At 39.3% G+C, this 1,140,257-nt stretch overlaps 83 protein-coding genes, 9 long non-coding RNA genes and 7 other non-coding genes across 131 annotated transcripts; 55 read left to right on the forward strand and 44 right to left on the reverse strand.

Annotated features, from left to right (window-relative positions):
• Nucleotides 1–841: 841 nt before the first annotated feature.
• Nucleotides 842–21,821, forward strand: LOC135942939 (probable serine/threonine-protein kinase kinX). Of its 2 annotated transcripts, XM_065489296.1 has the most exons (10): nucleotides 842–974; nucleotides 13,204–13,387; nucleotides 15,211–15,294; nucleotides 15,440–15,525; nucleotides 17,236–17,438; nucleotides 18,796–19,212; nucleotides 19,503–19,805; nucleotides 20,421–20,524; nucleotides 20,586–20,647; nucleotides 20,711–21,821. In XM_065489296.1, the coding sequence occupies exons 2-9, from the start codon at nucleotides 13,215–13,217 to the stop codon at nucleotides 20,599–20,601; spliced, it is 1,386 nt and encodes a 461-aa protein (XP_065345368.1). In that variant the 5' UTR covers nucleotides 842–974; nucleotides 13,204–13,214; the 3' UTR covers nucleotides 20,602–20,647; nucleotides 20,711–21,821. The 2 variants fall into 2 exon arrangements, with proteins under 2 accessions (XP_065345368.1, XP_065345369.1); XM_065489297.1 differs by lacking the exons at nucleotides 20,586–20,647; nucleotides 20,711–21,821 and having other exon boundaries at nucleotides 20,421–20,528.
• Nucleotides 21,822–22,110: 289 nt separating this feature from the next.
• Nucleotides 22,111–24,344, forward strand: LOC135942616 (phospholipid scramblase 1-like). Its single transcript, XM_065488828.1, has 7 exons — nucleotides 22,111–22,326; nucleotides 22,441–22,566; nucleotides 22,626–22,742; nucleotides 23,033–23,250; nucleotides 23,630–23,797; nucleotides 23,856–24,002; nucleotides 24,059–24,344. Exons 1-7 carry the CDS (start codon nucleotides 22,230–22,232, stop codon nucleotides 24,122–24,124), a joined length of 939 nt encoding a protein of 312 aa, XP_065344900.1. The 5' UTR covers nucleotides 22,111–22,229; the 3' UTR covers nucleotides 24,125–24,344.
• A 1,494-nt stretch (nucleotides 24,345–25,838) lies between these two features.
• On the forward strand, nucleotides 25,839–28,086 carry SNRPG (small nuclear ribonucleoprotein G). Its single transcript, XM_065488599.1, has 4 exons — nucleotides 25,839–25,988; nucleotides 26,135–26,157; nucleotides 26,220–26,344; nucleotides 27,897–28,086. The coding sequence occupies exons 1-4, from the start codon at nucleotides 25,957–25,959 to the stop codon at nucleotides 27,945–27,947; spliced, it is 231 nt and encodes a 76-aa protein (XP_065344671.1). The 5' UTR covers nucleotides 25,839–25,956; the 3' UTR covers nucleotides 27,948–28,086.
• Nucleotides 28,087–28,454: 368 nt separating this feature from the next.
• LOC135943179 (peroxisomal ATPase PEX6-like) lies at nucleotides 28,455–34,111 on the forward strand. The gene is made up of 12 exons (XM_065489625.1): nucleotides 28,455–28,575; nucleotides 28,630–29,490; nucleotides 29,551–29,765; nucleotides 29,816–30,135; nucleotides 30,188–30,321; nucleotides 30,376–30,534; nucleotides 31,186–31,332; nucleotides 31,383–31,620; nucleotides 31,678–31,755; nucleotides 32,346–32,491; nucleotides 32,545–32,694; nucleotides 33,646–34,111. The coding sequence occupies exons 2-11, from the start codon at nucleotides 28,650–28,652 to the stop codon at nucleotides 32,676–32,678; spliced, it is 2,412 nt and encodes an 803-aa protein (XP_065345697.1). The 5' UTR covers nucleotides 28,455–28,575; nucleotides 28,630–28,649; the 3' UTR covers nucleotides 32,679–32,694; nucleotides 33,646–34,111.
• An 8-nt stretch (nucleotides 34,112–34,119) lies between these two features.
• Nucleotides 34,120–35,572, forward strand: LOC135943180 (uncharacterized). The gene is made up of 2 exons (XR_010575171.1): nucleotides 34,120–34,710; nucleotides 35,152–35,572. It is a non-coding gene; the product is annotated as an uncharacterized LOC135943180 (long non-coding RNA).
• Nucleotides 35,573–37,054: 1,482 nt separating this feature from the next.
• LOC135943565 (uncharacterized) lies at nucleotides 37,055–38,828 on the forward strand. Its single transcript, XM_065490161.1, has 2 exons — nucleotides 37,055–37,258; nucleotides 38,204–38,828. Exons 1-2 carry the CDS (start codon nucleotides 37,192–37,194, stop codon nucleotides 38,764–38,766), a joined length of 630 nt encoding a protein of 209 aa, XP_065346233.1. The 5' UTR covers nucleotides 37,055–37,191; the 3' UTR covers nucleotides 38,767–38,828.
• A 438-nt stretch (nucleotides 38,829–39,266) lies between these two features.
• Nucleotides 39,267–41,561, forward strand: LOC135943564 (ester hydrolase C11orf54 homolog). Its single transcript, XM_065490157.1, has 7 exons — nucleotides 39,267–39,509; nucleotides 39,803–39,901; nucleotides 39,956–40,134; nucleotides 40,201–40,368; nucleotides 40,925–41,021; nucleotides 41,093–41,259; nucleotides 41,323–41,561. Exons 1-7 carry the CDS (start codon nucleotides 39,431–39,433, stop codon nucleotides 41,494–41,496), a joined length of 963 nt encoding a protein of 320 aa, XP_065346229.1. The 5' UTR covers nucleotides 39,267–39,430; the 3' UTR covers nucleotides 41,497–41,561.
• Nucleotides 41,562–45,151: 3,590 nt separating this feature from the next.
• LOC135943658 (caspase-2-like) lies at nucleotides 45,152–47,840 on the forward strand. The gene is made up of 7 exons (XM_065490307.1): nucleotides 45,152–45,542; nucleotides 45,688–45,894; nucleotides 45,955–46,092; nucleotides 46,153–46,244; nucleotides 46,534–46,703; nucleotides 46,755–46,864; nucleotides 47,532–47,840. The coding sequence occupies exons 1-7, from the start codon at nucleotides 45,507–45,509 to the stop codon at nucleotides 47,715–47,717; spliced, it is 939 nt and encodes a 312-aa protein (XP_065346379.1). The 5' UTR covers nucleotides 45,152–45,506; the 3' UTR covers nucleotides 47,718–47,840.
• A 1,245-nt stretch (nucleotides 47,841–49,085) lies between these two features.
• On the forward strand, nucleotides 49,086–52,614 carry ash2 (Set1/Ash2 histone methyltransferase complex subunit ash2). The gene is made up of 10 exons (XM_065488304.1): nucleotides 49,086–49,243; nucleotides 49,371–49,499; nucleotides 49,557–49,735; nucleotides 49,794–49,966; nucleotides 50,243–50,441; nucleotides 50,500–50,843; nucleotides 51,519–51,635; nucleotides 51,692–51,871; nucleotides 51,926–52,198; nucleotides 52,363–52,614. Exons 2-10 carry the CDS (start codon nucleotides 49,372–49,374, stop codon nucleotides 52,465–52,467), a joined length of 1,698 nt encoding a protein of 565 aa, XP_065344376.1. The 5' UTR covers nucleotides 49,086–49,243; nucleotide 49,371; the 3' UTR covers nucleotides 52,468–52,614.
• Gyg (Glycogenin) lies at nucleotides 52,605–64,884 on the reverse strand. Of its 5 annotated transcripts, none has more exons than XM_065488305.1 (7): nucleotides 64,693–64,884; nucleotides 57,754–57,895; nucleotides 56,846–57,183; nucleotides 55,909–56,035; nucleotides 55,671–55,851; nucleotides 54,027–54,554; nucleotides 52,605–53,248 (listed from the first exon to the last, which is right to left on the reverse strand). In XM_065488305.1, the coding sequence occupies exons 1-7, from the start codon at nucleotides 64,697–64,699 to the stop codon at nucleotides 53,057–53,059; spliced, it is 1,515 nt and encodes a 504-aa protein (XP_065344377.1). In that variant the 5' UTR covers nucleotides 64,700–64,884; the 3' UTR covers nucleotides 52,605–53,056. The 5 variants fall into 5 exon arrangements, with proteins under 5 accessions (XP_065344377.1, XP_065344379.1, XP_065344378.1 ...); XM_065488307.1 differs by having other exon boundaries at nucleotides 54,027–54,086; nucleotides 64,693–64,878; XM_065488306.1 differs by lacking the exon at nucleotides 54,027–54,554 and adding an exon at nucleotides 55,476–55,571 and having other exon boundaries at nucleotides 64,693–64,878.
• A 6,651-nt stretch (nucleotides 64,885–71,535) lies between these two features.
• On the forward strand, nucleotides 71,536–74,481 carry LOC135943567 (prismalin-14-like). Of its 2 annotated transcripts, none has more exons than XM_065490162.1 (3): nucleotides 71,536–71,666; nucleotides 73,113–73,311; nucleotides 74,030–74,481. In XM_065490162.1, the coding sequence occupies exons 1-3, from the start codon at nucleotides 71,612–71,614 to the stop codon at nucleotides 74,307–74,309; spliced, it is 534 nt and encodes a 177-aa protein (XP_065346234.1). In that variant the 5' UTR covers nucleotides 71,536–71,611; the 3' UTR covers nucleotides 74,310–74,481. The 2 variants fall into 2 exon arrangements, with proteins under 2 accessions (XP_065346234.1, XP_065346235.1); XM_065490163.1 differs by having other exon boundaries at nucleotides 73,113–73,296.
• A 4,480-nt stretch (nucleotides 74,482–78,961) lies between these two features.
• On the forward strand, nucleotides 78,962–86,060 carry LOC135942697 (keratin, type I cytoskeletal 9-like). Its single transcript, XM_065488969.1, has 3 exons — nucleotides 78,962–79,123; nucleotides 79,622–79,954; nucleotides 85,626–86,060. Exons 1-3 carry the CDS (start codon nucleotides 79,054–79,056, stop codon nucleotides 85,907–85,909), a joined length of 687 nt encoding a protein of 228 aa, XP_065345041.1. The 5' UTR covers nucleotides 78,962–79,053; the 3' UTR covers nucleotides 85,910–86,060.
• LOC135944068 (ctenidin-3-like) lies at nucleotides 81,866–83,620 on the forward strand. Its single transcript, XM_065490763.1, has 2 exons — nucleotides 81,866–82,075; nucleotides 82,890–83,620. Exons 1-2 carry the CDS (start codon nucleotides 81,973–81,975, stop codon nucleotides 83,471–83,473), a joined length of 687 nt encoding a protein of 228 aa, XP_065346835.1. The 5' UTR covers nucleotides 81,866–81,972; the 3' UTR covers nucleotides 83,474–83,620.
• A 3,618-nt stretch (nucleotides 86,061–89,678) lies between the features above and the next one.
• LOC135943252 (uncharacterized) lies at nucleotides 89,679–90,913 on the forward strand. The gene is made up of 2 exons (XM_065489705.1): nucleotides 89,679–89,816; nucleotides 90,519–90,913. Exons 1-2 carry the CDS (start codon nucleotides 89,747–89,749, stop codon nucleotides 90,773–90,775), a joined length of 327 nt encoding a protein of 108 aa, XP_065345777.1. The 5' UTR covers nucleotides 89,679–89,746; the 3' UTR covers nucleotides 90,776–90,913.
• Nucleotides 90,914–93,011: 2,098 nt separating this feature from the next.
• LOC135943681 (WAG22 antigen-like) lies at nucleotides 93,012–93,930 on the forward strand. The gene is made up of 2 exons (XM_065490340.1): nucleotides 93,012–93,173; nucleotides 93,405–93,930. The coding sequence occupies exons 1-2, from the start codon at nucleotides 93,062–93,064 to the stop codon at nucleotides 93,875–93,877; spliced, it is 585 nt and encodes a 194-aa protein (XP_065346412.1). The 5' UTR covers nucleotides 93,012–93,061; the 3' UTR covers nucleotides 93,878–93,930.
• Nucleotides 93,931–94,725: 795 nt separating this feature from the next.
• On the reverse strand, nucleotides 94,726–97,310 carry LOC135942694 (PE-PGRS family protein PE_PGRS5-like). The gene is made up of 3 exons (XM_065488965.1): nucleotides 97,150–97,310; nucleotides 96,465–96,566; nucleotides 94,726–96,266 (listed from the first exon to the last, which is right to left on the reverse strand). The coding sequence occupies exons 1-3, from the start codon at nucleotides 97,229–97,231 to the stop codon at nucleotides 94,870–94,872; spliced, it is 1,581 nt and encodes a 526-aa protein (XP_065345037.1). The 5' UTR covers nucleotides 97,232–97,310; the 3' UTR covers nucleotides 94,726–94,869.
• A 355-nt stretch (nucleotides 97,311–97,665) lies between these two features.
• On the forward strand, nucleotides 97,666–101,534 carry LOC135942696 (holotricin-3-like). The gene is made up of 5 exons (XM_065488968.1): nucleotides 97,666–97,912; nucleotides 98,345–98,645; nucleotides 98,711–99,208; nucleotides 100,504–101,112; nucleotides 101,210–101,534. The coding sequence occupies exons 1-3, from the start codon at nucleotides 97,831–97,833 to the stop codon at nucleotides 98,718–98,720; spliced, it is 393 nt and encodes a 130-aa protein (XP_065345040.1). The 5' UTR covers nucleotides 97,666–97,830; the 3' UTR covers nucleotides 98,721–99,208; nucleotides 100,504–101,112; nucleotides 101,210–101,534.
• A 299-nt stretch (nucleotides 101,535–101,833) lies between these two features.
• On the forward strand, nucleotides 101,834–104,072 carry LOC135942695 (uncharacterized). The gene is made up of 2 exons (XM_065488967.1): nucleotides 101,834–101,987; nucleotides 103,552–104,072. Exons 1-2 carry the CDS (start codon nucleotides 101,909–101,911, stop codon nucleotides 103,977–103,979), a joined length of 507 nt encoding a protein of 168 aa, XP_065345039.1. The 5' UTR covers nucleotides 101,834–101,908; the 3' UTR covers nucleotides 103,980–104,072.
• Nucleotides 104,073–105,022: 950 nt separating this feature from the next.
• Nucleotides 105,023–106,774, forward strand: LOC135944115 (uncharacterized). Its single transcript, XM_065490859.1, has 3 exons — nucleotides 105,023–105,181; nucleotides 105,680–105,778; nucleotides 106,313–106,774. Exons 1-3 carry the CDS (start codon nucleotides 105,112–105,114, stop codon nucleotides 106,696–106,698), a joined length of 555 nt encoding a protein of 184 aa, XP_065346931.1. The 5' UTR covers nucleotides 105,023–105,111; the 3' UTR covers nucleotides 106,699–106,774.
• A 12,124-nt stretch (nucleotides 106,775–118,898) lies between these two features.
• LOC135943499 (uncharacterized) lies at nucleotides 118,899–120,863 on the forward strand. Its single transcript, XM_065490058.1, has 4 exons — nucleotides 118,899–119,064; nucleotides 119,786–120,050; nucleotides 120,221–120,472; nucleotides 120,532–120,863. The coding sequence occupies exons 1-4, from the start codon at nucleotides 118,983–118,985 to the stop codon at nucleotides 120,551–120,553; spliced, it is 621 nt and encodes a 206-aa protein (XP_065346130.1). The 5' UTR covers nucleotides 118,899–118,982; the 3' UTR covers nucleotides 120,554–120,863.
• Nucleotides 120,864–128,088: 7,225 nt separating this feature from the next.
• Nucleotides 128,089–130,434, reverse strand: LOC135942485 (uncharacterized). The gene has a single exon (XM_065488613.1). The coding sequence runs from the start codon at nucleotides 130,432–130,434 to the stop codon at nucleotides 128,089–128,091; it is 2,346 nt and encodes a 781-aa protein (XP_065344685.1).
• Nucleotides 130,435–133,376: 2,942 nt separating this feature from the next.
• LOC135943652 (uncharacterized) lies at nucleotides 133,377–136,546 on the forward strand. The gene is made up of 3 exons (XM_065490301.1): nucleotides 133,377–133,531; nucleotides 136,021–136,312; nucleotides 136,381–136,546. The coding sequence occupies exons 1-3, from the start codon at nucleotides 133,453–133,455 to the stop codon at nucleotides 136,391–136,393; spliced, it is 384 nt and encodes a 127-aa protein (XP_065346373.1). The 5' UTR covers nucleotides 133,377–133,452; the 3' UTR covers nucleotides 136,394–136,546.
• Nucleotides 136,547–136,794: 248 nt separating this feature from the next.
• Nucleotides 136,795–137,921, forward strand: LOC135942969 (uncharacterized). Its single transcript, XM_065489336.1, has 2 exons — nucleotides 136,795–136,831; nucleotides 137,315–137,921. Exon 2 carries the CDS (start codon nucleotides 137,334–137,336, stop codon nucleotides 137,826–137,828), a length of 495 nt encoding a protein of 164 aa, XP_065345408.1. The 5' UTR covers nucleotides 136,795–136,831; nucleotides 137,315–137,333; the 3' UTR covers nucleotides 137,829–137,921.
• A 4,038-nt stretch (nucleotides 137,922–141,959) lies between these two features.
• LOC135943458 (uncharacterized) lies at nucleotides 141,960–143,126 on the forward strand. The gene is made up of 2 exons (XM_065489992.1): nucleotides 141,960–142,025; nucleotides 142,527–143,126. The coding sequence occupies exon 2, from the start codon at nucleotides 142,542–142,544 to the stop codon at nucleotides 143,034–143,036; it is 495 nt and encodes a 164-aa protein (XP_065346064.1). The 5' UTR covers nucleotides 141,960–142,025; nucleotides 142,527–142,541; the 3' UTR covers nucleotides 143,037–143,126.
• A 4,209-nt stretch (nucleotides 143,127–147,335) lies between these two features.
• On the forward strand, nucleotides 147,336–149,515 carry LOC135943247 (uncharacterized). The gene is made up of 2 exons (XR_010575180.1): nucleotides 147,336–147,540; nucleotides 148,989–149,515. It is a non-coding gene; the product is annotated as an uncharacterized LOC135943247 (long non-coding RNA).
• Nucleotides 149,516–151,881: 2,366 nt separating this feature from the next.
• On the forward strand, nucleotides 151,882–153,901 carry LOC135944177 (uncharacterized). Of its 3 annotated transcripts, XM_065490964.1 has the most exons (4): nucleotides 151,886–152,042; nucleotides 152,226–152,279; nucleotides 152,364–153,125; nucleotides 153,314–153,901. In XM_065490964.1, exons 1-4 carry the CDS (start codon nucleotides 151,958–151,960, stop codon nucleotides 153,724–153,726), a joined length of 1,314 nt encoding a protein of 437 aa, XP_065347036.1. In that variant the 5' UTR covers nucleotides 151,886–151,957; the 3' UTR covers nucleotides 153,727–153,901. The 3 variants fall into 3 exon arrangements, with proteins under 3 accessions (XP_065347038.1, XP_065347036.1, XP_065347035.1); XM_065490966.1 differs by lacking the exon at nucleotides 152,226–152,279 and having other exon boundaries at nucleotides 151,882–152,042; nucleotides 153,314–153,667; XM_065490963.1 differs by having other exon boundaries at nucleotides 152,226–153,125.
• Nucleotides 153,902–154,860: 959 nt separating this feature from the next.
• LOC135942750 (50 kDa spicule matrix protein-like) lies at nucleotides 154,861–156,355 on the forward strand. The gene is made up of 3 exons (XM_065489031.1): nucleotides 154,861–154,902; nucleotides 154,962–155,103; nucleotides 155,250–156,355. Exons 2-3 carry the CDS (start codon nucleotides 154,995–154,997, stop codon nucleotides 156,131–156,133), a joined length of 993 nt encoding a protein of 330 aa, XP_065345103.1. The 5' UTR covers nucleotides 154,861–154,902; nucleotides 154,962–154,994; the 3' UTR covers nucleotides 156,134–156,355.
• A 2,789-nt stretch (nucleotides 156,356–159,144) lies between these two features.
• Nucleotides 159,145–162,357, forward strand: LOC135943281 (phospholipid scramblase 1-like). Its single transcript, XM_065489742.1, has 6 exons — nucleotides 159,145–159,508; nucleotides 160,096–160,402; nucleotides 160,466–160,579; nucleotides 160,823–161,040; nucleotides 161,468–161,632; nucleotides 162,004–162,357. The coding sequence occupies exons 3-6, from the start codon at nucleotides 160,480–160,482 to the stop codon at nucleotides 162,340–162,342; spliced, it is 822 nt and encodes a 273-aa protein (XP_065345814.1). The 5' UTR covers nucleotides 159,145–159,508; nucleotides 160,096–160,402; nucleotides 160,466–160,479; the 3' UTR covers nucleotides 162,343–162,357.
• Nucleotides 162,358–166,720: 4,363 nt separating this feature from the next.
• On the reverse strand, nucleotides 166,721–169,688 carry LOC135942488 (basic proline-rich protein-like). Its single transcript, XM_065488618.1, has 3 exons — nucleotides 169,637–169,688; nucleotides 168,720–169,182; nucleotides 166,721–168,107 (listed from the first exon to the last, which is right to left on the reverse strand). Exons 1-3 carry the CDS (start codon nucleotides 169,686–169,688, stop codon nucleotides 166,721–166,723), a joined length of 1,902 nt encoding a protein of 633 aa, XP_065344690.1.
• Nucleotides 169,689–171,100: 1,412 nt separating this feature from the next.
• On the forward strand, nucleotides 171,101–172,278 carry LOC135942633 (uncharacterized). The gene is made up of 3 exons (XR_010575114.1): nucleotides 171,101–171,157; nucleotides 171,217–171,353; nucleotides 171,508–172,278. It is a non-coding gene; the product is annotated as an uncharacterized LOC135942633 (long non-coding RNA).
• Nucleotides 172,279–173,566: 1,288 nt separating this feature from the next.
• LOC135944552 (uncharacterized) lies at nucleotides 173,567–175,140 on the reverse strand. Its single transcript, XM_065491580.1, has 3 exons — nucleotides 174,807–175,140; nucleotides 173,851–173,965; nucleotides 173,567–173,783 (listed from the first exon to the last, which is right to left on the reverse strand). Exons 1-3 carry the CDS (start codon nucleotides 175,065–175,067, stop codon nucleotides 173,689–173,691), a joined length of 471 nt encoding a protein of 156 aa, XP_065347652.1. The 5' UTR covers nucleotides 175,068–175,140; the 3' UTR covers nucleotides 173,567–173,688.
• A 1,868-nt stretch (nucleotides 175,141–177,008) lies between these two features.
• On the forward strand, nucleotides 177,009–178,762 carry LOC135943336 (uncharacterized). The gene is made up of 2 exons (XR_010575190.1): nucleotides 177,009–177,148; nucleotides 177,730–178,762. It is a non-coding gene; the product is annotated as an uncharacterized LOC135943336 (long non-coding RNA).
• Nucleotides 178,763–183,026: 4,264 nt separating this feature from the next.
• Nucleotides 183,027–191,843, forward strand: LOC135944232 (urease accessory protein UreE-like). The gene is made up of 2 exons (XM_065491045.1): nucleotides 183,027–183,374; nucleotides 191,565–191,843. Exons 1-2 carry the CDS (start codon nucleotides 183,263–183,265, stop codon nucleotides 191,750–191,752), a joined length of 300 nt encoding a protein of 99 aa, XP_065347117.1. The 5' UTR covers nucleotides 183,027–183,262; the 3' UTR covers nucleotides 191,753–191,843.
• Nucleotides 191,844–196,291: 4,448 nt separating this feature from the next.
• Nucleotides 196,292–197,377, forward strand: LOC135942653 (urease accessory protein UreE-like). The gene is made up of 2 exons (XM_065488903.1): nucleotides 196,292–196,573; nucleotides 197,147–197,377. Exons 1-2 carry the CDS (start codon nucleotides 196,462–196,464, stop codon nucleotides 197,323–197,325), a joined length of 291 nt encoding a protein of 96 aa, XP_065344975.1. The 5' UTR covers nucleotides 196,292–196,461; the 3' UTR covers nucleotides 197,326–197,377.
• Nucleotides 197,378–198,877: 1,500 nt separating this feature from the next.
• On the forward strand, nucleotides 198,878–200,104 carry LOC135942652 (urease accessory protein UreE-like). The gene is made up of 2 exons (XM_065488902.1): nucleotides 198,878–199,289; nucleotides 199,823–200,104. The coding sequence occupies exons 1-2, from the start codon at nucleotides 199,178–199,180 to the stop codon at nucleotides 200,008–200,010; spliced, it is 300 nt and encodes a 99-aa protein (XP_065344974.1). The 5' UTR covers nucleotides 198,878–199,177; the 3' UTR covers nucleotides 200,011–200,104.
• Nucleotides 200,105–203,592: 3,488 nt separating this feature from the next.
• On the forward strand, nucleotides 203,593–204,516 carry LOC135942869 (uncharacterized). Its single transcript, XM_065489208.1, has 2 exons — nucleotides 203,593–203,753; nucleotides 204,189–204,516. Exons 1-2 carry the CDS (start codon nucleotides 203,618–203,620, stop codon nucleotides 204,389–204,391), a joined length of 339 nt encoding a protein of 112 aa, XP_065345280.1. The 5' UTR covers nucleotides 203,593–203,617; the 3' UTR covers nucleotides 204,392–204,516.
• Nucleotides 204,517–205,671: 1,155 nt separating this feature from the next.
• LOC135943526 (uncharacterized) lies at nucleotides 205,672–206,576 on the forward strand. The gene is made up of 2 exons (XM_065490095.1): nucleotides 205,672–205,812; nucleotides 206,246–206,576. The coding sequence occupies exons 1-2, from the start codon at nucleotides 205,677–205,679 to the stop codon at nucleotides 206,440–206,442; spliced, it is 333 nt and encodes a 110-aa protein (XP_065346167.1). The 5' UTR covers nucleotides 205,672–205,676; the 3' UTR covers nucleotides 206,443–206,576.
• A 1,091-nt stretch (nucleotides 206,577–207,667) lies between these two features.
• On the forward strand, nucleotides 207,668–209,250 carry LOC135942453 (uncharacterized). Its single transcript, XM_065488571.1, has 2 exons — nucleotides 207,668–207,828; nucleotides 208,843–209,250. The coding sequence occupies exons 1-2, from the start codon at nucleotides 207,693–207,695 to the stop codon at nucleotides 209,058–209,060; spliced, it is 354 nt and encodes a 117-aa protein (XP_065344643.1). The 5' UTR covers nucleotides 207,668–207,692; the 3' UTR covers nucleotides 209,061–209,250.
• Nucleotides 209,251–209,515: 265 nt separating this feature from the next.
• On the forward strand, nucleotides 209,516–213,680 carry LOC135944188 (uncharacterized). The gene is made up of 3 exons (XM_065490980.1): nucleotides 209,516–209,689; nucleotides 210,793–212,135; nucleotides 213,180–213,680. Exons 2-3 carry the CDS (start codon nucleotides 212,000–212,002, stop codon nucleotides 213,524–213,526), a joined length of 483 nt encoding a protein of 160 aa, XP_065347052.1. The 5' UTR covers nucleotides 209,516–209,689; nucleotides 210,793–211,999; the 3' UTR covers nucleotides 213,527–213,680.
• Nucleotides 213,681–214,569: 889 nt separating this feature from the next.
• On the forward strand, nucleotides 214,570–215,397 carry LOC135943417 (uncharacterized). Its single transcript, XM_065489940.1, has 3 exons — nucleotides 214,570–214,731; nucleotides 214,936–215,197; nucleotides 215,267–215,397. The coding sequence occupies exons 1-3, from the start codon at nucleotides 214,656–214,658 to the stop codon at nucleotides 215,277–215,279; spliced, it is 351 nt and encodes a 116-aa protein (XP_065346012.1). The 5' UTR covers nucleotides 214,570–214,655; the 3' UTR covers nucleotides 215,280–215,397.
• Nucleotides 215,263–218,869, reverse strand: LOC135943416 (ADP/ATP translocase 1-like). 2 transcript variants are annotated; one of them, XM_065489938.1, is made up of 4 exons: nucleotides 218,713–218,869; nucleotides 217,687–217,992; nucleotides 216,552–216,911; nucleotides 215,263–216,214 (listed from the first exon to the last, which is right to left on the reverse strand). In XM_065489938.1, exons 2-4 carry the CDS (start codon nucleotides 217,981–217,983, stop codon nucleotides 215,945–215,947), a joined length of 927 nt encoding a protein of 308 aa, XP_065346010.1. In that variant the 5' UTR covers nucleotides 217,984–217,992; nucleotides 218,713–218,869; the 3' UTR covers nucleotides 215,263–215,944. The 2 variants fall into 2 exon arrangements, with proteins under 2 accessions (XP_065346010.1, XP_065346011.1); XM_065489939.1 differs by lacking the exon at nucleotides 218,713–218,869 and adding an exon at nucleotides 218,072–218,186.
• A 368-nt stretch (nucleotides 218,870–219,237) lies between these two features.
• Nucleotides 219,238–220,769, reverse strand: LOC135942668 (phospholipid scramblase 1-like). The gene is made up of 6 exons (XM_065488922.1): nucleotides 220,610–220,769; nucleotides 220,385–220,501; nucleotides 220,103–220,320; nucleotides 219,833–219,997; nucleotides 219,606–219,767; nucleotides 219,238–219,547 (listed from the first exon to the last, which is right to left on the reverse strand). The coding sequence occupies exons 1-6, from the start codon at nucleotides 220,647–220,649 to the stop codon at nucleotides 219,485–219,487; spliced, it is 765 nt and encodes a 254-aa protein (XP_065344994.1). The 5' UTR covers nucleotides 220,650–220,769; the 3' UTR covers nucleotides 219,238–219,484.
• A 3,067-nt stretch (nucleotides 220,770–223,836) lies between these two features.
• Nucleotides 223,837–228,111, reverse strand: scramb1 (scramblase 1). Of its 2 annotated transcripts, none has more exons than XM_065487368.1 (7): nucleotides 228,095–228,111; nucleotides 227,027–227,146; nucleotides 226,534–226,647; nucleotides 226,065–226,282; nucleotides 225,462–225,626; nucleotides 225,047–225,208; nucleotides 223,837–224,984 (listed from the first exon to the last, which is right to left on the reverse strand). In XM_065487368.1, exons 2-7 carry the CDS (start codon nucleotides 227,070–227,072, stop codon nucleotides 224,913–224,915), a joined length of 777 nt encoding a protein of 258 aa, XP_065343440.1. In that variant the 5' UTR covers nucleotides 227,073–227,146; nucleotides 228,095–228,111; the 3' UTR covers nucleotides 223,837–224,912. The 2 variants fall into 2 exon arrangements, with proteins under 2 accessions (XP_065343440.1, XP_065343441.1); XM_065487369.1 differs by having other exon boundaries at nucleotides 227,027–227,045; nucleotides 228,095–228,108.
• A 999-nt stretch (nucleotides 228,112–229,110) lies between these two features.
• On the forward strand, nucleotides 229,111–229,588 carry LOC135942493 (ras-related protein rapA-like). The gene is made up of 2 exons (XM_065488623.1): nucleotides 229,111–229,186; nucleotides 229,323–229,588. The coding sequence occupies exons 1-2, from the start codon at nucleotides 229,111–229,113 to the stop codon at nucleotides 229,586–229,588; spliced, it is 342 nt and encodes a 113-aa protein (XP_065344695.1).
• Nucleotides 229,589–230,550: 962 nt separating this feature from the next.
• LOC135941699 (phospholipid scramblase 1-like) lies at nucleotides 230,551–239,916 on the reverse strand. Of its 2 annotated transcripts, none has more exons than XM_065487367.1 (8): nucleotides 239,813–239,916; nucleotides 239,328–239,455; nucleotides 237,395–237,700; nucleotides 232,750–232,863; nucleotides 232,285–232,502; nucleotides 231,686–231,850; nucleotides 231,302–231,463; nucleotides 230,551–231,239 (listed from the first exon to the last, which is right to left on the reverse strand). In XM_065487367.1, exons 2-8 carry the CDS (start codon nucleotides 239,371–239,373, stop codon nucleotides 231,180–231,182), a joined length of 1,071 nt encoding a protein of 356 aa, XP_065343439.1. In that variant the 5' UTR covers nucleotides 239,374–239,455; nucleotides 239,813–239,916; the 3' UTR covers nucleotides 230,551–231,179. The 2 variants fall into 2 exon arrangements, with proteins under 2 accessions (XP_065343439.1, XP_065343438.1); XM_065487366.1 differs by having other exon boundaries at nucleotides 237,395–237,703.
• Nucleotides 232,927–234,261, reverse strand: LOC135941702 (uncharacterized). The gene is made up of 2 exons (XM_065487371.1): nucleotides 233,897–234,261; nucleotides 232,927–233,234 (listed from the first exon to the last, which is right to left on the reverse strand). The coding sequence occupies exons 1-2, from the start codon at nucleotides 234,034–234,036 to the stop codon at nucleotides 233,051–233,053; spliced, it is 324 nt and encodes a 107-aa protein (XP_065343443.1). The 5' UTR covers nucleotides 234,037–234,261; the 3' UTR covers nucleotides 232,927–233,050.
• Nucleotides 239,706–242,942, forward strand: Rap2l (Ras-associated protein 2-like). The gene is made up of 2 exons (XM_065487370.1): nucleotides 239,706–239,820; nucleotides 240,908–242,942. Exon 2 carries the CDS (start codon nucleotides 241,217–241,219, stop codon nucleotides 241,760–241,762), a length of 546 nt encoding a protein of 181 aa, XP_065343442.1. The 5' UTR covers nucleotides 239,706–239,820; nucleotides 240,908–241,216; the 3' UTR covers nucleotides 241,763–242,942.
• Nucleotides 242,943–297,699: 54,757 nt separating this feature from the next.
• On the forward strand, nucleotides 297,700–297,771 carry TRNAD-GUC (transfer RNA aspartic acid (anticodon GUC)). Its single transcript has one exon. It is a non-coding gene; the product is annotated as a tRNA-Asp (tRNA).
• A 554-nt stretch (nucleotides 297,772–298,325) lies between these two features.
• On the reverse strand, nucleotides 298,326–298,397 carry TRNAD-GUC (transfer RNA aspartic acid (anticodon GUC)). The gene has a single exon. It is a non-coding gene; the product is annotated as a tRNA-Asp (tRNA).
• Nucleotides 298,398–341,026: 42,629 nt separating this feature from the next.
• On the reverse strand, nucleotides 341,027–348,336 carry LOC135942273 (mutS protein homolog 4-like). Of its 2 annotated transcripts, none has more exons than XM_065488292.1 (20): nucleotides 348,197–348,336; nucleotides 347,946–348,075; nucleotides 347,349–347,538; nucleotides 347,168–347,295; nucleotides 346,967–347,115; nucleotides 346,729–346,919; nucleotides 346,030–346,151; nucleotides 345,744–345,970; nucleotides 345,486–345,686; nucleotides 345,214–345,400; nucleotides 345,018–345,160; nucleotides 344,858–344,961; nucleotides 344,538–344,757; nucleotides 344,381–344,482; nucleotides 344,213–344,326; nucleotides 343,950–344,158; nucleotides 343,684–343,906; nucleotides 342,647–343,375; nucleotides 342,357–342,428; nucleotides 341,027–341,849 (listed from the first exon to the last, which is right to left on the reverse strand). In XM_065488292.1, exons 2-20 carry the CDS (start codon nucleotides 348,025–348,027, stop codon nucleotides 341,139–341,141), a joined length of 4,104 nt encoding a protein of 1,367 aa, XP_065344364.1. In that variant the 5' UTR covers nucleotides 348,028–348,075; nucleotides 348,197–348,336; the 3' UTR covers nucleotides 341,027–341,138. The 2 variants fall into 2 exon arrangements, with proteins under 2 accessions (XP_065344364.1, XP_065344365.1); XM_065488293.1 differs by having other exon boundaries at nucleotides 348,142–348,233.
• LOC135942274 (sorting nexin-29) lies at nucleotides 348,312–354,168 on the forward strand. Its single transcript, XM_065488294.1, has 13 exons — nucleotides 348,312–348,398; nucleotides 348,497–348,546; nucleotides 348,605–349,008; nucleotides 349,058–349,300; nucleotides 350,425–350,550; nucleotides 350,619–350,799; nucleotides 350,851–351,007; nucleotides 351,499–351,622; nucleotides 351,678–351,873; nucleotides 351,931–352,117; nucleotides 352,832–353,233; nucleotides 353,346–353,485; nucleotides 353,538–354,168. The coding sequence occupies exons 3-13, from the start codon at nucleotides 348,681–348,683 to the stop codon at nucleotides 353,632–353,634; spliced, it is 2,181 nt and encodes a 726-aa protein (XP_065344366.1). The 5' UTR covers nucleotides 348,312–348,398; nucleotides 348,497–348,546; nucleotides 348,605–348,680; the 3' UTR covers nucleotides 353,635–354,168.
• Nucleotides 354,169–354,510: 342 nt separating this feature from the next.
• Nucleotides 354,511–462,148, reverse strand: bon (bonus). Of its 4 annotated transcripts, none has more exons than XM_065488668.1 (16): nucleotides 362,412–362,598; nucleotides 361,758–361,964; nucleotides 361,464–361,703; nucleotides 361,078–361,403; nucleotides 360,580–360,728; nucleotides 360,419–360,529; nucleotides 360,172–360,366; nucleotides 360,008–360,120; nucleotides 359,491–359,948; nucleotides 358,634–359,064; nucleotides 357,465–357,690; nucleotides 357,275–357,404; nucleotides 357,027–357,186; nucleotides 356,731–356,911; nucleotides 356,165–356,320; nucleotides 354,511–356,109 (listed from the first exon to the last, which is right to left on the reverse strand). In XM_065488668.1, the coding sequence occupies exons 2-16, from the start codon at nucleotides 361,960–361,962 to the stop codon at nucleotides 355,936–355,938; spliced, it is 3,255 nt and encodes a 1,084-aa protein (XP_065344740.1). In that variant the 5' UTR covers nucleotides 361,963–361,964; nucleotides 362,412–362,598; the 3' UTR covers nucleotides 354,511–355,935. The 4 variants fall into 4 exon arrangements, with proteins under 4 accessions (XP_065344740.1, XP_065344743.1, XP_065344741.1 ...); XM_065488671.1 differs by having other exon boundaries at nucleotides 358,634–359,013; nucleotides 362,412–362,597; XM_065488669.1 differs by having other exon boundaries at nucleotides 357,465–357,678; nucleotides 362,412–362,597.
• On the forward strand, nucleotides 362,835–368,721 carry LOC135942529 (suppressor of cytokine signaling 5-like). Its single transcript, XM_065488674.1, has 7 exons — nucleotides 362,835–363,030; nucleotides 364,051–364,200; nucleotides 364,474–364,873; nucleotides 365,507–365,690; nucleotides 365,755–365,933; nucleotides 365,995–366,150; nucleotides 366,722–368,721. The coding sequence occupies exons 2-7, from the start codon at nucleotides 364,073–364,075 to the stop codon at nucleotides 367,088–367,090; spliced, it is 1,416 nt and encodes a 471-aa protein (XP_065344746.1). The 5' UTR covers nucleotides 362,835–363,030; nucleotides 364,051–364,072; the 3' UTR covers nucleotides 367,091–368,721.
• Art3 (arginine methyltransferase 3) lies at nucleotides 369,248–372,177 on the reverse strand. Its single transcript, XM_065488673.1, has 9 exons — nucleotides 371,927–372,177; nucleotides 371,522–371,869; nucleotides 371,215–371,466; nucleotides 371,057–371,160; nucleotides 370,812–370,999; nucleotides 370,535–370,758; nucleotides 369,663–369,886; nucleotides 369,467–369,611; nucleotides 369,248–369,416 (listed from the first exon to the last, which is right to left on the reverse strand). Exons 1-9 carry the CDS (start codon nucleotides 371,943–371,945, stop codon nucleotides 369,304–369,306), a joined length of 1,617 nt encoding a protein of 538 aa, XP_065344745.1. The 5' UTR covers nucleotides 371,946–372,177; the 3' UTR covers nucleotides 369,248–369,303.
• On the forward strand, nucleotides 372,343–378,811 carry ZnT63C (zinc transporter 63C). The gene is made up of 11 exons (XM_065488675.1): nucleotides 372,343–372,540; nucleotides 373,246–373,434; nucleotides 374,118–374,242; nucleotides 374,299–374,396; nucleotides 374,452–374,621; nucleotides 375,035–375,241; nucleotides 375,297–375,409; nucleotides 375,461–375,563; nucleotides 375,622–375,732; nucleotides 376,286–376,436; nucleotides 378,375–378,811. The coding sequence occupies exons 2-11, from the start codon at nucleotides 373,258–373,260 to the stop codon at nucleotides 378,392–378,394; spliced, it is 1,275 nt and encodes a 424-aa protein (XP_065344747.1). The 5' UTR covers nucleotides 372,343–372,540; nucleotides 373,246–373,257; the 3' UTR covers nucleotides 378,395–378,811.
• On the reverse strand, nucleotides 377,799–379,732 carry LOC135942535 (lysoplasmalogenase TMEM86A). Of its 3 annotated transcripts, none has more exons than XM_065488686.1 (7): nucleotides 379,610–379,732; nucleotides 379,180–379,271; nucleotides 378,660–378,811; nucleotides 378,400–378,596; nucleotides 378,217–378,338; nucleotides 378,051–378,161; nucleotides 377,799–377,983 (listed from the first exon to the last, which is right to left on the reverse strand). In XM_065488686.1, exons 2-7 carry the CDS (start codon nucleotides 379,216–379,218, stop codon nucleotides 377,891–377,893), a joined length of 714 nt encoding a protein of 237 aa, XP_065344758.1. In that variant the 5' UTR covers nucleotides 379,219–379,271; nucleotides 379,610–379,732; the 3' UTR covers nucleotides 377,799–377,890. The 3 variants fall into 3 exon arrangements, with proteins under 3 accessions (XP_065344758.1, XP_065344759.1, XP_065344757.1); XM_065488687.1 differs by lacking the exon at nucleotides 379,610–379,732 and adding an exon at nucleotides 379,413–379,430; XM_065488685.1 differs by lacking the exon at nucleotides 379,610–379,732 and having other exon boundaries at nucleotides 379,180–379,355.
• TRNAN-GUU (transfer RNA asparagine (anticodon GUU)) lies at nucleotides 380,159–380,232 on the forward strand. The gene has a single exon. It is a non-coding gene; the product is annotated as a tRNA-Asn (tRNA).
• LOC135942537 (partner of xrn-2 protein 1) lies at nucleotides 380,265–382,282 on the reverse strand. Its single transcript, XM_065488688.1, has 3 exons — nucleotides 382,033–382,282; nucleotides 381,838–381,968; nucleotides 380,265–380,705 (listed from the first exon to the last, which is right to left on the reverse strand). The coding sequence occupies exons 1-3, from the start codon at nucleotides 382,197–382,199 to the stop codon at nucleotides 380,572–380,574; spliced, it is 432 nt and encodes a 143-aa protein (XP_065344760.1). The 5' UTR covers nucleotides 382,200–382,282; the 3' UTR covers nucleotides 380,265–380,571.
• On the reverse strand, nucleotides 383,139–387,751 carry LOC135942533 (uncharacterized). 2 transcript variants are annotated; one of them, XM_065488682.1, is made up of 3 exons: nucleotides 387,592–387,751; nucleotides 385,359–385,474; nucleotides 383,139–384,518 (listed from the first exon to the last, which is right to left on the reverse strand). In XM_065488682.1, the coding sequence occupies exons 2-3, from the start codon at nucleotides 385,465–385,467 to the stop codon at nucleotides 383,812–383,814; spliced, it is 816 nt and encodes a 271-aa protein (XP_065344754.1). In that variant the 5' UTR covers nucleotides 385,468–385,474; nucleotides 387,592–387,751; the 3' UTR covers nucleotides 383,139–383,811. The 2 variants fall into 2 exon arrangements, with proteins under 2 accessions (XP_065344754.1, XP_065344755.1); XM_065488683.1 differs by lacking the exon at nucleotides 385,359–385,474.
• Nucleotides 390,580–398,658, reverse strand: LOC135942731 (protein SPEC3-like). The gene is made up of 3 exons (XM_065489010.1): nucleotides 398,395–398,658; nucleotides 392,706–392,856; nucleotides 390,580–391,211 (listed from the first exon to the last, which is right to left on the reverse strand). The coding sequence occupies exons 1-3, from the start codon at nucleotides 398,539–398,541 to the stop codon at nucleotides 390,997–390,999; spliced, it is 513 nt and encodes a 170-aa protein (XP_065345082.1). The 5' UTR covers nucleotides 398,542–398,658; the 3' UTR covers nucleotides 390,580–390,996.
• On the reverse strand, nucleotides 399,216–401,531 carry LOC135942729 (galactose mutarotase-like). The gene is made up of 7 exons (XM_065489008.1): nucleotides 401,275–401,531; nucleotides 401,059–401,219; nucleotides 400,606–400,815; nucleotides 400,457–400,547; nucleotides 400,255–400,399; nucleotides 399,465–399,645; nucleotides 399,216–399,406 (listed from the first exon to the last, which is right to left on the reverse strand). The coding sequence occupies exons 1-7, from the start codon at nucleotides 401,489–401,491 to the stop codon at nucleotides 399,290–399,292; spliced, it is 1,122 nt and encodes a 373-aa protein (XP_065345080.1). The 5' UTR covers nucleotides 401,492–401,531; the 3' UTR covers nucleotides 399,216–399,289.
• LOC135942730 (galactose mutarotase-like) lies at nucleotides 401,670–403,806 on the reverse strand. Its single transcript, XM_065489009.1, has 7 exons — nucleotides 403,527–403,806; nucleotides 403,088–403,248; nucleotides 402,824–403,033; nucleotides 402,668–402,752; nucleotides 402,313–402,460; nucleotides 401,994–402,174; nucleotides 401,670–401,937 (listed from the first exon to the last, which is right to left on the reverse strand). Exons 1-7 carry the CDS (start codon nucleotides 403,741–403,743, stop codon nucleotides 401,830–401,832), a joined length of 1,110 nt encoding a protein of 369 aa, XP_065345081.1. The 5' UTR covers nucleotides 403,744–403,806; the 3' UTR covers nucleotides 401,670–401,829.
• On the reverse strand, nucleotides 404,001–405,711 carry LOC135942675 (zinc transporter ZIP2-like). The gene is made up of 5 exons (XM_065488932.1): nucleotides 405,526–405,711; nucleotides 405,109–405,462; nucleotides 404,689–405,032; nucleotides 404,400–404,632; nucleotides 404,001–404,340 (listed from the first exon to the last, which is right to left on the reverse strand). Exons 1-5 carry the CDS (start codon nucleotides 405,667–405,669, stop codon nucleotides 404,321–404,323), a joined length of 1,095 nt encoding a protein of 364 aa, XP_065345004.1. The 5' UTR covers nucleotides 405,670–405,711; the 3' UTR covers nucleotides 404,001–404,320.
• Nucleotides 406,092–407,319, reverse strand: LOC135942501 (nucleolar and coiled-body phosphoprotein 1-like). The gene is made up of 2 exons (XM_065488632.1): nucleotides 406,804–407,319; nucleotides 406,092–406,746 (listed from the first exon to the last, which is right to left on the reverse strand). The coding sequence occupies exons 1-2, from the start codon at nucleotides 407,235–407,237 to the stop codon at nucleotides 406,092–406,094; spliced, it is 1,089 nt and encodes a 362-aa protein (XP_065344704.1). The 5' UTR covers nucleotides 407,238–407,319.
• On the reverse strand, nucleotides 409,287–410,610 carry LOC135942503 (zinc transporter ZIP1-like). The gene is made up of 4 exons (XM_065488636.1): nucleotides 410,467–410,610; nucleotides 410,107–410,412; nucleotides 409,694–410,019; nucleotides 409,287–409,560 (listed from the first exon to the last, which is right to left on the reverse strand). The coding sequence occupies exons 1-4, from the start codon at nucleotides 410,608–410,610 to the stop codon at nucleotides 409,302–409,304; spliced, it is 1,035 nt and encodes a 344-aa protein (XP_065344708.1). The 3' UTR covers nucleotides 409,287–409,301.
• LOC135942532 (Krueppel-like factor 6) lies at nucleotides 460,558–571,830 on the forward strand. Of its 2 annotated transcripts, XM_065488680.1 has the most exons (8): nucleotides 460,558–460,879; nucleotides 489,776–489,857; nucleotides 505,057–505,245; nucleotides 515,296–515,515; nucleotides 540,970–541,029; nucleotides 566,216–566,324; nucleotides 569,130–569,371; nucleotides 569,965–571,830. In XM_065488680.1, exons 2-8 carry the CDS (start codon nucleotides 489,837–489,839, stop codon nucleotides 570,135–570,137), a joined length of 1,014 nt encoding a protein of 337 aa, XP_065344752.1. In that variant the 5' UTR covers nucleotides 460,558–460,879; nucleotides 489,776–489,836; the 3' UTR covers nucleotides 570,138–571,830. The 2 variants fall into 2 exon arrangements, with proteins under 2 accessions (XP_065344752.1, XP_065344753.1); XM_065488681.1 differs by lacking the exon at nucleotides 489,776–489,857 and having other exon boundaries at nucleotides 460,559–460,879.
• Nucleotides 571,549–574,320, reverse strand: LOC135942534 (protein obstructor-E-like). Its single transcript, XM_065488684.1, has 5 exons — nucleotides 574,170–574,320; nucleotides 573,092–573,292; nucleotides 572,501–572,695; nucleotides 571,929–572,139; nucleotides 571,549–571,875 (listed from the first exon to the last, which is right to left on the reverse strand). The coding sequence occupies exons 1-5, from the start codon at nucleotides 574,309–574,311 to the stop codon at nucleotides 571,869–571,871; spliced, it is 756 nt and encodes a 251-aa protein (XP_065344756.1). The 5' UTR covers nucleotides 574,312–574,320; the 3' UTR covers nucleotides 571,549–571,868.
• Nucleotides 574,321–578,176: 3,856 nt separating this feature from the next.
• On the forward strand, nucleotides 578,177–580,540 carry obst-B (obstructor-B). Its single transcript, XM_065490211.1, has 5 exons — nucleotides 578,177–578,334; nucleotides 578,718–579,017; nucleotides 579,122–579,322; nucleotides 579,415–579,610; nucleotides 580,170–580,540. Exons 1-5 carry the CDS (start codon nucleotides 578,307–578,309, stop codon nucleotides 580,336–580,338), a joined length of 894 nt encoding a protein of 297 aa, XP_065346283.1. The 5' UTR covers nucleotides 578,177–578,306; the 3' UTR covers nucleotides 580,339–580,540.
• A 1,314-nt stretch (nucleotides 580,541–581,854) lies between these two features.
• Nucleotides 581,855–584,286, forward strand: obst-A (obstructor-A). Of its 2 annotated transcripts, none has more exons than XM_065489806.1 (5): nucleotides 581,855–582,014; nucleotides 582,727–582,927; nucleotides 582,987–583,190; nucleotides 583,248–583,458; nucleotides 584,086–584,286. In XM_065489806.1, exons 1-5 carry the CDS (start codon nucleotides 581,969–581,971, stop codon nucleotides 584,192–584,194), a joined length of 771 nt encoding a protein of 256 aa, XP_065345878.1. In that variant the 5' UTR covers nucleotides 581,855–581,968; the 3' UTR covers nucleotides 584,195–584,286. The 2 variants fall into 2 exon arrangements, with proteins under 2 accessions (XP_065345878.1, XP_065345879.1); XM_065489807.1 differs by lacking the exon at nucleotides 584,086–584,286 and adding an exon at nucleotides 583,627–583,970.
• Nucleotides 584,287–586,419: 2,133 nt separating this feature from the next.
• On the forward strand, nucleotides 586,420–589,250 carry Peritrophin-A (Peritrophin A). The gene is made up of 5 exons (XM_065489447.1): nucleotides 586,420–586,579; nucleotides 588,067–588,276; nucleotides 588,385–588,576; nucleotides 588,745–588,949; nucleotides 589,012–589,250. The coding sequence occupies exons 1-5, from the start codon at nucleotides 586,534–586,536 to the stop codon at nucleotides 589,028–589,030; spliced, it is 672 nt and encodes a 223-aa protein (XP_065345519.1). The 5' UTR covers nucleotides 586,420–586,533; the 3' UTR covers nucleotides 589,031–589,250.
• On the reverse strand, nucleotides 589,105–591,986 carry Pbgs (Porphobilinogen synthase). The gene is made up of 8 exons (XM_065489445.1): nucleotides 591,765–591,986; nucleotides 591,555–591,702; nucleotides 591,389–591,487; nucleotides 591,175–591,336; nucleotides 590,928–591,119; nucleotides 589,678–589,794; nucleotides 589,522–589,621; nucleotides 589,105–589,383 (listed from the first exon to the last, which is right to left on the reverse strand). The coding sequence occupies exons 1-8, from the start codon at nucleotides 591,887–591,889 to the stop codon at nucleotides 589,322–589,324; spliced, it is 1,005 nt and encodes a 334-aa protein (XP_065345517.1). The 5' UTR covers nucleotides 591,890–591,986; the 3' UTR covers nucleotides 589,105–589,321.
• Nucleotides 591,987–594,532: 2,546 nt separating this feature from the next.
• SPR (Sex peptide receptor) lies at nucleotides 594,533–699,912 on the reverse strand. 3 transcript variants are annotated; one of them, XM_065488677.1, is made up of 5 exons: nucleotides 699,832–699,912; nucleotides 638,331–638,371; nucleotides 599,468–599,863; nucleotides 597,934–598,260; nucleotides 594,533–596,679 (listed from the first exon to the last, which is right to left on the reverse strand). In XM_065488677.1, the coding sequence occupies exons 3-5, from the start codon at nucleotides 599,815–599,817 to the stop codon at nucleotides 596,127–596,129; spliced, it is 1,230 nt and encodes a 409-aa protein (XP_065344749.1). In that variant the 5' UTR covers nucleotides 599,818–599,863; nucleotides 638,331–638,371; nucleotides 699,832–699,912; the 3' UTR covers nucleotides 594,533–596,126. The 3 variants fall into 3 exon arrangements, with proteins under 3 accessions (XP_065344749.1, XP_065344750.1, XP_065344748.1); XM_065488678.1 differs by lacking the exon at nucleotides 699,832–699,912 and adding an exon at nucleotides 665,104–665,122; XM_065488676.1 differs by lacking the exons at nucleotides 638,331–638,371; nucleotides 699,832–699,912 and adding an exon at nucleotides 625,281–625,417.
• A 10,528-nt stretch (nucleotides 699,913–710,440) lies between these two features.
• On the forward strand, nucleotides 710,441–715,412 carry LOC135942592 (uncharacterized). The gene is made up of 13 exons (XM_065488780.1): nucleotides 710,441–711,015; nucleotides 712,025–712,130; nucleotides 712,182–712,394; nucleotides 712,447–712,655; nucleotides 712,749–712,932; nucleotides 712,992–713,209; nucleotides 713,271–713,449; nucleotides 713,502–713,583; nucleotides 713,638–713,782; nucleotides 713,837–713,944; nucleotides 714,177–714,503; nucleotides 714,573–714,713; nucleotides 714,855–715,412. Exons 1-13 carry the CDS (start codon nucleotides 710,812–710,814, stop codon nucleotides 715,130–715,132), a joined length of 2,394 nt encoding a protein of 797 aa, XP_065344852.1. The 5' UTR covers nucleotides 710,441–710,811; the 3' UTR covers nucleotides 715,133–715,412.
• Nucleotides 715,413–715,541: 129 nt separating this feature from the next.
• Nucleotides 715,542–722,907, reverse strand: LOC135942593 (platelet glycoprotein 4-like). Its single transcript, XM_065488781.1, has 9 exons — nucleotides 722,694–722,907; nucleotides 719,025–719,116; nucleotides 718,183–718,343; nucleotides 717,949–718,090; nucleotides 717,684–717,887; nucleotides 717,241–717,625; nucleotides 717,064–717,182; nucleotides 716,295–716,420; nucleotides 715,542–716,230 (listed from the first exon to the last, which is right to left on the reverse strand). The coding sequence occupies exons 1-9, from the start codon at nucleotides 722,845–722,847 to the stop codon at nucleotides 716,018–716,020; spliced, it is 1,596 nt and encodes a 531-aa protein (XP_065344853.1). The 5' UTR covers nucleotides 722,848–722,907; the 3' UTR covers nucleotides 715,542–716,017.
• A 1,479-nt stretch (nucleotides 722,908–724,386) lies between these two features.
• On the reverse strand, nucleotides 724,387–733,295 carry LOC135943051 (anoctamin-4-like). Of its 3 annotated transcripts, none has more exons than XM_065489443.1 (20): nucleotides 733,063–733,295; nucleotides 731,962–732,084; nucleotides 731,725–731,900; nucleotides 731,384–731,560; nucleotides 731,220–731,318; nucleotides 731,131–731,160; nucleotides 730,910–731,079; nucleotides 730,680–730,785; nucleotides 730,243–730,353; nucleotides 729,979–730,184; nucleotides 727,787–727,953; nucleotides 727,514–727,731; nucleotides 727,291–727,455; nucleotides 727,092–727,235; nucleotides 726,865–727,034; nucleotides 726,669–726,808; nucleotides 725,982–726,187; nucleotides 725,815–725,920; nucleotides 725,584–725,765; nucleotides 724,387–724,813 (listed from the first exon to the last, which is right to left on the reverse strand). In XM_065489443.1, exons 1-20 carry the CDS (start codon nucleotides 733,097–733,099, stop codon nucleotides 724,559–724,561), a joined length of 2,988 nt encoding a protein of 995 aa, XP_065345515.1. In that variant the 5' UTR covers nucleotides 733,100–733,295; the 3' UTR covers nucleotides 724,387–724,558. The 3 variants fall into 3 exon arrangements, with proteins under 3 accessions (XP_065345515.1, XP_065345513.1, XP_065345514.1); XM_065489441.1 differs by having other exon boundaries at nucleotides 731,725–731,909; nucleotides 733,063–733,294; XM_065489442.1 differs by lacking the exon at nucleotides 733,063–733,295 and adding an exon at nucleotides 732,185–732,251 and having other exon boundaries at nucleotides 731,725–731,909.
• Nucleotides 733,296–735,876: 2,581 nt separating this feature from the next.
• On the reverse strand, nucleotides 735,877–738,402 carry LOC135943913 (fatty acyl-CoA reductase 1-like). The gene is made up of 7 exons (XM_065490582.1): nucleotides 737,978–738,402; nucleotides 737,522–737,916; nucleotides 737,328–737,437; nucleotides 737,082–737,268; nucleotides 736,671–736,919; nucleotides 736,357–736,614; nucleotides 735,877–736,094 (listed from the first exon to the last, which is right to left on the reverse strand). The coding sequence occupies exons 1-7, from the start codon at nucleotides 738,164–738,166 to the stop codon at nucleotides 735,968–735,970; spliced, it is 1,515 nt and encodes a 504-aa protein (XP_065346654.1). The 5' UTR covers nucleotides 738,167–738,402; the 3' UTR covers nucleotides 735,877–735,967.
• Nucleotides 738,403–739,321: 919 nt separating this feature from the next.
• On the reverse strand, nucleotides 739,322–743,035 carry Smyd3 (SET and MYND domain containing, class 3). 2 transcript variants are annotated; one of them, XM_065489016.1, is made up of 11 exons: nucleotides 742,900–743,035; nucleotides 742,617–742,762; nucleotides 742,483–742,550; nucleotides 742,308–742,411; nucleotides 742,177–742,246; nucleotides 741,994–742,121; nucleotides 741,593–741,769; nucleotides 741,355–741,537; nucleotides 741,187–741,304; nucleotides 740,882–741,044; nucleotides 739,322–739,952 (listed from the first exon to the last, which is right to left on the reverse strand). In XM_065489016.1, exons 2-11 carry the CDS (start codon nucleotides 742,736–742,738, stop codon nucleotides 739,757–739,759), a joined length of 1,329 nt encoding a protein of 442 aa, XP_065345088.1. In that variant the 5' UTR covers nucleotides 742,739–742,762; nucleotides 742,900–743,035; the 3' UTR covers nucleotides 739,322–739,756. The 2 variants fall into 2 exon arrangements, with proteins under 2 accessions (XP_065345088.1, XP_065345089.1); XM_065489017.1 differs by having other exon boundaries at nucleotides 742,617–742,740; nucleotides 742,900–743,031.
• Nucleotides 743,036–743,321: 286 nt separating this feature from the next.
• LOC135942738 (transmembrane protein 216-like) lies at nucleotides 743,322–744,055 on the forward strand. Its single transcript, XM_065489018.1, has 3 exons — nucleotides 743,322–743,492; nucleotides 743,589–743,660; nucleotides 743,730–744,055. Exons 1-3 carry the CDS (start codon nucleotides 743,469–743,471, stop codon nucleotides 744,021–744,023), a joined length of 390 nt encoding a protein of 129 aa, XP_065345090.1. The 5' UTR covers nucleotides 743,322–743,468; the 3' UTR covers nucleotides 744,024–744,055.
• Nucleotides 744,031–747,117, reverse strand: nclb (no child left behind). Its single transcript, XM_065489014.1, has 9 exons — nucleotides 746,962–747,117; nucleotides 746,794–746,855; nucleotides 746,628–746,725; nucleotides 746,387–746,566; nucleotides 745,900–745,992; nucleotides 745,504–745,849; nucleotides 744,624–744,732; nucleotides 744,245–744,569; nucleotides 744,031–744,182 (listed from the first exon to the last, which is right to left on the reverse strand). The coding sequence occupies exons 1-9, from the start codon at nucleotides 747,022–747,024 to the stop codon at nucleotides 744,085–744,087; spliced, it is 1,374 nt and encodes a 457-aa protein (XP_065345086.1). The 5' UTR covers nucleotides 747,025–747,117; the 3' UTR covers nucleotides 744,031–744,084.
• A 6,099-nt stretch (nucleotides 747,118–753,216) lies between these two features.
• LOC135944326 (uncharacterized) lies at nucleotides 753,217–754,693 on the forward strand. The gene is made up of 3 exons (XR_010575311.1): nucleotides 753,217–753,459; nucleotides 753,520–753,643; nucleotides 754,256–754,693. It is a non-coding gene; the product is annotated as an uncharacterized LOC135944326 (long non-coding RNA).
• Nucleotides 754,694–755,275: 582 nt separating this feature from the next.
• On the reverse strand, nucleotides 755,276–759,475 carry LOC135943531 (G2/mitotic-specific cyclin-B2-like). Its single transcript, XM_065490100.1, has 6 exons — nucleotides 759,286–759,475; nucleotides 757,870–758,060; nucleotides 757,429–757,816; nucleotides 756,721–756,900; nucleotides 755,867–756,412; nucleotides 755,276–755,734 (listed from the first exon to the last, which is right to left on the reverse strand). Exons 1-6 carry the CDS (start codon nucleotides 759,319–759,321, stop codon nucleotides 755,642–755,644), a joined length of 1,434 nt encoding a protein of 477 aa, XP_065346172.1. The 5' UTR covers nucleotides 759,322–759,475; the 3' UTR covers nucleotides 755,276–755,641.
• A 2,838-nt stretch (nucleotides 759,476–762,313) lies between these two features.
• On the reverse strand, nucleotides 762,314–799,827 carry LOC135941896 (inactive tyrosine-protein kinase 7-like). The gene is made up of 17 exons (XM_065487665.1): nucleotides 799,630–799,827; nucleotides 793,063–793,365; nucleotides 768,946–769,060; nucleotides 768,383–768,543; nucleotides 768,087–768,228; nucleotides 767,119–767,243; nucleotides 766,715–767,011; nucleotides 766,369–766,662; nucleotides 766,088–766,200; nucleotides 765,878–766,034; nucleotides 765,674–765,821; nucleotides 765,482–765,609; nucleotides 765,232–765,423; nucleotides 764,477–764,689; nucleotides 764,175–764,419; nucleotides 763,844–764,119; nucleotides 762,314–763,553 (listed from the first exon to the last, which is right to left on the reverse strand). Exons 1-17 carry the CDS (start codon nucleotides 799,676–799,678, stop codon nucleotides 763,239–763,241), a joined length of 3,273 nt encoding a protein of 1,090 aa, XP_065343737.1. The 5' UTR covers nucleotides 799,679–799,827; the 3' UTR covers nucleotides 762,314–763,238.
• Nucleotides 799,828–800,044: 217 nt separating this feature from the next.
• On the reverse strand, nucleotides 800,045–801,170 carry Trs20 (TRAPP subunit 20). Its single transcript, XM_065487667.1, has 3 exons — nucleotides 800,965–801,170; nucleotides 800,565–800,798; nucleotides 800,045–800,504 (listed from the first exon to the last, which is right to left on the reverse strand). The coding sequence occupies exons 1-3, from the start codon at nucleotides 801,052–801,054 to the stop codon at nucleotides 800,406–800,408; spliced, it is 423 nt and encodes a 140-aa protein (XP_065343739.1). The 5' UTR covers nucleotides 801,055–801,170; the 3' UTR covers nucleotides 800,045–800,405.
• Nucleotides 801,171–801,251: 81 nt separating this feature from the next.
• rdgBbeta lies at nucleotides 801,252–805,148 on the forward strand. Its single transcript, XM_065487666.1, has 7 exons — nucleotides 801,252–801,420; nucleotides 801,790–801,938; nucleotides 802,051–802,219; nucleotides 802,280–802,378; nucleotides 802,438–802,593; nucleotides 804,417–804,542; nucleotides 804,595–805,148. The coding sequence occupies exons 1-7, from the start codon at nucleotides 801,370–801,372 to the stop codon at nucleotides 804,754–804,756; spliced, it is 912 nt and encodes a 303-aa protein (XP_065343738.1). The 5' UTR covers nucleotides 801,252–801,369; the 3' UTR covers nucleotides 804,757–805,148.
• Nucleotides 804,288–804,359, reverse strand: TRNAP-UGG (transfer RNA proline (anticodon UGG)). The gene has a single exon. It is a non-coding gene; the product is annotated as a tRNA-Pro (tRNA).
• Nucleotides 805,149–806,342: 1,194 nt separating the features above from the next.
• Nucleotides 806,343–807,961, forward strand: LOC135943177 (uncharacterized). The gene has a single exon (XM_065489624.1). It carries the CDS (start codon nucleotides 806,426–806,428, stop codon nucleotides 806,804–806,806), a length of 381 nt encoding a protein of 126 aa, XP_065345696.1. The 5' UTR covers nucleotides 806,343–806,425; the 3' UTR covers nucleotides 806,807–807,961.
• A 23,346-nt stretch (nucleotides 807,962–831,307) lies between these two features.
• On the forward strand, nucleotides 831,308–832,409 carry LOC135942769 (uncharacterized). Its single transcript, XM_065489075.1, has 2 exons — nucleotides 831,308–831,688; nucleotides 831,819–832,409. The coding sequence occupies exons 1-2, from the start codon at nucleotides 831,342–831,344 to the stop codon at nucleotides 832,270–832,272; spliced, it is 801 nt and encodes a 266-aa protein (XP_065345147.1). The 5' UTR covers nucleotides 831,308–831,341; the 3' UTR covers nucleotides 832,273–832,409.
• A 357-nt stretch (nucleotides 832,410–832,766) lies between these two features.
• On the reverse strand, nucleotides 832,767–837,138 carry LOC135942768 (protein yellow-like). The gene is made up of 5 exons (XM_065489074.1): nucleotides 836,995–837,138; nucleotides 835,217–835,305; nucleotides 834,744–835,106; nucleotides 833,278–833,742; nucleotides 832,767–833,217 (listed from the first exon to the last, which is right to left on the reverse strand). Exons 1-5 carry the CDS (start codon nucleotides 837,104–837,106, stop codon nucleotides 832,834–832,836), a joined length of 1,413 nt encoding a protein of 470 aa, XP_065345146.1. The 5' UTR covers nucleotides 837,107–837,138; the 3' UTR covers nucleotides 832,767–832,833.
• Nucleotides 837,139–838,620: 1,482 nt separating this feature from the next.
• Nucleotides 838,621–849,649, reverse strand: sdk (sidekick cell adhesion molecule). The gene is made up of 29 exons (XM_065487622.1): nucleotides 849,384–849,649; nucleotides 848,995–849,104; nucleotides 848,840–848,935; nucleotides 848,599–848,775; nucleotides 848,326–848,542; nucleotides 847,849–848,270; nucleotides 846,888–847,166; nucleotides 846,179–846,298; nucleotides 845,964–846,122; nucleotides 845,779–845,905; nucleotides 845,432–845,727; nucleotides 845,192–845,380; nucleotides 844,837–845,142; nucleotides 844,652–844,783; nucleotides 844,403–844,591; nucleotides 843,939–844,345; nucleotides 843,622–843,876; nucleotides 843,342–843,567; nucleotides 843,136–843,287; nucleotides 842,933–843,083; nucleotides 842,058–842,848; nucleotides 841,406–841,645; nucleotides 840,990–841,350; nucleotides 840,528–840,809; nucleotides 840,308–840,465; nucleotides 840,085–840,244; nucleotides 839,900–840,028; nucleotides 839,675–839,841; nucleotides 838,621–839,435 (listed from the first exon to the last, which is right to left on the reverse strand). The coding sequence occupies exons 2-29, from the start codon at nucleotides 849,056–849,058 to the stop codon at nucleotides 839,130–839,132; spliced, it is 6,558 nt and encodes a 2,185-aa protein (XP_065343694.1). The 5' UTR covers nucleotides 849,059–849,104; nucleotides 849,384–849,649; the 3' UTR covers nucleotides 838,621–839,129.
• Nucleotides 849,650–850,763: 1,114 nt separating this feature from the next.
• Nucleotides 850,764–852,524, reverse strand: Ada2a (Transcriptional adapter 2A). Its single transcript, XM_065487359.1, has 4 exons — nucleotides 852,329–852,524; nucleotides 852,006–852,274; nucleotides 851,831–851,944; nucleotides 850,764–851,557 (listed from the first exon to the last, which is right to left on the reverse strand). Exons 1-4 carry the CDS (start codon nucleotides 852,336–852,338, stop codon nucleotides 850,781–850,783), a joined length of 1,170 nt encoding a protein of 389 aa, XP_065343431.1. The 5' UTR covers nucleotides 852,339–852,524; the 3' UTR covers nucleotides 850,764–850,780.
• A 223-nt stretch (nucleotides 852,525–852,747) lies between these two features.
• On the forward strand, nucleotides 852,748–887,413 carry KrT95D (phosphofurin acidic cluster sorting protein KrT95D). 6 transcript variants are annotated; one of them, XM_065487353.1, is made up of 19 exons: nucleotides 852,748–852,888; nucleotides 874,734–874,821; nucleotides 877,945–878,034; nucleotides 878,729–878,857; nucleotides 879,168–879,333; nucleotides 879,895–880,127; nucleotides 880,189–880,288; nucleotides 880,509–880,754; nucleotides 881,420–881,592; nucleotides 881,647–881,787; nucleotides 883,324–883,529; nucleotides 883,586–883,740; nucleotides 883,796–884,009; nucleotides 884,452–884,494; nucleotides 884,550–884,749; nucleotides 885,003–885,229; nucleotides 885,449–885,487; nucleotides 885,701–885,817; nucleotides 885,872–887,413. In XM_065487353.1, the coding sequence occupies exons 1-19, from the start codon at nucleotides 852,782–852,784 to the stop codon at nucleotides 885,991–885,993; spliced, it is 2,796 nt and encodes a 931-aa protein (XP_065343425.1). In that variant the 5' UTR covers nucleotides 852,748–852,781; the 3' UTR covers nucleotides 885,994–887,413. The 6 variants fall into 6 exon arrangements, with proteins under 6 accessions (XP_065343425.1, XP_065343430.1, XP_065343424.1 ...); XM_065487358.1 differs by having other exon boundaries at nucleotides 879,985–880,127; XM_065487352.1 differs by lacking the exon at nucleotides 852,748–852,888 and adding an exon at nucleotides 872,639–872,801.
• LOC135943592 (uncharacterized) lies at nucleotides 857,051–858,488 on the reverse strand. Of its 2 annotated transcripts, none has more exons than XM_065490221.1 (4): nucleotides 858,344–858,488; nucleotides 857,884–857,918; nucleotides 857,618–857,819; nucleotides 857,051–857,295 (listed from the first exon to the last, which is right to left on the reverse strand). In XM_065490221.1, exons 1-4 carry the CDS (start codon nucleotides 858,437–858,439, stop codon nucleotides 857,239–857,241), a joined length of 390 nt encoding a protein of 129 aa, XP_065346293.1. In that variant the 5' UTR covers nucleotides 858,440–858,488; the 3' UTR covers nucleotides 857,051–857,238. The 2 variants fall into 2 exon arrangements, with proteins under 2 accessions (XP_065346293.1, XP_065346292.1); XM_065490220.1 differs by having other exon boundaries at nucleotides 857,884–857,921.
• A 3,203-nt stretch (nucleotides 887,414–890,616) lies between the features above and the next one.
• LOC135942748 (uncharacterized) lies at nucleotides 890,617–940,691 on the forward strand. Its single transcript, XR_010575125.1, has 3 exons — nucleotides 890,617–890,848; nucleotides 929,962–930,181; nucleotides 939,906–940,691. It is a non-coding gene; the product is annotated as an uncharacterized LOC135942748 (long non-coding RNA).
• A 30,008-nt stretch (nucleotides 940,692–970,699) lies between these two features.
• On the reverse strand, nucleotides 970,700–994,348 carry LOC135944097 (uncharacterized). 2 transcript variants are annotated; one of them, XR_010575277.1, is made up of 4 exons: nucleotides 994,228–994,348; nucleotides 985,378–985,640; nucleotides 978,612–978,950; nucleotides 970,700–971,001 (listed from the first exon to the last, which is right to left on the reverse strand). It is a non-coding gene; the product is annotated as an uncharacterized LOC135944097 (long non-coding RNA). The 2 variants fall into 2 exon arrangements; XR_010575276.1 differs by lacking the exons at nucleotides 970,700–971,001; nucleotides 978,612–978,950 and adding an exon at nucleotides 979,361–981,576.
• Nucleotides 994,349–998,846: 4,498 nt separating this feature from the next.
• Nucleotides 998,847–1,109,824, reverse strand: LOC135942835 (uncharacterized). The gene is made up of 5 exons (XR_010575132.1): nucleotides 1,109,480–1,109,824; nucleotides 1,073,529–1,073,578; nucleotides 1,030,793–1,030,844; nucleotides 1,005,113–1,005,406; nucleotides 998,847–1,000,273 (listed from the first exon to the last, which is right to left on the reverse strand). It is a non-coding gene; the product is annotated as an uncharacterized LOC135942835 (long non-coding RNA).
• Nucleotides 1,016,344–1,017,137, reverse strand: LOC135942836 (uncharacterized). The gene is made up of 2 exons (XR_010575133.1): nucleotides 1,016,998–1,017,137; nucleotides 1,016,344–1,016,721 (listed from the first exon to the last, which is right to left on the reverse strand). It is a non-coding gene; the product is annotated as an uncharacterized LOC135942836 (long non-coding RNA).
• On the forward strand, nucleotides 1,020,436–1,020,508 carry TRNAA-AGC (transfer RNA alanine (anticodon AGC)). The gene has a single exon. It is a non-coding gene; the product is annotated as a tRNA-Ala (tRNA).
• TRNAA-AGC (transfer RNA alanine (anticodon AGC)) lies at nucleotides 1,023,562–1,023,634 on the reverse strand. Its single transcript has one exon. It is a non-coding gene; the product is annotated as a tRNA-Ala (tRNA).
• Nucleotides 1,026,148–1,026,220, reverse strand: TRNAA-AGC (transfer RNA alanine (anticodon AGC)). The gene has a single exon. It is a non-coding gene; the product is annotated as a tRNA-Ala (tRNA).
• Nucleotides 1,109,825–1,140,257: the final 30,433 nt, after the last annotated feature.

A 1,140,257-nucleotide genomic window follows, 5' to 3' on the forward strand; every position in this document is an offset into this window, starting at 1 on the left:
GAATGTGTTAATAATTTATAATTTTATTTATAAGGCTGTGAAAAACACCTCAAATTCGTCTGAAAACTAAGGCGGTTCAAAACTATTTTCCGCCTAACGAATTAAATAAAAAATAAAAATGCTGGGTGTTTCCTCGAGAGATTTGATTTTTCATATTTTTGCTAAGAAATATATTGATTTTTTATTAAGTATATGTAGTTTTAGGATAAAAATAACCAAGTTTGATGGAAAATGGAATCCATTTTCCCGGAAAATCAGGATGAAATCTTGAGAAATCATATTCTTGGTGCTTACAAAATTGTAAGTATATCTCGAATTCTAATGAACTCTGTGCCTAGACGCCTATTTAGACGGTCAACAACTCTGATTATATTTGCATTTTTTATTTGACCTCAGGGGTGACACAAAGCACGTACCGTGTGGGAGAGACACAGAGGAAAATTATTGAGCCGAACCAGACGCTTCTCTCGCCTTTGATAGTTAATTTTGAACATCATTGAGATATAATCCGCCACAAGTGGTCTGAATCCTTTTGGTCGGCGGAAAAGCTAAAAATTCTCTCTGTACATAAAAGGATTAATTATTTCATTTCATACGCACTTTGTAATTATTAAAAAAACCGGCTCGAGCCTTTTGAGTGGCGCGCAAAGCCAGACGCTATAGGAACAAAACAGGAATTAAGAATAATTTGCGCAAATTATTTCGCAGACAAACAGCTCGACGCGAATTGCACGCAATTTGGTGTGTCGAGGGCGGCGAAAGAGCGCCTTTTTGGTCGGCGGCAGCGCGGCGGCAGGGCGCAGGGTCCGTGCGTATCGATCTGTGGGCCCAGCAACGAGAGGGGCTGCAGCCCTCGGACTTAAAAGCCGCCGCAGCACCACCTACGCGCCACAAGTCGCGCGGACAGACAAGCGACCCGAACCCGCGTCGCAGCTGCCGAACCGACCGACATCACCTGCAAACGACACCTCGCGGTAAGCACCATTTACCTGCACACGTTGCAAAATGCACCAGAGCAGGCTAATTGCTGTCCGAAAGGCATTTTATGCACGCCTCCCTCGCTCCAGTGTGCGTGCCCAGGGATGATTAGTTAAATAAGCATGACGCAAACAAGGTGAACGAACAAGTTTTTTGCCGTCGGTTCGTGTTTGTTAAGGGAAAGGGTCGTTTCTCGGCCTTGATTGAAAAATTTCGACCTTGTGCCGCTAACAAGCACAAAAACTAGAAACATAAACCCCAGGGTGGATGTATTTTTAAAAACAACTGTTTCCCCGATTTCTTGAATTTTCAGGTCAGCGTAAAATAAGTAAGATGAATATTTTTAATTTTGTTACAAAAGCACATAGCCCACACACGGGATATGCTGAGCAGATCAGGTTCTAAAAAATATATTAAAACTAATTAAAAATAAATTAATTCAACAGAAATGATTTTTTTCATTTCTATATGTATTAATTGAGAAATAATTAAGATCTAGCCTCGTCCGCTCGGACGCAGCCTTCCTCTTGCTCCTTCGCAACAAACCTTCTTCAAGCTGCACTGATTTTTAGAGTTTGCCCCTAGAGAAATTCCCTGAATTTGACAGTGTTCTCTAATTAACTGTGAGAAAAAATCAAATCGACCAAATTTTAATAAGAGGCTTCCACTTTGGGTTATATTTTACAATCTAGAACGGCTTCTATTCAAATTGAATGCTCTCTGATTTTGCTCTGCTGCTATATCATATTTAATTACTGTGCAAACAAAATATCATCGCGTGCTTGCCCTTTTTTAAGAGAGTTAATGAGACAGTCAGTCGCGCATTATTCACAAAAACCGTGGGTGAAATTACAAACCTTAATGGACTGGACTTTGCGTCCTTTGAGATAGTTTGCGTCAGACATGAAATAATTAATTAGCACAAAAATTGTATACGTTCACTTTTCGTTTTTGCTAGAAAGCACGGATTCATTGCAGGGAAAAAAATATGGTAGATTTTACAAGGGCGCAGCTTTTATAGCTAAATTGTTAGGAGAAATGTTATCATAACGATCTTGTGCATTTCTACCTTATCTTTTATTTAAAAAAGAAACGAGGCCATTTCTTGATAGCGAAAAGCGGGATATAATTTTCAAAAATATTGCAATAATCAAGAATGTAATTTTTTTCCCCCCGATGACGCAGTCACACTGTTATCGAAGTTATCGGGTTCTGGGTCATTGATTAGGGTGTTATCTGATTATTACTCATCAGCTCATGAAGAGGAAGTGCACAGTTTCTAGAGCCCCTTTGCGATTGTAAAATATTTCTTCTCAAGCCCCAATATTTTAAGTTTTAATGGAATGCATTTTAACAATTTCCCGGTAGAGAAAAATTAATATACAAGAAAGTTGTGACACGTACGCCGCCATTCGGGATAATTGTAATATAGAAGTCCCGCAGGGTTTTAATTAACAATTCAGCATCGGCTCAAACAGCGGTGGTGTACTCGTGAATTTTCAAAAGTTCCGCATGACTGATAGCCCGAAATGAATTATGTATGTATTCTGCTGGAAAAGTCCCAGCGGGCCCGAAAGTTGTGATTAATAATTCAACTGTAGAGAGCGTGTCACGGTGATGGAAATGCTATTTTTTTTGGAAACAAGAGAGCCCGACCTTTGCCATTTGCGCAACATAATGAGAAACATTTGTTTCCTCATTTGCAGAATGATGTTATCATCGTACGGGTAGAAAAATAGCCTCCTTTCACAAGAAAATTGCTGATGAAAAACAGCTGCAAAAAGAAAAAAAAGGGCAAACAGCAATCAGTGTAGTAAAAAGTCCGCACTTTGACGAGAGAGTTAAATGCATCTACCGGCGAATGTTCTACTTCGTGTAATTAACATCCAAGTTTTTCCAGGAAAATTCGACTGAAATATATCTCCATTTTCAATGCTCCTTCTCTGGTAAAAGGTTCAATTCAGGGAGGATCAAATGATGTGCTTATTTGGTAGCATTGGATACCGAGAATTCTCGAAATCAATTGCAAACGGACTGAGCCAAATATATAAATAGAAATGCTGCAAAACGATAAAAGCTCTTATTCCAGGAATAAACTTTAGACTCATATGGCATATGTGTATATTTCAAGTTTTTGTGTTTAAATAGTGGATATTGATCATAACCGCATATTAACATTAATCGTGACGGTCTGTTATCAATGAGTCAGATATCTACAAAGCTGAGATTAAGTGATAATTTGATTTTTGTTATGTTATTTGGCTTTGTTAATATAATTGCGTATCTTGGAATGGTAAATAAACTGTATGTTTTGCTTTTCGTAACTTTAAGAAACACATAAGCCAATAAGTAACATATTTTCACCCTTTTAGGAGTTAATTGAAACACCCCCTTATAAAGATGAGCTTTTGCGTGTTTTATTCATCTGCAGAGAGAGCACTCCAGGGGCACCTGTCAAAAGTGCCAAGAGCTGGCAAGGGGGAGAACGAGAGAGGGAATCTTGACACTTAAGTGTATCAATTGATGGTACGATTTCTCAAGAAATAAAAACAATACGACCACAGAGGTGCTTTCTGCAGAAAAACGAGCCGACGAAGGCCGATGTAGTGAGCCCCGTTGCATCGCCATGGCAACAAACCAAACACCAACGGATTGGCCTGCAGGCTCGACTTGATCATTTCGCCATTCAGGGGCGAATAGATATAGGCCCCTCATTTAATCAAGTCGGAAAATTACATCACCGACGCCACCCTGATGGAAACACAATGCGTTTGTGCCAGATCAACAGATGGCTCGATTTAATGCGAATTAGTCTACTGCATGGCCAATCAATATCCGCGAATGGATGGTTCGTTCACCCTTCATCAGGGTCGGACTGGAAGATTGAAAAATTATTTTCTCCATTTTGCAGACTTAGCAAAAATCTGCACAAATTAAATCAGTTCTTGATTTTATTAGTTTCGTTAATCTAATCATCCCTTTCCAAAGCTCAAATAAAATATAAAAACCTTTGCATTCCCGAAACACCCAGAGATTTTCTCACTCTTGCCCCAAACGCAAATATATTTATAACAAAATTGAAAGTATCATTTTTAGCTCCTTATTCTTCATTTTCCCGACGAAAAAAACGAACTAGCTAACGAATTGATTAATTAATTAATTTGTCCAGTCCATCCCTAGCTCTAAATATGAATTCGGCGCACAATACAGCCCTGACGAGGGTCGAACAGACGCGACCCACGCCCGATCCGAACGCGTTGATTAATTAGCCGGGTTGATGAGCACACGACGAGCAGACAGTGACAGAGAGTGGGTTGATGCGTTTGACGTGCATGTGTTTAGTCTATTTCGATTGTTGCGTAGCTCCAGCGCGTAATTTGATTACTTGTGTGCGTTTATCACTCCAGCCGCGGGTCATGGGGTAGCATTTTGTAGTCCAATTAGTGATCCATATATAGGATAGCAACTATATATACAATGCTTGGCTTGATCGATTGAAACTATAGCTGTAATTGAAGGCCAATTTCGGTAGATTTTCTTTGTTTGCGCGGCAGCAGAGATATCGCCGTCTGTTTTAGAGACCTTTGAATACTAATAGATGTGTAAATAACATGTATGCAAAAAAGAGAGCTTTCAGAAAGCTCATTTTGATAGTAAAAAAATAAGGAGCGCTCCATGATTAAAAATGTAAACATGGCCTGGATTTAAATAGAGCAACGAGAAAAATTCCAGGAACAATTAAGCAGCTTAGCTTTTTTCATATTACGTTGCAGTTAATCATTCCAAGCAGGCAGAGTAATAATAAATTCCAAGGAAATAGGTCATTTAATGATGCCAGTGATGATAAAATAATTTTTTCTGCTTTTAACGAGCGCTACAAAAATGCACATATCCTAAATTCTGATTCGCTTAACTAACCTTATGATTTTTGGAAACATAAAACCGATTTCTAAAAGTGAACAATTCTGCTTCTTTTGGCACGAAATTATTTTTCCATTTCAGAATTAAATTGAGAGCAATTAAAAATACTCACGCAGGAATTTAATTGCGTTAGATGAGAGAATGGCTGGGATGGTCGAGACCCGTGGGGCTGGAACAGTGTACAATGTATTCACTTATAGCCAACTATCCTTAAATTTTTATACCCTCTAGTACAGTATAGAGCAAATATTGTATTTTTTACTCTTTGTTTCAATATTTTGTTTGATTAAAATCAATATATGTTACGATATTCTAAGAAATTAATCGAAAATTTGTTTTCTTAATAATTGTTCTCAGACTTTGACAAACAAACATGTATTCCTCGCGTCTATATAAGTTAAATTGTCATGTAATTATACAAAAATATACAAAGTTTTGAATTGTATCCCCCAATAATTATGAATATAATTTTTGTTTAATTTCCTTTATAAAAACACGCAAGCAAGCGTAGTGTACATAAAAATTATCTTATTGTAAAAGAATGAAAAACGTTCAAGAATAGATTCTATTCATGTTTTGTCGAGGGGAAATGTTAACCACCAAACCTGCAAAACTTGAGAATCCTCTTTATTTCCTTCCTAAAATAATGCGCTCAAGTTTCTTTTTATAGGCAACGATCGCATTAAAAATTCACACCCCTACTTTTCTCTCAGCAGCGGCTGGAAATTCCTCTCGAGGACGGAGGAAAGAAAGTTTGCCAAGTGCGTGGCGTGGCGACGACGCGGTTGCCTGCTAAAAATTTATGCCGCGCGCAAATAAAACTTTCCGGCCAAGCGCACGCATTGTTCTCCGGGTGGAGAGAGCGTGGGCCGTCGTCGCGGCGAATTCATCGTCGTCGGCGCTCCGAATTGCGGCACCTGCTTGGGACTGAGCCGTGCCCCAGTCTCTTAATTTGATTTCCAGGCAGCAATACGTGGGGTGGCTCAAGGCGAAATTCCGTGCTGCCCCGAGCATGCCATTAGCATCGTGCGGTTATTGCGGATTTCATCTCACGCTCGTGCTCGTCTTTGCTCACTTCTTTTCGCAATCGATAGCTGCACATGCCTTCGAGAATTCAGGCAGCCCACTCTGCCTCGCCTCGCCTCGCTTAATTGCAAAAGGGAAGCCTTTCGCGCGCTAAAAGCATCTAGCCACTAATGAAATCAACCGGAGCAACATTTCCATCTCAACGACGACTTCCGTTCCATTGTCTTCACTCTGGGGACGTGACAATCAGTCGAATTTACTCGAAACTTCTGACTTTTAAGAGAGCAACTTGTGGAATATTCGTAATTGAATTTTAGCCGTCAGTGAATTTTTTTTTTTAAGAAATCAGGAGCGAGGAACAGTTAAATAAATCAGATTTTGCTCAAACTCCTGGCTTTTGTCAGTGATTTATCACTTGATTTTTATTCTTTTCGTCGCGATCAATCCAACGGTGCGCAATTTATGGTCAAATGTCCCTATAAATTATGAAAAAATCACGTTTTGCAATATTGAGACAGTTGATGCTCACCGCTTGATTAAGATGCAAACTTTTAAGCCGGTATTTTATTAAAAGTTTAAACAGCAACCTGGGAAATTTTTAGCTCTTCGTAATTTTTCTTTCAAGGAGTAAATTGCCTCAAATTTTCTTTAAAGCTTTTCTTTAATGAAGTTGTATATTTATATATTAAGGGTGAGATTTTATCAGCTATAGTTTTAAGAAATGGCAAAAAAACTCACCAATTTGAGCAACTTAAATTTGAGTACTTACAATTAAAACTTCTTTAAGAGGGAACAGATTTATTAATTGTTTCAGGCATTTGACATTATTTTGAACTATTAATATTAAAAACGCTAGAGCTTTTTGAATAATGAAGAAATAGTTTCATTGAACAAAAAAGACGCAGTTATAAAATACGTAAAACGATTTGTCCCTCCAAGTATTAAAATTAAAAAAATTTGCAAGAAATCCAAATTATTGTGTTTATTGTCTAAAACTCACAGTCAATATAATTATAATAAATAAAGTTTGGGATTCTATCTGATTCGGACGGTGTATAATAATAACTTAAATAAATAGAAAATCATTTCATTTTTTGTATTCATTTAAAAATAATGAAATTCATAAAATTTTAAATTCAAATTTATTTATATTCTCCAGCTGAAATATTCGTTGCATTAAAAGGGGGGAAATTTGAAAATGTATAATATATGCTAGATCTTTACTTGTTGGAAGAGTAAAGGAGGACTTTTTTAAGCAACGAGCCTGAATTCCGTTCTATGAAACAACCAACTTTGAGTGCTGACACGTTAATGTAGTATATAATTAGGTTTTTGTTTGAAATTTCGCTCAAGGCAGCTCACAATTTCGATGTTGGGACCGCTCTAGTAAGAAAAAAATTCGTGCCGTACAGATTTTTTAAATTTTGCCTGAAAATGTTTAAGAATTTTGAACAAATTTAAATGAACGACATTTTTGCGATATTTAAATGTCGTAATCTCTCGTTTTATGATTTTTCCTGCACCCCTGCTGTAGCACGCAATATTCAGAAGTGGATTCCAAATAAACTCGCCCAATTTCCTCGGCACAAAAAGGCATTCATTTTCGTTCCACTTGAGAAACGATTGTGCTCAAGACTTCACCTCATTGTTACAGTCGAGTTGCCATTCTTCTCTTATTCCTTCGGCGCCTATATGTGTATTATATTCTTGTTCTTTCACGCAGAATGGACGAGCCCCTTTCACACGCCCCGGCACGTAGCACGTGATTTTCCATTCCGGCGACGCACTTTCGGCCTCTTTGTTCGCGACTCTCGGCGACAATTTCGCAACAAGCGCGAGCGCGCGCGTGTCGAGTCGAGCGTCAACCGTCTTTGCGAGCGACGAGGAACAAAAACTTGTGGCATGAATTCTTCGTCAGTGGAGCACTCGAGAATATTAACGCACAGAATGAATGGGCCGACGAGGAATTCGCTCATGAAGCAGAGTCGCCTGCCGCTCGGCGACGCAGGCAACGCGTCGCTCGAACGTGCCCGGCCCGTTGCATACGCTCGTCGACGAGGCCGGGTCTCGCTCTCTCGCTCTGTCACCGCTTTTATGAGCTAAAGTTTTTGCGTGGGAGATCGTTGAATCTGCTAGATTGGCATGGCAGAGAGAGCAGCCTCTCGTCTTGAGCGCTTGATTATTGACTGACTGACTGAGTGAGGGCTCGTTTCAAATCGACATCGCGTTTTTCTGCGCACTACTTCTTTCCTCCAGGAAAACTTCAGTAATTGCAATGAGAAGATCGATAGAAATGAGAATATTCTCCGATTGGGTGCCAGCGTTTTAAATATGGAATCGAAATTGGATTTCATCCAGTGCAGAGAGAGGTCTGGGAAATATGATTTTATCGGAAATTGCATATATCACTTGTTGCCACAGGCCATGAATAGTTCCAAATAATTTAAAGCAAAAAAGATGAGTATTTTCTAGGGCTATCAAGCCACTAATCTGACAAGGATTGATCCGAGGAAAATTATTTTTTCTTATTACCATCATGCAGAGAAAGGAAAACTTACCGTTATTTGCATTTTTCGAGTTTTGGACGTTCAAATCTTGAATTTTGAAAACTTTCAACGATTATTTACAGCTGTTAAGTATAATGGACAATCTTGAAAATTTTTAATTCAAGATTTTATAGTGGATTTTGACCGTTTTAAACGCTTGAAAGTATTTTATAAGCCGCTCTTCTGTTAGTTTAAGTAATTTTGCTGTTCAGTTCACAAATAACGTATATCTTAAAATAATTAATTTTAGCAGATTCGTGCGACGCGCAGATATGGCGTCCGGTGGAGTATGGCGCGAAAAAACGGTCACGTAAAAATTCGCGAAAAGAACCAAGTTTTCGTCAATATTGTGACATAATTTGCATTACTTGAACTAATTGTGTCTTTTGGGTCGTAAAAACAAACTCTTGACACTCGTACGAGAATCCAAAGAGAGCTTTTTGCTTCTCACATTCAGACGCCATCTTGGATCTGCGTAGTGGGAACCAATTTTATCGCACATCTGGCCCCCGTTGAAATTGAGAAAATAAATTAAATTATATTTGTGTGCACCACTTATATCAGACTTTAGTAATCCAATTTTTTTACCAAAAAATGTTAGTTTCGCACACATCAAAATACATATTATTTAGCGTAAAGGAGAAAACACATAAAAAACAGACAAAAACACACATATATTAAAATGAGCCATTAAGAAATTTGGGCAAATATAACAATACTTCCTGTAGAATAAATGTTTTATTACAAGCAACTTAACATTTTTTTTTAGAAAACTCTCAGAGTTTATTTCCTTCAAGTCAGAATGCACGGCGGCAATGGTATGTCGTGTGCGAGCTGCGAGTTTAGAGTGAGTGCAAAACTGCTATTGATTTACAAGAGCCGAGTGTGTCTGTCTGTGTGAGCGGTGATATTTCTAGTTTCAAGGCTGTCGACGACCAATTCGCAAGCCACCAACCCTTTTTTCCGCTCGCTTGCTTTCACGTTGATTGCATGCAAAACGTCAATGCCTTGGGCGAAAATAAACACGTCACTTATCAGCCGCGAAACACGCTCGGAATCGAGTAAAACATCCTGCGGAGACAGTCCTTTTTTGCAGGAAGTGCGTAGAGCGCGGAGGAGGACAGATTTACGAGGGCAGAGAGGGTAGCAATAATGCAAATCCTGCTACGTGCTGCTTTCCCGCACTGTCCGTCGGAATAAAAAACCACTATATGTGAACTGAAAAAAAGCCGAGAGTTGGCTCCGGGATTTTAGCGCGGGCGTGCCAAGGTTGCTAATTTGCTAAATGAGACGAGGAGGCCATGAATAAGCTTTAATTGTGCCTGCAATTGTGCGCTCTGCATTGTGCACTGTTCTATGGCTTGGATTCTTGGCAATAAACAGAATGGGGGCTTACTAACATTAATGCTTGGCAATTGCCTTCCTTAGAGGTATTCGGGATTAAAATTTTAGTAGTTCTTTGAGCTAATCCTTGATGAAATGAATTTTCTGGAGGTTGAAGTTAGCAGTAGGTACAAAAGTTGTCCTGATTTTTGTCGTTTTGGTTAAGTAATCCTGTTTTTGAGTGAATTTATGCACGCAATGAACTGAAATAAAATAATATTAAGAGAGGAGCCCTCTTTTCTAAGAAAACTTGAACGTTCAGTTTTGATCTGGAAATTTCTAAAATTTTTCCTCGGGGAATTTTGTTTTCGGAAGCACTAAAAAATTATATGCTATTTAATTAACGTTCTAGAATAAATTTTCAACACGCACATAGGTTTAACGATTTTAAACTCTGGCTAAACTTTATCTTTAAAGTGGAATGATACTGGGCAACAACTGAAAATTAGTTGAATTGTTGGTAGCCATAAGCAATTGATCGATAAACAATTTGTTCAACAATTTGCATTAAATAAAAAAGGACATTGCTACAATAAAAATTCAAATTTTGCCAAATTTCTCCAGAATTTATTGTGCTTGAACATATTTTCTTGGCATATTCCGATTCCTCTCGTCGAGATCTGTTCAATTGTGTATGCCACTTATTGGGGAAACTCTTGCTTTTGAAATTAAATCGGATTTCAAGTAAGGAGACAGCCATTACCATTTGAAAAACACGGTACCTTTCCAGCCAATTTTCTCGAAAAATTACAGTGCTTCCTAGGTCAATTTAGGCTTTAACTGAATCCTAAGGGGCGAGGTTATGCATTGGCAACAAGCATTTTCCAGGCTTTTGCAGTATCATTCCTCTTTTAAGTGAAATAATATATATCTCGCAATTTAGAAAAACAATTCATCTTAATTTACATTTAAAATTAGGAAAAAATTCAGTTTACAGCATAATTTTCGGCTCCAAAGTTTTTATTTTGGGCTTACAAAAATTTCAAATGGTTAGGCTTTATTTGCGTACTGAAAAATGCGGTTGAATGTGCCAAGAGGAGAATTCCCCTACTCAAAACTTACACGATTTCTAAGAGAGGAGTCGAAACCAAACAGAAAAAAGCATGTCCCAGGCAAAATAAATTTCAGAAGTCAATCCCAACAACAACAACTGATTCTATTGACATCTTGATAAAACCAACAATGCTCATCCTGTAGAGCTTCGACAGTTCAGAAGTTTCCTCTAGAAAAAAATCACGCCGCAAGGGATTCGGCCAAAACAGTGTTATTGATAAACACAAAAATCGCTGTCAATAAATTCATATGGTGCACATCCAAGCGAGCATCTGCCAGATTGATTTGTTTTTTTGCACGTGAGAAGGGCGCGTTCATGCATGCAGGGTGCTGCAAAATGCCAAGAAAGGAAAAAAAAAAGTTGGCACAATCACCGCGCACCATCGGATTGAGCTGTGTGACGCAAGTCGGCGCCCACACACACCGAAGGAAACAGAAGCAGCGCATGAAGGCGTAGTTTGTCGTTTGCAACATTTTTGCAGAGCGTCGTTTGATAAATTGCGGCAGATAGTAGCGCAAATCTTTTGCGTGTGTAGTGCGGACAAGTTGGCGCCAGTCTAGCTGGCACTGGATCAAAAAAGGCCCGCAGAGGGATGCTCTCTCTCTCTCTCTCTCTCTCTCTCTCTCTCTCTCTCTCTCTCTCTCTCTCTCTCTCTCCTCTCAGAATTATGTAATTGGATCTGGGGCCTAACTTAATATCGTGCTACGGCGACAATGAGACTTTCCTCCTCTGCTAAGTGTCAGAAATGGGCGCCGCAGAAAGACGCAGTTCTGTGTATTTTTCATCGATGACAATTAATTTGCATAATGGAAGCTCCAGCAGCAGCGTCTATAAAGGGAGATTGAGTTTTCTTAATATGCGCATCAAAAGGCAATTTCTTTGATGGAAGAGATTCTTTCAAAGAGAAATGGAGTGGAAAGTGACGTGTTAGGAACTGATTGCATAAATAAACTGAGAACCCCTTTGAGTAGTAAAGCGTGTAGTGCACATAAATGTGATTTAACGACTGACTGCGGCAAAATGTTGCCCGAGGGAGTCATTGGAAAATTATGAATGCTGCGATGCAGGCGCAAATATTTAGTATAAAAAGTTGTGCTATTCAACAGCGAGTCATTTCCGTGAGAGGTAATTTCTATCTATCAAAAGGATAGAAAAGTAATTTGTGTAAATTGAATGGCTTGATTTTCTGTAAAAAGCAAACAGAAAAGAGGCATAAAAACTTAATTATCCTCTTCAAAAGAAGATCTAAATCAAGGCAACTGCACTGTAGGAGTGATTTGGAAGTAAGCCTTTACTAACATAAGTACAGTTTTAGTTCAATTTAGGTTTTGTATCGATTGATGGGTGTTTGTTCAAGGCTCTGTACTCTGTAACTTTCATAAAATGCAACTGCGAAGAAAATAACTCCACATATTAAATAAATGATGAAATTTACTATAGTCAAAAATTTTTTGGGCAATTATTTCACACTTTCAAAATAAAAGGAAATAATTTAATAAATTTAATCTGTTATTTATGAAAAATATTGCGATCAATCAATCAGCTACGAAAAAATTGGAGCAATTAAATAACGAGTTTTGGAAAGTAAAAAAGGCACATTGATCTATTCCTTTAAAAAAAGACATCAGATTGCTTCTAAATTATTTTTAAGCATTTCTCATGCGGATTTCATTCGTTTGGAGTCACTGAACAGTGCTCAAATTGAAAAACAATCTCCAGAAATGATTAATCAAGCATCCTGCCCTTCACTTTTAGGTTTTACGAGGGTGTCGTCTCATTTCTTAAAGAATAACATCTCCCTCGGTTTGTTGTACAACATTTGTCCTTTTGTTGTTTTTAGTTGGATTGGCCCGTCATTCAGGGAACTAAAAGCAGCAACCAAACAAACAAGTTTTTTTGTGTGTGTGCTCTCGGCAGAAGGACTCGGGGCCAAGTTGCCGCGGCCAATTTGGAAGGGGCAGCGAGATATGAATCACGTACGCGCCGGCGAGGGAAGCATCAAGCGGTCCGTCTTTGAGAAATAATCGGCCGAGCGCATAAATCCCAGGACGCACACACAACCTGCAGAACTGACTACTCGACTTTTACGCTGACGCAAATCGATGCGCCGACTGAAATTGATTCGCGGCGCCGGCGACCGGGCGACGCCTGACGTGCCGGAAATTTCCTCGAATCCAACCACTCTCCGCGCTCTCGCGACGACTCCCTTTTTATTCATGAGCCCCATTGTTGTTGCTGTCCCCTGAGGCGAAAGAAATGGAATGAAATGTCTTTTTTCTTGTCTGTGTTGCGCAGAGCCAATAGCTATGCAGCGAGTTTTACTGCTGCTGCTGGCCGTCGCGACATGGGACGCCTGGGCCGCGTCCATCCCTTTCGACGAGGGATCTGACAGCCTGAGAGGAGCCCTCGAGGCTTTGGACCGCAGACAACGAGCCCTCCAGCAGAGGCCGCAATACGTGCAAAGACAGCATGCCAACAGGTATGTTGCATTTTTTTTGCATATCTTAGAAAAATCTTTTAGTTTTTTTAACTCTTTCATAAATCGTGTGCATTTTTTTACTAAAATTAATAGTTTTAAAGCATTTTAACAATCCCAAGCCATTAAATCCGTTAAAATGTATCGTTTTGACCTAAATTTTCAATTCCTCTTTCTCGAACCTATAATTTAACTCATTAAAAGTTTTGACCGAAACTAATTAGAACTCTCCAAAGCGTAACGAACGGGAGAAAAATCTGTAAATTAGCCGCAAAAGCTGATTTTACTGGAAAAATCATGCTTTTACCGGTTGGCAACGAGGCTCTACAAAATTTTTCCTTGAATTGAACAAGATCAATAACCTGTTAATGGAAAATTCAGCGGGGAAAATTAAGCTTTTAAAAGGGTTCTTCTTACCTTTAAAGAGCGTTTAAATTCCAATCATTTTTCTCAAAGCAATCTTATTACATTTACATTTTTTTTCTGCTGGATGACAAGTTTTGGTTTCTATACCCGAAGCCCCAGTTCAAGAGCGACTCATTTTTTCGCTTGTCAAATTACAATTTTATTAATAGCAAACCAACATCCCCTAATTTTCCTGCGGTGATAATTTTTATTTTTTTATTCAGCTAATTTAAATTTCTTAAAATATTACTGAAATAAATTTGTGTTCGTTTCTATAATTTCAAAGGCAAATTTACTCATTGTTTCCATTGTAGAGGGAGTAATTTCATTCCAGCCATAATGTTATGCAAGTCTAAAGTATACTTTAGCTGCTTGCTTCACTATTTTCAAGACGGACCTAATTTTGTTAAGGCGTGAAAGCTGAAATAACTTCCTGAACTATACGATAAAAAAAGTTCTCCCCATTACAAAATCAAAGGAAAACTTCTCGCAAATTGCCTGTTCTCCTATCACTTTTTGTTGGTTTTGCTGAAGATATTGCACAAATCAGAAATCTGTCAATTGCAACTTAGTCAGAATTAATCTAGCTGACTTATTATTTAAGATTTTACCTTTTATCTAGAATTACGTTGCAACCTTCGCGTACCCAGGCGTTCATTCGGGTCGCAGGACAGAACTCCCCTGACTTTCCAAAAATAAATTTAAGAAAGCAAAATAAAAAAGCTCACAATCAGTGAAATATTGTTTCTCTCCACTCACTCTGCCAAACTTGCGGGGTGTTAAGTCTGCGGACGTCTCCCAGTACACTATTGCACGTTGCTATCGCGTGGAGAAATAACTCTCGAGTGATCCAAGGGTTATTTCATTCATGGTTATATAGTGATGACGAGCGAAGGGTTTCGCCCGCCAGAAAACATGGCCGAGGGTATGTGAGTGACCAATAGTCTCACAACACTTTTACAAATGACAATGAAACGCAGGTGGTCGACGACGAACTGCTTTAGACTGGGAAATTGATTCGCCCCCCAGAAAGATTACTTTTGCTATTGAAATAATTCTGACACAAAGGGCGTTGAGGATTTCCGGGGAGATTACTTATTACTTTGTGCAGGTGAAAAATAAGTATTGTTAGAAATAGCGCTTTTGATCGAAATCCATTGTGGTATACTTATTGTTAATATGGAATATTATTGGAAATAAAGTGTTTGGAAATTTCCATTGGGGTTGCGGTGCCATAAAAGATTCACAAATCAAACCTCACATTCGCGCTCATTTTATCAGTTATACACAATGCAGTTTTGTATAATATAGTAAGCTGGAAATAAAAGTTACCAAAGTTCTTGGAGGACTTCTAATCAAAATAAAATTCGTGCATAAATCAGCCCATTCACTGGTCTAAGATCTAATCTCGTCCTGAATAGGCTCCCGCGGGATAAGAAGGACAACGACGGAGAAGACGACTCGGTGGAGCTCATCAACGACGACGGTCAGCCGGAGGACATCGGGTAAGCGCGTGCATGCTTTAATAGTATTATGGCCGGCCGCTTTGCATAATGGCCAGCAAGTCGCGTGGTGCGTCCATTAGCCGGGCCGTTGCAGAAAGTTGGTTCTATCGGTTTATGACCAGACCATTTATTTTCTGCTTTGTAGCTATGGTTACCAGCGCGAACGTCAACCGGGAAAGTTGTCGCCGGAGCAGCTGAAGCAGGCCATGTTGGCCGTGCTTGGAGATCAAGGTAGGCACTCTTACTCACTCACACACACGCACACATTCGACGAAGTATTATTTGGCCTCTCTGTGTTTGCCATTCCTCTCACACTCTCGGGGAGAAACTCTTCAGGCACTGCAAAAGCTTAGAAAGTAAAACAGATGATGGGAAATGGGAATCGTGAGCCTCATGTTACACCCACAAAAGGTGCTCGCACAAAAATGTTAACAAGTGTTCCAAACCAGATAGAAGTCTCATTCTCCCTCTTACGATCGATGTTATCAGAAGTTTTGCAAAATTTGTTGTGAAATAAGGGAGCATGCATGGTTCTTTTGAAAGCAGCGCACATAGCTTTGCTCTTTCTCTCAAGGCCTCGATAACGTGACGTGCGCGGGCACGTGTGCATGTTGAAAAACATTAGATGCAGTAAGTTTGATTACTTTGCATTCCGTAAACAACAGTTGCTTGAATTCCCGCGGATAAATTCTGCACAGCAGATAAGAAAGTTTCAAGTGAATAATTTCCCGTGTTTTTTTTTTTCGATGGTTTAGAGCCTTCCAATTTTCTTTTTGTTGCTTCTTTTGCATTTCAGAAATGAATAAAAATCTTTTTTATGTTAAACTCACTGGTTCAGCCCATCTCATTGTCAGAAGAACGTTTTATTGTTTGCGTGACTATGTAGTTTCTGCTTGTTTTTTTTGCTATATCATGCATTGACAAACGGAATGTGAATAAAGACCTAGAGAGACAGGCGGAGTAATTAAGTCGCCAAAACGTTTTTTGCTCCCATTAAAACCCCATGTTTAATTCCTCTGTTTAACGATCTACTTGCAGCAAAAGATTTTTTTCTATCAATTAATAAAAACGCAGAAAACCCATTAAAAGTCGATTAAAATCGCTTTAATTGCTAATAAAAATACGCAAATTGGAGGCAAAAGCCACGGTTTTTGCAGCTCCAATTCGCAATTAACTCATTTTAAATCCACTTTGAATACATATAAATGCTGGATATACCGATTCTTTAGCTGCAAGTAGACACTTAATTAATCATGCAGTGTCACGCGTGACGGCAGCAGAACAAAAAGCAATATACGAGTGGCATCGAACATTCATGGGTTCTTACTGGAGGAAATGCTTTCACCGACTCTTTTTATTCCGCTCGTCTCTACTGAAGGTCTCTCAATATGAATAAATTATTCACTCCCATTTCAATAGTGAGAACAGTAAACAAAATATTTTTTAGCGCATGATTGTAGTGAGTTTTTCTTCAAGAATGCTCACAATCAGTAGCTATACGGAACCTGAAATCAGGGCACCGACGCAAATTGCGATTTCTAGGAAATAAATATCAAAAGAAACGATCTGTGTTCTTGTTAGAGCTCCGCGTGTACTAATTGGAGAGCTGTCGGCAACATTTCCCATTAGCGTTCAGTCAAAGAAAACGGGAAAGAGTTGTTTTTGCTGGGGAGTGTAACAAAGCAGAAACGGAAAGCTCTCTCTCTCTCTCTCTCTCTCTCTCTCTCTCTCTCTCTCTCTCTCTCCATATTGTAGACACAACAGGGGGAAACAAACGAGACGTGTGTATGTGTGTGTGCCCTGTCAACAAGGTCTCCCGCGGCCGCGCGCGCCGCAAATTGAGAGGCGATATATCCCTTTGTCATTGCAGTGTGTGTTTTCCATTCCATTTGCTGTCCGTCCGTCCCGTCCGTGGTGTTTTCTCTAGAGAAATAATTGCAGACGACGAGCCGGACAACGAGGGCGAGGACTACAGTGACGATGAGGAAAAGCGCGGAGCGCCCGCCTCCATGTTCCGCGAACGCAACCAGCAAATCAAGCAGCACCACCGCAAACGAACCTCCGACTCGACGGCCGAGGAGGAGCGCAAGTACCGCCACCTGCTCGCCGCCCTCTGGGACAAGTACCAGGCCGAGGAGCAACAGGTAATGTTAAAATCACGCCCCGCCACGCCGGGACACTCGCGATTTTTCGCCGCCCCCGCCCCCGCCGCCGCAGACGCAAATGAGATTATGCAAATGCCGACGAGATGCGGGCGGCGGATACCGAGAAGTCGCGTTTGCAGCTGTCTCACCATTTGCATAATGGCTTTTGTGGCGGAAAACTTATATACGAATGCGCTCTGGGGTCGGGCAGACGGATGGCTGCGCACTTTTCAACTTGTAATTGGGTTCGGGCGTGAGTTTCATTGGAGCGCAAACAAAACCAAAATTGATTACGACGAAGGGTTGCTTGTTTCTCCAGACGCCGAGCAGATATTATGATTCACGCCCGAGAAACTTCTCCATGGCGTGAAAACTCGAGTTTGCAAACAACTTACTTGTAGTGAAGCTTTACAGAAAATTTGTGATAAAATCCTTTTTACCTTAACTTGAAATACTATCTAAAAGTTAGGAAAAGGCTCAATAATTCCCAGGTTATGCAATTTAAATTTTTTAGAAAATCGGCTCCCTACTGTAAAATCACGATTCATTTCACAATTTAGTGAATTTATCCTCCAAATTCGCGACGAGAGGGATCGAAATCAAGGGAAAATAAATCATGACGACATTTAATTTTTCGAGGAATTTGGAAAAATCTTAAATTTAACTGTTCTTCTGTCCTGACTTCATTATTGCACATAGATGAGGATAAATATTGCTAAATTTCCCACAGAATAGACTCAATAAACCACATGCTTAAGCCAAGAATGCAAATTTTTCAGATTCAATTTATTGAATCATTCCCTCCAACACAATTTAGCCTATATTAAATGTGTCAGCAACTTTTAAAATAGAAAAATGAGTACCATTTCAGTTTTTTCCATGTCATAATTAAATGCAACTCATTCGAGCGATGATAATGATAATAAAACGCTAAAGATAGGATTTTGTTTCTGCTCGCGGTGCAGATAAACACCCACAGTCAGCGCCAAGGCTGATATGGCGATGATTAATGGCTTTCATTATGGCACACACGCTATTGATTTTCGCGCTCGACTCTTTATTTGAGCAGCGGAAAAGTGCGGAGTAAGGCGTCGTAATCACCATTAACGCTGAAAGATTAATGGTCTTACAGGGAAATTTATTTTGCGGATGCGCAGTGACAATTTATTTATGGTGCAGCACTTCAAACTTCTGCAGACTAGAGACCAAGGCTATTTATTCCCTTCAAGCCTCGCCACGATGAATTTATTTGCTAATTTTATTATATCAACTAGGTCAGTTTAAAAATTGATTATATACAAGGAGATCTCTCTAAATAATTCAATTTCTAACTAACACAATTTTTTATGGCTCGCAGGAAGCAAAACGGCAGGGTGGAGACTACGGCTATGAAGGCTACGACTTTTACAACTCGCCCATGGCCTGGGGCTCAAGCCACTTTGACGGAGTGAAGCGCAACTACGGCTATAACGAAGGCTACGACATGTACAACTCGCCGATGGCATGGGGCGACGGCCACTTTGAGGGCTACAAGAAGCGCAGCGCCGAGGACGACCCCTGGTACCCTGCCTATAACCGGCTGCCCAACAAGCGGATCACCCTGAGGAAGCGTAGCTCAAGCCCACCATTGCACCAGGAAACCGACGAGAAGACCAAGGCCGAGTTGGCGGAGATTTTCGACAAGAAGCAGCCGTCCAACAGCGTCAACCACAAGCAGACGCCGGTGACCACTGTCAAGCCTGTGGCCAGCATCAGCACAGAAAAGCCGCAACAGGTGATTTTAAATTAAAATCTCGGAAAGGAAATCTCAATACGCATGAAATGGTATTTTATCGTAGTATTTTTATTCAAATTTAGTTGATTTTAAAATATGTTTTAGAAAATTTAGTCTTTTAATCTTCTAATCATTTTAAAATTTTAAAAAAGCTTGATGATCAGATTCACAGTTGCACAGCTTGTGTTTGAGTGGTATTTATTTATTAATTGAAAAGCCGAAGGCAAATAAAACTTTCGCATAAATAAAGTTTTTTCGATTTTAATATTTTTGTGTTTTTTACCAACCAGAAGGTGATCAAGAAGAAGTCTGTGGACTGGAGCCAGTACTTTGGCATGGACAAGCGAAGGAGTCTGGACGAGATGGACGACGACGAGAGGAAAATGATGGAGCGCTACTACCGCACCTTCGCCCTGGCCACCACCCTGAAGCGGAAGCGCAGCACCCCGATTACCGTGCAGAGCGGCGATCCCAAGCTGGACGACATGGAGCACAAACTGAGGGTCATGGAGGACCTCATCGTGGACGAGGCGGTCAAGTACACCGGCGCCCACCAGGGCACTGACGACCCCGTAGATGTGAAGAAAGTCAAGGTTTGAATTTTAGAATTTTTTTCCACGACGTCGGGATTAAAAAATCTTATGCGCGCAACATTTATTTATTTTTTAATTAATCATACCAATTGAAAATTTCACTTGAAAATATATAAATTATATTATATCAGCCGTTATTCAAATTGAAAATCAACAGAAAATAAAACAACCTCTTTTATTTATATAGAAATGCCAGTTGTTAGCAAACCAACATATTTATTTGAGAACAGCGGGGGCCAGATTCGTGCGACGCGCAGATATGGCATCCGTGGAGTATGGCGCGAAAAAACGGTCACGTGAAAATGCGCGAAAAGAACCAAGTTTTTGTCTATATTTTGACATAATTTGCATTACTTGTACTAATTGTGTCTTTTGGATCATGACACTCGTACGGGAATCCAAAGAGAGCTTTTTGTTTCCCACATTCGGACGCCATCTTGGATCTGCGCAGTGGGAACCAATTTTTTCGCACATCTGGACCCCGCTGTTTGAGAAATTTCGTTATTTTAAATTCTTATAATATCAGGTCCTGCGGGAACTGTTATTTGTTTTTTCACCCTCCAGCAAATTAAGTTTGCTCAGACTAAACTTTATAATTTGGCCTTTTGTTCTCAGGACCAAGTTTTAAAGCAATTAGCCGCAGCATACAGTTTGGAAAAAATGAGGCAGGGCCTTGCTGAGTTCCGCTCAAGTTTGAATGAGAATTCTGAGGAGAAAAGGTAAAAGTCATCGCTCAAAACTTTCCCAATTTAAATATTTATACAAATTCACAATTTACAGGTCCATTCGGAAGTAATTTATTAATTGGTGGGGATTTACGACGTTTAAACAACAAAATTTAAGTAAGTATGAGACCTTTTTTCGCAACATGCGAGCTTCAACGTAACAAAAAAAAAAAATGACAGATTGGATCAACTGCGGGCGCAGAGTTGCTGACGACGAGAGTTTTACAAGTGTCGCACACGCTGACGAGGTCGTCTTTCAAGTGCAACGCTAAAACCAACCCCCAGCGTGATTTTAGAGTGCAAGAGACGACCTCCTGAGAGATGCTCCACTTGTAAATTGGATTCTGACCGCGATATTTTGAAACTCTTCAACAGGCACACGTCTAAATTTTGAATAAAAGGTCATTGTGTCTTTAACCAAAGTGTACTGTTAAATTTAAACGGCTATAGCTCCCTTCTCTATAGGTGTTCCGATTCTCTATTCAAAACCATTCTATTAAAAAATGCATTCATGAAAAAGGAATAACTTGGTGTCTTTTGGTGAATGTGTACATATAACTTATGTGCTTTAACCAAAGTGTAATTCAGTGAATTAATTATAAATGGATTGTTATGCATGTGCTTTCGAGATTGTTCCTTCTCGCATTTGGTACTATATATAGAATATTCTACATCAGATACCCTTATTACATTGATATACGCTTGCGTTTTAAAGCAGAGATAACGATATAAAAATAGACAGCAATATACACAACTATTTTTGACGTATTTGGATTATTTAGTTTAACTTTAAGACATGATGGTCAACAATAATTGTATATTTTCGTAATTGGCGCATTTTGAGTGGCTGAACCATGAATCTGAATGTTAATTTCTAACCCTTTCAGCTCATTATAAAAGAATGTTGTGCGCGCAAATTCATAAAAAAAATACAGGAGAATGACATGAATCATGACAATAAAAGAGATGTTCAACACACAAAAGCGGTAGCTTACCAAGTGACATTTTGGTTAAATCCCGCACAGCTATTTCATTTGGAAATGATTTTGAAATAAATGTGCATGTTTATCCAAATCTGAGAATGAAATAAAGTTATTCGCCGTCGAAAATCTGTCAAGAGAGGAAAATAAAGAAACACACACACTCGCCCATGATAATGTTGAATCCCTTTAAAATTCTATATTTAATGTAATATTATAACGACGTACTCAAAATCTGTGTACAAGTGAAGCCTGATGAAGCAGAGCAACAATGGAAAAAGAATTAATAAAAATTTGATCTCATAAAAGAGCACCGAAATTTTTAATTAATATATCAACAAAAAATCCTTTGCTTTTGAAGTTTTAACCGATTTAAAATTTACCTGCTGCAAAAGAAATTCAGCATTGTTTGTAACTTAATTAGATATTTCGCAACAATTGCTGTAGAGAAAAAAAAGTCTTGGTAAAATAGTTTGTTTCTTATTGTGATAATCAGCTCTATATCAGAATTGAGATTAGTCAGGCGCGGAGACGATTGGCACACGCACAATAAAACAAAATCGAGTCGCGAGAGGCTTCGGTATCTTATCTCTATATAGCTTTTAGGTGATACCAGCTCACATCTTTCACTTATTGCAACAAACGAAAGAGGTGAACTGCTCCTCTGACAGGGATTCCGAGCTGAATTCGCTGCAAATTGACAGCACCAGGCCGGCGAGATGCCCCTTCCGGAGTTCAGCGGTAACATCAGTGACTTGGGGTATGAAGATCGCGCATTTTCCGTCAACGATTTGACGCCTCCGCCATCAGAAGCAGGTCAGTGAGCTGCTTATCTTGTCAAATATCTTTGTATATTTCTTCTCGCCCTAATAAAAACATGATTTCTATGTGATTAATATCTATATTCAAGCTTTGGAAAATGTCTTCTAGATTTAGTACGCGAGAGAAATGCTGAAATGAGTGGCCCCCCGATAACATTGCAGCCAAGGAGGAATTCGAGCGTCTCTGGCGACGACACAAGCGAGGGACACTCGAGATCGACTGGAGTAGCGACCAGTGAGCCAAATTCTAGGTGTACCGGGAGGAGCAGCGGAGTAAAATTAACTGTTTTACAGTTGAGGGCAATGCCTGGTCCATGTCCAACATTAGCAGATACGTCCCATTGCAGGGTTTGGACTTTCTGCTGCCTGTTGACTACGTCTTCATCCAGCAAACTATCGAATTACTCGACCGTATGATGATTTATTTTTATTTAAAAAATATTTTATTAGGCTGAGATCTTGAATTTAACTCTATTTCCCCTCAATAAGAAAAGATGCACACATAACGAATTTAATGCCTCACTTTCAATTAGATTAAAGCTATTTTTACACCACTTATCGCGCAAGTTTTTAACTGAAAAATCAGGACAAAATCTTAGCATTATTTTTTCCTCATTATGCACACAAATAGAAACAAATAGCAAGTAAATATGTTAAAATTAAATTAAATTTGTGTCTAATTAATTAAATTTGAATTTCAGTGCTATCATCAGTAGAGACTGAAAACAGATATTTAGTGAAAACTCGATCCGGCGAGACGATTTTCGTGGCGGCCGAGCAGTCGTCGCAGTCGCAGCGCCAATGTTGCGGCGCCTCCAGAGCGTTCAACATGCGCCTCTTCGACCTGAACAGACGGGAGGCTCTGTCCTTCCAAAGGTTCCTTGGCACTTCCTTGTGCTGCTTTCCCTGTTGCCTTCAGGTATTAAAAAAATTAATCAGTGATTGAACAGTTGATTCAAATTCTGTGCAAAATTAAATGTCATAATATTAGTTTTTGCAATGATTTTATTTTTAAAAAAATGTAAATTAAAGATGAATTGGATTTCTTCCAAGTAAGAATAATTGAGAAACCTTTGGTATGTTTGCGTCTGAAATATCCTATTAATTTAAAGTATTAAGCTGCTCTCTTTGAATAAAAATCACTTTCCAGCATCGTAACAGTAAAATTTAATAATTTTAATTTATATTTTATTATTTAAATTAATGCTGTTGATTGTCTAGATTCGTATGGAAAAATTATTAGCCAATTACGCCAATTAAGAAAAGTTAATTTATTTTTTTAACCTTTTTCATTTCAGCGTCTAGATATTTTCGTGCCAGGCGGCAGGATTGTCGGCCGCGTCCAGCAGGAGTGGACAATGATGATTCCCGAGTTCTTCATCCAGGATTTGAACGGACAGGTCGTGTACAGGCTTCAGGGTCCGAACGTCTGCGGCTGCTTTATGTTCAGAGACAGCGATTTCAAGGCAAATTAGAACCGCATTTCTATTTAAATTCTTATCAATTTTATTATTCTAATTTCAGATAATGACTAAAGACGGTTACACGCAAATTGGCACCATCTCGCACGGTTGGGATGACTTCTTGCACGCGTATACCCTGAGCATCACCTTTCCGCCAAACGCCACTGTCGAGCTGAAGGCGGTTTTAATCGGAGCTGCTTTTTTGCTTGTATGCATTTTGTTTTTGAAAGCAATAACGGCTCTAACATAATGATTCAATTTCAGCAATATCTCTACTTTTTGAGATCGAAAACGAAGAGCTGGATGAGATTCTGCCGTGTGAGATGCTGATAGATCAGTAAATTCAACATAGATTAATTTGATTGTTGTTTTGTTGTTAAATTAGAACTTATAAATCGATTCATCCCATACTTCTAACAAAAATTAGGATATACAAAAAACAATTTTTTGCAATAAATTTAGAATTTCAGGTTGTTAAGGATAAATTTAATTATTAAATTTGAGATGATATTTCGCAACTGGTGAATAAAAGAACTTTTCTCTAATTTATTTCAACGTCTTTTTGATAAATTGAACTTACTATTAATTAATGTAAGCTGTATTCTCACCTGCTGGGCTACATTTTACAAGATTTCGATATCAAATTAAGCTTAAGCTCTGGCAAGCCCGGTCAGCCGTTTTTCGCTCACAATCAGAGCCCTGTTTACGTGCACTCTTGAAACGCCAGTAAGGAAGTGTCCATTTCGCAGTGACCGTCAACACAACTCGCGAATTAATTGAAAACTCCTCTGTGATCCCTTACTCACGGAGCCGAGACAGGGGCAATTTTACTCACGAGTGCGACACCGGCCAATGGCCAAGCAAGATGCGCGTCTAAAAATAGACGAAATGCAGGTGCAGCAGGTGCAGGAGGGCAGGTGCAGGATTGCAGGTGCAGCAGCCTCTCTCGACGTCACAACAAATACAACAAATATAAATCAAAACAACTTTCGGCTCATATCAAAGCTTAATGTGACAGCTCAGTTAGGGGAGAGCAATCACAGACGAAATCACGCGGCAAAGAAATGGACAAAAAAACGTCAAAAAGCAGACAGATTTATTGGGCGCCGAGGCAACACTTCTTCGTCCTAGTCCCGGCAAAATTGCGCGACGTTCAACAAACACCCAAATTTTCATTGTCGAATTGATTGTTGACCTTTTCTTGCAACAAGGAAATTCGCGTTTGGTTGTTGAAAGTTACGCAATTTTGCCAGGACCAGGACGACTTGCACTTGCACGCAGGGTTCGCCCATTTTTCAATGTGCAAAAATGCACCACTGGTTTTTTGCACAAAAAATCAGCTGGAAAAACCCACCAGTTTTGAGTTTTTCCGGATTTGACCCGAAAATAGTCAGATTTTGCTCCGAAAAAGTCAGAAATGTTGGAAAATTACGTTGAGAGTTAAAATTTTCAGTCTCTTGGTAAAACCAGTGGCTTAATTTAATACTGATTTTTTAAAATCCCTAATTTTAGTCATCTATCATGATAATTTTTGCTCTCCCATAAGAAAGCATGTATTGTGTTTCGTAAAAATGCGCAAAATTGCAGAAAAGCACAAAAAAAACAGTTTTTTGCGTTTTATGCAATGCAGCGGGTTTTTCTGGAAAAATGCGGGTTTTTGCGAACCCTGCGTGCATGAGCGAGCCCTGGGAATAAAAGGGGGGCCCGGCCGGCGTGTCAAGATACTCTTGTTTTTCACCCGCTGCACGAGATGGCAGGTTGTTTCTCTCCATCGGCACCCCCGTGCTTGTAGATTATCCTGTCATTGCGAGAAACTGGACACCAATCATCCCTGACACTGTGTGAGCCCCAAAACCACTTTATTGATTAATAAAAAACGAAGGTAAGAAATTTGCGTAATTTGAGGCGTGTGTGATTCAAAATTACTAATACCAAAAATGTGCATGGTGTTCTCGACTAACGTGTCTTTGGCGCGTAAACCATTCAAAAATAGAGGGAGAGGTGCGCCGAGTCTGTCAATATCAAATGCGCATCGCGATGCGTATGATAGTTGTGCGTTTTGCGCTTGCTGCCGGCTTGTTTCTTGTTTATCGCTTGTTTATAACGTTTATAAGCAAATTCATCTCTGTGCACATCGATATTACTATAAATTTTAGTAAATCATGAGCAAGGCACATCCTCCCGAGCTTAAAAAGTAAGTAATCGAGATAGATAATCTGTTTAATTCAAATTCATAGTAGGAATGCGCGTTCATATTGTGTAAACTGAAGTGAACACGCTTAGAAGGTTACATTGTGAAACATTGGAAACTGGCTGATTAATGTTTCTAATTTGTTTCAGATTCATGGACAAGAAGCTTGCCCGTAAGCAACTTAAAGCATTAATTTCAAGTACGGGTGTTCTAACTAATTAACTCTCTTTGCAGTGAAGTTGAACGGAGGCCGCTATGTGACTGGAATCCTGAGAGGATTTGACCCGTTCATGAATCTGGTTGTCGATGAATCTATCGAGGAAACCAGAGAAGGACACAAGAAGAATATTGGCATGGTGGTAAGGAATCATTTGAAATTGTACTTGTATTTACACAATATGAAATTCGCCAAAGATAAAGAGAAAGGTGCACTACATACCACCACCTAGATATATAATGAAGATAGATACTCGTTTTAACCTTTTCTGTTTTGCATTATAATTTTTCAAACCGTTGGCAATGTGTTTAAGAAAAGTTTTACTGAAAAATTATTTTTGCCTTAACTTCAGATATAAAATTCTTAGGTTGCTGTCTAAATTAATGAAAAAATCGGCCGTAAAGTTAGCATGCTAATCAAGCAGCTAGCACTCTCTCCCTGTTGTAAAACCACGACTATCCCACAATTTTGAGAATATTTGAGGGTTCAAAATTGAGCAAAAAATTCGTTTTTTTCCATAAAATCCAGCAAAATCTTAAATTTAACTGTTCCGTTGTCATGATTTCACTCTTGCACATTTTAGATAAAAACTTGTTGAATTTCACAAAAATTAACTCTACAAAATACTTTGCAATTATTGGTAACAATGCAAAAAGGTTTAATTATTGTTGTACTATAAAGTTCTACTGAAATAAACAATTTTTGCCACTCGAGATATTGAGAAAATTTGGGTGTAGCGTAAATTATGATAAAATAACAAAAATAAATGTGTGTACCAAGAGATTTACATTTATTCTGCCTCTTTTTATCATTTCATTCATTGGGAAATTAATTTTTCTTCACCATAAAATGATAAAGAGAAAGGTGCACTACATACCACCACCTAGATATAATGTAGATGCTCGTTTTTAATCTCTTCTGTTTTGCATTATAATTTTTCAAACCGTTGGCAATGTGTTTAAGAAAGGTTTTACTGAAAAATTGTGAAAAATTATTTTTGCCTTAACTTCAGATATAAAATTCCTAGGTTGCTGTCTTAATTAATGAAAAAAATCGGAGCTAAAGTTAGCATGCTAATCAAGCAGCTAATACTCTTTCCCTGTTGTAAAACCACGATTATTCCACAATTTTGAGAATATTTGAGGGATCGAAATTGAGCATAAAAGTCTTTTTTCCATGAAATCAAGCAAAATCTTAAATTTAACTGTTCCGCGGTCATGATTTCATTCTTGCACATTTTAGAGAAAAACTTGTTGAATTTCACTAAAAATAAACTACAAAATACTTTGCAATTATTGATAACAATGCAAAAAGGTTTAATTATTGTTGTACTGTAAAGTTCTACTGAAATAAACAATTTTTGCCACTCGAGATATTGAGAAAATTTGGGTGTAGCGTAAATTATGATAAAATAACAAAAATAAATGTGTGTACCAAGAGATTTACTTTTTTTCTGCCTCTTTTTATCATTTTATTTGTTGAGAAATTAATTTTTGTTCACCATATTTGCCTGAAAAATTTCTAGAGTCTTCTAGGGATGAGTTAATTCCTTAAAAAATGTAATCAGATAATATTTATGACAGCTCTTACCATTGTAAATTAAATCTTTTCCTTTTCTGTTTGTTTTTGTCTTAACTATTGATCCAAATTCATTATTTTTCAACTGTTACTAAACTTTCCAAACATTTTTGCAGGTCATTCGAGGGAACAGCATCATTATGTTGGAGTCGCTAGATCGAATTTAGCAGCTCTTCAGCAACCTGCAAGTCACCATCATTTTTTTCTGTGAACGGATGAGAAAAACGCATTTCAACAATATCCTTTGATCGTGTCTCTTACTTCATATTATAAGCTAGGTTAATAAAGAAAATCACCAAAATGTAATCATGCATTTTAATCTTAAATTAAACCTGTTAATAATTTTATTAAGAAATAAACATTTTTGGGCAGAGGGAAAATCCAAAAAATTACATTAAATAAATTCTAGATCTGGGATGAATTATTTAAATTAAATTACAGTAACCAAATTCAGGCAGAAGATAATTAATTTTAATAGGTCAAATCATAAAAGCAATTAATATTTTTCTCCCTAAATAAAATGCTGCATATTTTTTCATCTCGATTCTGAATTCATCAGAAACTTAAAGATTCTGCATAATTGTAATGTGCCTCTGTTTCCTGGTTCAACTTAAGAGTCAAGTTTTCATTTTCATTGTTGATCACGTGACCTTGAAGCACAAGGCACACACGTTTGTTTACATCTGTTACGCCGGTCCGCCCCTGTCTAACTCTGCTCTCATCTCATCGCACCGCAAGATAAGAACATTGTACGACCAAGTCATGGACCATGATATTAACTTATTAAATCTGCAGGTATGCTGATTGAAATTAATAAATTTAAATTTTAAACCTTTGTTTCCCGAACAGGCGAATGAGCTTATTCCATCATGTTATCCAGTGGCAGATTGAAGAAAACTGTAATCTGTTTGCAAGTTTTGCGGTACATGGTTCGCATTGTCGGCCAAATCAGAATGAGTGCCCTGGAGAGACGCACTGAGGTTGTCCCTGTAGCCGTGCCGACGGAGGTCTTCAAGGATTACCTCGGTGACAATGAGCTGGACGAAAACCACAGTGTCATCGTGCATCCAGAAGTGGCACAAATTCTTCAAGTCAAAAGCCTCGACTGGATATGGATTCACTTTTCTGACGAGTTGAAGATTTTAGCTAAAATTGTCACCAGTGATTTTATCCTTCTGAATGATATGATTTTACCTGATGCCCTATTTTTCAACGGAACAGCCGGCTCGTGCGACAAAGACCAATTAGTTTTGTCTCCTTCACTGCTGGAGAAGCTACCGAAAGCCGTTACATTTGACGTCTCCATTCAGGCGTGTCCAACTGGCTGGGACGCTTCGGACATTGATGCTTTGCTGGCAGAATACTTCAAAATTCCAAGACCGATTTGCATTTTCGACGTCTTCTGCATCTCCGTGAAAAACTATGCTCCGGAAATGTTTTACTCCAAGCTAAACGTGGAATTGGACGCAGACTTTGTCTGGTTCAAAGTGGAGAGCGTAGCGACTGAATCTGGAACGAGTGTGGACAAGTGCAAAAGACTTTGCTTCGAGGCGTCAAGGCAGCAAACGATGGTTGCTCTCGTCCAGTCGACCGGTGGTGGCATTCCTGGCAAATTGGACTGCTTTCTTGGCCACAAGGAACAATATTTGGAACTGGAAAAGGCTGTCAAAGTTTATTTGGATTCAAAATACTATAAAGTTCTGCATCAAGGTTGGTGGTTTGTGATTAATACAAATTTTTGTGTAAATAATGCTCAAATTTGAATTACAGGAAGGGGCTTGCTTATTCATGGAAAGGCGGGCTGCGAGGAGCTCTACAGGGCTGTGGCCAAAAACCTGGGACTGACCTTGATAATTCAAAACTGCAGGGAGCTGAACATGCCGCCGGGCAGTGCTGGGCAAATCGAGGGAAAACTGAAGCAGCTCGTTGCCAAAGTCACTGCCAAAAATTCACCTACTAGTCTCATAGTTTTTGATAATATCGAGGTAAATCTTTCTAAGGATCCTCTTCAACTTGATATATTTGTCATTTTAAGGTCCTGGGGCATGACCACGAGAGTACCAATGTTGAAGCTGAGGACTTCAGACTAACCACCTGTTTGTCCACGATTTTGTCTTCCCTCCCAGCGGGCAAGTGTGCTGTTCTCGGTGTCACCTCGAGACCCAAGAGCATCAGCCCCTCAATCGGCAGGATGTGGCTCTTAGCCACCACCATACCCCTGCAGCACCCTTCTGACCCTGAGAATTGCCTTCGACAGTTACTGGCCAGATGTGGTTTTTACCAAAAGAATATTCCTATCGCCTTGCCGAAAATGGGATTGAGAGAAATGGCGTTTCTGACGAGGAAGCTTGTGGAGTGAGTCTTTGACAGCGGTGTAGTTTTAAAATTTTTAAAGAAAATCACTCAGGTCTCAGGTTGATCCACTTATTAAGGAATTCAATCAGCTGTCAAGCACTGACAACAGAAAGGAGCAGCTCAGTGAATTTTCAAGGGCAAAACTTGGCGCAGAGATTGAGAAAAAGCATTGGGTAGCATCTATAGGTAAAGAACTAAAAGCTAGCTATGTTGGTTACGGAAATTAATTATTTCCAACAGAAATGTTAAAAATCAGCTGCCAGGAGGTGGTTTCAAACATTCCGAAAGTGTACTGGGAGGACATTGGTGGCTTGGAAGAAGTGCGAAAAGAGGTTTTGCGCACTGTCTCCCTACCCATCAAATTTCCTTTTTTAAGGAAGTCCGGCCTCAAGCGCTCAGGTATTCAAAACTTGCTATTTATTAATTCTGATTGAATTCCCCCAAAATTAATATGAACAAACAAAAGCATCTGATAAAACTTATAAAACTGAATTTCCAGCATCTTGGCTGTGGGAAATTATCAGCTTTGCTTCCTAAATTTTTATACAGTTTTTATTTCAATTTCCAGATAATTTTTCAATCATTTGCACGTCTTTGCAAAATGGAAAATTTTACGTCTTGTTCGTTCTGCTAGTACTGTAAGAATTATATTAAAACAATCCAAATTAAAGAATCAGATTTATAATTATTTTAAAGCGTTTGAAATTCAGCCACAAAATTTGATCGCTTTTCGTTTTATTTTTGTTAATCTAATTTTCAATTTGAACGGAAAAAATAAGTTGCAAAATTTTATAGATATTTTTTTTTAAATTTAAGGTAGTTCTTAAAAATGACGAATATCTAAAAAAAATTAGTATTGAATTTTGACCCAGAAACCGTTTAAACCGTCTAAATTGTACGGAAAACAGCCTATAAAGTGGAATATATCCAGTAATAAAAAACAATATAAGTCACAGCCTTACCCTAATGATAAAAAGTTTGGTGGATACATTCAATTTTTCTTGGTGGCAGTCGAGGATTTGTAATTCAGTTTTAACTCTAATTTCACAGGTATTTTGCTTTATGGCCCGCCTGGCACTGGCAAAACTCTGGTGGCCAAGGCTGTAGCCACAGAATGCGGGCTGAGTTTTATTTCGGTGAAAGGCGCAGAGCTGCTGAGCATGTATGTAGGCCAAAGTGAAGAAAATGTCAGGGATGGTGAGTAACCCCGTTGCAATCCGGATAGTAATTCAGGTTATTCTTTTTAGTGTTTATGAGGGCGCGTCAGGTGGCACCGAGTGTGATATTTTTTGATGAGCTCGACGCTCTGGCACCGTCAAGAGGCCAGGGTGGAGACGGCGGTGGAAACGTGTCGGACAGAGTGGTTTCTCAGTTGATGGCGGAAATGGACGGAATCGAGCAAAACTTGAATACTGCGCCGGTTTTCGTAATGGCTGCCACCAACAGGGTGGATTTGGTCGAAACTGCTCTTTTGAGACCTGGAAGGCAAGGCGCTGAATATGATTATTTAATTGTATATATTTATTTTAATCTTAAATTTAGGTTTGATAAACTGATGTACGTGGGTCCCTGCAAAAACGATGAAGCCAAACTGGGCGTATTGCGAGCATTGACTCGAAAGTGAGTTTTAATTAAATCTTACAAGAGAACCGTGACTAGGGGAACGCATCTATTTGAAATGAGGTGTTTTTCGCTACAGTTTGATTTAGCGTTTGAAAAAGATGACATTTTCCAAAGAAATAGCTCCTGTTATTTATGGTTCAACAAATCCACATCTAAAGTCAAATTTTTAACAACTTACAAATTGCTTGACTTTGGAATCTACTCAGCGAGCCAAATCGTATGATATACTTTGGAAAATAGTTGATGTTTTTTTCCTAAAATTTCTGATTTTAAAGTTCTTTGAGAAAATCAAATGCAAAAATTGGACGGCCCGTAGAGATTTAATTTTTTTGAAGTTATAGCTGTCATAAAATCAAGCTTCATCTTGGATATTTCATTTTTATTTGTCCTGGTAAGTTAAATTATATTATTTTCCTGGACATTGGGCAGTGTAAAATATATTTTAAGCATTTGCATTAAATCTAAATTTTAGCAGCTTTCCAAATTTTATAAGATTTCTGATCTAGCACTCATTTTTGCACGTGAGAGCGAAATGTAGCCAGTGATCCCTTGTTAAATAAATTGACATGACTTTTGTTTCTACGCAGGTTTTCCTTCTGTGATAATGTGCAGCTTGAGGAAGTTATTGAAGAACTTCCAGACGCGCCACTAACTGGAGCCGACCTCTACGGATTGTGCGCTAGCGCATGGAAAAATGCGCTTCGCCAAAGAATTAATCAAATCCAAAACGAAGGTAGATATGTGATTATGATATGGGTAAATGGAGCTGACATGTTAATTTATCAGGAACGGATGATAAATCAACTGTGAGTGTGAGTCAAGAAAACTTCATAGAAGCAGCTCAGAATTTGCGAACTTCCGTTTCACCAGCAGAATTAGCAGCTTACGAGCAGGAAGCAAGAAAACAAAACATACAGTAGTGATGTTTTATTTCAAGTAAGGCCACCTTTCTAAATGATAAAACTGAATTTTAGCGTAAGCAATTAGTTGAAACAATTAAAAAAATGAAAGAGCAAAACTACTCAAATTTTGTCCTTTTATTACTTTAAAAATTTTTATGGCTAGTTTATTTTTAATAAAATTCAGAAAATGATTTCTCTGTTCTTGGCTTATAGTTTTCAAAATTACTGTATAAATTCTATTTTTTAACAAAATTTGATGGACAGCTAGCAATGATACATTTTTCATTTCTGACCATAGATGATATATTTGTTATTGTTTTCTTTCAAAAATAAATTTAAACAAACAGGTTCAATGACTTTTAAATCCAGCAGAAAAAAGGGAATTGCAAAATATCTAGTTTAACTTTTTACGTAATGAGTAGAACAATAGACTAGATTATGCTGGATTTCATTGAACAAAAAATGTGTTACATAATTTAAAAAAGTGTTATCAAACAATAGTCCATTGTCCTTACGTTTTCTGATAAGTGAACCAAAATTTGAGTAACACACGTCGTGGAATTAAAAGTTGCCTTGTCATGCTTGCCACATTTGGTGAAAAACGATTTATTTATCTTGTCTAACTGCTCATTCAAGTTTTTACTTAATTTTTCCTACTGCTGCTACTCAATATTTGCAAGCCAAAGTTTTTTAAAACGCATGAACAAAATTGCAAAAAATACCAAAGCTGGAACTGCTATATAGATGTGCAACTTTTTTACTAATTTATGCATGCATATAGATCCGATTGGACATCTAAATTGTCTTAACCAAAACAACTAGAAATTGACGTAAATTAGATAAACCGGATAAAACAAAATCCAAAATAGATCATCATCTGTTGTATTATTAATATACATAAACAAACAGAGTTTTTCTATTACCAATAATAATTTTAATTCAATTATTTGGTAAATAAATTGACATGAATTTTGTGTCTGCGCAGGTTTTCCTTTTTCGATAATGTGCAGCTTGAGAAAGAAAACTTGTGAGTCAAGAAAACATCATTGAAGCAGCTCAGAATTTGCATACTTGAGTTTCACCAGCAGAATTAGCAGTTTACTAGCAGCAAGCAAGAAAACAAAACATGCAGTAAAGATTTTTTATTTCAAGTAAATCTAAAAAAATGATAAAACTGAATTTTTTGCGTAAGAAATTAGTTGGAACATTTGAAAAACCTGTAATATCGAAATCATTCAAATTTTGTCCTTTTGTTACTTTGAAATCATTGTGACTAGTTTATTTTTAATCAAATTCAGAAAATGATTTCTCGGTGCTTGGCTTATAGTTTTCCAAATTACTCTATAAATTATATGTTAAAATTTTAATGGCCAGTTAGCAGTGATACATTTCTCATTTCTGACCAGAGTTGATATTTTTGTTAGTGTTTTCTTTATTACAAATAAATTAACAAAAAAAAATGCCTTGTGTAGATTCATTTAAAAAGATCATTCCCACGGATCTCTGTGCTGAAAAAAATATTAATAAAAGATAAGTCATAATAGATGAAGTAATAGTCGTGATGGAAGAATATGCTGGTTGTGGGCGCGTCCTTCACCCTCATCCACTTGGAAGAGAAACAATCATTTGGCACCGCACTCGCGATGACATTGAAACAAGTCGCCGCCGCGCGTGCACTTTTGAAAAGCCTCCTCTTCAGCAATCGCGTGCAACAAGCGAGCAAGCAAGCCGGCCCTCATGACAATTACTTATTCTCCACCGCCCGCATCTAGAGATATTCACGCAGATACGAGTCACCCTCTGGTTCCCACCCACCCCCATTGTGTCTGCGCCGCGCCGTCATGCCCTCTGCTCACCCCTCGCGCTTGGGGGGCGGCTATAAAACGCGACTTGTTGCGGCGCCAGGCTCATTTTCCCACTCCGTCCGACTCGGAGCGGACGGAGCGCTGAATCACGGTGCTTCCAACAGTCGATAGCTACCACCCTGGAGGGATGAACCTTCAGGGTGCAACCACTGGTCCTGAAAGCGTTTGGCTTGCAGAAACACAATGTAAGTTTTCTATTTTTTAAGTTTCCAAAAGCATTTTTTTAGCAAAATGTTTGGAGTTTACTAAGCACGCGCATATTTGAATATTTTTCTTTACAATGTTCTAAAATAAAATAAGCTTCAGCAGTATTTATTAAAGTTGTGTTTCTTTTTTTATTACTTTATGTATTCAATTCACAACACCTATTTAAAACAGCAAAATTTGAATTTCTTTAATTAATCAGGTATTTTTATTCTCTAAACAAGATAAAGTTATATTTTTAAAAAACTAAGAATTACATGAAAAACTTTGTACTTTTTCCATACTATATATCTATAAATTTAAATTTCAAATTCATCGTACTGTATTTTATTCATATAAAATACATTTTATTCAAATAAAATACGTTGCCATATCAACAGAATATACGCATGTGTTAAACTATTCTTTTCATCTTGTTCCAGAATTTTCTCGGCGAAAACCACAAAAATGAAGACCACTGCGGCTGAACGGCCTTCAGGACCCCATCATCACAATTTTGACAAAAGGAGTTTGTCTTTATTTCAATGTTGAGTTTTTGTATTTTATTTTTTTGATGTTTTAAAATTATTTTAATTTCTGTGCCTGTGTTACATATTATTTTATTTTTCTTTTTGTTTCTTTTTTGAGTTTTTGTAGAGTTTTGTTAGTTTGAACCATAACAATGTGTGCCCGTCTAAAAAATCCAAAAAAAGAGTGTAGAACTGTAAGAAATAATCAACGGATCAAGTTGTGACAAAAAAAAACATTGGTAATCCAGGAGTGCCTTAATCTCTCTGTAAGAGTACGCGCAAAGACGCGAAAGAAACAAAATGTCAAATAAAAGGAATGAATTTAATATGAGAAGCTCTGAATTTTATTGGTACTAATCACCTTTAAAAAAGTATTTAAATGAATTTATCAATATAAATATACAATAGAATATATTAAAAAGCAGCTGAATTTTCTGTTTCTTAATACTAACATGAATCGAGCCGAAAAAATATACATTAAAAATGATTCTGTCTGGTTTTAATGAATGTACAATAGTATTTATTATATGATTTGACTAAATTTTAGGTCTACTATCATGATAACAAAATATGGCTCTGCTGCTCCCTGCTCATATTAAAATACAAAAGGAATAAATGAATTTTAGATTATAGTATTTGTCCATATTGAAAATAAGGCAAATTTAGTGATAATTAGAGTGAATATCACAAATTTAAAACTTAAATACCTATCTGATTTTATGAGCTAAGCTCTGTTGCTATTTTAAATTGTTTTTAAGGAGCATAATATCTTCTGACAAGGAAAAAATCAAATACGAAATACGAAAACTCTGCCTGGCTGTGTATTATTTTAATTTTAGTAATCAAAATTAAATAAAATCGTCCTGGTCCGGGCAAAATTGCGCAACTTTCAACAACCAAACGCTAATTTCCTTGTTGCAAGAAAAGGGCAACAATCAATTCGACAATGAAAATTTGGGTGTTTGTTGAACGTTGCGCAATTTTGCCGGGACCAGGACGAAATATTAAATGCCGCGCGGACTAGGTATATGAGTATGGTGCTTATGAGAAATAGGATAACTGATTTGAACTCTTGAAATCGCCGAAATAAATAGTTTTCGTTAACTTGCGATAAATTTAAGTCTGCCCACAGTTATAACAGAGATATTACTGAAATACGATTTAAATAATCATAGAGAATTAATAAATGGGCTAACTCTCGGATCGGTTCTTTATTTTTCCAATTTGATTCAAAAGCCTAGATGAGCAATTCATGATGGTTTTAAAAAAATTCCAATTCCTATAAGCCTAAAAAGCAATCGCATTAAACACAATTGTATTGAAATACTATTCGTGTGGTCGATGCAGGTGGAAAATATGCAAATCGAGTTTCCAACAACAAAAACCTCGCTGGCCCACAGCACTATAGCGCTTCCTCTTTCAATCAGGGTGAGAATGCATAATTTAAACTGCGAAGCGGAAAAGCGAGCGGAAGCGCTTTCATGGGAACGAAGTCGAAAATCAGTACCCGCCGCCTGTTAAACGGCTAATAAGGGATGCACCGATGGGGGTGCTTGAGCGCTCATGCATAATTATACACAATTGCACGTGAAAAAAGCGTGTGCACCGCTCGGAACAGTCACTTCCTCTGATTTTGAAACGATTTCGCGTCGATAACACTGCGTTGCACGCACCTGACGCGTCTTATATGTTAAAAAAGACAAAAAGTAAGAGGTGCACGTTACTTTCGAAACAACCTTGTTTGGCGCATATAAACATGCGTGCTTGTTAATAATTAAACGCAACGGACGGATGAATGGTGTTGCATTGGCCAATATTCCGCCCGCATATCTTCATAATTTACAAGAGTGACAAAATTATGTGGAGCTAAAAACGAATGCATTCACTAACGAAATGTCAGTCTAGACCGACTTTTGACAACAGCAACACATATTGTACAAAAAGTCTGCAAAGATGAGACACCTTGGAGTTTTTGTAATAGTATTTGCATTATTTATCTCTTCGCCTGTGATGTCTCAGGGTAAGCACTATATCAATTTAATTTCCACTTTTATTTGGTTATAACTTAACACTTAACATAAGTGCTAATAATTATATTTTGTTTCTAATTGAAATTAAATTCAGCTTCTTAAGTGTTTAGCAAGCTGATTTTTTTTCGTTCTACCACTGCAAATTTTCCTTCATATTTTAACATTATTCGATTTAGTTGAGCATCTATAATACGTACTTTTTGCCATAATTGCAAAACCTGAATGTGAGTCCCATGCAGACCCCAGCAATAAGAAACTTCCTTTTTGCTCCACTTTTGTTACAGAAAAAAATTAAACTGGAATATTCCTAGTAAAGCGAGTACGATTGAAAAATGTATGAGAAAAAAGAGCAAAAAAATTAATGAGGAGTGAAAACAAATATTTACTACAACCTTTACTTTAAAGAGTTGATGATGTCTTTACAAAATTGAGCGGAGTTCAAGCTTTACAAAATATTTGAGACAATTAATCCTCTTTATCCTTGAGTTAAAAATTTTTTAGAAATTTCAGATAAAATTGTGCATGTTAATCTTAGCGGCGAGCGCACTCGCTGTCCCCTCATTTGAAAATCATAATTTTATTCGCCAGAAGGGAAACTGTGCTCATAAATTCGTGCATCATTTGATAGAATACGACGAGCGAGGGATCGAAATTCGAAATTAAAGTGAAAAATCATTGATGAAAAACACCGTTTAAAATTTCGATAAATTTGGCAAAATCTGATTATCTCGATCCTGATTTCCAAATTGGACTTATTAGAGATAAACTATATTAGCTAAATTTCACAAAACAGTAAACTCAAAATGAAATGCTTATTGTTGGCCTGTAAAAAGCTCTACTTTATAATGAAACAAAACGCATTCGCTATCGGATTTCTTCCCAAAAATACAATGACATATATAAATAACAATTAAACAAAAATGTGTAATTTTCAGGTAATAATACTAATATTGCCACAAACACAACATCAGTGGAAGCCAAGTCCCTTGAAGATAAGAAATCAGGCCTCGCCTTTCTGAGCCAGGTGTTGTCCCTGAAGTCGAACAACTCACAATCAGCGACGTCGGTGCTGAACGGCGCGGGCACCACCCTGTCGGCCGACGACGACCCCGACAAAATCGCGCCGTTCGACCTGCTGAGTGACGCGGAGAAGCGGTCGCAGTTCATCACCGAGCTGTCCACCCCTGGCTCGAGCGGCAGCTACGCGACCAGCAACTCGTACCAGCAGTACGGCAAAGTCATTACCTACGCCATCTCGCTGTCCTACGCGCCCCTGCAGCCCGCGACGAAGACGACGACGACCACCACCGCAAAACTCGAGGCCCCTCAGGAGCAGCCGCCGGAACAGGGGGATAAGGTGAAGAAGTGGGATCCGGCCAACCAGCACTGGGCCCCGCGGCCGAACGCCTGGAACGGACACTCGTACTATTACCCTTATTACTACATTCCAGGCAAACACTCTTTTTACTTTCCGCCCGTTGATGGGCACCGAAAATGACGGGACTGATTACTCAAATGTTCTGTCATTTTAATCAATAAAATTATCAATTTTATGCTACATTTATTTATTATCATTGCAGTTAACACGTTTATACATTAATTAAAAAATTAAGTTAACTTATAAAAAGTTATTAATTATATAAAACTGTTAAAATATATTTATTAAAAAAGCCTTAAAATTTAATTTTAATAAATTTTACTTTAATTTAATTTTTTAAACTTTATGTTGAGAGTTAACTAAAAACAATTTTGTCATATATATTAATAAAAATATTTCAAAACTTATTCAAAATTATAAATAAAATACCACCGTATGCTTCAGAATTGCTCGTCTATGACTTCAAATTCGTCAAGTTGATCTTTAGTTGCGTCGTAGCATTTTATATTTTATCGCGAGTGAGTTAAAAATCTCTTCTTCAATTTGCTCCAGAGGGAGCGCCTGAATGAAACCCACGTGATTTTGTTGTTACAAGCACGCCCTCTTTTACTGCCACAACTACTGCTGCTGTGTAGCTGCGCTTACCAGCACTTCGATTTTTTTTTCCTAATTTTTAATTGATTTAAGACCAAGTCATCGCCCATAAGCACTGATAAGAAATTGGTCGCACCTTGCAACGCCTTTATAAATAGCGTGTTGGCTGTAGTGTTCGGAGCAGACCGTCATGAGTGTTATTCCAGAGCAAAGCATTCCTGTGCAGAAAAAGGCCCTGCATGTGCCGCCACTGCTGGAGGTCCAGGATGGTAATTAAAGTTTAATAATTATTCTTCATAGAGCTCTGAATTAATTTGCATTTTTTAATCTGTCATGTCTGAAAGACAAAAAATTTAAATATCCTCCGCCAGTTTTCATATTGATATTTTAATTAAATTAATTTTTGCAACAAAGAAAATATAGGAATGAATATATTTATATTGGAATAAATTTTTTATGCAGTTTCCTTTGAAAAAATTAATTATTTGCTTGTTTTTTGGCATAATTAAAACAAATATCTGTATTTGATCCACCTAAAAATATTTTTTTCTACGTGGAACAGTTCTCCAAAGTGGACTGACGGCCCACTTTGCAGAGGTCCAGGTGAGGACCGTAAACTGCCCTGATTTGCGCCAGAAGCCTTTCGATCTTGCTTGCGAAGGTGATTTTTTTTTTTAAATCAATTAAGACCCAAACTCACTGAACAAAAAATCAGGCCTGGGAGGCAACGCGCGTCTTTTGGACGTCGGTGGCCCTCCGTACCTGCTTCCCTTGGTGCAGCGGGCCAAACTGTACGACATGACCTACTTTGGGTCTCTCTCTGAAATGCCAGGTCGCTCGTTTCTGATCGGAGCCGGCGCCGGGCCCTGGCCGCGCTACACCGTTAACTGCGAGGTAAAATCTCTCGTCGCGCTCTGTTTTAAATTTCTCTTGCATGAAAATGGATAAATAAATTTAAAGATGATCGCCAACTTGCTGGTCGAAAACAAAGTGGCAACCGTCAATAAAACTTGGACTGCTAGGGTCAACACCACGGATGGAAGTTGCATCGCAGAGCAAGTCCCGGCGGCTGAGTCCCGAAATGCTCTTTTGGGAAATTTCTATTGCTCTGAAGGAAATCCTGGGCAGGTATGATGATGATTTTTAAATCCAGCAGAAAAGAGGGAACCTCACGCGAAAAATCTAACTCAACTTTTTACGTAATAATAGTAAAACAATAGAGTAGATTGTGATGAATTTCATTGAACAAAAAACCGCGTTACGTAATTTAAAAAAGTGTTATCAAACAATAGTCCATTGTCCTTACGTTTCCTGATAAGTGAACCAAAATTTGAGTAACACGTAGAATTAAATTGCCTTGTCATGCTTGCCATGTATGGAGAAAAACGATTTATTTATCTTGTCAAACTCCTAATTCAAGTTTTAACTTCATTTTCCCCTACTGGAAGACTAATTTTTTAAAACGTACAAACAATCCTATGTCACATCTGAATTGTCTTAACCAAAACAACAACTACAAATTGACGTAAATGCGTAAATTAGATAAAACAAAATCCAAACTAAATCCGCGGTTTTCTTAAATATTTAAATAGACCGCGTTTTTCTATTGCTTCAATAAATATTTAAATTTAATTTAGATTTTTGGACATAACACACAATTTTTTAATCCCGAGAAAATCATTAGGTGATTGAAATCGACTGCAAAAACCGAATCGGCGCCATTGATTTTGCTGCCAGCATCCGCGATGTTTTGAAAAACAAGTATGGAGACCTGCCAGTCGGTAATATCCCCGTTTTTTATTTTATTTTCTTACCCTTATCAGCAACTGATCCGGCGCGCCATTCTCTATAGGCATGGGTGGAGTTTTTGTTCTACAGGCTGGAAAAGCAAAACAACACGTGATGCCAGACTTCTCGTCTACCCCTCTCGAAACCGACGAGGATGTGGACAATTGGCTCAAGTTTTACGACATGTCGGCGCCGTTGATCGCCGTTGGTACGCTAATGTCCACTGATCCGGTAATATAAATATTTTGACAGCGTAAACAAATGCAATAACTAATGTGCTCCTCGGGATAAAAGGGTTTGGACCTGCGCATCCAGCACTTCCACAGCTTCAGCGACCACGGCGAGGCAGGGCATTATCACATTGACACCGATCCGGTGAACGCTCATTATCTGGCCTATCTCGGACTGGCAGACTATATTTACCGACTGGACAGACCTCCCGTCACCCACCAAATCGGAAGGGACTGAAAATCAAAAAAATGCTTATAATATATCGTGCCATAAATAAATTGTTTTTCTATTTTCTCTATTAATTCGTGCGTTTTTATTCAACTTTATTCCCTCACCACCTTGTTCTGGCTATTTTATGTTTTTTCTTATGATGTACTCTATACATTTTATAATTTAAAAACTCCCCCAAGTTAAATAAAAGAGATAAAATGTTTTGTTTTGAGAAAAAAACATCATCGATAAAACGACAGGGAGCGTAGTAATCGACTTTAAACACCAGTAACACACACTATTCTGGTATTCTGTCAAGCTCGATTGCACGATATGAGGTAAGGATCCATACTCTCCTTACTCCTATAGCAGCCCAGCTTACAATTAGCTTTACTATGAGGCTCGGATTGTTGGGATTGTTAGGGATTATATTTATGTCATGAGTCACGCTTTTCTCATTCATTTCGACGTGTTTTACGCTTTGCTTTCTGCTTTGTCTTTGTGAAAGAGTTTAAGACTGACGACAGACACAACCGCGCTCACATTGAGGACGACACTAAGCGAGGAGGTCCTGGACAACCGTCGGGACACGCTTTGGAAGGACTTGGGCTTGGGCGGGTGTTTGAGCGTCATGAACTGCAAAAAATGCCAAACGCCTTCGATGACGAGAAATAATGCAGCTGACGATGAGATACAGGAAGACGTAGGAGAAGAGATCGAAGCAGCGATCGACAGTGGGATAGCCGCTGACAATGAGCCACAGGTGGTGCCCCGCATGACCCCCGAACAGGTCGCCTGCATCAACAATAATATGGATTCGTTAGTCAGGAAAACAACCAGCGTTAGATTGTTTCGGATTGCTAAGCTGATGCGCGAGAATGGAGTTGGAATTCAGGAGTACGAGCTGGTGAGTGAGTTTAACCCAGTGACCTTCCGGGTCAACTATGAGCAGTGTTGTTAATTAAGTATGTAGATATTTCTAATAATAGAGATCATCGATCACTCGTTTATTGATAAATTAATTTGGGAAGAAGGGTTGCCTTTCATTGCCTATGAGTTAGAAATGTTTGCCTTAAGAAATTTAAATCTGAAGCTTTCGCTTTTGAATTAGGTTTAAAATTAAAGGTTTTTCTTAAAAATAATTTTTGGATGGCAAATTAAAAACTTATATATTTAAATTCTTCCTGTTTCAAGCATGATATAAACTCTGCGAGTGTGCGAAATTTGTGATTTTAATTTTCAGTTATAAAGGATAATTATGCTCGTTAAACACATAAAAAGATTTGAAATTTCGTGCAAAAATCTGTGCTCCGAGATTTATCCAGCCGGTTTAATCCATGGTGGTTTAAAGTTTAAACCACTATTCAAGCCGGTTTTTTTCTGGCTTTTATAATTTTTTCACAGCTTGTTAAAAACCCACAAGTTATTTCAATAATTGTTTTTTATTTGCATTTTTTAATTATTTTTGCAGACCCTTTACTTCGATTCATTGCCCACTAACTTTCAATAAATCGTCTCAAAATATGCTGAACTTAAATAGAGTGGTAAAAATTTATGAAACCACCGTGGATTAAAACTCGGAACACGACACAATGCACATGTTTTTAACAACGCATTTCAAAAATTTCACCGACGCGCTGACCAATAGAATTAAAAGAAATGTAAACACTTTTTGCATGTATCATACATGTCCTTTAAATTACTATAAATTTTTTATGAATCATATATGATCTGTAAAACAATAGCTCGCTTTCAAAATTTCTCTGATTCCGTTCTGTAGGAAGGAGACACCGAAAAGGCCAAGGAGGACGCTCGCCAGTTCTACACTCAATTATTATATTTCGATCACCCAAACACTTTCGAGGAACTCAGCAAAGCCTGTCATGTTCTTAACTACCACAATCTTAACGAGTATTTCATTCCGCTTGTCCAGTCACGCCTACGCCCTAGTTTACGGTAATATATTATTAAATAAATCTTTTGTTTTCTAACTGCCCCACTTTTGATATAAATCCAGGAAGTTAATTTTATTAGCCTTGATCAATCAGCTTAGGCTCAACTTCGCAGCCAAGGAAATAGATCTATCAAGTTTTGAAAGATCTTTTATTTATGTTGTATTCTTTAGACTGTTTAGTCTCGATTAATAATTTTATTGCTTGTTTCAAAGTAATCTTTATTATGGTTCTGCAGAGCTATTTTTCCCAATACATTGCCATATATAGACAAAATAAATTAAATTTATTGTAAAAGAGAGGTAGTTCAATATTTCTTGAGGAAATGCATTGTTTTAAAAATTCTTTGAAGTTTTAAATCGTCATTTTAATCCATTACCTAAATAAACAATCATCTTCATTCGTGTTTCAGATCAGTTAGTGAGATTTCAGTGACTAATCAAATGCTTAATCCAAACGTTGATGAGACTGATGGTGAGGAAGTCTTTGAAACTGTAGGGATCGGAATGAATAAGCAACAGCGCAGTTTGATCATGACAAATTTAAAATATTTAGTTGACCATGTCTCTAATGCCGATCTTAGAGTCGTTGTATCCTCTATGAGTGACCTGATTCCTCCAGACCGACGCTTATATTTTGAAGTAAGTCCCAATTGCGCATTTAGTCAAGGGTTTTCCCAAACGTGTGGGGCTTTTTTAGCACTTGAAAAAGCGACCAGGTCGCTAAAACGTCTGCAATCAAAGACAAGCCAGACAAGGCCAATGTTAAAAGGCAATCACACACTTCAAAATGTTTGCCTGAGATGAAAAATATTTAAATAGTCTGTCTTGAAGTGACAATCATGACTGAGGCATATTTGTTCCATTGTTTGGCGATCTGAAAAGAAAAAGCTCGTTGGCCGAAAATTGTTCTAAAAGCGCTTGCTATTTATTCACTTGAAATTTTTGGACCAGGACGAGTTATTGTGATAAAAATAGAAATACATAAATATATATATATACTGGTTTGAGTTGCAAAAGTGTTGACTTCCTGTGTCTCGCCATCTAGTTAGTTAAGTTTTTCTTTAAAATATTAAGAACACACATGTGCAATTACGTTTGGATTCAAGATTCGTGCTCTTCAAGTAAAGCTGTACAGAAAATTTGTGCAAAGACCTTTCCTTGAAATGTCTAAAAACTAGGAAAAAAGCAAACAATCCCAGGTTGCCGTTTGAATTTTTGGGAAAATCAGCTCAAAAGTTTTCAAGCGGGGGCATCAACTGTCTCATTGTACAATCACGATTTGTGCCACAATTTTGGAAAAATGTACCCTCTAATTCGCACACCATTGGATGGATCACCACGAGAGGCATTATTATGCGAAATTAATTTAATATTTAGAGATATTTGGAAAATCTAAAATTTAAGTTAATCCTGATTTCATTATTGCCAATCATAGAAATTAACTGCTGTTAAATTTGACAAACAATAAACTCAATGAACCTACTCTTTCTTTTGTAAACAAGTCAAAATGATCTTCATTGTTAGCCTGTAAAGCTCTACTGTATTGAATTTTAACAATGATTTAACTAATCATTGTGGTGTGCACAGCTCAACAGCCAAACGCAATTTCCTTGTTGAAAGAAAAGGGTAAGGACCAATAAATTCAACAATGAAAATTGGGAGTTTATTGAGCTGTGCGCTATTTTTTCGGCACGTGGTGTCAATTTTATTTCCACTATGTCGTTACTACATACCCTATAAAAGAACGAAAACTAATATGATATTAATTTGATGAAAATTTCCAGCCTGCCCTAAATCGAATTATTATGTGTTTCAGAACACTCCCCTAACCAACTCTAAAATCGAGGAATTCTTTTCCTACATAACGCAGATACAGTGCAAGGACCCGTATATGCGCATGGCTGAAGCGTTCATGCGCAACGTGCACGTAACAAGTATCCTCAGTCAGTATAACCCTCGTCAAAACATCGCAATCCACAGGTATCTTTTATTTGTCCTTGGTTTCTGTTCAAAATAATCCAAAATTCCGTTTGGAACCATTAAAAGTGGTGCCAAATCAATAAGCGTGAAAGAAGCATATAGGATGGATTTAGATGCAAACAGGAAATTCAATTGGAAAGTGAGTGCATAATTTATGTTATTTATATTGTATTAACCCAAATGTAATTATCATTTTTGATCAATTAACGTCCAGTTCTTCATTTAAATGTAATTATTTATCTTATGAATTAATTTATATTTTTTCATTTGATTGATAATCACAGGAAGTCTACAAATGCCTTTCAAATCCAAAAGGGTCGGCACTTGTGCTGAACATCTATTCATACCCCCATCACAAACTTGATGAGAAGGAGCGCAAGGGTTCAGAGCACGACACGTCACACATGACTGAACTCTTAAACGAGCTAGGCTTTCAAGTTACCAATGTCCCCAAATATCCTGAGAGTCTTAAGGAGGAAATTACTGCGGAGGTGAAATCAATTTAATTCTCTATGATTCATTCAAATTAATTTGACTGTGGTCTGTTGCAGATGTTCAAGGGAGCCATCAGAAACTTTGCTCAGAGCATAGACCACTACCACGCTGATGTGTGTTTCATGGTGATCATGGCGCACGGCGAACAGTTGAAGAGCAGTGGAAACGCAATCTCGTGCTCGGACGGCAAGTCGGTGAGTTACGTTGTAATTTATTTAACATTTCATTTTAATAAATTCTTCCATTTTTGTCAGGTGCCTTTGACTTGGATCCACTCACAGTTTAGCTCAATGGAGTGTAAATATTTGATAGGCAAACCGAAAGTCTTCTTTTATCAGATCTGTCGGTAAGAACTTGAAAAAGTTGTTTGGTGATACAACTAAATAATTAACTCTAATCGTCAGTTACATGCAAACATACGGAAAGGTGGCGTGATTAAAAGGTGTGCAGTGATCTTTTCAATCAAAATGCACATCTCAGTTTTAGTTATTTTCACCAAGCAAAATTAGGAATATAGCACGCTGTTTGCATGCTTTTAGTTGAGCTGTAAAAATCTTTTCTAGTCACACCTGATTTTACTGTCTCAAGTAATTAGCTGTCATTGTTGGTAAATTTTAATCTGCGTTTCCTTGCAGGGGATCACATTCTCAGGACCCTCAGGTGGATCAGTATAATCTTGATGTGACTGCTGAAAGATCCAGCTCTACGTTGGATTGTACAGACCATGAAGATACAGCCTTCGAGTCTCCTAAAAATCTCGTAAGGATGCTGGATGACATGCTAGTTTGTCATGCTGCTCCTCAAGGTATTTAAAAAACGACTAATTTCATCAATTTCCTAAATATTTAAATTTCAGGATTTGAAGCTCTACGAGACAGAGAGGTCGGCTCTGTTTTCATCCAAACCATAATCGAGGTTTTTGTTGAGATGGCCCATGATACGCATGTCCAAAGGATGATGGTCGAGGTGAGCGTTACAAATAAATTACTAGCGAAGCATTAATCAAAGTCAAAATTAACCCTATTTGCAATTAATTTAGATTCATACACTATTTTTGAATGTTCCGAGAAAATTTTGGTTTGTTTAACATTTTAAATATTCAATGAATATTATTTGAAACGCTTTAGTAAATATTTATGTAGCATTGAAAGTTTAAGTTCATTTTTAATACTGAGCAATGTTTCGAAAATGTTTTTTTTAAGATAATACCAACATTTCGAGTTCATTTTAATGATAGTTTGCGAATATTCTTTTTTATTCTTCTTGCATCGCTGTTAAATTGCTGTAGCCTTTCAAACATTTTCCACGTTCAGCAATGAAGCGAATCTTGGTCTAATAGTTTAAATATTAATTTTACGATTTTAATTTTAAAAGCGCTAAAACTGATACTTACTTGACAAACGGAATTTACATAAAAGTTCATTTTAAACATCTGCTGGCAACTCCGGTGTATTAATAATTACACTCTTTTCTTGTTTGTTAAAAGTATTTCAAATGCTCCACATATTTTCATTTCATTGAAAACATTTTGTCATTTGTTTTACTTAATCTATTTTTCAATGAGTCGTATTTATGTAATGTGAAAAATTGAGTTGTTACTGCTCGTCACTAGTTCATTGAAATTTGTTTTTAGGTCGACCGACGTATTAAAAAGAAGAGCAATGCAACGTTCTCTCAAACGACCACATATGAATCCATTGGTTTCAACAAAGTACTATACCTCCATCCTCACCTGTACCGAAAGACTGAAGAAGAGCCAGAAGAAGGCGCATGTGGCGTCACAGAAAACGCTGGGACCTCTAATGGAGGAGACTGTTGATTTAAATCTCGGTTGCTAATTTATATTATTTATGATTTGCGCTAATTGTGTATGTAATTTTGACGACGTTCCTAAGGTGCTAAGGTTACATTCTCAAATTTTTGGTCTTTTAGCGTAGAAACTTGATTGATTCTCAATCTCAACTCTTCTGGGTCCAGTATGTATACATTGACTGCGATAGTTATTGTTTGTGTCAAACAAAGTAAACCTTTTGTCAATACAATGTCATGTAATCGAGAAACTAAGATAGTGAGCATTATTAGGTTTTCGAAAGAGAAAAAGTATTTTTGATATGCAATAGTCACGGACAATTCGTAACTGATGAGTGAGGTATAAAATAAGTTGTTTCTATGTATTTGCTCACCTCAATATCCAAGGAAGGCATTGTGGGATTTATAAGTATGTATTGTGTGCTCTCTGTTGTGAAGTCTCATCTGCTTTTTCATGATCTTTACGAAAAATCAAGTAGGAACCTCACTGTCAATTTTAATATTCTGATTGTTCATCTTATTAGGATAATATTGACTAAACTAAAGACAGTAATTTGATCACTTTGATCAAATGTCCTCAAAAACTTAATAGTAATTTAGTCATTAACGATAGTTAATATATAAGGTAATATTTTATGTGAAGCAAAGTCAATCATGTGTTTTATTTTGAAATCTGATCCTTGCTTTTTATAGACAGATCAGGCCAAGTCGTGTAACGGCAGATATGCATTAAATATTTTACGTTTAAAATGCACAAAATAATCAATAAGCACTGATTGAAACTCTTATCGTGAATTACTCACAATAAAAGCAAAAAAAAAGGAAATAAGAATAGTTGGCCGTCTGAATATGCATCTAGGCCCAGAGTTTATTATTAGAACTCGAGATACTCACAAATATTGTAAGTTCCAAGAAGATGATTTCCCAAGATTTCATCCTGATTTTCCGGGAAAATGGCCTTTAATTTTCCATCAAACTTGATTATTTTTACCCTTAACTATATATATACTCATTAGGAAAATACAAGTATTGAAAAATCGCAGACCATATCAAATATGATGGCGGTAACCAATAGCTGCTGAACAATGAAACACAAATTCGAGTGTTGCAAAAATCGCGTTTAATGCCCAAAATAAACAAATTTTGCGACCAATACACAGCATTATTTCTTAAGTTTGAATTTTCACAAACCTTAGAAAGAGAATAGAAAAAAATTGGGTAAGACTTAAGTCCTCCATTGATACTTCTTCCGGGATTTCCGTTCCCGCGACTGCATCAGAGCATGGAATTGCCGCCTATAATTCAAACCAGCCAGCCAATCAGACGTTGATCTCAATGACAGCCGGCACAGCCGCTCTCGTCCCTCTCGTCTCTCTTCTCTAAAACAATAACATCAACAACAGCTTCCCTTATTATTGCGAATCAAGTACAACTACAATCATACTTACTAGGGCTACCGGCCTATTCTAGCCGCAGTTTGTGTGAATACTAATTAATTAACCGTTTCGAATCGCAGTTTATTTCAACAGACAGCCAGTGAGTTACAAAATTTAAATCAAATCCTTTTTCGTCCAGTTCTAAAATCGCACTAAATTTTCATCTTTGTTTTTTGCCAAGAAGAACTTAATATTGTATCATAATTATTAAATGCCTACATTTACAGGATGAAGGCTGCAGTAGAACCAACCAAAGATCCAGAAATGGATGCTGCTTCCAAAGTGTTGACCTCCATAAACGAGCCAGCCCCAAACACCTTGAAGCCGACAGAGCAGCGAGAAGGAAACTGCTACTGGTCTCACGCTCATAAACAAATTAAGGCGTTTGTTTAACTTAAAATTTCTTCTTGCAGTGGCAAGGAACGCAATTTGAACATAGTTGAGCTGCTGTGCGCCTCATGCAGCCGCTGGTTCCACGAGTCGTGCATCGGCTACCAGCTCGGCAAACTGGTTCCCTTCATGATGAACTACGTTTTCTTCTGCAAAAACTGCTCTCAGACTGGCCTGGAGAGTTTCAAGAAAAACCAGGCTCGTAAGGATTCACGCTTGTGCACTGATTTTTGAGTCTACATAAATAAAAACCCTTTCAGCGTTCCCTCACATGTGCATCACCGCCATCGCCAACCTGATGCAGGCCAGTATTAAAGAGGGGATGCCCAGGACCATGTTTTCCAAGGACCTGGATATCATTCCCTTCATGGAGAGCCACTGGGAAGGCATGACCACCATGTCTAGGAGGGTCACCCAGTCCTGGCATGCAACGGTAATGCTTCTAGCGTTTCAATTAATTAATTATGACTATATTTTTTGGCTATGAAAGTTAAAAGGCCAACAATTACTTTGGAATTTTGAATAAAAATTGTGAATTGCTCACCTCTAGATTAGCATGCAAACTTGGGAGCCGAGGTTCTTAGAAATTAAAATAACCAAGGGAATTTTTCCTCTTTTTTAAATTGTGATTTAAGTAAAAGTATTTTTCACAGTTTCTGTTTTGTAAAGCTTTACGGTAACTTATTGATTTTTTATTCTCTGACCACAGATCCAAAGAACATTGGCAAAGGACATTGGCGTAATTTTCACAAATGAGGAATCACCCTCTCCAGGCGGCAATCCTGCCACTCTGGGCCACCCGCTGTTTGGTCTTCTCTTGCAGGACTTGACCACCATCAAGCCCAACTACGATGCCATGGTAAAGAGCGGAGCTCTGAAAATTACTAACACTGGAGTGCAGAAAGGAGGTATTATTTATTTATTTTCGTCAAAATATTCAGAATTTATACATTTTTCCTTTTAAAGGCAATCTGAAAGGCAGAGGAACGAAAAGAAAACTGGACACGGCCGGCCCAGGAAAGAGGAAGGGTGGAGACGGGTCAACGACCAAGCTGCCCTCGCATGGCTACCCTTTGGACCATCCCTGGAACAAGGACGGCTACAGGTACATCCTAGCCGAGCCAGACCCGCACGCTCCCTTCCGCCAGGAGTTTGACGAGAGCAGCGACTGGGCCGGCAAACCTATACCAGGCTGGTTGTACCGCACACTCAGTCCGTCCACTGTTCTGCTCGCCCTTCATGACCGGGCGCCGGTGCTGAGAATCTCTGAAGACAGACTCTCGGTCACTGGCGACAAAGGCTACTGCATGGTAAGAACACCAACAAATCTTAAATTCAGGAAATTTAGTAGATTCAATATTTTTTCCAAGCTCTAACTATGGAGTGAAATGGCAAAGCTTTAATTTTTTATGGCAAGAGCCATTTTCTGATATTATGGTACTTATAACCCAGTTGTTCAAAGCTGCCAATAGATGGAGGCAGCGGTTACTTTTGATTTTATAGCAATTCTGCTGCAATTTCAGACTCAATCCAGCTGCTGTACATTGTAAACGTAAATGTTTTCTTTTGACGTTCTGAACACAGAAATTTGTTCAAGCAATCGCCATAGAAAGTCGTCAGCAAAGATTATTTTATTTTATTTTTACGAATTTGCGAGCGGCTCATCTAGGATGTATTTTTATAATAAAAAAATCGTTTTTCGCATATCTACGGTGATTAACAGGACCGATTTTTGATTCAAACAAAGTCATTAAAATAAATTTAAGTGAAAGAATGCACAGTGACAGGATTGAGTCTTGAAATCGCAGCAGAAAGTGTCTTACAGTCAAAACTAACCGCTGGCACCATGCAGCTATCGGTGGCTACAAACACTAAGAGTTTACGCAACTGGTGAATTGATTGATTTGTAAATTTGTGTTTTTCTATCATCAGCACTCATTGCAATTAATCAACACTACTTAATAATGAAAATAATAAAATTTCAGGTTCGAGCGACTCACTCAGTATCTCGGGGCACCTGGTATTTTGAGGTGAAGGTCACAGAAATGCCTGAAGGCTCTGCTTGCCGCGTTGGTTGGGGACAGGAATATGCCAATTTACAGGTATTCTGAATATTATTCAAATGTTTATCCGTAACATAATATAAATAACTTGGCAGGCTCCACTTGGCTACGACAAATTCGGCTACTCTTGGCGGTCTCGCAAAGGAACCTCCTTCCACGAGAGTCGAGGTCTTCATTACGGCGAGCCTTTTGGCCTGGGAGACGTCTTGGGCTGTTTAATTATTATGCCTGAGACCGATGAAGGCGAACACTTGCCAAAAACCTACAAGGATCGAGTAATTACTTAACAATGATTTTGAAAACCGACATCAAAGCCTAATTTATTTCAGCCGCTGGTCAAGTTCAAGAGCCACCTGTACTACGAGGACAAAGACAAGGTGCCGGAGGCGATAAAGGCGCTGAAACCACTGTCAGGAAGCAAACTGGTTTTCTTCAAGAACGGCGTGTGCCAGGGCGTGGCGTACAAGGACGTCTACAAAGGAGCCTACTACCCCTGCATTTCGCTCTTCAGGAACATCATTGTGCAAGCAAACTTTGGTCCTGACTTCGCGTTCACTCCTAAAGACTTCAAGGATGGAACCAAGGAGCTCAAGTTTAGACCGGTATGTGCAAATTTGAAAAACGCATTTCATTAATTTTTTTGACACATTCCTCTAATATTAATAATTTTAAACAACTTGTTTTTTTAAAGCAAAACCAAGTGGCTCTGCTTTTTAGCATTGTTTATTTGGCACAAGCAGTGTGTTGACATGTTCCACTGTTTCAGATGTCTGACAAGGCTGAAGAGTCGATTATTGAGCAAACGACTGCAGATCTGCTGTACCTCACTGAGAACCAGGGGAAACTACGCCTTGACACGTACTACATGTAGCTAATGCATAACTAAATTCTAGGTGCCGCTAGAATTTAGGGTGGACTTGAGGCAGTGACACTTTGGTGAATTTTGATACAAAGTTATTGTCGTATGTATGTGCTTAGAAAGAATAGGATAAATTGAAATAAAATGCATTTGTAACAAGCAGGGCTTTTTATATATATTCTCTGATTTATCAACGTCTTGCAATTTCTGCCGGGACAACAATATTCATAATTTAACCTCAAAATTACTCTCGTTACTGAAAATATGGCACTAAACTGGCAATTTGATTTTTTTGTATCGTACAATTGCTGAATTGTTGCTCTAAATAATCTCAAAACTCAAAATTGTTATTGGAGACTAGAAATTACAGATGGCAACACATTAAAAACAACCATACACCAAAGGAGGGGGAGAGTTGGTTCGTAAGAAAATTAAAAGTAAAATAATTTGATGGAAAGAAAGTTACAAAACAACAGCGTTGGCATAATAGAAAAGCTTCCATCTTAGAAACGAATTATATTTCAGTAAAAATAAGAGTGTGTGCAGTGAAGCTTATTTTACAAGGACCGGGTCTCAGCAAGTGAATGCGGCCACTTGGTGGTTACTTATTGCTGGGGCCCTTGTTGACCGTATCCATGATTTTGCTCCAGATGTTCTCGAAGGCGTCGGCGCCCATGAAGTCCATCGAGCCCTGCTCCCACGCCGAGCGACGCAGGTGCTCCTGCAGCTCCATCGTGGCAGCTGGCGACGGCTCTCCCAGCTTCATTTGGGAGAAGGCGGATGCGAGACCGGCCTGAAAGATGCAGGGTGTTTAATAAATGATGAAGACATTTTTTATTACAGTTGCTTTTGATGACACGTTTTGACAGTAGCTTGGTTAAACATGAGAGACAGATTCAAATAAGAAATATGCTTGTTGGTAAGACTTGGGTGAAATTTAGTCGGCCAAAAATTGTAAAATTTGCCTGGAAATTTAAAAAAAAATAAATATTTAAATTAATTTAACTAATGAATCAAATAAAACAAAGGAAAATATTGTTTATACGCTACAAAAATATAATTTTTTCAGACCTTGACGCGATAATTATAATAATAATTTTGTTGTGGAATCAAAGCTCTCACAAATTCGACATTATGTATTTATATTAATTATTTTATTTTTATGAGATAATTTAATACAGAAAATTTAAATCACCAGTGCTTGAAAAATTAAAATCGACCAAATTTCCTCAAGTCTATTGTTGATTGTGGGTTGTGACCTGCAACGTAAGATGTGGATCTAAACAGACTTTACACTTTCAACATTTGCACCACCGATCAAAACCTGCCACCAAAAAGAGAAGCCCTTCAAGATAATATAATTATGTTCACTACTAGATATTTGTTACTACAAAGCCAAGCTCATAACTTTACACATAATACAACATTCAAAATACATGCTAATCAATTTCATGCTGAAAAATGAGTGTAAACACGTAATATATGAAATCGAATCCCTTCAACCACAAATTTTGATGATGGACCGGTGTGTACGTGTGTGCAACATAATTGATTGACTTGAGGTTACTCACTTCACTTGGCTCCTGTGAATTTTCAACAACAGGCTGATCGCTGTTTAATGACTGGCCAGGCTCAGGGTCAGTGGGAGTGTTAGAGGGAGTGTTAGGTGGATTTATCGTCTCGTCAGACTCGATTTTTTGGCTGTCGCTGCTGGACACGAGCAGGCAGGTGCTGCCCGACGTGTCCGGGGGCGGGCCTTTGGGGAGAATTATGTCCGGGGTGAGACTCTGCTCGCGGTCTGGCGCCGTGATCATGATCTGCGGCTGCGGGGGTGAGGCGGGAACCGGGGGTATCGGGGGTAACGGGGGTGCGGGCTCTGAGCGCTGCAGCGGGGGGTACTGCGTGTGCGGGGGGGCTTTGAAATCGTCGGGCGCGGGCAGTTGCGCGTCCGGCGGTTTTATAGGCTTTAAGCAGTGGACGCTGAAATGCCCAATGGAGTAAATGGGTGGGATTACAGGGGCCGAAGAGGAAGGTTCTGAAGAGGAAAGGTGAAACGAGTCAGCCGTGTAAGGTGCTAGATGAGGCAAGATCCTATGGCACTGCAGAAGATTTGCATTTCAGTCTATTTTATGTACACTACATTTGCGGGAAGTAACGGGAGTCGAGACGAGAGGACGTCAATAGAAATCTCAGTAAATTTCCGCGACCTTAGATTTTCCACAGGGACACATGCGTAATTTTGTCTAAGAATAATTTTTCCAATTTGAATGATCCAAAACCCAGATTTTCTCCTAATTCATAAAAAAACAGTAAATTTTATATAAGATTAAAATATATATTATCTGAAAAGGAATAAAATTGACGACAAAAGGATGAGGACACCGCCATTAAACGCACAACAATTACATGTAATGATGAATCTATATAAATGTTACAATTTGTTATAAATAAATTCAATCCTGAAAAAGCCGAATTACATTTAAGTTCTTCCTAAGAAGTTTCGTTATTTCTGGTGGTGTAGTTGAAACATCTGACTTAAGAAACACCTTCAAAATTTTTTTTCGAATAATAATGAAAATAAAATAACTTGTTTGATTTATTCCTAATTGTTTACCTTTTGTTAAATTTCCGTTTCATCAATCTAAACTAGCAACAATGAATCATTCCAATTAACATGAATTATTTTCAGACAAAGTATAGCGCAACCCTTGCAGTGAAGAAGGGATAGAGTCAAAAGTGCCAAAAGAGAAAACAGTGAGAGAGGAATTGTGAATTTGATTAGCAAGATTTTGTCTGTTCGAGCTTTTGGGGTGTTTCTGTTTTTGTATCGGAAGGTTAGGAAAGTACGGGGTCTCCCTATACTTTCCACAAAGTCGTCACATGCAAAAGTTAAAAAGTGTCAAACAACATGCCTAAAAAGTACAAGAAATTTTGGAGCTAAAGAACTTTCACTAAATTGTATCTACTTCTAATTATTTACACTCTACAGTGGATGCCGGAAATTCATCAAAAAGAATTACCTCACGTTTACTATCATTAGTAATTTTTACATCAGATGCACATTGATCTGGTAGTTTAGTCGTTTCATTAAGTAATAACTTTTCTCGGTCCAAAGCCTTTTGCGGCAGCGAGTAAAAAAAAATGGGAAAACCAGATTATTAGTGACATTTTGGGGTAAATACACGAGTCAGGGACAAGGAACGTGAACCACTCACCATGTCCGGCGAAAGGTGGGGGTGCACGTGAGCGCAGAAGAGGTCCCACCAGAATTGGAACAGGTACTTGAGGTGTCCTGCGGTGGGCGAAGGACGAACGGTCTTGGTCTCGCTGTCAAAGAACTGACTCCATGGTTTGTTTGGACCAATAAAGTGAGCAATTTTCACTCCTTCGCCAAACCTGCGATTAAATTTCGATTTAAAACGTGTGCACACCCCGATTTCTGGTTAAAATTACTGTTTGAAAGCAGGCAGATAGGAGTAATGTGAGGGTGAACACATGTTGTAGATGAATGGAAGGTGGCGGTTGATGTCCCTCGTTGCCCAGTCGTTGAAGTATGTGTTCAGGAGGCCTTGATCTCCACCTAAAATTTTAATACACATAGAATATAAAGTTCTATATTTTTCTGAGGTGCAATAATGTGCAGTAAGCGTCAAATGAGCATGAGTCATGCTGAGAGGCCACACTTAAAAACCGTCTAAGACCATCTAAAACCGTCAAAAATAGCTTTTAAGTCTCCTAATTCGGCAACAAAAAACCATCCAACGCCGTCATATTTGTTTTTATTCAATGATAGCGTCAGAGAGGCGACTGTTTTTCCGCAAACATAGCCGTCTTTTTTCACAGTCCTACAGATTTATATATAATTTTATCACTTGCTTACCTTCACCATTATTTTCTTCATGAATATGAAGCGATAATCAACAGTAAAATGTCCAGCGCAAATAACATTGAAATCAGTAATATATTTAATTAGGTTTGGCAGCAAAAATATTTAATTACAAAGATTGAGAGGGAAAAGGTGGCTGTGTAAAAGTGTTTGTAATACTTGGAGAAACATAATCAAGATCGATACATAAAGATTATTCAACTACGCTTCAAAATACTTTTGAATGAATTTTGTATAAAATTTTATAAAATAATTTGTCGAGTGTGCAGATATGTGGTTTTGATAACAAGTTCATATCTTAACCAGGAAAGTATTGATTGGAAGCCAGATTAGATTATATAGCGCTAAGACAACAATTTTTTTACTGCAATACTCTTAAAATCATTTTGTAAAATTTGCTTGTGATAAAATCTAAAAAAATAGCCGATTATTTTTTTGGTCTCTATCCAGAAATAATTTAACTCGGAAATCCGCTCGAAATCGAGCGCACAAATATCGACTCACCGTCAAAACTGCCTTTGGTGAGGGCGAGTGAAATAAGGGATTTGTATGTGTCCTCATTGGGCCTGAAGACGAACACCCCTGAGTTGAAGCAGTCCGGCCAGCCGGGATCGGGAGCGGCGGAAAACTCTTCTCTGTCGAAGAGCTCGTCACACGGCTGCAACACGAGCGTGTCTGCGTCGAGGAAGACGCACTTGTTGTAGTTTGTGAGGCGCCAGCAGTGCAGTTTGGTGAAGGTGATGCCTAGGTCGGGTCTAGAAAGCAGGGCCAGATTGACGGCGTCTTTCGAGTCCAACACGTCCACCAAGTGCACCTCGTCGAAGATAGCACGTAATTGATCCCTGCAGAGAGAATGCGTTGAATTAAAATTTCATAAATTTTAACTAGAGATTTTAAAAGACGAGACTTGACTTTTCGGACTTTCTTTCTAGGATGGATATTTTTGAAGCAGGACAAGCTCTTAAATCATTTTGGACGGGTCTCAAATGATCAAATTTAAAGTGGCAGCTAGTGGTGGCCAACAAACAACACGTGTCTCGGCCGGCTATAAAATTTAGACCTCTCTGTGAAATTTTTTAGCCTCGGGTTTGTTTGAAACATGTAGTAATTGAGCCAATGCGCTTCGCCTTGACCTAATAGTGTCTGAAATTACGGAAATTGCCAATTTCTTTTATTATTTTAACGACCTAAAGCCGTTGCAAATGGTTCCCTTTTTGCAAAAGAAAAGATAGTTTTATTAAAAATTGAAGTTTATTAATTTTTAAAGAGCAACTTCACGTTTAAATAAATTTTTATTAGTTGTAACTGAAAATCAGCATTGATATAAATATAATTGAACGGAAATTTCCAAGCCACACAAAGCAAGTGTTAAAAGCTTAATTAAAATAATTATTAATTGTAATTATACTCACTGCATAACCATAGTGACGCCACTCGTGACCATGACGACAAGCCGCCGGGTGGAGCCCACCCTCTTGAGCGAGTGTGCCAAAACGAGGGCGCCCAGGCTGTAGGAATCATTTGTGGCCAGCGTCACCCACGCTTGGCTGGACTCTGTGGACAGACGACGCAAGGGACGCATTAATATACGGGTGCACCTGCTGGAACGGCGAATTCCGGTGCAGTTTTCGCACTTTCAGCACCAGATTAGCACGGAATGAGATTTATCTATCGCTAATGGACTGTTAAAAACTGTTTATGAAAGAAATTCACCTCATTTTTTTCAAAATTGATTTACGCAGCTGTGAAGCATAAAATGTGTGTCAAGCGTCTGAAAATAGTTTTGCCACGACACTTTGTAAGAGGGTGAGAGCCAGTTTTGTGGCGCGAGTGGCTCTGGCCGCTCTTTAGCATTTCTTAAGGCCCAAAAGCGTGTGATATGTTAATTTCGGCCATCATGCTATTAATTTAGACACCGCTTGCAGATTGCATGGACAATTTTGGACGAATATAAAATATCTAAAATATTTTAAAATAATTGGATACATAAAATTAAAGGGTGGTTTCAGCAATATTTTCAATTATTGAAATAAATAAATTTCAGTAAATTTTTAGTGATGTCCCAATTTAAGAAACGACCTTTATTGTAGATCCCTGAAATTTTTGCGACCCTGATATTTTTTGTTTTTGAGATATTTCAGGATATGAAGTTAAAAAAGGGTCGTATTTCGAAATATAAAGCGAACGCGAGATCTCGGCTTCTGCTTGTCAGATATGTAAAATTTGCATGTCGTTTAACTCGTCTTGATGTCCCCTAACGAGCCATTGAAATTTCAGGGTGGTAACCCCTACCCCTTTTCATCCCTCATCCACTTCTCACCTTATAAGAATTTATTCATTTTCGTGCGCTAATTGTACAGAAACTGACCCTGTTAATTAAAATCATCTTACAAAAAATGGTTTTAAACACCCTCTCTCACCCCTTCACAAATTACTGAGCGTCAACAATACAGGAACGTCCCAACTCCCAATTGGTAATGTAGAGCAGCAGCGAGACGAGTGTGAGAGAAAGCTAAAATCATTTGTGTCCTGCCGCTCGAACAAGTTTTAAAATATGCACGAATTTCTCAATTTTAAATGTGATGATGAATCCATAATACTTGATAAACATGCGATATTTCAACGCTGTACCGAATATATACGCAAATAAAGTACAATTCCAATTCCAATTTGCCTTTCATTTGCTTTAATAAAAAATGAAGGGATTTATTTCTGGAATTTTACAAATTACGTGAAATCAAGTCTTCATTTCTTGAACAACAAAGAAATATTTTTGTTTTCCCTCAAAACTAAAGGATCAGCAAACCTCGTTCTCACTAATGAAGCGAATAGGAAGTAAAACGATCCGTTGTTTGGAGGGCGGGTTAAATTTACATTCCTTTTATCAAACAGCAACCAAACACTCGTCTGATTGACAAGGCTCGAAATAGTCCGGTGTTTATCAGCCCTTATGTGCTTTGGGGAAAGCGCAAAAGGCGCGGGTTGCAAAAAGCACGTGGGCCGCGCGTCGGCTGAGCAGGCTGCGAGGCAAAGGTGGCGAGCAGAAAGAGAGAGCGGCCCGAAATAGCCCATTTGCCTCGAGAGCCGTACGTTTGTGTGTCTCAAGCGCAGTGCGCGGCTGGCGCGAGCGTTAGACCGTGCCTGCCAATCTCACGTTACCACCGCGCGGCCAGGCCCCGCTGCATTTTTCCTCCATTGCCAGAGCCTCCACCGGCTTTTTATGTGCTTCATGCACTCATTGATGAGCACAAGGGCCCTGTGCCATGCATTGTTGCCTACGCGACCGATTTTGTGCTGCGCTTGCCTCTACTCAATACTTAATTCGATAATTCCTGTCATGTCACTTTCGTTCTCTCTTGTGCTGTTCATTTAAGCGGTAACTTCAAGCGCGCAACCCCTATAGGATTTTATTTGATGGGAAAAGATTTTTTTCTAATTAGATATAACAAAGAAATTAATGACGCTTTCAATTTGATTGGGATCAGCAAGGGAGGTCAATTTCTCTTTCAAACACAGCGTAATGTTTGTAATTGTTTTTGTTTGGTACAGCGGAGGCCAGATGTGCGATAAAATTGGTTCCCACTGCGCAGATCCAAGATGGCGTCTGAATGGGGGAAGCAAACAGCTCTCTTTGGATTCCCGTACGAGTGTCAAGTGTTTGTTTTTACGATCCAAAAGACACAATTAGTTAAGAGTAATGCAAATTATGTCACAATATTGACCAAATCTTTGTTCTTTTCGCGCATTTCCACGTGACCGTTTTTCGCGCCATAATCCACCGGACGCCATATCTGCGCGTCGCACAAATCTGGACCCCGCTGGTTTGGTATACAAAAAGCAAGAAAATGGCTGCGACAGTCGGATTTCCCTTTCGTTTTGAACACGGAATTTCAACGTTCTGGACCTTGTGCTTCCTCAAAAGATATCAAACCCGGAAATATGATTTGAATTTTTTGTGAGATAATTGAAACTTTTTCTCCAGAGAGAACCAAATGAAAGAAAATTTTGATCCGTGTGTTTTAAACATCATAGATAACGGATAACTTTGACCCCATTAGTATATAAAACGCTTTGTTTTAAAAAAAATACAACACCGTTGCACAATATTGGCGAGCGCCTGACAAACAGTGGCGCTACATATTGCATAAAAATTTTCGACTACGTTGCAAATCAGCAATGGGTCAATGCAAAACGGATTCCTCAACCCAGTTCGCGAGCAATGTGTCACTCACTCTGTCGATTGAAGTGACAAGAATGCAGCAGCAAATCTGAAAGAGGCAAAAACAAGTTTTGCCTGAGGCACGTGTGATGAGGCGTGGATTCGGGCTTTCCTTTTGAGTGTCTCTATTTCTCTCCTCACGTTTGCCGGTCAAATCCAATCAATCTAATGAATGGTCTATTGTTTTGGCGCTCACCCGCGTCATAAGCGATGAGACAATCGCGGCGGCGTCTAATTACGCGCACACCTGCTCCCTTGTTATGACGGCAGCGAACTACTCAACATCCCTTCTGTGAGGCTGATCGGGTCTTGTAGCGCTGCCAGAATGAATCGCTATAATTTATTTTCTCCGTCTGATTAATTATATTACAGCTATTATTTTGATTCCCTTGATCCTTCCAATGATACTGTTTGGCATCATTTGACTGTGAATAAATAAATATATTTACAATGCTTGGGTTTCATGTCAGTTGCCAATTTTCGAATTTCTTAAATTCTTTATATAATAATTCAGGTGCAGAGCAATTTTAAAAATTGTTGTATCAAATAAGTCAAACTACGGCTTTTTACTATTTTTGAGAATGTTTTCAAGTCAGTTCTGTCAATTATTCTGGCTCAAAGTTGAGCTATGCAAAATCACCAATACTGACTTGTGTGCAATCTGCGTCACCTCAAAAAAAAATTTCAAGCGGGGTATTATGCTAAAATTCTTATCAGCTTTCACCGCACAATGTGGTCGGATGCATACTGTATTTGTACAACGTATCACATAACATTCCCATCGTAGTAGAAGTATTGCTACAACTGGAGTGGAAAGAAATCAGAGTAAATAATACCAGTTTGATTCATATGATTCATATTATTGTTAAGCAAACTTTCCTAACGGAACCAATCACGCACATATTAAATCAATATTGTTTCAGTGGTCTAAAAGCATTAAAATTAAATTAAATTGAAGTATAAAATTAATTTAAACAATTGAATGTTTAGCGATGAATTTTTTTTAAATGTGGACGGTGGACAGTTAAAAAACATTGAATCCTTAATAAATATTGAGCAATATGGGTATTCTGTCTGGTCAAAGAAAATTTAACTTAGTTGGATATTGGCTGATATTTTGACACTCACTGAAAACGGAAATAAATCTAGTAAATATTCAAACCAGTCCGTTAACTCGCATTATGACGGCTTGGAGTGCCAAAGTCAAAGCAATTTGAGATAATTGAGCATATCGGAGATTGAATATTGGCTGCCCAATGTCACAGATGGCAAAAGGTAATTAATTGAGTGACTCAAAACGCTCAAATAATTAACAGCCTGGCAGGAAGAGCTATTATGCTGGTTTTCGCAACTTTCCAGCGCCTTTAGGGACGAATATCTGGAGTTTCAATAAAAAATCCTCGGTGCGAGGTGAAAAGATGGCCACATTGGGCCCAAACTCCTCTGTAACCACTCAGACCTCATTTTATCTCATGCTATGAGCTCTTAACCCAGAGGCCCTAAAAAGAAATGAATCATGAAAACGTCAGGTTAATTGAAATATGTATTTATTTACTTCTTACTTTTACAAAAATTATGCTCTTTGATTTTGCATATTTTGTTTCATTTAAAAAAGTTTTAATCAATAAGTAAAGGGAATTATAGTATTTAATTGAATTCATGATCTCATTTTCGTCGGGCTGGTGGCAACCCGCAGGCAAACGCGGCACTAGTTGCGAATTCCGCGACTCGCATACTTCTTCGGACCGATCGGGAAAGTGTGGCAGGGCGCTATTTCGGTCCGCCATCTATCCTGCGTTTAATCCCACCGGCGTGCTCTCCGCGTTAATCGGCGCCAAGCACACGCACACACAGACACGAAGAATCAGATCAAGCCACACTCGAGGCGAGTGTGTTATATTATAGTAAGTGGACACCACCCCCGGCTGAAGAGGAACGATTTGTCCCCGCTCGCGAGTGGCCTTCGTCAGCAGCACAAAGAAAGGATTATTTTATTTCTGCTCGGCTTGAATTGCAAGCAAGCCGGCTCTCGAGTATTTATAATAAATACGTTTTTGCACTTTTTGCTGAGTGCGTGTAAGTATAAATACGCGAGAATTTGCAATCGTGGCACAAGGTCTCAAGGGAAGAATTTTCTAAGCTTTCCCGAAAGAATGAATTGATTAAATTGTTGAATATTCTGAAAAGCATGAACGTAAAATAGCTTCTCGGGTAATTTAGAACACTTAATTGCATGGTAAATCAACATATTATAAGATGTATTTCATTTTTATTAATAAAGCTAGAGCAAATTCACCCAATTTGAATTTCAGTCAGGCGATTTGCACACAAAATGAATCATGAATTGAAAAACATAAAAAATGTAGACAAAAATTGAATTAAAAATATCAAACAATTTCTAGATGCGAAGTTTTTCATATTTTACATTATATTTAATCCATTAATAAGTTGGAAACAAACAGTAGATTATGAAAAAAATATAATTGCTACTTTAAAAATAGCTTAAGTAGCCAAGAACAAAATATGTGGAGGACAATTATTAACAAAAACGATAAAATTGCTAAATTTAATATTTTCATTCTTTGAGCAATAGAGTATATATTTTATCAGATTGATTATAGCAATTAATTTGAAAGAAACAAACCAATATGTGGAGTCGATTCATTCGATTGTTCATAAAGTGAAGGGTATAATGAGACTGTTTCATTTATAAAATTTTAATTTATTTATTATAAAATAGTTTACAAATATTAATTTCATCTGGTTCCACATGGAGTTTGTATTTCAACTTTCTTATATGTTCTCATTTATCATTACTATAATATGCCATGTGCCATTTTGTTATGTGATAGCGCGAAAGTCAGAGCAAGTGAATCGTCAACGACGTTGCAATTCAGCTCCATTAAAATTTGATGCTTATGATGCGGGATAAGGTTACGCGAATATGAATAAATGGGTCGAGTTAAATTTAAGAGGATTTGACACTGGCTGGGTCAGCAGGCCTTGAATGAGAGTTTGACCCACGTGTCGGAGAGGGAGGCGGGCCAGAGGTCGAATGATCGCACGCACAGATAAAAAAAATCAATAGTATACACGAGAGAGTTGAAATAATTGCAATGATTTGTTGACCGTTTGCGATTATAGTAGAGAACGTTTCCTGAATTAAGAAATCACGTCAAGAATAATTAAGCTCTAAATTTGAAGTAATTGGCCGCGACAGTTTCGTTATTTTTTTTATCAAGCCTTTGTCACGACCAAAACAAATAAACAAACAAACAAACGAGAGTAGAGCATCATCATTTTGCAGTTGGCAATCGGGAAGGGCGAACAACAAAGGAGCTGAGATGCGTGAACGCCGCGTGGAAAGGTCCAATTAAGTAGGTTATATCATATTTATCGCGCAGCACTCAGGAGATTGAAACCTGCGCTTCCTCCATCCTCCCACGCAATTGCATGTGCGGTGACTAAAGCGGCTCATCTCGCAATTCAAATTCATAGAAAATGCCAGAGCATCATGAGATCGAGTTGCACGCTCAAAGGGTGCACTCGGAGGAAAATCTTAACGTCAGAGTGTGCAGTGCAGTGCAGTGAGTAATCGGCTTGCACGAGACTTAAAATAATCCGACTTCAAAGCATATTATAAAAATTAAATAAATTTGTGCTGGTTTATAATTAAATAAATATATTCGTAAAAGTTACAAGAATTTTGCTCCCAGCTGTAAGAGGCGAAAATTGAAACATATGAAATTGGATCGTAGAAATCAGCTAAATGATCAATTAAACGGCGCCGTTTCCTACGCGAAACCGGTTGAAAAGAGCTCAAACTATTCAAGGCTAGCCGCGTAAGCACCAAATTCGACGATAAGCCGGCGCTAATTGGGCGGCAAACATGTTTCTCCAAGTTTGACCTTTGGCCGACCTTCAAGCGTTTGGGCAGAAACCTGAATGAAAAAGGGCGCAGGCAACGTCGGGCCCGGCGCCAAAGGTGCGGTGAGACCTCAGCGGAGGGCTCGTCGGCACGTTACAGGGTCGCGTGACGCTCAGGGGGGTGCAGGGGGTGGCGAACGCGCGCGTGCCAGGGTGCACGGAGGGCCTGACGAGGGAAGGCGCGACCCGCTGCGTGCACACTCACCTGCCATGGTGTGCACTAGGTTGGAGGCGTCGGACGCGAGATTCGAAGTGGTTCCAGCAGCAGCTTCCGCACAACTCGCACGCCGAATTCAAAGTCGTGCCCTTCACGTCATGATTTTTACATTTATATGTGGACACACGTCGCCGCCCGCCGAGTGCCGCAGTGTCCCGCAAGGCTCGCCAGAAGACACCAGCAGTCGGCCCCGCGGATCGATGAGCCCGCGACGCCAGCACCGCCTGCCCGCCGCGGAAAGCACTCCCGCCGATCTGCTGCTCCGACGCGCGAAACCAGAGCCGAGTATGCAACCTGCGTGACGCGCGTGTCGCCATTCTGCCTACTCTGCCTGCAAGTAGGCTGAGAATTGAAAAAAATGATAAAATGTCTGCCTGATGACTGATAAGAAAAAAATCTTTGTAGGAAATGACTTTCTTTGATGCAGAATATTTTCAAGTAATTTATGAAAGATACATCGATTTTCTTAACTGTTCTTAAAGTAATAACAACAAAAAGAGTTTTATTTTAAGTGTTACATTTCTTCGTGAAAAAGATGTTTGCAGTTTTTCGCAGCGAGGGCTAGATTCGTGCGACGCGCAGATATGGCGTCCGGTGGATTATGGCGCGAAAAAACGGTCTCGTGAAAATGCGCGAAAAGAACCATGTTTTGGTCAATATTGTGACTTAATTTGCATTACTTGTACTAATTGTGTCTTTTGGATCGTAAAAACAAACTCTCGACACGCGTATGGCAATCCAAAGAGAGCTTTTTGTCTCCCACATTCAGACGCCATCTTGGATCTGCGCAGTGCGAACCAATTTTATCGCATATCTGGCCTGATAAGAGAAAATCACTATCGGAAAGCACTTTCTTCGAAGCATAATATATTTTAATCCAAATATAAAATTCAAAAGATAATTAAAAAAGATACGTCGATTTGCTTAACTCTCTGTAAAGTAATATTATCAACAAGAAGAGTTTTATCAATAAGTGTTACATTTCTTCGTAAAATAGATATTTGCAGTTGTTCGTATATCCAGTCAGTTAAAATAATTCCTACGCTATTGTTAAGAGTCTGCGTGCGCTCACAGATGTATATATATTAAAAATAAAACCAATTAATAATTTCTTAAATTCGCATTGCATTTTAAATAAAAAAAATTTACAGCTTTAGCAAGGTAAAGGTGGTTTTATTGAACCAATTAATCAAACTCAAGGATTAGACCTTGCCCCAACGTTAGTAATTGTTCAAACTTTCAATTTGTAACAACATTGTCATCGCCTAATCCCGGGTTTGAACCATTAGAACTACAAAAACTACACAACGTTCGACTAGTCACACCCTCTCCTAGATAGCCGATGGGTTTAGTGGAGATCGATAGCTAAACCCCAAATTTTGGCTTTTTCTACATCCACAGTTAGAATTGTTATGAAATTTCTGATTGTGCCAATTAGATTTTTTATCCTTTTTGCTCTCTATAAAGGGTAAATGGTGGTAGTTTTTGGGGTAGATTTTTTATTGTTTTAAGAGATTTGTCTGAAAAAGCAAAGCGACGCGATTTTTAGCGATACTGCAATGCATGGGGTGGAAGAGGGATGGGGGTTGAGCACCCTCAAAATTCTTTGGCTATATAGGAAAGATCGAAACGAGTTCAACAGTGTGCAGTTTTTGCAATAATTCTTACTCTTAGAACCCGAGATTTGGTGATAACAATATTTGAAAAAATGGAACAATAATTAGAGTCTCTCGTATTTTGAAAAATTGAGCTGAAAATATGTTTCTGAGCGTTTATTTGATCTAAAAATGACATATTTTTATAGAGAAAATTATGCTTGAAGACAAGTTTTATTCCTAACTGAACAAATCAAATTATTTTAGATAGTTTTTAGCCACTTTTAGACGCTTGTGGAAGATTTAGACAATTTCATACGATTTCAAAAGTGCCTTAATAGACTTCAAATTTTCATAAAGATTTTAAGCCCATAAAATATATTCAACCGTAAAAACAGCCCAGAAATATCAATACCAGTCATGAGCCAATTTAAACTACACACAATACCGTAAATTTGTCTATCATAAAAAATAATCATTTTCGTTTGATATTTCAAGAATGTCTATTTTCTGCCAAATACACACAAGAGACATCAGTTCCGCAGTTTAAATTGCTGTATTATCAGCATGTGTTTAAAGAATTGATGAGCCTTTTGTTTATTTTAATAAAATACAAAGATTAATAGGGCTATTAATGAAAAAAAAGAGATTTTCTTTAGCTATTAATTAACTGAGAAAGTGAAGCCTCTAGCTTAGCCGTAATGTGGCAACAAACCAAGAATAAAATGCATCGCCGCCGTGTGAAGGACCGCCGTTGCCTCCTGTAAAAGTAAAAAGTTCAATCGCCAGACGTTTGTCCCGTGAAGCCGCTCATTGTTTGAAAGGTGCGAACCCAGCAAGGCAACAAGACAAGTAGTGAGACTCATATGGACTCGCCCCGACCCAAATACACGACCAGATTTCTATCACAGTAGATTTAATGCATGTACTTGAAACAAAACAAGCCATCGGTCAAGATACCTTTGGTATTGATCAGACAGTTAACTTGAGATAAAAAACAAAAAAAAAATATTTTTGGTAAATAATTTTTGCAGAAAAATCGTATCAATTAAACAGTGAAGAATTATACGTATTGTTCTAATTTAATTTAACAATGTATAATCATAATCAATGTGAGAAAGTAATTTCATAGTCTATTAGTGTCAGAAAATTCCTCATTATCTAATGTTTTCCTCCAGGAAACAATTTTCGCTCATCCCTGCCTACATTAGAGTTTGTCAACCATTCTAATGGACTATTAAATTAAAAAGAAAAATAATTAATTAAAATCAATTGAAATATTCATACAGAAAACAATTTCAATTTAACCGTGCATTTGTTTATGCTTCTGACAAGGTAAGACACTGATTGTGAGTGCACCACTTTTTGCAAGTCACGTGTGCAGTCGAAAACGGCTTAATTGCCTTGCTCCCAATAAAAAAAGGCAGACATGTGTAATGGCGCCGAATCTGTGAAGCGTCCGACAGAGTTGAAAAGAGGGAAAACATTAACTTCAGTTATACGCGGTGGCGTGCCTTTTACTTTTCTCATTCCTTCCTTTTTTGCGGTGCAAACACGCATTCCGCGTGAGCTGGCGGATTCGTAATGGCTCGTTTCGCGGTGGCATTGGCCAATTTCGCGTTGACATTGCACCCGTTCCGCTCAGTCACTTTCATTCCAGGTTGATTGTTTCATTCTGCCTTCACAGCATCACAGATCATCCAAGACAAGGTCGTAGTTCGGCCAACGAACAAGAGAAACATGAAACTCAAGCCTTGTTTCATTTCAATCTCCGCTGTGGTTTAAAATTCTCTTTTTTTTTGTGGCATGCATTAAAGACAGGTTTGCAGTGTGAGAGGAGCATCGTGGGCAGAAAAACATTTAGTGTTCGCGCCTAGGACTTGTTTCATTTGGATATCCAGGAAGGACTCGCTTAATCATAATTCGCAAGCCAGACGTCGTTTTTGGCATTTCAAGGCTGAATTTTAGAGCATCACTAAAAGCGTCATGCATATATTATTGCGCCTCTTCGTTTAATAACTGCGTATGCTCGCAAACCTGTCTCGTGCCATACTTTGTTTGCTATAAATATGTTGATTGTGTCATTTACATATTATTATTATGCATGATGCAATTTAATAAATATAAAATAACGAGCGTGATTGATTTGCATCTCTGTATGATTTTTATTTTAAAAGATAAAAAGGTATCTTATTCTGACCTAAAATATTTATCAAAATTTTGCATCTCATTTCCACGTTTTTAGTTCCTCTCGTCGATGCCTGGATCGGGAGACGAATTTCTCTTTTCTGCGAATTTCATCGTGGTTCTTAAAAGGCTAAACACATTTTTGATGCTTCCTGGATTAATTCTTACTTTTACGGATTCAGCTAAGGTCGATTAATAGGAAAGAGCAAAATAATATATTGTTCAAGAAAAAATGGTTCTCATAAATCGCAGCAAAAATACTTCTCCGCGCTGGATTTCCTCTTAAAAGTGATCTTTGGTGGGGGTGTAACTCACAGGAATTTTTAAAAGGTGCGTAATTCCCAAAATTCTTGAAAAGGAGGCTCCGGGCAGGTGCAAAAACAAAGTTTTTGCCAAGATTTTATGTTGAATTACGACAAGATTAGTGATTAATTGGTTTTTTAGCAACTAATCGAATATAATCAGTATAGAAAAAGTGTCAAAATGCTTATAAACACAATCGCACTCATTGGACAGTCAGAACAAAGTTTGTTGTTTAAATTTTCAGACTATTTTATTAACAATTACAATAACCATCCGCAAAAATTAAAATAAAAAAAAAACACAAAAATGGGATTTTGTGCTACTTAATTGATCCATTTAATATTTCACTTGTTTTGAATCTATTTATATCACATGAAAAACCTCTAACCTTTAAAATTCTATTACTGTAACATGTTTTGAAGTTGAATGACACAGCAAGAAGTCATTGTAACAATGAGTGCGTCTTACAAAAAATCGTGCGGTTGCAACTTTGATTCGTTCGAGACTTTCCCGCTTCTGCTGGCAATGTCCCAACGCATCAACAATATCAGCACGCGTCCGCTGCCTTTTGGCAAAAAAACCGCATTCACTCCCTGACGGGAATTCCCAAAAATTAAAAAATGATAATTTGATAATTATTATTCCATCTCCATTTCCAACGAATGAGAAACCTCGCTTTTTTTGTTTTTGTGTGCTCTACTGAACACAATTATAATACTTTCAATTTCGCACGCACACACGTGAATCGTGCCACATAATTTTTGAGTTTTCCATCCGTCGACGCAACTGACGTCACGGATTGGAAGCCAAGTTGAAGGTTGTCGCACGCGTGATTCACCGCCGTCGCCGCCGCCGCCGCCGCGTCTTCTTCTCGATCGTAATCTGCGCGTTTAGCATTGGCGACGGCTAATTAAACGACCTATGGACACAATTGCACAATGATCCGCGGTGTTTTACAGTCGATTCCGCGTTTCATCGTATTCCTGGTTTAGCTGCCCACGAATGGCCTCTAAATTTTTAATAATTGGCAATGCAGGGCGTCCGATTACTGCAACCCACGAACCAAATCGATGTGCTGCCGAGATTGTTGCTGCGGTTCCGGCAGTAATTTGTGCACTTCATGCTCGTATGTAGACCTACCAGTGTAATGTTCCAAGGCCTTTACAGGAAAGAGGAGCGTCTTCAATAAATTGCACGTTTTTCATCAGAAAGGGAAATTGCTGGGTAGAGATAAATGTTGCGGCATTGCCATTTATTAAACATTGGAAGGATGGAAACCAACTACTGCAAATCACTTGGAAAATTATTAAAAAAATAAATAAAGGAGGAATGATTTATACCATCGAATTACTTAACAAGGATGCAATAATTTTGTTTGTTCTTTTAAGCAGGAAATAAAATATATACCAGAATTTTACTTTGTTTTTGGATTGAGATTTTCTTACAACAAAATTATTTGAAATAATCAGAAGTACGTCTCTGTTCAAATGAAATCGAATAATTAATTATTTTTCATAAAAATTGCATCACCTGTTTAAGCCTGTAAAATTGACAATAATTTATTGATTCGTTTTATAAATTTCCCTCCTGTTTATTAAGAATTTTATAAATTTTTTTCCTACTCTCTTGGCGTGGAGCATATATCAGCATTCTAATAATTTTCCATCAAATAACCAATGCCACAGTTTTTATATTGGAGCATTCATATTACAACTTAAAACACAAATACCAATTGGCATAGCTTACGTAATTTCAGACGTCACAATTCGTAGAAGTCTGGATTTAATTGCACCTTGGTTTCGTTGCACGAAAAGAATCGACCTAATTGAATGTGCAAACCATTGAAATGAGGAAAATATGATCCATTACCAATCGCACGTGAGCCGAAAACTCGGTTCCAGAGCAAAATTTCTCCACAGTAACGCATGCAATTTCCCCTCAAATACATATATTATTTAATCGCATCAATTATAAGTGAATCAGTGCCCAACCTTCAGGTTTTCCAGGGTTCGTAAAGACCTTATTTTGTGGTCTATGGTCGCATTTTTTTCTAATGGAGCTTGGTTTTGAGTTTTGCGGATGGATGATGGTTTTTTAACGTGTCGAGGGAAAATAAAATATTGGCGGTTACTAATTGAGATAGTACTATTTGAATAAAGTTAACTTGCTAATTAGTTTCAGAAATGATCTTTATTACGGTTCTGCAGGGCTATTTTTACCCCATACATTGCGATATCCACAAAAATAAATTGAAATATGAACAAAATTGTTAAAATAAAGGTGATTTCGTTCGTTCAATTTCTCTTGAGGAAGTGTTCTTTTCGAAATTCTTTAAATTATGCACTTAAGTTTTCGTTCAGACACAGATTCAGAGGGAGATCATTCCGCTTTGAACTTGAAAACTAATAAGACAATTTTATACAATATGTTTGGCGGTTCTCTAAGTTTCTGATATTGCTTTAATTGGAGCGTTTAATGTTCCTACTTTAATTTGGAGTGAATTTTAATGCAAAGCGTCTTAATGGCACATCCTGTATTGAAAAACATACATCGGATTTCCCATTTATTTTAAAATTATTGCGTCAAAGATGTTTTGATCTCGCATTTCGCACCTCAGCCTTTCGTGATTCCCCAAAAGCTGGTGGGGCACTGGCCAGGACTCCCTCAGGGTCGGTGCGTAGCCCTCGCCGAGGGTGGGAGCGCTGCACCTTGTGTCCGGATCTGAAACACGTAACGCACCTGGGGATCCCCCACTACAGCTATAAAAGCACCTGATCTGCAGGCGGCGGGTGCACACGACTCAATCTCACCACCGCATCGAAATGAAGATCTTCTTCGCCGTTCTGGCCCTTGCGGCCGCCGCTGCTGCACAGTCAGGTAAATCTTCAATTTCATTAGACCACTAAATGAACATAAAAATAGGAATGTTCACTACATTTTTTGTGCTCCGTTATGTAAGAAAAAAATATTAAATTCACAAAATAGCTTTTTTATTCAAGATTTATCACATTTGAACTTTTTGTGTAGTTTAAAATTTCTATATTTTGAAAAGCCATCACAAAGTGTGCCAAACTGTGTTCTACTTATTTAAAAATTTATTTATTATTTATTTTTCATGTGCCTCCACGTGGATAATGGCAATCATAGTCTATTGTGTTGGCAATCACACGAGGAAACCATCGTTCCAAGTGTTAATGCTGTGCAAATTAGCTACCGATCCGTTAGGATTCAAGTTAAAGATCGCATTATTTGCGTCATGCAGACGGCAGTCACGTCCGTACGGTTTGCGCTCGCGTAAAAAATATTCAAACAAACAAGCCACTCTTGTGCGGCATACTCAGAAACAAAGCTCAAGGTCCTGCTGCAGCCGCTCGTGCGGCATGTGAGAGAGAGAGACCGGCTCTCGGTGATCTCCTCTGCAGACGATATATTTATATTAGCTCTCGCGTTAATTACCTCTGCAAAGAGAAACCTGTGGGCGTTCGTGGAAGAAATCCACTCCGTTTCGTAACCCTAGACCAAATCTAGTCAATAAACAAATAAAATAAAATGGCACGAAAATAGCTCGGGTTTCGTATAAACAAATCAGTTAGGAAGTCTTGCCTCAGGGGAAAATGCTACTTAAATAGATTATAACATAAAATGCAAATTTTATAAACAAGGCCCAATTTTGGTGCAATTAATCGTATTTTTGTTGTGAAACGTATGCAAATAATTTTTATTATTTCAACGTAAAATGAAATCACTTTTGTAACGAATGAAAGGAATAACAATAATTATTCCTGTGACGCACGGCTTCTGATCTAATTAAAAACGCTCGAGCTGAGAATTCGGTAGCACACAGTCAGGCGTGGGCACTTTCTCTCTCGTCGACTCGTCGACAGGGTCAAGTTCGCACGCAACATCCGGAGCGGTGCATACCTGTGTGTTTTTGTTACACCCGCTGAATCTGCAGACCTTCAAATTTTGTTTTCACATTTTTCTATTGTAACCAAGTCTATAATAACTATTAATTAAATTTGTTTTTAAGTGAAATTTTTAATTAGATCTTAGGCAATTTCGAATGCAACTAACAATAGGCAATTAGGTTTTAAATTGCTTTTGTTCAACCAGCGTTTAGTTTTTTATTTTTTATTTAGACGCTACAGTTGAATCATCAATGTTTTAATAATTGGTTTAATTGAGTGAAGAAACGTAGACAACTTGTCTGGCGTAGCTGTTGCGCAGGTTGCATAACTACTCTTTTTGGTCCCTATTTTCCAGTTCATTAATTCTTGGTTTAATCAGTCGGGTTATCTCTAATTTTGACTCTAATAATTGCAGTGGACACATACAGCCAGGCGGCTCTGGACGTGCAGAGCAATCAGGGCAACAGCGACCCCAACGACCACGGCCTTGCTCCTCCCCCGGCAGACCACGTTTCCCCCATCGCCCGCCACATCCTGCTCCCCAGCCCCCAGGAAGAGCTGGAACAACCTGAGCTCGTCAGGGAGAAGCGTCAGTTTGGGTACGGTCGTCGCGGGTCAGTAATTTTTCTCCATTCTTTAGCGGAATATCGATTCTTATAACTGGAGGAGTACTGGACAAAGTACGAAGGACACAAACAGCTCTGCATGAGGTTTGCTACACTGACAATGATGGTGATCGGGTTGGTGCTGCGCTCTTGGTCCAACGATGTGCATATTTATTAATAACTTTTAATAGATACTTACTAGTAATTTAAGTATGCAAAGTGATTTAAGCTGGTATAATTGAAGGTTTTGAGACCACTGAAATTATTTTATTAATTTCAATCGGTTCTGGTGGGTGCTGGGACAAGCGAAAAATTAGCCAAGATTAATTTCTAATCATAAATTAATGCCATAAATCAATGTAATGACTTAACATGCGTTTAGAATTTTAAAAGAAGCAAAAAAAAATCATTTTAATAATTCAGGATCTGTACAGTGGGATGTGAGGAGTACGTAGAGGTTCAATATTTTTTTTTATTTATTTAATACACGATCTTTTATATATTTGTAATTAAAATTTTCTTAAATGCATCATTTAAGGATAAGAGATTAACCATCCAGGTCATAAATGGCTTCAATTGGCAACGCAAGTTGCGCATCTGAATCTCTAAATTTACTTCATCATTTAGTTTACAAATCTTTTGTTAGTATGAAAACTTTGGACGGGCACAAAATATACATTTTAATAAAAGCATTTTTTGTAATAAAATTCATATTTAATTCCCACAGTTACGGACGTCATCGTGGATTCGGCGGTCGTCACGGCGGCTACGGCGGATATGGTGGCTACCCTGGCGGCTACGGCGGATACGGCGGCTACCCTGGCGGCTACGGCGGCTACCCTGGTGGCTATGGAGGCTACCCTGGTGGCGGCTTCGGCGGCAGCAGCTCCAACGCCAACGCGCAGTCGTCCAGCTTCTCCATCGGCGGCGGATTCGGACCCTTCCAGGGCTCCATCTCGAGCAGCCAGGCCAGCGCCAACTCTGGCTCCTTCGGCTTCGGCCGCTAACCCTGAGGAAGGTTAACTCGACCACTCGCCGAACACACATCCCGCACTGCCGGTGCATTTCTCTCGCCAACGATTGTTCACCTGAATATTCACATCGCATTTTTGTAAAATCGAAATCTCATCTCATCTACTTCTTAATAAAACGTGATTTTAAATTATTTAAAAATATAAATATGGCGCCTCTTCATTTTTCCACTTTATGTATTGTTTCGTCATCACTATATAGGTCAAAAGCTCCTGGTTATAGAAAATGCAATATTTATGCAACTTAAATTATGAATTCCACGAGCAAAACAAGCAAATTTCAAGTAAATATTTATATTATCTAAAAAATGTAATATTAAATTAAAAGAAAATTTGTAGACAGTTCATTTTTACCTTTATTTAATATATACTATCTAAAAATCAGGAAAAAGCCAAAAATTTCCCAGGATCGCCGTTTAAACCTTGTAGGGAAAATCGGCTCAAAGGTTTGCGTGCTAATCAATTGTCTCCCTACCACGATTTATTTCACTATTTAGGGAATTTTTCGTCAAAATTCGAGCACCGTTGGATAGATCATTGCGAGAGAAATCGAAATCAAGTGAAAAATCATTTAATTATTCTAGAAATTCGGCAACATCTGAAATTTAACTGTTCCTCATATTTGATTTCATTATTGCACATTCTTGAGATAAACTGTATCTAAATTTCAAATAAAATAGCACTCAATGGACTACTTGCTCATTTCAACCATGCAATTTTTTTAATTATCGGGCTAAATAGCTCTACTCAGCAAAAAATTGTATAATTAGTAAAATACAAAATACTTATAAAAATTAAATTAATTAATTTGTTGATCTTAAACATTGATATAATTAATAATTTACATAAAGGGTAATCATCTAACGCTATGATAATGTTCGGTTTGATATTATACCTCAATTTTTAGAGACTGATAGCAAATTTTGCAATAAATTATACAAATCTACTAAAGTTTGATAAATATGGGTGTTATAGAAAAATTGATTTGCGGAAGTTTTTATAAACATAACTATTTATTATACTTGTAATTTTTGAAATAGGTGACCACTCGAGGTTGTGTTCATAGTGGAAATAAATTAAACCAGGCTCCATCCTCGTACTATAATCGAGAAATTAAAACGACAATTTTGCAACGAGGATGAAGCCTGGTTTAATTTATTTCCATGATATATATACTTGTATTAGACTCTAAGAGTGGGCAACTTCCTATGAACGAGCTAGCTATACCTGTTATCGTTGTGGGCTGAACCAGTCTAAAAATAATTGCCGACATCGGCGTTAACCTTGAGCGAAATCGCGAAAGATGCGTTGCTAAATTAAACCTGGAGTTTCCTAGAGCAAAAAATTGCCCAGCAACAGCAAGCAGTCAATGCACTTAACAAGCCCAAGCCACAGAAAGATGCGTAGTTTTTACGATAAAAAATCGAGAACAAAAGGAATGTAAGCTGCACACAACCTTGAAAAAAGCCGTCTTATAAAATTCACCATAAAAATAGCATCCCCAAACCCTGCCTTTTAAAACAAGCGTTGAAAAAAAATTTTGATCCTCTGAAAAGACCACTTTTTGTTGGACCGTAATTCAATTTCCTTTTTACCTCCGAATAATTTACGCGCAGGTGAACGAACACGTTGGCATTGACTTTCGACTCGCACGAAAATAAATCAGCCCAATGGACCATTGAGGCAGTCGTGACACAGAGAATGTCAGGGCGAAAAGGGGGCTGCTTGAGGAAAACGACGAAAAAGGAACAAGGAAAGAGGAAATACTTTTTAAAATAATGTTCCGAGACGCGCAGATCCAAGGGTAAAGGTCGCGGATGCCGAGCGTCTTTCGATTAATGTGGGGCCGGCGAGTTGACCTTGTCCGCCACCACCAAAGAGGCTGTCTACCTTGTTGTGCTCCAGCGTCATCCTAATTTTAGCCACCTTGACCACAATTGGCTGCGAAACAACAAAAAGCTTATTTTTTGTCGAGCGTTGAAAATACTTTTGAGGAAAACGTGCATTATTTCGAAATTAAGTAAACAGATTGGCCAATTCATCTCAATGGGATTAATTTAAACAAATTGTGCCATTAGCACTGAATTTCTTGAATTCGTCCTGGTCCCGGCAAAATTGCGCAACGTTCAACAAACACACAAATTTTCATTGTCGAATTGATTGTTGACCTTTTCTTGCAACAAGGAAATTCGCGTTTGGTTGTTGAAAGTTACGCAATTTTGCCGGGACCAGGACGAATTACTAACTTTAAAATGAAGCACTAATCCAGTAATTTGATCGGAACAGAAAAATTGCAAATTATGTTCTAATTAGGTCATTAAAAAGTGTTGAAAAAACAGTTACGTAATTTAAATTTATTAAAATCGTCCTGGTCCCGGCAAAATTGCGTAACTTTCAACAACCAAACGCGAATTTCCTTGTTGCAACAAAAGGTCAACAATCGATTCGACATTGAAAATTTGGGTGTTTGTTGAACGTTGCGCAATTTTGCCGGGATCAGGACGAAATGTATGTATGTTCTAGAATTTAAGTTTTTTTATATGCAAGAGGGTCCCCAAATTAAAAGAAAACACTTTAAATGAAAATTATTCAAGCAACTACATATATAAAAAGCAATTTTTTAAACAATTAAAATTGTTATTAGAAGCGAAAATGTTCTGGATCCAACACAGATTATAAAATAAATTTCCAAAATAAAAACAAATATATTTTCCTTTTCACTTTTCTCGTTATGAAATAATTTTTAATAGAAAATCAGAATTTTGACTCATGTGCCGTGTCCTTGAGACGATTGCATCGCGCTGAACAAAAGAAAAATCATGATTATATATATGTGCTATTGACATTTGGCAGTTGGCATTCCCAAAGGCCACCGCAATTCACAGCCGCAGCTCCGAGTGCATAGAGGAACTGCGTGCAGACACCTGAACCTGACAAGGGCAAGGCATCGTAAAAAAGCAAACAACTCCCATGCGTCAGTGAAAGAGATGCTCCCAGGATATGTAGACTACACGCACGTCACGACAAGTGGGAATCAACAGCGGCTCGTTTCTGCGCAATACCATAAATTTGCACAAACATTAATTAGAAATAAGAGAAGCAGCGAGAAATGTTTTCAAAGAGGCCTACTTCAAAGGAAAAGGGCACTTTTGACGAGTTAAAAGCCAAGCCGCGATGTTTAAAGAGCTGAAAGTTTGAATGACTTGCAAAATGTGCGTGCTTCTTATTTGTCTACTATATTTAGGACTTACCGAACATTACGTGCTGAATTGTTTATCGTATAATTTATTCATTGATGCACATTATCGCTCTTTAAGAAATGAAGAATGGAGCAGCATTGCAAAAAGTCGAACGTGATCCTGAAACTGTAAAAGATAGACAGCGGTGCACCGTGCATCACCAACGCTCAAGAATAATTATTGTAATAACATACTTGTCTAAAATAGAGCTTTACAGACCAACAATTGAGAACGCTTTGCATTGTTGGCTTTAGCAAGATGTGGTTCATTGAGTTTATTGTTTGTGAAGTTCAGCAACAGTTTATCTCTAAAATCAAGACCGAGGAACAACTGAATTTCAGATTTTGCCAAATTTCTCGAAAAATTAAACGGTTTGTCTTTAATTTCTTCATAAAATTGTAACTATAGGACTCATTTCAATTTGTTTAATTTTAATACTAGTCTAATTAATGATTTTATTAAACGCATAATGCGTGCAACAATTTTAAATCTACACAATTTGTCAATTTTTACATATTTTTAAGCTTCCCTCAGAGTCAATTTTCTTGCCGTACACGTTTTAAAATGATATTTTTCATATGTCTCGCCACAGAAATTACATCTACAATCAATATTAGGTTCATAATGGAAAGTTGTATTATTACAGAAAGCAAAGAGATAGCCATGACAAACAAATCTTGTAAAAATATGTCTGTCGGGAAAATCTGAACCATGCTAGTTCTCATTAATCATCGTTTCAGTCTCAAAGAATTCGTCACAAATAAGCAGTCTATTTGTTTTCTTAGATTCACAACAATTTTTATACACATCAGTCCCTGGTAAATTAAATCTATTAGTTTAAACTACCTATTTTGCAGTTAACGTATGCAAAATGATCTCAAAATGAACCAAATTATTTTTAAAAATAAAACAAAAGCATTTTTTTAAAGAAACCTTATAATTAATTACACTTCTTGATGAGATGTCTTAAATAGTCTAATTATAATGACACAGTTAAAATGTTGTATTTATTATATTTATGTGCCAATGTCCCACAAACAAAGAAACGATCAAAGTGTGTAGCAAAAATCGCTGCCTCACAGACAAACGTGCAGGCCCGAAACAAAACACGCAAAAAACCGCAACCTCACGCATTTTCTCACTCTCTCGTGCACGCTTGACGCTGCTGTCTTTTGCACAAATCACCGAATAAAATTGCTCTTCCGCACGTTGCGGCAATTAGCGAAAGAAGAGCGGTTCCGGCGGCCAAACAGCCTTGCCCGCCGAAAAAAGTCACGACGCACGCTTATAGTTAATCCGTTGCGCTGCCTGACTGAGAGTGCTAATCACTCCCTCACCACGCACCGAACCGGGGCTTTCCTCGGAGAAGTGGGGTGTGCTGCTGGTCCACTCTCGTCGGAAGGATAACCTGGCCGCGCGCGAGTATAAAGACTCACCTGGCCGCTCAACCTGACATCATTGCAACAAACCACGGCAGCGACATGAAGGTGTTCCTTGCAGTCCTCTCCCTCGCCCTTGTGGCCTGTGCCCAGGAGTTCGACCAGCTTCCTGGTGAGCGTTCGTTCTATTTTCAATATTTGAGCTGGCTGAGAGTGTGATATTTTTTTAAATTTATAATTGAATTGGCTTGAAATTAGAATTAAATCTCTTATTCAGATTCAGGACATTGAATCTTGATAGAAATTGACGGATGTACAAACGGCTAGAGTAAATTTCCTTTTCCGTTGCTTGCAGTATATTTATTTGTGATTTCATTGTCATTTTTTTTATTATTTTTCAAAAAGCTCCACATTTTTTTTGTAACTATAGGACTCTAACCACATTAAAGAATTAAAATAGAACTGGTTATTTACACTTTGATTTAAAAATATAGCCAATTCAAAAATTTAATCACAAGACTAATCCACCATAGTCTCTTGTTTTATTTTTTTTTTTGATTTATTAACTTACAAAAACTCAGATTTACCGGCCTTTTGTTTCTGAGGGCTCCTAATTATCCCATTTTAAAATATTTTATTCTATTATTTGCTAATTTTGTGACTATTTCAGAGGGTCTGCCACTCGTGTACGCCCGCGTGGCCCGCTCTCCCCAATTCGGAGGCGGCTTTGGCGGTCCCGGCTTTGGCGGCGGAAGGCGTGGTGGTTTCGGCGGCAGGAGACCCGGTTTCGGCGGTGGCGGCTTCGGCGGCGGCGGCTTCGGCGGTTCGTCCTCAAACGCGAACGCCGCCTCGCAGAACTTCAACTCCGGCTTCGGAGGCTTCGGTGGCTCCGCCTCCAGCGCCAACGCTGCCTCTCAGTCCTTCAACGCCGGCGGTGGCCGCGGCGGTGCGTCCGGCTCTGCTGCCTCTGCCAGCGCCTCCAGCCAGAACTTCAACGCCGGCGGTCTCGGTGGCGGCTTCGGCGCCAGCGCCTCCAACGCCAACGCTGCTTCGCAGAACTTCAACTTCGGACGCCGCTAAGCGAACCAGACTGATTATCCATTCCAACTGATCTAAGCGAATTGTGTTCGCCGAGACGTGACTCATATTGTATGATTAGTCCCTTTTCCAGTACAAGCACGCACCCGTAACTTATGAATGTACCATCGTGAATATATGTGAGATCATTTAAATATAATGAATGCATGTTTTAAGTAAACTGCTATTGTCTTTTTATTCGCTTCCGGTCCCTTACTTGGAGCCACGAGTTTTCGAAATAATTAATTATGTAATTGAGGAAGTTGGATAAAACTGGTTTCCATAACACTGACCGCCGAAAAGTGAGATTTCATGTTCAATGCCACGAGAAAAACCTTGAGCCGGGCCAGTATATCTAACGTTGGGTCAAAGCATTCAATTCAAGTGAAAATTGTTAAATTTTGGCGGAAATTCGCAATCGAAATTGAGTTGTAGAGCTTTAAAAAATTATTTCACTTGATAGGTTACAAAAACAGTTGAAAATAAATTAATCTGAAACAGAAGAGGTTTCTTACAACAAGTATAAGAGGATTTATGCAACGAAACAATTAAATTAATTTGGATTGTCGAGTAAAATTAGCAGATTATATGACTGTTGTTGTTGTAATTTTCAGATTATTCTGAATTTCTTGAGAAATTAAAGATAATTATTAAATTATTAAATGCAGATTAAATGATACTGCAAAAGCCTGGAAAATGCTTGTTACCAAAATGCATAAACTCGTCCCTTAGGATTCAGTTAAAGCCTGAATTTACTTAAGAAGCAATGTAATTTTTTGAGAAAATTGGCTGGAAAGTTAGCTTTTCAAATGGTGAAGGCTGTCTCCTTACTTGAAATCCGATTTAATTTCAAAACCAAGAGTTTCCCCAATAAGTGGCATACACCGTTGGACAGATCTCGGCGAGAGGAATCGGAATATGCGAAGAAAATATGTTCAAGCACTGAAAATTTTGGAGAAAATTGGCAAAATTTGCATTTTTACTGTAGGAAGGTCCTTTTTTATTATTGAAAATTGTTGAAAAAATTGTTTATCGATCAATTGCTTATGGCATCCAACAATTCAAACAATTTTCAATTGTTGCCCAGTATCATTCCACTTTAAACGTTTTAATCATGATTTTGATCCCTCTCTCGTAGCGATCTATCCAGTGGTGTGCGAATTAAGAGCTAAATATTTAATTTCCCTTTAACCAAATAAACAATTATTTTCAGTTTAGAGGTAGTACTCTCAAAATTTCCACGGCAGACTGGTTAAAATTGAGCTCTTTCTTTTTGTTTAAATTATTATGTAATATTTTATTGTTATTTTTAAATTCTATTTTAATAATACTCAATAAAGAAAATTTAACTGTCTTTTAAAATTATACAAATTGTTTTAATATTAATTAAACTTACAGAACTATAAATTAATTTATAATTGTGTTGCTTATTAACAAATTATTACAATTTTTCATATTTTTATGACTTCAGCGTGGTGATGACGATGGGCCCTTTAAGGGACTCATTTCGCTGGAATTAGTTACAACGTTATACTCAGATACATTTTACTCGGCCAATGTATTTAATACTCTATATACATCAATAAATTTAAAACCCTCATTTTATTCTCTGGCGTTGATGGAAGAAAAAAAAATGATGTCCTGCTGATGATGTCGGGTGACGAAAATAAGGCTCATAAGTTTAGCAAAACAGTCTCGAATATTTGATTCTAGTTTTTTCTAGAAGAGTGAATAACCTCTTCACCTCATCCCTAAACCCAGGATGTTTTGCTGGAACAAGCCACAGCCTAAGAAAAATACAATCTCGCCACTTAAGATGCAGTCGCAGACCACTGGCGGTTTGGTTTCCGAAACGAAATATGCTATATAAATGGACCGGCTCCTCTTCATCTGTATGCTTGGAGCCAGCAGAGCCAGAGCACCACCGAAAGTATAAATCCAAGCATGAAGCTGTTCGTTGCCGCTGCCCTCTTGGCGCTCGTCGCCACCTGCGCTTTTGCTGAGGAGTTCGTCGATTACGAGGACGCAGTGGAAGTCGCAGATTTTGGTAAGATGCTGTTTTATATTTACTTAAAAATTATTTAAATTTAAAAGAATTATGAAGTTAGTTAAGGAACCTAAAAGAGTTGTATAACGTGACCCCTCTGTGCGCTAGCGAGCGGGGAGGAGGATCATTGTAACCGAGGCCGTCGTCTCTTGATTAAATAAATTGCTCAAAGTGTTCAGATTGTATTAATTGTTTGAGATCACCTGAAGACAATTAGTTGACTTAAAACAATTCATTTAAGTACGTAAGCCTCCATATTTGGACACTGTCCCGTCTAACAGAGACGGAGTTCGTTGGACCACGAGATCGAACGAGGCGAGTGACCGGCCGAAAGAGTTCAAGTTCAGTTTAATCGCGGGAACCAAAACAGAACAGGCGAGATCTGGTCGCTGGCTCTTCTAGCTGCGCCAGACAGTAACGCGAAACATATTTAACCAAAGTTCCCTAGACGCGCGTTACAAAGTCAAATTTAAGACCTTTTTTACTGAAACGAAGACTCTTAAATTTTCTAGACCCAAGCCAAAAGGGGGAAAAAGTACTTCATTAATTTTTTCCTTCAGTGTTGGAGGAGAATATAAAATGAAAAATTGAAGTTGCAGAAAAACAAATACGCATTAATTTACAAAAAATAGTATACAATAATTTAATCTTGCAAATTAAGAGAAAAATTTAAAAAATATGATTAGTCAGGCCATTGATGAATTATGCAAAATTGTGTAATTTAAAGCCTTGAGCAGACAGTCCACTTGATTGGGTTGATACTCTAATCAGGAATCAAAGTAAATTACGAACTAAAAAACTCCAATTGTTACAGACGGTGCTAGAGTAGTTCGGTCGCCACAGTGGGGCGGCGGCCGCCAGGGATTCAATAGAGAAGGCCAGCATGGAGGCAGGAACCCCCCCGGCGGGCAGCGGGAAGGCGGCTTTGGAGGTGGTTTCGGTGGCCACCATGGAGGCGGCTTTGGAGGTGGTGGTTTCGGTCGCCCCCAGATCAGCTCCAGCTCGTCGAACGCGAACGCCGCCTCTCAGAACTTCAACTCCGGCGGATTCGGCGGTGGCGGTCTCGGCGGTTCTGCCTCAAACGCCAACGCAGCCAGCAACAACTTCAACAGTGGCGGACGCCGTGGTGCGTCCGGCTCATCTTCCAACGCCGGTGCCGCCTCTCAGAACTTCAACGCCGGCGGATTCGGCGGTGGCGGTCTCAGCGGCTCTGCCTCTAACGCCAACGCGGCCAGCAACACCTTCAACAGTGGCGGACGCCGTGGTGCGTCCGGCTCGTCCTCCAACGCCGGTGCCGCCTCTCAGAACTTCAACGCTGGGGGTTTTGGAGGTCTGAACGGCGGAGCATCTGCTGCCAACGCCAATGCCGGCACCAGCAACGTTGGATTCGGACGTTAATTTCGTATATTGCCTTTTTCATTGCACTCGCAACTAACCATCCAGTCGATAACTTATTTATTTATTGTGTACCATCAAGTGATATTTATGTACAAACCGCATCTGTTACAACTTGAAATAAATATATTTAATTTGGCACAAAAAGAATGTTTCTCTTTTTCATAGTACATTTAAAATGATTTTCCACTCCGAGATTATTAAAAACACAATGATAATAAATGATACTTCGATAAACCATAGTGATACTCGCCATGAGAGAATAAACATAACCTATTTAGGGCCACAGCAATCTACTGATTGAATGGATGAAACACTTAAAAATACCTTTAAGTTAAAGTTCTAGACCTTAAAATCTGAAAATTGAGAGTATTTATCTTATAGGAATCTAACGATTTGCTCATATTATGAATTTTTTTAGATAATGCTGCGTGTTGAAGGACTGTTTTCATTTTATCGTTTAGGCTGTAGAGATTTTGCAGGCAGATATGAGACAATCTGGATATAACTGGTCTGTCATCAAATAGGCTGCACTGCACGCCCACTCTAGCAGACGATATTATTTCGTTTCCCTCTTGCAAAAGGAAACCTGCGATCTACTTTAATAAAATAGTCAACACTACAAGCGTGAGTCGAAAAAAATCGCACTTTGTTGAACTCTTTATAACCGGCGAGGCAAATGACACGGCGCCGCTGGCCAGCAAGACCGACCCTAGTAACAATTAAAATTTTATCAATATTTACAACAATACAATTTCATTGTTGCGAATATTGCTGAATATTCTACAAAAATGCAAGAAAAGAGCTGATGACTGTCCACCAGCAGTTTAGCCTTAACGACATGACTTTCTTTAGAAAATGCCTTGATGGAGAAGCTGACATGGACGCAATGGAGCGAATTATGGTGGGCAGGACATTGAGAAATGCGGACGGCGAGCACAGACTGATTCCTCCTCGAACGCGCACTGACCTTGGATTGAACTCGTTTTCTTTCCGAATCGCGCAGCAGTGGAACTCCCTCCCGTCCCAAATTAAATTGTGTCCAAGTTCCCAGTTTCCCAAGTATTGTAAATTGTATGTGATATCGAATGTGGTGTAGATTTAATGTAGCATAGGCTGTAGTGTGGCGAGTGTTTAAAGTAGTGGTAAATTTTGCTGCTATTTTATTCACGAGTTTCAGCGAGTTGTTCGCTAGCACTACAAATGCCTTTTTTCTCCTTTCGTGATTTTCTTGACTTAAAATGTTTGTAAAATAATATGACTTGTTTGGAGAAATAAAACGAATTGAATTGAATTTGCTACTAGGGGAGCTATAAACAAATTACGTTAATGCAGGATGATATTTTTGTATTCGAATCGTAAAAAATGGAGTTTTCGCGAAAATGTGGTGATGATGGGTGACGAATATAAGGCTCATAAGTTAAGCAAAACAATATCTACGATTTTGTGTCTAGTGTTTTCTAGAAAAGTGAATAACCTCTTATCCTCATCCCGAAACCACGGATGTTTTACTGGGATGAACCGCAGCCTCAGTTAGCGCTAACAAAAATACAATATCGCCACTTCAGATGCACTCGAAAACCACTGGCGGTTTGGTTTCCGAAGCGAACCCAGCTATATAAATGGGCCGGCTCCTCTTCATATCTATGCTTTTAGCCAGCAGAGCCAGAGCACCACCGAAAGTATAAATCCAAGCATGAAGCTGTTCGTTGCCGCTGGCCTCTTGGCGCTCGTCGCCACCTGCGCTTTTGCTGAGGAGTTCGTCGATTACGAGGACGCAGTGGAAGTCGCAGATTTTGGTAACATGCAGCTTTACATTTTATTTAAAATTATTTAAATTTAAAAGAGTTACGAGTTTGTTAAGGAACTTAAAAACACTCAAACTCAAGGCCATTATTCTGAAGCATTTTTTTATTGAAACGATGACCTTTAAATTTTCTAAAGAGCCAAAAGGGGCGAAAATTATTCATTTAAAGGTGTAAACTGCTTTGATTGAACGAATTTTTCTCAATTGTTGCAGACGGTGCAAGAGTAGCTCGGTCGCCACAGTGGGGCGGCGGCCGCCAGGGACTCTATGGAGGCAGGAATCCCGGCGGCCACCGGGGAAACGGCTTTGTAGGTGGTTTCGGCGGCCACCGGGGAGGCGGCTTTGGAGGTGGTGGTTTCGGTGGCCCCCAGTTCAGCTCCAGCTCGTCGAACGCGAACGCCGCCTCGCAGAACTTCAACTCCGGCTTCGGAGGCTTCGGTGGCTCCGCGTCAAACGCCAACGCGGCCAGCAACACCTTCAGCAGCGGCGGCCGCGGTGGCGGGTCCGGCTCATCCGCCAACGCCGGTGCCTCCAGCCAGAACTTCAACGCTGGCGGCTTCGGAGGCCTGAACGCCGGAGGATCTGCTGCCAACGCCAATGCCGGCACCAGCAACTTTGGATTCGGACGTTAATTTCGTATATTGCCTTTGTCATTGCCATCATTTCCATTCATTGAACTCACAACTAACCATGCAGTCAATAATTTATTTATTTATTGCGTACCATCAAGTGATATTTATGTACAAACCGCATCTGTTACAACATGAAATAAACATATTTAATTTGGCACGAAAAGAAAATTTCTCTTTTTCTTATTTCGGTTCAATTATTTTTAAGATCTACCGTTTCAAGATTATTAAAAACACAATAATAATAAATGAAACTTCAATTCAGCTGAATGGAATTCGCCATGAGAGAATAAACATAACCTATTTAGGGCCACATCAAGAATTATAATCCACTGATTACTGAAAATATCTTTATAAGTTAAGCTTCTAGACCTTAAAATCTCACGATTCAGAGTATTTATCTAATAGGATTCAAAAGATTTTCTCGGGACTTCTTATATTAATAATTTTAATAGAAAATGCAGCGTATTGAAGGACTGCAGCTTCTGGTGCAGGATGACATGGTTAGGAACATGTGGTTAGGAATGGAATTATATATTAAAAAATCAGTTGATGGGTGACGAAAAAAATGTTAATAAGTTTAGCAAAACAATATCGAATGTTTTGATCCTAGATTTTCTAGAAAAGTGAATAACCCCTTCACCTCATCCCAAAACCCAGGATGTTTTGCTAGGACGAACCGCAGCTACAGTTAACGCTAACAAAAATACAATCGCCACTTCAGATGCGCTCGCAGAACACTGGTGGTTTGGTTTCCGAAACAAATCAGGCTATATAAATGGGCCGGCTCTTCTTCATCTGTATATTTTGAGCCAGCAGAGCACCACCGAAAGTGTAAATCCAAGCATGAAGCTGTTCATTACCGCTGCCCTCTTGGCGCTCGTCACCACCTGCGCTTTTGCTGAGGAGTTTGTCGATTATGAGGGCGAAGTGGAAGTCGCAGATTTTGGTAAGATGCAGCTTTACATTTGTTTGAAAATGATTTAAATTTAAAAGAAATATGGGTTTGCTAAGAAACCTAAAAAAAATCAAATTAAAGACCATAATTCTGAGGCCTTTTTTATTGAAACGAAAACCCTTAAATTTTCTAGGTCCTAAAAGAACCCAAAGGGAAATAATTTTCTTTTAAAGGTGTAAACTGCTTTGATCGAGCGGTTTTTTCTCAAATTTAGCAACCAATTTGGTTTAGCTTGTGTAAACCCAGAAATTTTGCAGTTTGTTAAAGTAATTCATTAATTTTTTCCTTTAGTTTTGGAGAAGGACATAAAATGAAAAATCACGTTACAAAAAGACAAAAGACGCAATATTTTAAAAATAGCATGCAATAATTTTATCTTTCAAATTAAGAGCAAAATTTAAAATATATAAATAGCTCTAAATAGTAAGGCCATTGATTAATCATGCAGAAGTTATATCACTCAAAAACCTTGATGAAAATGCAGCTCTAGTCCTTTTGATTGGGTTGATACTCTGATCAGGAATCACAATAAAATACCCCAATTGTTGCAGACGGTGCTAGAGTAGCTCGGTCGCCACAGCAGTTCGGTGGCTTGGGCGGCGGCCGCCAGATCAGCTCAAGCTCGTCGAAAGTAAACGCTGGCTCTCAGAAACTCAACAGCGGCGGATTCGCCAATAACGCCGGCGGTTTCGGTGGCGGTCTCGGTTTCGGTTTCAGTGGCCCTGCTGCCAACGCCAATGCCGGCGCCAGCAGCTTTGGATTCGGACGTTAATTTCGTATTGCCATTGTCATTGCCATCATTTCCTTTCATTGCATTCACAACTAACCACCCTGTCAATAAGTGATATTTGTATGTAAAAACCGCATCAGTTACAACATGAAATAAATATGTTTAATTTGGCACGTAAATAAAATTTCTCTTTTTCATATTGCAATTCAGTAATTTTTATGATTTTCTATTCCAAGATTATTAAAAACACAATGATAATAAATGAAACTTCGATTCAGCTGAATGGTACTCGCCATGAGAGAATAAACATAATATATTTAGGGACACAGCAAGAACAATAATCCACTTATTGCATGGATAAAACACTTAAAAATAACTTATGATTGAGAGTATTTATCTTATAGGAATATAATGACTTGCTCTTATATAAGGATTTTATTAGATAATGCTGCGTGTTGAAAGACTGTGACTTCAGATAAACGACGACATCTGATAATGTGGCTGCATGTGTGTGTGGTTAGGAATGGAAGGAGATGGTGATGAGACTCGGCACGTTGTGATGCCGTGTGCTGTGTCGGACAGGACAGCGACGAACGCCAGACCAGGTACTTGCTCTCCCTACGAGAAGACGACAATAAATAAAAGATAGTTGTTTTCCCTCGCAAATTTGCACAGAAAATAAATAAATATATAGATATTAAAAAATCATGTTCATTTATTACTCGATATTTTCTACTTTTACTTTCTGTTGACCAGAAAATTTCTTTAAAGTGGAGAAAATTTTTATTTTATCGTATAGATTCAAATTGATTTTTTTTTGCTGATCACCAGAGCAACTATGCTCCCAACATTCAGAACACAACATAAAAAATAACATTTTTTTTATAACAGAGGGAAATATAAAATCAGTCAAGTATGCAGCAAAAAATATTTGGCTAACTTTTTGTGTGGATGCACTAGAGTTCTCGTTTAGGCTGTAGAGATATTGCAGACAGTTATGAGACAATCTGGATATAGCTTGTCTGTCATAAAATAGGCTGCACTGCAAGCCCACTCTAGCAGACGATAATATTTTGTTTGCCTCTTGCAAAAAACCTGCGCTCCTACATTGATAAAATAGTCCACACTACACGCGTAAGTACGCACTTTGTTGAACACTTTTAGCATTATTTGTTCCGGGTTAAGAACCGGCGTGGCAAATGACTCGGCGCCGCTGGCCAGTAATACCGACCCTAGAATCAATTAAAATTTTATCAATATTTACAACAATGCAGTTTCATTGTTTCATGTTTGTTTATTCTAACTTAAAACACATAATTACATTATGTGTTTGTCAAAATTATCACAAAAAAATGACTTGTGAAAAGAGATAAAAAAAGAGAAAGTGCACCACTTCTGTTGCGAATATTGCTGAATATTCTACAAAATATTTTGCTACTAGGGGAGCTGTAAACACATTACGTTTAATGCGGGATGATATTTTTGTATTCGTTTCTTAAAAAAATGAGTTTTCGCAAGAGGTGGTGTCTTTTTTAACCAGGGCAAACAGTTTAATGTCATAGAAAAGGAAAAATTGCTCTGCAAATAGCGGCAATATTTGCTGTCCTAAGTCACCCAACAGGAAAAATCCTTCGTAAATAAGCTGAAATCTTTAAAGACCATCTTTGACGAAGTTTCTGAGCCCACCAATCGATTCTTGAGGGTCAAATTAGGTAAAGTGGATATTTGTTCCGCCCCAAAAAATCCAGCGTGACGTGCGTAGCGCACAAGTAGAACGTTTTTTACGGCCATAGTATGCACCTTATATATGCGTAAACTGCGCATGCGTCAGAGCTGGCACACGCCTCTCCTCAGCCACACCAGCTCTGACGCTTGCGCAGTTCCCGCATATAGGTTCATATCGTTTCGGCGGTAAAAAGTTCTATTTGAAACACGCACGTCGCGCTGGACTTTCTTTCTAGGTTGCGCTGTCGTAATCCGCCCCCCGTTGCGCTGAGAGTGCTAATCACTCCCTCAACACGCATCAAACGGGGGCTTTCCTCGGAGAGGTGGGGTGTGCTTTTCCACCGGAAAGATAACCTGGCCGCGCGCAAGTATAAAGACTCACCTGGCCGCTCAACCTGAAGCCATTGCAACAAATCACGGCAGCGACATGAAGGTGTTCCTCGCAGTCCTCTCCCTCGCCCTTGTGGCCTGTGCCCAGGAGTTCGACCAGCTTCCTGGTGAGCGTTCGTTCTATTTTTTTTTTGCTCTTTTTATCCCTGTCCGTTAACCGGGAAGGGCGCGCACTGCACTAGCACGAATGCTGAAACCCGGGTCCTAATAACACCGCGAACGGATAACATGGGCGCACCAGGCCGCCAGCAGGGACCCAGCCCACTCAAGGGCCACATGCCTCCGCACCGTGGACATTTTTTGAAACGCTACACATTCGTCCCGTGAAGCCGAATCACGCATGCTGGAAAGGTGCAAACCAGCAAGTAGCGAGTCGCCTCCCAGCCCGTTGAGCAATTTGAGCATTTCGAGTCACTAAACTAACCACTTTTTGCCATCTCTGACATTGGGTAACCAGTATTAGATCTCCGAACAGCTCAAATACCTCCCATCGCTTTTTGACACTCCTGAGAGTGAATTAACAATGCGAGCCAACGAGCTGGTTACATTCTTTTTTAAAAATCTGCTCAATTGTTATGTAACTATAGGACTAACCATATAATAGAATGAAAATAGTTCTCGTTATTACCACTATGATTTCAAAATATATCCAGTTGAAAAATTTAAACATTGGGCATTACCACCATAGTCTTGTTTCATTTTTTTTAATATGAGCCTATAAAATCTCAGATTTACCGGCCTTTTGTTTCTGAGGCCTCCTAATTATCCCAGTATAAAATATTTTATTATATTATTTGCTAAAATTGCAGGCGGCGGAAGGCGTGTTGGTTTCGGCGGCGGCGGCTTCGGCGGTTCGTCCTCAAACGCGAACGCCGCCTCGCAGAACTTCAACTCCGGCGGTGGCTTCGGAGGCTTCGGTGGCTCCGCCTCCAGCGCCAACGCTGCCTCCCAGCCCTTCAACGCCGGCGGTGGCCGCGGCGGTGCGTCCGGCTCTGCTGCCTCTGCTAGCGCCTCCAACCAGAACTTCAACGCCGGCGGTCTCGGCGGCGGCTTCGGCGCCAGCTGATCTAAGCGAATTCTGTTCGCCGAGAAGTGACTCATATTATATGATTATTCCCTTTTCCAGTACAAGTATAAATTATTATAAAATTATATTTAATCATTTTTAATATAAAAATTTAACCGTTTGTTACAAGTTTAAAAATTGTTTCAATGTTTCTTCCACCTCCAGATTCTTGTCTCGACTTCCCTTGACCAGTTGAAGAGTTTAGGGGTGCTTAAGATTACCCTCCACCACTAATAAGTGCTACACTTTAACCCCCTGGAAAAAAGTAAATTGCTTTATAGCCTTGGATTTTTGTTTTAATTTTGAACTTAATTTAAAAAAATATATTTTTTGATCATTTTTAAAATAAGGGACGGGGTGGTAATTTAGAAGGGTTTTGGATGATTTAAACCATGTTTATGCCCAGAAGAAGCATGTTATTTTTTTATCGAAATTGTAGCAAATGGGGATGAAAGGGGATGAGGGTAATAACCCCCTAAACATTTTGGCAGGTTATTTGAGGCCAAGACGAGTCTAAGGGCGGGTAGTATTTGATTTTCTGATGGTTAAAACCTGAGATTTTTAAAGAACCTGGAAAATCGAAAATGTCATATTTTTATTTTAAAATTTGGAAGAGGATTTTCTCAAAACCAAAAATAACGCCACTCAGAAATGTTTAGCCTGGTTGTTTGTAAACCCTGATCGCGGGACGTAGAACGAGACCTTTTAGAGGAACTGATTGTGAGTTACTTGAGTGTCGCGCGGCCGGTCCGGTACCGGTCTGGCGGTCCACTTGGGCCGCGGCCTACCGTGGAATTGCTCCGGTGCGCCCGATGGGCTATCCGGCCCTATTCTGGTATAAAGGACGACATCTGATAATGTGACTGCATGTGTGTGTGGTTAGGAATGGAAGAGGAGATGGTGATGAGACTCGGCACGTGGTGATGACGTGTGTTGTGTCCGACTTCATCGGACAGTACAGAGACGAACGCCCGAGCAGGTACCAGCTCGCTCTCCTTAAGAGAAGACGAAAATAAAAAATATATTTGTTTTCCATCGCAAATTTGCACAGAAAGGAAATAAATATATAGAGATATTAAAAAATCATTCACTTTTATTATTCAATATTTTCTACTTTTACTATAGCTGTTGACCAGAAAATTTTTTGTTAATTCGAGAACGTTTTTATTTTACCATTTAAGCTGTAGAGATTTTGCAGGCAGATATGAAACAATCTGGATAAAGCTGGTCTGTCCTAAAATGGACTGCACTGCACGCCCACTCGAGCAGACGATAATATAGATTTGTTTGCCTCTCGCAAAAGGAAACCTGCTCTGCTTTGATAAAATAGTCCACTCCACACGCGTGAGTCGAAAGTATCGCAAGTTTGTTGAACTCTTTAGCATTATTTGTTTCGGGTGAAGAACCAGCGTGGCAAATGATTCGACGCGCCGCCGGCAAGCAATACCGAGCTGTAAACAAATTACTTTAATGCAGGATGCTATTTATGTATTCGTTTCGTTAAAAAAATTAGTTTTCGCGAGGCGGTGTCTTATTTAACCAGGGCAAACAGTCGTTTAAAGTCAATGTCATCGAAAAGGAAAAATTGCTTCGCAAATAGCGGCAATATTTGCTGTCCAAAGTCACCCAACAGGAAAAATCCTTCGTAAATAAGCTCAAAACCTTAATTATGGTTTAAATTTAATTGAGAGGGAGCCCCGTTGATAAATAATTGTAAACACAGCCTTTTATAGGCTTGATTTCGATGCGTCGCATTTAATTAGTAATTCAGCTTCCTAAAAGTATAAATTATGCAATTACGTCTTTACCACCACTTGAGTTTTGACGTGAGAAAAGCGAAGATCCTGTACAAGCCTTGCCAAAAGAAGTGAGAAATACACATCAGGGAGTTTTATGTTGGTAGATTTCCAATTTTTAGAGAGTTTAACATACTTTTTGATGAAAAACAAAATTAATTTTTTTGCGCATAAACTAACACAAGTTATTTGCAACAAAGGAGAATACTTATTTCAAAATACCCTTACACATTCAACAGTGATTATTCTGCACATTTTCTGCTTCTCTCTGGTCTTATTTCAACCCGTTTTTTGCCAAGCTCATGTGAATTATTTTTTTAGCAAGTCCTCTGATCTCACGTTCGCAAATAACTAGAAGGACGAGTCTTTGGGAGATGCGCGCGTCTCACTCAGGTCTCATCCAGGCCGACAGGCGATGTACCCACTCTGCAGGCGTGGCAGCTATATAAAAGCAAGAAGGCAAGGGGCTCGGATTCGCAACTCATCCACCATGGGCTTCGTCTCGGCAGCTGCTCTCGTTTTGGTCGTCGCGGTCGCGGCCAACGCGCAATACGCGGTGCCTGACCCCTACACTGGCCTGGTGTTCGTCTACCCTGGCCTAGGTAAGTTGTATGCTTCGTCATTAAAGCCACAATAACCAAAAATATGGATATTTAAAATGTTTTCCATTCAAAAAAATGTTTTTTATATGATCAGCATGCTTTGTAAATTAATTTTATTTAAATTATCCAGATGATTTCTCAAACAATAGATTAAACAAAAATTAAGAACTTAATTTGTGCTTTATTTTTAGCAGATTTAAATTAATAAAACCTATTTTTTGTTTTTTTTAGTGCCTGGCTACAATGCCCCCCTGATCCGACTTGAAAGGTCGCCTCAGAGATACCAGGGTGGCAACAGGCCGAACAACAGACCAGGCGGTAACAGGCCCGGAAACTTCCAAGGGGGTGGTGCCAACGGATTCAACCAGGGTGGTTTCAACCAGGGTGGATTCCCTGGGGGCGCTAACGGCTTCAACCAGGGTGGCTTCAACCCCGGCGCTGGATTCCCTGCTGCGGGTGGTGCCAGCGGCAGCTCCAGCTTCGCCTCCTCGTCTAGCCAGAGCTTCAACCAGGGTGGTCCGGGCGGCACCTCCGCCTCCGCCAGCAACTCAAACGCGGGCACCAGCTCGTTCGGCTCAGGTGCTGGTCTAATCGCCGGTGCAGGCAACGCCGGAGCCTCTGGCAGCGCCGGGGGCCTCGGTGGCATCGGGGGATCCAACAGCGCCGCCAACGCCGGAACCCAGACTGTGGCTGTCGGAAAATAAATTGAGGTGTGCTTGCGCGAAACGAAATGAGAAATAAATTATATTTTATTACATGTGCTGAATTTTTAATTGATCCCCATTCGAAAAAATAGGAAATTATTAAAGTGAATGGATCTAACCACCAATTAGACCAGAAATATATTTATTTCTCGCTATATGCAGCGTGGGTTTCCCTCGCTAATTTTTGCCGTTTGTTGTTGATCAGTCATGTAAACATCGCGGAAGAGCCGCGCGTTTCCCCAGCATTGTCAGCTCATTTCAAGGCCCGTGCGAATCTCGCATCGTTTGCTCGCCTGTTATTACGGCTGAGTTAATTGTCATAATGAAGATTCGATCGCGAGTCGCGCGGAGAGAGACGCTCGCGGCGCTCCTGCGGTCAATCACCGTGACGTCACGCCTCGCCTTGACCTTAGCAAAGGTGCCAGCGTCGACGGGAGGCTTCGCAACGTGAACAAGCTTGATTTTTCTTATTTTTCCCATTCGCTTTCTTCATATCGATACCGTATTGAACAATTACGTGATAACTGCATAGTAAAGAAACGCACGAGTGAAAATAATGTGCATGCACTTGGGGATTCCCTGTTGCCAGGTGGATTCGGTCTGCAGTCAGAGGCATAATTTATAATTTCATATTAAAGATCCATCCAGTTGGCCTTGAAAGATGGGATTTCTGTATCTCTATATACGCCTGGTGGAAAACCATTCTAGATGGTATCCATGCCGCTTATTTTTTGCTGGCGGGTTTAAGTCCTCGCAAAACATTTAATTTATTAATGTACAAGTGACGAGCTGGAGATGCTTGTAAATATTAATTTTCACATCCTGGATGGGACATTTAAAAGCACTGGTTTGTTTTTTTAACTTTTATTTTTAACATACATAATGATGGTGAGTCAAGTGTTGAAAAACAAGGTAAGAAAAAATGCACGGCATAGGAACTCGAAGAAGAGTTGTATATAAGTTAAATAAATGAACAACACGAAATTGACTTGTTATTTGGGGAAGGCGATCGAGTCTGCCTCGGTGGTGCCCCCGCTGGTAGAGGACAAAACGGTTCCAAACTTCTGGTTCCGATTGCCAATCAGGTCGTAGTCACCATAGTCAGTGAAGCCCGCGGGTCTCCTGTTATGTCCTCCGTTGAATCCACCGTGAGGGCCGCCGCGATGACCGCCTCCGTACGGTCCGCCATAGCCCCCACCTCCGTAGGGTCCACCTTGGAAGCCTCCGTAGGGGCCGGGCTGCCTGCCGTAGCCTCCGTGGTGTGGACGATTGTAGCCTCCTCCGCCACCGTGGTGCGGCCGACCATATCCGCCTCCGTACTGTCCAGGTCCCAGTCCGCCGCCAAACGAAGAGCTACCCGCGTTGGCTTGGGCATTGGAGGCACCGCCGCCGCCAAAGCCGCCTCCGAAGTTGCTGGAGCCGGCGTTGGCTTGGGCGTTGGAAGCTCCGACTCCAAAGCCCCCGGGGCCTCCTCCAAAGTTGCTGGTGCCTGAACTGGCTTGAGCATTTGACGCACCAGCGTTGAGGCCTCCAAATCCGCCCCCGAAGTTGCTGGAGCCGGCGTTGGCTTGGGCGTTAGATGCACCGCCTCCGATGCCTCCAAAGCCACCCCCGAAATTACTGGTTCCTGAAGATGCTTGAGCATTGGATGCTCCGGCCCCAAAGCCCCCAGGGCCTACTCCAAAGTTGCTGGAGCCCGCACTGGCCTGGGCGTTGGATGCTCCGACCCCGAAGCCCCCGGGGCCTCCTCCGAAGTTGCTGGTGCCTGAACTGGCCTGAGCATTCGACGCACCAGCGTTGAGGCCTCCAAATCCGCCTCCGAAGTTGCTGGAGCCCGCACTGGCCTGAGAGTTGGAAGCCCCGCCTCCGAAGCCCCCGTTGCCGCCTCCGAAATTACTGGTTCCCGAAGATGCTTGAGCGTTGGAGGCGCCACCTCCGAAGCCACCGAGTCCACCGAGTCCACCACCGAACGAGTTAGACCCTGCTGAAGCGCTGCTCGAGGCACCACCGCCTCCGAAGCCGCCTCCACCGGACGAGGAGGAGAACGCCAGGCTAAAGCTGGAGCCGCCTCCTCCACCTCCTCCGCCTCCTCCAAGCAGCGGCCCCACGATTCCGTTGCCGACGCCGTGGGCGATTTGGTGCAGGAGCCCCAAGCCACCGAACCGGTTGCCCAGGGTAGTGTTGGTCCCGTTCACGCCTCCGACAGGTGCGGAAGCATTCTGGGGGTTCGGGACTACGGCAGGAGCAGGAACCTTTCCACCCTGGACGCGGTTGTCGAGTGGCTTCGGGTTTTTGGTCGCTTGGGTCACGGGGGCGGCAGTGCTGGGGGCGGCAGTGGACGCTTGAATCGGTTTCGGGGCCGAGTCGGGGAAGGCGACGGCGTCAACATCTGCAAGAGCTTGAAATTATAATTTGCATTGGCATCAATGGGTTGTTTGCAATGACATTGTTGACTTTGATCGTTTTCGCTGACTCATTCATGAATCAAAAGGTCGCCGGGGAAATCCAACGATTGTACTCCAATCACGATCAAATGCAGCCAGAATAATAATCATTGGTTTACTGTTTTATTTTAAAATTAGCGCACCTGCTGCTTCGGTTGTTGTGGTTGTTCTGGCCGTCGTCGGTGGTCTGCGTGGTCCAGCAGGCTTTTTGGAAGCAGAGGTAACAGCTTCAGACAGGACGGCATCTTGAAATAAAATATAATTATATAACCATCAGCTTAAATACCTAGCAAAATTTATGTAAATTAATGATAGCTTTTAAAATTTGTTTGTTTAAATTGTTGATGCTAAATAAATGCCTATTTTACACTGTGTATCAAAGGAAAATACAAATAAAACCATCTAAAAATTTCAACAATAAGCAGAAAAATACATGACTTAATTAGAATGTTAGAAAATTTATTTTTAATCTGTTTTGCTTTCCATTGGATGTATTGTCATAGTGCGCGCCAGTGCAAAATCTTCATTATTTCTTTCACTAAATGCGCATTATTAATTAAAACCAGACTGGACTAATTAATTAAATGATTAATTGTTATCAGTAGCGAGAAACAACAGACAGAAACCTCAGCCAAACAAAATTTGCGGCACGCCAAAACCATGCTTCCTGCAGATTAGTGGCGAACAGGCAGTAAATACAAACACATCCTTTCCAAAAAAGTCACTGACATCTGCTCCGGTCAAGCCAGATTTCAACTCAGCAATTAATTTTGTTTGCTATTCGGTAAAAGCGTAATAAACTAATGTTTGGGAGAAAAAGAGACCTACCTTGGCCGAGTGCTGAGGTTGCGAGCGCAGCAAAGAGCAGTGCGCACAGAGAGCATCGTAAAATTCGTGTTGGCCGCCGCATTGTTGCGAGTGCGTCTGTGTGATGTACGCGAGACCGACAGCCAGCCGCGAGCTCTTGTTCAAGCGCGCACCTTCAGGGCCAATCAACTGTAGATGTCGCTCCGATAGACCATCGCGAGGTCACCTCGCCAAATTCTGCACGGGAAGACCCAGACACGATTAATTCATCTTAATTACATAACGAGCTGCGTAATTGGAGAGTTCGCTATATTCCAAGAAAAATTTAGGAAATTTTTATATTTATTTAGAAATGGATCAAAATGTGTGTCATACTTGAGATGAATTTAAATCTATTTAATTTATTTTAGGACCTTTCCAGTCCATCTGGAATAATAGCTTAAAAAATGTCTTAATTTAACAATAATTCTTGTTTGACCACATAAATCAATTAAATTAATTTTTGATTTATTGATGCCGTAGCTAGCAAGGACGTCGGGTTCTGACCTGAAGGGTTAGTTTTACGGTCCAAATGAGTGCAAAAAACCAGGTGAAAGGGGCAATTTGAAGGCTGTTCTCGATTTTCGGATAATCTGATCGCAAGCGAACTGTTATTTGCGTGTTGGCACTCAGCCCTGTCAGACCCTCCTGTCCAGAATCAATATGGCTCGGTTTTTTGTACCGTTTCTCGTCATCTGCGTGCTCATCGCTGCAGCTTCTGCCCAGCTGTATGCGCCGAGTGAAGGTAAAATTTTCAACTTTGGTTACAACTGGATATTTTATTCTTTGTGTTTATTAAACAATTAATTCAAATGCGTCACAAAATTCTGCAATTCATCCTGGCAGCGGAATATTGCGCAACTTTCAAGAACCAAACGCGAATTTCCTTGTTGCAAGAAAAGGGCAACATTAAATTTGACAGTGAAAATTTGGGTGTTTGTTGAACGATGTGCAATTTTACAGCGACCTCGAATTTAATTTTTAATTATTTTTCTTCTAGAAGCAATTTTTTTAATTTTCTCTCATTCTGGTTCATGTTAATTCATTGAAATTGTGTATAGGATTTTTCTGTCAATATGAGAATATTTTTCTCCATTAAGAAACGTGGCCCGTTTGGCAATTCATAGTCAATGTTAGTAATTTCATAATCACAAGGTAAAAAAAAAATAAATTTTAGACCAGTATGTACGTGAGCGTCGGTCACCACTGCTAAGCCTTTTCGGCGGTGGCGTGCACAAGGGAGGCGGCCACTACCAACAGCACGGCCACAGCTATAAAGAAACCTACGGCATAGGCCCCTTTTACGCCAGCTTCCAGCAATCGTCAATCAAAGGCCACGGGGCCCATTACGGCGGCGGATTCCACAAGGGACCTGCCCACCACGGCGGCTACCACGGCGGCTACGGAGGCGGCCACGGAGGCGGCTATGGAGGCGGCCACCACGGTGGCTATGGAGGCGGCTATGGAGGACTCTTCTCGTAATAAATCATGGCATTAAAATCGTCTTCCGCTCGCTAATGCAGTTTTCCCAATCTGATTTCAGATTCTTCTGATTCCGCGGCTCAACCTAAAACTCTCCGATTAATTTATTTTTAGTTTAATTTCAATTATTTGCTCAATAAAATTAATTTATACATATGTGTATTGAATGGAACCAATTTTACTCCTGCGCACACGCATATGAAAGCAAAAATCCAGAGCACGCCTGTCTCGTGTGAAGCAATAACCACTTTTCGGTCGGCCGATGCATTTCTCCACGCCAAGGTCCCCTGTGTGTTTTGGTGCCCTGGCACAATTATTAAGATTCTCTCGCAATAACTAGTATTGCCGAATATTTCAGTGGAGGGACCAGTGCGTAAAGCTGCATATTTATCGAAAAAGGGCAGCATTAGCCTACATCAGCCTACATCAGCCGTTTATTACTTTTGCGAGCGCCTGCTCAGCAGGACTGTTCCAAGAGCCATGACGAAGATTTTGCTTGGATTTGTTCTGCTTTGTGCGATCGTGGCAGCTGTAAATTCGCAGAAGGTTGAACAAGAAGGTAGGCTCTTTTTATCAGTCAAATTTTAATTATAAGGATTTAAGTGTTCTGGACTGTGATACATTTTAACAAACGCGGTTTAATAATTTTATCTATATCGTATTACGTTTCACAAAATACTTCAAAAATCTTTCAATTGGAATTATTATAATTAATAATTTAAAATTAGCAACTTTAAAATATACATAATTCTAAATTGTTTATTTCGATGTAATCCAAAATCGCACATGTACTCATTTTTTTTTTATTAATGGAATAAAAATTATTTTGAATTGAATTGAAACACACGTCCTGGTCGCGGTGAAATTGCGCATCGTTCAACAAAAACACTCTCATTTTCACTGTCGAATTGACTGTTGCCCTTTTTTGCAACAAGGTAATTCGCGTTTCGTAATATGAAAGTTGAGCAATTTTTCCGCTACTGTGACAGCGGCAATTGCCAGTAACATCCGGCAAAGGGTATAATTTTAGTTGTTGTTTCGCAATACTCGAATTGTATGTGCCAATGTGTCATTACGAGCTCTTACTGGCTAATCTATTTATAACTATATAAATAACGAAGATCATAAAATTCAATTAATGAGAACTGGCGTGGTCTAGATTTTCCCGACAGTCATATTTTTATATACTAGATTTGCTTGTCATGGCTATCACTTTGCTTTCTGTAACAATGCAACTTTCCATTATGAACGTAATATTGAATATTGACTGAAGATGTTATTTCTGTGGCGAGAAATTTAAAATTTATCAAATTCAAACGCGTATGGCAAGAAAAGTATCTCTGAGGGAAGCTTAAAAAATACGTACAACTTGATAAATTATATAGATATAACATTGTTGCCCGAAATGCGTTTATTAAAATTATTAATTAATAAAATTTAAGTTGTACATGTCATGACTAACAGTATTTAAATTTTAAAATAAAAATACCGACCTTATTTAATTAATTTAAATAAAAATGAATAATTTTATTTATTTTATAAATTTTAAAAATATTCAAAAATATAATTTAATTAAATATACTGGTTCTTTTATAAATAAACAATTAAAAATTAAAAATAACGTATATTTATGCTAAATAATTTTTGTGTAATTTATTCATTTTGCTGTTTGTAATAATAGAGCAATTTTAGAGTTTCGCAGGCTATATCGCAACACTTTTTTATTGCACTAGTTGGTCAAAATGATGTTCTATTTCAAATTGAAATGTTGGAAAAGCCACGATAAAGCAATATTAGAAAGAAATATTATACTTTTATCCTTAAGTAATTAGAAAAATAATAATTCTTTTCTAGAAGCTCAAGTGGTGCGAGGTCGTCGTGCTTCTGGCTCCTCTGGCTTCTTTTCTCAATTCAGAAAAATTGGCAGCCGCATTCGATCTTTTACCCGGCTCGGGACGCAGCTTTTCAGACCTCTCTTTTCTCTCGTCCCCAGAGGAGGCTCCGGAGGATTCCGGAAAAGGAGGCATGCAGTCATGACTGAGAAACTGTTCAAATGAACAACAAAATGATCTTGTTGTTACGATTTTATTTATGTGTATTAAATGTGTTACGAGTTTTTGATTAAAAAATTGTTTTATTTGAACCTGCGACTGTTACACAATTTTTTATATTATGCGGAAAAAAATAAATTATGTTGATTCTAACGATGCATGCGACCTACGTATAACTTTGAACCTTTTTCCTGTACTTTGTCAAGGGCAACGACTTTTTGACTCTTGGAAGGTTCATTTCTTTACAATGATCAAAATACCAAGTGGAGGGAAACACGGTTTTTATATATAATCCGCGGAAGATTCACGCACATTTTTAGAATCATCACTGCAATGGATCGTCTGCTTTTTGCCTTCCTGCTAATATCCGCCGTGGCAGCGATAGTCCACTCCCAAGAGACACTGAATCGAGGTAAGGAATTGGTTTTTTAATAAATCAATGCATTCTTGGATTTTAAAATTAAATTTAATCACTATATATATTCCCAAATCTTTCCTAATTATTTCAGATAATGAACTCGTAAGAGAACGCCGATTTGTGAACCCGTTTGCCAGGACGCAGCGGATTACGGGCAACACCCGCACCACCGGCCGCATCAACACGCAGACCTACGGGATCGGACCTTTGCGAGCCACTTTTCAGCAGGCCAACATCAGGTCCAGAGGATCTTTCACCGCAAGACAACCAGTTCGATCCAATAGAGGAGGATTATTTGGTGGACGTGGATGGGGAGGGTTCTTCTAGGTTTTTATTTTGTATATACTATATAAATTAAAAGGTATCTAGTCACAGCCTAAAATACTGTAAATAAAATCCACATTATGAAACTAAAAGTGAATTTTATATTTTATTTGCTTGTCACTTTCGTGTTGGTTATGCAAATTATCTCAACGTGCAGCTTTCTTCCCGAGTTTTTGTACCACCAAAAACTTTCCACGATCAACATAATTTGCCAATTCATCCGTAGATTTCTAATGATAGTGATTTGTGACAAAAACGGCTAATAGCTAACTTTCACGCATTGGAAGTTCCGAATCGCGGCCGCCCAAGCTCATGCGATTTTAATTATTAATGTGCTTTGGTGACGCTTATATTTCTTTTAAATGGAGCAATTTTTCTTAAACTCGTTCTCCCCTCCTTGTGGTTTGTGACGCATTTTGAGTGAGAAAGATGCTCCCGTTCAAATTCGCAGTCAGTCGAGGTCGCCATGTCTCAAGCGTTGTTTCTGCTCGTCCTTACAATTAGCGCCGCCTGCCTCGTCTCGGCGGCTCCCCTGACGCGCCCAGGTATTGAAACTCTTTTCTCTTTCTTCCTTAACGAGATAGGAAAACGGAAGAAGAAATTTATCACATGATTAATTATTTTTATTTTACAATTTTTAAATTATATAATTATGTAAGAAAAACTATAATATCGTCAATTTAAGATCTAAGATAAGCCATCTGAATGTTTATTGTACGATTACTATGATCACTAATTAATTACCATCAGCTTATTCAGCACAGTTAAACTTTCAGTTTGAAAAGTCTATAGGATTTACACATATGCATGTATATGGTAGTCGATTTGTAGGAACAACTTATACATCGTAAACCGATTTTGCTTTTGCATCATGATGGAAACTAAACGCGGCAATAAAATTTATATTTTTAACATAAATTATTACGTTGCTTAAAAAAATTAAACAAAATCAAAATTCATTTATTACAATTTAATGGTAAAATTTTTTAATATAAAAATATTTTTATTAAAGAAAATAAAATAAGTTTTAATTTAACAAACGTACCTATAAATATTTTATAACTATTTCTTCTTAATTATGCAGATTTACTATTTTACTTCTTGCGTTTTTAAACGTTGCATACCAATATTTTTGTCGTCTGTTTTGTAGTAAGGCTTTACAGAAAATTTGTGAAAAATCCTCTCTACCTGTGCTCAAAATACTATATAAAAATTTGGAAAAGGCTAAAAAAATTCCCTGGTTGCGCTGTTTATATTTTTGAGAAACCGGCTTAAAAGTTAGCAAGCTTATTAAACGGCGTGCATATATTATTGTCTCATTTTTGTAAAATTCCAAATTTATTTCACAGTTTATGCAATATTTTCTCGTTATTCGCACTCCATTGGATATAAATCTTAACGTGAGTGATCAAAATCAAGTGAAAAATAATCGGAAAACCATTCCGTTTTTCGAGAAATTAGGTGAAATCTGTAATTAAACTGTTCCTTGGTCATCATTTCATTAGGAAATGTTGCTAAATTTCACAATCGATGAACTATTACTCTTGCTATAGTCAACAATGCAACATTTTCTTAATTGTTGGCCTGTAAAGCTCCCTTTGTTTAATTGAAGAATCGGAATGATACTGCAAAAGCCAGGAAAATGCTTGTTGCCAACGCATAAACTCGTCCTTTAGGATTCAGTTAAAGCCTAAATTGACCTAAGAAGAACTGTATTTTTTTTAGAAAATTGGCTGGAAAGTTATCGTGCTTTTCAAATGGTAATGGCTGTCTCCTTACTTGAAATCCGATTTAATTTAAAAACCAAGAGTTTCCCAATAAGTGGCATACACCGTTGAACAGATCTCGACGAGAGGAATCGGAATATGCCAAGAAAACACGTTCAAGCACTGTAAATTTTGGAGGAAATTGGTAAATTTTGAATTTTTAATGTAGGAAGGTCCATTTTTTATTATTGCTAATTGTTGAACAAATTGTTTATGGCATCCAACAATTCAAATAATTTTTAATTGTTGCCCACTATCATTCCACTTTAAACTTGAGTCAGAGTCGTGGAGATGATAGTAAAGCAAAACAAAAAATAATCAACATTTTTTTTTATTTTGACAGGGGAAGATGAGCCATTGCTGAGGGTACGTCGTCAGTTCTACCCTGGCCGCCAGCAGTACAACCGTCCCGGCGGCAATAATTACAACCGACCGGGCGGCAGCAGACCCGGTGGTGGCAATTTCCAGCAGCCCGGCTTCCCGTCTGGAGGCGCCAGCGCCGCGAACGCTCAGGCGCAAGGCTTCCAGTCGGGCAATTTCGGGGCTAACCACGCCGGCACCATGACTCAAGGCTTCGCCTTTGGCCCGCAAGGCATCACGGGCTCGGCCGGACAGTCGTTTTCGCAAAACTACCAGCTGCCTGGAGGCATTTCGGCCAGCGTTTCCGGCTCGGGCACGTTCGGCGCCGGCCCCGGAGGAATCACTCAGGGCGGCGCCAACTCCGTAACAGTCACTGGACCAAATGGACAGAGAATTCCTGTCAGGGGATGAAATAACCCCAACTCGGTGCCTTTGCTTCCTTGTTATTTATGAAAATATATACACGTAGAAAAAGTCAATAAAATAATTAACTTGATTCTTGAATGTTGACGTTTTATTCGCTGTGATGTCTTCTTAAAATAGAAATACGTTCCTTTGAAGTAATTAAAAGCCTATTTACTTTTGTCAAGAAGACGAAGGTTTTGTATTAAACGATTTTTGCCAATATTGCCACCAAATCTTGGATTCTAATCGTCAGAATTGTAAAACCTTCATACCGTTTAGCTCGTCTCAACCTCCCCTGACCAGCTGAAGGGTTTAAGAAGAGTGTTTAAAAATGGTACAAAATTTAAATGCAATAAAATTCGTCTTTCTGCTATCAAGGATTTGATTTTTTCCTTTTCCACTCTCGATATAAGGTAAAGGGTGGTAGTTTGGATTAGATTTAAAATAATTGTGAGCCGTGACGAAGCGCTCGACGTGTGATGATTTTTGGCTCTGTGATATTGCGATACAAGGGGGGTTGGGGGTGTAACACCTTCAAAAACCATTCAGCTGGTTAGGGGAGATTAAGATGAGCATAACTGTGCATAGTCTTTGCAATTCTGAAGATTAGAACTAGAGATTTGGCGGTGTCAATGTTATGAAAAATCGAAAAATTCCTTATTTTCGTGTTTAAACCTTCGATCCCATTATCTTGATCTATTTGCCATTATGTTCTAAATCTTCAGGGCTTCAAATTTTACATATGTTAAAAAAATCAAACATAATATATTTTGAAAAAAAAAACTCACAAGGAACGTGATTTATAGTTAAAAATTAACTCTAATAAATGTTCTTAAAGACCCAAGGTCGGCGCAATGCGCCGGAAACGTCTCATCGCTTCTGAATGCGATATTTACAATTTTCGAGCAAGGTTGAATTTGAGGAACTTGCACGCATATCTACTTCCCATTTTTCGTGTGGTAACGCTCGGCTGACCCTGTGTCGAGACGAGTGGCGAAAAGTGGACTTCCCCGCCACAAACACAGCCTCTCTCTACTACCTGTAAATAATAAGACGCTCGCACTCAAGGAAGGATTCAAAGTTGCGGTCCGGAGTGTGCGAGACATTAGTCTGAGCTTGAACTTGCTCCTCGAGAAAAATGCATCTCTCCGCGCTGCTGCTGCTGGTTTGCGCCACCGCATTCGTCACTGCTGCACCAGTCGATCAAAGTGAGTAGAATATATCATACTAATTAGCTTAAAATACAAATAACTTTAGCATATCTTACGTAATATAGTAAAAGATTGAAATTTCGGTGTTTTTGCTTCTTTAAATATTTTAAAAACAGAATCAGAAACCTATTAACTTCGAGAAATAACAAGTTGGATAAAAGTTCATTTGGATAAGACAAATTAATCTTTAATTTTAAAATTAGAAATACTGACATTCGTTTGGAGATTTCACTAGCACGCAGTTTTTAAACTGAAACAAGTGGAATTCAAACAATTTTAAGGTTAAAATGGCAAATTGTAGAAATTAAATAAAACAGTTTTATTTTCCAAAACAAATATATTGAATAAAAATCAGACAAATCATACTTCCTGTTATATGTATTAGTGCCAATGCCAATGAAGACTAGAAATGTGTTAAAATGTAACGTTTCTTTGGCCCATAGAGAGATGCAATACATAATATTAATCCTTGTGTTTTCTATGATCTGTTGCCAGGTGTCGTAAGCGTCGCAAGTCAACCTGAGTTGAAACCTGAGCAGCTAACTGAAGATGGCGCCTCACTAGTCAGGGAAAAGCGCCAGTTTGGAGGTGGCGGTGAGTAAATTTAACAATGCCACACAGGTCTTATTTTAAGATCTAAAAAAGCGTTTTAATTATTAACACGTGTTTTTTTTTAATTGCCAACAAATATTTTTAATTGGTTTTCGAAACAAATGAGAGGTTTTATAAGAACAGAACTAGCAGGTAGATGCACTTAAATAAATTGATGCAGCTTCCTCATAATGCATTGTTTTTCAGAAATTCTTATTATTATTATTTATTATTATTATTTATTTTTAACCAATTAAAAAAAACACAAACAATTATTTGTAATGAGCTCATAAAGTAAAACATATATGTGAATAAAATTTAATGCTAATTGCATCAAGTGCAATAAGTAAAGCATAAATTAGGTAAGAGTAAAAAACAGTAGATAACTCCCCACCTCTTTGAAAAAAATCATGGGTTTCTCATCAAGGGTAAAATAATTGTTTCACTTGACATATAAAAAAAATAAATTTACGGCAATTAATTAACAACCCAGAAAAATTAATAAATAAAAAATACTGAAAATATTTTAAATAGCAGGAAGGAGAAACAACGGCTTCAGAGGCAGGCCAAACGGAGGAGGTTTTGGCGGCCCCGGATTCGGCGGCCCTGGATTCGGCGGTCCCGGCTTTGGAGCGCCCTCGTTCGGTTCGAGCGCCGCCAACGCCCAGGCACAGGCATTCAACGCAGGAAACTTCGGCGCCTCGCACGCCGGCACTCAGACGCAGGGCTTCCAGGTCGGTCCGAACGGCATCACGGGCGGCTTCGGCCAGTCGGTGGCGCAGAACTACGACATCGGCGGCTACAAGATCAACGTGGCCGCGTCCGACACGCTCAGCTTCAACAACAACCAAGCGTCGAGAGGAGGCAGCAACGCGGTCACCATCACTGGACCAAATGGCCAGAGGATTCCCTACAACGGATGAAATGTTTTCCTATCTAGCCACGACTGAAATGAGATTTATTAAATCACGTACAAATAAGTTATTTTTGTAATAATAAAAAAAATAAAGTGAAGCTCTTTACCAAGCTATTAATTTTCAGTTAAATATGGTTTGTCAATTTTATTCCGTATGAAATTTTGGTCGCTTTTTGCAATTCATTTACATGGTTAATATTTGTAGTAGAGCCTATTGGAATGTAAGGTTTTAGGCTCATTTAAGCAGCTGTACATTCAGAGCCGTTATATCGTTGTTTATTGTTCATACTTATCAAATTACAGTCAATTTAAAAACATTTCGTGACCAATGGCATAAAATGACAAGCAGTAACAAATGCATAATCGCCCGAAACAAAAAGTTTAATCCGTCGATGTCACGTGCTGTTATGTTAAATATTAATACGATCATTAAATATTTAATTTTAACACTGGGAAAGCCTAATTAAACTAGTCATTATTCTAGTAGTTTGGCTAAAATGTTATAAACCCTTCAACTGACATATTTTACTAGGGCACATGACAAGAAATCACTTTATCCTATATAGATAGGATAAAAAATTATATTTAATGGCTTTCACCAAATCCTTCAAGATGATTTTTGATTTTTTGTAATTGCAAAAAAAAGGAATTTCTTGGGTAACACACAATCAAACCTCTTAAAGATTTAGAAATATATTTTTTCACAGGAAAATTTATATCTTGAGGTCATCGCACACTAATAATTTCGCGATTATATTAATCTAATGTCAAACGCGGCGGGAAGGACTGTCCTAGAAACATTAAGATCTCGATATCTCGATAAGCGAGAATCAATCGGTTCTCGAGTGGCAATAGAACTCATGCCATATATAAAACGTTGGCACAAAACAGCCATTCTCATGATAAATTTCCTCCGTCACCGTGGTTCAAGGTAGATTTTGCAAACGAGCGAGATGAGCAGTAGTTTTATGGCACTTCCTGCGCGCCGATTTCTTATTCTATGCGGCAATATTAATTTTCGTGATGCATAAATTTAGCGTTTTACCGGCTCGTGCATGTTAATTACGGCAGGGGACGCTATATGCGTGAAAAAGCGCAAAGCCAAACCGCTCACACGCGCGCGCGCGCTTTTTATTTGACGGCTCAATTTTGAATTTTGGCTCGAAGCCAATGCGCTCTGAAGCGAGTTGGGAAATTCATTAACATGTCTAGAGGCTGCGATTTTTAGCACTTGCGCCTTGCTCTTGGCCTTATTATTTCCCATTCAAGGAACAGGATCTACAACTATTAACAAATGGATTATGATGACTGAAGGTCTCGTGCCTCATATATTGAAAATATTTTCTATTGCAACAGCAATAATGGCTCGTTGCTAATTTGTGGTGTGAAAATGCTTCATTTAATATGAAATGTTATTACCAGCTTAAAAATCTGCTCTTCGTGGTTATTTGTTGCAATAAATAAGGGCGAAAATTAGCCTTAATGTGCGCTGGTATAAAAATAAGGAAATAATGGCCAAATATAGGTTGCTAAATTTTAAAGTTGAATTATAAAATAAATTTGTGTACTATAGAGGGCAGAGAATAAACTGCAGAATATTCTGAATTATTTATAACGATGAATTATTGCACTCATTACTGTGCAACAGTTTGTGGTGTTTGTTATCTCTTTCTGCTTGGTCTGATAAAAATTGGTCCTCGTAATCAGGCGGTTTGAAATTAGAGATCGGGTGTGCGGCTCAAATTCTACCCATAAACGAAACATTTTGCGGTTCATGAGGAACGTGTCTCAATGTCATGTTGCATGAAATTACATCTGCCAAAATTTACCGGGAAGGGATAATCACAAATTTATTATTTAACCACAAACCGTAATGGCTGAGTAAGCGCAACATGAAGTGACGCAAATGTGCTAAATAATTTCTTTATTTTTAAGCTAATTTTAATAAATTTCAAAGAACGAAATTCTGTTTCTTATATACGAGAAGCAGAAGTTATAACCAGTGAAAGTGCTGCCATAGAATGCTATTATTTAGTTCAAATAAAATAACATTAAAAAAATTCTTGCCTGGATTAATTGTTGATGTTGGGTAATTCGCAATACCTGCTAAAGCATTCTGCTAAAAAAAAATTGGCTGTTCGTTTGAAGCAACCTACAGATTAAAAAAAACTCCTTTTTAGTTGAAGAGAAAACCTGGCGCTATAAATCACTCCAGACCTGAAAAGTTTTCATTTTATTTATAAAAAAAAAACTACAAGTAAATCTACTAATTGTCGTTGATATTTTAAATCTCTATAAGGGGTCCTTTACTGACCAACCATCGGTTTTTCTGGTTTTAAATCCCATTTGCCGTCATTCTAGCTTAAAAGGTCTCCAAAAATATTTTTATTCTAGAATAAACGTCACCAAAAGCTTGTGGAAATAATTATAATGAATGTTACATTTTGAAATTATTAATGTTTGTATATTCTTCTTTTATTTTTTGTTGATAGAAAAATACAAATAACATATAAAATAACTTTGTCAGAGGAAAAGAAAGTGATAATTAGGGCACCACTTCTAGTGAACACGTGTTTAAACTTAGCTAGGGGGAGTCAAGTAGAAATGGGCACATACTCTAGTTCCTTTTCTACGTTAAATCGGTCAATTTCTAGAGGCATGAGGTCTTTCAAGGTCAAGTTTGTTGCCAAAGCAACTGCACGATTAGTCAGAAATGGCCGATTTGAGAGAATTCTATTGGAGAGCAGATTGCAATCAGCACAAAGTTGGAGCGTGTGCGCAGCGAATTCATTGAATCGCGTTGAATGAAATGGTTTTCGCGAAAAGGCGGCGGCGGCCAAGCAGGTCTCGCGGCGGGTCGCGCGGCTGCCATTGTGCCATTTCATGGCGAGACCAAGGTGACGCCGCGAGGATGACCCGGCCGCGCTGTCTGCACTGCCAGCTAGCCAGCCAGCAGCGAAATTTGCACTCTTGCAAGCGACGAATCAATCACGGCTCGCGCACGGTAATTTATGGGCCATTCATTCAGAGCACACGCCTTTCGTTACATTTGCGTAACGCGTGCACAGCGAGCAGATCAATCGCGCCGACTCTCTGCACCGCGGCCAGTCTGTTGAAATGCATTCGAAAAAGACGCTATTCCTGGTAATAAAAGTGCCAAAAACTAGACAATAGGATGAGGAAATGGCAGCGTCTCATTCATTTTCTCCGCACGAAGAAGTGGCTAAAAATTTATGTTGTTAATTTCGGAAATTTTCATTACTTTGTTTACTTAATTAAAGATGGTAATTTTTACGATTAATTTATTAAACATCCGAAAACTACGAATATATACTAACATTAGAGACAATTAATTCTGTTTCAACATAAAAATGATGGGGTTGAAATGAAAAGGGGTTGATTCCTTTGACTGCTTCAGCTAACTAAGGGTGGTTGTGATGAGTCAAACGGTGTGTTATGTTTGTAAATCTGATGAGCTTATAGAAGCCGAGATTAGGTGAAAAATGCATTGTTCTTTTGGAGTCCGTAGTATTAAAATTAATACATGCTAAACAAATATAAAATTAGGTGCTATTAAACTTTTTAGTATTAAATTTATAAACAAACACATTTGAAGAGATTCTTAAATATTATTTTTATTAAAAAATGTATTATTATTTATTAAAATTTTATATTCAATTTTGTTTATTTTGTTATATTTATTTAATATTGAGACCTACAGCTCAATAAAATTATTTTTTAAAACAAAAGTTTATATATAAATAAATAAATATAAATATGGTGGTACCATTAAGAATGATTAGCAGTAATAAAGTATATTAGGTCGTTCGTTAATGTTAGGTATTCACATCTTATGATGCACTGGAGTTATTAAAAACGTCTAACACTCAACCCGGTTGTGTAGTGAGGTGCAAACCATATTTATTACAGTGAGAAATATAGTGCTTATTAGAGGAAAAAAGGGTAGAAGAATTGACACGCTTATAATGTTTCAACAATGTAGGGGAGGTTAGGAATAGTCTAGCTGTGTTTTGTGTTTTAAAATCTTACCATTAGAAGCTGAGATTTGGACGTAAGAACATTTTTCTGCAAAAACCTGAGAAAACGTAATTTTCTTTGTTTTTATTTTTAATTAAAAAATAATGTGAAGATATCACTCAAGATTTTGACTTTTGGTGCTCTAAAATGGCAATGTCAAGGCTCAAAAACTTGGCAACCTATTTATTCAAATTAACTTTAAATTTAAAAACCAACTTATGTGACCATCCGCTTGAAGTCAAAAGAAAAGTTGCTTGTATTGCTTAGACGAGTTCAAAGGTGTCGACATATTTGTTCTACAACTAATCTGAACAAATAGCGAAAATGGTTAATTTTGGGATTTCTCAATATCATGAAAAACTTAACTGTTTTCAGAGAAATTTGCTCTGCGTACGTGTGTTTAGATAAATAAAATTACAGAAGAAGCAAATAAATAGTTTTGCGTTAGCTAAACACCATTTTGATCGTGTTAGGTCAAACTGGATTTTATCTACGACAGTTCTGCTTAAAGCTGAAGTAATGCGATTCGTCACTGTTTCAAAAGTGGTGACAAGGTCTGTGCATGTCGGCCAGCTAGCAAAAGCACTTTTTTAATGGCTATTCATTCAGAGCACACTCTTGCGATACTTTTGCGTCACGTATATGCTCAGATCAATCGCACCGCTTTTGAATCGCTATCAAACGCATTGACAGGCTGAAATTAAAATGTGAATGGAATTAAAGAAAAAGGCTGTTAAATTGGCTCTTTTCGGACTGAGACTTGTTGATCAGTACTAATTTTTGTTAATGGATATTTTTTTTTAAATTTTCCGTTTGAAAACCAAATCAAAGATAGAGGTTTGAGATTCATGCCATAAGTGTTACCCAAGTTTCAAACAAAGTTAAAAACAAGAAAGAAAGAATCAAACATATATATAATTTTACTAAATTAAAATATTCGAAATGGACAGTTTTTGAAAGGAAAAATTGCATACCACGTTCTCGTACTGTACAACCTGAGTAAATCCACGCAGAGCTGAGTCATTTCGTAAATAATCTTTTTTGCCAGGACCAGCTTAAGGAATACTAACTGTTGAGTAAAATGTTAAATAAATTGCGGCATTTCACAATTATTATATCATGTTAAAGGTGGTTGCAACGCGTCATTAATGTAATTACAGTCAATTTGCACTTTGTAAGAAAAAAATAAAGAGATAAAACGTGTTCTTTATGTTTGAAACGTTCAGTTTGCCTCATCTCGCACGATTAGTCATTCATATCATGCTGAGGCATCTCACGCAAATAACGCGCAGCTCCGCGATTTATTTCGAGATATCTTTGACATCCGCGTGTGTGTATTACGCACGAGAAGGAGTTCCTCTCTCGTTTTATTCTCCCTTTGCTATTATTTATAGCTTTTTTAACCTGCAGTGTGCGCGCGTACATGGTTTTTCAACACCATCCGTGATCAGAATGACACATTTCTATATGAGCATTACCATTTTATGGCTTAAACCGTTCCAATTGCGCGAGGGAGAATAATTTTTTCATTAAGATTCAATCAGCGGGCTATTCCAGAGTGTGGTATTGATTTAAACACACTTTTAGAGTTTAATCGTTTAAATTAATTAATTAGATCGTTAAAAATAAACGCGTATCCTTATTCTGGTAGATAATCTGGAATTTGGGACCGGAAATTTGAAATTCTTCCATACACCTCGAGAACAATTGATCAATTAATCACTTCATCTCGAATGCATAATGAGCAGCAGCTCAGACTGGTGTCGCGGATTACAAAATTTTTCCAACGGCCGCGCGTGAGAAATGCGCACGAGAATCCTGTTCCTTTTGCGATTTATTTCCTCTTCAGAAATATTTATTTCTTTTTTAACCCGCTGCTGCCGAGTTCGCGCGCACATTGTATTTTTACGTGCGTGATCAGAATGATGTTTTCTCAGCAGATTAAGAGGAAAATTGCCACACAGTTTTATTGTGTTTTTTAGTGTGTCTTGCCTCGCGGCTCGCTCTTTTCTTCTTTCGCGCGCACATCACATTGCCTCTTGCATCTCAAACAATGCATTTGGAGCCTACTTAAATTTGGGGCGCGAACAATTAAAGGAAATGGCGTGATACGTGATCTTCAATAGTGTCTGCGCTATTTTTACCACACGGTTTAAGAAGGTTATTTTTAAACCGAGCATTGCAATTGAAACATATTTTATGAAGTAAATTTTACATTGTTTGAAATTTGTCAACATTTTATCCCTGCAAAGTGCAATAGTGAAATCGGAACCGAGGAATATAGTAAAATTTCAGATTTTGCCAAATTTCTTGAAAAATTAAATTATTTTTCGCTTGATTTCGATCCCTCTCTCGTCGCAATTATCCAATGACTAGCAAAGTTTGAGGAAATGTTTCATAAATTTTAAAATAAATCGAGATTCTGCAATAATGACAAGGAGATAGGTGATGCTCCCGTTTGATTAGCACGCAAACTTTTGAGTCGATTCCATCAATAATTTAGACAGAATATTTATTAAACGCCAACGGCGTACAACTATTTCCAGCATTTATATAAGGCTGCTTTTGTTAAATTCAAAGGTTTTAGAGGACAGTCATGGATTCTAAGCAGCGCGAGGAGCGCTATGAACTGCAGCTAATCGAGCTTCGAAATGAGCTTCGTTATGTGCGTGACAGACATGACGAACAAGAACGTTTTCCTTTTCATCAACATCAATAATTTAAACAGTGCAATCTGGGAAATTTTTCGGTATTTTCCTATTTTTTTAAATAGCATTTCAAGCAATGAGGTAAAATGGATTTTTCACAATTTTTTGTAAATAATATTTAATCTAAAAGGGCACGCTGGCTATGCCGAACATGGTCAAGGTATAACAAACTTGCAATATTTGTATATTCAAGATCTTCTGTTCTATCAGTAAAGTTTAGTTTAATTTAATTTAATTTCATGGTCGTGTTTTGCAAAAAAACACAATTTTTCTTTTCATAGCATTTGAAATCAATGAATAAATTTGTAAAATAATTTGCAAACTAATTTTAGATGATTCCAACCTGCCTAATTTTATTTTTAATATTATGAATGAAATATTTATTAGACACCACGGGTGTACAACAACAGACATATACAATAATTAAATCACAGGTTCATTGCTGGTTTTTGCTTTGGCGGCTTGGCACAGTGTCAAAGTGTTCTTGTCACATTCGAGGAAATGGTAGAAACTGATTGGCTTATCACAGAATTTGCACTCACAGTCCTCACTCGCGCAGGAGTTGTAGGTCAATTTTTTACAAATCAAATAGTAAAAACCGTGACAAGCGTGTCTCGTGAACATGTGTCTGTTATTAAAAAGGGCTCCCTTCCAATTTTGGTTGACCATGGCGGGGGTGACGAAAAACCCCGGGTCGATTTCGGAGGCCTTAAAGTCCTGGATAGCCATGAACTTTTTAAATGAGTCAGTCTCCGGCAGTTACAATCTTGTTATCAACTCTCTTACAAAAAATTCAGTGTCTGCTAATTTATATTTTTAATATTATTGTTGGGCTATTATGTTTCCTTTTAAGTCTTAATTTTTTCAATTTAAAATTCAATTTTTCATTCCTGTATAACTATTAATAGAGATATCTGCAATTAATGTTCTCTTAAAATGATATTTTACTTCTGCTTGTTTGATTGAAAAGCTCGAGTTGGATTTTTCCGCCTTGCAGCTTGATAATCTGAAATTATCTTGGGCTTTTCTAAGTAGAGACAAAATCGCCGCATTTGAAACAATTTTTCCTGTTCAAGGTTCCCACCGCTGATATAGCTGGTCACTGGTCTCAAATAATACGCGACGTGGCCAAAATAGATAAGGTCTTATATTTAGTATGAAAAACAACCCGAAAGTGTGTGTGATCGATGTGCGATTTGCGGATGGTGTTAGCGCCCCCACAATGTCAGCATACGTGGTCCGGGCGCGATTTCTGCGTAAACCGTGCGTGAGACGAGTCAGGGAGCCGGATCTGTACGCGAGTGCCAAGTGGGAAACATAACTGCAGAGTGTTCAGCGAACCCTGCAAATACTGAGAACTGATCCATAAGTGCGACACGATCAGATCGCAATCGCTGCTTTTTCGCTGCTTTATTTCGCGCAGTGATTGCTTTTGCATGTCGGGTCCTTGGTGGCAGGCACCTAGCTCCGGCTCTGACGAATCGCTTTCGTCGGCGCAGGTGATGCTTTATGCTAATGCGACGCTCCGGCGGTGGCGGTGGCGGCGCTCATCAACACGCAGCAACAGTGTCATCTTATCTGATGCATTATTCGCGGCCGGCCGTGCGCGCGATGCAGTAAAATTTATTGCACTTTTGCGTGTCAATCAAATGGCAGCCAAAGATAATTTGCTTCCGATACAAACTAATATAAAATCCAATCTGACTCATTGCCGAGAATGGACACGCGTGATTTATTATAGCTTGCGCGTGTAATTGATGCGTAATGCTGCATGTGCGCAATGAAATACGTGATCCACAAGCCTATTCGACGCCCAGACAATGAGCGGGTCGAGCAATTAGCACTTCTGATTGATAGATTTCATAGCACGGCCGATTCATACCAATGAGAAGTCGTTTAATTAATTTGCATACTAATCTGAATACAAAACAATTGCTACGTTGATCAAATCTTGGTCACATTCAAACAATGTCTTCGATTTAGTATTTTTTTCACAAATTGTTTTAATTTATTCTAGTGTTTGTCGTGCTGAAAAATAAGTAAAAATTTTGTGTTATTCTAAAGTATCAAGAGAAACCGTTTAAATCTTTTTAAATTACTTCAAAATTTAAAATCTTGATATATGACCCTTTTAAACACTCAAAGTTATTGAATAATTGATTAATGAAGCTAAAAAACATTTAGAACATCTGAAAATTACCTATGAATCATATCAAAATCATAAGAATTCAAGGAGAAAATTTCCTTGAGGATTAAATTGGACTTTGGCATCAATTAACACATCATTGTAATTTAAGATGATGTAAAAATCTGAACCGTTTTATTTTGTTGTAAAGTATATTCGGGTGGGCTAGTTTTTTAGGCCAATAAAATACTCAATGACTCACGACAAGATTAAAAATAAAAATAAATATTGAAAATTGAAACAAAAATAATTGCTGTGGTTTTTGGCGGTAAAAATATAACTGATTGTTTTTATGAAATAACTTTGTTTGTGATTTATGGTAGATCATGTGATTTAAAACAATAAACAAATATTTTTTCTGTCTAAAAATTGCGTAAGCAAAAATGGACTAATTAAAATGAATGAAATTATTTGCCCTCGGTAACTCTGGTGCATTACAGAAAAGTTAAATCATGCAGTCATCCATGATATTTATAGTTTTTCATATTTAATATTCAAACTAATTAATTTTGAAAAATAAATAATAATTTTTATTAAGGTCATATCATCTTAATTATTTTACTGACACTCCAATACAAATTAAATCGACTAAAATACGTCTGCAAATAAAATGATCAAAATAATAACACAATAACACCTTGATTTATTTTAAACTTTTGTTCACTCGTCAAGTTTTAAATCATTTTTTTCCTCATGTACTTCTGCGCCTCATTTGGAGGGTGACGGACGATCTGCACAAATTATTTATTCCATATGCTTCGTTTTGCTTATCTGCGAGATGATCTGGAGATGAGCAAATGTGCTGGGCTCACGTGACGCACGCAAATTCGCCCTCAGCCTTCGGACCAGGAGCACGTGCAAAATGCAAATGGGCGAAAAGAGAATTTTCGCGCGTCGCAGTGATTTGAACGCGCGGAATAATCATGCGCGCAGGGGGCGAGGGAGAGCACCAGGATCCAGCACATCTCGGAGGCAGCTCACGACGCGCTTGTGCAATTAGTAATCGTCTGCTGCCGATTTTGTATTTGTAATGTAGTCGTAAATGCAGGGCGGGGCCGATTCGGATCGATTTGGACGCGCTTCCCACGACACCGGGATGCGCGCTGAATAATTGGCTGTTAATGGATGCAGCCGCGGCTGCATCCCAATCGCACTACTGGCGCTGCATCTGCAGATGGATCGCTGCGATCGGCAGGCCTCACGATTGATTTGGTTTCGCGCAGCTGAATGCCAATCAAAGCAGCGAAGCCGGCCCTCAGCCTGCCACAGACTGGCTTCTCGGAAACGCAGCGACCCGAGTGCCAAAACCTTTGCCATCGGGTCACCTCGCAAGAAGAGACACTCCTTGCCAGATTCGATCAGGCTTCTGACTGAGTGCTGAGCAAACCCAATCGCCCCCGCACTGCACACTGCATATCGGTTTTATTTTTGCATTTTACCTCGCTTTCGGCACGGCGCAAGGGCAATCGGGTCAAGCGTTTGCATCTGTGTCACGTGATCAAATAAAATCGAAAATACGATAGAGCAAGTAGTTTTTTGTAGTTTTGATTTAAAACCAAATTAACAGATACTTGTTTATAATTTCAGAGCTGATTTTAAAAGTTTGAGGGGAGGAAACTAATTTTTAACTCTAAAAAAATAAAAGGAATTGCCACGGAGGAGATTGAAAATAATCAAATCTGACTAAGAACTTAAAAAAACATTTAAGTCGGGTTGAAGCAGCCAAACTCCATCTTAATATGTATATTTAAAACCAGACCGAATCGTCAAATAAATCTGAAGCATTTTTGTTTGTTTTAAATGATTTATTCTACTTCAAAATCATAGTTGAAAAATAGCAATTTAAAACGAGGCCTAATTTTGTATATTTCTTTTTGACAGCCTATAAATATTTAAACTGGCATGAATCCAGTTTATTCTAGTTAGCTATAAAATAAAAATAGTATGATGACTGAAAATCAGTTTGAAATAAATTAGAACTGAAGTGGCGGGGACCGCAACACGATAAATATTAAAGCTTGCTAAATAAGAAGATGATATTGAGATGTTTTGAATTTTTTCATCCAAATTGTTAGCAATTGCACAAATCAATAGAAATATAAATATTTTAAAATTTTAAGCAACACAATCAGGATTAGGATGCAGCAAAATATGCAAGGCTCATGCAACTTTTGAATATCAACGGCAGTTATTCCAGTTCCTGCAAAGTAAATACAGATTTTAAATTTTGAATAATATCCAATCACCATTTAGTGGCAAGAAGTGTCGAATGCAATGAATGTTTCAAGTCTCAACAAAAAATTATATTAAAAAGTTAATGTCTCTCCATCCGAATTGCAACAAAAAATGCAAAAAAGTAAGTTTTGAAATCAGCCTAGGTCAATACAGAAAAATCTAGATGCAATGGGAATTAAAGTTTCCATTTCAGTCAATTACCTCGGCGTACCTTCCAAGTTTCTAGTACTTGTTACAGCAATCGCATTTATAAAAGGCTTAAATTCTCCATTTTCACTACCTCTAAAATAAAATAATGACTCGATCTTCGATTAAAACAGCAACAAAACTATCGATTTTGTAGCCGTTTAGTCCCATCAAACTATCAACGATCTAAATAATTTATAAAACGCCAAATCACGTTTCTTTAAGGAAAATCTTGGCGTAGATAAAATAATGAAATCAAGATTTGTATACGAAAATATCCAAAATTCTACACTCTACCTGCTATGATTAACTCCGATCGGGCCAAAATTAATTCTAAGAAAATTGAAGAAGATTGAGGATGTGATTTCAGATTTCAGTTTCAACAAAACAAATTTTTTTCTAGTTTGAAATTCAATTCAATAGAAACCAAACTAGAAGGTAGGATTCGTGTCTGAAAGCAATGGTGCCTGTAAGTCTGAGCCAAATTCGCTTTGCACACGTGTGTCGAGTGACTGCCTTCGAGCGTGCCGTGGAAACATGGAGAACAAAAGCGCCGAACTTGAGCTGACCTCTGTGTGGATCAATGGCGGGCCGATGCAAAGTTTGAATGAGCGAACGAGAAAAGAAATAGGGTGCCGTTTGGTCACGCCGGCGATTTGCGCCTAATGGCCGCTCGTAACTCAGACTGAAATGCACTTTAATAATGCATTACTGTCGCCATGGCGAGCTCGGGGAGGTGCACGCGGTCGGTCAATTCAGTGTCGCCGGGATGCGGCTCGCATGCCAAATGAGGCGGCCGAGGTGGGGCCGCCGAGGCCGGCCTCTGCTCCACCGAGTATAAAAGCACTGGCCGCACTCCCTGAGGCATCATTCGCTTCAACCTCCTCCTACAACAACAACAACCACCACCACCACCACAACCCCAAAGCAACCAGCATCATGGTGTCCAAGACGATTCTGTTTGCCTTCGCTGCCTGCGCCTTCCTCGCCGCCCTGGCCCATGCGGCCCCTGCTGAAGATGGTGAGATCCACTGCCCGTCCCAATCCGAATCAAATTCAATTTTGACCCGAAATTTGTCTATTCTGGGCGCCTTGCAAACGCCCGACGCAGCCTGCGACTCACGCATGCCTATCCGGTTGCCTATACTAAAAGTTTCAAGTCCCTAAATTGTTCTAGTCCGGTTCCAAACAAGAAATTTTATTTTTAATTTTATCTGTTCATAAATACTCAAAAATTTGTTATTTATGTTTAACGATTTTATTTTATTAAGTTTAATCGTTTTTATCTGAGCAGTAAATCAAAATCTCCAGTGGCTTAATTGAATCATTTGCTTTTGTGGCCGTCGTAAACTTTTACGCGAGCCATTAAATAAAATCATAACTTTTGCCGCGGCAAAAGAGTGCGACGGCGTCTGCGGCCGGTCTCGTCCGCGACCCTGACCACTCTCAACGCCGCATCAGCTGCACTCTGTTGCTTTCCCGGTTGCGGCATAAATAAATCAATAGAAATTATCAGCATGCAGTCAATCAAACGTGTGCAGTCCGCCGTCAAATCTGTAGGGACGGCGCGTCGGCCGCGAAATTATGCAATCCGTCCGCTCGTTGGCCGCGTTCCAGCCTCTGCACGTGCTCTCCGCAGTCACGCCTACGCAAGGCTGGCCTCGGAATCTCAATGCGCGGCCAACCGGATTTCGGGCCGAGCCAAGCGCGCCACCCCCTCACCCTCTGATCGTGTTTTGCAGACTCCACCGTGTACCTGAGGGTGCCCCGCGCGGCCAACAGGCGCCAGCAAGTGGTGATGCGCGGCATGGTCGGCTACAGACGCAGGAACGGCTACCCGCAGACCTTCGCCCACGGCTACGCCGGCGCCCGCACCCAGGACGCGCCCACCTACGCCGCCCCTGAGGACGAGGAGCCCCAGGACGAGCAGCCCGAGGCCGTCGAGGCCGAGGAGGAGCCCGTGAACGACGCCGAGGACGAGCCCCTCCCCGCCCCTGTCGCGCCCAAGTGAGCCAGTTCGCTACTACTGCGCATGCGCGGTTTTTCGTATCAAACGACTGCGCATGTGCATCACACACAAAGCGTCGATTTAAATTTTAAACAGCGACGCGTGCATGTTTTTCAAAGCCAGTAGTGTTGACCAGTAGTTGACCGGACGCGTTGCATGCTAATCTCAGGAATTGCAGGAAGCCCACCCGCGCCCAGAAGGCCAAGCGTCCCGCCAAGAGGCCCACCACCACCGCCGCCCCCGTTGAGGAGGAGGAAGATGAGGAGGTGTCCGAGGAGGAGCCCCTGCCCAAGCCCGGAAAGAAGAACAACGGAGGCGCCACCGCCATCGCCACCGCCGTCAGCCGCGGCGCCGGAGCCTCTGCCCTGAGCAACGCCGTCGCCTACGGAGGCTCCTTCTCCGGTGGCACCTTCAGACACCGGTGAGAAGATTTTTTTTCTGCCTGCCGCCTCAATGAAAACTAATTATCTCGTTTTGCAGTTACCCCAAGAGCGCCCAGTAAGGCTGCTTCCTGCCCGCCCGCTGCCCCCACACGATGCCGACCCGGAAATGCACATTGGCCGCGAAATTGCAAGCCCCAACTCATTGATTTGCGCCCCGCAATCAATCAGCACTGCCAGTACATGCGACGCAAACGAAACATTCAAGCAATTTTTATTTATTAGACGAGCACATTGCCAATGAATATATAATTTTGTAGATTTTGTAGTTGAGCATATTTAAAACCCAAAAATATTTGTTCAAGTAGTTTGTACACCTATGTATGTAGAAGCAACACATATTTATGAATAAAAAAATGAAAATGAAACCAACATATCTTGCCTTTTATACACTTTCACACATTCCCCATCAATGTTTTTTCTCACTAAAATCAGTTGAAACCATCGTTTAAAACCAACTCAATCAATTTCCAATGCAATCGTTGGTGGAAAAACTGCTTGGAAAACAATCAATGATAACGTTATTGGAGTTTAATTTAAAAAAATATAAAAATGATCTAATTTTCTGTCAATTTTCCCATGCCTAAAATCAAGACCCTTGTCTAATTTTAATCAATCCAGTATTTTCCATGCATTGCAAAGGATACACAAGTGATTTGCTTCACTATATGCTTCGACGCGGTTATTTTAAAAGGTTCCGCTCTAGCACGTATGCAGAATTAATTTACTTTGCTTTTTATCTCAAGTATCAATTTAATCTTATTCTTTTTCTCAACGAAGTGGCAAAAAGCTTAAAAATGACTTACGATTAAACGTGTCTTTTACATCTTTAATGTCTATCTAGCCGCGGTAGCAGCAAAGAAACTGTTCATGAAAGACCGTCGTTGCAAAAATCTCCGCTTTGCGCAATTACAAAATCAATTAACCTTTTCATCAACACTTAACGTTCCAGCTTGCCTTATCCAATTTCTTATGACGTCAATTGAATTAATATAGGAATAATAAAATAATTCAGACATGCTCCCCCTTCAATCAATGCGGTTGCTATTTAATCTGACGTCCACGTGTTAGTGTAACCCTCTGGGCAGCACTATATGCGAACGTGTTTGACTTTCTTAAATATTAACGTGTTTCCCAATGCTCGTTTAAAATAATGACTTGCTTAATTGTTCCTGCATCTTTTTGATTGCCATTTGACAGCCAATAAAACGAAATTAGCGATAATGAATTGTAGAAAAGCTTATCTATTCTTTTTCTATCAATTCTTTAGAGAGAGCCCAAGCTGCTGTTGGCAATCAGTCAATCACCATAACAATTTAAACCAGTCAGCAATAAATTATTGTAATCCGATTTGTTCACCACGTACTCATGGTGATGAAACGTTGCTCTTCACAAGTAATAAAAATACAATCGAAATTAAATTTTCTCGATATTTTGAGCTTTATCAAGGTAAATTTTAATTACTTTTTGACAGGTCTTGCGGTTTGAGGTTGAAATCAATCATGATTTTTAATCAAGAGCTAAAATATTTACTTCTTTGGGTAATAAAAATTTCAAAAGTTAAACTTTTTGATCATGAGAGTAGAAAGAATGAGATTTAGCTCTTATAATTTCAGAAAAATCAAGTCTTTAATCGTTCTGCAAACACCTGTCACATCTATCTTCAGTCTTCATCATTTTCTGTACTATGCGGGCTATTAGCTCATAGTAGAACGTTTAGCAACCAGACATCTAGAGAGAATTAAAAAAAACGGCAGGTTGCTCAATATGGTTTAGTAAAAAAAAAGAATTTGACCCGTCGGGGAGCCGCGTTAGTAGAGACCGAATCGAAAGATTTTTTAAACAGCTCACGCAGTGAAGCATATAAAAAACGTGTTTTTATTAATATTCTGTAATATATTTTACTGGCTTTTAGAGACCAAAAAAGGTATATTTGCATAATTTATTCTTTATCCTGCCTGAAGAAATGTGGACCGCGGCATTTGTTATGCTGATTGCAAAAATTTGGCTCCCAGCTCACCCATTAATTTTTTTGACGCCGCTGCGTGAAAGAATAAATGGAATGACTCTCGAATTAAAACATAAATCTTAGATAATATAAGACATCATCATAATAGCTTGACTTTTCCTTCTGCAAACTTGTTGGGTATTAATTTATTGCCCTATAAATTACTACTTTCAAAATATTTTGGCAGATTGAATAAGTGTTAACTGATCTTGTTAATCTGTTTTTGATAGGACCAACGCCTTGATAATACCTTTTAAAAATTGTTAATTAATTTTACACAATGTTAAATTAAAAAAAAAACTTTAAGAAGAAAGGAACTTGATACAGTCTGTATCCATAGCCAGCGATGAGGGATTTTACGAATAAAATTAGGCATGTCAAGTGTCCATTTCCTCAATTAAAGAGGAATGATACTGCAAAAGCCTGGGAAATGCTTGTTGCCAATGCATAAACTCGTCTCTTAGGATTCAGTTAAAGCCTAAATTGACCTAAGAAGCACTGTAATTGTTTGAGAAAATTGGCTGGAAAGTTACCGTGCTTTTCAAATGGTAATGGCTGTCTCCTTACTTGAAACCCGATTTTATTTCAAAACCAAGAGTTTCCCCAATAAGTGGCAAACACCGTTGGACAGATCTCGACGAGAGGAATCGAAATATGCCAAGTAAATATGTTCAAGCACTGTAAATTTTGGAGAAAATTGGCAAAATTTGAATTTTTACTGTAGGAAGGTCTTTTTTTATTATTGCAAATTGTTGAACAAATTGTTTATCGATCAATTGTTTATGGCATCCAACAATTCAAATAATTTTCAATTGTTGCCCAGTATCATTCCACTTTAAAATGATGGACATCAACAATTAATAAATTGAAAAGCTGGATAATATAATGGAAATCGCTTTAGATTGTTAATATAATTTTACCAGGGGCCATTTCAAAAGGAAAGATATTGTCTAGGGTGTAGCATGTTGGATACACCGGTTATCGTTTGATCACCGAAATTAAGCAACATGCGCTTAGTCGGTAGATAGACGGGTGACCGCCTGGAAAGCCTCCCTGCTGACAATATAGCTCTAGGCAAACTCGCTACTTGCTGGTTTGGCTTCACGCGACGAATGTCTAGCGTTTCAAAAAGTGTTCGGTGCGGAGGCACGTGTCCCTTCAGTGCTGGGCTGGGTCCCTGTGCGGCGTGGTGCGCCCAATGTTATCCGTTCGCGGTGTTATTGGCACCCGGGTGCTAGCACAGTGCGCGCCCTTCCCGGTCCTCAAATTGGAATAGTTTGTAACAACTAGTTGTAGGTTCAGGGCAAAGAAAATAGCAGCTACACTTAAATTAAAAAATATTAATTTTTTCATTATTTCACTGGGCACCTATTGGGGGCAGATTCGAAGGTTAGATTATCTGGCCCTATTTGGGGATTGGGTATTGCGCGAGGCAATACGGGTCGTGGCCCTTAGGGGGAAAAGGTGAATTTACTTACTAATGATAATAGTAATTTCACAAGATTTATACAGCTGTACTTATCAATTGCGCAGAACGTCCTATAACTCAAGTTGTCCTCCGTCGAGGAAGTTGAAATAATGAAAAAATTAATATTTTTTAATTTAAGTGTAGCTGCTATTTTCTTTGCCCTGAACCTACAACTAGTTGTTACAAGTTCATAACATTTTGTGTAAAATTTAACGCGCTGAGGCAGATCAATTGTGTTTGTGTTTCCTATTCAACACAAACCCGATAAAATAGCTCTCGAATATCTCGCGTGTTAAGTCTAGTTTTAAATTTATTGCCAGGACCAATTTAAAAAAAACGAGTGACAATGAATACTGCCTAGACTGACGGGCGTACCGTGATGATTATCAGACTACGTTCTGTTTGATTCAAGCTAGAGATATATATGCCTGTCTGAAGGCCCGCATTGATAAAACCAAAATAAAATATAATAAATATTTTCCGATGACAGACAAGCTAGACAAGTCTTGAAAAATATTCAGCGAAGAAAAACAAGTAAGCAAAAATACGTCCCGACGACTAGAGGGATCAATTAATTTATTTGATGGTTTTACGCACCTTTAAACTCCTCGCCTTAGACCTCAGCCGCTTGAATAGAAATAAATAGTCACGCCTAATTAATAAACTTCAGCAAGAGCCATTAAATTCCATTTGACCAGCTCGTTTGGAGCCAGTAAGAAAAGTGATCAGAGTGTGTTTATTCGGCAATATCCAGGCAAGCTATCGCTTTAGGGACATACATAATGTCATAGATTGCTCCTCGGGATTTATTGAGTTAGCTTTCTCGATAGGCAATTTTGGGATGTTTTTAAAAAGCTTTTACAATCTGCTCATTCCATCAAGGAGCCGAGAAGTGTCGTTTTATCTCCGTGTGTACCGCGTGTGCCAAATGTGGAGGAGGCGGTTAGACCTGACACACACATTTTTCGAACCGGTCCTCGGGAATGACGTCAGTGATTTAGTCTGGTCTGGGTTCACAGGTCCTTTTGCCCGAGATAACGTTGAAGCAGCCTATTACTTTAACCGCAAATGGCCCTTTTTATGTCTCGTCGTGTTTTTATAGGCTAATGCGTGCGTCACACATGCCACTTACCGCTATTAACAAAATAACTGAGTCCTTACAGCTTCTGCACGAGACCGCAGTTGAATTGCAATTTATTTGCCAATAAAATGCTACGAATGCGATTGTACATACAAGCACGCGCTTTATTGTTGCTAAACAATTCAATTAAACGGCGTGACCAACACAAAGACTAATTTTTATGTTTTAAAATTTCAATTGCGAATTAACGAAAAATTATAAAAGATGAAACGTTAATTTAAAAGGCAAATAGTGTAAATTCTAATTACAAAATTAAATTTTCCCTGGCTTTTTTTCACTCATCTTGAAGACCACAGGTATTGCTGCCTGCTGAGAGAAGGAGATTTATTTGTTTGTCTTGGACTCTAGAATTTCTTGTAACATAAAATTTAACGTGCGGCGGGTCTAACGACGCAGCTCTTTCGAGATTCACACAAACTGCCGCTGTCAAAAGGAACAGCTTTCGTTCGTTCATCTAAATAGGAAGCACAGCAGTTCGTTATCTGGCTGTGTCCAGTTCAACGCTCCACGAATTCATATCCAAGGTCGTGAATTCATATGCACCGAAAGTGTAAGTTGATACAAACCAAAACTCGTTTCGTTCTTCATTTCTGTGTGTTGAGGCGTAAGATAAAATTTAAAATTCCAGCAAAGCTTGAATGGCTTATGGTTAAAATGGATCAAGATACAAAATTAATATTTAATTTGTTCACGCGAAAAATTCATTCCTTGATTGAATTTTTTTCAATTTTGACCAAATAGGTAAAATTAAATGACATACAATTTTCTGGCAAATTGCCGATCTAAAACAAGGAGAAAGTCGGACTGAAATGAAGCAAACGATATGGTTTTGACATGCAGTACTCATTAGCATTTAACACATTACAAGTTAACTAAAAAGCACTCACTAATCATCAGATTTCGCAAAGTTTTGCGTCATTGAATTCGAAGTATACATGTAATACATGTAACAGAAAAAAAATGTAAAGTGATATTTTTCAATTTAATGTACCGAACAAAAATGGATTGCACATGGTGAAAAAGATTTAATTTAATTTGTGCATCCAATTTGTGATTTTTAAATTTTTATCAGTTGGAATTAAAGGCGAGAGTGGGAAATTTTTAACATGGCAATATTTTCATAGGGCGTTTTCCCAATCCTACGCTTTGATTCAGATCATTAGATAATTAATCAGAAGTCCACGGCTCGCAATAAATGGAGCGGTCACGCCTTTGCGTGGCGTAAATAAATACGAGATTGTCAAGATTGTGTGTCATTTGATCACATTTAAACCAACCTTTGAAAAAGTAAATAAATAGTAGTTTTACAGGCTGTTCTTTTCTTTTAGAGAAAAATTAACTTCTCTTTTTAACCAGCATCTGCTGGCATAAAAAAATCATTGGATATCAGAGAAGCTCAGTGATTTTTGAGGGAGCAACGTTGTTTCCATTATTACACCGTCACAAACTCTTCAAGATCACCTGCGTCGATAATTTCCGTTGAAACTCAAATGATAACAATTTAACGTGTTGTGTAACTGTGTTTTAGTATAGGTCGTGTTCAACTCGACTATATTTTGATTTTCCAAAACGTTTCAGCAACTAAATCGCTTGTAAATGTTGCATTTCTTGATTTCCTTTATTGATTTTTATTCATAAATTAATTAAATTGCGTTGCTCAATGCATAATGATAGTTTGCATTGCACGCAGGATAAGTAATTATACTTAAGAATCGATCTGGCCCATACTTTCACGCGTTGAGTTTAATCATCATGTAAAAAAAGTGCATGACTTACTGGTATTTTAATGCGAAACGAGCAATTTTTGGCGTATGGACCAAGGGCTTTACGCTTGACTCGCAAGCAAGGATTTATTTCCCGGATTTATTCGGTGAGCCAAAGCATCAAAGCACTTAAACTTGCTTTACATGGTTTGCGCTTTTTCAGCAGCATTATAAATAAAAACTTATATGATGATTGTCAAGCGTTTCAACTAAAAATCTCAAGAGCGGGGCCGCAGGTTAAAGACCCGTCCGAGACCTGCCGATGAGGAGTCGTGATCGATGGTATTGTAAAAACAGAGGAATTTTTGTCCGTGAACATTCATTTCGCGTCGTGAAGCCGGAAAACCTAAAATTTTAATTCTTTAAGGGTGAAAAATCTAAAAATCAGATTCCAGAACGGTGGCTGTCCTTCGTTTGCGATGAAGTCGGTAAAACCCTTCAATTTCTACTTTAGGACAAATCGCAAACTATCGACTTCCCCATCTTATCCTCATGGAGAAAGTGCTAAAATCTTCCCCTAGGATATCTACGTGAATAACTTACGTTTTGAACAACAAAATATCAAAATAATACCAAACCATTGTTATAATTATACTCATTATTGATTACGACAAATAGGTAACTGCGTCATATACATACTTTATAAATTAAATAACAAAATCATTCAATGGCAATTCACTCTTTCTCTCCGCATTGAGTATTGAAAACGCAACAAATGCAAAATTAATTTAATGTGCCTCATCCTCGTGGGATACCTCCGTGGCCTTTTGTCCTTCACTTTTTAATGTTAATAAAAAGAACGGCAAACAGAATTATCAGATTAATATAATGAAAGTAAACACATAATTGCTGTTTTCACATGCAACAGAGTCAGAAAAATATATATATTATGTTTATAGGGAATTGAAGTCAAAAATGTAGACGCTGCTAACAGCTTATTGAAAAGGCGATCATAGAAAATTTATTCAAGAAGTTGAAATCAAACCCGTGTGTTTTGCGTTTTTAAATATTTTATTTGTTGAACTTAGGAGATGGAAAATCAACACTAACAAAATCTCTCTAGCTAAGGATAAAATTGATACGATTATTTTTTAATTAGTCCTTATTTTCACTAACATATTCGAACGGTTCTGGCGTGGGCACTTCTTCTTCAGACTCATCAGACTGTTGTTTATTCTTGGCAATTACACCATAGCGTCACAGACTCCATCGAGGAATTACTCCTCTCCTGCTGACTCTTCGCTTTCGGTTTCACTCCCTCCATCGGAGGAATAAAGTGTGTATTTCCCCAGAATAGGGTTGTTTGGGACAAACTCAACCTCGTGGGATTCCTCCTCGGACTTTGATTCTTCGCTTTCGGTTTCGCTCCCTTCGTCGGAGTCATAAAGTGTGTCTGTGTCTGTCCAAAGAGTTGGGTTGTTTGGGAAAAACTCAACCTCGTGGAATACCTCCTCAGCCTCTGATTCTTCGCTGTCGGTTTCACTTCCTTCATCGGAGTCATAAAGTGTGTCTGTCCACAGAGTTGGGTAGTTAGGAACCAACTCAACCTCGTGGAATACCTCCTCGGCCTTTGGTTCTTCGCTTTCGGTTTCACTCCCTTCATCGGAGTCATAAAGTGTATATTTCCACAGAGTTGGGTAGTTGGTGACCCCCTCATCCTCGTGGGATACCTCAGCGGCCTTTGGTCCTTCGCTTTCGGTTTCACTCCCTTCATCATCGGAGTCATAAAGTGTGTCTGTCCACAGAGTTGGGTAGTTTGGGACCAACTCAACCTCATGGGATACCTCAGCGGCCTTTGGTCCTACGCTGTCGGTTTCACTCCATTCATCGGAGTCAAAAAGTGTGTCTGTCAACAGAGTTGGGTAGTTATGGACCGACTCAACCTCGTGGGATACCTCCTCGGCCTTTGGTTCTTCACTTTCGGTTTCACTCCCTTCACCGGAGTCATAAAGTGTATATTTCCACATAGTTGGGTAGTTCGCGACCCCCTCATCCTCATCAGATACATCCTCAGCCTTTGGTTCTTCGCTTTCGGTTTCACTCCCTTCATCGGAGTCATAAAGTGTGTATTTCCACAGAATTGGGTTGTTTGGGAAAAACTCAACCTCATGGGATACTTCAGCGGCTTTTGGTCCTTCGCTGTCGGTTTCACTCCATTCATCGGAATCAAAAAGTGTGTCTGTCCACAGAGTTGGGTAGTTATGGACCAACTCAACCTCGTGAGATGCCTCCTCGGCCTTTGGTTCTTCGCTTTCGGTTTCACTCCCTTCATCGGAGTCATAAAGTGTGTATTTCCACAGAATTGGGTTGTTTGGGAAAAACTCAACCTCATGGGATACTTCAGCGGCTTTTGGTCCTTCGCTGTCGGTTTCACTCCATTCATCGGAATCAAAAAGTGTGTCTGTCCACAGAGTTGGGTAGTTATGGACCAACTCAACCTCGTGAGATGCCTCCTCGGCCTTTGGTTCTTCGCTTTCGGTTTCACTCCCTTCACCAGAGTCATAAAGTGTGTATTTCCACATAGTTGGGTAGTTGGCGACCCCCTCATCCTCGTCGGATACCTCCTCAGCCTCTGGTTCTTCGCTTTCGGTTTCACTCCCTTCACCAGAGTCATAAAGTGTGTATTTCCACATAGTTGGGTAGTTTGGGAAAAACTCAACCTTGTGGGATACCTCCTCGGCCTCTGATTCTTCGCTTTCGGTTTCACTCCCTATATCGGAGTCAAAAAGTGTGTCTGTCCACAGAGTTGGGTAGTTAGGAACCAACTCAACCTCGTGGGATACCTCCTCGGCCTTTGGTTCTTCACTTTCGGATTCACTCCCTTCACCGGAGTCATAAAGTGTATATTTCCACATAGTTGGAGAGTTGGCGACCCCCTCATCCTCGTCGGATACCTCCTCAGCCTCTGGTTCTTCGCTTTCGGTTTCACTCCCTTCACCAGAGTCATAAAGTGTGTATTTCCACATAGTTGGGTAGTTTGGGAAAAACTCAACCTTGTGGGATACCTCCTCGGCCTCTGGTTCTTCGCTTTCGGTTTCACTCCATTCATCGGAGTCAAAAAGTGTGTCTGTCCACAGAGTTGGGTTGTTTGGGACCAACTCAACCTCATGGGATACCTCCTCGGCCTTTGGTTCTTCGCTTTCGGCTTCACTCCATTCATCGGGGTCAAAACGTGTGTATTTCCACAGAATTGGGTAGTTTGAGACCCACACATCCTCGTCGGATACCTCCTCGGCCTTTGGTTCTTCGCTTTCGGCTTCTCTCCATTCATCGGGGTCCAATCGTGTGTATTTCCAGAGAGTTGGGTAGTTTGAGACCCACTCATCCTCGTCGGATACCTCCTGGACCTTTGGTTCTTCGGTTTCGGTTTCACTCCATTCATCGGGATCATAACGTGTGTATTTCCACAGAATTGGGTAGTTTTGCACCCAGACACCCTCGTGGGATACCTCCTCGCCATCTGATTCTTCGAGTTCGGGTTCACTCCATCGGTTGAAGTCAACGGGTGTGTTTTTTCTACAACAAGTTGAGTAGGTTGCGTTCCATACTCTCTTGGGAGACATTTCCTCAACTGCTGACTCTTCGATTTCGGCTTCACTCCTTTTGTCTGTGTTATCGGATGGAAATGCGAAATTCGACAAAGTTTGGTTTATGTGTTGAACGTTTAGGAAGTTCTAATATTGAACCACGGCTGTAGCTTTAATGGGCCACCATTCCCCTTCTGTGATGTTATTGTTATTTAATACAGAAAGTGATTAATATGCCATTATTGACAGCCTACTACAAACATGTTTTTGAAGTCTAGAAAGGCTAAAAAATGTAATTTGGTACTAATCTTTAATGTATTTGTTTTCAGTTACCTTCGACTTAGATTTACACATTTATTTGAAAAGCTAAATAAAAAAAAAATCGCTGAAAAAAACTTAAAATAATTATTTTCATTTTCATCAATATAATTGTTTCCCATGATCGTTTTTCCCATAAAGAATTGAGAGCAAAATGTCATTGAAATTGATCCACCGTGACCTATTAAGGAGGTTGATCGCCGCGAGAGAAGCAGTAAAATAAATAGTGCCCGCACACATGTTGTGTGTGTGTGTGTGTGTGTGTGAGCGCGTGTTATTCTTTCATCTATTTCTTATCGCACGGCGCGGTGGCTCTTGTTAGCACGCGCCCATAACATATTTATCGAAACTTGACTCTTTATATCGAAACTATTTTCAAATCAGCTACATGGATGTCATGGAATATTTTAGGCGGATTTTTACTAGACGTTGTGCTCTAAATTACTCTTTGAATTTAGTTCTTTAAGCCTTTCATGCATACTGGGCATAACGCTCTAAAGGTGCTAAATTTTTCGTTTGCAAACAGCCAATGCAACTCCTTATACTCTATTAGCTCTCCACATATAGGAAAAGTCAGCAAAAATCGTTACAGAATATGAACTTAAAACGGCTTTATTTTATCATTGAAATCATTTCCTATTATTAGTTAATCAAAAATTCGTGAATATCGCTCTTTTCTATCTTTGATAGACACTAATCAAGCCAGACAACCAAATTAGACCGAAAATATTCAACACAAATTCTCTATCTAGCTATTCTAGCTGTATTGAAGATGCGACCGTAACTTTACATTCAGATTATTTTGACACCAATTCAATAAAATTTTCAATTTCTACATTTTTAAGGCAAATAAAAGAAGCAAAAAATTGCTGGCTCAATTATTTTCAGCACAAAACAAAACAACATTATTTGCATAAATTTGCTATTTCACACAATTTATCATTCAATTCACCAGTTTGGAAGGACCATAGTAATCGACGCCGCAAACAGAGAGAGAGTCACCTCAAAAACCTTTTTTTGAAAAACCAAATTGCAGCATATCCAAAACATTGTTTACGACCGGGGACAAATGTAATGCTTTTTTATCTTAACTGTGTCTCCTCCAGTAAACCCATAATAACTCACGCGAGAGATTAATTTACACGGTTTTACAATCGCATACCACTGGAGAGGTTAACCGAAAATAAAATTAATATATTAAAACAGAGATGCGTCTGTGGTGAAAGAGAAAAAGTGCTAAGTGAGAGTTTGCTACTAAACATACAAAAGATTGAAAAATAGTCGTGGGTTATTGTTTAGTCTACTATGATTGATCGGGTGCTAAAGATTAAGAGATTGTTGGTTAATGAAATCAAACGAAACCACTCTCTGACAGCGCTCATTTATCTCAGAGCGGATAGTGCGGATACAGTATTCTAAGGCATTGGCATTACAATAGCCCAAGTCTTATCATGGAATCTGTTTTGGCTAACTGGCTCTATGAATTCTGTGATCGGATCGTTGCTTGCCATTCTATTGGCGTACGAGTAAATAATTCAGGTTTTGTGAATTTTGCAATTTCCGAAAAAATGCGGATTTTTGCGAATCCTTTAAATGTTAGGGCCGGGATAGTCATAGATTGTAGTTAATAAGCATGATATTTGTACAAAATCTTATTGCACGATATGAAATACAAATTAAATATGTATTGCAACACGTTGTCTTATTTGAATTGTTACATAACTAATTTACCTCTTTTTAAATTCAACAATGTATAAAATGTCCAAAGAGCAGCCAAGTTTAATTTAATTTCTTCACTTTCAGTAATTTAGCGCTAGATGCGTCACGTAAATCATTTTTGATCTAGAATTCCCACAGCGGTAGCATCCAAGGCCGTTCCATATGAAGTAGCACGCCTTACTTGAACACGAAAATCCGATCAAAATTCCCAGACGGCTAATGAGAACTCGTCTTGCTTGTTCGTATCTCCAAAAAATTCTTTTTTCTGCCGGCATCGGTGCGGCTTTTAAGACAATCGTTGTTTCGTGAACAAAAGTCGCATATAAATTAGTTTTCTTATATGAAAAACTACTTAGCAAAAAAGTTCCTGGATTGAAAATATCAGAGTTCAGTTAAATTAAATTAAAAAAAGAACTGCTCTTCAAGAAAAGTGATAAATTATTTGACACAATGATTGCTGTTTCTTTAAGTCATTTATTTTGCGTTTACATTTTTTTCTGATAATTTAAGTACGATTTATGGGGACTGCATTTGGCATATATCTATTTTTAAAGACTTTCCAGCGCCTGAAAAGGAAAAACCTCAATTAGATCTGTTTGCTAGCAAAAAAAGGATGACTCATGCTTTCAGCTATAATTACCGTCCGACAAATTACTCTGCACTCTTAGTTAGTCGTGAGAGTAAAAAATAATCAACAATGCCGCGAGAATATGGAGGAGCCGGGATTTCCGCGCAAGTCGACGGACGAGAGGCGCAGGTAAACCCCGCGGCTCCAAATTGCTTTTGATCTAGACATTCGCAACGCCCGCCAAGGCTTTTCCAAATGACGAAGCAGCACGCCGCCGAGGCAGTAAATTGAGGCTCTTTGTTGCACTTCTATCTCTCTTCTTATCCCTTCCTTTCGATCAACCATTCGCAGGATGATGAACCTTTTTTTCTCTGGCGGAAGTATTCGCATATAAATGCACATCTGCCTGCGTGCAGAAGCTGCAGTTCGCAACAGAGAGTGAAACAAAGATGAAGAAGTTCTTCGCGGTCGGTCTGCTCCTCTTCGGGCTGCTCTGCTCAGCGCTCGCTCTGCCACTCGACGTCGCAGGTTCGTGATTGATTTATTTTCACATTCAAAACGTACGCAGATAGAATCAAACTTTTATTTTTTAATTACGCCCCTGGCAAAAAGAAAACTCTGATTTATGGGACAAGAATTAATAGCGTGCTTTTTTATGACTTCGTGTTCTTTTTTTTCTCAGCAGCGCAAATTACTAAATTGCTTAATCTTTAATTATTGTAAGTTGTATGTTAACATTGCGTTCCTTGGACACGAGAAATAAAATAATACAACACAGCTTGCGAGCTTTTTATAAAGACCGAACAATAAGTCATGTAAATCAAGCAAGGGAAAACTGGATTTGCAAGAGAACTCTAGCGTATTATTTTTCTTCAGACTTCAGACCATTGTTCCTCCTTTCTATTTAGATGTTATTTTTTGATAAAATTATCACCTGTCTGTTGCAAGATCATTAATATCTTCAAAATAGCAATTTTTAAACGTCTTATATCAAAGAAATAATAAATTAGTGTAATTTGAGTTACAAATTGTTTTGATGCTTTTGTATATGTATACAGGCAGTTGGGAAATTCAAATGAGAGATCAAATGAACTGTGACATTATGATAGCGTTTAGAGCTACACATGTCCAACTCAATTAATTCATGATATTTATCAAACGTCGGGCAAAGGTGTGCTGTACTCCTCATTAAGAATTTCCACCACGGCTGAGAGAAATTACTATTCTGAAAAGTTAAACCATAAAAAACGAGAGCGTCTCGTCTGCTGACGAAATTCACGTGCCTCCGCCACACGAATTAAGAGTTTATAACTGACGAAAACAGGTTTTCCACCTACAGACGGTGTGGGGCAACGAAATCGAAAATATGTATGGCCATTTCTCCATCCGTGCCATCCAAAAGTTCAGCAGCTTTATGCCGTCACAATAAAAAGTATTTGGCCACCGGAGTTTTTGTCAGCACTCGCCACCGTGAGTGGTCATTATAGAGTCTCATTATTTCACAAAACACAATTGACAAATCAGCTTGCTTAGATATTTTTACAGCAGCAAGTAACTACTTTCATCTGCCTGACTTCGTTTGTTTATTACACAAATTGCTTATAAATAGAACTTGCGCAAAAATTTTCAGCTAAAAATAAATGACCCGCATTGGGGGGGATGGCGTTGAATCGCAGCAAAAGTATCTGGATTTCTTTTCTGATTTTCTGATAGATGTGTTTAAAGCAAATCTTTACAGAAAATTTGTGGATAATTCTTTTTTATCTTTGCTCGAATGCTCTTTAAAAATTGCGAAAAAAGCTAAAAATTTCCCAGCTTGCGGTTAATCTTTTTTATAAAATTGGCTCAAAATTTTGCATGCAAATCAAGAACTGTCTCCTTACTGTAAAATCACGATTTATTTCACAATTAAAGCAATATTTTCCTCAAAATATCGCGATGAGAGAAATAGAAATCAAGCGAAAAACCATAGACAAATCGTTTAATTATTTGAGAATTTTGACAAGATCCGAAATTAAACTGTTCCTCGGTCCTGATTTCATTATCGCACATTGTGGAGATTAACTATTGCTAAATTTCACAAACAATAAACTCAATTAAAATTTTTGACACAGTCAAAAATGCAAAATATTGACCTGTTTAGTTCTACTCTACAAAAATCATTATATACATGTATCTAAATTAATTAAAGTTTCAAATTAAATGATTTAACCGATTCACGCATTTATATTTTCTTTTGCCACAGCTGTGCTGTTAGAGAAACAACTTTTGCTCTGTGTTCAATTAAACCTTAAACAGCACGTTATAAAATATCTTAATTATCTCAGAGAGTTTAAAAATATGTACAATTTTTAAGAACAAGTAAAAATGAATTCAAAATATTTATTTTTTTTCGCCTAAACCAGATTTTAAAAATATTTTAGTCACTTTGATGATCCCTTTAGGATTTAACAAGCCAGAAACCGAATTATCGAAGCTATAGAGTGGCTTTAAATTCTGAATTTGTGATATTTTTATGGAACACAAGAAGCAAAATTAATATTTGATCTCGAGAAACAACTGGCAGGCTCTACTCTGCGTGGAAAATTGATTCTAAGCGCAGTGCAGAGAGTAAAATTAATAAGTTTTTTTCCTTAAATTAAGTCCAGCTTTTTGCCATTTAACTGTACACGGATTTAAACTGGTTTTAACTTAAAGATTTATGCCCATTAGACTTATCCATTACTATTATACGTATAGGAGATAAAAAGTGGACACAGTCATACATTTCGCAAAATACAAACTCAACGTATTTTTCATGTCAGCATACTTGTTCATGCAAATTAAAAAAAAACCAGCAGTGAAATGTATGATTATTTTATTGTCTCTTTGTTTGTCTGTTTTGATTTATCACAAAACGGCTTTCTACATATTAATATGAGATTATATTTTGTCGATAATCTGCTTCAGCCGTTCACCTTGAAAATGAACATGATAGAAATATTTTTCCAAAGTTTTTAATTGCATTTATTTTGCAGATGACGGCAGTGCAGGGGTGCCAGAGGTACCAAACGATGATGCCCTGGTGAGGTCGGTGCGCAGCCCCCACAGGTACGGCGGATACGGCGGCTACGGAGGTGGCTACCGCCCTTACGGAGGCTACGGAGGCGGCTACGGCAGGCCGTATGGAGGCTACGGTGGCGGCTACGGAAGGCCGTACGGAGGTGGTTTCGGAGGCAGCGGCAGCTACGCCAACGCGGGCAGTGGCTCGTTCGGCGGCGGCTTTGGAGGCAGCGCCAGCTACGCCAACGCAGGCAGTTTTAGCGGAGGGTAAGGCTCGATTGAAGTCATTCTTCTGTGTTTTTTTTCTCTCGCTGACCGGTTTGTTGTTTTTGCAGATTCTACGGCTAACGAGCTGATTTAGCCCGGCACCCTGCCTCTGCCCGACCTTGCTACTCTCTTCGGACCTGATTTTTAACATTTAAGGAGTGGATGACATCGAGTGAGATTTATACGCTAGCTACAACCGCTAATAAATATTACAAAAGCGCCGACTACCAAAAACCCGCATTGAATTTTATTTCTTCGCTTCCAATTACTTTCAATTTGTTTGATTTTTCTAGTAGAAAATTCAAATTAAAAGCCTGTGGTTTTCAATAACATAACAAGAAGGCACTATCTTATTAATTATTTTTATGGAAAATATGATGTAGCTTATTGACAACTTATTTTCTACGGATATTGGAGAAGATAAGATGCTTTCCTGTTTTTGTTTCTCTGAAATGATTTAAACCAAGCTTTCATCTCTTATTTTGCCAGTCAGAAGTTTGACTCAGGACAGGGCGTTAGGTTGGTAACAATTCTTGGGCTTATGAATATTTACGAAATGTATCAAGTGACATCATTTTTATGATTTCGCTTTAATTTTTTATATTCATATCACGCAGAAATATTTAATACAGACGTTTCCTTTTTTATTAACTAAATCTCTTGCAATTTGCAGAAAAATTAATATTTACAAGAGTCAAATTGTTTTCTAAATGAGCAATAAGGATAATCTACTGAGAGAATAGAAAATTATAATAATGGTTTTTGAAAGAAAATGTAGATAAAAAATAGATCTCAGCAGGATTGAAAGTAATATCAAAATAATTATAAGCCAAACTCTTGCCCCTTAATTTTGGATGGTTAATTTTTATATAAAGTATAGAAAACTGTCATGCCTAGAATCGCCCATTGTCATGTGTCATTTCCCAATCTCTCCATCTTGTCACTCTCCTCTATTCCTTATCTATTCATCTGTTTCGCTAATATTTCGTCCGGAATTTTTAGGAGGAGTGAAGGCAAAGAAATGTTGAAGATGAAGGTGATGCCGTTCGCGGCGATAATCCTTTTAATGATTATCCTCCGCACAAACTTTGTGCAAGCAGATGACATCGAAAACAAGGAGTGCTCCATCACTGAGGACGGCGACGGCAAGTCTTTCGTTTACTTGAGTTCAATCCTCCTGGCGGCCAAGTATCAGCGGTACAGCTCGCCCGATAAAGAGGCCAAGTGGAGAATTAAACCCGTGAAATTGGGAGGAAAAACCTATTACGAGCTGAGGAACGTCAAACGTGACGAATACCTGACGGGTCACAGTAACAAAGGAATCTACGGCTCAAAGAAGCCGTACAGCAAGTCGGACGACGAGTCCACCCTGTGGGAGATCAAACCTGCTGATACAGATTCTCCGGTAACCATCAAGAACTACAAACACGGATACATGGCCCTGCCGAAAGGAAGTGGCTCCTATATGCGCCTCACCTCAAGTTCTGTCAACAAGTGGAACCTCAAATGTAAATAATTTATTTTTCAATTACCTGCTTTCCTGCTGAAAAAAAAACATGAAACGATTTATTTTTATCGTTCCTGAATAAAACGCTTTGCAATGAAGAAAGGGCAAAAGTTTTATTTACCTTTCGTTTACCCACTAGAAGAAAATATTTAAAAATTATAAGGGTTTTGTTGATTCATTTTTGAGATAAAATATGTAGGAGAAATAAGTTAGTTAGGAGTGTATTTAATTCTAGCAGAAAGATCAAGATATGTTTCTCAACAGACACTTTTTTTTAAATGTTTTTAGTTACTTAGTTTTCCCTTTATTTGATCTGAGTAAATATTACTAACAGTTTTCCTGCTTCACCAATGTGTAAGTAAATCAACTTGACCTTTGACCTGCAAAAATAGTTGAAAAGGTACGTCTGAATCTGAATAAAAGTTTAAAATTTGGATGGTTCAAACAACTAACATTGCATAAAGTTTAAACTGAAACATTTTCCTAAATCCAAGTTACATTTTCTGATAAATTTCTACATGTAATCAACGGGAAAAAAACAAGTGTGCTGCTCAGACCGCAACGGAAACCGCAACTAATCAGATTGTTTAACTGAAAAAACTAATTAATTTTATATTTATACATCTGTGGAAACAAACTTAACTTGTAATTAAATTAACCTATAATTTGACAAGAAATTGTTTTGAAATATCCAGGCAAAAGGTTAAAAAATGGGGGTATACACAGCACGCAGTTATTTTTTTTATAAAATTTAAATTTCCTAGCTTTGCATAGACCATAAACCAAACAATGGACATAAATATAGCTCTAAAGATTTATATTTTGACACGGAAAATAGCGCACCTTTTGTATTGTACAGCGATTGTTTCGACCCCGCGGACCTCATCACTCTCCACAGCAGTGTTTTACCTCCAAAACAAAATTAATTAGAAGCAGAGAATTTTGAATCTGTGATCTTTGATTTTCCAGCTCAAAATGCCATTCATTGTAACAAAAAGACAGGAACATTATTTAATGAGCTTCAAAGAAACTTTTATTATTGGTTAAATTGGGAAGCATTGGGAAATAATTTATGAGTTCGTAAGAAATTTAATGACATCATGCCTCGCATGCTCAACGTCTGCTTGGCGGCACAGTATTGCATCGATAACTAGGCGTTGTGCAAACAACATACCTAAACATTCCGGTTATCCTTCAAATTTCGTATCACCTGAGCTTACAAAGTAATGATGTGTTTTTCATCGGCCCTAAAAATATCTCACTTTAACGTGGAATGCTTAAAGTGCGGAGAAAATACTATACAAAATTAAATTTAACGGTCACTGATTTAATCCTGAAACCAGTTTCAAACACACTCATAATTGCTCGAATCACAGGTAAATGCACACGGAATGCTGTGTTTAAAGATGTTAACTATGCTGGGACAAATTGTTTAGATAAAATAATTTGTGCACATCGATTTACTGGAAGGTACGATTATAAGTGAAAGTGCATATATTTTTAAGTCTTTCTAGGACATGAGCAATTTTTACCAATCGAGCCTCATTCACTGATAATTTATTCGAGGTCCCTTTCCCATAAAAATGTTTTTGATCGCAGCTATAGCCGCCAGAAAGGTTAAAAATTAAATTCCTTTCAATTTTGCGTGAAGTATGGAGCGGAATTTTTTCCTCCTAAAAATACAAAAGGGCCTACTGCTAAAAATTACATACATTGAATTTTATTTCATCGCTTCAAGCTATTTTCTATTTTTTAAGTAGAAAATTCGAATTAAGCCTTGGCATTTGGCTTCCTTTGCAGTTTTTAATAACATAACAAGAAGGCGTTATCTTTGTGTTAAAGATTGATATGAAAAATATGATATAGCTTATTGACAACTTATTTGCTACGGAAATTGGAGAAGATAAAATGCTTTTTTCTCTTATTTTGCCAGTGAGAAGTGAGACTCTGGACGTTGGGTTAGTAAAAATTATTTGGTTTATAAATATTAAGAAATAAATCAAATGACGATTCGCCTCTCATTTTTATGATTTCGTTTTAATTTTTTTATGTTCATATCTCAAGCAGAATATTTTATATAAACGGTTCCTTTTTTGATTATCTAAATATCTTGCAATTCATTAATCTGTTTCGCTAATATTTCGTCCGGATTTTTTAGAAGGAGTGGATGCAAAGAAATGTTGAAGATGAAGGTGATGCCGTTCGCGGCGATAATCCTTTTAATGGTTATCCTCCGCACAAACTTTGTGCAGGCAGATGGAATCGAAAACAACGAGTGTACCATCACTGAGGACGGCGACGGCAAGTCTTTCGTTTACTTGAGTTCGATCCTCCTGGCGGGCAAGTATCGGCGGTACAGCTCGCCCGATAAAGAGGCCAAGTGGAGAATTAAACCCGTGAAATTGGGAGGGAAAACCTATTACGAGCTGAAGAACGTCAAACGTAACGAATACCTGACGGGTCACAAGAACAAAGGAATCTACGGCTCAAAGAAGCCGTATAGAAAGTCCGACGACGAGTCCACCTTGTGGGAGATCGAACCCGCCGATGTAAATGTCTCGGTAACCATCAAGAACTACAAATACGGATACATGGCCCTGCCGAAAGGAAGTGGTTCCTATATGCGCCTCACCTCAAGTTCTGTCAACAAGTGGAACCTCAAATGTAATAATTTAGTTATAAATGGTTTAATTTCCCGCTGAAAGAAAAACGATTTATTTTTATCGTGTTTGAATAAAACGCTTAGCAATGAACAATGAGAAAAAGTTTTATTTACCTTTCCTTTACCCGCTAGAAGAAAATATTTTTTTTTTAAAAATAGGTTTTTTTCAATTAACTTTTGAGCTTAAAGAGGGGAATGATATTGTTTTGTGGTTTTAATTTTTATTTGCCAAGAAATAGGAGAGTGATGTTATAGGTGGATAGGGAGCTGGCCCCTTTTTTGTAATGGAAGGTACAAATATAGTTAAAGTACATACATTTTTTAGTATTTCTAGGACATGAGCAGTTTTGACTAATCAAGCCTCATTCACTGATTATTTATTCGACGTCCCTTTCCCATAAAAATATTTTTGATCACAGTTATAGCCGGCAGAAAGGTTAAAAATTAAATTCCTTTAAATTTTGCGTGAAGCATGAAGCGGGGTTTTTCCTCCTCCTCTCCAAAGAAGAATATTTTCGGCTTTTATTAAGATTTCGAACGACGATAATTCATCAGATAAATTTAAACCTGATGAGGTCTTATGGGCCGAAACACCTGCGAGGAATGTGTTTGATTTTTGTTTCTCCTTGAAATTCTTTCACAAACATCACATTCTATAGTGGACAGTATCAATTTGTTGAAAAAATCTTTAAATGAATCCAGGCTTTTTATTGTTATCGTCGCGATATAATTCCTTTTACAACGTTGCTGTCTGTTCAATGCATTGTTTACTTGTGTTGTTCGAGACATGAATACTAAAAAGCGCAATCTGTACCATTAAACTGCCCGCCGACTTTTTGCCAATGTTCAGGCTGGATTTTTCTTTTCGAAAATGTCATTAGCAAGATTTTATTTTGCAGATAGTGTCAGTGCAGGGGTTCCAGAGGTACCAAACGATGATACCCTGGTGAGGGCGGTGCGCAGCCCCTACAGGTACGGCGGATACGGAGGCTACGAAGGCGGCTACGGTAGGCCGTGCGGAGGGGCTTTCGGAGGCAACGGCAGCTACGCCAACGCGGGCAGTTTAAGCGGCGGGTAATGCTCGATTGACGTAATTCCCCAGTTTTTTCGCTGACCGGTTTGTTGTTTTTGCAGATTCTACGGCTAACGAGCTGATTTATCCCGGCATCCTGCCTCTGCCCGACCTTTCTACTCTCTTCGGACCTGATTTTCAACATTAAGGAGTCGATGACATCGAGTGAGATTCAAACGCTAATAAAAATTACAAAAGCGCTGACTACTAAAAACAACTAATTGAATTTTATTTCTTCGCTTCCAGTTATTTTCCATTTTTCAAGTAGAACATTCAAATTAAGCCTCGGCATTTGGTTTCCTTTGCAGTTTTTAATAAACATAACAAGAAGGCGTTATCTGTGTGTTAAAGATTGTTATGAAAAATATGATATAGCTTATTGACTACTTATTTGCTACGGAAATTGGAGAAGATAACATGCTTTTTTCTCTTATTTTGCCAGTGAGAAGTGAGACTCTGGACAGGGCGTTGGGTTAGTAAAAATTCTTTGGTTTATAAATATTTAAGAAATATATAAAGTGACGATTCGCCTCTAATTTATATGATTTCGTTTTAATTTTTTATGTTCATATCTCACGCAGAATATTTTATACAAACGGTTCCTTTTTTGATTATCTAAATCTCTTGCAATTTACTGAAACATTAATATTTACGAGTGTCAAATTATTTTCTAAATGAGCAATATAAGAATCATTTACTGATTGTGAGTGAATAGAAAATTATAATAATGGTTTTGAAAGAAAATGTAGATAAAAAATAGATACCATTAGGATCAGAAGTAATATCAAAATAATTATAAACTAGACTCTTGCCCCTTAATTTTGGATGGTTCATTTTTATTTCGTAAAAAAACTGTCATGCCTATAGAATCGCCCATTGTCATGCATCATTTCCCAATCTCTCCATCTTGTCACTCTCCTCAATTCCTAATCTATTCATCTGTTTCGCTAATATTTCGTCCGGAATTTTTAAGAGTGAAGGCAAAGAAATGTTGAAGATGAAGGTGATGCCGTTCGCAGCGATAATCCTTTTAATGGTTATCCTCCGCACAAATTTGGTGCAAGCAGACGGAATCGAAAACAAGGAGTGCTCCATCACTGAGGACGGCGACGGCAAGAATTTCGTTTACATGAATTGGCTCCTCCTGGCGGTCAAGTATCAGCGGTACAGCTCGCCCGATGACGAGGCCAAGTGGAGGGTGAAACCCGTGAATTTGGGAGGAAAAACCTACTACGAGCTGAGGAACGTCGAACGTGACAAATACATGACGGGTCACAAGAACAAAGCAGTTTACGGCTCAAATGAGCCGTACAGCAAGTCGGACGACGAGTCCACCCTGTGGGAGATCAATCCCGCCGATGAAAATGTCTCGGTAACCATCAAGAACTACAAACACGGATACTTGCGCCTGCCGAAAGGAAGTGGTTCGTATGTGCGCCTCACCTCAAGTTCTGGCAACAAGTGGAACTTCAAATGTGAATAATTTACTAATTTTCATTTACTTGCTTTCCTGCTGAAAAAAAATCATGAAACGATCTATTTTTATCGTGCCTGAATAAAACGCTTTGCAATGAAGAAAGAGCAAAAGTTTTATTTACCTTTCGTTTACCCACTACAAGAAAATATTTTAAAATTATAAGGTTTTTTAAGAAAATTTTTGAGCTTAAAGAGGGGAATTGTATTAGTTTTATTTGCCAAGTAATAAGAGAATGATGTTTAGGTGGGTAGGGAGCTGGCCCCCTTTTTTGTAAACGCCTATATAGTACCGAAATAGAGTGCCTCCAAGTCACCAGCTCGCGACTGTGCAACAAATTGGAATGTATTCAATTCTAGCAGAAAGTTCAAGATCTGTTACTCAACAGACACTTGAGTTTTAAAATGTTTTTAGTTAAATAGTTTTCCCTTTTTTTGATCTGAGGAAACATTACCAACAGTTTTCCTGCTTCACCAACGTGTAAGTAAATCAACTTGACCTTTGACCTGCAAAAATTAGTTGAATAGATTTAATCTTAATATTATTTTCAAATTTGGATGTTTCATACACCTAAACTGAAACATTTTCCTAAATCCAAGTTACATTTTCTGATAAAATTCTACAAGTAATGAACGGGAAAAAACAAGTGTGCTGCTCAGACCGCAACGGAAACAGCAACTAATTAGATTTATTTTTAATGAAAATACTAATTAATTTTATCTGCGAAAACAAACTTGAGTAACCTTGGCTTTTGTTTACTCTATAACTCGTATCTACATCCTCTTAGTCAGCGGAGGTCAGATTCCTGCGACGCGCAGTCATGGCGTCGGGTGGAGTATGGCGCGAAAAACGGTCACACATGAAAATACGCGAAAAGAAGCAAGTTTTCGTCAACATTGTGACATAATTTGCATTACTTGTACTAATTGTGTCTTTTGGATCGTAAAAACAAACTCTTGACACTCGTACGGCAATCCAAAGAGAGCTTTTTGTTTCCCACATTCAGACGCCATCTTGGATCTGCGCAGTGCGAACCAATTTTATCGCACATCTGGACCCCGCTGCTCTTAGTAAGGAATGCAATAAATAATTTGCTACACATAATTAAATTCCTGTTCTATGAACATAACTGATGCAATACATTGTTGAAAAACTACAACTACTCAGCGTTTTGTCATTTAATCTCACGTCACATCTATGCTACCTGCGTAGCACACGTGCAATGGAATTGCCTATAGTCCACATATTTCAGGCTCTGTACAGTACCTGTGTAGAGCAAGATGTAAGACAAAACAACAGGTAGGAAATAACTCAAAATTTGACAGACAGACACGATAGCAAGGGCGTAAAACCTCTCGAGTGCGCAGCTGACAAAGCATTTTTTCGTAGACAGCAATCGTGTTCCTTAAAGATTATCCGTCAACAAAACTAATGTATCGATTGGCGCCGACTTCTAGCGCTCGAAACGAGTTTGGCAGCCCGTGGCTGGTTTGGCCAACTGCAGAAAGCCCAGATTTTCCAAACTGGCCAACGAATGTTTCGACCTGTCAAGCCTCCTATATGTTCGCGCGCTGCACACAGAAGAATTGCGGAATTAATTAAACCCGTTTAATATGCCAAGATCAAGGCAACAAGAGAAATGCCAACTCGGCCCGACGTTATCTCGGCTGCGACCTGTGAAATTTGTTGTGCCTTTTTTATATATTAAGCTGATAAATATATTCTTTGACTACTTAAATCTAAACCATATTTCAATCCTACAAATAAATTGCAGTAGCGCCAGCGACTGAATTTTAAAGCAGTCCGCCCGGCCGTTTGGAATATTAATTATACTTTTAACTTTGAGCTAATGGTTTATTTTCTTTTATCAATATTTCTGTACATAATTTTTCAATTATAATTTGACAAGATATTTATTGGAAATATCCAGGCAAAAGATTAAAAAATAGGGTACAGTACGCAGATATTTTTTTTTTATCAAGTTTCAATTATAGAATTTCTTAGCTCTGCGAAGATTAAAGGATGGACATAGCTCACTAAAAATATTATGAGACGGGAAAATAGCGCACCGTTTGTATTGTACAGTGATTGTTTCGACCCCGCCTTTACTTCCAAAACAAAATTAATTAAAAGCAGAGAATTTCGAATCATCGATCGTTGATTGTCCAGCCTGCCACTTGCCCTCCTTTACAAAAATTTACACGCTCAAAATGTCATTCATTGTAACAAAAAGAAATTTTTTTATAAAAAAAGATTTATTTGGAAACTACAGACGTCCAGCCAATTCCGGAGAATTCACTGGCTGGTGCTTATTCTGCTGAACAAGGCATCTCAATTACAAGTACAATCTTCTAACTGGAAGGAAAATTTCCATGTACCCAAACCAAAATAGGTTTTTAGGCCCTGTAAATATAATAGCTTAGATTATTCATTAAAAATTTAAGAGTCCAGGAACATTATTTAATGAGCTAAAAAGAAAATTTTAGTATTGGTGAAATTGGAAAGCACCGGGAAATAATTTATGGGATCGTAAAAAATGGCATCATGCCTCGCATGCTCATCGTCAGTTTGGCGGCACAGTATTGCATCGATAACTAGGCGTTGTGCAAACACCACCTAAACATTCCGGTTATCCTTCAAATTTCGTATCACCTGAGCTTACAAAGTAATGATGTGTTTTTCATCGGCCCTAAAAATATCTCACTTTAACGTGGAATGCTTAAAGTGCAGAGAAAATACTATACAAAATTAAATTTAACGGTCACTAATTTAATCCTGAAACCAGTTTCAAACACATTCATAATTGCCCGAATCACAGGTAAATGCACACGGAATGCTGTGTTTAAAGATGTTAACTGTGCTGGGACAAATTGTTTCTAGATAAAAATCATTTGTGCACATCGATTTGCTGGAAGGTACGATCGTTGTGAAAGTGCATAAATATATAAATTTTTCAGTCTTTCTAGGACATGAGCAATTTTTACCAATCGAGCCTCATTCACTGATAATTTATTCGACGTCCCCTTCCCATAAAAAATGTTTTTGATCGCAGTTATAGCCGCCAGAAAGGTTAAAAAATTAAATTCCTTTAAATTTTGCGTGAAGCATGAAGCGTGGTTTTTCCTCCTCCTCTCCAAAGAAGAATATTTTCGGCTTTTATTAAGATTTCAAACGACGATAATTCATCCTGGTCCCTTGGGCCGAAACACCTGCGAGGAATGCGTGTGGTTTCTGTTTCTCCTTTAATTTCTTTCACAACCGTCCCATTCTATAGTGGACAGTACCAATTTGTAAAAAAAACTTGGTTTTGAATACATATAAAGGTTTTAGTTTGGAACTGAACGAATCCACGCTTTTTGTTGTTATCTTCGCGATATTTTTTCTTTTACAACGTTGCTGTCTGTTCAATGCATCGTTTACTTGTGTTGTTCGAGACATGAATACTAAAAAGCGCAATCTGCCCGCCGACTTTTTGCCAATGTTCAAGCTGGGTTTTGCTGTTCGAAAATGTCATTAGCAAGATTTTCCACTTTCAACTGCACAGTTGGGCTCTGGAGATGTGAAAGTGTTGCGACCGGGCCACTTGTTTCAGTTATGACGCGCACACTCGCTTTTCGAGAAATAAATAGCTTCACGCGTAATCGAATCGAGATTTAAATTGCAGATCAGGCGTGCATAAATTATTTCACCCACAGGTTGCTACTTAAACAAGGGGTAATTAAGTCAAATTTTTGCTTTAAGGTTTTTTCGTGAAAAAATAACAAAATAAAACGATTGCTTTGCGATACTTGGCGGTTAAAATAATTTCTTCCCTCTTAAGAACATCGGTTTGAATAACGTAATAAAACACAAATAATGACTTGTCGACAGGCGGGGAAAAAGTGGTAAGCATCAAGCCAATCGAAATGAGCCTTATAGTTAGTTTTGTATTTCTTCGGGGGATTTCCATACTTCAAATACATACGTTTGCGAATTTCATGATTCTTAAACAATTGGAAAAATTATTATTGTTTAGACACAAAATCAGGCAAATAGCCAAAATCCTTCGCAATATCTCAGAAGGACAATATTCGAATTTGGTATTTATATAAGCACAGAGTGTACCTCCATTTCTCTCGAACAGATATTCGCTCATTGAAATCCCCACAAGAGCGTTGGCAGCCAATACCGGCGTCCAGGAGTCGGTTTTGGCGAGAAAGTATTATGCAAGGCAATGCTATGCACATACTGACCGAACAGGAGGGGTTTTATATTATCCAAGCACTAAAATTGCTGGTGATTCTTGGTGAAATGGGGAATTGGGTTCTACTTATATAAACAAGTCAGGCAGCTTTGGAAAGAATTTCTTTACCTTACTCACGCGCTCTCGCGCGCACAAACTCACACACACACACGTCTGCTACTCAGGCTGGAGTCATGAGAGTCAAGCTTTCTTTTGCGGCGTTTCTTCTGCTTCTTCTCAAAGTGATGGCCATAAATCCTGAAAATCAGCGTGCCCATGCGCCCTTCGCAAGTAAGTCACTGAATCCATTCTTCCGATAACGCGAGCACCAATCATTTCTCTCTTTGAAGTATGTTCTCGAGAATTACGATCTTTTACCTAATCTCAACAATGGCTTTAGTGTCTGTGAAAACTTAAATTCGTCCTGGTCCCGGCAAAATTGCGTAACTTTCAACAACCAAACGCGAATTTCCTTGTTGCAAGAAAAGGTCAACAATCAATTCGACAATGAAAATTTGGGTGTTTGTTGAACGTTGCGCAATTTTACCGGGACCAGGACGAATTTAAGTATTTTACTTGGCTATGCAGTTCCTGCTTCAGGCTTTTATTTTACCATTTTGAATAAATAATAAAGTAGAGCTTTAACAGGCAAACAATTTAGGTTATTTTGCATTGCTTGATTCGTTTGTGAAATTTAGCAAGAGTTTATCTCTGCTATGTGCAATAATGATAATTAAATCAGGACCAAGAAAAAGTTAAATTTCAGTCTTTGCCAAATTTATTCAAATATGAAATGATTTTTCACTTGATTTCGATCTCTTTCGTCAAATTGTAAAATAAATCGTGGTTTTACAGTAGGGAGACACTGCTTGAATAGCATGCAAACTTGGGGACTGATGTTCTCAATAATTTAAACGGCAACCCAGCAAATTTTTAAACATAAAATAGCATTGCAATTAAAGATACAAACTTTTGTATTGCTTTACTCTGCATAAAGTTGTGGTAGCGACGATTGCCAGTAACTGCTCACAAAAAACACAAATTCGAAAGTGCTCCAAAAATTGCTTCACAAATGATAGAACAATTAAAAGTCAACCCTTTGTCAGAAGTTACAGGCAATCGCCACTGACACAGCGTAAATAGATTATTAAGTTATTATTTGTTATTGTGTCGACAATTTAGCTATTATTTGTTACGTGGAGCATACATTTTTAAAATTAAGCATCATTTTCAAGAAATCAAACAGCAGAAATAGACAGACGTGCGTATTTGTTGAATCCTACATAATAAATTTATGTAGTAAAATGTTAAACAATTCAAAAAATTAAAAAACGGGCATACAAAATGCATAACTATAAAAATACTGCAAACATTATTAGTTATTTCATTTTAACAGACGTCTTAATGCAGTGCTGAAAAATTTCGATTGAAACTTAAGGCGACTAAAGAATAATCAAGAATCACGAATAACATTAAAGCAGGATTATCTCATATGAAAAATCTCTAATTCCTGTAAAACTATAATTCTACTCTCTGTTAAAAAGCGGAACACCCGCCGTGTGGGGCCTGCCAAACGCGTGCTACGTCTGTCTGATTTACGATGCTGTCGTTTGCATGTAGTCATATATATCATCCCGAAACCTCTTGTAATTTTGTGTGAGAAATTTGAAACAAAAGCTTTACTCGAATTCCCAATGCTGTGTATTTTTTCCTAAATAGAAAATGTTAAATTGTTCCAGCTATCTCAAGAACTGCACGGGCCACCAAACAAAACGGAAGGATTTTCGGCTTGTGGGAAAAAATTCGGCCTGCCAGCTATTTTGGATTTTGGGGAACTTCAGGCTGGCCGAGTTTCACTAATCCAACCGCCGTACACAATCACTTCCACTTTGGACCCAACGGAAACAATGGAAACAACGGGAATAGTGGAAACGGGAATGGAAATCACGGAAATGGGAACCACGGAAACGGGAACCATGGAAATCACGGAAATGGAAACAACGGGTATTGGAACGGAAACTGGTACGGAAATTGTCCCAGCTGTTCAACTGGCAGGAAAGTCGCAGTGAAACACGCTAAGGCTTCCACCACTAAAAACTCAGGCCAAAAGACGAAGAGCAATTCGGCGCCAAAGAGGGGTGGATCGTGGTTCATTTTTTAAAACTCCACTACTTCAATATTATCTTGTTTTATGTGTGTGTTTTGTTATTGCAATATCTGTAATGGTATTGAGCTTTACTGTTAAATAAGTAATTAAATACTTGAATATATTGTTTCATTTCCTCACGAAATTCCACTTTTAATATGTAAAAGCTGTTAATTGTTAAAAACAGTGAATTAATTTTGGACTGTGATATTTCGCTGATCAATAATGGAATTAAAAACCATCAGGTCAATATGAAACCAAAATATGATAATCTTGAATTCTTTTTCTCACCTCCTTATCGAAATTTTAGCTGTCTTTCATTCTCACGTTAATGTTCGTTCGAGTCCGAGAGTGTTCTACTTTCCATCTAATATAAAATCCTGCTGTACATCGCAGCGGGGCACAAGCTTTCGGACCGTGAGGTGTTCATCATGATTATCGCATCCTCAGCTTTCGTTTTGCTCTCATTGCTAGCTACTCCTCAACTGATGCTGCAGCTTCCACCACGAGGAATCTACAGCCCTGTCGTAGGTCAGTAAATGTAATAAAACTTACGCATAACCATGCGCACGTGCCCAGCTGACAAATTAGAAATTCATTTGTGAGAGCTTAAATTTATGTGACTTTCATCATCAGCTCAGATTCAAGGCAATCAAGTGTGTGGACGGCGGTTCGCTATGAACAAAAAATCCTCTCTAGCCGTTCGGGCCACGTGCGGTAGATTTTTTTTCTAGAAAAAGGCGAGTCTATCGCCCTCACGAAAAGGGCAGAGCTCAGGCGTCAATCCAATGCGCTTGCTATAAAATATTTAAATCATTTCATGCTTTAACCGGTTTTTCCACTCTTCCGCAGCAAATAACAAACATGCAGCAAGAAGGCGTTCCTAAAGCAATATCTCACTGTAGATCAAAGGGACATAAATTCCGATCATTAATTAAATTTTTACAACGCATCAATCATTAGGATGTCATTAATATTACGTGGGAGGTGCTATTGAACTTTATATAAAATATTTTCATGTTGATCGTACCTAACATTGTATTTTATGTTAAGACTGCAAATTCGTGCAATAATGAGTACAGTATGCAATACGCATGATCGGTGTGCTCACCAAGTTGCCTACATTTTCATTCCATTAATAATATGAAGTTTGCAAAATTGCAATAAGGTGGTACAATTAATAAGTTTCTTGTAATTTATTCAGGAAATGCCAATACTGTACTTCACGACTACTTATTGAAAATTGTGGCCAATCAACCTTCTCTCAAAAAGAAAGAACAGATTACTCAACTTCCCAATAGTATTTAGATTTCCATATAATATGGTGTTCTTCCTCGAGTCAATCAAATTTTTGAAATAAATGTTATACCTCATTCTTAAGTAAAAGTGAATAGGAAGATCAATAACCAAAAGCAACGAAAAAATATATAGAAACGATCAAAAATTGTAAATTAAAATATTTTCTATTGTTTTTAGAGCCACTGAAAATTAAAAATAAACATGTCCAGCTCTAATGTGTTTTTTTTTTTATTTAAATATTTAATATTTTCGTTATCTTACTGTGTCAAATGATGAAATTTCAGGAACGGAATTTGTTCACCAAGTCAGCGCCGTAAACGTGCCTCTCGGAGCGCATCTCGAGAAAGGATTGCACTGGAATCTTCTGTTCAAACCGTATCAACGACCTGCACCACTCCCGCCTTACTCGCATCATCACGTGCAAAACCACTTCTGGATCGCATTTGGACCAAATGAAATGAATGGGAATAGTGGGAACAATAGACATTGAATAGAAAGGCCTATTTAATTATTTATTTAAAACTTGTTAGAGTTTAAATGTTTCAATATATAAATAGAGATACTTAAATTAAGTCAACTTCCAGAAAATTTGAGATAGCCAAAGGATCACAGGACTTTTAACTCCATTTGGAGGTTGCCCTAATTGTACTTTCAAAAAATATAAATTAAAAAACGATTAAAATGCCAGAATATGAAAGTTTCCTCTTTAGTGAGGAGAATAAAATAAATTATAAATAATGATGATATAAACGAACTTGTCTTAAACGTTAGAAATGCTTCCCTCTAGTGAAAATTTAAAGTTTTTAAAATTTTGTAGCATAATTATGCAATTTTTAGTGGAAAACATCAGGCAAGACTATTTGCGTGTGTTTTAAAATGTTTTGTCGGTGAGCATCACCCAATTTAACGTTTTTAAAAATTTCTTAAATACCAATTTCCAAAAATAAGTGGCTGATTTATTCAGATTATTTCATTTGAATGAAAAATTTAAGTCTCATAAACTTTTAACGAGTGGTGAAAAATCACAGCGATAAAATCAAATCAAAAAAGAATTTGGGAGGGAGTTGACTTTTGAAGAATGGGCGGAGGATCCTTTTCCTCGCGTATTTCTTTGGTTCCCCTCTTCTTTGCTTTTTTGTCCTCCCGAATTCTGCTTTGGAAGAAATGAACGAAGAGCAAGATATAAAAGCAGCTGCCTGTTTCACTTTCTATTTCTCTCGCTTCTGCCGATCTTTCGCTCTGAGTTCGCCACAGCGCGCCCCGATGATGGGGGTGGCGTTGAAAGCTCTCACTCTATCGCTCTTAGCGAGCATACTAGTATTCCACGTGCATGGCGAATCAAGTACACGTAAGTTACTCATTTATTTTTACTATATATCTAGTGCTCTAAATTTTTTCGTTACTTCCTACTTTGATATTCTGCTCAAAAGTTAAACATATTTTATTTAAATTCGTCTAAAACATGTATTTTTGTACCAACATGCAATTATTACCTTGCCAGAACTAAATAGAAACAAAAACATTCTTTCAGGGCACTCTGATGCCATTGATAATGGTGATCAAGAGGCATTGTCTAGATCTGCAGGTTGGTTCAAAAATGCATGGCCCAGCAATGAATACAATTACAAACGATTGACCGCTGATGAGCAAATTAACGACTTTCACGCAGAGCTAAATACCGCTCAGCAAGGCGGTGGAATGGGCTCAAGAATCAACCTCGGCACAGGAGGATCACATCGCAGGAGAGCTCGACAAGCAGATGGTGAAACCATTGAAATCGATCCTGACATATTCTCCGGAGTCTCTGCACTTGACACGAACCCTGGCAACACTGGCAAGGCAGGTGGCACCGGCAGGCAAGGCGGCGGCGGCGGCGGCGGCCCAGGTGGAGGCGGCGGCGGCCCAGGCGGCGGCGGCGGCCCAGGAGGCGGCGGTGGTGGCCCAGGAGGAGGCGGCGGCGGCCCAGGTGGAGGCGGCGGCGGCCCAGGAGGCGGTGGTGGCCCAGGAGGAGGCGGCGGCGGCCCGGGCGGCGGCGGTGGTGGCCCAGGCGGCGGCGGCGGCCCAGGTGGAGGCGGCGGTGGCCCAGGAGGAGGCGGCGGCGGCCCAGGCGGCGGTGGTGGCCCAGGAGGAGGTGGCGGCGGCCCAGGCGGCGGTGGCGGCCCAGGTGGAGGCGGCGGCGGCCCAGGTGGAGGCGGCGGCGGCCCAGGAGGCGGCGGCGGCGGTGGCCCAGGAGGCGGCGGCGGCGGCCCAGGTGGAGGCGGCGGCGGCCCAGGCGGCGGCGGTGGCGGCCCAGGTGGCGGCAGCCCAGGCGGAGGCGGCGGTGGCAGCCCAGGCGGCGGCGGCGGTGGTGGCGGCAGCCAAGGCTGCAATTGCAACAACGGCAATGGCAACAACTGGAACAATGGCAACAACTGCAACAACGGACACGGAGGTGAATAAGTCTGAAAACGCTTTTAAACAAGATGCTCATGTTGAATTGTTTGATGCTAAAATTGAAAATTAAATATATATTTCACTCCAAAAATTTATTTAAAGCAGCTGCTAAATTTAATTTATGGACCGTGCTATCATAGCCTCTTTCATTTTGAAAATTAAACTACTGCAATCTTAATATTCCAGGCAACGGATTCGGGAGACCCGGATTTGGAAGACCTGGATTCGGCAGGCCTAACTTCGGTGGATGGAGGCCAGGTGGCTGTGGCGGAAGACCTTCAAGGCCGCCATTTGGACGTCCCCCTGCTTGGGGTTGCAACAGAAATAACTTCTTTGGAGTTTCACCCTGCGGATATCCATCGCCTCCTCCGAGGGTGCAATGTAGTTTTATGAGCAATCCATTTGATGACCAATATAGCTATAATAACTGGGGCTCTTGGGGCTCGTCGGGTTCGTCGGGTTCGTGGAATAACTGGGGTGATTACGATGATTTTGGGGATTCCTGGAATAATAATGGCAACGATAATGACGATATTGGGGGGCTTCTTTGTGGCGGCGGGAAAGTTTTTTGCAATGGAAATTACTGTGGATGCGTTTGAAATGAAAAGGAGCAAGCTTATTATTTCTGAAATATTCATCGATTTATTGCTCAAGGCTGCTTCCGTTAAAGGAGTCGATTATTGTGTAATTGTTTGTAAGAATGTGCTGATATGAAGAATAAAAAGTGTAGAACGTTATAAAATAAAGTATTTTCCATTATGTATTCTCCCTTAAGTTATTTGTTTGATTTTGCAAAATAATTTACTTTCCTTACACAAAATAAAATGACAATTTACTAGACAATCAGATTTTAGCAAAAGAAATTAAAAATGAAAAGGCGGAATTTATTTAAAACTTGCGGAAATTTATCTCGAAAATTTTCAAATAATAACCAGAAAAATCACACAAAAAACAGCATTTTAAAAAGCAAAAAAATCCTACCTCCTGCGACGCATTTGCCATAAGGGCAAAAGAAAAATTCCGTGTCTCTTTTGTCCTTGAAATCGGACGTCAGGTCGTTCAACTTTTGACGACAACCCTGAACCAAGAGGCTTGTTTGCCGAAACCGCTCCCACCGGCGATCGTTTTTGAGTCGGATATTGATTGTGCCTGCCAGCTCACGGTCGCAAACTGGCCTTTCAAAGATGGGAATGCAACCAAGTCAGGAAACGCTTCCTAGGATTTACGAAATCTGAGAAAAGTTTGAATAAACTAAATGCATATTAAGGATTCGAGAGTCGAGAGCCGTATAAATTTATTTTCAGTGCACCAATCTGGACACAAAAAAGCAAAGCCACTTAAAATTTCAGTTTCAATTGCAGATTTAAAAAATTACTTCAAAATGTTAATAGATTAAAAAAGGAACAATATATTACAATTTTAATGACAGAAAGTATACATTGGGGCGAAAAAATTACTAGTAACACCATGTCGTGAGCCATTAAAGATATTCTATTCTATGAAGAAAACATATGAATTGGTGAGTGCTAAATTTCACATCAAATTAATTTTGGTAAAAAAAAAATACAGAACACCCACTTGCTGCCAGAGTCCGAGGGATTTTTTTACCATTTTTCCCTACTCCTTTCTACCACTCCTCTGTGAATATTCGCTAAAAGAAGGGAACCAGTGAGAATGGAAGTGGAAAAGAGGCGGCGAAAATCCCTTCTCGTTCTCCTTCTCACCAAAGCTCGTTTTATTCTTTGAGAAGCAGCTCCCAAGGGTTGACAACGATGGTAAGCTTATCATTTAACTTGGCACTGGATACTATTTTATTTTTTATGCAATATTCTAGGGCTCATAACAGCGCCAGAAAATCAATTTAGATATGGATTTGCCCATAATCGTAGCAGTTGCTCTTATTTTCAACACTGTCGTCTGCACTGACGTCAACAACGTCCATCAAAACAACAGCGTCGTCGAAGATGTTGTTACACGTGAGTATTTTGCAACATTGTTAACTCAGTTAAGAAAAAATTTGATACAAATAGCCGTTTTTTTCTCAATCTATTTGAAATGGCTTTGAATTATGTGATGAGAAAAAATATTTTTTCTGATGGTTACATTCTCTATTCTATTTCAGTCCCGTTTACTGAAAAACCAAGCCAGCAAAATGCGGGAATCAGGCATTACCTAAAGGCTGATTTCCCACCAAGAATTAGACCCTCAAATAGAGCTTCGCCATCAGAAAAGACACAAGCTGAAAAGTTTGCGGCAGAATTTCAACAATGGGCTGACTACAACTACAAAAGAAGACCCCCGTCAGGAAATGGTCCTTCACCTGGCGGTAATAACCCTGGAGGGGATAATAACCCAGGAGGGGGTAATAACCCAGGTGAGGGTGATACCCCAGGAGGGGGTAATATCCCTGGAGGGGGTTATAACCCTGGAGGAGGCAGTAATCCCGGAGGGGGTGGTTACCCTGGAGATGGCAACTATCCCAGAGGGGGTTATAACCCTGGGGGAGGCAATAATCCCGGAGGGGGTGGTTACCCTGGATGGGGCAATAACCCTGGAGGAGGCAATCCCCCTGGAGGGGGTGGTTACCCTGGATGGGGTAATTATCCCGGAGGGGGTTATAACCCTGGGGGAGGCAGTAATCCCGGAGGGGGTGGTCACCCTGGTTGGGGTAATAATCCTGGAGGGGGTGGTAACCCTGGAGGTGGTGGTCACCCTGGCTGGGGAAATAACCCTGGAGGATGTGGATGTTCTAGAAATGGGCCTGCATGTGAGTCTTGCAACAGCTGTTGTTCGTGCTGTAATTCGTGCAGCCAATGCTCTTCTGGTAGATGTCAGCCCCCACCTCCGCCTCCTTGTCAAATGAACAGAAATAATTATTACGGTCGTGATCTGCATTCAGGGTTTGAAGACTGGGGAAATCGATGGGCAGACAGAAATAACTGGAACTATCCACACTATGATAGCAATTATTACGGTCGTGGACTAGACTACGATTCATATTATTAGGCTCGCAAACTTTTAAAGGTGATATTTGTCGGGCATTGGAAATGCAAAATACTTACATGCTTATTTTTTTCCCAATTGTAAACCGGACCTAGATGTATCAAGAACCAATTGATAGGTGTGATTGTAGTTTATAATAAAAAAATTAAATATGTATTTGTTTTGTGTATTGCAAGGCTGTTGTACTGAATAAACGCGTCAATAAAATTACGTATTTTTTGTTCATTTCACCTTTTTCAATTTCTTCCCTCTTAGGAATATCGGTTTGAATAACGTAATAAATCACAAATAATGACTTGTCGATTGGCGGGGAAAAAGTGGCAAGCAACTCACATTGTCAGCAGGCCCGGATAGCCCATCGGGCGAATCGGGCAATGGCCCGGTGGGCAGCGGCCCAAGTGGGCCGCCGGGCCGGCCACCAGACCGGCCGCAGGACTGGCCGCCCGCCGACACTTGATTAACTCAATTCCTTAAAATAGCACGTCTCGTTGTGCGCCCCGCGATCTGGGTACACAAACACCCAGACTGAAAATTTCAGTGTTATTTTATATTTTGTTTTGAAAAATTCTTCCAAATTTTCAAAAAAAAAAAAATACCACACATTTTTGATTTTTCAGGTTCTTTGCAACTCTAAATCTCGGGTGCTAACCATCAGAAATGCATAAACTACCCACCGTTAGAGTTGACCCAACCTCCACTAACCAGCCAAAGTGTTTAGGGGGTAATAACCCTCATTCCCTTTTAACCCCATTGCTTTAATTTTGAAAAAAATATTTTAGCATGCTTCCTCTGGGCTTTAACATAGTTTAAATTACCCAACACTACTTCTTAACTACCACTACGTCCCTTATTTTAAAATTAATACAGACAAATATATTTTAAAAGTAAAAACACAAGTTAATACATTAGTTTTGTGTTTTTACTTTTTTTGAAGTTTTTTTTTGTATTACCACTTACAATTAGGGATGGAAGGAAAGCACCTCTAAGCCCATTAGCTGGTCAGGGGAGGTGGAGATTAGTCCAACGGTGTTAATATTAGCAATTTTAATGGTTAAAACCCGAGATTTCGAGTGTGCAAAATTCGGAAAGTCAAAAAATATAGTGATTTTTGTGTTGATCCAACAGTTTAAACTCCAAAATCTCGAGTTTTAACCATCACAATTGAAAAAATTTCCCACCGTTAGACTCGTCTCGACCTTCCCTAAGCAGCTAAAGTATTTACGGGGTGATTATGAGTCATATATTTTTGTCTAAGCCAACGTAACCAAAAAACGTCGAAACTTTGGCCAGTAAAATGTCTCATATTTCCATTGTAGATAGATGATATAACCATAAAGTACTATCAAGTAATAAAACTGATTTTTCTGATTTTGTATGGTTTGATGAATTAATATATGACTGTCACAGCTGTGAACAGTTTTAAATGTTTCCAAGAAATAAACATATTTGGCAATACTAGCCAAATTTTAATTAATTTTATTCAAACAATTCCTTTAAATAAAAATAATGTTTCTGCGCAGACATAAATTCACGAGTGTACGTGACTTTAAGCCCTTTCTCCATTTCTCTTCGATTAAAACAAACCTGCATGGCCGTGAGAATTTTTACCCATTTCTTTTATTGAGCAAATATAGTGGCTATTTCGGTGACAATGATATATTTCCTTGTTGCGGAGGAACTCACAACTGAAAATATTAATAACTCTTTGATTAATTAAAATAAATGGTTATTAATGATTTTCAAACAGTAACTGCAGTTACATGCAAATTAGAAAATGAAGCTGGCGTTGCCATAAATTCTAAATGGCTTAGACAGTGCGAGCTTCGAACAGTGTTTTAATTGAAAATAACTGTTAGAACGGTGTTCTGGTAAAATATATAATGCACGAAAATATAAAATCGCCCGTAATTTAGAATTATTAGAGACTTTGTTGAATACCTTTTCAAAAGTCATCCAACATTTAAATTAAAGTATAAAGCGTACATATCATAGATCATTGTTACAATTGATTAATAAATCTATTTAGGTATTAACACGATAATAAGTATTTACTGCCAGCTGACCATGCTCCAAAGTGAGCATTTTTTTGCAAACTAGTGAGTCACATAAGTAATTATTGTAACATAAGAATTGAAAACAAGCGACAGAATTGGTTTTTTGTGTCACCTATATTTACACTACTTTAAATTAAGTGTGAAAAACAAATAATGCTGGTTTCGTTTGACGTATTTGGTTCATGAAAGAATTAGAAGACTTCTAATACTTTTGTTTGAAAAGTGATAACCTATTCCACCGTGCTGATAGGCTGGCATTGGAGTAATTCCTTCTATTCCGTCTAGCAGGGAGGGATTGTTTGATTGGTCGGTTAATTGGCTTTATGACGATTACGACTGATGAATGGTGACAGAGAAGCTGCTTATTATATATTCATGGTTCACGGTCGCATTGTGGCTCCGCGCGCCACTGAAGTTGTTTTCTTTTATTGTTTTTTTCCTTTCTATGATATACTAGACACCTTGCGGCGTTGTGAGGACAGGCTCAAAACTGCTGACTGCACACACAAGTTGACAATTAACATCTTCTGCAAAAGGGAGGGAAATTTTCTTAGGTCCGTTTCAGTTCCTTTCCTTGTTCAAATTCTTAAAAAATTAATATTATTAAATATATATATATATATATATATATATATATATATAAAGTTTTTCGACGAACAACTACGTCTTTAAAAATCCATTTAAACAATATGCATCTTTTGCAAACGGGCTTCACCTTTCTCGTGAGCGCATGACGTCGTTACTAATCCGCAACAAACAAGTTTATTCACAACATGCAAATAGCGGGTTTGCACGCGTCCACTTTGCAATGAAAATGAAGAGTTATCTATCGCCGCAGGCAGTGTAACAACTTGCATCATTACCTTCCGCGGCCGCGTGTCACGTGTGAAACAATAACCCACACTCATAAGTGCACACGATCCTGGCGTCTTTCACCATATTAATTAGAATGACGCCCGATCGGCTGCATTATTATTATTATTTTCCCCGCACTCGACGGTTGTACGCTCACCTGGCTGGATGTGCTCTTTTATTAGCACTGATAACATTTTTGCCCGACTGCCGCTATTCTTCGGACCTTGGCTGCCATTATCTTTTCAATGGACTAATATTGACTTGATTGCCGGCGGACGCAGTCAATACCCGTGTAGTTTCTCTCGCGGAGAACCGCTCCGGCGTCCACGATGGACGGGTACCAAAGCGAGAGGCAGCCGCTGCTCGGCGGCCAAACCACCTTCCAGTACATGCGCCCCAGGGCCAGGCGAATGGTCATCAGACGCATGTGGTCCAGGGTATTGCTCGAACTGCGTGGCGGCTACTCCAGGTACAAGCATGTCCATCTAAAAAAAAACAAATTTGCTTTCTTCATTGGAGAAAAAACACTAAAATATTTTAGCTGAAATAATTTCTTTTTTATTTGTGACAAGGTTAAATTTTCCATATTTCTCGTAGCTTATCTCCTCGTTATCATAATTTTGACGTTTTCCAGTCTGTGTTTGATTTAACGGTTAGAATTTTGATCATTTTACTGAATCACAAAGGATTTACCTGCGCACAGAAAAATTTCCAATGAAAAAAAAACGATTGTTGGATTTAACTTGGTCTCTGAACAAAAATTTGGCTAATAATGATTAAAATGCCTGAGCTTTTTAGAACATTTATTTCTTGTCGTTCGCCTATGTAAAATCCTTAAAATTGATCTTACAAACATGTTTATCTCTGGATTGCTTTTGAAATTTGATCGATTTTTTATTCACTAGCAATATCAATTTCACCAAACAACAATTGATTACAATAATCATGGTCAATTCTTGATCTTCAAGGATAAAGATCTTAGGGATTACAGAGCTTTTCCAAGATTTCCTATGACAAAAGCAAATTTGAACCCTTCAATCGTCTCTTGTTTGTCAGGGTGAACCAACGTTATCTGCGGAAGGTGAATCGCCCGAAGGATTTTGCGCCGATGGAACGGAAGGACAGCATGTTGTGGGTGAAAATGCTGGCACAGTGCAGCAGTCCGTACATCACGGAAAGCCAGTTCATTCCCGACATGGCCATCAACGCCATCGAATCCGGCGGCCTTGCTGTTTTCTAAAAAGACTATATCATACCCCTTAAAGTTCCTGACTCTTCGTTCATAATTCTTTGAGACTCTCTGTACATATAAAAACTAGGTTATAAGTTGACGACTGATCTTTGTATTTGTGATATCGACTCAGTAAGTTTTCTGCTCGCGATATCGGCAAATGGTCTAAAAATAGAAAACTGGATCATGTTTCAGGTGGTGAAAATTGGATGCAAGCTCCCCAAGGCCCACCAAACTGCCCTCCGGGATTGGAATATCTGACCATGATTGACCAGCTCCTCGTTCACCAGAAAGTAGAGCTGCTTGAAGGTACGCTTTTAACACGATTCAAAAAAAGGAAACATTTAAAATTAAATGTAAATATCTTAACAATCTATCTCACAAGTCCCGTCAAAAGGACCCTCAAATTTTTAAAGCACATCAAGTGACCTTTATCACCATTGTAATCTTGGCTCCGCTAGGAATTGATATGGATGTATATGATAAATCAAGTTTTTCTATATTCAAGAATGAAGAGTTTCTATATCCAAAATAATTCTAAATTTCGTGTAGCTATGACCGGCTTTGAAACGGCAAACAAGTACTCGATCAAGAACAGCATGGGTCAGAAGGTCTACAGCGCCAAAGAGAGCAGCGGATGCCTTGTGAGGAACTGCTGCGGCCCCAACAGGCCCTTCGACATGAAAATATATGATAACTTTGGAAATATGGTCATTCATCTTCACCGTCCGTTCGCTTGCCAGAGCTGTTGTTGCCCATGCTGGTTACAGGTTCGGATTTTATTTAAAACCATTTTCCTTTTTTAAAAATGCAATTTATTACTCTTATGCGTTTGAAAGAAGTCTAAATTACCACCTCTAAAGAATGCCCATTTAAAATTTTTATTAAATGGTTAAGCATGAGAGAGATATATAATTTAATTTCTTAAAATTATGACAGAAATATAATTTTTAATTACAGAATGGAACGAAAATTTCCAAATAATGGTGTTCTTTGATCGACAGAATAATTTTAAGTTGAACTTAATCTTATAGCAGCATTGGAAATACTAGCCAATTTTTATATCAAAAGAGAAAATTAAGATTCATGCAAACTTAAAACCCTGATTATTAGCTAAATGATCATCAAAATTTGTTTTATTATTCATTTGATACTCTGGTCTTGTTCTTTTTGTTTTAAAAATGTCTTTCCTTGTAGAGCGTGGAAGTGACCGCACCTCCTGGAACCTTGGTCGGAACTGTGGAACAGAACTGGAGCATCTGGACTCCTCATTTCAGCATTAAGGATGCAGCTGGCAATGTTGTACTTAAGATCAAGGGCTCCTTCTGCACTTACAGCTTGTGCGGCGATGTCGAGTTTAAGGTATGTTTAAATTACGCCATTACGTTAAAAGAAAAAAAGGAATTTTGAACGTTTTTTCTCTAAAATAATACTGTCATCATTCTAATTAATGCAGCCTTTATGGCCAACATTCCTTAATATTTAATTATTCGAATAACATTAAAGCAGGATTATCTCATATGAAAAATCTCTGTGTCTGTAAAACTATAATCCTACTCTCTGTTAAAAAAACGAAACACCTGCCGTGTGGAGCCCGCCAAACGCGTGCTACGTCTCTCTGATTTACGATACTGTCATTGGCATGTAGCCATATATAATCCCGAAACCTCTTGTAATTTTGAAGCAAGCTTTACTCGATTTTTTCCTAAATAGAAAATGTTAAATTGCTTCAGCTATCTCAAGAACTGCAAGGGCCACCAAACAAAACGGAAGGATTTTCGGCTTGTGGGAAAAAATTCGGCCTGCCAGCTATTTTGGATTTTGGGGAACCTCAGGAATCGGCGGCTGGCAGAGTTTTAGCAATCCAAGCGCTGTACACAATCACTTCCACTTTGGACCCAACGGAAACAATGGAAACAACGGGAATAGTGGAAACGGGAATGGAAACCACGAAATGGGAACCATGGAAATCACGGAAATGGAAACAACGGGTATTGGAACGGAAACGGGTACGGAAGCGGAAATTGTCCCAGATGTTCAACTGGCAAGAATGTCCCAGTGAAACACGCTAAGGCTTCCACCACTAAAAACTCAGGCCAAAAGACGAATAGCAATTCGGCGCCAAAGAGGGGTGGATCGTGGTTCATTTTTTAAAACTCCCCCACTTTAATTATTATCATGTGTGTGTGTTTTGTTATCGCAATATCTGTAATGGTATTGAGCTTTACTGTTAAATAAGTAATTAAATACTTGAATATATTGTTTCTTTTCCTCACAAAATTCCACTTTTAAAATGTAAAGATTGCAAATTGTTAAAAACAAAGAATTAATATTTTGGTCCATGATATTTCACTGATCAGTAACGGGAGTAAAATGTTGGAAAAGTATCAGGTCAATATGAAAGCCAAATATAATGATCTTGAATTCTTTTTCTCTCCTCCCTATCGAAATTTTAGCGGTCTTTCATTCTGACGTTAATGATCGTGCAATTCCGAGTGTTCTACTTTCCATCTAATATAAATTCCTGCTGTACATCGCAGCGGGGCACAAGCTTTTGGACCGTGAGGTGTTCATCATGGTTATCGCATCCTCTGCTTTCGTTTTGCTCTTATTGCTTGCTGCATCTACTTCTCAACTGATGCTGCAGCTTCCACCACGAGGAATCTACAGCCCTGTCGTAGGTCAGTAAATGTAATAAAACTTACGCATAACCATGCGCACGCAGGGTTCGCCAATTTTGCAATGCGCAAAAATGCACCACTGTTGTTTTGCGCAAAAAACCGGCTGGAAAAACGCACCAGTCTTGGGTTTTTCCGCATTTTTCCGAATTTAACCCAAAAATAGTCAATTTTCGCTACAAAAGAGTCTGAAATTTTAGAAAATTACGTTGAGTGTTAAAATTTTCAGTGTTTTGGTGAAACCAGTGGCTCTAATACTGATTTTGGTGATTTTGAAAAATCCCTACTTTTGGTCATCCACTATGAGATTTTTTTATTTTCCAAAAGAATGCATGTGTTTCGGAAACATGCGCAAAATTGCAGAAAAACCCGCAAAAAACAGTTTTTTTTGCAATGCAGTGGGTTTTATCCGGTAAAATGCGGGTTTTTGCGAACCCTGTGCGCACGTGCCGAGCTGACAGATTAGAAATTCATTTGGGATGCTTGTGTGTGGCTTTCTTCGTCCGCTCAGGTTCAAGGCAATCAAGTGTGTGGACGGTGGTTCGTTTTATTAAAAATAATGTTTCTTCTCTAGCCGTTCGGGCCACGTGCTTTTCTTCCTAGAAAAAGGCGAGTCTATCGCCCTCATGAAAAGGGCAGAGCTCAGACATCAATCCAATGCGCTTGCTATAAAATATTTAAATCATTTTATGCTTTAACCGGTTCTTCCACTCTTCCGCAGCAAATAACAAACATGCAGCAAGAAGTCGTTCCCAAAAACAATAATAGATAAAAGGGACATAAATTCTAATCATTAATTAAATATTTGATAATACATCAATCATTAGGGTGTCATTAATTATTTCATGAGAGGTGCTATTGAACTTTATATATAGAAAATTTATTTACTTTATAAAACAAATACTGGACTTCACGACTACTCAAAGTAAATTGTGACCAATCAACCTTCTCTCAAAAAGAAAGAACAGATTACTCAACTTCCCGATAGTTTTTAGATGTTCTTAAAATGTGGTGTTCAATTTTTTTTAATAATTGTTACCTCATTCTTAAGTAAAAGTGAGTAGGAAGATCAATCACCATAAGCAATGGCAAAATAGATAGAAACGATTCATAATTGTAATTCAAAATAATTTCCATCGTTTTTAGAGCCACTGAAAATTAAAAATAAACATGTGCAGCTGTGTCGTGACATGACTCGGCCTGATTTGCCCCAACATGCGCCTGCAGATGCAGACCTAAGGCGCGGCGCGCGGCCGCCGGACGCTCCGGCCGCTACCCAAGAACCACACCGTTTTATGTATTAAATTGGTCTTTCTGTAACGGAAAGACGTGGCTCGGTAACAAGTAACCCCTCTCGCTGTCGTGAGCGTTGGAGGGGTATGCTCTGAAGGAGCAAATTTAATAATACATCAGGTGGGGAATACATTTGGCCGCTGCATTTCTTTATTTTTCCTTAAACGACAAGCAAGCACTGTTGAACTTAAAGTAACTTTGGCGCCCCAAACTGTATTTTTCCCATCACTGGCTGGCACGTGATACCCCAAGCGGTGTCACACCACCCCCCGAGCTTCGAGGCGGCTTTCGCCGGCTCGGACCGCAGACGTTTTCCTGGCCTCTGCCGAGCAGCATCTCTCCTGCGCCTCTGCCTACTAGTTGCCCCTCTTTTGCCTTGTCGGTCACAGTAAGAATTGATATTTTATTTTCAAAGTCTCGTCCACGTTAACTTATTAACTTCAGTAACGTAATTATTGCAAATTTCGCGATCGAAAGTCCTTTTCTCTCTTTTCTCTCTGTTAGAGTCACACTCTGAACAATAAATCAAACAACTTAATTTCTAAGCCCAATTCTCGGCTGTTTGTCTTTGTCTTGACCAGCAATATAATTAAAGGAACGATAAAGTAATTTGTTTATTTCATCATTAATTAAAGGCTCACTTAAGGAGCAGCCTTTTTCTGTCTTAAAGCTCATTAAATATTTTTTAAAGTGATATTACCGTGGCATGTTCTGATTATTCTCGGCTTGTGGCTTCGCGTGGCTCTCGACGTTGAATAATTAAGATTGGCTCCGGGAATTATCAATTGTTAACGAGGAAATCCTAGTTTGGGCCCTCATCCTAGCCGATGAAGGAATTAGAGCAAAATAGTAAGAATTAAATAATATCTGAGAAACGATTGATCATGAGAGACAGCCGCCGCGACTATGAGTTAAGAGGGATGGCTCGGCGGCAGCGAGAGGGCTCGGCGAGGCCAAAAAGTCGCTCCAGTTCTGCGGGCTGTAAGCTAAGGGGTTGGAGGGCACTAATCATGTATTTTTGGTATAGCTGTGTTGCAGATATTCGCAACAAGCTGTAATTTGTGTTTTTATTTAATTATTTAATATTTTCGTTATCTTACTGTATCAAATAATGAAGTTTCAGGAACAGAATTTGTTCATATAGTCAGCGCCGTAAACGTGCCGCTCATCTCCGCATCACGAGAAAGGATTGCTCTCTCACCTTCTGTTCAAACCGTATCATCAGCGACCGGCTTCACTCCAGCCTCATCCGGTGCACAACCACTTCTGGATTTGATCTGGACAAAATGAAATGAACGGGAAAAGTGGGGAAAAAAGGCTTATTTAATTATTTATTCAAAACTCGTTAGAGTTTAAAAGTTTCAATATAACAAATAGAGATGCTTAAATTAATTATGTAATTTGAAGTAAGTCAAATTCCAGAAAATTTGAGAGTTGGCCCAAATTGCTCTTTAAAAATATATTACCAAAAATCTGTTCCAAAGTAGAAGAGAATGCAAGAATGTGAAGTTTCCTATCTAGTGAGAAGAGTAAAATAAATAAATTATAGATGAAGATATAATCGGACTTGTCTTTATCGTTAGAAATGCTCTTGTAAAAATTTCAAGTTTGTAAATTTGCAGCATAATTAGGCAATTTTTAAGTGGAAAACAACAGGCAAGACTATTTGCGTGTGTTTTAAAATGTTTTGTCGGGAAGCGTCACCCAAATTAACGAAATTAAAAATACGAATTTCCAAAAATAATTGGCCGTTTTATTCAGATTATTTCATTTAAATCATATTTTTAGACTTATAAGCTTTTAAAGGATTGACGAAAAATCACAGCGAAAAAATCAAATCAAAAAAGTATTTGGGAGGGAGTTGACTTTTGGAGAATGGGCGGAGGATCCTTTTCCTCGCGTATTTCTTTGGTTCCCCTCTTCTCGGCTTTTTTGCTCTCCCGAATTCTGCTTTGGAAGAAAAGAACGAAGAGTAAGATATAAAAGCAGCTGCCTCATTCACTTTCTGTTTCTCTTGCTTCTGCCGGTCTTTCGCTCTGAGTTCGCCGTAGCGCACCCCAATGATGGGGTTGGCGTTAAAAGCTCTCACTCTATCGCTCTTAGCGAGCATACTAGTATTCCACGTGCATGGCGAATCAAGTACACGTAAGTTACTCATTTATTTTTACTATATATCTAGTGCTCTAAATTTTCTCGTTACTCCCTACTTTGATATTCTGCTCAAAAGCTAAACATATTTTATTTAAATTCGTCTACAACATGTATTTTTGTACCAACATGCAATTATTAATTTGACAGAACTAAATGGAAACCAACACGTTCTTTCAGGGCACTCTGATGCCATTGATAATGGTGATCAAGAGGCATTGTCTAGATCTGCAGGTTGGTTCAAAAATGAATGGCCCAGCAAAGAATACAATTACAAACGATTGACCGCTGATGAGCAAATTAACGACTTTCACGCAGAGCTAAATTCCGCTCAGCAAGGCGGTGGAATGAGCTCAAGAATCAACCTCGGCACAGGAGGATCACTTCGCAGAAGAGCTCGACAAGCCGATGGTGAAACCATTGAAACAGATCCTGACATATTCTCCGGAGTTTCTGCACTTGACACGAACCCTGGCAGCACTGGTAAGGCAGGTGGCACCGGCAGGCAAGGCGGCGGTGGTGGCGGCGGCGGCGGCGGCCCAGGAGGCGGTGGCGGTGGCCCAGGAGGCGGCGGCCCAGGAGGCGGTGGCGGTGGCCCAGGAGGCGGCGGCGGCGGTGGCGGTGGCCCAGGAGGCGGCGGCGGCGGCCCAGGAGGCGGTGGCGGTGGCCCAGGAGGCGGCGGCGGCGGTGGCGGTGGCCCAGGAGGCGGCGGCGGCCCAGGTGGAGGCGGCGGCGGCCCAGGAGGCGGTGGCGGTGGCCCAGGAGGCGGCGGCGGCGGCCCAGGAGGCGGCGGCCCAGGAGGCGGTGGCGGTGGCCCAGGAGGCGGCGGCGGCGGTGGCGGTGGCCCAGGAGGCGGCGGCGGTGGCCCAGGAGGCGGCGGCGGCGGCCCAGGAGGCGGCGGCCCAGGAGGCGGTGGCGGTGGCCCAGGAGGCGGCGGCGGCGGCCCAGGAGGCGGTGGCGGTGGCCCAGGAGGCGGCGGCGGCCCAGGTGGAGGCGGCGGCGGCCCAGGCGGCGGCGGTGGCGGCCCAGGAGGCGGCGGCGGCCCAGGAGGCGGCGGCGGTGGCCCAGGAGGCGGCGGCGGCGGCCCAGGAGGCGGTGGCGGTGGCCCAGGAGGCGGCGGCGGCGGTGGCGGTGGCCCAGGAGGCGGCGGCGGCGGCCCAGGAGGCGGTGGCGGTGGCCCAGGAGGCGGCGGCGGCGGTGGCGGTGGCCCAGGAGGCGGCGGCGGCGGCCCAGGAGGCGGCGGCCCAGGAGGCGGTGGCGGTGGCCCAGGAGGCGGCGGCGGCGGTGGCGGTGGCCCAGGAGGCGGCGGCGGCGGCCCAGGAGGCGGCGGCCCAGGAGGCGGTGGCGGTGGCCCAGGAGGCGGCGGCGGCGGTGGCGGTGGCCCAGGAGGCGGCGGCGGCCCAGGTGGAGGCGGCGGCGGCCCAGGAGGCGGTGGCCCCGGAGGCGGCGGCCCAGGAGGCGGCGGCCCAGGAGGCGGCGGCGGTGGCCCAGGAGGCGGCGGCGGTGGCCCAGGAGGCGGCGGCGGCCCAGGAGGCGGTGGCCCCGGAGGCGGCGGCCCAGGAGGCGGTGGCCCCGGAGGCGGCGGCGGTGGCCCAGGAGGCGGCGGCGGTGGCCCAGGAGGCGGCGGCGGTGGCCCAGGTGGAGGCGGCGGCGGTGGCCCAGGAGGCGGCGGCCCAGGAGGCGGCGGCCCAGGAGGCGGCGGCCCAGGAGGCGGTGGCCCCGGAGGCGGTGGCCCAGGAGGCGGCGGCGGCCCAGGAGGCGGCGGCGGCGGCCCAGGAGGCGGTGGCCCAGGAGGCGGTGGCCCCGGAGGCGGCGGCCCAGGAGGCGGCGGCCCAGGAGGCGGCGGCGGTGGCCCAGGAGGCGGCGGCGGCCCAGGAGGCGGCGGCCCAGGAGGCGGTGGCGCCGGAGGCGGTGGCCCAGGAGGCGGTGGCCCCGGAGGCGGCGGCCCAGGTGGAGGCGGCGGCGGTGGCCCCGGAGGCGGCGGCCCAGGAGGCGGCGGCCCAGGAGGCGGCGGCCCAGGAGGCGGCGGCCCCGGAGGCGGCGGCCCAGGAGGCGGCGGCCCAGGAGGCGGTGGCGCCGGAGGCGGTGGCCCAGGAGGCGGTGGCCCCGGAGGCGGCGGCCCAGGTGGAGGCGGCGGCGGTGGCCCCGGAGGCGGCGGCCCAGGAGGCGGCGGCCCAGGAGGCGGCGGCCCAGGAGGCGGCGGCCCCGGAGGCGGCGGCCCAGGTGGAGGCGGCGGCGGCCCAGGAGGCGGTGGCGGTGGCCCAGGAGGCGGTGGCCCAGGAGGCGGCGGCCCAGGAGGCGGCGGCCCAGGAAGCGGCGGCGGTGGCCCAGGAGGCGGCGGCGGCGGCGGCCCAGGTGGAGGCGGCGGCGGCCCAGGTGGAGGCGGCGGCGGTGGCCCAGGTGGAGGCGGCGGCCCAGGTGGAGGCGGCGGCGGTGGCCCAGGAGGCGGCGGCGGCGGTGGCCCAGGTGGAGGCGGCGGCGGCCCAGGTGGAGGCGGCGGCGGTGGCCCAGGAGGTGGTGGCCCCGGAGGCGGCGGCCCAGGTGGAGGCGGCGGCGGTGGCCCAGGAGGCGGCGGCCCAGGAGGTGGTGGCCCAGGAGGCGGCGGCGGCGGCCCCGGAGGTGGCGGCCCAGGAGGCGGCGGCGGTGGCCCAGGAGGCGGCGGCGGCCCAGGAGGCGGTGGCCCAGGAGGCGGCGGCCCAGGAGGCGGCGGCCCAGGAGGCGGTGGCCCAGGAGGCGGTGGCCCCGGAGGCGGCGGCCCAGGAGGCGGCGGCGGCCCAGGAGGCGGTGGCCCAGGAGGCGGTGGCCCCGGAGGCGGCGGCCCAGGTGGAGGCGGCGGCGGTGGCCCCGGAGGCGGCGGCCCAGGAGGCGGCGGCCCCGGAGGCGGCGGCGGTGGAGGTGGCGGAAGCCCAGGCGGCGGCGGCGGCGGTGGCAGCCAAGGCTGCAATTGCAACAACGGCAATTGGAACAACTGGAACAATGGCAACAACTGCAACAACGGACACGGAGGTGAATAAGTCTGAAAACGCTTTTAAACAAGATGCTCATGTTGAATTGTTTGATGCTAAAATTGAAAATTAAATATATATTTCACTCCAAAAATTTATTTAAAGCAGCTGCTAAATTTAATTTATGGACCGTGCTATCATAGCCTCTTTCATGTTGAAAATTAAACTACTGCAATCTTAATATTACAGGCAACGGATTCGGGAGACCCGGATTTGGAAGACCCGGATTCGGCAGGCCTAACTTCGGTGGATGGAGGCCAGGTGGCTGTGGCGGAAGACCTTCAAGGCCGCCATTTGGACGTCCCCCTGCTTGGGGTTGCAACAAAAATAACTTCTTTGGAGTTTCACCCTGCGGATATCCATCGCCTGCTCCGAGGGTGCAATGTAGTTTCATGAGCAATCCATTTGATGACCAATATAGCTATAATAACTGGGGCTCTTGGGGTTCGTCGGGTTCGTGGAATAACTGGGGTGATTACGATGATTTTGGGGATTCCTGGAATAATAATTTCAACGATAATGGTAACGATAGTGACGACATTGGGGGGCTTCTTTGTGGCGGGGGAAAAGTTTTTTGCAATAGAAATTACTGTGGATGCGTTTAAAGTGAAAAAGAGCACGTTTATTATTGCTGAAATATCGTTCAAGGCTGCTTCCGTTAAAGGAATCGATTGTTGTGTAATTGTTTGTAAGAATGTGCTGATATGAAAAATAAAAAGTGTAGACAATCTACCACATGTAGACAGTTACAAAACAAAGTATTTTCCATTATGTATTCTCCCTTAAGTTATTTGTTTGATTTTGCAAAACGATTTACTTTTCCTTACACAAAATTAAATGGCAATTTGCTAGATAATCAGATTTTTGCAAACAGAAAACTCCAAATAAAAATAACAGTTTAGAACTAAATCTTGATAATTTTTTCTTTGAAATGATATCAAATTTTAAAAAATGTATCTCGAAATTTTTCAAATAATAACCAGAAAAGTCACAAAAAACATTTTAATAAGCAAAAAATTCAACCTCCTGCGACGCACTTGCCATAGGGGCAAAAGGTGTGGCTTGGAAAATTTCGTGTCTCTCTTGTCCTTGAAATCGGACGTCAGGTCGTTCACCTTTTGACGACAGCCCTGAACCAAGAGGCTTGTTCGCCGAAACCGCTCCCACCGGCGATCGTTTTTGAGTCGGATATCGATTGTGCCTGCCAGCTCACGGTCTTTTGTTTGAATAAACTAATCGCATATTTAGGAGTCGAGAGCAGTATAAATTTATTTTCAGTGCACCAATCTGGACACAAATGATTTTGAGCTAAAAGAGCAAAGCCACTTAAAAATTTTAGTTTCAATTTTGCAGATGTAAATTTCAAAATGTTTAAAGATTAAAAAAGGAACACTATTTAACAATTTTAATGATTAAAAGTATTCATTGGAGGAGAAAAAATGCCTAGTAACACCATGTCCAAAGTCATTAAAGTTATTCTATTCTATAAAGAAAACACGCATGAATTGGTGATTGGTAAATTTCACATCAAAAAGATTTTGGTAAAAAAAAAATACAACACCCACTTGCTGCCAGAGTCCGAGGGATTTTTTCACCATTTTTCCCTACTCCTCTCTACCCCTCCTCTGTGAATATTCGCTAAAGAGAAGGGAAAAAGTGAGAATGGAGGTGGAAAATAGGCGGCGAAAATCCCTTCTCGTTCTTCATCTCACCAAAACTCGTTTTATTCTTTGAGAAGCAGCTCCAAAGAGTTAACGACGATGGTAAGCTTATCATTTAACTTGGCACTGGATACTATTTTCTTTTTTATGTGATAATCTAGGGCTCGTAACAGCGCCAGAAAATCAATTAAGATGGATTCGCGCATAGTCGTAGCAGTTGCTCTTATTTTAAACACTGTCGTTTGTGCTGACGTCAACAATGTCCATCAAAACAACAGCGTCGTCGAAGATGTTACACGTGAGTATTTTGTGACATAGTTATCTCAGTTAAGTTAAAAATTTGTTACAAATAGCCGTTTTTTCTCAATCTATTTAAAAATGGCTTCGAATTATGTGATGACCAAAATAAAATATTTTTTGTTCTGATGGTTAAATTCTTTATTCCATTTCAGGCCCGTTGACTGAAAAACTAAGCCAGCAAAATGCGGGAATCAGGCATTTCCTAAAGACTGATTTCCCACCAAGAATTGGACCTTTGCAATCAGAAAAGACACAAGCTGAAAATTTTGCGGCAGAATTTCAACAATGGTATGACTACCACTACGGAAATAGGCCTTCACCCGGTGGTAATCAACCTGGAGGAGGCAATCCCCCTGGAGGGGGTGGTCACCCAGGCTGGGGTAATAACCCTGGGGGAGGCAGTAATCCCGGAGGGGGTGGTCACCCTGGCTGGGGTAATAACCCTGGAGGAGGTGGATGTTCTAGAAATGGGCCTGCATGTGAGTCTTGCAACAGCTGTTGTTCGTGCTGTAATTCGTGCAGCCAATGCTCTTCTGGTAGATGTCAGCCCCCACCTCCGCCTCCTTGTCAAATGAACAGAAATAATTATTACGGTCGTGATCTGCATTCAGGGTTTGAAGACTGGGGAAATCGATGGGCAGATAGAAATAACTGGAACTATCCACACTATGATAGCAATTATTACGGTCGTGGACTAGACTACGATTCATATTATTAGGGTCGCAAATTTTTAAAGGTGATATTTGTCGGGCATTGGAAATGCAAAATACTTACATACTTATTTTTTCCCAATTGTAAACCGGACCTAGATGTATCAAGAACCAATTGATAGGTGTGATTGTAGTTTATAATAAAAAAAAACTATTGATGTATTGGTTTTATGCATTGCAAGGCTGTTGTACTGAATAAACGCGTCATTAAAATTACGTATTTTTTGTTCATTTCACCTTTCTCACTATATGATATACAGATTTCATTGGTACAAATTATAAATCATAAAAAGTATGTTAAAATGCCCTAGCAATAAATAATAAATAAGTTTTTTAGTTCTGTCTTCTCTATCTAATATTATTGTAAATTTAGATAAGAAATTCCGTAGTTATGTTTGAAGCTCATAGTTTTTACATAAAAAAATCAACCGTAGTGAATATGATTCCTGCAATTTCCGCACGTCTGAAAAAAGTGGCATTTATAAACAACCTCAGCTAAAGTGCTTTCTATTGGATTTTTATGTCAATCTGCATTAGCGAAACATGACCAGAGGAGAATTTACTCCAGTAATCAGAAGTATGCAACACGCGAGACTACTGTGCCCAGCAGGTTGCCTATAGCTCAATAAATTTATAATTTTCAGCTCCGTTAGCTGAGAAAGCCTTTAACATTTACTAAATGCTTAAAAAATAATCAAAACAAGTATTTTTTCAATATACAACCATTGTTAAGAGAATTAGGTTAAGTAAGCCTAAAATACGATGGATTTATGTTGCTAAAATCTAATTTTTTCTCTCGACATTCAATTTTTTATTCATGAAAAGTGCTTTTAATTTAAATTTCTGTTAAGTATTGATGTGATAAAAATTTAGGACTCTTAAATAATATATTTTTTAATTTTTTCTACTCAAGAAAAGTCTAAAAGAATAATTTCCGCTGGTACATATGCAACACCAATGCGTAAATGTTGTGCAGGTTGCATAAATATATGGTTTCATCATTTGGAGGTGCTAATTTAGCACCAAAATTGTGAATGACCACTTGAGCCAGCAAATTAATTTTTAAATAGCATGAATAAGCAATTAAGATTTTTATTACACAATATGGCTTCACCCAAAGACGAAAATCAAGAAAATAAAATAGGCAAAAATAGAATCAAACTAGCTCTTAGCTTTTTCTGCCCCTTCAGCAATCGTTCAGCAAGTTAACTCCACAAAGTATGCAGCATTCGAGAAGATAAATAAAATTTATATTTTTCTTTTCTAAATGGGATGCTTACAATTTTTGTCACTCTTTGAAAATAATTCAAAAAATTAAAGGAATGAATTCATGGCCTAGGGGGAAATTATTGTGAGAGGGAACTTTCACAGTGCGGGGTTTTCCTTTGTTACTCGTTTTCTCTTTCCGTTTGCACTCAAATCAGAAAAGTAGGATTTTTATGAAAAGTGCCTCTTAGAAAAAATAAAATCGCTCTAAAATCTATATTGAATTAATTATATTTTCCAAACATGCAAATATAATACAGAAAAGTAGTTTAAAAAGTATAAAAACAGAATAAGAATAATTTTAAGAATACTAATCAACGCTCAGTTTAAAAATTTTCGTCTTTTGTCTTAAAATAGCTACATTTGATCTAAAAATTCTTCATGAAGTCCCACTTTGTACTGCATCAATTTCATACAGGTACGGGCGTCTTCTGCGCTGTCATGTCCATCTCCTGTGAACAAAAAATGGATAATTTTTAATAAAAAAATTCAGAGGTTGTTTTATTTAGTCATTCGTACCGTCTTGGATGCTCTGATCGAGGAACCTTCTCGCCAACCACCACAGAGAATTTCTTTTGAAGGAATTTGAGTGTGGGAAAACGATGACTGTGTCGACAAGCTTGTCGTGGCTGAGCTGTAAATTAAATTCAAAAGATTAGATTAGATTTGAGGATGATTCGTGCTCATTTGATGGTCCCACAAAGATTGCAGGATCAGGAATAAATTCTTGATTATTAAAGGCCGACTTTGACGAAAATTTTGAGCACTTGAATCGATTCTTGAGGGTCGAATTAGGTAAATTTGATATTTTTTCAACGAAAAGTCCAGCGTGACGCGCGTAGCACACGTGGAACTTTTTTGCCGCCAAATAATATGATCCTTTTTGCGCGAACTACGCAAGCGTAAGAGAAAAAAATATCAAATTTACTTAATCCGACCCTCAAGAATCGATTCGTGTGCTCAAAATTTTCGTCAAAGTCGGTCTTTAAGGGCTCCAAAACCTAAAAGATCGCGCGGCTAATTTCCCAGTTGGGTAAGACCTTGGTGTTTGAAGCCACCAACAAATGGCGCCACCTTATACTTTCGATTATAAGTTACTTCCGCTGCGATTTCAGACTCAATCATGCCACTCTGCATTCTTCACTTAATATGGTTTCATTTGATGTTCTGAAAACCAAAATCGGTTGAGCCAATCACCGTGTAGAATCCTGAAAAGTATTTTTTTTAATAAAATCATTTCAGACATTTCTACGGTGAATGGCCGGATAGATTTTCGTTTTCAGCACGTATAAAGAAATCTTTCTAGAAGCAGGATGCACAGCAGCAGAATTAAGTCTTAAATCGCAGCGGAAGTGCCTTAAAATTAAATTTATGACGAAAGTACACGGTGGCGCCATCTGTTGGCGGCTTCAAACGTTAAGGTCTTACCCAACTGGTGAATTAGTTAGGAGCCCTTAATAATTAACATTTCTTACCTTTAGCGACTTTAAATCGTTGCCGATGCTGTGCCCAATCAAAATTGTGTCTTCTTTTATGAGCTCCAGCAAATCACTGTGAACCTCTCGCAAAGACTTGCTAGGTCCCTGTTCCATAATTTCCTCGTCGATTCCACTATGTTTGGTCACGTAATCGATGATCATGTCGTGCGGCTTGACGAGCGTCTCGTATTCGATGGAGTAGTCTTCTCGCACGACGGTTACCCGACAGCACTCGTACCCATTGACAGTTACGCACATCTCACAGTCTAGCGCGTACACTGCTTTATTCGTACCACTACTATCCGTAGTGGACACGAATTCACTCTTGTTGAAAAATTCTGGATTTTCAGAGACGTGAAAGTTGTGCGATGTGCACCAATCAAGCTCATCATAAGGCGGAGCCGGGTTCTCCACCCCGTGGCAGCAGGAGTAAAAATAGTCGTCATATTCTCTGGAGTAATAGAGTCTGCCTGAGTGAAATTTACACAGGTTTTTTTCTTCAAGGGGCTTTGGGTTGCCATCACTGTCCATTTCCACTTTGTATTTGCGCCCGCAGCGTTCGCATTTGCGGTCCTCCGCCTTGTTTGCAGCTCTTTCTTCATTTTTACGTCTGTCAAAACCGTTGGAGTGCTCGTCTACTTCCTCATGGCTTCGGATGTAGCTCTGGAGCTTGTCGTAAAGCGATTCTGAAACAAATTTGATAGTTTTTAATGTAAAAAAGATCAAAAAATTAAATAAAATATTAAAGAATAGCAAAAAGCAAGGAGATTGTTAAATAATAAGCCTCCAAAAATCAAGATTCTTACCCCTTGGCAGCGGGTTGGTCTCATCAATAGGAGCCATTTTAATTCTCGAGGACGTCTCAGCTAGAATAACTAGCCACTTGGAGCGACAGAACAAAAGTGACGAAAGTTTGGATTTTACCGTCGAATTTATACAATTTTGGATGATGTTTCGTAATTGTTTTTGTTTATATTACGTAATGCAAAGCATGTAAATATTTATTTAGAGAGCTGGCAAATCTGATTGGTCGCCGCGATGCTTTGCTACAAAACACGACTTGACGCATGCGTGGTTTGTTACGTCAGCTCAAAAACCATTTTCGGGAAGGGTTCCTTTCCTTGGACATGTTGCACAATATATTATTCACCTTACTTACGTAATTTTACCTGGCAAACTGTTGCTACATTATTGTTTTTTTTTTAAATACCATGTTGCTCAATACAGTATAATGAAATTTTTGAGCAACCATTATCACTTATTGTGCAAAAGATTTTCCTTGAAAAGATCAATCGATGGTTGTGTCATTATCAGTTTAAAAAAAACTCTAACACCTTTTATTGAGGTTGTTTTGCACACAGAACATCAAGAGTTATCCACTTATCCAGGTACTAGCCGCAAAAATATGAATCATTAAATTTATGCAATGTATCTAGTGTTACGGTTGCAAGTCAGTTCTTAAGTTGATATTTTGGATCTAAAGTTGCTTTTTCTAGATAAAATTACAGTCGAGAAATTAAACGACAATTTTGCGACGAGGATGAAGCCTGGTTTAATTTATTGCAATTTATTAAAATTACAGACATTTAAATCTTGAATTTTAAAAACTCTATTAAGCTAAGTAAATAATATTCTCTATTTTGTGATTTTGAGAAAGTCCAATTTTTATAGTTATATCTAATTCCTTGTACGTTTAAAACAGCTTCAGAAAATTTACTGTATATATTATTTAGTAATAAAGAAAACACCTTCAATTAATTGCACGGCGTAGTTCATCTTAAATTTTTGCCTAGAGCAATCCTTCGCAAAACGTTTCTAACTTTGCTAATATCTGCTCGTCGCAGTGCAGCTGTCAGCGCAGGAATTCACCTTGCATTTTTTGATTGCACTCAGTGTGTTTACATCCGCTTATGGTGAGATCCGAGGTTAACTTGCACTGCCATCAAAGTTGTTAAGTCGTGCGAACGTAAAACGCGCTCGCCATAACGCGCTCACCAATCGCGTTTAAGAGAAAGGGTGTCAAAACAAAAATTCAACCATTGCGGGTCAATACTTTCCTGAGGACAAGATTTTATAGCTTAGCAATTTATTTCGCATCTTCCGAAATTCCCCAGCAACTAGTCCAGAAAGAAAGCGGACTCTGGGGGGTATAAAAGGGGCTAAACGCAGAGCAGGAAGCACACTTCTCCCAACGAAGTCTCCCAAGTACGACATGAAGACCGCTATTTTCGCTTTTGCACTCTTTTTCGTGGTTCTGGCACACGCTCTGCCAGTTAAGGATGAGCAGCTCAACGACCAGCGGAGTGAGCTGACTGAGACTGAACACGTTTTACGACGAGGTAATGTGTGCTCCGAAATTTTATCTCGTTCATTTTATTATCATTCTTTGAGGTTCAAACTTTAAATAGCCAAATGGATCAGTTTAAAAACTTGAAAATCATATGATAATATTAAACTTTCAGTTTAGAATTGCTGGGTTTTTGAAAATTTAGAATTGAAATATTAGTTTAGAAAGTTAAAAAATCTTGACCAATATTTCCTTGAGGATAGTCGGTATTTGATTAAAAGTTTCATATTTATTTTTTGTTTCATTAAATTGATATTTATATGATGTTTTTTTATATTTTTAAGAGTTTTTTCCTGTACTGTAATATTAGTGAGTTACATCAAAATTCAAGTATTCATTCAAATCATAAAATTGGTAGTGCGAAGCACATTTTAGAAAGAGAATATTGTCTTGCATTGTTTCGACATCATTAATCAGTCCGGCTAAGATCACATATTAATTTTGGGCAGAATACTTTAGGTCAATTGAAGCAAAAAATACAAACATAATAATTCCTCTTCGATAAATTATTTCCAACAATAAAATTCGTACTCGTTCATCGGTTCTAATTTAATTGAAACAATATTTTCACAGATGCGACAGAAGGGAATTTAATGTTAAAAATTTCACGGACAGAGAGGGCTGCTGATCCCAACCGTGGTCACCATGGACACCATGGCCATCATGGCCATCACGGACACCATGGCCATCATGGTCACCATGGACACCATGGCCATCATGGACACCACGGACACCATGGCCATCATGGACACCACGGACACCATGGTCACCACGGACACCATCATGGATGAAAATTATCCTTATAGTATTATCCTTCAAGTTCCTCCTGTATAATAGTTTGTTTTGTAAGCAATCAATAAAATGTTGAATATAATTAAAACCAGGCTTCATCCTCGTTGTCAAATTAAAGAGAAATTCGTCTTCTTTATTTCTCGACCAGTTTCGACGTCACCAAGTACGTCCTAATCATGAGTTACAATTACAATCAAATAACAAACAATACAATAATGTCACATCTAAAATCATATAAATTCCATACAATTTTTAAAAAAACACCCACCTATTCATGAGGCACTTGAGGCAAGCTCCAAAGACCAAATGTAACAAATTCTAAGCCACCCCTTTGTTAAATAACACGCACATCTCACAGGTGGTAGGGAACCTTTTTGTTCCGTGAGCTAAATTTTCCCCTTTCAGCGCGTAAATTTTCTTTTTGGAGGCGGTTGCAATGGAATGCTCAGAAAACGTTATTAGTAACCCAAGCCACCTGCTTTGTGATGTGTGGAAAAATATTTTACGCGCTGAAAGGGGAAAATTTAGCTCACGGAACAAAAAGGTTCCCTACCACCTGTGAGATGTGCGTGTTATTTAACAAAGGGGTGGCTTAGAATTTGTTACATTTGGTCTTTGGAGCTTGCCTCAAGTGCCTCATGAATAGGTGGGTGTTTTTTTAAAAATTGTATGGAATTTATATGATTTTAGATGTGACATTATTGTATTGTTTGTTATTTGATTGTAATTGTAACTCATGATTAGGACGTACTTGGTGACGTCGAAACTGGTCGAGAAATAAAGAAGACGAATTTCTCTTTAATTTGACAACGAGGATGAAGCCTGGTTTTAATTATATTCAACATGAAAACAACCTCGAGTGGTCGCACTTTTCAAAAAATCAATAAAATGTTTATAATGAAAACATTACCATATTTCATTTCAAAAAGGCTGAAAATAGAATGTCATCAAAAATATTGAATTGATGTAATTTGCACACTAATGTACTAAAATTAAGCTGCCTTGTGTAGCAGAATAAGCACCAGCCGTTGATTCTCCGGAATTGGCTGGACTTCTGTAGTTTTCAAAATAAATATATTTCTTTAAAAAAGAATCTTTGATTTAAAAAGCTTCTTATCTCTATGAATACATAATGATCTATAGCTTCTAGCTTTTATTTTCATAAAATTTTATAAAAAAAATACCCTAATTTAGAAAAGTGTACAAAATCAGGAAAAATACCTTTAAGGAATATATGATTCAAACGTCTAAATAATTGACTTAAAGATAGTATTTGGAGGGAAACTGCGTCATATTTGCTTTTTTATAACTCAATCTGTAACATTCCCAAGGCTCTCTGTTCGTTGAAACTGACCTAACTTTTATTTTTCTTTCTCTCTCGTTGCTTGGAATGATAACGAACGCGACGAGCTCTATAATATTTTGCCGTTTATAAAAAACTCACCAGTTTAATAATGCAAATTAGGTAATTTTTATTCCTCTCTGATCGCAGAATTCTTTTCATTCCTGTTATGAGACTCTCGAGTGTTGTGCGAAAAAGATTTCTTAATTTTGAAATATTTCGAAAGAATATTAATCAAATTGTAATTATTATGAAGCACGATTTAATGGAACTCATTTCATCAATTCACTCGAATTGGCAAATAAAGATAATCTCTAGAATGTTGTGGCGGTGCCTTCTCTCCACTACTGTCCTAGTAACTATAGTTTATGTGCATTTTAACCTGTATCATCAGGTAGCAGTGCAAAAGGTGTGCGATAAGCAGTGCACCCTTACTGCACCCCCAATGCATCTTTAGCCTCGTACGACAGCATTCGCAACACAATATTCTCTCTCCGGCTCACAATCAGATGAGAATTCGTGCGAGAATATTCTTGAAACTTGCTTTGATCTCGAATTAATAATACCCGCACTACTTACGGGTTGAGAATTATCAAATTGCATAATTAATAATTGTACGTGTTCAAAATTGATATTTTCATTTTCACATTATTTATTGTTTGTGATTTAAGTTATTCGTGACATTTCACAGTCTTAACTTTACTACGTCCAACCACGAGACCTAAATAAAAGACGATTATTACACTACTAAAAGACGTATTTCTATCAGGGCTCCACGGACCCACAATGTGATTTTGAGAAAGTCCAAAAAATGTAATTCAAAAATTGATAGTTACCTGATTTCCTGTGCATTTAAGACAGTTTCTCAAAATTATCTCATATTATTATGAGATAAAGAAAACACATTTCATTTATTGTTTATGTAGCTGATCGTAAATTTTTGCTTAGAGTTATCCTTCGCAAACAGGTGCTAATTTTGCCAATATCTCAGCTGTCAGCGCGGGGATTCATCTTGCATTTGATTGCACTCAGTGTGTTTACGTCCGCTTGTGAGATCCGAGAATTATTTGCTCTGCTATCGAAGTGAGCGGAGAGTAGTCGGGCAGTGCGCATGCAAAACGTACTCGCAAACGCGTATAAGAGAAAGGGTGTCGCAGCAAAATTCAACCATTGCGCGTCAATATTTTCCTGCGGTCAAAACTATATAGCATTGCAATTTTTTTGGCACATTCCGAAATTCCTCAGCGAATAGTCCAGAAGTAAAGCGGATTATTCTTGTTGATTCTTGCCATGTCATATACATGAAGGATTCTGGGGGGTATAAAAAGGGCTAAACGCAAAGTAGGAATCACACTTCTCCCAACGAAGTCTCCCAAGTACAACATGAAGACCGCTATTTTGGCTTTTGTCCTCTTTTTCGTGGCTCTGGCACACGCTCTGCCAGTCCAGGATGAGCAGCTCGACGACCAGCTGACTGAGCTGACCGAGACTGAATACGTTTTACAGCAAGGTAATATGTGCTCCGAAATTTAATCTCGGTCATTGTGTCATCATTATTTGAGGTTGAAACTCACAATAACCGGGCCTACTAATCATAAAATTGTTTTAGGAAAATATCTTTGTCTTGATTCGTTAGGACATCATTAAACAATCGGCAGCATTATTTTGGGCCAAATATTTCAAGTCAATCAGAGCAAAGAATACAAAAATAATAATTCCTCTTCCATAAATTATTTCCACCAACAGAATTCTTACTCATTCATCAGTTCTAATCTAATTAAAACAATGTTTTCACAGCTGCAGATGGAATTTTGGTGCGGCAAGTGAGGGCTGCTGACCCCCAATACAGAGGTCATTATGGTAATTATGGTCACCACCACCACGGACACCATGGTCACTTCGGACACCATCATGGACACCATCATGGACACCACTACGGCCATTACCACGGATAAAAATTGTTCTTAGTTGTATCCTTGAAGTTCCTCGTGTAGAATATTTTGTATTGTAAGGAGTACATATGTTTATCAATAAAATTTTTAAGATGAAAATATCATATTTCATTTAAAAAGGGCTGAAAATAGAACATCGGTTTTTATTTAAAAATATTATTTTCTCTATTGTCGTTTCATAAAATTTTATCTAAAAATACCCAAAGAAAAATACAAAAAATTAGGGCATATTGCTTTAAGGAATGGTTCAAACGTCTAAATAATTGACTTAAAGATAGTATTTGGAGGGAAACTGCGTCATATTTGCTTTTTTTATAACTCAATCTGTAACATTCTCAAGGCTCTCTGTTCGTTGAAACTGACCTAACTTTTTTTTTCTTTCTCTCTCGTTGCTTGGAATGATAACGAACGCGAGCTCTATATTTTGCCGTTTATGAAAAACTCACCAGTTTAATAATGCTAATTAAGTAATATTTGTTCCTCTCTGATCGCAGAATTCTTTTCATTCCTGTTTTGAGACTAGAGTGTTGTACGAAAAAGATTTCTTAATTTTGAAATATTTCGAGAGAATATTAATCAAATTGTAATGTTAATTATTATGAAGCACGATTTAATGGAACTCATTTAATCAATTCACTCGAATTGTCAATTAAAGATATTCTCTAGAATGTTGTGGCGGTGCCTTCTCACCACTAGGGGAGGTTGAGACGAGCCAAACGGTATGCAATTTTTGCAATTCTGATGGCTCAAACCCGAGATTTGGTGATGCGTTTTATTTAATAAAAGAGGTTAGTTGCGACACAATTTATCAGAGTGCTTCTTGAATAATGCACGAGAACTTATTTCGATTTGTTGCATTTTTTTTGATAATTTATAGTCAACAGATGCCGCAACCTCAAATTACAATCGCTATTTTAATTTAAGGGACGAAAAAAGACGCGTTCCAGAGTCTCGTATTTTGTTCCAAGTTAAAAATCGACAGATTTCTTTCTTATATTGTTTTTTTAATTTATTAAATACCGCGGTCGTATTATGTAGTTAAATCAGTTGGCATTAGCTCGAAAAAAGTTCTGTGTCGTGGAAATCGGTTTATCAGCTTCGCTTTCTATTTTAATTTTGAAATTTGATCGATTGATTTGCTGGCTCTCGTGCACGCTGGCAGAGAAATGTGCCATTTCTCCGTTTCTGTTGCATGTATCAAGTCGAATCATTTTTTGAAATGAGCGGCATTCAGTCTCAAATTTAATGTCTGGAGTCGTTAAACCGGTTAGTTTTAGGTAAGGTCAGTAAACAAATAAAACCTCCTCCTGTAAAATCATGAAAAGTGCAGGTTTACTTTTTGCCCGCTGACGCAGAATGCATATTTACTTTTTTTCCGTACGCGTAACGACTTATACTACTAAAAGACGCATTTCTGTCACGGCTCCACGGACCCACAATGTGATTTTGAGAAAGTCCAAAATGTAGTTCAAAATAGATAGTTACCTGATTCCCTGTGCGTTTAAGACAGTTTCTCAAAATTATCTCATATTATTATGTAATGAAGAAAACACATTTAATTTATTGCACGATGTAGTTGATCGTAAATTTTTGCTTAGAGTTATCCTTCGCAAACAGGTGCCAATTTTGCCAATATCTGCTCGTCGCATCGCAGCTGTCACCTTGCATTTGATTGTACTGTGTGTTTACGTCCGCTTCTGAGATCCGATAATTATTTGCTCTGCCATCGAAGTGAGCGGAGAGTAGTCGGGCCGTGCGCACGCAAAACGCGCTCGCAAACGCGCTCGCAAACGCGCTCGCCAAACGCGTATAAGAGAAAGGATGTCGCAACGAAACTCCACCATTGCGCGTCAATATTTTCCTGCGGCCAAGACTATATAGCTTTTGCAATTTTTTTTTGCATCTTCCAAAATTCCCCAGCGACTAGACCAGTATATGAAAGCGGATTCTGGGGGGTATAAAAGGGGCTAAACGCAGATCAGGAATCACACTTCTCCCGACGAAGTCTCCCAAGTACAACATGAAGACCGCTATCTTGGCTCTTGTCCTCTTTACGGTGGCTCTGGCCCACGCTCTGCCAGTCCAGGATGAGCAGCTCGACGAGCAGCTGACTGACTACGTTTTACAGCAAGGTAATATGTGCTCCGAAATTTAATCTCGGTCATTGTGTCATCATTATTTGAGGTTGAAACTCACAATAACCGGGCCTACTTGATCATTTTAAAATATCGAACATCACTCGGGGGACATTAATCTTTCGGTTTTTAAAAAATTATATTTAAAATCTAATGGCCAAATGCCATTAATCAAAATTTTAGTTGAAAAGTAAGGAATGCCAGCTTATTTATTTAAATTCTAACCTTAAATAAGCAAAAGGTACGCAACTGAATTCTCATCCAGGATTTAAATCAAATCAAGTTCAAGGGTTCGCTGCGGCCATCCGATTCGTAAATCTAATTGACACGAAATTCAAATTTCCGGGTGAAACAAAGAAAATGAGACTAGCGACACTTCAAGAAAATGAAAAATATACTGCTGCCAGTTTATTACAAAAGACTAAATATTGTATGGTGATGTGTCATCTTTTGTCTTGGCAAGTATTAAAAAAAAAGGAAGAGGTTAGTAGGGGTTTAACAATCGTGGTGTGAAATTTTGCGCTATCAAAAACATTATTTCGTACTCATCACTGTAAGAAAGGTCGAGTTCCAATCACAAAACAATTGTAGTCGAAGTTCTCCTGTTGCTCACAATGTATAGTGGTCGCAGTGGCTGCACGGCGAGGACCGGGTAGATGGTCTTGGGTGGACTCAGGGTGTCGAGGGTCCAAACCCGCCGCCCGTACGACGCCCGGGAAGGCTTCGCAGGCCGTCGATTCAAACAGTACAGAACGGCCCCGCAGGGCACCTGAGGTTACAAGAAATTTGTCAGAAAGCGGCCAAAAATAAATCAAGTGCCCAGAAGTCACTTGGGAAAATAGGAAGCCCAAAGATTAAAACTGTAACTTACGTAGTAGTACAGCTTAACAGTTAAATCGGATCCGACTCAGAATAGAAGTCGCAAGTTGGCTGAATGCACACCATCTACACGATGTGTGCTTCGCCAGTCAAGGGGTTTGGGCTTCTGACAAATTTACTTGCAGGCGAATACATATGCACTCGCCCCCACTTAGTGCCTGCTCAGGGTATAGGTTCGTCTATTTTAAATATAGGCGAAGGTGCACTCTTACAGCGAAAATTCACAATACATTGGTTCGCGCGAAACTTATACAATTCAAATTTTGATAGCGCTTGTGTGTAGGGGACATAGTGGAAGGAATAGAGTAATAAAAAAATTAAAATAAATTATTCTCTTTTCGAATAATTACGTGTCTGATTTAATCTTAAGCCAATGAACTAAACAACGTTATACCTCCCCCCGTGCCTAAATTTTCCTTGGGAAACAGAACTGTTTTCCCATGGAAAATCAATTCACAGAAGGATGTTTTTTCAAATCCTTTGCATCAAAGTCACCAATAACATTCCCATTCTCACCAATCAAAGTGAACATGTGTTGAGATTTTTGATTTACGATTTCGAATGGACCGACAAATGTGGGCAACAATTTAGCTGACATTCCCTCTCCTTTTTTAGAAAGCACAAAATTCCTTTTCATGACAAGATCTCCAACTTAAAAATTGCATGGCCGGCGTCTCAAATTGTAATGGTGCGCATTTTTCCTGTTTGCTGCTTGCATATATTCTTGAACTATTTTATATATTTTGTTCAATTTGGGAAAACGCTTGGCATATTTCTCAACAGGGTCTGCTACATTTTTGTCATTACTATTATCACGCGGTGCGTCAAAATTGTATAAATTCGGTTGTCTTCCAAATGCTAAGAAAAAAGGCGAATATTTTGTCGTTTCATGTACACTAGAGTTAATGGCAAAAGCTATTTCTTGCAAGTATTTATCCCAGTCTTTCTGATTGTCGGACACAAAACTTCGCATTATTGTCTCAAATACTCGGTTAACTCGCTCAGCAGGATTAGCTTGTGGGTGATATCGCGGTGTGTACTGCAAGGAAATGTTAAATTTCTTGGCTAACTCTTTAAAATCTTTACTCTGGTAAATCTTTGCGTTATCTTGGATCATTAACTCTGGCACGCCGTAGAGTAAGAATGATTTTTCCAACGCGGCGCAAACGCTTTTTGCCGTCGCGTCTCGCAATGGTGTTAAAATAACCATTTTGGAGAAAAAATCTTGCTGTGTGAGGACGTATTTATGCCCATTCGAACTCCGCGGCAACTCCCCCACTATATCTGAAGAAAAAACCTGCCAGGGTTTCTCGACCTGATGAGAACTCATATATCCCGCCTGTGCGGACTGACTGGCTTTCTGCTCCAAACAAGTGTGGCAGTTTGTCACGAACTTCGCAATGTCACCACGCATTTTGGGCCAATAAAAATTTTCAGCAATTTTGTGAAACGTCTTAGTGAAGCCAAAATGACCTGCTTCAGGGCGTGCATGAAATCGGTTTAGTATTTCGGCTCTTTGTTCTTTGGGAATGACTTGTTTATAACACGACTCTTCCCAAGGGTTCCATGATTTTACTATTTTGAACAATTTACCATTCACTACTTTAAATAATGGGAATTTTTGGGGATTGGTTTGCACTTTTTGCAACAAGTGCAAATACCAATTATCCTTTACGCGCGCGTCGGATGCAATGAGGCACATTTTTACTGGCGCGGAAAATGAACGTGAAAGCAAATCTGGCACCACATTTAATTTTCCCGGTTTGTGGTAAACATCAAAATTGTATTTCTGCAATTTATAGACCCAGTTAGCTAATCTCCCTTTAGGATTTTTGAGGTCCTTAAGGAATTTCAGCGGCCTGTTGTCTGTAAAGAGCAAAAATTTATTATACGCCAGATAACCCTCCAACCGCTCGATCGCCCAAACTATCGCTAGCGCTTCTTTGTGTATTGTTGGATACTTCTGCTCGGCTTCAGTCAAAACACGACTAACATAAAACACTGGGTGTTCGCCATCCTCAAACAATTGAGTAAGAACGCCGCTAATGCCCACATCGGACGCATCAGTTGACAGAATAAATTGTCTCGTAAAATCTGGTAAACGCACAAACGGATCTTTAATCAGTGCCTGTCTAATTGATGTAAATGCGGCCTCTTGCTCGCATTTCCATTCAAAAGCATTTTTCTTTCGCGTAAGTCTTGTCAAAGGTTCAACAACGGTACTAAAATTATCGATCAAACGCCTATAATAGGAAATGGCACCAAGCAACATTTTAACCTCTTTAATATTTGCCGGCCTTTTAAGTTGCAAAATCGATTGAATTTTGTCCGGATCTGGATGTAACCCGTTTTCATCCAATAAATAACCTAACATCTTCATTGAACTACGTAGGAATTTACTTTTTCCCCAATTTGGAGTCATATTCGCTTCTCTAATCAAGCGGAAGAATTCTCGAAGCACCTCAAAATGTAACTCAAGCGTCGGCGTACCGAGAAACACATCGTCTATATATACCTTAAGATACTTTTTGATCCAAGAGTTCCCAATAATCTTGTCAAACACCCTCATGAAAGCTGGACCACTGTTGATAGCCCCAAATGGCACTACTTTAAACTGAAATTGGCCCTTCTGAGGAATGAAAAAGGCTGTTTTAGGTTTACTTTCATTATCAAGTGGTATTTGCCAATAGCTTTTCCGGAAATCAACCGAGCTAATGTATTTAAACTCGCCCAAGTGATCAAGAATTGTGGCCAAAATCGGTACTGCATACGCGTCAGGTGTTGTAACTTTATTCAGCTCCCGTAAATCTAATACAAATCTTGGTTCTGTTCCTTTCGCTTCATTCCGCACAAAAAATCCTGGAGCGTTCCAAGGGCTTTTAGCTTCCTCAATCACGTCCATTTCAAGCAACTCATCAACGGTTTTGTGCATTACCACGAGCTCTGGTGGAGCAATATAATATTGCTTGCATTTCACCGGTTTTGCGTCTCCCGTGTCGATGTGATGTTCGAATTGAACGCGTCCTAACTTAGTTGGAAAACTATCTCGCATTTCGGCAATAAATGTTTCTAATTCAGCTTTGTCGTGCTCACCTAACTTGTTACCATCCGCTAATACTGCTGCTGCTTTTGGCTGGTTACCTTTTTCACCCGCGCACGAAATATGCCAAGTGCCTTTCTTCACGTCAGGAATAAATCCGGTTTTTAGCCAAAAATCTAAGCCTAGAATTAAGGATTGTTCAATTTTAGGGACCACCAACGCCGAAATCAAAAAAGATTTATTGTCCAAAATGATGGGTAAATCTACGCTCCCTATCACTTCATTATACGAATTGTCGGCTAATTCAACTCGCCTAACACTCGTCTTGTCTATATGTAATCCTAACTGGTCGATGACCGGCATGCCCGGACCTCCGACAATGCACACAGATGCACCACAATCCAACAATGCAGTCAGTTGTTTATTTACTACACATACGTCTAAAAATAATCTGTCATCGTCCAAAAGTGACTGAAACTTTCGTTCATTCTCACTCGCGCGCAGTGAATTTTGTCGCAATTTATTCTTTATTGCCGCAATTTTCACGCGTATTGTCTCTGTCCGAAATCGATCTACATGGCACTTCCATTCCCGTCTTGTTTGACAGCGGGCCGCGGCGACGAAGTGCTCGTATCGGTCGGGCCCCTTGGCACGTTTTTTGCCATTTGACTGCATCTCTCATTCGTACACTTTGACTTAACCACACCTGACTTCCCACAAGAGTAACAAAATTTATTTGCTACGTTAGAAGGACAATAAACAAATCTATGTCCCGGTTTACGGCAATTCCAGCACACTCTGTCTGCACTCTCTGCAGTCGCATTTCGCACAAACAATGGATTTGGTTTTGCTAAACCCGGCACATAGTTCAATTTCTTGTCTTTCCCTTCAGTTTGTCGCGCCGCGCCTTCACTCGCAGAAGCCGCCTGCTGCTGCTTCTTTTCGCTCGCAATCGCGCACGCTTTCTTCTCGTTTGTCTTTTTCTCGTTCGCTCGCTTTTTCTCCTCGTATCTATACACTAATTTTGGCTCGACGGGATTTTCTGGAGTTTGCGGCTCCTTGTATGTCTGAATTCTACACTGGACCTTCTCCAGTTTCAGTCCCTCCCTGACTAAATCGTGCAATGAATGAATATCCTCGAGTGGCAATTTATCCAATGAAACTGGATTCAAACGCGCAATAATGAACTCGAGCTTCTCCGCGTCACTCGGCGGTTTCGCTAGCAGTGAAAAACTCTGCTTCATCTCAGCCACATAAATATTCAAACGTTCATCTACTCCCTGCGTTCGCAATCTAAGTTGATGCCACAATCGCTCGTCATAATTCGGAGGTTTAAAATTCTGCAAGAAATCCGGTACAAAATCAGCCCACGAACTCCAACACTCGCGGTTCGCCATGAACCAAGTTCTCGCTTGTCCCACGAACAAGTTGTGCGCGGCCAACCAAATCTCGCGATCAGTCAAATTACTCTCGCTCTTCTTCAACTCGAATTCGCGCAGAAACTCGGCGAAACTTAACTCAGATTTAGAATCTCCGTCAAATTTCAATTTCCAGTCCCGGACCGAAATAACTTTCCCTCGTTTCCGCGATTCTGTCAACGACTCCGTGATAGGCCACACCTTGGCCTGTCCATCGCTTGCCAAAATCGGAATTGGTTGTTTCGACTCTTCATCTACAATCATCGGCATGTACAAAAGTGACCCTGCGGTTAATTTTGCCCTGCCTTGAGGCGTCGAGTGCGCCGCAACCGCGTTCTCTTCACGCGCGTTGTTTGCATTGCCCTCGCTCTCTTCATCATCATCCGAGTCCCCGGCTCCCAAAATCTGAATCGACAAATTTAGTTGCTGTTCTTGGCGGTCGACAGGTCCAGCTGTCACTCCCGACCCACCCTGTTGCTTTTGCTCATCCACGTTACCTTTGCACACGCGCGCGTAAGCTCTCTCTAAATGCTGCCTCAAAAACTGGATATTTTGAGTTGTTTTAACCGCATCTTCAGGGGGAAATAGTCTGCAAAGTCGGTCGCGAAAAAATGCAATATGCGTTTTCACCTTCCGCATCTCCGTTTGATTTTGCCCTGAAGCAGCTGATCTCGCCCACGTTTTCACATTCTCTACACTAGTCGTCAGCCTCGCAAGCTCGTCGGTAATCTCGGCTACATCTGTAACTTTGATTTCCTCGATTTCACCCGCAAGAACTGCAGCGCGCGCGGTTTTCAATTCGTCTCTCAAAGTTTTCAGAGTTTTGTCTCCGATCTCAATACCACGGAACTCACATTCTAGCTTAACATAATCATCTGTCAAACGGTCAAACTCAATGTTCAGCCGTTCCATCTTGAACTCAAACTAAATCTTTAAATCAACAATCAAAATTAAATGAATGCACACACAAAATCTAAAAATCAATTCAAACTCTGCCTTAGAATTAAATTGAATAAACGACAACGAAATCGAAAATTACGATCTAGAGAGGAATTTACAATGGAAGTTCGCCCCTAATCTCGCATTCCACGACTCAACAAAATTCAACAAATTTCTCAACGCACTCGCAATTAATGTAATGCTACTAACGCAAGAAATTTACACAAAACTGCAACAGGATCGCAACGCAACAATTTGTAGTCAGCCAAAAATTTCAATAATGGGAATTGAAATGTCCAAGAAAATGCACTTTATAAATAGAAGAATTCAAATTACTTTAGGGAACCGAATGTCGCATTTGACAAATTCAAGGGATGCCATCTAATGGCCAAATGCCATTAATCAAAATTTTAGTTGAAAAGTAAGGAATGCCAGCTTATTTATTTAAATTCTAACCTTAAATAAGCAAAAGGTACGCAACTGAATTCTCATCCAGGATTTAAATCAAATCAAGTTCAAGGGTTCGCTGCGGCCATCCGATTCGTAAATCTAATTGACACGAAATTCAAATTTCCGGGTGAAACAAAGAAAATGAGACTAGCGACACTTCAAGAAAATGAAAAATATACTGCTGCCAGTTTATTACAAAAGACTAAATATTGTATGGTGATGTGTCATCTTTTGTCTTGGCAAGTATTAAAAAAAAAGGAAGAGGTTAGTAGGGGTTTAACAATCGTGGTGTGAAATTTTGCGCTATCAAAAACATTATTTCGTACTCATCACTGTAAGAAAGGTCGAGTTCCAATCACAAAACAATTGTAGTCGAAGTTCTCCTGTTGCTCACAATGTATAGTGGTCGCAGTGGCTGCACGGCGAGGACCGGGTAGATGGTCTTGGGTGGACTCAGGGTGTCGAGGGTCCAAACCCGCCGCCCGTACGACGCCCGGGAAGGCTTCGCAGGCCGTCGATTCAAACAGTACAGAACGGCCCCGCAGGGCACCTGAGGTTACAAGAAATTTGTCAGAAAGCGGCCAAAAATAAATCAAGTGCCCAGAAGTCACTTGGGAAAATAGGAAGCCCAAAGATTAAAACTGTAACTTACGTAGTAGTACAGCTTAACAGTTAAATCGGATCCGACTCAGAATAGAAGTCGCAAGTTGGCTGAATGCACACCATCTACACGATGTGTGCTTCGCCAGTCAAGGGGTTTGGGCTTCTGACAAATTTACTTGCAGGCGAATACATATGCACTCGCCCCCACTTAGTGCCTGCTCAGGGTATAGGTTCGTCTATTTTAAATATAGGCGAAGGTGCACTCTTACAGCGAAAATTCACAATACATTGGTTCGCGCGAAACTTATACAATTCAAATTTTGATAGCGCTTGTGTGTAGGGGACATAGTGGAAGGAATAGAGTAATAAAAAAATTAAAATAAATTATTCTCTTTTCGAATAATTACGTGTCTGATTTAATCTTAAGCCAATGAACTAAACAACGTTATAAAAATATTGTTTAGAAAATTAAAAATAAATCTCTACCAAGATTTCCTTGAAAACAGTGGGTTTGTTCATTAAGTTCATTTTTTTCCATTTAATCAATTTACATGTTGATTTATTTTTAAATTAGTCAAGGTCGAGATTTTTTGTTTTGCTGTTTTATAAGTGAGTCACATCAAAATTACAAGCTAGTGAAGCATTCATTCAAATCATAAAATTTTTTTAGGAAAATATCTTTGTCTTGATTCGTTAGGACATCATTAAACAATCGGCAGCATTATTTTGGGCCAAATATTTCAAGTCAATCAGAGCAATGAATACAAAAATAATAATTCCTCTTCCATCAATTATTTCCACCAGCAGAATTCTTACTCATTTATCAGTTCTAATCTAATTAAAACAATGTTTTCACAGCTGCGGATGGAATTTTGGTGCGGCAAGTGAGGGCTGCTGATCCCCAGTATGGCTTTGGCGGATACAGACCTCATTATGGTCACCATGGCCACCACGGACACCATGGTCACCACGGACACCATCATGGACACCATGGACACCATCATGGACACCACCATGGCCATCACCACGGACACCATTACGGATAAAAATTGTTCTTAGTTTTAGCCTTTAAGTTCCTCTTGTAGAATATTTTGTATTGTAAATATTTCTATCAATAAAATTTGTTAAATGAAAATATATATCACATTTCATTTCAAAAGGGCTGAAAATAGAACATCAGTTTTCATTCAAAAAGATTATTTTCTCTATTGTCGTTTCATAAAATGTTATCTAAAAATACCCAAAGAAAAATGCACAAAATCAGGACAAATGCTTTTAGGAATGATTCAAACGTCTTGATTATTGACTTAAAGATGGTATTTAATTATTTTAATTTGATTTCATTAATAGCAGGTCTACATTGGCATCGTAATTGCTCTGGATAGCCAAGATTGCTGGTTTTGTTCTACGATTTTCGCATGATTCTCATGCTATATATTTAAATTAAACAACATGCAAGAGCCATTCAGGGTAACAGTTCTCTCCTAATTAAATCTAAACTACGAAGACGTCACGGTTTCCTGGCCACTCGATTTGTCTCTAGTTCTTATTTATTAACGCAAATTCCGATTACAAAAATTAAATCTCTGCTAACGATAAATAAAATATAATTATTTACATCCGTATTTTTGAAGTCCTTTAGTTTCAACGTCCATTCGAATTAAAATATTTTGAAATTTCGTAATAAATATATACCTTAAGAGCTTACACTACTGCGAGACGCTTGAGTCTCGTGTCTCGTGAGAGACTAAATAAAAATACTGCTGTGCAAGTCGCGAGTTAATTTCTATCAGAGCGAAAACGTGAGCTGGCGGGCCTTTCCTTTAGATTTATTAATCACTATTTTGGGTCACAAGATTCAGTCTGCGAGGATCCCGATCGAACCGGTTATTCGAGTTTACGCTAAAGCGCCGCGGGCGAGCGGAATCCAAACATTGCAAGCCTGCTCTTTTTGTTTTGCTCAATTTTTTGCGATACAAACGCAATGCTCCTTTAAAGGCGCCCGTGTTGCGCTCAGTGACATAAACAAGCCGTTGTGATCAATGATTCTAGTCAATCAAAATTTTCACTTGGTCCGCTCACGTGCTCTCATGAATTGTTGGTGTAATGTTTTATAGGACAGGACAGTCCACATAGCAACAGAAAATTTTTACTTTGCTCTGCTTGCCCCAAAATCTCCTTGATTTTTTTTCTAGCATTGCTTTGCATTTTTGACCTTCTAATAAACCACCGCAAGTTCTGAACTTTTAATTTAGATGCAAATGATTTAAATATTGTATACGAATTAAAATTTTTAATGTGCATGTGTTATCAAAGCCACAATGATTACGAAGCATGAGTAGATGATAATCTTTCTACATCCTCTGGAGCTATCGATTAGAAATTTATTAAAAATTTTAGAATAAATTTATATTAATTGAGTTAAATAAATTAAAATTAACAGTTTTATTTAAAACAAATATATCTAATTGATATATTAAAATAAAGATGTAAATTAAATATGCTTTATTTTTTTAATGTATTTTATGTTGTATATATATTGCTCAAATTTGTTAGAAGTACTAATTTGCACATTAAATTAATATAGTAAAGTAAGTCTTAAAAGTTTTTTGTTTTATGATTATGTCCGTTTCTTTTTAAATAAAAAAATCAATTTGAAATTTGAAATCTTGTTATCTAATTATCTGATTGCAGCGATACGTTGAAAATAATAAGAGTTTAAAGATAATTTTTCTGAAGCCAGTTTTCTATCCATCTTAATCATCTCTTCTTCTTTTTAAGCGTCGTCCGTTTTTCTTTCATTCCAGAAACTGGTTTTGACCGCTAAAAATGCCTGATTTCAAAGGCAGTTAGGAAAAACCCAAGAAAGCGGATGCAAGGAGAATTTTGCCGACGAAACTCCACCATTGCGCGTCAATATTTTCCTGCGGCCAAGACTATATAGCTTTTGCAATTTTTTTTTGCATCTTCCAAAATTCCCCAGCGACCAGACCAGTATATGAAAGCGGATTCTGGGGGGTATAAAAGGGGCTAAACGCAGATCAGGAATCACACTTCTCCCAACGAAGTCTCCCAAGTACAACATGAAGACCGCTATTTTGGCTTTTGCACTCTTTTTCGTGGTTCTGGCACACGCTCTGCCGGTCCAGGATGAGCAGAGCGACGACCAGCGGATTGAGCTGACTGAGACTGAACACGTTTTACGGCGAGGTAATGTGTGCTCCAAAATTTTATCTCGTTCATTTTATCATCATTCTTTGAGGCTAAAACTTTAAATAGCCAAATGGATCAGTTTAAAAACTTAAACATCACTTGGGATGACTTTAAACTTCAGTTTAGAATTTGCTAGATTTTTGGAAATTTGGATTTGAAATATTAGTGTAGAAAATTAAAAAAATCTTGACCAATATTTCCTTGAGGATAGTCGGTATTTGATTAAAAGTTTCATATTTATTTTTTGTTTCATTAAATTGATATTTATATGATGTTTTTTATATTTTTAAGAGTTTTTTTTCCTGTACTGTAATATCAGTGAGTTACATAAAAATTGAAGTATTCATTCAAATCATAAAATTGGTAGTGCGAAGCACATTTTAGAAAGAGAATTTTGTCTTGCATTGTTTCGACATCATTAAACAGTCCGGCTAAGATCACATAATGATTTTGGGCAGAATACTTTAGGTCAATTGGAGCAAAAAATACAAACATAATAATTCGATAAATTATTTCCACCAATAAAATTCTTACTCGTTCATCAGTTCTAATTTAATTGAAACAATATTTTCACAGATGCGTCAGAAGGGAATTCAATGTTAAAAATTGCACGGTCAGAGAGGGCTGCTGATCCCAACCGTGGTCACCATGGACACCATGGCCACCACGGACACCATGGCCACCACGGACACCATGGCCATCATGGTCACCATGGACACCACGGCCATCATGGACACCACGGACACCATGGTCACCACGGACACCATCATGGATGAAAATTATCCTTATGGTATTATCCTTCAAGTTCCTCCTCTATAATAGTTTGTTTTGTAAGCAAAGCGTTTATCAATAAAATGTTTATAATGAAAACATTACCATATTTCATTTCAAAAAGGCTGAAAATAGAATGTCATCTTTGATTTAAAAAGCTTCTTATCTTTATGAATGCATAATGATCTATATATAGCTTCCAGCTTTTATAAAAAAAATACCCTAATCTAGAAAAGTGTACAAAATCAGGAAAAATACCTTTAAGGAATATGATTCAAACGTCTAAATAATTGACTTAAAGATAGTATTTGGAGGGAAACTGCGTCATATTTGCTTTTTTATAACTCAATCAGTAACATTCCCAAAGGCTCTCTGTTTGTTGAAACTGACCTAACTTTTATTTTTCTTTCTCTCTCGTTGCTTGGAATGATAACGAACGCGACGAGCTCTATAATATTTTGCCGTTTATAAAAAACTCACCAGTTTAATAATGCAAATTAGGTAATTCTGTTCCTCTCTGATCGCAGAATTCTTTTCATTCCTGTTATGAGACTCTCAAGTGTTGTACGAAAAGGATTTCTTAATTTTGAAATATTTCGAGAGAATATTAATCAAATTGTAATGTTAATTATTATTAAGCACGATTTAATGGAACTCATTTCATCAATTCACTCGAATTTGCAATTAAAGATATTCTCTATAATGTTGTGGCGGTGCCTTCTCTCCACTACTGTCCTAGTAACTATAGTTTGCATTTTAACCTGTATCATCAGGTAGCAGTGTAAAAGGTGTGCGATAAGCAGTGCACCCTTCCTGCACCCCCAATGCATCTTTAGCCTCGTGCGACAGCAGTCGCAACACAATATTCTATCTCCGGCACACAATCAGATGAGAATTCGTGCGAGAATATTCTTGAAACTTGCTTTGATCTCGAATTAATAATATCCGCACTACTTACGGGGTAAGAATTTATCAAATTGTATAATAATAATAATTGTACATGTTCAAATTTGATATTTTCATTTTCACATTTTTTATTGTTTGTGATTTGAGTTATTTGTGATATTTCTCAGTCTTAACTTTACTACGTCCAACTACGAGACCTAAATAAAAGACGATTATTACACTTACCACTAAAAGACGCATTTCTGTCACGGCTCCACGGACCCACAATGTGATTTTGAGAAAGTCCAAAAAATGTAGTTCAAAAATTGATAGTTTCCTGATTTCCTGTGCGTTTAAGACAGTTTCTCAAAATGATCTCATATCATTATGTAATAAAGAAAACACATTTCATTTATTGCACGATGTAGTTGATCGTAAATTTTTGCTTAGAGTTATCCTTCGCAAACAGGTGCCAATTTTGCCAATATCTGCTCGTCGCATCGCAGCTGTCACCTCGCATTTGATTGCACTCAGTGTGTTTACGTCCGCTTCTGAGAACCGAGAATTATTTGCTCTGCTATCGAAGTGAGCGGAGAGTAGTCGGGCAGTGCGCACGCAAAACGTACTCGCAAATGCGTATAAGAGAAAGGGTGTCGCAGCAAAATTCAACCATTGCGCGTCAATATTTTCCTGCGGGCAAAACTATACAGCTTTGCAATTTTTTTTTGCAAATTCCGAAATTCTTCAGCGAATAGTCCAGAAGTAAAGCGGATTATTCTTGTTTATTCTTGCCATGTCATATACATGAAGGATTCTGGGGGGTATAAAAAGGGCTAAACGGAAAGTAGGAATCACACTTCTTCGAACGAAGTCTCCCAAGTACGACATGAAGACCGCTATTTTGGCTTTTTTACTCTTTTTCGTGGCTCTGGCCCACGCTCTGCCAGTTCAGGATGAGCAGCTCGACGAGCAGCTGACTGACTACGTTTTACAGCAAGGTAATATATGTGCTCCGAAATTTTATCTCGGTCATTGTGTCATCATTATTTGAGGATGAAACTCACAATAACCGGGCCTACTTGATCATTTTAAAATATCGAATATCACTCGGGTGACATTAATCTTTCAGTTTAGAGTTTCCGGTTTAGGAAAATTTTGATTTAAAATAATCTTTAGAAAATTAAAAAAAATCTCTACCAAGATTTCCTTAAAAACCGTTAGTTTGTCCATGAAGTTCAATATTTTTTTCATTCAATCAATTTACATGGCGATTTATTTTTAAATTAGTCAAGGTCAAGATTTTTTGTTTCGCTGTTTTTAAGTGAGTCATATCAAAATTACAAGGAAGTGAAGCATTCATTCAAATCATAAAATTGATAGCGCAAAACACGTTTTAGGAAAAGATCTTTGTCTTGCATCGTTAGGACATCATTAAACAGTCGGCAGCATTTTGTGGGCAGATTATTTTAAGTCAAGTCAGAGCAATGAATACAAAAATAATAATTCCTCTTCAATAAATTATTTCCACCAACCGAATCGGTTCTAATTCAATTAAAACAATGTTTTCACAGCTGCGGATGGAATTTTGGTGCGGGAAGTGAGGGCTGCTGACTCCCAATTTGGCTTTGGCGGCTACAGACCTCATCATGGTCACCATGGCTACCACGGCCACCACGGATACCCTGGACACCATGGATACCATCAAGGCCACTATGGTCACCATGGCCATTACCACGGACACTACTACTGATAAAAATTGTTCTTAGTTGTATCCTTTAAGTTCCTCGTGTAGAATATTTTGTATTGTAAATGTCTATCAATAAAATTTTTTAAATGAAAATATATATCACATTTCATTTCAAAAGGGCTGAAAATAGAACATCGGATTTCATTCAAAAAAAATCTTTTCTCTATAGTCGTTTCATAAAATTTTATCTAAAAATGCCCAAAGAAAAATGTACAAAATCAGGGCAAATGCTTTTAGGAATGATTCAAACGTCTTAATTATTGACTTAAAGATGGTATTTAATTAATTTTAATTTGATTTCATTAATAGCTGGTCTACATTGGCATTGGCATCATAATTGCGCAGGATAGCCAAGATTGCTGGTTTTTTCGTATGATTCTCATACTATTATTTATATTAAACAACGTGCAAGAGCTATATTCAGGGCAACAGTTCTCTCGTAATTAAATCTACCAGCTTTTGCTATGATGGCGTCACGGTTTCCTGGCCACTCGCTTTGTCTAGTTCTTATTTATTAACGCGAAATCCGATTACCAAAACTAAATCTGTGCTAACCATATATATAATAATAAAATTATTTACATCCGTATTTTTGAAGTCCTTTAGTTTCAACGTCCATTCGAATTAAAATATTCCGAAATTTCGTAATAAATATATATCTTAAGAGCTTACACTACTGCGAGACGCTTGAGTCTCGTGTCTCGTGAGAGCCAAAATAAAAATACTGGTGTGCAAGTCGCGAGTTAATTTCTATCAGCGCGAAAACGTGAGCTGGCGGAATTTTCCTTTAGATTTTTATTAATTACTATTTTGGGTCACAAGATTCAGTCTTGCTCTAATATATAAATTTAGTATAGTGTAAGTTTGAATAAAAGTATATAGTACAAAACATGACACTTAATTTTTACTTCGTGATCCCTGATTTCTTTCTTGCTGCCGGACACAATCATATCTATTTATATGGATAAATTTAGCCGTGAAGACTCACATCAAGTACTGAATGTGTTTGTTACACACGCTTCGTTTGAAAAATTGTTTTCTTCTCTTATTCATGCGCCAGCTTAACTGGTTTTCAACTCAAAATTGCCAGATTCCATTGGTGCGTTAGGAAAACCCAAGACACAGTCAAAAGGGGAGTTTGATGGCGAAGCGTCAGTATATAAAAGAAGTTCGTTAGCATCGCAGGCTCAAAGTTCAAACTGTAATGCTAATTATTATGATGCATGATTTTATGGAGATCATTTTACCAATTCACAAATAAAGATATTCCCTATAACGTGATTTTGAGAAAGTCCAAATGTAGTTCAAAAATTGATATTTACCTAAATCCCTGTGTGTTTAAGACAGTTTCTTAATATTATATTATTATGTAATAAAGAAAACACATTTCATTTATTGCACGACGTAGTTGATCGTAAATTTTTGCTTCTTAGAGTTATCCTTCGCAAATAGGTGCTAATTTTGCTAATATCTGCTCGTCATAATACAGCTGTCAGCGCAGGGATTCACCTTGCATTTGATTGTACTGTGTGTTTACGTCCGCTTGTGAGATCCGAGAATTATTTGCTCTGCCATCGAAGTGAGCGGAGAGTAGTCGGGCCGTGCGCACGCAAAACGCGCTCGCAAACGCGCTCGCCAAACGCGTATAAGAGAAAGGGTGTCGCAACGAAACTCCACCATTGCGCGTCAATATTTTCCTGCGGCCAAGACTATATAGCTTTTGCAATTTTTTTTGCATCTTCCAAAATTCCCCAGCGACTAGACCAGTATATGAAAGCGGATTCTGGGGGGTATAAAAGGGGCTAAACGCAGATCAGGAATCACACTTCTCCCGACGAAGGCTGCCAAGTACAACATGAAGACCGCTATCTTGGCTCTTGTCCTCTTTACGGTGGCTCTGGCCCACGCTCTGCCAGTCCAGGATGAGCAGCTCGACGAGCAGCTGACTGACTACGTTTTACAGCAAGGTAATATATGTGCTCCGAAATTTAATCTCGGTCATTGTGTCATCATTATTTGAGGTTGAAACTCACAATAACCGGGCCTACTTGATCATTTTAAAATATCGAACATCACTCGGGTGACATTAATCTTTCGGCTTTTGAAAATTTTTATTTAAAATATTGTTTAGAAAATTAAAAAAAAAATCTCTTCCAAGATTTCCTTGAAAACAGTCGGTTTGTTCATTGAGCTCAATTTTTTTTACATTTAATCAATTTATTTTTGAATTAGTCAAGGTCAAGATTTTTTTGTTTTGCTGTTTTATAAGTGAGTCACATCAAAATTACAAGCTAGTGAAGCATTCATTCAAATCATAAAATTGTTTTAGGAAAATATCTTCGTTAGGACATCATTAAACAATCGGCAGCATTATTTTGGGCCAAATATTTCAAGTCAATCAGAGCAATGCATACAAAAATAATATTATTTCCTCTTCAATAAATTATTTCCACCAACCGAATCGGTTCTAAACTAATTTTCGAATTTTCTGTTTTCACAGCTGCGGATGGAATTTTGGTGCGGGAAGTGAGGGCTGCTGATCCCCAGTATGGCTTTGGCGGCTACAGACCGCATTATGGTCACCATGGCCACCACGGACACCATGGTCACCACGGACACCATCATGGACACCATGGACACCATCATGGACACCACCATGGCCATCACCACGGACACCATTACGGATAAAAATTGTTCTTAGTTTTATCCTTTAAGTTCCTCGTGTAGAATGTTTTGTATTGTAAATAATATGTCTATCAATAAAATTTTTTAAATGAAAATATATATCACATTTCATTTCAAAAGGGCTGAAAATAAAACACCGGTTTTCATTCAAAAAGATTCGTTTCTCTATTGTCGTTTCATAAAATTTTATCTAAAAATACCCAAAGAAAAATGCACAAAATCAGGACAAATGCTTTTAGGAATGATTCAAACGTCTTAATTATTATCTTAAAGATAGCATTTAATTAATTTTAATTAACAGCCGGTCTACATTGGCATCGTAATTGCTCAGGATAGCCAAGATTGCTGGTTTTGTTCTATGATTTTCGCATGATTCTCATGCTATATATTTAAATTAAACAACATGCATGAGCCATATTCAGGGCAACAGTTCTCGCCTAATTAAATCTTTACCAGCTTTTGCTATGATGGCGTCATGGTTTCCTGGCCACTCGATTTGCCTAGTTCTTATTTATTAAAGCGAATTCCGATTACAAAAATTACATCTCTGCTAACGATAAATAAAATATAATTATTTCTATCCGTGTTCTTGAAGTTCTTTAGTTTCAACGTCCATTCGAATTAAAATATTCCGAAATTTCGTAATAAATATACACCTTAAGAGCTTACACTACTGCGAGACGCTTGAGTCTCGTGTCTCGTGAGAGCCTAAATAAAAACACTGCTGTGCAAGTCGCGAGTTAATTTCTATCAGAGCGAAAACGTGAGCTGGCGGGCCTTTCCTTTAGATTTAATTAATCACTATTTTGGGTCACAAGATTCAGTCTGCGAGGATCCCGATCGAACCGGTTATTCGAGTTTACGCTAAAGCGCCGCGGGCGAGCGGAATCCAAACATTGCAAGACTGCTCTTTTTGTTTTGCTCAATTTTTTGCGATACAAACGCAATGCTCCTTTAAAGGCGCCCGTGTTGCGCTCAGTGACATAAACAAGCCGTTGTGATCAATGATTCTAGTCAATCAAAATTTTCACTAACTTGCTCCGCTCACGTGCTCTCATGAATTGTTGGTGTAATGTTTTATAGGACAGGACAGTCCGCATAGCAACAGAAAATTTTTACTTTGCTCTGCTTGCCCCAAAATCTCCTTGATTTTTTTTCTAGCATTGCTTTGCATTTTTGACCTTCTAATAAACCACCGCAAGTTCTGAACTTTTAATTTAATTGCAAATGATTTAAATATTGTATACGAATTAAAATTTTTAATGTGCATGTGTTATCAAAGCCACAATGAGTACGAAGCATGAGTAGATGATAATCTTTCTACATCCTCTGGAGCTATCGATTAGAAATTTATTAAAAAATTTAGAATAAATTTATATTAATTGAGTTAAATAAATTAAAATTAACAATTTTATTTAAAACAAATATATCTAATTGATATATTAAAATAAAGATGTAAATTAAGTATGCTTTATTTTTTTAATGTATTTTATGTTGTATATATATTGCTCAAATTTGTTAGAAGTACTAATTTGCACATTAAATTAATATAGTAAAATAAGTCTTAAAAGTTTTTTGTTTTATGATTATGTCCGTTTCTTTTTAAATAAAAAAATCAATTTGAAATCTTGTTATCTAATTATCTGATTGCAGCGATACGTTGAAAATAATAAGAGTTTAAAGATAATTTTTCTGAAGCCAATTTTCTATCCATCTTGATCATCTCTTCTTTTTAAGCGTCGTCCGTTTTTCTTTCATTCCAGAAACTGGTTTTGACCGCTAAAAATGCCTGATTTCAAAGGCAGTTAGGAAAAACCCAAGAAAGCGGACGCAAGGAGAATTTTGCCCAAGCTTCCATATACAGTGCAAAAGAGCGTGCGAGGGCACAGAGTTCAGATAATATGCGAAGCCAAACTGCGAATAATTACTGGGTATTCTCTCTTCACTTTTGCTGACGCATTCTGTGTTGTGCGTGTGTAGCCTCCCTTTTTTGGAACAAGTGTCAAAAATGGATTCGCAGATAGAATTAAAAATATCAAATTAATATTTTAATTTCTTAGTGCATGAAATTCAATTATTTCAACTGATTATGTACATGGCATTTTGCTGTGCATGAATATAAATTTGCTTAAATGCCGTATGTTGCATTTATTTTCAGCTGTGTATGCTCTTTTATCTGTTATAGTATTGAAGAATACAAGGCTAAATATAATCAAATTATTTTTAATTAAAATATAAACCAAAAGTATTTTAAAAAGCTGTTCTTTGCTTTAATAATTTCATTGCAGGGATTTTGCTTTGAATTCCGTTTTATTACCAGGTGACAACGACGAGTGTAACTTAAATTTCCTTTGGTCATTCTGTCATCAGGAGTTTGTAAAGCCAGATAATATTATCATTTTTAGTCACGCGCGCTGGCATCACTTTTATCAACCTGCTTCATCGGCCTTCAAGAGGTATTCTGGCTACCTGACTGAGCCAGAGGAGGCGCCCGCACTAAACATGTTTAGTTTTGGAGGTGGATTCTTTCTTCGCCTTATAAACACAGTGTGGACGACTTAATCAGCAGCATGTCACTCTAAAAGACATTCATGTTCATTATTGATATGAAAAACATATAGTTTATGTTGCTAATATGAAAAAAAATCTAGAACCAAAGAAATAATTTGCTCTCTATATATAGCTAATTACTTATTTAAGACAAACTTTTTCATTTATCATAACGAAAAACCTGAGTAATGAAATTTAAAGAGGAATGACACTGCAAAAGCCTGGAAAATGCTTGTTGCCAATACATAAAATCGTCCCTTAGGATTCAGTTAAAGCCTAAATTGACCTAAGAAACACTGTAATTTTTTTGAGAAAATTGGCTGGAAAGTTACCGTGCTTTTCAAATGGTAATGGCTGTCTCCTTACTTGAAATCCGATTTAATTTCAAAACCAAGAGTTTCCCAAATAAGTGGCATACACCGTTGGACAGATCTCGACGAGAGGAATCGGAATATGCCAAGAAAATATGTTCGAGCACTGTAAATTTTGGAGAAAATTGGCAAAATTTGAATTTTTACTGTAGGAGGGTCCTTTTTTATTAATGCAAATTGTTGAACAAATTGTTTATGGCATCCAACAATTCAAATAATTTTCAATTGTTGCCCACTATCATTTCACTTTTAAAAATTAAATCATTACTCTTATACGCTAGGTTTATGGTTTTTGATCTTATTCAACAATTAGGAAATTTTAAACATGTAATATGTAATAATAAAGGTGCTGGAGACTTTCAAAACCATGCTGTTCTGGTTGACAATCGTCATTATAACGAGTCGCACTCTGTGTGGTCCCTTTGATCTGCTCTTTATATGTTTTCTCAGAACATATTTCGCGTCTCAGTATAAATTTACATTTAAATCAAGCCTGCTTCCTATTTTTTGCGAGGATTCTTTTCTTAATTTCCTTGTTGTTCTTAAAATAGCAGCGCCTTGACATTACCGAATTCCATGGAATGCCTGGAAAGCCCCACGAACCAGACGCAGGGAGTCCCTTTGCCCAAGCGACACAAGCGGCAGTATAAAAGCGACAGGTCAGCACCGTGGACCAGTATAGTCCAAAGATGCGTTTCTCAGTTAGCACTGCTTTCGCGCTTGCATTCGTCGTGCTGGCCGGCACTCTCTGCGCCGTGTCCTGCCTCCCAGCTCCAGAACAAATCCAAGATGGACCAAACCCGCTTCTGGAAGAGACTGCATTTGGTAAGGATAAAAAGCTAGAATATTATTAATTAATTTAAGACTCCTTTAATACATGTAATTTTAATCAGTAACCTCTAAAAATTTGATTCCAAAAGGAATTATTTATGGCATAAAATATTATGTAAGCCAAATTCGCTATTTTGTTTCACGCAAAGAAAAAAATCTAATAAAATTCTGTAAGGGAGAAAAACGGCACAGGGCTCAATTAAGCCTGTCCAATTTTATTTTTTTCTTTGCGTTTTTCGCTCGTCTCCCTCGAACCTTTTTGTGCCAAACATATTTTTTATTATTTTTATTCTCATTTCTTCTCGAAGAATAAATTACTAATACATCGCTTTTTAAATTATAACTGTGTTTAGGGAGAAAAATGAAGATTTTTTTTCAAGCAAGAGACCAACAGACTTGTTACAGAGATTTAATTCCTTCCTTTTTTAGGAGACAATGCAATGCCTGCCGAAGAAGTTCCATCTGCAGGAGTGCGCCAAGCCAGAGCACCTACTTTCTTCCCGTCGGTGAACGTCTACCCTAGCTATCCCTCCTACTATCCCTATGGCTATTACGGCGGCAACCGCATCGTAATCCACAAGAGAATCGGCTACGGCTATGGTGGCTATGGCTATCCGCATTATTACTATTAACTGCGTGCATTGTCTACCGAAACGGACCGACAACATCACCATCATCATCATGAGCTGCCAATTTTCTAGAATCTGTACCAACATGTGAATATTTATTTGGAGTGTACAATAAACTTTCTATATATATATTATAAATGAAAATTATTTCTTTCGTGTTTTAATCCCTTTTCGTTTGGTTGAAACATTAATTAGAAAAATTTTAAGTGCAATTCAAAATCACTTCATGACTTTATTTACAGGCGTGTTTTATTCAATTTTTAGTCACTTATTTATTCAAGTTGAATAGTTGATATTGCAATTAAATAAATATCCTATACATAAATTGGACTTGTATCGTCAGATTTATAAATTTAAGAAAAAAACACACAAAATACATCGCCAAAGTGTCTGTTCTATATTTAAGAAGGTCACCTGGTGATGACAAATGAGCAAGTTTCTTCGAAAAAATGAACTAACGGAATTAATTGCTCTACTCTGCGCGGACTCCGAGTGCCTGTATATTTTCAAAGGAAAATTCATCGCGTTCTTCCATTCTAAACCACTCTGGTGATCTTGATCACTATAGGTTCAATTTATCGACTCTTGGACAGTTTGAAAATGAAAATTGTCATAATTACTGGAAGAACAAATCAATTAAATAAAAATCAATATGATGAAATAAATGATTGTATTTATTTTTACCTCTCAAGGATAGAGTAACATTTAAATTCAACTGCACGTAGATTTAAATAATCCTTTGTCCAGTGTCATTAAATGAGCATTAGTAAAGAGCAGTAGCATAAACATTTCAATTTTTCAACATTGACGACCCCTGACTTTCATTAACCAAACCACAAACCACTTAGAATTGATTTTTGATAGGTATTCTGGCACTTGTAAAACACACTTCAGTTAAGTTCCGAGAGCAATGAAGATAGAACATTGAAAAATTTCTCTAAACCAAATCAATTTTTATTTTAATGCTTTACGAAATCGATGTACTTACGCACTATGCAAACATTAGAAAATTAAAAATGTATTTTGAAATTGCTGATTTTACAAAAATGATGTCACGTTATATTTAAAAAATCGGCAACTCTTTAACAGGATCTCTATGGGATTCCCTTCCATTATCAAATCCGCATTTTTTAATCCATTTTCTTCTTTTCCTTCGGGTGCAAACTGGTTTTTGTTACTCGAATTCGGTATTTAGGAAAATCCCGAGAACAGACGCAGAGAGTCCTTTGCCCCAGCAACCATATAAAAGCCACTGGTCAGCACACTTGTTATGTCAGTACAGTCCAAGATGCGCTTCTCTGTTGTTTCTGGATTTACGCTCGCACTCATCCTGCTGGTTGGCGCTTTCTGCGCCGTGTCCAGCTTACCAGCTCCGGAAAAAGTCCAAGATGGACCTAATCAGCTTTTAGACGAGTCTGCTTTTGGTGAGAATCTTCAGTTTTTAATCTATTTTCGCAAACAGACCCCTAGCCCCTTTTTTGTAAAATTATTTTTCCATTTAATTTCCCATCTTTAACGAAGTTAATTTAGATTAGGAGACAATAGTTTAAATATCAGGGGACCTTTCTTTGCAAAATGTTACTCACCTCTAATTTAAAATTAAGTTGTAGCAGCTTTTCGTCAGTCAAAATCAAATCGATTGTTTATTAAAATCGAGGATCACTTCTCCTTTAATCAAACTATCAAGTCTCATTGTAAATTTAAAGAATAACTGAAAATTGTTATAAAAATGGCTACATTTTGTTTGGTAAAACGTTGCCAGTTCAAAATTTAAGTCTTATCAATCATATTTTAAATATTTGCTGCCTGGAAAACCCAAATAGCACTAGTTTTCATGATCTATAATTATCTTTTTAGGCGACGACACCGAGCCTGCTGAAAATGTCGCGCCGTCAGGAGTGCGCCAAGCCAGGGCTCCGACCTTCTTCCCAACAGTGCGTGTCTACCCCAGCTACCCCAGCTACTACCCCTATGGCTACTACGGCGGCAACCGCATCATTATCCACAAGAGATACGGCTACGGCTATGGTGGCTATCCGCATTATTATTATTAACTGTGGACTGTCATAGGATTCGCAGTTTTAACTCCAAAGTAATGTGCGGACAAATTGTTACCAGTGTCATTGTCATTGCATTCTATTGGGTTTTCGAGAGAATTTGTTGTCTATGTTTATTTATTTGGACTTCAATAAAAAATTTAAGTGTTTTAAATATTGAAATTATCAGTTTGTTTTCTTTACCTTCAAAGTTTAAGCTCCAATGAGGCCTGTTAATTAATTAAATCAATTTAAAAACAACCTTTCACTGATAGAAAGTGGTAAAAATAATTTAACTTGACTCTGAAATATAAAAATAATTTTTATAAATTCCTACTTACTATCATATCTAAAAAATATGATTTGACTCAACAAAATAAAACATTTCTGAATTTGAATCTTAATCCGCTGCTGCGTTCGCTGGTCTCGACGTCATCACCTCAAAAATGAACATAAAGCTTAAAGTGGGTCAAGATTAGGGGAGTCCCTTTTATCCTACTTCTTAAAAAGGCCTCTTGATCACCTTCAGTTCGCAACGCCCTGAGGACACCTGCCACTACTCCCGAATCCACAATAACACCATCCGCACAACATCATCCGCCACGACCTCTTCGTAATGACTGATTGCTCTCCAAAAGCTCTAAAAACAAGAGTTATATTTTTATTGCATTTAATAAAATTACCTGCTGTAGGAAATACTGAATGAATTTCTTCATGCTATAAACAACACCTACAAAATTGTTTTCCTGCAGAATGAAAAAATGCAAAACTAGCCACCACGAATCTGATCTCTACATGTTAATAAATCATACTACATATAAAAAAATCGATTTTTATATTTTACGTCTGCCTAATAAATGAGCAATAATTAAGCATGCTTCGTGTGTTGAAAATCGAAGTGCAAAAATACATATATTGCAACGAAAAATTAATCGTAGGTTGCGTAAACTACGCACATTTGAGCCGCTCCTCCTTCTAATTCCAGTTTTTTAATTTCCTCTTTTAGAATTTGGTCGCATAAACCTAGAGCACAGATTAAATTGGTATTTATGGATTTTTAACCGAAGGTCGCTCGTTTATTGCCGTACGTATTCGCGTGATTTTTTAATCTGTTTCTTCTCTCCAATGCAAAACTGGTTCTCATCTTGAAATTGCCAGATTCCTCTGACCTTTCGGAAAATCCCGAGAAGAAGAGATGCAGGGAGTCCTCTGCCCCGGCGACCATATAAAAGCGACCGGTAAGCACCGCGGATCAGTACCTCTCCAAGATGCGTTCCTCGGTCGTCTCTGGATTTTCGCTTGCCCTCTTCCTGCTGGTCGGCACTTTTTGCGCCGTGTCCAGCCTTCCGGCTCCAGAACAAATCCAAGATGGGCCGAATCCACTTTTGGACGAGAGTTTGTTCGGTGAGGATTGAATTTTTCATTCCTTTTGCTTTTTGGTCAACCTAGAAAATGTTGTCAACCTTTTGTCATCTTTTTTTCAATTTAGGTGTAGGAATTTAAAATCTTCCTTAGGAAATTTTCTAAGATTTTAAAGCTTTTGTTAATTTTAATTCTGGTGAGAAACTAAAATAAATAAAATATATGTGATTTTTTATGATATGTCAGAGCTGATGGGGTGCTGGATTTTTTTTTGTATCTTCTGTATGATGGAATTAATAGTAAAATTGTTAAGGTTTTTTTTCATTCGAAGAAAACCTTTCTGTTAATTAAATAATTGAATTTGTCCACTTCGCTAAAAAGTTTGAACTTTTTTTCGGATATTTTTCCGGATCCAAAGGCTTAAGTAAAATTACTTCAAAGTGATTGAAATTTTAGGTCTGCTATGGATTTGCTGTTTAATTGTTTTAAGAAATTCATAATTTTACACTTTTTTAAAGGCATCTTAGCAAAAAAATGGCATTGTAAAAAATGTGAACATCAACATGTTTCAGATGCACATCTGTTGTTAGAGCAACCTGCTCAGAAATTTTAGAAATTAATTAATTTTACTATTTGATAGTTTCCATATTTCATTAATTGTTTTTAACGTCACTTGCAACCAGGATTAGCCAATTTTGCAATGCGTAAAAATTAACAAAAACAGCTTAAAACCCCTACCAGTTTTCGGTTTTCCCGCATTATTCCGACTTTAACCCCGAAAAGGTCACATTTCGCGTTAAAAAATAACAAATTTTGAAAAATTCTGATCGATGGTGTTTAAATTTTCGGTCTTTTGGTGAAACCAGTGGCTTTTATACTGATTTTGTTGAAATCCCTTTTTTGTCATCCATCATGAGAATTTTTTAACTTCAATTAAAATGCACGTGTTTCGGAAAATGCGCAAAATTGCAAAAAAAAAACATTTTTTTCCAGAAAAATGCGGGTTTTGTGATCCCTGCCTGGAACATCCCTTATAAGTTCGTTTAATATTTCCAGGTGGCATGCCTGCTGAGGATGAACCGTCTGCAGGAGTGCGGCAAGCAAGGGCTCCGACGTTCTTCGGTCCATCGATCCGCGTCTACTCTGGTGGCTATGGCCATGGCTACCCTATCTATCGGCCATACGGATATTACGGCGGCGGCAGCCGCATCATAATCACCAAGAGGCTGGGTGGCTATGGTTACGGTGGCTACGGCGGCCACTACTATTACTAATTAATCAACCATTGAAATCGACCGTCAAGCTCATCGTCAGGTGTAGATGTTACTATCATTTTCAACAAACAATCAAGATAAAAAGCCATACTGCCCTTAACAAACCTGTCTGCTATTTATATTCACTTGCTTTATTTTATAAATCGTGTATAGAGCAAGTTTGAATAAAAGTATATAGTACAAACCATGACACTTTATTTTTACTTCGTGATCCCTCATTTCTTTCTTGCTGCTGGATATAAATGCTTTATATGGATAAATTTAACCGTAAAGACTCACATCAAGTACTGAATGTTTGTGTTTGCTGCGCACGCTTCGTTTGAAAAATTGTTTTCTTCTCTTATTCGTGCGCCAGCTTAACTGGTTTCCAACTCAAAATTGCCAGATTCCATTTGTGCATTAGGAAAACCCAAGACGCAGACAAATGGGGAGTTTAATGGCGAAGCGTCAGTATAAAAGAGGTTCGTTAGCATCGCAGGCTCAAAGTTGAAAGATGCGTTGCTTGCTAGGTGCACAGTATCCGCTGGCAATCCTTCTGCTGGCCAACGCCTTTAGCGCCGTGAGCTGCATTCCGCTTCCAGATCAAGTTCAAGACAACCCAGTCCATTCGCCGGACGAGACTAATTTGAGTGAGTGTTTTAAGCTATTTTACGCATTTTAATTTCTTAATAATCTCCTGTTTCCTAAACCAAAAGTAGACAGTTTCATCAAAATAGCAAGAAACGTTTTTCGTCTTATCAGCTCAATGATTGAATATCATCTTTTTCTTAAAAAATTGGGCAGAACAGCCCGTTGGCTCGCATTGTTAAGGCACTCTCAGGAGTGTCAAAGCAATGAGAGGTATTTGAGCAGTTCGGAGATCTAATACTGGCTACCCAATGTCAAGAAATGGCAAAAAAGTGGTTAGTTTAGTGACTCAAATTGCTCAAATTGCTCAACGGGCTGGGAGGCGCACCGGCGCCGACTCGCTACTTGCTGGTTTGCACCTTTCCAGCATGCGTGATTTGGCTTCACGGGACAAATGTCTAGCGTTTCAATGCAGTCCTCGGTGCGGAGGCAAGTGGCCCTTCAGTGGGCTGGGTCCCTGTGCGGCCTGGTGCGCCCATGTTATCCGTTCGCGGTGTTATTCGCACTCGGAATTCAGCATTCGTGCTAGTGCAGTGCGCGCCCTTCCCGGTCCTCCGGTCCTCGGACAGGGATAAAAAGAGCAAAAAAAAAACAGATTTTAAGGCATTTAAAAATTACGTGGCCGAAGCTCAGGTGTAGGATGGCGTGAGCGATTTTATTTTCTGTACAATTCATTCACTATATTCCCACCCATTCTTTAGTTTTAGTAACTTTTTTAGGATAATGCCATACATAATTAAATCTTTAAGCTGACCCGCATTTTATATGAATTATTTACAGATTTTCCTAATAATCAAAGTAAACGTACATAAACAAAGCCAATGATCTGCTAGGGGAAAGCCACTCTGCGTATTTTTCAAATCAGCTTAGCCTACTATAATAATTATTAGATGAAGATTATTTTGCTATCAGAGAAATAATCAAGATTTTTTCGCATAAATCCAGATGAACAAAATTTCTAGATTAATCATGGAAACAGCTTTTAAAATGGGGAAAACATTTTTGTTTTTATTTCTTGTATTTGATAATTCTTGTTTACTATTATAATTTGTAAAAATTTCTGTCTTTCGAAAGAGAGAAGATAAAATTTTGATTTAATTTTAAGGAGACGAAGTTATACCCGACATAGATGTGCCGTCCGGTGTTCGCCAAGCCAGGGCTCCGCTGTTCTTTCCATTGCCCGTTCGTGGCTACTCGAGCTTCTATCGGCCTCATGGATATTATGGCAACAACCGCTATGTGAGCTACCGGAGGCCAAACAGTGGTTCCATCCTGAGCATTTTCGGACTGCGCCTCTTCCCAGGTTCTGGATCGTCATCATCGAACCCGGACCCTCACCCTCATGTTACTGGCCCTCCCCACCCTCATGTAACTGGCCCTCCCCACATTCCACATATTCCACATCAACCCCCACCCCATCCACATGTGCAACACCGTGTGTAATTATAGGGTTAAGTCTTTTAACATAATTTGACTAAACATGATTTCGCAAACTTAAAATTTTAATCTTTTAAGCAGTTAAACTCATCAAAATCATTTACTAATTAGAATATATATACTTTGTACGTTTTTGTTAAATTAAAAATGATTCACGAGAAAATACGCAGCTGTCAATGGCTTATTATTTTTTTCTTAGATGAACCCTTTTCAGATATAATAAAGAGATATCATTCGCTCCAATCAGCTGCAATGGCACAGAAAGCTAGATATCAACAGTTATTTCAATGTACTTACTGTTGAATTATCATGCAATTATAAGGAACGCTACTGATTATATGTACTTCAGTGGGTATACGTACAGCACAATTCTGAATAATTATTTTTTCTTTCAACTGAAATATTTCCTGGCTGCCATTTTGGTCCTCCTGGTACAAAATTCCTGAACACGACCCGAAAAAATGAAAAAAGGATTGAGTTTTGGCAATATTTCATGGTTTGTCAGTCCAGATTTCATTATTGTGAAAATAAAATAAAACTGATTTTTCTAGACCTAATAAAAAGAAAATAACGATAAATTCAGAGGGAACTTCAGGGAGGTCATTGATTTTATTTTTCAAATTTTGGTTTTACTGTGAGCTGACGTGATTACAATAAAAAATGCTACAGTGTTTGTTTGTTTGTTGCGCACGCTTCTCGTTTTTAAACCTATTTGCTTCTCTTATTATTCGTGCGTAAGCTTAAGTGGTTTCCAACTAAAAATTGGGTGCGTTAGGAAAAACCCAAGACGCAGACAAAAGGGGTGCTTATTGGCGAAGCAAGCGTCCGATAAGTATAAAAGAAGTTCGTCTGTGCTGCAGGCTCAAAGTCGAAAGATGCTTTGCATGCTGGGTGCACAGTATCCGTTGGCAATCCTTCTGCTGGCCAACGCCTTTAGCGCCGTGAGCTGCATTCCGCTTCCAGAACAAGTTCAAGACAACCCAGTCCAGTTGCCAGACGAGACTAATTTGAGTGAGTGTTTTAGGCTATTTTACGCATTTTAATTTCTTAATCTCCTGTTTCCTGAACCTGAAAAGGAAAAATAGGCAGTTTCATCAAACAAGCCAGCACCGTGTTTCGTTTTATCTCAGCTCAATGATTGAATATCATCTTTTCTTTAAAAAAAAATTGGGTGGAACAGATTTTGAAGCATTTAAAATTATTCTTTATTTTCATCAAATGGGGGAAGCAATTGATAAATCGATTTTTGAGGTGTTAATGTTTTTGAAGGATAATGCCAATGCCACATTTAATTACAATTTAACGTTTGCCTGCATTTCAAATGAATTATTTTCTGATTTTCCTAATAATAAAAGTAACATACATAAAAGGTCAATGATCTGCTATGGAAAAGCCACTCTATTTAATTTTTAAATCAGCTTCATAAATCATTATTAGCAGACGATTATTTTACTATCAGGGAAAAAAATCTTGATTTTTTCGCATAAGTCCAGATAAGCAAAATTTCCAGGGTAACCATGGAAACAGCTTTTAAAATTGGAGAACACATTGTGAACGATAAGAGGAATGATACTGCAAAAGCCTGGAAAATGCTTGTTGCCAATACATAAAATCGTCCTTTAGGATTCAGTTAAAGCCTAAATTGACCTAAGAAACACTGGAAAGTTACCATGCTTTTCAAATGGTAATGGCTGTCTCCTTGCTTGAAATCCGATTTAATTTCAAAACCAAGAGTTTCCCCAATAAGTGGCATACACCGTTGAACAGATCTCGACGAGAGGAATCGGAATATGCCAAGAAAACATGTTCAAGCACTGTAAATTTTGGAGAAAATTGGCAAAATTTGAATTTTTACAGTAGGAAGGTCCTTTTTTATAATTGCAAATTGTTGAACAAATTGTTTATCGATCAATTGTTTATGGCATCCAACAATTCAAATAATTTTCTATTATTGCCATCATTATCATTCCACTTAAATAACTGATGTTTATTCTCACAACTAATCAAATTTTCATTGTTGCCCGCTGAAAGATGAAATTTCGATTTTCTTTCCAGGAGACAAAGCTACACCTGATGTTCATGTGTCGTCCTTTGTTCGCCAAGCCAGGGCTCCGCTGTTCTTTCCAACGTTTTTTCGAGGCTACCCGAGTTTCCAGCAGCCTTATGGATATCATGGCAACAACCGCTATGCGAGCTACGGTAGGCCAAACAGTGGTTCCATCCTGAACCTTTTCGGACTGCGCCTCTTCCCAGGTTCTGGATCGTCTTCGTCATCATCGATCCCGAACCCTCCTCACCATCATATTGACACTGGGCCTCCCCATATGCATCAAGAGCCCCACATTCCACACATTCCACATATTCCCAATCCACCCCCACCCCATCCACAACATCATCATTAAGTTTCTGCACAAAATGATCAAAGATTTTCACTGTATTCGACTTAGTTTCGTTAGAAAATTTATTTATCTTTAGCAGTGTTACTCATTAGAATAATTTATATTAATTTGAATATATTTTGTACGTTTTTTATTAAATCAAATGATTCACGAAAAATACCTTTTTTCTCATACAAACCCTTTTCAGATATAATAAAAAGAGATCGCATTCGCTTTAATCACATGAAATGACACAGAAAGCTAGATATCAACAGTTATTCCAATATAAAATCAACTTACTGTTTAATGATCTGAATGATCATGCAATTATAAGGAAGATCGCAAGCTAATAACTATACTTTAGTGGATATGAACAGCACAATTCTGAACAAATATTTTTCTCTTTTAATGGAAATATTCCTACAAAATTGAGAAAATAGTTGAGTTTTGGCAATATTTGATATTTTTTATTGTTTGTCAGTCCAAATTTCATTAGTGTTAAAAAATTATTAATTTGCACTATTTTGCTAGACCTAATAATAACTAGAAAATATTGATAAACTCAGAGGGAACTGCAGGGAAGTCATTTATTTCTTCCAGATGATTTATTAATGTTCCACTAACATTTGTATTATATTTTAATTGTATTGAAAAATAACCAAAAAGCCAACAAATTGAGAAGACAGGCTTAATTCCAATTAAACCTAATAAGATAATGGCAAGTCACTGAGACATTTAAGAGGTCGATTTCTCTGTTTGATTTGCAGTGGCACTCTTACACACCGCTAAATTCGCCTGCGCCAAAAAAAGAAAGCCCGATCATCAGCGAAGATTAGAAAACGGTAAATGAGCAAAAGTGAGCGCTGTTTGTGTGTGTGTATATATGTGCGTTGATTTGAGGGCAGCTAGACATATCATCTCTTATTCTTATCCCGCGGCAGGCGGGAGATCAACGCTCGCAAAAAGTTCGTCTATATAATCACCGCGAGATCGCAATAAGCGATTCCGAGACGCGAAACCTGCTGACGCAGGATGCGAGGAAAGCCGCCGGCCGAACCGGTTCCACGTGCGGCTCATCCAAACCAGCGCACTTCGCGTATAAAAGGTGCAGGCCGACAGCGGGCCACTGCATTCGCTCCTTGAGACTGCGAACATGAAGGTTGCCCTTTTCACCTGTGCCGTGCTGCTCCTGGTGGCTGCTGCCACTGCCTTCCCCTATGCCGTGATTGGTGAGTAAATTAAATCCTGCTTCAATTCACAAAAGAAATTTGCCAGAAAAGAGAAAATTCGGTCGTAACTCAACCTTTAAAACAGAATCTGTGATTTTAAATTAGATAGAAACTGATAAAAAAACATTTATTTTGAAAGTTTTGATTTTGATACACCTTTTCTCTCGATCGTGCACTAAAAAATATTATTTCTTTGGACTCCAGAGTACGAGGTTCCTGAGGAAAACGTCAGAGTGGTCAGGTCTCCGCAGTACGGCCGCCCTGGCTACGGACACGGAGGAGGAGGAGGATACCGCCCCCAGCACGGATACAGACCACAAGGCGGCGGATACTACCCTGGAGGCGGTTTCGGAGGCGGCGGATTCAGCGGCAGTGCCTCCAGTGCTAACGCCGCCAGCCAGAGTTTCGGCGGTGGTGGATTCGGCGGCAGTGCCTCCAGTGCCAACGCTGCCAGCCAGTCTTTCGGGTAAGAAATCTGAGATGGATTAAAATCTAAAACATCATTTTTATCGTGAATTCTCTCTTTCTGTCACAGATTTGGCGGCTAAAGCAGTGAGACTGATGTTCGAAAAAGAGAACGTGTAAAAGAAAAAGTACAAAAAACGTGAAAAAGATAATAGTTTGTAAGCTGACGTGATTACAATAAAAAATACTACATAAGAATAATCAATCGATTTTTACTTAACTCCAAATCTGAATATAATTTTAAATACATCAAAGTTATTTTTAGACATCAAATTTAGAGATTATTTTTCATCGTAAAGCTTGAAGTGTTTATAATTGAAGCGCACCCCAAAGTTAAGAATAATAACCTTGGGCAGTTGCCAAGCCAACATAAATCAGCATTCCTTGTATTTGCGCTCAAAGGAGTCATTAAAAAAATGAGCACTCTTGCGCTGAGAAAGCCGACATGGACGAGTATTTAAACATACGCCTGGAAACACACTTCTCTTTTTTAACAGACAGACGGAGAAGAGAAGAGATAAAATACGCCTGAAATTTCGACTTGTTTAAAAACCTGTTTCGTGAAGAGCAGAAATTTTATACAGCGTAAGGATATCCACCTTGCGGTAATTTTTTTGTAAACTTACATTGGGCTTAACTGCTTGTAACATTTTACTGATGTGAGGATCATAAATTATAGTTTTACTCACTGCAAAACGTGTTCTATACAAGTCACACAAACACGCAGATATTAACAAAAATAAAAATATCACTTTGAGTCCGTTTGAAAGAGAAGTTCGAAGAGCTTCTGAAACTCGTCGTAGAGGACGAGGACCAGGCTACTGCTGATGCCTCTGACGATGTTTGTAAACGCTCCTTTGAAAAAGGCGCAAATTCCTTCTTGGCGGATAATGCTGCCGACGCAGTGTAGACTGTTCGAGTACAACTTCTCGTCTTTCCTGCAGCCAGACTGCATCATCATTCTTCGCCGCACAGTGTCACACGGATAAGCGAGCAGACCAGCCAAGGTCGTGGTAACCTAAAGGTTGAGGAGGTTAGCATCCTTTACAATTAGATACACCACTACACCACCGGTTAAAATTTAAATGTCGGCAGATGCAGATTACTTTATTAAAAAATTTTAACTTTAATAATTTTTAGAAAATTCTCATTTGAATTGTTTGATGGATTTTAATTGTACAAATAAAGTGAGTAAAACCCAAAAATATTGCTAAGGGTTTAAATTTATACAACCCGCCAATTTTCTTATTTATTAAAAAGGTCTGTTTAGTTGGAAAAAAATGATCTTGGCGTCAATTTCAATTTTAGATTTGATGGAACCTAAATAAGTAAAAATATAGTAAGGATCTTTATACCTGAGCAACAATCCATTTTGTCACGAAATTTAAGTTGTCACTGCCGATCACTTCTTTCGCAATGTCATAAAATCCGAAATACGCGCCTCGATAAATGACAATGCCGATCAGAGACATCCAGAATCCTCGGTAGAGCCCGAAAAACCCGTCTGACTTGACGATTTTTTTGAAGCAGTCGAACAGACCGGTGAACTCGCGTTCGTCGTCGACTTTTCCGACGTCGGCGGCCAGTCGAGTCCTCGCGAAATCGAGAGGATAGACAACGCAAAGGGAGGTTGCCCCTGCTGCACTCCCTGAAGCAACGCTGCCGGCGAAATAAGTCCAGAAGTCTTTGCTCTTATCCACGCCTCGCAAAAAGAGCTGTGGAATAGAAGATCTAACTCATGAGATGACTAGAAATTAATTTAATTGTTATTTTTTGTAAATCAGTATCTTTGATTTAGACTATAACCAAAAGAGAGAGTGCGAAGGTGGAGCTGAATTTTTACTCTTTAATTGTTGATGCATGGCTTGAAATATTTTTTAATTCATACTCCTCATATTTATTTTGTAATCAAATTAATGCACGAATGCTTTTTATTTCCATTATCTGGAATTGATGATGTTAAAATTATTAAAAAAAAATTGGAAAGGTATTTGAATAGAAATAACCACAGTCAAATTTACAACAGTTGCAATTTAAAATTTTACAAATCAAAACTCTAAACTGCCGAATTAAATTTAACGTGAAATTCCTAAAAAAACATAAAAATATCATTTTCCACACAAATTAGATTTCTGTTTAATTTTGCAGCTGGAATAAAATAAGCACCTTTAAAAAATACTATACAAATTTAATCTTAGAGATAATTTTTCATAATACTAAGGAATTTAAATAAATATTAGTTTGCTCTTGGAAATTAAAGCCTCCAAAAACACAAGCATAATTTAATTGGAAATGAATATTTCCATCAGAATCGTTTCCTCATTTGATTTTGTACTGGAGTCACAACAGCACAATTAATTAACATCTTGAAATTCTGCGCAGTTGACTGAATTATAAAAAAGAGAACCTATGTAATCGCAGCCATCACTCTTCTCCGTTAAGCAACGCTCAACAAGGAAAAACTGCCGCGAAAATAGCGCTCGATTTCACCTCTTTGTATCTGTCCTTGAAGGCGAGGTTGATGGCCTGCGTGGGGAAGTACCGGACCACGTTGGCCAGGTTGCCCCTCCAGAAGCTGAGCAGGCCCTGCTCCTTGAGTACGCTGCGGACGCAGTCGACGATGCCGTCGTAACGCTTGTCGCTGTTTCGCATCTGCACCGAGCCGTCCTGCAGCTGCAGCAGCAACTTGACCCTTTCGATGGGGGCGGCCGCCGTCTTGGACACGGTGCCGGCCAGCCCGCCAAGCAGGAAGTCCTTCAGGAACAGAAGCACGCTGACCATCGCCATTTTCAAGATCTGCGTGTAATCATAAATCAATTAATATCATTGATGTCTTAAAGAGTTTATGGGCATTAAAAATTTATTTACGACTCACGAACAGTTTGTTTTGCTGAGGAAGATGTCCAAATTAATCTCAACCGTAAAATAAAATTAAAAACTGGTGATAAACATATGACAGAGCAATGAAATGAAAACAATTATCTCGTGGAAGTTTTAGTACTGAACGCAGCAGCTGTTTTGGCCCCTCAAGCCTCATCAGCAGTGCTTCACATAAAAAAAAACAAGTTTAGCACTGCAGGAAATTACTGAGGAATTTGCCTCGCCATCAGCTCTAAAAAAACGAATAACATCAAAATGAAAAAAAGACCAAAAATTAATTTTGCGGATGCCGTCACTCGCCCTGTCATTTATCTCTGTTCGAGATGTACAAAAAAATGAATTACATGTGACTGAGCAACGTGTTGATAATTATGTAGCCAATAAAATTTTCTAATATGGTAGTTAGATAGCAGCGCAGTCACGTGTTCGTATATTTTTGGGTGTTACATCTGCGGGAGCTGCTTTCTCGCAGCGTGGCCAAGCAAATTCAACGATTCCAAGACAATATATGGTGTTGATGAATTTTAATTACTTGTACTACTAAAATTTGATATTTAAATTTTCAAAGATTTTTAGGTCACCTGCAAATAATTAAACTTGATGCTAGTTGACTGATTACTAAACATATATACTCACTCAAAAATTGCAATGTACCGCAGCTGGGTTTGGAATCCTTTTCTTATAAGCACATGTGGCCGTGAGGGCTACTTTCGCATCTTCCTCTTCGTGTTGCGCGAATTCATCTGACGAACAACGTTCAGATGTGCCGCATTTTATTATTTCAATTATGCTACAGAGAGATGCTCCCTCCACATCCACAGCAGAAGACGAAAGATAACAACACGCACACTTTTCCTTATTGGGTTGATGCACCAGAGTGAGATAATTTATTGTTTGTAACGTCTGTAGCAGCCAGAAGCGATTTTTGTTGAGTGTACCATGATGTGATCACCCATCATTCTGACCTTTGGCGATCAAAGATCAACTCGCGTTTAGATTACCATCCAGGATTTAACCCTAATTAATTGTTTTTGTAGGTAAAGTTGGTTGTTCCCGAATTTAAATCCTCATCTAGCAAAAATTTCTTCGCTCATTAATTCGTGATAAATATCATCGTAAGAGATACCAGGCTGGGGTTCTTCAACAAGAAAAAATGTTGGGTTAGTGCTGTGTTGGTAGATTTATTTTAAGGATGACTTAGAATAATCAAATTCTTAACACTAAAGAAATATGAAAATTATATTATGTCTTTTGGAACATCTTCAAAGTGCTTTAAATTTTGAAATATTTAATACTAAAATATAACTTATAAAATTTATAAATTGTTTAAGAAGTGCACTCTAATATTGCAATTTTCCCAGCGTACATTTAATTTGGTTGTCATTTCATGATTTCAAAAATATTACAACTAAATCATTCCCAAACCGCTAGAATGATTATTATTCGCCTTACTCTCATAGAACATGAAGTCCTGAAAAAATCATTGTTTGTTTAATTTAGAACGCAAAATGAGATGCCGCACAGCTTACAATCAAGAAGCAGGCGCCGAGCAACACTGCCTTCGTCTTCACATCCAGGCCAATGGGGAAAGAAATGCCGAAAATATCAGCGTCAGTGAACGCTTCCCTGACAAATCCGGACCACTGCTTCGAGATCATGCCCATTTCACTTTTTCCGTCGGCAGACAGGACCTGATTAGGTAAGGGTTACCATCCGATAATAAGAATAAAGCGTGGCGAATAATTTAAATGCGCACCTTGAAATTGACGTCCCCGCCACAACTGCACGTGCAACAGGGTCCTTCGATTTTCAGGACCACTTCACCAGCAGCATCTTTAATGCTGAAGTGTGGTTTCCAGATGCTCCAGTTCTGCTCCACAGTTCCGATCAATGTCCCTGGAGGCGCAGTTACTTCCATGGTCTAAAATTTGAATTTGAAAATAACAGAGAGGGCAATGCGATAAATTTTAATAGGTTGAATTGCCATTGGCATTTAAATGATAGTTATAGGTATAAATTTAAAAACCTGCAAGCAGCAAGGGAAACAACAGCTCTGGCAAGCATACGGGCGGTGCAAGTGAATGACCATGTTTCCGACGTTGTCGTAGATTTTCATGTTAAAGGGCCGGAAGGAGCCGCAGCAGTTCCTCACACAGCAATTGCTACTTTCTTTGGCACTGTAGATATTCTGGCCCATGCTGTTCTTCACCAAATATTTATTGGCCGTTTCAAAACCAGTCAAAACTGTTCAGAATAGCAATTTGATAAAAAAAAATAATACTAATCTAGATAAAATTGTAACCCATACCTTCCAGTAGTTCTACTTTCTGGTGCACCAAGAGCTGATCGATCATGCTCAAGTATTCCAACCCCAGAGGGCAGTTTGATTGGCCTTGGGGGGCTTGCATCCAGTTCTCTGCTCCATCTGAAACACCATGTAATATCGTTTTTAAAATATATTTAAAGTAAAATTTAATCCAATCTTACTTATAATCAAGCTGTATTTCATAGGAATTCAATTTTTTATATCTACCTTTATTGGCAGTCGGCTGCTGGATGATCACTTGGTCCATCGGTGCGGCGAATCCCACTGAGGGCAAAATTATATTATGCTAAAGTAGAAGTTCGCTGCAGTGCTTCAATGAAAAAAATGGAGCCTTTTTTGTCTAGATGTAGTCGGTGTGGCTTTCTGAGATACAGTATTTTATTTGATCAGGATGACCCGGTACAGATTAGAAGATTTTACGACTTTTTGTATAATAAACACTACGATAAGATAGCAAATAATATAAAATGTGGTGAGGTACAAGTTTTTCCTCAAATCACACAATTAAATTTGCTTTTTCCTTGCAATTTATCTGCGTGGCTAATAAAAAATACTTATATTTGTGTAAAAGCTCGTCGCTTAAACTCACAAAGTAAACTTTTCTATATCCTGTTTTGACGACTCCTTAAATAATCAGTTGTTATATTTTTGAAGCCCTGCGGTGCCAAATGCGTGCCTTTTCAAATAAAAAATAATAAATAGAAAAAAATAGATTTGGCTTATAGAATTTTACCATTATTTCACTCTTGGAAGAAGAGAATTATTTTAATTTATCATCAGAGTCAGAACGAATAAAATCCGTGAAAAACTTATAACAATCGAATAACAATGAAATGAATAAACTTAAAATTTATAGTACGAAAACGTTTGTAATACAGCCAAATTATAATCTTAACACACTGAACTGGCTAATGATTTTTCCCTATGTTTCCAAAATATATTTTCTTTCTTTTATTGGACGAGGAGGTGATTCTTGGCTGGTATAGTTAATCTGCTGATACGGAATAAACAAATATTAAATCTTATAATTTGTGCTCACCTGCTGGTGGATGCGCTTTTTCATTAGACATTGGTGCTTTCTCAAAACTTTACGAACGCTCAGTGGTATTAGTTACTGACTCCTTATAGCAACTGAATCACAATATATAGGAAAAATATGGATATGTTTGCAGACTTCCGCTGGAATTGACTGGCCGGAAATACATTGTTTTTATTCCACACATGCGTGGATTAAATGGGAAAACCTTTGTTGGTCAGCATTTTTGTTGCCTCTAAAAAAGCAGATTTTAATAAATAATTTTTGTCAATATTTGACAGGAACCAGAGCTTTAAGGCCAACTGACAGCATCAACAGCTAAAAAGGAAGGCGAAACTACTAACAACTATCAAAATTTAATCATTCCTTCACTAATGAATTTTAGAGCATAAAAGGTTTTATATGTGCAACGTTCAGATGTGCCGCATTGATATTTAAATTATGCTACAGAGAGCTGCTCCCTCAACATTCTCAGCAGAGGAAGAAAAATAACAACTCGCACTTTTCCTTATTGGGTTGATGTATTAGAGCGAGATAATTTCTTCTTTGTAACGTCTAAGCAGGCAGCAGCGGTCTTTGTTGTGTGCATCAAGCATTATCTGACCATTCGCGGTCAACTCGGATTTCGAATACAGGCCAGGATTTAATTTCAAATAATTGTTTTCTAGTTTAAGTTGGTTTTCCCCGAATTTATATCATTGCATCCATTTATAATAAATGTGTGATGTGTGACACATAAAATCATCTTAGAAGTCACCGCAGGCTGGGGATTTTAAAGAAGAATTATAAGTATTTTTCACTTAGATGAAAATAAACAAGTTAATACAATCACACCTCTGATCGAGTTATTAGGCTGTTTTCGTAGGAATTCATTTTATTATCTACCTTTATTAATTGTTGTCGGCTGCTGGATGGTCACTTGGTCCATCGGTGAGGCGTATCCCACTGAAGGCAAAAGTACATGTAAAAGTAGAGGATTGGTGTTGAGCTTCAATAAAAATTTTAATTAATAATTTGCATAATCACACTAGCACCCTATTTTCAAAAGTAAATGAAGCTGTGGTACAACTCCTTAAAATCAATTATATTTTTTAAGCCCTGCGGTGTGTTTCTTTATGTCACATGCTTGTCTGTCATTTCAAAAATATAAAATAAATTGTAAATACGAATCCTTGGCGGGTATATGTTACCCTGCTGATACGAAATAAACAAACTTTTAAATTAATCTAATGATTTGTGCTCACCCGCTGGTGGATGCGCTGTTTCACAATAAGGCATTGGTGGTTTTTCTATACTTTCAAACGGCATCTCTTTCTGCTAGTTACTGACTTCCTTAGCAACTGAAGCTTGGCTTATATGTAGGAATTATCGATTTTCTCGCAGACTTCCACTGGAACTGACTGGACAGAAAACGATTGGTCTGATTGAACACATCGTTCTGTTTTTGAAGTGGATAGCGTTAATGGGAAAATTTGTGTTGTTCGGCATTTTAATTGCCTCAAAAAAAAAAAGGAAAGCATAATAGTAGCGATTTAACAACACAATCATAGCTTAAAAATACAGCACAAAAAATGTTTCCAATAATTTAAAGATCTAAGTTGTGGAAGAATAATATATTATTTAAACCCTAAAATATTTACACCATCACAGAAATTACGGAGATTGCGGACTTGCCTGCAGGTGGATGAGGTCTTTAGCTTGATGGGTATTTCATTATTTTCAAAAGGTAATTATTATCGTGCCACAGCAACTGATGCCCGAGAACCGAATGGTGTGCAGTGATTTCCTTGCCGAGACAGGACTGATCATGAGAATGATTCGTCGCGTTGCCTGCAACTTCAGGATTGTGATTTCTAGAGACGTAGATAAGGGTGAAAAGTGTATCAATCTGCTTTATCCTAATTTGAATGCAACAAATTTAATAATGCATTATTAGTATTGTTTTACTAATTGCGCCACATCATGAGGATTTTTGTCTCATTTTTATTTATTTTACGATTTTTTTAACCTCTGCCCAGCTCATCCCGTGGGCTATGAGCTCACCGGATCCATAAATAACACCGCTGAGCGAATTACATGAGGCCCGAGTGGCCGCAGAGGAGCTTGGGCCCATCCTTTGGTCTCCTCACACCGAGGTTTTTTTTATTAAAACGCCAGACATTTGTCCCGAAATAAGCCGCCGGAAAGGTGCGAAAACCAGCAAGGGGTGAACTGGCGCTGGTGCTTCTCCCAGCCCGATATGATCTATCTGAGCGTTTCGAGTCATGTTGACCAACCACCTTTTGCCATCTCTGACATAGGACAGCCAGTATTAGGTCCCCGAAATGCTCAAATACCTCCCATTGCTTCTTGATATTGCAGTAGTGGTGAGGGCGAATATTTCCATGAAAAGTATTGATTATGTTTTGAACTATATATTTTATTGAATAACATTTCGTATCGACTCATTGGACAAAATATGAACAGATTTGACGGTATTCCATAATCTGCGCGACAGCGACATTGTATATGTATAGCTCCCATGTTATAAAATTCGCAACATGCAATATAATCATAATTTTACACTAATATATTGTAAATTGTAATATCACGATGAATTGTGATCTTTTTAAGACACATATTTTTGTCAGTATTTGACAGGAATAGAGAGCTTGAACCAGAGCTTTAAGGCCATCTGACAGAGTGTTCATCTCTTGTCAGCATAAACTGCTGCAAACGATAGCGTAAACATCTAACAAATAAGATTTAATCATGCTCATGAACGAATTTTAGAGCATAAAAGGTGTTAACAAAAATAGACAAGAGAAAAATCGATTTTTATGTGTTGTTCAGTGAATAATATCAAACTTTTCATAGGAATTAGAAATATTCAAAACGTTAGACTTAGTTAGTATTTTTAGTGCAATTGTAATCTGTAAATCAGTGATTAATATTTTGCTTCCTAAAGAAATTTCAAAAAAATTGCCACTAGGAAGCAGTTTAAAAATTTTATAATTATCTGTGTACTTCACTCGGGTAAAAATTGACACTTAAAGCATTCCCACTCCGTCGCCCTAATTTGCAGTGGCGGATACAATTATTGTCCACCCCCCAGTTATATTTATTTAGCCACCACTTTGTTGCGCTCAATATGCGAGCAAAGAAGTGGATCATTCTATATTGTATAATAGAGCCGCCGAGTCTGCGAGACACGAGTTTCCCTAATAAATAACCTGAGTGCAATGAATGAGTTGTGTAATTAATGCCAAGATTGCCCCAAGTAAGTCATCTTAACATTAATTACCTAACGTAATTCTCCCTTGTACTCGCCCTTCTGACAAGACTACGCTGACAGCCCATTTGGTAAGAAGGGTTAGCCAGTGTCCGGCTTCAGGGCGACGCACAGCGGCCAGTTGAAGCTAGAATTTGCAAATAGCGGGGGCAACCGCGGGCTTTCCGGCGCCGACGGCCGTTGTGACACGGTTTGTTCCCAAATTAGTTAGTTCCATGTATCCCGAAACAGTCATGTAACACTTTTTTCCCCTTCTTCTCGAAGTACATCGCATCCTGAAAGAAATGATATCGGACTTTAGATTACGGAGTGCAAAATTTAATTGGTTAATTATTACAATCAAGAAGCAGGCGCCGAGCATCACTGCCTTCATCTTCACATCCAGATCCATGGGGAAAGAAATGCCGAAAATATCAGCGTCAGTGAAAGCTTCCCTGACGATTCCTGACCACTGCTTCGAGATCTTGCCCACTTCCCTTATTCCGTCGGCAGACAGGACCTAATGTGAAGTAGAAGGTTAGAAATAAAAATTTGAAGAGAGGAAACTTCATTTGGTGGAATTTTTTTAAAGATCTTACTTAATAGCCACCTCGTTTAGTAAAAAATTTACGTTATTCACAGCAACTTAACATTGGAAAACATTTAGAAACGATACCATCAACTATATTTAGAATAATGACAATATTCTATAAGAGATAATAAAACGACCCTCTTTTTTGTGCTTCCAACGTAGTGGCGTAATTTAAACATACCTTAAACTCGACATCGCCGCAAAAGCTGTAAGTGCAGAAGGGGCCCTTGATCTTAAGTACAACATTGCCAGCTGCATCCTTAATGCTGAAATGAGGAGTCCAGATGCTCCAGTCCTGTTCCACAGTTCCGACCAAGGTTCCAGGAGGTGCGGTCACTTCCATGGTCTAAATAGAAAGGCATTTTAAAATATTAAAAAAGGATATGACTGCATTATCAACTGAATAATAAAACAAATTTCGATGGTCATATAGCTGATAATCAGCTTTTTCAGTTTGCATGAATCTTAATTTTCCCTTTTGATTTGAAAATTGGCTAGCATTTCCAATGCTGCTATGAGATTAAGTTCAACTTAAAATCATCCTAGCGGTAATAAGAACACCATTATTTGGAAATTTTCGTTCCATCCTGTAATTAAAAATTGTATTTCTCAGTCATAGTTTTAAGAAATTAAATTATACCTCCCTCATGCTTAACCATTTATTAAAATTTTTAAATGAAAATTCTTTTGAGGTGGTAATTTAGACTTCTTTCACAATCATGAAAGTAATAAATTAATAAATTGCATTTTTAATAAGGAAAATGGTTTTAAATAAAATCCGAACCTGTAACCAGCATGGGCACCAACAGCTCTGGCAAGCGAACGGACGGTGGAGATGAATGACCATATTTCCAAAGTTATCATGGATTTTCATGTCGAAGGGCCTGTTGGGGCCGCAGCAGTTCCTCACGAGGCATCCGCTGCTCTCTTTGGCGCTGTAGATCTTCTGACCCATGCTGTTCTTGACCGAGTACTGGTTAGCCGTTTCAAAGGCAGTCATAGCTGCACGAAATGTACTATTTTTAGCATACAAAAACACTCCATTATTGAATACAGAAAAACTTTATATATCATAGACAACCATCTAAATTCCTAGTGGAGTTAAAATTACAATGGTGGTAAAGATCACTTGATATATGCTTTAAAAATTTAAGGGTTCTTTTGCCAGGACCTTTCAGATCGATTAAAATATTTGCAGTTCATTTTAGTGTGTGTTTTTTATGACTTTTTATTTTTTTTAAAAAAAATCGTACCTTCAAGTAGCTCTACTTTCTGGTGAACGAGGAGCTGGTCAATCATGGTCAGATATTCCAATCCAGGAGGGCAGTATGCTGGGCCTTGGGGGGCTTGCATCCAGTTTTCACCATCTGAAACATGATCCAGTTTTCTTTTTTTATGCCATTTGCCGATATCGTGAGTAGAAAACTTACACAAATACAAAGATCAGTCGTCAATTTAAGCTAAGTTTTTATGATGCAAGCAACCGGGCTTTTCAATAATTTTAAAATGATATTCAAGACATTTTCCCTGATGAAACTATTTTTTCATGCATCCTTTCTAGACAATGTAATTTAAAAAAAAATAGTTTTCCGGTTATGACAGATATTACTGGTACATACTCTATTACGGTTCATTTCAAAGGATTTCAATATTTAAGTGTGAATCGGTCTCATATATATATAATAAAAATGAGATATAGAGATAAAAGTCACGCTGCAGTCATATTAAGGAAATTTTAACACTTACCCGCTGGTGGATGCGGCGACTGGTTGGGTAACGGAGGGTATGACATGATAAGTACTTGTCTAGTTCACTTGCGTGTGACGTGGGCTGCAGTTATTGGTGTATGTCCCTCGTTATTCGACCCTTTAAGGAGAATAAAAATTTTAAGGTTGAGTACAGTCAACGTCACAGCCTTATAGTCAGGGCTGTGATTTTTTTTTAAGATACGGCTATATTTAGAAGGTTTTTCAGATAAATTTGGACTGTTTTAGCCGATTTTTTTCAATTAAGACGGTTCAAGACGATTTTGTTTATTCGTTATTTCCACTGCAAATACTATATTACCATATTAAAAATTCAATGGAAAATAACCATTTCTAATTTTTACTAGCCTTTTTCCACGGTGAGCCTGAGCGACGGCGAGAAAGGTGAGAAAATGGGATCGTAGCTCCAAATCTCGAATTCTAACATTCAGAATTTCAAAAACTACCCACCGTTGGACTCGTCTCAACCTGCCCTGACGAGCCGAAAGGGTGCTTACCCTATACCCCTAAGATGCTACATTTTTTTACTTTTTTCGCGGGGGTTGAAGTAAAGCAACTTAAGGGTGGAGGGTATAGGCACCCCTAAACCTTTCAGCTGGTCAGGGCAGGTTGAGACGAGTCCAACGGTGGGTGATTTTTGCAATTCTGAATGTTAGAACTCGAGATTTGGAGTTTCAAAAGTACGATTTTTGAAAAATTCCTATTTTCTCGCTTTTTTTCTGCGCGCGGCCGCTATTATTTAGAAAGGTTTGAGGCAAAAAATTTAAGCACGCCTCTGGAAAGCTCATTTAGTTTGCAAGAAAATCATATGCATAACATGTGGGGGTTGCAGATCCCCATATTTATTCGCAAAAAACACTAAATTACGTGATGAAAAAATGTAACTGATGATGACGAAAATTACGTATATGTCGCTTTCACAGAGCATACATACGCGTACAAAGAAAAAACAAATAGCGCGTGAGGGCGGTTTGTACTATTATTTAAAACAAGCGACCACGCCTGTTTTTTCTAACATTATTCTAACACAAAATACGACGTCACTCACCGGACCCAGCGTTCCACACTTCTATTTTTCCCCTTTGACACGCACATTTCGCAGCCAACTTGTTGGAGTAAATTTCACCAAAACAAAGCTTTGCTGGTGCGGCCTGCGGCGTGCGAACCGCGCTTGTTGGGCTTCTCAGCTCTTGTTAAAAATGTCATAATCCAATTATTGTTGCACCATCAGAGTTACAAATTAGCCGGAATTTTAAGCCTCTTAGAATTCGTGTGCTTTTAAAACAGCCCATTCCTCTTAAACATTTTTAGCTGTGGTTAAATTGAAGGCCCTGCGACTCAATTAGAACAATGTTTTTTATCATAATAGCCAAGATATGAATTTCTAAACGCTTAAAGAGACTTAAACCAGGTATTTTTTTTATTTTACTTTTCTAAGAATGGACCGGAATTGTATCGATTATTAAAATGACATACCGCCAGATATAAAATCAACGGGATGGCTGAGTGCACTGTAAAGAATTTTTTATATATTAATTTCTGGATGAATTGCTGAAAATTTTTAAGTAAACTTCCAGGTTTTTTCTTTTTAGATTTTTATTAGTAATTAAAAGTTTAAAATTTACTTTTTTTAACATTATATTTTAATATTAAATAGCTTTTGAAGTTAGAATTTTGTTATTTTTTATTTATTTAGTATAATTAATTAAGAACAATTTAAATTTTTATATTTAATTTTTAAATAGACATAATATTGTATAACATATTTTGAACAGCAAGTACAGTGAAAGTAAAAATACATTTTTAAATTTTGTTTTAACAAATCAATATAAATAAGGGACTCATTTATATGCGGATGTTGAACACAATGTTAGTTTAAAGCTGGACTGTGATTGTTATATCGTGATTTAAATAATTATGTAAAAAGTCAAAATTTGATTCATATATGCAAAAAATTCCTGCCTCTTAAATCTGTAAAGTGCTGTTAAAATGAAAAAAATTAAAACATGTTTCGTGGAATAAAAAACAAAGATATTTCCCTCTAATTTAAGATTAGATTTGGAGATGTCTGTCAAATTTCAGAGGCACTTCGCGTTGACTGGCTGTCCTGACGGTGCGGTTGGAACCGAAGCCGCGAGAGGTCTCGAGTCTTCGGAGCCGGCGGCTGCGGAGGCCCTAATACATTATTATTGTTTTTGGTGTCGTGCGCTTGGTCGGCTCAAGCGGGGTTGGCAAGAGCGCCTTGACCGTGCAGTTTGTCTCGGGCTGCTTCATAGAGAAGTACGACCCGACCATCGAGGACTTCTACCGCAAGGAGATCGAGGTGGACAGCTCGCCGTGCGTGCTCGAGATCCTGGACACGGCGGGCACCGAGCAGTTCGCCAGCATGCGCGACCTCTACATCAAGAACGGCCAAGGGATCCAAATAAATATAATATCGCTGAGCGCGGATTACACGAGGCCCGAGTGGCCACCTGCAGAGGAGCTTATTGGGCCCAATGTGGCCATCTTTTTGTCTCCTCGCGTAGAGGTCTTTTATTGAAACGCCAGACATTATTTGTTCCTAAAGCTGCTGGAAAGGTGCGAAACCAGCAAGTGGCGAATTGGCGCTGGTGCGTCTCTCCCAGCCCGCGATGAGCTATCTCTCAGCATTTCGAGTCACTTAACTAACTACCTTTTCCAATCTCTGAAATAGGGCAGCCAGTATTCAGGTCCCCGGAATGCTCAAATTTGCTTTGACACTCCTGAAAATGCCTTAACAATACATACGAGCCAACAGTAAAAACAATGCAAAAGAGTGCAAACTCACAAATAAACTTGGTCCCACCCAAATAAAAAATTTGTTATTTGGATATATTTGGATCTGGGAGGCGTGCGATAGCAAAAACACACTGATTTCAATATATTTCTGGTTCTCGCTCACCTTTCCTGCGCAGATGCGCGATTGCAACTCCACGTAACTGGGCTCCACCCTTGCAAACATTGTTTAGCCTGAAAAAAGCAGCTGCTTACCAGGACTGGTGCTTTCCTATTTAATTTAATAATTATAAATCTGATAATAAACATAAAACTTGATTTTTGAGCTATTGATGAACGCGTGACAGCTCTGTTTCGTAATCCATAAAACCTCAGACGGGGATATAAAAATATTATTGTAATGTTTTTAATAATCGTGACTTGGCAATATTCTAAAGATTTTAGCAAATTAATTATATCATTCTGAAATTTTTTATCGTATTCTAATGTAATTTATATTAATAGTATCATATTATAAATGCATAAAATACTTACGGAGTTGGCAATCCAGAAAATTTGGGAAAACGTTGAAAATCATACATGGTTAACCCGGTTGATTCTGCAAAGTGTTTATAAAGAATACCTAACAAAACTTGTTTTGTTTAATTGGACTAATAATTTCTACAGGAAAAACAGCTTTATTTTCATTTTTTTCTTGATATTGCAATGGTGGTGAGGGCGATTATTTCCATGAAAGGTAATATAAGATTATGTTTTGAACTATATATTTTATTGAATAATATTTCGTATCGACTCATTGGACAAAATATGAACAGATTTGATGGTATTCCATAATCTGTGCGCCAGCGACATTATATGTATAGCTCCCATGTTATAACATTCGCAACATGCAATATAATCATAATTTTACACTTAATATATTGTAATATTACGACGAAATTGTGTTCTTTTTAAGACACATATTGTTGTCAATATTTGACAGGAATAGAACTAGAACCAGAGCTTTAAGGCCAACTGACAGAGTGTGCATCTCTTGTCAGCATAAACTGCTGAAAACGACGATAGCCTAAACATATAACTAATAAAATGTAATCATTCTCTGAACGAATTTTAGAGTATAAAGAGTTTGAACAAAAATAAACAAGTGGAAAATCAATTTTTATGTGTTGTTCAGTAATTCATATCAAACTTTCCATAGGAATTAAAAATATTCAAAACGTTAGGGTTAGTTAATTTTTTTTGTGCGACTGTGATCTGTAAATTAGTGATTAATATTTATTTGCTTCATGAAGAAATTTAAAAAAAATTTGCCACTCTAGGAAGGAATTGAAAATGTTGTAAATATCTGTGTACTTCACTCGGATAAAAATGGACACTTAAAGCATTCCCACTCCGTCGCTCTCTTTGTTTCCCTTCTTCTCGAAGAACATCATATCCTGAAAGAAATGATGTCGGATTTTAGATTACGGAGTGCAAAATTCAATTAGTTAATTATTACAATCAAGAAGCAGGCGCCGAGCATCACTGCCTTCATCTTCACATCCAGATCCATGGGGAAAGAAATGCCAAAAACATCAGCGTCAGTGAACGCTTCCCTGGCAATTCCTGACCACTGCTTCGAGATCATGCCCACTTCCCTCTCTCCGTCGGCAGACAGGATCTAATTGGAAGCAGACATGGCTTAAAATAAATTTTTGAAGAGATAAAACTTTAATTTTTTATTTTTGATGATATTTATTTAGCCAACTCGTTTAATAATTAAATATTAAGGAATGTTGGCCATAAAGGCTGCATTAATTAGAATGATGACAGTATTATTTTAGAGAAAAAACGTTCAAAATTCCTTTTTTTCTTTCAACGTAATGGCGTAATTTAATCATACCTTAAACTCGACATCGCCGCACAAGCTGTAAGTGCAGAAGGGGCCCTTGATCTTAAGTACAACATTGCCAGCTGCATCCTTAATGCTGAAATGAGGAGTCCAGATGCTCCAGTTCTGTTCCACAGTTCCGACCAAGGTTCCAGGAGGTGCGGTCACTTCCACGCTCTACAAGGAAAGACATTTTTAAAATTTTTAAAACAAAAAGAACAAGACCAGAGTATCAACTGAATAATAAAACAAATTTTGATAATCATATAGCTAATAATCAGGGTTTTCAGTTTGCATGAATCTTAATTTTCCCTATTGATTTGAAAATTGGCTAGCATTTCCAATGCTACTATGAGATTAAGTTCAACTTAAAATCATCCTAGTGGTAAGAACACCATTATTTGGAAATTTTTGTTCCACCCTGTAATTAAAAATTATATTTCTCAGTCATAATTTTAAGAAATTAAATTATATCTCTCTCATGCTTAACCATTTAATACAATTTTTAAATAAGCATTCTTTTGAGTTGGTAATTTAGACTTTTTCAAAAGCATAACAGTAATAAATTGCATTTTTAAAAAAAAGAAAATGGTTTTAAATAAAATCCGAACCTGTAACCAGCATGGGCAACAACAGCTCTGGCAAGCGAACGGACGGTGAAGATGAATGACCATATTTCCAAAGTTATCATAGATTTTCATGTCGAAGGGCCTGTTGGGGCCGCAGCAGTTCCTCACGAGGCATCCGCTGCTCTCTTTGGCGCTGTAGACCTTCTGACCCATGCTGTTCTTGATCGAGTACTTGTTTGCCGTTTCAAAGCCGGTCATAGCTACACGAAATTTAGAATTATTTTGGATACATAAACTCTTCATTCTTGAATATAGAAAAACTTGATTTATCATTTATAGACATCCATATCAATTCCTAGCGGAGCCAAGATTACAATGGTGATAAAGGTCACTTGATATGCTTTACAAATTTGAGGGTCCTTTTGACGGGACTTGTGAGATAGATTATTAAGATATTTACATTTAATTTATAACTTTTTCTTCTTTTGAATCGTTTTAAAAGCGTACCTTCAAGCAGCTCTACTTTCTGGTGAACGAGGAGCTGGTCAATCATGGTCAGATATTCCAATCCCGGAGGGCAGTTTGGTGGGCCTTGGGGGGCTTGCATCCAGTTTTCACCACCTGAAACATGATCCAGTTTTATATTTTTAGACCATTTGCCGATATCGCGAGCAGAAAACTTACTGAGTCGATAATACAAATACAAAGATCAGTCGTCAACTTATAACCTAGTTTTTATATGTACAGAGAGTCTCAAAGTATTATGAACGAAGAGTCAGGAACTTTAAGGGGTATAATATAGTCTTTTTTAGAAAACGGCAAGGCCGCCGGATTCGATGGCTTTGATGGCCATGTCGTGAGTGAACTGGCTTTCCGTGGTGTACGGACTGCTGCACTGTGCCAGCATTTTCGCCCACAATATGCTGTCCTTCCGTTCTATGGGCGCAAAGTCCTTCGGGCGATTCACCTTCCGCAGATAACGTTGGTTCACCCTGACAAACAAGAAGAGACGATTGAAGGGTTCAAATTTGCTTATTTCATAGGAAATCTTGCAAAAGCTCTGTAATCCCTAAGATCTTTATCGTTGAAGATCAAGAATTGACCATGATTATTGTAACAGTCAATTGTTGTTTGGTGAAATTGATATATTGCTAGTGAATAGAAAATCGAACAAGCAAATCAACAATCTGGGTATATAAGATCAAATTTCAAAAACAATCCAGAGATAAACATGTTTTTAAGATTAATTTTTAGGATTTTACGGATTTTAGAGTGACTTGTTCTCACATAGGCGAACGACAAGAAATAACTGGAGTTCTAAAAAGCTCAGGCATTTTAGCCTAATCATTATTAGCCAAATTTTTTATTCAGAGACCAAGGTAAATCCAACAATCGGATCGTTTTTTTTTCATTAAAAATTTGTCTGTGCATATAATCCTTTGTGATTCAGTAAAATGATTAAAATTCTAACCGTTAAATCAAACACAGACTGGAAAACGTCAAAATTATGATAACGAGGAGATAAGCTACGAGAAACATGGAAAATTTAACCTTGTCACAAATAAAAAAGAAATTATTTCAGCTAAAATATTTTAGTGTTTTTTCTCCAATGAAGAAAGCAAATTTGTTTTCCTTTAGATGGACATGCTTGTACCTGGAGTAGCCGCCACGCAGTTCGAGCAATACCCTGGACCACATGCGTCTGATGACCATTCGCCTGGCTCTGGGGCGCATGTACTGGAAGGTGGTTTGGCCGCCGAGCAGCGGCTGCCTCTCGCTTTGGTACCCGTCCATCGTGGACGCCGGAGCGGTTCTCCGCGAGAGAAACTACACGGGTCTTGACTGCGTCCGCCGGCAATCAAGTCAATATTAGTCCATTGAAAAGATAATGGCAGCCAAGGTCCGAAGAATAGCGGCAGTCGGGCAAAAATGTTATCAGTGCTAATAAAGGAGCACATCCAGCCAGGTGAGCGTACAACCGTCGAGTGCGGGGAAAATAATAATAATGCTGCAGCCGATCGGGCGTCATTCTAATTAATATGGTGAAAGACGCCAGGATCGTGTGCACTTATGAGTGTGGGTTATTGTTTCACACGTGACACGCGGCCGCGGAAGGTAATGATGCAAGTTGTTACACTGCCTGCGGCGATAGATAACTCTTCATTTTCATTGCAAAGTGGACGCGTGCAAACCCGCTATTTGCATGTTGTGAATAAACTTGTTTGTTGCGGATTAGTAACGACGTCATGCGCTCACGAGAAAGGTGAAGCCCGTTTGCAAAAGATGCATATTATTTAAATGGATTTTTAAGACGTAGTTGTTCGTCGAAAAACTTTATATATCTATTTCTTGTTGATTAAGATGTTTGATTTGGTGCTTGACCATATCTTATCCAAGAATTAATTATTATTATTATTTCTCGAGTTGGAATAAACTTGCTGTCTGTATCTTGGAAAAGCTTTAATATTAATATTTGATCTGATATTATCGATTATTTGACAAATAGATAAGCGACTGAATGTAGCAATCAATGCTTTACGCGTAAATATTTAATCAAAAGAAAAAGGCTTACGATGCATACGCAGTAGCTACCTCTGGAGAAAATTTTCTGGCACCAGTTTAAAAAGGAAATGAAATGAAATTTACATACCCCTACCACGGAAAAGTGATTACAATTCAAGGTGCATGATCTGAGTGCCAACACACTCGACTGCTTCTCGTGTGCACACCCAGCATTGGATCTGCGTCGCAAGAAAATGCCACTATTCCGTTATAGAATTTGTGCCAATTCGTCCAAATATTAGATAACAATTAATTTAGGTCAATTAGTTCAAACAAAAACAGTTCATAAATTGCACATTTTCAAAAGTCGAAAAAATAAATTGTAAAAAGCCACGCGAACGATCGGTAACTGAATGTGCCTTCAAAATAGGGATCAGGAAATGACATCCCTATTGGCCTGATTGCTTGACTCAATTTTCGATGTTGCGTTTCAGCGTAGCAAACAATGGAAAATACAACAAGCAGTATACATCAATCAAAGTTAATGTTGACGTATCCAACTCGACTTATGCTGAATCCTAATAGCTATCTGAACGTTTTATGACGTCAGAATATCATTACTGGTCAGAGTGGTCTTTGTTTATAGCACTCTATTTTTAATACCGCAACCAATTTTGGCTTTTCCACATTTTTCTCTTCTCTAATATTAATTTTCTAAGATTTTGAACAAGGAAAGGAACTGAAACGGACCTATGAAAAACTTCATCCCTTTTGCAGAAGATGTTAATTGTCAACTTGATTGTGCAGTCAGCAGTTTTGAGCCTGTCCTCACAACGCCGCAAGGTGTCTAGTAAGTATATCATAGGAAGGAAAAAAACAATACAAGAAAACAACTTGAGTGACACGCGGAGCCACAATGCGACCGTGAACCATGAATATATAATAAGCAGCTTCTCTGGCACCATTCATCAGTCGGAATCGTCATAAAGCCAATTAACCGACCAATCAAACAATCCCTCCCTGCTAGACGGAATAGAAGGAATTACTGCTATGCCAGCCTATCAGCACGGTGGAATAGGTTATCACTTTTCAAACAAAAGTATTAGAAGTCTTCTAATTCTTTCATGAACCAAATACGTCAAACGAAACCAGCATTATTTGTTTTTCACACTTAATTTAAAGTAGTGTAAAAATACGTGACACAAAAAACCAATTCCGACGCTTGTTTTCAATTCTCATGTTACAATAATTATTACTTACGTGACTCACTCGTTTGCAAAAATGTGCTTACTTTGGAGCATGGTCAGCTGGCAGGAAATACTTGTAACCGTGTTAATAAGTTTATTTTTTGTAACAATGATTTATGACATGTATGCTCTGTACTTTAATTTAAATGTTGGATGACTTTTGAAACGGTATTCAACAAAGTCCTTTATAATCCCAGAATACGGATGATTTTACATTTTCAAGCATTATATTTTACCAGAACACCTTTCTAACAGTTATTTTGCCATTAAAACACTGTTCCAATCTCGCACTGTCTAAGCCATTTAGAATTTATGGCAACGTCAGCTTCATTTTCTAATTTGCGTGTAACTGCAGTTACTGCTAAGTTAATTTTGGCGGTCTTCAGATGATTTTCAACAATTAATTATATATTTTGAATGCAATCATTAATAACAATTTATTTTAATTAATCAAAGAGTTATTAAATATTTTCAGTTGTGAGTTCCTCCGTAGCAAGGAAATATATCATTGTCACTGAAATAGCTACTATATTTTCTCAGTAAAAGAAATGGGCAAAAATTTTCATGGCCATGCAGGTTTGTTTTAATCTAAGAGAAATGGAGAAAGGACTTACTTGTGGATTTATGTCTGCGCAGAAGCATTATTTTTGTTTAAAGGAATTGTTTGAATAAAATTAATTAAAATTTGGCAAGTATTGCCAAATATGTTTATTTCTTGGAAACATTTAAAACTGTTCACAGCTGTGACAGTCATATATTAATTCATCAAACCATACAAAATCAGAAAAAAACAGTTTTATTACTTGATAGTACTTTTATGGTTATATCTTCTATCTACATTTTACTGGCCAAAGTTTCGACGTTTTTTGGTTACGTTGGCTTAGACAAAAATATATGACCGCTCAAATTATTAAATTCAAAATATAACCAGGACAAGAATTTTGGTGATCATTTTTAATCATCATAAAAAATTTCATGACCAACTATTAAAGGGATTTAATTTCAATTTAGGTTTATTTTTTGAGTGAAAATACTCCTGTCTTTATATGATAGTTCACATTTCGGCCAAACCTGGTTTATAAATCAAACTGTTCCGAGTTGAACTATAAACATTCCTTCGATTTCTCCTTAACAAAAAGGTGAATCATCGTTGACATTCAGCTGTTGCCAAAACCAAAAGAAGGGAATGACTGGGGTCTGGTCCAGTGGCTGAAAGGTTAACAAGAACAGGGCCAAAGGGACAAGTCGGTTGGCTTGCTTGACACACATCAAAGGGGAGAGACTCATCGTTCAATCTTTGTAAAACTCTCTGTACAAATAGGTCGCGACCAAACAGTAAATAATGATAAAGGACACAACCCATATACCATATTTGAGGACAAACGAAGGAATTAGTGTACTACCTCCTGTGCCTATCGGCTGCTGGGTGACCACTTGGCCCATCGGCGGAGCAGGGTAGCCCCCACCCTGTGCCGGCGGAGGGTAGCCCCCCGGTTGACCTCCAGGCGGAGGGTAGCCCCCCGGTTGTCCTGCAGGCGGATAGCCAGGGTAGCCCTGCTGCTGAGGAGGAGGGTATCCTCCGGCCGAGGGTGGGTACCCCGGGGATGAGGCCGGCGGCGGGTAGGGCGCACTGTAGCCTCCTGGCGGCGGGTATGCACTCTCTCCTGGCTGCGGCATGTTGTAACCGGCGCTCGGCTGAGGCATGGACACTGCTGCAAGCGAAATTCGTATATAAGTATCGGGAGTTTGGGTTTATCGCCGAGATAAAAACTGACGCGCCTGGAAAGTCTGCTCTGACGCAGATAATATTAAAGTGCACACCGGCAGCTGCGTGACTTTGCGTTGCTTCGAGGAGTCAATCGATCTTTGCGTATTCTCTGGTGCGTCAGTGCGTCTTGTTCTCAATTTAGTGTACGATTAGATTTAGTACTGCTATTTTTGTTTCGATTACGATACGCAGTCACTCTTGAGGTTTGAGCCGATTATTTAGCTTTCGTTCAGTGCTGTCAATTATTTTTTCTGCACTTCTATTTCCAACAATATTAAAGGTATCATAATATTTAATACTTTTCATATAATACCGAGAGCGCTTTCGCATAACAACTATTTTTTTATTTCAATACTGATAACGAAAATGGGAAATATAGGCAACACTAAACTTATTCAATAAGTCTTTACTGGGTTTTCCATCTGTGTTCTTGTTTGTTTTAGCCTGGGTGTAGATAAGTTGAAGAAAAAACTGGCTGTACTTGTTGCAACAATCTCTGTGTTTGATATTTTAAATGATTAAAAATTATAATTAAAAAAAAATCTTAAGAGCCATTCAAGATAATTTCAATCGATGCCTTTGCATTTTTTACGTTTGATTCCTAAATCAATGAGCTGACGACGTGCTTAAGGAAAAAATAACATTTTTTTCTTGGAAAAGATTTAATAAAAAATGAATGGGTCATTTCACTTCTTAGAATTGCAGGATGGTAGGTTGTATATATTTAAAATCTACAACGTTTAATATCAGTGCTCCTCATTCAACACGATATCTCGAATTAAAAGAAACTTCATTCACGGAAATGTTGGAATAGATTGAAGTCACTGACAATGAGAGCAGTATTGAAATGTATCTCTTGAGACACAATAAGAATTGTTTTTATATATTTCTTAACCTCTGCTCAGCACTTGGTGTGGGCTATGAGCTCACCGGGTCCCATAATAACACCGCCGAGCGGATAACATTGGGCCTGACTGGCCGCAGAGGAGCTAGGTCTCAAATTGACTATTCTTTCGCCTCCCCGCACCGAGCTCTTTTCATTGAAACGCCGGACATTTGTCCCTTAAACCAGAGGAAAGGTGCGAAACCCGGCTAGTGGCATTTCGAGTCGCTAAATTAACCATCTCTGGAATTGGGCAGCCAGTTTCGCGAATTTCTCAAATATTTCATATTATTGCTTGACACTCCGAAGAGTTCCATAACAATGCGGGCTACCAAGCTCTTCAATATTTTTAAAATAATATTCGAGACATTTTCTCAGATGAAACTATGTTTTCATGCATCGCCTCTCTAGAAAACTTTTATAGAAAATTTTCACCATTGATATAATTAAAGCAAATAGAACTGAATTCTTTTAAATAATAAATTAAAAACAATATTTTTAGTTTTCCGGTTTTGACAGATTTTACTGGTATGTACTAATTCAGTTCATGACAAGGATTTCAATCTTTAAGTGTGAATCGGTCTCATATTAAATAAAAAATGAGAAACAGATAAAAGTCACGCTGCAGTCATATTAAAAGGAACGGTGAATTTTGAATACGCAAAGTAAAAATTTCAACACTTACCCGCTGGTGGATACGGCGACTGGTTAGGTAATGGAGGGTATGACATGTTAAATGTCTAGTTCACTTGCGTGTGACGTGGGCTGCAGTTAATGTTGTATTTTCCTCGTTGACTCACGCACTTGTCGGACCTTTAAGGAGAACAAAAATCGTTAGGTTTGAGTACAGTCAACGTCACAACCTTATAATAAATGCTTTCTAATTCGACCACCGCGATTTATTTTTCGACAGCGCACAGAAAAAATATGTTTTCACTTGAATTACCAACAAAGAGCAAACTTATGTACCGCGCCTTGTCTTCCTAACGAAAAAGCGATAAGGGGCAGCAAGACCTTTAACAATGTAGCAAAAATTCGCAATGGCGCTCAGACAGCTATTTGAGGCATTTTTTGTCGAGGCCCAAGGACGTACGGGTCTAATTTTGACAATCCTCAGTTGACACCGCGTTAGAGTGGATAGGAACAGTCAAGAGACACAATTCGTAATACCTGCTAATGTGAGTGCGGTTTGTACTATTAATTAAGAGCGACCACGCCTGTTTTTCTAATAATATTCTAACACAAAATACGACGTCACTTACCGGACCCAGCGTTCCACACTCTATTTTTTTCCTCTTGACACGCACACTTCGCAGCCAACTTGTTGGAGTAAATTTCACCAAAACAAAGCTATGCCGGTGCGGCGTGCGAACCGCGCTTGTTGGGCTTCTCAGCTCTTGTTAAAAATGTCACAATCCAATTATTGTTGCACCATCAGAGTTACAAATTGGCCGGAATTTTAAGCCTCTTAGAATTTGTGTGCTCTTAAAACAGCAAATTTCTCTTAAACATTATAAGCTGGTTTAATTCAAGGCCCTGCGACTCGATCAGACCAATAATTTTATCATAATAGCCAAGATGGGAATTTCCAAACCGTTAAAGAGACTTTTGCCAAGCTATTTTTTATTTCGTTTTTCTAAGAATGGACCGCAATTGTATCGAATGTTAAAATCACATGCCGCCAGATATAAAATCAACGGGATGGCTGAGTGCACTATACAGAATTTTTTGTACACGAATTTCTGGTTAAATTGTTGAAATTTTTTAAATAAACTTGAAAGTTTTGCTTTTTTCGATTCTTTTTAAAATTTACAAATTTAAAAGATAAATTAATTTTTTTTAATATTTTATTTTAATATTAAATAGCTTTTTAAGATAAAATTTTGTTACTTTTATTTTATTTAGTATATTTAATTAAAAACAATTTTAAATTAAAATATTTAATTTCTAAATAAATTTAATATTGTATGAAGTATTTTGAATAGCAAGCACAGTAGAAGTAAAAGTTAAAGTTTTAAATTTTGTTTAACAAATCAATATAAATTAGAGACATGATTTTGTGATATAAGGTAATTAAACACAATATTTGAAACTGGTCTATTGTTGTGATTTAAATAATGAAGTTAAAAACATTATCAGCCTCTTAATCTTAATCAATGTGGTGCTGCTGAAACGAAAAAATTTAAAATATGTTTCGAGGAATAAAAAACAAAGATATTTCCCTCTTATTTAAGATTAGATTTTGAGATTTCTGTCAAATTTCAGAGGCACTGCGCGTCGACTGGCTGTCCTGACGGCGCGGTTGGAACCGAAGCCGCGAGAGGTCTCGAGTCTTCGGAGCTGGCGGCTGCGGCGGCCCCAATTGTTTATGGTGTCGTGCGCTTGGTCGGCGGCCGTGTCAGTGTTGCAAGATGGCTGTCTGAGTGCGGACGGGAGACGATGCGCGCTAGTCTGCAGCACAAGTCCGTGTCAGTGCAGCTGCTGGCGTGATCGGACGGGACGGCTGGACAGTCGCGGATCTTGCGAGTGCCTTGTGGCCCGAGGAGGGCGGCCGGCGGCGGCCCCGCGTGCAAGATGCGCGAGTTTAAAGTGGTGGTGCTCGGCTCGGGCGGGGTTGGCAAGAGCGCCCTGACCGTGCAGTTTGTCTCGGGCTGCTTCATGGAGAAGTACGACCCGACCATCGAGGACTTCTACCGCAAGGAGATCGAGGTGGACAGCTCGCCGTGCGTGCTCGAGATCCTGGACACGGCGGGCACCGAGCAGTTCGCCAGCATGCGCGACCTCTACATCAAGAACGGCCAAGGCTTCGTGGTCGTGTACAGTCTGACCAACCACCAGACCTTCCAGGACATCAAGCCCATGAAGGAGCTGATCACCAGGGTGAAGAACTCGGAGCGCGTGCCCATCCTGCTGGTCGGCAACAAGCTCGACCTCGAGCACCAGCGCGAGGTGTCCACCATCGAGGGCATGGCCCTGGCGCAGAACTGGGGCTGTCCCTTCCTCGAAGCCAGTGCCAGACTGCGGACCAACGTGAACGAGGTGTTCGCCGAGGTCGTCCGCGAGATGAACTATAACCCCGAGAAAGAGAAGAAGTCGTACTGCTGCTGCACAGTGCTCTAGACGGCCGGACGGACGGCCGTGGACGGACGGAATACGTGTCTGTGCACTCCATGTGATATTTTTGCGACTAATTAGTGCAGGCCTGTGACAGAGGACCGCCCGTGCGTGCGTGCGTGAATGTTCCTTTCTACCAATCTTTCTTTCTTCCTTTATTTCCGTCAATTCCCTCGATTCCCTCATTTCTCTATATCTCTCGCGGTGAGTCGCCCACGGATTTCACTTTCTAAAGCCGCGACCTTATGTACTGGCTGGCTGACGTCACGCCAAATAACCCCGGGCCTTTTTCACTCGATCCTTGTCGTCGGCACCTGCGGCCACCCTGAGCCCCGAGCCCAAGGGTCGCTCCTCTCCGGCCTATTGTGGTCTCTGCGGGCGCGAGAAACAGTCAGTTCCCCTTTTATCTTATCGGCCAGACCGCAAGCAGGCACAAACAGAAAGTCGAACGGACTGATAATTTGTATGAATAACTCGAGCCCCCGGAAAATAATTGTATACTGCGCAGTTGTGTGTCGGAATCGGATTTAGCGAAAGCAGAGAGCTCTAAATTTTTGGAAAATTTGTAAATGGAGAGGAGATGCGTGTGTGACTGTGTCCCCTGTTCGATTCCACTGCTTGAGTAGTAATGTACTGTTGTAATCGCGAATTAAGTGAAAAAAAAGAGCAGAAACGAATTTTATATATCACAACACACACACACACACACACATACATTCACGAAAAACACAGACACACACACACACACAATAACTAGAAGTGCTAAACGATCATGTATTTTGCCATGTTGTAATGGTTAATGAATTCATTAATTATTATTATTATATCCGTGTATAGAGTCAAAAAAGAAAGAAACCACCAGCCAAGTGAGTGAATATATATTTATTGCTGTTCATTTTCTCAGTAAATGTCGGTTTGTGATGTCAGACAAGCAAATTCTTCTGTATTTTGCGCTCATTTAATATTCTCGGCTCTTGATGAAATGCATATCAAGCGAAAAATTCTCTATACTCGCTGTGTAGTTTTCGGAAGCGCGGAAATTCGGCGCCCTTTCAATTGGACTTTATCGAAATTCTATCATTTTTGGCATAAAAAGAGCAGTGCGAGTATGTTTTCATGTATAGTTTTTAATGTACAGATGATGAAAATGATGAATATGTTTTAATACATGGTTTATAAAAAATAATCAGCCGCCAAAGTTTCATTTGCAAAAAACAACTTTCCTTTTGTGATCGCTGATTCAGTGCAGATTATAGTTTCCTCGTGACTACGCTCGTTGGAATGCAGCAAATCGAGCGGGAAAAATGTGTCATTCGCCGGGAAAATGAGCAACTCGTCCGTCCATCGGTGGCTAAATCAATTACGGTCATTGAAAATTCTCATCAGGCGGCAGCACGCCAATATAATTGCTCTGCTCGGGGACGGAATCCAGTGATTTTTCACAGTCAATACCCCAGAATCCAATTAGCCCCCGACGAGTTGTGCATAATCGAGTGAATATGGGCGGAAGGAAGCTGGTCGCCATGAAATTACGCACGCAGAGAGAGAGAGCCCCCTCTCCTCGCCGGGTGGCATTCTTCAGGGGCTTCTGCGACGACGACAGGTGGCCTGGAAATTCAAGACGTCTGTCTTCTGCTCCCGGCACCCAGCAGAATTTTCAGTGGTCCTCGCCCATCAGCAAGGCTTTTAGGTTTTTATCAGAAGTAAGCAGCTTTTGTTTTCATATTTTCAATTTTTTTAATTTATAGTTGTCTCATTATCAGCAGAAAAACACCTATTTTTAAACGTTTCAATAATAACAAAAACAGTTTAATTGATTTTATGGTTTCTTTATCACTGGACTCACAAATTCAAACTTGGAACCATTTAGACTAGTTAATTTCAGCTCTCTTTTTTTCAATTTAAGGCTCAGATTGATGTTGCTAGCTTCCCAATTATGATAAAAGGTGTGGAATATTCCGTAGATTAAAGTAAACAAATCTAAATTCTTTGGTGAGGTAGGTCTTGCTGCATGTTTGGAAATTGAGGAATTTTTCCTATCTCATCTATTCTTGGACCTTGAGAGAAGAGAATATTCTTGTAGTTTATCTCAAATTTTTGTCTAAAAAGAATGTTCTTTGAATCCACGTTTTTACTGGTCACTAAGTAATATTTTGATCGCTTTTAGAACGAATAATTTAATTTTATGACTCTTCAAGGTTAATTTAACTGAAAACATTTTAATTCGCAATCCAGAACCTGCGTTCAGCATGAAAATCCTGTGTTTATAAATAAAAGCAGTATAGAAAAACTCGATCAAGGAAACGACTTGATTGGTATGAATCACCATATTTGTGTTTCCAATCGCCTTTTATAAGTCAGCGTATGTCTCATGTATATCCACTCCGTCTCCGTACTGATAAAAGCACTGCGCAAAAGGGGATACACACACACAGCAAGCTAAACTATAAGTCACGTATCCGCTGTTCTCTCTCTCTCCTCGAGCAGCAGATTTGCATCGGCGGGCCCAGCCAGCAGCATGATTGCGGGCTGTGTGTGTCATCGGCGATGAACGCGGCGGCTGCGAGTGAGTAACACGCCGATGGACGGGCGAGGGAGTGCCCTCGGCGAAGGTCTGGCGGCCGGAAAGATGACATCTGGCCCGCTGCATTGTCGCTAACATAGCATGTGTGGTGTGTCGGTCCTGCTGCTGCTCCTGCTGCTTCTGTTTTGCCACTTTTCGTCCCCCAAGATTGAGAGAAATGAATGGAGCAGACAGACACGCACGTCAAGGTGGAATTTTAACTGTTATGTTTCTGACGGTTCCGCCGGAGCTGCTCTTAATAGGCAGGATATGCTCGCGATTCGAGATCGTATTCCTGCCGGAAAAAGTGCTCTTTTAGAAGGGAAACAGGAGATTGTCTTCTTATTACAAACTGATTCAGTTTCTTTTCTACTGATATTTTGTGTTTGGTAATAAAGAGATCCAATGTATTTTTGGAGTCCATTTCTTAGATTTTGAAATTAAGTGTTTTATATCATATGAAGTTAAGACTAAGAATAAACAAAAAACAACATTATCTAGAAAGGAATTTGTCACCACACGTGAGCAGGGATAGGATAAGAACAAAATTAAGAACTTGCTGAGGCTCTTTTGGGCTTTGTAGCTCTTACTTGTTCATTCAATTATGAGACTTATGTATATATTTCTGAACTTTCAAGGTTACATTATTTTATCATGCATTGATGAGCTGACGTCAGTACTTATTAGTGCTGTGAAGTGTGAAGATCAAAGGTTTTGAAAATCACTATTTCTCTGAAAATCAATCTCTCTACCGCTTGCAGCGTCTTGTCAAAAAAGTCGAGCACCCTCAACCCTCACTTGGGTCATGGGTCATAAATGCACTTGGGTGCTATTGCTATTTCACAAACAACCAGATGTGCGCGTGAAATTCAGTTCTTTTTGTTAGAAATTTACAGGCGGTCCACTTTTGACTTTTTCCTTTAACAACACAAGAGAGCGTTGTCTCCCTTAAGGGATGCATTGGCACATCATACAGAAAGTGACCGTTTCTCACGAGCTGTCAAAGCTGTATTTATTTTTATATCCCTGGTCGCCAAGGATAATTTATCATTGCAAAAGTATTGAGTTTCGTTTATTATTTGGTTTCCTTCGATTTAGTTGTCTATTTTATTCCACTACTGATAGCGAAATTTATTTAATACTTACTGAAATAGCATAGTAGGTAAATTTCAAGAAAAAAAAATATTGCTGTCTATATGTGATGCCATGAACAATTTACGATTTTTCAAGCGATGAATGTATAAAACATATGTTAAATAACCCTTGATATGGACGTTAGGAATTTCAATGGTTGTATGACCAGCATGGCTAATTTTTTAAATATATTTATTTATTAATTATGTTATTAATTATAAAAAAAATCAAATTTGGTAGTATTAAATGCCGTTTCCTCAGGAAAGTAAAATGTTAGCGTGTCTAAAAACTCAAATTTGACAAGACCATGGGGAAGAGTCGTCTCTATGCTACATTTGGTAATTCATTAATTAGACGTCTGCAGCTAATTCTTAACGAAAACTCTAAAATTGTTTTTTGTCCTCGCTTTATTGATCCTCTCGTGAAGATTATTTCTTTTCTCAGATTTGACATTAAAAAATAAATGAAGAGACTAATCTAAAATATATCTTTTAAAAAAATGAACTGTTTAACTTTAACTCATGAAGATATAGAAATAAAATTGCTCTTTTAAAATTTGAGACGGTTTTCATTAGGAATCTCTCTAAGGAAAGATTACGAGTAAAACGCCGTAGAGAGTTTCTCATATAGACCGTTCTAAAAATCCTATCCTGTTTCCTTGAACAACAAACAACACGCGTAACCAAAATGAAAGACAAAACCGTGAAATTCGGAACACTTTCATATTTGAGAACAAAACCCGCGGAGAGAAAATCAGCAGTCAGAGCAGAGCAACTATATATATAATACAACTTCTGTTCGCTCTCCTTTTCAAAGTTTCTCTGCTCGCAGAATGATGAGATACAATAAAAACACCGCAAAATGCACCGCAACAACGCCATTAACCCTCAAACTTTGTGTGCAACGTCGGCATCGCGGCCTTTCGCCACCTTTTCGCAATTTCTTCTGCACTGCACAAAGAACTGCAGCCGAGAATTGAAACTCGTCGGCGTCTTGCCAGAGTTTTATGTATTCCGTCTGCTGTGCTGTACTGCTGCTTTGTGTCGCTCTCGCGCGTTACGTTATCTCTCTCTCTCTCAATTGTGTTAGCTGCTGCATACGCTAGGAGCTGCAGGGGGAGCAGAGGGTGCGGCCGCGTGCTCTGCATTTTGCACTTATCAGCACCCACTACTGCAATGAATCTGCCCGCAATGTAATGTGTGACTGACCAACTGCGAAATCAGGCCGGACATTGCAGTCGCGCGGTCAATAATGCCTCACATACTGTACAATTCGATTTATCGCTGAACATGTACTCGAAATAAGAGAAGAAGTCAAACTTTTTGCCTCATTTGAAATGGCTATAGTTGCATAGCTTGAGAACTTGTGCTTTTTTTTGCAACCACAAGGCCTTCACAAATCACATGATTTCAGGTTGTTGAAGAACTTCTAACGCTTGTGTTAAGTGCGCTTTCAACAAATTAACATTAATGACTGTAATTATTGCCATGTTTGGTCGTGCAAATTGTTGTTACCACGTAGTTTGATTTTTCTGTTCTTAAAGAGGAATGATACTGGTAAAGCCTGGAAAATGCTTGTTGCCAATGCATAAACTCGTCCCTTAGGATTAAGTTAAAGCCTAAATTGACCTAAGAAGCACTGTAATTTTTTGAGAAAATTGGCTGGAAAGTTAGCGTGCTTTTCAAATGGTAATGGCTGTCTCCTTACTTGAAATCCGATTTAATTTCAAAACCAAGATTCCCTAATAAGTGGCATACACCGTTGGACAGATCTCGACGAGAGGAATCGGAATATGACAAGAAAATATGTTCAAGCACTGTAATTTTTGGAGAAAATTGGCCAAATTTGAATTTTTATTGTAGGAAGGTCATTTTTTTATTGCTAATTGTTGAACAAATTGTTTAAGGCATCCAACAATTTAAATAATTTTCAATTGTTGCCCAGTATCATTCCACTTTAATGCTGTGTAAATTATTAGCAATGAAAGGTAATTTGTTGAAAGCAGCAGATGGATTGGATATATAAAAATCACATTTTTTCAGGTTTTAACACAAAAATATATAAATATTTCCGTAAAACTTGTGAAACCCTATGACGTAACACTTTTAGTGTTCGGATTGAACCTAATAAGAACAGTTATTTGAATCATTAACTTTCTGATGATGTTTAGTGTAAAAAATGAAGCAGGTTTTTTGTGCTTTAAAAATATAGATATAACCGCTGATTGATCAATAAAGCCTTAATTGTCCTCTAAAAGTTGCGTAACTTACTACGGCTAGATTTTAAAGTCATTTTTTGCGTCTTAAAAAATTAGCTTTTATTTTTCATTCGTAAACTATAAATAAAACAATGAAAAAGTTATCTTGGAGGACAAATCCGAGTCTCAAAACAATCTCTAGAGTGTTGCTGATTAGAAGGCAACAATGAGAAACCAAACTCAATACTTGTGGCAACCAGATGTCTAGAAAATAACACAACTTGGTAAGCCAGAAGAAAATCATTTATTTTGGAAATGTGAAAGACTGAGAAAAAAGGGTCAAACTACAATTTCTCAACGAGTATCCCTTAATAAAGATCTATTATATTTAGGACAGCGGGGCTTTAAACTTATTTGTATTGTTAACATGGAAATAAAGAAACTGTACATTTCAAAGAACTGAGTCGGACGCGCACATCTGGTTGATTGTATCATCGACAGTAACAAATTTAAACAATATCAGTCAACTTTCGCAAAAGTTTCTTCAAGGAGACCACAAAATTTGAATATTAATCTTGCATAAATAAAAACGATGAGATAACTGATGTCGTAAATTTCAATCAGGAACCCTGCATATGTTTACGACTGGCCTAAAATTTTACGAGCGTCCGTTTATAAAAATTTCACAATCTGGAAGAGAGTTTTAGCTTCCACGCTCGAACACTACTGGAAAGCAATATGGTTTCGTTTGAAGTGTCTGCGAAGACGCCCTATAGATTCGAATCTTTCATCTTTTCTCGCCGCAATATGTGCAGGCGGCGAGAAAACATTGTGATGTATAGTGCAAAGCACACACACAATGGAGAATTTATTGTTCGTCAGCAGCATAGTGGAGCGATGAAGTGACAAAATAAATTTAAAGAGCCAGTCAGTCGTACGGAAGCTGCTGGCTGGGTCGCTCAGGTCACAGATTTTATCCTTTGCTATATTTGTACGAACACAGCGAGCGGAGATCGGTGTGGTGCTATGGAACAATAAATAAACTCGTTTGACAATTTAATTGTTCCGCAGCCATGCAGCTTTCTCGGCCAGAGATGCGTCATTCCCTTTTTAGGGGAATCGAGATTTAATTTGTTACCTCTCAAGCTTCCCTAAATGCAAACTGCACTTTTGTCCATTTTCGATTTCGCCGGTGAGGCAAACGCGAATAAATCACGGGATTACGTTTCAGACTTAATTGTGTACGCGTTGAGAAAAGTGTGTCTAAGCCTACGCGCGCCGAAGCGGAGATTTATAACTCCAGTGAGTGTGCAATATGTAAATCCTGTGCGCACAATTAATTATCATTCTACACTGTGTGTGTGGGATAACAGATTGCTTTATGACATTTCAATTTCTCATTTTTACATGTTCGCGGACAGCTTGAAAACAAATTTGTTTGCAATTTGTTGCTTTTTATTAACTTCTGGTCGGAAATTTTGATGATACCGATGACGCTATGTGTTTTTATGTGGAGTTTCCGGACAAACAATTTTGAATGGGAAAAAATAGCTTATAGGTTGATTTATTTGGACATTGAAGCTAAATTAAATTTTCCCTGAATTTCTTATTGAGTCGCGGCGCTTATGAAACGTTTCTCTTTTCATTTAAATACTGTTTTTGCTCATTCTCACATTCAACGAAAACACATGTCATTATATAATTATTAAAAGCAAATTACTGAAACAAACAGAACCCTTTTAATATTATGTTTTTCATATATGTATAATTATTGCTAGTATTTTTTGTAAGGGATGTTAAAGCCTAGTGATAGATTGTGTCTTGAGTTAATTAAATAAAAAAATTACTGTCTAGGCACAACTTATTATTTTTTTATAACCTTTGATAATCAAATCAGTCGAAATATTTGTTCAAGTTTAAATTACGAGGTTTGATCAGGAAAATGCTGAGTTTTTGCAATGGTTTATTAACGAATTGGGAAAAACCAGATTAAGTTTTGATTGTTTAGAATGACTTCTAGATTTTAAAATTACTTTAAATTTACTGTCCACATTTTTTCAACACGATGAATGGAAGAAAAAATAAAAAAACTCTAGTTTAAATTTCAAAAGATCAATATAGTTTTTTTTCATTTTAATTTTAAATATCCCTGCTCCTTTTTACCGAGTTAAAAAATTCTACCTTTTGGATCTCTCCGTCCATAGCCGAGTTTTGTATACATAATGAGCCGACATTGTTCCCTGGCGTTGAAAAGATGAGGGAAATCCAAAACGTCAGTTACCAACGCTACGCGGCTCATCACTCGCACTTTTCCAAAGTCAAACAAAAGAGATTCAAATTGGCCTGGCGAGAGCAAAGTTTTGCAAATCAGAATAGCGGCGGAGAGGAGCACGCAGAGCCGGCTTTGCGCGAGAGCCTCTCTTTTCAACGCTCTGTGTGTGTGTGGAAATAATGACGCGTGAGCACATATACAAGAGAGCAATAATACAGCATCGCAGCATCATTAAAAAGAACTTTGCTCCAGCCGAGGAGACGAAGAAGAAGAAGAAGAAGAAAATGCCCAACTGGTGTTGTGTTGGTCGTATGCGCACACACGAGACTCGTTTCTGCCTCCACAGAAAGAGCAAAAGGAGGCAGCTGTCAATAAAAAAAAGTCAGGCAAGCTGCGTGCAAGCTGCAAAGAGATTTTCATAAATACGCGGAGATGGTCATTTGAGGTCGAATAGGCAGCTATTTTCCGACTCTGGGCTGAGAACGCACTCAAGAAAGCAAAACGATTGTGAGCGGGCAGATGGAAATAGCAGCCATTGACACGCTTTTGTGCTGGTTGCTCAATAGCGGATGGCAAAATCTTATATATATGTGCAGCCAGAAAAGTCAGGATGTCACGAATTTTGGATATTTTAATTCCATTTTCCTAAAGCAGCAATGGTTCAAAAATTGTCATTAAACGTTTGAAAAGTTTGATTCAGTCAGCAAGAGCTGAAGTAGTTCGGCAAAAATTTCTTTAATGTAGGAATGGCAGCGGAAATAAGTTTCAAAATGTTCAGGGATTTCAAAACGCTAAAGAGATACTAATTTCCTGTTTGAACAAAACAAATATTTCTGTGTCAAAAAAACTATAGCTTAAAAACCAACTTCCTGCCAAGAAATCAAAGGAAACCGGATCTCCCTAAGGCAATAACAAGCCAGTATAATATTACATCGACCGAAAAAAGGTGTTTAAAATAAATCATTAAAGCGTGTATGTCATTTTTTAGGTTGAATTCAGTCTTAAGCTAAAATATTTATAGACTTTTGTCATGTGATCACGAATTCAATTCAAAAAGAGGCAATATTCATACTATTCTAGTTAATTTTATCTCTATAAGTAGAAGTGTAAAATTAAACAGATTAATTTTCCCTCCACTGAGTGCAAGCAACAAATGAGAGCTGCCCGCACGCGGATTAAAACTCAAAGACATCATATATATTCTAGCCACCCTAATTAATCACTATAATAAACTAAATAAAAATTGTTGTATGACTTTCGCTATCATTTTCACGCGGAGCATCAAAATTGTACAAAGTCAGCGGCTGCCTTTCAAATGCTTAAAAAAAATTCCCGTGCACGCTGGATTTAATGGAAATTAGAAATAAATAAATGAATTACTTTTCTGTCTGAATAATTTACGCTTCCATTTCGTAAAAAGCCAATAAATCCCAGATTAAAATTGGAAAATGACGCTAATGCAATGATCAATACATATATAAAATTCATAAACAAGGCACCCTGTAGCAAGCGCCTTTCTTTCATCCGAGCATAAATTCCCTGTTTATCTGTGCGGAGGAAGGTAATTACAAGACAGCCGACGCAGATTGAAATAAATTATTTTTGTAATGAGGCTCTCTCGGTTTGTGACGCTAACTGAGCAGCCTTCGCGTTCGCGTTCATTAAGCTCGCTAGAGTTATCTCTCGCAGCAGATCGGATTTTAATTGAGCCGCGGACACAAATGCGCTGAATTGTAAATTGCGATTTGTTTGTCGTGCTCTGTGAAATGCAGGCCAGCACAATCGGACTCTGAATATGGATGCATGGCCATCAAATCGGCTCTGAAACGCAAACACATGAGAGCGGCGAATGTTGCGCATTAAAAGTTAATAACCAACATTAACGATCGCTGCCGATAAAGGTGCACCGAGCAGCCTTTGGCACATACACTCACGCAGACAACGAGTTGTAAAATCCGTGGGAAACCGAGTGCGCACGTGAAATTGAATCGTTTATTGTGTTTGCACCATTTTTGGGTCAAGGCTGCGCTCATCAGAGCTACTTGACTTATTGATGCGATTTGAAACAAAGTTGTTCATTGTTCGTCGCGATTGGTATCTTCAATACTTAAGTATTTATTTATTTTGAAGTTCTTGTGAGAGCTTAAAAAATATTGGTAAATAGATAAACGATATTTTTTCTCCTAATAAATATTTTTTTACTTTACTAGAGTTATATTTTCAATTCAGAAGCAAAATATTTCTCAATATTTTTGAAACTATTTTTTATTCAAAAAGTACAGATTTCTTCAAGAAAGTATTTTCTCTACTTAAGAATTGCTACCCAAGAAACGTTGAAACTAATATCTATAGAAAACCCTATAACACACATTCCCTTTAAATATATTTATCTGGATTGAAAGATGATTAATTAACCAAAAATAAACGCAATGGACTATACTACTTGCTTCATTCAACAATGCAAAATATTCTTAAATTTTGGCCTTTAAATTTAAAGCTCTACTTGTAGGGAACATTGGTTAAATGTATGTCACGTTTTGACACTGATTGGGGCATTTTAAAAGGCCAATTTAATGAAAATTAAAGCAAAAAAGGAGAGTAAATTTTTATGACCTTTTTCCGAAGCAAGGTTTTTTTTATTATTGTACATAAATTATAGAACAAATTGTTTATCGATCAACTGCTTATTGCACCCAACAATTGATCGATAAATAATTTGTTCAACAATAAAAAAGGACCTTCCTATAGTTAAAATTCAAATTTTGCAATTTTCTCCAAAATGTACAGTGCTTGAACATATTTTCTTGGCATATTCCGATTCCTCTCGTCAAGATCTGTCCAACGGTGTATGCCACTTATTGGGGAAACTCTTGGTTTTGAAATTAAATCGGATTTCAAGTAAGGAGACAGCCATTACCATTTTAAAAGCACGGTAACGTTTTCCAGCCAATTTTCTCAAAAAATTACAGTGCTTCTTAGGTAAATTTAGGCTTGAACTGAATCCTAAGGGATGAGTTTATGCATTGGCAACAAGCATTTTCCAGGCTCTTGCAGTATAATTCCTCTTTAAACAATAACAACAAACACACAGTTTAACAAAAGTCTCAAGCTAAATGATCCAAAAAATAGAAAACCGCTCTGGCATTTTTTGTTCAAAATCGTCCGTCCATAGGTGCGTGGCGACGGCGAGGGTGGAAGAAAGTTGATTACACGCATCAGTTTCACGAATTCCGTTGTTTGACGTCCCGCGGGGAGACAGCGCGGCGCATGGGAAAATCATTAGCGTGACAACAAAGAGAGGTTCAACGAAATTCCAAAATGAGTGACTGATCAGTCACATCAAAAGAATGCCTCTTTCACTCGCATCGCTCTCCAGCCAGCTGACTGACAAAGTGGAATTCAAACAGCGTAATTAAACCGCTACACACAGCGAGCGAGCGCGCGAGAGAGTGTGATATGTGTGCTGGAGGAGCGGCAATCCCATTTGTAAACATACATGCGTTTACAAAACTTCGTCACCGCACACTGCTAATGGAAATTCGCCAAGGCCATTTCAATTTGTTCTCTGCGAAATCCGACGAAAGACAACACGGGCAGAGTTACATTGAAGAGATGTTGCTTGTTTTATTTCAATCGCAAATATAAATAGACAATATAAGCAGGGAAGAATTCTTCAATTCAAGAATCGTACAAATTTGAATTCTAAAATAGTGGCTGCAAAGTTTCAGCGTCAAAATGAAATGTGATATTCCGTGAAAGCGAGAAGACTTTAGAGTAATTCTGTCAGTCTTTATGAGTATCCAGTTTTCATTCACGCCGCACGTGTCGTGTGTTAATTAGTGCATCTTTTAAGCAGTTCAAAAATCCGTCAGCCTGCTTTCAATTAAATTACCACGAATCACCAGTTTTTCATCTAGCGTCTCGTGGCAAAAAGCAGAAAGCTTTTCCTGCTCTCTTTCCTGCACCAAAGTTTCCGCCAGCAAGCAGAAGAGAGTGAGAGCGAAATGCAAGAGAGAGAGACGTCGGCGAATGAGAGAAAGAGACGTCGTGCCCGCCATGTACATAAGCGATCTCGTCTGCAAACAAAACCCTGTGGGGATAAATAATACACAGACACAGAGAGTGCAAGCAGAGAGGAAGGGTGCGAGTCGAGTGAGTGAGTACGAGAGAGAGAGAGAATGGCTGGCTGGCTGGATGTGGATGGGGAAATGGATTTGGTTTGATGATGATCAGTGCGATGATGACGTGATGCCGAGCGAGGGTGCGGCATAACCGCCGTCGCCGCCGTGCGTCCAGACCCACATGCGAAATCGACGACCGCCTCTCACTTACTCACCAGCTCGCTCTCCTCCGTGGGGCGAATTAGAAAAGGCATCCGTTCTAAGAGCATGAGGGTAACTAAGGGATGTGAAAAAAAAATAGATTTAAAGGAGGATTCTACCCACAATATTAATTTATAATGTGCACCAAAAATGTGTATTTATTTTTTGTTTTAGAAACATGATTATCTCAATTTAAAAAACGATAAATTAATAATTTAACATTTTTTATATTTCATTTTCATTTATTTCCACTGTGGAACATGCAATCACTATTATTTGTGGATTTATTTTTATAAATAATAACAGAATGGAGCCAGAAACGTTAATTTTAATTGTTAAAACTCAAGTATTTGCATGACAGTCACGAACAACTAATTAAAATATGTTGTTATATTATATCCTCTAATTTTTACATGATTATTTTTTCGTTATTATCAGAAAATAATATCTTAATTAGCCCGTCTGAAAAATTCATCAAAAAAGACGTGAGATATTGCACATGATTCTATTAGAATATTCACTGTCATAAGAGAAACAAAAATTATTTAAGTATATCAATAGCCATCTGATTCTAAATTAAAAAAATTGGCCGGCAAAATTCAAAATAACTTGTTTAATAAATATTTTATGTATTCATTTACATTCAAAATTCAGCTGGTATTATAATTTCTGAATAAAACGTTAAAAATTGCAGCCACCTGAATTGATAATTTCCCGAAACTTTTAATTTTTAATGCATCCTCTAAATAAATAAATAGCAAAGACACTTTTGTCACTAAATCTGTGCAAACCGATTTTTCACGCCCCTGAGGTGTGATATTCCGAGTGCCCTCTTAGCTTTTAATTAATTAATCAGCAACCCCGCAGTGCCCTTCTGTGTACTTTCTGCATTGCACAATCATGGCGTGTGTGTGCATTGTGCGTGTGCGTGTGTGTTCTCTTTCTCCAGTGGAGCGACTGTATTGTTCTGGGACGAGCTCACGACACGTATACATATTTGAAGAGAGGAGCTTTTTATTGATTTGGTCTGAGCCTGCATTATGGAAAAGTCCAATTAATAATTTATGGGGGCGATTTCCCTCTCCCTTTTAGCTCAGCACTTTCATTATTGCACTATGAAAGGCCGGAGATGAATTTTGGGATTGAGATTTCAAACGTCAGCAGAAATGCGTAGTCATGCTTGACAGATTACTTTAAACGAATCGTCATTCAAGGGAAAACGGAACGAAATCTGTTTCTGAGAAAATGCTAATCATTTTGCCTGGCAAGTATATGTATAGAAATGATGCAATTTTTACAGGAAAATTTGTTCTATTCGCGAATTAAATTATTCCTCCTCTACAAGTCATACATAATTGATGAAAAAAATTATTAATAAAATAAATCATTATAATTATGCCTTGAAAACTTGATGGAATAAATTAAATATCTCTGCTCATCAGCTCAGGACTTTATCATGATGAAAAAAATTGTAAAATGCTAATTTCTTGAGTATAATTCATCATCCATCATGTGTTCTGCAGCTATTATTTAAATATAAAATAATCAAATAACCACGAAGCTAATCGAATCAATTTATCATTATCCCGAAAAGTATCATGAAGCTGACGACTGACGACCAAAAAAATCAACTTGGCAGATTGGCAATCGTCCCAGAATTTTTAGCTCAACGTCCCATTGAAAGTCACGCACACACGTCACTTCCGAAGGAAAATTTCGCTGATAGGCTTACGCACTCTCGACGCAAAGCTGCTTACAAACTGGCACAAAAGACAAAATGAACCGTTTCCAAAGTGTTGGCGGAAGCATTGCAGCAATATTTGCTTTCATAAATAGTAATCAGCTCGACGCTCATGATTTGCAAGTAGCACTGAACAAAAGTCGAAAGAGGAGATTCACTCGGTGCAGCTGAACGGCGCTGCGCCTTGCGTAAATTAGCATAGGGATATCACACGCACGAGGCGCGAGTTATTGTTTCGGCGAAGCAGCCTTGGCGTACGGAGAAATACACGCACACTCACTCACTTACTTACTTACTCACTCGCACTCTCCATTCCGGCTGCAAAATAAATAGGAGAGCAATTCCCACGTGTACTCTCTGGTAGTCGTCTTTCGCCGGCGAGGCTTATACCAGTTGGCATGTGTGTTGCACGCCAAAAGCGAAATCAGACAGAGAAAATCAACAGTTTTTAACTGTTAAAACAATCAACAACCTATGTTTTGAAGAGTTTCTGGAGCCGGATCTTACACGAATTTTTAATGCTGTTTCAATGTTAATGTTACACTAACCTAATTTGTTGGATTGCAGATAAATTACACTTAAATATAGTTAAACAGGAATGATACTGCAAAAGCCTGGAAAATGCTTGTTGCCAATGCATAAACTCATCCCTTAGGATTCAGTTAAAGCCTAAATTGGCCTAAGAAGCGTTGTAATTTTTTGAGAAAATTGGCTTGAAAGTTAGCGTGCTTTTCAAATGGTAATGGCTGTCTCCTTTTACTTGAAATCCGATTTAATTTCAAAACCTAGAGTTTCCCCAATAAGTGGCATACACCGTTGGACAGATCTCGACGAGAGCAATCGGAATATGCCAAGAAAATATGTTAAAGCACTTTAAATTTTGAAGAAAATTGGTAAAATTTGAATTTTTATCGTAGGAAGGTCCTTTTTTATTATTGCAAATTGTTGAACAAATTGTTCATCGATCTTTTTTATGGCATCCAACAATTCAAATAATTTTCAATTGTTGCCCTGTATCATTCCACTTTAAATTGACAATTAATTAAGTTTCCTTTCATGCTTAAAAATCTTGAAAATTTTTATCTTTACGATCAAAATTAAATTTGGTGGGAAATATCAACACGATATTAAATTTATCTGCTTGTGAATTTTTTATTTTTCTCTTTTTGAAAACGAAATTTTATATTTTGAAAGACCCAAGCACGATTAATTTCTTGTTGAGCCACCCCTTTTCATTATTTTTTACCGATATGCTAGAGTAGCTGCGTATATAACAATGTAATGAATCACCTGGCTAAAAAACATCCAGGAAAACGGGAAATGCAGTAGTGCAGATGGTTGCTGTACGCAGTTCTCACTCCCCCTCCGAACACCTCATTATAATTATTACTGCCTTTGAGTTTTAACAAATGGCTTGCTACTGCTAATGTGTATTTATGCGGGAGTGAGTGTGCGAGAAGCCCCGTTTATCTCTTTCGGCTTGGCGCCATATACGTCTTAACTCTCGCAGAATGCATTAAGAGAGAAAATATAAGCTCTATAGTATGGAGAGGGCCTATCTCAAATAGTACTATTTGCGGCGCGCGCGAATTCTCCTGGGGAACTGTAATGAGGTCACCAAACAACTTTTGCATTAGCGCGTGCTAAGTGAATTTGCCATATTACATGTGTACTGACTGAGCCGCGCGCGGTGCATGCGGTCTTATTTTGAAGTTTTGCTGCTAAGCAGGATTGACTATTGGATATATATGAAGGGTTTCGTGGAATTTGATGGTTGGCTTGCTTCGCGGAATGTCCTCATGCAAGTTTTGACTCCTGTCCAAGTTTGATGATGTATGAATATTAAATAAGCGGAGAAAATCAAAGGAAATATTTTAAATTCCTTCTAATCAAGCTTTCAAATATTTATTTTAAATTCATCTCAGATTTACTAAAGGAAAATATCGATAAAATATTAAATATCATTAGGTTTAAATTACTGAAAATCAGTACAATTTTAAATCTTAATTTTGACATCACGTAATTTATAGTTAAAAAAAATTTAAAGCTCAATAAGGTGAACTTTTTTCGCAATTTATTAAAATGAACTCTTGAGATAGAGGTTGCAAATTATTGGAATTGTTGGATGCCATAAACAATTGATCGATAAACAGTTTGTTCAACAATTTGCAATAATAAACAGGACCTTCCTACAATAAAAATTCAAAATTTGCCAATTTTCTCCAAAATTTCCAGTGCTTGAACATATTTTCTTGGCATATTCCGATTCCTCTCGTCGAGATCTGTCCAATTGTGTATGCCACTTATTGGGGAAACTCTTGCTTTTGAAATTAAATCGGATTTCAAGTAAGGAGACAGCCATTACCATTTGAAAAGCCCGGTATCTTTCCAGCCAATTTTCTCAAAAAATTACAGTGCTTCTTAGGTCAATTTAGGCTTTAACTGAATCCTAAGGGACGAGTTTATGCATTGGCAACAAGCATTTTCCAGGCTTTTGCAGTATCATTCCTCTTTAAAGATTTATCTTTGCTCTCCTTGCTCCTAAATACGCAATTTATTCACTTATAGAACGTTATGATTGCGAAGACTATTGATTAACATTCAACATAACGAGTTTTCACCCTGAAGCGCCGAAACTACAATCAACTTGACGTGGACAGCCTGCCAATTCGGTTGCACACGTTGCCCAATTTGCGGCACCAGACCCTCCTCCGCCTCATCTTTTCTCCCTCACCGTCGTCGCGCCGCAAATCCCAAAGATAGTCCAGCCGGAACCAAGTTGATTTCGTTACATTTTCCGTCTGTTTGCGAGAATATCGATCGGCGGCCGTGAAACGAAAACGAGAGGGCATCGCGCCGTGCACTGACGCTCGGCGGGATAAACGCGGCCGAACGGTCCGTGCGCTTCTCCATTTACAACACACAACCTTATATATATAGGGTATAGGTACACGCATTCACACAAATGGGGTTGCTCACTTTAAACTGAGAAGGAAAAATAAACACGTAACTTCATTATTTTAAAACTACAAAAATACGTAATGAATAAAACATTTTTATTAGGATAAAATATTAAAAGCATTATATTTGTTTATCTTTTCTAATTATTACAGTTAGATAAACTGAGAAAAAACTTATTTGGAAAGGAATTTTAATTTTTTTTTTTAAATTTAATGCATTTATTTCCCAAGAGCCAAATTTTAGTTGATTACCGTAATTGGAACTAAAACGTGTTTTTTCAAGGTAACAAAAATTTGGTCTACGAAACATTAATTTAAAAAATTCATTTAAAGCAGATCACTTTTCTTTAAATCTTTTATTGAAATTTTAATTTCTTACCTTTTTTTACAAATTCCGATGGATTTTTTAAAATCTATAAAGTGGAATGATACTGGGCAACAATTGAAAATTATTTAAATTGTTGGATGCCTTAAACAATTGACCGATAAAAAATTTGTTCAACAATTTGCAATAATAAAAAAATGACCTTCCTACAATAAAAATTCAAATTTTTCCAATTTTCTCCAAAATTTACAGTGCTCGAACATATTTTCTTGGCATGTTCCGATTCCTCTCGTCGAGATCTGTCCAAAGGTGTTTGCCACTTTTTGGGGAAACTCTTGGTTTTGAAATTAAATCGGATTTCAGGTAAGGAGACAGCCATTACCATTTGAAAAGCACGCTAACTTTTCAGCCAATTTTCTCAAAAAATGACAGCGCTCCTTAGGTCAATTTAGGCTTTAACTGAATCCTAAGGGACGAGTTTATGCATTGGCAACAAGCATTTTCCAGGCTTTTCCAGTATCATTCCTCTTTAAGAATTAATAAACCAGAATTTTCTATGGAAATGTAGCAGTCACATCTGCACGACTTATAGATAAATTTTGATTGAAATAAATTATTCAACCCTGTGATCACTATCGGATCAGGGTGCCGCGCTAAACGCTGCGAGCATAGTGCAATATAACACAATAGTGCGGAGATTGGCCGGCGGGCGACAACAACAAGGCTGTCGGACACATTTCGAGAGGGAAATTAAATTAAAACGGACGCGCACACATCAGAGGCGAAAATAAAACGTGCGTTGACGGCGTATTGACTTTGATTTTGGCCCGCGCCGCGCTCTGGTGCGTGTTTGTCCTCCTATATGTAGTGTTTATATATTGATTCAGTTTGTGACAGGCTGGGGCACACCGCCGAGATAATGGACGAACAAAGCAACACACTGCCCGAAACTGATAAAGAGGAAAATTGTGACGTCTCACCAACCCAAATGTATATGGAAACAATGTTTTATTCGGCGGAGAAGGATTGTTATCGCGAGAACTTGTTGTTCTAATAGGCTCTCACTTTCGTTTCAGTTACGTAATTTAATATTTATGCTTCACTGTTTGCATAACGACATCGCTTAATAGTGTTTAGAGTCAATTGACACCCTCTAAAACGAATATGTGGACGTGTTTTGTAATAGGTACCAAATTGTCATTCTGAATTAAAATACAATGAAAATAATAACAGCTGAATTTGTAAATTAATTTTTATTTCCTCTCATAGACATACGTAGAGAAAAACCTGTGGATTTTGTTGAGATTATTATTAAGAACATTTTTAATTGTTGACTAGAGCAAAGAGTTCATCCCTATGGATTCAGTTAAAGCCTAAATTGACCTAAGAAGCACTGTAATTTTTTGAGAAAATTGGCTGGAAAGTTACCGTGCTTTTCAAATGGTAATGGCTGTTTGCTTACTTGAAATCCGATTTAATTTCAAAATCAAGAGTTTCCTCAGTAAGTGGCATAACACCGTTGGAATATATTGAAATATATTATTGAAAGCTTGATGAGAAGGAATGCTATAGTTTTTTCTTTGATTTTCTGATAAGATTTTAGAAATTTAAAAAGGTTTTTTATATCCATTAATAATTTCTGAAATCTTAAGCCAAAAATCAGAAAATCTCAACTTGTTCCTAATAAATTCAGCCCGGAACTAATATTCCTACCAGCATTTTTGCTTTTTTTTAACTGTTTTCCTGACCAAACCTCGGAGTTTTGTCTGCCCTTGAACATACCCGCAGCTGTTGAGGTTTAAAGATGTGGTTCTTGCAAACAACAAACATTTTAAGATAGTGGCATTTAACTTGAAAAGATTAACTCTCTAATAACGGAAGCAAAAAATTAATTTCTCTGCAAGGGCTTTCAATATTTTCCTGCATTATCTGGATAAAAAGGACTTCTTCTGTAATATCCTTAAAAGCAACACACAATCAAGTTTTCTTCCATTACTAAATATAGCAGTCGGAGGCCACTCGCTCCTTTTTGTAGGAAGCAATTTATCTACCTTGCTTATGGCACTCGCTTTTTGTCACCTCTTGAAGGGTGGAAATTAATTGGAAAAGTTCTTGCTTGTTGCACAAAGCAGCGAGCACGTGTTATTTGCGTTTTAGCCAGATATAAACGTGGCATTCACCCCCGCACACGGTTTTATCGATTGTTATGCACATAGACACACACGCGGAGGGATAGCGGTGCCTTAAAGGGCAAAATTGGCTCTTTCCTCCTGATAAGGATTTCCCACTTACGCTCGGCGGAAAGTCTCGGCGTCTCTTCCTTTTTGAGCGATAAAAAGCGCATAGTGCTGCCAGTCTCTTCTCTGCCTGACTCTACATTTGGGGTCTTTCCCTCTGTCACAGCAAGAAATAAATTGTTTTCTTTTTTTCTCCGGCTCGATATTTCCTCATTTCGGTACAACAATGATGGAAACTTTTCCTGGCGGCTTTTCCATTTTCGCTGAAAGGCATAAATATGGAGCAGTGGATGTTCAAGAAAAGCCGTCAAGTCAATATTGGTGATGAATTTTCCCGGAAAGGAAATGAGAGGACGTTGAAGAGTGGACTCTGGAATAATGCGAAAAGTTACTTTTGTTATTTTGAAGAAATGAAAATTATAAGAGAGCCAAATTTATTTATTTAATAACAATATCTCGGGAAAATTTGTTTGAAAGTTGATGATGATGTATGATTTAAGAGCATTCGATTTTAAAAACTAAATTTTCGCAATTAATAATAATGGCTATGTATAATTTAGTTGATTAGAAGGCAACAATGAGAAACCAAATTCAATACTTGTGCAACAATTATTGAACATCCGTGGCGACCAGATATCTATAAAATAACACAATTTTGTCAGCCAGAAGAAAGTCATTTATTTTGGAAATGTGAAAAACCGAGAAAAAAGGTCAAACAAAAATTTCTCAACGAGCATCCCTTAAAGAAAGATCTATTACATTTAGGACAGCGGGGCTTTACTCGTTTGTATTCTTAACATGGAAAAATGTGTATTTCAAAGAACCGAATTCGGCGCGCACATCTGGTTGTTCGTATAAACAACACTTACAAACTCCTCTCGTCAATCACGATCGCGCCATAATTTAAAAATTTAAAAAGCCCGTCAAATTTGGTCTCAGGGTTTCTTTGAAATCGTGTGAATATTTTAAGGAGGTTGTCGGTTTTAAAAAAAATTGAATTTAAAAAAAAACAAAATTTTTATAATTTTTTCAAATGTTGTGAGTGCCAAATTTTTAGTTCTAACCATCAGAAATGCATAAACTACACCCCATTCGACTTGGCTTGACTTTCCCTGGTGAGCTGAATGGTTTTTGGGGTGCTCACCCCAATCCCTATTCATCCCCCCGAGTAGAAAAGTGAGTATATAAAATCGTCGTAAATTTTTGTTCTTTTTTATGTTGTTGCTTGTTTATTCTCACCATAAAAAAGTACATGCATGTTAAAAAACAGTTTGTCAAAAATATAAAAATAATCTATTGAAACTTCTGTTTTGAACACAGGTAGAGGGTGGTAATGCCGGATGTTTGAAACATTTTTGAATGGATACATAAATAACACACATCATTATAGCTCCTGACTAAAAATAGGCTCCCATTTTTTATGAGAAAAAAATTTAAAAAAATTACAATTCGCTTTGAATAAAACTTCTGCTAGCATTGTAAGCCATTTCTTGCTGTAATTTTTATACTTCTTCTTAATTATATGACTTTGGCAAGAATAAATAACAATACCAATAATTAATTTGAGTTTTTTCATCTCTATCCCGACTCATTTGGAATGACGCAAGGCAAATTTGATGATTTGCAAGAACCACACGAACCTGGAAACGGTAAAGAAACACATCTGAGCCGCCAGCTCGTCTGCAGCGCAAGCAGGTAGGGAAACACCTCGCTAATGAGATGTGTATCGGCGCAGGATTAGCATCAGATGGTGCGAGAGATCAGATTACACCGCGGCTGCGGCCGTCTCGGCGAGAGAAAGAGCTCAGCGCACACTTTTCATTAAGTAGTTATGAGAGAGAATAATAAAGCTGCGCTCTCGCTGCGGCAACCCGAAACGAATAAATATGACACGCTTGCAGGCGATCCTTTTATGGAGCACCTGGCCGCTGCTGTGTGGAGGCGTAAGCGAGAGTGCATTGAGCAAACCTCGCTCTGCTCGCATTTGAATATATAAAATATATATATTTATTGGTTGGTTGGTTGGTCTCTCTAGCGCTGTTATGTCTCGAGCGCTCCTTTGCACGTATTTGCTGCCTTTACTGCCGGCCAGACTTCAGCAACTCTTACGCAAGCGATCACTCGCGCACTGCTCATTCTTCACCACGACGGGAAAGTTTGTATGGACGTCGAGTGTTATTGTTTTCGGCCCATTGAAATCGCCTCCCAGCGCTCAAGCAGACGTTCTGCGCGTTGCCCAACGCGTGCATTTTGTTGCACAATCAAAGAGTACCGTACAAATTTACATTACAGTTAAAAATGAATGTATTCAAAACTTTTGAGCAAAAAGACGACAAATTTGATACTTTTTCACCGCGATGAAAACAAAGGTCAAGTTTAATTTTTATTTGATTAATTTCAATTTACTTTGGCAGTATATATTCAGTATTCAGATATAGCTCAATAATTTAAATTACCTAGTGGCTCTATTCTCAGACCTATGGATACACGGCTGATTGTGAGTGAATTTTTGGAAAAAAAATAAGTTGCACGTTTTCGTTGCTTGCTGTTTTGGCCACGCAGGCCTACCCAGCAGTTCATACCTTAAAAACAAAGAAATAACTGCAGAGAATTTTGAATCAAGGGTCATTTTGCCTTCAGCAGCCAGTAAAGTGAGTTTGTGCCATGAATTATGTAGAGCTGCAGTTGACAACCGAAACTAGAGTAGACATAAAAAATACGACTTTCAACGTGGAATGACCGATGGTTAATTTTATAGGTCGTTGAAAGCGTAAAACTGCTCTATTTTTTTAAAAAAATAAAGGATGAAGCTTTGAATTTTTTAACTTGGAGTTATTCGCATTATAAGAATCTTGTGCATAAATATTTATTTCGGCCTTGGAATTTTTAAGAAAGATTTTGGTCACTTAATCCTCTTGGATCAGAAATTAGAACAGTTGGACGCTTCCGACGAAAATTGATACATAATGCGATGCAGCTAATACTATGGCTACGAATTTTGGTCCACTGCTTATGAGGTCTATGCTTTTTAATACAGGTACGTAATATCTATTTCTTCTTCTCTAATTCCAATAATCGCAACCAATCTTCTGTAACTTCCACGAAGAGTAGTGAATTTGCCAATGCGTTATCTTTCAGAATTCTTGGAAATTTCCTGTAATCTCAATTATTTTTTAAGAGATTATTAATAAAAATTACAGTCAGAATCATTACCAGGGATTAAAGGATACATTTATATTGTGATAAAAGTGGGAAATAGGTTTGACGTACTTAAATGACATTTTTGTAATTGAGATTACATAACAATTTTGCAATCGATAATATCTGTGCACGTTAATATATACATCATGTGAAATTAAAAACAACAAAAAGCAAACCAGTGATTAGTAGGGCTATGAATTTTAGACGATTGACCATTTTTTCTGACAGTTCTAAATCATAGCGGGACCATCAAATGAGAACGAATCATGCAATATTATGCTGTTTAAACCATACTTGAAATCGTCTAAAACCGACTATTTCGTGGTAAAAAATCTTGAAAAAGATATACTTTAACCAACGGTGGGTAGTTTTGCAATTCTAATGGTTAGAACCAAGGGTTTGGCAGTGACAATATTTGTAAAAACTAAATCTTACTAATTTTTGCCAACATTTCAATCACTAAATCTCGGATTCTAATTGTCAGAATTGCAAAAACCGCACACTGTTCGACTTGTCTTAACCTCCTCTAGATAGCAAGTGGAATTTGGGCTATATTTTTCACTTTAAGAGCGTTTTTAAGAGTGAATTAATTTGCTGAAAGTGCAATGTGGCGCGATTTTTTTTTTAAATTTCAAAATGCATAGGGTGAAAGAGGGATGAGGGTTGATCACCCTAAAAACATTTTGGCTGTCTAGTGAAGGTTAAGACGAGTTGAATGGTATGCAGTTTTTGCAATTCTGATGGTTAGAACCCGAGATTTGGAGTTGTACTTGAAAATTTCCTTTTTTTCTGTGTGCGGCGCTAATATTTAAAATGTTTGAGGTCAAATTTTTTTTACCAAAATGCCACGTGTCTTTTGCAAGGAAATCATATGCATAACATGTGGGGTTATAGATCAAATTCTGCCGTAAATCACGAAAATATAAATTATAATAAATAAATAAAATTCACAGCCCTAGTGATTAGTCGGTTATAGATTGCTTAAGGTCTTCTTATGTAATGCTCATGTCTCATTCTTAACTAAATATTTCTTTCCAGCCACATTCAGATTTTCTTTCTCGAACTATGCGTTTACATTCATTGCCAAGAATCTGCATAGTTTTCTTCGAACGTGCGCATAATATATGAAATGTATGCGCATAACAACAATTTCTATGAAACAGATAAATCAGCATTGGCAGTGCGTTCTGGTTCTTTAGGCGCCTCATAAATTGTCTTCTAATAGTTTAATTGCGGCACGAAGCCAACATGGACGGCGGATAAACAAGCAAATGAGACATCACGCCACGCCGCGATTGACACAAAAATCAGTTGCTTGGAATTATCCTATCCGGCACGGAATGCGCACTCTCGATCGCGTGCAAGACAATTAAAACAAGCATGCGTCGCTCTGAGACAATGGCTTGCACAACGACGACAAATAATCCCATTGACACCTGCGACGGCGAGACGAGCAGCAGAGCTCCTGTACATCGGCAGCACACGACCAGAAGAGGATTACCTCGGCGCGCCGCGAGAGTAGATCACGTCTCAACGCAGCCTCATTAGCAGCATCATTCAAATTAATTAAGCAAGCCGCGCGGGTGGGAGGACCTTGCAAAGGTCACAACAAACTAACACGCGTTAGCGTGGGCAAACACGATTGTTTTCCTCTTGCTTGCCATCTCAATTATTGTGCAAATTGGCGTTGTTCGACAAGGGTCGCTAATTTTAGACTGTTTAATTATTTGGAAAACATTAGCTGAAAAGAAAGGTAGGGAATTTGAGACTGTTTATTTCTCAGAAAAAAATACGACTGTTTTAGGCGGCATTATTTATTAATTGTTTATTCTCATCCAAGTCATAATAAAAGTATTATACAAAAAGTCAAAGTTAGAAATATATCGGTGGGTAAAAATGCAACAAAGCTAGCGGAAAACCGATTGAAGAGACGTAATCATTGCAATGCGCCCGTGAGAAAGTCATATTGGTATTGTGCCAAATTTCTCGAAAAATTCAACGGTTTGTCAATGATTTTTCGCTTGATTTTGATCCCTTTCGTTTCGATCTATCCAATTTTGATGAAAATCCCCTAAGAGTCGATTTTCACACAAATTTAAAAGGCAACTTGGGATATTTAAAGCTTTTTCCAAATTTTTAAACAATTTCAAGTTACGTTGAAAACAATTTTTCACAAATTTTCCGTAGTTAACTTTTACAGTCCTATATCCGTTTAACATCAATGAATGTTCAAATTCGTAAAATTATTTTATATTTGGCAGCTATAATATATTAAAAATGTTTAAGGCTCGGTTTGAGACTTTTTATGAGACGTGAACGAGCGCATTAACCACAAAAAGTGTTTTATAGGAATGTAAACAAACATCATTTCAGGATTTGATTGTTCGTGATTTTTTTTCTCTAACTAAAAATCTCCTTTATTGCAAAGCCACAACATTAATCATGTCTAAAATGAAAAACCCGGTCAAATTTTCGTCAGTGGGAATGCTCATTAGAGTAATTAGGCTTAAGGTTGGAATTTTGGGCAGAAATCGTGCAGATTTTATTGCAACGCCTGCAGGACGATTCCGTGTGGAGATCCTGGTTTCTGGTGGGCCCGTGAACTCACACACTCACTCACTCGGATCCTGCACGTGAACACAATATTATTTTTCCGTCTGTGTGTGTGTGTGTGCAAGAGAGTAAAAGCCCGTTTGTCATGGCCAGCTCTTTTGAAATGAAGATAAACGCGAATAAACCGCTCGCTCACCTTTTTTTTATTTGTCGCGGTTTATCTCGCCTCCAACGTGAAATATACAAGTACACTACTGCTGCTAGCGCTATCAAGCGCGTGTGCGGCTGTGCGCTGGAAATGAAGCTTGATTAGTGCGGTTCAGCCCAGCCCATGATCGTATCTAGAAACCTCTTTTAATTCGTTTCGTTCGTGGCGATGCTTTAATGCAGCATTTCAAATCATCGTGATTCGTTCCTAAGGCACAATATGAGGCCAGCATGAATAAAAAATGGATTTTTAATTGTGAGTGATGAGATTATTCCGCTTAAAATGATGGAGGTTTGCTCTGGAATGCGGGAACATTTATTATTTTAGTGAATTAATACTTATTGTAATTGAAATTAATTTTTTTCTTTTAATTTCTATCGATTTAAAAAATGATTTTTATGGTGTTGAAATTTTAGAGCGGTTCTGACAGTTTATATTGGCCTAATTTCAATTTTGCTAGCTCGAAAACTTTGTCAAACAAGTAGGTTTGACAGGTGATACATCACGAGCAAAAGGAAATTTATTGGATACATCCCTTAGCACCTCTGTGCTGTTTTCCCCGCTTTTATGACACATTTTGTAATGTCTAGCTCCCAAAAGGGACATCAACGAGAACAAAATGCGTTTCCTCACTACATTGAGCAGACGGCTCTAGCGATAAATCAGCAAAAAACACCCGAGAAGTGGCGGCGACCCATTTATTTCCCCGCAGCAGCGACCTGCATGAATATTGCACGCGTATTTCAGCAGCTCCAAGAGTGCTTTCATTACTCTCCGAGTGTGTTTTTTTTTTATTCCGCTGCTCTACTCGGCCAAGATGGAAAATGCAAATCGTTTCCACGGTGTTGCAATAACCCCAAGAAAGGACGAAGCCACTGCTGATGCTGTAAAAAGCGCGAAACCCGTGCAAATCCATTTTGTAGCGGGCGGGGCTATTATACGACCGCGCGGGGAAGTGAAAAACAGCTGCACCTTGCCATTCTGCCGTCGCGTTTGTTTCCTCTGAAATTAGTTTTTCCGCTGAATCAGCTGAGAGGGAAATCCTGTTCTGATATGAATTAATATCAATTGTACTGCGGTTTCAATTTTGATATGACGAGAGTTTTACTTGTGCTATAAATAAAATTTTAGGGAAGTGGAGTGTACGTAGACTTAGTTAAAAATAGCCATGAAACAATGGGAAATATCATTCATAGCGTTTAAACAAGTTAAATTAGTTTTATTCAGTTCCAAACATTCTCCATCAGATCAAAAAAGCAGCCATTGATTTTTTGCATAATTTTTGTGAAGCATTTAAACAAATTGGGGTAGTTTTAGGAATGATTAAACTGAAGCAAAATAAACCATCTACACTCTAAAGAAGTCCTAATCATCAAATTTTGTCCCTTCCATGTGCAAAAACCAAAAAAATACTCATACATTCTTTAATTATTAAGGATATGGCCAGTGGTCTGGGGTGGTAGGGGTGGAAATTTCATGCATCACCCTTTAACTAGTCTATTCAAGCTATGATCCTGAAAATTTGAACTTGAATATGTCTATAAATGTGGTCTCAAGGAGAGCAGGAATCAAACACAAAAAAGGTGTGTAAAATCATTGAGGTTACATGCCAATATTTAGCTAACATTCTATACTACTTGCAACCCTTAAGTTTCATCCTGATATGTCAACAGTTGTGCTCTCGGGAGCGAATGATGAGATCTCTGAAGTGTCCCACGTTATGCCTTGAGCAGAAAATAACCATTTTTCCCAGAAAAAGCAATTTTGGGTTTATTATAAGTTAGAAGGACCCAAAAGAAGCAAATATAATTTATATTACGATTTTTCGCGTTCATATTTGGAATGTTATACAGGTCCTTCGACGAACCCACCGCAATCCTCAAGGGTTAATTTTCTGTAGCATTGATGATAATTGATTGTGTTTCACATCCCCGCGTGTCGAGGTGAGCGCGCGAATCCTTACGACTTTTCGCCAGGCTGTTTTGACAGGCATAGCACTCGCTGCGAGTCGGCGGAGAGCGCGATGTATGAATAATCCCCTCGTTCTGCACATACACACTCTTTCGCTGGCACTTGAGACAAAATCGATTGCGCTCAACTCAACTCGGAAGCACACATTTGTATCGCCACTCGCCAGCGCCTGCAGACCACCACACACTCACACACTCTTTTCCTCCGTATAGCCACACTATATATTGCCTTTTCTCTCTCTCTCTCTCTCTCTCTCTCTCTCTCTCTCTCTTGCTCGGAAAATGTATATGCACTCGAGGAGCTCACACGAACGACTCTCAATTTGCAATTTATTATGCTGGATTGCTTTGTGCTGCTGCTGCATCAGCAGCAGCCAGCGCAAGCGGGCAATCAAGAGCAAATTGACCCTTGTAAACGGCTGCATGTCACGGTGGACTGCCCTGCTTGATTGTTGTATTCTCCGCCGCCACAGCGCTGAATTAATTCCGAGGGAGAAAATGAGACTAATCGGCTCGGTGATACTTGAGAGTGGTCTTCTTATACCTAAGTTAGATTTTGTACCTTGTTCGTGACATTGAGCCTGCTCTGGTTAAATCTAAAAAGGATGATTTTCCTTACAATCCACGCAATGCATTCCTGATTTTCAGCTATCAAGGGGAGGTTATGGAGAGTCAAATGGAGTGCAGTTTTTATAAATATTGTAAATATGATGATTAGAAGCTAAGGTTTGGTGAAAAACATGTTTCCTTTTGAAGCAGACCACCATAGTTTAAAAAACAATGTGAAAGCAGATTCAACAAGTCGCATTATTTGCCGAAATTCATTACCGCTCGACTCGTATTCATGTCCCATGATGTACTGAATAGTAGTTTCAGAGTGAAATTTTTTGAAATGGGGGCAAAAATTGAAAATATTTTTAAATTTTAGCTCAAAGGGCAGTCGTTATCAAGTTTTATTAATCTAGAGGAATCAAAAGGGGACCTATCTACGGTAGATATTTCATTTTGCTCCTTTTTACCATAAATTTTCGTGGCGGAATTGAATTCCTCTCTTTGAGATCTACAACCAACTTATTTTTGTATGAACCCTTTTGGGGAACTATTAATTTGTTGTGAAATACAATAAGATTTCATGTTAGGATGGAGATCTTGCTCACTTTTTGAAAAGCTTTGTTGTCTATTTTCCAAAAACTAATCACTTTTCTACCTGGGTAAAGTTCTGCTTTATCTCAATTCTCACGGATCATTCTGTAAATTTTTTCCATCTCATTTTGTCAGCATTCCTAGGCGCCTTTAAGTTTTTACAACTATTTTTTCTGGTACGCGTTTACGAAGCTATGGACTTTAAGAAGTACGAATCGTTTATTAAGATCAAGCAATTTAATCCTGTGTAAAATATCAAAAAATAATTTTGCTTAAAGCCATTCTTACTGCTCCAGACTTTCAAAACTTTACTCTTTCCTTTTTGTGTAGTATTTTTGTTAAAACATTTAATAATGAACCTTTTTAAGGGATGTTTTCTGAGAAACTCTGGTTTAACCCTTTCCCACGGTTTGTCACTTAAAAAAATTACTTTCTTCCAGCTGACCGCACTCTGGGCTATTTTAACGACATCTGTTCATCAATCATTGCAAAAATATTGAGTTTTGAACAGTTAAAATAGTGAGATTTGAAAAATTAATAAAAAAGGCCCTAAAATTGATTTTTTCTCTTTATTTTAGGAGCAAATTGTGAAAGTTTTATTTTTATGTTTAGAATTATTATTGTTGACCTTTAGAGACAAAGCGTTTATTCACGAAATAGAGAAATGTTCTATTTTGTGCAAAATTTATAATGACTTTAATTCGGAATTCTAGCAACAGCTAACGAAGTTCTTTATATTTTATTTAATCAGCTATATGATTAAGGGTGGTAAAATTTAGACAGTTGTCTGTTATAGTCAATATATTATTATCTTTAGCTTCCAATCGTTGCTTGACCAATTTTAACTCTTTTAAACCATTCTTCAACCGTCTAAAACCTTCCAAAATTGCCTAAAGTGTCAAAAACATAATCTAACAACAATCTAAAATCATACTAATCGCAGCGGGAGCCAGATTGGTGCGACGCGCAGATATGACGTCCAGTGGAGTATCACGTGAAAATGCGCTCAAAGAACCAAGTTTTGGTCAATATTTGTGACATAATTTACATTACTTGTACTACTTGTGTCTTTTGAATCGTAAAAACAAACTCTTGACACTCGTACGGCAATCCAAAGAGAGCTTTTTGCTTCCCACATTCACACGCCATCTTGGATCTGCGCAGTGCGAACCAATTTTATCGCACATCTGGCCCCCGCTGATTCTAGTAAAAAGAAATTTTAAAATTGTTTGACATTTATTATACAATCAAGTAAACCGGACAAACAATAATAAAAAACTTTCATCCGAGCGCACACGCTTTCATTTCATTCTCTATTTTCGTGGTAAAAACCAACTGCGGCGCCGCTTTTCCGACCAGCCAGTCAGAAATCCAATTTGGCGGGTGGAAATCCGGCAGCGACAGCGAGATGTTATAATTCGCGCTCCACGGGGCAATTACAAATGCTGGCTCTTCATATTCGGGAGCTGCCATTTGCCATAAATAATTAATCAATCCACCTGCTGGCTGCAAGGGAGAGCGACCCTACTGGCGAAATGTCACCCCCGAAAGGCTCCAACCCCCGTGAAGGAGTCATTAATCCGCGCGGCGTCACAGACGTGAGTGAGAGAGGCCAACAAACAAAAGTCAGCCGATTCCGTCCTGCAGACGAGGGGGTGGCCGACGCGAGTTTTGCAGGAAAGCAGGTGTCCCGCCGGGGAAAATGCGAAAATAACAACCGACATGCCCTGCATCCCGATGAGATTACGCCCGCCGCCTGCACTTTCGGAAAGCAGCCGCTGCTCAACCCTCTCTCTTTCCCTGCTCACAGCACACACACACACACTTGAGGTCAGCAACTTTCGAGACGCGTGCAAAAAACATCCCCTTTGAGACCACAATTGATTTTCCACTATACGTAGGAAAGGTGCACTCCTTTTAGAAAGAAGTTTGCAAATTAGACTTTTTCTTTGAACGCACGGCGCTTTCAATTTAATCTTTTCCTGAGCGAAAAATAATACGCTTTTTTGTGGAGCTTCTCATGTAAAAAACGCGATATTTTGTAGAAGATGTATATTTCAACATAAATTGGATCCCTTTACATCTTTCGTTATAAAGTTATAACATGTGTGTCACAGTTTTATCCTCAGAAAACGTGCAATTTATATCCTTCTAAAATTTCAACAGGATTTTATGTCTTTTTAAATCATCAAAATAAATTATTTTTTAACAGAAAGAAATCATTTCAAGAGATATTTAGCAACTATCAAAATTGAAATGAGTTTTTCAAACAAGGATAAATACGGTTTGAAGCAGGGCTGGGATTCTCCCGGAGAGTTCCCAAACTTGCGGTGCAGTGTTTTTTTTACCAGTTTCGTGCGGTTTATTGCCCTACTTAATGTAAAGAATTCGAAATAGACCAGTTTTACCATTAAAACTTATATTAAACGGTATCTGGAAATCTGTAGTTCACAGCGGTTAGTATTTTTAAATAATTTATTCGTAAATAATTAAATATAAAACAAATTTTATTAAAATTGCCTCATATGAAAGTTGGCAAGAGAGCTAAAGAGGCAGAATTCAATAGCTGCAAAATTTGTTTTCAAAAGCCCGAGAGAAACTAGCCGCAAAAAATCTGCAAATAAACGAAAAACCAATTTGTTCACATGCCCATCCCTGGTTTTAAGTATCAATAACGTAAGAAATGTTTAGAGAATGATAAAACAATTTTATTTAAGATATGGCAAAAGGTGACAAATCAAATATCTCGGTGCGTAATGGTGAAACGATTGGGCCCGAGCTTCTCTGCGGCCAATATTATCCGTTTGGTGGTGTTATTTGGACCCGGGGTGAGCTAATATATAGCCAACGGTAAGTGCAGAGATTTACAAAAAATACTGCTGCTATTGAGAGGCACTTTTTCTGCGCTACGTAGTCTCTTAAAAATTATTTTGCCTGAAGATTTATTACATTACAATTTAGTGAGTTCTGTGCAATTATCATTTCAGAAGCATCACGCAATCGATTTTCTATATAGTGCTAGAGAGTGATATCATTGTTCTTTCACTATAATCACATCCGCTAAAGACGCGGTGAAAGGAAAAGGAAGTAAAAAAATGCGACGCACGCGACCGCCTCGTCTTGGGTGAAATTTGGGTGTTTTTTGCTCTGGCCGATGTGCGACACGAGAGCGATAATTAATCAACCTTATCCGTTGCCACGTGTTTAATGGAGCATTTTAACAAAGCGATAGATCCGCGCCGAGTGACTGCTGAGCTCATGCTGTCTGCATGTGTGTGTTTTTCGTGCGCTCTCCTCGGTTCTGGATTAATTTATCACCGCGCACACCAAGAAAGGAGGAAGCCAGGCTAAAACCCGGAGCACCTTGCGACTCACGAAAGCTCCTGCATTGAACCGTAAAATAGTGAAAAGTCGCTCTTCACTCCATACAATTTTACAGTGCGGCGCGTTTCCCACAGTTTTTCGGTCATAATCACACTTGACATCGTTGCATTTTAAGAACTTTCATGAGAGATTTTTTTGACTCGTTGACAATAGTTCAAACCAAGAGATAAGTGAGTCCTCCATTTTGGAAATCGGTTCTCATGCATGGTTGTGGAATCGTCAATTGAAATATCAATATCGTGCACCGCGTTACAGGAAGACTAACTTGGTTAGATTCTATAATATATAGTGACCGAGTTTTAGCTGGAACTCTTGCATGAGATGCATTCTTTGAACTGGGATAATTTTAAAAAATGCGTTGAGTCTCTAAAGGTCAATCCCAAGGTCACCAAAAGAATCAACTGAACGAGATACCCTGAAAACATCAAGCTCTCGCGATACTTTTGACCAATCTAACCCATAAAAGGTTAAAAACAATTATTGCTATTGGTAATATTGGCTTTCGACATAAAAACAACAAAAGAAAACTAGTTTATGGGATTTCTATAAATTAAATCAAGCGGCCATAAAGCAATATAAAGCTGTCAAGTTTAACAAATCGGAACAGCTGCTGCCGTAGCAGCCGAAATCGAATCAGAAAGAAAATGAGTCGAGCACGAGAGACTGGCTCGCCCGAATTCAATTTGCAGCTAATGACGTGCTGCCGGCGCGCGAGTTGTTTACCGAGGAAAACGCCGATTTCTCTCTCACCGCGCGCCTTTCCCAAATTCTCGCCTAATCAATCATGCGAAGGTGCGCGCCAGGCTAATTAAAAGCTAATAAGCTCCGTTCCCAATCATCTGATCGGATCGAACGCCCGCGGCTATCGCCCCGCGTTTGGATCTGACTGAAACGCAGAGCAGACAACTAGAGATGTGATGAAAATTAACGAGAACACGCCGCACTGCTTATCACTTTGCAATTCACTTTCTCGTCGTGGCGGCGGCGGCGGTGGTGGCGTCGTTGCGAATTGCCTTAGGGTGCGAGGTCCTGGGCATTAAATATTTCGCACTTCTTTCTCATGATGATGATCATCATCATCTGCCCAAACTCAGTGGCGGCGCACTCGCTCCGAGGATCTCGCTTTTTCCCCTTGGATTATAATCTTGATGTCAACCTGAAACACGGCATATACATATTTTATAACTGAATTTAAACAAAAGCACCCTAAAAATCTACTGTGTTAATTATCCTTGCTTCTGAATTCATGTTAAATTATTTATAACTTTAAAGTGCGTTGGTTGAAAGGGGGCATAAATAATATTAAAAAATTATTAAAAGTATAGCTTAACAGAAAATTAGTGAAAAATAATTTTTACCTTTACTCAAAACTAGTTTCAAAATAAACTTTACTGTGTTTCAGCCACTCTGACCCATCATCCAAATTCAATTTTCTTTTAAATGTGTTTAATAATATGTTTTATCCATAATTCACTAGGATTGATTACGATTTCATGGCACATTCCGATTCCCCTCGTCAAGAATTATGCAAGAACCTTATTCCAGGGTAAATCTTTGATATGAAGTAAGGTTAAGATTTCCCAGATTTCCAAATAAAGAGTACAAAGAGATTTATGCATCAGCAACCGGGATTTCACGAGGGTTTCTAGCTCTTTGAGCTAAGCAGGTCATGCCGTCCTTGGCTTATCCCAAGTTACAAAATGATCCGAAAATTTCAAAACTGTATTGATTCATCAAAGAGTGTCTTAAAACTTTTTGCATTGATAAAGAAAAAAAAACAAAAAAAAAATGTTTTGTATATTTGTCTGTTGTGTTCTGAATGTGGGGAGGTGTGGAGCATAGTTGCTCTGCTGATCCGCAATAAAATCACTTTGAATCTAAAAAATTTGACTAACTAAAATCAAAACCATTTTTTAATCTTCAGAAAAGAGTGTCAAAACACCTTAATAGTGTCTGCAAATTTTATTTTCATGTATGAAACTTAAAAATGACAAAATAACCTGGGAATTCTGGGGAATCCTCTAAAAAATTAAACGTTTTTTAAGATTTTTCTCTAATTTCAATGGTATATTAAAATAATCAATTTTTTTCTTGCATTAAAATTCGCCTAGTGATCGTCTTCCGTCTGACCTATATATCAATATCGACGACTTTTTTTCGTAATTTTCCCTTCAATGTGAGGCGGCCTGCTACACGTCAGAGTCGATCCTCAATCCAACCACTTTATTAGCGTTCCACCTTCTTTCTCGCTGCTTCCGTGAGTGCATATATGCCAGCTTTTTACGGACAAGAGCGGCTAAAATACATACACATGGCATACAGAGAGCGAGCGGGACAGGAAGGCGGACCGCTCTTTTAAAAATACACAAGAGCCTCCGCTTCGCCGGTGGATGGGCTCATAATTTATTCGCGCGCTCTTTTTTCACCGCCGTGAATGCACGTGTATATGTATATTATCGTTCACACACACAGAGTGGACGCGCCCTTCCAGATTGTGCAGCCTGCTCGCGGGTCACCGGGTTAATTAATGTGCCGCCGAGGGAAACGCGCGGCTGTTTGCGTTGGCCAAGTCGTTTAATAATCGATATTTCATCCAGCCACCGTCGGTGCTGCTTGCTGCTGCTCGGCCCGAATCGCACGTAAATCATTGAGAGAGGTGCAGGAGAGAAATTCACGCGCAGCCAGATCGTGTCCTATCATCTGCTGCGGCGTGACAAATTTTTAGCCTTGTTTGGCTTGATTATAACTTTCCGATTTATTTTTATTTGGCCCAAATAAGTGCGAGTTTCTTTTTTTTCTTTAACAAGTTAAAATTAAATAGATATTGAGCTGTAACAAATTGTTTAAGTTAAACCTTTAAATAAAATTTGTGAACAAATTGGCAACTACTTGAAAAACTATCTAAAAATGAGGGAAAAGCCAAATTTCCAAGGTTGCCGTTTACATTTTTGAGAAAACTGGCTAACAAGCTACATAATATGCTGATCAAGCACTGTGTCCTTGTTGTAAAATTAGGATTTATTTGACTATAGAAGAAAATTTAGCTAATAATTCGCACAGAATTGGATAGATCGCGACGAGAGGGAACGAAACCAAGCGAAAAATCAATTAATGCATCGAGAAATTCAGCAAAATCTGAAATTTAACTTTTCCTTGGTCCTGATCTCATTGTTGCACGTCGTAAAGGTTTAACTGTTGCTAAATTTCACAAAAAATAGACTCAAATAAAGCACTTGCTCAAGTCAACAGTATAAGATAAACATGTTTGTCATGTTGTTTGCCTGTGAAGCTCTGCTTAAACATATTTTTTTCAAATTCTCTATGATATTTAAACTGTCAACAAATCTGTTTTATTTGATTTTGTACTTATTTTTAAATTTCTGCAATTAAAATGTTTCTATTTAATTTACTGTAAGTTTTGCTCAATTTTTAATATTTACAATCCGACGCGAATAAGTGAAATCTGTAAATTTGTAGGCCTTCATCAAATGACTAACAATATTATATAATAGGCAAAAAACGTTAGACATGCTAAAGGAATGTCTTGAATGATTCAGACCCAGACCAAAAATTAATCCTTTTGCTTCCCAGTTTCCAGTTTCACCGCATATCCGGCGAGACGGAAGAGACAACTGTTACAATAATACTTTATTCCTTCCTTTTAAGCAAACGACAATTGGAGACACGTATAAAAAATCCACCAGAGGACACAAGAAAGCAGGATATTTTTTTAAATATTTTAATTTGCTAACGGAGAAGAGAGGGAAATTTGTCTGGCCGGCGGGGCTGGCGCGAGAAAGAAGATCGATATCGAGTTACGAGTAGAAAGTGAGTGTGTTTGTATCACGCCGCGCGTCAGGAGATGTGTGTATGTGTGTGTGCGTTGGAACACACGTTATTATAGTTAGCATCGGACGCGTGTAATGCTAGGCTCTCGGCTGCTCAAATTACCCGGCCGCGTTTCAAACGCCGTGAATTTGATGAGTGTGAGAATTCGGCTGCCCCGTGTGCGGAGGCGTGCGTGATTTCGAATTCAAGAGCTTGTGAATGAAATCGTGCACCTTTGGAAATACACGAATATACACGCCACATCACACATGTGCATATTATTGTCCGTCTGTCTATCTGCCTTGTTAGCCGGATTGTTTGTTTTGGTTTCAAAGAGGTCCGAGATTTTGTTTCTGATTGCTGATGTTGGGTTCGTTACAAATTGGCAGGTGGCAAACAATGGAGAGAAGTAGTGTTTTTAAAAGGCTGTAAATTTAAATTAAGGAAAGTTGTTAGGGATTTTGCATTTCTCTTGATTGCAGGAAACTGCAAAATATTGAGCAAAATGATGCAGGAAAATGCAAAACATTGAGCAAAATAATTCAGGAAACTGCAAAATATTGAGCAAAATGATGCAGGAAAATAAAAAAATGAGAAAAATAATGCAGGAAATGCAAATTTGAGCCAAATAATGTGGGGAACAGCAAAATATTGAGCAAAATAATTCAGGAAAATGCAAATTTGAGCAAATTGATGCAGGAAACTGCAAAATATTGCGCAAAATGATGCAGGAAAATGCACAAATGAGAAAAATATTGCGGGAAAATAAAAAAATGAGAAAAATAATGCGGGAACCTGCAAAATATTGAGCAAAATAATGAAGTAAAATGCAAATTTGAGCAAATTGATGCAGGAAACTGCAAAATATTGGGCAAAATAATTCAGGAAAATGCAAAAATGAGAAAAATATTGCAGGAAAATAACAAAAAATGAGAAAAATAATGAAGTAAAATGCAAATTTGAGCAAATTGATGCAGGAAACTGCAAAATATTGGGCAAAATGATGCAGGAAAATGCACAAATGAGCAAAATAACGCAGTAAACTGGAAAATATTGAGCAAAATAATTAGGGAAAATGCAAATTTGAGCAAAATCATGCAGGAAACTGCAAATTTATGCAGGAAAATGCAAAAATGAGCAAAATAATATAGGAACATGCAAAATTAAGCGAAGAAAAAAAACTTTCACTGTTTTTTAATGACGCGCCGTTGGAATTTTAACCCCAACCCAACCACACGCTATGGGGGATAAAAAAGCGGTTTGGTACACAGCTGTAGAGGGAAATTATTCTCATTATTAGCATTGAAAGAATAGGCAAGACTCGAAAATTCAAAAACTCTATTTATTTATGTAAATAATTAAAGCGTTGCCTAGCACTCCAACCAATTTTTACTGTCAAGCGATATATTTTTATTTAGAAAGTTATAAATTTACCAAGTACTTTACGAACTAATTAATTAAATTATCATAAATACCGAGAGCAAGGTCAAGTACTCGCTAATGAAGGCAAAAAGTTTTAAACAATCGCAGGGATCTGGATGCAAACGTTTCCACCACAATATCAGATGTAAGTAATCTTTTTCAAATTTACTTCCAGATTAAGTAGCCGACATGATTTGGAGCCAAAAACATGTTGAAAGAAATATAATCGTAACTTTCAAACAACGAGGACAAGTGCGATTGTTTATGCTATAGCATTAAAAAAGGTTCACTGTATACACTTTATTAATTTTATTTAGTTCAGTTAACAATTTTGCCATTTTCCCAAGGCAGCAATAATTTCCAACTGGTTATTCCAGAGTATAGCAGTTGCAGAGATTCAGCAAGAAAAGGAATATGCAGAGCAAATTGCGTGCATGACGCTTTACGACAATAATAACTATGGCGCCCATAAAATTCCTTGTTATACCATCAAGGGTGATGCTCTCCAGCTCGGCGGGGGCAAAACGTCTGCGCCGAGTGTGAATTCCCAAGACAAACACGGGCTTGCAGCCAATTTTTCAGCCAAATAAAATAATGTTACACGCCGCGCGACTCTCGATTTGAATTTGTTCCGCGAAGCAGTAGCCCGCCGCTGTTTACAGTTTATTTCACGGTACATAATGCGTGCTTCTTGTACCCTTCGCCGCGAAAAAATATGCTTTCGAGGCGCCGCCGCCGCCGCCGCCACTATGCCACCGTGAAATATATTTCTGGCGTACTTTCCCCGCGGCTTGCGCCACTGCAATTGTAGCATGAAATGCCCCACGCGGCGACGATGCTCTGTGTGTTTTTCTCCATTTATAGTGTGTATACACTACAGTCACACTCCACGCTGCCAGCAATCTCATTTGGCTTGGGAAATTTTGGGAGTCGACAACTTAGTACTATTTTGACATCGACACCAACACCAGTCTATACTTTCTGATATCAATTACTCTATTTTGATCAAATTACACAAACTTGAATAACCTAAGAACTAATTTAATCGGAAAATATGACACAATATGTGGTAAGAAAAAAATAATTTTCAAAAGTACGTCGTAAATAGCAATTAAATAGTTGAAAAAATTAGCTCTGAAATTGAATTTCCTGTCTAAAATGTCGTTACGTAATAACAACTTTTTGGGCAAATTGCTATGGAAATTCCCGCGTCTGCCAACTTCATTTTTTCTTTCCCTTTTGCGAAATGCTCTACGCCGGCAGTGGCAGTGATGATTGGCAGTCAGCTGAAATTGTGCTAATTGACCAAAATAATGCAGGAAAATGCAAATTTGAGCAAAAAAAAGCAGTAAAATGCACATTTGAGCAAATTAATTAAGGAAAAAGCAAAATAATGAAGGAAACTGCACAATTTTGAGCAAAATAGTGCAGGAAAATGCAAAATTGATCAAAAAAATGTAGGAAACTGCAAAATATTGAGCAAAATAATTCGGGAAATTGCACATTTGAGCAAAATAGTTCAGGTAAAAGCAAAATAATGCGGGAAACTTCACAATATTGAGAAAAATAATTCAGGAAAGTGCAAAATGATGAGGGAAACTGTAAAATATTGAGCAAAATAATGAAGAAAAATGCAAATTTGAGCAAAATAATGCAGGAAAATGCAAAAATTATCAAAATAATGTTGAAAACTGCAAAATATTGAGCAAAATGATTCAGGAAATTGCAAAATAATGCAGGAAACTGCAAAATATTGAGCAAAATAATGCAGGAAAATGCACATTTGAGCGAAATAGTTCAGGAAAAAGCAAAATAATTCAGGAAACTGCAAAATATTGAATTATCTCGTTTAAAATTCCGTCACGTAATATAAACTTTTTGGTCAAATTGCTATGGAAATTCCCTCGTCTGCCAACTTCATTTTTTCTTTCCCTTTTGCGAAATGCTCAACGCCGGTAGTGGCAGTGATGATACAGTCAGCTGAAAATGTGCTGATCCAAACAGCAATTGAGAGAGGGAAGCGGCGCTCTGTTGAATTTCTCTGCGCGCACCGCTGTTGGATATTCATGAAGTTCCCACTGAGCCAAGCTGCGTTTGCCTCACTTTGCGAGGAGTTTGCGTTACGTTCCGCTGGAGACAGACTATAATATCAAATTTTGCGTGGAATCTGTGTTGGCTCACTCAGCTGTTTCTAATTCTGATAATTCCGCGTCGGAGAGAGATCAGACAGCTGAAGGGGAAACGATTGGTGAAATCAAATTATCGGCTTTTGGGTTTATGATGAAATGGCATTGCCTCCTTAGTGATTGTGAAATTCATAGAATCGAATATTTTCTTCAACACTAAATGTTTTGAAATAATGGAATTTATGAAAAACAATCTTAAGGGATTAATAAATCTTGAGCACGAATGCACCCTTTTTTCTGTGACCCTGTGGAGTTATTGATTTACTCGTATTTTGAATTTTCGTTGATATTTTTCTACTTGATTAATCTAGTCAGTCATCTTTTCCACAGGAAATTTAATTCACGTTTGGGATTCCAATGTGGAAAGTGTATCATTTTGTACAGGTCCTGTGTCAGCTGTTTTTTTTTTCTTTAATTCTATGCAATGAAGATGACTTTTAAGAGATCAATTTAGTTTTTATTTGTTTTTGAATATTTCTGGGCTTATTTTTTGGTCAGATGTGTGATGTATTTTCCAAGTAATGCACCTTATTTTTTCCGTGACCCTTGGGGCTACTGATTTATTCGCATTTTGATTTTTTTTTAATTCATTATCATGGATATTCATTGAAACTTTTTAAATCATTGTTTCCTCAGGGACTTTAATTCACGTTTGGGACCCAAGGCTCTGTTTTGGTTTTCTTCTTTAATTCTGCAATGAAGATGACTTTTAAGAGATCAATTTAGTTTTTATTTGTTTTTGAATATTTCTGGGCTTATTTTCTAGTCGGATGTGTGATGTATTTTCCAAGTAATACGGTAAAAAAGAAATAAATGTCTGCTAGATAAAATAAAGTAGGAAGATCCTTTTTGTCACGTGAGAGGATCCCGTCCCATGCCATAAAAGTTATTTTGGAAGCTGCCGCGAAAGTTTACTCTGCAAATACTCCGGCAGTCGCTTTGTTTATGCGTTTGCCAGAGGCGAAAGGATTATTGATCCCCGGCAGAGTGATAATAAAAAGGGATAAGCAGCAAAGCGAGGAATGAAGTGGTCGCTCGGCGGAATTGGCCCTGTTGACCCAGAACACTGCGAACACGCGGAGTGAGTGGATTTTGTGTAAAATAGGCGCCGGAGCTGCGTTTTTCCATCTGCCGCGCGGGATCGAACAAGAGTTTTTCGCATATATTCATTTGTGCGGCGGGCGGAGGGGCTGCTTTCATTTTCGCCAGCCCGACCGACGAGGCTCATGTGCTCTCTCCGTCCAGCTTTTCTATTTACTGCAGCAAACAAAGCTGCTCTGAAAATATCGGCCAGTGGCCAACGCTGCATGCACGCGTGTGTTGATGGTCTAATAATAAAAAGCGGCTTATTTCCGAACAACACGCCACGCGGATAATAACAAAATGATGCCGGCCCGCCCCGAGAACCAGAATTCTGCGCTTCTCTTTACTGCTCGGCTCCATTTACAGCGAATGAATATACTTTTCTCTCTTTTGCGGGAGGAACAATTTCGCAGCATTTTTATAAATAACCTGGCCCTTTCTTTAGTGTATAGAAAAATGGAGAGTAGCACTAAATTATAAATATATATTTTTTGTTCTCGTCCAGTTCCAAATTCATCCATTCAGTATTTTCATAACAAAGCATGTTGTGAACCGCATTTTGCTCTGCTCAGCCTGAATATTCCCCATTTTCTCGGCGATTTAATGAAAAGAAATGCAGCTCTAAACAAAGACAGAGAAAGAGAGAGGTGGGCGGTGGACTGACGACACAGCCACAACTCATCTTCCTGCATTAGCTAAAAGCATCGCGCAAATTATTGTCGTTTCTTCCTCTGTCGAGCGCCGCGAGCAGAAAATTTCTCATCATTTTACGTGAATTATAAAGTGAACGACCAACGGCGTGTTCTGAATAATTAGCGAATTGCGCCGGGATGAAAAATTATTAGTCCCACCGCTGCCAAGCAATCTCTCTCTCTCTCTCTCAGCACCCAGCAGAGATTATTCCCTTAATTGCAGCAGCCGCTTTTCTATTTGCAAGTTAAATTTACCTGCAACATCATCATATTCTTTGAACCCTTCATTTGCCGCTTTTTGCTTCGTCAGGTGCAGATTATTTCAAGATGAGAGATATGAAAAAAATGCAAATTAATTTTATATCGCTTCCCTAATGAACGGCATCGTTGAATTGTGCTATGGTTGTGGAATAGAGATTCATTTATTTCTCATTAGGCACCCAGAATACTTTAATTTTTAAATATTAATTGATGTTTTTGTTTTCGTGAAGGTTCATATATGTTTAGTTCCCGAATCTAATTATAATTCAATGCTCTCGCTCTCACGAACCCTGAAATATTCATTTTGATATGTTAAGCATTAATTTAAATCTTAAAATGAAACAAAAATCTTTTTAGAGCGCTTTTGAACGTGTGCGGGGAAAATCCTGTCACCAAAGCTTATGGGTTCCAACTGGCCTGGCCAATAAAATGCTCCTCGCAGCCTGTTGTATGAAACCAATATCATTTACAAAGGTACGTGCACCACTTTTTTCCTCCCTGCACCCGACTTCACGCAGCATCATCCGACGAGAGTGCAGCCCGAACAATGGTGTCGTACTCGTTTTTGTTTCTTTCCCCTGCGACGAGTGCTGCTATACATGAATATAAAGCTGATGTTTTTAAGCCGCGGGATAAACAAACCGTGTCCTGCTCGCGAAAAGTTTTTGGCGCACAATGTATAGAGATAATTTTCACTCTGCTGGTTACAGATATAGAATGTATTATAACATTGGTTCAAATTTACGATGTTTATGTATTAATGAGAACACTTAAATAATTTTCTACTGAAGGAAAGTTTTACAGAAATATTGTGAAAAATCCGATTTACTTTTGTTTATTTGAGAAAAGTTTCCATGTTCATCAAGTATTGGAAATCTTGATTTATTTCACAATTCAGGGAATTTTTCCAAAATTTGCACACCATACGATTGATCGTGACGAGTGGGATCCAAATCAAGCGATAAATCATATAAATTTTCGCATAATTTGGCAAAAAATGAAATTTAACTGTTCCTCGGACCTGATTTTAATTTTTAGAGAAAAACTGTTGCTAAATTTCTCAAACAAAACACTTAATGAGCTTCTTTCTCAAGCCAACAATGCAAACTTTTGGCCTGTAATGCTCTACTTTAAGACTCAATATGTAACTATCTCAATTTTACACTCTTAAAAAACTTCAATTTTGTAACTTGACGATGATAGCTTTGTTGGCACACTTATATACTTCCAAACAAAAACCTGTAAATATATACAATTCATCTCCATGATGAAACAATGAGAGTGCATTTCACAAGCGCAGAAAATCCACTCATTCATCGCGCGAGAGGAGAGACTGCTCAGCGAGTTTCATATATATAAAAATTCCAGAAATGCCTCGGTGCTAAAAGAAGGGGATAGCGTCGCGCACACGTCTGCGAAATATGAATGAACGGCGCCAAAAAACAAAGAGACTACATTCTGGCTAAACACACATTCTTTTTTCGAGGCTTCGCAGAGTCGATAACAAGACGTGCGAAGAGACCGCCGCCGATGCGCTGTTTTGCTGCCTACCTTCAGTGTGTCATTATCATTTTTGACGTCACCACTTAAATAGAGCACGAAAATAATACATATACTCAGAGAGCGGGAGAGAGAGAAGCTGCTTTTGCTTTTTTCTGTGTGTGATGTAAGTCGCACTTTTGTAGAAGATAAAACTCGCACAAATAACCGAGGAGGAGGCAGCCTGGGGCCTGCGCGACTAAATTTGGGTGCCCACCAGGATAAACGGCCTGCGCTGGCGAAATTCGCTCTCGGATGAAGTCATTATTTGAGATTTTGTCTGAAAAACATCAGGCGAACACACACAATGAAATAGGCGGTAAAAAATTTATTTTTATGTGTTTCTTTCAGCAGAGCAGGCCTTTCTGTTGTGTGTTCGTCACTTCTGAGAATATATCTCTCTTCAGAGGGTAATAATTTCGCTTGAATCTTCACAAAGGCCTATTCAGAATAACGCTGGATTCCGTGCAAATCTTGAAATCAGGGGCCCAAAAGAAATAATTCTCTGATTTTACTACCAAGTATAATGGATTGAATCTGTTCTAAGAAATTATCCAAATACCGAAATCTTTGAAATTAATTTAAATAAGAAGTAGAGAATTAACCACCAATTTATAGAGGTTTTCAGGCCAACAATAAAGAGAATTTTGCATTGTAGACTCACAACAAGAAGTTCATTGTTTGTGAAATTTAGCAACAATCAAATCAGGGCCAAGGGACAGTTTTATTATTATTATTTCAGACTTTGCCGAATTTCAAGAAATATTCAATGATTTTTATGCTTGATTTTGTTTGATCTTGTTAATCTGTACAACTGTTGCGAATTTTGAGGAAACGATTCTTAATTTTTAAAATAATTCGAGATTTGACAGTAAGGAGTCAATTCACCAGTTGGGTAAGCCCTTTGTGTTGGAAGCTTCAACAGATAGCGCCACCGTATATTTTCATAATAAATTAAATTTAAGACACTTTCACTGCGATTGCAGACTCATTCTAGCTACTGTGCATTCTTCACTTAATATTCTTTCTTTTGACGTGCTTAAATCCTAAAACAGTCCAGCCATTCGCCGTAGAATCGTCGGAAAAGTTTTTATCCGATTTTGGTTTTCAGCCAGTCAAAAGAAAGCATATTAATTGAATAACCCACAGTGGCAGGATTGAGCCTGAAATCGCAGCGGAAGTGCCTTAAAATTAAATTTATTTCAAAAGTATACGATGGCGCCATCTTTTGGCGGCTTCGAACACTAAGGGCTTACACAACTGGTGTATTGATGCTCGCCGCTTGATAAGAATGCAAATTTTTTAGCCAATTATCTCACAAATTTAAACGGAAACCTGGAATAGTTTGCTTTTCCTAGTTTTTATATATTTAATACAGCGCTTTACTTTAAAAGTCAAAACAGGATTATTCAAGCACGACAGTGACGTGTGTGGCCGAAGAGTTGTCGCGGGCATCGACTTTTGTTGGAAACCGCGCGGCCAGGTTATCAGTCGTGTGATAGATTATTAATTCGTGCTTTTAAGAATTGACTGAAAACATGCCAGGCTCGGATGCCTGCCTCGAGTCGATCGTAAACCGGGCTGACCTCCGCGGTGCGCACTCGCTGGGGTCACCGTCTGATGCCGACCTTGGCGGTCGCGCACGCCTCCCTCCTGACACTCCACTCGCGCTCCTTTTTCCTTGCTCCACAATTAATAATCGTTCACGGAGTAGCTGAGAGCAGTCAAGCGTAAGCCGGAATTAACGCGCAGCAGCTCGAATTAATCTACTTGTCAAAACTGTGTAGATCAATAATTGAGATCTAATCAATGAATATCAGGGATTTTCAGGGATTAGCTTATTAATTTTCTGGCTATGTAAAATAATAAAAAAACGCTGTGTTTGCATAATTATATGTGGGAGCAGAGCGACGAGACGGAATGTTGTGATCGCGGCGCGGCAAAGTGAGTTTGAGGAAGTGGAAGAGCCACGCGCTCAGGAAATTTGCACCAACGCAGCGAGAGCATTTTGATGTTGTTGTTTCGCAGCGCACACACACCGCTACCCGCAAAGACAATGCGTGGGCCGTTAGCTCTGAGAATAATGATGCATTAGCTTAACACCGCGCCGACGGACAAAAGAGGCGATGTGTGTGCTGTGCTGGCTGTGCGGTTTCGTGCGTGTGCTGCAATGCTTTTTATTATCTCCTCAATTGTCACGCGCTGACTTTAGCAATTTCCTTAAATTCTGCACCCAGCCAGACAGCTGCTGAATTAAGCTCCGAGTTCATAATATGAATTTATTTACTTCCTTCTTAAAGAGAAGCTTAATTAATTTACAGTAAATTTGCGAAAAATCCTTTTTATCTTTTACTTCAAAAAATCTAAAAACTAGGAGAGACCTAAAAAATCCCAGGTTGCCGTTTAAATTTTTGAGAAATAGGGGTTTTTCAACAAAATTGAATGTATCACGACGAGAGGGATCGAAATCATTGACAAATCATTTAACTTTCCGAGAAATATGGAAAAATATCGAATTTATTGTTCCTCGGTAAGTCAACAATTTAAAATATTTTTAATTGTTGGCTTGTAAAGCTCTGCTATAACGGAGCCGACTTAAGTTCAATTTTTCGGCTACATACCAAGACGAATCAGAAATCCTCCTAACGACCTTAATTTCACAATCATAACCATTTTTAGTAAAGAAAATAATATTTGAATTTGTCACAGAGCCCTTCAGTTTTTGCAAGAGAAATTGTGACACCCTTTAAGCAATAATTAATTAAAGAGGAATGACACTACAAAAGCCTGGAAAATGCTAGTTGCCAATGCATAACCTCGCACCTTAGGATTCAGTTAAAGCCTTAATTAACCTAAGATGCACTGTAATTTTTTTGAGAAAATTGGCTGGAAAGTTACTGTGCTTTTCAAATGGTAATGGCTGTCTCCTTACTTGAAATCCGATTTAATTTCAAAACCAAGAGTTTCCCCAATAAGTGGCATACTCCGTTGGACAGATCTCGACGAGAGGAATCGGAATATACCAGAAAAATATGTTCAAGCACAATAAATTTTGGAGAAAATTGGCAAAATTTGAATTTTTACTGTAGGAAGGTCCTTTTTTATTATTGCAAATTGTTAACAAATTGTTTATCGATCAATTGCTTATGGCATCCAACAATTCAAATAATTTCCAATTGTTGCCCTGTATCATTCCACTTTAATTTGTGTTTAAAATTGGCCAAAATGGTGCACAATTCAGGATTTCCATTAAATACGTATGTTTCCATTCTTAAAATTCTTAAAGATAAACTGATTTCTTCCTTTGGAATTCGTGGACGGAATGAAAGCACCTTGAAACGGTCCATATATCTTAACGTGTTATTGGCCATAAGCTATAAAATATTTTTATATAAAGATGGATCTGCGAACCAGTAAAATATGTCGATAGAGAAGGAAAGAACTCCGCCAGGGAAAACGATTATTCTTGTTTCACATAAACAAAACAAAAAATGATTGTCCCACGCACGACCTTTGGCGAAAGAGTGCGTGGTCGCGCAGAAAGCTGCGCGTTCGCCAGGGGCCGTCACAATAAATAAATCACGCGCGCCCGGTGTATCTGGCTGCCACTTTAGGAGCCAATAAACAACTCAAATTTTGCTCTTCGTTGAGAGACAGGCAGCGAGAGAGAAAAATGAAACGTTTTTAAACGATTCGTCGAGCTTTTGCGGCTCGCAGGAAGTAAAAAACCACACTTTGGCGTGAGCGCGCTGCAGAGGAAGCGCCGAGAGAAATTCTTTTCGGTGGCTTTTCTCTCATGCGCATTAAATTTCTCAGCGCAGCAGTGTGCTGTAATTTCTTCTTTATAATGTAATGACGACCTGCAATCTGCTGGCGGAAAAAAAGCTAAAAATTAACAACGCACGGTTGTGACGCAAGAAATTTCACCTTGGCATTAGTTTTATCTCGGCGAGGAAATCAGCCAAGTGGCCCATTTTGCGCGATTATCTGCGAACTGTTAGAATAATCCATGGCTTTATCAGACTCACCGTCTGCAAAATATTTTCTTGGCCTTTGAGAATCCATAAATTGAGAGATAAGAGATTGCTGGCGAGGGCGGATAGATTAACAAATTATCTTTGGATGATTCATGAGACTTAATGAAAAAAGTGGCTCGATTCTAGATTTCTAATTAGAGTGAAATAATTCTGTTAGAAGCCATCAACAGATGGCACCATCATCCATTGGCTATTTTATTGCAGTGACATTAATTTTGAACCAGACCCGAACGTAAAAGCGTCCATTTGACTGTAAGAAATTAATATCTGCTGAGCAGTTAGTTAAATGAAAATGTTTCCAGTTGAATTAAATGCAGGCTGTCTAATTCTTTCATTTTCACTGGCAAAGTTATGACCTTCTTGAGTGCATCTGCCAAGAATTTAAATGGAAATAAAGTAATTTTTAAAGTGCAGCAAGGCTGAGTCTTATGAAAAACAGTTTAAAATCTCTGTGTCATAATTAATGACATTTTTAACGATTATTTCTAAAAAAGTAGTTTACAAATAGCTTCGATTTAACGGTTACTCATCATGTCGACGCGCATATAATAACCATTTCACGGAAATAAAGTGTGCTGTAATTTGATTGCGCCACTCCTCGAGAGTGTGTGAAAATGGCCCATTATTGTGCACATGCACACTCCGTCTGCGCGCCTTTTACTCCCTTGCTCCGCTCGGCAAGTGATACCGGCGCGATAATTGAATCATCCGCCGCCGCCACAACACAAAGGAATCCAATTTTCCCAAAATTGTCTGCAGATAGGCTACCGTGTCTCGAAACGAACGGCGCATAGCCTCCTTTTTTTAATTTTGTGTGTAAAAATGCGAGAGCACTGCTACAATGCCGCGCTTTGTAGCGTTTTAATTCCGAGTCAGGTTGAGCAGGAATCTGACCTTTATTGCTGCTCACACACTTGAACGATAAAATCGGACAAATTTTCTGCAATTTACCTTGATTCAACTTTGGAGCGGAATATTTTTTATAAACTGACCTAACAAGGAGGAAATACCAACCGAATTTTGAGAGACAAAAGTGATGTTAAGCGAAAAATCAAAAAGTGCCTTATAAACAATTGAATCGAACTCTTATCGACCATATACTGCATTAATTTCATGATAATGTGTACACGACTGTATTAAATTATGCTGCCTTGTGCAGCTATGTATAAGCACCAGCCGTCAATTCTTCGGAATTGGCTGGACTTCCAAAGATTACAAATAAATATTCTTCTTTTAAAAAAATTAAAATATTTTGCATCTGCTATGGAAGCAAACCGGAGGATTGAAATGTGACAACTAACTAGGTAAATTCTATAACCCCATTTCTTCCTACTAATTTGCTTACAAATTTAAGTGTAAAAATGATAGACACTTGTACCCTGCATTTGCACACGTTTTGAGGGTTTTAATTGCTATTGCAAACAGGGTTCGCCAATTTTGCAATGCGCAAAAATGCGCCTCTGGTTTTTAGCGCAAAAAAACCAGCTGCAAATAACCACCAGTTTTGTTTTTTCCGCATTTTTCCGATATTAACCCAAAAAAGTCATATTTTGCGCCAAAAAAGACAGAAATTTTTGAAAATTACAGTGAGAGTCGAAATTTTGGAAAATTACGATGAGAGTCGAGAGTTTCGGTCTTTTGGTGAAACCAGTGGCTTAAATACTGATTTTTTTTTAAATTTCCTATTTTCGGTCATCCTTATGAGAGTTTTTTTATCCTCCATTTGAATGCATGTGTTTCGGGAAAAAACGCAAAATTACAGAAAAACCCGCGAAATTTTTTTGCAATTTAGTGGATTTTTCCGTAAAAATTCGGGTTGTTGCGAACCCTGATTAAAAATTAAATTTTCGACATTTCAAAAGAGAGAGAAAGAAAAATAACTAAAATTCCCTTGTCAATAGCAACAATACGGTTAATTTCTTGATGATTAAAATAATTAAGAAAATCAAGATGAAAATTAATAATGATGAAGCAGCAGAAATTTGGCCCCTTCAAAAGATTTCGGCTGTCTGTGTTTTGAGCTATGCGGAGAATAGGTTGATTTACTATCAAAGAATCGCTATTGTGAGCCGAAAATGAGCTCTAGCTGTTGTGAGAGTTAGTTGCAGCGTGTTGTGTACCAAGGCAATCAGCATGTCTCTCGCCTACTCGCGATACACACCTCACAGCAATTGTCTAGCAGGCCATGTAACAAATCTGTTCGTGCGCGCGCGATATGTTAAGTTTTATATACGGTTCTATGAGAGCTGCTGCGCTCGTACACATACACATTCTTCATTTCAGCTCAAAGAGAGAAACAACAAAGACACCCACGTCGGTGATAAAAGTAGTGATTCTCCGAGTGCATTTATCAAGTGGCTGGCTGGCAGCCGCGCGTTTCGAATTAGACACATCAGACGACGACGACGACGACGACGGGGCAATAGAATGTAGGTGCGAGATATTTCCCAAGAAGCACTCGAGATAAAACGAAAAGTCTCGTAAAGCCAGTTTTATTTGTTTGAATAGGCTATCTAGTGCTCTTTTGTGCGCTCCCACTGTTTCAAATAATCAAAAAGTATAAGAGATGTCGGCGCATCTGCCACATTCGCCGGAACAATGACCTGCCGAAAAGTAAAAGATGAAATTGATACACCGCCGTTTTGTTTATACATATTTTTCGTTTGTGCGGCAGTCTGCTGATATGATTGAAAAAATCATTTTGTTACTGCCTTGTTTGTTATCAACCTTTCTAATTTAGGCTCGTCTAAAGGTAATAATTAATGTTCATCATCATTTTCAGAGAAGTTTAACTTCAAATTTTGACGTTTCAAGAAAATGATAATTACATTGGAGGAAATTTGAGTACGTTTCTTTACATGAAACTTGACGGAAGTACTTCTTGTTGAAACACAAAAATTCATAGCACATAACCCACACGTCACAAATTTAACCATCAAAAATATCACTCATCCAAAATTATTTATTTTTGTTTCTAAGAACTCAACATAAAGGAGTCAGTGAAACCGAATTTGATTGCTATATTAACTATTTAAGTTTTTTTAAATATTTAAATTAATCAAAACACCGATAAATTTCAAAATTCGAATAAAAATATAATTTATTCAATTTCTACAAAAATATCAATAAATTTTTATGTATTTAATGGCATGGGGTGGAGAGTAAGCAACCCTTAAACCCTTCAGCTGATTAGGGGAGGTTATAACGAGTCTAATGGTGTGCAGTTTTTAACATTCTGATGGTTAGAACTCGAGATATAGAGTTAAAAATATTTACGAAATGCGGGAAAGTGAAAAATCGTGTTTTTTCGAGTTTTAAAGTGAAATTTGCAAAAACCATAACTAACGCCACTCTGAAACTTTCACACAAGTTCCCACCATGTCATGGAACAACTTTTAAGAAGTACATATATTTACAAAATTCCAAAAATTAATCCTGTGACCTTGACCTAGGACATGAAATTCGGTGTCAGTTCGATTGGGATTGGTGCGAGGAATCCAAAGCAAGTTTAATTTTTAAAATTTCCTCGGGGAGATGAGTTAATGAGGTCTCCAAGTTTTCCAAAGCTGTCCCGTGAAACCCAATCTGACAGTAAAGACTAATTTATATAAGTGTAAATTTCCCTGAGTTTGCTTGACCTCATGCCAAATTTTTCCTCCAAAATGACCCGTGACATTTCCTTATGCATTGCCTTGAACATAACAAAAGTATAGCTTGATGATAAATTTAATTTTCTACTGTTTTTAAATAAAATAAATGTTTATAACTTTGCTGACTCATAGTTTACGAGCATTATAGTTGTTATTTTTGTAGAGACTTATGGAAAACAAATAAAATAGTTTTTAATTAACTATAGCATACATAAAAAAGCTTTACAGCAATGCTTCTACGTCGTTGGACTCTTATAATTAATGAATTAACACCAAGAGGAAAACGAACATTGTGCAAAATTAAGTCTGCAAGTGCGTCATGTGTGTGAGCAAGTTTTTGGAATTTGTTTTTGACCGCGCGCGGCGGCCGCATGGGCAGAACCAGTTTGACGATATTACGTGTGTTAAATAAAATAAAATTTATCTGCTGCGGGGCTGGATGGCAGAGGTAGTGGATACCTGGTTATTTTCTCCGGTGTGGCACCTACACGCATAAAAAGAGCAGACGACATCAAGGTCGGGCTCACCTTTCCTGCACCGAATGAAATCCGAGCGAGTGGGAAAAATATATGTATTTCTTTTCTATACGGCACACACGCATTCGCGTCCAGGCTCAGAAAAGATCTTTGCACGCGAGAACGGCTTTGCTCCGCGGCTGCGGAAAAGTGGAAAATGAGAAAAGTGTAGAGCAGCCAGGAATATTATTTGCAAAGCGAGTGGGTGTTTGAGTTTCGGGCTGAGCAGAAACTTGCTTTAATTAAAAAATGTGTGTTGGCCGTGGAATTCATGAGGGATTCTGCGGCTTAACATTTTATCATTACACGGGGTTGCAGATTTGAAACTGGCCCAGTGCAGAATTTTGACAGAGTACGATTTGCGACTGGTTAAAGTCGGTTTTACTCAGTTTTCAACACGTTTGCAAATAAGGTAAAACTACCCCATGGCTTTTTATCATGAAGAGATGATAAGATAAATTTACTCAGAAAATAAAATGAAATTTCTGAGCTTAAAAAGCTTTATATAAAATTTGTGAATTTTACCTTTATGCTTGAAATACTATCTAAAAATGAGGAGGAAACTAAAATTTTCCCAGGTTAAATTGTTGAGAAAATTGGCTCAGAAGTTTGCTCCTCATTGGAAATCATTATTTTCACACCATTCGATAGATTGCGACTTAAAGTGGAATGATACTGGGCAACAATTGAAAATTATTTGAATTGTTGGATGCCATAAACAATTGATCGATTAACGATTTGTTCAACAATTTGCAATAATAAAAAACGGCCCTTCCTACAATGAAAATTCAAATTTTTCCAATTTTCTCCAAAATTTACTGCGCTTGAACATATTTTCTTGGCATATTCCGATTCCTCTCGTCGAGATCTGTCCAACGGTGTATGCCACTTATTGGAGAAACTCTTGGTTTTGAAATTAAATCGGATTTCAAGTAAGGAGACAGCCATTACCATTTGAACAGCACGGTAACTTTCCAGTCAATTTTCTCAAAAAATTACAGCGCTCCTTAGGTCAATTTAGGCTTTAACTGAATCCTAAGGGACGAGTTTATGCAATTGCAACAAGCATTTTCCAGGCTTTTCCAGTATCATTCCTCTTTAAGGGATCGAAATCCAACAACAACAAAATTGACAAACCGTTTAATTTTTGATAAAATTGGTTTAATTTAATTGTACCTTGGCCCTGATTTCATTATTACACATTGTAGAGATGAACTGTTGCTAAATTTCAAAAATAAAAAACTCAACGAACTACTTCCCTATAAACAACAATGCAAAATTTTCTTAATTTTTTGTCTGTTAAGCTCGACCTGCTTTAATTATTTATTCTATTTGGCGTAGGGGTACATATTCCAACAATATTTTAAATTAATTACCGTGCGAGTTATATTTATAAATATTAAATACGCGCAAGTAGGGGAGAGAGGGTATGTTTTTACTTTAAAATTTGTAATTTGATTATAATTGGCTTTCCCTCCTTCTTTTATGAGATTTATTAATAATTTGTATATTGCTTCCTCAGCAGACAGTATAATTAAAATAGAAATAGATTGTGAAACGTGAGCGATATTGCGTATTACATAATTCCAAGGCTTTGAGAAATTGCGTTTCTCAACCCGGTGCGTGCACACGCACACTGCGGGCAGATGAGAAGAAGCTCGAGTGGTGCGCAGAAAAACGGGGCAGAAAGATGAGATTCCTCGGAGGATGAAAGAGTGGGTTTGTGTCATTACCGCGCCTTGCGTATATATATATCATCATTCTTGTGTTTCGTGTCCTCTCTCTAATTCAACTTTTGCTGAAGAATTTCGCTATTTCTGAAACCCCTGTTTTTTATCTCGTGTCATACCTGAATTTTTTGACAGCGTGGGTGACGAGCCTATTGATTCGAGACGGCGCGGCAAAGAAAGGGAGAGCAGCAGGAAATTCATGCGAAACTCAAGCTCTGGTGCCGATCATCCCCCGCGGCCTCACCTCATCCTTTGACAGATTTGGTCGATATATACGTGAAGATGTTGCTTCGCATTTTATATTGCTCCTGCAAGTGGGCCTATTGAGGGAGCTGTTTTCAAGGTTGCATGGCTATCGCTTTTGAATAGTGTCGATCCATCTCATAGACTAAAAACCGCAGGGTTGATTATCATTTCAATGCAGTTCGGGCCATACAATCGCGCACTGGGACATGATAATTATTCTAAAAAGATGTTTTATTGTAATTTGAGACTGGCGGTACACAACGGCTCTTATTCCGTTGCTGTTTTCTTTTTAAAGAGGAATGATACTGCAAAAGCCTGGAAAATGCTTGTTGCTAATGCATAAACTCATCCCTTTGGATTCAGTTAAAGCCTAAATTGACCTAAGAAGCACAGTAATTTTTTGAGAAAATTGGCTGGAAATTTACCGTGCTTTTCAAATGGTAATGGCTTTCTCCTTACTTGAAATCCGATTTAATTTCAAAACCAAGAGTTTCCCCAATAAGTGGCACACGCCGTTGGACAGATCTCGACGAGAGGAATCGAAATATGCCAAGAAAATATGTTCAAGCATTGTAAATTTTGGAGCAAATCGGCAAAATTTGAATTTTTATTATAGAAGGTCATTTTTTATTATTGCATATTGTTGGACAAATTGTTCATCAATAAATTGTTTATGGCATCCAACAATTCAAATAATTTTCATTTGTTGTTCCTTCTTATCCAGAATGCGTCAATTGCCATATTTTCTATTAGGAATATGACAAAAAAATTAATTAATACATTAATTCATCGTTACCTTATTTTATCGTCTAGTTGACTTGGTTCCTTCTCGGTCTGCTAATTGCTAGTATATTGTGTTGTTGCTAAAAAGCCAGAATAAATCGTTGAACCATTAAATTTATTAAAAATTTGCTTGTTTTTCACCGAAGTATAGTTATTGCAGTAGTAAATCAAAAATAAAAAAGTTTCTACTCTTTACCTCCAGCAATTTTTATTTTCTGCTGGATGTAGCGTGTCGCGTGCTTTCCCACACGCTTGGAATCCTTGGAAATAGTTCACTACTTTGGACTAATCTACAATTTTTAAAGTGGACAAGTTTAAAGCGAATTTTTTGGCACTTAAGATGATTTAAGAGAAATCTCATGGTTTATTTATTCATATAAACTGTTTTTGAAAGTTGCTCATTTCGTAGAAAGAAAAGCTAAAATTACGTGGTGCCTTTGCCGCGTTTAAGTTAGCATTTCACGGCGCTTGTTGAATGCTAAAAACCGTAAAAACGACATTTAAAGCCGTTTAATATCGGCACTTGCATCATTCTCTCGAGATCAATTCACGTGATCCTCCAGTGTGCAGCTCACTCAGAATTGTTTTCGCGATCTGAAAGCGCAGATTCTTGCGCATTTGGCCTGTCTAACCCTTGAGTCACTCTCCAACTCTTTGCCCTCTCGCTAGTCTCGCGTCGCGCGCCGTGAAATACTGAAATAAATATATTCAAAATCAATGCGGCGAGAGGCAGACTCAACTCAACTCGCACGTCACGTGAGTCATGAAATCCAAGTTTGCTGTATGTGACACACACAAATCTCATCCAGACGGCGGGCGCAGCAGCAGCACCACTCTGGTTCTTTTCCTTTTTCGAGCCATATGCAAAAAGCTCCAATTAGCGAGTCGCAGATGAGAGTGAGTGAGTAATTAATGCGCCCGGCCGGCGATGTCATTATCTCTCGAGACGTTTTATCTCCATTAACACGATTGCTACAAGCCGGCCGCCGGGCCGATACAATTTATAATTTTCGCTTCGCAGACGCACTTTGCACAAGTGGGCGAACTACTCGAATGACTGTGTGCGAATTTCTCGATTGACAGCAATAATCATTCCTGCAGGCGTATCAGCCACTCGTCGATCGTTTTAATTGAGTCCCAAGTCAGCATCCAGCAGACAGTAAAAGCCTTCATTGCACTTCATGCTGATTGCCAGACGACGAAACTTTGCAGAATGTCATTAACTGAATTGTTTATTACGCTTTTAGCTTATAATTAAACTGTCTATTATTTATAGTTAAAGTAGAGCTTTACAGATCATAGCAAGTAAATCATTGAGTTTATTGTTTGAGAAATTTAGCAACAGTTTATCTGGACAATTTGCCATATATTCAAATCAGAACCGAGGAACAGTTTGTTGTTGTTATTATACATATTTCAGAATTCAACGAATTTCTCGAAATATTCAAGGATATTTTCGCTAGATTTCGATACCCTTTGTCGCGATATATCCAATGGTGTGCGAATTGTGAGGGAAAATTCCTTAAGTTATGAAATAAGTCATGATTTTACAGAAGGGAGACAGCGCTTGATTATCATACAAACGTTTTAGCCGATTTACTAAAAATTTAAACGTCAACCTTGAAAATATTTAGCTTTTTCCTGATTTTAAGATAGTAGAGATAGTATTTCAAGTAAAGATAAAAAGGTTTTTTCACTTTTATTCTTCAAGTATAGAATCAACGTACGTCACTTTCCTGCTTGAATCAACTTTGTTTCAAGTCCTCGGTAGTATAGTGGTCAGTATCCCCGCCTGTCACGCGGGAGACCGGGGTTCGATTCCCCGCCGGGGAGACTTTTTGTGTTTTTATTAATCTTAATAAGCAAATAGGCACAAATGGTTAATGAGAAACAGTTGGCATTAACAACCAAACAATTTTTTAAGCCTGAAAAATTCTTGTTATCAATTCATGAACTCATCCCTTGCTTAGGAATTAGTTAAAGCCAAAATTGACCTGACATTGAGAAGCGCTGTAAATTTTTGATAAAAGTGGCTGCCAAGTTAGCATTCTTTTCAAATGGTAATGGCTGTCTCCTTACTTGAAATCTGATTTTATTTCAAAACAAAGAGTTTCCCCAAAAAGTGTCATGGACTGTTGAATAGATCTTAACGAGAAGAATCAAAATCTGCCGAGAAAATGTGGTCAGGCACTTTAATTTTGAAGAAAATTAGAAAATTTTGAATTTTTATTGTTGCAAATTATAGAACAAATTGTTTCTCAATCAACTGCTTATTGCATTCAACAATAAAAATACCCATTATTGTTAAAACAATTGTTACCCCTTTATTAACCCACTTAAAATACATTTTAAAATAAAAAAACAGCAAAACTAAAATTTCAAAAAGTCTCCCCGGCGGGGAATCGAACCCCGGTCTCCCGCGTGACAGGCGGGGATACTGACCACTATACTACCGAGGACTTGATATGCGCCATGTTGGCTAACACACCAAGTTTGACATAACCGAGCATAGGCAACAAAAAGTGGTTTAATCTTATCTTTTTGATTAAAAATGAATGTGTTTGGGCATAGTTCCTATGCGACTCAACTTTCAGCGACTTTATCGCCTTTTTTCACTCTCCTGAGTTTCTTTTATTTATTTCATTTAATGCGATTAATATGAAATAAATATTTAATCAAATAACTCTTTAACGTGTGATTTATTTGAAATAGGATGAGAGCCTTACAAAACTGATCCAGACCCTCTCGTTGGCTTATTAATTCATTGGATGAAATGCGCTTTACCAACGCAGACAATTGAATATAATTATGTGAAATCGATACTCTGATTAGCGATGACAAATAATAATCAGTCACAAAGCAGCAAAATTGTCGGTTTCGTTCAACAATCCAGCATCAAATATAACAAGCGCAATCGAATCATAATTATGCGAGATAAATTGGATCGCTCAACATCAAAGCAATTATGTGTTTGCAAAATTATAGCTTTTGGGGTAGTGCGAAAACCCCTGACGGTTGTTGTCTCACGATGATTCAGGCTCTTCTTTTTTTGGTCCTATTTCAAATTATTATTAAGGGCTACCCTAAGAGGACGAATTGGGAGTAAAACCTAGTACATGCAGGTTTGAAGGAACCAACATTATAATCTCATCGTTTTTAGATTAGATGAATGGTCCTTGGCACGTCATATTCGTTATTAATACTTTAAAAGAATTGGACTCAATTAGTTCAATGACCAATGACAATTTAATCCCTTCCGTCCATTCGTATCATGCACATCAGAGGAAGAAAACTCACTGACCCACTACATCCGCGTGTCATTGTCGATTCCGATTACTATCAGCTCGGTCGAAATCCCGACTTCGATCTCCCAAAGTGAGAGGTAGAGGGAAACAATAAAATATAATACGCACCAGCACGCAGCGCTAATGGTAATCCCCAAATCCCAGCCAAACAGAACAAGTGAAATCGGCCTCCCACCCACGGAGCCTTCAAAAAGCCACCCTGGGGTTGTCAATTTTAGTCAATTCGGATAAGAGGATTCATCCCATTCATGATCAAATTCAAAAATTGTTTTACATATTAATTAAAAATCTAGCACAAAGAAATAAAAATAATTTCTGTTTGACTACTCAAAAAATTCGATTATTTTCTTGGATAAAATGACAGAAATACAAGTAATGAATGGGCCAGGAGATTGTAACATAATTTAGCAAGATGGACAAGCATACATTATCCTAAACGTTAAAATAGATTTTTGTGATAAATTTGAGATTTCCGTGATTTTAGTTGGAGAAAAAAATTAAAAATTAAACAAGGAAATCGATAACAGATTTTAAATTGATTGAATTCATCCGTTATAGTGTCGATAAATTGTTTAACTCAGTACGATTTCTCGTATGACTCATATCTTAAATTAGACTTAACAGGAAAAACAGTAAAAGTATTTTTTCTAAATTAAATAAAACTGGAATTTTGTGAAAATTACCAGCCATTCCTCCAAAATAACAGCGTCATTTTCACACCCCTATCCACCACGAGAACTATAGTAGTTGTAAATTATTCTCCCCCAGCACAGGCCTAGAATTTCCGACCCGTTTAGTCACCCCTCAAAGGGCAGAATGTGTATATTGGGAAATTGAAAAAGAAGAACGGCCCGGGCCAAACCACAGACCGATATGTAAGCTGGGACGCTATTAAACGGCCGCGATAATAGAGTGAAACGATCAATCTTGCGGCTGAATAGCGCCGATGATGATGAAACGTCTCATTTGTTTACAAAGTGGGAATAAATTCCACGGCGGCGGCGCGCAGCCGGAGAATATGTTATTTTGCCGGGTCAGGACGTCGACATGGAAGATGCATTCATTGCATGGTCCAGCAGCGCACAATACGTCCGTGATGATGCTCAAATATTATCCGCATCCAGTCCAACAATGCAAGGTGAATCAATGAAATCAATATAATTTTACACAATGCCCCAGCTAGCCAGCGCAGGGCCTGTTTCCGGACAAAAGCCTTTTCCTTTAGTGCTTTCACCCTTATATTAATTTAATAAAAAATCCTACAACCAGAGTGACCAGTCTGTTTAAATAATTTTAAATTTGTAGTGCCAATTTAAAGTGGAATGATACAGGGCAACAATTGAAAATTATTTGAATTGTTGGATGCCATACACAATTGATCGATAAACCATTTGTTCAACAATTTGCAATAATAAAAAAGGACCTTCCTACAGTAAAAATTCTAATTTTGCCAATTTTCTCCAAAATGTACAGTGCTTGAACATATTTTCTTGGCATATTCCGATTCCTCTCGTCGAGATCTGTCCAACGGTGTATGCCACTTATTGGGGAAACTCTTGGTTTTGAAATTAAATCGGATTTCAAGTAAGGAGACAGCCATTACCATTTGAAAAGCACGGTAGCTTTCCAGCCAATTTTCTCGAAAAATTACAGTGCTTCCTAGGTCAATTTAGGCTTTAACTGAATCCTAAGGGATGAGTTTATGCATTTTCCAGGCTTTTGCAGTATCATTCCTCTTTAATTAATTGAATAAACATTTTAATGTACTGTTCAAGAGATAATGAAAACGATGTTGATAAACGGATAATTAATTCTTGTTTGCCATGTCACGAAACTCACAAGAAGTGAGAGTTAAACTGGACAAATAAAATCAAGCGTCGAGCACACAGGCAGAGCTGCGCGAGAGTGATTTGAATTTTATTGCACCCGTTTGGCTGAGAAACGGCCAATTCAGATTCAGAAGCTCTTATATTCTCCGCTCGTTCTCCCGTCGGCAAAGTTTTACCCGCTCTGCTCTTTTACGACCCGCAGAGAAGCACACACACACACATATACAACTCAGCACTCGACAGTCATGCAAATAACAACGAAAGTTGAAATTTACAACGCGCCGCCGACCACAATCACGGTGTCCACGACTCATCTCCTCCAATCCCTTCGCTTCGACGAATGCATCTCGCTTCGAATTTCGATTTCAGCGGTCGTGATCTCAGTCAGTGCTGAGAGTTATGGCCATCGAGTGGAGATAGATGCGCGCCCTTTAGTTGAACGTAACACAACGTCATTCCCAATAAAATTGCGCCACATCCTCTTTGGTAATACATTTTTTTACCTTTAATAAGGGCTGATAAAAGTACATGCGTATGTTTTATACTGTTATCAGCACAGCAAACATTCCAGAAACATAAAAATCTCAGAAATAAGATTAGGCTTGTTTGTCTGTCTCAGGGCAAGCCGCTTTTCAGCTATAGAATCCTATTTGTAGCTTTTGTGCACATACTTCATAATATTCTAACACTTAAAATTAACCGATAAATGAAGAATAAGCTGCTAACATGATTATTATAATTTTTTTGGTCCTACACCTAAATTATGTTTTTACAATTTGTTTTAATTTCATGAGCCTCGGTGCTGCCCTTTTTGGCAGCACAGGGGCAAAACTGCCCTATTTTTAAACTATATATGATTTAAAATACTTAATAAATTGTGACAATGAATTGTGTATTTGAATTATTGGCGAGTTGGCGAAACGTAATTGTGTAAAATATTTCATTTTTTTTTATAATTCTGTCCACGCGGAGCCCGTCCGAGGCGTCATATCGAAAGCGCAAATTATTAAAAAATAATAATAATAAATGAAATATTTTACACAATTCCGTTTTGCCAACTCGCCAATAATTCAAATGCACAATTCACTGTCACAAAATTAAAAAAAATACCACTTTTAATTGCATTAATCCGATTACTTCAGTTCCTTCAGCGCAGACCCAAACGATTTTGGACTGTCTTATATAAAAATTGTGGACAAGTTTGGACGGCCTAGTTCCAAATAGTTCTACCAAATTCCCGATTTAAATTTTTAACTGTTTTGAAAGTGGTAAAATGAGTTTTTGATCGTTTTCATTTAATTACAGGAACATGAGCTACTCGAATCATTAACTTTCATTTTTTATAAATTAAAACAAACGCTAATTAGTTCAAGATTTACCAACAATTATTAAAAAATAACTCTTTCAAAATCTAAATAAAATTAAATCCCCCCTGCAGTTTCTTTACCTTTTCTCAATAATTATTAGTGGAAAAACTTGCAAGTCAACTTCCAATAAAAACTATTTTGGACATAATCCTAACATTTTTCAATAAAACCCACCACAAGCTTTTTACAAAATGAAGGACCTATAAACATTCCTTATTTCCTTCTACGAATATCTACAAACGGTACGTGTCTCTGGCTTGAAATTGGACCACGGCGGGTGGGTGGCCGCTGAAGAAAGAATAAAATAATGATTTTCTGTATCGCTTTTTCTGGCCGTCCACCTCTGATGCGCGGTTTCCAGCTTTTACCGTTTCGATTTTATTGCACAAGCGCGCGGAGCTGCTCTTGATTGAATCACGTAGAGCAGCCCTCTCCGCGTCTTACCGAGCAAATTATTTTTTGCAGCACGAAATCGCGCGGCTTTATCCGCAAAGTAGGGCTGATTAACCATCGTGAATTCGTTGCTCCTCTCTTCCGCTTCAATGATCGCATGTGTGAGTGAAAAAAAATGGAAAGATGGTAATTAAAATGATTATCTTTATATGGCTTTAATAGCACTGCTCACTAATTAGCAACAACTTTTACTTTCAGATTTAAGAAAAGGCACAGCATTGTAATATGGAACTCAAATTTTAAGTGGACCATGAAGATTAATGATAAGGTATAATATATATGCCAGATTTTAGCTGTTAGCAGGTCAGAAAAATCACTGGGCATGACTGTAAACACACGCAATATTCGAGTTTGCAGGTTTTTCCCTCAGGACTGATATGCAAAATATAGCATTTAAAGGGGAGCAATGTCCTCTAAAAGACTATTTCTCGTCTGCAGTAAAAGTGCAGCATGGTCACTTCGTTTTAAATTGGCCCTTTGAATGGAACCAACTGTAGTTTTCACGCTAATTGGATTGATTTCACAGAGTTTTGTGACAGAAATCCTATTCATTGCCGAGACTAACCAACTAACCAGCGATTCGATTCACTGTGGGGAATTCCAAGCAGAAATTTATTATCTTAACAACAAGCTTTCACCCCTTAAGAAATTATATGTTAGGGAGAATCGGATTAAAAGCGTAAATTTGGCTTAATTCGTTTCTCTAAAAATATTTCCTTACAAAATGCGGCTGAAATTATTATGAAGTAACAAAAGTAAAGAAACTACGATTGAATAAAGCGAACCTTTCAATTTTAACATTAAGCTTTTGTGTTTTAGATATCTTTGGAATGTTAATAAAGATAAAAAAAACGTTTTCTTTGAGTTTGTGTTAGAAATGACAACAAATTAAAATTTCCTCTTTTCCTAAGTAGCTCGTGTAGCATGATTTCAAAATTTATCCATCTCTAATTCCGACAAACAAACCCTAAAAAGATAAATTTCTTGACCTTTTACTTTTCAAAAAAGGCTTAGTACAAATTTAACGTTTGAGTGGTGCTCACTTTGGTCCCCAGCACCGGCATTGTCCATTTCTTGCCTGATTTAATATTCACTTTATGCGGAAAAGGAGGAGAAGAGTACTCTCTCCTTTCGCGCAAAGTGCTTTTTGAGCGTTTTTTCCCTGAAAGGCGTGTCGCCGCCACCCTATGCTCCCCCGACGCTCGCACGCACTCACCGAAAATTGAAATGAGTACATATATATACATGTGCGGTCCGCCAGTCAAGTACAATACTGTGCCGGAAGTGAGCTAATTAAAATTCACTGCGCGCCAGCATTCATCCAGGCGACTGACTCCGAAATAATGTATTCAATCAAATAACCTGCTGCGGCTTTTTCGGCGTAACCTTATCTTTACATATTTTCGGGGCGATCAGAGTGCAAGTGACGCATTATGAAACGACAAATCCAGCTCTCGCTCTCACATTGTGCATTACGCAAAAGACTTTCTTTATTTCTTTCAAAGTGGCGCGTTCCCACAACGCCGATGAGAGGGAATTGATGCACGAAGCATGGCAAAGAGTGCTCAACTTAATTGCACATCTTTGCGAAACTCTGCTTCCATGTTGATTGCAAATAATTACTTTTGGTCGTGTTATTAAATTTTACTTCATGAAATATTGGCCGAAAAAAATTACATCAGCTGATGGCCTGATGGGCTTTTCAAGTGGACACAATCACAATGGTATGAGTGTAAAAGATTTATTTATAATTTTGATAATTTTATTACTAATATGTACTGGATATTTAATAAAATAACCATATTATTAAACATTTAAATTATAAAAATTATAAATTAATCATAAATTAAAAAGTTATAAATAAATGTTTTAATCGGGGCAAGAAAAACTCATAAAATTAAAATCTAAGACTTAAAAAAATTTTTTGAACAAATTATTAGGATGACATATAAGTTTCTCTTTTATGTGTTCTTCCACAAATGTTAGAAAATTAAAATCAGTGCATTTTTAATTCATGTTTCTTGAACTCCTGTCTCGAAAAATCACTCTATTTCTAGAAAAGCTAAAATAGGAGGACTTAAATAGCCACGCAGTCTTTTAGTTATAGACAAAACTTAACCAATTAAAATAGTATTGACGATTCTGATAATTCCCCTATCTTTTTACATTGAACTAAAGTTGTTTACCTTTCTATTTTAAAGAAAGTCCAAGCTTGAGTGTCAACATATAACTTCCAAACTGTACGTGTTGTACAAAAATGTTACAAATGACAACTAGGATCACCTGGTGAGCGGAACAATTTAAAATTACAAGGAAATAATAACTACAACTTCTGTATCAATTAAAAATTTTTATAAATGATTGAATTGAATTGAACTCTCAACAAAAGGTAAAAAAGCATTGGACAAGATTGCTCAGTCAGGATAAAGCCGGAGTGATGTTGAGGATAAACTCAATCTGCCCCAACTTCAGTGTCTCCCAATTAACATTCTTTCAGCTAAGAATTGCTAGCAATTTGGCTTGTTTAATAATCAGCAATCAACAAAAAATCTAGTCAAAGTCGTGATTGACCATTTAAGCGCAGAAATTGAAGTCCCAACTCGGACGTTTTGTCCCGGCATTTGGCCTGACTCACTCACTCACTCGCCGCTCCGATGGAAATGGAAAAAATACAAAAATGTTCTGGCCTGCAGCGAAAAAGCAGCAACAGCACAAAAGAACAAACTATCTCGTGCGTAATGCGTATTTGAATAATTCACGCATTAGTCTCTCGGTGGCTTCACTGCGGCCGGCCAGACTCGCGCGCGCGCATGTTGTGAATTTTAATTCGTTTTAATTGATGCCCAGCACCGTACATGGCAATCAACAGCCGCAGCAATGATATTCGTCCCTCTCACGAGAGCGGATCAACAGCAGTCAGTCAGTCAGTGAGTCAGAGATAAATTATGTGTGTTGACCTTTGGAAAATAAATTTGCCTGTCTTTCTCCGCTACGGGCTGCGCGGCTGAGAGTGTATTCGAAATCGAAATTGCCGCGCATGCAAATCGGGCCAACCTGCTCTCTTCCAACGGCACATTACGTATTCCGTTTCTCGCCAAAAGTGGATTACCAGATGGATGAATTGGATGCGGAGAATTTTATATACAACCGCCGCCGCCGCCGCCGCGCACACACACACGTACAGTATTGAATTCGTCGAGCCGCCGGAGACATTAATCAAAAGCTCCATCCCGCCAATGGCCGACGTCACTTTTCCCTCCGACTGCCACACTCAGACTTTTATTGATTGCTCCTTTTGAATAAAAAGCACGATGATTTTTACAGCAGAGCTTTTTATTCGATGCATTTGGCTGAAAACTTTTCCTATACTAATTTTTCCCGTCCATTCGGCTCCCAGCGGAGCAGTCCATTCAGATTAAATCACTTCCCCGTGGATAAATTTCAAAGCTTTTTGTGAATGATGCGGAACTTGAGTAATGAGCACCGAAAACTTTTGAATTATTTTTATTATCGTCAATAGTCCAGAGGGAATTTCAGCAGTCTTTTTTTCCAAACAGAGTAAAAATAGAGACTATTTTAACCGAACTTCTTCCTTGTTTTAAATACAAGAGTTGAATCATTTAACTCCATTTGCTGCATGAGTTTTGATTAAAAGGAAAAAAAAGCAAAGGGCGCCAGTTGTAAATAAAAAATTGTTCCCGTCTAATCTGCCACCCGTCTTCACGCTAATTTGGCTTTTACAATCGCAAGGCCTGCAGTATAAATGACGTCACATCCTCCGGAGGGACGCAGCAAAGAAACTCGCGTTGGCATGTGTGTGTTGTTTTAGGCGTGATGGGGTGGAAGACGCCGCCGCGAGCAGCATATTGAGTGTGGCGAAGGTCGGCATCCTCTTCAGCAAAGCGCTCGAAATAACAACAAACAAACAAACACACAAACGAAAGCCCTCTAATGAGTGGAAGCAATGTCGCTTGCCTCGGAGCAGACTAAGAAAATTATTGACTCAACATTTGTTTAGTTTTCAAAATTAAGTTTAAAGTTCGTTAGTGGAAATTTTTGCCAGGCGTTTTAAAAAGTTTGAAAGAGACTAACGCAATTAAAATGTGAAAAACACTGATTAAAAATTTATTTTTTATTAGGGCTAGTTCCCAAGTGGGACAGGAAGCTCGTGAATTATGGTGGCAAGCAGTAGACGAAAGTTATAGTTCAGCAGAAAATCTTAGGAGAAATTTGGAAAAATTAACAGCTTGGCACAAAATTAATGATTTTTAAAAATTTAAATAATTTTAACTAACAAAAAGAAATGTGCTATGATTTTTAAGCCTCTTACGATACAAAAATATAAATAAAATAACTTCACTAAAAAGCAATTGACTTTATTGCTCGCATTAAAGAGGAATGATACTACAAAAGCCTGGCAAATGCTTGTTGCCAATGCATAAACTTGTCCCTTGGGATTCAGTTAAAGCCTAAATTGACCTAAGAAGCGCTGTAATTTTTTGAGAAAATTGGCTGGAAAGTTAGCGTGCTTTTCAAATGTTAATGGCTGTCTCCTTACTTGAAATCCGATTTAATTTCAAAACCAAGAATTTCCCCAACAAGTGGCATACACCGTTGGACAGATCTCGACGAGAGGAATCGAAATATGCCAAGAAAATATGTTCAAACACTGTACATTTTGGAGAAAATTGGCACAATTAGAATTTTTACTGTATGAAGGTCCATTTTTATTATTTCAAATTGTTGAACAAATTGTTTATCGATCAATTGTTTATGGCATCCAACAATTCAAATAATTTTCAATTGTTGCCCAGTATCATTCCACTTTAAATTACTGTCAGGTTAAGGAGAACTCAAAACATGCAACGAAGGTCATGAAGAAACCATCGCAGAGATTAAAGAAGAGACCAATTTCTAGATTATTGTCTTTCATGTTTAACTGCTATTCACTTTTCCAATCGCCAGGGAGTGTATCTAGATCTAGACATGCAAGATTTAACGTTTATTATATTAAGATCAGTTTTATTTTTTTAATACTAAATATTGTCATGAGTAATTTTTTATTGCATAATTCAAATTTATTGATTCAGGCTTCAATAATTAAAAGGGGATTTGAAATTTTCAATTGGAGAGCCTGCTAAAACTCCTTGGGATGAATCAGTCGAGTCCAGAAATACATTTTGCTTCATTATCTCGGTATAAGCGGCCGGCAGAGTCGCTGGCACGTCGCATACACACAATGTTTTAAAAAAAAGGCAAACGAACGGCGCGAAAAAAGCAGACACAAAGGTGCAATGCACCAGAACGCTGGCTGCCTGGATGACAATGAGTAATTGCTTGAGCGGATAGAGGCCTGCATATATACACTGACACTGCAGATATGTACACACATTGTACTATTTTGGAACATGTTGCAGAATGCGAGGCTTTTGAGTTCATCCAGGTGTGCGGCAGAGGCCTCGAAACGCGCGCAATTAGAGCATTAATTGCGCGCTCGCTCAGCGGCGGTGCGCCGAATAATCAAACAATATAAATTAATTGGAGCCCATCTGGCTCAGCAGCTCGCAATCCTCTGCAGTGGATCAGAACAAAAGTAAAAGCTTTCTCCTCCGCCTGATTGTTTTATTGCGTCGTGCGCCTCGGCGTTAACGGTTTTCATACAAAAACAAACACGGAAAAAATTAAATTCGTATTTATATATAAAAAAACCAGCGCGTAAACACTGGAAATTTTTGCGCACAAAATCGTCTCAATTATATTAGAGATTTCTTTCATGTCTTCTATAAATTTATTTGGGTCAGTGTAATTCATAATATTGATTCCGCTGATTCGAAAACTGTTAAAATTTGCCATCTTGTGTCATTCAAAATGACCATGAACATCAGAAAAGCGAGGCATTGTATTAAACATTGTTAAACAATTTCTTCCTATTTCCACCAAGACAAACTCAAATTCATTGTTTTTCACTGCGAAAATTCTTTCCTCTCTTTTTTTAACAATTTACATATAACCCATTTTCTCTTTAATTTGTCTATTTGTTCAAGTTAAGGAGATTTCCGAGTTTTCAATTTATTTTTCATGTGTCGAGACATCTGGCCAATGTTTTTCTTTTATGTAGTTCATCTTTTAATCTGATTTTTATTTTTAGTAAAATTATTGCTAACATACATGTCACTCGTGGAGGTTTTTCAGGAGGAATTTCAGCGTTCCACGTTCAACAAAGAAATTTATTTAAATAAAAGTTTATCGACTTGTTGCGTCGCATGGAAATCCCTCGATTGTTTTATTGAGCACCTGTCCTTCTGGTTATTTGTTGAAATGAGAACGATAAGCGCAAACTTGATCGTCCCACTGTGTGTTCTCCCTTCTCGACAAATAATGCGTGTATGTGTATACTTTTGCTTTCCAAGAGAGAAAGAAAGAAAGTCAACGGGATAAATATTGCGTACTCGCTCGCTCGGACAACAGATGCTGAGAGAGCATACCGGTCGGTATGCAAATTTTATGCCCAATCATTTTCCACTGGCGCCCAACCTTTTATGGCCGCGCCACCAGGCCTTATTATTATTGCATTAACTGTAGCCGGCATGCATGTGCCGGCCGCAGCCCTGAATTAGCTATTGACAACTCGAGTTAATGGACCGCGTCGAATTTGAATGGCTTTTCAACGGCGACCCTCGCAAAATTTCGGCGTTGGTCACGCGCGAGGCACCGATTTCAGCACCAAATCGGCAAGTGCCCAACGACCGACGCTATTAACGGCCAATCCGACAAATGGTGCTCGCACCAGGCTAAAAGGCCCACTTTGCCTGAATAATCGTCTCTAAATTGGAGCTGGGTAAATGGTTTTTTAAGCGTCAAATTTTAATTTTAAATATTTCTGGCCGAATGCATGGTTTTTTTCACTTTAAATTAAGAAAATAACATATAATTTAAAAATCCTGGCGATGATTTTCAATTCATTTTGAAGTTAAGAGTCACTGCGGCCTAAAATTGAAATTATCCTAGGTATCATGAGGATATTGCTCCAATTTTAGATTCCCATTTGTAATGCTGAGTGAATTTTGTGGATTAAAAAATCTGGTCGTTGTGAATATTGCAAGTTCAAATGCATGCTTCGCTTGGAAGCAGGTTTAACCCTGAAAGAGATTAGATAGAAAACTAATTTTACTTTGCAAATTAACTGCCAGTGGATTTTAACAATAAAAGTTGGGGAGATTTGTGAGTCGTTCTTCCCATTAAAGTGGAATGATTAAGGGCAACAATTTAAAATTATTTGAATTGTTGACTGCCATAAACAATTGATCGATAAACAATTTGTTCAACAATTTGAAATAATAAAAAAGGACCTTCCTACAATAAAAATTCAAATTTTGCCAATTTTCTCCAAAATTTGCAGTGCTTGAACATATTTTCTTGGCATATTTCGATTCCTCTCGTCGAGATCTGTCCAACGGTGTATGCCACTTATTGGGGAAACTCTTGCTTTTGAAATTAAATCGGATTTCAAGTAAGGAGACAGCCATTACCATTTAAAAATCACGGTAGCTCTCCGGCCAATTTTCTCAAAAAATTACAGTGCTTCATAGGTCAATTTAAGCCTAAATTGAATCCTAAGGGATGAGTTTATGCATTGGCAAAAAGCATTTTCCAGGCTTTTGCAGTATCATTCCTCTTTAAATCAAAATTAAAATCTGTTTCCTTCAATATTTTATATAATAAATAAATCAGCCTGATTTATTTTTGGAATGAAAATTTAGTAACAACAAGTTCACAAATTTTTTTCCCTTTTGACGTCTTAACATATTACGTTATAAAAGTTTCAAAGTAAAACAACTACAGAGTAAAAAATTTCCAGCGTTATTACTGCTCAACGGTATTCAATCAAATCGTCACACCAAAATAACTGGGAGTCTTGACAAAAAGTATATAATAAAAACGAACAAGAGTGCGAATTAAAACGGCCGGCTCGTAAAAAAAATTTACGGTCGTTCTCATAGTGTAGACTGCTTATTTTCCTCGGGGCGGAGTGGTGATGGTGAGTTCATTCTCTGCGGTACAAATTGGTGCGGCGAGTGCGTGCAGAGTCTGCGCTGCTGGACCGCCAGATGCCATATATTCACGGCCTTATAAATACCAAAAGTCTGCTCTCGTCATTCTCGGCTCTAATTCAGCGCAACTAGGCCGTCAGATTAAAAACGCGGGCAAAAAAAGCTCGGAGAAGCTGCCAGCAGAGTCGTCGCGACGCCGAACTAGAGTGAAAACGTCACACAGAACTGATTATGCAAGCGCACACAGAGAACAAAATTTATTCACGACGCAAAACACACGCTGCGAGAAGAACAAAAAAGGCGATACTTCCACCAAGAGTCAAGTGGTGCCACCAGATTATTTATTTTTTACGGTCTGCAGCGGATGCTGCACTCTTCTCCTTATTATCCACCCCCTTGAATCTCTTATTCTTGGGGGAAAATATAATATAAAATGGAGAGAGACAGCGTATTGCATTTTAGAGGCCATAACATCCAATATATGGCCTGTTCTAATACATTAACCCTGATCTTTGCGCAAGATCATAAAATTGGGGTGTCACCGCATTCTTGATTCTTGACACTTGCCACATTTTTTCATGCATTTAAAAAATATATTTGTGAGATAATCTACCTCTTGATTACACAAGAACAATAATTATCCAGCTGTTACAAAAGACTATGTATCATATAACAACATTTCCAAACATCAACATTTCAAAATTTGTTCACGTTGTTGTGTTGGCTCGCACTGTTAAGGCATTCTTAGGGGCGTCAAAGCAATTAATGGGAGATATTTAAGCAGTTCGGGGATCTAAATACTGGCTGCCCAATGTCAGGTGGTTAGTCAAGTGGCTCGAAATGCTCAAATAGCTCAATAGGCTGGTAGGAGGCGCCACTAGCTGGTTTTCGCACCTTTTCAGCGGCTTTTGGGACAAATGTCTGGCGTTTCAATAAAAGACTTTGGTGCGGGTATAGGCGGAAAGAAGGCCACATTGGACCCAAACTCTTCTGCGAACACTCGGGCCCCATGTTAGCAGCTCACCAGTGTTATTGGGACCCGGCGAGCTCAACAAGGCCCACGGCAAGTGCTGAGCAGAGGTTAAAAAATGACAATATTTCAAACACAATTAAAGTCTTTATAATTCGTATATTAGGACCATTAAATTTTTGTACAGCAAGAAAATATTGAATTTAGAGAGCCGTTGGAACTGAAGAAAGAGCCGTCCGTAGAACATTAGACATTAGACGTAATCTCCGTTGTGGCTCAGGCAATGATTAGAGAATTAGGGATACTTTTTGGTTTTCTTTTGTTGACTAAACAATCAAGTTATAGACTCAACAACAAGACCAACAGATGAGAATTGAACTTGTATATTTACCAGGCTTAATTAATGACGTCACTGACAATGAGTACATATCAACTGACACTGCTCTCTTCGTCTCGAAGTTTCCGAAATTTCCATCTACAATATTCGGTTTGAAGTAATTAATTTTTACTATATTATACTCTTAAAAACAAACACATTCTGACATCCTTATCCTTTTAAATTTTAACTTGGTTGTTTTTTTTATTTTAAATGCATTTTTAATTGAATATGCGAGTAAGTTAAAATAACTTCCACAGAAAAGTAAAATTCTCAGCAATTGTAAAATTTTCTCGTGGCTGGTTCAATTCAAACAGTAGAATTGCTATAATTTCCTCAATTGAATTGCATATGTTTAAAAGAGTACAATATATATATAGTTTAAAATATATAATCCGACCAACACGGTTAACTGCTTAAAGCTGGTTTTGTAGAAATATCATTACTTTGTAAGTCAAACAAAGAAATTTGAGTTCCCAGCTTGATTAAACTGGAATTTGAAGAATTTTTTCAAACTGTGGGAATGAAACTTGGTGGCTTCCACGTTCTCAAAGCTAAGAATAAAAATTCAATGCAGTAGTTCAAGACAAATTAAAATATTTAAGAGTAAATTGGGCAGGATTTTTGCTTAGCGCATGCGAACACGATGGACACATAGTTGAGGATCGATTCAAGAGGAAATGGAAATTTTATTCAGATCGGCAATTACTGATTTTTCACTGCATATAAATTTCGCAAATGACATTCAGCTCGTCACACAGCTGGGAATTAGAGCCGAGCAGATTGCGGGATAAAATAATATAAAAGCAGCAGTTGTCAGCCATGCCAATGATAAATGTATGTGCATGCTATCGTTATGGCGTTTTGTTGCGTCCTCGTCTCGTCGTTGCGTCGATATTCACGCTCGAATCGTTTTCGCTCGCGCAGTGGCATTTCTTTTTATTCCATTTTGGTGATATGAGACGCGGCATTGTGCGATTCGCGCGTATTTGCTTACACACAACATTCTTACAACAGCAAAAGACGAGCCCCGAGAAGCTGCCGCGAGTGACGTCACATGCGCGACACATCTCTCTCGCTCAAAGCCCGTGCAAACACATTCTCTCTCGTGTGGGTAAACACAAAACGCATTCGAGTGCGTATTATAAACTTATTTGCTCGAGCGCGATGTTTCTGCACACTTGAGTCACTTGCTTCAAAGCGACATTAGTAACATTACATTAAAATATTTAAGAAAATTACGAAATGTTAAAATAGCAGCTAATGAGCCAAATTAATTGGCTCATAAATAATTCACATTATAAATAAATGAATCCTGTACGTGCCACCGTGAATTCAATTTAATTGTTACTCTAATAATTTTTCCAGGAGAGCAGATTCAAATTTAAAATCGGCCCATTCTTTGGTTCTCATTCTTTGTTCAAAATTTAATTTTGGATAATAAAAATAAACCAATTTAAAGTGGAATAATACAGGGCAAGAATTGAGAATTATTTGAATTGTTGGATGCCATAAACAATTGATCGATAAACAATTTACAACAATAAAAAATGACCTTTTTACAGTAAAATTTAAAATGTTGCCAATTTTCTCCACAATTTACAGTGCTTGAACATATTTTCTTGGCATATTCCGATTCCTCTCGTCGAGGTCTGTCCAACGGTGTATGCCACTTATTGGGGACACTCTTGGTTTTGAAATACAATCGGATTTCAAGTAAGGAGACAGCCATTACCATTTGAAAAGCACGGTAACTTTCCAGACAATTTTCTCAAAAAATTACAGTGCTTCTTAGGTCAATTTAGGCTTTAACTGAATCCAACGGGACGAGTTTAAGCATTGGCAACAAGCATTTTCCAGGCTTTTGCAGTATCATTCCTCTTTACCCAAGAAATTGGAATAATGTTTGTCTGCATTCAAGTTTTCATTCATTAAAACAATTTGTTTTATTTCCCTTTAATCATTATTATTGTTGTTTATTCTTGCCAAAGTCCTATCCTTGGTGATTTTCAAGTGAAGTGTGAGATAAACAGCAATTTGCCTTAACGCGAAGAATCATTTTCATATTTCTCTTCTGATTTGCATGTTGTGATGCTTCTTCTCAGAATGAGACACATGTTGCTGTTTCTGCCCGACGCAATCCTCTCGTAGTGTGTCAAGTTTACTCATTTGTACATACACGTATACAACAAGAGATACTCGGTTGGCAGTGAAAGAAACACGATTATGCATGCGTTGTGCGAAAATAAAAGCTATTGATCGCGCGCGGTGTGCCTGTGAATGTTTTTCAGCCTCGAAGGAAATTGCGCCGAGCACGCAATGCATATTTGTTTTTTATTACTGCTCACTTTCATTTCTCCTTCAGAGTCGCTTCTATGCGCGAAACAGAGTGAGGGAGAGTCGGAATCATTTTACTCTTAATTGCATCCTGCACCGAAATATACCAAGTGAGTTCGTTAACGCGCGCAAACTCTTATGATAGCAAACAGGGACGGCGCGTTTATTATTCCCTTTTCGCAATTATCGCGCTGCTGCTGGAACTCATTTTTCGCCTCCATTCCTTCTCATCGGAGAGGAAGATAAAAATTTATTACGCAGCGGAAGTTTATTGGGTCGCTCGACTTTGCTCAAAGAGAATTTGTTTGAAAAAACGAACTGCGTCTTAAGTAAATTAAACAATAAAATATAATGAAAGATTGAATTGACGTGGAACTTGAAAAACGGGAAAAGAAAATAAGAAAGTCATATAATGTTTTCGATATTTTTTATTAATATTTTTAAAAGCCCTATTTTGAATCGTAAATCCCACGTAATTGAATTTCGCTATTTTTTTTAAATCCTCCTCGTGTGTTAAATTAAAATTCCATACGTATACGTAAATGAACAAAAAATCACGACGATTTAGAATATTCACTTTTAGACATAGAGGGGATGAAATTATGACCAATAGGAGTTCAGGGGTGAGGTGTGAATGTTCCAAAAATTATTTAGCTCATCAGGGGGAATCAAGCCAAGTTGAATAGTGTTCAGTTTTTTTAATTTCTGACTATTAGAACCAAAGATTTGGCGCTCAAAACATTTGCAAACATTAAAAAAAATGTTTTTCGAGATAAAAAATTGAATTTCTAGAAAATAAAGCCGAGAACACCACCTTAATATTTTTACACCAGTTAACACGTACCATATGGGACCACTTTTGAGGGGGGATTTCGACTTTTAAAATATGGCACTGGTTTTTCCAAATCCCATAAACAACCCTACAGCTTTTCAAAAATTGAATTTTAGATGAGACTTCCCAACAAGGCGAACAGAATGAAAAATTGCTAATTTTTAAATAATTCTTTTCGGACAAAATTAGCCTTTCCAGTTTATCGAATGAGAGGGAAGCCTTCATTGGCGCTGAGCAAAAACGCCGCCGTTGCTCGCCGGGTGAAACAGTAACAATAATATAATAAAAAGGGTAAATAAAGATCGAATAGGCGGTTGCTGTGTATTTTCTTATCCACGGCATGCGCGCGGATCGGATTATTTATATTCCAGTCGGGTCGTGCGGCCACTCTTGTCTATAAAATCTCTCTCATGCTCTCCCAGACGGACATTTTCGTCTCTCTTTCTCTCTGCCTTATAATCATCGGCCATCGCGTGAAGGTCGTGACTGAGAATGTGATTTGCATCCAGCAATTTCCTCCGCCTTGTCCTTCCTCCTGTGTGCTGCGATTGCTAATGAACCAGCAAGGCGGCGGCCGTTGCGCCGACAATCCAACGAAAAATCCAAATATTAAAATCGAATGAATAATTCTTGATTCCAAAAGCTGTTTGGAGTTTTGCTAATTAAGATTATTCGAATTAATAAAATGGACTGAACTTAAGGTATAATTTATTTTTAAATAAATCAAACAATTCTTCGTTGATGTTTTTTTAATTTACGATGCTGGTCTGCTTCCCTTACTCAACAATGTATTTAATTGTGATGGAATAATCACAAGGCAACATAAAGGTGCTATGCCAGAATTGGTAATACTACTTTTGTAATGTACGCTAATGCATATTTATGATTCTTCTTCTCATAATTACGTCAGATCAAATTGAATATATCATTAGAGTTTGCAAAACATTATTGACAACAATAATTGTTCTTGACTCAAATGAGAGTGCAGGGTTATATAAGACAAAATGTTATGAGTCGGAGAACAATATTGGCATGAGATCAAGTATCTCGTATTCCGCCTGTGGTGCAATTCCTCTCGCAGAAGCCCGATCGAGATGACAGCAAATTGTATATCCTAGAGGTCGCTATTGTTAATTAAAATTTAGAAAATTTGCTCAAGATTCGGTAGTTTGAAAATGTGTTCCAAAACATGATTGAACTTATTTGAAAATTTTGTGGTGATGTTTTTAGTTTTCGAGAAATTTACACTTCAAATCTTGAAAAACACAATTTTTCCGACTTTTTTCTTGTTTTGCAAATATTGCAAATTCCAAATCTCGGGTTCTAACCATCTGAATTGCAAAAACTACACACCGTTTCACTCGTCTCAACTTCCCCTGACTGGCTTAAGGGTTTAGGGGGTGATTTTCCCTAACAATTTTAATAACAAAATACTTCTAAGCACGCTTCCTTGGGTTTAAAAATATTCTAAATCTTCCAAAAATTCCTGTTTTACAAGATCAGCTACAGGATGAGGTTTTTCTATTAAAATATGTACAACTGTGCAGGCCATCCCTACAAACCCTTGTAAATATGTGCTGAATGCTTCTAAAATATGAGCATTTCGTTAAAACTTATGGTGGAACAGGCGACCGATTTGTTATGCAGAGAGGAAGAAGCAACTCCGCTAAGAATCACACCTAACCATATGTGTGCCGCAACGGGAAGGCACATAATAATAATGTGCGCACGTTTCCAAATGTTCATATTCATATGTATGTACGCTGGCTTCGATCATTAATATTCTTCCTGCCTGCAAATTCAGGCAGATTGGCTTGCGAATTCAATCACCGCATGTGGCCGAGGCAATCATTTCGCGTGAAATATGCTGCCGTCCTCCCACCATCAGGGGGTGTCATGCGCTAAACCAGCCACCCCCTCTGCAACCCCCGCGCCGACGGGCAGATTCGCTGGTGGTGTCCCGCATTTATGAAATATTGTCAGGGGTATACGCTCGTGCGGTGCTTGTTGAGAGTGAGCCCCCTTCACCTGGCCGCGCACGTTCGTCAGATTACGTTACCCGCGCGTGGGCATTGATTGAACTCTGACCTTCACGCCCAAACAGAACTTGTCCAACCTGTCCTCCTTCATTTGAAGGGATTGAAGGGAAATAGCTATTATTCTCATTAGAAGGTACTTTCTTCAAACAAAAATAAGAACTAAAATTGCTACTATGGGAACCAAACTTAAATTAATAAGGAGAAATCATTAATCCTGAAAAGTGAAATTAAAAATTTAACTGAGAACAACATAATTATAAAAAATGGTGTTTTTCGTGTTTTTTAAGATGTTGTTTTGGACTCTAAGTTGATAAACATAGTTTATTTAGTTCCTTAAACACGAAATACGCCAAAATTTGATGTTTTTCACAGATTTCGAGCATTAGCTTAATTTAATTTGCTCGAAACATGAAATTCTTGGTGTTGATTCATATATTTTTCGCGAGCAAATATTCAAATCTAGATTTATTTTTGTTACCGAAGGAAAAATTTTATCTAAATAGCCAGCGGGGTCCAGATTACTCCAGATTCATGCGACGCGCAAATATGGCGTCCGGTGGAGTATGGCGCGAAAAAACGGTCACGTAAAAACGCGAAAAGAACCAAGTTTTGGTAAATATTGCGACATAATTTGCATTACTTGTACTAATTGTGTCTTTTGGAGCGTAAAAACAAACTCTTGACACTCGTACGGCAATCCAAAGAGAGCTTTTTGTTTCCCACATCAGACGCCATCTTGGATCTGCGCAGTGCGAACCAATTTTATCGCACATCTGGACCCCGCTGTAAATATCGTGCTTTGAGGGACTCCGAATATATGTTGAATCGAATCTCTTCTCTCTGGAATTCCATCTGCTATTAATTTCGAGATGAGGCGGCAACAGGGTGCATCTCGCCGTCGGGCTATTAATTGGCAGCGAAAGCATTGCGTGCTCAAACGTGTTAGTCTGATTGAGTTGTGTGGTTTTGGCTGGTGGTTGGGACCGAATGCGATAATTTCCCGTGGCACGCACCGCCTTCATGCGCTTTGCCGCTGACTCTTGATTAGCCGCCCGTTCGTTCCATTCGCTCGCTCGACTGCCCAGCGGACGGCTTTGCTGAAAGGTGCAAATGCAATAAATTGCCAAAGCCCCTGCGATAACACGGGTAACTACTCTTGCCGTCGTTCTGCACACAGCACACCTGGGAGCAAGGCAAAACGTCGAAAAATATTTACGGTAGCCTCTTTGGGGCTTTTCGAAAGAAAAAGAGCTCTCCTGAGAAATTGTTATTTGTTGAAGAGCGCGTCACTTTCTCTTAAGTCAAAATAAATTAATGAATCAATCGAAAAATCATACAACATGCTTGTTTGGGAATTTAACGCAGCTTAACAAACTATTCTCTTGATTAATTTAATTGAAATATGTTCGTGTCACAATAATTAAACTTAAATAATACACCAGACGGCAGCGGGGTCCAGATGTGCGATAAAATTGGTTCGTACTGCGCAGATCCAAGATGGCGTCTGAATGTGGGAAGGAAAAAGATATCTTTGGATTGCCGTACGAGCGTTTGTTTTTACGGTCCAAAAGACACAATTAGTACAAGTAATGCAAATTATGTAACAATATTGATGAAAATTTGGTTCTTTTCGCGCATTTTCACGCGACTATTTTTTCGCGCCATACTCCACCGGACGCCATATCTGCGCGTCGCATGAATCTGGCCCCCGCTGCCAGACAGTGAGTTTTAAAAACTCAATTTCTAATGAAGAAGAGAGTTCAATTATTATATAAAAATTTAATATTTTTCTAACCTTCTGAATTCTACACTTTTTAACAGTAATAGGCTAGTAGAGGCAAACTCAAAATAAAATAAAAAAACAAGTAATTTTTATTTGAAATGCCTTTGATTTATAGAATATAGCTATAGATTATTTGTCTTGTTGCCCTGTAATCTCCACCAAAACATTGTTATAAAACCTCATTATTTTCCTGCGCAATCGTCGACACTCTTTCATAAAGAGAGTCTTTGATTTCGCAATTATGTGTTCACGAGATTAAAAGCAACTCTGCCGCACGTTTCATTCGCATTCGTCAAAAGCCTGATTCTCGCTTGATGTTGCCACTTGATTCTGTTGCTGCTGAGTATGGAAGTGTAATTACAAATCCCCGTAAATGGAAGACGGAAAGGATAAAATAGCTGGCTCGTCGCTTTTTTCCGCCTGCGAACAGCATTTTCATTCAAGCATTTTTTTGCGCTTCTGGTTCGTCTTTTATGTGCGGTCTGCTCTTCACATTCGCTCGTCGCCGTGCTGTGCTGTATATATGTATTTAGTCATTGAAAAGCATCGGCAACTCCAATTTAGATACAGCAGGAGGAGCGAGCGACTCTTCCTTTATGAACCGTCACGAAATAAATAATTGTATGTTCGGCGAGACCTTGATGAATTGGGGAAACTCCTTTTTGCACAGAGATGAAAGTGGAAGGTGAGTTCATAATTGGAATTGCAAACACTCAAATGTATGAGACCAATAAATCAAAATGCATTTTGTTAATTATTTTATTTCTTTTTGTATCGGTATTGATTAAAGAAAAAAAACTGTGAAGTTTCTGACTATCTTTCCGAGGAAACTCGACTTGTGAGTAGCGTTCATGGCTATGGACTTCTATAGTAGTTTTTTTATTAGGCAAACCAGTGGGGTCCAGATTCATGCGACGCGCAGATATGGCGTCCGGTGGAGAATGGCGCGAAAAAACGGTTATGTGAAAATGCGTGAAAAGAACCAAGTTTTCGTCAATATTGTGACATAATTTGCATTACTTATTCTAATTGTGTCTTTTGGATCGTAAAAACAAACTCTTGACACTCGTACGGCAATCCAAAGAGAGCTTTTTGCTTCCCACATTCAGACGCCATCTTGGATCTGCGCAATGCGAACTAATTTTATCGCGAATCTGGCCCCCGCTGAAGCAAAAAAAGTAAATCTCTTTTTCATGCTGGATTAAAACTATCCAACTCCTTACCAGAAGAACTGAAAGGGATCTTTATTACCAAATGTATGGAACATATTATGAAAACGACGTCCAATTATTACGTAAATTGTGAATTTTAACCATGTACTGTGTAATTTGAAATTTATAATATATATTAATAAAGATTGTACTAGTTTCTTAATTAACTTACAAAATACTTACAAGTTAAATCACGTGTGAAATTTTATTACATACCTAATACACACATCACCTAATAACAACGCAGCAAGTTTTTACTCTGCAAAAGTTGTACTTTAACTATTTTTGTAGAGAAACATAGAGCAATAACAAAAATTTTACATGCATTATAGATGAAAAGTGATTTATTTGCAACATACACCAAAATTAAACATTTTTTCTTCTAACACGTACTTGTCTTTAAAGATAAAATCTACAGTTATAAAATGCATTTAAGCTCATGAAAAGGAGCAAAAAGCGCAAGCACAGAGAAAAATTTCAATGAATAAACGTTTGTATTATAAATATCACGGCTAAATTTGTTGATAGCGGGTGTAAAGACTGCATTTTCACGGTTGAGAAATGCCAAGCTCCGTTTTTCTCTTTTGAGAAAATCTGCCTGTTGTGTACTAGAAATTCAGTGGAGCTATATAATGTTCTGCTATACTACTTCAAACTTGTGTGTATGGAAATTGCCCTTTGTTGTTTGTTCGTGTACGGGCAAGTTTGCAGAAATTATACCGTCGCTCATTACTCCAGCCAAGTTTCCTGCGCGCGGTTTATTTTTACGCGGTTATGGATTTTTTGTCACTTTATGCCCGCGACGGGAAAGGTTTATGGCTCTTACAAGCACAAAGTTCCGGAGCTGAGCATTACCATACCATTATTTCGACATTAAAGCGAGACTTGACGCCTTTGAAGAGCGAGAAAATTCAGTTATTAAAAGTTTTCTTTTTTTAGCACAAATTGTCTGTTTGGTAAGCGGAGGAAAATAACTTATGTTTTGAAAAAACATCCAATTTTGAGAATTTAATCTGTATAGAAATGAGTTATGTATATATTTAGCTCTGGACCGACTCCACAGAGATGTATTTATTTTTATTGCAGTCCTTGAGCTCAATTAAAGCAGCTTGAAATTAATTAACTCCTCCACACATCGCAAAAACAAACTTCAAAGAAAGCCTGAGGAAATCCGCATCGGCACCGAATGTCAATTTAGTTGCTCCTATCCTCGCTTTGATGGAGAATTCATTTTCAAGCGGCTCTTCAGAGCTGTTTCCCGCTGCAGAAGCTCCAAGAAGTCGTGATGAAGTCATCCTCTTGTGCATGGAGTGGTTCGATAGGAAATAAGGCTATTGTGAGCGCACGAGGCAGGAAAATAGGGCAGAGGAAGTGCAGATAGCGCCTTCGCTACCCGCGCCTCGCCATCGCCACGCCACCACCGGAATTTAACATATAACGAGAGTAACGAGATAAAAAATAATTCAAACAAAGAAGAGAAATAAATGATGGTATTACAATTCTCGCAACTTTTTCATCGCTGGAAATAATTACGCTGGCGCGACGGTACCAGAAGTAAATTATACGACCGCGTCGGAAGCAGTTTTTCCGACTGAATGTTGTGCACGCTCGTGAGCAAGTGGCTTTCATGCTCTTGATGACGAGTTATATATATTATTGTTTCTGTATTCCACTCGCGCTTGTCAAGAAGGAATTTTTCTCGGAGCGCAGACCAAGGAAAACGACGCTGAACCGCACATGGCTAACCACAATATGACTTCTTAAAAATCATTGCAATTAACAAGAGAAACACCAAGAAACACATCAAAAGGGGGAGCTAATACTTTTTCCCTTTTTTCTAGTTGCGAATCCTAATCAAATTAAAAACTGTTTTTTAACCAAATTCAACATTGAATACATGAGTTTTATTACTTTTATCGGTTTGATTGTAGATGATTGGTGTTTTTTTTAATAACTATCATATTTTACACCTCGATTAGAATTACAAATATCTTTACTTTTAACACGATTCTTTTTGAAACAGATGCTTTACGGAAGGTCTGGATATAGTGTCGCCATCACAATCGGTTGTTATTGTTTGTCATGTCAAGAAAAATTGTAAATTATACGTTTCCAATGTTCTGACCCTGGATACAAAATATCCCATTCGAGGGAGCAAAATGATGTCAAATTTCACAATTTGCAAATACCCTTAGTTATTTAAGCCACCATCAGATGGCGCTACCGCATTTTTCTGATTTTAAGGTTCTGCCGTTGTGACTCAAGACTGCATTCAGCCCTTAAAATTGTTCCTTTTGGTTCGCTGGAAACCAAAATCAGTTGAGCTAGTTGCCAAAGAAACGTAAAAACTATTTTTTTAAAACAAAATCTTTGCTGACGTTTGCGGTGATTTTCTGCTACTGATTTTTGTCTTCAGCACATCAAAACAAACAATTTTTGGGCAGAATGCAAATGCTCAGTAGCAGGATTGAGTCTTAAATCACGGTTTAAAATGCATTAAAATCAATAGTAACTGCTGTCGCCATCTATTGGCGGCTTTGAACACTAAAGGAGCTTCCGCAACTGATGGAATAATAACGCTAAAAAGAAAGAATTTTTTAACGGTATTTGAAAAATCATAATTTTCATACGTCTTTTAAGAATGTACGTTTAAAATTGCCTTTTACAAACGCGTTTTTCTGACATAAATTATTTATTTATTTAAAATTCTTTGATTATTATTTTTGCGCTCGTCTTTGAATGAAAGTACAAGTTTTGAGTGATGCAAATCTCAATTTAATAGTTTTATAATCACAATCTTGTTAATAATAATTATTGTAACTGTGAACAATGAGTCTCATTTGTTATATATGAGAATCAGTCCACGTTAAGTTCCAGTCCATGAATCTGACGAGCGTTCATTTTTTGTCATGTTTGAAGAAACTTGCATCCATCAGCAGAGCGCAATCAGTGCATAATTTAGCAAGCAGCACTCTCTGCGCTTATTGTTGGCAATCAGGAGTTCAGTGTTGCAGAAAATGGTGAAAAAAAACGTTCTGCTGTCCAAATAAGTGGTCAATTAGGCAAATAAACGTAGTCAGAGCGAGCCATTCGTCTTGCAGCGGCGGCGAATTCCTCGAACTTCTCCATCATGCAGACAAATTTAATGGCTGGTCGGATATGGGGACGGGTTTGTTGGGCAGAAAGGCAGCTGGCCATAAATTGGAGTAGCACCGTTTGTCCAACCGCCCGACCCAACTCACACACAACACATGATGAATCATTCTCTTTGATGGCCGACAACGTGTTATTATTTATTTGGTAAACGGATCGTTTGCAGCGCCAAGGCATTTCCTTCCCTTTCGCAGCTTTTATGGCCAACCGGCTCTTATTCAATTCAATTGGCACCGTTGCCTTTCTGGCACGAGAATCGGCGAATTTGGCCACCGCACTGTGCCAAGGATGAATTCTGCTTAATATTATACATGAACGTGTGGCAGCAGGGGATTTGTTTTTTCGTGTATTTTCTTGCCGTTCGCCTTTTCTTATCGTGGCAGATAGCCTTGCAAGCGGTAAAAATAAATAACAATAGTTCACGTATGGTGCCCGATTGTTTCGCGGCTTCAAAATGGCTTGTCGTGCTTATTTGGTATAACAGAAACTTGTTGATTAGATTAGATATATATATTTTATTCGGTTTTGTCACATTTTATGTACAAAGCGGACCTTTAATAAGCAAAAATTTACAAACTAAAATAGTGAATAAAAAATTCCTCCTGGTCGTAGAACTGCTTGCACCTGACCAGTTGTTTAATTTCAGATATAGAGACAAAGTTGTCTTCGAGCAATTTAAGTCTATATAACCGGAAGTGCGTTAAATAATCGGAGAATCATACACGCTGGACTTTTTCATACTTCCGCCTGGATCAATGTACAGGTCATTTTTAATTATATTACGATTTTTTGGTCAACATTACTTATTTTGGGGAATTTAATACGTGGATATTTTTCTAGTAATTCCATACATTCGAGAATATACAGGGAGTAAACAGTGAGAATTCCAAGTTCACTGAAAAACTTGCGACATGACTCGAGCGCGGTATTACTTTCCCTACTATTTCCCAAAATAAATATCGTTCTTACAACTCTTTTCTGATCAGTAAACATAGTTTTCACGTGGCATGACCTTCTCCAGATTACAATCAAATTCATAATATGACTCTGAGCATAAGAAAAATAATAATATATTTGTTTCATCTTACGTATTTTGACATTTTTCTGTGGAGCTTTGTAAAGAGATGCGTCACACGCCCTAACTTATTGGTAATTTTATTACTTTGTTCTTCCCAGCTCAATAAATTATCGCTAATACACACACCTAGCAATTTACTAGATTTATTTTATCAATAAATTTGTAGGGACTTTACATTTGATTAGTGGCCCGGAGGAACGAATTTGCATAATTTTGGTTTTGCTTTAAAAGTCAGGAAATTTGACTTAGCATATTCAATGATTTCTCATTCGTCTTTACTGCAGACGATCTGCTTCCGCGTTAGTTTGTCCGCAAATTTCGGCAGTCGAATCATCGGCGAAGAGAAAATTAGCGATGCAATTGCAATTCTAAAAGGAAATCTTTCACGTAGGTTGTAAAGCAGTTAGGACCGACGGTTGTACCTTGTGAGATTCCAATGCTGGATTTTTCTACATCCGGATATAATACAAATACTTTTTTATAAAGAGCTACAGGGTGTAAGTAATCTGTATGTGAACATTCCAAAAGAGTTGAGTGTGATCATGAACTTCATGAATTTAAATTTCCTTTTAGTTTTAAAAATATTTCATTACAAAATTTCCAGATCCACTCTGTACATGAAACCTAACAAATTAAAAAAATTATTGCATAACTGTTTTAAATTGTATACAATTTTGTTTCAACAAATCTCATTTTTCTTTTTTCATGACTTAAAATCCTTCAAATGGATAGATGCAAAGATTAACTGTATCATTAATTGAGTTGTATGCGTTAAGCTATATGAATTGTAAAAAGTATTTCTCTGATATTCAATTCTTAACAACGCGTCCTCATTAAATACAAATTTTTTTGATGATTTCACACCCGACATGGTTACAAATCTAGTTAAGAAATTTCTACTGATTCCATTTTTACTAACTAGCCGGCCTTTGCGTGCTCTTTTTTTTGTGTGTGCTCCGCAGCATTGTTGTGAAGAGGAAAATCTATATTAGGCGCATTTTGAAGAAGTAGGGCCAAGCAGCCAATTGACGTGACTCACAAAGCATGACCACAGAAGTAATCCACTTACGCCGACCGCGCCACGCTTAATTTCATATTTCACGCACAACACAGCTTTCCTGCGCGAAAACGCGGAATTCGCGTGAAATAGGCTGTGCAACGGGAACAAAGGCGCCACCCTATTCAATTCAATTCGTTTATATTCCTCCAAATAAGTCATAATATTTTACAAACATTTATAGTGGAATGATACAGGGCAGCAATTCAAAATTATTTGAATTGTTGACTGCCATAAGCAATTGATTGATAAAAAATTTGTTCAACAATTTGCAATAATAAAAAAAGGATTTTCCTACAGTAAAAATTCAAATTTTGCCAGTTTTCTCCAAAATTCACAGTGCTTGAACAAATTTTCTTGGCATATTTCGATTCCTCTCGTCGAGATCTGTTCAACGGTGTATGCCACTTATTGGGGAAACTCTTGGTTTTGAAATTAAATCGGATTTCAAGTAAGGAGACAGCCATTACCATTTGAAAAGCACGGCGACTTTCCAGCCAATTTTCTCAAAAAATTACAGCGCTCCTTAGGTCAATTTAGGCCTTAACTGAATCCTAAGGGATGAGTTTATGCATTGGCAACAAGCATTTTCCAGGCTTTTGCAGTATCATTCCTCTTTAAACAAATAAGTATTTTGAACAGGCTGCTTATTTTTACTGCTCATTTTTATATTATAAATGTTCCCGAAATTCCAGTGTAAAATTCCTGCGAAACGGAATGTATTCTAAACATTCAACCTGAGGTTCAAAACTCGGGGACTGGGTCGAAAGTTGAAAGCCGCGAGTTGAATATAATCGTGCGAATCCGGTATAGAAGAGCAATAAACGCACAGCCGGAAAGCAAAAAGCACTCTCAGCTCGAGGAGCGGTGCATAATTATAATTGCAAGACGGCCGAGTAATGCACGTACTATTCAGAGTCACAGTGGGAAGGAACGTGCACAAACGGATGCGGGTCAAGGTGAAAGAACTCGAGCGCGCGCGTCGCTGCACCTGCCGCGCGCGCTGCGAACTTTGTGACACGCCGCTCGCCTGGCGAAGAATTGAGAAGGAGCACGCACCGTGCGCCGCGAGCGAGCGAGCGAGCACCAGCACCCACGACAGCTGCCATAATTGTAATCTCTCTGCTCGGGCTCCTAGTTTCCCATGATTAAAACTTCATCGCTGGGGAATCTAAGTTTTTTGTTGCACTGCGCGCTGCTGGCACGTCGGATCTCATTACCCGTCTCGTACATTTGCTCTCTGTGCATCTTGTCATTTCCACGGGCGGCATTTTGCTTGGCAGTGGAAAATCCGCTTTCGATGATATAAAGCACCGGGCTGTCACTGCAAGTGACGCTTTGCATAAGCACGAGATAAAATATTATGCAAATATTATTAAACTGTTTTAATAATTCGAGTGTCGCTATTATTTCATGCTGAAAGTTTTGAAATGTAAAGGAAAAAATACTTTACAAGTAAATAAATATTTAGTTCTTAGGAAAATAGAAAAAGATGTTTATGAGAAGCTAACAGGGTTCCAAATTTTCCCCACCCGGATAAAACCCACCCGGGTTTTTTCAGGTTTAACCAGGCTAAAAAACCCAATAAAACCCACTATTTTACCCAAGGCTCCAATATTTTTAGTATCAAAAATAAAAAAATCCTGGAAAATAATAAAATTTCGTTTTTTGGCGTTTTTTAACGCTAAAAAGTAGTGCTGCGTTTTGAAAAATTGGCAAGTCTCGGGGCATGAGGATTAAATTTCTTCGTTTCTTGAAAAAAATGCAGTGAATAGCAAATTAAAAAAAACAGAAAACCCAAAAAAACATTATCCCCCAATAAAACCCAGGTGGGTCGGGCAAAATGTAAAAAACCCGGGTATTTCGGAACCCTGGAAGCTAATGGATAATTAATTGATTTATTGATGATTCATTTTGTTATTTTCAAGTTATAAACAATTTAAAAAAAACTCTTATGCCGCAGTTATGAATACTGAGCTTTTTGTTAGCTTTTAGATTGGCTACTCAGGAATTTTGACGTTCTGGTGCTTCAAAAACTCGCGTATTGCTCATTGAATATGCATAAGGGTGGGTGAAAGTGAGTATGAGAGTGCTGCTCAGTAAAAATGCTTAATTTTATTTATAAAATTTGAATATTCTGGATGAAATCTACCAGTCAGCATATCTGAAAATATTTGTGGCTGATTTTGAGGGGAACAATTTATGCAAACTCTTGAAATTGTATAAATCACTTTTATTTTCAGAAGATGAGAGGTCTCAGCCAGCCGCGTGCAGCCTCGCCATGAATTTGCCTAATCGGCTCCAGCAGTTCCAGCAACATAGTTGATAATTGTAGAAAAAAAATGGTTTCCAATAGAGGTCTTATTGTTAGACGCACTGTTTTGGACGGTGGCTGGCGGCTGGCAGATGGTGAGGCTGACAAAATGTTTTGAGTTAAGTTTGATAGTGCCGGAGCTCATTTATTTCTCCGACTTTTTGACCTGTGGCTGGCGCAGTTTAGCCAAATTTGCAGTGGCAGACGGCTGACGACTTAACACGTGACCCAAAATTAGCCGGCTGGCTGAGACCTCTAGTTTCCAGCCCTACGGCAAGCCACCACAGCTAGTTAAGGTAACTTGTGCCTCAAAATCATGTGGTGATATCTCTAATTATAAGTCGGAAAGTTTGATCGTGTAGGCACTCGTAAGAAAATAAATTGATCGAACTCTGTAGCAATGCAGCTCTTACGATATTTATATATATTTAGGTCTTACACTCTATCTTGATCAGCATTTTTCATGCCTCTCCAGTTGATTTGTGATGCTCACAGTTGCCAAATTTATCAAACGTATTATAATAAATGCGGGGTGATGAAAATCCTTGCCAACTGATTTTATAAATTGATTATCCAGGAGCCAATTTTAAAAGAAAATATATAATGCGATTGTAACCTCTCTTGAACCTTTTGCAACAAATATAAACAGGAATTCTAATAATAATAATGTCACGATACAAACCCAAAACCACAACTAATAATTTAGCATATAATTATGGGTTTTCCAGCACGTGTCTATCGCGGCTTTTTTGGAAAGTGTGAATACTCATTTCGAAAATCATTATAATTAATTACTACACACAGCAGATAGAAGAAGGCTGACCACCTAAATTGAAGCAGCGTCGTGTCTGCGTTTCCAACAGCGAATTCGGTCTCGGTGAAAACGGCGGTTTCCGTCTCTCCGTGACCTCTGCCCTTGTCCATCCCTTAATTGAGCATATCAGCGGCTGTAAAAGGAGTCTGCTGCCGCGGCGCGCGGTGCTGCGTGTTTCGGAAGTGAAAGCTGGCCGTTGTGTTGCTCTGCTCTCTGTGAATGAGCAGCTCCAGAGAGCAGGCTATTCATCAAAAAGCACTCTTCTTATAAATACGCGTTGGCCCCGGTCATTATACCGAGTGAGTGTATCGAGTTCGCCTCTCAGTCAGAGCCTTGTCCTTCACTGCACGCGAAATTCAATGCGCCGCGCCGCGCACACTGAGAGCAAATTGAATTTGCCCCCACAAGGTCAATGTCTCCTTAATTGTGTTAAGTGCGCCGCAATTGAGACCCGACGACTCCTTGTCCGTCTGTCTTTAATTGGACCAATGCAAACTGCATCGAATTTGCGTGTTTCTTAAACATTAAAATGACCACGGAAAAGGGGGTGGTGTGATGTTTTTATCATAAAAATTTTTCTGCTGAAAGGTTGGCTGGTTGTTAAGAAATTTGCTATCCATAAAAGGTACAATGTATTTTTGTCAATTGAAAAAAGTGTTTTTTTATTAATAATTCCTTTTATGGTTGTTAGAGAAATCAGGAAAAAAGATGTGCATAAATGTAGTCAAAGATTTTATCACTCAAGTGCTATACTTGAGCTGATAGAGAAGACGCTTTATCCGAATAAGATTTGGAAACTCAAGCTAAAACTTCAATTGAAATAAACTCAAGATATAACACCACGAATGGAGAGGAATGAATCGTGATGATTCGCTTCTAAAACGGCTGAACTTGTAGCATTTAAAAAATAGATTAACTTTAGCTTTTCATCTGTAAAATGACGAAAAAATTAGGTTTTGGTTGGTATTTTTTCAAAAGGTAGAATAAAAAATTGAAAAGAAAAAATCAAAATGCATAATTTTATAAAATAGAAATAAAAACAATTGAATGCAATATTTTGTAGTTTAATCATTTATTTTGAGATTAGCATTTAATTATTAATCAACAACTAATTTTGGCTTAAAAAATAATAGGTAATTTCGAGTGGTACGTGGATTCACAAAATGTATCCACTTTTTATTGTTTTAACTCATCTCAGTGATTAAAATTAAATTAAATTGTTTTCCAAGGTGTGAATGATTCAAAATATCTTTTGACGGTCAATTCACGCAGAGTAAAGGCATTCAATTATTTCCACGTGGTTTCATAAAATTCCCTGCGTGTGTATATTTTCTACTTTGCTATTTTCCATTTCAAGTTTTAAGTGCTTGATTTTCCCTAAAAATTTAAATGTGAGATGTGATGACCTTTTATTTACTGAAGAGACTAGTTACAATTTCCATGTTCAGTTTGTTCAATTTCAAAGCATTTCAGGAAAACATCCATAATCAGGAAAAAAAATTCTCGAAATGGGAATCACATATGGTGATACTTTGCCAACACGGAATCGAGCTGCTGCTGAAGATCGTTTCACTGCTTTTGCCGGCGAGAAGAGGTCAGATGGCAAGAACGTTTTCAACATAAAAGCCCTTTAATGGGTCAGGTTTTTCCCATGAGCACCGCACTTATCCTTTCAATAAGCAGCTGGTCTCATTGCATCCGAGATAAATTTTTTTTGAGCACTCTTTGCCGTGGATTAGATTAGTCTTCTCTATAGTACAAACGCCGTCCGCCGTGCACATACGAACGACTCCTTTGACCTATTTAGCATTGACATCCAAGCTGCAATTTCCATCCATCCGCTGCACTCTCGTTCCACATTTGCAACGTGGAAAGTGTGGCTCGGTGGCTCGGCTGCTCCCGATTGCGTTGTTTTTAATGCACGGCCACGTGGAAATGACGCTGCGGGAAAACTGCCGGTGCACTAATCAATGAGGACAGAATGAGGATCGCTGCTAATGCAATTAACCCGATGCAGATTGCCTGCGAGATGGGGTTTGCCTTCCATTTTGTTTCGATTAAAGGCTGAAACGACAGAGATCTATTTAGTTTTCATAAACTATGCATATTAACTTGGTCAACACGAAGAATAGTTTTAAAATTGTTTTATTTTTTGCAGTGCACCTGGTCCTGGTTCTGCCCGAACAGATCCGAAAAATACTGTGTTCAAAAACACAGACATGGAATTCTGTGACTGAGGATTTTTCCAGCGGGGTCCAGATTCATGCGACGCGCAGATATGGCGTCCGGTGGAGTATGGCGCAAAAAAACGGTCACGTGAAAATGCGCGAAAAGAAGCAAGTTTTGGTCAATATTGTGACGTATAATTTGCATTACTTGTACTAATTGTGTCTTTTGGATCGTAAAAACAAACTTTTGACGCTCGTACGGCAATCCAAAGATAGCTTTTTGTTTCCCAAATTCAGACGCCATCTTGGATCTGCGCAGTGCGAACCAATTTTATCGCACATCTGGCTCCCGCTGGATTTTTTATATTCTGTTCGCAGTAGAACTGGTTTTACAATTAATTATTGAACTGGACATACCTACTATATAAATATTTCTAATTATATTGCCCAGCCAGTTTGTCCGAACAATAAATTCAACATTCGTAAACATCGTTATGAGATCAGTCTAATTTTCCAAAAATCAAAATATGGTTCAGGAAAAACGTTGGGATTTTCCTTTTCTATATATAGAGAAAGCCATGATGAACTGCTGTACCTGCAGAAATCCCCCTCCGCTCACGTGTGCAATCTGCAGCAGAAAATATCTGTGTGCCGCATGGCTAATTTTCCGCGTCGACTGCCCGACCTGAATAGGTCAGTAGGACACAGCAGCAACGAAGGAGATGGAAGTTGCGCTGATGCGGATTGTGGATTTGCTTTCGCAGGATAGCTGTGAGCCTTTTCCGCGACAGCAACCCTCATCGCATTATTTCTACTCGTCGTAGCTCGCTTAATTAATTCCTTCTCAGCGCGAGTTTCCTGTACATTAAACTTATCTGAGCGAATTTCTCGGCGCCTCGCCGATTTTCGCAACATCAAATCATCCCCTGAATAAACTTGCTTGCTCATAATAGAAATTTCTAATTTGAAAGTTTCTTCCTTGAATGTTCTTAGTCCTCTCTGTCAGTCTGGCTGATTTTCGAAGCCCTAACTCTGATCCGAACCTTTCGACACGAAGACAAAATGTTCATTAAATCATTTTTGAAGCAAAGAGGAATGATGCTGCAAAAGCCTGGAAAATGCTTGTTGCCAATGCATAAACTCGTCCCTTAGAATTCAGTTAAAGCCTGAATTGACCTAAGAAGCACTGTAATTCTTTTGAGAAAATTGGCTGGAAAGTTACCGTGCTTTTCAAATGGTAATGGCTGTCTCCTTACTTGAAATCCGATTTAATTTCAAAACCAAGAGTTTCCCCAATAAGTGGCACACACCGTTGGACAGATCTCGACGAGAGGAATCGGAATATGCCAAGAAAATATATTCAAGCACTGTAAATGTTGGAGAAAACTGGCAAAATTTTAATATTTACTGTAGGAAGGTCCTTTTTTATTATTGCAAATTGTTGAACGAATTGTTTATCGATCAATTGTTGGGTGCAATATGCAGTTGATCGATAAACAATTTGTTATATAATTTACAATAATCAAAAAAGGACCTTGCTACAGAAAAAATTCAAATGTTTCAAAATTTCTCCAAAATTTCCAGTGCTTGACCACATTTTATTTGCAGACTTCGATTCCTCTCGTCAAGATCTATTCAACAGCGTTTAACACTTTTCTGGGAAACATTTCGTTTTGATATAAAATCAGATTTGAAATACCGAGACAGTCTTCACCATTTGGGTACCATATCCCAGCTAGCAAATTTTGTGTTCGTTTAATGTTAAAGAACATTCCACTGATGCTTTGTGGAACATTCAAGTGGAATGTTACTGGCACACGAAAATGAAACGCTTTTCAAATACTATATGAATTCAAGTTAAGCAATGATTTTGCGGTTGTAAATAATTTTTTAAGACTTGCAAAGTTGTTTATTCATTGGTATGATCTTAAATCTCAATTTTTCAAAAATTTCATCCAACAGATTTCAAGAAGATGGTTATCAAAAGCTTGGACATCATCTGAAAGAACCAAAAACTGAACCAACTCTCAGTTGAGGGTTTGCATGTGAGCCTTCAAGCTATGAAACTGTCTGAAGCAACCACCCCTCTAATTGACCTGACCACAGTAGGTCAGTCTTCTGGAACTGACACCTTTGGGCTTGAGCTTCCTCTAAAAGGCCCTGAAAATTTTTTTGAGATGGAGGAAAACTTGACGAAGAAAAATTACCATGATGAACTGGTAAACATCAAATTTACTCTGCCTTTCATAAACTTCGTAACACGGTATTAATTATTTGTTCATTAGATGATTGCCACAGTCAATTATATTAAAAAAGTGGGGTTAAAAGTCACTGGGACTATCCAAGCCAAAATCAAGAAGTGCATTGACTGTGTCATCATGCCCTGGTTTTTCTCATCAGACCTTGTGAAAGTCAGTAGCAAGGCTGGCCAAGGAAAGAAAAATGTGGTCAAAATTGCTGGTACCAATTTTGTTCGATTGATTGTTGGTACGGAGAAACCATTCCACAAATTTAATGCTGCTTTCATATAACGTTGTTATTTTATTTTTAGATTCAATCAATAGAGTTGCTGGTGAGTGCGTTGCCAATCAAGAAATTGTTGAATCATTGGTTGGGGATTATCTGCGAAGAGCTGGTAGCAAACTCCGTCAAGAAGAGAAACCGTAAGTACATGGGTTAAATAATTTTCTGATAAATGTAATTAATTTCTTCTACTAATTTCAAGTGGAAACGTGAATGAGAAACGCAAAGCAACATTTTCACCGCACAAGAAGTCTCCCTTAAAGATGTCTTCTCTGAAATCTCTCCTGAAAAGTCACCCCTGAAAAAGGCTACACCAGAAACTACTGCTTCATCCCAGGAACACAGGTATTAAAATTAAATATGTGTATTATTTATTAACTTATTATTTTAAGCTTGCAATCAAATCTAAATATGTGACCTTAGTGGTGGGCTTTTAAATTTTTTTTATTCTAACTTTTTAGGAAATAACGCACTATTTTGAATTAAGTTGACCTATATAGCAAAACTAATGTTAAGCTGTAAATCATTTAAGTAGTCTTAAATTATTTAATTTCAGTCCCATTGCCTCTTCTCGGACACTCCGGGAATCTTCTGTCCTTTCTTCGAAAGATGTCCAAATGAGAGACAGCTCTGAGGAAGAAGAGGCGGTGCTCTCCTGCTCTTCATTCAGCCCTAACCTATCAGATGAGGAAGTTTAAATCATAGTGAATCAAGCTTGCAGAAAAGTTTCGCTTGTGACCTTATTAAAGAATGTTCATCTGCCAAATATGCCCGTAAGTGACATTTTATGAGACCGCATTTTCTAGTAAATCTACAAGCATTTTCTGTTCAATTAATAGAAAAAAAATGCAAAAACCATAAATATTTCTCATTTTTTAAGTTTAAAGTAGAGTTCTTAAAGCCATGAATAGCAAGAATTGGCCTGATAGGCTTTTACGTTTTTTAATAAAATTATTCAGTGGCCCTTTTCAAATCCAAAACTCGTTATTGTAGTAGCAAATAATAGTTTCATCCCCATGTATTTGCAGAAATTGAATTTGAACGTGGGTTGTTTGTGTTATACATTTGATTTACTTTTTCTTCGGCTGAGATAAAAGATGAATAAGCCATTTTATGGTTTATATCGAAATTAACCTGCGGTTACTTGATTAAAAAATTGATTTGATTTATTTTTGACCAAATTATTAGCACACAATTTAAAAATATTCAACCTCTGTGGTATACTAATTTTATGTTAAAACAGTTCCTTATATTCAATATTTTACTGCTAAAATCTGCCTGTTTTGCTGATTAGGTTAAGTGACAAATAATCTACTTAATTGATGACAGGCTCGTTACGAAAGTTAATATTATTTTTACATCTGATCATGAGAAATGTTTTAGAGACGTACTTTCTTGATTCGCCTAAAACTGGTGTAGAAATTATAGCCAAGGGACGCCCTAGGGACGGGTTTTTTGGGCAAATTCAAAATGGGTCCAACCAATGTCAATACTGGTCTCTACTGGCTACATTTGGTCTTCTGTAGGCCTAGAAATGGCGTATAGGGCCCAACTGGGACGCGGGGGTCGAGCCGGGCCGCGTGGGCCGGGGCGGTCCGAAAAGGTCCCTAACTGGTCGGACTCGTCTCGTCTCAAATTTGACTCGTCCGTCACATACGTCTCAGGGACGTACCAGGGTACGGTCAAAATCCTTCAGATGGTAAGTCTCCAGGACCTTTGGACGAGACAGGTTTTGAAGGGCCCAGAGACGTCTCATTTCTTGGTGGGTATTTTGCGCCCTGCAGAAAATTAGCCCAACCGTGGTCATTACTGGTCCCTGTGGGCCACAAAAGGCATATAGAAGGCCCAAAGAGGCCGTAGGACCCAGCTGGGCCGCCTGGGGCTAGCCGGGCCGCACGGGTCCAGTTGGTCCCAAACTGGTGCAATTCGTCCCGTCCTTGATTTGGCTCGTCCGTCCACTGTGTCGAAAACACGCCCAATGGTCAGACATTAGCCAAGATATGGACGTATCTGCGTCAGATGGACGAGTCTAGTTTCAGACGTCCAATGGACAACGTTTTTCTCCCTGGGAAGCCCACGCCATCGGGCAGGAATTCGGATAAAACCGACACAGCCAGCCGCCGCCTCAGAATTATTGTTTGGAAATAAAGACCGATAATAAAAATATCCCATTTATGAAACGCGTGAGTCGCTTTTTTAGGGGAAAACATGAAAATTATTCTCATAAAGCTTGCTATTTCTATAATTTACCGATGCGCTGAAACATTGTTGAGGGTAAATTCCTGCATTTTAAATTTCTAGTAGAGTAGAAAGGCTAGAAAAATACAGTTTCATTTTAATTTATTTGTATATTTAGCACCGCAACCGTCATAATATCTGTCTTTGACTTTTGATTTCAATCTATAGTAAACACACCCCTAACTTTGTTTACTTTTTTTCGCGCCCTGAACCTAAGCACATGCACCTGAGCGCCCCTAACATGAATAGCTTTAAGCTAAATCATATACTGACGCTGTGCTGCATAGTTGCCATTACAGCCCATGCTCGATTTTCGAAATTGTATTATATCTCATTATTTTGAGACGATCATTGCGCCGTTTAAAGTACGCAATTTCGATAAATTATTCTCAATATTGCTACTTGAGATTAAAACTAATGTAAGTAACACAGTCATAGTCTTTTGTTCCTTTCGAATGCCAGAAATATTTTGCTCATAAGCGGCGTAACAACATACCAAAATTTGGTGATACGTTTATTAACTTTTTTAACTTAAAGAAAATTAAAAAAAACTTTTTTTGCATCAAGAAAATCGAGATCTCAGAAATAAAGGGAAAGTTGTCCAGGTTTCAAGCGAATTGACCCAGATTTGATTAAAAATAATAACTTTTATGGCTTTTCCCCCTACTACCTGGGATAGTTTTTTTAGTTAAATTTACTTGGTCCTAACTGAGCGCGTTTGAATAGTGTTTTATTATGTTTTTCGTCACGGAAAAACCATACCAGGACTCATTTTCATGGTATTTCCCTCAATTCCATTACACACCACAGCAATTAAAAAAATATTGATCCCCTGTAAAATATTAATTTTGTATCCAATTAATGCAGAAATTGTAGTTCCATCTCTTATAATAATTCAAAAATTGTTGGAAGAAAGTTTACTTGAATTCGGAATTTTCAAGGTAATTTTTTTTGCAGAAAATTCAACATGGATATCATGGACTGTACTAGCACCAAGGCAAATAGTGTGATTGTAATTAAAAATTTAAAACAAATTGTGGCTGAGAAGGTCGCACGAGATTTTCCATCATATCTGGACCAACTGGCCAGTGGTAAAATATGTAAGAGTGAATTCTTGTGGTAACAAAGGGTTGAAATAACTTAACAAATATTTTGTATCATTTTAGGTAGCGATGTGATGGAGATTATTTGCCAAATAGTGCTGCACCAAACGCTTCCCAATAGTAATGACATAGCAGTAAACTCTCGAGAATTTGCAAAGTACGTTAAAATTTTGCAAATATTGCTCTCTCACAGGACCGAGAAAATTGATTTGAGCAGTTTATTGTCCATCGATCCGATAGACATGAGAGCCGAGAAACACGGAGAGGTAAGGATTTGGAATTCCTTGAGCATGGAATTGAATTAATAATTGTGATTTTAATTGGCAGTTGGTGAAATTGATAGCAGACCACGCTCCCAAAATTAAATCTTTGACCATCAATGAGAAAAAGAGACTGCGCCCGGATACCATCGACAATGCCACGTTGGAAGCAATTTGTAGGATGCATAGCTTGCAAAAACTAGAAATCAAGACAAGATCGTTTTTGTTTACTGATCTCAAAATAATGTGCAAGAGTCTTCGTAATTTAAAATATGTTAACGTGCGGATCATTGGACTCGACATTGCAGATTTACGAGACAGGGAAGACATTATAACCAGCTTTTCTGATTTAAGGGTTTTCCTTTTTAAAATCTTTGATCAAAATTTGAGAATGAATTATTCGCATATTAAGTCTCTAACTAGACTATGTCACCGCCTATTACAAAAGCTGCAAGTAGTTGGGAATCCGGATATCCCTCTGACCTACAAATCTTCTTGCTCAGAAACGCCCGAGCTGCATACTTTGACTGTGAAACCGAGCAAATTACATAAGCATATGAAGTACACCAAGATGGCTACTCTAAAGGTTAATTTTAAATAACTCAAAAGGTGCCATAATATCATTTTACCCTTGTTTCAGATTGTGTGGGAAGAAAATAGCAAGAAAATAATCTATTTTCCAAAGTTTCCATTTTTGGAAACTTTGTTGCTGATTGATTGTCCCGGAAATGATTTCGTGGGAGAGTGCCTAGCTGAATATGGACCTCAATTAATTCAGCTTCATATTAAAAATACACACCCTTCGCTGACCACGAGTTTGGACATTGATTCATTTTCATCGTGTCTAAAACTGGAAAGTCTCACCATGAGAAACGTAGAACTGGAAGCAAAAAGCTCAGTGACAACCAGTTTGCTACAATTGAAAACTTTCAGTTGGTCTTTGGAAAAAATGTTAGTTTTTGTGTTTACAATTTCAAGTGCGTTTTGATTATCCGTATTATTTTAGGGCTGATACCAAGTTGAGCTGTTTGGCCTACATTTTATCATCCCCTAAGTTGGAATCCTTCTCATGCTATTGGAACGAAAACATCGACTTAGATCACTTGAGGAAGGTTACAACCCTGATAGACCAACAAGAAATCAGGTTAAGCCATCTAGCGTCTTTCGCTTTCAGAGTAAAGCTCGACTGGAACACTGAACTTTCAAGAGAGATTTTTGGGGTTGTGAGTAAATTAACAAAAACCCTTTCAAGACATTTACCCACATTAGCCAAGGTGAACCTGTCTTTCTTCTTCAAGAAATTCTATCTTAATGATTGGTATGCAATTGTGGAACGTAGCCCTCCAAACTTTGATCATGCAGAAGCAGTGTTCAATTTTCACGGAGAACCCAGCTTGTTTAATACCATAAAAATCTACAATTCGGAACGAACAGAGGGCATTTTCAATATAAGTAGTATGGCTTTGAATGTAGGGGGAAATCGATTAAATAATTGCTGCCCACCAGAGGGTATTAAAGTTTTACAATCTGCTCTTAGTCCCCAACCATGAACTTACAATCAGGAAGCAGTTTTTAAGGTTCACCGAAGGAAAGATAGTGGTGCTCTTGACTAATATGGGTTGTGATTTAGTCTGTATTCATATGCTAATAGCAAACAGTCTCACCCCGATCTTAATTTTAAGCCTGTGTTACCTACCCTGTCATTTGACTGGATTTTTATTTTTCCAGTAAATTGGAGTTTAAATACAAATTAGAAATAATAACTTAAAATAGTGTCCGAATGTATACAAAAAATTGAAAGGTGTGAATAATTGTGAAACGAAACATAAGGATTTGTACAGAATTTTAATTGAATTATGTTCTTACAAAAAAAATATTTGCCAACCCGTGTTTGTTTCTTGCATGTTTCCCCATACTAATTTTAGCCTGCTGGTGTTCGAGCGATTGCCCCCGCACCGAGGCGTCTGTCAACAGCGTGGCGCACCGGCGTGAGCTCCGGAATCAGCGCGCGTTCCCTCTCCATACGAAGCAAACAATCAAGCTAATTAACAACGAGAGCTGCTGATTAAATGCAGAGCAGCTGAAGCGGCACTCGTGCAGATTGAGTCGCCGTTGCTATTGATTCTTGTCGTTGGTCCGATTTAGCTGAGAGCATAGAGAGAAGCGATTAATTGTTTGCCCGCCTTCGCACTGATTGATCCTCGGCCGGCGCTTTGTCATTGGGAATTGGGTCAATGGAGCGCGTGTGCAGCAATTTTCTTCCCAGAAAATGGAATCGAGACGGGCATTGGGCAAATCCTTTTCATAGCTGTTGTTATATAATAATAAAGTGCACTTTGCGCAACTTTTAAAAGACCGAACAGACTGCATCGTAAATCTTTCCAGCCCTTTTATCTGTATAAAAACTCGAGGGTGGGAATTGTGGTATAAATTTTATGTGGAAATAGCTCGCGCGTTTGTAATACCAAAACGGATTTTCCTCGGTTTGGTTTCCTGCTGCTTTTATTTTCATAGTACACAACGCGGTCACTAAAGTTATGAATGCACTGCTGGCGCTTTTCCTCTCTTCGCGCATCATGGATAAGCTAATGATATATATCACTATCAGTGGACATATTTTGTAGTTCCCGCACACACTCTCGTTAACTAAGTATCAAACCTGTAGGTGTCGCTATTATTTAATGATAGGTTCCTCTCCTTTAATGTTAGTGTAATTCTCCTTACGCGCATATGGTCATGTCACTTTTATCTCCGGCCGGGATCATTTTATTTTGTGCGCATTCTTGACGCTCATAACAGCTATAAGTGTCAGTGGACTGACAGCAATGTTCAAAATTAAAAGGAAAAAATATTCAGCATTGAATTCATTGCAAGAAAACAGGCAGATTTTTTTCAAACTCTGCTTATCGCTTCTGGTAGACTACGATATCACCTCCGATTGTGAGCGAAGAACATGCGTCCCGAGTGGCAGCATGGCCACCATCGTGGCCATCTTTTAGCATCGCGCCCACCTAAGTTCTTAATTGAAACTCCATACCCCAGATAATTCAACCCTAAAGCCTATGGAAAGGTTCGAAAACCAGCAAGTAGAGAGTAAGCCTAGCCCTTAGCAAGCTTTTTGTGAATTTTGAGTCTATGGAAATTTTTGTGATTCGATGTTTTCTTTACATCAAAAGGTCTTGATACAAATAAAGATGAAGAGGGAAATCTAAAACTAAATCTAAACTAAATCCACTTTTGACTTGCTGCAGAGCACTTGAGCTGCTGAATGACTGGGCTGATGGTTGGCATAATTGCAAGTGCCTTAAAATTCCGAGTGCAGAATAATTACTCAGTCGGCAATATTGGAGTGGGCTTACTTAGTTGAAATTGAAGCACCATATTTACCCAGAGGATGCTGTGTCGACCTTATTGCACATCCAGAAGGATGGCAAGAGGAACCGAGAGATACACTCTTTCTAGGGCATCTCTCAAACAAATTTGGCAAAGTTGCCGGGTATAGACGGCTCTCTAGGGGTTTCATTTTGAGACAAGGGTTGTTGCCGAGGTGATGCTCCCGGTCGTACATGTTGACTATACCCGACATGTTGACATGATAAGCGGGCACGGCCACCTATTGGGGAAAAGAGCATTCACCAAAATCAGCAGAACAGCATAATACATACCATTAGTCACCTTTTTTACGAGTCTAGACAGAAGTTAATTTCTGCAGCCAGAGACTGATGCTGTCTGGTAAACAAAATTATTTAAAAGGAATGAATGGGAAGCTGCCATGCGGCGTCACTGTAATTTTTTCTTGGGTAATGTAATTCTTTTGATGCGAAATCTTTTCGTTTCATGAATGTTTGTTATTTATTCGTAACAATCTCAAATTAAATTGTGCAGTTTTTTCAGTCAACATGGAAATAAAATATCATTACCACTCAATCGTCGTGAGACTCACAGCTGAGATAAGTGACTAGACAGCTTTTTGGTGATCACAGGACTAGGCTCTGGAGGCATGAGGAGCTCCAGAGCCAAACAATCTGCATTCTGAGACTGGTCCCAGCCACCCTCCACAAAGAGCCTCTTCGCGCTTGATGGAGTTTCTCTTCGCAACTGCTCTAATGTTTCATCCAACGTCCGAGATGCCTCTCTAAGCTGAGGAGTGCTAGGAGGGAATTCCTGCATGAATTTCTGCGTGTCTGGAGATCTGGTCATTTGGCTGGATGACTGGGTACCGCGTCTTTTCCGCTTTTCTCGCTGCGCCATGAATTCCTTGAAGGACATTGTGCAACTGAATTCTGGCGTCGGCTGCAGTTCAAATCTGTGACTAACAGGAGTGGAGAACAGATCAGTCACGCCTTCTTTTTCATTTAATGTGTCCTTGAGGGGTGCGATTTCAGGTTGCACCTCTGCAGCCCCTGGCATCGTGAAGGAGGCAGCACCAAAGCTGAAACTGGAGACGGTGTTTGACGCTGGCGATGGAGTTGCAAAGTTAATGCGCTTCATGGCACTCTTCAGGAGAGCATCAAGACTATCAGCTTCTTTCTGCAAGGCAGGCAGCAGAGGTGGAGGAGTTTTTACCTCAATATCCTGCGGAGGAGGAGGAGTTTTTGGCTCAACAACCACTTCCAATTCCTCTGGGGGCTCAGAGAGAGCATCTACTTCCTGGAAAATAGAAAAGTAATATTTGATCCAATTGTTGTGGATTTATTAGAACGAATATTTTAATTTTCAGTATTTCTAGCAAAGCATTATAGTTATTCCAACTCTGTCAACTGAAAAAATAGTGATAAGCCAAAGATTAATTTTTTAAGCTTAAATGATTAGATTAATTGGATTTTAATAATTTCCTGTTATTTTTTTAACTAAATTATGTTTCCTTATATCTATGGACTAGAAGCAAATGGTTAAAAGGAAAAAAGGAAAAAGGCTATACCAAATAGCATTTTGGTTTGCTGCTTAGAAAATTATTATTAGTTTTATTATGTGCAATTGTGAGTGCTATTTTACTGAATTGGGCAGTTCAATCTTTACATTTATAAAAGACTAATATAAAAGTTGTATTTGAAATTCAATTTTATTCCAGGGGCATTTAAATTAGCACAACCCCCAAGAAAATTAGATTAATTATCATACACTTCTGGCTTGCGCATAATCATAATGCATAATTACCTGGTTCACTGGAGTTTGTGACTCAGCAAACAGCTGTATTTCCTCAGAAGGATCAGGAGAGAGGTGGATAACCTGAAAGAAACCAAAGTCCAACAAAAATTAATATTTGAACGTTAAAGAATAACATACAAAACCATTCCATCTGTATGTATCTCCCAAGAAAAAAAATTAATGCCAACAGCCTCATTTAAATCAAATTATTTGCTTGAAATTTTTAGAAGTCTTGCTAACGTAGTGTTATAAATGTGTCACTATATTGACATTAAGCAGCTCGTTTATTATTAGATTACCTGATTCTGGATTTCTTCAATTTGAATTTGCAAATCGGCATTGCTCTCACAATCAGGTACTGTCAGGGGCTCAACTACTGCCGTTTTCTCAGATTCGTCGCATTCTGCACTCATGGAGCCAGCATTTTCTGGAGGTAAAAGGTTCTCTTTCTGAACTCGGACAAAATAATCTTCAATCTTGCGCATTTTCATTTTAAGCGGGGTCAAGGACTTGCATGGCGTAGAAGGAGCAGAGGTGTCCACAGACGAGGAGGAAGATTTTGGGGGAGACGAGACGCGCCGCTTCGTTGGCGTTTTGAATGTCTGCTTCTCTGGATTTTGAGGCTTAGGATTTTTCAGGATGCCTTTAGGAGTTTCTTTGCTTCCGGGAACAAGCTGCGGAGTTGTGATGTCATCAGTAACGTCACAAAGCGTTGGGTCAGGAATGACCACAGGTGTTTCTGGAAGTGCATCTTGTGCGTCATGCAGCTGTTGGATAACAGGAGAGATAAATCTCATCCTGGCTGACTTGGTTGCCAAGTGTCTGGGCGTCGGCAGTGGGGTCCCTGGCATCATCAGCTCCTCTCTCCAGTTTGGGTGCTGCTCTTTAAACTTGTGGGTCAGCAGCAGGTTCTTGGATTTGGCGCTTGCAGGGTCATCGATGTACTTCTCGGCGATCACCTTCAGCATGCACCGGAACGTCTGGTACAGCATGGAAGCTTGCTCTCCATTCTCAATTGAAGGCAAGGGCTGCAACAAAGTAAAATATTAGAACATTATAAGGTCAAAGAGCATAAATTTATGTGATTCATTGCATTCTGGTAGAATTTAATTACAGATTAGGATTTTTATTTTTATTTTATTTATTAACAATAAAGGATTTGGGCAGTACCTTCTCCAGTGTCAAAAGGTCACAAAAATATATTTAAAAATATAAAAAAAACTTAAGATAAATAACAAAAAACGTATTTTACCACAAGAGACAGATATTATCTGCATTACTTTCAGCATAAAATCAGAACCTATAGGCTGCCCTGTTATTTAAAATTGAAATTTACCTTTCTGACTGCGATCAAGTGGGATAAAATGGTATCAGCGTCATCAGTGACGTCTTTTGGCATGCGAGATAATTTTGCCAGCCGCAATCCGTACTTCTCCACTTGCATGACACCAGGAATCATTTTATGGGTGTAGCGGATCCACTTTTCCTCACCCTCTTCATCATTAGCTGCATTGTTTCCTCTGTTCAATAAAGGCTTCTCAATCGCCTCCAGGCAAAGACTGCTTTTAATTAACTTTCCAGTTCCCATAATATCAAACTTACTTATTAACATTGGAGTACATGTTTTGTAGTCTGGTCAAGTACAAGAAATGAGTGGTGAAGAAGGTGAAAGCTGGGCTTCTCAGCAGGTTCTCGCATAGAGCCCAAGCAATCGACGTGCCTTCTTCTGAGCTAGTGCCTCGACACAGCTCATCAATGATGATCAAAGAGGTTGGAGTCATCTGTTGAAGAATGAAGTTCATCTCTCTCATCTGTAGTCCAATCAGAGGAATTAGGAAACGAAAAGGTGGTTTTGCCATTGTTACCTCCACAACAAATGTCGAGGCATTGCCCTCAATGCTGTCTTCAAACCCAATTCTGGAGAAAATGCGGTCGGTTATGCGGAACTCAGCTGATTCAGCAGGTACAAAACAACCAATCTACAAAACAAAACTAAATTTTAGCAAAGAGAATACAAAATAAATTTATTCAACCTGAGCCATGATTTGCAGCAGTGCCACTTGACGGATGTAAATACTCTTTCCAGCCATGTTAGGGCCAGTCACTACGTGGAAATTATTTTCCTCACTGGAAAACTATATTTTATTTTAATAACAACTATGAATTGATGTAAAATTTAAAACGCATTACAATGTCATTTGGGATGGGCTCCATTTGGCCAATGTGGTTCAGAATGGGATGCTTTCCAGCACATACAGCAATTTTTCCTCCAAACTTTGGCTTGACAAATCCAGGCAGGGAACTCGCGGCCGTGATGGCGCAAATCATATCAATCTGAGAGATGGCTTCGCACATCTGGTACAAGCAACCCGCGTGTTGTCTCACCTCAGCAAGAAGTTCCGAAAGGACACTACAATCAAGTCAGAATTCACAATATTAGATTTTAAAGAATTTCAGCAATATAAATTAACTAGTAATACAGAATAGAGGCACAGGAAAACCGCACTTACGTGGCACTCATTGATTGAATTTCCTTTAGCATTTCTTTGCTCCTCATGTCCAGGTTGACTACGGCTTGTGTAGTCATAGTAAATGTGCTCCTTGTTTTGTTTACCTGCGGTGGGAATTGGATCAATTCTCAAATCATAAATTCTAACTTAGCTAACTGACCTGGATGAAGATATTAGGCAGTTCAAAATTGCGGAGCTTCTTGTTTGCACCACCAACTGCCATTTGAATGTGGAATCCTTTCATGACATTGTGTCCAACCTTTAGAGGCAGGCCAAATTCTTCTGCGTAGCTTTTAACAACATCTGAATATACATAAAATAAAAGAGTGGACTTCTAATGCAAGGAATTGTCTTACAGGTGATCTCATCCACAAGCTCGCAGTATTTTTTGCGCGCCAGGTCCAAGAGAACGTGCAACTCACTTTTGATGGCAAAGCACCTTTGGATACAGGAGGAACTGTACCCTTTCACACTCTTTGCGTCATCATGAAGCAGCCTCTTGATGCAGTCTTGGATGTTATCAAGGGATTTTGATCGCACTCTCTGAATGATTAAATATAACAATAACAATACTAAATGGCAATCAACATCATAGATGTTGATATCATTTCATATTTAAGGATTTTACCTGCAGAAAGGATATAAATAAGGGGTGCTCTCCATTTGCAAGCGTTTCTCTGAGCGCAGGCAGATTCTCCAGGCAACTCTTTAGCAAGAGTGCATAGTTGAGCTGATATTCAACACTTTTCTCGCATTTATGAGCAGAAGTAGGAACCATCATGCTCAAAGCCAAGAGTCTCTCGCAATCAGCAAACTTTGGGAGAATGCACTGTTAAAAGAAATTAGAATTGTATTAAATTTATTTTAAATACAAATCCAGTCTGACCTGGAATGCTCTGAAGAGCGTAGGATTCTCAACCAACTCCTGCACGCACTCCTGCCGCTCTACGATGTCCTGAAGGAGACATGAGGGCTGCAAGACGGTAGCTCGAAGAAGACGGTAGCCGCCGATTGTAGCAGTGTTGTTCAGAATTCCCAGCAAGGAACACTGCTTCCAATTTGCGGCTGGCCTCATAGGACACACCAACTCAAGTCTTTTCGCAGTCTCAATGTCTAAAACATTCCAAAGACTAATAAATTATTGAAATCAATTCCATAAAAAGTGGTAATACCTATGAGGGTGGTATTTTGCGAGCCTTGGTACTGAATACTGAGCGACTTTGGCGCAAAGATGATGTTTTGCAGAAACTCAATGTACTTGAGCAAAGCAGCAGCAGCAGAGAGTGCATAAAATCTAACCAATCAAAAGATCATTTTAATTTTTTTAGATTTCGTCGCCTGAAACCCTGATGTGACTTTTTAATAATATTCTGATTACATGTAAAATGACATGCAAAATCATAAAAACTAAAGCGTTGAAAAGGCTGGAAAATAATTGAAGCACTGCAAGTAATTTCCGGGGTTTGCCAATTTTACAAAGCAGAAAAATGCATGTTCTTTTTTGCAAATCGTCCTGGTCCCGGTAAAATTGCGCAATGTTCAAAAACACCCAAATTTTCATTGTCGAATTGATTGTTGACCTTTCCTTGCAACAAGGAAATTCGCGTTTGGTTGTTGAAAGTTACGCAATTTTGCCGGGACCAGGACGAAATAATCTTTTAAATTTTAAAAATCCATTAACATGTTAAATAAGATGTAATAGAATTGATTTTTTTAATTTTATCTTGTTTTATCCTCAATAAATCATTAAGATCATGCGTCTAGAAAAAATGCATGAAATTGCAGAAATCCTCTGCAAAACAAGTTAATCTGAGATGCAGCAGTGGGTCCAGAAAAATACGAACCCTAGTTATATGTATATTATGTCTCACCTATTTTGTACTAGGATTTCAACGCTGGAAAGCTCTGGAACGCAAAGTTTTTTGATCAGCTCCATTCCTAGCACGTCATTAAAGTGTCTCCTTTGAACTGTGGTAATTGTTATAGTCGGATATTGATCTTTGACACAATTGAAGAGCTTTGTACTGGTGCTTCCATCACAGAATGTGTTCGGTAGGAGAATCTGTATTAAACAATAAGTTGTGGTCTGGAGCAAAGTAATTTAATTACCTCCACCGGACTTAGAATGCTAATTTTGGTCATAGTCTTCTGGTAAGTTTGGCAGTCGCTGATTTGACTGACAACTAAATGAGGCCTGTAGACGTCAATAGCCGCGATTCCAACTTCTCCCCTGCATTTTCCTCGACCCTCAGTCAAAGCTTTAGAGCCGTGAGGGACCCGAAGATTATACACACAAATTTAAAGCGTTACCTACGATGCACTTTGTCTCATTTCCCCCATTTGTGGCTGTGTTTGGTGTTCGAGGAGACCTGGACGGCGTTGTGTTTCTGCCAACACTGCTGTTTCTACCAGGAGTGGAATTGCATGAACGAGGAGTGCTGCAATGATAGACTTTTAAAAAGAGGAATGAATGAAAATGATAATATATTACGGTTTGCTAACAGAATTGATCAGAGCGTTTCTGCTTCTTGCGCTGTCAAAGAGCGTTTCTGCTGTGCCAGAAACAACATGAGCCTTCATGGAAGAGAGACTGCTCGGCCCAGAGAAATTGACATTTTTCAGCCAATTTTCTCCAACTGAGGAATCACTGCGCAAACGGAAGTTTGCGGGTCTTGCAATAACTGTAATTATTTAACAGACTTAATTAAAATTATAATATAATAATAATCTTTTATTTGACTTTTGGCATGCACATAACTCATCACAGCCCCAATGGTGGTCCAAACGTTGATTTTTATTTCCAATGTACAAGATCAAAGCAGTTTATTTGGGCGTTAATGTAATTGGAGTGGAGTTAAACGACGAGTTCATAGCGTAATATAATCTAAAAAACTTTTAAGTTCAAAATAATATGATGATAATAAATGAATGTACAAAAATGTTGTATTATGTATGTATTTAATGTATGTACATACATTCAACATAAAATGAAATTCGTTATTTCAATTGAAAATGACTATGTCATAATGTGCATTCAGTGTCATAATTTAAACACGAAATGTTAGCGTGTTTTGGAAATGCATCATACCAGGACAATCTTTCCGACTCTGGGAAATTCCTCCATTGCCTTGGTGCCTGCTGAAAATTTGATCACTTCTCACAGCGTTCATGGTTCACCTCTCCTTTGCTCTATGCCAAATCATGCGGAGATTGATTCACTGTAAATGAGCAAAAATGAGACACACCAACATCTTTTCCGTCAAGCACAAATGTAATTTAATCACCAGCACGTTCCTAACACATCTTAAAACAATTTTTAATTCCAAGAATTGTGTTTACCTCCTTCCGCTAGTCGCCGGCATTGCTCTGCTCACTAATCTTACCATCACCAGCACTCTCATCAGAACTTTAAATTTCCCGCGCAGCTGCCAGAGGTTGGATCTTCGGGCCTTGATGTGACGTCACGTTAACATTAAAATTGGGGGTGGAAGCAAAACATTACAAGACGAAAGACAGAGGCAGGACGATTTCTCTTTAATTGGTGAGATTTCGTAGATGTTAAAATGTTTCAAAATTTTAGGTTTGGTTTTTTTAATTTTACTATATAAATATTTGACCCCAAATGTTTTTATTTTTCAGATAAGACGCAATCTCCTATCCGGTCGAGGTCAAATCTCCTCTCTGTTGTGGTGATGACGAATAATTATCGAAACTGAACGCAGCGAGATAAATCCTCTCCACTCTCAGACTGGGAGTTTTCAAGACGGTGATAATGCAGCTGTCATGTTGTGAACATCAGTTGGTGTGACTCCGTCCCGAGAGGATGACCATGATGTCTGCCGTCATCCCTCCTGGCTCTCTACCCTCGAACAATGCCCTGCTGGAGCAGCAAAAGGAGGAGGAGCGCCAGAAGCTGCTGACCTCGCTGCTAAACGCGGTTAAAGCATGCCAAACAAGATTTGGTGGGCGTTCGCAGCTGGCCACCGAGAGCGAGTCATGCGTGGCAGCTCTGTGCACCTCCCTCGAAGCCGTCCTTTTGCACGGCCTCAAGCCGAAGCCAGGGAGCGGGCAGGCGTCGGCCCTGAGGCACATGACAGAGCTGGTCTCCACAAGTCTGAGCTTAAACCGAGTGCTACCTCAAGACACGCCAGGTATTAATTTCTCTATAATATAATTGTTAATAATTTAAATTCCGTTCAGCGCCTTGGAGGTTCATCAGAGAGACCCTGACCCGACACGAATCAGAAAGGTTTCTTTTGCTCAAAAGAGTTTGCACTGACTGGGGTCGAGGCAGAGCGTGGCTGCGTGCGTCCCTAAACGAGCGCTCACTGGAACGGGGCCTCAGCTCCCTCAGGGCTGCCCCAAACCTGTCCTACCACTATTTTTCCTGGTCCTTCCTTCGTGATGAGGAGAGAGCGTCGACCCTGACTACAATGGCAGCTGGTATGCTCTAATAATTTCCAAATAAGTAAAACATAAAAAATGCAACTGCATGCAGTGTTCTGCATGGCTTCCAAACTTTGGATTCTCACGTTTCATAAACTATGTTTAGAGGTTAAACTATTTTCTGGTTTATCAATAAGCATCAGCATTATATTTGAATAGAATTGGAATTGATTGCTACGCAAAATTTTTAGAAAAAATGGCCACTTAAAACTAAAAGTGACCTGAAGCTTACAAACAACGAGAGGTTTATGCCTAGATTTTGACGCCCCATTTTTCTTTATTGTATCGCTGCCTAATTGCTCGATTTTGGAGGCGTAATTAGACGTTACTTGGGCTGTACTTAGTAAATAACCAAAATTGTTTACTAAACAAAAGCTTCTGCTGGCCAAGACCATAGCTAGGCGCCTTAAAGGCTTGGGGGGTTAGGGGGGTATCACCCCTTAGGACTGTCACGTTCTGATCTCAAAATTTAAAATCTCTTTTTGTATTTTATCCTTGGTAAATAACACCCAGTTCAGTTTGATTGAGAACGAAATTAAAGACAGCTAGATTACACCTTACGTTCTTTATGCTTCCAATTAGTCAAACATTTTTATTAAATACCAAAGTAATTTTTTGCTAAATAATCTTGGTATAGATAATCTTATCCACTTCTGTCCATTAATGCAGATTGCAGACTCACAAGAATAGCACAATTATTCCTAATTCGAAAAATCATCAAATTTTACAAAAAGTATAAAAATTGTTTATCATTTAATTCGTCTTGGTGAGAAGATTCCAAATATATTTGCAATTTTTGTTTTCAATCTGTCCACTTTTGAGGTAATTATGGCAATTTTGACTGAAGGCGTGGGGAAATTGTAATCTTTTCTCAAACAGGATTGAATTGTAACGTAAAAACACTTTACTTTCCTGATTAATTGGTGCGTTATCCTTATAATTGATATCACGTTTTCTATTTTTAATCAATGATGAAATTATTTATTTCGCATTGAAAACGCAGTGCCACATCATGTTATCAATTTCAAATAAAGTAGGATTTCAATTGTGAATTGTCTAATCAGAGATAAGATGCATGACTCATTTATTGAGGTGAATTTCATATAATACACGTGATTTAGGTTTGGGATCTGTTCTTTTCGCCATCAATGTTGACAATACCATGTTGAACGATGGGGATCCAGAGGGAATCAGCAGGAGTGCCTTAATTGGTCAATCAGAACCAGAAATCACTTCACCCGCAAGTGGTGAGTGGAAATGTTTTTTAACATTATTTTTCTGTTATCTCTGATCGTTTAATAATTATTTTGTTTAGACGATGGCAACAAACCGCAGCATTTGCGGCGGCGTAAAGCACCTCCTACAATTGTGTCTTTTGACGATGATATTTGCACACCCATCTCGTCCACACCTCCGGCGTCGGAAGTTCCCTTCAATAGTGCGCCTCCCACTTGCCTGAATTCGCCTATTAGCCCGCAGCCCCCGACAACCTCAAGGTGAGTTTGATTTTGAAATGGTGAAAAAAAATGCAAATTAAACTTTCGCAGGTTGCCTGAAGTAAACTTAAGTAAAGATCACAATGCGACCTTGACCCCAGTTACCAACGCGGCCATTGGCGAGCTTATTCCTGTCTTTCCAAATAATTGTGCTGGCGCAGCTGCTACTGATGAGGAAGATTCAATATCAGTGCCAAGCTACTCGGAGGTAAGCAGCAGTTTAAGGTTTATTTATGTAAAATATTGCTAAATAGTCAATGATACAGTTTCAAGAGAGAATTGGCGTACAGAGCGTTTTTCTATTACTGCGCCATGATGGAAATAATTGAATAAATGCATTCCATACACAAACTGAATGTTTTTTAAAACGTTTTTTTTAAACCTTAATCCCCAGTAGAAAATGATTTTTTTAATAGATTTCAATTGTTAAAAATTTGTTTTTCGTTTGATTTCTATTAAAAGATAACCTTCATTGCTACGCTTTTTTAAATTTTAAGTGAAATTTAATATTTCCCAAGATTATTTTGTTCGTATTTATTAATTCCTAATCTAATCCTAAAAAAGGTTGACCTAGAATTGGTTTGCAAAGTGAATTGCTCTAATAAAACGACTTTGTATTTTTATTTGTCCAAATTAATCAGATATTTAGAGTTAAAATCAGCATTTCCTCATCATGGTTGTTTTTTTCTCATTCCTTAGGATCTTGATAGTGCTGCAGCTGCTCTCCTCGTGACGCAGAAGTTGCTGGAGAAACAGAGTGCTCAAATGATCGTTCCACCTTCTCCAGACAAAACGGACAAAAACGAGTCTGCGTCAGTGCCTCGTAAGAATTTCCGATTCATTACGATTTGAACCGCCTCAAAGGCATGCATATCCAGCCGAAGACCCTGTGGCCGCCCTGCATTCCTTGCTCTCGCAGTGTTCAGCTCTGGAAAGTGAAAACCGAGCTTTCCGAGCATCCCTAAGACAAGAGCAGGCAATCAGTTGTCAATTGTCCGAAGAGCTTGTCGAGCTGAAACGCACGAGTAAAGAGAAGGCGTCTCAGCTGCAGGCCAGGTTGCAGTCGCTCACCAGGTATTGGTGTCGCAGATTCCACCTTTGATTGGCAGCTGTGACTGGCCTTGATTGCAGGGAAAATGACATGCTGAAGGTCCAGCTCAAGAAATACGTGGCAGCGGTGCAAATGCTGAATAAAGATGGGTCAAGTGCCCACCAAATCGTAGCCAACTTGAGCCCCGCGCTGAATCAGTACGTGCAAGACGAGTCCATCGTCCAGCAGCAGCAGGAAGAGAGTCAATATGAACAAAAATTAGTGCAGGTAACATAATTAATTGGCTCACTATGCAATCAACAGATTTAGATTTATGTTATTCATAACTCTTAATTAACTATTTCCACATTGAAGAAAATTGTTTTGAGTCTACGTCTATCATTTGCTAGCATTATCTTTTTCATGTCCCTTATTGATTTCCAAAAAGATAATTTTTAATTTTGTTTCTATTGTTGGAATTTAAAATGCGCTTCATTTTCGCTTTTTGACATAAAATAATTCATTTCTCTTGGTCTGCATAGTTTGAAACTGCAATTTTCATATATCCAGCTAATTCAACTCTAGAAATATTAAAATTTTATTGGTAATCAATCACCCTCAAATGCAAACAGTGAAAATAACAAACCATTTAATAATTTCATAACGGAACTTATCATTATTGTCTTGGTCTAAACATCAAAACGCCAATTTTTGCAAATAAAAAATACCCTCTTGTCTCTATTTCTTCTCCATTGAAGGATATGTTACATTAATACAATTAATATAAACAAAACCATCATTTTGGGGAAACTGTCTGCACACTAGAGACCTAATAGAGGGGCAAGAGGAGCAAAAAAGTCAACAAATGCCTTTTTTCTCCCATTAGAACTCCATGTTAAAATGTCTTTCCTTGTTCTCCTACAAATGCGCGTGCAACCGATTGTTTGGTGCCTTCTTGCAGCTAAAAATTGTTCAACCGCATGAAATAGTCGCATTTTTCAGGTTGCCGAAATGCACGGTGAGCTCATGGAGTTCAACGAACGGCTGCAGCGCGCTCTGCAGAAGAGCGAGTCGACCGCGACTCTTCTGCGGGCCGAGCTGGAGTTGCTGCGGGGTCCTCTGCCCATCTCGTCGCAAACGTCGGACACGCTGCTCGACCCTGACAGTCCCTCCAGCTTGCAAGCCACCGGTGCTTTAGTCCACGTTTGGGTGCCTTCGGCGTTTCTGACCGGCGGCACGACGGACGTGCACCACGTCTACCAGGTGTACGTGCGCATCAAGAACGAGGAGTGGAACGTGTACAGACGCTACGCGCAATTCCACTCGCTGCACAGAGATCTCAAGAGGAAGCACCCTGCTGTCAGGAACTTTGACTTTCCTCCCAAGAAAACTCTAGGAAACAAGGTTGGTTCGCCTAATTCAAATTATAAAATTTATTTTTGAAAATTTGTTAAATTAAAATTTGCAATAAAATAGGAAATTTTTAGTTTTGTAAAAAATACTTGATTTTCAACAGGATGCGAGGTTTGTCGAAGAGCGACGGCTGCGTCTTCAAAAGTATTTAAGACACGTTGTCAATCACATAGTTCAAGAGAGCCTACAGGATGAAGAATCTCCATCAAGAGAGTTACTCATCACTACTTTGCCCTTTTTTGGGTAGGTCTGCCTGATTGTTGTTGTGCTTCCCCTAAATATGATTCAATTTTAGTGAGGGACCGCAAGTCCGAGAGAGAAGCAGCAGGGCAAGAAGTAGTTCTTCTAGCAGGAGTCCCAGGACTAACATTCCACTATACACAGGATTGTAATTTAGTTCTATTGAATGCACGTTCAATTGCGATTTCTTTTGCAAGTTAACTGCTACTATATTTATACAAGACAAGTATTGAATGATATATTGATTTGTTTTTAGCTTTAGGATTATGGCAATTACTCCGAAAGAAAAAAAATCAAGCAGTACAAATGCGTGCAACTATGGAGGGAGAAAACGAATATTTACAAAGTTGCACTTTGCTTGATGGGCATAGGCTGGAACCATTCCTCTCTTATCTGATATTTTACTTTTGTTTAGATATTTGCACCGAAACGAGGCCAAATATTGTGGAACTATATACTTAGCTAAGCAATTTACACTCATATATGTTGTTACTATAGCAATCAGTCCACTTTCTGTGAATATTTTCCATGCCTTTTTGTGATAAATGCCATCTTACCTTCTGCGGTTAATTTTGTAAGTACGTGGGCATTGTTGTTTATTGAAATTACTTGTGTCTATGTACTTTAAATTTTGTGACTTGTTTAAATTACAAAATGAATAAAATTTATTTTAAAGGCGAAAGAGAGTGCTGCATTTTTCTCATATATCTCCCATTAATTCATCAAGTAAAAATCAGACAGAGCAGCCAGGAGGAAAGAACGTTAGAAAAACACGAAATTTCATTGTTGTTAATTCACCAATGGTTTCCTTGCATCCATATAATATGTAGAAAACAACTAAGTTAGTTGCACTCGCCACTTAAAATTAAAGCTTTTTTTCTAAGCCAATAAAAATGTATACAAATTGAAGCTAAACATTTATGAAACATTTTTTGCAATAGAAGGCGTTGAACAAGAGTGATTAAGATATTTTATTAAGTCAACGTATAAAATAGGTCACAACACATGCAATAAAAATTCACGGCAGGTTAAAAGATATTGAATTTTATTTTGAAAAGAATATTATTAAGTTAAATATTTTAAACACTAACTTAACGTTGTAGAAGTATTGAATTATTACGCATCATCTCCAATAGAGAATTGTACACAACTTTTAGAAAAAATATTCCAGGTTTCGTCAAGTAGTTTTTGCTAAGCGCTTCAATGCAATTAAGTCAAGCTTAATATATATTGATTTTTGCACAGGACGACTGGGCGCGCGAGGCTATAGTCGCTAGCTGGGCGAAACGATTGAGCATCAGCTAATTTATTTTTGAGCTTTAACATTTTTCAAATGAACCTTTAATAGGTAGACCAACCTGAAAGTGATCCACTTCATTTCTAGTTTGGGAGTCCAATAGATTGATAAAAAATTAAAAAGTTCTCAATTTCGCACTGCTTCGTCATTCACAAATCATGATTCCTGGGTCGTATTTTTTTCCTAAACGGAATATTTTAACTAAAAGAAATAAATTAAACAGATGAAGTCTCCTGAAGGTTGAAAACATTCTTTTGGGATTAAATTAATTATTAATTTATTTTACAATGGCTTCTACTATGGGCAATAAGAACGGAAGGCAAATTGATTGAATGATTACATAAAAAAACAATATCACACTTTCTCGTACTGTACAGCGGCTGTTTTGTAATAAGAAAATCAATCGCAGGGAGATTCAACAATCGCCAATTAAAAATTCTCTGCAGCTAATTCTGTGGCTATGAATTTTGCTTTGGAGGGTAAGTACTGCTGACAATGACGGGGCAGAAACAGCCACGGTATGACGGTATGGTACAAGCAAGAACGTGTGACAGTATTTTGTTATTATAATTATTCAACCAATTAGTCCATGGGAGTAACCAGTGTAAAATAAATTAATAACCCTTTTGAAATATTTAGATATTGAATCATACTTTTTTAAATAAATTTTGTTTCAATATCTTATCAATCAAAAGCCCCTCCTATTGTTTAAATTATGAAAAAATTCGGTAAGATGATCAGGCGATGCAAATTGTGTTTAATATTTTTCGAGATCGCTAGTCACCAGCAGTGAGCGTGCCTCATGGAATATAGTGTTTCCGATCATTTGACATGCTGCACGTTGCGATATCAAATCGAATTCGGGGCATGAAAGATGCACTGCAAGATATCCTATTGTTTAAATAAAGTCAACACTGTCCAATAATGTAATGAACAATATTATGTTAGATTAATCAATAGTAGACAACCCAGCTCAAGGCAATTTTACTATATTTTGAATACAGCTCGCGCGCGGCAGTCAGCTCTCATTGCGTGGCGTGATTTTGGGCACTTTAATCAGGGTGTAGTTTCAAAAATGTTTGGTCTATTAAAAGTGGAAGTGCGTTGTAAAGTTAACAATAGTGTCCATTGCACTGAAATATGGGCTCAGTTGTGATCAGAAATGTGGGGAGACAGACTTGCGTAGCTTCTTTGCTGGCTCCTCATCCTCGCTTCTGTCGCCGCTCATCATAGATGCGGGTCGCTTTGAGTATTTTTGGGAGAACTGAGACACAAGTTTCTCGAACACCGCCTCCAGCGAGTGGGCAGCATTGTATACTGGTGAGGCTTTCTGTAATTTCATCAGTTTAGAGTTTCCAGCAAAATGTTTACTGAGAATCGCTCACTTCATTGTAGCTAAAGGCATTGCGGAATATAAGACGGACATCAGCGATGAACTGGCTGAACTGTTTGTAGCTACCTTCGTGGCCTGGCTCAACATTTTTCTTGATAACGTCAAGAGACATGGGCTTCTGGATGCGATCCAAGTAATCAGGAAACAGCTGCGAATTTAAGTGAGAAATAACGTAAAAAATTACCCTGTAATAAAAACATAAACTGTCGCAGTTTAAAAAAATCAGCGCGAGTATGGATAAAAGACTAAGAATGTGATGGTTTAGACACCAATATTTAATCACCAAGATGATTTTCTGTAACAATGATAGTTACGATAATGATTTGGACAAGTTTTACTGTAACCCCTGAAGTTCCAGGTAACTGTTTGTTAATGTTTATTTTAATCTCAAATCCCCATCGCAGAACTTGATTTACTTTAGCCTGTCATGAAGAGAAAACCAATTGGACTACATATTTCTACTGATCCCATGCAGCGCACGCTTTAGCTCGCAATGTGCTGACAGATGGAAAGCAAAAATTCCTCACGTTGATTTTTTAAACTAGTCATAATAAGTACCTCTGTGTTGACAGGCTCTCGGAAGGACTGACTCATGTCGACCTGGCTGTAAAGCTCAAGCAGGAATCGCTGAGCCAACTTCATATCGGCTGTGGTGAGAACTCCTTCTGGATTTTTGTTTGGAAGTCTTTTGATGTCGTTGATGTTGGTGCACAAAAGGCATTGCCATGAGTCCGGGATCCTAAGGAAAATAATTTAAATGTTTAAAAGCTGAACTAGGATGAATCTCAGGATCTTGATTGAAGAAGTGATTGATGAAATGAGTATGGTATGGGTCTAAATGAATTTACACTAACTGGTCAATAGAGCCCAAATTTGGGATGTGGCAGTAGGTGTGGAAGACTTTAGGGCATCTGTCGCAGCAAACCAAGTCACCGCCGTCCATGCACACTGCGCACCAATCATCATTTGGATCTGCGTCATTATCAGCCGTCGCATTTTCATTTGTAGGGTTTGCTGAATAGAAAAAAAATATTAGAGTTAGTTTTGCTAAACATAAATCCATTGAAAAATCTAAGCTTTCTAACTATTAAAATCATCTTACCTTCAGAGGGTGGTGCGGCTTTAGTGCCAGGGGACCCAGTAGAACTGTCAACAGCAATTACTGCTTCGACAGCGTTATTTTTTACTTGTTTATTACTGTTCAACAAGCTCAAAACTTCCTTTGATGCGTCCTAAGAACAAGCCAAGGTATTAATATCAGAGAAACAGAGAATATTAGATAATTTGCGAACCTGACAGAAGGTTTCTAACGTCACATTGCTGTCTGTAGAGTTCCTAATGTTGGCAGGGGAGGGTGTTGACCTACTGCCAGATGAAGTAACTTGTTCACTCATCCACTGGCTGCTCAGGACAATCTTGAAATTGTCATTTGGTGGTTGAGGAGGCGTGGGTTGCTTTTGTCTCTCTGGAGGTAGAACCCATTCCGGCTGCGACGCTTGTGCAGTTCTGCATTTTTCACTTAATCAGGTTTTTAAACATTTGAACAAAGAAGGACAACAAAAGGTGGGTGCCAATAAATTTGGGTTCTAAGCCGTTTTGTTTGACAGGATAAATTGAATTAAAGAATAAATGTGCGGCCATTATTTTTTACTTAACCTACAGACGAGCAGTGTTGTATTTGCTTACCACCCAGTTTTTTATACCACTGGTTTATAAACGGGGTTTACCACTCAATTTTTACCAATTCCTTGCGCAAGAATTGAACATATTCCATATTTCCCTATGAAAATCTAAAATTTGCGGTCGGATTGGTCAAAATGTCCTCTACTGTGCAGATTTTTTCTTTTAAATTCGCATTTGCTGCCAAAATTTCTCCAAAAATATATCTCTGACAAATTTTCAAGTCAAGTAAATAATTAGAAAATTATTGAAAAACGAGGTGAAAACATTGCCTGCAAGTAACTAGTTAAAATTGAAAAAATACGCTTTTATCACTGCACTGCATTTTTTAAATGCGGGTTTTTTGCAACCTCGACAACGAGCATAATTATTAGGTCTTGATAACACCGTCCAAGTAAATGTTCGCGAAGGATCTTGGACTCAATCATTTCACCTTTCCGCACCGAGGTCTTTTATTGAAACGCCGGACATTGTTTGTCCTTAAAACCGCTCACTAAGTGGGAAAACCAGCTAGTGAGCAATATGAGCGTTATCAGTGGCTTGATTAACATTAACAACTTTTTACAATCACTGACATTGGGTTATAAATCCCCAAAATGCTCAGTTATATCCTATAGCCTTGGAAAGAATGTCTAAAATTCCAGCCAATGGGCTGGCTAACTGACTATCAAAATATGTTTCCCTAAAACCATTATTGGCCACATAAATTCAGCGTACCGAACACTCCACTAATTTTAAATGAAATTTACCGAAAAGCGAAAATTGTGACTTTTTTACTCACATTGTAACTCCAGGAGAGTGATTAATCGTGATGCTTGAAGGGAGTTTCTGCAACTGTTGCTGCACCAAGAGTTGTTGTTGATGCTGTTGGTGCTGTTGCTGTTGTTGTTGTTGCTGATGCTGCTGCTGCTGGCGTTTTTGTTGCATTTGCTGCTGCTGTAGTTGCTGTTGGTGCATCTGGTGTTGCAGCATTTGATACTGCTGCTGTTGCTGCTGGTTCACCTTCGGCTGGAGGTGCTGGTGTAGGATTTGGTTTTTCTGGACAAGTTGCGTTTGCGACTGAGGCAAGATTTGGTTGTACAGGGCACTGTTGGCAGGCGAGTTGGACCGGTAGTTCATGTTGAGCGGCGATCTTCCTCTGGGAATGGCTTGGACCCCCATCTGAGGAGCGAGCAGATTTCTCAGCGGCCCAGGGTGTGTCGAGGACGACACCTAGGGGTTTATTAGTCGTATTGATAGATTTTTTTTACACAGCCTTGTGTAACATAAAATTTATCCTTACTTTATTTGAAACCATGGCAGAGAAATGTCTAAGAAGGGTTCCGCATTTTTCCCAGAATTTAACCCCGAAAAAGTCACTTTTCGCGCCGAGAAGTCAGAAATTTTGGAAAATTATGACTAGTGTTACATTTTTTGGTCTTATGGTGAAACCAGTGGCAGTTTTACTGATTTTTAAAAATACCTAGTTTTGGTCAACCATAATGAGAACTTTTAATCTTCCATAAAAATGCACGTGTACCAGAAAAATGCGCAATATTGCAGAAATCCCTAAAATATTTTTTTTGCAATGCAGTGGTTTTTTCCCGAAAATATGCAGGTTATTGTGAACCCTGCTAAGAAGTGAATTAACTCTCATACCTGGTGAGGGTTGCCTGTTGTTCGTATAGTCACGCTGTTATTCATACCAAGAACAGACGCTGAAGAGTTGTGGACAACCATGTTTGGTGCTGTATGTTGCATAGGCCGAACAAGTTGACGCTGATATTGAAGTTGAGCGTGTTGCTGCTGCTGCTGCTTCTGGTGTTGCTGCTGCATTTGTTGTTGTTGTTGCTGCTGCTGCTGTTGGTGTTGTTGCTGCTGCTGCTGGTGTTGTTGCTGCTGCTGGTGTTGTTGCTGTTGTTGTTGATGCTGCTGCTGGAGTTGTTGTTGCTGCTGCTGTTGCATTGGCATTAGCATCATGGGCTGTGGCCGCTGACCTTGGATGAGTTGTTGAAGATGCTGAACAGCTGGTTCATTGCTTGGCCCAGGCGTACCGGTCCTCCCGTCGCAATTCAAGTACCGACCATCAACAACAATGGCCCCAAGAGAGTTAAGCACTGTCAGATAAAGCAAACTACTTTAGATAACCGAATAATCTTAAGAGGAGCCTCCTCACCATTGCAAATTGAATCCATTTTGCTAACTACAAATTGAATTCGGACGGGAATGTCAGGGTTTGGAATATCCGCCCTCCTACTTTTGATTCGATTGAGGTGGCCAACTATCGTCCTACAAGGTCAAATTTGAATTGGTTTCAAGTTATAAACAGTTAATTCTTACTTCTTTGAGAAGAGCAAAGCCAAGTCTGATCCAGAGTCAAGTTGTCTCGACACAGATGATATACAGTGGTCAGTTAGCTTAGTTATTTGTTCCAGTGTCGCTCTCTTCTCCTCCAGCGTTTTTTGCTTCTCATCGCAGACCTCGTTTAAACATTGAACAATCTTCTTGAATCTTTTATTGATGACGTTTGTGAGCCTGCGCCAAATCGTCGTGAGTGCAGTTACGCATTAAAAAATCTAAAGCTTACTGGGTAATGCTAGAGGTGATGTCCGTCATGAGCTGTTCTTTCTTGGCGACAATAGCCTTGCTTCTGCCATCAATCACCGTGACCGCACTTTCAAGAAGAGTCCGCTTGTATCTGAAACTCGCTTGTAAATTAAGAAATCATGATTTAGCACAAGGTCTTACTTCACTTCGGTCAGCAAGTCAGTGAGAGACCGTTTAGCATCAGATGCGATTTCATTGACAAATTTGAAGTTGTGGTTGCGGTGAGACAGCAGCTGGCAATCTCTACACGTCAGCTGATCGCACTTCTCACAAAATATCGTCATAGTTTCCTGTCGAAATTCATTAATTATGTAGGCACGAATCAAAGAAAGTACTAAAACACCTTCAAAATTTATATATGTTTTTTTTAGTTTCATTAGCTACGATTGGAAGTCTCAGCTAGAGATAAAAATTGAAAAATCAAAAAGTGGCAGAGAAAAAATTTGTCTATGAAACACGATCACTCTTCACTTTTTAAAATATAATCAGCCTTAAAATTGGCTCCAGATCCATAAGGTTCAGCCAGCTACCGCCTAAAATTATGAAGCTGATACCACTGGCTGTAATGAATAAAAAACATGACTTTTCATTAAACGGGTTTCAGGTTATTCTTAATAACAAGTAAATAATATCGCTTACAACTGGGTGGGTTGGGCAGTGAAGCTCAGCAATGAGCGAGTCATTGCTCCTCTGATGCAGGTCTGAAGCCTCACTTTTATCTACAATGACGTGGTCTTTTGTAACCTTCACTCTGCGATGCGCCTGGACACAACAGTCGCACAAAAACTCGCTGCAATCCTGGCAGTAGCTCTTAGCTACAATATTGTCGTCACAATTTGTGCAAAGTTCATTTCGATCCGCATCATTGGCAGAACATTCCTTTTCTTGTTCAATTATGAAACGATCAATAATCATATTGTTCTGGTCTGTTGATATGTTACAATGGGAGCAAAATACTGCATTATCTAAAACAGGAAATGACTCTTAGTTATCTCTTGGACACCATGCAGGGGTAGTATATCTACCTATGATTTCTTGGTTGCTTGTCTCTGCGATTTTTCTTTCCACGCAAATGGCGCAGGCAGAGTGCAGACATTCAAGAAGAAGCGGGCGATCTGACTTTGTCATGGTCTTGCTGCATAAAATGCATTTTGAGAGTAAGTCTGTTTTCTTGTCATCATTTTTTTCATCTTTTGACGTTTTACAGTCTTGTTCTTCCACGGTCTCAGAATTTACATTCTCTGGCGTTTTTTCCTCAGAAATGCCTGTAATAATAATGAATGATAACTACAGAAACAAGGTGGAATATAATTTTAAACCATTGCTTTCACTTGTTGAAGACTCAGTCCCGTTTTCGCAAGGAATTTTCTCTTCTTTCAAGGGAACGTCAAGGCTGTTGGATTCGGTCTCGCTGGGAGCAGGTTTTGCATCTTCAACAGGCGCTACCACGCTCTGAGGTAGGTTTTTCTCCTCGGGGGCTTTGTCAAGCTTCCCCGGGGTCGGTTCGAAATGGACATCATCCATCTCTGGAAGTAAAGACACGTTTAGCAATTGGATTTGACGTGAATGACAAGTCGTGACATTTTTACACAAGATATGTATCTTTTGAAAATTCAGACTATGCTTGATAAACTTGATTAGGCACTGAACAAACAACATTGAATTGAAGAATTGTGTGTTCCCGGAGCGGATTAAACGCGGTGTCTGTAAATTTGTTGTTCTGACAGCTAAATGGGATTCAGCGATTGGATTTTTAGGGTTAAAATAGTCTCATAAAATAGCGAAATGTCATGAAAAACGTGATAGGTTTTGTAACAGGGATTCTTAAATAATAATAAGAAAATCACAGATCGGAAATAAAACAGTTATCAGTGCATGTGTGGTTAGTTTCAAGTCCAAGCGGGTCCTGCAGAATTGGATTTGCAAAACTGGCAAGGAAAACGCCGGTTCAATGAAACAAAGAGAAAGCTCACCTTGCAGACACAAATTGCAAATTTTAACCTCTGTTGAAAGGAAGTTGTACACCAAATTCACCCCTAAATGCCCAAGTGAGCATAATACCCAAGCATTAAAAAGATGGTTGGAAAAGCGAGATTGCTGTTGACTTTTATTTAGCGTCCGCCCATTGGTTGGTTTATGCTAGATCAAGCTAGAGCGCGCACAGTCGGTTCATTGTTGCCGAACAAGAGCGCTCTCTATACGGAAGACCTTGAACAAGAAGCAAAAATAGTGCTGCGCGCATGCGCCAATAATAATATAATTTTCAAAACGAGCCGCACTTTTACATCTGTCATTGTTGGCTTTGATTATTGCAACAATGAAAAACGTAGCGCTCAAATAAAAAACATAGTTAGTAACGTGTCGTAAGTTTTGTTTGTCGATCTCCCTTTGATCATTTTACGAAAACAATGGCCGAGTGATGTCACGAGTGACGTCAGTACGTCCTCCATAAATGTAGCTTAAGGAAAGGATCGCAGCGCAGCATTCAAATACCCAGCCACACTAATTTCTCAGTTAGCTGCAGTCAACGCCCGTGGAATCACAAGTTACGAAAATTAAATCCTCCGGGAAGAAGTCCAAATCCGCTTCTAGGTGAGTTTTGTGGGCCGCGATGTGCGCTCTTTGCGCCACATGTCGGCCGCGTAGGACGGAGAAAGTCAGGCCCATTCATTCTGCCCGTGGTGTGCCATGTTTGCGTAATACGTATCAGCCCAAATTTCGTTTCTCCACCTGCAATATCGGGTTGCCTCTTCTGTAGCACGTATTTTTTCGGACTGTTCGGCCAGCCGAACACGACGGACGCATCAAATCGGCTGAAAACCCCCTGGGAAGATCAATATTTCGTCAGCCCCGACCTGGCTCTGCGACGTGCCCATTCATCTTGGACACGATTTTGGCCTATCCGTGTACACATTCAAGGTTGTGATTGTCAGGAAGCCCTAATCACACTCTCTTTTCGCGAATTTGCACCAAGGCTGATATTGTGAGTTGAATTATGCACACGATGCCTGTTTCGCCTCCACAAAATGTTTGTTAATACATAACAAAACGTCGTGCGTGCGTGCGTGCGTTTTCTCAAGTGTTTAGATTCCGTCGTCACGGACTCTATTAGTGCCACTTATGCGCATCTGATATAAATGCGAATTGCCAATCTCTTTTTGGCTAATTATTATTCAAATTCATGTTGAATACACATTTTGTTTGCTCAAACCGACTCGAGCGTGCTAAATCCATGAAAAAGTATGACGATACAGCTCTTTAAATAGCCGCACGAGCAAGTCTGAGCAAGTCAGCCAATTATTTATAAACACAGCAGCAGGTATCTTCAATTTTTCCTGCAAACGTGACATTCGTTTCCAGCCTCAGAGTCTTGCGCATTCAGATAAGAGTGTTTCACATACATTATTGAAAACGCAATAATTTTGTATCAACACTACTTGCAAGGTGGTCCAGGCTTGTTATCAGTTAGTGATGTGGAAACTTATCTTCGTCAAGTATTCCATTCAACACGGATGAATGACTGACTTTATTTGCTTTTTAATCGCACTGAGTAAACAAGTGCAAATAATATTGTTGTCAATATATTGTATTTAATCATTTTTCGTGTTTCAGATCGGAAGCATCATGGCCTAGTATGGGCCATCGACTCTCTTTGCCAACCAGGCTGTCGAGTGCGATGACATCTAACTCGCAGGAAAATGTTGGCACGTCAGATCCGATAGCACAGCCGTCACAGCCTCCGCCGCCGTCAGGCCCTGCCAGGTACAGAGCTCGACACAGTTTGTCCAAGGCCATTCATAGAATATAAACACGTGGGGTTTCCCACGCGTCAGTTGTCCGGATGTCACGTACTGAATTCTAGTAATTAAAAAATTGTCAAAAAAAATATTGAGATGCATCCGCGCAATGACACTGATTCGCCCTCTTCCGTAATCTCAAACTGAAAGAATGTTGTCGTAACACGAAAACATAACCACTGCCTGCCGTGTTGTTTGTGCCAAACAAACTGACGTGTGTTGTTGCATCTGTGTACAGAGCTACGTCGTTGTTTGGGCGCCGCTCTAGACGCGGCCGCAGCAGTGAGTCCGTCGAGGCCAAGGCGGAGAAGAAGAAGACGAAGGGTCAGCAGAACTGGGCCACCAAGCTCAACTGCCGCAAGATGAAAGTGAACCAAAGCAAAGCCGCTTCCGAGTCGATCGACATCCCGCAGCCGAGCGCCGGGTGTGAGGCGTGCGTGTGCACCGGCTACCGGCGCACCGCCGAGCACCACCTGGGTGCGGGCATTGTCTTCCAGGCGGCCGCCCCCTATGTTCCTGATCTCCCGGAGGTCGACTGCCTTCCACCCAAGGACCCAGACGACCTCGAGGCCGAGCAAGCCGCCGCCGCTGCGAAAAAGGCGCGTCGAAGCTCGTGTCCGAGTACTCTTGGAAGTCAGGTAAAGGAAACCGTTTCTGTGTTAATTTTGGCTCTGCTAAATAAAGCTAATGAGAAATGAGCGGTCGCAACTGCATCAAAGGGTTTCAAACTGCTCATTAGAAATGGAAAAGGCTAGCTAAAAATACTTGAAGCCAAATTTGCAGATTATAAATGGTAGCTTTCAAAGCGTTACAAAAAATCCTTTTCGCCATTGCATGAAATTCTGTCTAAAATTGGGAAAAGCTTAAGATTTCCCAGGTTCCCTTTTAAATTTTTTGTTCTACTAATAATCACGATATCACAATTTAGCTCACAATTCGCATACTATTGGATAGATTGATAGCAAGCGTCAAAATCATTAACAAACCTTTAAATTTTCGAGAAATTTGGTTATATCTGAAATTTAACTTCCTAGGTCCTGATTTGATTGTTGCACATTGCAGAGATAAACTGTTGCTAAATTTCACAAATGAAGGACAACGCAAAATGTCCTTTAAAGCTCTTACAAACGCTATTTTACACAATTCCCGATCCCTGAGTGTAATTCAAAATAGATTGTTTTCGTAGCTCATCTTCCATTTCACACGCACGTGCATAAATCACTCAGTGATTATGATTTGTTTTGATTCCATTGCAAATATTGTGCGTGCAGGCTAACTTGGCTCTGGCGGCTGCTGCTGGCTTGATGCCAAACGATCAGGAAGGTGCTGTAGGATGTGATCCTGTAATTGATCTGTCAAGATTCAAACCCGAAGATTTCCCCACTGAGGACTGTGATGAGCTTGCTAGACTAGAGAGGGCCAGGGAAATGAGGGAAGGAGTCGAACCGCCACCAGGTGCGTTATTCAAACAATTGTATATATCCAGATTTAATTCATAAGATTTTTTTTTGTTTTGCAGGGTTTGGTCGATTATGTTCCTTGCGACAACAGTTTAATCAAATAGGTGCTGCCGATTTGCTTTCTCTGGACGGCCTTGCTGCCGCCCTTCTTCACGCCCACATAGGAACACCTCCCAACTCGGACCAACAGCAGTCGCTGGTCCCATACCATATACCAGAAATTAGTGCTTCAGAAAAGGTTCGCTATACTGCCAGCGCACGTTGAATTAATGCCAATGAGTTCGCTTTTTGTTCCAAAGGTGCATACTCAAGTGGACTACATTCACTGTCTTGTGCCTGATTTGCATCACATCACTGCCTGTGGCTTTTACTGGGGCAAGATGGACCGCTATGAAGCTGAGCGACTGCTAGAAGGCCGTCAAGAAGGCTCATTCTTATTGAGAGACTCTGCTCAGGTAAGACCTAATTTCTACTTGCGAATATATTTTGATCCAGATTTTGGTTTAAAAATTTCATGGTGAATATTTAGCAATAATCTTATAAGAGAATTATTACAAGCCCAGTCCAGAAAAGAACCCCCCTTCCCCTTCAAGTTATTACTATCGTACCAGGGTCATTATATTTAAACGCTAGACATTCGTGCCGTGAAATTAATTCGGCTGTGGCAGCCATCTTTGCCAATGAACTGATTCGTTTAGCTCGACGACTATCTATTTAACTATTGGAACGTACAAGCGTTGTAGTTCACAACTTAACTGCAGTGCAATGTTCTTTTTGAGAATTACCATATTCCCCTGAAAACATTTATCTGTTTCTGCTTAAAGCCGCAATAACCGCAATGTTTTGCTGCAACTGAACGGAAATTGAGCAAGAGAATATTTCGCAGAATGAGTCATGTTAAAATGATGTCACGTTTCTGTTTAATTGATTAAATTTCCATTTGCTACCCGTGTAACGTTGGAAAAACCATTTGAAGATTTAAAAAAGAAAATGAATAATAAGACCATTATTTGTTTGCTTGTGCAGGACGAATACCTCTTCTCTGTGAGCTTCCGCAAGTACGGTCGTTCGCTGCACGCGCGGATTGAGCAGTGGAACCACCGATTCAGCTTCGACTCGCACGACCCGGGCGTCTACTCGTCGGACACGGTGTGCGGGCTGATCGAGCACTACAAGGACCCGACGTGCTGCATGTTCTTCGAGCCGATGCTGACGATCCCGCTGCCGCGCACCTACCCGTTCTCGCTGCAGCATTTGTCGCGCGCCGTCGTCAGCTCGCGCATCAGCTACGACGGAATCACGCAGCTGCACATTCCGAAGCCGCTGAAGGCTTACCTGAAGGAGTATCACTACAAGCAACGTGTGCGTGTCCGCCACTATGAGAATGAAATATGACAGCGTGAGGTGGGCCATGTCGCCAGGCCCCCCTACAACAGGGACTCGCTGCTCAAGTTCTACAGCTCGTTCGTCTACCAGCGTCAGTGACGCGACTGGCCGGACTAGTGCGGAATGAAATATATAGGTAAATTTATTGAAATGATGGTGTCGTCTGTCTTGCATCACACTATTTTGGCCATTGAGGTTTTGCTTCGGCGGTTTTTCATGCGGTACTTAAGTGCGCATGAGTTGTAGTGGGTTTTTGTAACTGTCAATAATATTATTATTACTATCTGCATCATCACCGTGTAATATAATGTAGCAAATCTTCAGTGCGGACGACACATTACGTGGTGGACAGGTCTTGCCAAATTTGTGTAAATGGTTTATTTCTGCCTATCGCGTGTTTTGGTTTGATGATATTCGAATACTACACGCTTATATTGAAACAAGAGATATATGTTGTGTATTTCAATTGACTTCCATATTATTTACCAGTCAAGTTGAGCACTTTGATTAATAGTTTCCGTCAGGTTATTAGACTGCTCCATAATTATGGATCGTGACATGCCATGGTATTTTGACTCAACAGTAAGGTGCTAGAAATTCTACAATTATTAATCTTACACCGACCGATTTGGTCGGTAAGCCCTCGCATATTATTCAAAATCATTCTGCAGTATTGTGTTTGCATCAATCTCAAACTCTGTAAAAATCGATGAAAGTACGCAAATGAATTCCCTTACTTGACACTAAGCCTTCTGACAGGTCTCAATTCCATGCATGGTATTATGCTTTCTTGCTGTGATCTTTATTGTGTTGTTTTCCGACACCCTCACATCTGCAAAGGTTGGGAAGCCGGACAAATTAACATTCACTAATTTTGGTTTCATGGAAGCATTTCGTTGCATTAAATTGTTCAAAATTTCTCGGCTCGGTTAAAATGAACTGATTCGGCGTCCAATCTGTGGCTCAATTTCGCGTTAGAACCCACTTATATCTGCTGTCCTGGGGTCTGTCGCCAACCTTTTACTCTTACTTGTAGCTGTCACCAATTCAGAGCTTTTTATCTTAAGAGCTGCCACAATGTAGATCTCAGACTTGTCCAAAATTTATGTGTGTCAAAGAACGAGAGACCACTAACATTTTAATTTCACTTTCGTAATTCTAAGCAAGATTTTTGCGGGCGGAAATCGGGAGATCGGCAAATCGTGCAGTCTTGTCTAAGTGCAGTACCTGTAAGTTATCGTCTCAGTCAAGCCAACTTCAAATTCGATTGCTCAAACACTTGAATGCATCTATATTTTGAGCGACTATGTGGCAGTTCTAGAATATATTTCTCATTGCTTGTCTATTGCCAGAATTACTCAATCCCAATGACCTTTTAATCAATGGCCAAAGAAGGGAAGGTGATAAAAGTGTAGTGCTAAATAAATCAGACTGGAATATCTTGATTGAGCAGGGCCACACACTCAAGCGTGTGAGCGCGTGTATTTATTGTGTGCTTCGTATTCACCATGCTATTGGTTACTATGCGTAATATTCTTATGTTACTAATTGTAATTAAACATTTTCCTTTTTGTAAAATAGCTCAGTTGCCCAAACACGATCTGTTTCAATTCAAAATATACATGTCAATATTGAATGCACCGAATTCGTTTTTATTTTGCTCACCCTTCTGCAAATGCTGATTTAACATTGTTACATAGTATTGAAGTACGCCATCTAAGCTCTTGAAAGATTGCCTCAAGTGAACTTGAAAATTGTATTTTCAACTGTATAAGAGTTTGTAAATCTTGAGTAGTGTCAAATTGAGAAGTGGATTATAATTATTAGCGTTGTAAGAGTCGAAAAATTTAATTCTACGCTACATCTTAAGCAGCGCTGCAGCCTAGGTTAGAAAATTTTAAGTAGCGTTAACCTGGAGATTCAAAACATTGCAAAATTTGTGCTTGCAACGACCTAATTAATATTTCGGCAAAAGCCTTATTTCAATGTCACTATTGAGTGTAGGAAGAGCGAAATTCGTAGCAGTGATCAATTCTAATAAACGGGCCTAAAAACCCTGTCAAGATGGTTGGCGCCTTAAACTCTGTACATGCAAAAATTACAAACTTATCATGAAAGGAATGGAAAAAATGTGGCTTAGGCTAACATTCAAATAAAAAAGTCAAATCATAAATCATACTTGTATCAGGTATAAACAAATATTACAAAAACTCAACAGGTAATCAGCTGACAATATACTGGAACTTTTCCTGTCCCTCCAGCTGAATGTTGATTTTGAGCGAACGGCAGTCTTTCTTTTGCCTCAAGCACTCAAACGAACCTTTGATGATCGCACCTGAGGAAGGAATGTCATATAAATAGGCAAACCACATAAGAGTTTCTCACCTGGTTGCATGGGAATAGGACTGTCAAGGAAAAAGATGGTTTGCTTCCAGTGCGTTGGGGTAGCAAGCGGTCCTGTTGAGAAGCTGACTGGATTATCGAGATCAAAGAATACGTCAAAGTAACCAGCCAAGCTTGTCAGGAGCACCTGTTTAGGAAAAATTAATTATTCTAAGATGAAAAAATGACACAATTTTACCTCTCCTGACGTGTGAAGCGCCTTCAGTTCAAAAGGCACATTATAACTAAGCTCCCTAGAGGTGCATTTGTTTAGGTCGAGCTCTCTGAGCTTGAAAGCAGTAGTCACAACCGACTCGGGTTTGGCAATTTCCACAGCAGGAACGTGGACAGTCTCTTTTCTGAGGCAACTCATTTTGAAAGAGTAAACGTCCTCCCAAAATCCAATGAGTTCTCCATGTCTCTCTGAAAGACAAAAAATATGGTTCTTAAAGGTAAATTTTGTAAATTAAGACGCGAAAGTTAAGTGTTTATTAGCACCGTGACTAAGAATCATTAACCTTTTTGAAGATATGCTTTCTTCTCATCAATTATTAGCGGAAAATAATTTGGCCTTAGATAAGAATGTTCAAGGTGTCGAGTGGAATCACAAGATACAGGAGAGGCAATTCGTTGCTGAGATTTTGAATTGAAAAAGAGCTGCATTATTTTTAGGCAGAAGCCATTAATTAAAATAATAAATTATTCACAAAAGGAAAATGAAATGTAAAAATCCTGAAATAACTGTTACATCAAACTGATCAAACACTCCAATCAGATCTACTGTGAAAATGTCAGGGTTCCAAATTTTCTCCACCCTGTTTTAACCTACCCAGGTCTTTTATGTTTTTTCCAGGCTATAAAACCCACTATTTTACCCAAGGCTTCGATATTTTAAATATTAAAAAATATATGTGGAAAATAAGGGAGGAATGGCGTTTTAAAAAATAATGCAGTGAAAAGCAAATCTGAAAAATCCCTGAAAACCCCCATAACACAGCAGCCCTGGTGGGCTGGGCAAAATGCAAAAAACAGGTTTTTGTAATCCTGGAAAATGTGGAGCTGAATTTTTACCTAAGTCAGATATCCCAACCAAACTCATATCACATCTGTTAGGCAATAGGAGGCCACCAGGCTTCAGGTGGTTATCTCTTGCGTGAATTACGCTGTCCAGCATGCCTTCAAAGAGCAGAAGGTATCCCATCCATTCAGAAATTATAGCGTCCACTTTCGGAATGTTGTCCAGGTCTTCTAAACGGCCTTTAATAAGCTGGATCTGGTCCCCAAGGTTGTTTTCACTGTACCAAAGATTCAATTTTTATTGGGTAACTTAGAGAGAAAGAGTTCCTACCGTATAATGTCCATGGCGTGGTAAATGATATCAGATTGGTCCACAGCTACTACTTTGGCGGCACCAGCCTGAGCACAGAACATAGAAAGAATTCCGGTACCACAGCCAAGGTCCAAAACAGTGATTCCGTCGATTTGGCTCTCGTTGCTCATAAGGGCGTTGCGATATGTCTCTGTTCTTACTCTATCCTGAAAGCGAATCAGTATTTTAATAAAATTCGAGAGCTGAACATTGCAATGAATTACTGAGAGCATTTCGTGATGAATGCCAAAGTGGGCATAGCTACTAAAGTACGCTTCATCATCCTCCAGTTTTATTCCTTTCACGACAGTGTCCAAATCAGCTTCCACTGTGAAAAGAAATCCAGTTGAAACAAGCTAGGGAGTTTGCTTTGAAGATCTACTCGTTGATTTGTCAGAAACTCCAGCCTCAAGCAGAGCTCTAGAGAGGGAGCGCATCCTGGAAATGTCTCCTTGCAAAATCTGCACCTCGTCAGTCTTGCGGTCCAGCGCTATATGCAGACTCTCTAGGTTTTTCTGCAACTCTTTGAAATGCGCTTCCGACAAAGTGACCCTGCCGTTTTCAGAGTTGACAACGTGAAACTTGGCGGGAGCGAACGTGTTGGTTTCGGCGAAAACTCCATCTCCCTCAAAATCTGCAGGAAGGATTAGATCATCAATGGACCACAGCAAACGCGCTGAAGACCTCACCATACATGAGCCAGGGGTCGTTTTCAACAACTGGCTTGAGATACATGTCCAAGTCCCATAGGGGCTCTTTGTAGACCATTAGCTCTTCGGCGCTGTTCAGGTTGTGCGCGCGGATGAAGTTGACCAGCTTTATATACGAGTACATGTCCATGTTGTACTTCGAAGCCAGCGACTTGAGGTCAAATTCGTGTTTTTCTGAAGCGTGAGCCATCGCTTCCACGATCGAAGGGAACGATTCTGCACAGAAGAGACACTGGGCAGGCTGAGGCGACTCTTCCACTTCGTCCCACGCAGCTTCATCGTCGTCCTCTTCATCACTCCCAGAAGGCGAAGGCACCAAGTCCGGAACTGCGACGACGGGTTTGAAGTTTGAATAAAAATCACTTCAATTTTGTTTGTGCTCACCTTTCGTGGATTCTGCCATTGTTGGTTAAATTAAAGAGGGCAAGTTGTTTTAACACTATGTTAAATAGAGAGAGAAATAAAAATGTGATAATAAGAGGCGCACAGTCGCTAGCTTCGACATAAACACGTTACAAGCTACAAGATCGACCGCACGTGTGATTGATCGCATGCTTTGCAGCAGCATAGGACTCGAACACAAAACATAAGCGAATTTGCTGCTGTTCGGTGGCCTTAAAGAGCGGCCATCTTATATTTTCAACAGAAGAACTTTATTCATTTGTTGGCTGATCAGCAAAGTTAAAACGCCTCATTAAAAATGGCGTCTTTGCCAGTCTACTGCGTATTTCAGCGCTGTTGAGCTCTTTGGTTGGTTCGAGCTGCCCCACCCCTCTCCGCGCCCTCCCCGCTGCGCCTCTAGGAAAAAAAGAACGAGAAAATCATTAGTGATTGTTGGTACCGTGTGCAATTCTTTCCAGAGACAACCCGTGCAAACCTGGAATATCGCGGCCGAAATGCAGCTCCTGCTCCAATTGAGTTACGCTCACCTTGCGTGATATCCAGGTCGCAGACAACCCTCTCAGGGTCCGTTTCAGCCCGTGATCAAAACTTAGCAGGTATAGGACCCACAAGACTGTGACAGCTGAAAGCGGACGGATCGTATGATCATACGATAGACACATTATAGAAACTCATTTTTTTTCCATTCCCTGTTAGAGAAATTGTTCAACAAATTTTTTTTATTGCAAGATTGATCATTGACATTCTGTTGGCTGTGATTTAGCGGTAATATTTTTCCAAAAAAATTGTTTAATGTTTAATTTTCTGCTGCACAATTTTTTTGGGGTTTCCTGATGACTCACACTCGTCCAGTTTTTAATGTGAACACCTTCATGGGAATGTAGCGAATTTCTGTTTGAAACTTTTCCCTTTCTCATCGGAAATATTTTCCACGTGTAGCACCTTCTCTTGTAAGCACAATATTATCTCGACCACTTGAATTCAAATTAATAATCTCGACTGAGTTTGCCTCGGTTTAAACTTCGAACGATGTTATGATATCTATACACATTTTATCCTGTTGTCTATTGATCCAAGATAAGCAAGCAAACAAAATCTAAACGTATCATACGCGTGTGTTCACTCAAAAGAGAAAGGTTTCAAAATAATCATTACTACGTGTCGACGGCTCCTAATCTGCGACTTTGTTGCCATTGACATACAATCGCAGAATCAATTCACCGATAATTATTGCAACATAAGCACGATGCCCATTATGTACTTGGTTTCGCAGCTAACATGATAATTTTTTTGTTTTGCAGAACAGCAACGCCATGGGCAAGTTCACGGGCAAAAAGTGTCGTCTCATCTCCATGTTCTGGCTGACCACTTTCATCTTCCTGGTGGAAATCGTGGTGGGCTATGTGACCAACTCGATGGCCCTGGTGGCCGACAGTTTTCACATGCTGAGCGACGTCGCAGCCTTAGTGATTGCCTTCCTTTCTGTAAAGGTAACAAAAATCGTTGCCACTTTAACGCCTGATGAGCTGCAAAACTTTTGCTTGAAGTCCGTAACGTAACAAACAGTCATTCATTCTCAAACGCCTGTTTTGGAAAAAAATAAGGTTTGCTTAGGGCGTGACAAACAAACACGAGATAATGCTCCATTAAACATAAAAACTTATTGCGGGTCAGTAATGCATTTTCCCTACGAATCTCCACATCAGAAAGAAATACACAAAATACAATTAAAGGCAAAATATTAATTTTACCAATAAATTGATAATGTGATTGACTATCTTAAAATAATTTTTGAGATTGAATAGTAAAAAAATATTTTGTTCTAACAGAATACAATTGTCACTTTCCATATTTCTAGTTTTCTGTCTGAGGTTTTAATAAATTTTACAACAGTCGGAAACTGTTTATTCAAAAGCAGTCACAGTCACTTTGATGCAATCAAGAGAAAGGCATGCAACAGCTATTTCTGTATGTGTTCGGTGAAGTTGTGATAAACTTATTGCACCTTTCCGCTCGAGAATAAGTAAAATTCCTCATTTTTCTGAAATAATTCTATTCTCACAAACAAATTTGGAGATATTAAAATCCAATGATTGAGAGAGCCTATTTTGTTGTTTTTTTAACTATTTTTTTTCACTGGTGATATCCTAATTGAGTATTCTGTTTGTTTCAGATGTCGCCTAAGAAATGGTCTAAAAACACGTTTGGTTGGGCCAGGGCGGAAGTTCTCGGCGCCCTTGTTAACGCAGTGTTTCTTGTTGCTCTGTGTTTTTCCATCACTGTTGAAGCTTGCAAGAGGCAAGTTCTTGGACACGCGTAATACGCAGATTGTCTTAATTTCGGACCTGTTACAGGTTTATTGAGTTAGAAGAAATTCATGACCCACAGTTGATATTGATCGTTGGAGTGATCGGACTTGTCGTAAATGTGATCGGCCTCTTTCTTTTCCATGGCAAGTTACTTGACTGACTATAGTAGGATTTTGAGTATAATCATTGATTTTTTAGAGCATGGTTCAGCCCACGGGCACTCTCATGGTGGCGGAGGCAAGAAACACACGCATTTGTCCCAGCTGGCACCCATTGAGGACAATATCCATGGGAGCAAGATGCAGGTCTCCAACAGGCGTCACTCATCACACATGCACACGTCATCCTCGCACATGAACATGCGTGGCGTATGTTATGAATTTCAATCATTGCAATTTTTTATTGAAGCAAGCGGTGGTGTTCCATATTGGAACATCAATGAAGAGTTATTTTTTTTAATGACTTGAAACTTGAAATGAAAATTTTCATTCAAGATTATTTGAAGCTATCTGCATTCTAGCTAATGAATTAGTTTGTTGGGCAACTATGTCTCATAAATAGCCACGTCCAGAAAAAATGAAGAGACTAACTTAAATAGAGTATAGACTGATTTAACTTAACAATTGAGATGTGTAATCTTAAACCAGTTAGAATTTTATTTTATCCTCCTAAAGGCTTTAAGTTATAAAAACGCAGACTGTTCCTTAGACGATAATACATAACTTGAAAAAAGCTTTTACTCTGATTAGGCTGAAAGCTTAAATGTCTGATTTTTTGACAGGTATTCCTTCATGTACTAGCTGATGCCTTGGGCTCTGTTATTGTGATAATTTCTGCCGCTGTGGTTTGGCTGACAGATTGGGAGTACCGCTTCTACATGGATCCAGCCCTAAGCATATTGCTGGTGATTTTAATTCTTAACTCAGTCTGGCCGCTTTTGCAAGAATCAGCCCTCATCCTTCTTCAAACAGTTCCGACTCATATCCAGGTTTTTTTCATAAATAAAGTACAAGAGCTTGAGTTTCATTAATGATATTTCTTAGGTTGACGCTATACAAAAGAGTTTATTAGAAAAAGTAGATGGAGTATTAGCCGTGCACGAATTCCACGTGTGGCAACTAGCTGGCGACAGAATCATTGCTTCGGCACATATCAAGTAATTTATTTCATTTCGAGCTGTGAGATTTATTAAAAACTGATCTTCTAGATGCCACAACCTATCAGAGTATATGAAAATAGCTGAGAAGGTCAAAGAATTCTTCCATAATGAAGGAATCCATTCAACCACCATCCAGCCTGAATTTACTGAGGTATTTTTATATTAAATTGCCTAGTGTTCAGTTGTCTAAATCATGAATTTCATATCAGTACCCTGGGGACGCCCTGATGGCTGCATCACAAACCGAGACTTGCGTTCTAGATTGCCCAAAAACTGACAAACCTTGTGCGCTATCCACATGCTGTGGTCCCTCCAAGCAGGTATGTTACATTTTTTATGAAGTCCAATGAGCAGAATTTTTGTCAAACCATTTCCTATGAGTTTTGAACAGAGTTCGCAAAAACCCACATTTGTCCGGAAAAACGCACTGCATTGAAAAACCCTTTGTGGGGTTTTCTGCAATTTTACGCATTGTTCCAAAACACATGCATTTTTATGGAAAATCAAAAATTCTCATGATAGATGACCAAAGATAAGGATTTTTAAAAATCACTATAAATGCCACTGGTTTCACCTAAAGACTGAAAATTCCAACACTATACGTAATTTTTCCCAGATTTCTCGAATTTTAGACGCGAAATTTGACCTCTTTGTGGTTGAATTTGGTTAAACGTGGAAAACCCCACAGCTGTTTTTTGCGCTTAAAAATTGCTGCATTTTTGGCGAACCCTGATTTTGAATGCCCAGAACCTAGATTGTTTTTAATGTATTCTATCACTGGATGTGTTTTACTATTTCTGTTCCTTGTACATTTATTTGTTTTCTGGGGCAACTTGTTCACTGCCTGAAGTGAAGTGTGAAATTGATTTCTAGGGTCGAGACACGCCATCTCCAGGGGACACTCCGTACACCTGCCGTCAACGAAACGCAACTGGAGGTAGTTTGAACAACCTGCCAAAGGATTCTCAACAGGTTAACGAGATGGAGAGTGGCCACCTTCTTGGAGCTGAAAGCAAAGAATCAAGTGTGTAAAGAATCTCTTTCCTCATCACTCACACAAACTTCACGTTTCGCCAGTGGCAGTTGAGTTGCGAATGATCGATAGATACGATTTTAATTGACTTTTCCATCCGGAACGTAATCTAAGCTGCCAAGAGTCATTTCCTTGTTGAACCCTGCCACTTTGTGCAGACAAGGAGTCTAGACTTGTAAGGCCATCCGTAATTCTAGGCTGCTGATTGCTTACTGTATTCATTTGATTGAATGTTCATCGATCTCTGTCCAGCGTAGTTTTGAATGGATAGTGATTGATGGATAGATGCACTTGATTACTTGATCTGAATTCAGATCAGAACCAAGTAATACCAGCGACAGCCTATCGTCTAATTTCTGTATCACGCACCCACTTTCAAATTACCAAAAATGTAATTTAAGAATATTTTACTCTGCTGAATAGTATTCGCAGTCATTGTAAACTTTCATGAGAAGTAATTGTGCTGAACTTCCACGGAAATAATAACCTCATCGCCCTAATACTACTTAGTTATCATATTCCTGATTCCTGTTAGGCATTAGATTAACCTTCTCGCACCTCGTGCCGCGGAGGTGACACTTTTCTTTCTTTGGAGCAACTATTCCTCATTCAAATGTACCATTTTTGACATGGCCTCTTCCAATCTCTATACAGTTAAATATTGGGTATTAAAAATGAGAATCTGAAGAATTGCCAACATAAACCAACTAGTTGCCAAAATTTCATCCATTACCATCATCTCTCTTAAACCATAGATGGTAAAACGTTTTATATACCATGACAGTACTGTTGGTGTTTCTATTTTTCCTTGATTGAAAGCAGTTTGACATTCAGCTTGTATTATTTTTTGAGCGTTCGAGTAGCCATGTCCTTTGAGCTGTCTGCTCGACCGAGATGAGTGTTGAGCTTACTTTACTTAATTTCACATTCACAACTACACACAAGGCGTTGTTTTTACCTCAGCAATCTCTTCACACAGGCGTCCAGGAATGAGAAAATCTAATAAGCATAAACTACGTCTTTTGTGTCAATGGCTCCGTACAAAGTGTAACATTGCTGATTGTGGTACTCATTGTGATATCTTTTAATGATTGAGTTTTGCACCATAACTAACTTGATAAATTTTCGCATTATCGATGTTGAAGTTAGTTGTAAAAGTAATTTATTGTCATTTCCATGAATTTATTTTGCTTTACAGAATAGTATAATGTTCCACTGTCGACCATCGCGCGAAATGAGACTACGATAAGAATGATTTTGATTATTTTTCGTGACAATTTTTGTGTACTAGCAGTTAACCACCACCAGAATTCATCGTGGTTGTTCTCGGTACAAATTAAATTCTATGTGAAATACGCTTCTCAGCTAATATATTTGCGATAACTGAATTCAAATTGGCACACAAATAAAAATATGGTTCGCCATTTCAAACAAACAGGAGCAGTTTAATTATTTTTCCTTTTTTGCGATGGCAAAGGTTCAGCAGCACTCAGTGCAATTCCTAGTTGAGCAACGTAATATGTTGACATAATGTAAACCTAGAATATAAATAAAAGTCGTGAACAAATTTGGAAATTAAAGACTGAATTAAACCTTTCAACTTACTTGCGCGTCCGGAATGGGGGAGTAAAATCTGTCAAATCCAATTATCATATCCGAGATGAGGAAAGATAGTGATCCAATGGCTGCGCTCAATCTGATCCATTTGCAAGTTCTCTATATAATTGTGATTGAGTAAAAAAGTATAGTATAAAAATAGATTCAATCCCACTTCTTTGGCAAAGAATCGAGCATTCGCCCTCCAGGCCATAGTGGAAAGCAACACGCTGTAGAACGGCAATCCCACGAGGAGAAACGTGTCGTGTCTCAAGCCGGGAATCAACAGTGCCAATGCTGAATAATAATTATTATTTTTAATGCCCTTTTCAGTTAGGCTAGACGCTCAATAATTTACCTCCAAATGATCCGAGGTACAATATAACACCGATTGCTGGCTTCAGAGGTGTGAAGCCAAAAGCTTTGATGTAGCAAATTTGAGCAAGAGCAAACGCTGCCATCCCGTTGACCAGTTGGCTCCTCCACACCATGAAGACATCACCTACAGTGGACACCAATAGACCAAGGACAATCCATCTTGTCCACTTGTGTTCTCTATATAGGAAAAGGCAACCAAATGCGTTAGTCAGTTTTTGACAAAACAAAGAAAAAACTCACTTCTTCCCTCGCAAATAGATGAATAAAAGCAGACTGAAGACAGGTAGTACTTTGAGCACGGCATTCCACAAGCCTGGTGTTTGGTTCCAAATTATGAAGTACCAAATAGTGCATTTGAGGAACGGGATCAACGAAATCAACGTTTCCCTTATCTGGTTATTAATTTGACAAAATGGATTATAATATTGTTAAAAATATCATATGCAAATGGATTCTCTAATAAAACAAATAATATATGTAGTAAAAAAAAGAAATTATTTATATTTTAAAACCATAAAGGTCACAAAAATATAAGAAATTTACTCATCGTTATACTCTTACTCCTTTAAAAATTTAACAGTTTACATTATTGATAGTCACTTTTTGTTATAAATTGTTTCCTAAACTAATTCGGTCGTCGGGACTAACGACGTTCTTCACTTTTTGGCTTAAGTGGAAAACAAAATTAATTGGAAAATTTTCCACTAAATATTCATTCAAGCGAATGATAGTTGTTATCAAAGGAAAATAAGAAACTTACAAATGCCGCGGGTCCTCCTTGCTGATTTTTAGTCTCCATGCCTTAGTGATTTGTTATTAAAGACTCACAAAGCCCAGCGCAAAACTACAAACCTACAAAAGTAAGCACTAAAATTAACAAAACCCAGAATTGCAGCTTTCGTGAACGAATCGTTCGTAGAAATAAATTAGGAAAATGACATGCCATGAAAAAATATAGATGATTTGAATAACACTTAGAAGGATAATTCGAACCATCCAAGGTCGAGTGGTACTGGTGCGCGTATTGAGTGAACTCCTGCGCGGGGCGCGGGATTTTAGCTTACCACAGCACGCGCTTCCGCGACAACACCCATCCAAAATCGATTGCTCCAATCTTATCTCTTCTAAAATAATTATACCTACTTACAGCTATTTTTTCCAAACTTCAAATTGATATTAATAATACTCACACTGTTCCTGGTCGCATTGAGACTCCTAATCGTCGTGAGAACTAAACGCACAAATCGGAATTGATCAATAGAGTCTTTTATCTAATCAATATTCGCATCTTGCACTATCATGCTGATTGAAGCATGTGTGGACAAAGGTGATTTAGTCGAGTCTTCGGGTTCACACTTAACATGTTTAATAAATATTCACCTTTGGTCAAGGACTTTGCGCATAAAAAAATGTTCGTTTGACGCACGTTGCCAATTTGTATCTGAATCTGAAGGCGTTGACTTAATTAGGCTTGAATTGATTCTTGAAGAAAAATGTTTGAGCGACATCGTGCAAGATTGATAAGTTTGGCTCATTTACAGAAAGACACGTTTTTTATTAGGCGCCAGCAATGTTGTCTCATTGACACGTCATGTAGAAAATCAAACTCTCTTCTTTGACTCAATGTTTTATTTTTAAACCTACATGTAGAAATTTTTATGATTAAGCGATAGCATTATTTAATTAACGAACAATCATTTTTCGTTCAATCTGATCCAACGTTGAGCACCATAACAACAGCCTCCGTGGCGCAATCGGCTAGCGCGTTCGGCTGTTAACCGAAAGGTTGGTGGTTCGAGCCCACCCGGGGGCGTTTTTTAATTAGTCTATCAATTGAACTAATAGTTAATTTGAGGGTATGCGTTTTAATGTCAAAAAGTGATACAAAAAGTCAGTAAACGGAATTTTTCGTACTGAGTAAATTACAAAGATTTTATGGATCTGTGAATTCATTCACTTACATGTTTTTAGGTTCTTAATTTTGCAATAGTTTTAAAATGGAGTCGAGTTCCAGAAACATCCAAACAAAAGTTTAAAAACTGTCTGTCGATTCTTTAATTATTTTGGTTCGTTTCGACGTTACATGATGATTACAGACATACAACTAATATTTTTTATCACTCACATCATCTTCACAAAAACTTCACTGTCATTATGTTCTGTAACCGTAATGTTGACCACCTGTAACTGGAGGGCCGTAGTTCACCGATGGACCACCAACTACATTTGGGCCGTACGTAACCTTTGGTAGAGGGTTGTTTCTCATTTCTCCGCCGGTTCTCCTCTCTGAAGCAAAAACGGAATTTTAAATGAATAATTTTATTAGATTTAAATTAATTCAACTAACAAAAACGCAAGAAAATGAGTGGAGTAAAAATCGTGAAATAAATAAAACTGTGATTTATACAAAATGTGCATAATTATTTTTGTTTGTAAATAAAAAGTTCAAGGCAACCTGATGCAAACTTTATATTCAAATCATCATTGCCATTGCAGGGCTAGTAAACAAATTAATTTTAAATGTGGGAAGCTTATAATGTGTATGGTTACAACTAAATAAATTAATTCTATGAAGCCGAATGAAGTTTTTGTTACTTTTAACACCAGTAAAAATTCAGTCGAATATGTATTGTTAATTTATATCGCCAGCACCAGAGTTTTCTTTTTTTCTGGGCATTTTATTTAATATTTTCTTGACTCTAACCTTAAAAGTGGTCACTCTTCCTTGTACAAAGTCCGTTTCAATGAAAACCGAACAACTTGAGTTGAGTGGTCATTTAAAGTAAAGATTTATTGGCCAACAATTAAAATTAAGAGCATTTTGTATTGTTCACTACAGCAAGTACTTCATTGAATTTACTGTTTGTGAAATATAGCAAAAGCAATCTCTACAACTTGCATTTATGAAATCAGTACAGAGGACAAAAATATTAAATTTCTTATCTTGCAAAATTTATCAAAATATTAAACGGTTTGAAGGCAATTTTTCGCTTGATTTCGATCCCTCTCATCGCAATCTATCAAACGGCGTGCGAAATATGAGCTTAATTTCCCTTCTGGCGAAATAAATCATGATTTTCAAAAAGGAGACAATTATTGATGCTCGCTGTTTAGTTATCGTGCAAACTTTTGAGCTGATTTTCTCAAAAATTGTAACGCCAACCTGGGAAAATTTTAGCATTTTCTCCTTTCCTATAAAGACAGCAGTCCGAGCAAAGGTAAAAAGTATATTTCACAAATTATTTAACTTTATTTACAACTTTACTTTGAGAAACAAAAGAAAAGTACAATATCTAGGGGGACGACGCTTCCTACATGAAAACCATGATAGAAATATTTCCTTCAAGGACCTTTGGCTTTTCAGGTTTAAAATGCACAATATTTATGTATTTTTTGATCCAGTAAAAAATCTACTCACTGATCTTCTGTTCGGCAGCGTTCGAGGCGTCCATTGTTATCCGTTGGGCATTGTTCTCCTTCCTCTTTTTGTGCACCGATCCAAGTCCGGCTGCGAGATCAGCTATAATTTGCATCGTTTCATTGGGGTACCTGCTCATCAATATTGTCGGATTCAGTTTCGTGATACTCAAAATTCACAAGTTTAATAATTTACCTGCAGCCAAGCACTTCGATATTAACATAGGTGTGCGAGTAACATTGAAGTTTGCTTGAAGGAAACTTCTCGAAGTGCGCGTCGAGAAACTCACGCCGTAGCTGCCAGTGCTCGTCAGACTCGTGTTCCTGTCGGAAGGAGTTGATTTCTCTATCCCTGCTGCTCATTTTTTTGGGTAGAATCAAATTAGATCGGCTAGAAAGAGAGTGTTCAGTGTTGTGCGTTGCGTTCGCGTTCCCACCAACTATAAAGAGTGCCTCGAGTGGGCGTATCCCAAACAAAAGCAAATAGCAAGGGAGCCAACATACCAGAGAAATGGCACCAGTTCTAGTGACTGGAATTCGGGAAATCATTGAAAAAAATCTAATTTTCATGAGTTCGATTTACAAGGAGAACATATACCTATTGAAAACTCTCTATGGCTGTATAAAAGCTGTTAATTAGATGAAAAATCTTTTGAAATTTGACAAATCATTCCGATTTAAACGAAATATTTAATTTAAAACAATGAAATTATATGATACGAGTTTGACCTTATGAGTACTAGTTCAAAAATCTTTTAAATTCGGAAAGCTGATAAAATTTGCAATATTATTTACAGAAATGAAAATATTTATTCCTTAATCTGCCAAATATCTCGATAAAGCAGTTGATCAAATTCAAACTTAAAAAAGGACGCAAAAAATTGAAAAGGCCAAAATTAAAAGCTTATGATTTTATTGCAACTAAAGCTTACAAAAATTAAAACTCACCCAAAAGCCGTTACATTTCTTCATTCGATTTTCCAGAGCGCTTTTCTGTAAGATGATTTAAGGAAAATATCATCAATATTTCCAATTCAATTTTCTATAATATGCAGTTTATTTCGTCAGTTTGATAGTATTAATTTTTAATTGGTTGTGACCCAAAAGTAGAACCTCATTTTTCAAATAAAAGTTAGTAAGGCTGAGATTATTTTTTTCCTTTTTTCATAAACGCCGACAAATTAAAATTACAATAAATTAAGTGGGGAATATAAATATAGAAGAAGCGAAAAATTATGCCCTTAAATTTTTAAGGAAAATCAAGTCTTAATTGGAAAATTTCATAGGATGCAGTAATAAAAATTATCTTTTTAATTTTTATACTATCCTTTGATTTATTTGTCCTTATATATGTTTTACCACAAGCAGCACAAAAATGTTTTTCACATTTATACATTTTTGTCATAAACACAAAACAAAGCACACTGAATCACAGTTCACAATATATCTTGAAACTGATATAAATTATTATGATAATTACGCTTGATGCGTGGTCCCTTCATTTATGTAGGCCAAACTTTATTTGATTTTTAAAAAATTTAGGGCGCTACACACCATACGTTTCATCTTACGACAATTCAATATAATATATATTATTTATGGCACATTCATTTTTACAATTTTTAGTTCAATAATCGCCACATCACCTTTAGCAAAATATAGAATTTAAAATAAAACAATCCAGCTCATTGAGCAGTACATTTTCTGCGCGATCCATTTATTTTCAACTCTAGTCATTTGGATGCTTCAGAAGCAAAATCCCTTTGCAGGCAGGGGGAGTCATCCCTTAAATGCAAACCGCTTAATACAAAAATGTGATCATTGGACAAAGCGAGACACGATTTGATGAAATACTCTTTGCGCGCAGCCTCAAAACGAGGCCACTCATAGGAGGGCTTTATACACAGTAGGTAGATTGGCACTCGTGTGTGCACGATTTTGTTCAGATCAAAACTGTCTTACAGCAATAGTCAGATCACATGCTCCAAGCCATGGTGGCGTTCGTGGTGTAGGTGTCACTGACGGCGAACCGCAGCGGCCCGACCAGCACCACGCACTTGGTGCCCTTCAGCTTGGAGCCAGCCATCAGCTTCTGGATCATCATGTCCGCCTTTTGGCCGCGGTGCACCGCGTTGGCCGTGAACTGGAAGCAGTCCTCGTTGCTCTCGAAGTCGAGCGAGAACTGCGGCGTCGCCATGGCCTCCAGCGGCGAGTCGTCCTTGGCCGACGGCTGCGGACTCATGGGGCTGTTCTGGCTCGGCGTCGAGCTCATCTGCGTGCTGTTCGACTCGCCGGCCGGGCTGAGGTCGGCGGTGTCCATCAGGAAGCCGCCGCCGCCGCCGAGCAAATTGGGACACGAGTGTTCCATGAGGAAGATGTCGTCGAAGCAGCCGATGCCCAGGCTTCCTCCGCCGTGGACGCCGCTCCCGATGGGGATGGCCGCGCTGGTCGAGTGCGAGACCATCTGCTCGGGACTGACGGAGGTGCGGCCCCGCTTCTTCAGCTCGCCCCGCAGCTGCACTTTTTCCATGTGGTACTGCAGACCCGTCTCCAGGTCCGCCACGGTCACTTTGTAATGGCCGGGATTGGGCATCTCGCGGCCGTATAACACGTACGGCGAGTCTTCGTCCATGGTTATTTGATCCTTGGAGCTGCTGGTCATCAGTCCGCGAAAGAAGGAGCCTAAAATAAAAATTAATATATTAATAATTATCAGTACACAAATTAGGAATATAAAAAGTTCCGTGATTTTATTTCCAGCAATATTAAATAATAATGACCCTTTGATACTGTGCTGTTATTTTGGACCGTGCAAAACAAGCTCACAATCAGATGAAAATTTCCTGAGCTAAAATAGATTTCGTGTCGCTGACCCGATTTAATTGTTTGGTTTTTTTATTTTTATCCTTAATAAATTACGACTTTAATTTTGGGCTGATTCCAACTTGATTGTTCGTCCTTTTACAAAAAATACGTTTTAATGCACGCGCATAACAATTAAAATTTATTTACGTTTTTCTCTCTTGAGGCCGAGATCTAGTCAAAGGTCAAAGCCTCAAAAATATTCATTCGATCAATTATAATTATCAATTTTATGTGATAAATTAGTTTCGTGTTTGAATATGATTGGCACCACGCCATTTTTACTAGACATAATATATATGAATTTGCTTAATTGGATCAAACTTTTTAATTTAATTTCACATAAATGATCTGTTTTTGACGTGGATGTTCCAAAAGTGTTTTCTGTCTAAAGGTCTTTTCACTCTCAAAGTTAAAATTTTGTTTCAAGAATTCTGGACAAAGCCACAACTTCACCAATAATATCACGTGGAAGGATTTTTTAGCAGTGAAAGTCCAAAGATATATGAGTTAAACCACACGTACACCATTCGCCCAACGCAGCCATTAAAAAAGCACGTTTTGGGCCACATGTTTGTGTTTCTATACACTCGGTTGTTTTCAGTTTTGCTGGCGCCTCGTCTGGCATTCCCACTAAAAATAGGACCCCAAAATAATTACCATCAGGAGGGAAGCACAAGACTGCAGTGCCCTCGCCGGAGATGGTGTTGGTCACCTTGTCCATTCGGTGGGGGCGTCTTCGCCTCATACGCTGGCTGAATGCGAGCATCCTGAACCTGCAACACAATGCCAACAACACCAATTCAATAAAAACGAATATACCAGATAAAAATAGACATCAACTAGTATACTGCGTAGGACTATATACGCATATAAAAACGATCAAAGCATGATCTTCTGTTCTCTAGAAACAAAAATGTGAAAAACAAAATTTTTATTATATTTGAATTAAAAATCCAGCTGGATGCAATAATTTTGTTAGGAAGGTAAAGTTAAATAAAATCTTCGATTCGACGGCTGGTGGTCGTGTAAAAGGCTGCGAGACCAGTTTTATTCTTGCCGATGATGCACCGCGCAGTGACGTAACTGCAATCGGGTTTGCGCCTCTTTTATGGATTCCAAGGCAATGCTGGAAATATCACACGACCTGAACGAAACCTCTGTCGTTGGAAATATTATATAGCTCTTCTCCGTTTTGTTTTTTAAACACTGTCCATAGCTGCAGAAACAATTAGAGCCTCTTTTATTTCAAAGCGAAAACACAATTTGAATGAAACGCCTGGAACACAAAAATATTATGTGTCACGGGCCAAGTGCGACGGTGTCATGTTTTTTTAGCGACGCAATATATATATATGTATATTTTTAAATCCAGCACCGCGTGCGGATGAGTCGTCTGCAAATTTTTGCGTGCCAGCCACACAAGGTCACCAATCAATTTGCATGTGAAAGAGCCGGCAGAGCAGACTTGTTAATGTGAAAGGCTTAAAAAGCGTTGCCAAATCAAACAAGACCAGCGTGTATTTATTATGAGGATGCGGTCTGGCGCCAACCGACGGTCCCGGTATTACTGTTTGGACTCTTTCCCAACAATTTACAGACAAAAAAAGAAACACCACTACTTGTCAAATGATAAAGGGTCATTTTGAAAGCGTTTGTCAACAACAAACGCAACACGTGCCGCGCAGGTACTTTTAGGCTTTCAGTCGTCCTTGTACAGCGATAAAAGTGAAAAATTTAATTTTAACAACTCTGAAGGGAAAAAATTTAGTGTTTTTCTTACAAATTAGAGGCAAAGCAAGCAATTCGGATGCGGGAATATGAGCTAGACAAAATTTAAGACTCTTTAATCTCGGCCACTGGATCGACCGCGACACTAAACGTAGAAACAAACACAGAGAGAGCCTTGATTCAGGCTCATCAAAGGGGTGCTGTGCAAACTCCTCCACGACACGAGGCGCGCTCCATAAAGCGAGATCGACCCATTTTCTAGCTTGCGCTTTTGATTAGCATCTTAACCACACAGTCGCAGATCTAGAGCGACTACTAGGTATAAAGATCGACTAGGTGGACGCTGTGAGTTGCGGAATTAAGCAACTTAAAAAAATATATAAACAACTTTCAGAGTGTCTGCTGGCGAGAGGCGCGCGGCGAGGTTTGCCAACAACTAATTGCCTAGCTTACCGAGCGAGAGAAAAATTCGCAACTCAACATGCGTCAGTGAGTTTGCTCGATCGTGAACAGCAAGAAGTATTAGCAATGAGAGCGCTGCAGGAAGCTCTGCGACCTAAAGGGTATATTAATCAATGGTCCCTTTTTGCGCTAAGTGCCTTATTTAGTCATGTAATTCAAAGAGTCACGCTTTCAGTGACGTCTTTTGCAAACTTTCCAGCCTGCAGGCCTGTGTGACGATAATAAAGTGCAAAATTGCAAAATTCAAAACGATAAGAATCTCGGATATTATACAAAACATAATGATTTGCCGCAGTTTATGGCTCATCGGGCACAGTTGGATACGCGCAGCTGCTAACTTGCACGTATACATACCCAAGCAACCACAACCTCTTGCGGTGTGAAATTTCAGTTGCTTAGTATACCACTTTCTACAGCAGCTTGAACAAAGTTGGAATTTTAATAATAAAAAAAAAATTAAAAAAACGCCAAATAATCGATTATGTAACAGCAAAAACTCAAGCAGACAAATTAATCTAATCTCTTTATAAAGGGGGAAGTTCAGTTGGTTCACTAAAAATTAAAAAAAAACTTGTTATTTAAAGGAATGATCATTTCGGTGTAAAACTACAACAATTTCCAAGCACTTTGCTCCATTTAAAAATAAAAAAGGTTCGAAAAAGATAATAATTCGCTGTAGGAACAGAAACAGCCTACTTACGATATTTACGGTGTTCTTATGTTGTGCTGCACACTGCAAGTGATCGACTGGCGGGCTGTCGGTCGGCTTGGTCGACTGCGCAGTTTGCCTGCCAGACTGGTGAAGTGGCGAACCCAAGGCCTTTGTGGCCAATGGCTTGCCTTTCTGAGCGCACACGCCTCTGAAACTCCACACGTCACTCGTTCCTCGCTCGCCGTGCTAATAAAGTGCCAAGGCTAAACCGGCTCCTCGATCTCGCCACTATTTTCGCACACACCTCCGCTTCCTAATAGCAAAAAAAATCTCCGCTGATCATTGACTCGCATTTTTCCTGACGCGCTTTCTGGAAATTTCCGAAAGGTGCTCTCAATACGATCTTCTTTCTACTCATTGTCAGTGCCTCCACGTTCAGTCGGACCGGCAGTTGTTTAAAAATAAGCTTATCTTCTTTTTGACTTGGCTCCTTCCCTCGTCAGTTGTGTAACAACACAGCATTCGGATTAGAACTGTACAGCAATAATTGTGAAAGTAAAAAAGCGGCCTTTTTGCTGCCCCCGGCGAATTTGGTGTGCGAAAAGTGAGTTGAGGAAGAGAATTAAATTAAATCGCTTGATATTATGAAGCGTAGTATACAAATAGCAGATAACAGCGCAGTTACGTTGACCCTAATGAGATAGACACACAAACATTATTTTGGTTTTTGCGCAGGTGTATAATTGCGTTTGTTGTGACGTCGTTTGCGAGTTGGTCCTAATTGAAAGAGGAGATGAGAACGTCGTTTTCTTCTGATTGAAACAACAACACAAGAACGTGTAGGGAATTTTGTTTTTCTCAACGAGCATCAAAATGCAAAATATTCAACATTGTTCTACGAGACTTTTAAAGTGGAATGATACTGGGCAACAATTAAAAATTATTTGAATTGTTGGATGCCATAAACAATTGATCGATAAACAATTTTTTCAACAATTTGCAATAGTAAAAAAATACCTTCCTACAATAAAAATTCAAATTTTGCTATTTTTCTCCAAAATTTATAGTGCTTGAACATATTTTCTCGGCATATTCCGATTCCTCTCGTCGAGATCTGTCCAACGGTGTGTGCCACTCATTGGGGAAACTCTTGATTTTGAAATAAAATCGGATTTCAAGTAAAGAGACAGCCGTTACACCATTTGAAAAGCACGGTAACTTTCCAGCCAATTTTCTCAAAAAATGACAGTGCTTCTTAGGTCAATTTAGGCTTTAACTGAATCCAAAGGGATGAGTTTATGCATTGGCAACAAGCATTTTCCAGGCTTTTGCAGTGTATCATTCCTCTTTAATTCAGTTTAAAAATTTTCAGTGTTGGAACTCGATCAATCTCCTGATTATTTCTTGCGTAAGCCGACGTATATAGAAAAGAGGAAGTTACATAATCATTGATAACGTGTGTATCAGTATCAGGCGACTAAAAACGCCCTCATGGCCAAGGCCAATGCTAAACTCATCATCATTTTCGCGTTTTGTTAGTTGTTAGGCGGCGCCAATGACGTAGAGCCATTTGTTGATACACCTTCTCCTCTGACGAATCACAGCTCACCCGAAATATATAACTATATAGCTGTTATTTACTAAACTACTATATATATACTACTCCCTAACGTGGTGTGAGCGCATGTGATTAAGATAACTGGCGAGGATTTTTTATTGCACAGTTTAAACCAGTTTTTCGTGTCTAAAAAATTTTTAGCTGAGTATTTATTATTTTTCGTACAGCAGGTGAATATCTGGGGCACAGAATCCCAACGCTAATATTCCAATTTTTCATATACGCTCGTTATTGATAGTCATTTATTTAATCCCCAGGATCCTGCACTATGAAACACCTTCAAAGCATATTTAAAATAGGCACTTTCATAAAAACATAATTTTTAATGTTTAGACTGAAGTACAAGGAACTCCAAACTCGATTATCTCGGCTCCAAGGAGTGCATTATTTAGACAAACTCAATGCCGTTTGAAACCTTTTCAAGTTAGAAAAATTGTTAATTTAAGTCATTGTCAAAGGTCACAGTCACTTAATGTGGAATTTTTCAAATTAAAAAAAAAATTGGCGGTAGTATTTTTTTCTTTTCCGAAATATTCAATAAGAATTTTAAAAATTGTATCATTTTCCAATTAGAATATCACCAACGAGCGCTTCCTAAATATTGAATAATTTGGTTGGAATAATTAAAATAAGCTCATTCTACTTGACGACTGGCTCAACAAGCATATATAAGCTCTTGATAGTCCTATATTTAAACAGTTCACAAGTGGCTTCTTCTCAGTTAGTTGCCACTCGTTTCAAATGGCATTCTAACCGAGAGGTGTCGCGCTTGCCTTGGCAGTGCGGCTGCTGTATACTAAAAGGGAAAAATGTTTTTTTATGGGTTAATTGGCTTTAAAGTAGGTGTTCTATGAATTCATTTTACAAAACAGGGTGGTGGTTTCCCTGTTGAAAAATTCAATTAAAAAAGAAAATGACTCATTCCAATGTCCTGTTTCCCCTAAAAATTAACAGCTTAAGTCAAAATTTTAGGAATTTTCAAATTGCCAAAATTTATTGGAATATTGTTGGATTTACAAAAGAAAAACTTGATGTTTTGAATCTTCTCAGCGAGACGAATCGAATGATGCACGATTTTTATACTGTTGCTAAAAATTTCTGTCAGAAAATTACTCTGGGAAAATCAAATGCAGAAACGAAATGCCTTTTGTGCTGGAGTTTTATTTTTTCCTAGTTAGTTGTCATCAAATCAAAACTTCATTTTGCAAATTTAAATTTTTCTGCGTCCTATAGTAAGTTTGAATCAACTTTTCAAACGGCTTTTCTGAGAAATTGGGCAGAACGAATATCTAATATTTTTCTTGATATGACTACCTCAAAATCTCATTAAATTAGAATTGGTTGATTTTTCTCCTAGAGAACATCTGTCAATAATATCAACACCAATTCATATTTATGATAATAAGAAAATGCAATAGTTGACATTTAAAAAGTAATGCGTTTATTTCCTCTATATAAACATATACACATTTCGAACACTGAACGAATAAAAAAGGTAGAAAATAACACAAAATTAGTATAAAAGTGCGATAACAGGAAATTTCTAAATATGGCTTGTATAGAATATTCATATAGTATAAATTATACAACGTTGATTGTGAAAACGCACAGATATAGCAGTAAATATATATTATTTAAAGTTAGCAGCACAGTTGCGTATTGTTATAGGAATCGCTATAGACTGAATATACATTTAAATGTATATGCTGAATTGAGTAACAGAAGAAATTGACATCTGGCGAAAATGTGAAACGAATAGCGGTGGTCAGACTTTGGATTGCAAAAGGCGACAAACACACATATATAGAGGAAAATCGGAAAGTTGTGTCGAGATTTCAGGGTGATGGTGCGCCCGGCTGCTCAGGGGCCAGGCCGCCCGCGTCCTGAATCAGGTAAACGCCATAGAGTATGGACCACACCCAGCCAATGATCAGTGGGGCGAGCAGAATTTGCAGGATGCCCGCCAAGAAGCCGTAGCATATCGCTTGCGAGCGGTTTGGGTTGCTCGTTTCGACGCCGCACACCACGCGCAGAGTGGCGATTATTGTTCCTGAAATTAGAGTTCAGTCAGAATTTTGTATCAGTAAACACTAAAAAAATATAAATCTATGTCAGAATAAATCAATCAAACAGGGATTTACGCTGACATTTGCACACATGGTGATAATTTATCTAATCAATCGCATGAATGTAATTTAATTTTTTTACCCCTCGCCACTTTTAGGGCTCTTTTGAAATTTTTCTATTAATGTACGTAAGGAATTATGGTTATTTTTTTTAACCTTTTGTACACTTCCCGCGGGCTATGAGCTCACCAGGTCCCAGGTCCCAATAACACCGCCTTAGTGGCCCGAATGGCCAAAGAGGAGCTTGGGCCCCATGTGGCCATCTTTTCGCCTCCCGGCACCGAGGACTCTAATTGAAACGCCAGACATTTGTCTCCAAAGCCGCTAAAAAACCAGCAAGTGGCGAGTCGGCGCCGGTGCGCCTCCCAGCCCGTTGAGCAATTTGAACATTTCGAGTAACTAAACTAACCACTTTTTGCCATCTCTGACATTGGGCAGCCAGTATTAGATCTTCGAACTGCTCAAATACCTCCCATTGCTTTGACACTCCTGAGAATTCCTTAACAATACGAGCCAATTTAATGAAATTTAAATACATTAATTTATAAAATATTTGTTGCATTAGCCTGTCTGATTGCAAAGATCCAATGTTCAGGATATTTTGGATATGATCCAAGTTTTTTGGAAATGCAATTAGTATGCAAACCATTTGCCAGAGGTTTTAATTTGTTGCTAGATTCTTTTAAATAAAAACAATCGTAAACTGACTTGTAGCAAACATTCAGGCAACGTTCAGTTTCCACCCGGTAAATGGAAACAGTCCAAGAAAGATAAATTAATGGGATCTGTCTGATATCTTTGAACAGTCTAAAGAGCAAAATGCATCAACACATCACTGATAAGCGGCACGTGTCCTTTTCCCGCACCACGAGGTCGAATCATGTACTTTTAAATTCTATTTGCACGAGATAGATTTCTGTGGATAAAACAAGCACGATTTTCACTCCATAAGGGCATTAAACTGTGAAACTTTATTTGAGTTCTCTATTGTTTTTGCGTCTCAATAAACAACTCCTTTAAGTTGTAAAATAACATAAACACGAGCGACGACGAGGGTTTAAAATATATGATTAAATACAACACGCATTCCCTAGTACGCTACTTAATTTGTAATTAAGCGCATCGTGGCTATTTACTCACAGTAAAAGACAGTACTGGCTTTTTGCCAAAATCGCATTTCACCATTACACAAAAATGATCCGAGTGTTGGACTTTTTAATGAAAAGTAACGCTGCTTGATGACAACCAGCAATAATTTTCCGGCAAAAGCCAATAATTATTTTCACGCTTTCAAATGCGCAGCGCTCTTTCAAATCTGTGCCAAACACGTTGCAAATAAAAGTCACAATTAACGTCACGCTGAGATATACAAGAGCTCGGTGCGCTGCGAGCTCTTTCTATCTATGCTATGAATTTACCAATTCCTGGGAGGAGCAAGTTAACGATGCATAAGATGCAGGCGCAGATGAAGCTGAGTCTTGGCACGCATTTGCGGAAATTGCCAATCTTTTCTGACACTTTGACGATCTCCATTCTGTGCTCTCGGCCGTCTGCGTCTTCATACACCACCTGCAAGAATAGGAAAGATTCAGCCAGCTTTCAAAACCCTTGGGATGACGCACGATATTTTTTTCTACTATATTCAAGCTTTTTGCGCCTTGCTTTGTTGTTGTTTGCCGTTGGGAAGTTTTCTTTTTCAAAGCGAACACTACAATGTGTATACGGCTATAACTAGAAAACTGGGTTGCGTATGTTGGAAGCAAAATGGAAATAAATAATTATTTTTATGATATTTGTTAAAGAAGTATAAACAGCTTTTGCCATCTGATTTTGAAATTTGAGGAAGCCAAAAAGATTAGGGCCAAGAGGAATAATACTGCAAAAGTCTGGAAAATTCTTATTGCCAATGCAAAAACTCGTCCCTTAGGATTCAGTTAAAGCCTAAATTGACCTAAGAAGCACTGCAATTTTTTGAGAAAATTGGCTGGAAAGTTACCGTGCTTTTCAAATGGTAATGGCTGTCTCCTTACTTGAAATCCGATTTAATTTCAAAACCAAAAGTTTCCCCCAACAAGTGGCATACACCGTTGGACAGATCTCGACGAGAGGAATCGGAATATGCCAAGAAAATATGTTCAAGCACTGTAAATTTTGGAAAAAAATTGGCAAAATTAGAATTTTTACTGTAGGAAGGTCCTTTTTACTATTGCAAATTGTTGAACAAATTGTTTATGGCACCCAACAATTCAAATAATTTTCAATTGTTGCCCTGTATCATTCCACTTTAACTTATTTTCAAGATGAAACAGTAAGCAAATCAAGAAAATGCATGTTGACACAAAATCCATTGTCAGAATTCCAGTCTGTTTGATTCTGCGAATCATTATTTTTATCAGGCTGTTTGTTTTGCTTACTGTACCAATTTACATAAATATGCAAATTGAAATTAATTAAACAGCGAGCAGAATTGGAAACAAGAGTTTCCGTGCTTTATATGAGGAGCAAATAATTTGAATAAGCAATTGGTAGTCGACGCGCCTGGTTCTTGTTCTAGATATGCAACCAGCGTGGCACGCACGCCGAGCAATTGGCCTATCTGAGAATAAACGGGTGCTGCCGCCGGCCAAGCAAAGGCAATTATTCGAGAGAGTAGGCAGTCCAATCTAGTTTATCAAGTGGTGCGGCACTGCGATAAACTCGCTGCTCTCGTACGTGAGTGAGTGCAATGAAACGCCAGATCTCTTATTGTTTCGTTTCATTATACAACGCGTTCCCTCTGTTTAATTTAATAATTCAAATGCACGCTCTAGTTTGCATAACGCGATTATCTTATTATTGGAGCGTGGCACTTGCGCAATGTTATTCAATTTTCACGCAGAACTCTCACAAGCATTTATTTTCTATCCTTTCAAAGCAGTTGTGAGTCGAACAATTATATTAAATTTGATATTGCACAACAAATTATTAATATCAAGCGCGAAAACAGACGAAAATGTAGCAGCAAAAATTCCGGTAGATATGGGAGTTTTTGCTCTATTTGAAAAATCATATTTAAAAGTTTTTCACCGACAGTAAATTTCTAATTTAAAATTCTACTTTCTATTTGAAACTCGATATTTTTTACTGAATGAGATTAATCAAAAATTAAAACTGCAAAGCAAGGCGTGTATCCCCAGAAGCTATCCTTATGCACATAAATTTCCTCCTCCGAGCATCGCTGTTTTTTTAACGCAAAAGTTAGGAGGAGAATTTAAATGTAATAATAAAGTTAAGAGCTCTGTTTCCAAACAGTGTCGTGCACGTAAAAAGAAGCTGTCTCGAAATAGAAGCCCAGATTTAATGAAGTGCCGACTTTTCCAGCGGCGGCAATTTTTGTTCACTTTGAATTACGGTGTCCAAATATAGCCGAGGGGGAGCTGGCCTATACTGCGTTTTCATTGCACTAAATCATTTGCACTGGTGTAAACAAAGGCAGCTGAAACAGGCCGACAACAGTTTCCAATGTTACACCCCAGGAAGCCCACGTCGGGGCCTCAAAGAACGCAAATCGCGCGCGCGCGCTTTCAGATTCAGGACCGCACACACACGCTCTCATTTGGCTAATAAAAGTTAGTTAAAGAAATCGCCGCGTCTCTGGTTGAAAATCAAAGAGCGTCGAACACGCTCGCTCGCTCTTTCTTCGTCTGATACACTCAAGAGTCGTTTTCATGACGCGGAAAACTGAAATAGAACGATGAAAGCCTGCAGCAAAAGCGTTTCCCCGATTCTTGCTGTGTGTTGGCCCGCACGCCCCCGTTTTTCGTTGCAGCGCACGCACAACGATTGTTGGGTTCGCTAGCTCCACTTTGAATAGCTCAAAATCGCGGCCGTAAATCTCCCCTTTCCGCGGTGCTTTTTTGCAGTCGTAAAACTGTCCTAAATGTGAGATTTTATCTCTAGTATCTCTACTGTCCTACTTCGAGGTGGAAATTCGGAAGTGAGGATTAAATTTATTAATTTTCAGGTTTAACAAGTACATAGTTTGTTAAATTCATTGTTTATCTCTATAATGTGCAACAATGAAATCAGGACCGAGGAACAGTTCAATTTCAGCATTTGCCAAATATCTCAAATAATTAAAGAGGATTAATACTGCAAAACCATGGAAATTCCTTGTTGCCAATGCATGATCTCATCCCTTAGGATTCAGTTAAAGCCTAAATTGGCCTAGGAAGCACTGTAATTTTGTGAGAAAATTGGCTGGAAAGTTGCCGTGCTTTTCAAATGGTAATGGCTGTCTCCTTACTTGAAATCCGATTTAATTTCAAAACCAAGAGTTTCCCCAATAAGTGGCATACACCGTTGAACAGATCTTGACGGGAGGAATCGGAATATGCCAAGAAAATATGTTCAAGCACTGTACATCTTGGAGAAAATTGGCAAAATTTGAATTTTTACTGTAGGTATGTCCTTTTTTATTATTGCAAATTGTTGAACAAATTGTTTATGGCATCCAACAATTCAAATAATTTTCTATTGTTGCCCTGTATCATTTCAGATTTATCCTTTGGTTATGAGAAAAAATTATCTAAATTGTGAAATAAATCATAGTTTTACAGTAGGCATACAGTGCTTGTTTAGCATACGCAAACTTTCCAGCCGATTTTTCTCAAATGCAACCAGGGTAATTTTTAGCTTTTTCCTCAATTTTAAATAGTAATTCCATTAAGATAAAAGGATTTATCACAAATTTGCTGTATATACAGCTTTACTTTACGCTTGCCAGTTGAGCAAGAAAACTGCTTCTGGAGCCACTCACTGGGGGGAACAAACGAGGCGCGTCTGCACTAATGATATTTGCCATCATCTCCAGTGAGCCGAATAAAAATAAACTGTCAACTCGTTTACAGACGATATTGGCAAACACAATAGCACTCTCTGCTTCCATTTGAAAAAAGGCAGCTTGTGTATGTACGCAAGTTAGCCTGCTGAATGTTTACCAAGCAGCGCACGCAAGCTAAATTTATTGCCACGCTTCGAATCGTTATTTACGCGCTCGACTTGAGGTCGTTCCCTACTAAACTTTTCGCACTCCGTCGCAAGGAATTTGAATCGATTTTCGGCTAACTAGAGAAGAAAGCGGATCTGTAATTGGCCTCCTTTCCTCGAAGACGTTGGCTCTTAATTAATTGAGTGGCATATCCGTCTATATTCGTTCGATTCTATTGCTTCGCGTCGCACGCTTTGTTGGGTCTGGATGGGGCAAAATAATCACCTCCAATTTAGAAGGAGCACGCTCGGAATAATTCATTCAGTTGTGATCGCCGTTTAGGAGAGATGAAAGGGAAAGTGCTGTTGTGTGGCTTCTTTGTCTGATTTGTTCGCGCAGTTGAATTCTGAAGAGATTCTCGCTTTTTCAATTTGTAATTGACAGAGAGCTTTTTATACAGGTAAAAAATGGCTGGTTGAGTTTGTACATTTTTCTCATGAAATTGGGAAAATTGTGCAACTAACTTGATAATTATTTTAATCGTTTTCTGAAGGTTGAGTCAAATTAACATTTAGTGCGGTGAAGGAGAAAATAAATATTAAATGTATTCTTTCTGGACGACGGTAGGATGTGAGTTGAAAGGGGTGGAGTACACGCAATATTAATACCTTATAGTTCGTCAGGGGAAATGACGTGTTATTGATTTTAAATCACTTCCGTTGTAATTTAAGACTCAATCCTGCTGCTGTCCATTTTGGACTTAAATTATGTCCATTGGTGTGTTGGAAACTAAAATCGGTTCAACCAACCACCGTAAAAACGCGAAAAACATTTTTTTTTTAAATACAAAATCTGTCCTGACGTTTCTACGGTGATTGGCTGGACTGAATTTTGTTTCCAGCACATCAAGAGAAATAATTATATTAATTAATTAAGAGCAGAATGCGAGGTAGGAGGATTGAGTCATAAATCACGGCGGAATAAAAGTAATAAAAAAATAAAATCAAAAGAAACCGCCGGCACCATTGATTGGTGGCTTTGAACACAAAGGGACTTTCGCAACTGAATTTTCGCGCCCACATGATTTATTTCATTATTATTTATTTTGGACCTTTGATCTGCAATGCCTTAAAAACTCAAATATGAAACTTGTCAGTGACCCAAGAAATTCAGAGTAGAACTTTTAGCTCAGAAAAAGTTAAATTATGATGAGCTTTTAAAAAAAAATGATTACAATTTCAAAATAGCAAATTGCTGACCTTGATTTTTGATCTTAAAATACTTTACGGCATTGTTTTTTTATCGTTGTTGAAACCACTCTCATTTCTTAACGAACATCAAACTAATAAAAAGCAAAAGAGAGAACGACATTTTAAAATAAATTTTGTTGGACGATCTTAGGATAGCTTATCTACCGGAAATAAGCATGGTTTAAATGAACTATTAATACCGTTGGACCCTCTAAAGACTTATGCTGCTCAAAACATAATTTTAGTCTACATCACTTCACGATTTTTTGTACAATTAATGCACCCTAAGCAAAAATTGAAATAATTTTTTTTAACTTTAAAAGCAAGTTTTAACTTGGATCGGTCCAATGGACTCTTCTCTTTATTTATTTTCAATAACCAATATATAAATAAATTGTCACATTGTAAAAACTATTCTCAAAAGAGGGATGTATACAAATCAAAATATTTTGGTATCGAGCATATGGAGGGTATAAATCTTTGAATTGCTTGACCTCTTTAATAAGTCAGTAGCTCGCGTGCAAAGCCGATCTGGGCAGGAAGCAAAATATTTACTCTGCTCCGGTTTAATGTAAACTTCAAGAAAAGCAGCAAAGTTTGTGAATACGAGGGAAAGTCGGGTCCAAAACATTCCGTCCGTGCACAAAATGGGCAGCGTTTGCAATTAAACGGCCGTGCAATCAGGCGTGCAATCGATAAATCAACAGTTGTTGACCACAGCCGTATATAATATATTTTTTTCTGGCGAACGCTATCTATTTTTACGATCGGCGCGGCCGAACAACAATAGAGGCGTAATGAAAACGAAAGAATTCGCATGAGGAGGCGAGCCAATTAGTCTCACGCACGCGAAATAAAAAAAAAATTGGAGCAAAAGGGAAAACTCACCTCGGACTGTCCGACGTGGTAGTTCTGGGCCGTCTGGTTGCTTCGGTAGCGCCGCTCAAAGTTGACTCCAGCCGAGTGCAACAAATGGGAGGACTTCTTTTTTTCGTCGGCAGGGGCGGGGGCCTCAACCACCGTGGTCCCGACCATTTTGATTTATTTTTAACGTGGACCGAGGACGACAAAAAGTACTATCGCATCAGACGGACAGCCGCCCGCACGTGGGCTCTCGTCGCTCGCTCACTCGGACGCCTGGCTGCTGCTTGGCCCGAGTCGGCGCCGCGCCGCGCCACCCGCCGCTTTCGGGTCACGGCGCACCGCGGCGCCACCACCGCCGCCACCCTGCTGGCCCGGGGCCAAACTGAAACAATTAAACCACTGAGCGAGTGTGCGTTCGCAGCCGATTTGTTTGTGTCCGCCCGCGGGACAAGATGCCCTTATTGGACCGGACCGGGCCAGCCGGGCCGCAGCTTTTCAACCCCCGGCGCCAGCCTTTCGCGTGTGCGTGCGTGTGCTTTATTTCATCCCGATTTCGCGAATTTATTTGCCGCACGTGGATGATGCAAATAATTATATTTATATATATTTGTTTGCTGTGCCGCGTGCCACACACAAGGCTTTCTTTTCTTTGTTGCCACTGGCAGCTTTGGTAGCGAATGGAATTTTATTGTGAGCCGGTGGCGTGGAATGCTTTAGTCCGCGGCCGGGGCGCGTGTAAGAACTCGTGCTCGCTGACTGATTCATTCGCGGAAAGGTTCGGGGATGAAAAACCGCGTGAATAATCAAAAAGTTTTTTCTTTGAAACCACCGAGGCTAAATAAAAGTTGACGTTGAAAGGAAAATTTACAAGAAATTTTTTACCAAAATGTTTATTAAAAAAAAATACGAAGCCCCCTCATTAAGCAATGTTGCAGGATGACGATGATTCCTCAGCGTTGATTTGTATTCCAAAGTGGAACCTCACGTTGTGCTTGTAAATTTGACCAGGTACAATTACAGTTGTCGGGAAATTCGGCTGAAAGATGCATGAATTTGTATCTTTATTACTATAATTTAATTTAAAGTGAAAATACCTGATTAGCAGCATCGGGATAGTCCTGAGTCTCGAGGCAAAAGGCGCCGTTTTTAGTGTAAAAGCTTCCACCTTTTCCTTGCAGTTCGTTTTCCGTCGGTAAATAATTACTCGTGTAGAACTGCAGCGCCGGTTTGTCCGCGTAGATTTCCAGCAGACGGCCACTAGGAGGGTGGACAACTCTGCAAAACATTATTAAAATCTATAACTTCTGCCAAAAATTCAAATTCGAACTTTATAGTATACTCTCACGTCTCTCTAGTTTGAATAACTATCAATTTACATGAATTATTTACTAATTTTTGCTTAAAACCATAAAATGATTAGATTTAAAGAGGAATGATACTGGAAAAACCTGGAAAATGCTTGTTGCCAATGCATAACCTCGCCCCTTAGGATTCAGTTAAAGCCTAAATTGACCTAAGAAGCACTGTAATTTTTTGAGAAAATTGGCTGGAAGGCTACCGTGCTTTTCAAATGGTAATGGCTGTCTCCTTACTTGAAATCCGATTTTATTTCAAAACCAAGAGTTTCCCCAATAAGTGGCATACACCGTTGGACAGATCGCGACGAGAGGAATCGAAATATGCCAAGAAAATATGTTCAAGCACTGTTTTGGAGAAATTTGGCAAAATTTTAATTTTTACTGTAGGAAGGTCCTTTTTTATTATTGCAAATTGTTGAACAAATTGTTTATCGATCAATTTTTTATGACATCCAACAATTCAAATTATTTTCAATTGTTGCCCTGTATCATTCCACTTTAATGCAACTATGTATATTTTATTTACCTAGCAACAATGGTCATAGTGGGTGGGTTGGAAATGTTGACGCAGTAATTATTGTTGAAGCCAATGCCAGCTTTTGGCATCTCATCTCTCAGCCATTTCGGCGATGTAAAGTCAAGGTACGTTCCAGCAACTGGCTTGATTTCACCTGTTTAAAAAATTAAAATTAATAATTTGAGTCGGTTGAGTCACGTCATTTCATTACCGGTTGGTATAAAAGCATCCTCGGGTGCCGGAGTGTAAGAATTAGCGTTGATGTAGACCTTGTGCTCGTTCAACCCTTCCAAGCCTTTATCCTATACACATATTTTTTTATTGAATTTTATTTAATTTATCAGAAAATATTAAACTCACATGTCCAGCGAGGTTGAAATAAGCGTGGTTTGTGAGGTTCACAGGTGTGGGTTTAGTGCAGGTGGCCGTAATCTCCAGAAGCAGTTCGTTGGACTCATTGAGCGAATAAGAGGCAGAAACTAAGAGGCTGCCAGGGTAGCCCTCCTCGCCATCCTTGCTTACGTACGAGAAGGTGACTTTCGAGTCTTCTACGTTAACCTCCCAAATTTTCTATGGGTCAAGTAGAAACAATAAATTAAGGAAGTTATTGTGGCTTTAATCTTTTTAAAAAAATTATGAACTTAGAAACATAAATAATTTCTCTGTTCAACAATGATTTTCGTTTTTTTTAAATTTATTTATGTCGAGAAACATTCTTCGCATAAAATGCCGTATGATAAAAAATACGGTTTCCTCTATTTCCAGAAGTGTGCGGCACTAGGAATTTTATTTATTTAGGAAGTAAAACCATACCTTGTCAAAACCTTTGAAGCCTCCGTGCAAATGGTGCTCGCCGATATTTTTTGAAACGTGGTACGTTTCACCTTTGATAGTGAACTTTGCGAACGCAGTTCTGTTAACAACACGGCCCACGATGGCACCGAAATATGGATTGAACCAATTTTTCGTGTACCCTGAACAAATTGTGTTAATTATAATAAAAATGATTTTTTTACGGAAGAAAATTACCATCCATATTGTCGAAACCGAGATTCACATCGGCCAACGCTCCGTTCTTGTCGGGCACAATGATATCAGTGATTGTGGCACCATAGTTGATGAGCCGAACGGTGACGTTCTTGCTGATCTTCAGGGTGAACCGTCTCACCGGAAAGGTCGCTTTCAGGTCTTCATCATAGAAGGTTCCAAAGGAATCCTCCTCAATTTTCACTGCGGCGGCACTCATTCTCCTCTCAAACACAGAGTTGAACAGACGCTGTTCCTTGCGTTTGCTTTTGAATAGCTGTTGACCTTGGTTACAGCGGCACCTGGTCAGGCTGCTTGTCAAAAAAATCTAGCTCCTCCCTTTCGTAATACTTGGCTTGACGACGTTGTTTGCAAAAAATTTAGATGGTCAGCATATTTTTTTTAAATATTTTATTCTATAAACCAGCGGTTACAATAATAATAATTTAGTCAGGGTTCACTTTAAGGAACTGAAGTTAAATATTATTTTATTCTTATCTATTTGTCAAAAATTCATTCAACAATCTTATCACAATAATTTGTTATTTGGTATCAATTTCAAGCAATCGTGCACGATGAAGGATCTTCGTTCTGAATTCCAAATAGGTACTTGACGTTGTGTTTGTAAGTCTCACCAGGTAGGAGCACTGATTTTGGAAAATTGGGCTGAAAACATTTTTTATTAGAAAAAAAACTCATGAAAAAGTGATCTGAAAAATTACCTGGTTAACAGCGTCAGGGTAATTCTGCGTTTCGAGGCAGAAAGCACCGTGTTTGGTATAATAGCACCCGCCTTTGCCTTGCAATATATTTTCTGTCGGCAAACTGTTGCTGGTGTAAAACTGTATTCCCGGCTGATCCGAGTATATTTCCAATTGTCGTCCACTTTGCGGATGGTAGACTCTGTTGTGTCGTTTTAGAACGTAACATATAAAATATAGAATAATTTTTGAGATGACGATTTTAAAATATTTTCTGGTATTTTCAACTGTTCTCTTTTAGTAGGAAATTTTGAAGCCTATATGTAAAAAATTGGACTACCTGGCTGCAAGAACCATAGTAGGAGGTTTAGTCGTGTTCACGCAGAAATTGGTGTCATATCCATCATCTGGGGTCCAAGACAAAACATCCTTCAGCTGCTTCGTCGTTGTTAAGTCGAATATAGTGCCAGCAACTGGTTTAATTTCACCTGAAAATAAACAATGTATAGTTTTTTGCTTCTTATCGCATGAGCCGTCTATCTATACCGCAATGACAGCACGACAAGTCTGCGACTGCATTGTAAATAATAATTATTATTATTCATTTTTATTGGACACTATCAGCGTGTGCATGCGTACGACTCGATAACAATTTTGTAATAACTTTTAACTCTCGCTTCGTCACATTTTCTCACCTGTTGGGAGCAAATCCACTCCGGGTGTGTAGAAACTGGCGTTGACGTGAACCTTGTGCTCGCTCAGCGCACTCCAACCCTTGTCCTGTTTATTAAACAGGACAGTTGTAATAATTATAGCATGCTAATTGAGTCTGTTCGAATGTCATATCATACATGTCCAGCCAGGTTGAAATAGGCGTGATTGGTGAGGTTGACAGGTGTGGGCTTGGTGGTGGTGGCCGTCATTTCCAGCAGCAGTTCGTTCGCATCGCTCAGGGAGTAGGTGGCGGCGACCAGGACGCTGCCAGGGTAGCCCTCCTCGCCGTCCTTGCTCACGTAGGAGAACGTCACCTTTGTCCCTTCGACATTTGCTTCCCACATTTTCTGTTTAAAGAAATTGCTGTTGAAAATTATAAAAAATATTTTAAATACTTATACCTTATCGAATCCCTTGAATCCACCATGCAGATGATTTTCTCCATTATTTTTCGACACGTGATACGTCTCATTTTTCACTGTGAACTGCGCCTTGCCAATTCTGTTAGCCACGCGACCAACTATGGCGCCAAAGTAAGGATTCACCCAGTTCTTTGTGTATCCTAAAATTTAAATAAGAAGTTAATTAATTCTTGAAAATGGTTTTGGAATGAATATTTATAATTTCAGCCTCTTCATTTTGTTCCCATTTAGAAAATACAATTATTTTTTATTGTGATTTGTCGACTTTGATGATATTATTTAAACATTTGAAAATTTGCAGTTCTGAATTTCTAAATTAATTTTATAATTTAACTACTATCGATTGCAACTTTACGAGTGTGCGAGAAAATATTCGCTAATTTGGCGTAAATCTCGTTTCCCAGTGTGGGTTATTCACCTTCCATGCTGTCGAAGCCAAGGTTAACGTCTGCGAAAACTCCGTTCTTGTCGGGCACGACGATATTTGTAATTGTGGCACCGTAGTTGATAATCTGGACGCTGACATTGCGGCTATTCTTCAGGGTGAACCTGCGTACTGGCACGTTCACGCTGCGCACCTCGTCGAAGAACGTACCGAAGGAGTCCTCCTCCACTTTCAACCCGGGAGCACTCATCTCGGCGAGTGGCTATTTAAAATAAGGAGAACCAAAACAAAGGGCTCCCCGTCGACGCTCGGTGCACGCAACGGTGCTCATCCAACCTTGATTGAAGCGGCACCTGGCAGGGACACGGGAAAGGTCTGAGGCGCGTTTTTATCCTCGCCTAGTAACAGATATACAACCTACAATTTTATTATTTTTATCTTTTTGCGCGTGTTTTACGGCATAATAAAAAGATAATTTAAAACTTAAACAGAACAATTTAAACGTGTATAACAAAATATTCTTTATTTGTTTTTGACAAATATTTATTGCATGAGTTAAATTAAGATAGCAGTTGACAAACATTTACAATACAAGATCTCAAGTCCAGTGCAGGAAGCAATGTTGAGGGGCACACTGGCCCCTTCATGAGACATTCGTCGCAAACAACTGGACCAAAATAAAGGTGGCACATTTTTTACAAGTTGAGGTTAACACTGAATATCAAAATCGCAACTGGGGTTTTCTTCGCTGTTGAACAAAGTACTCAGTGAAGTCAGATCAGTCTAGTCTGGATGCTAATTCTTCACATTTTCTTGATTTGTGGCTTTTAGAATTCTGGATCAGGAGCTGGATGAGGGATTTAATAATTATTACTCGGGTCATTCCAAAGCGTTTAAAATATTTACCCAAGCTCATCATTCCAACCATGCCGATGAATCCGAGCAGAATGGCTCCCAGCTGAAGAAACCCATTCTGGTTGTTTGACTTTTCGCGTTGCAGGATTTCAAAGAAAGTGACGTACACAATGGTACCCGCGGCCATACCCTGCATTGTTACCGTGGCCGCGTTTTTATCCGCGCCTTCCGCACCAGTTTCGGCGATCAGCCAGCCGGCAACGATGCCGATCAAACTGACAAATCTGCAAAATAAATTTATTTTCGTATTTAAAAAAAAGAAATCTTATCTGTTATTTACCCGAAAATGAAAATGTAGATGTAGACGAGAGTTGTCTTTGTTTTTGAAGCGAGCATTTCGATTCCCACGCAAATAGCAATGACAAATTTGTGCGTGGATATCGCTCCGAAGAGGTACCACACCTCAGCCGCCGTTTCTTCCATTCCGACGGCGATGCCCTCAAAAATGCAGTGAAAGGAGAGGGCCATGACGGTGAGAATGTTCCTCACATTCGACACCACTGTTTCACTATCTACCGATACGGGAATGTGACTGTGTCCTTCGCCGCCGTGACTGTGCCCGTGACCATTGCTGTGGCTGTGACCATTGGAATCGTGTTTCTTTTCCTCTATGTCTATTGCAACCTGGAGACAATTTATTTATTAGATTAACATTTAACAATTCAATGTATCGCTTTTCAACTTCAAAGGACTTTATTACCTTCTCCTTCTCTTCGTTTTCGTCCAAATCTCTGATTCCTGTGATATTCTGTTGGATTTCCTCGATGCAAGGCGTGGGAGCGGTTGGCTGAATCGGTCCAGGGTGCTTTGCCTTGCTCTGCCAATGCACGAAAGCGTGTGCTGTCTCCTCTACGAAGTACACAAAGAAAAATCCTATGCTGAGGAACAACTCAGCCCACGGTATGGCTGGGCCCAGGTCAGGCAGGTTGCCTATTTCCACCTGCTCTATACAATCGTCGCGTAGATCTGGTAAAAGGTGCATGAAAACCGTGGCCAGGAGAACTCCGCCCGCGAAACACAGCAGCTTTGAGAAAATGAATTGCGCCCTTTTGCCCTGAAAAGAAAATAACAATTTTTTTCAATGCCAAATATTTTTCCACCACGTGCGACATCGTACCTGGAGACCATTTATCACTTTTTTATCCCACTTGAAGATTTGCGAAAGCCAGGTGGGCATCATGCCGAGGACGAAGGTGATGGCTGGCAGCAGGATCATCACGCTGATGCGTGCGATCAAAAGTTCCTCCCCGGCAGTTGGCATTTTGGTCTCCTTCCCTGGACGGATTCTGCACCACGTTTTCCAGACAGCGGTCTTTTATAGGGCTAATCTTAATTAGATAATCACTACGTGAGTCCTCGAGGAATTTTCTCATTATTATCGAGTGCTCTTTTGCATCGTGCCGGTGGTTAAATATGCTACGAGTGCTTTCTTAATGGGGCTTTATCGCCGCACGCACATTGATTACATGTGTGAGGTTCGTTGATAACCGGTCAAATTCTAAATGTGTTTGCCGAGAGCAAATAAAGATGATTGGACAAATTGAGACATTATGTAAATCTAAAAACAATTTTGCCGATTTTTTAATATATTGGACACCATTGGTGTAAGACTTAATTGCAATTTTGTTATGCTTGAGATATTGTTAAATTTAAACAATTTTATTGCTCTGGTAAATTTAATATTTATTTGTGAATTTTCGGTTTGGTAGATAGTTCGAAAGTCTTGATACCACGTGTAAGTTTTCCTTTTGAGCCAACCATCTTCAAAGCGGGCTCAATCATTTGTGCCAATTTGGGGTTTGATCCTTTAGCCGAACTTGCTGTCGATTTGATGTCTTTTGAAGGTGGGTCGCAGGGTTTCTTTTGCAGACTGGCACTCACAGCCTTGGCGTTAGAGCTTGAAGATGCTTTTCTTTGCGGACCTTTCGCCACTGATTGCGGTTGTGATGCCAAGGTCGCCTGCTTTTGAAGACCTGAACCAGAGGGTTTGCTTGGAATTTGATGTGGCTTTGGTGTTTTTTGTTGCCCTGAGCTGATGGATCTTCTGAAGGTCGCTGCTGAAGGACGGCGTACGCTGCGAGGACTGTTGGCGATTGCCTCTTTGCCGGTAAAGGCTGGCTTCTTGACCGTTGGCGTAGTTCCTTGCCTCGAGTTTGCACTTTTTTGCACCTTTGAAGTAGGGATCAAACTCTTTTGACCGTTTGATTCCTGAGGAGATTTCCTCTGATTGGGTTTCTGTTCACTAGGACCGGCCGTGGGTGTCGTTTCCGGATCTTCAGTGGAGATAACTATCGTCTTTGGGCTCTTTTTCAAAAGATTATTTTTCATGTAATTTATCCTAAATAAATTATTCAAATTAATCAACGGCAATTTTTAAAAAAAACTAATTTTTAACCTCTTGTAAAGTTTTGGTTTCAAGGGGGGTTCATTTTCAAACCGCTTTTCCTCCATCAACCTTTGCTCCTCCCTGACGCGGTGCTGTTGCTTCAGCCACGCAGGATCAATGTCCGCCTGTAGCCGGAAACTCAAGGTCGAGTCGTTCTTCTTGTGGCTGAGCACCGCGAAAGTGGCCGATCGGTTTCGCGCGCCAAGCATGAACTTTGGCACGGACAGCATTCGCAGCTCAGGTGGAAGATCGTCAGGGTCACTGCTGTTTTCCTCTCCTTCGGCTGGGTCGTAGGTCAGCGTGTCTTTTTCGGCTGTAGGGTCAAAGTTGGCAGGACTCGTCTCGTCCAGCGGCAGTTCCAACTCTGCAGAAGCATCTCGGTCCGGCGGCTGTTCCACGGGCTTCTTCTTTATTTTTTTCACCTTTTTAAACCTTTTCAACATCGAATTTTGCCCTCTGTGAATTTCCGAAAATTGATATTGACCCTATTTATCCCACTGACAATTTTCAAATGAAACAATGATTATGTTTCTTTTGTCGGCTGATTGTTTAATAATGGGGAAATTTGAAAAGAGCTTCATGGTTGTTGCTGCGTGTGCCACATCCAAATCAGAGCAAACGTGCTGCATTCGCCAGTTATCTTTTAATTGGATGTTCAATAATCTATTTGAAAATTGATAAGGATGCAAAGATTGTTATTATAAAAAATAGGTTCCTTAGATAGGATTTGACATAATTTTATGCTTGAGAGTAAGTCACCAAATTGAGTAGAATTTCCCATTAAAAATACACACGCAGATTCATTCCGAGGATTTTTTTTAGTGTTGGCGTGACTTTTGCTTGATGCACACTTCTGCTTTCTATGTACTATAAATCTGTTTCTGGAAGGAAAATTTAGTCAGGATGTTTGTTTTTTTCAGGAAAATTAAACGCTTCCTATCCAGGCCTCTATTAATTATTTATCAGATCCAGATCCAACCTAAATGCATGCATGTTGTGACCACTATCACTATTATCACGGAAAGATAGCTACGTGCAGCCTTAACATTTTGTATCTTAAGAATAACAACGGAGAAAAAATTAAGTGCAATGTAATTTAATTTAAACATTTTACAAATATTATGGCTAAACATTATAATTGTGAAAAATCAATTTGAATTTTATTAATACTCACATTAATAAAGATGATAAATTTCTAACATTAAAATTTTGGAAAGCAAAAAATGACCCATCAATCGATTCATCTCATTGAGGAGAGTCTATATACTAAAATTCATCTCATGATTGAGCAACAATTGTATATTTAAATTGATTTTAAAGTTCTTCCACAAAATTTGTCCAGTCCGTAACTCAGAAAAAACTAAACTGAAAATTTTGGTCTACTGATCGATGTAAACCTCACTAAAGTGGACAAATTCAAGGAAAAAAATGCATGTCAGGGCGGAATGGACCTATGATTTCCTTTAAGCTTTAATTTGATTACCGCACCTTTATACTGACAAGCACAGCTCGCTCGCGTTTTGAATGTCAATGTATGCAACCTGGTGCTTTCACAAGCGGAGCCGGTTGCCTACCTTCTAGTTAAATCCTGAATTCGTTGCCGTTGGGCAGACGCCATCGATCTTGATCAATTCGCAGCGAGGAGATTTGTCAGCCGGTCCGTGAGCCAGTCGGCCGCGATTTTCGAGCCGATCGGCGATTGCACACACACACACCATAGGTTAATAAAGGGAAAATATCGCGACGGCGCCAAGCGGAGCGAAGATCACGAGAATGGCTAACGAGCGCAGGGCTGGGCGTTTCTTAGCCAATTTTTCCATGTATGTGTACTGATGGATTAATTGCCGACGTGCTCAGCTCGCGGCTCGAGAAGCGAAATTCTTCTCGGCGAGCACTCAATCATTGCGCGTAGGAGGCGTCTGAAAAATGAGTGACACTCGGAATCCGTCAAATTACATTCAGGGCACGTGAGCCGTAAATTGCGTTAGACCAGCTATAATTAAATTTGAATATTGTAACACCAAGGAGTGATACGCGACCGATACGCGTTGAAATTCTCGGTCGCGAGCAACGTATAATTATTGGCCCTGCTATCGTGAATATCTAATTTTGCCGGCCCCCCGCAATCAATTTCTGTAACCGATAGGGAAAAAGGCGTGCAATCGAGTGCTGCGAGGCATTGCAAAAAATGGACGGAAATAGTGTTGACAAATTAATCTGGAGGATTGGTAATGAGTTAAAAAAATAACCTAGTTTTTTAAGCATTTAAACAGATATGATGTATGAAAGATATACTTTCATAGCTGATATCACATAATATGTTTTAGTAAAAAAAAACACTGACGCTTTTCTCTCAGGCACAAAATTTCTTCATTGTACTTTCCAGTCGAAAAGTAAGCACGTTGTCTCATTATTAAAAAAAATATACTCTTAAGGCAGGGCAATTAAAGCAAAGTTTGCTCAATCATCATCAGGAGCTAACGGAGATAACATAGATTAAGCAATAATTACTCGATATATTGATGACTCTTACCCAGGCTCATCAGTAGGGACATGCTGACAAAACCTATAATGACCGAGGCAAGTTGGAGGTAGCTGTTTTGGCGCTTAGCCTTTTCGTTTTGCAATATCTCGAAGAATGTGACATACACGATGGTCCCCATTGCCATGCCTTGCAAAACAACCGCAGCTGCGTGTTTTTCGGCACCTTCTGATCCCGTCTCCACTATTATCCATCCGCCAGCAATGCCAAACGTGCTAGACAAACTGGAAAAAAATAATTTAAATTACCTTTGAAGACAATTACAATTGTCAACACAGTAAATTTCAAAATTTGATTCCAAGGCAATAATAAAATTATCTGAATAACGATGACGTTGGATTTTAAATTGAAACATACCCGAAAATCCCTGTGTAGATGTAGATGAGGATCGTCTTTGTGTTGCACGCGAGCATTTCGACACCAATGCAGAATGAGAGGACGTATTTGTGTGAGGAAACAGCGCTGAAAAGGTACCAGATGCCTGCCGTCGTATCCTCCATGCCAACTGCAAAACCCTCGAAAAAGCAGTGGCAGGAGAGAGCCAGGATGGTGAGGACGTTTCTCACGTTGGACATCACCGAGTTGTCATCTTCGTCCAATATAATGTGGTCTTGCACAGCACAGCAGCCTACTTGAACACGGAGACTTCCATCTGTTACTCCAGTTTTATTTGGACCCTCGACCTTTAAACAATTTTAATTACGAATATTTTTATTAGCTGTTTTCTCAGTTTAATTTAAATCTCTAATTTCTTTGTTATTGATCCTCACAGTATATTTAGCTGTCCCCGAATTCATTTCGACTTCCGCGATGGATGGCTTAAAGCTCGTTCCTTTTTTCTGCCACGTGACAAATGAATGAGCAAGCTCCTCCACGAAGTAGACGAAGAAAAAGCCGCAACTGAGGAACAACGTGGCCCACGGAACAGCTTCGCCCAGATCAGGCAAGTTGCCTATCTCCACCTGCTCCTTGCAGTCATTTTCCAATTCGGGCAAAAGGTGCATGAAAACCGTGGCCATGAGCACTCCGCCCGCAAAACACAGTATCAAGGAGAAGTAACACTGCGCTCTTTTTCCCTACAAAGCAAATTTTATAAAATAAATATTCAGTTGAACAAACAAATCAATTACCTTTAGTCCGTCAATTGTTTTTTTGTCCCACTTGAAGATTTGAGCAAGCCAGGTGGGCAAAACTCCACACACAAGGGTGATAGTTGGCAGCAGGACCATCACGCAGATGCGTGCTGTGTTGAGATCTTCTTTTTTCTCCGACATTGTGACTGTACTTCTCTGAAACAAACGAATGATTTTTTTTCTATTCAAGTTTGAAATATATATATAACTAGTTTAGAGTTGTTTTAGATTATTGCTACGACTGCGCGTTGACGGTGTTCGTGGAATGACAAATTTTAATAATAGAAACTGATACATTATAAGATCCTTATTATCACACTGCACTAGCATGGTTTTACAGAAACTTTGTTAGAGTTTAGTGAAAATCCAATAATGAAACTAAAACTTAGTTTAAAAATATTCACTGATCGTAAAAAATTGTGATTGAAACATTTCAAAAGTTAATCTTTACATATCACTATCAGACTTGACTTGAATAAATCTAAAGGTCTCAGCCGCGCAATTCTGGGAGGCTGGCTAAACCGGCTGCAGCTGAATTTTAACCTGCCGGCGGTGGCTGAGCATTTTTACTTGTGCCCAACACGGCACACAAACTTTTGAAAGTGAACTTTGATAGTACTTATTGTTAACAGTTCGAAGGTCCGGAGGAAATGTTTTGTTTTTGTTTTACTTTTTGATCTGACCACATAATATAAAATCAGCCGAACTGCCGTGGCGCAGCGCGGCTTGCCTCTAATTTAAATCCAAGGTTTAATAGAAATAAATAATATTTATGAACAGGTTTGAGCTTCAAAGTTGTCCCGTTTGTGTTATGTTTAAAATTCAATTTTCAGAGTTATCTCTCCAAACACGGCATTATAATTAAAATCAGAATAACATATTTTCGGGGGATATAAAATGCTTTATTTATTAGCATTAGCGTTCAACTCGCTGAAACTCATGATCAAAATAGCAAACGAAAAATGCTACTAATTCGACCACTCACCGTATTAAAACATTCAATTTAACATACACATTTCACAATATTTGGGAAACTGGGAACTCGAACACAATTTTATCGAGGAGAGGGAACTCGACTGCTGCGTGATTAGGAATAAAAACGAATGTAACCCGAGGTCATTGCGCGAATCAGTCACATTTCTCATTAAATTTATTCAACCGCTTCCATGTCCATTTCTCCGTCTTTTCATAAATTGACAATTTTTTAAAAAGGAAGTGTGAATCCCTGAGAGACGAATTCATTAAACTAATATTTAAATTCTTTTCTCGGCTGTTTTTTGATCGTCATATTATATAATTACTTTTCATTTTGGAAACAAACCGTAAGAGAAAATTCCAGAATCATCTTAAGAATGCATTCTGTCGATGTTTCGCCCTTCAGAAACCAGAGTTCCTGCATAAACCGAGATCCTCTACAAAACAGGTTGGGTTACGAGTGCGCTGAGAGCGAAACTGGCCCTTGAGGAAAGCAAAGCAGCTGCCAAGTGGTGGTGATCGGCTCGGACAGTGAGTGGACGGCCGCTGGAGGGTCGTAATTACAGCACACACAATGCCATCGAGCACTGATAGCGATCTCTCGGCAAATATATGGGTCCACTGGCGTTGCCTGCTCGATTTTCGCGTAATAATAATAAAGGCGAGATTTTATTTATGGCTTAAGAATGTAAATTAATTTCGGGGCCGGTGCTTATTATGCCTGGCGTGGCGCGGTAATGATGGTACTTTTTAATTTTTCCATAATTATAAAGAAAGAAAAAGCTCTTGCGCCGCAATTTGCTCCCTCGACGGCGAATTCGCCACAGACACACACCTGAACTGACTTCGCGAGAGTGAATTTACATTTCATGCAAGCCCAAATAGCTCCGGGTCTGTTTACCGGGCCGCAGAGATCTCGTTCGCTCGCTAGCTCTCGCTCTGCATCCGAGATCAAACACGGGTAGCGCACCGCGATCAAAGAGCTGCTCGTAAAATTCGCCGTGTAAAAGTGGGCTGGCTCGTTCATCTGCATTTATATGCGATGGAATTTGAAATTCATGAACGTTAGCTGGGGAAAAGTGCTGCTTAAATGTATCATTATGGCGATTATTAATCTGACAGCAGCTAGATGACTTTGTTAGCGCTGCCTTATAGGTAGATTTAATGTTTAACGCCTGTTTTAACTTCAAAACTCCTGGAATACCTCTCACTTAAGTAACTAATTAACTTTTTCAAAACACTTTTCTATTCTAGAACATGACACTTTTAAGAAAGGCCAACAGTTAATAAAAATGTTCATTGTTGGCAATGGCAAGTAGTAAATAATTGAGTTTATTGTTTGTGAAATTTAGCAAAAATGTATCTCTATAATGTGTATTAATGAAATCAGGACCAGAGAGCAGTTAAATTTCAGATTTTCCCGTTTTCTCAACGAATAAAACGGTTATTGTCAAAAACTTTTCGCTTGATTTAGATTCTTTTTGGTGCGATTTTTCCAATCATCTGCGAATTAGGAGCCGAGTTCCCTAAATTGTGGAATAAATCAGCGGGGTCCAGAAATGCGATAAAATTGGTTCGCACTGCGCAGATCCAAGATGGCGTCTGAATGTGGGAAACAAAAAGCTCTCTTTGGATTGCCGTGCGAGTGTCAAGAGTTTGTTTTTACGATCCAAAAGACACAATTAGTACAAGTCATGCAGATTATGTTTCAATTTTGACGAAAAATTGGTCTTTTCGCGGATTTTCACGATACCGTTTACTCCACCGGACGCCATATCTGCGCGTCGCGTGAATCTGGCCCCCGCTGGAATAAATCTTGGTTTCACAGTTGGGAGACAATTTATTGATGTTCGCCACTTGATTAGCATACAAACTTTTGAGTGATTTTCCAAAAATTAACAAGACATGACCTTGCAAATTTTGTTAGTTTTCAAGAGAAAAAAAATGGTTACCTTTTAACCATCTGGAAAGCATGATTATTGAATTTGCGATTTGGTTTCATTTACTTCTTTTACTACGTATGTTTGAATATGTGTGACCTAAATTAGTTCATCTTGTTTTAAGAGAAAACGTTGTTGATAAGATGAGAAAACCAACTACTGTTTGTTTTTCATTAATAATCATTAAAAACCTAATATTTTCTTAGATTAAAAATGTAATTTTCTGTGAGCATGAATTTAAAAAGCTTTCCATTAACCAAATAGTCTAGCTTTCTATAGCACCAAATAAGAAATCAAAATTTCAACTTTCTGACAATCCGAAATCATTTTACATTTTTGGTTGGTTGTAGTTCTTTCACGTCAGCAATAAGTTTTTTGCTGTCAAAGGCAAAGAAATATGCTTGCATGAAATTTGGTTACTTTTCTAATTAACCTGTATTTAAATTTTACTGACGTCCTGATTTTAAAGCTTTTAAATTAAAAAAAATGAAACGTTCCATTGGGACTTGATGGTTGAAAAATTGTTCCACTTGGAAGAGCCTCCGAGCCACAATTTGTGTGTAAAACTGTTGAGCGGAATGAAGATATTTTAAATGCTAATGCCATTTAATAAAAATAAAATATACAATGGTCGCGTTTCGAACACACGGCAAAAATTGAATGGAGCTGCCTTGGAATGAACATTAGTGCCAATTAGCAGAAAGAAAGAAAGAAAAACTCAATATCGTTGCTTCGGCATTCGACACACGCACTTTCGGTTTCCAAAGTCGTTGGGGTATAGCGGTCGCGGAAAACAAACGACGAAAAAGCTGGTTTTGCAAATTTCAGGGCGTTGGTCCGTCCACCTCGGCGGCGGTGGCGTGTAATGATAATCCACCTGTTGATTTATGCACCGATTGTGCTGGCGAGATTGATCCGCGCGCGGCGCGGAAAGCGGAGAGCAAAAGCTAGCTGCTTTCTTGTGCTCCATTTCAAATTGAATCGATTTTTATCTGCAGCCGAGCAATTTATCTTTCGACGCCGTAAGTGATTTCTGCTGCACTATCTGCGCGAATCGGACGCGAATTGATTCCTACGCACTTCTCATCTCCTCGCCGCGCCGATAATTCACTCGCAAATTATTGCACTTGACGCAAAAATTATAGTCCGCGCAGTATGTAGACCACTTTGTCCTGCTCGGCGAACGTCAGAGTCGCCTACTTTATGTGCTAAAGACGGCCTCTCGGGCAATTAAATCCGTTCCAAAATTGCTGCCGAAGAACACACAAATTGAATAATTCGGCGATAAATATAAAGCGCTTTTGCGATCGCGCGCGTCAAAGCGGCCGTTAGCGCTCGCTGTCCGCCGCGGTTGCAGAAACAATCCGTCCGGAGGCAGGCATGCGTGTGAATATTACAAAAGAACTGTCTGCAAGTAGCCTCTCTTGCATGGAAGAAACGGCAGATCGAGTTTTGCAAACGAGAAATGTACACGTTTCTTGGTGTTGAGAGAGGCTGCGATAAATCACAGATAGATCAACGGAATGTCGAGGAAACGCGGCAGAATTAATCTTATCTTGACTCAGCTGCACTTTCCAATCAATCAAGACAATTTTTCTCCTATTCACACCTGAGCCGCACACGCCGTGAGCTATAAATCGCTCGTCCCGCATTAAAAATCAATTAGCCGGCCGAAAAGTCGTAATTATTTTTAATAATTCCAGCGCTTGCCGAAAATCTGCAATGCTAATCGAGAGCGTCTTTGCATTTTTCCCCAGCCTTTTCGGGTGATTTACATCAAGTTAATTGCTGCTGTCATCGGAATATGTGCCGGACCACCCTTGGCCGAGCGCCTCGCGCATTTTGCGTTTGCGGCCATCTCATTTGCATGATCTGGCTCGTTTTAATGACCAGCGTGCACAATGGACGTGTAAATAACCCCCACTTAACGTCGCACACTTTTAACGTTCAATTAACCCAGAGCACCGAAGCGAAAAGTTGCATAACGACTATTATCCGTCCATTTCTTCAACGGCTTGCGAAACGATCGAGACAGAATGGCATTGATGCACTTCTTTGGAACTCTTTTTTGCATAAAAAGTTGGCTCATAATATATACCAGGTGCTGTAACAAGTTGAATTAAGCTTAAAACTTAATTTAAATTTTGATTGAGGCATAAAAATTATTTTTGTTGCTTTTCTTGGAACTTGAAATTATGTAAACAACTTAACCACCTCATTAAAAGTTTTAATGAGGTGAACAGAAATAAAATTAAAAGTTTTAATGAGGCGGCTAAGTTGAATCCAATTAAATTAAATTTATACAGCGGTATCTCTACAATTTGAAAATTTAACTGTCCGATGGAGTCTATATTTTATTTCGATATCGTCATGCGATACATAGAAACCCTAGAAAACCAAAAATTATAAAGTATTGGTGAAAACTAGGATATTGGAAAAAAGCGCTTGGGTCTCCAGCTTAATGAAAAATAAAAGCATAAATAAATTATCTTTCTTTGAAATTAGCTTTTCATTGCTCAATTGAAGGTATTTTTGAGCTGTTGAATTTTTGCGAGGGAAGGTTGGAATCACAGGGAGGCTGAGTCGCGGGGTTGACAGGATTTCGTAACTCGTACTATCTCTTTTAAATTTTATTCCCAGAAATATGAGAAAAGCCGGACGTTTTCAATGATCGCCTTTTCAGAATTATCTGAAGCTAATTAATTTTGTTTTTGTGGTGCTGATGAAGCTTGCGGGACCGAAACAGCTACTGTAAAGTACGAGAACGTATCATTTGTTTTTTTCCTTAATATAATTTTCGCTAATAGGTACCGTCGAAAATAATTTTCCAAGCAGAGTAGAGCCATTTGGTGTTTCTTGAATTTTAAAATTAAAGTTGAGAGTGTATTTCTTTCTTTTTTTTATACCTTGACAACTATCTTTGATAACAGACTTTCTTGTCACGATTTTCACCGTGTTTTTTACACGCTCCTGTTTTTATCTCACGTAAAAACAATAAAGCAGTTGAAAGCTTTGTTTGTTAATTTTGTGACAGAGAATCAGCATCTACCACATGAAGTTTCGTGTTAAATAAATCTTCAAAATATTCCATCAATGAGTATAAAAAGTTCATAATTATTTGTGTTTACTTAAAATCATTCTAAAACTGCTTAATTTACCTCGAATTTAGTATTTTTTTCCAAGGATCCAGCTTATCGGTTGGAAATTTAAAATAAAAATTGTTCGAGTATAATTATAGTTATCTAGAGTAAAATTGATTTTCACACAAAGAAAGTCAGTTAATTTGATTGAGATTATTAGATAAAATTGATTTTGATTTCATGAGAAAATAGTTAAAAACAATTTTCCTCTCCTTGGCAGTAAAATTAGACATTCTAAACCGTTTCGTAAATCATCGTATCCTCTTTTAAAAGCAGAACAGACAAGAAAGATTTATTTTTCGCGGAAAACTGCAAAATAAACATTTAGCGAATGGGGCTATAAAAAGTATCACATATGAACAAACTGTTTTTAACTATCTAAACAGAATGAAATCATAAATCTATTTCCTAGAAAACCAGTCAAAGCCTTTTCATGTGGTTATTTTGATAGTAAGCGTGTCTGCACTTGGCGTTTGTCGGCGCAATCGAAGCAGATGCTCACCCAGGGGGCAAAAAGTCGGGAGGCATGTCGGAGGCGGAAAAGCTGGCATCACGCGCCAGCAACAAGTCATACGTGTATACACATTAGAAATTCAAGCAATGCATTTTCGCAAATCTGTTCGTGATGAGTTACTCAAAGCAAACAATACGTAGACGTGCCGCTTAATTAGATTTTAAAACAGAAATGCTGCGGCGCGCATCTGCCGCGGCGACTTTCTAAATTCCGAACCCCGCGATTTCATATTTCACAACGAACGGTGCGCGGCCAAAGAAGAAGAAGCAGCGCTGAGCCGTCTGCTCGGGAAACGTTTTCATTTATTATTTACATTGGGCATTCAGTTCGGAGATAAGACAATTGGCCGGATTTATTATAAACGGCGGATGAAAGTTTACAAGCGCAACCAAAGTCAAATTGGCTCTGATCATTAGGCCGAGGCAATTTGTTTAGTAATGCATTCGAAAAGGACGCCCGTTTATTGATGAATCGCTCGCTAAGCTTCAGCGGAGCAGGAAAATTAGGAGGAATCACCGACCGACCGACCATCCGACCGACCAACTCGAGCCTAATGAGTCTATTCAATTTTTTGTTTCTGCGCGCTGCACACAAACATAAAATTGAATCATGCCTGCGATAATATCGTTTCCACTCTCAACAGTAGCGGCGAGATCACGCCCAAATCATCTATCAACACACAATGCCGACGATGTATTGATTGGCTATCAGCACCCACCATCGCGGCCGCGTCGTGCTCTAACCCTTTCTCGCCGTGCACACCGCTCGACACCTAGTACAAGCAGCTCGCTGCCCGCCTTCCTCGTCCCGTTCTCACGCTGGACCTCGAATTCGATATTGCTTTTTACGAGAGCACGATTATGGATTGAATCCATTCTTGTTACATTCAAATATTTATTCCGTCTGTATTGGAATTTTTCGAATTTTCGTTCAGCAGAGGTGCAATTCTTTTGCGCAACATTGTGGTACAATTGAACATTGAACACAAAGTTTATGTTCATTCCCTTACAAAATCACGTTCTGTGCAAACAAGGTGATAAAATTTGGGATAAATGTTGTCGATAGGAGAAATCTGCACGTGTTAGTGCAGACACACAAAATTCTGTGTAAAAATTGTCCGCCTTTAGTAACCACAATGTACGATGCTAACCTTTTTGGCAGGACAAGAGCACATCGAATGAAACTGCTGGCCCCGTTTGTAAGTGTTGAAGTGCCCGAAAACTGTTTTCAAGTTCAAAGCCACGGCCTGTGGAACAGCCTCCCACCGAATATGTGTCTCAACGAAAACCAAAGTGCTTTCAAGGAATTTTTAAATGAACAGTTGTTTTTCAAGAAAAATATTGAACCACCTCTCTTTTAAACAATTACATACAAACTGAATTTATTTTGTCTTGATATGGCAAAATAGCCCTGCAGAATTGAAACTAAATGACCACAATGAAATGAAAACAAATCACTATATATTTTTTCGAGCGTTAAATATTAAAGCCAGCATAAATTATGAGTGAAATTCTTGACACCGAAATTCTTCTCTGCTCCTCTTCTGGATCAATGTTGAAACATCTCTTCGTTTTTTGAAATTGAACTGACAAAATTACCCAAGCTCCATTTTCCTGTTTTTAATTTTGAATCGACAACCTGTTTCATGGCGGAACATTGCCTCAATTTTCCGCTGGATGGAAATGATTATTTGATGGAATTGCGAAAAACAAGCACACTCAAAATGTTGCAAAATGATATACGGCGCGCACATAATTAAAATTCACCGCAATCGGAGAAGCCTGTGTGTCATTATACATACAAAAGCAGCCGTGCACCAACAACAGATTTCCTTTTCAGCGCTAATTAACAGCATGACGTGTACCTTACTTTAATTGTATGCATGCGCGAATTTTTCATTTATCAGCCTGTTGACTGGGCGCTCGACATAATCAGATCGACGAGCCCGCGGGAGGGGGAGTGAAATAAATGTGCACACCACGATATACATACATCAGTGCATGTGTACCGTGAAAAGGATCGAGCTTTCACCTCTCACCTGCACGATTCGGAAAAATCAACTGACGTTTTGATTGGCCAACAATCCGCTCTAATCAGCGAGTTGAGATTTTGAAAAATTGGCTGGCTCAAATTTAAATGAGAGCCGCCGCGCTGATCAAATCAAACGCTGCCTTTTGTGTTGCGAGAGTTTTATTGCACGCCGATTACACTTTGCACTCTCCGCTTTGCTTTTTATTTGCATCGAGACAACGAGAGGGTAATATATTAGCTGCGTGAACCGCGGCTGCTAACCACCGAAACATTTTATCCTCTGGCACTGAATGTATTTTGAATATTTCTTCTTACAGTAACGCTTTACAGAATATTGTGAAAAATCCTTTTCACCTCTTTATTTGACATACTAGGAAAAAAGCTTAAATTTTCCCAAATTGGCGTTTAATTTTTGATAAAATCAGCTCAAACGTTTGCATGATTTTCAAGCATTGTCCCCCTACTGTAAAAGTTACGATTTATTTCACGATTTGGGATTTTTTCCTCAAAATTCGCACACTATTGGATATATCGTGACGAAGGTGATTGAAATCAAGTGAAAATTTGTTTAATTTTTCGAGAAATGTGACAAAAATCTGGATTTTAACTCGTCCTGGTCCCGGTAAAATCGCGCAACGTTCAACAAACACCGAAATTTTCATTGTCGAATTGATTGTTGACCTTTTCTTGCAACAAGGAAATTCGCGTTCGGTTGTTGAAAGTTGCACAATTTTACCGGGACTGTTCCTCGGTGCTGATTTGATTATTGCACATTGTAGGGATTAACCGTTGCTAAATTTAGCAAACAATTAACTCAATAAACTACTTACTATAGTATATAAACAATGCGAAATATTCCAAATTGTTGTCCTGTAAAGCTCGTCTTTAAAACGCAGCCCGTAAAACACTAAAATATTGACAACTCTCCTTTTTTCATAGAGTGTAACCGAGTTTTCACAATCAAATCATTGAAAAAAAATCATCTTTAGTAGTGAATAAATCAGTACTTCTCTTAAATAACGACTTTTGATAAATTTAACCATATATATAAATTGCAAATTAAAGGAGCACTTCGCTGGAGAGATTAAGTCATATGCACAATTATCCCTTGCAAACCTTTTACGACCGACTTGGTAATTGCGACATAAAACCGGTGGAAAAGCTACACATACACAACGAAAACATAAACACACTTACGGCGCAATTTAATAGTTCAATTTGTCTTGGCTCACGCGCCCGAAAAAGTGTTTTACTTTTATAGTACCGAAAACGGTTTGAATTTTTTTTTCCTTCTGCAAGTTCCAGTGTGAGATCCGTTGGAGGCGTGCGCGCTAATTGAAACACACCTGAGAAGCCGCGATTTGGCCGGCGGGGAGGAAAAAAGACGCGCTAATTTGGCGCTATTGGAGGCGGACATTTTTATGGTCGGAACTAAAAGCCGGGGTGGTTTTTATTGCGTGTATGCTAATTTATGCACGTCTAGTTTTTCTAGTCCGCACCTATCTCCTACACTTCTTCTCGACTGCTGGGTTTGGTCAAGGCGTGTGTGTTACGAGAGAAAACTAGATAAGTGGATATTATATTGAATGCCTGAATTTGTAGTGGCAGTTGTTATTATCCCCCGCGGCCCGTTTAATTCTATCCCGACCTGTTTGAAATTCCTTATCAAGAATTTATGCAAACAAGACGGTTTCTTATAAGGACACGAATGGTGTATAGAGTTTTATTGTGGTTGACGTCGTGTAGAAAGGTTGGTGGCACACACCCGGAACAAGATTTTGAAACTTCAAAAGGTTTGACAATGAAGAGCATTCATACTCGGTCGCGAAACGTGCTCGTAAAATGAGCACAGTTAATAAAAAAGCTCAAACAGGGTAATATTAACATAAACTGTTAGCTTTAAATAAACGAATGGGATGTTTCTTCAAAATGTGCAAAGTTTTCTGAAATATGAGACATAGTATGACGATTTCCTTGAAGTCTCAAAACTTCACGAATTTTCAAAGCTAAAAGTTAAATCATAAACGATTGAAAATCCAATAAAGCATATGAACATCAGCTGAGGGAACAAGAAGACCAGGAATGGAAAGGGCTGAAATGCGCTCCACAAATTTACGTACAAATGTAAATTTGGCTTACTCGTACTGTTATTAATGTTGCAGGGTTTTTTATCGGGAATATTGGACTTTTTCCGATACTAATTAGAAGGTTTTAGACAGTTTCTGGGCTAAAGGGTTTTTTAAGATATTGTGTCAGCCTAATTAACACGAGTTTACAGTCAAAATTTAGCATTTTTGCTGTAAAATTACACGTTTTTGTCCATATAATTTCTAGATTTTTGTCATTTTTGAGCTGTATCAAACGCATGAACTTGAAAAAATGCAGGATAATATTTTGAAACAATAGATGTGAGCTGTCTACAAAATTTATAACCAAAATAAAGACTGTCTATTTTTCAACAGATGTAAAAATTGCAGCGCAACCTTGATTTTTGTCTGAGAAAATGATAAAAATTTATTCTATGAAATAATTTTAATAAAAAATAAAACATAAGAAAAAAATCCAAGTGCGACGAGCAACAACAATGTAACTACACTGCTCCTTTGATTTTTAGATGGTTTAATAAATTTTAAGTATGGATCAACTGGCTTAGAATTCAAGTGCATTTAAGAAGAAAATTGAAGAAGCAATATTCTCAAGCTACCATTAATTATTACTTCCTTCCAAATGTTGTTCCTACATAATTGTATCATTACTTTATGGATGTGTGCTGATTTGGGGCAGAGTTGCCCTGTCAGCCCATAATAAACTTAAATTTTGAAACTAAAATTGCATGATTCATGCTTCCGCAATGACTGGACGTCAGAAAAAATACAGTTGAGAGTCCATGTTTCACAGAACTAAATATATATTTGTACAACAAACTGGAAGTAGTCTTGGTTGATAACGACTTCGATAAAAAAATACACCGAATTCAATCTGATCTAAACTAAGTTTGGAATTGGCAAAAAGTTATCACATGTCTCATTCACAATTTTCATTCCAACACGCCTTCTCGAGAGGAAAAAAAATTATTGCCGTGGAAATGATTTTGAAATATTTATATAAATAAAAGAAGTGGTTTGTGCCTGTGTGTGCTCTGGTAATTGGGCCGAGAGCAACAAGTCTCTCTTTCTAGCACGGGGCTCAAAGTGATCGAGAGAGACACCGAGCGCGTGTGTGTGTGTGCGCGCATATAAAAGCACTTTGGTGAATTAATAAAAATGCCACGAGAGCACGTTTTGAAAGATCACGATTTTTATCGGCGCACCGGCCGCGGCTGGAGCAAGGCACTCTATTGGATTAGATAAGAAAGAGCAGAGCTTTCATTTGCCTATGATATCAGCAGCTTCTTATTGCCAAACAGCAATTAAAAAGGCAGAGCCCTTCCAAAGCGAAGTTACCTAAGGAGGAACGGCATGCTGCTCCTGTCTTTTAGTACGCGAAACACTCTGTACAAATCCAATTAATTCGTTTGAAGCGCTAATGCAGCTTTCGCGACGTTCCAGTCATATCAGGGAACTTATTGTTAGCTCATAAATCGCACACCGTTGCAAAGATCGCGAGTAAAAATCATTGACAAAAACCGTTTAATTTTTCTAGAAATTTGGAAAAATCTGAAGTTTAACTGTTCCTTGGTCCTGACTTTACTATTGCACATTGTAGAAATAAACAATTAATTGCTTAATGTCACCAACAATAAATTTAATAAACTACTTGCTAAAGCCAACAATACAAAATGTTATTGGCCTGTAAAGCTCTACTTTAAAGAGGAATACTGCAAAAGCCCGGAAAATGCTTGTTGCCAATGCAGAAATTCATCCCTTAGGATTCAGTTAAAGCCTAAATTGACCTAAGAAGCACTGCAATTTTTTGACAAAAAATTGGCTGGAAAGTTACCGTGCTTTTCAAATGGTAAGGGCTGTCTCCTTATTTTAAATCCGATTTAATTTCAAAACCAAGAGTTTCCCCAATAAGTGGCATACACAATTGGACAAATCTCGACGAGAGGAATCGGAATATGCCAAGAAAATATGTTCAAACACTGTAAATTTTGGAGAAAATTGGCAAAATTTGCATTTTTGTTGTAGGAAGGTCCTTTTTTATTATTGCAAATTGTTGAACAAATTGTTTATGGCATCCAACAATTCAAATAATTTTCAATTGTTGCCCAGTATCATTCCACTTTAAATGTCTCAAATCATGAAGTAGTGCAATTGTTAAGAGTTAACGCGTTTAATACTAGCGCTCTCCATCGGTGGCTCAAAGCCAGAAAACCCCGCAAAAGCATTTTGTAACGCTCGTGTAAAGAAGAAGGAACAAATTGCTTCATTCTTGTAGAGCAATATACAAAATGTGGAACAAATGCTGCAAAATACAGGAAAATTAATTCTTCAACAAACAATATAAAATTTTGTCAAACATCCGAAGATTGAACATTTTAAAACAGGGGAATTGTATTTTAGTCTACTTTGAAATCTAGAAACTTATTAAATTATTATAAATCACACCGTTGGATTAAGAGCGACAAAGGAAGTCGTCATATTAAACCTAAAGGACAAAAACACGACCAATTGATCCATTTGAATTTTGGAAAAAATTTGCTAAATCTAGATTTTGTACTGGTAGTGGAAAAATTGCACAGCTTTCAACAACCAAACGCGAATTTCCTTGTTGTAAGAAAAGGGCAACAATAATTAATTCGACAGTGGAAATTTGGGTGTATGTTGAGCGATGCGCAATTTTAAAGGAAGAACCTAAACGTTTGCCTCTTTTATTGTAATTTCCTTATCTCTTCAAAGTTCTTTAAAATTTTTAACACTGTTTTTCTTTTACTCGCAAATATAGATTAAATTCGCAATTACAGAAATTAAAATCCCGACTATGTCCTCACTAACGTGAATATTTAAATTCTATAGCTAATTCCCAAGTCTTGAAATGTGTCACGGAGCATGTTATTGAAGAACTAAGCAGAAACATCATATTGGTTTACACTTCATTTGACACAAATGTTGAAAATGTTACGTCGCAACCTACGTTAATAGGTTGAAATAAATGTTTTTTCCTAATTAAATACGCATGAAACTCAGCACTCGAGTGTTTGTAATTGGTAATTGCTTGTAAATTAAGTTGCTCTCTTAGGCATGCAAAGTTCAGCCGTTTGCAAATTGTAAAAATACATTGGCAACGATAAAGAGATAGAAGACTAAGAGAAACTAATTAAAAGAGTTGATCTTTATACGATGCAAAGCTTTCCCTCATAATCAGAATTAATTAGTTGGCGAGCGCAGCGTGCAAGAATAATTACTCCACTCGGTTGAAATAAATGCATTTAATTTAATTTGCCCATTGAGCCAGCGCACACGATACACATTGCCACCTTTCTTTTGGCGATTTATTTCTCATCGGGTTTTGATTAAGTTGTAAGCCGAATGAATTCGCTCCGAGTCGACCGCGCGTATAGAGCACGTATATTAATAATATAATTCATCGCACGGTGTGTAAAATAAAACGGCGTGTTGATATTCGCCTCACAATATCTTTTAATTAAACTCAACAACTTGTTACAGCATAATTGCTATTCATCCGCATTAAGAGCGCGCGAGAAAGAAAAGAGCGAGCGCGGCCCGCATTAATTACAGCACAGATACAAAAACTCCTCCCTCTTTTCTTATTTTGCATTCCCGCGTGCACGCAGCGACCATCACAATTTTCCTTCTCACTCCAGACGCCAGGGATGTGAAAAATAGCCGAATAAAATGTTGGAAAAATGTGAAAATATCCCTATAATATAATAGACAAGCTCTTTATTCCGAGAAGGCAGCGTTTCTAGAAATGGTAAGAAAAGATAAATTATTTTTTACATCGACTGTTCAATCCCACAAATATTTTCGATTCATTATTTGGGGTGCAACAAATTGTATTGAACTTACTGTTAGACAACCTGATCTGAATTTGGGGGTCAGTTCCAGTCATCCCTTGTGGTCCGTGGAAAAATATGTTACTGTACTTTGCATTGAGGCAGAGCACAATACACATTGTGTTCGGCCAGGGTTGAACGAGAAGTGAGAAGGGAAGGAAGAGGTTTCCTCTAAAATCCTCAGTCCAGGCTCTGAGGTATTTAAGGTTGGAAAAATCAATTATCATCCAAAAAGGGCTAATTTTCATTTTCTTTTATATCATGTTTTATTTTTTCTGTTTTATGAAATTCAACCTGAAAAAGATTTCTTGAAAGGAAATAGGATGTTCTTTTCAAAGCAGCTGTTAAAATATCTCCTGGATATTAAAAATTGCTAAAACCAGAGGGAGCGTGACGTTTCAAGGTATAGAACACAGGTTGCATTGTGGTAAAATAATTTTTTCTGGCAGGCCGTGAATAGCGGAAGTTGTTTTTATAAAAATATAATTCAACTGTCTATTTTTTTATATTTTACTCAAATTGCTCTTTGAGTATATTTCTCTATCAGGAATTCCTGCAAAATCATCAAATTCATTTCTTATAAAAATTTAAAAAAATTCTCATCATCGAACATATTGTACCATTTTTTATTTTTTTAATTTTGAAACTAATATAAACAATATTAATTTATTTAGAGTAAAGAGTTTTCATAAAACTTTCCACGGCCCTATTTTAAATTTTCAGATTTTCAGTTGCAATTGAACACAATTTAAAACCTAAAACAACGTCTTTTGGAAATGAATTCTTCTAACTATCTTTCACATCCCCGCGAGAGACACACTCGTTTGGCACAATATTTCTTGATCACTTTGAGAAATTCTCATTACGGCTCCAATTAATCAACGTTGGCCCTAATGGCTGAGGCGGATTGTGTTTCAAAAGTGGCCCGCCGGCAAACACAAAACCTACTTATCATTTATTTTGGTTGCAGTCCGACGCGTTTATTGACCAAAAATGACGCACGCTCCGCTTGAGCCTTAATTGAAAACAAAAGCACGAGGCCAAGCCGCCGCTAGCTGGAGAAGGTAATAAATTAGCAAAAGCTGCTGCCATTTTGCACACGTTGGAACGCGAGGGCGGCCACGCCGAGCATTTATTACTAATGGTCCATTTGCGCGATTTCCGATACGTACATATATAAAAGCCGTGCTTAATAGACAGACACAAACACCGCAATTAAAACACACTCGCTTCTCAGTCAGGGAAACTCGTAAATCGCTGCTTGAGGATGAAAATTAATACTCGCTATTTAGCAGAAAACTCGTAAAATTCTGTGATAGTGTGTTACAGTTTCTTTCCGCACACGTGCGATTTTACGCAGAGAGTATTATTGAATAATTTACAATTCTTCTGATATAATTTATTGTACATATCCCACATGCAGAGTTGTTAAGCGTAATTGCCTCAATTACAGTAATGGACGCAACTAATATAGCTTACATGAAATGCCTTTTAAATGACACCTTTTTGCTTTGCATTTAAATAAAGTAATTTTTACGATTTCCAGCACTACTTGGAATCCTCCTTTTAATGAATATTAATTGATATATTAGATGTTTGATTACACCAATAATGAAAGCAGTATTAATTTTTAGAAAAAGCAGGATTTTTTTAGCAAGGTATGAGGGTTTCTTACTTACAGTTACTGCGTTGGATGAATTCTCGTTGGACTGAAGCGGCCGTGGTGCTTGTTCCTACTGAATTTTCGATTTCAAGACAGTTAAGATAAAAGTAGGTTTATATAATTACTCTGATAAGAAAGTATTTATTTTGAACTCAAAATCAATTAATTTTTGGCTTAATTGTAATTAAATTTCTTTTGGAGCTTAAGCTTCTCTAAATGCCGGATTTAAAATATTAAACTAAAAATATTTTTAACTCATTGAAGTCGTCCAAATGATAATGTTATGAAATTTACGCAGAGGGTAAGGATATAAGAATGGGATAATTACTTATTCAAGTAAAATTTTTGGTAATCAACAGTGAAATAAGTTCAGCTTTGAATTCGTGATGGCGAAAAATTTCATGGATAAGGGCCCATCGTTCGTTTCTCATTCTACCTTTTAAAAATCTCACCAAGCAATACGAGAGGAAAAGCGTTAAATACTTTCCACGGCCAGAATTCGCGTCATTTTTTTGTGTGTACCGGGCGCCACAAACATTTAACCGGAGTTGTCTACAGTGGTCGTTTTATTTTTTATTGATTGGCAATCACACTTGCACTCGAGGATAACCAGTTGGGGTGAGTGTGCGCCAGAGTCATTGTTCGTGCGGCCTTTTTTCTCTGCTTCTCTTGATTTTTAATCTCTCTCGGCGGCGGCGGCAGCAGCAGCAGCAGCAGCATCTCGGCCTGCGCACACACACGTATAGGCAGAAATTTATGTGCAGCGAGTCATTTAAAACGCCTTGCCAGCCGTGTGCGTGATGCAAAAGCCGTTCTCCAAAGCGGCGGCGGCGGCGGTGGCGACGGCGGCGGCAATTCTACATGATCTCTCGCTCGCCAATGCATTTTCTGCGTGGCTTTGAGAAAGTGAGTGCTGAGAGTTCATACTGTTCGTGCGTGCTGCCCATCCACGTCGCCTGGCCTGACGCAAAATTGTCCTCTGCATCCGAGAGAACAATGAATTCATAATTTACGTACGAGTACTTGTTTTTCTTACGCTGTGTGTCGTCTTCGATTTATGTGCTCGAAACGCGCGGCCCCCGTTGAATTGAACGAACGAACGAAGGAACGCACTCCCGTTTGAGTCACATGTCATGTAAATCCCTTTCATTTAGCTTGCGAGACGCGTTTTCTGCTCAACTTATAGTTAAAAAGCATTCGCATTCAGCTCTTTCTGCCGAGAAAAGTCCACTTTTACTTTAATTAATATGCGGCTATTATAACTTAAGACCCTTTGTTTTCACTGAAATTATTGTTGAAGAAATAAATGAACATTTTAACCCTAATGAAATTGTTTTCAATCAAGCTGAATGAGAAATTGAACAGGGTTTTCAGCAAGTAAGACCTTTTTTTTAAAAAAAAGTATCATTTACTGTGAGCCTAATTTTTAAGCGTGAAGCAGTATGATTTAGACCAAATCTTTTTGACTTAAAACGATTTAAATTCTCCGTTTTCAAAAGATTCTGTAAGAGATTCACTTGAGATTTCCTCTATTCTTGTATAGGTACTCACAGTTTCCTCACGAAACGCATGTAATGTAGTTTTTACTTTTGATATATTTCAGTGCATTTATTGAATAGTTTTTCATTTGCGTGGTGCTTGCACCACAGACTAGTCAAGGTTCTGTGATTTGAGTGAAGAATAAGTCTGGCAATTTGCAAGCTTGGTGATCAAATTAGAGGGTTCTCTATAGGTGAATTAATCGATGGCTTATTTAAGCTCTATTTTTATGCTGAAACCATGAGGTTCCACTTCTATCTTAAAGTGACAGGCATTATGTTTTTCTAAGTCTCTCATAAAAAAACTTTGATTCTGATCAGGGCCGTACAACTTGCGATTGGAGAACGGGCATGATTCTAAACCAAAAAATTGATTAAAAGGCTATAATTTAAATTGATATTTTATTTAGTAATAAAACAGAAACTATACAATTTTTTTTCGAACTTCACTCGCCCTAAATCCAAAACACGTGTAATTCAAGGTTTGAATTGTTTAGTCAATGTGTAATAATATCCATTTTCCTTCTATTAATAGGTTAACATTAATTTACAATAGTATATTTGACAATGCTTTATTAATAGAAATGAAAAGACCTCATGACGAGAAGAATAAAAATCTCAACTCCATAATCAAAAATGCCTCCATGGAGTTAAAATTTCAAATCATTCTTTAATTGTTAATATTTGTAAAAAAATGACCTCTAATTGACCAGTGCGATTCTGTCCAAAAAGTCAAATAAAAGAATCAATGCGCCTATGAATAATAAACAAAAGTATTAAATAAAATACAGAATTATCTCGCAAAAAGAAAAACTCAGTCCAATATGGTGAGCCGTGCTCCTTTTTTAATATCCTGCCGATGGAAGTTTTTTATTATATTTACCATATTTACAAAGGAACACGACGGGATTGACCTCCATCGGTGTTAGAACCACATTCTACGACCTTGCAGCTGACTGATGAATTGAAGCAATTTGGCTGAAAACCCTATTTTTACGGTAAACACGAAATTGCGAATGGGATAACAAGCAAGGAAACGTGTCATAGAACAGAGTGCCGTCCAATTAGATGAAAATAGGATGCGAAAAGCACGTGCTCGGCCGCATCATATGTATATGCTGATGCTTTTCTCTTACCCTAGCAGCTGCTGTGTAAAAACGATTTGTTTATAGCCACGACTCGAGTGCAGAATAAAAAATCCGGTTGGTGAATGACCGTGCATGCGAGCAGGCAGGCGAGAGAGTCAGAAGTCGCTCACCAGCTCTCGGCAGCTAGAGAAGAAGATGATAAATTGCAGTGCGCCCATCAAAGGTGGACGACGCGATGCAAACAGAAAGCATATTGCAACACCGAGATGTTTTAATAAATATGCCTTCTTCTGCTCTATTGCACGGCCGACCACGAGCAGGAAAAGATGCGAGTGTGAAAATTATTCCTCGAGACGGATATATGAATGTATCGCGGATGTGACAAAAGTACTTTTTTCTTCAATTTATATCTGTAGCGAACGAGGAATGACAACTTTATTTTTAAACCGATAAGAAAATGTGTTTTTTATGAGTCTTTAAGGGCATTTGCTAGTTTTACCGACTTAATTGAGCCCCCGTTCTATTTTTTATATATAATTATGTTGTTTGGAATGTTTCGAAACGAAAGATGAAGGCTCTTATCGGGAAAATCGAGTCCCTGTCAGACGAAATTTTGAGACAACTTTTCCCTTCAGCTTGGAATTTTTATTTATCTCCAGAAGAAACTTTACGTCAAACACATGTGTTCAAAGTCAAAATTTTGTTGTTGAAGGGCCAACACTAATTATTTAATTAAAATTATCTCAAAATACACCACCTTAGCATTTTTTTATGATAAAGAGTGAAATGTTGCCCTTTGTGTGCTGAATTTAATGGCGAAGAGAAATCGAAGGGGCTCTTATAGGACGCAAGATATTTGAAGTTTTAAGTAAAAAATGTTGATTATTCGATTTTTGCAAATATTGTGACCGCCAAATCTCGACTCCTAACCGTCAGAATTGCAAAAACAGAACACAGTTTGACTCATCTTGACCTCCTCTGGTGTACTAAATGGTTTATGGGTTCTTAATCCAACCCCCTACACCCCCTAATGTTCCTGATTTTACCCCGAAAACTTTGCAATAAATTTAATTTATGAAGTTTTTTCAATTAGAAGATATGAGGAGAGGGAAAACCCTTAATTGCATCAGGGTAGGAAAACACGAATAAAACGGTGTGTGGATTTTGCAATTCTGAAACCAAGATTTTGCGGAATGAAAACAAAAATTCCGATTTTTTTTATTTTTGTAAATATTGTGATTGCCAAGTCTTGGCTTCTAACCATCAGGATTGCAATAACCATTGACCGTTTGATTCATCTGTACCTCCCCTGATGCACTAAAGGGTTTAGAGGATGCTTACCCCACCCCTAAGGTCTTTATTTGAAATAATTTCATCAATCAAACTCTTTTTTATAACATTCTATATTGAACCATATATTCTATATTGAACCATATATTCTATATTGAACCATAGAACATTTTTCTGTGACAAGTCAATTTCTTGATAGGAGTGACCAACCGTCTGATAAAACTTGCGTCCCAGTAGGAATACGAACGATTAAAACATGTAAATATGGTCCCACAATTCACTATTTAGAGAAGAAACCCACAGTCTAGTTAAATGGTCATTAAAAGTTACTGTTTCAACACCGTATTTTTTATTCTAGGCATATATTATATATGTAGAACCCACATTGGTCGATTGGGGAGAGACGAACATCAAATTCTATTAAAAAGGCGTTGTTCATCGTGTGAAATACTGATTTAACATTTTTGCTTTTGTTATTTGCGAAATTAATTAGTGTTCCACAGTAAGTTCTTTAATTCTGCTTCAATCGTATTGATTTCTCATAAATCATTTGACTCCTTTGATGGCTCCTAGAAAATATCCGTCCAAGTGCATCTGAAAGGGACAAAAACTTCAAACTCAGTGGATTCGAGGCCTCCACAGCGTCCAATTAGCCGCTACGTTTTATTGTCGTTTAATTTATCGGCTTCTTGCCCTCTGTTTGTGTAGGATCGAGAAATAAAGTCACTTTTTATCACGCGCTAATTTATTCATTCTCGTGATTGAGGTTTCTTTTGCAGCAAATGAGTTTTAGAAAAACGGGCTGCACTCGCTGCATGCGTATGTATACGTTTTCTATCTTGGCGCAAATCATGCAGATCACTATCTAACGATTGTAAGCCGCGCGCGTTTTAGCTCCTTTGCGCGCTGCATCGGAGTGCGCGGGGAAGTCTCAATTATACACGGCGTACCCCACAAAGAACACACTTATTAAAAGCGGCCTACACACACGCCTCTGGAACACAATTGATGCGTCCGCACGGTGGAAACAAAGAAGAAGTTGCAAAAGTACACTGCGCGCGATGCAGATAAGTTTATCTTGTTCTCTTTAAGGGATTCTCTCGCCAAATGCGGATAACACCGCCGACATATCTCAGCAGCAGCTGAAAGTTATATCGCCACAAAGGAGTTTTGCCTACGACGCGTGTAGAATGTTAATTCCCGTTGCAATTAAGTGAAAATTAATTTTTCCTTTGTTTTGACGTGGAAAAATGGTTAATGAAAACAAAGGCCACTCACACACGGCGCGGCGCAGTTTAATTAATTTAGATTGATTCTATGCAGCTGCTTTTCTCGGTGCTATCTCGGAAAATTAGGGATAATCTGCCGTGTGATTTATGCCCGGGGAAGTGTAATTATATCGCCGCAAAGTAGCGGCTCCAGAAAGTTGCGGTGGCATTGATAGTGCCGCCGCCGCCGACCGACCCTTTTACAAATCGTGCCATCATTAAAACGCGCACAGTCCAGCATTAGCAGAATGCACACCTCGCTCACACACGCGGATGGATTTTAATCGTCGCGCACAACGTCAAATTACAGAAACGCGCAGATTGGAAGTAAGTGTAGGCTGCGCTGGAAAATTAGTGTCATTGTTGATGTGCACTTTTAGGAATTTAAATGAGGTGATCACATTTAATGCAGAGAAATGTGCTGCAATATCGTGTTTCTTGCCAAAGGGCTGAATGTGATGACATGGAATTTAAGAGCCAGTCTCACGCCGAGTCCACTTCATTCTTAATTAATTTTTTTCTCTTTGCAAGAATGTCTTGAGATGAGGAAATAAACAATCTTAAATCTTGCGTTGAAATCACTGTTACGTCCAGACTATAAATACTGAGATTCGAGGAATGGCGCTGAAATTACGATTCTGCTTGCAAAATTTCAGATAAAACAGATTTCTCAGCTCGTAAAACACTTCAAAAGGATTTAAAAATTAATTTTGGTCTTAAATCTGCAAATTTAATCAGGTTTGACATAATTTAGGCAAGATGTCAGTTTATTTTGATATGCGGCGAGTATTGCGATAAACATCCGAACAAAAAATTAGTAAGAAAGAAGGACAAATAATGATTATTGTGTTTCAGAGCATTTTATTAAAAAAAAAATTCTCTATTTTATCTTAAGAAATGCTTCAAATTTCGCCCAAGGGGTTTATAATACTATCTTAGAGTTGAGACATTTAAATTTATTGCATCATTGGCGTGAGAAATCAATCGAACATGTATATAGATTTGAAGTGATTTAATTGATAAAAGACAAAAGTAAATAAGGAAAAGTGTCCATTTGATCGCAGCCGGTGCAAAGCATTTAGAATGGCACATTGGATTGGTAAACGAGCGAGCTGTGCTAAAGCCGCACGACAAGCATTTCAGTAATTTATTATTGTAATGGCTTTTTAATTTAACAGCGCGGCGTTGCTGCAGCAGAGCCTGCTTTGCGCTACATATTAATTTCGTGACTTGATTACGTTGTGTAATGCATCTCGGTTTGTAAATGAAATGTTTTTGTTTTCTCTTAAAACCGGCGGCTATATCATAAGGAGGGAAATTTATAAATCGCGCGCTCGGAGGCCGCTGCCGCCGCCGCCACCGCCGCTTCGCTCTTGATACTTTGTGTAAGTCGTGCTGCACTCATGTTAATTCGCCGCCGCCGCCGTTTCTCGTTGCGGCGAGAAAAGGGCTCTGTCTGCTCTCGGAGGATGCACTCGTTTCGCAGCACCGCGCCGATTAATTTATGCGCACTTAATGGACTACCTCACAACTCGAAACATCATGCATGCACAAATAAAAACACACTCACACACGGCCAAACAAACAGCCAGGCTCGTCAATCACCCGCTTTTATTTACTATTTCGCTGACTCTCGGGCTGTCATTTGCATAAGTTGCTCAGGTTACGCAAATGCTCTGCAAGTTCGTGTTTAATGAGAAACGCGAGAAGTCCGCGGCCGCAGATAGCGTTCATCGCTCCAGCGTCAGGTTTCTTCTGCCTGTTCGTATGCTGAACGCAAATTATTATTTGATGTAAATCTCGTTTCTGCAACTGATTGGTGCAAAGGAATTCGTCAGTAAAAAAGTCGGTCAAAATATGAATCCAAAAATTTCATAAATTCACCGGTTTTGGAAGCTGCCAGCTGTTGCTTTCAATTTCAAATGGGTTATTTTTAAACGTTGAAAACAAAAATCAGTTCAGCCATTCACCGAAGACACCGAAGATTTTATATTTGGAAAAATTAATTTTGACGATTTTTTGGCAATTATTGGATGAACCGATTTTGTTTTTCAGAACTTTAAAATAAAGCATTTTAAGGGCTGAATGCACAGTAACCGGATTGAGTCCTAAATCGCAACGGAAGTGCCTTAAAATCGGAAGTTTACGGTTGATCCGAACACTAAATGCCTTCGCAAATGAGGGTTTTTACAGCATCAAAGCAACAAAAAACACTGCAGGTGTCTAGAAGCGAAAATATTATTTAACTGAAAAGCATTATTTATATAGACCTTGATTTATTATAACAATTTATTCTTCTGGTTTAATTTCAATTTAATTAGCCCAAATATGAACATTCGTGAAACCACGTGAAACCTTAAAGTGAGTTTAGAAGATGAAATTAATTGCATTATTTTTTTTTAAATAAATTCATCCACAAACTCCGGCTCTGTCCTCCTGTACAGGGTTTTCGTAAGCTGTTTGCCAGGAGTGTGGCCTTTCTCACATGCTTTTATAATTTTTTTGACTGCCATAACATCAATGTATTGACTAACTGTGAGAATAAACAACGATAATAGCTACCCCGCAAACTGGATAAAAGTAAACAGTCTTTCTGTTTCATGAGCTCACCCATTATCTCGATTCCTTTTTCTTTTTTTTCTTTTTAGTGCTGATCATGCTGATTTATGGTTTTGAGTAAACCTGCAAGTGTTTCCGTGCTATCAACACGATGCCTTATCCGTCGTTCCATCGTGGATCTTGAAATTCCCGAGAGTTTATCGGCGGTAAAAATTTAGAGATTTGACTCAGGCAAGTGGATGCGCATTACGGGTCAGCCAGCAGTTTCACAAGAATCTCGTACACGAAGTTTACCTTTAATTATGCTACGGAGCAATAATCGGTATATGCAAACACTTAAATCCAACACTTTTTTCGCCCATAAAACGTGGAAACACGGTTTAATTGTTGCCCGGCACGCTAGCAGCCGAGAAGCGCCGCGCGCAATAATTTGCAATTCCATCTTGGGTAATTGTTCTAATTTATTAACGCGTGCGCGCGCCTGAGCATGTCGGTTTTTATTCCTGCATTAAATTATTTACGATTTGTGCAATCATTCGCGAGATCTTGATCGCTCTCGTCGTGAGAGCAGGCACAAAAGCACACATAAATATTCAGCTTGCCTATAATAATTGTTGCACACTAATTCAACCGTCGGAGGAAAGAAAAAAAACTATAACTGACGTATCCTACTTTTTCCTACAACTATACTTCATTTGAAAAAGTGGAAATACACATTATTTTAATTTTGTTTTGAATAACGGTAAAAATTTTAATCAAGCAGGGAATATCAATAATTGTCTCCTTGTAATAAAATCACGATTTATTTCACAATTTGGGGATTTTTTCCTCAAAAGTTACACTTTATTTGGTAAATCGCAACGACATCAAGCGAAAGATCAAATAATAATTTGAGAAACTTGGCAAAGTCTGAGATTTAAAGTGGAATGATACTGGGCAACAATTGAAAATTATTTAAATTGTTGGATGTCTTAAGCAATTGACCGATAAACAATTTGTTCAACAATTTGCGATAGTAAAAAAATGACCTTCCTACAATAAAAATTCAAATTTTGCCAATTTTCTCCAAAATTTATTGTGCTCGAACATATTTTCTTGGCATATTCCGATTCCTCTCGTCGAGATCTGTTCAACGGTGTGTGCCACTTATTGGGGAAACTCTTGGCTTTGAAATTAAATCGGATTTCAAGTAAGGAGACAGCCATTGCCATTTGAAAAGCACGCTAACTTTCCAGCCAATTTTCTCAAAAAATTACAGCGCTCCTTAGGTCAATTTAGGCTTTAACTGAATCCTAAGGGACGAGTTTATGCAATGGCAACAAGCGTTTCCAGGCTTTCGCAGTATCATTCCTCTTTAACTGTTTTATTTTGTCCTGATTACAATATTGCACATTGTAGAGACCAACTGTTGCTTAATATCACAAACAATACACTCAATGAACTACTTGCAATAGTCAACAATGCAAAATTTTCTTAATTGTTGGCCTGTAAAGCCTCACTTTTAAATTTTCTGTAATATTATTTTCTGCTAAATCTATACATTTTTATTTAATTTTTTATTCCTTAAGAGAGCTTCTGTTTGTTAAACTTAAATTTTTTGGTGGAAGGGGTGACTTCACGAGGTTGTGCTCCTCTTGAATAAATATTTTTCCCTTGTATAGATAGTCCTTAATGCAAACTAGTTATGACACGCTCCAGTTGGCTTTATTTTCTCTCTACTGCTGGCCACAGTTAAATTAATTAAGCTCGGCAAAATCAGGAAACGCAGGTGATGCGAGAACGACGGAGAGCAATAAAACTATATATACTAAACACCGCACAATTATCAACTTTTTCTATTAGTTTTTAACTCATATTCCATGCAGAATTACGCACCTCGCAGTTTTCTCCTGCACCGCTTTAAACAGCTGAAGAAAATTGGCCTAAAAAGTGAGTTATCCTGCATATAATTAAATATAAACTCAAGTAGCCCGAGTGCTCTAGGCTGCCGGGCCATGAATCAAGCGCGTGAAGATATAAAATTTTTCACCCGCCTGCTGCTCTCATTATAAATAATAAAATTCATATTGCTCCTGCCGAGCGTTTGTTTGCCGCTCTGCTTATGATAATGATACGGTCCGTGCAAATTTATGGCCGGCCGAAAAATAGATCCGAAAATCCGCCCGAAACTTTTCCCACAACGCGTCAGTTGCGAAATTTATACAGATAATTATTATATCTCTCGTATATCCCCGTATCTGGCTCAAATCGAGTGTCGTTTTGGGCCCGGACGAAGGTCAAATGCGCATAATTAGCGCGCGGAGTAATTTACAACTAAATAAAAAGCCGAAGCAGCTGTTGAGCAATTCGATCGTCTTAAGAAAATAAGTGTAGCAAAAATGCTCGCGTGGGTGCAGTCCGCCCGAGATGCGGATAAAGCTTTTCTCTCCTGAAAGTGACTATAAAAACAGGCAATAAAATTAAGGTGTTACTCTCTGTGCCGTGGAAAGAAAGAGAGATAAATCGATTATTGCGCAGAACCTGTTTGGACAATGGCCATAAAATAATTAGAGCGGCGGCCTAAATTTTAAATAAAGTTATTATTCCCGCGCTCTCAGGTCGGAGTCGATGTTTATTGCCGAAGAATTAATAAACATCGAGCGTCGTGAATTTCAATCAGCGCGGCGACATTCCTTCTACGCGCATGAATCGGCTAATTATTGTCACCAGAGTGGCGATTTTTCTTGTGCTAATTAGAAATTATGACATCATGCACGCCGCGCACTTTTGAAATTTATTCCACGAACGTCTCAATGATCGCGCCGAGCGATGCTCCGCGCAGCCAGTTTGTTCGTCATTTAATTGGAATAAATTTGAGTTACAAATGAGTGCATTGAACACAAGGAGGTGTTGAAGTATGACACGTACCGTATGTGAACACCGGTCTCCGTATTGATTGAGCATAGTTGCTCGCCTCTAATGAGGTAATGAGACGCAGCCATTCTTTTATTAATTAACTAACGACCGAGGAGCAGCGAGAGCGAGGCGTCCAGATAAAATCCAGCGGAATAAGCCGGAGAAAAGCAGCAGCAGGCTCGAAATTAATCTGAAAGGCGTGTTGGAGAAAAAGGGCGTGTTTCCCTTTTTAAACCGAGCTTCTTCTTCTTCGTCTCTGCTTCCTCGCTGTGTGCTATTTAATAAGAGAGATGGCCAATCTGCCTTCTGAGAACTTGTCATTGACGGCTCCGCTTTAATATAAATCGCCCCGTCGGCGAGCGGACCTTTTTTTCAATGAGCCAATTACCCTGGGCCTGAGTTATAATTACAGGCCTGCGCTGTGCGCGATTTATCGGCTCCAAATTGCACACTTGCGCCTGTATACGTATATATATGCGCGCCACAGTTTCGCCGGGAACCTTTGTTTTTATGTCCTCTCGGCCGGCCCGCGTGTATAGAGATATTAATATGACACGGACTTGTAAGGTCTCCTTTATAATTTATAATCAATCATGAAATTATGTCCGACGTGTATCGATGCCTCTCTATATACGACTCGCGCGAGTTTTGTAGATTAAAGAGATGCTCTGGCGTCATTATGTTCCATGCCTCGAGATATTTTACATGAAATCCGCTGCTTTAATGATATTAAGAAGGCAACTTTGAGCCATACCTAATTTTTGCGGCATAATAATCACTCAATTATAACTCTCCTCTTTATAGCTGCACATTATCATCACCATCAGCAACAGCAGAGAGATACGATGGCAAAGACGTGTGTGTGTGGGTATGTTGCATGTCTCGTTTGCTATTTATCACGCAAGCATAAACTTCGCTCCCCTTTTCGCAGCTTCTGCTCGAAAATCAACGGCTTGATTTGCACTAAGGCGTCTCCGGAACTTTCAAGCTCTTATTTACGTGACATTGAAAAAATCTCATTGTTACAAGACACTTAATTGGACACGTTTTCCTTCATGCATTTTATGATGTCTACTGATTCCCAATTAAGTCTAATTCTTTTATATACTTGAACGCTGTTGTCAAACACTTGAATTCTTCTGTGCATTTGGCTGGGCGTAAAATTGAAATTCGCTAATTTAAAGAGGAATGATACTACAAAAGCCTGGAATTTGCTTGTTGCCAATGCATAAATTAATTCCTTAGGATTCAGTTAAAGCCTTAATTGACCTAAAAAAGCACTGTAATTTTTCGAGAAAATTGGATGGAAAGTTACCGTGCTTTTCAAATGGTAATGGCTGTCTCCTTACTTGAAATCCGATTTAATTTCAAAACCAAGAGTTTCCCCAATAAGTGGCACACACCGTTGGACAAATCTCGACGAGAGGAATCGGAATATGCCAAGAAAATATGTTCAAGCACTGTACATTTTGGAGAAAATTGGCAAAATTTGAATTTTTATTGTAGGAAGGTCCTTTTTATCATTGCAAATTGTTGAACAAATTGTTTATCGATCAATTATTTTTTATGGCATCCAACAATTCAAATAATTTTCAATTGTTGGCCTGTATCATTCCACTTTAATTGTGATGTGAGAAATCCCATTGGTCAAAAGACAAACCACACCAGAAGAAATGTTTTTACTGTCATGTTGAAAAAATTTGCCGCAGAACACTCTGTTGGTTTGTTTTTAATCAGTTTCTAGTTGCAACGCTATAGCAATGAACAAGGTTTGCTTGGAAATTGTTACGTCAGAGTGGAAATGTTGATTAGGTTGCGACAACTGCTACTTTGATTTCCAAACTTCTATCCCTCTAATGCAATTTATACCTGACAAAAGGTAAGGACAACTGAAAAGGCTTTTCATCCTCAATCTCAGCGCCCCTGGCACTAATGTCTTATAGCTAATGAGTTACATAAAAAATCATGTTTTTCCGAGACTAATGCATTTTCTTCCATTTTAACAAAAGTATGTTTTATTTTAAAATCAACCGCAAACACCAATATTGGTTTAAAATATACAAAAACATTCTAGAAGTCGTCAAATTGTTCATGTTCAGCAGGTTGCATAACACGCCGTTAGTCCAATTTTGTTACTAACTCATCGGTTCTCTTGTGGACCAACAATTAATAACATTTTGTATTGTTGACTGTAGAAAGAGTCAGTTCATTTATTTTATTGTACGTGAAATTAAGTAACAGTTAATTCTTAAATGTGCAATAATGAAATTAGGACCGAGGAACAATTAAATTTCTGATTATATGCAATGTTTCCCTAAAATTAAATGATTTTTAACTTGATTTCAATCCCTCTTATCGCCATCTTTCCAATGGTGTGTGAATTTTGAGAAAAATATTCTAAATTGTGATTTTACAGTAGGCATGAAAGCTTTTGAATCAAATTTAAACGGCAACCTGGGGTTTTTTTAGCTTTTTCCCAATTTTTAAATAGATTCATGTCAAGGCGATAATAATTTTTTGTTAAGCTTTACTTAAAACTAATTGCACTTATTCAAAATAGGAAAGGTGTAACAAAAAACTAAATTGACTAAAGAAATGAACAAAACCTCCAGCTCTTTTCGAAGTCAAATAAATTTCCATTACGAATGAAGCGCAAGCTCAGATCTGAAATTCTTATAATCAAGTTAACCTGAAAAGCATTATGGCGTGTGTTGTTCTTGAACCCAGCAGCTTTTTGTTTAGAACGCCATCGCATTTATGATAAACTGGCGCAGCGCTCCCACCTGCTAATCAAATCAGACGCGGCTAATTATACGTGGAGATCGGGAGCACGCTTAGTCATTCCACGAATCGATTGCCTCCATCCTTCCCAGCCCACGGAGAATCATAAGCAATGCAGTTTGTAAGTCAATGCGATGTAAAAATTTGTCCCGTGTGTAAATTTAGCGTAGAAAAAAGCGGCTTTCGGCGCCGATCGGGCGTCTCTCGTAGCATCGGATTGGAAAGGAAGCAAAAAGCCATACATCACGCTGCCGATTGCATATATATACGCGCGGGGCACAAGAAGAGATGTGAGCGCATATATAGGAATTTCACTGTCGACGTCTGTTGCTCTGCTGCTCCTTGTTTGCGAGCGCGCGAGAGCGAGAGAGAGAGGAAAAGAAGAAGCTACCGAAGAGAGCAGGCGAGTTTAAGTGAGTAACAATGGCTACATTATCTCATTTTGATATACGACCACGACTGCTGGCTAAATATTGTATTTGCTCTCGCCGCGCCGCGCGCATTACCATATTACAAAGAGAGATGCAATCGCACCGCAATAAAGTGCTCATCTCTCGATTTATTCCGCGCGAGCTTGACTCGACCTTTCTTTCTCTCCGCTTTTTTTATTTCCGCCTTCAAATGCTAGCATATTATCACGTACGTGCGAATGCACTCGTCACTTCTAAGGTCGAATCGTAGACTCGCTCGTTTTTCAACTGTGACTTCTGAGCAAAAGGCATTAATTCAATCAAATTCCACGGGAGAGCAGTTTAATAAATCAAAATCAATTACCCAGCTGAGGCAAAAACATACTTAATTATGAATCGAAATTGTGTTATGTTTGGTGCGCATGAATAAGAACACTTTTCAATTCTCCGCAGCATTGGGCGCTCAATGGAATTCTTATATGGAGCAGCGGGGACTAGATTCGTGCGACGCGCAGATATGGCGCGAAAAAAGGGTTGCGTGAAAATGCACGAAAGGAACCAAGTTTTTGTCAATATTGTGACATAATTTGCTTTACTTGTACTAATTGTGTCTTTTGGATCGTAAATACAAACTCTTGACACTCACGGCAATCCAAAGAGAGCTTTTTGTTTCCCACATTCAGACGCCATCTTGGATCTGCGCAGTGGCAACCAATTTTATCGCAAATCTGGCACCCGCTGATGTGGAGAAAAGCGAGAACTGTGAGTGAGCGGGTAGTTTGAGTCCACCATATTATTTGATATCTACCTGAACATAAATGGAGTTTTATTATAACAATAAATTAAGGGTTTAACTCAATATTCAAATATTAGGATAGTTTATTGGTAACAAAGATTATTCAGGGTTTTGCAATTCTCATTAATTTTCTGATTATTTTTTTTTAATTAAGTGTGTGGTAATGAGCAGAATATTTGACAAAAGCTGCTGAACGGAATAAACTAAAGACGACCAAGCCATTTTCGAGCACATGCATGGGGGGTTTTACCGATAAAGATAAAGAAACACTAATTTTGGAAAGTTCATTTCGTTTATTTAATCAATTCTAGCAACATTTTGAAATAATAAAATTATGGCGAAGCAACACTCGATTTTCTCATCAATTTCCTTAAACATTTTCAGAGCTTTCCCAAGCTTCCGTTTCAATTTTATTATTTCCTTTGATACGCATTTCAATTTTATTATTTCCTTTGATACGCATACATGTCCACAACAAAGACTAAGGTCAATTTAGTTTCATTGAAGTTAAGATATTATTTCGAATTGGTGCAAAACTGTTCATTAATTTCAAACATCTATTTTTATCGGACCACTGAAATTTGCCCTCTGTTCTTAAGTGTCTCAGCTATAATGAAATGCTAATTATATAGGAAACAAGGTTAGCTGCATGTACATGAATCAATTTATTAAAATATCGAGAATAATGTGGTAAATAGGTGTATTAAAATTGTATTGTTTCGCACACCTATGGTTTTTACAACGAGCAGAACGCATTAATATTGTAGCCTTGGATTTATACCCTGCAGACAAAGATATATTTGAAACTAGCCGCATTTGCGCTCTTTTCCATTTACGTACGACAAATTGAAAGTCATGCATTCGGTGCGATAATAGTGGCGCGCTGCGGGGCAATATGTATTTCAAATTTTGCACGTCTCGACGCGGTATGTGCCCGTATATATCTGAGACTAAGGACCAATAATAAAATTAAACGCCTGCTCTGCACGCCGAATGGAAAATAATGTCTCGTCGGCGTGGAAAGGCGAGCAGCGGCGCGCGGATCCAGAATTATATGGCTCAAGGAAAGACTTTTGCGAATGGAGATATCATCGAGCTCGAGACCTGAGTGTTTTGTCTTGTTCTGTCCGCGGGCTAAGGTGGAGTTTGTTCTCCGGCTTGCCGGGGTGCGGTTTTCCTTAAAAAGAATCTCGGCGCAGAGCAAGAGAGAAAAAATCGGGGAGTGCACACACAAAGAGCAATTACGCTCTCACTAGAGGCTGAAAATCACGCCGCATTGCGTGAGAAAACTGTCCTGCTCTTCCAAGTTTATGCGAAATCTACACCGGTTCACGTGTACGTCTGACCAGCGTTACCTGGAAATCACGCAGAGAATTATTTGCTTAATAATAATTGCTGCCACCACAAATGCAAACTTGAATGCTTTTACTACATACTGTTTGTTGTGTGTTTGCTATTCACGCGTTGTGGCTGGGGTTGGGAAATTTATATGATGCATTCATTTCTTGCAACCTTTTAGCTTCCTGGTGGTTTCCAACAAAAAATAGTACAACGTTAAAAGCATTTCTATAACATGAACTAAAAAGTTCCTATGCCAAAGCGGGGGCCAGATGTGCGATAAAATTGGTTCCCACTGCGCAGATCCAAGATGGCGTCTGAAAGTGGGAAACAAAAAGCTCTCTTTGGATTGCCGTACGAGTGTCAAGAGTTCGTTTTTACGATGCAAAAGACACAATTAGTACAAGTAATGCAAATTATGTCACATTATTGACGAAAAATCGGTTATTTTCGTGCATTTTCACGTGACCGTTTTTTCGCGCCATACTCCACCGAACGCCATATCTGCGCGTCGCACCAAGCTGGTCCCCGCTGACAAAAACTGTATCATAGAAAGTTTGTTAAAATTCTAAGATAATTTTAATGATAAGAATAGTTTAAAAAGAGAAATTTATAAAAATAAAATTTCGACCCGATTTTAATTCTGATGTGAGTCTCTTCCTAAGGTTATTGAAATTGAATGTTTTTTTTTCTTTAAATCCCGTTGCCAGCAACTTTTGTTACTTGAAGAGAAAAAATTTGCGATCCTTTTTAAACTCGCATTTCACAACAGTTTTCTGCAAACCACTTTGAACGAATCGTTACTTAAATACACAACCCGCACGATGCTTGCTTCTAGTGCTGATTGCAAGAATTATAACATCTCGATGTAGATGTTTATTCAAAAAATACATCAAAAACTGATTGGAGTACATACGAGATGCACAACATTATTCGCTAACAAGAGAACAATGTAGTTGAGCAAAATGACGGGTTGTCTGCTGCGGTGAAAATTTCGGCCGTGGCACAAACCGCTTTAACGAGAGAAAGAAGACGAGAGAGGCATATTTTACAACACAATCAGCGCCAGCAAATAATAATAAAAGGGTTCGTCGGCGCGCGGTTGTTGAGTGCAGAAATCTTATTAGCTCTCGTAGTGTTTGCTTTCTTTGATGTATTGCTCCGGATCATGCGGCATGAGTCCATAAGCGCTTTTCATTATCCGCGCGTCCATCCATCCATCCACCCCGAGTGAGAGATAATCCACGACGTGCATGAAGATGTTGTAATTATTGCATCATCAACACCTCTTTTCAGCTTTAATTAGTACATGCAAACGAGCGATGCAGCGAAAAACTTTCATAAAGCCATTAACGGGTCATCTTATTTGTGCACGCGGCCGCCAAACCGCGCCAACAATCTCCTTTCTCGCTCTCCCTGCAGTCATCCTAAGTCGGATTAACGCTACGACAGTTTAGAAATCCTTTTACTTCAAAAGTTATCTGTTCTATTTATTTACTGGTATTTGCACCTCTACAAATCACCTCAAAAATTGGTTTTTGCCCTGTATGACAAAGCCGTATGCAGTGTTGTGCTATTTAACAATTTTTATAGTATTTCATTCTTCGTAATTTATGTTAATTATTGTTTCAGATCTTTATATATTAGAAAAAAGGTTTCCCAACGTCGTTACAAGTATGCATAATGAACTTAATCACTATCCAACGAAGTAAATAAAAAACGCGAATGTGCATGAGGATAATTATTTACAAAAAGCCCCATGCATAATTTAAAAAATTCAACAATATTAAGGGAAAGTGATTTTTCGGCAAACAAGTACACAAAACCACAAAAATAATTAAAAATTAGTTTAGCCTTGCATGTACAAACAATATTCTCAATTCTGAGAAAGCTGTTATTTAAGCCACGAGAATATCACATCAAAAAAAACTGGTTTCAGTTCGAAAGAGCATTTCACAAATATTGATCCCATGCTTGCGAAAGAGGATTACAATTATTTCCAACAGTAAAAGAGAATAAAATCCCAGATTTCACTGCAAAAGCCGGAAAATAAATTAATCTTGTTTGCGTTTCAACTAATACAATTGAATTCCACCTAAATAAATAAATCGAATCTAGCTCTCCGTATCCTGGCCGTGAATTCCGTGTTTGAAACTATGTACTAATACCGACTCCTTACCGGGCATCAGCGACGAGATTCGAAAAATGTATCTCTCTCAGCGGTTGGCGAGACGTGTGCTTTTGTTGCCGAGTACATATACATCAGTCTCTGAATAGATCGCAACAATGAAAGACAACACCCATTAGGAAGCTTTCGTTTTATTTAAGAGCAGCTTTGGCTCGCCGCATCTCTCCGCACATTCTCTCCGAGACACAAAACACACACCTAGTTCCAGTATAAAAACTCAATCAGTATTTGATTAAAATTTTGACGCGTCCCATAAATTCTGGCTCGCTGTGATAAATTACCAGAGGCGTAGAACAAATTTATAAATAAGCATCCCGAGCCGATTTTTCGTATGCAACTCTTTTAAAAGCCTTTCAGCCACACACATGCAGATACAAAATGAATGCGGAGCTCATTATATCGATGTTGACCATAACAAAATAAATGCACGACTCTGGCGGCGGCCGAAAGCGGCAGACACCGCTGCGCGCTGTGTAATTTCAGGCATCAAAGAAAATCGCTAATTTACTGTGTAGGCACCGTGTTATTTTTGCGTAATACACTTCTGCCGCGTTTAACATAATTAGGTGATTTCGATCCGTGTCTTTTTAACCAAAGCCGTTTGCTGCCCCGGATAAACTGCAAACAAAATTTGCAAATAATTGCAAACCAAATTACGAACATTCGCAGGCCTCGAATTACTAGTTTTTATTTGGCGTAAAAAAAGTGCCGGAAAGTTGAGAGATGTGAATATATTAATACATTAACGTGAACCAAGCGCAATAAATTTCGCGGCTTAAGTGTCTGTGTATTTAGCGTGTATACCTCCCTTTAAGCTCCGTTCCGAAACGGAATCCGACAAGGTCAGTTATTCATGGGACTTTATGGGCTTTATGAAAAGATGCGAAAATAAATAAATCTAGCCATCATCTCGCACGAGAAGTGATTCCCAACATGAAAAATACCAACTCGCTTTGTCAATGAATGCTCAGATAGGTAAATTAACGGCGTGTTTCTCGCCTATGCTGGAAATTAGAGCGTCATTCATCAACCTGCCATATCTCGTATAAATTTCTGCGTCGTGGTGAATAATTAATGAAAGTCGGCTTCCTCTTGAAAAGTTTCCGCATTTCCACTTCTTCTACTTCTGTTTGGAGGCCATGAATCATATGTTTTTTATCACAAGGATAATATTTCAAACGAGAAATGGCTACTGAAGAGCACACTTCAAATCTAATTTTAAAGAAAATTCTAAAAACTGCTCTAATTTTAACTTCATTCAGTGTTGATTTTCAAAATTCTGGCGTAATTGGCACATTTTGTTTGCGTGTTACATGGCCGAAAATATGTCTGAAATTTCGCAAATTTCTCCTCTCTAATGCATAAATTATGACTTGATTTGACGACTGTTCAATAAAAATTAGTTTTACTGCTCTTCCGACCTTTTATTTTCTGTCCAATGTCTGCGGTAGTCAAGGTAGTAAAAAATTTCATAACGCATTATCACGACCGTTGCGTGCATACGCGCCGGGCTTAACGTCAAAGACGCGCCTCGCGGGAGAGATGGCTATTATCTCATCGTGCGCAGATTTATTAAATAAGCTTTAAGTGCTCCACTTTTTGCCGCCAGTGAGTGATGACGATGAGTAAGCATCAATTCTGAGAAACGCGGGACAAAAAATCGGCGTTTGTGATCTCGGGGAACCCCCATCAACGAAACGATACTCTTTGATTTTCGGGACAATTGGTGGTGTGGCGCGGACTAATGAGCAAAAGTTAGAGGAGTAGCAAGGTCAATGCCACGTGCTGCTGACCGCGAACATAGATATGAAAAATACACATACGTATTCGTACGTAAAAATGCATAGCTGGGAAGGAGAATCAAGAGCGCGGGATCCTGGAACCTTGACGCTGGGCTGCTTGTTGGCTTCCTTTTGACTCTAATGTTTGTCAAATCAAACCATAATTATTTGAACAAACAAATAATTGATGGCAGAGTTGGAACAATACACTCTTATTGTTTGGTTGCTTGTGTTTTTGCTCTTGATGGCTATGTTAATTTATGCCAAACAATATGCAAATGTAGAAATTAATTATAGCAAGCAACAATTTTATTGACTTAGAAAAAATCAGTGATGCGGAAATGTCGAATTCAGATCTTAATTTACCCTAGTCATCTTTAAATCCAATCAGCTAAGGATAGTAGAGATTAGGATTTAACAACCCTGTTACCCTCCATGCAATTCTTAAGGCGGGTTAACACAAGGATTTTTCAGCTATCGTGGAATCCTAATCCTCGTCACTATCAACAGCCAAGAGCAAATTCAGGATGCTAATTATATCACAGCTCTACTCCAAAAAATTATACCGAAACGATACTTTTTTGCTAAAACTGTTTTAAATCATCAGCTCTTTTCCTTATCTTTGAGGAAATCTTCAGTCAGAGGACTGCGCCGTCACGTTTAATCTTGGGTTTGTGATCTTTACGCAACAGTAATGAAACCTATTCAAAAATGGCCACTCCTTGAGTCTTGAGGTATTATGTTAAGAGTCAGATTCACTTCTTAAAGAGGATTGATACTGCAAAAGCCTGGAAAATGCTTGTTGCCAATGCATAAACTCGTCCCTTAGGATTCAGTCAAAGCCTAAATTGACCTAAGAAGCACTGTAATTTTTTGAGAAAATTGACTGGAAAGTTACCGTGCTTTTCAAATGGTAATGGCTGTCTCCTTACTTGAAATCCGATTTAATTTCAAAACCAAGAGTTTCCCCAATAAGTGGCATGCACCGTTGGACAGATCTCGACGAGAGGAATCGGAATATGCCAAGAAAATATGTTCAAGCACTGTACATTTTGGAGAAAATTGGCAAAATTTGAAATTTTACTGTAGGAAAGTCCTTTATTTATCATTGCAAATTGTTGAACAAGTTGTTTATCGATCAAATGTTTTCTGGCATCCAACAATTCAAATAATTTGCAATAATTGCCCTGTATCAATCCACTTTAAGTAGCTCGAATTGCGTTCCTTGTTGCAAAAAAGGACAACAATCAATCCGAACATAAAAATTTGGTTATTTGTGGGGCTATGCGCAATTTGTCGACCAGTGCAAATGCACTCCTGGTGGCAGATCCGTGAAAATCAGATGTAAATATTTCGCAAAGGTCACGGTGGTCATTGACTCTCTAGTTAGTGTAATTTTTTGTAATATGAGTTTCACCTGGTATGATTATTTGTCATTTTTATTCTCTCGCGGAGACTCTGGGGGCGGCCTGGTCAGGTGACGGCACAGTGAGTCTAGAGTGCACAATCTGGATGTCAGGAAAATTTCGAATAAAATTGTCCTCAGAGAAATTGCATAGCATGGTTGGTTAGGAGCTTTGAATAAAAATAGTGTCCCTCTAAAAAAACATATGACAGTACAAGCAGAGTACCAAGGAACAAGCAATACGTTATTCATTTTATCTTTAGTTTTATGATTTACCATGTAGTTCAAACATAAATGTGATGTATGACTCTGCATATCTAAAAAACAACTATTAAAACTTCCGGTGCTCACGTGAAAATGTTCACCTACGACTACGAGGCTAGTTTTCAGCACGAATTACGAGCTAGCGAAACGAAATTTTGGGCCTTGTCCTCTAAACGAATGCGACGCATAATGCTCCATTAAAAACAAACACGCTGGAACACACATAACCGCCTCCCGCTGCTTTCCCAGCACGCTCTCATAACAATATTTCCCGGTCCAGGCAGCGGCAGAGAGAGAGAGAGAGAGAGAGAGCGTTTCGTACTTTAGTACGTGTTCGAAGGTACAAGCGGTCGGTGTACTGTACTACTATAACATTAATAGCGCCGAGATACAAGCGGGAATACAAGCGAGCTGCACCGCCTATTGAAATCTCCGCGGAAAATAAAACGCGCGCGGCTCCCAAGCGCGGCAGCAGGATTTATTTGAAGATAAATCTGAACGCGGACCGGTGAATTATAGAAATAATCTGGCCTGCATCATATAAAGTGTATGCAAAAGAATCGTAGTGCCGCTGGAAATCCTGCTATTTGTTTCTTATCTGCTGGGTTTGGTCGCCGGACTGCGGTGGTCTCGCAGCTTTATTGTCTGCGCCTATAAGTAGGTTTATAATGTGTACTCGCTGCTACTTTGGTACCAGGAGGAGATTCCGTCGCGATTGCGGAAACTTTTAATGGCATTTCTAGTCTCCATTTTAACGGAGCTCCGCACTATTTTCAGTCTCTCTGCGCAAATGGGCAGAAGCACTTCTCTTTCTGTACAGCCACCGAGCGTGGACTATGCGGCTGATTTTGGCGATTGCAAAATTACTCTTCACCTGACGTCACACAAAGGCACAGAAATTCAAATTAGCTTGCACAACGCATCTGCAAGCTTATCCGCTAATGAGTGACCTCATTTTTAGAACAATTTAAGACCTTCTTTGCCTCTTATGAATTTAAGAACCGGCTGGATTTATCGATCTTGGCTTGCGAAATAAATACATTATAAATGTCAAATTTAATTCATTGCTGATTTTTTAAAAATTTTATCAACTTAACTATTTTACGACACGTTTAAGAAAAACTGTAGGGAAAATTAAATATAAAAGTTTCCAATACGAGATAACAAGCTTAAAGTGGAATGATACGGGGCAACAATTTAAAATTATTTGAATTGTTGGATGCCATAAACAATTTGTTCAACAATTTGCATTAATAAAAAAGGACCCTCCTACAGTAAAAATTCAAATTTTGCCAATTTTCTCCAAAATTTACAGTGCTCGAACATATTTTCTTGGCATATTCCGATTCCTCTCGTCGAGATCTGTCCAACGGTGTATGCCACTTATTGGGGAAACTCTTGGTTTTGAAATTAAATCGGATTTCAAGTAAGGAGACAGCCATTACCATTTGAAAAGCACGGTAACTTTCCAGCCAATTTTTCTCAAAAAATTACAGTGCTTCTTAGGTCAATTTAGGCTTTAACTGAATCCTAAAGGACGAGTTTATGCATTTTCCAGGCTTTTGTTTGTGGTATTCTGCTTATATGCTTTTATTATAGAGGTTTGTAAAATTTAGAATCGAACAACAGAGCGGATTAAATTAAACATTATTAAGTAGACGGAAAGAATTTCCTATCAATAAAACGGACCATGCAACAATCAATCTCTCCTGAATTGGTCATCCAGATGAATACAATCACACCAGATTGAAATGCCGTTCGACACAAAAACTTGGTCTACGCGAGAGGTCAAGCGGCAGATTAGAGAGCGTTCCTTTTAAAGAAGCTCTGCGTGAACTTTGCTCATTTCGAGTTTAGCAGCTCTTTCTCTCTTTCTGTCCGTGCGAGTGCGCACCGCGCGGAAAAAGGGTAAGGCACGGCGCGGCGCGTAATTGGCTCTTCGGGGAATACAATAACGTGATGTTATTTTGTGTCGGTCGTCATCTACACTTGTTAATGGCCGAGCGCGAGATCAATATTGCGCCGAGAGATGAGAGAGAGAGAACGGTAGGTGAGCACGGCCGTAAAGAAGGGGACTCCAAACATATTTATAATGTACGCAAGTGAAATGTGGCTCATATTTTATCAGGCAAAACACACCTGCCAGGCATGCAGGCTCATCTCCAATCTCCGCGAGCGGCGACTAGTCTTCCAAATCGCACACCATCTCCGCTGAAAACTGTGTTTGTGCCAGCGCGATAAATTCGCACTTGCTTGCGTGTGCTGCACCTCTATCCTCGAGGATGGAAGGATTAACGTCGTCTACGGCTAACGCATATTGATCTAGATTATATAGATCACCAAACATAATTGTTTTGAATTTATTTTATTTAAAAGGTAAAAATTTGTATTATCTTGTATCTTTCACGATAATTTTAAGGAAAATTATAATAGGAGGGGTTTAGGAAAAACATAAATAAGGGAATATTTGCAAATTGAGATAAAAAAATCAAGCAGATTTACCAGAAGCAGTTTAGTTGGCAATGGGACCTTTTGGGAACTCTAAATTTAAAAGCCTAATTTTCGCCAGCGGATTGGCACCATATATTAATGCCAATTATTAAAAAGATCTTGAAAATGGCTTTAAAAACTGAAACTGCTTTTAAATTAAATAATTATTTAAAAAAAAACATTCTTTACTTAGTAAATAAAAACTCGATAGGATTAATTTGAAGTAAAAAATATATCATTAAAATTTTATTACAAGATATTGACAAATTCCTGGATGAAAAAATTGTTTGGGATATCCGTATGTGCAATTACCGGACACTACCACTCTGATTTAAGATTCAATCCGGTTGCTGCTTACGTTCTAGAAAGGTATAGAGAGAAAATTTGACCCACAGTAAACCAATTGCCAATCGTGGGGGAACCGTAAGTCATGTAAATATGTTTTTGCTTATATTTAACACAACACGCGTATATTGCAATCGTTTAGAAAGGGTACCATTAAAAGTATGACAGAATTAGAAGTTGCCTGCAATTTGATTTATATAAAATGGAAAATAAAACTAGATCGTTGAATGTGACAAGAATTTTAAAATCAAAACACTTGTAAGAATATTCGTATTTATTAAGTTAAGGAAATTGGCTCAGGTAAACATTTTAATCTGATTTTGGCCAGAGAACATTAAAGGCAGTATAAATTTCAGGGCATGAGCAAAAAAGGTAATTTTAATAAAACAGGTGAATATTTGAGAAGGAAAAATTGCTCAACGTGCATAAAATCTCGATCAATCACACGTCAAGGTGAAGCGAATTTAGCCGATTCGAAATTAGTTTGCGAAATCCAAGGCCCGTCTGATTAAGTATCGTTGATTAAACATGGCAAGGCGCACACGCCAATGGTGAGAAGTAAAAGTTGCAAAATGGGGCTTGGCCTGAGAAGAAAGGAGCCAGAGCGGTCGCTGGAAACAATTTTGCTTGCTCATCCCGCTGATTGGCCGAAAATATTGCTAGGAAATAGAGAAATTTATTCTCCTGTTTCCTTTTTTTGTGCAAATCATCCAAAATAACTCCACGTTCTGGGTGAGAAAACCGGAATGCTTGTCAGCTTTTGCGGTCGGATGCCAATGATAGCAAAATAATAATAAACCCCCGCCGTGTGTGCGGGTAATGTTATTACGCCGCTGTGAGCATGGCATAAAATCAAATATGCAGGTGCTCGTGCACAATTTATAATCAATTGGAAATGTTGCCGATGCGCGCGGCAACCATCTAGGGAAGTCGAAATTGCTCTCTTGTGGTGTGAACTCGGTGATCATCTCTCAATTTGCTCTCCGCCAATGTCAATTGATTCCAGACCGACGCTGTTCTGGATTTATTTATGCGCGCCACGCTGCGAGAAATCATAATGAGAGGCAAATTACAATTAATAGAGGCGCATCGGCCGGGCAAGAGAATAAGAAAGCAGACGCAATTATCCCACGGCGACGACAAATGCCTAGATTTATGTCTTTTCTCGGAGAGCGAGCGAGCGAGAGATTACTTTTATCCTCTCTCAGCGTGCGGCGCAGTTGGGCTGCTTTTAATTGTGCATCAACGAAACGTCGCGGAAATTGGATTTCTCTAGTTTGCAGCGTTTATGATACGTGACTAGACAATGAATCATTATAGAATAATAAAATAGAATAAGGGAAATTATGGAGACTGGAAACTAGAGATAAGTAAGTTGCCATAATTACATTATGAGCCACCATTGTAAGTATTCCGTGAGAAAATTGACTCCAAAGTTTGCTCCTTATTGTAAAATCATGCTTTATTTTAGAATCTAGGAACATTAGCTCTAAATTCACACACCATTGGATAGATTGCGACGACAGGGATTGAAATAGAGAATAAAATCATTTAATTTTTCGAAAAATTATGCAAAATCTGAAATTTAACTGTTCCTCGCGACCCTGAATTCATTATTGCACATTTTAAAGATGAACTGTTGCTAAATTTCACAAACAACAAACTCAATGAACTACTTTTCGCGCAGATATGGCGTCTGGTAGAGTACGGCGGGAAAATTACAAAAGTAAAATGATATTGGCTTGGAAAATTTATCATGAAAACACCGTGAGCACAATGAATATTTTTGTTGTTGTTATTTCTTTACTATAACAGCTGATTAGCCCGGCAATTGGCGAATCGACCGTTAGATGGCACATCAGGCTAATGGAAATGTAACAAAATACGCGGGAATGAAATTATTAGATCGGCACGCCTCTTTTTTGACGCTTCTGATTGGTCGCTGAACTGTCTCCTGATTGGCCTCCATTATTTCGACGCCATATTGACTTCTGACCGGCGGGAACCAACACAGATCGCAATCCGGACCCCGGTGCTACTTCTTACAGGTCTACTTTAAAGTAAATCCTATTCAAAATGAGGGAAACGAATCCCATACCTTCGAATTGTTGATAATAAAAACCCTCATATTCAAATCACAGATTACAGTTAATATCCACTCCATAAAACATTTGGTTTTTAGGCTTTTATTGTAAACAAGAGTTTGTCGTGGTTTAAATTTGTATGTTTATATTATTTTAATGTAAATTACTGATTTAAATTTTGTAGAGCTTACAAATCACATACACTTTTTTTCATTTCAAGCAGCAAAATGTTTAAAACATAGTAAGCACATTTTTAAAATATTGCTCACAATTTTGTTCTTCAATTTTGAGCACCAGTTTTTATTGGACCGGAATGGCAAACAGAGCAGTCGGTCGGTGAGCTAGTTGTTAGTTCCACAGCAGGCTGTGGAAACAAGCGGGGCAGAGAGCAACTCTCAAGCTGCGCGCAGAGCTGTTTTCAGTCCTGACGAATCGTGATGGTAAACAAATTTATTATTCATTTTCTGGCCGAACTTGTGTTACCTGTTTGAAATGCAGAAGCAGACCGGAGAGGAGTGTAACATGATTTTGACCTTTAATGCTTGCCACCTGACCTGAAGATGCGCCGCGACCTCACAATGCAGCAGGCAAGCACTCAACTGCTGCTTTTCTCCTCCGCACTTGGCCACTGAACCAATGGTGAATCGAACATGCAGCACTCTCGATCCCCCCGTCTGGCTAGATTTGTGAAATTTCTTACAAAAAATGTTCTGGAAGGAATATTTGCACTTTGAAATGAACTCTTTCTATTCAATCTACAAAAAGTAAAAAAAATATTTGACGATTTTGTAAAATATTGTTTTTTCTTCTGAAGCTAGTCCAGAACTATGTCAACTTTTTCTTCAGACAAAAAACGCCACAGTATTGAATTGAAGAAAATGCAAGGAGATTCATCACAACTCACAACCTTTCTATTAAAAGTCAGGGACTTTCAAACTCGCAGATTCAGTTCACTTGTCAGCAGTCCTTCTCATTATTATGATCACTTTTAAAAGAAGTAACAGGTGCTGCTCGCGAGCACTGCCTCAGAATCGCGCGCTGGAGAGTTTGTGTTGTATGCATGTGTGCTATATGCGGCGTCACGTTTGTGCTCTTAATTCACCAGCACTTTCTAAACCAAAATCATCTCTCGCGCGCGCAGCCTCTTTTCGGCCGTTCCCACCGCCGCTTCTTCGCTGCTTTTTTTGCGAGACTTCTCGCCGGAGCTCTAGCCTGACCTTTGGTGAGGCTGTCTAGCCAAATGGGGAGATTTATGGCGGTGAAAATGCATGAAAAGCCAGCACTGATACATTACTGTCATTTTTACTCGCTGGAATCTTACTCCTACTCCTTGAGGGGAATACTAAAATGCTCTCAAACAAAGAGTTACGTCAATTTCAGCTTTTTTACGGTAAATCTAAACAAGCGAAAGACAGAATCCAAAATTCTGTTACGTAATAATGCAAAAAGTACCAAAAATGTCGCTTTTATTTTCATAATTACATCTCAGTTAGCCTTTTGCGTTGAAATAATTATTCTGGGCGAATAGAACCTGTTAGTTTTTTGGAGGGAAATTTTAGGTTGCCTCTAATGAGCTGAAGATGTCAAAATAATTAATAGCCTGCGGTCTGACGAGATTCTCCGCGTGTTGAGCTCATCTGCCGACCAGTAAAGTCTCCCGATGCTGGTAATTTCACTGATGACAATTTAAAGCTCAAGTGGCATTTGCTATTGCGTGCGTTGCTTGGTTGTGCAAAAATGCTGCCGTGATCCTAGTTGAGAGCTGTCCAAATCAGGCATTGCGGCCAAAATTTCCAAGTAGAGGCCCCTCGGTGCGCGTTTGATATTGCTCACCACGTTTTTATACACAGCTCCTCCCGAAACGAACGAATGAGCTCACTCCCTATCACGAGTTATAATTAATTATAATTAAAAACAAACCTAGCAGCGCGCCTGCACAGCTAGACTCTTCGATTCAATTAAGTGCAGGCGCGGGAAATTTAATGAATTTGCCCCCTATTGCCCTTTTTGGCGCGGAAATCTCGGGCCTTTCCCTATTGTCTTCAGAGTAATTAGCTGTGGTGGTTTCTTTCTAGATATTTGCAGAACAGGTACCAAAAAATATTTGTTCTAGTTAAAGCCGTGCGTAATAACTTTAAAAATCAGTTCACTCCACATCCTATATACTTTTCACGCATTTGAATAAATTATTCTGCCGTTTCCTCTTCAACTCGCGGATAATCGAGGCATTCACGGTGAACTGCTAAGTGTTCAGAAGGCAAATTGATGGTTTAAGTAGCTTTAATTCAAGGTCGCTTGCAGCAAGTAGCCATAGAAGTCACTAACCAATGCGAGTAACCAGAATAGCAGCTCCAGAGTTCGGCAGGTTGCATACGCGATAGGCATTTACGTTTCTCAACGCTCAGCGACCATCAGCTCAAATTTGTTTCGTAAAATCAATTTGATATTTCTTTTGACTGTCGATTTTTTTGCTCCAAGACTAATTGAGGTGATTGTTAAAATCAGAAATATCTTTTATTGTGTCAATCGAAGAAACTAACAAATTTTGTTGTTGATTCTACGTAAGAGATCAGATAAAACAAACTAATTGGTGTTGAAAGTTGCGCGAATTTCTGTCAAATTGTTTGCATAAAAAACTTACACCAAAACCACTCAAAAAGACGGACCGATAAAATCGTTTTTAAATAAAACTGCGTGTCAAAACCCTGCACCATTCGGCTGGCAGAGAAACCCAATTAATAAGTTCACCTAATTTATTTTCTTGTGTGAACTAAAACTCTTTTGCAGCTAGACAAGGAGAGTTAAAATGGAATGATACAGGGCAACAGTTGAAAATTGTTTGAATTGTTGGATGCCATAAACAATTGATCGTTAAACAATTTGTTCAACAATTTGCAGGAAAAAAGGACCTTCCTACAGTAAAAATTCAAATTTTGCCAATTTTCTCTACAATTTACAGTGCTTTTGAACATATTTTCTTGGCATATTCCGATTCCTCTCGTCGAGATCTGTCCAATGGTGTATGCCACTTATTGGGGAAACTCTTGGTTTTGAAATCAAATCGGATTTCAAGTAAGGAGACAGCCATTACCATTTGAAAAGCACGCTAACTTTCCAGCCAATTTTCTAAAAAAATTACAGTGCTCCTTAGGTCAATTTAGGCTTTAACTGAATCCTAAGGGATGAGTTTATGCATTGGCAACAAGCATCTTCCAGGGTTTTTCACTATCATTCCTCTTTAACTGCACCAAGAAAGCTTCCACCACTGGCTGGAACAAATTTAAAGCCCAACAATGGTGTCGAGAACACTACCTTCAGTGTGAAACCAATCACAAATAATCACGTCCATGGCGAGGTTTGTAGTTTCAGTTCATCCTGGCAGCAGAGAGGTCAACAACTCTCGAAATTAGTTGGAACAGACGTGACATTTGAGAGGAATAATGCGCCGAGTGACCACAACGGCGTCGGATGGCAGGTTGTGTCACCTGCAGGGGTCAATATGCAAAATAACTGTACGCAGCATTTGAATTTGTTGTGAGGCGTGCTGCAAGGATGACCCTCGAGTCGGAGAAAATGTGCTGACAAAGGCGGCTCTCGGCTCGCTATAGCGCATAGTGTAATTATTATTTTTTCTTTTTATTATTCGCCATAAACAGTTGTTGTTGGTTGGTGCTCATCTCCGCGAGCACGCCGAGCACAGAAGATGCATTTTCAATGAACACACGCGGCTGATTTATTCACGCGGATGTAAATTATGTTCTCTCTTCACTGGATGTCGGTGTTGTGATTGTGTTGGGAAAATTTACATCTATCTATGTGTTTAATTTTATATACGTATACACACACGCGCAGTGGACAATCACAGAAAAATGCTGCCGCGTCGCTTATTTATTGAATGTTGGTCATCGCAGCAGTTATGATACATCAAAGGCATAGAAATTTATTCCGTACGTGATAGTTTAATTAAATAATATATCCATTCTGCGCCAATCGAGACTTTCATTTCTGCGTTAAAAAAAGTTAAACTCGCAACGAGTGCGTAGTTTACGTTTGATGTTATCGCACCTAGTTGATTTATTCACTTTTTTGTTCTCAAAGTTGTTTAATAAACGACTTTTCTATGAACTCGAACGCTTGCATCTGTTTATTTATGCTGATGTAAGGGTTTTCTCTTTATTGCAAATCTATGATTTTTATGAATTTCAAAAAATCGTTTCAAGTTACAATGCAAATATTTGAGCAAACCTGTTTATTTCTAAAGAGGAGAGCCTTTCTTTTTGGTAACAAGGCCCGACAAAGTATAGTGTAGATGTGTATACATAAACAGCCCTTTGTTTCACTTTGCATGTGTAAATAATATTGGAGTAATTTGACATTTTAACCTTTGTGTGGAATACATGGTCGGGAGCACATCAACAACAGATAAGGTCAACGCTGAATGGGGAAAGCCACGAATATTTGTTAAAGCAAATTTTTCTGCGTACACCAAACACATATTTTTAAATATACTAATCGTAGGTTCCAACATCCAAAATCGGTCGTAAAAATTTTTGTAACACACGTTCTCAAACTCACAAGAGAACAATCATTCTGAGTTTTAACGAGAACACGATGAAGTCATGAAAAACATGCCACAGATTTAGTATTTTCTTCATTTTTAATTAATTAAATTATGTTATGTAATTTTTCGTTTAAACGGTCTAGGATAAAGTTTGGATTTGATCATTTTTAACACCAAAATTGTTGTTTGTGGCAAAAAGGTATGTAGTTAAAATACACTCTCCTTTTTTGCATTAATTTTTTTTATTAAAATGGCCTTTTTAAAAATTGGCGATTTTCCCTATTTTCCCCAACTCTCAAGTGCGTGTTTCTTATTTATTTTAGAAATCCGTGTCAAGACATGACATACAAGTAGAGCTTTAAAGGCCACAATTTAAGAATATTTTGCATTGTTGAATATAAAGCAAGTAAAAAGTAGTCCATCGAGTTTATTTTTTGTTAAATTTAGCAATCGTTTTTATTAAATATTTTCCCGAATTTCTCAACAATTTAAACAGTTTGTCAATGATTTTTTCGCTTGATTTTGATCCATATCGTTACGATCTATCCAATGGAGTGCGAATTATGAGCTAAATTTCCCTTCTGGCGCAATAAATAATGATGCTCGCCGCTTGATTAGCATGCAAACTTTTCAGTAAAAATTTAAACTGCAACCTAGATTTATTTTTAGCTTTTTTTAAATAGTATATTAAGTATTGGTTAAAAGGATTTTCACAAATTATCTATAAAACGCTTTACTTCAATAAGACACACATACCTTGCATCGGTTCAGGATTGATTTTAAATGCTTAATAATAAATGAGTGTATTTTATGTTGTTTAAACCTTTACCTAGTTTTAAATAGTTGCTTTAACCTTTCACTGCGCTCGTGCGTGGTGGAGGGCCCTGGTCGGCGTTGGGGCAGGCCCTTCAGGATGAAATTTGCGCGCAGGGCGAGCCCGCCTAGCCGCCATTAGCTCCGAAGACACGATTTGCGTGTACCAGTAATAATATTCAGCGTTTTATTGCCCGCGTTTGCTTCGCCTTTGTATGCCGGAGCTGCTGAGCGGATTTTTGACATTAATGTGTGGGAGCAATTCATGCGCGAGATGCTCTTTTATCTCTATCCGATGCTGCTGCTCCCAGACCAAATGGACAATAAAAAGTTTATGTGCTGCCGCAATGTTTTTGACCAAATTTGTTACCTTGCTCGCCTTTTTCTCCATAAATGATGTGAAATATATAAAAGAACGGCTCTTTTTTAATGCGCCGGCCGGTATATAAATTGAGGCACACTAGTTTTGGAATTTTTATGTTTCTATCGCAGCAATTTGTCTAGAATTTTGGTTGCTTTGCATATTTGGCGAGCTTTTATGCACTTTCCAGCGACCGTAGGTGTTGCGAAAAATTGGGCTCGCGGCTCTCGTAAAATGAGATATTATGCTCAGGGCGACGCGGAAATTCCTTTCGAGGGTTATTAAAAGGAAAACTCAATGGCACGAATTAGTCGCTATTTAATTCCACATAGCAGTTTTAAAAGTTAGTCCCAAGACGAAAAATTTATGACATATGAGAATTAGCGCTATAAGTGGATTTAATTAAGGTAAAAATCAAAGCATATGAGAAAGGGCGATGCTTCAGGTTGACAAGTTGGTTAAAAATATTTCCAGGAGGGCAAAGCTTTACAGACAATTTGTGAAAAATCTTTTTAACATTTACTTGAAAAAAGTTAGGAAAAAGTCTTAATTTTCCCAGGTTGCCGTTAAAATTTTTGAGAAAATCCGCCTAAAGGTTTGCAATATGCTAATCAAGCGGCGAGCATCAATTGTATCCTTTTTATTAATAATAATTTATTTCCCCAAAAGGGAAATATAGCTCATAATTATCACACCACAGGACAGATTGCAATGACGAGGAAATTGTAGATCAAAGCCAAGTAAAAATTTAATTTTTAATAATATTTTTAGAGGAATTTGGCAAAGTTGGAAATTTAAAGTGGAATGATACTGGGCAACAATAGAAAATTATTTAAATTGTTGGATGCCTTAAACAATTGACCGATAAACAATTTGTTCAACAATTTGCAACAATAAAAAAGGACCTACCTACAGTAAAAATTCAAATTTTGCCACTTTTCTCCAAAATATACAGTGGTTGAACATATTTTCTTGGCATATTCCGATTCCTCTCGTCGAGATCTGTCCAACGGTTTATGCCACTTATTGGGGAAACTCTTGGTTTTGAAATTAAATCGGATTTCAAGTAAGGAGACAGTCATTACCATTTGAAAAGCACGGTAACTTTCCAGCAAATTTTCTAAAAAAATTACAGTGCTTCTTAGGTCAATTTAGGTTTTAACTGAATCCTAAAGGATGATTTTATGCATTGGCAACAAGCATTTTCCAGGCTTTTCCAGTATCATTCCTCTTTAAATTAATATTGCTGTTTAATTCGGAATTGCTTTGATATGATTTTTTAATTTTAATTTTAATTTTTACTTCCTGCTGCTAATTACCAAATCTAACGCCGATGTGTTTTGTCGTAATTTTTGATAACAATAATTAGCCTGTTAGTTCAAGATAACTGCACAGAAGCAGAAATAGGGAACGAATTATGCTGCATAAACTCTCTTCCGCTGCAATCAGATGGCAGGAATGTCGCCCTTTCCCAACAAACGACCACAAGATAAGGAGTCATTCGCGTGAGCAGCTGGCGGAAAATAGAACAAGAAAGAGTGTGTGAGAGAGAGCATGAGAAAAAGAGCCCCGCCAGGGCTAGCCTAGGGTCCACAGGTACGTAGAGAAGAGCGGAGGAAGGAGCGACCACTCCTCCCGCGCCCCTCCCCTGGCTCTGCTGGCGCGAGTTGCTCTCTCCGCAGCCAGGCGGCTTAGTGCAGGTTCGCCCTTCGCACCTCGAACGTCTGTCTCGCTGCCGCTGCGTGGTGCCGCCGCCGCCGGACGCCGCGTCGATCAGCAGTGCGTTGGTTTGCCAGTGCCGCCCCCACCCGCCCCCACTGCCCCCCCGGTGCCCGCCGCGCCTGGACTCTAGTGCCGCCGCCGCCGTTCCGAACCCTCAGCGCCGCTCGTTCCGCACAGAACAGCTGACCCGTGCCATTTCATGGTATTTTTGGTGAGTGTTCCTTTTCGTTCATTATTTTCTTCCTGCGCCGCCGTCTGTGCAGGAAGCTTACTTATATGTATTATTTTCTCTCCGGCTCGCGCTGCTTATCGGCCGGCTCCTTCCTGCCGCGCGCCGCGGCGTTTGCCTCACTCGCTCGCTCGCTCGCTCGGCGGCGCACAATGTTTGGCGTTCGAGGAAAAATCGATTGATATTCCGCCGCCCCGCAGACTTGCTAGCTGCACGTGTCGATTAGTAATTCGCAGCTGCTTAGTTAGCCGTGATGCAAACGGTGTCAAGTGTGTGTGTTCTGCTCAGTTGGATCCTATTTCGTTCGGCACAACAGCAGCAGCACCCACCGTAATTTGCGAGGGCGACGCAAACATCGCTTTGCGGCCGCAGCGCAACAAGTAGTCGGTGCTTGACGGTTCACCTGCTTGCTTGCTCGCTCATTTCAACTGCAAATAATACGTTCGGTTCTGATTTTGTGCCGTCTGCAAGAGCTAATTAATTGTATCGCGGTACAGGATAAATGTATCTGGTAGCATTGCGGGAAAAGGGAAATATATTAATTGTTTGGAGATAACTTGTATTATCTTGCTCAAAATCATTGAAATTTAAATCTTAACAAGGAGACAGGGTTGCAAAAAACTTGTTAAAAAACCGTCAATTTTTACCAATTTCTTGCAGGCAATGTTTTCACCTTATTTTTCAATTATTTTCTTATTATTAGCTTATAACCTCGATTTGAAAAATTGTCAGAGATGAATTTTTGGAGAAATTGAGGCAGCATAATGGCAATATCAGTACAGTGGAGGAAATTTTGACCACTCCGACCGCAAATTTTAGATTTTTGCGGGAGAAAAATGGAATAAATCAATTTCTTGCAATTCTTGCGCAAGAAAATTGAGTGTTAAAAACCGTTAAAACCCAGTGGTGAAAAAAACAGGGTGGTAAGCAAATGCAACCCTGCAAGGAGAACATGCCTATTGACCCGAAAATTGTTTTTATCTTATTACCATCATACAGAGCTTAAAATAAGATGAATAAATGCAAAGGAAACCTCTCCGTTAGGGACGTTAAAATCTCGAATTTTGAAAACATTTTACGGGTGTCATTGAACATTTCTGTCTAGATTGACAATTTTTTCTGATTTAAACAAATAAAAATTTATTTATATTACAGGGGTACGAGTTTGGCTTTATAATTCATCTACTTTGAGTGATAGACCGAAAATATTTTCAAATATAGCGTGGATTTAGTGAAACATAAATAACAGGATCCGTTTTCTTCAGAAAGTAGTCATCTTTTATCAAATGCTATCGAACTGTAGTGTAAAACATCCTATTTTGTTGAATAATATTTGCGTTCCCCTTTTGAGAGATCGTTTTATCTGTTGAAATCCGACAAATCCCGAAAAATAGATGGAAGTATAGAGGTCAGGAACGGAAAAGCTATATAAGGACAAGTGGCATGCTATACTGGAGCCTCGGGGGTGGTGCTATTGAAATGTCTTCCAGCTTTGTATCTGACAATATTGTCCAATAATACACTTTCTGTGTAAATAAATAATGCAGCAAACCACACCGTGAACACTTCACAACAATGCTTCCGAGTTCATTCGTGTCAAAACAGCAGACCTTTTACTAAGTTGGAATGTTTATTTTTCTGGAAAACCCGACCATCCAAAGCTGTTTGCTCGCCTCGCGATTGAAATTCTGCTGGACAAATTAAATTAACTCTCGAACATGCTGGAAGCCCCGCACATGCTGGAAGCGCAAATTACACGGTTGTGCCCGTTTCGGGGAAAAGGGTTAATGATGCGGACCTGCTGGCACCGAGTAAAAACGAGTGATTCGCTGCTGAATGATTGCCCAGCCCGATATTTATTTGTCAGCAGGTGTTTTCTTGCACCTGACAGCGGCAGGAAAATTTTATTTACGCGCGAGAGGATGTGTGTGTATAAAAGCTCGCGCGGTAATGCATGAGGGCCATTACGCGCGCAGTCCTCCGACTGTCTTTTGCATTTTTGAGTACGCGCACGAGTAATGGTAAAATCTCGCTGACGAGAGAAAGAGAGACAGTTTCCCTGAACGCTGACGGGCCTCATTATTTCTCCCGAGATCGGAAGAGATTGTGAAGGGGATTTCATTGTTTCGGGGCCGGCCGAGAGCAGATGAAATTTATTTATCGGAATTCGCAGCGAAGCAGATGTGTCCCTTGTTGGCGGGAAACCGAACTCCGCGAATTTCTGCGAAGTGTGTACTTTTGTCAGCAGGAGAAAATTCAGAGGCGCGAGCGTTCGTTTCAAAACAGTTGTTGCTGGCATAAAACAACAAAGCGCGCGCGGCAGATAAAAATTTGTAAATGGAGTGTGACTTTTGTGTATATGCAGGATGAAGAATAATACAATTATCGCGGTATGGGGGAATGTTTCATTCTTTTCGGCTGGCTGCATGAAAAATAAATTATCGCCGTCATGCCCAGCAGAAAAGGATTTATACTACTTACACCGGCAAAAAGACAATGCGCGCGCTCAATTTGCCTCTTTTTCCTTGCTTTTGTGATTGGCCAGCCGAAATTGTTATTGCCTCTATCTGTTGTTGAGAGGCCACTTCTCAATTTGCGCGTGCTAAATCAAAATTATAATTATATACGTTTCGGGTTACGCGTCTATGCAAAAAAAAAAATAAATCTCTGAGAGTTGTCATAATTGATAACTACTCATGACTTCATTTTGAATGGAAGAAAAAATTGTGTCAGAGGCAATTTTCTGCTACTGGCATTTACTTTAAGCATTTAAAGATTTAATTATTTAATTCACTACTATGTGGAATTTGTCAAAATTTCAAAGAAATTCATATTATAAGTCTATTTCCAGAGGAGATCCGTAAAACTTTAAAATAAAAGGAACACTCTGGGAACAGTGGCAGCATCCTCGTTTAACAGATCCTTGTAACTCTTTCAACCTTTCTTAATTGCGCATTAGAAGCAAAAAAGTGACCTTGATCTCTCAATTAAGACTGCTATGGAGATAAAGAAATCCGAAAAGCATTTTGTTTCGGAAAACAAGCTAATGCGAGTTTAATAGCTACAGCAGAGAAGAATTAACACATTTCGCGCTTAGAAATCTGAGTAGATTGTTTGTAAAAGTGGCACTGGCCGCTGAGGAAAGCTCGTTTTTGCGTCCAGAATGAAATTGCTGCACAACGGCTAATATAATAACTTGCATCAACGGCGATAAATGGTGACGGACAGCAAAAAGTTGCTGATGCCTTTGATGAGGATCACACCGAGTGCGCGAGGTCATTCCTCCTCCTCCCAAATAAAACGCCAGCCGGGCCAACATCCTAAATTTTCACACGTCGCGCGAACGCTTTTTGCAGGAAATCCAAGCTCGTAAATTTGTGCCTCTAAGTGAGCTCGAATTAAGCAAATCAGTCGTTAGATAGGATTTTAACTATGACGCACTCTCGATAAACTCGAATTTATTGCGAAATCAAAAGCAATAGGGTTGCCCCCAATTTGAATACTTTTTTTGTGCCTCCTTTCTATACGTCCGCGTGTCTAATGATAAATATAAATCCAGTCACGACTCACAATCAGGAATCTGTAGCAATCGGCAGTTTTAAATTTTTGGAACCGATCGTTAGCGCTTTTAGAGATAAATGATCTATTCTGGGCAATTTCGTCGGATTTTGAATCCATTCTGTCATCAATTAAAAATCGTTGACCAACAACTGAATTCCTCCACTCAGTGTGATAAATTACGTTTGATGGGTATATGGTGGAAAAGTGTATAGTGGCCAGCCTGTCCGTTATACTTGGTATTGACGTTTATTAAGATGCAGAGACGGGAAGCAAGCGAGGAAAAAATTGAGAGGTGTGCTCGTGATTCATGGGTTGCGATCCCCATCAGCATTTTACATCCTGGGAACGCTAATTTGACTGGCCAAAAAGTGCTCATTATTTACACATTTGTGCCTTGTATAATTTGGAATACGAGCTAGGAAAGCGTTCAAGGAATCTAGGACTGTTATATGTCGGACGAAAACAGCGCTTTGCGTCGTAAAAAATGCATAAAGTTGGACAGAGAAATGTGACGATGACTGAACAGGAAAAACGGCTAATTTTGCACAAGGTGTAAATGGGATAATCTTCAAATTAGCACATGCAAAAAGTGTGCCTTTTTATGGGATCTTGTTTAGCAGCTAATTTCTGCCACTTCCACACTTTTGACACTGGTCAAAAGTGCAAAACTCTTTCTTGACATTTTAATTTGTGAGAGTGGAAAACAGCCGATCTGATCGCGCAAGTCAGAAGCGATTTTCACCACTTGTCAAAAAAGCGGCAATTGCGAAACATTATTGCGCCAAAACGTGAATAAATTACGGCGAGATATTAACACCTCTTGGATCGCAAGGTTGCAATTACACGGTGCGCAAGACGTTAATTACGTCTCGCGCCTCAAATTTGAATATTAAATCTGAGGCGTCAGGCGTAAATTGCGGCCTGCATCAGAGTTACATCTGCTCGCGGTGCTCTCGGCCGGCTTTGTGTGAACATTCTGGCGAGATGACAATGCAGTATGATAATAAGATTCTCTGCTGGCTGGCTGGTCGCCGAAGCCAAAGCAGCAGCAGCAGCAGCGGCAGCCGCAATTACAATTACACACCGCAGAAGCTGCTGGCTGGCCTGTTTTGTTCTTGCCGCCACGTGAGCCAATTTTCACCACGTCATTATTGGGCATTTCACACAAACTATCGAGTATAATACACACGCCGCGCGGTGCACGCTCTCACTGCCTCCTTTTTGCTTCTGTTCGCCCAGCTAAATAATTAATTATGATAAATTACTCGACCGAAAGGGTATTGTTGATCTAAAAACTTTTTACCTCGGCTATGGTAAATCTGTCAGCAGAAAGACTTTTTCTTTTTAAATTCACGTTATTTTACTCAACTCGAGCTTGAACAAATTAGGCTGCGCAAAGAATTGCTTAAACGAGGCGTGAAATTTTTATTAATATTCGCCTTTTCGTGGCGAAAGTGAGTGTCCAGTCTGAATTGCATTAAAATGACGTCAGTATTTCCTTTAATTGGGTTTATGTGGATCATAAAAGCCTCGTAATAAGGCTTCCAGAAATGCTAATAAGCTCATCACGATGACGCACAATTAAAATTTTTGTAGGTCGCTGCAAACTGCAAAAACGTTGAGGAGAATTTTCATTTGGTACCGTATAAGAATCAAACTTCGAGTTGTGTCACCTTGAGTTAAATCAGAACTTTCCAACAATTTGGGGCAAATAAAATTCTCTTTTTATCGTCTTTATCTTTGAATGTTGCGTCTTGAATTGCGCTGCGCGGTTCAGACCTAATTTTGCAGAAATATTCGAAATGAGCTCCGATTGAATGAGAAAAAAACGCCTGCAGCTGAGACAGGCCTGTTAAATTATTCTGTTTTAAAATGTGGAAGCAGCATATGGCACGCTTGAAAATCGAAATCGAGACGAGACAGCATTTTTGATGCAGGCATATATCACACTGTCAGCGCTTGATTGGCAGCTTTGGAAACGCTCTTTTTCTGCTCACCACGATGCATCTCTAATCAGCCGAATGAACGCATGTGATTTCTAATGGCCGCGGACAGGACGCAATCAATATTTATCGTTCTCGCTCATGTCAAACAAACGTAGGTATTTAGTTTTTATCTCGCCCCTGTATGGACTTGCTGCGGCTCGATCTAATAGAGAATAACATTTAGCCGCCAATGATTTCGTTTGAGAGCGGTGCAGTGACAAGTTCGGCGTTTTTCTCTCTTTCTCTCTGTCCGAGCGGCAGCTAATTAAACGTTGCTGTGCTGGAATGCCACTTTAATTAGCTTAATTGAAAAGTGTCTGAGTGTGCGTGGCCGTCGATATGAAAGAAATCGATCGGTCAGCAGCAGCTCAGCTCGGATCATTAATAAAACATGCTCCAGGTAGCACTTGCGCATTATTCACATTCGCCTCTCACGCGGCTTGGGCTTGAAAAATTGGCCCCGAACCGATTTCCTCTCGATCGGCACATGCGACGGACGGATGGACGGACGAACAGACGGCGAATCTGATAAATTCGAAGCACTCTCGGCACCTCCGGTTTGGCGGAATGAAGTGAGCTACCGCCATTAAACGCGCAGACTTGTTTGTGCTCTCCCTGAACGCCTCTTCACTTTTAGCCGCAATTAATAAATATATTTATCGATACATAAAACGTTGGCGGTGATAATAAATTTTATATGCGAGCAATCGATGTAGCATTTTATATAACACGAGCCACTTAAGCAACATAGAAGGCATAATTTATTCTATCACTTTCATATAAATGTGTATTTTAATTGAATTCTAAATGCCCTTTTAATTTTGCGCTCGCCAGATCAAAAGAGTGCTCGCTGTAAATAACGTTTGTGTACGGTTAGCCGACGCGACGACTTCCAGAATAGACTTAAACAGCTCTTGTATCTATATGTGTCGATTTGAATTTCATAGAGCTACTCGTGACGTCAATAGCTCCAGAACGTATTCTGTAGATTTCCATATTCCCTTCCCGCCGGCGAGAGCAACAATGTCTCTCAACATCTAGGACACAAAGTGGACAGGCTATTTTTCATATTTCGCGCCTTGCGTTTCTGCGGTCAAATAAGATTAATGATTTCAACTTTATAATATACATCTGGACTCGTCTATCTCAGATCAAATCTGTCAAAAAGCAATAATATGCAGCACATAGGCGCCAATCGAGAATTAATCAAGCCGGCTCCTCGAAGGTGCTGCCGGCCACGAATTCCCGCATCTCTAATTAATCGACACCCGAAGGAAGACAAAGTCGCATTCAAAAGTGTGTGTAGTGGTAATGCGGCGGCCAAAGACATTGTTTTAATGTATGCGTCGGGAATTGTGTTTCTGCTTTTTTTGTTATGCGTGCCGTGCCTCTGATCAGATACAATACTCTTTAGCAGCGGCGGCGGCGGCGGCAACGGCAGCCGAGATATAATAACAGAGTTTGTATGACACTGCGGGAAAGAAATATATAAATTATAATTGGACCTTGTCTCCATTAGTTTTATAAAACAGCCGGCGGCAGTAATCACGAAACATCGATCAGTTGTTATTGTGTATGATTGAAACCGTGCGCTTGGCCGCGTGCTGTGATTAATGCCGAACGCGAAAAGTCCTTCTCTTGGTCACTCGCCGCCCAAGGGGTGCCGATTCGCGCAGCGTTATGTATTATTTCTTCTTTCTCCTGCGCGCTCCCGATGAACACGTAAAACCGACAATGGAGCAGCGCAACTTTTATGGCTGTGTGAGAAACGAAAAGGAATTCGAGTTGGGCCCAATTTCCATTGAAAAGAGACGTAAAACGACCGTTAAAAGGTTAAATACTGGAGCATTTTGGCAGAATGCTTTTAACACAATATAAAATGAACCTTGTACCTTACGCCGTAAATTTACTCCGGCCAGCCGTGAAAATTCTTTGAAATATATCAGCTTTAAATTCTCTCGTTTCAATTGTGCATACTTATTATGACTTTTATAAGGCGTGCATAATATGCAGCTATAATTTAACAACCAAATAATTTGTTGTATTGCCTATGGGGCTCTTGGTAAGAGGTTTTGCAATGATCCACACGGTATTATTTGTATAAGTCTGACTTTTTTTTGTGTACAATTGCTCGTAAAATTCTCCCTTTGCTGAAGCAACGATCGGGAATTTCCATGGAAACTGGAAAGATGGACAAAGGAGTACAGGAATGCGTTGATTGTTTTTAGCCGAGCTTGTTACTTTACATCAAGAAAGCGACAGTTTCGAAGCACGTCACATGAGAGACTGGCATTCTACACTATCTACCCTGAGGGCAGGACGGCCCTGACGCCAGCTCGGAAATCATTTGGAGCCGGTACAGCACACACGGTGTGGTTGTGGTGTGTGCGCTGCGGAGAGATAACGATCTCTGATATTACTATACTTTTCTTCCAAGTGCATACGCGCCGGCCGTGACAATAAATTTTTATTGGATTCGCCATATTGCCGGCTTATAACATACATAATGCATGCAAGTAGTAGTGGCTAGCACTTAATTGGCGTTTAAAGGGCTGCGAACACGCACCGCAGTCTCATTAGGCCGCGAAAGACACAGAGAGGGAATTCGCTTTTTAACTACTGCATGCAGCTCGTTTTGTAATTACATACGTGCAGCTAGCTCGCTCACAGAAAACACATCGAGCACTTGTTGGCACTGGTCGGCCGCCTCTGTAAATCACTTTCTTGCTTCGCTCTCCTTGCAAATAAATGCTTTTGCAAATAGACAAGGGCTCTGCCTGCATTTTATGTGCCCTGCGCGCGACATGTAATAAAAGAGCGGGGACCAAAGATTTCTCTCCGCGTGTACCCGTTTGCTCTCGCGCGTGTACAGATTGCCTAAGTTGGACCTTTTCAGTTGCTATATTACCAACGATCTAAGAAATTAAATTTTTTAAATGTTTGCCGGGTGAAACGCAAGCGTGTAACGAGAAAACATAAATAAGTCCCAAACAATGAAAATGAGAATAAATCGCAGTCATTCCGATCACGTTGCTTTGGGGAAAATCCGCTAGAAACAATAAACTCTGTGCTTATTTTCTCTCGAAATAGCAATAAGCACTAGTCCAAAACGAGAGAGCAAAGCGTTTCAGTGGCTGTTACCACGAGGAAAGCCTCGTGCATTCGTTCACGTTTTTGGCACGTTCTTTTCGCTAGAAATCCGCGGCAGCGGCGGCAACAAAAAGTCGTTTTGACACAAATGTCGCCCGCGCTTGCTCTAATCGCGATCGTTTTGATCCATTTGGCCACGAGCCGGTCGAGAAGAGCAACGCCGCGCCGCGCAGCAACTCGCGAGTCATGCTTTGGCGATGATGCGTGATGGGTTTGTCACCTCTCGCGGGCACCATCCATTCCGCTCCGATCGCCTTCCGTGCTTCATTAATTTGTAATCCCCGCAGGAGAGCACTACGAGCACCTGCCCTGCTCGCCGCTCGGCTCACTCGCCTGCCAGAAGCCCGTAAAATTTATGGTTTTCACTGCGGACATTTGGGTGCTGTAAAAGCTATCAAGACTAGAAGTTGGAGACAGACGGCCCACAAATCGGTGATTTGGTGTGTTGTGCGTTTGTTAAGAGATCATGACTGGTCATTCTCATAAAAAGCACAACTAATGCATTGGTATTAACGACAATTTGACGAGAAAAGGCAACAGGGCGAGCGCAGACCGATAAAACATCCCAAAGTCGTTTGAAATCATTCAGTACCAATAATTCTAATAAAGGAAAATAGAGGTTGAGGCTCAAATAGTCCCAGTCATCAAAAGTTGCTTTCTTTGAGACGCAAACCACAACAAACAATTTCGAATAATAGATAGATATAGATTTAGCCTGACATACAAACAAAAAGGCCTAGTTATTAGCATTCATTTGGCCTCAGAGCGTGTTATATAATTGTCTACGGCAGCCAACATTTTTTGGCATGTTTCACGGCTGTTGTGTAAGTTTGAACACGGCGAGAAGTGCATTAGAAATCTCGTAGCGTGTCAAGCACATGCACTAGCGAATAACATGGTATACACACGCACGCGTGAATTCCAATTAAAGTAACACCACTCGCGAATGTGAAATGAGGTGAAAGATAGACACAAGGACCTCGTCGATCAACCTAACCTCAGGTTGACGTCTTCTGACATTTAACGCTATATATATAGAGAGAGATGCTGATTGCTATTGAAATCAGCTGGAGCTCCGTGAAAAGGAAAAATAAATCTCGCGAGTGTGCGTGCGTCTTTTTTGCATCGTTGGGGGCGAGGTCTGGCTTGGTATATATAAAACAGCCTGTCATAATCTCTCACGGCCTCGTGGCACCCAATCACACCAGAAATTATCCACGGCACTCAAATTATCTGCACCAAAACTGGCGTTGTCTATTGTCTCTCTATTATAAGCAATCTAGCCCGATGATTAATGACGCGTCTCCAATACATATTGCATTTGTTTCATCCGCGAGATCTCAATTAATTTCACGGCAAAACAAACTGCAAATTGGGACGAGCGGCCCTTTCCCCGTCCCCGTATGGAGCGCGCGTGTGTATGTTTGTTGCCAGCCGGACTGATGATGAATATGGAGAGTCACGTGCGGTGTTGCAGAATATTTATTAAAGCAAGCAAAGGAAGCCCCGCCAGAAAATGTTGCTGTCGGCTCTAACCTCTAAAACCTCCACCCACTCGGCGTTTGTGCTGTTATCAGCTTCCTCGAATAACCCACACACGGAGAGTCAGCCGAAGACAAACGCGCCGAGGGTGGTTCGAGCTCTTGTCTTTTCTTTTCAAGCTCGAATGCAAATCAGCGCTCATAAAGTAGCGAGTGTTATTTTCGATCCGCTCTCCGCAGCGGTGAACGGTTACCACACGCATAGTTTGGCACGGGAATCGGTCGTAATTCAATGCAGCAGCGACGAGAATTGAAATTTGATACTGTACGAGAGAAAGAAATTTTCTTCGGTGGTAATTATGATTTATGCTCTATAGTGAAATACAAGTGGAAAACGGCGTAAATCTCGCTTTATGGGACAGATGTGCGTTCCTCTTCGGTAATTTATCGTGAAAACAAATGGTTGGAATGCGCCTAGTTCACCTTGCTGCCACCCGCGGCGCCACCTGATCTGCCGCAGATCTCCAATCGGTCATTCAGAATTTTTTGAGATTTTACGACTTTCCTCACGCATCCTGGTTGACAAAAGATGCAAACTTTACGAAACTGAAGCACTGCTCGCGGCTCGGCGGATGTGTGTGTGTGTTTCGTGCCATTGGGAGTGGAATTCGAGCCTTATCAATTACACAGAGGACAAGCGCGCGGTTATTTAAACAAGAGCTGCCGTGCGTTTCCAGCGTGTGTGTGTGTGTTTAATTTATTTTTCTACACTGATACGAATCGCGTTTATAAATTATGTTCTGTTGGGAGTGGATTCAATTTCGCCCGTGTTGCACTCGGTGTAATTTATACGATCGGCTCGGGCTTGTTTCCAATTTAATTTATTGATTTGATGAAAATATGAGCCTGGTTCTCTTTTTGCTGTCCGGCTTTTGGAATTCCACTCCTCCTCTTTGTTTTTTTTTGCTCTTCTCTCCGCGAGAGCAGCAGAAGAGTCGGTGCTGAAAACTTGATTCCTTTTGTAGCAGCTATTGTATAAAAACGGCGCGCCAACGTTTGGAGACCGTGACTCACTTTTTATTTTATTTTCCTTGGGAATAAGAAACTGCTCATCTGCTTTGCAACCGCGCCCTTTCTGCCTCTTTTGATCCGTTCTCTGGGAACGAGAATAAAAATTCGCTTTTTATGCTCACGACCGGCAAGTGAATAATCGCCTCTGACCATTAGAGAGCAGTGAGTTGGACGTTTCCATTGAAATTGGCCCAAATTGCAGGCTCAATGTAGAGTCTTTTTAAGATTAAAGTCGAGTGCTAACACACGTCTCGCGGTTTTACACTCGCGGCACTTAAAATTGGCGTAAAAAATGAAAACCAATAGTGTGGAGCGTGCGTGGTGGTCAATCGGTTTGCTCTGGAATAAAAACGCAATAAAACGGCAGTAACTTCATTACGACTTGTAAACGCAAACACCGCCTTACACGTGTTGCGACTACTGGAATTGAGCCCTTGAAATGTGTATAATTTTTCTGGCCTTCAACGCCGGACCGAAATCACACTTTCATCGCAGTGCAAATGTTTACGGCAGACTTGTATAATAGAAGCTGTCAGAATATATAATAAAAGGACAATATTCAGCTGAATATATATACGTTTCTTTTCGTGAGGTGACCATCGCGCAATAATATCTTTTATGCCTGGATGTGAGAACATGCACGGCTGGCTCGCAGCTTTTTATGAAACACCTTGATCACGAAAAAACAAATGGCTGGAGGAGAAATCTGCGAAAATATCGTTTACTTTAGCAAAATATTAGCATTTACAATAGAGTAAATTACTTGCTAATTTACAGTGAGATTCCAATCTGCGGGCAGGGGAATATTTTTTGAGCGGATTCACTGGGAATGCCGTTCGTATATAAAACAAAGGCTGGCTGCTTCATGCAATCAGCGCAAACTCGTCAAAATTTATGCGGCTTAATAGTGGTAGTGTGCGCGGCGCTGGAGATTATCTAGAGGAAAGCGGGTGTAAATTCCTGATGCCATCAATTTTCACAGTGCAGTGTGAGAGAGAGCAAAGAAAGAGTACCGCACAGAAAATTGCTCTTTTGGTGGTCCAAAGTAAATAAATAAATATTGAAGCACTCAATAAAGTGATGAACTGGAGCGAGAGTGCCGATAGCAATATTACCGCTCACGCCAACTCAAACAATAATTTTCAGGTGTCGGTCATACACAGCACAATAAATTTTCCCACACATTTTAGCCGGCCGCCGTCTCGACAATGGCTCGGCAAATTCGCGATAAATAATCTCTCGCCGGCCACCGCCAGATCAATCTGGAGCGATGACTGGTCGAAAGGACTGATTTATCAGTAGCACGAACAGAAATTGTGTGTGTGAGTTACATGCAGTACACATACAAGCACTCGTGGGTGTTTCACGAGCGGCGATTTCGGACAAGAATCGCAGTGTTTACAGCAAAATTGAGGTGAGCTGAATGAAGAACAAAAGTTTGGTGTGGGAGAAAATAATTTTACCTGCTGGAATTCGAAGGGCAAAGTCACTGTAGAGTAGATTGAACAGTTTTGTGTTGAATTTTACAAAAAGTAATAGAAACGCTCCCATTCGATCACTCGGAAATAAAATGAAACAAAAAGGTTCCCTACAGTGCAGGACTGTCACCATGCTTTAAAATAATTGTCCCTCTGTTTGTTCTGGTATATTTTTTGCAACCTCATAGCAGTTAATTAATTAGTAATTTAAAAATGGTAACAATTGTGTAATTTAGGGGGCCTTAATCCTATAAAATAAAAGATCGTGCTAGAGAGCTTTATACAGACAGACCTTTTCAAAATCATTAAAAAGAATCTTTGAGAAAATTATTGTTTGACTTCCCACGCTTGACCTAACACTTAAGATCTCTAATCGTTTTTTGATTCTTTTTAGTTCTAAATCATTTTTCAAGCCTGTAAAATTAACCTCAAGAAATCCAATTTCTTTTGGGTTACTAATAAAATGTCCTAATTTTCCTCATCAGCTATTTTTTTTAAATAAATTTGATCTTCATGAATGAATTCATTTAAAACTTATTTTTGATCTAGAGTAGTATAAAAATAGGTTGCAAACACGAACCATAAATTTCTCTTGTCGTGCAGCAAACAGAGTGAGCATGAGCTTCTGACTGCGGAGACGACCGCAAGCCAATTATTCCCAATACGCCACTCTGGTGCTTCTTTTCTCGCGAAACGGAAGTCGCACATTTTTAACGGCCTAGATCGGCGAGTGAACCGAGTGCGAAGTGTGGGTGCTGGCGCAAATTGCTTTTTGGCCCCGAATCGAGTGCAAATCAAACAAATTAAGTGCGCGCACCGCGCTCATTGAGCCGAGTCCCGTTATATAGAGACGCTTATTGCGCTTCGGACGTGGTCACTGCTAATGACGACGCACACGACATATGGGAATGACTTTTGAGTGCGAGAGAGAAAGATAATTAGCACGCGCACCATATGCAGCACACATTCTTCGCACCGTTAACATCGGCCGACGCTCTGACTGACCGACGAATCTTCTTTTCTTCGCTGCCTCTGATGCGTGTTGTATGCTTCTCTGCTCATTTTCTCGTTGACGACTTTGTTGCACACGCCTTTCCACTCCGCGGCGGACGATCGAGTTGCACCTTTAATTAACGCCCCGACGGCTGGTGATTAATTAATTTCGCGCCACTTGTTGCTTAAAAGGTACTTAGGGGAACATAAAGAAAGTCGTGTCAATGGGAAATTTCGCAGTGCCCAATGAAATTAGAAAGGTTGACCGATGGAAATGAATCTGCGACTGTGCCACTCGTTTATTTTCTCTCATTAGAACAGGCCACAGATGAATTTAAACCAATGTCAATATTCGGTTTTTAACTTATAAATTTGGTGCATCACCTGACATTCAAAGAGGGAATGAAGAGGATTCAATTTTATAATTAAAATACAGGTTGTTCAGTCAGTTCAAGGTCAACGACAGCATGAAACCAGACACCATATCTCGGGTCAAATCAAAATTTCTTGTTTAATAGGTCGCTGCAGAGGTTAAGCAAAAATGCAGCTTTCTCCCCTCTTCGCGGCAATTTCCAGCCGAAGAAAAATTGTTTTCCACCGAGGTTGGCGAACGGATCGACCGTCGTCGCTCTCAATCCGTCCGTATTTGCTTGAATAATTCGCCAACGTCAATATCATCATCCATAATTATAGCAGGCACACGTTTACTACCACTGACACCATTGATATATCGCTATTTTTGCACTTGGCGAAGGAGCAGTTAGCCGGTAGTGGCTGTGTTGTGCTGCATTATTTGTGTGTGTGCAGCCGTCAAGGCGGAAAATCGAAAGTAAAAAGTACACAGTGTCCCTCGGCGTGTCAGAGAGAAACTGCAGCACTCGGCGTTCTTTTTGCACCACGCGGATTAATGGCCGCGCTGAAATGACTTATGACTGCGCGGCTATTCGCCGATGGGTGTGCATAATTTACGCGTGGCAGACAATAAAAGATGCATTATATTGTGTGTCGGGTTTTAACAGTAAGACACCTGACCCAATTGGACGGACAATTAGCGAAATGGAAATGCGAAGAGCGATAACGGTCCTGCGCACAGCCGACGGTAGCTGATGCACAGCTTTCGTTCGTAATTTATCATCAGATTGGCGGGCCATATGGCCTTCCAAAGAAAAATATATTCATGCAGAGTAATGGCGTGGAAAAATTGACTCGGTTTCGGATGCTGGGAAAGGAGGCCTCTCTCTTATTCTTTATCTCTCTCTCTTGATTATGGCGCTTGTGGCTCCGTGTGGGAGCCTAATTTGAGAATTATTTCCGCGGCAATGCCACTTCTGTGCTCATCCTGCGTCAGGAAACGACAAGTAATTTCGGTTAATTGGAGATCAGATTGCTGCTCAACTTGAGAAAGTGACGTAAAAATTAATTGGAAGTGGTAAAAAAGCAGTAAAAAAGTTTTTTCAGAGAAATATATATACACTCCACCAGAATTTTTCTTCTGTACCCGGCGTATTGACGCACATCTTCTCTCACTCGTGACTTTACTTAAATTTGGGTACAAGCCGACCTGAAATCACATTAGTGCAGTCATTTTGTGCTTGGACTAGAGACCTTAAACAGAGATAAGCGCTCTAAGAAAAGTCACCGAATGTATTTTTCCTCCCATAAGAACCACACATATCAAAATGTCTCTCCTTGATCTGCTACCGATGTGCGTGCAAATGATTATTTTGTGTCTATTTGCAGCTAAAGAGTTGATCTGTTGATTGATAATTAATTGCAGAAACACATTAAAAGGTTCGTGCGACGCGCAGATATGGCGTCCGGTGGAGTATGGCGCGAAAAAACGGTCACGTGAAAATGTGCGAAAAGAACCAAGTTTCCGTCAAAATTGTGACATAATTTGCATTACTTGTACTTATTGTGTCTTTCAGATCGTAAAAACAAACTCTTGAAACTCGTACGGGAATCCAAAGAGAGCTTTTTGTTTCCCACATTCACACGCCATCTTGGATCTGCGCAGTGCGAACCAATTTTATCGCACATCTGGACCCCGCTGGTTTAACCCGATTTAATTGCTAGTGAAAGCGACCAAATCGGAGACAGCAGCAAAGGATCTGCACGGAAAACCCAAAACGCTGATTGGCTGACGCAACATGTGACGTGAATTGCGCAGGAGCTTCCAACATGCGCATTTGCGTCGCCAATCAGCGTTGAGGGTTTTCGTGTGCAGAGCCTATATTTCTGTCTCCGATTTTAGTGTTTTCCCTCGGTTTAAATATTTGTTAAATATATTTCTGCGATTATAAATCGATAGACAAACTCTTTAGCCGCAAGTTGAGGCCAAACAATCGGCTGCACGCGCATTGAACAAGGAGCAATATACAAGGTGACTTTTCTGAGATCGCTTATCTCCGTTTAAGGTGTCTAGTCTAGACAAAGCTTGGACATATATTCAAATCCAACTTTGCAACTTTAAGCAAAGCGTTCTCGTGACGCAGGCAGATGGAAATTGCTATGTTTTGATCTCAATTATATGCATATGGCACGGAGAGTGCACGCAAGAGGATGGCGAAGAAGAGAAAGAAAGGCGCCGGCCGGTGTTTTACCCGAACCTGACGGCATGCATCAGGTGGCATGGACAATGGCCGCAGTGACGTGGCACGCACACCGAATCCTCATTCAAAAGCAGAATAATTACAGTCCAGTCAGACGGCCGGCCAGTGTGCATTTTACACACAAACGCCTGGGCGGTTCTCTGTTATTTTTTCTTCTGCGTCGCGAGGAAGCGTTGACCTGGCTCAGGGAGAAGAAGATGGGATCTGAAAGGAAAAGAGAAGCCAAACCGTACTTCCGGTGCCACCCTTCTTGATATATTGCCCGAGAAGGAGAGTGTGTGCACGGCGCGAAAACATTCTCCTTGGCACATTTTCGGCGGCGCGTTGATTTGATAAGGGCTACACCCTCCGATTTACACGCCCAGAGCCAACCTTTGCTACGCCCTTGGAGCAACACCCTTGACAGCAATTTCGGCTGCTCGCTCGCTTCCACTAATTGTTTCCAATGCGAGAGTCGGATGAGCCAGCACGTTTCAACAGCCATTAACTTTTGACCCCGACTTGCAGGTGATTCGAGACATTCTTCCGGGTCTGCAGCTTGAATTCCAGCCTCAAATTTTGATGGGAACAAACAGATTCGAAAAATCGGTAGATTAATTAAATTGTTTAACATGCTTTAATTAAGTTCAGGTCAAAAAAGGATTTACATTTTTCGGTGGTTCTCAGGGAAAGAAAATTATTCAGACCAATGCCACCGTTTGGCAATTTATGGCCAGGAGACAATGCGCTGGACGAGCAGAAAATAATACGGAACGGTTTTGCGGTGCTGATAAAACGCCCGGCCGGCATCATCTCATAATCTGGTCACAGATAACCAGGGCTATTAATCTTGTCTCTCCGAAGAGATCAAACGCCGGTGTGCATGTTGTTGTTGTCGAGCAGAAATATACGCACGCACTTCATAGATAAAAACGGGAGGAACAACTTTTTGCCGATTTTCAACATTGCGCAGCACGCCGCGCTCCGCTTGTATTCAGCTGTAATTTCGCTTGTTATTGTGTAACAGGAACAACAAGAAAAGCCGCGTATAATTTCATCGGTGCCGAGAGAAAAGACAGACTGGGAAATAAATTCAATGACAGATTTAAAAGCTCTCTCTCTCTCTCTCGAGAGTGACTTTTGAGTGATTTTTGTTCTCAAAAGCTCAGACCGGTCGAGACAAATTGATTTGACTTTGTCTGCCGCTGCTGCGTGTGTGTCTCGCCAGATGCATCTTCTGGAAATTGGCGACCGATTTTTTTCCGAGAACGGATCCCCAAGCCGTGGAAATAAAATCACACGGCGGCCGGTGCCCTATTAAATGAGCCTTTTATGAGTGATGATGCCCCGCAGATAAAGGAGCAGAATATTATTACGGCGGAGGAGAGGCGGCTGAACAGAGAAAAACGAGGTGGCTCTTTTTCAGGGTGTGGCAGCCTCAAATTATTTGTGGTTTACTATCGCTGCGGCTGTTGCCTTTTTCCTGTGTGTGTGCCCGAGCACAAAAACAACGCTGCTGCGCATTACAATTGCTAATTCGCGCTTAATGTGCTCTAAACAATTGCCTGTTGATTTTTTACGTCTGTGGGCGCCCAATTTGACGCATAAATTGAATCCACACACGAATGCGTGTCTTCGGCTGTTTACATAATCGCATTCAAATTGGAGGAGAATATTGTTTATTGAAATCAGGCGTGTTAGCAATTCATGAAGGCAGCGATCGAAAGTACGATAGGAAGCGAGGAACATTATATATGCTTGTTTCCTCGTTTTCGGTGGTCGGCGCGGCACACGAGGAAAATTAAATCTAATTAGAACATGCGAGTGCGGTATATACGTGCGCACGCACTCTTTCGTTAATGATGTGTCTAATTATAACACGTATTTTGACGGCGACTCAATCAACTTGAAGGCTGTGCTTCACCTGAAACAGAAATCACATCCCACGACGGGCGGGAGAGCCACAATTAGACCTTCGCAAAAAGCTGTGTATACCCTTGGTGTAATTTCTGCCGATCCTAACGAGATATTTGCGCTCGGAATTAAATTGTGTGCGAAAATATAGAGTATCACACGAGACGAGTTTTTCTCCTGGTCAATTACGGTTAATCACGAATTTATTACATTTATTACACTTGTACATTTAATAACTGGCTTCAATGTGCGCACATCAAACAACTTTCAAGCTGCCTGCTGAAAATAACGCCTTTTTTAATATGCGATGTGCATGCTTTGCCGCATTTAAATTTTAATCGGTTGAATGAAAGGTACTGCCCTGTCAATTATTTTGGGAGTCGCGTGCAAGTTAGCATTTCCAAAAAATAACGAGTGTAATAAGATTATAAATTATACAAACGGATCTGAACGATTTGCAGATTGTAATAATTGTGTATTATTTCCTTAAAATATTCATAGCAGAGAGAATTTAAAATTTATACAATTTAGAGTTCCTAATCGTTTTACTTTTAAACGCCTCAAATTTAGACATTTAAAAAACCTCGCATGAAAATTAATTACCCAGTATGGTGCCCAATTAATTGCTCAATTTACCGGCAATATTTTGTGATTAACCTTTTGTTGTGCGGCACACTCGCTCCCTCCCTCTGTCTGTCGATTAATGTGCGCCTCGCGCGATTTCTTTTACGCAGACATTTGTAATTAAAGCTCAATTAATCACACAACGGCCGCAATTAACCTTGGTCTCTCTTTCCTCTTTATTAAGCTAAGCTGTTGGCTGCTGCGAGGAATTAAATCCCCTCGCAGATGTGCGAGAGTGTGTTTATATATACGAGCATTTTCAAAACCGTATTTGATGAAATGCTCTCATGACGCTGCACCAGACGATGAATTACTTTTCACGTTCACGCAGGGAAATGAAAAGGCGAATTCACTTGAAATGCTTTTCCATCTCACTACTCCCTCTCGAGAAAGAGAAAAAGGATGATCAGACGAGAATAACTCGCTGTCGTATTAATTAATATCAACGTTTAACCTTATTTCAAACAACGTGGCGGCGTGCTGCTCGTTTAATTGAATATAAGAAGGAATTATCAGCAGCGTGGTTAACGTGCAAAATGATTAAGTGGGAACGTTGCTGTTTATTTTCATCGTATGCCAGGGTAAGAGCCGCCGCCGCCGCCGCCGCTTAGCGCACAGACTGTTTTATTGCTCAATTCGGATTCGCCTCGAGTTTTCAGCTAGGAAAATGAGATTGCCGCCTGCGTGGAAAAGAACTAGATTGCTGTTTGTAAATTACGAAGCTAACGAGCTAAATTAATTACACGTCAGAGTTCACAGAAGCAGAGTGAGCTGTTTTCTTTGAAAATTTGCTCTCGTTGGCTCGTGTTGTGCAGTCTCATAACAGGCTTTAATTTAATTTGAAAGCGAGCATGCTCGCCACTTTATGGTTTAATTACTCTTTTTATTGCGTCACCGTTTAGAGAAAAATTATTCCGCGGTGGAAAATTAAACAAAAATAGTTTACAGCGTCGGCAAAAAATAAATGAGCAGCAAAAAATGTTAATTTTAATTGGAATCGAATATTGATTTTGTCCTTTTGTTTCACTAAATGCAGAAGGACGCTGTCTACTAAGTCTGATGCCGAGAAAAGATTATTGTCGATCGACTCGGGCGTCAGCACTGATTGAATGCAATTGAAATGGGAATGAATGAGATGCAAAAACGCTAGTCCGCCTCACAAGTCGCGTCTGATCGCTGGTGTGCCGAGGTGTCGCTTCCGAGAAGCCAACAAACGAAATCAATTTGGAATTAATTGTTGCGTCCCTACGTCGTGCTGGCTGAGGCAGACAGGCAGCACCAGCACTTACTCCGAACACTCAATTAACGTCATTGAATTTTAATTATCGCGCGAGTAGGTGCACAATGGGGGCAGCAAAAATATAATTAGCCGTTGTATTGCGCGAGCGGCCGCCGATTCTCGGAATCGCCTTCGCTCATAGTGCTTTTGGCCTCTGCTGCTGCTGCTGCTGCTGCGTGAATGAAATTGAACAATTTGTTCCTTCACTCACCGCGCGCCGGAGATAATGGAGAGTGCAATTCAATAGAGAAATAATTCACATACATATTGTTTGACGAGCTCATTTAAATTGGATCAAGTTATCAAAACGAAGGCCGGTCGCCCTCGTTCGTTCGAAGGGAAATAATGCATTCCAACAACGCCAGTGTTTGGAAACATTTCCTTCTCATTCTGAGCGATTTCGTCAATGTTGTCCTTTTTGTGTGTTATTTTTCTACGAAAGAGCTCATCCATCACAGATCGAGGGGACAGCACGAAACGAAGCATATCCAAAGGAGGAGCCAATTTTACCCCTTTGTCAGCAAAGTTCGACATCCCCTGTTGATGCTGAATAGATTTCCTTCCCTTTCTTTGCCTTTAGAATTCAAGTGGGTTGACCTGTGTGTTAACGCACTGTGAAAAATTGGTCAGTTTGACGTGCCAGTCGTTTTATATATTTCTTTTCCTTTTTAACATCTGCCAACATTTGTTGCCACGTTTTGTCATTCAGTCTTCATTTCACAAATTTCCTTGCGGGTTTAAGCAAATTATTACGATCCCTTTTCACATTTTTCAAAGTTTTAAAATGTATTATTTCTCTGTGGAGAGTAAGTGAACAAAAATAAATATGAAAAAAGTTGAAAATTTTAGTCTACTATATGTTAGATGGGAAGAAGTCACTAACTGTTTTATGTAAACAAATAAAATGTACCGTTAAGTAGGGCAAACCCGTGGCATTGGATTTAAAGAAAAATCTTGCTAGGTGAAGTAGATTGACGCACTCCAGCTTGGGAATTGTGGATTCAGTCCGCAGGCCTCAATCGAACTTGTATATAGACGGCGAAAATTGTCGATTGCTCTCGATCCGCGTTCGCAGCCTCTCTTTCCACTCAGGCATCTGGGAGCATTGTTGCTTTTGTTGGGGATGACAAACAACGTTGGAGCAGCGTCCCTCCAAATCATTTTTTTGTTGCACCTCTACTATAACCCTCTTTCGTGTTCAAGGGCAACCATCAAAAAGGTCTGGTTAACCTAAAAGAAATAATGCTGGTAGAGAAGAGCTCTGCTTGGCACTAGCAGCTATTAAAAAAGGCTTTCTTTTCACCCCTCCCCGCGGGCCCAACCCAACGGGACAGAACAAGTTGTTTGCTCGGCGTGCCTACCGAGGCAGCGACTGTTGTGAGAGCGAGAACCGCGGGCTGAAAGCAATTTTTATATCAGTGGGGTGGGTCAGGGTGTGGGTTTATTTATCAGGCACGATCGGGAAGAGCGTCGCGTCGCGTCGGTGGTGAGATCGTAATTTTTACTACCTGAGTGACCTAGATTTTCTATTCATCCTTTTGTCTGGTTAAGGAGGTGGAATGAAAACGAAGGGAGGGAATGCTTTCAGGGTCGAATGGCATTTCCACGAAAAGTTTAAGGAACAAAAAAAAACTTCGTGCGGCTGAATGACAATAAGTGCATTTTCTAAATGGGTTCTAATTGCTCAGGAATCTCATACACTCGAATAATTGGTTCGTTTTGTCGAGATCAAAAGTTGGTCATGTGTGAACATTATATATTAATGCTTTTGCAATAAACTGCATTCATCATTCATTGGCTCTATTGAATGGGTGACCCGAGCTTCGATTCAAATGGCGTAACTCCCATGATTAGCGCATTTATTGATTTCCAAGGCTCCAAGGAGCGAGAGAGAAAAAAAGAGTTGAGTGTCCAACGAAAATGCAAACGCCTGCTGGATGGGAGTTGCCTTTAGCACTTTGCGAGTGGGGAATTTTTTACACTCCACCTCATTACCTCAACACCTCGTAATATTAATGATATAAAATAACAATTAATAAAATTGACGGCAAGTCCTTGATTAAGCACGGCTCTTTTTCTCTCCTCGCCTCCCAGTCTTTGAATCAAAATCGCTCTCAGGCGTTTTCTGTATACATAAGCGTGCTTATATATATATATATTTCATATTGTATAGTTTATTATGTATAAGGCAGGCGTACATATGCACACACACACACCGGGCGAGCGCACACTCATGCTGCTGCCGCCGCCGCCGCCGAGGTAGAAAGCGTGAGAATGTATTAAGCTACTCTTACATAATATAAGCCAGTCCATCACCGATATTTTCATTTTTTATTTTTACGGCCACTCATGTTCGAGGCAGGGATAATTTATTATCACCTCGGACATAAGCGTGCGTATATGTTGTATGTGTACGAACGTGAAATGGGACGGAATTGTGTAGGCTTGTACATACATAAATGTATTCTGCATTTATTTTACGCACTCTCCGCCGTTTAATATTATTCATGTATTCCCTCGGTGCAGATAATTCAACTCTCTGATTTATTTCCCTTTTGTACGTTTATTATACGAACAGCTCAATTGATCCGGAGTTAATTTTTCTAACCGGCCAGCGGTCACTTAAATTAGCCGTCTTAATGAGAGTGAATTTGTTAGTCAACTTGTTCGAGTATGTAAATTTGCGGGAATCACATTTGTTTCGGTTGCGAGTGAAATATTAATTAGCGAAAATACACAGCATTTATTTTCTCCTTAGCATATGCGCGCGCCGTCGTCATAATTTTCAATGACAACACGATAATCCACTTAAGCCGACGTGAATTTCATCGCAAATTTTAATTCAGAGCCGAACGCAACTTTTAAAACTTGTTTACCACCCAAGGAATTGAATTGTGAGTTGATTTCTGCGTCCGCTGCGAAAGAAGAATGATGGTTTGTGAAAGCTAAAAATATCTTGTAAAATTCAGTATTGTTCTCGCTGGTGTATAGGAAGCCATAAAGCACCCCTGTTTGAAAGTAAAATTTAATATTTTATGGTCACACTTTTCAAATATTAAAATTTATTATTTTATGGCTTTCTTGGTCTGGGACAGATATTTTTAACAAAAAAGAGTGCCATGGCTAATAGAAACCCCGACTGCTTTCCCAAGAAGTGGTGCAGCGATGCTGGAACGCGTGCACCAAAGACGAGGTTTCCTTGTCGAGATTAAGATTATCTGCGCGCAAGTGAAAAGGGTCGAGCAAAAAAGCTTTTTTCCCAGATGAGTTGCAACTTGCATAATCCGTGCGCAGCAGCGGCGAGGATGGCTCCCAGGAGATGCAACCTGATCTCGAATTTGCACCACTTTCACTGCGCACTGACTGATCGGAGCGGAAAACTCGATTGGCATTGCTACGAAAGCGTGGCGATCCAATCACAACTCACTTAATTTTCCTCCTCCGTGCATTCTAATTAATTTATTGATTTACAACACCGCCTCTCGGACGGCAGCCGAGCCCCCGTGCATGACGATCCACTTTGGATTGACACGCTGCACTGCAAAATTGAACCAATTTAATTGCGATTCATGCACTCTTGCTTGGGAAACGAGTGCAGCGCGCAGTGCTGTCCGTCGATTGCACAAAAGGAAAGGAGTCGGCGGCGGCGCGGCGGATGTGATTTGAAATAATGCAAATCGCTCCCCCTCCTCCCACTCACCCACCCACCCACCGCACAATGCATTGAGGTCTAGCGTATGAATAAACTTGATTTTTTCGTCGGTCGGGTCAAGAGCACACGATTCGAATAAAAATTTACGTCGATCCGGCTTGTTTGCGAAAACAAAAGTGCGGTGCTTTTGCGCAGAGCACGCTTGCTTTTTAGGCGGCCTGCATGCTTTTGACCCAGCGACCCGTTATCAAGATGTGAGAAAATCGTGCACCTAAAATGCACCTCTCCGACTTTGTTCTTCTCTCTGCCGCCAGACCACTTTTTGCCCGGCAAAGCGGGCCGTACAGCTGACGACTTGACGAGTCAGCAGCGTGAATACGAAATGCTCTTAAGCCCGCATCGGAATTTCAATTGATAATCAGCATCAAGTGCGCAAATAAACCCCAGCCGGATTCACGTTCTTTATTCGCGTTCACACTGTGGCGCCTTCTCGCCACTACTGTCCTACTACTTTGCATTTAACCTGTATCGCCAGGTGGCAGTACAAAGGTGTGCGACAATCAGTGCACCCTTACTGCACCTTCTCCCCCAGTGCACCTTAAGCCTCGCACGACAGCAGTCGCAACACAATATTCTCTCTCCGGCTAGGATGAGTTTTCGTGCGAGGATGTTCTACATAGAAACTTTGATCTCGAATTAATAAGACCCGAACTACGGGGTAAGTGTAATATTTGTTTGTATTTCGAAAGTGATATTTTAATTGTTATTATAATTGTTTATTGTATTTGTGATTTTGATTATCTATGTAATTTCACAGTCCTGATCTTGGTCTTGATCTTAATTACTAAACCACGAGACATGAATATGTAAAAGACGAATGATTAAACTACTAAAAGACGCATTTCTGTCACGGCATCCACGTACCCATAACACGAATAAAAAAAATAGAGAAAGAAAATGTACCCCAAACAGACAATACACAACGCGTTCACAGATTTATTTGCCGTTTTCTAATTTTTTTTTTGTTAATCTCCTCGTGGGAACCTTTTAAAATGGCTTATGGTGCATTTAAATCGATCCACCTCTCATATTCAATGGTTCACTCGATTCGAAATGCTTCTTCCCATTGCTCATTTCTTGGAAGCAATCAGCGCAGATTTAAGTGCAATTTTTCCAGGAAGGGAAGCAAAAGCAGAATTAGCACGAAGCTGCATGCCTACTGTAAATTTTGATTAAAAAAAATGTCGACGCCTGAGAGTCGTGAGGAAAAATGCCAAAAATGCATGCTTCAAGGAAATGAGAACGGTGCGCGCTGCGGAGAGATTAGCGGCGGGCAGCACAAATGAATGTCGAGCTGAATACGTATAGAGCGCGCAGAGTGAACTCTGTTCCGAGCACCGAAGTCGTGACTTTCCATTATTAGCATGCGTGTTGTCTGATAACTACCCCGTGAGAAAATGATAGCACAGAATTTATCATCGTGCTCCAATTCAGTATCAATCGCTGGGCGTGTGTACCGGCTTTTATCCTGTTTCCTGGTCGCAGCAATGATCGTCTGTAGCAAAAGGGTTTGATTGCCTTTTGATACCGATCTAATGACTCACAAAATGTGTGCATATCGAGTCCGAGCAGGAATTTTCTCACACTCTTGTTATTGTGCCTCACGGCCAATCGATTGTTTCTTTCGCCGGTGGAAATTATTTATTTCCCTTTTGCCAGTGTTTACGGTTCTCCGAAAAGAAAGGAAATCTAACCTCCAACGCTTTTATGACGTATAAATTACTCAATATGCATGAGAACCGTACTTGATTGTGGACGAATTTTATTATTATTTTTATATCTCGTTTTATTGAATAAAGTCGTGCACATGACCAATCGATTTTGCGGTAATTTATTACCGCAAACAAAATAGCGAGGCTGCGATCGAGTAAAAATGAGCTTCACAGCACATCGGGGAACATAAACGAGAGGAGTCTTTTAATACTTTTTAAATAGCTGATTATAAAACTGACCTTCCCTTTTCTCTTGGCCTAACAAGCGTACTCACTAAATCAGCTTGTCGAACAAAAAACGCGACTTTTACGCCATTAAAGAGCCTCTCTCAACAAACTGGTCAAGAGCAATTGATCTGCTGGATTCACGCAACCGAGCCGAATTCGCAGCTCGGCGCCAGCAGCCTTCACGAGCTGCTGGGCAAAAAACGCGGCGGAAGGCTTCATTTTGCATGGTGCAAAACTCATGATTTATCGCGTTTATGACCGGCCCAGAAGCACACTCGGCGCGCGAACGACATTAATATATCGGTTCCAATTTATATTGGGCGACACGTTTTTTTTCTTCAGTCCGCACACCTGTCAAACGCATCGTGGACTGAAAGGAAAAAAAATCGGCACACGGAGTTTGTTTGCTATTACTTTCAAGGGTAAAGGGCCCTAATTGCGGCGCCTTTGTGAAGCCGGTAGACCACACAACTGAAAATTGCAAGCTGTTCAACACGGAGAAACTGAAATTATAGGCTTCATTAGTCCGAAGTTGGAAGTGAATGTAACAAACTGAGCTCCTTTCTAACTTAACAAGACGTGATCAGTCAAAAATTTCAAATTTTGAATGGTTGAACTCAAGAACAGCCACATAATTAAGGGTTGAGACACGCAGAGAAATAAAAACGGTAATTAGCAAAAAATACTAGCTACTTTCGCTGGCGTAACAGACGTGCAGTCCAGCAAAATTAGTAGTTTCATACTTTGCTAATCTCGCAATTGTTTATTGTTTGACAAATACTGTACATTTTTTAAAAAAAAAATCTTTCATCCTGTCATTGCTTGTGTTCTACATCAGATATAATAATAATTATTCAGAAAAAATGCAAAATATCTGTCGTTTGAATAATCCTAATGACCGATCTCCCTTCAGAAAAGTTAATGATGGATAACGCAGCAGCCATAATCCAGCAGCACGACGTGCACTTGTCAGCAAACATTGCGCGATCCCGATTACGGAATGCACGAGCGTGTTTTCTTAAAAGCGATTTGCGAGTGGACACAACCTTTCAAGAGGGTAATGAAGTCATTACAAATAGAGTTGACATCACTCTGGGGCAGTCGCGCAGGCCGTGTGCGTGGATTATTTATTTATTTTCGAGCGCACTGCAGCGGCTTCAAGTGGCCAGTCGCCAAGTTTAATGCTCAGCACTTTCTCCATCACAATCTCATTATGTATTATTACTGCTCCGTGGGAACATTTCAGCCGGCCGCCGCTGAAAGAGCCAGCACCTCAAGGTACACAAACACACTGCCTGAATAAATTAGATTACCCTGACCGCTTAATGCAATTTCTAATTAGCAGACCGATTGATTCCTTAAAAGGGATCAATCATTAATGCGCTCGCGTCAGATTTTCAACACATTTGCATTCGACTCTCACGCCCTGATATTTTGCAACTATAGTTTGAGTGATTTTATTCTAAATAAGTGTATTTGAAAACAATTTGATACCAAAAAATCAAAACAGTTTGTTCGCTATGCAAATTAATATGCCCTCAAAAGGATAACAGTTGATCCTGTAAATTTCAACACCATCAATCATCCTTTCACTCAGCCACTCAATCTGCTTTTAGGGAAAACACTCTGCTATACTTACAAATCTGCTCAATCTGCATAAATTTGTACAGCAAACGCGTGGACCAGTTCTGGATTAAACAAACGTTATACTGTGTGTCAAACAAGGGCGTCTGTCAAATTAGCATATCAAAAAATGAGCGAAAAATCTTACACGCGGAGAGTGGACGTGCGAGATGGAAATCATGCGGCGGGGCGTAATTCTAAACGTACAAATACACATTAAGGCTAATTGAGCCGGCTGATGAGCATAATATGGAAATCAACTCAAACCTTCCTCATTCAAAAGAGAGCGGAATCACGACTCGGGGAAAGAAGAGCAGCGCGAATCCAGAGCGGCTCGCCGTCACAAAAGTCAGTCAGTCCGTCAGTGTCTGCATGCAGCAAGTGAATCTTCGGCGCGCTCATCACAGTTAAATCCAATTACTACCCACTGGGCAACCCCCCGCTGACGGCCCTACATTTTACACTGAAAGAATTACGAGTAATAATCGCATCTAATGGTATTATTACAGCAGTCGCCTAGATATGGAGTCTATAATGACTCCATCCCCGTTTCACCAGCGTCTGCCCACACGAAAAAAGGGTATTCGCTCGTAAAACATAATTTTTAAACGGGAAGAAAGCCAAATAAATAATTACATAGGACAAGAAGAACTCTCAAACGACTTGCATTCAAATACGAGCCTCCCTCGCAAACAATGCCTAAAGAAAAATGGAAATAAATGCTTAAAGAAATTAATTGGTGTGTGTAACAGGAGAAATGTGTAATTAAGCACGCTTCAAGCTATTATCTTCCTGGCGCACTTGATGGGATTTTTGCGTCATTGATGAAAATTTGCATCAAATCGATTTGCTGGCGCGTGAATAGTACAATTTGTATGGCTAAGTGCGGAAGAATCACGATAAAGCCTCTTACAATCCACTCTTCCGTGCACGCTATACAGCCTTGTCTGATTGGATTTCGATCTAATTAATCTCACACCCGTTGGAACAGAATAAAAGCCGCGGTTGCCCAACCGGCCTAGCTTTCGTTCCTTTGCATTCATGTCCACCGACTGACATGTTGTGATTGATAATTTTTATTGGCGCGTTTATTGCGTGCATGCAAATCGCACCGTTCTCTCGCTCTCTCAGTCAGTGTCTTAGGCGGCTCACCACGCGCACGACCATATTATACTCTTTTCTCTCACTCGCACCGCGCTGAGTGCGAGACGGCGCGGGACGCGATCCGATAATTATATTAACATGCTAAAAAGCTCTTAAGCGCAATTACATCGCTCTTTGGTACATAAAATCACACCTGACGCGAACAGCATGCGTCGAGTGCCGCATGTTTGAATATTAATGCTGCGTTAATTTTTTACCGACTTAAACTCTCTCGCCTTGGGGATGTTTCCCAAGCAGAAAAACAATAGCAAATCCTGACGTGGATTGTTTTGCTCGTAAAACTTTACTGACATTATCTTTCCTTTGTTGCAGGTGAGTGTTCCGCTTGACTATACAATTGACACACGTGATTGGAGCCGACAGAGACCTCCAAATGCGATTCCAGCACAGGCGAGTACGTATTTTCCAGGGATGTGCTACACACTAGATTTATTTTTTTCTTGTCGGTGAATGATTCAAAACATGAGCTATTTTCATCCAGTTCTTTAACCTCTGCTCAGCACTTCCCGCGCGGGCCCAATGACACCGCTGAGCGGATGACATGGGGCCTGACAATGAGTGGCCGCAGAGGCAGAGGGGCTTGGGTCCAATCGTGGCCATCATTTTGCCTCCCCGCACCGAGGTTGTTGATTGAAATGCCAGACATTTGTCTCTAAATCCGCTGGAGAGGTGAGAAAACCAGCTAGTGGCGCCTCCTACCAGCCCGTTGAGCTATTTGAGCATTTCGAGGCACTTTACTTACTAACTTTTGCTATCTTTGACACTTGGGCAGCCAGGAATAGATCCGCAAAATGCCAAATATCTTCCATTGCCATAACAATGTGAGCCAACGGGTTGATTTCATGTGTTAAAATTAAAATTATCAATATTTTATTCTTCCAAATTATTTATGAAGCAGGTAATTCAGAAGGTGAGAAACATAGATAATCAAAACAGCTGTTTTTTTCACTCACTTGTTTTAATTTTCTTAGTATTCCTGCCAAACAATGTAGATCCAGATTCTTTCTTGGTTCATTTCCTTCTGTCTTGAACTTAATTTGAGGATTTTTCCAAAAGGAGATTGAATAGTCAATTGACCATCTCCTCCATCTTCGTATATTACTTCCAAATACAGGCATTAACGTAGATTTCCACTAAAAAAGTGGAAATTAGCGTCACATAATTCCGAGCCGGAGATAAAGCGCGACCTCTTGGAATGCTGACAAATAAAACCCGAGCTTTAATGTGCAGTTGCGCAGAGAAAGGGCTATTGGTGATCCGGCTCGCGGGCACCATCAAGTGACTATTTTATGTCGGGACCACACGTCGCCGCGTGCGTCTATCAAAAGCCGTGTGCTGAACAAACACATATCTCCAGGGCGGCTAAACGGTTCAAAGCAGCTCGGAACTCGGAAAGTCGCGTCCACTCGGGGCGTATTCATCATCCTGGCTCCCAGATGGCTTAGTAGCTGTTGTTCTTGGTAATTAGAAGCCCAAACTATCTCTTCAACGTGACGTGTTTATGTACTTCGATAAATGTGGGTCCATATTTTCACCTAATGCGCGGCGAGGTCGCAGCGACGATTGGCCCAACTGCTTCGTAAAAATTAATTTTCAAGCGATTACCTGGGGTTTATTGCGCGGCTCAAAATATCTCGTTTCGTGATGACATTACTCGTGTCCCATATCAGACGTCTCGGGAAAATTGAGACGCGCATACAACGCAGCATTCTTTCCTCACTCGCTGCCGGGCGCGATATTGTTTATGTTTATTGCGTTGACAAGATCTTGCAATATTTGAGCATAGTCAAATCATTTAGGAAGGGCTCAAAATACCGATGGTTATAAAAATAGTTTGGGTAGAATTTGGAACCAATTAAGCGCCAAGGTTAATACCCAATAAATAGAACCCTTTTAAACAAGATTAGACTACCCTTTTTATTCATTTTCTTCTATAAAGGTAAATTTATGAGCTTCAAAATGTATTTTAAAATAACTAGATGATATTTTCGCGTCTCCAAGACACCTTAGAAATTCCTATTACCGTGAAAAATCGTGCAGATTCTCAAGAATTTACGCCTAGCTGCTTAGAAATCTCGAGTGAAAATCAGTAGAACGAGGACTAATTTCAAAAGGTCGTAAAAGTGGCCGAGGCCGTATAATAGAAAAAGTCTCCACACACTCACACAAAGGCGATTAAACGATATTATCACCGTCTTTAATTTCCAGCAGATGCCAGCGTGAATTTACTGCCGTCGGTAATTCAGTGCAAGCGCCAAGGCGGGGCACGAGGGTTGAATTTAGGAGCTGGCCCCTTGAGCAACAGGTGCATCCTGTTTTCGAGAGCGTTTGTGGGGGCAGTGTAGTGTGTGGCTATAATATGGAATGGCATCGGGCCGGCCGACCGACTGAGAGAAAACGCTCGTGAAAAGAGCAGGGTTACCGCCCAGGAAATGACAATTTTACTCAGCGTAATGAGTTGATTTATTATCTCAATATGTATATGCAGCAGCAGCGCTGCACAAAAGCTGCGGATCGGCCGACTCCGAATTGAAAATAATATTATTATTTATCTTGCTTCGCGGCCGTCGTCGGCGGTTATTCCTTTTCGATCCCATAAATTACACGGTGCGCACGTAGAAACACATATATATGAAATCGAGAGCAGCTGCAGGAAATTGTACAATACTCTTGGTGGATTGCTTTTCGGTCTCCTGGCGCTCGCAATTTCCCTCCCATAATTCATGTCATGAACTGAGAAATTCGCTCCGCCAGAGTAAGACATTACGTCTGCATGTGCTGTGAGAATGCGAACAAATTCGACTCCACCGCGATTTCATTGACTCACACAATATTCCACATTACGAGAAGTGCCACCATTTTGAAGGGTACAGCCTTTGTCTTGCACGCTGCGGCGAAGACAACGACGATGAGAGTCAATTTGTAGGTAAAACTGATAAAAATCTGAATGCTTGTTTGCGGAGTGACCTCTTTTCACCGCGCCTCTCTTTATTTCTGTGTTGTTCATGCATATGGGTTTAACCTCATGTGTCTCTCAAAGCGGCGTATATGCAACTGAGCAAATCGTGGCAACGCGTGCACATAAATCGAGTGGAAATTTATTGCTCTGCCATTGACGCAATTCTTTCAACGATAAATAAGTAAAAATGTACTGCACAGTCGAAGGCGAACTTTTTATGAGAAATCTCGTCAATTGAGGTCTAATTTTTAAATGTTGCGAGTTTCCCTTTGCGTTTAAACGGACAATGCTGAATGAAACGGCCGTAGATGGCAAAAAGCCGCATAGCTTTATGGCCACGTACCACTTTCGATATTATCTCGGCACATGCACAATAATTCCAAGCAAGGACTGCTGTTGTGTTGTTGTTTTCCGAGCAGAAACTCGCTTTTTCAATCAATTAGCAGGAAAGTACGTAATGTCATTCATCCCCCCCGCCTTGGTGCTGTGCGGACGCACGTTAAAAATGTGCACGCATAAAGAAACCAGAGCGACAGATATATATGTGTAGAAAGCAAAAATGCGAGCGGACAACCTCAGCGTGTGTAAAAAGCGGCTCTGTTTGGAGGCAGAAAAATGACCGCGACACTTGCTGACAATAATAAAAATTTATCCGCTAAGCTGGAATGCACGAGCATTATTTTTCATCAGAGGAAAGCTCGTCTCTCGGCAGGCAGGCGCAATTTCTATTTTTTGCCCTGAATTTTGCAGATCGACGAGCGCGGCCGCCGATGCAGGTTAATTTTCGCTCGCTGCTTTTTCCACGACCGTTTTGAGAATTTCATCCGACGCACAGCCATCTCTCATACACAATATTTTCTTTTATTGCCGCGGAGAACAACTCAATCAAGCAGAGCTGCCGCTGCCGCCGCCAGAGACATAATCGCACATTCTCAAATACTGGTCCAACGGGTTCAAAAGCCGATCATAATCCGCATAGATGAGAGAGTAAATAAGCCACTGCCGAATTTGTGTCGGTGCCGCGCTTGTAAGTTGGCTTTTACGACCCACTCCATTCAAGACAAATTTCTTTCATTTCAATTAAGAATGCAGAATTTCATCACGCAGCCCGCCGGTATTTTAACCAACCCTTTTTAGAGAAGAGAATCGGCCGTTTAGGTTTGACAATTTTGCATTCAAAGCTTTTTCTAGCGACCGCCCAGTGCCCAATTAAATTCTTCAGGGACACAACAATTTTAATTAAATAGGCATAGCAAGCAAGAGTGGTCAAGCGTTTCATTCAGCTCGTTGGACGCGGTCCAAGATTTATGGGCTTGCGGGTAGTTAGTTAATTCAAACATAATAAATTTAAATAATTAAGGCCATGAAATTAACACGACTGCGGATCTTTTTCTAAGATTTGTTTGCCTTTCAAAGTGTCCACGAACCATGCATGGTTTAATGAAGGATGAGCACTTAATTAGAGACTAAATTCGCCGAGATGCTTAACAGATATATAAATTAGATAATATCTTGGTTTTGATTTTTTTTTTAAGAGCTGGAATCTGTCAACTTCAGAGTAATATTTTAAGTTTAAAAAATTCAAAAGGAATGTAGACCAGAATCTCTCCTGTTTTCATTATGATGATGAAGCCAATTGATCTAGAACTGTATTTTTAGGAAACTCGCTGCTTTTCAATTAGTGAGCTCCCAACAAGAAATAAAATTTAATATCATAACAAGGAGTTGCCCGTCATAAAATATACGCCTTTAGTTTTATCTCGACGAGAGCAATAAAAATTTGCAATGATAAATTTACCAAGTGCTGTACATTTTCTAATAATTTGCAAAAATGCATCAATCTACTTTCAAAGGATAAGTAGAGACGAGAACAATACAAAAGTTTCAGACCTTGACACCCTTTGGTGGATCGATTGTTGGGCTGCTTGTTGGTTTTACATAACAATATGTTAAGTAAGAATAGCAGCCAGCCATCAATAAAAAGTGTTGCAGGATTGATCACTCGTTTTCCTTATAAGATAAATGCTCAAAATGACAAAGTTGGCAGTTAAAGCAAAGCTTAAGAGAAAATTTGTGTAAAATCATTTTTACCTTATTGTAGAAATAAAATTGTATTAAATTTAACAAACGGTGAACTCATTGAACTGATTACTATGGGCAACAGTAAAAAACATTCCTAATTTTTGGCCTGTAAAGCTCATCTTTAACATGATAATGATGACCGATGACGTTAATTAATGTCATGCATCAATAAATATATTTTGTTTAGATAAACACCTCAATTAATCGTTTTATTTTATAGGCATATTGCAAATAAAAAGTGCAAAAGTTCAAATTTGAGGAAAATCGTTTGAAAATATAACCGAAAACGACTTGCGTTGCACATAAACACGCATGATAATGATAAATGCAGTGTTTGGAGCGACGTTTTAAATTCCTCCATCATTGTGGAGTGAATTATGCGGGCGCGAGTGGAGCAATATTTAAATGTGTCGGGTTTCAGCTGCCGCGGCCGATCGCGAGAGTGTGTATTAACAAAACGCGGCTCCGCCTAGCTCCTCCGATCCATTGTGCGCGGTGCAAATCGCGCGCGCGACGGAGACGGACTGTAAAAAGTGTAATTGAAACTGTGCCGAAAGAGGAACGATGGCAGTAAATAAAAGCGCCCATATGAGTGCGTGTCATTTGCTACTGAGAAGGCCATTTTACACGCGCAACCGACCGATATAAAATATAACGCCGATTTTTTTACGACGGCCCACGCTTTTTGTCTTCGCTGGGCGGATTTGCAAACTGCCTGTGTGTGTGTATGTATGCGTCGAACACAAACAGTACAAAACACGCGCCCAGTGACATTGAAATAGTGCTGGTACCGCTCCGCCGAATGTCACCGCGTGACCACAGCTAAAATATAAAAGCTCGCGCGCTGCTCCTTCGCAACGTTGATAGTTGTTGTCGCGGCGAACACACGGACTAGTTCCCCAGTCAGTGCTGGGATAAGCTGCCATGGCCCGTAGAAAGTAGCATCTTACGGTCGTAAATAAGTTTGATCGTTTTCTGTTTGGTTAATCGGATTAGTATAGTAAATTTCCGAAGTAACGCACAAACTTTCTCAGCGGGCGGATGACAACTAAAATAAACCAACACTGCGGAGACACTTTGTACGTGGTTTTCGCCTAAAATAAATTTGGAGACGACCAAATCCCAGCTATTTAGAAAGAGAATTAAATATATTCGACTTTTAAACACGTTTAAAACTGTGTTTATAATTAAAAAAAAATCAAATTCCATACATGAAATAATAAAAAATTGCAACGATTTGAAATATTCACTTTTCTCTAATAGGGGTTGGGGGGTGATCACCCTAAAAACCATTCAGCTCATTAGGGAAAGTCAATCCAAGTCGAACGGTATTCAGTTTTTGCATTTCTGACGGTTAGAACTCGAGATTTAACGCTCGCAACATTTGAAAAAATTCGAAAAATTTGTGTTTATCGAAATTTAAAAGTGAATTTATCGAGAACGAAGCCGAACACAACCTTGAAATTTTCACACGTGTTTACACGTACCCTGAGACCTCTTTTGAAGGGGGTTTCGAATATTTAAAATATGGCGCTGCTTTTCAAAATCTCAAATAGCACCCCAAAATGTTTGAAAATGAGCGTCGGTTAACTTTGACCTTTATAGATAGCCTCAAATTACGATCGGCCTTGATTTTTAAACTGCACCAACTCAAAATGAGCTACTGCAATCTAAAAATTTGCCAAATTGTCCCGTAAAATCCGCAAAAATGGAAATTTTAATTATTTTTTTGGCTAATCTTTGAGTTATGGCTGATCGATTACGTAAATTTCGTATTTTAAATAAAACCTAACGACCAATCATTCACTAGAATAAGATCAATATTAAATTTAAGCATGCGGTATTTTTAGGTATCCATGTTGAGATTGCATCAAAATGTTGTTTTGGTTTGCTTCGATGGGCAAACTCGTCTGAATTGCTGGCTAAGTGCAGAAAAGTGCGCCGCAAATGGCGATTTATCAGAAGCGTATAGCATGATTCTTGCGTAACAATGTAGGGACGCGGATATCATAAAGCACTCACGCCAGATTTGCGATGCTGAATTAGAGTTAAGTTATGTAAGAGAGCACAAAACTCAAATTGCAAATTGTTCAACGCGGCGCGGCACCGACCAGATTTATTCATTGAGATTCACGAGTGCGCGCTAGCTGCCTTTAAAGTGGCGGATAAATAATTGTATAAGCATTTTGTAAGATTTCAGAATGTCTCATATATCTGGGGCTGCGAGCGTCCGCCGCCCCGGCAGTCGTAATTTCTCTCAGCAACTATACGTGTGCGTATATAGTAAATGCATGCAGGCGCAAAAATGCCACCGACTTTAGTGAGCACTAAATTTCAGGCTGCACAATGCCAAGCGGTGCTTATAAAATTTTAATAATATTTATAAAGCCCGGGCAAGAATGAAATATTACTCTAACGTATAATATTTCATGCGAGCTGAGGACCCAACTAAAATACCTGAGTCTCCGTTTTTCGCGACAGATCCTTGTAGGGTTCGCCGAGGGGCCACCGACAGCGCCACTCGGCTTCTCGGAATCGCCAATTAAGTGGATATACTCGCGGATTAAGCTATTAATTTTAATGAAGCACCTGCTCTACTAATTTTCCGAAACGCTAAACAAGCCCCATGGTGACACTTTGCACTCTCTCGAAGTTTGAAAAGCATAAATAAAACATACGTCTCTCTCTTTCGGAAAAGAAACGGCCAGTCGTAAATGTATGCAAATGGACCATTCGGCGATGAGGATTTAAGCAGCCGCTTCATTTGCATCTGCCCGGTAATTACCTGCTGTGCCAAAACGCCGAGAGTGAGTGACTGATTGTGCTGCTGCTGCTGCTGCTGCGACGAGCGCCGGAAAAATGTGTGCAACGCAGTCGCCGCCTGGCACAATAAAAAAGCGGTCAGCTTTATGGACCTGCGTGCAATTCAATGTAAATTGGGTTTCACTGTTCCGGACGCTCATATTGCTAATTAGTTGGGGGAAATTATTTCTTGATGTTTGCTTGCTTGCTTGCTCGGCACAGCGTGCAATAAAAAGAAAAGATAATTGCGTTTAATTCGACTTGTGCGCATAAACATTTTTGCCTCTTTTAATGAAGCAATTGTGCTCATCGGCATTCCTGCCTCGTGAGCTTTATCTTAAATTCAGTTCATTTAACTGAAGAATTTTAAACTCTACATGGTACAACAGCGCAATCATCACTTTTTATGCAGATGCAGCTCTTCTGCTTAATTAGTTGCGGAAAATTTAAATTTTCTCTACTAAAATCTTACGACCGAGAAAATTATCACTCAAGCCACTTGAAGGCTCAAAGCCTCTGGATTCATTTAAAACAGTGCAGTGTGTATTTGACTTGAGGCACCGTAATAGGAGTTGGTGTAAATAAAATCCACGGGAGCTGTTGAGCAGGGTTTACGTCATGATTTTAGCATACGTTGAAATTTTCGGTTTTCTTCCTCGTGATGTCACACTAATTAGCAAAAATAGACGTTCATTTCCATAAAGCCACGGGGACATTGACTCCTGAATTTTCATAAATTTCGGAATAAATATCTTGTAGCTGATTGAATTCTAAAACAATCAAGAAGTGTTGCTGTGCCCTTCAGGTCGGGAGTTAACAGATGCATTTTCACCTTGCCAAAGTGAATTGTCTCAAGGGGCAAAAAACACAGACAGCTGAAATTCAGCATGTGTCAAAGATCGATCGAAGTCAGAATGGATGTTGCATAGTAATGAACGATGATTGCGGCGGCACGCTCTTTATGAAAGCCCGCTTTATTGTCCCGCGAGCCGAAAATCAGTCATGACTTGAATTAAGTGCTGGAGGAAACAATCCCGTGCGCCCAATCTCGTGATTAACGGTCGATCTGGTCGGCTCGGAAAGATCGGACGGCCGGACAGCAATAAAAATGATAGCGACGCGGCGGCGGCCGACTCGAGAAGAAAATTGTAATTTTATTCCACCCAAATGTAAATAACCCGAAATGAATAATGCCACTTTTGTGCATGCGTGTGTGGGAAAGTGATTTATGCCATTTCAGAGCATTGTCAATTCCAATTTCTCCTTCCCACTTACGACCGGCCGGCCGAGCCGCGGGAAAAAAAATGTGTTTTATATTTATGAAAACTGCTCGTGAAATATGTATACGCGCCGTTTATAAATTTTAATCGGCGGGTAATTCACCGTTGGTGAGTGTGACATGCACTTTGTTGTTCGGCGATATTTTCGCCTCCTCACGCAGACCATCTCTGATTTCACGAATGCGCTCATCCCGAGAGAGCAGCGTGTACACGTCGCTGGCTCTCTCGCTCTCTCGGGTATATGCGTGGATGTCCTTAAAAGGTCTAACCACACCTAAGTGCCACACCCAGCCGCTTCTTCACTCTGCTGGCCTCCATGCGGCCGCGTTTGAAACGGTCGTCGTCACCAAAAAGCCAGCCAGCATATTGTCCGGTCGTTTTCCTGCTCTCTTGGGAGGGGTCGATCGCCTCTAATTATTCAAATCAAGGCTCTTTCTCTCGCGTCTCGATTCAGACGCTCCGGTTTTTGGCGGCTCGACCAGCCGCTTTTTTATTTGTTTCACTCTATTTCGAGACACCGGGCGCGTGCATGTGTGCGCAGAGTCACGTTGCTGCTGAATTTTGCTCGGGTCCTCAGGCAGACCAGGAAGAAAAAAAAATTGAGTGACAAGAAAATAGTTTTCAAGCTGCACGCAGCTGATTTCAGCTGCTAATTTGACATACTCAATTTACAAATCGAATTATTTGTCAAAAATAATAGATTTGATTTTTAAAATTAGAATATTTTGAAATTTATTCGAAAAAAGGAGTATGAATTGTATTCTATTTAATTTAAAATTTATAATATTTCATAATTTAAGTGACTTACTTAACACCTGCAGATTTTCAGACTGAAACTTAACACAAAGGTCAAATAAACAGAGGTTTACGAATTGCTCAGAGGTGTGGAGGAAAAATATCTACTTGTGAAACACTCACTCCTTGCAGTTTCATGCGGGCCAGCAAGATTTATGTTATTCAGTGTGTAGCACTCTTGAGGGATTCTCTTTCGGCACCTGCTGCGGTGTTTGCGATGTAGTTACACTTTTATTTATTCGCGAGCGCGGCGCCTCTTTCTCTCTGTGGATAATTTGATCAGCTATTGTTTAGCGATAAATCACTGCGGGCTGGAATTGGCGGCGGACAATTACGAAGCAAGCAAGGTGTTGGCTGGCTGGCTGCGGCTGGTTTCGGCGCAGACGAGCGAAAAACGCCAGACAGCAGACACCCACCTCTTTCTTTCTTTCTCTCTCTGATCTCATCTCTAATGCGACGATGATGTCATTTATATTTCATTATTCGCAATTTTGCAGTCATCGCAGCTTTTACCCGCACACCCGGTCGCAAATGTCAAGGCGAGTTTGCACGCCGCTCTCGTTCGTTTGTGCGCTTGTACACCGCTTTTTCTCATTGTTTTGCACACACACGTCGTTTTGGAAACAATTGCACGCCTGTGTTGTGTCTCGCGTTTTTGTCAAGGATGTAATTTTCAGTTAGCGTCTGCATTTTAATTTTCCATCAGTGGCTTCGCTGCCACCTGTGATTCAATCATTCCATTTTAAAATCTTTTTTGTCTCAATGCTTGCAAGAATAATAAGTGCACGTAGGAAAGCGTAATTCCCTTTTTGGTTTTAATTCCTAATTATTAAAATATTGTTTCCCCAAAAAAGAAGTCATTCGTCACACTAAACGCTTCGAACTGCTGTGTGAAGTGTGATCTTGTGAACACGTCATCAGTTTAAAGGAATTGGAGCTTCTTGAATTTTTTTGTTCTCTTGTGCCCACTGATGCCAGCAATCGATAACGAGATACATGCGCCGGCTGGTGCAATATGATCCGTAGAAAGTGAAATGCACGCAGCGGCATCTTCTCCTATCTCCTACCCTTGACAACAGCGCGCGGTCCTTTGTGAGAAGAATAAAAAGGCGTGTGTGTTGGCCAAATGCGGCCGTGGCTCTTCTCTCAGATCCTGCTTTCGAAAATAATGCGGCGTGTTTACACAATATTGACACTGATCAATAATCGCTTAGCGATCATATTGTCGGGCTGTCAGTGCGTCCCGGAAAAATGGCGACCCAACACAATGGCCATAAAAATGAGCCTCATTAAAAGGTCAAAGGCTGGGCGCTGTGAAAAAGAAGGAGGTAATCAATCAGTGCGGTGAACTCGAAAAGCGGGCACTAACACACACACAATATCTCTTTTCCCACACTCGCAGCTACAGCAGAGATAATTATAATTCTCCCTCTCGTAATCTCTTAATAAATACATGAAATAAAGCGAGCGTTTGCGTGCTGAATTATATATATAAAAAAATAAAGTAAAAAAACAATGCAGCTCGCTATCACAAATGTATTCATTCGTGCCTGGCGATTGCTCCGACAGATAAACTCTCTCACAACCATTTGCATATTTTCCTTCTCTTTTTCTCTCTCTTTCTTTCTTTGACTTGTTCATTCATTGATAAATCTCTCACTCGCGCCTTGTTTATTGGTATAATTCGCTCGCGCCAAACAACATTAACGCAAATTGGCCTTATCAACGGTCAGATTACGGCCTCATTGTGTTTTGATTAAGGGAAAATGTGTATTTCTGACCTCGCCTGCGTCCGCGTTTCCCCATCCAGCGTGAACACGGCATTTCTTATACTTGCATTCGAGTGAATTATTGTTATGAAAGGCTTGGCTTCATAAATTTCTTTCACAATAATGCCCACGAATGCAAACAGGTGTTCTTCTTTGTGTGCAGAATCTGCGCAATCACTTTATTAATTCCATGCACAGTTAAAATTGTATACATCAGCGTATTTTGTGCCGTTTTGTCTGCATAAAAGACGCTACAGGGACGGTCAACGACTGCAAAAGTGGTGACTTTAACTCTGGATTATTGAATCGAAATGAATATGCTACATTAAATAATGTTCAAAAGTATATTAAAAAAACCTTATTTTCTGTGAAAATAACATTGATTGCTTCAATAGTCCCCAAGCCAAATTAAATTTAAATAAAAAGCTTTACAGTAAATTTGTAATAAAATCTGTTGACATAATTCTACATACAAATTAGGGAAAAGCTAAACAAATTCTGGATTTTCGTTTAAAATTTTGAGCAAATCAGCTCATGCTATCAAGTGGCGAGCACTTTTTCCTAATTTATTTCTCCAGATGGGAAATTTAGCTCATAATTCGCACACTATTGGATTGACCAAAACGAGAATGATCGAAATCAAGCGATTTATTTTCCGAGAATTTTGTAAAATCTGAAATTTATCCTGAGTTAATTATTGGCCATTTTAGAGATAAACGCTGTTGCTAAATTTCACAAGCAATGATCTCAATGAACTACTTCTTGCTCTATAGCTAACATTGCAAAATTTTATAATTTGTTGGCCTTCAAAGCTCTACTTTAAGAACAGAAAAACATCGATAGATTTTGAATAGCCAAGAAATAATATTTGAGGTTCCATTTATACAGTATAATTGTGCGGGGAACATTATTTTTAAGCACCTTAAAGTGTCCTTATCTCTATGAAATATACATACACGAAATCACATAAAATCAAATGATCATTTGAGGATTATTTCATCATCTTTCATAACTTCTTCGAGTATTCAAACAGACATGATGGCATATCAAATTGAATCGGCATTCTTTCGCAGTAGTTTGTTAACCTTTGATTCTCAACGGTCGCACAAGCGAAAATCTTTCAAAAATATATTCACAAGAGAGAATTCCCGACGTGCAAGCAATGACGTTGCCGTCTTTCGTACACGTTTCAAAGTTTCAAACGAAACAAAAAAATGAAATCATGCGGAGGAAATTCGCCGCAATTCATTCCACGCAGTCAGTCGCATTCTCTCGCGGGATTCGAGTGCCCATTATACTCTGAAGAGAGGCGGCAGCAGGTAAGAGGAAAGCGCGGCGTACTCGAGTTGACATGAGCAGGTGGAATTCGCTGCACTGCGCAAAGGTGAATCGTCCGCGAGTGACGAACAGGTGATAACCTAGCCGCGGGCGAAATCCCAGGCACCTCAGACCTGCCGACCGACCGAGCGTTGCAAAGAGGTACGTGCCGCGGCAGGCGTGGTTGTCAGGGCGCGGCCGGCGTCGTGGGCCTACCCCACCCCACCCCGCCTCTAATAGTAATTAAGCCGTTGGAAATTCGGTGCGTCGGAAACTACATCAAACGCAGCCAGCCGGGCCAGGCCGACATCCTCTGCAAACGGGGGCGAGACCTTCAGGAAATAAGGCTTGAAATCGATCAATGCCATTGTCGCGGGCGTGTTTCAATAATTCACAACGCGCGTTTTCTAACAAGCGAAAAGTGTGTTGCTCGCTGATTTTGCTGGCGTTTGTCTCGTTTCGGCGAATGGGCGGACGATTTATGGTGGCGTGGAAAATTTGCGCAAATATTGCCCACCCTCTTGGGCAATTTGCAATTTTCGTCTGCACATATTTGCTTTCACCTCGTGCAGTCGGAATTCCGCCTCGCGGGAGTGGGGAAAGCTGTCTCGTCAGCCGTGAGGCGGTAAATTTTAATTATTGTCCCACAGAGAATGGTAGTTTAATGTCTGTTGAAGTAGCATTTTTCGGGAATTTAGGAGCGGCCCGCCGGATAATTCTACTTAAGAGAGAGTGCTCGTATTATTCATTACGACTTTTGTTAAGCCCCCGAGAATAATGATAAAAATCTGCAGAGGTGCTAAATCAGAGGCGGAAAAGCGGCCTTGGAACGGTAGTGGCCACTGGCGATGACAATAAAAACGAGCCGAAAACCAGGATTTGGCGGCCGAAAATATACGCGCGTGGTCCATATATTATGAGACAGTGAGCTATTACGGCGGCAGCACGGTAGCTTAATTTATATTATATTACGCCATAAAGCAATAAAGCATTGCTCCGTACGCTCAGCGCCGGGGAGGTGCCCACACTCTTGAAAACCGCCTCAGCTGTAAAATTCGCACATCAGATAAAAAGTGGCGGAGATGATCTCCGCTGCGTGTTGCTGCCCGGCCTGCTGTGCAGATTAATTTTATTTGTTGTGGCCCAACGAGCCGCCCGAGGTGCAGCCGGGCGACCTTTGAGTAATCGACGCACGCGGATTCAATTATTATTTCTCCTCTTTTCATCTCGTTTAATAATGCTTGAAAAATTAACGCTGATTTGCATATAACTATCCGTGGGGTGTGTGTGTATGTATGCCCGCGCAATTCAGCCGTATTTGGACCAGTTTCACGCCTCGTGCGGGGCCTTGGGAATTATAAACAATCGAGCAAATTAAACGGGCTGCGAGTGTAGATCGGATTTCCAAGAATTCGTGATGCTATATAAGAAGCAGGACGTGATGTGTGTATGTTTGACTTGCGTTCGGAATGCGAATGGATTGTTTTCTGTATAATATTTAGGGAGTGGCTCGACCGTCATAATAATTGTACAAGCGAGCGGAGGGAGGTAGACTTTCCGCGGCGCATGCAAGTGCGCCCGGTTGCATATTCTCACACTCTCAGGGGTTCCAGGGGGTTTCAAAGCTGTGAGTTTCATTATTCACATAAATGTGGGGACAATTAAATAGCCGTATCATCGGAAAGGTTAAATTCAAGGGAAGGATTTAAAAAAATGTTCTAAGAAGGTATACTTTAATTCTTTAAAACAACTGAAAGGAGAATTAGGGAATTTAGTCAATGGCCGGAGGGTAGAAATAAGCAAAAACTTGACACTTCAATTTTCTCGCTCACATTCCTTAATTTTTCTTTTTTGATGTGCTTTTAAATATAAAATAATTCATCTTAAATTAAATAAGATTTACAGAAATTCTGTGAAAAAGAATTTTTACCTTTACTAGAAAAACTACCTTTAAATGAGGAGAAGCTTGATATTTCCTGGTTGCCGCTCAAATTTTGGACGAAATTGGCTCAATTGCTAATGAAGCATTGTCTCCGTACTGTAAAAATCACGATTTATTTCACAATTTAGGAATCTTTTCCTCAAAATTCTCACGCCATTTGATATATCGTGACGAGAGGGATTGAAACCAAGCAATAAAATCACTGTCAAACCGTTCAATTTTAAAAGACAATTGGCAAAATATGAAGTTTAACTTTCCTCGGTCCTAATTTCATTATTGCACATTGTAGAGATAAACTGTTGCTAAATTTCGCAAACAATAAACCGTCTTGTTTTTTTCACATCTCATGTACTTTAATCATAATCTTGATCTAGTAGTCCACAGAAAAAGTAAATAAAAAATATTGAGGGTAATAATGCTATTATCGCAGTAGAGGAAGATTTATCTCATTGCATACACATTTGACTAGGACAAAAAATCAAATAGGAATGGTTAAAAAAGGGGTTTTGAAAAATTTCAATATCAACGCATTTTTATCAAACCGATAGATCGTATTTTAATTGATTAAAACATTTTTTCTAATTTCTAGCTTTTATCTGTGAAAATAATTAATAATGATTAATAAATTTCCCGCGTCTTTGTTTCAGGGCGGCCAGTGTGGCGCAATAGGGCCGCTGCCTCAACCCCACGGACACGCAGCACCGCAGAGCGGCCCCTATACTGGGCCTCGGTCGCCGAGAGCCACAATCGACCGCTCAGTCGGCCCAGCAGCGTCGCCTATGTCCATTGGGCGACTGCTTGCCAACGTGATGCACCCCACAATGAATTCTAAGGAGGTCAGTAATCGAAGTCACTTTACTTTACTTTATATAAACAGGTTCACGCGCGCAAAAAGTTGAAATCGATTCAACTTGGGAGGTTAAGCGTTAAACACGGCCACTATTTCTATTTCTCGATTAATTTAGATGGCGTACGATGTGCTGGTCGTACTAATTCACAGCGTTTAACATGTTTGTAGATGCTCGCGTTTCACTTTCATGTAATGGCGTGCGAATAACGGGCTCGCGCACGAACGATCAACGGACGCTATTTGACGTCATGAAAGTCGAATTTACGATTTACGGGGTTGTGAAATTTATTCGTTTCGTATATTTGGGTCAAATTCATCATGAAATTCCAAACCGACTGGGGCTCGTAGAAAATAAACCTTAATTTTGGCCAAATAAATTCAAGTTTCAGAGCAGATCCTTTATCTTAAAATTAGTCTCGATGGTTCTTGAAAGAAAAAAACTATTTAAATTCCGATTGCTACCGCTAAATCGATTTTCTAACGAAAGCAAATCATTGGCAAGAAGGTTTCGGGTTTCACAATTTCAAAACACGATTGCAGCGTTGGCGTCGGTAGGTGGAGTATGTGCTCCAGTTAAAAGTTCAAGTCACTAGAGAAAACAATTTCATTCTAATTTTTCATGGCCGGCGCCGTGGAGAGTAGAGAACTATTTACACTGTAGACTAGCAGAAGTAGCTCTTTGAAAAGCTCTAGCCTGACGGGTTGAGCGGCGTGAGTAGACGCTTTTCCCTTCTACGATATATGCAAAAACGCTGCTGAGCGCGAGCAGAGTGATCGACTTTGTGTGTGTGTGTGTGTGTTTCCTCTCACAATGCAGTCAATCACTTTACATATTCCATTCTTCGCTTCCAAAGTTGTGATTAGGAAGGACATAGCGTACGGCCGAGATAAATGCTCGGCCGTGATGCAATCTGTTAATAACGCGTGTATTTCCAACCTTGTCATCTACATGGCGGCGATACGATCTCTTAATGGGAACATGTTTGACATCTGAATTATTATGATTAATACGTCGAATCAAACTACCAGTTTTATTTCACCTGCTCTCCTCCGCACCGCCGTTTGCCCAGCCAACCAGCGTAATTTGAATATAATTTATCTCACGAAGTTTTCCCCTGCGTTATTTATTGCCTGGTAATTATTTCGCCGCGGGGCCGCTCGCTGTTTTTAACAATCGCCCCGCGTTTTTGCATGCCTTTCTCCGCAAATTGGCACTGACCATTGTTGAGCTCGTTTGGAGAGCGGATGTGCAGTACATAAATTGCCGTGCAATGGGTAAATTTTGAAAACCGTAATTAGACACTTTTAAGTGAGCTGAATATTTTTGCTCATTAACCTTGCAATTTAAATTTACTTCATGATCCTGTTTGGTAAAAAAAAAATCATTGCGAACACCGAGAAAAAATAATTAGCATCAACGTGAAAAGTGAAATTTGCTGACAGATATTTGCGAAAGAAGATGGTAATTAAATATTTTCCTCGAACCGCCGATTTTGAAACAGGTTCCGCTCTCTCTCGGCATTATCCGGGCAGCACAATGGCTGGCCATTAGCGAAAGATGTGCAAGTGATAACAGGGAAGAAGCAATGCGCCAAATAATTTATTCAATTGTAGCTCAAGGCTAGCCAATAAGCCGGCGCGATAGGCATCAAGCGCTCTCGCAAAAACAAGTCCAGGGAGCTTTAATCCAACAAGTGAGAGGCCGCCGGAGATAACAAGAAGTCTAGTGTTAATGATGCTCCCTCCGAAGGGCCGAGTGTGTGGATTTTTTCGCCTCCCACGACGCCTGGCACTCGTAATCAACGGTGAAGAGAAAAAAAAGGGGCCGAGCCTATTGTCTTGGAAGCTGGCAATTTCCTAATTGGCCCCGTTGTAAATAGCAAATCCAATAACAATAATAATTACCACCGGAGATGATAATTTGGAATAGTTGTTATTATTACAACCGACGTGTCGGGGCCGAGCCATTCATCACGCCGCGCATTTTGACGGATCTGCCGGCGTCTGTGGGAGTGCCAATTTCTCCTTGACTAATGAGCTGCTCTGTAATTAGGACATTTATTGGACCCTTTTTCGCCCGGCGTGCAAATCGGCGTCCACACGGTACCAGCCACCAGTTGTTATTTTCGGTTGCACGCCCAGCCAACAAATCGGCCGCAATTTGTCAAACATCATTTTCCCATCGAGCAATGCACACACACACACGGCTCGCGGACCGTGTGAAGATCCAGTTTCGCAAGGCACTGATTTCCATTACGCCACCGCCAACTTATGTTAACACGGTTTTAATTTTAATTGAACCGCACAGCAGAAAAAGCCATCCGGGCAATGAATCATACCGAACGTAATTTAATGAGCCTGGATTGATTTATCGCAAGCAATAATTACTGCCGACTCCTTAATGCTTGATGAAGTAGAACTATAAATTCGAAGCGGCTCTTTAGGAGATTGCAGAAAAATGCCAGAATTTCACCGCTTGCGAGGAAATCATAATCCCAAGTTTGTAATTTAAATTGTGCTCAAGGTAAATATACAATTTAATGCTCAGGTAAAAACTCTACAGAAGAAAATTAAAATGCTGCTCGTTTTGTTTGTTAATTAAAAAATAATTTCAAATATTTTTTAAATAAAATATTTTGCTCTGACTAAGCAAATTTTACTGCAGTTTTCTCTTGCATAAATAGTGTCTCAAACAGCCTATTGGTTGTACCGTTCAAGAACATAAATCTCGTCGATTGTTTCGTAATAACTCATACAAGCTTTTGAAATTCTTCAGCCAAGGAAATATTCGTATGCGTCCGGATTAACAGTTTGAAAATTAGAGTTGAAATGAGGAACAAGTTAAATTGTGCTAATATGGTAAGCTGGAAATGTCAAATAGCTGCGTCGTTCTAGAAATACCAAAAAGTACACGACCGCTAATGATCCGGAGCTGGAAGTTGGCATGCATACCTCGGCTCAAAGTTCCTTGAGCCCGATCTTTGTCAGGGTAGCACCGTAATTGGACGGAAATTGAAACCCATACAGCGAGAGCAGATCTGTAACAAAGAGAGCGACCGAGAGAACAAAGTTGGAGCAAAGTATAACAATGAGAGCATATGCAGCCAGAGCCATTGGCGATATGTGTTACTTTATATACGTATAGACGATTTAATCTTTATTACTATTATTGCCACAGCCCCGAGGAAATTCATGCGCACCTACGAAGCTGGCTGTAATTCCGCTTGTTACGACTATTATTATACACGCTCTGTTGTTTTTACGCCGGCATTGTTTCATAACTTTTTGCGTTAACGCGCGCGTTATCGTCAATTTAAAATCAATTTGCCATTTCTGCATGAATATGTATGCTGAGCGCGGCGTTTTTATCTCATTAAGCGCATCGCGCGCTATTAGTGAAATATTTATCCGCACCGCGCGCGCATATTTTATTGCGCCGCGCGATGATAAATGAGCCGAGAGCAATAATAATAAAGTTATGCCACACACACCACACTCTCGCCCATATGGTGCACGCGTGGGCGACTTCGGCGGCAATATGACTTCATGAGAGCCGCATTATTTTATTATTTTACCGTGTGTGTGTGTGAGTGTGTGTGTGCTCGTCCCAGAGTGTGCATGTGTGTTGCAGGCGCCCCTGTTTTGCGCAATACGTGCGTTCAGCTCGCCTCCGCGTTTCCCCGTCGCAACCTCTCTTTACCTATAGCTTCCAACACCCAAAATAAGCATCGTTTCTCATCTTTAATGCAACTTTTAAGCTAAGGCAACGAATTTTTTGTCTACTAACATTGTTCTTCTGATCTGTTAACCACTACAAAAATATTATTTCACCTTTGCAATCAGGGATTCTGATTCTTAAAATAATAACTTTAAACTAACTCCACCTCCTTCCTGTTGGGGCAAGGAGCTAAATCTGTTGCCAAAAAGTAATATTTTTTGGATAGGCCAGAACACTGATTCACTTGTTAAGTTTTTTTTTTAAATTTCTGATTCATGAAAAGCATTTTTACCTTCATTAGTTTTATATGTATACCTTTCATTCGATGTAAGAGCGAAATCACGCATCGCAGGATGGCTTTGGAGTTAATCTGACGTAACACAAAGAGTAAAATAAAAATAAAACTTTTGTAAAAAAATATTTTGCGTCTTAAAATCCATTCAAAAATGTTTTAAATCATCCTGTATTACTACCGGTCTCTACCTGTGGTCAAAAAAGGAAAAAATTGTGTCAAATTTCCAGATTCCAGACACAAAAAAGAAAAAAAAAATCGCGACGATTTATATTATTCATTTTTCGACAAGGGGAATGAAGTTATGGCCAATAGGGGTTAGGGGTGAGTCCCCCAAAAACCATTCAGATCGCCAGGGGAAGTCAATCCCATTCGAACAGTGTGCACTTTTTGCTTTTCTGACTCTTAGAACCCGAGATTTGGTGCTCACAAAATATGCAAAATGGCAAAATTTGTGTTTATCGAAATTCAAAATGGAATTTATTGAGAACGAAGCCAAAATCCATCTTGCAATTTTCACACAAGTTCAGACGTGCCTTGCGACCAATTTTGAGGGGCGTTTCAGATTTTTAAAGAATAGTGCTGGCTTTCAAAATCCAAAAATTAACCCCCGAATTTTCGAAAAATATCCATGGTGACCTTTGTCGTTTACCGAAGACCTCAAATTTGGTGTTCATTCGATCGGGCTTGACGAGAGTAAATCAACGCATACGATTGGATGCTCTTTCAAGCTAATTTTTAGTCCGAAAACCAATATTTTGAACAAATTCTGATTTTTAATTATTTCTCTCTTCCGGGGGGAGAGAAGGACTTAAAAAAATCCACAGGCTTGGAAATCAGGAAGCACTAACTAGAACATTTTGAGGTGCTCGATATCAAAGCAACTTGTCATTGATGTTGATTGATGAGACCAAGGAGGAGTGACGGAATATATCAGCTGTGTTTATTCAGGAGGTTCTTTGCTCTTAACAAGTGGATTGCAACTACAACTAAACCTCAAAATCCGTGAAATTGTTTAGATATCTATCAGTTACGAGTCTGTTAAAACCAGAAAAAAGGTAAACTCATTAAGCTAGTTCTTTCCAAACCAACATTTGTTTTAACGCCTCAATTGCCGCCTCGAGATGATCGATTGGAAGTCTGAACAAGCGCTTTCGCTATTATTTATTTATCCCTCTAGCTACTACAGAAGTGATGTTACTCTGTTCGGCCGTGCGCAATCTAAAGTAGATCGGAGAGTAATTGTGTTTGCTTAAAGAGTGCCTTTATCGTGGATAATGATGACTTGGAATTATGTTGTAGTTACGCATGGTGGGGCTCATCTTCTACAAAGTAATTGTTTTGCGCAGTCGGTCGATTGCTAAAATGGGAAAATGAGTATAGCCAACGGTTAAAATAGTGAGCCAACACTTTTATTTCGCGATCTATTGTTGGCCGAAATTCTCTTCCCTATTTCCTCTTAATTCAAAAGTTGTGCAATTGGCATTATTGCAGCTGATTGTGAGCTGAAAAGAGAAATTATAAATGGTAAATTTATTTAATTAGTTACGTTTGATCAGGGTTTTTGCTCCTGACAGTTCTATAGTCCGATTGAAATATATTTTTATTGTTTAACCACATGGAACAGCAGCTGAATTGATTTTTACATCAGCTGAGAAATTATTTCAGTAATTAAAAGATGTAAAAAAAATACATAGTTAGCTTTGAATACAATTATTTTGCAGTTTTAATCATGCATTTAGTGTTTTGTATCGTCTAGAGATGTTTACGATAGTGGAAAAATGATTCATCGTAACGAAAAAAATGAAAAATCTTTTTCTAAGCTTTAAGATAAATTTAATACTCTGCCCCAGCGTCTATTGTTTATGCTTTTTGACCCAGCCTGAATACCAAATTACAATCGCGCAGTTCGCCTTCAAGCCCTTGGTACGGCGAAATGAAAAATCGTCTGAAAGAATTGACAATAAGATGTCACGGTGCGATAATAAATGCAAAGCGAGTGGATGTGGTACACACACACTAGAGGCACATTATTTAAAACACGAAATGTGCTCGGCGAGGAGATGATATGTGGAAAGCCACGGGCACACATATCCTGGAGCCGAAGCAGCAGAAATTGTTTGATATTGTTTTAATGTGGTGGCCAGGCGTATCAAATTCATTTGCATTGGCGAGGTGGGCGGAATGCCTATTTGTGCACCCATAAATCATTCGCACACCGCGCCGTCCGCTCTTTTATATATATAATATTACACACATACACAGCATCTCTCTGAAGCAGCAGCACAAAGAGCAGCCAACTCATACACACTGCTCGGTGTGCTCGTCCCTCGAGAGGAAAGATTATCTGGAGGAGCTGTTCTTCTCGGTTGTAAAGTTGCTCTTTCTGTGTCAGCGGCTCATATGTTATGTCAAATTGTAATACACGTGTTTAATTTGCAAGCCCAGCAGCTGATTACCATGATTATTGCTTCTTCACTTGAACGAAAGGCACCTCTGGCACTGTGATTGCAGCACACGTGATCACTGCTCGGTGCAAAATCAAGTTTTTTTGTTGCGAAATTTTTTTAAACATGCAAATTTTCTCTTCGGAGATCAACTTGATGAGTAAATGTTGATAGAGAAATATAAAAGATGCGTTTTGTTGAAATGAAAATTTCTAAAAACATGTCAATTTTATTTTTAACGTTTTCCTAATTTTACAAATTTTTCGTGAATATCAAACCGATGATTTTGGTCCAAATGAAGATAAGAAATATCATTCAAACGTCATGCATGCATCCCATTTAAAAAGTTAGCATCAACTTTCTTTCCTTTCATTTTCAAAGGGTAAACTTTGTGAGTGAAACTATGAACCGGAACCTTTGGCTAACGCTCACAAAAGAGGACAACGAACCTGTGCAAGTGCTAATTGAATTTTTATTGCCCTCCACCCGTTAGCAAGTGTTCGTTTTATTTAATTTAATTTGGCGAATGGCCCATGGTGATTTTGCCTCAACCACTTTTTCTTACGGCCGTATTTTTTTCTCTGGTTTGGACCGTCGGTCAGCGGTTTTAATGAAATTCAATTAATCCGCCGGCCACAAACACATATACAATACTAATTTGACTCCTCGAGCGAGAACACACTCTTTTCACTCGGCGGCCGGTCGGTGTGTGGATTTACTTGCGTCGTATTCATGAATTCATCGTGTTGAGTGTGTGTGTGTGTGTGTGTGTACGCCTTGCATTAATTAACCGACAAAGAGGTCACCAGCTCTCTCGGGGAACCAATTGAAATATTGTGACTATTCTGTGAATAGTTTAATTGCATTCCTTTCCGAACGACACGCACGACGCGATTATAGAAATTGCTACATTATTGTCACAACAACGCGCGTCTAGTTTATTGTTGCGCGCGATTGCACTTAGCACTCGTCCCACGCCCAGCCTGCACACCTTCGTCAAAATCAATGCCATTTTTATGGCCAATCGGCGGATGAAGTACTTTTATTATATTAACCGTTCTTTTATTGTCTGCTGCCTGACTGACTAACTAAGACTAAATTGCAGAACTAGGTTATTTATTGAGCTAAACTTATAATATGAACCCATAAATTCTCTCTCCTCCGCCTCAAGGTCGGCATTGCTCTTTAGCTAATCAAAGCCGAATTACCGCTCGTAAAATCCTAATTGTTTGGATTTCAAATATTACGTTTGGTCTTGGAAATGAATTGCGGAATGCATCAAATTAACGACCTCTCTTCTGAAAGACCTCTAACAAGCTATTTATTTATAGAATAATTGCGGCAGGCAGGGTCTGCAAAATTCATTTGTTCAACCTGAAAATCCATTATGTGAAATTTTATGTGCATAACTCATAATTTAAGTGCGAACAGAAAAGTGAGTTTCTCTTAATTAAATACAAGTTTCCTTACAAGTAAGCGTACAGCATGTACGAGTGGCAATATATCTCGGGTCGTAATGTTATGACAAGTCGGCAGCCGCTTTTCTATTCAAAATTTATGCAGAATGCAAACGATAATGGTCTGGAAAAATTGTGCGCAGTCCGAACCGCACGGCGTTCAAGGTTAATTTCACCGGCGTAAAATTTAATACGCTTTTAATGGCCGTTTAAGAGAGGTGGAAATGTGAGACGATATGGGTGTTTGAATGAATTCAAAAACACCCAACTCGCTCTGCAGCAGCTCCTTTTATACGGCAACATTAACGGCACCATTCAATTTCCTCGAATTACACTTTACGAAGCTGAAGGGAGAAATAATGTCGATCCAATCAATTGAATATGTGTGTGTGTGTGTGTGTACATGAGAGTGCGTGTGTTCAATGAGAGTTCCGAAGGATCAGATACAGGTGCCGAGAAATATGATAATGAGGCTCAGAGCCGATTTTCGGTCCGCCCAACATCAGGCGACAAGTGCCGGACAAGCTGCAAAAATAAATTTCTGCGAATGAGCGTGCTGAAAGAAAGATCAACAGCTGCGATTGCCGGCGAGAGAACGAAATTGGCACACACCACGATTCGTGCGATGCTAAATTCTGTTTATTGAAAGAAGGAGGGAAAAAATACAAATCGAGCCGCGGCGCACACATGTTCAATGATAACGATGTTTTTCTTCAAAGGGCACACTCACGATGTCAGAGTGTTGAGTTATTATTATAAAATGATCCTTGGCGGCCGCTTTTAAAAATAAATATACGTATCCGAAGCAAGTGAAAGGTGATTTTCGCGCATTGTCTCGACGGCATGTGTGTAAATAAAACAATAACACGTACGTACTCGCGCGGCACGTCACTTCTTTTATTGTGCAAATTTATTTTTCACATTCGCATTACCGAGCCACGTGCAAAAGTGAGTTGTCTCATTATTTGGCTACACGCGTTTATTTATTGTTTTCCGAGGGCCGCACGGCGATTATTCATTTCAATTCCACGCCTATCAATTGTTCCTCGCGCACTCTCCACTCTAATTGATCTTGATTTTTGCTCTGATCTCCGTCTGCCGACGCGTTAAATTGCAAAACTCGTTTAAATTCTTTCATCGCTTGATTTATTTGTTACAGAGCACCCAACCACTTAATTTCGCACATTTCGAATTAATTTTTCTATCCTTTCTCCGCCCACAAATGTTTAGAAACACAAGCCAACCAAAATAATTTGGATATATTTTTATGACTCTTTCCAACGCATAACCGGCAGGGAAGAAGATTTGGTGTTAATCGAGCCAAAAGAAATTGTAGCTTCCAGGGATAATAGGAGTGTTGCGCGCTGCTGCGATGTTAGAACAAAACGTGTATTCGTATAATGTTCTTTTAACGTCGTTTGAACATTTATATTGTGGCGGAGGAGAAGCACGAGTAGGGTCATAGCCCTTGATGCACTCGGATAAAAACTCTTTCTCCTGTGGGAAAGTGGCGGGTGTGGTGCGTGGCGGCGAATAAACAGTAGGTTCACAGGGAAGGAAATAAATAAGCGCGCTCACTCGAGGTAAATGCTCATGAATTAAAGACTTTTTGCAGCATCCCATAAAACTGTCCGAATTTGAGATATTACTGGTCGTAAAAATAATCAGCGGAGCCAGATTTTCCGAGTATGACACATAAATTTCGTGGCTCTGGAAACACATCGCCTTAAATTGTACAATGAATAGAAGAATCATAGATGACCATTTTTCACTACTTCACAATTTATGTCTACTGTATATCCAACCAAAAACGTACATTTTAAGCTAGAAAATAATGTGAGTCAGTTTTAAGGAGGATGAATTCTGAAAAAAAAACAAAAATCTGATTGGCGAGCACTGTCTCCCTGCGAAATATTAATTTTATTTCACAATAACGAGTTTCCCTAGAAGGTTGCATCCATATCAAAACCAGTCATAAAAATATGGTCACGCGAGCATTGTTTAACTTTTTTTTCATTGGCAACGATCTCTTTTGATTATTGCTAGGGTTGGGATTTTAAGACAACCCTAATTATAGCACTTTGAACTGTCTTATATATTTCGTGCCTTTTCTTTATTTCAGGCGGAATGTCCTCCAAGTCAAAAGGACCAAGTAGAGCCAGTGGACTTGAGCGTCAACAAAAGTCCAGTGAGGCGGCGCGAACAGGTGGTGCTGAAGGTGCCGACGTACAACCCCGTCCCGAGCGTGGCGGCAGCCCAGTCCAGTCCACCGGTTTTAAACCCGATTGGCCTGCCTGGTCAGCTCGACCTCAGGTCGCTGGCAACCCTCAAGAAAGAACAAGGTAGGACCAAGTTAAAACTTTTATTTCGACTGATTGCGATAATTTTCCACGCGTCACGAATTTTACCAAGCTCTAAAACAAGTAACTGAAGAGATTTTAATTAAAATAAGTAAATAAATCATCCCAAAGTTAATAAAATGAAATGTTTTGTTAGTGAAAAAAGCTTGAAGTCTAGTTCTAGTTTTTTTTCCAAGCTTATTATTAAAAGTCGGTCACACGCAAAATCTTGTACAAACAACAATTTTCTCTGCAAAAATTAATTAGCCTAGATAAGAATTGCACACAAACAGAGGCTATCTGCTAATTTCCATCGCACTGTGTGCCGAGATTTTTGCCGGCATCACAACTAGTACGGAGAATTGTGGGTGGGAACGGCGGGGCTGGGAGCGAGCGCGAAGTGTGTGACGTCGAGCTGAAGATTCTTGACACGAGTTGGCCTATCGCACTCTTTGTTGGTGGCTCTCAGGGTCAATGCATGCCGTGAGAATGATTTTAATTATGCCAATTAGCTTTTATCTCGCCATGCGATGCTCATGCCGTTGCTGAGATGCAAAATTATTCATCCGACCTCTCCTCCCCGCGTGCTCTTTCGTTTAGCACTCGTTTTTCCTGCGTTTCCAATCCACATTTTCCCCATTATTGGCTCGTTTTATTGCACGCATGCACGTTCGATTAGCGGACCTAATTAAAATTCACCGGATTCCTACTTTTTCGCCGGGCGTATAAATCAAGCAGGCCTCAAACTTTTCAATTGTGCCCGTCGATCGGCCTTATGTGTGTATGCTCATTTCACATTCCGCACATGCGGTGAATTTTCCTGCCGCTGCTCCATCATTTACTTAGTTCCGAATCATTAGAGAGGTAAATTGCTCGCCAGCCGGCAAAGGATATTATTTTCATTTTAAGTGACCGAGGATACGCACAGCGTCTTTTTCTATCAATTAAATTACGCTGCTTATGATTTCATTACCGTAAAATTGCTGCGTCTGCTAGTCGAGACGAGCTTTAATTGGCAACGTGACTTTCCAATAAATTGTGTATGTGAGCACGCGATGAATGACAGCGAGACAGCCTCATTCGATTCCCTCGATCTGTACCCAATCGCGGTCGACTTTGAAGGAAATGCACATGGTGAATATTTAGTTAATGTGAAAAGTGATGTTTTAATGAAATTGAAAATGTATCGAAGAATTAGGAAGCCAAAAATCTGGTAAAAATCGGAACGGTAATACAATTTAGATTTAAATCCGAGCATTTTTTTCAAGAAATGATCGAATTTCATCTTTTATCAAACACTATCAAATTGTAGCGAAAAACATCATATTTTTCCGATTAATAAGTGCGTTTTCCTTGTTTAAACATGCATATTTTTATCATAATGTCGATGAGTGTGAGTTGTTTGTCTTAGACGAAAAAAGAAGCGAAATTGCAGATGCTATCTCGGCGTTGATAATTGAAAAATCACCACTGGATGACTCTTGACACGGCGCATCTCCGTTCGCCATACTCACTCAGGCTGGATGCCAATTATACAGGTTCATCCTGAAGTGCGATGATCCCCGGCTGATAAAATAATTAGGTGGTGCGGGCGCACGGCGGGGAAAAGAAGAAGTTCAACAATGGCTATGGGAATATATTTGAGCGTGTAATTAAACGCTTCTCCTTTCCTCTTGCGGACGTTAAACTCCTGCTCGGCGCAATACATAATGCGATTCGGCGCTGGCTCTGCGCGATTTTACGCTTTTTTATTCGGCTGCTTTGCGTGCAGCGCGGCAATTTTCGAATTGTATCAAAAGCGGCCCGGCACGTAATAACAATGATTAATATTCATCAGTGCCGCGAAAGCAGCTCTAAAGACCAGTTTTACATAAACACAATTGCGCGCCGATCATAATCAGATCGGCAGCCGCTGAAAGTGATCGCGCCGGGCACAGCGAAATAATTTATGGGCCTTCGATTTACGGAACCAATTGCGCGCACTATACTTTTTCCGTCAGATATCTGGCAAATTTGTGGCCACAAGCAGAATCGAATTGAAATTTTGCACGTGAACCTTGCAGATAAAACGGCAGCCCCGGGCTGCGTGCCGACTTTGTCTTCGCAATTTATGACTTCTTTTTGCCGAAATTCGGCTGACTTCCGTTTCGATCCAAACGCGTAAATCATGGCCGGGGTCGCGTGAATACGCCCAATTAGCATGCGTGCCTTTAATGATAAATTAACTGCGTGCGTTTTTACGACCGTGGCCAGGCAGGCTTCTGTGCGTTGAAATCAGAATAGGCATTAATCCGTGTCGCAAATAAAAACGAGCCGATTTGGTCGTAAATTTCCTCGCCTCGGCAGCAAAGGCGGAGATTCGTGTGTTCTATATAAGCACGAGACCCAGCCTTGGACACTTTTTGCAGCTAAAGCCGCTTATGGAACTTATCGTGTTGGACAAATTATTTCTAACTGCTGACGACTAAATTTAAAGGACACGCCGCTGCTTTTTTGAGTGGTGATAGTGCTGACCAACACTCTTAAAGCACCGCGTCAGCGAAATGGATTGGGTGGTGGAATGTAGTCAGTCGGTTGCATCCATCCAGCTCTCTTATAGTTTTATTACTGAAATATATATATAAAAAAAAATGACAAATCATAATTGGAACGAAGTACCTTTGGCAAAAATATTGTTATCCCCATAGCATAATGATAATTCAATTCGTTGAGAGTTTATAATATGTGTTTATGACGCTGCGTTGGTTAAAGAAAAAAATACAAACAGCAATTTGATTTATCTGTGTTTGAATAAGCAAATTTTTATTATTTATCTCACAAATCCAATATTAACGGGTGGAATACATTTTAAATTTAACACAGTAACAAACAGAATATAATTTTTAACGTTTGGAAGGCTAATAAAACCTTATTGTAGTGCATTACAATAGAAATAATCATTTAATTATAATCCAAACAATTAGTAATTGAGAAATTTTCATGGACCTCTCATTTAAAAATGTAAAATATATCATTTTTAAATTACAAAGTTTTGTCTAATTTTGCAACTATGTTATGTTTAAATTGAAAATTTTCTCATGCTGGAGTTCCACTCGAGCAAAAATCATGAGAAGTGTTATTGGTTAAGCAAATTAAAATCTGTAACTCGGTGAAAGCCATCAGCGTGAGCGAGATGGATTTTTTGTCAGGCCGACCGCGGTGCTGGCTGGACGGACGCTCCTTAAAGTCGTCCTTGTGTCTGGAAGCCGTTAGAGTGCTTTATGCCCACATCCATGCTGGGTAGCATCTTCTGCGTAAATTAAATCCGCTAAAGGTCGCGACTCGTGGCGGCGCAGGTGCGTGTGTTTTATTGCAGCCGCCGCCGCTGCCAGCTTTTCTTTTTTTTTACTCTCTCAGGTTGCTTTTGCAAGAGGAGGAGTAGGCTGTGGTCTTCTTCCCTGCTCACGGAATATACTTGAGAATGATTTGTGAGCTATTTCTCAATCTAAATTTTATTTGCATAATTTTAAATTCGTGTGAAATAACTTGATTGCATTATTATCATTTTACGACAATCCAATTTTACTAAAAAGCAGAATCTGAAGGAGTTGATTGATCATTAATAATTTAATCACGACCAATTGATTGGTTTTATCAGCATGGCTCAAATGTTGAAATATTGCAACACATCATATTTTATAATCAGGAATATTGATTCACAGCTCTGGTGGCTTTGAATGGGTTTTCTTGAATTCCCCAGATGAAACTGTAAAAATGGCAATCACACACAGCACGAGGAAACAGGTTTTGAATTTCATCCGATGATTATTAGCAATAAAAACAGCTTCACAGAAAAATTCGCTAATTCACGTAAAAAATTGAATTACTCTGACCAAATTGCCGGCGGAGGTAATTGCGACACAACTCGCCTCTCGGGTGATTGCGCAATTGCGGAATGAAATGATAATTGTTGTTTTTGCCAGCGCTGACAAATAATTATTTCGGTCTCGTTGGGTGCCGCGTCCGCCGCTTCCGCGAAAAATTGTTCTCTCGACGGGGCGATTATGTTACTGTTGTTCGCGGGATGCGGACGAAAAACTGGCACAATCAAGGGCAAGGTGAGGCGCATTAGCGTTTCGGAGCCTGGCGTGATTTTGCTCCGACATAAATTATTCGGCTTACATACACTTACTCGCGAGTAATTAATGTGAACGCGCGGTGCCATACACGAGAGCTTGTTCGCCCCGCGCGGCAACCAACGTGTGTGCTAATTAATTATATCCACGCACGTTTTGGCAAATTGTTTTGCAACACCGTGCTCTCTGTAAGTACCTGATTGATTTCGAGAGAGGTTGCACGAGCGAAAGTCGACTCAGTGCCAAGTAATTGTTTTTGGCACTCGGACGATCACACGAAATTGATAAATCATATCATACTCTCAGCGAGTTGAGAATAATATCATACACTTGACTAGTTGCGCTTTGGCAGCAAAATTGCCGGCCGACCGACTGCAATTTTGATTACATAACCCTCCCTGCAAATGCATTCAGCACAACTCAAAGCTGTAATTATATGAAAGTGAGTAATTGCACCGCTTGATTATTATTCAGTATATATATAAACATTAAAAAAGTGAATGACGAAACCTTCGCTCGTAATGCAAGGAGGTAAGAAAATGATCTTATTTCCAGATCAATTTCGCGGACTGAAAAAACTTGCAAATCTACTATCACAATAAAATTTTTTAATCGGCGTGTTTCCCGCTTCACATGGCTCGCCTTGAATCGTAAAGATGAAGTACAATCGTGACGAATCTAGAGATGACTCATTAGCAGCGATGAGAAAAATGCGTCCTCACACGAGAACATCTCAGCAAGGAAAAAAGTAAGTCAAATAGAGAGAGTCTTGAACAATACAATGTCAACTGAACTTTTTTCTTTGATTTACGAAACAATTTCTCAAGTCTGACCAAATTTCTCTTAAAACTATGCAAATCTAAAAAGAACAATTCATGAAATACCTTTTTCCTCCAAATCCCGTACATAAAAACTCATAATTAACAATATTTGTTTTAAAAATACAGATTTATGCTCAATAAAATATAAAAATACGCAGCTTTTAAACTTTACTAAATGTCTGATTTAGCATAAAAGTAGATTTAGACCATAATTTTGCTCTTTTCTATAGCAACTATAGCTGTAAATTTTTATAATAAGAAATTCTTAACAATAGGTTAAGATAATAACATTTTTCCAGTATAATTATTGCTTTAATAATGATAGCTGAATTATAGCGTCATAAAAAATTATCCCCAGAGCCACTTTTTTAATTACACTACAGTTTGAACTAAAATTAAACTGGAAGAACATACAAAAAGTCTTAGATTTGGGGTTACACGATTTAATTTAGATTGTGCAAATAATGGTAGTTTAAAAGAAATTCATTTCAACTTGAAAAAAGTCATATTTCTATTTTTATTCTCGATGCAAATTTCGTGCTGTACGAGGAAAACATTTTTTTATTCGGACGCGCTCAGCTGTTAGGATTCCCGAGGCGAGCACCGCTTTGCTCCAATTTCCCGACGCTGGCGCCGTTTGTTGCTCCGATTTCCGAGCTGGCGACGCTCTTTCTCTCACTCGCACGGGCGAGATGAGGTGGAATACTCTCACGGCAGGGGGTGCGCGATGAGCAACCTATAAATTTTCTCATTTCTCGCTCTCGCTGCTTATTTTATCTGGATGACTGTGCTGTACCGGGCAAAAAAACGCGAAGCACCGGCTGGTTTCTCCTTAAATCAATGCACACACACTCACACTCACTCACAAGGATGCGAGGAGGATGTAGAAGAGTTGATGGCCACGCCTTGTCGAACCCCTCCCTCCCCGAGAGGTCACCCGGGCCGACCTTTGCGACCTCGAGAACTCGTTTTCCCAGAGAATCTGCCTACACTGTGGTCACCACGGTATTCACCATGACGTCACGCGCCGGCTCCACACGCGGACTGTACCTGTACCTTCGGCGCTGCTTTTAATTGCCGCGCCGCCGGGTCAGGGGTCGCTTTTTTCGCTCGTGAATTTAATTCCGAGTGGCGTGCATCGCGGAAATTGCAGGGCAGTGCACCAATAAGTGCATTCTTGGCCCACGGAATGCGGCCGTCGTGAACACTTTGCGCCGCGCGCACTCTTTGTTTTCGCGCTTGATGCACTCGAGCCAGTGTGTGTGTGTGAGAAGACCATTTTCGCGCGCGCATGCATGAATCATAAAGAGCAGGAGAAGAATGGGCAGACGGGCCCTATTCTGATTTCAGGAATGTGAAATTGATTTGTGCTCTCACGCGGGAGCACAAAATTGTGTTCGTGTTTCGTGCTTTCTGGGAACGATGAGAGTGCGCGCGCTCGCCTTTCTTCTCGGAATTGAGGGCGTGTATATCTTCTCTCGCACTGATTGAGATGCGTTCACAATTGGTGTGTACCATCTGCCTCTGGGGAAGAAATTTCAAGAATGCCGGGTTTAACGAAGATTGATTGCGCGCACCGGTCAATCACCACCCAGAAACGATAATTACAAATACGAAATATAAAGAATTTCTTTGATATAAAATGACACCAAAGATGGTTCTTTACAGTTTACTTTATCATTGATGACTGAGCTATTTTTTATCTTATAATTTGTTCGTTCTGTTTTCTTTCTGACATCTTTCAGTAAGAAGTAAGCCACGACTGCATTTATCTTGACTTCTCAGCAAGCTGGAGTTTTTGGTTTCGTGGCTTTTGTCGTAAAATTGAAGAATTCCGGAGAAAAATTGGGCAGTTTAGCACTATCAAACTTCACTTTTATAATTTTGTAGCCTCGCCAGCCACCGGCAAAAATGCGAAACTTATATACATTTCAACCAAAGGAAGATTAAAATATTCTAAGTTGTAATTCACATTAATTAGAGCCTAATCTGAAATAGTAACTGTAAACTATGAAGTATTCATACATATTTAAGTTTAATTTAAACAAAATTATATCATAAAAATATTTTTATTGAAATTAGTTATACAGTTAATTCACTGTTTGCTGAATAGATGGCGCCAGTGGTTGCTTGAGGTTTTAGTGCACTTAATCCGTTGCAATTTGAGACTTAATCCTGCTACTGTGCTCTCTGCTCTTTGTTCTGATGAGCTAAAAACAAAAATCAGTCCAGCCAATCGCCGTATAAACATCGGGAAAGATTTTTTATTTTTTCACGTTTCTACGGCTGATCCAATTTCGTTCTCCAGATCATAAAATGAGATCATTTTCAGGGTTGAATGCACGGCAGTATGATTGATTCCTAAATCGCAGCAGAAGTGCCGTAAAATCAGAAATATACGGTGGCGCCATCTGTTGGTGGCTTCTGCAAATGGTTAATTACAAAATGTTTATAAAATCACAAATAATTTGTTTTCAAATGGAAAAACAAAGATTTTAGTATTTACATTTGTTTCCTTTTAAAATTAAATTAATTATTTCATTAAATTTAGCCCTTTTTTCACTGCCCTGGAACGTATTCGCTCACTTCTCGCCGACTGGAGCATTAAAACATTAAAGCAAACTGTTTTATAATGTGATGGCGCGTTTGCGAGTGTGAGAGAGAAAGATGCTGAGCGAGCGTTAGGTGTAATTTTCCTCTCGGTCGCGCTGCTCTCTTCAGAGAAACTTAAAACCAGTAATCAATTAGCGTAATCAAACATAAATTACGTGGAACGACACCTCTCTTTAAATGCACACACTCACGTAAAATGTGAAACTTCATTTCAGTTATAAAGCAGTCGGCGTAAATATAATGTCGCACCGAGCGAGAGACGCACCTTTCCCAACCCGACGACGACGACGATCATCTCGCACCGCGTGCTGAGAGCGTTACACGCAACACACTCGAACTGGTTGGCCATTTTTCTGCTGAAAACGCGATCACACGCTGCTGATAGACGACGACTGCTGCTGCTGCTGCTGCCGCACTGCAGTTGCATGCAACTCTCTATCGCGGTGCACAATGTTGCTGGCAGGTGCCGAGTTTCAATTAAATTTATTGCACCACGCCGCATCTGCATCGCGGCCACTTATCACGTCTGCCGCCTGAAATATGAACAAATTGTCCTGCCACGTCGCTACGGCGTTCCCACGTTGCGTGTGACGGCCAAATCGCCGCAAAATGTGTGATTTTGTTTGCGCTGGCAAAACTGGTAATTTGCATCCTGATGCTGAGAAGAACCTAATCAATTACCTCTGCCTGATAAGGATTTTTTTTCCAGGCTGTCGTCATTATGTTGAGTGCTTTGAACTAAACCTTAAACGAGATTCCAGGAATATAAGTGCTCAAAGACAGAAATTAATTTTCTAGCTCTGCGTGATCTTCATTTTTTTTTTTTTTGCAGAAATGTTACAATAAAAAGAGATGTTTCTGTAAAAATCCTCATGAATGAGTTGTTGAAATAACCATTTACAGCAAAAAAGGACAAACTGCTTCCCGTTGCTAAATATTTTTCCATCAACTGCTCGTGACAGCAGGATGGAAATTAACCTGTATAATTAGTTTGAATGCGAGAAGAGCTCGCGGCTCCGTTTGGTCCATCTCAGCCGGTTCTCTTTTAAACTTTCCGGTAATTGATAAAAACGCGTCGACGGCGAATAATTTGCAGCTCGTTTGTAAGCCGGACACTTTCGTGCATGCAGCTTATCTACCTTTTAAAATGCGTGCAATTAATTTTCAGCATTCCGAAGCGTGTTGCCCATTGCATAAACGCGCGAGTGTGTAAATACACCGAGATTATTTTCAGTCGCACGTGATAAAATGCGCCGCTTGTCAATTATTCCATTACGAAATAATTAATTTCGCCCATAAATCTAGAGCAGGTTTTATATTTATGTTTGCACTGATTTGAATTTCCAGCAACGCTCTCTCATTATTGTTATTACTTTAATCCAGCTTTTATGCCGCAAAGTGCAGGAATTATTGCTTGTTATTAGTGTATTATTTCCTCGAGAGCTAAAGTGAATTCAGTCACGACTTTATTTGTCATATCTCAAACACACACACATACGGACAATCCAGTTTCTCGCTAATTTATTAATATTCCCACTCCTCGCTCGGTGCCTATCAATAAAATTATAAAATATATTACACCGTGGCGATTGTGTTCCCGCTCGTCGTGTGTGTACTTAACTTAATTTTCAATTTATGCCCGTCTCGCATAAAGCCGGATTAAAAACATCTCACACACAATCTGCTTTTTATTGCACACACTACTTAACGCTGTTTATTGCCCGCGCAGACAGATGCAATTTCACGCACTCGCCTCGAGAAAGAGCGAGAGAGAGATCCGTCTTCTTTCGTCAGCGAAGGTCCAGCAGGCTGCCTTTGCATCTGATTATTAATTGGCCTGCAATTATGAAGATCGCTCGCCCCGATATTTCGTTGCAGCCGACTCATTTGCTCAATGGTCAATCCGTGCGTCCGAAAAAGGTGATTCATTATCGAAACGTACTCCTCAGAGATTGAGATGTTATTTGCTCCGTCGCCTTGTGACACGTGATGGATGTAATTTGCACGCGATCGACTCACTCAGGAATAATTTTCCCGGAACATATAAGGAGCTATATATAAGTGTAGCTCGACTCTTAACACAGCAAATAACAGCTATGAATTTTTTCATATCGTGACCAAAAAGCCAATGCTGTATTTACGTGAAATCTCATGTCAATTATCATTTTACAAAGGGTCATTTAACATTTTTTACTAACAAGGGGAACGTATACGTAATTAATCCGAAAAATATATGGTGTTTTTTCGCTACAATTCGATAGTTTTTGATGAAAGATGGCCGTTTCCTAAACGAGTTGCTCCACGCAGATAAAGTCAAAATTAAAAAAAATTAAAAGTCGTAAAATTTTAATTAAAGGTTGGACTAGTCTTATTTGGAATCTATTCAGTGTGACAAATCGTATATAATCAATACGATTTTTATACTTTTTGAAAAGTTGATGATTTTTCTAAAATTTCTAATAAGAAAGTGCTCTGGGAAAATCGAATGCAGAAATGTACAGGCTTTTTTTAATTTTTTCCTAGTTAGTCGTCATGAAATCAAGCTAATTTGGCCATTTCATTTTGTTTTTTGCATCCTGGTAAGTTTGAATCGACTTTGCAAACGGCTTTTCCAGATAATTGGGCAGAGGAAAATAGGTTTTCAGTGTATGGAAAAAAATCCACATTTTATCAGCTCTCTGAATTCGAAAAGAATTTCAATCTAGCACTCATAACACTTGGATTTTAATGCGAAATATTAGCCCTTACGTAATTCATCATCATTTTTTTTAAAAAAAAAAACATTGTTTCCATTTCTTCGGTCTACTCAAATGCTGAAAGAAACGAGTGGGTCAAGGCGTAGTTGGATGAAGAAAATACTGACAAATCGCGCGTAATTGAAGCGTTTGAAATGGGCACATCTCTCCTTAAAAGGGCAAATAAATGGTGATGGAGGCTTTTTGCTACGCGAGCTTAATTGTTGAGCGTGTATATACGAGTATTGACAAACTTTGCCCTTTTACAGAGGTTTCACTCGAAAAGTACAAACGCACGCGCGCGCGTGTGCTGCTTTTCGCGTCTATGACCCGTTTCGCCTTAAGAGGCGTTTCAATAAATCATTTCGCACAAACGCTAATTGTCAAAGAACCAGCCCGTTGGCTCGCATTGTTAAGGCACTCTCAGGAGTGTCAAAGCAATGTGTGGTATTTGAGCAGTTCGGAGATCTAATACTGGCTACCCAATGTCAGAGATGGCAAAAAGTGGTTAGTTTAGTGACTCGAATTGCTCAAATTGCTCGACGGGCTGGGAGGCGCACCGGCGCCGACTCGCTACTTGCTGGTTTGCACCTTTCCAGCATGCGTGATTTGGCTTCACGGGACAAATGTCTAGCGTTTCAATGCAGTCCTCGGTGCAGAGGCAAGTGGCCCTTCGGTTGGCTGGGTCCCTGTGCGGCCTGGTGCGCCCATGTTATCCGTTCGCGGTGTTATTGGGACCCGGGTTTCAGCATTCGTGCTAGTGCAGTGCGCGCCCTTCCCGGTCCTCGGACGGACAAGGATAAAAAGAGCAAAAAAAAAAAAAAAAGTCGATGACGTAAAGCACTCGTTTTAATCGCGACGGCTCCAATTAGAGTTAAGTGAGTGAGTTTGCCCAGGAGTCGCTGGCGCGCAGATTTGGCGGAGAGATTTGGCTCCATTGTGCGCTCGAGATGGCAAATTGCGTTTTGCCGAAGAAAACGGGCGGCAGTGATCGGCGTGCCGATTGCGAAAAGCGGCAGCCAACACAAAAGGTTCGATGCTGATATTGTTTTCTCAACGGCAGCCTGAGATTTGGCTATTTTCGCCCAAGGCCGCGCACCGGCCGGCCGGCTCTCGACGGACGGACGGACATATGCAAATTCGATAGCCGACGAGCGCGGCAGCGGCAGCAGCATAATTCACCAAAGCAGTAGTAATTGCCCATTATGGCACTTCTCGGCTCGACGGATGGAAAGGTGCTACTTTTGAAATTAACTAACTGGCCAGCCACCCCGAGGGCTGAGCCAATTTAATTATTTGCCCTTCACCGCACGCGAGTGCAGCTTATCAGCAGCAGCCGGACCAATTATCATATTCAAAATAGTTTTCCCAATCTGTTTATTTGTCCGCGCGCGCATTAGCTTGATTTATGGCGGCCTTTTGAAAAGTGGGGCCACGGCGTAGGCGCGCAACAAATCAATCACTCGCCCCGGTACACTATTACACTGTGCATATGCACACACAACGGCGCTGATAGCATCTTAATTGCCGTGCGGCTATTTATTGGAAAGGCTGTTCTGTCAATAATAATATCGCGCGTTTCGCATGTGGGGCAGCGAGCGTGTTTCCGATACACTACACGGAATATATGGGAGTGAGCGTGTCTGTCTGTGTGTGTCGCGGGCGCCCGGCCAAACAGGTGCGTTCCGCGCCTGACGCAGGGGATGTGAAAGATAGTCGATTTGCCTCTTTTGATACAGGCCCCAGCTTTTAAACTTTCTGCAAGAGATTAAATTATGGACAGTCGATTTATTTAACCCAATTTTGATGGTTTAATTCAACTGATAAAGTTTCTTTTAAGATATAAGAACACAAAAAATTACAAGAGCTCCACGTAAATTTTTTTTAAATTTTAGTTCCTTATTTTCCAAATAATTTTAAGCTTTACTTGGAAATCTATTTAAAAATCATAGGAAATAGGTTAAAATTTCCCAGGGAATTGTCTTTTAAATTTTTAACAAAACCAGGTCAAAAGTTCGCTAATCATGTCTCCTTGTTGTAAAAAAATCATGATTTATGTTCACTCATAATTCGCACACTGTTGGATAGATCGGAGTCGAGCGAAAAAATCCCTGACAAACCTTTCAAGTTCTCAAGAAATGCGACAAAATATTAAATTAAACTGTTCCTTATTGGTCTTGTTTTTATTATTGCACATTGTTGAGCTAAACTGTTGCTAAATTTCACAAAAAAGTGACTTAATAAACTACTTGGTAAGTCAAAAATGCTACATTTTCTTAATTGTTAGCATTCATAGCTCTACTTTAATTAATATTCATCTAGATGCATAAAATACAAAAACAAATAAGTCAAATACGGCGTGTAATTGATTCCAAGATGGAGAGATTCAATTTGAGAGGCTGGGTCACTACGTTTCACATCCCTAGGCGACGCGTAATCCTTTCAGCTTGATTTCAAGTCTAGCCCCTCGCCTCTCTCGCGGCGCGCATTGTTTATGAAGTTATGCAAATCGGCCGTGCGCGGCGGAAAAAAGGCACACAAGCTGCTGCGGCGTGCTGCCTGATGGAGCGAGAAGACAGCTAGAGAGCTTTTTACATTCGTGTCAGCTGCTGGAACATGCAGATTAAGTGCCAATAAAACCTTCACGAGAAATCTATTACTTTGTTTGATCGCCTAGAAACAAATTTGAATGTCAGTAGCTGCATATCGCCGATTCGGATCTGCACGCCGGCGATCTTGTGAAATTTACTTACCGTCAGACGTTTGCGAATAATTTTATTTTCAAATTTGTTCAGGGAAGAGATCTGGTTGAGCCCCTTGAATGTGGTCTGTGAAATGAAATCTTTATTTCACATCGTGAACTGCGGACAAAAAACCGATCTCAATAAGAGCAGAAAGATTTTGTAACAAATTGCAATTGCTTTCTGCCGAGTCAGTTAATTTTTGCCGTAATTATACTCGGCTTGCTCAATCCGACGTTAACTCACGGCAGAATTCATGCGATCAGCATCAAGAATTTCACACAATGGTGAACTTTGCGGTGCATGTTGCTATAATCCACTGGGTCACTCGACATGCAATGTTATACACTCGGTTTCTAACGAAGTTGTGTGCAAAAAGCGGAGATTTCCCTCTCGTATATAGTAGTAGCAGCCAGCAATCGACTTTAATAAACCTGCAGAGAAGTGAATTACTCTGTTAAGCAAGCAAATAAAGTGTTACGTCATCCTAAGAGCCAAGGGCACGCCTCTATGATGAGAAAATTGGTGGAAAACGGCTGCAAAACTATGATTATCACACACGATCTCGTGAAAAGCGTTGCCCGCGCTCTTCCCATTCGGCCGACGACGGCTAATGGTGAAAAATATAGGGCAGCCCTAATCTCTCATGCTCGGCACATTCGTTGTTTTTTATTTATTCTTTTTGTTTGCTGCTGCTGCGCGGGTGTGCACGAGAGAAAACGAATTGTACTCCATAAACTTTGGGATTGGCGTCCGGGATGCTGGTTTTGCTCACTTTTCACCAGCATTATACGGCTCGCGGCAATTTGCATATGAATGGGCCGAGAGCGAGACCTGTCTTCATATTTTCGCAACCTTTGGCCCCGCTCATACGAGTATATGTATTGAGTGAATGAGCCGAAATTTGGAAAGTGGATTCATATTAGCGGGATTGATAATTAATTTTTTATTGCTTACGTAAAGCAGGCTTCATGCACATTCACTTCAGGTTGTATTAATTTGCGTAATATTTGATAAAAATTGCAAATTGCGCAAGCTTAAGCTCCGAAGGGTTTGCTTGAGAAATCGAGGTGTCAGTGTGATTTATAACTTAATCAATGAAAAGTGTGTCAGTTCTTGCATGAAAGGACTATGATGCATCTTCAAAAATTTACTTGATAGTTTTTTTTCCATTTGAATTAAAAAATCATGGTTTCTAATAACGAAAATATTTATTTTTCAACAGTAGAACGATTTATTGTTTTTGATTTACAGGCGTTGAAAAAGAAAATATTCCATTTTTTCCGGAAGGTTTACATGACATCAACTGAAACCAACAAGTAATACAGCTGGGGCCAGATGTGCGATAAAATTGGTTCGCACTGCGCAGATCCAAGATGGCGTCTGAATGTGGGAAACAAATGGATTGCCGTACGAAGTGTCAAGAGTTTGTTTTTACGATCCAAAAGACACAATTAGTTAAGAGTAATGCAAATTATGTCAGAATATTGACGAAAACTTGGTTATTTTTCGCTCATTTTCACGTGACCCTTTTTTCGCGCCATACTCCACCGGACGCCATATCTGCGCGTCGCACGAATCTGGCCCCCGCTGAAGTAGTATACTAATTAAAGGTTTCCAATTGTATTCATCTAGCGTTCAATTTTAATTAAGTACCATATCCTGGGCTTCAAGTTCTATTTTTTTATTGTTTTTAATGTTTTTTAAGACTGTCTTGTAAGGAACTCATCTTTGGACCGAGTCAGAATAAATTTCAGTTTTTACGTGACGTGTTGAATATAATTTTTTAAATTTTTTTATTCGTATTGACCAATGCTCACGTACCTTTCTGCTCCTAGCCATCATCCTCGGATGAAAAGTCTCTGATTTGCATAAACAAGGCGCTCAGGGTGGCTCTGCGAGGAGATCGAGTGTCAGGTGAAAAGAGGATTCGCCCACCGCGAGAAAACGCCCTGAGAGTCGCCTCGCCTGCGCTTCGATGCGTGCAACTACTAACTAACTCTCTCAATAATAATCTCACTCGGCGGCGCGACTCGGGCTGTCGCGCCGGCACCAACGTACACACACACACGTCCGTTTAAAATTCATTTGTTCATTATCGCCAATTAATGGCCTCGCTGCGTGCGGCGGCACAGTCCGCAACACTCGAAAAGCTGCCGGATAAATAAACGACCTACTGCTGGCGTGTGACAGCCGACCCGACGCAGCAGGCAACACACACGGAATGGAATATGGGCGCTGCCCCGGCTGCCGCGCAACGATTGTTTTGTTTTTCAAATTGCCCCAGCGTTTAAGTCACTATAGCCTTTCAATCAACGGCCGAATTTTGAAACCCGAGATACACACCGCGAGCGTGGGTGTCGGAATTTTTTTTCGCCAGCCCTGATGCAGAATCTGAGAGCATGATAGATGACTCAGCACTTTCTTCCGTCGGAGAAAGAGAGATAAGTACCGGAGCTTTGGCGGAAAAAACCGTGGGACACAAATAATGACGTTGCTGCTTGGAAGGTGATGAAAAATGCTACACACACACGCCTCTCGGTGTTTGCTCAAAAAGAGGATTGTTTGAGCTAATTTTCGTGGCGCGCTAGAGATTCGGACTGCTCTCCTTATGCTCGAGCACGGCATATTATTTATTTGCTCATTTTCTCGGAGCATGACGAATGCGTAAGTGGTGGTAATGTGGCAGTGAGAGGCACACAATGTGATTACGGCCTGCTGAAATAAAAATCACACCTCAGCAGTTTAAGATAAGAATAAGAAAGAGTGCGCCAGTTTACTCCATTATTTATTGCGTATATGTGTGTGTTTTTTTTTGCAGCGTGCCTTCTATACGTTTCGCAATCGCGCTCAAGGATTCAACAAATAATATACCTTTAAAGAGGGGCATGAAATTATAACCATCGCGAATTTTATGCCTAAACTTGTATTATGCTTTGTTATTGTTAGTCTCGAACCAGGAAAAGTAATCAGTATAGTTGCCTCATTGTTTCTCAAATGTTCTTAGTTCTGTAATTAATTTAGTAATTTTATTGAATAGATAATGAGAATGGTATGGTACTCTCAGTTATTTAAAATTGCATAGATATAAGCTAAATTTATTTTGTTACTATCAAATGATTAATGTGATTTGATTGGAACACATGGATATATTTTATTGAATTGATTTTGTTATTGAAAACCGTGTGTATAATTCACGAAGTGGAATGATACAGGGCAACAATTGAAAATTATTTGAATTGTTGGATGCCATAAACAATTGATCGATAAACAATTTGTTCACCAATTCGCAATCACAAAAAAGGATCTTCCTGCAGTAAAAATTCAAATTTTGCCAATTTTCTCCAAAATGTACAGTGCTTGAACATATTTTCTTGGCATATTTCGATTCCTCTCGTCGAGATCTGTCCAACGGTGTCTGCCATTTATTGGGGAAACTCTTGGGTTTGAAATTAAATCGGATTTCAAGTAAGGAGACAGCCATTACCATTTGAAACGCACGCTAACTTTCCAGCCAATTTTCCCAAAAAATTACAGTGCTTCTTAGGTCAATTTAGGCTTTAACTGAATCCTAAGGGATGAGTTTATGCTTTGGCAACAAGCATTTTCCAGACTTTTGCAGTATATTTCCACACCCATAATATTTGTGTGCGGACTCGAAATTAAATCGTTGCTCTTTTTGTTTTGTATAAATTTAATAAATGACAATTAATCATATTATGAATGGATAAATATAAGAATAATGTTTTAAAAATCAATCAATCAACAACTTTGTTCGTTCGAAGCAGTTTTATCGATTACTATCAAAGCATTGTAGTCTGAAGGTGTCCGTCGGTTCATTTGAAATAATGGTAGCACGCTGGTGATACATCTTGAAATGCAAATCGGCAGCTCTCTTGTGGCGAAGAGTTTGTAATCTCCTCTGGCGAGCAAGATCATAAACATCGGGTTGGTCTTTCTCGCGCAGCTATTATTGCTTTACACTCGGCGCGAATGATTTACCGCGGATCAGGTTGTTCCAATCGACATGCCTCTGATACCGTGCTACCGTCGAGCAGGAAATGCACTGATAAAATTCATAAATATGCGAATATAAGCCGTTAATCTAAACTAAGCTGCGTGTCCTCCAGCAGCAGGCAAATAAATAATTAGAGCCGCAGCGGCGGGATAAATCATGCGATCGGCTGTGTGTTAATTCACGGCAGTTGCAAAAATGCATAGCTCGACGACGGGCACTGGGGTGTGCATAAATCAACTTGTCCCGCAGGCATATGTGTGCAAATAATACATAAATAAATCCGAGGCGTGTTAATATGTGCGCGCGGTCGAAAAACGAAAAGCTCTCATTGCTCTTATCCTTGCCCTAGTCAACTCATTAATTGGCCATTCTAATTGGCCGCGTTTACATTGTCTTTCTCATTCAATGGGTGCTGTTGATATTGAGATATACGACACCCATTATACATATTACGGAACGGCAAAAAGCGGCGCGAGTTGGGTGTCACGTGCAAATCGCACCGCGGGGGTTCCGTCGGCGCTGCATGACAAATGCTGCACAAAAACGGCGCTTTCAACGGCAATAATTGACAGCACTGCAACTACTTTATTGATAAAACCTAATCGATAAGATTGATCTTATTGGATAAGAATTACTTATCGCTGCAGTTATTTTTCATAATTGTCGTGCAGATATAATTTACTGTAATAATTTATCTCAGCTGATTGTGGATTGGTAACTCATAAATTTTGTGAGCCAAACAAAAAATTCACGTCTTTGTCAAAATATGTTTTTGAACTTTTATGGTTGGTGCGCTCATTTGAAGTCCAGCACTTCTTCATAGCACGCACATGAAATCGCTTCATCCGCGAGCTGGACGTAATTGCAAAATTACGTGCTTGTAAATCACTTTTCAAACGAGCTGACAAAAACGACTTGTTCGCAGGCGATAAATTAGTTCTCGGCTTTAAAATTCATATGTTTGATTTTCCACAGCGTATTTTTCTATATCGGCGGGCAGTTCCATTAGCTATTGCATAAAACAAATTTCCTGGCAAGTGCGTATAAATTACCATTTAGTCCGAGACACAGAGCATTAAATCAGGCTTAAATGCATTAATATCAGTGCCATAAAGCGAGCCAGCCGCGAAGACTTAAGAGCACACAATAATCATTCTCAAAGTGGTAATTAATTTCGATCATTAAATAATTATTTACGCGGCTGTGCCACAGCAAAGGTGTAATTGTCGCGGTAATTACCAACAATAATGTAATCCGCGTCAGTCATCAACGCATCTCTCTGAGTATTAAATCGCACGCGGTGATTATGTCTCCCGACTTGTTTTTTGCTCTCGGACTCGCGGCTGCGCCGATTGCATTTATCATCCACGATTCCGTGATTTATCGATGCGCGCGTGTAATTAATGGCGAATGATTATTAATATTTATTGCAGATTTAATCGGTGCAAATAATAAATACGTGTGTTATGTAAGTAATTGCCCGGTAATTTAATCCCGACGCCGGCGTGATTTTCGCGCCACTGACCTATAGTCGAGCTTCGCACTATGCCTCGCTAGGAAGCAGGGCTTAAATTTATTCAATTTCTCTCGCCGCCAACATTAAATATTAATTCGACTTTAATAGAGCAATAATAAGAGAGTACGTTCGCTTTGGCCAAATATGCAATTACGGCTGCAATTACTCCGTAAATTACAAGTTTTGCCTCGGAGAAAAAGGTAACCGGCGGTGTGTTTGCCACTTCCAATGTGTACTCCAAAGATTGCAAATATATTTATCCATTTATTTGTAATTATTCCTGTTAAGATGAGAAGCTGTGGGTAGCTAGTCGATCTCTCACATTCAATTTCAACATTTTTTAATGGCAAACGGAAACTATAGAAGAATCAAGTTAAAGTTTAATTCAGTTGAAGAAATTCTTACATAAATTTCTGCACCTATCACATCGAAAAACCATTTTTTAATCTAATAAAACTCTCGACATTCTATTAATGAGTTGCACGCATTTTTAATATTGTGGTCAAGTGCATATTTAGTAACAGAGAAAACTTAAAAACCAATTATCGGAAAGAAACACGAACATGCCATGCAGCAAAGTGGGACAAATTAGAGTGTTATCAGTGAAGTATTCATTACTTGGCGAGCGCTAGTCTTGTAAGGCAAAGGAAAAGGCTGACAAGTGAATTATTGCTCTCGAGTGACGTCCTAGCAAATAAATTAAATTTTAATTGACACAGTGAGACAAAGAAATCATTTCACACGCTCTTTTGATCACAAAACGCACGACGTTACGCGTTTCTCCGCCGCCGCCGCTGCCTGCAAAAACACGCGGCCGCGCGTTGAAATTTATTGGACTCGTTTCAAAATCTTTCAATTCCGCGGGAAAAGCAAATAATTGCCGTGGAAAGGCAATACATAAAATGTTGAGCGCGAGGCAGGTGCTCGCGGAACAAAAAGCCTGCTGCCGTACGTTCGTTCGCTTCGTTCGCTCGCTCGGTTGTACGTATACAGTGTGCGTTGTTATTATTGTGTTGCATTTGCGCAAAGTGGTCCAATAAATCATTGCAGCTGGATCAATATAAAAGTCACTTTTCCTTGTCAATAGCCGCTTATTGGCCGTAATTAATGATGGATTGCGCCGCTTTTCCAATTACACGAGTGCTGAAATAATTACAAGGAAGAGCTAGCCCCACCGGTGTAATTTTAGTTTTTGCGGGAGGCGCGATATTAATAACGGCCGCCGCCGCACTTCATAACTTACCGCACTGGCTTTTAATCAGAGCTCTCGTGAACCGCGTGCGAGAGAGCTAAGCTGCATCCGCGGTCTAAACACGCATTAGAAAATAATTGGATAATTAGGGACATCAGCTGAGAGCTCTCTCCGTCGGGATTTTGACTAATCAGTCGCGTCGTTGATGTAAATTGCTGCCCTGCGCGCACGCTCTAATTTTCTTGACCTATGCGAATTTGCCGCGTCGATTAGCCTCGACGAGGCGTAAAATATTAAGTACGACCGCCTTATTAATTCCGATTATTTATATTTAAGTCGCACAATTAGCAAAAGCACAAATACAATGGCCTAAATGTTTGGTTCCGTTAAGAAAACAATGACAAAGATTTTTTGGATATTATAGCGAGGGGTGAAACAAGTACACCCTGAAAACAAGTTGGCTCGTCAAGGCACACATCAAGACGAGTCAAACAGTATTCAGTTTTTAAATTTCTGATAAGTAGAAGCCGAGATGTCGCGTTCACTTGATTTTTCGATGAAATATCTCAATAAATATCACCTTTGCAAAAATATCTGGCTAGATTAACTTGAAACATTTTTTTCACAAAGTTAAAACCAATTAAAAAAATGTGCTTATTTTTCAAAATTTGTTTTGAAACTCAAAAGAAGCCTTACAGGAATTACAAAATTACTACCTTTCCCCTTTTTCAGGATGTGATCAGTATTAATTCTCCTCATCAACTTAAATTTGGAAATTATCCACAAGAATATTAATCATGTTCCACAATGGCCAATGAGATTTCAATCGATGTCATCTTAATTTCTAACTCATTCTTTTCAAATTCGTGAAATCATCCGATGACTCAGGCAAAATTCCAACTCGTGTGCTAATAAACATTATTTATTTCGTATCACTCTCGTGCTGGTCACGGTTTTGTGAGTTGTATTTAAATGGTCCATTAACGCGGCTGCGACCACCCCTGAGAAATTCGCGAGGAGGTGTAGCCACGCCGATAATGATGAATCGCGCCAGCTTGCGGCCGACTTATTGTTCGAAAAACGGCAGCTCGTGAAGCGGGAAAGCTTTCGTATACATGCAGCACACACAGATAATCTGCGCCGGGATATTCATGCGCACGGCCTGTGTTTAGTGTTTACTCACTGATTGATGGTTAAATAATTACATTCCGCGCGCACCAATTATTATTGAGTTTTTAATCACGAAATCAATTTTGTAGCATGGAAGCGGATTTGCGCGCACACTTAATAACCCACTTTGCTCGCCGCAAATTGATAATAAATCAACGCCGGGTTAAGTCGAGTGACCAATCGCGCCGAGTTGGTTTTTCAGCAAATTGGTCCGATCGGGTGACTTTTTTAATCGCACTGTATGAACAAATAATTCAAGGTTGCTGTCAAACAGCTTAACTAAATTTAATTGTGAATTGCAGGATTCGATAATTTTTTTTGACGAGTCAAGGTGATGGTGGCGTTTTGACTGATTCGAGGGTTTTGCAAAGATTTATTTTTTCATTTTAATGAACCATAAAGCTGTCAAAATGTTATTAATTAACTGAGAAAAAATATAAGGAAACTTTGAATTTAACCGTCGAAAGAACGGGTTTTCAAGTTTCGGTCTATTCAGTTTGATTTTATTTTGTCAATAAGACTTATTCGCTGAATATCTTTTAAATTAAACGTCTATTATAAAAGCAGCCAGTATTAGCATTATTTTGGGCTATTTTTAAACATATTTATATCCATTTTAATGCTCTAGATATTCTCTAATTTTCGATATCTTGTATTAATTTAATTTTGATAGTTAGTTTTCTGTACGTCGTTTACTCCACAATTTATTTAGAGAATATGATTCTACATTCTGTTGCAAGGATTAATTTTTAAATTAAAATTACCCGGAATAAGGTCAAAAAGCGCAAATGAAATTGTAAGAGTTCCGTGCAAGCAAGGTTGGTGCTTACCACACGGCCACCCATCGATTATTGATCGGGATATAAAGTAATAATAGAATTAAAGTACCATTATCCGCTAACAGCGTATGAAAAAGAGCAATCAGCATTAAGATGCAATGACCTGCGGGACCCTTTCCATTCATGAAATAAGAACTGCTCAAGTTTAATATACAATATGCGTTTGTTAATGTCCGTATGGAGCTGAGAGAGAGGATATTAAGTGCACATATATACACGTTATAGAAAAGAAGCAGCACACGCTGCGGCTTCTGTTGTTATATCTTCATAATGGTGTGTGTGTGTGTGTGTGTATTCCCTCCGTTTATTACCTTGTGGCTGGGTGGTCTCGTTTTTGAAGCGAAGCAGCAGATCTTCCATCAATTTCATATTCCTAAATGGCCATTCGCATTTATAAAAGCGCTCCTGCAGTTTTTCTCGTGGGCCGGCCTGCCTCCGACGTTTCTCTCTCAAGGGGATTTGAATGCCCACAATCCCCGTGTTGCGAAACGATCTCATTGTTGGCTCTGGCTAAAAGCGCCGTTGTGCGTTTTTCTATTGGAAATAATGAGAAATTTTATAAGGCTCGTGCCAATCGGAAAACAAACACGGCCACGGGCGCATTTTGCACGTTCGCAATCGTGTGCTTGTGTGTGTGAGGTCCTATTAATGCATCAGAAATTTTAATACCGAATAATGACATGCAATTACGGTCGTTTGAGATGAAAGTGTGCGTCGCTAGAAATTCTTTCGCTCTCATTATTCATATTGAGAGCGCGCGCCCGCGATGCGAGATGGAAAAGCTTGGCATTCTTCTTGTCCGCCGCATATTATTCTAACTAAGCCTTTGAGACGGCGCGAATATACGTATACAATTATTCGCCAGACCGAGCGTTTATTTGACATGAATAGGGCCAATTAAAAGCAAAAAACGGCGCGAGGCGTCACTGCAGCAGCGGCCGTTCCGACCAGAGATGTGCATCTGCAGTGAAATCACGTACTCAATTGGCAATTCACGTCAATCAATAAATTCAAAGTGAACCAACTGATGCAGCAGCCCACAGGCACTCGGCTGGTCCTCTGCAAAATCCCTGATGCTTCGTTTGTGCTGCTCAAGTTTGAGAGAAATTGAGTCTTTAAATATCTGATTATATAATATTGCACTTAAAACAGAAACGGTTTAAAACTCTCTAATTGCTATTCTTGTGTTCCCTTCAGATCAAAACCTTTCGCAGGTTTTTTTTAGCCAGGGTAGAAGTCCTCAAGTTGCTAAATTTTCATCTAATTTTTTTTCTAAATGTATTTTAGATTAACACCTTGTGGGTAACATGACAATTTTAACGTACGCAAAATTTAAATTTATGTTTTTAACTTTGTTTATTTTAAAAGCCATAGTCTTAGCCCTCACGTAATTCGTTAATTGACCAGTTGTTGTATAAAACCTTGGTGTTTGAAGCTTCCAACAGATGGCGCCACCATTTACTTTCGTAATAAATTTAATTTTATGGCACTTCCGCTGAGATTTCAGACTCAATCCTGCTACTGTGCATTCTTCAATTAATATGCTCTCTTTTTACATGCTGAAAACCAAAATTAGTAAAGCCAATCACCGTAGAATCATGACAAACTATTTTTTTAAATATAAAATCTTTTCCAACGATTCTACAGCGAATGGCTGGACTGATTTTTGTTTTCAGCACGTCAAAAGAAAGCATATTAAGTGAAGAATACACAGTGGCAGGATTAAGTCTGAAGTTGTGGCGGAATTGCCTTAAAATTAAATTAAAAAGGAGAGTATACGGTGGCGCCATCTTTTGGAGGCTCCGAACACTAACAATAAGGGTTTATGCAACTGGTGAATATATATTTTTAATAATTTGATTTTTATTGTAAACCAGAAATATTTCAAATTAGTTTTTACGCTAAACCTAACAGATTTTACAGCCGCAGAAAGTTTTCAAAATTCGAGATCTGTACGTCCATAACTCGAAAACCGCAAATATTGAAAATTTTCCCATTACCATATTATTATCTTATTTTTAGCTCTTATTTTCGGATCAATAGAGGTGTGTTCTCCTTGTTGGATCCTTTTCTGGATCAATCATTTGAAACCCAACACTAATTGCATAATTGCCGGGTTTTTAATTGACGCAGGAAGCGTCCTTGTCTCACTTGAAAAACTGACAGTCTGCTCTGGTGGCCTTGCCAACATATTAATTTAAAAGCGTTCAAATCGGCGAGTACGAGCAAATCGTCTCCATGTATTTCAAGTAGCTGAATCCGTATGGTCTTGCTCGTTAAATTATTCGCGCTGGCTAATTGATTTAAATTGGGCGAACATTGAAGCACACACGACGTGGCAGTGCAGAAACAATTATCGGTCAGGGAAGCAATTGCGGCCGGTCGAGCGTCGGCGCGAATAATATATTCATTTCAGGCCATAAATTTGGCGCAGATATTCTCTCGGCCTGTCGTTTTTAGCAAAGCGAGCCAAATGCGCGCAGACTCACATTCAATTAAATTTTAACGTTTGCCGCCGTAAAACTTAAATGCCACTCGGGCCGCGCGTATTATACAAACTGAATTTCGCCCTCTGGCCGTATCATAAAATCGAGATGAATAATACAAGAAGTGCGGCTCGTGTGTGCGTCAAGCAATAAATATCAGTCGCAGATTTACAGTATGCAAATGAATAAAAAGTGCCGCCGTCGAATTGAAATAATAAACAATTGTTCGCCCTTAAACTGTCGAAGTGATAAACTGGAATAATGGCGGTGCTAAGTGATTTTTACTGCAAGCGTGCGAAATCCATTTCTGGCTGTCAAATAAATTTGCATTTATTTATGCTCGAACATGACTCTCTGTTTTACGAGGGAATAACTATAAATTGACTTGATTTAAATTAGATGTCACAAATTGTATGCGTTATGCGTTCCCTAAGGTGTTAGAAATTGAATTAAAATTTAATTAAAAACCGGTATATATTTTTAAATTTCTGTAGTAAAGTTTAGCTTCCCTCTCTCCTCGTATCTATGTCAAATATTTTTGTTGGAGAATAAAAACGCTATACAAATATTAGAAAAACTAAGTCTCATTGAGTATTTTTTTTTAAATTTTGAAATAAGTCAATTAATTTTTATGAGAGGAATTAAAGAAACCCCTGAAATAATTTATATTAAAAATTACAACTTTGGATATTATTTTATGGCGTTTATTTCAATTAAAAATATCGACTTTTGCTCAGGCTGGAAACCCGGGAAAGGAATGTCGGAACTCGTACTCCAAAGAAAAGCAATAAACTGGCATAAATTCCGAGCGGGAGAGGCATTTCGCACAAAATTGCGGGAGCCGTACGCGGTCGCGAGAGATTCAAAGAAAAGATTGCGCACGGCGAAGCCCATAAATCGAGGCTGCGCGAGCAATAATCGAGAGTCTGTGTAGTTGTTGAAGATCCTGGCCACGTTTTGAGCCTCTGTGACGCGGCGGACCGAGCAGGCAGCAGAGTATTACAAAGAAGACCCCAGCGACCTTGTTAATTCTCACGGAGATGGGTTGGGTCCCACGCCCAAAGCACGATCTCGGAAATTCCTCCCACCCCGGCGCGCATCTCATCAATTGCCCCGTGCATGCGATTCGCCCACGCACAGCCACTTTTTCTGTCTGCTCTGCCGTGCATTCGAATGCGCGATGCTAATTAAGCCCATCTTTGCGCTTGCAGGAGACACCCAGATCTCACCCATGGAGCTCATCTCGTGGTACTTGGAGGCGGCTGCATCAGGTCAGTTTTCCCTCTATTGTGTGCGCATGCATGCTCTCTTTTAATTGTTGCACGTGCGTTGTGCAAACTTTGAGTCACTCGTGTATTCAAGGGCGTTGCCAATCAATCAGCAGGTATACGCTGCATGTGTGATTAATCCAATTATTGCGAAAGAACACAGTGCCTTCTTGGCCGAGGCGTGGTGCAATCTGCATGACTGTGTGAAAAGCAGCTCAGTGACAAAATTAAAGGGCCGCCTGCACGGAAATTCTAATGTTTACCTTTGATTACGGGATAAAGGGCCTCTCAGGGTGCACCAAATCTTCAATGTCTGTTTAAATCGATTAGTGTCTCACAATCAAATTACGACGACACATTTAATTTCCCTACAAAAACCTTTTAAAGCCCAACAATTTTGAGCTCCAACAGCTGATAAAATTTTCTGGTTAAATTTCTCTAATGCCATACGGATCAAAATCTAATCAATGGGCAGTTTGACCAACCAGGAAGCTATTTAGTTGGTCTAGTAAATTAACGCGGCTAGATTATACGAATTTAAATAAATTAAAACACACTGTCAGATTTAATAACTGTTTTCCTAAATTGCCACGCTCGCTCGAAAAGCAGGAAAGGCGGCTTAATTTAAGGTGTGAAAAGATCAGAGATATTGATCCGCGTTTTTTTTAATTCCATTCCCGCGCGAGACACGCACTGCTCTTTCTATATTAGAATTCAGTGAGCGTTGCCTAGGCAAGTGTATATTCAATTAAAAGTAGGTAATTAGTGTATAGCCAGTGCCGAGAGATGTTTTATGTAGATGTTGTTGACGTTCTGCACCGCGGGAAAAAAACAACACGCACGCTCCACGGCGTCTAGTCCAGCCTTCACCTATATTGTTAATCACTCCTCGAGTAGCACACTCGCGTACGCGTTCATTACTTTTTGTGCACACGCGACTCACCGCTGCTGCTGCTGCTTCAATTGAAAAAGCGACTCATTGTGTTGTACAGCCATTTCACGCTGATTTTCGTGGATAATGAGATTCTGTTTAACCTTTTTGCAGCCGGAGGAATCGATCTGGTTCCTTTATCGAGGCGATTCAAAATTGGATTTGATTTTGTAAAAAGCACGCAGGCAAGAAAAGAGAACTGTTGGTCCAGCTTGCAAATTGATTTTTATATGAAAGTCACGATTGCTTTTGGTCACTTTTGATTGCTGTTTCTCTATCGATGCTTTTGTGTATTTCCAATCGAAGATTCTAGAATTAAAATAGACCATAATATTATATACTTTTTGATCGAAATAAAATTATCTAAATTTTTCCCCGTTAGCTCAAAAATTTCATAGTGCCATGATGTACTTCTTAGAGCCAATTTGTGAAAGATCCTTATTTATACCTTTACTGGAAATACTCTAAAAAATAGACAAAAATAAAATTTTCCCAGATTGCTGTTTACTTTTTTTTTAAATTGGTTCAAAAGTTTGGACGCTAATCAAGTGGTGAGCATCAAGTGTCTCATTATTGTAAAATCATGATTTATTTCACAATTTAGGGAATTTTTCCTTAAAATTCTCACTCTTGGATAGATTGCAATGAAAGGCATTGAAATTAAGCAAAAATTGATTTAAATTTTTGAGATATTTGGCAAAATCTGTAATTTAACTGTTCCTCGGTGCTGATTTCATTATTGCACGTTGAAGAAGTAAACTGCTTAGTATCAACTCAATGAAATACTAATTGCCATAGTCAAAAATACAAAATGTACCTAATCGTTTGCTTGTAAAGCTCTACTCTAAATCGTTGAAATCATAAAATACGACCGCCTAGTGTTTCAGAATTAACAAGTACCGGGAAGAGTCCGGTTTAATATCATAACCTAATTTTGGGCAGGGTCAAAGTTCAATTAGTGCTGCCCGCGTGATTTCGGGTTGAGGTAATTGTGCTATAGAAATTATAATCCCACACACGTGACGAGAGTGCGTAATTTTATTGGTCCGTCCAGCCCAAAAAGCGCAGCTTTATGCTAATGCCCGTGGTATTAGCTCAAAATCGGCGTCGGGCGTAATCACAGTAATTGATCGCCATTTTCAATTAGCCTCGCGGCTGATTGTTTTGCGCGGAAATTTGGCCGCGCCGCGCACATCCTGGTCCCGAAAGTGAAATGAGCGCGGTCGGAAAATGATTATATTCGGCACGCCGCGCTCGCATAATGTTTAATTATCATGCCAAATGCACGTTTCTCCACTTAACACGTCATGCGCAGATTTATAGAGTTGCTAAAAAGGGTTTACGAGATTCGTCACGTCACAAAAGCCGGCCGGCCGCTCGGCGAACGCTCGAACCCAAATGCAGCGATTTAATTTAAGGGACATGTGCGATAAAAAATCCACGGATTGTGAAACTTAAACGAGCTGTAAATCTAATGAGCGACTTTGCACTGCTCTTGCGGCTGCTCGGCAGCAATTTTGTTTTTTGCACGCGTCCGCGTGTATAAATTTCATCACGCGGATGATCGCTGTACACTGGTCAGCCGGGAAATTTGTCCAAATTATAGGCGCTGCTCGTAAATTTGAAAGACAAAGTTGTGTTCCGTCTGGCTAATCCTGTTAGCAGCTTTTTTGATAAGAACCGGCGCTAATTTACGCTCCTTGGCAGCCACGCGGATCTTCCTCTCTATCTCGCGCGCGCGCGTCGAGTGACAGGCTTTTAAGACACTGTTCATTAACACAGACCTCCGTGTTGACCGTGTATAAATATTGGAATTTATTTCCAATATTTCGGGAAATTTACAGCTGACTTCACTTAGCGCGTTGGCTTTTGCAACACACTCGAGGACGAATGCATTTATATATCCAGCATGCGCGTAATTAATGATCTGTTTCTATGATAGTGGCGGAGACAGCGCTTTTCTATTTGCGCCGCAGCCGAAGAGAGCGTGAGACAGGTTGCATATTAATTTAGCTGCTGGAGATGACAACATTTATTGGAAGGCAAGCGAGTTGTGGGTTTGGGTGGGGTGGAGTACTTGGTTGCGTTTCTCTCTCTCTCTCTCTTTCGTTCTCAGGCAGCTTCTTAGCTTGATCCCGGATACAAAAGGAGCATCTTCATGTGAGCTGAGAAAGAAAGATGAAGAAGAAAAAGAACGAAAATCGCCGCCGCCTCGTGATCATAATTATACTATTTAGCGTTGGACAGGGCTTAAAAATTGCGTTAAATTCTCTTACTTGCATGTTGCACACTCCATACTGAAAAGAAAACCTCGTCACGAGCTCCCAGCCCAATTGTTCTTAAAATCTTATTTTAAAAATCTTAATATTTAAGATGAGTTAAAAATTAAATGCATCTGTGGTAATTGAGTACGGTGAAAGTGCAAGAAATAAGTTGTTTTTTAATTGCTAAAATTAAGTCAAATTAAAAAATTTTTGTCCTTCATGCACTAAAAAAGAAAATCTCCTAGCCTGTTAAAGCTTGAAAAAAATTAAGCATTGATTTTTGTAAAAGAGACAAAATATTTAAAAATATTTTCCTAAAAATCCAATATTATAGCCTATCAGCTGACAACTGCTAATTTTTATTTTATTTACCTTTTTAACTGGATTAAATTTCAGGAAAGTGCAGCTTTAAAAAAAATCCCCAACACAAATTTTTTTTAACAGCATCAAGTTGAATGCGCCTTTATGATATCATTTTGGCTAAGCACTCGAGTGAAATATGAAATGTCGCTGCTTAAAAAGCGATTAAGGCGCACAAAGGAGGTCGCCGAGGGGTCAAAGTTGCTCGGCGTGATCGCAGCTGCAGCAGCCGTGGCGGCAGTGTCGCGCAGATATTTTTTCCGCGGCACCTCGGCGTCGCAAAAAGAGAAAAATGACGCCGGCCGACTTGTGTCACTTGATAAATTCGGTCCTCGAGATCCGCCTGTGCTTTATTGCGGGCGAAAAAACGGTCCCACGCCTGAGGGTCAGGCCCCTCTTTCTCCTCTCTCACTTCTTGTCAGCCGCAATTTCTCCCTTTCTCGGTTGTTTTCTCGCGGCTGGGCTCGCCCCCACCCAGCCGGCAGCGCCTAATTTTGCGTCGTGTTTGATTATGCAAATTCGCGGAACACCTGTGCAAAGCCATTAGCCGGAGAATAAGTGCCCGTGACCTCCACCCCACCACACCCCGTGCAGACCCTCGCCGACGGCCAAATTGCCAGCTTTCGGCCGTGCTGCTGAAACAATGCCAAGCGCACCGATTATTATTACACACACCTTGGGCTGAATGGGCTCCTCAGACGCTTTTTATGGTGGGTGTTAGTCATTTTTTCGAGCACGATTTTTCGCTGTTTGATCTAATTTAACTGCGGCGCTGCCCCCACCTCGACATGAACTACCTTCTTTTCTGGATAAAGATGCCTTTAATTTAGCATTGAAGGACAAATATGGATAAACATACAGCCTGCAAGCTGCTCAAGGAATATTATGTTGAAACAAATATGCGGTAGTATAATTTATGTAATTCACAATTTAAATACATTTCATTCAGTTCGTACTTCGATTCACGCTTCAGACAATGTAACATTGTATTCAAAGGTAAAACCAGTACGCTGTTCAATCACGATATCATAACTTCTTAGATGGTATTTAAGAATAAGAGCCTTGAGATTCCAGGCTATTTTAAAAAAGAAAATAGAAAAATAATAAAAAAAAACATAGAATTTTCAGCTTTTACCTAATTTTTGCACACCGGGATGAGAGGGATCGAAATCAAGCTAAAAAAATCATTGACGAACCGATAAATTCGGCAAAACCATTATTGCACATTCTAGAGACGTCTGTTGCCAAAATTAACAAACAATAAACTCTATGAACTACTTGCTACAGCCAACAATGCAAAATTTTCTTAATTATAGGTATGTAAAACTCTTCTCTGATATTTTTATATGAGTAAAACATTGCGAAAAGTAATGATGTCACAGATTTTGACGATTTTGCTTGCGTGTCTCTTAGAATATCCGATTCGCATTGTTCCAATGACGCCATTTATTCAATTCGAAGATATGATTTTCTCGTTTCATGTCCTGTAATCCTCTTAGGTGGCATAATACCACTTTATAGACCCTGTATGAGACTCAAGTCAGCTGTGTCGATTTTTCTTGCGTGTGCGGAGAGTGAATTTCATTTAGTGGCCCTCATTACAAAATTATTCGACATAACAACAATTATTTTTGTTTGCCTTCGTGTACTGCAACACTCGAGCGATAAATTACCCGAAATTAAAGTCGACACACCTTCTTTGGATCAGGAATTTTGATGCGCGCTTCGCGGAATCCAAATTTATGCTAAATAGCGGCTGCGGCTATAAGCGCAGGACGATCATTTTTGTTAATGTTTTGTTACAGCCCGGCACTATATATAATACATTCATATAAAAGTTGATATGCGAAAAGAAGTGGATTTATGCGTTTGCTGAGGACACAAGAGAGCGGCGCTGCTTTTTGCAAACGCGCGCGGCAGCACATCAATCCTTGATGCCCGCGGAGAGTGAGCTGTGCGTATGACAATCCGCAGAAAAGGAAACCTCTCGAGCCGGCCCATATATGCAAATAAATTACGCGGACAGAGCAGCGCGGCAGATGTTACGGAGCTCTTGTCGCTTTCGATTGGAATTTACAAGCGAACCCTTTTTGCTCAGCGCAGTCTGAAAGCAAATTTTTCGCGGAGGGAGCCGGCCGTGCGGCAATGAATCAATCGCGAGTGAAAAAATTGCCGGGCTGCTCTCGATATTTTATCGTTTTGTTCTCGCGTCTCAGCAGCTTTCAAAAATTTCTCCTCGAGGCGAGCGACTTGGCGAATTATTTAAAATGCGATTTCAATGAAGTGCCCATAAATATGACAATGAAGTTGTCCTTCCACTCAGCGGGTCCGTTATAAATTTCCATCGCCGAGTGTAATTTTACAAGTGTACTCATAATTTTTATCGGGAACATTCAAATTTAGCAAGGCTACACTCATGAATTTTCGCACTGAAAAGCAAACAGCCCGCAGCCAATCCTGCTGCGCGCTTTGCACCTGTTTTGCCGCGACGCGAATCGCGAAATCCTATATCGGTGTACACGTGTGTATTAATGAAACGAAAGGTATGCTTGCTCGCTGTCCTCTCGGAAATTATTTATTGTTATTGCGCCGCGTGTGTGGTTGCATCATCCTAAATACGAAAATTATTGCCCGAGTGCGAGTGTGTGTGTGCCTGCGACGCATCCTAATATTCGGTACCTCTACCATAAATATCGATTTCTGCTGAAACATGACGCGCAACATGCATTTAAAACGAAATTATGCCGGCCATTGTTTGTCCTGTCAAATAGCTCACCGCCGAATGGCAAACACACGCCCAGCCGGGAGAGAATGGCAGTGTGTTGCTCGTCCCCGCGCCTGCGATTTTCGCCTGAACAATCAGCATTTGCTGGGCGCGATAAGCGTTTGATAGATCTTTATCTCGGCGAGTGCGGCCAACATAATGGTCGTTTGAATAATGACCGCCGCCTGATTTTGCATTCCATTGACCTATTCAACCTGATAAATAAATTTGGCTTCGTATCTCCTTGGAAATTTACGCATACTGTTTAAGGAAATGCGTAGGAGCAATTTCTTTCTTTTACTGCGCTAAAGGAGGAAATTTTTAAATTGATATTGTGCCGCTAAAAGCAATCCATCAGACTATGATCTTCCAACGGTGTCGGCTACTTTCCAGGAAAATAAATTAGGACTTATAGATTGTTGATTGGCTGTGCTGAGTCAGTTCTCTTTATATACACGAGTTGAAATCATTGTTGCACGTGCGAAAAAGATCTATTTATTTCAATTTTCCTGATTCAATGCAAATAAGCTTTCAACGAGACAAGCTGATTTTATTTTATATATTTCAGAATTTACACTCGTTGAATGAATTACCATACAAGAAGAAAAATTATGTATTCAGTAGTGGTTTGAATATTTTAAAGAAGAAGCCTGCGCCAGATATCTATGAATAGAAAAAGTGCAGAGTGCGGAAATTGTGTGGTCTGCGCGCTACGTATTGGCGATAAATTTATTCAAAGCGCTCGCGAAACGACGAGAGCATGTACATTCCGAACATTAAAATATGCGCAGGATAAAAAAAGCAGCGCGCACAGCGGCGATTTGAATTGTAAATAAACGTCCGCGCGCGACAATCTGCTCGCTATTTGAAATAAATGGCTCGGCGAGATTGGCCAGCTAGAGCAGCGAGAGAATGAGAGAGCAGGAAAGCATTGGTGTCTTTATCTGCGCTCAGAAGCAGAAAGCTTTGTGTATACATTTTTACGCTCCGTGGACACACCTGAATATTTTTCCTTTTTCAAAGATCGCGACCTTTTTCTCCAGTGGCGAGCCAGAACGAGAAGAAAAAGCTGCGTGAAAGCTGCTGTCGCCGCGCTGTTGAAGAAATGACGCCCATCTTTTTGTCTGATTTTTTGCTCCAACCCTAATTGTGCCGCCGCGAAAGAGGGGACGACATGCACATATTACTATTATTATATACACACGATGGCCGGGAACATCACAAAGGGCTCGCTGCCGCGTGTAATTTGGATGTTTAAATCGCCGCTGCTGCTGCATGGCCATCGGCATCGTTTCACAGGAAATATTTCGCCCGTCATAAAGCACCGCAAATCGCTTTTTGTCTTTTTTGCCATGCCTGGTAGAAAGTTTGCTTTTCCATTATCGCTGAATTTTAATTCACTTAGCAAAAAATTGTATTTCTTTGCAGCTTTGCTAACAGCTAATGCCTCTAAGTTTTTTTTCCTGATAATTGAGGCGCCGTGGCATCGATTTCAAGAGCTGGGGACCTGAGCACTTTAAATTCGCAAACCTGCAATTTTTCCCGATTTTTTGCTCTCCCGCTGCGACGTTTTACAGCCGTCGTAAATCTCAAAACTTAATCCGGCAGGGTCTAGCTACGCCTGGTTGTTTGACTTTATTTTCGGAGCATAAATTAAAAATTAGGACACTGCATAACTCTTTTTACCGGCTCGTAATAAGCACTCGAATCTGCAGTAAAAAGAGCACTGCATGCTTTGTGTTTTTTCGAGCACGCAATAAAGCCTAATGTAAAAGCTCATTACCAGGCATTAATGTCTTCAAAATTAGCAGGACGGGTGTGGTCCACGATAATGACAAGTCAAGCTGAGGAAATACCGGCAGCCCGAAATTAAATTACGGCCCATTTGCCATTCTGAATGAGAGCAGCAGCTGGACTCTGCCGCGTTTTTATTGCCAAGGATAAAATAAATACACATCACAACATTATCATACGTATTTGCCCTGCGATCCAAGGCGAGCGCAAATAAACACTTACGCGGCGTACACGTCTAATGACCATTTCTGATGCGAAAAAAAATATATAAACAGCTATATGGCCCTCGGCCGAATGCAAATAAAAAGCAGAAAATTCTATCAACAGCAAAGATCAGGGGCGTTTCCTCGACATTTTTTCTCGCAATCATTTGCGTTGATTAATTTTTTTCGCCAAATCTAGAGTTAGTTATTATTCATTAATGCAAATTTGAGTAGCCTGTAATTTAATTTCTAAATTCGAAAGATATTCAGGAAAAAAAATTGATGAAATATTATACCACTCAGCATGATGCAAGCCGCAAACTAATTGATTTCGAAACGACAAATTGTCTCCCCGTCTCTGTCAAATAAACACACTCTGGAGTGGCATATTATTTGGACAAATTGCTTTGTTTTTATAATGTTGCCGATCAATCATTTAGCTTTAGGTGAGGTTTACAAGCCTGGCAGGATATGTCTGTGTGTGAATTGCATATTAATAGAGACCTACTCGTGTAATAAGAGGTGTTTTGAGGGAGAGGCGGCTCGGCAGATGGAATGGCTGTGATATTTCAACTTGTCATGTGTCACTTGGTAGGTGTCGAGATTAAATTAATGAATCGTCACAACAAGCCATAATATAACCTAGATGGAGGCATCTCAGCGGCATATGTATGCGGTCAGCGGGCCCGGGAAAAGTGAATTATGTGAACACGGTCCCTTCTTTTTCGTACAAAAAGGCCAAATTGATCAAATTTATAATGGCGGCCGTCCCCCGGGAGATCGGGTATCGCGCGCGTGTTTGTTTTCGTCCCTGCTTTTGCATACGATTTATGGCGCAGATCTGAGATAATTGATTATTTTATTAACTGAGAACGTGGAAAGCGTGTTCGATCGTAAAGTTTCCCTCTTTCCGCGGACAAAAGCAGTTGTTTCGGGAGCTGCTGTTGCCGGTGCCGCCGTCTCCGCCGCCGCCGCTGCTCCTCCCTGTTGAGTGTGTGTGTGTGTATAGCCGAGCGGCTTTTATTTCCAGCATTTCTTTCCAATAAATTACCCGAAGAATAACATGTCGCTTGCGTAGCACATTCTTTTGCCCGAGATTGAATAACATTATAAATCAGGCGCGCTTTAATATTTTATTTGAGAACTATACATGCAGCACGCACATTCTCTTTTTATAATACGTGTCAAAAGGATCGATATTTCAACGTCCTCCATTGTGCGCGCCATTAATTCTGCATTCATGGCAATGACTACAAATTAAAACAACACGCCGCTCGCTCCGCGAGTCCCCTCTGCGTTGCTTCGGTCTCGTTTGACCACCGCCGCGAGTTTTCTCTCCGCGAACTCACTCAAGAGCGGATCGGTCGACTTGCGAAAATGAGCGTTTATGGCCATGCATCAACCGGATTGGTCTGATTAGTGCGTAATTGGTATCAGCATTAATATAATGCAATTAGAGTGTCCCTAACAGCTGCACGACGAATATATCATAGTTGGAGTTGTGCTAGAAAGTATAACTAACTTCATTATCGTTTCATTGTGCGCAATTAATCCGTTATTTCACAATGGAGGTGGAGGAAAGCGTTTCTGCTTCGTATCGCGTGAATGATTTTAAATTGAGTTATTTGCTGGTGGCTCTGAATCTATTTTTTTTTTAATTTAAATCTGTGCCTAACAAAAAAGCATTTTTTAACAGGTAATATTTGTAAAACAAATGATTTACAGCATATTTCTCAGAATTATTGACTCTATGGAACAGTTTATCAGGTATATCTTGTGTTTTACACATTTTGCGTTTAATTAAGTGTTATATTAAATAATATTTTCTCAATAATTAAAATACAATATCGCAAAAAATAAAAGACAAAGAGGGCCTTTAATTTTTTAACAAGATTTAAATATACGTGCGTAAATTTTAATCCAGATCTTCAGATCTATCTCGCTACAAGCTCCAGCAAAGTTTATCATATCTTTCAATCTCGATAAATTTTAAATCTTCGCAGTGACAAAAAAAGAAATGCTGTTTATCATTAATTTACCGGCTTTGATTTTTAAATTTTATTTGTTTATTTTCATCTAAGTCAATATACATGTAAAATGCAATGTCAGGTTATATACAGATGAAAAGGGCTACAAAGCTAGCGAAAAATCGATAAAACAGACCGTAGTCGTCGCGATGCGCCCGTTCGAATTTTACTTAGCACTATTTTGGACGATCACAAAACACTTTAAAAATCACTCCACAATTGCTGCTTCAGAAGAGCGGGGAATTGCGCGGCGGTGCTGTTTTTGAGCACAGGTGGCAAGTCGTTCCAGGGTTTTACGACCCTGAAAGAAAATGCACGTTGGCCGAAAACGCTGCGAGTCGGGGGTGGCTGTAAGCGCGGGTGCAAGGCGTTATCACCTCTCGCGCGCGCATTGAAGTCAGTTTCACCACACTCACACTTTTTAAAAAAGTTCAGGTCGTTGTATTTTAGCAGCATTAGGAAAGGCATGATATTTTGCTCGCGGATCGGCGGCGGGTTTCGGCCGTAGATAAAGTGCACTGCAAATTTTAGGGCAGAGAATTTTATCGATAGCAAGAACCGCAACTTTTCCGCATTCACATCAATCGCCATTGTGTCGAGGAGAGCGCTGCATCCAAAATGCTATGAATGAACGCAAACCCTTTTCAACGCGATTCGCGTTGGCAAAGTGCGCGGAGAGCATTGTTTGCGCCTCTCGTGAGCAGCGTCGCCGCCCGCGGGCATTTCGGCGCGCTGCTGCATAAATCAAGAAAGGGCTGGCGCACTCGCGAGGTGCCCCGTCCAATTTCATTATTTGATCGGCGGCAATGATGTGGCAAAAGGAGGTGCAAGGTTGAATCCCTATTCACGCGGCTGAATCGAAAGAGCTGACACGCTGGAATTAATTAGTGGCCCAGCCTCACCTGCGTGTGAGAAAGACCGGTGCATCCGGAGCTTTATGCTCCTTCCTCGCACTCGCCTGAGCTTGGGACCCGGGAATTCTGCGCGATTTGCTGCCTGCGCCGAGATTATTTATCGCACCTGGACCACCACCCATCTCTTGCAGATAAATCACACAAGCGGGGCATTTCCGCGAACGTCTTAATTGCTCCCTTTGTGCGATCTGCAAAGGCGGGTTTTGATCGACGCTGCGATTGCTCTTCCAATTTGTTAACTTTATTCCAGGAACAGCTCTTATTGAGATATATTCTCACTAGTTTAATTTTATTTTGAATTTTTACTGTTGGAAATTTTGGAAGATTAGATCTAAATCTGTTTAAAAAAAAAATTGAAACGGTTCATCGGTAAGTGGGTGCCAAATTATTTGTTTCAAAAGTCCGAGTGAGTGTTAATAGCAGATTTTTAATTCAGATTATAAAAATAATACAATCCACGGGTCCTAAATAACTTCGACAGTGCGAAAAACCCTTCTCGCATCAGCTCATGGACTCATTGTCAATGATGAAAGAAAAATGGTGACAAAAATGTGCTGTTTTATGTAAATAAGGAGCATCATTTTGAACATACGCAAATGTACTCGCCTTACTTGCTGCAAAAAGATGATCTTGTGAAGAAAAAACTGTTTGGGAGCCTCCAATTCTTCTCATTTTCCATTCCAAGCGTATTTTACGTGCTTAGAACCGCAGAACTTTTTAAAAACACACCCTAGTATAATTTCTTTAAAGGATAAAACGTAGAAAATTACTGTTATATGCCGAAATTTTATTGCTGTAATCCTTTCAAGAAGTCAATAGATTCATAATGCAAGGGCTCAAAACCAGGGAACAATTTGAAAACCAGAGTGTTAAGAGAAATCAATACTGGCACAAGCACAACTAAAAAAATCGATTGCACGTGTGTTTTGAAGCTTTGAATTTTTTTCTGGAAAGTGCACTTGACACCTCACCTTTAGCGATGGTAATCTCTTTTGCCTGCCAGTCTCGGAATCAAACAAAGCTTTGCCGTGTCATCACGCAAGGTTGATGTGAGTGGAGGTGAAACCCGATCCACGCCCAAAACAACGCGGCTCGTGCTGCATCAACAGCAAATAAATTTGGCAATAAATATGTATGCTGTACGGCGAAAACGAGAGCTCGTTACACTTTGCGGGCGGAGAGGAGAGCAGGTGTATACTCTTGCCCGTTTCGCGCAAAAAGAAGCTGGGCGGGTGCGTGGGTGGAGGGAATCGTGTTTCGGATGATATCTTCTGACGCAGCGTGTGTTGCGAGATTTACAAACGCTGATCGCACTAATGCCTCTTAAAAGCGGCCCCGGCAATATTTTTCGGCCGCCGCGCGCTCTGATGTGTTTTAGCAGCCATAAAATGCAATCAGCAGAAGCTCTCGCGCGGCCGGCAAAAAAGGGCGACGAGCAAGGTGGTCCTCGGCACGCAGCGAATATGATTTTATTGTTCTTATTTGTCATCTTGTCAGGCTAATTAATGGCGGATTGTGCATGGCCGCGCCTTGCTCTGACCGTCGTCTCGACTTTGATTTGACAGCTCAGCCAACTGTACAATAAATATATCGTCTTTCCTGCACTATTTATACGTCAAACAAAGTCCCAAGCGCAATATTTCCACGTGTTCAGAGCAGCGATTTTTGCATAGAACATCTCAAATTATAAATAATGATATTTTTAAATAAAATATTCCAAATCACATGATTTCTGTTTGAGGAAAGGTTAAAAAGGGCTTCGAAGAAATGAATCGAGCTCGTCACAAAAGTGTAATGGCATACAATTAAATCGACTGATTGCTTCATGCCAAACAAAGAAGGAAAGGGCGCAATCAAAATAAATCGTGCGATTTAATTAAACTTTGGGCTGTGGCGGTTTGATGACCGCAGCTTCTGAAAGCATGTAATTACCCTCGCCAAAAAGAGCCCTTTCGGTCCATTCTTTCTCATGATTTCTCGAGAATCCAAATATTTAAAAGGCACTCTCGTTTCGAATTCTTCTACGTAATCCATCGACTTTCAAGAGAGCATGCTGCGGCGGCGGCATTCGAATCGCGTGAGCAGGAAGAATCCAAAACGGTGCATTTCTTTTCTTCTGTCTCGGTGTGCGGTCGTCGCGGAGAAAAGAGAACAGCATCCTTTTTCACTCGAGCCGGCTCAAAAGTTTGTGTTTGAGTGACTTATCCATCTGCGCGAGTAAACGCACGAGCTGGATTCCGAGGAAAAAAGTGCGTTTCCGACTGAAATGAAGCTAACTGTTCATTAAACAAATGCCCCGTCCGTATTTGATCGCAAACGCGTATAAATAAAATGCGACGAGAGAGCTAGAGCTGGCCGGCTGAAAACTGGACCTACCGCGTTGACACACACTCGCATACACACACACAATAACGAGTATATTATGTCAATCATTGCGCCGCTTGACAATGAGAGAATAACTCGACTCGGCTTTTTTCTGCACTCAATATTACTGCTGCTGGACGAGACCGAGATATAGAAACTTGTGCTGCACAGGAGGGATCGCGCTAAGTGCTTTTATGGATTAAAAATAGTCTCTCTATACTATCTGACTTGTAATTTAATTAAATGGTGCCTGAGAATAACGAATCAGACTCGTAGATTGTTGAGTAGAGACATGTCCAGACATTCCCTGTTGACAACAGACTGTCTAGAAGCGACTGCAGTTTGAAAAGAAGGGATAGAAAATATTTAATTTTGAGCTGTATATATACAGAGTATTTTTAATACTATGTACAAATTAGGAAAAAGCTAAAAAAATCCCAGGTTGCCGTTTAAATTTGTGAGTAAATCGGCTCAAAAGATTGTATGCTTATCAATTGTCCCCTAACCTAAATTTATTTCACAATTTAGGGAAATTTAGCTCAAAATTCACATACCATTGGATAGATCACGGCGAGAGGAATCGAAGTGAAGCAAAATATTATTTTTTTATCGAGATATTTGGAAAAATCTGAGAATTAACTGTTTTCTTGGTCCTGTTTTGATTATTGCACATTGCCTGATGCTAATTTTCACAAACAATGAACTCCATGAACTACTTTCCATAGTCAAAAATGCGAAATGTTCTTAATTGGTTGCCTATAAAGCTATATTTTAATAATCCCTCAAGTTTCCCCTAGGAATAAAATTAGTAATAATAAAAAATTCATTGATAAAGCCTCCAGTAACGTTTAACTCCGATTTGAGAGAAATGAGTTGATTCGATGGACTCGAAATTACATTTATTGTGAAGATTTGTCTTGCAGAGTACAAAGTAAAAAATAATTTACAAGCAGGAACGCCCAATTCATAAGATTTGGCCCTTTCTCTCTTTCTCTCGACAGAAATCATCGAAGATAATGTTATTCTCCTTTTATCGAATGAGCTGCAATAAACTCATCTTCCTGACATACCGCAAACCGAGGTTTTGCTCCGCAGCCGAGCAATAAGTCATGAGTGCAATTACCCAATTACACGAAACAAAACGCTCTCGATTCATTCCGCCGCAAAGCGAGCTAGATTATTGCAATTCTGCGTGTGCGATCGACTTTTCCAATTTACATACCTCCGCTTCTTGCATCTCGCGGAGCGGCGGTTTAATGCGTTCATTAGGCACTCATTACATGCGATCTGCGCGACTCTCGGCCATCGCATCTTTCCCTCTACTTGCGATCAATTACAATCTGGTTCGTCCGTGTGCCACACACACGCTCACTTCCTCCACGTTCGATCGGCCGGCCTTTCGTGGAAACGGCCAAGATTTATTCTGCTATCTCGCGCGGCTCGGGTCGAATCGAGCACGTTCTTCGGCGCGGAGCGGCGCTGCGCGTCTCAAATTTTGACCAAATCCGTTTTAAGACTTCCAGATTTGCGGAGATGCGTATCGTTTGAAATGGCATAAATCAACAGCCTGGGTGGTTTCGCGTTGTGAGCTAGCTTTTTGCTCGGCCAAATTCCCCGACTGCACGCTTCTATTAAACTGCATGCATTCCTGCGTTTCTCCGCAATTTCCAGCAGCATTCTGCAGAAGGGAAAAAAAGAATTAATTACTCTACGCAGGTCGTCTTGCGGAGCAATTAATTTAGACGAGACATATCACAAATAACTTTTTAACTGCTCGCTATTCATAATTGAATTCCGTATTGTTTGCGAGAAAAGTGCCGCAATTTATACGTATTATATATATAAATACGCGAGTGCATAGGAATAAATTCCCTCGGTGGCCGCCGCGGCTTCAGCGGCAAAAGTAAGTTTCCCTACAAGGCAAATTTCAATGGTCAGCGCGCATACAGCGAAATAAATTAATGTGCTGCGACCATAAAATACATAACTCATTTCAACAAACAAGCAAACGTACCCAGTTGGTAATTGTAAAAGTGCGAGCAGGCTCGCTTTTAAACGAGTCACTCGCGGCCAGAGCTCATTTATCGTCCAAACTCCCCCACACCGGTTGCAATCGATCGGCTGTTCTTTGATTCGCCTTTTTTACGCTGCTGCGAAATGAATGCGTGCACTGCGTTCCAATGCATTTCATATATCAATTGCTGCCCACGGCGATTTTATTATATCTGAATCAGACAAAGGGACACCGAGCAGTGGTTGCACTCTGAAACTTATTTCGGTGCTGCAAAGTTGACTTTTTTAGTCCGAAAATTGATTCCATGATGAAATGAGGATTTTAATTTAATAAAAGAAAACAACCTTGCTTCTCAGAGTCAAATTTATTATAAAATTAAAGATTGTTGGGACTAGTTTAGGAAAATAGGGGTAAGGTGACGACAAAAACAGGAATTTTAATTAGAAGATAGGCATCCTACTGGGGGAAATTGGGAGTTTTTTCACACCTTTATATACCTTCTACCACATTAATACCATTTCAGTTTTAATGCAACAGAATTAGACTATATTCGGAGTTCTAAGTGACTTTTTCCTTAAAAAATTCCACTGATTTGCAATAAGCTTGCTTAATTAAAATATAATTTACAACATAACGCATGCACATTGAAAGGTTTATGTGGAATGTAATTTATAGAAAACAGTAAATTTTATGAAGGGACTCAGGGTTTAATGGGTGCCGTAAATCAGAGTTTGCATATTCAATGAGCAACAATTGTGAAGTGCCATACTGCAGGCTGATCAAAAATTAATTTAAAGTTTAAGAGCGCAGGCGACGGGAACGACCCCGCCGAACGGCCGATTGAATCAAGTGCAATAAGCTGGGTGTGGAGATTTTAATGCCCGCAAATGCGTGTATTGCAGGGCAATTTATTTTATTATTTTAATTTATATATATTCCACATCTGCAGCGAGTCTCTTTATTGCCAATAGACTGTTGGGCAAGCGAGCGGCGGCTATTTATTTTATATCAATTGGCCGTCGGTGTGATTTATTTAATTCCGCTCCACTTTATATTTATTTATATTTATTGAATCCCGGCTTCACGCACGCACAGACAGCCAGCCGACTTGCATTTTACACTACATTGTGCGTTTTTCCTTTCACTGTCGTGTGAGGATTTCATAACCGCTGCCGCGAATAAATTCAACTCGTAATTATTTATGTGTGCGTGCTCAACCGCGATGATATAAATATTTATGCACGCACACACACTCACACACACACTCACACATTCGCAATACACATGCAAGTGAATTTAATTGGACTCACGACTGCGCCGAGCAGCTGATTGCCAATCAATGCATTGTTTCCTCAATCAGCAGATTTTGCAGAGCGCATACCCCTCGAGATTTATTGTTATCGCTCCAATTCACAATGGCAGCCGCGTGACCATTAGAGCCAATATAAGTGCTACAACACTAAATGAGATAAAACGGCAATGCCACGTTCACAGATTGAAAACAAAAATAAACTTGAAGAGCTCTAGTCCGGATTTTTCGTTGTCTTTGAATTTTCCAAATTGTAAAATATAAATTTGTCATATTGTAATGAACTTTAATCATGTTCTCAGCTCTTAGATAAATTGCAAAACATTTATTTTTAAAAATCAAGAAACATTTTATATTGAAAAATCGATTTTGTTGCAACTGCAGTCGGTATATAATTAAAATATGGGTAGAGTAAACTGAAAAAATAAACCCTTTTCGGTTCTGAAAGAAATGCCACTTCATCACAATATCTGGGATTGATCCTCGCTCCTCGCTGAGCTTGAGAGTTTCGGCCTATGCTCCTTTGTCTGCTTGCTTTTAATGGCCGACCGGCGAATTATGTGAGAATCGAGTGTCCGCGGTAATTGCAGTTGATGGCTTTTCTCGCCACTGATGTCTTATTACTGTTTAATTGCCGCTCGAGCGCGGCTGCTCTCACTCAGCGCATGTAATGCGAATAGTTTGACTCGAAACGAGCGAATAAATCGCGGAATCCGCTGCTAGATATGACTGCATAATTATCCTATGGTTCGGCGCGCCGCGGCGGCAAAGGGCAAGAAGAAGTAACGATCTCGTTAAACGTTTCGAAAATCATTAGAGCGGCTGCATTCCTCGGTATAGCTGCCGACCGACCGACCGACCGAGGAGGAACAAAGAAAGCAAGCGCTCTCGCCGCTGCCATTTAGTTGGGTTTTAATCGCAGCCGACGGCCAAGCCGCAGATGAGCAGCAGTTTGTGTGTTCATTTGGCCGCCACCGCGTGCAGGTAATTCGATAAAGCTACCTGTTTGCAGAGGCCGACTTGCAAAGTCATCATCCTCTGGTTCGCCGCAGCGGACAGGTGCCGCGCAACACTCTGCGCCGCCGATAGTGCATTGTACACCACACCTTAAGAGACGTGCTATTAATCAAATGGAATAACACACGGCCGCGCTTCGAATTTTCATTCCGATTCGGTATTGAATAATCACACTCGACTGCGTGTCAGAAAACAGAATAATGTTGCTGAATTTAAAGTGCGTCTGATGGAGCCAAGAAAATTTGGTCGATAGACACTTGCAATAATTTTACATTTCTGCATGCACCGTGAAGGTTGTCAAAAAGGCTTGCAAGAGATGCCTGACGCCAGTGACAGTAATAAAATCCAATAGAAGTTTGTAACCAACTTTATTAAAGCAAAATATTTAGAACAAAGTCTCTTTTGTTCTTAAATTTCATAAAATAAATAACAATTTAATCTTGGTCTTATTTTCCTACAATTTTTTAAGAGAGTGTCTAAAAATCCAATGTAAATCACTAAAAACATTTATTAAATCGACAAAAAGCTTCATTTTTCTAGCAGTTTCTACACGACTTCCTTGTCGATTTAAACAACTTCTTAACGGTTGTGATGCAACTGAATAGTTGGTCTCAGCTGTTCCAATAAATCGTTCATTGGAAACAACTTGACATTCTGAAAATCAAATTTAAAAAGGAATTTTCCAAATGTCTTAAGAATACAGACGAGTGGCGAAAAGTAAAAAAAAAATTAAAACTGCATTCGCTCCCATTTCTTTTCTACTTGAAGCTAAAATATATTTGAATTACTCAGTCTTCGATCGCATTTCACCTAGTAATTTGTTATTATTTTTAAAAATAAATGTTGGCAGGACCAAACCTTTATCCGGGGATCGTTAAAAACCAATTAACAAAATAATTTGAAAAAACATTTACCATTTTAAAGTTTTTCCTTGCAAAAAAATTGTATTGCACTGCTCCTATTTAAAAATGGTGTTTTTTTAATTGTAATTTTCGTGGTAGAGTTCTTAAAAAGTCAAAATTAAATTAAATGGCCTTTCTATCTACCTAAAAAACAGAAAGACAAAAGAAATGTAATGATATGGCCAGTGGCTCAGTTCATCGGGTTGGCGAATCGAGGCGAAATTGCTCAATCAGTTTCCTGTGTGCTCGACTGCGATATTTTCGAATGACACCGCCCTGCTGCCACAGCCACCTCGGGGCTTTAGGTTAAAAAATCGCGCAGGTATGACGAGCAGCAGATGACCCGGAACTGGCGCGCTGCATTATTTATGTGCTGGGTGAGAGATGGGTGGACCCATCTCACGTATTTCGCCTCGTAATAAATGCAGCCCGAGTCGCTTTTGACCCACCCACGTGTGACTTTGGCAGGCGCGTGATTTTTGATACACCTCTTGCTTTCTTTTGCCCCTCTGTGTGTGTGTGTGTGTGTGTGAGTTAAAGTCGAGAAAGGCAGAGCACAGAGCGTCCTCCCGCTGCTGAAAAATTGGATTCTCGCGCAGGCCCCGCCTTTGTTGATGTGAATCTGATGCTGCCTCTTCAGGTGCCAAATGATCCCGCAGATATCATCTCACCTTTGGGAGGCGAGACACGGTGCATGTGACTTGGTTTGCAGAGCGACAACCGCGTTCCCACTTTTCCAACCAAAACCAACCGAATCCAACATATGTCACCATAATGCTTGAAATTGCATAACAACAGCGGATATAATTTTACCTTGAAATTATCATTTCGGCTAATTTACAAAATAAATTTGATTTATTCGTGAATTTTCTCAAATGTCTTGAATTCACCAGCTGCATAAACCCTAAGTGTTCGAAGCCGCCAACAGATGGCGCCACCGTAGACTTTCGATTTTAAGGCACTTCCGCTGCGATTTCAGAGTCCATTCTTCAATTAATATGCTCTTTTTTGACGTGCTGAAAACCAAAATCGGTTCAGCCAATCGCCGTAGAATCGTGAAAAACTATTTTTTGAACTAAACAAATATTTTCCAACGTTTCTACGGTGATTGGCTGAACCGATTTTGGTTTTCAGCACGTCAAAAAAAAAAGAAAATTAATTGAAGAGTGCTACATAGCTAGATTGAGACTGAAATCGCAGCGGAAATGCCTTAAAACCGCTTAAAAACAATTTTTTTAAGAAAGTCTGTGGTTGCGCCATCTGTTGGCGGCTTTGAACACTAAGGGTTTATGCAACTGGTGGATTAGGATGTATTAAGGTTTTCTTTGAAGAATAAATAGAAAAACAAATTGATAAAGTTTTGCAAAATTTAACTCTTCAAACTTCTGGCCCCTCTGTCTTTTAAAATGATAAGAATCTAAACCATTTTTTCTTATTCGTATTAAAGTCAGGATTCTAACGTTTCTGTAACTCTTATGACTTTGAGTGTCGAAATTTCTAATTCCAACGTTGCTCGCGTCGTTTGAAACAGTTCCACGTTAATAAACTCGAGTGTTTACTATCAAAATCCATCCCGGATTCAAATTGATTTGGGCCGCTTCCAGATAATAAATTTGCCAGCGTTGGCTGGGCGTGAAAAGAGTATTACGAGATATCAAATGCACGAGTGTGTGTGTGTGCTTGATTTCACCTTTTGAAATTGATGGTTCTGCGCTAATTAACAGTCTTCGCACAGCGTGCTGTTCGTTGTTCGGACCGGGATGGTAATTAATCAATTATAAAAACATCTGCCGCGAATCATAAATAAAATTCGGGGTTCGTGTTCGATTTCCAATAAATATTCGCTTAATTACTGCGTGTGAGTGTGAAATTTGGTGAGAGAATATATATTCCACTTTTTATTGCCTTTTATACGAATGGCCTCTCAACCTCGGCGTGAATCACTCTCGAGAAGAGTCAGTTCTGCTTTCATTTCCCGGCAGTTGGAGATGCGAAATAATCCTTTTCAGTTAGTTGGCCGAGCATATTTTTATAGCTGAGAGAGCACCCATTGAATTGTTCAATTGAAATATTATACTTTCAAGCGCGCTGTGTTCCCCGGCACATTACAAGGATATTAATAATTTTGTCAGAGCGCTGAATTTATAATGACTTTTTTCGCCGGCTCGCTTTGCACGGGAACTATTTATTTAATTGAACCAGACTGACTTCACAGAGAGACAGACACGCACACGATCATTAATTGAACTGGATTTTATTCAGATTACAAATGGGAACGCGGATTAAGGTGAACGTAATTTTACATCAAATGCGCGGGCTGCAGAACTCCTAATTAATTTATTTGATCTGATTATGAACTCCGTAAAGGCTAATTAATACAGATTAACTGGTATTAACGCCGGAAACTTTGTTTCATATGCGTTAAAGTTAAGCTTTACAAAAAAATGTGAAAATTTAAAAAAAAAATAAAAAGAGGAATGATACTGCAAAAGCCTGGAAAATGCTTGTTGCCAATGCATAAACTCGTACCTTAGAATTCATTTAAAGCCTAAATTTACGTAAGAAGCACTGTAATTTTTTGAGAAAATTGGCTTGGAAGTTACCGTGCTTTTCAAATGGCAAGGGCTGTCTCCTTACTTGAAATCCGATTTAATTTCAAAACCAAGAGTTTCCCCAATAAGTGGCATACACCGTTGAACAGATCTCGACGAGAGGAATCGGAATATGCCAAGAAAATATGTTTGAGCACTGTAAATTTTGGAAAAAATTGGCAAAATTTGAATTTCTACTGTAGTAAGGTCCTTTTTTATTATTGCAAAATGTTGAACAAATTGTTTATCGATCAATTGTATATGGCATCCAACAATTCAAATAATTTTCAATTGTTGCCCTGTATTTTTCCACTTTAACAAATAATAAATTCAATCATAGCTTCTTGATTATTTAGTCAACAATGCAAAAATTTATTATTTGTTGACTTTTAAGGTCTACATACTTTAAATTAAAAATTGCAGAAAAAGAAATTGTTGTTAATTTTTTAGATAAATATAAATTGACAGTATTTTAGGCTCTAAATTGATATATCTGCAAAAAAGTAAATATAAGAAAAAGACTATTCCCAAATTCTCTGGTATCAGGATTTTTAGCATAATTTTTGAAGTTTGTATCCTTGTAATTTTAATTAGTTGATACAGGTTAAAGCATGACGGTAGTCAGAGTCATCAAAAGCTGAAATTATTCAGTCATGCTTTTAATAAATAATAAAAATCGCGACTGCTTAATTTGTGCATTAAGTGGGCCAGGTTGTTTTTTTCCCACAAGAGGAGTCGATGGCAAAAATAATTTGCGGAGTCGATCAAGCAAAAAGGTCAGCCGCTTCATTTGCCGGGCGAAAAGTGCGCAATCACACGGCCGCTAAAATATTTTGAGTGCGGTGCGCGCGGCACGGAAAAAGGTCTTGAGAAAACACACACACACACACACACACACACACACACACACGCTTGATGATATGCAGCGCGCGCCGAGCGAGGGCTAGAGGATGGATAGAGATCCGGGTTGGGTGACTGACCCCTGATATGCGATTTTATTTTCAGCTTTTCGCCCGCGTGAGTCCGCGCCCGGGCCGCGGAACCACTTATTTAGCAGCCACTCGGCCGACATCGGGAGTAAATTTCCGAAATGCGCGCGGAATGCGGGACGACGGTCGTCGTAAATTAATTCGGAGCGGGCGTGAGACCAATTAGCGCTGCTCGCTCCGTGTGCACGCAACCTGGGTACTCACTCGCGGCCCGGCCTCTTCTTATCCAATCAGCACCTGTTGCGCTCGCTCTCGCGACCCACAGAGCCTTATTTTATCCTCTCTCACTCACACACACACACACACTCGCTCGCCTCTCCGTGATTTTTATTTGCGCGCAGCGGGTGACTGTTTCTTCACACTGATTCAGCTCTTCCTGTCGTGTTTAATTGACACTTTCGCCGCCGCGTGATTTAGTGGAAATCGGAGCATTTCACAACCTGCCCAGTTCCTTAGAATATATATATAGGCTTAATTGCGAAAGTGATCTCGGGCAAATTTGAATGCGCACAACTAAACATTAGGAATTAAAAATAATCATTTTGAACAAACTGATTTCAGAAGTTGAACTCACAGGGATAAATAATTGTTTATTGTATGCTCTGTCAAGAATGAGTGCAGCTCAGAATATTCCCTGCAACTAATCCTGTGGCGTGAAATTTGATATTCATAAGGCTTAAAGATGCCAGAACAGTGAGTTTTGGCTTTTAAGATTGGATTATCTTTTAAGGAAAGCTTTACGAACAGTTGTGAAAAATACTTTTTGCCTTTACTTGGAATACTATCTAAAAACTAGGAAAATGCCAAAATATTTCCAGGTTAGGCGTTTTAATTTTTTAGAAAATCGGCATAAACGTTTTCGTGGCTAATCATATTATATTTATATCGCAATTCACGGAATCTTTCCTCAAAATTCGCACACCATTGGATAGGTCGCGACGAGATGGATCGAAATCAAGCGAAAAATTCATTTAATTTTTCGTGAATTTTCTGATTTCTGATTTAATTACTGCAAATTGCAGAGATAAATAGTTTTTTCACAATGATTGGCTTGTAAAAGCCTTACTTTAAAGATAGAAAAAGTGTCATTTCGTAATTTATTAGTTTTTGCTTTTTCGTTTAAATTTTTAAATCTTTTGACAGTAAAATGATAAACTTATCATCACGCGGTTTCTTTGGGGAAAATTGCTTGATTGATCAGCACGTCACAAAGCTCTGTATACAGTTCACTCTTCGGCATAGACCTAAATTCATTCTATCGTCTGCCTGGGATCATGATAGAAATTGCGCGGATTTCTCCGATCGACGCACCAGCAATCGCTACACCCACAATTTAACTCCTCATTTCCAGCTGGGCGTTTATTATAATCACAGTAATCAACGCTTGCCGAACGAACGAACCGACCGGAGGAGCCTTCGAATTCCCTCACGTTTCTCATCACACGGGTCCCGTTGGCTCGTTTTATTATTCAAATCCATCTCTATCACTCTGATAAGGCGCTGGGATCTTCAGTGTGGCATAAAACACTCTAGATTTCAAAATAGTAATGCTCTCATTGTCATTGTAATGGCTTTCTTAATTCAATTAATGATATTTATAGAACTGCTGTTTCCTCCTTTTAGAAATAAGTGATCAGCAAATTAAATTCAAAGTACATCATCAACTATTAAAAAAATCTTTGTAGAGGTGTTTGCTTAGTTTTAAATTGAAACTGTTAATAAAACCAGTTAATTGGTTCGTTTTTGGTTGAAAAAAATTAGCTTTCTCCGCGTCTGAAACCTTGTTTCAGCTTAAGAGTTGAGTAAATTCGAGAAAACAACTTTTGAATGCCTCTTGGGGCTCTTGACCTTCAAAGAGAGCAACCAAATTTTATAATACGATAAAAATTCGACTTAAATGCAAGAGTTTTTTGCATTTATTATCTCCGAGCATAAAGAAGTCGCCGAAATTCGTGGATGCTGGTTTGATTAATGTGACTCTCCGATTTCATAAGTCTGCCAAGGTAACGCTCGCTTACACTTGCGCTAGGAATTATGTACGTGTCCACGGCAGACGCATTTTTCTCCCGAGTCCTTTCTCGCCGGGCTCGTGTAGCAGGGAAACCAAATCCAGGCCACTTTTTACCGAAAAATTCGTATAATTATTTATTAAGTCTCGGAGTTGAGAGCATAACTGTGAAATTTCGTTTCGAGATAGATTTTTTTTTCACTCAGGGGTCAAGAGATCACGAATGAGCGGCCACATCGAAATTCAACGAACCGCCTTATTTGAATATTTTAATTACATCTCGAGCGGCAGGGAAAACTTATTTACGTTCTCCGGCTAAGCTCGTTCGGGCGGGCGTTGTAAATATTGGAAAGTGGAAGAAAAAGCAGGCATGATAATTGTTAATGTACAAGCATTTCGCGTGTGCTCCTCTCACGACAGAGGGTTCTAATTTATGACTTAATAAGAAAAGCAACGAGCGCTGACCGCGGCGGGAGCAGAGCACGCTGGGGAAAAAAATCAATTTGGCGACCCGGACGAAACAATAATCGGCGCCGATGTGTAATTGTTTCTGCGCGCGGCACGCCCGCCCGCTAAATTGTGATTAATGATTGGCCGATAATTAGGGAATAAGCTGCCGCCATTAAATACGGCGTGATTGATTGGCTCGTCCCGCGCTGCCCGCGCACAAAAGCGGCTAATTACCCGCGCGGCCTTGCGATAATTAGATCTCAACGCCTGACCTCTCTCGTGTTGCAGCCGACTCGACCGCCCCCGCGCCCCCCAGCGATGACCTGGCGAACTGTATCGAGGGTCTGCGCACCAGCACCACCACCACCCTGCTCTCCCTGCAGAGAATCAAGGCAATGTGAGTATAAAAGTCAATTCTTGAACTGGAATAAACAACTCGCAGATAAAATTATGTCTGTCCAGAATTAAAAATAAAATAAAATAAAAATTTTGATAATTAGGGGTGAGCAGTAAAGGAAGTAAAATAAGAGACCACTGGTCCATTGGAATGAGAAAAATTAATTTTTCTTGTGAGTAATTGAAGGCATTTAATGGCCAATAAAGTTTTGATGGTCCACAAATAAAATTTAATGCTGAAATTAAGTGCCGGATCTCCCAAGGAAACTCTTACAGGATTCTACGTTTTATTTGGATGGTAAATTTAATATAAATGTGTTGACTAAGAGTTACAGAGCTTGGAAAAAATTAACCAAATTTTTGAGTTTTTGTTCGTTGTTTTTTAAATTTGATTATCTAGGAAATCTAAGAAAAATTAAATTATAAAGGTTAGCTTGGTGCTCGTCATAATTGAACAAAACAGGCTTCAAAACTCGATTTCTCATCAAAATTCAAAAGGATTCCTTAGGGCATCAATACCTCGCTAACGATGTTTAATTATAAAAATTATCCTGGTGACAGATCAAATACATCAATTTGATCAGATAAATTCTGCAAAATCATGGATTTTTCTGGATGACTTTAAATAAATTCCTTTCTTTCTTTCTTTCTTTCTGGAGAATTCCTTTTAAAAATAAAACTGCATTAAACTCGAGGCATGAAAGGCACCGCGGCCTGCTGAGGCCCGCGCACGATGTGTAATTGGTGGGTTGCGGGCATAATTATACCGATTGGAATGATATTCGCAATCTAGTTTCGACCACAAGTATCACTTATCTAGTGCGAAGTTGTTCCCTTCTCAGTCTGGCGGCGTGCTCGCGGTTGATCAATTTCAATAATCTGCTAAAATAATGGGTCGATCCACGCCTCGCCTTTCAATGCGTGCGTAGCAAATCAGAGACAGTGGGTAAGCAGGAATGCTATTTTATTGAAAACCCCGCCGCCTGCCTGGCTGGCGAACGGACGGACGGAATTGCTGCGAGATTCGCGCGTTCACTGAACTTGCTTGCATTCATTCCGTCCGTCCGTCCGTCCGCGCCTCAATAATTTACAATAATTGGTCTGCCAAGAGAATAGAAATGAAGATTGCGGCGGATTAGAGAGATGGTGACCCACTAATGAAGACAGATGCCTGTTTTTTGTTTGTTCTGGTCCAGCTAAAAGGATTTATTTTCAGCTAGGTTCCAATTATTCAATAATTAAACACGAAAAGATTTAAAATTGTGACGACACGACGAGTGAAATTTATGATCTTTCGTTTAGAGAACGTGCCAAGGCAATCAAATTGTTTGAAATGAAAAATTAAAAATAAAATTACTTCACATTTTCGTATATCAATTGCGGCTCATAGCATGAAATAAATTGTCTACTTGTTGTGGTTGAAAACTTAGTCCTCAGCCAAGAGTAATTAGAGTAAAGCCTTACAGAAAATTTGTGAAAACCCCTTTTTACCTTTACCAGAAATACTCCCTAAAAATGAGGTAAATAAAAGCTTAAAATTTCCCAAGTTGTCGTTTAAATTCTTGAGAAAATCGGTACAAAAGTTTACCATGCTAATCAAGCGGTGAGCACCAATTGTCTCCTTATTAACTTCACAATATAGAGTAATTTTCCTCAAAATTTGCAAACAGATTGCAACAAAAGGGATCAAACTCAAGCAAAAAATATTAATTTTTTAAAAAATAAACTGTCCTTCGATCCTGATTTGATTGTTGCAATATTTTCCTAACTAAAAACTCAATGAACTACTTGCTAAAGTCAACAATAAAATATTTGGCCTGTAGAGCTCTACTTTGAATGTTTTAAAACTTAAAGAATCAATTTATGATCTTGATTTACAAAGAAATAGTAGTAACGATAGTCTGATTTTATTCATTTCTAAAGCCAAGAAAATCTATTTTGGTCTATGCATTTTTAAAATGCAAATTAATATATTCCTTTCTGCTGTGGACTGAAAATTTAATCGCTGCAAGCTTCAAACCGATTTGTTCTACGCCGTTAGCTGTGAAGGGCTTGAACAAAGAATAACTCAACGGATTTAATTCCCCACTTTGTTGCGCCTAGTTTCGGCTCCAATTTGAATTTTAAATCTCTCCCAAGGGCACTTTTCACACTTTGCATCAGCGGTGACGCAGTGTATCGGCTCATACGAGAGAAATCGACGTTTTCCCGAAAACCGCGAACAGCCAAAGGGTTACTAGCGCGGCAAATAAACAGTTCGGAGCGAATAAACAGCAAATTAGCCGGCATGTGCGCGCTGATTTAATCTGGAAGAGTGCGGCAGCGATCGTTTAAAGACTTTAACAAGCATTTTATAACGGCCGCGGGCAAATCGAGAGCAATCCGAGGAACACATCCTCGCGCGCCTTATTGTCTCGCAAATCTACTCGTAATTAGTTTTCGGCTTTTTTCTTCTCTCCTTGAAAATTCAATTACACGCAGCACGCGGCTGCCTAAGCGCTGTTAAAAAGCTCATTTCGATGCGTGGCGAGAAAGCTGCTCGTTCCAAGGAGAGCTCCACTTTTATTGGTCTCCTGCCATTTACCATTCGCCTGCCGCCCTTTCTTGTTTATTGTGGGATTAATTGCTGCCAATGGACATTAACGCAAACTGTACTTGTGCGCTCGCCGGCAATAACTTCGCCGAAGAGCCAATCAGATTCCGTCAAATTATTTTTAATTTTATGCAGCATTTCGTGATTTCTTCTTTTAAAAGATCCAAAATTTATTTAATGGCATCATCGCTAATTCAGCATATCAAATTTCAGGGTGCTGCACAAAAATTCAGGTCCAACGCTGTCTTCCGTGCCCGTTTTGAACGGGGTCAACTCGCCGCCACCCCCCGCCTTCACCGCCCCCGCGTGTCCCTCGCCTGGAGGCAGCACCGGAGGAAGCGCCGACTACAGCGACAACCTTCGGAGAAGAAAAGTGCACAAATGCGATTTCGACGGCTGCAAAAAGGTTTACACGAAGAGCTCGCACCTCAAAGCTCACAAACGAACGCACACAGGTAGGCAACCTGCTCGACATTAATGCTGAGCCAGATGCATGATATTTACAACTTCTTAAGATCGTTTCACGAAAATCATGAATAAGCAATATACTAAAGGTTAAATAAAAAATTAATTTAGTTTCTCTTTACTAAGCATCGGGCCGAAATGATTGAATTGGAAGAATTGTAATAGTAAATTTCCGACGTAATACAGCGGGGGCCAGATGTGCGATAAAATTGGTTCCTACTGCGCAGATCCAAGATGGCGTCTGAATGTGGGAAACAAATGGATTGCCGTACGAGTGTCAAGAGTTTGTTTTTACGATCCAAAAGACACAATTAGTACAAGTAATGCAAATTATGTCACAATGTTGACGAAAACTTGGTTTTCACGTGACCGTTTTTTGGCGCTATACTCCACCGAACGCCATATCTGCGCGTCGCACGAATCTGGACCCCGCTGATATTAATAATTAAAACAAATATAGATAAAAAATCATCAATGCAACTTTGTTTTGTGCCTGACTTCTGATAAAACATTTTCAATGCTCACTGACAAGTGACAATTAAGAGAATATTTTATTTTAATAATCAACCATTTTGTTTTGCAGGTGAGAAGCCTTACAATTGTACCTGGGATGGTTGTACCTGGAAGTTCGCTCGATCTGACGAGCTGACGAGGCACTATAGGAAGCACACCGGCCAGAAGCCTTTCAAATGCAACCTGTGTCAGAGGTCATTTTCCCGGTCGGACCACCTCTCTCTGCACATGAAGAGACACTGATCGCGGCCTGAGAGGGCCAAAAACACGACTGCAAGTTACCTGGCCAAGTGTTTGACTCACAATCAGCATCCGTCCTTTTACGAGACTTTGCTAATAACTTTTTACACAATGTCATATTGACTATTTTCATCTTGCCAAAAGTGACGACCATGCAAGGGCTCAAAAACAACATTTATAGCTCAGAGTTTTGAAAAAAAAATCACATTGTGGCCTTCTCTGACAATGAAGATCAGTAGTTTGTAACAACTTCAATTGTGAATGATGAAGTCTAACCACTGGATACTTAATAAGTTCCTTAAGATCGATATTTTACACTAGCCGTAATGAACATTCCTTCGTAACGTGTTATTTGTCTGGTAGATATCGAGAGAGTTCAAGTGTATTTATTTTTTATTCGCGGAGCATCGCGTGCTGTGTGTTCCGACCAAGGTGTACCTTTATTCCTGTTGAAGAGAATCCAAAAATATCCATTGGTTGTGGCATTCATATTTTCTTATAGTAAGAATGTGTGGCAGTACGCACAGACTGCGATCTGAATAACTGGTGCTAATACGGCATGAAGACGTAAAATAGGGAATTTTGTACAAAAGACGAAAAATATGTAGCGAGTAGTAAGGAGAAACGACAATGACGTGTGTGAATAATGCATTGTAATACAGTGCCTTATGTATCATAAACGACACTGAAAATCGGGACTTGGCCATTCCTCATGATTATTTTTTGAAAGATGCGCGTGCACATCTCTCATCAATAATGTAAGAGTTTACTTTGTAATTTGTATACGAGTCCTATCTCTATGACAAAGAGAACAGATTATTAGTTTTTAGTTTTCGAATTGTGCTTTTTCAGTTGACTCTTATTTGGCCGAAAGCTGCTTTTCCTTACCTTAGAATCCAATTTTTCTAAAACGTTACTTTTCCTAGCTTAAAGTGACAAAACCTGAGCATTTGGGCAAAATTTGTTGCTTTTCTTTACGAGCTTTTTCATCGATGCCAGGCTCTTTCGGTCAATCAATGATTGGGACATAAAATTAATTTATAATTATCCATTTGATTGGACTTAAGGAATGTTTTTAAACTTGTAAGCTACATTCAACTAAAAAGCACAAGTCTATTGGTGACTCCACTTTTTTTTGTAATTAGCTAAACAACGACAAACAGTTTTTGGCCAGTTTTTATTTAGTTTATCTCCGAAAAGCTGATTCCATCAGTTTTGCCACTTTGATAAAAAAAAAAAAAACTGCGGCAGGTTACTTAACTTGCGATCAGATTGTCGGCATGTTCATTCATTTTCGACGCACTCTCTTCACATGCCGTAAGATCTCTATCATTTAAGTAGATTCAAATTGGTTGATTGCCTAGCAGTGTGTAATTTGAGATTTTTTTGTTATTCCTGATAAATACAAATCAACTCATTTGTGAAGTATATGCTTTTAATTTATTTTTTCCACCGCCAGCTTGTACAGTTTAGAGTTACATCATAATCATCTTCCAAAACACATTTTGTTGCTTATTGTAAATAGTTCGACTCTGATGAAGTAATTTAATTTTTGTTGAGTATTATGTACTACACCCCTTAACTTGTACGCGAATGATGATGATACAGAATGCATGTCGCTAAAATAATTGTTGATTACAAATGATTTTGTATTTTTGAAAGGACACAAATGAGAAATAAATGTGACATAGTTGGACAGACAAGTCTTTCATTATTCAACTCTTCCTCTGGAGATTACGCACTGAAAATAAAACGGAATCAAAACGACTGAGGAAAAGATAAAAAATTGTATACCATCCGGTAACGTTCTCGGCTCCATCGCAAGTTCCAATGAATTCGTTGAAAGCCCTGCCGACTCCACATCTGAACAGTCTCGGCCGGCCATTCTCGCAGATGAAGAAGCGCGTGCAGTCACCGTCAGGCGAGCGGAATGAATTGAAGCCGCCAAATCCAACAGGACCCAAACTGCTGACCTTTTCTTCGGGGCACGAGAATCCCAAAAACTCTGCAAGAGGTCGTCGGATGAGCACAATACTAGATTTATTTGGGCGAGCCAAACAACAACCAACTATTTCGTGTTCGTCTTTTGTTAATTTGCATCTAATTTAATTGGGAATTAATGAAAGTGTATGCTTGGAAGATAAACAGTTTTTTCTTCAAAATTACACAAAATTGACCTAATAGCTGGCATACAAAAATAAAATTAATCCTCCCATGTAAACAAAGCCAATTTTTTATTTTCAATGTGTTTTTCTTTAAATTAGGAAATATCAAATTTTAATTAGTTAAAGAACCCAGCCAAAACAAATTGCTCTAAAATATTTCGACAGTTTTTTTTTCATTTTTACACGAGAAAAAAAACGAACCTTCAGTGTTGCAGTCGTCGACAAGGTCAGGCCAGTTGCACTGGTAATTAGTCGAGTCGAAGGCCAAGCCTTCTGGACAGTCAAAGACGTATCCCCTTCCATCGGCACAGTTCATAAACTGTCCACAATTAGCAGCGTCACCTATCTTGAAGTAACCAAACTGGTGTGGACACTCTGAGGTAGGCTGTGGAGGCTCTGCAAAAGAAAAACGCCTGCTCAGTTCGCTGAATGCAACCGGCAAGACTGGCTTGTCGAGCCGGTTGCGTACTACTTCGTGGTTTCAAACTTGCAAGGTCGATTGGAGGCTCATTATAATTATGCTGTAATTTTCTGAGAAATACTATTAGTTAAAAAAATACTCTCTGGTAGTTTCAATGGGAAATTCAATGAATGCAGAGAGCATGTAATTATAATGTAATGACGGGAATGTAAAAAAATGAAATGTCAACCGACAACAAGTTGTAACATTGAGTTGCAGATTAGTCGTTTTTCAATGGCAGATAACTCAATTTATTCAGTAATTAAAGACAAGCTTGGCATTTCTATACTTTCTATGAAAAAATATTACATATTATTAATAAATTCACTCACGAGTAGCCTCCCTCCCTGTGCAGTCGACATCTTTGGGGTAGCCGCAAGGATAACCGAACAGCCCGACCTTGGGGTTGAAGAGCAGGCCGTCGGGGCAAAGTTTTTCAGTCGCCTCTCCTTCCTGACATTCAACATACTTGTCGCACTGCCGCGGATCTGCGAACCTCCCGTTTCTCTCGGGGCATTGCTGTGCGCAAACACCTTGAAAGGAGATTATTCGTGCGAAACCATTAATTTAAGATTTAAGAAAGCAGAGCTACTTTTTACATCGCTTGATTATTGCTCATGAAAAAAATTTGCATCGAGATTTATAAGGAAAGTCGCAGTCAGCCGTCTGGTTGACCTTGCCATTTAACGTAAAAGAGAAAGAATGAAGCTCCTCGCTTGATAATTTACAGCGCACTTCTTTCAACTCAAATACCATTAAAGATGATTAAATAAAATATTATTTCTTGGTGGTATTATGCTTACAAAATTGTTACAAGACATAATATTAATTCATGGGCTCCATTAATGACTGATTATGTGAAAAGAAATGTGAAAGTTGAAATTAAAATTCTCAATATTATAATTATGACATTTAGAAAATAATTTTCAACAAAGAAAAACCAACCTCGAGTGTAAACAGAATTATTGAACATTTTTATTGCTATTTGAAGTTTTAGGTGTTATAATACGTTGAATGGAAATTTAGAATTAATTTTTAAATTCCATTTTGACATCATGAAATTTTGATTGCTCTTTTCAGTGCTTCAACCAAAAGATCGTAAAGGAATATTTAACGATGGTTTCTTCAAATTAATTAAATTGTAATCTCCAAAATTCAATTCACCCGCCAGGGTCTTCTTGGAATAAAAGCTAAAAACCTGTGGAGCCCTGCGCTAGGCGATTTTTTTTTCATTTAAAGAGGCAATAAATTACAATTTTTCCAAAAGAAATTAATAAAACACTCGAACCGACGCGATAACAATAAAACAAATAAATAAAAAATTATCTTTTGTCCTATAATTTGTAAACATTTAAAAAAATATTGTTCCTGTGATCAACTCATGTAAAAATTTCATTTTAAAATACTTACAGATGAAACCTATGATGATGGGAATCCAGATTCTGTCCATTGTGTACATTCTGGCAGAGGAGCAGCGACTGAATGGTTGTTTTGCGAGAAAAAAGTAAGAGGACGAGTGTGATGGGTCACTGAGGGTCTTCGGTGTGCACATCTTAACCAAGTTACGAAGGCACGCTTTTCCTCCCACTACCGTGACTTGTTCTACGCATTTCAGCCCCGAGCATCCACCTTACGCTGCATCTTTGTCCAGTTAGAGTGGCTAAGTGACACTTTATTTTTCAATTTTCCTCGACATTGACGGCTTCGATTCCTGTCTGTTCTGTGCAGACACGCTGCTCATTCAGAGCCGCATAATGCTGATGCTGATTATTTATCTTGACAGGTATCGATTCGTCTCGCATCAAATTCAAAGCGAAATTGACGTTTCCAGATCAACCGCTTTCATGCCATTTGCAAGGCTCCACGCCGAGATTAGTGTGTGTGTGTGTGTGTGTGTGTTCGTGAAAGCGGCCGACGACGAGTTTTCCATGCAGATCGTTCATTCATTCATTGCCAAGTCGTCATTATGCTATATATACGCTCTTGAATTGGTTTGGGCGCGGTTTTCGCCTGTCTACCGAGAAATGGATAATGAGGAACGCTTACAAGGCTAGTTAGTGGCTTTGCCTGGAGGAATAAATGTTATGCATGTCAGTTGCTTTATTAAAAAAATCTTGAATGAGTATTTACAGTTAGATTTCACATTTTCTATTTTTTTTCTTTGAATAGCAGGTGTAAAATAAGCAAGTTAAAATAAAATTATAGTGTTTTAAGACGATTAATACAAAATGAAATAAGTGGAGCTTAACAGGCCAATAATTAAGAACAATAGCAACTAATTCTAAAATGTGCAATAATGAAACTAGGGCTCAGAAACAGCCAAATTCCTCGAAAAGCTATTTATTTTTTCACTTGATTCGATCCCTCTCGTCGCAATCTATCCAATGGTGTGCGAGTTTGAGGAAAAAATCCTTGAATTGTGAAATAAATCGTGACTTTACAATAAGGAGACAATTGATGCTCACTCAGAAATTTCAACTGCAACCTGGAAAAATATTTTAACTTTTTCCTAATTTTTAGATGGTTTTTCAAGTAAAATTATAAACATTTTTTAATAATTTACTGTAGAACTTAACTTTAATAGCGCGTTTTGAGAAAGTTGCTCGCCGTCGACCTTAAAGATATTTTTTGTTGGTGCAAAGTCAATGTTCGTTAGGCGTGAGTGAACATTTTCCATCCTTCTGTAGTATAAAACGGCGGTAATTTAGCCACTCTACTGAAGTGCAAGCCGCAGGAGGACCAATGGTAGTAAATGTCAAGCGAGTTGCCTCACACACCACCTGACTAGGTGAAATAACCGAACACACACGTTCATTGTGCAAACATCTTCAGTGAAATCCCCGAGATGTTTCACACGGATCGACGACGTTTCGAATTCAGCTCGGGCTCGATCTGATCCACGGCTGAAAAACTAACAGTAACAAGCGCGAGGTCGCAAAAGGTTATAATCACGCGTGTTTTTAGCCTTGGTCACCGGCGCGGCGCGCCGGACACTTTTTCATTCTGATCGGGTTTGTTTTTCCCTGGGCGCCGCGCCGCGCCGCGCCGCTTTTATGCCTTTAAACGCTGACATTGACTCCGCGCGCGGTGATCTCAATCTTCGTTGGCTTGCTTTAAACTGTTCTCAAACAGGATCTCTCAGGTTGCGAACGTGATATGGTTGCAACTTTTTCACGGGAATCCATGGGAAAATATGGCACATCACGAAAGAGATGCGCGCGGAATCGTTAATCCAATGACAGGCCGCTAATTGATAATGATCTTTAAAGTGATACAATGTACACACAACTCGAAAGATGTGCCGTGCTTAAAGAATTCAATGAGGAGGATGATGAAAAAATTAAGCATTAAATTCAGTTTGTAACTTTGTCGACGAGAGAGAGAGAGAGAGAGAGGTTAAATTCAAAATAAACCCGTTTCGCTGATGCTAATATTCTTGCTTCACGCATAACTTACTGTGAATATTGATTAATCATCCCCTCCATTTTCATACAGCAATGAAGAAAAGTTCAATATGACTTGAGGTTTTAAATTGGTTTTTTGTTCCGTTAAATGATTGACCGTCTCGCTCATTTCATATAATAAAGAGTTTGGTCCTTTAACCAGTTTTCCCGGCAAAAATAGATTAAAATTGTATTTTTATATGTTTTCTAGGAGCAATTTTACATTGTTAAAATGTAGATCATTTAATTTGTACAGTGTTGTTACCCTCTGGAATAAAAAATACTAATGGTTCAATGATTTAAAGCGATAAAATATTATACAGCGAAAATATTGATAGCTTTTTGAGAAGGAGAATTAAATTTTATAGCAAATCCACTTTTTTATGTTTGAAGTATATTTTTCCAGAAACATTGCTAAAAACACGCATCACCTTTCCTTGGTATGCTATCTAAAATGTATGAAAAAGCTAAAAATGTGCCCAGGTTGCCGTTTAAATATTTGAGAAAATCAACTCAAAAGCTTGCATACTCTTCAAGCACTGTCTCCTTATTATAAAATCACAATTCATATCATAATTTAGGGGAATTCAGCTTACAATTTGCATAGATCGTGACTGGAGGAATAAAAATCAAGCAAATAATCCATTTAATTTTTCAATAAATTCGCCAAAATGAGATATTTAACTATTCCTCGGTCCTGATTATATATAATTGCACATTGTAGAGGTAAACTGTTGCTAAATTTCACAAACAATAAACTCAATTAACTACTTTTCATAGTCAACAACGCAAAATGTTCTCAATTTTTGGTCTGTAAAGCACTACTTTAAGTCGCTTTCTGATCAAAAATCCTCGGAAAATATCTTTTTGGTAAAAAAAAACAGGTTTATATTATTAAGATCATTGGATCTGCTAAAGTTTCAAAGTTAAAACTGTAATATTATTGAGATTGTTTAAGGCAATTCAGTACAATTCAAATAGATTGTCTAATATATCAAGGTATATATTTAAATTTTCTTGATTTAAATCATAAATCAGTCCCTTAGTGCAACGGATTTATTTAAAACTGATGAATTGAGCAAATTGTTAAGCTGGTTTTATTTCATTTCAAGTTAAACACGTTTAATCAATTTTATTTTCATCCTAAACAAACGAGAAAATTATACAAAAAGACAGCATGATAAATCGATTTGAGAGCTGCTCTGAAATGTTACAAGAGCTAATTTTTCCATTTAAAATATCATCATTTCAGGGCGTTGGTCAGCAAACAAGCGTCATTACTCTTGTTAATGGATAAATGAGTTAACGGCGGAAAGAAGTGTAAGAAATGAGCCGGCATTTATCCAGCTTATCGGCGGTGGTCGTTCGATTCGATCGCTCCGAACTTTCCCCACATACCTGAGTCTGCGGTGTAAAACGAATGCAGTCAGTCAGCCGGCTAGCGACAATAAAGTGTGCGGCTTTCTTTCTTTCTCGCCGCTCTTTCATATATATATCAAATCAAAGAGCCGATCAGTTACCACGAAAATTCCATCTAGACGAAATAATGAGTGCGAAATTTCAGCGCCCGTTCATTATATACACATATTTCCTGCTCTCGCGAGACGCTAATTTATTCCGGTCACACCTCGAGTTGGGAGCGAATTGAAAGGGAAAGTGAAAGAGCACCTTTTTAGCCCGTGGCCTTTCGAATAATATTCCATAACACACTCGTCTTACCACTTGCAGCTTTTAACTGCTGGACACATCCAAAAATGTTTCCTTCTATTTTAAACAGTTGAGTAACTGGATTTACACAACAACTGCTTTTTTCATAATCACGATGATTTTCCGTGCTAAGCGTAAGTTAAGCCGTTTATTTTAATAGATAAAAATGGATCTCTTCCGTCAGCGAGCGTGACATTGCCCTGAGACAAATCCGCAACTCGTGTTATTAGTTAATGACCCTGGCTGTAGTTTGAGGAAAGCGAGCTAGAGTGCCGAGAGTTAAGGTGACAATATGGTTGGCTGGTGCAATGAAATGATTTCTCCTCCTGCCCGAAGTAAAAGCAGATCGAACAAGGTCGATTAACGATCAGTGTTCAGTGTTCTCCTCTCTCTCAGGATGGCTGCACCTAGATTGTTTTTGCTCTGTGAGTACCGACCCATACTTGAATTTGCCACTTTTTCTCTACCAAATTAAGCATTTTCTGTACAATTTTCTTCGCTCCCGTTGCATCCTTTTTAGATTTGTTTGATTTAGTTGCAATAAAAGACATATTATAAACTTTCATTAAAATTTATAATGACAGACATTTTGTGGAAAAGGAAGTATTTAAGTCTTTCATCCCATCCGATGAAAGCTAGTCTATTCTATTGAAAGTAGAGAGTTTTATAATTTGGGCACATATATATCCTAATAGCCTTCGGTCCGGACGTAAAAAATCTAACCGCAGGCAAAAGGTCTTCCGCTATCAAAAGAATATCCAATTTCACTAAGCGATTTGTTACAAATTTTCGGAAATGTGAATTGCAGTATGCCTTTTGGTGGCTTTTGCGGCGGCCCTGCCCCAGAGAAAGAACCAGCCAGGATCAAGGTCGAAGGCACCTCCGCCCAAGGCGCAGCAGGAGGACGATGAACAGTTTTCGGACGAGTGTCCCGAGCCGAACGGCTATTTCGCCGATGCTGAACAGTGCGACAAGTACTACGCGTGCACGGAGGGTGTGATCGAAGAGCGTCTCTGCCCTGACGGCATGGTCTTCAACGACTTCAGCTCGCAGCACGAAAAGTGCGATCTTCCCTTCGGAATCGACTGCTCCCAGAGGCCCAAATTGCGTAAGTTCATAATTATCTAATTTAATTTATAATAATTATTGTACATTATTTTAAACAATTTTTAGTTTCCAATGGAAATCATAGCAATAATTTTTAATTTGCAGAGACTCCTCAGCCGAGCACCCACTGTCCCCGCAAACACGGATACTTTGCCCACGCAGACCCCAAAATTTGCGACAAGTTCTACTACTGCGTCGACGGCATGTTCAACGCAATCACCTGCCCTGATGGTCTTGTCTACAGCGCCAAGACCGGCATCTGCACCTGGCCCGATGAGGCTCAGAAGAAGCACTGCTCCTCTGAAGGTTTGCTTCCAAATATTCTATTTTACACCATGCAAAAATGAGAAAAAAATCCCAAAAATCTAAAAATATATTCAACTCTTATTTTGCTGCAGATGTGTTCAATTTCTCGTGCCCCAAAACGAACCAGACTGGAATGGCGATTCACCCCAGGTACGCTGACCCTGAAGACTGCCAGTTTTTCTACGTGTGCATCAACGGAGAAACTCCACGCAGGAACGGCTGCATGCTAGGAAAGGTCTTCAATGACGCCACCAAGTCTTGCGACTCGGTCAAGAATGTTCCTGAATGGTAATATTTTAATTTAAATTAACACATAAATAAATGCTTTAAATTTTGGGCTGAGTATTTTTGACTTGTAGATTAAAAGGTTATTGAAATTAAAATAGTCTAAGAGCAGCCCTGAGTGTCAGAAAAAAATTAATTGAATTATAGAAAAAAATGGACAGTTGTCAATTCAGGACCACAATTTTATTCTTAATCCGGATTTTCCTGTCCCCAAAAATATCTGCCTGGTGCCACCCATCTCTTGGTACAAAGGGCAGCTGCCGTTTTAAACAATTAAATTAATACAATTTATTTTTCTTTTAATATTTATAGTATTTTGGGAACCCGTTACCCTCAATGTACAATTTTAAAATTTGAAGTGTTCGTTTGAGCCCTGTTCTCGTTAAAAATAACTAAGCCTGGCACAAGTGCGATTTTTCGCGTCTTAGATTTTCTCGGAAACAAAACTTTTCCGGCCCGTTGAGTGAACTTGGTAGCTGTCGATTTCACCTCAAAATCAATAAGATATGCACAGATATTAAAAAACGGTTGAACTCACGAAACATTTCATTTTGTCGAGCAGCAAGGACTGGTACAAGGGCGTCCTGACCGATGCGGAGTTGGAGCGTCTCGACAAGCCCAAACCCAAGCCCAAGACCCCAAGCGAGTCAGCCACCACCGCCCCACACAGGAGCAGACGTCCTTCCCAGAAGGCCAAGCCTGCGGTTAGCCAAGAGGAGGACGAGGCTTGAGCTTAGACGCTATCTTAATTAATGTTTTAATTTAATAATCGCGCGCCTTTTGTATTTGAAAATATGGTTTTCACGAACGTGTATGCTCTCTGCATTACGCAGATCTCCTAAGATATAAAGTAAATGAGGATGAATTGATTATGCAGCCATGTTGGATGGATATTTAAAAAGTGATTGAAATAAAACTATTGTGTAGTAAGAACGATCGTTTTATTTGTTAGTGCGGCCATTTTTTTTAAAATATATATCCATAAAAAACAGGTTTTCGTTCAGAGTCTTATATAAGAGCACTACGTTGTAAAAAATAGCTTTGCATTGGGATTGTTCTGGAAGTATTTAAATTGTTGTTTGGAAAAGATTTAATAGATTGATCACTTAGTAATTATGATATATAAATTAAAACTTGCCTCGACAACACTTGCATATTATTAATTAAGTGATGCATGACATTTTAGTGTTCTTGGTGTCCTCTAAGACAGCCAAAAGTATTTAAAATTCAGTTGCAAATATTAAGTCCATTAACACAAAATTAAAAAGTCCCATGCAATTTATGATAATTTTATTTTAAATCAGACGTGTCATCGTATAAAAATAAATCTTTTGGAAAGTGTCAGATGCTTTTAGGCTGCAGTGTGGCAAGTGTTTAGTGTAATGGTAAATTTTGCGTCTATTTTATTCATGAGTTTCAGCGAGTTGTTCGCTAACACTACAAATTAATGCCTATAGTTTCTCTTTAGTGTGATTTTCCTGATTTTTAAATATTTATAAGTATACTAAGACAATTGTTTTATAGAAATAAACCAGAATGAATTTAATTTAAGTGCAAATACAGAAATAATCGAATAAATTGTATTCCATTGTCTTCACATATACTAGAAAAGAACAATCAAACTCTGTGTCAAGGCACAGAGCAAATATAATTCTCCTTATTTGACTTAATTTGCTGTGCATTCTTTGAGGTTATATTTACAATAATAATGTATTTGAAATTGTGGCTTCATCCAGACAGCAATTTTACTATCCATTGATTCAGTCACCAACTCATTCAAATTATTCGTAACGCAGAGGAAAATATTTCCGTCTTGCAGACTTCTTGTTATTAATTGAATAATTTCCTGATTGTAACCACACGGTGCCAAGTTATTCAAGTTAATAAACTTTTTATATATTATATTAACATTAGAGCGTTTTTCTCAGAACCGTGTTCTACATGGAATAAAGGTGGCATTTGGCAAGGTACGCAATGAAAAAACAAGTGGAATTTATGCAGCCGGACGTGGATTGATCTGCAGCTCGCGGATAAAATACATAAAAGTGGCCTAGATAGGTGCGGCGTCGATCAGGCAGAAAAAGAGTTCAATTGGCGTGCTGCGGCAGACGCTGGAAATGCAACCTCGCTATGGCTGACTTTGGGCTGGGTGACAATAATACGCTCGATATATACGCCATCCTACCACCGCGTGTCTAATCTACATATTATAGGCGCGTACACACGAGGAGCCGCGTGTGGTGAGAGTGATCGCGCGAGTGCCACCGCATCACGGCTGCAGAGAGAAAGTGCAGGAGAAAGGGGAAGAGTTAAGGGCTCGCGTGGACCCGCCGTACGCTCAGTTTGCCTCCAGACACCACCATGGCAAAGTGTCTGCTCCTCGTGGCCTCGCTCGTCGCTGCCTCATGTAAGTTTACTTTTAACTTTAACAAAAACTCTTCAACGCTAAAATACTTCAAAGCTCATGGAAAGGCTTAAGGAATAACTGTGCTTTATATTTCAATTTATGATTGCTATACTTATTGAATATAGTTAATGAATTTTTGCAAATAACATTTAATTGTAAGTTACGATCAAATATCTTCGGAATTGTTACATAAGCATTTATACATCCATGACGAAAATGAAAAGCTTAACTGGAATTAGTGCAATCATTAAACTAACTAAAATAACGGTACGATTAATAATCGATTTACAATATTCCAATAACAGTTAGCTTGCAATTTTTGGTTGGCCTTTAATAAAGATGTAGGGACCTACCGCAGATTATACTGCGCAGTGTGCATAATCAGGCAGCTTTTGCTTTCATTTTGTCGCTCGGGGCCGGTCACAAAACCTGATTTGCTGCGTCTTACGATTCTCGGGTCGCAAGTAGCGAAAGTTTTTTATTTGAAAGTTATTTAATGCAAGACGAAAATAACCTCGGGGGTTCCAAACGAGAGAAAGTGACTTTGGAAGCACTTTGGACCGAACCGCTTCCCACAAGCGGGAAGAACATTGACCTTTTGTGAGACACACGCAATTACATTTTGCAACGGAGCCACTTTTCTTAATAGGCTGGCTTTAAAGCAACTATCATTTCATAATTAAATTAATCTAAACTTTTATTCACTTTATAGGTGCGGCCGACTTCAGGTGTCCTGACAAGAAATACGCTCAGTACGAAGACGAAAGGCAGTGCGACAAATATTACGAATGCGAAGATGGAGTCGCCACAGAAAAACTCTGCCCTGACGGCTTGGTATTCGACGTCACCATCAGGAAGCTGAACAAGTGCGACCTGCCCTTCACAATTGACTGCGGAGACAGGACCGAGCTGCGTAAGTCCTGAAAACTAGCCCCCAATAATGAATTTGTTTTCATTTAACGCTTATTGCAGAGCCTGCTCGTGGCAATGAAAAGTGCCCCCGCCGCAACGGCTACTTCGCCCACCCTGACGCGTCTGTCTGCAACATTTACTACAACTGCATCGATGGAGACCCTATTGAGAGCCACTGCTCGTCCGGTCTCATTTTCGACGAGTACAACGGTGTCTGCGCTTGGCCCAAGGCTGAGGACAAGGCCACCTGCGGCAAGAAAGCCAGTAAGTCTTCCCACCCGATAAAAATACAATCTTAAAACATATTAATTTCTTTTTCAGTCCTTCAGGATGGATTCTCCTGCCCCAAGGAGGAGCAGTTGGACGCCAACGGCCGCGCTGCTGACCACCCCAAGTACGCCCACCCCGAGGACTGCCAGAAGTTCTACGTGTGCCTGAACGGAGAAACCCCTCGCGAGCAGGGATGCTCCCTGGGAGAGGTCTACAACGAGGAGAAGCAACTTTGCGACGATCCCGAGAACGTTCCCGGATGGTGAGTTGCTTTTTTCTCTCGCATGTTCGGTAGAGGATTAATACTGACCCTGATTTGTTCCACTTTGTCACGTTCATTGGTTTTGACACCTGTTCATTCGTCCATAACATTTACATTTCTTGTTGCATGGCATGTTTCTAAAAACTGCACTGTTTCTTGTTTGTGCAGTGAGGATTGGTATAAGGACCGCCCTGAGGTGGCCAACCTCAAGAAGGGAGGCAATAACGAGCAGTTCGTCAGTGGAAGCCCCAAGAGGAAGAATTAATCTGCCTCCCGCAGCCACCAGCCTAGTCCCCCTTAACGATCTTTTTTTTATGTAACAAAGCCAACAAAGAGCTCCATGAAATTGGGCTGCTGTACAAACTGTAAACCCATTTTCAAATATCAAAAATTGTGTTGCGATTCTCGATTAATGTCGTTCTTGCCTGCGAACATAGTTTATTTTTTTTGCTTTTGACACCGGCAAACTAAGAATGGAGTGTGAATTGAATAAAATTTCATGTTCCAAATAATTCTCTGTGGTATTTGATTTGTTCCGAAAATATCTAACCTTGAAATCTCTTCTAATCGTCATTACTAATTATCTTATTAACAACTAAAATCATAACTCAAATAAATATTTTTTAGCGAGGACTGGTACAAAGATCACCCGAAATTCAAGGACTTGTATGACGATGAAGATGGTGACGGCAAGAAGGACTTCGGAAAGCTCAAAAAGTTCAGGAATAGCTACTGAAAATTTGATTTACTTTGCGCAAGATAATTAGTTTAAGCAGTATAATGTAAGAAACACAAGTCAAATAAAAAAGCTCGTTATTTTGTACTTGATTTTTTGAGTTTGTAATTGCTCCACTTGTCTGGCCAAATTTTTTGCAAAGATTTATGCATGAATGAGAATCTGGAAAGCCTTGAAATTTTATCGAGTCCAAAGAAAGTAAACCGCCGTGTTTTTTTACCATATATGAAAAATATTCAGAAAAGGTCAACGATTTTCTAATGTCTTCTCAATAAGAAGGCGCGTGGAAGCGTTTTTTCTTTGCAGTGGGAGAAAGAAAATCTACGTGAGAAAAGCCCATGTTTTTACATTCAAAGCTCAATGATGCGAAAATTGTTTTCCTCCCGCGACAAGCGCATAAAAAACCAGGCTGAATGAAAGTCGGCTGGGCGAAAAGTGCGACGAGAGAGTATTTTGCCAGCTAATGTACCCACTCGTTTATATTATGCTCAAGTTTTTTGCCAGCGTAAAAAGCTTTCACTTAATCAGAGCGAGTCAATAACCACGTGATCTATTGATCCAGGCCAGCTCATTTTCTCGGGTTGTCACTCGAAATTGTTTAATAGCACGCTGTTAAATTATTACGGCAATTTCCATTCGGTAAACAAGCGAGGGTTGCAATAAGCGCTTTGCAAAATGTGTAAATAATTGACAAACCTTGCCGCTTACTTTGTCCATTCATGCATTACGACTGTTTGCTTCATTTATTCTGCGAGAGTAAAATTAATTAGTTTGAAAGCTTTCGTGAAAGGTGCTTGTATGCGGTAACACACATTTGTGCAAAAATCCGCCAACGAATTTAATGTAGAAAATGAGTCATGCTCAACTTTTAGTTCAACGCCCTATCGACTGTCTCGTAATCAAGTTTCAAGTTTCGAATTTCATTCAATATCACTCACGCGAACCAAGTGAGCACGTACGTTGATCCTTATTCACATTTGAATTTTATACTATGCAGCATGCACAAGAATGTAAATGTGCAAGCGCAGTGATTTTAACGCCCGAAGAAAGCACTATATTACCATAAAAATTGTTGTAGAATAGATAGAATGGAGCTGAATGCAATTAATTGGATTTCGTGCCATAATATAAACCAATAAACTTTCCTATTCATGATAAGTGCAGTTTAAACAAATTTGTTAATTGCGAGAGAGTTGTTGTTGTTCGTTATTATTTTGCATTCTCGGATTTCTATTAGTTTGACAAAATATTAATTTAATTAAGCAAACCCATAATCAAAGTTTTACAATAATCAAATCTCTAAGATTGCTCCCAGCTAAACATTTACATCACTTTTGAAATTCGACTTCGCTGAATAAGTTTAAATCACTTCATTGTCAGACAGTCAGGGTAAAAACAGGAATCACAATTTTAGACTAAAACCCTCAACGTCCTCACAAGCACAATATAAAACGAAATGACAAAAATTAGCAATAGTTAAACAAATTTGATAATTACAATAATTCATTTCAATGGTGCGGAAAGTGAGGAAAATAAAATTCGGCCACATTTCACTACCCTTTCAAATATTTATTACTTGGATAGAAAAATTGGAAAGAGGGTGACGCACAATTTAAAAAATTAACTCTCCATTCACACGAAACCGCAGCAGACAAATTGTCTTTCCTGTTTCCTTTCTTTTTCCATCCATACCATTTTTTGCAGAAATTAGAATCTATCCATATCTCGGAAAATTTCTTTTAATCATTTTTATCTTCCTACATCAAGTTGAAAACCACATAACGTTCACCAGTGGTAAACTAATTCGTGCTTTCGATCCTAACAAAACATTTCACATCAACACGCCCAGCCACACTTTTTCCTGTCACATTTTACTTCTTTCTTCTTTTTATTTTTTTCCCCGAATCCAACACAGCGGCGACCAGACAACAATTGGCTTGAAAAGTGAGTCAGAAACGTGCAGCAAGCCAGGCAGTCTGACTTGCCGTGTTCAATCCATAAATGGCCTACAATGTATTTGGCACGTGTTACGTAAGTATCGAGATTAGGGCAGGCTCCAGAGCCGGCCACGGTCTGTCTCGGTGTAATTACCACGGCGAATATGTGTACGACACACGACGGCGTTAGGAAACTTACTTGCCTGAGCGCGCGGCACGCATTAAAAATACTTTCACGTCTGTAGGGCTAGTAAAGGAGGCAGTCAGCTCCTTTGAGAAAATGTGTATAATATCGATGTTTGTATGCTGGAATAAAGAGGTAGAGGGCCCCATGGGTTATAAGGGGAAGGGAGACTCCTCGGCAGGACTTGGGCCGTAGTCTCAGTCCATTGTTGCTCGACCATGGCGATCCACGTCGTGCTGGCCACGCTCCTCGCTGCCACCTCCGGTGAGTACCCAACCACCCTATAGCTTCGTCATAAATAAGGGTGAATTCGACAGGGCGCCACGCAAATATTTTCGGTCTTTAGCCGTGGCTATGCACCGCGCGGTCGGCTGTTATTTAACCAGAGAAACCGCACGCTACACGCGCTCATTTAATTGCCGCGCGCCGTATTAATGAGACCCGCACGCATTCCGTATCACTTTTCCTTTCACTGAGAGCTGCGTGCGTCTGTCAAGTTTGTCTGATTTTCTCTCGTCAGAATTAATCGAGCATTTCCGGGCATCGTCAAAGGGTCGTGCTGGACCGCTTCTAAAAATCAGTACCTGCGTTCCAGGAAGTTAAATCATTAGCAAGGCCGTGGCGACATGGTGAGTCAAGGAAGCTTTGCGAAATTGATTATTTCGTGACTTTGGCAAGGATTGGGTAAAAAAACGCACGATAGTCATGAGAAGTTGATAAATTTCGCACGAGGAAAACACAGTGACTTCTTAATGGTTACTTAATATCAACAATTCCCTGAAGTTCTTAATAACTTCCAATTCGCTTGCAAGAAACTGGACAAGAAATTAATTTCCCTGGCTCATTAAACACACGTTAATTTCTTAAGATTATTCGTCCTTTGAGAATGTTGCATAGAGAGTATATTTAGAAACTGCATTTTTCCCACTAAGAAGTGAACTTGGCACAATCAGGTTTGGTCGCTGCAATTAAATGCGTGTCCTTGCACCGACGCTAAAATGTGCATTTGGCACGCGGAATAATTGCTCGTGAGAAAACGCACAGGTGCACAGCGTTTCTCAATAAACTCGAACGCGTATTGTCGATTTTAACGCGGCAGCCGCCGCCGTTGCCGCCGAGAGAGCACGTAAATGAAATATTCTTTCTTTTTCGGCCTTGGAAATGTAACGGCCACACCCGATCGACCGACTGACTGAAATTGAATAAAATCCCTTCACTGCTGCTGATTCGCTTGTTCGTTCACTCGTTATGTTAGTCAGAATTATATTTCGATGCCGCGCGCGCTGCCGATCACGCTTGACAGATCAACCTGATTTCCTTCAGCAATAAACTACCGACAACCCTGCTTCACATATATGAGTTCCTCTAATTAATATGTATACGCGTGTGTGCACATGTTCGAGAGAGTGTCGATCGGCAAAGTGATTGGTGCGCGGCGGGAAGTCTATGTCCCTACTGAACAGATATAATCAAGCTTTCTCGCAATTCCATCAATCGAAATGTAAAGCGACATTGTTCTGCACTAGAAAGTCAATTAATATATTCTGTAGGATCAAAATTTACAGCCGATACAAAAGCAGTCAGCAAAAATTAATTATTAATTGTTTAATGCAGTGTAAAGAGAAAAATATTACAAAGATTACTTAAATAATCTACTTATAGAATGATTTCAATTATTATTCCATTTAATTTATAAAAAGGAATGAAAAATAAAACAGTATTTAAAAACTTGGATGTTTTTTTAAATCCAGTTCTCGGAGCCCCCACGGCCGACTGCCCAGAGCCCTACGGCGTGCAGACCTACGCCCACCCTGAGTACTGCGACCACTTCTTCAAGTGCACCAATGGCACCCTGACCCTCGAGCAGTGCGAAAATGGACTCCTGTACGACGGAAAGGGCAATGTTCACGAGCACTGCAACTACCACTGGGCCGTTGAATGTGGCACCAGGAAGGCTGAATGTAAGTTGAGAGATATTTTGTGTTCCTAAAATTAAAACTATAAAAAATCCAGTTTAAAAACACTCTTTTAGTTTTTTTTCTTTTGCTTAAAATTTTGCTTCTCTGCAGTGGTTCCCATCAACGCTCCCGGCTGCGAGTTCGCTTTCGGAATCTACCCCAACGCTCCCTGCAGTACCACATACAACAAGTGCGCGTTCGGTGTTCCCCATGAAGCCCACTGCGAGGCTGGCCTCGCTTACGACGACAGGACTCACTCCTGCAACTGGCCCGATCTGCTTCTTGATGTTTGCAACCCCGAAGGTGATACTAAAATTACAAAAATGAGGTTTTTATTATGAATAAAATTTCCAGTATAGGATAATTCACCCAAACGGAAGTTACTTGATAATTATTTTGAAAAATTTGATTATTTTAATCTCAAACCTAAATAAAAAAAGGACCAACTAACAAAAATATCTCATGTTGCAGCTGTTGTTGGATTCAAGTGCCCTGAGAAGGTCGACCCTAAATCTGTTTCTGCCAAATTCAACCCCTACCCCCGTTTCAACATTGGCGAGTGCGGCCGTCTCGTGACCTGCGTCAACGGATACCCCAGAATTGTTTCTTGCGGAGAAGGAAAGGTGGTCAACGACGAGTCTCTCACTTGTGATGAACCCGAGTATTCTGCCAGATGGTGAGAGTATAATTACTATTTAATTGGAAGTTCCTCTAAACCCTTTCTGTTTTCTATTGCAGTGCCAACTACTTCCACTAAAAGTGTAGCGCACCAGAAGGAGGATGATACTCATAGTTGAATTTTTATATATAAAAATCATTACACGCCAAGAGTTTTTGCTAAAATAAATGTCTATATTCTCCCAGAAAAAAAAGAATGACACGTGACATCGAGTGCAATTTTAGAGAAGCAAAAACAAGTACAATACCATGAACTGTCAACAAGATATAAAATACAAGATTGTAACAACACCATCAAACCAACCCATTTGTTTCTAGAATCCTCTCTTCAGTCCGACACGTTAAAATGCCCAAAAACAGCAAAACATTTTTAAGCTTCTTTGATCCATTTCAGTACTTGAGGCGTGAAGTAAGAAATTATCACGTCAGCACCTGAACAAAAAATAAAACAAATATGCGTGAGAATCGCGTCACTCCAGCGAGTGTTTCAAAATGACAAAAACTAAATAAATCGTGATGTTAGGCTCATTGTGAGCTAGAATGAGGAAAATTATTAATTTTGACACTCACCAGCACGCCTCATCGACAGCAAAGTCTCCTCGACAGCTGGCCGCAGTTGAAAAACACCGTTGTTGGCCGCGTGAATGATCATTGCAAACTCGCCTGATACCTAAAGAGCAAAATAATCAAATTGGCAACAATATCAAAGCAAATAATCATCATTGCCTGGTAAACAAAGAGGGGATATTCCGGGTGCTTATCCTTAGTCTGCCTCATAATGTCCAAGTAAGGCAAGCCAGGTTTCACCATCAGCATGTCGCAGCCTTCCTCCACATCTCGGAGCTGAAACAACCAATTGAGTTTACTTTAACAAAGGCTGACAATTTCTATTAAGCATGGGAACACGAGAATTGAATTTTAAATCACTTTACAACAATTCTGTGGCCATTAATTCTGAAAACAGACTGTTGAAAATTAAAAAATTAAACTTGAAACAGCAAAATTTTATTTTATAAATTTTGATTAGTGTATTTTTTCAGTTTTTTTTTATAATAAATTATGATAATTTGGCATTACACTATCTCATTTTTTACAGCAGCTGTTCGAGCAGCAGAAAATTAAGCTAAGCTGCAGGGCACTTTAAATCCTGGGCAAATGGAAAGAATTGATTGCACTCAAATGTCAATGTCAAGCACAAATCAAGAATAAGATAATAGGCAACGTCATCACCCACTCCGTGAGGAAACAACTCCTTGCATGTTCACAAGTTCGAAAATATCACCCATCTTTTGTAGCTGACGCGAGGGTTTAAAATTAGCTGCCTATCCTGACAAGTGTTTGTTACATTAGTTGAAAGTATATTTCCTCATCATGCGTTTGAATGCATCTTTCATTTTCCTGCTTTTAGAAGGGGAAATCTTACAACAAAATAAATCCAAATAGGGAATTTTGAAAAATGATAAACTAACTCTACCTATTAATAAATATAGCAGATTGGCAATTATAAAAGTTGATTAATCTTTGCCCAGCATTTCATGCGAGCGATTTGCCTAAGGTTATCATGAAAGTCATCTGGTAAATCCAACTAACTTTTTAAAAAGCGTCAACGAAAACGAACATTCTATAAATTAAATACTAACCAGGGTTGCAAAAAACGGATTTTTTTCAATTTTAACCAGTTTCTTTTAGGCAATGTTTGCACATCAGTTTTTGATAATTTTCAAATTATTAGCTCATGACCTTGACTTGAAAAATTGTCAGAGATAAATTCTTGGAGACATTGAGGCAGCGAAAGTCAATTAAAAAGAATAAATGTGAACAATTTTGACAACTCCAACCACAAATTTAGGGTTTTCGTGGGAAATAGGGAATAAATTCATTTCTTGCAAATGAAACTGGTTAAAATTGAGCGATAAAAACCAGTAGTGAAAAAACTGGTTGGTAAGCAAGTGTAACCCTGATACCAACGAACTTACTGTTGCTCTGGCAGCCAAGCCTGCACTTCCAGGGGGCAGCTGATAGCCTTTCCTGTCGCCCTTGCCAGGCGCTGATTTTGCTGCATCTCTGAAGGGTCCATACATCACGGAGGCGAACTTGGCAGCGTAGGACAAGACAGACACCCTGGATCCGAGACCAGCCTTTGTCAAACCCTCCTTAATAGCCCCGATCTGGAATGGTTTGCTTTAATTCAATGCCCGAGAGAAAACAAGAAGTGCAGCATACTCGTCCGTCCATCATGTCCGAGGGGGCGACAATGTGGGCACCAGCCTTGGCGTAGTTTACAGCTTGACGGGCGATTCGCTCGATGCTGGCTTGGTTGTCCAGATAACCATCCGCACCGAGGATTCCACAATGTCCGTGATCTGTGTAAGCGCACAAGCATACCTAATGGATGAGAAAATTTTATGTGTTGCACGGCTGTTCATTGTTCACTTACATCACATGCGATAAGAAGGTCGGGAAACCATTCCCTCAACTTTGGGATGACCCTCATGACTGGATTGTCACTGGAGTCGGCATGGGTTGCTAAACCATCCTTTAAAATGAAAACAATATCTTAAATCAAGAGAATGCAGAGGCGAAACCAAACGTTCATGTCATACTTTGGCAAGATTCTGAGCCACGCCGAAAAGAAGAACGGATTTCAAGCCGTCGTCCACGATGGGCTGGAGGGCCTCCTTCAGCTTATTGACTCCGTACCGATAATTTCCGGGCATGCTGGTGATTTCCTGCACGTCATCATCTCCATCGCTGCGGAAAGGTCATTAACTTTAATTTAAAAACCAAAGCAGTTTTAGGGTCAAAGATCTTACATGATAAAAATCGGGAACATCAGGTTCTCCGGCCGGACGGTCGTGTTGGGACACTGCCATGTCCGCAGCACAGGATGGTGGTATCCACTGTGCAGAACATTTTTAGCCGAAGGTCTGTGTTCCATGGTAAAGAAACGTGAAAACGAGAAGACGGTTCTTCAAACTCTTCTAGTCTTCTGGTAGTGTGTTGCTTTCTTTCTGCTTGCTGTGTTTGGGTTGCTTTTGTTCGAGGTTTGGGTTTGGGCTCCTGCCGGCACTGCCAGCTGCCAACCTAGCCGGCGATAAAAGGGGCGCGGCCTTTGAAGTGTTGCCAACAGAAAAATAAAGAAAAGAACGAAAAAGTGAGGTCATTGGCTTCTTCTTAACCCTTTTGTTTTCGTTTGGTCCTAGGCAATGTGTGGAATCAGTGCGAATTGCCACGGTACCGCTAATAATAATAATAATAATATGATAATTAATTATTAATAATTTAGTTCCATTCCTGAAACTGATTCATGCTGGCCCCGCTTTTAACAGAAAGACGTTTTTGAGGAGAATTATTTTAATAATTTGTTTTAGATAATTAACTAACTAGATTTATAAATTTGACTAATTCTTGACAAACTTTCGTCCAAAATGAATACCCTACATGATAATTATCATTTTAATAAAATAAATTAATGATAAACAAATCTTGTGTAATCCATTTTTAATTTTGTATTTTTTCTCATTCAACATTTTTTGGTAGAGAGATCACAGCAAAAATGAGGGAAAAATTATTTAAAATTTTAAAATCAATAGCTTATCAGTTTATAGTAGAGCGTATTCAAGAAAGGTTTTTCTGTTCCTGTCCTGACCTGTTCCGGGAAAAAAATTTCCTGTCCTGTCCTGTTCCTGTTCCAAAATTGGATTTCCGGTCCTGTCCTGTTCCTGTTTTTTCCTGTTTTTTTTTTTCTAAAATTTAATTCAAATATACAAAATGGTCTTCTAATTCTTCCATATTAATATTTTTTGTTTGCTTTCAATTATTTGAAACTTCCATTTGACAGATTTTCTAAGTGTTTAAATTTTGATAGAGTATATAATTTCTAATTCATCTAATTCCCCTTTATGAACAAAACGGAAAAAATAATATTCACCCCGCACAGAATTTAGTATCCAACAAAAAGTGCTTAAAACGAAAAAGAATTGCAGAAAAACCCTAAAATAATGTTATTTTTTGATACAGTTGATTGTTTCCATAAAACGCTTGTTTTTTTCGAACACCACTGACTATAATTAAAGAGTTGTGCATTTTAATTAAAGCTCTAGAGCAAAATTGTAAACGTCGTCATAATTTTTAGGTTTTTTGGAAAAATATTTATAGTTGAGCAGTTATTTGCGAGATTGGAGGTCGATTGGACGCGATTTTTCAGCGTTGAAATTTTTAGATGCCTGTCATATTTGCTCAAAGTGCTTGTTAATAGATGGCGAAATTCCACATTTAAAGCTCGGGAATGGGGGCGTTCCTTATTTTTTCGGTATCTAAAATTACCCAAAAAACGAATTCAGTTAATGAATTCTAAACTGCAACTCTTGACTGCGTTGAGTTATCACCTTGAAACTTTTACTGCCCAACCTAGTTTTTGATCCTGAACAACTTTTGCATTTACAAAAAATTCGCAGGTCGAAGGTCAAGGTCACCTTTTGTGACCTTTTTTTGAAAATTCAAAATTAAGGGATGATAGCCCCCTACGATTTTTTGGGGTTCAGGGCTGAAATGTTGCCCGTGAAATTCTGCACAAGCACACCAAGTTTCATAGGTGCAATCGCGATACTTTTGCTGCAATTCGAATTTGAAGTTTGAAAAACTGCTCGAGGCCGCTTGACCGCGCGTGGACTTTGAGCGGCGAGTTCGCCTCTCGTTCGTAAAGTTGATGTTTTTCACATTTCACTTGCTTAGAAACACCAGGAGGGCCTAGGGTAGACCAAGGAAGTTTCAAATCGACCTTCAGGGTCCGTCCCTGACGTGACCCTGAGATTACAAATTTCCAATTTCATCGAACTTGGTGTCTTTTTATAGGTTTTCACCGATGTACAGCTCAAATAATACAGCCAAAACTGTCGAATGACAATCCTGAAACCGGTTCTTGAAATAATTGTGGTAGCAATTAATCCAGACGTGATGTGAGAAATGCTCAAAATTTTGAAATCTTAATTTATTAAAAGATTCTTCTGTTTTGTACACATGAAGTTCATATTGAGTGTTAAAATTTAACGATCGTTTTTTTACAAAGTTGAAAAATTTATTTAGCCCAGTAAAAAATAATTCACATTTTTAAAAATCTTTACTTAAAAAACGAAGGAAACAAAAAAAAATAAATTTTAAAAGTAGCGTTTTCGCTATATCATTTAATAACATTTTTTCATAGCATTAAGCATAAGACCTTTATTATAAACACCAGCAACACATATTATGAACTTCATGTGTGCAAAATAGAAGTATCTTTTCATAAATTTAAGATTTCAAAATTTTGACAGAAAGTAAACATTGTAAGGCAGTATCAAAATGAAAAGTAATGCTGTCTATAAATGAGGTATTTTTGATATAAAATAGACCAAGAATGGAATTGTTTTGAAACAAACTTCTTGTCTTGTCCTGTTCCTGAAAAATATTTTCCTGTCCTGCCGGAATTCCAGGAAAAAGCAGGAATTCTTGTTTCCTGTTTCAGTTTCCTGTCTTGGAATACGCTCTAGTTTATAGAGTTTATATATCTTTGGATCTGCGATCGAAATGAAAGACAAATGAATATTCTTTTGCTCCACATTTATTTGAGACTAAATTGCGTACATCCCATTCACACCACCGGAAATTTAATTTTGAGATGATATTCATACATTGCATTTCACAAGCTATATTCCTCGGTAAAATAGTAAACGGACGAGAATAAAAAAGACCATCACGCACTCAAATGAACTTTGGAAATTAAATAATACTGTTCATTTTCCACTTGGCACTGTCAAACCCTAAAACATTAAAATTTGGAATCCACGAGCAACAATTAATTATACATGTTCATCATTTCTCGGTTGGAAACGGCACTGTTATTTTCAATGATTTTTATATGACATCAATAAAACAACGAGTTTCATGACAGAGATAACAGCGATTGAGAAATGCATAGGATGGAATTCCAGGTGCAAACATAAATTTAATTGGCAAATGGATGTTTACAAATAAGGGGCTCAGGCGTCTGTAAACACCCATTCGCGACGTTTTATTAAATCGATAGAAGAGGTTCTGAAAACAAAATAACACAGCTCCATTAAATAGATCTTTAACATTTTCAACACGCAATAGGATTTTTTCCCGTTTTTTGACAAGAATAAAACATTTAAGCAGATAATACAGGTGTGTATGCGTATTAATTTTTATTACCATCTTTTTTCTATGTGTTTAATTAACATCTAGCTGTGAGCAAATCACGTGTTTTCCAACTATTTAATTATATTGAGACATATTTATACACCCATTCAGATTTGTTTCAATTAGATGGCAAGTGCATGAATAGTTACAACATTAAACATATTCTGATCCCTCTGATTTTCTCAATTAAGATAAAAGGCCTGGAATTTCTCTTTCGACTCAGGTCGTTTAATGATAAATTGTTTGGACCAGCACCCAGTTTATCATACGTAGTATAAATAAAATCGTCGGCGTGTTTTAGTGAACACTCGTCGAATATGATAATTACATTCATTTGCAAGCGTATCATTCAGAGTTTTGTGCAATTGTGCGCAAAAATTCACGATTTCCGTGCACATGAGCAATCTTTGGTTTAAAAATCTGCAAAACTCAGCCTCCGAAATTTTCAACCTCGGTTCTTCACCGACTGATTTATTTTGGAAAAAATGAATAATGTTGAAGTTCTTCAAGAAAGATGCGTAGATGAGATGATTTTTTTGTCTAAATAAGAAACAATAAATATTCGTTCGAAGTTCTGAGATATTGGCCAAGACATTTATTTATTTTTAAATTTCTGTATATTTTGGTCAATTTATGAAGATGAGAGGTACGGAGCTTAAATTTGCAATTTTCATCATATGCAGTGGTCAAGATGAAACAATCAACATTTATTAAATATAGTAAAAAGCTACTTAAAAAAAACTTCAAGAGATTTAGCGGGTAAAATCTCATAGTTAAAAAATGTAAATTAATCGTGGTTTGGTTTTTGGTTAAATAATTACGAAAATTCCGAATTTGGTGCACCTTTCTCTACCGTTGTAAATTAAAATTATGATATAGCCTGCAGCATTTAAAATCCGTGCACCATCGCACCAGTCCTTGGAGAAAAATATGAGCACCATTCATTGTCGAGTTCACAAACTGCACACGCACAGAGTTTACAAGACGGTTTCGTTGGTGCACGCAGTCTTAGGCCCGTTGACGAGCGAGTACTTGGAAGTGCTGCCGTTTTTTCTGGAGCCGCCCCTCCGGCTAGCCGCGATGCCGGTGTTGGTCCTCTCGGCGGCGGTGGTGCCGCCGATGGCCGACGACCCGGTGCCCCTGATGAACAGCTCCTTGAAGGTCTCGCGGAACTGGCGTGACATGCCGCAGTAGATGGCGAAGTTGATCGGGTACGACACGATGATGAAGAAGTTGATGAACAGGATGAGGCCGTTGACCACCTCGTAGTTGAGGATCTCGGTCACGCCCGACGACACGATGTGCAGCACCGTGACCACGGCCAGCGGGATCTCGACCAGCAGGAACACGGTCACCACCACGATCAGCATCAGGGTGGTGCAGTTCGAGTCCCGCAGCCGCTTGCACTCGCTCTTGCGGTTCTCCTTGAACAGCCGCTCGCGCTTCTGCTGCGCCACGCGCATCGCCCGGAACAGCAGCACGTTCAGCAGCACCAGCGAAATGCACGGCAGCATGTGCACGAATATCACCCTGAAACACGAATTCAATTTTTATTTTCAGTGTTCTCTGTTTGTAATTAGCTGCTATACAATTATTTCAATTCCATGTAATGAGTAATGAGTCGCGTGTTCGCGTATAATATTAGGGTTAATGGGGTTAATGAGTCCTGTTCGCGGAATTTTCAGAAATACTAATTGCAAATGTATTCATAAAGAGCTTGGTCGGCAAATTAATTCACCAAATGCTTTTTGTCGAAAATGTGGTAATATTTGACATTTAAAATACAGCAGAACATTTAAAAGTGAATCTTTACAGGCCAACAATTAATTTGAATTGTTGACTGTGCTGGCAAGTAGTTCATTGAGTTAAAGAGGAATGATACTGCAAAAGCCTGGAAAATTGTTGTTGCCAATGCATAAACTCGTCCCTTAGGATTTAGTTAAAGCCTAAATTGACCTAAGGAGCACTGTAATTTTTTGAGAAAATTGGCTTGAAAGTTACCGTGCTTTTCAAATGGTAAGGGCTGTCTCCTTACTTGAAATCCGATGTAGGAAGGTCCTTTTTTATTATTGAAAATTGTTGAACTAATTGTTTATTGATCAATTGTTTATTGATCAATTGTTTATGGCATATTTAACAATTCAAATAATTTTCAATTGTTGCCCTGTATCATTCCACTTTAATTGTTTGTGAAATTTAGCAACAGCTTTTCTCTATAATGTGCAATAATGAAATTAGGACCGAGGAAATGTTGATTTTGCCAAATTTCTCGAAAAATGTATGATTATTTGCTTGATTTCGATCCTTCTTGTCGCGACGGTGTGCAAATTATGAGCCATATTTCCCTAAATTGAGAAATAAATCACAATTTCCAGTAAGGAAACAATGCCCGCCGCTTGATTTTAGCATGTTAACTTTTCAGCCGGTTTTCTCACAAATTTTAACAGCGACCTGAGAAGTTTTTAACTTTTTCCTAATATTTAGAAATTTTTTTAATTTAAGGTTAAAAGGATATTTTTACAAAACAGCAAGAAGCAAGTAGTCCTTGCCAAAGAAATATTAACTAAAATCGGGATTTTGTCCTGTGAGGACCGTAAATTTATTAATTTTGGAAGCTGATCCTATAGTGAAGATTTATTTCATATACATTTATTTTCATTAAATTTTTAAAATAAAACAGGGAAACTCCGCTTGCGAGGAATTTCTGTGTTATTTATTTATAAAAATTACAAATAAATAATACTTGTGCTAATGAGCATTAATATCCATTTGAGCAAATTATACCTGAAACCAAAGTAGGTAACATAGTAGGTGTCGATGGGTATGATGTGAGTGACGAGGTAGGAGTACTCCATGCTGCATCCCTGGACCGTCTCGCCGCGCCACTTGAAGTCGACGGACACGTAGTTTCTGTCAGCGAAGCGCGTCGCCTGGCTCAGGATGGCCAGCACCGTGATCCAGCCGATGCACTTCTTCACCCGTGACATGGTGCACCACGTGCGCGCAACCGGCGCGTGGCACACGTAGATGTAGCGCTGCACGGCCAGCGCCAGCGTGAACCAAATCGACGCCGTGTGGAACAGCGCAGGTATCACCTCGTTCATCGCGTACCTGAGACAAACGATTGCATAGGAAGAATTAATTTTCATAATTCTGATTAAGTTTGATTTGAAAATTCAATTACATAAAAAAAAGTAAATTTTTCTGATACACAATGAAACGAATGGAACTTTAAACTCGTAAGCGCAAAAGATCTGAACGTTTTTTCCTTTTCAAAAAGGTCTTCGGAAATCAAATTGTTTTATCAACCCATCTTGAATTTGAATTGATGATATCGATATCTTAAACAAATTTAATCACGATATATGCATAATACATTAATGATCCAACTAGCATAAACCACAATTAACCATTTACGTTGAGATTAGCAACATCCACTTATTTTTTAATCCAATAAAACTTTAAAAAGATCCAAAAATTTGCCAAAAAAAAAAACGTTTCTCTGGATGAATCTACAACTTGTTGAAGCTTCCAAAAATAAAAATGTTAAAAAATTGGTGAATTTATGTACAAGTTGTGGATTTATCCATCTAAACGTTCTTGCGAGTTTTAGGATCTTTTTAAATTGGTAGATTCGAAAACAAAATGTTGATGTTTGATCAGTGTAAATTGTGGACGTTGGCAACCTCAGCATCACATATATTTTTTAATGTGGATGTAAACTGATGTTTTTTAGTCTGTGCCTATTTCAGCTTGGCCCTCCTGGGTATTGTCTTCAAAGGTTATTTGCCGGAAATAATGCCTTATTTAATTAGTTAAATCAATTAAAAACAACTGCGTTCCATATTAAGTGGCCCATACAGTAATTTGGCAACTAAATACAGTATACATTAAGGAAGAGCTTTACAGGCCAGCAATTAAGAACTTGTGGCATCGTTGACCAAAGTAAATAGTTAGTTGAGTTTGTTGTTTGTGAAATTTAGCAACCATTTATCTCTACACTGCGTGCAAAAATTGAAGCAAGACCGAGAAACAGTCAAAATTACACATTTTTATAATTGATTTTTTGCTTGATTTCGATCCTTCTCGTGCGATTTATCCAATGGTATGCAAAATATGAGCGAAATTTCCCTTCTGGCGAAATAAAACAAGTTTTTCAACAACTTTTAGAGGCAATTTTCTCAAAAATTTCAGCTTTTTTATAAGATATTATTTCTTCTTAAGTTAAAAAGGATTTTATTAGGCTATTCTTTAACGTCAACCCCATTTGAACAAAGAAAGGAGAGAAACAAATTAATTTTTTTAAAAATGAACTCACCAAGCGTAACAAGCAGAGGGTGGCGAGAGCGGTTTGTAATGATTGCCAAAGGTGTACATGTAGAAGAGCCAGGGTGCCGGGAAGAGCAGGGTGAACATGTCGGACAGCGCCATGGCCATGAGCACCACGTTGGTGGGGGTGCGCATGTGGCGCTTGGACAGCACCACCACGATCAGCGTGTTGGCGATGATGGTGACGACCAGCAGGAAGGGCATCACGTAGCCGTACAGGGGCTGCGCGTACTTGATCGGCAGCTCCTCGGTCACGTTCAGGTGCCGCACGGTGTAGTTGTCATCCAGCTCGCTGTCGTTTGAGCCCCCCATGAAAACTTCCTCTGCCGAGAGGTCCATCGCGACCACCGATCACGCTTCTCAATTCAAGTAGTGCCGGACATTCCTAAAACAGAGAGATACCAAACGTTTTGAAAAGTGCTTTCTTCTTAACACTTTTTACGTAAATAAAGGACGCACGTGATTTTCATTTTAACACATTTTACGATAAAACAAAATTTTGTAAATAGTAATTAAAACCTTCAATTTTTTTAAACGACTAATTTAAATCATAAATAGTCGCTATTGAGAACCAAAAGTAGTAATTCCCTGCCGCAATAAAGTCTTCAGCATTGATGCGCGATTGTCACGCTCATTTAATTTTTTTAACCTCTGCTCTCGAGCACATCCCGTGGGATATGAGCTCACCAGGTCTCAATAAAACCGCCGAGCCGCAGATGAGCTTAGACCCAATGTGGCCATTTTTCGCCTCCTCGTCGCACCTAGGTCTTTAATTGAAACGCCAGAGCCGCTGGGAAAGTGCGAAAACCAGCAAGTAGTGACGAGTCGGCGCCGATGTGCCTCCCAGTTACAATTCTTAAAATTGAGGCTCAAGGGAATAAATGGAATGAATATCTTACTGGGATTATGATTCTGAGACTGTAAAAGCCAAATTCCATTATGTAAAAATGGAACATTTCTATTTGACCAGCATAGAAGGAGAATTAAAAAATAAAATATGCTAAAATATTCTGTTCTGCTCAGTTTTTTATTAACTATTCCAATAGTCTTCTTGTCAAAATAAGACATTTCCAGATATTGCTAAAGCCGTTTGGAATTTTGTTTTCGTTTGTTTCGATTTGAAATTTACGCTGGGCTGAGGAACTAGAAATAAATATGTTGCGTAGTTGATATAGGTTTATGTAACTACTCTTCTGTCTTTCAAACAGATTCAAATCAACAATCCGAAAATATGTATCCCTTCTCGAAATATGAAGCAGACCCCGTTGGGAACGAAACCACAAACAAACTAAATCTTTCACTTCGGTTCGTGCTTCAAATGCAAAATAAACATTGCCAGTCGATATTTCGAGATTTTCATGGCTCAGTAGTTCGCATTTTCCCGATATCCAGGCAAAGAGCACTCATGCAAAATGATTGCCAACTGAATCTAAAGTAGGAGCACTCAGGGGAAAAATTTGCAAAGGTGCAATTTCGTTTTGGACAAGTCCCTATGGCCACTGCTGGCGACTGAAAGCGGCACTAAACACGGTGTCGTGAGCGGTTGAGCAGATATCGGCTAGCTTTTTGCTTTCACAAAAACGAGCACGCAGTTTGCCAATACATAGAGTTCGGGCCGTGCTCTTTTAGAGAGGAGAGTAATTAGCCTTTTGATGTGCCACTGCATGCAAATTTGACGCATCGATCGCGCCCGACAATTCTTTCGAGCTGCTCACTTTCAAGCCCTTTTGTTTGACGCACTCGATCAGATATCATCATCATCATCAGTGGCAGCAGCAGCGAACCTCACTTCATCTCCACAAAAGGAACGAGCGGGTGGTACCATAATTGACAACCGTGTCAGCGCATTCTTCTCGCTCAGCGCCTTCAAAATGGTAATGAGAGAGCGAATTTTGTTCTCCGCGCCGTAATTGGATCGAGCGCATCCAGTCGAAAGCATATATACACGCGTATGATTTGCAGCTGCTGGAAAATCGTGTTTTGCTGTAATGGAATATATGAACGCGGAGGCGAGCAGCACCAGTTAATAAAAGAGTGGAACACTAATCTCCCTGCGGTTGCGAGCTCTCTCTCTTCCTTTTTCTCGCTACTTTGTTAATTAAACGAGCTTGTTCCAACAAGACTTGCGTAAAATGGTTAAAGAGGTTTAAATATGCACGTTGGAAGAGTTATGAAACTTTTATAACGAAGCGTATCTCATGAATCATTTACAGAGAGGCGCGATTATGAAATCAAGAAAATCTCGTCTTTGGTAACAGCAGCGAGATAACAACTTCCATTCATTTCCTTTGATGCGCCCTACTCTCTCAAGTGTGATTATGCATGTTTTCAAAAAGGTCAATTAAGAGCATGATGAAGGATCCGAGCAGTCTTCCATGTTTTAAGAAGAATTTTACGCAAGATTTATTTTAAAATAAAAAAACGAAGCTCTGATTGAGAATGAATATTATTTGAAATGGGTTTCTGGTTTTATAAAAAAGACTGATGTGTTTGATGCTCGAAAGCATCAACAGTTATTCCATCGATGACAGGGAAAAAATGAGGATCCAATCATTCTTTGGAGTAAAAACAGGTATGCCAAGGAAATAACATATAATCTTCAAAAGATACCTGGGAGAGTTATTGTGGTTGCCAAACCGTTTATATTTATTATTTCGTTTGATATGAAATAGAGCCCAATTTCGGATGTAAGGATGTAGGATAACAAGAATAATGTACGCTTCTCTCTGTTGGATATGGGAGGCGTGGTGAAAGTTTACCAGTGAACTAGGCAGGCAGTAAAATGCAAATTTTATAGGCGGCGGTTATTTCCAAAAGTATTCAGAAAATTTGCGTCGATGATGGGCCTGTAGGAAGACCCTCTTGGCTTGCTTTAAAAGCATTGTCGGCTAAATTGCGGCTCGCTCCGCTACTTTGAACATTAAAGCATAAATTATGAGCGATCCGAGGATAAATTATCGGTGCGCGCGGTGATACTAAAAGTCCGATCATAATGGAGCTGCGGACTTGATCAATAGAGATTTATGCCCACACGCATATTTTATGGATATATATCTATGCCGCGTGCTACCGCGCGCCGAGTTTTCGCTCGCAGCCAGCCAGCCGACGCCACAACGCAGCCCCTGCTGCTGTAGGTTGGGTACATTTATAAATTTCGTGGTACACTGAAGGCAAACACAGACTGTGTGTGTGTGTTCCTTGAACAAAACTCTCGGCTGCAAGTTTCTCGCTTTTCGACAGCACGACACTTGTGTAAGCAAACTCCGAGTTTAGTTAGCAGATATGCAAAGTCTCCGATCAGTTTACAGAACGTACAGCTCTCGCGGATTGTGCCAGCGACAGGATTTTTTAAATTTCACATGTGGCCATTAAAACGCGCTGATGAAAGCCTTTTAGCCTATCAGGGCGTTAAATTTTCATCATTCCCAAAGCTGATCCCCTTTGTCTGGCTGCTGCTAATAAAAAGCAGTCTGTCATGCATGCTGTGGAGCTTACAAAACGCTCTTTTTGCCCGACAAACAACGCACCACTTTATTAAGACTTTTTTTTATCAAAAGACCGTGATGACAATGACGGAGACGGGGATTTAATTGTTGCTCACCCTCAGTTCCTGGAATAAATTAACTGAGGCTGTGAAAGAAAAGGTCATACGCTTTAGGATCCTAAAGGCCCAATTTTTGGCTCGCAAAATGAGATTTAAAGTGGAATGATACAGGGCAATAATTTAAAATCATTTGAATTGTTTGATGCCATAAACAATTGATCGATAAACAATTTGTTCAATTATTTGCAATAATAAAAAAGGACCTTCCTAGAGTAAAAATTCAAATTTTGCCAATTTTCTCCAAAATTTACAGTGCTCGAACATATTTTCTTGGCATATTCCGATTCCGCTCGTCGAGATCTGTCCAACGGTGTATGCCACTTATTGGGGAAACTCTTGGTTTTGAAATTAAATCGGATTTCAAGTAAGGAGACAGCCATCACCATTATAAAAGCACGGTAATTTTCCAGCCAATTTTCTCAAAAAATTACAGTGCTTCTTAGGCCAATTTAGGCTTAAACTGAATCTTAAGGAATGAGTTTACGCATTGGCAACAAGCATTTTCCAGGCTTTTGCAGTATCATGCCTCTTTAAATCCCTGTAAAATAGTTTTAAAATTTGAATTTGGTTTTAATTGAGCCATATAGATCTAAACAACTAAAAAATTCCTGTCTATATATTTACAGTGTTCAGTTTAGTTAGGTGTTCAGGCGGAGTATGCCGGCCCATGCGAAGGGAGCTTTATCTTCAAAAGCTCTCGCTTTTGCATCAATCAAACAACAGTCAAGTTACTAGAGAGAGATTTCAGGCTTAAAGAGTTACTCAGAAACTAAAACGAGGAAATCCGCTCATGGAAATTTATAGTGACGGCTCATTAATTTCGCGAAAACTTGCACAGACTGCTTTTCTCGGAGCTTTTGCTTTATATGGACAAATATAAATCATAATAATGTGCGACACGCTATTGCATTCTCGGACCATTCAAGTGCGTGTTTAAAGAAGAGCGCTATGGCATTTCATTCATCGTCGGGATATATAGAGAGGAAGGAAATTTCCTATTCTCTCTCCTGAGAAGCTCTAACCGAAAATGCGTATTTGAAGCACACACACATTCATAATTTGTTTGCATATAAATCACCTTTGGCAGCACTCGCACACCCAAATTTGTTTGCCTTTGCTTTTATAGCGCGCGTGCATGGTGTTTATTATTCATCCACAAATACATCGCCTCCATGTAGATACACAAATTGAGGTTGGACGTATAAAATTTGTATATTCTTTCTTTTCCTTTTAACTAAAGATTGTTATGCAGTTTCTATGTAATAAGATATAACAAATCAATTGTTTATATGAATATGTAAAGGTTTTATTTTATAGAAAGCTAAACTGAACGGATGAATCTTTGAAATTTTAAAGTAAAAGCTTTACAGAAAATTGGCTAAACAAAATCAGTTTTACCTTTAGTGGATTGATACAGGGCAACAATTGAAAATTATTTGAATTGTTGGATGCCGTAAACAATTGATTGACAAACAATTTGTTCAACAATTTGCAATAATATAAAAGGATCTTCCTACAGTAAAAATTCAAATTTTGCCAGTTTTATCCAACATTTACAGTGCTTGAACATATTTTATTGGCATATTCCGATTCCTCTCGTCGAGATCTGTCCAACGGTGTATGCCACTTATTGGGGAAACTCTTGGTTTTGAAATTAAATCGCATTTCAAGTTAGGAGACAGCCATTACCATTTGAACAGCACGGTAACTTTCCAGCCAATTTTCTCAAAAAATTACAGTGCTTCTTAGGTCGATTTAAGCTTTAACTGAATCCTAAGGGATGAGTTTATGCATTGACAACAAGGAATTTCCAGCTAGATTGTGCAAAATCAATCCACTTTAAGCCATAAGTGATTAATCAGAATTCCTATTAGCTCATCAATTAAATATATTAACCAAATGTTTTTGTTGCAACAAAGAGTCAAATTGTTGAATTTGCACCTGTTGAAGGGGATTCAGCGTCGAACGAGTGTAAACCGCAAGTTAATTAAGGGATGATTAACGCATTGCGTGTACGCAAATCCCACTCTGGCATTCCGGGTTTAATCCCGGCAACTCCAGCCCGGCAATTGCCGGAGCTCGGCAAAATTAGTTTGAGGAATTCCGCCGCACACGCACTCAACCGCTCGGCGCGCGGCCGAGTGTATTTGTTTTCAAACGTCTAACCCAAATATGCATTTGGACTGAAATCCTCGGGGCTTATTTGATTGCGACCTGGACCAAAAACAGAGCGAATTCAAACTCACACAAATAATATGATCGTTCGACGGTTTGGCCCGCAGTTGCGATGGTCTGTATATTAATTCAGAAGAGGGATGAAAGCCAGCAGTATGACGAGCCTTTTAAATAGACATTCGCACGTACGTGCATGATGGACTGCTGGAAACTCGCTTTTTCGTGCTTTCCCCTGTTTATTTAGCGAAATATATGCGCTTTGTGTGGCCGAAACTCTTTCATCACATGCGTGGCGCCAACGCAAAAGATAAATCGCCATGAAAAATGGACTTTGGAATACGCAATATTGCTAGTAATCTATCTTGTTTGTATGGCACTATACACGGTAAAATTTGTAATAGGAAAGCATCAATGGAAAGCATTTTGTAATTTCACGACTCTAGTTCTATTTGATATTGAAATTATGCCAAAGAGATCATCATAGCATGTCATCATTCAAATAATTTGTTTTAATTCATGTTAAAGTTATGTGATGACTAGAAATTTGTTTAAAAAGTTTTGTTTTCTTCAATCTACAGTAATATATGACTGCTACTGATTTGGGTTTTACAATTTGTACACTAAATAATTTAAATTGAGCAAGACGATAACGTTTCCTAATATATTTTTTGAGTTAACAACTCTGATTTTTTTAGCTCTGCGCTTTGGCAATTTTTATTTGAAATTTAAATTTAAATTTTATGTGCATTCACAAATTATTTGACCGAATTTCGCGGCTAGAACTTTTTTAGGCTGAACCAACACAGCCCTCATACAGGAAGTGATACAGTGATTTGCTAAAAACAGATGCCCCACGGGATGTTGCTGCTGTGCCATTTATTAAAATAATGATTTGTTAGTTTTCTTCTTGGCAAGTGTAAACAAAACAAGGCAATGCTGAACGCACAAAAGCACACAAATTGGTCGTGCGTTTATAGTATGTAGGCCGCCGAAGGGGTGAACATTCATTCACTCTCCAAACGCAGCACAGGATTTTGAATTGCCAGCAGACAGCGAGACGTTTGCACGGACATCCTAGCACTACCTCGGCCTTTTCTTGGTTCATATCCTGCAGGCGCATGTGACTTCCAAGCACGAGTTCACGAACCATTTCATTATGCATTGAAGTCGATTCTCGGGGCAGTGACTGATTCTCTCTTTTTTACGATGACTCGACTGTTTTTTATTAAAGTTCCACGAAGACGCACTCAAATAGGCAATTTCAATTCAGCTCTTGCTAGATAAATTACGTTATATTCAGCATCGAGAGTTGAGAACCCACTTTAATGGCCATTTCGTGCTTCCACTGATCCATTATCAGCGATATATTTATTTTTAATTTATTTTTTTATGTGCGAAATATTGGGACAAAACAGAGTGTCACCTTTAACGAGCTCATTTGTTTTGCTTTATACAGGGATTCTAGCTCATTAGCCACATAAAAAAGGTTTGCAGTGGTTTTGCTATACATGCTTGCAGTGCGGTAGAGATTTCCGCCCACTTTGATGTCTCGAAATGAGATGTCTCGCCTCTCTGCGCTTCGAGATCCATTGTGTGCTGGAGGAAAAAGTTACTCACTCTTTCTCTCCAGTTCTTTGATCTTTAACTTCATTTTCCGCGCATTGTGTGCTCCGCTCTGTTGCATACCTAAATTGTCGCAGATCTCGATCCCTCGGCATGCGCTCGAGTCAATTTAAGAAAAAATGTTCTCAACACACGTGACTTTGTTATTTACGTGGAATTTTTCTCCAAATTGAAATATAATGAGTTTCCCGGAGGGGGGACAAAGCATTTTCGGTCTTCTCTTAATGAGTCTTGCTGCGAAAAAAATCATTTAAACGAGAGCTTCAGACAAAAGCAAGAGCAGGGACGGTGTGTTGTGTTCGTGACAGAAGGGCAGGGATTCGTTTTGAAAATGAGAGCTCTATGAGAAGCCGACGCACTTCATAAAAGTCGGGGAAAAAGGCGAATGCAGGAGTTGCCGCAGCTCAAGTGTTGCCTGGCAACAAATCCCTTTTAAGAACGACGCTCGCATATCTCAAAAATATAATCAAAAATGAGTCCCAAGGTTGCATTAATGCGCTGGGCAAATTCTTCCAACTCCGCAGTTTAGCGTCACGTGAATGCGCATCGCCTCTAATTTTAACCGCCGAACTAATAAGCGAAGTCAATTTGCGACTTTGGTGTACATAAACATTCCTGCCAGAGCTTCAAGAGACGAGATGAGAGTGCTCGAACGCAGGTATGTGTTTATGATTCGGGTGACGTAATCCAGAGACTCTTGTTAATGAATACACAGCTGCGCTCGCACACTCGACGAGATCAAGTAGTTTGCATGTGGTGCTCAATGATGACACGCTTCTTTCAACTGAAGCAGGCGATAATGATTGATTCGAGTGCTGAATACAAAAGAGGAAAACACGTGCATAAACATAAAATTTTATAAAGCCGACTGAAGGAAACAAAATTAATTTTTAAACGTTCAAACAACGATTAGCATCGGTAAGTTCAAACAGGCTTATTTCTATTTAATTTAAAAAAGTTCATCAACATTTATTCCTTAAGAGTCAGTAAAAAATTTCGTGATTTAAGTCCTTTTCCTATCCGTAAAAATAAGTTTTCCATTTACGCCATGGCCTAGCTGTTTCGTAATATTTCGCTATGAACAAGAGTTTCCACTTTGCCCAATTTCTGCGTGAATGGAAGCAATCTAGTTCTTTCCATCTTTCAGGAACGTGTCAGTCGAGAGTTATTAATATGATGGATTACGCGGACGTCTCGTTAAATGAAGCTAATTGTCGATTGATTTATTAAATCTTCGTGCACCCCTCTCGACGTATAGCGAGGCAATTAATCGCGCTCGGCCGATCGATTTGTTTTTCTTCCCTAACAGAGTAGCAGGGGAAATAATTATCTGCAGGAAGCGAAAGTTCAAGCTTTCTGCCCGGAAATATAGGTCGCGGGGGACAAGAGGCAGGCTCCGGCAGAGAGCAGGAAAAGTAACAGCTCTTTGACTTTGACTCCCTAGTAAGTCTTGCATCTGCGGATTTTATAACAAAAGACACCGTTGTCTTTTTGCGATCAAATTTCTCCTACCTCGAGACAGAATGACAAGAAGCCGCGTGCATGCCGACTTTTGGCAAAGCGGCTATCCGTCTCCGGCACATTAATGAAAACGTTCTCACATCTAAAATGTTCCTTGGTAATTAATTACACACTTCTGCGAAGTGGAACAGGGTACAAAGGACGCATTAAGTAAAAAGAAAGGAACGACAAAGGGGTATTAAATTATCCAGCTTTCCAGCTTCTGTTGAGCGTGCAAAATTAGAGGAGAGCAAAAATCATCCATTCAAATATTTAAACATTTGGGATTTATATTTTCTTATGTGCTACGTTTTTTCTGTCTTAAATAAATTATTATTTTGAAGCAAGTATTTTTTTCTAAGAAATAATAAATTGTAACACATAACCCGTTTGAAAGATTTCATAACATTTTTATTCCGACACTAAATCTCTTTTCCCGGCCTTGACTAAGATCTAGTAATAGAATTTCCATGCTAAAAGGATCTTCCAATTAGTTCAACTGAGTCCACGCTCCTTCCATGCAGTGCAAATAGGAATTTGGGAGGAAATGGTAATAACCAATCCACTGTCATCACGTCAGAATTACCAAGAGGATCACAAATAGATTTTGACAATAGTGCACAAGGCTAGAGCGACAGGATGTAAATTTAGAAGGTGGCTTTATTACACATGCAAATTTGCACATTGTAACGCGGTCTGTCGGGTGCATGGAGGTTCCATCTCCCTTTGTGAAATGTGCGCAAATCACATTCCCGCAGCACTCGCCATAGGAATTTCCCATTTCCAACTGAGATAGGGCGAGAGCACCACTGCCGTTCTATCTGACAAAAACCCTCTTCACTTTCAACGAAACTAATTTTATTTTCGCTAAAAGCAAGTGCCACCACCATCACCTGAAAAGTTCTTTCGCCACTTTTTTTTCGCAACTCGGCCAAATCCAATTACAGCGCGGAACGGAAATCTTTTCTCGGGCGTTGAATTCAAAGAGATATACGTTGGACATAATTCAAATTAACATTAAACCCCCTACCGAGTTTTATAATTAGTTATCATTACGGGGGTTTAGGCCGATCTATTGTAAAAGACCATTCTCATTGTTAACACATTGTATTGCCGGAGGCGAGTTGTGGATCGCAATTTAGGTTGATTAAAACTCGATTATCACAATGGTAGTTAATTATAAAATACCCTTTTGTATGGCGAGCGAGCGCTGACCTTGCTCTCAATCAGTAAAATCCGCAGCTCTTGCACATGAGAAGCACCGCATTTGTTCACTCATGTGTAGCAGAAAGGCATAGTAAATTTTTAATCCTGTGCGCACAGGAGCACAAGGTTTGAAACTCTTGTGTACCCATAAACGTCCTTTTTCAATTATTCAGCAAAATCCTTGCTTGCGTCAAGCGTAAAAAAATCAGATTAAATATTATAAATGGTAGGAGGGAATGAAATAATTTCCCTGATGAATCGAGAAACTCTGAGCTGCATTTTATTGAATAGAATCAGCGAGAGCCGTAAACAATAAGCTCTGGAAGTAATTGAATGTGTTTCGCCGCCTACCTGATTGTTACATTCAACTTTCATACATTTATTTCAAGTGCTGCATGCAAAATGGGATTGGCAAGAAGTATATAAAGCTGAATGTGCTGGTGCGTACACTCCAACTCATAAATTCAAGCGAAGAATTCGGAGTGAAGAAAATATGGGGGCGAACAAGAAGAGTCTTCTTCGCTTCTTCAGAAATAATAACGCCTCCTTGTGTATGCACATTATCCAACACACTTGTGCGCAAAGAATGTCTCATATGTACTCTCAAATTCACGGTCGAAACGCTTCTGCTGTGCGCAGTAACTCGATTCTTCCTTGTTACTCGCGCGATCTTCTTGGCTTTCAAACAAACAAACAAACAAACAAGCTCCTGCCAATTAATTTCTTTTCCTCTTTACAATCATTATTTTAAAATTGGGACTGATGTATTCTTGGAAAGTTTTAGGATGCTGAGTGTCTTTTCCTCCTTTTCCCATTTCGTTCAGAACCAAAACCAATACTTCTCAGCACATTTAAATTTAATTTTTAAAAAAATTATAGCAATTTTGAAACACGCTCTTTCAGGGAATGCATTCAAAGAATCAATAAATCATATAAAGTTCCAGCGCATGTGAAGAAGATCAGTGCTGAAAGGTTCTGGAAAACAATTTGTATTGTTACTTAAAATCTACTCAGAAAATTGGGATAGAGCTCAAGTTTACCCGGGCTGCCGTTTAAATTTCAGAGAAAGCCGGCTCCAAAGTTTACATCAAGCTTATTGGAAACGGAAAACATGAAGAAGGGAAATTTAACTCATAATTCACACACCATTGATCGAAATCAAGCAAAAACAGTTAAATTTTTGTAGAAATTTGGTAAAATCTAAAATTATAATGTTAGCAGGTCCAAATTTTATTGTTTTACATTGTCAAAGTTATTTTTCAAACTAATATTTTCATAATTGGAGTCAGCAAATCAAATTAATATCAATTGTTCGGCAATTCTATCAATCCACTTATAAAAATTTCTGTTTTACCTGATGCATTTGATGCGGGAGAGTGAAATAATATCAATTGTCTGCTCAAAAGGGAATAAACAGTCATTTATGTATACACTAAGCGTTTTCTCACTGAAATTAATCATCTAAATATACTAATAGCAATTAACATTTGAAGCGCAATTAGGTGAACACGTTTTACCCTCAGCCAATCAATAACAGCAGTTTGCGGATATGGGGAGGAAATTTAAACGCAATAATGCGAGTGTATAGCAACACGATGTAATGAAAATGTTCAATTTGACGCAAAGTGGAAGAGCGAACATCCGGCTTACAGGAAAAAGGTCAAACATGTGCAAACCAGCCTTTCATCACTCCGCGAATATTGGATTCCTCGCGAGTGCGCGACAAGTGTTATTAAATCCAGGAATATGCACACGCTGCATTCGTCAGATAAGGTGTTTTGTGTATATCTATCTTTCTCCCGAAGGCACGAGAAAAATGTGCATGCGCCGAGCACATAAAACGTCTTTGCCATAAGTAATTCCGCCCTTCGCGTGCCGGGAATAAATTAGAAGAAGAGCGAAGCGGGCGAAATATGCAGAGTGCGTGGATAAGCAGCGATGCAATTTGTACTTTGGCATGAGCTACATCTTTTCAACGAGAAGCTCCGACGGCGGCTAGATGATCCTTTTAGAGCGATTTCGTTTGATTAACTGTTGCAGCTAAGCTGAGTGTTTTTTTTCTCTCATCGAATTATTCATTTTACTGATTTTAGAAGAAGATCTTTAGAAAATTGTGAATTCTTAATGAGTGCTATCGTGGTATGTTTTGAACTGAATTAATTTTTAGTGAGCTAACTTTTACCAACACGAAGCTAAAGTAAATTTCAAGGTTTTCCCCATTAGTCGCATCACTTGAGACATTAAAGCGGAAGAAAATAGGTGATCGTATCGAGGTTACGGGGGAAAGCATCCTTTTCCAACTTTACAAATCGGATTACTCGTCGAAGGAAGAAGAATTTCAAGCTTGAGCTTTATTGTGCAAAAACTAATTTCATGGGAGAAAAAAAGAAAACTTAAACCCTTTTTGTGTAACTTAATTATCTCAAGAGAATTCTTAATGCGTTTACTTGCAAAGAAGACAAACTTTTTTGCATCTTTGAAATGAGGTGGAAAGACAGACCATTTAATACAAAGCACTGGATGACATGGCAATCGGATACTTTGTCGTGAAAGAGAAACAAAAAGTGGACTATGTCGGACAAGAAGGAAATCAAATTTATCTTTTTCACAAAAGGTCCTTCTCTCGGCACTAATCACGTTAAGCTTCTGAGGAAACCAAGTGGAATAACACCCTATTTTTCGCTCCTCAGCACTTCCAAAATCTGATGTGCAACTGTAAGCAAAGCTATTTATAGACAGAGTTCATTTTATGAGCTTGAATTTCGCAAAGGAAGTCCTGCAAAAGCCGTTAAATACACTTGCGTGGGAATTAAGTCGCACCAACCCCCTGAAAACTTTCATTTTACGATTTGCAAAGGTGTTGCTGAAGGTATATGCATGGCCAGCCTCGGTACAAAGTGAAAGATCACGGGCTTGTTTAAACCTCGTAAAATTTGCTATTTCCAGAGGCACACTCATACTCTTTCGTCAACACTTTTTCACACATTCGGCGAAAAAGCAACCAACTGGCGTTCCAGACGTGCAAGATGAAAGATCCCCCTGTTTATTCTTGAGAAATGTCTATCAGCTTGAGTCTTAAAAGGTCTGATGCACACTTCAGATCACACCACTTACCAGTCGAGTCAAAAGATCTCAATAGTTCAAATAATCAAATTAAAACGAATTAATAATTGGATGATTAATGATTTTACATACTTTATCAGGAATTGCAGGATGATATGATTTGCATTTTGGTACTGACACTCTTAAGAAAGATATAAGCATTTTTCTGAGATACAATCCACGCGGGTGGCATGCCATTTTTTTATTAAAATGATCAGAAAAGGATTATATAAAATTATTAATTGCTTTTTTAACCTCTGCTCAGCACATGACGGGAGCTTTGAGCTTAATACTAAGCCCAAATAAAATTGGGCCCAATGTGACCATCTTTTCGCCTCCTCGCAACGAGGCCTTTAATTTAAGCGCCAGACATTTTTTGTCCCTGAAGTCGCTGGAAAGGTGCGTTTAGAAATTTAGAAAAGCAGAAAACTGTCAGCGCCATTTCTTTTATTCAATTTTCCGCTTTTGATGAGTTACTGAAAAACTTTTCCTGCCTTCCGCAGTTGACAAGTAAGCGCGCTCCAAAGATTTTTTCATCTGTCAGCGCGTTGTTCGCTCTGTTCATTCAGAATTTCCATCACATTTCGGGCAGAATCAAGCGCTGCGCGGTTTATTCGCTTCGCCTGCAGGCATCATGCAAATCGTGTGCAAATATCAACCCTCTCACTACACAGAAAAGCTCCTTTGCGACGAAGAAATTTTTCAAAAGTGCAACATTATATATATATCGGTCTCTGCGACGTCTTTTTTACCCAACAATTCAAGCGGAAGTGAGGAAGCGTGCTTTTCATTCATCTCCAGATTCTAAAAAGCACGCTGGATGAGCGTTACGTAAGAGTTACAAGGTTACGTAATAATATTTCATTCATCTGCGTGGTTGCGGGAAAGGTCAGCGTAGTTTTCTTCTAAATGTCAAAATTAAATTGTGTGTGAGGAAAATGTTACCAGAGTGTGTTTTCCCGTTACTCACCGAGGTGGAAAATATTTTGTTTGCTATCCGATAAAGTCGTGAGTATCTCTCCAATCGGTATGAAACTCGCTGAATCTGCTCGATGGAACTTTCTTCATAATGTCATTTTCGAGCAGGGGAGAGAGAGATATATAATAACCGAACAGAGATCACTTTGGTAATTCACTTTATCTTTCTGTTCACCTTATCAGGGAGGAAGTCAATATGCTCAAATGAAAAGGCCCTTTCGTCTGCTCATATTAAGTGGATTGATGGACTCGGTGCGGAATTTTGACGCCTAAGATGATAAATATATATGGAAGACGATCTCCAACGGCAATTCAAAAAAGAGGAGCAAATCAATCAAAATCCCTTTGAATCCAACTCTCTATAACCTTTTAGGCATCAATCACTTTTGCAGAGCGCATTGAGAAATTTCGTCAGCGAGACGAGATATTAATTGAATTGTCAATACCCGTGGATGCAAGTGTGCGTATAATTCAATTGATTTGTTGAAGTTCTCTATCAGCACGCGTCCCTTTCAAACGACTCTCTCTGTCCGCCCTAAACAAGGCGGCTGCCTTTCCGAGGGGGCACTGATGGCGAAAATCCTCGCCGTGAATTTCGAGACGCACAAATTGATTTATGATTGTGCGCTAGGCAGCTCTTTGCCGCGTTTTTTGCACTACCATTGCCACGAATTCATAATGAAGAATCATGAAAAGAGCCTTTCTCTCTTCTCGCTACTTTTTTTCAGTATATATATCTGCTGGCGCGCATGCAAAAACGATCGCGTTCAAGAGCTCTCGTTATAATGGTATGGATGTCATTTATTTAGCTCGCTTTTTTATCGCCTCCTATCAAACAAAACTGCCTTATTAGCTCTCTTGTGTAGCTTCGCAAAGCATTCTCCTTTGAAATTCAATACAAACGATATAGCAAATTATTTTCAGCTGAGCTAGAATATTCTTACAGTTAGCTACGGAGCAGAGCGTCGATTTGCAACTCTGCTGAATTGCACAATATATATAACGCTTAGTAAGCATGCAAAATAGAGGCTACATTTCAAACTCAAAATCCACTCATCATGTCCTTTGAGTACATTTATACAGCTTCAAATCGCATCAAATTTCCATTTCAAGCCGTAAAGAGGCAGAAAATTGCAACTAAACAGCCGTCGAACCTTGCCATTGGAGCGGCAAGCGAAATAAAATTAATCGGATCCGTTTTCACTGCAGACTCCGTACAAGAGCAAAGGCGCTTACGCATTCTGTTAAATCAGCACAACCAATTACCTCATTTGTAGCAATTCACGCTCGCTATTTTGCGACTCGAGAGCGGCGAGTGAGACCAAGAGAGCCAGCCAATCACTGGTCTTCTGCCGAGGCAGATTGCACGCGATGTCGCGTTTTTAATTGCAAAATGATTCGCTTTATCTGCCATGGCCACACACACACACACACACGTAAGCCCTTTGTTCCCGCGCTCATATATCGATCATTCTCGCCGCGGGCCTTTTTTCCAATGAGATAGACCTTTCGACCTCTTTTGCCGCGCGACTCATGCGTGCTCTCCTTTCAAAGAGCACAACCCGCCGCGTTTTAGGCACGGACAAAGAAACGCGCCCTTTGCATAATTACAGAGGGAGAGCAGTAGTGTGATCCCTACAGTCGTGTAAAAGCAATGTTTTCCTTATGGAACTGCAAACGTGGGATTTGGGGTGTGAATCACTTCCATCAGCCCAAGGAATGATACATGTTTTCTAGAACATTACTATGACATAAAAACATATATCTAGATTGATAACTATCTTAAAAATCTAGTCAGTTTTTTGCTTAAAATAGTTATTAATTTTTAGCTTTGTTATTAAAAAAAACATCAACACGTTGTTACGGCATTCTCAGGATTTTCGAGCCAATGGGAGATATTAGTGCTGGCTGCCCAATGTCAGATTTTGGAAAAGGTAGTCAATTAAGCGTCTTCAAATGTTTAATTAGCTCAATCGACTGGTAGGAGGCGCCACTTGTTGGTTTTCGCACCTTGCCAGCAGCTTTAGGGACTAAATGTCTGGCGACCTCGGTGCGGGGAGGTGAAAAGATGGCCACATTGGGCCCAAGCTCCTCTGCGGCCACTCAGGGCCCATATTATCCGCTCGGTGCTGTTTTTTTGGATCCGGTGAGCTCGTCATAACCCACAGGATGTACTAAAAAGAGGTTTAAATTATATGTTCGTGCCGCATTTCGCCATCTGTATATGAATTCTCTTTCGGAAATATTTTGATTGATCAATTCCGGATTTAATCAGTAAGAAATTTGCTGAGCAAAAAGCCAAGGGAGTTTATGTTTATCCTAAGAGCCAGGGGAATTCGAGGCAACTTGTGCCGCACGCAACATAATAACAACTTTTGCACAATAAAAGCGGAGCAGAAATGAAATTAAGAAAGCAAGGTTCCGTTTTTTAGCTCTCGTTTTCATGAAAAGCGGTTCTCAGGCGGAACATGCACAAACGTCTTTCGCAGCTGCACACAACAAAAGCATTAATTTTGCTTGCGCACCGCCAAGAGAGAAAGAAACACGAATTCTCCATCTCATCGGCCACATTGTGTGCGCAAATCAAGCGTCCCGAGTCAACAAAGACGCGTGGGATGAGAAAAATCGGGCCGTTTGTGCGTGCTTGTTTGTTTGTTTGCATTTCGCCGCGTTTTCGGGCAGCTCGCGTCACGCGCCGGAACTCAGCGAGGCGCGCAACTGCACGCATTTCTCCGCTTTCGTCGGTCGGCACCATTGCTTTTTACGAGCGAGCGCCAATCTGGGCACGCTCTTGGCAACTTCAAAGAAAAAATGCAGGCGAGGATTAGCTGGAAACCCAATCAATTTGCATAAGGAAATATGCTGTTTACCCTGGGCGAGGCGCAGATGCTCTCAACACAGGACTCGAGAGACGGAAATCCATAATCGTGTCTGTTGGAAAACGCTCAAGCAATATTTTTTCCTCCCATAACATTCATATACATCGTTTGGATGTGTGCACAGTGCGGAGGCTGTCACCGTGAGGCGCACCGCAACTTATTTCGCTTACAACAGCCGGCGTGACAGACCGCCGTCCGGTGCTATGCAAAAATGAGAGGTCGTTATATTATAGTATTTCCAGCGTCTCCATGATTAGATTTGCGAAGAGCGAGCAGAGCACGCTGCATTATTCATGACGAGTGTGTTTCTAAAGCTGCATTATATGTATATACAAGTATAAGGGTTTTGCATGGTAGTTCGTTCGTTTGTTACTCAAATAGGCATGCACTTGTATCGAAGTGTGCGCAGTGAGAGAGAGACTGATGCACCAGAGAGTGCAGCTATAGCTTGAGAAGGTATTAATCCATCAGACTGCTCCTCCGAGCTCGTTATTTATAGAGAGGAAGACATCACACAGAGCGGCCCTGTCCGCCGCGGTTGCATCGCTGCTGCGCGCTGTTCAGATTTATGTGGAATAATGCATGCTTAGGACTGGATGCTGCTGCACAGATCGTTTTCCCAACGCTCTCCAGCAGCAGGGGCAAAAAGTGACGTGTTATGGAACGCAAAGCTGTGTGTATACTTAACAGTAATGAATGCAGTAAACGGGACCTCTGACACTCTCTTGCTAAATCACACTTTAATTTATAGCAACTAGTAAAATTCGAAGCAGCTGTAAACATTCTAAATATTTTTCTAGATGTTGAAGTTCAGAATTATCTCTTTCCACTTGGTCAACGCACTGCAAGTTCGTAAATATTTAGATGAGCCGTGTTTAGGAGGGAATGAAAACCTGCTTGACATTTTTATATATTTTTTTTTATTCCACGCGCACATTCGTTCTAAGAAAATTGGTTGGATTTTGGCACTGCCAACATTTTTTTTCTACAACGAGATTTGAAACCAGACCACGGCCCGCCGCCGAAAAGCAATTTTCGGACTAGTATTCGCCGACCATAAAAATGCGCGTCTGAGGCTTGGGCATCACGCACGCGTTAATGCCCCATATCGTCATTATCAGCAGCGGCCAAGTCGAGCGTGGAGAGAGCTAAATAGCGTGAATATATGTATACCAGACTCCTTGTCTTTGTTTGCGCGTAAACTTAACAGCACCTTAAAACAAACCAACACCCCATCGGGCGGCCGCACATAATATTTTGTCGGTGACATAAAAAGCTGCGGCTTTATGGGTCTTAAAAGCTAGCAGACTGGCCGGCTGTAACGCTTTGCGCGCGTAAAATACGAGTCCGGAGAGAACGAACGAACGAACGCCGGCAAGAATAAATCAATTCGGCTGCTGCTCGTGCACTTGCTAATAATTGCCGGCAATATTGCTGTTGTCCTCGCGAGAGACGCAAAAATTACGGCCTCCTCCGGCCGCCTCCATGCGCCGCCGCCGCCGCTGATACAATTGAGATTTATGTCCTGGCGCGCGCCTTTTTTGTTTCTTCCAGCTTAGATGAGCTAGTTTGCAGAAATGATGCAATGTGCACGCCGCTAACGGCACGCTGCAGCAGTGCAAATAAATCTTGGCGCCGTGTTATTACCCTGTTCTGTCTCAATTTAAGTCACGTTTGTTTAATTGCGAGGTCACTGCACAAATGTTAAAATAAATGAAATAGTAACAACTGCAACTCGTCCGTTTAAAATGATTGGCTTTCTTTTTATGGCTCGGTTCCGAGTGTCTGCGCTTCAGGTCAAGAAGTTCGCTTGAACTGCAATATAAAAAAAATTTACCAGGGATGCGAAGGTCTCGTAAATTTCAATTATTTTATTCTCTCGGTTACAGCCGGGAATTTATGATGCCCACATTCAGACTGTGATCATTACAATATACCACCATTATCGATGCTGCAGGTAATAACCTCCATACTTTAATGCGATTGACTACAGTTAAATTTAAGTTTATTGTTTTATCTATCTGTGAATCAATTATGATCAAATTTTAAGATAGGAAAATAAATTTCATTCGGCTCTCTGATAAATTTATCTTAAAGAAGATCATGGTGATAAATTCATTTTGTTCTGAAAAGCGGATTATCAGTAAATCCGTGGACCATCACTTAGATAAGCTTATAATTAGTCCAGACCAGGAAACCGCATAAGCACTCTCTGTTTCCTGGAAAATCTGCCATCAAACTTAGATTAATATTATTTCTCGGTAAGCTTAAGGAAAGGGAGATAGCATTTGCATTCACTGCAACAACTCCCAGGGGCAATGCGTGTTGGTTTTGGCCAACTCGGTGTGTTTTGCTATTCATAAGGGCTGACGCGTGTGTGTGAGCATGTGTCCGAATATAAAGCTTTTTATATTTCGCGCCCAGATGTCAGAAATTCCGCGATAACCGCATTGACGGGAAAGCAGCACAGTTGTTGGTTGGTCTCATCTGTTTGGACTCTCATCTCGACTCAGATATTAGTTTTTCAACAGTCGAGTGATGCTAACTTTCTTGCGGTGCTGGGAACATTTCCAATTGCATTAGAGTACTTGGCTGGAACTTGCAGTTGAATACGTACGACTTTTTATTGCGAGTTTCATGTTTGATCAAGAGCGGGCGTTGAAGCAGAAAATTTATCGTCTGAAGAATCTCTTTGTACGACAAGGCAAGCGTAAGACATGGTGGCCGATGGAGGTCGAAGGTCCGTTGTTTGTTTCGGAAGAGTGGATAATATTCTCAAGCCGTCGTGGTGCTGTTTGCGGGCAGCGGAGGGAGAGCGATCAGGAAAAAGCAAACGTTCTCGCCCCTCCACTCGCAGCGAAAGAGGCAAATGGGGACATTCTCCCTAGATAGAGGGACAAATTGGCGGATGCCTCTGATTGGCTGCCCCAGAAATCCGATTAAACAATGGGGTATCTACCAGCGGGTTCCAGATGTGCGATAAAATTGGTTCCCACTGCGCAGATCCAAGATGGCGTCTGAATGTGGGAAACAAATGCTCTCTTTGGATTGCCGTACGAGTGTCAAGAGTTTGTTTTTACGATCCAAAAGACAACATTAAGTACAAGTAACGCAAATTATGTCCCAATATTGACCAAAACTTTCACGCATTTTCACGTGACCATTTTTTTCGCACCATACTCCACCGGACGCCATATCTGCGCGTCGCATTAATCTGGCTGGGGTACACGCACACGGAAACAAATCTAATTTTTGCTTGTTTGTATGACACAATTTTTTTTCGAAGTGCGAAAAATAGTAGAAATATTATTTCAGAAGAAAGGAACAAAGAAGGTCCTAAATAAACAGTGACGAAACAACACACTACGTATTGGTCAAGGATATTTTCTGACGGAGGTCAAATTTTTATAAACACCCAAATCAATGGCTGTTGGCCAGCGGCGGCGGTGTATGTTTGTTTTCTCATCTCCACCGCTGTGCAAAAGCAAACAGCGCTGATTCGTCTTCAGCTGGCGAATTTCAAAAGCCGAAAAGCGTCTGTTTCCGCGTCAGGATGTGCTTTTGTTCATTGCCTGGCAGGACAATATCAAAAGCAGATTGGGAAAGATTCAATAAATAAAAGCCAGAGAGTATCAAAGGGATTTGGGCAAAAAGGATCGGCTTCAAAGAGACCTGGATGCAACAGCTGCTCTTGATACAGACAAATTTTATGGAAAAAAAGCAACACACATGGTCTCGGCACGCGATCGATTTCATCTTCTCCAACGCGCTGTCGCCCGAAAGCAAACAGATGATTCGCTTTACTGACCTCACAGCCTGTGTGGACAGAGATCGAGCGCGAGAGAGACAACAAATATCGGCGAGTGCAGCTCTCGGCTCGGGCTTGGAATCTGCGTGGCAAAATTGAGCTGTCAGCGGCAGCAAAGCGCATGGTCAACACCCTGTGCGACCCTTGGTGTGCAAAAATTGCAGCGAGGAAAAGTCGGGCCGGGCACAGATTTCATTATTACTCACAGCACAGGCCGAGCCAAGTGGACGCGCATATTGATTTTCGGCGTACGTGAATGCAAATCCGACGAACACAAAACTTTATCCCGCTAGATTTGGGGGAGAAGCCGCCACTGCCGCCGCCGCGTTCGCCCATTTTTCTAATAAAAAACTGCCGGGCTGATTGTAATATAGTGAAGTTGACGTGCGGCTGGCGTTTTTTATTAGTGCACAAGGCGGAATAATGAATGAAGCGTACTCTCTGCTCCTCTCCCGAACAGAAGCAGCATCAGCTATCTCGGATAAATGCGAATTAAGGGCACGCGGAGAGAAGAAAAGGGAATTATAAACGGTCTCGGTGCGGAAAGTGATACATTAACTGATTGAAGGCCGGATCGATCGCATTGATGGATGGATTTGTTATGTACAGGAAAAGAGCGAGTAACGCCCTCTCAGCCACTCTATTCTTAATCAATCTGAACTTTAGCCAAGACGTACACGGGTACACGGGACACGTGTGCATGTTATCCTCAAAGTCAAATATTGCTGCTGTGATTTTCAGATTTGTGCACGGCTCGTGTGCTACTCTGATCGAGTTCGCCGAGGATTACGAGCTTGGAAACTTGACACAATTTAAGATTCAAAGAGGTGTAGCTTTGCTCTTGAGGAAAAGTTAAATCCGTGCTTCCCGAAAGGTCACCTTCGACGCTAATCTTGTTCAGGGTTTAATCAGAAATTGTCAAGGAGAGGAAATACAATATAAAACCCTTGTTAAACGGTGATATCTGCTAAAAATTTTAAATTTTAAAAAGCATCTCGGGAGATATTTGAGCTGTTATAATTTTTCTTTTCAATTTAGAGAAAAATTGCAGTCCCATTTAGCCGAGAAAGTTTTACCCAGAATTGAGACAATAAAAAAGAGAAATAAGCTGTATTTCGCACGCTAAAGATACAAACTTTTGAGCACCACTTTGCGAATGTTGTAAAGAAACAACTTAAAGACGCACGCTCTGTGGCTATTGCCCAAATGTTTGGGGCGGTGGTGTATTTTTTGTTTGGGGCAACACAAGCAACGTGCACGCATTGGGTCAAAGGCCCGCTGGAATTCTAGAGAAACAAATTGAATTATTCAGAATGCCATTAGCGGCAAAAAAGTGCTCTGTTCCGGGGAGCGAATGTGTGCGCGTGTATATTCGCGACGGACAAAAAAGTGGCTGCAGTGTGCCTTTTCTGCCAACCGCAGAGCTCATTGGAAGCATTCCAAAATTGAAAAAAGTGCCATTTGCAGCTTTCCCAGCGCGCCTAATTAGAGCGTGGGGTTGTGTCTTTAGAGGGAGGCTCTGCGCAAGCAGAGCGGAGAAAGTGATTAAAGTGTTCGTTTGACGCCGTGGCGGCTTTTTTCGCAACTTTCTACTAAGACAAACAAACAGAAATACCGAATCTTAAAGCTAAAATAAGTTCTAATAAACGAAAATAAAAACTTCTTTCGAATTCGCGGTGGTAAGAAATGCATTATCAGCAAAAAGAACCTAAAATTCACCTATTTTTTCGAAAAAAAACCCTTGCATCCATTCTTTTCAGTTTCAAATAAGTTCAAATCGGATTTAATCAGTCATCGTACAATTTTTCAGAATGAAACGAAGCGTTATTTTTAGGTTTTATGTAGCCGAAGAGCTTACATTTCAACAAAACCTCTTTCGTTCTCAAGAAAAATTCGCATACTTAACTATGAATAACAATTTTACAAATAACGCTGCCTCCAACTATATTTTCCAGGAGTTCCAAGAAGACTAGCTTTAACCATTAGGTTGTTTGCGGCATTCTGCAATAAAGAGTTTGAACACGGCAAAAAGTTTCGCCTACTCAGCAGAGTGCCGAGAATATGGGGACGTGGTGTACTCGCCAGAGTAACAAAGATACTAGGCTTGTATGTATAGTAATTTCAAGACGAAATTGCGACGCAAGAAAGGCACTCCTGTCAGGTTTAAGGATGCACACGGCGGAAAAAGCCCCTTTAACCCCAATGGTCCGGAGCTTTTAAGAAAATAGCGAGAGCCGCCACCGCCGCTTCGGGCGAGACGTGCTTTGCATGCTTCCTATGTGGTAAAGAGAAGTTCATCCGGCTGTGTACATGTGCGTGGCGAAACAAACCCCCGAGAAATATTATTACCAGCTCTTACTTAGCGCAATAGTCTTCCGGGGAATTTGTGTTCGAGCGCCCGAGCGAGCGGAAGCAAGCGCCAACTTGCTAATTCGCCGCAATTATTTCACATTCGTGTCACGTCGCGACTGAATTTATCAAAAGCACGTTCATTTATTTGTTTGTTTTTTTTTGTGTGTGTTTTGATCGTCGGTGCTACGGACGAGAACAGGATTTTTTACCTCGTCGATGCTATTTTCGTGATGAAGTAGAGCGAAATGGGCGAGCAAGAGGTTTAAAATTAGATTTGAGAGTGGAGTTGATTAGCTGAGTACTTGGTTGTTACGTCAGAAAATCGGTCATTAGCGTCGAACTAAATTAATGATATGTTCCTCTTGTCAAAAAGAAGAAAGACGAAATCTTCTATAATTGGATATTGGGAACTAAAATGAGGTCAATGCGCCAACTATAATAATTTAATCATGAAAAATTCATTTTAATATTGATAATGGCCTATTTTTGAAAAGATAAGGCATATTTTGCCGATAATTAATGTGGTAACATTTAAATCTGATTAATTTCCACCATTTTCCTAGTATAATCAAAAATATAATTCAATAAAATTAGTGTTTTTTAAAAGCGATCTTTAAACTGACGATCACTTGTGACATTTTTGGCTTCTATTCAACTTAGACGGTTTAGAATCCAAAGACGTTTATCCCGGTTCATCCGCCAAAAGCATGTTTCGATTCTAACGACAGCGATATTTTATAGAAACCATAAATTGACGACGATTAATTTCTTTGACTATATTTAGATCCTCTCATCAATTTAAATCTCTATCTCTGAATCGAGTGTGTCAGCAAAATATATTTTTCTTTTCCGCATTCCAATCTCGTGCTGTAATCGGTTAAAAAATATATTAAAAAGACTCACAATTTCAAATTAGTGTTAATATTGCTTCAAGAAACATTTCTGGGGTAGAACAATCCTTCTCTGTTGCCGATTAAAATTAAATTAGGCCGGCGCCCAAAATTTATTCACGCGTTTCCCGGCTTATGGGGGCTGAAGGGGAAAAAAGTGGGCGGCTTTGCCGGCGCTCTCTCTCTCTCTGTGGCAAAGATGAAGATGCTTGTTTCGGCGCGGCAGCCAGTCTCTCGCAGCCCATAACGTGGAAGAGCACCGAGCTACACAGCAATTTGGTCCGATTATAGGGGCATCTATTTTCCATTGGTGTTTGCCGAGAGAGGAAAAGCCAAGTGAGAAGGCCTGGCTGCATGATGAAGCAATTTGGGGCTGAAACGCGCACCCTATTATGAGGCTACGTGAGAGGCCTGACCGTGGCGGAGCGAAAAAAAAACGCGCGATAGATTGGTCCCCGTCACTCGCTGGATATTAGATTTTGAGAGGATAATCTCTCCGTTTGTCATTAGCATCGGCGTGCCCTCATCTGCACGCTCAAACCAGAGACGCCGCTCTTATTATCACCTTGCGATATTTTAATTTCATGCTAACGACCCTGCCTGGTGCGGAGACCTGGAATTCGTGCAGACACGCTTTCTGAATCCCGAATGGGCTCCTTTGCATAATACATTAATTATCTGCAAAGAGAGCGCGGAGATACTTTTGCAAGGAAAGATGATGCTGCCCTAGGGTAAAAAAAATGATTAAGCTTCTGCAATTTGTGCGAAATTGAGAGTGTTGGGGTGAATATAAATTGGCCATGATTTTCAATTGTCTCTCTCTTTTTTCCTTGAGTAGCAAAAGAGCGAATTCGTGGTTCAACTATCGCAATGACAAAAGATGAATTTAAATTTGAAATATTATAGCGTTTCTCAGAAAAGCGCCTTTCTGTTTTGTGTAAATGCTGTAAAATCATTCCTGGAGACAAAACAAAACTAATTTGCATGTGCTTTGAATCTTTAAAAAGATCCATCATCTAAAAGATACACATTGCTCAACAATTTTATTAAAGCCGTATCATTTTCCTTTATCTTTCCGCATAGCTTCAAGTAAGTGGAGTATGCGGAAAGTAATTTTGAATTTACCGACAGCACTTTCTAGAGTGCTCTTAAAATAGAGCTTCACAGGCCAAAAATTAATAACATTTTGCATTGTTGACTGTGGAAAAATTGAATTAATTGTTTGTGAACTTTAGCAACAGTTATCTCTGCAATGTGCAATAATGGAATCAGGACCAAGGAATTATTTGTTGACTTGATTTCAATCTCTCTCATCGCGATCTATCAAACAATGTGCGAATTATAAGAAAAATCGCCAAAATTGTTAAATAAACCATGATTTTATATTTTAGGGAGTCAATATCATGCAAACTTTTGAGACGATTTTCTTAAAAATTTAAACGGTAACCTGGAAATGGTTATCTTATTCCTAATTTGTAGGTATTTCAAGTAAGGCAAATTTTCTGTAAAGATTTTGTTTATAACTACGTATAATATAGAGCCTGCTTAAAGTTAAGTGAATTGTTTGAAACTTGATGCGCAAATTCGGACCTCGCATTGTCAGAGCGAATATGTACTTTGGAAGAGTGTGAGATCAAGCTGACAATGTCTATTGTTCAAAGAAAAAGGCCAAGTGCTAAAACTACCTGGTATGCAGAATAGGCGGAAGCGTCGAGCGGCGCGAGAGCAGAGCAGTTGGCATGTTCAGCCGGTCGGAGAGTCCATTCGCGACTGCTGTGCTCTGAGAGATCGTGTGGTGCGAAACGCGAGCGCGCGAGACTCTTGCTTAGGCGCACCATGCGGGCGCATCCTGAACGTGCGCCTTCGTTTATATACACACAAACACATATATATATATACGTACATTATCCATCTAGTCCTGCCCACCAGCCTCGCGCGCAATTTATTTGCTCAATTACGCCGTTCATGCACTTTTGAAATATAGCCCCATTATCGGCTACGGAATCGCGCGCCAGAGAAGCCGCATGCGAAATCTCGGCGCTTTGTTTTGAATTGCAAAGCCCAAGTTTTTCTGTGGGAATGGGGTGCGAGGGGACGAGCAAATTGGAGTGCCTTTTTGGCCCGGGAAAGTATTAAAAAATTTATAATTCGTCAGCCTCAAAAGCGGAGCATCAAGTTACGCGAGGCTACACACAGCAGACGCTGTTTCTCGAAAAGATTTTTTGTTTTTGCGAGCGACCCACGCAATGTAGTTTACTCAGCGCACTTAATGGGTTTTAGCGTTTACCCTCCCGCTTTAATCTTGTTGACAACGTAATTCAAAATAGACGTTTTAATGCTTTAAAAGTTTCTCTATTTCACGGAACTGTTTGTGAAGTCTCTGAATCCATTAAATAAACGTGATTTGCATATTACGTGCGTGGTAGATGTGATAATTTTCCTCTATTACCTTGTTAGGACATATGTTTTCAATTATTTTTTTATCCGGCGTAAAAATTGTGTTTTACTTTCTTGGATTTCTAGGATTGGTAAATTCATTAGAATTTGGGAAGTTAGAAAGATATTTTACAAAAATAAAGCCCCGTTATTTTTTATAAAAGACAAAAAGAAAATTAAAACATCCCTTTAATGATTAATGTCAATCCACGCCATGTTTTAAACTGCATCGCACCTTTCCTCTAACGATAATCTATAAACTCATAAAAATAAGCTGATTGTTTTGTTCCTGGCAGGCCTAGAGTTTTATCGACCCCAAAAAGTTTGCGTTGGTGTAGCGAAATTTCACGCTCTCATCGCGCCTCAGGGTGGAATATTCCCGCTCGTTTTCCAGCCTGTAGGTCAGCCCACAAAAAGAACCACAATATACACGCGGTCCGCCGAAATGATTACAAACCGACCGACCGAAATAACGCCGCTTTTCCGCCACTATGCGCTTGCTGACCAACAAAGGTCGCCGCGTGGTTGTAAAAAATGTGAGGCACGGAAAGTGTATACACATACACTGCAGCACGAATATGTATGATGTGTTCGAAACTGTGTTCGGCCTTTATTATATATACGCTGCGCGCGTGTGTTTGTGTCTGTTGCTCCGCAGTGGTATGTGACGCTCCATTTGATTCGCCCACCATATAAGGCGAACCTTCATTTCTGCTGTGTAAGGCAATCCACTTTTGCGAATCGGGAATTTTACATTCGCTCATGTACACACACAAAGGCCTGTGCAGTTTATATTCAAATTTTATGTTCACATATACCGTGTGTATATTTTTATATTTAACTGAGCAGCAGGTAGAGTTGAATACCCTCCTATCAAGGCCAAGAATTGAAGGAGTGAATATCTCCAGAACGTTTGATCTTTTAGACCCGAGCAGTCTTGAGGAGTAATTGCAATGCCAATTATTCTTACTTACATACCTCTTAGCGCTTTATTCCATTTCCATTTTTTTTGCTTGCCTTTCAGTGTGTTCATTACATTGAATTTTCATTTTGATCTGCTCAGTTATAAAATAAAATACTCCCCATTACCTATATTGATTTTCTACAAGCTTAAAGAGGAATGATACTGCAAAAGCCTGGAAAATACTTGTTGCCAATGCATAAACTCATCCCTTAGGATTCAGTTAAAGCCTAAATTGACCTAAGAAGCGCTGTAATTTTTCGAGAAAATTGGCTGGAAAGTTATCGTGCTTTTCAAATTGCATTGGCTGTCTCCTTACTTGAAATCCTATTTAATTTCAAAACCAAGAGTTTCCCCAATAAGTGGCATACACCGTTGAACAGATCTTGACGAGAGGAATCGGAACATGCCAAGAAAATATGTTCAAGCACTGTAAATTGTGGAGAAAATTGGCAAAATTTGAATTTTTATTGTAGGAAGGTAATTTTTTTATTATTGCAAATTGTTTATCGGTCAATTGTTTAAGGCATCCAACAATTTAAATAATTTTCAATTGTTGTCCAGTATCATTCCACTTTAAATAAAATTTTTGTGAGGTTAACTATCAAAATTGTGTTGATTTAACAAGTCAACAATTAGCAATATTAATTTATGTTAATTACTTCCGGCTTTGTTTGCTTTTGCCACTAATTAAATTGCACACAATATGTTTGCTCATCAATTGACCTAGCTGTAATCATTTTGAATCTCTAAACAACACACAATTACAGAATCATCAAGTAATGAAGGACTAACAAGAGCAAATTAACCCTATAGTTATACAGGTTAGTGTTTGACCTTTGTTGCAAAATGCGAGTGGTACAGAGAGCCTAGTTAGCCGCTGCGCACTCGCTAATGAACCATGCACTAGGAGCTAATATGTACTCAATGTGATCACGGTCGGCTGCAGCCTATGGATCGCAAATATTACGCACCTGTACCGCTTGTTCTGGATAATGCTCGCTTGCTTGTTGTTCGGAACAATACACGTATCATCGCGATAAGTTAGAGCAATGGACCTGGCAGGGCTATACACACTAATGGGTCGGCGACCCTGAGTGCTGCAATAAGTTTGCACAGACATTCAGGGAATTTCCTCTGAAGCACTTTATGCAATGCATTTGAGTTGTGAGTGTGTGAAGAGCAGAATGCTCGCGCGCGGTATTAGGGGGAATGCATCTCTCTTTGAACAATGCAAGCAATGATGAGGTCAATGATGGCGTTAGCGTTTATCTTACATTGAGAGAGGCATCCGCAGCAACTTCGATGTCTAAAAGCAGATATTTGCATATGAGGTAAACTGGTTGCTGTAAATTACAGAATGATTAGATGAGGTCTCAACTCATTTTGGGTCACGTTCAAAGGTGCTCAGCAACTGCCTAGAATTACGCGGCTGACAATGAGACCTCTAAGAATGATCCTTGTTGCCTTTAGATAAAGTTCAAATTCATTTAGGGTTCGATTCTCTCAACTTGTTGGGCCGTAAATATTTTAGAATTTTTTAATAAGGTAATTTTAATATGTTTTACACCGTAGGTGTTTATAATAAACATTATTCTATAATTTTTGTAGAAAATGGAAGCCTGAAAACCATATTTAATGTCGTAGCAAGGACATGAGTTGTCAAAACCAGTCATGAAAATAATTATATTCTTGCCTATTTATTTTAGACAATTGGCAAAATCTGAAATTAATCGATTGCTTGCATGTCTTACACAGTTTAATTCAATCGCACAATATTCAGATTTGGTTTTGACACCATATTGCTGACGTCAAGCGCCAATTGAAACCAAACAAATCGTTTGCAGCTGCAGTTTATTAAATCTCCCCCTCCGATTAAAGATTCCCATTTCCGTACGGTTTAGGATTATTTCCTGCTGGAAAGCGGACAAGCATAATTGATAATTATGCATACAGCGAAGAGCTCTATAATTGGATCGTTATCTAGAGAGCGTTATAGTTAATTAAAGTCTCGCAGCTGTCTCTGCGTGCAATTAATTACGGAAAGAACGGCACACGTGTTGCACAATCGGTCGCGCGACACCTTTCTTCGTTTTTTTTGCCTTCGAGCAGCTCTCGCACGATTATGTATGCAATTGGAGCTGCAGCCGCGTTCAGCCGGTTGCATACCAGCCTTGAGTCGCGCTGGAATGGAAGCGCGTGATGCGAGGTGTGTAATGCCGGCGAGGAAATATGGACCGAGCGATAAAAAGCAGGAGATTAGTGCAGCAAAGTTGGACAGGAAAGCCATTATCCATTCTGAGAGAACACTTTGCTGATACTTGAAGCAGCGAGTTTTATTGAAATGGCCTTTATTTTTATATTACCCGTCGAGAGTAAGCTGACAGGCTTCATCTCGCGTTCTAATTTAATGCTCTCCTCGTGGGTAACAAATGTCTCGACGGATAATTAATGTTCGAAAGTAATTTTATTCTCTTTTCAACCAACTCGGAAATTCTGGAAAAGTATTTTTCAACGAGGAAAACATGCACTTATTTGCAGCGGGGTCCAGCTGTGCATTAAAATTGGTTCCCACTGCGCAGATCCAAGATGGCGTCTGAATGTGGGAAACAAAAAGCTCTCTTTGGATTCCCGTACGAGTGTCAAGAGTTTGTTTTTACGATCCAAAAGACACAATTAGTACAAGTAATGCAAATTATGTCACAATGTTCACGAAAACTTGGTTCTTTTCGCGCTATTCTCCACCGGACGCCATATCTGCGCGTCGCACGAATCTGGTCCCCGCTGATCGGTTGGTTTGAAACTGTTATTTTGCATGCATTGAAAAAATATAACTCCTCGCTTTTGTTCGACAGGAAAAATAAAATCTACAAAGAGGTTGTTAAAAATTTTACGCTTCAGTTGTAAAAGTGTGCAAAGCGCGTACGTGCCTTTTGGGTCAAATCCCGCCAAATCTGACCGATGGCAATGTCCTTGGGCGAAACGAGACACCTTAATGACGCGCTATGCTCATTTCGCGGCGCGTGCCATTTATTTCTCCGACTGGCTGAGTCGAGCAAACAGCCCGCCGCTCTTAATTCGTACGGCACAGAGACGCTCGTCGCGAGATGAATAATGGATGAATAAACAGCGGCGAGAGAGAGCGGCGAAAGTATTCCAGCCAGCAGAGCAGCCCCCGCTTGAATAATTTAGCCGCGCGCGGCCATAATATTCTCTGATATCGCCTCAAAAGGCGGCATGTATGTATGGGCGGGAGAGAGGGAGGGTTGTTTGTTTTATTAAGAAGAGCATCCCTGCCGAGGGAGTTGACCCTGCGAGATGGTCGGTCAAAATCCGAGAGTACCGCCGCATCTGTCACCGGGGGCGGTGCGCCGCGGGCGGTGGAATTGATGTGCAAGAAAAGCCGACCCGGCGTTTTGACTTATTGAGTGGGCAATTCCGCCGCCGATTAAGCAGTACCGCTGCCCCGCCATTAATCTGACCGTGTAATCGCGTTCTGCCGACTAATTTTTCGCAACTACTGCTTCTAGCACGCGTTCTGTTACAAATGAGCCCCTGGCATGAAAAGTTGCTACACCGTCATCGAAAAGAAGTCCAGTGTAATGGTCTCTCCGTTACTTTTGGACCTTGTAAAAATAGGCAGAAAAACTTTCAAAGGACGTCATTTGGCGGGACAGAAAAATATTAGATGTCTTGAGAGGTTATTTCACTAGAGAATCTGTAAAAGATGGAGCACATGAATTTCGTGTCAGCCAGATAGAGCAAGTTTTGCACGCCCCTCAATAAGAACGACCATTTGTTAGGATCGATTTACTCAAATTTTCCATCAATTCTCATGATTCTTTTTTTATTATAATAGTAATTTTAACGAGACTGTGGAAGAACGATTTTTTTCAGTACAGAGACGAGTTTTCTTACGTTTTTCTCTAATTTAGAGTAGGAGTTTTTAACACTGCGCTGTCACCAAACGGGCTGCGCATGATGGCCGCTCCAGGTTTTGTATGTGACTTGTAATAGAATAAATGAAAATAACTTTTATCAAAAAATAGCCGATAAGGAGAGATTCACTACCCTTTCCCCCCAGCGGGGACCAGATTCGTGTGACGCGCAGATATGGCGTCCGGTGCAGTATGGTGCGAAAAAACGGTCACGTAAAAATGCGCGAAAAGAACCAAGTTTTGGTCAATATTGTGACATAATTTGCATTACTTGTACTAATAGTGTCTTTTGGATCGTTAAAACAAACTCTTGACACTCGTTCGGCAATCCAAAGAGAGTTTTTTAATTCCATCTTGGATCTGCGCAGTGGAAACTAGTTTTATCGCACATCTGGCCCCCGCTGTTTCACCCGATTTTCACACTTTGCACTTATTGAGAAAATGCGGGTCACTCAACACCCACATTTTCACTGTCGAATTGATTGTGTCTTTTTCTTGCAACAAGGAATGCAATAATTATTCGATTTATTTTGTTAGGAAGGGAATCTGACTCCTGACCTGCCTCAAGACTCTGGGAGCGGCCATGTTTGAATAGTCTGTATATATCTGTTGCGCAAAAAGCGCAAACTCAAGGCTGAAGTGATGGCGCAATGGTCGTTTTTAAGAGTCAACTTAAATAAAATTTCTTGAGGAAAAAATCATTGTTAAATTTTTTTTTTTAATTTTTTACGAGAACGTTTTTCACATTTCTGCAAGGATGACCATTGGTAAAGCTATCATCGCACAAACGACGAATCGCTGGAGCGATTAACACGGTGCAGCAAAAGGGCGTAAAGGAACCCAGTGTCCTGTAAGAACCGCCGTTGGCTCCGGTCTTGGTTGTAACGCTAGACCCTCGTCCCTTGAAGTCATCCATACACCAAACCAGCAAGAAGCGAGCAAGTGCGCCTTTGCACACCTCCCTTATCCAAACAGACTTGCATGAAAAGGTCAAATACAAACATGTTGCAATTGACAAAGACACATTGCTCAGATAGAAATCAACCATAAAAAATGAGCAAGTTCTCCCCTTCCCCCAACCCCTTGGAAAATTCAGCTTTAAAATGTATGAATTTGGTATTCCTACCACATCTGCAGCTAAAATCTACCAGCCCAGTGGCATGTCAGGACACTTTGTCATCCCCGGCAGCAGGCAAGCCGGTTTAAAACAAGCACGGCATCCGGCCGTTCGAAAAGGAATTGAAATTCATTCCGCAACGCCAGCAGGTCGTCCGTCTGAATTATACAAAGAGGCCGGCGGAGAAACAACGGCTCGCTTTACGGTCTGCTTGGTAATCAAATTTGTCTCAATAAACGGACCAGAGTAAAACCCTCCCGTGAGACTACAAGGTGCCAGCCATAGCAGTCGTTGCGCTGAATTTTTCAAACGCACCGACGGCGCAACAACTGGTTAGTTGAACCAAATATTTATGTGTACCGCCGGCCTTTGCCTCGTCAGCTCGTTCGTTTTATCGCGGCTGCCTTTTTATGCAAATGACCGTTGCAAAAAGGTCTGACGAGAGACAAATGGCAGTTTAGGTGCACTTTCACCGCCTGCTCCATCACTTTCCGAGCGAATTTCACCACGTATCCTTGAACAAATTAGCTCGTATAGGATGCATGCGCGCGTGAGTAGTGGCAAACTTGGTAGTGAAGGAGCAGGAGACACTCGATAATTTTCACAGAGGCTGCATTAGTAGTTTTACGCTCAAGAGCTTTTACAGGGCACTTCATGTTTCATTGCCAAAATAGTGCGTTCGCCTTCCATTAGGTAGAATACACACACCCGTTTATTGTCCCAGCGATGCAAGCAATTAAATAATGGTTCTAAGTATGTATGCTTTCATCTTGATTAGTTCATTCCAAATTTGAACTTCAGAAGAATTCAAACTGAGAATATTTTCTCATTTATCACGGAAAAAAATCATTTTCAAATCCGGTTAAAATTTTGATCAGTGCTCAGCAATGAGGTTTTTTTAAATACCATTTTTATGCTGTTAAAAGTTTTTAAGTCAACGTACATTAATTCTGATCTTTTAATGGGGTCTGTGGTGGCCGAAATAGCTGCTGTCTAAAACGAGAGCGAACGAGATGATTTTAACCTTCAAATTTGTTCATTTTTAGACGGATAACCTGGACAAAAACTACAATTCTGTGTTGTGTAGTGCAAAATCAGAATGTAGTGTCTTATGAACAATAAAGTGGATTGATACATGGCAACAATTGGAAATTATTTAAATTGTTGGATGCCATAAACAATTTGTTCAACAATTTGCAATAATAAAAGAGGACCTTCCTACAGTAAAAATTCAAATTTTGCCAATTTTCACCAAAATTTACTGTGCTTGAACATATTTTCTTGCCATATTCCGATTCCTCTCGTCGAGATCTGTCCAACGGTGTACGCCAATTATTGGGGAAACTCTTGGTTTTGAAATTAAATCGGATTTCAAGTAAGGAGACAGCCATTACCATTTGAAAAGCACGGTAGCTTTCCAGCCAATTTTCTCCAAAAATTACAGTGCTTCTTAGGTCAATTTAGGCTTTAACCGAATCCTAAGGGACGAGTTTATGCATTGGCAACAAGCATTTTCCAGGATTTTGCGGTATCATTCCTATTTAATTTTTTTTATTCTTTTGATTGATGTAATTTGCACTAAAATGTACAATAATTGTGCAGCAGAATAAGCACCAGCCGTTAATTCTCGGGAATTGGCTGAACTTCTGTAGTTTCCAAATAAATCTTATTTTTTTAAATTCTTTTTTATGAATGTTAAGTGTTTTAGGTTGACAACGGGGAACAGATAGGTCTAGCATTTGCTTCAGCGATGAGATGCAGTTAACACAATGTGTTGGTCAATCGCTTATTGTTAGATAACGTGCGTCGTTCGCTTACGTAAAACGTACATCATGCAAACAGGAACTGCGTGATCACCTTCATTAATAGAAGATAGCATTTACATCATGATGACATAAGGAAAGAAAGTGCGTTCAAGGACAGTATTGTTGTTGTCACAGGCAAAAGGATGCGTAATTGAAAGCAACGTATACGCAGTCGCGGAAATGAGCTATCCGATTTCTTACGCCCTTCGCCTTCCTTGGTGCGTGCTCGCAAATGAGAAAAACAGACCACTTTCGCCGCATTTGCATGTATATGAATTCATGAGCGAGCAGATGGAGATTTATTCAAACCCGTCCATTCCCTCTTAAGGCGCGATCTTCAGCCTGCACTCTTGGAACTTTCAAACCTAATATTGCTGGCAATTATTACCACACTTTCATCTGTAATGACTGAACTTTCATCGCGTGTTCGTCCATTTCATTTGAATTTCAACAAACTCACAGACCGTAGTCTGATATAACAATAAGTTGCTCTGCGCTTAATGCAAATAATCTAGCTCACGGCTCAATAGCTTTATTTGTTCTCCGCGTACAGCCTCTGATGAGTAGTCATTGATCGCTTAATGCGTTCACTGAATAATTATGCACGAAGAGTTCTGCACGTTACATACAACTTAAACAAAGAATGAGTTTCTATATAAATCACGTCCAGGTTCAATCGTTTAATATTTACTTTGGCGGTATAGATGAATATTTATGTACGCCTCTGACAATGGATCCTAAGTCATGCGCTATTTAAACTATAGCAAAAGGATTAATGAATTACGTTTCAGCAAAAAGGGGATGAAATTTTCCTTGGTAGCACTTATTGATGAAATTTACCAGTTTGATTTTATATTTTAATATATTTTGTCCTTGATATTTGTAGGCAAAAGTGGCAAAATATTAATAAACAAAGTTGAAACTAGAATTCAATTTTTAACAAATATGTAAGATACCAAAAATGAAAATATATTCTGTGACATGAAGCATTTCCTGGGTGCTGACGATTAGCTGAAGAATTAAAATATCTTTTTCTCTGGGATATACGCTCTACACAATGTCGATATATATTTTAAGCTGTCAATAAAAAGGGGATATATCGTTTCCAATTACTCTATATAGCGTTTCTACCATTTGTAGTGAGTATCAAAAGCTTTTTGCATGCAATTCAAAGAACCGTCTTCCCTTTTGTATCCGCTTTTTACATCAATGCAATAATAGGCTGTTATATCTCTCATTGCAGATGACACTATAGTGCATAGTACATTTCAAAGCGTTGATTAATCAAAAGTTAAAACCCATTCAATCGAATCGTTTTTATTAATACCACGGAATATGGTTAATTTTAAATTCTCCACTGCAGTGCAATGTAACGAAAAGGATTCTGAAGCCGTTATAAATGAGCTCGCCACACACGGTTAAATTGATGCTTAATGACATAATGACAGTTGACACACATGCGCAGAGCTGGAAATATTGTTCGTTCTCATCGTTCTGTCAGCGTGTGCGGTGCAAAAAGATTCGCAGCATGTGCATGTCGAGATTAAATTTCCCAAGCGAGTTGGAAAATTTGGCAGATGGGCGAGATAAACCTTGTCTGCTGTGTGCCGGGATGGAGTACCCTCATGAAGTATTAGTGGAAAACACAACGGGGGAGCCGACGCGGAAACAACTCACGCATCTAGAAAAACAATTTCCGTCCGTGAAAAATGGAATCCAAGTTTCTGGATCAAGGGATATAAACTTTGAACTTAATCCACGAGTCAAAGTTGCAAAAAAACAATATAGAGCCCTTTCCCATTTGCAATGTTTAGAAATTTGTTTCATTGTTTTTTATTCATGAATAAAAAAAACTTGGAAATAAATAAACAACAAAACTATCTGTTAGTTATACTAGATGATGTTGTTGATGGCAAATGATGCACTCAAGGAGGCTATACAATTACCGGTAGATAATTATTATATAGAAAGCTGCATTATTTTTCTCAAGCATAATTATAAGAAATTGTTTGTTCATATCGAAGTTTACTTCAGTTTTACTTTTTGTTAAATAAGTTTCACTAGATTTTTATGAATTTTAATGAAGAATAAAATACAACTTCAGCCATATTGATTTTTTAATGTTTATATATGGAGAACAAAAACACTATTACATATTTTGTCATAAGAACTTTTGTATAAAGTAACTCATAAACTCAGAAAGAAAACTTCTTGTTACCTCTGCGTTCTGACCATTTAAAAATATATTTTAAAATAGCATTAAATGCATTATTTGCTGTAATAATCTCACAATTGACCAGTTGCATAAACCCTTAGTGTTCGAAGCCGCCAACAGATGGCGCACCAGACTTTCTTGAAAAAATTTGTTTTAAGCGGTTTTAAGACATTTCCGCTGCGATTTCAGACTCAATCTAGCTGTTTTGCACTTTTCAATTAATTTGCTTTTTTTGACGTGCTGAAAACCAAAATCGGTTCAGCCAATCGCCGTAGAAACGTTGGAAAAGATTTTTTTATTTCAAAAAATAGTTTTTCACGATTCTACGGCGATTGGCGGAACCGATTTTGGTTTTCAGCACGTCAAAAAAAAGCAAATTAATTGAAGAATGCACAGTAGCTAGATTGAGTCTGAAATCGCAGCGGAAGTGCCTTAAAATCGAAAGTCTACGGTGGCGCCATCTGTTGGCGGCTTCAAACACTTAGGGTTTATGCAACTGGTGGATTAATCATGAAATGATGATTTTAGCAAATTTTTAATTTGAGCGAAGCTACAACGTTCCGCAAAACTGGATCTGAGCATAATATACAGTTTCTATTTTTAATCTGAATGCAAAAATTGTCTTGTGCCTTTTCCTCGAGCCCCGCCGCACCCCCTAGATGAGAAGATGTTTGACATTGCTAGCCAGGGCCGAGCACGTTCTGTCAGAGAGAAGCCATTAGCAAAACACTTAGTGCTTATTCTGTCTAACTAAGAAACTTGTTATCTCGCCGTAATGGAAAGTAGGATGGCTCGGTCTCGTTGGTTATTACCGCCTGGCGCTATAACGCAAGCTCCGCTTTCGCAAATACACGTCGGCCTGCAGCAGCGCTCGCAATTTATCAAATTTGGTGTGCTCTCTCTCTCTCTCTCGGTTTCGCCTGCTCCTCCCTTTTCGAATGTATACCATCTTTGCCGCTTTAGGTCGACCCGGCAGCAGCAGCACGCATAAAGCGGCGAGCGAATATAAATTTTTCTCAACAGGTGGTCTGGCAGCTTTTGAATTCGTCTGAAAAAGCTGCGCGAGGGCTGGCCGTGTCGGTGAGAGCGAGGGTGTGTGCGGCCTGCATTAAACTCACCTTTTAGTCCCATGAATAAAGCAACACACGATAACGAGCGCGGTCATCGATTTTTTTGTTTACGCCTGCTGCCCGACCATATCTAACTGCCCACGCACGCAGAATTGTTAGAGCAGGACACCGGCACTGCTCGAGCTGGAGCTCGTTCCGTGTTTGAAAGGGAATATTTTATGCGAATGTAATGCACTGTATGATTTGAATGTAAGTCCTCAATGGCGAGCGCACGAGGAAAGGACAGGAGAAAGCTTACGTGGATGAAAGCACGAATTACAATGTTTTGAAAGCGCTGGGCTAAAATGAAATGACGGTAATCCCTTGGGGATGCTTTTTGCAGCGTTAGCACCAAAAATTTCGGCTTGTGGTTTGATTTGGAAGATCAGAGAATTCTCCTCAAAGGCTGCGAGCTGAGTAAAAAAAGGAGAGAGGTAGAAAGCAAGAGTCAGCCATAGCATTTTTAAGTTTGGATTGACTTCAAGGTATATACACGACCAAATGCAATTCAATTCGCTTCGGTGATTCCATTTAGAGGCTGGAATAGAAAGGCATTCTACCGATTCCATTTTCTCATTCCCCTTTGAAGCAAAAGTAATTGGAAACAGTGTGCTGGACAAACCCCTGGACTCTTTTAAAAATGAGTCACATTCGAAAGGATCTTTTTATAAATCAATAACTGATTATAATTATTTTTAGAGCCTCTACTCAGCACATCTGTGGAATATGAGCTGACCAGGTCCCGAAAATACTGCCGAGCGGATAAAATTGGGGCCCGAGAAGCCGCAGAGGAGCTTATGGGGCCATATTTTCGCATCCCCACACCGAGGTCGTTAACTGAAACGCCAGAAATCAGTCCCTAAAGCCGCTGGAAAGGTGCGAAAACCAGCAAGTGGCGCATCCTGCCAGCCCATTGAGCGATTTGAGTCTCTCTCCCATTGCTTTGACACTTCTGAGAGTGCATTAACAATAATACAAGCCAACGGGAGCTTGTGTTAACAAGGAAAATTCTGCTAAAATGCATTTGTTGATTTTTTTATGACGAATCACGTACTAAAATGAATTGCAATCGTGACACTGAATTGATTTTTATGTAAATAGAAAGGAAATACGCACGGAAAGAGATATATTTATCGTTTCTGAGAAACACATACCTGTTGAAGCAGTTGAAAATCGATATGAGGGTGATTGGCATCTGCAACAGAAAATAATTGACGGCTTAGAGATTGCGAAGGCTTGCTGCTCGTCATTCAATTCACTTGCAAATTAACTTGTCGTCTTTCCAACCCGTCGAGCCCATGTCAAGAAAATCGCTTTCATCAACGCACGAAAAAATCACTGAGGCGGAAAACGACAAAAGGGAATTTTTTCATTAAAAAGTCATTTGCAACTTTTTATCTAAAGCTTAGAATGTTACCGCCGCATAAAAAAATAATAGTTAGCAGGAAAATGATGTTCCTGCCACTCAACTATCGTAGCGCAGGAAATTCAGAGCAATATTACTAAAAATAAGAGGGAAAATACTTGTGGGCCGCCTTTGGTTAGTTCTAGTTCTTTGGAATTAATTTGTAAGATGGCATCGTTCAGCGTTTGACGAATGCTCTCTCTAGAGGGTCGCAATTGGTTTTTCCGCACGACGAATCACGGCTGAAATTTGCTAACTATGCACTATCAATACTTGTCAACTTGCGACAATCTGATGGAGTATAAGAGGCCGACTGCTGCAACTGGAATTCCTCGCCTCGTTGCTTTTATACAGGAACTAAATGTTTATAGCAAAAGTTTTCATTTTTCTTTCTCAGCTGTGCTAACTAGATTCCTTCAAAGTAATTTCTGCCAAATTACTTGGCAGTTTCCTCTATGGGAATTTTCCCAACTTTTCCGTTAGCGCGAGAGAGGCGAAAAGCGTCTTTTAAGAGGCGAGTCTAATGCGAATAAAAGGATTAGGCGTCTTGTCACTTGTCTCGGCGAAGCGACCCACACACCATCTCGGTTCAAGTTCGAAACCAGAGGAGCGAAATTCCTGGCGACGCTTTTGCTAACACGCTTTCGGGCGGAGAGACAGCGAGCGGAATTTTCGTTTCCTGCCGGAGGCTGGAGGCCGGAGATGCAGGCGAAGCATTCGAGGCGACACCTTTTCGTCGTCGAAACAATCACGTATGCAGAGCACGTATTCTCGGGCACGGCGAGAAGATCGGCAGAAATGCAGCAGGAAGCACGTAGCGAACGTGGGCGTCTGCAAACCTACAGCATGCGGTCACCCGTTGACCCATCATCATTATTTGAGCAGCCGACAAACAATTTATCACCGCAGGCATTCTAATGAGCCGCCCCGACCGGCCGGGGGAAAAACTCACGCGGCGCGCGTTATTTATTCCTGCGGCCTGCATCAGGGAGTCGTTTGTTATTCAACTCGACTACTTGGCACTTGGATTAAGAATGACAGATGGTCGTGCACTTCTTTTCTGGCCCTCCGTGGACGTCTTTCATTCTCACGGGAGGCGCCTCCATTTGCCTATAAATCAGCATATTTGCGTGTAATGCGACTCGGCCGAGTTAGGCAACACGTTTGGCAAATACGCTGAGCCGGTTGCCTACCACACATAAATTCAGCGGGCTCGCTTGCTGTGCTGCGGTGTTTTCCGCAGAATTGCACGCCCGCACTGCTGCCAGAGATTGCTTCGACGAAATCGGATTATTTATTTTTGCCAATATTGCATGCTATATGCGATATGACACTCGACGCCGAAACTCCATTTCAGCGCGCTGAATGAAATTCAAATCGACTGCCAGTTTCGCAACGCTGAATATTTATTACGCAATGCAATGAAATACAAGTTTTTGCTTGCTCTTCAACATGCATAAAACACGTCATATACTTTATATATCCCTAAAACGAATTTGTTTACTTTCCATGCGTAAATAGGAGCGGAATTATTTTTTGTAAGTCACACAAATATGATTGATCGATTAGATTCATCACTGCTCCGACAGTTATTTTAAATTGTTGTCAGATGTGATTGTCAGCTCTTTGAAGTCCCTAAAATGGGCTTCATTTTGATTTTTCAACTGTGAATAATGTCAAATATTTGCAGCTTTTTAGTTTCGGACTCGGGAATGGTTACTGTTTGTACAATTATATATTTTAAATTCAGAAAATGCTACAAAATCGCTGGACTACTAATTTAAAAGACTAAAAAATAGTTAAATTGTTTTGGGGAAATTAAAAAAAAATAAATTGAAAACTCCAATCTTTCATATATCATATATGTTATGTAGAAAAGTCGGAAGAGTCCTTTACCGGTTTGTTAGAAACTTACGTAAGAGAAAATGACAATAACTGGATAAAAAAATTATATTTTCTAGTTCAAATTTAGAAATTATTCATGAAAAAAATACAGAGAGTCAAAGAGAAGAATTAATATAGCAGAAGAGACTTGGATCTAATCGGAATTCCGATATAAATCAGTGCTAAATTTAATTAAAAATTAACTTTCCTGCCTTTTGATATCTAACATACGAAATAAAAACTTATTATTATTATTATAAATGTTAGAAATCTTCCCAGGTTGACATGAGTGTATTATTTACGCTATAATTAAAATAAACGGCATGATGTTGATCTCGTAACAATAATCATGCATTATGGCTTTCATGCTGAGGCAGCGCGCAGAGTAAATTATGCAAGAATCCCCGCAATGCAGGCGCGTCGAGCGTAAATCAGCGACTAGATAGAAACTTATCTGCTGAAAATCCAATTCATTCCACTCTCGTTTTCGTGTAAAGCACATTTAGAGGGCGTCGTGCATAAATCTCGTTTTGAAGCGTCCCGGGAACACTTGCAATATTGCTTATCGCGCCGCCTTGCATCAGATAAGCGTGTGTGTGTGTGGTCTGAATGTGAAATTTGCATGAGTAGCCAACCTGAGGCGAGGGCGAGCCTTATCTCTCTGCTCTGCTCTGCTCGCGAAACGGATTTAATCGTGTTTGTGTGTTTACTCGAGAAATAACAGGGACGGAACTCTCGCCGAATTCCGAGCAGCTAATTATAGTTAATTCGCACCAAATGCCACCCAACGCACGTGTGAGCAGCCCGCAAAGCCACTGCCGGACCGGGTGGTCGCTATGTGTCGGGTCGGAAAACCTTTTCACGATATTAACTTGTTAAATAGCCGCCTGCCTGCTCGCTCGACCCTCTGGTTAGACCAACTTTCGCGCTTGCAGCCTTGTGTGCTCAGAGCAAATAAAATATCTCTCAACTTGCCACTTGTGCCAGCAGGAAAATGCGTTATCTCCTACCGGCGCGCATTAGGCCAAGCCTAATTAGCACTTTTTAATGTGCCTTTCCTGGAAACATTACTGCTGTCGTGAGTTTACCGTCTATTCAGAGGGATTAATGGATAAAATATGCCCAACTGCGGCGTTTAATTTGTCTCAGATAAGTTTCCAGGCGGAGCTTACAATTTACCCAGCATAATTCACCGGCGCAAAAACTTGGTTAATTATAAGAACGATCTCAACTGCGAATAAAATGATAATTTATATATTTTTGTGATGCTGAATTTTTCCATAGGGCAGTAATTGACAACTGAAATTAGAAGGCAGAAATAAAACTAGTATTAAGTCTGAATTTTTCTCACAAATGATTAAAAAATAATGTAACATCAGTCTGTCTTTCGCTATACATAGCAACGAAAATTACTTTTGTTAGCACAATTTCTTTTTCTGTTGTAGTAAATACATTTCCAGTTTGAAAAAAATATTTCCCAAGAGATTGAGCGCAGCAAATTTATTGTTGGACTTCATTACATTTTATTTATAAAAGCTCCTTATTACTTTTTCTGCCGTTTCATAAGAATTCCTGCCAACAGTAAAGTACAATATTAAAAATTGAAACGGGACGGGTGAATTGAAAGTGCGGTAGTAGTAACAACGACATGCCTCTGGAGATGAGAATAAGAAATGAACTAAGAGAGGAGATTATTTCCCCTGGAAAGACATGCTTCACCGTTTCTTTAAATCTTTCAACGCGGTAAAGATTAGCTCCGCATGTTCTGCTATTTATCAGTCAAGAGTTTTGCGCCAGTTTTCCCCGGCCTTTCTCTTACTAGGGCAGCCAGAGTGTGATAAATTATTAGCTAGCACTTTACGGTTAAATCCAGGTAGCTCGAGTAATTATCACCGCGACGAACCCGTTTTTCTTCCTTTAGAACAAAAGTAGGACTGATTTGCATGAGGCTGAATCTCATTTGTTGACACGATAGAAGCGAAATAGGTCTCTGATTAGACGGCGCAAACTTTTTACGATTTGCATTCTTAGTTAGAATGACAAAGAAGATCAAATCAGATGTTTCCTCTTACCAGGCGACTCTTTATCTCGTTTTAATTAACAAACTCGTACTTTCTTGCTGATTAGAGCCGCTTTTCGTTTTTCCTTAAAATTTTAATTAGCTTTAACTGCACGCAAGAACAGGCTGCAACGGCTTTAATGGTGGCATTCAACCTGACAACCAGTTACAATAGCCATTAACGAATGATCAGCTTTCAAAGCGCCTATTTGGACGCTGGTACTCTTGTTCAGCAGAGCAAAAGCGAGTAAAAGTTGCGTATTTACTTTCTTAAGCAGGGTGCTTCTTAAGATATACTTTTCCTAATTGTAAGATACGCTAAAATAATTTCAAGATCAACCTATATAACACGATGAATTGATTATTTATCAAAATGCACTAAAAATTTAAAACAGAAGTTGGCTAAGTTAAATCAAACTCCCAATTAAGCAATTTTAGGAAAATTCAAGTCACGATTGGATTTTATTAGGGCATAAAATATATTTCAACTACTGGAGAATCCTAACGATCGAGCTCCTTCATTTCATGTTGGATTGAAATAAATGCCAGTTATTTTTACTTGAAGCTGAGAACGTTTTTATTACACGGTCAACTAGTTTCTGCTGATATGCAAAGTCCTATTTCATGAATAGAAAAAAATCACAAAATATTAATAGTAAGTTGTGTTGGTTAAAATTTTTAAAAGCTTAAAAATGTGGATTTGCAAGATTTCCAGGATATTAAAGAGGAATGATACTGGAAAAGCCTGGAAAATGCTTGTTGCCAATGCATAAACTCATCCCTTTGGATTCAGTTAAAGCATAAATTGACCTAAGGAGCGCTGTAATTTTTTGAGAAAATTGGCTGGAAAGTTAGCGTGCTTTTCAAATGGTAATGGCTGTCTCCTTACTTGAAATCCGATTTAATTGAAAAACCAAGAGTTTCCGCAATAAGTGGCATACACCGTTGGACAGATCTCGACGAGAGGAATCGGAATATGCCAAGAAAATATGTTCAAGCACTGCAAATTTTGGAGAAAATTGGCAAAATTTTAATTTTTATTGTAGAAAGGTCCTTTTTTATTATTGCAAATTGTTGAACAAATTGTTTATCGATCAATTGTTTAAGGCATCCAACAATTTAAATAATTTTCAATTGTTGCCCAGTATCATTCCACTTTAATACATATGTACTTCAATACTTCTGATGGAATCTTACTGTTCCCTCTCAAGTTAACGCGTTCCCAATAAATTTTAAATTTTGGCTTTGCTATGAAAGTCAAGTCGGGTGTTAATTTATGAGATTTGTCCCCGAAAGTTTATAAATAAAAAGTAAAACATGATGAATTTTAATTAGTCTGGCAAAAGGGATCAATGAAAAAGTTTGATTTTTTTATATTCTTATATGTAATTTGGTCAAATGATTATAAACATTGACATTTTTAGTCTCAGTGGATATTCCGGACATTAAACTGCAGAAATAATTTCCCTTGTGTTTCTCCTGTTCAAACAGCAATGTTTATCAGCCAATTTAATCAAACCTGAAGTCAGAATCTATATCTTTACAAAAAAATGCTTACGCACTGCACGTTTTAATGTAACACGCACTTGCACTTTGTTTTTGGGTTGTTTGTCCCTTGGCAAAGTCCCGCGGCAACCAATAAAATCCACACGGAGGCCGAACTAAAGTGATAAAATAAATCTACCGACGAAAAATCTTTCCATGCATTCATAGAACTTCACCATGGCGCTATACGCAACACTTTTGCTTTTTATTTGCATGCATGTTGCTCTCACAGTTTCCGAGTGCGTGATTTGCAAATGAAGGGCTGCATGTTGGAAAAATAAAACTCGCAACAGGCCGTTTCCTGTTTGCTGCTGATTGCGAGTGCATGCTGGAAAACTGCGCAGGAAGTTTATTATCCTGCTTTTTAATAAGCAAATTTTTCGTTGCTTGGTATTTTTGTCCTCTAACTGTTCCTAGAAATGGAAATGAAATCTTTTTCCTTCTCGGCGTATTAGATTTTGACGAGAATTAAGACGCAATATATGCATCCACGGGAGGATTTACACGGTTGACCTAGTTTATGGATGGTGTTTAAATTGACACAAAATACCACGAGGTTGTTGCGTCCTTATTCTTGTCACAACTCAGTACGAAGATTCACTTTCCCGCTGACAATGAGCAGCGGCAAGAAAGAAGAAACGCTTCTTTTTCCGCAAGGGAAAGTTTGAGCTGCACGGCGGCAGCAGAAGAATATAAACCAGCAGCGGCAGCCAAGTAAGTTGAATGTGACTGTGTAGTGTGGTGCACAAGTGGAGTGGGCGTATTTTTCTGTAATGCGGCCAGTTTACGGTCTGATCGTCGCACTCCTCTGCGAAGGCTAGCTTCACTCTCAAGTCGCGCGCGCGGCCGATCTCCATCATAACACGCTCAAGTGAATGTGAAATATAATAAACGATAAAAAGCAAGTCGCGTGTTTATTATTCGCGTCGTACGTTGCTCCTCTCTGCTACTGGCAGCACTCAAGTTTATTGATAAAAATATTAAATATTCAAGGTTGTGCGCAAGAGTGGCTCCTCTAGGGAGTGCAATTACCGAGAAACTTTAATAATCCTCTTCGTGTAGTTTCGCACGTAACGCGAGCGAGTAAAGCGCCGAGAGAAATTGAATAATGAAAAACTCCAGTGACCCACTTCAAAGTTTAATCAATCGAAAACAATTACATCCCTTTCTTAAGTGTATCTACACTGTTGCGATATATGAAATTAGGGTTTGCAGTTTGGTTCGTCAGGTTTTTTTCCAGATATTGGGAATTTTTCAGTAATTTAGTCTTAAAATTTGCAAGTTCAGAAGTTTAGGGATGGATTTTTTCTTAAATATCTGGCAGTGAAGTAATTTTCACATTTTTTTTTCGATTGTGAACATGGCAGACGATCATGAAACCCTTGAAATATTCAAAAACATTTGTGAACTAAAAATTAATAGTGGAAAATAAAGTTTTGTACTAGGCGGTGAACTAAAAAAATAGTTAAAACATTTTTTTTTAATTTTTACTTAAAAATAGTCATTTTGGGCGTCTCATATATGCAAGCCAAAAGACGCTAAATTTTAAGCAAAATATTTGAATACTCTTGGACACATTTAGGCTGTTTTCTTTTTATTTTCAATTGCAGAGTGGTGGCAGTATCTCAATTTTTATTCGTCTTAAATTATATGGATGAAGAGGTCGGTTATTTCCAATTGTCCATAGCGCGCCCTTTTGCCTTTTGCCAAACCCTGTCAATGAAAATGTTTTAGATGCACCGTTTAGATATTTTTTCATACCATCAAAGATTGGCTGTTCGCCAGATGGACCTAGCTACTTAGCTTGACCACGAGGAAGAGGCTCAAAACAGATATTTTCCGTCTCGGCATAAAAAAGAAAACACAATAGAGAAGAAAAATAGTACAAATGGATAGCATATATAAATAATTAAGAAGATGAATGACAATTTATAATTTAATTCAAGAGAATTAACACAGCGTTTTTTGTTGCAGAGGAGAATTCTCTCTACAGGTTGTTCCTAAACTTCCTTCCAAATGTTGTTCCTACATAACTGTATCATTACTTTATGGATGTGTGCTGATTTGGGGCAGAGTTGCCCTGTCAGCCCATAATAAACTTAAATTTTGAAATTTTGAAACTAAACTTGTGACAAACTCTGTTAACTAATTTTCTAGCAGAGTTTTCTCTTTTTGGAATAAGGTTTACAGGCATGAATGTCACTGTTATATAGTTCCTAATGAATCTGTCACAGGACTTCAAAGGAATATTTTTCACTTTATTCCAATTTGCCAAGTTCAAGAGGCGTAATGCGGAAAGATTGCACGCAAATGTGATATGTCTATATATATACCATGCGCGAAGAGGCGGAGATAATATTTTCTCTGTGAGTGAAATTGCGCAAATCCAACAAAAGCACGTCAACTGCCATTGCACCCCCGCGGCTCGAAAAGACCCAATCAAACCAATTTCCGAGGAAAAAGAGCGCGCTCAGCTAGCACTTTCTCAAATGTATATTGACGGGATTTCAGTGCAGCAGAAGCGAGAGAGAGAGAGAGAGAGAGAGAGAGAGAGAGAGAGAGAGAGAGAGAGAGAGAGAGAGAGAGAGAGAGAGAGAGAGAGAGAGAGAGAGAGAGAGAGAGAGAGACGAGAGAGAGAGAGAGAGAGAGAGAGAGAGAGAGAGAGAGAGAGAGAGAGATGAAATAATAAACGCGCGCGGCGCTTTTGCCTTTCTGTGTGCGATACGGACGAAAATCAATACACGTGGCGAACGGGCATATGACGGCCAAGTGTGGATGGACTTCCATTCATCACTCGTTTGGCAGCACAATTGTGGCCTGAATTGCAATTTGCGTGCGGCGACAGCGAGGAAGATGATAAATTAATAAAACACGCAACCGAGTAATGGCGTTTGTCACTTTTGTCCTGGATGGCGGTCACGTTGACACCCTGCTGTACAAAACAGAAGCAGACACTCATACCCGTGCACTAGGAACAATTAAAACGCTGTCCGCGAATTACATATTGAATATTCTCACTTGCATGCATGACAATAGCAATGGGAAAGCGAAAAGTGTATTTCTGGATCGTTTTCTAGGTCATCAAAGCCATCCAAACGTGATCATTTTAAAGAAAAGCATTTGAAAAACTCTTTTTTGAGTTCACTTCACTATATTATTATTTTCTAGGGCATAGCTTTTTTACAACATTCAAGAACATTTTGCATAGTTTGCTCCAAGTGGTTCATTGAGTCTATTATGTTTGTGAAATTTAGCAACAATTTATCACAACAATTTGTATATATATTAAATCAGGACCGAGAAAAATTTTGCTAAATTTCCCGTATTTTTTTTTCATTTTTTCGTTTCATTTCGATCCCCCTCATTGCGATCTAACCAACGGTGTGCGATTTTAAGGAAAAATTCCCTAAATTGTAAAATAAATCGTGATTTTACTAGGGAGACAGTGCTTGATTAGCACGCAAACTTTAAAGAAATTTAAACGGTAACCTGGGAAAATTTTAGCTTAACCAATTTTCAGGTAAAGGTAAAAAGGATTTCATACATTTTTAGTGACGCTTTAATTTAAATAAAAGGGCATAGACATCAAAAAGGGAAAAATTTGAGGTTCCTCAAAGAGGATTAATACTTCAAAACTCCGAAAATACCTTTTTCCAATGTGATTACTAACTCTTGATGATTAAAATAAAGCTGAAATTGATCTTCACCATTTTTCTAGGACGCTGAATATTTTTAGCTTGCTCGATTTTTAAATTAAACGGTCTCATTTTTTTCATAGCAACGAGCTTCCCTGAAAAATAGTATGCACCGATGAGAAAAATCAAAATTATAGCCATGAAAAATGTGATCAAAATCATGGAGCCAGATTTTGAAATTTTTCTTTGGACGGATTTTAGAGAAGCAATGAACTCGACTGCTTCATGTCATTTTCAATTATTGCAGCGAAACATTGAATAATTTTTGACGTGGGTGTCCTTGAAATCAAAATTGTGATACTTCAATTTTATAAATCAAAATATCTTTTACCAAAAAAACATACAGATATACCTCAACAAAAACATTTTTGTGATATGAAAAATTCTTCAGCCGCCCATTCATTCTGATAGTTTTAAAAATATGTTTATCTATGTATGCAGCCATTCGTGATTTACATATTTACGAAACATTCCATGCATATTATTTTCCCACTTAGACACAAAACACTATCCCTTATCAGTTGTGCATGAGAAACACACACACACAAAATATGGAAAGCTTGGACTGGTCGATTTCCAAAAATAGAGAAAAAGTAGAATAAAATAAGCGGTCTAAATTGTACGTAATTTAATTCATGTGGATGAAAAGTAAAAATAAATAAATTCTCCTTCAGCCTAACTTACGGCTGCGCTTATCAAAGTTAAGTTGGGGGCAAATAAAACTGTTGGGCGGCCTCGCTTTTCACCCGTGCTGATATTTATGGCCAACCACGCGTATCGATTTTGGCTCCAGCCTGTTACTCGGCAACCCTCTCTCAGCGCTCAAGCCTAATGCTCGTACACACAATTATGTTTGCACCCTCTAGAAATTAACACGCGCGAAATTGAGCCCTCGCAGCAGAGCAGCATTAATTAAATATGAGACGCGCGGAAGGCGCGAACGGTGTGTGTCACTCGCGTGCGTGTTCCGATGCATATATATTTAGGTGAGAGGTCGTCGACCGCCGGTGCAACCTGCCTGGGCTTCGACGCCGCAGCATCAACAGGCAAACAAACAAATGGGCTCTCGCTTAACAGCGGGTGACCTTGCTTGCCGGCCGGCCGGCCGGCCGCATGCCAAATGAGCATTCCCCCGGGAAAGCAAAGAGGTGCGGAGGCCGGAAAATGCGTTTAGCGGCTCCGGAGTAGGCATATAGACGAGAGAGAAAAAAAGTGACGCCGCGCAAACAGGCGCTATAATATGTGAGCAGCGCTCAAGGCCCTCCCGCGGGGACGCACGGGGACTTCCGGACCGTCGCTTTAGCTGCTTATCAACAAGGAGACCGCATTAGTCGCCCGCCTGAATATTTACACAGCCGGCTAGTCGGCGAAATTAGCGAAGCGTCGCTGCCTGCCTGCCTCCAAGACCACTCGTTGTTTAATTGCATTTTCCATGAGAAATGGACCCAGCCTCCGCTGCGTCGCTGCGTCTGGCTACGCTCGCCGTACGTGACGAGAATTTTAAATTCCGCTTTTGTTTGAGGTCTGTTCATCTCTTGAGATTATTCCATTGTGCTGCTGGTTAATCGACCGGGCACGCCAGACTCCCCATGGATGTGACGCTTCAATATTTGCAAGTAGAATTATTTATTTAAATGCGATGTTAATTAAAGTGGAATGATATACAGGGCAATAATTGAGAATTATTTGAATTGTTGGATGCCATAAACAATTAGTTCAACAATTTGCAATAGTAAAAAAGGAATTTCCTACAGTAAAAATTCAAATTTGGCCAATTTTCTCCAAAATTTACAGTGCTTGAACATATTTTCTTGGCATATTCCGATTCCTCTTGTCGAGATCTGTCCAACGGTGTATGCCACTTATTGGGGAAACTCTTGGTTTTGAAATTAAATCGGATTTCAAGTAAGGAGACAGCCATTACCATTTGAAAAGCACGGTAACTTTCCAGCCAATTTTCTCAAAAAATTGCAGTGCTTCTTAGGTCAATTTTGGCTTTAATTGAATCCTAAGGGATGATTTTATGCATTGGAAACACGCATTTTCCAGGTTTTTCCAGTATCATTCCTCTTTTTAAACCACACAAATACTTACTTTTGCTGTTTTGTAGCTCTATTTATGCGAGAAATGTGGTTTCGCTACAGTTTTATAAATATGACAATTTTCCAAAGGTTATTTTATGGCTCGCTAAATCCAAGCCTATTATTATCAAAGTCCTGATTGAATTTCCTCTAATGAATTTTATTTTAGTACACATTAATTGAAAGCCTACTCAATTCAGCTGGTAAACAATTCGCTCACAATGACACGAGACTTGAATATGATGGCACTTTGATTCATTAACTATCTAACTAAAGCGTACAGGGCTGCAGGCTGCCTATCTTCAATTATTGGAATTGCTTCCCGAGCAAACGAGTCAACACGCTGCATTGTACTCGAGAGCCGACAAGCCGCATGCACGGGGTGCTCGCAATTTCCAGTGCTGGCCGGCAGTTAATTAGGCCTGGCAATTATCGAGACGCAATCACTCACGCCTTTGTGCGTCGCCGGCTTTATTAAGGCGAGGCGGCGTGTCAGCAAAAACCGCACCCATCATACATCACACCCCCGCCCCCTCGCGCCGATCAAATTGACTTACACGCCCGCGTTGTGCCGCCTGGGGAGGCGGGGGCGGCCAGATTAAGGCAAATTGTCGAGCAGCCGCTCCCGAGCATAATGTTAATCAACCTGAAACGCGATATGGCTGGCTATATCACTTTGCAGCGCAGCAGCAGTCTTTGTTTGGGCTCACTGATAATATGGCGAGTATTTCCAGAGTGCGCGCTGACGCTTCGCCGGATCTCCGAGATTTATCTAGAGAGAGAATGTGTAAACAAAGTTTTAATGATGGTGATAATTAACGTTGATTGAAAATTGCAAAGCTGCTGCCGTGTACATTATCACTCTTGTAAGATTTTCTCGATTGATTTTCTGCTGTCAATTGTGCGTTTAAATATTTGCTTTTGAAGTAGGGGAAGCTTGATGGAACTTCTGAACAGTTATTTGCAGTTAAATATAGAAATGGAAGCAGTAAACCATTAGACAAATAAAATATTTTGGAAAATTTAACCAAAAACCTGACTGTGTCGCAATTCTTCTCCTTTTTTAAATTTCCGTCACATTTTTTTTAAATTAAACACGCAATAATTTAGTTTGAAATATGTTTAGGTACTCCTTTATGAAAACCAAGGTAAATTTATGTTTTTATTTTCAATGTGCACAAATATTTTAATCAGCGGGGACCAGATTCATGCGACGCGCAGATATGGCGTTCGGTGGAGTATAGCGCGAAAAAACGGTCACGTGAAAATGCGCGAAAAGAACCAAGTTTTCGTCAACATTGTGACATAATTTGCATTACTTGTATTAATTGTGTCTTTTAGATCTTAAAAACAAACTCTTTGACACTCGTACGGGAATCCAAAGAGAGCTTTTTGCTTCCAACATTCAGACGCCATCTTGGATCTGCGCAGTGGAAACCAATTTTATCGCACATCTGGACCCCGCTGATTTTAATGAAGTATTGTGTCAAGTAATCAGCAGATGGCTGATATTTTCTAGCTATGAGTTTCAGTAGATTTATGTAAGAGGAGACTTACCAAAGCCATTTACAGCCTGTTAGATTTTTTAGTTGTTTTTTACCTCAAGTAATTGGGCTCAATTTCCTCAAAGTTCCGAATATGGTATCGGTTTTCTAAGGAGGCATAACTAACGTCACAAAAACCACATCAAGGCTTCAATCATTTCCTGTCTTTTTTGTTTAAAGCAGCCAACATTATTTTTTATCAGTCGTTAAAATACATATCACGATCTGAAAAAATGTTCGCCTTTGAGCTCTCAATGAAAATAAAATTTGCAAACTTACTACTTGCTTCCCTGCTATTCTCATCGCAATATTCTTATCTGCAAGTTTCTCTCTCTGCTCCGCTTAAATAGAACTCGCTGCTTTCTCATGTGGCGGCAGCGAGGGCAACCTCGAAGCAAGATGTTCCCTCGGCAGCACTTTTTGCATGGAAAGTGCACTGGAACAGCATATTTGAAAATACTTCTCGCGATCTGTTATCTTTTACGAGCTCTCCGTGTTTCCATGCAACATCTGTGTCTCACTTGATTCTCTGATCGCCACGCTTGCTTACGTTGCCTGCAGAATTGTTTTTACAGTTCCAACTCTTGATACTGCAATATGAACGCGAGTGATGCTAACATATGTTCTCCAGGCAATTTTCTTCCATGCGGAACTCGACTATCTGTGCAGCATTTGTTCAAGTAGAAGAGCCAAACAGAACACTTGTGTCTTCAAAGGCGAACTCTGACCTTTCTCTCTCAATTCCCTAGTTGTTGTTTATGTTACATGCAGAGACAGGCCTGCTGTTTAAACACAATTTGTTTCGTTGTATCAATGGCACTCGATTGTAACCACACGTTTTCTTTTATTAAAATACGCAGCACTTGCCTGCTTGATGTTCGATTCGAGAGCTGTGTGTGTTGAACAAAAGAATGCCGCTGGTTTTGAAGTAAAAAACTGCCCACCTTCCCATTCAATCAGCAGAACGAATTCGTTTCACTCATCAAAAGCTCTATCGAGGCCGGGGAGTACTAATTAAAAAGGGATCTGACGAGCCGGCTCTGATTTGCAGTCTGACTACATTATTCCAGACGCTTTTCGGCGCCCTGAGGATGCTCTCGATAGTAAGTGAGGGGAAACGCGTGAGTGTCCCATCCGCTTTAAGTGCGCGTCGCGGGTCGTCAACAGCGCGGCGACAAACGGCGCTGCGTCATTGAAAGGCAGCGCGCGGGGCCCGACAAAATATAATGGTAAACAATAATTCGCACTCGGTGTGGTGGTGGTGGTGCCCGTGTCGGACTGGTGCGGCAATAAAATCGGGACGAGTATAATTGGTATGCAAATCGGCCCGCGTCTGGTGTTATTGAGTGCTGGCCAGAACAGCTGTCGGCTGCGATAAAGTCTTGATTTGTGCTGCTTTTATTGAAAGATATTCTTATGGCAGGCGCGACAGGGCGAGAATAATTCTGGAATAACAATGATAATGACGTCTCGTTTGAGCGGAATGTGAGATGGTTCGATTTTTCACTTGCGTTCGACAGTCTGTTGTTTGGAGGGAAGTGCGAGAAAACGATTTGAAATTGTAAGGTGTCATGAAAGTTTTGAAGCACGCCAGAGGCAACGCAGTTTTTGTGTTTTGCATTAAAATTAAAGTTTTTAAAAAGGCCGGAACAATAAATAAATAAATAAATACGGCGGGTTTTGTTAGATATATGAGTATTTTTAAAGAATGTAAAATATTAAATATAGGACTGTGCAACAATCCAATCAAAGTTTGGTCTTATTGAAAGTTCGATAAAGACCGATGCTGACTGAAGACTGAAATAGCTTTCATTACGCAAAGCATTCTAGATACTGTGTGCTTATTTTATTTTCTCTTTGATTTCCATTTTTTTTAATCTTGTTTAGTTGAACAAGTTTGCAATCAACAGATGAAAGAGAATAATTACTTGTGCAGAGCAATGTTGGAAAATAAATCCATTCCTTCCTTTTCATTCTATCCCATCGAATCCTATCGATCGTACAAATATTTAACACAACAAATAAATTCAAATACATAGTATTTTGTTGAATCCTAGAATATTCAAGATTGAAAATAGGACTATGCAACAATCGAATATTGGCACAGTTTAGCCTTGATTTTGTGGCTCTTATCGCTTTGTTTTCTCTTTGTGGTCTCTCAAGCAGTGCGAGGGTATTGGTGAATTAAATCTTTTTTCCATGCACGATGAATTAAAGTGGAATGATACAGGGCAACAATTGGAAATTATTTGAATTGTTGGATTCCAGAAACACAATTTATCTATAAACAATTTGTTAAACAATTTTCATTAATAAAAAAGGACCTTCCTACAATAAAAATTCAAATTTTGCCAGTTTTCTCCAAAATTTGCATTGCATGAACATATTTTCTTGGCATATTCCGTCGAGATCTGTCCAACGGTGTATTCCACTTATTGGGGAAACTCTTGGTTTTGAAATTAAATCGGATTTCAAGTAAGGAGACAGCCATTACCATTGAAGAGAACGGTAGCTTTCCAGCTAATTTTCTCAAAAAATTACAACGCTCCTTAGGTCAATTTAGGCTTTAACTGAATCCTAAGGGACGAGGTTATACATTGGCAACAAGCATTTTCCAGGCTTTTGCAGTGCCATTCCTCTTTAAAATGTTCAATAGTCCTATTGAATAGCATAGAAGCTTGCGGGCGATTTTTTCTATATGCTATTTACACCAGGGTAAATTTTTAGCTCTGTTGAAACTAAAATTTTTATTTATTAACTTCATTTTCTAAATTGCTCTGTAACAACTTTTGTTCATCTCTTATTTGAGCATGCCTTTCAATCATTCAACACTGTCCTCGGTGACAGTTCAATTTAAGAAATAATGTATTCCTCTCGACTTACAACGGAATCAATAGACTTTTGAATTGAAAAAGGACAGCAGCGCGCATCACACCATTTCCGACTCATTTGCATTTCCACGTCCACGACTCCTGATGACATTTCCAATGAAAAATGCAAGCAATCAGCACATTTCTCTTTCTTCTCGTGTCGATATTGCGCATTCTGAACACAGAGGGTATTCCCCTCCTGCTTTTTTTCCGACCGTAAAAATAATTTCCTTTTTACGACCGCGCCTCTTTACGACGGCAGGCACAAATTTCGCCGAATTCAGAGCGCGGCTCGCAGATGGGTCACCCTCAATAATGCAAAGGCCGCGCGCGCGCTGCGGAAATAAACGCTATTGCGTTTTGTGAATGCAAAGAAAAATTGGATGCGTGTGCATACATGCGCATTATGCATGTGAAGCCGAGAGAGACGGCACACTTTTAACACACATGGCGAGCACTGCCCATTTCTGTCCCACTTGGCTGCGTCAACCTTTATTTACGCGAGGATGAATCCAAAAGTGCAGATAGAAGTAAGACGCACATATGCTTCTATTTTTACTGTACACAGCAGTTTACGGGCTTTTTTTATGGAGACCGTGAGAGTCCCTCCTGCTCTCACTCTGGATGGTAAAAAGGGTTATTTGGCTTAAGGCGCGAGGCCGGCCTACGACTCCATAGGCACGGATTACTTGGACCGTTCGCATTTTCAGTCTCAACCCCGAAATGCTCATATAAGTTTAGCCTTTCCTCAAATAATAAATTTTGATGAAATTGTTTGCGTTAAAGTGGAATGATACTGGGCAACAATTGAAAATTATTTAAATTGTTGGATGCCATAAACAATTGATCGATAAACAATTTGTTCAACAATTTGCAATAATAAAAAAAGGACCTTCCTACAGTAAAAATTCTAATTTTGCCAATTTTTTCCAAAATGTACAGTGCTTGAACATATTTTCTTGGCATATTTCGATTCCTCTCGTCGAGATCTGTCCAACGGTGTATGCCACTTATTGGGGAAACTCTTGGTTTCGAAATTAAATCGGATTTCAAGTAAGGAGACAGCCATTACCATTTGAAAAGCACGCTAACTTTCCAGCCAATTTTCTAAAAAAATACAGTTCTTCTTATCTCAATTCAGGCTTTAACTGAATCCTAAGGGACGAGTTTATGCATTGGCAACAAACATTTTCCAGGCTTTTGCAGAATCATTCCTCTTAACTGTGTCCCCATTATATAGAGTCAATGTTATCATTGCCTCAACATAGCAGAAAAATCAACAAGAGCACCCACTATTGTTAAATTAATGAGCACATTGCTGTTTTTAATTTTTCATTTGTTCTAGTCACTAAACAATTCATCCAAAATTCACATTGTTAGCTTTGTTTATTATTTGGATTTCATTTGGCCTTTTTTCGCACGTGAAAATTCAAAATTTCATGCTGCAGTTTAAAAATTTTAACCAGCAGTCTCTGAAGGGCGCAGAGCTACGACAAGGTATATATCAGAGAATCACAAAATTTTATTTAAAATGTGTTAATTTCCGAAGCACTTCAAGAACTGCATTGGATGGTGAAGCTAAGAGAACTGCTAGTGCAAGTCGTCCTTTTCCCTGTCCTCCTCATCTTGGCCACCTACCTCGACTCGTTGAGCGCATGCTTTTTGTATTGCCTGGACCACACCATCTACACAGAGTGGAAATACACGAATCTGTTGCACATTTTGAAGACGGTCAACCACAGAATCGTGACCAACACCCTCTACAGCCTACTCTGGGTCGCAATATTTTTACTCCTTGGACCGATTTTTGAGCTTGCCATCCCCGGCATTACATTATTCTCAACTTTCCGTCTCTTCCAAGCCGTCCACTGCTCAATTAGCATCGACCGGATTCAGCACTGCGCTTATCTGCCCAGAACGAGAGATGCTGAGGTGTACAAAATAACCTGATGGAAAATTTTAATATATTACGATCCAACAGAACCAAATATTTTATGACCGGCTTTAAACATACCACAATTTTGGCTGAATTTCAGGTATACCGTGTTTCAAAATTGGTCATTTAACGAGCGTTTCCCCAACTTTATCCAAATCGCTTCAGGCACCGTGTGTGTTGACAGCGGAAATTATTGCTGTTGCATTTTCGGAAAATTCACTCCAACATTTATCGAGCCACAAAATTGGTAGCGACCGAGCGAGCCATAATTTATTGTGCGTGCGGTTCCTGGTGTTGATGTACGGTGACCCTGGAGCAACTTTTTCGTCCGACGAGTAACAACAACTATTCTTCCTCTGTTGTCGCAGCAGCCAGAAAGATAGGCTTTGTTGCTCCAAAAAAGCTGACTTGCCGGCCAATCTCAGAGCGTGATTTTGCACTTTTTGACTGATATATCAGCCACGGCCACGTTGACACAAAGAATATGATGGCTACAACATGGCATAAGGGGTTTCGCCGCAGAAAGTGATATATTGGTTTCGAACGCAGCAATATATTGGCTTTCGATAAATTGCGGAATTGAAATATTTCGGGCAAGCAGTGGAAAAATGCCATTGGGGAAGGAAGCAGCCCATATTGATTCTGAGAAAATTATTGTTTCGCCTCTGATTTTATTGTTTTTGTTTTTTCCTCTCTTCCGAATTGCATTCCAGGATTGTGTGGCTTTCCAAGAACAGAAATAATGTTTGCTTGATTTGAGAAATGTATTGTTTTCAGGTATTGAGTTAAATTGAGTGGAGGAATGTGTGATTGGTTTATTGAAGGCCAAATAATTAAATATTCTCTTTCATCAATTTAATTGCTCCAGCAGAGTATAGTCTGGTGTAGATTGGCTTCCCTGATATTGTCCTTTACAAATTTGTTTGTCTGATCGTGAGTAATTTGCCTCTTGCTGGAATTGTGCCAGCGTGTACATTGGGCCTGGGAGGAGGCATTTCCTTATCTTGACTTCTTGTTCTCCGTCGTGTCTTTGCCGGCGAACACAAAAGCAAAAGGTTCCCTTGCTCAGCGCGCTGAAAGTTGCAAAGTGTGGAGGTGGGAATTAGGCGCGCGGGCGCGCATTTTGCTCGGTTGCCCCACCGGTATTATGCTTCACACTGGGTAGTAGGTTGGCACTTCTCGCCGAATTTCGCAGAGATAAAGGAAATTGCCCGATCCCTTGCTGCCGCACGACAATTCTCACGCCAACTCGCGAGACGCACCTTGGAGGCGTGAACCACATCTATTTTCGCCGAAAACTCGACTCAGTTAAATCTCTGGTGCCACATCGCATGACTCATCGTTCCAGCACTCCCAGAAAACGAGATTTCTAAGTTAGTTAGACTCAACGTATCAAGCTCTAAATTTGTTTTTTTCCTTCACTCCCTTAATGGTTTTGATAACTGCTGTTGGCAACCCCATCTAAACAGCCCCATTCATCAAACTGCAAGCCCAAGACATTGCCGCGTCCTTACTGGTCCCTTGACGCAAACAAAATCAGCATACAAACTTGATGTGTTTTTTTTTATATCCAAGATACCCGAGGAGCTTTAGTAGAGGCGCAACAATTTTAAATTTAAAATATATGGTCGTTTCACTTGATTTTTATGAACAATTCTATCCTAAAAAATAGCCAAATTTTGTTAAGCTGTAAAACTGTGAAGAAAATTCAGATTTTTCCAATTTTCTAGGATATTTTTTTGCCAATTCATCGCTGATTTTAATCCCTTTCAAAATCTAACGGTATATGCGTCATTTGGCTGAACAAAAAATTGTAAATGAAACAGAATTTGCAAATTTAAAAGCCCAAATTTATTGTTAGCCTTTTTCTCCTTGTAAATAAGAAATTAGCAGCAAGGATATTGCAGTTATATGGTTTCTAAAAACGTGGCATGTTTATTAGATTACATGAAGGGTTTAAAGCAATAAAAACTTTCTCACAAACAATTCCATCGAAATAGATGTCCGCCACCGCTACAAATTACTCGCCAACTGGCAGCCTCGCCGAGAGAAAAAAGTATCAACGAGCCACTTTGCAGAATTAATTTAGAAATTGCATTTCCCAGAGAAACTTTTCCTGTTGCGAAACTTTCCCTCTCTCCAGCCCTGTTGACGAGAAAGGGCCTAAATTAGCGACTCATTGCATTCTTTGAAGCAAACAGAGCCGCAGCCCAATTTTGTGATTGCGATCTCTCGCGCGTCTCTAATTTTTGCTAAGTGCCGTCACTTTTGTCAGCTTTGGCGCGAAAATTCCGACGCGTGTACACGGACGACCGAGCAATGTCGCTAATTTTGGGAGGCGTAATTCGGTCAAAGAAATTCGTCGGCTCGCATCACTGAACTTTTGCGGCGATGTGGTGGGCGTTTCGGCGTCACATTTGTTCGCGGAAGACGAGCACACAGGGGCTGATGCTGGCAGACAAATATTGTGCCTGCGAATTAGTGCCGGGCGTGCTGAGCGAGCGCGTGTGTGCGACGCCAATTAGCTCGAGCTGGAAATAACAAGATACAAGATGTTTATTCGCGTTCAAACGTTTGTGTGTGAGTGCACACGGCACGCTGGAAATAAGTATATTTTGTCCTTTTCCAGAAGGCGCACACTACACGTGAGATTAGTGCATTTTCCTCCTTGTTTGGTCTCTTTTGTTTCCTTCACGCTATTTTAACCTGCAAACCTCTTGACTAGCAAGAACCCTAGAGTTGAACAAAGGGAGGAATTCAAGCAAGAAACGCGATTCTTGATAAGCCTTGTGGCATAGAAAAACTTCAGGGAAATGGCTTAAGAAATATTGGTCACATAAACCCTTAGTTTTCGAAGCCGCCTACAGATGGCGCCATCGTATGCTTTAGTAATGAATTTAATTTTAAGGTACTTCCGCTGCGATTTCAGACTCAATGCTGCTGCTGTGCATTCTGCTTCTAGAATGATTTCTTTAGACGTGCTGAAAACGAAAATCAGTCCATTCATTCGCCGTGGAAACGTTGGAAAAGATTTTATATTTCTCAAAATAGTTTTTTACGATTCTACGGCGATTGGCTGAACCGATTTTGGTTTTCAGAACGTCAAAAGAAATCATTTTAAGTGAAGAGAACCCACAGTGGCTGGATTGAATCTGAAATCGCAGTGGAAGTGCCTTAAAAATAATTTTTTTAAGAAATTATACGGTGGCGCCATCTGTTGGCGGCTTGGTATACTGAGGTTTTATGCAACTAGTCAATTCTTCCAGAAATTTTAAATTGGTGGAAATATTGGTAGACCCAAAGTGACTATAAAACAACATCGCTGAGTTTGTTACTTGAATGTGATGAGTTTATTTTACGTATGCAGATTGCATGCATGATTTAAACTATAGAATATATTTTAGAAATGAATCAAGTCAAAATAGGATGCATAAACAATTGATATTTAATCAAGAATGATTCTGATTGAAAGTTGAAAATGCTTTCATTATGCAAAGCAATGGAGATATTGCGTCTCTTTGAATCTTGTTAGTAAGTTCACAATCAACAGACGAAAGAGAATAATTACTTGGGCGCAGAGCAATATTGGAAAATATGCAGTTTCAATAACTTCCATCCAATCTGTTAGTATGCAAATTTAGCACAAATATTTAATGTAACCGGCAGAACCAAGTATAACGTTTACCTGATCGGAATCGCAAATCATTAAAAATCACAAACATACATTCACGCTTTCAGTGATTGTGATTGATTTCAGCGGAAATGGTTTTCGTGAAAATCGAACCAATGCAATATGAAAGCAGTATGCTCCCCTAAAACATGATGTTGCGTTCTCTCATATCGCCCCCGTGCAAAATTCTCGATCAAAAAAGTCCTGACACTTCTATATCCGCCTTTAAATCAGCGTCAAGGAAGCAAAAGGGGTGCACTCTTTCTCAGTTTCCTTTCAGCAAGGCGTGGGCGTTGAAAATACGGATATGGGCGAGTCAGTTAAAGGATGAAGAATTCTCCGACGCATTTTTTGCCAGTTGTGCAGCGTCCCACACGTGCAGCATGCCTTAAAAACTTCGACGGAGTTTCTCCTCATTAATATTAAAATCAATTATTTTCTCACCCCGAGAAACTTCTCGGGTTTTAATAAACAAAATTTTCCATCTTGAGCTTCATAAGAATTGCAAATTTCAAGATAGCTTGGAGCCAACATACTGGTGAATTGCGTCATTCATCCATCTAAGCCACGACGTGGGACGATACGCACCTGCTTTTTGTCAGCGCAGCCAATTATTTGTCCGAGCGTCGGCAAATAACACGATGGCGTGGCAATAATTTTGATTTATTCTCGCTTTTGGCACGCGTTTACGACCGCCGCCGTCTGAATGAATTTTAATTAAAAAGGCTTTGAATTTAGCCACCATTCGTTTCCGACCTCGGAAACGGCTGTCGGCGATGTTTTTGTCGGAGTCTTTCTCCCCGTATTCCCAGGCATTTTTAGTCCTCCATCCATTATTCAATGCATTATTTCATCCCTCCCTTTCTAACTGCTGAGCAGCTTTTTTCTATGTATGCGTATCAATTCAGAAAAACTTTCCTGTCTGGATTGCGCGCATGCAATCATTCTGGAAGATCGATCACTGGTCATACAATGTAACAAGCAAATTGTCGTGTAGAAATTTACGACTGCGTTGATTTAAAGGAAACTATTTGAAATTTACGAGATAAATCTCTCTGACTATGAAGCTTTGAATTTGCTAAAATCTTTAAAAACAATTAATTAGTACATATTTATTTTTGAGTCTCACATTTGGCTACCTATCGTTCCAGATTTTAAATTACTAGGCGCTTTATAAGAGCAAAAATGGTTCAGTTCAATAATGAAACTTTGCACGTCCATCGTTAAAACGTTATAAAAAAAATTGTGTGCGGTTATTGTTATTGCTCTGGCTGATGTTTGCAAATGTGGTAAACATCTTAAAATAGATAACTGGAAAACATTTAATTTTTTCCTTTTAATTTGAAGACGATGAGAGGGAGTATTTTTTGAGAGATGATTTTTTTTAACATTAATTTCTTACAATCTTTTCTAGACACCCTAGTAATTCTATCAAAAAGCAGACCGATAGAATCGAGCAGATACTCGTTTGCGTTTGGGTGGAAGAATAATTTAAGACACCGTAACCAATTTGAAATGCATACTTTTCAAACAATTTTCCAGACTACACATTCAATTTGGTCCTAGCTCCGATTGAAATGGTTCAATTCGTATATATATGAACCGAAATTTACGGGGCCATTTTCACTTGTCTGCCAGAGCCAGTGAAAAAACAAACAAAACGATTGCGGAACATGCAGATCGATTCATACAAATGTAGGATTCAGCTTAGCGAGTTAGATATTGCAGCGCGGGTGCGTGTAGCAGGGAGAGGAACGACGTTGCTCCGTGCATTATGTCTCGGGCCCATAAAGAAGAAACTCGGGTAGAACGAGAAAAAACTTTCACCCTAAATCACCGCCGAGCCGCTTCTCCTTTCCGTGGCGACCCGCTTCCATTTACTCAAGCGGCAGCAGGATGACTTGACTGTTGTTGTATGGCTTTGGCAAACTCATCTGCCATTTTTCCATTCCACTGTTTGCTCTGATAACTTTCACGTTTTCGGACGCGTGTCTCGCCGGCAGCATAAATCCAGCGCTGCTCGTCTGTTCTGCCATTTGTTGCGTGTGCGCGAGATGGAAAATAATTACGTTGTGCACTTGAAGGGTGTTCTCTTACTCGGGAAATTGCTTTCGTTTCTGTGAAAGAAGTATAAATAATGCAATAAAAGCTCCATCTACAAGATTCCAATAACTTGTTTTGCGAACAGCTGGTAAATTATTTTTCTTTTTTCATAAAGTCGCTTGAGAAAAGTAGAATTACATGAATATACATTACAAGTAGGGCTGTGAATTTTAGACGGTTGACTTTTCTATTTTCTAAGCTTCAGATCATAGTGGTACTATCAAATGAGCAAGAAACATGCAATTTTAAGCTTTTTAAACCACACTTAAAATCGTCTAAAACCGTCTAAAGTTGCCAAAACCGTCTAAAACCGACTAAAACCAGTATAAATTCGTCTAACACCATCTAAATAGTCAAGTTTGGCATGCAAAATTTCCAAAAATTTATTTTTCTTATGCTGTGAAAAATATTTATTACAAAATTTGAACTCTGATGGGTAAAAACCCAGTGAATCGACACCAAACTTGACAATTTTGGGCATTTTTTTCGCTATCTGACCCTCAGGGTCAAGTCAGGGTACGAACAAGAGCGTCGGAATCAACCTTTGGTGGTTAAATTTCGATCCCCACAGTGCGTTGTAGTAAACAGGCCACGGAAAAATCGATTTTTTTTTAAAATGAAGGACAAATTTTCTAATTAAAGGTCATAAATTGGTAGAACTGATTCGATCCGGTTTCAAAACTTTCAACTTTGATTGCCACGAAACTGCCATTCTGAAAATTTATTTACTTGCACAGAATTTCACGGCTAAAATTCGACTGTCCCAAAAAAAATTAAATTAAAAATCGATTTCTTGGAAAAATGTTATCTTGAATTTTGACCTACAACCTATTTAGGGTAAAGAAAGTTGTTCAGGGCGATAGACTAGGTTGGGTAGTGACATTTTCAGGATGATATCTCATCGCAATCAAAAGTTGCAGTCCGACTTTGATTATAATTTTTTTATCCCTGTTGGAGGACCGGGGAGGGCGCGCACTGCACTAGCACGAATGCTGAAACCCGGGTCCCAATAACACCGCGAATGGATAACATTTTTGATTAAAAAAAAAAAATAAAACAAATCAAGAGCCGACTTTTCAGAAGGCTCATATTGGTCCGATTTCGATTCATGCAATACAAGATTATCCTGACAGTTTTCCTAGTGTGATTCAATTATGACTGCCTGAAATAAAATTTACGCTTCGCCGTGTGCCATGCATCAGTTGGAACACCATGCGTGCGTAGTTGCGTACACTGCAATTCGCCACACCGCTAATTCGATCCCCATTCCACGCACTTTTGACATCCACAGCGCGCAATCTAATTGTGCCTGCAGAGGCGCTCGCTCGCTCGCGAGTGCCACGTCGCACCATTTTATGGCTTGTTTTCAATTTGCCAGCAGAATTACTTAATTACCACGTCGGTTGGCACGAGCCGGGGGAGCGTACAAGAAGAAATTTACTGGCGCGTGCGGCGCAGCACCAGGTATATAGCAATGCCGATTAAGCGCGTGTGCCAACTCGCGAGGGAGACAGACGATGTGGAAGAGACACATCCGGCGTGGCGAATAAATTCTCAGCGTTATTGTGTGAAATCGGATTCACACCTGGCAACGGCGAGAGAGCGAGGCGCGGGAAAAACAGGTCATGCAATCGATCCATTCGGCGTGGCATTCAATCTAAATCCGCAGCTTCTTTGCCTGCCCACGAATGCAAAAGTGCGGACGGATGCAGATCAATCTGCGCTGCTCACCGAGCAGAAAATGAATCCCTTCGCGTGATTTCACAGCACGTTGCATCTCGGTTCGCTGTGCATGTGAGCGTATGCAACCGACGCAGCAGAGGAGCCGGGCGGCGTTGCATCTTAAACACCGCCAGGGGCATTGTGGCATCGGAAATTGATGAGAAAACAATTTCTGCGGCGTTCTTCCAGGAAAAGCCATTTCTCCAACGACACTAATCTTCACTTAAAAGCAGAGCATCAGAGGCACCAAGTTAAGAAGGAAAAGCGTCCGTCGTAAGGTACATGTAGCATTCGGACGTCGGATTTCGGATTTCATCTAGGCCGCGCGCCAGCAGGGCAGAGAGCATCGGAACTCGACGTGTACTCCCTGCGGGGGCAGTGACGCGAAATCCCGATGCCGGTTTCCCCTCGCAGTCCCCAGGGCACGCCGTAATTACAGGAGGACACACACGTGAACGCTCGCGGCCGCCCTCTGGCCATAAATCGCAAGACCAGGCCCCTCGCAGGTGCTCGTTTCGGCCACTTTGGGCTGGTGAGGCCGAAAACGAGCGAAAACGGCTCTCTGCTGCTGCGAGAATTAATTAATTGTCGCCGAGAAGTCGAGAGAGAGCAGAGCTCGTGTTTATTGCCCTGCACGCTAATTTGCACACACACTTTTCGTCACGTCTCGCACATCTGCAAAACGGAACAGGAGGCTTTTTACGTCCTTGGCCGCACTTGTGTTGCGTAAAATTTTGGCGTACGGGCATACTTCTAATTTTATGTCCCGTATGAAAGGTTGTCTGGAAATGAGTGGCCGCTCTATGAAGATGGAAGGCAGCGCTGCAGGCGCCGTTTCGTACTTTCATTCTGCGTTGCAAACTTGAATTTTCAACACACTATCAGCCTAGGGTGCTTAAGCTGCGTATTCTCACAGGAGCCGAAATTGCGTCCCTAAGCAAAAACTTGTTTGCCAACCGTGCCGTGTGCGTCATTCTTAGGTGATTTATGCTACCTTTCTTGGAGCTGTATATCCTTGTGAAATAAATAAAATTAATTACTTGCACGACGTCTAGAGACGGCGTGTGCAAAATAGCAGCAACTTAAACAGCTACGTATTTTTTTTCGCCATGTGGATACCTTTGAGCCAAATTCTAATTATGAAATATTTATAACTTGGTACTATAGAGCATTTAATTTTCCCAAGTATTTTAGCATCTCATTGAAACCTTCAAGCCTTCGAGCGGATTCTTGCAGGTAATGGAGCTGGCCAAACAAATTAAAAAGAACAATTTGGCTTGTGACCTCAAGTTCCCAGTTCAGTTTTAAATGCAAATTAAATCTTTTACGGTCTCCAGGAACGTAAAATGAAAACGTGCCTATCGTCGTTGAAAGCGCAAAGTCCAAAACTTGTAAAAATGTAAATGCGACTACCTGCTCTCGTTTGTGAAGCGGAGCGGAACTTTCAGGAACCACAAACTCACCTGAAACAAAGAACGCACTCAATTAATATAACCGAGTTTGCATAGAAAATGAGAAATCTAGCTGCGGCGTAGTGTGTGCGAAGAGAGCCGACTTTCAAGCTTGGCTGAGTCTCGTGTGCAACGTAATTGAGCAAAACACGAAGTCACTCGGAAACGAGCGAATTCAAACCTCAAATGGGAAAAGGGAACCGCTCTCACAAGGTACGCAATTTGTCACTGACGAGGTCGCCGCCGAGTGTGCGAAGAACAAAGCAGAGAGAATTCGGTTGAGCGACTCTTGCCTTACGAAAGCCGCCTCGTCGCTATGGCAAGTTCGTCGCCAGTCAATAGTCAATAATTTGCACTTAATTTCACGCTGCTTCAAAGCTGCTTTCAATGAATCACGAGCACTTTTAATTGAGACTGACTTCTATTCACACGTGAATTAATTATTGCGCCAACGCCAACGTGACTCTTGGCCGAATGGTGAATTGGCAAGAATTTAAGCCGTGGGTGTTCGACACCACGCACGTAAGCACAAGAGCTATTCGAGCAATCAGCTTCTGTGCGTTTCGAGTGGAGAAGAAAATAATAAACGCACCAACATATCATAGCGGGAACTGTTTATTGTTTCGGGTTTGTGTGTCTTTTCCGTTTATACATTTCAGCGTTTAATTGCGTCCACGCAGTAAAACGATATATATAGTAGCCGGCACCACCCGGTTTATGAGAGTTCCACTCTTTATTGACATTTATGATTGGGCCAGTGCTAACAGAACATAAAAGCAAAATGAAATGAAAGTGGGAAATCAATGTGCAATATCCTGATGTTCAGTTTATCTATAAAGTTTCAATTTCACCATAAATTTTTTAGTGAAAGCTCAGTTCATACATTTACACTATTTTTGCATTCATTCCCATTTTGGGGTTTATTAAAAAGATTCACTTTTTTTTGCAAAATTGTTAAAAACATAGGTACGCTGTTCGTTTGATCGAATCTAATTCAGTACTTTAATAAAGTACATATTTTGTGCGCACACTGGAAAGGAAATTCAACCCCAATTTGCTGGCCATTTACGCGAAACCAATTTCGCGGCCAAGATTTTGCGATAAATCTCCGAGACAAAATAGAGGAGAGTAAAGCGTTGACAGGAGCAAGTGGTGCTGAAGATTTTTGAAGCGGAGAAGCGTCCGTGTTTATTGGGTTCGAGCTGATTATTTTCGAGGTTGCCTGTTGCTCGCAGTCGAGAGTCTCGAAAAATCAATCAATTGGAGCGATCTCGGCGTCTGCCTCCCTAAGCTGCAATATCCGCTCGTGCCCGCCTCATGCGTGTGCGGAAAACCTCTCAAGCCAGTTCAATATTATACAAAAGTTACATATACGACGGAATCTGTGCAAAAAGCCCACGCGGCGTTCGCATCTCGAGACTCAATCTCCCAAATTTGCCTTGAACGTGAATTTCCTTGCAGTGCATTTCTCATAGTTTTTTCCGGACACATAGAGCAATCAAATATGCAGATAATATAATAATTCTCTGGATGATGAAATGACGAAGCAAAGAGCAGAGAGTCGAGTTTAGCGGAAGGCGTGGAACTTGTTTGCTCACCACTTGAAACAGAAAATATGTTGAGCGCAAAACTCAATATTGGATTTTCTCTCTGCTTTTTAATGAAAATAAAAATTCGGGATGAAATCCATCTGACGAGTAACGTAACGAAATGGGATCAAATTCAAAGTTAATCAAGAGAGGGTTGCAACAACTGATGTATATATCAATTTACATAGGAAATTCCCGTACAGTCGTGGTATTCGGAAAAGTATCATATTTGTCATATATCTGTCCAAAGCAGCCTCTAAAAGTCTAAATGATGGTTTCCCAGAGTAATTTCCTGCCTTTTTCTCTCTTCTAAGTGTTTTTTTCCAGTGGTAAGATTAAGAAGGCTCCCTTCACTAGAAGCAGGAAATAGCCGTTTGATCCTTATCAAACTGGCAGATATTCCATTCGAAAGTAGCTTTCGCGTAGAAATTACGGTTGCAAGCCACGTCTGACGTTTCCCCTCCATCCATCCAGCTCGCTCTCGTAGGCATTGCAAACATTTTGACGTGCGTCTGAAATACATGCATACGCACGTCACGCAGCTTAACGGCCCGAATCCCGTGTTACTGCACGCACAAGACAAATCCACCCCGAAATGTGTGTCGACTCAATCAGGTGTGCACACACGGAAACAGCGCCTCGCATGAATAAGATCGGATTTGATTGATTACAACCAGACTAAAAGTAAACACGTCGAGCAAAAGCGTGTTTTGTTTTGGCATTAGGTTGAGGGTGCGCAATGAGCTTCCAGCAACGTCTAACGCCCCTTTCATCAAGTAGAAACTGGCGCGATGCTGATTTTCTGCCCCAGAGACCACAGAGACTAGAGATGCTGAAAAGGGAGTCGCAGAGTAGATAAAATATTGAGGTTTAAATATGAGCCCAATAATATATTGGATGTTTGGTTGAAATACGGTATTTTTGGAGGGTAGAATATAGCTAAATTTTGCTTACGCCATATTCAAAATTATGTCAATCAGCAGCGGAGGCCAGATGTGCGATAAAATTGGTTGCCACTGCGCAGATCCAAGATGGCGTCTGAATGTGGGAAACAAAAAGCTCTCTTTGGATTCCCGTACGAGTGTCAAGAGTTTGTATTTACGATCCAAAAGACACAATTGGTGCAAGTAATGCAAATTATGTCACAATATTGACGAAAACTTGGTTCTTTTCGCGCATTTTCAAGTGACCGTTTTTTCGCGCCATACTCCACCGGTCGCCATATCTGCGCGTCGCACGAATCTGGCCCCCGCTGATGTCAATAAATCTATTTTCTTTATTTAACTGTTAATATTGATAATCCATGGAAAAAGGCCAACCTGCAAAACAAATATTGATTTCTTTGAAGACGCGAGATTCAGAAACTAAAACTATGATAGTTATAAGTATAAATGCTTTGACTGTTGTTTAGGTTTGAGTAAAAAAGAAACTAAAATTTTATCGCCCCCATAGCTATACCGTAAAATCTGAGGGAAAAAATTAAACCATGTCAATTTTTCTAAATAAAAAAACTGTTGGCGACGCAAACATGCCTTCAAGGCCAAAGGAACAGCGTGCTGCCGTTCTGCATGGCTCTTATTTTGCCATTATTTGTCGAGCGCTCATAACTGCAACGTGTTGTGGTTCGGCCTTGCTGCTTGTTTGCACCAAAGTGTATCAATCGCTAACGCAGCAAACGCGAATTCGTGCCATGAATGCTTGATGAGGGAGAAAGGGTTGGCGGTTTGTTTATTGTGTTTGTGTCTTATGTGTGCCGCTGGCTTGCGGCTGCTTGTTTCGACAGCGCTTTTACTAGGAACCGCAAAAGCTTATTGCTTTTGATCAACGCCTGTGCGGCATGTTTTGATTGATTTGCTCCAGGCTAGCTAGCGGGTGCAGCACAGTGAGTGCTCGGTGAGCCGACGAAAACACACCCTGTTACCGCCACACGCAACCTACGGCTTCTGGGATCTGGCTGAGTTTAATTCACTTTTGCACAGGTGCATGGAAATTGGATAAGATGGCGTCTAGGGTCTTCCTCACAGGTGAAATGAAACAAAGCAGACCCGCTTGAATTGTTAAACATCCTCCCATAGCCGACAGTGCAGAAACTTGTTGCTACATCACGTTGCGTAGCTCTTGTTTGGGTTTGCAAGTTTCGCGGACTTGACTATATAACTTTCTAAAACTCAATTTTCAACGGTAAAGTGAAATTAACGTGCCCTGCTCCAAAACTCTGCAGCGAATTTTATCTTATATTCAAGGGAAACAGGTTTCATTTCCAGGTCAAACTGTTTGCAACTATATAATGAACTGAAATTTGTAAAGGTTAACCAAGCCATTAAACGATATTCAGAGTCTTCCCTTCTTGGCTAGCGTCAATAAAAACATGGCACGACCAGGGTTTGCCAATTTTGCATTGCGCAAAAATGCACCACTGGTTTTTTGTGTAAAAAACCAGCCAATACTGGTGGGTTTTTCCGCATTTTTTCGAATTCAACCCAAAAAAAGACTTGTTTCGCTCCAAAATAAGCCAAAAATTTCGGAAAATTACGATCAGAGTTGTAATTTTTGGTCTTCTAGTGAAACCAGTGGCTTTAATACTATTATTGTAAAATCCCTATTTTTGGTCATCCATTATGGGAATTTTTGATCTTCCATAGGAATATATTTGTTTGGAAAATTGCGTAAAATTCCAGAAAAACCCACAAAAACAGTTTTTGCTATTCAGCGGAGCGGGTTTTTCCGGAAAAATGCGTTTTTTTTGCGAACCCTGGGCACGACGCACTACAAAGACTGAAGTTTTAATTTTTCCCTCAAACTGCCCTCTTCTTCACGGGTTGCAAACCCTGGAATGACCTGCCACCGATTTTGAAAGACAGCGTCACATCGAAATTCCCCTCCCTGTACAACCAGTTCCTATGGTTCAATTTTGAAAATATTAGTTTGTTTGATGTTCAAAATTTATTATTATTTAAGCAGCATAATATATGACAACGTTGACAATTTTTTTTGTTCCATACGTCTGTGTAATTTCAGCCTTTATTTATATTTTCAAATATTGGTATCGCGAGCAATAAACTTCAATTTAAAAATTGCAAGGCAATGTTCAATAATTAAATTGTCTTTGTCTATTGTGCACCGTTGGTGTTTAATAAAAATGTCATCAATATTCAATAACAAAAAAAAACGCAGGGTGTGTTTCAGGAGCTTTGTAGCAAGACAAACAAGAAAAAACCACTCCTGCGGGTTTTTCCTCCTTAATTAATTTCCTCTCACTGCGGCATCCCCAAAAGCCCTAGCTGTCGAAAAATCAATCGGCAACACAATCAAAGCGAGAGACGCATTGGCAGTCCGGCAGTTTGGGAAGAAAAGAGTCTGGAAGGAGTCAACAATAGTGTGTTGGAGGTAAAAAAAAGAGGGAAGAAAAAGCAGAACAAGCCAATAGCCAAGGAAGGGAGGCCAGCAACATTCTCGGCCTTTCTGCCGGGAAAATCGTAAACAAGTCGGCTGACCGCACGCTGGGTGATTTGCAAGTCAGTGAGCAGACAATCATTAACGATAATCAAGTCACGGTCTGCATTATTTAATGTTAAAGCAGCTCGTGCACAAAAGCCGAAACGCGAGCATAGCGTGCAGATGGCGAGGAAAAGAATTTTTCCAACGCCCGACTTGCCTCACTTGATGAATGGGCAGCATGGCGCGAAACGAGTTTGCTTAATCCCATTTCTCCCGCAAATTTTACCGGAGAAAATTCAATTAGAGCGCGGATATCATTGCACTTGAAGAATTTTTTTCCTCCTCTAAACGGCAGTTGTTGTTCCGCTCGTTCCAGCACGAAAGGAAAGACAAAAATCGCGGTATTGGTTTTGTTTCATCAACGCAGAGAAAGAGAAGCAATATAAACTTTTACAGGGTTGTTGCCCCAGGGCCGTAAAAGTGTTGTGTGCTGCTGATAAGACTGTTCACGCGGACGCACGCTGCGCAATTCCCATCTCTCTCTGCGTATCAATCGGAACAATTATTAAATTTCCGAGCCCCGCAGACCTGTGGGCTGTTTATTCTCTTCTCACGGGGCGTTCTGCATTTTCATCGCTCCAACAACTATGTAACAAAGCAGGGAGTGGAAATAATCGCCGACTCGGAACGAGGTCAAACTGCGAGAGGCATTAAATTCAATCGTGCAGACATAAAGTTCTCAACCTCAGACAGGCAAGGCCCATCAGATATTAAAATAAAAGATGGTGTAAATCTTACTAGCCGCCCGAGGGCTCTCATAAATGTTTGCAGCGTTGTTATACCAGCGAAGGCAAGTTTCAATGAATACATATAAAAGTTCTATAGCAACTATTGTATTATACGCGCGTTCATTTTTAAACTGTTAACGACATGCTTTGAAGGCCATAAATTTTGTTCTTCGAGGAGCTGAATCGTTGGCTTCAAATTCCCATCGGAGGAACAGAGCAAATTTAAATAATTTGTGTCGAAAAAACTGGGGAGTTTTAATTCTTTTATTTGTTTCTAACGAGCTTTTGGACCATTTAATTTCGAAACTCGATGTGATGGAAGAAATTTACGACCCTTTATTTCCTAAACCGAGCGCCATTTGTTAAGACATTATGTATATTTCGGTAATAAAAGCTGAATACTGATTTGCGTCATTGAAAGTAAAAAAATCCCTGATAAGAAATATTGGCCGCCACTTATCAATTGTCCAGAGGCGGCTCTGGTCATTATTTTTCAATAAACAAACAAAATAATTCAGTGAATTTCTCTGCTCTAAAGCAACCTAAGCATAAGGGTAGCTTTCACCTTTACTGCATAGTTTTCTCGAATCAATCTCCCAATCAATGAGAATCTCGACGTCTTTTATAGCATTGGCCTAAATGAAACGAGGCTACGTGCCCACGCTCATCGACGTGTTTATTTGCACCGCAGGCAATTCATTTCTTCCGCCTGATAACAATTCATCTGTGATTGTTTCCTGCAAAGAGCAGCCCTCGGGACCAAACGAAGCGCCGCATCCGCACCGTTCCAGCAATTTCTCTGGATTCTGAGCAAACATCGGGCGGAGTGAGATTGATATTTGGTTGATGTATTCCAGGAAAAATCGAAAATGACAAGCGTCAAAAAATAACTAACCGAGCTATTTGTTGCTAACGTATTTTTAAAAACAAATTTAATGTTTCAAATCTCCGATACTGAAATTGTCGATTGAGTTAAAGCATCATTGCGTGTGAAGAAATATTTTAAACTAGGATTTTTACTTTTAAACAATGGCAAAATTTCAAACTGAATGAAAATAACAACTCATGGAAATTTCCTTTTCTAGACTTAAAAAGGTTTGATAAATACCCCTCCACAAAGAAGTAATAAGATACTCTAATTTTTTTTTTATAAAATAGGCTCCTTTTTAACATCAAATACTGTAACAATAAATTATTGTTATAAGTAAGATGCAATAATGGCAAATTGGCAAAGCACGTAACGTTGTAAAATATCGAATTTCCGGGTGATTGTTACATGGCATTCCTTATTCAATATTTTACAACGTTACGTGCTTTGCCAATTTGCCACTATTGCAACATAACAATTCATTATTGTTACAAAACAAAGTGGGATTTTTTTCAGAAAAATCTTACGACGTCTTGGCTGCTCTGAAGCTTTCTTCTTTTTTACTATAATTAGTTAATTAGCATCAGGTGTTGCGTAAAATAAATCAGTCTTATCGCTGATTGAATAAAAAGCAGCTTTCTCTAATTGGTTATTTCTTGCAAATTTAATCTCAAATGATTGGCATATCGCGAGCTTATGAACAAATTTAATAATGGTAGCTCCCTTCTGCTATCAAAGACCTTTAAGTCGTCATTCTAATCAGATTCAGGCTTTGGGACAAAGACCGTTGCAATTAACTCTGTCTTGGAATATCTATTCTCTGGCTTTCCTTTAAGCCCACCAAGCAAACTTCTTAATTGCATTCAATATCACATTGCCAACATATAGCTCATGAATCTTGAACTACAGCCAGTCGACGTACGTATTTATTTCTTGTGAGTTCTGGCTTATGAACCAGACTGATGGAAATTTTATCTCTGAATTGGAAACAGGTTCTTGTCTATTAATTAGGACGCCAAACTTTGATAAATTGGATCAAACACGCTAATTAATATTTAAACGTGTGTGAAATTTAACATTATTTACAAAAGAAAATTGATTTTTATTCACCTGGTCCAATATATCGAATCAGGAAACATTTCCCGCCCTCGGAAGTACAGAAATTAGAGCACTGTGCGGTTGTGGTTTTGGTACTAAAAAACCGCAAACCGCCCACCACAACCGCAGATGCGGTTATAAATTTGCGGTTGCGGTGCGGTTGCGGTTTCATTTTTGCGGTTGCGGTGGAACCGCAGAAAACCGCAAATCTTGAGAATCAAAATTTACCATTTTTATTATGCAACTGTTTAGCACGGATAAGGCGTCCCGCGGGACGGGTAGGGCGTCGCGCGTGATGGTTTTAGGGCGTCGCGCGGGACAAGTAGGGCGTCGCGCGGGACGGGTAGGGCGTCCTGCGGGACGGGTAGGGCGTCCTGCGGGACGGGTAGGGCGTCCTGCGGGACGGGTAGGGCGTCCTGCGGGACGGGTAGGGCGTCACGCGGGACGGGTAGGCCGTTACGCGTAACGGGGAGGGCGTTACGCGTAACGGGTAGGGCGTTACGCGTAACGGGGAGGGCGTTACGCGTAACGGGTAGGCCGTTACGCGTAACGGGTAGGCCGTTACGCGTAACGGGTAGGCCGTTACGCGTAACGGGTAGGGCGTTACGCGTAACGGGTAGGGCGTTACGCGTAACGGGTAGGGCGTTACGCGTAACGGGTAGGGCGTTACGCGTAACGGGGAGGGCGTTACGCGTAACGGGTAGGCCGTTACGCGTAACGGGTAGGGCGTTACGCGTAACGGGTAGGGCGTTACGCGTAACGGGTAGGGCGTTACGCGTAACGGGTAGGGCGTTACGCGTAACGGAAAGGCCGTTACGCGTAACGGGTAGGGCGTTACGCATAACGGGTAGGGCGTTACGCGGAACGGGTAGGCCGTTACGCGTAACGGGTAGGGCGTTACGCGTAACGGGTAGGGCGTTACGCGTAACGGAAAGGCCGTTACGCGTAACGGGGAGGGCGTTACGCGTAACGGGTAGGCCGTTACGCGTAACGGGGAGGGCGTTACGCGTAACGGGTAGGCCGTTACGCGTAACGGGTAGGGCGTTACGCGTAACGGGTAGGGCGTTACGCGTAACGGGTAGGGCGTTACGCGTAACGGGTAGGGCGTTACGCGTAACGGAAAGGCCGTTACGCGTAACGGGTAGGGCGTTACGCATAACGGGTAGGGCGTTACGCGGAACGGGTAGGGCGTCGTGCGGGACGGGTAGGGCGTTACGCGGGACGGGTAGGGCGTTACGCGGGACGGGTAGGGCGTCGCGCGGGACGTGTATATGTATTACGTTGTTGTAATTTCTGGGAATGGGCACGGCACTTTTTATAATATACCAAAAATTTAAAAAAATCTCCTTTCTTTGAATAAATTAAGTATTAAATCTAATATCAAGCCAATCAACTACTACAATGTTATTGATGCATCATAAATGGAATAAATGGGCTTCTTTTAGTGGACAAGTTGATCGGATCAAGAGCCACTTAAATGTGTGCCCGCAATTAAAAACCGGGCCAAATTTTTCAGAATGGCGTAATTTTTAGGATATCTTGATAGTTATTTCATAACTTAATATAAATGACATTTTTCCACTTTTTGGGTTCTTTGAACCTCCAAATCTCAGGTTCCAACAATCAGAATTGCAAAAATTTCCTACCGTTAGACTCGCCTTGACCTCCACTAACAGCCCAAGTGTTTATGGGGAGCTTACCCTCATCCCCTTTCAACCCCATTGCTTCAATTTTAATAAAAAAGTAACGTACCTGCTTCCATTTGCATCGACTTGGCTTCAAAACATTTAAAATCATCCTAAATTCCTACTGAATTACCACCCCCGCCCATTCAACCAAAACTAAAAAAAATGTTTTTTAATAAAATGTAAATTAATAAAATTATCCAGAGCTATAAAATGTTGTTTATTTCCGAAGGGTTTAAAGTATAGGGGTGGAGTTTAAGAACCCCTAAACCCTTCAGCTGCTCAGGGGAGGTCAAGACGAGTCTAACGGTGAAAAGTTTTTGCAATTATGATGGTTAAAACCCGTGATATGGAGTTGCACGCAGAAATAATTAAATTTAAGCCTTGCCAAAAGAAAACTATTTTGTTCTAAAACATTAAATAAATTGCGGTTTTGCGGTTACCGCAACTACGGTTTTGGTCAAGACCGATGCGGTTGTGGTGCGGTTGTGGTTTTTTATTTAAAAAATGCGGTTACCATGGTAATGAAAATTGACACCGCACAGTGCTCTAACAGAAATCTATATTTCCGATTATATCAGTACTTTTTCTCCATCTCGCATCACTGACTAAGGTAGAAAACGCCGCGTTTCCAGGCCACTTCTTGCCAGAGCACAAAAGACAAATTGCCTTCGTGGGCTTCTTGCAATGTACGCGCGCGACAAGTGCGATGAGATGACGTGCAGCGTGCAAGAGAGAGGCGGAAACCTACCCCATTCAAAGAGTATGGGACTGTCATTTATCTGGCGCACAGGATTATTCGCACTCAGCACGACAACCACTTGAAAAATGCAAAATCGATGTTAATGATTGCGCGCGCGGGCTTTTTCTCCGCTCCTGCAATAAATAAGGGCCGTGCATTTTCTCACGCCGATAACTGCGCGCATCGCCTCGAAATTGCCCGCTTTTTTCATCAAGCAGCTCCGTAATGATTTACGACAACCCCTAGTTTGAAATATTAGTCATCACGTGTGTGTGCCGTTTCGCGACGCGCACTCGAAATCGTGTTAAATCTCCCAACATTTCCTTCTCCGCAGAGCAGGTTTTATTTCACGCTTGTCTTCCCTCCACAATTCACACTTTGTTAGTCTGGCGGATCAAAATTTCCACACACACACACGATGACGCCGACGGAGATAATTTCGTCTTAACGCCTACGTTCGCTTCGCATGGAGGATTTGTGCCCCGCGCTATTGAGCTCTGGCATAATGCATGGAGATATCCTGAAGCGAGAAGAGGATTACTCTTACTCAATTTACTCAGCATTGCATGAAATCTCTATACTTTAAAGTACACATTTGTTTAGCAAAATATAAAGGACAGCAGACAGCAAAAAATGGGAGAGAATTTATAAAAATTTAATTTTAGTAAGCGTCTAAAATTTGCTAAATTTAATATTTAACCACAAATGACAAAAATCATTTCCAAAATAAAAAAAAATAGCCACGGAAATACACCTTCATCAAATTCCGGCTGATTTACGCGAACATTTCCTTTAAAACGGGACAGAGAATTATTTTTTTAGCAGGAAGAGTATTTAAATAAACAGTGTGGTATTTTACAGCAAAGTTTTTGAATTTCGTTACCCTATACTGTTAAACATCAATTTATTGTTGGTCAATACTAGCTGGAACATAATATTAAAGTGACTTTGCCAGGTCTCCTCCCTTCGTCAGTCGTGTACAAACAGCAATTCCAGTGTAACACAATGCATGGTCCACTCTAATCCTCAGAGGAAAGCTGTTGAATGTATAGAATATTCAAAATAATACGAAATATTTTGAAAAGCACCCAGTCAAATGATGCTACTTAGAAAATGAAAAGCGTATGACGGTTTAAAAGCCTTTTATGAGAGCAGAGTCAAGCTCTCTTTTGATCCGAGCATGCTAATACGCATGAAGCCCAAAAGTTGCGTTAATGCACTCCAATTCAAATTCGCGAATACGCCTTCTCACAAACACAAATTCAGCTCGTCTCTTTGCCAATTTTCCTCTCCTCGCGCAAAAAAAGCCTGCTGCGTTCCTTCCTCGCAGCCTTGAGGCTTTTTCCGCCAGCCAGCCCATCCATAATGACACGAGCACACATTTTTTGGCATAACATACACAACAGAGAAGCCGAAAAGCTCCTCCACATTGCAGAGAAGTCACTTTTCTCCGCGGGAGAGTCAGGAAACTAAGTGGAACGCCCATTGAAAATAAAGTGGAGAAGCCGTTTCAGCGGATTTTGCAATGAAGTCGCCGCTTTACTCCATGACTTGGCCAATTGTATTTCGATACACTACATGCTTGTTACTCTCGCTGCGTCAATGCCAATATCGATGGTACCCTGTTGTGCTCGATGCTATACAGTTGGAGACAGGATTTTCAGCCAAGTGGTATAGGAACGAAGCATCTAGGAGGGATAGCTCCCTAAATATATGGACGAGATGGCGTATTTTCAGGATTCTTGGTTCAATAAGAATTCGAATTTTGGTATTTTCGTAAGGATTAATTAAAAACTTATGCACGTTTCCGAACATTGTATGTGGCTATGAAAATTTTATAATGCAAATATGTCGTGAAAAGATCTGGAGAAGACGGCCGGCGCTCTAGCACGAGGAGGCAAAGGCAGCGGCGTGACTCAGTGGCTGCTTAATTAAATGCAGGACGTGACTAAACAACTGAAGGGCTCTCGGATGCCGACGGGGCATGCAATGAATTCAGTTGTGTTAATCACTTTTAATAGTAAGATAAATCCGTAAAAATGATGTATTTCGAGAGTTTTGTTATACTAACAATTTTATATCTCGCTTGAAATAAAAAGAAAAGGGCTACAACAAACTAAAATATCAACAAACTAAATTGCTGGTGTGGTAAAAATATGCGACGTGACAAGGAAATTTGCCCATGGACGCGGAAAATCAGGAAATTTTAAGATGAGATGACGCCATTATGGTAAATACCTATGAAGTTATTTTAGCCACCGTTCCACTGCATCGCCATTCTGCCGGTGATAACACACTTGACCAAGACATCATCACCCTTTAGAGAAGGTTCCCCCGTGTACATTACATTTTTGCAAAATTAAATTAGAGTTTTGTACCAATTAAAACGAATTTAAGAAATTTTTAGAAAATCAACTGCAAATCTAGTCTCCAAATAGGCAGTACACAGAATAGCAACAGCTGAAAACGTTGGGTTCGCTGCGAGTGAGCAGCATCGCACTAGTCAGCATCAACGCTCATGTGTTACACCTGCGAGCTGTGGATCAATGCATCGGAAGTGGTGCTTTTCAAACGTTGCCGTGTTCTACGCAGCAAAATGTCAAGGTTATGATGCGTTTTCAATGCTTGACATTTGCATTCAATGCAACGACCTAATTACTGATTGTGAGTGAGAGCAGGTTCTTCAAAAGCGCGCTCCATCATTAATTTGCTATTGTATATAAAAATCTATTCAACGTATCAGCAATACTGTATAAAAAAAACAAAAAAAAAACACGCCAGTGTTTCACAGAGTTAATATGTCCCGAGTACGGCAAAAGAGGTCAAATGTCATGTATTTTAATAAACTTAAAAGCGTTTTATGCGTTGGCATAATCTGAAATCCTGGCAGCTTCCAGGGCAGTGAGATGATACACATTCATTTGAAACGCAAAAGACAGAGAAGCCGACATGGGGCACACACTTTCCGCCGGGGCGAGCAGCAAATTTTAATTTGCAAATGCGAGTGTCAACGGCAGCAGCAGGTATGAAAGGCCTTTTTAGCCTCGGCACCTGCCCCACGAAATCCTGCCTGGGCGTTCGTTTGTTTTCCGCAGCTGCGCCAGGGGTGGCATTAAAAATTCGGCCCAAGCAGTTTGCCTTGATTAATGTGACTCGTGGGAGTTGAAAGAGCAACCACCACGTTCGGCGACAACACGTGAGAGCGGGTGTGAGTTTGCTCAAAGGGCGGCCGATAGCATCTTGGTCTGCCTCTGCGCGTACGGCCCGCCGCTTAATCTCCCCGTGAAAAGTGCTCTCATCCCAGCGCGCGAGGCTGCGGGGATATTGTAAAAGTTGCCGTGGCAAATAACTCCCTCGGATTGTGCTCCACGCTCCTGAGATTTGCACCCTAAGAAACAACTAACTATAAATATAAGTGCGTTTGGAACTAGTTGCCTCGCATATTTAGCACTCTCGTCTCTTTATTGCACACAAACTGCGGGCATGAGCGTCGGATTCATTTCCCGTAGATATGCTTTCATAACTTGTTTAAATGTTTGTGACGATGAGTTGACATTCTTAGAACTGTTGAAGCTGATGAGAGCGAGCGACACTTGCAAAACTTTGTGAGTATGTGTAGCGCTGATTAATTGCATGCTGTTTAAAATGGGTTTACTCAGTTTAGAGTTAGAATAAGAATAAGAAGAATTCTGCAATTGCAGCTAATTATGAAGATATTACAGCCTTCAAGTGTCACAATGTTCAACAACCAATCAGAATTCTCGGTGGTGGAGTCGATCTGGGTTGGCCAATCAGTGCGAGCAATGATTTCCTATTTTCGCATCTATTTTTCATAATGCCTAATGATTTGATTGTTAATTTACTGCCATTTTTTAACCGCAAAATCCAGATTGCAACCATTGTTGTGCAGCCGACGTAGTGTTTGATGCGTGCTCACAAAAAGTCATCAATACAATTATTTATCGCAGTCAGTTAATAAATATTTCCCACAAATTGACTTTCAATAAGATGATTATGTTTGAAATCAGATCATTTCCAGCGGGAGCCAGATGTGCGATAAAATTGGTTCGCAATGCGCAGATCCAAGATGGCGTCTGAATGTGGGAAACAAAAAGCTCTCTTTGGATTCCCGTACGAGTGTCACGATCCAAAAGACATTATTAGTACAAATAATGCAAATTATGTCACAATATTGACCAAAACTTGGTCCTTTTCGCGCATTTTCACGTGACCGCCATACTCCACCGGACGCCATATCTGCGCGTCGCACGAATCTGGACCCCGCTGATAATTTCAAGAAGAAAATAACTTCATTTGACAATTTTTCGCCACAAATGACTGGGAAATTAAAATTAGATGCTGTAGTTTCAAACAAAACCCAATACCAATTTCGGACAGCTGCGTAATGTTGGGAATTTTAAAAAATCGAAAGGATTCAACTCTCTTTGCAGCAACAATTCCATCCTCGATAAACGAGGAAATCCAATACTTGACAAACGAGGAAAATGCCAGCGTTAAAGGGAAAGCAGCGTTGAATGTGATATAAACAAGTACACATATATATTTTGGAGCTAATTGGCTACCTAACTGATATTACAAGCGCCTCTAATTGGGCCAAAGTAGGCTTTAGGTATAAAATTCCTTCTTAATTAAGTTCAGCTTTTGCGGAATTGGCAGACTCCCCGACAACGCGTCGAAACACAGATATGGTTGAATATTCTACAGGCAACATAAACAAGCGCTGCGGTATCGAATATCACTTATTTGTCGAAACATAATATCGGCTTTCAAACAAGCGAGAATTCCCTCCCCTCCCCTGGCCGTTCCGCGCGACAAATAATTAATTGTGTTTGTTTTGATTATCGATCTCTATCATTTTATGTTGTGATTAGTTTTGCGGTGAGGCAACTGTGAGCAAACAATTTCAGCAGCCCTCCGGAACAAACACTTAAAATTAATTATGGAGCACGCACTTTGAGGCTTCTTCGAACACCAATAAAGTTTCCGTGGCGGTGGAGAAGGTATAAAAAAACTCCCTTCAGCTTAAGAGGCAGGTAATTAGCAATCGAATTTCCTAGAAGTTTGTCATCTGCAGGATGAACTGAACCCAGCAAACTTCAATTGAAATGCAAATTCTCCTTCCGATGAAAGAGCGAAGAAAGCATCGCGTCAAAAACTTTTGGCAGATGTTGCGAAAGTTGCTCCAATGGATCAATCTGCATATCCCCTCCACCGTTACCATTTTTTTTATCTTTTCATACACGCGAGGCAATCGACTGAGAATTTCATCACGCACAGCACAGGGAAAATAACACCAAAGAGAGAAAGAGATGTGATGAATTGGTTCGTTTCACGTGCTGATGCATTTTTATTGATCAATGCAGCGCTAATTAATTCCGAAATGAATGCATCACTGCAGCCTTATGGAAATCGTATACCGCAGCCGCACGCTCTCGTGATTTGATCACTCACAGGAAGGCCGCGCGCTGTTATTGAATTTTTTATCGCTGGTGCCATGCAAACGCTGCTGGAAATTACTATAATTACGCCTTGACACACGCCAAACCCGGGGATTAAAACGAAACCACACACCGACGTGTTAGTCGAATATATAGAGCAGCGAGTGACAACTCAGTGCTTTGCCCACGGTTTTTGGCATCAAACACCGCGCGCACTATCAGCTGGCCAACAGTGTCGAAACTCCATTAGGAGCTTATCAAACGTGCCGAATCCGCTGAGCGAGTTGCCATTAGTGAGTCGCGGTCGATATATTCAGAGATCAGGCCGATTCACGCTTTGCCAAGTGCGTGACGTAGAGCTTCACGGAACAAAGCTTTATCCAGCTTTTATCGGGCTAACTAAACCGAAAAGTAGTGTCACTTTTCCCTTATTGAAACAGATGAAGTCGTTTAGATTTTATCAAAAGTTGGATTAACTTTTATCTGAAACGTGTTAAATGAATATGCAATCAAAAAATAAAAATAAAAACCAACAAGCGATCATTGTTTCAATAATACAAAATTTTTGGACACATGATATTTCCAGTGCTTTGTGCGAATGAGGTTTTTGGTAGCGAAATATGAGGCCAGAAACCAACGTAATTGAATTGAATTTACCTCCTGTTACTGAACGATGCTCGAGAAAGGCACAGAGATGAAACGGAACATGATTTCGTATTCCATCCAAATTCCGAATGGGTTTTCTGAGCACTCGTACGAGTCAAATTTCATTTGCATGCGCAGATCGCGGCACATCGCTCAAAATGTCACGCATGGCGGTTTCGGTCCGCACAGTGCGCGATTTCTTTTAATATATCGAATAAAAGAAAATCATTTATTAAAAGTTTCATACACGGCAGAATGAAATATGCTAATATATTATGAAGAATGCGTTACTGCTTATTTATATGCGTAACGCTCTTTTAGCGCGGCAAATTTGATATTTTGGTTAAGGCCAAGAATTTTACTTTTAAATTGATCTGTAGCGTTTCGTTTTTTGCTAGCATCTGCCAGTTTGTTTTTAATCCAACTTGGATCAAAGCTCGGCGGCTTTGAAGCTTCTCCAGCATTCTTTGTTGATAGGAACACTTTGAATTTATCGGGTAACTCGTCAGATTCCTACTATCTTCACAGCGCATGCATTAATGTGAGTTGGAATTTGTGAAAAGCAAATTCCGTGGAGCAGACACAACTCAAACAAGAGGTTTCATCTCTCTAATATGATCACGCCCAATGGCTCGAATTCTAATAAACAAATAGTTGAGCGTCTGTATAGTCTGTGAATAGGAAGAGACAGCCTCGGGTCCCTCTTACACCCACGAACTTCTGCTTAAAACAAAGACGTGAACTCAGCAATGCAAGAACAAATCAACGCGTTTCCCCGGAAGCAACCGGCACCTCCGTCCAGGCGGCCACTGGAGATCGGCCCGGCCAGACGCTGACAACATATTCAAATATGAAGTCAACAAGCTCTCGGCACTCCAAACACGGCCTCATCATTTTAATCCTAAATACACAGTGGCACAATATGAGACACTGCTCTTAATTAATTAATTTATTTTTTTAAACGCATATAAACAATTTTAAATCTACACAATTTTTTACATATTTTTTAAGCTTCCCTCAGAGTTGATTTTCTTGCCGTACAAGTTTGAATATGATATTTTTCACATTTCTCGCCCCAGAAATTACATCTACAGTCAATATTAGGTTCATAATGGAAAATTGCATTATTACAGAAAGCAAAGTGATAGCCATGACAAGCAAATCTAGTAAAAATATGTCTGTCGGGAAAATCTGGTCCAAGCCAGTCATCATCGTTTCATTCTCAAAGAATTCGTCACAAATAAGCAGTCTATTTTATTTCTTAGATTCACAATAAAATAATTGACACTGCTCTTTAATATTCCATTTATCTCTCAAGGTACGATATCTGCCAGCCAGACAGGCCATGCTAAGCACTTTAATTACTTATGGTTCGTCGAATGGATTTCGAGCGCTCTTTTTGTAATTTTTGAAACGTAAATTTAAGTTGAAATCAGATATTTTCATTGCAGTTTGTCTGATTGTGAGTTTTATATAAAAGGCTATTTCTTTGATTTGCTCTCGCGTCAGCTTTGACACAGTTTGCGAATCGATTGAGCCTCTTCTCTCTTGTTTCCTGAATCACGCGCGACTCGAGCCTTTAATAATTAAGCAATTTAATGGATTCCATTAATTAAATCTGCGAACCGTGGCGTTCACGGCGCAACTCGCCTCGTTTTGCGCGTGCCGTGTTGGCAACTTCTCTCTGCTCTCTCTTCCATCCATCCTTGGCTGTTTTTCCTCTTTTCCAGAAGCGCCGAACATTCTGCTCGACTCATTTCATGTGACTTTATCTTTTAATAACTTTGCTCACAGACAGCTAAAGAGCTCAACTCTCATTTAACAACGCAGCAGAAGAAATAGAGGCGATGTTAATTACTTTTTCGAAATCTATCTCCTCCCGCTATATACAAAAGACAAGCCAACAAAATGGAAACGCGTTCTAGCGTGAGCCGAGATTGCACGTTTTTCGACAGATTCAATTTAAATCTTAAAAAGGAGATATTTCAAGGCTGATGGAGATAATAAACGGAAAAAATCCAGATGCAGGCTAAATAAAAAATAATCTAGTTCTTTTTATCAGTTCACCTCATTCGAATTGGGTGTGACCCCCTGATAACGAACAACTCGCGAAAACCCCGCTTTAGAACAACCTCTAATCGGCTCAAGAGCTTCATTGGAGGAAGCCAAGTCCAGAAAAGGACCAGCTAGTAGAGTAACTTTCCCCCATTCTTGTAAACTCCCAAAACCACCGAAACCAAGAATATTAATTGCGATTATTTCTGTAAAGGTCATAAACAATTGGCTACTTGTACATCGTATCTTTCGATCTATTACATAAATTATTACAACACATTACAAAATAGAAGTTTATTCTGTAATTAGAAAACTTCAGCACTACTTCGAAGATCCGTTTTAACGCACTCAAGATCTTTTAAAGGATAGATATTTACAGGTAAACATTTTAAAACATGTTGCATTTTTTATGATAGTAAGAAGTTTATTGAGTTTAATTATTTGTGAAGTTTAGCACAAGTTTATATATCTACAATTTGCAATAGTTAAGTAAGGACCTAGAAACATTTCAATTTCACATTTTGCTATATTTCCTGGAAATATTAATCCATGCAATGAGGCCGGTAAATTTTCCTTCTGGTGAAATAAATGATGATTTAACAATACGGAGACAATTGATGTTCGCCACTTCATTTTGATCCGATTTTCTTTAAAGTTTAAACGACAACCTGGGAAATTTTTATAGCTTTTTCCACTGTTTCCTAATTTTTAGTAAGTCAAAAAGGATTTCTCACAAATTGTCCATACAGCATTACTGTTAGAATGAAAGGTCAAAAGTTAAGCGTTCCCTGCTGATGGAAATGCGAGTGAAAGAATGAAAGAATGCGTGTATTCGTTCCAAGCAAAAGGTCCCAGCTGTTTTGATCCAATTCGCTCAGCTCGCAATCAGGTTTGCTGTCAATCCAGCGTCATTCCACGTCCGGTCAAATCAAAGCCGTACAATTAATTGAATTTCATAGGCGTTGCTCACTGGCAGCGAGCGCGAATTAACACACGCGCGGGCATAAATGCGCAGTTCCGAACTCGGTCGGCGTGCGAGCGAATTTAGTCCAAGGATTTTAATTTACGCACTCGTCGGGCGTTCCGATTGCGATTCTTTTATGTGTTCGCGATCTAATTTGCCGGCTGCAATCACGGTTCGCATTCAACGCAATAAAAGCTTGCTGCAAAGGCAGAGGCGGATTTTTCCACTCATTCAAAACGATGTACGTTGAGATTAGAGCTGAAGACCCACTTTTCATCAAAGGCAATTTAAAAACGAGTTTAAATGGAGCAAGTGTAATGCATAACAATTTTAAACAAGTTAATTCTATAAAGCCATAAAAGCGGACTGGTTTTACGAATACATCTTACTTTAACTTTTGAGCATTAATATTTTGAAATAAAATTTTTGTAGTCAATGAAATGTGTAAGATGAAAAGAAAAATTTACTCTCCTTCCAACTTTTAATTAAATAAAGGAATTTTATATTTTTTGATATTTTTGAAAGGCTTTGTGAAATGTAAAAACCCATTTATTTTATTATTCTTGACAAGGTTACAGACACCTCTATCTCCTGAAACTAAAAGCATAAAAATCTGACATTATTCAAGATCACTCATAATATATTTTGTACCCGACTAGTTTGTAAAAATCCATTTTAAACGGTTTGGGACCACGAGAATCAAATCAATCAAAGAAGACAAATAAAGTTAAGAATTGACCAGTTGCATAAACCCTTAGTTATTGAAGCCGCCAACAGATGGCGTAACCAAAGACTTTCTTAAAAATTTTGTTTTAAGCAGTTTTAAGGCGTTTCCGCTGCGATTTCAGACTCAATCTAGCCATTTTGCTTTTTTTAAATTAATTTGCTAATTTTGGTTTTCAGCACGTCAAAAATAAGCAAATTAATTGAAGAATGCACAGTAGCTAGATTGAGTCTGAAATTGCAGCGGAAGTGCCTTAAAATTGAGAGTCTACGGTGGCGCCATCTGTTGGTGGCTTCGAACACTTAGGGTTTATGCAACTGGTGAATTTAAATTTATATTTTGTAATTATTTAAAAAGTTGTGAATTTGACTGCGCAGTGGAATCTGGAGATTCCGCTCTTTAGAGGCAATTAAATAGCTGCTCTTGAAGGCAAACAAATCTTGGTCCTCGTCTAACGAGAGCCGTCGTCATTTAGCATTCAGCCGCGACTGTTGAAAAACGCACGCTTCAAACGGATTCGGTGGCAGTAAGATTGAGCTGTCTCCAGACGACGGCTCGAAAATTGGGACTGCTTGAAACTCGAGTGCTCCAAACACTCGATCAATATATAGCAACAAGGAAAGTTTCCGTCGAATTCTGACTGAGCGCACCAATGACGGGTTCTGAATATATTTAATAGCATTATGCTAATGAGGGAAGTTTTCATTTCATATATATGTATAACAAATACTACACGAGAGAGTTCGCCGACAGGTAAATTATTTTCGCGTACGTCCTGAATTAGTTGTGAGTTTGAACGACTTGCTCGCGTGCGATGCGTCGGTCCGGAACGAATTGCTGTCAAAACTTGTTGAAATTCGCTGGCTGTCGCACACACTTGAACACGTGAATGATGTGAATGCATATATCTTATATTCCATTTTGATTTTGCGGACACATTTACATACGCAGCTCGTTATTGCGAGTCTTTTGAAAGTGAATACAACAGGGCAATCCATCACAAAAGTAGGGAAAACGTCCAGAGAAATTATTACGGTCTCGAGAAAATAAATGTACATTATGTATCATCTCAGCTGGCTACTAGGAGAGAGAGAGAGAGAAAAAGGGGCAGCTTTTTATGGAATAGAGTGCCACGCTGGAGACAAGCTTCTTTTTCTTACACTCCCTTTTTTATCGCGCTCAGCCAAGTCGGTCTTTCTCCCTTGGTATCGTTAGCGCACTCTTTCACAGCGAATTTCATGGTTTTTCAGTTATAACTTTCTATCCGGCCTCCAACCATAAATAAATAGTGCATGAATTTTATTGCACGAGGACACATAAAACTGATTGCGAGCATGGCCACAATAGTTGTGTTATATTGCCGTGCTAGATAGACATGAAAAGCCGTAAATTTCTGCAATTGGCCCGGCCAGAGGTGGAGACGAGACTTTTCACTTTGCATTCAGAAAGTTGCTAATGAATCAAGGAAGCTGAACCCGCGAAAGTCATTAATTTCCTGTCCCCGATGAGAGATTTGAATCGCAAGGGTTAGCAAAAGGCGACGACAGCGTAAAAAAATGAATGAACCCGCATTTTCCCCCGAAGCAAGGAACAGAGTGAATAGCACGCTGTCAGAGCAACGACTGGAAATGCTCTTCGTCGCTTTTTTTCCATTTATTTATTCCTTTCATACCGGAGAGAAAGAGCAGAGAACGCAGTGTATGAGAAACTGAAAAGTACCGCTCTCTGATCACGAGTGTGTTGCTGCGCTGTCAAAGCTGACTTCCACTGACTCAATGGAACAGCCGCCGCCTGATATTGCCGCGTGTATGCAATTTGCCTAGCAGATGTGCTTGACGGAGTGCATAAAAGCTTTTGATTAAATCGTGTGCATTCGACGGACGCGCCCACTCGATCTACGATGCCCTTTCCTGAGGTCTCATGTCCAATTATCAAGCAAATTCTTACTCTCAACATAGCATAAATACCGACGGAAATAGATGCTAGGTTATTTGCACTAATTAACTGAACTCTATACAAAAAATGAGATTTATGAACAGATTCACGCAAATGAGCTGTTTTGATGCTGCAAGAGGTATGATACTGCAAAAGCCTGGAAAATGCTTGTTGCCAATGCATAAACTCATCCCTTAGGATTCAGATAAAGCCTAAATTGACCTAAGAAGCACTGTAATTTTTTGAGAAAATTGGCTGGAAAGTTACCGTGCTTTTCAAATGGCAATGGCTGTCTCCTTACTTGAAATCCGATTTAATTTCAAAACCAATAGTTTCCCCAATAAGTGGCATACACCGTTGGACAGATCTCGACGAGAGGAATCGAAATATGCCAAGAAAATATGTTCAAGCACTGTAAATTTTGGAGAAAATTGGCACAATTTGAATTTTTATTGTAGGAAGGTCCTTTTTTATTGCTGAACAAATTGTTTATCGATCAATTGTTTATGGCATCCAACAATTCAAATAATTTCCAATTGTTGCTCTGCATCGTCCCACTTTTTAAAAAAAATCGTTCAGTTTTTTATAATTTAAAAAGATTTTTTTTAAATACCATTTGTAAAATTAAACACATTTATAACTTATTCAAAAATTTAATTTACCTTTTCCTGATACTCTCCAACATAAGTTTGAAATTCAATTAAAAATTGGTAACAAATTCCAAAAAATTGGTCAAAATAATAAAAACAAATCATGGATACCGCAATTTAGCAAAATCTGATTTGAATTTTAAAATTTTGCATTAATTATAGTGTGTCTCTGTCCTATCATCTTTTATCAGAATTACAAATACGATGAGCAAAGCCTAAGCATACAAATCGCTGGTTAGCACCCTGGCCAACACACCTCACTTGTATATTGACAGCAAAACCCGGTTAAATGATTTACAGGAAAAATTAATTATTTAAATATGCTCAAGCGTATACACAGAGTGGCGACGAGTGTACTCGCAAACGTTGACATTGTTTCACTAAGCAAATTTGCACGTATAATCTATTTTCCTCCGCTCAGTTGACAAAGAGGAAATTTAATCATGCGACCACTCGATTTACATTCAAAGCTCGGCGCTCTTTGCCATATTCGTTCGCCGCGTGTGCAGAAAAATGCAAATTGACTTTTCCGCATTGGCGTTCGTGCCGATATCATGCAGCGGAAAATTGTAGCAAAAAGTGACTCAATTATTCATGAGATGCGTAACGAAACTACAACGACAATGAAACTAGATACTTCCCAGGCTATTTTCATACACAAACAAATAATGTGAAGAGTAATAACTCATTTGCAGCTAGACAACCAGGATATCACTGGCGCATTCGGACATAATAATCCCGTGGTATTCATACGCAAAATGAATGAATAAGGCCAGCACACTGATCATATTTCCACTCACGTAGCAGCAATTCGGTTCATTTTCCCCCAAATTCCCCTTGCTTCGCAGAAACGCAGCCAATTAACTTGGATTGGACCGGGGAATTGACATGTGTGGGCTCCAGGATTGATGCTGACTAACCAGCATATTGAATCGTTGATTTGTGGGCTGAATCATTTTCATTTCGGGTACGCAGTGTCAACAGGGTTGGGCGAGTTATCAAAACGTTGATCACACCGCATCAGAGTAATTCTTTCAATCATGGGAGACCGATTGGCATTGAAACTGGTGTTCAATTCAATAACTGAGAATTAAATTTGGGATGGAATGTATAAATTCAAAAGAAGCTTTCATAGCTGACCAATCAAATGACGTACAACATGGATCAATCCAATTCAGTCAGATTTTTTTTGCCTTTTTATGAGACTAGTAATAAATCAATGATTTGTCCTTTGCAATTGCGGTAAGAGCAAAAAAGATCCAGGCTTAAATCCACTAAACGATTTTACATTGGAACTGGAAAAAAAATGTTTCCAAGGGCAACTGGGGCTTTTACGCGTAAGCTAACCCGCTTTTAATTAATCTCCCAGACGTGCAGCACCGAAAAATGAGTTGCAAAGCGCGTGAGCATTATTAATTCTCATTCCCTTTGGCCCGCTTTCCAGGCCAACGACTGGTTAATGGCCGCCGCGGAAAAAAGAAAACGAGTGGAACGCGGCTCATTAGGCAGGAAAAATGTCCAGGTGCAGCTCGGCATTTCCGCGTCCCTCACGCTAATTCAATTTGGCGTTGCTCCGACGAGAACGAGGACCGTGAGTAATTAAAACTGCAGCAGAACGAACGACGCTGAAACATGCAGCTGACGGGGGTGGTTCTCTCCTCACCTGGCAAATGATCCTGCGGCCGCAAATGAAAATTTTAACTGAATAAGACGAACGTCGTCATTCGTGCAAACGACACAAAAAGGGTTTCGTTCCAGGCGAAACAAAAGCCGCGCACGCTCACACCTTTCATGCTGCTGCCAAGATTAAATTTTTACGGCTCCCTCGACCCACAAAGGCACGTGTAATTTGCATGTTTACAAAAATCATGTACAAGTGTGCTGTGTGCAGTCATGAACACTGAATTTAACAATTATAAAAATTTTTAATAGCACCAGCTGCATTTGGTTGATACATTTTTATAAACTGCTATTAAGAAGAAAACATAATATGGAAATTCTTGTTGAAAACCCCCAACAAATAGTGCCTAAAGATCTTCAAAACTTAAATGAACCTGAAATTAATCGAAATGTTTTATCAGGCAGATATTTGAAAAAAAATCGTTCAGAAACCTAAAAATTTCATTTAAATCTTAAATTGAATAAATATTGTATAACAAAACCATCAAGCTCTTTATATCGTAACGAAATTTTCGACAGTATAAAATGGCTTTTGGCCAGGTTTAATGGTTTTCCGGCTAAAAGGCTATAACAAAGGACCTTCCATAGCATTCCTGTACTAATGGTTTCAAAAACCATTTTGGAAATTGGCACAATTTGATTGGTAGTTGGCATTCTTTCACAAGGAATGTGATCCACAATGTACAAATACGTCTAATAAATATAATATAAAGGGACTTTGTGTGCCATTCTTCCATTATCTATGATGTGAGCGGCCGGCTAGAAGCCGATGAGCTATTTTTTTAGATTGCCTCTACCCGTGGGTGAATTTGCATTAAATTTGAACTGGCTAGTTGACGGGAGTTGACAATACCCAAAAGGGTAACCCTCATTCAATTTTCATAGCTTTCAAAGCCATGTGTTGTGAGTAAAAATCTCAATTTGGCAGGCTATGTAATTATTTTCCAAAAAAATCACACCTAGCCCACTCAGGTTACATTTTAATTTACAGTTTTAGACATGATTTTTCTTTCCTCAAGTGTCCAATTAAAAATTTCCTTGTATATTGATATTTGTTTAATTCGTTAGGCGATCCAAGGGAATCGATAAGTCTGGAAACGTTATTTTAAACGTTTTAATGCTGCGTTAATTAGAGTATCAAAATTCGAAAAGCATTCTACTTCTCTGAAACAGCTTTTTTGCTTTCTAAATAACGATGTTGTGTAAGCTGAGTTTCCCAAGTGGAAAGCATTTTTTTGCAGAGAAGTTATCCGCTGTGCTAACTGCACACAAGAAAAAGAGACCTGCAACAAAAACACTTATGTATTGTCTCGATCCCAAGTACAAAATTAAAGCCGTACATTAACGCCTGGTGTGGAAAGGGGAGCCGATGTAAGCGAGCGAAACTGAGATTTATGTCGACCTTTAGGGCGCGAAATTCGTCTCATCTTTTTTGTATCAGCGCAAATCCACAATGAAGCTCGTTTCACCTTGCCGAGGAAAAAGAGCAAGTCGATGTTTTAGAAGCGCCAGACAAGCAGCGAGGACTTTTATAGGCCAAGCCTTTCTTCTTTTGCTCCGGAATTGTCCGCAACCAATAGTGGGCAGCGGAAAAGAACATGCCGACAGAATAGAACCGCAACGGAGAGACGCAGTGTGGTGAATGGCCAGCCGACTTTTTACTTCCTTTGTGCACGCTGTTTGTGTGGGAAAGCAATTAAAAGCGCTGCTACTGTTTTTGAGGCATCAATTATTAACATTCTGTTGGTTTCCTGAAACTACTTACGAAATTAGCTGTTCTAAAAATTACTGAATTTATTAAAAACCAACAGCCCAAGCAGAGTAGGAGACATTCACTTTTCTTAAATTTAAAGATTAAGCCTGTGTGTATTTGTTTCTTGGTCTTAAAATTCTGTGAGAGTTATTTGCAAAATTTTAAGCGATATAATTTGCGTCTAACTGTTATAGATAATAATTCACAGAGGAAATATTTTCATCATAAAATTCGACTTTATTTATTTTTAAATACAAAATATGCTCCATAGTTATTTCTAATTGCTTATTCCTTAGTTTCATTAAGTTCTTCTTTGATTTAAGTGCTTAATTTCATCTCATAATAAACAAATAATGAGTTGAGAAAAATTAGATTTAACTTTTGAGTATAAATCTGCAACTTTTGTTCGTTTGGCACCTTTAAATGAAATTAATTTGTTGAAATGAGTCTGGTTAGCAATTTTGCTAGTAAATTTTAATTTTATAGGCAGCTAAAAGTTGAATCAAAGAAGTCAATCTGCAAATTACTCGTCTGAACTCATTCTCCTTTTACTCTCCACTGAAAATGCTTAATTTTGATGGGTTTGGGGAGAGTAATAAGTCAGGATTTATTTTTGATTAATTGCTACCCCCTTCTCGACTCTTCCACGTAGATTCATTCGTATATGCCTATTTAACAATCCATCTTCCAGTCAGTGGGAAATTTCCATTTTCAGTCTAAACGGAAGAAGGAGAGTTTGCATCTCCGCCTCTCCTTTCAACCTCTGGGGCAGCGAACGAAGCAGGCAGAATTCATAAAAATTCAATGAGGTGGATGGTTGGGCTGAAATATCATAGAGATCGGCAGCACACGCGGCGGATGCGAGGACAAAGCAACAGCAGCAAGGCTGAACCAGCAGAAGCATCGAGCACATAAGATCGCTCACAAGGTTGATGTCAGTTTGTATATATACTTGGCGCGACACACGTGATGAGGGCTGCTCTTTAATAATTCTGCAGGGGATGAAACCTCGGCGGCTTGAGAGAAAGAAGAAGAAGAACAAACGAGACGCCTGCCTGAATAATTAATTTCCGCCGACGGGAAATGAGTTGAAAACCGAAATGCGGCGCTCAAGTGAGCCGTGCCTAAAGATTACAATAATAATGAGCTGCCTACTCTTCACAGCTTCGAGCCCAAATTTAATTGCGGTTCGGTGTCTGCGCGCTGCCCGCGTTTTTGGCCTCTCGTTTGAGAACAATGGACCAGCGTTCGCGTTTGTTGGAGCAAATTGCATTTAACTTTGTGTGTGCACGCCGGCAGAAGTTTCTCTAGCCACAAAAGGAGGTTTAGACGCGTGCCTTTTGACGTGTAAAGCAGTTTCCCCCGTTTAAATAGCTGCCACAGCGCCGGAAAATTAATGAAAGGGCCGCGTGTGCGTAAATGGTGTCTATAACAGTGTTACTCACGGCGCTAAACTCTGCTTTGTTTCTTCTAGCAAGTAATTGTTTCATAATATATAAAACCTAGTTTCTTTTGAAAAAGATTTATTTTCTACGAGTTTTGCTGTTGAATTCTTCCACGAATAATTAAAATGACATTGATGAGGCCATTAAAAAATGGAAATGGGGCTAACAAGAAATAATTCCATGCTTAGCATTTATACCAACAAAAAATAAAGTAGAAATATTTTGCTTTTCGTGGTTGTGCACGCTGATTCAAGAGTGAAGTCACTAATTGGAACGTTTGAAAGTTCCCTTTTTCTCTGCTCGGCTGCCAATATTTCCTACCTGCTGCACACAGTACACAGCACAAACTCCGCCAATATTTTCCCTCGACTCATAGAAACGGGGAAAAAGCGGCTTTCTAATTACTGCCTGCGCCTCGGGGAGATGGAAATTGTGTACGCAATGTTTACTCAGCACGACTGACGAGGCCTAACTAGCGGGCTATTTATTGCAGATAAATTTCTCCTTCCTCCCCATATAATGGTGTGGGAACAAAGATCCCTGCTATTTTATTACCGACACGCCTCCTGCCTGCTGCAACTGTTGTTTGTTTTCTCTCATATATGTGATCAGTTGGAACACGAGAAAGCCATATATATTGCGCCCCAGCCCCGCGGTCCTGTCACTTCAGAATGAACAAACGCACGTTTCCCGCACCGCCGCCGAGCCGCTCTTTCAAAAACTTGCTTTCCCAGCGTGATTATTTCTGCAAAAGCCTCATTTCGCGGAACCTCTGCAGCTGAAATTCGTGACGAGTGGTTTCCGTGGCAGAAAGTAAAAAAAAAAAAATGCGGCAATCTGGCCGAAAATAAACCCCGCGGACGGACGTATGAGTTCATTTTCGGCGTTGAAAAGTTGAATTGGTGTACTCGTCAGGTTCGGAGTGGCGGGGCCTTTTGTTTGGTTTTATTTATACGCCACTCGCGTGGTGTAATTTGCAGCGGGATTTTTAATAATCCCGGCTGTTGTCGCCACAACGCGCGGAGTGTATAATAAGGGATTATTATGAGCGCACGTCTTTGTGCGTGCACCGCGTCAAGCGAGTACATAGCAAAGGATACGCGCAGAGTTTCCAGTTGAAAGACGTGCCCTGGTTAATTGCTTGCCTCGAATTTATACACCGCCACAAAAGCGGCCTTTAAGAGATCAGACGAGAGAATAGCTGGTACGATAAAAGGGCGGTTCTCACTGCATCTTTCGGTTACTTAGAAACGCGAGCCGGCCACATAAAAATGATGTAACCATAATCCAAAATTCGATTTTCCGGCCGGGCAAGAAAACAGCGCGATAAAGCCGGGCAAAGAAAGCAGAGAGCGAGAAAAGCCAGCGGTCTGGCCCGCCGTAATTCATTTATATCTGAGAGGGCAAGCGTTGGGCCAAACATCCCCCCTCCCCTAGCCTGTGCGTCAAGGGTGAAGTCGGTCGACCACAAGAGGACTAATCAAGGGGCCCTTTGATTACCCGCGCTAGTTGAAAGAGCGCAGGCTCCCTTTTAATTATCTCCGTCTCAGGCCTTCTGCAAATAATCGGATTTTTTTCCTGCATGATTTTTATTGTTTTATTATTCCCGGGCTTTAAATGAAATTCCGGCACGGCTCGGATATAGAAATAATACGGCATTTGATCAGCAGGGCTCTCCTGCTTTATGGCACCTCGGGGCTCTCTGGACGCCGCGTGATTGGAACGAGGTCCAGCGCAGGAAGGGTGGGAAGCGGCCAAGGACGAGCCGCCAGACTCGCCATTCCTTTTACAACCCTTTCAGCGGGGAAGAAAATATTTGCACCGGGAGAATTCGCGCGGCAAGATGTTATTGCTGATTTTCTCCGTCTTTTTATAGAGCACATACTCGAACACGTTTTCGCAACCTTGTTCGGTAACAAGTCCACGGTCGTTTTGCTCTTACGCGATTAATGCCGATGGCAAACTAGAGCAAATCAAGGCAGTTACTCCTTCCATGAACGTTAATTGCAATTGAGACTTACTTGGAATTTATCAATTTAGTTCTGCTGCACGAAAGTCACGAAATTGCCTAGTTGCCTCTCTCGTGAGCAAGAATAAAAGGTATACGAACGGACGTGACCGGTGACTAGCTGCCGGATGAAGATGTTTTTTATTTTATTTTATCATCGCTAAAAGGTGATATTTCTTCAACTCGTTACTACCTAGAACTCTCAGCAGAAAAATTGTATTGACAGAATTAAAAAAAAACTCACTATCCTGCCAAATATTTTTCTCAACACAATACATATACCGACTAATTTTTTTTCCTTTTTCGATTGGCATTTTGATTTCGTCAATTTCTTTTATGTGGGAATGTGTGCTGATGCTGTCCCACAAAGAAAAAATTTTAAATCAATAAATTACAAACTTATTTAAAAGGAAAATAGTTGATAACTCTGATCTGCATGACGCATTAAACCTCCAACTCTGAATTGCACTAGTTTCCTCAAAACAAATTCCACTATTCTGCAAAGTAGTTTTCCACCGGTGCTAGAGATAGATCTATCTTATCTCATAGCAAAGTTTGAAATTCTAGGAAACTATGATCGATCGCTTCGTTCTCGGAAGACTCAAAGTAATCCTCAGGTGGCACTGCGTAGAATATTTAATAACTCTCTCTACGCTCTCATGCTTTTCCACTTAAAAATGATATTCTTGTGTGAGATAAAACCCCTAAAAGGTTTCATCAGAATTTATTTTCCAAGCATGTCTGCGCTCAGACACCGGTCTAATTCTCCAAAACGCCTACTTCTGCGCTGTTAAATTCGCAACACACCCGCTCCTGCTACTAACTTGTTGGTCCACAAAATAAAGTTTTGAGCTCGGAGCAGCGACTCGTCGGATGAGCAGCCCGAGCAAGCAAGCAAAAAACAAGGCGCAGCCTCAGGCAACTCGGAGACCAATTCATTTGCTGCACCGTTGCTCCGGCGTTTTATTCGCAGCCAGATTTACGACTGCATTTTTGAGCCTGTGCAATTTTAAAGCGGAATTGCCCCCGCTGCGCGCGGGATCCAATTCCCATCGTGCTGATGCAACGGCAAAACAGAGCATAGATAGAAAGATATATATCAGCAGCACACACACAGAGCTTTTTTACTATCGCCATTATAAAACAGTGAGCCATAAACTTATTGAGCATGTATGCCCAGGCTCTATCACCCCCGATGTACGTATATATATATATATATGTATACGTACAAATGGGGACAATAAAGTTTGTGTTAAGGTTTAAAAGGCGGAGGCGGAGGAGGCCTCTCGCTAGAGCCAGATTAAATACCGCTGAGCTGCAATTTTCCCAAAACAAGATCCCACTGGGTTTTGCAATCAACTTTACAGCAGAGCCGCAGCAGCAATAATTTTTTCTCCTTCTCATTTTCCACCTCAGACGGAACACGAGCAAAAATTCCCAAGCAGCAAAATGTGCAAGGTCAAGAATGCCCGGGTTTTATATGCGATCATTAAAAACTCGACTGAATTTGCTCGCTGCGCATAAATTATCCACCTGAAGCTGCTTCTCGTGCCTTTTTCATTAATACATACTGCTTTCTGTAGAGCTGTAAAATTGCACTATGCTGTTAAAACGGCGCTTTTATAGCCGGTCTCATTTTCTTGCCGGCTTCCATGCCGATGACGACCGTATCAAAATTGAGCCGTCTAGAATTATGCCTCCTCGACAATAATTTTATGAGACACACTACCATAATAAAGTCCTAAATTAAATAAAAAACTCTTCACTTTTCTCGGTTTTGCTCCTCAGCTCATAATTAAATGCATAGCCAAAATACCGTTGAGGGAAAGATGGATTACAACAACCTGCATGTGAGAGTAGAGCTGTACTACACTAAATCTAGTTTGCGTTTAGACGATTTTAATATATTGTTACATCTTTTTGATAAAATGTCGACAGACTTGTTCCCGTTTCAAATTGAAACCAGTGGTTGCCAGATTCGTGCGACGCGCAGATATGGCGTCCGGTGGAGTATGGCGCGAAAAAACGGTCACGTGAAAATGCGCGAAAAGAACCAAGTTTTCGTCAATATTGTGACATAATTTGCATTACTTGTACTAATTGTGTCTTTTGGATCGTAAAAACAAACTCTTGACACTCGTACGGCAATCCAAAGAGAGCTTTTTGTTTCCCACATTCAGACGCCATCTTGGATCTGCGCAGTGCGAACCAATTTTATCGCACATCTGGACCCCGCTGATTGAAACAATTTAGAATAGAATAATAACAAATTTTAATTTGGCATCTAAGTGGATTTGCAAGTTTTCAAATACAAAAAACTGTTTGATACGTTATCAAAACTATGCGAACGATACAGAAAGAATCTAATATTGAAAAACTCCTCAGCATTTATATACACTATTGGTTGGTTGTCGATAAAGATATATAAATCAGATTCAAACTTTTTATATCTTTGAATCGTATATATATTCGTTTTATATCCTAGTAGCGTATTTTACGTTAGAAATTAGTCCATCAAATATGTCTATTAATACCAAGGAAAAACAACAACTAGTAAAAACGAGTCCGAAATAACCAGCTAACAATAAGTTCATAAAAATATTCCAGAGACATTCATTCATTCGCTCTGCTGTCTATAGTAAAACCTTAGCACATCTTGTTACGGTACGAAGGGTTTGGAAAGCGAGAAAAACATCAATAAAACGATGATCCGCCAAATGGTTCCGTATTGGGTGCATTAGCGCATGGACCATATCTGCCCATTCATGGACCTGTCAAAAATGGAAATAAAAGCAGCGTTCCCGGCCTGAATGATACGCTCATAAATCTCTGAAAGAGTTATTATTACAACTGGACTTTTTCGTCACAGAGAGACAGCAGTGAATGAGGGGTGCGCGGGGGGCGAGTGAGCCGACTGGGTCGCCCGCCGAACTTTAGTGCCAATCTGATTGCGGCCCCGAGCGTGGAGAGAGCGAGCAGATACACACTGCCTTAACTCGAGCAGCAGTAAAAAAATAAATCTCGGCCCCCGGAATAGCTAATCAATAGCTGATTTTTACGGCGCCTTCCGTGGAGCGCACACCTAAATTGATGGTCCAAATATGGAAAGCAGCCACCCTCTACTCTCTACGTGCGTGCCACTCTTAAAACGGCAAGTCATGGCGCCGCGCAAAAGCCACTTTACTGCAAATTAAGGAAGCAAAATGCTCCCTCTTGAGACTGGATTATTAATTTTTCTCGCTACTGCCTTCTTGTTTTTCTTGCAAGCAACAACAATTTTCCATCGTTATTAATATTAAAATTGTTTACATGTCTATATAGCATATAGAGGAAAATCATTAGGCTACTTTAGGGAATCTACCAGGCAAAAGCGTGGCACTCGAACTAGCAAATTTACGTGTGTGGCCTCACCAAAATTCGGAGAGACGGCCGACGAGATGGAGGATGGAGCTGCGCGTTTGTTTGTCTCTTTTCAGCGACTAACTGACCCGTCAGTTATAAAACGTCTTTCCAGAGAGCGACTGCTTTGGATCGGGAAGCCTTTTTTCCAACGGTTTGGATCTCTTATCTGCCAAAAGATTTATGATGAGTGCGTTTCGAAGTTAAATGGAGCTGGAAGGCGATATTTCAACGCTCTTATATCTATTCTTTGGCTTCTGCAAAGTGGCGGACCACAAACTAAAAACACCTACCACAATCCTTTGGACTGAATGGTGCTGTTTCGATGTGATAGTCAGAGATTGATTTCCCCGAACGAAGGGTTGAAAAATTTGCGTAAAATTGATGTCGAACAAGCGAAAATTTTCATTTCGTTTGTAATTATTGCTCTTTAGTAGCAAAATTCAACAAAATTTTTAAATTCTGTATTTAATTTTAAGTAGAAAAATGAAATTGTGATAATGAGCACGCATATAGAAAAGAAAGCTGTCACACGCAGTGACCAGTCTATTTAATTTGCAAACAAACAATGACGCTCTTTGTAAATATTTTAATGTTTTTGTTTCACTCGAAAGCTCTTTTTGTTCTTGGTTATGGCTTGTCAGCTTTTGTTACACAACCATCTGTAATTATATTCACTCTCAGTTTCATAACCCAACACACCCTTTTGACTTTGTCATGTTGTGGCGTTGTTAATTACAAGGTCAAGCTTGGCTTTGCTGAAAATTAATAGCCAAGGCATAATGATATGGAATTTTAAGCGTTTTAAAACCTAAAAAGTGTTAAAAGTCAGTGTTGTCCTTTTTAAACAAATAGATGTTTATCCTAACAAAACATTAATATATTAAAGCAGCAATGATCAGACAAATCAAGCAAATAAATAAAACATCTGGAAAACTACTTAACTCGATAAGATCTGTTTTTCCGTGTGAGCAATGTTCTTGGTATCAAACCTGTATTAAATTTGCTATTTAAAGTTTTAATATAAAATTTTCTAAGAATTTTTCTAACTAATGAAAAGTTTAATATCAATAAGAACGTTTTTATTTATATTTTTTTCAATATCTAAATCCTACAGGAGACGCAATATTAAACACGTAATGTGAGTTTGCATATATTAAATACCGTGTGGAAGGAATTTTATGCACAGGAAGTTTAATATGAACAGCCTGATTCCTAATCTTGCAACTGTGCGATGCTTTAACATGGCGGAAAAAAATAGCAAAATGAAAAAAAACGTGCTGGCAAACAATGCGCTCAAGCACTGAGAACAATTTCCAACCACTCGGTAAAATGTCAACCGTCTGCAGGCAGGAAACCAGGAAGGCTGGCGGGAACAAACGGTGCACACACACACAAAGCTGGGAAATATTCATTTTGCATCGAGAGTGTGCGTGTACATGCAAAGAAAGAATGGGGTGCGCGAGAATGAGGGCGTCTCTCTGTGTTCGTCAGAGAGAGTGGCGTTCGGTGTTCCAGCCTGGCGAAAACAAAGCAGACGTCTGCCGCTGGCGACTTTAAAAGTCACCCCGAGTGCGCCCTCAAAGCCAGCCGTGTGGTGGCACCGCCGCCACTCGAACACACAGCGCGCACGCGACACACCACTCGCCCGCCGGTTAATTAAACATTCCGCCTGCCGTTTAATTAGAACGAGTGCCGGCTCACGTCTTATTTCGATAGGAGGGCAAGAGGGTGGCAAAGGGGTGGGGACGACAGACACACTCACCTGCTAGCCAGGGCGCCCGGCAGGTCAGCTGGTGCGTCGCGGGGTGCCTCTTGGGTGCCGACTGCAGCGAGAGTGGAGTCTTTCGCGGCGCTGGCCGCACACATTTATGTCCTTTGCCCAACACGTGCCCCTGCGCACACGCACCGACATGTCTCTCTCTCTCGCTCGCTCTCTGCCCGCTCCCTCTCCGTGTGCTCGCGCTCGCATGCATCGCGGGGGCGGCAGCGCACGGCCCACCCCTTCGCTCTTTCTCTATCTCGATTTAATTTCCTCGGGGCCAAATTGCACGCGCGCCTTTTCGCGCTTCTTTTATCTGCCCGGCTGCAGGCGACGCTGGCTTCAAGTTTAATGTGATGCACTCGTCCGTCTTCGGACGCGTTGGCACAATTGCAGCCGAGCGGCTGCTTTCTTATCAGCCGCAAAGTGACAAGTTGGGCTTTCTTGTGAAAGGTGCATGCACTTTTAGCCGGTGCCTGAGAGCGGAAGACTTAATAGCGCGTTGCGACAAAATTTATAGTGCTTGCATGGGTACCACGAAGGTTCACTAAATAAACCCAGGATTAAGGCCAGTAGATAGCAGCATGCGGCAAGGGGTCTTGTTTACCCTGATTGCTTGTTCATTTATTGATTCTTTTCACATTCAGCAAGAATAAATCATTATTCTTTACAAATTTCAAATAAATCTATGAAAATCAGTCTTAAAAGCTTCTGATCTACATGTTTTAGATTTGCCTTTTTAAAAATTACCATAATTTTGAAATCCACGTTAGAAATGAGGCTTAGTTAGAAATATTTACACAAATTAAAGAGGAATGGTAGTGCAAAAGCCTGGAAAATGCTTGTTGCCAGTGCATAAACTCGTCCTTAGGATTCAGTTAAAGCCTAAATTGACCTTAGAAGCAGTGTAATTTTTTGAGAAAATTGGCTGGAAAGTTACCGTGCTTTTCAAATGGTAATGGCTGTCTCCTCACTTGAAATCCGATTGAATTTCAAAACCAAGAGTTTCCCAAATAAGTGGCATACACCGTTGGATAGATCTCGACGAGATGAATCAGAATTATGCCAAGAAAATATGTTCAAGCACTGTACATTTTGGAGAAAATTGGCAAAATTTGAATTTTTACTGTAGGAAGGTCCTTTTTTATTATTGCAAATAGTTGAACAAATTGCTTATCGATCAATTGTTTATGTCATCCAATAATTCAAATAATTTTCAATTGTTGCCCTGTATTGCCACTTTAAACAAGAGCTTTTAAGGCCAACACTTTTTCGCATTGCGTCGGCCTATCCAAGAGTGTGCAAAATATTCCATAAATTATACAACAAATCGTAATTTTACAGTAGGGAGACAATGCTTAATTTAATTTCCTTTATTTGTATTACACAGCGGTACAAAAATCGAAGCTTCTCCATTTCTGTCCGCGCATTTACAAATGAGTCTCAAACAACAAAATATTAATAACAATAAATAGAAGAAACATAGTGTAAACATTTCGCTATGTTTGTGTCGCAAGCGAGTGTGCGTGTTTTGCTACATTTGGTGCTCTGAAATTGAGATATTCATCTCAAGTATAAAATTAGCATCCAAACATTTGAGCCAATTTTCTTGAAAATTTAATCAGCAACCAGGGAAATAATTAGTCCTTTCCTAATTTTTAGATAGAGCATTTCAAGTAAAAGGATTTTTCTACAAATTTTCCGAACTGCTTTACTTTAATGCTAAAGGAGATCAAGTTAAAAGAAAAAGTCAACTGTCTTGTTCTCACAGTGTAGAACAGCAGCTGCTTCAGACCTCTCATACCTCATCACCACCACAGCAGTATTTCACCTGCAACGCGATCGTCTGCACTCATTGCAGAGCACAATCAGACGAAATCTTGTGAAACCACGCCACTCACCCTCCGTGTGACACAACTTCTCCTTTCAAAAACTCACAATGATGGAATTTCATCCCTTATTAAGCTTTTTTAAAGAGTGAAATTTTTACATCATGATAAATCTATGTCCCTCAATGAATTTCCGTTCGTCAAATGATGCTTCTTGCTGAAAATTTGTCCCATTTATTCATCTTCTTCTAACTGTGAGAAGAAAGATGAAGACAAATTTTCAGGTTAATTGGATTTCCAACTCCCATTTGATGCGCAATTTCTGTCACCTTGTTTTCCTTGAATAGGGCATTTTCTGTGCAGAGTCCTTTGAATCTAAAAGGAAGAGAGGTTCGCTTCAACCCTGACAAGTTTGCGCATTTCATAGAACGAGTAAAGTGCACTCTGATGGAACAGCAAAGACGAATGTTAAGGTTCTGCATTTGCGCTAGTATACACTCGCGTTCGGCATACAGCTCCCTGCTGCTTTTATTTTCTTTTTCAAAGCTTCTTGCACTCTCTGCTGCGGAATAAAAGCGCTATTTCCGCTGGGATCTTTTCTTAAAAGCGTGGCCACTCGTTAAAGCATATAGAATGAAGCTCGTGTACTTACTTTTATGCTGACGAACACATGACTCTTTTAAATTACTCTCTAGATTAATTAGTTTCGTGAAGGCATCGGTCCACGCCAAAAAAAATGTCGTGACTATTCAAACATATGATCGATCTCCATCTCAATTTTTCCAACTCTAACAGATGTGTACCAGAATGGGCTCTCCTTTTGTCCGTGCGAAAATGTTGTCCGTCTCATCTCGAGGGAATTGCAAAGCCTTCTTAGAGGTTGTATTGATCAACATGCGTGTGTGCGGTCGGCGTGAAAATTGTCCCAAACTCCAGGTAACAGGAAACAGCAAAGCGAGAGCGACTCCGTCATAAAAATATAGTCGCCTCGCCCACATTTTCTGACAGCAGGCAAAAATATATATGCACGCGTTTTGCGTATTTTGGAGGCGGAAAACCATCCATAATGCGCGTGTGAATATACATATCGCATGTATCGGATGTGTGCACGCTCTGCTGTATGTATATATGGTCTGACCAATCAAGCAAAGTGGAGAGTATTATGTGTCCCTGCTCTCTTCTGCTCATCGTCACTCTCCCCTAGCGCGCGCGAGGACACACGCAGAGGGTGGTGTGAAGAAGAGCCCTGTCGACACAACCGTTTTGGGCTAATGGCAACCCTGTTCTGCAGGGAAATCCGAGAGACAAAATGTTTTGTCAAATGAGCGCTTAATTCCAAAATATGTTGCGGATTTGCAGCCAAAACAGCGGGGATTACCTCACGAGCTTGTTAGGGATTTGGCAAATAGTTTGTAGTTTATTTTTCGCGCATGCATGCTGGAACAACGGGAGGCAACGTATGTACTTTTTGCAGCTTGTTAAAGGATTATTTTTATGTACCACATTTCGGGTGCTTGAAATTCGGAGACAAAATCATTTTGTTTGTAGTTTTAGAGATTTAAATATTTTGCATGTTTTTACTGTTTAGATTGGTGACCCCTGAAAGCAAAAAACTTGTCCTCCGCACTGGGGTCTTTTATTGAAACGCTAGACATTCATCCTGTGAAATTAACGTACTGGAAATGTGCAAACCAACAAGTAGCGAGTCGAACTGCTTTCGCAACCCTCTCTCAAATTCAAATGGTCTCCTCATTGTAATGCTATAGAGTCAAATGTAGGCGCAAATCAACCCGCACTCGACCCCAAACATCGCACGGATTCAAGTTCACGCTCAACAGTTCGAGCCAACGGCTTGGTTTAATGTGGCACTTAACGCTGTTTTCGTGGAAATAGAAAATCGATAATGGAGACGACAACAGGTCCAATTACTATTTAATTTCACTCTGAAGATAAACAAACAAACGGGTACGTTTGTTTGAAGTCAATTCAATTGTATTAATTTCACCAGAAACTGCTTGAGAAACCAAATCTGATATTGAACTTCTTGATAAAAAATAGTCTTCGCTATAAGATGATTTCTGGAATCATCGCAGGAAAAGTTTTCAAAAGAGAGAAAAAAATCCTCTTTTGATAAAGGATGGGGAAGACAAACTTTTTACTTCACTCTCGAACAGCCTTTCATATTATATTGTGCAATAGACGAGCCTCAATCTTATTTCTCTGTGCACTATAGTACTCGAGATGCGACTCAGACACTTTTTTCAATCTCAGGCAAAGCTGCGTGAAATTTGATTTTTCTCATCTGAGTTGCTACGCTTTTAAGCTTTGTGCAAATTGGTTTCCTCCCATTTGGATTTTGCAAACTTTGGCCTTATTGACGTCAACGCTGTGACTGTTTAAATCTATGAGAAAAATACGAGATTAGACCCACTTTAGTAAATTTGATAAACGCAAGCACAGCTTCCAGATTTCAAGTTTCTATTACATCATAAAAATATTTATTGAATCGCAATGTTTTGTGATTTAATGAACAATCCATTCAGTGCGAGCATGGTAGATCTCCCAACAAGAACGAGAATTCCAATTTAGCTCAAAACAATGTGTGATATTTGATATCAATAATTTAAATGACGAAAATGAAATTCCAACAATGAAAGTCTTACATTGTAGTTGTTCGTTAAAGAGGAATGATACTGGAAAAGCCTGGAAAATGCTTGTTGCCAACGCATAAACTCGTCCCTTAGGATTCAGTTAAAGCCTAAATTTACCTAAGAAGCACTGTAATTATTTTTGAGAAAATTGGCTGGAAAGTTACCGTGCTTTTCAAATGGTAATGGCTGTCTCCTTAATTGAAATCCGATTTAATTTCAAAACTAAGAGTTTCCCCAGTAAGTGGCATACACCGTTGGACAGATCTCGACGAGAGGAATCGAAATATGCCAAGAAAATATGTTCAAGCACTGTACATTTTGGAGAAAATTGGCAAAATTTGAATTTTTACTGTAGGAATGTCCTTTTTTATTACTACAAATTGTTGAACAAATTGTTAATCGATCAATTGCTTATGGCATCCAACAATTCAAATTATTTTCAATTGTTTCTCAGTATCATTCCACTTTAATTTATATATTCTAAAGGGTCTGGTCCACCTCTACAGCATGGAGGAAAAATTAGGGCATTCCTCGTCAAACAAATCGTAATTTTATTTCATGCTTTTTTCCATGAATAAACCCTTGAGTGCGACCTTCAATGAAATCATCATCTCTATAGATTTTTCTTTTCAAATTAAAACTACAAGAGCATTGGTTGTTTCGAAAAAAATTATCGTATTGATAGCAAGACAAATATCAATGAACAATTTTTCAATTTTTACATGTAACATCCATGTAACGCATCGTAAAGCTAGACATTACAGCTGAACTAAATGCACTTTATTTCCATTTATTTTTGGCGCGCACTTTGCTTTTACTGCACCTTTCTCACCCAGAATATAGCTTCGCGGACTCCCATAATAAAGAACAGACAGCAGTGTGAGGGGTCGGAGCCAAAATGGTGGAAAACGGCGCCAAAATGACAACAATAAAAAATAAAAGGTGTCCGAATGAGCCCATTGAGCAGGGCTGTGCTCAAGGGGCGGCAGGGTGTGGCGCTTGCGCCCCCTTTGCCGCGATACGTGTGACCAGCATCGGCGAAAGTGCGTGCCTAACCGGTTTGTGTGTTGATATCAAGCGCGGGGATCAATAGTGCCTTCCTTTTCTCGTCTCATCGCACTTAATTAAATACACAAATATATCGCTACCGCCCGGCCGCCAATCTGAAATGAGGGCTCCGTCGACGCGTCTTATCGTCTCGCCAATATAATCAGATTACACTGACTGAGTTCGCCAACTTGATGCTCAGACGCTCAGCACGTCGCGAATAAATGTCCGCTGCCAAATTTGTGGTTTTGAGAATTCTGCCACACTGCATTATTTATGACGCAATTGTTGCGGCCAACTGGATTTCCATTAGAGAATGAGATGGGCGAAATTTTATTACGTACATAAACACCAGATTAATTTAGAACTGATCTATTTCTTTAATCAAAACTTACAGCTTTTAAATTAAGTAAAGCTTAGCAGACAATTTGTGAGAAACCCTTTCTAACAATCAAGAAAACGCTAAAAATGTCTTAATTTATGCCGTTTAAATTATTTAAAAGATCGGCTCCAAAGTTTGAATGATAATAAAGCGGTGAGCATTGCCTCCCTTCTGTAAAACCACGATTTATTTCACAATTTAGGGAAAGTTAACTTATAATTCGCACTCGACGAGAGGAATTCAAGCAAAAATTAATTGACATACCGTTCGATTATTCGAGGAATTCAACAAAATCTGAAATTCAGATGTTCCTCGGTCATTGCACATTGTTAAGTTAATCTGATGCTAAATTTCACGAACAATAAACTCAATCAATTATGTACTTGAATGAGTCAACAATGCAAAATGTTATTTATTGCTCTATTTTTAAAGTTAAAAACGTTACAATTTTTTATACATACTGATTCCCGCATATTTGCTCTTTGATCTAATTCTTCTTTGTTTGTTTTTCTGTGAAGAGGGTTGACAACCTTTTGGCGAATCGAAGAGTTTCAAATGACATTGATCAAATGACAACTTTAGGGCCTCTAAACTTTCGTCTGCGCTCCTCGATTGAAACGCTAGACACTTGTTCTGAAGAGTGCTAAGGGGCGCAGGTAGCGATCCGTCGCATACCGTACCCCTCCCGAATACCAAATGTTTTTTGTTGAGTGCTCCAAGAGTCAAATTCCATCAAACACGATGCCAGCTGAGCAGATCTAGCGCATCGCTCAATAAATGTCTCCCATTCCTTTAAGGTGCTGTAGGTGTACGTTTAAATAACAATATTTATAATTATGGGAATTAATTAAAACGATAATATGCTGGAAATTCCTTCAGAGCAAAAATATCATTTCTCAGCTGTAATGTTTAATTAATTAAAATAATTAAATAGAAAATTAGGATCATATATTTGACGCAGTTTAAGTAAATTTCCACTTCACGTGGTAAGGAAACAACTGTTGATATAAAATGAAACCCGCCAGATCAAAAGAACCGGAGGCATGCAATCTAAACGTTCACTTTAGCGTGAGAGCGCAGTCAAAAGCACGCCTTGCAGTGCTGTGCAAACTGTGCCGCGTCACAGACCTTCCATGCGGGCAGCATGCTAATCCGGAGAGATTCACGCGTCCGTGCACGACATTCTTTGAAAGGGTTCATTGTTCTGAAGATATTCGATCCTTGTGTAAATCAACCCTGCTGTCGCTCTCTCCAGACTTCAGACGGAATTATTTTGCTTCACAAAGGCTGCTCTGCGTGCAGTTGCGAGTGCTTATTAATTTTGTGGTGTAACCTCTGACAATGAGGCTTATTTTATTCACATATTAAAATCTTGAGCTTCAGTTTTCCTGCCTTCCTCACATTGCTCAACAAAAAATGGAGGGAGATAGAGAGAACAATTGATGAATGCTACAATGCTAGGTTTATTAGACAATTTATTGCACCTGATAATTATCGACATTTCTAGAGTTATCGTTAGTATGGGAAATAAAAAACGTTTTTTTATAAACACGTTGAAAGTTTTGAAATAGGCGAGCGCTCGACGTTGAAAACAAATGAAACCAGGCTTCGTCCTCGTTGTTTTAAATCGTCGTTTTAATTCTCAACCAGTTTTAGGTTGGTGATATTTGTTAAGTGTTTTTAGAATTTTTTGTGTCGGAATTTTAGATGTGACAATATTGTATTGATTTTAATTGATTACTCATGATTAGGACGTACTTGATGACGTCAAAACTGATTGAGAATAAAAACGACGATTTTAAACAACGAGGATGAAGCCTGGTTTGAAAGTTGCCAAACTTTTGATTAAATTACAAAATAAAAATAACAATTGTGGTATCAATTTTCAATATAATACAGAATTTTGACTATGTATGAATTGAAATAATTTTGTGCATCATTTAATTACAAAGGTGATTGAAAACTGTGTTAATGGAGCTTTGTCAGTTTGCCGCAAACTTATAAGAATATACAGTGCCAAAATAGTTATCCAATAAAATGTAAGAAAATTCCTTTATGCATCTGTGGCCGCCTTACTCTTGTGAGGGGTGCAAAAGTAAAACACCCTATCTCTGTAGGTATTAAACAGTGAATTTGCGACATAAAATTGCATTGAACGCTGTTCATCCGTGTGAGAAAAAAATGCAATCTTTCATTTATGCAGACCTTGGTGAATATATGATCATCGAATCTGCTCAACTGTCTCGCAAATAACCGTCAGAGTGGGTGCCGTGATGAAAGCTCTTGATTTAATCGTAATATATTTCCTGATTGAAATCTGATTCACTCGGCAGCAGTGGCAATTTGTGCTTCAGCTACAAATCAGCAGCGTCCGGCGAAAGCAAATAAACAAATAGATGGGCTGGAAACACCATTCAAACGCAGAAATGGAGAGGCAAGAGTTATGGTTGGTCGAGTCATAAATTAAGCCGGTTTAATTACGAATTTAATCTGCACCAAGGACTCGATAGTGTTACGTGTGAATAAATGTGTTTGCATTTTTTGCTCTTCTGTCGGAACCGTAGAGCGCGTGCTGCACACATTCTCTCTGTATTAAAATCCATCCATTACAATCGTCGCTTGGAAATAGGGGCCGGTAGTTTCGCTCATGAACAACACACACACACACACACACAACCGGCTTGATGAACAACCATAAAGTTTGAATATGATGTAGAGAGAGGTAGAGAGCAAGCTTAAATCTGCTAGATTAATAACCGGCATGTCCAACAGATGGTGAACATTTTAATCTCGATTCAGCTAGCACAGAGAAATGTGTTTATCAATTTTACAACGTCATTAAATTGTTTTGTAGAAAATTTACATTCTAAGAACCCCTTTCTAGTAAAAAGTTAATAAATACACGCATCCAATCTCAATCGTCCTTCACTCAGGAAAGCAAAAGAAATCGGCAGCTATGAAAGTAGCGCGCATAACTTTAATTGCACTCCGGTTGAAAGATTCAAATAAGCAAGCATGCATGAAGAGAAGAGAAATGAGAAAAGTTGGCATTAATTATAAGAAGCTGTGAGTCCGTGTGGCAAGTGAGGAGGCGGATTAAGTGGAAAATCGCTCTCGTCACGCTGGTGAAGTATTTCCTCTTGTGTGAAATATGTTTCACCGCCTCAGATGAAGACATAAATAAGGACGCACGACAAGGCGCAAGATTGTCAACTTAATGGTCTGCGCTTCTTCTGGTATCCAAGATTAATGCAAAAATAATTTTCCAGTTGAAATTCAATGCAGCTCTGTAGAAACATGGAAAAATAAAAAAAAACTCGATATTCACTGGGGAAGCTGAATATAATTTCAACTGACTCACAACCTTAATTGGCAACTATCACGAATGAAAGTTAAGATAAAAATATACTGGAATTTCTGATTTAATCAGAATTACTATGTATTATGGGTTTATTTTAATTTTCTTTGAGGATAAACTTAAGAAATTTTAAATATTGATAAAAAAAATGCTGCCTTTTTAGTTTTGTCTTTTTAACATTGGTATTTAGTTTGAAAGCTATAAATGTGTCCAAGGCAGCACAAAATCCTCACGTCATCTATATATGAGAATAATTAAATCAGTGTTTCCATATTTTCTCAATTATACAGATTATACATTCAAATAATTGCATAAAAGTCGGTAGTAAAATATAAACTGAATTTGATATATCTATTACAAATTATAAAAAAGATTATTTTTTTATGAAATCTTGGATTGAAAAAAAGATTTCAAAATTGTATGCACAGAAATAATTTATCAAAGTAGAGCTTTACAGGCCAAAAACTAAGATAATGTTGATTGTTGACCAGAGAAAGTGGTTCATAGAGTTCAAGTGGAATGATACAAGGTAACAATTAATTAATATTATTTGAATTGTTGGATGCCATGCACAATTAGTCGACAAACAATTTGTTTTCAACAATTTTCAATAATAAAAAAGGACCTTCCTACAAGAAAAATTCAAATTTTGCCAATTTTCTTCGAAATTCACATTGCTTGAACATATTTTCTTGGCATATTCTGATTCCTCTCGTCGAGATCTGTCCAACGGTGTATGTCACTTATTGGGGAAACTTTTGGTATTGAAATTAAATCGGATTTCAAGTAAGGAGACGGCCATTACCATTTGAAAAGCACGGTAACTTTCCAGCCAATTTTCCCAAAAAATTACAGTGCTTCTTAGGTCAATTTAGGCTTTAAATGAATCCTAAGAGACGAGTTTATGCATTGGCAAGAAAGCATTTTCAAAGCTTTTGCAGTATCATTCCTCTTTAATTGTTTGTTAAATTTATCAAACGTTTGTCTGTAAAATCAGGACCTTGCAAGAAACATTTAATTTCAGATTTTGACAAATTTCTCTAAAAATTAAATGATTTTTCGCATGCATTCGATTTCTCTCGTCGCAATCTATTAAATCGTGTGCGAATTTTGAAGAAAAAAATCCTCAATAATCAAATTAATCGTAATTTTACAATAAAGAGACAATTTACGCTCACCGCTTGATCAGCATAAAACGTTTGTGCTGATTTTATCAAAAATTTAAACAACACCAGGAAAATTTTTAGCTTTTTCCTAATTTTTGGTTGATATTTCAAGTAAAGATAAATTATTCACAAATTTTCTGCTAAGCAAGCAATTGAAATATTAGAGTTTCGTAGCTTTTATATCAGTTAATACGAGACCTTTTTCCGGGATTTCTTTTTATCTCTTCGGGAAATGCGTTGGATTGAGCTTAGGCAAGTGGGGTTGGCTGCGAAATGAAATTTGCGAAAGCTAAGCCTGGCAGACAGAAAAATCGACAAAAGGCTCTGTGGCCGCGATCATAAAATCTGCTTTTCCCCGCGATTAAGCACGAAGCGGCGTGGCGGGCGCCTGCGAGTTAGGCAGCCTGGCGAAAGTGGGTGCGCGGCGCAGCTGCCGACATGCCAGGGGCGCCGCGCACAAACACCCACGCAGCTATCGCAGGGGTAGCCGAACAGCTGACCGAGCCGTGTTTACCCTCGACGTGGGGGCTGCTGCTGTTCGGGGGCCGAAATGCTCGGCCTCGAGTCTCCGGAGGCGGCCACGGCCGAACGCTCCACTCTGCTCGCAGGCTCCAAGTTGTCCGTCAGCGACAGTTTCGACGAGGACAACAGCGACGACGCCGACGACGAGGTTTTCATCCAGGACGGCAAGAATGGCAGGCCCAAGGGCACCGGGGCTGCAGTCAAACGACCCCTCATGCCACCCAGAAGAAAGGCGAGCGCGGCTAATTGATCGTTTGTTTAAGTTAAAATTGCGTTTATTTAGGTATTTTCTCGCATTGGAGGGCAGGAATAATAGGAATAATTCAAAATTTATATTTATGCTAAGAATATTCGGTTTTAACAGCTACATCACGTTTAATTAATTACCATGAGTAGAGAATTTATGTTAATTACCAAAATGTTTTGCCACTAAACAGAGATTGGAGAAGTTTGGCGTGAAATGCTTTTCTTGAATTAATCTTAACTTTTATTTAAAAAAAGAATAAGTCAAAATAAATAATATAATTGACCAGTTGCATAAACCCTTAGTTATTCAAGCCGCCAACAGATGGCGCAACCACAGACTTTCTTAAAAATTTTGTTTTAAGCGGTTTTAAGGCATTTCCACTGCGACTTCAGACTCAATCTAGCTATTTTGCTTTTTTTAATTAATTTACTTTTTTTTGACGTTCTGAAAACCAAAATCGGTTCAGCCATTCGCCGTAGAAACGTTGAAAAAGATTTTTTTATTTCAAAAAATAGTTTTTCACGATTCTACGGCGATTGGCTGAACCGATTTTGGTTTTCAGCACGTCAAAAATTATCAAATTAATTGAAGAATGCACAGTAGCTAGATTGAGTCTGAAATCGCAGCGGAAGTGCCTTAAAATCGAAAGTCTACGGTGGCGCCATCTGTTGGCGGCTTCAAACACTTAGGGTTTATGCAACTGGTGAATTCGTAAATAATATAATAATATTCGTTAAAAATTTTGAAAGAAATAGCTCTTGAACTCATGGGCGGCCAAAAGTGAAATTTTGACTCGCTCTGGTTTTGGATTGGATGATTGATGGCCATTGTTTTCCAATATTGACACATATAAATATTCCTAATCAATCAATAAAGCCAGAGTTTTAGCTGCATAATTATGCCATTTACCATTTTCCGTTTCTTTTATCTAATTTTCCACGTGTATATTTATTTTAATAATTAACATTATTTGTTATACATTTAAAAATTTCAGGTGCACAAATCGATTCCATTCGAATCGAATATCCACAGAAGGGCACTGATCAGGGCACTGAAAGGGCCTTGTTGCTTTGCACTCCTCTTCCTGAGCATTTTCATAAGTAAAATTAAAAAGGTGTGTTTGTCCTCTGATTCCTGAGCATCTCAATCAGTTGCAGTTGGCTCGCTGTCGATATTTTTCAACTCGTTTCTCTCCGAGCGCAAGTGGAAAGAGCAGAAAGCCTCGGAACTGGTCACGCCGTCTGAATTGTACAGTAAAATTGTCTGGAACGTGACTTTTCACGGAATTTATCCGACGAGCACTCTTTTCGCGGTCGACGCGAATTCTGACGGCGTCTTGGACGTAATCTTGGCTTTTGGAACTGGTTAGAATATACTAATTTTTAGATTTACAAAATCTCTATTCGAGATTTTCAGCGGTCGACCGAATCGATGACCCGGGCTTCGTGTGTGCTGTTTACTTTGAAGGACATTACCCCTGCTATGGCGGGATTTTAGCACTGGACGGCTCCACTGGACAACAGCTTTGGCGTTTCTGGACGGAGAGCGCCGTCCAAAGCCTCGACTGCTCTGCCGATCTAACGGACGATAAGGTTAACGATTGCGTCGCGGCAGATAAATCAGGGGTGAAGAAAAATATTCAAAAGTTTTCCTTTATTTGGCATATTTTCTCTAAAAAAATAAAAACAAAAATTAAGTGGGTCTGAACATTTTTCAAGGTGTTACAAGCGATTAACGGGCACGACGGAAGTAGAATTTGGAGCTTCCCGTCGACAACGCCGATGCAACTGTCCGACGGCGGAGACCAACTGAACCCGAGATTCGTGCCAGACATGAACGAGGACGGCAAGCAAGACCTGGTCGTCGGCTACAACAGCGCCTCAAACGTCTGCGGGCATTCGAGTACATAGAACTGCCGAAAATTCGCGATCACGATGAATTAATTCATTTTTCATCCGCAGGCACGTACCCTCAGGGTCATTTGTTGCTTCTGAACGGCGCCACCGGGGAGGTGCTGCAGTGTCTGGAGGTGATGGACCACGCGAACATAACAACGGCGCCGACGCTGATTGTGATGGCGGAGGGAAGCAACCACCTGCTGATGTCGTTAGCCGTGTTGGATCAGGCCAAGTTGGTGCTCATGCCGCTCCACCCGCAGTTGGGCGTCATCAGCGACGTGGTACTAAATAAATTCTGCGTGCCCCAGTTTTTTGTAATCTCCTTCTTTGTTTTTCTCGCAGCTAAAAGAGTTGCCTGTCAATGGGAAATCGAGCATCAGCACCCCTCTGCTCGTCGATTTAAACGACGACGGCACTGCAGACGTCATCGTGTCGTCTAGAGGTGATTTGGTTGCAATCGACGGTAGGAGTTTGGAGCAGATGTGGACGTTACAAAAATCAGATAACTACGTTGTAAATGGGTGAGTAAATTAAACCATAAGCGCTGACTGGATTTATTATAAATTTTCTCAGGCCAATTTTAGCTGGCTACTTCAGCAATGACAGCGTTCCCGACATTATCGTAAAATATTCTATTCCTGGCAGAGACTATCAGGTATATATTTAAATTTTGTTAAATATTAATGTTTTCAAATTTGGAATTTCCTAGGAAATAATTATACTTGACGGATCAACTGGAAAACTGATAATCTCTTCAATATTAGCCGCTAAGGGCGGGGCAAATGCGCCAAGTGCGAGCTTAGAAGGCTTTGGAAACGATGTATTCCTGTATTGGAGTCCCACTTGCACATTTGGTGATTTTTATTAAATAAATTAATTTTGAAATTCTAATTTTTCCCTTGGCACAGACAAAGAAGCGAATATTGACTGCGCAAAAGACGAGAATACAACTAGCGCCTTGGAGCTGCAAGTCCTACTGCCAAACAAAAATTCTTCCTTTCCTCTCTACAAACTTAGTAAGTTTACATCAGAAAAATCTGAAGAAGTTAAAATGACACAATTTGCTGAAATCAAAATTTGAATCGAGTTTTTTCTGAAGAAATTACAATTAGTTCAAAAATAAAATTTCCACAACGATTTTATTTTATATTTGCATGTGCAAGTATTTATCTCAATGAAAGGCTTTTGTTCGGAATAAAATTCAATCTAACTTTTTGTCAAATAAAACGGAATTTAATACAATTTTAGTTTCCAACGGAGACAATCCTGACGAGGACTGGCGAATGGCGAGCACCTACCTGAACACGCACCCTGACTTCTGGGACCAGTACGTGAGACTGATTTGCGCCGCGGAGAGCAGCGCCGAAGAAGCTTTAAGCGCGCAGCAGCAGGAATCGGTGGAAAACGTTGGCTACCAAAAGCAGCACAACGTTCGCAAGCATGGCCGACTTCCCGAGGAAACGCAGCCCCTCTATTCAGATTACGACACGGGGAGTAATTACCGGCCAAGTTACGAGGACGCACGACCGAGACGCGAGGCGCACAGCTACGTTTTGCCCACGATCACTTCATCAGGTGCGATATTTTATTCGCTCCATTAAAGCAAGTCATTAACCTGTTACCTGTTTATGTACAAACTCGCAGGAATCCTCTTGCCGCGCTTTAATCAATATGAGGAAGGCTTGGATTTGGTTTACACTTTATCAACACCCACGCCAGATGACCCAATTCCGACGGCGTATCAGCAGTGTTTAGTCAACAAAATTTCTCAGCTGAAGTCAAGCAGTGAGTAAAAATTAAATAATTTTAAAAAAATATTAGTTATTTTCATTAATTTATTTTGATTTTGCGTTTAACTCGAGATTAGTCTCCACGCATGAACCTCATGGCTTTGTTTGCACTTTGAGACTGAAAATTGTCACATAGGGAGACGCATTTTGATGGCGAGCTGCCAACGACAGGCCAAGGATGTGGCCTTGGAGTGCTGGAAGGAAGCGACCCAGATGACCTCGGCGACGAGACCTTTTGGTGCAACCAGAATGGCCAGATTAACAGTGCATCGACAGACAATTCAGCTCAAATGCAGTGATCAGGTTCTCAAGGACGGCCAACGGTGCGCAGCCCTTCTTCCTTGGAATATGCAGAGTCTACCTCGAGGTCAAGCACGTTCAAATTTATTTTTTCCCAGAAACATCGGTCAGTAGAAAATAATTGTAAGCACTATACTTTTCATAAACTGGTTTATTTAACGAAAATCGAGCTTTACAGAAAATTTGTGAAAATTATTTTTATTTTTACTTGAAAAATGAACTATAAATGATGAAATCTGAAATGTTCGTCCTAATTTGTTGTTTAATTTTCTGAGAATATCGGCTCAAAGGTTTGCATGCTAATCAAGCGGCGAACTCTCATCCTTATTTATTCCACCAGAATGGAAATTAGATCATAATTCACACACATCACTGTTCTCCTTGGTCCTGATTTCATTATTGTACATTGTAAAAACAAATTGCTGCTAAATTTCACAATCTATAAACTCAAAATGAATTACTTTACTTGTTTTTGAAGAGAAGCCAAGTTGTGTATATTTTAAATGAACCAAACGAGCAGAAATGCGTGTTTTTAATGAGTTTTTATTTGTCTGAACAAGTCTACAATTATTTACAAGGCAAGATTATGCATAAATATTTTCCTACCAATAAAATGTCAACGCCATCATTCAGGAACAGACTCTTTTCTTACATAGAATCACACAGAAACCCTGCACACATTTCTTATCAACAAGGAGTTGCATCAAAACCGATTGCAAATATTTAATTACAATTAACATATAATATAAAAATGAATGACACCGTTGAGCAAATGAATATTTCCAGTATTATTCGAGTAGTTTATCAGGCAGAGAATGGATAAAAATATACAAAAATATACAGGCAATCTCGACTCCATTATCACAGGCACGCGGAGAGATTTCTAGTCTCTGATCAGTTGTCGGCATCTGACTGAGAGAGTGTTGTGTGCTGCTTAAAATTGCAGGAATTTTTAGGCTTCAGTCGAGATTCAGATTTATCGCGAAGCTATAGAGAGAATCACTTCTTTTGCACAAGAATCAGTTTTTTCGGCAGTTCGCTGTAGATCAAAGGTCGAGCCACTTTGGCCCGAGTCCGCTTTGTGGCGTAATAGGCGATCACGCCACTTGAAAACACAAACACGCAGAGCAGGAAGTACATGAGACCGTGCGATGCGGTGTGTGTAGCCAACTTCAATGCAGATTTCACTTCCGGCGGCAATTCGTCCACACTCTATAGCATAGGGCAATTTGTATCAGATGAGCGAATAAAGAAAATTGATCTCGGTAATTATTACCACTTCAAACCAGCAGACGGGCAGAATCGTGTCCCTCTTGAACCTCTTCATGGGAGCAATGTTCTTTGCTTTGGCGACGAGGTTGATCTGCAGACGAGACTTGCCGCCAAGTGGAACTCCAAATTTCTACCAAACATAATAAAATAATTATTGCTCATTTTAAAAATTTCCATGCATATATTATTGAGAGATTCATGAAAAATGGCAAACTAATTAAAAGCAGAATCTGCATAAACGCCAAAAACATAAAAATTGATGCGTTGCTGTCACGTGCCGTTAGATAAAAAGTTAATAGTTCACAAAAACACTTTAAAAATAGCACCACAAGCAGGGTTCGCCGATTTTGCAATACGCAAAAATGCACCACTGGTTTCTTGCGCAAAAAAAACAGCTGGAAATAATCCACCGGTTTTGGGGTTTACCGCATTTTTCCGAAATTAACCCAAAAAAATCATATTTGGCGCCAAATAAGCCAGAAATTTTGGAAAATTACAAAGAGAATTAATATTTTTGGGGTCTTGGCTTTAATATTGAATTTGTAAAATCCCTATATTTTGGTCATCAGTCATGAGAATTTTTTATCTTCGATAAGAATGCATGTGTTTCGAAAAAAATGCGCAAAATTGCAGTAAAACCAGCAAAAACAGATTTTTTTGCAATGCAGTGGGTTTCTTCAGGAAATTCCGGGTTTTTGCGGACCCTGACCACAAGAACCGCTCGCACAAAATTGATTGTTTTTTTTATCTGGTTAATATTGTGTAATATTTACATGGTGTACGTCCAGATAGAACTGGTGCTTCTCAGCGTCAGGTTTCAATCCATCAACCTCATCCAACAGAGAAGGGTCTCCTTGGAAAAAGTGGGGAAACGAGGCCATGGTTGGGCTGTCTGTAAATGATTTATCAAATTTAGACTTGATTAATAAAAATTTCAAGCCGAAACTAACCAAAGACACAGGGTCCAACGTTGAACAAGCCGTTTTTCGGGCATTTTCCGGAAAGGCAGTAGCACTGGTTTTCCGGGTTGTCGGGCGAGAAGACGTCTTCAGGAGGTGCGTAGCGCACTGCCGGCATGCCGTTGGTGACCATGAACTTGATGGCGTCGAACGGAATGCGCCTGCACAGCTGCGCCAAAAAAATGTAGAGCCTGAGGCCGGAAGCCACCTGTGGCGGCGGGAACATGCTGCCCTCGCTGCCGTCCACCCTGTTGCACTCGTTCGACCTCCACATGCTCAACTTCTTTTTGCCGTTGATCGCGGAGACGATTCCCAGCTTATTGATGTCTAGCATGCCCGTGTTGATGGTGAAACGCATCTCGTCGGTCGAGTTTTTCTGTGAATATAATATTTTTAGAGTCATTTGCCAGAGTGAAATGAGAACTGCAACTCACCCCGACAAGAAGGCCCATTTTGGCCGGCAGATCGCCACTGACCATGTTTAAAAATGGTCTGACCGTATCGTAAATTGCGTCGTCGTAGCCCCAAATGAGGTCTCGGACTTTGATCTTCTCAAAGGGTTCTTTCGTGAAAAAGGAATCCGGCAGTGGATTGAAAGGCAGACCGCCCAACAATTTGTCTAGCTTGTGAACTGTGCCCTGGAGGGAAATTGATGTTTATTAGCATGATAAAGAGTAAATATGCAACTAAGCGCGTTACCAAGACTGTGAAACTTGGAACCATTAGCACGTCATCCAGTGAGCCTTTGGTCAAGACTGGATCAAACTGGTAATTTTTCTTTTCCTGGAAGCTTACAGTGTCGTTTGTGGGGAACACAACGCGCACCTTCTCGAGGGAAAGTCTGCAAAATTGTTACGTAATTTTATTTTATTAAGAAGGTGAAACTGGGACCTTAACTGACAATTAGGGTTTTTAATAATTAGAGCATATTACCTGTAAACATAGGGACCAACTTCCTTCACTTTGAGTTTTTCCTTCCCAGCGGTGAATTCAGCCACGTTCGTGTAGTTAAATACGAAGATATTCACAATTGGCTTCACTGGTGGCTTCACCCAGACATCATATACTTCAGTGTCCTTCTCAATAACCAGTTGCTATAACCAATTATAAGTAATTATGTGAGTTATGTAAGGCATGCAATTATAAAAATATTAATTGGGTAATTAGCGGAATTCATCGCAATTCGCATAGGAACCTTCATTTTATATATTATGCAATTCAATTTAATTTATTTAGGTAGCCCTTTTCTTGAAACAAAGAAATTTGAGTTGACAATGAACTGGAAAAATCCTAAAGGGCCTTTGATTTATGCTCCGGAATTTAATTTCAACAAAAAAGAAATTTGAGTGTGGCTGTTGAGCTGTGCGCAATTTTAACGTCACTCCTTTTCTAAAAAAAATTATGTAAATCAATTAATAACATGCCACTTTATTGTGTTTGGTCATAATCACGGAAGTTTTAAATGCAAGATTTATGGTTCTTGAGCAACGATAAACTACAAAAAAATAAGGAGGAAACAATCTGCCGCAATATATTTTGGTCGCGGCTCCTCAGGGCGTGCTCAATTCGACCTTGGGTCGAATAAAAACCTGTCTCGCTTTTAGGACGAGATCAGTTGGGGAATCCTGCACTCTCTTTGTGGCAATTATATTGCGCTTGTATCTTGAACAATGAATCTTAACATGAGAGCACAGTTTAGAGACGAAAATGCAAATCGGATATCAGGGGAAAACCTCGAAGGTCAAATTATTAACACAAATTCCGCGCAAATTTACCTGAGAAATCACTCTCTCGATCAAGCCAGACTTCCAAATGACGATCATCCCCACGAGTGAAACAACAGCAAAGATCATGATGGAAGCCAGACCTGTAATTTAAAATGCATTTCATGAGCAAAAAAATACAAAAAAAGAGCGATTTGATGATAGGGCAAAATTTATCTCTCCTCTCCATTGTGCAATTCTGAACAAAAATTGTAGCTTTATGCGATTTTAATAATTCTACATAATTTTCTTAAAACGTATTTCCAGCAAACAGGATCTCTGTGAAGATCAAGGCTGCAAAACAGCTCTGAAAGCATTTTCTTGATTTGCCGAGTGTCGATAAGGAAGTGCGTGTACGTGTTCATGAACTGAAAGTCATCCATCAATCACAAGTTTGAGCCGTGTGCCTTGTTTCCAGTTATTGCGCATAATTGCCAAATGTGTGTATTATCAACGCAAATAATAATACAAAACGAAATTCATCGTGCGACGTGTTATGTTTATTCATTGACGTCAGTACGAAATGGAGTCGGCAGACTCGAACGCATTATGATATTGGATTCTAGTGGGAGATAGAAGTTGAGTAGATACTCCGGCAACAACTGTCGTGAACTTGATGACTCAAAATCAAGGTTATTGTAGTATTGGGTGATGGTGTCCGTGTGCCTAAAGAAAGCGATTGTTTTTTTAGGACAAATATTAGGCCGAGGCCAGTGCTATTATCTAGTTCTTAAAACTCGCCAAAGAAATTAATGCTCGTCAATCATTTAAAAGACAGTAAAAATAATCAAATTGAGAGTTTTTCGGTGTAGTTTATTTTTATTTTAATGATGAAATTATCTGGATCTTTCCATTCAATTCTATTTATTTAAGAAATATTTTTAAGAGATCTCAATCAGTCACAACGCAGGAAAAATAAGCCAATTCCCTCTTTTTTTTATTTCAATAATCTTAATTATGCGGTCTGCGCGAGATAAGAATTAATTGGAGAGGGCGCGTCAATATTTTGCTGACTAGGCAAAGCGGATTTGAACGAGTGTGGACAAACATGTGATTACATCAAATTATACATGCGCGCGTGAAGTGCTCACGGTGGTGATGATCGCGAGTAAACATAAGAGCCGAACCGGCAAAAAGGGTTGTTTGTTTGACCAGCAGCGTAGAGACGAATTCGGGGCGTGATTCATTTGACGTAAAGAGACAAATAAGTGGCAATAGGTTTACAAGTGCTTGACCTTCACCTTCAGATAAATTTAAGGCTGAAAATCACCCCATCGGTTTAATCACAAAGAAGCAGCAATGGAGGTCATCATTTTATATTCTGGGCTCACGACGGTTCAACATTTCGAATTTCTCTCGTTTCATGAAAAATCCTTTTTATGTGCAGCACGACGTCAAAGTGCATCCGTGGTAGCTTTTTCATTGAAACGGCAGTTTAATTAGCAATTAGAGTTGACTGGGTACGGATCAATCTTATTGGCGCCGGGAGTGCCTCTATCCCCCCAGAGGTCAATTCGTGGGTCGGGTCAAAGACGGCGGCGTGTGTTATCAACGAAGCACATTTTCGACTACATCCATCCCTTATCACGAGCAGAGCACAAGGCTAGCTCATTTCCAGCGCATTTTTTATTTATGTTTATTTTCCAATAATATTGTTCTGAGTGAGTGAAAACAAGGAAAATACAAAAGAAAACTCATTAAGTCATGTTTAATTTATGGGAAACTGACGGTCAAAGGGTTATTAACGCATAATAGAGTAAAAACTGTTTTTAAATTATGAGGAGTTTATACAAATCACTTTAATTATCAGTGAAATTGAAATAAACACTAGGAAAGTCTTTCGATATTTTGTTCAATGAAAATTTAAAGTAATTTCCAATTATTTATCTTTGAATTTAGTGTCATCAAATACATATTGCACCATTCACTTGGATGTAACAATTTTGCTCGAGCACTATTACAAAATAAAAAATTGTTAACAATGGCAATAAATTAAACCTCGTTGCAAAATTGTCGTTTTAATCTCTCGACTATAACGAGGATGAAGCCTGGTTTAATTTATTGCCATTATGAACACAACCTCGAGTGGTTGCCTATTTCAAAAATTATAAAAAAAAATGTTCTTTAAATAATCCTCTTCAAGTGACTGAACCGAAATGAGCTCTAAAATTCAACTCTGATTTATTATTGAATTAAAATATTTTTTATAGTTTCTGGCCTAATGAATGAAACGCGTGTGAGCCACGTGTTTTTTTTAAGGAGGCCATGTGACGAGTGGTCAGACGGGTGACATATTTTTTTCTGGTGGTCATGAGTTCAGTGGATGCTCATATTTGTCCTCTAAGTTCGTTCATTGTCCAATAGATTTTAGATTAACTAAATTTCATCATCTAATGAACAAAGTTACTTTTACCAACATCATTTTGTCAAAGTAGTAATCACAATAGATTAAAAACAAACATAATAAAAAATTGTCAAATTTAATAAATAATTGTATTAATTTTTCAGATCGTTTTCTCTTTGCGGTTAAATCCTGCTCAAGCACTAAAGCTATCAAAAACATAATTGTCTCTTATATAATAGTGATCGTTATTTGTGAATTATTTTTCTAGCAAATTATTTAGGATAAACTTGCACAAATTATAGATTGAGTATAATATATTTCTTATTTTGCGAACTTCTATTATATAAATTCAGGAAAATCTCAACCATTTTAATCTGTTTTAATTAAAGAATTTAAACGCTGTACTTTCGAATTTGATTAGTGTCCAAAAAAGAGGAAGCTTCATCTGCAAATTAAAATATTTAGCTGAAATCGATGCAATACAACCAGGAGGCATCATAATATCAAACCTTTAATTTTAAGCAATGGAATAGAAGGGTTTCACAAGCAAATTTAAATTTTATTCTTTTGTGGGTTACTGGTTTTCTCTAAGGAAAGATTTTTAATGCGAAATGAATGTGCTTAATTATTGAATATTAATCATAATTGTTAAAATATAAAAAAGAAAACGAATCAACAAGTGTCTATTTTTATTTTATATTATCTTTTCTGGGTTGCATCAACTCAACAGCTCTAGAAAATTGAAATAATGCTTCTTTGAAAATGGCTATATTTATAGCACGCAAAAGAAAATAAATAAATTGCATCTTTAATGGGTCACATTAAAAACAACAAACGTGACATTCCAGTGATTTAGTTTCAACGTACTGCGGACTGATTGAAACACTTAAAAAAAATATTAAATTACTCAATGGCTCGCTTCAAATTGTTCCCACTTCCATTCTTCGAGCTCGGCCAGCGTAGCACTCGACTGCGATAGATGAGGAAGAGGCGAGCTAGCGCGCATTACGAGCAACAAACGGGCCCGGCGGTGCGTGCGTTGATTCGGGCAGGCCGTGTTTTGCTGCCGCAAAAACACACCGGCCTGCAAAAGGCACCGAAACGAGAAATGTGTTCGCGCGGCCTTGAGCCACCTCCGCGTTGTATAATTACATATATACTGCAGCACGCGCATTCACAGGCCTTAGATCCTTTTGCGTGGTAAACAATGCCGCACTTTTTATCACTTTGTGCAAACCGTCAAAACATTTGCCAAGTGCAGTGAATGGTAAATAAGTGTAAAGGGCAACTCCGTGATGCAAAAATAATTAATATTTGATAGTTAAATATTTTCTCACCGAGCGTTTTGAAAATCGAGACGCAGCGTGACGCATCTTCCTTGCCGATCATTTTTCCGGCGGCGCCCTTGGGAGCAGGGTTGTTCATGGCTGCTATGCTGGGTTTCGCCACTCTGACTGGAGCGTAGGTCACGTTCAGTGTGACGTCCACCATGTGTTCTCCGCTCTCTTCGACTGCGCTGTTATATCTGTCCCGACTAGCACGAAACAATTCAGGGGAGTGAGAGCGAACGTCTTATCACTACTCCATCCTCGGACCTCGCGCTCCGAGGAGGGAGAGACGCAGACGAGGTGCCTGCCCGTCTCGCTTCTTCTATAGATATAATCATTAATTCGCTATTATGATATTTATATGATATCTTTCTAGACGCGGCTGTTGCGACCGATGCGCGGACGTGAACCGCCTGACACAAAGGTGCGTTTTTATTTGTTTTTTTTTATAATTTCTCAGTCTCCGTGACAAAGCATAACTTTACTCATTGGTTAACACTTTTGACGCAGAGGTAGGCAAACCCCGAAGGTCAATTTTCATCTAACGTGTGTGAAGTGAGTTTTTTATTTTTATATTTTGGTCATCTATAGAAATGCGAGACATCTGAGCGACGTGTTTTGGGATTGCTTACAAGGAAACCCTGCGGTTCGACCACCTCTAACAAACATGTTATGTTTTTTAGCACTAAGCGTGCACACTTTAGTGCGGTGTTAGCAATTTAGCAAAGCGGTTAAATATCTTGGAAATGGCTTTAAATAAACAAATCCCTATTTACTTTTTTCTTCTTGACTAAAAATAACTTAGTTTTAGGCTGTAATCTTGACGTAATTTTACTATTACGCCTACGGTTGGGGCTGCATGCCTGATGAAGCATTATTTAAGTTAATGTGGAATGATACAGGGCAACAATTGAAAATTATTTGAATTGTCGGATGCCATAAACAATTTGTTCAACAATTTGCAATAATAAAAAAGGACCTTCCTACAGTAAAAATTCAAATTTTGCCGATTTTCTCCAAAATTTGCAGTGCTTGAACATATTTTCTTGGCAGATTCCGATTCCTCTCTTCGAGATCTGTCCAACGGTGTGTGCCACTTGTTGGGGAAACTCTTGCTTTTGAAATTAAATTGGATTTCAAGTAAGGAGACAGCCATTACCATTTGAAAAGCACGGTAACTTTCCAGCCAATTTTCTCAAAAAATTACAGCACTCCTTAGGTCAATTTAGGCTTTAACTGAATCCTAAGGGACGAGTTTATGCATTGGCAACAAGCATTTTCCAGGCTTTTGCAGTATCAATCCTCTTTAAAAGATAAGCACAGTATAGTCTGATGATAATCCATTGTGAATACTTTATTTGGAGCTGTCTAGGTGTTCTTCGTGTTCTTAAAAAAATATTAATAGAGGTTTAATTTGAAACGCGTGCTTTTTGTCATTTTAGGCGCAGTCAAAGCAACCAAATATATAATCGAGGAGATGAGCATTGCATAATCAAATCAGTTACAAGAGGATCGATTTTTTTTGTTATACCAACCAAGGCGTCAGTCAATGAACCTGCCTCATATCAGTGTAAATAATATATATGATGCCAAGGAAAGAGAAGCTGAATATTTAAATATTTTTTGATGTGCTATTCACAAACAGTTGTGAAAGTGGGGAGCATGATGAAATGCTCACATTGAATAAAATAAGAAAAACGTCTTGCAGATTAAAAAACTTTTATTTGCTTTATAAATAGATAAATAGCGCTTTTTTCTTTATCAAAATTATTTGATGTTTGTCTGCAGTGGCACGAAACGATATTATGAGATTAATAATAAAAAAACGCTCTTTGAAAGCCAAATAAGGATTCGATGAAACACGAATTTTCACTTTAGCTGAGGTCCCAGACAGAGTTCTGAATGATCACTTTATGATGGTGCAACGCAGTGCAGTCGTTCGGCAGCACTGGTGGATGCGTATTCGGCAATGGAGTTCCTTCGCTGGCCGATCTGTTGAGATCCCGTCGTTTGTTGTCGAATTTGGCCTCTTTGGCGAGCAGGCGCTCTCTTTGGATTTGGGTTTTCACCTCGACGGGCACGTCAGGGATAGCGTAGGCCATTATTCCTGTCAAGGCGAAAACTATGTGCTGGGACAGAGAGTGAAATATGAGCTTGAAAATGTGGAAATTACATCTAGGAATTTAATTTTAGTGGAGTAACACTATTTGGACAAAAAATTTAAATTTAGTTCCCCATGCGTTAGTGATTCAACTTGAATTTCTATTCTTAGAGATGGTTTATCACAGTAAATTTGAATTTTTTCTAATTCATGATAGCATTTTTCAGAAAATTAAAAATTTTCTAGATTTTAAAGAGGAATGATACTGGAAAAGCCTGGAAAATGCTTGTTGCCAATGCATAAACTCATCCCTTAGGATTCAGTTAAAGCCTAAATTTACCTAAGGAGCGCTGTAGTTTTTTTATAAAATTGGCTGGAAAGTTAGCGTGCTTTTCAAATGGTAATGGCTGTCTCCTTACTTGAAATCCGATTTAATTTCAAAACCAAGAGTTTCCCCAATAAGTGGCATACACCGTTGGACAGATCTCGACGAGAGGAATCGGAATGTGCCAAGAAAATATGTTCGAGCACTGTAAATGTTGGAGAAAATTGGCAAAATTTGAATTTTTACTGTAGGAAGGTCATTTTTTACCATCGCAAATTGTTGAACAAATTATTTATCGGTCAATTGTTTAAGGTATCCAACAATTTAAATAATTTTCAATTTTTGCCCAGTATCATTCCACTTTAAAACTCCTCACTTTAATTTATGTTGCATTATTAGTGCACATAAATTCAAAATTTATCATCTTTTGGTCTAATTTTTATTAAAATATGGAGACAGATTAAAGTTCTTACCTCGAATATCACAACAAAAGCGAGTCGTGCCGCAAATACGTGCCAATACTGGGCTGACAGGTCATATTGGTCTGGACTGCCTGGCGGATTTCTGTACCCTCGGTACCAACATACTGGAGGCTCGGATGCGTTCCGCGACCGTTCCGCGCCCATGCCCTCCGTGTAATCCGTTGTGTTGAAAACTGTTTAGGATTTATTATATAGCTTAACAATTTTGACAATGAGACTCACGAGAAAGGGACGATTGAATGTAGCCCTCCAATGAGCCCGTGGGCGAGTAGCCAATTTTGTACACCATCCGAGGTATGAAGTCACTTGTGTATGCGATCACAAACGCCTGATGGATGAATAAGCAGTGTTCGCAATTAGTCTTGTAAAAGTGTTTTGAATTTACTCACGTTTGAGACGACCGCAGTATATGTAACGCCTTGCAAAATTCCGTACCACGCACCAATATCCGCGACTCTTTCAGCTAACGACCTCCTCGCTTGTGTCAGCATTTTATAAGCGTCTAATCGAAGCTCAGCCACATTGTTCAGAAGGGCGAAAAGCGGTGCCAAGGGGAAGGCTGCCACAAACATGGTCACAAATCCGTACTGCAAGACTAGAAAGCACAATTTCTTCATAAATTCATCACTTTAAATTGTGATAAAAGGGCAAAAACCTCTGCCCTAGACAGAAGCCTATATTTTTAAATTTTATCAAGCCGTTTTGGCTCGCATTTTTGAGCGCATGCACTGCTATGTGAGAATACGTGCGATGTTTGGGGTCTATTGTGGGCTGATTAGCGCCTATACATTTGATTCTATTGCACATTCGGATTAGGAAGGATTGCGAAAGCTTTCCAGCATGCGTGAATTGATTTCGCGGGACGAATGACGAATGTCTAGCGTTTCAATAAAAAGACCTCGGTGCTGGGGCAGTAAAACATGAGCTGATCCTTTTCTGGGCTGGGCTTCCTCCAATGAGGCCCGTGCGCCCATTGGATGATATTGGAACACGCGAGTTGTTCGTTATCAGGGAGTCAACCCATCACGAAAGAGGCGAACCGATAAAAAATTATGTTATTAAAAATTAACTCGTACCCATTTCCAAATATTCCTGAAACAGGGCCAATCTGCCACTGTCCTGCAGTTGATAGTCTTCTTCCCATCTTCTCAGCGGTCGTTCTTTGTTGTCGGTTTTCGCCATGTGGCTTCTCTTCCTCCACCAATTCTCCAATTTCCTGTGTGCAGTTTCCTTTTGTTGCATCATAATTAAAAATTTCTTTGGTATTATTACGGTAGCAAAAGCTCGATGAAATTATTGAATCCTTGCTTGCCGACCATGATGATGGCTAGTTGAATGCACAGTTCTGATAAACAGCCTGCTGGATCGCACACGTCGCCTTTCAGCCTTAGAAACTCGGAACTTCGCGCATGCTGGTCCCCAGGGTGCACGAAAAATCGGCCCTGGATCAGGATGATGTTTATTATATTTTATAGAATCTATTATGATATAAAATCTACCTTGAAAAATGCGATGTAAATCAGTGACGAGTAAAAGTTCATAAATTCAAACACGAATATTTTGAACGTGAAACTATCTTCAAATTCAGTCTGCGTTCGTGGATTTTCCAAGTTGGTCAGCCACAATGCCAGTCTGTGATAAAACTGGAATAAATTCATTAATTTTCGCATTGGGAAAATATATTATGAAATCATCTACCCTGGTAAGAAGCACAATAATTATCAAGTTGATCATTGCTGCTGACATGGAAGTCAAGATTTTGGCATTTCGCTTCATAAACGCGTCTCCGTTCCGGTACAGCACCGCCACTGCAGACAGTCTGTACAAGATCGTGCCCACTACTGCGCACATGACGATGCACACCTGCAATAATTGCAGTTGCGCGTTCATCGACTCATTTAACGCACGCCTGAGACCTTACCATGAACAGGACAATAGAACCAGAGGCTACAATCCTCCTCGATCTATCCCAGAGAGTAAGGAACGGTTCCCTCCTACCCGTCACAGGGTTAACCCTGAAGGTTTTTACCGAGGTCTCGAACTCGGGTCGCGGCTCTTGGTCCTCCTCAACGAACTGCAGGTCCCATTCCCACGCGATGACGGCTTGTCTCCTTTTCCACAACTCCAGAAATGTAGTGGCTGTTGAGAAATTATTTATAAATCTTTTATTGGAGGGAATTTAGGATTTACTTACCCCAAAAGGACATAAAAATGGCGAAGAAAACGGTGGCAGGGTTGTCAAAAAGGTATGTTACTTTGGCAAAAAAACACGAGTCTTTTAGTTGCTGATATTGGCAAGCTTTGTCGCACAATGGACACAGGGTGATGTTCCCTGCACTCTTGGGGTTGCAAATCTCCATGCTAGAAGAAGTATAAATATATGAGCAGTTATTTGCGAGATTGGAGGTCGATTGGACGCGATTTTTCAGCGTTGAAATTTTTAGATGGCAGTCATATTTGCTTAAAGTACTTGTTAATAGATGGTGAAATTCCAAATTTGAAGCTCGGGAATGGGGGTGTTCCCTATTTTTTTGGTATCTCAAAAATACCCTAAAAACGAATTCTGTTAATGAATTCTAAACTGCAACTCTTGACTGCATTGAGGTATCACCTTGAAATTTTCACTACCCAACCTAGTTTTTAATCCTGAACAACTTTTGCATTTACAAAAAAATCCCAGGTCAAAGGTCAAGGTCACCTTTTGCGACCTTTTTTGAAAATTCAAAATTAAGGGATGATAGCCCCTTACGATTTTTTTGGGGTTCAGGGCTGAAATGTAGCCCGTGAAATTCTACACAAGTACACCAAGTTTCATAGGTGCAATCGCGATAATTTTGCTGCAATTCGAATTTGAAGTTTGAAAACCTGCTCGAGGCCGCTTGACCGCGCATGCACTTTGAGCGGCGAGTTTACCTCTTGTTCTTCAAGTTGATTTTTTTCGCATTTCACTTGCTTAGAAACACCAAGAGGGCCTAGGGTAGACCAAGGAAGGTCGAAATCGACCTTCAGGGTCTGTCCCTTACGTGACCCTGAGATACAAAATTTCGAAAATTTCCAATTTCATCGAACTTGGTGTCTTTTTATAGGTTTTCACCACCGCACAGCTCAAATATACAGCCAAAATTGCCGAATGAAAATCCTGAAACCAGTTCTTGAAGTAATTGTGGTAGCCATTCATCCAGACGTGATGTGCAAAATGGTCAAAATTTTAAAATCTTAAATTTATGAAAAGATGCTTCTATTTTGCACACATGAAGTTCATAATGTGCTGATAATAAAGGATCTTATGCTTAATACTATGAAAAAATGTTATTAAATGCACTGGCAAATAAGCTACTTTTAAAAACCAAAAATTTTTGTTTCCTTTCATTTTCAAATAAAAATTTTAAACATGTAATTTTTTGTTATTTGCTCAAAATAATTTTTTAATTTTTTAAAAAAAACAAGTGTTAATTTTTAACACTCAATATGAACTTTGTGTGTACAAAACAGAAGAATCATATCATAAATTAAAGATTTCAAAATTTGACCATTTTTAACGTCTGGATTTTTGGCTAGTACCCCAAATATTTCAAGAACCGGTTTCAGGATTTTCATTCGGCAGTTTTGGCTGTACATTTGAGCTGTGCGGTGGTGAAAACCTATAAAAAGACACCAAGTTCGATGAAATTGGAAATTTTCGAAATTTTGTATCTCAGGGTCACGTAAGGGACAGACCCTGAAGGTCGATTTCGACCTTCCTTGGTCTACCCTAGGCCCTCTTGGTGTTTCTAAGCAAGTGAAATGCGAAAAAAATCAACTTGAAGAACGAGAGGCGAACTCGCCGCTCTGAGTGCATGCGCGGTCAAGCGGCCTCGAGCAGTTTTTCAAACTTCAAATTCGAATTGCAGCAAAATTATCGTGATTGCACCTATGAAACTTGGTGTACTTGTGTAGAATTTCACGGGCTACATTTCAGCCCTGAACCCCAAAAAAATCGTAGGGGGCTATCATCCCTTAATTTTGAATTTTCAAAAAAAGGTCGCAAAAGGTGACCTTGACCTTTGACCTGGGATTTTTTTGTAAATGCAAAAGTTGTTCAGGATTAAAAACTAGGTTGAGTGGTGAAAATTTCAAGGTGATACCTCAATGCAGTCAAGAGTTGCAGTTTACAATTCATTAACTGAATTCGATTTTCGGGTATTTTTGAGATACCGAAAAAATAGGGAACGCCCCCATTCCCGAGCTTCAAATTCGGAATTTCACCATCTATTAACAAGTACTTTAAGCAAATATGACTGCCACCTACAAATTTCAACGCTGAAAAATCGCGTCCAATCGACCTCCAATCTCGCAAATAACTGCTCATATATTTTATTTTTGTTGATCTAAAGTTTTTAATTAAACCTGGGAATGTTGTCCTTCGAGTTCAGGGAGAAACAGCCGTAAAGGAAGCACAGCAGACCCACCACGGCCGCTGGGATCAGCATTTCCGTGTAAAACCCCAGCCACGCGAAGTAGAGGCCAATTTTGTCTCCGAAATACTTTCGCACCTGCCACAACGGCTGCTTTTTGTACCAGGTGCCTGCTCTCGCCCAATTCAGGTACAAGATCTGCCCAAAACACTTGAATTGATCAATCTTTTTTTTTAAAAAAATGTGGATTCCGTACCCTTCTGTCCAACCGGTCTATGCCCTCAGGAGGGTCTTTGTCGTATCTGCCCTCGTGCAGGGGATAGGCAGCCAAAAAGGTTTGATTGTTTAACAACCGTCGAATGCCAACCTGGTGTTAAATGCAAAAGTTAAGGGAAGAAGGAAGTTTTCTTTATTTTATCCTGCCAAAAAGTTAATTTCGTTTGCACTCTGATTTTGGAAAAGAGGATCCGCATATAATTTAACTAATTTAATGAACTGAAATTAGTTTCCAAAAGTGTTTCTGAGAGAAAGTGCTGTAATTAATTCCTTCACTAACTTGATAAAAAGCTAGAAATACTTAAAATGTAAATCTAGGACCAAGCTTTTAACATATGATTTGATCCTTTCCCTTTATGATACCCTGCGGAAGATTGCAAAAATGCTTGGAATAAAATTATTAAATGATCTACATACCTTTTCTTTATCATGATCGTCGTATCGGCATCTCATCATGATTTGCCACGCGACTTGACTTCTTTGGGCCGAGGTATAGTCCAGTTCTCTATCTTTAACTACAAACCTGAAAATTTTAAAATTGACACGTTAAAAACAGAAAGAAATAATTATTTCATTCAGCCCGGCGTTGACACGATACTGTGCCGCAAGGCAGACGTGTAGCACCGGTTGCGTGTGTATTAACTCACTTCTCTTCCTTAGGTTTGGCAAGAGCGGACGCGTAAAAAGAGGGCTCTTGTCTTTCAAGCTCAATGCCTAACATTGCGCTGAATCTCCTCAACGCGCTTTGCCGCGGGGCGATTTCACTTTCACTTTCAACCGGTGGAATTATTTCCTCCCTACCCCCATTTTCTTTCAACTGTCAAGGCAGAAATCATGAAAAGAAAAATTTAACGCTTGTTTGGCTTACCCAAGTTGTCGATGAAACTGTGATGAACCTCTGTCACATTCAAAAATAGCTGTCAGTATCAAAACCAAATTTAAAAAAAATTACTCTACCTTAATGGGCATTTTGAGATTCATTATGCTAGCATATCTGCGCATCACTCTCCATGGCACGTGGATTTTTATAAAGCAAGTTCTTCTGTCAAACGAGTCCTGATGTGAGCAGAAGAGATTTTTTTATTTCTGTGTTTGTCCATATGTTCTAATTACGGTTCTACCTCCTTCCTCTCCAACTCAAGTTGCAATCCTTCAGCCTCGAGATTCTTCTGAAAAGTTTCCCTTTTCTCACGCCTCCTCTCTTCAGCGACTTCAAGAGCGTCGCCCTCCTCGTAAGCCAACACATAGTCAATGGGTCGTATTCCGTCTCGGAACAAAAGGCTTTGCGAGTCCTCGTCCTGAAATGTTAAAAAATTATAATCCCAACAATTCCATTCGTTGCATTTCAAAAGGAATGAATTATAATGTATAAAAAGCAACGCAAGTATGCGTTAAAATGAATCAGATATTTTTTTTTAATTAATTCGTCGCACGTCACACTTGTGAATACAAGTCTCTTTACGTTTGGATTCCATAACTGCGCGCCGGATGAGCCATGTGGTCGTCGCCACTGAGCTGATCTCCAGCTTGCCCTGTTCGCAGATCCCGGTTTTAAAAATTCACGCGTAGGCGTGAAATCCATACTGTTAGGTGTTCCTGGAAGGGCTGAGTCGGCTTCCAAAGAGCTTCCTTCATTTCCTGTTGCGCCTGAATAAGAGTTTATTAATTTGTTGCCACTCGTCGGAAATTGCTTTTGCACCTTCAGGGTTAGTCTGTTGCCCTGATGATGCGTCGTCCTTGAGTTCGTGGAAGTCATGGCTGACGGCTTCTCCGTAAGAACGTCGCCATATTTCGCTTTGGCCAACGTTGAATTTCGCATCCACTGTAATTAAAATATTTATAGCGATTTGTGGATTGTTTTATGACCCGGCCGGACAGGAACTACGGTTAATTTTCGATTATACACTGCATGGTTAACTCACTTTCGAAGCTTACAAAATTCTTGCCAATCATCTTCACTTAATATTGGTCTCGGGAACTGGTAACAAAATTTAAATGCGCATTCATTGATAGCGGAGAAGCACAAACTCGCTTGGTTATCTGTTCCTTCTAACATTGATTTATTTACTACACTGAAGAATTAAACAAAAAGCGTTTTAGTAATATATAGGAGGAATTGATTCTCCCTCTACAAATTTGTGTGTAATTATTAACCCATTACTCTATCACTGTAAATGCGTTCACTTTCCTCAGACTTCAATCATCGGCTCTTGCATTTATATATTTTTATTATTTGCCAAAAGTTAATGACGGATTTGTGAGTCTCCTGACATTAAATTCAGTACCGCTCGCAGAATCATGTAAATATTAAACAGAATTAATTTAAATTGACGCAAGCTTCCTATTTGCAAACGTCGACTTAATCGAATTCTCTGATGTCTCTCATCACAGGAAGTCTGTTACTCTGTTTCTTCTGATAAAATTTAATCAATTTCACAGCAAATGATTAAATGAAGTGAAGGGGGCACTGGTCTTGCAGTTAGTCAATTAGTGGTAGAATAAGATAAATATCAGCGTTAAAATTATATTAAAAATAAATTAACTGAATCTTTCAATAAAGTTTAACAAATTATCGGATATTTCTCCTGTCAAGAATATTTGGAATGATTTACATGCATTTTTTCTATTTTCATTCAGTCAAAAGCTTTAGTTTTGTAGGAAATTAAAGTTTTTGAATAGGGGACAGTCAAGAAAGATTCGATTTCAAACATGTTAGACTTTTTTTAAAGAAATTTATGAAAGAACGGAAAACTCGGAGAGGACTTAAAGCAACAGAGAAATGCCAAGTGGAAATTCTTACCGGATGAGTGTCGGTGGTGTGCCACCCTCGAGGTCATGTCACGTAGTCCACCCGCCGTGCACTGAGGCGCTCCTCGAGCCGCGTGCCATGTGTTCCCCACCACGCTGCGCTCCAGCGAGTCCCTCGGCGGTTCTAATTACGCCAAAAACCGCGGCGCAGGTCGTAAAATAATAAAGAGCACACTGGCGGACACACACGTACGCTAATTCTTCTCCAGCACTGCGGTCGCTCTCTACTTAATAAAAATTGTAATCAAACTGCTGCAAGTGAGCAGCGCCGCCGTTAGCGGTAATTTATCTGCTGACAGTGTCGATATTCCCCGAGTGGATATATGTATAACACATCCATACAGCTCCTCATCTTTTCACCTGTCACTCCAACACTGCACAATGCACGACCGCGGACCTTGACCTTCTCGCTCATAATCACACAATGCGCGCCCGGAACAACGGATTAGCGATATACATACCGATTTTCGCATTCTTTTTGTTCAATGAAAGTAAAAATGTGTTATCTTTTTATCACTGCTGCTCTAACAACCTCACAAATTTCAAAATCCTTTATGAATGGCTTGAAACGAAATTTTAATTCGTTTTTGACACAGTTAGATAAATTATTTTAAGGACTTGATAAATAAAGACACCAAATTGTAATTGATAGATCAACCTTTTCTATCCTTTCAGATAAGAAGTACGGCATACTTTTATTTATATTTTAGAAAGCTGTAATTTGAAAAATGTGTCCCGGTAAAAATAAAATAAAATAAATTTAATATAACACGACACCTTATTCATTTTTCAACGTTTTTAAATTTTTATCTCACTCTCTTGATCTCGTTCGCTCTATTGTCATGCGTGAGTCTTTCACACCACCGCCCATACATGCAGTGAGATTAAAAAAAAAACTCATCGCACTGTGTTGAATATTAGATCAGTTCTATACGTGCTAGCGGGTGTGTTCAGCCACCCTGGCTGACAGAAGAGTCATCGCTGTTATATTATTGTTGTCGCAAATGGGAGCATACGCTCGCGTCATGCAAGAATGCAGCTAAATAATAAATAGCAAGCCAACATAGACCACGGAGTTTTTGTCACAAAGATCACGCGAGACTTGCAGGTGCACTTCAATGATTAATAACTTCAGCTGCTCTAGCTGATAGATTATTTGGAGTATTTAAGATCTTCAAATGGTCACATCTGTGGCACACGCAGTTATAACTTTAATGTTTTAATATTTTCCTCTAATTTTAGTGATTCAGGGGACCCAGAATAAGTTGAATGAGAAATAAAATAGGCATTTTTCTTGGAATTAAAACCTAATATGTATTTTAAAGTTCAATATTTGTCAATTAGGGTAACACAATTTCATCACGACCTGAAAACCCATGCCAACAAGGGTTATCCTTTGTTTGGATCCGCCTTTAGAAAAATAAGAAATTGCATTGATTACGAAAAAAAAGAATTAAAAGTGTGTATGTATTGGCATGACTCAACAGACCCATAAAATCAAATGATAAAAATACTCGATTCCAGCAGGTCAAAATGAATTTTTCATAAATAAAATGTTTATAACTTTCAGGTATCTTTTTTATCTGTTATTCCTTTCTGAATATGATTTGCCCTTGGCACCAATCAACATTCGCATTGTCGAAAGTGCCAAGGGACGTCTCAGCAAAGTCCTTGAAATTTCCCTAATTTGCGTACGACTTTTTTCGCTTTTAGCAGTTATATGGGCCTCACGTTCTTGGCCCTGCGGGTAGCCAATAAAGCGAGTACGCTTGCAACTCTAGAGACGCTGCTCATGAAAGCTTAATGCGTATTGATCTGAATTTGCCAGCAGGTCAGAATCAACAGGGACATAAGCAAATAGTAAATATTGGGTACCGCACAAGTCGATAAAAACATTCGACACACTCGTGTCAAGGCGGTATGCTCATACCGCAGTCTGTTGCTTGGAAACGAATCGAGAGATTTATTACCATATTTAGGGGAAATATTTATTTGCGTACAGAACGCAACAGATTCTTTGTACAATAAATTGAGGTTTTTAGCGAGTCAAGAGGGGTCGAGCTAGCAATAAATTATCTGTGGATTAAAGAAGACAGGCCGACAATTCAGAGCATTTTGCGTTGTTGCCAATAGCAAAGTACTTCATGTAGTTAATATTTTGTGAAATTTTGCAACAGCTTGTCTCTACAATAGTAAAATCAGGACAGAGAAAAATTAAATATCATTTTTGGCTAAATTTATCGGAAAATTAAATTAAATTTTTACGTAATTTTTTGTTGGATATCGTCACGATCTATCCAATTGTGTTAATTATGAGCTAAATTTCCCTTCTGGCGAAACAAATCATGTTTTCCAATAAGGAGACCGTATTAGCACACAAACTTTTGGGCTCAAAAATTTAAACGGCAACCTAGGGCGTTTTTTAGCATTTTCCTAATTTCAAAAAAAGGTCAATCACAAATTTTCTGCAAAGTTTTACTCTATTGTATCGTATTATTGTTATATAATTTATAAAAGCACACACTTTTCCAAGTTAACGAGCTTGCTCATTAATTAAAAGAGAAGGCAGAAAGCACGAAGGAATACACATACGCTTTTCTTTGTGTGCGTAATAAAGCTAGGCGCGCGTCATCGCTGGCGCAAAGGTCAGATGTCAGTATTTGTAATTTTCCATCCACCTGCCATCTGCGAAATGAATTTTGTACGTGGCATGCAACGCTATCAAGTCACAAACCCGGATATTTTAAAGGTTCCAAAGATCAGAGAATCACTCGTGTGTGACATTTCAAGAATTATTATTTTATTAAACATCAAAAACATTTATCACACAACACGTGACATAACGCAGTGGCGCCGGGTTCCATAAAAAACAGCAATATAAATTAAAAGATGCAACTTTATGAATCAAAGTAATTGGCAGTAATGTAATCATGAGTGCTCATCAAACCAAGGGTCATGCTGTACAAAATCCGCAAGAAGATCAAGATCATCACAAATCTAAAAATGCAGTGAATCGTGTAGAGCCTGAAAAATATATTGAAATTTAGCAATTTAGTTGAGTGTGTGTTATCAAAATTTATTTTTTAATTGCCGATTAAGCAAGCTAACTAAAAAAACTGATAGTGCTTCAATGAAAGCGAGACGAGTGTCAAAACACTCTCAAGGTTTAATGATTTCAAAATGTTAAATACACATTTTGTGAAAGCGTTCGATTTTGTGAGGTAAAAGAATTTCCTCTATTGATCGCACTAAAATCGAAATTGAAGCAATAATTCAGGAATAATACCTGCTCATTCTGCGTTTCGCTGCAGGAATTGTGCTTGGGTCCTGTTTCAGGAGGTACTTCCTGGCTCCCAGGTTGTAACTGCGACACACAGTTGACCAATCGATCATTTCCACGTTACAAGGGTATTTTTCCTTTATCTCTTCGCTCATGGAGGAGTACAGATTGGTGAAGTTTTCGTGTTTGAACTTGTAGTCCTTCAGCATGAAGTGCCAAACAGCGTCCATATTCAAATGCAACTTGTCGTAAATGTCGCCAAGCCTAAAATATCATGCATTGTGTGATTTTTGAATGAAATTAGCTCCAACTCTTTTTACCTAAATGGCTTTCCAGCAATGCCACAACAGAGGTCAAACAGGAAAGCTGGAATCGTGTGTAAGATGAATCTAAGGATCTTGAAGTGGATGCTGTTGGTCAGGTAGTACATGAGCGGATACCATATCGCATTCTCAAAAGGAGCGTCCGTTAACAAATCGCGGCGGGCGTATTTTTCGAGCATCCTGTAGTTGATGGGGTTAGTCGCGGAGGTTATGACGTTGAAAACCTCTATTTCACCTGGAGGATTTCTGGAATGAAATATTTTTTTTAAATCGCTGGTCATTCCGTTTGTTTGATAAATTCGCTTGGAGGCCTTTTATTTATTTGTTTTTAAAATATGTAATCATTTTCTATAGTCACAATATAGAGAGATCTTTTTATTTAAAAGGAAGCAGAAGAATGGCGCTTACCGGCCAATTTTGTATGCTGCAAGAATGATAGAGTTGACTAGCGTGTCCAAAGGAATAACGTCTAAGGGTTGGTCGTAATTGCCAGGCATGACTCTCACTATTCCCATAGCGCCGCCAAACATGATTCCCCCAACGCCGACGAAAGTGTCGCAAAAACCTTCCAACGGCTCTTTTTGCGTGCAGATTACTGAGGAAATTCAATAGTTAAAACATGAACAATATTTTTTGTAGGGGTAAGGTATATACCAATTGATGGTCGGACGACGGCTAAGGGCAGTTTATCTTTATAGCTTTCCACTAGAACCTCAGCCGTGTTTTTAGTGTAGCTATACGGGTTCGGCCAATCACTGCAAATACTATTAAGAAACCTGATTAGATTTGCTAAACGGGTTGCGGCTAACAGTTTGTAAGTTTATATGATTGATAGTTTTTTTAAATACCTTGCGGTCACGCAATTAAGTTGCTCCTCTGACATCCACTCGGCGCATTGCATCAACCGCTCCGGTTTGATAGGCACGGGATAGATCTTCTCCTCGATCGTCTCTTGGGGGAATGGACAAAATGCAGTCGAGATGTACACGACAGCCTGCACCAAGGGCCACTTGGAGGCCAAATTCAAGACTCCTTGAGTGCCGTGCACGTTGATCAGCGTGCACGTTTTCATCGAGTCGCTGAAGCGCACAGTGGCCCCGGAGTGGATCACAACGGAGACCTTCCTTTGCAGTTCATCCCGCACCACAGGACTAATGCCCAGGTCAGGTTGGGTCAGGTCGCCAAGCACGGCTTGCACCTTCGATAGAGCTCCAGGTCGCATGTCTGAGAGGACACTAAAAATCTGCAGATTACGGAAATTTAAGTTATTTTAAAACAATGATTAAAATAAAATAGTTACGCACAGGAGAAGAAAAGGTGTGCGCCAATCTTTCTTGCGGGTTTCGTCCCTTTTTCGGCCGGACCAAGAGATAAATAGTGTCGATGTCCGCGCAAGCCCTCAGGAGTTTCTCCACGACTGCTTTGCCGACATACCCTGTTCCTCCAGTTATAAAGACGCTGCGGCCTCTGAAGAAATCGCTCACTTCTGTCATTTTCTTGGATGAGCGCTAGAGCTTCTAACCGTGCAGGTGCCAATTGAGAACTGACGCGATAAATGCAAATCGCATCGCCTGGAAATGCACTCTGATGTGTATTTATTGCTCGCACAATAACGATTCCCACGTCCTTGCCACCTGCAATTTTATTCAGATGAAACTGCATTAAATGAAATCTATTTTTTGCCAGACGTAACTGTCACATTTTTTATTTGCGATTAAATATTTATGAAAAAATCAAGTGGGACGGAATATATATAAAAATTAAAATAAGACAGATAATGTGAATTTATCACCTTTCTTTGTAACTTTGTTGGAATTCGTGGAGCAGTTTCGCAAAGAATAAAAAAATAACGAACATATTTAAAGTTTTTTTTATTACGAACGCTTCTCGAAAAAAATGTTCTTTATTTAAAGCACCGTTTACTCGTGTCTCAATAAAATTATTTCGACTAGATCGCAATTTTAAATCGTAGTTCTATAAAATATTTTTACTGCTCAGAATTTAATTTTTAGTCTTTGTATAAAAAATAAAATTACGTAACAATATTTCCCGAACAAAATTCATATCACCTTTTCCTCGTTGCAGCTGCTGGGCTAAGACTGTGTCACGGTTCTCTGAGAAAGAGCAGCAGTTGAATGCATTGCACTGCAACTGCACTCGACTGCGTCTCTCGGCATTCAAGGCTGCTGCACTCTCGCGTGTACGTGCACCAGAGGCACACGGTGCATTGAGTAACTGTTCTCAATCGAGTGCATTTTCATGACCAGCGCACTCTAATACCTGACCCACAAGTAGCAGTAACTGCAAGGAAAGCAAAACTCTATAAAGAGCCTGCGATCTTTCCTGCTGCGCACTCACTCACTGGTACTTCTATACTAGCAAAAAAAAAACCCTTTCAAGTCAATAGTGCTGCATAAATTTTTTTGATAGCTGAAAAAACTGTTTTGCATAAATTTTTGTACGTGAGTGTGACTCAATGTACCTAATTGTATCCATTGAGAATAAAGTTACGAATACAGAAATGTTAATATTTTTAAGTTCTATCCTTGAGATATGCAACGTCATATAATTTGTTCACAATCAATGTAGTTGTTTTTGGGGTTTAAATTAATGGCTAATTTTGGAGGAAAGATGAATAAATAAAACCATTTTATTCAAATACATGATTTAAAATTTATTATCTATTAAAATTATGACCACAGTTCAATTATGAATTGTATTCCTTGCAACACATTTCATTTTGTAAAAGATATCTCAGCATTAGTCTTAAACACAAATCAAACAAAATATTTCAGTAATCAAATAAATATTATCTGCAAATTATTGTCAATACAAGGGGAGTGGAGCAATTATTGGAGTGTTGATGAACAATTTAAATTAAATCTTTCAGGCTTTTAACTAACGAAGAAAAACACAAGGGCAACAAAGAGTTTAAATCATAAAAACCAAACATTATGTCATACCTGAGTTGAACAGAAAGTGTTAAGTGTGTTTCATTGACTTTTGTGCAACAAGATGGTTGAAATAACTTGCCATTGGAGAGCAAAAAACTAAATTAAAATCCTAATCAAATGAAAAACAGGCTACTGCCTAAGCTGATGCATCAGAGGTAGAAGTTGCTGCTTGAAAAGCGTGCTGTCGCGACCATGCGTGATTGTGAGGATTTTTTCGGCCTCCCTGGCGTTTTCAAACGCGTCGTCACTGCCGGTGAGATTCTGAATCTTTGCCAACTTGAGGTAAAGTATTCCAACCAGCGGATGGTTTGGCCCGTAATAGTGGCTAGAACAGTGATTACATCTAATTAGAATTTGGCATTCATGAGAGTACAGTACCCAGGATTCGGCAGGGAACAATTAGACGGTGAAGCATTTAAGATGCCGCTCCCAAATTTGGCAACGGTTGACAGAAATAGTGGGTCGAGTATTTTTGGGCTGCGAACCAGACAAAAAGGATTTGATCCCTGCGAATATTTTGGGCCGTTTCCAGGGTTGCAAAAAACCGCAGTGCAGTGGTAAAATTAGGATTTTTTTAAATTTTAACCAGTTTCTTGCAGGCAAAGTTTGCATCTGAGTTTAAAATAATTTTCTAATTATTAGCTCATGACCTCGACTCGAAAAATTGTCCCAGAGATAAATTCTTGGAGAAATTAAGGCCGCAAATCGGATTTTAAAAGAAAAAATCTGCACACAAGCGGAAATTTCGAACAATCCAATTGCAAATTCTAGATTTTCACAGGGGAAATATGAAACAAATTAATTTCTTGCGCATAAAATTGAGTGGTAAAAACCACCAGTGGTGAAAAACCGGATGGTTAGCCCGTTTCTCTATTTTTATGCCTATCAACGCATGGTGCAGTGAAATTTGATCATTTTAGCATAACGAAAATTAATGAAGTGTTTTAATAACAAACCCTTCCGCTCAAGAACAACCAGAAATGTCAGCTTTAATATTATTGTTTTTCTCTTGCTTTTAAAAGAAGATTGGGGAGTTTTCTTTGAAACGGTTTCTCCACTTAAAAAAGTCAAACCCCTGCTTTGGAAATGTTTTGGCTACAAGCCTAAATAACATCACTAACTCATAACATAGGACAGCACACTCCTGGAGAGATGAGCCCAGTCCTGAGATCTAAAAGTTTTACTCGTATTCGCTTGACCGTTCATCCATTTTGAAATAATTCAAGAAACAAACATTTTAGAATGTCAACTCACTGGTACGCTGGAAGGAGACTAGTGCCGAAATCCGAGCCATCGTCCCACTGCTGCAGATCAATAGAACTTTCAAAGGCCGAGTCCAGAGTTTTCGCTCGATGCAAATTCAGGGGGTGGAAGAGATCGCCCTGCTTCTTCAAAATAAATCTACATACATCAAGATCTGAACTTCAGATAAGGAAGATCTTTATTTAAATGTTGGTCCATTAAGTCGCACTTCAAAAACAGTTCTTGAAATACATAAAAATAAGAGCAACAAAAATTTCTTAAGTGTATTACGCAAAGTTTTAATTGAAAAAGGATACACGCAACGTCCTTCATGCTTTCAAGCTTTTCCTTGGTAAACGCAACTGCCTCTTGGTAATCGGCGACACGGGAAGACTTGACTTGCTGACCACACTTTGGACAGTTCAAAGGAGAGTCCTGCCTCAATCAAGATTAACACCGAATGACGAAAATGTTCTGAATATTACGTTTAGGTCAAAAGGAATGGCGCCATCGCACCCAGAGGTGTTGCACAGCATTGAGTTGAGGAATTTGCTCTCATTCTCAACGTCGGCACAGTGAGCACAGTCACAAAGGAAATAATAACCCGTTTTTAATTCATTCCGCCTGTCCTGAGAGCTGTTGAGAAGATCAATGTACGAAATTCGTATCTGCGGATGAAAAGTGGAGCATTATTTATATTCTAACTAAATGACAACCTCAAACCTTAGTCCAATCAAGACTGGGCATGTCTTGGGTGGCACGAATGTAGATCGTGGTGCCTTCAAAAACGGCGACAGCATTTGGTCGGCACGAGTGATCGATGATGGTCGGCGCCAAGTAAATGCCCGTGCCTATGCTGATCATGTCCACGTCAAGAATGTTAAAGCTGTTGACGCATATCTGCAAAGTTTAATTTTGATTTTAAAAATAAATTTCAAACAATGAATAATAATGAAGATATGAACAAGGTGAAAAGTCTTGAAAACCTTCTGCTGCCAATTTAACAAGAAAAACACACAACATTTTTAGTTACGCACTCAACTTGACATGCGGAAAGAAATCAGTGACTTACGATGATGATAAGCGCATAAATGATATATTTGGACATTGAGTACTGAATTTACCCTTCCAAAAATTCCCATCATTTCAACCATGTTGGGCAAGTTGCTAGGTCCTAGGTAGGCGCTCAAAACTGCAACAAGAGACTGAAAGTGGTCCAACCTTTTTGAGTCGTTCTTCAAATCTGAATAGTCTGTGGAAACATGGCTAAGTACACGCTGGGCGCCTGTCCAAAAATTATTACTTACGCGACATGAGGTCCTTGAATTTTCTAAATCTGGTATTGCTAATCTGGCCCTTTTCATCATCACCTCCTTTCTAATAAAAATAAGATTTCTAATTAAGGCAGCCGAAAATATTTTATGCTGAAAATTATTACTTTTAGTTTCATGATTATCTTTCCCATCAACCGGGCGCAATCTGGTACTATTTTTGGAGCTACCTTTTTGAAACCTGCACACTCAGCGCTGTGATCAGGCCATGCTACGCGTGGAAAAAAATAAATACAGTTTTCAAAATCAGGTCATATTATTTATAATAATAACTGTTCAAACCTTCTCTTTGGCACACCTGTCCACAATAGTACACGAACTTACAGCCCGAACATCTCTTGACTTCAGTACTAAATAATTGCAAGATTTGAACACAATTGAATAAAATTTTAAATATTAACAAAGCCTTTGAATACCTTACGAAGCAAAAATCACATCGTTGGCCTTGCAGCTTTGACTTCAGCACGTAGGCAAAGGGTTTGGCAGTGAGCAGTACACTGCCCTTTTTCACAGGTTCGTCGGTCCTGTCAACTTTCATGGCTGCAGCGAGTTAATTCAACATCTAAAGCACGAAATCGGTGTCAAACTACGATGCCGTGAGCACGTACGACGGAAGGATTCGTGTGTTTGCTGCCGCTCGATTTGCAAGACCGGCTGCGAATGATTCACTCACGCGCGCCGCAGACGAATTAAACTCACTTTCTGTCGGCAAGCTGATAAATTGATGGCACCTAAAAAGCTTGCGTGTCAGTGTGTCTAAAAATAGGAAAGTTTATAATTTTAAACAAGATCTTGGACTTGTCTTAGGACCAGGCTCGGTTTATTTTTCTAACAGCTTAGCTTCCCAGCTGGTGCCGCCGACCAATAGTAAGCCTCCTCTTGACTTTTGCCCCTCGCAAATGAACCAATCACAGGGCGGCAACAATCCCACGGCGCGAAGCCCACGATGTAACCCAAAAAGGAGGATTCTACGATTCTAGCTAATAAAAAATGAAATTTTTATTCTTTCAAGAACAAGGGAATATCGTGAAATGTGCTTAAAATTCATGTTAGCATAGCTTTCATTGCCTTATAATGAATTGAATACATTTTTGCTGACATCTGTCGGGTGGTTGGAGAATTATTTTGACAGCTAAAACGTGAAAGGCGCCACATTCCTTAAGAGCTGAAGTTTTAAAAATAGTTACAGCAGCCAGGCGCTCGTAATAAGAAATTATCTCAAACATTTTTCAAAGTTTGGTAAAAAGTTAATATTTATCGAATATAAGATGGGTTCCTCACTAACTCTGCAGGCAAGATAAACATGATCATTATTAATTAACATTTGGCGGCTGCTTTTGCCTGTTCTCATTCATAAATTACCTGTAATAATATAATTCGTCTTACAGATTCTTCTCTACCTGACAAGCTTTTACTTTGGCATGTTCATGCTGTGCGAATTTGGGATGCTAATTTTTAAGGTGATCACGGACAGTAACAATATCTTGTAATGTTTCAAGAAAAAAAAATCATTTTAAATTTTTCCACAGGGGATGCACCTACCCTACCCAAGTTCAGGTCTTTGGATTGACGGAGTCCTGCTGGTGCTTTTAGGAGTGATTGAATCCTTCCGTATTCTCGAAGCGCAAAAAGCGAATCTGACAAACATGCAAGGCAGGATGGTTGTCTCCTTGGCGCTCTGTGTTCCATCAGCTCTTGCTGTTGTTTATTTTGCAGCCTGGCAGAATTACGTTCTCCGACTTGAACTCATTTTGTGCATCATTCAGCTTGGAATGACAGCGATTCAGTTTGTGCTGGGTGTTGTTGAACTTATAGGCAGATAAATTTTTGTTGTGTAATTTTCGAAAAAAAAAAATGCATTTTATTTTATCGAAACTTAGAAAACTAGGTAGTAGCCGCAGTAATGTCAACATTTTCCATGGATTCTTCAGCTTCCATTGATTCTGCAGAGATCAGTCCTCTCGATGAAAACCTGTCTCTCACTAAAAGTATAAAATCGTTGTGCGTTAAATTAAATTAATTTAAAAAATGAAAATGAGAGTACCTTTGGGGCTGTTTTCCATTTGCCAGACGGTGAAATTATTTTCTCTGTTGTCGCCTCCAACGCAGACAACGAAAGGCGAATTTGGCGACATTTGAAGAGTCACAATTGCTCCAACTTGCGTGTCCTTTGCATCCACCTTCTGCGGCACACCCTCCAGCATGTCCCAAATGAAGAGCTCTCCGGTCATTGAGCCAGTGACCAGCAGTCCTGGACACGAGCAGCTGAGGGAGAGGCCTGTTACTTCCTTCGTATGCGCCTGTAGGGTCCAGATCGGGTCCTTATTCCGGACGTCATAGTAGTTAACTTGGCCATTGTCAGTGCTCGCCTGAAACGCATTAGTTGAGCAGACTTAATAATTAAGAAGTTTCTTTCAACTTACAAGGAAATTGTACTCCTCAAAGTGATTCCAAACCACTTTTTCGACTTCCCCTGGCAGCTCCCACTCATTGAATAAACTGTCTGTCCGACAATCGAACAATCGCACGGTCCTGTAATAAAGATTTAATTTTTGATAAATATCAGACTCTCCAGGATACACGGAAATCTGGAATTTCACTCGTGCTTTAATATGGGGACCAGTCATAGCAGGTCATTTCAATAAAATATGAAAAGATGTGCATCAATTTTATATTAATTATGCAATAGAATATTCTATTAATTCATGACGACTGTCCGCATGATATAAACTGAAGAAGAAAACTAAAGTATAAGGTTTAAATTGGCTAATTAGCCATTATCCATGGAAGAAGCACATAAAGGTGTTATATTTTATTGAATGGATAATTAGTGAAGGTTTATCACTATTAAGTATTGATTCAGTCAGCAATTGAAGTAAATCCAGAGGTCTCAGTGGCAAATTTTAAGTCACGTAGGCAGCCGCCAGCCGCATGAATCTAGTTAAGCTGCGCCAGCCGCCAGCCATTGATGAAAAAGGATCACAAATTAAAAAAAAGCAGGAGAAAAAATTTCTTCTGGGCCTTTCTGACCATTAAATCAAATTATGTATCCGTTTAAAATATTGTCAGCTGCACCAAACGCATGAGAAAAGCAGAAAATTGCCAGCTGCCACAGACCCCTGAAATTCTCAACTATCTCCTATTGCCTTGACACTCTAAGAATGCCTTTACAGCTAAAGGACTGATCTAATTTAAAAAAATGAATTTTTTTCTAGATATATAATATCAATTAGCCGAGAGTAAACCTAACTGTTATTGTTTACATAGAAATAATCAGAAATCAAAGCTCGATATCACACTCACTTGTCACAACTTCCTGTCAAGAGTCCGTGCGCTTGCTTGTGGTGCCACTGCATTGTCTGCACCTCCGCATTAAAAGGGTTGTACACGGTTGACGGAGTGCCATTGTCCAAGTCCCACAAAATGACGCTCTTGTCCGCAGAGCCGCTCGCAAGAATGTGGCTCATGTGCTTGTTCCAGGACATGCAGAGAACCGACTTCTTGTGTCCCACACTAGGTGTCTTTTTCTTTTTGCTCGCCTTCTTTCCAAGACGGAACGACGGCTCCAGACCATCCACAATGTCCAGGTCCCAGACATCAATTACATTGGACATTGTGCCGATTGCCACAAGATTTCCAAAACCTCCAGCTGCAGAGAAAATTTATATTTTTTTGCAGTCAGAGAAAAAATTTGCTCACCTGGCTCATGATTCAGCCACTCGAAGCAAAGCGGCACTGATGGCAGGATGATGTCATGGTGCACATACAAGTAGCCTTCATCTTCATTGTAAACTGAATGATTAAATATTTCTTTATTAACATTTGGTTTGCTTCAAAGTTGGGCTCCATTCAAAAACATTTAGATTCAAGACTCATTAAATTTGTTTGAAAAACACAAATTTTTAACTCATTATAGTGATTTTTATTAGGAAAAGCGTAATTATATTGGTTTAAGGAAGAAAAATTAAACAGTATTAAATTAAAGTTGTATGCCGATGGTGTCCAATAAATTAATAGTAATAATTAAGGTAGAAATATACCTTGCCTTTGAAACCAATAGTAAACAAAAAATAGAAAAGTCTCAGGACCAATTTGGGTGGAGGCAAAGGGGATGCTCACCAAACAGGAACTCAAAATTTAGGTTTAAAATTTTCTCAAGATGTATTTAAAACATTAAAAATCTCACCATATACTTCCATGGTGGCACTTTCATCTTCCACATGACCAGTAATAATCAGGTTGTCTTCAGGCTTGATTTCAAAGTCCTCCTCCTCGCTATCAGCTTCTGACTGAACGTCGACCTCTGGTCCTCCTCGTGGTGTTTCAACAACTGCCAACCCTCCAAGAGATAAAGGATTTGATTGCACTAGAAATAACATTCTCAGTAAGTTTTATACAATTAAATCAACCAATTAATATATTCATACGGGTTTCACCGTCGTAGTTTGCAAAGTTGAATTCATCTCCTGGGGGTGCAGTATCAATCTCCGCTGCGTTATTTTCATCACCAGACTCTTCTTCATCGCTAAAAAACATTAAAATTCCATCATGTAAATAAATACCTGAATGAATACACGGTTTCAAATATCTTACTCTTCTAAATCTGCCGCAGTAGCTTGAACAATATTTCTTATCTCTTCATCATTCAGCTTCACCTGAAAGTTGCAATGAGCGTAATGAGATTTTATTCTTTTGAGTGTTTTAGTAAGTTTCTGATTAAGATACAGGACATAATGATGTTAATTGTATGTATGATAATACCTTATCTGGAATTCTTTTGGCAGCTCCCTGCTTTACCCATGAAACACTGGATATGAAATTCATAATACAATTTTAAAAAATTATTGGAATTATTGAGGGAAATCAGGGAAACTTAAAGATCCCGTGCACGTGTCTATGTTTTGATTATCACAACTGGCCTGGACAGGCAAATAAGTGGGAGTGAATCGATGCTCGAGTAGCGCCTCTGGCGGAGAGGTTTAGATATACATATGTATTGCTGAGCGCGCGAACATTTTTCTCCTTTATCTCGTCTCTCGTCTTGTTCAATAGAAACTAACTAAATTGCAGTTGATGGACTCAATTATTTGCAGCGCATGCTGTGTACTTTATGTAATACCCATATTTAATTAAACGCTAGCGAAACCTTTGAGTTGTGCGCGCTGAACTTTCATGCTAAATGTGGCAAAAAACAAAAAATGTCAGACGGCGCGCTCACATTATTAAGGACGTGTGTAGCGTGTAGCATGTGTATGATTATAATATTATTCTTGCATTTACGCAAGTACAAAATTATTATTAATTTGATGATGGGAAATTACAGAATTTGTTAGGTCTTGTGAGCAGTAAGAATATAATTTCCTTCTTGAACGAAGAATAAATTCGCTCTCAGAGGTTTTTAAAAAGATTAGGCGTAAAACCAAAGAGACGACTTAATGATCGCTTATCTTAACTGTGCACTAAATGCTCATTATCTTGCCACGTCGTCATAGTCATATGACTTCAGCCATTTGTCTATTACATTGTCTGCATAGCTCAATAGTTTGATCGCTGCGGTAGCTACAATCCCTTATCTTTCCGGATTGTAGCAAAATTATCGTTTTGCAAAAATCGCTCAACATATGGGAGAACCGGAAAGCATTCCTCTTCAGAGGGTCGATACTGTCGATAGGGAGTCGTCTGCCAGAGACAGTAGCAATAATAAGACTCCATGTCAATGTAAATGTTGGTATTGGTTTCTGGCTGGGTTCGGTGTCGCCTTGATTGTTGGCGTCATCGTAGGAGTTACCCTCTTGATAAGTACGTGCTATAAAGTCATTTTTCATTTTTTAAAACTCAAATTTCAATTAATAATTTCAGTTGCCTTCGTAACCTAGTGCGAGTGTTACCACCACATCTGTATGACTGCTGCGTACACACACATATACTTGGAAGCAAAAGCAACTGAACTAAACAGCACAACAAATGTGAGAGATTTCACCACACATCATATTTTCCAAATCTCTACGCTAATTTAGGGCACACTATATAATTTCTGAACGCAAAATCAAGCCAATCAAAATCGAAGAGAAAACATCCTAAAACAGGCTTTCTTAAATTTTAAAAGATATTGTGAGAGAGCCGGAGCTTCAGTTTCCCTCTTCCAACATTTATAAATTCCAAAATTGTTCAAATTTTTAATTTTTCACAATTTCAAAAAGAGGGAAGACATTTTGTTATATTCAAAGTATTGACTCAAGTGTTTTCATGTATATATGTGTGCACGCAAAGAGTGCAGAGTATGAAATAAATTATTCGTTCTCTAGCAGTCTATAGCAGTCTTTTCCTACCCGTGCGGCAACCCCGAAACAGCTACATTTCAAGTATTAATAGTTAAATTTTGATTTTTTTTTACAGATGAAACTTGTCGCTGTTGCATAAATTGTTATTGAATTCAAAGATTATATTTGTATACATATTTACGGTTTGGTTAGTGGTTACAATAAGGCAGAATAGCAATTTTTGGCAATAATATTTTATACAGTATAATTTGTGGCCAAAATAATTAATCAGACCGGTTGAAAGAAAAGCTTATTGAAAAAAGCCTATTTTTTTCTATGAGTTGCTTCCTTGTTGTTTTAGCTTGAAGATATTTTTTGCACGACAGAAAAAGATGTAATCGTCAAATTTCTGCAAAACTCCTTGAGTTATTGGGCTTAGAAGGGTGAAGTGTTTGTGCTATATATTATTCTGAGGATATTCTCTTAAAACAATCTACAGATTAATCCAGGATTAAAAGAACACGCGTAGCAAAAATTCACATTATATTTTAATTTTTTAGATTAATATCCTGGGCGAAGTTGATATAATACTAAATAATCCTCGGACTACAATTTTTTGTGCGGGATTGTTTTGGCGCTATAAAAAAGTTCTACTTGTATGTGCTACACGCACGTCGCGGTGGACTTTTTGGTCGGAAAAATATCCACTGTACCACTGTAATTCGACCCTCAAGAATCGATTGGTGTGCTCAGACACTTCGTCAAAGACGGTTTTCGACAAAATAATAAAAAAATACCTCCAATTTTTGTAAATAAATCAGACAATAATCGCTTTTTGTATGGAAGATAATCAAAAACTAGTCGTGTTGGATAAAAAATTAAAATATGTGAAAATATAATGCTTCAAAATTGATGATTCGCACCCATTTGATAGATTCCGATAATCACAGGGGCACAAGAAAATTAATAATCTATATTTGGTTTTGCACAACCCCCATAATTATCCAATTATCGAAACTTTGGTGCTCGATGGATGTATATATGGATAAAAAGTATTCATTACAGAGGTCTCAAATAGCCACAAGTCAGCCGCCGGTCAAATATATCAGAGTTAAAATAAATCAAAGAGGAGCTGCAGGAAAAAATCGGCCTCCTATGCCCATCGCACTATCAAATAGAGGCCATTGCGATTGCAATTTTTCGTAACTGCGACGTCACCTCTCTTTACTTATCTGAGCTAATTCGTTAATCCCTATTTATTGCAATTATGACTAAGAGAATGAGTTAAGAAATAAACTCGTAAAAGGCGAGTCGATGCAGATAAAAGGCGAGTCGATGCAGATAAAAGGCGTACTATACCCGCGTAGAAAAATTTAGTCCAGGATTGTTCTAGGAATATACCTCTTTGGTCGAGGATCAATCCTCAGGAACAATTATGGGCTGATATTGGTGACGCTTTTTCGTGTTTTTAGATTAATCCGAGGATTATCCCAAAAAGATAATCCTAGAATGTCCCAGGGATGTTCTTAGGGAGATGTCAGAAAACTCTTGCGTTCCTCCTAAGAATATTCCTGGAACATTCTTCGGTCTTTCTTAGGAACTTCCTCAAATTAATCCAGGATCAATTTCAAACGTGAAAAAAATTAGTCCTTGGCTCTTTATTTTAATAAAATTTAATTCATTATTGTCTTAAATTTTAATTGGGATTTACACAATAATTAAACATATATATTTATTCCAAGAATAATTATTTTATTTTTAATTTCACATACAGGCAGTAGAGCATAACAATTATTATGGTTTCACAATGACAGAGTGCATATACATCCAAACATTTTGGGCACTACACAAATATCAGTATTTAAGATTAAACACAAATCAAAATACTGCTTTTGACAAATTAATCATACAGTTCATGTCAATAAGAACAAGAATGAAGGAGAGGCTATGCAACAAAATGATTTGGTTCAGGCAAAGGAAGCATGACAAGAACAGATCCAGAAATGCCACCGCGATTTACATAGAAAAATTACACATTTTTCATCACCGACTTACAGTTTCCGCCACCCAAACTTATTTATGGGGTTCTAATTAATAACTTAAGGACTTGCGAGAATCCCATATCAAAATGTTGGTGGCGAAAACTGCGTAAGTAGCAGCAAAAAGTTAAATTTTACCATAAAACCGTTGGATTTGAAAGTTGCGCGATCTTTCCTAATTTCTTTGGACGCTAATCTATAAAATGAGACTTACCCTGTTAACCGCAAGATCCAGGCCATCCGTCCGAGTCCGCGGGACGTCCGTGATGTCCCATACTGGCGGCGTCCGGCGTCCTGCGTCCGTTAATAACTTTAACTTTGAACATCGGTTGACCGTTGACGCGTTAGACAAAGAGCGAAGCAGGATTTTGTAAGTCTCTTGTCTCTTGTTGCTGCTGCTCGCTAGTCCTGCTTAGGGTTGGCAATATCAATATCGATATATCAAAAAAATTTGATATATCAAATATCATATCAGTTATCATGGCTGATATTTGATATATCATATCAGGCTGATATTGATATCTAAGTCGGATATCAAGGTTGATATTAGTTGACATTTTTGACCGACAGATGGCATTTTTCATGCCGGTTTTCGCATAAAAGTTTAGGATCAAACTGTACTTTCCATCCCCAAACATGGGCGTAACCGATATTGAAGTTTTCGCAATGCACAAAGGCGCGAAAAATGTCTCAGCTGATCGATCACAGATGATCTCTCAGCTGTGGTCAACTTATAGTAGCTTTTGTGTTGAATGAAAATTAAATTAAATTGTTTGTAAACAATGGTCAGCAACGTCAGGTAGGTCAGGTTAAACCCTGACAACAATAAAGGCCACCCACGCCAGCTGATCGGTCACAGATGACCTCTGTCAGCTGGCAGTACCACATTTACTTGTTGAATTAAAATGATATGTAACAAATTGTTTGTAAACAATGATTTTTGATTTGAATGGTGAATAATTAAGAACTTATTGTAACTAATCCAATCAAAATGTGTACAAATAACGCAAATAATATTGCGAAAATTGCTCTGATGATGGCATAGCCCCAAATTAAAAATTGAAATACTTAATACAAAACAGCTGCTACGGTTTAAAGTAATTTCATTCTGATTTCTCTTATGTGTATCTATTAAACTCAATTATTTATTACCAGATGAAGGTTGAAAAGCACATATGATGTGGAGAAAAACACCCCAATATTTTAATTTGAAGATAAATTGACGCTCTCACATTATCAGCTGATATTGTAAACATCAAACTTAAAAATTAATTTTAAAATGGCACAATTAAATTATAATATTTTATTTATTACCTAATAATAGCTATTAATTAATTAATTAGACACCCATGTGGCGGGTAGGGGGGAAGGGAAAGCAGCCAGATGCAAATTTTGGCGCCATATGGTGGGATCCGACACACCCCCTTCTCAAACATCTGTTTTAAAGGCGCGCAACATTTAAATTATTTGAATACTCATCCCATATGCCTGCGGAAAACCGCCATTTTTCAAATGTTTTCTTATTTAACCGATATTTATGAAAAAACCGGTGAAAAATGCTTAAAAAATCGGTTTTTAAGCCTTAAAAATAGCCATAACCGGTTTTGGTTCATCCGGCAGCCATTTTTTGATCATCTGGAAATATCATCGTTGATATATCAAATTCTGATATTTTTTCGCTGATATATCAGTGATATTGATATTTCAAATATCATATCAAATATTGATAATCGATATTGTTTTTTTCACAAAGTCACAACCCTAGTCCTGCTGCCACCGCCCGTCGCCCCTCCCCCGCTCCACAACAGAGGCAGGCAGCAGCAGCAGGCATTCCATGCAAGTGCGTGCATGCATGTGCAGCCGCCGCTACCACGCGCACACTAAAATCGCCCTTTTAACCCTTTTTGTCCTTCTGACCTTTATTTTCAAATTTGCCCGTTTGTCGGTAGCATTAATTTAAGACTCTTTGTGTTAAGAAATTAATTTATTTAATCGAATTTATGATTTTTACCCTTTTTAATCTGGGCAGATTCTTTGAAAAATAAAGGCATCATAATTTTTTGTTAAGATAATGAAAAATTTGGTTTTAATATAAAAATTTAATCCATCGCATTAATTAAAAAAATATTTGCGAGAAAAATTTTTTGTGATAACGATTTCAAAATATTTAACAGTATGGCAGTTAATTTTCTTGATTAAATTATGTTTCATATTTAATTTTGTGTTTTTAATTGTAAGAAAAATATCTAAGTTCTTCTCTTTTAGGGTTTTTTAAAGAATATTCTAGGAACATTAAAAAAATATTTTGAATTAATCTCAGAATGATCCATGGAATAATCTGGGGATATTCTATTTAACTTTATTCAAATTTCCCCTTTGGGATTATTCTAGGGATATTCTTGTAGATTAATCTCTAGATTGACTTTAGAACATTTTAAGGTTAATCAGGATTCATTCCAGAAACATTCCAGAAATTAATTTTTTGGATTAATCTTAGATAGATCCAAAGAATAATCAGAGGATATTTCCTGTAGATTGATCTCTAGATTGATCTTAAACTATCTTAGGTTAATCTTGATTAATCCAGGATTAATCCTGGAACATTTTTTTGGATTAATTTTTTCAGATAAATTTAGATTAATCTAGGATTAATCAGGATATTCCTGGGTTATATTTTTTTATGCGGGTATGACAACCATAGAGAGAACTCATATTAATTGCTTTCATTTTACTTTTGCCTCAGTATTTGAACTGTCCACCTTATTGTCACGTCTTGTCGTCTTTGTGACTTGGTGTGCATTGGCTGAATAGTATGGGCATGATAAAAAAGTTATTTGTCGAAGAATTCAGTAAGACGCCAACGCGATACAAAGTTTTACGGTTATTTCTTGGTGCGGTTGCTGCCGTCTTTGTTGCCTGGGGTATCTATGCAATCGTCAGAAACAGGCTCGCTGCGTCAAGTACGTTCTATAGTCATTTTCCATTTTGTAAAACTCAAATTTCAATAATTTAATCTGCAGATCTCACCTAGAGACGAGTTCGTGTTTCGTGTTTGTTCCTATATCAACCCTATCAACACACCTGTGCCTGTGGCTGCTGCATGTGTACATATGGAAGCAAAAGCGATTGAACTAAATAGCACAAGTGAGTGATTCCACAAAATCATGTTTTCCAAATCTGAACGCAAAATCAAAGCCAGTAAAAACCGATTAATGTGTCAGTCTACCGAAAGCAATTGACCAGTTACATAAACCCTTAGTGTTCGAAGCCGCCAACAGATTTCTTAAAAATTCAGTTTTAAGGCACTTCCGCAGCGATTTCAGACTCAATCTAGCTCTGTGCATTCCTATTCCTCACTTAATTTTCTTCCTTTTGACGTGCCGAAAACAAAAATCGGTTCAGCCAATCGCCGTAGAAACATCAGAAAAGATTTTTTTATTCAAAAAATAGTTTTTCAGGTTTTTTCACAACTCTACGGCAATTGGCTAGACCGATTTTGGTTTTCAGCACGTCACAAGAAAGCATTAAGTAGTGAAGAATGCACAGTATAGATAGATTGTAAACATCAGTAAACATTTTTTTTAATTGTTTTGTTAAGTGTCTTCTGCGTTTCAATATTTATTCACGTACAATTAAAAATTTTGGTCAATTTCGCGATTTGAAAGCCTTTTTTGATAATTGTTAGAGTCACCTACATTTCAATACATATTAATATAAACGAACTAAATTGCAGTCGATGGACTTATCTGATTGCAGTGCCGCAAGAGACGAACATCATGGCCATCAATATGCATTTCTTCAAAAGGTGCGAGGGAAGGTCGGTGCCATCGACTTCAAAAACCGTGCGCGCATCACCCTAAGGAGGCAGCTGCGAGGCGACGCGAGCCACCGGCACCAGCGTCTACAGCCGCCGCAAAAGCGCGCTGTGTTTTCGACCGGCGTGCATTTTCCTATAGAGTGGAACGACCTACCACCTGAGCTTAAGGACTGCACCGTTGCTGAATTTCCCTCCCTCTATAAGAAGCACCTCTGGCAAGTATGCAGTGAACGTGATCAGTGATATACAAAGTATTTTGCGACTCAGTGCGGCGTGATATCCCCAGTGAGATGGATCGTTTAAGCAATTTTTCGCTAACACTGTTTGCCCTTCCTTGCTATGTTTGACCTGATAATTTATTGTATCTTATTATATTTTATTGTACTCAAACTTTATGTTAATAATATGACCCACATAAATAAACGCAAACGAAACCTTTGTGCTCAATGGCACATACTATATTAACCATTATCCACGCAGGGAGAGGGATTACGGGATTCCCGTCCCGTCCCTGAGGGACAGGACGATTTTTGTAATTCGGGACAGGGACAATATGCAGCTGGAAAACACTAGTTTTGGATTTATCCGCATTTTTCCGAATTTAACCCCAAAAAAGTTGTATATTTGGTGCCAAAATAAAATTATGTTTTGGAAAATTACGATGAGAGTAGTTAAGGTTTTCTACTCTCTCTTGGTGAAACCAGTGCAGCGTTTGCATAGATCCGCATTTTTTCGGAAAACTTACTGCATTGAAAAACAATTTTTTAGGGGTTTTCTGCAATTATGCGCATTTTTTAGAAAAACGTGAAATTTTATTGATAATAAAAAATTCACATTATGAATGAAAAAATAATGGGATTTTTAAAAATAAGTAAAAATTATTATAATCGGTATAATTGAGGCAAATATGATCTACGTATAACCGGTGTAATGTTTCAACATTTTCTTCACTTTCATATATAGGAATAATATTTGAGGTTAGTTACAGAGGAATGGTTGCGAATTTCCCCGCAAACATTTAACACACATACAGATTAAGTAATAAGGATCATGTTGTACAGTTAAAAAAATACATAAGCAGCTTCATCAGACTAATATTTGTATACTTAATTAATGTGCAAAAGCACGGTTAACAGTGAAACGAAATGAACATGGACGCTGAACTCTGGCATCTGACTCTCAATGTAGTAAACATCGCATACTTAAAAATCGACATAGTAAAAGGATTAAAAACTGTATGTGTACAAAATTCTGGCGCTTGTAGATCTGTTCGTTAGTCAACACGTAATCAGTAAATTTAAATGACAATCTTTCTCAGAGTAGCATCATTCCCTGATAGATTCAATTCTGTCCAGACGTCCTTCAATAAAGTTGATTGTCTCACACAGGTTCTTGGAAGAGTACTTCTTACGCAGGTACTGAAATAAAAGATTTTAAATAAGAGATGACAAAATAATTTCTAAGACTCTTTTGGTCTCGGCCACTGACTTGCCCTCGGTCGCTGGACAAAGAGAGCGGCAATTTTGCGACCGAAAGAAATCAAGACGAACCTGCAAATTGGACGAGTGTCCCTTGAGGACGACGCGCGCGAGTTGCTTGACGGCCTCCTCAACCACGGCAAAGGAATAAGCTGAGAAGTAGTGCAGCGTGGGGCTCCAGAGGCGCTTGAGGATGTCGCTGGAGCTTTGGTCAGCCTGCTTGTGCTCGTCGTACACATCTTGGTCCAAGTTGACGAACAACGATAGGCACATGGCAGCGGCGGCCTGCAGCGAGGGTCGCACGTGGCACATCTCATGGCGCACCAGCTGCAGTTCCATGAAGTAATTGGCCGTGCAGTGGGTCTCGAACGTGGCGTCGGCCACCGTGCTGAAGCACCGAAGGAACTGCAGCGGCAGCGGGCGCCCGATGTTAAAAGATAAGCGGGCCAAAATTTTGGCCTCCATCTCCACGACCTGCTCCGTAGTGTAAGTGTAGTCGGTGATGTAGATGCAGTCGCCAACAGTGGTCGGACACATGATCTCCTTGAATTTGGACGCGATCAGCAGGCTCGTTACACCAACCAGTTGCAGATGCGCCTTGGGAGTTGCCAGGGCGGTCTGCAAATTTATTGAACGGTTTAAAAAATAAATTTCTTCCGAAGCACTAAATAATTTATTTAAGGTTTTTTTTAAAATAAAAAATGATCTGAATCATTTTTTAGAATTTTGCCAGAGTATTTTCTATAATCCTTTACAAAAATTTTTAAAATTAATGCATAACTTTTTTAAAATCATTCTGAAAGAGCCATTATATAGGAATTATCTATCAATTATTAAAACCAATATTAAATAAAAATCACTTGGTGCATGACATCATCAACCAAATGACTCATTTTACACAAAAAAGTAAATAAGTAGCTCCTCACCGCCATGTATTTGTCAAAGATGTAAACTGCAAGGTACAAGGTCTCGGACAGCAGCATGAACTCGCGGTGGACACCGACAAGCCAGTCAACAACGGTCGAACGCATTTCATTCGTCATGATTTTGCATCGCTTGACGTATGCTTCTGGGATGCCGTATACAACTTGGAAACAAGATAAGTTCTGAAAAAAAAAACAATCGTCAATATTAATGGCCTGGCACTAACAACAGTTTTTTGACCTTGTTGACGTAAAGGACAAAATTGTCAAAAATAATTTTGTGCAGATTTTCTACAATCAGTAACAATTTCCCTCATGACGTTAGGAGATTTTGCACTGTTGCTTATATCCAATCACGATAAACTTTATTATGCAGACACTCTCCTTGACGAAACTATTTTTAATTTGTGACAAAATCCGGAATTTTTACAAATTTTTCTACTTGAGATCCATTCTAGATTCCCTCCTATGTCCTCAAAAACTTACAATACAAAATTGGCGCCTAAAGTAGTGAAGTGACCCCCAAGGTGATAATATCTCCAAGTATATTACACGTAAAATCGGCCAACCATTATTATTTGTCTTGTCAATGAAAGCCGACTGAGCAAAATTGATTTCAAAAATTTTCCTTAAAAAAATTGGTCCAGCCCCCAACTTAAAATCTGCTTGATTGACAATTTTGACCTTGATAAGCACCCAAAATTAACAAACCTCAATTTGACTCATGTACGAGTATATGGCCTTCATATAGCGGACCACATTTTTGGCGTCTTTGAGGTTAGTCTTGTCCGAAATCTCGAGATTGGCTATCCCCTCCTGCGAGAAGTTGGACAGGTCCGGCTTACTGGCCTGTGCCTCAACCTTGTCCAATTGCTCTTTGGGTTTGGCAGCAACGGGTGCAGGTGGTTTGGGTCTAACTACCCGTTTCACTGATACCTTGGGCTTTCCATGCTGAGCATTCGGGGCTGATACGATGTTGGCGATACGGCGAACAACACCGGGCTTTGTCATGCTGGCGATCGGCGAAACTTGCTTGTTCCGCACATTGGTCTTCTGCCTCGCTGGCTTGCCGGTCAGTCTGGTAGTTGGCACATTCAGCCTGTGCGAAATTTCAAATTACAAAAAATAAAAAGTGGTTAGTGAATTTCATACTTAGGCTTGGTCAAAACGTGCTTTTCTTTCCTGGCATTGTCCTGTTTGCCAACGGTGACCAATTGAGCGGTCTGTCTGTTGCCGATTACGCCAAGGGTGCTTCTCACGCGACGAACTGGCGCCGCTTTTCGCTCCAACACATCCAGCACATTCTTGGGAAAAGCATTTTCTGCATTCTTCCTATTGATGGCCTGAAATTGTAGATCCTTAATATATTTACAAGGGAACCCTGGATATGTTCCACCCAGCAAATCGGAATATTCGCCGCCAACCCTAAGTGCTCGATGCCGCCAACAGATGGCGCCACAGTAGACTTTCGATTTTAAGGCACTTCCGCTGCGATTTCAGACTCAATCCAGCTACTGTGCATTCTTCAATTAATTTGCTTTTTTTGACGTTCTGAAAACCACAATCGGTTCAGCCAATCGCCGTAGAATCATGAAAAGCTATTTTTTGAAATAAAAAAATATTTTCCAACGTTTCTACGGCGAATGGCTGAACCGATTTTGGTTTTCAGCACGTCAAAAAAAAAGCAAATTAATTGAAGAATGCAATATAGCTAGATTGATTCTGAAATCGCAGCGGAAGTGCCTTAACATCGAAAGTCTACGGTGGCGCCATCTGTTGGCGGCTTCAAGCACTTAGGGTTTATGCAACTGGTAAATTGTTAGTATTATAAGTTCAGTAAGAAACGAGCACCAATTAAAATTCTGCTATCTAGCATAGTTTACGAATAACAGAGCTGCAAAGATTTTCCAATTGTCCACGTGGAAAAACAAAATATTAGTAAAAGTGCCCGAAATTGGCAAAATGCACATTTTTGAAATCGGCATGAAGTGCAGATTCAAAAAATGTTTGGTTTTATAAAATCCGAGCATTTTTCTAAAAGTAACACCATTTTTAAATAGTATGTTTTTTTTTAAATTTTCAAACTACCATAACTTTTTGAAAAATGCTCGGATTTAAAAAAAAAATCAAACATTTTTGGAATCTGCACTTCATGCCGATTTCAAAAATGTGCATTTTGCCAATTTCGGGCACTTTTACTAATATTTTGTTTTTCCACGTGGACAATTGGAAAATCTTTGCAGCTCTGTTATTCGTAAACTATGCTAGATAGAAGAATTTTAATTGGTGCTCGTTTCTTACTGAACTTTATACTAAAATTTGGCGGCGAGTATTCCGATTCATATCTAGGGTTCCCTTTTGTTAATTCCATCAGTAAACCGTGGAATTTTTAGAAGACATTCCTCCACCATTCGGGGGACGCGACCGTTAAAACCCTAAAACCTCGAGAATTTCGGGGATTGCGAGCCGTCTTATTTGAATTTTAATTTCAACTACGACAGCTCTTAAGATGTAACTTTTAATCATGATTTGTGAATTTTATGTTATACAGTACATTGACAGACATACCTGAGCAGTGCAACGAGTCGTTCGAACGCCTGCCATTATCGAACCGGATTCTCAACTTCTTCTCACTAATACGTTAGATAAAGGATGGTTTTAGCAAGTCTCAAACAGTCTGACACAACGAAACGGACAGGTTCCTGTGATTTATCAAATCGCTGCTCCGCTGCTGCTCTAGTTGATGTGTCTGCTGCTGCTGGCGGATGCCGGATGAGTAGTGATGGGAATTTTCCTATCGATAGTTTGAACTATCGATATTTTTCGGTGAAAATATCGATATTTCGATAGGTATTTTTTCTCAATGGGGCGGATCACGGCACCGTTTTTTAGCTCGACCTTGAAACGCTGTACAATGCTTACCTAATGCCCAGCGTTGCCATTTTTTCTCAAGGTTGCGTTGCCGTGATCCGCCCCCGGGGCGGATCACGGCACCGTTTTTTAGCTCGACCTTGAAACGCTGTGCAATGCAAGCCTTATGCCCAGCGTTGCCATTTTTTCTCAAGGTTGCGTTGCCGTGATCCGCCCCAACATCTAGGACTATTTTTACCATCGATGTTTTTCAGACGATAAAAATCGATATATATATATATATATATATATATATCGTTCGTGCCGCGGAAAAAAAGTCCGATCTCCAACTTGCCACTTTGTAGCAAAAGTCCGACGGACTTTTTCGCCAACGGTAAAATTGTCCGATCAAAGGTATTCCAAATTTTACAAGAGGTAATAAAAACTTAATAGCCAAGTTACATTATGTTTATCCATGGTATTCCTTCAAGATTTTGTTATTTTAAACCTTCATTTTCATAATGTGACTGTCATTTATTACTAGAAAATCTTCCATTTACTAATAAATTAGAGGTTTTTGGGTCAAGTGTATACGCTATTACATTTAAATCACTTATTATGTTGGATTTTTCAGAGAAAATATGCTCCTCGTGCATTTTTATATTGATAATATCACTTATTGTTTATAGTTTAATGGAAAAAATATTACTGCGAAGGATTTTGATATATTCTATTTGAGCAAAAATCTCTGAAAGCAACACATTGTTGTCCAAGTCGATGGATTATGACGAAAGTTTTTTGCCAAAACTTTGCCCTAATTGACCGACAAAACAGTAGAGAAAACTCCGACTTTCCAATTTTTGCGGGTTTTACGGGCGTTCAAAGGTCAAAATCTGGGAATTTTGAGTACTTCGTAACTTTGCTCAGGGTGGTACTAGAATAAAAATTTGAAAACTGGTTTACTCGTCTCAACAAGGCAAACAACTTTTATGTTGACCTCAAAGTTGTAGGTCAAAGGTCAAGGTCATAAAAATTGATTTTTTTATTTTAAACTCAAATTAGAAAATGAAGATATTGAATTTTTTTTTATTTTTTCATAGCCAAATTGTAGAGCATAAAAAATTAAGTTTAAAGCGTTAGAATTAGGAACGGTGTTATCAAAAATGTTTTAATAAAAAAATGAAAATTTCGAAAACACTAGTTTTTCGAGGTTGGTAAATAACGATGATCGACTAAATCTCGACTTCTAATCATCCGATTTTAAAAAAACCGCATAGCGTTAGACTCGTCTCGACGTCCCCAAGTGCACTAAATTGGTACAAAACCCACCAACCCCCAACCCCCTTTTAACCCCCTCAATAACGGTAAATTAAGCATTTTTTCGTCCGTTTGAACACCTTAGCACGACGTTGACGAGAAATTGTCTTCTTCAAACCAATTCATTTACTTAGTTCACTCAAAGACGAGTAAAACGGTGCTTATTTTTTGTAAGTGGGACCACTACAATCCGAGATTTGGGTGCACAAAGTTTTTTATCGAGACGCGATGCAATAAAAAACTTTGTGCACCTAAATCTCAGGGTAATTTAATTAATAACAAGGAAATCAAAACCGAAGAGAAAACATCCTAAAACAGGCTTTCTTAAATTTTAAAAGATGGTCGATAATTTTCAGAATATGTGCTATTTGACCCATAAGACGCTTTCAGGGTGCCCATAATCTCGTTCCTGATCTTGAACACTTGAAAGAATCTCGGGGGATGAATAAATTAAACATTTTTTTTAAAGCTCTTAACTTGACCGTACCAACAGTAGCAGTGTGCAGACCTTTTGCAGATTAAACCAATACAGAGCCCATGTCAGGCGTTTTTAAAGTGGCTATACAAATAGTAAATTTTATAATAGTGATCGCTTGAGGGCTTTGCCCTACGCCAGGGTATGATTTCTCACCTATTCTGATGGTCTTGTTTGTTCCCAATCAAATTGTTTTCTTGATCTAAAAAACACCCTTTCTCAACATTTGACGCTTTGTTTCTCGCAAACTATACAAGTTTCACCATTCTGAAAATTTTTTGACTATAGTCTGAAAATAGTTTACACACACTTACAATTAGGCCAACATTTTTTAATCTAAAATATACTTAAGAAATGAAAAATACTTTTTTGGAGATGTCTTCAACTGAAATGTTGCAATTTAGTCAGCCGCGCATGCCGCCGCAGGCAAAATGTTCTCAATCAGCCGTCGCCTTAAATTACGCGGCGGAGATTTCTATAACTCGCCGTTATGTTCATTTGATTTAAAGCTAAAATATGCAAATTGTTTCTTTCCATTTTTTATAGGTTATAATAAAAAACTTTCCTGCTTATTCTTTTGATTGGTTTTATTAGGGTACTTTATTCGTTACAGGGTATTTTCAGTTATTTTCCATAGTATGTATTATCGTCACATGAATCGTTTAAATCTACAGTTAACTTCTTCAGCATAAATGATATTATCCTAATGCAATTTTGAGGACTTAAAATTAAACAAGATCCTGAATAACTCATCAAGAAAAATGTTAATGGACTTTGCTTCAAAAATTGTGACTGATCGCGCACAATGTAAACCTTTGAAACACATTGATGTGCACACGACTTCATATTACGTTATGCTAAAGCAGTACAAAACTATTCAACTTACTATTACACCGGCTTAAAATATAATAACTACTATTCAAGCTTGCAATATACATCATCGTTATTTAATACAGGTTCAAATGTGTTGGAAATTCTGACTAGATAAAATCAACTTTTTATGCTTGGGCAGTTCAATGTGTATAAAAATATAAAAGGATTCAATGGATTCACTACGCATGATTTAATTTCACTCACATAGTTCATTTGAATACTGAAGTATCGGCTGCGGTTATCAAGAAATACTGCCACAAAAAAGTGATTCAAATTCGTTACAAAGAAACTGCGTGTCTGCATAAATGCAGATTTAAGATAATCAATCGATATTTACAGGGACAATGTTATCACAAACATTAAAACTGTTTTCAGCGCACATTTTTAACTAGAAAACTAATTCGGCATTCGTTCCAAAAATAATAGTAGCACACAATTCAGTCATTTTTCGATAATTTTATAGAAAATGTAAATGCATGGTCCCAAGAAAACGAAAATCAAGATTGATGCAGTATGATGAAGTGAAATGCAAAGATAATTGACAATTTAAGTCATTGATCAAGGCGGGAATAAACTTTCCAAATGTTAATTTTTATATAACAGTTAAGTGCCTCAATTTGTAAGAGTTATGAAAATGGGATGGCATGCCCAGATAAGCACATTTATATATCTAGATTTTTCATCTCTATTTAAAGATTTTAATTTTGAAGACGAGTCTTAAACAGTATATTATTATAGCTGCACTTTAACGATTAGTAATATATAATATAATGGATGAGATCACAAAAGGCCAAAAGTCTGGGACATTTCCAATATGGAAGTCACTTGAGACAGAGTGAATATAGTTAATACCAAAAGGGGGTAAATTTGCAATCACTCCCTTTTCTCTCTAGGTAAGAATGCAATATTCAGGAATACAACACAATCAATCCGCCGGAGTCGCATGTGTGTTAACATTAATCAGCCTAACGTGTGCACAATTAAATTATACAAACACCGGAGAGAACTAGATCTGACTGTCAACACAAACAGCCTCAAAGGCGTGTACGAGTTCTGCAAACGAGGGACGGTCTCTGGGGCTGTCTGACCAGCACGCCCTGAGGATTACTTGGAGGGGTTCGGGGGCCGCCTTCGGGGGTCGCCACTGCAGCTCCCGTTTGTTCAGCAGACTGACCACGGCCTCGTCAGGGTGTTTTGCCTGAGGCGTCTCGCCGGCGTGCACCATCTCCCAGAAGAGGACTGCGAACGACCACACGTCGCTTTTGGTGGAGAAGTCGTCTTCGAAGACTGCCTCGTAGGGCATCCACCGCACAGGTTTCAACTGAGGAATTATTTAAAGTTAGTTTCAAATGGCTAGTCTCACCCAGTCAAAATTCTACTCTCTATTTTTTCCACATCTAATTTCCCCTAAATGTAAATTTGCTGTATTTTAATATTAATTTTTTTTTTGAGGAAATAAACCAACTTGTGTCTTACGTCCAGGGTTTGCCAAAACCTGCATTTTTCCGGATAAACCCACTGAATTTTAGCGCATTGCAAAATTGGCACACCCAAAAAATCAAGCCAAGGTTTTGTAATGAGGAAAACTCTTTTCTGAAACATGTTACTTACAATATCGTGATGTTTGATGTACTCATGGCTGTAAGTGTCCTTGCACAGGCCGATGGAAGCGATTTTCACCGTGTGAGTGGAGGTGATGAGAATGTTCCTGGCTGCCAGGTCCTTGTGTGTCAGCCGCTGGCTGGCCAAGTGGTCCATTCCCCGCAAAATCTGTAATGCCAACTGCACCAGCTGGGCCATGGTCAGCGGCGGAGGCAGGCCTTTCACGTCCCGTTTGCTTCCAGAGGTGGCCGCAGTCGTCGCCAGAAGAAGCTGTTTCAGATCACCCTGGAAGAAATTAAAACAATAAATTCAATGTTTCGAAATTGACCCAAGCACCTACCCAATCAGTGTATTCTGAGATGACATAGTGTGGATCCGTGTCACGGCACAGACCAAGTAGCCTCGCAATGTGCTCGTGTCTCAGCTTGTGGTACATGTCCATCTCTCTTTTGAACTCCTGCAGGGCGTGCTCGTCCCGGGTCTGCAGAGCCTTGACCATCACAACCACCCCTTCATCATCTGCGCCGCCACTGCCCTTCATTCCTTTTGCTTTGGCGACAAACACCTCGCCAAACTGTCCGTGACCTGGTGAAAAATGATTTTGAGTAAAATGCTTTGCGAATTAATGAATTAGCAAGATACCTAAGGTTAGGATCTTGTTCAGGTCTTGTCTTGGAAAGCTGAGTTTGTCGTAACTGGATCGTGATTTCTTGTGACCACCGCTGCTGTTGGAACTGTGAGACTGGGAACCTCCTTCAGCACACTCCGCAAGGCGCGGCTCCCTGAAAGGCTTGGACAGGTTGCTTTGTAGCTCAGTCTTCTCCCCATTTGGCTCTCCATTTTCCGCTTTGGTCACTACACAGAATATTGATGAGTGTCAGATTATTTCCTTAAATATTTCCACTGGCCATAAAAGCCTTGAAATATCTCTTTTTTAGGATTAAATTGATTTTGGAGCAAAAGATTTGCCTCTGAAAAAAGTTCGTCTTTGCGTAATTCTTAATAAAAATTTGAAAAAAATTTGTTTTACTCAAAATTTATGGCAAAAAATATCTGAAAAGAATTTTAATAAATAGCTGTACGAAAATATGTTATTTGAATATAGCTGTACAAACTTTCTGCATTTATGGAAAAATACCTTGCCGACTGAGACAGTTTATTCACTATACCTTAATCAATTCTATAAACTAAATTGTAAAATCTATTATATTACAGTTAAAAATATTTTAAATTCCAAATTTCATTGATTAACCAACACAATTGGTGCAGAAATACCACAGTTGCAAGGAAAGAAGAAAACAATTGGCAATGTTTTTCTTTCCAGATAGGAAAAGCCAGAAAAAAATACTTGAGTTCTTTTTTAACAAACTTTCAATCTTTAAAAAAGTTTAACTTACACAATGTGCCTTCAGGTGTAGCCCCGGTTTGCAGGTAGGACTGTTTGCGTTTTAGCCTTCGGTACCTGCACCAGACCATCAAGCCGACAACAAGCAGCATGTATGCAGTGGCTGCACTGAGAGTTATTGTCACCGTGCGAGTCATCAGGGCTCCTTCCTCAGCTTCTCCCATATTCAGGAAATAGTCACGGCCTGGATTAAGTTTCCATATGAATAAATTACATGTTAAAACTGGCTGAATTTCATTTACTTCTGACAATCAGCTGCACTTCTTCCCTTTTGAATCCGCCAGTGTTTCCAGCTATGCAGGCGTACCGAGCCTCGTCAATTTGCAGCACTTCTTTTATGAAGAGAGTATTATTTTTCAAGACAGTTATCCTGAAAAGAGCACGCATTATTTGTTTGACCTGTCTAAAAATATAGGAATTTCAAATATATGTACCTCTCTGTATCAAAATTGTTGAGTTTATTGTCCTTGTCCCACTGGATATTTGGCATAGGGTCTCCTTCCACAACACAGTGCAACATTACAGAGCTGCCTTCGACTGCTTCGGTCGGATTGCTAGGGATGTCAATGAATTTGGGAGAAACTGCAACATTTCAGTTATAAAAATAAGAAAAGAAAATACCAATTTGTTGCTTTTACCATATACGTCGACTTCAATGGTGGCGTTGATTAGCCCTTGAGTGTTGGTGGCAACGCAGGTGTAGTTTCCTCTATCAGTGCGCATAATTTGGTTGAAGTGAAGGGTGCCGTTGATATCTTGGATGTGTTCTGGGAGGTCAAATGTGCGTTGGTTGTTCTGTGACAGGCGTCGTTAGAGAGAGGTAGAGGCGATTAAAGTGTTAAATTCACCTTTATCCATTTGATCACTGGTTTGTCCGCTCCCTGCGCCTTGCAGTGCAACTTCGCCATTGATCCAAGCTCAAACTTTTTGCTCACAGGCCGAGGATGAAATTTCAATTTTTCTGTAGGTGATACCGAAAATTTAATTATGAATTTACACTTAAAAATACAAATATCAACAACCCTTCCTGAAAGGTTATATTTTTTAAAAGAAGAAAAAACCTAATTTCCCGAGTGTTAGGATAATTAAAATATTGCACCGTTTTGAAGTTTTCAACATTAAAACTTACCATTAACGTATAGGCTAGCCTTCTTGGAGTAAATCGGTTTGAAACCTTTGGCAGTGATTTCGCACTGATAGATGCCCCGGTCTGGGACCTGCACTTGCGTGAAAATCAGAGTTCCGTTGTTGTGTCTGCCCAAAAGGTCTTCAGGCATGTATTTGAAGTGGCCGTTGCCGCTGTCTTTCTTCCAGCGCACCGTGGTAATCGGGTACGGCGGCGCGTTGAACAAGCAGGAAAGGCTCGCTTGGTTATCCTCATCCACGGTGGTGTTCTTCGGATGTTGGATCAATTTTGGGGGAGCTAAACACAGATAAATTTAACCAAAAATTAATTTTGTAACTTGTGTGATTACTTGACACGTATATCGGCAGAGATAATGAGCTGATGCCGGCCAAATTTTCTGCCACGCATGTGTAATTTCCCGCATACTCCAATCTGGCCGAATCGATGATCAAACGCGTCTCGTCAACCCTGACAGGCCCAGAGTCACTGATCACGTGGTCATTGGGCGCTTTCCACCAAACGCGGGGCTTCGGGACACCTTTTGGCGGCAGACAAGTCACTTCAAATTCCGATTTTTCAGCAACCACGGCTGGCAGGTTCGGTTGCAGGGGCTCCAGCGAGGCAGTGTCGTTCAGGGACTCCAGGTCTTTAATCAAATAAACGTGGAGATGTAAAATAACAAGGCTTAATGTTTTAATTGAATTTTGTAATGAATAATGCATGAGATGTTTTTTTTCCGAGAAATTCACTTACAGGCTAACTGGAGTTCAGCGGAATAGGCGACTTTTTTGGCAGCCACTCCGACACAACGGTAAATGCCTTCGTCCTCACTGGACAGTTTGTGAATCACCAATGAACCGTTTTGATGGATCGAGTGCCTGAAAAATAATTGTCAGCAAATTAAAATGAGCGTGCGTGCCATTGCAGCAATTTTCATGAGTGTGCCAAGCGTCTAGAGTTAGATCTTTGTTATTCGCAAGCAACCTGCAGCCAGAACGCCAAGAATTTAGATTACAATAAGAAAATCTGTGGAGACTCTGCGGAGTGGCATCTCTCTTGATGAGAAAGGGCTTTTCGTCTGATTTGAAGTGAGACGAGTGTGAATGCGCGTAAATTCTCGGGGGAATTGTGTGCCGTAGTTCTATACATGGGGTCGGATTTGAGCAAAAATTACGCGCGATGCCAACTTGGCCAGAGGGTTCAAAAGGGGAGAGACAAAATAAAAACAATGTTTTCTAAAAGCTAAAAAAATGTTCAAATGCTTCTTGGGTTCATGCGATGGGGACTTTACAGTAAAAAAGGAGACTAAAAAAGATTAAATTATGCATCCTCTGCAGGTCTGCTTTATAAATATTTATCAGTTCCCAAGCAGCGTGTTGTGCGCTCACGTGGGAAATATACTTTATCAATTCTTATGACTTTGCCTTTAAACAGGAAACGCATCAAGAAGAACAACATTTTGTACCCTTTACGCGTTTCCGCTCTCTTGCTTGCAGAGACAGAGGCAAAAACGTAAAAAAAAACACGACAAATTGAAGAGTCACAAGGGCCTTTTTCTAGGAATGAAAAATTCAGACGCTGCAGGTTTTAACCCTACCATCATCACTCTCGCGGGCGCTATCAAACACTGCAGCTTTAATTTTTAATTTAACGCTCTCGGCAGCAAAAAAAAAATAACTTTCTGTAAAGTTGCAACTAATTTTGAGTGAAAAAGCACTTACTTCTCTGACATGACCAGAGGCGAAGAGTCAAAGAACCACTGCGTGTCCTCGGCGTTCTCAAAGTTGCAGTCAAATTTTGCACTTTCCCCCTTCTTCGCAATCTGCTTGACTGGAAAAGCTCTTGGGATTGGGTATCCGTCCCCTTGAAACACAAACCAAACTTTTATGAAAACACGCAGCGTTTTTCCAGCGATATTTTTTGATTTGCACGGTGCGCAGTTCCTATTTTAGCCTTGGGCCACCAGCAGCCAGATTGAATTTGCATGGAGAAAGGGTTGGAGAAGAATATCACTCACCGGGGATGGCGAGTGCGTAATTGGTGGTGCTGTCAACAGTGCCTGCCTCGTTGCGAGTGACGCACTTGAACACTCCATTGTCTGCAGCAGTTGCTCCGCGAATATGCAGCTTTTTGCCCTTCATTGTGTGCCGCTCGTTACGCACTATTTTCTCCGAGTTTCTGCAGGAAGAACAATTGTTCACAGATATATGTACACAGCAGGTATCGCATTTTGCAGTGCTTCCTCAATTTGGAGCTTCCCCCTGCACAACCCCGCCGATTTTTTTTTTCGAAAATGAGGAGCGTTATATATGTATGTACCTTTTTTTTCAAAATATGACATTTTCACTTTTAAAAGGGACTGAAGAACTAATTTTAAAAAAAAAATCGGGGTAAATTGGAAGTGCAAAAGTATTATGGAATATAATTCCAAATCTAATTCCCGCATTCAATAGTTATCGATGGAAATAAATCAATTCTAATCTAAAAAAACTTGCAAAATTTCCCTCTAAAATAAATTGCGGTCTGATCAGCTTTTTCGATGTGAATTTGAAAACAGACTGACAAATCGACGATGCTCACCTGTACCAATCAATTTTCAGCTCTCCGCTGCCGTCTGTTTTGCACCGGAGGGTAACATCCTCGCTGCCAGGGATGTCTGGTGGCTGCTGTTCCACTGACACTTCCTCCAACAGCCCTGTTAACACAAGAAAACAAATTGAATTTTCCTTTCGTGGAAAACCCTGCGGAGAGGCGTTTTTTATTCGCACACAATCGATAGACAGAAACGCAAAAAGCGACATTTATATAATAATAACATTTAACGGTCAGTGCACGCGTCATGCGTTAAAAGTCGACTGTTTAACGACCGACGTGCACGACACTTGGGCAGGCATATATGTACACGTCGGACGGAAGAAAAATACGGGAGAGAGAGAGAGAGAGAGAGCCGCCGACTGGCCAGTCAGGCCGGAAAATAAAAGCTTTTTACGGCGAAAATCGTAAAACGCTGAGCGAGTTGGTGCCGGGGTCGCCGCCGCTTAGTATGTGCATAAATACGTTATGTATATATACGTGATCAAGTGAGTCTCCGCGTCATATGCACCCCTGGAGAACTCGTAAAAGCTGAAAAGTGACCGCTTTTCGCAGGCCGGGAGCTCATGAATGTTAATCACGTGATTTGCGGACAGCACTACTTGGAAAAAAGTCATTTTCCTCTGTAGACCACCTCTTTAGAAACCAATTCTTTTGTATACGATAACTAATATCACTTTTCACGCATGAAGAAAAATCAAATTTTCATAGCTTTGTGCCAGATATAATTTAAGAGAGATCCTCTGAAATTTAATAAAACAATACAAGACGTGATTCATTCACGTAATCATGAAACGCTTGAAATAAAATTGGTAATTTGGCACTGATTTTAGTAAGGATATGAACATCAAGCACCTTGAAAAGTTTTCCCGAATCGTGATTGGCTTATTGGGGGTGTACATAGATTTCGCCTGGCTAACCAATTGCCCCTCGCTGAGATAATTGAAAATAAGAGCCCAATAAGCTCGTGGGGTGACGTGAAAGTGCATCTGGGACTCGCCTCCCTGGAGGGACAGCGCGGCAGTTCGGTAATTAGATAATGCCGCGAGCTTTTGGAGGGCTTTGGTGGCTTTTTGGAGAAGGGGTTTCAATTAATTAGTATGTGTGCAGTGCAGTGCGGCCCCGACAGGCTGCTGGTGAGCCCGTCCATAATAATCGCCTCCTTTGGGAAAACTCGCGCCAGGTCCTTGGATAAATAAGAAAATAGCCCGGCTTATTATTGTGTGTGCACACCTTTTGCACTTATTGAGAAATATGGCCGGCGCGTGATCACAATAGAAGTGGGCTCCATTTCCCACCAGCGAAAACTTGTCCCGGCGCACAGAGCACGGAAGAAGAATGACTGAGCGAAAGCCCGGGCGGGGCGTAAAAATTAATGTTTGCTCTGAAATTATGCATGAAGAGCTTATTCTCGGTCCATTCTCTCTCTCTACACGTGAACTCGCTCTCGCAAAAAGGGAGAACCATCTGGCTCAAAGAGGGTTAGCCGCTGATTTCGGCCGCTTTGTCTCTTCGACTGCACGAACACGGTCAAATATTTGAGCAAAACTTGGCTCTTCCTGGCTCGCAAAGTTTCGCAACTTTCGGAATCGCACTTCTCGAACGTGCCAGGTTAATTAAAACTTTGCACGTTACACTCCTCCAGAGTGATATTGATTCAAGAACAGGAGTAAATGGGCCAATGCTGTTTGCAAAGGTAAATCCAATTAGGAAGTTTAGTTAAAATTTTCGGCAACAATTATCAAATACTACTAAAAATTAAAACAAAATCTTAACCTGCTAGAGTCAGAGTAAAAAGAAGGCAATTTTTTTAAATAAATAAGGATTTATTCTACCTAAAATGATTGTCTAATTAAAAATAAATGAATAAATTTTTCTTATCTCTCGTGTTGATGTAAAAAAAGACCACATGTCCAGACTCCTTTAAAAAATTCTCTCAAATCCAAAATTTAGAAATTATATTTTCCAAAATTGAATATTCATTTTTAAATCCAAACTAGCGGGATGCCTAAGAATGCATTAACAATTAAACAGCACTTAAATCTCTGCTCCGATCATATTGTTCATTTAAACATAAATTCAATCCCTAGGATTATGTTGGGGTAGAGTTTCTAATGCCATGAATTATTCGCATTGCTGCCTATTTTGATTTAAATGTTTGAGGCGTGAGTTGTTTGCATTTGCACTTCCAGTGCAGGGTAGCGCAAGTATGTATTTGCCTAGAGTGGTTCATAAGCTCGAGGGTGGCGGAGCGTGTGCTGTCTGCCGTCGTGGGGCTAAACATCCTGCGTGTTCCAACCGGCTCTAATGATATTGTATCGCCGGCACGGCAGCGGCACAAAGGCAGACCGCTTGTGGCTGTCAAATGTGATAACACCATCTGCCCCCAATATCATTTGGCCAAGAGAGAGAGAGCAGATTCGCCTCCTTTGCGCGGCTGCCGACTAAAGCACAAACAGTAGCGGCATTATAACCTTTATCAAAAAGTTTATACTCGTCCAATTAACGCCGCCCAGCAGCTTTTGCGACTTCTTGTTCCATAATTATTAACTTTTGTTCGGCATGTGTGTGTGTGTTTAACTGGAAAACACAGCATTTTTTTGGGTGAATTGTAGGGTAAAATATTATGATTTTTTTGCAGAATTTTCAGTTTCTGCACCGCCTACTTCTATAAGAGTCTCTCCACAAATTCAAAAGTCGATCCTTCAGCTGCTCCAGTTTTCAAAAAGAGGGCCGGAGTGAATTCAGGCTGGAAACGCACTCGGTCTGTTTTTCAAGGGTCGTTTTAACATGAAATATATGCAAAGCGGCAGCGGCAGCGATTAAAGTGGCACCGTGTTTATTGTTCTTCGCTCGCGGCAGTTCAGTTCACTCGAAATCTGCTCTGCGAGTGCAACCACAAGTCCAGCCAACAACCTTCTGCTCCAGCACCACTCGTCGCGTATAACGCACGCAGTTCAAAAAAGTGCGTCGTGCAGACCGACGCCACGAGGAGCAGCCAGGAAATGGGTTCTGCTCGACGGGAAAGCACTCAATGGGTTAGCGCTGAACGTTTGAAATATTCAGCGACTTTTTAAATTAAACCAGACAAAATGATTTTAAATGTGGGTGGGACTGTGTAATTAAGACAAGTTTAGCTTTTAGAAAAATTGAATGGAAATGACGTGGTCTCAATGATGATTACAATTTTTCTAGTGATGAGAAGTGTGGTTAATAATAAATATTTCTTATCGATAACATGAGACATTACAAGTCGAGCTGATGTTGGTGCTCGTCAAAACCGATAGCGAGTGTAATAAATTTCTCGATTTTGACGTTACGCATGTGCATTCGGCTGCCAACAATTTTGTTTGTTGTTTTTGGCCCGATAAGGTTTTTTGTAATAAAGCAATAAAACGCGGCGGTAGCTCACTGGATGTGTTTGATTTTCAGCCGCGCGCAGAACAAACAAATTTTTACGCCCAGTGAGATATTGGAAGTGCACCAACTGATGCAGGCCATATTTCCTCTCTCTCTCACACACGTGATAGCACGCCACGCCGGCGAGCCTTCTGATTTCAAAGAATGTTAGCACAAGAGTCTATTTCCAGACCTGGGAGCGTTTGTTATCCTTGGTAATTGATAATAAATAAACAACGGACACTTTCTCTTGAAAAAATTTAAACATTTTTTGCTTCTTCAGTCCCTCTGGCTTGTGAAAGCAATGATCTTGCACGAAATGATGTTGATAATTTACAAACGACTTGTTTGATGACAACTTGACGCGTCTAAAAAATACTGAAATAAATCCAATCCGTCCTCGAAGGACGCTCAGTTTTAAATTTAATTTAGAATAGACTATATAAGAGAGAAGTGGACATAAGCCACACTATGTTTTGTTTTCCCTGCAATTAACGCGCATATTCTGCTCTAGCTACTTTCGCACGGGTGCGTGTGTTTATTATAATTTCACCCGCCAGCAAACAAGGTCTGCACGCCTCAATTGTTTTTGTTTGCAGGGTCGGGGCGTGTGTGTCATTACTTCTTGCAATGTTAAGAGAAGCAGCCATTAAATTAACATGCGTTCTGATTCTGGAGGACTCGGAGGACTCGTGCCTGCGGAGCCAAGTCCGCCCTCGCTCACCACTCAACTATACCGCTGAAATAATTATTCGGGCGACCCAAATTACACTGCCGCGCGCGCTATAAATTTATTATTTTGCATCCCTTGATGGATGTGGGTGAGAACCCTCAGTATTCCCTCATCATTTCGCTGGATGGAATCAATCAGGCATGCCAGGCTCGCGATAATGATGTGTGTGTGCGAGAGAGAGAGAGAGAGAGAGAGAGAGAGACCCGCACAAAAGCTTTTTCATATATTTGTAAAGTTCACCAGCGCGTGGAGGACCTAAATTTATTACATGATTTTTGCCAATGCGTTTCGTTCACGCATTTGCACATTTTTTTGGATTAAATTTTGCGCTTGCAGCATATTTCTCCTCGATCCAGTCTGGCAAGTGAACAAATTTTAATTTTGACGCGTTTTCTTCAATGTTAATTTAACATAATTCGAATGTGGATATTTTTTATTTCGAATTCAGAACAATAAAACTGACTGCTCTTTCTAGAATCATAGCAAAAGGCCCTTTCTTTCCCTTTTCAATGTTTATGTCGTCTTCACTAGATTAGCATCCATAACAAAACAATCTCATTTCAACCCCCCATGCGAATACCCATACACAATTATTCTCATCCACGGTTGTCATGCGTATAATATATAGAGATGCAATTAAGCGAATGCGAAACTGGCATCTCTGGGTTGTTTGGATTGCGCGCGGGGGCACACAAACATCGAGAGTTGCATGCAGCTGAAAACACACACGGCTGCTCTCCGAGTGAGTGTGTAAAATAATAGCTTATTATTTTCGCGCATTCCATTGTTCGCGGTGCACAAAAGCCGGCGCTGCTGCTCGCCCGCTATTGTGCGTGTGCAAATTTATCTTGTGCACAGGTATGAGAGAATATTTAGATTCGTGGCGCACGCTAATTAGCAAAATGAAAACTCGCGGCTTTTTGTGTGTGCACGCGGCTCGGCAACCCCCGCACGCGGGGGTTGCTCTCTGCTCGCACCACCAACGGAAAATAAAGAATGTGCGTGAAAAAGGAAATAGCGAACGCACCACAGATCGCGTGTGTGCAGCGCTTTGTCCCCCGACGCCGAGTATTTGAGTGGCTTTAGTTTTTGAAAAGAGACGATTTGGCGCCGCGCGCGTGCACAATTTAAAAGCCTCGCGATGAAATTGGCAATCTGCAAAAGTGCTTCACACAAAACGCGCTGAAGAACTCAAGAACTGCGAGTTTTTTTCCGGAAAATTGATCCAGCGTGCAAAAATGTTCGGTTTCAAAATCAACATTTTACCTGAAAGAAAAAAATTCTTATTTTTTTCAACAATATCCTACATTGCAATGAGAAACACGCTTTGAGATATCGTCTAGTAAAAAAATTTCTATCCAGCCTGCTAATCAGAAGAGTGCCTCTTCTAAAATAACTTTCTTCGTATAAAAAGCATGTACAGTAAAGCTTTTCGGACCAACAATTAATAGTTACTCATATGGTATTGTTGACAATGCACGAAGTACATATGAGTTAATTTAGTTTATTGCTTGTGAAATTTAGCAACAGTTTATCTCTAAAATTAGGAACGACGAGGAACAGTTAAAAAGTGGAATGATACTGAGCAACAATTGAAAATTATTTGAATTGTTGGATGCCATAAACAATTGATCGATAAACAATCTGTTCGACAATTTGAAATAGTAAAAAAAGGACCTTCCTACAATAAAAATTCAAATTTTGCCAATTTTCTCCAAAATTTACAGTGCTTGAACATTTTTTCTTGGCATATTCCGATTCCTCTCGTCGAGATCTGTCCAACGGTGTATGCCATTAATTGGGGAAACTCTTGGTTTTGAAATTAAATCGGATTTCAAGTAAGGAGACAGCCATTACCATTTGAAAAGCACCCAACTTTCCATCCAATTTTCTCAAAAAATTACAGTGCTTCTTAGGTCAATTTAGGCTTTAACTGAATCCAAAGGGATGAGTTTATGCATTGGAAACAAGTATTTTCCAGGCTTTTGCAGTATCATTCCTCTTTAAATATCATATTTTGCCAAATTTCTCGAAAAAATAAATGACATTTTCCACTTAATTACGCTTTTTTCGTCGCGATCTCTCCAATGGTGTGTAAATTATAAGGTATACTTCCCTAAATTGTGAAGCAAATCATGATTTTACATTTCGGAAACGACGCTTTTGCTTATCATTCAAACTTTTGAGCCGATTTTCTCACAAATTTTAACTGCAACACGGGAAATTTTAATTTGTTCCTAATTTTTAGATGGTTTTTTAGGTGAGAGTGAAAAAAATCCGCAAATTTTGTGTACAGCTTTGATTGAATTGAAATCAAAGCCATTGAAACGTATAAAAAGAAAAATTTAACAAAAGAAATTCTGAGCTCTTCAAAAACGTCGAATTGCACATAATAAGTGGAATATGAAGACACGTTGCCCTAAAGATTATTTTCCACCTGCAATTCCGATTCTGCTGACTGTCATCCTGCACGTTCGGTATCAAAAGCAAATAATGGGTGAGACGCACACCGGTGGAGACTTCTAAAGGAACACCGTTCGCAAATAAAAGAGAGGACAATGGTCGATGTCTGTCTTTCATCATGCAGCAGAGCGGCTCTCAGGGCAAATTTTATGCACGTATTAGTTGGTGCGCGTTCACATACATACAATATCTGCGAACCCCCGTTTCATTTTCATTGTTGTCACCGGCGCGCAATTCAGCCGCCAGTCTTTCTGCCCAATTATTTACTCAGATCACGAACGAGCCCGCTTATTCTCAAGGAACCTTCTTCAATTAGGCCGACGCGCAATTGCCTCTGCCGAGCATTCAGACTTCAAGTACTCTGATTATAAAAAAAAAGAAAAGAAAGAACCGAGAGGAGCCCTACATGTATTCAAACTAGCTTTTTGTGAGACGCAGGACGCATTGTGTTCAGATTTATTGCCGATTCCGATCAAAACCTTCTCACATTTGGGCAAGAACTTGAAAATTTAAACAGTTTTTCTAAGCTGATCAATTTTGCTGACAAATCTGAAGAAATAAGTACGTTGTCTTTATAAATTTTTAAGTAAAAAAAGCATTTGATATACGGCAGATGACGCATCAATAATGCAATTAATGGGCTAATAAAAATATGGCGGCGGCAGCAGGTGCACCGAGAAGACCCTGCGCACTAAAAATGAGCGGCCATTCAGATTTTGCGGCGGTACGGTGCAGTTTTCCGCAGACAAGAGGCCAAAATTTGATATCATTGGTGCCGCTAGTGTTACCGCGCGTGTAACTCCATATGTGGGTAGGCCTGGCTGCTTCTGGCGAGTCCTTAGAAATGCCACAGACATGAGCTTCAACGCACGCCTCACTGCCTCGCAAAACAAATTTCTCGATTATGCTCTTGAATTTGCATTTTTTTTTTGTATGTATGTCACTGCAACCCGCAAAACATGATCGGGATGTGTGCGGTTAAGTGACTTTTCACCAGCTCACGCAAATCACTGAGCTCTAGCTACCGGTTTCCGATACTGGCTGGTGCACTTGGGCATTGCTAATTGGCCCTTGAATAGAGCTGCCCTTTCCCGACCAATCAATTCTGCATGACTGGATCCACGTTAGGGTATATATACTCTAGTGTCTCCCAATCGGATTGCGTGCGCCAGGCTGATTCCATCCACGGCACTCGTGGCGAAAAATCAAAATAATCTGCTCTTTTCATTGCAGCTTTTTATTTAATGATCCCTCCTCGTTCGGCCAGAGTGGCAATAACAGTTCGAGAGTTTGAAAGTTCGAGTAGGGTGTACTCCAGCAAAAAGTTGTTTGGATACTTTTGTATACACGACATTCCAAATATCTGCAGAGTTTTATTTTCTTCCAAAAGGCGGAGATTGATCAGCCGTTCGAGGCCCTCGAAGGTTTGGCTCGTTTAGTTAAAAGGGTTATAAAAGCATTTCGGCGGAACCTTTTTGAAATTGTGCCTCTGCCGTCCCGGGCGAGGCTGTAGCGTGCAATAAATGACAAACTTGGCGTGGGCGTTTATTTTGCCGGGCCTATCAAAAGCCATCCATCGCGCAAACAGCCTGTCCGATCAGCTCTGATCAGCACAATAAAAATTGGTCCAAACGCGCGCGGCCGAAAATAGAGCAAAATATTATGTATATACGCTCGCATTGGGATTCACACGCGACGAAGGAGAATTGAATTCAGCACCTCGCAAGATAAATTCGTATATATTATTTACTCGGTGGCTATAAAAATGATTTACGACGCTGATATTGTTTAGAAGATAAACACGCTATAATTAAAGTTAAATATGAAAAGAGTCTCCCAACGCTTTTTTATGCGAGTATAATTCTTCCTCTGGCTCTCTCCGCCTGACTGCCGAGGCGAAGCAGGCGCTGATTATCTCATTACCAACTCCTATTTTATGTTTTATGGGAGTGTGTGTGTGTGTGTGTGTACGAGCGCAGCACTCGCCTCCGGACGGCAATAAAATTATAAAAACGACAAACCTCAAGCGATGTCTCGCGTCACTTTATCAGGAAAATTTCTCTATTAATGCGTTTTTACGATTCTGTCATCCGATAAATAAGTTAACTAAAAGGCAGAATTTAATTTAATGCAACATCACTTTCATTTTGGTCTAGTTTTATTGCAATCAGGGGAGGTCACTGTTATTATTCAAATTTTCCCTCCGGAATCGAACAAAAATAAAATCATTCTTGTTTCCGATAAATCACCGACCTTGGTTTCCAGTATCTCTCGGTGATTGCTTCCGCTTGACGCCTTCTTCGATATTTTGCAAATTTTCAGAGCGCTTCGGGTCGGCGCACATCTATGGTAAGAAAAAGTTGCTCCCCTCGCGGTCGCTTTTCGGCAGATAAGATTGGAAAATGGTAAGCGCCGCGCTTTCTCAATTGCGATGCTTCATTCTGCAGAGGCAAAAGCAGGGATGCAGTGCGCCGAAAAACGCGCTCCCCAGTATTGTAAAACAGCAGAGTTCCTTTCTGACTGCCAACCAGCCAACCAGGCTTGCCCATAAAACTTTATGGTCTTAGCCGCATCGACCCGCGTGAGTGCTTACTTGCCTCGCTCGCTGATATGCCTTTGTGTTTGCTAGGTGGATAAGTACGTACACACGCTGCGCGTCTCTCTCTGCTCACTCAGCTCGCTCGTTCGCCCCGCATTACCACCCAGAAGTGACTCACAATCGTCACCAAACTGTCACTAGTCACTTCTGCTGAGTATCGAAAACGGTATCAAATCTGTTAGGGAACAGATAACTCTTTTTCGTGCACAGATTTGATTGAAACTAAGTGAAACTTATTTCTCTGTTTGCTGACCATCAATTTGGACAGTAATAAATCAACGAATCAAATAATTATTTAAAAATCAACACACGAAGAAAAAACAATTGATTGCGCATAGGATTAAAAGCATGAAAAGAACCCTGCATCCCCTAAATTTGCACCTAATTAGAAAATGGTCCAAAAGATAAAATTTTGTAGCATTTTTTTTGGATTTTAATGAAAATTTCCAAAATTAGGCGTGTCTGCCGTGACCTCCAGCTCCTATTCGCATACCTATTGCCCCTCCATAATAAAAATGTATTTTAAATTAAGGACCATTAGTTACAACGTCAGTTATAAAACTTTATTTACTGTGTTTTTGTACTGCTAAAACGCTCCTTCGTAGTGGATCAATTAATGAATAATATTGCTAAAAATATTGGAGTTAAAGATATTGAAAATTTCCAGTCATTATTTATAATTTATTTCATGTTTGAATCGTGTTAAGGGAGCCGAACATCAGTTATTTCGTTATATTGATTGAACAGCATTTAATGCCGATTATACTAAGCTGTTAGAGCACTCACATCGCAAGTACTTGACTCAGAGAAGAGACATTGTTCCCATCTGCATTTATCGCGTGCAGAGTGTTGTGCTCATAATCGTGCCAGAGCTCTTCCGCACGGTTCGCCAAACAAATACCAGATTCTATACTCTAGAAGCATCGCAGCAAGCCCCGACAGAAAAGCACCAAATAATGCTGCGCTCTCGTTGCTCTAATTACTCGCGTGCATTTGAAAAAGTCAGCCGTAAACGTTGAAAAAGTGTGTCTGAAGCGTCGGCAAAATGCGAGGGCTAAACGCACAGCCGTCTCTCGCGAAGCAATCCAGGCATGAAAAATGAAGCAGCCCTCGTTTTTTCGCTATGCACCTCGTCGAGTGAGTGTACAAGGAAGACTGGGTGTGTACACACACGCATTTTTTCTGTGTTTCAGACCGAGAGGCGGCACCCCAGCGGCTTCGGTTTGCAATGCTCGCAAAAGCGTACATAGGGCAAGGATGTGTGCTCCAGAATTCATTTTTTATTTCGCACAGCCGCCAGCTCTGCTCTCTCTCTCTCTCTCTCTCTCTCGAGTAAGAATGTGCGCGCGAGGAGAGTTTTCTGCTTGCATTTCGCACAAAAAGCAACGCGGAATGAGAAAAAATGAAGCTGAAGCTTTTTAATTCAGGATATATATATTTTTTCTCTCCCTTGTTTTCGTCAAGCTGATGGTAACGGGGGTGTACAAGCGAAAAAAAATAACACGCGTAAGAAATAACAAAACATGGCGCGGGAGAAAAAGTCGCTCTCATTTGGAGAAATGTTTAATTTCGGAAATGCGGCTTTCGGTGTTAAAATAATTGAATTTAATCCACTCTCAAACCGCGGACTGTTCGAAAATTCGCCGGATTTTCCCTTTGTCGCAGTTGCAAATGCAAATTCTGGCGCTGGCATGGCAGGATTAAGTTTTGCGGGCCGACGAGCAGCTTTAATAGCGGCCAACGATCCGGAAAATTTCAGCAAAGTCCGCCCGTTGCAGTCTTGAAATGGTCTCTCCGCCTCGCTGATGAGGCGAGTTGCGCCCATTTCATTAAACACTTTAGTACAATGAGTTTCTCGAGCTCAGATTAGCCTCCCCAGCAAATTTTTATCTAGATTAATAAAATAAACTAGCTGATTTTTAGCCTACAGGTTTTGATATAAACGATATAAATTAAAACTGCAACACGCAGCAGTGATTTACCTATGATTTCAGTTCTTCATTCTTGCCAACAGTCATTTACAATAACAATAAATATTTATGAAGAAATTATACTGTGTTATTAAAAGTCAAATAAGTTGAAAAACGCATTTGTTATATGCGCTGTCGATATCAGTCGGTTCATTCGGCTGCGGATGACAAATGCGTCGCGAAAGTTGCGGGAAAAAGCAATTTCAGAAATTGAAGCTCGTTGCCACCGCGAAATGAATCGTCGACCATCTGATGCTCGGATGGTGTTTGTTATTGCGCGAGGGAGAATAATAACTGCCCGATGCCGTTTTTTTCCGCGAGAGGGAATGAGAGAAAAAGCAAAATGCCGAGTACATGCAAGGCATGAATAATGAAACGGCACTTTGCCGGCGAGTTTGTTGCCAATTCACTTACGACGGGCGAAGCCAAATGGCTGCATTTACAAGAGGATATGTTTAGCAAATTGCCGCTCCGATCATGAATGCTAAATGCTAAGTGTTGAGTAAACACATGTTGTTTGCGTCCGTCACTTATTCCCTAAGTGCGAGAAAGAGAGAATTCTAGGAAAAAACTCTTTAGTCATGCTATACACATATACACATAACAATAAAAAAAGATTTTCAAGCTTGATTTAATCTCAAATTCGTTTGGTTTATAAAAAGTTAGCATTCTATTTACAAATGTACTATAGAAACCTTTTTAATAAAATGTTACTAATTTTTATTATTGAAACTACTGGCTAAACATTTCATCTTCTGATTTACTTTCTGAGCATGCACGCACCTGTCATTGTCTTTCTGGTGAAACAAAGCGCATGGCTCCAGAATGTAAATTGCGGAGAGAGAAAGAGAAACACAATAATAATGATAATAAAATTTATTTCGATGCAAAGTGGACCCAAGGCTTCGTCTCGGAGCCACGGCGGCATCATCGACGCAGACCAGAGAGCAATTTTAATAACCGGCAGAAATCCAAACAGTGGTGCCGCCGCGCCAGAGTTTATTATGCACAAAAGAGGCTAGCCCAAAAGCAAGCGCTTCATTGTTTGCGAAAGCACATAAATCAACCGGTCAATGGACCGGCCGCGCAGACATCCGACGAAAATGGCAACTCGTCGGGAGGAAAATATTTATTGGACGGCTCAGGTTGTAAAATTCACATTATACCAAGGGACCGCCGCAAACATCAGGGAAGGAGAAGGAGAATTCAAATTTGCTCGCTTTTATAAACAGGATTTGCAAGAGCCTTCCTTATCTTTTCAGATGAAATTTAGACATTTCCCTTGCGATTATAGTTTTTTTCTTGAGAAATTTTTGTTTGTTTGTGAAATAAAATCTTGAATGGCTCATGGGAAGAGGCCCCATTAATTTTAATGCACGTATTGTTACAAGATTTTAAGTTGAGCTGTTCATGTCAACAATTAAGAACATTTTGCATTGTTGACTATAGCAAATAGTTCATTGAGTTTATTGTTCGTGGAATTTAGCAACGCAATAATGAAATCAGGACCTAAGAACAATTCAATTTCAGATTTTTTCGCTCGATTTCGATCCCTCTCGTCGCGATCTATCCAACTGTTTGAGAGTTTTGAGGAAAAAATCCCTAAATTTTGAAATAAATCGAGGTTTTACAGTAGGGAGACACACCTTTGAGCCGATTTTCTCACAAATTGAAACGGCAATACTGACCATTTTCCTACTTTTTTGATAATATTTCAAGTAAAGATATTTCATAAATTTTCTGTAAAGCTTTATATTAAATGTCTTTATTTTTGTGAAATCTCCTACCGTCTTTGATTGCAATTCTGAACTACGTAGATTATTTTTTTGCAAGAGTGGCTCACCTAATGAAAAGTGTATCGAGGGGTGCTTGAAAAAATTCTGTAAACATAACACGAGTTTCCGCGGCCAACTCTGTTCTAACTAAACAAGCCCACGACGCTAGAGAGCTCAACTTGACGCGCACAACTTAATTAGCACAGCAACATCTGCCATTCTCACGTGCACGCACAAGTCATGAATTTTCATTCCAACCCGACCTTTCCTTCACCACCTTTAGCACTTAATTTTAAATTCTAATGAAAACCGGCAAGTACATGCGTGGACGTACGCACAACATTCGTAGCGGATTATTTGAGTGGTTCATTAAAAAGGGAGAACCACAAAAAAAAATACGAAAGCGTCGTGGCCGCGCGCTGAAGTACGCGGAAAAGGAGCTGTTTGTGTTTGCGCGGATAATTATCATTCGCGGAGTCCACTAGCGGTCTGAATTGAATAAAAAAGGTGCGGAGGCATCTGTTTTTAATTACCACCCACCGGCTGCCGCCGCCGCAGGGGTGGCGAGGCACAGAATGGGGCGAGTCGAGCTGTTTTCTCTTGAGAGGTGTGCGCTCGTGGAAAGTGCCGGCAAGCATGCGAGAAGAACATTCACCCGTGCAGCAGCAGTAGCAGCCGGGCACGAATTTAAAACTTTTAAGAGCTGCACGCGCCACGATTTTTCCCCGCGCGTAATGAAGTCGCTTAAAAACAGCCACGAAAAATGTCACATTCATTTACATACGTGCGCTCTATAGACTCGGGTTACCCTCGCGCCGTCCGCGTTTCTTGGAAAGAGGCGAGAATGCGTATGTGAAGGGAGGACGCAGTTTTGTATAGCCCGAGCTAAGTGAATCCTCGCCGGGCGAATTTGCATGTGTGATTTTTTTTTAAATTTTTTCGCGACTCTCGCGCTTGAGTTAATTAGAAGACGGCGGCTTTCGGGGTGAGCGTCGTGCGTGAGATTTAATTAAAATTTCCCTTCGAGGGTGCCAAGGATTTGGTGTGTTTTGAAGCAGTTTAATCGTGATTGCACACTAAATAGCGCCTTTTCAGTTTGTGAAGCGGACCTGAATTCGACTTTTTCACACTCCCCAATTAAAGAGAAATCGCATTCGAATTGGAAATTAATTGCCAAATAAAATAAAAAAAAACTGCATTCGAGACGAGAGGGACACGTGTGTAATTAGTTAAATATGCCACACACACGGCGATTTACCTTGTCAATGTAATGAGTCCCTGATACTTGATAAACAATGGAGTCATTACGCTATTTTATTGCTCGACTGAATTTAATCAATGGCTGGAAATTTATTCACCGGGCGTAACATTCGGGGATTACATAGGAGAGTTATGTGATTATAATGGAGAGCACGCCCTCTGCTAATTGAAAAACACGTCAGGTGTCACGCAAGAAAACTCAAGTGGCAACAGTGATTTTGTCAGCAGCGAAGACCTCGCTGGAATGAGAAGGAAAAACGGTTGAGTTTCCTGGCTGTGAGCAGTTGGAGATTTATAGTAGACAAGAGACCAGGTTGCGTCAAGGTTCTGGGAACCTATAGATCCCTCCCTGATTGGTATATTGAACAAATAACTTGACAAGCTTCTACTTTACACTTTTTCTGACTTTCGTAACTACAGGGGCTTATTATTATTATTTACGCTTATTTTTGTTTGTGGCATTTTTCAGTTTTGAGCGCCCTATTTGTATAGATCAACGACATAAACAATTGTTTGGAGATTAACACAACTTTATATCCAAGCTCAATAAATTAAAAATTAAAGTTCAGATATCTCACAGTGCATTTTTTCTTTTGGTTTAAAAAATGTTCATCAACTAAAAACCTAGAAAGGTATTTTATTTGGAATATTTCGAAAAATATATGAATTGCTCCGGCCTCTTTGAGCACTCACTGTCAGATCAAGTTTGTTGAAAGAAATTCCGTCCTGCCGGCTGAAGACGTCATTAAACTGGACTCGAATGAAAGTGAAAATGCAAAGCAGGAACACGGCCCCATTTTTTCATCTTGCTGCAATTCTGTCTGAAGACATTACAAGGACGACAGTGAAAACAAGCGGCAAAACACATCTTCTCTACTCTTTTCAGCCGCGTGTGTGTGTGTGTTAATGGTTAGGCGTGAAAAACGAGTGCAGCCGAGTACAGAGCAAAGCAAAGAGAGCGAAAGAGAATGCGGTGCGTCTCTTTAGACATCACAGAGCGGGCGGGTGGCTGGCTGTTGTTTGAAGTTGGCACCAAAGCTGCGAAATGAAAAGTGTGCGAGGGAAATACACTTTTTGCGCGCCTGCCACGCCGAGCTGTTGATGTATATGGGCCCGCCGACTTCAAAGGAAAGCATCTACAACATTATACACTCAGCTACTGTGTGTGCAAAACTCATCCCAAAAGCACATGCGAGAAAGAGAGGCGTGACTCGCAAAATGAGCATGAAACACACACACACACACACACACACACACAAGCACGCGTATGTATACGATCCGAAGTTCTCAAAAGACCTGTGATGAAATATTCCACTGTTTTTGTTTAATATCGGAATTGCACGTTTTCGTGAAGGGAAAACAATCCCATTATCCGTGTGCGAACGGATTGCTAACGCGAGTGCCATATCGATAATTACTTTTGCAAACGGACGGAAATTTGCGTAAAAGGAAAATGTGTTGAATGCATTTCATCTCAAGATTTTGATTTCATCCATTAGCGAATAACTACCGCGCCGTTTGAGAAGAATATATATTATGTATTTTCGTGGCAAAATATCCGCCTAGACTGTTTCAACAGTCTCCGAATTTCACAGCCATGTATTTATTTTGCACATTTGCCTGTCCAGATATTTTGTTTTATCTCTGATGAAAGTTTCTCGAAAAACCAAACGTTTTTGCAGAGTAATTTAGCTTAGTCCCGACCCAACATCGCAGATCGCAAGAAAAGAACAAAATGCTAGAGAGTTATAGATGGAATATATATTATATAAAATTTAATATTCAATAAATAAAAAAATCTGAGGCGAACTCTAGGAAGAAATCCAATTTGTCAGAAAGTACATTGGCGCTCGGCATTTGGGGTGCACGTAGACGCCTGCTTCTCGCCTATTTATCCGTGGAATCACACGCATGAATCTGCCTCGGAGGAAATTCAGTCCATGAGAGCAAGAACGCGTACGCCGGCAAGTGGGATTTTACTCCTTTCTTCCGTGCGCTATTCTGTTAAATTGGTCCAATCAGGAGTGAGTGCCGCCGCTGCCAAGCAAAAACGGTCTCATCCCGTTTTATGGACGACGATAATGACTTAACTCATTTGATATTCAGGAACAGCCAAACTTTTATAATATCCTCGCCTTATGTGTGTGTGTGTGTGCTGAGCTCCTGCGCGCACGTGGTTCATAATCAAATCCTTTCGCCTCGAGAAAGATTTTCGTCCCTCGAGAGAGCTCAATGATATGAATTAAAATGAGCTTCTCGTGCGGCGTTTCGCTTCGTTTAAATTTCAAATCTCGGATTTCCTCTCGTCACTTACACCTCGGCCGGTTTAAAATATTCATTTATTCCCGCGAGGAGGTGCCAAAATGCTGATCTGCAATTTGCAATTAGGATGTCGGGCGATTCAAGAGCAGATTTCGCCGGGAAGTATCGATTCGCCTTAAGAATTCCAAATGAATATTGATTTATTGTATATTAATATTGGGTTCTTACAGAAGGAAAAAGCGTTCGGCGACTTTTCTGAGAGCGCTTATCTCTGTTTTAGGCCTCTAGTAATACTTGTTTTCTATATTATCCAATCAACGTTTTTCTGGAATGAACCACCATAACGACATTTTTTCTCAATAAATGTTTTAAACCTTACGAGGCATGATTTAAAATCCCTCCGCATACGAACGCCCGCGAGTTTATCCCAGAAAAAGGTGAAAAAACTTGACTTGCACCTCTAAAAGCAGCATCTTTTAGAAATTGACCGGAATTATGGCACGTAGGGCTGCGCGCGGAGGCTGTTGGGGAAAAAGACAGGACGCGCGTGTGTGTGTGTGTGCCGGTGGTGGTTTATATCGGAGAGATATAGAAGCGGCTAATGCACGAGGAGGCGGATCAAAATTGGCTACGTGTGTGGAGTAAGAAGAAGGCACAGGCGCGCGCGGAGAGCAAGAAAGGAAGAAAGGGAAAGATGCCGCAGAATTTTGGACTCGTGTGCGAAAGGGTCGGTCAGCAAAGGGGTGTAGTCCTACATTAGCTGCAGTATCAGCGGCAAATCGCCTGCTTGCTGCATTCCTAATTGTTTGGCTGCCTTGTTTACCCACATGCAGCATCTTTCCCGGGACGGGAAATTGCAAAGGGTGCAGCTGGAAAAGTTGCCGACTCACACTTCTAGCTCCCCCTCGGCGTTTCTGTCCAATAACAACCAACGTGTCTCTTCTGTTTTAGGTCGTCAAATTGAACGAAATCGGCCAAATTAGCCCTTCAAGGATCGGATAAAGGACACCGACCTTTCCTCCCAAACACTCTAGCTGGCTGAGTCCTTTTTTGTTTGTTTTTAGAAGCATGTTATTTAATTAAATCTTATGCAATGCCTGAGAATGGTTCTTCAAGAGTGCGATTTTAATCAACCGAGTTGGAAGAGCTTAATGGTGATGGCATCATTGAATTTGTTTTGAGAGGAATGTGTTCTGAAGAATTTTCTTTGTTTAATGAGTTTGTCGAATAGTTGGTCGTTTTTCTTCTTTCTGTCCTTGCTTGGTATAGAGCAGCCTGGTGGCGTCAACGCGTAATCGCAATTGAACTCGTCATGTATATAAAGCGAAAAAGCCGAAAAAGCTGTTTCTCTTGGCTCTATTCCATTCGTTGCGCTTGCTCTGCTCGCGCAGGCCGCCGCCGCCTTTGTTATGCGAAGGATAAGTCGAGATTTCGTACGCAGCAGAAACAATTGTCGACTCAATGGCCCGGAAAATTGGATTAAATGCCGGCTTAGAGGAAGATCGGCGCAGAACGGGGAATTACAGACATGCACGCAATTTGCCAATCCATTTCATCAGCGTTTAGCGCACGATTTTCGAATATCAATTGTTTGAATATATATCTTGGCATTAAAAAGTAATGTTTTCAAATTTAAAAAATTGCAAATATGAAACAATATAAAGGAATAAATTTGTGGAATTGCAACAAAAAACGTTGCTGTGCGTACGGCTTTTTTTCTCGATTTATTGCCGTGCGTGTGCAAATCTGACGGGCGGGAAATTGCTTCAAGGAAGAAAAGAAAAAGGCGGCTGGTGCATGTGTGTGTATATGATATTAAACATCTCCCGTTCGGTCGTGTGTATGTGCGCGCGCGGTGCGACGGCAACAACACAGAGGCAATTCCATTTGGATGATTCAATTTGCAGCCGGCACAAGAAAGAATTTTTCCAGCATCCTTCGCTCTCACGGGACGAGCAGGCGAGCCGGCGAGCAGGCTTCGATTCGGATTCCATTTGTGCGCGAGTCTGGCAAAAAGATTTTCGCTTTTTGCCTCGACTTCCACGGAGGAATGTGCAAATTATCACATCTCGCCGACGACGGCCGGCCGAGACGTTTGACAACTTGCGATAATTCCCTCCGCAAATGCCGAGGATTCCAGCGCATCATGTCGCGTCAAAATGCCGCTTCAATTATTTTATTATTGCGGGGCGACACTCATTTTTGCGTATGTGCTCCGCGAAACACGTTTCGAGACGCGTGTGTGTATCATGCATGAAGAGGAATTTTCCCTTTCTCGAGTATTGTGCTGCCACCGCCGCGATGCTGGAAATATTGCTTTTGGGCCGCAGTGACCGCAGCGCATATTTTATTTTGCGTGTATATTCGCATGAATTTGCCCCTGGCCGGTCTTATGAGCAAATTTATATGCGGGATCAGGCCACACGACTCAAGACAAAAGGGGGCTTTTCACAAACATAGCTGCAGGATTTTCTATCTTTTAGCTTTCAATGCTATACTTCAAGATGAGATATTGTCTTGAAATTCCCTTAAAAATTCTTTTCCAACCATGCAGCTCCATTATAAACTTTAAAAGAACGAAATAGTAATTATATATCATTGTATACAGCTCCTAAAACCTTTTAGTCGGCACAAAGATAGGACAAAACTTAAAACACACCGCTGCGAAAAATAATTCGCCACTTTCGATTTCGGTGCGGTGAAACAAATAAAAAAGTAAGTCTCGCGTTGCTTGATTTAACGAGGTATGCATTACAGAAATGTCTTGAGGTTAAAAGCATGGCACTCGATAAGCAAATAATAAAAAATAATTGAGTAGACGATCAAATTATATGGTGAGCCAGCGCGTCCTCCATCATCTTGTGTGTGCGTACATAATATTATCAAGCTGGATGCTGAACGGCTCTTCCCGACTCAAAAGCCAGCCAGCAGAGCGAGTAACTACTTAAGCAAATAAAAAATTACGTGCATTAAAATGAGAACCGGTTGTTGGCCAGCTCGACGGAGGCCGCCGCTGTTATTTCACGTGTGTTTTATTTTATCTCGGCAAGCTGGCAGGCACTAAAAGCAACCTGAACGAGTGTGTGTGTCTTGGAAAGGAGACACACACACCACCACCACTACTCACAGTCAGCATCGGAATAGGTCCACCAGGGGCGGACTGAACCTATTCTACAATTAAATGATGCGCTTAAAACCTGAAATCCTTGCAATTTTTTAATTTACGACATCGCCCATTATTCAGTTCCAGGAATGAAATTAATTCATAGTCGTTTCCCAACTAATTTAACAATTTTCCAACAATTGATCAATTTATATTTTTTACAGTGACTCGAAGATGATGACGTTTTGGTATTTGTATTTATATGGAGATCTTTCTATAATTTATACTTTGGATATGATAATTTTATAGGGATTATTTTCAATTATCGACACATCATTTAGCTTCAGCAGGTATATATAAAATATAATTTGTTGCTCTTTCTCGCTTAGTACTAAATTAGTTCCATCCATCCTATTAAATCAAGTTCGATCCGCCCCTTAACTCTGATCATAATATATAGCAAGAAACGAGTTGCCGATAAAAAGAGCACGCTGAGCGAATGCCCGCGTCCGACCGCAGCACCTGAGCCAGAATTAATTAATTGTTAATTGAGGCGATTCGGCACGGCTGAGTAATTCGACCTCCTCAATCTGCATAATCGGCGGGCAATTCTATTAGCTTATCCGTCATCAGCAGCCGAGCAGGCGAACAAAGCGCGGCCTCTCCGACAATCTCATCTCTTTCTTTTCAAAAAGGGTCCGCCCCCAAAACAATTGCTGCTGCGGCCGTGTCTTTCTTGGGCAGAGCAGAACAAACACGCGGCTAATTGTGGAATCAGAAAAGCTCGGTTGAAATACCGCAGAAAAAGGTTGTTTGCGTTTGCAGAGGTCGGGGCCGGCATCGACGAGACCTGGATGTGGAATTTTTGTGTCTGCGTACTTTTGTTCAATCGGGCGCACTTTTAATCAAAGAAATAGGGCGGCGGCCGGCCAATTTGCCAGGATTTCTCCGGGGATTCGATTTCTGCCAACTCTTTCAGCAGAATTCTGATGTGCAGCGCTTTTTCATTCCGTTCCTAATGATTTTTCGCACACACTCCAAAGATTCTTCCGAAAATCTATTCAACCGTGATGGTGCTTTCTATATTGTCTTTTTATCTTACCCACAAAGATGAAAACTATCTGATCGTATACAAAGGCAAATAATGAAATGGAAGGTAGAAAGATCAACTTGGCAAACGCGTCCCGTTAATTCTTTTGCCAAACCACGATCCAAAGTAGTTTGATTTAACAGTCCCTTATCCTTATTGACGACGGACAATTTTTCAATTGCACATTCCGAAATGGCCATTAAAATTTATCATTAAAAAAGGTTGTAGTATACTGGGAAGAAATTTAATTGGCTTGTCTTGAATTCCACAACGCCTTTATGATTTATGTAAAATTTGAAGACTGGGGCCTGGTGAAAATCCTTCTCTCGCTCATTCTCGCCGTCTATTTCCTAACTTAAAGGTTTGTTTATACAATTAGCCCCAAACCACCTCCTGCTGGCTGCACAAATATACTTTATCTCTCTGTTCTCTCTCTGTGCGAGGATAGATGCCCCTCACTAAAAATCGCTCCTGCCAGAACGGGAGGTCCGCGTCCGCGTGCATCATAAAATTGAAAAATACCTGCTGCTGCCGCGTTGCATAGCTTCAACTGTCAAAATAAAAAGCCAGCAGCTCTTTAGACTTTCATTGGCCGTAAAAAGGTGGCCATAAAATGATATGGTGTGTGTGCTAGCGAAGAGGAAAATAACGAAACTCTAAGTAAATAAAGTGGCGTCGAAAGGCTCTTTTGGAAAGTTCAGACTGGCAGAAATTCAGAGCGAAGGAGGAAACTTTTTATGGCATTTTATAAACAAAATTATGGGACTTGGTATCACTAGATTGGAAAGTTAAATTTTCCCAGACTCCGTCTGAAACATGATATTACAACGCTACTTGAAGGAAGAAAATATAAATCACATTTCGTGAATTTTTTGTATCAGGACATTAACAGATTGTCCGCGCATTTCATTACGAGGAAAATTAATTTTTACGGCCGATCGGAGGAGCAAGTCAAATTGATTATGTACGCTGCCGGCCGTGGCCAGTCTTGGGCTCGAGACGGACGATAAAGAGTTTGCCAGGCGCACACCAATTTGCCGCGGAACCTGAGCGCAGCGGCGAGCAGGAGAGGAGGAACGCCCATGTAATAACTGGCTTTAACAAAACCAACAACACAATCCCCGATCATCATAATCATGTTCTCCTCTCATGAAACATACATAATACAAACACGCGATCTCGCTTGCAGCTAAACAGACCGAATCAACATTTCAATTTCGACGTCGCCACCGCAACCATATACCTGCTATTGGACTTAATGCCTCGCCTCGGTGGCATTCAGCACCACTTAATTTGGCGCTCACCGCAAATTAATTAATTGGCTAATTTGGAAATCGATAGGGTGCCGGTTATCTTATCGTATATATATATCGAGTGCCGCTACCTCACACAGATTTGCGCCAACTTCAAGTGGAAAACGATTAAAGATGGAGATAAATCGATTGATTTCAGGCACGTTTTTTCAATTTGTATGTGACTATGTGTGATATTCTCCAATTGATAAGTTAAGCACTAAAATTATAATACTTGGGGAACGATTAAAGACCGAAAATTGAGAACATTTTGCGTTGATAACTACAGCAAGTAATTCATTGAGTTAATTATTTGCGAAATTCAGCAACAGTTTATCTCTACAGTGTGCAATAATGTATGCTAAGCCGAGGAACAGTTAAATTACAAATTTTTGCCGAATTTCTCGAAAAATTAAATGGGTTTCCGCCTGATTTTGATTCATCTCGTCGCGAATTTTGAGGAAAATTTTCTAAATTGTGGAATAAATCGCATCGTGGTTTTACAGTAGGGAGACAATGCTCGATTTGCATGCAAACTTTTGAGCCGATTTTCTCACAAATTTAAACAGCAGCCTGGGAAATTTTTAGCCTTTTCCTCATTTTAAGATTTCGAGTAAAGGAAAAAAGGATTTTCTCAACTTTTCTGTACAGCTTTACTAAAAACTACGTTATTATACTTGCATCTAGATTATTGTGGATCGAATTGTCACCATTTTAGGCTCAGAACATGAATTTAAAACCAATATTCCTTTATGATAAACATTCTAAGCTACAGATCAACTCGAAATCGCTGGCAATTGCGGTTTGAACTTTCAAATTAGGAATAACAATGCAATTCCAGCAGGGCGTATGAGGACAATTTGTGCGTCTCGGCGTCGCAGAAAAATGGCAATAACACGAGCGGCATAAACAAAAAGCAGCGGCGGCGGCGGCGGTGCGGGCGTGATTTGTGGAGCAAATGCCACACCAGAGAGAGAGAGAGAGAGAGAAAGAAAGAGAGGATTCCACCCCAGGGTGAAATAGCAACAGAGAGAGCACCAAGTTGCGCGCGGGCGGCTGTAGCTTAATGGGATTTTTGTGCGCGCGCGGACAAAACTTGTTTCATGCCTCCTTCTCCGCAGGCATTATTTCGGGGTTGCAAAATACATCCAACCCGCAAAACTCTTTGTGGGGAAGCACTCTGGTGCAGCACACAAAAATTGCCGGCTTAATCCCAAAACCGAGCTCTATAACACTTGGTGCAAATTTTCGCTCAACAGACTCTTGAAAGTCACCATATTTTTAGCAGCCACTGGCTTATAAGGATGAGCTTCATCGTGAGTAAAAAGTCCTGTTTTCAACAATTTTAGTATTCAACAGTTTTTTTTTAGAAAATTTTTTGTTTTTTTTCTGATTTGAATAATTTTTAACATCCTTGAGAGAGCTACAGCAGGTAAAGAGCCTGCATAATGCATAATGCAACTGCACGAGCCTTTGCACTTCCCCCAGTTAGACCTGCATTAATTATTTGTGCCTCACTCCATTAAACTTTGTGCGCTGCTCGATTTGAATACTTCATTGAGAGTAAATGGCTGTTCCGCGTGTACATGCAACAGCCATCACGTCTCAATTTGGCCTTTTCAACTGCATAGCTGATGCCGCCGCTGGAGTGAATATAGCGTTGCCCGCTGCTGATCGACAACGAGGAACAAAAATAGAGTCGAGGAGGAGTGTGTTTTACTTCAAAGTGTATCTCACTCTAGCTCGGCCAGAAGAGCGTTGGCATTAAATATCTGGTAACAGGCTGGCTGATTGATAGGCAGAGACAACCGTCTTCCTTTTCCTCCCGCCAACTGCAGGCCCGTTTTTGGAATCGGAAGCGTTCTTTTTCCTGCAGTTCTCGTTTGTAAACCATTTCTTAAATTACATCAACGTCTGTCAAAATTTAACGTTGTGATGCGCAAGAAGTATATAGCGACTTAATAAGGTACTCTTCGACAAATTGCTGCGCGAGAGCGCTCCTGACGGTGCTGAGTGAGGTAAAAATGCAAATTAGCTCAACCGCTGTTGTTGTTGTTTGCATATTAAAAGGTCAAGTGGCGCTTGCTTCGTTTTTGGCGTCTTTTCCTACACCAGAAAGTTGGAACTCATAAATAAGTATGTGTATAAAGGGTACTCACAGAGGACGTTCAACCTGGCAGCCTGGCTCTTCAGGGAAAAGTGGGAGGTGACATTTGTGGCGATGCACGTGAAGTCGCCTGCGTCCTTCTCCCTGTCCACCCTGGTGATGTGCAGGTCGGGGCCCTTTTGGAATCTGCGCGTCGTGTTGGCGAGAACGTGGCTGCCCTGCTGCCAGTAGTATGTGAGGCCGGCGTCGGCGCTAGCCTTGCAACTTAGGGTCACCGACCGCCCTGAAACCACCGAGGTCACTGGCTCGGGGTTAGTCGAGAAGTAGAATTGGTCCTCCTGCCCAAGAACGGGTCCTGGAAAAAAATTGCCGTGAATTATAACCAGATTTTTCCAAAGGGGTGAGTGGCGCTCACTATTTTACTGAAAAAATATTAGAATAAGAAATAATTATTGGGCCAAAACTTCTTTAAAATTTGAAAATTGAGGATGCCCAATGAGAAATTCCTCAAATTTAAATAGTCAAATGCATTTTCAGCGAAATATCCAGTTTAGTATTTTCATTAGCAAAATTTCGATTACAAATATTTATGAAAATTACTACGTTGGCGCCAATTCAGCAAACTCGCGGGTAATGCTCTCGCGTGCGTGTGCTGAATTTGGATTGTATCGCGCGCGTGTATGCATATGGGCACGTCAGAACAGAGACGCCGTAATAATGCTATCCCTCCCCAGATAAAATAATTCCAGAGTTTATGTGTTTCGATTATGTTTGTCTGCGCTTGCTTGCTGCTGCCGCGACTGATTTAGGGTAATGGGTCTGCTTATGCCAGGGGTGGCTGCTGGATGCGAGAATCAACCAGCACAGCAACTATACTATACGTACGGCACCCCCTTCGGCAAACTTTCATCTGACTCACGCGCCCTTTAGCCAGGATTAGAACCATTTTATTATCGCTTTTGTTCCTACTCGACGAAATTAACTTTTTTCGCTACGCGCCTGTCGCGTTCTATTCCTTCATTCATATGTTTGCCGTGATTAAGGCTTAATTGAAGATATGGTATGAAGAGACGCACACGAGATTAATTCGGAGAAACGAAACTGCGAGAAGTTTCGTTGGAACTTCAGTCACAATTGGTCTTTACGGATGATTCATGTAAAATCTGAAACTTTTACAACTTTGAATTGTTTATAGTAAAGAAAAATTCAACATTTTTTTTTCAGCTCGCCATTAAGATGCAAAATGTATGTGTTGCTAATCTGAAGCATGTGAGCAATTAAAAAGTAACTGCGTTCACTCAAACTCGGAGTAGATTCGCATTGTTAGCGCGATATAATTATCGTGTATAGTTGAGTCTCGGCTCATCCCACAAGTGCTCGGCAGCACAATGAGCCCGTTAAAACGCTGTTATCTTAATTGCGAAGTCATCTCCGCCGTCTGCCTGTCTTGCGTGTGTATATGTACACAAGAACGCATGCAGATTCACTTCTTTTTCTCCTTGTTAGCAGCGAGACAGGAAGAAATTTATCTTGTCTCTCAGACAGGCGCACACATTTCGCGTCGCCTAACTTCTTTCCTGCTCGATTGCTCTGCACACCCAATTATTTAACCCGAGATGCGAGAGCAGAAGCACACATGTGCGCGGGCGTTTTTGTGCCAAATAGGCTGTATTTTTTTGGTGACTCGTCAGTTGATTCTTTTAAGTGCTATCTAATAATAACAGCCGAATAGTGTCCAGAGAGAGATTTTTTCAGGCCGAAAATAACACGCAATGAAATAATAAAAATATATAGATTAAAAATTAAGGTTTAGAAACTTAGCTAAGTTTTGATTTTCAAGAGTTTGAATATTGTTTAGATTTTTTTTATCTCTCTTGGTAAAAAAATAGTTTTATTTCGTTGAATTCACCAAAATTGTAAAAGCTCGTAGAGTTCAAAGCCGCCAACTGATGGCGCCAGCGTATAATTCCTATAATTTAAGGCACTTCCTGCTGCTGTGCATTCAGCTCTGAAAATTATTTATTTTGGTGAGCTGTTAAATCAAAATCTGCCTACCAAATCGCCGTGTAGAAACGCGACTAACAATTTTCTGAAACAAAAAAATTTTCCGACGTTTCTACGGCGATTGGCCGGACTGATTTTTATTTCCAGCACATCAAAAGAAATCATTTTTAGAGCAGAATGAAATAAGACTTAAAATCGAAAGAAACCGCTGGCGCCAGCATTTGGTGGCTTTCGCAACTGCGGTGAATATAGCTTCTTTCATTCTTGAGAATAGATTTTTAATCGAGGTTTATTTGGTCTTGCGGAGCCGACTGTGAAATAGGGCGTACAATATTCGCCGAAACTTGTCGAAAATAACTAAATAAATCAACGAGGATGAAGTCTTGTTATTCATTTACCTCTTGCGAGGAGCTTCTTTAATTTCTTATTGTAAGCCAATAAACCATTGGCAGCATTTAGGTTTTAGTATCGTATGATCTGTGATTTGTTTGGAAAAAAAGCAAGGATGCAGTTATCAGCCGATTTTTGTCTCCCCACACCTCATCTAGCAGTCAATTTGATAAACAAGCGGGAAAGCAAACGCTAGCCCCCGTTAAATTTAGATTGATAACAATTTGAGCAGTAAAATTTCATAGCCCCTTTTGCAGGATGAAATCAAACGAAGTCACATCCCCGTTTTCTAGACGTTCCCTGTCGTATAAGAAACCATTCCCTTGCCCTTCTCCAGCTGAAATCCCTGCATGCAAATGCAAATATGGACGCACACACCTGCGGCAGACTGCCTGTTTTAACGGGGAAATAATACATAGGTGCTGCTTCCAAAATACGCAAATTTGAAAGGCATGCAGAAGGCCGGCGTGCAAGCGTGCGTACGACTTTTGCGGAGCGCGCACTGCGGCACAGTCTAACCAACCTCGCCGGCTGGTAAACTCTCGGCTACGCACACATGGGCGGGTAGTGCACCTCTGGCGGGCTTATTTCGCGTTTCCGGCTCGGGCCGCGTGGCGTAATAATAAATTGAGCGGCGGGCAGATCTCTTGCTTTGCTCTCTCCCGCACATTGCTGCTGACGAGATATAGGGAGGGAGGGGGTGTTTTTATGGCAATGTGACTCACTGCTGGCCCGCGTCGGCCGTCCAGCGGCAAGGGGTGCTTATTTCAGCTACCCCGCTTCTTTTGCATAAGTGCGACGCGCTATACATGAAACTAACTACTTCTTCTCTCGCGCGCGTTGTTTTGTTTGAATGTGTCCCCACCGCATTCGGTTGTATCTGTTATTAGGGGTGCGCGCGTTTGCGAAATTATTATTTTCAGCACTCGGCCGGAAATGAAATTCACAGGGATGCACATTGCGACGCATAATTAGAGCTCATTTGGTTTGCAAACTATATGCGTACGTGCGAGTTTGGGGTTGCTTGTGTGAGTTGGAAACTCTAGATTATCCACGCCGCGCTGTTAAAAGGACCATTTAGATTCATTTGTAAACCGATCTGCATATTTTCATAAAAGCAGAGAGGTGATTTTCACTGAGTTGAAGAAACTATCCGATTTCAGTTTGCTTGTCTACTCCGTTTACCGTCACCGCCGTGGTGGCTTTCGATGACAGATTAGAAGAGACAATCATAAATGGAAATCTACCCTACACCCCTTTTTGCTTCCCACTCGTAAAATGAAAGCTCATTCTATTTGCTCAGTGAATAGTTAACGCCGAGCCGTAAGTAATAATAAAAATTTTAAACTTCAAAATTCGAAAATTAACTGAATATTGAACGCCTGAACTATACACGTGCCGGCTCAACATTTGTCATCCCTTAAAAACTACCCCCTCAATCCTGTGACAAAGAGAATTGCCAACTCTTGCCTCAAATCCGCGAGAGGGTGGCTCCTTGTTCTCACCTCTACAGAGCACAGGCTATTCACACGCAAAAAAGCGGAAGCGAGCGATGCGTCAAGAACAAAATCGATGGGGCGCATGTTGAAATATATCAGCGAAAGTGAGAAAAAAGGGCGGATACACGTTGGCTGAGTGGGTTATTGTGTAATGCCCAAGTGATGATAGCTTCTGCTGGCGTGGCGGTCTTTGTGTATTCAGCGCTGGTGTCTTGGGGGTGGGCGGCCGGGGGTGGCTGGCCGGGGGAGCATCTTTCTCTCTCTCACACACACACACTCACACACCAGCCAGCAACCGGAGTTCATTTAGTTTGCAGGAGACAAGGGACGAAAACTACATGAATGTCGAGGTATATAGACGCTGTACATATATGTATATGTATGTACTGCGCGCACAGCTACAGCAGACTAGGTGAAGAAGATACATTAGCCGCGACACCGCTGCAGAATCACAAGTATCCCCCCGCCTGCCGGAATGCCAGCCTCCGCGTGCCCAAAGTAAAAAACGGCCCGAAAGAGGGAGAGGAAGAGGTGGAAATGGAAAATGTGGAAAAGCCGCCTATGCAGTCGGTATGCGAGATAATTTCAAATTCAAAAAGGGCGCCCGCAAAATTATTTCCAACGCAGTGCGGGTGGCGTAAAGTTTTCGCCTCTTTTTGGCACGCAGCTCACACAGAAAGAATCTAATTTGAGTTTGCGTGTGGAGAGGGTTGGGACCTTTGCAGTGTTTGAAAATTAATTCCTTATGAGAGATATGTGTACCTGCGCTGAATTCAATTTTGCTCAGTCAGAGACTCGTCAAACGTGGTTAGTAGAATGCAGGGGATAAAACTTTTCATATATGGTAAATTTCTATAGTTGCAACGAGCAATTTTGCTCAAGTTAGTCACGATTCATGTTAAATAAATTTGCTCTTATTCTTCCGTTTTTTTTAAATATTGAAACCAGATATTTAGGCCCTCCGGTGAAGTGTAGGAAAAATAGAAAAAAAACACGCTCGCGTTGTAAATTACGCTAAAGCGTTATTATACATTCTCATCTACCTCAAAATAGAACTTTCGAAGTTAAAGTTCAACTAATTGAAGCATTCCAATCAAAATTATGAATGAGAAAGAGGATAGTTTAAATGCAGATCAAAATTCCCTAGTTATAAATAATGTGAAATACCAACAATGGTTGGTGGAGTTTTACAAGCGTGTGACCAGACACATGTCACCAATATTTTCTATAGCCTTTCCTGATACTCCACGTGAATAATTTAAAAGATTTTTGAAGAAGACTTAAACTGTCAACAATATGAAGACAAACAAAGAATTTCCTGGAGAAACAAGCGGTCTATAGCAGTTTGTGTTGTTTACACACATGCTCATTGCCCACGGGACGGCTTTATGAGGGCTGATTTACGAGTTGCCCCTTGTCACTGGCTTTTGGTATCGACGAAACACGAGCGTTGCACCTTCAGGAGAAAAGGTGCTGCCTGTCTTGCTCGCACATGTGCGCCTCCATAAATAAGGAAGCGGGTTCGGTTTGACGTAAAAAACGGTCCCGACCGCTGAGAAAAAGTGAGAGTTCGCCCTGGCCCAACCTTTTTTCCGTCTGTCACGTCCTTATGAGTTGCGAGGCTGTCTGAATAAGGAAATTTCTTCTTTTTAATTAAAAAGCGTTAGACAAGATAAGGGGCTGATTCCTTTCCAGACGAAAGCATCGAATGGGTATTTTATTATTTGCTTGGAGAAGAAACTACTCCTTTGTAATTCCCTGTCGGCTGATATTGGCCTAACAGCGTCGACCCTTTCTTATTGTTAAGCACACCTGGTTGCCAATATATTATCAATATATCATATCAGGTGAGAAAAGCGAGTCTCCAGTTTCACGGTGGGTCCCTGTCGTGCCGGGGGATGACGAGGGACGAGGACAGCATCTCAAGTCGGCGGCCCTTCGGCGAAAATGATGAAAATCGATACCTCCAAGGAGGCAAAGTAGAATGAGCAAAGGATCATTCGGCAGATAACAAGATTTTTTATAAAGCAGATATGTGTCAACGGCGGCAATCAAATAAATATCGCTCCGATCGAGATAATTGTGTTTCAGCTGCCGTCCAATATGGGAAAACGTGCCGAGCGACCGAAATTTCTCAAAGCCAATATGTGGGAATAACGGAAAATCCAATTCCTCTCCCTGAGACCTGGGGAAATTCACTTCCAAACAATGATGTCGTTATATATCATCTGCTAAACTTGGCAACCAAGCAAAATAAGCCTTTAATCTGTGATTAACTATTACCGACATAAGTGAAGGTGAGTCCTTCTGATACACATCATCAATAACAATGTTCAGTATTGAGACGACAAGTATATATAATATTCTGTCGGCGATTTTTGCGTCTCGACTCGTGAACAGCAGGCCAAGCAGACGGGTTTTAAGACGGGTAGGGAGTATTGAATGATGTGGTTAACTCCGCTCCCCCAACGCTTATTATTAGTGCCGCGCTGTGCAATATGAGCTCGCAAAAAGTTCGCAACCCTTTAAGCGTCGATGAACAGGCAGCAGCAGAACCAGACTGTCTAACTTACTATAAGTAAATTTAATCGTCTATGTACTTCTAGCGTTAAAAATCATTAAGTCTTAAATATAAATAAAACCAAATTAATTAAAAAATATATGTTAAATACTGCAGACATGATTGTATAAGAGTAAAAGGAAAATGAAATTTTTTGGTAACTGACCTGAGGCAGTCAGTCCGAGGACGAAGAGTGCGGTGATTAGATTGGCCATGCCAAGAGCATGTGGAAGCGCCGGTGCCGAAAAGACTTTCCTCGCCGGCCGCCAGCCTGGTACTCGTGATAATGACAGGCAGCGTGCCGGCTTTCAGCACAGGAGCAAGATGCTGCGCTCAACGCCGCTCCGCGCCCGCCCCCACCACGACCGACAGACTTCATGGACAACATGAGGGTGGCCGACCTCAACAGGAACACACGCGCTCCACCTATCGTCACTTAAACACAATAACAACAACACATGAGTAAGACGAGTGTTAGTTCAGGATGGGAACTATCTTTCAATTCTTTTCCGATTAATCGTCAAATTTTAAATTTCAAGATTACTTTTGATCTTTTAAATAGATGTAAGAAAAACAGTGGCTTTGTAATTAATAAGGTCTCTTTAATTGTGTTACTAGACCAATTCTTATGTTTTCAATATTAAAAGATCACAACTAAAATATTATTTAGTTCATATATCAGAAACGTGCTGCTTGATCAAAAATAATTTCTTCAAATATATGTTTTGAAAATTATAAAAGATAACATTTTTAATTTCTTTCATGACATACTTTCTATTAATAATAACCAACAGTCAATTGAATATTGTTCCGGCTAAAGTAACTCCCAAAATCTTCCAACAGCCAAGCATCTGCTTCATTTCATTCATTTGGATTTTCCAACTTCCAACTTAAGCTTGACAAGTAAGTAAGTAGTGTCCATTTTTGCACCGTATTCATTATCTAGTTTGTGAGGAATTTCCTGCCATAAAACTGAGCCTTCTTTTCAAATGCGATGCTTTTGATGGGCGTGTTTTGCTTGTAGAAAGGATTCATTGAGAACTGAAAGATTGAGCGCATATTTTATATGAAAACGGTTAAATAATTATTTCACACACGCACCTTGATGTACGTTTCGTACATTTCCATGAAGAAGTTTTTAATGCCGTCCTCGTTTTTGTTGTCATGGACCACAAGGAATCGAATATTGCTCGCGGTGACAAAAGCGGACACGAACCACTGGTTGAACTTGTCCACGGCCTTCAGATACATGTTGCTTGTCCGCCACATGTGCTCATCCACCAAGTCGAGGGCAGCGTTGGCGATGAATTCGATTAGGTGACGATGGTCTTCCTTCTGTAAAGGAGGAGCAGTTTTTAAAACACCAAAAATGATGTAAAAAACAGTTGTAATCTAAATTATAAATTTTTGCTGTTGAATTTAAATTTAAATGCATAAAGAAAATCAATTTTGGTTGATGGAAAATGCGGAAAATGAAGGAAAAGCAAAAATATTTTTATACCTTTGGTTCTTTAGCGCTCGGCATGAACTCCATTTCGAAAATTGGGCTGTCTGTGTGGCAGACAATATAGAAATAGTAACACCCAGACATTGCAGACAGTTATATGATTAGCTTCTAGCGACTAAATTACAGAAATTCGCATTTTAAGCAATGAAGTCCTGCGTTAAATCGACCACAATCGACGTCCCATTTGTTTGTAAACTCGATCACCTGATGACAACAGCAAACACAGATGGCGGAGGCAGTCCGCGGGGCGGGGGCGTGGTCTTCATTTGTAAAAGAGCACGAGCTCACCTTTTTTGCGTTCGAATCTTTTAGCTCACGCTGCTGCACTAAATTCGTCACTCTGCTGTCTGCTAAACGAGCTTAAAAGGATTTTTCTTCTGCAGGAATTATCTCTAGAACATGGTGCTCACGAAGGAGTATCGGATATGCATGCCACTAACCGTGGAGGAGGTGAGCGAAAATGGCAATTACTAATTTTCAGGTTTTCCACGTTTTCCAGCAAAAATGCGTATGTATGTACAGCGTGAAACCAATTCGCGGAAAAAGTGAGACTTGCTGGCTCATTTAATATTTTAGATTTTGGCTCATTTTTTGTTAGTTGTGAATTGAGAAAAATTAATATACATAATAATTATTGTGTTTTTGTCACTTTCACAATTTATTGATATTCATTAAAATTTTCTCTGTTAAAAATCTGTTAATAAAAGGTATAGCTTTAACCTAATTTAATCACCCTAATTGGTCTCACGTTTATTACGATTATGATTATATTCTAAATGGAGTGTGCTAATTAAAATAACTAATTAACTTTGAGTGCAGTACAAAGTGGGCCAGCTGTACATGATAGCACGGCACAGCCTGGAGCAGTCGGAAAAAGGCGAAGGGGTCGAAGTTGTGGAGAATTCTCCCTGCGAGAGTGAGGAGCACGGCAAAGGACAGTTCACTGAAAAGAGAATCCACCTTTCTAGGTATGCCGTGCGTGAGTTAAAGATTTTGTAAAGAATGGCGTGTCGTATTGAGCGCTGAAACTTATAATAGCGCACTTCAACATTTTATCTGATGAATAAACTGTCAATTCAGCAAACTGCCTTACTGGGTCCAATCAATGATTCCACGCTTGTTTTACGTCACTGAGAAGGCTTGGAATTACTACCCCTACACGGAAACCGAGTATACCTGCTCGTTTTTGCCCAAGTTCAACATTTTCATCAAAACTAGATTCGAAGATAATGCGGGGACCTCTGAAAATGTAAGTTACAACTTTTAAAATTGCGATTTTCTTTCTTATAAATGAACATGAATATTTCAGTGCCTGGGAGTGTCTGAGGAGGATTTAGCAAACCGTCAAGTAGAGTTCGTAGATATAGCATTTGATGAAGTTGTGGCCAAACATTACAAAGAGGAAGAGGTAGGAATTGTATTGCTGATATTTTTTGACAAGTCAACTGAACGGATTACTCTTAACAGGACCCAAAATTGTACAAATCAGAGAAGACCGGACGAGGTGTTTTGATTGAGGGCTGGAAAGAGCACACAAATCCCATCATGTGCTCGTACAAGCTAGTCAACGCCAGTTTTGAGGTTTGGGGATTGCAGACTAGAGTCGAAGATTGGATTCACAAGGTGCGTATTCTTTCTGAATTAAAGTTTGAATAATTTTGCTTGAGTGCCGTGGTTTCTATCGTATTATTAGGCCCTTAATTATGATCATTTTCATTTTTCTGTTCTCAATTCTCTTGAAAGTTACAGCTCAAAATTTTCGCACAGAAACAATTAGAAATGCTACTAAAATACTTAGATTTAGACGCCATGGAAATTAACACATTTTTTTTAAATACTAAATAAATGTACTCAGTAATGTTGCTTGAGGGAGAGGGAGAAATCAACAGTAAAGTGTCAAGGATTTTTTCAGTAGAAATTATGACAACCTCATGTGCTTTTGCTTGCATTGGAATCTTGGAAACTACCACAATATAAAACTTTGCAAAGTAGCTATTATGCTATCCCATGTACAAATTAATGAATAACAGATCTGAAAATCACCAGGAAGAAAAAAATAAAAAAATTAAATCTGTTGCAGAATTCAGTCGTTTCAAGCTACGTAAAGTAATATCAGACTTTGATTTAAATGTTAAGTTTTGAATTATACTATATGCGACAGCATTTTTTCCTTGATATTGCGGATTGTGGTCAAAAACTAAAAATAACCCAAGAGCACAATGTTGGAGTCATAAAGGAAGCTGTCCAGTTGAAACAGTGTGCCTTTTTTTAAATAAAAAGAAGCTGAACAGAAAAATTGCGAAAAATCATTTTTACATTAACTCGAAATGCCATCTAAAAATGAGAAAGAAGCTAAATATTTACAAGGTTGCCATTTAAATTGTTGAGAAATCGACTGAAACGTTTTTATGATGATTAAGCATTGTCTCCCTAATGCAAAATCACGATTTTTTTTACAATTTCGGGATTTGTTCCTAAAAATTCGCACACTATTGGTTATATTGTGACGAGAAGGATCAAAGTCAAGTGATTTTTTTTCAATTTTTCGCGAAATTTGGCAAAATTTTAAATTTAATTGTTTGTCGATCCTGATTTGATTATTGCATATTGTAGAGATTTACTAAATTTAACAAACAATTAACTCAAAATAATACAACTTTGCAGTCAACAATGCAAAATATTCTTAATTGTTGTCTGCAAAGCTCTACTTAATAACTGTTGTTATCTTTCTTCCCTTTCATACAAAAAATCCGCATTTTGCAATGGAGCAAAAACTGCATTTAAAAAAATGCAGTGTAGTGGTAAAATACGTTTTTTCCATTTTAACCAGTTTCTTATGGTTATGTTTGTTTGCACCTCAGTTTTCAATTATTTTCTAATTATTTGCTCATAACCTCGAGTTGAAAAATTGTTGGAGAAATTGAGGCAGCAAATAATGGCAATTTAAAAGAAAAATTTCTGCACAGTAGAGTAAATTTTGGCCACTCCAACCGCAAATTTTAGGGTTTCACAGAGCAAATATGGAATAAAAATTAAATTCATTTCTTGCAAAATATATTGAGTTGTAAAAACCGTTTAAAATCAGTGGTGAAAAAACGGGGTGGTACGCAAATAATGCAACCCTGAATGGAGCAAAACTCAGAGAAAATATTTTCCCATCCTAACTCCTTAAGTGCAGTTTTAAGGGCATAAAAAATGAGAAATAAAGATAATTTTTGATAATACGCGGTTGATCATCATCACATGAATTAGTTCCTCGTTTTGCCACAGTGTATCTTTCAGCTTGCAATCGCCTTTGCGCTCTGGTATAAAAATATGGGCCTGTCCGGGATTTGAACCCGGGACCTCCTGCACCCAAAGCAGGAATCATACCCCTAGACCAACAGGCCGATATTGTCAGCCACTACAGCAATGAGTAATAATCGTTCGTTCGTCGTTACTTGCAGGCGATCCGAGATATTTTGCTGCTCGGCCATCGGCAGGCGTTTGCGTGGATGGACGAGTGGCACGGAATGAGCCTCGATGACGTGCGCGAGTATGAGAAGAAGGTCCAGGAGGAGACCAATACTAAGGTTTGTAATCCTTCAAATTGAATGGGTGATTTTTTAAATTTGTCCCAAACAGGTTTTGCAAGATCTCGGATTGATAGAAGCTGCCGCAGTAAAGGCTGCTGGAGAAGAAGAGGACGATGGGGAACCAAGTAAAGAAGGAGCCATTGTGGCAAAGGAGGGGGAAGCCACATCTCCAACTCCAAACTCGCAAAAATCTTGGTTTTCGTGGTACTAGAGTTTCAAAATCTGATATGTTGCGTTAGGCAAATTGAATTGACTGTTAGATGAGACAGTGTGTAATGATCTTCTCACATTAAGACTGCCCAGCCATAGGCATATTGTGGCTACTTCAAATGCACTTTAATGGTCGGCATTTAAAAGATAATCAAAGTGGCTCAACAAACGTTTTTCCTTTGTTACCGCGGCCACCGTTGTGAAAATCTTTTACGTACTTTACAAAATCTCGGTTGTTATTAGACGCGCGCATTTTGTGCCAAGTATTTTAATTTATTTTGTTCCTGTTGATGTTATCCTGTTGCCAAATTTGTTAACCTTGCCATGCATTGATTCCTGGAGAGCACGCTGTGTAAGTCAATTATACAGAATAAATAAAGCAATTAGCCGTGAGTCATTCATCTTTGCTTCCCTTCGAGACCACCTCTAGTTTGCTGGATAGGCATTTTGCTCTTCACCCACGTCAGGCCGGTTGCCTAACTTTCGAAGAATCTGCATTTTCAAGAGAGAAAAACACCAGTTTGAAAAAGTGGGGGGAAATTTTGATTGCGCAAAGTCTAAATTTTATCTGGTTAAAATGCGGATTCAGAAAAAAAAACTGGGGATCCCAAGGATGTCCGTTTGCCAACGCTGATGTCATTAGGAGTCCACGCCACTTCTTGTCAATGGATCGATTAGGAAACGTGCACGTCGCGTGCTTAATGGAAAATTCTACTAATTAAGCGCGATCGCGCTCTCATGCGGATTATCATCGACGGCGCCAACGCTTCGATTGCCTTTTGATTAGCAAGAGTTACGATTTGTTATGAAAGATCAAGCATTGATAAAAAAAAGGATTGATTCTGTAAAACGCTGGAAAAACCAATCCCTATTAAGGATTCAAGAGCTACCAATATTTTTGGAAGTGTCTGCTTTTGTTGAGGACTCTCCCCTATTATTGAAATCTCATTTAATTTCTCATTAAAGAGTTTTCTTTTGCACCATGCCCAATTGCTGAAATAATTTAGAACGAAATTTTTGGGCTGCACCAGGAAGACGAGTTTAGTAAAATAAAATGTGACTTTGCTGCACAATTTATTAATTTATAATTTTAAAAGCTTGATTAGTTGTTAAAATGAAATTTTGGTCAAGCGCCTAATATATTGACAGCATTCTCATTTTCAAAGATATAATTTTTTCTGTTGCCTATTTCCAACAGGTTGAATTCCCCTGGACGCGCTAATTATAATTATCAAGTCCTAGTCGAGTGTATGGTTACGCCCGCAATCGCACACGCGTCAGATCACGTGGAGCCGCTCCTGATTTGGTTGATGAGTCGGCGGCAAAGAGTAAAAGCCACGTGCCTGACGAGCCACGTCTGGCCTGCCTTCCGAATCGATTTATTGATACAATGAGATGGAAACTGCGCGCTTCATTCACTGGATGCACCCGCCGGTGCGTAGGCAAATTGCATGCACCCATGGCCTACGTGCCGCGGGACCGAGACTGAGGCGTCGGGGCGACGTCAGCGGCGGCGCCGGCCAATCAGCGGCGCGTCCTTCTCGCGGCCCCCACCGCCCTATAAGTGGGCAGCGTACGGCGCGCGCCGCACCACTCAGTGAGCACCCATCGCCGAGGACGGATCCCTTAATAATATTCCACTTTGTCTGTGCGCTATCAACGTCAACATTATGGCCTTCATGATGCCCGTGGTGAAGAACGACTGGAACATTTACAAGTCCCAGCGGCCGAGTGGCAACCGGCGCAGCTCGGAGAGCAGCCGCAAAGTGTCCGAGAGCCGCAGCAGCGAGTGTCCCAGCCTGTCGACGTCGCCGGGCTCGACCGACTTCTTCAGCCCGGCCCACCGGTCGGCGCCGATGGCCGTGCGGACGTCGCACTCTTCGCGGGCCAGCCTGCAGTCGCCGAGCAAGGGCTCGTCGTCGGCCAGCTCGTCGCCGCCGAAGTCGACCGGCTCGCAGAGCTCGCTCAACAAGTTCCACTCGCGGCTCGTGGACAAGCTGAAGAGGTCGTTCCGGTCGAGTTCGTCCGACGACACTCGTTCCTCGTCTTGAGATCCGGCCGCAGCGAGCACGCCGCCGCCGCCGCCTCCGCCGCCGCGCTCACACCCCATCGAGATCCGGGCGGCCCGCCGGCTGTCGTCGACGGCCTCTTCGTCGGCCTCGTCGACTCCGCACTCCCTGCAGATGAGGCACTCGGTGCCCGCAAGCTTTTAGACTGAGTTGTTCATCTGATTTTTGAGACTACAATACTTTTTCGTTAGTTAATATTCGAACGGTGCCTGATTTCCGAATTGTGAAAAATATAGAGACTTGGAACACCAGCAAGAAGAGAAGGCGTTCAACGTTTCAAGTCAGCGACATTCCACGCACCCGCCTCGCGGATTATTATTACAAAGGTGCCGGGGGTGCACACCTCGCACTGGGCAATTATTCAATCTTTCAATTTCTGGAAGTTTCCAAAGAAGGCAAGTACTTGGTTTGCTCTGAACAAAATTCAAATTCAACTTAGTTAATTAATTGCCCATTGTCACGGTGATGTCGTCGTCATAAATTTTGCGCTTTATGTGCCACGATCACACGCATACTAATATAATATATAATAAATAATAATTTTATCAGTGATAGTCTGACTGCTGTATCAAAAAGAGTTACATTACTACGCGCTAATCTAATTAGACTCCAGTCATTTCCTAATTGTAAGTAATTCATCTTCTTTGTATAGAGAGTAAAGCGATTTTTATACTTTGGGAATAATGCCACACAAGGATAGATATTAGATTTTCCTTTTTGTATGGTATATACTTTCTCTCGCTTATTCAATTGGTGCTGATTACGATTGGCCGTTTTAACAAAGAGGCACCACATGCTGGAAATTAGCAGCTATTTTTCCTGTGAAAAGCAAATAATTTTCAATTGAAAAAAAAAAATAACAATCGAAACATTTATATCGGCTGACTGCAATCTGTGAAAAGAATTTGTGAGAGTAATAATTTAAGCAGAAAAAATTACTAATAGTATTTGCATTGAGTTTCCAAACACGCAATGTTGACTGATTAAATCACGCTGTATTTAATGAAATGTTGAACAATGTTGAGTCGAACAGAAAATTTATTTGAAAACGGAAATAAAAAGCTGTAAAAAAACCCAGCGGATGAAAATAATAAAAACACAAAAGCGTCAATGCTTCATTAAAAGAAACAAACTAAACCTTTTTATTCCTGATACCGTCCTTGAGAGAAGAGAAACAAATAAACAAAGAGTAAATAATTGGATCATTGAAAGTAGAATTATAAACAATAATAAAATGCATGCTGCTGAGTTTGTTGCCCTTAAAGTAGGACAACGCCCAAAATAAGCCCATAGCGCTGCACTCTCGAGAGTGAATGGTGCACACACACACACACACACACACACACATAGATTAAAATCTCAGCTCTGGGCTAGTATAATTACAACAACATTAACTACATGCAGGCTTTTGGCGCCAGACGTCGAACCAGACTCGCGTTTTTTAACCGGAGAAGACGCGCCTCTCTGGACGTGCATGACCCGCTTTCAACTCTCAATGGAAATTTCCACTGCGCCAGGCGAAGGAAAGGATTGCCGCCGAGCGCAGCCTGCCCCACGAAAGTGCGCGTGCACTCAGCACCGCGCTCTACTGTGCACCAGCGTGGCCGAATCGATACCGCAACACTGGCAGAGCAGAGAACAATCTAATATACAAGGAACAATAAAGATGATGTTATATTTTCCCATTAATGAGAAAATAACCGAAGCCACAACTAGATTGTTAAATAATAAAACTTGCATGATATCTATATATCGCCTTATCTCAAAAATTTGTTGGCGAACAAAAATATGCTAGGCGTGTAAAGGGGCACTGTGGAACATTTTGAGGGGTTACAAGAAAAAAAAACCAATCAAAAACGTTAAATTAAATTTTTAAACTAGCAATATTTGATAATTGTTCCAGGAGCACGATATATTTTATTTTTTAACAGTTTTACAGAATTATCTAATCGACAAAAAATATGATTTCCAGGAATATCCAAGATAATTGTGCTAGTTTAAATATTTTCTCATTTAAATCATACACACGTTAAATTAATCTGATTTTACGACTCTATTCGGCATTGAAATACCCTTTGACCAAAAGCGATAAATTAATGATGCTATATCCGATCCTCTCACAACGACACCATTATTCTGGTACATTCCATGCCACGCAATCAGTTATCTCTCGTTTAGAAAGATATTCGTGACATGTGACAAAAGTAGCAGCTTTTTAATCATATATATTCCGTTGTCATCTGGCCACGCACGTAATAAATCGGTGGTCATGGGAACTATCAGCACTCCGTATAAGTAATAAAAGAAAATCGTTAACTCTGATCTATTTCAGAACAATTCCTTTCGTAGAAAATAACTCTACACCCACTTTTATATCAATCTTAATCAACGATTATATTTTTGAACAAGTATACACAGTCATGAACATTTCCGTGGTCGATCTGAGAAGCATACATATACGCCGGAACCGCGTGCGTATGGTGACAAATTATCGACTATCCGTTCAAAAAGCGAGAGTCAGAAAGGGGGAGTTGCCTGCTGCTTTTGCATATTACAACAAAGGTGCAGGTGTACTGGCCGGCCAGGACCAAGGTGAACAGCACTCTTGGCAGCAATAAACGACTCGAGTCGCGCCTCCTCTGCGACGAGGAAGCTTTAAGCAGCATTATTCCATTTCACCGCGTGTGTTTACATCCGCGGTCCTCATATCGTTTCCTCGTCCGTCTGCATCTGTATGCGACGCGCTGGACCTGCTGAGTTGGACGCACAATATAGAATTCTCGTGAAGGTGCGTGGGCTGGAGTATTCCCGAGTTGCAGACTGGATGTGACGAAACTGCTGACTTACTCAGAAAATGAGCAAATGCGGCGTGACTGCGTGGGTGCAGTGCCAGCAGAATCTAATATGTCTCACTAGTAGGCAGAATGTGACGCAAATTTAAAGATTTATGTGTGGTTGGTTTCTCTGTGATGTTCATATTTATTTTTGATCGTGTAATTTTACGGGGTAAATTGGGTGCGCTTAAATTTAATGTTGGAATTGAGGTTATAATTTTTCTTCTATTCGTGCTAAAATTAATACAATCAGAAACAATTTGAAAGAAATTAGTGAGGAAAAATATAAGTAGTCTTATTTTTAGTTTGAATAATTTTACTGAAAAACCAAAAAGTGCCAACATTTTTTATGATTTTTGTCGTAATAAGCCGTTGTTTTTATCAGATCGTGTTTTTCAACACCTTTTTAAATTCATACTGCACAAATATTTCATGTTTCACTTACTCAGGACGCTTGAGAAAGATTCACTTCAGCAGCGAAGTGGTGGAATGCGTTAAATTAAGTTTCAACTAGTGTCTAATAATAGCTATATGCAAGCCCCAACTCGAACCTCTCTCGCTTATAATCGCATCACCCGCATTGAATTGAGCACCTGCCTCCGAAAGTGCGAAGAAGACTAAAAAGGTACCAAGGTCGACGCACTGCTAGTGTAAAAAATGTCTTCATCAATTTACAATCCGGCAGTTTGTTTCATCGTTTCAAACTTCCGACAAGTTCTATAATATATAAGAAGAACTCTATAACTGGCACAAATTCAATTTAATCCTGTTTGCAGCCTTTTACATTAAAAGTTGTACAACTATAACACTCGCGGCATTTCATCTGTCAATTAGGTGATTATCTCACTTGATTTACAACCACAGCATTCCCTTTAAGTAACTTTATTAAATCATGCCAGCTCATCTCTTCCGCTGCGAGTTGTAGCACATGTGCATTTTTCAGCTTCGCGGAACTGAACAAGCGTTGGCATAATAATAATCGCGAGAGTGCTTCTTTTTTTATAGATTCATCGTCCTCTGAATGTCACCGCGCAGAATGTCGAGTATGTGCGAGCAGTTGTTAAATAGGAAGCGAGTTTTCTCGGCGCCTCGCATAATGTTTAATTGAAGGCGCGTGCATTTCCTCGCCGAAGGTCTGTGACTGGCTGTTGTGTGTGTGTGATTAAGAGCGAGAGAATGTCCGCATGATTGATGGGACTGGTACAGAGAGAGCATCTCTCCCCGTATGTATGTGCCCGACACTGACGCGGTGCCAAATAGTGCAGAAAAATTGCATTCCAAGGACAACGAACTCCGAAACAGAACCATTTGGAGCAGCATAATCAGCGTACATTGGCGTGATCGCTCTCGGCTGGGAGACAATGATTGTTTGGCCGTTTAAATGGAGCCAGACGCCGCTTGGTTCATATACTAATTGCGTGTTATTAATTTTGTAGATTGGAGTTATTATGTATTTTAAGGTCTAGCGCGTAGTATACGCAGTGAGACGGGCTGAACATTTATAAAGGTCTAACAATAAATTACATTTTCAGAGAATAAATATTTGTGTATGTGAAATAATTATTTCACAAACAAATTTATAATTTTGCCGATATTTCATAGTTTCCTGCTGTTTACTTTCAAGTTGGATTTGAATTTGCCAATTTTTTAGAGGCCATACGAGTTTTTTCACACTTCTTTGATATTTTTAAATGTTTCAACATTTTCCAAACGTCCGCGTCGTATGCTTAGCACTTGAATTGCTAAAGGGTCTTGTATAAAGTGATAAGGTCACCATTGTGTGTGTGTATGTGCGCGATATTAAAGAGCTTACACTGTCGTCTGAAGCACTGCAATGCACTATAAGCTGCAACTAATTGTAAGAACATGGAAACGCCTCTTAATGTTTTATATTAAATAAGCGGGCATTCTCTACAAGCCAATTTGCCATGAATGACTTTGGCAAAGGCAGAGGTCTAATTTTAGACTTGGCGGCAGTGTTTAAAAATGCGCTGTAACACAGCTCCGATAAAAAAACGGCTCATTATTTTCTCTAGGCTATTTGTGGATGTTTTCTTTTGGAATTTCACACGCTCAGAGCAATGTGACTCAACTGAGATCTGCGTCTGCTCCACGTTTTCCGCAGCGCATTGAAAAAACTCAAGGAACCTCCAGTCTGTTTATTTGTGAGAAAATCCATCGTCGTCCTTAGTCTTCCTGACCTTTGCAAGTTTGATAAAACAGCAAATAGGAGAGCGGTAAAACTCGTGTAAACTAGCTGCTTCATAAAGAGTCAAAATGATTTAGTGAAAAACGAGTTTTCTTTCGGAGATCGGCATAAAAAATAGTCTGGCATCTTATTCTCGCGTTCAAAGAGTCGATTTACAAAAAGCTGCATTGAATTTTAAACGTATTCACGTCCCATGATGAACTGTAGTGGTTCAAAGGGGATAAACACTAAATTCCGATACGCAGTGACGAGCAAATAATAAAAATATTAAAAAATGCGTTTTAGGGTGCAAAATGGGGGTTGAAGAGTTATACTTTTTGGCTATTTAGGGGAAATTATTAAGATAAGTCCAGTATTGTGCGGATTTTGAAAAACTGACCTTCAGAAGCTGCGATTTAGACGTCTAAACATTTTTCAAAAACCGAAATATGTACCAATTTTGTAGTTTTTATTTTTTAATGAAATACTGTATAACGCAAAACACCAGAATTCTTTTTGGCGCTCTACAGGATGACAATTTCAAAATTAACTCTTTTTCTCAATGGTATTTTTCGTCCAACAGTTTCAGTTAAACAATTTTCATCAAGAAAAATCCTCTTTGCCAAAACTCTGTACCTTCCCTGGCTCGTGTACAATATGCCTACAATTTAATAAATCAAACTTGCAAACTGGCCATTATCGTGGTGCCCAGCTGCACGTCCCGATGAAGCTCTTCATTGCGTTGCTCACGCATTTGTATTTACATCGCGAAGGCTCAAGGCCCTTTTGGCACTCTCATTGGTGCGGCAAAAATCTTAGCACCCGATTGCTAATAAGTCCCTTTTGGCTCTGTATTCATAACGTGCGCGCTTTTCCTAACAATTAATCGCTCGGAAAGACCTCATTCCTCTCCATGCATTGTCTACATTGAATTAAGAAACTTGGCAAATTAAAATTCACGTGTTCGTATATAGTGGTGCCGCGTTTGCAATTTGGCAGATGATCAAACACGATAAATCTACGCGGCGTCGGCGGTTCCCGCCAAGTCGTATACCGGCGAAACCGTCATTCGTTCGTTTCATTTTCAAGACGATCTTGCGATCTCGCGGTTTTAAATTAGACTCAAGTCCTTTTTGTTTGTTCCATTGTTCCGGCCAGCGTCGAAAAAGCCTTGGCGGCGAAACCTTAACATAGAGCAGGGACGCGTTGGCTTTTTTTAGCCTTTTTACGGCTAAAAAAGTTGTTTGTAAGACTATACCTCTTAAAATTCCTTACTCCCGGGAAACAATTAACTGGGATGATTTATTTATCGTAAAATTTCTCTATTTATTACTTTAGGAAACTTACTTAGCTAGCACATGAAAAATTTATCACTCTTATCCTGGAAGACGTGAAAGTTCTAGAGTGTTTAAAAGAAAAATAATAAACAGCCTAACAAAATTAGATAAGGCACGTATTGCGCAAACAGAAGCTTTCAGTTTTTAATTTTGTTTATTAAAACTTTTTCTTTAGTGGTTATTTACACTTTTTTTACTTCGGCACTGCCCAAAATATTTTTTGGTTTGTTAAAAATTATTCAAATAATTCTATAAACTTTAGTTGGTGTGTTTCAAAGTTTTGCCAAATATATAGGAATGGCGAAGGACGAGAAGGCCATTGTCAGAGGTTTATTTTTGCGAAAGCCGCGGTCTCGCCGAAGGGAAGGTGGCTCGTTAAATATACCGCGAATGAGTCAAGACCGCGTCCACCACATGCCGTGTCTGAAAATCCGCGAGTGTGAAATTCGCAAGTCGCGCCCACGAACACTTCTCAGCATTCGAACAAGTACATGAAAATATCCATTAGCCAATAGAGAAAGCAATTATTATCATTAGCTTTTGAATCACCGCTGCTGACGACGCTCGAAGCCGAGAGCAGTCGGAAGCGCAGATTAATTTAAGCTCGCGCTGGCGCCGGTTTGAACCGGTGTACGATGCTAGCTACAAAGGGTTGCAAAAGCCAAATAGCAATAGCAATTTGCGGAAGCGACGCGAGACAAGTGAGATGCGCTGTTTAATGTCGAGTGGCGGGCGATCAAGTGAGCACGTTTCTTGCAACCTTCGGCTTGTCATTGAAGAAGAGATAAATATTTCAACAAATTAACAGTAATAACTGATTGAATCCAATTGAAAAATATTACAGTACATACATTTTAAACTAAGAATCAAATACGCCACTCTTTGAATATAAAAATAAACCTCGGAGTAGATTATTATATTTAAATCATCATTGTATTTTATCTATTTCACATGCAGCACATGTTTCAAGTGATTGCTCAACTGCGAAGTAAAATGACCTTCATCAATGATTGTTTGGTCAGTGGAATAGTATTACATTGTAAATAAAAATAAACACATTAAAGATTTCTTGTGAGTTGTGAGAGCTATTCATAAACTTCGATTAGTCAGTTGAGTGAGGAAGCGTAATTTCTGTTGCTTTATTGTTAACTTCATTTGTTTCAAAGTGTTACATATTATATAGCTACCAGATTGGCGCAAAACGATGTAACGACACGCTGCATGTGCACCGCTGTATATAATGTAAACAATCTTGACCTTTACAATCGGAATTCGGTCAACGGTGTGCTTGGAAGTCCTTCAGACTTCAGACGGAACTCGCTTGAAAAAATATAGTTGTTCAAATGTGTGAAACCCCGGGCGGGGCTATTTGTATCGCGCGGCATTGGTCTTGGGGCGGTTTATCTTCCTCTCGCGACCTTCGCTCCTGTCTTTTGTCGAGACCGCGTGTCAACAGAAATAATACGTGGGGAGCCGCTCGAATCGCAGGGGTCAGACTCATCTCGAATTGCGCAATCCTCAATAAGACGCCGAGCTTCTCAATTACTTGCAGACTGATGCGCACGTCGCAGAAATTGCCACCTTGCGTGTAATGAAAAGTAATGACGGAGCGGACAGTCCCGGTGGGAGGTAATGGGAGCGATTTGCGTGCTGCACACAAATCTCGTGCCATGGAGGCCTCGGATCTGTATTATTTTTGCCGCGTCCTTCTTGCAGATCAATGCCAATTTCTGCTGCTTCTCCATTGCATGTTGCAATTGTTTTTAAATCCTCAGATTGTTAATTGATAAAGGGATCTAAATTCGGTCTTAGCTAAACGAAAATGAATAATGAACAACATTAAATCATTATTAGTTTGGGACTTTGGGACGCTTAAACAGACAGATAAGTTTTGAAAAATGAATGAATTAAATTTGTTACCGAATTTATCTGATTAGTCATCCGGCGCTTCTTTTTCTAAATGCATTGAGAAAAAAGTGAGAGCGTCTACTGTATTCACGTCCAAACTAAATTCTCTCCTTAGATCATCTGTCAGCACAATTCTAAAGCTTTTTAATTCAGCGATAGCTTCGATTGCGAGCTACGGTATTGAAGCAATTTCATAAATTAGAATCCTCCAAGTCAGATTTTTAAAAAAGAGCTTTGGTCCCTCTCCAAATTAATGAAATACGCAGACTAATGTACAAATTGGCAGAGCTGCCAAAGCAAAAACGAGCAGGGAACGCGGTGATAACCAAACATTTATCTTTTTAGTGTTTAACAAAGCTTTCATCCATTAAACATTAGGCACGCTATTTAATTAATTTGGAAAACCCGACACAACTATACTCCTCCGCTTTGGTTGAGAAAAAAAACGCAAAAAATCTGCTTTCAACACGTGAGCAAAGCCATGTACGTGATAAATCAAGAGTTGACTTCCTTCTATTTACGTACTAAACGCTGCTCTTTTCTCTTACATCACGTTCTATATCTATCTCATTTTCTATGAACCATTACTCACTTTATTTACTATCTTCTGACAATTAAATACGCCACCGCAACAGCCTAGTTCTAACCGGATTTTGCATCTGGAATGTTCGAGGTTAGAGTTATCACGCATTCCATCCTTTTTTATGCCGTATATATTTTACTCTGTATGCCTCGATTGACTGCACTTCTCACGGCAAAATAAATCATTAATCCGTGAATAATTGCCTGGATGACAACGACTCTTTTTCTAACTCTATCAGCTAAGTCACTTCCTCGAGCGTATTTTATGATTGACATTGGAAGGTCAAGCCCGAAACGCTTCACAGTGTTATCAAATGTACATTTGATTGAACACAATTATATTATTTTTTTGTATTTTCCTCATTTGATAAGGTTTTAATTGGCAGATGCCAGTGAAGGTTAAGTCTGTAGTTTTTGGTTGAAATTATTCCAGAACTCTAGAAAAATAAAAACAGCAAACTGCGTTTTATTTGCTTCACAAAAACCCTTGCAAATTTACGTTGAATGAAATTATTTTTGTGTGTAGTTTATGTGTTTTAGCCAGTACAGAAATAAGTTTCAATTTAATTAAATATATTTCCGTTATGTAGAGTTTAATTATAAACATATTCTAATCTGCACTGTTGAAGTTAAAAAAATACATGACGATTTTGCTATCTCGCTTGGCAAATAATTGAAGTGAAATGTGAATAAATCCGTGCATCGTTAATTTGTAAATTTTAATCTGCCAAAAAACCCTGGTGAAGTGTTCGAGCCGACAAAACCTTCACCGGGGTGATAATGAAGTGACAAAATAAGAAATTGATAGCATTGACAAAAAATTAATCAAATTAAAACTTGACATTGGCTACAATTATCGACCCGATAATAGCCGCGTGTCTGCACAGTCCGACAGAGAACGAGGGCCAAAATAAAACCGCAATCACGCGTTCTCCGCGTGGCTTAATTAATTTAACTTGAGCTACGGCGCCAGAGGCTCAGGCGAGCACAATGAAGCGCGCGTTTCGTGACAAACGCGGCTAACTGTCTCATTTGGCTGCAACCCCAGTGGGTGGTTTGACGTCCGATCTATCCACCCACCCCGCCAACGCACGTACCACACGAACATTCAACAGCAGCACCCCTGTTGCTTTTTCTAATTACACACACGACACTGCTGTGTTGTACAGAGAGAAACAACAATAGTGCCAAACTAAAAAATACGTGTTTTGTTATCTTGATGTATAATCTGACATTCGGGTTGACATCGCTTTGGAAAATATTTTTGTCTGCGAAAGCGTTTACTTATTTTGTGTCAAGAGCAAATAATGTAGAAATGAAGTACTCGGCCCTCCAAACAGCAACGGTTTAGATTATGGCTTGATTGTGAGATAAAATTTTTCGGTTATAGCTTTTTCATTGTTTTTCCAAATTTACTGAGAGAAATTTTTACGCTTTGGCCAAATGTTACGGTAACAATGAAATATATCAGCTTGACAAACTAAAATTATGCGTATAAATAATTTAGAAATCACGTGAAAGTAAGCAATACTTTTTTAGACTTTTATTTCAAAGGCAAAACAGGTGTATCCACAAACACTCATTCTCAAGTTAAATATTTATTTTCTATAATTCAATTTCTTTACATATCTGTTTAAGATTCTTTATTGACCAGTCACTCATTCCAAACACTTTCATTTAATTTGTTGATCCCTAAAACTGTTTATGAAACAGTTAAGCGTTTTACTTCAAATGCTTATATAAAGATAAGGAAGGCTCTCAGCATACCACATACTCGAAAGGCGGAAACCACATACAAGCGGCGCCGAGATAAAGAGGCGTGTTCCTTTGCGTTGGCATACGTAAGTGCCGAAAACTTCCTGATTGCTTCTACGCTGTTATGTACCCGTCAAATCGAATAATACATATTTATTTATTAGAGCAGCCGGCTGGCGACGAAAAAGGGGCGGCGGCCGGCCGTAATTGCGTGCACTTTAACCGAAGCGAATCAGGCATAATCACGAGTCAATTGCTCTAAATTGAAGAGTGGCTGTTTAAAGTCAAGGTCTCGCCACGCAAAAATTTCCACTTGTTGTTGGCGAGGGAGCAAAGTAGTTGAACGATCGTCTTTGATTGCGCCTTTCTTGAAATTCCCCAAGCGTGACATTTCAATTTTCTTTAACCGCGGTAGAAAGTAATTCTGATAAAACGTTTTCGAGCGCGGAAACCGGATTGATTGGATAAAAATAAATATTGAAAATAACGAGCAGGAAATTCGCACACTTTGCATTCGCGGATCCATCCGAGAGCGGCCTTGACCTTGAACTTGACTTTGCCTCTCCCCAAATAAACTCTCAAGTGTTTGCAAATTGCCGCAATTGCTCTGTAGGTAGTTTATTTTGATGAATTATGTTCCTGTCGTGTTCCAAACAGAGACCAAACGATAAATAATTCAACGGCGGAATGTTGCGACAAAATTGTTCTCGGCTCTTTGCATAAAGGACGGGAAATCGATCTCTGCCGCAAAAACCGTGTCATCACGCGGGCGGTTATTTGTAAATTTCCGCGAGCTTTCTTACGCAGACTTTTTGCCCAGGTGCGATTATTGAAATGCTAAATATGGGATCACGCCATTGACTCAAGGACGAGCAGCAAGCATTCAAGCAGGTTTTGCACCATCATTGTATCTGCCAGGTGATGGTGAATGGCTGGATTTGCCGGATGGCAGACCAAATTGGGCGCTTGAAAAGCACAATCAGCTAGAACTTTCGAGAAACTTCTGTGACGCATGCGAAAAAAATGTCACTCGATAAAAAAGAACAATTTTCTTAACTCGTGTCATCCATTTCACCTAGAGCAATTAAATAAGTGAGCACAAGACAGTAGAAATTCTTGAGAACCTCTCTCTTCATGAGAAAAAGTTATTAACTATCTTCAGATATTTTTCAGTACATATTATGTCATTTTAAGTGGCCAGTTTCTTACGGCAAAATCATTGAAATTTAAAAACTGCTTGGAAATTGCTCTACCTTTTAGAATTTTTAACGAAAGAATTGCAACAAGATTGAAACTTTGGACTTATGTAACTTCCTTGGGGATTCCGTCAAATCACGTGTGTGTAATCAGCTCAGAGATGGTCTGAATAGATATGCACGGCAATTCAAAAGATAAAGTGCAAATTAATCAAATGTGAAAAATGCAACGATTGGTTTTGATTACATCAAGTTGCACAAAATGCGATTTTCATATACAGAGCGAGCACCGATCGTAAATCATCTAGACGCGCGCGTGAAAGATAAAAGTGACGTGTGGGTGTGTGAACAACGCATTTTTGAACTGTGCCCGAGTGACGTCGTTTCCTCGTATCGCAAAGCAAAGTTCTCTTCTAGGATCATAATTTTTCGCCTTGGGCTGTCGACACAACAAACACTACTCGAAACAAATTACGCACTTTAAAAAGTAATTCCCTAATCAAACATTAGAGTTGGTTATTGCGCTTTATATTTTTAGTGTTAAACGTGGTAATGGAAAATATGTATAAGTGAAGCAGCAGTTATTGTAAACAAACAAGCTATCCTGCTAAGGGCAAAGATTATTCTTGAGTGAAATGTAAACAGTGCGGTGTATAGGTGAACGACCAGCTTGAATAGTTTCTCTAAAAAATAACGATTTCATACGTTTTAACTTTTTTAAACATCCTTTAATATTTTTATTAATCGTGCGGTGTTGGAATTTTTTATGAAAAAGTTTTAACTTTCTAAAGGATGAAGTGCTTTGTCAGCGGGGGCCAGATTCGTGCGACGCGCAGATATGGCGTCCGGTGGAGTATAGTGCAAAAATTCGCGAGAAGAACCAAGTTTTGGTCAAAATTGTGACATAATTTGCAATACTCTTAATTAATTGTGTCTTTTGGATCGTAAAAACAAACTCTTGACACTCGTACGGGAATCCAAAGAGAGCTTTTTGCTTCCCGCTTTCAGACGCCATCTTGGATCTGCGCAGTGCGAACCAATTTTATCGCACATCTGGCCCCCACTAGTGTTTTGTAATAAATTCAATCAAAATAATGTCATCACTGCAGTTTTTGCCATTTTGTCTCTAACGTTTAAAATAAAAAAATTCCTCCTTTTAAAACCAAATTTAAAGTTAAAAACTTTGTTTGAAGATCGAAATTTCACTTGCAGCAAAAATTTCAACGTTCATTGTTTACAAATTCTGTGTACCAGCAACTGAAATAATTTCTAGAATAATTTGTCAATAGACTTTAGCTGTTGGCACGAAAATCTGTTATTTGCAAGCACGAAATCGATTGTTCTGATTTGTAGAATATGTTCAGAAGAAATGTACAGGCAGTCACGTGACCACAAGAAGTGCACCTGAAGGACGAACGCTCGGTGCCAAAAGCGCCGGCATTTGCTTGGCACCAGTGGTCGTAAAACTCGCTGTGTAAAAACCACGCTAGAAATGAGATAGAAACTGGCCGGGGGCTAGGGTCACGGCGGTGAGAACGAACAAGCCTTTCGATTCTGGTTCGTGGTGGCTATGTGCTTCGCGCGAGATGATTCGAAATCACGTGTATGTGTGTGTGTCTGCGGCCACGAGCGAGCGGCGCCTCCAAGTCGGCTGCCCTCAAGACACGTTATAATACTCTGAGGAATTATAATTGCGCTATTATTTTACCACGCACGCCGACTGCTCATATTGCAATAGCAGACTCGTTCGGTGGACACCTTGGAAAGGATCTTTCAGAGCATGGAGTCCGCTCCTGGCTAGGTTGGCTGAGAGAATTTAGCCCGCTAATAGAATCTTGGCCAACTTGTGGCGCCAGACATGCCAAGATGCGCGCCCATGCGTACGTGCGCCGAGCCGCGCCGCGCTGAAAACTCGAATTTGCGACATTTATGGCCGAAGTTTACTAACCCGGTCAGGTTTGTGACTCATCATCGTGCTATAGCTTTTTGCTTCATATGGATTTTTCTCTTAATAGAGAAATCTGCAAGGTTCCTCATGCAATGAGTGCGATTTGCAGAGACGGCGGCGGCCAACGGGTTTACAGTCTTATTCGCCTTGTGCACGACCCACCGTAAGGACTGAGCAAGAATCTTAGACTCTTTATTTTTCTAAACTAAAGAAGCCACAATGTAGTCCTACGAGAGGCCTCCTCAAGGTTTGCTAGTAGGAAAAAGCGACTGATAGTGAAAGAAATTTCGGTTTTCTGGGTCACGCTTAGAATTGCATGAGTTGAATGAACTGCGGCTCGCGTTGTTAACCAACATGACCTCAAGTAGCAGAGAGAGAGAGAGAGATCATTTCTACTTTGCCGCTTGTTTAGCGAGGAAAGCCGATGGTGTTTTGATCGCGGCCTTTGATAGCCAATAAATTGTAATCTGAAATAAAGAGAAGAGACCGAATGGAAAATTTCGCTATATGACGAACGTAACTAATAATTTTTCATTTTTTTCATTATTCTCATACAGGAAAGCCTTTTAATATTCCTGCTTCAAATTAAAATTCCATTCAAGAACAAAAACACTTAAAAAAAATGAAAAACCACAAAATGCGACTCTGCTCAACGAGGAATTAATTTAAGAATGGGCGGCCATGTGTGAATTAATGCCGCCTTTTTAATGAATCATTTTTTTTTCATTAATAAATATAACTGCCAACAAAATTCTTCAATTCATTTTTTATTATTTCCTCCTGGTCCCGGCAAAATTGCGCAACGTTCAACAAACACCCAAATTTTCATTGCCGAATTGATTGTTGACCTTTTCTTGCAACAAGGAAATTCGCGTTTGGTTGTTGAAAATTACGCAATTTTACCGGGACCAGGACGATTTGATTGTTTGACTTAAGATCTAGTTTTTTAAATTGATTATAATTCAAAATTAAAAGTTACTCAAAAACATTAAATAATTTAAACAGCATGTCGTGCAAAAGATGCGACGCAATTTCACCTAACTGTAAATGCGATAAAATCAGTGGAAGCCATCTGCCTCTACATTCCCTTTCACATTACAACCAGATCCTGTAAAGAATCAAGCGGCTTATTAGACACTTGGCGTCTTTTACCACATAATACAGCGAACCGCGCGGGCAAATTGATAAAACCGGATAAAAACGAGACTAGTCAGCAGCAGGTCGTAATATTACTAATCGCGTTGACGCTTCGCAGAGACGGCTTGAGCGGTTATGACTCTATATATCATTACGTGCGGTGTATTTCACATGGATTTGCGCAGTGTGTGCGTCTGATTGACGGTTTATGACTATTATCCTCTTTCTTCTCGCTGCCCGCCGGCGACGCATGTATTTTTAGCCCGCAATGAGGTAACGCTGGCGTACGTTACATTATTCATAAAGAGTGCGCTCTGTACACTCTCGTTTGCACGGTTCGAGTCGAGGTTTTCATTGCGGGGAATATATGTTTACACGATGTTACGAATTATACATCCGCACACATTTTCATCGGGGCATTTCCTCTTTGCGCAACGCCTTCGGTGCGGCTCACAGTAAAATCAACTTGAACTGCGATATTTTTTTCCTATTGACAAGGCAAGCGAGCGTAAGAAAATGCAAATTAACAACAACTTCTATTGTCTGGATGGCAGTCCAAAATTGGACTTGTTTGCTGATGCTGACAGACTGAATTCCAAGAAAGCGACTGCTGCCGAGCAGAATTATTTACGATCAGCAGCATTCCGCTGAGTATGTTCAATGTAGGCGATTTAAATGCAATAAAACAATCAAAAGCCGCTTTCTGAGCAGCTTCGCCAACAAGACGCCGCCCAATTAAGGGCAGCAAAAGGCTGATTGATCCGAACGCATCAGTTTATATACAATAAAGACTCAGCGTACGGTGTTAATGGATGCTTTACAAATACCCGTCAGCGCATTTCTCGAGTGATTTGAGAATGCAAATAAGAAACCTGAGGTCATTGGATGAAAACAAACATTGAAACGCACACACGTGATGCGAATGTTGACACTAGATAAGCTTCTATAATAACAACAAGTTAGTAAGAGTGCTTTCGCAACGCCGAATTGAATGCGATGTGAAAAAAAAATATTGACGACTCCTACTGTGCCAGTTCACGACCGCGTTTCAATGAACTCTCAAGTACGCAACTCAGAAACAAGTACGCGTTAATAAAAACGAGGAAAGTGTATGAAAACAAGGAAACGTGATGGTTATTGGTATTTCCTTTTACGCACATATATGTGGTTTGATGTGGATTCCAGACTTGATACGTCTTTCCCGACGGGAGAGAATATTTTTGCTCAACCTGGGGTAATCCGCTTCAAATTAACCTGCTCGTGATGCAATGGTAAAAGAATTTCTTTAAAGGCTCGTTAATTACAACCATCTCTGTCGTTTTTTCCTGCCTTGAACGCCCTCTGTGACGAACACCCGTCAATACCTTTATCAGCGCGTCCTGATTGACAGGCAATCTCTCGAGCATTGCAGCACACCGGTTGCATACTTGTTAGTTTGTTTGTTGATTTGTCACGAATGGCTTGTTTTTGCAGCATATACCAGGTCAATTTGATGTAACTCGTGTAAACTAATATTGCACCAGTGCGTAGCCTAATCTCAAAATTGAATGGCAATACAAAACAAATAAAATCAAAGTAAAGCTTTACAAAAAAGATTGTGATATACCTTTAATTCAAATTACTGTAACTTATCATACAGTTATTGCGACATCTATAGGTCGAGATTGGTACAAACTTAGTTAACGCCAAATGTGCGGGAACCGCTACAATCTAATAATTAGGAAATAAATTAAACCAGGCTTCATCCTCGTTGCAAAATTGTCGTTTTAATTTCTCGACTATAGTTTCGTCGTCATCCAGTACGTTCTAATCATGAGTAAACAATTAAAATCAATACAACGTCTTAAAATTACAAAAATTTCCGACATAAAAAATTCCAGACACTTGTATTGATTTGAATTGTTTACTCACGATTAGGACGTACTGGATGACGTCGAAACTATAGTCGAGAAATTAAAACGACAATTTTGCAACGAGGATGAAGCCTGGTTTAATTTATTTCAAATATGAACACAACTTCGAGTGGTCGCCTACTTCAAAAATTAGGAAATAGCTTAAAATTTCCCAGGTTGCTGTTTAAATGTTTGCATGTTCATCAAGCATTGTCTGCCTTCTGCAAAATTACGATTTATTTCACAATTTAGGGAATGTTTCCTCAAAATTCGCACGCCATTGGATAGATCGCGACAAGAGGGATCAAATTCAAGCAAAAATCGAGAAATTTGGTAAAATCTGAATTTTTTATAAATTATTGCTAAATTTTACAAACAATCAACCCAATGAACTACTTGCTATAGTCTACAATGCAAAATGACTCTTAATTGTTGACCTGTAATGCTCTACTTTAACAATTATGTTATTCATGAGAGAAAATGCCAAAAAATGTTACGTTTACAACAGTTTAGTTGAAACCCTACGAAAATAGTCTCGCCGTTGCGTAGAACAATAATTCAGCCCTTGACATTTTCCCTTTTCCTCGCGGGTCAGGGAAATCTGTAATATCAAATTTCGCTCGAGAAAGCAGCAACTGCTCGTCACAAGTTGTCAATAAGTGGCGAACCGTTAAAAGTTAAAAGCCATTCGGCAGGCGGCACTCTCTTCTTTTCTCACTCGTCGTCCTCGACGCAAAATATTTGAGGCATGCTCTCGCCGGCGTCTTTATTTCTTTTCTTTTGCTCTCAGCGCTCTGCTTAGCTCAACCCTTTTGCGCAGTTCCGTATTCTGGTGCTCGCCCCCTTGTGTTTTATATCGGGCTTAATGTGTGCTCTTACTGCACTTTGGGTCTGTGTGCTCCAGAACACGTAGACCACGCTCACGCTCGCTCGCTCGCAGTGCGCGCCGACTTATTTGTAGTGATCCGAGTGCACCGCCGCGATTCCCTCGCCAGCGCCGCGATTTGGCGAACGCGGCAAACACCGAGTGACACCGACCGCGGCTCCACAAAAGTCACCACACACGCACCGCGAATTCAACAGATCGATTCGGCATGCCCGTAAAAAGAAAGGACTACTTCGTGTTTGTTTTTTATTCGGTCTTGTGTTGCGAAGAACAAAAAGACTTGTAACAATCAGTCCTTAGCGAGCTTTACAGGCCAACAATTTAAGAAAATTTTGCAGCAAGTGGTTCTTTGAGTTTATTGCTTGTTAGTTTATCTCTAAAACGTGCAAAAATCAAATCAGGTCAGAAAAACAGTAATATTCTCGGCTTGTCGATAATTTTTTCGCCTCCTCTCAGCCCAATCTATCTGATGGTGCGCAAATTATGGGCAAAATTTCCCTTCTGACGAAATAAATCATGATTTACACAAAGGAGACAGAAATTATTAGCTTTTTCCTTATTTTTAGATAAAGCTTTAAATATGACAAAATTTAAAACATTTCAAAAGTGTGATAAACTTTTTTTTACTAAGACCCAAAAAAATCCTCTGTGAAATCATGTTTCAATCTGCTTCTCTAGATTTATAAAACATCCAAGAATTATTTTTCCAGAAAAAGAAGACAATTTTGTTATATTACATTTTGTAGCGATGCTCATTCTCTCTTTTGCCATTCTCTGCTTTCAAAGTGGCAACACCTTTTGTGAGCATCATTCCTCTAGCTCACAATAAGAGGAAGCGCTGTGTGTTACACTATATCCTCAGAGCTCATTATCATGAATTTACGACTAACAAGCTGGTTTTGTTGCAAAACGCCGGCTCTGGTTGCGAGAAACATACATGAAAATAGAGTGTTTGAAGCCCATTACAGTAAATCCGCTCTGAAATTTATGCGGCATGAGACGCACACACAATGCACACGAGTGTGTGCTGTGCGTATATGTCGCAACAAAAGCTGTGTGGAGTGTGACCTCTGCAAGTCTGCAGTGCCGGCTCTATAACAACTGAAGTTGAGCATTTTCTGAGTCACAATATTACACAGCGTGCTCTCGGGAAATTAATATTTTTGAAGTTATGAGATTTATGCAGTGCTCAACAGACATTCCCACGGCTGCTTTTCGAACTTCCTGACGAGGCATTTGTTGGACTTCAGTATTTTAATTTCCTTTGAAATATTTATTATAGTTCTGCAGGGCTATTTTGCCCCATACATTGCCATATCCAGACAAAATAATATCAGTTTGAACATAATTGTTTAAAAGAGAGGTGATTCAATATTTCTTGAGGTACTGTCCTTTTAAAAATTCCTTGAAAGCACTTTGGTTTCCGTTGAGACACAAATTCGGCGGAAGATTGTTCCAGAGGCGGTAGCTTTGCACTTGAAAACAGTTTTCGGGCACTTCAACACTTACAAATGGGGCCAGTAGTTTCATTTGATGCGCTCTTGTCCTGCCAAAAAGATTTACATCGTAAATTTTGGTTGCTAAATGGCACAGATAAGGCGGACAATTTTAATACAGAATTGTTATTAGTATTTTAGAGGTGTAACAATGCTAATGGCACAGAAAAATTCCTGTTTATGGCAGTTAGATCAAAACACAACATCATCGTGTGCTTATGGATTTTAGCATATCTGATTAACATTTCTACTTTCCTGCCAAAAGTTGTGGGCTTTTGGTTTGTAAAAAATATTGTCAGTTGATTTTTCTTCATTTTCGTCAAATTTAATGGTTGAAATGTTGAAATAAATCGATGCGAATGCGAACAAAAACCAAATCTTTTCATTTTTTTGTTAAAAATCATTGAAACCTTTAAATTCTATTAAATTTTTGCTTTTATTTAACATTCAAAGTGAGCTTTATCGCAATATAAACCTACTTTAGCAACTCACATAAAAGTTATCCCAGTTCTTGAGTCAAACTATAAGCAAAAACTGCAACTTTTTATTTTTTATGGGTGTTGTTTTGTTTAGAGTCGACCTGCATCTTCGTGCGTCAGCAAGATCAATGCCATACAATTTTGACTGTTCACGGACGTTTTTGACGTGGCTTGTGTTTTATTTTCTTGGCAAAATATAAAAACAAAAAATATATAGGTCTTGAGAAATTGTATTAATAAATTAAACTACCAGGAAGGATGAATCGGACTGAAGGTTATATGGATTAGTTTTATACGTGTGAATTTTGCGGCTTCTCATTCACATGCTATATTATGGCAATCAAAGTAAGCTCCTTTTCGGTTTATGCATTAACACTCCAAGAAACTTCCATGGCTTTGTTTGTGAGGCAAAAAGTGTATTTTATTCTAGCTTGAAACAAGATATATGGTCTTTTTCTTGCGGGTGACTAGTCTAAAAGGGAGTGATGCCGAGGCTTATGGTTTTGTTTGTACTTTGTTTGCTTTGAGAGAGTTGGTTTACCAGATAAGTAACCTTAGAACACTAAAGAATTCTCTTTAACCGCAGACTTTCCTTTGCTGGTGGTTAAAGTATAAAAAATAAATACACAATGTTGGTCTTTCTTGTTTTCAATGTTTTCCTCTATCCTCCTATCAAGAGTGCAACGTGATGGTGCATGAAAACTGTAAATTGGCTTACGCTCTTCTAGTACTTCTGCTTATTAGACACAATTTCTTCTATCTTGATGATATGTACTTATGCGACTATCTCTATAACAACTCCGCGCGCAAAACATTGCTCAATTAGCAATAGCAAAATTGCTACTTTATACGGCAAAATGTGCATTTACAGTGCGTGAAGCTAGAAAAACTCGATATTGCATGTTTTGACTTTTCTCTTGAGAGCCAGTTTGACCTTGAAACCTGTTTAAGTTTGCTCACAATGTGTCACAGTGTTTCACATTAAGAAAAATTAAATTACTGCATTTCTATGCTGCGCAGTGAATTCTATTTACAACGGTTTTGTAACCTCCACCAGAATACACCCTTAATTCAAATCTGCACGTTGCTCGTGTCACACTTTATTCCCATTTGCGCCTCGCTGCGTTGATCAATATTTATGCAGACAATTGCACAATTCTAATTAAAAAGTGCTCCCGTTTCGCTACATGAAGAATAGAAAGAGAGAGAGAGAGTGTGCAAAGCCCGCCGTCCGGCAGCGTGCCTAATTGCCCGCGAGCTTTTCATTGAATCTGCGTCATCGCACATATATAGTAGAGTAAATCGATCGCCCTCTGACCTTTCAGACCCCCAAGAACGCCTACTGCCTTACTGCGCACCAGTCTGCACTGAATAATGCATATATTATTATTGTGCCGGCGGCGGCGGCGGCCGGCCGGCTTTTCACTCCATAAAAAGGCCGACTTTTGTTCGATGAGAGGATTATATCTGCAATTCGAGTAATTGTGCAAGCTAACATAATGTGTTTCGTTCCGTTGACTCTCTGTGCAGTATGTAAAACAACAGTTTAGCATCTATTTTTCGTTTTGTGCCTGCCAGAGACGTGGCGCGGAGCTCTTCTTCTGGACCACAATGTGTTAACGTCCAAATGGTTATTCATTGTATAATTGATAATTTAGCTAACGGACCGTGAATGCTGTCACCAAAACAAAAGGTCTATGACCTTGTATACTGTCATTGAACTGTATACTTTGTGTCAATTCGCTGGGAAAACAAGAGGAAAGTACTACATAGCTAGGGGGTACAGAATGACATTGTTCGTCTCTTTCAGGGGGCGAGAAGACTCTTCAAATAGTTTTAATCAAGAATAGATATAGGATTAAAGAACAACTTTTGACTGTTAATTTGTGTAGATGAGTTGTTATTTTTTATGTGGCAGATTTGATTCTTATATAAAAATTAGAGGTTTGGGAGAATGAAGAGGGTTTGAAATGATGAAGACCGATGAATTCAGCTTGACGAATTTTGTTGGTGTATTAGTTGCAGTTGGAAATCCGATCGGATACTTAATCAAGTACAAGAACTGAAATTGTTTTACAATAATAAGTGATAAATTCTTTTGTTAACTGACGGTTGGACTCACCCCTTTGAATCGGGTTCTGCACAATTAAACGAATCACGTCAGCACCGTGTGGCTGACGGACGAAAACTGAATTCTTATTTTAAAATCATCTTTCTGCTGTTAAACAATAATGCAAAATTACAATAATTCAAACCGCCGACAATTGTTGGCTTCCAACAAAAAGCAGGACCACGTTGTTGTACCGCTACAGAGGGATAATTAAAATATATACTATATGTTAAAAGCCTGTGTATCAATTTTTCAATGTCTATTTGGATCTCATAATGCAGAAAAGTAAGGAATGGCGGTGGATTTCTTAGAGTTCATTACCGGCAGAGAGAATAATATCACACACCCTCTGTTCCATTGAACAACTAAACGTTTTGGGCCTCAAAATGAAGCCTCATCAACAGAAATTTTAAATAAATAAATTTTTCTAAATTTAATAATAACGATTTTGTTCATAATAATTATCAATCACCTCTCATTTTCTTAAAAAACATCAAATACCACGTTTGAAAATTAATAATAGCAGTATAGAGCCTTCTGAACTTCACAGCTCGGCTGTTAACGTTAACACCCTACGCATAAATTCACTTTTATCTCCCTTGAGTGGACGGACGGGACTGTTGTTTGCACGTGCGTTTTCCGTGGAATTTATTTTGAGAATGCAGCTGCGGCGAGAGTGGAGGGCGCTGCACACTAATGCGTTTTCGAGTGTGACCTACTTTTTTATTTGGTGCAGCCAACATCTGCGATACAAATCACAAATGAGGATAACCTTGAATGCTGACTTTTTGTGGCTGTTTGCTGTTTCGCATAACCTAGCACGCATTCATCTGGGTGATATTTTTTTTTATCTACATCGCTTTATTCTCATGTTACAAACGAACGAAGAGACACGTGCATGGAACAAATGAGTCAATGCAGATGCTTGCATAATATTTCCTTTTTTTTCCAATTACAAATGGTTCAAACAGAGGCAACAAACTAGAACACGTGCCCTCTGTTAACCTCATGCGCCATCTCTTTGCGTAATAATTGAGATGGTGTGAGAATTTGCGGCAAAGATTTGCTGCTTTAATTAACGACGGATTAATTATTTTATTACTTTGTTTGAGTTATGTTGTAAATTTGTAAAATGAAAATTAGCAAAGACTCTTTGATTAGAATCGTCTTTGCGAAATGATGAGCACCATTAGACAATTTTATTAAATTTGTCTCCAACTCTCCTTTTTTCAATGAAGTTATTCACCAAAAACCCCTTGAAAACAACAAACCTAATCTTCAATTATTCTGGTTTTTACAAAAACTAATATATATTTGACATTCTTCAAATTTCTTTGTTTGCGAAAAGCACAATTTTCAATATCTGCTGATCTCTCCTCTAAAAAAATTATCTATTCAACATTATTAACATTTGGTGTATGTATTTTGGAACCAGGTTCGATGTTCAGAAATTAAAAAAAGGTTTTAGAGAGTGACGTTTCAGTAAAATTAGTTAAGTTGTTCTTCCAAACACCTCGGAGCGAGAGTAACGTTATATCATATTAAAAAAAAAAACAGCGTTCTATTGAACTAAACAATATTTGTATGAAAAAGAGCTTGAAATAACTCATAACAGAAAAAATATCTAAAACCTGCTGCACTGAGGTCAATTTCAGAATTCAGATTTGGTTGGCAAAATTCTGAAATTGGATTTTTTTAATTTTCTGCGGAATAGTATTAATTTTGTTTGACATATATATGCAACTTGCATAGCATTTCAGCATTGAAGTTGCCTATCTTTTCATTTCAATGAACTTTAGTGGGTTTTTATGTTTCCTATTTGCATTGATTGCTGTAGCAAGTGGTGTTTAAATAAAATTGAGCAGCAATATATCTTTTGGCGGAGTTTTGTAATTTTCTTTAAAATTTAAACTTTTCATCCATTTGAGGGAATCCTTATGAGTTTGCCGGGTCCCAATAAAATCGCTGAGTGGATAATATGGGGTCCGAGTGGCCGCAGAGAAGCTTGGGCCCAATCGTGGCCATCTTTTTGCCTCGGAGCACCGAGGTCTTTGATTGAAACGCCAGACATTTGTCCCTAAAGGAGCTGGAAAGGTGCGAAAACCAGCAAGGGGCGCCTCCTACCAGCTTGATCAATTTGAGTAACTGAAATCTCAACCTATTTTGCCATCTGTGACATTGGGCAGCCATTTAATAGATCCCCGAAATGCGCCAAAATCTCTTATTGCATTGCGTCTGAAGAATGCATTAATTAATTGTTCGAGCCAACGGACTGGTTTGCTTCTTTATATATTCTTTCTACATTAAATTTTGCTTAGTAATAAATATTCACTTTAAAAATATAAAATTTGAAAGTTTCACCTTTTAAGAGAGCCTATTTTATTGATAATAAAGAAGACATCATTGCATTTGATTATTTAACAACTCTTTTGCTTCAACTCCCCGCAGAGTCCGCTGGACTAGATCGTAACACTTCTACTTTTTTCTCTCTCGATCAATCATCAATCCTACAGTTTCAGCCATCAGAAAAAAATAAAAACGTAATAGCCGCTGAGCTTCAGCCCCCATTCGCTAAGGAACATATTATCTGTCACTGCTCACCGAGTGATAGTGAGGATAATGACGCCGGCTGCATTGCGAGAAGCGCTAAAACTCTCAGCCTTTTGTCTTATCTTATCAGGCACACCCCGTCGGCCAGATGATTAGCGACACCAGGTGCTCTATCTCTAGTCAGCACATTCTGGACGCGCAGAAAGCGTTTAGGGCGGCATGGATAACCCTCGCGAAGGGCAGCAGCGCTCCGAGCGTCGGCTCATTTACGTCTATTGCGTGGGCGCCGTATTCTCCGCGATCGGACTCGTGTGCACGGCCGTCGCGTTCGGCTACTGGCACTTCACGCTGGACGAATGCGACGGCGACCCAATTGTGGACAAACGCCATTGCGGCTGCCTCTTGTTCACGCAGAGCTCGACGCGCCTGCTCATCGGCGGCGACACGCGCGTCTGCCACTTTGTCGAATTCTCCACGATCCCCGGCATCGTCATCGGCTTTTCGATGGCCGCCTGGCACTGGTACCGGGTCTTCTTTGTCCTCAACAAGCCACCCAAAAGATACAGGTGCGTAGTGCGCTTACACAACGTGATGCAACACTTTTTAACCTAATTGATAAAAAGGAAAAGTAGATTGATGAACTAACGATCATCACAAAAAAGATTAAAACATTAATTTCTTCTTTGTCATTCGTAGGAGACGCCCAGTAAACGCGCAAGAGGTGAACCAGAAGGGAGAAGTGATCGTCGTTCAGCGCACGTCGTGGACGAGTGTGGCGAGCTGGCTGAGCGTCTTCCTGCTCGTGCTTCTGGTGAGTGCCCTGAGCCTGACGGCGGCAGTCACCATCACGGTTGGCAGCGTGCAGACGTGCGAGCAGTACCGCGAGAATCTGATCGAGACTCTGTCGGCGGACGGCTACATGGCCGCCCTGATCAAGGACCGGCTCTCCTGTCAGGCGGTGTTCGACTTCATGGACTACCTGCTGCCGATCAAAGAGCGAAACTCGGCCAACTTCATCAACACCGGCGTCGCCCTTCAGCTGGGCATCGTCGCCATTTGGTTCTCGGCAGTCGCCTTCACGGTTGCCGCCTCGCTCTGCTTCATCCAAGCTACTCGCAGAACAAGACACAGGTGCTGCTCCCGCCGCTGATTTTCCATTTTCTATTAATTAATATTCCACATATATATTTTACTCAGTTGAAACCATTTTTAATATCCATGTTAATGAGATCACTGTGGATTAATACGATTCAATGTGTGGTCTTTAATAAAGAGTCTCAATTTCAATCCCCATCGTCCTTTATTCTTCCAACGCTACAAAAACATATCATTTTGTAATCCAAAATCAAGTTGTTACTTGATTAACGTGCTAAGAAATCCTCTCTTTTCGAATTTCATGTCAAAAAGAAGAGACTTTTCTAATCAAAATTGTTGCCTCTAGAATTATATCTCATTGCTTGAGCGCAAAATAAAGCAGCGAATTAAAAATTCTTCTCTGTGTGCGTAGTGATTTTACTCCCCCCCCCCCACTATCTTCAAATGGCGCGTTTTTTCTTATTATCCTCTTTGATTTTATTTTTTATCAATTTTCCATTACCTGCTGCTACGGTTTTTTTCAGCAGCTCGAAAAAAATGTGCTGGATATTTACTTTAATTCTGTGAGCAAGAGTTTATTGCAATCTACTTATAAAATTTGTGACTGAGTCTTGGCCTAGGGCGCACATTTGGGCTCAAGTTCTTCAGGCTTTGGTTTGTACTCAGGATCGCACGAGGTTCCCTTGACGTCCTTGTTGATGTCACCCCTGAGCACCCTGAAGTTGTATTCCTCAGGGCTGAGCTCCTTGTACAGGTACTTGTGCAGCTTGTCGGAGAGCACCCAGATGTGGTTCTCCTCGTCGATGGTGATGTCGTTGGGCAAGGACAGGGTCTCGTTGTTCTGGTACAGAGTGCCGCAAAGGCCTTCGTAGTGCGGCTGGTGCGTGTTCCAGCAACCGATCGCGTTCCTCGACACCAGGTTGTAGATCAGGATGCCTTCCTTCGACATGGTTGACGCAGATGCCTGAGAGTACTTGCGGCCTCGACGCTCAGGAAGGACCTGAAATTTAAATAATTCTTGAAAACTCCTCGAGACATAAAAAGTTTGTATATTAGGTACCTTGAATTCGTCATTGTCTTCTTGGTTGGCGGCGGTCTCGTTCCTCAGGATGTAGGTGGGCACGGAAAACTCGTTGAAGCTGCTCATGGGGTGGAAGTAGAGGGTGCGGTTGGTGGGGTCGCTGGGCACGAGAGGCGAGAGGGCAAGCCCGAACACGCCGTCGACCCACCGGAAGTTGATGCCGCCGGCGTTGAACTTGCAGGCGAGGGGATCGGGCATGAAGTAGGGGTGATCCACCCTGTAAGAGCGGTCGTCCTTGAACGAGTAGACGATCAGACCGTTGCCGTAAATGTCGGCGAAGTAGGCGAACGAGTCGTCCTGTTCGCTGCCGCATTGGTCACCGGCCACGTCCAGGGTAAGCGCGGCCAGGAACGAGTTGTCCTTCAGCGAGGTCTTCGGGATGCGGTAGCGGCGCAGCAGTGTGTCTGATTTCAGGTCGAAGATGAGCAACTGTGACGGGCACACCTGTAGGGAGAGAAAAAGGGAAATTTGTGATAGTGGACTAAAGGTTGAATATTGTAAAACGCACCAAAATTTGATTAATAAAGTATTTCCTATTAAAAACTAAAATAACGAACGTGGAATCGCATCTCATTTTTACTTGTCTCTATACGTTTACATTGAATTGGATAGAATAAAAATTTCTGGTCTTCTTTTAAATTAGAAGTTAATTGGGGCGGGTTCAGGGACCCGAAATCAATAAGCGGAATTGCATAATATAGTCCTGCTTTGCAAAAGGCCGATTTTTTTAGTAACATTTTGCACAAGACTGAAAATTAAGGAGTTAATGTCCTGCAATTTTAAGAGTGCACATGCCATTGCCATCCATTTTTTAAATCCTGTTACTCGCAGATTCGAACTTGAATTTTATTTTTGATATTGCTTTAAAAAATAAATAAGAAAATTCGGGCTTCTGCAAAAAAAAAAAACTACTTTTTGGCCATATGATTTCAGGTCCGTGAGACACTTCCGTTCATTGTACATATGAGTTTGAATGCAAGAGCCTGAATAAATCAAAATTCTCAATTTTAAATTAGTTTAAATTAATTTCAAAGATAAACTATCGTAATTTGTTGAATTTTTTCAAGGTTTTCATGTTGAGTAAACGCAAAAATCCGTCCGCAGTATATTTTACAGGATATTCCTTTTGTGTTTGGACAATGCATACTTAAATTTTGCAAACGACCGAAAATGTCTAGACGTACTGTATGTACATCCCGCGGAAAACAATTATTTCTCACGGCCCTTAAATTGATACATCATCATACAGCGTGAGCACAACCTTGACATAATTCTCCCACATGAAAAATATGTCGCACCGAATTTTTTTTTACCAAAAGGACAATCTCTTTTACAGAACCTTCCAGTTAAAGTGAGTTTTTTGTCGTTGGTGTTATAATTAATCCAATAAATCAACTCTGATTTTAAAAAAGGTATCTAAAATGATTTTAAATTAAGAAAAATACCTGTTTTCCACCGGTGGCCACGTTCTCCAAGCCGGAGTCGAGGACCCAGAGTCGTCCGCACTGGTCAACCTGCATCCTGAAGACGGAGGTGAGGCCATCGCAGTCGCCCTCGGGCCGCTGGTGCCACGACCAGTTGGGGTAGGGATTGAGCAGGGGCGAGGTGGCGCCCTGCTCGGTGGCTTTGGCAGCGTCGTACGGCACCGTGACCAGAGTGGCCGACGTGCCCGGCTTCCACTTGGGCAGCGAGATGAAGACGCGGCCCTCGTAGTACGCGATGCCGAGCGGCAGCGCGTTCTTCGGGTCGTATGCGCCCGATTTCAGAGCCTCCTGCCGCACCGAATCGTTCGCGAAGTTGAAGTCCACCTTTTGGTCAAAATCAACAAATTTAATTACCGTTTGGAACAGCGCTAAATAAAACCAGTTTAATTTTTTATGAGTTTGCAAGAAAATGAGTAATAAATGTTAACAATTACCTGCTTCCACTTGAAGATCTCCTGGAGCTCAGCGAACGCGCACGGCGCCACCGCCAACAAACACAGAGCCAAAAGCAAACGCATTTTTACTGAAAAAGAGAGAAAATATTTTTTTAAAAACCTGGAGTATATTGTGTGTTTGGTAGCTCTCAACCAACGTGAAATTGTGCTTTTGTCATAAAGTGGAGCAATGATGGTTACTCGGTCATTTTCCGGGCCGGATGATAGGTGTTGCAACTTACCGCTCTGCCCTACTTTCCTCTTAGATTCGAAGGGAAAATGTATTTTTTGTACCTTCTAAAGTGTGTCATATACATGAATTTTAACCACAGAAAGTTGAAAGAAATACACACGAAGGGAATACAAACTTTAAACAATTACAAAATAGCTCTGCTCTCTGCAGAAATTAGCAAGGATTGATGAGCAAATTTTGAAAATAAAATTTAGCTTGCAGTATACGGTTAGTAGTGCCACTTAGTTTGATTCCTAAGTTTAAAAAATGGGTTGGTAATTATGTGATTGTATTGAGTTTCTTGTTTGTGCAATCCAGCAACATTTTGTCACTACAGGGCAACAATGTTATTAGAACCAAGAAACAAACAATAAATCTTCAGACTGAAAAATTTCTCGAAAAAAAAGCAAAAAAAAATATTTAATTTATTTGCTTTATTTAATCCCTCTTGTCACAATTTATCCATTGTTGTGCAAATTTTGAGGTAAAATTGAAGAAGCAATATTCTCAAGCTACCATTAATCATTACTTCCTTCCAAATGTTGTTCCTACATAATTGTATCATTACTTTATGGATGTGTGCTGATTTGGGGCAGAGTTGCCCTGTCAGCCCATAATAAACTTAATTTTGAAACTAAAATTACCAAAATTGTGAAATAAATCGTGATTTTACAGTAATAAGAAAGCGCTCGTCGCTTGGCAAACCTTTTGAGCCGGTTTCTAAAAAATTTAAAATGCAATTCTGGGAATTTCCTAATTTTTAGATAGCATTTCGAGTACAGGGTAAAAAGGATTTCCCCTGAATTTTCTATAAAGCTTTACTATGTAAGACTCATGAGGTGCAATCTCATTTTGAAAATATCACATTTCTCGGCGGCTGAAAGAAGGAGGGCTTCCCTCCACCGACCGACAGAAGTCACATAAACCCCTGTCGCAGAGATACTTATGCAACCCGCGTGTCTGCGAAGCGCAACAATTTGCCTACTCGACTCCCTTAGCGAGTCTTGACCGGAGAATATAAATATATAATCCAATTATAATTAGCACGGAGTCAATACCCGACAAAACTGCTGCATGTGTTGCGCCAATCATAGAGAGGCTTAACGTGTTTTCTGATTTTTAACTTTCTAACTTTAAGTGGTCCTAAAAAAACTTAAATCATGATGATGCGTGTCAGCATGAATACCAAGAGATTAAATTGAAATGCGCGTTTCTGTTTCCTTTCTAAAATATGCGGCATAGAAAGTGATCGAGTTTTTTCCCTCTCAAAGCTATAAAAAGCTTGTTTCTACCGTACAAGTCTCGATTTTTACTTTACGTTGCTTAATCGCTCCGGTATAATAATTTTCATCTCAATATACGCAGTTACGAGACTTGAATTTCTAGTAAATTTTCCACTTTAACTCCTCTATAAACCTTATTATAGCCAATTTCCACAACCATACAACAGCAACAAGATGCAATCCCGATTGGTTACACACAAACGCTCCATAACGACTATGGAAGCGTGTGTCTGTAATCAACGGAGATAATCCTGGCGACTCACCTTGCTCCGTCGGCGTTCTGCCGGCAACAAAAAGCTGACCATCAAACACTTTCTCCTTAATATAAGTACTCGCAGCGGCAGGTGGGGGATGTGATACACAGGAGATTCGCATCGACCTTGGCTGCCAGCACCGCGAACACACACACAAACACACCGGCGTTGCTTTTAACCTACGCCGACCTGGCATGCTGCGCGCCTAATTCACACTTCCCTCTTGTATCCATTTTCGCGATACACACCGCATGATTGACTAGCGTAAATTGGTTTTCCTGGATGGAGATGAAGTGATTTTTTATGTGAAGATTGATGGAGCTATGAAAAGATGAATGAGGATTTTGCGGCAGAATAAATTGACAGTATGTTAAATATACTTTTAAAACTGAAAATTTAAAGAAAAACACCCAGGGAATATAATAAATAATGCTTATGAAATTTCGAATAGGTCATGACAAATTTAAATAATTCATATATATGAAAATGACAAGAGCTGCTGTGTTGCAGCTGCCAAGAAGAATTAGCCAATAATACTTCGAAAAAAATACACGTTCTTGTTTGTCATGTTTCAGTCCCGCAGTTGTTATGCAATTTTCATATTTTTCATTTGGCAACAGTTAATCGAGTTGCGCTAGCCACACAGATAAAATAAGTGAATCTAAAATATTTTAAGTTTTGAATAAACTTAAATAGACTGTTCCAGTTGTTGGCATGAAATTCAGTTCAAACCTTTTGCTGGTAATTGAAAAATTAAAATTTTAAATCAAATATCACAGAGCCAAAGAGCCATTAATTGTGATCCCTCCTCTGCCGTTTGATTTGAGAGTCATTGGTAATTGTATTTGAATTAATAAGCACTTTTATGATGCATCTCAGACAATCTCATAACAATAGGCAGGGTCCTCATTCGCATATTCAGAAACTTGGCGTTATATTGAGCTATTATATGACAAAGTGTGAAATTCGCATGCATGCAATTTACTTTCCGTTGCAAATTTAAACGACCTGCGATTCTCTCACCCCAGATTCTGCGAGTAGGAATCCTTGGCTACGTTGCAGTGGTGAAATTTTTGTTATTTCAGGAAGACCCGCATGATTTCGCTAAACAAGATTTCTTTTTTCGCTTAACCAGAAGCAAAATTGACTGGCTATTAGCACTCGCTTAGAGGCGAAGTTTACCCATAAATTTAGCATGCCTGACCATGTTCTCATAATTCAAAGTATTAGAAGGATTTTATTTGTCTATTTCCTCAATGATAAAGGCGATTGATTTATTCCCTCTGCTGCGCAAATAACACTAATGGACTGAAAGTTGCTGGCACTGCTGCTTTGTTTGCTCACAGAAGCAAGCTTTCGACTAGGCGATTGAAATCGAAAGCTTAAAACGTTGTTTTCTTTCTCGCTTTTTGCACACAACCCGTTCGAGTGTATGCGTGTGTTCACTTGTGAAACTGATAAAGACACAGCCAGTAGCACCTTTGACTCCTTGCCCTAAAGGTGCCGGCCGAGTGGAAGTGAAAGGAAACGCTGGCCTTGGTATTAATTACTGCTCGCTTCAATCGACCGAAGAAGACTTATTATTTTGCCGCGAAGGATGTTGCTTGAGAGGGAGTATAAAAAAAGAAACACCAGTTTTATTTATAAAGAAATTAGATATCTATTTGCATCTATAAACATTAAAACGACAATACAAAAGTACATTAGCCATGGCCGCGCGTAGGTTCAATAAAAATACAATTACACTTTGATAGCATAAATAGCTGCCTCAGTCGGTGATTATTAAAATTAAACGCTAATATTGCGACAACTACGAAATGCAGGTTCGAGGGAAAAAGGACGGAATGTTGTTATTTAAGTCAACATCGCGTATTTGGTTAAAGGAGGACAGAGTCAGGGAAGAAGACACGTCAACATTAAGCTGCATTTTCGCGTGATAAAAACCGTGCGCGTTTTTATTAAGTTAAATTTCACATTTTAAGAGATCACATTGATTACTAGGCGAGAAAAATGCATTATTGAACAAAAGCTCTGGATGAGATTCAGATTGCGAATGCGCACGGTTGTAAGGCATTTATATATAAGAGCACTTTCAGTGTGAGACTATCCACTCCAGCAAAGTCTAGCAGATCTAATGAACAACATTACACAAAGGACGAAAAACCAGGCAGAGGTGCCCTCGATCTGGCTTTGTTGCTCATGACGATTTGAGCGCCATTAAGTACCGTAGCCGCCGCCGCTGCAGAAGATGAAGCCGACGCCTCGTAGTCTGGGCCTCTCGGCTGACTCGAGATGTACGGCTCTGGCTCCGAGTCTGTGTAGCTTGAGTAGTTGCGGGTCGCCGGCTTGTGCCGCTTCCACGATTGCCCCAGAGAGTCGTTAATGTTGGCGTAGTGATTCACAAAAGATGGCGGAGGAGTGCCCTCACTGTCGTTGTCGCTCTCAGTTTCCTAATCACAATTTTAAGTCAACGATGAGACATAGCCTTGAAATAAATTGTTTATGTGGCTCTTGGAATATATTAAGCGGGCAATAAGGGGAAATTTGTCTCTTTCACAGACAATAGGAAAATATGCTGCATGAGGATCAAGATTTTAGACTTAAAAGCGCAATATGTAGCTAACATCATATTACTAGAACATGATAAATTCACAAAAAAAGTTTTTCATGTTCAAAAGCACCAAATTACCTGTGAATCAGTTGAGCTCAGTTCTGATGGCTTTTCAGTGACACTGCTGTCGTCTGGATTTTCATCATAGCCCTTGACGCTGTCATCGTCGCTGTTATAAGCAACGCTGGCTGGTCGTGGGCGAGGCGGAGTTTTCCCAAAGACAGCACTCGCGCGGCTCCTTCCACCTGGATAAGCGTTGCATGATTAGAAAATTTGGATTCAATTCAGAACTCTCGTCAATACCTCTGTTCGAGCCAAGGAGGCTCTGCGAGTATGTTTGATATGGCACGTCTGTCGACATTTCCATGGAAGGATCGTTCAGGTCATCACCATCACCCTTGATGGATTTCTCAAAATTATTTTGCGCCCCGTCTGAAAATCATAAGAGATGCTTAAATTCCATTCGATTGGGTTTGCAACGGTTTTACGTTTGTATTTGTAGCTCTTGCTTTTCACGCAGAGGTAAGCTACCAATGCGACAATAAAGACGATAGAGCCAGAGGCCATGACCACACCAAACCAAGATTGAAGATAGAAGGGACGCTTGAGATATCCATAGTCAAGATACAGTTTTGAAGGTGTAATGACCTGCAAAAAAAAGATAATATAATTCAGCACTTTCCCAAACGCGCAATTCAGCAAATAACATACGCCGTCTTTGATGTAGGTTGGGTAGCTAACTCCGAAACTGTTGTACGCGATGACCCTGAATCTGTACAGAGTGGAGTACAGCAAACTCTGATATGAGACGGTGAACTGCGTCTCAGCACCTCTAAAAGTTTTTTCAACAAGCTGCCAACGAGTATCCTCTGTAAAGTTGTAATTTCAGTTTATATTTCAAGTTAAATAAGTATCAAATGTCCAAAGTTACCTTTTCTTTGACTTTCGATGTAGTAACCACCAATAGCTTGCTTCCCGAAAGCGCCATTCTCCCAGGATAAAACAAATGCCGTTTCTGTTCTCGCCAACTTCAAATTCCCGACAGACGCAGGAGATCCGTCCTGTGGTCCAGTGGTCACGTTTGCAGCCGCAGCTGGACCATAATCGAAAGTCGAAGCCCTGACGGTGAATGTGTATGCAACCTCTTCTTCCAGGCCCTGAACAAACAGAGACGTGGCGTTCGACACCTTCTGCTTCACTTGTTTTGTAAAACCTGCGCAGAAAAGAAAGATCACAATTGGAGAAATTAGGGGATTTACAATGAATAGTAAAAATGTACATCTGGCATGACATATCCCTCGAACCGAAAACGTGATAAATCTGTTTGAAAAATTCCTTATATGTAGCTGAACTCATATGATTCAAAATATTCTAAAAATAAATTGACACTTACGATCATTATTCTCAGTTGTTTCATAGGTTACAACGTAGCCCATGATTTTCCCGTTTCGATTCACAGGTGGATCCCATGTGACCATAATGCTAGTCATAGTGATGTCAACAAAAGTCAGATTCGCCGGAGGTCCAGGCAAGCCTTGAAGAGTTGTGACAGTCACAGCAGTGGACGGAGGTCCATCTCCTGCTGGGTTGAAGGCAACGATGGTGATTTGATATGTGGTAAACTGGTCCAGAAACACAAGGCTATGGCTAGTGCTTGGGGCTGCCACGACCTCCAATTCTTGTTCAGCGATCACATGCTTATTGAAGTCTTTCGTGTCCTCCAGGGCGGGTTGGCAGGTCATAACGTAGTAAATCTGCAAAAATGATTGTTCCATCTAATTGTTTTGACGGATTTAAAAGATATCTTACTTTGTAGCCAAGAAGATCTCCATTTTGCTGCCCTTGTGGAGGTGGTTTCCAGTTCAGACGCACTTCTGTAGGAGAAACAGCTTCAGCCTTGAGGTCCCTAGGTTTACCGGTGGGAACTGCTTCTCCAACATAGACAGTAGCAGGTGTTGAAGCAGGGCCCAAGCCTTGCGAGTTGTAAGGAATGACGATGATCTCATAAGTGACGTCCTTCTGCAAATTATCTAAAATCGCTTCTTTTGTCTGAAAACAATTAGAATTGCCTCATCAGACAAGATAAATATAACTAAAAATTCCTAATATTAACAATCTTATTTTTTTGGTGTTAATTTATGCCTAATGAATAGCACTTCTTGCTCTTCAAATAAATATAAAAATATTAAATAGATATAGTCCACTTTATTTTAGCCCTCTGAAGCTCCCACCGAATCCATGTCTGAACGAAAACCCAAGTGCATTTAAATAACTTTTAAATAAACAGTTCCCCAAGAGATATTGAACTAACGTCTCTTTGTCTCTTTAAACAATGATGTTAAAATTTGAATTTATTTGTCTGGATTTGGCAATGTATGGGTCATCAAGCGAAAGAGCCCTCCAGAGCCATAATAAACAAAATTTATGTACTAAAAATGAAAGAAATCAGAGCAACACGTACCGGAACTCCTGGCACCGAAATGCTGGACGACTGCATTGCGCTAGGATAGTGAGCCATCTGTTGGTACATGATTCTGTATCCACCCGTCTGATAATCTCCGCTCCAGTATTCAATTTGAATTGGATCCCACTGCAACTTGACGCTGGTGGTTGTGATTGGGACAACCTTCAACCCTTTCACCCCCACGCTTGGGGCGGCGGGCAGCGTTTTCACAAGGTCCGAGGGTGTACTCCAGCTGCTTGGACCGAGATCATTGGTCGCTTGGATGCGGAATCTGTATGTGCTGAAAGGCTTGAGGTTGGTGACTGTATACTGGGTCAGCTGAGGGTCAACCCGCTTGCCCACTGTGACCCAGGGCCCGTCAACGCCCTCGGCCTTCTGCACCGTGTAGTAGCGCAGCGGTGCGAATCCGTTATTGCCTGGCGTCCAGCTGAAGATGATTTGCTCGCTCTGCACCTGGCTGCGGCTGATCAGCGGCACCGATGGCGCCTGAGGCGGATCACGGCTGCTAGTCGTGGTGACGGGAACGTAGGCTATTTTCCCCCACCCGAGGCGAGTCTGGGCTCGCACCAGAAACATGTAGTTCCCCTCTGGGTCAAGGTCTCGGAATTTGTGGGTGCGGTCGGACTGAGGAAAGTCTTTGGAGAAATTAACGTTTGTGTTGTTCTCAGAGTAGTAAGACACTTTGTACGCCAAGATTATGCCGTTGGGGTCTTCTGGCACGTCCCACAGTATTCTTGCTGAAGTGTACGTCACCTCTGGGAATGATACATTAGACGGTGGTCCAGGAGCTGCAAGTGGAAACAATTTTTAATTGCTGATCAATGACACTTAAGAGGAAAGGATCATTCTAATCAAAAATCAATCAAACATACTGTCTTCAAATGTGGTGACAGTAGCTGGCGGCATGCTGAGCACTCCATCGCCGAGTCTGGTGTAAGCGAGAACTTGCACTTGGTAAGTAATGAATTTCTTCAGCTCTATCAAAGTTGTTGTGTGCGTATGATTGTTGGGGATCACTTTGTTCTGTTCAGAAATTTTTTTAGGAAAACCTTAAGGCATTAAAATAGCGCAGTACCTTGAATGGCACTGAAGGTGGGGCTCCATAAAAGACTTTGTAGCCTTCAATTATGCCATTTTCGTTTCCTTTCGTCACATCTCCCCATTTGACCACAATCGTGGTAGATGACGTCGCGTTGGCCTCCACAGAACTGGGCCCAGAGGAGGGAACTAAATAAAACAAATTAACATCTTTCTAAATTGGTAGTCTGCAGGTAAACTAACCTGACTCTCTAGTTCTTTCTCTAGCTGGAGGACTTATGCCAGAAGCACCGACGTCGTTGAACGCACTCATGATGACAGAGTATTCAGTGAATTCCTCCAAGTGAGACAGCACATAAGAATTGGCAGTGTGATCCTCAATGATGAAGGATTTGGATAATCCATCAAATGTTAAGCATGTGATGTTGTATCCACGGGGATTGCCAAACCACTCAAGTTGGTGCAACGGCTGTAAAAATAATAGTATTGAAATTCAAAATTAAATAAAAATAATGTTACTTACAATCCAACGAACTCTCAGTTCAGTTGCGCTTACAGCCCTCACTGTGACGTTTTTTGGTGCATGTTTGGGAGGTGCTTGGATTGTTTGAAAGTCTTTGGTCGGCTCAGAGGGAGGAGAGGCACCAACGACGTTGACAGCCGTCACTCGCAACTTGTACTGCATGAACGGCAACAGCGTGTTGACAAAAATTGTGCTGGCTTCTGGATCGGAAACTTCTTGCAAAACGCTCCAAGTAGTCGCCCTCGAAGTTTGGCCCTGGAACAAATAAATAGTTCCGTGAAGAGGAATAGAGATTTTTTAACTTTCGCAGTGCATACTTCAACAATCCACTTGGTGATTGAAGAATTCCCATCAAAGCCTGGAGTGAACTGCAGCATGACTGAAAATGCCTCTATGTTGGTGACGCCCAAATGGGTTGGCGCAGTCGGCAAGACAGGTTCGATGCCAGATTGGATGACCGCGGAGACAGCTTCTCCAAATCCTTTAGAGGTTTTGGCGGCGATTTCAAATTTGTAGTGAGTAGTGGCCTGCAGTCCTTCGATTCTAGTTGAAGTGGCGTTGTCAGGCAATTCTAGAACTCTCTGCGAATCGGGCATGCCCTTGATCCTATATTTTAGCATGTAGCCAATCAACACGCCATTGGGATAAGGCGGAACTCCCCAGGACACAGTGACCGCTCGGTCACTCACTTCATCAAATTGGAACCTGGCCACCGGACCAGGAGCTAGTAAAGAGCGATTGCTGTTAGCTAATGATTTCATTGAATGCAACAAGCACTTACTATCTTCCAAGGTGTGAACCTGGATAGGCGCACTTTGATCGCCATCTCCAGGATCAGTGAAACAGAGCACAGTGATTTCGTAGAGAGCATATTTGTCCAAATTTTCCAAAATGGTCGTCTGCTCTGCGAGGGGGTCCAACAAATTAGGTGGAACAGTCTTAATGATGTGGTCTGTTTCGCTGATTTTGTCTGAAGAGTATTATTAATTTAGTAAGAAGCAGTCTAATAAGTTTATCCATTAGTAAATACCTCTCCATGCTTGCAGTTTGTAGCCTTGGTTAATACCATTGATTTTTTGAGGATCTGGCGGCGTCCACCAAACCTGGACAGCAGTCGAGTTCAACGGTTTGGTCCTGACTTTGCTTGGGGCGGCATCCGGCACTAATTTTCAAATATTAAGTTACCATTCTTTCATAAAATATCTCAGGACTTACCTCCTTCTTTGGTCTTCAACTTAATGCTATCGGAGTAAATACCGATGCCTTTGTCATTGTAAGCTGCCACCTGGATTTCATAATCCTTCCAGGTGATCAGCTCCTGGATCAAGTAATTCCTCTGAGCCTCATTGGTGACATTGCGGTAAGACCAAGGGCTGTCGTTGTAGCCATAGAGTCGGTATCTTATCATGTAACCTAATAAAATGCCATTATGGTGCTTCTCAATTGGCTGCTGCCACTGGATTATGATCTCAGAAGCCGACCTAGCAGAACCGACCAAACCCTGGGGAGGGCCAGAGGGACCTAAACAGAATGTATGTTAGGCCGAACAACATCAATTTTATGTTCTTACGCTCTTGAGGCAGGGCGACGATTTCACTCGGTTCAGAAGGGTTCCCTTCGCCCACATTGTTGACAGCACTGACCCTGAATTGGTACGACGCAGCTGCCTTCAAGAACGGCAAAACTACCCAGCGGGCTGTGGCACTTATGTTAGCCAACTCGGTGTACCATGAGAGGGGAGTCAGAGGAAGCAGATCAGCTGTGGAATAAATTTTAATATAAAATAATATATTTAATGAAATAAACCAACCATTGTTTAAAACTTCTCGTTTCTGCACAATGTACTTCATAATTGGGCTGTTTCCGTCAAAGCCAGCTGTCCAAGATACATTCACCTTCTTGGAGTTGTCCATTCTGTAAGCACTAACTGCGCTAGGAGCGTAGGGCAACTCAATAACTTCCAGCTTTGCGGATCGAAGCTCATTTCCGCCACTAGTATTCAGCAGACAAGTGTACTCTCCAACGTCAGCTGCTCGAACCTCCTTTATTTCTAGCGTCCCATTTTCTGTTTGTTGAATTCTTGAGGTTTTGTAAGTGTCAATTAACCTAGAAAGAGGTGTTCTAGTAAAGGAAAACGATTGAAGGTTAAACTCTTACTGTCCATTTTTCTTCCAAGTGATGGTGAAAGGTAGAGAATGGTCACTTGATACTTTACATTGGAAGGTGGCAGTGTGTCCAAGAATTATTTTCGTGTCAACTGGTGGCTGAATAATCTGTGGTTGAACTGAAATATCAGGTTAATTATTATAGAAAGCTGTCGGTTTGCACTAGTGGAAATTTACCAAGCACACCAAGCCACGCCGATTCCTCACTTTTGCCTGCATCATTAGTTTGTATGCATGTAAACTCCCCAGCATCGGTACTTTGCACCGCAGAAATAGTCAGATCGCCTGACTCAAGAATGGAAAATCTGTCAATCGTTCCATGCAGAATTTCACCATCTGAATTTTGAAATTGCAAGTTACATCAACACTATTTTACTCTGAGGCGAACAAACCACTCAATTTCCAAGTGGTGGTTGGAGCAGGAGCACCTTTTGCTCTGCAGGTTATCTTGGCATCTTTTCCAGCAATTATTGTCACATTGGTAGGAGGCGTTGAAATAACTGGTGCTGACGCTGGAAGGAACATTTAAGTTAGACCGTAAGCGATGAAGGCAAAAAATACACTTTTTACACGTTTTGTACAGCATATCAAAAAGTTACGCACGCGAAATATTTCAAGCCTACCGAATCTAAAGACGTTCAATGTGTTCGCTTTAGCAAAAGACATTCACGGTAACAAGCAAAATCTGAATTCGTTTTCAAGCAATTTCTTAGCAACTTATTCAAGATTCTGACAATGTAAATAAATATTCTCAATCGTCTGTAACATGTGTGAAAATTTGGTGAATTATACATTATAAGTGCTTTGTGTAAAATAAACCACAATCACGTGTATGTGCTCAAGCAGTACTGCAGCTTGTGCTACTGACGGGACCAAATTAAGTGTGCCTGATTAAGGAAACCTTAGTTGTCAAACTCACTAAGTTTAAATTTGAGGTCAGGGTCTCGCACCCTGTAAACCGAAGATACTGACGACCTCGTTATTCTCGAGCCTATTGTGAAATTAATTAGAGACAGTTATGGAATCAATAATTAGGATCCGAGAAGCACAATCAAATCATCAGGACGGACAAAGCTATTGCACATATAAAATTGGACTTACTTTTCACTCTCAGCCAGGTGGACATGGAAACCTCTCCAGCCTCGTTTGTAGCAAGACACTGGAACACGCCTGCATCTTCAACGGCAACGCTTTTGATCTCCAAAGACCCATCATCTTGGATTTCATAACGCGAGTCCATTTGGACGCTGAGGGGCTCTATGTTGCGGTACCATGTAATTTTGGGCGTTGGCACACCCACTGCATTACAGGGGATTACTAAGGACGAAGCGAAATCGCTGTTGAATTCAGGACGAAGGCTGTTGATGAACACAGGTTTTTCTGAAAAAGATATTTAAAGCTTAGTGCATTTAAAAAAGGTCAGTAGAGTAAAAATTGTACATTTCAAACTAGTTATTGGTATGTTGGGAGCTTTTAATGGATTTTGTTTGGTTTTCAAGCATGATATATTTGCTAAAGTAGTTTTAGTTGACATAGATACTCAAGGCGTGAATTGTATTATCCAATTCAAATTAGTTAGTCAAGTTTAGCCCTTTTGGAGAGCTAAATTCATAAAACTACCAACAATAACTCTGCTTTTTTGACAAAAAAATCATTAAAGATTATTCAGTTAACAAAGAGCGCCTTGAAAAAATGGTAGGACAGTATAGAGTAGTTCAAATATCTCTAGCACTGCACATTTATATATTAAAACGGCATAAAAATTTAAATTGATGGGCGTAACTTTAAAAATAAATGTACGAGAAGGATAAACAAACAAAAATCAGCAAACAAGAGGTGTGAAATAACTTTAAGTTGTTCAACTTATTGTCACGCACATTCCATAGGTATTGGGTTAGATCAAGGGTTTGACGAAACTATGAATTGCACAATTCATCTAAATAAAAAATTCACAACTATTACGTTAAGCATTACGCAAGAGGTGCAATAAACAAAAATTACTAAATTGATGAATAAATATTCCCCTCCTCGTCACAGTTATAAGCAGCAAATTTATAATTACCTAGCACCGTAATAGTCGCACTGGCTTCCACCTCAATGGGTTGGTTTCCTCTGTCACTCCGGAGGACAGCTTTGCAGACGTATTTTCCACTGTGTCCGGGCTCAATGTTTAGGAGTGACAGAGATCTGTTCCAGACAACGTCATTGAGAATGTACTCGATGCCCGCGTTTTCTAGCGGAATGCCGTCCTTGTGCCAGGTTGTGCTCAACTTGTGCAGATTTCGTGAGTTGGCGATGCATTCCAGATCGGCGGAACTGTGGCCCTTGATAACGCGCAAATCGGACGGACCAATGATAATGGCAGGATGGTCATTGTCTTCACTGTCCTCGTTATATTGCTTTGGAAGGCTGTCCTTGTCGACAACCAGTCTGATGAAGGCACTGTTTTCCTCCTTGCCCAGCTGCGTGTTTGTAGCTCTGACACTGTTTAAAATCAAATATTATACCAAGAACATAAAAGATTAAATTCAATAACTACCGATAGGCTTTTTCATCTCCCTCGTTCACTGACAAAATCACAAGCTGGTTTTGCAGAGTAGAAACATATTTCTGGTCATAAGGCATAGGTGCATTGTCAATCTGCCAGGTGACTGAAGGTTTTGGGTGGCTTTCAATGAGGGGTAGGTCCAAAATGGCTGCATCGCCGTATTGGACGACCTGAGTTTTCTCCTCAACATCTTCAAACTGGCCCATGTCTGAGGAGCATCACAAATTATTTATATAAGGCTCATTATAAAGCTATGAAACTTACAAGCAACAGACATGTCCTCCTTGTTGCTAAAAATAGCTCCAAATTCATTTTTAGCTACACAGCTGTAGTTTCCAGCATCTTCTCTTCTAACACTTAGAATCTTGTAGTAATGCTCGGATAAAAAATCAGTCAAAGGGTGGCCGTCTTTGAACCACCTGAATTCCGGTCGGGGATTGCCTGAATGCATTTAAGAATATATATATAAAATTTAAATACATATAAAGTAAATCGATTTATTTACCTTGAGCTTGGCATTGCCATATTTTTGTCCTCCCCTCGCTGACAATGCTGCTGGGTGCTGGCTGAGAAATGAGCCTTGGAGGTTGCAGATTGTCTGCTGTGCAAAAAATTCAATCTCGGTGTTTTAATTGAAGGTGTCAATGTTAAAAGGCTCACCTGGAGCTCCGGGCTGCAGTGCTAATAAGCACACAAACACTACCTGGCAGTTTCTTATATTCATCTTAAATGAACATTCAAGTCACACACGCACGCAAAATTATTGTCAACTGAAACAGAGACATAAAAGGTTAAATAAAGCGAATTTCACGGCAACAGGAATAACCTGTTTCGCCTTTTGACAGCTAAAAGCCTGTGTCTCTACTCTTTTTCAGAAATGAAAACCATTGACAAAACCGCAAAAGTGAATATTATGATTTCACGATTTATTTCCTACAACTTTGCTTATCTCTCAGACAGCCATGGCACATTTGAATAACTCACGAATGACAAACCAGGAAAACAATAGGTCGCCATGGCTGATGGAATGCACTTTTTGTTGTGTATACCTGTGAATGGTCAACCGTCGTCCATTACAGCATCAGCTCCGGAGCGGTCGCATTCCAAGCGAAAAATGTGTTCAGAAGAACAGAAAGCCGCAAAATGCGTTCTTCCAGCGCAGCGTAGGCGGATAGGCTGCTCTAAAATAAAAGCACACCTGCCGTAAACTTAAAAATGCAGAGAAAATAGACAAATAATCAGTCACTCTCTGCTCCTATTAAATGCCAGACATAAACAACTTATTGCAAGGAATGCCAACCCGAGAGCACAGCACAAGCTGCAGGATGTGAATGTTTCCTGTCAGTGGTACCAACCTAAACATAAAGACTCATTGTGTTTCGAGTGTTGACCCCGCGACGAGATTCAGAATTTTCTCAGGGTCGATGCAGAATAGAAAATAGACCGTGATGATGTTATTTTTTACAAGTGTGCCTCGGAAAATGTGTTAGGAGGAGTTAAAATTCTAATGCTGATATGCACCTCAATAAAAATTCTTGTTTTTCCCTTCTGCTGCCGCGTACGTCCTACTGTGCTGTGGATTGTGTGGTGGATGTTGAAAATTAAAAGGTTTCCTCTCTCGTGCAGCTGGAGAGATCAAATTACTCTGGTTTACGGGAGAGACAAATGAGTTGCCTCTCACTCGCATCATCAGTTCCAAGGCTTCTTTAAAAAACGTATAATGCCCTAATGTGATGCGAGCCATGAAGCAAATTTAATGCTCTTTATATAATAGGGTCGGGTGTGCTGGAGAGAGCTTAAAAACCCCTATCAATATTTCCGTCTTGGTGCCCCTAAAATTGCTGAAGTGACATAAAGTCAGAATTTTTCCAGTGATAAACATGTAATTTTATTTTTGGGTGACACCAAGACAATTTATTATAGTTTTGTCTGTCTGTGCCCCTTTTTAGCGAAGTTATTGATTATATAAAAATATAAATTATTATGCCCATTTTTTTAAATTTGATTTTTATCTCTTATTTCATTAAAATAGTTCTTATGTTGCATTTTCTTTCAAATTTCGTTCATTTCAGATGAACTCCAATCCGCCTGCTGCGGCCCGTAATAAAATATGCAGCTCGTAAACGTGCGATAAGATAGCCTGCATTCAAATTATGCCACCCTTCAATTCATTTTCAACCCTTTCAAGACACGCGAGATACGTGTATTTCGCGGAAACTTGGAGGCCAAAAAGACGAGACTAATTCAATTTTCACTTGAATTGCGGTGATAGTATAGAATAATTATTTTTTGATACAAATAATTTTAAGTATTTTCATACACATGTATGTGTAACAAAGCTAAGTTCGCTATATTAGAAACACATCAGCAATAATTATCGTTGGCAACTATATTAGAATCGGGGAATTTTGATTAACAAGAACAAAAAGTGAACATAAAAATAGGTTTATTTTTCCTCTGCTGGTTCATAGATAACGTTGGTGCTCTTCAGGAAGTCAAATAGTTTTCTCGTCTTATTAACATCTATTTTGATAACTCTACGGGCCTGCGCCAAAGTTATTCCTTTCTGTTTTTCACACAACTCAACCAACGTGTCTTTGAACATAAAGAAACATTCAGGTACTAATCGTGCCTTGGCACACAAATCTCTCTCCTCGATAGTCAGTCTTTCACTCATCGGCAGTCCTACGACTTCGAGTGGCCGCATTTCTCTTTTGGTGGTAGCCTTTGTTTCCTCTTTCAAAGGACCCCACGTCCTCATATTCTTGATCTGCTCCTGACGAATGGATTGCAAAGTCTTCATCAGCTCTGCCGCCTTTCTGCTTCTTAAGCCTTGAGCCCTGAGTTCACAGAGCTTTACAAATTTTACTCTCAGTTCCTCAGCCCTTGCTAGGCCTGCCATCAAGTAGTCCATTTGATAGCCATTTAATATCACAGAGAAAGGACTGAGGGAGCTGTACTTCTTTTGGAGGTTGTAGTATCTTCTGATTAGACCATGGTTTCTGATGACAGTGTTCCTCCGGAACCTATCTCTGAGTCGGTCATTGTAAACGTTCACCATGGCCTCTTGAAGGGCTTCACTGACTTCCAGCATTGATGGGTCACAGTCGGCACAGTCAGCCGGACTTACACAGTTAGCGAGATCGATTTCAGCAGCTCCAATGTCCGCTTCAGGCCAGATTTCCGATCTCAAAGCATTGTAGGTGCCCGAATTTTGGACAATCTGGAAAATATTTATTATTATCAGAATTTGAATAGAAATTGAGATGAAACAGAGAGGCTCTGCTCTCTGCTGTCAAGCAATTCAGAATTTCCACAAAAGCTGTTTCTTTTAGACTCTATAAGTTAATAATTTTTTAATATTGCAGTTTTTTTTAGCTGCTTTTGGTTATTGGAAAACTAGATAACAATTTCCACAGTATTTATTTTTTTAATTTGATTTATAAGTAATTGTCAGATTATAATCTACTCCTAGAAATTCAATGATTTGATTTACCATCCGAGGAGGTTGATCCGTATTGAGTTTTAGATTATGAGGAGGTAAAGGAGTTTTGATGAAAGCAGCATTCTCTGTAGTCAAATGATGAGTGTCATAATGAGTCTTGCATTCCTGTTTTAGACATGAAGAGTCATTTAAAAATGTATGCCATTTGGAAAATTAGATTGATCACCTCTTGCGTTCTTTTCAGCTTTCTAGAAATGTCTTTCCAGTTACCATAACCATAGGACTGCACGTAATCTAGAAGCAGCCGCTCATCTCGCAGCGACCATCCGTCTTCGAAGATTGGGATGTTATCGGAGCGCACAGAGTACGAGTGCCAACTCTTGTGTGGCCCACTTTCTGCTCCTCTGGAAAAACATCGTGGACAAACCATGGCAGGGCATTCAAAACAAGCGATGTATGGCTCTCGCAGAGCACCTCCGCAGCAATCACAAGGCGCTGTAATAAAGAGGAAAATAGAAAAATTGCTAAAGAGCAAAATCAATTGCATACAGTCGCTCATATTTGCACAGGTTGAAGCAAATCAAGATATAATTATTGCTCTGGCGGTCATCTAACATCGACTTGTTAATCTATCATGCCGGCAAACTGCTGACGGAAGGTGGAGGATGTATTTATTTACATACAAGAAGTAAATGGTAGGAGAGCGAAGGGGAAGGTGCTTATAAAATCATCCATTCCGTTCACGTGAATTGCAGCTCCTCCTATTAGCGTCGAACAAAAGCTGTCGATTGCGCACTTTTTGGTGGCGACGGTGCTGCCACCTGACAGCATACGGCGGCTGGGAGGGGCGAGGTAGGTTTTGCTGCTAGTTTCTGTGGAAACACTGCAGGCTGGCTGCTGCTGGGGCTCCTCAGTCAGATCCAGTAGTTTGAAAAAGTTCATGTTGTTGTCAGAAACCGCGGCTGCTGGGCGTTGATGAGCTAGAGGCAAACGGTGTCGGCAATGGCAGAAAAGGTGGGCAAACCGCCTCCGCCGGGCTCCCGGCCTCTGCCCATGAAGCTGTTCGCCACCTGGGAAGTGGACCGGACACCGTCCAACTGCGTTCCAAGGTAAGCCGTGCTCCAACCGTGACCTTAACCGTGAATGATATGATAGACACACCTCGCCGGAATCGGGCACGCCGAATTGTCGCACCCTCGCTGTGCAATTGTTTTAGCCGAATTCGCAATTAAAATTTTCGCCTCGAATCCATTCAGGTCCAGCCGATTTGAGATCATGATCTCTGTAGTGTTTTGATTCGGTTATATATCAATCAACTGTTGGACGTTTCGGGAAGGGTTGCACGTGATTCGGCAAATCAATTCCTATATTTGAAATTATATAATGTATTACAGACATGTTCGTGCGGACCAGCAATCAGGCTATAGCTTTATCAAATTCTTGTGGAAATGTCAAGCACCTCGTTTTCCTCCTCACCTCTCGGCACGTTGTTTTTTTTTGTTCTTCAGAATTGAGTGGGTCTAATTATTAATGGAGCATTGTTATGTGCGTCCAGGGGTGTGGAGGAGTAGACGAAAAATTCCCAGACGCGAGTTGCGTTTCCTCCTGCTCAGTCAGGTGTGCGAAACGCAGATTCCCACACCCACACTTTTTGCCCATGCCTATGGAGATAAAAGCAGGAAAACAATTAAAGTGTTTTCGTCGCGTTCTCCTATGATAAATTCAGCCGGTTCTTCCCCCTTGTGCAGGAAGATAATAGGATCATTGTTACATCGTCCACTGCTGGTAATTTGGCTCCGGCAGCAATCTGGCAAAAATTGGACAAGTTCCAGCCGAGTTGTCCAGCTGTAACCGGTAATATCGTCCAAGACGATCTGTTCACTCTTCAACTACTTGGAAGCTGATTCAGGAAAAGGAATCAATTTAGATTAACCTTTTTCCTCCTAAAAATCATTCTGAATTATAATTTATACATTTTAAATTGCTCTTCCGTCTTCCATGAAAAGAGTTAAAGTTAGTATAAGAGAAGTGCACGGCAGCAAAGAAACTGACCTTGAACTGTACCTACATTCAGTCATGCAAGCAGGCGCTCAACTGGTTTTGTGTCGCAAAAGAACATCTTTTTTACGGCTTAAAAAATTTAGAATGCATTCGCAGCAAAAAGTTACACAAAAAAAACCTCTAGGAAATCAAATAACACGCCCATTGGATAAGTATAATATTGAATAATCAAATTACTTTGCAAGGATTCGAGTTGCATAAACTTGAAGCCTTGTCCTCATATTATTCGCGTATGGTCGGGATTTAACTGACACTGGCAGATTGCACATTATGACAGGCTTCACCACTGAAAACAAGCGTGCTTAAAACTAAAAACGTTTAAAACAAAACAAACTCAATAGAGAAACGAAATTCTTAATGTGTTGTTATCATCTTAGTGTCTATAAATATGTCTTTCCCACTCCCACTGTCTTTATATTATGCTACTGTCTTTGAATTTAAGGAACGTACAGCTTTACAATCCTTATTTGAATTGATAAAACACGAAAACTTCGTAATAAAAAATAAATGACGACATTAAAAGTGTAGCTTTACACACAGACCAACAAATTAAGAACATTTTCCATTGTTGACTATAGCAAGAAGTTAATCGAGTTTGTTGTTTGTGAATTAGAGCAACTAGCTGTTTATCTAATGTGAAAAATTGAAATCAGGACCGAGAAACAGTCAATTTTTCATTCTTTGCCAAATTGCTCTACAAATTAAATTAATTTTTCGCTTGATTTTGATCAATGGCATGTGAATGTTGAGGGACACCTCTAAATTATGATACGAAAAAGAGGAATGATACTGCAAAAGCCTGGAAAACGCTTGTTGCCAATGCATAAACTCGTCCCTTAGGATTCAGTTAAAGCCTAAATTGACCTAAGGAGCACTGTAATTTTTTGAGAAAATTGACGGAAAAGTTAGCGTGCTTTTCAAATGGTAATGGCTGTCTCCTTACTTGAAATCCGATTTAATTTCAAAACCAAGAGTTTCCCCAATAAGTGGCATACACCGTTGGACAGATCTCGACGAGAGGAATCGAAATATGCCAAGAAAATAGGTTCAAGCACTGTAAATTTTGGAGAAAATTGGCAAATTTGAATTTTTACTGTAGGAAGGTCCTTTTTTATTATTGCAAGTTGCTGAACAAATTGTTTATCTATCAATTGTTTATAGCATCCAACAATTCAAATAATTTTCAATTGTTGGCCTGTATCATTCCACTTTAACAATAAGGATGGATATTATTTCCAAGGAAGGGAAAAAAGATTTGACGCACATTTTCTGCTCAGCTTTTTACTTAAAGAATTTTCAAAGATTCTCTCAGATTTAACGCTAGCAGTTTCGACTTTCGAGATGCTACAAATTAAGTCTTATTTTCGGGCCTGTAACTTTCGCAAGCAGCCTAAATTGACCCAACCACGCCGGGTAATTTGTTTGCATTACTAAATTTAATTAGCAAGTTTTAGAAGCGCAAGACGAAGGGCGAATTAAGCTTTTCAGATGGAAGCTGCGAACGCATTATCGGCCGTTAAATGCAGCCTTTTGTTGACGCCGAGCCAAATTGCAATCTACATTTGTGTGCGAAATGAATGAGTCACTCGTCCGCTCGTCCATCCACCCACCGAACGTTTGTGTGTGTGTGTGTGTGTGTGTGTTTGGTCCACGAGAGGATTCGCGCTTGAGCGAGTCCCTAATTGGCCTCTGGGGGCACGCGGGCGCGACGCCTTTGCCCACTCTGACCTTTCGTCAAAGTGTCCCTTTCTTCAGGCGAAGCCGAGCTGCAAACGCGGAAGCCTTATACGTTTATTTCTGTTTGTGTGCGATAGGCCACCACTTGGCATGGCTTTATCGCACTTTCTGTTTTGTTTAACTTGCGTTTTTAGCGGTTTTAAATTTTTAATCCGGTGGTCAAAACCATAAGGATAAAGGAAGCATTAAAACTCACAATCGCTTTTGTAACGCCAGCTTCTAATGCATGTGTAAGATTTATTAGTTTGTTATAGTAGATATAGCAAAGATAAATAGGATAAATTATTTCTCGTGTAATTTGCAAATGGATTTATTTTGAAAGTATATTTTTTCCTATCGCTGTTTTTTGTGTATGCTTCTTTTGCAACGCACTAACCGCACTGAAAATGCAAATTTAGTTTGAAAAAAATTAATCTTGAAACTTTCCAGTACGGTTTTTCATCCCCAAATTAAATCAAAACGCAACATCGCAATTATTTCTGAGTTTGTGAAGCGTTTCCTTGTTAATCCGTGGTTAAATAGCAATTTAAAAATGTTAAATCGAGCCCGTTTGAATATATAAAACTAATAATATTTTTGTTTATGATAAAATAACTCGGTATTGATATAAATGAAAAATCTGGACTTACATTTTATTTTGTACCAATATTGTTTTCTACTAAATTCTATAAACAAGTCGGTTACATTTCAGTAAATATCATTAGTGTGTACATTGCTTAGTTTGATTAATTTGCCCCCTATAGTACATTTTAAAAATTGATCAGAGGAACCGGAATTTTCTCGCTCGACAGAATCCCTCCAGAGCCCCAGCAATGCGAAAAAGCGAGTTCAAAGAGAATTTCGGCAGATAAATAAGCAGCTGGTAGAGAAGGCGGCGATCTCGAAAATAAGGCCGCGATGGGAAGCAGCGAGAAAGTCAATCAACTTTTCACACAGTGCGAGACAAAGGCTCAAGACTCAAGACCTCGCGGCGGTTTATGAGCATAAAATGAAAATCAATTTCGCTGTGGCCGCGGCTGCCGGTGCCGATTAATATCGAGAGAGTTGCTGCTCTCTGACTCACAGCAGTCGCACTCGGCCCTACAGGAGAGCATGCATATATATCTATAATTGACAATTGCGCTCCATGGGCCAGGCCACTGACTGCGAGTTCAAGCGTCAATCGCTCTTGCTCTTATCTGGCCATGGATTGGTGTCATATTTAAAATGAGTTTGTTTTTGCTCACTTCTTGTTATTTCCTGGAGTGTTATTATGGATTTTAACTGTCTATTTGATAACAAAAACAACAACTCGCCGGGGCCTTGCAATTAAATATTTATTTTTATTACGTAAGACTTACGTAAAATGCGCATGTTTGAGTTACGAATTTTCACGATTTTTATCTCTCGCTCATCAATAGTTAACTGGGGAATTTTTGTTTCTACAGGAGTTAATCGCGACTAAAAAGGTATTTTTAATTTACACCAAATTTTAGCAAACATTTTAAGGTTGCGGTATGCCCAACGACCTGCAGGTTGGTCCGCATGCACAGCTGGAAAGCTGCGTTTAATGGTAAAAATATATTGTTCTGGCAGCGACCGGGTGTCGCAATGCATGTACACAACAGAGAGAGGGTATAATATAAGTTTATCTGGTGTTGCGTCGGCTGTTGTGGTCTGGTTCAGTGCTGGTGGCTGTTTTTCATCGCGCTACAGTTGCCAACAATAATTTCGATTTCCTGTCAGACGCAATGAAATTAATTTCGGACTCTGTATTGCACAATGAGGGTCGGGAATTAGCATAGTCTGACGTGTCGTACCATTGGCTAAAATATTGATCGTTATTTCGCTGAACAGAATCACTTTTAAAGTTAAATATTGACACGCGTCTTTCATTTAATTGTATAAGAAAGGGATTGCTCATTAAGTAGAAAATGAATGCTTTGTCTTTTTCAAGTGTTTTCGAGCTCATTTAAATATATATTTTCTATTCTTACTCAAGCTAAAGAGCAGGCTGAAGTTATATAATGGTGTGAACAGTTTTTAATTAATTCAACTTACAACCTGGCAGTCGAAAACTTTCTTGGCAAGTCTCGCGTTCTCCAGCTTAATTTGCTTGTTCTCAGCCAACAAGCGCTCGACTCGCACATCCTTTCGGGGATCGATACTCCTTGATAAAAATCCCTCGGCAAAATCCGTGCCAGTCGGAATCTGATTCGCCGGGGCAGCTAGCGTTCCTTCGGGAGCAATGGTTTTGACCGCGCTGAGAATAGGTTTAGAGATAATCTGATTTGAGCTAGGAAAAAGGGCAAAGAACACTGTCTCACCGTTCATGTGGAGATAGAAGAGATTGCGTTTCCGGCTGCTGAACAAAAAGACAAATTTACATGAGCACGGAATGGGTTGTGAGTTTAAAAAAAAGATGGAGAGGCTGCATTTGCATGGGAAATGAGCTCTGCTTCTAGAGGATAGTTCTAAAACAACTTGATTTTTTTTAACTAGACAGCGGTGGGTTCAAGAATTTGTGTTTGCTTTAAATGGGTAAAAACTTAAGTAGAAGCAATAATTATTAAGAAGGGAAGTGCAAGCAAGATCTCCTAAAAAATCGTGACAGTTTTCGTGTGGTAATGCAAGTTAAAAAGTAACCAATATCGATTCGTTCATTATTTGTATTTAAATAGGAAAGTCCGTGTAGCACTCACTCTCCTTCGAGACAAGTCAAATCGTTAAATATAGGCAGAGAGAAAAGCATTGAACAAAAAGAGTTACGAGTGTCGCGCCCCTTACTTCTGCTGCTCCGACGCCCTGGGTCACCGTTAACGAGAGCACAATGGCTAGCACCGGCAGCAGCACCAGATATGAAAGACAACTACTCCGCTCCATCCTGCATGTCGCTACCGAATCGTCCGCGCTCGTCCGCTTTATCCGCTTTTACCAATTATCCCATATTTATTTGCATTGTGCGGCGATCAGTTATTATATCTCCGCCGCAGCCGATGAAATAATAAATGCATATATACACATATCGTGTTTGCCTCGTCCCGTGTTTATATGCGGCTCGAGATAAAACACACTGTCTGACCGACCGCGTGCAGATAAACGACGACACACCATGCACCAACTAACAAATTATAGACGACGTACTCGAGCGGCGCGCAGTATCAATATTTAGTCAGGGATCGGTGAGAGTGTCGGCGAAAGCACATTGTCGTTTATGTGTTTTAATGATCAAACAGCTTCACGGATTCTTTAGTGATAATTGTTATTAAAAAAGATACCGACCGCTTGGAGCATTCGCTCTGATTGGTATAATTGTTTGTTGAACCAAGCACCTAGTCCCTCCTCTTCTATACTAACCGACGATCCCTCCAACTCCCTGAGGACATTTACTGGGAAAACTTTGAGACTGTGTCAGTCACGGGACAGGCGCTGAAATAGTAACTTGTATTGAATATTTCATTGTTATACCGAGAAGACGTTTCCAGCCACGAAAACAATTTCTGCTGAAAATTTCGCAGAATCCAAAGACGTCAAGCTTGCAAAATTTAATGTTGGGCCCAAAATTCACTTATTTCACAAATAAAAGTTAGCTAACCACCGATAATCAAAGAATCGTCTTATTTGTCCTTTGTTTATATGCGTAGGCTGCCGCCTTGACCCGCTGATGCAACATGAGAATGTAGTATTTTCTCTTCCCCCAAAACAGGAAGGCAGATTACGGAGAATCGGCAATGACACATTTATAAGCAATTTGAAAGAAATAGGTCAATGATGTATTCATCGTCATATCCGTAAATTTTGCTGCCAGGAAGCGTCTAAAACTCATTATTTTTAATGCAAAATATGCACAGTTCTAAAAAAGACATGTGAATAGAGGCTACTTTTTATGTTTTTGAAGAAACCAGGACAAAATGAAGTGATATTATTTATTCATGCAAATTGGAGGCAATTTCCTCCTCCAAGTCTGTATAAATTTTGCCGTGGCCGCGACAGCCCGAATTAAATTCCGCTGAGTATTCCCTTTGACCTAGCAAAACTTCAGACTTGCAAAAAGTGTCGGATAAAATTCCTGTGCCCGAATAGCTCTCGCATAAAACCAGCGTCATTTGTCATTCCCGAAAAACGCGTCGCTGCAAACCCACGGTGTCGACGTTATATTACTCGAGCGCAATAAAATAGTACATTTGCGTGTGCCAGTTTCGCTCTGCGCGCGCCACTTCTCGCCGGGCGAATGCTGTGCAGAATTACGCGGAAAGCAGCTGGGCGGGCAACAAATGATAACTCGAGGGAAATAACGAGATTTTCCAGGCTTCTCGGAAGCAGGTCCGTTCCCGGCACACTTATAACACAGCGAGTTCGCTGAAGAGCTTCTGCAGAAATGGGCCGACGAGTGAGTGTTTTTAATCCGTCAGGAAATGACCATGACCACGTTGGTTGGTTGGTTGGTTGGTTGGTTGGTTGGTTGGTTGGTCCGTTTGAATTGATTTCGCCCACACACACACAAACACCCTGCGTGCGCGCATTTATCACTGCGAGATCTGTGCAATCCCAAGTTTGTTTTCCCATTTCCCCTGCGAGCTACTTTTTGCCCCCGCCCCCGTTGTTGCCCTGTGGATGAAATTACTATCGGTTTTCGTATCGCAGCTATAGTCTGCAAAATTACGCAGTAAACCTTTCTCACTAATAGAGTGAAATAAAATCCAATTGAATAGTAAAGCTTTGCATAAATCATTTCTAGAAACAATTTAAATCAACCTCCGTCATTTTGTTAGCACCAAAATAATATGCTAAAAATAGTGTTTAGCTGTCGACAATTTTTTTAAAATTTATTGCTGAAAATAATTTATTGTCTTAAATTCTAGGGCAATAAAATAGTGATCAATTCTCTTATCAGCTGTGGGATTTCTGTGCCGCATAGAATTTTTATGGCTCGAGCTGCGTGCCTTGCCACTTTTGCGTGCTATAAACTCACAATTAAAGTTAGAACAATTGTGCCGCACGTTATAATGAGAGTGATTTATATTTTGATACTGCAAAACATGTGTTTATTTTTCCTGGCTTAACATAATGTGAAAAATCGATTGCAAATCGTTTTGACCTTAATTCAGAATGTTTTTTTTCGTTATTTTCTTACGATCAGGATCATCAAGTACCTGGAAAACATTTAAATGTGAAATGTGCGGTTGTGTGCCATGCCCTTCAGCTGTGATACAATTTAAAACAGCTTGTGAGTTGCGAAAATCGCAAAATACATCCGAATGCTCTGCCGGTGATTAATAAACAAAGGCCCTGATTGACAGTGTCTCGCACAATTTACAATTTCACGAAACGTGAGCGAGTTTTCAAATCACTCAGCAGACAATGGAGCGAGAACTGCACAAAAGGCCGAGAGAGCCTGTTGTGCCGAGAGTGGTTTTCAGGAAAAGTGGCGATTCAAAGATTTGCCCATACATTCGGATCACAATCTGCGGGCCGCAGGAGGAAAATGAATACGTGTGTGTGGCGACAACGCAACACATTACGTTTTATTGAATGTGCGCAGCAGCAAGGTCACCCTGGAAGCCGGCAGACGCGCGTTGGAAACTCAAACAAGCTGGCGGTGCCGTTCCAGAATGGAGCGTATCCCTGCGCGGAAAGGCAAACACGCTCGACGAATCTCGATTCGGGTAGGATATATATTCTCAGGCACGCGTCCTCCTCCCCCCGCACTCACTCTCCATACCAGATAATGGGATTGTGTGTTTGCACGGGCGAAAATTTACAACAACTGCCTCTGCGTCTTTCGCAAGTGTTTTCCGTGCGATGCGTCGCAAGGTGGACGCACAGTCGCTCTGCTGGAAATGGCGAATTACGCGTTAAACGCTATGCAAATTATTGCCGTCGCCCTTGCTTGCACGTCCGCCAACGCAATGTGCAAAGGAACAAACTGATATAAAACGCAAACTTGTTGACAAGCTGTGCGGCTACTCATGTTATTATAAACAATTCAATTGGTATCTAACTGAAAATTGCTTGAAACGACGAGGAAAAGCTAAAATGTTCCCAGATTGCCGTTTGTAATTTGGAGAAAATCGGCTCAAAAAGTTTGCATGCTAATAAAGTGGTTCCAGAGGGGAAATTTAGCTCATAATTCGCACGCCATTGGATAGATCGCAACGAGAGGGATCAAAATCAAGCGATAAATCATTAACAAGCCAAGAATTTTGGCAAAATCTGATTTCTTGGTACTTTATTCATTATTGTTCATCGTGGAAAAAAACTGTTGCTAAATTTCACAAACAAATTTAATGAATACGAACAAAGCAAAATGTTCTTTAATGTTGGCCTATAAAGTTCTACTTCTTAAGCTTTGCCCCATAATTATCTTTTACAGCAGACATAAAATTTAAACAATTTATGAATGTGTGCTGAGTATGAAAATAGGAAAGCGTAAATTGAACTTTGGCTTGCAGAGTCCTTGTCTGCGAATGTGCGAATATTTATCTTCATTCCGCTGCTAAAAGTATGCCAGCTGCTCTATTAATGATTTGCTCGGCTGGCGTACAAAGTACGTACAGAATGGGACATTCTTTTGCCGAGTTCTGTACCAAACGAGACGGCTGAGAGGGGTGGACCCGTCGCGTTAGTACTTTTTATTCGTCGCATTGACAAAGGATGCACGGATTATATTTCATTTCATCCCCTCTGAAGCAGAGAACGAATGAGCATCGCACCTGGCGTGCAGGAGAATCGAACAAAAGTGGGTTAAACGTGCACGAGAGGAATTTGATCGCCGACGAGGCGGGAAAAGTCGTCGGCAACCCTTTTTTGCCATGATTATTTATCACCGCACGACCGCCTCTGGTTGACTCGGAACCTGCACCACCGGCTTTTTTTCTGCTGAAGTGTCGCGCGAGCCAGATTGTTGATTTGGTGCCAGACTATTTTGGCATTCGCCGAAAATAAAAGAAGTAGAAGGGCTTACGGATTTTGTTGCAAAACAAAGGCGGACGGTGTGGCTTGCCGAATTTATGGGCCACTTCCTTATAAAACGTAATTTACAAATGCTTGCTTGCATAGTATTTATATCTAAAAATAAAAATAGGCTCACTGAACTTTAAGTTAACCTTAAAAATAATTATACCTTTTACTTGAATTAATATATCTTAAAATAGGGAAAAAGTTTCAGAACTTGGCCGGCATGAAGCTAATATTAATTTTATTAATGATGTCGTTTTCAGAAAATATTATGAAATGAGTTGTGGTAATGTTGCCCTTTGAATTGTTGTCAAACGCCATAAGAGTTCGCGTTAGTCTCTAAACTAAATATATAATATAAAAAGGGGCGTTACCTGCCAAATTTGAATTTAATAATAGGAAACTTTTTAAACCAAGAAGTGCTTTGCCAGACATAATTATTTTTGTGCTTTGTATCATTATATTCAATTAAAAATTTCACTATCAATCCACTTTAAGCAGCCTTTTCAAAGGCACAAATCTGTCAAGTAAACAGAAGAATCCCTATCGTAAACGTAATTAGCTGATAAGGAGCTGATTTATCACGCGTTTGATTCGATTGCGGTCTTTTTTGGGCCAAGGCGGCACGTCTCTATGAATCATCTCCCCTTCTGCATCTATTCAAACTTTCAGTATGAGGAATCACAAAGGCGGAAAGAGAAGCATACAGAAATGTACTGTCTGGACGCACGCGGCGGATATGGTTATAGGTTAGATCTGAATTAGTCACGCTTAACGACGGCGAATGCACACAGCACACAGTTCGATTGATAAATGGCCTCTTTTTCCCGAACACTGAAAAGGAGTGTACATATGTAGAGAGCGGTGGTTTTTAAAGAAATTAGGCGTTGGCGCAACATGCAAAAATTGCGTGCATAAAGAGGCAGAAAGTCGAGTCCATCAGTCGGCTGATTGTTGGAGCAATAAATCAGTGCCTACGTGTTTGTTTACTTGCCGCAAACTGGGCTACAACCGACAAGCCGAGAGCAGAAATATGAACATGACTCCTCGCTTCCAGTCCTTCGATCCGCACACTATATCGGTTTGCATCAAAAGTTTCTCCGCAAAGTGTGCCTGGTCTATTTTTCGGTTTATCATTCGGCGTGCTGTGTATTTATCAGTGCGGCAGACGAGTGAAATCAACAGCCGTGAATCACACGCCGCGAGAGAGCACTTTCTTCATTCGCACACTCGCGGTCATCAATTAGGCCCAACGGCACCGGCAAACATTTGAAATGCGAGTGAGCAAAACAGTTTGAACTATCTTTCGGAATTAACTGCAGACGTCGAGCGTATATTGGGATTGTTAGTATCAGGAACAGGCTATTCTGGCACTCTTTCGAATCACCCTCCCGCATTCATGTTTTAAAGTTTGTCTGTCTTACTTGAAGTCATAAAACAATTTAAAATATAATCAACAGCTGAGAAAGATTATATAAACAGTTCTCTGAATTTATAGTGGAGATTATACAATAACTAACCAAAGTTCCTCCAGAAGTCTAGATAAGCCTCGCTTTTTAATAAAAGCAAAATTAGCTCTGCTCTCAAGTAATAACTCCAATTTATTCTCCTTGCACTCGCATAAACTCTCAAAACCTCTAGCTTGCGGCTTTCTTCCTTTCAATTAGCTCGAGTCAAGTCGGCAAAAATGCAAATCGTTGGCTTTAATGTGGATGAAGAGCCCCCTCCCTCCATCGTCGGCCGCGTTCATGAATGAGCACCAGGGTGAATAATAAAGCAGTTTTCATTGAGATGAGGGCGCGGTCGGTGCTCGCAGCAAAATCAATACCGTCCCATTTGTATCTTCCCATCTGGCGGCGGGCGGCTGCTGCTGGTGCTGCTTTTCGCAGTTTTCGCCGCCACCGCATCAAGCCAGACCACGACGACAAACCCTTGTATGTTGTGTTGTTGCTGTTTTTGCTCACTTCATACTTTCCATGCGTGGAGTCAGCAAAAACGTCGTGAGAAAAGCGATTAATTTACGAAAACGCTTTTTCACTCGCAGAGCACATATGCTGGACGAATTGCGGTGTTGCGGTAAACTTAATTTTAGGCCAAATGTAGGTCTTGGTCGACTCGTAGTTACAACAATGCGCGCCAGTGTTCGGAAAAAGCCGGCATTTTTAAAACAATTTTGACCAAGCCGGTTATAACCGGTTTTTAGCCGGCTGAATTGGCTAAAATTGGCTGAAATTAGGTTTCCTTGAGCAGAAGTATGCAAAGTAAGAAGAAAATGGTTTCACCTGAAAAATCATGATTTTGAATCTTTTTATTCAAAAATATTTCATGAAAATATCGTGATTTTGTTCGCATTAAAATTTTTCTATTCCCGTAATTATTAATTGAGCTCGTTTTATGCCTAAAAATTAAACCAATTTAAAAAATGCCAATTTTAGCCTGGCAAAAATTGCTCGGTTTCATCCGGTTTTAACCGCCCCGGCAAAAACCGGCTGGTCAAAATTGCGAACACTGATGCGCGCCAGTTGTTAATTAACGTGCATGGGCACGTTCCAGTTTATCGGATGAATCTCCTGATCGTCAGATTCCTGCAGTGACGTTTTGTATGAGTTCTATTTACTTCCATCTAGTCGCACATTCTTGACAGTTTGCATTTTAGCGTTTAAAAAATCTAGAAATAACATCATTTTGTAAATACCAGAAAGGATATTAAAAAAACATATTTGTTTGAAGCTTATATCACAAGCCATGAAAAGCACAATTTCCTGGTGTGACCTCAGTCGTATGTCGGTCTAAATGAAAGAACGGATGCCTCAGACATCATTCAGTGACAAATGCACGGAAATGAGATCCCAGTCAACCGCAGGATTTTTCTATACACATATAAAGGCATAAAGTTCTTTGAATGATTTTTAGTCATTTCATTTTCGATTACGCCAGAAGTTAAAAAAAAAACATGAGAGAAGCAATCAAGAGAAAAGAGGTCCGTGTCAATTAACAACTCGAGCCAACTAGAAGTCGTATAGTGGCGTTGCACAGCACTGGAGAGTGTATCAACCCAATCAACTCCCCATGCCACGACCTCCTGCAGCCAGTTCGGCAGCACTCGGCGCCACAACTTCCCATACGGCGCACCGCACTTGATATGCGCAGCATATCGGCGGCTGCTTCCGATTCGAAAAATAGAAATCCGAAGGATATTACGATAAATTTTATGGCCAGGTGTCGTCGGGTAGCCGCTGGGCGCGAAAACAAAAGCCGGCGAAGCGATGGATAAGGAGCTTCGTTGCTGGCGTAATTCAATTAATTCAACCCAAGAAGGAGAAACTAGTCGCACATGATTAGTCGCCACGTGTCGCGTTACACATTAATTGCGCGTCTAGCACGCAGCAGCAAAAAAGTGAATTCCCTTGCGTGGATAATCAGATGCACGCGCCACTTGGCGTGTGCAATACTGTTGGGAACTGCGATGTGACGCATGCTTGCGCGGAGGAAAAATTAACATACGTGTGAGTGGTGCAATGAAAATAATTTGCGCGACTCTACCTGACTGAGGTTGACGACGTGGGCCGTGAGAGAATTTATCCCTACTCATGTGACGCATGAAAACTCGTGTTTAACAAACTGAAATGACTTCAAAAGAGGCGGATCTTGCCCATCTAGCTGAGTCGAGATTTTTAAATCCTTTACATTAGTCTTATAGTAAAGCTTTTACAGAAAATTTGTGAAAAATCCTTTTTACCATTACTTTAAATAGTATCTAAAAATTAGGAAAAGCTTAAAATTTCCCTGGTTAAACTTTTGAGAAAATCGGCTCAAAAGTTTGCATGCTAATCTGTAAAACCCAGGGCTGGGCATGGGCATTAAGCGGTTTTTTTGCAGCTAGTTTCTCCCGCATTTTTTGTGCTAATGAAAAATTATATTAAAAATGTTTAAATACTCAAAAAGTCCTTGACACAACAAAAACAAAAACCCACTCCCTCTCCATAAATAGGGAATTTATTTAATTATATAACCATTAATTAACCATGACGTGCAAAAAACCACTGCACTGCCAGTTTGGGAAACTCCCCGGGAGATACCCAGCAGCCCTGGTAAAACCACGATTTATTTCACATTTTAGGGATTTTTTCCTCAAAATCTGCACACCATTGGACGAGAGGGATCGAAATCAATTGAAAAAATCATAGACAAATGACCATTTGAATTTTAGAAAAATTTGGGAAATTGCGTAATTTAACTGTTCCTGTGTCCTGATACTGTAGCTAAATTTCACAAGTTCAATAATATAGAAATCAATGAACTATGCATAGTCAACAATGCAGTATGTTCTTAATTGTTGGCCTGTAAAGCTTTACTTTGAATGAGCTGTTTCAAGGCAGTTATATAATTTCATAAAAAATTTTCATATCTCCTAACCTTTAGCCTTACGAAAGCGTCAGTCGAGATGTGAATAAGAGAGGTAAACACGAACATTCAACCTTCCCAGATGAAACAAGAGCAAATCAAAGTTGCTGGCTTGGCAACTTTTGTGTGACAGCGCACACAGAAAATTCCCTTCCAGCACCCTTTGAATTTCTCTTTCGTTTCCGATGAAAAACTGCTGGCTTTGCCTTCGGCTCATAGTGCGTGCATTCTTGGATACGATTTGAATTTTTGTCGAATCAATCACGCGGCAGCATCGCAGAACCTTCTCGGTTATGCGCCGAAAAAACAGCTCGCGCCGGAAAACTATCCAATTGTGTGTAATCGTGCCAATGGAGCCACTCGGTCGGCCAGGAGGAAATCAATTTAGGAAGAAAATAGGCCAAGAAGCAGCGCAACTTGGCCCTTTAGCTGCGCGCTGGCCTGTCACACCATTGTAGCAAACTAGATATTCTGGCCCCAAATCATGCGTGTACTGTATGCACCAGGAAACGATGAAAAACAGGATGAGCCGAACAATGGAAAAAATCCCAAGTGTCCTCTGCACCTGACAGCTGAATAGCTGGGCACAATGCACAAATGCTGAGCACAAGAGGGCGGCCGTGATGCCAAGTGCACTTGGTAATTATTGCAAAGTGGTGCGGCGCTTAATTAAGCAGCTGGCTCTAAAAAAGACGCTTGAGCAAAGAGAGAGAGAGAGAGAGAGAGAGAGAGAGAGAGAGAGAGAGAGCACTGCACTTGCCAGTCAGCACCGACAATCTTTTAATATTGATCTTGCGGTGCAATTTTTTAAATAAGATTATTCTCGGTGCAATCTGGGATGTAAATCGCGAAGGAATCCATTTTCGTTTACACGCTTATCCAGGATATGGAATTTCATCTTGATAACTCTCATCTGCTTCTTGGCGCCACTGTTGATATTGAAATTTGACCCGTGTGCCCTTAAAACCATATCACGCTTGTTTGTGGAGGTTGTGGCTTTCATATTTCTGCTAACATTATTTTGAGAGGGGGACAGTAATTATATTTTTAAACATAATATACGGCAAAGTCAACGTGCCAAATGATTGAATTTCTCAGGTGAGCCCCTTACTTAATGATTGCTTCTTTGAAACAGAAATGGCTCATGTTTAAATTCCAACTGTAACGGTTCTGTAATTTTTGCTGACTTTTTCCTGGCGCAACTAATCACGCTGTGAATCTCACGCTAGGCGCGTAAACATAAAGCAGACGATACAATAGATATTTCATTTGGTGAATAAAAATTAAACAGGAATATTATCGTTTATATTCAAGAAATAAAATCGAGATATTCAAATTTAGAATCATAAACTTTGTTGTACGCAATTCCAGTGTTTAATAAAATATTATATCAACTTAAATTATCGCCTGAATTCATAGTTTTTGGCTTTGATTTAATTTAATTTAAAGTAAAAATGCAATTCCTATAATAGCAAGGGTTTTTTTTCGATTAAATTAAGGGACATTACGAACGTTGGTTCTACGTAAATCGTGTATTGTATTGTATTGTATCAAAGCCACAAATAGCAGCACCAAAAATAAATCACCTACATTCTATAAAAAGCCAGTTCGTTACACTAAACTTTATTGTATTGACGCACGCTCTTATTCGGCGCGAATCGCTCTCATCTGAATGGAAGGCGCCGCTTTACTTTCAGAGTTATTAACGGCGCAGGCAGGGGTTAATTCTGTTGCGTGTGGCGCCACACACACACCTGTGCAGATTGTCATCTCCTTTCTTTCTTTCTTTCTTTTTTCTTTTGTGCGGTCGCTCGCCTGCGGCCAAGGTGCGTCCCGAGACGGCTGCTGCGGCGAACAGAGTCAGTCGATCGCAGCCGCTATTCTTCTTTCAGTGCCTGCCCGCGCGTACACTCTTTGTGCATCTGCTCGAGGTGACACTTGACACTTTTTCAAGGGCCAAATGTCGCTGCCGCCAGTTTCCTCCTCTGCGCAGCTTGCCAAAATACCAGTGCCTGTGTATGGCCAATTTTCGGCATGAAATATTGCGCTTGAATGACAAACACAAACAGCGCAGCAAAGTGCCACTTTGATGTCGTTTGTCTTTTGAAGTTAATGGCTGCCATTTTATTTAGCCAAATTGGCAGTGTTATTGCTTTTGTTTATATGTTTTTTCCTCATGCGCCATGGATATTGGTCCAGTATTGCAGGCGTGACGCCAACTATGCAATATGACACGAATTCTGCTTTCAAGTTTCTAGAAAATTGTTTCAAGCATATGAAAATGACACTTAGTTTGTTAAATTTAAATGAATGTGCATAAATTTTCCCTTCAAACAAAGTCTATTTGTCGAAATATTGCCTAATGTCGTTGCCACACCAAAATTCAAATTTCGGTATTGACACGAAAATTACAAACAGCCTATTTCTTTTGTTTTGGATGTAAATATCATGTGTATACAATAGACTGACATTAAGCCTTTCTGAAATGACCTGCTGCCCGGCCTAATGCATCAGTTTTGTTTTGGGCTCTTCTCCAAAGGTCACTGAATAGCATTGTGAAAGACAAAAGTATTGTTCTAAACCATTTCATCATTTCATGGCTCAGATATCCTAACAACGTTTCAGTGTAAAATTTTTCGACAAAATACAATTGAAATTATTTTGCAGAATGAAGAATTTCATGGTAGAACATTATAGAAAAGAGAGAAAATATTTTTTGACCTTTACTGATATTCTCTCTACAACTTGGAAAAAGCTAAAAAGTTTCCCATTAAAAAAAACCGTCTCAAAAGTTTGGATTTTAATCAAGCAGCGTTTTTTTGACAATTTATGGAGTTTTAACTCATAATTCGCACACCATTAGAGAGACCGCGACAAGAGGGATCGAAATCAAGTGAAAATATAATTGACAACCCGTTTATTTTTCGAGACTCGGTCCTGATTTGTATATTGCAGTGTAGATGATAAACTACTGCTAAATTAAACAAATTGTATCTAATTGTTGGCCTGCAAAGCTCTACTTCAAAGCTGCATAGTTGAAATTAATCTGCTGATTGTGTTGACACGGATTTTGAAGAGCTGGGAACTGGGATTAAAATGAAAAAACTTGCAAGAAGAAGTGCTTTATGTCAGTGACGCAGAGATGCCATTTAAGTTGAAGCACTTGCCAACATTTGCAGCAAAGTCCCTGATCGCAGTAAACATTCAGCGCTTATCAAAACATTGTGCGGGAAAGTGATCCAGCAGCCACTCACAATTGTTCGCGCCATTATTCCCGCCTTATCGAAAGGATCAAAAAGTTTTTCAATTGCAGCGAGCACATATGCATTGCCAGAGTGTAACACTCTGTGAGCACATATTCCGCCGCAAGTTTTTTAATAAAAAGTTCGTTAGCAAAATTTGACGGAAGCTTGCTTGCTGTTTTCCAGCGCAAATCTGGGGCGCAAATCCTTCTCATTTTAATCAAGCGGCTCTTCACCCGCTCGACTTTGGTCCCTCTCCTTTTGATGCAGCGTGGCGTGCAGCTTGTCATTAGTGGACTCTGGAGATGGTGCATGTCACATTCCAGCACCAGTGATCTACAATTTTGAAAATTAATCACGTCAGAGGCGGCTCGTGCCTGACGTCACTCGCCAGCCATGCTCCCCGGATTGTAGTAATTGATTTCATTGCCGGTTGGCAACGTCTCGTGACCGGAGATAAGCAGCACATGCACGATGCTATTTCTGGAGTGTGCAACCCTCGTCCCGGAAAGGTTGCTGCCAAAAATAGCGGAAATTATTTATTCAGCTCTAACATGCGACTTTCATTTCGATAGCGAGATTAAAAAAGGTAGAGCTATTTTGACTTGACACTCTTTATTCCAGTGGCGCGGATTAGTATTCAAGCCCGAGATTTATGATTTCATTTGCGACGAGTGTTAAATATGTCGCTGCTTGTCCTCACGCGATCCACTTGTCATGGCCCAGCGCAGCAGCGCAAACTTAATCACATTTACTCTGTGTGTGTGTGTGCGTCGGATCGAGTTTGGCGCACTCTGTGCCACTCTTGGTGAATTTGGCAAATTGGCTCCTACCCTCTGCAAAAGTTCTCGAGGTGTGCTAAAAATTCTCTCTTACATTTGGAAGTTTTTATTTTTCCATCATGAGATTGCGATGGGTTGCATATATGCATATATCTAAAAGTCAATCTTCATTCGTGACCTCCATGAGGCTTCGATGTTTATGTTCGGGACAAACGTCATTTATAAAAACTTGAGACCAGAGTCGTTTCAGATTGTCTTAAGTTACATTTAACTTAAAAATGGCTTGTAAAATACCATATGGTTTTTAAGGCACCTCGTTCATATTTTCTATTCTCTCAAAAATTATTTCTGTCATAAGTTGGCAATAATTTTCATTCCTCGTTTCGTAAACGGATAGAAAAAGCAAAAGGCTCAAAATTAAATTATGAAGTAATCAGTTCAGCTTTTTCTCGGTAGTATGAATTTTTTTTTATCAAAGTTGCTTTTCATCACATGAAAAAAAACCCTTCGAGGTATGATTACACTTTATTGGTTCAGTCTTTTGATACAGGGAGAGATTTTTGTATTAATTAGTTTTGAAGATAAACTGCGTCAAACATCCCTAATAACCACGCCTTTCCAAGAAATCGCTTTTTTTCCGCCAAACAAGTACGTCATCCAGCGTGTTCAATAAAGTTCGCATAACTTTGATCAGCGTCTACGTCCGAAGCACACGCTCGCAAAAACTCGCCTTCCTTTGCAGCACTGCCGAACTCAAAAGAGGGATATTTCCCCTAATTAAATTCTTCAGCTTGAGCGAATTTTTTCTTTTTGCGAGGACATCATTCTCCCAGTTTGCAATTTCCCTGGCAACCGAAAAGACGCAATATGCACGCACGACTGGCGTCGTCGAGCGAAAGATGTTATGCTAATCTAGCCGACTCTTTGTAAGGCGAATTTCCAGGCTAGACAAATGGGCGGGAAGCCCGCGCTGCAGTTCTGTGAGTCACGTACACACATTTGGACAGTCGATATGCCAGCGTGGAGAGAAACTTTTACCTCTGCTTTTTGGCAATATTAGGCATAAGGAGGCAAACTTTAAGTGCCAATTAGATTAAAATTTAGAATGCCAGGATTAAAGGGTGCTTAAGAAACTAGTTAAAAGCTTTTCCACGTCTGCTCAATTAAGTTATCCGCGGTTATCCGCAAGAATGGCATTAATTTTCACGATTAGGCGTAAATAAAATGTTGGTTTGCGCATCAACGCATAAGTTCTTATTCTTATTTCTTATTCTTTTTGGCAATTATTGGATCAAGATACAAAAAATCCAATGAAAATTAAAGCATCACGCATTCGCACGGAAATATTTTTACCTCATTTATCACCACATTCATAAAGAAAATTGCAATACATTAATTTTTCATCTAAATAAACTTGCTTGTAAAATAAACAGATGGTTGATGCTCGAATATAATTATTTAGACATGAAATCAAATAAATTTTCCAATATTGGCTAAGCATGCCATATTTCACGCGCCCCACATGCCAAAAAACACCCTCTCGCGTGTGAAGCGGTCTGGGGTGTTTTCCAAAATAGTCGGGTCAGATTGCGTGACAGACTCGACTAACTGGCAGTGCAGGGGCGGGGGTGCCGGGCTCGTGACGTAGCGGCTGGCGCCCCGATTCCACCCTCGCGTGCACCCCGAGCTGGCAGGCGGACATCAGTCGGCTGGAAAACACAGCCGTTGGACGATGGCCGCCGCCGCCCCAGACCTGCACAGTCCCACCCTGCGTCTGCCTGCCCGGCTCAAAGGGCTCAGCCAGCAGCGATGGTCGCCCTCGCACCGGAACAGCGCCGAAATTCTCGAGTCCTACGAAAGGTACACAATTCGGAATCGGGCCCAACAGCCGCTGGGTATCGACCGCACGCGCTCTGTTTTGTCGCGAGCACCGCTACTCGGATCGACTTGTTTTGCTGCTGCTATTTTGAATTTCCCGGTTTTCAGTTATTCTGCGTGTGCTCCAATTTTGTCGAGTCCTTTAAAGCGTTTTTGGACATTTTGCTCGCCAGAGCGACGACAGCTGCCACACAGCGTAGTGGGAAATGGGAAAACCTACTAGTGTTGCACGGTGCAATGTAAATGATGTTTATTGGAAAATCGATATCCGCTGAAAGGCTATACCACACAAACTGTATATTTTGTTCTTCTGGACAAAGGCGCTACGTCAATGAAATTTTCCACTGCGACATTGTAATAAAAAACAGCTGAAATTAGTCAGGTTTTGCAGGATTAAAGTCTTTTTGTACCCATTCCAAATTTGAATCGGTTATTAAAGAGAAGCCAACTCTGCGCTCACTAATAATTATTTTTTCTTATCATTCTCTTGTTCGCTCACGAATGCCTTCAACCGGCTTAGTTCTTACACGTTTGCCGACATAGTACACGGCATATTTCTGCGGCGTAAAAACCTCGTGCATTTCGTGCAAGATTCAACCCTTAAGTGGGCCACAGGGAAACTCGTTCAATGATATGGGTGAATTTTGTGGCGGGCGTTTGAATGAGTCACCGAGGCCGCAAATAACGTGACTCTTAGCGCCTTTGGCGTGTAACACAATCGTGGAGACACCATATTTAACTTATTTAATGGCTTGCAATGAGAAGCAATAAATTCACGTCCAGATGTTTGTATTCCACTGCCTCTTTGTGAGATGCCTCATGAAGCGGCTTTTACACTTATTATGCTCGGAAAAATTTACGACTTGCATAGTCGAGCGCTTAGCTGCGCGTTTATTGCACATTTACTTATTTAGCTGCACTCATAATAATTAGAGACGCCTACCAGGCAGAACTTTGCGGATCGGACTCGTGTGTCCCGTGATATTCTTTGAAGTGCTTACCGAGTGGGCGACAGAGTCAATATTTGAGAATGCTTTCAAGGCCGGATATCCGAGCCAGTCAGTCGGCGAAAAATGTTTGAGCGAGTTTTTCGGGAGCTCAATGCAAGCAGGCGCGCTCGTCTTTCGCATCTGCTGAAAGCTGCTCGCTCTCCTGAAAACTTTTGATCTTCTTCTCACACCGAGGCAAGTTCCAAGGTTCAAGCTAATCCAATATCGCAAGGACGATTAGGCTCGTGTGTGTATATATGGTGTCTGATTTTATGTATGGTTGACTGACTGCGCACGATTGTCGTGCGGTTTGCTCCAAAGAGATGATCCAGCTTTGATGACAGCACTCATTGTGCCTGCCAGCGCAATCGTTTTCCTGGATGTGTCTATGATCGCTCAAACAATCACATAATACTCACGAATATTGAACGGGAGCTCTGCTACTGTCTTTTTATCGCATTGTTCGGACTGATTGCAGATAGCTTGCGTTCAAAAACGTAACAGCAATACAAACTAATGTAAAAACGCAGAGGCATTATTTTTTGCCCCAGTTTTCCCATCTAGCGTGATTTGAAATAAAACTTGTGTCCGTATAAATCTCAATGCCAAGTAGTGTTACATTTTTTTAAACGAATATGACCAGCAACACAAAGAAGTCTTTTCTGCAAGTCCAAATTTAGGTTGTTGAATTTCACGAGGCAAACATTGTAGACATCGAAATTTGCCAGTCAAAAATCGATCGAATTGCAAAACCTTCTTTTCTCCTCTAACGCCGATTCCCAATATATAGTTTCACCAATTAATAAATCCGTGCGCTGTTCTGTGAAATAAAACCAACTAACAACAAGTTTTCACGAATGCGATTCGCGTGTCGCGACGATAAGCCTCACTTTCCAGGAATTAATGAGTGCGATCGCTGTTTCAGGTTGTGCTCGCTGACTCTGTCTCGGCTGGTGCTGTTCAAAACCCTGGGCACCGATATCTCTTCCATCATTATCTCGGTCAAGATGCAGGTGAGAATCAGAATTGGCAACGCACTAGACGCCGGGTATCGATTCGCGAGCGTCTGCTGCCTGCGTACGCGACTAGACGAGAGGATTCTATTTTTTTCGTCGGTTTGCTGAAATGCGCTGTATTTTCTTACGCAACCCTTTAAAGTAAAAGCTTTATTGAAAATTTATTATAATATCTTTATAAAAATGAAGAAGAAGTTACTAAAATTCGAAGGCTATATTTTTTGCCGTTTTAATTTTTGGAAAATCATTTTACATGTTTGCATGCTAATCAAGCGGCAAGCCCTAGTGTAAAACCATTATTTATTACAAAATTTGCGGATATTATTAGCTCATAATTATTAAACAATTGCATACATCGCGACGAGAGGGACCGAAATCAAGCGAAAATTTTCCAATAAATTGAGCATAATCTGAAATTTAGCTGTTCCTAGGTCCTGATTTTATTTTTGCCCATTTTTTACTGATACTAAATTTCACTCAAGCAATGGTCTCAATGAACTACAAAGTCTTGCTTAAGAGAACATTGCAAAATGTTCTTAACTGGTGGCATGTTAAGCTATACTAAGTGAGACTTCATGTTAAAGCTAATAGAAGTTCATGTTATTTTTCGTCTTTGCTTCACTGTACGCAATAACCAGTTACTGTTCAATTTAATTTCAAAGTTTCTTCTCTTGAATATTTTAAAGACGCATATTCAGTTTTTCAACGCGCGATTAATTGTGAGACGAACTGACTTCATTCCACTGAATGAACAATTAGCGCCTGTTTACATTCGTCATCACGCGCTCTTTTGCATTTATTCGCGGAACACGTACAGAGATTTACTAACACGTGCTGATAATGGAACTCGTGCAGAGAGTATAGGAGCGGTTAGTTTTAAGCGTTTTGCCGCATGCGGCAAATGATCATGACGCGCTTTTGCTTTTCAGCGAGTGCTGCAATAATTGAACTCGGCGTTGTGAAAAAAAATGCTTTATATACTTACAAATAAATGCAACCCGATGGACTCTATCGTTCGTGATGCTACATTTAGAAGTGACTAATCGAATTAACTGTAGCTGTACAACAGTAAATGTGTTGTCCCTTTGTGCTCGATGATCCTCTGCAAACGCAAATTGATTATGGATAACCGACCGTGTTTAAAAATAGCAAAAATAAAAATAGACTGGTATGGAAGACTATTATTGCCGAGAAAATCTTGATTTAGATTTCAATTATTTTTGTTGTGTAGAATTCCTTCACCAGAGAAAGTGTGTTTGTGTAACTTCATAAATAATTGGGTTAACCTTTTAAAATAATACATTTTCAATGGAAACGGAATATTTCTCCTAAACAAAACTAACCTTATTATGGTATTCGCGGAAAAATTAATGATGCGTTTAAATTACAATTTTCAATCAAACGCATTCCTAGACATGCCGCCTATTTGCGTTCACGGTTAGTAAGTTAAGTATTACACAAAGCGCCTCTCAAAGGCCACGTTTCCTTGATGCTAATTTTATTATCGAGCGAAGGCGACGTTTTTCGCACTAGGGTCACCATGGACGAGTGTTAAATATAAGGTCAGAGCATGCGTGAAATCGAGTCCTATGTATTTTTAGGTGCTGGAAACGAATTTACGGCCGAAGCAAAAACAGAAATGCTCGCCTTTTCTGTATCCATCTGCGTCTCCCATAAAATTAGACCGCATAATAGCCTTTTTTCTCCTGATCAGAAACGTGTTCCTTCTCTGAACAAGCAAACAATCCGTCCAGCAGCATTCTGACTTTTGTTATTTGTGGAGAAGGAGGTCGGAAACTGCGTCTCCAATGCTCTGCCGGCGATGCAATTATTTCCCACGTGTGCTCGTCCTATACAGATACCTAGAAAATCGTTCTGTTCGTGCCTCAACACGTGTCGCTCTTCTCACTTGAGCGAGATTGAAATGAACCCGAGCGCCGCGTTATTATTGCGCGCATCACACTCGCTTAACTAGTTCTTGTTGCTTGATAGGCGTCTCAGTTGGGTTTTAATGTTATTTCTCCTCGGAATATAATGCTCAGACGAACAACTTCTCTTGCTCCCTCAAGCAAAGAAACTGCTTTCAATTAGACGTGCTCTAACCGCTCGATAAATAATTTTTGTTGGCAATCATTTCATGAGGTTTCCCACACTTGTTGGCTTTTCTTGAAAGGTACCCGTCGTATTGTTGGTTTACAGCCGTGAAAAGACTCGTTCTTTGTTCCTGGACTTAAACTATTCTTGTCACATTCTTCGTGTTCAAAAGCTAAGGTTGATGTACAGAGAACCAATAAAATTGCGTTTGTTTTATTATTAATTCCGAATTTGACCAGAGTGGCAACGTTCGAATTTCAAGAAATTCGTCACAGTTTAATCCTGGGTTAAGTGGTTTAAAGATATTTTGTGGACTCATCAATTCAAAAGGAACATATTTTGAAATGTATTATTGATGAACCACAAAATTTATCTCTGTCTCTTTCGGCGTTGCTAAGAGGAACACGCAAGATACCTTGTTAATAATATAAATAAATACTGCAACATAATATTTAAACCTGGGACGAAACTCTCTGGAATTAAATTGCAGTTTTATTAATTGATGTCCATCTTTGGTCCGTGAATTTAAAGAATGAAACGAGTACCGTCTAACATTTAAGTAGTAAAAATGCTAAGCTTTAAGCACCTTTTACATTGCGTATCAATTACAAACTGGTTTTTAACAGAGCTGACCTGGGCTATTGATTAAGCGACTCGTTTCCAAGACTTGAATTCTGGCCCCGATGTTGCAAGCAAAAAAATCCGTCGCGGATGAGAGAGAAAAAATGACATAATGATGCAGACGAGTCATTGTCTGGTGACACACATTTCGCCTCATTAGTCTTGCCTTCGCTTCGACAACGACACCCGAAAGTGCAAAGCCCATAAAACAAAAACCACGATGAACTTGATAAATGAATCCACAGATTCCACAGACCAATAACAAGCAATATCGAAACCGGTCCACCCACACGTCTGGCTGATAAATCACGCGTCCATTCATTCCCCACGTGTTTATCTTAACGAGAATAAACTGACAGTGGAAACTGAGCAGTGTGCTAACAGCTTTACTATTGATACTTTCAGAGCTCGAAACGCACCCTGCGCTCCAACGAGCTGCTTCTGCCGCCAGGTGGACTCTTGGACACGGAACTGGATCTGAACTTTTCCCTACAGGTAGGCATGCGTGGCCTTTAACATCTCCAGCAAATTATTTTTGCACGCTCGAATCGCTCACTCTGTCAAGGTTCAGCGCGTTTTGTTTATTTTTGTGGCCGCGTGCCAAACAGAGCGATAGCCCGATTTATGCACCCCAAAAGCTATCACCTGTCAGGCTGACCTGATTTTGGCGCCAAATTATGATCCAGACCATTTTTTCTTACAATCTTCACTGTGTGCCAAATTATCTTTTAGCCATTATTCACATGAATATTTTTAGCTTCGTTTGAAATGTTTTGACTATCACGGAGAAAAAAATCGATCCTTCAAATCACAAGATGAGTCTTGTGAAGTGAGAGAAGCGTGAATTTACGGTTGAATGGCCCAAATATTTTTTTATTGCATATTTATTGTCCTCGGGGCAATACAATAAAAATATTGAGACACATCGTTTAAGTAGAAAATCCCGTAAACATTTTAAATTTTGGAATAATTGAAAGCTTTTGTGATCTCATTTGATTTTGTAACCGGAGATTTCTTCGTCAGTCTTTAAAATCTTTTTTGGGAGCCGCTCAAAAGCTGCAGCGATGATTGTGTTTGACGAACCTTAACAAGGAAAAGAATTGCTGCGGGCGGAATAATTGCTTTAAATTGGCGAAATTCGCGCCAGTCATCTGGTCTTTTAATTGGTCTAATTGCGTCCAATTTGCAGTACCCGCACTTTATCAAAAGGGATGAGGCCAATCAGCTGCTAATCATGCTGCAGAGGCGGAAAAGATACAAGAACCGAACCATCCTCGGCTTCAAGACCCTGGCCGAAGGCACAATCAACTTGTCACAGGTTTGTTCTTCTGGTCGCGTTTGTTTGATTGAAAAAATTGCGACATGTTAGAAGCCGAGCAATTTCTTTCTTTCGATTGACAGCTAAGGTTGAGATGACACTTCTTGTTATATCACAACCCTGCCGGCATAATCAGCACCGTCATCACTTATTTATTTATGCTTGCATATCGAATTACAAATGTGTGTTAAGGAAACAGCAACTTTATTGATTCAATTGCTCAAAGTCACTCATTTTTTGACCACTCAAAATCACAGACGCTACATTTACCAGCTAAAGCACTCTTTTTACGTATTTATTGTTCCTCCAGGCGCTGCAGCGCACAATGGACGTCGACTTGGAGCTCTACAGTGGAGAAAGCAAGGAAAAAAGAGACGTCGTCGCTCGACTGTCTGTTTTAAACATCAGCAGCACTCCAGTGGACCAGGACGAGCCGGGTGTCCGCCACAAAAGGGTGGCCCTGGCTGACAACTCAGGTGCTTACTTTTGAACAAAACTAAACTCAATTGACATGCATCACAAAAGTGGCTCCCGTCCTTTTGTCACTCATGTTGTATTATTATTGGTTCTGGGATTCCTTTTGGGAGATATCTTTGTTTTGATTTAACAACGCCAATCTAGCCCATTAGCCAATACCAGTAACATTTCGATTTATGAAGACTTTCTGTGCTACCTAATTTTAAAAACGCTGCTTGCTTCTATGAAATGCTTTTTGCTGCTTTAGTAAGTCTTCATAAATCGTTTTCATTTAAAGTTAGATCAACCTTTGCCAGAATTAACAAGAATTATTACCTAAGTAGATTGGCTTTTTGCAAGGGTACAAACGCTCATTATGTCACCTGCCAAACACCACTGATTAGTTGATTGTCTCTCTATCTCTCTGTTCTTTCTTCTCTCCACCTAATCCTCGCTCACACATCCTATGGTTTTCGGCGCACCCTATGCTATTTCTGCTAATTGTGGTCCTCTCTTACGCCACTAATGCTAATGCATGTCTCGAATTGCGGTAATTCTGTCGCCACTGCTGCACGATACAGACGCCCAGCTGGCGCCCCTCCTGCTGTCTCTCCGCCGACTAACCAACTCCCATCTCCGCCCTCTGCGCGGCACCCCCCTTTCGCCCACAGATCGAGCGGCGGCCGACTTTTCTGACGACGACGAGGACTTCAGCAGCAACGAGGAAAACTCTGACTCGGAACCAATGCTGGACGACACGTTGGCGCCTCGCCGGCCGAGGAAAACTAGCAGGACTAAGAATTCCACTGCTAGGGTAATTATTTTAGTTTTAGAACACTCACATTATGGGATTTTAATTTTTTTATTTATTGCAGCAACGGAATCTGAAGCAGAAGTTTATATCGTTGCTCAAAAGGTTCAGGATTAGTGAGGATTTGGACAATGACCCTGAGGAGATTGACCAAAAGCTCTCAGGTAAGAATAGCTTTCTAAGAGGTAGTTGGCATGGACTCTGTGATTTAAAAACGGGAGCATTGAGGATGTAAGCCCAACTTATCAGGTCTGAGACATAGATACAAACAGTGCGTTCACCCAACAGGCAGTGGGAAATAAAAATGCTACCCTTACTGGCTTTAAAATAATAAATTTAGCATTGATAGCACAGATTTAAATGAATACTGGATTTTTATGCCAGGTGGTGACATGGATCCCACTGATATTGCCGATCTCATTGACGAGCTGGAGGAAATGAGCGACTCGGGCCCAGAGATGGACACGATGAGCATCTCTTCGACGCCAAAGCCTTCGCTGCGTCCTTTCTTCTCGAGCAGTCGCTCTTTAGCTCAGCAAGATGTGCTGCCCATTGCTGGTGAGACACCCTCTATTTTCAAGAAGCCACCTCAACCTCCCACCAACACGGCACCAAAAGCTCTGTTCAGGGGTGCGTCGCAATCAACCCCAAATATATTTAGACGGTTTTCTTTGACTCTGTTCCCCAAGCATGACGAGGATGTTCCCCCTTCAAGTAGGCCCATTAGTCAGCATGGACAGAGGTTTAGAACTTGTCGCAGTCCTGTTTGAATTCCCAGTTTTCGGTGGAATGCATGATTCTCCCACACTGTGATTCATTTAAATATATACCAGAAGATTTATTTGAAAACACATTTTGTGAACTCTAAATGTGTGATGTTGAAATTGTTTGCCCATTCAAAACCCACAGGATGAATTTTTCAGTAAAAAATGTTGATTGCAATGAGACCTCTCTGATTGGTGGAATCGTGGAATGTGTACTATTTTGTTGTGTACATAATTAAACTGAATATTCACTGTAAAAACTGTGCAATTGATGTAAACACAGAATTCAAGCTTTCTTTGAACTATTAATCAAGAGAAAATTATCACTCTTTTTGGAAAGGTCAGTTTCAAATTGATGCTTTCTGTACTGCCAGAGTAGAATTGAAAATATTGCACAATTTTCATCTTTGAACCACTATGTAATCCATCTTTGTTGTTTCTATTTTGAGAATGTTCTCTGTGGCTTTTCTGTTTATTATTGAGAGCAGCTGAATGCTAAACATAACGCTCTAACATCAAAACCACTTGCAGAGAGAGGATCTGATAGACAAAGTGACGAGAGCTCCAAAAAAGCAGACTCGGACTCACACCCAGAAAACTGGACCGACCACGAGCATAGTGACCCTCAAACGTTGGCATCGTCGCCGCCTCACGCACCTCTGGCACAGTCTGAAAGCTTGGAAAAAGCTCCGAAAGAATTAAAAGTTGGTTCACAAGACAGTTTTCCGTGGGAAAATTTGCACTGGTTTGGTTGGCAGGACGGGGAACGAGACAAGAAGACTAGACTTTTTGCACGCGACAGGACAACATCTGGAAACAAAACAAAGAAGTCTGAAACGCCCCGAACACCTGGGTCTACCATTGAGTTGTTGGGTGGTCCTGTTCACAGTGAAAACATGGTAAGATCAATCATCCATTTATTTATTTCTTCAATTCGGTGAGTTAGTTCATGATGTTGTTAGAGAAACACTTAAATATACTAATTAAAATCTCGCAACTTAAATCTTTTTAATCTAACAATAAATCGCTTTCAGTACTTTTATGATTTTAAAAGGGAAAAAACTCTTGATGGAATGGAAATTTTTCATGATTTTACGGCCAGCATATTGAAATACATTAAATTCCAAAAAGAAGACGAGTGACAATGGTGGATCATTTTTGTTACTTGTCTCGGTTTCTCTCGATTTAATTGTATTTTTGAATGATATTTTAATATAAACGCCATACAGTCTTGGAAAGATCGCTTAATAATTCCATAAAATTAACCGCGACCAGTCAGGGCTGGGCATGGCAATAAATCTTTTTTTTCTTTTGCAGATCCGGTATTTTGCGGCTTGTTCCTCCAAGGCTTTTGAAAAAAAATTTTGCTGCTTTTAAATTTTGCCGTTTCAGCTCTCTTGCTAAATTTAAATAAAATTTGTTTTAGATAATTTTTTTATTTACGAAAAAATCAATTAAAAATAATTCCAGAAATCCAGATGCCGTTTTATGGTAAAACTGGTCTATTTGAAGTTCTTTATATTAAGTGCAATATACCGCACAAAACTGGTAAAAAATCGCAAATAAACCACTACGCTAAATGTTTGGGAAACACCCCAGGCGACCAGCCTGTTGGCTCGCATTGTAAATCATGCATTCTCATGAGTGTCAAAACAGTGAGAGATATTTGAGCAGTTCAGGGACCTAATACTGGCTTCCCAAAGCCAGAGATGGCAAAGGATGGTTAGTTAAGTGACTCGAAATGCTCAAATAGCTCAACGGGCTGGGTGGGAGGCGCACGAGCGCCAACTCGCCACTTTCTGTTTTTTAGCGGCTTTAGAGACAAAATAAATATCTAGCGGTTCAATAAAAGACCTCCATGTGGGGAGGCGATAAGATAGCCACATTGGGCCCAAGCTTCTCTGTGGCCACTTGTTCCATGTCATCCGCTCGGCGGTATTATTGGGACCTGGGACTCGGTGAGCTCATAGTCCACAAAATGTGCTGAGAGGTTAAAAAAAGGAAATTGTATTTTTTACTTTTTATCCCTGTCCGAGGACCTGGAAAACATGGGTACACCAGGTCGCACAGGGACCCAACCCACAAATGGCCACTTGCCTCCGCACCGAGGACTTTTTTTGAAACGCTAGACATTCGTCCCGTGATGCCAATCACACATACTTGAAAGGTGCAATACAGCAAGTAGCGAGTTTGCCTAGAGCTATATTTTCAGCAAGGAGGCTTTCCAGGCGGTCACCCATCCAGCTACCGGCTGCATGCATGCTGCTTAACTTCAGTGAACTAACGAGAACCAGTGTGTCCAGCATGCTACACATAAGTTTTCAGAACATTATAAAATTTAAAATGACAGGCGTTAGAGACAAGTTTTTAATTTCAGATTTGTCTGTGCTTCCGAGCATTTTTTGAAAATGCAAAATGTTTGCTATTTATTCTAGCAACCACGGAAGGCTTTAATTGAGCAACTGTCGCGGTTGATGCCAGCTGATGAAGCGATTCTGCCTGATCATGTGATACTAGTCCCTGAAGGTGCGGCCAACCTGGCCGCTCGTCTAGTCGAGAGACAGCAGAGGGTGTTGAGCGTAGCTGGCACCGCAGACGTCCGAGCCGCCATGACCTGCCTCGTCAGCAAGCTGCAGAAATTGTAATGGAGCGGCGAGTGTCGCGTTTCACTTCACTAACCAGTCTCTGTAATTGCAGCTGCAACAGTAGTGCCAAACCGCCGTCGCCTGTCAAAGTGCTCATAATGGGATCTGACAGTCTGGTGAGCACCATCATGAGGCAATACGTCGAGCTGCTGTCTTCTAAGCCGCACGATTGGCAAAACCACTTCAGGTTCCTCATCGTCCCTCTGGGTAATTTCAACATTTTTGAGCCCGATTTGTGTCTAATTTCTGGGTGATTAAGCAGGGATCAACAGCATTTTGGCGCGCTATCTGTCAAGCCTGGACCACATGTACGCCGCCTACTTCTCTGGGGATTCTTGGAAGGAGCTAACAGAGCGGCTGGATATGAAGAATGATTGCCAAGAGGCGATGAACCGCATCCAGAGGTACCTGGTGGCTGCCAATTCGTACGTGGCCTTGCCCGTAGCAGAAGCCATGGTTACCTACAAGGAACGAAGGTAATATAAATAGTGGAAATACAATTTTGTTCGTGATGCTTAAGTTTCATTATATCCAAAAATTTAGAGTAAACCTTGGCATTTAATTTACTCAAGAGTTGGTTAAATGTGAATCTAAGTATTCTTAACCAATTGAATTTTCCCACTTGTAATTAATTGAAGATATGTGGGGTACAGTTAACCTGCTTATGCATCAGGTGAAAGGGTTTTAACTTGACGTAATTAATTTACAATAAATTAGCAATCAAATGAAACTTAATTAATTTAATGAATATGTAACTAAATTATAAATTTTACTATCTGTTCTTAACTGTGAAGATAAATCTAATTTTTAACAATTGCTATTAAAAAGTTTTGGAAACAGCTCTTAAAGGCCAATAAATTCTCTTGATTCATTAGCTGCATGAAATTTCCTTGATCCACTAAAAAATGCTATTTTCAGTTCCGATGAGGAGTCATGCCAGACATTCATACCGTTTATAAACGTAAGCAATCACACTGCACGCAGCTCTTCTTTTCCTAACAATTATTTCCCATCAGGAAACACGCCTGGGCACTGTAGAAAATGGACAAGCGTCGCTCTCTGTTGATCTGGACGATCCTCTGCCAGTGCTGATGGCCTCTGGTTCTCCACCGTCAGGCGCTCTCATGTCTCCCTCAGGGCTTCCCTCCGAGAAGAAGGAAAGGACCACTCCTCCCTCATCGCCAAATGTCAACACTTCATATACTCAATCACCAAGGTAAATGGCACTTAACCTACTTGAACAGATATCAAATGAATAATGTTTTATGGGATTTTAAAGAAAATCTATCAAAACCGATGATTTGTAAAGTCAATAAATCATGGTTTTATGGGTGTTTGTCAACCCATTTTTGGTCAGGACAAAAATTTTATTGCAGTGCTCATTGTATATCATGGCAGACTGGCCTTTCTCGTTCTTTTTACTTATATTATCTTTAACAATTGCTTCATTAAATGTACACGTGTTACAGCTTGATTTCCAGCGAGCCAATGGAGTTGCAGATCGACTACTGGCAGCACCCCTCTGTACTCACCGCTGCAGTGAAGGGTGACCAAGCGAAAATTAAGCAGGAAAACGTCAAGAGCACTCTGAAGACCAGCTTCCGCTCCTTGCAATTATGCAGGCTTCCAGGCAACGGACTGACACCTAACAATCTCTTCACCTTGAATTACACAACCAAAGAAAGCAAGAAGAAAAGTAAGTTGGTAGTTAGTTACGGGAAATCATGATATACGTTCATTGCATATTTTCCCTCTAAAGACGCTTTTTCAATTTTTATTTCCATAATGAGATTTTTGCTTAATAATATAGATTGCTGTTTTGGTGAAAGGCATTTAATCCTGGAAATTAGCATATTAGTGATGGTTATGCGAATTAAAAGTAAAACTAATTTAAATTTATTTTAACGCTCCTCAGGAAATGATTCCACGTTCCAGGAGCTATACATTCCAAAAGGTACATGAAGTTTATTTAGATGATTGTTCCTTCTACAGATCAAAATTCAATTAATTGAAAATATAGATAGAAACACTATTTCCTCAATTAATTTATCATGATTCGCAAAGGAAGTAAAACAATTTGCGTCTCAACTTTAAGGCAATTGGAAAATTCTCATCACCATTATTTGAATTGTTCGACCTGGAGTTTCATTTTCTATCTCAATTTCAGCTGTGATGAGGTTAGGGAAGAAAAAGGAGAAGGAAAAGGAATCTGACGCAAAGAATCAAGCAGAGGGGGTCACCAGACTGATTTGCTCAGCAAAGGCGCACAATGTTCCTCTCAAAGGTGTGAAATTGGACTGAATTTGATTGCAGTTATCACTAACAATAATTATTTCAGTTTTCATTGATGGCATGGAATGGAATGGAGTGAAGTTCTTCCAGTTGTCTGCTCAATGGCAAACACACATCAAGCATTTCCCAGTCGCACTCTTCAACGTACCAGAGCCTATTTCCGGTTGAGTGCCTAATCCCAGACAGGAGTAAGATTGGTCCAGGGTTGCCAGCCTTCAGGGCAGGCTAAGAATTTAAGAGTGAAACAGAAGATGGATCAATTCCACGAAAGTTTAATTTGGAAATTTGGCAACCCTGACACGAGAGCACAAATTTATCTCTCTCTGTGCCAAACATATAGATGATTTATTGCTGTTGTTAATCTCCATTTTTTATGCTGTGATGTTCAGACAGAAAAGGAAAATAATTATTTAAATTGATTAAGTACCTGCTGCACTTTTGACTTGAAAAAACAAAAAGTTAGTAGGATTTTGCGTAAGAATCTTTATTTGAATGAGACCAAAGAGTGTTGTGTAATTCAGAAATAGGACAATCTTGCTTGGAATAACAGGGAGGATGCCAACTCCGGAGTTGTAAAGAACCATAGACAATTATCATCAGCAAGTAGTAATTTGTAATTGTAGATATTATGACAATACAACAGGGCAGTTAAGAAATTTTATTTTCAGCAAGTCTTCTGCTCGTAGCTGAATTAAAAATACTCAACGTGTGTTAAGATTCTTCTAATATATCTGTCAATACTTCTTAATGTAACGTTTTCGTTGTAGGATAACTACTCGCTTTTATCCCAGTGGGACATTTTTGTTAAGAATCCATTTCAAGAGTTGAAATGGAGAGCAGCATAAATTGAAACGCCGACGTTCAACATTTCTGGCCGTCGCGATTTTCAAAATTGGACAGAAAACACAAGACTTGCAACGTAAATTAACGCAATTTAACAGCCTATAGTTTACTTCCAACAAGGGATTTCTTTCAATCCTGATGTCAATTGCATACAGCTGTGACTTCAGTGTAATTAGATCCTTCACTTCATCTCTCGCATGTTAATTTCCTGTGTGATTGTCAAAATCCGACCACTGACCTATTGTCTGTGGTCAGGAAATATACAATTATTTGGAACGCTACGCAACATGCTCACTTAAAGTTTCTTTTCTTTTGGTTGATGTAAAAAAACATATCTGGGAAGGCAATAACAGAGTTTTACAAATGTTGGACTAAGAAAAGAAATATAATGACAACCAAACACGCAGACATACATATTCATGACAGTGTTTCTTCTCGTCTCGATCGTTTCGCTGTTGATGTAAGACAGAAAAATAAAGCAGTGTTGTAATAATGTTGATTGATGTCTTACTTTCGCAGTGTCAGAGTTCTCGCTTTTTCATTTGACGCCCAATGTGTAGACAATTGAGAAGTAGCGTGTAGATTTATTGTAATGTAGTCGTGTAAGAAAAGCCTAAGTCATTTTTATTGTATTTGTATAATCAACATTAGACCCAGGATGAATGTCAAAATTCAAAAGATATACGAAATCAGTCATTTCAAAATTTGTAAATAAAGGTGGAAAATATGTATCTGAATATAAGAATTTCTGTTCAATGCACCACTTTCGTTTTTCAGGATATTATGCAAATTATGATATATATTTTTTTTTATATTAGAAAATAATCAAATTGATTAATCCACTATCTAAAAAACCTTTAGATTTGTTCAGAAGTTAATATTTTTAAATAACTCGGAAAATAAACCTATTACTGTTAATTTTGTTTTTATTTGAAAGAATTAAGCTGAGTTTGAATAGCGACGTTATAAGCAAATTTAACCACACAAAATGGAAACCAAGCATTATTTATTAGTTAAATAATTATATAGTTAATAGTTTCAATCCAATTTGCATTTTCAGACTAGGTTTATTCTAGCTAATTTAGATTAAAAAATACGTTTCAGTTCGTTGAAATTTAATAATAAAATAATTTGATACACAGGAACAATTTTGAATTCATTGACATTAACGTTCGACATTTATTTTATGAGTTGAAGCAGGTCTATGGCCGTTGTCCATCTGCTATTTCTTTGTGGATGTGCAGGGAGCTCGGCTTATTTTGTCCAGTTCCAACAACACGCACGGGCATCACACACTGAAACACACAAAGCAGAATCCTGATTTAGTCTCTCTTTTGCCCTCTCTCTCTCTCTCTCTTCTGTCGCACTTTTAATTTGCGCTGTCAATGGCGAGTGAAGAAAACACTCGGCATAATAGCGTCCGAGAATAATTATCTCTCTCGCCTCTTTGAATAATGCCAAGTGACATTTCCCTGAATAACCGGAGCACCCCATTAACAGTCATTGCATTCTGCCGACTCTGACCAAAAAGGAATTCCGACAGAAGCGCCTAAAAGCATTTCTGTCATAATTGCCACCCTCGCGCATACAGTGCATTTGCTTCCAGCTCATCTGGAAAATGTATAGTCAGATAACGTTCCTTGCTTTTACAAGCAGTAAAGTATCATTGATACTTGATTTTTTTGTTTTATAAAAAAGTTTAAGTTTTTAAATTAATTTCAATTCCCAAAAGTACGAAATATACCTTCTTCCAATAGGGGGAATTTATAATTTTTCAACAAATGTGACAGCAGAGTATCCGCAGTGAACTATTTTATATCCAAATTAAATCATTCTTTCAAAATTGCAGTAAATACTAAACTTGAAATTTAAAATATCAATAAAATAAAAATGATTTTAATTGTTAAATCGACTCTTCAAATTACGTTAAAATCAGCAGCTTTTCAAGATTTCTCAGTTCGAGCGAGCCATAATTTTATATGCCACGCCGGTGATGTTTGACCTAAAATGGAAAACGCACAGGCCTATTACGCGGCACGCAGTCACGAGCTCCACAAGTTTCATTATGAATCTCATCCCCTGTGGAAAAAGAAAGTTCTACCACTTTCTCTTCTGTAATAAAAATGAATTCAGTTTTTAAGTCTTTCGGTGCCGAAAAGGTGATTCAACCAATGACTAAATGTACACAATTTTGTGTTCTTCATAAAATAAAAATGATTGGGGTGGAACTATATATCCAATTGGTTAATTTCAATTAATTGGTCAAAACTGATAAGGAATCTTTCAAATGTTTTTAGGCCCCAAATCCAAAAGAATTTCAATAATCATTTTCTCAAAATATTACACAGCAATTTCATCGCTGAAAATGAAAAGTAAAGCGGAGAAATGGGGTAAAAAACGTTAGCAAGATGAGGTTAGTTTCATTTTTATAAAAGCAACCAATACATAAATACTCTTATTTGAAATTAGGATCAATTATGAATTATTTAGTAATCTGGCAACTGACATGTGTGTCATTTTAATTAAATTTTCACAATTTGAAGAGCATCATTTTTCTCACAGAATACATTTAAACCACCAAATAAACTAAATTTTCAACATTTAATCTCATAGGAGAAAATAATTTAAATATTCCTTTGAAGAAGGAAAGGCGATAAAAATAAAAATCTGTAAAAGCAAACTTCCATAATAGCTTTCCCGCGGGAATGGGTACATTTTTGAAATAATGATATATTGATTTGTCAGATAATGAACGATATAGCTATGAGAAGGGCTTGTAAATTTTACGATCGCTTTTTTTCTAAGCTTTCCAATCGTTGCGAGACTATATCAACTAAGCATTAAACTTGAAATTTTTATAAATCCATTTGAACTATATGCTTAAAATCGTCTAAAATCAGTCTAAACCCGCTTTATATCCACTCAAAAATCATGGAAGTGTGCTCAATTTTTCTTTATGTTATAAAGAAATATTTATCACGGTGTGTGTTTATTAAAATGTTTATGCCATAGCGTTTTTTATCCCCATGCAAATTTGGGTTTATTTACGATTTAAAAAGACATGTTGAAAACATACAGAACTGTCCTTGCTTTGCTTATACAATATTTATGGAAAAATTCCATTTCTGTTTTGGTCCAGCAAAGAAAAATGCTATTTTTTACTTCGATTATTTAAAAAAAATCAAATCATGGTAAAAATTCACGCGTTGTTTGTTGTGTGGTGATAATGCAAGCAGTAGAATTTAAAAAAGGCATGGTGTTGTTTTACCAGAAAAGCGTTAGCAGCATGCGTGTTCTTTTTTTCAAAATTTTCGGGCGTAAGAGAAAATGAAAAGGGATCAAAATTTTGTTTTACAAAGATTTTTCAAGTTCTTTCATTTGTTAAAACCATCGCAAGATTTTTATGTTGGGGCTAAAATCTTTTAAATCGGCTCAGAAGCCATCTAAAATTCAAAGCCCTAACTATTCAAATAAATTTTGATAAATAAGCTTAATTTTTCCAGCTTCATACATGTTTTTTTTACCATTAAGTTTCTCTACAAATTTATTCGTTCCTTTCAAATAAATACCGGCTAGGTTCAAGAGATGTCTGAAACCTCAATCAAACCCGAGCAAATTCCGGTGGTGGAACAATTATTGTAACTTTCAATCCGATTATTTTTACCTGCCGCTCGTAACATTAACCCAGAAAATTGTGCCCTGAACAAATTCTTTTGTTGTGCTTTGCTTGCTAATTTTTTATCAAATAATTTCCTCTCAAGATATTATTTAAAATTGCCATTTTTTATTTGCGAATTTTGGGGGTGGTGCGGTGGTTGCATTCGGCGAATGTGTGATCACGGCGTGCCACGTCTAGGTTGACGGGGCGTGGTCGATGGAGTGGCAATTAGGATAGACGTGAGTATGCGAGCGAGTGTGTGTGTGTGTGCACATATATATGCAACGCGGGCAGACGAGACAGGCGAGAGTCACACTCGCGACGCGCGGGGTGGTGAATGGTGAATGGGGGTGTCGCGCGCATAAATGACGCTCAGCAATGGGGGCAGCCGCCGCACCGGTGTCCGTCCGCGGATTATTATTGATTCGCGAGTGCGGCGGCGGGCAGCACCGGGCGACGACCACCAGCAGCAGCGTCCGGCGATCGAGGCAGCGGGCGGCCGACTCAAGAGGTCGTGGGCAGGTAAGAAATTAAAAACGCGACGTGCCACCTAGAATATACGCGGGGCGGACGAGGAGGGCGCAGACTCGGCCTTAAAACGCTGGAAGAAGGGGCGCAAGAATAAAGCGGCGGGCCAATGGTAGGCAGCCGGCCGCACACACTACTTTCCCACTGGCGCATCGATCTCCCACGCTCTTTGCGGCAATTCGCTCGCTCCCTCACCGCGCGGCGAGCTAAGGAAAAATTCTCCAAGAGAAAAATCATGTGAATTATGCATGCACGCAGCGGCGGCTCGGCCGCCGGCAAAGCACGCACAAAAGCGGCCCTTTTGTTCTCCCTTTTTGTGTCTGCGTGTTTCACCGCTGCTTTTCTCTTGCCTCCGCGCGCTCTGGAAAAGAACAAGGAGGAATGCTCGGGACGCGTAATTCGCTCCCCGTGCCTTTATTGTCTGCTGGAACATTTTGCCTGTGCTGCTTTTGAGAGGTTATTAATTAATGAAACCGCACATCTTGCAGCCCACGCTCACCTCTTTCCCTATACGTTCTCTTGTTTCCAAACACAGCCATTTCGAACTGCTCGTAGCAACATTCTGCTATTCAAAATTTCGCATGTTCTGAATTTAGAGAAAATACAATACGCAAAAGTGAAAAGGTCAAGAATTAAAAATCTCGCCATCAAGTACGCCTGTACAGGGGTGGAAACTGCGCCGTCAAGCAGCCCTTTTGCGCGGGTGGCATATATCCGTTTCACTTTCTTCTGGATTTTTTATTTTAAATTTAATCAACTGAACTCAATGAAAGAGTTTGTGCATTTGCTTACCACCCAGTTATTTTCACCACTGGTTTTTAACGGTTTTTACCACTCAATTTTTACCAATTTCTTGCGCAAGAATTGCAAGAAATGAGTTTATTCCGTTTTTATTCTGTAAAAATCTAAAGTTTCGGTCGGAGTGCTCAAAATTTCTTTCACTGAGCAGATGTTTTCTTTTTAAATTGCCATTTTGGTGCCTCAATTTCTCCAAAAATTTATCTCTGACAATTTGTAGAGTCGAGGTTATAAGCTAACAGTTAGAAAATTATATAAAAATAAGGTGAAAACACTACCTGCCAGAAACTGGTAAAAATTGAAAAAAAAAAACGTTTTTTTAAATGCGGGTTTTTTGCAACCCTGATTAAATTTATCAAAGCCCCCTTAAGTAAATTCATTGTCATGAACATGTTCGCGTAGAATCATCCATTCATAGTCCGAATAATCAAGCCAAACAGTCACTGACAAACCGATAAATGATAAGGCGAAATTTGAGAATCAAATACTGTTCCTCGGTCCTAATTGAATTATTGTAGAGATAAACTGTTCGTTTGCTAAATTTCGTAAACAATAAACTCAATGAACTACTTGCTATAGTCAACGATCCAAAATTCTCTTAATTCTTTTCCTTTAATCAAAATTATTTTAAAATATTTTTAAAATTACTTCTACTTTTTTAAAATTTCTTGTAGAAACTAATTTTCCAACTAGAATAAAATTTCAAACATCTTTTAAAACTTAAATATATAAAATAATTTTCTTATTAAGAATTTAAATAAGAATTAATAACTAGAATAATGCATTTCATTTTTTTAATTTTAATTTATCAATTTATTATGTATACAACAGTAAAATTTAATTAAAAAATTAAATAAAAATAACACGCACCTAGTTAATGTCAATAATTTCCTTAGTTGAAAAATTTTGTGTTTAGTTTACAGTTAATCCATTTGACATACAACTAAATTAAAATAGTAAAATTATGTTAATTATTTATTTAGTTCTTCAATAACACAACATATTTTAATAAATTGCATTACTTAAAAAAATTAACGGAGTCCAGCTGACGACAATGACTTTTTGCCAACGAGTTGCTTTACAGATTGTGGCACTCGCGCTATGGTCAGTCAAATTTGGAAAGGACCCCTCTTAAAAAAAGACACATGCTCACGCGAATCAAGCGGCCCGCCCGTTTTCAGTATCTAGAGAGTACAGACTGCGTTTGAAAATTTTGTGACAGTCAAATCGATTTTTTCCAAATTTATTAACAGCGATAAAAACAATCTTAACTTTTGTCTCAAGCCGCTTAATTGAATGTGTTATTTGAGTATGATATTCCCTTGTCTGATGTGCACGTCTTACTCCCCACTCAGTTATACTGATTTCTACTTACGAATTGGAGGTTTTCAATTTATTTACATTAAAATATGCTCTTTCACATCCACAGAGATAAACTGTCTGCAGTGTGAATTTTCGGCCTTGAAGTGTTAATTTTCCGCATTATTTGAAAAGCCAGATTCTTTTGCGTATGCTCAAAGAGGTGCGAGCAGCCAAATGGCACGTTTACGCAAATGCGAGCGCGCTCCATTCCATCAAAAAGAGAGGCGCGCCGGATAATTTTTAGAGAGAGAGAGAGAGAGAGAGAGAGAGAGAGAGAGAGAGAGAGAGAGAGAGAGAGAGAGAGAGAGAGAGAGAGAGAGAGAGAGAGAGAGAGAGAGAGAGAGAGAGAGAGAGAGAGAGAGAGAGAGAGAGAGCGCGGCAGTTTTGTTTAACCGTCGGAGCGCATTTGAATGATAAAAATGAGTTAATGGCCCGTCACCGAGCCCACTCGGCGCGACGACTTTATTCGCGTGGCAATTCTTATGATAAACAACCCACACAGCAGCAGCAGCAGAGGAATAAAACACCGCACGCAGGACTATTCTGGGTGGGTGGGTGGGTGGGTTGGGGCGGCGGAGAGAAGAGAGCTAAAATGGCGGCGTCGCATTAAGCAGCACGCAAAAGGGATTGTGGCCTTTGCCATAAAGCAGCCGGCTTTGTGAAAACCACCCCTGGGGGGCTGCGTGCGCGCGGCCGGCCGGACGGCGAGGGGACGCAAGAAAAAGTGGCCGACTTCTTTTTCTCCGAGAAAAGAAGAGAGAGAGAGAGCGAGCGGCTGCTGCGGTCTGCAGCATCCCTTGCTCTCTCGTCTCTGTGTGCGCACTGGGGGGAGCTTTTATGCGCCGGAAAAGGGTTTTGTAATTAAGAGGGAAAATATTGCAGCTTGTGAAAATGTTTGTTAAAGCAGAAATGGCCGCGCTGCCTCTCACAAATTTATGTTCCTTGTGCCTGCATGTAAGGATTCCCATGCAGCAGCAGGTTTAATGTTTCCCTTAATTAATACAAAGTGCGTGTGGGCTGCCGCCGCCACTGCTGCTGGATCAGGAGGAATTTTTCTGGAAGCTCTCACGTTGAGGGGAGAACTTTGTTCATGAATAATAACGAGCATCTAAATTTGAAATGGGAACATACGTATAGTTGCTGCCGCTTGAAGCCGTATCGGGTTCCGCTTGTCTTGTAATTGGAACATGGAGGGAAGTTGCTTCGAACGTTGCAGAATATTCTAATGTATCTCATTTCAAAACAGATTCCTCTGGGGCGCGAGTTGCTCACCGAGTTTGATGGAATCACAAATGACATGCATGCGCCTAACTCTGAAATAAAAATGGAGAGCTGTAGGCTTTTTGCCACACGATCTGGTGGCGCAGGTTGCATAACTCGATCTCAATAATGAAGTTAGTTTATTTGGGACAGCGGGAAGCAGAGGCTGCTTTCCCGGAGACCCAGAAGGTGATGAACCACCGGCAGAAATCTAAGGATTAACAAATTTCCCAAAACGTGAGCAGTTTTTTAGTTGTAATTAGGTTTCCGATTTACTCGTGAATCCGCAGGGAACGGATTTTTGGTCTCTATCAAAACTTAGGTTTAGGTAAAATATAGTTTTAAAACAGAAAAAATGCGGCAATACAAACCACAAAGAATTAACTAAATTGCTATCTACTCTATGTGGCTAAAAGTGAGCAACTGAAGAGAAAAAATATCATTTATCGAGCGCAATCTCGTCCTGGAGAAGAGCTGTCATGGCCCGTAAGGCCTTTATTATATTTTTTTATTTACTAATTATTCAGTTAAGCTATTGTACATATCAGATAAAGTTTGTTGTAATTGAGGCAATGGACAAAATCCTTGTTTTCTTTACATGAAATGCTTATCTAATTGTAAGTATTAGGAAAAAGCTAAAAATATCCCAGGTTGTCGTTTAAATATTTGAGAAAATAGGCTCGAAAGTTAGCATGCTAATCAAGCATTGTCTCATTTACTGTAAAATCAAGATTTATTTCATAATTTAGCGATTTTTTCCTCAAAATTTGCAGTTCATTTGGATGAATCGCGACGAGAGAAAAAATAATCATTAACTTTTGGAGAAATTTGGCAAAATCTGAAATTTATCTGATCCTCGGTCCTGATTTTACCATTACGCTTTGTAGAGATACACTTTGCTAAATTTCACAAACAATATGTAAACGCAATAAACTTCTTGCTATAGTATCCCGTCAACAATGCAAAACGTTCTTAATTGTTGGCCTATGTAAAGCTCTCTATACTTTAATCCGCAAAACAATATCCATTTCACACAAGTTAACTGCAATGGATTCTAAAACACCGGCCGTTTCAAACGATTGACTGCATTCATTGCTGAGAACAAATTATAAAAAAATTGTGTGAAACATCACCCTGTGACAAAACTACTTCTATCCACTCTATACCATCTATATTTTTAACGTGTTCCAAAGAGTGAAAAAATCTACTGATTAAAATCAACATAGACTCACAGAATAGAGCTCTTATATGTGTTTTTTTCTTAATGACATATATGTCGTCAATATCTTCAACTTAAGCTCGTGCATGTGCCGAAACAGTCAACCCATAGTGTTGGTGGTACATATTTGAATAAGTATCAAAAAGCGATAAACAAAAACAAAGACAAGAGAATTATACATTTCCGCTACATTTCAGTATAGTTCGAGCCCCCCTTTTCATTTATGAGGGGCTGTAAACTTCCAAAAATAATTCCAATATTCTCGTTCTCGTTATATATGTTATATTTTCACCCGCGAAATGGACTCAAATTTGGAAATTGCATTTTGCGTAATATAAAAGTTGACTCTCCGGATAATTTGGAAATGGAAAAGTTTGTGTGTGAAATATCCATTAAAATGCTGGCACGCGGCTGATAAAGTTCGCGGCCGCAAACTTGCCACGAACCAATAAACCATTTGGCTGCTGGCGGCTGAGCGTGTGTGTTACTTTGACAAAACGCGCGTGGTGTATTTTTGTCCTGGTCGTCACGAGCCGAAAACTTTTCTCATTTCGTTAATGCCCCGTAATATTTTGCACTTCTGCCAGCGATTGGTAAATACAGCAGCCAGCTCCACGGGGTTTTTTTGTGCCGGCATCAAGAGCAGGGAGCGAGCCTTTTTCTTTCACCACGCTGGTAATTAATTCACGTGTCATTAGCACCGAGAGGCCGGGCCATTAACGCGGATCAAAACGAGCGGCGAGCACTTGAGAGAAAACTACTCGAGGAGGAGGAGGAGGCGGGGGCGGCGGGGCGGCGCGGAGAAAAAAGCGGTCGGCTGGCAGGCTGGCCGGGGTAATTAGCCAGCCACGCGCGCTTTCCCCAATTCAAATATCATTAGCATCATCTCAGAGGAGCTTTTTCTCGTCCGAATTGAAAAGTTTTTTTTCCCGGAGTGGTGCCGGCCGAGACTTTAATTAATTACGACTTGGCACTGATGTATCACACCCATTTGGAATAACTCTCGAGCTGACACGCATTTTTCTCCCGGCGTTTTTTTCTGCAAATGTGTCTTTCTCTCGCGCGCACGTCTCTTTTTGCCGCGACCGTCAGTGCATGGCGTGCACGTCACTCATTCAAATCACCCACGTATCAATCTTCTTGTCTTTTCTCGGCGAATTTTCTGTCAAGTTTTTTGTGCGTCCGCGAGCTGCCTGCGACTCGTGTGGCAGCTTCCATGACGGCCTCCGCCTGGAGCAGCGCCGCTCGCAGCGTTCTGCCGCCCCTCGGCAAAGCAGGAAAATGGACTCTCAGCGCGGCCTGCTTTCCCGTAATTTTGGCCTTAAATTTCTCTAATCTGTAAATGACGTTTTATTTAAGACTCAAGACTGGCAAAAGTGTTTAGTTTCTTGAATTTTTCGGAATAAAGTGATGTATAAGGCTGTGAAATATGGACGGTTGACTTTTCTGAGCTTCCAATCGTGGCGGGACTCTCAAATGAGCACAAATCGTGTAATTTTAATCCATTTAAATCATACTTAAAATATTCTAAAACCATCTAAAGCGTCTATAAACAGTCAAAATCCGTTTAAACCAACCCAAAATAAATGGAAAAGTGTTTATTTGAGCTATAATATTCTCTGTAAAGGACATATTTCTCTCGTTTTCAGTTTATTGGAATTTTTGGATTTTTCTACGTCGAAATATTTTCCCATGTGAATAAGTTTGGTTGCGGTCTTTTTACCTGTAGAAAACAATTATAAATGTCCTTGCATTGGTTACAAATATTTAGTTTCATGCCGGTTTTGGTAAAGTTCCAGCAAAGAAAATACTGTTGTTTTATATCGATCATTTAAAAAGATCAAATCAAGATAAAAAATTTACGCTTGGCCCTTTTGGTGATGCCAGTAGAATTTCAAAAAGCCAAAGTGTAATTTTTAACAGAAAAGCATTAAATTAATTCTCAATAAAAAAATGGACAGCATTTCTTTTTGTTAAAATTTTTGAATGTAAGAGAAAATTAAGCCTCGCATAATGTTTTAAACAAATTTTAAATTTTAAGTAATTACATTTAAAAGATATTGTGGTGCCTCCTAGCCACTAATAAAAAGAGCCAAGTGAGTTTCTAGCGCGCCTGAGGTCGATCGCAGATGAAAATACTCTGAACAATCCAATTTTCAAACCCGTCTCGCAGACTTTTCAAACCTTTACTGCAAAAGCAGGTAGTAAACTTGTTCACACTAATGCGTACCACCCACAATATCCTTTAAAATCACAGTTAAGCGTTTCTATATGGACAGAAACGCAAGATTTTTCTGTTCAAATGCTAAATTTTAGAAATAAAAACGAGTTAAGTACTGGCATAAACCATCTAAATCTGCCCTTACTAAATAATTTGCACTAAAAACAGTCTAAATAAAGCCGACTATATTTCCCTAAAAAATTTCAGAGCCCTTTACATTATTTTATTTAATTTCACTATCATTTTACGTCTGTGGAGAGGTTCGGGACGTTGAAATCGTAACTAACCAAAACGAATTATTTGTATAATATGTATTTAAAGTTCAAATTTAATTTATAAATGCTGAATTGAGAAACTGAATGATATTACACTATTTAAAGTTGAGAGTAGAAAAGCATTGCGTAAGTCATGTAACAATTTCTTAGCAACCACATTTTAAACTTCAATTCAATTCAAAATATCCTACTTTATTCATTAAGTCGGAATATTTACAAAGACTTTTGAATAGTTGTCAAGATCGATTTTTAAATACATCATCACTCATACTATACACATTTACAAACACACGTCTTTAAAGTCAAATACTCATTTTAAGTCATAAAAACTATAATTGCACAATATTTTTTTTTCACCACTTTCACGAATTGTTTATAATCCGAGATTTATTTCACTTCCTTATATCGGTTGTCTCCTTTAAATTTAAAAGACACGTTGGCAAGTTTTCAAAGGTCGCTCTGGTTCTTCAGAAGCGACACAGGATAGTGCTCTTTGCGCAGCTCATCGCTTTGTGCGAGCATTATTTGGCTTGTTTGCTCGCGCGCCTGGGACGGACAGGCTCGATCACATGTAAGAAGAAGTGGGCAAGTGGAAAAATGGCTTTGAAGTGAGTAAGCGTGCTTTGTGAATAATAACCGAGGCGTGCAGCGGCGCCGTTTGAAACGCCACAAACAGCTATACGCATGCACACACACGAGCTGGAGAGAGTACTCGAGAGCACTGGTGACGACCTGGACGGGTCAGGTGGCCGGCTAAGTAGTCTTTTCCCATGTGATTACAGGGTTTCGCTCTTTTCTCAGATAAGCAAGCAAAAGCGGGCTGCTATGGCGCAGAGCAAAAGCAAGCTCCGCAAACAAGGCTGGTGGTATACACGCGCGCGCGGAATTAAGCTCCGTGTAAAACGCGGCCGCCGGAGAAGAGAAGAGCGAGCGAGCGAACCGGAGAACAACAACCCGACCGCGCACTGTTTACCTTGGCTAATTAATTTTAACTCGGCACAATAGGAAATTAAGACCCGAGAGGACTTAAACTGTTCCACGGATTAAAATAAAACGCAGCTCAAGCTCCGGACGGGCTCTCGCAAGCCTTTTCTATTCTGAACTTTGCAAACAGACCTCTGGAAAATGCTGATTTAACTGTTTTTACGGGTGATCAAAGTCATTTCTTATAAACAATTCTGCAAATGCTTGACTTGTACTGGCGTTCCGTTTTCCAGGAATTTTATTGACCTCCTTTTGATATAAATAATTTGTATAGTGAGGAAAAACTCGTTTTGAAATTAATTTTCCTGTATTTGAACAAAATTGTTTGATGTTTGGCGTCCAATAATTAAATCAAGAGACGTTTTTATTCTGCTTACATCAGTGTTTGCTCAAATCGTCCAGAATAATTCGACGCTAATTTGTCGTTTGACTTCCATTTTATATTTGCAAGGGCGGCAAGGGCACAAACGAACCAGCAATCAAGCGGACATAACAAAAAAACACACGCACACATCCTTTTAGAAAAAGCACGGCCGTCATTATTAGATTTTCCAGTGGCATCGACAAAACAAGCGGTCAATCGGCGAGATATTTAAATGACAAATATACACACTGCTTTATCTCTGCCGGCTCCACTTTCGCCGTCGCACGCTTGGATTTCCATTATTTACAGCCGTCAGAGCCGCAATCACAGATGGGAGGTCAATAAAAGCTGCCTTTTTTAAAAACGGAGCGAGCAACAAGTTGAGCCGAGAGCGTGCGCCGCTGCCTCTCTTTCATTATTTAAACACATTTTACACGCCGCGTTTCGCCGCACATCACATTTTTCCATTTACATTTTCGTAGAATGCAATCTCTGGCGGGAATCGACAGCAGCAGAGTTGAATTTTTGACTGAAACTGAATTGATTGTTTGTATAAAAGCGCATCAATTTTACAAAATTTAATTTACCTCAATCAAAATTCAAATTCAGCCGCAACCGTGACCGTAGATTGAGGAATTCCGTAATTTTATGCTTATTATTTCTAATTTCTTAGGTCTTGGACCAAAATTATAGAAATTAATAAAGGCTTTAGCTTTTTAATCAGGCAGAAAATCTTTGAAAATGGAAAACTTTTGAGAGGTAGGCATTTTGCTCATCTTGTGTGTCGAGCCGGTTGTCTATCCGCGAAACGCTTCGGGCGCTCAGTCAGAGAAGGTTCGTTTATTAAAACCCCTATTAAATTAGAAGGGTGCTCTAGTGCGACGGATAAACTATTCAGAATCTAATTAAATATTAATTAGGTTCGCCACTTGGGCTCTCCGGCCAAAATTCACCCACTTCTTCTTGCCAGGAGAGCGTCTGGGGGTTGGTCTGCCGAGGGTGGCTGCGGGGGGTGCGTGGCGGCGGCGGAAGCATGGCGGGAGAGGGCGCGGGGAGGAGTCGCGCCGGCGTGCGGCCGTGCGCCAAAATGGCGCCCCCTCATGCAAATGAGCCGCGCATAATGAGCAGGGGTGGAGTCTGGGGAAGGGCGGCAGCGGGGAAGAAGCACCCTGTTGAGCGCCCGCCGAGAAGTGCCGCTCTCTTTGAGCAAAGCCGACAACCCGCTCGAGCACCTTGCTCCGATTTTTCCTCCGCCAGACTCTATGGGGATTTTTATTTTGGAGGGAAAATTTGAACTGCTGGCGATGGCATGAGTTGAGGCACGTGGAATGTTTCATGTGGAAAATATTCCCCCCTTCTTTCGACCCATCTAAAAGCATGCTTATATTTTCTGATTTATTTCAGCAGATTGTTATTACATTTAACATTCAGCTTTTCCCCCTCAAATTATGGCACTTTATGTGTTGAATTTTTCGCCTCAGTAATTGAAACGCCCAAACAGCCAATAAAATCATGCAGGTACCAAAGAAAAACACCGTCAGTTATGCCTATTTTTGGGCTGTTATTTTGAGATCGTTTTCTGGAGAAATCTAGTTATAGTTTTTAGACGGTTTTTGAGACATCTCTTCAGCCCAATAGCACGTCACGTAATTTCTCTCTATATTTAGCATTTCTGCTGAAAAATCCCTCATTTTTATCCAAATGTCAAGAAATTAATTTTTAGTAGAACTTTACCTAATGCACGAACTACGCGTCTACACTGAAAGAAATTAACAACGAAATCGCGGAGAGTGAATTTAATTAAATTTTGATATAAATTATATTTTAATCTTTTTTAAATCAAACCTGAACCTTAATTTGGCTTTTTAAACTTCTATATAACACTAACCACTAAAACAAACGAGACGTGAATCTTTCCACGTTGCAAAGATTTGTTAATATTTCAAAATGTTACAACATATTCATAGCTGGGAAATGGAATTAAGAATTTAAAACCAATACGATGACAGTTCTGACTATTTTTGACAGGTCCAAAACCTATTTTACATGTGTAAAACCGGTTTAGACTGAAAAAATGTGATATATTCATTTGGACTAAAAAATTCGCTAAAAACGAAACCATGTGAAAAATTTCCGAGTGTCAAAAGGAAAGTGTATGCCTCTTTCTTTGGGTTTCAGCCAATTAAGACGGTGTTCGGCTATTTTTAGATGGTTTTAAGTATGGTCCAAATGGATAGAAATCGCATGATTCGTGGTCATTTGATAAAGTCTCGCAACGATATTAGAAGCACAGAAAAAATAGTCGACCGTCAAGAATTAACAGATCGCAAGCGGTAGCTGTTTTGCATAATTTTATCTCCTATCATCAAAATCTGCTATTTTATTTCGTCTATATTCTGTACGACTGATTTTTCCGAACAAAATATAATTAAATCTACATTTAGCCAAGAGCAAAATTTTGATTTTGGGAATTTTTATTTGCTTAATAAATGCACAATCCAAAAATTTCTGTCATTAAAAGCATTCCTGTTAGATGATATATAAAAGGTGGGGTGCAGACATTGTCACTGCAATAAAAATAGATGCTAAATTTCTTTTAAATGTATTGTTTATTCATGCCAATTGTCAACACATATAAATATCACAATGATTAAAAGGGCCAACACAGTAAGAGGATTTAAAAAAATGATACTTTTATATCTCACGTGAAAAACTTTTTAAAGAAACATAGATTTTTAGAATCAGCAGTATTATCATCTTCTTTTATGAATGAGTCCTCGAATAAAAAATTGTCGGTTTGAGTTTGGAATAACGGTGAAATTTTTGTAACATTGTTTTGTTAAAACAATATTCACACTCACATTAAGATTAAGTAGCAACTCCAGCAGTTCTCCGACCAGATTTCACATTTATATATTTTTTGCTATAATTCCATTACCAACATGAACAACATCTTTTAAACGGTTTGAATATTGTTCCTCGTTTATTAATTTAGGAAGTAAAAGGGGTTAAAAAGCTGAAAGAATAAATTCCCATGTAAATCTGCGTTAGTGAATAGAGGTTTGGTTGAGCATAATTAAAAAAAGAACATCTGCCTAGCTGGACCTGATTTAACACAATGGATGATGCTGTGCACAGAATGGGATGCTGCGCGTCTGCAAAGGAAACCAGTTTTGCAAAGCCATAGCAAGCAGCGCGTTCATCTGCCGCTCTTCCTCTCATCTTCTCCGCAGCAATCAAATCTTATTTTTCCTTTTCAACCGAGCAAGCAGCAGAAATTTTAATAAAGAGAGGGAGCTCGAGAATGCAAAAGAAAATGCGTGGCTGTTGTGTGTGTGTGTGTGTGTGTGTGCGCGAGTGTGTGTATCTCGTGGTAATAACCACACAAAGGCTGGCGCAGGTCGAGCGGCATTACTTTCATTGTTTCCCCCGAGTCTCTAATTTCCCGGCCGGAATTTTCGCTGCACGCATTATTTTCCCTCGGCTGCCTTGTGATTAAGTTAATTGTGCAGCAATTTATTTATTCTGTGCGTTGCCAAGTGCAGAGAGCGAGAGCGCGCGGTCCGTCGGTCGGCCGGCCGGCCGGGCGCACCAGTGCGCATGAACGTCTTTTTTATTTCTAAGGAGCTGCCGGGACGGGAAGGGAAAGGGGTTGCGGCTGATATATGAGGACGCAAAGAGATAGCAAAGGGTTTCTCCCCGGGGGCTGCGGGCTGCATGCGTGCAATTTATCGTCTTACGGCACACGCAGGGGTGAATTTATAATTTCTGAAGAGAAAATGGAGCCACCCTCGCCCTTTCTGTTGCTGGCGAAAGGGTGATTAGGGCCCCTCTTAACTCGGCCTACGCACACATGACTCAGAGAGCAGCGCGGAATCTGATAAAGGACACGCCGCGCTTTCTGACGAGGGTACGCGAAGAAGAGCTCACAGAAATTGGTCTCGGAGGGGGCGGACGCCTAAAATGGACGAGAAATGAATAAAACTGTCATTTCATCCGACGAGTGCTGGCAGAACGCTTGCCAGTGCCTCGCAATTCCGAGTTTGATGAATAAATTATTGAGCGCGAGGGATAAACACCGCTCTCTAGGGAAATGAAAGGTCAAATGCGGACCCTAATTTCACGCTCCAAATTGATTCTATTTAATGGGAAGGGTTTTTTTAATGCTGCTTCATTTTCTCATTCATTTAACTGCACCGATTTATAATTTTTATTACTCCCGCAAACCGCTGAAGAAAATCGTGCCAAAAATTAAATCATAAAGTGGAACACGCAACAAGGTCTCAACAAATCCTTTGCTGCAACGGATTTATCCTGAAAATTGTGTATTTGAAACTCAAAAACCATTTTGACAAATCAAGAACAATAGAAATATCTACAAATCTTCAAAAAAACATTTAGAGGGGTGTTATTAATTTGTTATATAAAAGTTTGTTACTGATTTGGTTTTTGATTTTTCCCCTTATTTGTTGTTAAGTAAAATTGTAACATTCTATTTTGCTAGTCATTTAAGATGAAAGGATATAATTTCCCTTTGAAGAAAAGTGTGTTTCAATTTTTCACTCGACTTACAGCATCAGCAATTTCCTTTCCCAGCATCTATATAATAAATGTAAAACACGCGTTTTCATCAATTCAGCCACGTCAGATAAATGTCTGCCACGCCGGGTGCAGCGCCTCTCTCCTCCTACGCAGCTCCGCAAGGGGGAGAGAAAGTCCAGATGCTTTTTCGTCCGTCGACCGAGATGGAGACAAAAGAGAGAGAGACACACACACGAACCCCTGCTCATGGTAATGACTCACGTACAAAATGACTGCTTCGCTCGAATTAATGAAACGACGCGCTGTAGCATAGTAAGAAACAAGTCTTGCCGCAGGCTTCCAGCTGGCTATGGTGCTGTTTTACACGAAGCTATATGGTTGTAATTAAATCAGGCCCCTGGTGATCGTGCTGACATGAAATTAATGAAAACGCCAAGTGGATTATGGCGGCGGCAGTGAGAGAGAAGGGTAGTGATTAATCACGGATCTGCGGCAAAAACAATAACCAGCCTGACGAGGAATTTGCAAAAATAAAAAAAATCGCCGCCTGAGCCGTGCTCTCGGGCTGATTATGCTGTGTGACTCCGGCCACGGGGGTTGAACGTAAGCCACCCACCCGTGCGACTAACCAGCCAACATCGCCCTTTGCAACAAGCCGTTTGATCTCGCCTGCTGCTGTGCTTTGGCGGGTGGACACACGGCCGCACTCGCCGCACCACCGTGTTTTACAGATGCGTAGAAGACATATTCTTACAAAATTAAGCGATTTTAATATTTTTAATTTATTGACTGTTAAGCATAAATGACATGAGATAAATTTTGAATGATAAAAATAAATTAAACGATTTGATTCTATTTTTTTTGTCTTCTGAGACCATGAAGACATAGATCTATTCGAATACTTCCGAAATTTAACCAATAATGAGAGTAAGACCGATTAATTTTTCTTCAAAATTACTTTTTTGAGCGAAAATATTAGTTTTAATTAAGTATTCCAGTGTTTATTCCAATTATAAGAAATCAGCAGTTCACAAGTCGCTCATTTTACTTTCATTAAACCCATTTTTAATAGTTTGTAATAGTTTTGCTGTGAAATGTCAAACAGGGTTGCAAAAAACCCGCATTTAAAAAAATGAAGTGCAGCGGTAAAATGCGTTTTTTCAATTTTTACCAGTTTTTTGCAGGCAATGTTTGCACCTTATTTTTTAATAATTTACTAATTATTCGCACATAAATCGTCAGAGATAAATTTTTGGGAAATATTTAGAGAGCAAAATTGGCAATTTAAAAGAAAATAACTGCACAGTGGAGGAAATTTTGAGCACTCCGACCGAAATTTTAGATTTCCACAGAAGAAAATGGAATAAATTCATTTCTTGCAATTCTTGTGCAAGAAATTAGTAAAAATTGAGTGGTAAAAGCCGTTAAAAACCAGTGGTGAAAATAACTGGGTGGTAAGCAAATGCAACCCTGAATTTAATCATGTCACAAACTCTTTCATTGTGTGTACAGTTGATTCAATTTAAAATGAAAAATCCTGAGAAAGTGAAACGGATATATGCCACCTGCGCAAAAGGGCTGCTTGACGGCACAGTTTCCACCCCTCTGCAGGCGTACTTGATGGCAAGATTTTTAATTCTTGACTATTGCACTTTTGTGTATTCTATTTTCTCTAAATTCAGAACATGCACAATTTTGAACAGCAGAATGTTGCTACGAGCAGTTCGAAATGGCCATCTCTTGAACTAAAATATCGCAAGTATGTCAAAGAAAAATAATAGGAATGAAATCGAAAAAATCCTAAATTACGTATTTTTCTCTAAAAATTTGAGGTCATTTAAGAGCTAGATTTCGTGCAGAAATAGTCAGCATGAATTGAAACAAATAGCAGAATTGTAAAAGGCAGAAAGCGATATTATTTGGTGTCCTGCGGCATTCGGTGCAAATAACCGCTCAAAACTTTCTCAATAACATCATGCACACGCGGATTAATTCGCAAAATCTCCTCAAAGAGCAGTGCTGGATCGGCGCTTTGCTGCCCTGGGGAGGCGAGCGGCGTAGCCATCACGAGCAGCAGGATCAAATCCAAAGTTCGGCAAAGCCCCGGCACGGCGGTGGAAAGAAGCAATAACGCGCGCGCGAGTAAGACAAACCGCTCGGCCAGCCGCAGGTCTCTATTTCTAATTTGCGCAGCCATAAAAAGACAAGCCATATTAGAGTTTGCGTTGGCAGTCTTGTTGGTAAGTGCTTAATTAAAGGATTCGTGCTGCGTGTGTGTGTGTGTGTGCGTCGGCAGGGCGGAACAACACGCTTTCAAACACACACACACACCCGGCCGGCCGAACCCGGCTGATTCCTTTAATGTTCTGGTCGTGTGTAATTTGCAGCAAGCAGCTCATCTAGGCGCCCAGCTTTGTGCCAATAAGGTGGCCTAACTGCCAGGGGTTCGTTGGGTGCCTGCCCGCCTGCCTGAGAGAGGTTTGGATGTGTGTGTGTGTGTGTGTGTGTGCTTATGTTCGCGGCCGTAATCAAACACACACGCCAATCGCAAACAGGCCGCCGAAATTAATTCCGCCCGGCGCCAAGAACGGCTACTTTGGTTTTACGCGTGTTGTTGTTTTTGCTGCTGGCAGCCACCAGCGCGGCGAAATTTTATTTCTTATTTCATGACGGGCCCGCAGACGCGATAAGGGCCTCCCGCCTGCACTTTTACGACCCATTAAGCGCACTTTTACTGCCCAGATTACAACTGCTCGAAATGCAAATTTTTCGAACGACACGCCACCGTCGCTCTCATGCAAATGAAGAACTTGGTATTTTTATAGGTGAGATTTGCTCTCTTGTTGTCGACACGAGGGGATGCAAAATATCTGATGAGGGGAGCCGTGTTTGGTTTCGGCCTTTCTCGCCAGGTGGCTTCTGCCTATTAATTTTCCTGATAAATAACTGCTTCAACTTACGTTAAAAATAAATGCACAAATTTTCAGCAAACGTTTTTATGGATTTATTTTTCCAAAAATTTTCAAATTTGATGCGTAGATTTAATTTTAACGACATTTCTTCCTAAATTAAATATTTAAAGTGGAATGATACAGGGCAACAATTGAAAATTATTTGAATTGTTGGATGCCATACACAATTGATCGATAAACAATTTGTTCAACAATTTGCAATAGTAAAAAAGGACTTTCCTACAGTAAAAATTCAAATTTTGCCAATTTTCTCCAAAATTTACAGTGCTTGGATATATTTTCTTGGTATATTTCGATTCCTCTCGTCGAGATCTGTTCAACGGTGTATGCCACTTATTGGGGAAACTCTTGGTTTTGAAATTAAATCGGATTTCAAGTAAAGAGACAGCCATTAACATTTGAAAAGCACGGTAACTTTCCAGCCAATGTTCTCAAAAAATTACAGTGCTTCTTAAGTCAATTTAGGCTTGAACTGAATCCTAAGGGACGAGTTTATGCATTGGCAACCAGCATTTTCAGGCTTTTGCAGTATCATTCCTCTTTAAAACAAAATATCTAACCTGAAAAAACGCTGACTGTTGATTGAAAAGTAAACACCCTTTCAAGGAAACCAGTTAAATTCGGACCCCTTCAAAATTCTGATACAAAACCAAAAGCTAAATCCTGCGATTACAGAATTCAATTAAGGACTGGCTCTTTTATTCAAGTCTTACGATTAATGGTCGTCGCGAGAATGCAAATTGCTGCGTAGAAAATGCTCGCCGGTGCTCAACGCGTGGAATTTTAATAGAATTTTCCAACCAATAGAGCGACCCAGCAGCTATTTCACGCCGAGGAGAGGTGATCAAATTCGCAGCCGCACCGCTCTCCGTGATTGATTCCTGCCTACTTGGTATGCAACCCTCGCAGCACGGGCGGCACTCTGAATGAGCGTAAATTAACTTGATTGCCTCGCATTCAGCCGCTCGCGGAGTGTGTCGTTAAAAGCCATTTCGCACGGTCTCCGGTGCTGCTGTGTGAGGCCGCTCGGACGTGTGCACATGTGCTTATTGGGCGAAAACAAAGCCGCCGAGAGTGAGAGAGAGAGGTGCGCGCAGGGCGAAAATAGTCGAGTTCGCAGACTATTTTGGTGCCAATAAACAAACCTGTTTGATTGCTAGCTGCAGAAACGTCTCAGCTGCAGAAACTGTCATCCTCACGGCCATCTGCGAAAACACCAACAATGCCGTTATTTTCATATCTTATTTTTCACTCGCACACAAGACATGTTATTCCGAGATGCATAATTAGTTCAGACTTTTAATATTAATCTCTTGAGGTGGACTGAAATTGGCTTTATACAATCTGTCAACAATTGACTACAAAGCTCAACAGAATCACAGGATCGATATCGATAGTCTGTGCTTATAAAATTATCTTCATTTAAAAATAATTGATCAAACTCGACTGCTTAATAAGTTTGTTTCTGAATGAAAAAGATAAAAAAAATATGCTTTCTATTTTAGAGAGTTAAAGAATTAAAAACAGAAAGCTACATAAGTCATTACACCGCATTAAAAATTAATATGATGCTCTATTCAAGGTTCAAAAGCAAATTTTTAAAGTTCATTGCATAATAATCACAAATATACCGACCATTGGAACAATTTTGCACGTGTTTTTAGCTGCATTTACGATTTTAATGGTTTTTTGGTAGCTTTGAAGCTCAAATTTGTCAGTTTAAGACGATTTCTAGCGTTTGGGTCATTTAATAGTGCTCTATAAAGTGAATCAAAAGGGTCGAGCAAAATCCTAATCTTACAGAGGCTGTCGGAAATCGCTTACAGCACAAAATTGGACAAAACGATGCATTCTAGAGAGGGTCGATTGGGATTTGCGAGGTGCGAAGCGAAATTTGCAGCGAACAGCGATATTTCCTTCGGTCATCGGGTTAGAGAAGTTTGGAAAACGGCATAGAAATGGTGGTCGGAGACCGCACATGTTAATGCCAAGTTAGCAACTTTGAACATGCCGAGTCAGATATTATTATTGTAGCAGCAGCAGCAGCAGCGGCGGCGGCGGCGGCGTTGGCGGCCAGTGTTGGCGAGCAGCACATGGGGTATTAAGAAAAGAAACCCTTTTCAGCTCCAATGCTCTTTCATTTAAGCCTGCACTTTATACGCTTGGTCTATTCAAAAGATACATCCCTCCACAATGCGAGTGAGAGAGAGCGAGAGAGAGAGAGCACAGCAGCAGCTTCGCCAGTTGAAAAGCATCAAGCTCTATACAAACAGCGCAGCAACATTTCTTCCCTCTCAATGCCGATTTTCATATGGCGGACTGTGCCAAAATAAAGGACCAAAATAAACAGAATCAAAGAGAATCGGAACCGCCCCATAAACGTTTTCAGATGCTTGGCTTCTCACAATTCTCACAACTCTCATTGGACCTGACTAGACAGATAGCAGAAAGCAACGCTTTCTTTTAAAACGGAAAATTTGGCTCGTGGCTTTATTCCTCGAACCCTTATCTAGATTGGACAGTGGTTTGCAACCTTCCCAAAAGTTTAAAGAGGAATGATACTGGAAAAGCCTGGAAAATGCTTGTTGCCAATGCATAAACTCATCCTTTAGGATTCAGTTGAAGCCTGAATTAACCTAAGAAGCAGTGTAATTTTTTTGAGAAAATTCGCTGGAAAGTTACCGTGCTTTTCAAATGGTAATGGCTGTCTCCTTACTTGAAATCCGATTTAATTTCAAAACCAAGAGTTTTCCCAATAAGTGGCATACACCGTTGGACAGATCTCGACGAGAGGTATCGGAATATGCCAAGAAAATATGTTCGAGCACTGTAAATTTTGGAGAAAATTGGCAAAATTTGAATTTTTACTGTAGGAAGGTTTTGCAAATTGTTGAAAATAATTCTCAATTGTTGCCCTGTATCATTCCACTTTAAGAGATAGATTTTCTTCTCTATGAAATAATAGAAAATATTTTTTAATTGGATTCTCTGTTTATAAAATTTGAATTTCCATTAAATAGCAATTTATCAGCAGAACTGTTCGAAAATATTTTATTTTCTGAAGTAATCTAGCTGGAAATATTTCGAAATTGCTCTCCGATCCTCTCGGTCAAATATAACACGACAATTTCGGCCCTCGAGCCGCAATTTCCATCGAGCGCCGGGCTTCGACATTTCCAAGTAAAACAAGGCAAAGTCGAGGGTGAAGTGGTTTGGTGGTAAAACAATATCAGTCAGGCACGATCTCTTCGGCAAATAGGGACGCCGGGCTGGCCGGCGAGCGAGTGAGTGGAGGCAGCGAAATTGAATTTGCCGGTCCTCAGATGAGCACCATCTTGTGATGCTCTCCATTTCAAATGATTGACCCTCGATAATGAATTTATTATTAATCAAATGCAGCAAGCCGATCAAATTAATGTTTGCGATGATGGAGAGAGAGCGAGCGACGAGCGAACACACGAACACACGAGCAAGCGGTGCCGGTCGAGGGCCTTTTAATTGCTCGAGTGATTGACTCCCCGGCGCTGGGGGAATTAAAAACTGACAGAAACAGAGGTGCGAGAGAGGCAGCCAGAGACTGTAATTAATCTTTCGCTGCACCGCGCGCGCGCCACCCCATAAAACTAGCGTTTGCGGCCTCATATTTGCACATGTGTGCGACACGCAGGCACTACAGGTGTAATAAAAATGGACGCCCATCAAAGTATGCTAATTAAACGTTTTCACCGACGGCATTTTTAATCACGGAATTGTTTACGTGCTTCGTTTGGGAGCCTCTATAAAATGTTTATCTCGTCATTTTTATCATTTTGTTCTAATGATTGCAAATTGTGTTTTTTTATGGACTCGGATGTTTCATATAATTGGTGATTTGATCAAATCTGAAAAAGGCTCGTTCAACTGATTAATGGGATACAAATTTAAAGTTAGAAACCTTCCGTATTTTGGGCACGTAATAAAATTATCGTTAAAATACCGAATTTTAAAGTAGAGCTTTACATGTTAACAATAATTAAGAACATTTATTTAGCATTGTTTACAGTAGCAAGTAGTAGTTCATTAAGTTTATTTTTTGTTTGTGCAATTAACCAATACGTTTTGTCTCTACATTGTGCAATAATTAACAAAATCAGGACAAAGGAACAGTTATAATTTAAAAAATTTCAAATATTTCGAAAAATTAAGCGGTTGTCAATGATATTTCGCTAAATTTCAATCCCTTCTCATCGCGATCCATCTAATGGTTTGCGAATTATGAGGCAAATTTCCCTAATTAGTGAATTAAATTGTGATTTTACAATAAGGTGATAAAATGTATGCTCACCGCTTGATTGTCATGCAAAATTTTGAGCTTGCAGATAATTTAAATAAAATACTATGAGTTTTGCTTCACTTTAAAGGATTAATTAACAAAAATCTTTCTGGGTTCGAAAAGTTCATCACTCTCCATTAAATTAAATTAGAAATTTTCGGCAATTCTGCACCGGACGCTGGGATTTCAGCATCCTAACTCAAGTGGCGCGCAGTTTTGATTGACAATCGCGAGACACCTTATTCCAGATGAAAAGCCTGCCCATTGCGGCATTATTTTATTAATTGCACAGCTAGGGTGGGCTCAAATTGAAATTAGATTGTCAGTGCGATGTCAGAGCAGGAGCGAGGCCCTTATGTCGGCTTCTCACGGTCGAAGGGCGCCGTGAAATCTCTGACAGCCAGCCAGCAAGCTCTCATCTCAACCAAGCCGACCCGGCCGGGGCTGTATTAATATTTCAGTCGGGCACCGCGATTTCAATTATTCAGCAGGCGCGTCGTCTTGGTCCAAAGAAAATCATCCGCGCGCACAAAGCAAACAAGGAAAAGGCGCGCACGCATGTGTGTGCGTGCGTGCATTTGAATAAATACATTAAAAGCAAGCAGTGCGGTGTGTTTTGTCACGCCGCGAGAGCAGCCTAATTTAGCAGAATAAAAACAAAACGGGCCGGCGGTGTGAAGTGGCCAGAACCGAAAACACACACACACACACACACACAGCCGCCCGCGCCTCTCGCTCGTGCGAGCGAGGTGGAAAATAAAAGCAGCGCCACTTTCACCTTTTAATGCCGCGCGCCGACTCTCTTTCTCTCTGGCTGGCTGCTCGGCTGTTGTTTTTATTTGAACGCCAGACACACGTGTTTCCCACATGTTGGAGGGCCGGCCCTTTTTAATATTTGCACCCGAGATTTTCCGCCGGCTCTTTCCGGCTGCGGCTTTAATTGAGCTCATTCCCCAGCTTTATCGCTCTCAGGGCTCGCGTAATCTTTTAAACGAGCAAAAGCATCGCTTGCAAAAATTTTTAACTGCTTTTTATGCAAATTAAATGCAACAAACTTGGAATGGAGCAAGAGTTTGGAGGAGCTAATCTGCCTGACTTTATTTTGTTCTTGTTTTTTTCTCAAATTAGTGTTAAATTTGTTATTATAATTACTGCGCCACGCATGAAGAAGTTTTGAGTGTGACTTGAAATAATAAAAATTAAAATAACCATATCAGGAGGAACGATTATGAACAAATGACGATGACGAACCATGGTGAATTGTTTAAATTGAACATTCACGATCTGCCAGTACTTGCACTGTTCGAGAAAATACGAATTGCTCAGCAAAAAACATCCAAATTTTCTCTGTCGAAGTAACAACACTGAAAGAGATCGAGTTTGTTGAATCAAGACTCTGGAAGCGGCCATCTTTAATAAAATTTATGTTTTTTTATTACTATTGCGCAAAGATTGAGGTGACGACGCAGTGATTAAAATCAAATAACGAATGCTATTCACACGTGTATGATTTTGTTCTAATTAAGCTCCATTTTGTCAACGCGTATCGGAACAGAAAGCCTCTCAGCTCGTCAAATTACTCTCTTTGAGGTGCTCGCATTAGCGGCACGTGTCGCTCCTGCGAGGTTAGGCAGCCGTGTTTGACGAGCGTGCTCGGCCGGTTGCAGAAATCCTCCTCGGCCCACTTGTTTTCATTGTAATTACGCAAGCGGGGGGCGAAGCAGCAAATTTTAATTCCCGGCGGCACTTTGAAGTAAGAATATGCGAAAGAGCGAGCGAGAGACGAGAGAGAGAGAGCGTTAGTTAATCAATGCAGCTGCTCGTCCCGGCCATGTTAGGTGCAGCATCACCGCCGTGTGCGTGTGGGGGGTTTGATTAAAGAGGGGGAGGCGAGGGCGAGCGAGCCGCCGCAGCGAGTTAGATAACATGTTCGGCCACCCTCTAAGAAACTTTTCTCCCCATCATGGCCGGTGGTCAATACGGACAACCAACCCTTTCACCCGGCCGCTCAGCCACCCGCTCTCTTCTCTCTCTCCGGCCAACAACACACATAATGGTCCGTTCGTCCGTTCGTCCGTCCGTCGGGCAGAGAGTGCAAAGTTTTGCAGCCGACCAGGTTTAATAATGGTCAGAGAAGGAGGGCCCGAGCAAACTTCGCTAATGTCTCCCCGTTGCCGGCCATCACACACTCACACACATATTGTGCATATATGTACACGCGCGTTCGTCCGCTCGCTCGTCCGGCTTGCCTTATGTGTGCACGTCAACGAGCGTAAACAAACTTTGTTCGAGAGGAATTATTCCGCAGGCTTGTCGGTTGCACGGCAAGTTTGACCCTCGGCGGATTTGGACGCCTTTTTGCCTCGCCGCGAAATGGGCTTTTCCTGTTCTTGTGTTTAACCGTCTCTAATATCTGCTTCGGAGTAGAACACAATGAACATGCGGTTCAAATAGCAGCAAATTGATATTTTTAACTGATTTTCATCGGAGGCAAAAAAAACTCTCAGTGGAGGAATTTTTAAGCAATTTCGAAGGCAGTCCACTTAATCAAGGTAACTGGAGTCTGTTGTTCAAATTTCATGCGAGGGTGGGTTGAAAATTTGATGCGCGATCCGCAATTAGGCGTCGCCGGGCGGTGCAAATTAAGAAATGCAGTGGAGCAGAGGGTCCAATTTTTTGGCCGAGTGTAAATATTATCGCGTTAATTAGTGATACGCCAGCAGGCTCGGTTTGCCTGCCTGCACGTTCTCGCTGGGTGTTTTTGCTGAAGCCACAAGGGGAAAGGCTGAGGCGGGTTTATTATTAATTGGGTTATCTCTGCAGCCAGCCGGCGTGGTGAAATATTAAACGCGCGAGCGGGCAGGCTTGAGCAGCAACTGCGGCCGGCGGAGAAGAAGAAAATAATCACTCTTACTCGTAAAAAAACAAACAAATAAAACAGCTCGAGGAGCAGTTTAATGGAAAAGAGAGGATTTCATCAAGTAGAAATCAGTGAGAGATAATGCCGGTAATTACAGCCGGCTTAGTAATTACTTGGCGCCGCGCTTTCTCTCTCTCTCTCTCTCTCTCTCTCTCTCTCTCTCTCTCTCTCTCTCTCGCTCTCTGCGTGGCCGGTGCGGTGTGTTTTTAGCCGTGATGCCCTAATGAATAGCCGAGCGCCACTGTATAAACGACAGCGTTTAAAAGAATCCTCGGCTGCCGCTTTCATTATGCCGGCCTCTCTTTCTCTCTCCGCCTGCGTGCTGTGTGATGTGAAAGCCACACTCTCTCGCTCTTACTCGCTGAAAACGTGCGTAGCTAGGGCCTCAACAAACTCTCTCTTACTCACTCTTTCAGCACACACTCATACAGAACACGGATTCAACCATACGCTGAGCGTGAGTCAAAAAGCAAAACTAATCAACGCGCACCACCAGTCAACGTGGGGAGAGTCCGTTGAATGAGTGTTGCAACGGAATGCTAACTTTTCTCAAAAGAATGTGAACGCCAAGGTCTAGTCTATGCTGTAATTTGATCGGATTGCACATGCACGATTCTAGTTGTAAATTTAATTTGTCATATACTCTAATATAATTTTAACCGCATAATAATACATATTTAAATCCAATTCTAAGTTTTCTTGGGCCTCTAAAAATTTATGCAATTCATTTACTAATTAGAAATAGAGGGAAATTTAAAGATTTTAATTAAATATAAACAAGTAGCCACCTACAAAATTTTAAATTGAAAATAAATTAAAAAATTACAAAAAGGTACGTTTTGGCTTTGAAATTCAGTTAATATGAGAGCTAGATAAAAATTGTATCTAAATTTAGAAGGCTAATTAAATTTGGAATCTTTTAAATATGCAGAATAGCCGCTTGAAAAGTTGATTCAAACTTTTCGGGACGCTAAAAATTGAAATGGCCAAAATATGGAGCTTAATTTTATGAGATTTTAAATAAAACTGCCAAAAGCTGTTACATTTCTGCATTAGATTTTTCCAGCGCACCTTTCTGTCAGAAATTTTAGAAAAAATCACCATTTTTTTCCAAAAGTAGAAGACTGTAAAACAGAAAAAACTTTTTAATTCAACGCAGGATGAAATATTTTTACGATGGTTATCAAAATCAGATCGCTTCCCTGTCATTTTGTATCAAAAATACAATTATGATGCTCGTACTTATTAAAAAGGGCATTCTAAAAAGCATTTAAGAAATTGCAAAATATGGAAAAGTAAATTCTCCGAACAAATCCAGCAAGCAGAGGAATAAACTGGAAAAAATTGTTATAAACATTTATTAGAAAAACTTCCCCGTTGGCAATAAATAAAAACAAATGCACAGTATGGCACCATCCCTATAAAATATTGAGTAAAAATGTTTTTAAAACGTCGGAAAAGTGGAAAATGCACCTGATCACAAATTATTAAAGCTAACAGAAAAAAATAGCTTTTGCGAACGTTGGTTTAACTGTTCAACTGACGTCTTTTTACCGTTTAAAACTGAAAACACTAGCTGCACAGAAAAAAATGTAATGAGTATTTAATTACTCCTGCAACAAACTTCGCAGTTTTTCCACAGACCCGATTTAATTTATTATATCGCCCGTGTGTTGGTTGTGCCATATTTTTTGTGCGTCAGATGTTTGCGGAGTTCTGGCAGCCGCACTTTACATAAAAGCGAGGCTTGATGTCCATTAATTTGCGTCGCTTTATGAAACGATTGGCTGCAATTAGAGCCGGCTGCACAAAGACGAGGAGTAACGACCCTGCATGGCCAACAGCAGCAGCGTGACGCCCGCGCGCACACTTTATGATTGAGCAAACTGCCGTCACTGCTGCTGCTGCTGCGTGTTGCTGTTTTTATGCCGCCATAAGGAACAGGATATTAAATCTCATCTTATTACGAGCCACGCAAATGCTGCCACCGAGCAAAAACTTCAAAAGGCGCGCGCACAGCAACCCAACCAGCAGAGAGAAAACTTTTTAAATCACATTTTGCTCGCTTTCCTGATGTGTATCGTCGTTCTCTCTCTTTATGGCTTGTGCGCGCTGCTCGTCTGCCGTCGTTTAATCTGCGAGGAAATTTCATGCGAATTTCATTGTGCGGCCGGTTTTATATAGTTTGCTCGGCGCGGGTAGAAAGATGCTGTGTTGATGCCGCCAACGCCGTCGTGAAAGCACAGAGAAAATGACGGGAAATTATTTGCGCAGCACACGCAGCTAGAGTGATTTATTTAAGCTGATTAGTGATGCCGATAGTGCTCGCGCTTTGCTAGGAAATGTATTCTGAAGCTTCCAATGGGTGGATCCGTTCAAAAGAGGTGGAAAATATTTAATATTAATTCATATTATTGAAATAAATATTATGAATAGTTTCTTTGTATTTTAAATAAGCGAACTAGCTGTGGTTTGTGCTTTGATGAGTATTTCCTTTCAACAAAACTTAAAAATGGTTTTTAGTTTTGAATTTATGTTTCGGGGGAACGGCAAGTTTGCATCATTGGTGGTTGTGAAATATCTGATTTGCCAAAATAAATTAAGCTTCACTCGAAAGGAAATAATTTCCTACAATTCAAAAAGAGCATTTTTAACATTGAATAAATACAGCTTGTCTAATTTTCTTTCCCAATCTCTACAATTCCAAATGTTCTAATTATATTTACGAATAAATTGTGGTAGCTCGACCATTAAAATCTCCTCCTTTTTAATTCCTCCTGTCGCTTAAGCTGGTGATTTTTCTTCACCCCCTCAACCCATTCTTCCCTCTCGGAAAATCAACCCACTACTTTTACCCAGAATCCGCATGCTGGCGGTCTGGGCGGACAGCGATTGTGACATGGATGCAGATGCGGAATAGAATTAATGTTTGAATGTGTACTTGAAAATGTTTTGAGATAAAAGCAAATTCAAGTTAAATTCTGTCGAGGAGAGCCGGCCGCCGTGTGCGAGTTGGGCGAGAGTGAGAGAGAGAGTGGGTTCGGGAGGAACATCATCACATCAGCAAAGGTTTTGTGTGTGTGCGTGTAAAATGGCTGGTAAAGTAAGTTTTGGCAGAGCCAGCAGTGAAGCGTTATTATTCTCTAACCGTGAATTCAATTAGACCCTTCTCCCCCCAACATCCACGCTCGCTCTGTTCGCTCTCTCTCCGCTCTCTAGCTGCTGCTGCTGCCGCCGCCCACTCATTTGCAATAGGCGCTAGACAAAGCAATATGGCTGCAGCCACCCTTTAGGCCAAATATTCTACCTGCCTGCGCCTTGTAATTAGATTTTAAATATGACTTAGCTTAAGGCCCGGCAAACTTTGAATAATTCATGCGCCGAGCCCGGGCCTCCGTGGCGCACGAAAGTTTCCTTTCCTCTCTCTGGGGGCTTTTCTGGCGAAAATCCGACAGCGAAATGCGGCGCGCACGGAAAGGAAGATGCCGGCGGTGGAAATTGCGAAATGGAGCACGCAGGACAATTTGCTCTCACTCACCTACGCTCCCAGCTGCAAGGTTGGCTCTCAGCTTGCGAGATGGTATAATGAGCACATGAAAAATTTGGAAACTGGCCGAAATTCGCAAAAGGGAAAGTAGCAGCTGAAATTAACGTGATAGTTTTCTGGGTAGTGTGGAAATTAATGCAAAGTGTGACTTTAAAATTGCTTAATCACGTTTAAAACTAGAAGAAAATTAATTTTAATAGATAAGTGAATTTATTAAAATACGTAAAAAAGAATTCACTTAAACAAATAAAAATATGATTCAAAGTTAAAAAAAAAATCGGCCAGCTTCTCGAACAAGAAACTCACAGCGCGTTAGAAAAAAGGCAACTAAAGGGGAATCTCCACGTCTCCTCTCATCTTTCTCTGGACCACACCCTGGATGCTGCTAGGAGGCAGATCTCTCTTCAAACCAGAAGGATGCTGCAGCAAAGAAGAAGATCAGGAGCAAGGATGCTGCAGCAAAGAACATCAGGAGCAAGGATGCTGCAGCAGAGAAACAATCACACTTGACTTACGTGACGCGAGCTGTGGAAGTATCAGAGCCGGAACAACACCATCGACTGGTCCAGGCGGCGGTGAGCGCGAGAAAAGAAACAGGTTACGGTGGGAAAGATGTGCGAGAGATGATCTCACAGCCGGTCTGCAGCGGCCAGCTCATCTCAGAGTTGCGCTTCCTGCACAGCTCCTGCATCTCGGTCGGCTCAAACGTGCGACTCGAGATGAAACGCTCGCAGCCTATGGAATAAATTCTAGCTTAATCGCAGGATCTCCAGTACAAAACCAACTTATTGCTGTGCACTACATTTTTAAACATTATGAAACGGAGGATAAGATAATTTGGACGGTCGAGAAATATTGCACCTACAGAAATATCTAAAAAATTAGTTTTCCTGATTTTTAAAATATTTTAAAAATAACGTAATTATTGCTAAAGTATTTATTTGCACGCATTCATTTTAGATTTCAAGCAATTGTTGAAAAATTTTATTGTGAGAGCGATTTCTTTGGGTTTTGGATTTCAAATACATATTTATTTTGATATAAAGATATTTTTTTCGTGGCTGAAAAAGCCATTTAGCTAATAAGGAAATATTTAGATTAAATTCTTCATAAATATGAGCAATGACTTAACAAGAGGGGACAATGCTGGAGCTACTCCTGCAAACAAGATGAAAGTTGCGCTTCAGCTCGGAGGCTGCAGCACCGTGGGAAATGTAGTGGATTTTTTCATCCCCTACTCTGTTGTTATCACAAGCATAAAAGAATCTGCGTTTTTCTTAAACGCTCCAGGATGATCTGAAATTCTCTACTTTGTCTGCAGAAATGGCATTGAACTAAAACAAAAGAGACAAATTAGAAACATTTTCGTGCACATTCGTCATGTAAACCTTCGTCACCTTAAATCAATAATAAACATCTATTTTTAATTTTTGAAATAGGTGACCACTCGAGGTTGTGTTCATATTGGAAATAAATTAAACCAGGCGTCATCCTAGTTGCAAAATTGGTGTTTTAATTTCTCGACTATAGTTTCGACGTCATCCAGTACGTCCTGATCATGAGTAAACAATTAAAATCAATGCAATATATATTGTTACATCTTAAATTACAATAAATTCTGACATAAAAAATTCCAGACACTTCTTAACAAAGAAGTTGAGGTTGGCTCAACTGCCTCATGAATAGTTGGGTGATATTTGTTAAGAAGTCAGGTTTTTTTGTGTAATTTAAAGTGGAATGATACTGGGCAACAATTGAAAATTATTTAAATTGTTGGATGCCTTAAACAATTGACCGATAAACAATTTGTTCAACAATTTGCAATAATAAAAAAGGACCTTCCTACAGTTAAAATTCAAATTTTGCCAATTTTCTCCAAAATTTACAGTGCTCGAACATATTTTCTTGGCATATTCCGATTCCTCTCGTCGAGATCTGTTCAACGGTGTATGCCACTTATTGGGGAAACTCTTGGTTTTGAAATTAAATCGGATTTCAAGTAAGGAGACAGCCCTTACCATTTGAAAAGCACGCTAACTTTCCAGCCAATTTTCTCAAAAAATTACAGCGCTCCTTAGGTCAATTTAGGCTTTAACTGAATCCTAAGGGATGAGTTTATGCATTGGCAACAAGCATTTTCCAGGCTTTTCCACTATCATTCCTCTTTAAGACGTGACACTATATTGTTTTGATTTTAATTGTTTACTCATGATTAAGACGTACTGGATGACGTTGAAACTATTGTCGAGAAATTAAAACGACAATTTTGGAGCAACGAGGATGAAGCCTGGTTTAAATTATTTCCAATATCTGTTTTTAAGTTTATAAATATCTTATGTTGATTTCTCGTGCCTCCTGTTTTAATTTCTTTTATGCAGTAATTGATCCCATTAATCAGGCACAAATTAGAAATCATTTATAAGTTAGGTACACTATAAGTTTGCTAATAACTCCCCTTTGGAAAAAATATGTTTGTAAAGCTCAAATTGAAAAATGGTGCATTATCGATTGCTGGAATGCAGTGGTAGACTTCCATTAGTTCTTAAATGTAGGGCAGGTTGCATATGCCTGCTGACCGGCAGGCGCTGGTAAATACAAACGAAATTATGCGAATTTTGCTCGAGTACACCTTGCGACAACCCGCTAATTCCATGTTGAGTTTGCTGTAATTAAGGGAAACAATAAAAACAAAAGGTGTCTGGGGCGTAATTGCGGCCTCGCCACTTTCGCTATTTCCCTCTCGCTTTTTTATTTCCATTCATGAGAGTGCATGCCATTCAAATTTGCTGCTGGTATCCGCCAAGGGGGAATTAAAACTCACTCTCTCGCTCTCTGTGTTTTTAAAGCTCTCCTCCTTTTTTTACACACTCTCGCGTGGCTCTTTCTCTCTCTCATTCGGATTATGTCCCGCGCCTACGTGCATGTTACACGCCGACGAGCCCCGTGTTTTGTAAAACACACACCACTCTCGGCAATAACAATCATCATTCCGCACCACTCAATTTACCGCATTTAGCCGGATCGTTTTTCAAGTCAGATACTTTTGATTCAGCAGATTTATCTGTTAAAAATGTTCCAATATGTAGATTAATTGAATATTTCATATTTTTTATTTATTATTTAATGTCCAATAATTGTTACAACTCTTATTAGCATATTCGTGATTTTGTGCAGGTTTGAATATCGAGCGCCCCTTCAAGTAGTTGCACCGTTTTGAAGTAGATGGCAACTTCGGTACCGTTCTCGAGCAACTCGCCACCCCTTGCTCTCACCCCTTTCCCCGCCAACGTTGAGCAGCGACAACTCTAAAGGCATGCTATGCTGATGCCCAGTAGCCACAACATTACAGCATTTAAAATTGCTGATTCTCGTTCTTGTGGCACATTCCTGTAATAAATCAACTAGAGTATTATTAAGAACGATTGACAGGCAGTTAATTTGTTTTGAATGAATAATTTATTAAACACGAGAGTGTAAAACAGACATATAACACAATAAAAGCAGACATTCACAATAATGCTACAGTACTTTTATCACAGTTCAAAGCATGGTAAAATGCAAAATAAGCATTTTAACTGGTTAACCATTGGAAAAAATTCATGATCTTTTTGGGACATATTAAAAAGCCGGTTAATTTATTTATACACGTTGAATTAAGTGGCTACATAATTATAATAATATACACCCATTTAAAATGGAGTTAAAAAATTAAAAATTTAATACTTAAAAAAGGTCAGAGGATAAAAATGTGAACTTTCGCATATCAAATCATTTCGGTACTTGATGCAGGTGAAGGTACAGTAGTATAGAAAAGTAAAGTAGGACAGTCGACAGTGAAAACATAATTAATACGCTGTGTGTTCCTCTGTTTTTACAACTTAAAAGTAAAGCTTCATAGAAAATTGATGAAATTAATATCCTTTTTGCCTATACTTAAATTGCCAAAGTTTAAAAAATAGGAAAAAGCTAAAAATTTCCAAGGTTGTCCTTTAAATTTAGGAAAATCAGCTAAAAATTTGCATGCTAATCAAGCATTGTCCCCCTATACTGTTTTAAAACCACGATTTATTTTAAAATTTGGGGAAATTTACCTCATATAAAATTCGCTCACTTTCTCGATTTGAGAAAGGATCGAAATCAAGCGAAAAATAATAAATTTTTCGATAAATTTAACTGTTCCTCGGTCATTTTATTTTCATTAATGCACATTGTAGAGATAAGCTGTTGCTAAATTTCGTAAACAATAGACTCAACAAACCACTTACTATAGGCAGCAATGCAAAATGGTCTTAATTTTTGGCCTATACAAACTATGCTTTGAAAAAAACCGTTTTTTAGGTTTGAGAGTGGATTTGATTATTTGTATGTTACTGAATTGTATAATTTCTTATTTCAACATTCTATATTTAAAATATACCATGAAGAAAGTAAGATGAAGACAATAACCTAAAATTTGAAAATAAGTCGATATCAACACGAAGTTTCATCATAATAAAATGCGAAATCAATAAATTATAATGAAGCATAATTCAAATATTTAAATTGAGATATCAATTTTCATTAAGTGTTCTTCTTCTAGTTATAATTTTAATAAAATACTTTAAAAAATTGATAATTTTAAATCATTTTGTAGAAATACGTTTTTTTGTAATAACTTACATTTAAAAGTTGGAATCCAACAAAAATTTTATGAAGCACCTAAAGTTCCTTTTTAATCCTTGCCCACAAGTAAAATAAATTTTTACCGACACCTTTCTGCGATCAAATATATAATAATTATATTCCGCCAATGCTGCTCCTGGTTTATAAATTTCAATAAAAAACAATTGTTGATTTTCCAATAAATGAAACAATAATAGTATTAAATTGCTACATATCCATGAAGAGATTTACAGGACCCACATTAAAAATACAATTATTTTCCTCGCCTCTTTATTGATGAAAGGGGCATCCTTAATTTTAAATCTAATTAATTGCAAAAATGAGGGGGGTTTCCGCAGAGACACTGAGTGATGACATTTATTTTTTTTTTAAATTTATCAACCTACTGCTTTCTTTTTACTTTCAGCAAACTGATAGAGAGTGCCAGAAAAATGTTGTTTTAAACGACCAACTTTTCAAACTAATTATTGTATATGGGCCAGTGCAAAGTTTGGTTAATTTGTGTTGCTGCATACTGCTGATGGGGCATTAGGGGTTGGAGCAGCTGCTTGTCTATAGTCTATATTTTAAATATTTACGTGAATAAAAGCCACAATTCCTATAGAAAAAATTAATAACGAAAAAATCATTCAAATTCCTTCGTCTTTAATTTCATTGCAGACAGCAAGAAGGTACAAATCACACCCCTTTCAATAACATGCCTTGCTTATTGAGAGCGAATCAGTTTGCCAGCAGACGGGTATCTTTCGGCGCTATCGAGAAACACATCTGAGAGAGAGAAGAGCGGCTCGGAAAAGCAAACAGGACCGCTCTTGAGAGAGTGCGACTCAAATCGAGTTTCTTTGAGTGAAAAGGCAAATACACTCGGCCGCCCATCTTTATATTTGCCAGATCATCAACAAGTTTGCTCGGCGCATTTTTCTTGGCCGAACTACTAAAGTAAAGCTCTCTCGCTGGCAGGGCAGTTTCAAAGTTTCACGGCATAAACGTGGAATTCCACGCAGCTGCTGAGGAAAGCGCCCAGGGCTGCTTCGTGCCGAGAATGAAAGAGCCGGCCTGCCTCCGCACGCCACGCCGAGTGCTCTGTGTGTATTTATGGGAACTTACGACCAACTTTGAGAGTCTATTGATTCAATAACCCTTCCTTCTTCTACCTGCCCGCCTTTAAATTTATTTATGTGCCGAGAGTGGAGCTGGCGCCTATAGTCTTCCCTCGGCCGCCCGGTGCCTGCCTTCAATCGCCTTTCCCCTCTGTTGAACAACTTTGATTGGTTTTCTTTTAAGGTGAATGTTGCGTTTTATCCATCTTTTTAAAAAATCAATATAGTGAATGTTTATCAGGGGATTTTTTTTAAATAAGCGTTGTTTAAAATTAATATCTGTATTTTTAACACTGATATTATTTATTGAGCTTGCCAACTTGGTTTATCAACAAAATATATAATTTCTAACTGGTTTAATATGTGTTGTCGCTCTTTAAAATCGCGCCTCTTTTTTAATATTGACACATTTGAGAAATTAAGAAAGAGATTGATAATTTATCAATTTGATACAAACGCAATTTGAGAAAAATTTAAGCAAAGTCAAAGTTAAAGAAAAGTTATTTGCACAATTTTTCAGTACAAGGACCAGTATTATATATATTAAAATCACTAACAAATCATCTTAAAAGACTTGAAACTTAAAACAAATAAATACCTTGCATAAATGAAGGAAAAAAGACAAATATTGCAGCACAAAATTGTAAAAAAAATCAATTTTAATTTCACGTTTTAATGCTGCTTTAAAAACTAAATTTATTAAACTAAACCACAAAATAAATCAAAGTGTTTGCGAACATAATATTATCGTCCTTTGGAGAGGTTTATACATTTGTAAAATGTCATATACCTTTTTATGATTATACGCCATATTAAAAACAAATTAACAACAAATTACAAACTTATTAATGAAAACCGTTACAGATGTGCTTCTTGAACATATTATCTGTGAGGAAACCTTTTGGTGATAATTTAAAATGAATTAATATAGGGCAAAAATTGAAAATTATTTGAATTGTTGGATGCCATAAACAAATGATCAATGAACAATTTGTTCTTCAATTTTCAATAATTAAAAAGGACCTTCCTACAGTAAAAATTCAAATTTTGCCAATTTTCTCCAAAATTTACAGTGCGTGAACATATTTTCTTGGCATATTTGGATTCCTCTCGTCGAGATCTGTCCAACGGTGTATGCCACTTATTGGGGAAACTCTTGGTTTTGAAATTAAATCGGATTTCAAGTAAGGAGACAGCCATTACCATTGGAAAAACATGTTAACTTTGCACCAAAAAAAATTACAGTGCTATTTTGGTCAATTTAGGCTTTAACTGAATCCTAAGGGATGAATTTATGCATTGGCAACAAGCATTTTCCAGGCTTTTGCAGTATCATTCCTCTTTAATATTTTTTCCCTGATCTGTATTATTGTTTGTCTGGATTAAAAATAAAAAAGAAAACAGTAGATATGTATTGTTATTATTTGTATTCAACAAAATAAATATTTCTTCTGATTTTGGATTATTATGGCAGGAGCATGAAAGAATTCATGACCAAGTTTATTTAAAAAGCAGTCTTACTAAACGCTTTTGATTGATTGAATTGCAAAACAGGAGAGCTACTCATTGAAAAAAATGCCAATATTTTCAAACTTCTATATCATTTCTTATTTAAATAATAATTGTTATCTGAAAATATATATCACTTTGATTTATGATCAGCTTGTGATAGCATCAATCTGTTGGTTATTGTTTAGCTAAATCAGATATTATGCAAACGAAAATCTCCTTTGCCTGGAGCAAGAATCACGGAGATTAGCAAAGTTTCTGCAAGTTCGTTTGCGGGTTGGATCGAGAGCCAGCTGAGCCGCAAAGCAGCCACCCCAAGCGAACTAAGTGAGCTTAGCGGGAATTTTTCCCAGCAAAGACGGATGGACGCGCATCTGTCGCCTTGGAATCAAGAAGTTTCGCGTGCGGCCAGACCGAGCTGTGCTGTGAGCGCGCGCGCGCGCGCGATCCAAGTGCACAGCTACTTTATACGTATTTATTTGCGGCAGCAGGACGCGCAAGACGGCGACAATGGGCGAGTTTCTTGCCTGCTCCGGGCTTATACAATCAAGGCGCAGATTGTGCCCCAAGCCGACCCACCCTTCTTCGACAATGCCCCCACGCGCGCGCTCGTTACGTACCTTTGAATAAGGCACCAATTTAACGCCAACTTATCAGCGGGCTGCAGTTAGCAAAAGGATTAGGTATTCTAAGCCAGTGATGACCCCGGCCAGCCAAGCAATAAACTTTATGTTGTTTCTATTTGGAGTAATGCCACTCGCTCTCAACTTGCCCGTCTACTCCCTTCGCCGCGACTCTGTATAACACACGTCCATCCATTTGCCACTCCGTGTGTGTAGTGTGACACAATTCATTGCACAAATTAATCGCCTTCCTTTGTCTTTCTTACATTTAATACACAAGGTAACCTTTAAACAACATTGAATTCGAGGTCCAAATTAACAAGGGACATCTGTCATCTTAGATGAATTTTAGTTTTTTTTATTTCTTTGTCTTTCTATTTTCAAATTAAATTACCGATGTTACTGTTAAAACCGATTTCTTTGTAAATGATTTTGTCGATCGAAATTCTCAGGTACAATTATTTGCATGATCTTATACGGTTGGTTTTCCACTATTTTTATTTTTTATTTATTGTGTTGGGCAAATCTGTCGCTCAGCAAACTGACTAAAAAAATTTGTGTACAAGCAAGACTGGATTTCTGCCATCGGCCATTCATTAAAAATTTAGATTCAGCAGATTACAATTTAACAGCCTTTGGTCGCAGGGAAGAGTTGACCAAATAATAATAATAATTCTTCTTTTAACACAGACTTGTTTAATCACCAACAGGACTGTAATACATTCAGTCAATTACAATTACAATAATATTTTATCACTAATGGCACTTACCCCAAATTCTTGGGTCCGCGAACTACTAAACGTCCGTTACAATGAACTGCCAAATGAAGAATGATACAATTTGAATATTCGCGTTAACAGTTAGAAAACAACAATGACAATTTGCGATTCTTACACGGCAACAATGAAATAATACAGACCAAATACAACAATCAAATCAACAATACGCTATAAGCCCATGAAATATATATAATTATTCCTTTACAGGTATTACAGCGTCCAACTCACGTCGTCTAGATAGTGTATGTTACACATTTATTTGAGTCTATTACCAATTCTAGAAAATATATTTGTTTTGTTTTAAGACGAGAAAACAAGGATTCAATAATTAGTCAACTCTGTTATATCAAAGCTCTTTTTAAAATGTTTATTTGTTATCAAAATAATAAATAAATCAAATTTAAACCTAAATTAAAGTAATAATATAAATATTAAAAGAATTTTTAAAGCATGCTGGTTAAGATTTATGCAAAATTCTAGTACATTAATAAAATAGAAAAAGTAGTTGTGGAGAGAGAATATTATGGTCTCTGATTAAAACTGCTGTAAGCAATAATCATGTTAAAACGGTGCGTGAATAACTCTTTTGTAGGGTCAGTTTGAGATATCCTGAATATTAAAAAGACATGAAAAATATTAAGTTTTAATTTCGATTTTCTGCATTTTCGCACCACACAGAAGTGAAAATTTTTTACGCCATCAGTTCTCAATTTTCCTTTCATATTTTTATTGAAAAGTTCCAATCAGAAAAGGCAGAGAGCTGACCGTGCGGGGTGGCCTGCGTGGCAATCAAGTCGGGCGCGGTCGGCGAGAACGGATGCTAATAGTAGGAGGAAATTAAATCGAGTCAATTTCTGTAAATTACTCGTGACAGATAATGTAGCCGTAAATTACGTCCCTTGGCTTGCGGGTCACGTAAGGCGGAGGGTTTTATCTTGACTGCCGAGCGGCAGCGGGCAGGGAGAGAGATGCGCGCAAGACGGACGGTCCGCTCGGCCGCTCGCTCATTCAACAGAGGAGCATGTAAGACAGATGTACGCGAGAGAGAGCACAAAGCCGAGCAGTTGGTCTCATTTGCAATGCAAATCAGCGTCCAGAGAGAGTGCTGGCCGGTCGGTCGGGCGTCCATCCCCTGCGCGCACTTCTTGGCTGCGCGTTTTTCCAAATCGCCGTTTCCCACGACCGTTAAAAGTGACCAAACAGGTCGACTGGCCGGCTTTCTTTGAGCGGCTCCCCCAGCAGCGCCAGTGCCAAGACTATCGGATGGATTTACTGCCCCAGCGCGGGTTTAATCTCCCCCTGCTATAGCTGCTAAATGTGCTCGGTGAATGCCATTTTCCTTTGAGACGCACACACCGAAACTTGAAGACGCGCAGTAATTACTCTTGAGTCCACATGCATATACACTGCTTTGACTTGGCTTGCGTGTTTGCTGAGTGGAGCCAGCTCCGCTCTTGCTCGCAATCTGTATACACCGAGTTGTTATTTAATCACTCTAATGGAAGAATTTAATTCTAACTAAGCGGCAAAGGCAAATAACACACACAGAGAGCGGCCGGCCAGTCAGCGAATCGGCCACACTTAATTGCGCAGGCGACACACAGCTATGAGTAGTTTGTAGCCAATGGACAATCTTAACTTTCAGAAGCGCAGAGTAAAGTAATACTTGGCCGTGAACAGATTAAATAAAATCAATTACATTAGCAACAATTTAATGGAATAGATTCAAAAGAAAGAAAAAATGGGATGAGAGCAATAATTTGTATTTTGTTATTCGTAGTTAAAGATTGAAATCTGCTGTAAACTCAATAATAGTTGCTTCATATTCTTTGAGATTTTTATAATGTAGCCCAATCAAAACGCAGTATATTTATTAAAACTAGCTCAGCAGAAAAATAAAAATTTCATTAACTCTTAATAGTTTTAGCCTATATACCAAAACCGTTTTTAATCGTGTTCAATAAATTGTGTCCAAAGGAATAGATGGAATTATCTACATTTAGGGTTAGGCTCAAACTTTGTTTATTTATTTATGTTAAAGTGGAATGATTGCGGCTTTCATGAAGTGCTCCATTCCTCACACTTCTCAACCACATCAGTACCCTTCTATTCGACTGTTCCCCAACCCACCCTTGACCAAACTGCAAGAAAAAGACTGACCAGCCTACAGAAGAAACACAATTAAAAAAAACTCTGAAAGAGCTTTACAGAGAAAACAAAAAAATCCATTTTGCCTTTGAAATACTACCAAAAATTAGGAAAAGATAAAAAGTTTAAAGGTTCCCGTTTAAATTTAAAAAAAATCGTCTCTAAAGTTTGCATGCTAATGAAGAACTGGCTCCCTACTGTAAAACCACGATTTATTTCACAAGTTAGGGAATCATCTAGTTTAATTTTCACAACATTGGATATATCGCGACGAGAGTGATCGAAATCAAACAAAAAATCGCGGTCAAAACCTGTTCATTTAAAAAAAAAAAAAATTCCTCGGTCCTGATTTCATTATAGCACATTCTAGAGATAAACTGTTGCCAAATTTCACATAAAATAAAAACCCAATGAACTTCTTGCTACTGTCAAAAATGCCAGAACTTCTTAATTGTTGACCTGTTAAGTTATAATTTAAAATATATCTGACCAAGAGTGGCGTCTGGTACTTAAAAGTATGTTTTAAATTCTGAAATAATATTATTTCACAAGAAACCTAAAAAATACGGTTAAAATAGCAGGAAAATGTGTTAAGAGAAACTTTGATATCAGCATAATATTGGAAAAATGTGCTCGTAAAATTGGTCTTTCATAATTATAATTCCGATTCTAAGAATCAAATTTAATCTTGCCTTCCCAACTCGATCAAAAAGAAGCCAATTAAGTTTCGCGACATGGGAGTATAATCCTTTGCGAAGTTTGCTTATACGCGCGCAAACTTTCGTTTCAGCGGCATCAAGAGCAGAGTTTGATCATCTAGAGAGAGAGAGAGAACTGCAAAGGTGCTCTGCTCTCTATCTCTATGCGCTGTAAAGCGAACATGAATTTTGATTATGCTTGAGTGAGCTTAATACAGACAGGATTAACAACAAAAGCAGCCGAGCAGCCTTTAAGGCCAAAGTTTAGGGCTGGTAAGCAGCAGGCCGAAAGAAGAAGAAGCTCCTCTAGTGTTTTAATCCTGCCATCTTAAAAGCCGCCGCCCGCATCTTACACCAGAGTTGGTACAGCGGGCGATCCCGCCTGCTCGGGGCCCTAGCTTCACCCTCTCGCCATCGATTATCGTTTCTCTAATGCACAAAACCTCCGGCTTCGTAAAATGTAATTTTTTCTGGAACAAAAAACATCTCAAGCATTAGAGAAGCCAGATACATGAATTTGACTTGCTCTTTGTGAGGAAAGACAATTTAAAAATGGACAATCATGCTTTATTTATTTTCAAATACCTTTGTTTTGCAGAAAAAATATTAAAACAACATTTTTTTAAATGTATGTTTTGACTAGCAGTTAACTAAACAAGATATTTGAGTGAATTAGGTCATATTTATACTCAGATGAATGAATTATGCGGCACGCGTCGCTAATTTAAACATAATCAGTTTTTTTTTTGCTCAGTCGTGTGGCCCACGGCATGACGGTGTTTCTCACTTTTTGCTTCACTTTTTTTTTGCAGGTCAGCCGCGGGCCGCGCCGAGTGTGGCAAACTGGATTTCCCCTTTACAACTCCTGCTTGCATATGTATGCACTTTTACAAATACACCTCTGCGTCTTTCAATACGAATATCGCAGTGGGCAGCAGTTATAAGCAGGTATTCGATCAGAACGGCAGCATGTGAGCAGCCCCTCGTCTAGACCTCTCTTTTCTACAACAGTTCAAATTTAATTACACCAAGGTTAGTGAAACATTTTATGTGTTTTTGTACGATATGGAAATTTTAAACACTGCTATGAAAAGTTAGAATGAATCCTGCTACTTCAAATCAAAGTGTGCTATTTAAAAATTAAATTCATTGTAATTTATTTATCGAAACTCTCCTCTCGTCAACGTATTTTTTTGTTTTGATACGAATAAAAATGTGAATCTTTACAAATTTCAAAAAGTAGAGCTTTACAGGCCAACAGTTAATAAAATTTTAATTTTTTCATATTCATTGAGTTTATTGATTGTAGAATTTAGCAACAGTTTTTCTCTACGATGTGCAATAATGAAATTAGGACAGAGGGAACTCAGATTTGGAAAATTTCTCGATTTCTTAATGATTTTTACGCTTGAATTTCGACCTCTCATTTTGCGATCGATCCAACGGTGTTTGATTTATTGGGAAAAATTCCCTAAATCTCGATTTTACAAATTATGCTCACCGCTTGATTAGCATATGAAATCTTTTGAGCCAATTTTCTCAATAATTTAACCGGCAGTCTGGGAAATTTTTGGTTTTTCCTCATTTTAGATAGTTTGTTTAAAAAAAATCGTTCCCAAAAATGTTCTGTAAATTTTTAGTTTAAGAAAACAAGATAAAAACTTCCACATTATGTTGTATTTTTTATCCTTATTATATCCCTATTCGTTCTTATTTTAAAGTTATGCAACCTGTGTATCCAAAGTGTGGAAGAAATTGCCTAAAACCCTCGACCACCCTGGACGGTAAAACCGAATTATCAAAATAAAAAATATTCCCTGCCGAAGTGCGATGAGCAGCTAATTTTTTCCTTGCGCAGAGAGTTTAACGACCACAATTCAAAACTCTCTCACTTGGCCAACGCTAATCAACTCGTGCGCCACGGCACCGCAATTCCACTACTCCTTCTGTCAAATTAGCCCCTTGAGCCGAAGATAATTTCGCGTAATCCGGGTCGGGAGCGAAGCGTAATTATTCGATTCGAGGAAAGAGCTAGGCGTTTGTTGCGGCACGGGGCGAGAGCTATTCCACGCGCATAGGGCCGCTCGTTCGTCTGGCGAATGAATGCATATATATGTGAGTCAATTGGGCGCGTCTGGCCTAATTCCATTACACGGCCAGTTAAGTTGGGAGGGCATTCTTTCAAGACGTAACACGATTTGCTCAAGGGGCGCACGCACACACGTGTGTCAGTCAGGTAGGCCTGTGTATGCAACCCACCGCCTTGTTCTCGTTAATTAGATCTCCCAAGAACCGGCACGAGGCGAAACTTTCATCTCAAAAGTTTCAACAACATTTCATACAACATAAAGGGCGAAAAATACCACCGCACTCACCTCCGCAAACTTAATTAAACAACACACGGCGAGGAGAGCGAGCGGCAGCGAGTTTAATTTATTAGACCGTATCGCCTCCTCTCCCCGGCCGGTAATTTTCTGCTCTTATTCTGCGCGTTGCCTCCTTTGCTTCCACCGCCGCCACCACCGCTGCCCACTCTATGTACATGCACTGGAACAGCAAAACTTCTTTAGCTTTTTTACTCATTTAATAATTCCGCTCACTTACTCTTGTTTGAACAAAGGGAAGTGAAACATTCTGTATTAATGAGTGATTTTGCTGCTAAAAGAATGAAATATTTTTTTGTTTCCACTATAATGCAACGCAAGTGGCCAGTGCGCGTGTTTAATCTTAGCTGGAACAAGAGGCAAAACAAAAGAAAGAGAACGCACAAATTTGCCCCAAACGATATTTTTTCAATCGACTGTTGGCATATAAAAGCTCCCCTTTAGGATCGTTGCTTATTGTTAGTTCGTAAAGGATTAATTAAAAGAGCAAATAATACATTTCTTTTCTTTTATTCGTGAATGATAGAAAGCTTTGCTATTCTTGATATAAAAGGGATAATCACTTTTTATATGTTTCTTAAAATGATTCGAACATATATTGTTTTTAATTTTAGAATAATTTCAATTATCAGTCTTTTTATGTGATTTTAAAATTTTGTTTGCTTGTTTTTATGAAAAAATTGTGTGCATGAAAGAGCCAATAAGCAAACATCAATTCGCAATTATACTCTCATTGGTCATATCGATAGTCAATCAAATACTAAACAATACAAAATCTATAAAAATGTCTCTTCCCAGTAACTTCCCCTTGCTTTTGCCTGCTCCTGTGGGTGATTCAAGATTACTTATTTGTTTTCAATTGTTGTAAAAAACAGCCATTACCATAGTAAGGAATGATACTGCAAAAGCCTGGAAAATGCTTGTTGCCAATGCATAAACTCATCCCTTAGGATTCAGTTGAAGCCTAAATTGACCTAAGAAGCACTGTAATTTTTTGAGAAAATTGGCTGGAAAGTTACCGTGCTTTTCAAATGGTAATGGCTGTCTCCTTACTTGAAATCCGATTTAATTTCAAAACCAAGAGTTTCCCCAACAAGTGGCATACACCGTTAAACAGATCTCGTCGAGAGGAATCGGAATATGCCAAGAAAATATGTTTAAGCACTGAAAATTTTGGAGAAAATTGGCAAAATTTGAATTTTTACTGAAGGAATGTCCTTTTTTATTATTGCAAATTGTTGAACAAATTGTTTATCGATCAATTGTTTTTGGCATCCAACAATTCAAATAATTTTCAACTGTTGCCCAGTATCATTCCACTTTAAGTTACTTTTACAAAGAGGATTTGATTCTAAGCGTCAAGGGAAAATAAAAAATTCCAGTTTTTGTAGGTGCATCAAAAGTTAGCTTCGAATAAATCCCCGAGGGAACATATAACAAATGGGAGTCCAAAATTGATCTTATACAAAGCCTTGAAGAGACCAACGAGCGTCGAGGCAGAGCGGCCGGCCACTCGGCGCTGCCCTCCCAACTTTGCAAGAGATTACACTTTCTGCGCGCAAACTAATTTTCGCCAGAGCTGCTCCATTAATTTCCAGCGGCAACAATGCAAAGCCGGCGACTTCTTATTTTGCCGCTCTAGTATGTGTGTTACGGCAACTCGAGTATATCACTGCGGTCTTAATGTGTCACTCGCCATTTGGCCGAGAATCTGCTGATGCTATTTGGAGCGCGCGAGATAGTCTAATGTGCAATTTGCCGCAAAATTTCCTTTCCCAGACTGATTTTTTCTTCTAAATAATTAACAAATTTATCATTTGTTTGTTCTCTAAGTGAATTTTTCCTGCTGGCAGTGATACAAATATTATATGCACTTTAAATTAAATATGTACAAGCAATTCGTATTATTTTATTTTATTTTAGAGTATTTTATGTAACGTTGTATCAACCTTTTAAAGAGGAATGATACTGGAAAAGCCTGGAAAATGCTTGTTGCCAATGCATAAAGTCAGTTAAAGCCTAAATTGACCTAAGGAGCGCTGTAATTTTTTGAGAAAATTGGCTGCAAAGTTACCGTGCTTTTCAAATGGTAATGGCTGTCTCCTTACTTGAAATCCGATTTAATTTCAAAATCAAGAGTTTCCCCAATAAGTGGCACACACCGTTGGACAGATCTCGACGAGAGGAATCGAAATATGCCAAGAAAATATGTTCGAGCACTCTAAATTTTGGAGAAAATTGGCAAAATTTGAATTTTTATTGTAGGAAGGTCATTTTTTTATTATTGCGAATTGTTGAACAAATTGTTTATCAATCAATTGTTTAAGGCATCCAACAATTTAAATAATTTTCAATTGTTGCCCAGTATCATTCCACTTTAAGACTTTCGGATGGCGTAAATGTTTTTTTATCATGAGTGGCACAACAATCAATTGATTTTTCCGCCTTCATAGAAGTCAAATAATAAATTTCTCCGTTTAATTGCAAATTTGCTTGGACTGACATGCTATAGAATTTTATAATTTCAAGAATTCCATTTTAAAATTAGTGATGAGTGTAAATTTTGTGGCAGGAAATGAAAAATGTCACATGAAAAAAATGCAATGTAAAGAAAATGGGTCAAAGGAAAGCAGCAGCTAAGCATAACAATAGAAATCTTTATTTTAATTTAACTGTAGAGTTTCGTACAATATGTTGTTGGTTAGTCAGAGAAGCTTCTTTAAGGAAAAATCATTTATTATAGCATTTTATAAAAATTCTGAAACAGGGTGCACTGCACTGCACCCCATTTAATTTTTTTTAAATTTACCGAGAAATATTGAATTATAGATAATTTGATTTGATTCAAGAGCATACAAATTCCCGCATCTTTCAATTTTCTGCCAGTCTTCCCCATTCCCTGAAATTTGAATAATTGCTCTCCGCTGAATAGATGCAAATTTGAGTCAATTCAGTTAGCGATCGAGCGAAATGGAAAAAATAAGAGACGGCAGCCATGTTACAGGGGGTGCATCCATCCTGCTCCCATCTTGCAGCATCAGCCAATCTGCACCCCTTCCTCGCCCTCTCTGCTTTCATCTCTCGCTCTCTCGGCGTGCTGCGTCTCGACGGACGGGAGCATCTGCTCGCGTTCTCGCAACTTTCTTACATCCGCCGAGCTGCGTCTGGAAAATCGAACGAGAAGGGCTGTTAGCTCGCTCACTCGCTCGGCCGTCGCTCCGCACAATGTAATTCATCATCGTTCGCACAAAGTTGGCGCGCCGGAGAAACCTGTTTTGCATTAATAAGAACGCTTGACCCCCGTTCGGCTGCAAGCGAAGCAACCGGCACTGCAAGACGTGTGCGTGCTCGCAAAGAAGGGTGCGATCGTGAGAAATTCATTGCATTTTCGGATGAGTTATATAATACTGGAAATGTGCGAGGGGCCACATTACACACAACGAATTTGTTGACGCTTCGTCTAAAAAAGGGTGTAGACGAAAACACAGAAAAATGAATTAACATGTTGGAGGAGATGAAACACAAAATTAAATCAATAATTTTTATTTAAAATGGTTTTCAAATTTGGAAAGAATTTTTAAAGCGTGATGAAACACGGTCATGGCGAGTTTTTCTCTCATTGGAACACCTGGTCAAGCAAACACATGTAGGGATGCTGCTCCCCTTTGTGATGGGAGACCGATGACGCTTTGCTCGCAAGCTGGCCGCTGCAACCCTTTCTTTTATTCAAATCTCACTGACCCCAATCCCCAATGCGTACCAGTCGGCATACTCTCCCATTTTAAAATGTCCGAGAAATGCTTTCCATCACACAGAGCTAAAATATGATAAAATAAAACGCGTTGAAACGTTTGATTTGTGTGTCTTTTGCATTTTTAAGATATTAAAAAGACTAAATATTTTACTATTTTTAAGCTCTTGTACGCACTAAATCCGAATATTGGCTGTAATTTGCTCAAAGACCACTTCTGAGGATTGAGAAAGGGGTCGTCGTAGAGGCAATATAAATTCGAGCGTCGGGGGGCTGCCGCCCGAGTAAGACATAACCGTGTGTGTGTGTGTGTGTGCCGAGGACCGCAAAAGGAGCCACCCTCTAACATTGTTTCTTCTTACGCCGCGTGCCTATTCGTGTGATTGGCCACTTGGCCGGCGCTCCCTGGAGAAATCAGCGCCGCTCCTCGTGCTGACCGGCAAGGTAATTAACTTGGCCAACAGAACTAATTAGCGCATCAGCCAAGGAAAAAAGGCCGGCGCCTAATTGGCCTCCGCCGCCGGTGTGTAACTGGATACACACACACAACAGCACACCCTACGCAAACTAGATGCTGAGCAATTTTTCCCGCTAATTTTTCTCGCCAGACACAAAGTTGAATTACGCTGATTAATATTTCACGTGAGCGGTGCTCAGAATTAAGGGGTTGATATACGCGCTTGCTGCGGAGAGTTTGGCGCTGCTACTTTTTATTTTGGCCTATGTATGTAGTACAATACTGTTTTTCAAGAGTTATTCGTTCAAATTTATTTTAGTTAGAATTGGAATGATACAGGGCAACAATTGAAAATTATTTGAATTGTTGGATGCCATAAATAATTGATCGATAAACAATTTGTTCAACAATTTGCAATAATAAAAAGGGACCTTCCTACAATAAACATTCAAAATTTGCCAATTTTCTCCAAAATGTACAGTGCTTGAACATATTTTCTTGGCATATTCCGATTCCTCTCGTCGAGATCTGTCCAACGGTGTATGCCACTTATTGGGGAAACTCTTGGTTTTGAAATTAAATCGGATTTCAAGTAAGGAGACAGCCATTACCATTTGAAAAGCACGCTAACTTTCCAGCCAATTTTCTCAAAAAATTACAGCGCTTCTTAGGTCAATTTAGGCTTTAACTGAATCCTAAGGGATGAGTTTATGCATTGGCAACAAGCATTTTCCAGGCTTTTGCAGTATCATTAATCTTTCCGAAAATTCATATAAAATTTTATTTTATACACTTTGAAGTATGTAAACAGCTTTAAAGGCCAAAAATTGAAAAATTTTGCATTATGTTGATAGAAGAAAGCAGTTCATTGAGTTTATTGTTTGTGAAAATTGACAACAGAAGTTTATCTCTCGATGAGCGATAGTGAAATCTAACAAGAACAAATACATTTCATATTGTGCTTAATTTTTCAAACAATTAAATGTTTTTTGCTTTATTTAGATCCCTCTCGTTAAAATCTATCCAATGGTTTGCAAATTATGAGGCAAATTTCCCTAAATTTTGAAATAAATAGTGATTTGACAGTTAGTGCTTGACTCAGGGATGCAAAATTTTGAGCCAATTTTCTCAACAATTCTATGGTGGAAATAATTAATCTTAATATTTTCTTTTTCGCAATTACCCTGGCCATACAATTTTAAAATAAGCCGTTGAATTTTACTTGAAGTATTTTTTCACGTGACAAATATCCATATATTAGAATCATGGGCAGTGGAAAAAGCTGCCGGGAACATATCCTTGACTTCGTCGATAAGAAAAGCTGCGGCTATGGGGTCTGCACGCGTAATTCCTTATTGAAAAGTTTGTAATCACGGCTCAAGCAGAGAGAGCGGGCCGCTTTGGCTGCGATGCTAATAAATTCCTGTGGTTATTCAAAACTCGAATATTAAACTGCGAGCAGAGAGTGAGCTGACCGGCCGGTCGGTCGGTTAGAACTCCTGCTCTGTACATAAAGTTGAAGTAATTTTGAGAGTTGAAACTTTGTTATTGCTTTGCTTGAATGCTACACGTAGGATTCTTCTTATTCGATGGATATGGCAACAAACTTTGGAGCCGGAGCGAGAGAGAAGGCCGAGCAGCCAACTCGATCCGCTCTCTATCCGCCCATGCAACGAGCTAATTTGATCAAGCTTGCGGCTCTTAATGATCAGAACTTCTCCTTTGCACGCAAGGAATGTTATGAGACGAATTCCGCACTCCACTACATCTCAATTACACTTTATAGTTTTCATCCGTCCCGCCGCCAGCTTGGCCGTCGGTTTTATATGGTGCGTGTTTGCCCCCAACATTATTTGTGCGTGCCCAGCAACTTGCTGGATCGAGAAAGTGATTTGGCAGGACGGTAAAAAGTTGCCTTATTTGCTGCACCATCCTTGATTGGATCTGTGGGTTTCCTCATTGGAATCTGAATAATTTGGTCTGGCTTTGATATCGAAATGGTCTCAATTTTCCTTGTTAATAGTCAATAAAATTATTTACTTGGATTAAAAAGTAATCTTTGTTAAATAATTACACTCGAAACAGCTGAAACTGGACACGTTTTTATAGTTGAAATATCATTTTTGTTTCTCTAATCATCTTTTAAATTCATATCAATAAACATAGGCACACTTTGAAACAACTTTCTTTTCATAAATGAAACAATTTTAAATTTTAAAAAGTTCCTGCCGCAAAAATACACAGAATAGTAAATGTAATTATTAATCACCACGGCCGGAAATATCACGTCCATCTCTTTTTTGTTATTATCATAAACAAAAAAACCTGCCGACGTATTAACTCCCCCAAAGTTCCAAAATCAAAGCTCTATATTCCAATCCTCTTACTCCACGATTTCTAAGCTCACAACCCCATTGTTCGACTTAAACAAGTGCCGAGAGGGCAAAAAACTGGCGCAGAGAGGCACGAGTCAAGTTTTTGAATGGGACACGTAAAAAACATTCAGACGCGCGTGGCCTGGTGCGTGTGTGCGCCCGCCAGCAAAAAAAGGTTGAGCAGGTCTTTGAGCGTGCGGTCGCGATTGAACGAAAGGGAGACATGAAAGCAAATGCTTGACTCCGCAATCCCATTACATTCATGCAGGAAAAAAATGAATCTTGGTTCACTAAAGAGATGATTACATTAAAACACGAATAAAAACCATTCAATACATGTCTTCAAGTCAAATAAAATTAAAATGAATACTCGGAAATCATAAAGAATCACAAAATTAAATGTAATTTGATTTTTGGATTATAATTGCAGTCAAATTATTGAAGAACGGAAATCCTGAAAAAATATAATTGTAATTAATGAATAAAAATTTAATAGAAGGCCTTAAGGGTATACATTTTGATTCAAATCTCATCTGTTCAGAAAGAAAAAATATCTCAATGCGAGGAGCAAGCATTCAACGAGCCTGAAGTTCGCCCATACGGCTAAAGGGGAGGAAGTCATTTTGAATCTGGCACATTACGCGTGACTAACTTTTCTGCCGACGCGATGAGTACAGTATATCTCGCTCGCTCGTCTTGATGTTAATATCAAAGTTACACAGACGCATATTAATTATTAGACGTACGAGAGCGCGCAGCGTCTGTGTGCGTGTGTTCCTTTAGAAAAGCCGGCGGAGCAGGGCGGAGGGGCAAGAAAATGCGGCCCGAGACTTGGTGGAGCGGCGACCCTCGCCATAATTCACCCATGCTGGAATATATAGTAGTAATAGAACTAGTGGCTCGCTGACCGTTAATATATGCATTCATCCTCATAAGAAAAATGTGCGCGAATTTGCATGGTTCGTTGGTCGGAGTTGCTCTATACCGTCGCTCCAGGAGCAGAACGGGACTATTGGCGGCGGGATATTTATTATTTACCTTTTCAAACGTAAAGGTTAAATATTAGTCTATAGAAAATGATTGAAAACTTTATTGGTTGAGAAACATAGCACAATAAACGGATCTTTTTTTTAATCTTAAAAAAATAATACGTAAATTTGTACACTCGGGACCCAACAAAAATTATAACTGTATAGACACCTAATATTTTGAATAGTTAAAGTGGAATGATACTGGGCAACAATTTAAAATTATTTAAAATGTTGAATGCCTTAAACAATTGACCGATAAACAATTTGTTCAACAATTTGCAATAGTAAAAAAGGACCTTCCTACAGTAAAAATTCAAATTTTGCCAATTTTCTCCAAAATTTACAGTGCTTGAACATATTTTCTTGGCATATTCCGATTCCTCTCGTCGAGATCTGTCCAATTGTGTATGCCACTTATTGCGGAAACTCTTGGTTTTGAAATTAAATCGGATTTCAAGTAAGGAGACAGCCATTACCATTCGAAAAGCACGGTAGCTTTCCAGTCAATTTTCTCAAAAAAATTACAGCGCTCCTTAAGTCCAGGTCAATTTAGGCTTTAACTGAATCCTAAGGGATGAATTTATGTATTGGCAACAAGCATTTTCCAGGCTTTTGCAGTATCATTCCTTTTTAAAACAAAATAAAAAAGCCTTGTATATATATTGGAATCTGATCTATGAGCGAATAATTAATTATTCTCCGGATAATTCCCATCCTACCTGAGAAGTTCTAATCTTTGTTTTTGTTCCTGTTCGCAGCATGCAGACTGAGCAGAATACCTGCTAGAATTTCCATCATGTTCTTTACGCGCCCACACGAGCAACTTCGGAATTTGCAATTTGACCCAGCGGCAGCAACAACAACCTTCTAATATACATCGAAATCATCGCCGGCCAAGTAATTAAATCATCAGCCCGTGAAATAATTACGGCCCGAGTGATTTTTCGACCTGTGCCAGATCAAAGAGCGGCATCAGAGAAGCTGCGGGCTCCTTTAAGATGGAAATCTGCGAACCCGACTGAATTCCTGCACGAGTGAATGCGCGCGTTCTCCACTCGCCTTCGTGGAACTGCAAACGTGCTCTCTGCCTGCTTTTTATCCGCTGCGAGACAAAGTTGGACAAAGCGACGAGAGAGAGAGAGAGCGAGAGAGCGCCGTCAAAAACTTGGCTGCAGCTTTGCGAAATAATGAACGCTTTGCTGCTGAATCGTCCACTGAGTTATTTGCTGCTGCTGCTGCTTCTGCGGCTCTAAACTTTTTGCCCACCGGAATGTGTTTTGTGTTCAGAGGAAAGGATTGAATTTCGCGTAGTTTTGTTAAAAGAAAAAATTGATAGCTATATTATAATTAAGATTTCTTGTTTTGATGCAAAAATTTTATATAATTCTAGATTGAATTTAAGTTAATCACAGACGCTGAATATATTGTGTAGAATTAAAGATGTTGAAGGAGGTTGAAGCCTGATTTTTATTTCCATAAGCGCATTTTACTGAGAAGTTGGTGTCCATCCTATTTAAAGATATGATTATTTTAATTTATTAATGTTTTGTAAACATATTTACTGAATAAACTCCGCTTTATGAAATTAATGTCTGTGTGTTTATAACTTCACTCTTTATCCTTTGTCAAGCAAAAAACAATTACAATTTTATTTCATGCGTTAAATCAAGTTTGACTATGAACGGCATCGATGATGTTTCGCCGCCAGAGCTGACTGCGAGCATCACACAGACACGTGCGCTCGCTTGAGAGGCGGGTGCAAAACTACCCCTGTCGGGAACTCGGCAAATTCAAAGGGTTAAGCGCCACGGGGAATGCGCGGAGGAAGCGGGAACTTTTTGGAGCTGAGCAACTGATCGGAATATTGCCGCTTGCACTCGTTACTCTGTTAAAATGTATCGACTAAAGAAAAAATATATATGCAGCCAAGAGTGGAACAATTCTTTGTAGAATATTATTAGCATGATCTATATTTCTTGTACAATAGTAAATATATAATTAAAAGCTGTTAATGCAATGAGAAAATAACAAATTTACCTCAAAATTTAAAAAATATATTTATGAAATTAATGCAATCATTTAAGTTGCTTAAAATTTATAAATAATTAGCTTTCCGGACTTTATTTGAGCTTGTAATGGTTGTGAAAATTAAATTATCCAGTCATGATCATTTCAATTTCGAGAAAATAGTTTTTTAAGTTTTGCCAGAGCCTTTATAAATGAAAAAAAAACTTGAAGTGTTTGGAAGGTTTATATTTTTATAGCTTTTGATCTTGTTAAAATATAAATATTAGCTTTCAGCTCCCTATCAGAAATTTTAAAGTTTAAAATGCAAGAAACGTCCTACACACCAACTCCACATCGCTCAACACAAGAACATTTAGGGTCACAATAATACCCTTTCATTCAAATGAAAGTTTTTTATCATTTCGCAATGGCGTTTGAATAGTTTACACCTCTTTCTCCGCGAAAATTCGATTATTGTTTTGCGGCATGGTACTGTACGTTGCTTAACAATTTTCATCGGCATGCAGGCGAGAGCTTCTTACGAGGGCACGCTCCCTCCTTGTCCCTACCCCAGTCGCGCGGCTCCCTTCCCTTTCTGGTCGAGGGTGGAGTTTGTCGAAGCATCTTGGCGTCGGCGTAAGAAAAGACGCTCAACTGCTCGATCGATTCTGCAGAAAATGCATGATGGCGAACTCAGTCGTTGAATTAAACCGTTCAGATCTCCGCAAAATGAAATTCCTGGATTTGGAAATATTAAACAAATATAAAATAACGGTTTGCGAATTTTTAATTTTCGAATTTAGAAAGGACTGAAAGACGTTCATCTCAAAACTCGTTTTTCAGCCCCTCTCACGGATGCTTTGCAAATCAGGTTTGTGTGCCAAGAAAACAAGATAAAGCCGGCTGCATTACACTGTTTTTTTCCCGACATCAAAGGATGAAAAATGGTAATGCGCTCTCCTCTTGTTTGTTCAGACGGGTGAGGGTAGTCTCATCCATATCAAAGCAGTTTAAATTGCAGGTGGCGAAAATAATTTGATATAACCTGTTGCAGTGTATTAAAAAAGGATTTTTTAGCGTGAGCCGCAGCCACACACACACACACACTCATGCGCACTTTGCTCAATTAGGCGAAACTGGTGGCCGCAGAGAAAGAGAGTTACACACAGCACACACACACACACACGCTCTCTCGCAACGCGCGGGTGTGCTCGTATGTATATACGCACATAAATGTATATGTGTGCTATCATATTGTCAAACACACGCGGGAGCCAAATTTTCTCAGCTGGAATGCAGAAGGGTTGAGATTCGAGCCGTATTATTAAAATGCACAGGACAAGGAGACGCGAGACAAAGACCGAGGCGTCCGCTCTCTAATGCAAGGAATTTCCTCCTGCTTTGATTAATCCGGAATAATGTGTAACTTGGAACGCATGTTTTGATAATGAAGGGTCAGAAAACCAACTATTTCGCGAGTGGAGAACGCCATTCCAAATCCCAACCGGCCTGAAGCTCATGATTTCGCAAGAACTCTTAGCAAAATAGCTGAAATAGTTTCATTGAGTCTAATAAATATGGTTATTATATGATGAGAATAAGAACATTTGAAAACATCCAAAATCCAGAAAATTATAGCTTACAACATTTATTAATAAAAAATCCAAGCAAATACTTAATTTTGGACAAATGAGTACACGACGGTTCCATTTAACATGCATTTAGTCCAATTAAGCATTAAAATATAACAATAATATCAATTAATTTGAATTTTTTATTTAAGTGTGATAATATATAAAAGAAAGCATGACGCAAACATGGATTAAAAGACTCACAAATTGTTTGTACTGCGTTTATTTAACTCTCCGCAGTTCTGGGTGTTTGTTTGTTTGTTGTTTCATGCTTAGGGCGACAACTTCCAAGTGAAAGAGAGATTACCCCAGCACCTATTTTGTGTGGCGACCTTTCAAAAACAGCGTCGAAAATGCCGGTGGCTCAAGAGATCGAAAAAACGAGCAGAGCGGCTACGTAGCTGGGTGGCGAAAGTGTATTTGGAGTGGCAGTGTGTATGACAGGTTGCGGTTATAGTTCAGGACGCGGCCACAATATTAATGACTTGTCACTCTGCAGATGACCCACCGGAGGTAGGCGCCTCTCATCTTGCTCAGGAAATGAAATAGAATTAAAGCATTCTCCCCGAATCCCTTCTCTTGCCAGGTTTTATCGCCTGCAGTAGGAAATTTCTGGCATTTCAATTTATAGGAGAAGATTAGGCAGTCGAAAGACATTGGAGTAGCTCCATCCTTAAAATAAAGGTGAAAATGATAAAGAAGAGCTTGGAAAATATTGAATTTGTGGCTGGAAAAATTTACAATTCGGCGAGAGCAATCTAAATGTGTTAAAATTTTTGTAAAAAAACTTGCAGAATTTGAATCATTGATGTAGCTTGGTTTTTTTAATTCATTTCGCATTATTTGAAGCTAACAGAACAAGGAATTCCCCTTTAAATTTAAATAAAATAGTTAGACTTTCGACAACACATTAAAAATTGTTCCCGCACGAATTATGCTAAACAGAAAACTTAAATTAACATATTTGCTCGCAAAAAGTGAGTATGAGATTGACCGCACAGAGCATAACACACAAACAGCCCCCTCCTCCTTATTTCTGTTCATCTGGTCCAGCAGGGCGGCGGACGCACGCAGGATGCAGCGAGGAGTTTGTCTTGGGGAGGAAGGAACCGCCATTCCTCTTGTACCCCTTTCTGCTTCCTGCCGCTGGCTGCAATTAATTGTGTCGCCAGAGCACTTTTATTGTGTGCGCGCGCGCGCCTTAATTTGCAAAAAAGGACACAGGAAGTTGGCGACGACCAGAGAGAATGGTCGTGCTGAGTGAGAGCCAAGCGGACGGAGCCAAGGACGGACAGACGGCCTCTCCAGTGTATGTATGTGCTCGCTCGCTCGCTCGCGCCGACTTTTTGCCAAGTACCCCCAACGTGTACGGCAGGCCGTGTAATTACTCAGTCGCTGCTGCTGATGCTGTTCAAGTGCATTCTACAAAGTTTGCTCGTTAGTCATGCCGGTAAATGAAGACAAATGGCACCTCAAGACATTATAGTAATTTACTTAATCACCCTAGCCAGGCTACAATATAATTACAAGTTCGTCTAGTCATCTCATCAGCGGCGGTGATATTGCCAGCTCGGGCCCTCCAGTGCCTCCTGGCTTGGGCTTTCGCTTATCAATTTTGCACAACGCCTCACGAACGACCCAGCACACCTCTCCTCTTGCTGCTCCAGGGATATTTCCCATACTCTGACAAACTATCGTCTACCACACCGATTATCTTGCGTCTCTGTTTGCATTGCTCTTTGATTTAGGCAATTTCACATGCGAAAATTAGAAAATCGATGAAGAGAGGTCAGTCAGATGCAAAGCAATATTTTTCGCCCATTAAAACCTGCAATACAACTTGACACAGTCGTTTTTGTTTAATAATATTTAAAAAAAATGATGCTTTAATTAAAGCAAGAGTCGCATCCATTTAAATCTTTTTGCACCGGCGATGACAGGTGCACAGATTGCTTTTCTCAAAGAAACGGAGAGCAGAGCATCTACCCTGATTAAAATCGCCACACGTGTATGTGTGCTGTGTTTTGCGAGCGGCCGGCCAATGTACATAAACATTGCCTGAGGCAGGGGCGAGCGCGTCCCCAACCGAGCCTAGCATATAGGGTCCAGCGGAGAGAAAAGTTGGTTCTTATTTGTCCTCCTTGGAGTAATTAAAGTGAGTGCTGCTCTGTCAAGCTGAATAAATAAAAGAGCGGCATAGTGGCTGGCCGGCGCACACCTCGCTCTCTTCTCACAAGAGAGAACAACCCTCGCCCTACACCGACGGGTCTCTCGTCTCTCGCCAGCATCAGAGTCGGGATGCAAATTAGAAAAGTTGTCGTCATTCGAGATGCCGCTACTTTGGATGCAGATACTGTTCTCTGGCGCTACTTCCTTCATCACCGACATGAATAGAGCTTTAATGGCCACGTAAAATGAAGCTGCTGCTGGCTGGCTGGACACCGCCCTATTAGAACTGCTGCTGAGAGCTGAGAGCTGCTGCCGGCCGCTATGATTACAGGCCATCGCTTGTCTTGCACTAAAGTTCGTTCCGATGGTTCACCACCGACTCATTACGACGCCCAGCAAACCGCCGGCCAGCAGCACTCGCAGTCACGTCCGCCGTCCTTGCGAGCAGCCGCAAATTTTATTCTCCGGCTGCTCCAAGAAAAGTTAGTTTTTGTTGCGCTAACTCGGCAGGCAGGCGGGAGCAGGGTGGCCTGCCGGCCGTCGGGTGTGAATACCAATAGTCTGTGGCTTCTGCCGCCAACACCCAAGGGGATGTGCATGCACGTCAAACTTGCCCGGAGCACGCGCTCCTTTAGCTGAAAGGCGCGCCTCAATTTCTTTCTGTATAAAAGTTGCAAAAGGGTCCGTGCTAATCCTGCTGGTTGCAGCCACGCGTTTCCAACCCGATGTATATACCACCAGGGGAAATATTTACTGCGTTTATGAATTTTCTTTTACCACTTTTGCACCAAAAATATTGCAGACCCTTTGTGCAAAAAAATATTGAACAGTAAAAAATAGATTTTTGATTGATCCCAATGATGTCAGAAGCACACTTTATGATTTGATGATTTTTCAGTTGTTTTTCTGTACATATTTTCGATTTATGGAATAAAAATTATTTTGAATTGAATTGAAATGGAGCTTTCTCGGTGTTTATAGCAAACTGGTTATTTTTCCGTATTTCTAGAGCTCATTTTAAGGATCTTGTCAGTGTGTGCCCTTTCTGACAGTGCAGAAGCACTGCAAAAAAATGACGACCACATCATTTATCCGTCTTCTTCGTGTCGTTTCAGGTCGTCGTCGAAAGATGGGTTAAGGGATTAATTTTGGGGAGAAATATGTACGGCTTAAATAGTTTCATTGTTTCGACTGCTGGTTACTGCCCTAATTCATGAGCGGCAATTACAAAATGAATAAATAAATAAATTAAGACAATTACAAATATTGTATTTTTTGATTTCCAATCATTTGACAATTACTAAGATTAATTTAGAACTTTTCTTTTGTTTGATTTGTTAAAATATTAATCTTACACATTAATTATGGTTTCTAATTACAATGTATACTTGTTTATCCTTTGCATCAATGCATTAAACAATTTAATGACACTTAATTAAGTGTTATTTGCAAATAACTGGAACATATAGTTCAAGAAAAAAGATGCAATAAATTGATATTTCAAAGAGTTTGCTTAACATCTAACAGAGATGGTTCAGAAGTTGATTCGTAAATCGAAATGATTGTGTTTCGCTTTCAGTTAACTTTTCATGCAGTTTAAGCAACGATCAATAAATCAAATCGCATGAAATTTTAAGAGCAGCTCATCCACGGATTAACTTTTGTTAAACATCGCATGATTTAGTTTAGTGGCTACAAATTTGGAACGCACACGTTCCGATGCAGGGGAGAATCAAATTAGGCAGCTTGTTTCTTCGCAAGAAAAGTTCTTGCGCACAGAGAATGCAATTTTCGCAAGCTATTTCACGGTCAATTTAGGGAACAAATTGGCATTACGGAAGTGTTTGAAATAAAGTTAGCCTCGTCATAAATGAGAAAAGGGTTTTACAATAATAAAGGCCTGTGTGTGTCGGAGGTGGCAGCGTCGGCGGCTGTGGGGGTACAAAGTTGGGGCGGCGCGCAAAAGTTTCTTGATTGAATTTCTCGGGCCGGGCTGAGCGTCCACCGTTCAGCCGACCAGAAAAGTGAAAGGGTTTGGTAGGCTGTTTACTTTACATCATTACCTCTTGATTAATTAAGCTATCGCATATATTACCGCATGTTATGTTTTTGCGGGGCCAACTTGGAGCAAACCACCAGCCTGCCGTCATCAACAACATCCAAACGCCGGCCGAACATTATACATGCTCGCATTTCGACGCACCCTCGGGCACCGGCTGCTGCGAAAGAGCATTTTTACAATCAAAAGCGGAGGCGGCGGCACAGCTCGTTGAGCGAGAGCCGCTCCAGAGGATGAGAGCGGCATCTCGATGGCAACAAACAAAACGGCAGGTACTCACTCTTCCTCTGCCTTCCTAATCCGCTTTTAATGGGCCCGGCGATTAACAAAGATTTGGGTAAACAAACCGACCCGACTCGTTTTTCACAATCGGTTATTGCGTGTCGACGGCGTTCTATTTCATGCTCTGTCATTTTCGTGGCAAGGGAGCAGGAAGAGATCCGTTTTACGCGTATAGGAGATCAAGTTATGCAACCTGGTAAGCAAAAGTCCCCGGCACGTTGCCTAATTTTGAAATAAATTATTTGGAGCGAAGAATACAGGAAACAAAATCCAACAGGAGTGAGATTTTGAGAGACATCGTCAAAATATGTTTAAAATTTAAAAATGATATTGAGTCATTAACTTTATTATTGGTTAAAAAAGTCAATTTTTATTCATCTTCCATTAGGGCAATTCAAAAAAGGATATTTCCCTTCACTCTCTGTGCCTTTTTTGCAGAGTCAAGCTTTTAAAATTATATACAAATTGAAATTAGCTATGTAAACTGATATTAATTCAATTTAAAACACGAAAGCTACCATATTATATTTTTATCTGAATTGTCATCATTTTGTTTTCAAATTTAATATAGAAAATATAAGAAGTTGGCGAAGAATTTACAAAGTTCAACCTTTGAGAGGGTTATACAAAGTTTTTTCAACATATTTCTTACAATTTTTAAAATACTGTGGGATTTTATAACTGATCCTTCCTTGAAATTGAAAAATAGGTACTTGTCCTTATTTTACATTAAAAAATGAAATCTTTATGTTGCTCTTTAGAGCAGTTTTAGTCATTTTTCTTTTTAATTTTTTCATCGCTTTTGTGGCCGGTGAATTTATCTAATTATAAAATTTGTGCATCTTCTAGATTCTTCAACATTTCATTTTCCCTTTGCATTAGTGTTTGTGACACAAGAGTTTTTTTTTAAATTAATTTTCTTGGTTGTTGCGTACCCTGTTTAATTTTTTTTTAGCGAGAAAAGCGACCGGAAGGAGAGAGGTTGACCTAATGAAGCGCAGTTTTCAAGCGGGAAACGATTGTCCGCAGCCGCGAAAGCGCCCCACTCGTCGTCGGCTGCTGCGAGGAAAGAGAGCGAGCATCTGCACGCGCGTATTGCAGCCAGAGCTAGCGAGCGGCTGGCGATTGATTAAAGGGCGTGGTATGCCGATGACGTAATGTACCGGCATCGACGGTGCGCAGCCTCAAATATAAAAAAGCCAACAAAAATGGGCAAAAAGAAGGCACGATTTTCATACATTTGTGACAGCAAAAGAAGGGAAAAACTTTTTCGGGCCGCATTCGCCGGCGTATTTTTATTGCGAGCTGTCGCAGGTGCGAGCCGCTCCCGAGTGCGAATTGCAGAAGAAGAGCGGACAGCAAGCAGCTGAGGTGCTGCATGATGGTGGTGGTGGTGGAGTTTCTTCTGCGCGTCTTCTTCTTCTTCACTTGACGACGGGGGAGCAGCGCTGGACCCGCGTCCGTCCGCCAACCCCTACAATTTCTAACTTCCCCTCCCGACTTATCTCTTAAGAGAGGAGCACGCCGGACGCGAGGTAAGAAAATAATCAATTGCTGTGCTCCGGCTGCAGGCGCCGCCTAATGCAATTGCCGGCCCTGCACCGGAAGCGTTCAATGCACTCGCCACATTCGGAAATGCATCGGCCGAAGCCGCCGAATCGGCCGAAATCTGTGCAGAAACCGGAATTTGTTCTCGCTCGCACTCTCTCTACCCATTATTCCCCCCGTGGCATCATCTGCCCGGTGAAAATACAGGTTTTTCATCTGGACCTCTCTTAAAAATGCAAACTCGCCGCTCAGTCTGGCTTAGGAGCGAGGAAAAACGGTCGGAGAGGAGCGAGCGCAGAGAGAGAGAGAGAGCAAGCAAGATGGCGCGGCGCCTTCATCTCAAGGTATCCTCGCGGCGGGTCGATAGCTGAGGGGGTGGACCAGGGGTAAAAGATAACATGGCTGCTGACATCGCAGCATCCTTTCTTGGCTGCCAGATCAATAGCTTTGCCGCTGCTGCCACCAGTGCTGCTGGGTACTTGCCACTTGAGCAACCGCATTTAAACCAGAATGATCGATTAATTTACCTTTTTTTATCTATTAACTGTGTTTTTAGTAAAAATAGTTCCGTTAATACAAAATTATCGTTGAGAAATTTAATTTTTATATTAAATTTTCGATGTTAATGATTTAATTTTAATTTTTAAGTAAAAAATAAGTGGAAACCGTTGCAATTTATAGTTGTAAATATACTGTTTCCTCTGATGAAGTCAAATATCTCATAATAATTTATTTCTGATCCTTCAGTTTTAAATCTTAATCAAACTCGGATGAATATTTATTTATATGAAATCAAAGTCAAAAACCTCAATACAATACAATGTCTGACAAGGAGAACACACCTATTGATCTGAGAATAATTATTGTACTTATTTCATACAGAGTTTAAAAAAGACTAATTTCGCCATTGAAAAACCTTTTGTTATTTGTGGCTTTTGAGCTAACGACGTTCAAATCTCAAATTTTGAAAGCGCAATAATTCAGCTGCTAGTAGTGCTGTGAGTTCTAAATCATTTTTTTTTCTAATTCGGATAGCTGATAAAATTTTGACTTTTATTTTGTTCGTCTGCCCTATTTCCCGGAAAGCCGTTTAATGAGTTGATTCAAACTTAAGAAAATTTGAACTGGCCAAAATGAAGCATTTATGACAACTAACTTTTAGAAAAACATTATTAAGCCGTTACATTTCTGTCAAAAGTTTTAGAAAAAATCGCACAAACGTTTCCAAAAGTAAATAAATAGGATAAATCGTTTAAATATGTCTCTTTAATTAATGTGAAATATATTTTATTTCTTCTGTCTATTTAAGTTTTTAAAATGCACAATATCGGTTGCGTTTTTCATCCTTCTGCGACAAACTTGCTTGAAGCAAAGAGATAATAGCTAATCGGCCTTTGAATCCGTGTGTCCGAGTGCGAGACATACTGGTTTTCATTGTCGCACCGATTTGACGTGATTTTCTCATGATTCTAGAGGAGAGATGCAGATGCGCTGTCCAGCGTAGCTATATCAAAAATCCCGTCGCGATTGTGGCCAAACAGGTTCTCAATCACGGATGCAGCCGCGCCAGCATCACCTTTCTTTCTCCCGTTCTTTCACACGCATTTCAGTCTCTGTGCGCGACTGTGTGTGTGTGTGTGTGTGTGTGTGTGTCATAATTCTTCCTTGGATGGTGCAGTTGTTTGCCAAGTTGGTTAACAATTCATAACGCAATTCCTTATTCATTCAGCATGCGGGCAGGCGAGGCGGCGGCGGCGGCAGCGAAACTTTATGCCCGCCGACCACAACCATAAATCTGCAACTTCTTTGCGCGCGAGGCAAAACCTTGCCGCTTTAAATCTCGGGAGAGAACAGAGAGCGAGCGAAGCAACGGCGGCGAGGGCAAAAGAAAAAGAGCAGTGGTAGCACCGAAGGGACGGAAGAAGTTGTTTCTCTGTTAAATTTATATCGCGCATAAAGACGGCCTTTGTTTTTGTTGCCTCTCCGCCGCCGCCGATGTTATTTAATGCCCGACGGCCGGCCCTTTTTGCCCGGCTTGGGAAGGAGCCAGCAACCCGAAAACGGAGCAAAAACACGCGCACGCTCGCTTCTTATGGCAAACAATTTTCCTCCTTGTTTGAAATGGTATCTGCATGAAAGAAATTAATTTCTGGCCGCATGTGTAGCAGCCGCGTTTTTGCCCGCTGCAGTTAAGGGGGTGGGAAAGGGGTGGTCGACGCACGACTCCATTTTCTCCCCCGCACCACACTGCTCTATATTGCTGATTTTATTTTTGGAACACACCTAAAAGAATAAAAAAAGGTTTGAATTACTGGCTGTTAAAATGAAATAAAAAAATCACACTTTAAAGCTAACAAAACCAGGCCATTTATTTATTTTATTTAAATTAGTTTACTATTTTTCTTGACGTTTCCCTTTATGAAGTTCTAATTTCACCTGCTTAAACGTGTTCAAATGGCAAGAATATTTACTACGCTGGTATAAGCACGAGAGAGCCAGCGAAGTGTTGCGGCTTTTTGATCAAGGTCTAAAAATGCGCAAGAGAGTTGTGTGTACGCGTGGAGGTCGGAGTTTGGTGGTCAGAGCTAAGCCCCACACCGCACACTCTGGGACTTGTCAACACCTTTATGAAATTAATTAGTTCTCTTGGTACTACTGCGTAACATTTCCAAGTAACAAAATGTTAAATAATTATTTTTTGAATTATTATTCTGATAATTTTAGGAGTTCAATTATTTCTGAATAATAAAAATTCATTTGTAACAGCGAGATTTTTTAATAATTACAATTATTCATTTCTTTGGAATTTATTTCGGAACTTAATGGACATGTAGTTAATAAAATAGGTGTTGACGATTTGAAAAATGACCTAAATTTTGTTCTTGTCGTTGAAGCAAATTATGACGAACGTTCATTACATCTAAAATAATTGAAAGAAAGCACATATCATAGCTGCTTTGAGTTGCGTTTTTGATAGAGCTATTTAATTCCATGAACGTAGAAGAGAGAGCGAACTCTCTCAAACTGTGAAAGGACCACTGCAAATTGAGCAAAAATCCGAAAATGGAATTTCGCGCTCGAGAGCGTTGTAACTGCTCTTTCGCTTGGGGTTGTCAAATGGAGCGGCAAGATTATGAAAACCGCCCTCGCGTTCTTGCACCCCGCAGCGCTGCTCTCTCGCATGTCGCATTTTTCTTCTTCTATGCGGCCTGGTAATAAAATTTCCTCCTCAAGTTGTAACTAAAAGTTATTTCAGCATATATAGGAGCGAGGGCAGAGAGACAGAGAGCAGTATATATATAAGCCGGACGGAGAGAGTGTATATGCATGTACCGGCGCATTTATAAGGAAAGGGTTGGGCGGACATTTCACTGCGTCATAAATTTCCTCCTCTGCAGAGGGCGGACGGGCGGGTAGGCGACCCTCTTTGCATGTAAGGCGGCATCACAAGGAGAGACTTTAATCTGGAATGTAATGGCACTAAAGTTTCCACTCCTCTAAGCATGCAAACTGCTGCTGCTGCTGCTCAACTTAGTTTACAATGCAATAAGGGCGGCCATGATTCACCCGGCTTACCCCAAGGAAATGAAAGGGGTGGGCGGGCGGGCGGGCGACTGCTGCTGTTGCTGCCGCTGCTGTGAACTGGCAGCGATTTCGCAGCAGCGTTGCAGAGACACACACACACAAGAGCAACGCCAGCTCTGACGTAAGATGAAATAATACCGTCTTAATTATAAAATACGATCAGCAGCACACGCCTGCATGGTGTATAAGACTTAATTACCAATTCAAAACAGCGGCCCCAATTGCCGTCTCCTAAGGGTTTTCCTGCCACCGACGGACCCTTGACGCCCGACCCTCGGCTCACTCGCTTGCTTGCACACGCCGCAGAATTTCCCAACTTTCAGACGACGACCAAAGTGCTGCCGGCTCAGCTCCAGCTCATTAAAAGATCGGCGCAGATAAAGCTTTTAATTACTGTGCTGCGCAAAAATGATAAAACTAATACGCACCGGATTAAGGCCGCTTTGAGTCACTTTCCCGCAGGCAGACTTTGTCCCCCTTCCTTCCCCTGTGCAACTTGGGCGGGGAAAATTTGCAAGAAAGTCTCGAAATAAATATTTGAGAGAAAAGCAGTTGCTTTGTATGAGTTCAAAATGCATGGGAATATTTAAATCGGGAATCAAAATTGACCTAATTTTTAAATTTATATAATTTATCTCTTATGTGCTGTGGCAATGAACAAATAAATTTCCCATTGAAAGGCCCATCTTTCGAAATTGAAATTTCTATTATTTGTGTCTTTATGAAATTTATTATTGTTTCCTCAAGCAATAAATATCTTCAACTTTTACATAATTTTAATTAAAAGACGTGAACGCAGAGGAAATTTAGTTCAACTTAACAATAAGATGATGGGTGGCTAAAAGTTGAAGAGGAAATAAATAGTTTCAGCCCCTCAGGCCTTTATCCAGAAAACAAAATTCAACGGTCGTTAAAAGCGATCTCATGTTGGGCAAAATTTTAAAGAGAAGCAAAGTGTCACTCTTTGCTTCTGATACTAAACTCCATCTAAAAATGCAACTTTTAAAAAATGGGAATTTTCTGCCTCGCATGAAATGAAAATCTCTAAAAGGAAAAAATCCGTGCACCTAAATATGGAGGCTGCAACTGGTGCCCACTCAAAAATGCATCAAACTCTATTTGACATGCAATGTGCTTGATGAAATGTGTATATTTGAAATATATTTTTAACTTAAATTCATTTTCAACCCATACAATGGATTTTTTGCCTCTGTAGCTTGGAATAAGCTGTCCTACAGGTTGCATAACTTGAAATGAGGAAGGCGAAGAGTGTGAGTGGCAGATTTATGTTAAATGAATCTTGTTCTGGCAGATCAAAAAAGAAGTTCTTTGAATTACGCTTGGAGAATCTCATTTCGCGATATATATGTCTAGCCACGAAGCTAATAAGAGAGTGCAATCAGAAATCTCTAACCGTGCACAAGAGAGCCGAGTGGATTTGCATTTGAAAGCCGGCCGACTGCGCTCTTTATCTTTCCGCACTAAATGTAATGACTTCACTGAGGCGCGTCATAGAATTTATAGTTAATTAGAAAGCGCTTTTAGAGCGTAATGAAATATTCACATGTGCGCTGCGCCGTGCCATTTCGTGCGTCGTTTTATTCGGTCTTGGTCGCTCCTCGGGTGTGTATACATCCACAAAATATGTATGTAGCCGTCGCAGTTGAAACGGGCTTCATTACCGAAATTATTGCCACGGCGGGTAAGACACAGCCTTTGGCTCCACTCTGCTCTCGCGCACACAGAACAAATTGAAAAGCGGGTGGTGTGCGTTCTTAGATGATGAAATTCCCAGTGGCGAAATGCAAAACGATGCGGACGCACACGTAATACCTGTTGAGAAGGGCCGCCCGCCGGTCTACATCAAAGGAGGAGCAGCCTCGCTGATATCATTTAGACATGGCAGATTATTATCAAGGAAAGCTGGCCGGGCGTAAAGAGAACTCAAACATCCTCGGTCAGTCGGACGGCAGCGCGTCTCTTCGAAAGGCCGAGCTGAATACACGCGCGCACCACACAGCTCATCACGGCCGCTTATTTTTTACCTGACTTCCGCCCACGAGCTTTCGTCCGGCTAGAGGGCACGGTCGGCAAGATTAATTCCTGTTTGCGGCACCGCTCGCCTAGCTTTCGGGCGCAAGAGATGGGCATTGCTTTAATTGTTCGGTACTAACAGTTGGTTCTTGAGCAAGGAAGGATGTGTTCAGCCCCAGTGTATTGATTTTAGTTTTGTGTGTTTGAATTAAATCACTGTCCTGGCGAAAAATTAAAATATGATTACAGTATAAGGGTTTTGACTAAAACCGAGATGTTAAAATTAAACTTCATAACCAAATACAAAGAAAATCGACAAGTGGTTGCATGATTTTTGCTTTAGAGCAAGAAAGAGCAAGGAGTTTAAATTCCTTATAATTAAATTCAAATATATGTTGTAACTTGGTTATCTTAAAATTAAAATAATTAGCCAGGCATGTCCGATATAATGTTGATTTTATAGTGAGAACAGATAAACGTGTTGCATTACCCAATTTTTAACTGAATTTCTACTTGAAAGGATAGCTATGATTTAATTTACAGAAATTCAAACTCACTAGACGATGTTATTATTCGAAATGATTATTTTTTGTTTAGACCAACCACATGATTTAATTTTCTTGCTTTAAAATATGACTCTATTTAACAGAAACAGAAAAGCTCAATTATGTAGCCAGTATCTATTTTTTTAATTTAATATGCTTTTCTTCAAGAATTCAATTTAGTTTTGCATTATTGCAGAAGAAAACTTTACCCTCTCAAATTCATTTTTATTTTAAATACACGCATTAAACCTCTAGGTATACATATTTTGATTAAGTTTTAGGTATAAACATGCTGCACACATGCTCTGCTGTTGTTTTATTCAATGTAAAATAATTAACGCGCCATGCTCTCAAAATGCAATAACAAACGCCCCCAATGTTTGCAATATGCCGCTCCTCTCGTGCTCTCTCTCTCTCTCTCTCTCTCTCTCTCTCTCTCTCTCTCTCTCTCTCTCATTGCGTCTGAAGTAATTAGCCAGGCATGTTCGGCAAGATATGGCCGCAGTAAAGCCTTTCGCAGTGCCAATAACACGGCACACACTCGCTTCCCACGAGAACTCGTCGGCTCTGGCGGCTCTCTCTCTCTCTCGCTCTTCGTGGCTTATAAAGAGAGAAAGAGGCAACAAATTAACACACACAGCCCACGCCGCCGCCGAGAGGAGAGCGAAAGGGCGGCCGCCTAGTCGAGCAGTGTGCAGAAACTACTTTGACTAGTGTAGCATAGGGAAATTTGCATATCAAGTGTAATATCTCCATGCTAGATTAACCAACAGCAGAGCCGGTGCAGAGTCGCCGGGCTGCTGCTTTCTTTTCTTGTTTCCCTCAGACGGGAGTTGAGCAAGCCAAGTATTGACCTCGACCAGGCTCGATTATTGCTGTGTGCTCACACGCTACCGCGTTGCAAACTTTGTTATTGCTTCCTTTGTTGGAGAACGAGGACGTTGTTCAACTGGAAATCGAACTTTTGCGAGACTTCAGTTGAGCGATATTATGCACATTGAAATGACGTGACTCAACATGAACTATTAATACCAATGAATACTGAAAGCTTGCAAATGACTGAAAGATATAAACGCTCGCATTGCACAATTTATGTGACTCTACTGCTTTTACTGTCCTTATAGTTTTAAATTAACTTTAATATGGTTCTATAGGGCTATTTTGCCCTATACATTGCACCATATCCAGACAAATAAATTCAAATAGGAACATAATTAATAAAGGGAGGTGAGACATAATTTCAAGAACTGTTCTTTTAATAGTTCTTTAAAGGCACTTAAGTTTTCATTGAGACACAGATTCGGTGGGAGATCAATCCACAGGCGGTAGCATTGTACTTGAAAACGGTTTTCGGGCAATTCTACATTTAAAAATGGGGCCAGCAGTTTCATTCGATGCGTTCTTGTCCTGCCAAACAAGTTCTCACATCGTACATTGTGGTTACTATATATAGAGGGCTCTTTAATGTGATGCAAAGATGCTTTTCCTATAAAAATCATAGCTTATAATTGTCTAGTTGTGCACCGTTAGTATTTATCTATATAGCTCAATTTAAGAGTGCTATCAATGGTAGAAGACACAATTTATCAATGATGAATCACGATAAATAATCAATAAGAAAATAAAGTTGCATTGACAGTTCAAATCGAACGTGGATGCGGCAGAGGCGCAAATCTAGTCTCGAGAGTCGTGCTGTGGATGCGTCGGCTAATTACTCTTCAATGTGAATAACGTGTCTACTGACAATGGCCAAATAGACGCCTCGTCCTGCGAGAGGAGACGCAGAGATATTGTTTTCCGTATATGTATGCGTGCTGCTGCTGGCGGCGAATGAACGCATATGAGGAGGACGGGTTGCCTCTCTCTATCTCCATTATTGTTGCACAACACACACACGTACCCGAATAGTTTCACACCCCTAACCTCCATGCAGCCTTTCAATTTGATAATGGAAATCTGCTGGCGAGCGAAATTATCGAGTGACTAGCTTCTTCGTTTAGTAGTTCCTCTCGAACGCAGGCAGAGGGGTATGCCGTTGGGGCGGAACCAAAGGGAGGCCCAAAATGAGTGTTGAACACGAGATTATGCAAAGCCTAGCTGCACCCTGAAAATGTTTTTACGTCTGATTTGAGCTGTTCATAGCCTAGAGACAACTAATAAACTAGCATTATTTTAGAGGTTATAAAAAAACGGTGTTCCTAAAAAGTCAACCTTTTTTTAACTTCTGCTCAGCACTCACTGTGGGCTATGAGCTCATCCAATAACACTGCCGATTGGATAAAATAGGGCCTGAGTGGCCGCAGAGGAGCATGGGCCTCCACGCATACCGAGATCTTGTATTGAAACGCCAGAAATTAGACCCTAAAATCGCTGGAAAGGTGCAAAAACAAGCTAGTCATGTCTCCTACCAGCTCATGGAGCTATTTGAGCGTTTCGAGTCTCTTTATATAACTAACAACCTTTTGTTTTAGATCTCCAAAATACTCAAATATCTCCCATAGATTTGAAACTCCTGAGAATATCTCAACAAAACGAGCCAAACAGGCTGGAAATATTTTTCATAAATTTATCTCAAATTTTTACGCAACTCCCATTTCCAATAAATTCATTTGTGTCTGTCTGGATTCCACTGTCTGTCATTTCGACTCTTAATTAAACATACATATGACGTTGTAGCTCCTTAAGTCGTTAATTGAGCTGCAGGTTTTAGCGCCTCTCTGCCTCCATTCCAGCGTATTAATAAAGTGAGAAATCGGGTGGAATTATTTCGAGCGAGTGTGCGCTGCAGGGCTTTCCTTATACCGACGGCTGGGTGCGGCTCAGGCGGTCGGGGAATGAATAACAACGAGAAGCAGCCGACGAGTACATTCCTTTGATTAATTCTGAATGTCCGTCCCTGGAGCTTATCTGGTGCGGCGGAGGCGGCTAAATGTGATTGGCAAGCTAAGACGTGATACACATTGCAGATAGCGCGCGGACGCCACAAAGAGACTCCTTGAATACATCAGCAATCCAATCACATAGGCAACCCTCCTCGCCTTTTGTCTCTCGACTCACAGGCAAATCACAATGGGCCCAAATGCCAGTCCTCCTCCGACCGACTCTCTCTCATTCTGAATGCCTCCACCGCCGCTCTCGTCTCCTGTGTGCCGAGCACTGGAATGCTTCATTAATTTGATTATTTCAAAATTATTCGCAGGCGAAATACCTGCTGTCGCGTTCGCCCATAATTAACTGACTATATATAATCAAATGTAGAAACTATGACACATATGCATCCAGCAGCATTTGCGTAGATCTCCTATGATTGAAATATAGTTCACCAACTGAATCATTGCGCAAAATTCCTAATTGGAATGGCAGCAGGAACGTCCAGCTTACTGATTGAAAAGGCGTGGCTTGTGCCATATTCTTGCAATAACAAATTGTTTGATAATGAACAAGTGACAGCCTCTATAACCAGAGAATTTTTATTGTTTCACGCTAGAAATTAATTCAATTAATAAATAAAAGTAGTAAACGATTCAGAAGCTCTCACAATTGAATGTTTCATGCAGATCAATCAGAGCATCGCACATTTGATTCTCCAATGAAAGATATTGTGGATTCATTTGATCCCAACCTTGTAACAATAATGAAATTGTTAAATGATAAATTTAAATGCTTACAAATAATATTTTCATAAAAATTTGAATAAAACAATATATAATAAAGATAAGGATTTTGTATCTTGTGAAACGGTTATCGTTGATGAACTATAAAATTTTTAATGTTTTAACAAATTTATGTGAATAACAACACGACATTCATTTATTAATATTTTCCCCCCTCGTGATATATTTGACAGCATAATTGTTGAAATTTCTTGATTTAACGGGTTTGAACATTATATAATTCATAGAACTTTAATTTTTTCTGATTATGATTTGCAAATTTAAATGTTTGCTATCCATGCAGGAGGAAATAAATTTATCCGCTGTAATTACGCACATATTGCTCTTGTTATTTATATTATAATTGACACGGGCGAACAATTAAATAAATTAATTTTATTACAAGAGCATATTTAGCATGTTTAGTAGAAGCATTTACGATGGTTTAGTTTTGAGTCCTAATTAATTTTGCCATTGCAAAAATGATTCAATAAACTCCACTTTCAAACCGAAAAGTTGCTTCCCTGAATATTCATGCAATTCATGAGCAACCCTTTCGGTCGAGGGCGCCTCTCAAATTCCGCCGGCGGGTATATTGAGCGCCGACGAAGTGTTTTTGAATGTCTGCCGGCTGCAAGATGGAGTCTTGTAATTGCAAGTAAGAAGCGGCTGTGCTGTGCGAGAGAGAGAGAGTATTGATTCGCGGCAGCCAAGGAACAGGAAAGTTCCCCCACAAGATGGGATGCTGCAATCTCTGCGCTCGCCTCTCTCTCTCTATATTGTTCTCGTGTACATGCGAGAGAGAGCATCCGCCGCCCTCAGCCCCCCTAGCTCGTGTCCCGGCTCGCTTTTTATCGCACAACTGCGTCAGGGGCACGTGGCGGAGGGAGGCCGGGGGGAGCCAGTTGTGTGCTCCCTTGAGCTCGTCACACTCTGCATCGCACGTTGATTCAATTTGCACGTAAGAAAAGTGCTGAGACCGTGTTGACACAAAAGTCGAACCCTTTGGCACGAATGTTTGCTCCTTCAAACTAGCGTAGGAACGCGCGGCATTAATTATGCAAACCAGCCTCACAGAGAACTGAAGGAATAATAAATTCAAATTTGCTGTCGCCCCTTCCTTTTGTGCATTATTGATCACGAAATCAGCATATTTAAGTGAATTTCACTGCTCTAAGTTTAATTGCTATGCAACGTTTACTTTGTTTACTAATATTTGATCTACTATAAAATACTTTTTGTTTAAAGAGGAATGATACTGCAAAAGCCTGGAAAATGCTTGTTGCCAACGCATAAACTCGTCCCTTAGGATTCAGTTAAAGCCTAAGTTGACCTAAGAAGCACTGTAGTTTTTTGAGAAAATTGGCTGGAAAGTTACCGTGCTTGTCAAATGGTAATGGCTGTCTCCTTACTTGAAATCCGATTTAATTTCAAAACTAAGAGTTTCCCAATTAAGTGGCATGCACCGTTGGACAGGTCTCGACGAGAGGAATCGGAATATGCCAAGAAAATATGTTCAAGCCCTGTAAATTTTGGAGAAAATTGGCAAAATTGGATTTTTTACCGTAGGAAGGTCATTTTTTACTATTGCAAATTGTTGAACAAATTGTTTATCGATGAATTATTTATGGCATCCAACAATTCAAATAATTTTCAATTGTTGTCCTGTATCATTCCACTTTAAATGACAGATTTAGCTAATAATTATCTTATTCCAACAATTTTATTTTTAATACAGTAATAACAACTAACAGTTTATCTCTACAATGTATTTAAGAACCAGGACCCAGGAACGGTTAAAGTTCAGATTTCTGACAAATTTATCGATTTTTTCGCTTCATTTCAAATTCCTCTCGTCGTAATCGATATCCAATGGTGAGGAAAATTGCCTAAATTGCGAATTAAATCGTGGTTTTTATTTAATTGCTTGTTTCTTGCGACAAAATTAAAATCAAATGAATAGCATAAAATAAATGGATACAGAACATGTAGCAAAGAATTCTAAACACCATTAATTATTGGTCAATCTCTCATATCACTGTGCCGCTAGATAAAAATAAAAATATTTTCAACGTTGTTTTGGAATTAAATCGTAAAATTCCTTCCCTTTTAGTCAACACGAATTTTGTGCGCGAGAGTGATATCGATTAAAAAGCGAGCGGAAGGCAAATAAAGTGTAGTAAGCGCCGCCGACTCGCCTCCCGCTCGTCCCATTTACCTCCAACAGCAACAGTTGGGGTAAAAATTTCATCCTTCCACTGACCTTTTACACTTTCATTCATTCGCCTCTTTTGTTTTACACACTCACTGGTCCGCTCGTTTGCCCCCACACGCGCTCATGCTCTCTCGCTTTTCACAAATACGCGCGCCAGATCACCGTACCACGTGCTTTTTATTGAGCGACAATTAATTGCGTCTATTTGGCAAAATGCTCGAATATTATCAGCTGTTTTAAATGAGAGAGAATGAATTCCATGCGTTGTATCAAAGAAAAGATATTTATTTTTTGAAATTGAATTTTATTTTAAATTTGAATCTTTTTGTTATAGCTTGGAGTTTTTCTATTTGCATGAAAAGGCAAGATCAAAGTACTATAAATTTACTCTTTTGTTTTAAAACTCGAAATACTTTGATTTTAAATAAATAAGCAACTTTTGTTGTTTCACAGCTTTCTTTGCTATTGCTTACAATCAAATAAAAATAAAATATTTTTATTAAAACGAATAATAAGATGAGGCACACAGGATTCCGCTTCCTAATTATCTTATTTGGAATAGAGCACTGCTATCTGAGTGAAAATTTACAATTTTACTACTTTTTGGTTTATTTTCTATTTTCAGTAAAAATAAAAAATCTATCAATTATTTATTTCTTTAAAAACAATCAAAACGCAAATAAAAGTATTTATTTGAATTTGTGCAATTATACAACACTTAGAAAGAATTATTTTTTATAGTTTCCTAGATTGTCTGTACCAAACAAGCTGCGATTGTATTTAATTTATTAAAATGCCCAGCATAATCCATTTCATTAGATACAATTTCACAGAAAAATTCCATTAGTCGTTGGAATGTTACATTTTTTAAACCTTCATTTAAAGATATAAAAGTTCAACTACTATCCTGAATTAAAAATAGTTTCCTGGGTGTAGCATTTTTCCATTTATGTACAACATTGTACCATGATCAGCGTAACCTTTATTTTAAATTTGTAATCAGCTCAAATTAAAAGAGTGTGCTTCCATTGAAACGAATTTTATCAAATAGCAAGCAGTCTCCCATCACTAATTATTAAGCAAGCGAAATTTGCTCACTCTGCGGCCGATTTGTTGGCCGAGGGAGGGTTTCAGGGGGCGGTCGGTCGCTTATCTCGTGTGCATCAGATGTTTGTCCTTGCTTGAACCCTCTTCTTACTAATTGACACATTCATGGCCGACGCCAACCGCGTGCAATGCTGTGCCGAAGAGGAGGAAAAAGAAGTGCGCGCGCGGGACACACCCTCGTTTTCTTGTTTCATCTCGTGCGCGTGCTAAACGCGGACGCGGCCATTAGACGTAAGACAAAAAGCAAAGACTCTTCTCACTTAATCTCTGTCAGATTCATCTGGCCAATAATTAATCTCCCGGCCGCCGTGCGCTTTTCTTATGCCCGGCCGGCACGGCGGGCTCTGCTTTGTTCTGCAGCTGCCTGCTTTTTCTTGCATTATTAAAGGCAGGTCTTAAGCAAAAGGGATGTGCGCCCGTTTTGTGCACATTATCAGGCCGAGCGAGCGAGCGGCGCGAGATAGGGTAAAAAGCCGGGTTGCTGGCGCACGAGGGTCTTCTCAGGGGAGCCACTGGCCTCGCGTATGCGTTTCTTCGTCTTGCAGCCCATAAATCTTGGCTCCCCCAGGGCTGTGTTAGCACATTACTTAAGCCGTATACCTTTAACTAATCAAGGGAGCCACCAAAGGTTCAAAATTTGCGCCGAACGGCCGGCCCACACCGCCTGAACAAACACCCGCGCGCTCACTACGCTGCATGGCACCGCTTCGACTTTCGGGCCTATTCTCTCGTGGGCGTTTCATTTGCACACGCTAATTGTTATCGATAAGTCGTGCCTAGAATAATTCTATTCCGCATTCGCACTACGATGGATGAAATCACATTTCCATCCGATTCATTGTGCAAATTGTGTGTATGGTAATTTGTTGGAGAGATCAATATGACGGCTCCAATGAATATCAATTCTGTTTTTTAGAGCACGCATAGGGAAATGATTATTAATCGACTAAATGAGAGTGATTACAAACTAATTATGAAAATCTTGCTCTAAATCCATTCGTGTTGACAGAATAGGTGGTTGAAATGAATAATATTTTTACACATTCTTGCTCTATCCAAACAGAAACTGTTACGAACGACGTCACCTAATGGACGTGTTTATTCTCACGATTGGCATGGTTGCATTAATGCATCATAAGTAAAAATAAAGCATGTGAGAAAGAGCAACCCTTGGGAGTGAGCGTGGGGGCGTTTCGCGACCGCAATAACGTTTTTTGTCGTTTTCAGACCCAAACGAAATTTTAAAAAATCCGAAAAAATTTGTAGTCGGCTTTCTAGCCCCCGTACACATTGTGACAAAAATTGAAAATTCCAAGGTCAGCCATTTTCAAAATAACCCAGATTTGTCCCGGATTTTTGACTGACCTTACATAGGTTAATATTGTTTTTGACTCATTAAAATTCGAATAGTCGGAGTAGCTGAAATTTTCACAAAATGTGTATAAGGGTATGTTTCATGTATATTAACTTTCAACCTACCCCTAACTCACCCCCTTTGGCTTTTTCACCCTCTTGAAAGTTATTTTTATGTTTTTTTTCGACACTACAGGTGACCAAAAAATTGTTGAAATTATTTCGAATTGTGCTAATTTAGTAAAATTGGCTAAAGTGGTTCATTGAGTTAATTGTTTGTGAAAATTTCATCTCTACAACGAGCAATAATGGAATCAGGACTCAGATTTTGCCAAATTTATCGCAAAATTAAATAATGTTTTAATCGCTTGATTTCGATTTAATGGTGTGCGAGTTTTGAGGAATTATCCCTTAAATTGTGAAATAAATCGTAAATAAGGAGACCATTAATGTTCGCCGCTTTATTAGTATGTGCAAACTTTTGAGCCGATTTTATCGCAAATTTAAACGGCCGCCTGGTTAAATTTTAGCTCTTTCCCAATTTTTAGAGAGTATTTCAACAAACCGTGCAGGAAAATTTAGAAAAAAATTTAAATTATGGGCACATGGGCCATTTTGACAGAATGGCAAGAGGAAAAAAATAAAAATTGCAGTAATTTTTGTAATTTAAACCACACCTACACTTTCTTTACGCTTAATTCTGTCAAGCTTAAATTTAAATCAATTCTAATTAGAGCATAACCGACAAAGAGTGCCTCAACCTTATAAATTATTAAATAAATTTTTGCTGCATCAGTATTGTTATTTTTTATTTCATCATAAACTTGAAAGTCTTCCTTGCGCGACTCTCCATTCTTGAGTCTCTAATCCGATTACCAATGGCAACTGGGGGGGACGCCCTTTTTAGCTCGAGTTGTCAGGCTGCGTTGCAGCAGGTACATTTGACCGCAATAAAACTCCTTATCAGCGACCGGCCGTTAAGGGTCCCGAAGCAAAATGCACAACACACCCGGCGCCGCATAGCATCGCATATACGAAATAACAGCACTCTGCTCCTTTCTACTTTCTTCTCGTTATTTCCTGTTGCTACTGGCGGCTTTATGTTATCTGCCGGTGGCGTGCTGCGCTGCATGTAAGTCTATGATAAGCCGAAAAGGTATCAACCTGTCCCATAAATACTCTCGCCTCGTTCGGCCTTATCTCTCATCAGGGACCGACCGAGCGACCGCGCCGAGAGCTGCTCCTCGCCCGGCTGGCGGCGCACGCGTCACTCCGGGGCAGCCAATCGGCGCCGAATTGACCGATACTTTCGCGCCACGGCCAATCGGCGGCCGATTCGTCCGGCTGAAAGAAGCTGCAGCATCTTTTCGGCCCTATTTCGCAGTTTTATCGCTCAATAAGCGGCCGTCGAGATGAGAATGGCCCTTGCGAGCAGCCTCCGATAACCGCAAAGGAGAAAAGCAGAGCTAGAAGGCCGGCAACACACAATACAACGCAATCATCTCGTCCTTTGCCGGCTCTGCACCCTTCGCCCCATTTAATCCCTCAATCATAGATAAGGGCGAGTGTGCGAAATTACGCTGCTTGCATTGAACGCCGAACGAATTTGCTCCTTGTGTGAGTGGGAGCGAAAATTGCTCCTATTCACCAATCGAGAGCTTCAGAGATATTTAATATAAATCCAAAGGGAAATGCAGATAATAATTTCACCTTGTTAAATCAATTCTTCATTACAGCTCATTTTCAATGTAAAAATAATCAGTTTAGAGCTAAATGTCATTATTATTTTTAATTTTATACCAAATTAAGATTTGATTTTGAAAATTAAAATGATTCTATGAAATTATCAAACTATCTGACTTATTTGAAGCATAATTGATTTTTTTTTTGCAAAAACTGATAGTGGAGATTTTTCAAATATTCATAAATTGCATAAATTTAAGGCTCTCAATGTAGAATATTTTAAAAATTATATAAACTAATTCGATATTGCTTTAATTCTCTCCCAATTGCCACTAAAAATATGACAATAGTCTTCATACTTTATTCATTAAAATTTAAGGAGCTTTTGATCAAACATAGTATGTTGCAGAGGCAAAAGATTGAATTGTGTAATGTAAAAGTTAATTCAAACTTACCAGAAAGTTATACATACAACCCCAAAAAATTGAAACGGCCAAAATGGAAGCTTAATTTTATGATAAATAGCTTATAAATAATTAAAACTCTGACACAAGCCGTTATATTCCTGCATTCGATTTCCCCAGAGCAATTTCAAGTCAAAAATTTGATAAAAAAATCACTCACTTTTCCTAAAATCGAATAATAATTCGATTTGTCTAGCTGAGTAGACTCCAAATTTGTCTTTCAAATTTTTACAATTTAAAATTTAATATAATTTATCGTGAACAATTATAATTATCATCTTTTTCTACCCCTATCCAAAACTGTAGCGAAAAAACATAATATTTTTCGGATTAATCGAGTAAAAATATTTGTGTTTCACATTGATTGATATTTAGCGAAATTTTTAATGAATAAATTATTGCTATAGGGAGATCATAAAAATTTCAATGTTATTTTTAAATCAATCAAATATTGAAATATTTCAAAATTAGGTCACTTATACATATTAAATGATAATTTGTCTTTGGAACCCGACTGCGAAGCTGTCCACCGAGAATTGACTCAGCCACTTGGCGATTCGGCGTCCAGGGGGGTGAGAGAGAGAGCCGGCAAATTCGCAGACACGCCACAATTTGGCAGCGGGCGGACGGCCGCTTGTTGCTAGCCAGGATGCGCGTCCCAGAATATATAATTAGTTTAGGTAATCTAATAGGGTGTAGGCGCAGCTGATATTAGAAAATGCTCTCAAGCTGTTTACGATAGCACACGAGGAGCAGCAGCAGCAGAATTTGCATTATTAAGAGACGAGTAGAGAGAGAGAGAGCGGCGGCGGCAAACGAACGAGCGGCGGCAAGCCAACAGCGCGGCAGGGGGATGCTGGGTTGTAACCTTTAAGCATCTCGCCTTGCAGGTACATTATCTGGGCCCGCAGAGACTCCCTCCGCCTGTGTGTGTGTGTATCGTTAGAATTTATTAGGGCCATATAAACTAAGACTATGCAATAAAGGGTTTATCTAGTGTGCGCGCCTGATTTCCATAATGTCCGCTCATTACTCTAGGATAAACAAAAATGACGGCCCGAGGAGCAGAACGGCTTTTGTCCGGGATTAGGGCAAAAAATGTCTTTGCAGATAAGGCGGCCAAAGAGCGGCTCTAATGTAGTGGAAGGTTATGTTCTAAATAAAATGTGGCTGGCCAGCGTAGCGCAGCTAGAGCGAGCTAATGATCGCGGCGGCCAGATTAAAACGTAGCGAATGCTGTTGCTTCTGGCATGAATTGATTCGTTATTTTATGTGTGCCAGCGTGTAGACGCTGTAGCGCAGTGAAGCAGCTTTTTGATCGATGACTTTGGCTCCAGCCCGGCATTAATCACCCTTCTTTGTTGCAGATATGACGACGCTGCCTCCTCGTGTGCCTGGCATTTCAGAAGCCGCAGATATTGGCGAGGACGTTTCCCTCGGCAAAATGAGTTTCAGCGCATTGCATTCAGAATAAAACAGAAATTTGTAAAATGTAACTGTCAAGGATATTTTGAATATTAAAATTTTTGTACAAATGTTATTTGTGTGTAGCATTCAATTATTATTTGTTTTAACCTACATTCAATACTAATAGGAGTCAAGTTGTCTGTAGAAAAGTTATTATCTAAATATTATGCGTTTATTGAGATTTGAATATATAAGATAAATTTGTTTGATTTTGGTTGTATCCACAAAAGTTTAACAAAGTTATGAAAATAGCACTTCAAATTCGAAAGCTAGCCGACGTAACATGAATTTTTATTGTTTCAATTTGGAAGTAACCAATTTTTATTTTCGAAAATTTAAATTACAGGAGAAGTCTCAAGTAATTTGTTATTTTATTGAATGTTTTTTCTCTTTATTAAAAAAACTATCAAATAAAGCTGAAATGATTGAACTATTATTTAAAATAATTTACCTAAATTGAATTATATCTAAAATTAAGCTGAATATAATTGAGTTAAGTAATAAATAAATTTAATTTCAGTAGAAGAGCAATAGTAAATTATTGATAGTTGATTATGCGTTCACTGACTTAACGCTTATATGGTAAATTTTCAGATATAATTTAATATTACAATGCTACTTTAAATTAAAATTAATCTGATACCTTGCAGAATGTGTAAAACAATTGAAAAATAAATAATCAGCGCATATTCTAAAGTAGCGTTCATTTTTCAAATTTAGAATTGCTTTTGTTTCCAAATATATAAAAATTTTAAAGAAATGACTCACAAAACTGAAAAGTTTTGCGTAATTTTGGTCTGCACAGCAAAATTATATTAAGATTGAACCATAAATTATTAGTTTTCTCAAACGCAAAAATTGTAAGATTTATATATTTATTCAAAATTAGCAGCTGTAGGAAAATTCAACCCTTCCCGCCGGTTGTTGTCACGTCCAACGAGTTTCCATCCCCCCGACAGCGGCAGCACTGCATTACACCCCTCGCGCAGAGGGTGCGGCGAGACTGGAGTGCGAGAAAGAGTGTGAGGTTATACGCGAGGCGGAAAAATTGCGCGGGTCATGAAAAATACGCTGATCCAGCTGAATGAAACATCCAGTTGCAGCTTTTTTATTTGCCTCTCATGCTCGCGAATAGTGACGATCGGGTAGGGTGCCATTTATGAATGGAAATACCCCCGTAGATTGATGTCTGGTTTGTTCTCGTGATGTTTGAAAATCAAATATTTCTTCTCTTTTTAGAAAAAGTAATTTTAATTTTGCTCGCGATGAGGTGTTTGATGGTTTTTATTTAGATTTTCCCCAGTTTACACAAATAATTCGTTTATTCAAAAAATTATTTATAGTTCAAGAAATCATGCAGGCTTATATTATATGTAATGCTAAAAGCCGGTGTGGAACTCCACTTTTGAGAAGGTCATTCTGAAAACCGAGGAAGTAAATGCAAAAGTGGAAACTTTTGGCAAAGAAAATATCCTCCATTAAAGTGCAACAAAAAAGTACAATATTTCCTCAATAAATATGTAAATGGCATAAATTTTGTAGAAGTTGGTATTATGTTCAGTGTGGTAAATTATTAGGTATTCAAATAAGTAGTTATTGAACCCGACAAAAACAATATGGAAAGATTGCAAATAAATTAACATCGGTCTCGTACATGTTTGTAATCCTCTGGTAAAATTTAAGCGAATCGAAAATGAAGCAAATTTATTTTTCTTATGCTAATGATCAAATTTTGTATTCGATTGTAATATGGGGTGCATCTCCGTCGCTCAATAACGTGTAATAAGAGCTATGGCTGGACTATAATACTTGAGCAGCAAAGTCTCACTGCGGTTTTATAATGCATGAAATTTCTAAAAAAGCACCCAGTTTGTTTACAGTTGTGATGTGAATGAGACGATGATGTGAAAAACTATGAATACAGCGAAAATGATAATATTAATTTAATTTCTTTAGTTTGTATTCGCCAGACTGATTATATTGAATGTGTCCGCCAAAATCTCCATGAAATGGTTGCTCGCATTTTAAATTCTTGGCGTGTCGTGGTTAAAATGGCTCGTGATGATGAAGACTTAATTAGGAAAATTAAGAATTTTGTGTTCAACTACCAACTGACCTAAAATAATTGTTTGTAGTTGATTTCTTAGCGATAATTTAAGTTACATTTATTTCATTTCGTAGGAAATACACTCTCCAAAAGTCCCCTTGTAAATGTTTCAACTTGCATGGAAATAAAAGAATATAATAGAATATGGAAATGTATGTAGGCTTTAATAAGAATAAACAATCGAATACCAATTTGTATCGAAAATATTGTTTTATAAATTAATTTTTCATGTAAAATACAGTAACCAAACTGGTTTCAAGGTATAGAACAAATTTTTACCCTTTTTACAATATAGGAACCAAATATGAAAAATGGTTGAAATCTCAATTTACATAGTCACAAAAGTAATATTGAGTAGAATAGTAGGGCACATTTTCTCCAAATGCGTATAAAAAGTATACGTGGCGTATAATCAAACAGAAAAGCAATTAATGTAACAATTTGGTTTGTGGAATATTTATTTACATAAATCAAAGTTGATGTTCCAATTTTACCCTTTTGCACAAGAGTTTCTGCAATGTTGCCTATAGTCCGGTTAAGTCTGATCTTTTTTTAAAAAAAAAGATGTTAAAAGAAAGTGAAGAGAATTTTATATAATATTAACATCTTTACATGCTTGCCTTATCGCAAACTATAGCCAATTAAAATTGGGCGGCTGCTGGTACGAGTGAAAAATGGGAATGTGGTCAGTTTATTTCTTTAGGCACACAGATGAAATAACACTCCAGAGTAAAAGGGAGACTGCTGGAGTGTGTGTGAGCTGTGTTTAGTTAATCACACTCGCTCATTCACGGGCGGCGCTCGCAATTTTTCGCCACGCCGCCGCAGACAGCGTCAGTTTTTATTACACGCTTCCGTTTTCCGAGTGCGCCGTGGCGAGTTCATAATTAAAAGCGGCGCTCGTCTAATGCTCAACCGTTTAAACGAAAGCGCCACCAGTGCGAGATAATTGCAAAAAGGCTGATTGCCAAGCTAGAAAAGCTTATTAAGACCAATTTGATTTCTTAATCGTTTTTTTTTTTGTTAAATCTTTCCTGTGACTGGTTCTATAATATGTTATTTATAAAAATGAAATTTGCACATTTGAGTTTAACAGGTCGTTTTAATACAGATTCTAGACATTTTCTCGCTTAAGTTAATTGCTGGTCAAGGGAAAATATCAATATACTTGTTTTTTTTTAGAAATAAATTAAAGATATTTAGATAACAGCATGCATGATTTTAATTTTCATAATTTAATATCAAAATTATGTGACAAATAGATACACATTAAACCAGAGATTTAAAATTTAATCTATTTTTAAGAAGTCTAAATTTGAGAAAGCAAATTGTAATTCAAATTAAGATATTTTTTAACCAGATTTGGGGCAATTCAAAGGGAAATATTAATTTACAATTGCTAGTATAAATGTTGTTACTCGTCCCTTATTGAAAATTCTTGTAAAAGAACTCATACCTAAATGTTTACAAGGGAATTAATTAATTTAGCAAATATCCTAAAATTACCAATGATTATTTCATTATTTCCATTAAACTATCACAAATATATTCCTTTACTCATAACCGTGGTTTTATATAGATATTGGTAACTATTCCACCACTATCACAGTAAAAATATCTCTTAAACACACACCTCATTTTAAGAAGAAAAAATAAAATAAAATCACAGTTGAGTGGAGTTGCGGAAGGCACGATGCCAGTAGCAATATGTATTTTCGTCGAACGGATCCAAAGATGTGAAGCAAGAGTTGCGGGCAGCATGTGCGTGCGTGTCCACCATCATGTTGTTGCTGAAGGGGTGAAAGGCGAGCATCATGGAGAGAGTATCAGCAGCGGGCAGGGTTCCTCTTCTATTGCGTGGGGTGGTTTGAGCTGGCTCATCTTTTAGAAGTTGTCAGGCCAGTTTTGCAGCATCCTGCCCTGGACCATTTCTCAGCTGCTGCTGCTGCTATACAAACACATGAGAACCAAGCATTATTCATCGGAAGAGACAAGCGGACATTCAAGTTACACTCATATTTGAACGAATATTCTCGAAATAATGTTTATTTTCATATAATAATTCACAAGTTTTGACAAGAACTTTTTAAACATTTTAAACAAAGGCTTTTGAAGTGAATAAAGATGATTGTTGTATTTAAATATTCATTTAAAGAGGAATGATGCTGCGAAAGCTTGGAAAATGCTTGTTGCCAATGTATAAAATCGTCCCTTAGGATTCAGTTAAAGCCTAAATTTACCTAAGAAGCACTGTAATTTTTTGAGAAAATTGGCTGGAAAGTTAGCGTGCTTTTCAAATGGTAATGGCTGTCTCCTTACTTGAAATCCGATTTAATTTCAAAGCCAAGAGTTTCCCCAATTAGTGGCATACACCGTTGGACAGATCTCGACGAGAGGAATCGGAATATGCCAAGAAAATATGTTCGAGCACTGTAATTTTTGGAGAAAATTGGCAAAATTTGAATTTTTACTGTAGGATGGTCCTTTTTTGTTATTGCAAATTGTTTATCGATCAATTGTTTATGGCATCCAACAATTTAAATAATTTTCAGTCGTTCCCCACTTTAATACACGTCTAAAGTCTAAATATTCATGTTTCTAATTTATTCTAGGTTTAGAAATGGAATCAACGCTCTTTTGCGCAAAAGGATTTTTCGCATCGTCAAGAACGAGAATTGCAACAAATTTTGGAGACTTTAATCAACGGCAATGAAAATGGGACGGAGATAGGGTTGGTGAAATTTGAATATATCCAGAGGTTTCATTAGACCAATGCATGTTTAATCAAATATATTAAATTGGAGGCTGTGGGAGGAATCGAGAGATGGGAACTGAAACAGACAAAAGGGAGATAAGAGGGATAGCCGGGGGAGGCTTGGCAGCAATAATTATTCAACTTCATCTTGCAGACGGGCGGGCGGGCGGTCGTGCGGATGAGAGAGCGAGCGAAAAGAGCTTTAATATCGTTCCCCTAGAGTCTTTGCAGCAGAGCCGAGGGTGGTGTTGCAGGCGGCAGTGTGCGCGTGCAGCTTTTAGGAATAATGAAGGAAGCGGAGGGAGAGTGAGAGAGGAAAAGGAAAAGATCTGCCCAGGGAGCGCGGATGATTTATGGCCGCGCGCCATGCCAACAATGACGACGACACAACTTCCGCTGTTTTGTGTGCTCTCACTAACCAAGAAAGCCGAAATTCAGTTTTACGCCACCCTTACTTCCATCCTCGCCATTGTATGCTCGGCCATTGCCGCGAAAACTGCTTTTGTCAAATGCGTAAATTTCCACGTTAATCTTTTATTTTAAAATAGAGTCTGTGAATTTAATTAAAATTAAACAAATTAATTATTCATTACACCAAATTTCATTATAGACTTTTTCAACTTATTTTTACTAAATAATTTGAATGGAATGTTTATTTATTCATTCTTCAAGTCATAAACAGTTTAATTTACAATTAGGTAGAATTAATTAATATTTTCACTCCACAATACGTTTTATAATGGTCATTTACATGAAAACAAGAATGAATAGAGTAAAATATGATAAATAATGGAAGCCAAAAAATTTTAATACCTTGACTAGTTGCGAAGTATATAATTTGTAAGTGGTGTAACAAACAAAACGTTTAAACAGCTCAACTCTATAAAGATTTTCTAAAATGTAAATTGAAAAAATATCGAAACAGAATTAGATGTCAGCTTTTTTAGCGTTAGGGAAAGGATATCTTACAAATATTTAGTAGCTTTCTGGCATTGAACTTAAGTTATAAGAACCAGCTATTAAAAATCAATCTTAAAACTATAAAAATTAAACTGCTTTAAGTAAAATAAAGTTTTTGAATGAGCATATTTTTTTAGTTTTATTTAAAATCTCCAGTTCCAGTTCGATTCAAACATTTTTCTCTTTATTAGTTATTTATTGGTGCAACAACTCATTGAAATAAAATATAAAAAATTCTATTTACGGTTGGATTACTTGGTCTGCAGGACCTGAAAACTACTTATTAACTTGGAAATTTTTTTAAAGCAATTAAGTAATGCGCAGCAATTATAGATTATATTAGTTGATTGATTTATTAAACGCCAACGGCATACAACTGCATAAACATGGAAAACTACTAATTATAATTTTAAATTTTATTACTAAACATAAATTAAGTCTTCTATAGGCAGTAAATTATCTGTAAAATCGTTAACATGCGTATTTTAAATTGCGCTGATGAATACCGTTCCGCAAAGCTTACGAAACTCGCAATAGACACCAAATTTGCTACTTTAAAATTGATACACTGATTTTGAGAACATACTTTGCTATGAAAAAATATTAAGTTTGTGTGATTCCACCCATTTCAGATCTATGCAAACCGCACGACATTTAGGTCGGGCAAAATGCCTATCTGCGAAACCACGACATTTTTCTTTAAAATTAATTTGGAAAAAAGCCATTTTTTTATTCTATTTGATCGAATGACCAAGAGTCGTGAAAATGGAGCAGAATACCACCCCCGTGGACACGCGTTGCACCCCCCGAGCAGGCGGCTCGGTTTTATTGTACAGGACGCCTCCGCCGGCGCTCCTTGCTCCCCTTTGGCGTGGCGGAGCAGCAGCTCTTCCAGGCAGCTCGCTTTGGAAATTGATTTTCCTTGTATCCACGAGCAGAAGAAATAAAAATTCTTAAAGAAAGCTTCTCCCTGGTTGCCATGGCAGCGTCGGCGGCCACGCACGCGCCTCGCCTCTGTTTGTGTCCCCCTCGAGAGCTTCGCTCGCTCGCTCGAGTAGAAAACGTTAGAGCCGTTGTTATATATACACGCACGCACGCATACGGAGCGAGAATTAAGGAAAAAATTGCGACAGCCACCCCTGCGAATGTCACCCGCACTCTGTTCAAATTGCAACTCTTGCGGCCATCTGCGAGAGAATGTCCGGCTGCAATCTCCAGCATTTGCATCTTCGGCACCACCCGACGAGCGCTCTCGCTAATCTGCTTAGCCCGGCAGAGATTTGTTCTTGAGACTATAGAACGTTCCGGCCGACGAGATTAGTTCCATCATCCCTTAAGGCCGAGCTGGCAAGGAATTATCTAGCTGAATAGCATTCGAGAATATGCAAATTCAACCAGTCAGAATGCTCGCAATCAGAATTGCCAGCGCCCTCGGGAAGGATGATTTTCCAATTATTATTCTCTATCACAACTGGCAATACAGCTTGATACATTCCAAATCGAAAATAAGTTGATGTTTATTGGATGTAATGGGTTTAGGTTACATATTCAATCTCTTTCCGAAATATTAAAAGGGGTTTTTTGTAGTACTAGTTTTTTCAGAATGATAAGAAAAATCAATTTTGATGAATTGAGGAAAAAATGTTTACTGATGCTATTAAATAATTAAATTTAAGCTTTGTGGACAATTTTATGGAAAATCCTTTCTACGTTTATTTTAAATAATATCAAAAAATGAGGGAAAAGCTACAATTTTCCCAGGTTCCCGTTTCAATTTTTTTGTGAAAATCTCATCAAGCAATTCTGAAATTTAACTGTTCCTTGGTCCTGATTTCGTAATTGCACATTGTGTGCTAAATTTCACAAAAAAACCTCACGAACTACTTGATATAGTAAACAATGAAAATTTGTTTAAATTGTTGGCCTGTAAAGCGCTATACTTTAATTGTTACAGTACAATTTAAAGAGGGATGATACTGAAAAAGCCTGGAAAATGCTTGTTTCCAATGCATAAACTCGTCCCTTAGGATTCAGTTAAAGCCTAAACTGACCTAAAAAGGACTGTATTTTTTTTTAGAAAATTGGCTGGAAAGCTACCGTGCTTTTCAAATGGTAATGGCTGTCTCCTTACTTGAAATCCGATTTAATTTCAAAACCAAGAGTTTCCCCAACAAGTGGCATACACCGTTGAACAGATCTCGACGAGAGGAATCGGAATATGCCAAGAAATATGTTCAAGCACTGTAAATTTTGGAGAAAATTGGCAAAATTTGAATTTTTACTGTAGGAAGGTTCTTTTTACTATTGCAAATTGTTGAACAAATTGTTTATCGGTCAATTGTTTAAGGCATCCAACAATTTAAATAATTTTCAATTGTTGCCTTAGTATCATTCCACTATAAAATATTAAAAAAAATATAAAAACTAAAACTACTGTTGGTATATAAGTACGATGATTTCTAATCAACCGATTTTCGCAAATTTTACAAGAAATATTAAAGTTGGTGCTGGAAATTCAACAAACTAAAGCTTCCAGAGATTTCATTTCTGCAAAAGATGAAATTCCTGTAGGCTGAGCAAGACAATTAGTCCGTGGGCGTCCTATCTCGCTCTCTCGCTATGCAAATCGGAATTCCAAGAGCGATAATCAAACGGTCGAGAGTGGAAGGGTGCACACGCAGCAGCAATAACAATAATAACAAAATAGTTTGGCGTAATAATGCGATTGCTGGGCATTCCGGCGCGAATTCCAGCTGCGGAGCAGGGATAATATTTGCGCTGCAAGGCCGGGCAAATAAAAAGGCGGAGAAACGTGTCTGCGAGCAAAGCGGCGGCGGTCGAGTGGAATTACTCCATCTGATGATGCCGAGTTAATTGCTGTGTGTGTAATCTTGCGGCGTTTTTCTTTAATTACATCCTCGCGCCCAGGCTCGGCGGCGTGATGATGGCTTAATTTTTCTTCGCCTTTTTAATTACTTTCAGTTAAATTAAATCTGTCGGCGTGCGTGCGTGAAGTGAACGTGTAATTTTGACTTTGCGCAGTTAACTTGCGGCCGTGGCATTCATAATGAAGCGCCGTGGATATAATTACAAAGGTCTCTCGCTCGAGCTTGGCTCTGCAAGCGAAACTTTGCGAGAGAGCAGCAGAGGCTTGAGGCGACCAACTATAACACGCCGACCGACCGACCGACCGGCCGGCCTAATGCTTTGATATTACCCAAACTTTCTCTTTGCATGCAAATTTGCCAACCTAGCCATTCTCCTCGGCCGTCCGCCGCGCATAGTAATAATAATAATCATGCTCTACCATAGCGTATTAATAAATAACAAAGGCAGATTCATTTGGCCTCCGCGATCGTGTGTGTGTGCAGTGCACGAGAACAGGAGGAACTCCTGGCTTGTCTGAAAGCGGCGAGCAAACATATAGCTCACTCAGTCCTATTTTTTTCATCAGCTTCGAGATGCAAAATGTTAATTTATGTGCATTGGAGTCCAAAAGAACAAGAGCAAAAATGTGACTATCCTGAAAAATCTTAACTCAGGAAGACTCAAGAAACGCTATGTATATTTACTGAATTAAAATAATATTGCAAAGTTTAAAGTGGAATGATACTGGGCAACAATTGAAAATTATTTAAATTGTTGGATGCCTTAAACAATTGACCGATAAACAATTTGTTCTACACTTTGCAATAGTAAAAAAAATTACCTTCCTACAATAAAAATTCCAATTTTGCCAATTTTCTCCAAAATTGACAGCGCTTGAACATATTTTCTTGGCATATTCCGATTCGTCTCGTCGAGATCTGTCCAACGGTTTATTGGGTAAATTCTTGGTTTTGAAATTAAATCGGATTTCAAGTAAGGAGACAGCCATTGCCATTTGAAAAGCACGGTAACTTTCCAGCCAATTTTCTCAAAAAAATACAGCGCTCCTTAGGTCAATTTAGGCTTTAACTGAATCCTAAGGGACGAGTTTAAGCATTGGCAACAAGCATTTTCCAGGCTTTTCCAGTATCATTCCTCTTTAAAAAATACACTGTCATGAAAAAAGCACGTGCGTGCAATAATAGATCCATTTGAATGAGTTAGCCAACAAGATGAGTCCTAATTATTGACAATTTACTGTGTTTAATAAATAGCACCAACTATTATAAATGAGTTAGTTAAATATTTTTTGTGCCACGGATTTCAACTTTTCCAAAGATAGGTTGTTCATTTTTCTGTTATGATTAATGGCTAAGAAATTATTTGACCCTCAAGTACTTTTAATTCTGATTAATAATCGCTTAGAATTAAAAATGTAGAAGCAAACGAGAAAGACAATCAGAAAACAGCGGGTTGTTCGCTAACAAAAAAATGCCTTATTTCTCCCAGTGTGACTTTCTTGACTTTAAATATTTGTAAAATATTCTGACTTACTTGGAGAAATAAAAACCAATATTGAATTGAAATGAAATCAGACTTGTTTGACTTCTGTGACCCAGAGGACATCCCAAAGACAGCTGTAACCACGCCAATGGTATAATTATTAGAGTGTGTGAAGACAGTAGGTTTAAAAATGCAAGTAAAGTTAACTTTAATCATCGTTACACGGACAAATATTTCTGCGATTTATCTTAAATAAATATAGATCAGTTTGACTATTTAATAAATTAAATAAAAACGCATTTTGTTTGGTATTTGGTACAAACAATGAAGAAAGTTATATAAAAATTAAAAGTATTTTTGTGTTGTTTGATGGCAAAAAGTAAAAAATATGCTTTACATGCATTTTTAAATATTGTTAAATAATACAAAATTAATTTTATTTTTTTAATCAGACTAAAAAATAACAAACAAGAAATTAGTAGAACTTTAACTTAAATAATAATGTGCATAGACAGCCGAGAGGATATATTTATATTACTCTATATTTTGTATTTTATTACATAATGGTTGAATTTAATTTAAAACTGCCTCATTTGACTTATGTCCAATAATCTATTAAATCAAACAAACTCTCTTTACAAAAAAATCCATATAGCAAAATTTTTTGTGCAAATCCACTACTTGCTTTGTGGCTTATCGTATTGCAAATTGCAATGTCTCTTCACAATTACACAATTATAAATAAAATTATGTTGTCCCGGACCGTCCTCATTACATTTTCAGAGCAGGCTATAGTATTTTCCACCCCCGGTGGCGGCAGCACCTCTCTGGTGTGCTCGGCTCTTAAAATTTCAACCCTCATGCCTGTGCCAGCTTTCCGCGCGCACCCCCATTGGCCGTGGCGGCGAAAAAAGTCTACCACCACTACTAGCGACATCCCTTAGCCCGGCGAGGAAGAAAATCGATGTGGAGAAAAGAAAAATTTGGCGCCATTTTATGCGGGAAAGCAGGGAGAGCCCCTAGAGCGGCCGGCGGGCGGAAGGGTGCGTGTGTGCTGTTTATTTTAGTTGTGATTAACCACGCAAGAGTGGCTTTTTGCACCATAGCCCTCGGCACCGCTTCCTTTTCTCCTATATTACGCACGCCAGCCAGAATTCGCTCTCGAAATGATAATAACGCGAGAAGGGTTTTCCCCGCGCGTGTAAGATGAAGAGTGTGCGGGCGGGGATTCAAACAATAAATTCCGACTGGGGTGGTTTCGCACGCACTCGACCAGCTGGAAAGGAAGAAACCTTACTCAGCCACAGAACTCTCACACGGGGCGGCGTGTAAGAATAAATTAAAACGCTCCACCGAGGGGATGCCAGCCGACTCTGGAGAGAAAATCGATTTCTAGCACCACGCACCGATATAAAATGCCAAAATTTCCTTTTTTCGAAGCTTAATAATTGTCTTTTGAACCGACTCACCTTCCCCGTGTGTTGTTAACAGCTCGAGGTCCAGTCGCTAACTCGACGCGGCCGCCAAGACGCTGCTCAGATGCTGCGGAGCGGCGGTCACGTGACCTCGGCTGCTGCAAGAAGTGCATCTCACCGCGAGAGCTCGAGGATGCTGCAGGAACCGGACCTTCTTCGCTTTGAAAAGCATCTCCCTTCTCTCTTTTTGTATTCTATTTCTGAGATGACCGTGGGAACAAAGGCGCCGAACTGACCAAGTGCTCTTTTGGATGCTGTAGAACCAGTTTTTCTCCTTCGCGGCTTCGCGGCTGGACAGTCTACATCGCCGCTTCTTATCTTTTCCTTGCTCCCCTGTTTAAATATGAAGTGTTTTTTACTCATAATTTGAGATTAAATGCAATCAATGAATTTATTATATTGAAATTGGTTTGTGCCTCCAAAGCCCGTGTTTTGGGAACTTCAATGAGTGGTAATTTAAATTCAAGGATTTTAGCAAAATTAATAACACAATATATTTTCCTCAAATTTTTGCTGCAGACGGATGTATCTATTATTAAATTTAAAAATCTTAAATTTAAAATTAAGCATATGTGTATGTGTGAAGATAAAAATGATACAATAGTCTTGCATATTGTGTTGAAATGCCGAAGCTCCAACGTCTTTTTGCGCTCAACTATATACAAAGTTTCAGCTTCGATCCGAAGCCCTGTCCGGGGAACCAAATAAGGAACTTGTTAGGATTTCTCAGTACATTACACAAAACATAAATCGATTTTTTTAAACAATAGTTTATTTCGAACATAGAAAAATATCCAAATTCCAATATTTTAATTAAATTACGAGTAATACATTTCAAATTTTTGTTAGTACAACAAAACTAAAATAATAAATACTAACGGAACACACCTGTATATAGGTCTGAAATGAGCATTTTTGTTAATATGGCGTAGACTAATTGATTTATTTTATTTCAATTGGTTATCAGTGATGTTTTAACACGTAACTCAGAAATGTGAGATGGAAATCAATTTTAATTTTGGTTTAGTTTCAAAATTAAGTTAATTAATTAAAAAAGGGGTTTAGTACGTCAATCCCTGAATTAAAGTTTAAAAATGCGGGTCTTTATTATTTTTAAATGTAACTTTCAGTTGGGATTACAAATTAATTTGTGAGATGCAAAATGAAATTTTGAATAATCAAAATCTTTCTTTATAACCACCTGGAAAAGTTGATATTGGGTGTTGACGCACTTTTGAATTATAGGGCATTGCATATTCAAACAATTTTGCAAACAATCCTAGAACTGATATTTTAAAAATTAAAAAGTGTTAAAAAAATCACCGTTCTCCTTTTACGGAAGAACTACTAAAATATCAATATTTTTCGAATTTGAATCAATTATGAGCATCCCTTTACAATTAACAAGTCAACGTCTTAAAGAGGAATGATGCTGCAAAAGCCTGTAGAATGCTTGTTGCCAATGCATGAATTCATTCCTTAGGATTCAGTTAAAGCCTAAATTGACCTAAGGAGCGCTGTAATTTTTTAAGAAAATTGGCTGGAAAGTTAGCGTGCTGTTCAAATGGTAATGGCTGTCTCCTTACTTGAAATCCGATTTAAATTCAAAACCAAGAGTTTCCCAAATAAGCGGCAAACACCGTTGGACAGATCTCGACGAGAGGAATCGAAATATGCCAAGAAAATATGTTCAAGCACTGTACATTTTGGAGAAAATTGGCAAAATTTTAATTTTTACTGTAAGAAGGTCCTTTTTTATTATTGAAAATTGTTGAACAAATTGTTTGTCGATGAATTATTAAATTTATGACATCCAACAATTCAAATAATTTTCAATTGTTGTCCTGTATCATTCCACTTTAATTATGTATTCTAATTTCAGCAGCAGGAAAAATTATACTCATGTCTTTATTAAAATCACAAAAACCACCTTCTGCTGCGCTCGTAAACGGGCTTCTTTGGAGGGCAGTGACCATCAGGCGCAAGACCGCAGGTGCTGGGGCTTGTCATAAGCCATCCGTGCAGTTCGTGCGGTCAGTGAGCGGCGTGCACCTTTATTCGACTCGGTGTGCGGTGTACATACACAAAGCGCCGGCATATATAGCATTTTGTGTACACGAGGCACATGGTATACATATATTGTTTGCGGTGCACCAGGTGTTTGACAGGAGGGCGAAGGAGGGACCTGCTGAATATGGAGAGCTGCTAATGACCTGCCGCCGGAAAATTAAGCTCTTATTGAATTAAAAGCCTGGCGGAGAGAGCTATAGCGCGCGGCCGGGCCGGGGATAGATCCAGTTTCATATTATAGGGCTCGGGCAGAGCTAGTAGGTCCATGCAGCCCTAGCCACGTACCACACGCCTTGGGCGAAAACGGTTGCAGACTTGTTTTGAGCAGCCGAGTGGCAAAATTGTGCACAGCAAACGCGGCCCTCCTTGCCGCGGTAATAATTTAAAGATGGTGAGATGTAATTAAAAGTTAGAGCCGGTGTTAATGAGCTTGAGAGCATTACGGGCCGTCATAAAACTTCTTTTTACCTCAGGGAAACACACCAAAAGTTTCTGCCTGGGGTTATTAGCGACCGGGGAATAATTTCAAGCCGCATTCGCGCGCGCATAAGAGTTTTTTGGTGCAGCCATTAAGCAGTGCTCATTCATTACCGCCGCAGCAGCAGTGCTCCTCCGCCTCCTCTTCCCCAAAATGGCCTCTTCTTGGAATTATTCTCATTAGCCGCCGCACTCCTCACACCACGCTGCGCGTATTGTTTGTTTTTCTCTCTCTCTCTCTCTCTCTCTGGAGCTCGAGCTGGCCAAATTGAAATATTCTTCGCTTATTCCACCGCCTGCACGGCCGCAGAGTCCGGCGCCGGTATCAACTTAATTGGCTGGAAGAATCCAATGGCACGGCGCAAATGGAAAAACAGCCGAGACCGTACTTTACGCATATACGCGGCTGCACCTTCAACAGAGAATAATAATATGTGTGTAAGAGACGTGTGTGTGTGAGAGAGCCAGTCGGCCAAAAAGAGCAACTCATTTATGAAAAGTGGAATTTACGCAGATTACACTCAGGCTCAGGCGTGCGCTCGTTTATAAGCCTACACGTGAGGCATTAGGCAAAAGTCTGTTGAAATTTGCCCATAAAATTTAGCCTAATTTAAGTCGTTATCAAAATTGAACTGCCAATCAGCCCGTGAAAATAAAAATTTGTGCCGCCAAAACAAATATTTTACTTATTCATTGGCACGTATAACATGCAAACACCTGTTGAAAAAAAGCATGCAGATTTTATCTTTGACATTGGCGATTAAACGAGTGGAATAAAAAAGCACGAGCCAGTCAATCTGCTGCTGATTGAATGAATGCGTAAACAAGCGGCAGGGGTGGAGCATCACAAAAAATAAAATAAAATACTTCTCTCTGCGCTTTTCATTAAGCTCATTCAGAGTTATAGAGGTCAGCCAATTATTACAATATAAAATGTCATATATAATGTAATTTTGAATGCTTGTCGGGGACATACTAATATCAACGAATTTAAAGTGAAGAGTCACAGAAATTAAGGAAACTCCTTTTTACATTTTACTTGAAATACTGTCAAAAAAATAAAAGTTTGCATGCCAATTATGCGAGCACTCTGTCTCCCTACAGTAAAGCCATGATTTATTTCAAAATTTAATTTTACCTCAAAATTTTACACCATTTTGGATAGGTTGCGACGAGAGATACATAAATGCTCTAGACATTTTCGGCAAAATGGGAAAATTTAAATGTTCCTCGGTCCTGATTTAATTACTATTATTGCTAAATTTCACAAAAAACAAACTCAATGAACTTGGTTGCTATCAGCCAACAATGCAAAATGTTCTTGATCGTTTTGGCCTGCAAATCTCTGCTTTAACTAAATACATAGATAAATCAATTCTTTAATGCTTTAAAAATATGAAAATAAATAAATAAATTATCGATAAGCAAATGGATCGAAGAAAAAATAATTCCAATCTCTTTTTTCGGTTTGGAGAATCTATAAATTATATATTTTGAAACATATAGAATAATATTTTCTCTTTGCACTGAACATTTTTAATTTCAGTAATTATTACAAATAATACGCAATTTTGTTATTATAATATCACGATTAATAAATGAGATTAATTTCAAGGAGAAAAGCATTCAATTCTTGCCCTTTGAATTGAGACAATCTTTACGTTTAACTTCAAACTTTTATCTGCTTATGTGCTTATCCGCATGTAGAACAGAGCAAGGTCTTACGTCAGCTTTATTTATATATTTGCGCGAAATTAACTATAAATGTGTTCTTTTTCAGGCAACAAAGAGCATACACAGAGTGGTATATCAGCAACATACACGCGCGCGCATATTAAGATAAGTGTGAGCGAGGCGAGGCTTAATTACTTTTAAGCTCGCAGAGAGAAAACTCGGCAAACATTCATCTTGCCCGGCTCCCCAAGGTCCGTTTGCTGCTGCTTTTTGCTCTCTCTCGCTCTCCTGCAGCAGCAGCATTACCTCCTAGGATAATTAGAGGGTAGCTGTGCACGTCCGGCACTAAGTTGGAATTATTTCCACACCCCCGGGCAATAAAACAGAGGATTTCGAGGCGACGTTTGGAACGCGCGCGGCCGGCGGCGTGGTTTGCTGTGTGTTTTTTGCATAGTTTCAGAAATGGCTCCATCTTTGATGCGAGCAGCAGGGGTGAAGTGCGCCGGCCGGCCGGCCAATCAAGAGTAAGGGGTGCAGATGTAAGAGCACCACCGCATAATACCACCCCTTTGTGCGCCAGGACAGCTGCCGAATTATTTATTTCGTCTGAAACATAATGGCCCTGGCTAGTGAAAGGCGCCGGCTTTGAAGTACCGCTTGCTTCTCGCTGCCAAAGAGAATCTCTCCAGTGTCCGTGTGTGTTCGACAACCGACAACGCAATCTCACTCTATTTCCCGAGCTCCAAAACCGACTTTCACTTAATTCATCTGGCGCTGAGCCGAAAACCTCGGCGGCCCTAGCCCCTTTGATAAAATATAAATTGATTTCAACTCTGGAACGTGAATTATTGGAGTTTGTTTCGTGCAGTATTAATTAATTTAAACGTTGATAAAGAATTAAATTAAATTAATTAATTATTATCAATTTAAAACCAGCCCGTTTTGGCGCACATTGTTCAGGCATTCTCAGGAGTTCCAAGGAAATAGGAGAAGTATTTGAGCATATCGGGGATTTGATGGCTTCATAATAATCTCAAAGATTATGGCAAATTTTGCAAATTCAAAATAAATGCTCTAATTAGCTCAATGGGCTGGTACGAAGCCTCACTTGCTACTGGTTTTCGCACTTCCAGCTTGGGATCCAGTTGAGCTCAAAGCCCCCAGGATGTGCTAAGCAGTGGCTAAAAAAAAGGATTATCAAAAATACTTTTGCATTCGATCTTCCCTGCGAAAGGGCACGGACTGACCTGAGTCTGAACAAAAAGCCGTATTTTTTTAAGTAAACATATTTTTTTGACAAAATAAAGTGTGGATATTACGTATGATTTAATTGAAAATATTTAAAATTGTGTATGTGTCATACGTAAAAACGTTCCATTTTTATTTGCATGATTTTGAAGTCTGCTTAACTTTTAATTTATTTTTATGGTATTTATATACTTTCCATAGTCGTCATTTCAAGCGTTTTTGCAGTTTTCTGCTAGCATTGGTTTGCCCATTCTTACCATGTCTTAATTTTATGTATTTAAATTTTGTAACTATAACAGTAGGAATAAACAAATAATAATAGTCATACAAAATGACTGATCACATTAAACTTTTGCTAGCTAAATGACAGGATTTTCCAATTGTAATAATTTTTTCCCTTAGATTGAATTTGATGCAAGGATTTTATAATCCATGAAGGTCAACGATGCAGATCTGCAACTCTCAGCCAGAGAGTGGGCTTGCGCGCATCGTGTGCTCCAAAATGTGAAGCTGCTGAGTAAATTTAATGGAGCATTTCATGAAAATGCAAGCCATAGGGGAAGTCGGATCATCCCTTTCGGACTCGGTCCATTACAAATAATTAAAAGTACCAGCGACTTTTACGACTGCTACAAGACACGAGAGGAATTAAAAAGCGACGTTAGTTTTTATGATTATAGTTAATTAGTCAAAGCTATATTCTGTGCACTGTGTGGGCGTGGGCCGATGGGGATTAAGGCGTAAATTCATGCTAGGGGCATGACATGACATTGATTTACTATTAATTAAATAAAATATGTGACGTTGATTGAGTTTGATTTTAAAATATTGCAGTTGTTAAGTTGGACAGATTTTTCCTTTTTGTTTTAATATTAAGTTATGTTAAATTTGTCACATTATAGAGAGAAAGTTTAATTAACATTTAAACATTATCAAACTTAACTGTTTTTTTTTAATTAATACACAATTTTATATTATTATTTTTTAAAAAAATTAAATACAAATTTAAAATTATATAATTTAGATATTTACTAAGCTTATAATAGCTCTACAAAAATTTGTTTAAAAAATTAATTAAATATGTAAGGGAAAAGAATTTTCATTACTATCTGTCTATTGATAAATTTCTACGTTATCTTGATTTAACGGGATGAAGTTAGCTCGTAATAAAATTATTAGATTTATTTTCCAAAAATTGATATAGTTTAACTGGAGTATAAACCGTTATGTACTATCTATTCACAGAGCTATATGGTTTATACTTGACTTTAAAAACGTATTTTGTAGTTACCTATTTTGCTGCACGATCAGCAGCAGTCCAAGCGTTTAGATACATGGTCACTCTCCAGCATCCAAACTAGATCTGCAGAAGCGTGAGAAGATTCATTCCGTCGAATCGAGCTCCAGCGGTGGCAGGGATGCTGTCGAGCGATGAGAAAAGCCGTCTCCTTGCTGGACCAGTCGCCAGTTGCATCTCAACGACTGGTCACGACGCGGATGATAACCGGGTTTACCGATGCTGGACCAAATAATCATCTCCGCGGCATCCTCGCCCTGCGACGCAACAGACAAGTTTCGATTCTGATCAACAATGAATAAGAGTGCATATAGAATGAGAAAAGCCGTTCTTTGTGATGCAGCCGTTTATTTGTAATCATTCTTCGGCTGCAGCAAAGATCAAGAGTGAAAGGGATGCTGCATGACTTGAGGAACAAGTTGCAGCCAGCATCCCGTTGAACACCGCGTGAAAGGGGAAATAAATGTGATATATGCGGAAGGAGCGGAGCATTCTTGATTTTTTATTCGTAAAATTTACATAAGTTTTAAAAAAACTTTCATAGTTAAAAAAATATTCATTTTTTTTCTCAATTCTGATTTATTTTTTCGATTTTTACTGATGGTTCTTTGGGAAAGAGATTAAAAAAAATCAGTGACCTCTTGAATCACAATTATCCAAAGGGTCAGTCTCACGGTTGCTGCTGTCACTTGATATCTTCAAGATTTCTGTTTATTTTACCAAATACAAGACCACACAATGCCCCTCATGTCCGCACCTCAAGTCAACAATGCCGCAAACTCGTTCCATTGTTTACTCGCCCCACTGGTTTCGCTCTTTTTTCCGTCAGAAATTTGTCAGGGGACGCGTAAAAAGCAGAAGAGTGAAAGAGCGAGGGCGATGCCACAGCCTCTGCACACACACACACACGCGTTAAGCGCAGGGTGAAAGTTAAAGTGCGTGCGTGCGATGCAAGCGGCGTCGCTAAGGGTGTTTTTGTTGCACTACCAAAAGACTCGAGGTAAAAGGGCTTTCCGGCCGGTGAGGAAGAGAAAAAGTTTGCTCTCAAGCCAACAGAGAGCAGAGAGACGCGAAAATTATACGATCTGGTCCAAGCTATTATTATTTATATATATTTTTTTAATGAACGCGATAAGCACAAGTGCATATTAAGCGTCCTTTTTGTCGTTTTGTTGTGGGTATAAATTAATTAATACAGCATCTCACATATTTGAATTGACTATTTCTTTGAGACTATCGATATTATCACATGTATTAATTTTAAAAGCGTTGGATGTTAAAACTTCTTACCAAAAATGTGTTAAATCAACCTGTATTACTACCATCTACATGTTTTGAAAACAGGAATTTTTAAATTCAAGATGTAAAAGAACGCCACTATTCGACTCGGGGGATGAAATTATATGGCTAATAGAGGTTGGGGTGAGAACACCAAAAACTAGTCAGCTCATCAGAGAAAGTCAAGCCAAGTCGAACAGTGTGCAGTTTTTGCTTTTCTGACCGTTAGAATCCAAGATTTGGAGCTCACAACATTTGCAAAAATTCTAAAAATTCGTGTTTTTTAAAATTCAAAATTTAATTTCTCGAAAACCAAGCCAAAAACCACGTTGAAATTTATTCACTATTTAATTTGTTCCCTGAGATCACTTTTAAGGTACTTTTCGGATCTAAGGTGTTTTAAAAATCCCAATAAACAACAGGAAACTTTCGATAATGACCCTTGGAGATCTTTGACCTTGACCGATGACCTCAATTTGGTGTTCATTTGATAAAGGTTGACGAGAAGAGCTTACGCATAATCACTTTACTCAAAATGAGTTGTTGCACTCTCAAAATTCACTATAAACTTCCTGCAAAAATACAAATTTTGACGATAGGTTTGTTGGACTGACCAATGGAGTGAATTTTGTTGAAAGATCGTCTCGACACCGCCTAAACAATCCTGTGAGCCATGATTTTCGCAATTTTATAAATGTGATGAATGTGTTACCAAATTTTTTTAGTGCCAAACATTTTGTAAGAAAATAAAATGAATTTGGTTGAGTAATTAGTATCGTAATTAAATCTAACAAATAAATTAGCTGTGAATAATCACCTGATCTTTTTCACTAACCTATCTTTCAACAACGAGTTCTTTATTTAATTCAAATAAAAATACCATTTCTCGTTAAAATAGTTTAGGTCAGGGGTTGTGAAAATTTACGCCTCTCTACAGCAGAGCGTCGAGCGGCGCAGTTGCGGCGGCACAAGGGGCGCCAAAATACATTCCCAACTTTTATCGTGCAGCAGGCAAAAAGAGAGGAAATTTCTTTATTCCGGCACAGCGGCGAGAGAGAATGCGAGCTAAGCTAATCGTAAAACGATCTTACCGCGTGTTTTGCCCGTTTTTCAGAGAGAAAAGGAGCAGCGGCGGAAAAAGCGGCGGCTTGATTAAGCTGCCGTATCCTGGGACAAAAAGTGGCGTGAGAGCTCCAAACAAACGCCCGAAAGGGTTAATGCTCGACTCTGGAGAGAGAGCGCGCAAACGAGACGGTGGTCAGCGGCAGAGGCGGCGGCGTTCAAGTCTCTTCCGGTCATCTGAAAGCTGACCGCACCCCATTGCGTCAATAAAAACAAAAGCTGGCCGATGATCAGCCTGCAGCGGCTTGATAATATTCTGTTAAGCCGCTCAGCTCGAAGCGCGCGTAACGTGATCCGGCTGTAAGTCATCCCGGGGCAAATATTTGGCTCTCGTCAACACACCGCTCGAGAATTTGCGCCTAATGCACACATAAGCGCGAGAGCAATCTCCCCTAAAACGCTTATTTTAGGAAGCAGCCTCGGGGCAGCAAGGGGCAATGGTCATCGCATCCTCTGCTGCTGTTGTTTCACCTCTACAATTGTTGAATGTCAGCCAATAAAATACGTTGAAATTGATATTGATCAAATTAATAATTAATTTATTTTTTGTATTCTAAATTCACAATAATTTACCTTGAGGGTTTACATATTTAAAAGAGTTTTATTTGTGACACATAAAACTGTTTTGTAAGCTTACCCTTCTCATGCGGGCTTGAAACTTCAAATAGTAATGTTTCTAACTCTGGAGAATTTTCCGATTTTTTTTTGTTGGCACTACTTTGCTGTGCATTATTCGATATTTTAAAAGGAGGGTGTGATTACCTGTCATTCCCAAAAACGTGCAGAACAACCTTAAATATTTCTTTTAATTTGTTTCAAAGTTTAACCATTATTCCATACACTCCTCATTTTTATTTTAAATTTTTGTGATACAGTCAGAGATAGGGAAACTAATTTTAGACGGCTTTTTGTCGCCAAAACATTCGATTATTTTAAAACTATTTTTTGGTGCAATTTATCCGTTTTAAGACGGGGTTTCAAGACATTATTTCAGTCCAACTAACTAACACGTGTTTAAAATAAAAATTCAGCATTTTTACTGAAAGATTTAACATTTCTGTCCAAATGTCAAGATATTCCGTCATTTTAAAGCAGAACTTAACCGAATGCACGAACTAACAAATGCAGAAAAATACTTAAGAAACACTTAACAACAAAATCGAGTGATTATCTTTCAATTTTGAGAATGATTTGAATCCTTTTTAAATCAAGCCTACCCTTAATTGGGCTTTTTTAAGCTTCTCGCATCAACCACCAAAATGAATGAGACACGTGAATTTTTCCACGTTGCAAAAATGTGTTAATGATTTCAAAATGTTAAAACATATTCTTAGCTGGAAAATGGAAATGAAAAACTTTCTTAAAATTTTAGACCCGAAACGAGGACAGTTCTGCCTTCTGCCTGTTTTTTTAAGAGGTCTATCCTACTTTTGCATGTGAAAAACCTGTTTAAAATGAAAAAATTGTAATTTATTTATTGGAGTGAATAATTCCGCTAAAAATGAAACCATGAGAGTAACATTTCCAAGCAGGAAAGGGAAAATATGCCTATTTCTTTGGTGTTTAGCCAATCGAGATGGTTCAAGACTAATTTTCAGACGCCTTTAGATATGGTTTGGCCGTTTTAGACGATTTCAAGTGTGGTTCAAATGGCTTGAAATCACATGATTCGTGCACAACTGATATAGTCCCGCCACGATTAGAAGCCCAGAAAAAAAATCGAACGTCATAAATTCATAAATTCACAGCCCTATTTATGTCTGTTAAAAACCTTTAATAAACTATTATTGTTTGCAAAAAGCATTTCAATGCATTACCAGATTTATAAATAATGAATTTGCATAGCTTTTTGAAATTGATTAGATATGACTGAGATGTGCAAATATTATCCTGTTCTCTCATTTGTTTATACCATACTGGTGTAGTTTATTTCTACGCCAAAATTTTCGCAATAAAACAAAAGTTCCCAAGCACACACGGCTCGCTCCTAAGAGAAAAGGGAATTTGCATGAAACGTCCGCAATATTAAAATGATACGCATGCACTTGCTTGGTATATAGTGCCGGACTAAAAGCAAAAAGGCGGGTGCGCGCGAGTGTGTGGCGTTTGCGTGTATATTAAAATTAATTCGCGGCCCAGCAATTGTTGTAAGATGGGATGCGCCGCCGTTGCTGCTTTTTTCCTTTCCACGTTGTGTTTGCGTTTTCATTTCGCATGCACCGACAAAAAGGAAACCACTAATTTGAATAAAATGAAAATTTTACGACGTTTTTATGCAAATCACTAACAAGAGGTTACCATATATATTTCACATGTATATATGGTGGCGGTGACGGCCAGCCACAAGAAGAATTTCACTCGTCCTTCTCCCTCGTTTTCACTTCTTCAGCTCTTTTGGGGGTTTAACTGTGCTCATAGTGGCAAAGGGTGAATTTGGACAGTGCAATTCTCTCAAACTCTAACAAAGATCGTTTTAAGTGGTTTTTTTTATAGAGGAGGAACATTGTAAATTAAATAGATTAGTAATATTAACCCACGTTTAAGTACCAGCAGGATCTCGAAATAATTATTTGATTTCAATATCTTCAGAAGGTTTAGCATTTTAGAATTACAAAGATCCAGAAACCTGTGAACAACTTAAGAAATTTTAGTAAAGGATTTCTTTACATTTGACGTCCAAAACCGTATTAACTATTTTTTAAAGGAAAATTATTTTAGAAAATTGTTAGCATTCTGGGTAAATTCTTAGCATTTTCAGTTAGTTTGCGTCAAGTTTTAAATAAAAATTTTAGAGCTCATTAATGCGTCGGTACAAAGTGTTCCATTTAGCTATACAGACCAACCCTAATTTTTTTTATTTTTTTTATTTATTTATCAGTACTTATTAAATCATTCTCAGTGGAAAAAAATTATTTCAATAAACACCAATCTTGATTCTGTTAGAAAATGACGATAGATCCGTAAAATAAAAATTATTAAAATGAAAAACGCATATCTATTATTTGGTTTTCTACAGTCAAGCGCTCAAATGGCGCGATTGCCGTAATTATTCTAAGAATTTTCCATGTCACCATCTTCCCCGCCCCCGCTCCCTACCAGAGTTGGAATTCCTGGGAAGCTGCCAGGGTGACACGCGTCCCTTTATTTAACGCACTTGTAAATAATGAAGAAAATGTCTCCCCCACAGGCTCGCTCGCTCTTTCGCTCTCTCGCCGCCTCTGATAATCCATCTGCAAATTAAATTTACATCAGTCTTGACGTCGCTGCCTGCGGTGGAATGCAATATTCAGGCTGCTCTCTCATTAAATTTCTGCCGCCGAGCTGTCTGCTGCCAGCGCGCATTTCACTTCGGGGGACCGTGCGCGCGTGTTGGTCGCAAATTCAAATTGCAAGTCGTTCACTGCTCTCAACCGCCGCCAACCAGCCAACATTAGTCGGACAAATGTGCCGATTAAATTTAATCGAGGTGCCCATCGATTGTTTTAGCGGTTCTCTTGAATTTCTTTCTCGAATCGCAATGAGACGCGTGGAAATATTTACAGAAACTTTTAAATTACGGTTGAAATTAAATAATTTATACCTAATAATTTGATAATATTTAAATTAGTGAGAAAATTTGATTAGCTCCTATTTAAAAATATTAAGTAAAGTGTGATATGCAATAGATTTTGTCATTCGTCTGTGTAAAAAAATGCTTCCTGGTAATTGTATATTATTTTTTAATAAAATTTTTAAAAAATAACAGCGAAAAGCATCAAGGATTTGTTTAATTTATTTCATAAAAAAATAAAATAAGTGTAATTTTGCAATATCTTGAGAGGTTTAAATTCATCGAGGGCACCAAACTGGACGTGGTCCCCGCCACGTTGCTGCTGGCAAGCAGGCGAGGGTCGTTTTTTGCGCAAAAGTCAATAGAACTGGGGTGTGCAGAGGCGGAAAAGGGTTCTTGGAGGGCTGTTGCTTAAACTGATTGATATCACCGGGTGTAATCCATCAAGGGGACATATGAACATGCTCAGACCTCAAAACATCCATCATGGCTGGCCCATAAAAAAATCTCGCTCCACTTGAGTGGACAAATATGACAACATCAGGAACACGCGGTAGCCGGCCTGATTAATTAGCCCCACCGCACCTCCCAATTTGCGCGGCTAATCAAAAAATCGCGCCCAAAGCGTACGTGCTCGGAGCAAGAGGGAGGAAAAACTTCCGAAAGATGAGGCTAACAAATTTTTGTCCTCTTTCTCTCACGCTTAATTTGAATGCGAGCCAAAAGAGATAAAAGCTAGCTTGGTTCGATTTAACCTGCACGCTGAGATTTTTCTCATGAACCACGCAGCATCCCCCTGGATCAGCATCTCTCACGTCGGTCCAGCTACTGGTTGGACCGGTCCAGTCGCATCTTTACACGGAATTTATGACAGTCTCTCTGTTTGAGCAGGGATTTACGAAAACCGTAACGTTTCACAAAGGTGATTTGTGTTCATGCAACAAGACTTTTAATTAATAAAGCCTGTTTTCCTTCCAATTCAAGGGTGTATTAAAAATTGAATCTCACGTGTCCTTGTAGTTAGATTCGGCGGTAATCTATTTCCTCGCGTCAAGACACTTACTACATAGTATTGCAAATACAATAAAATGGTATATCATTTCTTTTAAGATTAAAAAAAATATTTTTCGCGTAACATGTATGCTTAGCTTATCTGAATTTATTAATTTATTTTTATAAAAATTTAAACAAACTGGAAACAAAGAGTGCGTCTGTGGGAATCTATAAATAACCAACTTCTCAAAGAGAAGATTTGCAAACACCATTAGATAATATTGGAAATAAATAAAACCTGGCTTCATCCTCTCGTTGCGCTTCAAAATTGTCGTTTTAATTTCTCGACTATAGTTTCGACGTCATCCAGTACGTCCTAATCATGAGTAAACAATTAAAATCAATACAATATAATGTCCCATCTCAAATTACAAAAATTCCGACATGAAAATTCCAAACTTTAAACCATGAGGTATATTTAAAATAAAATTATTGGTTACACAATGCATGACCGAGTTAGTTTTTTTGAGTGAATTATTTAATCTATAAAGTAGCTGGTTGACACACCATACTGTTTGAGTTTCTGAAAAATTAAAAAAAAATTGAATTAATATGTTTTTCATCTAAATAACATCTTCATCAACAAAGCATCTATATAGCAATTCTTCAGACCTTAAAAAAATAGTGTCCACGGTTTCACTGAACGCTTGAACTAATGGAACTATGAAAATGATTAAAATACCAAAATATTTGATAAAATTATATTATTTTAGCTGACGAAATTGTGCTAGTAGTACTACAGGAATTTAGGAAAACCAACAGTTGAATTTATTATTTTTTTATTGTATGGATGGAAGACACAGAAAAACTTTGAAATATTATTTTTAAAAGATTTAAATGTTAAATTGCCAAAAAATTATTCATAAATGGCAAAGAAAATTAGAACGTTCATTGATATCATGATTACTTCTCACTGGGAAATATTTTCACAAAAATCACAAATTAATATTTACAAACCTACAATATCAGATTATTTATTAGTAGTGAAAATAAACCGAGCATGCCTTTTGAAAGTTCAGGTGCTCGTTTAACGCAGCGAGTATGCAAATCAAGACTGCTGCCTCCATCTCTCAAAATTCTCTCGCACTTTTTGGCCCTCTATCAACTCGTACCTTGATTTGAAAAAAATTTCCCCTACATTTTGGCGCCCTTGCGTCTCCACGCCCTTGTAGGGGTTGACCACGCCCTTAATACACGCCTCTTCATCCCCGCAAAATCACCCCTGACGCGCTGTTGTGGTCCTCCACTGCCCCTTCGCCGCTCAAGCATCCGCGTGAGCTGAGCACTTTTTGAGTGCACTATCCATCACGAGAGCTGCATTATTAGATTGCTCAAATTCGTTTTGATTCACGTCCACCAGAGAGCAGTCCACACACACACCCACACACAGCTATCATAGTAGTTGTGTGTCTTTTGCTGTTCAGTTAAATCCCTAAAAGATTGATTCGCCGATGACGATTGATGAGATCAAAAAGCGCATGCGCCCGGAATTATGAAAAATTGCTCTTCTCTGCTCCTCTCTTTTGGTGTGTGACATTTTTCGTCGTGTGCATACGGCGTGTATTTAATCTGCTAGTTGTCGTTAAAAAAAAATCATTTCCAGCAAGCGTGACACTGCCAGACCGCAGTAATTAAATTAGAAAATTAAAAATGTAGTCGCGAAAGAGGCCATCACTGGACGCGGCTCGTTCTCGCTGCTTAAAATTAATTAAAAACAATATTAAATCGCCTCGCCTTGCCATTTGTGGACGAAAATGAAAACAACGCACGCAGCTAAAACAAACGCGCGGACCCCGGGTGGCCGAACGCAAAATGAAAACTGCGGTGGATTAAAAATTTACCTTTTCGGCGGCAGGTGGAAAATTTTGCGGAGGCGACGAGCAGCTGCACGTGGAGCGGACGCGGATTGACTGGCCGAAATAATCAACACTGGGGCGCCGGGCGGGCAGGCACCGCCAGCAGCAGCAGCAGCAACAGATATGATTATTGCGATGATTGAAAGGAGGGGGTGAATTGATTGTCAATTGCTGTCACAACACAACAACAACACCAGGGCGGGGCTTAATGTGCAAATCATCATCAATGATATCACGCCAATTAGCACACCTCGCCTCGCGGATGGACCATGTGCTCGGCATGGATGAGTGGGCGCCACGCTTGTTCGCTCAGCCTCTCGCCGCCTCGATCGCTGATGCTGGATTTTGGCACCAACACGTGCACGTTGCCGTTCAACGCACCAAACGCTCCGGCTATTGGCCGTGAATAGGCTCAATTTCCAAATTTCCTCCCCTGAGCTCACTGATTTGTATACAAAGTGTTGATAGATAATGACAGCATAAAATCTGATGAAAAAGGACAGTGATTAAAGCGGAATGATACAGGGCAACAATTGAAAATTATTTGAATTGTTGGATGCCATAAACAATTGATCGATAAAAAATTTGTTCAACAATTTGCTACAGTAAAAATTCAAATTTTGCCAATTTTATCCAAAATTTACAGTGCTTGAACATATTTTCTTGGCATATTTCGATTCCTCTCGTCGAAATCTGTCCAACGCTGAATGCCACTAATTGGGGAAACTCTTGGCTTTGAAATTAAATCGGATTTCAAGTAAGGAGACAGCCATTACCATTTGAAAAGCACGCTAACCTTCCAGCCAATTTTCTCAAAAAATTACAATGCTTCTTAGGTCAATTTAGGCTTCAACTAAATCCTAAGGGATGAGTTTATGCATTGGCAACAAGCATTTTGCAGGCTTTTGCAGTATCATTCCTCTTTAATATATCACAAACCTCCAGGATGTGAAATAATGTATCTTTATGGGAAAACCAACAATGTTTTTGCTTGTTTTTGTTAAAGTATTGCGGTGGTTAGCGCACAATTTTTGTAAATATTTAAAAAAAGCTCCAAAAGACTATTGAACGTCTAATCTTTCATGATTAAAGCACTTTTTAAAATGAAACCATCCTTGAATAGGTTTTGTATAAAATGGTCCTGTTGGATTCTAAATTTTAGAGCAGATTTATGCAACTTCATTACAGAAGAGTCGCGCAGGTTGCCTACTCTCGAGTGGTTTTTAAAACAAATCTATGCAGCGTGGGGCTATCTAACTAGTTCGTGAGCTCCTCCTTGTTCATTCATTTCTCTCTAAGATCACGATTACTATATTTCCTAACTAACTATTCTTTCATTTGTTGCAAAAGTAAAACCTACCTTCTGCTAAATTTGCAAAAAAAAAAAAACGAAAAAGATACAGACTTAAAGACTATTTATCTGCGTTAATAAAGAAATTAGATAAGAGTTCTTATAAAAATGTCTTAAAATCACTCCTTGGTCTGGCAATATGTCCTTCATGAGTGGCCTTAGTGGCACCACGGACTACGACGCGATGGGGCGCATGCATCGAGGAGACGACCCTTTGCACCCCGTGTTCGACTACAGCGTGGTGAAACTGCGTTGGAATGATATGCCATCCGTGCTTAAGGACTGTTCTGCGGCACAATTTCCAGCGACGTGCAAGGCATACGCGTTTGCAAGTTCCTAATGTGATAATTTGTGTAATAGTATGGGCCCATCTCGGCTTTACTCTCCAAAGAGTAACGTCTTAACATGTTGAATGTCAGGAGTGGTGCCCTTTCTCACTTGTTTTATTATTTTATAAGTGAGAATAAACATCAAATAAATAAACAAGCGATTCTATTTAGTTTTTCATATTAATTTTCTGACAAAAGTAGCTTATTATGTGTTTTTAAATTGGAATTTGAAGAAGGCCTATTTAACATGTAATTCCTGGTCATTCTTTTAATTTACTTCAAGGCTGGTTTAAACTTTTCCCCGTGCCTTAATACTTGAAGGCTATTCACTGCTGCATGTGTTATTTGTATTCAGCGCAGCCAGAGGGTTAATTTTAAGGGGCTCTAAACGGAACTGGACTCTTCTGAGGCCTCATCAGGGTTCACCAATTTTGCAATTCGCAAAAATTGCACCACTATTTTTTGCGCAAAAAAAATAGTTGGTAAAATCCACCAGTTTTGGGGTTTTCCGCATTTTCCCGGATTTAACCCGAAAATAGTCAGATTCCGCGGTCTTTCGGTGAAACTATTGGTTTTAATACTGATTTTTTTAAAATCCCTAAATTTGGTCATCTCCCATAAGAATAAATGTGTTTCGGAAAAATGCGCAAAATTGCAGAAAAAAACGCAAAAACAGTTTTTTTGGAATGCAGTGGGTTTTTCCGGAGAAATGCGGGTTTTTGCGAACCCTGGGCCTCATGCTTCTCTAATGCTCATCTTGCTTCTTGCAATAGCCTTGCAAAATTAATGTTCGTTGTTTAATGATGGTTACTAAAGCAAGGATTGGTCTGTTTACTGAAAAAAAAACTTGCATATAGAGTGAATTGAGGAAACAGTTGTTTGCAAATTCACGAATTAATTTTATTTTAAAGCACGAAACCTTATTTCAAAGATTTTCAGGTAAAACCAGATCTAGTGCAGCAGGTAAATGTTTCCTAATTAATTTTCGATGACAAATAATCGTTCAGAAGATTATAAATTCCATTTTAGCACACAATTTTCTAACGTGATTTGTAATTTTCCGATCATTTATTTTCACTGCCATCTGTCTTCGATTTGTCCATCTAGCATTGTCGAAGAGTGGCTGTCGTTTGGCTGACGACCGGTCGTTCAAGTCGAGGGGTAGCGCCTCCACCGGTCGACGTCCGCATCACCCCTTCGGCCGGTCCGCGTGCACCGAGTCACGCACGCAGGTGAGAAGCCGCCCGTGCCTGCACACACGCCGCGCTCCCTGCCTGCTCGAATAGGCCCGTTTTTTATTGCCGTCGAGAGCCTACTCACTCACTTGCTCGCTATGATAGCAGGTTCTGCATTGTGCAGGGATGAGCATGAAAGGAGAGCAGGGGATCATATCACACTTTCTTTGTGTGCTCATAGATCAACACATCATCTTGGTTTCAGCATAATCAGTTACTCCTGTGGCAATGAATAAACGCTACAATTAGTGCCGTTTGAGCAAAATAGACTTCAGAAATTATAAAAATTATTGTTTTTCTGCGAGTTCATATTCATGATTTAGATTTAAAGAAATAAATTGTTGAAAACACTTGTTCTCAAATTCAAAACTTGGCAGGTGAAAGAATATCATTTATAAGTAATAATTTAACTGTAGCATCATAAATTTATTTCATTTTAAAATAGTAGAATGCAACATAGTAATACAAATTTGTTTTAGATTTAGAATAAGTTTTTACGCGCAAAGAGGGTAACCATATCAAAGTGTTGGAGATATTTTTCAAGCAAAATAATATAAACCTAAATCTAACTGTGCTTCATCATGTATGGTCCATGACAATTTAAAGATAGATTATTAAAATTTGTTTAATTACTTCTCAATTTTAAAATGAAATTAAATTTTACATGAAATTTTTATAGAGTTTAGAGCCGAATCGAAATCGTACATATTAACTCCTATAGCTAGTGTAATTTTTGTAACAACATACATGCATATATATAAAGCAAAAAAAAAAGAAAATTAGTTCATTTTCCAAAATTTTAAAAATCTAAATTAAAAAATATGGGAAATAACTTATTTGGGTATAAATTTATATAAATCATTAAGAAGAGAAAAATGAGGAACTATTAAAATTAAAATTCTGTGCATTTAAAATTTATTTAACTTTAAATGGGATAGATTGGATTCAGTTATATATTTTAAGATGAACGAGCTTATCAATTTAAATTGTAAAATTAAGTTGGTCAAATTTTCCCAGTGGAGTTTTTGGGTTGCCATCCTTTTGGTTTTTAGAACTGTGCCTTTCATAAAAATAAAACAACTGACATAAATATGGAAGAAACAATATTTGCGAAAATAATATAGCGAAGTGTTAGTTTTGCGTTCGTTCTACCAACTAAATCTTAAGTTATAACAAGCAAGGGAATTTAGCTACCTTGCCTTTTCAATTTCAATGTTAATTATTGACCTGCAATATATAGCTAATAGACAATTAAATCGGGGTGATATATAAATGAGTAGTAGATTTTCTGTAATAGAAAAAAATTAATACTCAAGCTCCAGTATAAGCAGAAACTATTCATTTTTCTAATTTGCATAGCTTTGGTTTTTTCTAACTTTTCATTTTAAATTAATTGAAGGTACAAGCGAGAAAGTTCTCGCGAAGATTCCGAAATCTGTTGCCAAAGAAGGTCGTATTCTGGATTCAAAGTGATTTTATTGCGGACCAGCAGAGCAACTATGCTTTATATTCTCTACGGGGTTGTTGAGCCGAAGAGAGATAATACGCGTTTAAATTCCCTTTGTTAGTCGTTTATTGATGAGCGTTGCAATTGTACTATAATATTTAAATAAAATATTATATAACATTTTTTATGTTACAAAAGTATAAGTTTAATAAACAATGAAATACGCGATTTAATAAGCGAGTTTAATATTATAACATATTTTAGTATCACTAGAGAGACGCTTACTCCTGTGGTCTATTATATTTAAGATACATCATCAGTAGATTCAATTATACAAAAGATTTATCCCAGCCGGATAGCGAGTAGGCGAAATGAGCATTGCGTGCGGAACTAACTGGATCGGTCAGTGAAAGGTGGAAAGTTGAGAAACGCTTATCATACAGTAAATGCGACATCTATTACAGGATTAAGGTTGATACAAACTTATATAGTTTATGCGAGAATGTGCGGGAACCGCTACATTGTATTGAAGATCAAACAAAGACGGAGCAAAATAAATTCCCTCAATATTTTCAATTTATAATCAATTTTAACAAAGATTTAAGCAAACTGACACCAATGATAAACTTCAAAATTGGTTAAGCTTTATTTATAAAGCAAGTTTGGAATTGGTTTGTTACAAAAACTACCTTCATAGTTCACTCGTGAAATAATCTTTTGAGTCTTCGTTTAGCTTGGAAGAAGATTACACGAATTAGGATATTCAAGACACAATTTATTGAGCATAAAATCATTTACAAGCATTTGAAACATTTTACAATCAACGAGCATATTGAATCAAATTTCACCTTTGATTCAGAATTATCTGCAGCTAATGCTTTGGTGCTAATTTTGTTTTGAAAGTATTACTGATGAGGCCTGTAGGGATCAAAACAGCGAGCAGTGCAGCATAAATACGTTTGACATTATTATTTTTGCCATTCATTCACTAGGAATCACGTCCAAACGATTTTATAGGTGAACAAATAGGAATGGAAGGCTAACAAAATGAACAAATATTATTTTTCTTGAATAACATTCTTGCCTATTTGTAGCCATTTTACAATCTTTTTAAATTAACGGATTATTTTAATTTCAGGGACGTTTGACGTGGAAATTTAAAGAAATGAGCAAAACGTATGTGTAAAATCATTAACGAAAATATTGCGTTGCTTAGGAAACGGCGAGTTCATACCTTTTTGGCTGCCATATTTCTCGCTGGCCATTTTTGTTTGGATGGAAGAGAGAGGGCTTTTGACAGGTCTCGGAGAGATAACTAATGAGGGGCCCAACCGACGCGAGCAGACGCGCCATGCCTACCTTCACTTCACTTTTTCCCGTGATGGATTCGCTTGGCAAAAATCTGAATTCTGTCAATCGGCAGGATTAGTTCGTGATAAATGACGCAGTCTCTCGAAAATTCTTTCAGCCAACACGCTGCACATGCTTTATTAAAAATGCCACAAATGTTCTCCATTAATTTTGGCGTCACATGTCGTTATAAACACACCATAGGCAAAATTTATTTATCATTTTTTTATGTAGCATACGTAAATCTTCGTGGTTAGAATCGCTGCATCGTGATGAATTCTATACTGCTCACGCTGATCAGTCAAATTTCCAAGCTGACCTGTGAACAAAAAACAAACGTGTTTATTAGACGAGAATCTCAACATAAAAATCTAATTTTATTTATTGAATGAAATTGAATTTGATTTTTTCATGCTTATACATCGTTGGAATTTTTCTCCGATGCCCCTATCTAATTTTAAAAAAAGTATTTGGCAAAATAACCAAAATTTTGTTCGTAGATTAAAATCCCAACGCCGCTTCAAGTCAGGTTTCAACCTTATTTTGTTTCTGAATTTACATTACTAATACATTTAGATTAATTAATTCTTATGAATATTCTCGACTTTGTGCCACAAAAAATGCCAATGTGGGATCTTCTATTTTCTTATTAACACACACTACTTTTGAGTTCAATCAGAAGTCACGTGCGATAGAAAAATGCGTGTTATGAAGGAGCAAGATTTATCTCACAGTCATATCTTTGTGATTTTGTAAAGAGCAAGGATTTCGACAAAACTTTAAAAAATTTGATGCAATAAAAACAAAAAATTTTAAAAATCTCGTTTGGCACAAATTAAATTAATAAATTCTTTTGAGGAAATGATTTATGCCAACCGCACTGAAAGTCTGTTGTGCGGCACAGTTCCATAATTATTTTTTATAAAGAAGTACATAGTTGTTCATTTAGTTTATATTTTGTAGAATTTAGCAACATTTTGCACATCCTTCAATGTGCAATCATGAAATCAGGCCCAACAAGCAGTTTAATTTCAGATTTTGCCAATTTTCTCGAAAAATTAAATGGATTTTTGCTTGATTTCTTTACAATCTGTCCGATATGGTGTTCGAATTTAAGAGAAAAAATCCCTTTCTGAAATAAATCGTGATTTTACGAGAAGGAAGACAGTTAAAGCTCATCACTTGATTAGTGAGCAAACTTTTGTACCGATTTTCTCAAAAAATTAAACGGCAAAACCTGGAATTTTTTAGCTTTTTCCTCATTTCTAGATGCATTTTCCACATTGCAAGGCTTTAATTAAAAGACATTTCACTGTTGCACCCTTTCTCGTCTACCACACTTTAATTAAAATACAATTTTTGCTAGATTAAATCAGCGCGTCTTATCCGTATAATATATTTTGTCATTTTTTGTATCCTTTATAAGATTTTAATTTTAAACAAATTTAATATGTGACTAATTTTGAGATTAATGTAATTTATATGAGACTGCGGACGTTAAAGTTTTATTTATTTTTCATCAAGCTATAAAGGAAAAAATATTGATACTCATCCATAATGGTGCTTAAAATAGAATTGACAAAAATATATTCTTGAACGTTAAATGGCTGTTAAAGCAATTTAATGTCCAGTTCAATAAAATTAAAATTGTTGAACAATATTGATTAATCAAATTTAAAACTAAATTAAAATATGCAATAGTGGTAATGATTTTAAAAGTAAAAGAAACATTCCCGGCATTGAGCTAGACTGCAAAATTGTTGTCAGAATGTTTATCAATTTATTTCGCAGTTGACGCAATAATCCAGTTTTGTTTTGTGGAGATCCGTGCACAAAACCTCGAAAACCACTTGGCTAGGCTGTCGGACTGAATTTTCACCAAGCACGTGTCCGTTTATTCCACAAACACAAAAGCCGGCTGGTTTTCATTTTGGGCAGAACGGTTGGTGCTAGGGAAATAATAAATCATTGTGTGTAATGCGAACACGGCGCGAAGCAGCGTCAGTTTTATTTTTCAAGTGCGCCGGAAAATATCAGATCGCACACACGCACACAAAACGTCCGTACGTGCATATGTATATATACAGAGGCGAAACTGCGAGCGTTGCGGACATTAAAATCCGAGAGGGCTCTTTCGGTAAAAAATATCGGTTCGGAAATACACTGAGCGCGCGAAAAAAGCAGCAAACTGCTAATTCCTTTTTTGTACAAGGTTAATGACGACGTACGCGAGGATAAATTCTAGCAATCACTAATGGCATCCTGATCAGCAGCACTCTCCGCCTCTGTGTGTGTGTGTGTGTGTGTGTGAACGTGCACGGACCGCATTTGAAATGTAAAAACGCGACGATAGAACGGAGAGAGCCGGCTCTCCGCGAAATCTCTGCACACACACGTACACGTACTCAATTCGCGGGCCGTGTTTCGCGTTTCCGCCGCCGCCGCTGCCGGTGCTTTTAGCAGTATGTGTATTTGATATAGCTGCAGGCAAAGGTGTGGTTAACATGCTGGTGAAATTCGACCAATTTTTGGGCGAATGTGCTCACACCATCCTCGCTTAAATATAAATGAACTGATGCGCTGCTCTCTGTGTGTGTGTATGTGTGCTCTCGTCTCGTTTGCTTTGCCTCTTTCATCGCTATTTGTATTGCACTGCTTTATTATTAATTCTGCCGCGGTGTATCGGTCGCTCTGCAAGTCTCCACGTTATGTTAATGATGCCGAGAGCAGGTGTGTTTGTGTTTGTCCACCACGGTGCATTTCTACTCGCGCTTCATCAAGCCTGCAAACAGTAATTTTATTTCAGTTTATACTCCAACTGTCCATTTTTACTCGTCTCTTTCTGATTTACCAGCAGTATAATAGATTTATTATAATTATTTGAATTTCCTCAGGTGCTTGAGATTGACAAATGCAAAAACCATCGATTTGTGACATTTAGAACACCAGGAATTTTTTCCTAGGTATATGAATTAATTTATTTCTTAATATGATTATCTGCTAGGAAGCTAAGATGCTTTATAATAAGAAATAAAAATTACAAAGTTAAGTGTGTCTTTATTATTTTGTTGCAGGCGTCTAATAAATTTTCGTTGAATTTTTTAATAATATTTTGTTTGCAAAAATAAGATCAAATTAAATTTTGCACTTTAGTTCCTTGACTTACCATGGCAAACCAAACATTTTTAAATCTCAATAGAAATATATTGATGCAAAAAATAAATAAATAAAAGCGTTGAAATAGACAATATATTTTATTTTCGAATATATAGAAACATTTGTGGATTCGTTTTGGAGAAAATTAACATTGGTAAAGGGTTGATTTTATTTCATTTAAAACATTTTGAGACATATCCTGGAGTGCATCTACGCGTTTTTTGGATCTACCAAAGACTTTTAATTATTAAATTGCTCCACAATTTCAGTTTGCAAATAACTATTTGCTTTTGCGGAATGTACGTCAGTAAAAAACAAATTATCTAAAGCTTAATAAGTTGCTAAAAATGATTTTACTACAAAATAAGCTCTATCACATTTTGATGAGCAAGCGTCTAATAAAGAAAGTGCTGAATTTGTGATCAATCATTTTTATTCTCACTTAAAACAGAATACAAATAATGTGTTAGTCAAAACAGATGAAAAAAATTAATTAAATTAGTCACGGTCCTTGAATAAACCTCTACGGACTTGCTTAATTTAGTACGTGCTTCAGTCAGAAAAAATTAAATTCCCTTGTCAATTAGTATGAAACATATAATAAAGTATTAAATAGGCGCGGAGAGTTGAAGCAAAAATTATATGCACAGAAAAAAAATTTAGGCGCTAATCAAAAGGCCGCAGCAGTTTTCCTGTTGAGTAAATTTATTAAAAGCCCAAAATTATATAATAATTCCTCAATAATTAAAAGCCCAATTATCTTCTCAGTGTACACTAAGAGAACGAAATAAAATCGCTCTGGCCAAACACAAATATACCAACACGTATGGAAATTGGGTGGCTGCTGGTGTTGTTTGCCAAATTTATTGGGCGCCGCGCACAATCACGAGTGCGGAAAATCGGAAATTCAAGAGTGAGTTTACCTGATTCAACAACAAACGCTGGGCAGCAAATCCCTGCGGGTGATTTTAATCACTGAAAGTGCCGGAGATTTGCTGGACGTCGGAGCGGCCGTGCGAAAACTGCGCCCATAAATTCCTTGAACCGTGCACGTCGGCAGCAGGACAGAAAGGACATCAATCGCGAAACCACATTCGGGCGGCTGTCACAAAGTGAAAGCGATTGAGAGGCGAATTCAATCAGCAAACGCTTCCCCAAGGACTGATCTAATTTTCAATTCGCTGTGAATCGAGCGCGCGCGGATATAACCAAGGAAACAAGCGCGCGGCGTCAATTGGAATCGCGTAAATCTCGCGGAACGACCGGCCTTTCACGTTAATATTGGCCTGCAATGGCGTTCTCCAGCCATCGTGGACGGGCATAAATTCATTGAGAGCAACGAGAGTGTGCTTTGTGTGAGCAGCGCAGAGTGCGTGGGTCTTATCGCCGCGGCTCGGCAGGCGCACCAGTAGCGAGTCAGCTCGTGTAATTCAGAATTATTATTCACCCCGGCGCCTCGAAAGCCATGTTGGGAGGCAGCAGCAAAGTCGAAAGGCGAAAACAAACACACACGCACGCACAAAGCCGGCGGGCGGGGTTCGTGGCGTGTGAAATTAAAAATTCAAATTTCTTTCCGGCAGCCCGGCGAAATGATGAATTTTGCATTTTTAATTCGGCAAGCGAGCGAGCGAGAATGGTGAACAAGCGGCGGGCGGGCGGGTTGGCGGGCGAGAAAATAGCAAGAGAGCGGGGCCGAAGGCAAAGTAAAAATGCAAGGGAGGTCACGAAAACATGGCGTCGCGCAAGAGCAGCAGTCACGGCGGCCATTGCAGTCAGGGTGTGCACGTTTTTCACCGTGGGCGTGATCAAAAATGGGCAAAAAACGCGAGGGGCTGCCGCGGGGCATCGCGGAAGCTGCTCGTCTGCACCCCCTTCACCTGCCGCTCTGCTGCACGGAGGAGCCTGCCATCTGCAGGGGCACCGTGCACGCACTCGCCGATCCATAAATAATGCGTGAAATATAAATTTCAACTTGCAGGCTAAAGACTTAATGGCTATTTACCTTAAATAATTTATTACGGCGCGGAAATTGCCCGCATGAATAATAAATGTGCCCACGCACTCTCTCGTCCGTCCATCGACTGGCCGGTTGGCACGCTTGGCCCGGTTGTTGTTGTTGTTGCTGCTGCAGCAGCACCATTAATCACGACGGTGCCTTCCGACTCCATATATTTGCCTCCTTTCGCAGCCCCCGCGGGGATGACAGACAAGCTGCTCGCTTTTTCGTCAGCCAGTCAGGTGCACTCGCCTGCGAGCGGTGAATGCTCTTGACGCAGAGAGATCAATGATGGGGCATCTTTAACAAAAAACAAAAACATAATAATAAAGATGAGTTGTTCCTATTAAATAAAACAGTAGATAATTATGTAGATCTTTACAGACCAACAGTTAATAAAATTATAGCAAGTAGTTTGTAGAGTTTATTTCGTGTTAAATTTAGCAAGAGTTTATCTCTCAAATGTGCGCAAAAAAATGAAATCAGGACTGAGAAACAGTTAAATTTCAGGTTTAGTCAAATTTCTCAAATTGCCAATGATTTTTTCCGCTTGATTTCGATCCCCCTCGTCGCGATCTAGCCAATGGTGTCCGAAATATTCCCAAATTTTTTGAATAAATCGTGATTTCATACAGCATGGAGACAGTGCTTGATTAGCATGGAAAATTTTCTCACAAATTGAAACGAAAGTTAAATTGTTTTAACTATTTCCTCATTTTTAGAAAGTAGTCAAGAAAAGGTAAAAAAGAATTTTCATTTTTTCTGTAGTTCTTTACTTTAATCAAGAAATGCTCAATTCCTGTATATAGCCTGTGAAATTTTAATCCCAAGAAATTGTTTTTAAAACAAAAATCTACTGAAATGTAAACAAGGATAATAATCTCTAAAAGTTGAATAAAACAAAAGCAACGTCAGCGTAGAACGAGGGGATAAGATATACGAATTGTTGAAAAAAAAATGTTGATGCACAATTTTCCACATCGCTATCGTGAGTGCATATTTATACTCTGCGTTCTCCCTCTCGCAGCTTTACTTGTCATCGTGCAGGATATTTTAAATCCCCCCGGTGCTGTTTGGCGTCGGTGCGTTTTCCCCGAAAAAAATGGAGATGAAGTATGCGAGCCGAGATAATGGGCAAGGGGACGTTGACGTGGAATAAAATGGAGTATTTTTTCCTAATAAGTTGAATTTATGGCTGCTGCGGAGCTCATAAGCTCTCTGCATGGCTTGGAAAACCGGAATTAGCAGCAAGCAAAACTCCATTAGGAGGCATTTTTCATTTTAATGTGGCAGATTTTGTTTTCCCTGTTGAGAGCACATTATTCTGTTTTTCCTCGCAATGAGAGAGGCTCATACCAAAATCATGAAATTATTAGAATGAATTTTTTTGAAAATACGAAGTTAGGGAAAATAGCAAGTTTTTTAGTTAAACACACCTACACACAAAGCGCTCTATCCCAGAGATAAAAAAATTAATTTTCACTTGTTTTTTTTGTCCTGAGGATTATCTTCTAAGAAGGCAGAGCTTCACAATATATGGGAGCATTTAATATTGGCGCAAAGCGTGGCTCTATAAGTTATAGAGATGTAGATTTAATTTATTGTTTTCCTGCTGTAGTTTAAAAAAATACGTATGTTTTAACTATAAAATAATTTGCCAACCTGCTAAATTTTTCTCTTATTTTCTGTCCGGGTGATTCACGCATTGACTAATTTCTAATGATCGCATGCAATTGAGCCAAGCATTTTTTGCCAACTCCACTCGCTAAAATTAATAGAAACAGCATTTGAAATATCAGTAAAAAATTTCTTGATCTGAGTTTTCAGGTATTGGAAAAATTACTGTAATAAACTGCATGATTCTTTGCAATTTGCATAAATTATCTTGAGTTCAAGCTAAGTTTCAAAATATAGAGATGATTAACATCATATTTAAATTGTTGATAGATGCTGATGAAAGGCAGACGCGAGGTTGTCATATAATTGTCAGTAGAAATTAAATGCAGCTTCCTCTGTTTATTTTTCCATATTTCTACAGAAATCTCTGCTCAAGTATTTTCGGGTGCTGGTTGCAGCCCTATTAATTCACGAGCTTCCCGTCCCGTCTAGGAGCTGAGAATAGCTCAACAGCAACTTAACTTTAGAAGCCGAAGCTAGTTTCAGTAGAAATGCGGAAAAATGACACATTAAAGAAGCTGCATTTAATTGCTGCTGACTTAAATTGTGATTCATTTTATCGAATTTTTCATTACAATTTAACGATCAACTTCAATCTTAAATAGCATCAGAAAATATTAAGCCATACAAAAACCCCATCAAAAATATATTAAGGAAGGGGGATTAAAAATACATTATTGAGAAAAAGTCGGAACAAATATTTCATTGGTGGGAGTTTGACTTTTTGCGTATTTGATTTATTTTTTTAATGAATGCAAAAATCGGTCTTCTTTTTTTCCGACATACTTTGTGTGTTTAATGAAGAATCCTCGCGAAGTATACCAGCAAATTTCGCAATCAATGGCGATCACAATAAATAATGTAATACCAAGAGAAGAGAAGTTTATAAAATTATCAGTACATGCTCATCGAGTAAAAAGTACAGGAATGAAATAAATGAACAAGCAAATCTATGCAGCAATTAAAAGAGGAATGGTTTGGTTTAAAGCCAATCAAATTCTACTAAGCACCACAATGAATATTTGAGAAATGTAGCAAGATAATCTGTTTGAGGAAAGGTTATAAACCAACAAGTGGAGAATCGGATAGCAATTGCATTTTTTTTTTAAGATAAAGCACACTGCATTTAGATATACTCGTAAAAATGTGGTTGGGTTTTCATTTATTGCTTTAGGGTAAATATCGGGACACTCTTTGGCCTGTCACTGACCGGAGAGCGCGTTGTGCGCGTGAAATGGAAGAAATTCTACAAGAAATGTTCCGGCAAGGCGCAATTGAACCGTGCAACAATAACTTTTGAATATCTGGAACTCTTTTGATGTTTTGATACTTTGACAGTTTGAAAACAAAATTAGTTTGAGGTTCCTCTCCTGCCTTTTAGAAAATCAATTGTTTATTATCTATAATATTTTGATTAAACAATACCGTTTGGGTCAAATTAACAGCTGAGTTTTTAGCGATGAAGGAAATACTAATTCATAATGGCTTATCAGATTTGTAAACACCAATTGATTAGGAATTATAAGAAACTGAATATATTTCTTTTGAGAACGATATTAAACGAGTGAAAATAAATGCTGGCAATAATGATCACAGAGCAAATACTAGTTTTGGGAATTTGACTGATTGCACGAGATCGCACTTTTTTTCATTCAGATATTTACATGTGTATGCAGTTTTAATTTTAATATGCCACAAACATTGTGCCGTGTGACCGGAATTTTCCCAAATTCGGTCACGAGAAATTAAAATAGAAATTAAAACGCCGCAAAGGAGTCTGAATTGTTTTTAAACTAAATTGCTCAATTAGCCGAGTGTTTTCATATTTTATCGTCGGCTTGGCGCCAATTCCGCTGACACTTTTACTGCGTTGCGTCTAGAACAGCTAAACTCCGTTCACGACTCCACAACGTGCTTGCTGACACGTACAGAATTCATTCTCGTCTCTTACTTGTCGCTTTTTATGAACAGAAAAACAATTCAGACGACTCCTTTTCTCGTGACCGAATTTGGGAAAGTTCCGGTCACATGCCGCCGCCAATAAAATCGCACAATACGCGAAGATCCAATATCTGATAGCAAAACATATTGAATCTTTGCGCATTCTTATTTCCCGGAAATTTTGATTAAATTGAATATTTTGGATAATTGCAGCCTGATTCATAAAAATTGGTCAGGTAGTTCAGCATCAAAAATACACTAAATTAAACATGTGTGTTCAAAGAAATAAAAATTTTATCAAATAAAAAATTTACAAAAAGTAGTGTAGAATTTTGTGCAATACTCCTGGTGCCGGTAAAATTAAGCATTAGCTAAACAATCAAGAAAAGGGAAACAATCAATTCAACAATTAAAATTTGGGTGTTTGTTGAGTCAAGCACAATTTTACCACAACCAGAACAAAAAGCAATTTTGTGATTCCAATTGCAAATTCCAAAATCATGCCGTTTATTCATAACATTAGATAAAATTGACATCAATTTTTAAGTTCAATGTTTGTTTTAAGCTCTTTTTACAATATTTTTATATATAATTTAATTTAATATAAGTAAATATAATTTTTCTAAATGTAATGTATGAATTATGAACAATAAAAAACAATATTATATAAATAAGCATACATGCAATACGTAAGTCAACATTTAGGGATGCCGCCTGATATAGAGTATCGTTCTGATTTTTTGCCGTGAGGTCTTCCTCGATTACCATACTTTTTTCATACCATCTAAATCAATAAGTTTTTTTTTTAAATTAAAGCATTATCACTGTCCCACCCACCTATTTAGTATAATTTTACTGTTTGAATAATGATTATGGAAAGAAGGTCTCAAGAGGAGCTTCATTGTACTCGACATCATCCTGAGCCCAAGCAATTGTGGCCAGTACCACGAAAATACCAAAAATTACGTTAAGCTTCATCTTTGAGATCGCAGTAATTGAGGTGGACTTGCGGCTGTACGTAAATGAGAAAACCGCGCGATTTCAAAACCTCTTAAAAACAGGAAACCACTTAATTGCGGGGGATAAACGATTAACTTTGTGATAATCCTATCATGCTTCTCAATGTGTTGTGTTATTTTTACTACGAAATATATTATGAACTGCTTTGATAAAAAATTATAATTTCAAATAATCCTTAATAACAGAAAAATAATAATTTAAATAAGAGACAGATGCGATGGGGAAGGATTTAAATTGCAAAGTGACTTATCACTCCTGCGTGAGTAAAGACTGTGAATGTGAATACAAATTCTTTGATAAATAAGTTTTGATATTTACTATTTCTTAGTCTGCGTTACGTAGAATTTAACTCTATTTCAAGCCACTATTGCAAAAATGAGTAGTGGCGAATATTGTTTTCCATTGTTCGCTATTTTGTTGTACACATGTTGTGTACATAAATCTTTGATGCATTCAAAGAGCAATTTTGAAATTAAGATAAATTAATAAATTATTTAAAGGAAAATGATTCCCCCACAAACAGAAATTATGGAATCAATTTTTTTTATATATATTTTCCGCAGGTATATTGGCAATACACAAAGTGCGCGCATTTACCTTGGCACTTCACTTGTTCTCTTTTCGAATAGTGCAGCAGTATGGTATCGGAAAACCTTCGATCGCTAGTTCCCAGTGTAAAATTAATGCTATTTCTAATTTGTAATTTTTCAATTAGGGCTGTATAGTGTGGCAAGTGGTCGGGTTACTAGTCGTTTTTGTTATTTTCCTGGCCATGAGTTTCAGTGACTTGCTCACTAACACACTAAAAAAGCCGTTTTCTTCACAATCTGATATTTTAGACTTCTATATTAATTTTTAAAAATTTAATTTAAGCTGTAATTAGAGAAATAAAATATTCCTCCTGCATATAGAATATTCTGTTTACATTTTTTTGCCTCAAAACGATGAAAATTAGTTGAGAAATTTTCACTTGTCTGTCATACGATGCTTAAGTTTTGAGAAAATTAGACAACTTTTTAATATACATCTTTATGTTAATCTTCAAATAATACCCCGAGTGGTTGTGGAGTGAAAAAATATGTTAAATTTGAAAAAATTCCCAAGTTGGAAGTCGTCCTGGTCTAGGTAAAATTTCGCATCATTCAACAAACACCCAAATTTTCACTGTCGAATTGATTGCTGCCCTTTTTCTTGCCACTGGGAAATTCGCGTTTGGTTATTGAAAGTTGTGCAATTTTACCGGGACCAGGACGAAGTGAAAAGTTTAATTATATTGTTTTAACATCTTTTTCATTCGAATTGGTTAAGGAAAAATTCCATAACTTACCGTGCGAAAGAAATTGGATTATTAATATAAATTTTACCTGATTAACAATGAAAAATTGACGTTATAACAAGTTGTATAGAATTGCCTAGTTGAACAGTTGAAGGACGAGGTAATTTTCCATTTGCGTGCACGGTCAGTTTAACTATATATTGATCTCTTTGCACAGTTTATAAATTCCACTTTCAGATCACAGTTACAAGCACATAGAAAATTTATTTCTCTAGCCAGGAAATTTTGTCCAATAAATTTTTTTCAAATCATTTGTTTTAAACGTGAACTCTAAAGAAACATCCCCGTGAAAGAACAGATATATAATTTTTACATTTTTCCCAGAGTGATCACGATTAAAATTATCAACTGATTAAGAACAAGAATTCTACGGATTGTTCCGAACATTGTCCATTCAATTTTGTGGTGTAATGAATAGTAATTTTCGTGCTACTCGCACGACTCAATTAACAAAATACGCAATTAAATATAAAGTTTTATATGTTTTTGTACTTACAGAGGAGAAATTGAGACAACAGATTTGCTAATGATGCAAAAATATCCTTAGCGGTTGATGAAAATATACAAAATAGTCATTTTTCTTGTATAGAAAAATTCGGTTAAGAGCCACAAACACCGTTCAACTAGTTCACTCGTGGAAATCTCCGAGTTTACTAAATTCACGCTCAATCCATCCTCTCCGTTTATACGGAAAACCTCAATGTTTATTTCTTTTTGCGTCTTCTCAAGTTGTCACTCACTCTTAGTTAATAAAAGGAAATTTACCGAAACTTGTATAATGTGTACTAAAAGTTCTCGACTTGGGGGAGAGAGATTGATACTTTTCTGTGGAGATGGCTCCGATCAATCTGGTCCGTTTGCTCGCTTTTTTGCTCTTTATAAAGCAGACGAGCGCGCACACGCCAGGTGCTCCTATGCTCTTCTGCAGGCCCCCGGCTGAGACAGGATTTCAAACAAATTTGCTCGAATACTGGAATTCCTGTGAGAAAATATTTTTTCGTGCTCGTGGTGCCTGAAATAACAGCGCACTTTTATTTTTGTTCTGCCGCTACGAAAACACTTTTTATCCAAACCACTTCACTGACCAACACGAAAAATGTTGTCAGAATCTCAACTCAAAAGTCCAATATTGATTGAATAAAAATTTGATTTTTCCCTGATAATCCCTGAGAGCTATGATGTAACGTTTAAAACTTGCTTTTAGTAATGCAGAATAGGTGAATTTTAATTTTCATGCTCAAATTATCTAATATAAAAACGAATTTCAGGATCGGGGGATAAATATTATTAAAATTTCCCTTTTTAATTCATATTGAAATGTTTGAACTTTAATACTTACTCCGAAAAATATATTTAATTTAATGAAAACAGATTGTTATGTTTAAAGTAAACTCTTTTTGATTGAAAAAAAATGTTAAAATGCTTAAATTATTCTTGAAATTATTTACACAAATATATTTAAAAGAACTCTATTATTAGCTATTTTTAATTTTCATAAATATTATTAATTTTTAATTGGAAAAATCTTAATTTGTTTGGCTGGATACTTGATTTTTAATGATTTGAGCTTCGCCATGCACTTTCCTTAGCATCGATATTTATATAAAATAGAGTTACTTTTTGTATTACCACAAATTTTTTAGTTTGGACCAAGGCTAAGAGTCTCCTGTGCCTTTTGCAGCTCTGAAGGATTGCAAGAAATACATTAAATATTGTTTTTTCATCATCTAGTTTCATTCATAAATCACAGAAATGTCCGGAATTTCAATATACAACATTTAACACAAAAATTATTTTAAATAAAATTTCACTCTTGATGCGGATTTACGTAAGATTATTAATTTTATCTCATCAAAAAATATTTTTTTAGTAAACTTCATTCAGTTCGGAAATGCGTGTTCTCCATCTGGCCCGAAGCATGGCAACTGCTGCGGGCATTTTTAAAAACCAGCCCTCGGCGCAGCTAAAAACTGTTGAAATTTATACTACTTTTGTAATGGATTATTTCTTCCCTTTTTTACTAATGTATATTTAATTTTGTCCAGGGTATTGCCCAGAAATATTTTTGCGCATTGATATCACTCTCGTTAAAAAATAGTAAATTATATCATGTTGCCAGTAAATAAAGGACAAGATCACGCTAAACCCAAAATTCTGAATTTTTATTAAATCTTAATTTATAAATAAATAATTTGAAACGCAACATATACACGTTATTCTGCGTTTTGAATATTTCCATACTTAATAGTTCAATTGGCAATTTGCCGATTTTTTAAATTAAGTTTCAAGCATTCACAGAGAGAAGTTGTTTTAATAAATAATGCAGAGGATCTGAAAACAAACAGTACCGTTCCATACCTGTAAAAGCAAATAAGCATTAAGCCTGCGTGATTTTAATGGACAAATATTTACTATTTTAGATTTAGTCTTGATTTAAGCTTTTGCATACTATTTAAATATTTATCCTAAACAAGAAATTGTGATTGATCAAAATATATTTTTGTAAATGATAATTCGTCAGTCGCTTAAATAAAGAGATCTTAGATAAATATAGTGTGTTAAAAAAATATTAGCGCTGCTAATCAAATTTAAATATATTTAAAACAAAAAAGGATTCCTCTTTGAAATCTATTTATATAAAGAAATGAAATTTGTCAATCATTAACTTGCTGGAGTTTGGCAAGATTTATGAAAGAACGGTCGTTTTACACATTAATAATTAAAGCACATGAGAAAGTACGACACTTCTGGGAAACAAGTTGATTAATCGTTTTATAACCAGGAAAAAGAAATTTCACCTCTGCGTTTGGTGCAGTCCAACTGCAAAAAATCCTTTCCATGTGGAACAGCGCGCACCGGTGGCATGCGCGTGTGAATTCTGTCTGTGTGTTAAATCCTCTGCAGCCTTTTATTTATTTTTCTGAGACATTTCAGAGGCGATTCTAAAACTTTTTTGTTATTTTTGCAGAGTGGCAACCAGTTTGGCAGCGAGCGAGAGCGAGAGAAAGAGAGAATACGCCAATGGCGGGCGAAAAATGTGTTTGGCGAGAGAGAGAGAGCGAGCAAGCGAAAAAAGAGCCGGAGGAAGCAAGACAAGAGCAGCGCGCTCGTGAAAAACGTGCAGCCAGCAGCCCCATCAGAATTTCCCTTGCCGAGCGGAGAGCAGGGTAGGAAAATTGGAAAAGCGTGCATTTTCTTCGATAAATGGCCGGGCTGGGCGGTGTCGGCGAGCGAAAACTCACGCACGCAGCACAAAATTGTGCACACGTACGTACACACATTCATATACGCACTGAAAATGTGCGCGCGGGAGAACAAGCAGAGGGATATATATACACCTATCTGCAGGCACCACCATTAGTGCAGGAATTTATTTTAATATTTTTTCTGCTGACCAAACGACATCAGCCGAGTTTTATCACGAGGGTCCCATAATAATGATTAGCTCACTCTCTCTCTCTCTCTCTCTCTCTCTCTCTGCGCTCTCTCTCCGCCCGCCTCTCTCTCTCTCTCTTCCTGCCAGCTCCGTGCATACATGTAGATTTTTTTATTTTGGGTCTCTCTCTCTCTCTCTCTCTCTCTCTATCGTTCGCTCTCTCTCTCTCTCTCTCTCTCTCTCTCTCTCCCTGACACCAAGCAAGCAAGTCACATTTATACTATATATATATTTTCGGTTGATTATTGAATCCTCCAGCCGCTGCTCTTTTTCGTATTGATCCCGGCCGCCGCTGCCGCCGCCGCCGCCGCAGCCTGGGCGTCCGTCCGGTGCTTTTTGTTGGAGCGAGAGGCGGGCTGCCTCTCTGCCATTGCCAAGCCTCCCCCGCAGCCGAGTCGAGCCCTTTTTGCATTCATTATCCGGCCGGCCGCGGTGAAATAATGAAAAACGCGAGGGTGGAGCCACGGGGGTGGAGTTAGCGTCTCCACCACACACAGAGCACGTGCCCGCATGGCTGTGATGGCTAACGTTGCGCTGCTTTTTCCATACATATCCGACTGCTCTCACATCAAACGCAAAATAATAATTAACATTTAAGCCCCTTATCATAAGAACCTGGCAGGTCACGTCAAAACCAACCGCACCTCTGCGCGCACTCACCTTTATTATTTCAAAGCCTTGCATCTGCAATTATCCAATTACAATAAGTCCTTTGAGAGAGCGCCCTCGGCAGCAGATCCTAGCTCCGAATCAAATCGCCCTTGCCGAATTGAAGTTGTGTGCTCGCGTGCAGATATACATGCATGGACGTGCGTACATGCGGATGTACGCGTGCACGATCCTCCAGCCGACGAATCACGGGACACGTTCTCTCGGTGGTGTACGTGATTTTTGCCGAGGAACTAATCGTCATAATGGACACGTGAAAAGCCTGTATTATTTGCAGGTCTCTATCAAAAAATGCATGGAAGCCTTGACGATGACCGTTTGTTATATTGATGGTCCTCACAAAACAGTCAAATTTTTTTGTCTGTCAACAACAATGAATGTACAAATGTAAAAATAAATACATATACCAGCAAGATCCCAAAATAGAATTCAATTGTTTTTTTTTATTTTAGCCACATTTTGATAGAAAGGAAATATATATTTTATCATACATATTAGCTGTTCTGCTTTTAACACTAAAAAATAATTATTTCTAGGAGACAACTTTTAAACTCTTAAGCTGTCCCACTCCTTCGCAAATATTGTTCATTTTTCAGAAGTTTTTAATGAATGAAGAGCCATTAAAACTGAAAAATAAATATCATCAAATAATATGAGTAACAATCTTACTAAAATATATCATAATACATATGTCAATATGTACTTTTTTAGTCAATCCAAGACGATATCGTATCAGTCTGCGCCCGAATTTTAAAAATAATACTTTTATTGAAAGAAATTCATAATATTTCTAATTTTAATTAAATTAATTTAAAATTATTCTTATTTCTTCAGCGGCTCGTCAAATTGTATCCTTAAGGTCAAAAGTTACGTATTTTTTGGTTCTTATATTTGTCACATAGCAAACTTATTAAACAGAGTTACCCAAATTAAGGCGTTTGAGGTATAAATTAGCATTTTTGTCTACCTCAATTTCATTTGAATCTGCATTTTACAAGCTATATATTTAAGCCCTGAATATTTTGTATTTTTATACCCTATTTTGTTTCTAAAAAAACATTGCTCGTTTCAAAGAAAATAACTTGCTGTACAACGAACGCTGTACTTCTAACAAAAACAAATAAAAAAGCAGTTAGGGTTGGGTGGTAAAACTGACACTTCTTAACTGTCATTAAGCAATTTATTTTCATCAAGTACATTTGCATGATAACCAAATCGACAATGCTGAGAATATAGTGTAGAGAGCGTATTTCTGGAAGCTATTTATGATGTCCAAAATTTGCAGTTTGCATAGTGTAATGTAAAATATTTTTTTAAATAATTTTTCCTTTTTTTAATGCAATTTTTGTCAATAAAATACTCAGTTGAAAGAAAAATCAACCAGAGGTTATATATGATCTTAACGAGAAGAAAATATTCCGAGAAGATTCGCACAATCCTAGAAGGGCTGTGCCTGTTGGGATCTGTTGTGGTGGTATTTCTTGACATAAGGGCTTCCACGATCACCATAGAGAGATCTACCCACTCTAGCGCCAACTGAAATAATGTGTTTTCTTCAACAGCAAAAAAATCATGTTAAAATTATGTTAAAATTACAATTGTACCCAAATGGGAATTTATGGAACTAAGTTTAGACCCGAAGCATAATTTTAATTGGCCCTAAAAAATATCTGATTCCATATAGAAATCTTATTTTCTTAATTAACATCTTAAAATTATAAATTTAAATACTCCCAAGACTATTACAAAAAGTTCCAGCAATTTTTTTTTTTTTTGCTTTTGACTCAAAATAACAATAGGCATTATGCATACTGAAGTTGAAATTTTGAGGATCCTCATCGTACTGGATGTCCGTCTCAGCCCAGGCAACTGTAGCAAACACCACCAAGAAAATAAACACAAAAATTCTCATTTTTAAATGAATTTCACGCAGCGATCGCCCTGCAGTAAATAATTGTGACGGGCTCGCGCTCGCGACTCTTTATATAAGATTTTTCAGCATCAAAACAGGAAACTTTGTGAAGCCTCTTTATTGTGGTTGTTCCTTTGTATGTTAAACGCATAGCAAAACGGCGCTGTTTTAAATTTAAACAAAACCTCAAACAAATTGTGGTCACTTACAAAAAAAAATAAATGTTAAAATGAGATATTGTCTAATGGGTGCTTTACATTTCCTCATTCACAACAATTTTTCGGATAATTTATTAATCACCAACGATGTAAAAAACAATTGTCTTGAGATAAAAAGACTGCATGAATTTTACAGGCAAGAACATGATACTTAAATCTAAAAAAGCTCAATTTACGCATTTATTTACAGTCAAGTCTAAATCGAAATTTTTATTGGTATAAAAATGAAAAGAAAATATTGCTCTATTTTTCCAATTTGCATTTATTTTGCACATTTAAAATCTAAGATAGTTGGAGTAGGATAAAAACTTTTGGACAGAGGAATTGGTTTTGCAAGCTCATACAGAAACAATAATTTGTTGCCCAAAAATCAAGAGAGTTTTTTATTTTAGAGCTTTCGCAAAAATATCTGTTTGATATCAAATTCATTATATCAATCTTGTTTTCTTTCATCCTTTATTCAAACACAAGAAGCTTTTTTCAAGAAGCCGGAAACCATTTGCGAGGAGAAATAAACGTCGGCCAGGGTCGTACCTCACACTATTTAAATAATTTAAATAAGACAAACGAGGTCCCATCGCTTCAATTTACTATGAAGCAGTGATATCGCTAGATTAAATATTTCCAGTTTTTTTTTTAATATTTAGTAGACATTCCTAAATTTTCCTTTGATCGATTCTTCAATAATAAAAAGTATTGAGTAATTTAGGATTTTTTGAGGAGGTTTCCGTTTGAAGCTAACTTACAATTAGAAAATTTTGAGCCAAATCCGTAGATTGTTTGTCTTAAAAAATTATTTTAAAGTAAGTAATTAGGAAGTAAAAAAGTAATTATAGACTTTAAATTACAGAGCATAGTTCAAGAAAAATTGCGATATATATAATAAATGGTGATTAAAATTTGAATCTGGAAGCAATGAATCAACAAAAGGAGCACTGCAAATGAGTACAAATGTTTAAATGGCAATTCTCTCAGAAAGATAATGATTTTAGATTTGAATTGGTGAAAGACGCTCTTAAAAATATGACAAAATCATGCTAATTCCCCACCTTGCAGTTGGTAAATTCGAGAAGCAGGTGTATCAAGATTAATTACAGGTTGTCTGCGACACGCCGCACAAGGGCGAGTTTTATCTCCTTCTTTGTTTTGTATATATAGGCAGTATTTGCGACAAGTTTTCTGTAGGTACTAATTGTATTCACAATCCTGTATATGCTGACGGTACAATCTCTCTTTTTAGCGCTGAAACTAAGATGGACATTTGCATTAAGAAGTCCATTTGTCTGTTCAAAAGTTTCAAAATTTTTGTGATGCGAATTATTTCTCTAGAATACATTATCAATAATTGTCTCTAACCGGCTGAGCCAGTGATTCTCTAATTCAGAAATTTTAATGGTCATACATACAATTCGATGTGATGAGCATAGACAAAATTTCTTGGTTTGTAGGTGCGAGAAAAAGGTAAATGGGACCAACCGCACGCATTAAGTTGTTTCATGGTCGCCTACACGCGGCTGTCATCACGTTGAACCATTTAAAAGGAATTATGTTGAATTTAAAAATTTGCTTTTCTTATTAAGCTGATGCATACTCCATAAAGTCTTACGGAATTGTTATTTGCGCATTTAATCAGTGCTCTAGCGGGTGAAAGGTATTGGCCAAATACAATGCCACTTTGCACGGCAAAGCCATTTTCGCTACTTTGTGTTTTTATTTGTTTAAAAAGGTGCGTTAGAATTTTTCAAAATATACCCGAATAAGTGACGTACACGCCCAAAACACTATAGTCGAAGCAGGAATTGTGTGTGCAGGTTTAGACCAGCTTGATTTCAAGGCAAACCCCGTTAGTTGCGATTAAATCATAGAACAAAATGCCTTGCCCGTTTGCTGCACCTAGAGCATGTGATTGCCTTGCAAATTTTTTATTTTGAAGAAATTATATGCTGTCGTATGTGATTACTTTGTATGCGCGGAATTTTTACATGAATTTTTGTACGTTTAAAAATAGCCATCGTGCGGAAATGCAAATATGTACTCTTATTTATTGATATGGTTTAAATTAAATTAAAGTTAAATTGAAATTAAATTGCGAGGATAATAGCCAGGATTGAAAATATCAAGTTCAGAATACGACAGCGCGATCAGAATTACTTAAATACATATTTTATTATTCTATTTATAAGGAATAAATTTACATCTGATACATATTTTTGTGCTCCCAAGGGCCAGCAGTTGTAGGGTGTTTGATTCTTAGCCTTGGTCGGCGTGAGCTCCAACCATCCAAAATGTGGTGCTCGAAGGTGGGCCCTGCCCTGCATTTAATAACAACTCTGGAGTTTTAAAATTTGAAGTAACCTGCGACCAACCACCGACAGGTTTCCGCACACTTACAAAAATGCACATGTATATATCACGTCAAATTCCAAATTAGAGAAACGTTTGTATATTTAAAATTTAAACAAAATTGCTGAAATTTTTCAATGATTGACACTCATGGTGTTTGATGCATCTCAAACGATGCCGATCACCAATTTGCGAAGAAACGCAAATATTTTTATATAGCTCACATCAAAAGGTGTAAAATATTAATGCTGATTTTAAAATTATCACCTTAACTGTTAATATAATGAAAACTATTAATCTGTGTATTGGTTATAGGTCTTCTCTCAACAAATTCACCTATTTTCCAAATCATCCAGGTAAAGCCGCTTTTTTAATTGGATTAATCTAGGTGAGATATTATTCTTTCATTCGCATTCCAAATCATTTTACCGCGTCATGAAAATTAGCAAACAAAAATAGTTATTTATAATTAAATTTCACTTAACAACACCTTCTTTTTGCAATTTTTTACTCAGGGTTAAGAAATATTTCCCAGCCAAGAAGGCGCTGTGCAAAATACTGGAATGGTCCGTGTTGGTGTCGGCGAATGTGCGAGTCACGCGCGCGACATGCTCGGCGCTCTGATGGAGCACTCTCCGCCGCGAGTCACCGCTCTTGAAAGGCCCCACCCGGCACATTCCTCTGGTCAACCAGCTACCTGTTTTTTATCTGAAGAAAGCAGAGCATCGGCCTCAATTGTTCGAGTCGGAGAACCTGGCAATTTCTCAGGTATTAACTGGGGGCGTAGCTCAGATGGTAGAGCGCTCGCTTAGCATGCGAGAGGTACCGGGATCGATACCCGGCGCCTCCAAATTCCTTTTTATTTAAATATTTATCTTTGCTCTTAAGGTAATTAAATAACGAAAGAACTGAAAAAATGGGACAAATTGGGTTTTCAACAAAAAATATTATTTTCTCAGCTTCCTCTGTGTGTATCAAGATCGATTTAATTTCTTTCTGACAATTATGACAACCTCGCGTGCTTCTGCCTTCAATAAAATATAATACAGCAAGAATATTTTTACCTGTCTGTTTTTATTTAATATATGTCAATCATGAGACATAGTAAAATGTCTGGGAAAGCGATTCTAAATGAAATGGTTACTATTCAAAATAGTTAATTCAAGTGCCCAATTGAATTCTTGAGACATCAATATGGACTTTTAAATTTTCAATATCAACCTATTAGGTCAGAATTGAATGAGTAGATCTTCCATTTAAGTTGTGTTTATTCCATCAGCAATTTAAATATGTTTAAACATTTTTAAATATGTTAGGAAAGTTCTATACGCAGAATAAACTGTAGAACAGAACATGGGGAAAAATTATCAAAATGAGCAGTGGTAACTCAACTCATGAACGGTGGTTTTATTTATTTTGGTTTGCTCCGAACAGTGGTATTATCTGTCTTAAATAGAAACCCAGAGACCTTAAAGTTAATACCCTGTATTTTTGTAAATTAATATTTTTTGAGTTATCTCATCTTCTTAAGTTCAAGGCAGTGCTTTACCTGACGACAAACTTTAAAATAAAAATATTTTTCTTTGAACCTTTGTTCAGCACATCCCGTGGGCTATTAGCTCACCGAGTTCCAATAATACCCCTGAACGAATGTCATGGACCCTGAGTGGCCGCAGAGGAGCTTGGGCCCAATCGCGGCTATCTTTTCGCCTTCCCGCACTGAGGTCTTTTCTTTAAACGCCAGATATTTGTCCCTAAAGCCGCTGGAAAGGAGTGAAAACCAGCAAGTGGCGAGGCCTCCCAGCAAAAATAGCTATTTGGGCATTTCCAGTCACTTAATTAACCACCATTTATTTGCCATCTCTAATGTTGGGTTGCAAGTATTAGCTTCCCGATATGCTCGAGTATCTCTCATCACATATGTAGAAAAGCCTTAACAATGAGAGCCAACGTGCTGACAATTACAAATGATTTTGTGCGTGAAAGTAATTCATTATTTAGATAAAAATGCCCTCTTCGGCGCTTAGAGCAAATGATATTTTTAAAAAAATATTTGATACATTTTTAAATAATTAATTTTTAATTCAGTTCCCTTAAATTCCATGTATGAAAGATTTGCAAAGAATTAAATATTTTAATAAATGGAATCGACTTACTAACAAAAATATAGACTTTATTGTTTCCTATAAACAACCTGTGTGATGCAACGATCTAGTGGGAACACAATTATTTATATAATTGTCGAGATATTATATTATAAAATGTACCTTCATAAATTCTATTAAGCGTAATTCTTATTAATTTTTTTATCAATGAAAGTGATGGGTTAAAGAGAGCCTTGTTTATAACCTTAGATGTTAAAAGATAATCAACGCGTCGTTGTTACGACAAATATAAAGGACAAGAACATCAAAAAATGTTTTCAGGCATTTCAAATTTAGGCTTTGACGCTAAAACTTGGATAAGGTTTTCAAATTTTTCGACACAATGAAAATGAAAAAGGTCTTATATAATTAGGACGGAAGTGCTCACCTTAACTAAATAGATGTGTGTTGGTCAATTTAAAATTAATGACATGTATTTCTCTTGGGTGATATGTATTCATTTCTCATTTCGTCATTTTTTCTTACGATTAGTGGTCTGGAGAAAAAACAAAAATAAACGGCGTAAACATAATTCTGAAATACAGTATAATTAAAATTAATTATACGCCAAGAAATTCCATAATGGCTCTTAACTGTGCGGAATAATTATGGATGGGCTGATTTCACACAAACATGAGAAAAATATAATTAGGATAAAATTAAAGCCGTCACTCGTCGTATATTGCTGGTTTTTTGTTTTTTTTTTATTTCCCATAAAGTAATTTCTGGCTACTCGAAATTCAATTGTATATAGCGCTATATTATTGAACTTCTTTTTCCACTTCCAGCCTTCTTCTTTTATGTTTTAATTACTACTGAAACGAGGTGCACCGCAACCCATTTCAGAATTCATGCGTGAAATCAGCCCATCCATAATTATTCCGCACATTTAAGAGCAATTATGGACTTTCTTGGCGTATAATTTATTTTAATTATACTGTATTTCAAAATTATGTTTACGCCGTTTATTTTTGTTTTTCACCAGACCACGATCGTAAGAAAAAATTGATGAAATGATAAATGAATATCATCCAAGAGAAAAACATTAATTTTAAATCGATCGTCAACACAATCATCTTTTTGGTTAAGGTGAGCACTGCCATCCAAATTATAGGACCTTCAAGATAAAATTTTCATTTTTCTAGAGAAACTTGAAAACCCAATCCAAGTTTTAGCGTCAAAGCCTAATTTGAAATGCCTGAAAACATTTTTTGTTGTTCTTGTCCTTTATACAGTATTTGTCGTAACAACGACGCATCGATTCTATTTTAACATCTAACAATAAGGTTATAAACAAGGCTCTTTTTAACCCATTACTTCCATTGATAAAAAAATTGAAAATAATTAATCACAATATAATTTATGAAGGCAAATTTTAGAATAACATCGCAACAATTATATATAAATAATTGTGTTCCCACTAGATCGTTGCATCACACAGGTTGTTTTAAGGAAACAATTAAGTTTATTTATTAGCTATTTTTTAACGTACCAGAACCTATCATTTCATAGCTATATTATCTTTCCTAGATATTTTAAATCTCATATATTATGGGTGACAAATTTAATAAAAACAGATAGTTAAAAATATTCTCGATAGGTTGTCCTAATTGTCAGAAGATATTACATCGGTCTCGATACACACAGAGGAAGCTGAGAAAATAATCTTTTTTGTTGAAAGCCCAATTTGCCATTTTTTAGTTCTTTCGCTACTTAATTACCTCAAGAGCAAAGATAAATATTTAAGTAAAAAGGAATTTGGAGGCGCCGGGTATCGATCCCGGTACCTCTCGCATGCTAAGCGAGCGCTCTACCATCTGAGCTACGCCCCCAGTTAATACCTGAGAAATTGCCAGGTTCTCCGACTCGAACAATTGAGGCCGATGCTCTGCTTTCTCCAGATAAAAAAACAGGTAGCTGGTTGACCAGAGGAATGTGCCGGGCGGGGCCTTTCAAGAGCGGTGACTCGCGGCGGAGAGTGCACCCCGTTTCAGAATTCTGAAACGGGGTGCAAAAAATTGAAACGGGGTGTAGATAGAGGTCTGAGCCGCCAAATTTTTGTCGGCTGCTGGCTAAACCGGCTCAGCCGCCTAAACCTCGCGGCTGCGGCGGCTCGCCTAATATAGGAGGCTGCTGGCTCACGGCGCGGCTCTGCAAAAATCTGAAACGGGGTGCACTGCACCTGTAGAGTGTTGCTGTTGCTAAATTTCAGAAAAAATAAACTCAATGAACAGCTTGCCATAGCCAACAATGCAAAATGTTCTGTGTAGCTTCAGCACGACGCAATTGACGGTGAGGTAAAAGAAATTTCAGCCCGTCATGTAATCTTAATCTCTATGTACTCCTATTAATTTGCCAGACTGACTCTGATGGATTAACAAACCCTCAGAATCAATTCCTTTTTCATAGCTATAATAGTTATTATCTGGGAAGACTGATTTCGAAGCATTCTTTTTTATTTGGCTTAAAAATTTTTTTCCGTTAAGAAAATACTTACCAAGGCTAATCGGATTTATATCATTTCAATGTTAACTTTCCGGATGCTCCTTAAAATAAAAAATAACTAGAATAACCTTAAAATTTGGATGTGTATAAATATCTGTGGTGTTCAATTCACATATAACATAGGAACGCGCGTATTTGAATGATCACCATCAGCTCACCGTGTTGTGGGAGATTTCAACGCTGGGTAAAATTGGTGATCCCATTGTCAACAGGGTTGATACACATTCATTGAATTCAAGGTATCTGCTAAAACTATGCTTCAAGTTTGAATATATAGTTATATCGTATTTTAAAGAAGGGAACTCAATAAAAGTAAGCCAGCAGTAAATAAAATTGACAAATTTTGCACCAATGTACTCTTTGGTTCTCCCACTTCACTCGTTTGGTCAATCAATGGGCTGGTATTCAGTTTGAATTCTTTTATTTGCGTATATCACACAATGAGTACACGCTGAAGGAGAATCTAAGCATCTCGCATATGCATGTCCAAGGAGACACACACACATAGATGAATTATTTGCAGAACAAATGTTTAATCTGCCGCGCTCTCGAATGATGAATCGATGTGTTCGCTTCAGCATTGTGCATATGCGAGCGTTTGTGTGTGTGAATCCGCGAGCATGCAGACATATGCAAATCAAGAAGAGAGAGAGAGAGAGCTCACTCGCTCGCTGGAGACTCCAGTTCTTCCAGTCCTGGAGCGACCGGTATGCGAATCTCCTCCAGCAGCTACATAAATAGAGAGAGTGCGAGCATTGGCAAAAGCTGGCTGACACTGGCCCGAGATTTATGACTCGCGATATGTGTGTGAAATTATCCGAGGCCTGTATCACATGAACAGCAGCACCTGGCGCACGCAACACACAGCATCCGCACGAATCTATCTATCGGGGGCATAATTATTTTTCAATGACTTTTTGCATAATGCGAACGCACACACACACGCACCGACGGCGGCATTGATACTGTGTCTTTTCTGCTCTGTAAAACCTGCTACTCGTCGATCTATACGTATTCAAACTCCCTTTACAACTGCTTTGCCATCTAACGATTTTCTTTATTCGTTAATAAACCTGGCCGCGCCCCTCGCTTTTTGCTAACTCTTCTCTGCCCAATCTCGCCTTTTCGCTTTCACGAATCGTGAAGATCGGCATTGATTTATTTAAAAAAAAATGAGATTGTCACGCACAAACAACATGCGTAAGAGTTTTTACCGTTGTGATATTCTATTGGTCAGTTCGATCCACAGTTCGAATCTTATCCCGAATAAACAATTGAGTATATGATGAACTGTGAAGTCCAGTTTCTCCAACTATGAAAATTGCAAACTCAAACCGCCGTAAATAATTTCTGCATTTCCATTTGATAACTACAGAGAATTCAAGGATCATAACGTAATTAATAAAGAAGAGATTTATCAGTCAACAATTTGATTTATTTGACATGAACGTGTCATAAATTAAAATTTCTATTGTTATTTCGTAGTTAGTCACCTGGTACTTATTTTGAACAATCAGAGCAAGATCTGAATTTTGTGGTTTATTCATACCTCTATAAATCAACTCTTTCAGAAGAAGGGAATTTTTTCTTGCGATAAGGGCTGCATCAATATCTCTATTCTAGTGGTTAGGAAGTAAAAGTACATAATTATGCTTCTTAAATAAAAATTTGCTATTTTGTGTATTCATTAAGCATTCTGAGTTAGTTAAAAATAAAAACTGAAAGCCAAATTCATCAATTTACAAGTGGCTGCTTGTAGGGAGGAACTGCTGTTGTTTCTTTTTTATCCTCAAGATGCTAACATGCCTTCACTGAAATCAAATTCAACTAAAAATGATTTTGGAGGCGCCGGGTATCGATCCCGGTACCTCTCGCATGCTAAGCGAGCGCTCTACCATCTGAGCTACGCCCCCAGTTAATACCTGAGAAATTGCCAGGTTCTCCGACTCAAATAATTGAGGCCGATTCTCTGCTTTCTCTGCACCAGAAACAGGTTGTCAGATTATTTATAATTTTATGGCTACACGTTATTTCGTATCGCTTCTACTGCAGCTTACGAAATGATTATGATCGATATTAATAAGTATAAAACCAAATGTATTATCCTAAGCTATGGGGCAACGTCTTTAGAAGGAAAGAAAAATATTTGAGGAGAAAAATGCAAATTGAGGGGCTTACCCGCTCAAAGGAAAAATATTATTCTTATTTATGAAATCGCACCGCGCGAAAAATGATGTGAAAAGTGCCTACAATGAGCTACGAGTTCTTCAAAAGGGAAAGACGTGTGCAAATAGAATGTCCTTCTGTGTTGAAATAGGTACCTTAAGATAGGTCAGTCAGTCACGCAATACCTGCCATAGCACACTCTATAATGGTTCGTTAGAGAAGGTTGAAGCCAAAGATTTTGTCAGTGTGAGAACGGCTCATGACTCTTTATTCTAAAGAATAAATTATAACTTTTCTAAATTTAGATGTGTGCATTTTAATTTGATTTCCCTCCAGCAAGCAACCAAAGATCTGAACGACACAAGAGGAATGAAATTAAATTTGAGTTGGTCGGCGGATGACAGTATACACTGTTGACTGTTCTATAATTTATTGGGCAAAAAATATTACAGGTCCTTAAAAATTTCCGAAGGACCTGTAAGGTGTGCTGAACTTACTCAATCATATATTATGCATTTATTTCCAAAATAAATCCTCTCTATGACCTTAGCAATAATCGCATGCAAACCTCAATTATAAAGGAATAGGAAAGAAGGTATGCAGATTTTCATTGATCAAAAGAATAAGTAGGCGTTCCAAAAATTTATTTAAATAGATAATTTGAGCACCATTTTCCGTCTTAAGGTTTGAATTACATTTAGATAAATGTAATCTCAGCTTCATGGTTGCAACTTGTCCTGCACGTTCTTAATCTTGGTGCGCACCTCTCTGATTTTCTGCAGCACTTCTTCGTCATTCATCGCTTCCTGCCTCTCTTGGGAAACTGACCTGTAGAGCCGTAAGTTTTCTTTTGACCTGGTCCTCCGCAGAGATCCAGCATCATGCTCCTCACGCTCATATTCTGATGTCCGCTCCATTAAAACTTCGCTGTGTGCATTTCCGACAGGCATCCAATCTGAAGAGTCGATTTCAACGGTGCTAGAATTGAGAATTATTATTTAGGAATTCTCAAAACGCAATTTAAAATATCCACTGGGAATCATCCGCGCCAAGTCTGGGCAAAAACTCTCCACTTGGTGCTCGGCGCAGGTGGTAAACATCTTTGCAGGTCACCGTGGAAATCGTGTCCTCGCCTCTTGTCAGCAGCACTTTGTTGTTTGTGACTAGATCGACGTCCACTTCATCTCCGTCAGGCAAATTGTTAAGCACTTCGGTATAGGGGTATGATTCTGTCAGGAGCCCGAGAATGGGGCAACCGTTCACCTAATAATCAAACTGTCAGTTTGGTGGACTAAAATTTAAAATCGAATTTTGTTCAGTTGCTTGTCAGTCTTTGTTGTTTTTACATGGCAAGACTAAAAAATGACAGTTAAAATAGACGTTTTTGCAAAAATTCAGCCTGCCTTAAATTCTAAAATCGCATTCTTTTAAAAAGGAATTATTAAAATATTATTAATATCTTTGGTCTTATCTTGTGATAAGTTATTGGCTTGCATTTGTTGCCAGTTCGTCTGGTGACGTTTAGCAGCATTTAAAATTAACAAATTAAAAAAAACGATGTAATGAAATTGGCTCTGCAAAGTCTGCAACATCGCAAGCAATACTTCCAAAAGTAACTAATTTGACTACAATATTCGTGCTATTGACTGCATTTTACGGCATATTTTATTCACTCTTATTCGTCGTCATCAAACAAAATTGAATAATTCGCCTTATATATTTAGTATCTCTCTCTTTAAATATATTTAAATCAGAAAATAAACTAAACAGCACTATTAACCATCACATTTTTCCGCTGGCGCAATTTAATTATTAAATTGAATGTAATTTCAAATTTATAAAGCGATTATTGTGGAAGTACACTTTCAAGCATTGTTATTTAAGAGCTCTCCACTTGGATATAGCCATTCATTTAAACATGAAAATTCAATACAAATTGCTTCCCCGAAATCCGATATTTAAATCAACTAAAAAAAGCTATTTAATTTTATAAAATCTTTAGTAAATTATATAAAAAATGCTCTATTTAAAAATCCATCTTTCGCATATTTATCCTCTGTTTCAATGCTCTTAGGATATTTCATTTCTCACCTTATTATTAGTGCGTGAGCTCTCATTTGCGTTGAATCGTAAATGCTGATGCCCTTTGCCAATTGCGTTCTGCTGGAAGGGAAAGCCTCGAGTAATGCTTTGTCTTCCAAGGTGCGATCGCGTCGTCCCACAAGTGTCAAACGGGCACCGGTGTCCTGGCGGAGGCGGCCCGGGCTGGTCGCTCATAGACGAGCTGTTCATGGCAGCCAAAATCGTGGTCTCGAGGTCTCGCTTGGCTAGCCGTAAATTACTCAATCCGTCTTGGATTTCGGGAACATCCGTGCAAGAGGAGCCGCTGCTGGTGTCACTTGATGGCATTTCGTGGTTTTCCCTCGCGATTTTGACCAAAAGGTGATGCAAAGAATTTGGCCGAAACAATTACTGATTTGAAAGCCGGCCTGTATTGTTGAGGAAACAAAAATCTGTTTTTCGCCTGCCTTTATTGTTGAGATCATCATCAGTTAAACAGGAATGATACTGCAAAAGCCTGGAAAATGCTTGTTGCCAATGCATAAACTCGTCTCTTAGGATTCTGTTAAAGCCTAAATTGACCTAAGAAGCACTGTAATTTTGTGAGAAAGTTGCCGTGCTTTTCAAATGGTGATGGCCGTCTCATACTTGAAATCTGATTTAATTTCAAAACCAAGAGTTTCCCCAATAAGTGGCATACACAATTGGACAGATCTCGACGAGAGGAATCTAAATATGCCAAGAAAATGTGGTCAAGCACTGTAAATTTTGGAGGAAATTGGCAAAATTTGAATTTTTACTGCAGGAAGGTCTTTTTTATTATTGCAAATTGTTTATCGATCAATTGTTTATGGCACCCAACAATTCAAATAATTTTCAATTGTTGCCCAGTATCATTCCACTTTAAGATATTTATAAACTCTCGATTATTTACACACACGAAAAATTAAAATACATAATTTAAATTTAAAGTGGATTGATACAGGGCGACAGTTGAAAATTATTTTAATTGTTGGATGCAATAAGCAGTAGATTGATAAACAATTTCGTCCTGGTCCCGGTAAAATTGTGCAACGTTCAATAAACACCCAAATTTTCACTGTCGAATTGATTCTTGCAAAAAGGAAATTTGCCGGGACCAGGACGATTTGTTCTACAGTTTGCAATAAAATCAAACAATTAAGGACCTTACTACAGCATAACTTCAAATTTTACAGCATTTGACCACCTTTTCTTGGCAGAATTTGATTCCTTCTCGTCAAGATCTATTGTTTACACCGTATGGAACATTTTAGGGAAACTCTTTGATGTGAAATAAAATAAGATTTAAAATAAAGAGAGAGTCTTCACCATTTGAAAAAGCATGCTAACTTTGCAGCCACATTTCTTTAAAATTTAAATTGCTACTTAATCAATTTTGGCTACAACTGATTCTTAAGGGATGAGTTCATGCATTGGCAACAGAGATTTTCCTTGATTTTGCAGAATCAATCCTTTTTGATAGATTCATTAGTTATCCCGGCATGTTATAGACATTTCTTGTTCTTATTTATCAGTTGTATTTATGTCATAAATCGCTAGTGTTTTTATGATTAATGAAGTGTTATTATAGGTATGTACTATGCAGCTTAGTGCGGAGTGAGATTTCTTTTAAGTGTTCAATCGTTTTTATGCAGTTTTCTGCAAACATTGTTTGCCATATTATCTTGCTATGTTTGTATATAATTCATTTAATGGAAATGGTAATAATAATGTAAGAAATTAGGAGCATTTCAAACGCCAAAGCTCAAGTTTCTTTGAGCTGGGCAGCATTCCGCAAACAACGCAATAATAATCTGATGGCTCGTGTCACCACATTGACGATCGAGATAATAGCTAATTTCGAGTCTGATGCATCGTGCTTAACGGATTTAATCGATCAAAATCGGTACATTATTTGTCCATATAAATACTGTTTCAGCCATTCGGTCAATGTCAACTCTCAGAGAGGTGAATGTCATTTGTTTAATTTCTTTTCAGGCCGGTGCCAAACAATAACTGCAATACAATTAGCTGGTATCTGCGTAAAATATAAATAAAAAGCTTCACGCGAACTGAAAACAAAAGAGACTATAATAGTGCTCAATATTTTGTGTTGATTTCCCCTTTCAATAATTCGTTAAGGCATTTCTTGCCGTATAATTTTTAAAATGCAAAATAATAAAGTAAGAAGCTACAACTAATAAAATTATTCTTAGGTAAATTTGAATTTTACTTACTGCTTTAAGTGATGCGCAAGCCTCTCCTTCAATCTTATAGAAGAGTAGGAATCTGAAACAATAATGTAATTCGAAATTAATGCTAAGATATAAACTTGTATTTTGTTGGTGAGAAACATTTTGTTCCCAAAATGCTTGACGCTGAGTTGAGTTTTTAATTTGCAATTTTTAAAGAATACACGGAATAAATATTGATGAAAATAGTAGAAAATAGTGTCTCATTTAAAACCAGAACATAAGAATAATGATAAGAATAACCTGTGGCGCAGACATATATTTAAATTAATTTTATGAAATGAACAAACTCTGAGTGAAAGATAGTGCATAAATATAATTACAAAAATGAATCCACATACGTCATACATTCTGAGCTTCAGTAGGAAATTAGAATAAACCAGTAAATCCTCAAGAAAGATTTGCCACCGGCACTCAAAGACTGCTCTGCCGCGAAATCCCAGCCCTCCTTATTGTTAGCTGCATGCCATTTATGAGGGTTATCGTAAGGTGTTTGTGATCGGGATCACCATTAATTTTATAGTAAAGTTCCCACGGAGGTCTCGCAATGACTCCAGTCTGCTTTTAGTGGTATTACTGATAGTGTTTATTGCCGTCTCTCAACTTCACAATTGCATATTTGACCTTATGTAATAAATGAATTTTGGTAAGAACTAATTATGATTAATTTTAAATGTAAGAATAATATGAAAAGTTAAAGGGTTTTATAAAGTCTTAAAATTATCCGGGGGAAATACAACAACTATTTTTCTGACGTTTTTTTATACAAAAAAAATTATGCTTTTCTTTAAAATTATAAATATTGTTACATTTTGCCACGAATGGATTCCATGATAGCGCAAAACTATGAAATATAGACACTTAAAATTTCAATCGAGGCGATCGCTGATATTGTGGATGATGTGAAAAACATATATCAATTTTATTTTAAGATCATACTCTGATTTAAGTATGTCTGCTATTGGTGATTCGCTGGTGGTTACTCTTAAACAAAGCCAATTTTCTTGGTGTTGTCACACAAGTGCAAGACTTAAAAGTATTTCATCTCTTTTGAGCTCACGATAATTGAAAATCCCATGTCTTACAAATTTTCTTCAACCCATTACTGCAGAGCAATTTGATGGGAAGTGGATTTCAAGTATTTTTGTGTTACATAAAGCTCGTTTTGTAAAAGGGAAACAGAGGAATTCAACTTAAAATCCATTTTTTTTAAATATTGATGTAGTATTTCTAAAGTTGAGTCAATTAGCACGACAATGTGATCTTTGATGCAAACTGAAATCTAATCACTTGCGAAATTAATACATACAAAATATTTACTTAATCTCTGTCTTTTGTTTTAGGCTGAGTTGGTAACGTCGTGGTAGTGAATGAATTGCGCGTAGATCAACAACCAAAAGCGAATTTCCTTGTTGCAAAAATGGGCAGCAGTCGATGCAACAATTAAACTTGTGTGTTTCTTGAGTGATTCGCAATTTTGCCGCAACCAAGATGGTACTATTATAATATTTTATTTATTCGTGGTACCTTAATACAAACTAGATAAATTCTGAAAATAAAAGCTCAAGAAGAGGATCGTATTAAATTAAACTTTTTTGATGATGATGACTCTTGCTGGTAAATGACCAGATAAATCTACATCATACCTACATATATCATCTATGGATTTTGAAACGACACATATAAATAAAATAGAAAAAAAATAATACGCATAGTGTTTTCCCGGTGTGAATTTCCATTTTTTTGATATATTTTATTATAGAAAAATTCAATATATGTATCGGTTTAGCACTTTCTGTATTTTTAAGTGATGCACGACAAAGCGCAGGTGCCTGTTGACCACTTAAAATAATAATAATAATAATAAAATATAAATTGCTATTAGTTGTCAGGGGAAAAGAATACTCTTCCCGCTGATTTTTTAGTTAAAAACTGTCGAGATTAATCAGCAGGCTCTTACAAGACGACAGGAAACAATGGTCCAGCCGAATTTAAGGCGATGCGAATGAAACAAAAATTACCACGACTTGATGGATATTAATAAACAATTTTTTAGACTTTCGAATTTCCCCTGTGCTTCACGGAAGCCGTCAAAATCAGGGATGAACAAAAGTAACGGACCTTGAGTGTGCTGAGATACGTCAATGCAATAAAAAGTAGATGATTAACGGAAGATTGAAGCTTTTGACTCAGGAAGTTGATGGCTCTCAATCTTAAACAGATTTACTTGTTAATTCTATTTTTGTGATTTCCTGATTTTAATGACTATATTTTATTAGAGAAATAAACTGAATTTACAAGCCAACAGCTTGAAAGCAACTCAACTACACCAGTTAGCATTATGTTTTGTTGCAATAATTGTTAGGATATTTTTTAAATTTGCTCTCTACAAAAAAAAACAAATCTATTTTTTTTCTGATAGTTTGCTCTCCACGCCACCACATTTTCTGCAACCAGCTTATGAAAACTGTGATACACAAATCTCGAAAAAATTCAAACGATAACATTCTAGGAAACTATTGACGAGAGCTGGTGTTAACCAAGCAAATGCGCTTTGAGACAGCGAAATATTTTAATTGAACGGGCGGTCAGCTCCACTTGGGCACCATTATCAACGTGAGTAATGGTCCTATAAAACATTGGGTACTCCTTGCAAAAAGGTGCCGGGCGGCTCTCTCATTAATTTTGGTTTGGCCTCGAACCAAGGACCCGGGCCTCGGTGACCTGTTCTCCAGCGGCGATTGGTGCTCGCGAGCACTCCCAGGCGCAGTGTCATTGGCTCCCTGTCAATTCCGCGGCGCTCTTTTCAGCTAATAAAAAGCAAATCAATGCCTGTGCATGTGTGTGTATACACACACACACACACACAAACTGGCAGGCACAAGTGTGTATGTGTGGTACATGTGTGACGTCAGCGCGAAAACACGATGCCGCCCGCGAATTATGTACCTCGAAGGCACCTTTTTGCAGCATCGCCGCGGCAGCGGCTACACATGGCGCCCTTTGTTTTAATTAATTTTGTCCCTGCACTAATCATCTCGTCGTGAGCCACCCCCAAGTCACGTGACACGTGATGCAGCAGCCAGTTAACCCGTTCGCTCGCTCACACATGCACACACGCGGCTCAAGTTTGATTAAAATTGGCCCGCAAAAATTATCCTCCGCCTCCCTTCAGTGGAAATTTACATTCGGTTTAATTTACGACTCTCTTCCCTAAAATTGATGCTCGGCGTTAATTGAAAACTGCGCGTCGTCTCTCTCTCTCTCTCGCTCATTCCATCTGCACTTCACGTGTCCATGTTTGCAAAAGAGTCCCAATTCGCAATTTCAATGATTCGCAATGACGGAATTGAAATTTATGATCCCGCGCACACGTGAAGCATACGTGCACACTTTGAGCTGCCTCTGCTGCTGCTAAATTAAAATCGTCCAATTAAATTTTATGCCCTGGAGTTTTGCTGTTCACTGAACTCGCTTCCATCATTCTAACATATTTTAAATCCTTTTCTCTGGTGCTGAATCAAAGTGGCCAGTTACCAACACTGATTTTGATAAATAAATTTTTTGAAATAATTTAAGAGATTAAAAATTCTGCGAAGAATGCTCGTGTATATAAATATTTTACTGGTAGAATGGCGAGAGAATCGTGAGTAAGGGTGTATGGCAGTTTATATGTAGTAACATAAAATTTTAAACTTGACAAAAGGGTTAGATTCATAAGAAAAATTAAACATATTTTGTCAAGGAAAGATTCCTCAGTTTAAATGAAGACGTTCTAAAAGTTCAAAAATGCCAGATTGCATTCAAATTGATGCGGTGCAATATCAATCTTCTATTTTTAACTTCTATGATAGCAAAATAAAAAATAAATAGCTTTTCCTGTTTTTTTTTTGGTCTTATTGTGTGCATGAAGATGAGTGAAAACTCCATCGCAATTCAATGAAATGATCTCTTTTTTTTAGTACGGGAGCAAAGTTGCTCAGCGTTATCAATTTTTATAAATATACTTGTGAATTTTAGACTTGTTTGGTGGAAATTGGACAATTTAAGACGGTTCCTGAGTCAATTTTGAAGGTTTTAGCCCAGTTAACACGTTTTAATCCAAAATTTATCATTTCGACGGAAAATTCTTGCACTTTTGTCCAATTATTAAGTTTGAAATTCTTACCAATGCAAGAACTTAACTTTTCCAAAATTGTTTAAAATCAAAATGCTCAGCTGTTATTATTTCCTCTTACGCACGAAGATAAATTAACAAAAGAAAACGCGCTGCGATTTGATCTATTTAGCTTGAATATAAGGCTTTCCTGTTAAAAATTACGCTTTGGCTTTTTTAAATAATGCGCTACACTACTTGCATCCCCACCAAATGTAAAAGGGGTGAAGTTAACTATGATTTTTTTTTAATGATTGAAATAAACAGCATTGTTTGCTGGGAATTTACCCAAATCAAAATATTTTTTTAACGTAGCAAAGGGCACTTCTATCTGTTTTCATTAGGTCTCGCAACCAAACCCAATTTTTCATTGAAATAAAAATGTTTTGGTCTACGAAATTCCAATTAACTGAAACCGTTCAAACAAAAATAAGCACTTTTCCGTGAATTTTAAGCTGATCAATTTTGTTTGCATGATAATGTTTACATGACTGTATTAATTGTGCCGTCATTGATTCTTCTGAATTCGCTGGACTCCCAAAGATCCTAAATAATTTTTTTTCTTTTCTAATAAATAAAAAATTTAGAGAGTTTTAGATTTTTAAGTTGATTTTAAACGATGTTTTACAGCCGTCAAATTGTTTCATAATTAAATTTTAATGGTTTGAAATTCATTCTGATGTAAAAAACACGTCTTAAAATGAAACTACTTTTTTGATTTGACAAAATACTGATCGTTCCTAAAACAAAATCATTTGACTGACTTGCGTAATAAAGCAATACGTTTAATTAAATGTAATATATATGGCATGATTACATCGCATACAATGAGCACTATGCGCGCGTAAGTGGAGGGATCAGCATAGCGCAGAGGTATTCAGCATGCGTGGCTGGCCTATGCATAATATGATCACCCTAATGTGTGAGAGCTATTGTGCGTACACAATAATAAAAGTGCGCGTGCATGGGGATGAAGGGGCTAGACACGCACTTTTAAATAGGCCGGAACCTGTTCTGCCGCGCGGCATTCAGCCGACGAGTCAGGTGCCGAAAGTGGAAAATGGCGATTCAGACCTTCTATGTTAATGCAATGAAAATAAATACTAAAATACTAATTGATAGCAAAACAATTTCTACAGATTTTTTAACTCTTTTTTGGCAATTTCTAGTGGATTTTCTTGTTCAGCGTAACAACTTGTCGTCTCTCCAAATATCTGTCTAATTTTTCTCATTTCAATATTCTCCGTTCTTTTAAGCTTCGAAATTGTTTCCATCAATTTAATTGAATATCTGTTAAGCAAGAAAAGTTTTTATGTTGCCGCTCTTTCAGCTTATTAGAAAATATTTTTAGAGAAGCACGCAACTATTTTGCATTACTCAGACCAAGACAAAATCTTGTCAATCTGTGCCCTAACAGCAGTGCAGAAGACACTGCTCATTTTTTTATCATTTTGTATATTATCGTTATTAAACATCATAAAAAAATTCCAGATACAAAGTTGTGTTGAATTCATGTAAATGTTCCAATTTTCCATAAGTGCCAAGCTTGCAATCGGAATAAATGCCATCTAAAATCTTCAAGAATTGTCCTCTTTGACACTGGTATATATTACTCAATAATTATTTATCTAATTTTAAGGCGTGTGTCATTTTACAACAGAATAAAACAGTCATTTCAGTATTTTAGCTAGTTCAGGAAATTAAAACAATGTTTGCCCATTACAAAAACTTCGGTTTTACAAAGCTATTTGTTTCAATTTGTTTATTCCTACTGTCATAGTTACAAAATTTAAACACATGAAATTAAGACATGGTAAGAACGGGCAAACAAATTATAGCAGAAAACTGAAAAAACGCTTGAAAACAAAAGTTATATATCTCACGCCGCATTGCTATTTTAGTAATTTTTTGTTTCTTGCTGTAAAAACCACAATTAAATAATTTGATACAGCCAATAGTGCTGAATTTTTACTTTGTCTTTTCACTGATTTGTAAGTACTTCAAAATATTGTGAAAAGAGAAGCTATTTTTACCATTTAATTCGATTTTAACAAATTTATTGTGTCCATCTTTAATTCAAAGTTTCAATTTTTCAATTCGTTTTTATTTCTCCAAACAAGTCATATTATTTTAAAGTAAAGTTGATTGTGATTTTAAAGTTAATGCCAATATTTGCACTTGAATCAAAGCATTCTTTTTGAGGGCTAAACAATAAATTTTATCTAAAAATTAGCAATCATTGAAAGCTTTGTTATAGATGACAGTGAGCAATGTAAATCCAAAAAATGCAATCAAAATATTAATTATTCTGGCTCATTTACACTCTTTTTTACATAGTGCATGCGGCCTAGAGGACAAAAATCGTGTAGAAACTATATAAAAAAAGGTTAGTGTCATATCCAAAAAAAGAGAAAATATTTACAAACATAACAGCTCAAAGAACAGTTTTACGCGCGTAATTTTGGTACAAAAGCTCTCTTATTTTTTATTTTGTCTTTCTTTCCATAAAACCATCGGTTATGCAGTTCCTGGTGCCACTTTTTTGCCATTGTTCATGTAACTTAATTTTAATCTGACCCATGTAATGTACATGAATAAAGAAACAGACATATAAAGCGTCCAGAATAGTCTTTGAATATATATGGTAACTGATAATTCTCTCTTAGATAATTTCTCAATTTAAAAAAGACTACACATTATTCAGTCACCTACTTGGGGCGTAATAAACTCAAATTTTAATTTCTCCCATTAATGCGACGGGCATTATGGACATACCAATTGAACATGCATGATATTAAAATATTATATCTTTACAACATTAATTCCAATATGAAGCAAGAAAAATCATTGTTGATCAATTGAGAGAATAAAACTAAAAGAAATCATAGGCTGGGATAGACAACTGCAAATTTTTGTCAGTTTTGACTGATGTTCAAAAGAATTGCCAATTATTCGTTCATGATGCCCGCAATTTTCTGTGATTTTCGTCTTAGTGTTTACCAATTTCATTGGTGAATATTCAAACCAAAGAATTCTATTAATAAATCGTCAATTTAATTTTTAATAACATTTCAAAAAGTCCAGCATGCTTAAATAAAATATATTTTATTAGCTAGTTCAGCGCTCGATCACTTTTCCTTTGAATTTTGTCACCCTTTTCTCCTTCTGGTTTGTTTAAACGTACTTAATAGGAAATGCAGGCCATTTTACCTAAACCAGAAAAAATATGCTGAGATGTTTCCTTATCTTAGACAAAAATGGTCTAGAAAAATACTAATTCAGATGGATGGATAGCTGATTTCGATGTCAGCTTACTTTTTGGCACAGCAAGAGTTAAATTTTAGACAGAGATAATTTTTGCAAAATTTTAAATAAGAAGAGATGAAAAATCTGCAACAATCATTCTGATGCTGTAAATAAATTAGAGGCTTCTACTATCCTTCTTTTAAAGGTAGGATAGCAGAGATTCGGATCTGACAAAAGTAACAGACTCTGTTACCCTTTTTGTTGGGTTTGCATTTACTATACCAATTAATCGCATGTTTAAAAATTGACTCCAACAATCAGTCAGCAGGAATGTCGATTCCAAATCTTCCGGATCCTTTCCTATAAGTAAAGGTTAACTCTCCTTTTGCTTCTTATGATGTTGAAGGCAACAACTTTCTTAAATGGGAAATTCATTATTTCTTGAATTGATCTTCATAAAACATTTTAAAAAGTGAGTGAATGCGTCACAACAATACAAGTGTTTGCCAGCCTCTAAAATTCTGAAAAAATATCTTCATTTTTATTTCGTATACACTCAGAAATTTTGGAACTATTGAACGGCACGTGACAACGTCGAATCAACTTTTTGTTTCACGCGTTTATGCAGATCCTGCTTGTAATTTATGCCTTTGTTCATGTAATTTAATGAATGTCTTTTCTTGAACGTAATGTTATGAATCATGAGCAATAAACAACAACAAAGGGCTAAAATTTAACCAGGATGCCGTTAGAAATTTCTGAGAACATTGGCTCCACAATACTAATCTATCGGCGAACGCTTTATCCTTATTGGAAACCGGGATTTATTTCACCAGAAGGTATATTATTTGCCCCGTAATTCGCACACCGTTGGTTAGATGACGACGAGAAGAATCGAAATCAATCAAAAATGTTACTGATAAGCCATACAAATATTTAAAAAATTTGAAATTAAAATCCAAATTTGCTTTTTGCACATTGTTGCGATAATTTATCAACCTAACAATTTGATATTCGGCCAATATCAATCCACTTTAAATGTAGATTTAATTTCAAAATAAGAATAGTGACTAAAACCAACTCCCGTCTTATCTGGTGTTCAAAATGACGTCGTAATAATTTGGGCTTTTATTTTTCATGGAATTCAAAACATATTATTTACCAACATCAAATGAGAAACAAGCTGATAATTAATAGTTACCACGCTTGAGGTAACGTGTATGAATATGCAAATTATTTAGCCAACTCTGCCCATTACCATAATAGGTGAATTGCAACAATAATCAAAAAAACACACTCCACTTCTACAGAGTTGGAAGCAATAACAATTTTTGCTGTTTAATTGATAGCCTTTTCAAATGCTGAAAATGAATTATAAAAAACACAAAATTATACACATTTGCTTATTTAGTTTAGCAAAGTAGTGTACCTTTTTTCAATGCGAAAAAAGAAAATGTTATCATTAAAAAATGGTTAAAAATTTCAATTGATTAAGTTCAATTTAAATACTTAGGGCTCTTTCTGCATCACGAATTTCTCCATTCTCTTTGTAAACATTATTAATTATGTTTTGGTTTATCACTTTAATTAAAAATTACTGATCGACACATGAAAAACACACCGGATTTTAGTTTTGGCTGGCCCTATTTCATGGAATAATAAAAAAAAACATGATATCACACTTTGGAAAAATTATTTTGCACTGATTGAAACGTTTAATTTATAGAGATTTGATAGATCAATATCTAATGCAACATATTTTGAGAATTGTAAACATATATGTGATAAATAAGGATCTATATCTGTCAGTGTTGGGCGGCAAAAACGTACGCAATCGCAGGTCCGTATTAATTCCATTATACGATAATTTAATTTCTTAAGTAAAAGAAGTAATGAGATTTGATATAAGAATATCAGGAGAGAATAATAACTGTAAAATTAACTTTTATAAGCATGCATTCGAATATTTCATACAAGCGGGAAAATTCTGAAGCAAGCCGTATTTGCTCCTGGTTTCAAAAATATTTACGAATGAATAATACTGATACCAAACCACTAATCTTGAATAAAAATGACTAAGCTAGCATTAAGCGGCGACCTGTTTTAACGTTATTTGCAGTCTAATTGGAAACCTATTTGAGGAAGCTAAACCAACATTTTATACGAAACTATTGGGAATACATTAATTACCAATTAATCAACAAGCTGTGTTTCAAACCTAGAATCAAACTGAAATTTTCTAGATGTAACTTTTGCGAAATATTCAATATTTCTTTACCGGCTATATCAAAAACTCTTCGCGCTTTCAAAAATTAATAAAAAAATAACTTTCACTGGTGAAAACCATGAAATAAATAATGGCAGTTAACAATTACGGAGCTTACAACAAGAAGACTGATTAAACATGTTTTAAATGGCATCATTTGTAAAAATAATACTCCGCTATAATAGAATAATCGCAAGTCCATAGACCACACAGTCAGCGTTAGCTCTTTACATTGATGAAAGCATAGCCACAGGGGTTTAAGATCGAATAAACTGAAGATTGCAATTAAGAACAAGACAATAATAATTGATAGAGGTGTCATCTAAATAAAAAATTCAAATGGGAGCTTTCTTGAAAAATTTGCAAATATATTTATAATTTCTTTAAAAAAAACGCAAAGGTTTTTTCGTAAAATTTTAACCGATTACGTTTTTGCCATTTAAGTTTTTGCTGAGGCTTAATGAGCCTTTTCTTTGGGTGATCTGTTTATTTTTCAATTTTTCTGCCTAAATTATCTGCTTTGAAGAAATACTTAAAATAAAACCGGCGGAAAAATGATGAAAACCTTGCGTGCTTCTGAAATCATTTTTATCCACCAACAATTAAATAAAGGTGCTGTAAATTCACAAGTAAAAAATTGTAGCTTGCTGGCAACTCAAATTTAAAAAAATTGTCATGAAAAATCGAGATTGATCCATCATTTTTTCCTTTTTGGTCTAACGCCAGTAGGCTAACTTAAGAGAATAAAATTTTTTATCCTATTAAGAGGACCGATATTGCTGAATCAAAACACTTTAAATCATTAATTATAGTTATTAAAAAGAAGGTTGAAATAGCAGATGAATTTTCCTCGAAATTAAGACACAATCCTTTTATCAACTCATAAATTAAGAAACTATTATCTGGTGGATGCGTTGCCAAAATACTATCGTTTCTATTACAAAATGCAAATTTTCCGTGCACATAAATTCCGAGTCCACGTGCACGGTCCAATGCATTTTTATTTCGCGGAGATAAAAGTGGCGTGGGGCGATGGTGCGCGCTCTCTGTGGCGGTGTTTTTGCCATACATTATCTTTTTTCATTTCATCTTTGTCATACACGCGATGTCAGTTCTAATGAATGTAGCGGCCGTGTTTTATAGGCAGAAATGCACGAATTATTATTAGAATTACTGTGTGGCATGCACGTATATAGCACGGCTCTCAGCATGCGTGAGCGTGGACCAACCCAGGCGGCGTGAATGTATGGACGCGTGTGTACGCGCACCATTCGTGAATAAGAACAATGGCGAAAATAATGAAAAAGCAGAAGCCCTGCCCGCGTTTTTGCACGGCCTCCGCTAAAATATTAACAAGGAGCGCCCTCCGTGCAATACACAAACCCTGCTGCTGCTGCTGTCTCTGCGTGCGTGTTTTTGGTGCCCTTTCTCTCTCGTGCGCGCCCATTGGACCAGGTGATGGTTAATAATACGCCAGCCTATAAGTTGCTTGCCCATTAATCACCAAGCCCAGATCATCGTATCGTATCTGCCCTGACGTCGTGGCAGCATTTGAACATTAAATTGTCACGTCCGCGAGCAATTCTGATGGATTTGTTTGTGAATTTCATTTCATAGGTATTTCTGGCGAAATTTTCATTTATTTTAGAAAAAATTTAACTATGCCTCCTTGTTTCGCAGAATAAAACATTTTTTTCATCAGTTTTTCATTTTGTCCTGCTAGCAGAAAAATTGTGCAACTTTCAACAACCAAATGCGAGTTTTCTTGTTGCAAGAAATTGGTAACAATCAATTCGACTGTGAAAATTTGAGTGTTTGTTGAGCGATGCGCAATTTTACCATGACCAGGGAGATTTATAAAGAGGAATGACACTGCAAAAGCCTGGAAAATGCTTGTTGCCAATGCATAAACTCATCCCTTAGGATTCAGTTAAAGCCTAAATTGACCTAAGAAGCATTGTAATTTTTTGAGAAAATTGGCTGGAAAGTTACCGTGGGTTTCAAATGGTAATGGCTGTCTCCTTACTTGAAATCCGATTTAATTTCAAAACCAAGAGTTTCCCCAATAATTGGCATACACTGTTGGACAGATCTCGACGAGAGGAATCGAAATATGCCAAGAAAATATTCCAAGCACTGTAAATTTTGGAGAAAATTGGCAAAATTTGAATTTTTACTGTAGAAAGGTCCTTTTTTATTATTGCAAATTGTTGAACAAATTGTTTATCGATTAATTGTTTATGACATCCAACAATTCAAATAATTTTCAATTGTTTCCCTATATTATTCCACTTTATAAGTGACTATACCGTGCTTTTTAGGGGATAAGTAAATTCTGTCAAACAATGACAATCACAGTGGATGGTATAGAGATCAGAGATTAGGATTCGACAAAGACTTCTGTTACTTTTTTGTTAGATTATTTGCAATACCTTTATACCAAACAATAGAATATTCAAAAATTGAGACCAATAATTATGTAGTTAGCGGAAATGTCGATTCCTAATTTTTAATTTCCTTCAATCACACAGCTCAAAAATCACAAACAGGATACGACAGTTGACTTGGGTCCTAGTTACTTTGCTCTTGATAGCGAGTAATTAGGATCCAAGTTAATAGGATGGGAGTCGCAAGTCACGTCAATAAATGAATTCGGATATTTCGATCCAAGTTACTAGATTGTTGATTAAAATTAGACTTTTCTTTTGATATGTGTGTTAACCATTCTAAACACTCAAATGAACAACAATCGGATACAAAAATTGAGATAAGGGTATGTTGGTTTCCTGTGTCTATAAACTCTAAACCGAGACAACTGGACCAGTTTAGAGGAGGACATCGCGGTTAAGGCCATCGCAGCTGGAAGATATTACCACTCAACCGATCGTAAGTGGTAATTAACACACATCGGATGGCGTGGCCTGCACCCACGGGCGTTCTGGCATGGAACGTTGCTGTTGTGTTTCGGATCTGCTGCATCACATCAGCGTTTCCGTCGAAAAGATGTGCACCGGACCCAGTTTTTTCAAAGAAAAATATTTATTTATGAATTATGAACTTTGGAAGTCCAGCCAATTTAGATTAATTATTGGCTGGTGCTTATTTAGCTGCATAAGGCAGCACAATTAATTCACGAACGATATTCTGAGTTTCAATCACTGCTTTCTCATCTCCAAATTAAAGTCATAATCACATCAAAGTCCCATACACTCGTCAGCCAAGTTAATTTTTTAATAAAATTTAAATATGTTTAACCCCAGAATCTCATTTTAAACCTATAGTCTAGTTATAATTGCTTACAGTAGGATTACAGCTGCCGGTGTTAATTCAAAATATCATGATTTTATTATCAAAATTTATTAATTTGGAGACTAACCTGTAAGACTTATTATGTAGTTATGTGCCACTGAGCCGCGAATCGAAAACACTCAATCCAAGAGAGAGCATTTAATAAATCCCGGCTAAACAGCGCTGTTTTTGTTTTAAAACAAACTATTTTTAATTATGTTCTATCAACCAAATTTGGAAAAGATTCTTCCTTGCCATTGTGAAAATTTGATTCTCAAGCCTTCTGTGGCCTTTGTTGGTGTTCACTATCAAATTTGCAAGAAGGTAAGTAATGCCTCGTTTGTCAGAGTCCTTTTTTTGGAAAATAATGGTATTTTACGGGCACAAAGCGATTGCTCTTGGTATGCTGTATCTTCCTCTAGTTTATTATTCCATCTGATCAACCTGCTTACTTTCTATACTACTGATTTTAGCAATATTTGGTTACCAACAGTATTTCCTTTCTTCCGAAATTATGCTAAAGCGCAACAAAAAGTAGCCGTAAAGATACAAAATTTTGTGACTGTATTTAAGCTTTACGAATTTGATTGAATCAGTTAGATTTTTGTAGACCCGTATACCTTTGCTAAGCCAGGAATTATTTACTATATGCATGGTGCTAATTTTTTGCAAGGCAGAACTTAAATATTACAGGTTTAATTAAATTGAATTACCTAATCAGCAGAAAGCTTTGGTTTCTTTTTACGAATTTTGAATTTTCTCATCTAGTTCAATTTATTAAGATTTATTAGCGTAAATTTAATTTTTGTAATCTTTGATCTAGGCAACTCATAGGCTCTGTCGTCAAATTGTGCTCTGTGAGGGGCAGAATTACTGTCGAAAATTGTATTTTATCGCGTAAAATGTATATTTTAGTGTAATAACCAATGTATTCTAAGAGACATTGTTTTGACACATTATGCTTTGAGATTAATCGCTGAAGGAACTGTAATTATTTTTAGCTTTTCTTTTTGACTACACAAAATGTGCCTGGCTAAAGTAGCTATTGGTTTACTCAAGTATTCCCAAAGCAGACTCCGCAACCGCTTGGTGCTCAACAATATGTGGATTGACCTTACATAGGGCGCACTATGTAACGAACGAAATTTTGGGATTTAAATCGCTTCTACGCTTCCTATTGTTGTTATTTTGAAGAAATGCCATGGGTCGTTGCAATATGCTATGTATTAAATACTGATTTTTTTTTTTTTTGATAATTTCGTATATTTTGCTTTACCTCATGTCAATTTTATATTCCAACCCGTAACATTTTGTTATTACTAAAGCGCAGTTTTTTTACAAATAAATAATTGCACTATTGAAAATAACATCAATTTCGAAAAGTAAAGAGATAAAAGCGTATTTCAAAGATTCTATGGAAATTATTTTAGGATATTTACAACAAGAAATAAAAATTGACATCTAAGAATTCATAAAAAAAATCATTCAAAGTAATTTTTGTTCTCATTTTTTTTTTTTTTTTTTTTTTATCCTTGTCCGTCCGAGGACCGGGAAGGGCGCGCACTGCACTAGCACGAATGCTGAAACCCGGGTCCCAATAACACCGCGAACGGATAACATGGGCGCACCAGGCCGCACAGGGACCCAGCCCACTGAAGGGCCACTTGCCTCTGCACCGAGGACTGCATTGAAACGCTAGACATTTGTCCCGTGAAGCCAAATCACGCATGCTGGAAAGGTGCAAACCAGCAAGTAGCGAGTCGGCGCCGGTGCGCCTCCCAGCCCGTCGAGCAATTTGAGCAATTCGAGTCACTAAACTAACCACTTTTTGCCATCTCTGACATTGGGTAGCCAGTATTAGATCTCCGAACTGCTCAAATACCTCACATTGCTTTGACACTCCTGAGAGTGCCTTAACAATGCGAGCCAACGGGCTGGTTGACAAAACGAAGGAGAGCGAAGTTTTCGCTTCTTAAAAAGAGAAATGGGATAAAAACTAATTCACACGGCACTGCCATTAAATCATCTTGATTGAGCAGAAGTTTGCAGTTATTTAGAAAGGTACACGGAATATATAATTTCCTTTCCAGCAATATTTGGGATTTAAAAAAAGCATATTTCACTCTTTGAATTATTTTTACATAAGAAAACATGGAATTTCGGCCTGGTTAAATTTTGTCGAAACTAATAGGGCTACAATTAAGGGTGACAAGATTTTGGTGCTCGTTTTCTCTTTCGTTTATGCTCAGAGATCAGTGCAGCTGAATGTTTTCAACGACCATTCATTCAGTATTAATCTCTGCAGATGATACTGTGGCATATTTTAATTAGAAGAAAGTCCGAAAAAGCGAGCGTTTTCGTTGCAAAGGGCTTCTGGCAATAATATTTTTTGCAACTAAGTAGCTCTGAGCAAACCCGTTTTTCATTTTTGCATATTTTCTTAGCCTTTGCAAAAATAAATCTAGAGCAAATTACAGATGCATAATATTTTACAGGAAATGTGGTTTTTGTCTAATTATTTGATTTTGATTGTTTATGCAGAAATATAAATTTGTCGTAAAATTGGTAGGGCAAGTGATAATGATTATTAGAGGCTCTAAAATTAACAGTCGACTGACTCGATTTCACAGTCTAGACGGTTACGATGGCGCCAGTTATAACAGGTAATAAGCGAATTTAATTCTTACCTTAATTAATAAGATGCTCTGGCCTGAATCATTAAAATTTACCCTTGGCCCGAGGATGTAATTATTAAAAATCATTTTATAGACTGGAGATGCAACCCTCAAAGGCAGGATTTAAATTATTCTAGGCCACTTTTACTTTTAAATTCACCACTGCTCGAAGTCACGAATACGCGTGCGACTTAAAACTGTTATGCACTTTTTACACTGAAAATTCAAACTGAATCCTGCGTTGCTGGAAATACTAGACCTAAAATAATATATTTTTATTTGTTGAAAACAAAAATCAGTCCAACCAATCGCCGTAGAAAAGTCAGTAGAGTAGAGTTTATTATATTGAAACATTATATTTCGCGTTTCTGCGGCGATTAGCTGAACCGATTTTGGTTTTCAGCACATCAAGAGAAGTGATTTTAAGAGAACAATGCACAAAGACAAGATTGAGTCTCAAACCGCGACGGATAAGTGCATATAGTAAGAGTTAGTTGGATCTTAATTTTTGACTTTCTTGTTCGGTTTGGTTTGAAAAATCAAAATTGCAAATGGTTAAATTTAACTAATGACATAAAATAACTAAATTGTCACATTTAATTTAAAATGACGTCCTGCTAAATAATACTTTAACTGCAATTAGTTGTACCCTCCATGTAGCTATCGTTTATTACTTAAATATTTTTTAGCATTCTGATTTGGCAGTCAGATAGAATCGTAGGGTTATCCTTATTGGCTCGGAACTCAACAATTTAACTTTCTCCATAAGTCGGGATCTCAATAATGATGTTAATTTGTTAAAATTTTAAATAAATACGAGAGAGGAAATTCTGCTGATTATTCTACGACTGGTGCTCAAGAGCAGAAGAACTACGCACACCACTGACCAAGAAGAGGCCGCAAACACGCAGTCCACCCTTCTCAATAAACGCCATTTATACGGAAGGTGTACTCTTTCAATTCAGAGACCACCACAAAATTAATTTTTTAACGCAGTTTTGATAATAATTTTTTAGTCGTAAACATATTTTTGCACCTATGGAAATTTTTGTCAGTGTGACAGTTCTGTCAAGGGACATCTTAATATAAAAAGTTTATCCTTTAAACCAGAAGTTTCTTTAGAATTTGATCATAGTAGTACCCTACAAAAGAATAAACTAATATAGGATGTCAGAACTCATTTAGCACATTTGAGCAGGACTAAAATTGAAAATTTGACTCGTGCATTGGGTTATCATGGATACAATTTCAAAATTCAACTGTTTCGCGCGCAAAAGAGCCTTTAACTTACTGTATAAAATCTCAAAAATTAAAATTTTAAGTGGAAACGATTGGTAACATACAGACTTAACCCTTTACACAATCGAAATAACGACCGTAATTCTCAAATGCAAAGAATCAGCTCGGGTTATGGTAGCTGAAAAAGCGTGGCCAGTGGATTTTTAGCGACGAGTAGCGCGCAGAGATAGCGGGAAGACCAGCAGTCAAGTCGGGTGAAATATTTTTGCAACCCTCGCTGATCGCAATACTTGTTTTACGCAGGCTCTCCATATCAACGATGTTATTTCCTTCTGGTGGACGACAAAATTAATTTTTCATTTGTTGACAGCAAATAAAAAAATAAATAAATACTACACGTGTTAATTTATTTAAAAAAAACTGGATTATCTAAATTCCTTATTATTCTTGGTTTGTATTTGATTGGAGTTTATTATTACCACGATCCAGTCCGCGTGTCATATAAGAAAACAATATTAGTAATTTGCATTACTGGACTGTGAGTGCAAATTCTGTGATAAACCAATCAGTTTCTACCATTTTCTCGAATGTGATAAGAACATTTTGACACTATGCCAAGCCGCAAAAGCAAAAACTAGCAATGAACCTGTGATTTAATTATTGTATATGTCCGTTGTTGTACACCTGTGGTGTCTAATAAATATTTCATCAGTAATTCGCAAATCCCAATTAATAAAAACAAAATAACAAACATATTTCATATCAATATTTTCCCCTTTCTTCAGCTTATACCTATTTTGCTCTTACCACTTTGATAAATCATCTGCAGGTATAGTGAAGGACTGGTATCCGTGCACACAACAGCGACCGCGAAATGCATTATAAGCTAGCACGTTGCATAGTTGATGTCAACTGTCGTGAAAATGCACGGTATACCGACTTTACTATCATGCAAAGAGAATGCACTCGTTCACACCGGCCAAGTCGTCGAGCGAAAGCAATAAAAGGAAAAAGTGCATTTGGCATTGCGAAACGAATAGATCGAGACTTCTCCCCCGAGTGGCCATGATGGATTTATGCATTTTTTCAAACTGCACTCGCACCCCATTGGCCGGGTTTGGTTTTTAATTCGCGCACTCTAGGAGAGGAAAGCAATCACTGTAGCTGGCCCGACCGGTTTGCGAAATGCACGCGTGCATTCGGTCCCGTCGTGACTGCTGACGTGACGTCACCGATCGCAAATTAAATGATGACTCACGATTAAATGCACTCGCACCCACTTTTCTATCCCTATATTTATCGGCCTGTCTATCGCTAGTTCGGATTTGGCCCTCGGCCGATATAGGCACCCGTTATTCGCCTCCGCTGGATTTAAAATTGCGTGCGAGCACTCTGTTTCGTCCTGTAGAAATCATGGTGAGAAATTTTGTTATTTCTGTATTGTGCAAAGGATAATGATTTAAGCTGGAAAAATTATTAGTATAACTATATAAAAGGAAAATTTTCTCTCTGCAAGCAGGGTTAGTTAGTAAAGCGTTTTTAAATCAACATTCGACTATTTGTATTTACGCGTATGCAATAGGGAAAATCTGTCACTGAAATAGCACGATTTGTTTTTCCGGCGAATTTTCCCTGATTCTCTAAATGAACAGTGAAAAAATATCACTCGAAGCATCGGTAAGCTGAACAGGTTAAAAAATTCTTAAGTAAAACACCCCAACCAGGACATTCAGCCCTCGTCCTCAATAGTTTGCATTGTTGTGTGAACGGAAAAATACCCTCATCTGCATTTTAGGCAGGGTTCGCAAAAACCCGCATTTTTCCGGAAAACCCACTGCATTACAAAAAACTGTTTTTTGCGGGTTTTTCTGCAATTTTGCGCATTATTCCTAAACACATGCATTCTTATGGAAAATTAATAATTCTCATGATGCAGATGACCAAAAATAGGATTTTTCAAAATCACCAAAATCAGTATTTGAGCCACGGGTTCCTTCAAGAGACAGAAATTTTTAACTCTCAACGTTATTTTATGAAATTTCAGACTGATTTGGAGCGAAAATTGACTGTTTTTGGGATAAATTCGGAAAAATTCGGAAAAACCCAAAACTGGTGGTTTTTTTCCAGCCGGTTTTTTGCGCAAAAATCCAGTGGTGCATTTTTGCACATTGCAAAATTGGCGAACCCTGATTTTAGGACGCATTGTGCAAATAATTATTGCTTTTGTGCAGCATTATAATTAACTTTTTTTCAAATTTTAGTTGTATTCCCTGCAGGCACCTTTTTTTCAAGTTTTGAGAGCTTACGTAGAAAAAATTTAATGAAAAATTATCGGATTTTACAATTCATCATGCAAGGAAACAAAATTGCTTACGTAAGTCAGGCAGGGTTGTAATGTTTCACCAAAGAGATTTTTCCTTCTTTATATTGCTCTTCATAGGGAAATATATTGGGCTGTTAATTTTATAGACAACTGGTTACGTTTCCTGAGCTTCCCAAGGCAATGGGATGAATGAATACGCATGAAGTCTGAGGAAAATAAGTACATTGAATCATGTTTTGCCTCAGGAATTTATTCCCTCGTTTTAAATTTAGGTGGAATTTATTGTGCTAAGATTACTTATTTTTTATATTCTATAAGATCAATACCAAAAATTAAGTTTATTTGATTCCTGGAATGCAGATCACATCAGAAGTGTGTGTTCTACAGCATTTTTTAACACTTCTTGAACTGTAAGGTGCTTGCCAATGAGAGCTATGACAAGCAATATTTTAATAAAAAAATATCTCAATTTTTATTCTTAATTGTTTTTTAATTGAAGCTTTTTAATATCCATCAGTCAAATAGTGAACTACAGTAAAGTAAAAATGAATTTAAAATTATAGAATATATTTCTTTTTTTAGCATATTGGTTTATTTTTAATCTTTGCTCAGCACATATTCCCGCGTGGGCTGTATAATCACCAGGGCACGAGTGGCCGCAGAGGAGATTGGGCCCAATCATTGCCATCTTTTCACCTCCCCACACCGATGTCTTTTATTGAAACGCCAGACATTCGTCTGGAAAGGTGCGAAAAGCAGCAAGTGGCGAGTCGGCGCCGTTGCGCCTCCAAGCTCATCGAGCTATTTTAGAATTTTTACCATTTACCACAAAATAATAACGAGTTATTGTTAATGTTAGGAATAAATTATACCATAACTGTCTCAAAATTAATGCTCATTTTTTAGATTTGTAAGTTAGTCCAATTTTTTTCTAATTTGGTGTGTATGAAATACTTTCTAAAAGTTTTGTTTATTCCTTAAAATACGAGAACAACTGACATGCATGCCAAATCATCAGTATCTTTTTAGTTTCTGCATATTTAATCCCACTCCTTTTTCACTTTTGGTCTAGGGTATTGTTATTGATGATTGTTAGAAATTCGTTAATGCAACAGAGAGAGAGAGAGAGAGAGAGAGATTTTGAATTTAAATTAGTTTTCGCCGGACACTCAAGCCAACAAGTCGCATCTTAATTGTTCCGAGCGTTTAATTGAGAAGTACCCGGCTCAATTGGGTAAATTCTTTTATAATTTTAAATTGTTCTTCAAGACAAATCTCTTAAAATTGTCAATTCTAAAGTCGTTTATCAATTCTTTTTAAACGTCCTTGTATTCTATTAGACTTAGTCGCCAAGTGACTGTCTCATAAAGAGAAGATTCCGCTAGATTTTAATTTCCACCTCCTAACCCCCAAAAGGTAATTAAGAAAACCAGATTTTTAAAATAAATTTTCACTGTATTTTTTATTTATATTAACATTTTTGAACTGAATTTATTATTTGTTGTTTACAGTTGACTAATTAATTTGTAATCTGAAATTGTATTTAAACTAAAATAGTATCTACCCTAAAAAAATTTTAGTAAATAAATTAACTGAGCATTCAGTCTCATTATATTTAACCTGAAAAGATTTTGACAAACTCATCAATTTTCTATATTTTTTAAGCTGCACTCTCATGCATCATAGATATCATAGGTCTTTCAACGCATTTATTACAACTAGTTGTAGGTTCATGGCAAGGAAAACAGCAGCTACACATAAATTAAAAAATATGAATTTTTTCATTCTTTTTTTTAAACCAAATCTGTTGTAATGTGACTTTATACTCGCAAAAATTGATTTGAACATTAGTTCAAATTACAAAGATTTGGTTAAAAAAAGATAATGAAAAAATTCATATTTTGTAATTTACGTGTAGCTGCTATTTTCCTTGCCATGAACCTACAACTAGTTGTTACACATTTGCATAAAATACTTTATTTATTCTTGAAAATGGATCCCAAAAACGATGTTCATTTCAAACACTTGTACTTTCTACCTGTATTACAAAGAAAATTTTATCTGTCGACGTGGTGATTGGTACTAAATCCAGTTAATTGTTAAATATTAATGAAAATTGCACTCTTGAACATCAAGCAAAACGCAAACGCATGAATGAGTGTGGAAGTGGAATTGTTTGAGCTATTATTAATATTCTACGGATGAAAATACATATCCGAAATAAACAGAAACAACTAGATGCAAATCCCCATGGGAAAGAGAAGCGCTAGCTGTTGTAACGATTTGCGAATGCTATAACTCGCGTTTGCTCCACTAGCTGGTAGGAGAGGCGCAACAGTGCAGCACATTGGCAAGCTGCTTGCTATGCCTTCGGTGTGTCAGCGTGTGCTGTGCAGACAAATAAAGCAAATAGATAAAAGTAAAAAAGAAATGAGTCAAGCCGGTGATCAATTTTGGCGTCTCCATTAGACACGCACAACTGCAAGCGCATCACAACGTGGGAACGCATATTTTTCAGCTGAAAAAAGGAAAATAAAATAAGAAGAGCGCGCACCCGTTTTCCAGCTCTGCACTTTTTATTTTCTTAAGGGCGGCCGCCACCCCACTCCTTGAGCCGCCGACCTCCCCCACGGGGTGCTCGACCGTAGCACCCCGTGAATTTAAATTAAACCGGTCTTGCGAACCTCAATCGGACGTGAAAAAAATTATTTCACGGATTCAGTTCTCACTGGAAGAACTAGAAGTGCGGACTCGTCGGCTGGAACGAAATCTGCAGTGAGTCCTAATATCGATCCGCGAGTGTTTTCTGTGCGAAAGTGATGATTTCGTGTGTGTTTGTGCTGTGCAAAGTGCGGTTCCTATACCAAAAAAGGTGAGTTTTCCATCTTTCTCTTTCTGATTTGCATTTAGATTGGTTTTTGTTTGAAATGCATGCTGCGCACAAAAAATGCAGTTAGATTTCCTTGTCTTGCAGTTGATTAAAATTGGTGTGTGCGCGCCATAAAAATTTCTTTTCCCCCTTTTATTCCATTGTGCTGGCGGGCGTGTATATTCGGGTAATACATTATTTTGCCTCGCGTAGCAGCTTTCCCGAAAATAACTCATTCCTGGGAAGCTGCTTTCCTTTTTCGCCATTGGAGATGCAAATTTCGGGGTGATGTGCGGAAGGCGGGACTGAGGGGGAGTCCTAGCCGCCCGCCCGCTCACCCACCCGCCCGCGCGCAGGTCTTTTCGTTCTTTTCTCGCGACCGCGGCGCTCGTCTCCAGCAACACGCACATCGCCGCCGCCGCTGCTCGCCCACGCTCGCCCCCTGAACGATCCTCCATTAAATATATTTGCTTCAATTTTAAATTCGAATTGGCCAGTTTCATTTTATCTCAACCCATTCTTCCAAACTAAGACAAGAATAAATTGATAAGATTAAAAAAACGATTTTTTTATTTTTACTGGTTCTCTGGGAGACAAATTTTCTTATTTTCCATTTTTATAGACTAAATAATTGAACTATTTATTAATCTTCAGTTAAAAAATGAAGACAAAAAACTTAAATAGAAATTTCTATAGAAAAGGAAATTATTTTAAAGAGGAATAATACTGCAAAAGCCTGGAAAATGCTTGTTGCCAATGCATAACCTCGATCGTCCCTTAGGATTCAGTCCAAGCCTAAATTGACCTAAGAAGCACTGTAATTTTTTGAGAAAATTGGCTGGAAATTTACCGTGCTTTTCAAATGGCAATGGCTGTCTCCTTACTTGAAATCCGATTTAATTTCAAAACCAAGAGTTTCCCCAATAAGTGGCATACACCGTTGGACAGATCCCGACGAGAGGAATCGGAATATGCCAAGAAAATATGTTCGAGCACTGTAAATTTTGGAGAAAATCGGCAAAATTTGAATTTTTACTGAAGGAATGTCCTTTTTTATTATTGCAAATTGTTGAACAAATTGTTTATTCGATCAATTGTTTTTGGCATCCAACAATTCAAATAATTTTCAATTGTTTCCCTGTATCATTCCACTTTAAATTAAAATAGAATTCAAATGAATTGAGTAGAGCTTTACAGGCCAACAATTTAAGAACATACGCCTCATTGTTTGGCTTTAGCAAGTGGTTCATTGAGCAACAGTTAACCTCTTCAATGTGGAATAATGAAATAAAAGAGCCCAGTAAAAGATAAATTTTAGATTTTGCCGAATTTCTCCTATAAATAAATGGTTTGTCCGTGGGTTTTTCCTTGATTTAAATTCCTCTCGTCGCGATCGATCGAACGGTAATTTTCCTTCTGGGAAAATAAATCCTGCTTTTCAATAGGGAAACAGTGCTCGTCACTTGATTAGCATGCAAGCTTTGGAGCCGATTTTCTCGCAAATGTAAACGGCAACCGGGGAAAATTGTTTCTCTTTTACCCAATTTATTTTTATTTGTACCAGTATCACTAACATTTTGATCATAGATCACCTAAATTTTAATTACAATTATTGATAATGTTCCATTGAGAAACAATTTGATGTTTATGTCGATTAAATAAATATTTTTTTATCATATAACGAAACTTAAAGATTAATAATTGTCAAAATACAATGATGTGGAAAAGCATGCTTAATCTGACAAGAGCGTAATTAAAAGCATATCTATTTTTAATGACGACAGCAGCTTGGTATAAAATCAAACGAGCTTTTATGATGAAAAATCAAAATTCCATCAGGCGTGGTATTGAGATTTCTAGATTTTTTCATTCTAGATTAATCCAGCAGCAACAAAAAAACATCGCCATGCACTAATCGTTTTCTCATTTTCGGAAGCTCGTTTCCCAAGCGCCAATTCAAAATCGCACTCGACAGGACAGGACGGCAAATTGCTTTTTTTCCTGTAGACCCGAAAACATCGTTTGTATTTTGCGGCAAGCCCGCAGCACAATCAGAAGGCGTTCGCAGCATTCTCTGCAGGGGCAATAAATTTTTATCTTCTCGCCCAATTTGATCAAAAATCGCAGCAGCGGTGGAATTGCCTTTTCCGCACATTCGCCAGATTGGAATCTGCACACATGCGGGGAGCGGGCCAACGCAAACACATAAGAAGCTTTTTTCCTGCTGCATGTTTTTCCTGCGCGTGTAAAATTGGAACCTTATCAAAAGTAAACAATAGGCCAGCAGCCCGTGTGCGTCGGCGGGGCCCTTGCGATTCAGCCATTTTGCACGGAAAAATATATACTTTCACATGCACACACCCGGGCGCACATTTATGCACGCAGCCCGCCGGGAGAATCTCTCTCTGTTTTTTGCTTCCTTTCTTGCTGGGCGCGCCGCGCTTTTCCATTTCACGCACGAGTAGTTGGCAAAAATAACAGTAGGAAAATAAAATTTCCAGAGAAAAGGAAGCGACCAAGGTAAGTCATGGAGAAAAATCAGCCGAGCGAAAGAGGAAAGCGAACGAGCGCCGGCAGAATGGAAATTTTTCCTTTGGCGGTGGTGGAAAATTTCGGTGCTGGTGGTTTTTTCTGTGTGTGAGTATGCGAATGGGAGAGAGAGCGAGAGAGAGACCGTGGCGCAGGCCGTGCAGTATGTAATTAAATTAAATTATCTGGTGCAGAGAGGAAAGAAAAGTTTTGGTGCGTGCTCGGGCCTGCGCTGAATAATAAGGGAATAATTAATAGCTACGCCATTTCGCACTTTTTATGCACGCTGGTGAAAATATTTCACGGCTTTCAGCGAAATGATTCAACGCCACTTACACACCTGCTCTCTGCCACACTCGGACATTTTCCGGGATTCAAAGAGCTAATTTTAAAATTAAATGTGAAATAAGTATAATTACTTATGTTTCAGGCATGTAAATTAATTAATTAATTTTATAGTGTGCTCTATTGAAGCATAGCTTTACACAAAATAAGAGAAAATCTTTTCTGCTGTTACTTGAAATCTAAAAATTAGGAAAAATCTGAAAATTTACCAGGTTATTAACGTTTATTGGCTTAAAGGTTTGAATGCTAATTAAGCATTTTCTTCCTACTGAATAATCACGATTTATTTCACAATTTAGGGGAAATTATCTCAAAATTCGCACATCGCTTAGCTGTCAAAGCTAGTGTTTTTATATCCCTGGCCACCCAAGGATAATTTATAATTGCAAAAGAATTATTATTGGTTTTCCTTTGATTTAATTACCTATTTATTTATTGCACTATTTATAGCGAAATTTATTTTAAACATGCTAAAATAGCATAGGTATATTACAAGGATAGATCTTGACAGGAGAAATAAAGGTCAAAGCGAAAAATCAATTTAAATTTTCGAGAAATTAGGCATAGTATCTGAAATTTTACTGTTCCTTAGTCTTGAGTCTTGACTTCGTGATTACTAAATTGAACAAACAATAAACTCATTGAACTACTTCAACGATGCAAAATACTCTTAATTGTTGGCTTGTAAAGCTCTACTTTAAAAGAGAAAATCCATTCTAAATAATTTTTTTTCCGTTGTAACGATGCAAATGTCCTCAATTAACGTCAGATGCAGATTCAATCGGCGCGTCGATTGGAGTGATAGAGTTTCAGTAGGTTTTCACTGATGTTTAAACTGGACGCTATTAGCTCGGAAATATGGCTCGCGAGCAAAAGCAATCTCATAGTGGCATTTCCCCAATCCTAATCAAGATTTCGATTTCTGGCCTCGTTAATTATCAGCGGGAGCGAATCAGAAATTCTGATTAACGCGCGTCAGGGTAACTTGAAAGAGCAGCCAAGTATTAATCTGCATTCGTTGCTGTTCGGTTTGTGTGTGAGTGAGTGAGTGAGTGTGCCGATAATCAAACGGAAAAGGGCCGCCGTTGCTGCTGCTCTGTGGCAAATAAAAACATGTCGGCGTGTTTTTGGCCACCGCCGACCGACATACGTACTACACGCGCACACACAGCACCAGCAAAGAGCACCAACTGGAGAACATGACGAGTTTTGCAAGTGAAATTCGGCGAAAAAAGCCAGCAGCCAGTAGTCGGGCAGGCTGAGCCGCCGCGCGCTGTTTGACACAATGACGCATGAAAAATGAAAGAAAAATTTGCGTTTTTGAAATGTGATTCTGTAAAAATGTTGTTTACAAGCCGCTCCCGACAACCTTTTGGACAGAAATCCAATTACAATACACTGAGCAGAAAGATAAACTGCTCCGCTCTCTCTTTTTCGCCCTCAAAAGTCAGCAAAATCCGCTATCTCGTATTTCGGGCGCAAAACAAAAACGAATTACTCCGGGTTTTATACGAACAATTTCAATTGCAGGAGAAATAAAAAAGTACCGCCTCTGGCGTGCTTCGGAATATACAGAGAGCGCGATGCAAAATTAATTTGTATCAAATTTATTAGACGCGGCCGCGCAAATGGCACAGTGCGGTTTATGACTAATTAGCGGAAATGCTTTCTCTATATCCTCATTCGGTGCAGAATTTCGCAAATGGCAATAAAACCAAACGTGATTTCGTGCAGACTCGGGAGGATTAATTTTCCTCGCCCCCCACGAAAGCTGCCTGCCTGCCTGCCTGCTCTCTCCCTAATGTGCAGCGCGTATCTTGCCAAATTTGCACTTTGGAGGGTGGCGCCACCATTTTTAAACGCGGAAATCTCTCTGGTGCAGAATTCAGCGCTCGAAATTCCCGTGCGATGTTAGACCACGGCAAATTTCAGAAATATAATAGCGCGATTTAGAATTATTTAAGCTCCAAATACTTTTCTACTTTCTGCGCAATTTCACCGGCACTTTTTTCACGAAAGAGCTGACAATTTACGATTTCGATCTGGATTTTTGCCACGATTTGTCTCGCGTATCCGACGGGCTGCAATGCGTGAGTAATGCGTCCAATTATTGCAGGTGGAGTGTGAGCAGGCCGAACCAGCCAATAACGCCGTAAAAATGTGACAAAAATTGCAGCTATACGTGACTTGGCAGCGAAAACGGTGAAACGGAACAAATACATCGCCGCGAGAGGGAGCATCAGGCGTCATTAATCACCACGCGAGAGAGCAGACCTATTGAATGATTACGTGAGAAAAATTGAGTCGCCCGATGATATCTCATGCCCGGCGTGTGTTATTTTATTTCATTTTTTCGCTGTAAACGGCCGATGAATAGCGGGAAAATATCAAAACGTATCTGTATTGATAGGGGCGTGTATATAAAAAATGCAGACAAAAAGCGGCGGCCTATATGTGTATCTCTTTTCCCGTCTTGAATTCAACGCTGCATTATTTATAGGAAAACATTTTGACAAAATGCTTACACTGGTCGTTCTGGTTCATTGAACGCGAGAGCATTAATTAAAACTGGAATATACACCAGAGAAAGGAATCCTTTATATCCTGCGGCCTCTTCTTTCCTTTAAGAAAACACGCATCGCCGAAACCGGTTCTCCAGCGTCCAGCAAGAAAAGCTGGAGAATGAAAAAAATGCGCGTGAAGCGGAATGATGGTATACTGTCCCTGTTTTCACGCGTTTGGCTTCTTAAACGTTGCTGACTGCTCTCGATTTAATTTTTACCAAGAAAATTAAAAAATTTAATGAACCATTTTTAAATAAAGATGGTCTTGAAAATTTCTAAACGAATAAGAGTTGAGGTGAAAGGAGTTAAAAAGGCTGGGAGATTTGTCACTAGCATGAGGTTAATCACAAAGAACTAAAATAAGATAATGCATTGTTGTAGTCAAGTTGGCATTGTTTAATCGCATTTGAAAATGGTACCAATAAATTATTTCTCTTCTAAATCCCCATTTCTTCTGATTTTCTTTTGGTTTTTAAATCTTTTACAATCTTAACGTTAAAATAGACACTATAAAACATGTAATTTTACTTACTGTATAATTAGAGCACAAAATTAAATAAAATTCATGAATTCATACACCGTATTTTGAAAGATTGTTATATTGAAAATACAATTTTAGAAATTCTAGTTTGCAAAGAGAGTCGAATAAGTGTCAACCTTTGTTAGAGAGGCACTCTTTCGCATTATGCCGCGGCCGCCGCGTTGTGATTGATTGATTGATCACGTGAGAGGGTCTCTCTTTCGCCTGTGCTGCCCGCCTGCCGCCACTGATGATAAATGATTTTCCATTTTCGCCCTCAATAATAATTAACTCACGTACGACTTTATGTGCCGTGGCGCGGCTCCTAGGGTTACACGGTCGCCTGGCCAGCCAGCGTGCAAAATGGCAACCGTGTTCGCGGCACGTTATTTTTTATTGCCACTCGCACGTCGTGCGAGCCGATTTTTCGCTGACCCGCCACCGTGGCGTAGACTTTCGCAGAGACGGTCTATATCGGAATTTCCCATCGGAGGGTGCGTCGCAAAGAGCCGGCTGTAAAAAAGTCTGATCGCCAGGCATTTATTATTATGCTTCCGCCAGCGTGGGTTAGGCAACGCGCCCAGCACTCGTGCTAGCCGGATTGCCCAGGCCGTTAAAACTTTCTGCTCATATTTAGTCAGCAGGAAAAGTAAAAATTGCTAACGAAAAATTTATTCTAACTCGCAGTTTCTTGTTGAAAGGCTCCCTGAGCCCTGAAGTGCATGATTTTCACAAGTGTAAAGTCAAAATTAATATTTTTTGTGCCAAATTATGCTCCAGGGGGTCTTTAAAATCTTAAAATAGAGCTTCACAGGTTAACAATAATTATTGAGCTTATTTTTTTGTGGAATTTAGCAACAGTTTATTTATTTTCTAAAATCATTACCGAGGAACAGTTAAATTTCAGATTATTCCCAACTGTGCCAAACTTTTCATGGTTCTTGATTGTAGAGTTTTCCCATTTTTCCATCATATATAAATCAAGCGAGGAGCATTGCAGAATCTCATGAAAATTCATGCAAAAGCAGCAAGCGAGGGAAGAGTTGAATCCATTACTCATCGTGCAGCAGAAACAAATCCTTAAACTTTTCCGACAGGAAGTGCTTGCTTGCTGACTCTTGCATGGCCCGTGGTGGCTGCCAGAGGCAGCTAGCTACCCTCTCGCCGCTTTGCACCTCCATTATTTATGTTTTAATTAAAAAAGCCGGCAGTGGCGTCGGCGGAGAGACTGACTGACTATTTTTCTTTCTTGTTGTCGGCCGGGCCGGACAGAGCACGTCGGGCCGGGGATTTGCCCGCGTGCACAGCATTTATATCCATCCTGCTCTCTGCCTGCATTCTTAATCATCCCCAGCATCCCCCGGCCAGCAGCAGCAGTATGTATGTATGTGTTTAAAACTCCCTTGTGCATTATCAAGCCGGCACACTGGAAGAGGGTGAAATTATTTTGGAGCCGGTTCAAAAAATTCTTGCCATAATAAAAAAGGAAATGGAGGCGACACAATGGCGCCCACCCCCAGCAGCACACCCTTGAATAACAAAAAGCTGGCCCGCCGCCGCGTTATTGAATGTGCGCATTAATTAGAGATATTACTGCCACGTCTCGCGAGAGTTAGTAGAAATATTTGACAAACAGAGCTTTCGCACGCTCGGATTGATCAGCAAACATTTGATAACATTCTTTTTTCAACGTAATTTTTATAATTAACATAAATATTTCAAATTGAAATAGTTATACAGAATATCTGAAATTCCTTTGTGAATAATTTAAATAAATGAATGAATATTTCTACATTGTTAAAGAGGAATGATACTGCAAAAGCCTGAAAAATGCTTGCTGCCCATGCATAAACTCATCCCTTAAGTTTAAGTTAAAGCCTAAATTGACCTAAGAAGAACAGCTGTAATTTTTTTAGAAAATTGGCTCGAAAGTTACCATGCTTTTCAAATGGTAATGGCTGTCTCCTTACTTGAAATCCGATTTAATTTCGAAACCAAGAGTTTCCCCAATAAGTGACAAACACCGTTGGACAGATCTCGACGAGAGGAATCGGAATATGCCAAGAAAATATGTTCAAGCGCTCAAAATTTTGGAGAAAATTGGCAAAATTTGAATTTTTAATGTAGGAAGGGCATTTTTTACTATTGCAAATTGTCGAACAAATTGTTTATCGATCAATTGTTTATGGCATCCAACAATTAAAATTATTTTCAATAAAAAAGTAAATTTTAGTGCAATAATTTGCAGCTAACAAAATAATTGTGCTTTCAGTCAACCAGTTTTTTCATAAAGCTTGTCCAAAATCAGCCGAAAATGCTGAGTGAAGTTCGTAAGCGTGTAGAATTTTCTGCAAAGCAGCGAAAAAGCAGCTCTCGACGTTGTAATTTTAGCCCTCTTTGCTGTTGCGTGTTTGCCGAGCTGCTGCCGTTGGCTGTCAGAGGAAAAAGGCGAGAGAGCTCTCTTTTTTGCCTGTCAAGAGCCACGTTACACGTCACTTTTCCTCTATGTAACAAAATTCTGAGCATGCAATCTTCAAAGGTAGCGGACAGAGTGACGCGTTGGCTCTGCCTGCTTTTTCCCTGTCGTGCCTCTGTGCGATCCGACGCTCCCTGGGCTCGTTTTTGAAACCGGACCTTTGCTGCTCTTCTTGGTACACACACACACGCCCGCGCGCGCTGTGACATCGCATCACACACACACACGAACATACGTACGTACACATACACACACAGAGAGGAAAAACCTTTCCTCCGGTCTCTCTCCCTGTGATCTTGTTGCAGCATTTTTATTTTAAAATATAATTTAAACATCACACATGCGGCAGCAGCAGAGGGCTGAGGGCCGTGATGACGACAGGACGCCGCGCATATAATATATTCTCATTTGGATGTGGGCTTAATCATGGCTCTGCTGGCAGGTACGCGAGCACTGCGCTAGCTGCTGCGTACGCCCACTGGATGATGATAAGACCTTTATGACTCTTTTTTATGCAATCCTCTCTTTATCATTACGCCGCGCTCTCGTCCCCGCTCTCTCGCGCCCTTCCTCTTTTCCATTTTTTATTTTTATTTTTAATGAACAATTAGCGCGCAAGAATCAAGCCGGCAGGAGCACCCTTTTCTGACGCAGAATTATGGATTTGGAATGGAAAAAATACATTCTAATGACAATCTAAATCTTGAAAGGAATGATCTAGATTAAATTAATTGCATTTTCATAGTTGCTATAAATTCCATATGCTCCAATTATAAAAATAATCCTTAAACTATAAGTTCATAATTGATCGTGATTGGAGTAAAAAGACGTTCTTAAAATGTACAGAACAATGAAAACTATGAGATCTCACTGCTTGAATATTTTAAAAGTATTGTTTTTTCTAAACTATTTCCGTTTTGAAAATTCGTAAATTCGAATCAAATGATTTTGATTAGAATTTTTGCATTAATTTGAAAAGAACCTTGCAGAAAAATTATTTGATATAAATATTTGCATGAAATACTGTTGTATAATATGGAAATAGCGTTTACTTATTCTTTTAACCTACAAAGTAAAGCTATATTATTCTTTCTGGATATTTTGGCACTTTATGAGTTTCTCTCCACGCAGTACCCACATTATTACCAGATAGGATTTCAATTATTTTTAAATTTTTAAACTTTATTTTTATAAAATAAAATTGTATAATTTTTAATTATAAAATTTTACTTACTGTCAGATTTACGGTTTTAAAATATATTCCTTCGCAATAAATTAATACTGTTTGCTTGCCCCGTCAAATTAAATTGGAGAGAAAATTAAATCAATGATGTTCACGTTTTTGTTGAGGCAAATAATGAATGACGATAATTGCGAGTCAAAAAAGTATATATACTTAATTATATTAACAGATTGGTGTCGCGAGCAAAAAAAATTGTATTCCTCCCCTATCTTATATTTTTATTCAAAGCGATTGTTCGCACTTATCCATTTTCCATGCCTCACATGGAATAAATAAATAAATCTCACGCCAACATGGTTTTGGCGTTACTCTCCTGGCTTTGGACTAAAAATTCCGACCGTCTTCCTTTGTTTCCAGCGTGCGAGAATTCTTTCAGGGGTGCAAAAAAACACGCGGAAAATGAACGCTCGCGCTTCGTGCGTGGTTTGGCGAATTGAATATGAAAAAAAAATCGCGCACGCCCTGCTCTGTGCCGTGGATATAATATATTGCTTTTGTCTTTTACCAAAGCGGACGGAGGATTCAATGAAAAAAATGACAACCACAATCGGTGCTGCGCGCTGCATTTTTTATTATTCCCGGCGAACGGCGCGGCAGCAGCAGCCACCGTGATTTAGCATTCTTAGCCACATTTTAATGAACCCATTCATCGCGCGCGCGGACCCGTGTGTGCACTGCTGTGAATAGATTTCCAAACGTTTTGCGCCGCGCATCTTTGGCCGAACAACGCTGATGTCTGCCTATTGTCATTTTTCGCAACAAAACACACGCCGTTAAATCATCTAGCCGGCCTAGCTGGCCAATCTGTGATTTAAATACAGCGTTTAGTATTGTGTAGTATGGATAAATGAGGCCTGTGTGCCACATACATTCACCTCTTGTCACATTCATATAAGAAGAAATATGTCTCAGTGCAGTGAATGAGCTCAAATTAGATTATAAATACGTTTTTTTTTTACTTTTTGGCACAATGTTTTCTGTTCGCTTTGTCGCTTCTTTCTTGTGAGTGTTTATTTTGTGTCTAGTAACGGAATTTTAGATAAGAGAATGAAAAAGCAATAATTTTATTTTTAACAATAAGGAGCATACTGCAGAAAATTTCTCTTTAACGAGTTCAAGTTCATTTATTTCTCTACTCATAAAATCTAAATGTGTAGAATTCCAGATTTAGAGTTGGATAATTTTTAAACTAAAGAGAAAATGACCAAGACACTTTAAAACCTAATAATTAATAATTGTTATTCTATATCGGATTATTTTATAAGACGTCGGAACCCCATCCCAATGTAGTATTGACCATAGGACGAAATTTTCATAATCAAACCCAATGAAAATCTGTTGAAATTCATGATCTGATTATCTAACAAAGATTCAACGCTTAATTTGAAATTTAGAATAGTGGAAAAACCATCAGAGGAGGTTAAAAAATATTTACCAAACGCTTATTTGGCGCAGTTTATTTGCAATTGGCAATGCGAGCATCAGATCACATCATGTAAATTCAATATTGAGCCAAACAAATTGGCGCATTTTCATAATTTTGGGTGGTGATCCGGAATATTAAATGTCTGTTGACTTTTCGCTTGCCCTGCTCTCGTCAAAGGCTATACAGTGAGAGCGGAGAGTAACTTTAATGGCAGAGAAAGCGAGCGGCTGGGCGCACGCCATTTATTATATTTTCCATCATAATAAATTCGACATAATGAATTCCAAAGTTTTACAAAGGCCAGGCGTGTACGCTCGGTTAATGTGGCGAAAGTGAAATCTCATGTAAAAAGCAAACCTAATACCTTGCTCAAATATTTACGGCCGTTGCCAGAGCTGCAAATTTAATTGAATATAATGTTTTCCTGGCCGCCCTCTCTGCTGCTGCTGCTGCTTTTCCTCCGCCCGCAAATCCCCCGTCTGCCAACTTTTGGCATGGAAAAATCCTCGCTATTTTTGCTTTCCCTGCCCTCGCTGCCGGCTGATTAATTAATCACGAGAGAGAGCGAGAGAGAGAACGAACGACTACTACTTTTGCGCAGCAGATATAAGTCGGGGCGAGAGGTGGAGGAGCGTCGGCGCTTTTTCCCGTAATTTTAATTATAAATCACTCGAGAGCCGGGCAAGCAAGCAGGCAGGCAAAAATGCCCCCAACAAAGCTGCAGCCCCTGCAATAATTCACAAGAGGGGCGATTCTTTTGTCTCTTCTTTCATATTTACAAGTGCTGGAATTTCCTCTGCACTGACTCCTCCTCGTTTTATTCATTTTTTGTTAAATATAGAAATGTTGCCGGCGCTGGTGCTGGTGCTGGGCGTCGAGTATTATTTCATTTTGTGTGCGTGTGTACGTTTCCCATACAACATCCGTCGCTGTGCTACATTAATAATGCCACAGAGAAGTACACACGGCAGAAAATAAAATATGAGAAATATAAAATTTTAATCTGACCCTGGCTACCGCGGCAGGCGTCCGTTTGTTTTTTTTTAAAGCCAATCTGCAGCACAGAGAAAGATTTAAGGCTGTAATCAGAATAAATAATAAAACCGTTTGCAGCGTACACGTTGACTCGCAGCAGGGCAGTGAAAAATACACCAAAAAATCAAATCTGAATGAAATTGTTTGTATTTCTTGAGTTACAATTTTTAGAGCAAACTACCAAGATATTGGTAGCTAATTTCCGATAAAATATCAAGTGGTTATTCTTGTTTTTCTAACGTTCACACTATTTTGTGGTTTTTAAACTGAAAAATTTAGATCTCCCATTCTTCAATAAGGTAAATCATTTTTAAATAATTTTAAATCATCAAAATCCAACAATTTATTCCTGACGACGCATTATTTCCTCGGTGACTGAACTGTCGAACTCGTCAATAGAAAAACGCAATTAAATCAAAATTAAACCGTTTTACCAGGCAGTTTAAAATGATTTATTCACACGAAACAATAAGTATAAACTTACATTTTACACGGCCCTAATGCACGCCTTTATTTGCAACCGTATGAAGTTGAAATTCTCTGCGAAAATTTTATTCCGCATGCCTCTCATTCATTATTCAATCCATTAAATTTATTGCCCAAGCTCGCTCTCTCTCTCTCGCGCGCGCGGCGTTCGAATTCACGGAGCACGCACACTTTTTGCCTAAATATTTCCATGACAAAAGGAGGAATTAATAATTTTAGCCCAGCAAATAAATTTGTTGTTTCATCAAATTATAAAGCTGCCTGCGCCGCGTTGGTCGGCTCGTCGGTTCGACGCTTTTTGCGGAACGGCCAGTGTAAAACTTTCATTATTCGCCATGATTTAATTATTTAAGAGGTGTTGCGAGCCGCGCGTAACAAAAGATTGGGTGCTGCGGAATTTTGAAAGGATTGATTTTCAGCCCAACGCACACGGCCTCATGCAGATGCCGCATTCGCACGAAAAATTATGCTGCTGCCGGCTTGATAATCGAGTTTACATCGGAAATTGAGTTTTTTAACTCCTAAAACAATCAACCTCGGGATTATCCGCAGTGGAGAGCTTCGATGTTTACCATAATTAATACTGTATTCATGAGTAGATTAATTCGACCTGAATCAGGTTAAAGGAAATATTAATTTTATTTGCGAATCGGAATGATTTGTGATTTAAGAAGACAATAAATCATTGTGGACGGCTTACATTTTTTCATGCTGTTGCTCCAAAAATATATTGCTATTGCAACGAATGAGAGATTTAGACAGATGACTTTCACGCAATGGTATCAAAATATAAAACAGAAATTTTGTAAACTTAAAAAATTATATGTTATATGGAGTTTAATTTAATTTTTGTTGATTAAAGCCAAAATTAAATATTTAGAGACAATCAATTCAGTTTGTAGGCTTAATGAGTCACTTTAAACAGTTTGCAAAGAAATTGCAACGTCTAAATTTCATGATCGACGAAAATTTAAATTTTTTTAAAGACCGGTTACAAAAGTTAAAATTCTTTCTTAATAAGACCGTTTATTTTTCCATTTAAACGATAAATTTAAATTATAATCATTACTCGTAACAACCAAATATTATAAATATAAAAAACTATATGGATTAAATTCCAATTTGAAGTCAGAGTAGCCCCTCGTGAAATATTTAACCCTCGGTAAAGATTATCCACAAAGGCATAAATAATAGGACACAGCGGCAGTTGGCAAAAAAGCGCAGCAGTCCCTCGCTTCGGGGTGGAAATACTGCGCCGCCAAACTGAAACCACAGGCTGTATATATATATATACATATAGTGTTAGTACGTGAGTGCTGTGTGCAGTTGCGCTTTCAGATTGCGACAGCGCGTGACAAGAAAGTGCTCCATTTTTTATGCTGTCATAAAATAGCCATGAAGAATCTCCAAGCTGTGCGTGCGTCCATTAATTTTGCAGATATGAGTAATGGAAGTACCATGCGAGTATTAATCATGAGGGCAGTAAAGTGTCTCTATACTCTGCTTGCGTACAAAAAATATTGTTATACTGCGTGCGACCTCAGGTGTAGCGCTGAAAAAGAATTATGCAGTACAAAAACTCACGAGGAAAAATAAGTTTGCTAAAGCAATATATTATTTTTCAATCGACGAATACCTCTTTATTAAAATTCAACCCAATCTTGAGGAAGTGCTAACCGGCAAATTGGTAATTTCCACGGCACATGGAAGATTTTCTTCGTAGTTTGTTGATATTTTTGTGGTTACATTTCTTGGAAAAAATTGTAAATACTTGAACAAGGAAGAAGATTTTCCAAGCTGTATCGATACATTTAAACGAATTAAGATAGATTGAATTCATCATTGGCGAAAGCCATTTGTGTTTGATGGCGCCTGTGATTAAAATCGATTTTAAGGCACTGATTAATTCCACTGCGATTTCAGACTTAATCCTGCCACTGTGCATTTTTCTTTTAATTTTTTTCTTGTCATGTGTATGAACCCAAAATCAGTTTGGCCAATTGCTGTAGAATCGTAAAAAAAAATTAAAAAAATATAATTGCTGACGTTTCTACGGTGATTTGCTGGACTGAATTTTGTTTCTAGCATAAAAAAACTGAAAGACCTAGAGATATAAATGTAGTGAAGAAATAAGTGAAGGATTGGTTGATATTGTGTGACTATTTATTTGTAATGATTTTTTTAAAAAAATTTTGTAAAGTCAAAAATGTTTATATGCAAATATTTTTGTTAAATAGCTGATATATGTAGCTGCTGAGCGAGCCTAAGCCGAAAATTCGTCCTGAATTGGCTGGACTTGTAATGTTTTTCTAAAAAATATATTTTACAAAAAAGAAAAAGAAAGTATTTATTAAGTCTAGATTGGACAGCGGCAGGTCTGGGTCTTAAACGCAACGAAAGTGCATTAATTTCTTAAGTAACCGCTGGTGCCATCATTTGGTGATTTCGAAAACTAAGGGCTTTGAAACTGTTGAATTGGATAATTTTGATTATTTTTTGCTTGTTGAATGTTGTTAAAATACTTTAATATAATTTTTGCTGGTATTGAAACAACACTATTCACTACTTAATTTTTTAAATAATTATTTCTTTGATTTTCAATTTGCAATGAAGAGCTCTCTTGATTTATATTCCCATCAGTAGCTATGAAATAGGCACAGTGGAGGGTTAACAATAAAAACGTGATAGTTAGCTGCAAATTTTTCTTCAAAAAATTGTGTTCAAAATGCAATTTCAAATTAAACTTCGATACCAGAAAGACTATAATATGCTAAAGATATTTCATTTCTCTCTGCTAAAGATGTTGCAAACAGGTCGATTCATTTTCCCATAGGCTAAAAAAAGTAAGCAGACATCTTCAGTTCCATTAATCAGACGGGCAAGATGGCCGCCGCACGCTTTCGTTGCTAATAAATAATCCTTAATTAAAGTTTAAAAAAGGGGCTAATCCTGGTGCGCACTAATCCCAGGCGCGCTCGTAAATTTTTCCGTGCGAAGGAAAATAAAATAATAAAACGCAAGCGGAGAGAGTTGCCGTGGCGGCGTTGGCCCTGGCACCGAGCCGGCTTTAATATAAATTCAAAGTAATGCCGTTTTTTAATTCCCTACAGTGTGGAGCAGCCATAAGACTACTTTATTATTTCGAGAGCGAGTGTGTGTGTGTGTGTGTTGGCTGGCGGGCGGTGGTGCAGTGCGGCGGCCTTTGCTCAAAGCCTCGGCGCGCGCTTTTTGCCATAAAAGTAAAGGCTCGCGTGTGCCAAATGGAAGTGAGTGAGTGAGTGAGCGAGCGAGCCGGCTATGTTCTCCATTAACGTGTGCATGCTAATGAGAGAATTACCATTCGAATGGCGCGCGCCCTCTCATTAAGGAGCGGCCCTTTGCTGCTCCTGCAGAATTTCCATCCGCTCTGACTCTCTCGCGGCGCGCACACACACACACACACTTTATTTTTATATCTCCAGTCGGGCGGTCGGTTGCTCGCTCCGTTGATTGCATGCAGCAGCAAAGAAATGAGCGAGCACCGTCGACCGAGTTCGCCTGCCTGCCTGCCACTCCGATAACCGCCGCTTTTCCCCGTCGCCATCTCTCAGCCAATTTCGCTCCAGGCCCCGCAGAGCTGCTCGCCTCCATTTGAAATTCAGATTGGCCTCTGCGACGCTGAAGATATACGCTGTTCGATCAATACATTTTTTATCTCGGCCATAAAAGCAGAAGTTCCAGAGTTATCTTATGTTAGGACTGTTTTTATTGATTTTAACTCATGTTATGATATGCGGTTCATAATTATTCACCAAATAATCATAGATTAGAATGATTTGTTAAAATTTACTCTAACTCCGAATGGGCAGAGAAATTTAAATTATATTTAGGATATAGCATTTAATTAGCAATTGTTAAATAAAACAAGGAATTTTGTATTAAACTAAATCATGACACAAAAAAGAAATAAAATAAAATTTGCAATACAATTTATTTAATATTTAAATTGAGTTAAAATCTTATTCGATCCTAAATTTAAATTATATTTTAAAAAATGTAAAGTACTCAGTTGTATTGTTTACGTTTTCATTTACAATCATAAAAACCTAAGCCTTTTACTACCAGAAGAAGATGCGGTGATATGTAGGGCTGCGTGTGCAGTTTATTTGAGTTTTAGTAGACAGTATTTTAAAATTTGTATTTTTAGTCTCTGCCCAAGATCATCCCGTGGGCTCTGAACTCACCGCCTAGTGGATAGCCTATGTGGCCGTAGAGGACCTTGGACCCAATCTTTTCGCCTGTCCGCACTGAGTTCTTGATTGAAACGCCGGACATTTTTCCCTAAAGCCACCGGAAAGGTGCAAAAACCATGGCGCCTCCCACCAGCCCGTTGAGCGATTTGAGAGTTTCGTGTCACTAAATTAACCACTTTTTGAAATCGAAATATAGTTGTCTTTACATTAAGACAGATCTCAGGAAGGCTTGAATATCTCCCACTGCATTGGCACTGCCGGAATAATTTATTTTAAAGCTAGATTAGAAGGAGCACATCCATAATGTCATAGTGTCAATTTCGCATGGTTTTATTTGCCTTTTTACTGCGAGCATTTACATATTTTACTCTCTACGATTGAAGATTTTGATTAGCATTTTTTTCTCTAAACGCAGCATATTTAATTAGTTTGGAGAATTTCATCTTTATAAATCGAAATTTAATGCAAATATTTTCGATTAACGACGATATTTGTTAAAATTCCTAGATTCAGGATTTTGTGAAATGGAAGAGGGGTAATTCGTCCTTAGGAAAGTATATTTTACGTGGGGTGGTGGTGTCTACTCATAAAATAATTTTAATATTTCCACATGATATCTTAAATACAAGCAACTTTACATTATATATGCGCGGCGAATAGAATAATCGTCGATATCAAGAAATAACTTCCCAGGCTCAACAGAAATAATTCATATTTGCGTTTGGACAAAGCTGCAGAGGTGTTTGGGAATCCCAACTGTACCAAGCGTAGTTTTCTTCTTTTTCTATATCAAAACTCGAATGTAATTTCATAAAATAAACATACCTTCCCAAATAGAAATAAATTATGAAAAGCTTGAACAGTTAACTAGTTGATTTTTCAGGTGAAATACCATTATTAGTATTATAAAAAACGCTTAAATCACATTGGGAATAAAATTTTTAACAGAATTGTGATTTTTTATTCACTTGAGCCAAACTTTAATATAAAAAATACTCCCAATTTTCAAAGAAATTAATTAAAATTACAGTAATAACTTTTCAATTAATCTTCTTCGAGGATTTGTGTTTCATGAGACAAATGAACTATTTTTATTCTGAAATGGCAGCAATGTTTATAATATTGCAATAAATAAAGACGATGACTAGAATTGCTTGAAATTCCGTGATACATGCTCACAGAAAGTTAATTAGCGTGTTGCCCTTTGTAAAAATGGTAATTTTTTTATCGGGTAACACATCATTAAAGTGTCACATAAAAATTCAAAGGAGATATTTTCCTTCAATGACAGCAGCTCCAAAGAACGTAGATTTGCTGATTATTAAAGGATAAACCGCATTATCATTGTGTCGAGGATGATAATAAGAACCCTCGACATGGGGCCGCGAGCCAAGCACGTTTTCTCATTATGACAACGGCTGACAATAGCGACTCACCCTTCTTCTCGCCTTTACCCGCAGCATAGGCCTATATTCCGTGCAGCGAGAGATAGGGTTAAGACGGGTTTGTTGCGGCTAAGGGTGCGAGCTGGCTTCGACCCTTCCTTCTTTTGTCGCGGTCCCCCAGCTCTCGCGTCGGCACGCGTCCTTATCATAATCGCGCGCGGTGGCTTCTTTTTCTTGCGTTAACGTGTGTTAGGCAGGAGCCAGTCAAACGGCCTACTCCAAATTGTCTGTCCGCGACCACTCATCTCGAAATTCAATCCTTCCCGCGGCCGCTCGACCAGAAAGTGTCTCGTGCCGCTCGTAAGTGATGTCTTCACTTACTTCCAAGAAAGTCAAACGTCAATCAGTTGTTCTGAGTGCTATCGGTAATAAGAAATCGATGGCTTCGATCATTAACGGGCTGAAACTTTCTGGGGTTTCCAATAGAGAGGCATTTGAAGTGGAAAGATATTGGGCAACCATTGAAAATTATTTGAATTGTTGAATGCCATAAACAATTGATCGATAAACAATTTGTTCAACAGTTTGCAATAATAAAAAACGGCCCTTCCTACAATAAAAATTCAAATTTTGCCAATTTTCTCCAAAATTTACAGTGCTTGAACATATTTTCTTGGCATATTCCGATTCCTCTCGTCGAGGTCTGTCCAACGGTGTATGCCACTTATTTGGGAAACTCTTGGTTTTGAAATTAAATCGGATTTCAAGTAAGGAAACAGCCCTTACCATTTGAAAAGCATGGTAACTTTCCAGCCAATTTTCTCGAAAAATTACTGTGCTTCTTAGGTCAATTTAGGCTTTAACTGAATCCTAAGGGACGAGTTTATGTATTGGCAACAAGCATTTTCCAGGCTTTTCCAGTATCATTCCTCTTTAAATTTAACGTTCTTACTTAAATCCATGATTTCAGATTTGAAATCACGGTTGATAGCGTTTAATTTTGTGCCTTCAATCAAAACAGGAACATTATTTAGCCGTCTTTTTAAAAATAATTTCTTTGCAAAGCCATTTTGATAAATAATAATAATAAAAATAAAAAGTTGGCTCAGTGCGGCGTGAGATAACTTTTGTTTTCTGCTATAGCATTCGTTTGCCCGATCTTATCATGTCTTAATTAATTTAATGTATTTTAACTCTGTAACTATGACAGTAGGAATAAACAAATAATAATGATCATTATTTGAACAATGCGTGAGTTATTAGTGGAAATCATCGGGAAAATTTCCAATGTAAAACTTGCTTTACGATTGCCGTCAACTGCCCCAAAACATTAACCAATCTACTCAACTTACAACCTTTCATCTCTGATATCAAGTCATCTTGGTGCCGTGAAAATTGCGCATAGCTCAACAACCAAACGCAATTTTCCTTGTTGCATCAAGAAAAAGGACAACAATCAAAATTCGACAGTGAAAATTGAGGTGCTTGTTAAGCTGTGCGCAATTTTTACGGCACCAAGACGAAGTAGAGCTTTTCAGGCTAACAATTAGAAGAACATTTTTCTTTGTAGACTATAGAATGCAGTTCACTGAGTTTATTGTTTGTGAAATTTATCAACAGGTTTATCTCTAAAACGAGCAATAATGAAATCAAGACCGAGGAACAGTTGAATTCCAGATTTTGCCAAATTTCTCTAATTTATAAACAGTTTGTCAATGATTTTTCCGCTTGATTTTGATCCCTCTTGTCGCAATCTATCCAATGGTGTGCGAATTATGTGCTCAATGTCACTAAATTGGAAAATAAATCGCGAATTAACAATTGATGCTCGCAGCTTGATTGGCTTGCATACTTTCTAGCCGATTTTCTCAAAATTTTGAACGGCAACCTCGGAAATTTTAAGCCTTTGTCTAATTTTTAAATAGTATTTCAAGTAATATTTCTATTATTTCATGTACTTAAGAGAGTATTAGAACATCGTTTTCAGTTTTTGTTAGGTCAATCTTAATAGAATGATGAAAGGGTATAATCATTTCTCTATTAATTTAATGATTTTAAAAATTAAGATAGAGACATATAGTGCAATTAAAATTAATCTGATTAAGTCAGTTGTGAACCTATTTAAAACTGAAGCAAGGTGATACAAAATAATGTTTAGTAGAGTATAAAGGAGGAGTTGGTTTATTTAAAAATGTATATTTTGCATTTTGAAAATGTTAACAGATTATTTAAATATATATATAATTATACAGTATAAGACTTATTTTTGAAACTTAAACGTGAGCTCTTATAAAAATCTTTAAAAAAATCAGTTCACCTTTTATGATTATTGACAGATTTGATTTTATAAAAATGACTGATATTCTACCTGATAATGGAAAAACGATTAAAATAATGCTCTAGCAATTTATGACTCACCTTTACTTGACTCGAGCTAGAACCTATAATTTAGTCGCTGCTCCGCTGTCCTGAAACGAGAAAAAGCAGTCGTATTTCAGTGCAGACAACGCACGGGACTGGCGCTAGGGTAATCAAAAATTAATCTGCTCGGCGATAATGAAATATCAATTTTGCAAGGACACTTTTGCCGATTGCTGATGCTTTTTTGATTGCTGTCCGTCCATGATTTATGACACAAGCTTGAACTAAAAATGGCTTTAATTCGAGTAAAAAGGTTTGAATAACAAATCTATGAGAACCTCAAGATAATATATAACATGTTTTTTCCAGTTCTGCTTTTTTGGGGGAAATGAAGCTGCGGAAATGTGGTAGAGAGTTTCGCGATGTTTTTGGCGTGGAGCTTGTTATTTCGTGATGGCTCTTTTGATGTGCATTAAGGTTTCCTGGGTGTACTTGACGTACGTGCAAAGCAATTACAAACGCACACAGCCTAGCAACAGCGGCTCGAGAGGGTGAGGCGTGCCCGGCCAAGCACCACCAACATTCTCATTTCGTTCGTTTTTTTCCAACGCCCGAGAGTCATATCACGCTGCTCCCTTTGAATTTTTAATGCGCCCAGGAGGCTGTGCGATGCACGAATTTTCCATCCCTCAAATCTTCTGACAGCAGGCACCAAAAGTCGTGGTTGGGCTCTCAATCCTGATTATAGAATTTTTATCTTGGCGATTTTGTCTTATTTATTGCAGACAATTCAAGTTTTAAAGTGCATTGAAACTGGGAAACAATTAAAAGTTATTTGAATTTTTGGATGCAGTAGGCAGTTGATCGATAAATAAAATTTGTCCCACAATTTGCAACAATCAAAATAGGAAGTAAAAATTCTAATTTTTCAAATTTTCTACAAAATTTACAGTACTTGACCACATTTTCTTGGCAGATTTCAAATCCTCTCGTCAAGATCAATATATTCAACAGTGTATGACAATTTTTTGGGGAACCCTTGGTTTTGAAATAAAATAATATTTCAAATAAGGAGACAGTCCTCACCGTTTGAAAAGTATGCTAACTTTGCAGCCACTTTCCTAAAAAATTTACAGTTCTAACTTGGGTCAATTTTGGCTTCAACTGATGAATCCTTAAGGCATTTTGGCAACAAGGATTTTCCAGGCTTTCGCAGAATAAATCCTCTTTAAGATGGTTGATTATTTCCTTTTAAAAGTCACTAGGGCATTTAAATTTTTAAAACTATACTCCTATTGTGAGTTAAATAAAAACTGTGAAAAATATATGTAATTTAACATTTGATACTTCATTCGTCCCGTGTGAAATCAATTTAAGCATACTGAAAAGGTACAAAACAGCAAGAAGCGAGTCGTAAAGCTTCCACAATCCTCCCCAATCTGAATGGACTCGTCATTGCAATGCAAGAGAATCAAATTTAGGCGCAAATCAGCCCGCACTCAACCCCCAAACATCGCTCGAATTCTTACAATGCTGCGAGCCAAATTCAAATATTCTTTAAGACATTATTTTTTTATTTATAATATTATTTTTTATCAATTTACCCTCTTCTTTAAAAAATTATACAATCGATCTTTTCGAGACAGTTTGAAAAGGCCGTTGTGTATGGAAGCTATCCCAAAAAGCGCGTGGTCTTGTGACCGGACAGTAGATTTAAAAGACGTTATCGTGTTTTTTTTTATTTTAAGAAAGGGGCAGAGTTACCCGCCTGGTAGTGCCTGGAGCAAATATAATAAAATTTTGCTCCTAAATTAAAATTGTCCTCTTTCGTCTTTGATATATTCTTAGAAAGGAAAATATCGTGCAGCAAAATTTTGTCTACCAGAGAGGTAGCATTCAATGTCGATGCTTTCAAATATTGTCGCATGCTGTGCGAGCAAATAGAGAGATTTCCAGTCGCAACCGAAAAACGCGATGAGTAATATGAGCGAGCACATATACACACACATATGTATATTCCAGTATACCGTTGCAAATAAAAAAGTTCCGCAGACGCCGGTGATCACTTGATTTCGTTCTTTTTGTGTGTGCATCCATCCCGCTCCTTTTCAGCATGGTCAATAATACCTGCGACTCGTCCGCTTTTATTTCCAGTTATCGGAGTTGATTTTTTCCCAGCGTCGGAACGGCAACAGAAACCGCTCGCTCGCTCGCCAGAGCAAACACGGCCGAACCCGTTCTTCACCGTAATCTGCCTGCCATTTTCGCAAAGTAGATTATGCATGCTTGGTTAGCGCGCGCCGACGGCTAATTTTATGCAAGCGGACGTGCATGCATGCACTTTGTTTCGTTCTTTTTTCTGCTGGACCACACCAGGTGCGCCGCGTGCAAAATGCATTTTGTCATTCCGCGCCCGTCAAACAACAACTGGAAGCCCGACTTTTCTCCAGCAGCTGCGATCGAAAGCATATATATCCTATGGGAATTTCGCGCTGGCCAAAGACTTGCTCTCGCACATGTCAATCTCAATTTTGTGAACTAAAATAAACAAAGAAACGAGACACTGTAACTGATATTTCGTTGAGTATGCAACATGCTATGTTCAAGATGGTTTACAAATATTATATCGTAACATTTTAATTAAAAATTTATTGCATCCAGAAACCTGATTAAAATATGGTAAATTTCCATGGAAGTTCAATTAGAAAGAAAATCTAACTAATTGTAAGTGATAAAAATAAGTCTCATACTGTATTATTATAAATATTTAAATAATCAGTTAACATTTTCAAAATGCAAAATATACATTTTTAAAAAAACCAACTCCTTATTTATACTCTACCAAACATTATTTTGTATCACCTTGCTTCAGTTTTAAATAGGTTCACAACTGACTTAATCAGATTAATTTTAATTGCACTATATGTCTCTATCTTAATTTTTAAAATCATTAAATTAATAGAGAAATTGACTGACAAGACGGCAATTTACCAAAATTCGGATTTAGAATAAAAAAGCTAAATTTCAACATTTACGAAAGCCCTTACTTAGTGTTCAAAGCCATAAATAGATGGCGCCAGCGGTTAGTTTTGATTTTAAATCACTTCCGCTGTGATTTCAGAATCAATCCTGCTGCTGCGCATTCTTCGCCATAAATTATTTCTGTTTACAGTACACCATCAAGGGGAATCATCTTAAGAGGAGAATGCACAGTAGCAGGATTGAGTCTTAAATCACAGCGGAAGTTAAACTAACCGCTGGCGCTATCTGTTGGCCGCTTTGAACACCAAGGGCTTCGAATATTGTAAACTAAATTTAAATATTGTTATTATAAAAATTTAATAAACATTCTTAAGAAAGTAATAATACAACCATGTTTATTTTTATAGTTAAACTTAAAATCAACAGTTATTTAATTTTAAAATATTTAATTTTAATATTTTATTTATATACATTTATTTTATTGATATCAATATTTTTCAAAAGAATAAAGATTTAAAAATTTTGAGCCTACACACTGATAACAAAACAAGTTATATTTTAAATATTCTTGGTGCTAACCTTCGTTTTAAATATGGTGTCAACAAGATACTGTTCTTGTATTTAGTAGTACATGTTTGAAAATAATTATATTTGAATTTTTCACAAAAATAATAATTACGAAACAAAGAGCATATTCAGGGATATAACTTTAGAAGAGGCTCATATTTTATGGCTCTATGAGCCCCTTCTAGCGGTGAATAGCAAATTCCACAGTTGCGAAAACAGCACACTGCATTGAAGAGTTCCGTGCGTTCACATGTTCGTCGCAGCCAGAGTGGCAATAAATAAAATTCAGGGGATGAAAGCGTCAAGGAGGCTTAGTGACCTGCCGTGAATGTATACTATTTTGTTTTATGGCCGAGAGAGTAGCGGTCGGACACGGTGGGCGAGTGGACGGTCGGCCGAGGCGGACGGACGGACGGACGCTTTCTCCGGTTACTTTTAATCATGGCCGACGTCCGTCCGCACGCACAGCAAGCGCGGCGGCCGGCTTGCAAAGCCCTCGTGCTTTTTATTTTTCTGCCCCGACACAGGGTGGAGTTGCGGCGGGCGTCCGATTGGGTACACCCGCTCTCAGACTCCACCTCGGCCTTTTTGAACCCCTCGCGCCGCATTTTTCGCCCCTTTCCGCCTTTGTTGCCGGGCAACCCGCTGGCAAGGGGGTGGGCCCGCCTCCGCCGCTCGGCCGACCGGTATTGACCCACGTGCCAGCGCCAAAGGCTTTTTGCCAGTGTAAGGTGTTTTTTTTTCGGTCGTTTTTTGCAAAAATACAACGCTCCTTTTTCGCCCTGTCGAGGGAAAACTAACTGAGGGCTCGCCACCGACGCCGCTGCTGCCGCTGCGGTGGAGGTTCTGCACATAACAAATAGTTTGCTGCCACTTTTCAAGCGCCGGCTTTTTCCTCATTTGTCTTCCTCGTCCGAATGTGGTGCAGTTGGAATTCGCTGCTGCTAAATTGCCCGGCCGCTTGAAACTCTAATTTGTCTAAATTATATGGTTTTGCGTTTAATTGGCGCACAGAGGAAAATTGTTTGCGTGCAGTTCATAAATTAGTCCAAATTTCTTAGTTTTTATTAATTTTTTACTTAACCTCTGAAAAAAATAATTATTTTTGTTTGTTGAAATTCCAATCATTGGAGTTTTTTCGTGTTTGCAGAAAAATAATTTGGAAAATAGAACAAATCAATTAATTCCAATTTTATTAAATTACTCAAATCATTTTATTTAAAATATCTGTGTTTATATTTCTCTCTCTCTCGGAGTGGGTTGGAATTTTACGCGCGCAGAGGAATTTCTATGAGCTCGTTTTAAAAAAATGCCCCTTCCTGGTGCTGCCATGTAGTGGCTACTTCTGCAATGAAGTGGTGGCCGCAGCATCCCTGGTCCAGCAGCCAGCATCCCCTCGTCCCCTCCCTCCCTCCCTCCGCACTCTCGCCACGTCGCGTTTTGGCAACGCCAGAAGCGCGCTCACGAAATACCCGATGAGGATGAATAGAATGCTGATGCTGCTTCGGTCCAGCGGTGAATGGAAAGGTCGCGGCGATCGGGAATGAATAGCAATAAGGAGTCAGTTAAGGGAGATGATGGATGAGGCGAAACGGGTTTTCGAAGAAGACACGACGGTGCAGCATCCGCGATCCCACGCTCTGGATCGCTGGAGGAGAGGGATAAGTTTGGCTGCTGATCGAAACGCAGCTTTCTTTTACCCTTTATCTTTATTCGTTTTTATACACTGCAATAAATAAAGGATGGTTTAATCATTTCGCACATTTAATTTTATATTTTAGCAATATAAGGTTATCTTCGTTAATAAAATAATTTATTTATAAATACAGACAAGATTTTTCATGAACAAATAAAATTATAAACATGATCTTAAAGTCTGGTTATCGATAAAGAATTTAAAATTCACTTATATTTTGGGCGTACATGATTAAAAAATTTCTTAGCAGGTTTGCTATTTATTAAATTTGCTTGAAAGGTCAAATAGCACATTTTAGAATTTTTAGATGTTAATAAGAAAATAATTTTCTCATTTCCTCTCTATGGATTTATTTTCCAAGTAAAAACCGTTTTAAAACTTTCTAGAATTTATTTGTGGGTCTTTATATTTCAACTTAAAAGGTGTAACATTTTATTTTATTTATCCATTGGCAGCTTTATTTAACATTTCCAGTTTGTGGCGCCGCTCCATGTGAAAAGCTCAAAATAATGCTGCGAGCCAAACCGGCTGAGCGCTGACCGAAACCTCGGTACACAGACAAGACGTGTCGTTTGCTCGTTCAGTGATGATTTTTGGCCAAAATTATTCCAGCCGCGAGCTTTAATTAAGTGGTGCGCGCGGGTTTTATCGGTTATCGGTGCGGGAGGCGTAATGCGCGTGGCCTGTCTCTCTTGATTAAAATAATTCGCGGTGGCGAGCACGTGATGAAAAAATTGCGGCACACACACACACGTGGGTGCGTGTGTGAGGCAGGTATATACGCACACGCGAAACAGCCGGAACCTACCTGTCGATCAAGCCGACCCAGAGATTGACACTTGTGTGTTAAGAACAGTAGTTATTCAGGATAAAAGGTTCCAAAATAAATAATACAAACAATTAAATGTTTATCTACACGACTCTTCATTGAAAAGGGAGCACATAAGGAGAGAAAAATCTTTCAATTCAAGAGCACAACCACACCTGGTGAATTAAAAATTTAAAAAATGAAATATTCGTCAAAAGAAAATTTTAATCAATTGTTTCTTTATGTATTTTAAATCAATTTAATTTAATATCAGATATGAAATTATTTTCTGTGATGCTCTTTAATTAGAAAGGAGAGATAAATTATGTCTCAAGATTTAGAACATTAAAAAGTGTGATTTCTAAAACTTTTTGAAGAAATAAAAAATTATTTATACCAGCGCACCCTTACAATTTCATATTTAGACTAAAACCCCGCTTTATTTATTTAATTTTGCTTGATGTTTTTGAAAGAAACTTCAATGTGTTTAAAAAAATGTAGTAATAAATATTATTATACCGATAGGATTATTGGCAAGCATGAAGCGCCCCACTTATTTCGTTAAAAATACCGTTGATCGCCTTCCCAATGTGATATTAGGCAACCGGTGGGACAAACACGCCAGCCTCGTTGCCTACGCTTGCTTGCTTACCCAAGGGGCCTCACGACCGCTCTCCAATTTTCGAGTGGACTTTGCAGAGTCGGCTGTTTTTCGCGACCGATTTGCATAATGCAGTTGCTTTTCACTTTTTAACGTTGGCATTTGCGCTGATGCTGCTCTTCTTTTGTGCCCGTGTTCCAGTGCTGGACCGGTATTTCGGGTTTCCATCTGCGAGATCTCTCCCTCCAGCCACCCCGAAGACGCGCCAGCCGCTGCCTGCCTTCTTCTTGTTCTTATTTCCAATCTGGCCGGCGGACTAATCGATCACGTCCGTCCAAAAAGGAAGCAAAACGATGCGAATCGAACGGGTGAGTACCGATTTTTTGTATTCCTTTTTGGTTCTAGTGATCACGCGGCGTTTACTTTTTGCTCGGACTTTCGCACTGCGACAAAAATCTCAATTTCCGTTGTTCTTTAATTAAAAAGGACTGAAGAGAGGTTGTTAGTTGAGAGAAAAAGAGACGGGCACGCTCAGGGGTAGCAGGTGATATTAAATTTAAATTGCTTCTCCTTTTTTCATTATAATCTTGAGCTCTTTCTCATTTTTCAAAGCGCACCCGCCTCACCACAGTGGCCCCCCTTACGCCGTCGACTGCTATTTTTTATTTCTTTTTCCTTTGATATTCCTCCAAAGTAAAACCGCAAAAGGAGGACTGGGCATGCGTAAGTAGCGAATAAAATTTCCACCCCGTGCCTCTAAAATGTAAATTTCTCCCTTTTTCGCTGCTTTTATCTCTCTCGCTCGGCAGCCCCGCCGTTCTCTGGGCGAACGAAAGGAAACGAGAAAAAATATCTTCTCTGCATGACTGCTGTGAAGGGGGTGCGATACACACCCTCACGCAGGCAGCAGCAAGGGAGAACGGGCCACAGCGAGGGTTGAAAAGGAGTTGCATATGGGGGTGGGTGGCGGCGGGGGCGAACAAGCGCTGATGGCGTCCCCCATTAGAAATGGAGATGAAATCCGGCCATGGAAACCGTGACTCTGGAATCGTCCTGCCGCGCTTTTTCCCTCGCAATTAGCGAGAAAAGTGTTAACAACGAGCATTCATTCAGGAATTATTGATTTTGATCTTTAATTTATTTATTCCGACATCATAATTGGTGCAATTTCTTAATACAAAGTTTTATTACCATTTTAAATCAATGAGATTAATTAAACAAGTCTTAAATTCACGCATTTATGTCAAAATAGGTGCAGATTGTTTTCTGATTTCATAAAATGCAGGTGTTTTGCGCCGCCCAAGGGCCCCAATAATCCACTTCAAATTGGTCCCTGCGCGTAGAAAGTGCGTGTGCCAAATTAGGTACTAACAAATTCCATCAACAAGCCTGCGCCGCTCCCACGGTGTGCGGTGCATAAAAAATTCACGCCGCACAAGCAGGGAAAATGCATTAAGTGCTTTTTCATATAAGAAGAAGATTAATATTCAAATTTCGATTAATAATAAAGGGTGTGCCGAGCCAGCGGGAGCAAGCGGGCTTTTCTGCTCTCTTTTCCACTCTCTGCGGCCGAGCTCAGCAGCTCAGCAAGAGAGCCAAGCGTACATCAGGCTTAGCGAGTGCGTTTCCATTGGCTCCGTCAGCCCTCAAATGTGGTTGTGGTTTTCATTATTCTGTCAATCTAAGCCAGCCAGCCTGCGCAAATGCACAACCCTCGCCTGCTGGATCACATCTTGAGCTCTGCCAAGATGATAAATAGCAAAAGGCCCTCCCTACGTTAATTACTAAATCAAAATATTGAAAATTCGTTAGTGAATATATCGGAAATTTTAATATAAAATCCATTTGAGCATTTCAATTTAGTTTGTTTAATGTGCAATAATTACTCGTCGTGTTTTAATAGTTTTAAAAAAGACAGAGGAAGCCGTTAACGTGGCAATAATGACAATTTTTGGTGAGCTTATTTCTAGTTTAATATTATTTAATTGCCTTTCAATAATGGTTGCTGTGTTTAGAACGAGTATTACAGTGAAATTCGGCGTTAAAAATTAATTTTGCAATGGATTTCCTCAAACTCCAACTAGGCGATGCATATAATTCAAATCCTAATATTGTTTTGCAAACGGGCAGTAGTAGCGAAACTATAAATTTTGGGCTTTAATAAATTCCCACCACTGTTGCGCAGCAATAAGAAAAATGTTAAAAGCATTGAGCTTTACAGGGCAACAATTAAAAACAATTTGCATGGAAATGGCAAGTAGTTCGTTGAGTTTATTGATTGCAAAATTTAGTAACAGATTATTTCTACAATTTTCAAGAGTGAAATCATGACCAGGGAACAATTTAATTTCAGATTTTGCCAAATGTATCGGAAAGTTAATGATTTTTCGCTTAGTTTCGATCCCTCTCGTCGCGAGTCTCGAAGAAAAATTCCCTAATAATGAAATATTTTTCTGTAAAGCTTATTTAATCTTAAAGTAATATTTTAATTAGTATTACTCTTGTCCTCCTTAACATATTCTTCTTTTTATGAATTAAATCGATGAAGCGTTTGGCTTTTCCGCTTGAAAACATTGTTGGCTCAATTTACAGGATATTTCTCGTGTCACACTCTCAGCTTAATTCTAATTCGGAGCACGGTGAAAATCGAGCACGTCCATTTATGTGAGCGTTGGGTCGCACAAAAGAAGAAAGAAGCGGCGAGAGAGGCGCTGGAAAAAGCTCGGAGGCGCCTTTTTGCGCCATATTTCACTGGGGCTTGACACTTTGTTGCGCGACATTTTTCGCAAATATCAGAGATAATCTTCAAAGCGGGGCCGGCATGCTGCAAATTTCCTCGCGCCAGCATGCAAAGAGTGCACAACAGCAGATAAAGTGGCTCGCGGCGGTAAAAAGATCCGCCGCTCCAGCCGTAATTTATGTGACACGGGCATTAAAAATATTTTTATGCTCTAGTATTTGTTTTAATCTAGAAAAATATGAACAAAAGTGACGTCTCGTAATAAAAGGAAAGTAACGAGCCGCAGCTGCAGGAAAAACAAAAATTACACACGCCTGCTGCCTCGAGCGTTATTTGAATGCACGCGTGAAAAAGCGCAATTTTCGGACCTTCTCGTGATTAATGATGCAAAAACTTTCGGCAAAAAAAAAGCGGAGGGAAAGTCTGGAATAATGCATGCATCGCCCCAGCTGACCGAGACGCTGGCTGTATTATTCATAACGTAAACGTCGCTCACACCAAAACAATATACTACAGCGGTATATTTTCTATCATTCGAGAGGAGACTTATTTCTTTCAGTCTTGTTCATCTTCAAACCAGTTTGGCGGCCTTCGAAATCGAGCCGCTCTATTAGACCAGAGCAAGATAGGCAGATGAGCAAGGCATGTTTCGGTCTCCAATGAGGGACACCACCTAATTGCCAATTGATTAGCACATTCACATGCAGCAACTTCAGCAAGGGGCAGAGTAAAATCAATATTTGTCTTGGGAAGTGAAAGTGCGACGCCATAAACTGTGATAAGTCAAAATATACGTTGTATTCCACTGCAAAATTCGTTGAAAATGCAAACGGATGAGTTGATTTCTCAAGCAGACTAATTTAAAAAAATTCTTAATAAACTCAATTTTTATTTTAGTCGCAGTATAACCATTCAATCGGAGTCGAAGCAATATCACAGATTTTCACTGTCGTTTTACTAAAAAAAGGTAATTTTCCTTGCTTTTCCGCGTTGAAAAAGAAAACGTGTTTCGGTAAGTCAATGCCGTGTTTGATTGAAAGCATGTGAATAAACGTGAATAAAACGTTTCCTTCTGAAAAAGAAAATGAAGCTCACGCATGCATGAGCGTGGAATCAATTTGGCAAAAAGCATGTTCGAGCCGCGGCTACAGGAAACAACAAAAAGACCGAAAGTGTTTCACGCTCGCCCTCTCTCAACCGGGTCGGCGCACCATTAAATTGAATTCATTGCTCGTTTAATTGTGCGACATTATTTCAACGATTTTACTTTTCACAAGGCCGTCGGCTGTGTTTTTCATTTGCTAAATTACAGACGAGAACAGTACACGACCCTTCAAAGAAGGAAAACACGCACATGCCCGTGTTTTTGCGCTCATCGGTGCGAAATTACAAAGAGAGAGAAAAGGAGGCGCCATGTTGTATGTGTAGAGGGAGGAAGGAGCCCTGCTACTGCTGCTGCGAGAAGTTTTAGCCCATGGATCGATAGGCAGCAAGCAAATAGCTTAGACTGCTGCTTGCAGGGGGAGGAAATTACCAAGGGCGAAACACGCAGGCGAGAGCAGAGAGGGTGCACACGCGCTGTCTTATTTTCCAACCCCTACAGCCAGAGAGAGTTAGAGAGAGAGAGAGGGATTAAGTTTTCCAGGGGTTCCGCCGTGCTGCTGCTGAGGAGCGGACTTTGCAAAGAGAGGCCTCGAATTTCAATTAGGTGCCAGCCCGCGGGCCAAACCGCTCATGAATTTCTGATGGAAAATAAACTTTACTAGAGAGGAAAGAGGAGCTAGACTAATTTTCCAGACGAAATTATACAATGCTAAAATGTACATCACGTTTTTTTCATTTCTTTAAAATTTGTACGTCGTGTGATATCTCAATGGTGTTTAATTTCTAATAAACGGTCATGTTCTATTAATTCAACACGAAAAACTACAATTCGAAAATGTAGACTCTTCATGCAGGCTCGGGAAATATTTAACGAGAACGAGTTGTACGCTTATAGGAAGGTGGCGTGATGGCGATGATTTAAAGCAGATATCCGCTGTTGGTTTGGCGAAAATACATATTTCCATATTCGCTCCCCTGCTACAGGTTTATTTTATTAAACTGATATTTTTAATTTCCTGACCAATTAAAAGCGAAAACCGCGCTCGTCGTCCGTCACGCATCAATAAAGTGCCAATAATAGAGGCGAGGGGAGATAAAAAGCCTCGGCGGACGGACAACCGGCAGCAAATATACAAATTACGCGACGCCAAGCGTCAGGATTTTATGGTGCTTCCTATCTTGCGTTTTGTTCTTTGATAAATAAATGCACTTAAAAAGAGACGAGGAAGATATCAGGGCCATGAAGCACCGAGTATAAACCGCTTAGTGACATTTTTCATTCGCGAGCACGCAGGATTATTTGGGGAAAGAGCCGAGGTTTTATTGCAGATGCGAATGTTTCCATTTCTTTTATTGTCGGCTCCGAGGAAAATGGTCTGTTTCATAAGATAAAAGCGGACGTTTTCCCGCTATTAAATATAAAAATGAAAACCGGCCTTTTACGTTTGAAGCGATTTGGAATGATGATAACAAAAGTAATGTTACGAATTTCAATAAATAAGGAGGAATTGTAACCAATTTTGTAGTGTGCCATCAAAATTTGCATCATTCGCTGAAAATTGCCGTAAATGGCTATACCCACTCACGCCAGAAGAAACAAAAAAATGTTTTTGCGACTAAAATCCGAAAGGCCACTTCCGCGAATCAGAGCGAAATAAATTTTGTCGCGCGGATATTGGGCGGAAATTAGCGCAGCTCTTGGAGAATTGATTGCAGCCGGGCTTCCGTTTTCTTGACAGCCAGAGAGACTGAAAATTTATCCTCGCGGTGGCTGCAGCAGCTGCCGATTCCAGGAGGCGATAAATCCTGCTCTCTCTCTTTCTCTCTCCCTTTGCTCTCTCCAGCAGCAGCAGCAGCAGCAGCGCAGCAGTCCCGGATCTCTCTCTAGTCTCTCCGGCGCAAAATAAATTGAAGAGAAAAAAGTAAATCTCGTAGCCAGCCGGCGTAATTAAATCTGAATCCTTAACAAGATAAAAAAAGAGAGCGCCAGGCTGGTCGGCGCTAAAAGAGGAGTTGACAACGCGAGACACGTTGGACAGCATGGCAGCGACCGTTCTCTCTCTCTCTCTCGCGCGCGCTCTCTGTACGTCTGTCGTTCCAAAGGAGTTAAATTTTTTTCGCATGTGAATATTAACCAGGAGAGAGCGGACGGGCACGCCGGGCTAGAGGAAATATGAAGAAAAAGCGGGCGACCGTGTCCTCTCGAGTCATGAATATTCATCCTCGCGTTGCTCCCTGCACTCAAGCTACGAAAGAAGTATGGCCGAAACTTTTGTCCTTTACGCTTCTGTGAAATTTATGGAAATATTAAAATTTATGGGATGAAAGTTTCCTCCGGGGGCGCACGAGCGGAAATTTTATTGCACTGAAGGATTTTACCTGATTGGATTATTATTTTGTTACGGAGGGAAAAATTCAAATATAGATCACCAGAGATCGGAAATATTTTTTCTAGTATAAGGAAAATTCAGACCTGTAGGTGTAATCATTAATTTACACTTTCCTCGTTTTGCAATTTCATCCACCGTGTTTTGCCAATTAATACTAAAAATAAAGCTATAAAATTTGTATACACACGTTGGGAATGATTCAAGAAGCGTGTTTCCAAGATCCTTCAGACATTTCTGGCGAATTGTAAAATTTATAATTGATTGAATCTGCTTAATTTCATATTTGCTGTAAGGATCTCTGATGGGGAGTGAAAATTTAGTTTTTATGTCATTTAAAAGCATTTAATTGTATACACTTCATACTTTTATCATTCATTCTTTTAAAATCTAGTTAAACCTTTCTAATTTTTTTTAATAAATATAATCAACAATTAATCTAGAAAATGAAAACTTTGCAGGTTTCACGAAACTCGCACACTCGATTAGGCTGGACACGACCGATTTTGAGGGAAAATATCGGTTACGACGATGCCTCCAGGGCGGACGCCGGGCAGCGTAATTGCATCAGACAATCAGCCACGGCAGATTCCAGGACGCGGGTGGCGGAATTCTCGCCTGATTGGCTTTAGGTAAGCAGCAGGCGACAGAGTGAGAGTGGGACGTCCGTCCCTGATTGCAGTCGGCATACGCACATACATTTATTCACTGCGAGAGCGAATAATATCACACAGCACGCTGTAATGAAGCCGCGCGATGTGATAATAATTTCAATAATGCTCGCGCGCACGTCCAACAATCGCCTCGGGCCTCAAAACGTACGGATAAGCCATCATTTCACGGCACACGCGCTCACTCGCTCGCTCACTCGCTCGTTGGCGCACGGCTCCTTCGCTAATTAAATTGCTAATTAATTGCAACACCAGCCAGCGTCTCTCTGCAGGATGGTTCGTTCGTTCACTCACTTTAATTTGCAAATTACATCAGCGAGAACGGACTGCATGCGTTATTTGCTCTGGCGAGACCCACTCCCATGTGTTGGCCGGCTTTTCTGTTCCAAGAAATACACGAGAGTGAGAATAAAGCAATTCTGTGTTTCGCAAATTGCTAGATTGATATTAATTTGTTTTCTCGCTTCAATTGTCAAATTGTAATATTGCAATTTTGGCGAAGGCCTGCCTTTGAGGTGGTCTCGCTCCTGCTGTCCGTCCGTCCGTCCGTCGGCTTGTCCCCGTCGAGCTGCTTTAAATCTAATCAAGCAGAAATTGAATTTCCTTTGCTGCTGCCTCTTGTTTACCTTTCTTTTTACTTAAGAGCAGAGGAAAAGCCGTGCTCGTGTTTAATTGCATCAGGACCGAAAACGAAAACGGCGCACGTGTTATTTTTCCTGCGCCAATTAAATTAGTCCAAACAAGCTAATTGTGTTCTCGAGCGCAAAACAAGCCGGGCTCCATCTTCTTTTTCCACATAGTCGTGTAAGACTGGGACAAAAAATCCCCGGGTTCTGAAAAATCCATAATTTCTTGACGTCAACATAAAAATAAAAGCTAATTTGCCGGGCTAATCCACGCGCCGGCCGCCGGTTATTATCAGGCGCGCCAGTTAAAGACTGTACGTGAAAAAATGAAAACAATAATAAAAATTTTATGCCCGCTCCAGCTCTCAAGCACGCGCGTGGCTGAATGCGTGGCGAAAACTTTTTATTGCATCTCATAAATTTAATTATTATTCCACGCATTATATGCGAAAGTGCAGAATTGCGCGCGATGCCAGACGTGTGTGTATGTGCAGCAAACGCGAGCGAGGGCGAATCATCAAGAAGGGGAAAAGGACATAAAGAGCAGTGGCGAGCACTTCCCTCCGCCTCCATGCAGTCTCCAGGGAAACAGGGTGGGAAGTGGCGAAGCTTCAGCTCGATTCTCACCCTGTGACGTCGGTGGAGTAACTGCAATAACGCGAATATTAAATTTGCTCCAAAACGCTTCGTTAAATTTCAAACCAAAAATGATATTATTTATCAGAGAGCACTCAAACTTAAATTACAGCTTAATTTTAAAGTTTTTTTTTTGTGGAAGCGCCTTGAGTGGTGCACCGTTAAGCACGAGAACCGTTTTCGGCTCAGTCCGGCGTGATATTACTTTGTGATGGATCGTTTTAGCATTTTTTTCTCGTCAATTCATGCTTTAAAATCTTCTATTTTAATGCATTTATTGTATTTGACAATAGAGCACAAACAGAGATGGTTTTAACGAAAAACTGATATTAATTTTACGTATCTCTACCAACAGTTTCAATAAAATTTAATTTTAATTTATAACAGAGTTTGTTTGCTCTGCTTGGGAGGCAGTATTAATTTAAAAAAAAACTCCAAAACACCGGCAATATCTTCCCCATTTTGAAGCGTTCAATAATTCATAAATTATGCAGAAACTCGAAGCGCAGTGACACTTGTGAAAGTTCAACATTGGCGCTGAGGTGTTGACCGCGAGTGGTGATATGTGCTCACCACGCTATCAGCCGCTGGATTGACAAGGCAGCCGCTTTTTTATATAGTATTTGCACTGTTCGCCGCCCGATATGTATATATATGCTTCCCCTCTCGCTGCTCTCCGATTTTTTCACGGCTCTGATCACCAGCAAGCAGCAGGCAGGCAGACTCATGAGTGACGCTCGCGTGGCGAATATATACACCTACCTATATATAGATAAATATATATATTTTCACGCCGGCTTGTTTATGTTTTGAATCGACGCCCCCATAGCAGAGCACATTGACACACAAACCGCACGCAGGCAGCATTCCAGTCATAATACGACCTTGATGCATCCAATTATAGCCGCTTAATCGGGTTAATAATATTTTGGCGCCGATGGATGAACAAAAAATTCGCACCCGCCACCAATTTTGCATTATTTTGGTGGATGGCCACTCGGCGGATTAATTATTCATGGCGTTTTCGGTATGTCCCTCACTCTCTGTTGCTAACTGGAATAAACATTGTTTTTCACTTTTCACCCAGTTTTCGGTTTTGCGCGTATTTTCGCTTTGAGTACTGTATTTGTCCGCTTCAAAAGCGATATGATATGCGTTGCGTGCAACCTCGGTGCGTGAGGCCAAATATTTCTGGAATTTGATGAAAAAAATTGTACTGAACGCGCTTAATGCGCTCGCAGCATTTTTTCTCTCGCTGCTTTTTCCGCTGAATATTTGTACCTTGCCCTCTTTAATAGTTAAAAAGTGGAACGGAATTAACGAGCTCATTGGTTGCAGTGAAATCTATTAAATTAAAATGATTGCCTGCTAATGAATCAGGCAAATCAACCTGAACATTTCAATCAGCAGCAATTAAAATTAATCCATCTTCCGCAAAGCCAATCGCAACAAATTCATGTTCTAACTGTAGAGTCCAGCTGAGCGGCCAGCGGAGATAAACTAACATTCCCATGCCCTCCAAAGCTCGCCGCTTCGTATGCAAATGCCGTCGTTTACAAACGTATCGGCTGCTGTCGTGTGTTGTGATTTCTCCAGCAGATCAGCGTGGACGCAGCGCGTTTCCCACCCTTTCTTTTATATCTGATGCTGCGTCGTCGATGATACAAAAAAATGAGAGGATCCCTTTGTGCGCGCGCGGCGAAATCACCGGCAGGATCCAGTTTCGGCGCTGATCTTTGTCTGTGCGTGTAAGTCTCCAGCAGCCGGACACAAAACACAAGCCGGTTATCCATAACGGCTGCCCGCGCGTCTTATTATTTATCTCCGCTCGCCACCGATGCCGTCGAGACGGCTTTTCATTCTTCGCCGCTGAACGGCTTCTGGACAACAAATCTGATTTGCATCGCTGCCTCCAACTAGTGGTGCGGTTCGCTCTTGGTATAAAAGTGCAAAAGATCTCTACGGTATAGCAGCTGATTAAAGAAAAGCTTTCTAAAGAGAAAATTTACCTCTTCCTGAAATACTAAATCTAATTATTAGGAAACAGCTATACAAATTTCCTATAGACTGCCGTTTCAAATTCTGAGAAAATCGGCTCAAAGGTTTTTGCTAATCAAGTACTTTTGTCTCTCTACTGTAAAATCATGTTTTATTTCACTATTTAGGGAATTTTTCCTCGAAAATCGCGTTTAGATGGATGGATAGCGACGAGCAGAGGGATCGAAACCAAGCGAAAAATCATTAACTTTTCTAGAAATTTGGCAAAATCTGAAATTAATCTGTTCCTCGGTTCTGATTTTATTATTGCACACTGTTGTTAAATTTCACAAACATTAAACTCAATAAACTACTTGCTATAGCCAGCAATAGAAAATGTACTTTAATTGTTGGACTGTAAAGCTCTAATTTAAAAAAATTAATTACGCGCTATTCCATAATTCCCCTTTTTGTCATAAAAGGCAATAATAATTGTATTCTTTGAAATGTTTCCAGCGTCAAAGCTGGTGCATGTTAGATCAGAATTATTATTTTTGCTCTTAAATTACTATAATTTACCATAGAAAATATAAATTGATGAATTTCGATAAAGAGGGCTGTAAAATAACTGCATTTTTTCATTTTAGCTTTGACGTAGCGTTAAAATTCTAGGACAAGCCATGTAGGTGCTATAATTTATCTTCAATCGATCACTTTTGGATTGAAAAAAATTGAGTTAGCATAAAACTAATCAAAACTTGTGTAACTAATTTAATTTAATTTGTTGAAATTCTGCTGAAACATGAAAATTTGATAGGCAAATTTCGTTGCTGCAACTCGAAATATCACTCGTTTGGGAACGTGACCACACGGTCTTTTGTTTCCAAATAAGGGCCTCGCTGATCAGAAACAAAACAGCTCGGATATCACCTTTCAGCCCTCACTCGCACGCACTCGGCCTTTGAGACATTCAAGTACGCACACATGTCTTTGTGTTCGTGCCAGGGAGAGAAAGAAACGAGTGCTGCGAGTGTCATCTCTCTCTTTCTCTCTCTCGTTGATGATAATAAGAGTTATTTTATATACATATTGTCCGCGCGCCAAGGTGAACGCGCCTGTCGCTGGCAGGACGTCCATACGTCCATAATGACGGCAGCATAAGAGGGGTGAGAAGGGGTGGCCGGCCATTCCACCCTAGCTCGGTATGCTGCCGGCATAAAAACTACAAAACTGCCGGCGCCGTTTAATTAAACGGCCCCTGAATGCGCTCGGCCGGCTTTTCTTGGTCTTTACGATTCTCGGCGCGCACCACTCGTAAAAAGAGGCAGGGTGTGTGCACAGCAAGGGTTGTTGCAATTAAAATAAATAATAAATTATGCAGAGGCGCGGGCAACCCCTTTGCAGTCCTTTGCCGCCTCCGCCCACCTCTCTAGGGGTGTCTTTATTTGCGTTCCACAATGGTAATTTATTGATGCCAGGGAAGTGGAAAAACCTGCGGAAGACGCAGCGTTGATTTATTGGTTTAATTATTTTTTAAACCATCCAGTAAATTAGCTTAAACAACAAAAATCTCTGAACTTCCAATAAAATGCGTCTCAAAAAAAAAATCACATATTTTAGAGTATTGTTGATATTTGAAAATCCATCTTTGCTTCAAGACTTTTAGATATGTTTAAAAAAATGTCAGTGTTGTTTCAGCAACAGTAATTTTCCACCCACTTTGGTACTCTATTACGAGAGCGTGCAGTGGAGCAATATACGAATAGAGGCGAGCGAGCGAGCGAAGCAGAGAGAGAACGTGTGTCACACGAGTGGAACATTTTGCAGCCGGCACTCGCTGCCCATATCTCTTTATGTATTTACAAATGGAATGCAGAAATAAAAACATTTTTACGAGCTGTAAAGGGGCCTGATAACACGGTCGCCGACATCAAAATCACTCACATCACAGGTCAGGCGCTAATAACTGACCGCGAGTGTGATTTTTTACGACTTTTTAAAAAACACCGGCCATGCGGCGCGCGCTCTCTTAATTAAAAAAGAGGAAAATGCGCGGAATAAAAGTTGCTGCGTGCTGATTAAGATGAAGGCTAATTTATGGAAAGTTTTTAATACTCGTAAAAAGCAGCAGCAGCAGCAGCTCGCATCGTCGGTGGCGGAAAAATTGCACTTAAGCATTTCTAATTATGCGCCCGTGTGCGCCTGGCAACGGCCGACGGGCCTGCTTTTTCCTCTCTCCCAAGTTTAATTTCCGCCGCGCTCTCCACGTGATTATCCGCCTTTTTGCTATCAGATTATCAGTAAGCAGCATAAATCAAGGAGTTTTAGCCTGCGACCACCGCACTCGGACACGCACGCAAGTCCGGCTCAGGCGGCGGCCTTTTAAGTCCCCAAGATAAATGGCGTGTATGCACATTACACAGGATTACATCAAAGATAATCAGGGAAATTAGTTGTGCTGCTTGGTGGAAAAGATAGCGGCTACACGAGCGAGAGAGCAGCAGCAGCAGCGTGCTGTGTGCAGCCGCTCGAGCAAATATTTGGCCTCAAAATGTGCACAGGATCCAACATGGGGCGACGCTCTCGTGCAAAGCCCAAAACCGCGCAACCTGCATGAATGTGATGTGCAAGATTAAACACGGTGTGGCTGCTTGAGAACACGGGAAACAAACAACGTCCAAAAACATTGTCAGTTAATTTAATTTGAACAAAAAGGAAATAATGACAAGCAGAAACTGCTTAAAGGCGTGAAACAAGAATTTATTTTATAGATCGGTTGAAATTTTTTAATTAATTATTTTGACATTTCCAGAAAAAATGTTTTCACTGTGTAGGTTATACAATGCCATTTAATAGATGTCATAGATTTTGCTCTAACATAAATGTGTTTCCGTCAGAACTAAAACATCATCTACTGGCAACAATTTTAACGTGCATGCGTGTGAATGTGTTTAGCACAGGCTGTGCGTACGACTCGAGTATCTTTTGATTTGCTTATAAATTTTACCTTTTTTACTATCAATATTTATTACGTATTTTACTCAGTGAAATAAACATAAATTATTCTAAAATTGGTACCAAAACCTTATATTCAAATTTGTATGCAATTTTTTGGTTTATCTTTAGGACTGTGAATTTTAGACGATCGATGATGATGTCAAATAAGCATGAATCATTTTTTTCCATTTTAACTATACTTTAAATTGCACGAAACCATCTAAAACTGTCAAAATTGATTAAAAAAGAATATTCATTCCAATAAAATTACTATATTATTTTCAATTTGCGATTAAAGTAGGTTAGACCTGTTAAAAGGGTCAGAACTGTCCTAATTTTGATTCTATATATATTTTTTTAGTAAGCTTTCATTTCCATTTTCCAGCTAAGAATATGTTTCAACATTTTGAAATCATTAACACATCTTTGCAACGTGGACAAGTTCGCATCTCGTTCGTTTTGGTATGGTTTTTGTAACCTAAGCAAAAAGGGTTCAAATCATTCTCAAAATTGAGTAAAAATCACTCTGCGGTTTCGCTATAAATGAGAGATTTTTTAGTAAAAATGCTGAAGTTTGACGGTATAAACACGTATCAATTTGGCTAAAACCCGTTTAAAACTGAATAGATTAATTTTTAAAAACAGTATAAAAATAGTTGACTTATTTTGTTGAAAAAAAAACCGTTTAAAAATAGAAGCCCTTCATGTAGGTTTGCATAACCTTCTATAAACTCTAGATAGATTAAACTGACACGGCAATTCAATCGATATTAGCTAATTTTTTTAATATTTTACACAAATGCAATTATATAGATAAATATGACACATTTTTTTATTTTTATTATATTTGATGGGGACAATTATAACGAAATTTTCATCCCACCTTAACCTGTCTGTTAGAAAAATCTATTCAAGCATTAAATCAGAAACTAAGTCAAAACCCTGACACGATAAAAAAGGACCACTCCTTTGCTTTTTATAGCCAACCACGTATATACTGCTCCGCCTCGAAACCACTTTTTTGTAAAGCCCAGCCTGCCTTGATTACACAAACTCCTCTGCAATTCCTAATTGTTGACACTGTGTTTTCTGTTTTTTTGCAGACGCTGCGTGACGCAAATGTAAGCAAAGAGAGGTAGAAAGGATGGCCCGCTCTCGCACTTTTTGCTGCGAAGATGAGAATAATGACCAGAGAGGCGAAAGCGGGCGCACACGTCAAACTTGGCTGCTTTTCACCCGGCAGCACGGGTAAGTAGACGGCAAAAATGCGAATAACGGGCATTTTTGCTCTGCAGCTCTTTTGTTGTTGCTGTTTTATGATAATACTCCTTTCTCTGCGCGTTTTTGCAGCCGCCGCCAACGCCGCCGCCGCCACCGCGTTCGCGTTCAAAAGGGAGCGAGCGAGCGAGCGATGAAAAAGAACACGCCAAGTCATGAGGCGGTAAAAATTGCACGTATATCAAACTCGCGCCATGACTGCTTACAAAAAATGGACGTAATCTTGCGTGAACTTATTATCCCATGGCTCGGAAATGAGATGGGCTGGCCAGCCAGCATTAAATTTGCAGCCATGCAGCGCGCGAAATCAAGATACGTGCGTCCCAACGAGCTGGCCCTGCCCGCCGCCGGCAAAGAATTCATTTTTCAAAAAGGCACGTAAATGGATGATACTCCCTCGAGCACGTGATCAGTCATCATTATGAGCAGTGCGGTCCGCAGTGGCAGACGGGGAAGGAGCGCAACGAACGCTCACTTGAGTGAGAGAGGAAGAATTATTATCTCTCTCGTTGTGCGGCTGACATCTTCCTCTAGTGCGCTTAATATTGATGCCCGACCATTTTTCAAAACAGCCAAAGAGGTTTCGTTTAAGCCACAGGCTATTTCATAAAATAGCAGTTGCGCTGCGACAGTTTCGGGAATGTGGGAGGAACGAATGAAATCCAAAAATTAATTATTTTTTATTTTGACTTTTGTTTTTTATAATATATAACAGTGCGATCTTTATAGTAAATTTTAAAATGATTTAAAAGGTCTTCAAATAAATTTAAAATAGCATGGAGGTAAAAATAAAACTTGGCAATTTACCAGTTGCATAAACCCTAAGTGTTCGAAGCCGCCAACAGATGGCGCCACCGTAGACTTTCAATTTTAAGGCACTTCCGCTGCGATTTCAGACTCAATCTAGCTACTGTGTATTCTTCAATTAATATGCTTTTTTTGACGTGCTGAAAACCAAAATCGGTTTAGCCAATCGCCGTAGAATCGTGAAAAACCATTTTTTAAATAAAAAAATCTTTTCCAACGTTTCTACGGCGAATGGCTGAACCGATTTTGGTTTTCAGCACGTCAAAAAAAGCAAATTAATTGTAGAATGCAAAATAGCTAGATTTAATCTGAAATGCCTTAAAACCGTTTAAAACAAAATGTTTTAAGAAATTCTGTGGTTGCGCCATCTGTTGGCGGCTTTAAACACTAAAAGTTTATGCAACTGGTCAAATATTTTATTCTTAAATGAAAGCATTAATTAATACATTCTCTATCCATGAATTTTTCATTACGTTAATCAGCCAAACACGATGCTATACTGTGGTAAACCTTTCTGCAGCGAGCATTAAACATTCGTTTTAATTTGAAACTTACAAAATTTCTACACAATAAAAAATCCTCAGATTGAATATGGCTAATTGCGACGTTTTATCCTGCATTAATTACATAAGTAGAAAAAACGGACAAAATTAGTAAAATTTAAATACAAAATTTGTTGCAAGATTAGATATTGAAATTAAATTACTTGGCTAGTTGCATAGAGTCGTTTGATAGAAGTTCAGAGGAAGGGGATTTTTTGTAAATGTAACAGAGACTGCAGCAATTTAATGACTTTTTAAATAATTATTACTGCTATTACTAACCTGAAATAAATGGAGAAAATTGAGTTTTTTATATCCAAATAATGTATTATAGTTTAGAGATTGTATAGTGAAGCACTGATTTTAATACTATGCAAAACATAGTAATTAAAACTTCAATGCCAAAATTTGAGGTGTCAAAGCCTTTGAAGACTGGTGCATTTTAACGCCTGAAAGGTTTTTTTAATAAGCTGTAACTCATTTGCATTCAATGTCAACTTATTCGAGAAGATAAAAGCGAAAAGCACCCTACTCATCAGTATGGGCAACGCAAGTTAAGTATAGAAGAGTGCAACAAAGCAAAAAGTAAAATCTCTTTCCGCCGGTTTAGATTCGATTATCTCCACGAGTCATTTGCTGCCGGCAGCAGTCGGTGCCTGTGGCTGGATCTTTGGCGTCGGTCCAAATGGCTCCTTGGCCCCCGGTTCTGCCACGGCTGCAGTTTTATTTCACTCACTCTCTGGCTCTCGCCTCATTTGCCGGCTTTTGTGCAAAGGTAATTGTTCGCCGAGGGCGGCAAAAAGGCGCACATTCTTGCCCAAGCACGCCGGGGGGTTTTAACTCACGGGGTGGCGGCGGCGCTGGCGGCAGAGAGAGCGCAGGAAAAAATGATAATTTGTCACTGGCGACAATTTCACATTGCGGTGCACGCGAGGACAAAAAGTTAAATTAAGCAAAGAAATTCAGACTATTCAGATTCGCTGGCAGCTCGGTCTTTTTTTGCGCCTCTGTGTTTATCCGGCCAAGTCGAGGCGGATTTTGTCATGTGGATGAAAATAATGGTGGTCCTGCATGATGGGGTGAGTTATGTGACCAGCCGAGCAAGACAGGCGTAAGAAAAAACCACCGCTGCCGAGCTGGAACATAAAATCCTCCCCTGCCACTGACAAACGCACGCTCCCTGCCCTAGCGGCTTGAATTAAAAGAGAATTTCGCGGACAAAAGTGCTCTTTTTTGTTAATTCAAAACTCGAATGTTCCTAATATTTTTAAAAACAACTTTTTCACTCACATGCCGAGACTAATTTAATAGCAGATCATTTTATGAATTAAAATATTGCTCATAACACATTAAAAATGAAGTGGAAAATTTAAATATGAGTGAGTTGAGTGATAATAATTTTGCTGAGTCTTCAAACCGGAAAATTAAGTTTCAATTTATTATCACATCTGTCTGAGTTTATTAAATAACTGATTTCATTCAATCGATGATAGTTAAATATTCCCGATTCCAATTAGATCAGAAAGTTTTTCATAACTCTGTGTTTGATGTTGAGAGTAATTTCCCGACGAATGCATTTTACAGTTCCCTGGCTTGAAAATAAATTTTATTTATGCACAATGCGCCTCGCATATTGCATACTTCTCACAGAGCAGGCTAATCGCATTTCATACTACAGCATTTTATCAAGATCAGTCGGGGAGATGTTATTTGCAGATGGCCGCTGCGACTCGCCCCTGCTGGCTATTTCTCATTTATTTCGGTGCACAAAAGACTCAGGTGGCTCGGATTCATTAGAGCTTGCCAAACCAAACAAAGGGCGGGGGCGAGTGGTGGCGGCGGCGGTGGCAGCGGCAGGGGGATTATATACGGAAAAAACAAAATGAGAAATTCTTTCAAGAATGATCCGGGCTCGAATTTAAGGGTGGTGCCGGCGGATCAAGAGCTGTTTGAAACGAGCGCACACACCTTGGTCTTTGAAGACCGTCATGAAGCACAAAAGCTCATATAGCAGGCGGAAAGGGTGGACGGGGGAGCGCAGGGGGTGGGTGGGTGGGTGGTTAGCAGGCGCAGGCAGGGCTGCTCACTCACACACACAAGTGTGTTTCCCAGGGGTTAGAGAGACTGCTTTTTGCCTAGCAACCAAACTCCACTTTTCCACCCTCTCCTTCCTTCATTTTCGCTCTAACGACAAAGAGTTAAGGGAGGAGGCTTGCAACGTTTTTGTGTGTTTATTTCAGAGATAAATCCCTTCAGAGAATCCTTTAAGCCTTTGTACAGGACGAGTGGAGCGGCGCCAGCCAGCACAAAAGACGGGGCATTTATTTTAATTTTTACACTCGATGATCTCTGATGATGAAACATTTCTCTGCCACCGCCGCCGCCGCCGCCGCCGCTTCTACTGCTGCTGCATGAATATGCCAGCAGTCGTTTTTGTTTTAGATGTGTATAATATGGCGGCAGCGGCGAAATAAAAACGAACGCGAGCACTCGCTCGCCAGCCTTTTGTTTCAATTGAATTAAATTCAAGTGTCCACCTCTCGAAAGAAGGCCTTTCATGTCGGCCGCTGTGCTTTTTCTTTTCATTTTCACACCCCCGGCACTGCTACCGACCGACCGGCCGGCCGGCCGACTCTCGCTCTCTCTTTTATAATTAAGTACTATTTTCCATTAAACATGAAATATTGAGCACTTCCATTTGGCAAAAGAGCCACAGGCTAAAGCGTATCGACAAGTAGAATCTGGCGTCGAGCGCCTCGCCTCCTCTTGTGAGAGAGAGTGTGCGTGTGGAGGTGTCTGACGCCGATATAAATTTTACCTCGCCGTTTTTTTCGCTCCCTCTCTCACAGACCCCGCTCTTTATTGTCTCACGCCCTCTCAAAGTGTCAGAAACCAACGCCGCCGCTTTTTCATCTCGATATATCCCATTATTTAAAACTTCTTTCGACTGTTAATAAAAGAAGATATTGGACCTCGGCCATAAATGATAAAATTTATTCCTGATTAGACCTAATTAGGGAAATTTTGGATATTTATTCCCTCAAATCAACCAATCGCTACTTTATTGCTGCTTTGAAATTATATTCCATGAACAAAATGCTAGATTTCAGAACAGAAAAAGACCTCATCGTTAGGATTTTTTTTTTCAAGAAAATTGTACTTTTCTTCAATTATCGAGTTTCCTGGCTAAACTTTATGATAAACAAGCATTATGGGCCTAGCGTCTAATCAAAAATCCAATTTCCTGAGCAAACACTATTTCCTTATTATGCAAATATCCGAGAAAATTAATTGAAAAGCTGTTTCAGGCGTCCTTTATAAACACGGCATAAGCACATTACGCAACCTCGCACGCCGACGCTAATTCTACGCTGCGGCAGCACTTTTGTTTTTGCTGCTGCTGGAAGATATTCGGCAAGCGGCGTACGCTCTACGCTGCCCTCCCCTAGGATTTTAATCCCAAAAGCGCTCCACCATGATGGCATCCCATTTTCATTTCGGTCGGCGGGCCCTTCTCAAGAGGTAATGCCGCGCGCGCCTCCAACCGCAGCCCATAACTTATTCCGGGGCATCTAATTTTTAAAACTCACCCCTCAAGCACCACCGACGCAACCCTTATTGTGGAAAATAATAATTTCTACTCTCGGAAGAGCAATTCTTTGTATGCAAATGCCAGCGGGCAGCGCAGCAGCCAAGCAACGCAATTCTGCACCGCCACCGGCCCTGCAACTAACTAATTCCAGGAGAAATTGCTTTTCCTGCCCTCTCTCTCTCTCGCGCGCAATTCAGCCGGGACTCGGCCGAAAATAATTCACAACACCAATTGCTATAATCCTTCCTTCTTAACAGCAGCCGGCCGACTGCGTCCAGCGCGCGGCTGCACTCTGGATACTTGTCCAGCGGGTTTCTCTGACAACAGTCTGTTGGAACTGTTGAAATCAAACTCCTGCTCGCTCGCTCTCTCCCATCAAACTGTGTTCAATTGAAGCTGCGGCTCGCACCACTGAATGCCGACACTCGATTCCGCCGCTGCAAACGGTTTTTGCTAATATTCACAATTGAACGTTTCCACGAGCGCTCTCGTTTGAAACTCCAAACGTGTCGTAAAACCAGCACAAACTTGTTTTCCAGAAAGTTTGCAAATATCTTGCGCACCTAATAATAAAATGAAATCCTAATGTGGCTCTATTAGAACAAATTTTTAGATTGCATTTTGATTTTTTTGTATCCATTGTTGTCAATCAAGCACACATTTAAAGAGAAGCCTGGAAAATGCTTGTTGCCAATGCATAAAACTCATCCCTTAGGATTCAGTTAAAGCCTAAATTGACCCAAGAAGCACTGTAATTTTTTGAGAAAATTGGCTGGAAAGTTAGCGTGCTTTCCAAATGTTAATGGCTGTCTCCTTACTTGAAATCCAATTTAATTTCAAAACCAAGAGTTTCCCCAACAAGTGGTATACACCGTTGGACAGATCTCGACGAGTGGAATCGGAATAGGCCAAGAAAATATGTTCAAGCACTGTAAATTTTGGAGAAAATTGGCAAAATTTGAATTTTTATTTTAGGAAGATCCTTTTTTGTTATTTCAAATTGTTGAACAAATTGTTTATCGATCAATTGTTTATGGCATCCAACAATTCAAATAATTTTCAATTGTTTCCCTGTATCATTCCACTTTAAATTTTACTGTAGAATTATTAATTACAGCAGCTCTTTTGGTTTTTGACTCATTGGTGTATAGAATCAAAAAGAGTGTTTTGTGATGAAATTCATAAATAAATATCGTCCGTCTCTAGATTCTCTTTGTGAGCGTGTTCAACAATGGGGAAAAACGTTTCGGTCTCGGACAAAAGCTCGTTATACACAAAAGTCTGGTGGAAAGAAGCGGCGGCTTAATCTACTACAAAGTAAAATTCATTTTAATAAATTACACATGAAAGTGTTATCTATGGAGCTATTCCAGCAAAATTAGATGCAGGAAATGTCGGGAGATAAAACTCAAGGCTTAAAAAAGGAAATTACACTGGCGCTGCGCGCTGTTTCAGCTCTGGTGTTCTCTCTCGCTCTCTCTCTCCCAACCCGTGCTGAAGATAATTTTTCATACTCTCTGCGGCGCGGCGCACAGACGATAATTTCTACTTGGGCGTCTCTCCAGAGCCTCCGCCGGCGCACAGGATGCTGTGTGAGCTTCATTATAAAAAATGAGAAAAATTAATGCGCGCAGAATTTATTTTTTCGCCGACGGAAAAAACTTTATAAATGAGTCCTGGAGGAATTTGCTATTTTATATGCACACATCATATAAGAATAAATTATAGCGGCGCGGCAGTCGCCTGGGCGCGCGCGGGAGCACACCCGCGCTAATGTTTATTTACCGAGCGAATTAATTCTAATTTAAACAAAATATTAAGCCAGCAATTATCCGAGCAGCGCGTCCGCTGATTTATCATTCTTGTTTCCAAGTTGTTGGGCTGTTGTGTGTTTATATTTGTTTTTCTGCCGGCGGAACGGTAGGTATTCAGGCTTATTTTGCCAGCGCGCGAAAGGCCGAAAGAATAATTCACTTCCGTAAACATATCGATTGACTATTAATTTGGAAAACACTCTCTCTTCGCTGCCAGCCGGCTCCTGACAAATTCATTGATGATGATACCGTCCGTAAATACGTCCGTCGCTCCGCGCCGGCTGGCTGCATGCCTCTCTCTCTCTCTCTCTCTCTCTCTCTCTCTCTCTCTCTGCTCGCGTGAGAAAAATGCTGAATAAACATACAAACACATAAACACGCGCGCCGACCAGCAGCGTCAACGACAGATTCGCCACCTCGCGGCTTTTGCCGATATTTTTTCGCTCGCTTTGATTTTTTAAGCAAAGGTGTATGGACAGTGAAGTTAATAAATGAATTGAATTGTTAGCATGCACCGTCCTAAACTCTAAAATAATTATTCTTAAGAACTGACCGAACTGACGAGATCTTTGAAAAGGATTTAAAGATTTAAGATATAACTTGACTAATAACTTGCCCATCCTGTCTTATCACCGTTGATTAATAAAATAATAAATGATTATTTCTATGGGTTCGCATAACGTTTGGTTAGTGAGATAACATGAAAAGAAATAGAATAAAAAGCCTCAACTTGAAACAAGTTTTAGAGATAAATTTTTAACTCGTGATCAATGTTACAAATTATTTAATATTTTAAAATTTTACAAAAATCAGATTTTTACAAAAAAAAACTCAAATGATCACAAAATAAATTCAATAAATTCATGCAAGTTATGTTTAATATAATAATAAACAAGATTATAAAAAATCAATAATAATGAAATATAATAAAACAAAAAATATTAAACAAAGGATTGATATTACTTAAAAAATATTTTATATAACTAAAATTGGTTAAACCTTTTTTACTAACAAGAATATATTTTTTCTTTGCATTTAAATAGTCTCAATTTAAATCTACAATATTGCTACTTGCAATGAGATTATTATATAGCATCAGAAAGAAGCTGGTAGCTTGCATAACACTGCTACACGTGCAAAGCTAAAAACATTATGCAGCACATAGTTCGTAGAAGCACAGACACGAATTTGCATCCATTCTTTTCTAACAATACCCATTTTGCAAAATAATAAAATAAAAAAGTTTCCAGCAGATGTTTTTGCGCTCATCTGGAGTTCGTCCTGGAAAAATCGCCGCTAATAAAACGATAATAAGATGCAATTCAGCTGCGCGCGGCATGAAATTCGTTTCTTTTAATTGCACAGCATTGTGCGCGTCGCGAGCATGGTAATGAAGCCATACACACACACAGCCAGCCGGCCAGAGAGCAGGTTTTTGCACAGCCACGGAGAGAGGAGACGCGCGGACGTGCTTGCATTGCACAAAACGCTTGCTGCGCTGTGCAAAACGCCAGCGAGCGAGCCAGCGAGCGAGCTAGCAGTTTTATCTTATTTTTTATTTTAGTTCGAGCGAGCGTCGAGCGGCGGCCAGATGGAGTTAGTCTGCTAGGCGAAAAAGAGCAAAAGTGCGGCCGGCAATCGATACGGGCGCCGCCGGTCTGATAGGCTGGCGCGAAGACGACGGGGTGTGGCCACCCCCGGCGCACTGGCCAACAGCGCCCCTAGCGACCCTCTCCCTGCTCAGCTCGCTCCTTGGTGCACGCACGTGACCAAGGCGGTGAACGCCGTTTTTCCGCCTCACCTTTTTGCGCCGAGACTGAAAAATTGTTTACTGACTATACCAACGTGCCTGCAAAACTTTTAATTAAATTCAAGCGAAAATGGAGCCTCACCCCCGACGGCTAGAGCGGTGCGGAAATTGAATGAAATATCGGGGCAAAGTGTTCCTCGATGCTCCCCGAGAGGCTGTCAGGCAATTTATTTGCCTCCTCCGTTCCCAGCTCATGTTTTTTAATTTTTGTTCAGTTTTTGTCGTTAGACTCGATAAAATCAAGAGTCATTTCCCTATGGTGAAAGTTATCAATTTAAAACTATTGTTTTCTCTAGAATCACTATGCAAAGTTCACTAAATAATTTAATTTAAATTTCTGTTCATTACCATTTCATGTTGCACCTTCATTAGCATTAGTGATTTTATTTAATGATTGTAGAGCAATTCAAATCATAATTGATATGATACTTTTCATTTGAAAATGAATTTTTAATTGTAATTTTCATCAAAAACGTTTATAAATAATTTGCATACTTTTGCAACGCCGATTCTGACTTATATTTACATTAATTTTAAATTTTGGAATAGAGACAATATTCATCCATTCCATGAATATTTTTGTTAGAATGAATTTAAAGCTAGCTACAACCTGCGCAATATCCACATCAAAGAAAGAGAATCACAAGAATCCAGCAAATTCTGCGAGAGGAAACGAACGAGGCGAACAATCAGCGGCGCCGAGAATTTATGAAACCTGCTGCCTCTTTTATATGCGCCCACTGTCAAATTACACATGGAGCAAAATGAAAGAGAGCTCGCGCTGCGGCAGCAGCAATGACTTCCTCTTTTCCTAAATCAGCAGTGCTCGGGGGTGAGATGGGGGCGAGAACTGTGTGTCGCTCTCAAAGGGGGAGGATTGAAAAAAGAAAAAAAATGGAGTGAGATCTCCCTTGCTTATATGAAAAGGCCGGTCGGAATATCTATTGTGAGCGGCGAAATATGGAATCGGGGTGTTATTTTTTTTTTGTTATCGCGTCGTTTTGCCGGAATAGATAGCAGGGGACCGCGTGCACGCACGGACTCTCTCTCGTTCATCTGCATTTCTAATTCAGACTGCTGCTACCGCCGCACTTTCGTTTCTCATTATGTCGGGATTATCCTTTTAGCGTTTTGATGCCCGTTTTGCGATCGAGATTAACCGCCAGCGAATAAAATACAATATATGTAAATGGAAATGACGGAGGACGGTAGATCGGACAAGCAGAAACGTGAAAATGTGTATGTGTTTAACGCGCGAGACTGCCTGCAGGGAGTTGGTTAGGCAACACGTTGGGCACTACCGACAAGCGTGATGCCGACTCGCGTTTCTCCTTGCAGGAAACTCAGCAATGCTTAAGTAGTATTTCTTCAAGGGAAAAGAGGTCCAAATTGAATTTTTAATTTAGTACCATAATGGTCAATTACAGTGCCTAGGCTTCTGGAAGATTTGATAAAAAAATATTTTGTGTTGCGCTCTTTTGACAAGATAAATCAATGGATGTGAAGCGTACTTTAAATTTTGATTCCAACCTAATTATTCAGAGTAGCGTTAACAGGTTAATGAAGTTCTAAGTATGTATATTGACCTTGTTTGAATTGGCGATGACTGATTTTTTTTAAATAAGAGACCAAAATGAAGTTTTAGCTTTAATTTATTTTACATTTTTTTACGAGATGGGTGATCCTCTGAAAATGAACAAATTTTAAAAGCTTTGCGTCCCATAAACATCGAAAACGAATAGGGGTGCACAAACCTTATTGGAGGAAGCCTTGTCCAGAAAAGGACAGCTTATATTTCAATTAAATTATTTTAATACAATTGTGTTAGTTTTAAATTTCTTTCTTTCTATTTATTTTTTTAAATTATTTTCTCCACAGTAAACTGGAATCACCAGGTGAGAAATTTCCATTGGGAGGCTGATTTTAACTTAACCTTCATGCGATGTGGCAACGCCACTCCATAGAAAGCACGAATTTTAGTGGGAAGAGGGTGGCAGTGTGGGCTTATGAGCGGCATTGCCATACATATTGCTGGAGGTCAGGCTCAAGGGCGTCGCGAAAATAAGCCTCCTGGTCATATTAGCAAGCTACGGAGCCTCGAAGGTTAAAAATCCTTTTGGATTGTTTAAAAATCTTATTTCGAAACCATTATGTATGAAATTAAAAAAAAATATTAAATGATGTCCAAAAGACGGAAATTTAAATTGCTTTTTTTGTTATTTTGTATTTTCAGTTTGTTCTTAAAAAAATGTTAAAAGATCCAAAGTCTGAAACAAACTTCGATAAAAATAGGTATTTTTTGGACAGTCATCGATTATATATTCGAACAAATTTTAAATTTCACCAAATTTAATTCAAAATTGAATTTAATAATCAATTCTGAACTTTTTGTTTTTTGTTTAATTCTGTAAATTTTTTTAGAAAATCATATTTATTGGAAAAAACATTACAAGTCCAGCCAATTCAAAACGAATTGACGGCTGGTGCTCGTTCAGCTGCTGCATCGCAGCAGCTATTTAACAAAATAAAAGTGCGAAAACATTTTTGTATTTACAAAAATAGTGTGCGAAAAGAAGAACAAAAAATTAGTCACACGATGACAACCAATCCTTCACTTTTTTCTTCACTACATTTTTATCTCTCAGGTTTTTCAATTCACGTGGCAGCTCAATCGTTCTTATCAAGGGATCAAAAATTTGTACCTTTCTCAAATCAAGATAGGCTAAAATAATTCAGTCATGAGTTTGATACCTATCAAAACAGTAACAAAGCGGACTTTCTTTGTATGCTATAGTGATTTACAGAACACAATATATCCTCCTTTTTTGTTAGTATTTTCCGTATTTGAAGCACTCTTTCCGAATTCTGATCCCCTCAGTTTATACGAATTGCGATTTTAGAGGAACATGCAAAGCCCTACGTAAAAAGAGTCAACTCGAAGCTCGAAGTGCCATCAAGCTGCTAGCTCCGGCGGTGATCTCTTTGTGCCACCGTAGCAATAACTTTGGATCGACGCATATAAAGTTAGATTGCCTTTGGCGCAAGAGCTGCGCTTAATCCAAAGCTGTAAAACAAAATCAGGTGCAGTGTAAACAGCCAGCGACACCTGAAAGAGTTTGATGGCTGATTGCAGAGGTGCACACACTCGTGAAATTGCAGCTAGCTGTCGTGTAATGGAAAAGCGGCCATTGTGGCCGTTCTCGTCGCGCGCGCACCAGCAAGTATTTTATCTTTTAGTAAAAATATCTGGCGTATTTTAATTACAAGTGGTGCTGCTGGACGCGAGCTTTGTGTGTATGTGTGTTTCCATCTCATCTTGTGCGGCAGCCGTTGTGTTTAGATGAGAAAAAAAGGAAATTAGATGGAAAAAACTTTTTGTTTAGTTGTGACATGAGAGAGAGAGAGAGAGAGAGCGAGTTTATTTCACTCGGGCCGCGCATCCGAGGCAGCTTCCAACTCCAGCAACGGCAATTTATACGGACGTTCACTTGCATGGGCGAAATGTAAAAATACGTAACGTCCGTATATAAAACGACGCCAACAGCACACGCTCGCTCTCGCTCTCTCTGCGCTCGTTTCTTTTTCTGCAAATAATGAAAAAACCCTGAGAAACATAAAACAGAGGCGTGCAGAATTTTTTGCGTCCGGCCAACACACATCACGCGAAATATTTTTAATTTGAATTTTTTACATTGTCCTTGCGTTACTCGCTCTCTCTCTCTCTCCCGCTCACACGCGTATGTCATTTCTGGCAGCAACTTTTTTGATGTTGCTTACCGTGAAATGTGTTTTCTCTAAGCATAAATTAAAAAAGCAGCGTCCGTTCTGTCGGCGGGCCGGGCTCTCTCCGACTAAAATAACAAATTTATGTTTTGAAAATAATTACACGCACGCACGCCGGAGAAAAAGCGCACATGTAGCGACCGCACACACTCGCAGCTTAGAGCCATTTTAATAAATTTTATCATTTTCCATACGAGTAATGAGAAAACCGAACAAACTTCACTGCTGCTGCGGGAAAAAAATTAAATAACGCCCCTGCAAGAGAGAAAATTACTTTTGTATCGCGGCGCAGAGAAAATCTAATAATCACTGGCGGGCGCTGGCATAGCCGCCCTTTTTTAATCTTGCAAGACCCATTATTATTTTCCCATTTTGCAGCGGAAAAACGCGTGCTCGCGCTCCCCGAGAATATATTGGCTCATTATACTGCACGGGGTCCATTTTACGCACACGTACTCGCTGTGATTAAGGAAATTCAAGCAGTAAATCAGCCTGGCGAACCCTGCGGGGGCCGCGGGAAGAGTTATCTCTTGGAATTACCAGCAGGCGAGAGCGCAGAACGGCGCGCGGGCAAACCGGCGGGCCCAGATTTGCATCTCTCGCTGCTGCCGGGGCTGAGAGTGTAATTCGCATTTAAATATTAGGAGAGAGCGGCTGAAAAGGTCATTTTATATCCATTATGCGCGCGACAGAGCTAGGCTTAGGCTCGAGCCAGCCCCTGCGCGTCCGGTGCCGGACTTAATTATATATTCATTAAACATTTTAAATTTCAAATTAGACCGGCCGCAGCTTGGGACACTCGCCTGCTTTTACCTTGGAATTTAATTTTTAAAGAAGTGCCCAAAGTCGGCGGGATTACATGGAAGGCCCGTTTCAAATATTCAGCAGCAGGGTCTGCGAGTCGGATGCCGGGAAAAAAATCTAGTTATGCAGCCGACGAGCAAAGAGAATCTCACCCATTAAAATCTCTGATGTAGAAGCGCGAGCCGAAATTACAGAGATGTTGCATGTGTATGTAATGCAAATCCTCATCCAAATTGTAACGCAGCTAGAATATGTATAAGGGAATTTTAATGTTAATCAACTCAAATGTCATTTCTTTTTGATGCGGGATGCAGGAATATGAATTAATTTGCCTGCTGAAACGAAACATTCGCCGCCTAAAAGTAATTTTTCAAATGAAATTTGCTAGACTTCAACATTCTAAATTATGAGAGGGGCTTTAATTAAACTCTCGTGCTTCCAAATAATGACATGAAATAAATTAGCTTCCCAACTTCTATCCGGGAACGTCAAGCATGGTGAGTTGTAACCCAAGTTGAATAAAATTAAAACACTTTGAAATAGGTGCTTTTTTGACAAAAATGTGAAGTTATTTTAAAAAAGGAAAGCTTGAAATTGGTCTGACCCCCTTTAAAAACATGTTTGAGTCCGAGATCATAAGTATATGGCATATTACAGTCAACATAAAAGAACGATTTAGATTTTAATTATGTTTGCTGCGGCGCAGAAGGCTAACTTTGATACACTCTCTCGCTCACACATCTAAAAGAGATAAAAAAGATTTAATTTAATCGATAAAATAATTTTAAAAATGGCTTGATGAAGCTAAGAGAAATTTAAAAATAAATTAACTATAACACGTTCTCATACCAGACACAGAAAACTGTTTCAGCCCTTCCCATTCAGTCTATTTTTTATAAAGATTTTTTGATTTAAACTATCGTGTCTCTCATAATTGCAATCCATTAATTTTAATGAGATGCTAATTGGAGGAGATAATGTTGATTTGATTGAAGTGCATAAAATGACACTTCACCAACAAGGATATTCTCCGTAAACGTTGTTGTCACTTCAAGTGCGTTGGCTTGTTGATATCAATGAACATTTTATTCAGCAGCATTCGTCAAAGCCGAAGTAGAAATTACAAAAAAGGGAAACATGTAACGTTAAATCTGCCCGATAAGTTCACTTCACCTATCAGTCATTAATTATAAAACTATTTCGAACCACGCCCCTTGAGTAAATTACACAACAAGAGTACTATATAATAAATAATTTAAATCCAATCGATTTCCACCCACGTTTTTCATATATAGTGCCGACTGCCTATGAGCAATTTAATTCGAGTGTTCACGGTGATTGCTGGGCGCGAATCGCGATGGACGGTCGGGCGCGTGGTGCAGGGTTCAGAGGAAAGTGCCGCGGCGCCGGTGGCAGCGGCGGAACCGAGATCCAACGGAGACCGCGCGCGCCGTGATTGGAGATGAATTATGCAACCGGCAACGCCGCGCACCGCCGCCGCCTTATTTTTTCGCTCACACGCGCGCGCGATGAATGACGTCGGAGCCAATAATCAACAGGTGAAAGAAATCCAACAATAAACGACGGCCGCGTCGAAGCGAAATCTAATTTCAGCCGTGTGAATAGCCACCGGGACCGCACAAAAAAAAGTCGGACAGAGAGGTGGCAAATAATCTTTTCCAGCTGGATTCCGAGCGGTTACTCGATATTTAGAAAGCGTGCGCTGACGGCGGAATAAGCGAGACAGAGAGAGAGAGAAATTCAAAGCCGAGCGTATGGTCTTTACCTGCGCTGGATTTTCATCCCGATTTCGGCGTCGGTGTGTTGCACTTGCGGGTCCGGCGGCCGGTCTGTGTATGTGTGTGTGTCGACGGGCGAAATTCATCGCCAACTGGCGCGGCTCGCACAATTGAGCCGGTCTATTGGAGTGCTAGGGCCGTGATGATTGCATGCACTCTATGAGGTTAATGTGTGATGGTGTTGTTATTATATACCGCACACCACGGCTATTATATCATCAAACAACAGATCAATGTCAATGTTACTATTAGCCAATCCAATAATATGCGAGCCCGAGAGTATGCACCACGCCGACCGAGCGACCCAGCGTCCGCCGCACCGACCGACACACCACCACCCACCAACCCACCCTGCCCTCCCGCTGCACATTTCGCCCCACATGTGCGCTATGTACGAGCCCGCTATAAAAATCACGCGTGCCAAACGCGTTTGCCCGGCTCCAACATGCGTGCGACGCAAAATCGCGGCTGCCAAGCGGCTTTATTATGCTTTATTGGTTAATTTGGCCTTTTCTTTGTTGCAGTGCACGGACGACCAGCAGGGAAGAATCGATGGATGCTTGAGATGCATTTTTACATATATAATTCACCTGTTACCTAAATGTTCCAATAAATATAATATTTTAACTAGAAAAACAAGTTCTAATCGCTCAGAATTTTATTTCCAAAACACACCTGTTACATAATAAAAAATATCTCCGATGTCAGATACCAAGTTTAAAGAGGAATGATACTGCAAAAGCCTGGAAAATGCTTGTTTCTAATGCATGAACTCGTCCCTTAGGATTCAGTTAAAGCCTAAATTGACCTAAGAAGCACTGCAATTTTTTTAGAAAATTGGCTGGAAAGTTACTGTGCTTTTCAAATGGTAATGGCTGTCTCCTTACTTGAAATCCGATTTAATTTCAAAACCAAGAGTTTCCTTAACAAGTGGCATACACCGTTGGACAGATCTCGACGACAGGAATCGGAATGTGCCAAGAAAATATGTTCAAGCACTGTAAATTTTGGAGAAAATTGGCAAAATTTGAATTTTTATTGTAGGAAGATCCTTTTTTGTTATTGCAAATGGGTGAACAAATTGTTTATCGATCAATTGTTTATGGCATCCAACAATTCAAATAATTTTCAATTGTTTCCGTGTATCATTTCCATCATTTCACTTTAATAATTTGCTTATAGTAATGATCAAAACTTTCATAAATTTGTTGAAACCAATGTTTCATCGAACTGACGATGATAGAACACCCGTAACAAAATATTTTATCAAATGTGGAAGGTTAAAAGACATTTATGCGTTTTTGTAATGACCAAGGAGAAAGGAAAATTTTTCTTATTACAGCCAGTATTTTATACAACTGGCACAAATGTAAATCATGTTAGCAAACAAAATCTACAACAATTTGACGTTGCAGTTTGCTTGTTAAGTTTTCAAAATAGCTTCATTTATTTTATTTTTCACAACTATTGTTCATTGACCGATTCTTTTGTTAATAAATTTAATTTTCCAATAATGAAAAAAAATAAAGCAAATATTGTAATTGTTACCACTAGTCACATAATTATGCAACCATTTTCATGGACTAGATGATAAGACAATTTTTATTGGTTAAATATTTCCTAGTATAACCCATTCATTACCAAAAGAAATTGTACCACAGATATTACTGTCAGAAATAAAATGTTGGATTTTCGATTGAGATGATTACATCAATTTTACTATCCTAATCCTGTCCAGCTTGAAAATGCGTAAAACTTAATTAATTGACTCTGGATATCTTTTACGCATATCCTTGATTTTGCAAGTGAATCAAACACGCTGGAATATAAAATTACCATACATTTAATTAGAAGAGAGAAAAGGCTCAACTTTGTCCTGGTATCCGCAAGAGTCTCTGCCATAGTTTGTCACGGAGTGTTGAGTTGCAGCATTTCAGCAGGGAGCAATCAATTCAGCAAAATATTCATGCACACGCATCAGTGGCCGCACGCAGCAGAAATCTCTTCAGGCCGGTGCACTCGTCGACTCAACAAGCCAAGTGGAAAGTTTTCGATCAGCAACAGCAGCCAAACGCAAATCCGACGATTAGCAATTGCCTGCAGTCGGCACGGACGCGCGATATCGGTGACAGGTGCATTTTCGATTCTTGGCTCGCTTTTTTTGTTCGCTCTTTTCGTTTTTGGAACAATGCCGACGGACGAGTGCCGGGACGAATGGACGAGCGCGCAAACGGGGCTTTTGCAGAGTTGTGTGTGTGTGTGTGTGTGCCGGTATTCTGTGGGTAATTTATCGGATTCGTGGTGCGTGAATGTTTAAGGGGTAAAAAACACACGCACGCACACATAAAAAGTGCTGCTGCACGCCGCCCTTGCCTGTGAATAAAACAAACAGTGCAAAAAGGACGGGCGCGCCGCCGAGATTTTAGCAGTGAAAAATTTATGTGTTTATTTTTCCTCGTCACTGCTGGATAATCTTTGGGTTCTGAATTTTTGCACTCCCTTGCTTTTGGTTGCAGCTTAAACAAAGTTTCCCACCCAGCTGTTTTTGAAGTTTTTTCCAGCAGCTCTCACTCGCCGCAGGGAAAACTCACGTTTTCGTACTCGCAAAACATTCAAAACATTTGCCCACCGCCTCATGGTAAACAGAAGTTTCAAATCCTGCACCAACCAAACGAGAAACGGTGGAAAATCTCTGACTGTTAAATCATTCTTGCTGTTTTATCAGGGGTTTTTTAAATACCAGTCAGTTTTAATGGGAAATCAATTGTGATTTAACTGAATGAATTTTTAGTGAGTTTGATTTCTTTCGAAATTCATCCGCTGGACATATTTAATTTGAATTTAATCTTTTAATTTTTCTCTATTGGTGAAATTTAAAGAACATTATCAAAAGATTGAATGAGCGGAAATTTTTATAAATTGACAAATAACGTAAGGATGTGAAATTGATCTAAAAAAGAGTTTAAAAAATTAAGGGGAATGAAAAATGGTCTCGAAACTTCAATCATAGGTTAGTAAAATATTTAATTCTGTTGCAATTCCAGAGAATTCGATTAAAATTATATACGCTTCGTCTTTATTCACTCAACATCTGTGGCATGCACATATTTCAACCAATGATTTCATTTCTAAGTTTCCTTTTCCAACGGACATAAGCCGAAACTAAAGGTAGAAAACCCTTTCCAAAACCACGCACGCAACATAAAAAATTCTGAGCCGAGAGACTGCTAAGCACACACCGCGTGCCATCCATCAGCAACACAGTGCAGAAAGCGGAAAGGGCTGTTTGCATAAATCTTGGTGGAGGCTTTGGAGCCTAAAAACACGGTGTTTGCATCTACAAAATTCAGCCGTTTTATCTTCTGGCTCAAGAGGCTTTGTTAGCATAAGAAAAAAGGAGCGCGCTCGCTTCAAAGCGAGCGAGCGCGCGCGTTTGAATTTTGCGCTGGGTCTGCAACCACAAGGGCGAAATTTCAGCTCTTTCCAACAGCAGCAACGAGAGAGCAGCTCTTGTAATTATTTATTAGGCGGGGCCTCCTTTGTGTGGGTGCTGAAGGCTTGAGCACCGCGTAATGGGCACGCTTGCTTTGACCAGTCGAGCGAGCGCCAGATGGGCCGCTGCGTGGTGCTGATGATGACAGGACGTTACAAAGAGACCGGGTCCAAGATGACTTTGAAAACCGACGCTTTCTCTGCCTTTGTTTGCACCGCCGGGATAATTAGCCGCCTACCCGCACCGCTTGCTTTCCTGCTGGTCCCTGCTGAAGGGTCGAGTTCTGCAACTACGAGTTTTAAATTTTTTCCCAGGATAGAGGAGAATTTCCTTCGTGTTAAAGTAGCAGCAAAAGTTCGAATAAATATCAAACAGATATGAAAATAAAGGAGTTAAAATTAAATATTCTCTAGGATGTTAAAATTAAACGGAAATTCTAGTTTTTCCCGCAAGGAGATTGATCGAATAAAGACTAGACAAAGACATATTGATTTTTAAGCAATAAGTATATGCATTGATTTGAGGAAAAAATATTAATTCAAAATAGATAAATAATTCAAGTTCTTACGAATTTCATTTTGTACTTTTCCATGGGTTTGAACAATGCTAGAGTTCAAAATATTAACTCTAGACTTGAAAATCCCGTGTGTTTAAACTTTTAAGAAATTAATCATACAATCAATGAGTAAAACAGTGCATTTACAAATTTATAAAAAAAATTAAAATCAGGATTTCTGTCAAAGAAGTAAGCCAAATGATGTGCGATACGCTCGGAATTTTCTGCTCTGTGACCATTCGCCCAACGGCTACTGAGAGTGGCGTATTTTTACTGGTTCAAATTTTCAATTTAAATTCGGTTAAAATCATTTTGAAATCGACAGCAAAGGATGAATTATTCCATTTTATCGATTATTCCAAATTAACAGACCGTATTTTATGCAGCGTGCGTTGCACATCTGCATAACATGAGGGTGTGATTCATTTTTTAATGAATATTCAGGTCATATATGCATTCCAGGAGGGCGAAAGACCGACCAGTTTTTCGAAGCACGCGTTAATCACAAGCGAGGACGGATCGAGCAGATTCCGCTTTTATTGGCCCGGAACGTGAACAATGATCTCGGTTTAAGTTGTACAATCGGCGCAAATCCCGCAGAGCACATGAAAATATGTTTCCTTATGTGTGCGGCGCGGTGGGCAGCGGGGCTTAAGCCTGGCGTAATCTGGACGCATTAAAAAGGCCGGGAGAGAGAGAGAGAACAGAGAACCCATTGGAAGGGACGACGCCATGAAAGTCCTGCGCGCTCTTATTTCACCCCTAGCCGCTGCGGAGCGAACGCGAGAGAGAAATCGAAAATGTGATGAGGCTGCATGCGCGGGTGAGAATCCCGAGATGCAGACAGGCCCCGCCTTTTTATTTTCATGCCCGTATTCTGGGTGCCTCTCCGTTTCGAGTGACTCTAATCTGGTCAGAAATGTGACTTGGGATTTGTTTACGAACAGCAGTGACAGGAAAATGAAGCGTGCACATTTTTCCCCGACGGACGAAGCAGAGCGGCATTCATGCTTGCTGAGCAAATAAACAACGATCGTGCGAAAAATGGACGGTCGCAGAGAAAATAATGCCCGTCGTGCAGGCACTCTTGCTGCTGTGTTCTGACTGATAAAAATTATTTCCTGCCCATTTCTCACCTGCCGCCGTAAATCATCCAAGGGTTGTGCTCTGTTTGCTGTTTAATTTTTCACGAGAGCGCCTTTTATCAAATTTGCCAGGAAAAAGTGCTCCACACAATTCCATGAGAGCAAACGTAGATATCAATAAGTGAAAATGGGGCTTCCAGATATTAGATTGCCTTATGATATTTTTTAAACCTACTTTTAAATGACAGCCAAAAATTTACTTAAGCTAAACATTTAAGTTTGTTTATTTTTAAATTTTAATATTAACTGAATAAATTCTTAATTTTATTTAAATAGGCAGTAAACATATTTTCAATCGTAATTAAATTTTATTGGTCACAGTAGAGCAGCATTTTTGCTGTTTGTTAAATTAGTTAACAGAAGGTTTTATTTTTAATAAGTTTTCTTTTTAATAAATAACGGTAGACACCACCCCATTAAAACAAGATTAAATTAACATAACATATTGCCTATGTACAACAGTGAATAATTATTAATAAATTTTACAAAGATTGATCAGAAGTACTCTCTTAAGAAATTCATATAGAAAATCAATTAAAGCGTCTTGTAATGAAGTATATGGATCGTTTTATCATTATTTCGCTTGCACTGTTCGCCCTTTCTTGCTTTGAAATCCTTTTATTTAGTATTTTAATTCTATTCGACTAGAGCAAGAATAAACAAGAATATAGATGTTGACCAAAAATCGATAAAACTACAAATCTAAGTATTGCTGCTAATTTAAAAGCTGTTTCAAACTGCCCAAATCATTTAGTTTGTTTTGATTGGATTTTAAAATTTGATTCACACGCAGACCAAGGTTAAATCTAAACTCATTTGCATAAAAACAAGCATACGTCGTTTAATTGTTTGCATATTGTTAAGGATTTTTCAGCGCACAACGCGCGGTATATATATAAAGCAATTGCTGGTGGTCCCAGGGCTGGTGTGTGCTTAATTGAAAACGACCGAGGCAAATCAAAACAAAGCGAGTCTCTCAGGGCAGCTAGCACGAACTGATTCGGTGCGTGTCTGTCTCATCGCACGTCAACTTGCGTCGCCCGCCGCCGAAGCTCCATTTGCTTAATGAAATTAATTTGGCAATAATACCGCGCGCGCCGGCGGAGCCTCTCTCTGGTGCGCACCTATTTCCCGGTTTCGATTAAAGTAATAATGAAAGTGGTGCAAGCGGGCGCCCCAGCGAAAAGTGTTCTCTCGTATATATATATACTTTGCAATAAATGGCGAGCGCTGCGGCACAGAATTCAGCAGAGTGTCCGCCTCATTAACAGCTAAGCTACAGTTACACACACACGCTCATCACAATGCCCCTGAGCTCGGCGCCAGTTTTCAAGTTCAAAGGCAAAAAACCCTGTACTTTGACAATATTTTTTCCATTTGTTCCCGCCGCCCCGGATTTTCCCTGTGGCTGCTGTGAAAAATATTGCAAAGCGAATCGAACGGCTCGCACAGCAAATACAATATGAACTCTGTGGAAACTAATACCCTTCGGGCGTTCAAGTCTCTAATTAAAAGAGCACAAAAATCGAAATAATATGTCACTTAATGCAACATTTTACTCGACAGGCAAACTATTTGTTTCTTTATGCTAAGAATTGGTTGCGCATAAAATATTGACTACCAAACTGTTTTTAAGACAGCTTAAACCAATCGTTAATCAAATTCAAAGTGTTTTTAAAAATCACAAAAATTCTGAATTATATTTTTTTAGTTAAAGCACGATTTTTTTTAAATTCTTCGAATTCAAAAGGATAAAATTGCTCTTCATTTAACTACAGTAAAAATTAGATTTATTTCTGGGTAAATTATTAAGATCAAATTAGGATCAAAATTTAAAGCAACTGCCTGATCAATCAGGAAGATCATCCGTTGGAGCTAATTAAGTGTTAAATTAATTCAATAGATAATTTGACGATTTTTAAGTTTGAGATAGAGCAGAAAGTAAGAGTTGAAGACATTAAAATATAAAAACACAACAAACAATACCTTTAAAAATTATAAAAAAGAAGCACGTTGACACTAAACTTTATTTTCCTCTTGCGGTGTTCTTCCAGCAAGTTCCAGTAGTTGACTGAACCATCATTTTGGACGGTGTGTTCCCGAGGGAGAGGAAAGGCAGCCAAAATAAAAGCAAAACCACCGATAAATCTGGGGGAAAATCACAAAAGTGGGGAGACACGGAATCAAAAGTGACAAAAGGAGCAAAAACAAACGTGAGTCTTCGATCGTCGCGCGCGGCAGGTACAAACAAACCAAACACGTTTCGCGGGAACAGGTTATCTCTGGTCCAGAGCCAAATGAGAAAAAGGGGCGGGTAAATATTTAAGGGTAATTCATCATCACGTCTATCTGCTGATTAATTTTCCTTCGCACACCCCTGCAGACTGATTTTTCATCATTATGCGCGACGAGGAAAGCCTTTCTAAGCCAGTGTGGACAGTTTGGAAAATGAGCTGGAAAGGGGCGACCGGTAAAATGGACACTTTACTTGAAATGAGACGGGCTCAAAATACTAATCAGTGCCATGATTGATGAAAAAGACATTAATATCAACTGCTAGGATCATGCACCATAGAGGAATGACTCATTTTTATACTCAAAACGGAAAAAAGCCTAAATCATCATCAAATTTTTAATCTTTAAACTAAATTTGAGAACTTCCAGTCCATTGACTTTTTATTATTTAAAATTTTACATTCATAACATAGATTAGTTTTTGTTTTAGAAATAAAAATCATAATTTATCATACAAATTGACCGGCGTGAAATCGAACCATTAACAAGGAAAAGAAATTACAAGCCCGTGCGTCTTTGTAGCGATATGCAAAAATCGAGGAGAAGGATCAGATGCGTGCGTTTCAATTACGCATCAAAAATTCGAATTCAGCATGGTCGGTGGCTTTGAGCTGGGAATGTAAAATAAAAAGAGAGCGAACGCTCACACAAAAGACGTCGAGTTATATATATTATCCATATACTGCTGGAGCAGAACGGGGAGAGGAACTGACGTGAAATTCAGCTGGAACGAAAACTAGCTTTTGATCTGAAATGCTGGAGACTGCGTCCGATTTTTGTTCTTATTGGCACAAACAGGTCGGTCGGTCCAGCAGCGCGCAGCATCATCTGCCCGGCCAGACTCATCTTTCTCACGCTCTCCATACGCACTCTTTTTCCAGTGGCAGGGTAATACCGGCGCGTCACGTTGAAAGTGATTGATTCCTGCTGCTGGAGAGGGACGGAGAGATTTTTGTAAAGCCTGCATGTGCGTATACATAGTGTTTCGTGCGTGAAAAGCAGCAGCAGCGGCGGCAGCAGCGGTGGAGCATACAGAAAAGCGCCAATCAAACGCCAAAGTAAATTTTCTGTGGGCGGCTGGCTGGAAAGGCGGATCAAAATTTCACATTTTCCACGTGAAGCATTAAAGATGGACAGCAAATTTCATATTTTAATTTGATCAAAAGAGCAAAGGTACAATATTCGTTTTCGCTATAGGCTGTGCGCGCGTTCTCTCTATACCGTTGGGGGAAAATTTCCTCTCTCACTCGCGCGCGCTCTTTTTCATTCCGTACACGTGCTGGATAATAGCAGACGAGGATCAAACTGCTGAAGGACCACTCGCTCAGAACGCTATTTCAAAAGAATGGGTTTTGCTCGAAATTTTGCGTGCAAAAGCCCTTTTTTAAATACGAAATTGTAATTTACGCGAACGTTAGCTGCGAGCGTTTCCTTGCAGCGCTGATAAAATACACCGTCGTTTGTAATTCAGAGCGGCGAACGCTTTTGTACTCTTTAAGCCGCTCTCGCCGTTTTGATCGAAACAATAATCATATTTCTCTGCTTCATATAATGATGTACAGAAAGGGCAAAAGCTACTATGCAAATCAAGAAACACAAAAAATAATTAGTTTTAAAACTCAATTTAAAATCCATATGTTTCGGTAATGATTAATATTCTAATTGAAACACAAACAAGGAACCACGCATTTTTTGCCTATTTATTAAAATTAATTGTAAACATGCGCAATTTTAGAAACAAAAACGAAACCAGCAGTGCCGTTTCTTGCTTGCACTCATATTGCATCTCCTCTAATTATAGAATTTGCCCGTGCGAGTGTGCTTAGCTGCAAAAACACGCATTGTTTAAACAAATGCGGGGAGAGTCGCTCAGGCGAGAGTGCACGAATTTTTGTTTTGAGAGAAAGCACAGGCCGGCGGCAGTGTAGGCAAAAACCACTCGCCCTCCATCTCTTCGGCCGTATAATCACTCGCGTCGAGGCGAAATTAAATTTTCCCTATGTTTATCGTCGAGTCAAGAGCAAAAAAGGGCGCAAAAACAATTTTTGCTCCTCGCCGGACGGACGGTCGAGCGGACGCCGTGACGTGTGCGTAATGAGAAAAGCGAAAAAGCTGGGGACGCGCCGGCCTGCAGGCCGGGTTTTCGGGTCCGCCACGCCACTACTTTTTGTTCCTCGGCATTAACACGCGAGGCAATAATAAATTCTCCTTTTTGTTTGAAACAAAGATGTGACGCTTTTGGTTGGTCGGTCGGTTTTATCTCTGTAGCAACAGAGAAGGAATTACATTTTGCCAGGGAGCGCCGAGCTGCTGCTGCTGCTGCTGCTGCTGGGCACCGCTCTCGGGATGCTGCTGCTACATATAAAATACATTACCCGCATACGTACTATATGTACATACTTGCACATACACACACAGAGCACCACCACCACCAGCAGCAGCAGCAGGGATAAAAGAATGGCCGTGCAGTAATCAATGTGAACGCTCTGCCTTTGCCGCAGCTCGTGCTCCCTCCTTGCCATGGAAATTCCCTCCGAGTTGGTTATTAAAATCTTTCCCGGAATTGCACGATAAAGCGGGCAGTACCTGGCCTTTCACTCTGCGAATATCACATCATGCCAGAGTGTGTTTAGATATTGTTCCAACTTCGTCGTCGATTGTGATTTAGCTAGAAGAGAGAAGTACGGACGTGAAGGCTGAATCTCCCTTTTGTGCCCTCATTCCGCACACTTTTAATTTGATCTGATTTCTATAGAGTTGCCTCTGGTGAAAGGATTCAGATTTTGAAATTCATTTATTCACGAAGTGCGTGCAATTTCATCATTCCCTTCAGACACAGAGTAATTTTTCCAAAAAAAATAATTATTGTTAGCTGGACTCATTGAAATAATAAGTACATATACAACAACAGAGCGGAAGAAATAAATCACCCTAATTGGCCATCCATCTCTGCCCTAAGGGTGGAAGGGGGTGTGCGCCCGTGCGCCGTTGGTGGAGGTGCATTAATTTCGCCTACCTGCGCCCCCAGGGGGTGGACCGAGTCTTTCTCGCCGGCTGCAAATTAGTCCAATTATTTAAATTCATGGCTCTCTTGAGTCGAGCCCGCCGCGTGTGCTATTGCATTGCAGTCGGCCTCTGCCCTTGCGAGAGAGGGATTTGCCCCAAACGACCGCACGAGTGACTGCCTCCATGGCGTGCGGTTTGGGTGGCTGCACCGCAATCCTTTGACATATCTCGGGAAAAAAGAGCTCGCGCAACGACAACAACAAGGCTGGCTGATATTTCTCTCCGACATGCGGCGGCCTTACGCTACGATAAATTCGAATACGACATATATGTATATATACGGCTGCTCCAAAACGACCAGAGCTTTTTTTCAACTGCGACGGTTTTGTTGTTGAACCAAAAGGACTGCTTTTAAACACAGCCGTCCAGCAAACAATCTAACTCACACGGCTTGTCATTTTGTATCTAGCTCAACAACTTGCGACCATCTAAATTAATGACAATGACGACGTGGTCCCAATTTCATTCGCATTATCTCTTTGTAAAATTTTGGAGCTCTGCAAAAAGAGACTGAACCCCTAATTAGACTTCAACGTATGCGCCTTGCATAAGTTTTAAAATGAACGCTTATTCTTTTTTTATAATTAATTTTGCTGTATGACTAAATTAAATTTTTTGTTTCTTATAACAGACAGCTTATTGGTTGGGTTTTGTTAAATACTTTTTGATACAGTCAAGTAAATGATACATGCTAGTCAGCGAAGAATCACAAAGATACATTTACAATTTACAGTATTTTCAAGATGAAAACATTTATATAAGAACAGATGGGGAAATGACAGCTATGAAAGGAATATCTTATTATTGTTAGCATAGCCCTATATTTACAATTTATATTAGGCCGATCAAAATCAGACATAGCAAAAGGGGTTTCATTAAATTCGGGGTCAATGGACAGCCGTTTGTCATTTGTTTTTGAACTGTTATTTTTCTTTTTATTCTTGAAACTGAGCTTTTTGAATTAAAATCCGATACTAGTAGAGTCCCAAAGATGACTTTGTGGTTGATGCCCAGAATTTAACTCTCCACGAAAAAAAAATTACTCCTGCAATTTTTTTCTTGAGTGAGACACAAATCTCAAATGTATATCCTAATTTGCATTGGTGAATGACCACCCTGTTGACAGTCAAAAGTTTGCAAGATGTAATAAAATACAGAAGTTTATTGCCCACAGTATATACGATCCTTCATGCAGCATTATTAGGACACAACTCGACTCAAAAAGCCTCTTGTCCACGTTTTTCGTGCAATGCGATTCCAAAATTTATGATGCCCTCTCGCATGGAGTCGGTTGCTATTCAGATGAAATATGAGATTCATGCTCGAAAATGCGCCCTGCTCTCGGCAGCAGCAGCAATCTCCTTCTGCAACATTAACCCAGCTGCATTTCCTCACCCTTCCGGTGCGGCTCCTGCCGAAATTTACGGCCGTTGGCCGTGTGCCATTTTCATTTTTAATTCGACCACTCGAAAAGACGCACTCGACTTTGTGCATATAGCGTCGTAAATTCGTGCCTGCACCGAGGAGGACGCTCTGGCTGCTGCACCGTGGCGCGGCTGGCAGGTGTCGCGCGCGCGGCGGGCTGATTGATGTGCCAGGCGCGGCTCCTTGTCACTTCCAGATGCCCAGATGTCCTGAGCAGGTGCCTCGAGTAATAAGGCACTTGGCCCGGCTCCAAAATGGTCGACCGGCTCGCTGGCTCGGCCCTTTTTTAATCTGCCGGCCGCCGCGAATAAGAGGGCGGCCGGATGAAATTCATAAAAACGAGGACGAGAGGAAGGCAGGCTCCGCAGCTGGCTGCTTTCGGTTAGCCTGCGGTGGATATATGCAACGTTTAAAATCTGCTTTAATAATTTACAAAGTAGCCACCGCCGGTGCTGTGTAAGCCCCGGTAAATATTTCAAGCAGCCGTGCACATCAAACTTTCATCCCAACGTGTGCGAAATCTGAGATTACATTCCAGCAGAAGCAGCGCAGCAGCTCCGGCTAGGATGGCGCGGCTAGGTCGTCATTAATTTTGCACGAGCAAAAAACTCGCACAGCGTTTCCAACGGGGAGAGCAAACAGCTTTTTGCGATGGTCGGTTGGATGGACAGAAGGGTTATCTCTTTGCGGCCAGGGAGTAAATATCATCAGAAATGGCAAAGGAGCCTTTGAAATGGCAAACGTCCAGACTTGCAGAGGTCAAATCAACGCCGCTTGCAGGTCACAAAAGAGAAGTCGAAGGATAAATTATTTTTAGCAATTGCAAAAATATGGAATTTGATATATATAAAAACCATGAACTAATTTTTTTTATAAAAAAATGCCCAATGGGTCATATTTTTGTGGACTTTATATTTTAGGATATATGGCAATAACCAGCTCACATCGTTGGCTTTCTTTGTTAACGCATTCTCAGGAGTGTCAAAGCAATCGGAGGTATTTGAGCATTTCAGGGATCTAAAATACAGGCTGTTCAATGTCAGAGATGGCAAAAGGAGGTTAGTTTAGTGATTCAAAATGCTCAAATCGCTCGACGGGCAGGTAGGAGGCGCCAATTGCTGGTTTTCGCACCTTTCCAGCGGCTTTAGGGGAAAATGTCTGGCGTTTCAATAAAAACATCGATGCGGGGAGGCGAAATTATGGCCTCGATTGGGCCCAAGCTCCTCTGCGGACACTTAGGGCCCGTATTATTGGGACCCGTTGAGCTAATAGCCCATGGAATGTGCTGAGCAGTGGTTGAAAAAGTGGACAGTTGAACTAATTAAGTTCAATCAATTTTAATGTTAAAATCGAGAACATTAGCCAACTTGCAGTTAGTTATTATTTGGCTTTAAAAATTAATCATTACATTGGGAAATAAAAACTTGACAGTCCTAATTTTTACCAATGACTATAGTTTCACTTAAAAAAATCGCTAAAAGTTCAAATCAATCTTAGAAATAAAAAAAAACACACTCAAGACAGAACAAACGCGTTTGAATTCATGCGGAAATTCAGCGAATTTTTCTTTGGGGCTACTTTACTTTGGACAAAGTTTTTTCATGCTTTTAGTAGATAAAACAAACGAAACGAAACGTGCTTTTGCTTTGTGCTAAGGGTGAGTGGCGGTTTTTTGTCGAGTCAGCGAGTGCATTCCCTCTTGGATGGCGAATGTGTACACATGTACGGTCTCCGAGCTCTCAGGTTGCGGGTTAAATCTAATTAAAATGCCCCCTCCTTGATTAGCGAGCACGCGTCCATTAAGAGAGGAAAAAGAAAACAAAAAAGTAATTTGCAGAGGGCAAGCGGGCGAGAGCGCGCGCGGAATAATAATATTTTCGGCCGCCGCGAGAGTGAAATGGAGGATGCGGCGCGGGGGCGAGGGCCACGCCCCCCACTGCCCCCGCGGCCCCATCAATCAAGGCGTGTGCAGCGGCCAGCACTCTTATGTAATTGCATTTTTATGCTCCAAGTGCAGGGCACACTGGCCAGGGAAATGAAGTACTTTTCCTGTGCAGGATTAGCGCCGGCAGTAAAAAATTATTTATGGCGCTCTCGTGTTTGGCTCCGAGAGGTTTTTCCGTTCCCTCGCCGCGTTTTTGGACTCTCCAAGAGCACCCGCGGCTCATCAATCACCCCATTGCTCGCTCCGCCGAGCCCCCAAGAACAGCGGTTATCGTGCAAAAACACACTCAGCCGCTTCAATCAATCAGCCGCCGGTCTTTTTTGCGCCTCTTTCGTTCAAATTACCACGCCAGCTTCCACGAGTGACCATTGATGTTTTTAAGCAATTATTAATTAGGTGGATAGATTGAGCAGGCGCAAGAAATTCAATCTATCATGATGGTTAAAGCTGCCTAGCCGATATATATAAAATTATTATTTGTCCCATTAGCAAAACTACTTTGGAAACAGAATAACGCCAATAATTAGAAAAAAATGGTATATTGAAATTATTTTGCTTTGACTCATTTAATTAACCTGCAAGAAATTGAACTAAACAGGGTTGAAAACCTATTATAGGACATTTTTTAAGTTTTTACCCTCAGGTTCACGTCACGTTCAGATCCTGTAGGTATTTATTTATCTAAAATGGTCCAATTTTGTTGCCCCCAGTTGTGCCTTAAGTAAACTGGGAAACGAAAAATATGATTTCATTAATATTAGGAACATGCAGGATGAAGCAACTTCTAGCCGATTTTTAAACTTCATTATGTGGCAATCCTAAACAGATCGGTTATTCTGTAACGGTTTTCTAATTGGATAAATTATATAAAAATTAATTTTCTATGTTATTCATCTTTTTTCTCAGTTAAATTTTCATTTCCTGACCGTGTGAGAAAAAGGTAAATTTCCTCCCCCAGCTAAGGAATTATCCTCAATTTTGTTAATAATGATAAACCGGCTAAATTGGCACTAAGTTTATCTTACATCCATGATAAATGAACCAGAAATGTTTAATATTTTGTAGTAGCATAAATTATTATATCCTGGACTATTATGTTGTTTCCCCTTATAAAAAAATAAATTATCAAAAAAATAAATTAAACAAACATTACGTCTTTAGAGCACAGCTATTTGCAATTTTCACTTCATTGATCATTTTATTGAATTATTTTTCCTTGAGCATTTTTATACTACATGAGCTGAATAATCAGAGATAATCAAAAGCAAACACAAAAGCCTATTTGATACACCGCGCGTTCATTTGCTCATTCCAGTAATTCCCAACAAATATTGAACATCACAGATAATGCGACGGCTTGAAATTTGAGTCGCTCTCCGCGAAAAATTTGGCAAACTGGCGTGTTGGATTGGATTACTGAAACGAGAGGCCAATTGGATTTCCGTGCGCGGCTGCTGCTCTCACCGCCGAGGATAATCGAATTTCTGATTTCCAATCGCGGCTTCCTGCCGGCTCGCGGCCTATATTATAATTAGCGGCGTTGGCAAATCATTTCAAAAATTCCACCGCTCTCTCTCTCTCTCTCTCTCTCTCTCTCTCTCTCTCGCTCTCTTTCTCTCTCGCTTCGTCGCCGCGGACGCAAGTGCCGCACCACTACACCCTCGCCCAGCGCAGAGCAGCAGCACCAATGTAATAGGAGAATTAATAAAACACGGCCGATGACCGCCTGTTGATTTCGCAAAGCCGCCGTCATCATGCAGAAGAGACGCAAGCTGCTGTGGTTTTTTGTGCGTCCACCTCTTCTTATTGTCCACCTTTAATTAACTCCTCTCGTCGCCTCTCGAGTTCTCGATTATTTGAAATCGAAATAAGGCTGACTGAGTGAGCGAGCACCGTTTTGATTAACTCTCCAACTCGTTGCTTTGGTTCAATATTCAGGCAAGCTAAATAATCAAGCAGAGCAAAAGGGAAGGGGTGGGGGAATTAGGCATTCCAATGCTCTCGTACTAATTCCATTAATTATTTTCAATTATTTAATCGAAAATTTATTACGATTAGAAGCTATGATGGTAATTTTCACATTTACAGTTTAGCTTTTTACAGAAACTTTGTGAAAATCAAAATATTTCCGAGTTTGTCGTGTGAATTTGTGAGAAAATTGGCTCAAAAGTTTGCATGCTGATCAAGCATTGTCTCCCTACTGTAAAACCACGATTTATTTCACAATTTAGGAGTTTTTTCCTCAAATTTCGCACACCATTTGATAGATCGCAATGAGAGGGAGCGAGATCAAACAAAAAATTACTGATGACATTTGGCAAAATCTGAATTTTAAATTTTCCTCGGTCTTGATTTCATTAATGCATATTTTTACAGATAAACTAAACTTGTAGGAGCTAAATTGCACAAACAATAGCTCAATGATCTACTTTCTCAGTCAACAAATCAAATTTTCTTAATTATATTAGCCTCTAAAATAAACAAAATCAAGCAACAATTTAGAAACAATATTGCGATAATTTTTGGCATATTTTAATGCCATTCAATCTCCTCACATTTAAATTAATCAAATCAAACGCTTCGGAATCATTCATTACATAATTTTATCTTTCCATACGTGGTATACAGCATATAATAAGTCCACATCATAACGTCTTTCACAGTGTATTCATAAATCAGCAAGCAGCAGTCTCTTTTCATCCCGCGTTTCTGGAGCTGGAATCTCATTCTGTCTCACGCTGGAGAGAAGTATTCAGCATTTAATAAAGGCAATTGGCTGTACGCAGCTTCTCCCCTGCAATTGTCGTGGAAATGCGTGTGAATCATGATGAGAAGACCGGTCCCAAGATCAGTTGTTGCTCTTCACCAAATCTTTGTGATAGTGAGCACTATACTTCCCCCTCTACCGCGACTCTCCAGCGTAAGGATCTTGTTAAATCACATAACCTAGACTCCAGAACTTTGCTTTTATTTTAAATTTTTATAGAATTCTTTAATTTGAAAACTCAATTAAAAAATCAATAAAATGAATTTCACCGTAAGTCCGAAAAACAGAAAAAAAATCATCTCGCCATGAGATCCAAAGCTAGAGGAAATTTTCCAGTCTCAACTGAATTATCATTATTATTTTTAATTTTACCTGAGGACTTTTTCATTGCATTAAAAAAACCTAAGGCATTTAAGCCAAAATTGGTTGTTTTAGAAAAAAAACATGTTAACCCTACATTTTAAGGTTCTGAAAATTAAATTTCATTGACACAATTTTAAAAATTAATTTCTGAACCAGAAAAATATTTTTAAACATTAAATTTACTCTTGGCCTGTGTATTTTTTACTATTTTTTGCGTTTCATTTTTATTTGAAGCAAGGCGCATAAAAATATGTTTGAACGTGAATAATTATGAACTCTAAGGTGCCGTAACGATGCATCTATGGCCAAACAAAACCACCGTGCCTGCCAGATAGTGATTATGATTCAATCTCTCTCCTCGGTCCAGGCGCAAGCGCCCGGCTCTGCCGTCGAAGGGGTAGTTCCGCCGTATAGTAAGAGATGGCAGTATCATATCAGCCACCAGCTCTATTTTTTCTCTCTCTCCATTCTCTGTGCGATCATTTGCAGTAATTGCGGAAATGATTATAATATTTCATCATTAATTGTTTTAATATAATATCAATGTCGATGGACAAACTCGTTTAACGCGCAAACGTATTTAGCATAAATTAAATTTATTTTAAAGGGTTGAAACTATTAAATTTTAATGATTTACATTTTGCTGGTAGAATTTTATGATTTTTGAGGATAATTTGTTTAAATTTTAATCACCTAGCAGTAAATTATTAAGTATTTGAAGGCAAAATGTTAACAATACCATTTCTAAAGAAGTATAAATAAAAATTAAAGGAATATCCGTTTTTATTACACTAATTTCAGCTGCCCTTGTATATTATATTTTTTTCTGGAAATTTCTTTCTCACTCGCTGAGCGGATTTCCCTGCTCTTTCGTCTTGAGGGTCGGCAAAGAGGCGTAATAAACGCGGCGCTCGGTCCGCATCGTATGCTCTTGGCTCGCTTACACACTCACTGGGTTTCTCACTCAAGCGAGCGCCTGCCACCGCGGCGGGTATGCAACTGTGCGAAGTGAGACGTCAAGCGGGCTGCCTAACATCTCAGGCCCCCGTCGTGCGTGTGTCGTCGTAAAGAAAGCAGCGTGAAATGGAAAAGGAAGGTCGCAAACGCAAACACAAACACACACTCGTTTCACGATCGGTCGGTCTGAAAGCGCGTTTGTTTCGCAATCCATTAGCTGCCGACTCGTTTCGCCTGCTCGCACGCAGGCTCAGCGAGATTAATTAAAAAGTAAGGAGATGAGATTCTTAATTAGTCAGATAAGGGTGGATGTGTACGCTGTCCGAGCGGGCCTGCTGGCGGGCGAGTAAGCCAGCGCTGTGCGAGTGAGTGAGGGATCGATCTCTCGCCTTAATTACTCATACATAGCAACTGACCAACGCCTAAAACGACGCCTCACGCTAACCACACCTGCAGCCGCCGCTGTGAATGCCGCCCGTTGTTTGTTTTCTCTAAGTTAAAGGGGTGAACGAGCTACTCACTTCTCACGTATTACTTGCGGCTCACGCTCCTACTGATAAAATGTAATGATCTGGAATAATTATTATTATTTTACAATATTACATTTATTAAAGGCAAGTTTATTAATTTAATTTATTATTTGTGTTTTATAATATAATTAACTTGATTTTTTTAATATTAAAAAAAGCAAATTGACACTAATATCATTTTTTTAATTTTGTGAGGCCACTTGAAAGTTTTAATTGTTAAATAACTCATGGTTTTATTTCTTCATACCACAATCTTTTATCATAATAATGGTGCTGCAAATTGTAGATTGAGAATAATATGATAATTTTTTATAATCAAATTTGAAATATCTCGATGAGTTATTACATTATTGTGTTTCATTCTGGCGGTAAAAAACATAAGTGATAATTAAGCGGAAGTATTTAAATTTGGCAACAGATCATCTCCAGAATGTTTGTGAAATCCGGATCAAGGAACAGTTAAATTTCACATTTGGCCAAATTAATCGAAATATTAAACCGTTTTGTCACTGATTTCATGTGAATTGTGAGGGAAAATTCCCTAATTTGTGAAAGAAATCATGATTTTACAATTGATGCTCACCGCTTGATTAGCATAAAAATGATTGAGCCTTTTTTCCAAAAAATTAAACGACAATTGAGGATTTTTTTTAGATATTTCCATATTTTTCGATAGTATTTCAAGAAAAGTTTTACACAAAATTTCTGTAAAGCTTTACTTTAATGCCTAGCGCAGCGCAAGAAACACAAGGGGGTGGCGTATAGGCGCAATACCCGTTTTCACCCACCCCTTTCGGCACGTCTTCAATGACACTTGACTCTCAGCAGATCAATAGCGATGAGATCTGCTCTCGTCGTCGCGAACTGTTTTGTGTGTTTAGTAAACAAGACACCGCATACACTTTTCTGCCTACCTGTGCACGCGGCTCGAGTGAAGGCGAATATTAATTTAATAACAATATATAAGGCAGACAGATTACCCCCAGTGCGGGTTAAAGGAGTCGTGTCAATGTGCGCGCCTACAGCACTTCTAAGATTTCGTCGTCGCGATCGCGTTTCAAACCGCAGCATTCTCGGCTCGCGCGTATCAAATTCTTATTATATTATCATTTACACCCGCAGGCGCATTGTGAAATTGGAATTGTCTGATTATCATAAACATATTGTGATACATTCTATGTATTTCTTTAAATTATAATAAGAAATTTAAATAAGAAAAATTGAATAGTCGGAATTCTGATTATTGAAATTTTAACAATATATTGATCAGCAGAAATTTACGTAGCAACAAACTACAACCCCAGAATATTCCCCTATACTTCGGAAATGTATACACTGAGGAAGCTGCATTTAATATTTTTTTCTAATTGAATTTTAGAAAGATTATTTTTGGTTCAGTTCGAGACAACCTTTAAGGAATTACGTGCATTGTTTGAAAAGAATTATGTCCGGAATGAGTAATTGAGAATTTTTCGAACGGTCTAAAAATGACTGGAACTTGTGGAATATAATTTATCTGTGTTGGAACAAAAGATTTATTTCTTATATGGAAAAAATCAAATATAAACAACCTTTTTTTTAAATCTGAAAGAAGATGGGGAAGAAATTGATCGAAACATTTATACATCAAACAATTTTCAAAATCATAATAATTACCAGTGACAATTAAGAGACCAATTAAATCATTTTCACCCAGGATTAGAAAAAAACGTATTATTTTTTAAAAACATTTGCATTGCAGTGGTAAAAAACGTTTTTTTTCAACTTTTACTAGTGTCTTGCAGGTTTTCACCTTATTTTTAAATAGTTTTCAAATTATTAGCCTATAACCTTGACTTGAAAATTTTCAGATATCAATTTTTGGAGAAAATGAGGCAGCAAAATGGCAATTTAAAAAAAATCTGCACAGTGGAGGAAATTTTGAGCACTCCCACCGAAATTTTAGATTTTCACAGAAGAAAAATGGAATTAATTCATTTCTTGCAATTCTTGCGCAAGAAATTGGTAAAAATTCAGTGGTAAAAACCGTTAAAAACCAGTGGTGTAAAAAACCGGGTGGTAAGCAAATGCAACCCTGTTTTCACCCCACTGGTGATTTTTCAATTGGGCGAAGTCACTACATATTCAAATCAATTCCTCAGCGGCTCTTACTCCAACATGTGTACATTGAAGATTCAAATGAATTGCCCTGGGTTCTGGTGGGACATATCTTGCAATTTCCAGTGTCATTTGCGTCTCTGCGTGCACGCGAGCGTTGGCGAGCGGCAGCAGTAATTTATTTGCAAGTCTCAAGGAGTTAGCGCGCACGGTGCGATGACAGGCCGCAAACACTTGGCCACAATTTATCGCACTCAAAGTGGAGCGTGTCACCTTATGAGGTATAAATCAGCATTAACACGGGCCAAATTAGTTTCCCCTTTGGCGTCGCTCCTAGGACAGCTGCAACAACTATTCTTCTTCCCTGCTCCTGCTCGCTTACCAACCACAAAATTCTGAGTCGAATTCAAATACACCCCCACGTCTTAGGTGGTGACGAGACAAGGCGAACGATCAATGAGCAATTCTTCTACTTGTTAGGGATTTTTTATATTGATTTTCTCAGAGACATTGATGAAAGCAATTTAATTACATTTAATTAGTAGAGCTTTACAGGCCAGCAATTAAGAAAATTTTGCATTAATGGCTTTAGTAAGTATTTATTGATTATGAAATTTTTCAAGTAATTTGCAGTAATGAAATCAAGACCAAGGAACAGTTATATTTCACATTTTGCCAAAGTTCTACAAAAATATCGATTATTTTGCTTAATTTCGATCCCTCACATCGCGCGTTTTATTCATTGGTGAGCGAATTTTGCAGAAAATCCCAAAATTGGTATTTAATCGGGATTTTACAGAAGTGAGAAACATTAAGCCATTTTCCCCCAAGTTTAAACTGAAACGTGGGGAGCTATAAGCATTTTTCTCATTATTTATAAATACCTATTTAAAAAAAACGGGTTAATGTATTTTTCACAGATTTTCTACTTAAATTAAAATTAATTTAAAATGTTATATTTTGCCTGGGTTGATAATTACGATGAATATTTTGTTACTCATTTAAAATAATTAGGATTTACTTAAATGCATTTTAAATCTTTAATTAAATCTTCGGGCTAATGTCGAGATAATCAGGAAAGAAAAAGTAATTTATTTTTTGCTGTAAAATTTAATGGTAAATACTAGGAAAACATCCATTTATATGTTTTAATCTTTCACGAGAAATTAAAAAATGGTTTGATTTACCCAAAGAAATCGAGCACGAAAGGGTTTATTTATTTTTCATACCGAAAGACTGTCTTTCAATAGATGTTTTTGAGTGTTATTAATTAAGGTAGTAAATCACAATGCCTGTGCTAATTTCTTGTCGTCGTGAGGCGAGCGTTTTCTTGCCGACACGTTTTCCACCGCAAAACTGAGGGTTGCGCACGTGTGGACGTCTCGAGATTCGCGGCCGTAAATCAGTGTCGAAGGAGGAAATATTAAACTGGGGGCTTGGAGAGCGAAACCTGCTCGAAAGCAGGCGACACTCTCACTCAGCAAATTTCATACCCTATATCTGTTCTCGAAAGCGTATATGCGTGTTCTCTGTTTAATCTGCAAAGTGAGCATCGAGCGCTCACTTGCAGCAGAAAATTAAAAATGCTTAAGAGCGCGGACGACGTAGTATAGAGTATTTTTCTCTCATTCATCTGCTTGATTGAGTGAGTACTTGCTTGCGTGTGTGTGTGTGTTTTGTTAATCTGCGCGCTCCCGTCGTCACAGACTCAGACAAACGGCAGCAATTTTAATATTAAGAATATAAACGGTGGAAAATGTTTAAAACATCAACACCATCTCGCGCGTCTTGCCAACAGAGCGGCGGCGGCTGCGGGCGTCTCTCTCTCTCACTCGCAAAAAAAATTATTAAATGGCGAGAGAGCAAGCGGAGAGCGCGGCGAGTCGATTTAAGTAATTGCAAGAACTTTTTGCGTCATCCTGCCTGCTCCTCACGCTTTATCGCCGAGCCCCTTAAGATGATGAGATGCTAAAGGGGTGAAAAACGCGCACACCGAACGAAAGAAAGATTTCGCGAGCTGTGTGCCACCGCCAAGTCAGTCACACTGTCTAATATCGCCGATGAGGAGGCTCAGGGCGCGCGCTGCAAAGATCAGAAACAAAAGAGGAAGGAAAGAAAAGCGTTCTCGACGAGTCGCTGCTGAGTCGCTCGTGCGCACACGACCAATTATCAAAAAGAAAAGGAGATAAATATGCATCGCTTGGTGTACAATCTGGAGCACGTACATTCATATTTTATTTACCACTGCAGTTGTTGAGCGACGATATACACAACAGTGTATATTTCATTACAATTGTCTTTCCTTTCTTGTGTGCGCCTCAAAAGAAAAGCGAGCTCTTTTGTGTTTACATCTCGCCTGGCTCATAAGTCCCACTCACAGCGATTTGCACTTTATCAAACGGATCCCCCGCTTCTTTTGCACAGGTTATTCTTGGAAACTCATGTTTCTTTCATTTCAGCAACGCCAGCTTGTGTGAAAGGAATAAAATAAAACGGGGACCTTCAAAATGACAAAAATCCTTTCAAGAGTTGATTGCTTATATGGTGGTGCGTTTTATTGCAATTAGTGCTGTATTGAGAGCAGTTTTCAGTCATTTGCACATTTTTTGAACAATGATTGCCAAAACTGTTAACCACATTGTGTCGAAATTCCTAACGCAACCAGAACTTAATGCTTGTTTGATTTTAATTTAGTGTAATATCCTTTTCAACCGTTTTAAAAAATTGTTCTGGGCTCATTTTCCGCTTTTTTGTCTTAGTCACCTGCCTTCTAGAAGCTAGGCTTTACAACTCAGCGGCTTTGTGTGCTAGATCAAAAATCTTTTCAAATTCAGAAAGCTAATAAAAATTAGCTAGTTTTGTATGTGTTTAAAAAATTATTTCTCGGAAAGTCGTTTAAAAATTTCATTTAAATTTACCAGGACTTATAATAGCCAAAATGAAGCTTGATTTTCTGAGAACTTAACTTAGAAAAAATTAAAATTCTAGCACAAACCGTTAAGTTTTTGCATTTGAGTTTTTCAGAGCACTTTTCAGTCAGAAATTAAAGGGAAAAAATCACCAACTTTTTCAAAAATCAAGTATCATTCACTTGCCTCGCTGAGCAAATTGTAACTATGCCTAGTTTTTTAACAAATTAAGCAATTTGAAATTTTTTTAGTGGTTGTTGCCTTTGGGAAACTGTATTTATTTAATCAAACACTATTGAATTTTATCAGAAAATAAATGCATATTTGTTTTACTCAGTCAATTTGCAAATTAATTTTTTTAATCATTCTCCTCGAATCCTGGAATGTGTTCCAAGTTTCGCGAGATGTATTACATACTTATATAGTAGCACACGTAAGTAAAAGGTACCTGTTCCTGGCGCTGTCAGCTGCAGACTGTGCGACAAATTGGCTGCTGCCGCGCCACCCGCAAGGTCCAAAAACGTTCTTCTCGGCCGCCACAAGTGTCACTTCAAAGGCTCTCTCTCACACTTGATTTTTGGCCCTTCTTAATCTTTAATCGAATTTTACCACATGAATCGAGGGTGAAGTTAGTTTCAAAATGACGCCAGGCAAGTGCCGGTGTCCACGCAGGGGTTCGTTTTTCTGCGAATTCAGCCACCGAGCGTTGCAAATTTATCATCTTACATGAAACCGGCGCGCGAAAATAAAACGGGCATCAGGTTATTTGTCAGGCCGTTAAAGGAAGTTCACTTTACGGCATCCCCTGTATAAATAAAATGCAAAAATAAAACCGAACGCGCTTCTTTACGATTATCCAGAGTGCCTGGACGCATTTTTACTGATATCTTTGTTTTTTTTCCGCGCGACGAACGGCTATTTTCTTATGCTTAACGGGCTTCTACGTTTAACGCGCCGCGCGGCCATCATTTCCGCCAGTATAAGCTTTATTGGCGGTCTTAAAAATTCGAGATGTCGCGCTAGAATTCCCTGGCGAAACCAACTGACAATAATACACAACAATAACTTGTATATTATTAGTGCGAATCTGTAATGTTTCTAATAGTAATTACTTGAACATGTATAGTTTATATTTTCAATTATTACAGTCTGATTCCTTACATGGACTACTGCTAGACTAAACAAATGATGTTCAATATAATTAAAACCAGGCTTCATCCTCGTTGTCAAACGAAATTCGTCGTTTATATTCCTCGACCAGTTTCGACGTCATCACATACGTCCTAATCATGAGTTACAATTACAAAAATAATGTCACATCTAAACTTTCCATTGAAACGGCAGTTAAACTCTTTGACCTAAAGGTTTCTCCTACTGCCTCTTATGGCATAGAAGTCATTTGGCCTTATCTTACTATTAATGATTTTGAAACATTAGAGCGAGTCAAAACCCGATATCTAAAGAAAGTGCTGGGGATCTCTAAATACAATAGATCGCGATACGTCTATGAACTGGTGGCCAAAGACTTAAACTTTTTTGCTACAGATCTTAAAATGAAATATGATCTCCCTGAAACTGATAATTCTAAGAAGTTTGTTAACATAAAGATTATAAATTGACGCTTGATTTGTGATGCATTTTATGAAACTCAAACAATGATGAATGGGAATTGGAGGGTGCCGAATTTTGAAGAAAGACATGTATTTACTCGATTTGCATGCCATGGATATCACTATTTGTTCTGTGCAACTCAGATGTACCATTATGAACCTCAGGAGAACTGTAAATGTAGATTTTGTGGAGAACAGTGTGAAAAATATCATATTTTGAAATGTGTCGTAAAAAGAATTAGTTTAAGAACAGCAGCAAAGACTTGTAAGAATTGCTTGTATAGGATTAGTGTCGCACGCATATATGCGTTTAATAATAAATTCATTCATTCATCTAAAACCACAACAAATTCCATACAATTCTTAACAAATATCACCCACCTATTCATGAGGCACTTGAGGCAAGCTGCAAAGACCAAATGTGAAAAATTCAAAGCCACCCCTTTTTTTAAATCTACGCACATCTCACAGGTGGTAGGGAACCTTTTTATTCCGTGAGCTAAAATTTCCCCTTTCATTCTTCCAAATATCACAAAGTAAGTGGCTTGGGTTACTATAATAACAAATATTAAACAAATGATATTTACTGTTGTCACTTGTATATGATATATAGGTGAGTCTATAGTGATGAAATAGTAGTGAGTTTCCCTTGAACTCTCACATTTTTTGTCCACCTTGACAATTTTCCATTAATAAATAAGGAAAACGCAAATCATTTTTTCGTTAGCACGCATTGCTGAGCAATATAAAATGAAATGAAGGAATTCTGCAAAGCATTATTGTCAATTTGAAATTTTATCCAGTCCTATAAAAATATAGATTGGTAATGCAATGATATTTTAACAAAATTGATCGTTTATATGGACGTGGATTTGTATATATTCAAGCCATCTATGAAATATATTTATATATCGCTTCTTTTATTATCCCAACTTCACATGCTTCTTATCTCTTCACATGCATGAACAAGATTAGAAATAAGTCGATCAACTTAAATTCCCCAGCCAATTTATTCAAAAGCTCAAGCTGTATGTGATGCTCATCCTATTGTCAATAAAACAAGCCTTTTATCGCTGCTGTTTCATAGAATCTATTAAAAAATTCAGATTATTTATTTATTTATTGAAAATGAATTTCAGCCAGCATCTGATATTAATTTATGCAAATTCAACCCTCTTGAACCAACAAGACCCTCCCGGGGGCAGTGAAATTGCATTTTCTCCTCCTCTATTTGGCAAAAAGAAGAAACGCGGCGAGACGAGACCGCGTGTGTGTGCATAGCGCATTCAAACCGTGCATCAAGAGGGTCGAGCAAGTTTTCGCAATCATATGCGATCCTATATTCGCGAGCGAGCAATCCCCTTGCGATCGAGTGCGAGAAGGGGTGCATCTTTCATCCCTCGGTGAGGTCATGGGGGTGCAAAGAGGCTGCTGAATCATGAGCGGGCGCGCGCGCACCCCTCTGTGTCTTTGCAATATCTTGAGAGTGACTCAACGCGCAACTTACTACTAGCCTAGTTACCGCAGCCAGGGTGAAAGTCTGAAAGTGAGAGTGCTGCTGCGTGAATTCAGCGACGTGAGTGTCGCGTGCATGACAGATGGGGAAATCGCTGGCGGCGGGGGTGCCAGATTGCGCCCCCACCGGATGACTCCTTCGCCACCCGAGTTAAGATGATTGCGCCAAAGAGTGAGATGGAAAGCAAGAATTGCGACGAAATCAGACTTGAAAAACAGATTCTTTCTCGTGATGAATTACAGCAAGTTAAATCATATTTATTTATTTATTCATGCATCAAGACTGATTGTTTTACTTTAAGCATGAGGTGTTTAAATTTCACATCGCCAGAGTCTTGCAAGCAACCAAAAGCTAAACAAAATTTTACAGCTTGATCATAAATACCAATCCCATAAGCTGCTGTTGCTTTAGTATAAGATTAAAAATCATCAAGCTGGTTTCTTGATGCTCTTAATTAATATTGATGAATATTTTCATCCTTTTATATTGCACTCTCAAAAATGGAAACATTGAAAAAGTTGAAATTCTTTTTGATAAATTTTTAGATTCCGCCAACAAATTCAATCCAATATCACATACACAAATTTCTAAACAGAAAAACGAAAGGGACTAGTTCTTGTTTTGTGGATTGTTATTTTGATAACATCTTCTCTAAGCGAAATAATTTTTTAAAAAAATGGATATATTTCTCCTTAAAATATAAAGATAATTTTCTTACATGAAAAGCTAAAATTTGTATAATTATATACTCTATACATTGAATAAAAACAGTACTTATTTTATATCACAAACTATCATAGTAAATCTAGAAATTAATCTATTACTGAATGATGAAATAATGTTCATGATTCCACGCGTAATATCTAGGGTTGGGATTTTTGACGGTTTTCATGCCAATTTTTCAGGTTTTTTGGTGGATTTTGGCTTTATTGAAACAATTTTTAAGGTTAGTGTCTCAAAGTCAATTAACGTGTCTTTTTTGTAATTTCCTTTGAGAAATTTTGGCCACCTCTATTTAGCAGAATTGTAGTATTCAGTTTAAAGGGCAACCTATAGCAAAATATTTACTATTTATTATGCGAGTAACACTGCAGTCATGCTTATTTCTATTTAAAAACGATACCTTTGATTGGATTGAATGCTGATCACGTTCACGTGGCTTTCTTTATTCAATTTTATTACATTTCCAGAAGAGCTGCACTCTGATGGCCTTTGCTTTGGATGGGTTAAGCCACGTTTAACAATCTATTAAATAATATAATTTCGTCAGTTTTTCAATAACCACCGATCGCAAACCTTGGGAAAATTCTGAAAATTTATCTTCAAATTCCAGCAAGTCCAGCACAATTTTTCATTACTTTTTGAAAAGATTTTATCATTTAGTTGAATGCAAGACCTAGTTAAGTGTCTTCACTTTATCTTTTTTTTAAGAGTTTGATAAATAAATAATTTTATTGTGTAATTTGATGGACAAATCACATATGTTACACAATAATTGATACAAAAATTACTCTGGGAGATAGCCAGCGATGTTGGGCGTAAGAGTGCTTCGCAATGTTTTACGGGTTTCGCGGCATTTGGCGAGCCCGCGATCGCGCTCGCCCTTGCACTGACCAGCACTTCGCGTTCGACCCGGCCGTCGCTATTATATTTTCCAGTCCACCTGGAATCTCGCGAAAAGCCAATTTTTTTTTTCGAGGAGTATGCATGAAGATGAAGGTGTGTGTTATAGCTTCATGCATGGTTTTGCAATCAACTCTCGATGCCTGTGGCTGCTCAAGCGGTAAATTTGCACGTATGCAGGTCTTAAGTTGGCGTGGTGCGCGCGGTTAAGATGACAAGAGCCACTCACACGGCTAAACCGCTGATTCTGCTTTCTTCGCTCATTCCCTCAGTCCTCTCTATCTCGTCTCTCGCTTTTTGACATGCAAATAATCTTGCTAGCCACCTCAGCGCTGAAATCCAAAATCAAGAGGTATATGAACAACTTAAATTTTTTTCGCCAAAATTTATTTGATTTTTTCCCTTCTTGCTAATTGCATTTCCATTCCAAAAATAAAATCAAGCAGACTTAAAATTCGAGCGAAACTTCAATTTAAATTGGTAAAAATGTCTGTAAAGGCATGTGCACTCAAAGTTTAAAATTTGAAGTAGCTCCTCGGTTCTAATTTCGACTTGAAAAATCAATTTATTAACATATTTTTTGTTTAAATAATGATTTCAGTCTTGGTTTCTTCCGGATAATATGCTTTGTATCGTTTGTCTTCTACACTGGTTACGGCTGGGAATTTTTTTAAAACAACTGTCTAAATTCTTACTGCGTGTCCAATTTGATTTTAGACTCCAAATCGCTCGAATCGCACAATTTTAAGACTTCTGGCAGCCTAAATTCGTCTAAAACGGTCACTAAATCAACCAATTTAATTCCCTTAAAATGCACAAATAAATTTACATAGTCGAAGCACACGTTGATTCAGGTGTTTTTTTTTTAAATAGACATTAAAAAGTTGATTTTTAAAATTTAAACATCTATTAGTAGGTGACAATTAACGTAAAATATATACATTCTTGTCTTTGATTATGATGTGTATTTTCGAAATTGGTGGTTTACTAGTCGAATGGATGAGCAAGATTGATCAATAAATAATCTTGTAATCTGTAATTTTTTAATTTTTAGCAGATTGGATTAATTCAGTTGAAACCGTCTGAATTTGAAAACGCATGAGTAATATTTAGCAAGCAAATTAATTTAAGCCCCCTAAAATGTCATTTATAAGCGACTGAATTGGCTTATGTACCGTTCAAAAGCAGCAGAAAACCCTAAAAAACTGTCGTATCTTCAGTTAATAATTAATAAGGTGAATTATGTAAACTTCACATTGACAAATAAAATATTGTACACTGTAACGAGCTCGTGTATTGATTTTAACGGTAAAATAAAGATCAGCTCATGTCGCAAAGACGTTTTAGAAGTTTATTTTTACCATTAAAATTGATAAAAAGACACCACTGATCAATAACTCTCGCATTAATTATTTACAAAGTTTCCAGTTTAGAAAATTGTGAAGTTTAAGGAAAGCACGTGCCACGGTAATTTGCCATCTTTCGTTTAAAAATTATCACGCTGTTTAATTCATGCGAGGCAGCTGAAAATGTTCAATTTCTTTTCGTCGGCGCAAAGCAGGGGTGAGAGTGCAGGCATTAATGAGTCTGCGAGCGTAAATTAACGTTCTCGTGTGTGCAAAGCAGGCGAGTGAAAATCGTTGTTTCCAAGACCGTCGAGCGAGTGGGCGAACGAACGAACGAGTTGAGCGAGCGAACGCTTCAACGCCGGGCTGATTGCAAAGTTCAATTCTGCCTCGGTTGTTGTCAAGATCAATAATGCTTTCAATAAAAGTCGTGACTTCCTAATCTACGCTCCCCTCGCGCCGCGCTCCCCGGCACTTAATGACTGGGTCACGATTTTTCGCAACTTCAAGAAGGAAAAGGGGGTGGAAACTGTGCGCGCTGATCACACATACAAGCAGTTATTATAATAGCCTCCCCCCAATCTTTTTAGGCGAGCGCAGCAATAAATAAATGTGTATACATATATACGAGTGATTCACGTGGAAAAACTTTTATTTTGGCTCCAATTAAAATTTTCCTTTGCAAAAGGAGTACGCTTTCCTTCCTGCCACTGAAATTGTGTAAGGGTTGCAAAATTGTTTGGCTGATAAACAGATTTTGCAAGGCTAGTCTGGTCATATATAAAATTTAAATGGCCAAATAATATTAATTTTCGCTTAAAGAGGAATGATACCGCAAAAGCCTGGAAAATGCTTGTTGCCAATGCATAAACTCGTCCCTTAGGATTCAGTTAAAACCTAAATTGACCTAAGAAGCACTGTTATTTTTTGAGAAAATTGGCTGGAAAGTTACCGTGCTTTTCAAATGGTAATGGCTGTCTCCTTACTTCAAGTCCGATTTAATTTCAAAACCAAGAGTTTCCCAATAAGTGGCATATACACTGTTGAACATATCTCGACGAGAGGAATCGGAATATGCCAAGAAAATATGTTCAAGCACTGTAAATTTTAGAGAAAATTGGC

This window comes from Cloeon dipterum, chromosome 4, assembly GCF_949628265.1.
Source record: "Cloeon dipterum chromosome 4, ieCloDipt1.1, whole genome shotgun sequence".
Classification (NCBI taxonomy): Eukaryota; Metazoa; Arthropoda; class Insecta; order Ephemeroptera; family Baetidae; genus Cloeon; species Cloeon dipterum.

Coding starts and splice junctions, on each gene's coding strand:
- LOC135942694 (XM_065488965.1), bottom strand. CDS start 97,231: ATGCGGCGGCCAACACGAATTTTACGATGCTCTCTGTGCGCACTGCTC. Junction 96,567..97,149: donor AACCTCAGCACTCGGCCAAG/GTAGGTCTCTTT, acceptor TTTTATTTCAAG/ATGCCGTCCTGTCTGAAGCT. Junction 96,267..96,464: donor CACAACAACCGAAGCAGCAG/GTGCGCTAATTT, acceptor AAGCTCTTGCAG/ATGTTGACGCCGTCGCCTTC.
- LOC135942485 (XM_065488613.1), bottom strand. CDS start 130,434: ATGTCTCCCAAGAGAGTATGGAACGCAACCTACTCAACTTGTTGTAGA.
- LOC135942501 (XM_065488632.1), bottom strand. CDS start 407,237: ATGTTGAAAAGGTTTAAAAAGGTGAAAAAAATAAAGAAGAAGCCCGTG. Junction 406,747..406,803: donor AAACCAAAACTTTACAAGAG/GTTAAAAATTAG, acceptor TAATTTATTTAG/GATAAATTACATGAAAAATA.
- LOC135942488 (XM_065488618.1), bottom strand. CDS start 169,688: ATGGCGGCCTTGAAGGTCTTCCGCCACAGCCACCTGGCCTCCATCCAC. Junction 169,183..169,636: donor CCTGGCCTCCATCCACCGAA/GTTAGGCCTGCC, acceptor GGCCACCGCCTC/CTGGGCCACCGCCTCCTGGG. Junction 168,108..168,719: donor CCGCCGCCGCCGCCGCCTCC/TGGGCCACCGCC, acceptor ACCGCCTCCGGG/GCCACCGCCTCCTGGGCCGC.
- nclb (XM_065489014.1), bottom strand. CDS start 747,024: ATGAATTTCATATCCAGTGTTTCATGGGTAAAGCAGGGAGCTGCCAAA. Junction 746,856..746,961: donor CCAAAAGAATTCCAGATAAG/GTATTATCATAC, acceptor TGCAACTTTCAG/GTGAAGCTGAATGATGAAGA. Junction 744,733..745,503: donor TTGACAGGAAGTTGTGACAA/GTGAGTGTGATA, acceptor TCTTTATTACAG/GACCGTGCGATTGTTCGATT.
- LOC135942750 (XM_065489031.1), top strand. CDS start 154,995: ATGGATTTGCCCATAATCGTAGCAGTTGCTCTTATTTTCAACACTGTC. Junction 155,104..155,249: donor CGTCGAAGATGTTGTTACAC/GTGAGTATTTTG, acceptor ATTCTATTTCAG/TCCCGTTTACTGAAAAACCA.
- LOC135943177 (XM_065489624.1), top strand. CDS start 806,426: ATGGCCTTCATGATGCCCGTGGTGAAGAACGACTGGAACATTTACAAG.
- LOC135942592 (XM_065488780.1), top strand. CDS start 710,812: ATGCTCGGCCTCGAGTCTCCGGAGGCGGCCACGGCCGAACGCTCCACT. Junction 713,450..713,501: donor GATAACTACGTTGTAAATGG/GTGAGTAAATTA, acceptor AAATTTTCTCAG/GCCAATTTTAGCTGGCTACT. Junction 714,504..714,572: donor GCCCACGATCACTTCATCAG/GTGCGATATTTT, acceptor ACAAACTCGCAG/GAATCCTCTTGCCGCGCTTT.
- ash2 (XM_065488304.1), top strand. CDS start 49,372: ATGAAGGCTGCAGTAGAACCAACCAAAGATCCAGAAATGGATGCTGCT. Junction 49,736..49,793: donor TTTCAAGAAAAACCAGGCTC/GTAAGGATTCAC, acceptor AAACCCTTTCAG/CGTTCCCTCACATGTGCATC. Junction 50,442..50,499: donor CACTGGAGTGCAGAAAGGAG/GTATTATTTATT, acceptor TTCCTTTTAAAG/GCAATCTGAAAGGCAGAGGA.
- LOC135943531 (XM_065490100.1), bottom strand. CDS start 759,321: ATGGCAGGCGTTCGAACGACTCGTTGCACTGCTCAG. Junction 758,061..759,285: donor CGACTCGTTGCACTGCTCAG/GTATGTCTGTCA, acceptor CTACAATTTCAG/GCCATCAATAGGAAGAATGC. Junction 755,735..755,866: donor GACACTCGTCCAATTTGCAG/GTTCGTCTTGAT, acceptor CTTTTATTTCAG/TACCTGCGTAAGAAGTACTC.
- LOC135943051 (XM_065489441.1), bottom strand. CDS start 733,099: ATGACCTCGAGGGTGGCACACCACCGACACTCATCCG. Junction 730,786..730,909: donor GCCAAACCTAAGGAAGAGAA/GTGAGTTAATAC, acceptor TAAAATTTTCAG/GTTTGTAGTTAAAGATAGAG. Junction 727,954..729,978: donor TCGAAGGACAACATTCCCAG/GTTTAATTAAAA, acceptor TACTTCTTCTAG/CATGGAGATTTGCAACCCCA.
- LOC135943913 (XM_065490582.1), bottom strand. CDS start 738,166: ATGACAGAAGTGAGCGATTTCTTCAGAGGCCGCAGCGTCTTTATAACT. Junction 736,615..736,670: donor ATTGCTGGAAAGCCATTTAG/GTAAAAAGAGTT, acceptor ATGATATTTTAG/GCTTGGCGACATTTACGACA. Junction 736,095..736,356: donor GCGAAACGCAGAATGAGCAG/GTATTATTCCTG, acceptor TATATTTTTCAG/GCTCTACACGATTCACTGCA.
- LOC135943681 (XM_065490340.1), top strand. CDS start 93,062: ATGGGCTTCGTCTCGGCAGCTGCTCTCGTTTTGGTCGTCGCGGTCGCG. Junction 93,174..93,404: donor GTTCGTCTACCCTGGCCTAG/GTAAGTTGTATG, acceptor TGTTTTTTTTAG/TGCCTGGCTACAATGCCCCC.
- LOC135943416 (XM_065489938.1), bottom strand. CDS start 217,983: ATGGCGATGGTCAGCGTGCTTCTGTTCCTGAAGGACTTCCTGCTTGGC. Junction 216,912..217,686: donor TCAAGGACAGATACAAAGAG/GTGAAATCGAGC, acceptor TCTATTCCACAG/CTCTTTTTGCGAGGCGTGGA. Junction 216,215..216,551: donor CAAAATGGATTGTTGCTCAG/GTATAAAGATCC, acceptor CTCAACCTTTAG/GTTACCACGACCTTGGCTGG.
- LOC135944068 (XM_065490763.1), top strand. CDS start 81,973: ATGAAGCTGTTCGTTGCCGCTGCCCTCTTGGCGCTCGTCGCCACCTGC. Junction 82,076..82,889: donor AGTGGAAGTCGCAGATTTTG/GTAAGATGCTGT, acceptor CAATTGTTACAG/ACGGTGCTAGAGTAGTTCGG.
- LOC135943417 (XM_065489940.1), top strand. CDS start 214,656: ATGAAGGTTGCCCTTTTCACCTGTGCCGTGCTGCTCCTGGTGGCTGCT. Junction 214,732..214,935: donor CTTCCCCTATGCCGTGATTG/GTGAGTAAATTA, acceptor TTTGGACTCCAG/AGTACGAGGTTCCTGAGGAA.
- LOC135942535 (XM_065488686.1), bottom strand. CDS start 379,218: ATGGAGACTAAAAATCAGCAAGGAGGACCCGCGGCATTT. Junction 378,162..378,216: donor CTCGATTCTTTGCCAAAGAA/GTGGGATTGAAT, acceptor ACAATTATATAG/AGAACTTGCAAATGGATCAG. Junction 377,984..378,050: donor CCCCCATTCCGGACGCGCAA/GTAAGTTGAAAG, acceptor TTTATATTCTAG/GTTTACATTATGTCAACATA.
- LOC135944177 (XM_065490963.1), top strand. CDS start 151,958: ATGATGGGGGTGGCGTTGAAAGCTCTCACTCTATCGCTCTTAGCGAGC. Junction 152,043..152,225: donor GCATGGCGAATCAAGTACAC/GTAAGTTACTCA, acceptor ACATTCTTTCAG/GGCACTCTGATGCCATTGAT. Junction 153,126..153,313: donor CTGCAACAACGGACACGGAG/GTGAATAAGTCT, acceptor TTAATATTCCAG/GCAACGGATTCGGGAGACCC.
- LOC135942731 (XM_065489010.1), bottom strand. CDS start 398,541: ATGGTCGGGACCACGGTGGTTGAGGCCCCCGCCCCTGCCGACGAAAAA. Junction 392,857..398,394: donor ACCACGTCGGACAGTCCGAG/GTGAGTTTTCCC, acceptor CTATTCTTGCAG/GTGGTGTATGAAGACGCAGA. Junction 391,212..392,705: donor CTTGCTCCTCCCAGGAATTG/GTAAATTCATAG, acceptor CTCTAATTTCAG/GAACAATAATCGCCACTCTG.
- LOC135942273 (XM_065488292.1), bottom strand. CDS start 348,027: ATGAACGCTGTGAGAAGTGATCAAATTTTCAGCAGGCACCAAGGCAAT. Junction 343,907..343,949: donor ATGTACTCCAATGTTAATAA/GTAAGTTTGATA, acceptor AATTAAAAGCAG/TCTTTGCCTGGAGGCGATTG. Junction 343,376..343,683: donor ACTTGATCGCAGTCAGAAAG/GTAAATTTCAAT, acceptor ACTTTGTTGCAG/CCCTTGCCTTCAATTGAGAA.
- LOC135942697 (XM_065488969.1), top strand. CDS start 79,054: ATGAAGGTGTTCCTTGCAGTCCTCTCCCTCGCCCTTGTGGCCTGTGCC. Junction 79,124..79,621: donor GGAGTTCGACCAGCTTCCTG/GTGAGCGTTCGT, acceptor TGACTATTTCAG/AGGGTCTGCCACTCGTGTAC. Junction 79,955..85,625: donor CCAGAACTTCAACGCCGGCG/GTCTCGGTGGCG, acceptor GCGGCTTTGGAG/GTGGTGGTTTCGGTGGCCCC.
- LOC135942768 (XM_065489074.1), bottom strand. CDS start 837,106: ATGCGAATCTCCTGTGTATCACATCCCCCACCTGCCGCTGCGAGTACT. Junction 835,107..835,216: donor AGATCTTCAAGTGGAAGCAG/GTAATTGTTAAC, acceptor TTTGACCAAAAG/GTGGACTTCAACTTCGCGAA. Junction 833,743..834,743: donor TGGCCACCGGTGGAAAACAG/GTATTTTTCTTA, acceptor CTCTCCCTACAG/GTGTGCCCGTCACAGTTGCT.
- LOC135943179 (XM_065489625.1), top strand. CDS start 28,650: ATGTTATCCAGTGGCAGATTGAAGAAAACTGTAATCTGTTTGCAAGTT. Junction 31,621..31,677: donor GCTCTTTTGAGACCTGGAAG/GCAAGGCGCTGA, acceptor TCTTAAATTTAG/GTTTGATAAACTGATGTACG. Junction 32,492..32,544: donor TAATCAAATCCAAAACGAAG/GTAGATATGTGA, acceptor TTAATTTATCAG/GAACGGATGATAAATCAACT.
- LOC135942769 (XM_065489075.1), top strand. CDS start 831,342: ATGGATAACCCTCGCGAAGGGCAGCAGCGCTCCGAGCGTCGGCTCATT. Junction 831,689..831,818: donor AAGCCACCCAAAAGATACAG/GTGCGTAGTGCG, acceptor TGTCATTCGTAG/GAGACGCCCAGTAAACGCGC.
- LOC135942668 (XM_065488922.1), bottom strand. CDS start 220,649: ATGGACCAAGTGATCATCCAGCAGCCGACTGCCAATAAAG. Junction 220,502..220,609: donor GCAGCCGACTGCCAATAAAG/GTAGATATAAAA, acceptor ATGGTGTTTCAG/ATGGAGCAGAGAACTGGATG. Junction 220,321..220,384: donor GAAAGTAGAACTACTGGAAG/GTATGGGTTACA, acceptor TATTCTGAACAG/TTTTGACTGGTTTTGAAACG.
- LOC135942652 (XM_065488902.1), top strand. CDS start 199,178: ATGAAGACCGCTATCTTGGCTCTTGTCCTCTTTACGGTGGCTCTGGCC. Junction 199,290..199,822: donor TGACTACGTTTTACAGCAAG/GTAATATATGTG, acceptor CTGTTTTCACAG/CTGCGGATGGAATTTTGGTG.
- LOC135943652 (XM_065490301.1), top strand. CDS start 133,453: ATGAAGAAGTTCTTCGCGGTCGGTCTGCTCCTCTTCGGGCTGCTCTGC. Junction 133,532..136,020: donor TCTGCCACTCGACGTCGCAG/GTTCGTGATTGA, acceptor TTTATTTTGCAG/ATGACGGCAGTGCAGGGGTG.
- LOC135944232 (XM_065491045.1), top strand. CDS start 183,263: ATGAAGACCGCTATCTTGGCTCTTGTCCTCTTTACGGTGGCTCTGGCC. Junction 183,375..191,564: donor TGACTACGTTTTACAGCAAG/GTAATATGTGCT, acceptor ATGTTTTCACAG/CTGCGGATGGAATTTTGGTG.
- KrT95D (XM_065487352.1), top strand. CDS start 872,674: ATGGCCGCCGCCGCCCCAGACCTGCACAGTCCCACCCTGCGTCTGCCT. Junction 883,530..883,585: donor GTCAGCAAGCTGCAGAAATT/GTAATGGAGCGG, acceptor CTGTAATTGCAG/CTGCAACAGTAGTGCCAAAC. Junction 884,750..885,002: donor TCATATACTCAATCACCAAG/GTAAATGGCACT, acceptor CACGTGTTACAG/CTTGATTTCCAGCGAGCCAA.
- LOC135942593 (XM_065488781.1), bottom strand. CDS start 722,847: ATGGTGGACGTCACACTGAACGTGACCTACGCTCCAGTCAGAGTGGCG. Junction 718,344..719,024: donor TCGAGAGAGTGATTTCTCAG/GTAAATTTGCGC, acceptor AATTGGTTATAG/CAACTGGTTATTGAGAAGGA. Junction 717,626..717,683: donor AAATGGGCCTTCTTGTCGGG/GTGAGTTGCAGT, acceptor TTATATTCACAG/AAAAACTCGACCGACGAGAT.
- LOC135941896 (XM_065487665.1), bottom strand. CDS start 799,678: ATGGCCAATCTAATCACCGCACTCTTCGTCCTCGGACTGACTGCCTCA. Junction 768,229..768,382: donor TTACGCACTCGCCATCCCCG/GTGAGTGATATT, acceptor TTGTGTTTCAAG/GGGACGGATACCCAATCCCA. Junction 764,120..764,174: donor TCTCAGAATACACTGATTGG/GTAGGTGCTTGG, acceptor AATTTCTTCCAG/GGTGATCTGAAACAGCTTCT.
- LOC135942532 (XM_065488680.1), top strand. CDS start 489,837: ATGCGATTCCAGCACAGGCGA. Junction 505,246..515,295: donor CCACAATGAATTCTAAGGAG/GTCAGTAATCGA, acceptor TCTTTATTTCAG/GCGGAATGTCCTCCAAGTCA. Junction 541,030..566,215: donor CTTGGAGGCGGCTGCATCAG/GTCAGTTTTCCC, acceptor CTCGTGTTGCAG/CCGACTCGACCGCCCCCGCG.
- obst-B (XM_065490211.1), top strand. CDS start 578,307: ATGGCTGCACCTAGATTGTTTTTGCTCT. Junction 578,335..578,717: donor ACCTAGATTGTTTTTGCTCT/GTGAGTACCGAC, acceptor TGTGAATTGCAG/TATGCCTTTTGGTGGCTTTT. Junction 579,018..579,121: donor CTCCCAGAGGCCCAAATTGC/GTAAGTTCATAA, acceptor TTTAATTTGCAG/AGACTCCTCAGCCGAGCACC.
- LOC135943458 (XM_065489992.1), top strand. CDS start 142,542: ATGTTGAAGATGAAGGTGATGCCGTTCGCAGCGATAATCCTTTTAATG.
- LOC135944188 (XM_065490980.1), top strand. CDS start 212,000: ATGCTTTGCATGCTGGGTGCACAGTATCCGTTGGCAATCCTTCTGCTG. Junction 212,136..213,179: donor GCCAGACGAGACTAATTTGA/GTGAGTGTTTTA, acceptor TTTTCTTTCCAG/GAGACAAAGCTACACCTGAT.
- Rap2l (XM_065487370.1), top strand. CDS start 241,217: ATGCGCGAGTTTAAAGTGGTGGTGCTCGGCTCGGGCGGGGTTGGCAAG.
- LOC135943564 (XM_065490157.1), top strand. CDS start 39,431: ATGAGTGTTATTCCAGAGCAAAGCATTCCTGTGCAGAAAAAGGCCCTG. Junction 41,022..41,092: donor GTATGGAGACCTGCCAGTCG/GTAATATCCCCG, acceptor CATTCTCTATAG/GCATGGGTGGAGTTTTTGTT. Junction 41,260..41,322: donor CGCTAATGTCCACTGATCCG/GTAATATAAATA, acceptor TCGGGATAAAAG/GGTTTGGACCTGCGCATCCA.
- ZnT63C (XM_065488675.1), top strand. CDS start 373,258: ATGGGCAAGTTCACGGGCAAAAAGTGTCGTCTCATCTCCATGTTCTGG. Junction 373,435..374,117: donor TTGCCTTCCTTTCTGTAAAG/GTAACAAAAATC, acceptor TGTTTGTTTCAG/ATGTCGCCTAAGAAATGGTC. Junction 375,242..375,296: donor CAGTTCCGACTCATATCCAG/GTTTTTTTCATA, acceptor GATATTTCTTAG/GTTGACGCTATACAAAAGAG.
- LOC135944552 (XM_065491580.1), bottom strand. CDS start 175,067: ATGTGCGTAACTGTCAATGGGTACGAGTGCTGTCGGGTAACCGTCGTG. Junction 173,966..174,806: donor ACGATTTAAAGTCGCTAAAG/GTAAGAAATGTT, acceptor TTTAATTTACAG/CTCAGCCACGACAAGCTTGT. Junction 173,784..173,850: donor CGATCAGAGCATCCAAGACG/GTACGAATGACT, acceptor TTTTGTTCACAG/GAGATGGACATGACAGCGCA.
- LOC135942534 (XM_065488684.1), bottom strand. CDS start 574,311: ATGTGCACACCGAAGACCCTCAGTGACCCATCACACTCGTCCTCTTAC. Junction 572,696..573,091: donor CACAGGGAGGGAGGCTACTC/GTGAGTGAATTT, acceptor TTTCTTTTGCAG/AGCCTCCACAGCCTACCTCA. Junction 572,140..572,500: donor CGACGACTGCAACACTGAAG/GTTCGTTTTTTT, acceptor GACCTCTTGCAG/AGTTTTTGGGATTCTCGTGC.
- SNRPG (XM_065488599.1), top strand. CDS start 25,957: ATGAGCAAGGCACATCCTCCCGAGCTTAAAAA. Junction 25,989..26,134: donor CATCCTCCCGAGCTTAAAAA/GTAAGTAATCGA, acceptor AATTTGTTTCAG/ATTCATGGACAAGAAGCTTG. Junction 26,345..27,896: donor AGAAGAATATTGGCATGGTG/GTAAGGAATCAT, acceptor ACATTTTTGCAG/GTCATTCGAGGGAACAGCAT.
- LOC135943565 (XM_065490161.1), top strand. CDS start 37,192: ATGAGACACCTTGGAGTTTTTGTAATAGTATTTGCATTATTTATCTCT. Junction 37,259..38,203: donor TTCGCCTGTGATGTCTCAGG/GTAAGCACTATA, acceptor TGTAATTTTCAG/GTAATAATACTAATATTGCC.
- LOC135942939 (XM_065489296.1), top strand. CDS start 13,215: ATGCAGCGAGTTTTACTGCTGCTGCTGGCCGTCGCGACATGGGACGCC. Junction 13,388..15,210: donor CAAAGACAGCATGCCAACAG/GTATGTTGCATT, acceptor CGTCCTGAATAG/GCTCCCGCGGGATAAGAAGG. Junction 15,526..17,235: donor GGCCGTGCTTGGAGATCAAG/GTAGGCACTCTT, acceptor AAATAATTGCAG/ACGACGAGCCGGACAACGAG.
- LOC135942503 (XM_065488636.1), bottom strand. CDS start 410,610: ATGTCGGAGAAAAAAGAAGATCTCAACACAGCACGCATCTGCGTGATG. Junction 410,413..410,466: donor AAACAATTGACGGACTAAAG/GTAATTGATTTG, acceptor TTTGCTTTGTAG/GGAAAAAGAGCGCAGTGTTA. Junction 409,561..409,693: donor ATCTACACAGGGATTTTCGG/GTATGTTTCAAT, acceptor ATTTTTTTCCAG/TTTGTCTAGCACGTTTGGCA.
- Trs20 (XM_065487667.1), bottom strand. CDS start 801,054: ATGTCTGGGTGTTACTATTTCTATATTGTCTGCCACACAGACAGCCCA. Junction 800,799..800,964: donor CGAGCGCTAAAGAACCAAAG/GTATAAAAATAT, acceptor CCTCCTTTACAG/AAGGAAGACCATCGTCACCT. Junction 800,505..800,564: donor TGTACGAAACGTACATCAAG/GTGCGTGTGTGA, acceptor TCAATCTTTCAG/TTCTCAATGAATCCTTTCTA.
- LOC135942529 (XM_065488674.1), top strand. CDS start 364,073: ATGGGCCATCGACTCTCTTTGCCAACCAGGCTGTCGAGTGCGATGACA. Junction 365,691..365,754: donor AGGAGTCGAACCGCCACCAG/GTGCGTTATTCA, acceptor TTTGTTTTGCAG/GGTTTGGTCGATTATGTTCC. Junction 365,934..365,994: donor AAATTAGTGCTTCAGAAAAG/GTTCGCTATACT, acceptor TTTGTTCCAAAG/GTGCATACTCAAGTGGACTA.
- LOC135942453 (XM_065488571.1), top strand. CDS start 207,693: ATGCGTTCCTCGGTCGTCTCTGGATTTTCGCTTGCCCTCTTCCTGCTG. Junction 207,829..208,842: donor TTTGGACGAGAGTTTGTTCG/GTGAGGATTGAA, acceptor TAATATTTCCAG/GTGGCATGCCTGCTGAGGAT.
- SPR (XM_065488677.1), bottom strand. CDS start 599,817: ATGGACCTCTCGGCAGAGGAAGTTTTCATGGGGGGCTCAAACGACAGC. Junction 598,261..599,467: donor CCCTCTGCTTGTTACGCTTG/GTGAGTTCATTT, acceptor CGTTTGTCTCAG/GTACGCGATGAACGAGGTGA. Junction 596,680..597,933: donor GTTACCTACTTTGGTTTCAG/GTATAATTTGCT, acceptor TTCGTGTTTCAG/GGTGATATTCGTGCACATGC.
- LOC135942730 (XM_065489009.1), bottom strand. CDS start 403,743: ATGAGTGCTCCCGGGTTGAAAGTGGAGGAGGACTCCTTCGGTACGTTC. Junction 402,461..402,667: donor AGTGGATTTGCTCCCAACAG/GTGAGAAAATGT, acceptor GTTTATTTTCAG/GTGAAATTAAACCAGTTGCT. Junction 402,175..402,312: donor ACTATGGTTCTTGCAGCCAG/GTAGTCCAATTT, acceptor ACGACACAACAG/AGTCTACCATCCGCAAAGTG.
- LOC135942537 (XM_065488688.1), bottom strand. CDS start 382,199: ATGAGCAGCAGGGATAGAGAAATCAACTCCTTCCGACAGGAACACGAG. Junction 381,969..382,032: donor ATCGAAGTGCTTGGCTGCAG/GTAAATTATTAA, acceptor ATTGATGAGCAG/GTACCCCAATGAAACGATGC. Junction 380,706..381,837: donor CGCTGCCGAACAGAAGATCA/GTGAGTAGATTT, acceptor TTTTTGCTTCAG/AGAGGAGAACCGGCGGAGAA.
- LOC135942616 (XM_065488828.1), top strand. CDS start 22,230: ATGCCCCTTCCGGAGTTCAGCGGTAACATCAGTGACTTGGGGTATGAA. Junction 22,327..22,440: donor GCCTCCGCCATCAGAAGCAG/GTCAGTGAGCTG, acceptor AATGTCTTCTAG/ATTTAGTACGCGAGAGAAAT. Junction 22,743..23,032: donor AACTATCGAATTACTCGACC/GTATGATGATTT, acceptor TTTGAATTTCAG/TGCTATCATCAGTAGAGACT.
- LOC135943658 (XM_065490307.1), top strand. CDS start 45,507: ATGGATTTAGATGCAAACAGGAAATTCAATTGGAAA. Junction 45,895..45,954: donor AGGAGGAAATTACTGCGGAG/GTGAAATCAATT, acceptor GGTCTGTTGCAG/ATGTTCAAGGGAGCCATCAG. Junction 46,704..46,754: donor TTGTCATGCTGCTCCTCAAG/GTATTTAAAAAA, acceptor TTTAAATTTCAG/GATTTGAAGCTCTACGAGAC.
- LOC135942675 (XM_065488932.1), bottom strand. CDS start 405,669: ATGCCAACTGCCGGGGAGGAACTTTTGATCGCACGCATCAGCGTGATG. Junction 405,033..405,108: donor AAAACGAAGAGAAGGAGAAG/GTAATAAAGTCC, acceptor AATTGTCTCCAG/GTTGCAATAGACATAGAGGA. Junction 404,633..404,688: donor ATCTACATTTTCATTTTCGG/GTAAATAACAGA, acceptor TTTATTTTGCAG/ATTTGTCAGTTTGATCGGCA.
- LOC135943499 (XM_065490058.1), top strand. CDS start 118,983: ATGGTGTCCAAGACGATTCTGTTTGCCTTCGCTGCCTGCGCCTTCCTC. Junction 119,065..119,785: donor TGCGGCCCCTGCTGAAGATG/GTGAGATCCACT, acceptor CGTGTTTTGCAG/ACTCCACCGTGTACCTGAGG. Junction 120,051..120,220: donor CCCGCCCCTGTCGCGCCCAA/GTGAGCCAGTTC, acceptor TGCTAATCTCAG/GAATTGCAGGAAGCCCACCC.
- LOC135942869 (XM_065489208.1), top strand. CDS start 203,618: ATGCGTTTCTCAGTTAGCACTGCTTTCGCGCTTGCATTCGTCGTGCTG. Junction 203,754..204,188: donor TCTGGAAGAGACTGCATTTG/GTAAGGATAAAA, acceptor TTCCTTTTTTAG/GAGACAATGCAATGCCTGCC.
- Smyd3 (XM_065489016.1), bottom strand. CDS start 742,738: ATGAAAGTTGACAGGACCGACGAACCTGTGAAAAAGGGCAGTGTACTG. Junction 742,412..742,482: donor ACAGGTGTGCCAAAGAGAAG/GTTTGAACAGTT, acceptor TTCCACGCGTAG/CATGGCCTGATCACAGCGCT. Junction 741,770..741,993: donor TGATGGGAATTTTTGGAAGG/GTAAATTCAGTA, acceptor TAAACTTTGCAG/ATATGCGTCAACAGCTTTAA.
- LOC135943281 (XM_065489742.1), top strand. CDS start 160,480: ATGCAAGCTCCCCAAGGCCCACCAAACTGCCCTCCGGGATTGGAATAT. Junction 161,041..161,467: donor GTTGCCCATGCTGGTTACAG/GTTCGGATTTTA, acceptor CTTTCCTTGTAG/AGCGTGGAAGTGACCGCACC. Junction 161,633..162,003: donor GCGGCGATGTCGAGTTTAAG/GTATGTTTAAAT, acceptor AAATTGCTTCAG/CTATCTCAAGAACTGCAAGG.
- Peritrophin-A (XM_065489447.1), top strand. CDS start 586,534: ATGGCGATCCACGTCGTGCTGGCCACGCTCCTCGCTGCCACCTCCG. Junction 586,580..588,066: donor GCTCCTCGCTGCCACCTCCG/GTGAGTACCCAA, acceptor TTTTAAATCCAG/TTCTCGGAGCCCCCACGGCC. Junction 588,277..588,384: donor TGGCACCAGGAAGGCTGAAT/GTAAGTTGAGAG, acceptor GCTTCTCTGCAG/TGGTTCCCATCAACGCTCCC.
- LOC135942738 (XM_065489018.1), top strand. CDS start 743,469: ATGGGTTCCTCACTAACTCTGCAG. Junction 743,493..743,588: donor GTTCCTCACTAACTCTGCAG/GCAAGATAAACA, acceptor TTCGTCTTACAG/ATTCTTCTCTACCTGACAAG. Junction 743,661..743,729: donor TTGGGATGCTAATTTTTAAG/GTGATCACGGAC, acceptor ATTTTTCCACAG/GGGATGCACCTACCCTACCC.
- LOC135942533 (XM_065488682.1), bottom strand. CDS start 385,467: ATGCTCGCATTCAGCCAGCGTATGAGGCGAAGACGCCCCCACCGAATG. Junction 384,519..385,358: donor CTTGTGCTTCCCTCCTGATG/GTAATTATTTTG, acceptor TTTTTATTTTAG/GCTCCTTCTTTCGCGGACTG.
- Ada2a (XM_065487359.1), bottom strand. Junction 851,945..852,005: donor AGCTGAAAAGAACGCAAGAG/GTGATCAATCTA, acceptor TGTCTAAAACAG/GAATGCAAGACTCATTATGA. Junction 851,558..851,830: donor CGGATCAACCTCCTCGGATG/GTAAATCAAATC, acceptor AATATTTTCCAG/ATTGTCCAAAATTCGGGCAC.
- LOC135941702 (XM_065487371.1), bottom strand. CDS start 234,036: ATGGACGGGTACCAAAGCGAGAGGCAGCCGCTGCTCGGCGGCCAAACC. Junction 233,235..233,896: donor CTGCGTGGCGGCTACTCCAG/GTACAAGCATGT, acceptor CTTGTTTGTCAG/GGTGAACCAACGTTATCTGC.
- LOC135943592 (XM_065490220.1), bottom strand. CDS start 858,439: ATGGAGCGGAGTAGTTGTCTTTCATATCTGGTGCTGCTGCCGGTGCTA. Junction 857,922..858,343: donor AGGGCGTCGGAGCAGCAGAA/GTAAGGGGCGCG, acceptor CTTTTTGTTCAG/CAGCCGGAAACGCAATCTCT. Junction 857,820..857,883: donor CTTCTATCTCCACATGAACG/GTGAGACAGTGT, acceptor ACCTATTCTCAG/CGCGGTCAAAACCATTGCTC.
- LOC135942729 (XM_065489008.1), bottom strand. CDS start 401,491: ATGAGTGCCGCCGCAGTGAAAATTGAGGAGGATTCCTTTGGAACCTTC. Junction 401,220..401,274: donor CGGTTTCGACAATATGGATG/GTAATTTTCTTC, acceptor CAATTTGTTCAG/GGTACACGAAAAATTGGTTC. Junction 399,646..400,254: donor ACTATGACCATTGTTGCTAG/GTAAATAAAATA, acceptor AATGTTTTGCAG/AGTTGTCCACCCTCCTAGTG.
- LOC135942696 (XM_065488968.1), top strand. CDS start 97,831: ATGGCTCGGTTTTTTGTACCGTTTCTCGTCATCTGCGTGCTCATCGCT. Junction 97,913..98,344: donor GCTGTATGCGCCGAGTGAAG/GTAAAATTTTCA, acceptor AATAAATTTTAG/ACCAGTATGTACGTGAGCGT.
- LOC135941699 (XM_065487366.1), bottom strand. CDS start 239,373: ATGTCATACCCTCCATTACCTAACCAGTCGCCGTATCCACCAGCGG. Junction 232,864..237,394: donor GCAGCCGATAGGCACAGGAG/GTAGTACACTAA, acceptor ATCATGTTTCAG/GTGGTGAAAACTGGATGCAA. Junction 231,851..232,284: donor GTTGCCCATGCTGGTTACAG/GTTCGGATTTTA, acceptor CTTTCCTTGTAG/AGCGTGGAAGTGACCGCACC.
- LOC135942969 (XM_065489336.1), top strand. CDS start 137,334: ATGTTGAAGATGAAGGTGATGCCGTTCGCGGCGATAATCCTTTTAATG.
- LOC135942493 (XM_065488623.1), top strand. CDS start 229,111: ATGTCTGTCAAATTTCAGAGGCACTTCGCGTTGACTGGCTGTCCTGAC. Junction 229,187..229,322: donor TGGAACCGAAGCCGCGAGAG/GTCTCGAGTCTT, acceptor GCTGCTTCATAG/AGAAGTACGACCCGACCATC.
- LOC135943252 (XM_065489705.1), top strand. CDS start 89,747: ATGAAGGTGTTCCTCGCAGTCCTCTCCCTCGCCCTTGTGGCCTGTGCC. Junction 89,817..90,518: donor GGAGTTCGACCAGCTTCCTG/GTGAGCGTTCGT, acceptor CTAAAATTGCAG/GCGGCGGAAGGCGTGTTGGT.
- obst-A (XM_065489806.1), top strand. CDS start 581,969: ATGGCAAAGTGTCTGCTCCTCGTGGCCTCGCTCGTCGCTGCCTCAT. Junction 582,928..582,986: donor CGGAGACAGGACCGAGCTGC/GTAAGTCCTGAA, acceptor CGCTTATTGCAG/AGCCTGCTCGTGGCAATGAA. Junction 583,459..584,085: donor CCCGAGAACGTTCCCGGATG/GTGAGTTGCTTT, acceptor AATATTTTTTAG/CGAGGACTGGTACAAAGATC.
- rdgBbeta (XM_065487666.1), top strand. CDS start 801,370: ATGGTGCTCACGAAGGAGTATCGGATATGCATGCCACTAACCGTGGAG. Junction 801,939..802,050: donor AAGAGAATCCACCTTTCTAG/GTATGCCGTGCG, acceptor CTGTCAATTCAG/CAAACTGCCTTACTGGGTCC. Junction 802,594..804,416: donor TCGAAGATTGGATTCACAAG/GTGCGTATTCTT, acceptor CGTTACTTGCAG/GCGATCCGAGATATTTTGCT.
- Pbgs (XM_065489445.1), bottom strand. CDS start 591,889: ATGGAACACAGACCTTCGGCTAAAAATGTTCTGCACAGTGGATACCAC. Junction 591,488..591,554: donor TGGCTCAGAATCTTGCCAAA/GTATGACATGAA, acceptor TTCATTTTAAAG/GATGGTTTAGCAACCCATGC. Junction 589,384..589,521: donor GCTGTCGATGAGGCGTGCTG/GTGAGTGTCAAA, acceptor TTTTTTGTTCAG/GTGCTGACGTGATAATTTCT.
- Gyg (XM_065488305.1), bottom strand. Junction 57,184..57,753: donor GGCGTCACTATGGTTATGCA/GTGAGTATAATT, acceptor TTCTCTCTGCAG/GGATCAATTACGTGCTATCT. Junction 56,036..56,845: donor CACCAAAGGCAGTTTTGACG/GTGAGTCGATAT, acceptor TTAAAATTTTAG/GTGGAGATCAAGGCCTCCTG.
- LOC135942695 (XM_065488967.1), top strand. CDS start 101,909: ATGTCTCAAGCGTTGTTTCTGCTCGTCCTTACAATTAGCGCCGCCTGC. Junction 101,988..103,551: donor GGCTCCCCTGACGCGCCCAG/GTATTGAAACTC, acceptor TTATTTTGACAG/GGGAAGATGAGCCATTGCTG.
- bon (XM_065488668.1), bottom strand. CDS start 361,962: ATGGATGATGTCCATTTCGAACCGACCCCGGGGAAGCTTGACAAAGCC. Junction 357,405..357,464: donor CGTTAGAAACCTTCTGTCAG/GTTCGCAAATTA, acceptor GCTTGTTCTTAG/GACGCATCAAAGGAAGTTTT. Junction 356,321..356,730: donor GAGAGCCTGTCAACACAGAG/GTACTTATTATG, acceptor TTAAATTCGCAG/CTGTTTCCTGATTACTTGGA.
- sdk (XM_065487622.1), bottom strand. CDS start 849,058: ATGAATATAAGAAACTGCCAGGTAGTGTTTGTGTGCTTATTAGCACTG. Junction 842,849..842,932: donor TGTCACCACATTTGAAGACA/GTATGTTTGATT, acceptor TTCCACTTGCAG/CTCCTGGACCACCGTCTAAT. Junction 840,245..840,307: donor CAACCTACATCAAAGACGGC/GTATGTTATTTG, acceptor TTTTTTTTGCAG/GTCATTACACCTTCAAAACT.
- LOC135944115 (XM_065490859.1), top strand. CDS start 105,112: ATGCATCTCTCCGCGCTGCTGCTGCTGGTTTGCGCCACCGCATTCGTC. Junction 105,182..105,679: donor TGCTGCACCAGTCGATCAAA/GTGAGTAGAATA, acceptor ATCTGTTGCCAG/GTGTCGTAAGCGTCGCAAGT. Junction 105,779..106,312: donor GCGCCAGTTTGGAGGTGGCG/GTGAGTAAATTT, acceptor TTTAAATAGCAG/GAAGGAGAAACAACGGCTTC.
- Art3 (XM_065488673.1), bottom strand. Junction 371,000..371,056: donor TTCATCACGAAATGCTCTCA/GTAATTCATTGC, acceptor ATTCGCTTTCAG/GATAGAGTAAGAACAGAGAC. Junction 369,887..370,534: donor GGTTGGGATATCTGACTTAG/GTAAAAATTCAG, acceptor TTTGTCTTTCAG/AGAGACATGGAGAACTCATT.
- LOC135943567 (XM_065490162.1), top strand. CDS start 71,612: ATGAAGATCTTCTTCGCCGTTCTGGCCCTTGCGGCCGCCGCTGCTGCA. Junction 71,667..73,112: donor CGCCGCTGCTGCACAGTCAG/GTAAATCTTCAA, acceptor TAATAATTGCAG/TGGACACATACAGCCAGGCG. Junction 73,312..74,029: donor TTTGGGTACGGTCGTCGCGG/GTCAGTAATTTT, acceptor TAATTCCCACAG/TTACGGACGTCATCGTGGAT.
- LOC135943526 (XM_065490095.1), top strand. CDS start 205,677: ATGCGCTTCTCTGTTGTTTCTGGATTTACGCTCGCACTCATCCTGCTG. Junction 205,813..206,245: donor TTTAGACGAGTCTGCTTTTG/GTGAGAATCTTC, acceptor TTATCTTTTTAG/GCGACGACACCGAGCCTGCT.
- scramb1 (XM_065487368.1), bottom strand. CDS start 227,072: ATGTCATACCCTCCGTTACCCAACCAGTCGCCGCATCCACCAGCGG. Junction 226,648..227,026: donor GTCGCCGCATCCACCAGCGG/GTAAGTGTTAAA, acceptor ATCATGTTTCAG/ATGGTGAAAACTGGATGCAA. Junction 225,209..225,461: donor GCGGCGATGTCGAGTTTAAG/GTATGTTTAAAT, acceptor ACTTCACATTAG/GTCCTGTCTGCCGACGGAAT.
- LOC135942653 (XM_065488903.1), top strand. CDS start 196,462: ATGAAGACCGCTATTTTGGCTTTTTTACTCTTTTTCGTGGCTCTGGCC. Junction 196,574..197,146: donor TGACTACGTTTTACAGCAAG/GTAATATATGTG, acceptor ATGTTTTCACAG/CTGCGGATGGAATTTTGGTG.
- LOC135942274 (XM_065488294.1), top strand. CDS start 348,681: ATGACCATGATGTCTGCCGTCATCCCTCCTGGCTCTCTACCCTCGAAC. Junction 349,009..349,057: donor GCTACCTCAAGACACGCCAG/GTATTAATTTCT, acceptor AATTCCGTTCAG/CGCCTTGGAGGTTCATCAGA. Junction 353,234..353,345: donor AGAAAACTCTAGGAAACAAG/GTTGGTTCGCCT, acceptor GATTTTCAACAG/GATGCGAGGTTTGTCGAAGA.